The sequence below is a fragment of the Cetorhinus maximus genome, chromosome 2 (genome assembly GCF_964194155.1).
Source record: "Cetorhinus maximus chromosome 2, sCetMax3.hap1.1, whole genome shotgun sequence".
Classification (NCBI taxonomy): Eukaryota; Metazoa; Chordata; class Chondrichthyes; order Lamniformes; family Cetorhinidae; genus Cetorhinus; species Cetorhinus maximus.
In genome coordinates this window covers 161532670-162686102 of record NC_135880.1, presented here as the reverse complement: position 1 = coordinate 162686102, position 1153433 = coordinate 161532670, and the positions used below count along the sequence as shown (strand labels likewise).

Here is a 1153433-nt window from a genome sequence, read left to right as displayed (position 1 = left end):
TATCAACGAAAATACTCAAAATTAAACATAGCATAATTCCGCACTTACTCATAAACATCTCAATCAATTTCATATCTGAGTGACTACACTGGTACACTGTAAGTATCTTATATCAATAAGCAGGGTATATATATATTTATACGTGCATGTCTATATACTAGCCATGGAAACAAAATTAAGCAGCATAAGCATGTGCTTTAGCTGCCTCATATAGGCACAGGAAATATTATATACATACATATATATATATGTATGCATGTATATGTATGTGTACACATATATATATGATATATATATGTATGTATATATATACACACACATACACATATATTGCTGAAAAAAGAGACATGTCTTAGCTTTCCATCTTGCACTCATCAGGACACTCACAAGAATACCAATATAAGGGGGAAAACAACAATTTATACTGTATGTGAAGAGAGTGCTGATTGGTTTGCAAGTGGCATTGCCATGGAGACTGACAGTTAGCTGCCAAGCATTGTTTGAAATTTAAACCAGGCAGCGTGACTCTGATTGGTCAAGGCATTGCACTGAGGAATGATTTAGCAAATGGCTGTCACTTATTTTGTTTAGCTGAACAGGCACAATGTATGTACATGTTCTTTCTGTCTGGAAAGAACAGGGCCCTGTATATTAATATGCTCAAATGTGCCACATTGCAAGTCTGACTGACAATCTTAAATTGATTGTCAGCATAATTTTTAGCACATTCAGGATTATTTAGCAAATTTTGTTCAATCATGGAATCACATCTAATGTTGGACACTGTGTTTTGAGTTTTGCAAGAACGGGCTTGTTATCGATACATTTGGAAATGAAAACTGGCACAACCTTGGGCTTAATACACGCTTGGAGAAATTCGATTGATGTTTCACACGGTTACTGTGCAGTAGCAACACGAGTGGTATACGGCAACAACAGGATGCTGCTGTCAAGCCAAAAAAACGTTCTGCCTATCACACAAATAAGTAATATGGTATATGATTTTCAGTGCCAATGTGATGCCAGGTATGTAGGCCATACATCCCAAAGGCTGGCTGATCGTATCAGCGTGTCCCAGCCGTTGTTTGCAATGGACAGGGTACAGACTGTACACAACCAGCCCATGCTTGCAAAACTCAAAATATTACATGTGATTCCACGATTGGACAACATTTACTAAATAATCCTCAATGTGCTAAGAATTACGTTGACAATCAATTTAAGATTGTCAGTCAGGCTTGCAATATGGCACATTTGTGTGTACTGAAAGCTTCATATATTAATACACAGGGTACTGTTCTTTGCAGACAGAAAGAACGTGTACATACATTGTGCCTGTTTCAGCTAAGCAAAATAAGTGACAGCCATTTGCTGAATCATTCTTCAGGGCAATGCCTTGACCATTCGGGATCAAGCTGCCTGGTTTAAGTTTCAAACAATGCTTGACAGTTAACTGTCAGTCACCATCAGTGGTGCATTCTCCATGGCAATGCCACTTCCAAACCAATCAGCACTCTCTTCACGTACAGTATAAATTGTTGTTTTCCCACTTGTATTGGTATTCTTGTGAGTGTCCTGATGAGTGCAAGATGAAAAGGTTAGATATGTCCCTTTTTTCAGCAGTATATATATATATGCTGGAAATCTGAAATACTATCTACAGAGACCTGGCACCTGTGTGAACATAGCAAGCAACTCTGTGTCTCCTTAAGCAATCAGATTGAATAGTTGTCAATGAACATTGTTGTGTTTGAACCAGAAAATTTAGAACATTGAATACATTGTCAAACCAGGTACAGAGAGTGAAATATAGAGTTGGAGTTGAAGACCGCATTAAAGGAGAGAGATAAGAGACAGTTCTTAAAAATCACATTTTTAATTTTTTTTTCAAAATCTCCATCAATGATGAAAATCTGAAGAAATGATACTCCAGTTCATTTTAAATACCAGAGAGATTAGGCAATATTTAATATTTATCACAGCATTAAATATTTACTGACACTGGCTAGTTTAGTGTTTAAGTATCAGGTAAGTGCACCAATTTCATGATGCTCAGTGTATTTCAATGTTTGGTTTTCAATTTTAAGAGGGTAACTACTTATTTTTAAGTCATCTTCCCTGCTTTATCTTATACTTCAACACCTCTCCCCAATTGATCTGGGTTAAAGTTCTTATTCTTTCCCCTTTTACTACAGCTTTGGTTGTGATGAAACACAAGGGGGCATAGAGAACGAATTCCACGAGAAACAGATTTTGTCTCTTTTTTTAACTGACTCCTTCGATATTCCTCCCAGAGCTCCCTTACAATAGTAGTGCATGTCATTATGCTGTCTGTCATTGTGTTTACATCATTTTTAATGTTGCGTAAACACCTGACTTAAAAACAATTATGTTATGGGCCTCTCATAGTTTCTAATGCAGCATCAATGTTAACTTCATTGATCTAGCCTCTGCAGAAAATCCTTCTAGCAGGTGTCACTTTGGTTATCTAGTTAGGCCAAAAGATTAAAAGACAAACACAAACAAACAAATTGGTTTTTATCTTTCACAGCAACATATTTTCAAGGCAACCTAAACTAGTGCTGATTATGAAAAGTCATTTCTTAGTGATCCAAGGCTGATCTTATTGACTTCTACTTCCACCTAAGACAAACATGTGTCCTCTATTTTATCTCCAGAACAAACATTTATAAAAAACCCATTGTGTGGAAACTGATCGTGTGCATATTATAAAAGCCACAAGGCAAAATATATTCAGGTACTTATCAAAATCTACTTCTGATTTTTCATTTTTTGCATTATTGTTAGTGTTGGCAAACTAACCAACCTTCAGTTCCAACAGTTCAAAATGAGATTGCAAAATGTGCATGTGATCTAATGTTTTTAATGGGAATGTAATAAGAAACAGGTGTATTAAAGCATAAAGTATGAACATTATGTTAGGGAAAAACACCTTTTGAAAGGAGAAATTCAATGTCAGAAGTTTTAAAAAGCATGAAATCTACTACTCTAAAATGGAACATACACATAATAATGACTGTGAAAACTTACCACACTGGACCCATCTCCTTCCCAGGGATTGCAATTTTAACCTGTTCTAATGAGCAGGCAAGAGGGACACTGAGGCCCATGTGGGAGGTCATCACAGTTCCTATATGAGGCCTACCTGACAGCAAAGGCAATTGGGAACAAAAGTGGCCTAGAAAGGTGAGGAATGCTCTTCCATGTCCTACAAAGAAACTTGGGACTTCTCTTGTCTCAAGCTTCTCTAGTTTTCTCCCAACCACTTGCCAGGCCCCACTCCCTCAGGTCCTTGCAGAGGCCTCCCGCTCATACCCGATGGCTAAGGCTTCCCACAGGGTTTGGGCAGGAGACTGATGAGACCTACGAGTTAAAATTCTCCCTAAAAAAATTGGATTTGGAGCATATTTCCATCAGCCTTGATTTTTATCAGTTTAATGGTCCAGGTGAATTCAGGTGCAAAGCCAAGGGCCAACACACTGAACACTATTAAGGTTAAACGTAGATCATAAGGCAGTGACTAGGGGCATAATGGCTTGGATTTACATCCTTGAGATAGGTAGTGGGATTTGGGAAAATTCCTGGCTCGGCCTTCGGATGTCATTTTTGCAACGTTTATTTATACAAGATAAAGAGGTTTAAGACCCTGCAGTTTCAGCTATTGAAACTTAAAAGGGTCTGGATGATTGACACTTTAATTGGACTGACGTTTTTAAGAAAGTGAAATGTTATCAATGAATGACTTTTTTTTTAAAGATTTTTTTATACATCCTACTATCACTATAAGTCTCATTGGTTCTATAGAGTGTATAGTGGGTGAATGGGCATGGAAGTCCCATAGCTTGGCATGAGAGGTATGCAGGGCCATAAGGGGTTGGTGGGGGCATACATTGGCATGGGGAGCATGAGGGGCCATAGGATTTTTTTGTGGGGGGGCACACCTTGGAATGGGAGGCATGAAGAGGACCTTTTGAACTTACCTTTTAAAACTCCCCTCATGTTTGCTATGGTTCATGATTCCTCTGAGGTGCCATGAAGCAAGACTCATTGAAAAGATGGCCCGCGCCATGAAAATTGCAGAGGACTAGGACATGCCTATCCCTGCAATGGAGCCAGCCAGGTTGGGAGCGCAGGGTACGGGCTTTTGACCTGAACCAGCCTGCACCCTTAAAAGGCACTCCCAAAAATTGGAAACCCTGGAATGGGGTCGGGAATCCATCGCCACCATTTTTAAAAGGGCTCCTGAGTCATCCCAACTCGGTGAAAATCCAGCCCAGTATTCCTGTGTTTGATAATGTCAGTGAAAAATTAAATGAGTAAAGAATTATGGAATACTGTGGGAAAGAACCACTAGGTGATTTGTCCATGTTAAGTGTTGCTCTGACATTCCAATACCCCAAAAGAAAAAGTAAAAAGCCTTGGGAGAAGAGAGAACAATAACCAATTTGTTCAAGCTTGTTAAAGGTTATTAATGAGTAACTCACAAAGTATTTGGAGTAAGCAGAGTTATAGGATATTTGTAAAATGTTTGACTTAGATGTGGAGATAGCAGGAAAATGTTGAGGGCCTTCTCTATGACAGGGCCTCTCACATAGTCTATGCAAGTTGTAAAATTACACCGAGCATGCTCATGATTTTCCAGTGTGCATTGGCAATGTGTAAATCACCACCGGTGATCCGGGCCTTTCAAAATTTACTCCAGTGACTTTAAAAATAAGATAGCTTCAAGGCATTACTACTTCAGAGAAAGAACTGAATTAAATAGAGGAGTCCAGCAGATATGGATGTAATCTCCTTTGGTAAGTATGTCACAGGATGGAAAGTCCCTTGCAGAGTTCAGGCACAAACACATCAGGCCAAATAGCTTCCTTCTATGCTGTAACCATGCTATGATTCTATGAAGTCTTCACAAAGTGTCCCAGAAAACCATCCTGTGTGTTTAAGAGATCCTCTTCCTAGCTCCAGTGAACATGAAATGGGGAGTATCCCTATAAGCAGCTCATGAAATCCACGTCAACAACTTGTTTCCTCCCAAACAGTTGGCTGCTGGCAGTAGAGGGCATTAGAACAAGTGCTATATCCACCAAATTACCATGCAGCCTCCTTAATGAGCCCTTGCAGGAATTTAAAGTGGTAATCGGCCTCTTAATGAGCTTCCAGGTGGCTGTTTCTATTGTGTACTTCAACTCCTTTACCTGATGGCTTCTTGTGGTAAGTGGGGATGAAACCAGGGCTTTATCTTAAGATCCCGCCTCAGTTACCTATGAGGATCTTTAGTGCTTGAACTGGAGGTCAAAATCCATCCCTGAGACTCTAGAATACTCCATTAAGTTCTTAAAATATATTGGCTAAAATGATCAAATAGGGAATTATATGAATAGCACCTCATTTCAAATTAAATATTGGGTCAAGTTCCCTCTTACTTTTGGGAATTCCAATTCCCTGCAGTAAGCAATATCTGCATACAATGAAAAGAAGGAAAGATGTTCACTGATATGGAAATGATAAAAGGTAATATGCTTGGCTGTTCCGTTGATATGCTATTCACAAGTTGCAATGAATTGAAAGTGTAGCCATTTGAAGGTATGTGTGAAACAGAACTGATAGTTTATGTAACAATGGAAATAATACTTTCTACCACCTCAACCCCCTGTGCCCACCCCTGGCTGAAAGAACTGAGTAATGGAAGTGTAATGTCACCATTGTGTTCAGATTGATTAACCTGCTTGATGGAACAAAACCATCAGTGACCCTTAGTGTTTTACATTTTTTCCATTGGCATAAATAATAACAAATACAAGCCACACATGTTTAACTTTAAACAGAAATGAGGGGAAAACAAAGGCAAATGTGCTAAGAGTTAGGTTAATGCAACATATGGTCAAAGAAAATGCAACATTTTCTCAGAGCAATGGGGGGAAAAATCAATTTTCCCTTGTTATTGAGCTGAATGATTGAAGAGGTCACTTGAGGTTTTTTCATTGTCATTGATGTGGTTGCTAAGAAACAACAACTTGAATTTATATAGCATCTTTAATGTAAAGAAACATTCAAAGGTACCTCACAAATAGACATCAGTAAACAAATGCAAGCATTGAGAGAGAGAGAGAGATAAGGAAAGATCACCAAAGCTTGCTTGGAAAAGATACATTTTTAAAAGTTTTTAAAGCTGGAGATATTTAGGGAGGGAGCTCCAGGAAGCAAGATTGAAACAGTGGAAGGCTCTATCACCCATGTTGTAACAAAATGCACAAACGTTAGAGGAACAGCAATAACTTGCATTTATATAGGGCGTTTAATATAATAAAACATAACAAGTCACTTCACAGGAGCATTATCAAACAAAGTCGAACAGCCAGCCACATAAAGAGACATAAGAATAGGTCAACCAAAGCTTGGTTAAAGAGGTAGGTTTTAAGGAACATCTTAAAGGAGGAAAGAGAGTGTTAGAAGCTAGAGGGATTGTGTGAAACCATGATAGAGAAACCATGGCAGTATTTGGGGGTAAGGATTTTAAGATCAATGTTAAGAACATAAGAAAAAGAAGCAGGAGTAGACCATATAGCCTGTCATGAAGCTATTATTGTATATAATATTTTGGAATTTTTTTTTAAATAGAGTTTTAGTCTGCGGGTATATCTCAATTGGATTAAAGCTAGCTAGTTGGGTGCTTTGATGGGTACTAGTTTTGATATGTAAGAGAGATAGCGTGCATTTGCATTTTTTGAATAGAGCATTCAAGAAGTGGGGTGAAAACTGACACCTTTCGAGCAGATACCAAGCAATATGTTTATATTACTAATAAAGTTGGTACAATGAAAGGGGTTTTATTGTTAGAGAGGTTTAGTACAGTGATTGTTGATACAATGAGAACATTCAATGGGGCTGGTAGGTACAACTTTGGTAGTTTTCAGGTGTGCAGAGCAGAGGCAATGTGAGATCAAAAGGCAGCTGCAAGCCTCCAACTGGCTCCAAGTGAAAGAACCTCATTTTGAATTTGTAAGGTGAAAATGTTTTGCCTGGTGTTTGGTTAAGTCTATGGGTTGCTCTTGCCTTAATGGAGATTAATTTGGGAATTTTTAAAAAAGTTATGATAGTAGCAATTTGTAGCCATGTGCATATCTATTCTAACCTGTGTAAATTAATAAAATGTTTCCTTTAGTTTAATGTAAAGCCTCGAGAAATGGTGGTCTGATTCCTGAATTCAGAGCCACATCTCAAACATAACACTTAAAATTATAGGTTATGACAATTGTTTAAAGTTTCCTTCTGGGATTTTTAAATAACTCCGTTTTACCAACCACATCGGTCATAACAGGCCCCATGAGCCTACTCCAACATTCAGTTTGATCATGGCTGATTTTCTACCACAACCCCACTTTTCTGCTTGGTCCCAATATCTCTTGATTCCCTGAAAGATCAAAAATCGAACTATCCCAACCTTGAACTTAATCAATGATGAAGCATCCACAACCCTCTGGGATGGAGGATTTAAAAGATTTGCAAGCCTCTGTGTGAAGTAATTTGTCCTCAGCTCATTCCTGAATGATTGACCACTTATCCTGAGGCTGCTCCCCCATGTTCATGATTCCCCAGCCAAGGAATGCAACCCCTGTGTCTACTCTGTCAAGCCTCTTCAAAATCATGTATGTTTCAATGAAAGCACATCTCATTCTTCTAAACTCCAGAGAGTATAGGCCCAATTTACTCAGTTTTTCACCATAGGACAAGCCTTTCACCCAAGGAAATCTTGTGAACCTTTACAGTGCCACAAGAAAGGACCTCCAACTATTTTACAATCCATATTAATGACCTAGATGGAGAGACCAAAAAAAATTGTCTAAGTTCACTGATATAGAACCAGGTGGAAATGTAAGCTGTGAGGAGGTCACAAAGAGGCTGCAAAGAGACATAGACTGGTTAAGTGAGTGAGTAACAAATATAATGTGGGGAAGTGTGAGGGTATTCACTTTGGTAGTGAGAATAGAAAAGCAGAATATTTTTTATAAGTGTGAATCCTTCACATGTTGATGTTCAGAGAGGCTTGGGTGCACTTGGACAAGGTACGCAAAGTTAGCAATAAAAACAGAAAGTACTGGGAAATACTCAGCAGGCCTGACAGCATCTGTGGAGAGAGAAACAAAGTTAATGTTTCGAGTCGAATATGACTTCTTCAGAACAGAAAGTTAGTAGGTACAGCAAGCAATTAGGAAGACAAATGGCATGTTGACCTTTATTGCAAGGGGTTCGCGTACAAGAACAACGAGGTCGAGCTACAGTGTATAGGACTTTGGTGAGACTACATGTGGAGTACTGTGCATGGTTTTGTTCCCCATATCTAACTAAGGATATACTTGACATGCCAACTTAAAAATGTCCTATTTATCCCGACTCACTATTTCATGTCTGTTAACCTTTTGTCTGATACCTTTTTGAATGAGTTTTGGAAATCCAAGTATACTGCATCTACTGGTTCCCCATTTATCTACTGTATTAGTTACGTTTTTGAAAATCTTTTTAAAAATTTGTCAAACACAATTTCCTTTGCCTAAAATCATGAATCATGTGTCTGATCATGCTATGATTTTCTAAGTACATTGTAAAGGTTTCCATAATAATAGATTCCAGCATTTCCCTGATGATTGATATCAGGCTAACTGGTCTGGAGTTCCTGTCTGCTCTCTCCCTCCATTCTTGAATAGCAATGTGGCATTTGTTAACTTCTGAACCGCTGGAACTGTTCTAGAATCTAGGAATTTTTGAAACTCATAACCAGTGTATCCACTATCCCTGCAGCCACCTCTTTTAGAAACCTAGTCATCAGGTCCTGGGGAAATGTCAGTTTTTAGTCCCTTGGGTTTCTCTCATGGACAAGCATATGAGAAAGAAGGGAGTAGTTGGTTACAAAGTAGATTTAGATGAGAAAAGATAGAAGGAGGCTTGAGTGGGGCATAAATGCCAGCTTGGATTGGTTGAGCCAAATGGCCTATTTCTGTGTCAAATAACCTATGTAATCCTATGTAATACCCTTTTCTTTGTTGGTATTAATTACTTTAAGTTTCTCACTCTTATTACCCCCTTGGTTACCCTTTATTTCCGGTATCTATTTTTATCTTCTACTGTGAAGGCAGCACAAAACATTTGTTGAATGTCCCTGCCATTTTCCCATTCCTCATGATAATTTTTCCTGTCTCTGCCTTTAAGGGACCAATGTTTACATTAGCTACTCTTCTCCTTTGTATATGCCTGGAACAGCTCTTACAACCTATTTTTAAAAATCTTAGTTAGCTTACTCTTATTTTTTCCCCTTTTTATCAACTTTTTGGTTTCCCTTTGCTAGTTTCTAAAACTCAGCCCTTGGGCTTACTACTATTCTTCAGGACATTATAAGCCTCTCTTTAAAAATCTAATACTATCTTCAACTTCCTTAGTAAACCACAGATTTCTTTGCTGAGTTTTTGTTTTTAATGGAATATATTTCTGAAGCATGCCTTTGAATGTTTCCCATAGTTTATTTTTTACCATCATACCATTTAATCTATTTACTCAATCAACCTTAGTCAGCTCTCCCCTCACATCCATGTAATTGGCTTTGTTTAACTTAAAAGATTCATAATGTAGGGATGCAGCGCTGAGCCATACGTTCTGCTTAGCGTTCCCTTGCCTAAACACTTGCTAACATCAGCGATTGATAAATCCAAATGGTAATGTGTTGTGGTCAGCGGAACCTTTGAGCAAGCTCTCAATGCGCATATGTTACCTTGATGGGAAGACAATGTTGAAGGCAGCATTAGTTAGGAACGAGGATATAATGGAGTTGATGAGTGCTTTTTATTGTCAACGAAGTGTCACCTTGAGGGCTCTATGGTATGTTTGCATTTTCAAGTTTACAGGGGCTAGGGCTGGCCATTAGGGGAGACTTTTTGTGTTAAAGAGGATGAATTTTGATGTCTGGCAGGCAAACGTGTGAACATGGTCATCCTGAGGTGCTTCATCTCCATTGAAAGGCGCAGCTAAATGCAGGCCCATATTCTTAACTGTGAGTACTGATATCAATGTGATGGAGATGAAGGTGACAAAGGACTCAGTAACCTCAAAATGGATTAACACCTGTGGAATATCCTCGGCTGCCTTGTCACAAGTGTCACCTATTAGTACACCATCGAGGTTACACAGAATGTGTTGGTCTGTTGCTGGAAATGGCTACCGTCATGACTTTCCATCTTGTAAAGACTCTTGAAGAGGCAGCACCTTCTGACATGTGATGCCGGGATGCCCTCCTCCAGTTAGCAAGGACATCTGTTCCCAAGGCTTCATCATCCTTCAAATGATCAGGACAATGATAAGCCTAATGTGTACCTACTCACTCTCAGATTGATGTGGATGCCTGAAATAAGAGAGATTGCAACGCTGGTGTTCACGTTGACACATGATGGACAAGCACTTGTCCAAAAGGAAACTCAGTACTACTCGTGATCCTCCTCGTGGAATCTAGTAACTAAGAGCCTCACATGCATGCCTCATCTGGCCTGTACTATGGCCTCTTCCTCTGCAGCCTCACCTTCCTCAACTTCATTGCCCTCGATGTCCACCTCATTAGAGGAGATGTGCAGCTCCTCAATGTCGACCTGTGGCTAGTCCCCCCCCCACCTCCCCACCCCCCTTTGCAGTGCCAAGTCGTGCAGCCTGCAGCAGGCCACGATAATCCGTGATATCCTCTGGGGGGTGAATCGCAATATCAGGATGCCAATGTTCTGCTCTACCAATATTCGGGTAGAGGTATGAGCATCGTTGTACCTTCTCTGAGCTGGATTTTGTGGCCACCACATGGGCAGCACCAACCACCTCCTTTGCAGGTACCCTTTGTCACTAGTGAGCCAACCCTGGATCCTGTGTGGTCTCCCAAAGATGCCCGGGATCTGTGATCTACTCAAGATGTGGGAGTTAAAGCAGCTTCCTGGGTATCTCCTGCAAATGTGCATGATTTGTTTCTTGTGGTTGCAGGCCAGCTGCACATTGAGCGAGTGGGAATCTTTCCTGTTGATATATGGTTATGAAAGCACTTCCAATATGAATGCAGTTGATGGCGCCTTGCACCTGTGGGAATCCAGAAATAGCAGCAAAGCCCAGTGCACTGACACCCTGGCTAGCTTGAACTCTAAAGAAGTGAATGTAATTGTGGGACTTGGCAAAAAGGGCGTCTGTTACCTCCTGTATGCACGTGTGCCTAGAAGCTTGTGAAATGCTGCAGAGGCCCCCAGGGAAGCTCTGGAAAGAGCCGCTTACAAAGAAGTTAAGAGCAGCGGTGAATTTCAGAGCCACTGGCAATGGATGTCCTCCCAGTTCCCATGGCGTAAACTCCTGGAGAACACAGCAGATGTGAGCTGCCAAATCCCTGGGCATGCGGAGGCATTGGTGACACTGCCTCTCACTCATCTTCAGAAAAGACATGCATACACCTTGGCCTTGGACGCTGTCTATACACAACATTTCTGTGAGCCTCATCATCTGCATCTGGAGGGGGCCCTGCTGCCCTTGCTCATCAGGGTGAAGCTCCTGGCACCACAGTTGCAATCTTCTCTGCTTTCTCTCCTGCCTGTATGCAATTATACAGGCAGCAATAAATGTAGCCTCCACCTTCCTGAAGGTCTCCACTCTACAGGATCAATGCGAAGAAGATATGAGGGAGCATCAGCCTTCAAAAGCCCTATTTCTATCGATCACTAGTGAGTGACTGTGGGTTCAAGGACCCGGTACCAGTGTTGGCATCTATTTGCCACTGAAATCCTGGCCAGTGCAAGGTGCGTTTCAAGAACCCAGAAGGAAAAAACAGTAAAAGCTGGGAAATAAGAGTACTGGTCCAAACTGTTTTTTCCCTTCTAGGAATCTCATGATGTTTTCCCCCCAACTTCATTGGAATACAGATGGGGGCAAATGTTTAGTGAGGGAGTGAGATTATTTCAGGGGGCTGCTGAGGATTTAAATATGTGAACCTGCCAGCACCAAGATTTTGAGCTTCTTTTAACAGGCCTCTGCAGCTTTTCCATTCTTCCACTTGTTCTTTGTTATCTCTCTGGAGAATTTTCACGCTTGAAACAAAGGGTTATTACAAGGAGCTGGATTGATGGCAGGATGCGGGAGTAGTCTTGCATGCATGAGCTTGATTGTTTAACTCTCCTGATTCTCTGCATCGTCATTGAAAGGCTCCTAACATTTCTCAGCTGTGCATCTCTCCTCATTTCATAATACACAGTTCCTGGGGTGTCCCCAGTGCAATGCAGCACTCCCCCTTGAGGCCCTCTGAGCCCTCCCCGCCAGTTATTTCGCAGTTTTATTCTCTACTTCACCATCACTGTTTTCAAAATGGTGGTGCTGAGGTTTTACTACCAGACCAATTTTGACCCTCGCCATGTGACTTGGAAATACCTCCCATTATCCTGGAGGATCAAAATGTTCAGGTTTCCCTCCCTCCATTAACTGTCAGCCCTCCCCTTATAATCCTTAATCCCATTGTGATTGTGGTGGATATCCCTGTATGACCCTGAATCATTTGAGGTGGATGTGCATATGCCATATGGACCTTACCCCTCTGCAGTTTGAGGCCTATTGCATGGTGACATATAGAGACACTCCCCCTCCACCATGGGATCCTTTGTGTGCCCCTACACTACCTTTCCCCCATCCAAAAGGCTGTAGATCCCTCCCCTGACTGTGAGTGTACCATCTGTGACTCAGTATTATGCCAGAGGCCTCCCTGAACAGACACGTGTGATGTCACAACCACAACCTGTACACAACATATTGGGCACGATTGACATTCCCTCCCATTTCCCTGACTGGGACAAGAATAGTCTTTGGAAGTGCAACAATGTAAACTGAAGTACTTCTTCACGCTGCAGTCCTCCCATTCTGGCCCCAACTCGCTTATGTCCCTCTGTAAGAGACTGCCTGTCCATTGTGTCCCAGAGGACCCTTCCCATCTGCACACCTTCCAGTCATGCGTCTGAGTGCAGCCTTTTCCAGTCTCCCTCCCTGCTCCCCCACCTCCCCCCACCCCGCCCCTCCCCCCAAGTCAAGTCCTTGACCTGAAACCCCTTCCCTTGCCTCCATCTGGTCCAGCCCTTCTCCTGAAGTCCATTCCAACCCATCCCCACCTTTCCGCTGGTCTAGTATGCAGAATCTTGCCTCTGAAAGCCCCCTGAAAATGACGTGGTGCTGCCTGTGAAGCCTGGTGCAAAGTTCAAAGTGCTGTGAGTGCTGCACGATGCAAGATGGGCGAACAACCTCGAAGTCACAAGCGAAGTTCAGCTCGCCAGATGCACATCACTTATCTCTGGTTGTGAAACACACCGGTGTAATTGGACGCTAGTGTGGCCTATTGATCCAGCATGGGGGTGGGGGTGAGGTTGATGATTCCGATGAGCATCCTTTATAGTGAGTATTCACAACATACAAAAGAGACATGTCTAAGCTTTTCATCTTGCACTCATCAGGACACTCTAAAGAATACCAATGTAAGGGGGGGAAACAACAATTTATACTGGATTTGAAGAGGGTACTGATTGGTTGGCAAGTGCCCGTTGCCATGGAGAATGCATCACTGATAGTGACTGCCAGTTAACTGCCAAGCATTGTTTGAAATTTAAATCAGGCAGCTTGACCCTGATTGGTCAAGATATTGCACTGAGGAATAAGTCAGTGAATGGCTGTCACTTATTTTGTTTAGCTGAAACAGGCACAATATATGTACATGTCCTTTCTGTCTGCAAAGAACAGGGCCCTGTGTATTAATATGAGGCTTTCAGTACATGCAAATGCATCACATTGTGAGCCCGACTGACAATCTTAAATTGGCTGTCAGTGTAATTCTTAGCATACTGAGGATTATTTAACAAATAACATTTAGTGTTGGACACTGTTTTGACTTTTGCAAGTATGGACCGGTTGGGTACAGTTTGTACCATGCCTGTTGTGTGGTGTGAACAGAGGATGGGACATGCTATTTGATACGTTCCCAACATGGCACAGCAGGAAATGCGTGCCACCATTATGGTCTGGAGCGGACAACGGGAACCTAGTTTTTTCCCTCCTATGATATTTTCCGCTCCTGCCTGCCATGAGGCCTGCTGTGCGAGGGGGGCAGAAAATCCTGCCCAAATTGTCTCTTGTTGGTTCCACAACATATTGTCATAGGAAATTGTCATGACAACATTCTACAAACTTATCTTCCAGACTATATTTGCCCTTTTGATCTTTCCAGTCCACATGAAGATTAAAGTCCCTCACAATTATTATATTGCCTTGTTGCGAGTTCCAATTATTTGCATTGTCCAATGCTGTAAAAACTGTTAGGGGACCTGCAAACCACTCCCAGCAGCATTTTCTCACTCTTGTTATTCCTAATCTCTACCAATTATGATTCTTCATTGTGATCTTCTGAGCCAAGATCCTGTCTTTATGTCCTTATTATCAGGGTTACTCCTCTTCCTTTTCCCATTCTGCCTGTCTTTTGGAAATGTTATGTACCCTGTAATATTTATTTCCCAACCTTGGTCACCTTGTAACCGCGCCTCTAGGTTTGATCTAATCTTCATTATGCATATCCCTATTTATCCCATCATCTATCTTGTTAGAAATGCTTTGTGCATTCAGATTTTTAAAAAACTATTCTTTACGCAGACCTTATTTGTTAAGCACTATATTACCATTAAACTCTCTATCCCTTCCTTTCCCATCTGCTTGTCTTTACCCAAAATACTTCACCACTCCATTGCCTTGACTTTTCTCTTAATAATTCTACACCTGTCTTCACCTTACCATCCCTTCCCCACTTTTAGTGTAAAGTTTGTATGCTATAGTAGAACAGTATGGTCAAGGGTAATAGTCAAACATGCCTTAGTGTAGAACCGGATATGTGTGGCAGAGCCTTGGACAAGTTATAATGTATGGTGGGTGAAAAATGGGAGCTTGATAAAGCGAGTACTGGTGTAGTTAAGGCTCAAGGTGGCAAAGGCATGCATCAGGATTTCAACAGCAGAGTGATGGAGACAAGTAGGGAGTGGAAGTAACTGTCTTAGTGATGAATGAAATATGGAATTTTAACTTCAGCTCAGGATCAAATAGCTGCCAAGGTTGCAAATGGTCTCATTAAGCCTGAGCAAGGTAAGGGAAGAGAATGGATTCAGTTGCAAAATAATAGACTTTGTGATGGAGACCATGGACAAAGGCTTTGGTCTTCTCAATGTTCATCTAGAGTAAGGTTTAACTCATCCAAGATTTATTACTAACAGTATCGAGGCAATTGCCAGGTCAAGACTGATCGTGGATAAATGGATATGGGTGTTATCAGTGTACACGTTAAAAGCTGGTTCCTGCCCGTAGATGACGTTGCCATGACAGCAAGCAGATAAGGAAGTGAATAGGACTAGGAAGAGATCTTTGATGGACACCAGAAGCAGCACTGCAAAGGAAAGAGAGAGGCATTTCTGGTGATACATTGGCTTCAGATGGGCAGGAATAGAACTGAGCAAGAAGAGCCCCATGGAGATGGATGGCCAAGGAAAAGGATTGGAGTTTGATGGACCAGTCAACTGTATTGAAAGATGCAGAAAGACTGAAGAATGATACTGTACCACTTTCACATTTACATGGGATAGATAGAACGTGACAAGGTCATGAATTCTATTTCAGTACTGTGAAAATGTGCAGGAGGTAGACTGGAGGTATTTAAACTAGATAATTTGGGAGAGATGAACAAACAGTAGCATGACAGCACACAGACAAAAGCACCAAAGTTCTTGGATTGTAAACATGCAATATGTTCTGGTATTCACTGGTAAGAAAAAAATTAAATTCATTCATGACAAATATTGCTTGTCTACAGAAAGGTACATATATTGTTATAATTCTAATATTTAGCATATCAGTGTGGGTAAGGATTAATGTGACTCCTTAAGGTTCAGTAGTAAAGGACATATATTTGCATGCTACTGTTATTTGATGGTTCATACAGCAGCCTCAATTATTGAGAATGTACTTCATTTTTGGTTTTATAAAAACTTGAGTATGTTCCAGTGCCTCAGGTGGTGAGCACTGAGGTGCTGAGCTGTGTAGGCCAGAATCATCACAGTTTCAATCTTTGGTCTGTCCAGAGTTAAATTATTTTAGCCAATAGGATGAACAGTACAACAGGCCTCAGTAATCCCTAAACTTGGGAGAAAACAAAAACAATCAGCCAGAACCCAGCTCCTGATGGTTATCCAGTGACTCTTGCTGAAAATGAATTAGATTTAATTACTAGGTTTGAATAGGAAGATGACTTTGCTCATACAGATCCTTTGCATTCACACATGAAGAACAGTCCACCTACATGAACTATCAGAAGGAACATATCCCAGTGTGTCTCACTATCTTTAGAGTAGCAGAGATAAAATTAGAGGAAATATCTTTTAATAAAAAACAGCAAAAACATTAGGCTTCCTGAAAGTGAAATCTAAAAAATAAGCTGAAGGCTTATTCCCAACATATATATTCTATTGTTGCGAAGAATTCGGAAGGCATGAACAGAAACTGCACAGCCACTAGTCTAAGAAACCTTTAAAAGTAAGAGACTAGAAATCATCTTTAAGTGATAGCTCAAAATGGAGGAATCACAACAATCTCCTGTTATAGTCACCATCTGAAATTCAGCTCCATTGGGGACAAAATCTACAACTTTTCAAAAATAAATATCTAGATTTAGGGTGTTGTTCCAAGGCAGTTTTTTTTTTAGATTCTTACTGATTGCAAAACTGCCAAGTATTTTGTGTTGGGTCAATTGCAATATTTCACTGGGCAAACAAGCTTGATGGGACTACTTTGGTGACAGCTGGTGCTCCATATTAGAAGGTCTGGAGGATAGTTTTATTAACAATCTCTTTTGGAATCTTGCCTGAAGCATGGTCTGGCTACAATATACTGTACAGTCAAGCAGACCACCCGTGTGCATCCTGTTGAGAGATAGGGAGGTTGGACTGCCCAAGCCATTACTGTGGACCCAGAACAAAACAAATAAACATTTGAGACCCTTCTTGGGTCCCTAGAAGCTGTTCATATGATTGCCTCTTGTGTATGACCAAACTATAAAATGGCAAATATGGGGCATGACCTTGTCCTGGGCAACAAAATCAAGCTAACTAATTCTAAGAAATCAGGAACTCTTTTCTGTTGTTTTTAAAACAGATATGAGTCTCTACATATTCCAGAAGGAGAGTAAGTGAAACTTAATGAAAAATTCTTAACTATTATGCTGGGCTTTTGCGGGATGAAATGTTCAAACCTGGAATTAATAATCCTATGGTATTTTGCTGTATTAATGCTATTTGAATAATTAAAAACTTATTGCTCAATAATCTGTGAATTCTATGGTTACTTTAAACAGTATAGCTCCCAGAAATTTTCAACTTACCCTAAATTTATCTGACATTTTAATAAACAAACAAACATAAGACATGGAAACAAACGTTCTATGTCATTTGAATGATGTGCATGATTTATAAATATATTTTATACATTGAGCTTTTGCAGTGAGACAGCCATTCAGTAAATCCCTCTTCACTAAAAAATTGGGAACAGATGGACTATGTGACTGATGATTCAATAATTGTGCTCATTAAAAATCTGCCAGCTTTTAATTTTTCTTGCATTCAGCTAAAAAATTAGGAATGAGATGGTTTTGTCACTGTCAGCATGCAGTTAATTAAGTTTGTGTTGATTTCCTGTGACTTTCTGCTGCAAAGTGACACCTTCTTAAATTTAACCGAGCAGTTAAATCATTTTCTCCCCAATCAATGAGGAAGACAACTGTCACAGCTGGGCCAGACTCAGACTCCAGCAATAATGCATTATATTTACTGTTGAAACAGGGGTATCAGCACATTTTTGCTTTCCTCTCTTTCAATTTGTATGCTGGATAGCAAACTTCTTGAGGTAACACCTGTGGATAATTGCATAGTTGCAAAAAGGGGTTATTGCCATTTCCAGCTGATTACAAATGATGTTATTTAGGTCACAATAGATTACAAGCTGTTTAGGTAAAGAATGAAAATCAAACCTGTTTACTTTCTACAACTGATATCTGCTACATATCAACTTAATTCAAATGATCAAGTTTATTTTGAAAGACATTTTGACATTTCCATTTGTTACACCCAGTCTGTATCCATTTGTAGGGTGCAACAAATTGGAAAGAAAGGGGAAAAGGGGTTGGGTAAAATTTGGGTGGGTGTGGTAATCTGAGGTGCAATACACCTTTAAGAGAATGTGAGCAGATTGACCACGTGACGGTATTACCCAATTGCTGTGTAGCGCGGGCGACAATGTTAATCAGTAGTTTAGAATAGGGCCTGGTTGGAGAAGCACACAATCTGTTAGTGCTCTGTTACATGTGTTAATAAACAGTATGTGCTTCATCTTACATTGGTCTCTGAGTCTGGATTCATCACCAATACATGCCAAACAAATAAGAGAGGGGAAAGTCCGCGATCCAGTTTTGCCTCACACAAAGGAACAGGTCTTACAGGGATGGTCTAACAAGCCAAAGTCTTACGAAATGAAACCCTATTTTAATAGGAGATACGAGCTCACCTGCCACGATGGCATCTTGCTGTGGGGAGCAAAAGTCATTGTGCCTCCGAGAGGAAGAAAGCCATTATTGACTGAATTCAAAGGGCTCACCCCAGCATCTCTAGAATGAAAATGTTGGTGCGCAGCTACTTTATAGTTACCAGGGACGGATACAAAAATCAAAAATTTAGTCAAGAGCAGCATACAGTGCCAACAGGTACAGAAATTGCCCCCTTCGGCTCCAGTGCATCCCTGGGAATGGCCAGGAAGGCCATGGGTCCGCCCCCAAGTTGACTACATGGGAACTTTTTTGGGCACAATATTCCTCTTGACGCTCAATCGAAGTTTGGCCTGATAGGAGTTAGGCGAGTGCAGAGGCGTCTCTTCATTAGTAATTCAGCGGGGGCAATACAGGTGGTCGTGTGAGGCGTCATCCGGTATGCAGATAGGAACGATGCCAATCTGGTGCTGATGGAATTCCCATCCAGCTTTTACATCCCGGACTTAAAAGCTTGGACTGCCCGTTCAGCCACACCATTAGAGGCAGGGTGATAAGGCGAGGTTTTGATATGAGTTATTCTGTTGAGGGTCATAAACCTGTGGAACTCTCCGCTGGTAAATGCAGTCCCGTTGTCTGACATGAACACCTCTGGTAACGCGTGCACTACAAAACCCTGTCGCAAACAGTCTTTGGTGGCAGCTGACATGGGTGACCGGACTTCATAAACATCCATCCATTTGGAGTGGGCGTCTATTGGTAAAAGGAACATCATGCCCAAGAAGGGCCCCACGTAGTCAACATGGAGGCGCACCCATGGCCGTCCTGGCCATTCCCCGGGGATGCAATGGAGCTAAGGGGGGGAAGCTTTCATACCTGCTGGCATTGAAGACAGCTTTTGACTGGAGTTTTGATGTCCACGTCCATCCCTGGCCACCACAAGCAGCTGCCCGTGAGCATCCTCATCCTACTAATGCCAGGGTGATCACTGTGTAATTCAGCCAATAATGGCCTTCGCCCTCTCAGGGGCACGATAACCTTTGCTCCCCAGAGCAATATGCCGTTCTGGCAAGTGAGCTCATATCTGCGATTAAAATACGATTTCATGTCATCAGACTTTGGCTCACCTGAGTATCCAGTCAAGGCCTGCTTCCAGACATAAGACAAAAGTGGATCTCGGCTTGTCCACTCACAGATTTATTTGGCCTGGACAGGGGAGGAATCCAAAAAATTGAACACTAAGACAAGGAAATGTCTTGGGGAATTGGAACCTTCGCATTATTATCTGGCAGAGGAAGATGGTTCAATGCATCAGCATGTGCGATCTGGCTTCCCGATCGGTGAATAAAATTGTACTCGTAAGCAGCCATTATCAGTGCCCACATCTGGATGCGAGCAGATGCGATGGGGGGTATTGCCTTATCCTCTCCAAGTAATCCCAGCAGAAGCTTGTGGTCGGATATAATGTGAAAATGGTGATTGTGGAGGTATTGATGAAATTTCCGAACAGCAAACACAACAGACAAACCCTCATTCTCAATTTGAGAATATCATCGCTCTGCAGCACTGAGAGTGTGAGATGTATAACGATTGGGTCGTTTGGGGCCATCCGCCATCCGATGTGAAAGTACAGCCCATACTCCATAAGCAGACGTGTGGACCAGTAGGGCCAGTGATCTTAACAATTGCTTTACTTCAGAAACAAATCCAGGTGCAAAGCTTACCAAATCCATTTATGATTTCTCTTAAGCAATGTGTATAAAGGAGCTAGTAGGGTTGTTAGAGTGGGGAGGAATCGGCCATAGTAGTTTATCATGCCTAAGAAGGCCTTTAGCTCTGTAGTGTTTCTTGGCGCAGGTGCCTCACGAACAGCCTTGACCTTTTCTTCCACAGGATGCAGGCCCTGCGCATCTACCTTATGACTCAAGTAAACTACCTCTTTGCCTTGGAATAGACATTTTTCTTGTTTCAAGCATACCCCCACTTGTGAGAAGTATTTCAGCACCTCCTCCAAATTAGCTAAGTGTTCTTCGTGAGTTAGTTCAGTGACCAAGATATCATCCAGATAAACGACAACATGGGGCAGTCCCTGAAGCAGATTTTCCATGGTACGCTGGAAAATAGCACATGCCAATGAGGCCTCAAAGGGTAGTCGAGTATTAATACAATCCTCAATGCGTTTCGATGGTCACAAATTCTCTAGAGCCTTCTTCAACACTACCTGCTGGTAGGCGTGGCTCATGTCGAGTTTTGAATATGTGATGCCCGCTGCCAATTTCGAATATAATTCGTCAATCTTCGGTATCGGGTGTCTATCAAGTCTGGTCACTCTGTTTACAGTTAACTTATAGTCGCCGCATAAGCGAACACTTTGGTCTGGCTTCAGTACAGGTATTATGGGTGCTGCCCACTCCGAAAATTGCACCATTTGTAAGATACCCAACTTTTCCAACCTGTTTAGCTTGGTCTCAACCTTTTCCTGTAGAGCATAAGGGGCTGGTCTGGCTCTGAGAAATCTGGGGGCTGTGCTAGGGTCTACATGGATTTTGGCTTGTAGCCCATGAATCCTCCTTAGCTCGTCACTGAAAATGGAAGCGTACTTTTGTAACAATTCCTGTAAGTTCCTCCTTCTGATTTGAAAAATCGTGGCCCATTGCAATTTAATCTTTCTGAGCCAGTTGTGACCAACTAAACTGGGGCCCTCCCCAGCTACCACTATAAGGGGTAGACTTGCAGACTGGTCCCCATACTGCACCAGGACTTGACATATCCCTTTCACTCTTATTTCTTCACCCATATATGTTTTTAATTTAGTGTCCGATTGTTCCAAAATTAAAGGATCGACTCCTTTATTCGAATATCTGAATGCATGTTCTCCTATGACAGACAATGATGCCCCAGTATCAACTTCCATCTTGATGGGCTGTTCATTGACTCCAATGACTACCTGGATTGGCTCAGTTCCATCCACTTTTTCAGGTTGTCTAATGAATAGATGTTAGATTCTGTTTCCTCTGGTTCTTCAACGAGACAGATTTCGTGGTTTTTACCTTTGTTTTTAAAATGCTGTCTCAGCCTATCTTTATGCTGCCGCATTATGTGATCATTGCGCTGGCAGAAAAAGCATTCGATTTTTCTGAACTGTCGATCACCTGCAGGCTGCCTGGATGCATTTCTCTCATTAATGTCATGGGTTTTCCCTGTAGTACTGTTGTTCTTCGATGGTCTGTACATAGGGGCCATTTCCTACCTTTCTGCAAAGTCGGACATTTTCACGCCTTTTGTCATGGGTCCTCCCCAACCCACAAGATGGGTGGCGCCATTTTGTGTATCTTTTATTGTCTCCGAGTCTTTAACAGTGCTCTCCATGGCTGTTGCCAATTCTAATGCCTTACTGAAGTCTAGATTACTTTCAGAAAGCAATTGCTTTTGAATAACATCATCCCCGATTCCACATATCAATCAGTCTCTCAACATGTCATTAATTGCAGTTCCAAACTCACAATATTCCATTAATTCCTTTAAAGTAGCTACATAGCCAGCGATTGTCTCTCCTGGAGGCCTATTCCTCAAATTGAATTTAGAACGCTGCATAGCGACTGAGGGCTTTGGCTTCAGGTGGTTTTTTGACAATATTTACTAACTCATCAAAAGTCTTAATTTTGGGGTGTGAGGTGATGTGACGCTGTGGATCAGCCCATACATTTTGCTCGCACATGCGGGACAAAAGAATCGCCCTCTTCTTGTCCTCCCCCACGATGTCATTAGCGGTAAAGAAGAACGCTAGGCATTCAAAGTAATGAGACCAATCATCGAAAACGGGGTTGAATGGTTCAAGAATCCCAAGCTACAGCTTTCAAGGTAGCAGCGAGGAAACGTATCTGGCTTACCGCGGGTAATTGATTGCTAATTGTTAAGTTCTTCTTGATTTCCTCCTCTAGATGCCTCTTAAATTTTCCAATAGCACCTACCAGAATTTGAGGAGCGACATTTTCTCCTCATACCTCTTCAAAAGAGCTAACAAGCTATTTAAATTAGTTGAGAATTACTGAAAAAAGAGATGTTGTTGAAACTTTTCATCTTGCACTCATCAGGACAGATGCAAGAATGCCAAGGATGAACTGAAAAATTGCCCAATCTACCTCAGTTTAGCATGGAAGGGGTAAAGTATCTCAAAAATGTGAGCAACAGGTGAAGCTAGCCGTTTCATGCTGCTACTATGCAGTGGCAACACAAGTGGTGTTTTCCACTAACAGGCTGCCCGTCAAGCCAAAAAATGTTCTGCCTACCACACTGTGATTATATTAATTTCCAGCACTGGTACAATGCCAGATACACAGGCCATGTATGGCCTGTGTATCTGGCATTGTACCAGTGCTGAAATTAATATATCACAGTGTGGTAGGCAGAACATTTTTTGGCTTGACGGGCAGCCTGTTAGTGGAAAACACCACTTGTGTTGCCACTGCATAGTAGCAGCATGAAACGGCTAGCTTCACCTGTTGCTCACATTTTTGAGATACTTTACCCTTCCAGGCTAAACTGAGGTAGATTGGGCAATTTTTCAGTTCATCCTTGGCATTCTTGCATCTGTCCTGATGAGTGCAAGATGAAAAGTTTCAACAACATCTCTTTTTTCAGTAATTCTCAACTAATTAAATAGCTTGTTAGCTCTTTGAGAGGTATGAGGAGAAAATGTCGCTCCTCAAATTCTGGTAGGTGCTATTGGAAAATTTAAGAGGCATCTAGAGGAGGAAATCAAGAAGAACTTAACAATTTCATTGAAATGCGATACTCCCAAATAAAAATGGGCGAACTTTAATAAGTACTTCTAAGGGAAGAAAACATAGATTGTAGAGTCACTGTGCCTCATAGCATCAATTTGTTTTATTAGTACATATTGTTGCATGCTCATTTATTCCCCTGTAACACTGATTATTTGCTTTAAACTGGTAAATCAATTTTCAGTAAAACTGTAAAGTGTAATCACTCAATTTGAATGATCTGAGCCATTTTGTTACTGTCTCCACCACATTCCATAGGTTTCCAAAGAGCCTTTGCTGAAAAGTTGCAAGACTAACTGTAATATTTCAGGTCTGCAAAGATTACTCAAAGGGTCTTTGGTGAGAAGAATGTATTATTCGGTTGTTAGGGTGGTTTTTTGTGTACTCAGGCAAGGTGATTTAGCAGCTACAGTAAGTTGAAGGCTTCCAATGGAACACAAGCCATAATAATGCAAATTAAACAGCTAAATAACTGTAAATGACCCACTTGGCATTTGTTAATGACTATGAATTATTTTCATCTGGCAGTATAATAAACGCTGGAAAATGTTGTGCAAAACACATAAGGTAACCATCCGGGAATGTGATGTTCATGTTTTGCTAATAGAATTTATATTAAAATGGTGGTAATATGGGCTTCCCCGGGGTTAAACTGCATCTTGTTGTATTCATTAAAAGGGTCCAAAAAGGTTACTTCTATTAAAAAAATGGCTTAACATGGAGCCAGGAGGGGCTCCACGTTAAAACTGCAGATCACTGCCTGCCACTACTCAACTCCCCTCCCAATTGCTCTGTTATCATCAGTTTGTCTCAGAATTTGTTAGCTTCTTATCCTAGAAGAGATCTCATTTGAGGCAATGGTCTTTGTTCAAAATACATTTATTTACATGATAACTATTTACAAAGTTTAAATAAGACTAACATATAGCTAGAGCTGTCCTCTGAGACGCTACTCGGCCATCCTCTCTCAGTGAGTGACAACACTGTGACAGAGCATCTTTTGCATTTGCTCAGTATGCACTTATTGGAGTTAACCCTTTACTCTACAATTGCCTCTGCCTCAGACTCTGCATCCCCACACAACTGGTGAGCTGTGGCTGGAGCCAGGACTGGAACCTACAGCTCACTTGTTCTGTCCTCATGATGCCAGCAGACCAGTTTGCCATAATCCTGTGACCACTGGTCTTTTTAAATATGATCTAATTCCCAGGCCTCCATTTGCTCCACTGCTTTCACAATCAACAGGCCATGCTCTTACCATAGCAAATACCCATTTTTATGTGGATAACTCGTTACCCTGACCGGCGGTGGGGGCAGGGGCAGGGGGTGCACAAGAGGAGGTGGCGTGGATTGTGGATGAAAATGGGTGCAATGGGACTTGAGTAAATTCTGGGGACTGGACTTTTGGTCCCCACCTGGGCCGGCATTGATGGGCAGGAGCTGAAATTAGCCCCACCAGCCAACCAACATGCTGGTTCCCTGTTTCCCCATCCCACCTCCGGGCCTTCTTTGTGGAAGCGTGATCAGTTTGTGGGGTGGTGGGGGTGAGGTGGCAGGTCATCAGCAAGTCTCATTTAGAGCTACTTGAGGCCAATTGCAGGGATTTTTCAGTTACCATCCAGGTTCCCGCAGGCTGCAGATTGGGAGAGGGAGCGTGGGCCAACACTAAGGCAGGTCTATAGCTCCTGACTGTTTGGGTGTTGGAGCAGCCGCAGTCTGCAGTGTAGAGGGGCTCCCCTTCTCCACACCACTCCACAATCCCCACCATTGTGGTGACCTGGCTACAAACACCATTTTTCAATATAAGGTTTAAAAATGTTGGCGAGAGAGTTTTCCTCCATTTTGAAGTGCCGTCTCTCTTACTTACCTTCCATTGCATCCTGTTTCTCCATTCAAACTCAAAGGCCTCTGATTAGCCCTCCAGATTCGAGAGCCCGCCCACTGTTTTTAATTAGATGCAAACCTGTCTCCAGGTCAACTAAGGGCTGTCCCCACAAAAATCACAATCTGTTACAGTTTCCCTCTCAGGGGGGGGCATGTCCCACTGTTGAAAACAACCCTGACCTCTGTTTCCTGCCCCCAGAGGGAAAATCCAGCCCTGGGTTTTGTCGCAGTAGTCTGATGCTGGTCTTCTGCTCATCAGGGTTTTGATGGGGACTTCTTCCCCCTATGGTTGATTTGCTAGCCATAATGTATAATCCTTTGTGCGTGATCATTATTAGCGTTGTACGGCAGCACTTCCACCCAACAGAGAATGAGATGTTTTAAGTTACAGATGAAAGAATGAGGTTGACATCAAAGTTCTTCGACCAGACACCAGTGGATAATAAAGCATGAGGAATGGGGGCAGGGCTGCTTCTTGTCATGCTTGGCATGCGAATGATGAAAGTATGGAGGAATCCTTTTTAATTTTACCAACAGAATGACCTTGAATGGTTACAGCTTTTCTCAAAGACACTTTCACAAAGCAGAGTGGTCTGAAGTTGGTAAAAAGGATCATCACTTAGGTGGGAAAAGGGAAGACTTTGGTATCTTCCACCACTTGCATAGGAAAAGAAACTTTGTTAAATTCAGTAATTAAGTTTTGGATGAGGAAATGGCCAAGCTATCTTCCTAAACGACAAAGGGACAATTCTATCCCTATCCATCAAGTGGAGACTTACCCACCATCATCCTGCATTCCTTTCTTATTTTAAGCTGCTCTTCTAAGCAGATGTAATGACATCCTCTTCAAACCAGTGAGATCTCTCTTTAAATATGCAGACTGGGGTCTGGTCTTGCCATCAGTTGAAAGACTCCAGCGACTCCACTGATGGGAATGCTAAGTAATGTTCTTTAATTTAAAGCCCAATGTGTTTTTGTTACAGATTTCAGGAAATGGTATCCTTCAGTGAACTGATTCAATTTATTACAATTGTACATTTGAAACGTCATGCTTTTTGAAAAGCTTTTTACTATACTTTACACCTCTGAGGCATTTGACATACGACAGACATTTAGCCTTGTTCCGACTCTTTCGAATTGGGTTTTATGGTTAAATCTGAAAACTTACTGTAACAAATGGTCTAATGCAGCTGTAGTGAAATCTTGATTAAAAACCTGCAGGGCCTGTGAATACAAAATATTATGCAGCTACCAGCAGTCGAAGTATGATGGGTCTGTAAAGGAGTCCTGACTTCCTATAAGGCTTTTGACCTGAATAGATTGGGTTCTGGAGAAGCAATGTATAACAAGCTCTGCACACAACTCTCTCTGATTTAATATTGTGGTTTGGTTGTAGGTCAATAGGAGACTGATTCAAACACTAGAGTCTCATTTTTCTGCACATGCCTGAGCATATTATGATGTTTTAAAAAGCATCTGAGGTTAAATTGGGTGTAGATCACTTTCACTGGTCACAAACTGAAAGACAGACAGTTGTAAGGCATTTTCTGCGGGTCTGACAGAAGGGAGAGGGCATAGCATGGTGGGTAGGGAAACAGGGTGGTCGTGCTCGCAAAACTAAGGCACAGCACGCGCTGCCTGGTTCTTGCTCCAGCTGCTGCCCTTTTTGTACCAACCCAGAAATAGGGTGGTTAGGATGCCTGTCTGCTTCAGATGGGAGGCTATGTTGCTTAGGCTAATCGCTGTTGTCTACTACACAGAGGACTCCAGTATGATTTTTAGACACCAGTCCAATTTCTTCAAAAGTTACAGCAGCTAATCAGGAATATCCCCAAGGAATTTCCTGCCATCTATCAGCTGTTCCTTTGAAGAGTCAATGGCTGCTCCTATCAGATGCTCAGCATTCTGAAAATGGACCTGTTTCTGAACTGAAGCTGAGCCATTGGAGGGGGTTATCAATGGGATCAGATGTTAACTTTGGTATGCTAAGAGCAATCTCGCTCAATCCAAAAATGCAAATAGTTTGGACTGCCTCATAATGAAGGCATAACGACTGCTCCATGACTAATGGCCATGGATGCCTGCAATGATGCTTTTGTGTTCGGATGTGCCATCCAAACATTAATTGAGTACAAACTCTTGCTATTCATGCATCACAAGGTCAAACTGAATAACATTGATGCCAACTGAGCCTTTACTAAATTGCCACTTTGGTCCCTGAAAGCATTAAAAAATCTAGCGTCAGTTTTCCTGCTCCAAATTTGGGTTTAAGGTAGGTCTTTGTGGAACAAGAGGGTACTGTTCATACTCCTGTTTCTTCAGTGAGGCAGAGATATTGTTATCCTCTCCACATATTTAAAGACCCTCGTTGCCAGGATTTGGTTTGGAGACAATGGCACCACATTGTGGTGGAGGAAGCCTTACCCCACTAACTTACTGACCTCTCAAAGTTTTTGTAGAATTGCAGAAGGCTTTTACGAGCAACTGGATGTTATTTTCTTTTTTTTCATTCATTCATGGGATAAGGGCATCACTGGCTAGGCCAGAAATTGACTATCCCTAATTGCCCTTGAGAAGGTGGTAGTGAGCTGCCTTCTTGAACCGCTGCAGTTCATGTGGTGTAGGTACACGCACGGTGCTGTTAGGGAGGGAGTTCCAGGTTTTTGACCCAGCGACAGTGAAGGAACAGTGATATATTTCCAAGTCAGGATGGTGAGTGACTTGGAGGGAAACTTCCAGGTTGTGGTGTTCCCATGTGTCTGCTTGCCTTGTCCTTCTAGATGGCAGTGGTCATGGGTTTGGAAGGTGCTGTCAAAGGAGCCTTGATGAATTCCTACAGTGCATCTTGTAGGTAGTACACACTGCTTCCACTGTGTGTCGGTAGTGGAGGGAGTGAATGTTTGTGGATGTGGTGTCAATCAAGCAGGCTGCTTTGTTGAGGATGCTGTTGAGCTTCTTGAGTGTTGTGGGAGCTGCACTCATCCAGCCAAGTGGGGAGTATTCCATCACACTCCTGACTTGTGTCTTGTTGATGGTGGACAGGCTTTGGGGAGTCAGAAGGTGAGTTACTCTCCACAGGCTTCCTAGCCTCTGACCGGATCATGTAGCCACATTATTTATATGGCTAGCCCAGTTCAGTTTCTGGTCAATGGTAACCCCCAGGACGTTGATAGTAAGGGGTTCAGTGATGGCAATGTCATTGAATGTCAAGGGCGATGGTTAGATTCTCCGTCTTGTTGGAGATGGTCATTGCCTGGCACTTGTGTGGCACGAAAGTTACTTGCCACTTGTCAGCCCAAGCCTGGATATTGTCCAGGTCTTGCTATATTTGGATATGGACTGCTTCAGTATATGAGGTGTCACAAATGATGTTGAACATTGTGCAATCATCAGCGAACATCCCTACTTCTGACCTTATGATGGAAGGGAGGTCATTGATGAAGTAGCTGAAGATGGTTGGACCTAGGACACTACCCTGAGGAACTCCTGCAGTGATGCCCTGGAGCTGAGATGACTGACCTCCAACAATCACAACCATTTCCCTTTTCGCTAGGTATGGCTTCAACCAGCAGAGAGTTTTCCCTCTGACTCCCGTTGACTCCAATTTTGCTAAGGCTCCTTGATGTCACACTCGGCCAAATGCTGCCTTGATGTCAAGGGCAGTCACTCTCACATCACGTCTGGAGTTCAGCTCTTGTCCATATTGGAACCAAGGTTGTAATGAGGTCAGGTGACACTGGCAGAACCCAAACTGAGCATCAGTCAGCAGGTTATTGCTGAGAAGTGCCGCTTGATAGCACTGTTGGTAACCCATTCCATCAATTCACTGATGATCGAAAGAGGACTGATGGGGTAGCAATTGGCCAGGTTAGATTTGTCCTGCTTTTTGTGTACAGGACATGCCTGGGCAATTTTCCACATTACTGGAACAGGTTGGCTAGGTGCACGGCAAGTTCTAGAGCACAAGTCCTCAGCACAATTGCCGGAATATTGTCAGAGTTCATAGCCCTTGCAATATCCAGTGCTTTCAGCCATTTTTTGATATCACGTGGAGTGAATCAAACTGGCTGAGGACTGTCATCTGTGATGTTGTGGACCTAAATAAGTCCCAGGTCCCAGGGCTCTATCCTCCTATTTCTGTGCTCACTGGCAAATGGCACTGGGAGTAATCCAGATATTACTACCTTTTTGAGGTCCCATTTGCTAGTCTCCTTTCTAGCTCCCTATAGTCTGCTTGCAGGACCTCTTCCCTTTTTGTTGTTGGTACCTATTGGGAGGGTGTTGGTTACAGAAGTGTCTCGTCTGCTGTAGGTTAGCTCTAAGTCTTTATTAACTGCTAGAAGTATTCACACATACAGCAAAGGGTACAAGCTACCTGTTCCTGTGCTTAGGTCTATACACATCTCTGCTCAACACCACACTGACCCTGGGTCTGGGTCACGTGCCTTCTTATATCACAGGGTGGACAGTAATGTACTCAGTCCCACATTAACTCTATATGTGGCAGACCCTTATACTATAGCACCTATATGGATGACAATCTCTGGCTGTTCACCACCCCAACCCACCCCCCTCCCCCTGCCAAAAGTACTCTGCAGCCACTGTGACATCCTTGACCCTAGAACCAGAGAGGAATCATGCCATACTAGATTCACATCTGTGGCTGAAAAAGTGCCTATCTGCTCCCCTAACTATATATTTTGCACTTTGGTGAGCTGGCAAACGAATTATCCTTTCCTCCTGCCTACTCATGTCCAGTGACTCACCAGATCTGTTCCCAAATCTATACTTGCCTCTAAAGTATGTGCATTGTTAGTCTCTGAGCTGGTTCCTGCGACTGTCAGGTTAAGTGACAGAGCCTTAGTGTGTTGTTCCTCACTCTCCTCCTCCTGTGATGTGCTCTGGCAGGGCAGGCAGCAGTTCTTGGGTGTCACAAGGAAGGAAATCAGCAAGGCGAAGGTTGTAGTGAGGAAAGTGGACAAGGAAAGCAAGAGGTCAATGGTCACACCACCTGCCAGAGAACAGGATACAGTCCAATACAGTTCTAAGGGAATGCTGCATTGTTAGAGGTACTGTTTCTCAGGTCAGACATTAAACTGAGGGACGTTTGTCCCCTCAGATGGACATAAAAGATCCCATGAAACTATTGCGAAGAAGAGTAAAGGAGTTATCCCTAGCCAATATCTATCCCTCAATCAACATCACAAAAAACAGATTATCACATTGCTGCTTATGGGAGTTGCTGTGCAGGAATTGGCTGTTGCAATTTCTACATTACGCCAGTGCCTACACTTCAAATGTACTTAATTTTCCATAAAGCACTTTGGGGGAATGTCTAGTGGTCTTGAAAGACACTTTGTAAATGCAAATCATTTTTTTTGAGGGGGAGCTGGAAATTGAGAAGGGGTCACAAGGCATGGAGATACCACCATGCTCAATATTCTCAGCAACACCAGACACCATGTGCTCTGTTGCAGTCAGCCTTTTTTCAAGTTGGTTGACTTGCGACTGACTTTTGTAGGGGGGGTGGGTAGAGGGCGAGAAAAATGCCCCCTAGAAAATTCAACCCATATACTTCAAGAGGATTCTGACAGGCTGTTGGAATGGGTGAGCATGTGGCAGACGAAATAATGCAGAGAAATGTGAAGTGATTCATTTTGATAGGAAGAATGATGGAGAGACAACATAAACTAAAGGGTACAATTTTAAAGTGGGTTGCAAAGGTGGCATATAGAATCCTGGGCTTTCTAAATCTAGGCAGAGAGTACAATAGCAAAGAATCACTGATAAAACTAAATAAAACACTGGTTCAACCTTAACTGGAGTACTGTCCCCAATTCTGGGCACCACACTTCAGGAAGAATGTGAAGCGAGGGTGCAAAAAGATTCACAAGAATGGTTCCAGGAATGAGGGATTTCAGTTACAAGGATAGATTAGAGAAGCTGGGGTTGCGCTCCTTAGCCTTGAGGAAGTTGAGACGAGATTTGATAGAGGTGTTCAAAATCATAAGTGGCCTAGACCAGTAGACAGGGAGGAACAGTTCCCATTGGCGGGGGGTTTGGACCAGAGGGCAGAGATTTAAGCTGATTGGCAAAAGAATCAAAGACAACATGTGAGAACATTTTTTTATTATGCAGCAAATGATTATGATCTGGACTACTGTACCTGAAAGGATGGTGGAGGCAGATTCAATTGTAACTTTCAAAAGGGAATTGGATAAGTACCTGAAGAGAAAAATTTGCAGGGTTACAGGGAAAGGATGGGGGAGTGGGATTGGCTGAATTGCTCTTGTAGAGAGCCAATGCCGACTCAACAGTACTTCCAGACTCTTTGCAATAGCAAAGTTACCTTACCAGCAAGATGTGGTGCCTGGTCCTTTAAATAACATGGGTGCTGGGCCCCTCTTGCAGCATGTTCTTAGGTGAGCAGCAAGCGCATACTTTGAATGGATTTGTGTGGTTCAAGTTCTCAAATAGTCCGTCTAATCAGCCAGTAGGGCTGCTTGACATCATGCCGACACCAATTCAGAGACGTCTGGCTCTGGTAGGGGACACCCACGTGAGTACCCTTTCCAGCTTGGGGTGCTGAGTGGGCCATGTCGAAAGTGGCTGAAGGCACAGCATGCCCAACTCGGAGGGCCTCTGGTCCCATGGCGCCATGCCCAGCAGTACTCTGGATCCAAATTTTATGCTGCTTTTCTATTTAACTGAGTCCCATGCAATGCCGGTAACATGGTCTCACTACATTATAAAGGTGCTATATAAATGCAAGTTGTCCTTTTATTGTCGTTGCTCTAAATCACATGCCACAAAGTGCTTCACCTCTCCTGCCTACCATTAGCAAAATCAAGCCTTCTGATTCATAATGATCTGAAGCCAATCTGGTTATCAAATAATATGAGTAGCATTTAATGCCCTCTCTCATGGCAAGCTTGGTGGGGGGCATTTAATGAGGAAGGAGGGTGGCAGGTTGCTGAGGGGTGTCCCTTGCTCAAAGAAACTCAGTGCCTTATTGAGGTACCCAGCTTGGGGAAGGGGGGAGGCTGCTGACAGCCACACCTCTACCCTTGCTGCTGACTCCCGTCCCCCCTCCCCCCTCCCGTGCGATCCCCCCCACAACGTGACCACGCCCCTACCATCATTCACCTGTAGCCTGGCATCCTTGGCCTCGGATGGGTGTTGTACCAACAGCAGCCACCGCCTCCCGGTGACACTGCTGTTCAATACAGCTGCCAGCCTCTGATTGATCAGCAGCTTTTGGGTGGGTGGGACTTCTGTCCCCAGGGTCCTGGATCCCAGAAAAGGCCCACCACTGTCCAGTTAAGTTCTGAGTGACAATAATTGTGCACCCCCCACCCCCACCCCCAAAAGAGGCAACGTGGGTCTCTTGCCAGCTCTCCAGTTGACGGACGAGAGCCCTGTTGCCTCTATTGAATACTGCCCTCTGCTCCATTTTCTTTGAGGATTGTGCACAAAACCATTCCAAGCTATAATTAAATTTGGAAAAACAGTGTTACTGGCTAAGGCATCACACCATTTGGTAAACATGCACTAACTTTAATGCATGAAGGAGAATTGGCCTACACAAACTCCAGACTGAAAAGTAACAAAAGCTTCTCTCTTCAATATCAATTGCTAAGCATCCTCAGCTGATTAGTTCCACTTATACAGAGTTTAATATCCTAGTTATGATTAGAAAGATTAACTATTTCTATCACAAGTTACATAGCAATTATGCATTTCAAAAAATTATATAAGTAAGGGTACATGTCAGAAAATGTATAACTTGATTTTGCAGGAACAGAGGCTATTAAACAATTAACTTCATATTAACCATCATGATTTTAGCTTAATCTAATGGTTTTCAGAATTCATCACAACTCTCAGGTCCAAGTACATAGGTGATATGATTTCATAATTTCATAAATACAGGATTGTGACTAATTCCAACCTGTGGCATGTTGCGAGCTGTGTTGTAATTAGTACAGAAGAGCAGAAATGCCAAATTACATGGGGGATGACTTCCCCCAGTCAATACATATCAGTAATATTGAAAGCAAAACTGGTAGATTTCTATATTCCCAATTCTGGAATCTGGTAAAAACATTCCAGAAAAAACACATTCCTGGCTTTGTTAGCAATGACCATCAGAGAAAATCTTTGTCAATGTTTTCAATGTCACTGACATGTATTACAACCACATAACAACTTATCCAGTGATGCAAATGATAGGTGCCACTAATTTAGTTGAAAATTTTAAGGGTGAATTTAATTTTAATTTTTGAAGCGCTACTATTGCAATATCCAAAGCTTTGTGGTGGTGAGAGGGGGATTGGGGGTAGGGGGAACAGGGAAGATATTCTATCTGGATTGTGAGTTTGTGAACCTGAATGAATGGATGAGCTTGTGCAACTTGCTTAAGGTAGCAACATTAAAGGCAGCATTGTACTTGGTGGAAGGGCATTTTCTGATTTAGAATATGCTCACAATGTAAACAAAGCTGGGAGGTAGGATTATGTCTGCATGATAGTATTACACTATTTTGATGTGACATAACTTGAAACAGGAAAATAAAAGACATTGCATTTGGATTCTATCCAAGGTAATGCTATGGTGCTTGTTAAAAATGTAATTTCCGAGTGACATAGCACACTTTAAATATCTTGAATCTCTGTAGACCTGTCTTACAGGTGATACAATTTGTCCTATAAGTTTTTTGCTATGTTTTCTACCAACAGGAAGAGCTTGAAAAACAGGGAAGGTTCCTTCAGAATGAACCGTTGTCCGTTACTTGGATGTGAGCTTGCCTTTTTCATGAGAAAAATTAAATGACTTCAAGAACAAACGTTTGCAGTCTAATTTCTATCTTGTCTGTGTAACAAGAGAGAATATAGCCAGAGGTAGGAGTCTCAGTGTCACCTTAAACTTGCTTGGATTTTCATTATTAAAATGCAAATGTACAAAACTCAGGGAATGTTATCATCTAGCTATAAGAGGAGGATATTGATGAATGACACTAATTAGATATAATTTACATATGTGGGTTAGGTTAATTATGAATGAGACTTTTCCATACAGCTGGTGACCGAACTTCTTAAACAAATATTCAGTTCTACATTAACCCCAGCTTATTAAAAGAAAGAAAACTTCTACACATCGCTCTGTCAAACTAGAAGAATCCTTTTTAAATGCCTGCTGTACAGAGTACCATATATTTCTGCCCTATAATCATTGCTGAATCTTAATCAAACCATCTGATCTGATTGTTGTTTGTTGTTCACTGATCTTGTCTGCCAGCATTCTCCTCTCTCCTCCTCTTCTAAAAGTCTTTGTTGGGTTACATTTGCCCAGCTGCCTAAGTGATGATTATTTCTGCTGCTGATCTATTTTACAGGCGGTTGCAGGAATGGGGCTGGGGCGTCTTAGCCTCATCAATGTTCATGTGTGCTGATTTTACGATGGGTAGCCATCAGGAGTTGGAGCTGATCTTTCTCTCCATAATCAGGGGTGGGCCAGATGCAGCACTCTGATTGTGATGCTGGATGATAGTCAGCTAGCACAACAACTTGCATCTAAATCGCACCTTTAACTTCACAAAGTGCTTCACAAATGGAAGTAAATAGGGAATAGAGCCATGGAGGGCAAAAATAGGATGAGTGATAAAGATCTTTGTGGAAGGATGACCAATGAGTTGGATTGTAGATAAAGAGAAAAGTGAAGAAGCGATGGGATTTAGAGGCATAATTCTATAGAATAAGGAAAAGCTGAAGGCTTTTATCATCAGTGGAGGGATAAGGATACGAGTACTAAAGATTGGAGTTAAATGATTGATGGTTGTGGGAGGAATTTAAAGCTGTAGAACCTTTGGATAAGTTTGAGGTTCTGGGAGATGGAAGTCCATGCAATAATATTCAAATATTAAAATTTTGACTGGTGGTGACAAAAGCACAGTGAAGGGTTCAAGTGACAGGTTAAGGTGGAGAAGATCCAGGTAATATTTTGGAGGTGGAAATAAACAATCTTGTGAATGAATAGGATATGGGGTTTGAAGCTCGCACCTTGTTAAAATAAAACACTCATATTTTCATGGTCCAGTTCAGGCAGAGTAAATCGATGGAGAAGGCACTGGAGTGACAAGGGAACAGAATCAGTGGCATGAGTCTTCCTGATGCTCAGGTATAGGAAGTTGTTGGGGGGTGCAGTTGGGGAGGAGCACCCAGAATGATCAGCCAGTTTGAAGTTAATTATATAAAAATTAGAAACCAATGAGAGGACCTCCATATATTTTCCCTACTGTTCTGGTTCTTATTCCTCTAATTGCCCATATTAAATGAACGTTCAGGGTTGGTGGACTAGCATTGAATGAGCCCAAAGTAAGATTTCTACCTGCACTTTGAGGCTATTGGGAATCTCTTTTCTTGCGTTAGTTTGGTTTCTTTTCTGATCTCACATGGTTGGTCAGGAGCCTTTATGATTCAGGCTGATATAGATTTTGTAACCCTTTTGAGTCAAAACAATTAAACTAAATTAATAAAATCAGGGACAAAGTAAGGTATAGATTTTGTACACCCGCAATATGAGACTTACCTTTAAGTGGTCACATTAATTTAAACTTTATAGCAAGGACTGGTTAGGCCCCGATTAAATTTCCAACACCCATAACTACATAAGTACAGGAGACGTGGCAAAATTCAAGTTGATGAGCCAATTAATGGATGGACAGGTGAGCACAATACACCACCTGAGTAACACCCGCCAGATTGGAAGCTTATTGGAAAATCTTTTCTATCATGCCCAATTTACCATGGACTCCGTTTTACCTAGTGAATCTCTGAAAGGAAAGTTTTGGACACATATCGAAATTCACAAAAGCAATCAATCTCTGGAAATACAGCCAATCCGATATTTCTAGTATTAGACTATAACCTGCTGTTTTAAACAATATTCTCCTGTGAAGTATTTGATTATTCCATACTGCGCCTATTCCCTTAATCTCAAAATTTGTTCCCAATCAGAAGTGCATCCAACTATGTTTAAAGGAATGAATTGGTCTGTAATTAATAATATTTGGCAACTGTTCTACAAATCCACCAATCCATCAGATTAAATAAAAACAGAAAATGCTGGAAACACTCAGCAGATCTGACAGCATCTGTGGAGAGAGAAAGAGAGTTGATACATGTCAACTCTGTTTCTCTCTCCACAGATGCTGTCAGACCTGCTGAGTGTTTCCAGCATTTTCTGTTTTTGTTTCAGATTTCCAGCATCTGCAGTATTTTGCTTTCATCAGATTAAATAGTTCGTTTATTTCCACTTGTTTCTTTCCATAACTTGGAGTTTTCAATACAACAATCATCTTTCTGATGCTCTTTTCTGAAACATCTCCAATCCATGAGCAGAATTTAATAGTTGTCATGGGGATCTCACCAACTTGCTGGAGAACTGATGGGAACTCTGCATTGCTCCCATTGGTGAAAGCCCACTGGTATTAGATGCCCATTGGGCACTTATGCAGCCCGTGTCAAGCCTTCCCCTGGATTAAGGATACGGCTAACTGGGGGGGGATAGGAGTGGTGGGAGTGAATCCTACCCCCTCCCCTCCCCTCCCCTCCCACGACAGCTGCTGGCCAATCAGAGGCTGCCACCTCTCCACTGTCTGTCAGCTTTACTGGGATTGGTGGCAGCTGCTGGTAGTGCACCCAACAGAGTCCCAAGATTAATGATGGAATAAGGGCACAGGTGGGGAAGTTGCAGTCAAGGGCAGGGAGCTGGTTTAAAGCAGGCCATCCCCTTTCCGATGCCAAGTCACTCGATCAAGCACTGATCCCTTTGGAAACTTGCAAGCAAATTGATAGGTTTTGCTTTTCAGGCTTCCCATGTAGAGAGCCCCCAGCCCAGTAGCAGTGGGATGGGACCCTTAATTGGAATTAATTGCCCACTTGAGGGCCTCAATTAGTCTCTGGACAGGAAGGCTGTCCACGAGCCTTCCCACCCTGGACTTAATTGGGTGGAGGCAAGGGAAGGCAATGGGTCTCCACCTGTGACCTACCCCAATTAAATGCACCTCCCACAAACCCATTGCCAGAAGTGTATTAAATTCCACACCATGTGTCTTGGCTCAGTGGTAGTATTCTAATCTCTGAGTCAGTGCCATGGATTCAAGCCTCAGCCCAGAGACCTCAGACCTGATTTTAACCCTTTGCAAGTGAATGGGTTCAAATCAGGCCTGAATGTAGCACAGAATCCATGTTGACATTTCACTGAAGTGCTGAGGAGGTGCCATCCCTAAAATGAAATGGCCTGGGCTTTGTTATCCTCTCAGGTAGTTGTAAAATATCCCATGATCCATATTTATCCCTCAACCAGCATCACTAAAAACAGATTATCTGGTCATTATTGCATTGCTGTTTGAGGGACATTGCTGTGCGCAGATTGGCTGCTGGGTTTCTCTACATTATATTTCCCTAAACTGCACTTCAAAAGTATCTCCTTAACAGTGAAGTGCTTTGGAACATCCTGAGGTTGTGAAAGGTACTATATGATTGCAAATTCTTTCTTTGAGTTCTTTAAAAGTTAATATGCCCAAAACTATATACAATTTCCAAAATATGGGCTTACCAGTAATCAGTGAAAATGATTAGTGATTGATAATGCTTCACTGAAGCTCTCTGAATCGCACCCTATACTTTTGCAGTTGAAACTATATGGAACATTTCTAATCTATAGTTAATCACTCAACACAAGGGGCATGAAATGTTAAAATTTGATGTTAGTGTGTATATATTCAGTGCATGGAAAATATGGAGAACATCATAGCTTGGTTTATTTTAATAAGCTCTATGGTTAATGGTTTAGTTCACAAACTAATTATTAAGCCATTCTGGATCAGTTTAACTCAATATGGACAGCATGCGTGACATGCAAGAAGCATTACTGCCAAAAAGAGCATACTATTCTACGTGGAATATTACAGGATTGATAAGGTCGAAGAATGTTATTTGATTCAGCTTGTCCATCTAGAAACACCCTACAGTTCTCCCATCAGAGTGCTAAATGCTTCACTGCTGTTCATCCCAAGTATTAATCACATTAGGTTATTGCTGAGAGTATAATTTTGCAATTCAGCTTTAAAATTTGATGGCTTCAACAACAACAATTTGTATTTACAAATGGACATATGAAATAGGCACAGAAGTAGGCTATTCAGCCCTTTGAGCCTGCTCCACCATTCAATAAGATCATGGCTGATCTGTTTGTGTTTTAAATTCCACATTCCTATCCACTCACAATAACCTTTGATTCCCTTGCCTAACAAGAATCTATCTACCTCTATCTTAAAAATATTGAATGACCCCACCTCCACCGCCTTCTGAGGCAGAGAGTTCCAAAGTCACACAACCCTCTGAGAGAAAAAGATTCTCCTCCTAATTTTAAAACAGTGCCCCCTAGTTCTGGACTCACCCACAAGAGGAAGCTTCCTTTCCACACTCACCTTGTCAAGACCTTTCAAGATCTTATATACTTCAATCAAGTCACCCCTCACTCTTCTAAACTCCAGTGAAAACGAGCCCAGACTGTCCAATCTTTCCTCATAAGATAACTCACTCATTCCAAGTATCAATCTCGTAAACTTCCTCTGAACCACCTCCAACGCATTTACATCCTTCCTTAAATAAGGAAACCAAAACTGCACACAGTATTCAAGATGTGATCTCACCAATGCCCAGTATAACTGAAGCATAACATCCTTACTTTTATGTTCAATTCATCTCGTAATAAAGGCTAGCATTCCATTAACCTTCTTAATTACATGCTGTACCTGAATGTTAACTTTTTATGATTCTTGCATTAGAACAGCTAGATCCCTCTGCACCTCAGAATTCTGTAGTTGTTCTCTATTTAAGTAATACTCTGCTTTTTTATTTTCCCTGCCAAAATAATACACTTCACACTTTCCCACATTATACTCCATCTGCCAGATTTTTGCCCACTCACTCAACCTATCTATATCCATCTGTAACCTTCTAATGTCCTCTTCACAACATACTTTCCTACCTATCTTTGTATCATCTGCAAATTTAGCTATCATGCCTTTTCTCCCCTCATCTAAGTCATTGATATAAATTGTCAAAAGTTGAGGCCCCAGCATAGACTCATGTGGAATTTCACTCGTCACATCCTGTCAATCAGAAAAAGATCAATTTGTGCATACTCTCTGTTTTGTGCCAGCTAACCAATCTTCTATCTACGCTAAAACATTATCGCCTACACCGTCAGCTTTTATTTTCTGCAATAACCTTTGATATTGCATCTTATCACATATCATCTGGAAAACCAAGTACAGTACATTTACAGGCTCCCCTTTTATCCACCGCACATTTTGCTTCTTCAAAGAACTTCAATAAATTGGTTAAACATGATTTCCCTTTCATAAACTCATGTTGACTCTTCCAGATTACCTTGAGTATTTCTAAGTGCCCAGCTATAACCTCCTAAATGGTTATTTATAATCGATTATAAAACCATCCCCCCAAGACAGATGTCAAGCTAACTGGCCTAAAGTTCCCTGTTTTCTTCCTCCCTCCCTTCTTGGATAGAGGGGTTATATTTGCTACTTTCCAGTCTGATGGAACCTTTCCAGAATCTAGCAAATTTTGGAAAATTAACAACAATGCATCTACTACCTCATTAGCCACCTCTTTTATGACCCTAGGATGAAGTCCATCAGGACTCAGAGACTTGTCAGCCCGCAGCTCCATCAGTTTGCTCAGTACCACTTCCCTAGTGATTGAAATTTCATAAAATTCCCCTCTTCCTGCCATCTCCTGATTTACAGCTATTAATGGAATATTTTCTGCATCCTCTATAATGAAAGCAGAAGCAAAATGTTTGTTCATTTTATCTGCCATTTCCTTATATCTACTATTAACTCCCCATTCTCTCTCTCTAGTATTTAAATGTCTCAAGATGCCTCACTGGAGGGTTATCAAAATAAATTCACAGCAAGCCACATAAGGAGATATTAGGGCAGATAGCCAAAAGCTTGGCCAAAGAGATAGTTTTAAAGAGGAAAGCAAGGTGGGGAGATGACAATGTTTATGCAGGGAATTCCAGTACTAAAGGTCTAGGCAGCTGAAAGCAAGGCCACCAATGGCAGAGCAATAAAAATTGGGAAGGCTCAACAGGCCTGAATTAGAGGTGTGCAGATATCTCAAGTTGTGGGAATGGCTGAGATTACAGAAATAGTGAGGGATGCAAAAATAAGGATAATTTTAAAATCATACTGCTGCTTAACCAGGAGCCAATGTGTATCAGCAAACATAGGGGTGATGGGTGAATGGGACTTGGCGTGAGTTAGGGGAACCTGAAGTCTATGGAGAGTAGAACCTTGAAACCAGAAATACATTGCCATTGACAAGTCTAGAGATAAGAAAGGAATGGATGCGTGTTTCAGCAGCAGATGAGCCGTGGCAGGGGCAGAGGCAGGAGATGTTACGGAGGTGATGTGATGGCCCATGTGCTTTCGGGGGAAAAAAAAACTATATTTTATGTTAGGACCATCTAAGACCTTTTTGGACCATTTAAGAAATAGGACTTGGATTTTTGTGAGTCATGGGAATTCCCTGGCATCTCCAAAATGGCACTCTGAACCCAGGCCTGGAAGTCCCGTCCCATTTCCGACAAATCCAATTTGTGCCAGTAGGGGAATAGGGGCGGGATGTGACTCACACATGAGGGAACCCAAGCTCAGCAAGCTTATTTGAGTTCATTGCTGTATTCAAACTGATCCCATTTTCACTGGAGCAAGGGCCTTATCCAGCAGTGTGTGACTTACGACTTTTCAGAATGGGTGTAAGCACTCATAAAGGGTGGAAAAGATCTGTGGAACTGTCAAGTTATTTAAGTCCTCTGCCCTTTACATTTTGAAAAAGAACCCTGCCTCTGCCTGTGAGTTGACAAAAGGCTGTTATTGCAGTTTCCATGGCTATTTGTTGACATAACCCTTAGTGTTATCATAGCATTATTACTGCTTGACTGTTTCCCCAACCTGTCATTATCACAGTATTGGGGGAGTGGTGCTGTGTTCAGTTTAATTGACACCTACAAGGATTAGCTGTCTTTGATGTGGGAGTATGAATACAAATGTTTATTTTACAAGGGATTAAGTACTTGAGATGATTTAAATGTATTGATTGGGCTTTTATGAGTGAGATTTTTTTTTGGATGGTGAAGTCTGTAACAGATACCTAGAACTTTATGTTATTTCATCTCAGCATGGCTCCTGAGCTCTGCCCATAGTGGATATTGGGTTGGTTGGCATGGATGGGGGATGGGTTGGCATTAAGTAGGCATAGGATTTATAAGGAGCTTGGGGATGAGAGGAGGGTTGGTATGGTGGGTATGAGGGGTTATTTGGGTTGGGTACAAGGGCATGAGTTGCCATGGATGGAGCATGGCATGTGGGTGGGGAGTGAGGGAATATGAGGGATGAGGGCTCAAGGGCCTAATATTTAACAACACAACTTGGACAAAGTCCCAAGGAACTGAGGCAGGCCTTTTAATCAGCCCACTTCAGCACTCGGCAGCCCTTAGGGCACCTCCAATCTTTGTCCGGATGTAACAGGCCTAATTCTAGCATGCACCTGCCCACCCAGAATGAAGATCCTGCCCTTGGGGCTCTTTTTCCAAGGTGGGTGTGGTGAACTGAGAATTTTTCTGGCTCTGTGCACCCACCTCAGGAGTGAATATCTAGGCCTAGCTTTCTCTGGAAGATGATTTCTTGTAAAAAGCAACTTGCTGCTATTAACTGATCACGTGATCAAGCAGCATTGTAGATAAACAATAATAAATCAAAGCGTAAACAAGAAGTTAATTACAGGGGTTGGGGAATAGATTGCTGTGTGGGGTTCTGTTTTCAAGCAGTTTTATTTTAGATCAAACTGGCTGCAGGCAAAATTTCTTTCTAGCACAGTTGAAATTTTGTGTGGTGGTTAAAAGGGTTTTTAACCCGATGACTGAAGGACTCTACTAACTGAGTTTGATGTCAGGGACAGCCAAGCTGAGAGAGAGAGAGAGAGAGAGAGACATGAGACCCAAAGTGGCTATACTTACGATGCTGAACTGAGACTTTATAATCTTGGGACATTTGAAGGGAAAATCTTGTTGGAAGTAAGCGGAAGGTCCAAGAAATCGGATACAGATCTTTAAAACAGGACTCATGCCAAATGGTTAATCTTCCAATTTCTGATAAGTATCTGACTTTTTTTGGGGGGTGCAAGTCAAATGAAGCAAGCAAATGGAAAAATATTAAACAGAGTATATAACATGCTTCAAAGGAAATATTAGCAAATTTTGAAAAAAGAGATAAAGGTTACAGATGCGATACTAGCAATGTTGATAGAAAGGGGAAAGAAAAGAAACACATCTGAGTTTGGTGAAATTAAAAAGAAAATCAAGAATATATATAGGAAGACTAAGGAGAAATTGTATAATGAGGTGTGTGATGAAGTACTGCAGCTGGAAATGAGAGCGATGTACCAGGTGATGAAATCCTTGACAGACAGAAAAGCATAACAACAGATAGGGAGTGCATAATGATCTGAAAGGGATGCAGTAGCAAAGAGAGAGACAGAACCTATAAGTGATTGTATGATGATCCAAAATGAAAGAGTCGTTAAGATATAGAGACAAAAGATGGATCAAACATGATGATATCAGAGGTAAAGAATGCTTTGAAATTGATGAGTACAAGAAAAGCTCCAGGTATAGATGAAGTAACAACAGAACATCAAAAAGCCCTTGAAGTATCAGAAAAGAAGTGACAACAGAAATTTGTGATCAAATATATACTAAAGGATACATTTCAAGTGACTTGAAATTGAGATATTTTTTAAGTTACCGAAGGAACCTAAAGCAAATGGAATGCAATCATTTTAGAAATATAAGCTTAATTAACTATCTCATTAAAGTAGTCTTGAAATCATAATAGAAATAATAACACATTTGAAGCAAAAATTGATGAAACCCAGGCCAGGATTTTCCGTGCCAGCTGGCGTTGAGTGCAGTCTGTGGCATGAGCGGACAATATGCCGCGATCAGTTCCACAACAGTTTGCAATTGTCCACTCAGCATGCCAATGGCAGGCTGCATTGCCTGCCATTGGACATTCAGAACCTCATTGTAATACATCAGCATTTCATTATAAGGCCAGCCCATCGAACTCATCCACCCACCCCACGCCCCCCCACCCCAATGGATCGTCCGCCCACATCGGCGAGAAAACACACCAAAGTGTTCTTCACAACAGCATATAAGCGACATGCATCTGGCAGGCTACACTTCGCTCGGGATTTCACGGTTTGTTTGCCTACCTTGCTTCGGTCAGCACTCGCAGTCATCCAGCGCCAGGCTTCACAGACAGCACCACATCACTTTTAGGTGGGCTCATAGTAGGTCTCTACCTACCAGATCAGCCATATGTGGGTGCCTTTTCAATGGCTGCAGGGCAAGGTCTTGCTTGGGGAAGAGGGAGAAATGGTCTCAGGCAAGGGAAGAGGCTGTAGGATGAGAGCTGTACTGGGGAAGGAGGGTATCCCAGGGTGTGTCTGAGGGCAAATGTTGATCTGTGCAAGTGGATTGTTAGGACCAATGCAGCTGGTAAAGCAGAGTTATTTAAAAATCCCAGAAGGAAACTTTAAACAACTGTCATAACCAATAATTTTAAGTGTTATGTTTGAGATGCGCCTCTAAACTCAGGAATCAGACCACCAGTTCTCCAGGTTTTACATTGAACTAAATGAAATATTTTATTCATTTACACAGGTTAAAATATATGTTCACATGGCTACAAATTACTACTATCATAACTTTTAACAAATTCCCAGACTAATTTCCATTAAGGCAACAGCAACCCATAGACTTAACCAAACACCAGGCAAAGCATTTTCACCTTACGAATTCAAAAGGAAGTTCTTTTCACTGTGGAGCCAGTTGGAGGCTTGCAGCTGCCTTTTGATCTTACATCGCTTCTGCCTGCATACCCAAAAACTACTTAAGTTATACCTACTACCACTGATTGAATTCAAATTCTCATTGTATTAACAACCTCTTTGAACTTCACCTTTTAACAATGAAACCCCTTTGATAGTACCAATTTTATTAGTAATGTAAACATATTGCTTGGTAGCTGTTAGGAAGGCATCAAGTTTTCACCCACTTCTTGAATGCTCTATTCAAAAAAATGCAAATGCACGCTATCTCGCTTCCATATCAAAATTAGTACCCATCAAAGCACCCAGACTAGCTGGTTTTAATCCAATTAAGACATACCCACAAATTAAACCTCTATTTTAAAAGAAAGATATTTTCCAAAATATTATATACATTAATAGCTTTCATGACAGGCCTCAAGATGGTGAGGGCTGACGAGGTAGTCTCCAGAGGAGATGAGGCCAGATGGACATGTGAGGGTATATGTGAGAGAATGGGTGGTGATGTCCCTTGAGCTGGCAGTGAGTGAGATGCCAGTGAATGTGTGATGGGCTTGAGTGTGTGAGTTTAGAGTGATGAGATAGTTGCCATGCCCTGATTGCATGGGTGAGATCATTCATCATCTATCTGCATTGGATGGCCAACCGCTTCTGTGCAGCATTGGCACTGACAACGCTGCTGTTGCCTACCAAGCTGGAGTGGTAATGTAGCTGCCCCTCCTGCAACCAGAGTGGGGATAGAGGTAATCACAACAGGCCTCCATGGCATCCAAAAGGTGCGCAAGGGGCTGCAGTCTTCTTACCTTTCAGGGCCATGTCTTCTTTGCTGCAGTCCTGGGCTGGAAGCACTGATCGCAGCTGTACTTTAAATGTGGTGCCTGGCATGATGAAGTGGCAAAGTGATGACATGGTGGGTGAATGAGAGCATGCCTGCCATGGAAACAGCATGTTTCTTGGGAATGCATAAGTAATGCGGAAGATTTGGGATGATACAGCGCCCACTTCCCCACTTCGTGCAAATCTGGAACGATTCCGCCCACAGACTGGGTGTAGACCTGGAGTAGGAACAAGGGAGGGAATATTTAACTTAAGGACAATCTTCAATAAATACTAGAATTAAACAAGAACAATTACAGGTGCTTGAAACGGCATTCAATCATGTTATTACTAAAAGCTAATAGACATGCTGCTGAAATGTGACATTGACAGTAAAGATGTGAGACTTATCCAGAGCCTAAATTGGGACCAAATAGCATCAGGCTAAAAGACGGATAATCAGATATGTTTCAAGCGAAGACAGGAGTACAACAAGACTGTGTACAGTTGACAAAATTATTCAATGTGTACACAGGACACATATTCAGAAAATAACTTGCAGTTCCAGGGGTAAAGATTGGAGGCAGAAGCATAACAAACTTGCAGTACGCTGACGAAACAGAACAACTTGCAGAATCAGAAGAGGCCCTGCAAAGTATCGGCGATCAAGTAAAATCTAGAAGTTTAGAATATGAATTGAATATGAACACCAACAAGACAAAGAGTGCTCGCCAGAAGGAATACATTAGAAGAAACTAGAGTGAAGACTGAAATGGATGGTATCACACTGGAACAAGTAGGTAAGTTTGTCTATTTAGGACAAATGATGAGAGAAGATGGTAGATGCGATGCCGAAGTCAAAAAGATGGAAATAGCCAGAAGTAGTTTTGTGAAGATGAAGAATGTGTTAACAACAAGAAAACTCAAGCTTGTAACAAAGAAAAAACTCATAGGACGCCACATTCTATCCACTTTGATGTGTGACCCAGAAATTGGATAATGAATGAATATCTGTGGAAGAAAATAGAGGCCTTTGAAATGTTGATGCTAAGACATATGCTTAAAGTTCCATATACAGACCATAAGACAAATGAAGAGGTGCTTGAAATAGCAGGATTAAAAATTTCAGTATTTCGGCCATTTGATCAGAGCTGAAAAGCTACAGAGATCTCTCCCAGAGGGAAAAGTGAAGGGCAGCAGAAACAGGAGACAGCCTCAGCGTAGTTGAAAGATGGACGTCACAGAGGTTTTGCAAACAAGATTCTGTGGATGTGTGAGGATGACGCAAGACAAGACGAGTGCGACACATCATGACAGCAGATCTCCTTGAAGGAGTGGCTACAAGCAGAAGCAAGTCAAATGGGTGTAGAAGGAAATTTGAGTTAAGTTTAGCTTAGAGTATAAGTAACTGGGTTCATTGGCACTTCTAATATTTCATTGCAACTGACTCTTTAAGATAGAGTGTAGTTATTAGTATTCGTGCTCTTTGAGTTTTGTGCAGTAAAATTCTTTTGATTCAAATGAACCTTGTGGCTTCATTATTTTAGGAAAGTCAAGAATACAAGAAATAGGAGCAGGAATAGACCGTGTAGCCGATCGAGCCTGCTCCACCAGTTAATACAATTACAGCTGATCTTCAACTCCGTTTTCTTGCCCAGTCCCCATTTTCCTTGATTCCCTGAGAGACAAAAAATCTGTCTATCCCAGCCTGAAATGTATTCAACAATGCAACCCTCTGGGGTAGAGAATTCCAGAGATTCACAACCATTTGAATGAAGTAATTTCTCCATCTCGATCCTAAATAATCAGCTTCACATCATAGGGCAAACCTGTCAGCTCATGGTACAATTTAGTGAATCTTCGCTGTATTGCCTCCAATGCAAGTATATCCTTTCTTAAAGATGGAAACCAAAACTGCACATAATATTCCAGATGCGGTCTCACAAAAGCTCTGTTCAATTGTAGCAAGACATCTTTATTCCTGTATTCCAATCCCCTTGCAATAGCAAGCCATTTGCCTTCCTAATTTCTTGCTGTACCCACATGCTAACTATTTGCGTTCCTTGCATGAGAACACAGAAGTCTCTTCGAATACCAACATTTGCAAGCTTGATACCTTTTTAAAAATACTCTGCTTTTCTATTCTTATCACCAAAGTGAACGACTTCACACTTTCCCAAACTATACTCCATCTGCCATCTTGTTGTCCACACTTAAACTGGCCAGGATTTTTAGGATGGCAGGGTTTTCCTTCCCGCCATCCAGGGAGTTGGCAGCGAACCCGTCCCCACTGAACCTGCCTGCTCTGCAGCCATTTAATGCTCCAATAAGTGTTAATTGACTGGAAGTGGAACTTAATGTCCCTCACTCAGGAGGAAGCCCTACCTCAGGGAGCTGCCAGCCAATCTAATTGGCCAGTAGTTCCCTAGTCCCAGCAGCAACAGAAGCTGCAGTGGACAGGACTGGGACTGCAAGCAGTCCCCAGAGCCTAAGTCCCAGGAGTCCAGGACCAGGTAAGTGTTGGTGGTCTCGGGACAGAGAGGGTAAGTGAAGCCTAAGGGGGTGGGCAGCAATATTAATGACCTTCATTTTAGGTCCAAGGTCGCCCTCTATGTAGCTTGTGTCTTGCATTGTGAAGACAGAAACAAAATATTTGTTCAATGCCCCTGCCATTTTCTCATCCCCCATGATAATTTCTCACGTCTCTGTTTCTAAGGGACCAACACTTACTTTAGCTACTCTCTTCCTTTTATATAAACTTAAAAACAGGTTGTAAAAGATTTTTTTTTACATTTCTGGCTAGTTAGCTCTCGGATTCTACTTTTTTTCCCCTTTTTATTAATTTTTTGGTAGCGTTTTGCTAGTTTATAAAACAATTCCAATCTTCCGACTTGTTTCTGTTCTTTGCAACATTATAAGCCTCTTCTTTTAATCTAATACTATCTTTACTTCCTGAATGAGCCACAGATGGGTCACTCTTGCTGAGCTTTTGCTTCTCAATAGGATGTATTTTTGTTGAACATTTTGAACTGCTTCTTAAATGTTTCCCACTGTTCATTTACCACCATATCTTTTAGTCTATTTACCCAATTAACCTTAGCCAGTTCTCCCTAATACCTATGTAATTGGCTTTGTTTTGATTAAAGATTCTTGTTTGTGATTGAAGTTAGTCATTTTCAAATAACATGGAATTCAATGGTATTATGATCACTATTTCCCAATGGATCTTATACTACGAAATTACTAATTAACCCTGCCTTATTACACAATACTAGATCTAAAATAGTCGGTTCCACAATGTATTGCTCCAAGAAACTGTCACAAAAACATTCTACAAACTCACCTTCTAGACCACTCTTGCCAATTTGATTGTCCCAGTCTACATGAAGATTAAAGTCCCCCACAATAATTACATTGCCTTTGTTACAAGTCCCAATAATTTCTTGTTTAATGCTCTGACCAACAGTATAACTGTTGTTAGGCCACTTATTAATTGCTGCCAGTGTTTTCTATTCCTAATTTCCACCCATATTGATTCTACTTCATGAGCTTCTGAGACCAGATCCTTTTGCATGAATGTCAAGGAAAGGAAGGGAAGTGTCGGAGGTGGACCATGTGAATGTGAGAGAGGTGTGGAAACTGCTTCCTCTGTTGGAGATGAGGCGATAGTTTGTAAGGACAGAGAGATTAATATTTGGGTTTATTTGAGGAGGGTGTGATGACCACAGACTCGAAGGAAAGGGGGTACAGTACCTGAGGAGAGAGAACTGTTAACAACATTAGCTCAAAATGAGCCCTAAATGGAAGCTGAGTGGTCAGCAGATTAGTGGGAATAGAACCAACAGAAAGGATCACCTCATTGACTAAGTGAGCTCAGAGAGAACATGAGGAGAGATAGGAGAGAAGCTGGAGAAAGAAGCAAGTTCATGGCTAGAGTAAAGGGTAACCTGAGAGGAAGTTGGTCCAGTGGGCTAGTGGAAGGGAGGGAAGCAGCAGAGGCAGCTGATCAGCTGGTCTCAATCCTAGTGTCAAGGAAGTCCATGAGCTCCCCGCACTCAATGTTGGAGTGTGTGAGTGGAAGGGACATGGGAGATGGATTTATCAAGACAGTTTGCATTTGAGAAAAGAAGCCAGGGGTTATCTGTTCATTCCAGGGTGATCCTGGAATATTGTACAATGTTGGGAGACAAGTTCAGGACCCAAGAGTGTTTTAGGTGGTCCAGCCAGATCTGGTGGTGAATTGCTACAGCAATTGTCAGCCATACCCATTTCAAATCTGCATCCCTTGGAGTTAAAGGAGCAGAGATGAGGCTCATACTGGGGGAAAGGCCAAGGTGAAAGAGAGTAATGCTTTCAGTAGAGACTATGACATATTAGAAATTAGAACTACATTTAGAATAAACATATATTTAGTGGTCAGCTTTATATAGGTAAAGGAGCATGTTAATGCTGGATGTTGTGTTTTACTGGAAACTGCTTAAGTTTTTGGTTCTCTTAAAACAAAGCTAGTGGAATGATTATTCTTACGTGACAGCAGCTGTACCTGGCCCAGAAAGGTGCCATGGCCAAATGAAGCCCCTGTAATACAAGGAGAGCAACTAGAATGAAACGCAAGACAAACAATTATTCTTCAAGCCTGTGTTAGGATTTTCAGTTAACCTCGCATAATTAAGATACTTGCTGAAATGTGCACGTTAGTTAGTGCGTGCAAATAGAATAGAGATTACTTTAGTGAACCACCCTATGGTTCAATAGTCTGATAAGGAATTAGAATGGTTCGACTGGATAACCATTATGAACGGCTTATTAATAAGCTTTACAAACTGCTCTGAGCAGAAATAACTGATAACGGGTGAATACAAACAATGAGGTCCCTGAAAGTTAGTTTGAAGGCCAGTGACGTGATATTTCAACAGAGATGTGCAATTGATCATGGGGAACAGTATAATATGAGATAAAGGAGGATGATGTAGAGGCCTGATTGATCAAGGACAGAAGGTACATGCAAAAAGGCTCTGTCAGCTCATGAAAGGTGAATGCTAATTTAGTGGTGTGTTTTACTCTATGATTTAAACAAATAACCTGATGCATCATTGTACACTTCATATTAAGAAGAACCTTTACAGGGTAATTAATTCATGCCAATAAGGCACCCTGATCTAGACCCGTATCCGTTACTTGTCGTATTGTATGCTTTTTCTGTATAAATAGTGTGCTGTGTCCCATATTAAGCACTGATTAAAGTCAACATGCCCACCATATTGGTTGCAATTGATCCTGATTAATTGATTAACAAAAACAAATTGTGCTTAAATTAAAATCTCTACAAATTGGTAAGCATGAAAACTAGTAGGCTTCATGGCTGGAGGTAAGCGTATGGATGGGCAGATCAATAGCTGCAGAAAAGCTGTGGTGAGCAGAGGGCCAAAGGGTAGACAGATGGGATTTTGAAAATGCAGTTGTGAGTGAATCGAAGGGGGATTTTCCAGGGACAGATACAAAAGAAAGCAAGGTTGGAGGAGGGAGAAAGAGATGTAGGTGGAGAGTAACACAAGGAAGTGATCAGTGATGGCTTTATCTGTTGTTAACGTGACAGGGAGTGGTGAGGCCGCGTGAGATGGCAAGGGACTTGGGACTGACAGCAGCAGGAGAGTAGGAATCTTATGAAATGCTGAAGGATCAAGGTAGGATTTTGAAAAAAACAGCATACTTCAGAGGGGAGAAATGAAAGGCATGATGACAGAAGGGGGTTCTAGAAAGGGTAAAAAGTAAGGTGAAACAAAAGGGAGAGAAAAAGTTGGAAATAGAAGTGATGAGCTCAGGTCTGGAGTGGTAGTCAAAATACACACGTGAATGAACGTGGGTTACATAGACCATTGGCCTTTGTGCAGCAATTATTAGGATACATATATCCTAGCACTAAACTCTAGGCTGCAAACTATCACTGTTCATGCCTTCAGACTCTAAAAATTCCCTGACCACTTATTCATTTTATCATAAAGGTAACTGTCCTCATTATGGTCATAAAAATCAACAATTTCTGTCACAAGTTACATCAGTAATGATGCATTTCAGAAAATTTATAACTCTACTGAACATCAACAAAGGTTGTTAAGCAATTAACTTTCCATTAACTAAGTATCCAGATGACAAACGGTGACTTGCATAATTAACATAATGAGATGAAGGTGCTAGACAGGCTAAAACAATCCCTATGATTGGAAGACATTTATTATGAGATATGGAGGGATTCAAGTGATAAAAGTTCCAAGACGTTGATGTCATTGTGACCCAGGAAACTAAAGTTTGGATTTTTTTTCTTTTACAACAACAATAAATTAGAATAGTAGAAGCAATAATGCTAGAATTATTTGAGAACCAGTAAGGAACTGAAGGTTAATTCACGATGCATGTGATATAATGGGCCAATTGTTTTTTCTTCTGCCTCCATCATGTGAGCACTTATCAGTGATCAGCAAGAAAGATGGTCTGATCAGAATCTGGCTGGTCCCCCACATTCTACCCTCTGTAAACTTGAGGTCATCCAGAAATCTGCTGCCCATGTCCTTTCCTGTACCAAATCCCATTCACCTATCACCACTGTGATTGACCTACACTGGCTCCCGGTCAAGTAACGTCTTAATTTTAAAATTCTCATTCTTCCATGGTCTTTCCCTTTCCTATCTCTGTAAACTCTTCCAATCCCACACGCCTGCACAATATCTTCACTCATCTAATTCTAGTGTTTCACCAATAGGAACAGCTTTTCCCTATCTATTCTGTCCACATCTTTCATGATTTTGAATACCTCCATCAAATCTCCTCTCAGCCTTCTCTTCTCCAAGGAAAACAGTCCCAACCTCTCCAAACTATCTATGTAACTGAAATTCCTTATCCCTGGAACCATTTTTGTGAATCTTTTCTGGACTCTCTCCTTCACATCCTTCCTAAATTGTGGTGTCCAGAACTTGACGCAACACTCCAACTGAGGCTAAAACACATCAACTTCATTATCCTCATTAACCCTCCCTGTTACCGCATCAAATAACTCCAGCACATTAGTTGAACATGATTTTACCTTAACAAATCCATGCTGGTTTTCCTTAATTAACCCACATTCATCCAAGTAGTATTAATTTTTCCCCAAATAATTGTTCCATACAGGTTTTGTAGTCTATACTCCTATTAATAAAACCTAGGATGCTGTATACTTTATTAACCACTCCCTCAGCCTGTCCTGCAATGACTTATGCACATATACACCCAGGTCCCATTGCTCCTGCACCCCCTTTAGAATTGTATCCTTTATTCTATATTGTCTTTCTGCTTTCTTCCTACCACAATGAGTCACTTCACAATTATCTTCATTAAATTTCATCTGTCTGCTCATTCCAACCAACCTGTCTATGTCCTTTTGAAGTTCTACACTATCCTCCTCATCGTTCACAATGCTTGCAAGTTTCATATCATCTGCAAACTTTGATATTGTGCCCTGTACAGCATGTTCTAGGTTATTAATATATATCAGGAAAAGCGAAGATCCCAACACTGCCCCCTGGGGAACTCCATTGCAAACCTTGCTCCGGTCCTAAAAACATCCATTAAGCACTATCCTCTGTTTCCTGTCACTCAGCCAATTTCATATCCATGTTGCTACTTTCCCTTTTATTCCACGAGTTCTAATTAGCTCAAGAGTCTGTTGTGCAGCACTTTATCAAATGCCTTTTTGGAAGTCCCATGTACACCAAATCAACAGCATTGCCCTCACTAACCATCTCTGTGACCTAATCAAAAAACTCCAGCAAGTTAGTTAAACACGACACTTAACAAATCCATGCTGGCTTTCCTTAATTGATCCGTATTTGCCCAAGTGACTATTCATTTTGTCTGAATTAATGTTTCCCCTGCAATGAGGTTAAAGTATTTGGACTGTGGTTGCTGGGAAACCTTTTTTGAACAGGGGTGTAATACTTGCAATTCTCCAGTCCTCCGACACCCCTCCTGAGTCGAATGAAGACTGGAAAATTATGGCCAGTGCCTTGACAATTTCCAATTTAATTTCCCTCAGTATCCTTGGATGCATCTTATCCTGTCCTGGTGCCTTATCAATTTTAAGTTCAGTTATTGTTTTACCTGCCAACTTTTGGGCAGATTCTCCCAAGCCCCGGTCGGCAGGATCAATGGCGAGTGGGAGGGGGAGAATTATTTTTCATTCATGGAATGTGTGCTTTGCTGGCTGGGCCAGCATTTATTGCCCATCCCTAATTGCCCTTGAGAAAGGTAGTGGTGAGCTGCCTTCTTGAACCGCCATAGTCCATGTGGTGTAGGTACACCCACAGTGCCACAGGATTTTGACTCAGCAACAGTGAAAGAACAATGATATACCTCCAAGTCAGGATGGTGAGTGGCTTGGAGGGGAAATTTCAGGTGGTGGTGTTCCCATGCGTCTACTGTCATTGTCCTTTTAGATAGTCGTGGTCTTGGGTTTGGAAGGTGCTGTCTGAGGGCTCTTCGTGAATTTGGCAGATGGTCCAAAAATCAGTTCCATGCCGGTGAAATGACGGCGGGATCTTCCGATACTGTCAGCTGTGGGGGGTTGTGAATCCTGCTGGAGGCCAATGTGAAACCAATTTGCATCCCGCTAATGGGATGCAGATGAAGGCCTGACTGGGATCATACCCCCATGCCCAATTCTCCACAATGCCAGTGAGAAAACACGCTGGTCCAGAACACACCTGGACCAATGCAGCATGCAAAAGAAGGCCTTGGTCAGCTCGTGGACATCCGAGCTACTGGACCCTCGAGCACCACATGCAGCACATATTGGCTCCTCCACGAAGCAGCTTCCAGAAGGTGGGAGTTCTCCAAGCAGCAACCTCGCTCAACTTTCGGACCATCTTCTAACGACTTTGCCATGGGATTATACCTTCTTCCAGGGACTTCACCGTGGGATCGGATCCTTGAGCTGAGGTGGAAGGCAACAGGAGGTACTGTTAGGCATCGAGGGACTGTTGGTGGGGGGGGTTAAAGAAGGTTAGGAGAAGACGGAAGAGGTGGTGGGAAGGTGGAGGCCTAGAGGTGGGTATTGGCAGTGGGGGATGACCTGGGACATGGGGATGGAATCCAGGTGTGAAGGGGCATGGGCGGGATGTCCAAGTGTGAAGGGACTCACAGGGACGGGTCGGTTGAGTCAACTACTGGCTCCTGCAGAGCGAACACAGGGTAGGTGTGGTAGGTGAGAATGGTGAGGGTTACAAGCGGTAGAGGGAGCTGGTAGGGTGGGAGAGTGAGGATGCGACAGTTGCTTAAAGGGGCAGCAAGGATCTTTGGTGGGGATGCGATGATACACACGGACCTGGGGGGTGGGATTCTCGGGGAGGAAGGGTACATGTATGTTGACTTGGACATTGTCAAAGGGAAAGGGAGCGGGTTTGAGGGTAATGTGGGGAGGTCAAAGGTAAAGCTGAGGGTGGGGGTGGGGATAGGGGGGCAGGGTGGGGGGGGGTGGGGGTGTCAATGGTAATCGGTGAAAAGGTGTGGGTGACCGGGGGAGGGGAAACAGTGCTGGGGCTCATAAAAACTGTCACAACCACCATGCTGGTCTGGTTGAAACTAAGCCGACCCTCATGTTGGAAGTCCTGAGATGCTGCATGGGAGTTGGGTCAGTGGGTAGGCGGAGATGCAGGTGACCTGCATCTCTGCTGGACAACTGAAAGGGAACCCCAGCATGCAGTATTGACAATGCTAGGGACCTGGGGTATGGAACTTTGATGAATGAAGGCTTAATGTGTGCGGGAGAGTGCTTGCACATGGCTCTCAAAGGCACTGTCACGCAACCTTCTCCCTGCAGATTTACTCGGGGAGGGTCGGGTGTCAGCAGCAGAGAAGTAGGGTGGCATTTGGTAAACCATTGGACCATGCCGAAACAAAACAGTGGACATTATTGACGTGAAAGTGATTATATTTACATACGTTCTAATTTTGACAATCATTCGTTCACCCATGCAGCTGTGATCAATATTTCTTGATTTTTCTTGGACTACTACTTCTTTTAGGTGCTCCTCCGACATCTGCAGGGATGGAGGCAGCCTGTTGAGTAGGTGGCCCTGTTGCCTTGGATGACTGTGGCAGCCAAACTCTGGCAAGTCAAGGCCTGGAGGACCCCGGCTTCCTTTGGCTCTCCTCCTGTGGGCCAGCTGCTCCCTCTCCGGTGGCAGAGGATGAAGTTGAGGGGGTCACGGGCAGAGGGGATCTGGAAGGTCTGGACACCCTCTGAGATATAATTAAAGAAATTAGCACAGAAAGGGAGGAGGTTCTAAGTGGTCTGGCAGGCTTAAAAGTAGATAAATTTCCAGGCCCGGATGAAATGTATCCCAGGCTGCTGAGTGAGGCAAGGGAGGAGATGGCAGGGGCTCTGGCAATAATTTTCAATACCTCTCTGGCCACAGAAGAGGTGCCAGAGGACTGGAGGACAGCCAATGTGGTACTGTTATTCAAGAAGGGAGGAAGGGATAAACCAGGGAACTACAGGCCAGTCAGTCTAACCTCAGTGGTGGGGAAACTATTGGAAGCAATTCTGAGGGACAGAATTAATCTACACTTGGAGAGGCAGGGATTAATCAAGGACAGTCAGCATGGTTTTGTTAAGGGGAGGTCATGTCTGACCAATTTGATTGAATTTTTCGAAGACGTGACTGGGCATGTAGATGAGGGCAATGCATTTGACGAAGTCTACTTGGACTTCAGCAAGGCTTTTGATAAGGTCCCTCATGGGAGACTGATAACGAAGGTAAAAGCCTATGGGATCCAAGGCAATTTGGCAAATTGGATCCAGAATTGGCTGAGTGGCAGGAAGCAGAGGGTGATGGTGGAGGGGTGTTTTTGTGGCTGGATGCCTGTGTCCAGTGGGGTCCCACAGGGATCGGTACTGGGTCCCTTGCTGTTTGTGGTATATATAAACGATTTAGACTTGAAATTAGGAGGGTTGATCAGTAAGTTCATGGATGACACGAAAATTGGTGGGGTGGTAAATAGTCAGGAAGATGGCCTTAGATTACAGGAAGATATAGACAGACTGGTCAGATGGGCTGATCACTGGCAAATGGAATTTAATCTGGACAAGTGTGAGGTGATGGAATTGGGCAGGACAAACAAGGCATGGGGATACATGATGAATGGTAGGATCCTGGGAAGTACCGAGGATCAGAGGGACCTTGGTGTGCATGTCCACTGGTCCCTTAAGGTAGCGGGTTAAGAAAGCATATGGGATACTTGCCTTTATTAGCTGAGGAATAGAATATAAGAGCAGGGAGGTTATGCTGGAACTGTATAAAACGCTGGTTAGGCCACAGCTGGAGTATTGCATGCAGTTCTGGAATCCATATTATAGGAAGGATGTGACTGCGCTAGAGAGAGTGCAGAGGAGATTTACCAGGATGTTGCCTGGGCTGGAGAGTTTTAGTTATGAGGAGAGATTGGATAGAATGGGGTTATTTTCCCTGGAGCAGAGGCGATTGAGGGGGGAAGTAATTGAGGTGCAAAAATTATGAGGGGCATAGATAGGGTGGACAGGAAGGAACTTTTCCCCTTGGTGGAGGGATCAATACCCAGGGGGCATAAATTTAAGGAAAGGGACAGGAGGTTTAGAGGGGACGTGAGGAAGAATTTTTTCACCCAGAGGGTGGTGGGAAACTGGAACTCACTGCCTGAAAGGGTGGTAGAGGCAGAAATTGGATGTGCACTTGCGATGCCATGGCATACAAGGCTATGGGCCTAGTGCTGGAAAATGGGATTAGAATAGTTAGGTACTTGTTTGACCGGTGCAGACTCAATGGGCCGAAGGGCCTTTTTCTGTGCTGTAGACCCCTAAGACTCTGAGATTCCTGAGTGGATGACCTAGGGGCGTCCAACTGCTGCTGCTCCTCCCCTAGGGTGCCTGAAGACCCCGGTTTGACTCCTTGAGAGGAAGGGGCACCTGGAGGGAGGTCGAGGTGCCCCATCCCCCTCTCACTTGCAGAAGCTCCCCCATGGCTACCGCAGTGGGGTGCAGGTCTGCGCACATCTCCAGCAGGATCTGCCCAACTATACTCTCCATGGAGTCTGCCAACCTCCCCATGGAGACCTCAATGCGCGCACAGGTCAGCACCACTTCATCAATGAGCAGGCAGGCGGACTCCTCCTACTTGCGTGCCACCCTGTTGAGGGCCTCCAACCCCTCTGTCTGATGTTCCCCCACCTCTAGCTGAATCTCCACCATCAGTTGGAAGTCCAACTCCAGAGGCCCGTCACCGGAATCAGACCTCAGAGAATCCTTTTCCCCAGCAGTCCTCCAAGTCCCGGTGAGCTCGGCTGACCCTGCCTCTTCCTGCTGTGAACATGTGTCTGTGCGGTGACCACCAGGGTGTGAGACCCTTCCTACACTAGTGCTCATATCCACCGAGATGTGTGTCTCTGCCCTTCCAGGCATTTCAATAGGAATTGACAGAAAGGATGCCTGGGTACCTTTTAAATATGGGCCTGAATATGGCGAGGTGTGTGCCATCCAGCCCGTCCTGCCGTGCTAGGTGTCGGGAAAACCTCGGCTGCATAATTAATGATGCCGGGGATGCAAGATTTCATGGGATTTCCTGTTGGCATCCGTGGCGTGAAACATTCTTTGTCCCCGTCCCTGCCACAGGACTTAGTCCCAGTTTGGAGACTTCCACCCTTTCATTTCACTTTATTGGGCCCAGGTCCACTCTTATCCCTTTCAAGTTGACTTAACCGCAGTTAATTATTCTTACAAAAATAAAAATACCTGGAAAAACTCAGCAGGTCTGGCAGCATCTGTGGAGAGGAACACAGTTAATGTTTCGAGTCCGTATGACTCTTTAACAGAACTAAGTAAAAATAGAAGAGAGGTGAAGTATAAGCTGGTTTAAGGGGGTGTGGGACAAGTAGAGCTAGATAGAGGGCCAGTGATAGGTGGAGATAGCCAAAACATGCCATAGACAAAAGGACAAAGAGTGTTGAAGGTGGTGATATTATCTAAGGAATTATTCTTACTCTGGATTGTTCCTTGTCCTTTTCCATAGCCAACCTAAAGCTTATGTTACAATAACCACTGTCCCCTAAATGTTCCCCTATTGACACTTGATCCATTTGGCCCTCTCATTCCCAACAATCATGTTTGGCAGTGCTTCCTTTCTCATTGGACTGGAAACATACTGCTGTAGAAGATTTTCCTGAACATATTCTAGGAATTATTGCCCCTCTCTGCCCTTTAAACTACTACCACCCCAAAGTCACAGAATCACAGAGGGTAGAATTTTCTCAGAATTTCACTAAGTGTGGTAGTGGGTGGGTAAAATGGAGTCCTACCCGCCGACAAAAGTGGCGGGTTTTTCATGCCATATCTTCCCGAGACCGCCTCATTATTTATGCATTCCTGGGAAACACGCCGTTTCCATGGCGGGCAGGCTCTCATTTGCCCACTCGCCATCACCCCACTGTTGCATCATGCTGGCCACCATCTTTAAAAGGCAGCCACCAGCAAAGTGCTCATTGCCAACAGCTCACCACCGCTGACCGGGACATGACCAGCAAAGGCAAAATGACTGCAGCCTCCCGCTTCAACGACGGGTCCCTCGCGACTGCTGGATGCCGTGGAGGCCTGACAGGATGCTCTCTACCCCCGCTCTGGCCGCAGGTTGGGTAGCAATGTCACCAACCCGGCTTGGGAGGCAGTGGCAGCGATGGTGAGTGCGAATGTCCTGCAGAGGAGGACAGCTACCCAGTGCCGCAAAAGAATGAATGATCTCCTCCTTTCCACCACGGTAAGTCACTCTTCTCATCACTCCCAACTCAGACACTCACAAACCCATCACGCATCCACAGGGCCCTCACTCACTCCCAGTGAAAGGAACATCACCATTCACTCCCTCACACTCACCGTCATTGTCCTCATCCCGTCCATGGGACCACTCACCACCCACACAGGCCAGGCATACTTATCAACTGGACCAGCAAGAGTCCTCATTCCCATCTCTATCCATGCAGGACAAACTGGCTCACAACAGGAGGGAAAGATCGCAGACAGGTGGAGGGACGCCAGAAATCAAATTCCTGACAGAATTCAAAAACAGAGCCATCCAGCTGGCTGGCGATAACCGGGACCGACCCTGTGCTGACGGTGAGGTCGGCGGTGCCCTACCAAGTGAGGATCCAGCAGTGCAACATCCATCAGTCTACCATGCCGTGAGTGATGTGTCCTGTTTCACAGGCCACTGCCATGCACTAATTATCTCCCCTTGCTTTCGCAGGCACATCTGCCAAACAGCCGACAGAGTCCATGACCCACGGTCTCCAATCAAGCGCCGAAGAAACCCCTGAAGAGGAATCTGAAGGACCCTTCCTGAAGTCCCGTCACAGCGCTCACCCACACCCTCCACCAGCGCAGACACACACCGTGGTGCAACCTAGTTTTAGAGTAGCCTCAGGATCACTATCTGGTGAGCACATCACACTGTCTGATCCACAGCAGGCGGAGGCAGGGACTTTCCAGTCCTCGGTACTCGGAAGATTGCTGGAGGCCAAAACATTGCTGAGTCTGAGTCAGATGATGAGCCTCTGCACTCGGTCATGTCGCAGTTGCTGGAGCTGCAAAGGCAAGCTCAGGAACATCAGGAAGGGATGTCCGCTGCACACTTCAGATTGCAAGGCACGATGGAGGAGTCTATCAGTCTTCAGGCTGAGGTGATAGCACCAGTATTGCAACACACGGGCTTAACTCCATCGCTGATGCCATAGTTGGCCTCCAACAGTGTGTGCCCAAGAGGGATGCTGGGCAGCTCGACTTCACTCCAGCTACTCTTTACCCTCATGGAGTCAGCCTGGGGCCTCTGGGCACCCACAGGGAGGGGGATCAGCAGGTGCACGCTCCGGGACCATCCACCCGGGTGACTCTGACTCCGGCCCATCCGAATCCTATCTTCTTGTGACATCCGCAGTTCCAGATCCACAGACCGAGGAGGGTGCCACTGCCACACAGCAGGACCCCGAAAGCAGGCCAGGACCCTCCAAGTCTTGGCCCTCCAGAGGTTGCCCGCCAAAGTCATCACAGACAGGGCGTCACAGTCAGCAGGCTGCCTCCACCTCTGCTGTGGATGTCTAGGGAGCACCAAGATGTAGTGGCAGGGTTAGGAAAGTTAGGTAAAAGTAGTTGCACAGCCTGGCCACAGGTGTTGATCACTTGTACATACTGTTCACTATTGTCAATAAAATCCTAAGAATGTCTTCCTGCCTGTAGCTCCTTGTTCTGATGAGCAGTGTTATTGTCACTCAGATGTGAAACCTTTCTACACAAGATAAAGGCAGGTGTCTCTGTCCAGGGCCTCTTCCCTGTGCTTTGTGCAGCCTTCAGACCACAGTGATGGTCCAGCCTCACACTCCCTTGAAACATTACTGATGCCTGCACCTTGGCGGTGCTGGTCATTGCTGCCAGAATATTGTAGGCAGGCGCCACAGAGTTCTCTCATACTCTCTGTGTGCTCTCAGCACCTTTTGAGGTGGGGCTGGCCCCCATCACACCAGCATCTGTGACCAGTGATGCTGTGCACCAGCTCCTGAAGGGCTGAGGTGCTGAAGGTGGACACAGCATCAGATGCGCTTAAAGTTTTAGTTTCATGGCTGTATCTCTGAGATGGCCCTATCATGGAGCGCAAGCGAGCTGCCCTCGGCCAGACAGGAGTCAGACATTGTCAGAGGCTATGTGAAGATCTATGGAGTGTCCTCACTGCATGTTGTCATCATCCTCCTGCGATCGAGCGACTATTAGGGCCTCCACTGCATGGACAGGAACATTCACAACTGCGATGTGAGGATCTACGGGGACAGCTCACTGCATATCGTCATGATCCTCCATAAATCTGGCATCTATGAAGGCCTCCTGAGTGTGCCTGCCTCGTCTAGCCAGTGTGAGAGCCTCATCCCCGTCATCTTCACCACCAAGAAGCCCCTCACCTCATTCCCGTCGGCGTCATCCTCATCAGAGGAGAAGTGCAGCTACTCCATCTCCTCCTCAGTCAGCTCTTCTCCTCGTTGCAGCGCCAGGTTGTAAAAGGCACAGCAGATGACGATGATGCGTGACACCCTCTGTGGACTATATTGCAGGGCTTCACCAGGCACCAGAACCAAATCTTCAGCATCCCGATGATCTGCTCCACCAAGTTGCGATCTGCTGCATGAGCCTCATTATAGCGTCGCTCTGCTGCAGTCTGAGGCTGCCGCACAGGTGTCATCAGCCACGGCCTCTGCGGGTAGCCCTTGTCCCAAGGAGCCAACACTGCAGACTCTGAGAACCCTGGAAGACTGCAGGGATCTGCGAGCAACTCAGGATGTAGGCGTTGTGCACACTCCTTGGAAACAGTACACCTACCTGCAGGATGCGTTTCTGGTGGCCGCATACCAGCTGCATGTTCAGTGAGTGGAAGCCCTTGAGGTTGATGAAGTCCACTGAGTGTAGCGATGGAGACCTGAGTGCCACATGGGTACAGTCAATCGCACCCTGCACATGTGGGAATCCCGAGATCAGGGCGAATCCAATGGCCCTTGCATCTTGGCTGACCCAGGCCCAGGCGAAATGCACAAAGTTGTGTGCCATGGAGAAGATGGCATCCGTGACCTCTTGGATGCATTTGTGGGTGGCAGATTGTGAAATCCCACAGAGGTCACCTGTGGTGCCCTGAAAAGAGCCACTGGCATAGAAATTGAGCGCCACAGTCACTTTTACAGCCACTGGCAGTGGATGCCCTCCATGTCCCCTTGGCGCCAAGTCCTGCAATAAGTGGCAGATGTGAGCCACCAGGTCCCTAGACATGCGCAGTCGTCGGCGACACTGATTCTCAGTCACCTGCAGGAATGGCAGGCGGTGTCTATAGACCCTGGGTGTCGCTAGGCGCCGATCAATCATGGCTCGCTGTCGCTCCTGGGCAGCATGTGTGGGAGCCCCTACTGCCCCTTCTTCATGAGGTTCCTGCTCCTGCCTGCCTTTGCTTGGCTAGGTGCCTCAGTTGCTCTCACCTCCATCTTCTCCGGTCTCTGTAGGCCATCAGGCATACAGCTAGATCACCAGGATCCATGATCCTGATGTGGTCCTCCTATAGCATGAAAGAGAGAGAGAGATGTAGTTATCATGACTGTACTTAGCACCTTTCCTGGCCCCGTGTGACCTCCCCTTAATGCTTCCCAGAGAGTGCTGGTCACCCCTCAGATGGCCAGATATGAGTGCGCTGCATGGCTGTCCTGTCAACCTGCGACATGAGGGACACTGGTCCAAACAGGATGCTGGGATTGCAAATGGCTGTGAGCACCTCCAGCAGTGACTGCAACATGGCCAGCTTTGGCGAGGAGATTGTACAATGTGTGCAGTCCAATTGCTTCACGGTCCAATAAAGCGGTGATGGACTCAAAGTCTATGTCGGGGGGGAATGGGGTAGTTGGGGGGTTAAGGTATGGAGCGCTTGGTGGCCCTTTGGTGCCTACGTGTTGCAGGCTAGGAGCCCAACCCCAATCATATCACTGTGGCTGCGCCTGATCTGTCTCAGTTGCAGAGGCCTGGTCAGTTTATGCAGGTGTCCCGAATGTGTGGCCACTTCCTTCGCTTACCCTGCCCCCCACCTCGATTACCTTGCGCGATACGCAGCGCCAGGGCAGCACTTGACCCCTCCCCACCCACCAACTCAGCAGGTGCCCCTGAGGCTGGCCAGCACTTGCCCCCAGGCACCATCCCTCCCCCCACCTCAGTAGTCGCCTCCGGGGCCAGGCATCAGTTGCCCCCGCTCTCCACTCCGGTGCCCCTGAGACCTATAAACAGGTGAGCTGTGGAGAACGCTGCTGCTCACTCACCTCAGTTCCCCCAAAGTGAAGGCCGCCAAGTGTATGTCGCCTGCGTGCTGTTGTGAAACATATCGGAGTGCTTTCCCACCGATGTGTACGGACGATACGGTGGGGTTCCAAGGGCCTGGCATGATGGTCTTTTAATGATATGCTAATGTATTACAATTAGCTCCCCGCCGACCGATGGCGGGAAACGCAGCCCGCCGTTGGCGGGCTGAGCGGACGATCGCGACCTGCCTCCGCACTGTCGTGAAGCAGGTCGTGCCATATTTTTCACGCACGCCGCCTATCACGCCCGCTGCCAGCAGGCTCAGAAAATTCCACCCAGAGTCTTTACAATGCAAAAGGAGGCCATTTGGTCCATCAAGTCTGCACTGGATCTCTGAAAGAGCATTCGACCTAATCCCACTCCCCTGTCTTACCACCGTAACCTTGCACATTCATTCTTTTCAGGTAGCAATACAATTCCCTGCCTCAAACCTGCTTCCACCACCCTCTCAGGAAGTTTGTTACAGACTCCAACCACCCTCTGGGTGAAAAGCTTTTCCTCACATCACTATTGCTCCTTCTGCCTATTATTTTGAATGTGCCCACTAGTCCTTGATGCTCTCTTGAGTGGGAATGGTTACTCATTATTTACTTGTCTACATCCCTCAGGATCTTGAATACCTCTATCAAGTCTCCTCTCAGCCATCTTTTTGTTTCTTTTTTTCCTTCTATGCTCCCAGTCTATATTTGGATAATTAAAGCCCCCATTATAACTTCTCTATAGCCAGAATTTTTAGCTAGTCGGATGGGCATGTGTCCGACCCGACCGAGTGTAAAATGACACGCGATGACTTTGGGAGATTGTCCCGACGTCATCGCACACTCACGCGATATTTCGGTCGGCGGGCGCGCGCCGGAGTCAGCAGTGCACCCGCCGACAATTAAACGGCCTATTAAGGCCATTAAAGTTATAATTGAAAGAAATTTTTCATTGCCCGTCCAGCCTTGCAGTTGGCAGGCAGGCGAACCAGCCAAGCAGCCTTTGCATTTTTTTAGGAAACCTGAGCCACGGGCAGGATGAGCTTTCCAACAGCAAATAAAAATAAAATAAAAAATTTAACATTTCGTTTAAAACATGTCCCTGGTCATGTAACAGAGTCACATGAGGGGACATGTTGTTAATATTTTAAGAACCTTTATTTTTAATCTTTTAAACTCTTCATCTCCTTAAAGCAGCTCTGTGCCTCAGGGAGCTTTTCCAGCATGCACCCACGTGTGTGCGCGAACTTGCACTCTCGCCCTCCTCCCCAAACAGGCAGCGTTGAGCACTGCCGCACGCCACTCACGCTGGGCGGGCCTTAATTGGCACGCCAATGTGAAACCGCGGCCTAGCCCCAATTGCGGGTGGCGGTCGGCTTCCCAACTGCTCCAGCCCACTCCCGCTGAGCCCTCCTGACAAGGGAAAAACCCTCCCCTATAATTCTTGCCCTCTCTGTAATTTCCTTGCAAATTTCCAAATAGTTGGTTTATAGAATACACTGAGCAATGTAATTGCACTTTTTTTGATCCTCAGCTCTAGCCAAATAGATGGTCACAACAAAAAGATCTTTGCTGACAGTCTGGCTTTGGTTGGAGAATGCCAAGGCAGCTGTATTTCAGGCACTTGGCCTGAATTGCAACTCCCAAAAATGGGTGGGTTTGGGTTGGTTTAGAGGTTAAAATCCAAAAGATCTAAAACAAGAATGCAATGTGCCCCAAACTTGTCTACTTTGATTTTAAAGGAGGTGGGACCAGAGATGGGCAACCACTCCACTTATAGAAGGTGGGCAGTTGATTTAAATATTATAATGAGGCTGCATGCCTTCATTTTAACAGTTATTCTATCTTTACCTTATCTCGGCCAGGTTTCCCAGGGCTCGGGAAGCCTGGCGGGTAAGAGGAAGTGAGAAGGACTAAATTTATGAAGCAAGTGCTTTTACAGCTCTGCTTCTGGGCCAAGAGGAAGATGAGCGTTTCTCCCAATCGCAACAAGTTTCCCAGTAAAACCTGTCCCACTGCAAACTGCTACCTCCCCCACACTATCAGAACCTACCTTCCACACCACCATCAGGTACCACAGGGCTACCCTCCCCCTCCTGACTGCCATTGCACCAACCCTGACCACCATCTTCTCCCCCCTTGGCGATTGGAACCCCTCGGCGAACGGACCATCTCCTGCTATCGATTCCCTACACTCCCGCACTATCAGACATTCCCACCCACTGGACCTACCTGTTCTCAGGCCAACACAGTTGCAGCCTTGTGCTGTAGGATTTCCCACCAAACAGGTCTCCAGTCCCCAGTTAAAAACTGCAGGACAGTCGGGAAACCCAATTTTTCCTGACCTCAAAACAGCACCCCAAATTTGACCTCCAACCCCCGCATGGAACATGCCTCCTGCCTAAAGTTAAGGCCCTCTTTTCTGCAATAACGACTGAACAAATCTTATTTTGGTAGCATGTGATTGGGGTGAAAAAGATATTTGGAGCACATGGTTAAGTGTGATTGATAATTTTCCTTCTTCCTTTACTCACCAATCAAAAAAGAGGTAATACAAAGGTCATGAACACACAAGGAATTTGTCAGCTTCAAAGTCACGATGTAGTTAATGCACTTGACACATACATTAGGAATATCACTATAAAGCTTTTTGCTTTTATCAGTATAAACTGGTCAGGACATTCCTCGAAGTCTGCTCCCATTCTGCTGTGACGTCACCAGAAGTGTGCCAGAAACACCATAAATGGGCCTTTGGCTGCACTGCCAGTGTCTTTATGGCAGTGGAACAGGAGCAGCTCAGAGGAATTCCCCAGTCATTGCTTAAAGATCCTAAAGCCCTCTGGCACTATCATATAATTTCAGTGGTAGAAGAATATGTTTGTCAGAATTATGGCTAAATTACAACTTAAAACATAAAAGGTATCAACTCCATTTCAAAAGCGACTTATAACCTGTGCACTTATTGTTCAAATGTGTCAGGTCAGTCCCCTAATAATTGTCTTAATTGGCTTAATTGTTGTTTTAGTCAATAGTTACGAACCCATCATAGTTAGGGTGAATTCAACGTGGACTGGTGGTAATTACACTGAAATCAGTATTATTGCCAAAAGAAGCACGCAGTCATAAATGGTAAATGTGTGGTGATCCTACAACACACAGGGAATTTAGGAGCCAAATGTCCTAATGGGGTTCTGTTGTTTCCAGAGAGCTTTATAAAGATAATTGACATCAAGAAGCTATTGCATGACTGTAATCAGGAGTTTCAGCTCTGCTGGTCTTTGCCTAGTGACAGTGCAGCTCCGATAATGGTGGGTACTATATCAAATACTATTTATCATATTTACTGTGGCATGAAATTCATTTAAGCGTTATGAGATTAGGGGGATTCCACAGTATTACTTGACATTGTCCTGGATAACTATAATGAATTCTGCATTATGTGTGCTCAAAGCTCCAGGGATGTGCTGAACTGCTCAGACCACGTGGACAATTAAAAACATTAATTATGCAATCTGAATATGATGACAGGGGATTATTCCCAGACATTTTCAAAAGTAACCTGTGTTCTCAGCAGCCATTTAAAACTTGTCAGCAACTTATAATGGAAATGTGCACAGACTATTTAATTTTCTTCCGTTTCAGATATTTATTTTTGAAGGAGGGCCAAATATTTAAGCCATTATGTAAATGCATAATGAAGCAAAGGTCTGAGCAGCAGGGAGAAAGAGCATTAAACTATTAACAATTTTGAGCAATTCCTTGAATTTGGCCAGAAGATTTTACTGGTGGCTTCTCCTGCTCTGGCACAGTTACATTGAAAAAAACCTTGTTTACACATTTAAACATGACTTCTGTCAGAAATGATTTCTGTCAGAAGCTTATGTGTTTTAGCGGAATATTTGCCAGAGGTTTACGCATGTCTGTGGAATTTTTACACAAGCCAGTGGGATTACTGTCAGAAGGTAACACATGGAAATGGGATTTCTCTGGAATGTTCACGTGTTGCTATGAATGCGAGGATTGAAAAGATTATTATATTTTGGACTGTCCCTTTAATTCAAGGTGAAGTGAAGGAATGAAGAGAATCACGTGAGCTGCTCTGATTTCTGCCCAACTACAAGCCTGTGTGGCTTGGTTACAATGGGGACAGCGGCACCCAGTAGAGGCTATTGAAAATGTGCTTGCCCTATTTCAAAGCTGAAAACAAAGGCAAGAGTAGCTGGGCTGACTGTGGACAGACTTTCCATCTCCAAGTTTTTGACAGAAAGAGAGAGAGGTCTCTCGGAAAGACAAAAGGCTGTAGCCACTGTGAGCAGCAGGGAGGAATTCCCTGCCTTTCTGTGAACCTCCAGGCGGAATGCGAGAGGGAGGGTGGTCTCTGGTCAAAGAGGTGCATCCTGTGGCACTCTATAGATGCTGGAAGATTTGCCCTGGTAAGGCAGGGAGGAGAAATCGCCAGAGTGGATCTTACTGCTAAACTTGGTTCAGAAATTCTCCAAAAGCTGAAGAAAGCCCCTTTCAGCTGTCACGTGATGCTATGACTTAGTGAAATGGGGAGATGGGCTGACATCCCTAATTCCCTTGAGAAGGTGGTGGTGAGCAGCCTTCTTGAACTGCTGCAGTCCATCTGGTGATGTTACAGGGATAGTGCTCTAAGGTAGAGAATTGCAGGGTTTGACCCAGTGACAGTGAATGAACAGCGATATAGTTCTTAGTCAAGATGGTGTGTGACTTCGAAGGGAACCTGCAGTTGGTGGTGTTCTCACGAGCCTATTGTCCTTGTCCTTGTAGGTGGTAGAGGATGTGGATTTAGGAGGTGTTGTGAAGTAGCCTTGATTAGTTATTTCAGTGCATCTTATAGGTGGTACACATTGCAGCCATGGTGCACTGGTGATGGAGGTAGTAAACGTTTAAGTTGGTGGATGGATTGCTAATCCTGTGGCTGCTTTGTCCTGGATGGTGTCGAGCTTCTTGAGTGTCACTGAACTGCACTCATCCAGGCAAGTGGGGAATACTCCATCACACTCCTCACTTGTGCCTTTTCGACAATGGAAAGACTTTGGAGAGTCTGGAGAATTCCCAGCCTCTGACTGCTCTTGTAGTCACAGTATTTATGTGACTGGTCCAGTTAAGTTTTTCTGGTCAGTGACTCTCAGGATTTGATGGTAGGGAATTTGCTGATGGTAATGGCATTGAATATCAAAGGGGGGTAGTTAGACTCTCTCTTGTTGGGGATGGTCATTGCCTGACACTTGCATAGCACAAATGTTACTTGTCAGCCCAAACCTGATTATTGTCCAGATCTTGCTGCGTGCAGGCACAGACTGCTTCATTATTGAGGTGTTGTGAATGGAATTGATAACAATCTTGCCTCTGAATCAGAAGGTTAAGAGTTCAAGTCGCACTCCAAGGGTCAAGTACAAAACTCAAAGCTGACATCCCAGTGTTCTACTGTGGGAATGCTGTACTGTCAGAGGCGCTGACTTCAGATGAGATGTTAAGTGGAGGCCACACCTGCCCTCACAGATGGATGTTGAAGATACCATGGCACTGTTTTGAAGAAGAACAGAGGAAATAATCCCGACACCCTGGCCAACATTTATCCCTCAATCAACATCAGAAACCAGATTATCTAGTTATTATCACATTGCTATTTGAGGGAGCATGCTGTTTTCTACATTACAACAGTGACTACACTTCTGAAGTAGTTCATTGGCTGTAAAGCATTTTGGGACATCCTGTGGTCATGTAAGGCACTATATAAATACAAGTCTTTCCTTCTTTCTTTTAAATTATCAATAAACATCCCCACTTCTGACTTTATGATAGGGGGAAGATCATTGATGAAACAACTGAGGATGGTTGGGCCTAGACACTGCCATGTGGAACTCCTACAGCGATGTCCTGTGATTGAGATAATTGACCTCTAACAAGCGCAGCCATCTTCCTTTCTACTAGATATGACCCCAGCAAGTGAAGATTTATTCCCCTGATTCCCATTAACTTCAATTTTACATGTGCTTTTTGATGCCACACTTGGTCAAATGCTGCATAGATGTCAAGGGCCGTCACTCTCACCTCACCTCTGGAATTTAGCTTTATCTTTCCACATTTAAGCCAAGGCTGTGATAAGGTCTGATGCCAAGCGGCCCTGGCAGAATCCAAACTGAGCATCGGTGGACAGGTTCCTGCTGTGTAAGTGTCCCTTGTTGACACTGTCCTTGACACTGTCAATGACAACTTCTAACATTTTGGTGATGATCGAAAGTTGGCTGATGGGATGATAATTTTTCAGATTGGATTTGTCTTGCTTTTTGTGGAAATGACATATTTGGACAATTTGTCACATTGTCTGGTAGATGCCAGTGTTGTAGCTGGACAGGAACAGCTTAGCCGCAGGTGCGGCTAGTTCAGGAGCACAAGTTTCCAGCACAAGAGCTGGGATGGTGTTGGAGCTCAAAGCCTTTGCAGTACGAAGTGATGTTGGGGATCATAGGAGGAGGCAGGGATGGATCATCCACTTGACAGGAGAGGATGTTTCCTGTGGTGGAAAAATCTAGAACTGGGGTCAATGTTTAAAAATAAGGGCTCGCCCATTTAAAACTGAGATGAGGTGAAATTTTTTTCACTCAGAGGGCCATGAGTCTTTGGAATTCTCTTCCTGGAAGGGTGATGGAAGCAGTCTTTGAATATTTTTAAGGCAGAGATGGATAGATTCTCGGTAAGCAAAGGGGTGATAGGTTATCAGGGGTAGGTGGGATGCAGATTTCAGGTTACTATCAGATCAGTCATGATCTTATTAAATGGTGCAGCAGGCTCGAGGGGCTGAATGGCCTACTGCTCCTTGTTTGTGTGTTTGGCACTTCTAGCTGAAGGTGGTTGCAATTGCTTCAGCCTTGTCTTTTGCACTGATGTGCTGAGTCACAGCACCATTTTCGACGGGGATGTTCATGGAGTTGTAGTTGTTTAATTGCTCACCAACATTCACAACTGGATGTGGCAGGACTTTGATATGGTCCATGGTTAAGGTTTTTCTTAGCCCTGTCTATACTCTATAGCATGATATTTCCACAGTTTAGCATGTATGTAGCCCTGTGTTGTAGTTTAACGAGGTTGGCACCTCACTTTCAACTAAGACTGGGTACTGCTCCAAACAAACTCTCCTACACTCTTCATTGTATCAGGGTTGGTCTCCTAGCTTGATGGTGTTACGATCAGGTGGGGAGGGGTCGAATGTCTCCCTTCAAACGTTGTTTGACCGCAAAAGATTTTTTTTAAAAAAAGGATATATTTACCAATTCAGTGAGTGTTTAGCTGTTTACACCAAGTGAACATAAAAGAACCAATCGGACAGGTTTTCTTGAGTTTAAGAGGAAAGGAGGTTAACTTTATTATACTTAAACTGATCTAAGCAAAATTTTAAAAATACGCTCCAAACTTTTGCACATACAAACAAACTCAAAGTTCACACACGCACAGCAATAGATTACAGAGTGGGGAAGGATAGATTTGTCAACTTAGAGTCCAGAGAAATAAAAGGGGTATATAGTTTGTAGCTGGGTGACTTCAGTGGTCCCATACCTTCCCATTTAAAGATGTAGATGGCTGATTTGGCTGTTCTCCTGCAGGTGGCAGTGCTGGGTTGAATTCTTTTAAGCAGTCTCTGCAGCAGGGGCAGCCCTGGATGGTCACAGTTAGCAAACAGTGTTCGAAGCTTGCAAGGTGGGCTGGAGAAAGAGGGAGGGATGAGACCCCACTCAGGTCTTCCCTTATCAATGTCTCAACCGCTTGTCCTCTTAGTACAGAGAAAGCAGAAGTTTAAACATGCAAAGGGAGGCTCTGACACATGGCCACCACCCAGTGATTCAAATATGGTCGTGACTATTGTATTCCCCCTTGTAGCTTGATCGGTTCATGTCTGGGAATCCCCCCTCTAAGCCAGTGTCCCATTGTTCAAGTGATTGGCTTTAGTGTTTCCCCTTTTGCTTGGATGAGTTCTTGTCTGGGATCCCGCTGTTTAATATCCCGGCTGGTTGCCTTGCTAATGGGGACAGGGTGTATGGCTCTCTCATATTCTCCTAAGGCCATTGTCCTTGATGGGTCTTTGCAGGTGTGGTGACTCCGTCACAGTGGGTTGTAATGTGGAGAGTGTGGTGATGCAAATTGGGTAGCCTTCTTTGTTATAAGCTCAAGTCATACTTTTAGACAGCATTTTTAAAACGTCTCTATTTTTAAAAGTTCAGTTCGATTTCCCAGCAGTTGTGTAAAAAAAAAAATCATTATTTGGCCTCAATGGTAATGACAGAGTGAGGGGTATATTGGGGCAGGAGGTTACAGATTTGGTGAAATACAATTCCTTAAAGAAGAAATAAACTGAATAGAGTAAAAGAGCAAAGGGATCTGGGGGCAGAGGTGAACAAATCTTCAAAAGCACATTAGTAGCTAGCAAAGCAATTACAATTGCTAACAACATGCTGGGATTTATTTCGAGGGGCATAGAATTCAAAAGTAGTGAAGTTATATGTTATATTCCTTCTGTCGGAACGCTTTGCTCAACGAGCACTGTTGCACTCCTATCTACTGGTGAGTGAGTTGATAAACAAGATGATGCAGATGCAGAGATCAATATAAGATGTAGCACATGCTGTTTATTAACACAAGTAACAGAGCACTAACACATGTTTGCTTCTCCAACCAGACCCTATTTAAATTACTGATTAACCTTGTAGCCTGCGCTGCACAGCAATTGGATAATACAGTCACGTGGTCAATCTGCTCACATTCTCTTAAAGGTGGATTGCACCTCAGATGACCACATCCCTCCCCTTTACTCAAAAGTACAATTTACAATCTTTACAATATATCAACTATTTACATAAATAAACTATTTACAAATTCAGTCTCTGGAGGTTTCTTCAAATGTGTCGAACGCCGTAGTTCTACGGCTTCAGGTGGTTTATCTGAGGCCTCCCTCTCAGGAGTCATCTGTCCACTAGGATCTCCAGTGGGAACCTGTAAGTTTGCTCCTTCAACTCTCTCAGGCTCAACGGATCCCACACGCATTTCTAAAACAAGTGGAGTTCCTTCCATATGTGGTGTAGACTACAATGGGAATTCTTGGCGCATCCTTTCCTGAAGATCTATTTCCCTTTTCCTGAGGTGATCTATGTGTCTCCTAATTATCCGAACGTTGATTGATATGTGATAGGAAAGGGGTCCTGTCATTGCACTAACTTCACCTGATAGCCAATAGGGCCCATCTCCAAAGTTCTTTGCAAAAACTGTGTCTCCAAGAGTGAAGTTTCTTTCACGACCGTGGTAATCATGTCCATTTTCTGGGCCTCCTGACTTCTCTCTACCTGCCCCCCTAAATTTGGCTTTATGAGACTCAAACGTGTCCTGAGACATCTCTTCATCAATGACTCTCTGGGGACAATGCTGGTGGTCATGTGTGGCATAGTCCTATAGCTGAGTAGGAAACGTGATGATCTAGTTTCAATAGGGTTTCCATCCGTTTTTTTCATACCGGACTTGAAGGTCTGGACTGTCCGCTTGGCCAAACTATTGAATGCAGGGCGGTATGGTGAGGTCTTAAAATATGTTATGCTATTGAGACTTGTAAATCTTTGGAATTCCCCACAGGTGAATGCCATTCCATTATCAGACACTATTATCTCTGGCAACCTGTGTAGTGCACAACTCTGACACAATCTGTCTATGGTGGCAGCAGATGTGGGTGATCTCACCTCATACACAGCCATCCACTTCGAGTGAGCATCTACAATCAAGAGGGACATTGTGCCCAAAAAAGGTCTCACATAGTCAACATGGAGGCAGACCCATGGCCTTCCTGGCCATTCCCAGGGAAGCAATGGAGCAGAAGGAGGCAATTTCTGTACCAGTTGGCACTGTATGCTGCTCTTGACTAAGTTTTTAATTTCTGAGTCCATCCCTGGCCACCATAAGTAGCTACGCACCAATATTTTCATTCTAGAGATGCCGGGGTGAGCACTATGCAATTCAGTCAATAATGGCTTTCTTCCTCTCGGAGGCACAATGACTCTCGCTCCCCACAAAAAGGTGCCATCCTGGCAGGTGAGCTTGTATCTCCTATTAAAATAGGGCTTCATTTCGTCCGACTTTGGCTCATTAGACCATCCCTGTAAGACTTGTTCCCTCACTTGAGACAAAACTGGATCACGGTCTGTCCACTCTGTTATTTGTTTGGCATGTACTGGTGACGAATCCAGAAAGTTTAATAACAGGAATTGTCCCTGAGGAATTGGGACGTTCACATTGCTGTGTTTTAGAGGTAATTGGCTCAGTGCGTCAGCATTTGCAGTCTGGCTTCCTGGCCGGTGGATAAAAGTATATTCATCAGCAGCTAGAATCAGTGCCCACCTTTGGATGTGTGCAGAGGGAATTGGGGGTATTGCCTTATCTTCCCCGAACAAGCCTAGTGGTGGCTTGTGATCAGATACAATGGTAAAGTGGCAACCATGGATGTAATGGTGGAACTTCTTAATGCCAAATACAATGGATAAGCCTTCTTTTTCTATGTGTATCTTCGTTCCGCAATACTGAGTGTTCTTGAGACATAACCAATGGGCCGTTAGGAGCCATCCGCCATCCGGTGGGAGAGTACTGCCCCTAATCTGTAAGGGGATGCATTGCAGGTCAAAATGAATTCTTTCTTTGGGTCGAAATGTACCAACAGGGCCGATGAATGTAGCAACTGCTTTACTGTCATAAAAGCCTGTTGTTGTGGAGCTTGCCAAGTCCACCTGTGGCTTTTCTTAAGTAAACCGTAAAATGGAGCCAGTACTGTTGACAAACTTGGGGAGAAAATGGCTATAATAGTTAATCATTCCCAAGAAGGACTTGAGTTCTATTGCGTTTTTCAGTGCTGGTGCCTCATGAATAGCTCTCACCTTGTCTTCTACTGGGTGAAGGCCCTGAGAGTCGACTCTATGACCCAGGTAAGCCACTTCTTTTGCTTGGAGGATACATTTTTCTCTTTTCAAACAAACTCCGGCTTGTGAGAAATGCTTCAATACCTCTTCCAGGTTAGCCAGGTGTTTATCATCAGTCAATCCTGTTGCTAGGACATCATCAAGATAAACCACAACATAGGGCAAGGCTTGAAGTAAATTTTCCATGGCCTGTTGGAAGATGGCACAAGCCGATGAGACTCTGAAGGGTAACCTGGTATATTGTTATAACCCCTTATGCGTGTTGATAGTCACAAAATCCCAAGAGGCCTTTTCTGGCTCCACTTGCTGGTAAGCATGGCTCATGTCAAGCTTCTTATATGTGGATCCTCCTGCCCCCTTGGAGTACAATTCCAGAATTTACAATATTGGATGCCTGTCAAGTCTGGCCACTTTGTTAACTGTCATCTTGTAGTCCCCGCATATTCGCACACTCTGGTCAGGCTTTCCTACTGGAACTATGGGCGCTGCCCATCCAGAAAATTGTATAAGTTGTAAGACTCCCAACCTTTCCAGCCTGTCTAATTCAACATCAACTTTTTTTCATCGTGTATAAGGGTCTGGCTCGCCTTCAAATATCTGGGGGTTGCCCCAGGATCCTTGCTGCCCCTGAATCTTCCCAAGCTCTTCCCTGAAAATGGAGGCATATTTCTGTAATAATTCTTGTAGGTCTTTCATTCTGAGTTGAAAAATCTTGGTCCAACTTTATTTCCTTAAGCCAGTTCCAACTAAGTAGACTTGGACCCTCTCCTGCTACACTATTAGGAGTAAATTAACAGGCCGATTTCCATACTGCACTAGAACCTTGCATATACCTCTTACTCATATATCTTCACCAGTATACACTTTAATTTAGCATCTGAATTTTCTCGATTTAATGAGTGGCGTCCTCCATTCAGATATTTGAACGCATGTTCCCCTATAATTGTCGTGGATGCTCCTGTATCCATCTCCATTCAGATGGGTTTCCCGTTGACTTCAACTGTCATGTAGATTGGCTCTGTTTCACCCATTTTTAAGTTGTGTAGTGAGTAAATATCTGACTCTGTTTCTTCTGGTTCCTCTATCATGTGAATTTCACGATTTCTACCTTTCTGCTTAAAGTTTTGTTTTAATCTGACTTTACAATATCACCTAATGTGCCCATTATGATGGCAGTAGAAATGGTCAATTCTTTTAAATTGTCATTCGCTTGCAGACTGTTTGGTTCCATTTCTACCGTCGTTATTGTGGATTTTCTCTATTACACCATTGCTTTTTGTTGGTCTGTTAATGGCGGCTGTTTCTACCTTTCCATGGAGCCCTGCGCTTCCACACCATTTCTAACCAGTGCCTCCCTCCCAATGTGAAGGACGGTGCCATTTTATGCTCCCTTGATTGCTTCTAAATCCCTGACTGTGCTCTCCATTGCGAGCGCCAACTCCAGCGTCTTGCTGAAGTCTAAATTTGTTTCTGATAACAACCTTTTTTGAATGGCTTCTTCATTAATCCCACATACTAATCGATCTCTTAACACACTGTTAATCGATGTCCTGAACTCTCAGTGCTCTGTCAGTTGTTTTAAGGCTGCTACATAGCATCGACTGTCTCTCCAAGGGCGCGACACCTCGAATTAAATTTAAAATGCTACGTTGTTACCGAGGGTTTCAGCTGAAAATGGCTTTTCACAAGATATACCAATTCATCAAAGCTCTTGGAATCTGGGGCGTTGGGTGCCGTTAGACCATGAATTAGGCCGTCTGTTTTACTGTCACATGTCGATAAGAAGACCACTTGCCTCTTCTCTTCCCCCAATGTCGTTGGCCAAAAAGAAGAACACGAAGTGTTCAATATAATGTGACCAGTCACTGGTGGCCTGGTCAAACGGTTCGATCCGGCCAAACTGTGGCATACTGGAGGGACATAACTTGGATGGCTATGATGAGGACTGTACTTACAATCACCCTACAAGGTACGGCTGATTCACTTCTGTTCAATTTTCGTGACTTTCTTTGGCATCGTTGACTGGTCGTGTTTTGCCCCGTCGTCAGTTGTTATGTTCCTTCTCTGTCGGGTCGCTTTGCTCAGTGAACATGGTTGCACGCCTACCTACTGGTGAGTGAGTTGGTAAACAAGATACTGCAAATGCTGAGAGCAATATAAGATGAAGCACATGCTGTTTATTAACACAAGTAACAGAGCACTAACACGCGTGCTTCTCCAACCAGACCCTATTCTAAACTATTGATTAACATTGTAGCCAGTGCTACACAGCAATTGGGTAATACAGTCATGTGGTCAATCTGTTTGCTTTATCTTAAAGGTGTTTTGCACCTCACGTTACCACATTATAGTTAACTATTTCTAGGACCCTGGTCTGGCTGCATATCAAATACTGTGAACAGTTCGGGCCTCATGGCTATAAAAAGGACACTGAAGCAGTAGCAAAAGATTTATGAGGATGAACTGAGAGATAACAGGTATTGGGAAAAGATTCAACAGGTGTTTGACTATTCAGCCATTGTAAAGTTTCTCCCTATTTTCTCTGTCTAAACCCTTCATGATTTTAAACACTTCCATCAAAACTCATGTAAGTGTTCTTTGCTCTTGGGAGAACAACTCCTCCATTGATCCCTGGAATAATTCTGGTGAATCTCTTCTGCACCCTCTCCAAAGCCTTCACATACTTCCTAAAGTGTGATGCACAAAATTGGACACAATACTCCAGCTGGGGCTCTATTAGCATTTTATATAGTTTTAGTCTAGCTTCCTGGCTTTTGTACTGAATGGCCTGAATTTCACACTCCCCCGCCAGAGGGTTTTTGGTGGGTGGAGCGTGAAATTGAAGGAACGGGATTCCCGCCAACTGGATCTCGCAGCAGTTTTACACTGGGGTGGGCAAGGCCTCAGATGGGCCGCTAGCCCTTGCCCCAGTTGAGGCCCTTAAGTGGTCAATTATTGGCCACTTAAAGGCCGTTTCCTTCCCAGCCTCAATTCTTAGGCTGGTGGGAGAATTTGGGGGAAGATGAAAACGAATGGGCTTAGGGCAGGATGGGAAGGGGCACCTCCATCCTTAACGCCCGGTGGCCGCTGGACATCCCTCCCCTTGGCCTCTCCCCCAACACCCCGATCGCCCACTTTGCATTCCCCCAGGCCTTCCCTACCCTGCCTGCACTGGGACCCCTTAAACCTACCATGCCATCCAGTCAGGCAACTTCCTGAAGTTTCCCTTCTGCCCGCTGCAGCTCTTGTTGCTTCAGGGACTATAGAGTTGCTGGCCAATCAGATCGGCTGGCAGCTCTCTAAGGCGGGACTTCCTCCTGAATGAGGGGCAGGAGTCCCGCCTGCAGCCAATTAATGCTCATTCGAGCGTGAAATGACTATGCGGCAGGCAGAGTTGGTGGGGATGTGTTCCCCAGCGACTATTCAGATGGTTGTAAAGGAAACCCCGACATCTGAAATATTCAGGCCAACGTCTCTGTTTATAAAATTCAGGATCTCATTTGTTTACTAACTGCTTTGTCAATCTGTCTTGTCATCTCCAAAGATTTGTATACAAAACCCCCAGGTCTCTCTCTTCTTATACCCTCTTTAAAATTATACCATTCTTCCTAACAAAACATCACACTTTTCTACATCGAATTTCACCTGCCATGTGTCCATCATTTCCGCCACTCTGTCTATATCCCCTTGAGGTGTCTATTATTATCTTATTCACTGTTTATTATGTGTCCAACTTTCGTGTGATCTGCAAATTTTGACATTGTACCCTGAATCCCGAAGTCCAAGTCATTAAGTAAAGCAAAAACAGCAGTGGTCCTTGTCTTGAACCCTGGGGAGCACTCCTGTATTACGTCCCGCCAGTCCAAAAACAACCATTCACTGCAGCTCCCTATCCATTTCTATTCCTCAACCAATTTTATTTCTATGCTGCTAATGCCTCTTCTGTCCCATGGGAGTGTTTGGAATGTGGGACTTGCTTTCACAGGAAGCAGTTGAGCCAAACTGCTTAGATGCTTTTAAATACATGCAAGAAAAAGGAATAGAAAGACATGGGGAGAGGAGGAGATAAGGTTGAGAGAATGGGAAGAGAATTGTGGAGTGGCAACACCAGCACAGACTAATTGGGCCAAATGGCCTGTTTGTGTTGTGAATTTCATGTAATTTACGTATTTTCTCTCCTGCCTGCAGCTCTTTACTTTGTCCTTCTCCTTCATTCTGCCACCCATGGGTTGTGGATGGAAGCAACATGAGTCTGGCCATGAGGGCCGGAAATCTGAGTGCCATAGCGACATCCTGTAATGCACCCAATTCGAATGCATCCATGAAATTCCTGTTTGTTTCAGATGCGAACAAACGGGATTTCTGATTATACCGATTTAATCAAAAATTAAACGAAATGTTCAGATCAATCAGAAGCTACAGCATTAGCTGAAGAATTCAGAGGTTAGTTTGGTCTTTCTCAGAAACATGTGAGATTGAATTCATTTATCAATCCTGTGCAACTAGATCCATAAGAAAGAAGAACTTGGAAGGATTTGCATTTATACCATGCCTTTCATGTTCTCTGGATACCTCAAAGTTTTTCCACAGCCATTTAATTACGTTTGATGTCTAGTCTACTGTTTTGTAGGCTAACGTAGGAGCAAATTTGTGCACAGTAAGGTCCCTCAAACACTACCGACATACATAATCAATTCATTTGTTTGATGATGTTGCTTGAGTGAAGGGTGTTAGTTAAGATTTCACGAAGGGTCTCCTGTTCTTTGAAAAAAGTATCATCTGATTTTTTGCTATGGCTATACAGATGCCCTAGTTAGTCCACACTACAGTTCGGGTCACTGCACTGTCGCAAAGATATATTTGCTTTGAAAGGATTGCAGCGCAGATTCAACAGAATTTTACCATTGTTCCAAGACCTAAACTGTAAGGAGGGGTTATACAAGCAAGGTTTGTATTCTGTGAAATATAGAAGGTTTAGCGGTGATTTGATTTGAGGTTTTTTTTTTGGATTTTGAAAGGAATTCATAGCGAGAAGCGTTCTCCACTGGGAAAGGAGTACAAACAAGGGGACAAAAGCTTAAAACCAGGGCCCTGCCATTCAGGGAGTTAGAAAACACCTCTTCAGACAAAGTGTGGTGGATATGTGGAACCCTCTCCCATGTAAACCAGTAGATGCTAGCTTAATTCGTCATTTTAAATCTGAGACTGATAGATTTTTTGCTACTCAAAGATATTGAGTGAAATGCAACCAAGGCAGGTAAATGGAGGTAAGATATAGATCAACCGTGATCTCATTGAATGGTGGAACAGGTTTGAGAAACTGAATGGCTTACTCCAATTCTACCAATGGAAGAGACGTATTTGCTCTAATGTTAGTAAAATGGATTTTCTCAAGACATGCAAAGTGAAAATTGCACTTAAATACCACAAGATGGCTTTTTACCTCAGTTTGGTGATGCACCAATGGTAAAAGTAGATGCTTTGTGATGTTATATTTATAGGTTAGATCCTTGAACAATATTGTGAGGTTGCTATTGAAGTCCATCTAGAAACAATTATCTACCTTTTCTCTGAAGAGCTCAGATAATGAGATAACATGAGGTACTGGAAATAAGAAATACTGGGCAGGTGATCCCCACATCCCAACCCGAGCAGGTTCCAGGCAGCTAGTCAGCGAAGGAAATCAACCATGTTTCCCAATAACTGACAGGAGTGTGATGCATTTTGAGGCCTGGGCCTCATTAACATCATGGGCAGAATTTTCCATGCCAGTTAGCCTCGGGTGTATTCGATAGTGTGAGCGGACAATATGGCGAGAAGGCCAAAAATCGGTTTCACATCACGAAACCAATCGTCTGCTCAGCCAGTCAATGGCAGGCCGCATTTCCCACTGTTGTATGTCAGGGACCTCATTGTAAAATATCTGCATATCATTATAAGCCCATCCTGCTGGAATTATGCCCCCACGCTGGATCATCCACCCACATCGCCAGGAAAACACTCCAGTGCAGAACACATTTTGACAAGTGTGATGTACAGAAATCTGGAATTACCATCAGGACCTTGCTCACATTGCAGACATCCAAGGAGCAGTAGATGCTGGAGCCCAAAAGCAACAAAGCCCTGGAGGAACGTCCATCACATGCTGGGTGGATTCTCATGGACATGGCTCCACAACGAAGCAGCTCACGGAATGTGGAAAGTCACCACTGAGAGTCTGCTCATAACGGATGATCATCGAGGGGGTGGAGCGGAAGGTCCAGCTGTGTTTGGGAGAGGAAAGTATATCGGGGGTGGGAGAGGAATGTCTAGGATCAACTGGAAGAGGAAGGTGTGTCAGGGGCATTTGAGGTTGTTGGGGGGAAAGCATAGGTGTCGGTGGGGTGTGAGGTTGAGGGGGGCAACGAAGGTGCCAGGGGGGTTAGGTTGGGGGGGAGACCGAAGATGTCATGGGTGTGAGGGCGGAAATGGAGGGAGTATGGGGGCAGAGGAAGGAGTCCAGAGAGGGGAAGGAGTCCAGGGGGAGGAAGGAGTCGGGAGAGGGGGACTAAGGTTCGGGGGGGCGGGATCTGGGGTGTGGGGGGTCGTAGTCCGGGGATCGGAGAAAGGAGTTCCAAGAGGGGAAGGAGTCCGGATGGGGGGATGTCCAGGTGAATGTGCAAGAAAGGGCTCTGTTGAGTCCATGACTGCCTCCTGGGGAGCGAACTGAGGATGGGTGTGGTGAGAGGGAATGGTGAGAATGACTGAGGGCAGAGTGAGGCGGTAGGGTAGGAGGGTTAGGGTGCCATGGTATTGGTAGAAGGGCCAGCGAGGGCGATTGGTGGGGACTTGGAGGCAGACATGGACCCTGGGGGGTGGGAAGGAGGAAGTCAGGGAGGTTAATGTGGTTGGGAGTTGAATTTTCGGGAAGGAAAGGAACTTGTATGTTCATCTGGACATCCCCGAAAGAAAAAGGTTGTGGCTGGTAGGTCACAGTGGGGAAATGGAAGGTGATGCTGGGGAGGGGGTCAACAGTGATGAGGGAAAGGCAATGGGTGACTGGGGGAGGGGAAAGGACGGGGGGTGCACAGGATAAACTGTGGCACTACCATGTTGGCTAAATCAAAAGTGAAACCAGAGTCGTGGTGGGTGAGATCAGGTGCTGAATGGGAGTTTGATCAGTGGGTGGGCGAAGATGCAGGTCAGCTCAGATGGACAACTGAAAGAAAACCCCAGCAGGCAGGGGATGCAGTGGGAGGACTCGCGAAGCCTGGCAATGAAGCTGAAAGACATCATTACACATTATTCAGTAAAAGTGAATATATTTTCAGATTGTAAAGTGACAAAATATGTTCACCCGTGCAACCAACTGTGATCAGAATTTCTTAACTTTTGAATGCCTTAGACTTCTAGTTGTTGGCCTGACATCTGCAGCAGGGGTGGAGGCAGCCTATGCAATGGTTGGCCCTGTTGCCTCTGCTGACTTTGACGTGGGTTCTCCAGAGAGCAGAGACCTTGGGGGCCCTGGCATGCTTTGGCTGTCTCCTGTGGGCCAGCTGCTCCCTCTGCGGTGACAGAGGATGAGATTGAGGGGGGTCACAGGCAAAGGGGACTCGGAGCGAGAGGACAGCCTCTGAGATTCCTGAGTGTATAGCCCAGGAGCTGCCATTCCTCCTCCCCTCGGCAGCCTGAGGTCCCGGCCTGACTCCTTGAGGGGAAGGAGCACCTGGTGGAACGCCGCAATGCCCCTTTTCCATCTCGCATTGGCACTGCAGGAACTCAACAGTTGCTACCACAATGGAGTGCAGGTCTGCATGCATCTCTGTATTGTGCTGGACCAGGGTCTCCTTGGCAACTTCAATCCTCCACACAGAGACCTCCATATGTGCACATGTGGGCACCATCAGAGAGCAGGCGGACATACTTCTCCGACTTGTGTGCCACTCTGTTGAGGGCTTCCAAAGCTCAGCGTGATGTTCCCCCGCCTTCTGCTGACTCTCCAGGATGAGTTGGAAGGCCAAATCCAAACACCGTCATCTGACTCGGACCTCATGGATGCTTCTTCCCCAGCAGTACTATGAGTGACAGGAAGCTCAGTTGAACCTGCCTCCTCCTGCTGCAGACATGTGTCCATGTGGTGACCACTAAAGTGTGATCCTGAGCCTGCTCCAGATCTAGGTCCCACTGAGGTGTGTGACTCTGCACTGGCGGAGGGTGTGGGTAAGCTCTGTGATGGGCATTCCAGATTGCTTATTCCGAGCTCTTCAATGGAGGAGGTGTCCTCTTGGCTGGAGGTGAGGGACTGGTTGGCTGAGGGTGTCAGTGGCTTGGCAGAGCTCCCTGTGAACCGAAGTAGAGATAATTAGTGCATGGCAGCAGAGTCAAAAGCAGGAGACAGAGCACTCAGTTGTGTTGTGGGAGTGATGATGTGGTGCAGGATCCTCACGAGGGTGTCATCGTCAACCTTACCGTTGCTGCAGGCACGGTCCATGTCCTCACCAGTCAGCGCAGTGGCACGCTCCTCAAAGTGAGTGAGGTTCCTAATGTGGACCACTCCACCCCAGTCTGGGACCTCTCCCAACTGTTGTGTGCCAGCTTCTCCTGCATGAAAACAGATGGAGAGAGTGCGAGCAGGACACATGGCACTGCGTAAAATTATTGTGTGGTGAGTGGAGACATGGACAGGATGAGGGCATGAGCTCCAGAGGATATGAGCCTGATGGAGATGTGAGAGTGTGTGTGAGAGTTAGTGGTGTTGTCCCTTGTGGTGTGAGATCCCTGTGGATGTGTGATGGGTTTGTGTGAGTGTGTGAGTTCACAATGATGGGAAGAGTGACTTACCCTGGCAGAACAGATGAGACCATTCATCCTGTAGTGGCAATGGGTGGCTGTTCTCTTTTGCAGGGTGTTGGCACTGACCACCGCTGCCACTTCCTCCCATGCTGGATTGGTACCTTGCTTACTGGTGTTGGCCCAGAATGGGGGTAGAGGACATCATGACAGGCCTCCACTGCATCCAAAAGGAACTCGAGGGACACGTCATTAAACCAGGGGGCTGTGGTCTTCTTGTCTTTTGGAGCCATATCTTCTTTGCAGCAGTCCTGGGCTGGAAGCACTGAGAGGTGTGCGCGCAGCTACATTATAAATGTGGTGCCCAACGTGATGAAGCGGCGAGGTAATGGCACGGTGGGCAAATGAGAGGCCGCCTGCCATCAAAATGGGGTGTTTCCCAGGAATGCATAATTAATAGGGTGGGATTCGAACGAGACAGCATGAAAAACCACCTGCCTGCTACCGCATTTAGTGCAAACCTGGGACGATTCCGCTCAATGTGCGTGGGCTGTGGGTAGAAAATGAGGGTCCATGAGAAGCCCACCAGTTCTGGGCTGCCGAAATATTCGTTCAACCACCCTTCCGACCCAGAAAATGGGATGGGGTGCGGGGGCTATGTTACCTGAGGAAGGGCAGATGGCCTCTTGGTCACAGAAAAATAAAAACTTCTAATGGCTTTCGTTGGCAGGAGCGTCAGCTGAAACAACACAGGCTTTACCTAACACAGGCTCCACCCAGGTCCAACCTGAAAGGGCACTCACAGACACATTCAAAAAGGATCTGGCGCTTTCAAATCCTTGGCCCTCTATTTACATATCGAAAGAGTCTCTGCAACACAGGGTGCCCAGCAATAGAGCCTTTTGAATGTAAATGACACTGCCTGTGGGAACAGGGTGGTGAGTCATATCTCACTCAATTCCTACCAGGAGGGAGGGCTCAAAACCTCCTCAACTCTTTAGCAGACAGATCACGGTTTCCAGAGATATATGAACTGCGTTAACTGTTTCACTTTATAACTAGGTAGAAATTATATTTCAATCAGCAGATAGTGCACAGGCTGGTCATTCATCACTTTAAGAGGGAACAAAAACTCAATTTAATCATTGTGCACATTTAATCTGTCATCTCATTAAAGAGATTAGTTCGAAGGCTAATATCATTTAAATGGCAGTATTCATTGTGTTGTGCAATGTTTTTTTTGGCTATGAAATATTAATTCTACTCCAACCTTAAATTTATCACAGCTACAGGGATCCCACGCTGGGGCCAGGAGCCAGGGGGTGACTCAATTTCAGTGGGTGGCGAGACCCTGGGCTGCATTTTACCGGTGGCAGCCAGTTAAGTGGCTGCCACTGGGGCTTCCGTCCTTTGAAGGATGACGGCCAGCCCCCAAAAGCTGCCAGCCCAATCAGAGGGACGGCAGCGCAGCAGCATTACTGGGAGGGATGGCCATTGCTCAGGCTGCACCTGGAGGAAGAAAGTGCATTAATGGACGTATGACCCCAAAGTAAGGAAAGCAAAGCGAGGATCTGGGGGTGCCGGGGCTAGTCAGACAGGCTCTGGTGAGCAAGAGGGTGGCGCGCATCACTGAGGATAGGTGGCACCGACGCCGCGGGGGAGGCCATTGTCATTCCGGGGCCTCCCTTAGCGGGCCAAAGGGTGACCAAAAAGGGGAACTCTCTGCAGCCCCCCAAGAGGCCGATAGGGTTTACCTGGTGATCTGCCCACATGGTGGAGGGGCTCCGCACTGCTGGTAAAATACCTGCAGAGGAGGAAAGAGACCCTTAATTGGCCACTTACGTGGTTCAATCAGGCTCCAAGCAGGCGGGCCATCTGCCACCTTTCCCACGGCTGGCAGAATGGCACGGCAGCGGAAATGCACCAGACACACACCTTTCCTCACCATTTCACCAGCCTTCCCGCTTGCCACCCCCTCCTCAAAGACTCTGTGAAATTCCGGCTTATGGATTACATTTTCCTCTACTGTCCTGCCGGAAATCAGGCAGGCGGCAACGAGAGCCAAATGGAAAATAAACATCGTGGCCCACTGCTGGAATTCTCTCCCTAATGTCTACTTTTCTTCCTCACTGGGATGGTTGTTTATTATCCTGTTTCTGCTCATTGCATTTAAATGCCAGTGCTAACACTGAGCTATTAGGAAACCATCAAATTCCCAGCTTTCTCTGCTGATCAGGGATTGCTAGAAGAATTATGGTGCTTCCTTGAGTGTCACGTTGGTAATCTCTCAAAGTTTTGGATGTAGCGAGAGGGCATAGGAATAACCTCTTTTACCTCCTTATAGGCTAAATCCTAAATAAAACCTTCACTCCTCATCTTAGGAATTTTCCTCGCTCTTTAAATCCTCTCTGACTTTTAGATACTGGAGCAGCTGTAATTCCACCAGAACTTTCTGGCCTTGCAGTTGGCTTCTGCTGGGAGCCTGGCTTGCAGATTCAATGTCAGAGGTCACACCCCACCCCTAACCAGTATAATGGTCCTGAAAGCTGTGTTTGCTGGTATATGCCTGTGATACTTAAATTCATAATCATTTGCTTTTTATATGGCTAAATAACATTTTTCAGTGGAATGCTTTGTATCAATAATGATTCCAAGCTGGGCTACATGGTCATTGATAACTCCTGAAGAGCAGCAGTGTAATTTTAAGAACTATTATCTGATCTTTTAGGCACTTTTTTTTTTAATGTAGGGCTAGTTTAACAGTTAGATTTACAATGCTATCAAAAAAGTAATTTAACTTCAGACATATTTTCCACATCAATATTTCCTACAATATGAATGTTCATAGCTTGCACTCTGTTCTGAACACTTTTCTATGATAAAAATGCTATTATTAATTTCCATACTAATGCCAGTCAAGCTAAGTATGTCTCGCCAAGAATTATATAATTAAATTTAAAATCTTGTCTTTTGAGGTATGATATATTACAATCTGTTATATAATTAAGAATCCTGCATATAACACACATTAAAAATGCCAGTGAAAGAGAAAAAGAAATCAAGTGTCAAGCTCTTCTCATTTAACAAATCAAATCACTATTTCATTAGCGCTCTGGAACTCAAACCCAGCGCACTGCATGCAATGTGTTTTCCAAACAAGATACCCAACCCAGCCTGAAACTCAACCTCAGGCCTCAGTAACTTGTTTTAAGTCATGCTTCCACAGGAACATTCCCCTTTTGAGGAGTATGAATGTTAAGTTGCTTGCCTCATCGGTAGTGGCTCGAAGGTGAAGTCACAGGAGGGATATTGGAGTGTGCAATGGCAGGGTGGCGCAATCACAATGACTGCAATTGGGGCCACACTCCTGCTCCCATTGACTCAACTGGAAAGCATTTTTTTTGGGGGAAAAAAAAATTCTAATCTCACTTTTATCCACCTTTGGCTCAGATGTTAAACCATCGTCTCCGACATCTGCCAATGCAGATGTTAAGGAAATATTCTATTCTGACTTTGCTTAAGTCCTCACTGCCATCCCAAAAGAAAAAATGATTGTCCTTCTGGGGGACATTGCAGCAAGGGTTGATGGTGACTCTGATGACTGAAGAGGAACCATTGGGAAAAATGGAGTGGATAAAGCCAATGCAAATGGTGTTCTCCTGCTGACAAAGTGTATTCAGCATGGCCTCATTATAACAAACACCCTCTACCACCAGAAGGATGCTAATACAAAACCACATGGAGGCATCCTAGATAAGGCACTGGCACCTCCTTGATTACATCATTGTCCAAGTCAAAGATCGAAGTGATGTCTGTGTCACTTGATTCAGGCGGGAGGTTAATGCCCGCTGGACAGATAATCTGTTCAATCAGTAATGAACATCCATCGAGCATCAGATTAGCACAAGTTTCAAAACCCAAGAGGAAGAAGATCAATGTCTCAGACCTAAAGCATCCCGGGTGAAGTGAGGAATGCAGCTCACAATCAATCTAGAAAATCTTCACACTTCTTAACTCAATTTCAGAACAGTAGGATTTAAATAAAGTCAGCTGTATAGACTCCTATATCCAGACCATTGGGTTCGAGCATTGTTGTCACCAGGGCAGTTTCAACAAATACAATGCTGAAATATGTGACCTCATGGAACAAAAATGAGCAGCCTTCATTGCCTGGCAGAACAACCAAAGGTCACAAAGTCAAGAAGGCAGCATTCCAACAGCTCAAGGCTGACTCCCAAAGACATATCCGCTAGATAAAGAACGTGTGGTACAGAGTGAAAGCCTGATAAATCCAACAATATATTAACTATCGTGACATGTGAAACTTTTTAGAAGCCACCAAGCCACCCATAGACCAAAGTCCCTTCGCTCACAGGATGGTGTCTCTCTTAAGGATGACAATGCCCTCCAACAACGCCAGAAAGAACGTTTTCAACAACTCCTCAACCGTGAATCCACAGTGGCAGCTGAGAGCCAGGCTATCCCCCAGTGCCCTGTGGTAAAATCCATGGATGAACCATCAACAAGCAATCAAACGGATGAAAAACAACAGAGCCCATGGCCCCATTGGTATTCCAGCTGAGATTGTCAAAGCTGGTGGGCCTTTGCTCACACCGAGACTCCATGCAGTCATCCTATGGATTTGGGAGAAGAAAGAAAACACCCCGACTTCAGGAACGCAGCAGTCGTAACTATCTTCAAGAAGAGAGATAAATCATGCTGTGGAAGCTATTGTAGTATTTCCCTCCTGTCCAAAACAGGGAAAATCCTGACATGCATTCTCCTAAATCACCTTTTTCCTGTGGCTGAGGAAATTGTTCCAGACACAGTGTGGCTTTGGCCCTTCCAGAGAAACCTCCAAGATGATCTTTGCTGCCAGACAAATCCAAGAAAAATGTCGAGAGCAATACCAGGGATTCTTCGTTGCATTCATCGACCTGACCAAAGCAATTGGTTCAGTAAATTGTGAGGGTCTGTGGATTGTGCACCAAAGATTTGACTGTCTGGGAAACTTCATCATAATCCTGCAACTGCTTCACGATGATATAAGATAGTCACTAATAATTCCAATGAGTAGTTCAAGAGAAACAAATTGGCTAGAAGGTAGCAGTTGGTGACGATATAAGTAGTTAGATAATTGCTGCATTTATATAGGGCATAATATATATATAATTCCACACCAGGGACAGGATTTTTAGATCGGCGGGCGCACGCGATCGGCGGGCCTGGGAACGGCCGGGGAACAGACTGCGATCGGACCCCGCTGATTGGCCAGCCAGAGTGAAAGGTGCGCTGAAATGCTCAGCGCTGCCGGGGTGGGGGCGGGAGGAGGGCAGGCGCTGACGTAAGCGTGGGCGCAGGGGAGTGGGAATGAAAACTCCCTGAAGGCAGGGAGCTGCCTCAGGGAGCTGAAGAATTTAAAAGCAATGAATAAAGATTCTAAAATCCAAAAAGAAATGTCCACACATCAGAATCAGTCACCTGAACATATAGATGATGAAAATTCTGTCCAAACATTTTTATTTTTAAAAATTTAATAACAGAAACCTCATCCCGCCATTGAATCAGGTTTCATCAAAAATGCAAAATCTGCCTGATAGATTTTCCCATCCGCCAGCCATAAGGTTGGACAGACCACAAAAATCGGAGTCAATTGGAACTTTAATGGACTTAATTGACAACTTAATTGTCGATGGGTGCGCTTCTGACTTTCATGCGTGCCCGCTGACCGAAATATCGCACGAGTGCGGAATGACGTCAGGACGCTCGCCCACATCACGCGCTATTTTACATTCGAGCGCGTCCGACATGTACCCACATGCTGAGCTAAAATTTCTGCCCCTAGTGTACTCTCTACAGTTTTGATTTCCTTACCTGAGAAGGGACACACTTGACTTAGAAGGGGTGCAATAAAGGTTCACTAGATTGTTTCTTGGGCCAGAATTTTTCTCTTGTTGGGCAGGTGCATGCCGGACCCGAATGAGTGTAAAATGACACGCGATGACGTCGGGCGAGCGTCCCGACATCATCGCGCACCTGCGCGATTTTTGGGAGTCAGTGGTGCTCCTGCCGACAATCAAGTGGCATATTAATGCCCTTAATCAATAAAATTGAGTAGAATTTTTCACTGGTCTCCCAACCATACAGTTAGTAGGTGGGCGAAAAGGCCAAGCAGCCTTTGCATTTTTGGCGAAACCTCATCCACGGGCGGGATGAGGTTTCAACCAGTGATTTGAAAAAATAAAAACTGTTTACACTCCTATTTAACATGTCCCTGCTCATGTGACAGAGTCGCACGAGGGGACGTGATTTCAATATTTTATAAACCTTTATTTTTATTGTTAAAAATCTTCAGCACAGAGTTGTCTCTGGGAGCTTTTACTGCGTTCACTCACGCGATCTTCAGTGCTCGCACTCTTCCCGCCCCCACCCCGGCAGCGCTGAGCTCTGCAGAGTGCGTTTCACACTGGCTGGCCATTAATTGAGCAGTGGTCAGCTTCGCAACCACTTCCGGGTCTGCCCAACGAGGCCAAAAGCCTGCCCCTGAAATGAGAGGGTGTCCTGGAGTAGAGATTGAGTAGAATGGATCAATACTGTGTGGAGGTTAGAAGAATGAGAGGTGATCTCAATGAAACATTTAAAATTCTTAGAGGGCTCAACCACTTAGATGCTGAGAGGCAGCTTCCCCTGGCTGGAGTATCTAAAACTAAGAGTCATAATCTCAGCCTAAGGGGTCATCCATTTAGGCCTGAGATGAAGAGAAATATCATCACTCAGAGGGTTGTGAGCATTTGGAATTCTCTATCCCAGGGGGCTGTGGATGTTCAGTCGATGAGTACATTCAAGATTGCGATCAATAGATTTTAGAGCACTAAAGGAATCAAAGCGTACGGAGATGGAGCAGGAAAGTGGAGTTGATATAAAAATTCGGCTATGATTTTATTGAATAGCAGAGCAGACTTAATGGGTTATATGGTCTACTCCTGCTCTTATTTCATATATTCTTGTGGTGAATAGCTTATATGTATTTAAGTAGAAGCCAGATAAGTTTATGAGGCATAAAGGATGGGAGGATATTTGCATGGAGCATAAAGTTGGGCCAAATAGCCAGTTTCTTTGATTTAAATTCTAGGTAATAATACTAAATAAATAATAAATAATTAAAGCTGCCCATAAAATGAATTATTCAAAGTTATAAGGATCTGTAAAAAGAAAATCCTTGCCGAACTCTGCCTCAGCGTCAGAGTTGAAATGTTCACCTAAGCCTTGGCTAACGGGGATTGGTAATTCCTTTGGACAAACCCTGTATGTGTGAGAGAGTTTGGGATGGAAGGAAATGCAGCACATTTGGCTTTCACTTCATTGCAGTGGAAAACCAACATCTGGAGTTTACTGTGACAACCCATGTCGCATGACAACTAGGCAATAAAGGATCCTTCAAATGATTTGGGGGGTTATAACTCCTTTCACATGTTGTGCGCGGGAGGTAAGGTGCAACGTGGGAACATTAGTTTTCACTCAGCTCCTGTGGAACTGCAACACCGAGTCCAGGATCTTTTGGCCCCGGCGTGGTGGTGCAAGCTAGCCGAAAGTCCATTGACTTCGGCTGGACCGGAAGATTCCATCGGCGGGAAGGGCCAGAAAATCCTGCCCTGGGAGTCAGAATGAAACGTTTGGGTATTTGGCTTACTCTCAAACGAAGCAAAATACTGTGATTGGAGGAAATCTTAAATCAAAACAGTAAATGCTGGAAAAACTCGGCAGGTCTGGCAGCATCTGTGGAGAGAGAAGCAGAGTTAACGTTTTGCGTCTGTATGACTCTTTAGAGCTGGCTCTAGGATGGTTAGAATCAGTCAGTCAAATATGCCTAAACCATGGCAAATAATCTGTTCAGATTCCCAGCAGTTGGAAACTCAACAGAGGGATAAACCTTTTTGGAGCTGTCGGTGGGAGAAAGAAAATATTTTCTAATTACATAAATAATTCAGAAAAAAAGGTTTTGAGCAAGTAGAAGGCACAAAATAAATGAAGCACTTTCATTTAAGGAAGATTGCGATCCACACAAGGGAAAAAGGGCATATAATTCACTGGAAAACACAAAAGTTAAAGATCCAGGGTTTAGAAGAACAAACCACAGTTGCTCACATCTGAGGTTTCTGAAGTGGTAGAAGATTACAGATATTAGATCGGCAAGACTCTTACCTTGCAGCATCAGTGACTGCAATATTTGAATCTTCTGTCAGTCGGATGATATATCACTTGATGCAAATCTGTGCTGGAAAGTCATTGTTGCATTGAGGCTGTCATAGAGCTACAGTAAACATTAAGGCCTGGAACAATCTTGACATCCGTGATCAATGCTGTGTCTAGATTGTGCAAGTCGGTATTTACACCTATGATGTCGCACTGACCACAGTAATTTCAACACACATAGAGGTCGATTTTCCTCTCGCCACTCTCCCATTTTTGGGCAAATTCTGTGGGAATTGGGACAAAAGTTTTAAAAAAAAATACCCTGCCAACTTGCCACTGGAGCCCCAGCAGTTTTGACTTAAGGACAGCCCTGCATTCACCTAGAAATAAGGCAGAGGCCTTGTCAATATGTTTAAATTGGAGTCAATTGAGTTAGGACCTTGATGTCATTTTAGAATCCATCATTGCTACCACCATCGATTCCTCAGCCCACCCATAAACCATAGGTGGTAAATGTCATGAATGGGTCATTTGCAGTGCTACTTAAAGGGAGCTTGCAGCAGGTCTGGTAATGATTATTCCTTCATTCATTTTTGGAATTTTTAGCCTTACAAGCCTCTTCAAGTCTAATTTCTTGACGTTTCTTGTGTTCTTTACACTCCCTCCCACTTAAACCTTTTGCTGCATTAACCCACCACTGCCTGCTCCCCCAGTCTTTTCAGCTCTTCCCTTTAAGGTGCTATACAGACCCACGTCATGCCGCTCCACGTACCCTGCTCATATCAAACCATGAGCCATCTAATCTTAAATCCAGGGAAGCAGACTTAAATGTTTATGGTGGACAACTGGTCTAAATGTTCTTCACCAGATCTGGCTAGACCACACACAGCATTATCGGGTACTCTGTTTAAACTGCAGGGCAGAATTTTCTGCCTCTTGGGCGGGCGGAGCTGCAGCGGGCGGGCGTGGACCCGATTGGGTCCACGCCGCCATTTTATGCGGGCGGGCCAATTAAGGCCCACCCAGCATATTTGCTGACTCCCGTGGATAGCGGGAGTGTGCGGGCAGCGGTGGGTGTGCACAGACCATCGGGTCCAATGGCGACCCGGCAGTCTGTTTGAAGGAAGGCCTGGCAGCCTCCTGTAGGCTGCTCACAATGGCCACTTCCGGGTCACATCACAGGGGGTTGGCTGAGCAAAGCACACTGGAAGGAAGGGCAGAGGAGCAGGGCAGGCTGCAGGGTAGGCCAGCGGGGGGCCAATGCTCCTCTCGCTTTTCAGATGATTGCCCTGCTGCCCTCCTCAAGGAGGTGGCAGCACGACAGGAGGTGTTGGTCCCCCAGGATGGGAGGAGGAGGCCCCCCCACATGACCAAACGTGCCTGGGAGGAGGTGGCGGAGGTGGTGAGCTCCCACGATGTGGTGCAGCGCACCTGGACCCAGTGTCAACGATTTGTTGTGCTCTGGAAGGGTGAGTACCATGTTGGCATTGGGCATTTGACCCAGCAGGTAGCCTTAGCCTTTGAGGCCCCCCCACAAGTCTTACTGTCGTGACTGCATTGAATCATGTTAGGCATTTTTCCTACACTGGGTGGGCAAGCAGATAGTGCCCATGCTTAGATCAGTCTGAGTGGTTCATGAGGAGATGAGTTCTCCCCCGCACCATGTGTTGCTCTTAGTTGCACATGACTAGTCTGGGGGCAACCTGCAGGAGATGCAGCTAGGCACATACTCAGAACTCCAGCACATGTCCTATTCACAGTGATGAGATTCTGGAAGGGGAGCCTCAAAGTGTCATGGCCAAGAGCCATCTGCTGCCTTCGATGCTGCGTGTAGTTGTGCCTCCTTGCTATGGGAGCAAAGACCACGCGTTTCCTAAAGTGAAGTATGCAGAATGTGTCCAAGGTGGCTGTTGGGGGCGGTTGGGAGCAGGTGTACTATCTTTGTGTGAATGATCAGCAGTAGCAGGGAGAGGAGGCACTGGAGGCCTGAAATAGGCACTGTGGTTGGGGTGCGGCGTGTGCGTGCAGAGCCCATGTGCAAGTTGCCTCAATGAATGGTCTTCTCTGTTTTTCAGGAGAAGAATGCTCACAATGTGTGTGAGCGTTTGAAGACTAGAGGCGGCCAGGCTCACCTGATGATGTTAAGCCGCTTCGAACAGGAGGCCCTGGAGCTTGAGAAGCGCCATGCGCCCAGGTCAACTGGTGTCGGTGAGGTTGGGGTGGCACGGCCAGGTTTTTGAGACCAATAGTGAGATCCGCAATGCCCTCCCAACATCCATAGCGCTGATGATTGTTTGATTTGTTATTGTTGCAACATTGCTCAGTTACAGACTGATAGAGTCACAGGTGTGGATCATACAAAAAGGTCCTTCGGCCCTTCGAAGATATGCATCAAACACCTTCCAAAGTCGCCTTAACCCATTTCCCAGCACTATGCCTATGGCCTTGTGTGCCATGTATCGCAACTGCACATCTAAATACTTATTACATGTTAGGAGGGTTTCTGCGTCCACCACCCTTTCAGGCAGTGCGTCCCACATTCCCAACACCCTCTGTGTACTAATGTTGCTCATCACATCCCCTGTCAACCTCATGCCCCTTATGTCACCTGGTTACTGATCCCTCCGCCAAGGGGAAAAGTTCCTTTCTGTCGAACCTATCTATGCTCGTCATAAGTTTATACACCTCAATAATGTCACCCCTCAATCTCCTCTGCTCCAGGGGAATTAACCCCAGTCTATGCTATGTCTCCTCATAAGTCAAACTCTCCAGCCCAGCCAGCACATCCTGGTCAGCGACCTCTGCACTCTCTCCACTCCAATCGCATCCCTCCAGTGTAGCGCATTTCAGAACTGCACACAGAACTATAGCTGTGACCTAGGCAGCGTTTTCTGCACTTGGAACATTACCTCCCTGCTCTTATATTCTATGCCTCGGCTAATAAAAGCAAGCATGGCACTTACCTTCTTAAACACCTTATGTACCTGCCCCGCTACCTTAAGGGACCTGTCGACATACACAGCAAGGTCCCTCTGATCCTCCTTACTTTCCACAGTCCTACCATTCATCGTGTATTCCCGTGCCGTGTTTGTCCTGCCCAAGTGCATCACCTCACACTTATCCACATTACATTCCATTTGGCATTCATCAGCACATCTGACCATCCCATCTATATCCACCTGTAATGTAAGGCTATCCTCCTCACTATGTGCCACCTCACCAATGCTCGTGTCCATTGGTTCTGGAAGGTTGAGCGTATAATGACCCAGGGGGAAAGGGATGAAGTTTGTCTGTTTGTGCACACTAACTGATCCACTGTCCTTGTTGTTCATTTCAGCATCATCAGAGCATGGCTGCCATGAGGAACCGCAGATGCCTCCTCTCACACCTGAGGGCCCTCAAGTCTCACCAGCGTCACACCATTTCTGCGAGGCAGGCACCAGCACAGGTACTAGCACCTCGATGGGCATTGGAACATCGGCTAATGTCCTGGGGCTCAGTGGAGAGGGCACTTCACAATCGCTGGAGAAGCTGGCAGAGACAGAGAGTGCCGATGGTGCCAGCAGTTGGAGGACTGCAGGGGACTAGGCACATGCTCAGTCGGTGCCTGATGGAGTCATCCGCGATGCAGCAGCTGCAGGAAATGTGGCCGGGTGTGCGGGAGCATCTGGTGGTGATACATGAGGCTGTGCTTCGCTTGGTGTCCGTGGTAGAGGAGTCCACGCGGAGCAGCAATGAGCCTCATGGCAGAGCATCATGCTTCATCCATGGAGAGAGTGGCGACTGTCATGGAGAGGCACCTCCAGAAGAACAATCAGGTTCTCCTGGGATTACACTCGAACCTGCAAGCCCTCACAGTGCCACTGGCCACAGCTGTTTAGTGCCAGTGTGGGAGTTGGTGTGGGCTTCAAGCTTCCCAGCTCGTTGCCCATCCATCCACGGTGAGCAGGGAGGTCAGAGGCAACCTCACGTCAGTGCAGCAGCTGCCTGTCATATCTGCGGGTTCCTCTCATGGTGCTCTGGATGAGGCCACCAGTTGTTCTGCCCCTCTCCCAATGACCACTTCATTGGGTGAGGCTGCAACAACTGGGGAGATGCCAACTGTGGAACTGGCAGATCCCTCCCAGGTGGGCCCAGTACAGGCTCCATGGGCCAGAGGATGACTGCCAAGGTCATCGAGGCCAACAGGACAGCAGTCAGCAGGCTGTCTCAGATGCCACTCCCAGCGGTGGGGCAGCACCAAGACATAGCACCCGGAAACGAAAACATAAGGCACCTTTGGCACACCACAGGTTTCTCACTGGTGCTTTTGTGTTGGCCCGAGATTAGGTCCTTATAATTTTTTTCTGCTTGCTTAACATTTTGTTTTGGATTTGTGAGAACATCTGATGTTTAAAATAAAAATCAGATGTGTTACCATGGCTGAGGGTGGCTCGTTTGTTCTGCATGTGTATGTTTAAGATAAATGTCATGAATGTTTGTTTGGACATTCAAGTTTATGTCCAAAGCCATCAGTTCCTGCTGATGACCTGGTAGATTTAGCACTTAGGTGCCGAGTATGGAAGCGCCAGGCAAGGCTGGTCCTCCTGATCCATTTGTGTTGAGCTAGCTGAAGGTTCGTTGGATTAAAGCCTCCCAGGTATCCCTGCCGCCTTGGTGTAGTCCCAGGTCAGCGTCTAGCCCCCTCAGCATTCCCCTGTGCTTGCTCATCCTCAGAATCAGTGCTGGACTCATCGTGTGCAGCCACATCCACTGCATCAACATCTTCATGGTCCACTGCGTCCCCCCTTTCCAGTGCAAGATTAGGTAGAGCGCAGCATGCAACCATTATCACCGACACACAATCTGGGGAGTACTGGAGTGCGCCCCCTGAGCGGTCCAGGCATCGGAAGCACATCTTGAGAAGACCGATGACTCTCTCCACCACAGCCCTTGTGGAGGCGTGGCTCCTATTGTACCGCTGCTCAGCTTCTGATATTGGATGGTGGAGAGGCATCATGAGCCACCTTCTGAGTGGATATCCCTTGTCACCCAGCAGCCATCCATCAAGCCGGGCTGCAGCACTAAAGAGACCGGCACCTGGGAGTGTCTGAGGATGTAGGCATCATGGGAGCTGCCTGGGTACCTTGCACAGACTTGCAGAATCAGCATCCTATGATCACACACTATCTGCGCGTTCATGGAGTGGAAACCCTTCCTGTTAACGAAGGCACCGGGCTCACCTGCTGGCGCCTTGATGGCCACATGTGTGCAGTCTATTGCAACCTGGACAAGGGGGAAGCCAGCAATCACTGCGAAACCTCTGGCTCGCTGTGCCTGACTTGCCTTGTCCCAGCAGAAGTGGATGAAGGTCAATACACGTCTGAACAGAGCGTCTGTGACCTGCTTGACACAAGTGTGCACAGCTGATTGGGAGACACCGCAAAGATCACCCACCGAGCCCTGGAAGGAGCCAGGGGCATAGAAGTTGAGAGCAACTGTCACCTTCGGAGCCACTGGCAGGGGGTGTCTGCCCACACAGTTAGGAGAGATCTCAGGGCCAATCATCTGACAGATGTAGTTGTATGTCTCCCTTGACAATCGGACCCTCCTTCGGCACTGCACCTCAGTCATATTGAGGTAGCTGCTTTGCCGTCTGTATACCCTGGCAGCGGGATAGTGGCATCTTCTGTGGCCCCTTCCACCTTGGACTACCTCTTAGCCCTGCTGCCCTTGTGCCTGCACCTGGCCTCCCAAAGGTGGCTCCCCTGGAGGCTGATTGTCCACTCCTGGCCTCCTCCTCATTCTAGCCCTCCCATCTTCCTCAGGGGAGCTGCCTCCAGTGGACATGTCAGAACCCATACCCAGGCTAAGGGGAATACTCCAGAAAGCTGCAGGCCCGATAAAGATTACTGACTGCAGAGTGTTGACCTGAAGGTTCAAAGTACACAGAAAGCTGCTGGAATTCATTCTGAACTGCTACAGATCACACAGGCAAGTTTAAAATACTTTCTCCAATAAATACTCCACAAAGCAGATTGACGACCCGACTGAACCCTCTTATCCCATCCGTGGGTGAGGTTCACAGCAAAGTTTCTTACCCGCCTGCCCGTTGCACCCATGCGCCGACCCGGAGATCGCACGGGCGCCTGAAAATCACCATTGATTGACAAATTAAGGGCCTTAACTAGCCCATTAGTTAATAGCAGGCACGCGTTGAACTTAATTGCGCACGCGCCCATTGAAATATCGCGATGGCGCGCAGTGACATTGGGATGCTCACCCAACCTCACCGCACGTCATTTTACGCGCTGACATGCGGGGCCCGCCCCTCGCACGTCAAACAGAAAATTCTGTAATCTGCAACTTCTCTTCTCCATTACAAACCATCTTTTCAAACCTCTTTCCCCTGACGCATCCTTACCTTCATCAAGTGAAAGATGGATTTCTTAGTAATTAAAATTACTATTGTCCATTCAGCTGCATCTGCGGCGTCCCTGCCTTCCACTAGTGCACCAAGCCAACTGCATTCCTCCCTGCCCTACTCCAGCTCCACAAGTGCTTCTCCAATGCTGGCTTCTTGAACATCACCACATTCCAATTTTCATAACTTCATCTATCGTTACTGTGTCTCCAGCTGCCCAGGGTTTAAGTTTGAGAATTTCCTCCTTAAACCTCTCTGCCTCCCTAGCTCCCTCCGCTCCTTTAAGACATGCCTTAAAATCCATATCTTTGACCAAGCTGTTTGTCAGCTGTCTCCTGTCTAGTATCACCTCATGTGGCTCGATATCAAATTTTGTTTGGTATCGGTCCGGTGAAGTGCCTTGGGACATTTTATTACATTTAAGGCACTGTACAAACACAAGTTTTTTTTTTGCTGTCTATAAGCAACCCAACCATCACTAGCCGCCCGTATGTTCCACTCAGTTGAGGCCTGACTACGTGTCTGCAGAATAATGGAGTGGGTAATGCACTCACCCCAATCATCAACCATTTAATGTAGGTTGGACATGAAAATTTACTTCATGATAACAAATTTTCTATTTTGGGAAAAAAGGTACAATTAGCACAAGGAATGGTTTAAATCCAAATCAAAGCTCAATTTCAGAGAGAGGGCAAAAGATTTAATGTTGCTAACTCCCTCATTTGGGGCTATGATGCAAAATATGTGGTATAGGACAGGGTGAGGGAAAATTTAAATAATCACTCAATGAACAATTCTTTTCTGAGGGTTTTAATTTCATATTGTTGTTACATAGCATAGGTACCAAATAAATTGCACGAAGCCAGTAAAACTTAGAATGTTAATCTCCTGTAGTCTTTAGTTGGCTTCATAGATGTGGTAAAAACAGTGTTGCAAATCCACATTTTAGTAAAGTATCTACTACCCAGTAGTACAAATCTAATCTTTCACTATCTAATCTTTTACTACCCATTGGAAGACCTCTTGAGTTCTTTACTTTTTAGTCTGCTTACACCAGGGATTGGTTTAATTTGAAATATGGTGATTTGGACTGAATTCAATATGCCAATTGTTGCATTCCGCTTCATCATGAACCAGCATGCGCGTTGGACTATATGAAATTACAGCTTCACACTCCTGCTGCTGGGTGCAGTATGAAGATAGATGATCAGCATGGAGTCAAGCATAAGTTCAGTCAATTTGAATCAGAAGCAATGTAAAACCAAAATCAGGATACAGGTATTAACTGAAAACTAGCTTTAAGTGTATAGGAATCTGTACTATCAATTTAACAGCAATATAAACTTATTGTGACAACTCTGTACCACACTGGAGCACCAACATACTGGAACTTTGTTTGATCATCCAACTTGCTTTGTGATTAACCATTCTGATCAGCTTCTGATTTCAATTGGCCTGTCCATTACACAAACAGCAGAATATAGCGGAGAGCTGAACTTCTGCCAACACCAGACAATTGGCAGAAGTGGAGCACATGCGCTCTACTACCATTAAGGCAGGTACCTTCGTCCACAGTGAAATAGCTGCGCATATTATTATTACGGAATGAACTATAATATAATATGCACTTTAATGTAACTATAATATAATAGCACTTTAAGCATACAGCTGCTTAATAATCAAGTGCCGGTGAGATGCAATTAGGATTCATAACATCTAATGAAGCTTGTAGCAATAAAACAAATTAATAGGTGTAGCTCCATGCATGAATTTTAAAATAAAAGTTAACTTAAAGCAGCCATTCCATTGTTACAATATCTTATTTACAAGAAGCAGGAGACTAAAATTGATAAAGGTAGAGTACGCAATAACAGCTCACTGCCTTGAGAAAGATGGATGCTATGAAATTTGTATGCTGTATCTTTATCACTGCAAAGGAACAAATATTTAAGGACAGAATGAACTATAAGGGCCAGAATGTAAGATTTATTTATTTAGCGACTACAATCAAATAAATGGTATACATCTCTAACAATGATACCAATATTACATACATCCAAGGTGTCAACTTTTACGACGGGTATATTCTACAAATCTTTGTGATCAAAAAGTATCATCTGGCAAAATTAGCATGTAGCCCTGCATTATTAACATAATAATAAAGAGAAGTGAGTTCAAAGGAATAAATTCAGTGTCTGAATAAGCCTAAAGACTAAGGTATACTACATTCTTGAAAGGTTACAGAAAAACCAACAATGGTTAAATTCCTGATTCCCCAAAACCACTCAACTACCTACAAGGCACAAATCAGGAGTACGATGGAAAACTCTCTACTTGCCTGGATGGGTGTCACTCCCACTAAGTTCAAAAGTCTTGACAGGGCAAAGAAATCAGCTTGACCCACACCTTATTCACTGGCTTTAGTATCCAATCCCTCCGCTATCACTATATTGTACCTGCAGTATGCATTAGCTACAGGACACACTGCAGCAACTTGTCAAGACATCATCAGTGACACCTCCTAATTCCTCAACCTCTATTAGCAGGAAGAATAATCAGCAGGTCCATGGAAATACCATCGCCTTCATGTTCCTCACCATGTCACGCACTAACCTGACTTGGAAATATATCACCGTTCCTTTACTGTTGCTGGAGTGTAGAGGAGATGGCGGTGTGGTGCGGTGCGGTGTTAATGTCACTAGACCGGAGGCCCAGATTAATACTCTGAGGATATGGGTTCAAATCCCACCATGACATCTGGTGAAACTTGAATTTAATTAATCTGGAATTATAAAAGTTACTCTCAGTAATAGCGATCATGAAACTATAATTGATTGTTGTAAAAACTCATCTGGTTCACTAATATCCTTTAGGGAAGGAAATCTGCCATTCTTGTCTGGCCTACACATGATTCCAGGCCCACAGCAATGTTGTTGACTCAACTGCCCTCTGAGATGACCTACCAATAAGCCAGTCAGCTCAAGGGGCAATTAGAGATGGGCAACAAATGCTGTTATTACCAGCAACACCCACATCCCATGAAAGAGTAAAAAAAATCCTGGAACTCAATGACATTTTGGGAGTACCTTTATCAAATGGTTCAAGAAGTAGGATCATTACCAACTTCTCAAGGGCAACTAGGGATAGGTATTAAATGTCCACATGCCAACATGAATTTAAAAATAATTCTAGCTACCTTCATTAGCTCTGCAGGATCTGGACAGTATTTCCCAGTGATATTTTGCCTAAAATGCCAAACAAAAGCTGATATACAAAACAGTTCCATGCTGACATTCAAAATAGTTGGTTTCTACCTTTTCTGGGTTTATTCTTGTGCCTTACTGATTAACAACATTCCCTAACAATTAGAGCCAGGTTTGTGATAATTACATTTGTCATTCAAAGTAACTTCAGCATGCTCTAGCTTTGTCAGTACTGCTACTACATGGCTGAGTGGTAGCACTTACCTGAGTCAGGCAGTTGTAGGTTCAAGACCCACTTGAGAGACTTGTGCACAAAATCCAGGCTGACACATCAGTGCAGTACTGAGAGAGTGCTATGCTGTCAGAGGTACTATCTCTCAGATGAGGCATTAGGTCAAGGACTGTCAGCTCTCTGATGTGGATATAAAAGATTCTATGGCACTATTTTGAAAAGGAGCAGTTCTCCTCAGTGTATGAGCCATCATTTATCCACTAACCATCACTAAAACAGGTTGCCTGGTTATTATCTCATTGCTGTTTGTGGAACTATGCTGTACCTAAATTGGTTGATGTGTTTCCTACATTACAAAGGTGACTACACTGCACAATCACTTCACTGGCTGTAATATGCTTCAGTATGTCCAGAGGTTGTGGAAAGCACTATATAAATGCAAGTCTTTCTTACTAGGTTTTTTTCATGTTTGGGCTGAGTGTTGCAGTAAATCGATGTGACAGAAAACTGTTTGCAGACATTGAGAAATGTTCTGGAGCAAATTAAATTGCGAAAGGGAATTGCTTGAATTACGAGCAACTCAATCATGTGGCAAAGGAAGTTAATAAGGCTGAATCTTGTGCCAACACCTGGGATTAGCATTCAGTTTTGAGAAAGTTTGCCCCTGAAAGCGGTATGAAGTTTGATCAACTGTATCACTCTTTCAATTCCTGTTCATTTTCATTCAGTGCCACCGTTCCCGCTCACCATTTTGTCAAGTCCACCTTCCTTTCTATTAATCTCAACAGTTCCTCATAGGTCAGAAACAATTTCATAGTGAGACCCTACAGTAAGGCAACAAAAAAAAATCAACTGCTTCATCTTTGTTTGGTCTACTCTAGTTGATAACAGGAAGAGTCATTTTTATTAAAATTTAATCAAAAACTCGATATCTTAAGAGCCGCAATGCTGTTACTCAAATGGCAATAATAATAAATGGACAGAATCTTGTGGAGGCAGCAGGGGTCTCGCCTGCCAGCTGGAAAGCTGCCAAGAGACCCTCCTTTTGGGGAGGTCTGCCTCATCACAAGCTAGTCAGGCAAATGAGTGGCCATCTGTGAGCCTTTCCCAGGATCAGGACCCCTGGAAGGGTGGGGAAGTCACAACTGCTGAGAACTGCCAGCTAATCAGAGCCCAGCAGCTCTTTGCCCCAGCAGCGCCACCGGGGAGGTGGTGGCTGCTGACAAAACGACAGCCACTGGAGGCCCAGGATCAAGGAGCAACTCAGGCCACAGGTGAGTAAAGGCAGGATGGGTTTCATTGGGTGGGGGTCATGAGGAAGTGGGATGTCGGCAGCAAGGACCGGAGGTGGCTCTCAGAGAGCCGACCCCCCATCTTCACAATGCTGGTTTTTCCGATCAGGCACTGAGTGCCTTTGAAGGTGTGGCCCCATAACAATGAGATGGCACGTAGCCTGCACAGCTTTAGGTGTCATGCATGCCTCATGGTGACAGGTCTGACCACAACTGATGTAATACCAGTGGTGCTGGGTCGAGGCCCTTAAGTGGTCACTAATTGCCATTAATTGTCCATTAAGTGTCTCAATTGGCAGTGGGGCGCCATGGATGGCCTTTCCCCCTTGGACTTAATTGGGGTGGAGGCAGGAAGGTGTCAGGGTTCCCGCCCACCACCTTCCCACCTAATTAAATGTCTTCCCCACCTCCAAATACACCACTAAAGTGGGCGGAAGATTTCACCCAGCATTACAATGGTGAAGTCTATCTGATTATTATGTTTTCAGATGGTATCTTTTGATTTGTTAGAGGGTTATAGTTTGGGACTGTACTTTTAAATTTGTGGTGAATGAGAGGGATAATGTGATCTGTGCTGGAATCTACCTGGCTGTAAAAGCTGGATGGTAATTGGTAATTAGTAAATGGAAAGCTCAAATTGTGATACTGAAAGGGAGGTGACTAATATTTATATTTGAGGATAATCACAGCTGTTGCTCTGTCCACATCACAATTAAGGAATTTAAGTCTCCTTAAACCCATAACGATGTTATCGGTATCAAGATTGTAAATAGTCATGCTGAAACCTGCTTTTTTTTCCCAAGACGAAGGGTTGTTGAGGTCAGACATAGATAATTAACATTTCTACTTGAGACAGGGCTAAGGTGTTTCCCCGTTGCCACAGAGAAGGGGACAAGGGAAGCCATTTTGGGACTAAGTTACAGGCTTTCTTATAAACCCAGCAACATCACTGGCAGAGACATTTGCAGCTTTGGCCTTGTGTAGTTTGCAGCTCACTGAGAGCCGTGGGGGAGAAAAGATAAATGTTAGCCAGGCATGCACATTAAGCAGAGAAAATACTAACTTTATCCTTTACCATGCGAAATGCGGGTTGGAGCTTGCGTTCAGTTTGAAGACAGTGTTCATGAGGGGAAAAGAGGCTGGAATATTTGCCTAGCTTGGAGCTACAGGAAGAAATTTACAGTAACCCTCATAGTGTAAACAAACAGTTCAGCTTGATAATAGGCAGAGAGAGCTGCAAAGCTACTATAGGACCAAGAGCTGTACAGGAGCTGTGGGAACAGATTCGGAGAAAGCAGTCTGTGTCTGTCCAAAGCCAGAACAAGAAGCTTAGAGGTCATTTGTACCCAGGGGTGTCCTTGATTTTTAAGTCACTGAGCATGAATGTAGCGAGACCTATGCTTGAGCTGAGAAGTCCACAGTCATGAGTTTTTGAACCACAGTCATGAGGTTTTGAAAAAAAGTTGGATGTTCATTTAGCCAAAAGGTAATGAAAGCATCCCCAAGAAGTCTACCTTGGAGAGTAGCTGGGACATCAAGAAGGAATTAAAGTGAATTCCAGAGAGCTGTGGCATATTTGATTTGGTTCGGTTCCAAAAGGTTGGGTAAATGAAGGCTAATATATAAGCAAACACTTGGGTGGAATTAAGAAGAAAAAGGGGAACTGTATTTATACTCTTAGTCTTGACAAGCTATAATATTAAGTTAATAGTGTTTGCTTTGTTTATTTTTTAATATACAGTAAAGTTTCCTTTTGTTAAAATTGTGAAATCTTGTGGCATAAATTCTTTCAGGTATTAACTGGATATTCTAATTTCTCTTTAAATATTCCCATCTCTATGGAGATCATAACAACAGAGACTAATTTCACATTTTAAAAGTTTTTACAAAAATGTTGTTAATTGAATTATACTTCCTCAGAAGTTTAAAGTTAATAACAGTTTTTTAAAAATGGAACAAGCCATTTAATTTCATCAAAATGGGTTCAATTAATCAAGGAGATGCCGGACATTAGTCCTTAATGAGCTACAGGCATCTCTGGAGTCGCAGGTTGCAGGCCCCAGCTCTAGTTCATTGGTTAATGTTTAATGTCAAATTCCTGTACGTACTATTTTGACAAAGTTCAATTTTAAAGCAAACTTTTTGATTGGTGCAGCAATTAAATAACTGATTAAATAAGTATTTACCTGTTATTCAACAATATTTACTGCTTTGGTTTGGTGAAAGGTTACATGAGAACATAATATGAGCAGGAGAAGACCATACAGCCCACCCAGTCTGCTCTGCCATTCAATAAGATTATGACTAATTTTGGGCTCAACTCCACTTCCATACCTACTCCATATATCCTTTGATTCCCTGAGAGAGCAAAAATCTGTCTACCTCAGCCTTAAATATATTCAATGATGGTGCATCCACAACCCTATGGGTTGGAGAATTCCAAAGATTTACAATGCTTTGAGTGAAGAAGTTTCTCCTTATCTCAGTCCTAAATGATCAGCCTCTTATCCTGAAGTTGCCCCCTTATTCTAGATTCCCCATCCAGGGAAAACAATGGGAAAAATTTTCCCCCCATTGAGGGGGAGAAGTGCGGGAGCAGGTGTGGGCGGGCGCGCCACCAATCGGCACCCCCAATTGGGGGCACGCCGCCATTTTACGTGGGCGGGCCAGTTAAGGCCCGCTCAGCGTGAGAAATGTCAGGAAGCACTATGTGCTCCCTCTGCAGGCAGGGGGGATTCCCTCAGCCAGGAGTGCACTCTTTCACGCATTCACACAAAAGAGCACATAGATCTCCCTGAGGCCAAGTGCTGCATCAGGGAGATCAGCTCCGATTTTAAACTTTTATTAAACATGTTTAAAAATTTTCCCTGCCATGTCCCCTCATGTGACACTGTCACATGAGTTGGGACATGTTCATAACTTTAACTGAAACCTTTCTTAAAGATTTAAATGCCCTCATGAAACCTCATCCTGCCCTTGGATGAGGTTTCATGCTTTTTCCGAAGCCCGCCAGTGATCCTGCCTGCCCACCAACCTTAAGGTTGGACGGGCAGGTTCATTAACGACATTAGTTACTTTTTCAATGGCCTCAATAGGCCGTTGACAGGTCGGCGGACGTGCAGCTGACTCTGCTGCACCCCCGCTGACCTGAAAATGGAAATGACGCGGGGTGACGTCGGGAGTTCTGCCCAACATCACCCCGCGTCATTTTACACGTCAGCAAGCAGGCCCTGACCCCCTCACCGACTGGAAGATCCTACCCAATGTCTCAGTGTCAAACCTGTCAAACCCTTCATAATCCTGAGCATTTCAATGAGATCACCTCTCATTTGTCTAAACTCCAGAGAATACTGAACCCAATTTACTCAGCCTCTTGTCATAGGACAATCTTCTCATCCCAGGGACCAATCTAATGAACCTAAGCTGTACTGTCTCAAATGCAAGTAATTCTTCTTTAAATATGGAGACCAAAATTGCACACTGTACCCCAGGAGTGATCTCACCAAAGCCCCGTACAATTGTAAAAAGATGTCTTATTCTTGTACTCCAATCCTCTTGCAGTAAAGTCCATCATGCCATTATATTTCCTAATTTCTTGCTGTACCTGCAGGCTAACGTTTTGTGTTTCTTGTATGAGTACACGCAAGCCTCTCTGAACAACAATGTTTAAAAGTTTCATGCCTTTTAAAATGTATTCTGCTTTTCTATTGTTACAACCAAAGTGACTAACCTCAGACCTCTCCATATTATACTCCATACTTTGCTGCCCACTCATTTAACTTGTCTATATCTCTTTGCAGCCTCTATGTGTCCTCCTCACAGTTTGCATTCTCACCTAGCTTTGCATCATTAACATCATTGACCGCGCGTCATTCCAACCTTTCGTTCAGCGGGCCCGCACCAGAGGCGGCTGTGCACCCACCGAACTGTCAAAGGCCTGTTAAGGCCATTAATAAACAAATTTAGGCAATTGACAGGGCTGCCCGTCCAACCTTAAGGTTGGGGCAGGCGAAGAGCCCAAGCGCCCTTCGCGTTTTTCATGAAGCCTTATCCATGGGCGGGATGAGGCTTCATGAAGGTTTAATTAAATTAATAAATAAATTGTACTCACTTCATAAACATGTCCCAGCTCATGTGACACTGTTACATGAGGGACATGTCTGAATAATTTTTTGATCTCTTAATTTCAAAGTTTAAATGTGAACTTAACCTCCCTGAGGCAGCTCCATGCCTCAGGGAGGTTTCTGCGCTCTTACACGTGCATGTGCGAAAGAGCACAGGCCCCGACTCTCCCTCCTCCCCCCACCCGCACAGGTACCGCTGACCACTACCGGGCATGTGTCATGCTGGGTGGGCCTTAATTGGCCCACCCACGTAAAATGGTGGCGCGCAGTCAATCGCAGGCTGCAATCGGCTCCACGCCTGCCTGCGCCGGCCTCCGACCAGCCCACTCGACGGGGAGAAGATTCTGCCCTAGGAAATTTTGGAAAATCATAGCCAGCACATCCACTATCTCTGCAGCTACCTCTTTTAGAGCCCTTGGGTGTAGGCCAGCAGGTCCTAAGGATTTGTCAGATTTTGGTCCTTTGACTTTCTCCAGTACTTTTTCTCTGCTGATACCGAATTTTCTCACACGTTTTAGCTCCTAGGTTACCCTATATTTCTGATATGTAATTTGTGATTTCTACCGTGAAGAAAGGCACACAATATTTGTTCAACTTCTCTGGCATTTCTTCATTCCCATGATAATTTCTCCTCTCTGCTTCTAAGTGATCCAACGTTTACTTTAGCTATTGTCTTCCTTTTTATATGCTTGTAAAAGCACTTGCAATCTGTTTTTATATTCCTGGCTAGTTTAATCTGATATCCCTTTTTCTGAACATTTTGGTAACCCTTTGCTAGTGTCTGAAACACTCCCAATCTTCAGACTTACTACTACTCTTCACAACATCATAAGACTCTTCTTTTAATCCAATACTAACCTGGATGGGTCTTTCTCGCTGAGTTTTTGTTTTTCAATGGAATGTATATTTGTTGAATATTTTGAATTGTAAATTAAATTTTGAAAGGAAATTGCTTGAATTACTGTCATCTCAATCATGTTATAAAGGGAGTTAATAAAGCTGAACCTTGATAAATATTAATAACCTGGATATCTGCGGATGACACAAATGTCATAAACTATTAACAGTACCTGTACTAGAAACGTCTCCCATTCTTCATCCAATCTCCATTATACAAACACTTACATTTCCTAAGAGATGTTATGACAGATGCAGTTGGTAAGGCGGAGTTATTTAAAAATCCCAGAGGGAAACTTTAAACAATTGTCATAACCTATCATTTTAAGTGGTATGTTTGAGGTGTGACTCTAAACTCAAGAATAGTTCTAGAACTAGTTCTCGAGGTTTTAAATTAAACTAAATGGAACATTTTATTAATTTACACAGGTTAAAATATATATACACATGGCTACAAATTACTACTATTATAACTTTTAACAAATTCCCAAACTAATCTCCATTAAGGCAACAGCAACCCATAGACTTAACCAGACACTAGGCAAAGCATTTTCACCTTACAAATTCAAAATGAGGTTCTTTTCTCTTTGTTTCCTGTGGAGACAATTGGAGGCTTGCAGCTGCCTTTTGATCTCACGTTGCCTCTGCTCTGCACACAACACTGCTGAAGTTATACCTACCACCCCCATTGAATGTAAATTCTCATTGTATCACCAACCTCTGAACTAAACCTTTAACAATAAAACCCCCTTCATAGTACCAATTTTATTAGTAATATAAACGTATTGCTTGGTATCTGCTGGATAGGTGTCAGTTTTCACCCCACTTCTTGAATGCTCTATTCAACACATGCAAATGCACCCTACCTCTCTGTTTACATCTCAAAACTAGTACATATCAAAGCACCCAGACCAGCTGGCTTTAAGACACAATTAAGACACACCCACAGACTAAACCTCTATTTTAAAAGAAAAATATTTTCCAATAATATTAGATACATTAATAGCTTCATGACTGAGAACATAAAGGACATACTCATTATAAAAATGATAGCTAACTACTGGGAGATATTCTCCTAAAATAGCATTACCTAAAATACGAGCTTGGCAAGTAGCAGATTAATTATAGATTTATTGCAGGGAATTTATTGAATTGTGTAGGTTAAGCAGCTCTCAGTGATGTACTTGTAATGGAGGAAAAACCTGTACAATGAATTAATCAGTTAAGGACTGAGGTTCTTGCATGGTAGAGCATTTGAACCCTTGGCATCTTCCTTGCTAATTCACCTGGAGGAAGCCTTTAGGAGTTGATCTCTAAGTGCTTGAGGAAACGGCAGCTCCCCTCTGGCTGTTGAGCTGAATTATTGATGTTGTAACTGCTGACTCCTCGTGTAACAGGCAAACTCTTGACACTGGCTTTTCACACTAGAACTCTGAATCTCAGAGCACCACTGTGAATACACAATATAACCTGACCAAAACACATCAGACTATCACTACCTCATAGTCCATTGATTTTAACCCAGAGAGTCCGAGGCAAGACTAAGTAATGGGCACAAGCAGCATCATTGTTTGATGCCTTGACACATGAAGTGCACTGTCAAAACCCCTCAGAATCTTAAAGGTTTCAATTAAGTCATGCCTGGGCACTGTATCAGATCCTTATTTTACATTGGATCCAATACAACGCTACTGTATCACAATGCTAGCAGCTTAAGTAAATCTCAATGGAAATGGCAGTCAGATGTTTGAGCAAACAGCAACTGTAAGTGCAATTCTGAAGGAGCATTTAATCTTTGAGACATACAGGTGACACCAAATTGCCAGGAGTATTAGAATTGCTTTCACAAAAGTGAATTAACTGAATTTTTTTTAAAAAAAAGCAAGTTAGCAGAACACAGGAAGATTCCCAGTAAAAGCAACTTGAGCTAAAGAAAACAAAATGAGTAAAACAGGGCTCATAGACTCTACGCCACTGTTGGCAATAGTATTATTGTAAGAAGCATATAGAGAAGTTTGAAATAAAGAAATTAAGAGGATTTCTTCTATAGTCAAATCAAAAGCAATTAATTTATCCTGAATTGGGCATATCATCCCATGATTGTGAATTAACATTTAACAAAAAAGGGCATGAATAAGCAGGATCAGTAGAACGTGATGGACAAAGACATGGGATAGCATGATATCAAATCACACTCCTAGCCTAACCAAATCACTGCGGAGAAAGATCTGCTGGTTGGGGACTGTAAAGGCCTTGTTGAAAGGTTGTTGAGCCCCCTCAATAATTAAGCAGAATTCTGATCATGGGAGGAAGTAAATGACAGTGAATCTCAAGTTCATATTTGGAACAAGAGAGTGACATGCATAATGTTTTCAGCGGCAGATGAATTGAGGTGGGGCAATGTTACAGAAGTGGAATAAACACATTTGGGGGAGGTGGAGGGAGGTTGGGGGAGGTGGGGGGAAAGTTAGGGGAGGTTGGGGGAGGTTAGCGGGGGTGGGGGTTGGTTGGGGAGGCAAGGAGGGGAGGTGGGGGGGAGGTTGAGGGGGCGTCAGGTTGAGCCTTGGCAGGAGGGTTGTGTTGGGTTTTATTGTGGGGGTGGGTGGGGTTTGGGTCGGGCCTTGGTGGGGGGGGTGGGTGGGAGGGTTGTGATAGGCCTTGGTGAAGGGGGTGGGTGGGTGGGGGGGGTTGATTCGGGCCCTGGGCGGGTGCAGGGGCTGGGTCTTGGCGGGGGTGGGGGGTTGGTTGGGTCGGAATGAGTTGGGTCAACAGGTTTCGGGACAGGAGTGTGTTGGTTTGGGCCTTGGAGGGAGGCGGGCTGTCAGGGTCAGACCTTGGAGGAGGGGGTGGGGGTGAGAGTTGGGAGTTGGGTCTGATGGTGGGGGAGAGAGTTGGGATTCATGTCTGGCGGTGGGGGGGGCAGTCAGGTCTGGCAGTGGGGGGAGAGTCCACATTTGGGGGGGGGTGTCCCCATGGTGGGGGAAAAGAGTCAGACGATGTTGCAAAAGATTATTGTTTCTTTACTGGGGGAAAAAAGAAGCTCTGTAGAACCTGCCTCTCTAAGCAAAGTATAAAAATGTATATGAAATGGATACCATTTTGCAGTGACATTGAAGTTACAATGCAAATGCAGACTACCTCATTCTACCCAACATCAAAACAGTGGAATGCTTTAATTCGTTCACTCTTCAGTTTACATCAATGGAAAAGGACATTACTAATTCATTGAGGACAGTGGGATAGAGATTACAACAGTTGTGAGAGGAGGAAATGTTGTAGTGATGTGTCATGATGAAACATCTGAATAATTTTCATAAGATGCTTCTGTATGAAATATCAGTGCTTAAAGAAAGAGAGACTGACTTGCATTTAGATAGCATTTTTCCCATGGTAGCTGGATGTCTCAAACACTTTACAAGCAATGAGGTACTTTTAAAGTAAAGTCACTCTTATAATTGTCAGAAACACTACAGCAAATTTCTACATAGCACAGCCCCACAAACAGTAATCGCTTGATAATCTGTTTTATTGTTGTTTGACAGGTAAATATTGATTGACCAGCAGATGGTCTTCAAATTACACTTAATGTAACACTGCAGCATTTTTGTTGTTGGTAACTGCTGTTGTGGAACCATGCTTTATATCAATAAATGATCTTTGAATTTACTGGCTGGAAACCCCTAATTGAATTTTTAAAAAGACTAAAGCCACATTCCAATGACTTGGGATCACAGTCACAGATGGCTGCACATTTGCATTGCCATACCTTCCACATTCCAACACCACTAATATGGAGACAACCTGACTGCAAAGCCACACCAGGAAAGAGATGAATGGGAGCCATCTTCTATCCCATTAGCAAAGTGTCCAGACTATCGCCTTGGTACTCAACTTGGTGGAGACAAACTATCAGACATAGTCACTTGTACAATGGGACCCTAGTTGAGAGAGGAATTCCAAGCCATGATCTAATCAAGTTACAATTTGAATACGCTAGCCATGACCATATTTGGGTCACTGGGTATTTGGAGAGAGAAGGCCATGTGACAAGCCAATCATTTGTGTATTTAAGCATCTGTTTTCTCTGCATATCTACACAAGCAACTGAGATGCTGAAGGAACAAGACTCTGAGTGGGTTCCTTCCCTCTCTATCTCTATCCAACTTGCTGATTTGACTACCCAGGTGCCGCAGACAGAGGTTTTAAAAATAACTCAACCTCAACTCTATTGTCTCCAGAAGAACAAATAAATCAACTATCCACCTCTTTAAACTGCCTCAACTCTGAAATCAGCAGGACCACTGAGTGAAAGCAGCACGACCACCGAATTCAGCCTGAAGCCAACCAAGTCACCAACCTTCAAGAGACGTAAACCCCTTTCATTTTCACTGCACTTTAACTTGCTTACTCTATCCTCCCCACTCTGTAATCTATTTGTGTGTGTGCGCAAGTAAGGGTGTATTTTATTATTTTACTTAGACCAAGTTAGGTACAATAAAAACTATCCTCTTTTCTTTTTAAAAAATTCAAGAAAACCTATCAGATTATGTATTTTATGGTCACAGTCTGTAAACAGCTAAACAATCACGGAATTGACAAATATATACGCTTTAATAAAACTAAGCCATGGTCATATGAGGACAGGGAAAAGAGGGGAGCCATTCAATCTCACCTCACCTGATCATAACATGGTTAAGCTGGAAAATTGCTTGTGAAGGATTTCCACTCTGCTGACCATGATTTGTGATGTACATTTTTGTTCAAAGAAGAATCGGTTAAACACTCAAACTGTCCAGTTAGTCACAGCTTAGAAAGGATAGCTTTGGCTTCTGGATTCTCACCTGATGCCCCTCACATGTATTGAAGAGATATTTGGAAGGTGGGAAGGTTCACAGTATATAGCAGATGAGAATATTGCAAAGGAACTTTGAATTCTGTCGGGATTTAACAAATTATTATGAATATGAATCACAAAATGTTAGTATGCAGCAAGTGATTAGGCAGGCAAATGGAATGTTAGTGTTTATTGCAAGGGAAATGGAATATAAAAGTAAAGATGTTTCACTACAGTTGCACAGGGCATTGGTGAGACCACATTTGGAGTAATGTATACAGTTTTGGTCTCCTTATTTAAGAAAGGATATGAATGCATTAGAAGCAGTTCAGAGAAGGTTCACTTGACTGATTCCTCAGATGGGGCGGTTATCTTATGCAGAAAGGTTGGACAGGCTGGGCTTGTATCCATTGGAGTTTAGAAGGAGGGGAAGTGATCTTATTAAAACATATAAGATCCTGGGGGGACTTGATAAGATGAATACTGAAAGGATGTTTCCCCTTGTGGAGGAGATTAGAATTAGGGGACACGGTTTAAAAATAAGGGCTTTCCTATCTGAGATTAGGTGAAATTTTTTTTCTCAGAGGGTCTGAGTCTTTGGAATTCTCTTCCCCAGGGAAGGGCCATTGAATATTTTTAGGGCAGAGGTAGATGGATTCTTGACTAACAAGGGTGTGAAAGGATTTTGGAGGTAGGCAGGAATGTGGAGTTAAGGCTACAATCAGATCAGCCACAATGTTATTGAATAGCGGAAAAGGCTCAAGGGGCTGAATGGCCTACTCCTGCTCCTAATTCGTATGTTCGTATATAATGTGATTAATCATTTTACTTTCTATATTAAAGTTGTTAAGAATGGTATCTCAATTATTTACACTACTATTAAAATGATGGTAACTAGGTTTAATCATTTAATTTGCCAATCCAAATGTGTGTTCTTACTTACAACAGAACATTATGGACAGAATTTTAATCTTGTCGGGCGGGTGCGCATCCAACCCTAACAGCGTAAAATGACTTGCAACGACGTTGGGCGAGCATCCCAATGTCATTGTGCGCTCAGGCGATATTTCAGTCAGCAGGAGTGCGCAGGAGTCGGCAATTAAGCGGCTTATTAAGGCCCTTAAAGAACTAATTGACTCGAATTTTTCGCTGCCTGACAACCGTTCAGTTGGCGGGCAGGCGAAAAGGCCAAGCAGCCTTTGCATTTTTGGCGAAAGCTCATCCAAGGGCGGGATGAGGGTTTGGCCAGTGATTAAAAAAAATTAAAAACTGTTAACACTCATATTTAACATGACAGAGTCACATGAGAGGACATGTTTTCATTATTTTTAATACCTTTATTTTTATTGTTAAAAATCTTCAGCTCCCTGAGGCAGCTCTGTGCTGCAGCGCCTGAAATCCATGTCAAGGCCCGATCACGTGTGGCGGTCGGCTTTGCAACCGCTCCCTGATGAGGGCAAAATTCTGCCCTATCTGTCTGGACCATCAGCTAGCTTTTTTTTGCCCAACGACTATCATTTGTATTTTTTCATGTAGCGTTTTCAGTACTATCAGTTTAAAGCGTCCCCGCATGTGTTCTTCATTTGCTGCACATCAATCTCAACAATACATCACAATGAAATAAATTTAGAACAATGACCTTTGGGAGAGACTTCAGATTGCCTTCATAGACAGATGGTCTTTTAAAGCTGCTTGCTTTTGAATCATGAATCTGCTGATGGATTGGATGGTAAGTAGCTGTTCATGGAGTTGCCAATTCTAGTTGGATGTATTCCATGAAGTTCCATCACAAGACTTCTTGCCACAAACCAGTGAAACAGCCTTCTTTTGCCTATTTCCAATTATTTTGGAACGCATGAACAAAAGTGTTCAAAGAAAATATAAAAAGCACATCATTTTTTTTTGATTCCACTACAGGTTTTCTTCTGGGTCTCTTGCAGCAGCGTCTCGAAGATTAATCTTTAACTCCTGCAAAATTCAGGACAGTTTTGGAAGGCTGACTATTATAGTACTCTATTTATAGGAGGAACTTTAGTAACAATAACAACTTAAAATCTGGTGCACATTTCAGAGCCCACTATAGTTAGGTTTTCTGCTTTATATTTTTGAATCATATTTATAGAATTTACAGCAGAGAAACAGGTCATTCAGCCCCCCAGATTTCTGCTGCTATTTATACTCCACACATACCTCTTCCCATCCAACTTCATCTAACCCCGCCAGTAAACCTTGTATACCTTTCCCTCTCATGTTTTTATCTATCTCCCTCATAAATGCATCTATGCTACCCCACTCAACTATTCCATATGGCAGCAAGTTCCATTCTCTGGGTAAAGATGTTTCCCCTGAGTTCCTTATTGGATTTACTGGAACTATGTTCCCTAGTTTTGGTTTCACTGGAGAAAACCAATTAGTCCATCAATAGAGCAGGAAAGCACAGAACCATTTAATATTCCTTTAGATATACAAAATCTGCTTTGAAATGTTTAGATGTTTTGGAGGAGAGACGCTAAAAAAAGACCAAAACTTATGGACCTGAAAAGGTGAAGCCAATTGCATGATAAATACTTGTGAATGAGGGACTTTAGAAGTTAGCAGGAGGAATGAAAAATACTATCTGGGTTATTGCTGCCTTTTGGGTTGTTGGGCTGTTGAATCCTGGTTAGTACGGTTTTGCTTTTGGACTGAGAGAAGAAGTAGAAACTTTCCCTGGAGTCTCTCCTCCTCTCAGTGCTGGTGCTGATATTCTTTGTCGTGTGCCTTTCTGCCAATGGTGCCTTGCCCATGTTTTGAAGACAAACGCCTTCCCCCTTGAAGTTACTGAAGGCGAGACAGGTTGACTTGCTAGATGTGTGGACAGCAACATCTAAAGAACGAAGAATGTCTTGAATCATTCGTGGATTGTATGATTGGCCTGAAGTCATTCATTGAAACGCGAGCTTGACATTTTAATCAGTTTATTTGGGTTAAAGTTTAGGGCCATAATTTTACGGCCTCGTTGGCACAGGGCGTCACTGGCGGTCGTAAGCGGACAATATAGCGTGAAGGCAAAAATTGGTTTCACGCCGTTGTGAAACCAGTTTGCGGTCGTCTGCTCCACCAGTCAATGGCAGGCCGCGTTTACTGCCACCACACACCGAGAGCCTAATTTCAATACTTTAGCATCTGATTATAAGCCCTGCTGAATGGAATCATCCCCCCACACTGGATCATCCGGGAAATCACGCCAACGTGTTTCACAACTGTACAGAAGCAATATGCACCTGGCAAGCTGCACTTCACCGTTTGTTTGCTTACCTTGCTTCGGGCAGCACTCACGGGGCCATGTCTTCACTGGAGCAGTCCTGGGCTGCAAGCATTGAGAAGTGTGCGTGCAGCTGCTGTTTAGATATGGCGTCCTGCATGAGGAAGCGGCGAGATAATGGCGCGGCAGGCAAATCGGAGGCTTCCCACCAGCAAGACGGCATGTTTCCTGTGGTTGTATAATTAACGAGGTGGGAATGGGACTATACAGTGCAACAACCCGCCTTTGCAGCCAGCAGGTAAAATGACCTTTTTTCCTGCCCCTTACCACACTTTGTGCAAATCTGTGATGGTCCCACCCTCAAACTCGATGTCTCAATTAGGTCTAGTTTCAGGCAGGTTAATGGCTATGCTGGGTCACTGCCAATACAAGTGGCATGGCAGGAATGGCCTTGTGTTGTTTTTCCGAGCCATCCCATAACACAGTAGTAGAAGAGGAGCAGTCTGCAGCAGATCCAGCTCAGGACTTAGAGGGAGTGAGATAACAGCCACCTAAGTTCCAAGTGGTCATTATTGCAACACAAGATGTACACTCTTACAGCTGAGGTATCAATGAAGACAAACGGAAGACAAAGATTAAAAGCACATTTTTCATATATTTTAGATTTATTATTGACTGTAGTGTATGTATGACGCCTGGGGCTGGATTTTATGGAGGTGTCAGGGGTTTCACCTGTCGCAAGAGACCCATATTTCTCCTCCAGGAAGGCCCGCCAATATTAAGTGTCACCCAGGCAGCTAAGTAGCCAGCGACGAGCCTTTCCCAGAATCAAGAAACTCTGGGGGTGGAAGTTTTGCCTTCTGCGAGCTGCTGGCCAATCAGAGTCCAGCAGTTCTTGTGAATGACAGCGCCACTGAAGAGGCAGTGGCCGATGCTGGAACAATATCTACTGGAGACCCAGAATCGAGGACCGACCCATGCAACAGGAAAGTAATGGTAGGAGAGATTTTGCAAGGTCGGGGTGAGGAGTGTAGGGGATTCAGCAGCAACCACAGAGGGGGTTGCTCTCACTGGGCTCTACCCCCACCTTCCTGATGTCCAGTCCCTCGATCAGATACTGAGTGCCTTTGATTCAGGAGCCACCCCTCCCCCCATCCTGAGTTGAGAAGCTGTTTGCACAGCTGGTTGCCACATGTCGACAGGTCCGCCTGGGTTAATATCAGTGGCAGCGGGTTGAGGCCCTTAAGTGGCCATTAATTGCCTACTTAAGGGCTCCAATTGGCAGCAGGACGAGAAGTCTTAATTCTGGCAGAGGTGGGATGACGGCAGGGTTCAGACATTAAACCACTCACCTAATTAAATGTTCTTCCCGATTCCAAATATGCCACAAGAGAGGCCATAAAATTCCTAGTTTGAGATTTCCCAACAAGTGGAAATATCATCTTTATGTCTATGCAATGAAACTGCTTCATAATTATAAATACCTTGATTACATCAGCCCTCAGCAAAAGGGCCCCAGCCTATTCAGTTGTCTCTGATCACTATAATCTTGCATTTCTGGTATTCTCCTTACAAATTCTTCTTTGCAGCTTCTTCAGTGCCTTTATGTACTCTTTTCTTTCTTTCTATCTACTTTTTGTCATATGGAGACCAGGGGCAGGATTTTTGCCCTACCGGAAAACTTTGACGGAATTCCATGTGTAACATTGTTAAATTGCACTCGGTTGCAAAACTCTGCATTCAAAAGTGATCTTTAAGTCATCGTTTGATATCTGAAAGTAATGAAGTGAAGGAACTGACCTGAAACCACATCAATTGCGAACATTTATTTGCTTGCAACTGGAGAAACCACATCAACTGTAAACAGACTTCATTGGTATTAAACGCTCATGGATCAGTGATAGGCTATCTCCTAAGTGTGCTCACAGCAAGTGCTTGGCCTGTTTAAGCGCTCACAAATAGTTAATTTCCAACTACAATTTATATCTGTGCTGAAGCTAGCTATAGGGACTTGGTTAATTTACAACAACATTCTAAGTCCGTATAGCTAGTTGCAGCACAGGTAGAAATTGTTGTTGGAAATTATCTAAGTCCAACACAGCCCGTACTTGGAAATTTTTCCCTGCAGTGTGGTAAAGAGCATGTACCAGCAATTAGTATGGATCAGCCTCGTAGTAAACATGTCCACCTCCCAGGTTCCAGTATCATAGGGTATAGAGATATACTTAGGCAGAAGAGAGATATTAGGTAGAATTCATTTTAATTAGGACCTTATACTTTAGAATCAAATTAATCCTTACAGTTTATTAACAGACAGAACAGGGTGAAAAACGTTTTATCCATTTTGCACACAAACAGGGACAGCTCTGAATTTAATTAAAAACAGCTGACTTCATGTGTTTAGAATTAAACCAGAATTTTAAAAAGCCTTTTTCAGACACAGGCACCAGGTATGGATGAGTCTCAAGACTAGAGCAGCACCCCACCACCTCCAATGCCCTACCCCCTACCCCCCAACCCCCTATCCTCTCCTACACCCCACCCCATCCTAGCCCCCATCCCACACCACCCAACCCACCCTCTCTACCCCCTACCTCTACATAATCCTACGCCCAGCCCCCAACCCCCATCTGTCTACTCCCTCCTATAATCCCAACCGTGTCCTGGCCCCCACACTCCTAACCCCACCCCCTCTAAACCCATCCTCACACACCCACCCTCCTGCCTGCCACCCACCAAAACCTCCCTACCCCCTCATACACACCCATCCCCTACCCCCACCCCCCACCTCCTCCCCCTTGGAGCAATATTCCCTCATGGCCCTTGCAGCATTGTCACCCCCCCACCTCCCCTCATTTGGAGCAATATCCCCCTCCACCACAACTTGGAGCATTGTCCCCCCCACAATTGGAGCAAAATCCCCCCTTTGAAGCAATGTCTCCCCTCTGCTTGGATCAATATCCGCCCCCACTTGGAGCAATGTTCCTCCCCCTTTGGAGCAATATCCCCTCCCTGCCTTGGAGCAATATTCCCCTCACCCCTTCCTTAGGAGCCTGTGTCTGAAAAAGGCTTTTTAAAATTCTGCCCAACCCACCTCCCCCACCACCCCTCCTTGGGAGCACTATCCTTCCCTCCCCACTTTGGGAGCAATATCCTGTCTAGGTGGAGGAATTCTCAATTCCCCTCTCCCTTTCTCCTTCTCCTGCTGGTGAAAGCATCTTGGGGGGAATGGGGGGGGCGGCAGAACTAGAAGTTACATCATAGGGCGCAGAGCTCCAATGCTTCAGTGTGGCACTGACTTTAAACTGAGAGAAGATCACCTCAGAATACCATGGAAAGCTGAAATCTGGCTCAAAAAGCACAAATCTGTGCTGGGGTGGGGAGGGGGTGAGGGAGTGCGGGAGGGAAGGGGGAAGAAGGGTGGAGGGGGATGGGGGAGGGGAGGAAGGGGGGAGGGGGCCACGGACGGGTGGACATGGGGCTGGTGGACAGACGGACGGGGACAGGGAGAGGGACAGAGAGAAGGGAGAGGGACGGGGGAGAGGGTGAGACAGAGTGGGGGAGGGAGAGAGGGACAGGCAGAGCGGGGGACGGGAAGCGGGATGGACATACAGGTTAGGGGAAGAGGAGTAGGACAGACAGACAGGGTGGTGGGGGGAATGGTTCAGACAGGCAGAGGGGGTAGGGGGAGGAGGACAGACAGACAGAGTGGGGGAGGGGGAGTAGGACAGACAGACAGACAGGGTGGTGGGGGGAATGGTTCAGACAGGCAGAGGGGGTAGGGGGAGGACGACAGACAGACAGAGTGGGGGAGGAGGAGTGGTTCAGCCGGCCAGCGTGCGGGAAGGGGAGTGGTTCAGATGGACAGAGTGGGGGAGGAGGAGCGGGATAGACAGACGGAGTGGGGGAGAGGGAGGGGTAATGGGACAGGCAGCCAGTGTCGGGGAGGGTGAGTGGGACAGACAGAGTGGGGAGGGGGTGGGGAGAGGCTGGTAGGAGAAGGGGCTTGAGGACGGGGGGAAGAGGACCGACGCTTAAGGATGGGGTATGTAGGCCCAAGGCTTGAAGGGTGCCGTGGGTAGGCTCCGAGACTGGGCTTGGTGCTGATACACAGTAGGTACATTTCCAGCAGGCCTGAGGGGGAGGGGAAGGGTCCGGGCCATCATTGCTGGGTGCTGGGTCCTGCTGGCTTATGGCAGAGGAAGTGGGATCCGGAAAGAACCGGAGGGTGGGGGGTGGGGTCTACTGCAAGGTTGTGGTTTTTAGCCATGCATTGGGTGATACATTGTTTTCTTTAAAAAAAAGATTCACATTATCTATTTACCTTTTTCTGACCTTTCACCTTCAGGCATAAACCTTGCTAGGATGTCTGGGTTTCTTGGGTCTGAATGTTGGGGAGGACCCCACCCTGGTCTACGGTGACTCCTCCCGGCAACTTGTTGAGCTCCTCATCATTGCCGATGGTGAGCTGCAGGTAGTGGGGGCTGATTCGGGTCTTCTTGTTGACCTGGGCCACATTGTCCGCCAGCTCCTGGGTCTCGGTGATCACGTGCTCAAGAACAGTGGCTAAGTCGACAGTGGCTGTTAGAAAGGGAGTTCCAGGATTTTAACTCAGCGACAGTCAAGGAATGGCGAGTCAGGATGGTGTGTGTCTTGGTGAAGAACTTGCAGGTGGTGGTGTTTTTATGCATCTGCTGCCCTTGTCCTTCTAGGTGGTAGAGGTCGCGGGCTTGGAAGGTGCTGTAAAGGAGCCTTGGTGAGTTGCTAGCTTTCTTAATTTGCTATATACTAATAAACTTAATTTCACTGTACTGCTACTTCTCAATGGTGCCACATTTACTTTTTTATTGCTGACTACTTCTTTACTGCGTCACCTCCCCCCCCGCCCCACCAGTACACTGTCCCTTGCTTCTTCCCAGAGTTAGTGAAGGAATTATTCCCTTGAATTCTCAAGTGCTTCCAATTACTAACGATCGCCTCTGAACACAGAAGATCGCTTCCACAACCTTGAGAAGCTTTCAAGCGTTTTTGAGTGCTCTTAATGAATCCTGTACGGCAGGATCAAGTTTTCGAATGCTTCAATGATCTGCGATCCATACTCATTAAAGGGAACCTGTTTTTCGAGTACTTTGGTGTTCTGCAATCAATACCCATTTCAAATTGCGCCATTTGAAGTCAGATCAGCAGTGATAGCTTACGAACTTTTATAAACACTGAATCGATGTCAGATCTTTCAGGTAGGGTGGGTGCCAGTCCTGCCTCCTTCTTCTTCTTTCAGCTTTTTCCAATTTTACTTGGGGTCTCCACGATTCTGGTTAACCATCCTTCTCTGCCTCTTCCTGTGAGCCATCTGTTCCTGTTCTAATCCCACTGTGTTTCAGCCCCTTTCCATCTATATCTTTCCATCTGGTCTTAGGCTTTCCTCTTCTCCTTCTTCCTGGCAGTCCCATGAACATCACTCGCCTCAACACACATCCTCTCTCTCCCCACAATGGAAGACCACATCATTTCAATCTAGGTCCTGATCCTGCCATCAGGATGGAATGTAGGACAGCAATCCAGAAATGCCGGCTGTGGGACCCAGAGGACGTCTTTGGAAGGAGCAGCCAATTAAGGGGTAGCCAGCAGGAGCCCCATTGAGCTAAGGATGGCAGGCAGGCTCTGGAGGGTCAAAAGGAGGGTCCCCAGCAGTCATCAATTGGCAGGCCTACCATCAGAGATGGACACTGTTAAAGTATATGGGGAGGTCTGGAGGCATGTCATTTCCTGGTTGCCAGCCACACAAGAGGTTCAAAAGGGTTAGGGCTGTCAGACATGAGGGGGAAAGTGCCACAAAGTCATGGACACTTCTGTGGTTGCAGATGATTTTTGGAGCAGGGCCTTCCACATTGAATGGAGCCTCTAGCTCTGGTGAACTGCCACTGGGATCTTGCCACAGTTTGACAGACAGCCTCCTGGCTTGTTGCACACCTCATGGAAAGTTCAGTCAGTATCAGCAGAGTGCTCTTAATTAAGCCCTCAAGGGGCTTAATTGGCCACCCACCATGCCCAGATGGGTAACCATTCCTGTCGTCAACCCAACTCCCACATAATCCTGCATAGCCTGTGCAATGAGATTTTCCTTTCCCATCCCCTTCAGCTTCCAGACCTGCCTCCATGGGCCCTTGAAAATTGAGCCCCAGAACTATGCACAATGTGCAAGTGTCATCCAGCCAAAGCTGTCTACAAGTTTAACAGAATTTGTCTGCTTTTCAATTGTATCCTAGACATGAATGTACTTCATTTACATTTTTTGTGACTTTGTTGACCTGTCTTGCTTTTAGTGATTTCTGAATGTGTACCCCTAATCTATTTGCCCCTGTACCCCATTTACACTCTTATTTTCCAAGCAGTGGCCTTATTCCTCTTACAAAAATGCATCACCTCACACTTAGCTATATTGAAATGAATCTGCCATTTGCACCTCCATTCTGCAGGTTTATTAACATTTTCTTTTATTTTCTCACGGTCTTCCTCGGTTTTAACTATGCACCCAATTTTGGTTAGCTCTGATGAAGAGTCATACGGACTCGAAACGTTAACTGTATTCCTCTCCACAGATGCTGTCAGACCTGCTGAGTTTTTCCAGCTATTTTTGTTTTTGTTTCAGATTTCCAGCATCCGCAGTATTTTGCTTTCACCCAATTTTGGTGTTGTCTGTAAATTGTGTAGTTGTATTTCCAATTCCTGAGTCCAAATTGTTTATGTAAATCTGAACAGCAGCACCAATCGCAATGGAAAAGGGACATTAAGCTAAATGATCTATAACTTCTATCTATCTCCTTTTTCAAATATAGCAGTGGCCTTCCTTACCTGAAAGATCTGCCATCAATTCAGCGTTTGTAAAACCTCATAAGCGATCAGTACAGATTTGACATCAAATGGTGTAATTTGGAATGAGTATTGATCGCAGATCATTGAAGCACTTGTAGCTTTGATCGCAGATCACTGAAGCACTCATAGCTTGCTTGGGGAAGTGATCATTAGGCATTTTGAGCATTAAGTGTAATAATTAGGCATCAAAGTGACCCAGCCATCTGCCAGTTCTCAAACCCTATTCACTTTTTCAATTAATTTTTATATATAAAAATATAACACAACCTCTGCTACCTCTTCCCTAACTTTTTTAGCATGCACGGATACAATCCTCGGGTTTTATCCCGGCTAAGTTGGACCAATTTATCAAACATTTCCTATCCTTGTATCATAAAAGTTTTGATATCTCTTCTGATCTCTTCTTCTAATGTTATGCCTGCCCTGTTAGGTTCCCTAGTAAATACTAAGGTAAAGTAATTGTACAATATGTCTACCACTTTGCTGTCATTACCTGTGAGTTTACCTTGTGAATTGCGATCTCTATCCTCATTTTCTTTTTGTTTTTTTATGTCTGTCAAATAGTTTACAACTGCTTTATGAGGCTCATTGATATTTTTATTTTGTAGTTTGTGTTCTGCTGTTTTGTTTATTTCCTGCAACTAAAATTTCTACTGCCTAAAGCGGGCACTTGAATGCAAAAGTGATTCGTCCACATTATGCATTGCACTGTATAATGGGATAACATTATAATATTGGTAACTCTGTACACAGGAAGAACTCAAACTCCTTCTCTCCATTACAGTAGCAGAGAGTAGATCATCTACAACGTGCCATTCAAGGGCTGTAAACACTGAAGCATCAAGGGTAAAACTGAGCAATGTAGAACCCATTTTTTTTAGGTGCTATTCGGCCTCCTAAAGGCCAAGTAGAAGGTATTGGATACATTTGCATAATTCTGATGGGAAGTGCACAGGAAGCCATCTTGGTACAATAGTTTGCACATGGATGCCTAATGAGCGCCAGCAGTTTGCAGAGCTGGTAAATTATGATGGCAATTAGTGTGCAGCACTGAGTTGACACCGGTGCTGCCATTTTGGAACTTCTCTCTGCAGCATAAATTAAGTGTTAAACTCCTACAGCTACATTCAATGGTAGGGATCATGAGCTACTTGCAAGTTAGCTCCTGGGTTATTTATTCTGGCTGCTAGGTGCAATAAAGGGGAGGCTAGTAATCCAGAGACCCAGGGTTCAAATTCTGCCATGGCAGATGGTGGAATTTGAATTCAATAAAAATTTGGAATTAAAAGTCTAATGACGACCATGAAACCATTGTCCATTGTTGTAAAAAGCCATCTGGTTCACTAATGCTCTTTAGGGAAGGAAATTGGTTGTCCTTACCTGGTCTGGCCACATAAAGTTGGGAAGGTGTTGCCCTGGGAGTCCTCAACATTGGCTCTGGACCCCATGAAGTCTTATGGCATCAGGTCAAACATGGGCAAGGAAAACTCCTGCTGATTACCACGTACCGCCCTCCCTCAGCTGATGAATCAGTGCTCCTCCATGTTTAACACTGAGGAAGCACTGAGGGTGGCAAGGGCGCAGAATGTATTCTGGGTGGGGGATGTCAATGTCCATCACCAAGAGTGGCTCAGTAGCACCACTACTGACCAAACTGGCCGAGTCCTAAAGGACATAGTTGCTAGACTGGGTCTGCGGCAGATGGTGAGGGAACCAACAAGAAGGAAAAACGTACTTGACCTCATCCTCACCAACCTGCCTGCCGCAGATGCATCTGTCCATGACAGCATCGGTAGGAGACGAAGTCCTGCCTTCACATTGAGGATACCCTCCATCGTGGTGTGTGGCACTATCACCGTGCCAAATGGGATACATTTCGAACAGATCTAGCAACTCAAGACTGGGCATCCATGAGGCCTCATGGCCTGGCATATCTCCCACTCTACCATTACCATCAGGCCAAGAGATCAACCCTGGTTCAATGAAGAGTGCAGTACGGCATGCCAGGAGCAGCACCAGGCATATCTACAAATGAGGTGTCAACTTGGTGACGCTTTAAAACAAGACTACTTGCATGCCAAACAGCATAAGCAGCAAGTGATAGACAGAGCTAAGCGATCCCTCAACCAGCGGATCAGATCTAAGCTCTAAAGTCTTGCTACATCCAGTCATAAATGGTGGTGGACAATTAAACAACTCCCTAGAGGAGAAAGCTCCACAAATATCCCCATCCTCAATGATGGGGGAGCCTAGCACATCAGTGCAAAAGATAAGGCTGAAGCATTTGCTACAATCTTCAGCCAGAGGTGACAAGTGGATGATCCATCTTGGCCTCCTCTGGAGGTCCCCAGCATCACAGATGCCAGTCTTTAGCCAATTCAGTTCACTTCACATGATATCAAGAAACAGCTGAAGGCACTGGATAGTGCAAAGGCTATGGATCCTGACAATATTCTGGCAATGGTACTGAAGACGTATGCGCCAGAACTTGCTGCGCCCCTAGCCAAGCTGGCATCTACCCAGCTATGTGGAAAATTGCCCAGGTATGTCCTGTACACAAAAATCAGGACAAATCCAACCCAACCAATGTTCAGCACCATTCGTGATTCCTCAGATACTGAAGCAGTCTATGTCCAAATGCAGCAAGACCTGGGCAATATCCAGGCTTGGGCTGACAAGTTGCAAGTAACATCCACGCCATACAAGTGCCAGGCAATGACCATCTCCAACAAGAGAGAGAATCTAACTATTGCCCCTTGACGTTCAATCCCATTACCATTACTGAATCCCCCACTATCAACATCCTTGGGGTTACCGTTGACCAGAAACTGAATTGGACTAGCCATATAAATATTGTGGCTACAAGAGCAGATCAGAGGCTAGAAATCGTGCAATGAGTAACTCAACTCCAGACTCCCCAGAGCCTGTCCACCATCTACAAGGCATAAGTCAAGAGAGCGATGGAATAGTCCCCACTTGCCTGGATGAGTGCAGCTCCAACAACACTCAAGAAGCTTGACACCATCCAGGACAAAGCAGCCTGCCTGATTGGCACCACATCCACAAACATTCACTCCCTCCACCACTGACGCACAGTAGCAGCAATGTGTACCATCTACAAGGTGCACTGCAGGAATTCACCAAGGCTCCTTCGACAGCACTTTCCAACCCCACGGCCACTACCATCTAGAAGGACAAGGGCAGCAGATAGATGGGAACATTACAACCTGGAATTTCTCTTTCAAGTCACTCACCATCCTGACTTGGAAATATATCGCCGTTCCTTCACTGTCGCTGGGTCTAAATCCTGGAACTCCCTTCCTAACAGCACTGTGGGTATACCTTCACCACATGGACTGCAGCGGTTCAAGAAGGCAGCTCACCACCATCTTCCCAAAGGCAACTAGGGATGGGGAAATAAATTCTGGCCCAGCCAGCGAAGCCCATGTCCCATGAATAAATTTTTTTTTAAATTGTATCCATCTTTGGAACTTTCCTATGCTTGTGTAAAGTTTCAATAGTCTATAGGGAGTCATCTGGCTTGTGCTGAAACAAGTTGTTTCCAGACATAGGTGGTCTGGTAGGCATTTCCTCTTGGAATTGAGTATGACTGGGAGAGTGAAGAGAGGTCACATAGGGCAGCTTGTTTGAAGAGGGAGGACAGAAGGGGGAGATGGGCTCTCAGCAGTAGGCCATATCTACCCAGGATGTTCAGAGAGCAATTGTCTCACCTGAACTTCAGTGAGGACCAATACATGAGACATAGTTGCTTCACTACAGAGGCCGTGACTGAAATCTGCCAACTGGTGCAGCCTCAACTGCAACCTTCAATTAGGACATGGACAACAATGCCTGTAGCTGTCAAGGCGACCAAGGCTCTTAAATTTTTTGCTGACTTGACCCCTTCCAGGCTGCTGCTGGAGATCTAAGTAAGAGCTCTCAGCTTGCAGTTTACTGCTGCATAGGGCAAGTCAATAAGTCTCTCTATGCACAGAGATCCAGCTTTCATCTCATTCCCAATTTCCAGAGATGAGTAGGCAGATGATTTGCTCAGGTTGCAAGCTAACATCATGGGGAGGAATTTTCCCTCAATGGGCGGGCTCGACGGGAGTGGGCAGGGGTGGTTGGGAAGCTGACCGCCGCCCGCAATCAGGGCTGGACCACGATTTCACGCTGGCGGGCTAATTAAGGTCCGCCTAGCATGAAACGCATGCTTCAGCGCTCAGCTCGGCGGGAGGTGGGCGAGCGTGAACTTTGCGCATGTGCACGGGTCCGTGCTGGAAAAGCTCCTTGAGGCTCAGGGAGATGAAGAATTTAAAACGTTAAAAATAAAGATTTCTAAAATGTTATTAAACTTGTTAAGAGGTCACACAGATCAATTAAAGAGGCAGAGTGACAGCAGCCCATGGGGAGCAGAAATGAGGGGAGTCAGCTCCATGCAACTGAAGTCCTGCCATTAGCTGTGCTGCTGAGAGGGTTGGGGCTTGGAGGAGCCCTAGGAGCCATTTAATGTGCAGTTTGTGGAGTGTATGACCATAGTTTGCCTGTTAATTCATGTTTCCCTCATGTTAATTCTGGATGTTAGAATATAACATGGAGAGTGTTGACTGTCTGCTTTGCTGATTTCTGTACAGTCAACGTTCTTCTCTTTGTTTAAAACCATGGAATCTTATGGCTTCATCCTCTTAGTGAATAGATGAGATTTCAAGTTTCATCTACTTTAACATAAAAAAGGTTACTGGTCCCTAGCCAGGTGGCAACAAATTTTGGGGTCTTGTCCAGGTCCATTACCGAATTTGTGGATCTGGTCTGGGATTGTAACAATAGCAATAGATTCCCTTAGCATATCGCAAAGATTGTCAATTGATGGTTTCTATGGACAGATGATCTTTTCTTATACATTGAGCACTTTCTTCCATTAGCATCCTGCCATAAATAGATTGAACTGGATGATTACATGGCAAATTCTATTCAAATGTACACTGCCTTAAAATGAGTGCACAATTCACAAATATTCCTACTTACTGAAGTTGCTTCCAGTCATCCTCGAAGGATATCTCATTATTGTTCAGTTTAAGGTAAACTTCTATTCAATTTTAAATACTGATAACTTCCAGTTTTATACATTTTGGTACAATGAGGTGAGCAAAGTAGTCAAATTTCAAAAGCAAACTGCAATTTCACAAGCAGACAATTCTTGACTGTGTGCACTGAGATACAGCTATCGTTTTTGAGTGGCGAATTCATGACTTCTATTTAATGTAGTCATGAAAGATTGATAGCAAATGCCTTTGACTGAGAAAAACGCAACCACTTTAGAAAGACTGCAGAACACATTGTGCTTCACCATCACTGTGAATTGTCCCAACCTATCAATCTGGAGAACTCCGGATACGTAGGCACCATAGCCTCTGGTTTAAAATAGAAACATGAACCACATCTGCGTGCAGCAATGGCAATGCAAATTATTGAGACTGTGACATTAGCTTTATATTAGAAACTGGCACAGAAAGGAGAAATGAACTGTGACTAATGATACTAGGTTGCACAGTAGGAAGTTGAAAGCACTGAAAAGATGTAACCTTAAAGCAGGGAGAGTTTTAATTAGCTCAGTTGCATTGATAACCTTCTGCACTTGGTGTGTGCTCATTAATTTAATGGTCTAGATGAGTGAATTCATTGTTCACAGAGTGCGGCAGTCAAAAAAAAATGACAGACGTATTTTCAAATTGTCACATCTTTTCAACTTGCAAGTCAAAGAGCTCATAGCTATTATTTCCCACTGCTTCAATGTACACATGCAAAGAAGATTAGGGTTCAGAATGAGGAAAATTCAAATATCTCTGACAAAGATTTGGCACAAAAACATTATCCGAGATGTATAAAAATGTTGTAGGCACTCTCTTTTGGTATGTAATCATGTCAAAAATCATCAGCTCCTGGCATTGTAAGGACTCTTGACATTTTTCTTACATCGAACTCCAGTTTCATGAAAGGGTAACACACTCAGAAGGAAAGAAAAGGCAACGGCCAACAAGACCACATGGCATTAGATCAGACAAGAGCTGTCAGCTGGAAGAAGCAGTGAGGTTTGAGATATGAGGCTTTGGCCAATGGGAAAATGAAAGAATTCTGAGGAGGAAGACACAAGGGTCCAATTCAACTACAACTGTTCTTTTTCTGATACGATAGCTTTGTGCCATTGTGCACTCCTACCCAGCAACTTTAGGTTGTTTACATTGTAACCTGTCTCTCTATTTTGCAGCATCAAGTTACTTTTACCACAACTCGTTCTGTAACTTTCTCCCAGATAACCGCATATTTTAGATGCCTTTTATCTATTTTTCAAAATCATTTTTAACAATTCAATCTTTAGACGGGGTGAGTCCACCCATATTTCTTGTGTGTATTGTCTCTGTCTTGTGAAATTCTTAATGTAATTAAATAATGTTGGAAGCATTAACTTGGAAGTTATTTACCAGTATCACTCAAAATCCATGTTGTTAAACCATTAATTGAACATGGCGATCAGATTTTGATATGCCTCAAAAAATAAATCATGCAAATGAATTGATAGAAAGGATGTTGCACCTTACTATGATGTTGATGGGTTCTAGCTACCCATGACAGGTGTTGCAGCAATAAAAATTGTTTCTTTCAGCTTTTTATTGGATAATTCATTATCAGCACTAAGTCTTCTTGTGTCTTTGACAAAGTGAAATGCATAATGGTGAAGATTTCAGTCTTCTCTGCTTCAAGCATTCATTATCAACATGAAACATTCTTAGGTCAGGTAAAGTAATGGTTGAATACAGAATGACACACTTTCTACTCCACTTCAGCAATGTTTTCCACACTCAGGAAAGCACCTATATCATACCAGCATAAATGCTTCCATGTTGAATGCCAATCATTGTTATAAACTGCTGAATGAGATTGACAATTTTAGTACCAAGTTTGTAGGTGGTTTTGAGCATCAGGTGGAAATGGTGGAACCACCAGTGGAAAACCACTCTGAGTTTGTTCAAATCCTAAATTCCTTGCTATCAGTAGAGGTAAAACTTTCTCAATCTGAGGAATTATTTTCTAAATCTTCCAATTGTAGTAATTTTTCCTCCTCTCTTTTGGCCACCTCACACAATGCATCAATCCCTGACCAAGAGGTGAAATTCATGACTTTGAATTTTCCAGTTCGAAACAGCTCAAGAAAGCATAAGGGAATTGCACAGTAATTGAGTTATTAAAGTTGTGTTTCTTCCCAGCTCATGGGAAATGACAGACTCACAGCAAAGTTGCAAATGTAACCTCCCTCTAAGGGGAATCATAAGGGAGAAAAACTGAAGTGAGCCCACTGTATCTTTTTATTCTCCCCATTTTTCTTGGCTTATCTTTTCACATCACACCCTGATTGATTAATAAGAGAGAATACAAGAACCCTGCTCTAAGGCCTTTATAAATTCCCCTCTCGAGTCACCTACCAATGCACAAAAGCATCTTGATACTTTCCTCCCTTTCACTGGGTAATTTCTAGTTTGTTCTTAGCAAACTTTGCTGTTTGGCTGTTGTGATATTTGCTTTGTAGCGCATGTAGTTTAACATGCTAATTAACATACTGCTGAATTTGTAAATGGTTTGGTACACATCATCACATGAAGTGATGCAAGTTAACATGTGATATATTAGTTGGAGCAGCGTTGATCAGCAGGTAACACATGTATGAAGAGCTCTCTTGGAATCATGTTATCTTCAATAAAAAAAACCCTTCATTAGATTACCAATCCTTGTCACAGTGTTCGTTTTGTTTATGTTAAAAGCGAACACAGCAGCAATTTCATATTTAGTGGCAGTGATCATAAAGGATTATAAAACACAAAACATTGTTGGGCAACAGGAGAAGCCATAAAGCCTGGGACAACACTGGTAAATGGCTGGAGCAGCAGCAACAAAATTTGGGACCTGGTCTGAAAATCATCCTCAAGAATCGGTACTCTGAGAGAGTGAGTAATTGGAGGGGCGGGTATATTGAAATGGTATCCGAGCAGAAAGACAGTGTTCTGGTGGATAAAAGCAAAATACTGTGGATGCTGGAAATCTGAAACAAAAACAAAAATTGCTGGAAAAACTCAGCAGGTCTGACAGCATCTTCAGAGAGAAAGACAGAGCTAACGTTTCGAGTCCGTTTGACTCTTCTTCAGACGGACTCGGAATGTTAACTCTGTTTCTCTCTCCGCACATGCTGTCAGACCTGCTGAGCTTTTCCAGCAATTTTTGTTTTTGTTTCAGTGTTCTGGTGGAAACGGGCTGGAAAAGTCAATCTGAATTGGGGCTGCAAGATGGCAGAGCCATTGATCATTGTGAGTTTGTACCGCTGAAAAGAGCTTTGTGGGCGGAGTTTCCCCATGTAGATGCTGAAAGCCCGTCCTACATCCAAACAGTTCAGGACGTGGCAGAGGTCCAGTGCTGCAGGCATAGTAGATCTGCAATGTCTCTTTTTCCCATCGAGGAAAAGTCATTTAAGGGGAAAGTCTTGAGTAAGAGAAATCTTGAAAGGCAATAAATTTTGAAACCATGATAACTAAATTTCTGATTATGAATTAGAAGGTTTCGGACATCCTCAACAAATTTGAATTGTTCACACAGTGTATGGAGTTGTGTTTCTTAGATCTTGGCATCGCAGAGCCCAGCAAGCAGGCAGTAAAGATAAAGATAGCAGCAGTTGAAGGGTCATTCGGACTCAAAACGTTAACTGTGTTCCTCTCCACAGATGCTGCTAGACCTGCTGAGTTTTTCCAGGTATTTTTGTTTTTGTTTAAGATAAAGATAGCAATTGGCAATGGAGGTCTTCATTGCACCAACACTTCTGCGCTGTCAGAGGTAGAGCAGAAAGACCCGTCCAAACTCTGGACAAAACTGGAGGAACGGAAAAGAGTTAAGATCAACTTCAGAATCCACCAACTGGAATTGTTGGCCTATAGACAATAGCCCAAAGAAACTATTGACTAGTTTGTTAGTAGACGTCAGGACAAAGGCAGAGATTGCAATTTTTCAGATACAGAACTCTCTGAGAGAACAATGTGGCTGGTAATTGTATGGACCCCAATAGAGGTGTTCCAAAAGGATCTGTATGACTGCTTGATATGAGAAAGGGACACAACAATGACAATCTACTTCAAGATGGCAGAAAATACAAGGATATAGCTGCGGACAGGCAATGTCTGCAAACGTTTGAAGCAGTAACAACCAAGGCACCCAGACAGGGCAAAGCATGCAGCAGGTGCAGTCTAATGCATCAGCCATATAACTGTCTTGCATTTAGAGATGCCTGCAAAGCGGTGCTTAAAGGGACAATGGGCAATATGTAGAAAGTCTTGCAACAAAGAAGCAGTCAGAAGTCACAGCAAACCACAGCTAACCAAATAGCAGACGTCACATAATGGCAAGAATAAGAAAGAGTTCACCAAATACCAGTTCAAGCACAGGCATATCCGTGTGGTAGAAGAGATCTGAATGGTAAAGAAGGCACTGAGAGAAAGGAATATGAGTTTGAAAGTGAACAAACTTTCCAGAATGACAGTCACACAGCACATGGATGAAATCACTCAATTGGAAGCTTTCACAACAGTTTAGATCATATGTCTTAATAAGAGTGGTAAGCATAAGCTACGACTGAAGGCAGATACTGGGGCAAGTGCCAACATTTTACCACTACGCAGATACTCAAAGAAATGTACCTGGCAAAGTGGGAGCCTATGGTACAGCCAACAAGAGCTAGATTCACTACACATAAAGGTTTGCCAATCTACTGCATGGGAATATTGACGTCAAAGTGCAGAAATGAAAGTCCTGCATGGTCACCATAAGTTTTTCACATTGTTGACAATAATGAACCAGTGATAGCAGGTCTGCCAGCATGCAGCGAAATCTGAATCATGACGATTCACAAAGTCAGTAAAGCACCAATGTCAGATAGTCAAGAGAAGCATGACCCTATACAGCCTGTTCAAGATCTGCAACAAAAATACGCAGATAGGTTTGACACCATGAGAGGCACAATTCCTCACCTGATCGCCTTCCATAGATCCACCATGGAAGTGCAGTGGCCATGTAAAGAACAAGTTAAAGGCCAAGCTTGACATGATGAAAGGACAAGGGATTATTCAACACGTTCAGCAACACACAGACTTGTGTAGCTCTATAACCACCGTGATTAACAAGGATGGCACCACTAGAGTATGCTTGGATCCAAGAAGATTAAATCGAGCACTCAAGAGGTGCCCTCACAAAATGCCTACTCTGGAGGAGCTCAACCCAATCTTTGCTGGAGCCAAGTTCTTCTCAAAGTTGGATGCAAAGCATGGATATTGGTCAATGCAGCAGTCTCAGGATTCACAGAAACTAACGACATTCAGAACACTGTTTGGGATGTATTGCTTTTTACAGCTACCATGTAGTCTGCCATTGAGTCAGATGCAACAGATGCATTATACTACTGAGAGTCTCCCTGGCTGTGTTTGTTTGCAGATGACACAGTGGTCATGGGGATTACCAATGCATCACTAGAATGTTCACATTCTAACGGAATCAGCTAGAAGAGAAGGTCTTATCTTTCATAGTAAAAAATGTGATATTAATGTGAACCATATTAATTTCTTCGGTTCAATTTACTCTGATACTGGAATACAACCAGAGCCCAGCAAAGTTGAGGATGTGCAATCAATGCCTACTTCTCAAGATAAAGAATATTTACAGAGATGTTTGGGCGTGTTTAGCTTCTTAACTCAGTCTATCTCAAAATTTTCAAAGAAAACATCACTACTGTGTGAATTTCTCTGTGGTATGAAGATCATCAACATGAGTTTGATTTGTTAAATGGGTCACTTGCTGTTGAAGCAAGCTGATGATACGACAATGCAAGGAAAGAAACCACACTGGAAGTAGATGCTTCACAAAAGGGACACAGGGTGTGTCTGTTACAGAAGTGGAGACCAGTTGTGTTCAGTTCCGATGGTTTGTTCACCCACTCAGGTGAACTATTCAAACATCAAACAAGACTCATTGGCATTAATGTTCAGCATCACCAGGTTCCATACATATCTGAGATAGAAGCAAAATACTGCAGATGCTGGAAATCTGAAACAAAAACAGAAGATGCTGGAAAAACTCAGCATGTCTAGCAGCATCTGTGGAGAGAGAAACAGAGTTAACATTTCGCGTCCGTATGACTCTTCTTCAGAGCTAAAGAGAAATAGAAATGTGATGAAATTTATACTGTTTAACGGGGGTGGAGCAGGAGAAGCTGGATAGAAGGCTAGCAATAGGTAGGGGAAAAGGAGAGATTGACAAACATGTCATGAGCTGAAGGACAAAGGGAGTGTTAATGGTAGTTGTAAGGGTTAAAAAAGGTGCTGATAGTGGCGTAAAGGTAAGAAAGCAGAATGTGATAATAGCAGAACAAGGATAAGCTCTGTGAGAAAGAACCACATGGAACAAGTAACAGAAGGCCCTGTCACCCAGTCTGCATCTGGTGTCCCCAATGTAGAGGAGACTGCATTGGGAGCAGCGAATGCAGTAGACCAAATTGAAGGAGGTGCAAGTGAAGTGCTGCTTCACCTGAAAGGAGTGTTTGGGCCCTTGGACAGTGAGGAGAGAGGAGGTAAAGGGGCAGGTGTTGCATCTTCTATGATTGCATGGGAAGGCGCTGTGGGAAAGGGATGAGGTGTTGGGGGTGGTGGAGGAGTGGACCAGGGTGTCCCAGAGGGAATGGTCCCCATGGAATGCTGACAGGGGGTTGAGGGGAAGGTGCGTTTGGCAGTGGCATCATGCTGGAGTTGGAGGAAATGGCGGAATACACATCTATTTGGCAAACACTTTGTTGTCAAGGCTGATCACAAGCATTATGGTAGATTATCATCAGTGGATGGCTGGATATAGTACAAGAGGTTCCCATAGACCTCAAAACCTTTTAGTTGCACTGTGATGAAATTAGCATTTCAAGTGGAGTCATTTTCAAGGGCAGGCAGGTGCTGATGACAGAAACACTTCATCAAGATATCCTTAACCAGTAACATCCAGGTCACATGGGCATTGAAAGAACAAGACAACTTGCACGTGAGACAGTTTATTGGCCAGGGATCAATAATGACATGGAAAAAACAGTGAGGATGGGGGATGCACATCAGGAGCATCAGGCAAATCGACACAAAGAGCCAATTCATTCTCATGATGATGTCTCGTCACATCCATGGTCAAGAATAGCTCCTGACTTGTTTACTGTCAGAGGCTCCTTCTCCAAATTTCCAATTGCTTGCCAACTGAGGGATCCATTAAGTGCATTGGTGGCAAACGTGATTCATGCATTTTTCAGTCTTTTTGGTTCCCCAGAGGAGATAGTGTTGGACAATGGTACAAAGCACAGTGGTAAATCCTTCCAAGACATGTGTACAAAGTGGGCTATAAACCACATTACGTCATCGCCACACTATCTAAGGTCAAATGAGCTAGCAGAGAAGATGGTGAGGATGGTAAAGTCACTGATTTTAAAATGTAAGGAGACCAGTCAAGATATTCAGGCAGCAATATTTCACCAATGAGAAACACCATTCACTATGGGATTACCATCCTCAGCAGAGATTATGTTCGGAAGGCAAGTCAGAACAACTCTTCCCAGTCATCATCTGATCAGATCATCGTCAGTCCAAGAAAGATTATTAGAAAGATATCAGAAAATGAAAATCACACATGACAAACATGCAAGTATGGAGCTGCCTCTTCTGCAAGCAGGGCAGAAGGTCAGAGTGATCCACCTGCAAGAGAGTACATACATCTATAATAAGCCATGATCATATTAGTGATCACCCTAAATGGAGCAATGTTCAGGAGTAATTGATGTCAGTTAAGAGGGTTATCCAACAGCATCATACCTAACATACCAGTAACGTCAAGAATGAGTGCACATTCAAATCCGGAGAGTGGAGTTAAGGGAGATGGCACACAAAACATTCAAGTGCAAGATAGTTGTTAGTCTATAGCTACAAGTCAAGAGAAAATAATTGACAGTTCCAGATCTCAGCAAAGTTTCACTGTTACCAGATCAGGTTGAATCAACAGACAACCTGTTCATTTCATGTCAATACATTTGTAAATAATGTTCACAATTATTCTATTCCATTATAGCTCAATGTGTCAGACGAAACCATTAGATCTCCAAGTTCATAATGGGCCTTGCCATCATACCCCTGTAACTTTGATTATCTTTGGAATCAAGCTGGTGCACTGGTGATTGGCTTTCTCCAACTTGGCTTGTGACCAGCCTTGACAAGCAAGTATTTGCCAGATGGATAGGTATGGAAACGCCGAACATTAATGCCAATGATTCTTGTTCAATGTTTGAATAGTTCACCTGAGTGGGTGAACAAACCATCGGAACTGAACACAACTGGTCTCCATTCCTGCAACAGACACACCCTGTACATAGCTTATATCTTGTGTAATTTTTCTATTTCAGGATAAGGGGAATATTCTTATATTGCTTTGTAGTGCATGTAGTTTAATATACTGATTAACATATTGGATAATATATAAGTGGTTTTGTACACATCAGTGCAGGAAGTGATGCAAGTTAACATGTGATACAGTGGTTGGAGCAGTGTTGAGCAACAGGTAACACGTGTATGAAGAGCTCTCCTGGAATCCTGTCATTCTTCAATAAAGAGCCCTTCGTTAGATTACCAATCATTGTCATTGGGTGGAATCATCCCAGATTTGCACTAAGTGCGGTAGCAGGTGGGAAAAAGAATGTTTTACCCGCAGGACCATTCAATGGAGGCTTTTCACGCCATATCATCCCAATCCTGCATCATTAATCATGTAGGCCTGGGAAACACGGTGTTTTGATGGTGGGCAGGCTCTCATTCACCTGTCACGCTATCTCCTCACCACTTCCTCATGCCGGGTGCCATATTTAAAGTGCAGCTGCGCCCACACCTCTCAGTGCTTCCAGCCCAGGACTGCTGCACAGATGACATCGGCCCTGAAAGGCAAGAAGACTGCAGCCTTCCATTTTAGTAACACATCCCTGAAATGCCTTTTGGGTGCCTTGGAGGTGGGGCAGCTGTGGTCAGTGCCAACACCCTGCAAAAGAGGACAGCCACCCAGTGCCAAAAGAGGATGAATAATTTCCTCCGTTCTGCCAGGGTAAGTCACTCTTGTCACCACTCTCAACACACACTCACAAACACATCACACATCCACAGGGATCTCACTCACTGCCAGTTTAAGGGACATCACCATTCACTCACACACACCTTTATTGTCCTCATCCCATCCATAGCACCATTCATCACCCACACATGCCAGGTGTCCTTATTATCAGGCCTGGCAGGCATCCTGCTTACACTCTCTCTAGCTCTTTTCATGCAGAACAAGCTGGCACATAACAAGAGGGAGAGGTCACAGACTGGTGGAGGAATGCCCGACATCAAGGTTCTAACAGACTCTGTAAACAGAGTCATCCAGCTGGCTGGTGAGGATCTGGACCATCCCTTTGCTGATGGTGAGGTCGGTGGTGCTCTACCAAGTGAGGTTCCAGCAGTGCAGCTGCCATCAGACAACCATGCCGTGAGTGATGTGTCCTGTTTCACAGGCCACTGCCATGCACTAATTATCTCTCCTTGCTTTCGCAGGCATATCTGGGAAAAAGCCAAGGGAGTCCATGAACACAGTATCACAGTATCCTTACATTGCAGAAGAACGCCATTTGGCCCATCAAGTCTGCACTGGCTGTCTGAAAGAGCATTCTGCCTAGTCCCACTCCCCTGCCTTATCCCCATAACCTTGCACATTCTCTCTTTTCAGGTAGCAATCCAATTCCCTTTTGAATACCTCAATCAAATCTGCCTCCACCACCCTTTCAGGAAGTTTGTTCCAGATTCCAACCACCCTCTGGGTGAAAAAATTTTTCCTCGCATCACATTTACTCCTTTTGCCAATTACTTTGTATCTGTGTCCTGTAGTTCTTGATGTTCTCTTGTGTGGGAACATTTTCTTGCTATATACCCTGTCTGTACCCCTCAGGATCTTGAATATCTCTATCAAGTCTTTTCTCAGCCTTCTTTTCTCCAACCTCTGAAATCTATCCTGATAACTACCGTTCTTCATCCCAGGAATCATTCTTGTGAATTTCCTCTGTACTCTCTTCAATGCCTTCACATCCTCCCTCAAGCATGGTGCCCAGAACTGGATGCAGTGCTCCAGTTGAGGCCTAACTAGTGTCTTACACAAGTTCAACATGACCCCCTTACTCTTGTACTCAATGCTCCTATTAATAAAGCATAAGATATTAAATGCCTTATTAACTGTTCTCTCAACATACCCCGCCACCTTCAATGACCTATGTATACACTGAGGTCCCTCTGTTCCTGCACCTCCTTTAGAGGCTCTCCCTTTATTTTTTACTGTCTCACCATATCTTTCCTGCCAAAACAAATCACTTCACATTTCTCTGTATTGAACTTCATCTGCCACTTTTCTACCTAATCCACCAATATGTCTATGTCCTTTTGAAGTTCAGAACTATCCCCATCACAGTTGACAACATTTCCATTCTTCGTATCATATGCAAACTTTGCAATCTTGCCCTGCACACCACAGTCTAGGTCATTAATATATATCAGGAAGAGCAAGGGTCCCAACACTGACCACTGAGGAACTCCACAACAAATCTTCCTCCAGTCTGAAAAAAAACATTTATCACAACTCTGTTTCCTGTCACTCAACCAATTTCTGATCCAAGTGCCTACTTTCCCTTTTATTCCACAACCTAGAATTTTGCTTACAAGTCTGTTTGTTGTGTGGCACTGTATCAAATGCCTTTTGAAAATCCATATACACCACATCAACAGCATTTCCTTCATCAGCCTTCTCCATTACCCCCTCAAAAAACTCCAGCAAGTTAGTTAAACATGATTTTCCCTTGATGAATCCATGCTGGCTTTCTTTAATTATCCTGCACTTGTCTAAGTGATTATTGAGTTTATCCCATACTTTTGTTTCCAGAAGTTTCCACCACTAAGGTCAAACTGTAGCTTGTAGTTGCCAGCTTTATCCTTGCACCCCTTTTTGAACAAGGGTGTAACATTCGCAGTTCTCCATTCCTCTGGCACCTCCCCAATGTCTAAGGAAGATTGGAAGATTATCACTAGTCCCTCAGCAATTTCCACTCTCACTTCTCTCAGAACCCATGGATGCATCTCATCCAGTCCTGGTACCTTATTTTTTTTTAAGTAAAGATAGCTTTTGCAACTCTTCCTCTCAATTGTAAGTTCTTCTCATGTGCCAGTTACCTCCTCTCTCACCTCAGCCTGGGTTGCATCTTCTTCCTTTGTAAAGACAGACGCAAAGTACTCGTTTAGTATCTCCGCTATTTCTCCTGCCTCCACGTGCAAGTCCACTCTTTCTTTTACCACCCTTTTATTATTTACATACTTCTACAAGACCTTGGGATTCCCTTTTATGTTCGCTGCCAGTCTCTTTTCATGCACTCTCCTTGCTTTTCTTATTAGTTTCTTCACTTTTCCTCTTATCCTTCTATATTAGGCCTGATTTTCCATTGTACTTTCTACCTGACATCTGTCATACACGCACTTCTTCCTTTTCATCTTTACCTCTATCTCTCTTGTCATCCAGGGCAATTTATTTATTTGTCCTACCTTTCCCCTTCAAAGGAATATACCTTGATATTGCCAATTGACATTGAAAATACTTTTTCTTTGAAGGAGGTCCATTGTTCTGCCATTGTCTTTTCTGCCAACATTTGATTCCAACTCACTCAACTCAGATGTATTGTCATCCCATCGAAGTTGGCTTCCCCCAATTAGTAATCCCTGCTCTAGATTATTCTCTGTCCTTTTCCATGATTAATCTAAACCTTATGATACAATGGTCACTGTTCCCTAGAGGCTCTCCAACTGATATTTGATCCACTTGGGCCAACTCATTCCCCAGAACCAGGCCTAAATGTACATGTCCTCTCATTGGACTGGAAACATACTCCTGTAGAAAATTATCTTGAACACATTCAACGAATTTTCGCCCATCTTGTCCTTTTGTACTATTCCTATCCCAGTCTGTATTTGGATAATTGAAGTCCCCCATTCTGATTACTCCATAATTCTTGCACCTCTCCCCAACTTCATTGCAAATTTGTTTCTTCACATCCCTTCCACTAGTTGGTGGTCTATAAACTACCCCAATCAATGTTATTGCAACTTTCCCATTCCTTACTTCTAGCCAGAGAGATTTTGTCCTTGACTCCTCTAGAACATCCTCTCTCTCCAGTACTGTAAAGCCATCTTTATCTAATATTGCCACTACCAGCCCCCACGCCCCTTGCCTTTTCTTCCTTTCCTGTCTCTCCTAAACACTTTGTACCCAGGAATATTTAACACCCAATCCTGCCCTTCTTTGAGCCAGGTCTCTGTTATAGCAATAATATCATAATTCCATTTGTCAACCTGTGCCTGCAGTTCACCAATCTTTTTAATCATACTCTGCACATTCACATGCATGCACATTAGCCCTGATTTAGGCTTTTATGGCTTTCCCGCTTATTCTGACCCCATCTAATGACTTACTGTTGCCTACTCTAATTCTATCAAACTCTGCAAGTATTCTATCTACCTTGATGTAACTCTCTGATATATCCTGGTTATCAGTTGATACACCTTTTAGGTTGGGCTGCCCCCCCCACCCATCTCTTCTGCATCTGTGACCGGTGACGCTGTGCTCCTGAAGGGGTCAGATGCTGAAGGCTGACATAGAATCAGGTGCATTTAATATTTCACGGCTACGTCTCCATGACATAACCCTGATCACAGAGCATGAGCGAACTGCCAGACAGGAGTCAGACATTCTCAGAGACTATGTGAAGAACTATGGAGTGTCCTCGCTGCATGTTGTCATCATCCTCTTGGAATCTAGTGACTATTAGGGCCTCCACTGGGTCTCCATGGGCAAGATTTATAGCGAGCGTCACGATATTTCGGCCGGCAGGCCCGCACGAGAGTCGGCAGCGCGTCCGCCGACAGTTCAGGGGGCTATCAAGCCCATTAATCAATTAATTAAATTGAATTTTTCGCTGCCTGTCCAACCTTACCTTTGGCGGGCAGGTGAATAGGCCAGGTGGCCTTTGCATTTTTTGCGAAACCTCATCCACGAGCAGGATGTGGTTTCCAACAATGACTGAAAAAAAACAATAAAACATTTTAAAACTCATTTTTCACATGCCCTGTGCATGTGACAGAGTCACATGTGGGGACATGTTTCCTTTATTTTTCGTTTTGGAAACCCTTGGCTCCCTGAAGCAGCTCTGTGCTTTCATGGAGCTTTCACTGCTCTGCACATGCGCACATTTCAGCGCTCACGCTCGTCCCGTCCCCACCCAGGTAGTGCTGAGTCTCCCAGCATGCATTTCACACTGGCCGGCCGTTAATTGGCCAGCCAGCGTGAAATCATTGTTGAGGCCCGATTGCGGGCCTGCCCGCTGTGCCCGCCCGACTAGGGGAAAATCCTCCCCCATGAGAGAAACATTATCACAGAGGGCACGTGCATTGCCCTCAGCCATTCTGGAGCCAAACATTCACAAATGCAATGTGAGGATATTTGGGGTCACCTCACTGCATGTCATCATCATCCTCCACAATTCTAGCAGCTATGAGGGGCTCCAGAGCATGCCTGCCTTGTCTGACCAGTGCAATGGCCTCATTGCCGGCATCCCCACCTTCGAGGACTTCCTCACCCTCATCCCTGTTGACATCTTCCTCATCGGAGGAGACGTCCAGCTCCTTAATCTTCTCCTCAGCCAGTTCCTCTCCCATTGCAGCAGGTTGTAAAGACACAGCAGACAATGACAGTGTGTGACACCCTCTGTGGACTATATTGCAGGGCTCCAATAGACCGTTCCATGCACCAAAACCTAATTTTCAACATTCTGATGGTTTTCTCCACCAAGGGGCGAGCCTCATTGTACTGTCTCCCTGCTGCAGCCTGAGGCCGCCACACAGGCATCATCAGCCACGTCCACTGCGGGTAACCTTTGTCCCCGAGGAGCCAACTCTGCAGCCTCTGTGGACCCTGGAAGACGTCAGGGATCTGAGACCTCCTAAGGATGCAGAAGTCGTGGACACTCCCTGGGAACCATGCACAGACCTGAATGATGTATTTGTGGTGGTCGCACACCAGCTGAACATTCAGCAAGTGGAAGCCCTCGTGGTTGACATAGTTGACTGCTTGTGCCATGGAAATCTGAGCAGTTGAGTGCAGTTGATGGCACCCAGTACCTGTGGGAAGCCTGCAATTTGGGCATATCCCAGCGCTCTTGCATCCTGGCTTTCCTGGTCTTGGGCGAAATGCACAAAGTTGTGTGCCTTTGCGAAGATGGCATCCGTGACCTCATGGATGCATTTGTGGGTGGAGGCTTGTGGTATCACACAGAGGTCACCTGTAAATCCCTGAAAGGAGCCATTGGCATAAAAATTGAGCACCACTGTCACTTTCACAGCCACTGGAAGTGGATGCCCTCCATATCCCCATGGCACCAAATCCTGCAGTAGCTGGCAGATGTGACCAACCTGTCCTTAGACATGCACAGTCTTCGGTGACATTGGTTCTCAGTCACCTGCAGGAATGAAAGGCAGCATCTATAGATCTTGGGTCTAGCTAGGTGCTGACCAGCGACGGCTCACTGTGGCTCTTCAGCGATGTGTGCGGGAGCCCCAGCTGCCCCTTCCTCCTTAGGGTGATGCACCTCCTTCTACCCAGCCAGGCGCCTCCGTCGCTCTCTTCTCCGTCGTCTTCACTCTCTGTAAGCCAAGAGGCATACAGCTAGACCCAAAGCTCGATGCTCCTGATGTACTTCTCCTGTAGGGTTAGCATGGTTGCACTAAGATCCTCTCTTGGTTAAGTCTGAAGGTCCCTTAAAGCAGTTCAGGGAGTGCTGGCAACCACTTGGATGGCCAGAGCTTAGTGCACTGCATGACTGCCTGAAACCCCACCCAAGTCCACCCCACTCCGCCTAACTGATTGGCGGCAGCTTTGCTCACTGGACTGCATGCTGTGCTCTCAGCTCAGGCACAGGCATTCTCCTAACCCACACTGCAAGGCTGCCTGTTAGCTTGAACCATGGGGGAGACTGGTCCAAACCTGAATGCTGACATTGCAAGGGGCTGTGAGCACCTTGACCAATGACTGTTCCATGGCTAGCTTTCGCAAGGAGATTATACAACGTGTGCAGTCGTCCAATTGCTCTGCAGTCCATGAAAATGCTCATTAGTTTGCAATCTGTGCCCAAGGGGTGAAAAGCTCTGGAGCATTTGGTGGCACTTTCAGGCCTCTGCGTTGCTTGAGTGGGCAGATAAGCTAGAGTCCCGACTCCAAGCATGTTAATGTAGCTGCACCTGAACTGCCTCAGCTGTGGAGGAATGGTCACTTTATACAAGGTTTACCTAATGTGTGGCCCCTCCCCTCCAACCCTTGAATGTGCTTGTGCACTACCATCAACAGGATTGCTGCCCATGCTCCCCTACCCACAACTTGCCTCAACCAGAATGTTGCCCTTGCAGCCCCCCCACATTCGCCTCAACCAGAGTGCTGCCCTTACCCACCCACCCACCCCACCCCCCGCAACAACTCACCTCAATCGCAGGGCAGCCCTTGCCCCACACTGTCAGTCAACCAGGAAAAAGTGACCTGCCTGTGCCCTCACTTGAATGCACGGCGCCTCAACCTTGAGGTCCAACAGGTGACCTTCACGAATGCTGCGCAATGTTACTGTGTACTCACCTCTGAGTTCCCCTTGAAGTGCAGTGCCAGGTGCACGCCTTATGTTGTGAAACACGTTTGCATGGGGATGATTTCAGTGAGCTGGGCTTATAATGATATGTAGATGTATTACAATGAAGTTCCCAATGTCTGGAGGTGGGAAACGCGACCCACCATTTATGGGCGGAGCAGACAGTTGCAAACTTGTTCCATAATGGCGTGAAACCAATTTTTGGCCTTCCTGCCATATGGTCCACTCACGTCCGCTATAATGCCGGCCATCAATGGGAGCGGATGATTCCGCCCATTGTATTTGTTGCATTCTTCTGTTTATCACAAATATACCCATCATAAAACAGGAATTGGTTCAACAATAATGTGGGTTCTTTATTTGAATATAAAACTACAGACATACAATGGTAATTGGGAGGCTATGTAGACACGTCTGACAGGACTGTTGCTCTGTCCTGTCTATAGCGTACATGGGATTATACATCACATCCTGTCTCTTGGTAGATAGTGATGGACAGCAGTTTAGGATGCACCCTTTAAAGACATAACAATGTTTGCTATGTTTATGTTAAGAGCCAATGACACAATAACGATATGGCCAGGCTTGGCCAACCCCTTGTTGTGTTATAAGAATCTTAAGAAGAGAATGATTTCAAGATCACTAGATCTTGATGTGCTAAAAGTCCTACATTTGACTAATTTCTATTTGAATTTACTGAACAACAAGCTGCAAACACACTTGGTTTCCTAAATGCTCTGCTAGAAAAAATTGCCATCACATTAAAAATGTAACAGTTGAATGGGTTGCAGTTCAGTAGAACAGCTGTAATTTTCATAGCCTGGAGTTAATGAGTTAATGTGAATTTTGTGTATTGTTCATCAGCCAGCTTACCATGAACTGAAATGAATGGCAGTCAACCATCATAGGTAGTTATTTAAAAGTGTTAGGTTAAGCCATCAAAATATATTTTGAGAGTGGTACTGGGTCTTGTTGGTTTACTTGGTTCAGCTTTCATCTGGTGCTGTTTGATTGAATCAAAGTAAAAATCTGCAATGCTGAAATTAATTGTTGACAGCATTGCAGAAGAAAGTCAATATTAAAGGAAGGAAAGATAAAACCAGCCCTGGTGGGTAATAAACCTCAAACCACATGACTTCAGTACATATCCCAGTTGGTAATCATTGTCAATTCTTGGTCAAATCAGTTGATGTCCAGTTTTTATCTCCTTAATTTACTTTATCTCAGAGAAGGAGGGAACAAAATTAGTGAATTGCAATCCCAACATACACAAACATATTTCCATATCCAATCATAAAGCTTCAGTGGCGATAAGTATGTCTAAATTAGAGGTCCATAATATTCAAGGTTGTGTGGTGATAGATGGCAGCAATACACAGTGTAAGAAGAAAACATACCTCAATATAGAAATCAGTACTGAATGGCATTGTGACTTGTTTTTCAATAAACAAATGGGATAAAATAAAACAAATTTATGTTGTATTACCATCACAGTGTTGTGTCTTGATGTCACTATCCTGACTTCCTCTTGATACCTCACCCCAAAACAGGTCCACAATCTTGGAACAGTCAACAGTGAGATCATCCATTGATCAAAGTAAATATGTTCAATCCAGGTTTAAAATAAGTTTGAACCCAAATCAGATTATTTCATTGGCCAGTCTGAACACAGTGGAAAACTGTGTAACCTTATTATCTTTCAAAAGGAATAAAACACTCGCTTCAATGCACCGGCGCAGTGAAGTCATTATGAACTGCTAGCTTGAATTTCTTTTCCAGAATAACCATTGTTAAGTTCAGACAGACAAACCTTCAGCTACGCAGCTGAGGGATATCTGAAAGCAACTGAAATGTTTTTATGTCTTCTTGATACTGTTGCTTTTATTATCCTGAGTCACTGCCCATAGGTCGCCTGACAAATGCAGCTAACTAGGGTGAAAATAATACAGTTCACACTGAATAGTCTGACTAACATTACTGCAGCCTGCCTGAAGAGTGGCTGGGTGGCGGTGGGAGGAAGTGGCAGCTGGCGGTTTGTATTGCAATATGCCTTTCAGGGATAGTAGTATGACATCACTGGAAGGGAAGTATGTCATGCGATCCAGTTTTAGTTTCATTTTTGCCTGTGAGCAGAACACAGCACAACATTGATGTCTTTAAGCTTTCTACTTTTATATAAATGTTCCCATGTGCCTAGACTCAATAACTGAATCCACAATATGTTTACCCAATCCCATATGAGTGATGGTGCCTTTGTGTCATTATAACAACAAAACATCATGTTCAGCGGTGGTTAAGCAGCATTGCAGCAAGATTAAGTATGGGTACAACATGGTGAACAGCCTTAGGTTGTGCTACACGGCATGAAATGACCCTCGATGCTTTAGTCAGACTGCAACAAAGCTGCAGGATCAGAGAGTGTTGAAAACACAATGTTCTGACTGTGCAGCGAAGCTTTGAGGACACAGTGCAGAGGTAGTGCTCAAGTAAAAGCAGACAGTCGCGAATGGTGAGATTGCAGTGCATGGCCTGTCAATCCAGTGAGCGCGCCAGCGCATCGAGAGGACCGGCGCCGGGTTAGGTCAGTCAGGAAAGGCGAGTGACCATAGTGTGGGCCACATCGAAAGTCAGCAAAGGAGAGTCAAACGAAAAAAAAGTCAGAAAAATCTGGCCAGAGAGGTTGCGATTATAAAGGGTGGAGATTCGGAAAAGCGTGCACAAGTAGCTACAACGACACTCAACCCAGGTACTATTGGAGAAGGAAGGTCAAAGGGATATTGTCAGAATGTCCACAAGATTCCCCAGTTTGAATTGGGATTTGAATTTGAATTAGGGGAGGCGGTGACATAGTGGCGTTATCACTGGATTAGTATTCCAGAGACCCAGGGTAATGCTCTGGGGAGCCCGGTTTGAATCCCACCATGGCAGATGGTGAAATTTGAATCTGGAATTAAAAGCCTAATGATAACTGTGAAACAATTGTTGTAAAAACCCATCTGGTTCACTAATTCCCTTTAGGTGTGTCAGAACCAGACAAGCAAGCCATAAAAATTTGCCTAGCAATTGAAAATGAAGGTCTACCATGGGCTGAACATGTCAAGATTAACAAAAGAAGAGCTAAAGGATCCCCAAAAGATGTGGATTACATTGGAAGGCCAGTTCAGTACAAGGTTAAACTTCCATTTTCATCAACTAGAGTTCATGTCATTTCAACAACAGCCTACAAAATCCACAGACCACTGAGTCAGCAGATGGAGAGGAAAAGTACAAACTGTGATTTGTCGGATGCAGAACTAGCAGACAGAACTGTTGAGTTGGCAAAGTTTGACATTCTCATGAAAGCATTCCAGAAAGATCTGCTGGACAAACCCACATAGGTAGCATCAAAGAGCCTCTCAAGGATAGGCGTAAGTACAAAGTGATCCTCGCAGGTCAACAAAACTTACAGGTTCTAAGCACAATGCCAATGCACTCACAAGAACACCCAAGCCTAACAAGACATTTGGAAGGTGTAGTCTTCTGTATGCACCAAGGAACTGCCCAGCTTGACAACAATCCTGCAATGCACATGACAGAAAGGGTCATTGGCAGCGGCACTGCACTAGAGCAAAGACTGATGCATCTACAAAGAGCCATGCACTGTTCCAAACAGACCTTCAAGCAATCAGAATGACCATCTGCAATCCCCTCAGAAACACACACATAGGGCAGGATCTTCCGGTCGGCGAGTGGGGGTGGGCCCACTCGCCGACGGGTAAAATGACACAGGATGACGTCAGGTGGAACAGCCGAATCAGCTGCGTACCCGCTAACCTGTCAACGGCGTATTGAGGCCATTGAAAAACTAATTAAAATCATTAATGGGCCTGCCGTCCAACCTTAAGGTTGGCGGGCAGGCCGGGAGCTCTGGCAGTCTTCAGAAAAAGCATAAAACCTCATCCACAGGTAGGATGAGATTTCATGAGGGTATTTAAACGTTTAATAAAGGTTTCAGTTAAAGTTATGGACATGCCCCAATGCATGTGACAGTGTCACATGAGGGGGCATGTCAGGGAAATTTTTCTATCATTTTTGTTGCAAATTTTAATTTGGAGCCGATCTCCCTGGGGCAGCACTTAGCCTCAGGGAGATCAGTGCACTCTTTTGCATGCATGCACGAAAGAGCGCACTCCCGGCTGAGGGGATCCCCCCACCAAGCCTGCACAGGGAGCTCATAGTGCTTCCTGGCGGACATCACGCTGGGTGGACCTTAATTGACCTGCCCACGTAAAATGGCGGTGCGTCCCCAATCGGGGCAGTCAATCGGAGGCACACCCGCTCCCACACCCGCTCCCACACATCCCCCCAACGGGGGGAAAGTTTTTCCCATGAGGTGATTGACAAACCAGAAAAAGACGATGATGTGCATGGGTGCATGACTAGACGAGAGCAGTGAACACAGGTATTACACACTGTCAATCTTGTGGAAACACAGATACCATTTCACCTTCCGAAGTGTTTGCAAAGATTCGAATTATCTGCCTAAGAAAGTGAGAACTACTCATTATTGGCCAAGATTGATGCAGGGGCAAGTACTAACATACTACCTCTGCGGATCCTAAAAGACATCTATCAATAGACTTGGATGATCATTGTGAAACCCACCACTGCTCAACTTTCAGTGTACAATGGTTCACTAATTCCATGTGCGGGTTGCACGGTTCTGGAGTGCAAGTACAGTCAATCCTCCTGGGTGTCTCAGGTGTTCAACATTGTGGAGACCAAAGGCCCAGTGATTGCAGGTCTACTAGCATGCCATGACCACGCACTAGTGACAATCCATGAAACTAGTCAGACTTCAAATGGCAGATCAACCTCAGAAACTACTCCTATCACCTCAGTTCACGGCCTAATGTTAAAATATCCAGAATGTTTCGACAAAACTGGCAGGTTCAAGGGAGCTGCAACATTACTCTTGCAAGACAGTGCAAGTCAGTCAACTGATCCGGTACTTCTTGAGCAATGCATATGCCAGCAGCTGCTAGAAGAAACGGCAAAAGATCCCACACGACAGAAACTGTGGAAAACCACCATTGAAGGATGGCCTGATTCAACCCAGCACGTCCACAAACACATGGGGGAGGGTCTTCTCCTCTTCGGGTGGGCGCGGCGGGCGGGCTCGGGTGCGGCCACGCAAAGGTCCACCGCCCACAATCGGGCCCCGACCGCGATTTCACGTTAGCTGGCCAATTAACAGCCAGCCACGGGTGAAACATGCGCTGATAACCTCAGCGCTGCCGGGAGGAGCGCAAGTGCTGACATGTGCACATGCACGCGGGTGCGCACAGTGGAAGCTCCCTGAAGACAGAGAGCTGCTTCAGGGAGCTGAAGAATTTTAGCATTAAAAATAAAGATTTCAAAAATACGGAAAGCATGTCCTCTCATGTGACTCTGTCACCTGAGCAGGGACATGTTAAAAATGAGGTTTAAAATTTTTTATTGGCCACAATTTCCCGGTCGGTAAGCGGGGGGTGGGGCCCGCTCGCTGAAGCGTAAATGGCACGGGATGACGTCAGGCGGAACTCCCGACAATTTTCGGGTTGGCGGGGGCTCAGCCGAATCAGCTGGCTGAGGCTATTGACAAAGCAATTAATGCAACTAGTGGACCTGCCCGTCCAACCTTAAGGTTGGACGGGCAGGCCGGGAGCCCTGGCGGGCATTGGAAAAAGCATGAAACCTCATCCATGGGCAGGATGAGGTTTCATGTATGTTTATAAATTTTTAATAAAAGTGAAACTGAAAGTGATGGACATGTCCCAACTCATCTTACAGTGTCACATGAGGGGACATGTCGGAATTGTTTTCTTCTCTGTTTTCAATATTTTTTGATGTGTAGCTGATCTCCCTGAGGCAGCACTGAGCCTCAGGGAGATGAGTGCGCTCTTTCATGCGCATGCACGAAAGAGATGCCTGTCTCATCCCGATAAGACCAAAATGGTCTTGTGGGCAGGATTTTCAGTTCGGTGTGCAGCCCCATGCCTGACATGCATGAGAATGAAATAGTGTGCGATGATGTCGGGTGAGCGTCCCCATGTCTTGGCTGAGGGAATCCCCCCCCACCCACACAGGGAGCACATAGCGCTTCCTTGCGGACATCATGCTGGGCGGGCCTTAATTGGCCCGCCCACGTAAAATGGCGGCGCGCCCCCAATCGGGGGCGCTGATCGGGGGCGCTCCTCCACGGCCCACTCCTGAACTTCCCCACCTAATGGGGGGAAAATTCTGCCCATTGTTTTTTTAATCACTGTTCAAAACCTCATCCCGCCCGTGGATGGAGTTTCGCCAAAAATGCAAAGGCTGCTTGGCCTATTCACCCACCTGCCAACCATAAGGTTCAATGGGCAGCGAAAAATATCACTAATTAATTGATTAGCGGGCTTAATGGCCCTCTTAATTGTTGGAGGGCACGCTGCCAACTCCCATGCGTTCCTGCTGACCGAAATATCGCATGACGCTCGCCCAACATCATTGCACGCTATTTCATGCTCATGCATGTCGGGCACGGGCCTGCACGCCGAACTGAAAATCCTGCCCACAAGACCGTTTTGGTCTTATCGGGATGAAACAGGCATCTCCCGGGGAATCATTTATAAAGAAAGGCAGGTCATCATACCAGAATGTTTGCGACTTGATATGCTTCAATAACTTCATCACTCGCACATGGGCCTGAATATTGCCATTGGCGTGCGGGGGAGGGCCCAACACGCCGATGCGCAAAATGACGTGAGATGACGTTGGGCGTGCGTCTGGACGTCATTGTGCATCAGTTCGATATTTACTTCGGCTGGCGCATGCCAGAGGCGGCTGCACGCCTGCCAAACTGTCAAGGGCCTATTAAGGCCATTAAAAAAACAATTAAAGTTGTTTGCAACTCTGCCCGTCCAACCTTAAGGTTGGTGGGGAGGCGAAGGGTCCAAGTGGCCTTCACGTTTTTTTAGGAAACCTCATCCACGAGCGGGATGAGGTTTCCTAACGCTTTTATTAATTAAATGATAACATTTTCCTAAGTATAAAGACATGTCGCAGCTCATGTGACAATGTCACATGAAGGGACATGTTTAAATAATTTTGTACTTTATTTACAAATTTTTTAAGCAACTTAATCTCCCTGAGGCATCTCCGTGCCTCAGGGATATTCCTGCGCTCTTTTGCGCACATGTGTGAAAGAGAGCAGGCCCCGACTCTTGCTCCTCCCCCTGCCCGCACAGATAGCGCTGAACGCTACTGGCCATGCGTCATGCTGGGCAGGCCTTGATTAGCCTGCCCACGTTAAATGGCGGCGCGCAGCCGATCGTGGGCGGCAATCGGCTCCGCGCCCACCACCACCTGCTTCCGCACAGCCCGCCTGACACAGGTAAGTTTCTGGCCATGGGAAATGAGCAGAGGAGTAGACTCTCAAGAGAGAAAGTCTATTGACCAGGGATGAACAATGACATTGAACTAATTGTCAAGAAGTGCAAGGCATGTCAAGAGCATATGTCAAGTCAGCACAAAGAACCATTGATTCCCCATGAAGTTCCTACCGATCCTTCATCCAAAATCACATTCAACTTCCTTCATGTCCAAGGCATTGACTTCATCGACAACAATTTTACTAAGTGCCCCATTATTCGACAATTGCACAATATGTCAAGCACAACTATTGTGCACACTCTAAGTGCTATTTTCAGTTCATTAATGTGTCTAGAGAGATCAGTATGGATAACGGTTTGCAATTTATTGGTAAGCCATAACAGAATGACCCACCTCCTGACTCCCCAAGACCTGTCCACCATCTACAAGGCACAAGTTAGGAGTGTGATGGAATACTCCCCACTTGCCTGGATGAGTGCAGCTGCCACAACACTCAAGAAGCTTGACACCATCCAGGACAAAGCAGCCCACTTGATTGGCACCACATCCACAAACATCCACTCCCTCCACCACTGACGTACAGTAGCAGCAGTATGTACCAAGTGTGTTCACCAAGGCTCCTTCGAAAGCACCTTCCAAACTCAAGACCACTACCATTTAGAAGGACAAAGGCAACAGATAGATGGGACCACCAGCACCTGGAATTTTCCCTCCAAGTCACTCACCATCCTGACTTCAAAATATATCGCCATTCCTTCACTGTCGCTGGGTCGAAATCCTGGAACTTCCTTCCTGACAGCACTGTGGGTGTACCTACACTACATGAACTGCAGCATTTCAAGAAGGCAGCTCACCACCATCTTCTCAAGGGCAACTAGGGATGGGCAATAAATGCTGGCCCAGTCAGCGAAGCCCACATCCCATGAATGAATTTAAAAAAAGGATATGTGTGAGAAGTGGAATATCAATCAGCCTACTTCTTCTACTTATCACCCTAGATCTAACTGCTCAGCTGAACAAATGATTCATAGAAACATATAGAAACAGAAAATAGGAGCAGGAGTAGGCCATTCGGCCCTTCGAGTCTGCTCCACCATTCATTATGATCATGGCTGATCATCCAACTCAATAGCCTGCTCCCGCTTTCTCCCCATATCCTTTGATCCCTTTTGACCCAAGAGCTACATCTAACTCCTTCTTGAAAACATACAATGTTTTGGCCTCAACTACTTTCTGTGGTAGCGAATTCCACAGGCTCACCACTCTCTGGGTGAAGAAATTTCTCCTCATCTCAGTCCTAAATGGTCTATCCCATATCCTCAGACTGTGACCCCTGGTTCTGGACTCCCCCACCATCGGGAACATCCTTCCTGCATCTACCCTGTCTAGTCCTGTTAGAATTTTATAGGTTTCTATGAGATCTCCCTCATTCTTCTGAACTCCAGTGAATATAATCCTAACCAACTCAATCTCTCCTTATATGTCAGTCCTGCCATCCCAGAAATCAGTCTGGTAAACCTTCGCTGCACTCCGTTTATAGCAAGAACACCCTTCCTCAGATAAGGAGACCAAAACTGCACACAATATTCCAGGTGTGGTCTCACAAAGGCCCTGTATAATTGCAGCAAGACATCCCTGTTCCTGTACTCGAATCCTCTCGCTATGACGGCCAACATTCCATTTGCCTTCTTTACCGCCTGCTGCACCTGCATGCTTACCTTCAGCGACTGGTGTACAAGGACACCCAGGTCTCGTTGCACATTCCCCTGTCTCAATTTATAGCCATTCAGATAATAATCTGCCTTCCTGTTTTTGCTACCAAAGTGATAACCTCACATTTATCCACATTATACTGCATCTGCCATGCATTTGCCCACTCACTCAGCTTGTCCAAGTCACACTGAAGCATCTCTGATCCTCCTCACAGCTCACCCTCCCATCCAGCTTTGTGTCATTGCAAATTTGGAGATATTACATTTAGTTCCCTCATCTAAATCATTAATATATATCATGAATAGCTAGGGTCCCAGCACCAATCCCTGCGGTACCCCACTAGTCACTGTCTGCCATTCGGAAAAAGACCCGTTTATTCCTACTCTTTGTTTCCTGTCTGCCAACCAGTTTTCTAACCATCTCAATACACTACCCCCAATCCCATGTGCTTTAATTTTACACGCTAATCTCTTATGTGGGACTTTGTCGAAAGCCTTCTGAAAGTCCAAATAAACCACACCCACTGGCTCCCCCTCATGAACTCTACTGGTTACATCCTCGAAAAATTCCAGTAGATTTGTCAAGCATAGAAACATAGAAACATAGAAACTAGGAGCAGGAGTAGGCCATTCGGCCTTTCGAGCCTGCTCCGCCCTTCATTATGATCGTGGCTGATCATCCAACTCAATAGCCTGCTCCTGCTTTCTCCCCATAACCTTTGATCCCTTTCGCCCCAAAAGCTATATCTAACTCCTTCTTGAAAACATACAATGTTTTGGCCTCAACTACTTTCTGTGGTAGTGAATTCCACAGGCTCACCACTCTCTGGGTGAAGAAATTTCTCCTCATCTCAGTCCTAAATGGTCTACCCCGTATCCTCAGACTATGACCCCTGGTTCTGGACTCCCCCAACATCGGGAACATCCTTCCTGCATCTACCCTGTTTAGTCCTGTTAGAATTTTATAGGTTTCTATGAGATCCCCCCTCATTCTTCTGAATTCCAGAGAATATAATCCTAACCGACTCGATCTCTCCTTATACGTCAGTCCTGCCATCCCAGGAATCAGTCCCTTTCGTAAATCCATGCCGACTCTGTCCGATTCTGGCACTGTTTCCCAAGTCCTCAGCTATTAAATCTTTTATAATGGACTCTAGAATTTTCCCCAATACCGACATCAGGCTGACTGGTCTATAATTCCCTGTTTTCTCTCTACCTCCCTTATTAAATAGTGGGGTTACATTAGCTACCCTCCAATCTGTAGGAGCTGTTCCAGAGTCTATAGAATCTCGGAAGATGACCACCAATGCATCCACTATTTCTAGGGCGACTGCCTTAAGTACTCTGGGATGTAGGTTATTAGGCCCTGGAGATTTATAGGCCTTCAATTTCCCCAACACCATTTCCCTAATAACACTGATTTCTTTCAGTCCCCCCCTCTTCTCACTAAACCCTGTGATCCCCAACATTTCTGGTATGTTATTTGTGTCCTCCTTTGTGAAGACAGAACCAAAATATCTATTTAGTTGGTCAGCCATTTCTTTGTTCCCCATTATAAATTCCCCTGTTTCTGACTGTACGGGACCTACATTTGTCTTCACCAATCTTTTTCTCTTCACGTACCTATAGAAACTTTTACAGTCAGTTTTTACGTTCCCCACAAGCTTACTCTCGTACTCTATTTTCCCCTTCTTAATCAATCCCTTGGTCCTCCTTTGCAGAATTCTAAACTGTTCCCAATGCTCAGGTCTGTTGTTTTTTCTGGGCAATTTGTATGCCTCTTCCTTTGATCTAATACTATCTCTAATTTCCCTTGTAAGCCATAGTTTGGCCACCTTTCCTGTTTTACTTTTGCGCCAGACAGGAATAAACAATTTTTGTAGTTCACGCATGCGCTCTTTGAATGTTTGCCATTGCCTATCCACCGTCACCCCTTTAAGTAACGTTTCCCAATCAATCATAGCCGACTCGCGCCTCATACCATCATAGTTTCCTTTATTAAGATTCAGGACCCTAGTCTCAGAATCAACTATGTCAGTCTCCATCTTGATGAAGAATTCTATCTTTTATTGTCGCACATCCCCAAGGGGCCTCGCACAACTAGATTGCCAATTATTCCTTTCCCATTAGACAATACTCAGTATAGGATGGCCTGTTCTCTAGTCGGTTCCTCAACGTATTAGTCCAGAAAACCATCCCGTATACACTCCAGGAATTCCTCCTCTACGGTATTGTTACAAATTTGATTTGCCCAATCTATATGTAGATTAAAGTCACCCATAATTACAGATGTTCTTTTATTGCATGTGTCTCTAATTTCCTGTTTAATGCCATTCCCAACATCACCACTACAGTTTGGGGGTCTATCTACAACCCCCACTAACATTTTTTGCCCTTTATTGTTTCTCAACTCTACCCAACTCTACAGATTCCACATCATCAGAGCTAATATCTTTCTTCACTATTGCGTTACTTTCCTCTTTAACCAGCAATACAACTCCGCTACCTTTTCCTTTTCGTCTGTCCTTCCTAAATATTGAATACCCCTGGATGTTCAGTTCCCATCCCTGGTCAACCTGCAGCCATGTCTCCGTAATCCTGACTATATCATACCTGTTTACACCTATTTGCGTGGTTAATTCATCCACTTTATTGCGAATGCTCCTCGCGTTAAGACACAAAGCCTTAAGGCTTGTCTTTTTAACATTACTTGTCCCGTTCCCACTATTTTTCACTGAGACCTTGTTTGATTCTTACCCTTGATTTCTCTGCCTATCACTTTTCTTATTCCCCTTTCTGACTTTTGTTCTTGTCCTAAATTCCACCCCACCCCCCTGACTTCTTGCATAGGTTCCCGTCCCCCCACCATTTTAGTTTAAACCCTCCCTACCACTCTAGCAAATATTCCCCCTAGGACATCAGTCCCGGTCCTGCCCAGGTTTAACCCATCCAGTTTGTACTGGTCCCACCTCCCCCAGAACCGGTCCCAATGTCCCAGGAATCTGAAACACTCCCCCTCACACCATCACTTCAGCCATGTATTCATCCGCTATATCCTGCTATTTCTACTCTGACTAGCACATGGCACTGGTAGTAATCCTGGGATCACTACTTTTGAGGTCCTACTTTTCAAAGTACTTTCTAACTCCCTATATTCTGCTTTTGGGACCTCATCCCTTTTTTTTACCTACGTCGTTTGTACCAATGTGTACCATGACCACTGGCTGTTCACCCTCCCCCTTCAGAATGTCCTGTAGCCACTCTGAGACATTCTTGACCCTAGCACCAGGGAGGCAACATACCATCCTGGAGTCTCGTTTGTGGCCACTGAGAGGCCTATTGATTCCCCTTATAATTGAATCCCCTATAACTATTGCTTTCCCACACTTTTTACTCCTCCCCTGTGTAGCAGTGCCAACCATGGTGCAACGACTTTGGCTGTTGCAGCTTTCCCCTGAGAGGCCATTCCCCTCAACAACTTCCAAAGCAGTATATCTGTTTTGCAGGGGAATAGCCACAGGAGGTTCCTGCACTGCCTGCCTAGTCCTCTTGCTCTGTCTGGTGGTCATCCATTCCCTTCCTGCCTGTGGACTGTTAGCCTGTGGTGTGACCATCTCTCTATACCTGCTATCCACGATACTCTCCGCCTCGTGGATGCTCCACAGTGTCCCCAGCCGCCACTCCAGCTCCGAAACCCGGGCTTCCAGGAGCTGCAGCTGGAGATGCTTCCCACACATATGCTGGCCCCGGGCACTGGAAATGTTCCTGGCTTCCCACATAGAGCAGGAGGAGCACATCATGGCTTTGAGCTCTCCTGCCATGACTTACCCCTTTACATTAAATTAAACCTTTTGGAAAATACTTAATATCAAATAATATCAATTACTCTAGGGCCCTTCTTCCCTGCTCCTCGTTGTTACAGAATATAGCCCTTACAAACAATGAACCACAAAAATACTTACCCGACCGTACTTACAGTACTCAAAGGATCACCTCGTTCCCTCCTCACCGAACTCCCTCAGTCACCTCTGCTTTCCCAGCTCCTTTTCAACTCCCGGCTCCTCTCGTGCTCCTTTTCAACTCTGGCTCCTCTCGCGCTCCTTTTCAACTCCCGGCTCCTCTCGCTCTCCTTTTCACACAGTGAGATCCCTAATTCTCAAATGTCGACAGACCAAGCAAGATCTACACATTGCAACATTACATCTGAAAGCAACACCTTTAAGTGCAACTACTCCATCACCGGCAGAACTCATGTTAGGCAGACTAGTATGTACCAATCTACCTACTCCTACCCATTCTACTGAAACTAGAGAGCAACTTCTAAAATCGCAAGAGAAGATGGCCAACATGCACGATAAAAATGCAGGCACAGAATTGCCAAGGTTACAGTTGGAGCACCAAGTTCATATTCAGGATCCCATAGTAGGTGTGTGGTAACCACCTGAGGTGACGAAAATTTGTTTCAAACCAAGGTCCTGTGAGGTCATTAAACACAAAGGTGCAATGGTGAGGCATAACCGATGACAAATCAGACCCATTCCAGCTCCTCAACCAACATATAGTCCAATTGCATCTAGGACAAGATCCCAAATGCAATCCCAGGAACAACATCCAAGAATTACAATCCCACAGATCACTGTGAGCAATTAAAGAAAACTCTAGACAAGGTTACCATTATAAGATCTTGGCAAACTAACAGGTTACCTCTATGCTTTAAAGACTCATAGATTCATTAGTTCTATACACTTATGTATTGGTAACTAAACATTAACATGGATTGTAAATAGTTCTACTTCTTTGAAAGAGAGGAAAGTATCTTTAAAAAGAAAGGGGAATGTTGCAATAATATGCCTTTAAGGGATAGAAGCATGATATCGCAAGAAGGGAAGTGCATCATGTGATCTGGTTTTAGTTTCACTTTTGCCTGTAAGCAGAACACAGCCAGCTCTGATGTCTTCAAGCTTTCTACCTTTATATAAATGTTCTCATGTGCCTAGTTTCAATAAATGAACCCACAATTTGTTTCCCAATCCCTTATGAGTGATTTGTGCCTTTACATCGCTACAACAATATGACAGTTTGGAGTTTGCAAGGGCACAATTGTGAAGGTTTAAAAAAGGTAGGAGGCAGTTGGGCTAGTGGTGGTCATGTTTTCTGTTGCAAAAGCTTTTCTCCCTGTTAAGTACTTCACAGCATTAATTAGAAAACCCTAAAGGCTATGTGGAAGGTGGAAAAAAATTTGAATAAATTTAACGTGGAGCCAGCACAGGCAGAACGAGCCAAAATCCTTGAGTCTATGAGCTGATTTCACCATTTGCAAAGTGAGACTGTGAATCCTCTGGTGGGTTTTTAAGAGATTCTGCATTGTAAATCAAATGCCAATCACCAATCAGTTATAAGTGAGCTGTGCTGAGGATATCATGCAAATTGCTAACATTATGCACTAAATTTCTAAAAATGAGAATAAACCACTCTCCATCATCGTGAGCACACTGAGTGACAGTTCAGTAAAAGATTTTGAAGAGCACAAAAATTGAGAAATGGGGAAAGAACTTGAATAAAGGAGTTTCATTTTATCTTAAGACACAAGACTAGAATTCAAATGAAGAAGACGAAGTGAACTGAGAAAAGAGAGGAAGATACAATTCTGAAATAGCTTTTAAATCTGTATTTACAGTTTACAGGATTAAAGGAGCACTGGCTTCATGGGGAAAATTGTTCAACCTTTTTTTGTCTTGGGTGAAGGAACAGAGTCAGAAAAGTAGGGAGACATTGGGGTCAATTTTGACATTTGGGTGAATGACTCGCAGAGCTCACGACCTGTCATTACACCGGAGAGCTATGGGATGCCAAATGCGCACTGAATGCAGTTCATCGGATTGAGGTTTACCAATATTAGGCTTCCCACAAGCCAGAATATTACATTTGAGGGGTCACAATCACAGGGAGGAGTGATTGGGGGCAGTGGCACAGATATTTTTTCCAAGGCCTGAAGGATTTTTTTTTGGAGTACTATCCCTGGAGAACTATTCCTGGAGGACTATTCTTGGAGGACTATTCCTGGAGGACTATTACTGGAGGACTACTCCTGGAGGTCTATTATTGAAGGACCATTCTTGGAGGACTATTCTTTGAGGGCTATTCTTGGAGGGCTATTCTTTGAGGGCCATTCTTGGAGGACTATTCTTTGAGCGCTATTCCTGGAGGACAATTCCTGGAGGACTATTACTGGAGGGCTACTCCTGGAGGACTATTCTTAAAGGGCTATTCTTGGAGGGCTATTCTTGGAGGGCTATTCTTGGAGGGCTATTCTTGGAGGACTATTCCTGGAGGGCTACTCCTGGGGATCTATTCTTCAAGGACTATTCTTGGAGGACGATTCTTCGAGGACTATTCTTCGAGGACTATTCCTGGAGGAGTATTCCTGGAGGAATATTTTTGGAGGACTATTCCTGAAGGAGTATTCTTGGTGGGCTGTTCCTGGAGGAGTATTCCTGAGGGGAGCATATGTGCATAAAAATAATATCAAAACTCCAGTTCCTGAATGTCTTTAGCCCTATTACTCATCAAAGTGATTGAAGACTACATGGTGCACCCTCTAACCAGTTCCATCCTAAAATAGTGGTCCTACTCACATCATCGGATCCAAATTTGCATGTTAAAAGGGGCCCACGTCCAAAACAAACAGGTGGTTTGTACATAAAGCAGTCGATCTCTTTCAAAATGGAGCAGGTTATATCATCAGGATAATGGGATGGTACATTTATCAATCCCATTTCGAGGCTGTTATACCCTATTAACACCTGGTAAAACAATTGACAATCAACCTCGTTATGGCATAATAATTTCACCTACAAATGACACACTGAATTTTGCTGAAAGACAATGGGCTGGGTTTAATGCGGCCCATCGCAGTAAGGAACATAGCAGCTAAGCCCATCTAATAATGGAAGAGGCCACACATCAATTTCCTGGCAGCAGGAAAACCTCCCGTGATTAAGTTGGAGGCAGAAACAGGCCCATGGGGAAAACCTGCCCACTCGCAGCAGGCTGTCAATTAGGCTCATTATTGAGCCAATTGACATCTATTGATAGGCGCCTTCTAGGTGGGGTCCCTCTTTCAAAGGCACGTAGCATACAATCAAGAGACTTGGTGTCAGGCAGAGGGGCGGCCGCTGAAAGCCTGAAATGGAGAGATGCCAGCCTCTGATTGGTTGGCAGATCTCAGTGGGCAGGATTCCCAACCCCCAGGGTTCTGGATTCTGGGAAAGGCCCGACGCTGGCCAGTTAAGTGCCTGAGAGATGCTTAATTCTGTCAGGTCCCGCCCACCCCCCCACCCCGCAGAAGCCGGTTCCCACCAGTTCTGCAACCGGTTGCCTGAACCTACATCAGTTTCCTGACATTTTGCCCATTGGCCTCAATGCTAAGTAGGATTTAGAGATCATGTAGAGTGGTGCCTGGCAGCAGGTTCAATGGGAAAATCTGGGGCTATAGAGACCCTGCAGCTCTTAACTGCTTGGCTTCATTTAAGTAACTCACTGCAGATTCCGTCTGATAATCAATAGGGAATGCGGAGGCCAAAGGCTTCCTTGTAAAGTCAAGGTCGGGGGAGCACTGTTGTTGCTTGCTACCCATAAGGAATTTTAAAACAGGCAAAGTTGTAAGACTTAACTGGGCCTCTCTGACTAGTTGGCTTCTCTTGCCGTGCTGCTGTTGCCAGGCAGCAATCTGCGTGGGTCACCCCCATTAAAAGATTAAAAATAAGTCACAGCACCAATAAAATCATGCCATTGCCTTTAGGCCCCTGGCACCATTTAGTGGAAACACAACCAAGCCCTGTTTCATCACCATCACCACCACCAACTTATGTTTACATAGCATCTTTAATGTAATAAAATGTTCAAGGCATGCCACAGGAGCTTTATAAAACAAAGTGTGGCACCAAGACACCTCAGGAGATCTTAGATCAGGTGACCCAAACCTTGGTCAAAGAGGTGGGTTTTAAGGAATATCTGAAAGGAGGAAAGTGAGGTTGAGAGGCCGAGAGGTTTGGAGAAGGCAATCTAGAGGTTAGGGCCCAGGCAACTAAGGCATGGCCACCAATGTTGGAGCAATTAAAATTGGAGGTGAGTATTAGATGAGTGTAGATATCTTGGAAGGTTGTGGGGTTGGAAAAGATTATAGAGATAGGGAGGGGCAAGTCTCTGGAGGAATTTGAAAACAAAATCAAGATGTTTCTTGACCAGGAGCCAATGTAGGTCAGTAAGGACAGGGGCAGGAGGGGAAGGGGATCACAATCACATTTCACATTATGGCAGCCAGGTCATTTTGGGGTCGGTTGGTTTGTTCAATCCAAATTCATTAGACCCCACCCCAACAATTTTCTGCATTTTGGGAAGCTGGAGTTAACACTAAAGCCCTTCTTGAACTTGGGTGGCTGTTTCTGCTTCAAGTTATCATGTAAGAAGAAGAGACAAGCTTGGAAGTGACTTTGGGGAGGAATTGGTTGGCGCCTGACTACAGTTGTAAAATGGTGGCCTAATTCAAACACGTGCCCAGAGAGTTAGCCTGATGTTGATCCATGGATCTCAGTACCATGAAGCCAGTAAGCTACAAGCATCTGAATCTGGAACAACTTCATCTATCTCAGGATGCCAGCAGTAGCTCTCAGGTAAGTCCTTGGGAGGGGAGGCGAATGGGAAGGAGTGTGGCTATGTGTTGGGATTTCTGCTGTGGAACTCTTCTGCTCCTCCTGATTCCGTATTAAGATAAGAAAAGACAAGTACTTACCTTGTCTTCAACTGCCTCTTTAAGAGTAACTGGTTAGCCTGCCCTATACCAGGAAAAACTAGTCAGAGTTTCTGCAATGCAAGCTCCACCTACTTTTATGGCCTACTTTAGATTGGGATCTTAAAGCAGACATTAGCACTTGCATATGCTAATCAGGAGTCTATACTTGTTTGAGTTAGGCATCGGGTATCAAAGCAGTATCTTCTCCATTTCGCATTCGGCGTCTTTTGGGAGTGAATATGGTGGGAGACATATATGCCTAAAATTGGTCCAGATCCCTGTTATACCTGAGGAATGGGGGCCACTTATACAAATTCCTTCCCCCTTGAAACCTGAGCTAATTTCTCACAAAAATAACTAACATAACTTGGCTCTCAAGAGTTTGCTCACTGCAATCTTTATCCCCTTCGAAACAAAGGGTCAATTTTCTTTCCGTAAACAAGAGGATCTTCGAATGATTCTAGCAGCAGTTTATATTTCTGATTGCTTATGGACATCACCCAGTCAACATGTTGTGATCTGCATTTCATTTGAATTTCAGCAGAAAATGGATGGACTGAATTTTAAATGTAGGCACTTGTGCCTGTTAAAGGATTTTACTTGGGTTTTGCTGACTTCTTGCTTCGCAGTCTACAGCAGAGCAAATAACAGATCTATGAGCACGGCTGAATTCTGCTCTGTAAGCCACACAACTATGGAAGTCTGTGGGGAATGGAACTTTTATCAGTTGATGCTTCATTCCAGGCAATGACAGTCCAGTCCTGTCTAGCTGCCTTGTTGCTGTTTGTTTCTATTTGTTAATCGTTTACAGGATGTAGGTATTGCTGGCAAAGCCGAAATTTAATGTCCCTGCCTGGCTGGAAACTGATTTGTCTATTGGGCCACTGTCGGTGTGGGGCTGGAGTCTTATATAGGCCAGACTGAGTTAGGGAACCATGGGAGAAGAGAGAAGTGATCTGAGTTCGCCAGCCTACGAAACACACATGAGGATTGCGATGTGCAATTAATCTGCACCCGTTCAATATAATGAAGGCGACATGCCAACTTTGTGCTGCTTGCTTATTTGAATACATGCTGCCTACAGCTAACACTAGTTGTGCTGTTCATTGGCTGTATGCATGAGCAGGTGACCTGAAATTGTAATGTCCTAGCACCAGTTTAAGTGAGCATTGCTTAAAGCTATTCTCCACCTTTATGTTGTAACTGAGCAGATGCTGGCAGTAGTCAAAGAACTAAATCTACCCTGTAACAGTTAGAATGGCACAATATGGGACAGAGCGGGCTCCTGGGCTCTCAGACAATACACTTGAGGCCTTGATGGAGAACGTGGGAAGTAGGAGAGATGTTCTGTACTTGTGGGGGCATGCTCAAAGGACAGATAACCCTATAGAGGTTAATGCCAAGAATCAAGTCCCAAGTGCCTGGATGGCATGTCGCAAGAAGTTCAATGCCCTCATGCTGATGGTCAAGGCCAGTAAATGTATCTTCGAATGCCATATCTTACAAATTGCACCAGTGACCTCAGCCACTGTTCAATTTATTATATCGCCATCCCTCATCTACCAACAATCTGTATCAATCTGGGTTTATTCCTAACATTCACATGCTTAACCACACCATCACACACTTAATGATGCTACCAGCTATTCAACCATGACCACCACAGCAGCCGAACAGATTGCATAGTGCTCTGGGCCCAACCATTTTCAGCTGCTTCATTAATGATCTTCCTTCTATCATACGGTCAGGAGTGGGGATGTTCACTAATGATTGCACAATGTTCAGCACCATTCGCAACTCAGATACTGAAGCAGTCCATGTCCAAATGCTGCAAGACCTCGACAACATCCAGGCTTGGGCTGACAAGTGGCACACAAGTTTTTTTCATTCATTCATGGGATGTGGGCTTCGCTGGCTGGGCCAGCATCTATTGCTCATCCCTAGTTACCCTTGAGAAGGTGGTGGTGAGCTGCCTTTTTGAACCGCTGCAGTCCATGTGGTGTAGGTACACCCACATTGCTGTTAGGAAGGGAGTTCCAGGATTTTGATCCAGCGACAGTGAAGGAACGGCGATATATTTCCAAGTCAGGATGGTGAATGACTTGGAGGGGAACTTTCGGGTGATGGTACACACTGCCGCTACTGTGCATCGGTGGTGAATTGAGTGAATGTGTGTGGACGGGGTGCCAATCAAGCGGGCTGCTCTGTCCTGGATGGTGTCAAGCTTCTTGAGTGTTGCAGGAGCTGCACTCATCCAGGCAAGTGGGGAGTATTCCATCACACTCCTGACTTGCGTCTTGTAGATGGTGGACAGGCTTTGGGGAGTCAGGAGGTGAGTTAGTCATCCCAGGATTCCTAGCCTCTGACCTGCTCTTGTAAAAACAGTATTTTTATGGCTAGTCAGTTCAGTTTCTGGTCAATGGTAACTCTCACGGTGTTGATAGTGGGCGATTCAGTGATGGTAATGCCAGTAAACATCAAATGACGCTGGTTAGATTCTCTCCTGTTGGAGATGGTCATTGCCGGACACTTGTGTGGCGTGAATGTTACTTGCCACTTGTCAGCCCAAGCCTGGATATTGTTCAGGTCTTGCTGCATTTGGACATGGGTATGGACACGGACTGCCAGGCAATGACCATCTCCAATAAGAGGGAATCGAACCATCATGGTTCAACGGCATTCCCATCACTGAAACCCCCACTATCAACACCTTGGGGGTTACCATTGACCAGAAACTGAACTGGACTAGCCATGTGGGGGAGGTGGTGGCATAGTGGTATTGTCACTGACTAGTATTCTAGAAGACCCAGAGTAATTCTCTGGGGAACCGGGTTGAATCTCACCATGGCAGATGGTGAAATTTGAATTCAATGAAAATCTGGAATTAAAAGTCTGATGATGACCACAAAACAATTGCCGGTTATCATAAAAACCCATTTGGTTTATTAATGTCCTATAGGAAAGGAGATCTGCTGCCCTTACCTGATCTAGCCTATATGTGACTCCAGACCCCACAGCAATGTGGTTGACTCTTAAATGCAGGGTAGTTAGGGATGGGCAATAAATGCTGGCCTAGCCAGCGATGCCCATACCCACATCCAATGAATTTTAAAAATATACAAATACTGTGGCTACAAGAGCAGGTCAGAGGCTAGGAATCCTGGGGCGAATAACTCACCTCCTGACTCCCCAAAGCCTTTCCACAATCTACAAGGCGCAAGTCAGGAGTGTGATGGAAAACTCTCCACTTTCCTGGACGAGTGCAGCTGCAACAACACTCAAGAAGCTTGACACCATCCAGGACAAAGTAGCCCGCTTGATTGGCACCCCTTCCACAAACATTCACTCCATCCGTACCAATGACCAGTAGCAGCAGTGTGTAGCATCTACAAAATGCACTCCAGAAACTCACCAAGGCTCCTAAGGCAGCACCTTCCAAACCCATGGCCACCACCATCTAGAAGGACAAAGGTAGCAGACACATGGGAACACCACCACCTGAAAGTTCCCCTCCAAGCTACCCACCATCTTGACTTGGAAATATATCGCCGCTGTCGCTGGGCCAAATCACGGAACTCCCTTCCTAACAGCACTGTAAGTGTAACTACACCACAAGGACTGCAGAAGTTCAAGAAGACAGCTCACCACCAGCTTCTCAAGGGTAATTATTGATGGGCAATAAATCCTGGCCTAACCAGTGACTCTCGCATCCTGTAAAAAAATATAAAAAATACTCACTGACACACTTCCCTCACTTTAATAGTACAAGGTAGCTTGGAACTGGAAACAGCAGGAGCTAAACAGAGTGGGACAGGCACACCTGTAAATCCTCCATGGAGGAGACAGTATTGACTGTTATTGGAAATCCTATTGCTGAGGCCATGGCCAGTGGAGGAGCTAAACCATTGAAGGTGACAGTATCCTCATACCTAGTCAGCCCCTCAGTCCATCTCCCCCTCATCCCACACTGTTCTGATATACAAGCTGTAGGCGGTGTAAACATGCCCGTTTACTTCCCCCACCCCCCAGCCCCCCATTCTCCCCACACCACAAATTTACCCTTCTGCATTTTTTCCTTTCAGATACCCAAGAGGTGCAATTAGGCCAGGCAGTGGAGCAACATCAAGAGGACGTGACAATAAAGTCACACCATCATTTGATTTCACACTCACAGCCACCAGCTCCAATACTAACATTGCATTTATCTTAAAGGCTAGGAGACACTAAATGGAGGTGACAAAAAAGAACTGGAGAAAATAAAAGTTCAAGCTTCCATTGAAACAATGATGTGTGACCAAGGAAGACCCTGGAGCCCTAATAACTTTAGTGCCTGATTGATATAATTATGAGAGTTTACATTACCGTACAGACTGATTTTTGTGTCCATGGTAAATCTTCTCTGCTTCTTGCTGACCTGATAACGAGCTGACTTCTCACATCAAAGGAAAAAGTCCAAAACTTGCTTCAAAGTCAAGTGTGCCTTGTGACTGACAGAAAATTACCTCAACACTGAACTTCATGCTGACCTGTCATCCCTACTGTAGAGAAGTACATGATAGTAATTGGCCATGCTGGGTGGAGAAGAAAAGAATGGCTTCTTAGGTAAAAAGAAAGCAGGCATGAATAGCTGAATATGCTAATAAGCACGATGGATTACAAACAGACTACTGTGAGGGCTCTATAGTGTTAGCATCATTACTCACTCTCATTGTAGTCAATGCAACAGAGAGTGGATTTCTCTATAGATCGTGGGCTACAAATTGGTTAACTCCCAAAACAGACATGAGGAATACAAGGCAGCACACCAATTTAACCTTCTGTCACAAATGTGTAGTTATGATATTATAGATTTTTAAGGACACCTGTTTAAAAAGAGCATGTTTGTTAAAAAGACTTCTTTAAAAGCCTTTGTTCAGAAACAAGATGTATCGATAGACAACTTGGCACCTTTCAGTGTTGGTTCCAAAACCTTATCAAGCTGCTTATCTCAAGGATCACAAAAGACATTATTCAATGAGTGTTTCACAAGTGTAAATGAGATCTTTCCACTTGCTGGTCTCCTTTCAGAACAAAGACAATTAACTGATAAGGACCTTAATGAAAAGCTAAAAAAGGACCCCAGGGAGAGATAGGCTGTTTGAATGACAAATGCTTAATTTGGAAGCATGATTCGTTAGTTTGGGAGCAGCCATCTTTGGGTTTCATACTATAAGAAAAGGCTGGAAGCTGCCTAAAGAGAGAACCATCTTGAAGACCATGAGAGAGACACCTTGAAACAGAAACTGTTTCTCATCAGGGAGAGACTGAGGAAGGTTTGCAGAAACAGCAGTTGGTCTGCTGTACTAAATCAGGCTATCAAGGGCCACGACCTGCAGTACCATAAAAGTGAAAACAGGAGCCTTTACTCACCCTCAGGACCTATGCTGCTTATTGAGTCCACCTGCAAAGGCAAACCCCAACTCTTCAATGACAGAAGTCATTGCAACTTTTAAACCGAACCTCAAGCTTCAACCCCTTGACTTCGGAAAGAAGGAATTTAAGCAACGGGCTCGCTATGACATCCCACAGAGGTTGATTTGAAACCTCATCTGTAAGTATCTTTTATCCTTTCTGCATTTTAATCTTCGTATCTGTGTTTTAGTTACTAACTTTATCACATTTACTTAAGTAACTTGCAGTAGTAGTTTTGTAATTAATTAACCTTTATCTTGCTGACTGGAGCTTGTCTGCTGGGTTATTTTTAAATTGAATCATTCACAAATTAAAAGGGGGCTACATACACAAGTTCTTAGCTCACGGACCACTTTAAGAAAATGCCTTTTATGTAGTTGTGACACTTCTAATTAGAAAGATTTTCTGTGTGCAGCCACTGTTCATTGTCATGCATCAGCCGGGGGCTCAATATAATCAATAAACTACATTAATTAAAGCAAGCATGTAATGCTTAAAGCTGGCCTGAACCTCTTTAAGGTACATTGTGGCTGCAGTTGGTGCTGGGAGTCATTCCGCAGCTGAATCTGACCTAGGAAAGAGATAAGAATTGCTGACCAATGGAGACTGTGGTCTCCCAGGTTTTCAGATGCTGGACTGGAGGTCTTGATGGAGGAGGTGGAAAGGAGGAGAGACACCTTGATGGGAAGACAATGGGAACACAGCCACGATGTTTAATACCAGGAATGTATCCCCAAAGATCTTAATGCAATTCCAGGAAAAGATCAATGACTTTGCACAACTAGTCAAGGCTAGTGACTGCATCTCCACAGAATCGCAGAGGGCAGAATTTTTCGCTCGGCGTGCGGGTGCATGCCGAGGGTGCATGCCCGACATGCTCGAGCGTAAAATAGCGTGTGATGACATCGGGTGAGCGTCCCGACGTCATCGCACACTTGCACAATATTGCGGGCAGCGGGAGCATGCTAAACTCAGAAGCGTGCCCACCGACAATTAAGCCCATTAACGGCGCAACTAACTGGGATTTTTCGCTGCCCATCCAAAGTTATGGAAGTCAGGTGGGTGAATCAGCCAGGCAGCCTTTGCATTTTTCATGAAACCTCATCCAAGCGCTCTCTGCCTTCAAGGAGCTTTCTGTGAGCGCTCCCCCACGTCCGCGTTGACTTCAATGCTTACCCTCCTCTCGCCCTCACCCTGGCAACATTGAGCGTTTCAGCGCACCTTTCAAGCTGGCTGGTGGTCAATGGGCCAGCCAGTGTGAAATCGTGGCCAGGGGCCGATCGTGGGCGGCAGGCCGTTTCATGACCACTCCCGGGTCCGCTGACTGCACCCATCTGCTGACCTCAAGTTTCTGGCCAGAATCTTTACAGTGCAGAAAGGGGCCATTCAGCCCATTGGGTTTGCACTGGCTCAATGAAAGAGCAATCTACCTAATCCCACCCCTCTACCTTATCCCCGTAACCTTGCACCTTTTTTTGTCAGATAGCAATCCAATTCCCTTCTGAATATCTTGATCAAACCTGCCTCCACCACCCTTTCAGGAAGTTTGTTCTACACTCCAACTTTGCCCTGGATGAAGAAATCTTTCCTCACATCACTCCTACTCCTTTTGCCCATTATTTTGAATCTGTGCCCTGTAGTTCTTGAAGAACTCTTGAGAGGGAACAGTTTCTCACGATTTACCCTGTCCATACCCCTCAGGATCTTGAATACCTCTATTAAGTCTCCACTCAGCCATCCTTTCTTTGAGGAAAACAGACCCAACCTCTCCCATCTATCCTCATAGCTATGTTTGTTTATCCCTGGAATCACAATTAAAAGGTTCTTCAAATTCTGGTATTAGGATTAAAGGCACCAGTTTAATCACTGTTTGCGGTTTCCCTGTTACCTGACATGTGTGACATGTTCTACAGAAATTGATGACATCCCTATGAAATTCTGGTGGAAAAAAATCCTCTATCTTTTCCTGTGTTTTCCGAATTCCTAAATGTCCCCCCATTGGAAATTCATGAGAAATCCTCAATCTCATTTCTAAACCCTAATGAGATAACAATCTGATGCACTCCACTCCAGCTTTCATTTGCTGAAACATGATCCGCCCTCCATTTTCTCATTAAAATACCTCCCTTCAGGTAATAACACACTGGAATACATTTTGCATCTGTTTCTGAATAAGCTTTCTGATATAACTGTTTTAATTGCAAATCATTTTTCTGAAACCCCACTAACCTCCCTGAGTTAAACACTTAAGCTGTTCTGTAGACTTTCCTCCTGAACAATGTTATCAAATACAGTGCCAGCTAATTGGATTTTGACACCTTCTTCTTGCCTTTGAACTGCCTGCTTATTTTTTTCTCATGTTTCAACCTGTGTGACTGTGATCTCATTATCACACAATCTGGAAACAAACCAGGGTGCTCTTTCTATAACACCTCTGTTGAAAACATTTCTAAAGGCTGCTCAACTACCATAGGCATCACCCACATCTGTGACCCAGCTATATTATCACCCAAAATAAATTGAACGCCTGCAATTGGCAGATTTTCCACCACTCCAACAATAACTTTACCAGTCTTCCATTTGCTCTTTAAATTTACCTTCCACAATAGAATAGGTTTAGCATCTCTATGAACCCCACTTATTATCACCTGCTCCTGCAATACCCTCTCTGAGCAAAAAATATCACTATCCCACAACATTAAGGATAAACTAGCCCCTGTGTCTCTTAAAATTTTAACATCTTTACCTACTCCACCCTGTATACATGGAAAGACTTTCCATTCACACACAAAGTCTTTAAACATTTCTGCAACCTGTTCCTCAGAATTCTCTTGGGCAAAATGTGAACTCACTCCTACTTCTTTACTGATTACTGATTCTTCCTGTTTTACTTTTACACAAACCACTGGCTTCTCCTGTGTCTGAACCTCAGAACCCACAGTACTTTTATTTACAGAACTTTTTTGCACCCCAATAATTCCAACAGATTTTTAACGCAAGTTCCAACACACTGACTTCGTGTGCCCTACTTTATTACAATGAAAACACTTCAATTTTCAAATGTCACTCCTACCCTCAGCACCTTCCTTTTTATTCTGAGAAAAAACTTGCTGGGGATTTCCAGCTATTCCTTCTCTTCCCTGACTACCTATCTTCCTTTCACATTCCCACTTTCTATCCTTTTCTGATTTGAAAGGGTGACGAAAAAAAGTTTAGCTCTATGAACTAACTCATAATCAGCTATCTCTGCTGCTTGTCTTACAAGTTGGACCCTCTGTTCTTCCACATAAGCTCTCACTACCAAAGGGATTGAGTCTTTAAACTCTCCCAAAACAATTACTTCCCTAAGAGCTACATATGTTGTCTCTATTTTCAATGCCCGTATCCACTGGTCAAAACTACTTTGTTTTACTCTCTCAAACTCAACATAAGTTTGCCCAGGCTGTTTTCTCATATCCCTAAATTTCTGCCTGAATGCTTCAGGAACCAACTCATGTGCACTCAAAATAGCCTTTTTCACCACATCATAATTCACCGATACTTCTTCAGACAGCGAAGCATATACCTCATGCGCTCTACCCACCAACCTGGCCTGTAACAATAATGTCCTGTTTTCTTGTAGCCATTTCATCTGTTTAGCTATCTTCTCAAATGAAATAAAGAATGCTTCAATATCTTTTTTCCTCAAACTTTGGAAGAGCTTGTACAAATTTAAACATCTCCTCGCTGGGTTCTACTCTGGAGATAAGTCCTTTCTCACTTCCTGATGTCTTTTTTTAACTGCCATCATTTTCAGTTGAAATTCTCTCTCCCTTTTTCTCTTTCCTCCTGCTCTATCTTCACAATTTCTAACTCCCTTTGAAATGCCCTTTCTCTTTCCTTTGCTTCTAATTCAAGCTTTTTCAGTTCATTTGCTTTTCAAGTACAAGTGTCTTCATTTGTAACTGAAGCCTCACTACCTCCAGCTGTGACTCACTAGTGTCAGGAAGCACATCCAACTGTAGATGCTGTGCTATACCTTTAATTATATCTGCTTTTCTAGTCCTCACAGGTAACCCCAATTGTAATTTATCCACCAACTCTATTAATTTACACTTGGTTGTTTTTTGTAACCCAATCAGAGTTATACCTTCTACTCCCATACAAGTCTTAGCAATTCCCAAAGCCATCATGCAGTCTCACCACTTATAAAAATACCTCACCAACTCCTGAATTTAGAGCACTTCTTGCACTTGCAAACTTAAGATTCACCAATTCCAAACCAATAAAGGAATTACAAATATTATCCTGGATGAGCCCCCAGTTGTTATGACACAACAATTGGTAAAGGCTGAGTTGTTTAAATCCCAGAGAGAAACTTGAACAACTGTCATGGCCCATATTTTCAATTGGTATGTTTGAGACATAGCTCTGAATTCAGGAATAAAACCACCAAGCCTCAAGAATTTTTTTATATATAGAAAACTAAATTAAACATTTATTAATTTAATAACTAATTAAACACATACGCATGTCTACAAATTGCTTCATAATAACTTTTAAAACAAGTTCCCAAATTAATCACTCCCAGAAAAATCTTCACAAAGGCAACGATAACCCATCGACTTTAAACAGACACCAGGCAAAGCACATTTGACCTTATGAATTCAAAATAAGGTTCCTTTCCAGACACAGCTGTAGGCTATCAGGCTGGTTACATCTTAAATGCCTCTGACCTACACACACAAAATTCCCTTCTGTATATACCTAGCTTTCCCTCTGAATGTAAATTTTGCATTGTATTACTAGGTTTTTAAATTTTATCTCTTAACAATAATCCTTTCATTCCACCAATTTTATTAGCAATATAAACACATTGCTTAGCATCTCCCAGCTAGGTGCAAGATTTTACCCATTATTTTGAATGGTTTATTCAACAAATGCAAATTTACTCTGTACCTTATATCCTTACGTTCATCTAATTAACATCTCAAACTACTATACATCAAAGCACCCAGACTAGCTGGCTTTAATCCAATTAAGCCACACACAGACATGCACATAGACACAGACCCTACTACAATTGCAATTTAAATATAATTTCCAATAATATTATACACATTAATATCTCTTCATAACACTCAGTTCCTTGTGACACCTGGCTTCCTCCTGATGCAATGGAAGGCTTTGACATAAACCACAGATCTAGGACATCCAGCAGCCTCAATGATGGCTGCCATGGGTTGTCTAAATGAGTTCCACACTTCATCTTACCCACCCCCATTGGCTCTAAATGGACAGGAAATCCATCTTCCATGACAATTAAAGGCTTCTCCAAGCAAAAATCTGAACTTTAATCAGTTTCCCACTAAAGGTTTCTGACCCAGAAACAGACCCAGCTCTTGTTTCCTATCTCTGTGGCAAAAAATCAGCCCTTTGTATCCTCCTTGCAACTTTCTTTCCCACCTATCTTTGTATCATCAACAAATTTAATACAATACACTCAGTTCTTTCATCCAAGTCACTAATATGGATGTAAATCATTGAGGCCCAATCACTCATCCCTGTGACACCTCATTGTTTGCCATCCTGAAAATGACTCATTTATCCTGAATCTCTATTTTTTGTTGGTTAACCAATCCTCTTTCAATGGTAACGTATTTCCCCCAACACCATGGACTTCTATCTTGCACAGAAAGCTTTTATGTGGAACCTTACTGAATGCCTTTTGGAAATCCAAATACACTAGATCTACTGGTTCTCCTTTATCCATTCTGCTTGTTACATCCTCAGAGAACTCTAATTAACTTGTCAAAATTGATTTCTCTTTCATAAAACCATGTTGATGAACTCTAAGGCCTGTGCAAAGCCCTGGTCCTTGACATTGTGCACATGTTTACTGTTAGGCTTCCCAATGCACTAAGCATTCTGGTATGTAGGTCCACCAGCCTTCTTTTGTACCCTGGCCATTGCAATTGCCCCTCCAAGAAATCTTTAGCGGAGCTCATGTGCTACCTCTCTCTTCCTTAAGCTGGCACCTGTGCTGACCTTTCCCCCCCGACCTGGCTGCAGTGCCCAGTTTCTCACCAGGTACAGATCCCATTACTATGCTATCTTCTATATTCAGCATAGTGTCAGTACCTGAGCTGGGGCTTTAAGTGTAAAATTGAGTGACGGTGTTTTTTCATCATCACTGCTTTCCTTGTCTTCCACCACTGCCTGGGCAGGTTCTGATTCTTGGATATCTGAAAAGAGAAAGGCAAAAGGTTAGGGATGTCGTGAAGGTAGAGGAGAAAGTAAGAAGGGCAAGCTTACACCATTTGTGTCAGAAGACACTAAGGAATGAGGGGAGAATGGGATGTGAGAAGGAGGACTAAGTATGAGGATTCCATCACATTAAATTGCTTTTGCCCGCCGCTTGTCACAACGTTAGCCATAGTCATTCCCATAATGATTAACATCACCTCTTCTGTGGAGTTTAGAACATGCAGGGGTGCCTCTCCCTCTCCGATTAGGCCCTGCTATTTCTGGGGATGCGCCACCTCCTTGTGCAAGAGAGGCAAGTGTGTCAATAAGTGTTATGCAATCTCTTTGGTTGATGTGTCTGTCTTTTTTGAATAACTATAAGTGTTTGCAAGCAGTGAGATGTGGGTGCAAGGCTTTCAACAGTATTAAGTATATGAGGTGAAGCATATAATTTAAGTATGAGTCCTGATTGATAGATATTGTTAGTAGGTGTGGTGAATTGATTGATTGTGTAGGACCCCTCGCTAAGACTAAAAATGGAAAGCACTTACTGATGATAATGGATGTGTCTACCAGGTTTCTGAAGCAATACCTTTAAGAAATATTACAACTAAGAAAATTGTGGAGGATTTAACTAATTTTTTTTACAAGATATGGTTTACCTAAACAAATACAATCAGATCAGGGTTCAAGTTTTATGTCACAGTAGTTTAAGGAGATAATGAACAGTTTGGGGATAAAACCGTTTAAGTCAACAGCTTATTATCAGGAGTCACAAGGAACTTTGGAAAGATGGCATCAAACTTTAAAAAACATGATGAGAGCATACTGTCAGGATTATCCACGGGATTTGGGTAGAGGAATTCCATTCTTGTTATTTTCTATTAGAGATGCTCCTACTACATCGGCTGGTTTTAGCCCTTTTGAACTAGTTTAAGGGTCATGAGGTAAGGGGACCACTGAAATTGAGTCATGAGAAATTGGTGGGTCAAAATTCAGAAATTATTCTCTTGGATTATGTTCAAATTTCAGGGAAAAATTGAACAGAGCATGTGAGTTGGCTAGGGAACATTTAAAGATGTCACAGCAAGTGATGAAAGTGAAGGCAGATAAGAAAGCTAAAGCTCGCAGCTTTATTGCTGGGGAAAAAGTGCTAGTTCTGTTACCAGTACTAGGTGATTCATTAAATGCAAGGTTTAGTGGACCTTACAGGGGTGAAAAGAAATTAAGTGAAGTAAATTATTTAATAAATACTCCAGATAGAAGAAAGAAGCAGAGGGTATGTCATGTAAATATGCTTAAAAAGTACTTTGACAAGGAAGAAGAACAAAAAGAGGTGTTAGTGATGGTGGATAATGAGAAAGAGGTAGAAGTGCAGGGCTGTGAAACTGATTTTCCTCTAATCAAATTGGATAATGTGGGGGTACTTGAAAATTTGAATGAAATATTGAGTTACCTTCCAAACAAGTGTCAAAATGATTAGGAAAAGCTATTGCAGTCACACAAACCTATTTGTGGGAATAAATTAGGGACGACATATTTAGCTATATATGATATGTCTATACAGTTTTCATCTTCAATAAGGAAACATCCTTTATAGGTTAAATCCAGCAAAGTTATCACAAGTACAAAAAGAAATTGATTTCATGCTTCAAAATGATATCATTGAGTCTAGTTGCAGTAACTAGAGCTCGCCTGTTGTACTGGTACCCAATCCAGATGGAACACAAAAACTGTGTGGACTATCAAAAGGTGAATGCAGTGACAAGAGGATTCATACCCCATACCACAGTCAGAGGATTGTATTGAGAAAGTGGGGCAATTGAAATTTATCACAAAGATTGACTTGCTAAAAGGATATTGGCAGGTATAGTTGTCAGAATGAGCAAAAGAGAAACTGTGACACCAAATGGACTATATCAGTTTAAAGTTATGCTATTTGGTATGAAGAATACACCTGTGACATTTCAAAGACTGACAAACATAATTGCAGTTCTAAGCCATTGTGCTGTTTATATTGATGATTTGATAGTTTTCAGTCAGACGTGGGAGGAGCATTTATAGCATCTGGAAGAATTATTTTCTCGATAAAATGCTAATTTGGTGATGAACTTGTCTAAAAGTGAGTTTGTAAAAGCACAAGTTACATATCTAGGCCATACAATTGGGCATGGTAAGGTGGCTCCATGAGATGTGAAAGTCAAGGCTATTGTGGATTTCAATGGACACTGGAGTGTCAGAAGTCATTTGATAGTTTGAAAACTGTATTAACTACGACACCAGTTTTGGCAGTACCCAATTATGCCAAGCAATTTAACTTGGCCGTTGACACAAGCGATATAGGTATTGGGGCTGTGCTGTTACAAGAAGATGACACTAGGTTTGAAAAACCAATAGGGTATTTTTCACGGAAGCTGATTGTACAACAGAGAAGATATTCAACGATGGAAAAAGAGACCTTAGGTTTGGTGTTAGCGTTGCAGCATTTTGAAATTTATGTTGCAGACAATTCATCAGAAACAATTGTTTATACAGACCACAATCCTTTAAAGTTTTTGGACAAATTTTGAAACAAAAGTGCAAGACTTTTCAGGTGGAGTCTATTATTACAACCATTTAATCTACAGATTATACATGTTGCTAGGAGAGAAAATCTGTTCACTGATGCATTATCAAGAGCTTGAAGCTTAAAGGAAAGTTTGGACACTTAAAAAAAAAACCTGGGGGAGAATTTTCTCCCTGTCGGGGGGGTTTGGGCAGGAACGGGTGCAGCCGTTTGCCGCCCGCGATTGGTTGGGTGCTGCCATTTTATGTGGGCGGGCCAATTAAGGCCTGCCTAGCTGAGTGTGCTGAGCACTCCCTGGGTGGGTGTGCGAGGGGTGGGGGGGGGGTGCCTGAGTATAGGCCTGCGCTCTTTTGCACATGCACGTGAAATAACACAGAAGTCTCCCTGAGGCACAGAGCTGCCTCAGGGAAATTAGTATGAGTTCAGAAAAATTTAATAAAGGAAAAAAAAAATTAAGCCACGTCCCCTCATATGATACTCACATGAGCTCGGGACATGTCTTTTAATTTTATTTAAAATTTTTACACGACTTTAAAAACCTTCATGAAACCGCATCTTGCCCGTGGATGAGGTTCTATGAAAAACGGGAAGGTCGCCTGGGCTTCCTTAAGGTTGGACGGGCAGCTCAGTTTATTGCTTTAATTGATAGCTAACTGGCCTTAACAGGCCTTTGACAGTTTGGCGGGCGCGCAGTCGACTCGGGTGCATGCCCATCGAACTGATAATCTGAATGACGCGCCATGATGTCGGGACACGCGCCCAACGTCACCACACGTCGTTTTACGCCTCGGTGAGCGGGCATCACCTCCACTCTCCGAACTGAAGATTCCACCCTGGTCACTGAACTAGAATGATTCCTGTTGATACCAAGAACTTGTGTATATATATTGTTTTTTAATGCATGCATTCTGGTAATGTAATAGTGTAATAAGTGTAGGTACGTGTGAGATGGGTTATTAAAAAATGAAGCCATCTTTTAAAATGATGATGGTTCATTTTTCAATAGGGAGGGGCACGTCATGAAGAGATATTAATGTGCATAATGTTATTGGAAGTTATTTTTAAATTGGGATTGTGGTAGGATCTGTGCCTGTGTGTGTGTCTATGGGCAGAATTTTGCCCATGGCATGCTTGATCAGCAGGGGCGGCCAGGAGTGATCAGGAAGCTTACTGCCGCCTGTGATCGGCCGCGCATCGCGATTCTACATGGGCAGGCCAATTAAGGCCTGCCCAGCCTAAGACACGGCTAAGGAATGAGCGCGAAGGGGCGGACAGGGGAGGGTGCTCAATGTCCGCTTGGGTCCAACGGCCGATTCAAACGTGGACTCGGCAGCCCTTGGAAGGCTGCCACCCCGAAGTCATGATGGAGAGCATTGTGCATGGACACGGCAGGTGGGAGCGCAGGTTGGTGGGGCATCGGTCCCGCATTTCTTCGATGAGTGCCTCGCTGACCTCCTGGAGGAGGTGGCAGCAAGGAGAGAAACCCTTGTACCCAGGGACGGGAGGAGGAGGCCCCTGCACCTCACCGAAAAGGCCTGGGAGGATGTGGCATCCAAAGTCATCAGCCGTGATGTGGTGAGGTGCACTTGGGTGCAGTGCTGGAAGTGGTTCAGCGATCTCCTGCGATCAGAAAGGGTGAGTATTGTGTTGGCATGGGTCACTTTGCAGAGCAGTTAAGAGCTGCCCATCCCGCCGTGGACCTCAGAGGCATTAGGGTGTGAGTGGCAAATGTCAATGAGGCAGCATCAGGGCAAGGGGGTGAGCCCTGGCTGCTTAGACCAAGCGCCTTGCGGCTCCAGAGTCACAAATCAGCTGAACCCTGTGAGCTGTTCCTCAGATGGGGTTGGCCAGACTACAATGGGGCTGCAGGTGAAGAGTGGACTAATCAATGCTCCTCTGTCCTTTCAGGAGAAGACATCCCATAATAATGCAGAGAGGTCACGCACTGGCAAGGGATTGCCCCACCTACTCATCCTCACTTGGTATGAGCAGGAGGCCTTGGAGCTGGAGAGACACCATGTACCTAGGTCAAGCGGCCGCAGTGAGTTTGGGGTGCCACAGGGAGGTAAGAGCGCAGTGCACTTAGGTGAGAATGTGGCTTTTTGCAACCATTGCAGTGTAATCTGTATACTGATGTGAGCCTCGAACCAGGAATGCCCATTGATAATGGAAAGACGAGGGCACTCTGATGCATGTCTCATGAGGTTGCCAGGCATGCACAGTAACTGTGTGACGACTTCAACTAATGACATGTCCTTGTTCTTCCTTTCAGGCTCACCACCAGCCCTTCGGGATGAGGAGCCTGAAGGCCCACCCCTGACCCCTGAGGACCACACTGATCAGAATTCACCTGCGTCACACCTACTCCCTGTCAAGCAGACACCAGTGCAGATACCAGCACCTCGGGGAGCTTTAGATTGCCGGTTACTATCTCGGTGCACATTGGTGAGGGCACTTCACACTCGCTTGAGGTGCAGGCGGAGGCAGAGAGTGCCCAGGGTGCCAGCAGTCGGAGGACAGCCAGGGACGAGGACAATGCTCAATCGTTGGCTGATGATGTGCCTCTGGAGCCATCCATGAGGCAGCAGATGCTGGACATCCAGCAGGGTGTGCGGGAGGATCTGGCGAAGATACATGAGGGAATGTGTGCCATGGTCTCCATTGTGGAGGAGTGCTCGAGGAGCATGAGCACTGCGTTGACCCTCATGGCTGAGCGCAATGCCCCCTCCATGGAGAGAGTGGCGACTCACATGGAGACTCTCCTCCAGGAACTGAATCAGGGGTTCCTGGGGATGCGCTTGGACCTGCAAGCCCTCACATCGGCAATGACCCCAGCTGGTCAGTGTTAGTGTGGGAGATAGATTGGACACCCAGTATCCCAGCTCGGTGCCCATCCATCAATGGTGAACAGTGAGGTCCAAAGCGACCTCACATTGGTGCACGAGCTGCCTGTTGTCTTTGCGGGCTCCTCTCAGGGCACTCTGGATGAGGGCAGCAGCTCCTCCACCCCTCTGCCAGTGACTGTCACATCCAATGAGGCTGTGGCAACTGGGGAGATGCCAGCCATGGCACTGGCCGCTCCCTCCCAGGCGGGGCCAGCACAGGCTCCAAGGGCCAGAGGACGCCCCCCAAAGTCACCGAGGCCAACAAGGCAGCAGAGTGAGCAGGCTGTCTCCAATGCCGGTGCCAGTGCCAAGACGTAGTACCAAATCGGAGCACGAGGATGTAGTACCCACAAGCGAAGACTTAAATCACCTTAATCACAACATGGCCTGATCATGAGTGATATTTATTTCCCCCATTTTTCTGTTCAATGTTTACTGGTGTGATGGAAAACACCTGTCAATGTTAATTTGCAGAATGTTTGCCAGGCACCAGATAATTAAATGTGTTTTTGTGCAACTGGCTCTCGAAGCTTCACTTGTTCTACAGCGGCAGGATAAGCCATGATGTTTTGGTGGACGTGTTTCTCCTTAAACTATGTGCCACTGCAATAAAGTTTATGTTGTTGACCAAGGAACTGGTCCTGTCAGGAATCAAGTATCGGTCCTGCAGCCCTGGCATGTGGCAGTGGTTCTTATTTGGTAGGCTAGCTGAAGGAGCGTTGGATCAAAGCATCCCAGGTGTCCTTGCCTCCCTGGAAGTTGCCCAGGTCAGCGTCTATGCCCTCAGCGTTCTCACCGTGCTCGTCCTTGGACTCACTACTGGACTCATCGTCTGATGCCTGTGCAGCTGTGTCAAGATCTTCTTCCTCCACTGCGTCCTCCCTTTCCAGTGCCAGATTGTGTAGCATGGAACCACTATCAGTGACACACAATCTACGGGGTGTTACAGTGAACGGTCCAGGCATCGGAAGTGCATCTTGAGAAGACCTATGGTTCTCTCTACCATGGCCCTTGTGGAGGTGTGGCTCCTATTGTACCGCTACTCAGCTTCTGTTCTTGGATGGCGGAGAGGCGTCATGAGCCACCTTCTGAGGGGATAGCCCTTGTCACCCAGCAGCCATCCACCCAGTCCAGCTGGAGCACTGAATAGCCCCGGCACCTGGGACTGTCTGAGGATGTAAGCATCATGGGAGCTGCCTGGGTACCTTGCACAGACTTGTAGAATCAGCATCCTGTGGTCACACACTATCTGCACGTTCATGGAGTGGAAGCCCTTCCTGTTGACGAAGGCACCGGGCTCACCTGCTGGCACCTTGATGGCCACATGTGTGCAGTCTATTGCACCCTGGATGTGGGGGAAGCCAGCAATGGCCGCGAAGCCTCTGGCTCGCTCTGCCTGGCTGGCCTGGTCCTTACGGTAGTGAATGAAAGTCAATGCACGGCTGAACAGAGGGTCTGTCACCTGCTTGACACAACTGTGGACAGCTGATTGGGAAACTCCGGACAGATCCCCCACTGAGCCCTGGAAGGAGCCGGAGGCATAGAAGTTGAGGGCCACCGTGACCTTCAGTGCCATTGGCATGGGGTGTCCACCCACACAGTCGGAGCTGATCTCAGGACCAATCCTCTGACAAATGGAGGTCAGTGTCTACCTTGAGAGGCAGAGCCTCCTTCGGCATTGCACCTCAGACATATTGACGTATTTGCATCGCCGCCTGTAAACCCTCGCAGCAGGATAGTGGCGTCTTCTGCGGTCCCTTCTGCCTTGGACTTCCTGTTGGTCTTGTGCCTGGGCCTCTCCTCCCACAGGTCACTCCCCTGGAGGCTGAATAGAGACACCTGGCTTCCTCCCCCTTCTGGCTCTCTCTTCCTCCTCAGAGGAGGTGTCTCCAGGGAGACCACAATCCCCATTACCAGGGTAAGGGAAGGCTGCCTGATACCTGGAAGAACCCAAGCGGTATGAATCCTCCGGGGGCTTGGGAAACAACACTGAGTCCGGAACTGAAGCCTCTTATTTCTTTCAATGCTGCTCTGAAGCGAAATGAAGTTGTCCTGCTCGCACAAGCAATCAGCAGCATTTTATATCCCAAACTACAAACTACTCGCATTTACAAGCCCACTGACCCTGCTTATCCCACCCGTGGATGAGGTTTTTGAAATTGTGGCCTGCCCGCCTGCCTGTTTAGCCCGTACGACGGCCTGAAAATCGCACGGGCTATATAAAGTCTGAGACAATTGGCGCCTCAAGGGCCTTAACTGGCCATTTAATTAATGGCGGGTGCGCCTCCGTCTTCATCGCGCGCCCACCTACCAAAATATCACGAGAGTACACATTGACTTCGGCACGCTTGGCAACGCACTTTATTTCACGCTTGGGTGTGTCAGGCACGCGCCCGCATGCCGAGTTAAAAATTCTGACCTATGTGATTGTCCATATGTGGCTTAATTGGATTAAAGCCAGCTAGTCTGGGTGCTTTGATTTATCGTGTTGTGAGATGTTAATTTGATAAATGTAAGGATAGAAGGTAAAGAGTAAATTTGCATTTGTTGAATAAACCATTCAAAAGAATGGGTAAAATCTTGCACCTAGCTGGGAGACGCCAAGCAATATGTTTATATTACTAATAAAATTGGTGGAATGAAAGGATTATTGTTAGAGGTAAAATTTAAAAACCTAATAATACAATGGAAAATTTACATGCAAAGGGAAAGCTAGGTATAAACAGGAGTTTTGTGTGTGCAGGTCCGAGGCATTTAAGATGTAACCAGTCTGTAAGCCTACAGCTATGTCTGGAAAGGAACCTCATTTTGAATTTGTAAGGTCAAATGTGCTTTGCCTGGTGTGTGTGTTTAAAGTCTATGGGTTATTGTTGCCTTGGTGAAGACTTACCTGGGAGTGATTAATTTGGGAATTTAGTTAAAAGTTATTATTGTAGTAATTTGTAGACATGTGTATGTGTTTAATTAATTGTTAAATTAATAAATGTTTAATTTTAGCTTTATATTAAAAAAAAGTCTTGAAGCTTGGTGGTTTTACTCCTGAATTCAAAGGCACATCTCAAACATACAATTGAAAATATAGGTTATGACAGTTATTTCAAATTTCCCTCTGGGATTTAAACAACTCAGCCTTTACCAATTGCTGTGTCATAACACTGGGCACTTGGCACCTGGGTCAGGGCAGCTCCTCGCTTCATCGGTGCTGACCTGGATCTAAGCCTGGAGCCATGAGGGAGAGGAGGGAGGTCCTCAACCCTGGAAGGTGGCAGGAGGAGGTCAACTGCCGTGTAGCTGGGGCATCTCTCTGTTCAGCACCATCTCCCTTTGCCTCCAAATCTTCCTCCCTTCTCACCTCCTGCTTCTGCTCCTCCCCCAATGAGCTGTCTCCTTCCATGGCCTAACCATCATCAAAGCCCACACCTCTCTGGAAGACCATGTTATGGAGAGCACAGCAGACTACCACAATGGCTGAGAGCCTTTCAGGAGGGTATTGAAGGGCACCACCTGACTGGGTCCATTAGAAGCCCAATGATCTGCTCAATGGTTGTCTTGCTGAGCAGATGTGCTCTCACCAATGCACTGTATAGTAGTAGCAAGACTTCCCTACTTTTATACTCCATCTACCTTACAATAACGACCAATATTCCATCTGACTGACTAATTACTTGTGGTACCTGCATGCTGACTTTTTATGTTTCATGGAAGAGGACACCCAGATTCCTCTGTACATGTAGCATTCTGCAGTGTCTCTCCATTTCAATAATATTCTGCTTCTCTATTCTTGCAGCCAAAGTGGATATCCTCACATTGTCCCACATTATACTCCATCTGCCAATTTTTTTGCCCAGAAAGTCTTGCTACAACTGTACAGTACGTTGTTGAGACCACACCTAGAACACTGGGCACAGTTTTAATCTCCTTATTTAAGGAGGGATATACTTGCATTGGAGGCAGTTCAGAGAAGATTCACCGATTGCTGGGATGAATGGGTTTGTCTTATTAGCTAAGGTTGAGCAAGTCAGGCGCACACTCATTGTAATTTAGAAGAATGAAAGGGGATCTTATTGAAACATATAAGATTCTGAGGGGGCTTGACTGGGTAGGAGTTGAGAGGATGTTTCACCTTGTGGGGGAATCTAGAATGAGCGAGCATAGTTTAAGAATAAGGGGTCTCCATTTAAGATGAAGATGAGAAGGAATTTCTTCTCTCAGAGGATCATTAATCTTTGGAATTCTCTTCCACAGACAGCAGTGGAGGCTAGATCATTGAATATATTCAAGGCTGAATTAGACAGATTTCTGATCTACAAGTGAGTCAAGGGTTTTGGGGGACAGGCAGGAAAGTGGAGTTGAGGCCACAATCGAATCAGCCATGGTCTTATTGAATGGTGGAGCAGGCTCAGGGTGCCGAAAGGCCTATTCCTGCTTGTATTTCTTATGATTCAGCACTGAACATGTCCCCAACTCCATCAACTTGCTTGCGGAACGAAGCATGGTGCAGCGTCTGATGGGCAATGTCTCAGTTTCCGTTGCAGCACAAGCAGCAGCCGCCCATTGTCTGAGTGTTGGATGAGAAGCTCAATTGCCCTGATGCAAGGTCAGCTTGCAGGCATGGTACCTGTGGATTATAATCCTTAAAGTAGTTTCCAGGGCATCTCAGCGTTTTCCAACAGATTCCTAGGATAAGCGCCACCCTGGAGATTGCCAGTGGCTCCATGGAGTATAGACCTGCTCTCCTCTCTGCAGGTGTCAGCACTTATGTTCCCCTTCCCTGTCACTCTGCCAATGCCCCTGCTGTTGCCTGTTGGCCAGCCAGCCCATGCTGCGTGATGTGGTCAGGAGCCAGGCCTCCTCAACCTAGAGCTGCTTGAGGTTGTCCTCAAAGGCCATCTCCAGTCCCTTCCACTGAAAGCCAGCAACCTTTGGCCAGCCATGCTGCAGCCTCAGGGATAATTGTATAGGAGCACTAGGACAGACAAGGCATATGGAAGGCGGGCACTGAGGAAATGCACAAGGGTAATCAGTTTATTTTTGTGTGCAACATGGCATGATTTCATTTATAAATGGATTGAAATGTGCATTGTGTGTTGGCTTTACCTTTGTCTTGTGGCCATTGATAGTTAGTGACAGAGATGGTGTTAGTGTAGGACTGCTGATGAATGGGGAATTAGAATTGATCTTCATGGGATCACTGTTGAATGACTTGTTCATGTAGAGCCCAGGCAGAAAGGGGCTATCTCCCTTCCTCTTTCTCCTCTTCACCTCCACCCCTCCCACCTCCCCCTTCTCCTCCAATGTTTGCTCCTCCTCATGTTCCTGCTCCTCAGTGTCTTGCCTCTGATAAATGGTGACAAAGGTTGTTCCCTTGTGTTGGCAAGGCTCTGCAGTATGATATGAATATCGAGACAAATCTTGAAACCTGCTGAGCCAAGTACTGCAGGGCTCTTCCAGGGTAGTTGAGGCAGCAGGACCATTGCTTCAGAATGCTCATGATCTGTTCTATCAGTTTCTTGAGGCAGCATAGCTCTCGTTGTTTGCTTGTTGCCTACATATGTGTGGGTTTCAAACCAGATCCATGAACCATGGCATCAGCAGAAAGCTCTTGTTACCTAGTAGCCACCCCTTTGGTTTGTCAAAGCGGTTGAAGTGTAGCCTGCACAGGGGGACTGCCACAGAATGAATACATTGTGACTGCTGCCTGGACCACGTTAAATTACATTATGCACCGCCGGTGGTAATACGCCAGCTGTATGTTGAGGAAGTTGAATCTCTTTTGGTTCCAGTCCATGGCAGAGTTGACATGAGGGCCACAAAGCACTGCGCAGGGAGTCAGTGGCACCCTGCAGTATGGGGAAGCCTGCAATCCATGTGACCCTTGTGATCGCCCTGCCTGCTTCTCTTTGGCAAGAGGGAATGAAATGTAGCTAGCTCTCATTGAGTGAAGAGCCTCAGTGACCTCCCTTATGCAGCAATGCACTTCAAACTGTGAGATGTTAATATTTCCAACCTGGAAGGAGCCAGAGGCAAAAAAGCCCACCGCCACAGTCACCTTCCCAGCCACTGGCATTGTGGTCCTTGCCATGCTCTGAGATTGCAGTTGCAGCTTCAGCAATTGGCAGATTGCAGTGACGATATTCTTACTGAAGTGTAGATGTCTCAAATATTGGGAGGAGAATGTGCCCTGAACACTCTCTGCAGCTCTGGCTTCCTGCTGAGAGTCCTCCTTTCCTTCTTCCTCCTCCCTCTTCTAGAAACCTGTCCTACTCTGCGTGACCTATGCTGACTCTCCCAGTCATGGTGCATTCCCAGAGGAAGGTCTACTAGGCCACCCATGTCTGGAAGCAACCAGTTTGTCAAACCTTTAAGTTACCTAAAAAGTACATCAGCACCAGCTAGACCACTTCCTTAGACTATCGAAACTTTTAACTAGTATGAAAAAGCACCCAAAATAAATAGAAGTCTTTGTGGAAAAAAATAAGCAATCATTTTAGAGTTCATATAATAAACTGCCTTAACAACATCACTAACAGCTTCCTTTTCGATCTGTATTAATTTAAAATGTAACTGCTTCATCTCATGGACTATCTTCCCTTGTCCTTGACTGATGTGGAAGGAAATCGTATCAGAACACACCGGATCACAGTAGCATCAAAGTGACATACAGGGCTGGATTTAATGGAGACAATGGGGATCTTGCCCACCGGCTGGAACGTCGGTAAAAACCTTGTGGTGCTGCCTTTCGGAATGGCTCGCCGAGTTACGTGTCACTCAGGCACTTAACTGGATCGCGGCGGGACTTCCCCAGGATCAAGAACCCTGGGCCATGACTTTTCCCTTGTCGGGTAGGCTCGGCGGGGGCGATCGGAAAGCCGACCACCGCCTGCGATTGAGGCCGGTCCGCGATTTCACACAATTAAGGCCCCGCCCAGCGCTGCCTGTGTGCAGGAGTGGGGGGGGGGGTGAGAGCGCAAGTTCGCGGGTACACGCTTGTAAAAGCTGAAAAGATGAAGAGTTTTGAAAATTAAAAATAAAGATTTTTGAAATGTTAAACAGCATGTCCCCTCATTTGACAGATTTAGGGGCATGTTAGAAATTAGCATGAACATTTTATTTTAAATGACGGATCGAAACCTCTTTCCGCCCGTGGATGAGGTTTTGCAAAAAATGCCAAGGCCGCTTGGCCTTATTGCCTGCCCACCAACCGTAAGGTTCAACTGGCAGCTAAAACTTTAAATTGATTAGATTGTTAATGGCCTTAATAGGCACACTGCCGATTCCTGCGCGCACCCGCCGACCAAAATATCGCGCAAGTGCGCGATGATGTCGGGACGCTTGCCTCATTTCATCGCACGTCATATTACGATCGAACAGGTTGGGCGCGCACCCGCCCACTCAGTGAAAAATCCTGCCCCTGGGGTAGAAGTCATAGTCGCTAGGAGCTTCCCGCCAATCAGGAGCTGGCAGCCCTATTGAACGGCAGCACTACCAGGTGGCTGCTGCCAGTACGGCGGACACCCGAGGCCTAACATCATCGCTGGATCCCAGGTCACAGGTGAGTGATGGTGAGAGGAGGTTGTAAGGTGGCAGTGGGGGGTGGGGGAAGGACAGGGGATCAGCAGTAAGGGCAGGGGAGAGGCTCCCAGCAGGCCCCATCCTACCCGGATCCGGGTCCCTCGATCAGGCACTCAGTGCCTTTGAACCCCCAGGATCCTGCACTGGTTTGCTTGTCTTGCTCGCCACATGGCGAGTTCCCTGCCTGCTGTTGGGTTAATACCAGTGGCAGCAGGGTGAGGCCCTTAATTGGCAGTAAAGATGCAGCAGTGCCATTTGGAAAGATTTCAGTTCAGCTTCAGGATTTGGCCAGCCAGATATTAAATATGAAATTTAATGCCCTCAATTGGTGGCGGGGTGGGAAGGCCATCCACAGGCCTTCCCGACATGGACTTAATCAGGGTGGAGGTGAGAAGGTGGCAGCCTTTTTGTCTGATTAAATGCCGCACAACCATCAAACTCACCACGGGGGAGGGCATTAAAATATCTGGCTGGCCAAGTCCCAGAGCTGAATAGAAATCTTCCCAAATGGCATGGCTTCATCTTTACTGCTATTGGGTCATATTCGTGAGAGGTGATGATTCAAGAAGAAAAAAACACAGTGTAACAACATCACACAACCATTTCTAAAACTCGAGGGGATGAACTGTAAACAAAACAAAATCAGGTTAATTCTGTCTGATTTAACTTGCATAAAAGCTGAAAGAAGTACTGAATTGTAAAGGAAAAATGTATGGGCAATAAAATAATGAAAGCCAGTGATGGCTCCTCATGTTGGTATATATGTAGCTCTCTCTCACCACTTACAGTGTCTAGCAGCAGATATCAATGACCATTGGACCAATTCAACATTCAAGGGATTTGGGCAATCAAGACTGAGATATTCAATGAAAGAGCAATTATGGCTTTGTCGGAGGGATTATTATTGGTTTTGCTATGGTATGTTAAGAGGAAGTTTTTTCCAGATATCTGCCCTCTTTGCTTGCTGATGATTTACAAGCCATTTCTTGCTGGAATAGGTTCATGTTCGAAGTACATACGAGCAGAGGTCAGCATCCTTAATCATCAATATGAATGAGCAGAACATCAAGAATAAACTGTGAAAGGCAAAATTTCCTTCCTTGTTTTATCGATTCAAATATTTATCCTGTCCTTTTGGGTACCATGAAGTTGCCTCAGATAATAGTGTTGTTCCCAATGGACCAGAAGATTCAAGGTCCAGCTGGAGACCTAACTCACACCCAATATTGACACCCCGGGCATTATGTTTTGAACATTAAAGTAGTGTTGTTTTCGAGGTTGCTGCTGTAAATATCCATGAACTAACACCTATTCACCGCCGGGAAGCAGCAGGTTTGGTGAAAACAGAAACCTTTAAAGATGAAATCTGAAATAAACATCAAAAGTACACAATGGATCCACACATTTGAGGACAGAAATCACAGCTTAATGCTTCAGATTGAGACTCTTGTTAGAACCTCATCAAAGCATGCATTGGAGATAAAATACCTCAATCTTTCCCCATCTTTATAATGATAGTTATTCTGCTGCTGTAATCGCAGTTTGGTATAACCCAACTAAAGAAAGACTGGCATTTATCCTGACTGACATGCCCCATAAAAAAACTCATCTGGTGTGCTGTTGAGGGGCCAAACGCATTTCACTGCGTTAAGTCTTTAGAGAATCCTTGCCTTAAATCTTTTAATCAGAGGTTAGTATGCAGTCTAATGCTTAAGAACGTGATGAGTATAGTACATTAACAATGTTTGACTGGGATTTAAAGCCAATCAACTAAATGTTTACATTGCAAGTAAAGCATCAAATTGTAAACCATTCATGATAAATCAATACAGTTCACTTCATTTAAGTTGTAACAAGCTCTGAATGTCTTTCAATCTGTTTGGTGCCACCAATTTGAAAACTGCCAAAAAGACAGCAAAGCATTGATTTCCATGATTCTTCTGAGATGAAATGAAACAGATCAATCTTTTATTATAAATTTAGTAGAGAAAGTAGTAATTTTACAAAATCTTTGAAGTATGAAATAATGAAATGAGAATAACCTTTTTGTGTTTTGCTTGTGGTGATAAATCTTCCATTCATTAAAATGAATTACTGTATGTGAATTTTGCTTCAAAGGTTGAATAGATTCTGCTTGAAAAAAATTAATTCCTAAAACTCCTGAAAAGCCAAAAAAGGAATCTGCCAACCTGTGACAATTGGTGTCTGACATAAATAGTGAAGGGCAGATTGATTATCATCTGTCATTAATACAAAGACATGCAGGGCAATAATTACAGAAAATCTCTCATGTGTGAAAAAGTTTAATCACTTGTATTCTGACATTATTCTTGTAAGCACAATACCTATAATTTCAGTACCTATTTTGAAAACAAACAACATTACAGCATTTCTCTTAAAGTGGCACAGCCTGTTTGGAAAGTTTAGTTTGACTGAGGCAGAAAGGTCATTTCTACCGCCATGACACCACTTGCAATTGCTGTGATGATGCATTCCAATAAATTTTGAACTAAATGTTCATCAAGATAGTGGACAAAGTAATATCTTTTGCATGTATTCAGCATAGTAAACGCCAACATTATCAACTGTCAATTCTAGGCCTAATAGTTTGGTAATTTTTTTCTCTTGAAGTTTCATACTTTGAAAAGCCTAAATTAATAATGCAATTTAAGTTTATTCATTTTTGTAATTACTATCACATGATGAAATGTTTACTTCTCTTATTGGTTCAAAATGTTTTTTCCCTTCATGTTTCTGCAGATATTTGTTCTAGGTTCCAATCGAGTAAACATTATTCATGCGTGTGCTTGGTCTATATAGGCAGACTATTTATCCAAAGGATCAATCAGGGCTGGGCTTAATCCTATCTCACATAATACCAACACAAACAAACTTCCAATCTAATCAGGAGCAGAAACTCTTGACCAATTCTCCCTCCACAACCCAAAGATGCTGAGAACAATTGCACCACCTCAACCATCTTAAAATCAGCTAACCCAGCGCAAATAGGAAACTTAAACCTGAACTTTCCTGGCTGGTTTAGCTCAGCTAGTAAATGGATAAGCAGGCCAGATCATTGACGAAACTTAGTATTCATTTTCGCTGCTTGAAGTTCCCATGACCAGTTCAATATGGCTTTAAAAACATCACACATTTAGCACATCAAACCCACAGCTTTTGCCAACCCATTTATTTTCTTGAGAAAGGCAACCTCAAGAAGAGTCTCGTGAAATGTATTCATCAAGAGAAGCTGCTGGTGGTAGAACTTCAATGGGAGTTCAGGAGGATCCCTGCTGAAATCTTACTCTCAGAATATTAATGGAACTTTACAACTGACACTTAAAGCAGTTGTGCTGTGCAGGTGACTCATCTATGGTGACAGTAATGTGTGAGTTGTAATAGAATAAATCACCTGGATCTATCCTAATCCATATAACCTTTTACACTCTTTTCAATGTGTCATCTATCCAGCCCTTTCCTAATAGAATTAATTGATACATTATCCAGGTTGCTAAAGCTCTGTTTTCTCTGTAGTCCCTATCGGGCCTGTGACATGGGGTGGTAGCCAAATATGGAGTCCTGATAAAATTCACATATCTTAGAAAAACTGCATACAACATCCAGATCTGTTTCATTTCAGCATACTATATTGTGATGTGAATTCCTTTATTATTAATGGTCTGTGTAAAAATTCTATGGGCCGGCTTCTTCCTGAGTTTTATTATATGATTTTGTAATGGGTGAGGGGGTGTGGATTTGTGCAAGTGTGGGTTGTGGAGGGCCCCCAAATGTTCTAGGTGCCAAGGGTTCCAAAATGTCTTCACCTAGCTCTATTTAGGTTGTCTGCTGAGATTCAAGATCTTGATACAATGTCAAAAAATGCTTTACGATTCTAATGCACAGGCAATAATAACCTTACTAAGTAGAGGGCATATCCAATTTAACAGGGCAACTACCTCATTAAACATAGTGAGAACAGGTTTCGGTGACTATTGTTGCTACCATCATCCCGTCAGGAGAGAATTGGGTAAGAACAGATGTTAAGAAGGCACACAGGTGTAGTACTTTCAGCAGAGGATCATATCTGAGAACTAGAATTTTTTTTCTATATTCTTTCATAGATTGTGGCATCGGTGGCAAGGCCAGCAATTGTTGCTCATCCCTAATTACCCTGCACTGAGTAGCTTTCTAGACCATTAAGAGTCAACTACATTTTTTTAAATTCATTCACGGGATGTGGGCTACACTGGCTGGGCCAGCATTTATTGCCCATCCCTAGTTGCCCTTGAGAAGGTGGTGATGAGCTGCCTTCTTGAACCACTGCAGTCCCTGTGGTGTAGGTACACTCACAGCGTTGTTAGGGGGGGAGTTCCAGGATTTTGACCCAGCGACAGTGAAGAAAGAGCGATATATTTTGAAGGCAGGATGGTGAGTGACTTGGAGGTGGTGTTGTTCTCATCTATCTACTGCCTTTGTCCTTCTAGATGGTAGTGGTCATGGGTTTCGAAGGTGCTGTCATAGGAACCTTGGTGAATTCCTGCAGTGCATCTTGAATGCTGAATTGCTGTGGGTCTGGAGTCGCATCAATCTCCCTGAGGTAGCTCCATGCCTCAGGGAGATTGATGCGCTCTTTCTGCCCCTAGAATACGGTGAACAGTTTTGGTCCCCTTATCTAAGGAAAGAAGTACTGGCATTGGAGGCAGACCAGAGAAGGTTCACTAGGTTGATCCGGGGTATGGAGGGATTTTCCTATGAATAGGGGTTGAGTAGGCTGGGCTTGTACTCATTGGAGTTTAGAAGAATGAGAGGCGACCTTATTGAAACATGTAAGATTCTTAGTGGGCTTGACAGGGTACTTGCCTTGAGGTTGTTTTCCCTTGTGGGAGAGTCTAGGACCAGAGGGCATAATCTCAGAGTAAGGGGTTGCCCATTTAAGACAGAGATGAGGAGGAATTTCTTCCCTCAGAGGGTAGTTAATTTGTGGAATTCTTTACCACAGAGGGCTGTAGAGGCTGGGTTGTTAAGTATATTCATGGCTGAGGTAGACATATTTTTAATCAGTAAGAGAATCGAAGGTTATGGGGAAAAGGCAGGAAAATGGAGTTGAGGATTACCAGCTCAGCAATGATCTCATTGCATGGCGGAGCAGACTCGATAGGCTGAATGGCCTACTTCTGCTCCTTAATCTTACGGTCTTATGGAATGTATCTCTTCTGGCCCTTATCCACTTTAAGTATAGGCAGCCTGTTCAATATCTCCTCCTTATCAATTTTAAACCCTTCAGGTGTCTGAATCACCTTCTCTTTCACCACAATCTTCTTCCTTGGTAAAGGCAGGTGTAAAGTATTCATTTAATACCTCAGCTATGCCCTCTGTTTCATGCGTAAATCTCCTTTTTGGTCCCTAATCGACCCCACTCCTCCTTTTACTATCTTTTTACTATTTATATGCCCATAGGAGCCTATGGTATTCCCTTTATGTTAGCTGCCAGTCTCTTTTCATGTTCTCTCTTTGCTTCTCTTATTTGCTTTCTCACTTCGCCGTGGAACTTTTTATATTCAGCCTGATTCTCAGTTGTACTATTCACTGGACCTCTGTCATAAGCACACTATTTCTCTTCATCTTAATGTCTATCTCTTTTATCATCCAAGGAGCTCTAGATTTGCTTACTGTACCTTCCCTCTTCATGGAAATATAACTTGATTGTCCCTGAGCTATCTCTTCTTTAAATGTAGCCCTGTGTTCTGTTACTATTTGTCCTGCCAATCTTTGATTCCAATTTAACGGATCCATCCTTACCCCATTGAAGGTGACTTTCCCCCAGTTAATTATTCTTATCCTGCCCTATTCATTGAACCAAGCAAGTCGTCCTCGATCCCGAGCGACTGCCTAAGAAGAAGAATTATGGAACCATGCAGATGATTTTGTACCTCCTGGTCTGTGGCTAGCACTGTTCTATCTCTGACTGTGGAAGTCACAGCTGCTCTGACGTTTTTCACAACTGGCTCATTCCAATCATCTATCTACCTTTGACCAAACCATTGGTGTGCTGAAGCAACAATCCTGGTGTCTTTATAGCATGAATTAGTCAAAACGATTGAGTAAGGATTTGGATATTTGGAACTGAATGAGGAGCACTGCCATGGCCTTGACCGGAGGCTAAAGGATTCCAGCTATGAGCAGAAGGCATGGCAACATTGGCACAGAGGGCTCAGGACAATTTTATTGCGACTTATTTCAGTTAGGGGAAGATGAGAAACTTCACAGACTGGTCCTAGTGCTCCTTACACTGAACGTTACAGAGACTTAGCATCACAGAATCATTCAATAATATATAGGAACAGGAGGATGCTATTTATCCCATCAAGCCTGTTCTGTCATTCAATAAAATCATGGCTGATCCGTGACCTAACCCCCCATATTCCTTAATGCCTTTGGTTAACTAAAGATTATCAACTTCAGGTTTAACATTAACAGCCGATCTAGCATTAACTGCTATTTGTTCGAGTTCCAAATTTCTACCACTCATTGTGTATAGAAGTGCTTCCTAATTTCGCTCCAGTAATGTCTGGCTCCAATTTTTGGTCTATGTTCCCGAGACCTAGAATCCCCAACCACCAGAAACAGTTTTTCTCTATCTCTTCTATCTGTTCTCCTTAATGTCTTGAAAACTTTGATCAAATCACCCCTTAAATTTCTAAATTCCAGGGAGTACAACCCTTGTTTGTTTAACCTCTCCTCACAATGTAACTGTTGGAGTCCAGGTATCATTCTGGTAAACATACACTGCATTCCCTCCAAGGCCAATATATCCTTCCTAAGGTGTGGTGCCCAGAACTGCTCCCAGTCCTCCAGGTGTGGCCTAACCAGGGCTTTGTGTAACTGAAGCAGGATTTCTAGCACCTTGTAATCTAGATCTCTAGATATAAAGGCCTACATTCTATGAGCCTTTTTGATATTCTCTATATACTTGTTCATGACATTTTAATGATCTATATACAAGCAGCCCCAGCTATCTTTGAGTTCCATTGTTTCTGGCCTTGCACTATGTATAAAGTACCCCTTTCCATCTTTTTTAAGTCTAAACTGGATGACCTTACATTTGCCAATATTGAAGCCCATTTGTCACAAATTTATCTATTCATTTAGGTTATTGATATCTTTTTGTTATGCTTCCATCCACACTGCTTACATGCTGCCTATCTTTGTATCAGTGGCAAACTTGGATATGTGCTTTTTTTATTCAATTACCTAAGTCCTCAGTGAATATGGTGAAGAGTTGAAGCTCCAACACAGATCCCTGTGGGATACCACTAGTCACATCCTGTCAATTAGATTACCTGCCCATTATCCCTATTCTTCCTCTCCTGCCACTCAGCCAATTTCCTAACGAGGTCAATCATTTGCTTTCAATTTGAGCTCACAGTCTGCTAGGGGGACTTCATCAGAGCAAAAGTCCTTATAAATAACATCCACAGACATATATACCCACTGCTTTCATTGCCTCTTCAACAAATTCAACCAGGTTCATCAGGCATGATCCACCCCACACAAAACCATGCTGGCTCTCTCTGTTCAGCTGAAAATTTGCAAGGTGTTCAAGCAATCTATCCTTAATTATAGACTCTATAATGTTAGATGTTAGGCCAACTGGTCTATAATTCCCTGGGCCACGATTTTCTGGTGGTCAGGCGGGATTGGCCGGCAGGTCCAGGAGCGGTCGGGTAGTCGGCCACCGCCCACGATCAGGCACAATTAACGGCCAGCCAGCATGAACCACGCGCTGCAGCACTGCCAGGGTGGGGGCGGGAGGAGCGCGACTGCTGAAGTTCGCATATGCATGCGGGTGCGCGCAGTAAAAACTCACTGAGGTACAGAGCTGCCTCAGGGAGCTGAAGGTTTTTGAAAATAAAAAATAAAGAATTTTAAAACGTTAATAACATGTCCCCTCATGTGACTCTGACACATGAACAGGGACATGTTGGAAATTAGTTTGAAATTATTTTTTCTTTTAATCACTGAACGAAGCCTCATCCTGACGGTGGATGAGGTTTCACAAAATATCCAAAGGACGCTGGATGGGCAGTGAAAAATTTCATTTAATTATTACTTTAATGGCCTTAATAAGCCTGTTAATTGTCAGCTGGCGCGCTGCCAACTCCCACGTGCACCAACCGAAATATCACGCAAGTGCGTGATGACGTCGGGACACTCGCCCAATGTCATCACACATCATTTTACAGCTTGCTTGCCTGCCTGACAAGTGTTATATTCTGCCCCTGGTTTCCTTATCTCATCTTTCTTAAATAGTGGAATGAAATGTGTACGGTTCCAATCTAAAGGAAGGGTTCCTGAAGCAAGAGAACTTTGAAAGATCATAGTTAGGGCATCTGCAATGTTTTCACCTACTTCCTTTAAAATCCTGGGATGAAATCCATCTGGTGTTGGAGATTTTTTGCTCTTTAGTGCCATTATTTTCTTCGTTGCTATTATTCTACTTGCATTCATTTTCCTCTGTCCCTGTCTCTGAAGCAAAATTGTTTGCTTGAGATACCTGGCATGCTGACCTCACGCTCTACTGTGAATACTGACACAGGGGGTGGAATTTAATACAAAGAATGTGAGTCCCTACCTCAGAACCGGAAATGGGTGCCACTTCCCCTTGGGTGTCGTGAACTGGCGCACATGCAGTTACAATTAAAATTGAAAGGGCTGGTGGTGTGCACGGGTGACACATGTGATTATGCAGTGGGGCCAGGTATTCATTGGCAGATGCTGCTGTCAGGCGATGATGCAGCAGGTACAGACAGACTATAAAACAGCCTCCAAGACCAACATGGAGGCTCTGCATCATGGACACAACTTCCCTGTCACCTTGTTAGAATCATATCTCTCAAGACTGAAGTTCTCTTTTAAAAATGGAAGGGCTTGGCATAATCTGGACGTGTGGGTGCTAACCTGGGTTTTTTTTAAAAGGTCTTAAGTTAACATTGGAACTGTCAACAAGCAGGCCTCTTCCAAGAAATCACCTCACCTTTATGGTACTTGAGAAGGAGTTGTTTGTGTTGAACTGCAAAGCACTCTAATTAATGAAAAGCTGGGAGACAAAAAGGCAATCACATGGGAGAGAGGAAAAAAAAAACTTAAGTTGTGAACCTGCTTGTTTTGAAGGTAGTCTTGTTGGAGAACAAGCTGAGGAAAGAAGGCTACCTTGACTGGCTCCCTCTCTCTACCTTGTCTAAAATTGTGTGTGGCTATCAACCTTTGGCCAGAGAATCCTCATCTGAGGGTAACCAGTCTGCATTTGGGCCTGCAAAGCTGAGGCCATCCACCAGGACGAGCGGCCCATCTGCACAAGAGAGAACTCCAGGTTGACAGCGTTGAGACCCTGCAGACTTTATCCTTTATTTTATAACACCCATCCTCCAAAGCCCATCTGTGCAGAGAGACTCTATCTTTGTCCTTTGTTTGTCTGTGCATGTGTTGGGAAAATTCATTAGGAAGAGGTAGACTTCCTAGGTATACTTACTGATTACAATTGTGTGTTAATCAGCTTGTTAAAATAAATTAATCATTCTAAGTTTTTGAAAGACTGCTCAGAGTCTCTTTTCTTCTGGGTACCAGATGGTGATGCATGCAGGCAAGGTGGCACTTGACATGTCACCAAATCTCTACGCTGTCGTACACGAGAAGCAGACCCACAACGCAAGGGGGAGGCCAAGGACAAGAGGTGGCGTGTCTGAACTGAAGCTGCTCAGCCCTGCAGAGAAGAGGCACTACAGATTTCAGGAGAGGAGGTCGGCCGAGAGATCACAGAATGTGAGGCTGAAATGGCCAGATGTAAGAGTGAGATTGCATCTAACCTGGTGCTGACATGAGGGCTCACAGGAGGCACGCGAGGAAATATGAAGCATTCAGAGACTGTGACCCTTAAGGTAGTTTTTTTGTTCTCCTCTACAGACCCTCGCAATCCCAAACCCAGGCCACAGCCACAGCCGGAGACTGAAAATTCCACCTCAGGGAAGGTGACACCACTAATGACACCACTGACCCAGAGGATGCACCATCCACAACCTCCAACAGCGCAATTCTACCCACACAGGTTGCAGAAGGTTTGTATTTAGATTTGGGAACACAGTCTGGTGAGCACTTTGCACACCCGTCCCAAGCGCTGAGGGAAACTCTGACAGCTGAGGCCCCTGACACTCGAGGACTGCTGGGGATCAGGCCTTCACTGAGCCCCATGCTGATGACAGGCCCCTAATCACGGCCACAAGAAGCCTGTCAGAGATGCAGCAAAAGGTGGGGATCATATGGTGGAGATGCCAGAGGTCATGCGCAGCTTTGTGTAGGTGATGGAGGAGTCCATTCAAGCCATGGGTTCAGCCATATCTCAGGCATGTGAGCGCCTGACTTCCTCCATGGAGAAGTTGGCAACTGCCATGGAGAGCCAGGTCCAACATTTGACCTTTAAGCGCTCTAACCTGCATCCCGTCACTTTAGCCATGGGTTCAGTGCAACGGTGGTTAGGTGAGAGAGGATGAGGCACTTTGACCTCCTTCCAAGTGCCCCTTCTCCTCAGGGGGGTAGGGAGGTGCCATTGTGTACAGAGAGGGAGAAGGAGTGCATGCCTGCCACCCTAGGGGCTTCCTCTCAGGATGGCCCCAGGGTGAGTGGCCTTTCCTCATCTCTTTTGCCAGTAACCCCATTGTCTTCAGTAGGTGTGGCTGTGGAGGATGCCCCTGCACCAGTGCAGGAGATCCCCTGTAGGCCAGGGCCTTCAAGGCCTTGGACCTCCAGATGAGACCAGCCATAGTCATCCAAAACAACAGGGCAGCGCACTGAGGAGACTGCCTTCACCTCTGTTGCTGATGTCATGGTTGCACCGAGGCATAGTGACCATAGGAGAAAAACTTAAGACTCTACATGAGCACAGTGGTCACAGGGGTGTTTTTAAAAAATTCAATTTGTCACAAAGAAATATTACACATTTTATTGTTTGCAATTTATTCATGTGTGCAACATTGTCCTTTGTTGCATCTAGCTTAGTCAGAGAGTTAAACGTACTGGGGTGCCTCATGGTTGGCCTACTCTTCCATAGGTTGTTGATCCCAACATGATCACAATAACTGGATCCTCCCCTCCGTCTCCAATATCCTTTCTGGCTCGTCTGAGATGTCCCTGACCCTGGCACCATGGAGGCCTCACATCCTCTGACACACAAACCTGCTTACGAAGGATGCTATCTGTCTCCTAATTATTGAATCTCCTACATCTACATCCATTATGCTTTCCCTTTTCCACTTCCTCCCCCCTTTGAACAGCTTCATGCTCCAAGGTGCCATGTTCAGAATTCTGGTTGTCCCTCCAACAGTCGTCATAATTATCCTTGCAGGTAGCAAGTACCTTTTTGATAGATTGTTTTTTTGCAGATCTTTGTACTCTGTCTCACCTGGATTTCCCTTTATACACTATCGGTTACACTAACCCCTTTCCCATCCTTGACCTTTTAACAAGGTATGATCTCCTTCCCATTGGACCAGGTGGACATGCATTGCCAGTGCCTGTCAAGGTGCCTGCCATTGGAGAGCCTGCTGTGTGTATCTTGTTGACCTTGCCCATGGCCTTGTGTGCCTAGTGATTTCAGATTAACATTGCATCCTTTCTTTTTACACCTCAGGACTCCTATATTGGTTCTACAAATAGAAGTCATAACATTGTGCCAGTTATTTTTTATTCTTTCATGGGATGTGGGTGTCACTGACAAGGCCAGCATCTGTTGCCCATCTCTAATTGCCCTTGAATTGAGTGGCTTGCTAGGCCACTTCATAGGGCAGTTAAGAGTTAGCCACATTACTGTGGGTCTGGAGTTACATGTAGGCCAGACCAAGTAAGGATGGCAGATTTCCTTCCCTAGTGAACCAGATTGGTTTTCAGAACAACTAATGATAGTTGTTATGATCATCATTTATATTCCAGATTTATTAATTATATTAAAATTCCACCAGCTGCTGTCATGGGATTTGAACCCTTGTCCCCAAAGCATTGGCCTGGGCCACTGTATTAATAGTGCAATGATGTTGCCAGCATACCACCATCGCCCCTTTGGTTGTGCCCTTCCAGGTTGTATTTTTCATAAATGGATTGGAGGGAATTAGCATGAGACTGAGTTAAATTTTGCTGCTCTCCTGAGCAGTAGCCTTTCAACAATAACGAACACTTCAGTGGCAGTGAAAGTAACTTTTTGGACAGTTTTTAAGCCATTGCTCAGGATTGGTACCTAATTTGTTTTAGATAGACATTATAGGATTTATTCCCTTCTTGTTAAGGTGGTAAACTATTATTTTAGTTCTACATGACTTGATCACTAAATTTTAAAAGAGGAAATTGTGGTGTTGTCATGTGCTTGTAAGTTGAATGCCTTCTAAAAGCACTTTTTCAGTTAAAATCCCTAATGGTAAATGTCAAAGAGGCATTTTTACTTCAACTGAGGAATCGGTAGTCACAGAAAAAGCATGTCTTCCAGATCCCTACTATTACAGGTGCAAACAATCTAGCTCCTTCTGACCTCATCAAATAGTCAAAAAAAATTCTGTGTTGTTTATGAGCCACCTTCATCAATTTACTTGAGAATATCTAATTAGGCTGCTGTAGTAATCTGATGTGTAATATACCTCTAAGACAAATGTTGTAATGTAAGATCACATGATCTTGGCACCCAATTGCAGAGTAGCACAGGCTATCTCTGTGGTCAGTAGTCTTGAGTTAGAGTCTGAAGAGCAAAGACAGAGTTTTGAGTTGTAAGCACACAAGTATAGCTGCAGAGTTCCTTTTGTAAATAAACAGAATGTGTTTTTTCTAAGAACGGTTTACTGATCTTCTCTGTCTTGTTGCCAACTCGATCACCCCAAAATAAGCATGCAGCCTCAATCCTTTAGCTCCAACAAACCAGGGCACTGGATCCAACAAACTGGCAATGAGAGTAAAAAGCGAGAAAAAACATGAAAGGACGAGGTAAAAAGCATGAAAGAACGAAGGAAATCAGAACAACTGAAATCAGGCCTTACCTCACACGATAGTTGTAGCTAAAGAAAAATTTCCTTCCTGGTCATCGAAGCAATCACCTCAGAGCATGCTGCAATTTGGCAGAGTTGAGCCTTTTGATCCAACCTCGGACAACCGTTCTCATTATGTTGAATGCCTCGTGTTCTTCTTCCAGGCGAAGACATCACGCGGGATGAGAAGAAGCACATGATCCTCTTATCCACGTGTGGGAGTAAGCTTCGTTCAAAATTTGTTGGCACTCAGTGACCCAGATTCAAAAAGTTTTGATGACTTAGTGAACCTCGGAAAGAATCATTATCAGCCCAAGCCGTCGGTGACGATGCAACGGTTCAAATTTAACTCAAGGAATAGAGCAGCAGGGGAGACAGTTGCTTGTTATGTGGCAAGTCTGAAACAATTAACTGAATATTGCGAGCTTGGTACATCTATCAATGATATGCTTAGAGATCGTTTGGTGTGCGGTATAAATGAAGATGTGATTCAGAAGAGATTACTGTCTGAAACAAATTTAGATTTTCAGAAGACATTAGAAATAGCTCTGGCAATGGAAGGTGCAGTGCGAGACTCGAAAGCCATACAGGGAGCGCAAAATGGCGCCGTCCTCCACGTTGGGCGGGGAGCCTCAGCCAAAAAGGGTGCGAAAGTGCAAAGCTTTACTCAGAAGTGGGAAGCAGCCATCACAAGCAGACAAATTGAAAGAGATAATTTAGCAACAAAAACATGGCACAATAGTAACAGAGGTGAAAGCAGACAACCTTGTAATGAATCACAGTTTAAAAAGATTGAATGTTTTTTCTGTCATCAAAATGGACACCTCATGAGACATTGTAAAGATAGAATCAGGCAGACTTTCAGACAAAAGCAAAAACCCAATAAGATTAACAGCGTTGAAAAGTCTGAAGTAATAGATTCAGATATTTATTTGTTATATAATTTAAAGGTAGGAAGAACAGAGCCTATCTATGTAACCATGAGAGTGAATGAGAGGCCTATCAGAATGGAGTGGATACTGGAGCAGCCACTATGGTAGGTGAGAATACTTTTAAATACCTGAATCATGGGGAATGTAAACTAAATTTGGAAGAAACTGATGCCAAAGTGAGAACTTACACGGGAAAAGACATACAAGTCTAGGGCATATGTAAAACCAAAATACACTACGGAGGTCAAACAGTGAAATTACCCTTCATGGTGTTAGCAGGCGAGGGACCTAGTCTCCTCGGTTGAAACTGGCTGAAAGAAATTAAATTGAAATGGACTGAAATCTTCCAACTGAGAACTAATGGGCTATCAGAGCTACCACAAAAATATGCCTCAGTTTTCAAAGACGAACTTGGAAATATTGAGGGGCTACAAACAAAAATTAATGTAGATCCAGAGGCAACACCAAGATTCATGAAATCTAGACCAGTAGCTTATGCAACGTGGGATAAGGTAGATGCCTAACTGGGCAGATTAGAAAAACTGGGAGTGATGCCGCCAGTGTAGTTTTCAGAATGGGCAGCTCCAATTGTACCTGTTCTCAAACCTGACCGAAGCATTAGAATATGTGGGGACTACAAATTACCAGTCAATAAAGTAGCTAAGTTGGACAGACACCCCATACCAAAAGTTGAGGACTTGTATGCTAAACTGGCAGGTGGGACTGCCTACACAAAGCTTGATATGAGTTATGCTTATTAGAGAAGACTCCCGGAAATTTGTCACCATTAATACACACAAAGGGATTGGACCAATGCACTCATTTACATTTTGGCATATCTTCAGCTTGCGCCATATTCCAAAGAACCATGGAAAGTTTACTACAGGGACTGCCCCAGGTTGTAGTTTATTTGGATGACGTTCTCGTGGCTCACTGAAAAGGGACATTTGATGAACTTGGGAGAGGTTTTGAAATGCTTTTCGCATTGGAGTGCAGTTGAAAAAGGAAAAGCGCACATCCCAAGTGAAAGAGGTAACTTACCTGGGTCACAAGGTAGATTCCCAAGGCCTACATCTAGTTGAAGAAAAAGTGAAAGCCATTAAAGAAGCCCCAGTGCCAAAGAATACATCCAAACTGAAATCATTCTTGGGGATGATTAATTACTATTAATGCTTCTTGCCTAATAGTCGACAGAACTGGCACCACTGTATTACTTGCTCAAGAAAAACCAGGGATGGTCTTGGCGAACACCACATGAAGAAGCTTTCACAAAAGTGAAACAGTTGTTACAATCATCTACGCTTCTAGTACATTTTGACCCAAAAAAAAGAGCTGGTATTAACGTGTGACGCACCTCCCCATGAAGTGGGAGCAGTGTTTTCCCATCGAATGGATGATGGATCAGAACAACCTATAGGATATGTGTCGAGAACACACAATAGAGCAGAAGAAGGGTGCTCTCAAATAGAAAAAGAAGGCCTGTCAATAATATTTGGTGTTAAGAACATAAGTGCATAAGAAATAGGGGCAGGAGGAGGTTATTCAGCCCCTCAAGCCTGCCCTGCCATTCAATAAGATCATGACTGAGCTGCCCCAGGCCTCAACTCCTCTTTCGTGCCAGCTCCTCATAGCCCTCAACTCCACGATATTTCAAAATTCTATCTAGCTCCTCTTTAAATACTTTCAGTGATCTAGCCTCCACAACTCTCTGAGGTAGAGAATTCCAGACATTCACTACCCTCTGAGTAGAGAATTCCTTTGCATCTCATTTTTAAATGAGTGTCCCCTTATTCTGTAATTATGTCACCTAGTTCGAGATTCCCCCACTAGTGGAAACATCTTCTCAATATCTACCCTATCAAGCCCCCTCAGAATCTTGTACATTCAACAAGATCACCCCCCACCATTGTTCTAAACTCTAATGAATAAAGGCCTAACCAATTTAGCTGTTCTTGATTAGTCAACCTGTTCCTCCCAGGAATCAACCTAGTTAATCTCTTTTGAACTGCCTCCAATGCCAGTATATCCTTTCTTAAATATGGGGACCAAAACTGTACACAGTATTCCAGATGCGGCCTCACCAACACCCTACACAGTTGTAACATTACTACCTATTTTTAAACTCCAATCCCCTAGCAATACAGGCCAAAATTCCATTTGCCTTCTCAATTATTTGCGGCACCTGCATGCTAACTTCTTGTGTTTCATGCACAAGAACACCCAAGTCCCTCTGTGCTGCACATTTTTGGAGTCTCTCTCCATTTAAATAATAGTCTGCCTTTTGATTTTTTCTACCAAAGAGCATGACCTCACACTTTCCTACATTAAACTCCATCTGCCAAGTTTTTGCCCACTCACTCAACCTGTCTATATCCCCCTGCAGATTCCTTATATCCTCATCACAACATGCCCTCCCACCTATTTTTGTATCATCAGCAAATTTGGATACATTACACTCTGCCCCCTCCTCCAAGTCATTAACGTAGATAGTAAATAATTGAGGCCCTAAGGCTGATCCTTGCGGCACTCCACTAGTTACATCTTTCCAACCTGAAAAAGACCCATTAATCCCGACTCTCTGTCTTCTGTGTTAACCAATCCTCAATCCATGCTAATACATTACCCCCAATACCATGAGTTCCTATCTTGTGCAATAACCTTTTATGTGGCACATTATCGAATGCCTTCTGGAAATCCAAATGCACTACATCTACCGGTTCCCCTTTATCAACTCTGCTTGTTATATCCTCAAAGAACTCTAGTAAATTTGTCAAACATGATTTCCCTTTCACAAAACCATGTTGACTCCGTTTGATTGCATTAAGCTTTTCTAAATGTCCTGCTATTTCTTCCTTAATAATGGAATCTAGCATTTTCCCAATGATAGATGTTAGGCTGACTGGCCTATAGTTTCCTGCTTTTTGTCTCCCTTCCTTCCAGAACAGGAGCATCACATTAGCAGTTTTCCAATCTGCTGGGACCGTCCCGGAATCCATTGAATTCTGGAATATTTCCACCAATGCCTCCACTATCCCTGCAGCCACTTCCTTTGAAAACCTTGGATGCAGGCCATCAGGTCCTGGCAACTTGTCTGCCTTTTGTCCCATTAGTTTGTCAAATACTTTGTCCCTCATGATAGAGACTGTTACAAGATCGTTCCTCCCATTAGCTCCTTGCTTATCTGATATCTTTGGAATGTTTACAGTGTTCTCCACCATGAAGACCAATGTAAAATACTGGTTTAAATTATTTGCCATTTCCCTGTTCTCTGTTAGCAGTTCTCCAGTCACATCTTCCAAGGGCCCTATGCTCACTTTAGCTACTCTCTTTCTTTGTAAATACCCGTAGAAGCTCTTGTTGTTTGTTTTTATATTTCTTGCCAATTTAGTTTCATAATCAATTTTCTCTCTCTTTATTAGCTTTTTAGTCATCCATTACTGGTTCCTAAACAATTCCAAATCCTCTGGCCTATCACTGGTTTTCGTCACTTTGTATGTCTTAGTTTTTGACTGGATACTCTCCTTGTTAAAGATGTTTCACCAATATGTACACAGTCGTTATTTTACTATCATATCGGACCACAAGCCATTATTGGGATTGTTCAGCAAAGACAAGGCTATACCCCTTATAGCCTCAGCAAGAGTATAAAGATGGGCATTGATCTTGGCAGTATATGAGTATACTTTCATTTATAGACCTGGAAGTCAAATTGCAAATGCAGATACACTCGGTCATTTGCCCTTGCAAATGAAAGATAAGAATGTTCCAATTCCCCAAGAATTAATTTTATTATTGAACTTCCTGGATTCATCACAGATATGTGCTAGACAGATTAAAGAGTGGACAAATTGGGACCCAGTCTTATCCAAAGTGCGAGATCAAGTTCTTCATGGTTGGTCACAAGAACAAGAATCTGATTAAATGAAACCGTATATCCGGAGAATATATGAAATAATCAGCCAGGAAGGTATCTCATTGTTGGGAGCATGAGTGATTGTTCCTCCAAAATGATGAAAGCCATTGTTATCTGAACTTCACAGTACATATCGCGGTATTTCCAGAATGAAGGCAATAGCATGTAGCTATATGTGGTGGCTGGGAATGGATGGAGAAATAGAAAAGGCCATGGGTACGAGTACACATTGACTCTGTGGGACCTTTTACGGAAACAATGTTACTACTTATCGTCAATGCAACTCAAAATGGACGGACATATATGAAATGAAGTTACTGACATCATCTACTACAATTGATAAGCTACGACAAAGTTTCGAAATCAAATGACTGGCTGACGTGGTCGTATCAGATAATGGAACAGTATTTACAAGTGCTGAATTTCACCGATTTATCAGCCTCAATGGTATTACTCATGTGAAAACTTCACCATACCACCCTTCTTCAAATGGACTGGCTGAGAGAGCAGTTCAGGCATTCAAATCTATTATGAAGAAATTATTTGGAGATTCTATAGTGACTAAATTAACACATATTATTTTCCATTATAGAACCACCCCTCATACGACAATGGGTGTCATACCTGCAGAATTGTTATGAAGCGCCATCTCTGATCGAGACTGAGCCTAATTATGCAAAAACTTGGGGGGGGTAGGTGGAAAGGAGTCAGGAAAGTCAGAAAATTGGATATGACTGTCACAGTCATGACAGGACGTTTAACGTAGGAGATAAAGTATTTGTGAAGAATTTTAGAGAAGGACCAACATGGTTGTTTGGTGAAATAAGTGCAGTAATGGGACCTCTTTCCTACCACGTGAAAGTGGAAGATTAAGTCATATGGAGACATGTGGATCATATAAAAAGAAGCAAAATACCAGAAATGATTCCACCAGTGTTCGTGAGTGAATCAACATCTCCTGTTGAAAGAACTCAACCGAGTACAGATGTATCTGAAGGGCCGACTGTACCTGAAAGAGTCAAAGAAACAGATTTGCAGGTACCTCCCGAAGAACCTGATGCTCAGATGACTACAGTGAAAGAGGTTCCGGATCAAACACCGGAAGCTATAAAGTTGAGACATTCTACATGTATAAGGAAACCCCCAGAAAGACTGACTTTGTAAATTATTTATCTGTGTGAATAAGTTGATATTTTGAGAAAAATTGTAAAATTTATGTCTGAGTAAAGGGGGAGGGGTGTAGTAATCTGATGTGTAATATAACTTTAAGACTAATGTTGTCATGATCTTGCTACCCAATAACAGATTAGCAGGGCTTCCTGTGTAGTCAGTAGTCTTGAGTTAGAGTCTGAAGAGTAAAGACAGAGTTTTGAGTTGTAAGCACACAAGTGTAGCTGCTGAGTTCCTTTTGTAAATAAACAGAATGTGTTTCTTCTAAGAACGGTCTTCTGATCTTCTCTATCTTGGTACCAACTCGGTCACCCCAATATAAGCGTGCAACCCGGATCCTTTAGCTCCTGCAAACCAGGATTCAAAAGCTGCTCACTGCCACATACAAGTGGGCAGAGCATCATGGGACATACTTTGCCCATTTGTACCTCAAAATTCCAATTGAAGTCATATCCTTGTCATAAGACCACTATTTGCATGTTACAAGTTGCATCCATTCTTAACCAACCAGCTGTGCCAGCTCAGTACCTTACCCAAAATGGCAGCAGCAAAAGTCTCAGCATAAACAGGGCAGTAGCTCACTTAGCACCATTTCTGGGCAGCTGTCACCCTACTTATGTGGAAATTTTTCTTCACACAGCAAGTGGTTACGATCTGGAATGTACTGCCTGAGAGTGTGGTAAAGGCAGGTTCAGTAGAGGCCTTCAGGAGAGAATTGGATAATTACCTGAACAGAAAATATTTGCAGTGCTATGGGAAAAGGCGGGGGCAGTGAGCTAAGGAGAGTTGCTTTTGCAGATACCAGGCATAGACATGATGGGCCGAATGGCCTCCTTCTGTGCTGCAGCCATTCTATGATTTTATGATTTACCATGCACACAGTAATTTAATTTTGTTCGTTATGAGTCATTAACTGATCTCTCTTTGGATTGCTAAATTATGGGAAAAACACCATACAACAAACAGCTAGCATGCTTTCTGAAATGTCTGCCATAAGGCACCTCTTTAACAGTCCAGCATGTTAAATGTTCCTTCAACAAATGCCTTTGTGAGTTTGAGTGTTTCATTACAATGGATATTCCCAGGAGTTTGAGGATTGTGCTATGGCAGTAGGCTATGGATGGCCTTGAAGATAACAGTAATCAAAGAAAAGTCATAAACAAGACTTCCCAGGCTTTAGAGTGAAATCTCAGTAGGAATTGGGATAGACATAAATTGAGATACTCATATACCTCATATAGTTCTGCTGGTGTTATAACATGCTTGTGGGATGGAGAGGGGTTGTGGACAGGATTAAATAATGAAAATACAGGAATGGATGGAATTGTTTACCTTTGGGAAGCCAAGGTCCTTTGGGCAAAGCTTTCAAAAAATTTTTTTTAAATTAAATTTAAAAAAAATTTAGGAGATTCAAGTATTGAATAACATCTGTGGTTACTTGGATGTTACATGATCTATGGAAGGAGATGAATTTTGCTACTAAAATTTCCAATACACTTCCGTTTCCATATCATGGTCCAAACATGGCTCAGAAGGCATTGTTATAACCTGTTGCCATCACTCACACGTAAGTTTGGCAAAGATTACTTAATTTGAGCAAGTCACACGTTGAGCCAGGAAGCTGGTATAAATGAGAATGATTAGATTTACACATTGTGTACTAGAAAATTGTCATGGAATGTCACCTATATAAATGAGAGGTGACGTTGAATTTTGATCCAGTATATAAATTCCCCACTATCGACATCCTGGGGGTTACTACTGACCAGAAACTGATCTGGACTGCCATATAAATACTGTGGCTACTAGAGCAGGTCAGAGGCTGGGAATTCTGCAGGGTGTAACTGACCTCCTCACTCCCCAAAGCCTGTCCACCATTTACAAGCCACAAGTCAGGAGTGTGATGGAATACTCTCCGTTTGCCTGGATGAGTGCAGCTCCATAGAAACATAGAAAATAAGAGCAGGAGTAGGTCATTTGGCCCTTCAAGCCTGCTCCACCATTCAATGTGATCATGGCTGATCCTCTATCTCAACACCATTCTCCTGTGCTCTCCCCATACCCCTTGACACCTTTAGAGTCAAAAAATCTATCTATTTCCTTTGTGAATATATTCAGTGACTTGGCCTCCACAGCCCTCTGTGGTAGAGAATTCCACAGGTTCACCACCCTCTGAGTAAAGAAGTTGCTCCTCATCTCAGTCCTAAATGGTATACCCTGTATCCTAAGACTGTGACCCTTTGTACTAGACCCCCCCAGCCAGAGGAAATATCATCCCTGCACCCAGTCCGCGCATCCCTGTCAAAATTTTATATGTGGCAATGAAATTTCCTCTCATTCTTCTAAACTGCAGTGAATAGAGGCCTAGTCAGCCCAATCTCTCCTCGTAAGACAATCCTTCCATCCCAGGAATCAGTCTGATGAACCTTCGCTGCACTGTCTCTATGGCAAGTACATCCTTTCTTAGGTAAGGAGACCAAAACTGCACACAATACTCCAGGTTTGGTCTCCCCTGTACACCTGCATTAAGACATCCTTGCTCCTGTACTCAAGTCCTCTCGCAATGTAAGCTAACATCCCATTTGCCTTATTAACTGCTTGCCGCACCTGCATGCTTGTTTTCAGTGATTGGTGTACAAGGACATTTTGTACATCAACATTTCCCAATCTATCACCATTTAAATAATATTCTGCCATTCTGTTTTTCCTATCAATAACTTTACACTTATCCATGTTATACTGCATCTGCCATGCATTTGCCCACTCACTCAACTTGTCTAAATTACGTTGAAGCCTCTTAACACTCTCCTCATCACTCACAATCCCGCCAAGTTTCGTGTCATCAGCAAACTTGGAAATATTACATTTGGTTCCCTCATCCAAATCTTTGATATATATTGTGAATAGCTGGGGCCGAAGCACTGATCCCTGCAGTACTCCACTAGTCACCACCTGCCATTCTGTAAAAGACCCATTCATTTCTACTCTCTGTTTCCTGTCTGCTAACCAATTCTCAATCCATGCCAATATATAACCCCCAACCCCATGTGCTTTAATTTTACACACTAGCCTCTTACGTGGGACTTTATCAGAAGCTTTCTGAAAATCCAAATACACCACATCCACTGGTTCTCCCCTAGCTATTCTGCTAGTTACATTCTCAAAAAACTCCAGTAGGTTTGTCAAACATGACTTCCCTTTCATAAATCCGTGTTGACTTTGTCTAATCCCATTGATATTTTCTAAGTATCCTGTTATCACATCCTTTATAATAAACGCTAGCATTTTCCTTATTACTGAGGGTAAGTTAACCGGTCTGTAATTCACTGCTTTCTGCCTCCCTCATTTTTTAAGTAGTGGGATTACATTTGCCACCCTCCAATCTGCTGGGACTGTTCCAGAATCAATAACATTCAAGAAGCTCAACACCATCCAAGACAAAATAGCCCACTTGGTGGCACCCAATCCACCACCTTAAGCATTCACTCCTTCCACCGCCGACGCACAGCGACAGCAGTGTGTACCATTTACAAGATGCACTGCAGCAACCCAAGGCTCCTCCGACAGCACTTTCCAAACCTGTGACCTCTACCACCAAGAAGGACAAAGGCAGCAGACACATGGGAACATCACCACCTGCAAGTTCCCCTCCAAGTCACACACCATTCTGACTTGGAAATATATCGCCGTTCCTTCACTGTCGCTGGGTCCAAATCGTGGAACTCCCTTCCTGACAGCACTGTAAGAATGCAGCTCATCACCACTTGCTCAAGGGCAATTAGGGATGGGCAATAAATGGAAGCCCACTTTTAGCCACATCCCATGAACAAATAAAAAGAATCTCCAACTATGTTCATTTCAAACATACCCAATACACATAGAAACATTGCTCTGTTGAGAACACGTTGCTTTTACTCCTCTGATTTATAGTTATTTTGGAAACAGATGAATCTGGAACTTCTCATTAGCAATGCATCTGTGACCTGGATACAGTTTGACATTGTGAACTACAGGCTGCAAGTGTAATCACTCCCTGGTGCCTGGAAGCAGTCAATGGACATAGAAATTCATGGCTACTGTTATCTCCATAAGTATAGATAATGCAGTGGCTGTCAAATAAGGTGATTCCAAGTCAGGATTTAACAGGGCATATATATCAATGTGAATGGCTCTCTTGAGGTAGAAGCAATGCAGACAATGCTACTCTATCAATGGCAAATAGTTGTTCCTTAGACCGTAAGTTAGCTAAAAAGGATAATTCCCCCCTGAGAGTCTCCTTCCTTTGTTCTCTTTGTTGCTGTAAATTTCAATGACCAAAATAAAATCCCCACTCGCAGGAGATATTTCCGCTTCTCAAAAATCTAAAACCTGAAGTAGTCAAAATGAGCTGAAGTATTGAGGCTTACTACAAATAAGACTTTGCGTACAGTGAGTCTGATACTATTCAACCCACATTCTCTCATTATAGTCAAGCTCCCTTCTTATTAATCCATTTAATTGGTGCTTTAGTCATCACGCTATGTTAATTCATTGTGGAAAGTATAAACTGGTGGTAACCAAACAAATAGAATGCTCAATGCCAAAATAACACAACTAAAGGGGAATGTTGTCACAAATTTCAAATTGTGTTTTATTTTGCTACACACATTGGGCAGAATTTTCTAGCCCCGTCAGCGTTGGGTATCATAGCGGGCGGGGGGGGGTGGACAATGTGGCAAGAAGGCCAAAAATTGGCTTCTCGCCGGCGTGAAAGCACAGCAGGATCATCCAATGGTGCCAGCAATCCTGCTGGAGGCCGGCGTGAACCCGCTTTGCATCCCGCTAATGAATCATCCCCCCCATGCTTGATTTACCGTTATGCCGGCAGGAAAACACGTCGGCCCAGAACATTTCTGGACAAGTGTGACGTGCAGAAGCAGGGACTTACCATTAAGGCCTTGCTCAGATCGCAGACATCCAAGGAGCGGAAGATACTGGAGCCCTACAGCTCCTGGGCCCTGGAGGATCACATGCATTGCATGCTGGGTAGCATCATGGGCATGGCAGTATTGATTAAATCCTCCTAAATGATCCTCCAAGCCAGGTGGTGCAGTGGCACTAATCTATTAACTATATTTCTTTTTCATTGGTTGGAATTGATGATGTAATCAACTCCACACTTGATTCTCCAGTCATCTTCCCAACACATCAGGTGTTGTGATCTCTGCTGCTACCTATTCAAACATTGGACGATATTTTATGCTCTCCCTCGTGACAAGTTTGGTGGTGCGGGCATTTAATCGGGAGGGCTGGTGGCGGGTGGGGACCCTGCCACCTTCCTGCCTCTACCACGATTAAGTCTGTGGTGGGAGGCGCATGGACAGATTTCTCACCCTGCTACCTATTGAGGCCCTAAGGGGTGTTTAATGCCAAATTAAAGGCCTCTTCCTTTATTAACCCAGTAGTGGACATTCCTGTCACCATGCGGGGACCATGTCATGCAAACCTGTGCAGGTTGCTTGTGGGGTGGTTGGGGTCCCTCATTCAAAGGTGCTCAGTGTCTGATCGAGGGACCCAGCATCAGGAAGGGGGCCCCACTGAGAGCCACATCCCTGCCCTTGCTGCCCATCCCCCCTCTGCCCCCTTCCCCGCAACCCCCACCCCACCATCACTTACTTCTGGCCTTGGTTGCTCCGCAAATTTGGGCCTCTGGTGGCTGGTCCTTCCAGAAGCAGTCACCACTTGCTTGGTGAAACTGCTGAGCAAAAGAGCTACTGGTCCCTGAATGGCCAGCAACTCTCAGTTCCCACCCTGGAGTCCTGATTCTGTGGAAGGCATGCCAGTGGTCTCTTAATTGCCTGATTGGCTTATAATTCAGCAGCCCTTTTCCAAAGGAGGCAACATGGGATCTCCAGCCAGCAGTCAAGAGCCCTGTTGTCTCCATAAAATTTCCCTCATTGTCTCTCCTTCCTCCTGCCCAGTGCTACCTCTGTTGTAGGGTGTTGGATACCATTCAGTAAGTCTTAATGAAGTCTTCATAGTCTTAAGTAGGTTCACTGTATATATTTATTAACTACAAGAACTATGTACATATATACAGTAAAGAGTTCAAGCTAGGAGCTGTCTCCGTGCTTGCTTGTGCACAAGGCTCTGTCCAGCACTAGGCTGACCCCTCAGTGTGGGTCATGTGTTCTCTTACATCACTGTGTGGGTGGTGCTTTACTCAGTCCCACATTAACCCTATATATGCCAGACCGTTATGCTACACCTCCTCCCAAGTCTTTATCCAATGTATTTCAAGTTATCCCAGCCTACCCCATGCATTTACATCATTATTACTACCCCATCTACCCGCTTCAAGTCTCTGAGTTCATAGGTTCATGCTGCCTGGAGGCCCTACACCCCTCCCATTTCTCGTTCGCACTACTGTCGAAGGAGTGATAGGCTCTGTCGTTGCAGGTAAACTCTGTTGATTTGGGGGTTGTTCTGGCACCAGGGAATCTTCCTCGATGTCTCTCTACTATACTGTGGGAACAAGCCATCAAAGGATGAGGAGGAGACTCCTACTGTTTCTCCTGACTGTACCATCTGGGGTGTCAACCAGGTAGAACTGAGGTTGAACATCCAAGAAGCATGGTTATGTGTCCTCTTGACATGCAGTCTTGACCTCATGAATTAGCTTTGGGTCTTCTGTACATTTAGATGTTTTGGTCTTGCAGTTTCCGGAAGTGCCCAATTCTGTTATATTGAAAGCGTTAGGTTAAAATTGTAAGACAATGATGCGGGAGCGCTTTGCTCCACAGCACTAGTATGGTCATTGTACTGATATTGCTTCCCTTGGCTTGGAGTGTCTCTGCTTCTGTGCTATTTAACTAGCTGGCCTGAGAAGTTTCCTTTGTACCAAGGTTTACTTTCTCCTCTTAAAATGGACTTATGCTGCACATGGTGTTCAGAGTAACAATCTGGATAGCTTTCTTGAGGGTTAGATCTTCCTCTGCTTGTAGCATGTCTGAAAGTGTGTTGTCCGCTATTCCTACAACTGTTCTGTCCCTGATCAGTTCAGATTTTAGGTCTCCATATTTGCAGCCTTCAGCCATCCTGTACAGATCATTAATGAATGAGTCAACAGGTTCTCCTGGTTGCTGGACATGTTTATGAAATTTAGTTTCAAATAAACATCGAATGATTTTAGCACTTATTTAGCAGATGATTCATTGATTCCTTGTCTAGCAATAATGTTGGCCGCTATCAGGCCTACCGATTAAAGCAATGTGTTAACTTATTGAGCTTCTGTCTTTTTATTCAGACCTGAAGCAATCATGAATCTAAGGAATCTTTTTCTCGAAAGCCCTCAAATATGTGATTAACCTGGGCCTTGGATAAGTCCAAACTGATGTAGAAGAGTGGATTTCTGATCCATGGTAAAAAAAAAATTAAAGTATAAGTTCAACATTAAGAAGTTGCTGAAATTCAAGACGGTGCCGTCGTTCATTTGAAGACAAAGGGTTTACCCACGCTTTGGCGGACACCCGCAGATATGACGCTTATACTCAGCCTTGAGAAAGTTTTAAATAATGACTGCTTGAATCAACCAGTTGCAGACTGCTCCATTTCAGCCTATGTTTTAGGATCATGAAAGTGTAGCCTTTGAAGCTGATTCTTTAGTCACAATTCTTCCAAATACATTTTTTTTTCTTCTCGGAGAGAGCTCGGATGCCGCTGCTCAGGCACTGAATCTGGAATCTGGTTTGCCTGACAGAGTTTTTGAATGGCAATTTCCAACCATTGAACTATTTTAAAATCTACCAGTACTTGCAGTATACAGGAATGTAAAAACTTTGTCTCACCTCTGCTGGGTCTGCTGACTCTGCATTCTGGGAATTGAAGCTGGACTTCCAAGAAATCCTATGGAGTCTTCTGCTGCAGTGAGGAATTTTAAATTTCTGCCTTAAGCTTCCAAGCCTTTCTTTGGACATTTTCCCTAACAGTTTTCCTGTGTGTCTGCTTCTTGAGCTTTTCTTCAAGTTTGAATGTTTCTTCGAATTTTTCCTTCGTCATGCAGGATTTTAGTTTTTCTCTGCATTTTTTGCGAGGTTATGGGTTTTTCCATTCACTACTACCATGTTCTAGGGTGTTTCTAAACCATTCAGTAGGTCTTAATGGAGTCTTCGTAGTCTTAAGTAGGTTAACTGTATGTATTTATTAACTACAAGAACTGTATACATATATATAGTAAAGGTTCAACCTAGAGCTGTCTCCATGATTGCTTGTGCACACAGCTCTATCCAACACTTGACTAACCTCTAGGTGTGGATCATGGGTTCTCTTACTATGGTCAGTGCTGTCCTCAATCTCACATTAACCCTATATGTGCCACACCCTTATACGACAGCCTCCTCTTCTATATCGCTGCCTCTGCCATTGCTTGCCCCAATTCCAGGGTTTTAATATTGAGATTAAAATTAAAATTAAGTTAAAATATTCTAGTCGATAAAAGGAAATAATCCATAGCAATGATTTGGATCATATAACAGGTAACTCAGCAATCTAAAAGAGAGGAGTATAACAAATGGGAGTCATAAGCATCTTCCAACTGTGTTCGTACTAGAAAGAAGGTCAAATGACACATGGAGCTGTTGAAACATAAATTGGCTAAAATTAATACAGATAGGAGGAGAGAAGCTAAAGCTCTTTTAGAGCTGAGATGTTACAAGGAGAATGAATAAAGGTGTCAAAATCATTAAGGGGGTTTAACAAGGCATGTAGAGAAATTATATCCTGATCCTGATATTTATAATATACATATTAATGCTATTAAATAGGGTGTCTTTAGAAGTATTGTTAGATTTTCCATAGACGTAAACCCTTACATAGAATGAAAACTAACTTCACAGAGATTTGTGGTGTAAATAGGCTGAATTACATCAGATGGATTTTAATGTGCATAAATATAGGATGTGGCCTATTGGAATGGGAACAGAGAATAATAAGGGTAAAAATTCTACTTTTGCATTCATCATGGAGTTATTTTCTACCCATTCGCTTAAATGAAATGACAAGATGGCAATTGCGATAACTGAACGTCAACCCCATTGCACTTTACCCAGTGGAGAAGGAGGCCATTCTACCCATCTTGCCTAAGACAGATGTCTGAAAGCTGCTTCTCAATTGTTTTACACATTTTACTTTTTCAAATATTTAACCACTTTCCTCTTTAAAGATGTTGTGGATTCTGCATTCACTGTTGTTCCGATATGGTTATTCCATATCCTCACTGACTATGGACAAAGAAAATCGCTCAAACCTCAGTTTTCCTTTTTTGAATGATGATTTTAAATTTCAGGCTTACCAAAACGCCTTAATGATTTTGACACCTCTATCAGTTTACCTTTTAATGTTTCAACTCTAAAGAAAAGAGCTTCAGCTTTTTTAGCCTCTGCTCATAACTAACGTGTTTTATTCCTGGCATCAACTCGGTAAATCTCTCCTGCACTCTCTCCAAGACCTTTACTTCCTTTCTAAAATAAAGCAGCTGCAACTAAAAGCCATATTCTAACTCACTAACAATAATGATAAAAAAATGTGTGCGCGATATGAAAGGGCCTCCATTTACAAATAAAAGGAAATGGATTTATGAGTAGAAAAGCTGTAGTATCAAAGAAGTTTAAAACACAGGAGGCCTTTTAGCCAGTTATGTCTTTACCAAGTCTTTGCTAGAGCAACTCAAAATTATTTCCGCTGTTTGGCTCTCTCCATACCTGCTTTAAATATTTATCCAGCGCAATGATTTATGCCTCCATCCCTCCCTCTTGCAAAATATACTATACTCCAAAAAATCCTGTTTCAAGAAATTGTTCCTAATCTCCCTGGTCATTCCCTATGAAAATTTTAAATTTATAATCCCTTACGACCAGCTGTCCGACCAAAGGAAGTAGTATTCCTATATTCTTTCAATCAATGTCTTTTTGCAAATTCATCATTACTACTATATTCTACATCTGGATTATGAAATCCAACATGGGAACTATGTCTTTTCATTGAGGTCATACATCATGTCCCATGATGTATGACCTCACACTTCTCAACATTAAATTGTTTCTGCTATCTGTCAACCCACTCTATTTACCTATGTCTCCTAAAAGCCTCTCTTGCTTAAAAATGTTCAACTAATGTATATACAGTGAGCAAAAGTGGACTTAGCACGGACCCCTAGGGTACACCAATTCCATCTGTAAACTCAACAACCTCCATTTACCCGAAACTGTCATTTCTTGTCAGTTAATCGAAGAACAAAGAACAAAGAAAAGTACAGCACAGGAACAGGCCCTTCAGCCCTCCAAGCCTGCGCCGATCATATTGCCTGTCAAACTAAAACATTTTGCACTTCCGGGGTCTGTATCCCTCTATTCCCTTCCTATTCATGTATTTGTCAAGCTGCCTCTTAAGCACCACTATCGTACCTGCTTCCACTACCTCCTCTGGCAGCGAATTCCAGACACTCACTACCCTCTGCGTAAAAAACTTGCCCCGCACATTTCCTCTAAAGTTTTCTCCTCTCACCTTAAATCTATGTCCCCTAGTAATTGACTCTTCCACCCTAGGAAAAAGCTTCTGACTATCTACTCTGTCCACGCCACTCATAATTTTGTAAACTTCTATTAAGTTGCCCCTCAATCTCCGTCACTCTAGTGAGAACAATCCAAGTTTCTCCAACCTGTCCTCATAGCTAATAACCTCCAGACCAGGCAGCATCCAGGTAAACCTCCTCTGCACCCTCTCCAACGTCTCCATATCCTTCTGGTAATGTGGCAACCAGAGTTGCACGCAACATTCCAAGTGTGACCTAACCAAGGTTCTATACAGCTGCAGCATGACTTCCCAGCTTTTATACTCAATACCCCTGCCAATGAAGGCAAGCATGCCATATGCCTTCCTGACTACCTTATCCACCTGCGTTGCCACTTTCAGTGACCTGTGTACCTGTACACCCAGATCCCTCTGCCCATCAATGCACTTAAGGGTTCTGCCATTTACTGTATAATTCCTGCCTGTATTAGACCTTCCAAAATGCATTACCTCGCATTTGTCCGGATTAAACTCCATCTGCCATTTCTCCGCCCAAGTCTCCAACCGATCTATATCTCGTTGTATCCTTTGACAATCCTCTTCACTATCTGCAACTCCTCCAACCTTAGTGTCATCTGCAACCTTACTAATTAGCCCAGTTACATTTTCCTCCAACTCAATTATGTATACTACAAACAACAAAGGTGCCAGCACTGATCCCTGCGGAACTCCACTAGTCACAGCTCTCCATTCAGAAAAGCACCCTTCCACTGCTACCCTCTGTCTTCTATGACCAAGCCAATTGTGTATCCATCTTGCCAGCTCACCTCTGATCCTGTGTGACTTTACCTTCTGTACCAGTCTGCCATGAGGGACCTTGTCAAAGGCCTTACTGAAATCCATGTAGATAACATCCACTGCCCTTCCATCGTCGATCATCTTTGTCACTTCCTCGAAAAACTCTATCAACTTAGTGAGACACGACCTCCCCTTCACAAAACCATGCTGCCTCTCACTAATACACCCGTTTGCTTCCAAATGGTAGTAAATCCTGTCACAAAGAATCTTCTCCAATAATTTTCCTACCACTGACGTAAGGCTCACCAGCCTGTAATTTCCTGGATTATCCCTGATACCCTTCTTAAGCAATGGAACAACATCGGCCATTGTCCAGTCCTCTGGGACCTCACCCGTAGCCAGTGAATCGGCCTTTACATTTCCTCATTTATCATGGGCTTGATTTTTAACTGCCCATGAGGCTGGGTGCAGGCGTGCTTTGAAAACAACACCCCCATATGGCATGTAGTTGTTCTGATGTTTCCAGGACCGTGCTGCTATTTTCAAAATAAGGTCGAGGGGATGGGGTTGTGTGGAACCAGGAACACGCTTGCCTCCATGTAACTGTTAAGCTCTATGACGAACTGATGAATGGACTGTGGAGGCCCAGAAGATGATTTTCAAATTACAGAGCAGCAAAACTGAACAGTCTGGTGAACAGTTAGTGCACAGCTGTCGGGTGCAATTCCTCGGGCAGAATTTTGCCCTTGGTGGGCGGGCGGGCCCCACCGGCTCAGCAGCGGGCGGGCAGCCGATCGCCACCGCCGAAACAGGTCCCGCCGCCATTTTGAGTGGGCGTGCGAAAGAGCGCACAGCTCCCTGAGACTAAGTTCCTCCTCAGGGAGATTGCTGACAGTTTTATAAACCTAAAAAATAGAAAAATAAAAAAATTATTAACATGTCCCCTTCATGTGACAATGTCACATGAGATGGGACATGTTAATAAATATCACATAAAGTTTACTAAAGTTTTTGAAAACAGACATAAAACCTCATCCCGCCAGTGGATGAAGTTTCATGTTTTTTCAGAAGCCCGCTGGGGCACCTGGCCTGCCTGCCAGCCTTAAGGTTAGACGGGCAGGGCCTTTAATTGGCTTAATTATCCTGTCAATGGCCACAATTGGCTTCCTGAATATTTAAATGGGGCAGGATGACATCATCCCACATCATTTTGGCACCGGCGAGCGGGTCCCGCCCCCAACTCACCAATGGAAAAATTCTGGCCCTCAGATGGGCTGAATGCCTGAATTTTCTTGCATTTTTAAGACATATCACAAATGGATATATGTGCTGAAAAGTGAATGTGCAATCTGAAACAGCCCAGCCACATTTTATTGAAGGCCTGATACTTTCAGTAAAAACATACAACAAGGAAACAGATAATTATTTCTAGTAACGCTTCCTTCTTGTAGCAAAGTGCTTCTTTGAGTCTTCCTTCTCTATTCCCTTAAGTCCAAGGCACACTGACTTCACTAAATCACAGAATCACAGAATTATTACAGCACAGGAGAAGGCCTTCGGACCATCCTGTCTATGCAGTCTCTCCAAAGAATCACTTTACTGAATGCCATTCCCCCGCCTTCTCTCCCTAGCCCTGTACATTCTTCCTTTTCAGCTAATAATCTAATTCTGTCTTGAATGCCTTGGTTGAACCTACCTCCACCACACTCTCAGCAGTACCTTCCAGATCCCAACAACTCGCTACGCGATAAAGTTTCGCTTCATGTTTCCATTTTTTTCTGCCAATTAGATCTGCGCCCTTTTGTTCTCCATCCTTACACCAATAGAAACAGATATTTTAATATACAGTCCAGATCCCTCATGATGTTGAATGCCTCTATCAAATCTCCTCTCAACCTTCTTTTCTCCGAGGACAACAGTCGCAACTTATTCAGTCTATCTACGTAACTGAAGTTCCTCGTTCTCGTGAAGCTTTTCTACACGCTCTCTAATGCGTTCACATCCTTCCTAAAGTTTGGCAACCAGAACTGGACACAATACTTGAGTTGAGGCCAAAGCAATGTTCTTTACAAGTTTACCATAACCTCCTTGCTCTTGTACTCTGTACCCCTATTAATAAAGCTTAGGATGCTGTATGCTTTATTATCTGTGCTCTCAACCTGTCCTGCCACCTTCAATGACCAATACACATATACTCCCAGGTCCCTCTGCTCCAGACTTTATAAATGGGGGCATGCAACAAAAGTGAAGAAGTTTTGCTAAAGTTATATGAAACAGTTGGACTCCACTTTGACTATGGTTTCCAATTCTGGGCACCCAAAGGCGGTGAAGGTTTTGTCTAGATTTACGAGAATTACTCCAGGGATGAGGGATTCCAGAGAAGCTGGGTTTGTCCTCCTTACAGTCAAGAAGCCGGAGGTGATTTGATGGAGGTTATAAAAGTACATAGGGGTTAGATAGAATAAACAGAAACTGGCTGATGAACCGATAATCAGATGGCCCAGGTTTAAGTTGACTGGCAAAAGAACCAGAGGCGACATGGGGAAAAACTTTGACACGAAGAGTGGTTAGGATTTGGAATGCAATCCCTCTCTGACAATGTGGCAGATACAGATTCAAATTAGTGTTCAAAAGAAAATGGGATAAACACTTGGGCCAGAATTTTCCAGTTGGTGTGTGGGGGTGGGCCCCGCACGCCCACATGTAAAATGGTGCACGGTGACGTTGGGCGAGTGTCTCGACATCACCGCGCGCCATTGTGATATTTGGGAAGGCGGGCACGCTATAATTTCGGATGTGCGCCCGCCATCAATTAATGGGCCAGTTAAGGCTCTTGAGGCAGCAATTGATCTCAATTTTTCGCAGCCCGTAAGATCTTCAGGACGTCGCATGGGCGCAACGGGCAGGCGGGTGGGAGACATTTGTATAAACCTCATCCACGGACGGGATAAGAGGGGTGAGTGGGGTCGCAAATGTGAAGTTTGAGGGGTTTAAGTGTGAAAGTAACTTTTACTTGCCTGAGTGAGCAGGAAGACTTCAAAACTCTTCACAGCTGCTGGGACAGGAGTAAAAGCCTTGGTCAGGACTCTACAGTAGAAATTATTTCTGGGGCCTGCAGCTTTCAGGAAGCCTTCCCTTAGCCTGGGAATGGGAGTTGTACTCTCCACTGGAGGTGCCTCCTCTGAGGTGGGAGGGCCAGAAGGGGGAGGAGGCCAGGAGTGCACATTCAGCCTCCAGGGGAGCCACCTTTGGGAGGAGAGGCGCAGGCACAAGGGGCTCAGGGCCAACAGGAAGTGCAAGGTGGAAGGGGCCGCAGAAGATGCCAATTTCCTGCTGCCAGGGTTTCCAGGTGACAAAGCAGCTACCTCAATATGTCTGAGGTGCAGTGCGGAAGGAGGCTCCGTCTCTCAAGGGAGACAGTCAACTATATCTGTGAGATGATAGGCCCTGAGATCTCTGCAAACTGTGTGGGTGGGCATCCAATGCCAGTGGCTCTAAAGGCTACAGCTGCCCTCAACTTCTATGCCTCCAGCTCTTTCCACGATCTGCCAGATCGTCCCACATACCCTGCTGTACTTCCAGCATTTACTGCCTCACAGACAACTCCAGAGGCAAACCATCAGCCACCAACTGAGTAAGTACCTGGTCCCCAGCAGTCCTCCGACTGCCGATGCCCTGGGCACTTTCTGTCTCTGCCCACACCTGAAGGGAGTGTGAAGTGCCCTCACCGCCGTGCCTCGGGACACTAGCCAAAGATCTAATTCCCACCGAGGTGCTAGTATCTGCGCTGGTGCCTGCTTGGCTGAGATGGTGTGACGCTGGAGAGTGCATTTGCTCAGGGGCTTCAGGGGTGAGAGGCGGGCCCTCTGTCTCCTCCTCCTGGCCCTGCTCCAGTAATGCTGAAAGGAAGGAAAAATATATTTCATTAGTTACAGTGCAGACAATGTCAACTTGCATGCTGCTCCTCCAGATCATTATGCGCTCATCCTTCAATAATCAAGGGTAAACCCATGTTGCTAAGTTCAATCACAGAGCATTCAGCAGTGCCATGGCTTCTGGGACACATATGGTGACCTGACTGCTCGCCAAACATACCTCCCTGTGGCACACCAGCCTCACCGCCACCATTGGACCTGGCGCCTCTCAAGGTCCATTTCCTGCTGCTCAAAAGGCGTAAGAATGGCCGACTGGGCCTGCCCTCAGCCAGTCCGCATTCGTTCAGCAGCATTGTGCGCAGTCTTTTCCTGAAAAGGGGAGAGGAGCATTGATTAGTCCAGCCTGCATCTGAATTCCCATCGCATCCCTGCCAACCCAGCCAGAGTGGGACATTGCAAGACTCCAGTTCTTCATCACCCCACAGCTGCCACACACTCACCCAAACAAGCCAGGGCTGACCCCTACCCCCCACCCTGCCAATTGGCCAAATGCTGCCTCCTTCGCATGTGGCACCACAAGATGCCACTTTGCTGAGCAAGGAGGCACAAGCACGTGGAGCGCAAACACCAAAAGATGGATTGGTGCCCCGCCAACTGGAAGCTCCCCTCCCAGCATGTTAGCACGCTGCCTTCGACATGCCTCGCAGTTCCAGCACTCTGCCTAGGTGCAGGCCCTTGACTTTCAAACCCATTCTATACTCTGGATGTCAGTGTCACACATGCTGCGGATGCAGAACAAATCCTAGCTCAACCCTCTCAGGGTGAACTGTGCATGGGCAGTCTCTGCTGTCACAATCAGTGAGGGATCCGTGCCATGAGGGATTCAATGATGTTACTGTACTCAGAGTTAGTGGGTGTGTGGGGGGAGGGGTGGTTTGGGGAAAAGGGTGATGTCTGCATTAAGTGACTTGAGGCAACATGGTACTCACCCTTCCCGAGCACAGGAGATCATTGAACCTTTTGCAGCACTAGAGCCACGTGCGCTGCACCTCATCATGGGGGCTAACACTCTCGGTCACCTCCTCCCACGCATGTTTGGTCGGGTTGGGGGGGGCCTCCGCCTCCCCTCCCTGGGAAGAAGGACCTCCCGCTAGGCACTCGTCGGAGAAATGAGAGGCACATTGCCCCGCTGGCCTACCCTCCAGCCTGGCCTGCCCCGATGGCCTACCCTCCGGACTTGCTAATTCTCCATTGCCCCTCTGCAGAGCCCTTTGCCCAGCCATTGCAAACAGCCTTACCAAGGCTGCCTGGCCTTCCTTTATGCAGGCCACTGGGTTGCCATTGGACCCGGCGGACTGAGCGCGCCCGCTGTCGCCCGCCCACCCCCGCTATGCACGGGAGTCGTGAAGTACGCTGGGCGGGCCTTAATTGGCCTGCCCATGTAAAATGGCGGCACGGACCCAATTGCGGGTGGCGATCGGGTTTGCGCCCGCTTCCGCTCGGCCCGCCCGACATGGGGAAAATTCTCCCCTTGGAGAAAAAATATAGGGAAAGAACCGGTTGCGGGGGTGGGGTGCACACTGGTAGGACTGACTGGATTTCTCTTTGAAAGATCTGGCACAGATTTGATGGGCTGATGTGGCTTCCTTCTGTCCTACGCTATTCTATTCTATCTCACACAAAGCACATGGTGCTCAACAGAAGCTGTCAAGGTTTAAAGGGGGTGGGTGGGGGGGAGAATGGGGTGGTGGTGGATAAGGGGAAACAGGAGAAGCACCAGGGCTCATGAGTCACCTATATTGGTCTGGTCTACATATAACATGAATTCATTCGACATGGTTAACACTTAATGGCTACTTCTCAGGGCAAGTAGGGTAGGGCTATATAGTAAAAATGCTCACTACCTATCCTTCCCAACCTTTGTTGTCTAACTTCTGCTTAGGCTTTATAATTGAATAAGTGAGTTTCTCTGAAATGTGCTTTTTGTGTATGATTCTACGATTTATAAAGGGGAGACAGCAAGATTACAAAAGAGGCAGCTGCTGCAGTGGCTTAGTGAGCTTTTGAAATTGACATGTCTTTATGGACAGTGGTTCATGGTATTTTCTAAATGTGGCAGTTGATGAGTGAATAGGCTGCATCATGTTTGTTTCAAATCAATGGGATTGCTAAAATAATCATTGTCATGTAATGTTTGTAGTCTTAAGGAACCATAGCTCCTGCTTGTTTCAAGTAGTTGGGATCGCTAAACTATCATCATCTTACAATTAAAATATCATCGCCTTATTTCAAAATTTTCCTATTTTTACTTAGTTCTGTTGAAGGGTCATGAGGACTCGAAACATCAACTGTGCTCTTCTCCGCCAATGCTGCCAGACCTGCTGAGTTTTTCCAGGTATTTCTGTTTCTGTTATCATCTTACAATGTTTGTGGTCATGTTACAATTGAATTGATGAGTAACCCAGCATGTGGGGCGGCTACTACAAGGTCAAGATAAACAGAAGATGGAACTCAATTAAACTGTGATACGGTTCACACTACCAACGCTAACAAGAAGTGTCTGTGGTTATGGACATGATTGATTTAAATTTTACAAAGTCTGTGGAACTTGTGAAAACAACTTTTTGACTGATCTTACATACCTTATCAGCATATGCCCCGTGACTGTGAAAACAAAGCCAGAAATCAGCTTAAAAGGAGGAAAACGCACAGCCTCAGGAGTGATTTGGTCAATCACTCAAAGACATGGAGAGATGGGACATAGAGTGACCAACCAGCAAAGTCCACTCCCATGCAAAGGGTAACTCAGAGACTCAGGGTATTGTAAATGTAACCTTTCCACGAACTGTTATTTCCAATAAATGTTCCCATGCTTTGTGGAAACAAATTGAATCTGATTTGAATGTGTTTCACCCATAGTAGTCCAGAGTAAGGCTCCGAATTTAAGGGCAGGATTTTTCCCTTGTCGGGGGTGCAAGGCGGGGCGGCCGGGAAGCCAATTGAGGCCTGCCCTGCGTGGATCGCAAGCAGCAGTGCTGAGCGCTGCCTGTGCGGGCGATGGGGGGAAGAGGGAGAGCAGGGCCTCGCATGCAGTTCATGTATGCGCGAGAAAGAGCGCTTCAATCTCCCTGAGGCACGGAGCTGCCTCAGGGAGTTTGAAGCGCTGTTTAAAAAATTAATAAAGACAGTAAAAATTTAATAAAGCATGTCCCCTCATGTGGCTCTGTCACATGAAGTGGGACATGTTTTTAATTCCAAAATAAAGTTTTTATTTAATGTTTATTTGCTTTAGGAAACTTCACCCTGCTCGTGGATGAGGTTTTCTAAAAAAATGTAAAGGTGACTTGACCTTTTCACCTTCCCGCCAGTCGTAAGGTTGGATGGGCAGCGTAGATTTGAATTTAATTAGATTGTTAATGGCCTTAATAAGCCTTATAATTATCAGCGGGTGTGCAGCCAACTCCGGCGCGCGCCCACCAAATGAAATATTGCACGAGTGCGCGATGACATCAGGACACACGGCCGACATCATCACATGTCATTTTACGCTCGGACGTGTCGGGTGCGCGCCCGCACACCGAGCGTAATATTCTGCCCTAGAAGTAAGATTTTCACATCCTACAGCTATTCACGAAACTTTGACAGCATCATCCAAAGAACAAATAATAATTAATAAAATCAGGTTTTGCTGTTCTCCTGCCCTTCTAAGGTCATCGCAAACTGAAAACTAGACCTGATTGCTTAAAGCACTAAAACTGTTCTATCAAAAAGATTGCATTCCATTTCTGTGAGACTGTTAAATGTAGCTTGTCTGATGGCACCTGAGATTTTATTCATGGTCAAAATAAACAAAACCATAATCCTGTGGCTCCATGGTGACTGCATTCTCTGAGGTTCCTGCATAACTCTTTGGAATCGCAGCAGGGAGGTCACTACCCTGCTGCACTTGTTCTCTGATTGTCACTGAAATACTTTCTGGACAGAGTTGAACAGTCCTTTTTGCCTTAGTATTGATATTCAGATCTGAAGGTGACTAAAGCTATTCCTGCTGCCCAACTGATGCATGTAGAGGCATGTCATTTTTTATAGATTCCTGCTTATTAATAGCCAACAGCAATATTCTCTAACCCTGAAAAAGTTGGCCGACACCACGACAGCAGGCACTTGAGCAACTGGCTTGTAAACTTGATGGGAAATAACTCAACTTCAAAAACAGTTGGGGTCTGCTCATCATCACTGCTTTCTGCACTCAGGCTATATTTTGCTTAAAATGACACTGACTCCATTCTGATTGTATTATTGTGAAAACCCTATTTTCATCTTCTATTGGGGGGAAGACAGAATTTATGTAGTAATTATAGTGTTGTTAAATGTTGGACTGCAGATTTAAGAATAGTCCTGTGCTGTAAGATCACATGATCTGTGTAAACCAATGTGTTAGCAGCGCGGGCAACTTCTACAGACAGTACGTGTTTAGTTATGGAGCTGAATGCACACGTGTTGCTACTGCTGCCTTGTAAATAAAACCAAACGTTTCCACTAAGAAAGTTGCCTAAAGGTAAACTCTAAAACAAACTGGCAACGAAGATTCAGTGCTGTACCTCGCCCAGCGATTGTGAGTATCTAAGTTCGTTTAAAATAACAGAGGTTACACTCATCCGAAATGCCACAGTTTGGCAGAATCAATCCTTTTCAGCCAGGCACAGAAAATTAGTCTCAGTACATAGAACGTCTTACATTCTTCCTTCAAGCAAACAACATCCAGTGGGAAGAGAAGAAGAGAGCGATCCTCTTGAGTACTTGTGGGAGCAAAACCTACAGTTTGATTCGAAGCTTGACGCCCCCCAGTGCCCCAGATTCAAAGACTTTCAGTGAATTAGCAGAACTCATTAAGGGACATTTTCAACTCAAGCCCTCAGTCACAATGCAGAGGTTCAGGTTCAATTCACGAAATAGAGCCCTGGGTGAGACAATTGCTACCTACGTGGCAAAATTAAAACAACTAATGGAATATTGTGATTTTGGTGAAACTCTGGATGACATGCTCAGAGATCATTTAGTATGTGGCATACAAGAAGACACAATTCAGCGAAGATTGCTGGCTGAAGTGAATCTTGATTTTCAGGAAGCGTTAAAAACAGCGCTGGCGATGGAAAACACTGTAAAGGGTTCACAAGCAATTCAAGGGATACAAAATGGTGCCGTTCTCCTAGTCAGGTGGGAACAGTCAGCCGAATGTGACACAAAAAGCCGGAACCCCGCCGCGAAGCAGGAAACAGCCCCCGCTAACCAAAAAGTGAGAGGAAGCAGCTTAGCAACTAAATCAAAAAATAACTTTCATCAACATGGAAACAATCAGTCTTCTAGCGGTTGGCAATTTAAAAAAGTAGAATGTTATTTTTGTCATAGAAGTGGACATTTTCAACCCAAGCCCTCATTGTGAATAGAAGTGCAAAGCGAGATTTAAACAGGATTCCTGAAACAACAAATTCTGACATTTATTCATTATTCAACATGAAAGTTAGGAAGACAGAGCCAATATTTGTTACAGTGCAAGTGAATGGTAAACCATTAAAAATGGAAGTAGACACGGGAGCTTCCACCACTGTAATAGGAGAACACACTTTCAGATATTTAAATAAAGGTGATCAACAATTAAACTTGAAGCAAACATCTACCAAGTTGAAAACGTACACAGGCGAAGAAATCCAAGTAAAAGGTATCACCAGAGCAACTGTTCATTATAGAAAACAATCGGCACAGCTACCAGTGATGGTGGTAGTAGGTGAAGGGCCAAGCCTTCTACAGCGAGGTTGATTAAAGGAGATTAAATTAATCTGTCCGAAACCTTCCAGTTGAAAGCAAGTGGGCTACCAGAGCTACTTAAAAAGTATGACACAGTCTTCAAGGATAAACTGGTAAAAATCCAAGGCCTACAGACCAAGGTTTACATGGATCCAGAAGCAACCCCTTGCTTCTTGAAAGCAAGACCGGTGCCGTACGCCCTGAGAGAGAAGGTTGGCGCTGAGCTGAACCAGCTATAGAGTTTGGTTCAGTTCTCAGAATAGGCAGCGCCCATAGTCCCTGTCCTTAAGCCAGACAGGCCGTCCGGATCTGTGGGGACTATAAACTAAGGTCAACCGAACAGCCAAACTGGACAGGTACCCTATTCCCAAAATTGAAGACCTATATGCCAAGCTAGCAGGAGGGACAAAGCTTGACATGAATCACGCAAATCAGCAATTGGAGCTGGATGATACCTCTCAGGAATTTATCACCATTAATACCCGCAAAGGGTTGTACCAATATACACGCTTGCCCTTCGGTGTTTCCTCAGCCTGTGCCATCTTTCAGAGGACAATGGAGAGCTTACTGCAGGGACTACCCCAGGTTGTGATCTACCTGGACAACAGGCTGATAACTGGATTCATAGAAAAGGAACATTTGGCTAACCTAGAGGAAGTCCCAAAGTGATCTTTACAAGCAGGAGTGCACCTGAAGAAGGAAAAATGCACTTTTCAAGCAAATGAAGTCATCTATTTGGGCCACCAGGTAGATGCTCAAGGGTTACACCCGGTTGAAGAAAAGGTTAAAGCAATAAGAGAGGCACCTGCATCCAAGAACACCCCTGAACCTAAACCATTTTTAGGAATGATAAATTATTAAGGGCGATTTTTACCAAATTTATCCACAGTTTTGGCCCCTCTGCATTCACTGCTAAGAAAAAACCGGCATTGGTCTTGGGAGACACCCCAAAAAGAAGTTACATGAAAGTAAAACAGCTCTCACACTCATCCAATCTGTTGGTGCATTATGACCAGATGAAGCAATTGGTGCTAATCTGTGGTGCGTCCCCCTATGGAGTGGGAGCGGTACTGTCTCATAAAATGGATGATGGCACAGAAAGGCCAATAGGTTATGTATTCAGGATGCTTACCATAACTGAAAAAGGATATTCTCAGATCGAAAAGGAAGGTCTGTCGATTATTTTGGTATTAAAAAATTCCACCAGTATGTTCACAGGCGACATTTCACAATAGTATCAGACCACAAACCACTGTTGCGTCTGTTTAATGAGGCAAAGGCTATACCTCCCATAGCCTCAGCAAGCATACAACGATGGGCTCTAATTTTGGCAGCTTATGAATACACCTTTGTACATAGACCTGGTATTCACATTGCAAATGCCAATGCCCTGAGTCACCTGCCCTTGCAAGACAATGACCAACATGTCCCAGTTCCTCAGGAACTTGTATTAGTGATAAATTTTCTAGATTCCTCGCCAGTATGTGCCAGACGAGTCGCGACCCAGTCCTATCTCGAGTGCAAGACCAAGTGTTACATGGTTGGTCCCAGGGGCCAGTCTCCGATGAAATGAAACCATTCTTCAACCGAAGACACAAGATGAGCAGTCAAGATGGTATTCTATTGTGGGGTGCTCGCGTAGTAGTTCCTCCACAGGGAAGGGAACCGCTTTTAGTCGAGCTACACAACAGTGTGCAGTTATATATGGTGGTCGGGGATGGATGGCGATATTAAAAATGTGGTAAAACGCTGTGTGTAATGTCAGCAGCTGGTGGCCTGGTAGACCTTGGGTGCAGTTACACATCGACTACATCAGTCCTTTCCTTGGAACCATGTCTTTACTGATTATAGATGCTCATTCCAAGTAGCTAGACTTTATGAGGTAAAGTCACCAATGTTAGCTGCTACAATAGAGAAACTACGCTAGAGTTTCGCCATCCATGGCTGACCAGAGGTAGTCATCTCAGATTATGGCCCTGCATTTATGAGTGCTGAGTTCCAACGATTTATCAGCCTCAACGATATCAACCATGTGAAGGCTGCACCGTACCATCCGTCATCAAATAGACTGGTGGAAAGGGCAGTTCCAACTTTTAAGGCAGGGAAGAAAAAGTTAACAGGTGATTTGTTGGAGGCCAAACTTGCTCGTTTTCTACTTCACTACAGAACGACCCCCCCATACTACGACAGGAGCAACACCAGAATTATTGATGTGCTACCGTCTTCAGACAAGACTGAGCCTAATACTTCCAATTTGATGGGGAAGGTGGAGAAAAGTCAAGGGGACCAAAAAGTGATGCATGATTTGCATAGTTGTGAGAGACAATTTACTGTTGGAGAGGCAGTATCTGTAAAAAATTTCAGGGGAGGGCTGAAGTGGCTACCTGGTAAAGTAAGTTCAGTGACCGGACTATTGTCATACCATGTGGAAGTGAAGGGCTGAATCAATGTAAGCATGTGGATCATGTAAGAAAGATAGAGATACCACAACAAGATATTGTTCCACCTGTAACCATTAATGAACCAGTGGCTCCTGTTGAAGATGCTCAAACAAGGCCTGATGTCTCTATCGGAGTGGAAGGCACAGAACTGCAAGTACCTAATGAGGTACCTGATGTTAATGTGATTCCAGAGAATGTGGTTCATACAAAAGATCTGAAGTCATGGAGCTGCAAAGTTCCACACGGATCAGGAAACCACCTGAAAGACTGAACTTGTAAAGTTCAGAGTCATAGAGTTATACAGCAAAATAACAGGCCCTTCGGCCCATCGTGTCCATGCCAGCTATCAAGCACCTATCTATTCTAATCCCATTTTCCAGCACTTGGCCCATAGCCCTGTATGCTATGGCATTTCAAGTGCTCATCTAAATACTTCTTAAATGTTGTGAGGAGTGCTCATCTAAATACTTCTTAAATCTCATGACCTGTGTAAATATTGTAATGTCATGAGATAAATATCCTTGTAAATGCAAAATGTACAGTAAATTTAAAGGGATAGGAATGTAGCAATTATAATTTTGATAAAAGTTGGATTGTAGCTTTAAGAATAATCCTGTGCTGTAAGATCACATGATCTGTGTAAACCAATGTGTTAGCAGCATTGGCAACCTCTACAGAGAGAAAGCACTTCTTTAGTTATGGAGTTGAACGCACACCCGTAGTTGTTACTGCTGTCTTGTAAATAAAGCCAAATGTTTCCACTAAGAAAAGTTGTCTGAAGATCAACTCTGTAACAATTACATAACAAATAAGTAAGCGTTTTTTTATTCTCCCCATCGGAGGCAATGTGAAGTTCCAGATGGAGCAGAGAAAAGTGCAGGGAAGCAGCAAAACTTCTTTCTTCTCAAAACAAAGATGGATTAATACTGTTTGACATTTTCAACAGGGGACCAATGCAGCATGCTGTAAAAAAAATGGGAAGTCAGGAGAATAGGGAATGACAGCTTCAGGATGATCGCAAGGACTTGAAAGACTTCCAAAAATTGATGCTACCTCCAACTGAAGAGACCAACAGCTTTCTTAAAAATAGCCTCAGCAGTACATGGATGTGATAGAGATCAGAGGGGTTGTAAGTAACATGTCTCCTATATTTGATAAACAACAGAACATTAAAGCTACTTTCCTGTACATTATAAACCCAAAATGAAATTATTTCTGGCATGAGTCAAGTGCAGTTATTTAGCTGAGACGCTATTGTGACTGTTGTTAGGGTTGGCTGCAGATTTGTAATGAAACAAAAAGCCAATGAAAATCAACAGTAAAAGTATATAACAGTAAATAGACTTGACTGTTAACTGGCACAAGTGGGTATCTGCTTGTCATCCATGGTCTTGCTTAATACTTCAATCCTTTAGTCACCTAGGGAACGCAATGGTGGAATATCCTAGTCAGACAAGAGTAGAAGGGTGAGTTGTAGGGGAATGATCCAGAGATACAAAGGATGTAGACAAGCATCTAGAAAGTAGAAACATCTTCCGTATCTGTTTGACATTCCAAGGATCATCAAGAAGGAGACAAATTCTACCTCTTCAGCTACATACTGTAGAAACATTTTCCTGTATTTTCATAAATTTTCCTTTGGATCCTGACCTTATTTTCAGGATATCCTAGAGCAATCAATGGGGAAAAGGAGGCAGGGAGACTTACTTCCAAATTCCCACCCCCAGAAAACTGCAGCAAGGAAATTTCCCACAGTGCCACTCACCATTTGCCTGCTCCACCACATGTAAATGTTTGCGAACAGAGATGACTTTGTGTCATATGCCATTTACCTTCCTTCCCATCCATTGACCAAGAATGCCTCAGGAAAAGTGGCACTGGGGCCTGCTTATATCAGACCATATGAGAAGAGTATTGGAAGGTCCCAATTCTGCAGGAAAAGCAATGTCTAGAAGAGTCTTCTTAAAAATGTACTGCTGGGCCCCTAAAATAGCAGTTCTGGAGTTAGAAATTCATAAAAATTTAAACTGCCATTTACTGCAGACTTCTGGACCTCAAACAATGAAGTTTCCCTTAAGTCCCTTCCTGATCCTCTGCCTAGAAGAGAACCAGGGTGATCACAATGACCACTGAAGTGAGATTGAACTGATCAGGCAGATTGAATGGGCATCAAGAGGAAGCACAGTTATCACAAATAATAAGAAGGTTGCCAGCTCTTTTCATGTAAACATTTCATGGGATACTTACATAAAGATTTAGGCCAAGGTGGCTGAATGGGCATGGAGAACAGTAGCAGGATTGTTTTTTAGGTTCCTTGCTACTTGTGGAGGAGAGCTATATGCTATCAGATAATAAGCTGAGGTTTGTACCAAAGACTAACATGGGAGTGGGCTCAGATTATAGTAAGGTGAGGCTCTCTTTTATCAGCAGTTGCCCAAATTAATTGTTGCTTCACATCTTTTGCAAGCATTGCTGAGGTGGTCACAGTGAAGTAGTCATGCCTGGGCCTACAGACAGAGAGAAATAATTACCAGGTTTCAGGGAGCTGCCTAAAGTGTCTAAATCAGTCTGGACTCAGTGAAGGCTAACATTGAAAGGACGCACAATATTCTGAGTTAGATGATTAATGTTGAATCTTGAGGGAATAAATTGACACTTTGGTTGTGTTCTGCTTTCTCTTTAAGGAGGAAGTACAGAATTGAAGGCACTCTGCATGCCATGAATCAAACTGTAACCTGGGAATTAGAAAGCATTCCTGAATGGGAACGAGAACAGGTGTTGGCAATGTTACGGTGTGCAGTTATATTACAAATTTTTAGAAAAACTGTTCTGAAGGTCACATTTTAAAAGAAAATACTGGACTGTTCTCACTACAGGCTACCAGGCAGCAGTGTGGATTTCAATTATCTTTCTCTTACCTCCTGAGGAGACCAGGATGCAGTCCTTAGACATATACATTCAAAATTCAATGAGTGTTCCAAAAGAGTAAGCAGAATCTCATTGGCTTCATGGCTTTCCTCCAAACACAAAGACACTAACTGATAAGCCACTGTAAGGTGTGAACAACCTTGTCCTTTTTGTTTACTACAGGGGGTGAGGAAACTTCGGATAACTGTATTGGGATTACCACTTGCCTCATCTGGAAAATGACTCAGCGTTCTCATACGGGTCACATGATAATGGTGGCCACCTTGCCTTACCTGCAAAAAACAATCAAAAAGGTAGGAAAAGGTATATCCATTGTCATGAAGCTATTAATGTATATAATATTATGGGAACATTTTTTCTTTCAAAATCGAGGTTTAGGCTGTGGGTGTGTTTTAATTGGGTTAAAGCCAGCTAGTCTGGGTGCTTTGATGTGTACTAGTTTTGATATGTAAGAGAGATAGAGTGCATTTGCATTTTTTTGAATAGAGCATTCAAGAAGTGGAGTGAATTCTGGCACCTAGCGAGCAGAGACCAAGCAATATGTTTATATTGCTAATAAAAGTTGGCACTATGAAAGGGGTTTTATTGTGAAAAGTGGCTGGTGATACAATGAGAATTTCCATTCAATGGGCTGTGCTAGGTATAAATTCAGCAGTTTTGTGTGTGTAAAGCAGAAGCAATGTGAGATCAAAAGCAGCTGTATGCCTCCAACCATCTCCACAGGAACCAAAGTGGAAAGAACCTCATTTTGAATTTGTGAGGTGAAAATGCTTTGTCTGGTGTCTGGTTAAGTCTATGCTGTTGCCTTAATGGAGATTAGTTTGGGAATTTATTAAAAGTTATAATCATAGTAATTTATAGCCATGTGTAAATATTTAACTTGTGTTAATTAATAAAATGTTTCATTTAGCTTAATGTAAAAACCTCTCGAGAACTGGTGAGCTTAATGTAAAACCTCTCGAGAACTGGTGGTATGATTCCTGAGTTTAGAGTTGCATCTCAAACATAACACTTAAAATTATAGGCTATGGCAGTTGTTTAAAGTTTCCCTCTGGGATTTTTAAAAATAACTCAGCTTTAACAACTGCTCGATCATAACAATTGGGGGCTCGTCCAGGAATAAATTGTATTTCTAATTCCTTGATTGGTTTGGAATTGGTGAATTTTAAGCTTAGACACGTGAGACACTTTGAATTCAGGAGTTGGTGAGGTATTTTAGAAGTTGTGAGACTGCAAGGTGGCTTTGGTAAAGCCATTACTGAGACTTGCCTGGAAGTAGAAGAGATAACTCTGATTGGGTTGGAGGAAATAACCAAAAGTAAGCTAATAGAGTTGGCGGATAAGTATAAATTTGGGTTACCTGGGGGTGCTAGGAAATCAGATATAGTTAAAAGTATAGCACAGCATCTACAGTTGGAAGTGAAACCTGACAATACTGAGTCACAGCTGGAGGTAGAGAGACTTCAGTTGCAAATGAAGCAGCTTGAATTAGAAGCAAGGGAATTAGAAATTGTAAAGATGGAGCAGGAGGAAAGAGAGAGAGAGAGAGAGTTCCAACTTAAAATGTTGGCAGTTAGAAAAGAGATGCCAGTAGGTGAGGGAGAATTTATCCCTAGAGTCGAACCCAGTGGGGATATGTTTAGATTGTACAAGCTCTTCCAACGTTTGAGGAAAAAGATATTGAAACATTCCTTATTTCATTTAAGGAGCTAGCTAAACAGATGAAATGGCCAGAGGAAAACTGTACATTATTATTACAGTCTAAGTTGCTAGGTATATGAATGAGATATATGCTTCACTTTCAGAAGTAATGTCGTAAATTATGATGTGGTGAAAAAGGCTATTTTGAGTGCATACAAGCTGGTTCCTGAAGCATACAGGCAGAAATTTAGGAATATGAGAAAACAGTCTGGGCAAGCTCCTATTGAGTTTGAAAGAGTAAAATAAAGTAATTTTGACTGGCGGAAACGGGCATTAAAAATAGAAACAACATATGCAGTTCTTAGGGAAGTAATGCTTTTGGAAGAATTTAAAGATTCAAACCCTTCGGTAATGAGAACTCAAGTGGAGGAACAGAGGGTTGATTCTTTAAGGCAGCAGAGATAGCTGATGTTTATGAGTTAGTTCATAGATCTAAACCTCTCTTCCATCACCCTTTCAAATTGGAAAAGGATTAAAAAAATGGGAAGGTGAAAGGAAGGTGGGTAGTCAGGGAAGAGGAATAGCTGGAAGTTCCCAGGAAGTTTTTTCTCAGAGTAAAAAGGAAGGTGCTGAAGGTAGAAATGACATTTGAAAATTGAAGTGTTTTCATTGTAATAAACTGGGGCACACAAAGTCAGTGTGTTGGAGATTGCAGGACAAATCTGTTAGACTTGTAGGGGTACAGAAAAGCTCTGGAAGTAAAAGTACTATGGGTTATGTGGTTCAGGCACAGGAGAGTGAGAATCAGTGAAATGTAAAGAAGTGAGAATGTATTCACAGTTTACTCAAGAGAATTCTGAGGAGCAGCTTGCAGAAATGTTTAAAGATTTTGTATGTGAAGGGAAAGCCTTTCCATGTGTACAAGGTGGAGTAGGTAAAGATGTTAAAATTTTAAGAAACACAGGGGCTAGTCAATCCTTAATGTTGTGGGATAGTGATATTTATTGTTCAAAGGGAGTATTGCAGGAGAAGGTAATAATAAGTGAGGGTCATGGAGATGCTAAATCTAATCCATTGTGGAATGTAAATTTAAGAGCAATCGGAAGTAGGTGAAGTTATATTTGTAGTGGTGGAAAAATTGCCCATTGCAGGTGTTCAATTTATTCTGGGTAATGATATAGCTGGATCGCAAATGTGGGTGATGCCTATGATAGCTGAGCAGCCTGTAGAAATGTTTTAAACAGAGGTGTTACAGAAGGAAATTCTGGATTGTTTCCTGATTGTGTTATAACAAAATCAAAGGCTCATTGGGAAGAACAAGATAAACAAGATATGCAGGCAGTTCAAAAGCAAGAAGAAGGTGTCGAAATCCAATTAGCTGGCACTGTATTTGATAACATTGTTCAGGAGGAAGGAATGCAGGACAGTTCAATGGAAGTGTTTAACACAAAGAGGTTAGTGGAATTACAGAAAAATGATTAGCAATTAAAACCATTATATCAGAAAGCTTCTTCAGAAATAGAAGCAAAATGTATTCCATTATGTTATTATCTTCGGGAAGGTATTTTGATGAGGAAATGGAGGTCGCATCACGTCTCAGCAAATGAAAACTGGAGGGAGGTGCATCAGATTGTTATCCCATTAGGGTACAAAAATTAGATTCTGAGGATTTCTCATGAAATTCCAATGGGGGGACAGTTAGAAATTACAAAAACACAGGAAAAGATACAGGGGTATTTTTTTTGGCCAGGATTGCATAGGAATGTAGTCAAATTCTGTAGAACCTGTAATACATGTCAAATAACAGGAAAATCACAGGCAGTGATTAAGCCGGTGCCTTTAATCCCAATACCAGCATTTGAAGAACCTTTTACCAGGGTCATGATTGATTGTGTAAGACCCCTCCCTAAGACTAAAAGTGGAAATCAGTATTTATTGTCAATAATGGATGTGTCTACTCGGTTTCCTGAAGCTATACCTTCAAGAAATATTACAACTAAGAAGATTGTGGAGGAGTTAATTAAATTTTTCACATGATATGGTTTATCTAAAGAAATACAATCAGATCAGGAGTCAAATTTCATGTCACAGCTGTTTAAGGGAGTAATGGGCAGAATATTATGCTCGGCATGGGGGCGCGCACCCGACACACCCGAACGTAAAATGACGCGCGATGACGTCGGGCGTGCATCCGGACATCATTGCGAACTCGTGCGATATTTCATTCAGCACGCCGGAGTTGGCTGTGCACCCCCCGATAATTAAAAGGCCTATTAAGGCCATTAACAATCTAATTAAATTCAAATCTACGCTACAAGTCCAACCTTACAGTTGGTGGGTAGCCGGAAGGCCTTTACATTTTTTAGGAAACCTCATCCACAAGCGGAATGAGGTTTCCTAAAGCGAATAAACATTAAATAAAACTTTATTTTGGAATTAAAAACATGTCCCATCTCATGTGACAGAGTCACATGAGGGGACATGTTTGATTAAATTTTTATTGTCTTTATTAATTTTTTTTAAAAAGCGCCTCAGGGAGATTGAAGCGCTCTTTCTCGCACATGCGCGAACTATGCACCAGGCCCGGCTCTTCCTCCTCCCCCAGCCCACACAGGCAGCGCTTAGCGTTGCTGTTTGCAATCTACGCAGGGTGGACCTTAATTGGCCCGCCCGCATGAAATCGTGCTGCGAAGGCAATCGCTGGTGGCAGTCAGCTTCCTGAACACCCCCACCGAGCACCCCTGTCAAGGGCAAAAGCTTCTCCAATGAACAGCTTGGGGATAAAACAGTATAAGTCAACAGATTATCATCCGGAGTTACAACGAGCTTTGGAAAGATGGCATCAAACTTTAAAAACTATGATCAGAGCATACTGTCATGATAATGCACAGGATTGGGATACAGGAATTCCATTGTTGTTATTTACTATTAGGGACGCTCCTAATGCATCGACTGGTTTTAGCCCTTTTGAACTAGTTTATGGTCATGAGGTAAGGGGACCACTGAAATTGATTCAGGAGAAATTGGTAGGGCAAAATTCAGAAACTATTCTCCTGGATTATATATCAAATTTCAGGGAATGGTTGAATAGGGCATGTGATTTGGCTAGGCAACATTTAAAGACATCACAGCAAGTGGTAAAAGTAAAAGCAGATGAGGTGGCTAAAATTCAGTTTTGTTTCTGGAGAGCAAGTATTAGTTTTATAACCAGTACTAGGTGATTCATTAAATTCAAAATTTAGTGGGCCTTTCAGGATTGAAAAGAAATTGAGTTAAGTAATTTATTTAATAAATACTCCAGATAGAAGAAAGAAGCAGAGGGTGTGTAATGTAAATATGCTTAAAAAGTACGTTGACAGGAAAGAGGAAGAAAAAGAGGTATTAGTGATGGTGGATGGTGAGAAAGAGGTAGAAGTGCAGGACTCTGAAATTGATTTTCCTCTAATCAAATTGGATAATGAGGGGGTGCTTGAAAATTTAAATGAAATATTGAGTACATTCCAAGCAAGTGTCAAAGTGATTTGGAAAAGCTATTGCAGTCGCACAAACCTATTTGTGGAACCAAGTTGGGAAAGTCACATTTAGCTTTACATGATGTATGTATAAAAATATCATCTTCAGTGAGGCAACAGCCTTATAGACTAAATCCGGCAAAGTTATCACAAGTAAAAAAGAAATTGATTTAATGCTTCAAAATGATATCATTGAGTCTAGTTGCAGTTACTGGAGTTCGCCTATTGTACTGGTACCAAAGCTGGATGGAACACAAAGACTGTGTGTGGACTATCGATAGGTGAATGTGGTGACAAATGTGGATTCATATCCCGTACCACTGTTGGAGGATTTCATTGAGAAAGTGGGACAATTGAAATTTATCACAAAAGTTGACTTGCTGAAAGGATATTGGCAGATACCATTGTCGGAGAGAGCAAAGGAGATATCAGCTTTTGTAACGCCAAGTGGACTATATCAGTTTAAAGTCATGCTATTTGGTATGATGAATGCACCTGCGACATTTCAAAGACTAACAAACAAAGTAATTCCAGGTCTCAGCAATTGTGCTGTTTATATTGATGATCTAATCACTTTCAGTCAGACGTGGGAGGAGCATTTACAGCATCTGGAAGAATTATTTACTCGACTGCAAGAAGCTAATTTGGTGATGAACTTGGCTAAAAGTGAATTCACAAAAGCGCAAGTTACGTATCTAGGCCATACCATTGGACGTGGTAAGGTGGCTCCGAGAGATGTGAAAGTCAAGGCTATCGCAGATTTCCCAGTGCCTACAACAAAACAAGAAGTTTTGAGATTTCTGGGCATGAGTGGGTTTTACCGGAAATTTGTGCCAACTTTTAGCCAAGTGGTTGCTCCACTGACTGAACTATTAAAAAAGAACAAGAAGTTTCAATGGACACAGGAGTGTCAGAAGTCATTCAATAGTTTGAAAACTGTATTAACTATGACACCAGATTTGGCAGTACCCAATTATGCCAAGCAATTCAAGTTGGCCGTTGACACAAGCGAGATAGGCTTTGGGGCTGTACTGTTACAAGAAGATGACACTGGAATTGAAAATCCAATAGAGTATTTTTCACAGAAGCTGAATGTACAACAGGGAAGATATTCAACAATCGGAAAAGAGACCTGTTGCAGCATTTTGAAATTTATGTTGCAAATAATTCATCAGAAACAATTGTTTACACAGACCATAATCCTTTGAAGTTTTTGGACAAATTTTGTGACAAAAGTGCAAGGCTTTTCAGATGGAGTCTATTATTGCAACTATTTACATATACATATTATACATATTGCTGGAAGAGAAAATCTGTTTACAGATGCGTTATCAAGAGTTTGAAGCTGAAAGGTAAATGACCTGGGCCTGAAGCTGAAAGGAAAAAAACCTGGGCCTGAATTATTCAGGCAGCAGGCGGGCTCGGCGGGAGCGGACAGGGGCGGTCATGGAGACAATCGCCACCCGTGATCAGCTCCACGCCGCCATTTTACGCAGGTATGTCAATTAAGGCCCATCCAGCGTAAAGCGTGAGCGGTAGCGCTCAGCTCTACCTGTGTGGGCGGGGAGAGGAGGGTGAGTTGGGGCCAGTGCTATTTCGGGCATGCACGTGAAAGAACGCAGAAATCTCCCTGAGGCGTGGAGCTGCCTCAGGGAGATCGAAGGGCTTTTCAAACTATCAAATAAAGGTTTAAAAATTTAGTTAAACATGTCCCCTCATGTGACTGTGTCACATGAGATGGGACATGTTATTACATTTATTTTTTAAAAATTATTTATTTAATAAAAACTTTAGGAAACCTCATCCCGCTCGTGGATGAGGTTTCCTAAAAAACGCGAAGGCCACTTGGCTTTTTCGCCTCCCCACCAACCTTGAGGTTGGACGGGCAGTGTTAATGGTTACTTCAATTACTTTGTTAATGGCCTTAATAGGCCTTTTACATTTTGGCGGGCACGCAGCTGACTCCAGTGCGCGCCCGCCGAAATGTAAAGGACCTATTAAGGCCATTAAGACAATGATGTTGGGATGCACACCCGACGTCATCACATGTCATTTTACACATTGGCGTGTCAGGCCCACCCCCGCACACCAAATGAAAAATCCTGCCCCTGGACACTGAACTGGAGTGATTTCTGTTGATACCAAGGGCTTGTTTATATATATACATTGTTATGTTAATGCATGCATCTGATAATGTAACAGTGTAATAAGTATAGGAGATAGTGTGAGATGGGTTATTGAATTGAAGCCATCTTCTAGAATTATGATGGTTCCTTTTTCAATAGGGAGAGGGATGTCATGAAGCTATTAATGTATATAATATTATGAAGAAAAGAAAATATTTTTCTTTTAAAATAGAGGTTTAGGATGTGGATTTATCTTTGTTGAATTAAAGCCAGCTAGTCTGTATACTTTGTTGTGTACTAGTTTTGAAATGCATTTGCATTTTTTTGAATAGATCATTCAAGAAGTGAGGTGAATTCTTGCACCTAGTGAGCAGAGACCAAGCAGCTGCAAGCCTCCAACTGTCTCCACAGAAACCAAAGTGAAAAGAACCTTATTTTGAATTTGTAAGGTGAAAAGCCTTTGCCTGGTATCTGGTTAAGTCAATGGGTTACTGTTGCCTTAATGGAGATTAGTTTGGGAATTTATTAAAAGTTACGATCATAGTAATTTATAGCCATGTGTATATATTTAACTTGTGTAATTAATAAAATGTTTCATTTATCTTAATATAAAACCTCTCAAGAACTGGTGGTATGATTCCTGAATCTAGAGTTGCATCTCAAACATAACACTTAAAATTATAGGTTAAGACAGTTGTTTAAAGTTTCTCTCTGGGATTTTAAAAAATAACTCAGCTTTACTAACTACTCGGTCATAACACCATCGAGAACCATTTTGAAACACTCTCAGAGAAGCAAACTAGAGTGAAAGGTTGGGGACTGAGAAGAGAGGGGGAGGAGAGAGTGTGTGTGTGTGTGTCTGTTTCTGTGTTAGTGACTATTTTTTATTAAATAACTTCCAGAGCAATAGAGTGAAATAAACTAGCCTTTAATTTTTTTAAACGAAAAGGGTTATTTCAACTTGAAATTCTCACTCCATGGGCAGAATTTTGCCATCAGCGAGCAGAGGGCAGGGCCCGCTCACCGACGCGGGATGACATCAGGCAGAACCCCCGACGTTATCCCAGCCCATTTAAACTTTCAGGAAGGCGGACTCGCAGCAAAATCAGCTGTGGGCCCGCTGACCTGTCAATGACCAATTGAGGCCATTGACAGGATCAATTATACAATTAAAGGACCCGCCTGTCCAACCTTAAGGAGCCCCGGCAGCAATTAGAGAAAACATGAAACCTCATCCACCGGCGGGATGAGGTTTCATGTAGGGTTTTTAAAAGTTTAATAAAGTTATTATGTAAATTAGAACATGTCCCATCTCATGTGAGGGACATGTTAGGGATTTTTTGTTTCTATTGTTCATATTTTTTAAAGTGGAAGTGATCTCCCTTAGGCAGCACTTATCCTCTGGGGGATGAGTGTGGTCTTTCGTGCGCATGCGTGAAAGAGCACACCCTCACTTTTGGGGAATTCCCCCCCACCCGCACAGGGAGCGCATAGCACTTCCCGCCAGACGTCATGCTGGGTGGGCCTTAATTAGCCCGCCCATGTAAAATGGCGGCAGGGATCGACTCCCCGCCCGCCGGAAATTGGCTTGGGCCTGCCCGCCCGACAGGCAGAAAATTCTGCCCCATGTGTAAGAAAATACATACACACATACAAATACGTTGTTCACGGGGAACTTTAGGAAAATGCCTTTAAAGTGTCCACGACGGCAATGAAATATCTTCTCTGTGTCTTTTCCATTGCATCTTTGCTGTTCATCTTAAAAAAAGAAAGAACACTTTCAGGATTGGAAAAGGGATGTCAAGGGTATTGCAGATCCTCCTGTTGGCTATTCTGGAGAGATCATTGAATTTCTTTGAACTCTAGTTAGCCTTTCAAGGCTTCTAGAGGTGACACTCCACCAAGATCATCTCAATCCATTAGAAATAGTTTCTAACCATCATGGGCTTTGTTGAAAATAAAGAGTCCTCCTTTTCATCCACAGATGAAGAGTTTTTAACATAATGGTCTCACTGACTTGAAGCACTTACCAGTGTCAAACATTGCAGTGAGCTAAATTGGTAAGTATGGTTGCCTTGGCCTTTGTGCTGCTTCACAGCACTAGATTGCCTTTCTGGATATTTATTTTTATTTTTACATCTGTCAGAATTTGATTTTTGAGATTGCACTCTATCTAGGTTCTGGTGGTTATGTCAAATTGTTGTGCAAGGGAACAAATAAACATAAATATTAAGTTTGAGGCCCAGATTTTCACGATGGTGGATACGCTCTCCGTCGTAGTGAAAATGGCTGAAAATCTTAAGTCCCGCCCCCAAAGACAGCATTTTCTATTTTCATGTGGATCCTGCAGTCAGGTTGGGGTTCTTGCATGCGTGTTTTACAGAGACTTTAAGTCGTCAGCTGCCTCCAGTGAAGTGGGATTTTAGTAGACCAGGATATGTGCAGATTAGAACAAAAGAGCTGGTCTGAACTTGATGGATTCTTTTGGATAGCCAGGACCTTTGGAGAGGAAAAGTACACCTTTGGATATGGTCCCAGGCCACCTTTTGGACAGGTAAGGCACCCTTTGGGGTAGTAAACCATGTAAACAAAAGTAAACATGATTGTGTGTAAAAAGTACATAAACTCATTGGAACTGTCAAAGCTGCCAGAGAACTGTCAAACTATCAAAGAACTGTCAAAGCTGTCAAAGAACTATCAAGCTGTCAAAGCTGTTAAGGATCTGTCAACCTATCAAAGAACTGAAAGAACCCATTTGAACTGTCAAATCAGTCAAGGGATTTAACTCTGCTGGGCTCTAAGTTAACAAAAATTTGTGGAGTTCAAAAAAAATCAGTGCTTGATATTTCAATCTGTCTGTTGAAATAAGTCTGAGGGATATCATTATAGGATTTGTGCTACAATTACTGATTTTGCAAGCTAACATTATCACAATGGGGTGCTTGTTAAGTGAGCAGTTTGGCTAAGGGCTCCAAGTGACTAGAGAATGGAAATATTTGATTTCATAAGAAATTAGTTGATGGAACTCCAGGTATTGAATGTTTTTTTTATCAATGAGAGCTTTTTTTGTTTAAAATTGTTAAGTCATCAATAGACACGTAACTTTATTTTGTGTCAGCATAGGTCCTGAGGCCTGCCAATGATGCATACTAGGTAAGTTGGTATGGAGCAAAGTGCAAATTGCGGTGGGTGGAGGACATGAGTTGGCACTAAGTTGGCATTGGAGCTATAAGGGGCCATGGGGTGAGTAGAGTAGCAAAGGGTGACATGGGGGTATGAGAGGCTATGGGGTTGAATTGATGAGCATGGGTTGGCGTAGGGGATATGAGGGTCATGTGGTGGCATAGGGTGGCATGGATGGGGGATAGGGAGTGTGTGGTGGAGTAAGGGGCTGTGGGGGATGAGGGCTGGGGGGCTCTTTTTTGTTTTGATCATTTTAAAATGAAATTCAACAAAGTGCCGGAGCAAAGAGGCAGGCTTCCCACTCAGCCCACCTCCACAGCAGGCAGCCTCTGCACTTGTTCCGGGGACACTGGGCCCAGCTTCTAATCCAGCCCACTCCCTTGAAATGAAAATAGGAACTACAGGCCGCTATTTTTAAATATCGGGTTTGCAGAGCCAGGAATTCTCCAGTATCTGCACTCCCGACCCGGGAGTGAAAATTTGGGCTTAGATTTAGCCCTCTGCACAGCCGGCTCTGATTTCCAAAACAATTGCAATCAAATTGGTGCTGCAATGTGGACAATGCACTGTAAGAAATCCATCCATTGTGAGACCATGACTGGATTTTGTTGTAGGCACCTGGGTCCTGATGTCACGATATAATGGGAGTTCTGAGCTCACACTTGCTGGGAGTGAAACTGGCGGAGAAATCTTCTTGGAGGAGGTCTCCTAAATGGCCATCACTGAGCTCACTATCCTATGAAGGATGGTGGGCGGGACCCCGATGCTGCTGGCCCAATTAGACGGCCGTAAGCTCTGGAGCCTTGACTGCCTCACTGAGAAGTGGGCGCTGCTGAGGCAGGTCAGGGAATGTAAGGGCACCTCAACATGGAGGCACCCATGAAACAAAAACAGAAAATGCTGGAAAAACTCAGCAGGTCTAACAACATCTGTGGGGAGAAAGACAGAGTTAACGGCCAGAATTTTACGTTCGTCGGTCGGGTGGGCGGGCCTGACCGACTCGGCGGCGGGCAGTTGGCCGTTTGCTGCTGGCGAAACGGGCCGCGCCGCCATTTTCCACGGGCGGGCCAATTAAGGCCTGCACCACGGCTTTGCGACTCCCGTGGAGAACGGGAAAATAGTTGCGGGGGGGGCGGGCAGCCTCATACTGCCGGTTCCAATGGGGAACCGACAGCCTGTATAAAGAGTGGCCAGGCAGCCTGCTTGAAGCAGTGCACCATGGCCACTCAGAGATCAAGAAATGTTGCATGGAGGGCAGAGGAGGAGGTGGAGGAGGAGGGGGCAGGCTGCAGGATAGGCCAGTGGGGGGCCACTGTGCCCCCAGATTCTCAGATGCATGCCTTGCTGTCCTCCTGCAAGAGGTGGGAAACCAGCGTCAGATTCTGTATCCTGAGGATGGGAGGAGGAGGGCCCCCCATGTCACCAGCCAGGCGTGGGAGGAAGTGGATGAGGCTGAAAGTGCCCATGATGACATCCGGTGCACTGGCACACAGTGCAGGAAACGATTCAATGATTTGCTGCGCTCCAGATAGGTGAATACCATATCTGTCTTGGCCATTTTACCCAGAAGGCAGCCTTTATCTTTGACCACCCCCCCCCCACACCCCTGGCTATGTCTTGCTGTTGTTACTGCATAGGGCATCTGGCGCGCGCTGGGTGGGCAAATGGGTACTGACAATGCTTACATCAGCCTTAGTGGTTGAGGAGAAGAAGGGCTTTCCCCGCAGCATATGTTGGTGTTTGTAGCATTTGAGTAGTCTGGAGGCTGAGTTTTTTAAAATCCCAGACTTTAAACAACTGTCAGAACCTGTATTATCAATTGGTATGTTTTGAGTTGCAGCTCTAAATTCAGGAATAAGACCACCAGTTCTCCAGAAGTTTTTATATCAACCTAAATGAAATATTTATTAATTTACAACAAATTAAACACATACACATGGCCACAAATTACTTCTATCATAACTTTTTAACAAATTCTCAAATTAATTTTCACTAAGGCAACAATAACCAACAGACTTAACCTGAAAGCAGGCAAAGCATTTTCACCTTATGAGTTCAAAATGAGATTCCTTTCAATTTGTTTCCTTTGTAGACAGTTGTAGGCTTACAGGCTTAGATCTCACATGCCTCTGACCTGTACACACAAAACTCCTTTCTGTTATACCCAGAAATCCCCTTTGAATGTAAATTCTCATTGTATCACCAGGCCCTTTGAACTCCTTTCATAGTACCAACTGTATTGGTAATATAAACATTGCTTGGTGTCTCCTAGCTAGGTGCAAGATTTCACTCCCACTCTTAAATGCTCTATTCAACAAAATGCAAATGTACTCTCTACCTCTGTTTACATCTCAAAATTACTATATATCAAATCACCCAGACTAGCTGGCTTTAATCCAATTAACACACACGCAGACTAAACCTCTATTTAAAAAAAATAATTTCCGATAACATTATATACATTAATATCTCTTCCTGACCCCACTCCCCTGTCTTTTCCCTGTAGCCCTGCAAATGTTTCCTTTTTAGACAATGATCCAATTCCGTTTTGAAAGCTTCAGTTGACTCTTCCTCCACCACAGGTTCAAGCAATGCATCCCAGATCCTAACCATTCGCTGCATGAAAAAGTTTTTCCTCATGTTGCCATTGCTTCTTTTGTCAATTAACTTAAATCCATGCCCTCTGGTTCTTAATCTGTCACCAATGGGAACTGTTTCTCCCTATATACTCTTTTCATGGCATGTGTGGCATGGCACCACTTATAGGCCTGCTCTGAGGCAAGTGTTAGGAGAAAACCCAATTTAAAAAGTTCCTCCTATTCATGTTAAAACAGGCCTTTATCTCTCACATCTTTATCAAGTCCTGGAAGTTCTTTGTGAGCTTTCTTGCTAACTAATCTGACTGGTGATTTAATGATTTCATGTGATCTGTGTTTGTGGGTTGTTCAGACATAATAGTTAATTAGTATAATATTATATACTAGTCCAGACCTGATTGTTCACTGTGCATTTCAACAGGATCTCTCTCTCCCAATTTTCAAATTCTTCTTCATTAGCTATGGAACGCTTTCTGACATTCTAATATTGTGAAAGACGTATAATTAATTAGGAACATAGGAACAGGAGTAGGCCATTTAGCCGCTGCAAGTCTGTACCACTATTTATTGGGCTCATGACTGATCTGCAACCTAACTCCATATACCTGCCTTTGCCCTATATCCCTTAATACCTTTAAAATTAACTGACCGAGCAGCAGTTGTCACCTGTGGAAGAGAGTTCCAAACATCTACCATGCTTTGTGTGTAGAAGTATTTCCTAATTTCACTCCTGATAGGTCTGGTTCCAACTGGTTCCCCTAAGGCCAAGATCCCTTACCATCAGAAATAGCTCCTCTATATCTACCCTATCTATTCCCCTCGCTATCTTGAAAATTAAGTAATCCCTTAACCACCTAAATTCCAGGGAACACAACCCTGGTTTTTGTAATCTCTCCTTGCAGTTGAACCTTTGGACTCCAGGCATTATTCTGGTAAATCTATGCTGTACTCCGTTCACAGTCAATATATCCTTCATGAGGTGTGAAGCTCAGAACTGCTTATAGTACTCTGGTGCAGTCTAACTGGGGCTTTGTATAGTTGAGTCATGAACCTCCCCGCCCTTAAAATTCGAAACTTCTAAAGGTCAGCGTTCCATTAGCCACTTGGATTACAAGTTCTTTTTCTCATAACAGAAAGGTTTCCCAAAGTGCTTTACATCCCTCCGAAGTCACTGTTGAAATGTAGAAAAATGCAGCAGCCAAATTCACATGGTAAGGCCACACAAACAGCAAAGGGATAAATGACCAGGCAATTCATTTTAGTGAAATAAAAACAGAAAATGCTGGAAAAAATCAGCAGGCCTGACAGCATCTGTGGAGAGAGAAACAGAGAACGGAATCATCCTAGATTTGTACTGTGTGCAGTAAAGGGCGGGTTAAAACGATGTTTTACCCGTCAGCTGCAATAGCAGCTTCTCACGCCGTATCAAACCAAACCCACCGCATTCATTACGCCTTCCGGGAAACACGCCATTTCCATGGCGGGCAGGTTACGATTCGCCCGCCACTCCATCACCTCGCTGCTTCATCACGCTGGGTGCCACATTTAAAGTACAGCTGCGCGTACACCTCTCAGTGCTTCCAGCCCAGGACTGCTGCAAATAAGACACAGCCCCAAAAGGCAAGATGACTGCAGCCCAGAGTTTAGTGACGCGTCACTCGAGTACCTTTTGGACGTTGTGGAAGCCTGCCGCGATGTCCTCAATCCACACTCAAGCTGCAGGAGGGGCAGAACATCACCACTTCAGCTTGGTAGGCGATGGCATTGGTGATCAGTGTCAATGCTGCACAAAAGAGGTTGGCCATCCAATGCAGATAGAGGATGAATTATCTCATCCTTGCCCCCAGGATAAGGCAACCATCTCAACTCACACACTCAAGCCCATCACACATTCACTGGCATCTCACTCACTGCCAGCTCAAGGGACATCACTACTCATTCTCACATGCACCCTCACATCTCCATCTGGTCTCATCTGCTCTGGAGACTACCTCCTCAGCCCTCACCATCTTGAGGCCACTTGCACAGATCAAACTGTCCCCACACAATCCCTGGGATACCCCCTTTCCCCAGTACAGCCCTCACCCTGCAGCCTCTTCCCTTGCCTGAGGCCACTTCTCCCCCTTCCCCAAGCAACCTCTAGCCCGGCAGCTGTACAAAGCCACCCCCGCCTTATGGCTGGTCTGGTAGGTAGAGATCTGCCCGTGAGCCCCCTAAAATTCCTATGGTGCTGTCTGCAAAGCCTGGCACTGGCAACTGCGAGTGCCACCCTAAGCAAGGTAGGCAAACAAACTTCAAAGTCCCGAGCGAAGTGCAGCTTGCCAAGTGCACGCCACTTATGTGCAGTCTGAAACACATCAGCGTGACTGTGGGCAGACAACCCAGCGTAGGGGAATGAGTCCTGCGGGCTAGCCTTATAATGGTATGCAGATGTATTACAATGAGGTTCCCAATGCCCGATGGCGGGAAACACAGCCCACCATTGATGGGTTGAGTGGACAATCGTTGACTGATTTCAAGAGGTCATGAAACCGATTTTTGGCCTTCTCGCCATATTCTCCACTCACGTCGCCAAGCACACCCAATGCTGGTGGGCATGGAAAATTCTGACCAGAGTTAATGTTTCGAATCCATATGACTCTTCTTCAGAGCTAAACATAAGGAGAAATGTTTTGGAATATATACTATTTAAGGGGATGGGTGGAGCAGAATAGAAGTTCAGTGATAGGTGGGGACTAAGGAGATATTGACAAAGATGTCATGGGCACAAGACAAAGGGAGTGTTAATGGTAGTAGTGGAGGATAAAGAAGGTGCTGTTAGTGGCATAAAGATAGGAAAGTAGAATGTGTTAATAGCAGAACAAGGGTCAGCGCTGAAAGAACAACATAGAAACCAGTGACAGATGGCCCTGTGGGGATGTGGGTAGTGTTGGTTGAGGAAAAAGGATTTTAAAAAGGGATTTTAAAAATGAATAAGTGAATAAAAATAAGTAAATAAAAAACAAAAATTTTTTTTTTAAAAAGGAATTAAAAAAGGAGTGAAGATAGAAGAGAGAGTTCGTGGTCTGAAGTTGTTGAACTCAGTTAAGTCCAGAAGGCTGTAAAGTGCCTAATTGGAAGATGAGGTGCTGTTCCTCCAGTTTGTATTGGGCTCCACTGGAACATTGCAGCAGGCCAAGGATGGACATATGGGCATAAGAGCAGGATGGTGTGTTGTAATGGCAAGTGACAGGAAGGTCTGGGTCATGCTTGCAGACTGAGAGAAGGTGTTCTGCAAGCAGTCACCCAGTCTGTGTTTGGTCTCCCCAATGGAGAGGAGACTTCCCTTAGCCCCCACCTATTGCTGACCTTCTATCCTGCTTTACCTGCTCCACTCCCCCTTAAACAGTATAAATTCCATCACATTTCTACTTATTTAGCTCTGAAGAAAAGTCATATGGACTCAAAACATTAATTCTGTTTCTCTCTCCACAGATACTGTCAGACCTGCTGAGTTTTTCCAGCATTTTCTATATTTATTTCAGATTTCCAGAATCCGTAGTATTTTGCTTTTATCAATTTGTTTCAGTGATGTTGGTTGATAAATATTGGCCATGGCACCAAGCGAATTCCCTTACTCTTGTTCAAATAGGCCCATGGGACCTTTTCAATTCGCCACTGAGGGTAGATGGGACCTTGGTTTAATATCTCATATTTGGTGTCATTTTCCTTTATGCTTTATCAGTATTAGGACAGTTTAGGATGAGTTAAAGTGAATTACATTAAAACATGTAGGAGAATAAATTCAGGAGACCAGTTCAAGTCTTAGTGCCATGTGCACAAATGGTGAGGTCCAAGGAACCCCAGGTACAGGATCTCAGTACACACCATAATGAAGATAGTGCAGAGGTAGGAGGCCCCACAAGTTAAGTGCTCCAAATATGGGCCATTACAGCAGTAGCCAACAAGTATGTGGACAGGTTGGATCAACAGAGATTGATGGGGAGAGAAGGGTAATCATTGATGACCATGGAGGAGTAATTGGGATCTGTGCAAACAATGGGAGCTGTGAACGGAATAATTGGGGGGTGTGGAGGGAGTGAATGGGGGCTGTGAACTGTGATCAGGGGTCGAGGTAACTGCAATTGGTGGTCAGGGGGAGGGAGTTTGAGGATTGGGGCCAGGCCTGGAGGCCAGGGATCGTGGGACCATTAGTGGCAACAGTCAACATTGTGATGCCATAAGTACATATATTTTTGCTATTTATGAGAAGTTGAGGGTTGGTTTAAGCACAGGCCTGAAGCAGGCATTCAGCCTATGCAAAGAGATGAATGCCCTGAATCAGACAAGAATAAATGATACCTCTTGTTTGTCTTTATTCTGCCATTTGGAGACTTTAACAGGCCATGCAGAATGTGCACTGTGTGACCCAATTTAACCCCCATAGTCAGCTTGGAATTCTACTAGATAGTAAGTAATAAGCTGTTAAGCAGATTTGTTCAGGGACACAATTCACAGAATTATGTTTGTCAGAGGGTAACAGAGAGTTTCTGAAATGCATATTTTCTGTGCAAAGAATAATCTTTACAGCTAGGGGACTACAAGGCAGACCTGTACAAAATAAATGTTGACTTTTACATTTAGACCACAGTAAGAGCAAATAACAAATTGACATCCGAACCTGAGCCACATGTTACTGTCAATTTGCCAAAATCTTGAACTGGGGCCAGTTTCTTCACACATTTACATGTGTATTCTCAAAAGAAGTAGTGGTTTCCTACATGGGGACTGAGGGAATGCACGCAACTACTAATTTGCACTGCTGCATGTTTTTCTGGTGTTACCAAGTTTGTTGAGGCCAGGACCTACCGTCTACATCTCGGTCACTATAAAGAAAGGAAGTACAATCTTTTTTCACTTTTAAAGGAGCACTAATTTACTGAATATGTGTTTGTCCAACCTTCGTTTACGAGCATATCGTGCAATAACTTAAATCAAGTGGAAGTGCATTGTCGTGCCACTTGTAAATTGTGACGTTATGCATTATGACAAAAATGATGCACAGCTCTTCTGAATTTTCTTCACCCTCGGATACAAAAGCCATTTCCAAGCAAAGCTTAAACCTGATTCCTGGTGGTAAATGCTTTCCTGTCCATGCTCCTTTTCCATTGGTGAAACTACTCTCCAACTATATAAGGAACAGGCAGAACCATTACCATTTTGAAACTACCAAATTCACATTCAGATTTTGGATTCAGTTCATTTGAATCTGAGACCAACAAAGATTAAATGTGAACCCAAAATCTGTATTGTCCTAAACATTTAATCCTTATAAAAATGCAAAGAATGATAAAGAGACAATTCAATCCATACTACTCGATTGATAATGAAGACAGACGCATCTAGCCTATTTTTTCAATCATGACTGATACATTTTCTCTGTTACTTTATGCAGTTAGTGGAGCATTGGATGCTTTGTTACAAGGTGTGGTTGAGATAGAGATCATTGTGACTTTTAAGGAAAAAGTAGAAAAATGTTTCAAGCAAAACAAATGCAAGGCTGCAGGGAGAAAATAGGGCAAAAGAATTTGTTACAGATTACTCTACCAGAAAAAATGCCACAGGCACAATCTGATTTGGCCTTCTTCTGTGCTATAAGCTTGTATGTTTCTAAAATGTAAGCTCTTTTTAATCCCAAACCTGAATTTGATTTTCCCCAGCTTACCTTCAATCTTGGTTGTCTCTCCAAATCTCCTGCAGCTGGTGTAAAACCCAAGCACTTTTGTATGGTAAGCTTCAGTCACACAGATGGTCAAAATTAAAGTCTGGTGCGATTTTTAAAAAGCACTAGCTCTTACCCTTCCTGAGTCAAAACAATGCACATCCTTGTAGTAACATCATTCAGAGCTCACACTCCTTTCACTAGATATTATTCTGAAGTGGACGCTCTTCTTTTATTTGTTATCTACTTCATGCTTCATTGGCTGGCAGGCACTTTGAGATGCCCTGAGGTTACGAAAGGTGCTGCATGATTACAAACTTCCATACTGCACAAAAATCTCAATGAAATGAATATGCCATGAGTTTACTTAATGGGCATATGAGATCCTTTTTTCCCCTCTTTACTTCCCTATGTAGATTTCACCCAACCACAACCTCTTGCATTTACAGGAACAGATAGCCAATGCCGGTTACACCTTTTGCAAACAAATCAAAGTCTTTGAATGTTCACATATATCCTGGGCCCTAGCTCTACACCTAAACACCCCCACCCCCCACTTTTATTTTGATTTTGGACTTATGAAAGCAAAATATGAGTTCCACCGTGTTCCCTCTTTGAACTAGTTCATTTATTTTCTTCCTCAAGGCATCCCAAAGGAATGTGCTCCTCCAACACCTGGTGTCCGTATGTTGATTTACTTGTTGCTGGATTCTTGCAACTCCAGCCTTTCTTTGAATCAATTTAGTTTCCATCTGTTCGAGGTTCAGTGTTATACATCAAACAGGTATAGAACTGAGTGGAATAGACCAGTGGACACAATAATGGATGAGTTATGAACCCAAAGGTATACATGCTCAACCTGTTTGTTTTCAAGGGATCTTTTTCCTTTCGCCCCATCAATTACCCAACATTTACCACTGTCAGATTGATTCTTTTAACCGTTTGAAGACTGCAATAACATATTCAACAAGGTTACAGTTTAACTGCAAAAAAATCACTGGGCAGGAATTTGCTGGAAACTTGCATCATAGTAATTGGGCACCAAGAGCAAACACCTTTACTAATATGTTAAAGATCCAGAAAGTAACAAGGCAAGCGAGTTATGCCACTAACTGTGCCACACAATAATTTGCTGCGACATTTAAGCCGAAGCCAAGAGAAGTCCACCTTTATAGCTCCGTCCACCATTGCAGTCAATGGTAAGAGCACACTTGCTGGATTTATCCTCAGTGTCACACCCCAACCACTTAAAGTCAACAATAATGGTGCACATGACTAACTATTGATATAATTTATTGCCCTCACATGATTCTCAGCCAACAAAGGGAACATTAAAACTGAGAGGTCCCAGCCTGCAGTCTGGAAATTGTTGGACTTGTTCCTAATTCTCTCAGTTTTTCCAACCAGTGGGGGGCATGATGTTTACAGTTAGAGTGCCTAGACAGCAGCGGAGGTCACAGGTGTTTGAACAATGATAACCCCCAACAAGCCCTTGTTCCCCTCCTTCCACAAAGTTCCACCAGTTAACTATTCTACAATGAACGTATTTAACAATGCAGCAGCATGTTTATATAACATTTTGTATTAGAAATTATACTGAAGTTTTTCTATAACATCATTTCAAATGGAAATTTTTTCAACACTATTAAACAACGTTTGAAAGAATAAAACATGTTAACATGGTTTAATGTAAAGAACAATTTTAAATTTCAAGCTGTTCTATAGTCCTCAGGGTGACTGAGGGACTGCTGAAGATGAGAATGAGCAGGAATTGGTGGCTTGAGTAGGCACGTTGAGGGGTGGGGTTCCTGCTCACTTGTGCCCTTGTGTTACTCCACAGGGCATGAAAGAATTCTTCTGTCCCTAATACAAATACAAAGTTTAAGAGATGGTTATATTTTGGGACTCTCTCTTTAATTTAGGGTAAAATGGTAGAATGAAGGGGAATCATGTGACCCACTCTGAATCTTGCCTGACAAGCCTGGGTGGTGTGGTTGTTAAAGGTTAAATGGGGAGCCCAAGTTGTCTTACTGGGAAGAGGATGCAAGATATTCACACCCTGTAGACAATGGCCAGAGGATCTGTGTTGACTTTGGGTAGACTTGTTAGGCCGGGGTTTTCCGGCCCCAAGAGCAGCGGGCATTGTCACAGGCAGAATGGGAACATTTGGAAAGCGGCTAAAAGTCAATTGACTTTTGGCTGCTCTCCAAATTTTCTCATCCCCCCACGGTGATGCCTGACACAGACGGGGCCAGAAAATCCCGTTCTTAGTCTCAAAGGGAGGTGTTAGGAATGTCACACTTTATAAACAGTTATACCTTAAACTGCCTATTTAATTTCAAGATAGAATGGAGCTGGGGGTCTGAAAGATAGCCAATTAGCATTTCTACCTGGATACAAAGCCCATGTGATTCACATTGCCATGGGAATGGGATTTAGGGGGGGATTTTTTTTGTTATTCGTTCATGGGATGTGGGTGTCGCTAGCTGGGCCAGCATTTATTGCCCATCTCTAATTGCCCTTGAGAACTGAGTGACTTGCTAGGCCCTATGAGAGGGATTTAAGAGCCAACAACATTGCTGTGGTAAGAACGACAGATTTCCTTCCATAAAGGACATTAGTGAGCCAGATGGGCGCTTACGACAATCGACAATGGTTTCATAGTTATCGTTAGACTTTTAATTCGAGATTTTTTTATTGAATTCAAATTTCACCATCGAACCTGGGCCCCCAGAGCATTACCCTGGGTATCTGGAGTACTAGTCGAGTGACAATACCACCACGCCACCACACCACACCACCCTCCACCCCCGCCAAAATTAATTCCTAGGAAGCCATTATAGGATCAGGTTGAAAATTTCCCTAAGATATCCCTGAACCTCGCACAATGGCATGAATTTTCACAGACAGAGAGGCTTCCCGTTTGTGCAAAAATGCCAGCAGAGGCCTGAAAATGGAAGTCCCACCACAAACATGGCCTCCGTCATTTTCACAGCGGGGGGGAGGGGAAATGGGGGCGGGTTATAAATCGCATGCCGTGGTTCCTGGAGGCAGTTGCCCACATAAATCAGCAGCTGCCTCCACACGTGTGGTTTTGGTGAGGTAGGCATCTGAAACCGGAATTGTGCAGATTACATCTAGTAGGAGCAGGTCTGAACCTTGTGGATTCATTTGGGAGAGGTAAGGCACCTTTTGGATCTGGTCCTAGGACACCTTTGGGTTGGTAAGACACCGTTTGGGATAGGGATTTGGGGTAGGTCAGTTGTCCTTTGGAATTGTTAAAAGTAGACGTGATTGTGCATAAAAAGGACATTAACTCATTGGAACTATTAAGCTGTCAAAGAACTGTCAAGCTGTCAAAAGACCGCCAAAACTGCATAAGCACTGTCAAAGCTGTCAGAGAACTGTCGACACTCACTGGAACTGTCAAAGCAGTCAATGGATTTAACTCTGCTGGGCTTTAATTTTTTTTTTAAATGCGTTGATTTAAAAATAAAAAAAATCAGTGCCTGTTGTTTCACTCTTTCAGTTGGCATAAGCCTGGGGATTATCATTATAAGATTTGTGGTGCATGACTGATTTTACAACCTAAGAATATCACAGTGGAATTTCTGTTAAGTGAACAGTTTGGTTGACAGCTCCAAGTGTTTATAGAATAGAAATGTTTGTTTTTATAAGGGATTATGTATTTAAGTGAAACATTTGTTTTCATAAGAGATTAGCTGAAGAAATTTCAATGTATTGATTTTCTTTTATCAATGAGAGCGCTTTTTTGTAAATAGTGATGTCAGCAATAGATACATTGGGCTGTAACTTCCGATGGAGTGGCAATCGAGTCGGATTGCCACTCCGCACGAAAGTTCTTACCTTGTAATCCAGGCAATCCTATCTCGCCCAACCTTCTGACTCAGGCCAGGTGAGATCTTGGCATTGCAGCGCGTCCCCGGGCCTAGCATTGGGGACTGTAGAGTCAATGGTAAGTAAGCCATGCCCTCTTTTTCACAGCACTAGTTGTCGTAAACCAGGAAGTTTAAAGGTCCAGCCAGTTTGAAAGAGCTTTGACAAGGTAAGTGTACAAGTCAAGTGGGTAGGTTCTGGAGGGAAGAGGAGTCATGTTGGGCCTTGGGGGGTGGGGGTCATCAGATTAGGCTTTGGGGGGGTGGGGTGTGGACGGGGGGTGTGGTTGGGTTGGGCCTTGTGGGTGGGGGTCCGGTTGGGTCGGGTCGGGCCTTGGTGAGGGGGTTGAGCTGGGCCTTGGGGGGGTTGTGGCATTTTCCAGTCAGGTGGAGTCGGGCTATGTGGGGCAGGGTCCAGGTGGGTCAGGCCTTGCTGGGGAGGGGGTTTCCATTTGGGTCATGTTGAGACGGGCTTTGGGGTGGGTTCGTGGTTGGGCTGGACCTTGGGGGAGGAGATCAGGTCAGGCCATGGGGTGGGGGTCTGGTCGGGTCAGGAAGTTGCCTTGGGGAGGGTTGGGTGGGGCCTTGAGGGGGAGTTGGGTTCGGCCTTGGAGGGGGAGGTCGGGTCAGGCCTAAGGATCAGGTCAGGTCGGGCCTTGTGGTGGGAGTCTGGTTGAGTCATGCCATATGGGAGGAGGGGGTTGGGTTGGGACAGGCCTTCAGACTTTGAGGTCTGGGCTGTGTCAGGTCAGGCCTTATGGAGGGGGGGTTGAGTCAGTTCAGGTCAGGCTGTTGGGGGGTGCCTTCGGGTATGGTGGGACCTTGGGGCAGTAATTGGGGGTATGAGGAAGTCCCGTGGGGGTGGTGGTGGGGGAGTCCCATGCGGGGAGAGGCAGTTGAGTCCTGTGGATGGGGTCGGTGGGGCAATCCTGTTTGGACAGGGTATGGGGGGTGTCCTTTGGGGATTTGGGGGTGTAAGGGGAGTCCTGTGGGAGGCGGTCAGTATGGGTCTGTACACTAGTTACTCAAACCTTTAAGCAGTTTTAATTCCTCTAACTGTTTCTGGGAACTATTGATGTAACACAATCGGAACCATCCAAAGTTTGCAATTTTATTTGCAATTTTCGGATAGTTGCCAGTGCAGGGCAATTGCCCATAGGAAATTTGCACTTCCCAGGCAATTGCTATGCAAACCTTATCTGAGAACTACTGGGGGCTGGTGGAAGGTTCCACAGTGCATGTTTGGGTACCCCCAGATACAACACCTTGGAGCTTGGAGGTTATGGCTCACAATTTTATGTCAGCATGGTTCCTGAGGTTTGCCCATGGTGGATCTAGGTAGGTTTACATGGAGGGGGTAAGGGCAAAGGGTGGTGGGTGGGGAGCATGTGTTGGCATAGGGAGTATGAGGGGCCATGGGGGTTGATAGAGGGGCATAGGGTGGCATGGGGCATGAAAGGCCATGGTGGATAGATAGGGGGCATAGGGTGGCATGGGGGTATGAGAGGCCATGGGTGGTAGGGAGAGGGGCATGGGGTGGCATAAGAAGTATGAGAGAACATGGAGGGTGGGTAGAAGGGTGTGGGTTGGCATAGGGGGTATGAGGGGCCAATGGGTGGAGAGAGGGGAACAGAGTGGTATGGAGGGTATGGTGGCGTTGGGGGTGGATAGTGGCATGAGGTGTCATAGAATACCATGTATGGGGCATGGGGAATGTGGAGGGGGGTGGTGAGAGGGTGTGAGGGGTGAGACCTGGAGGGAATATTTTTGTTTTAATCATTTTTTTTAATAACCTCAACACAGTGTCAGAGTACAGAGTGAGGCTTTCTGCCCAGCTCGCTTCAACACCTGGCAGCCTCCACACTCGTTCCAGGGGGCAGTGGGCCTAATTCTAATCCAGTCTGCAACCCCCTCTCCCCACCCAACACAGGAAGGAAAATCTGATCTTCCGGGCTGCTGGGCCTCTTTTTGCCTGGTTGGGCTGCCAGAGTCAGGAAATGCCCCATCTCTGCGTTCCCGATCCGGGAGCAAAAATCTGGACCAGTCAACCTGCAAGAATCTGAGAGAGGGAAAGAAAGCAGAGTAGTAGAGGCAGCTAGGTTTTATTGTTCACCATGCAGAGTGCAGGTGGGAGCTTGTGCTCAAATTGAAGTGATCAAGTTTGTGAGGATTTAATTGAGGCTGGATGATTTGCCTAGCTTTGGCTAGAGGGAGGAATCTCCATGGTAACCGTCACTGTGAAAGTCAGTTCAGGGATCAGAAGTTATCCAGCTGGAAAAGGGAAAAGGAAGCAAGTCATAATAAGCTGAGAATAGCTTTGGACTGGTTCCTGGAGAATGAAGCGTCCACTTAAGGGACAAAGTATAACTATGAAAAGGGGTTTTCAGTCATTTTAGAAGTTAAATGGTGAATCGTTTCTGTAGTTTAGAGTACAAGTTGCCTACACTGAATAGTGTTTAGACAATGTTGCTTTAAATTTGCTTATTATGGTAAAAGTCTTAAAAGTTTAAATCTTGTCATGTGATCCTTTCAGTCAGCTACTAGAATTTCAAATTTATTTTTAAAATTAACAGTCTCCACAGAGATTGTAATAAATTGGGGGCTCTTCTTGGATTTTGAATCCACAGGCTGAAATGAGTACATTGGGACTTGCCAAAGTTTAAACAAACAAGATTTCACAGTGACTTTTGCTGTACTCATTGAAAAGTTAAAATGGCTATGTCTATTGTTCAAGCATTGGTCCAAAGAGAGGACCTTTTCTTTTTTAAAAGTTATCGGTCTCTATAGGAATCATAGCACTACCAGGCTACATATTCTGATTATGACAAATCTTACGAAATGGCAGGTGGTATGTGCCAGGCTGACCAAATCCCAGAGGGAAACTTGGCCACACTATCACAACAATTTTGCAATTTGTATTTATTACAAGAAGGTTTGTGTACTGAAATCAGAAGTAACGAGTCCACTACCACCTTTAGAGATTTTAAAGATTAAATTAAAACATTTATTAATAAAAGAAAAGGAGAAATTTAAACACACACAAGATTACAGTTACAGTTATTTTTAGTTTTATAGCTGTTCTCACAAGATTTATACTTAATCCAAAGGCTTTTAACACAACCTTGATTACTGGAACAGCAATCTTCTCCAGGGTGGCTAGAGGCTTTTTCCACAAGTCTATTTCACACAAAACACCTTTCAAGATCTCACACAGCCACACCATACAGCTTTCCATCTTTCTTTAAGTATATTTCCTCCTTTTTAATCTGTCAATTCCATTGTTTCAATCTGTCTTTGGAAGTTACGTTTCCCAAAATATAAAAAATCTTTTATCGTCGTCATTATGGCAGGTACTTCTGGGAAAAATAAGTGTAATAACTTTGCCTTATTTATCTTGCCAGTTGAAAAGCCAGCAACCTCTCAACTTACCGAAAAATGCAAATTCCATTCACACTGTATCTGCTGAGACCTTATCTTAGTTTACCCATCTCCATTTCAAATGCTTGTTTTACACCTAACCCCTTTTGATGATTCAGACCTTGTAGTTTAACAGTCTGCAGTTTACTTAAATTATTCACACACACACACACAGGAACATACACATACAAACATAAGCCTGCTTTAAAGCATCCCATAATAATATCAGAAAAATTATGATAGTTCCTTTACACAAGTATACTTTTATTAAAGTTCCAAATTAGCAAGATTATGTTTCAAACATAAATCTCATATAGCACATCCAATAATATATGGTTAACTTAATTACCGGATGAGGCAAACTGCTGACTAAACTGTACTCAGACCCTATCAGAGATAAGTGAGGTGATGCAAATCATAGCATTTTGGTTCCTTTCATAAGCAGTAATATTTCAATTTGGAATGGTTCAAACAATAATAATTTGCACTTTGTTCATTTTTTAAATTGAGTACAGGTGAGAAGGCCTGCAGAGATAAATTTAGTCAGATAGCTGATGGGTTGTGCCATTTTAACTGTAATGCATCCCTGGTATCCTTAAAGAGATGCAATTAAGCAAATAATTCAATCAGATAAGAATCCTTCCTTCTGTATTCTTGATAGCATGCAGAACTATTGAGTATTGAGGCATCTTTAAAAATGCTTGCATTTATCCACTTCTCATTGTACAGGCAAGCTTATACAGTTTTAATTGGAAACCCAACCTTGTTGAAATGTGATTGACTCGACAGGCTATTTGATGTCATGACTTAATCTTGATGTCCTGAGGTACATGAAATGGATGTTTATGCTTTAGGTTTTAGCAATATTTTAGGATGTTTCTGAGTACTAGGAGAAATATGAGGAATGTTATATGTGTGCTGTTACGATCCCTATGTGGGAACCATAAGCCAAACCAAATTTACTGAATAACCCTGACATTAAGAAATTACTAGCAAGATTCCATTTTCCGTAGCTTTTACTTCTAACACATGTCAACATATATTAAACATAAATTAACAGGTGAATGATACTTCAAATAAAAAGGTAAATTTCACTTTGAATAGTAGATTCAATAAAGGTACATCTTACACAACCACAAGCATTCCTCTTTAACATGCATGGCATTACATAGGTAGCACAATAAGTTCCACAATATGCTGTTCTTTATTCACACAGGGTGGGCCAAGACTCCTATCCGGCAACAGCTTACACCTCTGAGTTTCACGGGTATGATTATCAGCAGTAAGGTACGTTTCTGAATCCTCTCTCCCTCAGGTCACAGCATTCCTGATGGTGTAGCTTTCCAGAGTTCTTTTCAACTGACCAACAAATAACACCCCAGTTCATGGTTTGGCCACTTCTGGGAAAACACCTAGCTCTTTGGTGTCTCCGAACTATTCACATAGCTTTCCAGGTTTTCGATCTTTTCAGTCAGCTCCAGGAATTCATGTCTCCTTTTCTGTCAAACAGATAAACTGACCTCTTCGTGAGAGTGATTTGCTTTTTCTCATCTCATCACAAAAATTCTGTCTTTCTCTTTGTGTCTGCATCTGGGCTTTCACCCTCCAGCTCTCCTGCTTGTAGATTTCCTTTATGTCTGCAGCTCTCCTTTGTGTCTCTCAGCCACACGGTGTCTGTACCTTAACTTCCTACCTGTTAGTAGTTTCCAGGTCAAGGGTCGCCAGGTCACATGGACCCAGTATTTCTTATTATGCAAGAAAGATACAATTTATCCCTTAACAGTTGATGCAAACCCTTAAAAGTCTTTTTCAAACATTCTTATAAGCAATTACAGATTCCGCAGACATTTTAAAGAAACTACAAGTGTTCCTTACTGTATTACTTCTGGGTCAAAGGTGCAGATGTACAGGTAGATCAAAAAAATGGACCTTTACAACTCTTATGTTTTAAGAACTGCATGTGCTGCAGTCTTAAAACTAGATGATTGCTGTTAACTTGATATCAAGTTAAACAGCTAAGGCAGTGAAATTGTAATATTGGAACTAAGTTATATTAACTTGAAGCAGCAAAGGCTCTGATTCTCTAATTCTAAACTGTTGTATTATATTAACTAATTAACAACTAATGCTGTTTCATTATGAAATTATTGTACTCTTTATAATGATTGTATTATTCAAGTCTGCTGGCAAAATAGTTTTTAATAATACTTCAAATTGTTTTCTGTTCAGTGCTTCATATCTTTGAGATAACAGCAACTAACCTAGCTAGAGAATCACTTACAACGGCTTCTCTTCCTGCTCCCATACCATTACCTCTGGTGTACCCTTAAGGATCCTTGGCCATCTCCTATTTCTCACCTACATATTGCCCCTCAACAACATCACCCGAAAGCACAGCTTTAGTTTTCACATGCATGCTGACGACACCCAGCTCCCAACATCACCTCTCTCATCTCTTCCCCTGTTGCTAAATTATCAGACTCTTTATCCAATATCCAGTACTGGAGGAGCAGAAATTTCCTCCAATTAAATACTGCAAAGACTGAAGCCATTGTTTTTGGTCCTTGCTCCAAACGCCTTTTCCTAATTACCGACTCCATCCCTCTCACTGGCAACACTCTGAGATTAAACTAATCTGTTTGTAACCTTTGTGTCACATTTGATCACAAAATAAGCTTCAGACCTTATATTCGTGCCATCATAAGGACACCTATTTTCACCTCCATAACATCCCCTGACTTCGCCCCTGTCACAGCTCACCTGCTGTTGAAACTCTCATCCATGCTTTCATCGCCTCTAGACTCAACTATTCCAAGGTACACCCGACTGGTCTCTCACATTCTACCCTTCGTATACTTGAGGTCATCTAAAGCTTTGCTGCCCATGTCATAACTCACAACAAGTCCTGTTCCCTTTTCATCCCTGTGCTCGCCGATCTACATTGATTCCCAGGCAAGCAATGTCTCGATTATAAAATTCTCATGTCTGTTTTCAAATCCCTCTGTGCCCTTGCTCCTCGCTTTCTCTGTAACCTCCTCCAGCCCCACAGCCCTTCCGAGATATCTGTGCTCATCTCATTCTGCATAATGTTCAATTTGTCTGTTTGCAGGTGACCTGATTGCAGAAAAGGAACCCGTAGACATAATTTAAAGTTGATATCAATTTGGGGTTTATGGAATGTGATTAATGAATCTTTTATAATGTTATGAGTATGCATTCTTCAAAGGTCTGCAGGAAAAATTTAAAGGGATATAGCCAATTAGAGGTAAATGGTTGCATATGAGGAGCTAAAACTTGAAGCCTTTTTTAAAGGCTCAATTCTGATGGTAGAAACGTTTTGGCTTGCAAAGGCTGTGACAGAAAGAATTGGCAAATGAGAATAAGAAGCATGAAACAAAATCTGTGGAACATTGGCAAAGTGACACTGCACCTGATCCCCTGCTGGTAGGTGGCAAAGTGAAAATACTTTAAGGTAGGTACAAGGAGGGCGGCCTTATTTTGAACTCCAATGCACCTTCCTCAAAGGATGGCAATGCACCATGTCAGGCAGGGTGTGATGGTATAGTCAGTACCTACAGGATCTGGGAATACACACTCAGTACTTGCAGGATCTGGGAATACACACTCAGTACTTGCAGAATCTGGGAATACACACTCAGTACCTGCAGGATCTGGGAATACACACTCAGTACCTGCAGGATCTGGGAATACACACTCAGTACCTGCAGGATCTGGGAATACACACTCATTACCTGCAAGATCTGGGAATACACACTCATTACCTGCAAGATCTGGGAATACACACTCAGTACCTGCAGGATCTGGGAATACACACTCAGTACCTGCAGGACCTGAGAACAGTTGTGGGCGAAGATAGTTCACTTCAACTAATCTGCAAGACACCCAATAGAACCGTGTACCTAACAGATGGCCCAAGGTTGCATTTCACAAAGCGTTGTCTGTCAATCTGGTTCATTTTTACAAGTTACTCATGCCAAGTCCCAATACAATCTCACAGCTCTTCTGTTGAACTTACATACCCTCATATTTCAGGGGGGCACCGTCAAGGAGGAGTGCACCTTACTATACTCATATTTTTCAAGTTTCACAGACCAAACTATTATGAATTGTTTCTTAATGGCACTCAGGAGAGACCTGTTTCATCCATGTGTCAGCAGTAAACAGCCTGCTATTAAAGCACTAGACAGGAACAAAGTGGAGAGTTAATAAAAAGTTTGTTTCTCATCTCACAGTACTTACTGGTTGAAAGGTGGCAAGTTGATAGGAGGCTATAAGGAGACCAGCAAGCAGCAGTCTATGGCCACTAGCCCTGATGTTATACTGCTGAGCCAAGACTCCCAGCTGCTGCTTCTCCTCAGCGTTGACCTCCTTGTAAATAACGTAGTCAGCTCATCTGTATAACCACTGCATTGGTTGATGAGTGAGAGGTTAGAAATTTAAATTGTAGCCTTTAAAAAGCCTGAAATAGCTGAAGATTACAGCAGTGGCCTTAGAGAGAAGTGGGCAAACAGTTAATATTTTGTGAAGCAGAGCTAATTATACTAGGTGGAACCTGTGTAGCTTTGTGACACTTTTAAAAAATGTATTCCAAAGAAGAGGTGCCCAAAAAAGGGGTATCAGGGTATTGGAATGTGCCAGAAAAGGAAAGCCCACAAGTTCTCAGACACAGCTGGCTGAAATTATGCAGCAAATAGAAGAGGACCAACTGATCGTCAATGTTCACAATGGCAAGTACATGTGGGTAATCCTGCTTCCTGAGATGTTATCAAGCATTAAGAACTGTAGCAGTTGAAAGGGAAGGTGCACCATCACCTTCTCAAGGATCTCAGGGTGGGCAATAATTGTAATCTTGCCAGCATTGTCCATATCCCAGGAACAATTATGTTAAAAAATGGCAATGGCTCCATGCCATAACATGTGAATATGTGTGAAAAAAATCCACCGCTCCATTATTTTCCTCCAGCTTCACTCAAGCAAAGTCAGCTAATGCTGTAAGCTAGTCATTTCAAGCACCCGATTTACTGACCCCCACAAGGTCCCACATCACAGGTGTGTCTCACAAAATTGGGATTTAATGTGTGCAAAGATGTCAGGTGAGCACACAATCGGGTGTGGCCCCATTGTTTGAGTCCGCCGACACTCAACTCTGCAGGTTCACATACACATTCACATACAGAACAATCATTTTGGAGCAGCAACAGAGAATGATTCCTTCCTCCTGTAGAATTAATACCAGTTCAAAGTTTGCAACTATAGGATCAGGGAATAAGAGACAAGAAGATTACAGCCAGACAAGTGCCAAGCAATGACCATCTCCAACAAGAGAGAATCTAACCATTGTCCTTTGACATTCAGAGGTGTTACCATCGCTGAATTCCCCACTATCAACATCCTGGGGTTACCACTGAACAGAAACTGAACTGGACCAGCCATTTAAATACCATGGCTACAAGAGCAGGTCAGAGGCTAGGTGAGTAGCTAACCCTCTGACTCCTCAAAGCCTGTCCACAATCTACAAGGCACAAGTCAGGAGTGTTATGGAATACTCTCCACTTGTCTGGTTGAGTGCAGCTCCAACAACACACAAGAAGCTTGACACCATTCAGGACAAAGCAGCCCGCTTGATTGGCACCCCATCCACAAACATTCACACCCTCCACCATGGATGCACACCGGCAGCAGTGTGTACCATCTACAAGATACACTGCAGAAACTCACCAAGGCTCTTCAGACAGCACCTTCCAAACCAACGACCACTACCATCTAGAAGGCAGCAGATACATGGGAACACCACCGCCTGGAAGTTCCTCATCAAGCCACTCACCATCCTGACTTGGAAATAAATTGCTGTTCTTTCACGGTCGCTGAGTCAAAATCTTGTGACTCCCTCCCTAACAGCATTGTGGCTATACCTACACCACATGGGCTGCAGCAGTTCGAGAAGGCAGCTCACCAGTACCTTCTCAGGGGCAATTAAGGATGGGCAATAGATGCTGGCTTAGCCAGCGATGCCCACATCCCATCAATGAAAAAAAAAGCTAAGATTACTTTTGATCCCTTGGTATTGTTACAAGGATGTGCTTTTTTTTTAAAAAAAAAGGTACAATTCCTAATGCCTCTTTTCCTTGCTGGATTTTAATAAAGTGTAATCCCAACAAGACAATGGAAAGACTGCCAGCCAACTACAAAAACAACCTTTCATTCTAACCATGCAGGATGAAAAGGAACAGACTCTCAAACCCCCTGGGGAGCATATTAGCTTTGTTGGCTTTTACACTATTCAAAATTATTCAGAAGTTTCTGAGATGAGGTATCAAAATGTAATTATGTGTTCTACAAAGCAATGACTACATCAGACATGGTATTCAAATTCCTCTGGAATATACAACCAGCAGGACTTATAAGAACTGTTTACCAAGCCAGAGCAGAGGTCGGAAGGCTGTACTAAAAGGCTGCAAAGAGCCATGTCTCTCTCTCTCTCTCTCTCTCTGAAGTATTGCTCATGGATTTGCAAAGTAACCATCCTAAGAAGAGATATCTACTGCAAACTGAGAACTTTTGGGGATAAAACGTAGAAATCTGCTTTGTGCAACTACACCCAGGAAAACAACTGAACAAAGTGGGCACAATGTGGAATCACTGCATCAAAACCAGCCAAAGGACAGTTAACTGTATATTTCTTGGATTGTTTATTTTCTTCAAGAAGTATAAAAAATCTTTAAATCTATTCTCATATTCTACATCTGTACTAGTGCATGGGGGGCCCAGGGAATTTGTGTGACATATTTACCTAGTTTTTTTTGTTAAATTTGGGAAGTAGGGTCTATAAATTTATCTTTTTCTTTGTTTTAAACTCAAAAAACCTGTCTGATTAATTCCTTACAATCTGAAAGCTTACATAATGGGACTCTTGCAGCATTGGCAAAGCATATCTCGCTAAAATCACATCAAAACCATGTGGTTACCACTCAGACCTGGAGTGGTAAACTAGGGGAGTCATTATTTTACCCCTCCTCACACGGTTATAACAGCATGCACTTGAAAATGGTGCATATGCAATATTTTTCACATGGAAACCTGACTAACCTTTTATTTCCCTTACTAAAAATGAAGCTGGCCATCAGCGAAAGTGGCCTCACTGATGATGCCACCCACACCTGTGTAATCAAATGTGAGCTTAGATTACAGCAACAGACCTCATCATTAACCTACTCTTTGCATCCAAGTTCGGTCTAATTACTGTCACTTTTAACATGATGAATGGTCCTTCCAATTTTCATGTAAAGTAATGCATGTGGCTTGAATAGCAAAATAAAATGTATTAACTAACTAAACAACTTTATATATGCTAATGACACAGATTAGGACTCTCTAGTAATATATTTTCTCTTCTAATGTCATGGATATGGCCTCCACATTCATTCATTTAGTTGGCTTTGATTTTTCTGTTCATAATTAGCCTAATGTATCTATGCAAATTCATCTGATTAACATCAGTTATTAATACATCTTACTCATTAGCAGGATAAATATAAGTGCCAAGTTTCACAAAGAAGGAACTGACTTTTTTTGGAGAGTTTGTATGCCAATAATGAAAATATTTACATTCATGCCACTTTCCACTTCCGAGGTCTCTGGTAAGCTCTGAAAGACAATCACAGTTTAAAAAAAAAGTCCTGTGGGCTTCCTCCAATAAATCAGCATCTCTCTGGATTGGAACAGACCAGAAAGCACCAGACTTGCACAATGAGCTAACCAATCTAAACAGAGTAGCAGTAGGAAGGCTACAACGGGTCTTTAGAGCCCTGGATTTGCATAATTGAACAATGCAGCAGACAAGGAGGCCATTCAACCCATTGATCCTCTGTGGTAAAGCTATCCAATTACTCCCACTCTTCTATTCTTTCCCCTGAGGGGCAGTGGCTTGGATGACTTTTCTTGTATACCTGCAGTTCTGGAGCATAGTTTTCCTGGCAAAGGGAAACACGTGTTGCAGGTTCAGTACCTTACAGAAAGAATGGATGCAGCATCAAATATTAGGTAGTCCCTGGCTATTCCCACACCAGCTCTGGACAATCAGTGGTGGAGGCCAGTCAGTAGTTTGTCTACCTACAGTCCCAACCATTACTAGATTCTTGAAAAAGCATCCACTCATTCTTTGAACTGAGAAGTGTAAATTAAATACGTCATATTGAAATTAATGAGATGTGCTTTTCTGTGCTCTTGACTGAATTATACCTGCGGCCCACGTGCTTCCATTCATCAGAGTAACGTAGGGAAGAGGAGTACGACTAGGCCATTCTGCCCTTTGGCCCTGCTCTGCCATTAAACTAGATCATGGCGGATCTTGTACCTCAATGCCATTTTCCCTCACTATCCCCATATCCCTTGATATCTTTAATAACTAGAAATCTATCCATCTCTGTCTTGAACATACTCAATGACTGAGCCTTCGTAGCCCTTTGAGGTAGAGAATTCCCAAGATTCACCATCTGAGTGAAAAAATTCCTCCTCGTCTTGGTCCTAAATAGCTTAACTCTTACTTTGAGAATGTGTTCCTGGTTCTAGACCACCCCATCACCCCACACCCCAGCCAAGGGAAACATCCTTTCTGCATCTATCCTGTTGAGTCCTGTAAGAATTTTGTATGTTTGAGGTCACCTCTCATTCTTCAAGAATACATACCCAGTCTCCTCAATCTGACCTCATAGGACATATTCCCCACAGAGAATAGACAAAATGCTGCAATTTTGTGTGTAGTTCTTTTCTCTTTTCCGATTCAACATTTTAATGTTTATGCAGAGAAATTCATTTTTGCAGATTCGATACCTTAAAACACAGCACATGCAGCTCCCCTGATCTAAGGCTAAGAGATATGATGCATTCCTCAGCCAGACCAAGCAGCAAAATCTCAGGAATTAAGTCTGTGAAAATCTCAGTCAGAAAGGAGTTGGTGCTTCACATCTGAAAGTGGTAAAATCATCCAAGATCACTTCTCTTGATCAGTATACAATGTCTCTTGCTATTCTCAACAATCTTGACTCAAATCGAGAGGAATCACAGAATGGAGGAAAATATGGGAGGCAAGGTGTATCGCCACTGTACCTGTTATTTAAAATTTATTTATGCACAGGCTTTGTTGTCATTGGACGGGCAGCAGCTATTGCCTATCCCTCATTGCCTTTGAGAAGATGGTGCAGTCCATGTAGTGTAGATACATACACAGTGCTGTGAGGGAGAGAATTCCAAGATTTTGACCTAGAAACGATGAAGGAACAGTAATATATTTCCCAGTCAGGATGGTGGGTGACTTGGAAGGGAACCTGCTAGTGGTGGCGTGCCCATGTCTGTTCCTCTTGTTCTTCTAGGTGGCAGAGGTCATGGGTTTGGGAGCTTCAATCAAAGATCCTTTGGTGAGTGGCTGCAATGCATTTTGCAGATTGTACATACCACAGCCATGTTGTACCACAGGTAGAGAGAGTGAATGTTTAAAGTGGTGGATGGGGGCACTGATCAAGCAGGCTGCTTTGTCTTGGATGCTGTCAAGCTTTTTGAGTGTTTTTTGAGCATTCCATCACATGCCTGACTTGTGCCTTGTAGGCTTTGGGGAGTCAGAAGGTGAGTCACTCGAGGCAGAAATCCCAACCTCTGACATCACTAGCCCTGGCAGGCTGGCCTTACCCACCTACAGCATGCAAGTGGTAGCAGAAGGTAATGACTGGATTATCCCTCTACTGCCCTGCATCTACCTATGTTACCACCACTTCCTAGGGTCACAATGCAGAAGGTGGCAACTTAAGTGCCAGGCTGGAGTAAAGGCCCCTTGATCCCCATTTAGTGTAGGCTTTATAGCAGCCTCTTCTCCCTAAATCAGCAACCCCCCAACATTGTTTTTAGATCTCTTGAGCTCTGTTGAGGCCTACAAAACAGCTAATCTTTGGCATCTCTGCTCCTCTAACAGCCTGGCTGCCATTTCCAGTGCTACAGCGATGGGCCTGATATTGTACTGTGGCAGGGCAATAGTGGGCTCCCTCCTAATGGGAGGAATTCCATGGGGAACCTGCCATGCATGTGTTCATTGTTTCCGCAAAAAGTACAACCATGACAGAACACCAGCAGATAATCTTTGCCCCATTGTCAATGTCCACATATGACAAGTGACTGTTTAGCAAGTATTGTCAACAGGATTCGACCCCAGAATGAGTCAGCGCCTTCAAGGGAGCAAAAGGGGTTTGAAATAAAGTCACAAACATTTTTTTCAACTATAGACTTCATCCAGCACTGAAAAGGATTCTCTTAAAATCTGACATTTTAGCCAATTCTAAGTGCACCTGAGAAAGGGGTCTCATAAAGTGGGCTGATGTATTTTAAACTAATATTACAGAGGAGCAAATTACTTCATAGCTTTCAGAAACTGCACCTGCTCCATATCATTTTCCCCATCAAATGGCTATCGATACATTTTTGATGCTGGAAGTTATGAATCAGAACTGCAGAGACTTGTGGAATATGGCTTCATGTACTGCATGCTCAGAGTGAATTAAAACAAAGCATATTTTACTTAGACAGCGTTTGTTATTTTGGTGTAATGTTGCTGTTAAATCAAAGGCCCTTTTTTTTGCAAGAGCCATTTAAGTAAACACTAGAACATTTGGGGATATTTAGAGAATTAAAACAAACCAATAATGCCATAATGTGTCAGGGTGTATAGAGATGAAAGGCAATCAATGGCAGACGTTGAGAGAATTTACCGCAAATCATTTTCAAGAAGTGAACATTTCAAATTTGGACAACTTGCCAAAATTGAGTTAAAAAGACACCAAATTTGTACACGTATTCCCAATTTTAAAGTCTGAACCTATTTGTAGCCAAGATTGTTCATATTTATGGCTTCTATGAACTGCCTCTCTACATCTTATTTTCCATCACTTGAGTCTTCATCATAAGATTATAATTTGATTAGTTACATCATGTGAGCATAAAATGTCAAACCGAAGTGGTGCAGAAGGGCTCACATTTCAAACACTGTGCTAACGGCATTTGTGAAAAAGCAAGCTCTGTTCTGTAACATGGAAACCCAAGGTGAGTCAACATTCAAGGCTATCAGATGAGTGCCCACAATTCAAAAAACACCTGCACCTTTCCTTTATCCTTTTAATCAACTCATGATGCCAAAGGCTGAATTCTCATATGTTGACCCACTCGCAGTGGGGGAGGCTGACAGCAGGTTAGAAATATAAACGATCATGGGGCAGGCTCTGACATGGCTTTTTAATTCAGCTACGGCATTGGCACCTTGCACCCATGTTTTCTGACTAACCACAGCAGGCACGAATAATGATGACTCACACCTGGCTTTTAAGGAGATGGGTTTACAAATCATTCGATCTCCAAACGTCAGCCCTCAAGCAGGAACTTTTGTGAGAGTGTCAACGTGGGTAGGTCACCCCCATGTTTATGGGTATGCCCCTGAAGGCATTGTTGCAGGCAATAAGGGCCCAGGGAGATGTGTTCTTCCCAGCGGATGGGAGAAAGAAGCCAGCGTTTGTAAGCAGACAGGCATGGGTGGATTTGTGCAGCAGGGGAGCAGCGGGAATGTGGTCTCTAGATTCTGGATATACTGCAGAAAAAAGCCTCAGCGACCTCGCCAGGGCAAGAAAGATAAGTTGCATGCCACCTTCAAGTACCAACATCCTCACTTTGACATCCATAGCCTTCTCCTGCACAGCACTCCTCAAATCAACATCTTGCAGCTCCACACAACCCTATCTGAGCAGCCACTAATCACTCATTTTATTGACATCCCATGTATGTCCCTCATAATCAGCCTTCACAAACATTGTCCTTCCATCCTCTCCATACAATCCATTTGTGATGGAAGGGGGTCATCATTAGTGCTGTCAAGCAGCACTTGCTTAGCAATAACCTGCTCACTGACGCTCAGTTTGAGTTCTACCAGAGCCACTCAACTCCTGACCTGATTACAGCCTTGCTTCAAACATGGACAAAAGAGCTGAACTCCTGAGGTGAGGTTAGAGTGACTGCCCTTGATATCAAGGCAGCGTTTGACTGGGTGTGGCATCAAGGAGCCAGAGCAAAACTGGAGTCAATGGGAATCAAGGGAAAGCTCTCCACTGGTTCAAGTCATAACTAGCACAAAGGAAGATGTTTATGGTTGTAGGAGGTCAATTATCTCAGTTCCAGGACATCACCACAGGAGTTCCTCAGGGCAGTGTCCTAGACCCAATCATCTTCAGCTGCTTGACCAATGACCTTCCTTCCATCATAAGGTCAGAATTGGGGATGTTCGCTGATGATTGCACAATGTTCAGCACTACTTGCAATTCCTCAGATACTGAAGCATTACATGTCCAAATGCAGCAAAACCTGGACAATATCTAGGCTTGTGCTGACAAGTGGCAAGTAACATTCGTGCCACACCAAGTGCCAGGTAATGACCATGTCCAACAAGAGAGAATCTAATCATCGCCCATGACATTCAATGGCATTACCATTGCTGAATCCCACACTATCAACATCCTGGGGGTTACCATTAACCAGAAACTGAACTGGACTAGCCATATAAATACCATGGCTACAAGAGCAGGTCAGAGGCTTGGAATCCTGCGGTGAGTAACTCACCTCCTGACTCCCCAAAGCATGTCCACCATCTGCAAGGCACAAGTCAGGAGTGTGATGGAATACTCTCCACTCACCTGGATGAGTGCAGCTCCCACAACACTTAAGAAGCTGGACACCATCCAAGACAAAGCAGCCCACCTGATTGGTACCCCATCCGCAAACATTCGCTCCCTCCACCACCGAGGCACAGTAGCAGCAGTATGTACCATCTACAAAGTGCACTGCAGAAACTCACCAACGCTCCTTAGATAGCACTTTCCAAACCCATGACAACTGCCATCTAGAACGACTAGGGCAGCAGATACATGGGAACACCACCATCTGGAAGTTCCCCTCCTACTTACTCGCCATCCTGACTTGGAAATATATTGCCATTCCTTCCCTGTTGCTGAGTCAAAACCCTGGAACTCTCTCCCTAACAGCACTGTGGGTGTACCCACACCACATGGACTGCAACGATTCAGGAAGGTAGCTCTCAAGGGCAATTAGGGATGGGTAATAAATACTGGCCCAGCCAGCAAAGCCCACATCCCTTGAATTAATAAAAAAGGTCCTCAGTGAAGGTCGCACATTCCATGGTCGCACTCTCACACGACTCATGTGTTTCCTCCACCATCTCAGATAGACACACGTCCGTGGAGCCTCCAAGTTAGGTAGCAATTTTGTCACATGAAAAATTACACATCACCCATGAACAGTAGAAGGTAATTAAGATAGGGACAGCAGTGGAGAGTGCCCATCTGAGGGCAAAGGACACTCCCAAACTCTGCTCAACTAGACACAGATGCTGAGCCTTGACACCTACCACGAGCATCTGAGCAGTGAGAGCAGAGGACCAAGCAGCCTGCCTTCAGCTCTGCTGAAGCTACAGGAGTAGCACCATGTAAAAATAGTAGAGAAAGGAAGATAAAGGATTTGTAGTTGCACAATGAAAATCACTTGAGTGCTTAAATGTCTGTTAACGTGTCCACTTAATTGTAATTCTTAAGCACCATTAACTCTATTTCACATCTCCATTATCCAGTTACTTCCATTATTGCCTCTCTCCTGCCAATTGAACATCAGCATTGAAGTAAATGGTATGACAAGAATAGAAAATGAGCAGTGGGCATCACTGAATTGGTAGGATTACAGACTGTGGGGGCAGGGGTCATGGGGTCTGTATTAGCCTCAAGTTAGCTGAATGACCCTTGTATCAAATCATCCCAGGCATCTCTGACATCTAGATGTGTGGTTATAGGGAATCTAGCTGGATGAGACTCCTATTCATCCTGTTCCTCCTATTGCTCCTCTTCTTCTCCCTCCTCGTCTGATGCAGCAAAGTCATAACCTTCCTCCTGCTGCAGCTCCAATCCCTTCTGCTGCGCTATATTGTGCAAGGCACCACACACAACTTTCATTTGAGACATCCTTGATGGTGCACACTGAAGTGAGTCCCCTGATCTGTCAAGGCTTCTGAAATAACTTCTTCAGCGGTCCAGTGACTTGCTCAACTGTAGTATAAAGGATTAGCATATGGGATATACTAATGTATGATGTATGATGACACCAGTCAGTCATGTGTTAGACTTTTGAGAGAGAGGTCGGAATCATGCCTACTCAGTAACATGTTTAGAGGGAATACAAATAAACAAGTGTTAAACAGACACCAGAGTATGTCTACAGCTAAGAACCAAGTCCCACAACTAGAGTCTGAGATAGAAGGATCCATCTCAGAACACAATGACCACTCTTTTGCTCATGTGCTTTGTGTAGGTCTCCTCACAGGTGTCATTAGCCATGTTCCATGTCTCCTAGTAGACAATCACTGAGTCTTCTTGGAACGTGGAAGGTCTGTGACTGGCACAGAACAAATGCATCATGGCAGATTCCTGGATATCTTGCACAGACATGCATAAATATCTTATGCTCGTTACATACCAGATAAACAGTAATGGAGTGCAACCCCTTTCAATTGATTAAAGTTCCTGGTTTATCTCAGGCTATCTTGATTGCCACATGGGTGCAATCTACCACTTCCTGAGCTTGTGGGAATCCAGCCTATTGCTGCATATCCAAGGGCACTCTTGTTCTAACTGGCATCATCAGTGGTAAAGTGGGCATAAGTGGCAGCCCTGGCAAACATGACATTGGTAACCGGGGAAACGTCCTTGTGTGCAGCAGATCCTGCAGATGACACCAGTTCATCCCTGGAAGGAACCAGAAATGAAGAAATTCTGGGGTTTGATGCCCTTACCAATAATGGAGGCTGCTGATGTCAGCCACAACCAACTGAGAAAGACTGAGCTTCCTGAGACACAGCTGCTTTGTCATATCCAAATCATCTGCTGGTAGGTAAGTCCTCTGGTGAGGGTATCACTTCCTGCAAGCTGGAGCTCTGTGCCCATCCTCTCCAGCCTGTGGGATGGCATGTTGATGCAGAGAAGGCAGCTGTCGCTGCTGGTGTTGCTCCTGGTGCTATTAGCTTCGCTGATGCTGCTCCCCTTGTCCTTCATCAGAGGTCCAAGGTAGAGCTGCATAAGCTGCTCCCACACTGCCTTGAATACATCACAGTGAGGAAGCGAAGATCAAATTCAAAAAGTCTAAGGTGGCAGAAATCACCTCTGATGCAATAAAAACACACACTCAGAACAAGTCCGGTAAATAAAAAAACCTTTCACTTAGGCAAAGAAACAGCTGATCCAGATCATTGTTTAAAGGTTTTCCAGCCTGACAATTGCACAGTCCCATCAATCCCTGCTGTATTCACACCTTATTGATCACGGCAAGTTTCACACAGCTCGGGAACTCCACATTCTGGCAGTTAAAGCTAGAATGCAGGGTTAAGTCTTCAGTCAATGGTCCTTTTAGATACTTAGATCTTTGCTCCTACTTTCCCATTGGAGTTTCCTGCACACTTCCAAAAGAGTGCCAATTAAATGAAGAAGTCATCGGGTTCTTACTGGGTTCACATCGGCACCTTTTGCTTCTTTAACGTACCTGAATCCATTTATACCCTCAACTCTCCCTTACAGGTTAAAACTCACCCCCAACACCTGATGCTTCCCCAAAGACAGCGCATTTCCAAGGATGCCCCCCGCCCCCACTTGCTTCTTGTAACTTCAATGGAAGAGTTGTGGACACCCTGGTAAAATGACACAAATCGAAATTTGCCCTCTTCTGTAGAATGTAATTTGGAATTAAAATGCATCTTCCATAATTAATTAAAAGACAACAATTCAATATTGTAGATAGATTTTTTATAAAAGCTTCAGCCTTAAAAAGAAACACTAGAACATATGTTTTTAAGAGAAAAAGAAACAAGCAAATGTGAATTTGAAATGAAAATGGATAGTGCAGATAATACGGGTGACTGATTATGTTCCTTCAAATGTTGATTGATTTGCTGTGAATTGTGCATTTGTGTTTGCTATTTACTTCCACTGGAAAAAAAATCTATCTGAGCCAAATAATGTTCATTTGTACATTATTTTCACAGCCCAGCCTTGTAAAACACCTGTAACATTTCAAGCGTTAGACTGACAATATTTGTTTGCTGCACCAGAAAACCACAGGTACTATTAATTAAAGGCTTTCCGGCATGCTAGCCAGCATGACATTGAGGTACAGAATGTAGCTATCTTTTGCTTGGTGAGATTTTCTTATTGCCCCAGCAGCTTTTAGGTGTTCTTATGTACTCAACTGAATTATGCACCATGCAGCTTCTGAATGACAGAGCCATTCCTGACTCCATTAATATGGACAATTGCAACCAAGTGCTTTTAAATGATAGCTGCACTTTAGATGTAATTTCAGAGTCTATTGATTTCCTTCTGTCCCCTTCATTATGACTTAAATTGATTACCGTGGCAACTGCAATAACAGTGATTGCACTTGATGTTGTCTGAGGCTTTTACAACAGCAGTAGAATAGGAATGATATAATTTCTTAAAGAAATGTCTAGTAGAACCTGCCATTAGCACTATCATTAGCAATAATTTACATTTATTGAGAATCCTTCAAGAAAACTCCTCACAGAGATTCTCGTAAAGCAGTTATAGAGGGTTATAGATGCTGTGGGCAATTGGCAATAAACGAAAAGATTCATAAAGAGCATGGTTGATGAGACTGACAAAACTACCAAAATCAAAGAGATTTCTCTGTTCATCAAATTCTTGACCTGCTGAGTTATGTCCAAAACTAGGGTCCTAACTCCAAACAAAACAAACTACGTGGGAATGAAGGGCGAGTTGGCTCAGGTAGACTGGGAAACAAAGTTAAAGGGTATGACAGTAGATAATCAATGACAAACATTTAAAAAAGTAATTCATAATTCCCAGAAAATATGCATTCACTTAAGGAATACAAAACCTCGTGTGAAAATTGATCCAACCGTGGCTAACAAGTGAAGTTAAAGATAGCAGTAGATTAAAGGAAGAGGCTTATAGTGTTTGCAACAATTAAGCCTGAGAATTGGGAGAATTTTAGAATTCAGCCAAGGGGCTACCAATAGGTGGATAAAGAGAGAAAGAAATAGAATATGAGAGCAATGTATCAAAAGACATAAAAACGGATTGTAAAAGATTCTATAGGCATGTAAAAAGGAAGAGATTAGCAAAGTAAACTTTGGTCTTTAACAGGCAGAAATAGGAGGAATTATAATGGGGAATAAGGAAATGGCATAGAAATGTAGAAGTCTGGATCATTTACAGAAGACCATTTGGCCCATCATGTCTGTGTTATCTCTAAAACTGCTATCCAATCTCACTATCCAATGTTTGGTCCATGGTCCTGTTTCACTGAATCACAGAATTGTTAGAGTGCATTCGATACAGTGCCACACAACAAACTTGTAAGAAAAGTTATAGCTCATGGAATAAGAGGGACAGTAGCAGCATGTATACAAAATTGGCTGAGTAATAAGAAACAGAGAGTAAGGGTCAATGGATATTTTTCAGGCTGGTGGAAGGATTGTAATGGAGTTCCCCAGGGGTCAGTATTGAGACCCTTGCTTTTCCTGATATATATTAATGATCTAGATCTTGGTGTGCAGGGGACAAATTCAAAGTTTATGGATGGTACGAAACTTAGAAGCATTGTAAACTGTGAGGAGTACAGTATAGAACTTCAAAAGGACATAGATAAGTTAGTGGAGTGGGCAGATAGGTGGCAGATAAAGTTCAATGTGGAGAAATGTGAGGTGATGCATTTTGGTAAGAAGAACATGGAGAGGCAACATAAGATAAGGGGTAGAATTCTTAAGGGTGTGCAGGAGCAGAGGGACCTGGGTGTATATGTGCATAGATCATTGAAGGTGGCAGGATAGATGGAGAGAGCAGTTAATAAAGCATACAGTATCCTGGGCTTTATTAATAGGGGCATAGATTACAAGAGCAGGGAGTTTGTGATGAGCTTATACAAGGCACTAGTTAGACCTCGGTGGAGTATTGTGTACAGTTCTGGGTGCCACACTATTGGGAGGATGTGAGCGCATTGTAGAGAGTACAGAAGAGGTTTACAAGAATGGTTCCAGGGATGAGAAACTTGAATTATAAAGATAGATTGAAGAGGTTGGGACTGTTCTCCTTGAAGAGAAGGCTAAGAGGAGATTTGATAGAAATGTTCAAAATCATGAGGGGGTTGGATAAAGTAGATAGGGAGAAACTGTACCCGCTCATAAAAGGATCAAGACCGAGAGGGAACAGTTTTAAAGTGATTTGCAAAAGAAGCAAATGTGAGGTGAGAAAAAACTTTTTCACACAGCGAGTGATTCGGGTCTGGAATGCACTGCCCGGAAATGTGGTGGAGGCAGGTTTAATCGAGGCATTCAAGTGGGCATTAGATGATTATTTAAATAGAAACAATGTGCAGAGGTACGGGGAAAAGGCAAGGCAATGACACTAAGTCATAATGCTCATTTGGAGAGCCAGTGCGGACACAATGGGCCGAATGGACTCCTTCTGTGTCGTAACAATTCCGTGATTCTGTGAAGTGAGGTGCACCTGATGAGCTCCACTTCACTCGTGACCTCAGGGTATGTTTGCCTACCTTTCATTGTGCTGCGATCACAGCTGTTATGGCTCCGTGTCAGGCTGCGCAGTGAAGATCAGCTGGAAGGCACGGGGGTCTCCGAGTTTAGGATTACCATTTCAGACCAGCAGGAAGGTGGGGGGGAGGCAAGGGAAGGGGCTGGAGGGCAAAGGCTTGACTGAGGTGGGGGGAAGACTTGGAAATGGTGCCCACTAACACATGACTGGGGAGCAGGGAAGAGAAAGCTTAGGCAGTCCTGGTCACTTACACAAGAGACAGTTGGAGCCAGAAAGCTTAGGTAGTAATGAGGAGCAACACCATAATTTAGAGGGCTGTGCTGGGCACGTCTGTCCTGGTCCCAGTCCAGGGAGGGCGAGGACCTGTCAGTCCTCTGTCAATTGTGTCCAGCATGGTATGCAGGGCGTGGTCAGTCCCTCACACACATCGGGCCTTGGGTTGGTGACTTCAGACTGGGCCATAGATTGCACAGTCAGGGGAGGCATCTGCAGCCTGTAGATAGGAAAGAGGTAATGTAGGAGTGGTCACTTGATGGTCTCATGGTGGGGGGGAGGGGGTCTCTGTAAGTCACAGGGCAAAAGACATCAAGATGGGGAGGGGTCATGTCAACATGGAGCATTGGGACATCAACATCAAAGGCTCGGGGGGGGGGGGGGGGGGGGCAGGGATACCAGCCATAATCACAGTGGGATCAAGGATGAGGGTGATTAGAGGGAGGGAATCCTAAAGATGGTGCCTCTTAAGCATGATGGGAGGGATCTTGACAGTCACAGGGGGCAGGAAGTAGCGTTGAAGCTGGTCTGGTAGTTAAACCTCAACACCACCATTTTTCAAGCTGATCCAATGACGCAGTTGAAAAAGAAAATGCCAGGAGAGGACTCTCAGGGCTTGTGGGAGGAGTCAACCACTATGGGCCGATTGAAGGGTACCCAATTAATTTCCGCTTTTCTAAATTGAAAGAAAGGCACAGCACATGTTAGGAGAGGTCAACTTAGGGAATGTGGTGCCTTAACTCTTGTTCCGCAGTCATGCAAGAGTATAATCCCAATTGGGACCACAGTAGGATTGGCTTCCAAAGACCTTTTGTCCCTCTCATGGAAAATCCCGAGGGTCAGAAGGATCCAACTGAAAAGGGGCCACGGGCCAAAATGCATCTGCCTAATGGCCCTAAGACTTCTAAACCTTGCAGCTGACTGTCCCATTTGTGAACACCCCACCACCCCAGCACTATCATACCATGATTGCAAGTTGGGGCTGTGATGTAATCCAAGGGATGCAGTCTGACAGTACCCTGAGTGAGGTTTCTGGCACCTGGCAGAACGCATTGACATCCAAGCCTCTGTGTCAAAGCACTGTCAAGCGCATGCTGTTTTAGTAGTGGGGGGTCGCAGGAGTGCTGGGCGCGCTAGCGGTGACCCAGAAGCCTGTAATAGTGCTGCAAAGAGACCAAGTGGAGATGTAATGGCTGGAATGATAGGAACCCATGAGCCCCACTGAGATCCCCACCAAAATTGTAAGGTGACTATTGCAGGCTTATGTCAATCATGTTTCTGTTCATTGCTTTCACAGAGGCAAGCACGAGGGCAGGAAACGTTGTGTTCATCCTGGCAATCAGGCAACAAAGAGGGGGGAGAAGAAGGGCCCGTTGTCGCCAGATGGGCAAAGGCAAGGTCCTCACCCTGATGGGCCCGCTGAACACCCAGAAGTGGAGGCTGCCAGAGGCATTGTGCGTAGTCATCTGGCAAGATGAAGGGTGTACAAAGGATGCCTCTCATTCCTCCAAATGAGTGAGAGACAGTGCTGTAGACACCTTTGCATGTCTAGGGATGTGGTGCCTCACATCTGCCACATTCTCCGGGAGGAGTTGACACCGCAGGTAACATCCCTTGCCAGTGGCTCTCAAAGTAACCGTTGCTCTGAACTTCTTTATGAGTGGCTCAATTCCAGGACTCCACTGGGGACCTCTCCAGGATTTCTCAAGCATCTGCTCACAAATGCATCCGAGAGGTGACGGATACCTAATTTATCAAGGCACATTATTACTTCCAGTTCTTCCTAGATGAAGCCAGCCAGGCTGCCAGAGCAGTGGGCTTTGCAGCTATCTCTGGATTCTCGCAGTTGCAGGGTACCATCAACTGCACTCATGTGGCTTTTAGAGCTCCCTGGCAGCAGCCACTAAAACAGGAAGGGGTTCCACTCACTAAATGTGCAGCTGGTCTACAACCACCAGAAACAGATTATGCAGGTATATGTGAGATACCCTGGAAGCTCCCATGACTCGTACATCTTGCACCATTCCCAGCTGCCACAGATAGTCGAGGGCCCTCACCACATCCAAGTTTGGCTCCTCAGCGACAAAGGCTACCCACTAATGACATGGCTGATGATGCCCGTTTGGTGCACAAAAAGTGTCTCCGAAGAAAAGTACAACACTGCTTATGCTGCAACACATCATTGATTGAGCAGACTATGGCATCCTGAAGATGCGTTTTCGATGCCTAGACAGGTCAAGTGGCACTCAACATATTCTCCCCAGAGGGCGTCATACACCATAGTGGCTTGCTGTGCTCCACACAACCTGGGGCTCCAAAGGGAGCATGTCTTGCCAGAAAGAGAGATGGAGGAGCAGCAAGTCTCCTCCAATGAAAAGGATACCAAGAGGGCTGATCTGGATGAGGGCAAGGAAGCAGAGGCTTCAGAGGAGGAGGCTACACCACAGACCAGACAAGGCAGGGGTGCATGTGACATGCTTATAGCTAGCAGGTTCCAGAAGGAGAATGACAAATAGCCAATAGTAGACACTTTGATCTGTGCCCTCCATGCAGGGTCCATGTAACCACTTTCATTGTGATCCTTATAATGTGAATGCTACATATCAATCTCTGAATGAGCATCACGATGGTCTCATCCCTGGAAGATAATGCAGCCTCCGGAGCATGTGGCCATTCCGTAATGGGATAATAACTGCAACAGAGCGTTCCGTGAGTAGACTTCAGATAGGGCAGCCTCTACAAAGAGCCCAGTGACATTCCTCCTCCTACAGCAGCCTTCAAGAGGCAGGGGCAGCACTGCAATCCTCATTGCTCTCGTGGCAGTATTCCTGCGTTCGTGCAAGGCATCTCAAGGATGATAATCATCAGTCATTGTTTCTCTACTTCAAGTCTCAGGTGCATTGTGAATCCACCCTGTGGTTTCTACAGACAGGCAATCGTTCCTACAAGACAAAAGTTCAGGCATCTTCATCCTACTGACTCCCCAGTGTTACATACATCCTCATGATGCATTCATCTGTAACTGTCAGTGATGGATGCAATGCTGCAGTTCAACTCACCTCACAGGGGACCGTGAAAGGTTCAGGAGATGCGTAGTCTAATATCTATGAAACACTCATGACCATGCCTCTATCTTCAGTCTCCCAATATCCCATACTGCCTAGCCGTCAGTTTATTGGGCCCAAAAATGCTAACAGTCCATCTAGGCATTAAGGACCCAAATCGTTGATAATAAAGAGCACACATAATATTGATTGCAGCCTCGCTCTGATCCCATTTGAGGGGTCCACATTTCCATTTCAACAGTCTTACATTTGCACACCAATATCAGGCACACCAATGCCATTGTAAAAAGCATATTGCCATGTCGATGGACCTTGTGAGAGATGGCAGAGGGCTAAAGTCACAAGGTGGTAGGCACATGTTCTGACCCAGCGCTACATCCTCCCATGTCAAAGTGAGCCTTCTGGGGCCTCCACATTTGTAACCTTTTGGCAGGAATTGCAAAGCATGTTTCTACAAGGTCCTTAGCTCAGCGTCATGGAGGTGTGAAGATGGGGACTAATATTGGGGTGATGTTCAGATGTCTACACGTACTTCAAGACGCCATCTATAATACTGTACTCTCAACATATGGGAAGCAAGAGCGAAAAAAATGCTAATTTGTTCAAGGCTCATGTCACTGTGATGGAATCTGTCATTGAAGCCAAGTGGTCCACTCTCATTAATTACAAGAGAGATCCATGTGAGAAGACTTTGGATGCACTAAGAGCTGCTCAACACAAAGTATAACAGACTGGTAGGTAGTGTGCCAATGATGACTAGTTACAGCTTTGCCAGAGTATCCTGATGTCCTCTGACACAGGGAATGTCAGAAGCATGTATAAAGAGATCAATAAGGCCATAGGCCCATCAGCAAAGAAAACAGCTCCACTGAAAACAAAGGCAAGGGAGGCCATCACTGACTGCAATAAACAGTTGGAGAGATAGGTAGAGCACTTGAGCTGTTCTCTAGAGACAACAGGTCACCGAGGAAACTCTAGACACCATTGAAAGCCTGCCTGTCATGGAACAGCTTGTATTGAAACCACAGAGGAGGAGCTTAGCAAATATAATGACTGGCTTGTCATGGGTGGATACTTTACCAAATGTTGATGCTAGACCACCAGAACTCATCAAGCACAGGAAACCAGCACTCCTGCAGCATCTGCACAAACTTCTCTGTCTCTGCTGGAGGGGTGGGGGCAGTGTGATCCTATCCAAGAACAAGGGCAACAGCAGCAATTGCAACAACTTTCGAGGCATCTCCCTGCTGAGTATCATAGGAAAAGTATTTGCCCGTGCTGCTCTTGTTAGATTGTAGATCCTGGCTGACCGCATCTACTCCAAGTCCCAGTGTGGTTTCAGAGCTAGAGGATCTACATTATCATGATCTCCTCAGTCCAACAGCTGCAAGAAAAATGTCACAAACAAAGGAGACCACTTTACATTGCCTTCATCAACCTCACCAAGGCATTAGAGCATGTGAGCAGAGGAGGTCTAGTTAAGCTGCTGGAGAAAATTGGCTGCCCGCTGAAGCTGCTCAATGTGATCTCCTCTTTCCACGACAAATGGTGAGTAATGTCAGCCATGCCGGCCAATATCGGAACCCTTTGAGATCTGCAGTAGAATCAACCGGGCTGTGCTCTGGCACAAACACTCTTTGGAATATTCTTCTCTTTGCTGCTGTCATATGCCTTTAGGTCATCTACAGAGGGTGTCTAGTTACATACCCAAACTGATAGAAAGCTGTTCAGCCTTGCTCACCTGAGTTCTAAGACAAAGGTGCACCAAGTCCTCGTCAGAGAGTTGCTCTACGCTGACGATACCACGCTAAGGTTCCATACTGAGGAACTGAGGCAAATGGACAGACTGTCTCACATCTGTACAGAGTTTGGTTTGACCCATCAGCATCAGGAAGGCAAATATCATGGTCCAGGGTGTTGCCACACTGCCATCTATCAGCATTGACAATGTGACACTGGAATTTGTTGATAGCTTCACATATCCAGGCTCCACAATTACCAGCAATCTGTCACTTAATGATGAAATCAACACACACATTGCAAAAGCTGCAGCTGTTATGTCCAAGCTGAGTAAGAGCGTGTGGAACAACAGCAACCGGACTGGGAACACCAAACTGCGAGTCTACCAAGCCTGCGTCCTCAGTGCGTTCCTCTACAGTGATGAGATCTGGACAACATCTCCTAGGCAGGAGAAATGGCTGAGCAGTTTCCACCTTCACTGTCTCAGGCATATCCTTGGCATCTCTTGGCAGGGCAAGATCACCAACTCAGAGGTCCTGGAGTGTGCTAATTCCATCTGAATGCACTCAACACTAAGTCAATAACGTCTGTGCTGTCTCGACCATGATCATCAGATGGATGATGGCCGTTTACCCAAAGACCTTCTGAACGGTGAATTGGCCACTGTTTCACAACCTCCTGTGCATTCATACCTTGGTTATGAGGACATTTGCAAGCGAGGTATGAATTTGGCAGACAGTGACACTGACAACTGGGACACAGTCACTGATAGCGTGACCGATAGAGACTGACTGTTTGGATGGACACTGGAAGAGACAAAGAGAAACAAAAAGCTCAGCTGGCCGACAAGAGGGCCCAGAGAAAACAAAGGCTAGCAAATCATACTGCTTCTCAGCCCACTGTCTTCCTCTGCAGCAAATGCAGTGGAGACTGCCAAGGCAGAGTGGGGCTCCTGAGCCACACCAGAAGATGCTTATCAGAGTTGACCACAATTGCGCAAACCACCATCCTACTGGTAGGCTGCCACGCCAGGGCAGATGCAAAGAGTTAGATTTTAAGGAGTATCTTAAAGGAGAAAAAGAAAAGTCAAGAGTCAGAAAGGTATAGGGGTAGAATCCAGGCAGCTAAAGGCATGGTCATCAATGGTGCAGCAATTAAATTTGGGGATGCTCAAGATTCCAGAGTTAAATGACTGCACATGTCTCAGAGGCTTGTGGGACTGGAGGAGATTATAGGGCTATGGAGGGGTGAGGCCATGCAGGGATTTGAAAACAAGAATAAGAATTTTAAAATTGAGTCATTGCTTGACCGGATGCCAACAAAGGTCAGCGAGCATAGTGGTGATGGGTGAATGGACTTGGTGCAATTAAGGACATGGGCAGCAGAACTTTGGGTGACCTCTAGTTTACAGAAGATAAGCTTCATGAGGGAGGCCAGACAGGCGTGGATTGGAATAGTCAAGTCTATAGGTTCACAAGGGATGAATGAGGATATTAGCAGCAGATGAGCTGAGGTGGGGCAATGCCGGGCGATGTTACATAGGTGGAAATAGGCAGTCTTAGTAATATCTAGTTGAAAGCTCATTGTGGGATCAAATATTACACAAAGGTTGTGAACAGACTGCCTTAATCTCAGACTGTTACCAGGAAGAGGGATGAAGTTGGTAGCTAGAGGACAGAGACCGGAGACAATGGCTTTAGTCTTCCCAATATTTAATTGGAAGCAATTACTCGATGACATATAAGCAGTCCATTAATTTAGCAAAAGTGAAGGAGTAAAATGAGGTAATGGTGAAGGAAAGGTGGGTGCGGTCAGCATACATAGAGAAACTAATGATATTACCAGGGGACAGCATGTAAATGAGGATTAGACCTAATAGGATAGATTCTTGGAGGGCACCAGAGGTAATGATTTGGGAATGGAAAGGGAAGCCATTGCAAGAGATTCTCTGGCTATGATTAGATAAATAGGAATGGAATTAGGTGAGAGCAGTCCCCTCCAACTGGACAACAGTGAAGAGGTTTTGAAGGAGGATGGTGTGGTCAACTGTGTCCAAAGACTGCAGACAGGGTGAGAAGGAAGAGGAAGAATAGTTTGCCTTTGTTACAGTCTCATTAGATGTCATTTTGACTTTGATATGCGTCGTTTCAGTACTTTGGCAGGGCTGAAATCTGATTAGGGGTATTCAAAGATGGAGTCCCAGGAAAGATAGGGACCGACTTAGGAGGTGACAACATATTCAAGTTTGGAGAGAAAAGGGAGGTTGGAGGTGATACAATAGTTTGCAATGATGGTGGGGTCAAGTGTTGGTTTCTTTGAGGAGAAAGGTGATGACAGCAGATTTAAAAGAAAAGGCACAACACTAGAAGACCCATTAACAATATCGGGTAACATGAAGACCAGGAGGGAAAAGCAGGTGAAAAGCAATTTAGTGGGAATAATGTCGAGAGAGTGGGTCTCAAAGGCAATGAGCTCAGAGAGGATGTAAGGGAAGTTGAAGAGAAACTAGTGATAGATGTGAGTTCAGGCTAAGGCAGGGGGAGTTTCAGATGAAGTATGGCCCAGTGAGATAGTGGAAGGGAGCGAAGCAGCAAAGACAACTGATCACTTGGTCTTGATCTTAGTGACAAAGAAGTCCATGAGCTCCTTGTCCATATTGTCCTTCCTATCACACCATATTGACCCCTCATAATTTTATATAACTCAATCAGTTTCTTTGTTCCAAAGAAAATAACCCCAGTTTCTCAAGTAAACACTAGTCTCATAGCTAAAAATCTCCATTCCTGGCAACATCTTCATAAATCCCCTCTGCACTCTCTCCAATGTAATCACACCCTTTCTCTAATGCAGAGACCAGAACCATGCACAGTACTCTAAATGTGGCATAACTATTTCATTCAATTCTAGCATAAATTCCCAGTTCCTATATTCTATGGCCCGGATTTTCCCACCCCATCATGTGGACCCGCGGCGGGAGATTCGGTGGCCCAGTCAAGTGTCCATTGACTTTGGCCGGGACCAGACAATTCCGGCGGCGGGCAGGGCAGGAAGATCCTGCCCTATGTCTCAGCTAATAAAGGGAAATATCCCATGTACCTTCTTAACCACCTGCCTGTCATCTACCTGTCCTGCTACCTTCAGGGATCTGTGGACATGCATTCTTAAGCCCCTCTGTTCCTCTACACATCTCAGTATCCCACCCCTTATTATATAATCTTTTGCTTTGTTTCTCCTCTCCAAATCATGAGCATTATCCGAGCATAATCCGAGCATTATCTCATACTTCTCCAGATTGAATTCCATTTGCTCACCTGATCAGTTCATTGATATCTTCCTGCAGTCTACAGCCTTCTTCCGCACTGTTAACAATGCAACCAATTTTTTCTATAACCTGCGAAGTTCTTAATCATTCTCCCCTACATTTAAGTCTCAACGATTTATAGAAACATGAAAAGCTAGGGATCCAGTACCGAGTCCCTCAGGAAACCAGCCTCCAAGTCACAAAAGCATCCGTTAACCAAAACCCTGTGCTTCCTACCACTGAGCTAATTTTGGATCCAACTTGCCACTTTCCCTTGGATCCATCGGCTCTTGCTTTTCTAACTGAAAATATCTCTGTCAGGCAGGGCCAATCAACAAATATTTTGGCCTGAATTTTTGCTCCCGGGACAGGAGTGCAGAATCGGGACAAGTCGCAGCTCCGCAAACCTGACTTGGGAAATACAGCCCTGGAGTTTCCAATTTTCAGTTGGAATGGGAGGGTGGGCTAGGGGTAGTGTTATGAAGTTGTAATGGGAGTCATGGCGGGCAACACCAGCAATAGTGTGGAAGCAGTGCAGTGGCTACCCCTCATACTCTCCATGCCAGCCTATATCCACACACCCCCATGGTCCTTTATAGCTCCGATACCAACGTATGCCCCTCCAACCAGTCCCCTATAGCCCCTCAAACCCTCTATGCCAACCTATGACCCTCCATTCATCCCAGTGGCCCTTTATAGCCCCTATGACCCTCCACCCACACCGATGGCCCTTTAGTCCCTATGCCAGCTTAATGCCAACATATGCCAAGCTTTGCTCTCCCCACCTACCACCCTTTTCCCTCACACCCTCCATGCCAACTCACCCAGTTTCCAACAGACCTCAGGCCCCATGCTGAGATTAAATAAAGTTCTTAAGTGTCTATTGATGAATTCACCATATTTTAAAAAGCGGCCTCATTGATAAAAACCCGTTCACTACATTTAACTTCTTTCAAATACTTAATCCTTAAGAAGAAAATGGATTTTTATTCATAGTCCCACTTCAAGGACTTGATAAACACTTGGAGCTGTCAACCAAATTGTGAACTGACAGGCTCCCCACTGTGATAATGATAGGTCATGAAATCAGTCATACAGCATGAATCTTACAATGATAGCCCTCAGGTTTTTGACAGCTGACAGAGTGAAATAGCAAGTACTTTTTTTAAAACAGGGAAGACAGTTTTTTTCCAACTATTTAAAGGGCAGAAGATTTAAATAACTTGACAGCTTGATAGTTCTCTTTGCCAATTCCCTTTGACAGTTCCAATGAGCTTAATGCTTCCGATGAGTTTGTCTACTTTTTATGCACATTCATGTCTAATTTTAATAACTCGAAAGGACACCCTACCTCTCTCAAAGGTGTCCCAGGCAATATCCCTTATCTCTCCAAAAGGGTACCCTATCTGTTCAAATAACTTTGCTAACTTTACAAAACAAAAACAGAATTACCTGGAAAAAGTCAGCAGGTCTGGCAGCATCGGTGGAGAAGAATAAAGTTGATGTTTTGAGTCCTCATGACCCTTCAACGGAACTGAGTAAAATTAGGAGAGGGGTGAAATATAAGCTGGTTTAAGGTGGGAGGTGGGGTGGGGGGAGAGAAGTGAGGGGGGGGGGGGTTGTAGGGACAAGCAAGCAGTGATAGGAGCAGATAATCAAAAGATGTCACAGACAAAAGAACAAAGAGGTGTTGAAGGTGGTGATATTATCTAAGAGAATGTGCTAATTAAGAATGGATGGCAGAACACACAAGGTACAGCTCTAGGGGGGAGGGGGAGGTGAAATAAGACTAACAGGGCATAAAGACATTCTCCTGCCAGGTTTAAATTGCACAAGTCATGCTTTGGATATCCCACCAGCAAAAATCAGATCAGCCTGAAGGCAGCTGCACTTTAACATGTGCAGTTGCCTCCATGAACCACAGATGTATAAAGTGTGACCCTCACCCCCCACCTCCACACCAACCCACCCACCCACCATGAAAATGGTGGGGGCTGGGTTCAGGGACAGGACTTCCGGATCCGAGCCTCCAAAGCTATTTTTGCAAAGATGGAGAGCTTCCCCGTCTGTGTGAACATTCAGGCCTTTATATCTGTCTGCATGATGGAAGAAACAAAAACATTACAGAAATAGTGGTCAACAAAATACCTTGTGGCAATCAAGAACTTAAGTTAGTATTAGTAAAAGAAATAATATGGGAGAAATTAATGGGACCAAAATCCCTCGATAGCCTACATTCTAGGATGTTAAAGGAGCTGGCTAAAGAAATAGTAGATGCATTAGCTTTCAGCTTCTAGAATTCCCTAGGATTTAGAATTGTCCCTGCTATGGGAAGCAAGCAAACATAACCTTACTATTAAAGACCATACATCATCATTCAAATCTCTGAATGCAAGCATTTCTCACACCTTCAACAGTAAAAAAAAAGTTATTCTTCCTACTATAGTGGATAACTTCACACTTAGCCACATTGTATTCCATCTACCATGTTCTTTCCTATTCAGCTAATCTGCTTATATCCCTCTGCAGCTCCTTTGCGTCCTCCTCACTGCTTACCATGTCCTTCTTGAAGCGAGCTCCACAAGCATTCAAATAAAATTCCTGCAAAATAAACTCCAATAGACTGGACACTTGCATTTGAATGGCCAAAAATGGTTTCCCCTGCCAGGTCGTTTTCTAAACTCTTCAGTGGGGGATCTTCCAGAGGCGGACAAAGAAAACGCTTCAAAGACATGTTGGAAGCCTTCTTGAAGTGTGGCAGCATTAACGTTAATGTCTTTAAGGAGCTTGTTCCCACTTGTTCAGAATGGTGACAACTTGTCCATCAAGCTGCATCTTGCTTTGAGTCACAATGTTTTAATAATGAGGTAGAGCGGCAGCAAAGAAGGAAAGAAAAGGATGCAAATCCTGCACCCTGAATCCCACTACTTCATGGGACATCTAACCCCATGTGTGCCAAGATTTATGGATCACGCATAGGCCTGTTCAGTCACATGAAGACCCATGGCAGAAACTCAGAACACCAAGAAGATGTCATACTTGAATTAAGGAACAGCAGCCGCCAACGACAACCCTCCTTTCCCAACTAACTTTGTATCGTCAGCAAACATAGATACATTACATTCATTCCCCTCATCCAAGTCACTTGTATAGATTGTAAATAGCTGATGCTCAAGTCCTGATCCTTGCAGTACACTGCTAGTTACAGCTTGCCGAGCCTCAAATGTCCCATTTATTCCGACATGGTCTGTTTTCTGACTATGTGAGGCTATCCATTTTGGTAGACAAAATAGAAAAGCAGATTTCTTTTAAATGATAAGGAAATGGAAAATGTGTTCTTGTACACAAGTCACAAGTTGGTCCCTTTAAGTTGCAGTGCATGCATTGCTAGGTCAAAAAATTTAAGGGTTGTGTACTTAAACAAATTGCTTGCACATTCCAAAATAAAATTGGAGGGCACATTGATTCAGCTTATTGCTGATGAGCTCCCATGATTTTTTTTTTAATGGCTCTTGGATATTATACATCCTCATCCTTTTGAATTGGCATGATTGAGTTGTGGTATTCATGTTGGTCTCTTTGAATATTAGCTTGGTGAATCTCAATCCAAAGTCATGGTATCCATTCCCTCTTGCCTGGCTCTCTTGTATTAATCCATTTTACACATCAATCACCATGTTCAGACTACAGCCCATTCTAATCTCGCTTCCCATCTCATAGAATGTAAAGGTGATGCAGTTAAGCAATTGTCTATATCCTACTAGCCAAGCTTCTCTGATCTGTAGCCTCTATTTCTCAGGGATTTCCAAATAATCTGAAATTCCCTGGGCTGGCCTGTCCTCATAAACTTCTTTTGGTTGTTACAAACTCTATCTTTGATACATTCACGAAATGAAACCTTCATTTTCCAACAGTTGGCAGAAAACTCACCTCCACTTCTCACTCAGGCCCCACCCCCGCCCCGAGTTCATTTTTTTTTAAAGTGTCAATTATCTTAAACTAATGCTTATCAAGAATGTAAAATAAACCAATTGTAACTACAAAATGAAAGCCATACACATTGAGAAGGATGTCAGTTTGAATAAGATCAAGAAGATGGTGAACAAGTCATGTGCTGCATCTACCTGGCGGAGCCAACATAGGGTCCGTATTATTGTTGTGCTTGGCCTTATTTATTTTAATCCAGCTAGCCCGCAGTATGAAACACCCTCCCGCTAGGCAGGTCTCTAACCTGGAGGTATTGAATCCAGCAGGGTGGCTTTTTTTTGCAAGGGCTTCAGCAGTGTCTTTAAAATGTGAGGGATGGAAGCACTGAGCATGAAGGAAGAACCAGTTTTGAATAACAGGCAACATTTTTGCAGCACCTACAGCAACAGGGACATTAATTCTGGAAGTTTTCAAGCCTCAAAAATCCCTAACCTTCTCTGACTGCAGCTAACGATCCTTTTCGTCAACACTCAAAATGTTCCGGCACTCCCAACTTCTGCCACATATGGCTGGTGAGTGGGAACAGGAACTGGTGGCAGTCCAGCAGGCATGCACAAAAGCCATTCCATGGTTCATAAATATGTCATCTGATTCCAATTAACATATAATCATGACGCTCCTGTCTGTTTCTGGTGACACCTCTGAGGGCGATGGGAAAGAAGCAGTAGATTGGCACTTCAATAGCCGTATTATTTTGATGCGGCTACCGCTCCATGTTAAAACACAAATAGAAAATGAAAGAAAGACTTGCATTTATATAGCACTTTATGCAGCCACCATACATCGCGAGGCACTTGACAGCCAATGAAGTATAGTATTTTTTGAAGTGTAGTCACTGTTGTAATGCAGGAAACATGGCAGCCAATTTGCACACAGTAAACTCTCACAAATTGCAATATGACTGTGACCAGATAATGTTTTTTTTTGTTATTTTGATTGAACATTGATATTGGGCAGGATAACTCTTCTTCAATATAGTGCCATGATTCTTTTACATCCACCTAAGCAGTAAAATGGTGCCTCAGTTTAACCTTTCATTCAAGAGATAACATCTCCTGCGGTGCAGCACTCCCTCGATATTGCATTGAAGTATCAACCTTGGTTGTTGTGCTAAGCCCTAGGGTGGGACTTGAGCCTACAACCTTGTGACTCAGTCAGTCAGTCTGGGTAGAAATAAGAAATAGCAAGGGAAAGTCGTCCCTGGTGGGAATAATCTATAGGTCCCCAAACAGTAGTTCAGCAGTAGGGCACAGAGTAAACCAGGAAATACTGGGAGCATGTAAGACAGGCACGGCAATAATCATGGGTGATTTCAATATGCATATAGACTGGCAATAAATTGGCAAGGGTAGCCTCAAGGGAGAGTTCATAGAGTGTATTAGAGGTTGTTTCTTGGAGCAATATGTTGTGGAACTAACCAGGGAGCAGGCTATTCTGGATTTGGTTTTGTGTAATGAGATGGGATTAATTAATGATCTCAGAGTAAAGGATCCTCTAGGGAATAGCATGCTAGAATTTCAAGTTCAGTTTGACAGCAAGAAACTTGAGTCCCACACTAGTGTTCTGGAGTTAAACAAAGATAACTACATAGGTATGAGGGCAGATTTGGCCCTAGTGGACTGGGCAGGAAGACTACAAGGTAGGACAGTTGGTGAACAGTGGCAAATATTTAAGGAGATATTCAATTCCTCCCAAATAAAATATATTCCAAAGAGGAAGAAAGATGGTAAGAGGGGGAAAAAGCATCCATGGCTAAGCAAGGAAGTTAAAAATAACATAAAGGCAAAAACTAAGGCATACCAAATTGCAAAGGTCAGTGGCAAGCTGGAAGATTGGGAAACTTTTAAAGATCAACAAAGGGTTACTAAAAAAAATAATAAAAAGAGCAAAGGTAAATTATGAAAGAAAATTAGCGCAAAATGTAAAAACTGATAGCAAAAGCTTCTACAAGTATATATAAGGAAAGAGAGTAGCTAAAGTGAATGTTGGTCCCTTGGAGGATGAGACTGGGGAGTTAATAGTGGGGACCGCAGCAATGGCAGAGATGCTTAATCAATATTTTGCCTCAGTTTTCACAGTGGAGGACACTAGTACCACCCCAATAGTAACAGGTAGAGCAGAGGGTATAGAGAGGGAGGAACTTAGAACACTCACCATTACTAGAGAAAAAGTACTGAGCAAACTATTGGGATTAAAGGGTGAAAAGTCCCCAGGACCTGATGGCCTACATCCCAGGCTCTTAAAGGAAGTGGCAGCAGAGATAGTGGGTGCATTGGTAATAATATTCCAAAATTCCCTGGATTCTGGAAAGGTTCCAGTGGATTGGGAAAATGCTAATATAACACCCTTATGCAAAAAGGGGGGTAGGCAGAAAGTAGGAAACTATAGACCAGTTAGTTCAACGTCTGTCTTTGGGAAATTGTTGGAATCCATTATTAAGGAAGTAGTAATGGGGCATTTGGAAAGTCAAAATGCAATCCATCAGAGCCTACGTGGTTTTCTGAAGAGTAAATCGTGTTTGACTAATTTGCTAGAGCTCTTTGAAGATGTGACAAGCAAAGTGGATAATGGGGATCCTGTAGATGCAGTATATCTGGACTTCCTTTGATAAGGTGCCACACAAAAGATTAGTACACAAGATAAGATCACACGGAGTTAGGGATAGAGGATTGGCTAACCAACAGAAAGCAGAGAGTCAGGATAAATGGGTCTTTTTCTGGATGGCAAGCTGTAACTAGTGGGGTTCGGTCCTTGGGCCCCAACCATTTACAATCTATATTAATGACTTGGATTCAGGGATAGAAAGTACTATAGCTAAATTTACAGATGACACCAAAATAGGTGGGAAAGTAAATTGCAACAAAGAAATAAGAAATTTACAAATGGATATGGACAGGTTAGGTAAATGGGCCAAAATCTGGCAGATGGAGTTTAACGTGGATAAGTGTGAGGTTATCCATTTTGGTCGGAAGAATAAAAAGGCGGCTTATTATTTAAATGGAGAGAAACTTCAGAATGCTTCAGTGCAGAGGGATCTGGGTGTCCTCGTGCATGAATTGCTGAAAGCTAGTATACAGGTACAGCAGTATGGAATTTTGGCATTTATTGCTAAAGGAATAGAGTATAAAAATAGGGAAGTGTTGTTGCAACTGTACAAGGACCGCACCTGGAGTACTGTGCACAGTTTTGGTCCCCTTACTTGAGGAAGGATGTAGTTGTATTGGAGGTGGTTCAGAGGAGGTTCACTAGATTGATCCCAGAGATGCGGGGCTTGTCTTATGAGGAGAGATTGAGCAGTTTAGGCCTTTATGCGCTAGAGTTTAGAAGGATGAGAGGGGATCTAATTGAGGTATATAAAATGCTAAAGGGGATAGACAAAGTAGACGTGGAGTGGATGTTTCCCCTTGTGGGGCATTCTAGAATGAGAGGCTATAGTTTTAGGTGAAGGGGTGGTAGATTTAAATCAGAGATGAGGAGGAATTACTTTTCTCAAAGAGTCGTGAATCTGTGGAATTCACTACCTCAGAGTGCAGTGGATGCCAGGACGCTGAATAAATTTAAGGGGGAGATAGACAGATTTTTAATTAGTAACGGGTTGAAAGGTTATGGGGAGAGGGCGGGAAATTGGGGTTGAGGCCGAAATGAGATCAGCCATGATCTCATCATTGAATGACGGGGCAGGCTCGATGGGCTGCATTGCCTACTCCTGCTCCTAGTTCTTATGTTCTTATTATGTTATGTTCAAAGACAAGAGTGCTACCAACTGAGCCATCAGTGACACTCTAGTGACATCAAAATCGCCTCTGTTACCTCTACATCTGTGACCATAGCCATCATGTTCAACCAATTGTCTGTGCGTAGGTCCTTTTTTCTCACAGTGCTGTCTAATTGAAGCACCCATAGTTCTTAAATTAACACTTTTTGTTTCCGCAGTGTTCAACAGGATTGCTGAAAACTCAATTTTTGGGGCAATTTTGCCATATATGACATTTTGAGCCCAGTACTCTGGGGCATATCTTTCATCCAAAGCCAGCATTTTAAATCTCAATAACACGTTAATTTGTTACTGTTCATTTTAGTGCTGAAGTATGAGAGTGCTTGTTTTGATGGGTTACTGAGAATAGTTGCATTAACTTGCTTTAATTTAGTCACAATGAGATAAATTTTTAGCTTTAAATTTGACGAATTAAAAATCACGGGCTTTCAGATCGGAACTGGGCACGTGCACAAATACCTCATGTGCTCTGTAGTAATTATGGTTTTTTTTACTGTGTAATGTACCTTTAAGAATAACACTTGTTAGGAAAGATCACATGACCTGTAGTAACCAAAAGTGGAGTAGTGCGGGCTACCGCAGCAGTCAGTGCAGAGATAGAGTTGAAGTTGAAAGCACACATGTAGTTGCTGCTGAGTATATTGTAAATAAACTTAATTTTTCCACCCAAGAAGTGTCTGCAGATCAACTCTATCATTAATAGTGCAACTCGGCCACCCTACAACAAACTGGCAATGAGGATAAAACAGGATTGAAAAGAAGAGATCAAGTTAGAAAGAAATAGGCACTGTACCTCACCAAGTGATTGTAAGTGGCAAGGTCCATTAGAATTGAAGAAGTTATTCCCTCTCAAAATGCCACATTTTGGGAGAATTGATCCTTTTGAACCAACCAGAGCAATTGGTCTCAATACATATAACGCCTCACGTTCTTTCTGGCAAGTGAACGAGATGACGGGGGAAGAGAAGAGGCGAGTGATCCTCTTGAGTACTTGTAAGAGCAAAACCTACAGTTTGATTCAAAGTTTGATGGCATCCAGTGCCCCAGATTTGAAGAATTTCTTTGAATTGGTAGATCTCATGAAGGGACACTTTCATGCCAAGCCCTCAGTCATGATGTAGAGATTCAGGTTTAGTTTGCGAAATAGAGCCCCGAGTGAGACAATTGCATGATACGTGGTAAATTTGAAGCAGCTAATGGGACATTGTGAGTTAGGTACGACTCTGAATGACATGCTCAGAGATCATTTAGCGTGTGGTGTGAAAGACAACTCTATTCAGAAAAGATTATTGTCCAGAGCGAATCTGGATCTCAAGAAGGCACTAGAGATAGCGCTGGCCATGGAAAGCGCAGTAATAGATTCAAAAACAATACAGGGTGCTGTCCTCCATATCTGGTGGGAAACCTCAGCCGAAAGTGGCATGAAAAAGTGAGACCCTGCCAAGAAGTGGGAAATAACCCCTGCTAGCCGAAGAATAAGGTAAAATAACTTAGCAGCAAAATTGAAGAATAATTTTAATAGAGGTGTAAACAACCAGTCTTTTAGCGATTGGCAGTTTAAAAAAATTGAATGTTACTGTTGTCACAGAAATGGACATATGACGAGACAATGAAAGGAAAGATTCAAGCAGGTTAGTAAACAAAAGAAGAAGCCCAATGAAATCTACAATGTAGAAGAGTCTGAAACAGCAAATTCAGACATTTACTCATTGTTTAATCTGAAAGTTGAAAAGACTGAACTAATATTTGTCACAGTGAAAGTAAATGGCAAATCTGTTAGAATGGAAGTGGTCACAGGAGCTTCCACTACAGTAATTGGAGAACATACCTTCAGATATTTGAATCATGGTGAACATCAATTAAGTTTTGAAGAAACAGCTGCCAAGCTAAAAACATATACACGTGAAGACATTCAAGTGAAAGGCAGAGTAACTGTCCATTATGGAAGCCAATCAGCAAAGCTACCAGTGTTGGTATTGAAAGGCAGAGGATCAAGCCATCTAGGGCGAAATGGGCTAAGGGAAATCAACCTTGATTGGCCACTGAGACTCCAAAAGGAAGCTGTAAGTGTTCCTGTTTTGAAAAAGGAGTGTGTAAGGACTCAACAACCTGAAGAAATGCAGGCTGTCTTAAGCCAAAACCTCAAAGAACAGAGGAAGGAACTCAAAGAGACCCTGCTTGATGACAGAGTTTGAGACGAGGTGAGCAACCTTCGAAGGGAGAAAGAAAACCTGCTGAAAGACCTTCACATACTACAAGATTCCCTCAGGTCAAGTTTGTACCTCTGGAACAGTATGAAGAGAAATAGAAAGAATTTAGCACTTCTCCGAACAAACTGAAGAATGTGTTGGCAGAGAAGACACGACAATGCTCAAATTTCCAGGAGACAACAAACAAATACAAAATAGAGACAGAAGAGCTGAAGAATCAGCTAAATGAAGCCAAAGAGGCTTCGGAAGAAAAAGTCCCAGATTTTCCAAGAAGCAGACATATAATGAAGTTTTTGGAGACTCAGCCACTGAACTCAGACAAGTTGAGCTTGCATCTGAGAGAAGTCTGGCCAACAGTGAAGTCAAAAAGAAGGCCGAGATTAAAGTCTGTGCTAGAAAGAAGAAGGCACATAGAAAGAAGATACAGAAATACTAATAGTGCTTTAATTCTGGCAGCATATAAACACACTTTTGTACATAGGCCTGGCAACCAAATCACAAACGTCGACGCCCTTGGTCATTTGCCTTTACAAGAAAATTACGAGCACGTCCCAGTTCCTCAGGGATTTGTTTTACTGTTAAATTTCTTAGATTCCTCAATGGTATGTGCTTGACAGATCAGAGACTGGACAAGTTGGGACCCAGTCTTATTGCAGGTACGAGGACAAGTACTACATGGTTGGTCACAGGAGCCCGTATCTGAAGAAATGAAACCGTACTTCAACAGAAGCCATGAAATAACCAGCCAGGATGGCATCTTATTGTGGGGAGCACAAGTGATAGTTCTTCCAAAGGGAAGGGAGTCACTTTTAATTGAACCATACAGTGCCCATCCAGGAATTTCCCGAATGAAAACCATAGCACGCAGCAATCTATTGTGACCTGGGATGGATGGCGAAATAGAGAGTTTAGTAAAGCACTGTGTGCAATGTCAGCAACTGCAAAGGTTGCCAGTCACAGCTCCATTACTCCCATGGGAGAACTGCACCATACCACCCTTCCTCAAACAGACTGGCCGAAAGGGCGGTTCAAACGTTCAAGGCAGGCATGAAAAAGTTGGTTCCTTGGCAGCCAAGCTAGTGCGCTTTCTTTTTCATTACAGGACTACCCCTCACACAACAACAGGTTTCACACCTGCGGTATTGTTGAAGCCCTGTCTCAGGGCGAGATTGACATTAATAATGCCAAATTTAGAGAGGAAGGTGGAAAGGAGTCTGGGAAGACAGAAAAATAGACACAACTGGCATAGTCACAAGAGGAGATTTACCGTGGGAGAGCTGGTACATGTGAAAAATTTTGGGGAAGGACCAAAGTGATTACCAGGTGAAATAAAGGCGATGATTAGACCTCTTACGATGTGGAAGTGGAAGGGCAGATCATCTGTAAACATGTGGACCATTTAAGGAAGTGAGAGAAAAATCACCAAGATTTGGTTCCGCCAGTGATCATGATTATGTTTGCGTTTCCTGTTGAGGATACTTAACCCAGCACTGACATGTCTGATGTTCCTGTAAGAGTTGTGGATACAGAACTGCAAGTGCCCACATAAGCACCTGATGTTCAGGCAACTCCCGGAAAGAAGGTTTCTGACAAAGAATCTAAGTTGTGGAGCTGCGTCATTGCACATGCACCAGGAAACCACCTGTAAGACTGAACCCGTGTAAATATTATGTTGTCTTGAAAAATATGAATTTGTAAATACATGTATAGCTGAGTTAAAGGGGGAGGAATGTAGTAATTGTGATTTTATTTAGTGTGTAACGTACCTTTAAGAATAATATTTGTTAAGGAAGTTCACATGATCTGTAGTAGCCAATAGGAGAGTAGCGCGGGCTGCCTCAGCAGTCAGTGTAGAGATAGAGTTGGAGTTGAAAGCACACGTGTAGTTGCTGCAAAGTATATCGTAAATAAACTTAGGGCAGAATTTTTCCCTCATCAGGCGGACGTGTGCCCGACCCAAACGGGAGTAAAATAGTGCGCGATGACGTCAGGTGAACGTCCTGACATCATCGCGCACTCTCGCGATATTTTGCTCAGCGGGCATGTACGAGACATGGCAGCACACCCGCCAACAATTAAGAGGCCTATTAAGGCCCTTAATCAATTAATTAAATCAAATTTTTCGCTGCCAGTCCAACCATTCGCTTGGCGAGCAGGCAAATTGGCCAAGCGGCCTATGCATTTTTTGCGAAACCAGTGATTAAAAAAATGTGAAAACTTTTAAAATTCATTTTTAACATGTCCTTGCTCATGTGACAGGGTCACATGAGGGACATATGTTCCCTATTTTTCAACTCTTTATTTGTGATGTTAAAAATCTGCAGCTCCTTAAGGCAGCTCTGAGCCTTCAGGGAGCTTTCACTGAGCGCACCCGTGCAAACTTCAGCACTTGCGCTTGTGCTCCTCCCGCCCCTACCCCAGCAGCGCTGAGGGTCCTAGTGCGCCCTTCACACTGGATGGCCGTTAATTGGCCAGCCAGCATCAAACCGTAGTCGGGGCCTGATCACAGACGGCGGTGGGTTTCGCGGCCACTCCTGGGCCCGCCCACGGCACCCGTCCAATGAGGTAAAAATCCTGCCCCTAATGTTTCCACCCAAGAAGTGTATGCAGATCAACTCTATCATTAATAGTACAACTCAGCCACTCTACAACCTGCTCGTAACACTGACCATTGACCGCTGAATATATTAGTCAGTGACATGTTAAATAAAGAGGGAAAGTGTCACATGTTCACTAAATTTATAGTAATGAGTGAAAATTGCAATCAGAGCATAAGTACTCACAGCGCTCACTGGGCCAGCGATGTTAGTAACGCATAGCAACCGAAGGAAATCTTCCCTGGTGTACTCTTCATTAAGTGGAATCCATGAATAAGAGGTTACTCATCAATGACTTTGCTCAGTGTGTATACTATAGACAGTTAGATAACATAACCAGATAGTGTGGGGGCTGTTATGATCGGGGAAATGAAATTAACTTTAGAAATACAGCCATAGCAATTATTTCTTTCATAAAATATTCATACAAATTGATCAGCATTTGGAAAATGTTAATGTAATATCTTAAACAGCAATTCCGCTTAATTCCAAACACATTACCTCAGGCTTCAAAGGAGGTATTCCATCCATCTGCAGTTAGTGTTTTTTCACAATATTTACAGGACCCTGATTTTAACCTCCAGATAATTTTCAGCAGGTGTGCAGCAATATGCTCCCCAAATGAGGCCTGGACTATTGAACTCCCGAACCTCATTTAAATCCTACCAAGTGAGAAGCTGGTAAGAAGTGGTAGAAAATCAGACAATGCCCTCTGATGCTAGGCAATTGGAGAGATTTGCTGCTGGGCCATCATATTGGGGGATCTCGCTACAGGTGTGTGGGGAGGGCAGTGGACCAAAGGGGGAATTTGCAGAATGGAAGCCAAGGTTTTCCCTGTGGTACCCGGTGGAGCTTCGGGTTGCCAACCCTGGCAGGATATATTCCTGGAGCTTTTATCATGTGCTCTCCTAACTCTGACCACCCTGCCCAATCGAGCAACCCATTTCCAATCTTCTTACAATTAATAAACAAAGGTGCTCAAAGAAAGGAGGGGGGGTGGGGGGGGGGGGAGGGGGTGGAAAAAAACAATTTCTTTTAATGGCTGTATGATTTTGTTCACCCAGAGGTGATTAAAGCTGTGTCTGTGAGATTGATCATTAATTCCAGGAGACTCCAGGGCAATCCTGGAGGGTTGGCAACTATAGTGGAGCTCGCTTGTTTCTCCTGGTTCCACAAGGAAAGTCAAATAAAAAAAATAAATACTTGGACCCTGCAGCCTGCTCCACCATTTAATAAGATCATAGCTGATCCAACTGTGGCCTGGTGAACCTTCTACATGCCCCGATCCTCTTCATCACTGGGTTGGCATGGTAGCAAACGCACCATGCATTGCTCCTGCGTTAAAATTGCAATTAGGTCCTGATGAAATGATCAGAAGTCGACATAAATGAATACTAAAGAACGACCCTACCAACTGGGGGTGGGTGTCCTTGTTGCCTGCTCAGAATAGTTGAAAATCCAAACCTGTCACCTGTCTCCATCTATTTGTTGTACTGTTCGCCTGGCTGGGTGGGGATTCTGCCGGGTGGGTAGAGTTAAAATCATCCTCGTTCTTTAGAGTTTTCATTAATTATTCCAATGTTTAACACAACATGGCACCAAGCACAGGCTTCTTTTGGTTTTAATTTTTCAATGAATGTTTCAGTTCATCGAGCTAAGAGATTCAGTGCTGAACATTTGACCATTTAATGTTAGTATCAAACACTCCAAGGTCATTTGGAGCAGCTTCAGATACAGAGTAAAGCACATACTCTCCGCTCTGTCCCAACAAGGTGCCTTTGCCCTTACTTCAGAAGAGCACTACAGAAGTGATTGGTAGCTCTTAGGCCATGTATTACCACGACAGAACATGACCCAATGAGACTGGGTCCACTGAACTACTCAGTGGTGCCTTGATGCAGCAACTATTCATCGCAGGAGATGTTAAACTGAAGACTGGACTGCCTGCTCTGGTGGTTTATGTGGACAATGAACATCCTGAGGCATGATAATAAAGAAGAGGAGGAAGTTCACCAGTCTCCTGGACAACATTCCTGCTGCAGCCAGCTCCACAGAAACAGATGAAGTCACCATCAATCTAAATTGCTAATGGGATCTTGCTGTGTACCTAACTCCTGACACATTCATCTACATCATAGCGGTCTCTGCACTTCAAGCTAACTTACTGTATGTGAATCGTTTTCAAATATTTCTGAGAAATGAGATAGGTGCTACATAAATGCATGTCGCTCTTTTTCTCTTTCTCTTTCACATTTAACAAAAATGTTAACATTTTTCATTCTATACGTGAGCCTTTATGCTTTTACGAAGAACGTGCCATTGTTTGGACAGTTTGGTGTTCATCAGCCGATGGGTAGTAGAAACTGGACTGATACCACCTGAGCTCACGTTTAGCAGCTAACCCGAGAGGATACTTTCATCATTTGTGTCCGGGCTAGATTCAGATTGAGATCCCACAAGGGAGAAAGCGGAATTCCAGCTGACTGCACCACCCATGCTCCTCACAGAAGATTTTTTTTTCCATTATTTAACAGTCAGGCTGTGCAGTTTGTTTGTAGTTGCTGATAAATTCTGATCATTAACTAGCCACATAGTACCAGGCCGCCAAGGTGTTGGGTTTTGCAGCAATCGCAGGGTTCCCACAAGTGCAAGGGGCTACTGACTGCACACACATGGCATTGAGAGCTCCCTGGTATCAGCCAGTCACGTTCATCAATAGGAAAGGTTTCCACTCTTTGAACATGCAGCTGATATTTGATCACAGAAGACAAGTCCTGCATGTTTGTGCAGGGTTCCCAGGGTGCTCTCACAATACCAACATTCTGAACCCCTCCCAGATGCCAGAAGTTTTTGAATGGCCTCAGCGATTGCAGGGCTGGCTCCTTGGGGCCAAGAGATGCTCCCAAAAGAACTGGCTGATAATGCCATTTGCAAAGTGCTGCGAGGAGAGCTACAATGTTACACATATCTCCACAAGGGCCACCATTGAACAGACTGTAGGCCTCCTGACGATGAGGTACATGCAGAGGCCCTTGCAAGGGCAGAGAGGTCTGTGACATTCTAATAGCTAACAGATTCCAGGCAGACTAAGCTGCCGATGCATCTCCTTTATTATTTAGTTTGCTATCCTCTGCTGGCTGGCAGGCCACAGCTCCATTTTTGTAACACACATTATACTTTGCCCTCTTGTACCATGATTTATGATAGCTGAATTAAATTGCACTACTTAACATCTGCACTACTGGTGTTGTGATCATTTGCATGTGCCAAACTGTACTGAAATACAGACCCCTTGCACAAAATACGCATATCAGAACTTGCACAGCGCTCCATTCTCCTGTGACCTCGGGCACCTGTAAGTAGAAATTACAATTTTTTCCCATGCCCTCACAAAATCCTTATGCATGGTACATTAAAAGCATTATGAAATCTTACCTGGGTAGGCATGCAATCATGTCTATTTCTATTTTACATGTTTATACAACTGTCAGCGATCTCCCTGAGGCAGCACCTAGCCTCAGGGAGATGTGCACTCTTTCGTGTGCATGCGCGAAAAAGCGCACTCTCGCATTTGGGGAATCCCCCCGCCCGCACAGGAAGCCCACCAGGCATCACGCTGGGTGGGCCTTAATTGGCCTGCCCACTTAAAATGGCGGCAGGGCCCGCTTCTCCAGTAGGGATCGGCTCCCCGCCCGCCAGAGATTGGGTCGGGCCCACCCGCCCGGTAGGCAGAAAATTCTGCCCACTGTCTTTTAAAAATGGCTGCAGAACCTGACCTAAAAATTGGCCAAGTTTCTGACAGCTCTGAAAGTGGATTACTAAGGGGCATATCTAGGCAGCTTGCCTGATGGACTTCACACCTGCCATTGCCTGAGCTCTCTGAAAAACATAGGAACAATAAGCCACTAGACGTCATGGCTCCAGAAACTGCCAAGGGCAAAGAAGGACTAACAAAACTCATTAAGCAAGGAGGGTGCTAAGGACCCCCTGTCAGGTTCGATGGCATCTTGATAGCTTTGACAATGGAAGATTGAACCTCTTCCATTAATATGGATTGCTTTCCATTGTGTGCCAACAGCCAACTGTCACTTGACTGGAATCCCACCTGTGAAAAGCTATGATTATAAGCCTGTCTGTTTGTTACACTGAGAAGAGTCTGCAGAAAGTACCATCCAGAAGACTGCAGAATGTTACATCATCTCTCTCTCCCTGCTATTCTAAGGTTCTGGTCCCTACCTCTGTTGCGTTTTGGAATACATCACAGAAATTGAGAATTTTAATTGAAAGGAGCTTCAAGTGCCATAGTATCCACTTTGGAAAGAGATGGATTGCAGTTTAAAAGACATTGTCTCCAGAAAAACAATCAGTTTACATTGGCTGCAACACTCCTGGAATTTCAACACCACTGAAGGAACGTCGGACATATATTTCTTTCTTTTCTAACAGACTTTAACTCTTATCAATACCATCACCTCCACCTGGTGACTTGTCCTGTTTTGCCTGCTAATGTGCGTGTGTGATCCAACAGAGGGCGGTAGTAAGAAGTGACTGAGAAGCATTCTGGGAGAAGTCAGCGCAGTCACCCCAACTCAGAAGGGGATCCAGGAGAAGGACCCCGACCTCAACAGGAGGAAGAGCATCTAACAGAGGGCGGTAGTGAGATGTGACTGCGAAGCATTCTGGGAGAAGTCAGCGCAGTCACCGCAACTCAGAAGGGGATCGAGGAGGACCCACTGTCAAAGAACGGAATGGCCCCAAACATTACATTGCTGTAATGTTTCCATCCCTCCCTCCTCCTCAAACCAAAAAAAAAGAGAGGGAGAGGCAGTACCTTCAGGAGTGCACCAGACCTGCGAGGGACACTCTCCCGAAAGTGGATTTTTAAAAAAGCAGCTGATTGGTGAGTAAATCCTGGTGAGTTTTTTTTCAATCTATTAGAGTAATTCATTGCTTAATACTGAGGTAGGAGCTAAAAAAAAGTATAGAGTAGTACTGTACAAGTAAAATTAGTCAAGAAACAAGGTTCCTAGCTAACATAAATAAGGCCCCGAGCTAGTGTATGTTCTTTAAGAGAGTAACTAGCTTAATCGAGAGGGATGTCATGGCAGGAGAACTCAGACCCATGATATGCTCCTCCTGCAGGATGTGGGAAATGAGGGACGCTTCCAGCGTCCTTGGTGACCATGTGTGTGGAAGGTGTGTCCAAATGCAGCTTTTAGCTAACTGGATTTCGGAGCTGGAGCTGTGAGCAGACTCATTGTGGAGCACCCACGATGCTGAGCAAGTCGTGGATAGCACGTTTAGCGAGGTAGTCACACCGCAGGTGAAGATTACACAGGCAGAAAGGGAATAGGTGACCATCAGGAACAGTAAAAGACTCAAGAAGGTAGTGCAGGAGTCCCCTGTGGTCATCCCCTTCTCTAACAGATATACCGCTTTGGATACTGTTGGGGGTGATGGCCTCTCAGGAGAAAGCAGCAACAGCCAAGTTCACAGCACCGTGGGTGGCTCTGCTGCTCAGAGGGGCAGGAGGAAAACAAGTGGCAGGGCTATAGTGATAGGGGGTTCAATAGTTAGGGGCACAGACAGACGCTTCTGTGGTCACAAACGTGAATCAAGGATGGTATGTTGCCTCCCTGGTGCCAGGGTCCAGGATGTCACGGAGCAACTGCAGGACATTCTGGGGAGGGAAGGTAAACAGCCAGTGGTCGTGGTACACATTGGTATCAATGACATAGGTAAACTAAGGGATGAGGACCTGCAAGCTTAGTACAGGAAGTTAGAAGATAAATTAAAATGCAGGACCTCAAATGTAGTAATCTCAGGATTACTCCCAGTTCCACATGCTAGCGAGAGCAGGAATAAGAGGTTAGACCAAATGAATATGTGGCTGGAGAGATGGTGTAGCCGGGAGGGATTCAGATTCTTGAGGCACTGGGAACTGTTCTGGGGAAGGTGGGACCTGTACAAACCGGACGGGCTGCACCCAGGCAGAGCTGGGACCAGTGTCCTTGCGGGGGCTTTTGCTAGTTCTGTTGGGGGGTATTTAAACTAGTGTGGCAGGGGGATGGGATCCCAGGAGTAGCATCAGATAGGTCAGATTCAGATCAGAAAAATGGAGGTAGAACATTAGTTAGGGACATTGTGATAGACATGGAGTTACAGGAGAAGCAAAGTTTAAAAAATGTCCAGCAAAGGAAATTGACGGAGTTAAATTGTTTATACTTCAATGCAAGGAGTACTACAAACAAGGTAGATGAGTTAAGGGCACAGGTAGACACATGGCAGTAGGATGTCATTGCTATGACGGAGACCTGGCTAAAGGAGGGACAAAACTGGCAGATTAATATCCCTGGTTATAGAGTCTTCAGGCATGATAGAGTAGGAGATAAAAAAGGAGGGGGGTAGCACTAATGGTTAAAGAACCAATTCCAGTTGTGAGAAGGGATGATATACTAAATGGGTCAGCAAACAAGGCTTTATGTATTGAGCTTAGAAATAAAAAAGGGGCAGACACACTACTGGGAGTATACTACAGACCCACAAATAGTGAAAGGGAGATAGAAGAACAAATATGTAGGCAAATTTCTGCTTGTAAGAACAAGAGGGCAATAATAGTAGGAGACTTCAACTATCCTAATATCAATTGGGATTCAAACAATATAAGGGGCACTGAGGGAGAAAAATTCATGCAGTGTGTCCAGGAAAACTTTTTCAACCAATTTGTGACAAACCCAACGAGAGGAGATGCAATTCTAGACCTAGTCTTAGGGAACAAAGAAGGGCAAGTGGGTGAAGTGACAGTTGGCGACCATATCGGGGACAGTGATCACAATTCAGTTAGATTTAGCATTACCATGGAAAAGGACAGGGATAAGACAGGAGTAAAAGTCTTGAACTGGGGGAAGGCAAATTTTGCAGAAATGAGAAGGGACTTGGCTGAGGTGGACTGGACAGCTCTGCTGGAGGATGAAACAGTGGAAAACCAGTGGGAAGCACTAAAAAGCGAGATCCTAATTGTACAAAGTAGACATGTCCCCCACAAAAATAAGTGGTACTGCCAAATCTAGACCTCCCTGGTTGTCTACAGGAATACAGGGGAATATCAAACAGAAAAAGAAAGCGTATGATAGGCACAAAGAACTAAGCACGGCAGATAGCCTAGACGAATATAGGAAGTGCAGGGACGAAGTAAAAAAGGAAATAAGGAAGTCAAAGAGTGGGCATGAAAAAAGATTAGTAAGTAAAGTTAAAGATAACCGAAAGATGTTTTCCAATACGTTAATGCGTATAGGTTAGGTTATAACGTTAGGTTAGTTAAAGGAAAAGTGGGACCTATCAGAGATGACGATGGGAACTTGTGTGTAGATGCAGAGGCTGTGGGAAGGGTTTGAATGAATATTTTGTCTCCGTGTTTACAAAGGAAAGGGAGGATGTAGATATAGTAGTCCAAGAGGAACACTGCGAGATATTGGATGGGATAGTCATAAAGAGAGAGGAAGTACTCGAAGGGTTGGAATCCTTGAAAGTTGATAAGTCACCAGGGTCAGATGGATTGTTTCCGAGGCTGCTGAAGGAAGTCAGGAAGGAGATAGCAGATGCTCTGAGGATGATTTTCCAATCTTCACTGGATACAGGGGAGGTACCGGAGGATTGTAGAAATGCAAATGTAGTTCCATTGTTTAAAAAGGGATCAAAGTAAATGCCAAACAATTATAGGCCAGTTAGTCTTACATCAGTGGTGAGCAAATTAGTAGAATCAACCCTGAGAGATTGGATTAACTGTCATGTGGAAAGGCATGGATTAGTCAGGAATGGGCAGCATGGATTTGTTAAAGGAAGGTCTTGCCTCACAAATTTGATTGAATTCTTTGAGGGAGTGACAAGAAGGGTTGATGAAGGTAGTGCAGTGGATGTTGTGTACATGGATTTTAGCAAGGCATTTGACAAGGTCCCACATGGCAGATTGGTCAGGAAAGTAAAAGCCCATGGGATTCAGGGCAATGTGGCAAGCTGGATAAAAGGTTGGCTTTGTAACAGGAAACAAAGGGTAATGGTCGATGGATGCCCTTGCGAATGAAAAGTTGTCTCAAGTGGTGTTCCACAGGGCTCGGTGTTGGGACCCTTGCTGTTTGTGTTATATATTAATGATTTGGACGTGAACGTGGGGGGCACAATTGGGAAATTTGCAGATGACATAAAGATTAGCCGAGTAGTGGATAGTGTAGAGGATAGCCATAATCTCCAAAACGACATAGATAGGTTGGTGGAGAGGGCGGTAAAGTAGCAGATGGATTTTAACATAGAGAAGTGTGAGGTCATACATTTAGGGAGGTCAAACAGCTACAGGGATTACACAATAAATGGGAATATATTAAGAGGAGTAGATGAAGTGAGAGATCTTGGCGTACAAGTACACAGGTCCCTGAAGGTAGCAGTTCAAGTAGACAAGGTTGTAAAGAAGGCATATGGAATGCTCTCCTTCATTGGCAGAGGTATAGAATATAAAAGTAAGGATATAATGTTGGAATTGTATAAAAGACTGGTGAGGCCACAACTGGAGTATTGTGTGCAGTTCTGGTCACCACATTACAGGAAGGACGTAATAGCTCTGGAGAGAGTGCAGAGGAGGTTTACAAGAATGTTGCCAGGGTTAGAAAAGTGTAGCTACGAGGAGAGATTGGATAGGTTGGGGTTATTTTCCTTAGAACAAAGAAGGCTGAGAGGTGATTTGATGGAGGTGTACAAAATTATGGGGGGAATAGATAGAGTGGACAGGATAAAATTATTTCCCTTGGTGGAGAATTCTAGAACCAGGGGACATAGATTCAACATAGAAGGTGTAGGAGGGACATGAGGAAGAACGTTTTTACGCAGAGGGTAGTGGGTGTCTGGAATTCGCTGCCCAAGTTGGTGGTAGAGGCAGAAACTCTAAACATTTTTAAAAAGTACCTGGATCTGCACCTTAAGTGCTGTAAGCTGCAGAGCTATGGGCCAGGTGCAGGAAGGTGGGACTAGAAAGGGCACCTGGGTGTCCTCAGGCTGGCATGGACAAGAATGACCTCCTTCTGTGCTGTAACTTTTCTATAGTTCTATGCTGTGTATGTTGTGGGATTTGGGACATGTTTTTACCTTTTTAATAAGGTACACTTATACCTGAGTGAGTTTTTAACAATGAAACTAACTCCTTACTTGTTAACTTAAGAGATCTGACTGGCTTATTTCTTCATATAGCTATAATACAGTCATACTGAATTGAAAAATCACAACTTTTTAAAAGTTCAAGTTCTGTTATAACCAACCTCAGGAGTGGAAAAGAATTGAATTTATTCACCCCTCTGGACTTGGTCATAACACCGGCCAACACTCCTCTCTCAAATGCCACCAAAAACTGTTTATCTGGTCATTCATTCCGTTGCTGTTTATGTGACTTTGCTGTGTGAAAACTGTCCGCCACACTTACCTGTGTAATCATGGCTATGATGCACATTGTGACATGTTGACAGTGAAGAAGACACATATAAATACAATTTCTTCTTAAAAGAGTTCATGGGGAGTTCTTTGGATTATCAGACAGAAAGGCACTTCCCCCATTTTCCAGTTAAATTTTCACAAAATTATTAACCCCCAATTCTCTTGATCCTTTCAATTTTATCACACTATCAATAGAAAGCTAATCATGCAATGAAATTGTAGCTACTATTTCTGACATTTTTCATATTTATTCATGCATACAAGCCACTTGGCTGATACAAGGGATAGGACTTATTACGCAAGTAGAAGCAAATGAATGAAACAGCAGCTCAGAAACAGCATAGGCAATCATCCTTTAGTGAAGTTAAACATTTTGCACCAGTAATGGAACTCTGAGAACTAAAAGAAACATTATTTTAGAACATAAGAAACTTTAAACCACAGGAATGAATTATAGCTTGGACTCATACCATTTAAAGCGAACACATTCCAAAGTATGCAAAAATGCATCGATGCATGAAAAAGATCAGCAAAATGCAAATTAGAACACAACAGAAATACCAGCTGAATACCAAATATCACCTAGAAAACTTCTGACAAAGCATGTGTTATAGCTTCCTCCTGTAAGACTGAAGTGTCATGTTGACACTATCTCCTCATCCTAGGCTACTGAGGGATCTGACAAGTTATACAACAATTTACAATTTGCAATCATAAATGCATAACAGTGTAAAGCTCATAAGGACCATTGTTTCTGCCAACTATGAAGATGATTTGTATTGGTTGCTGTGTGCATTGACCTGTAAGTCTGAACAAGAAGGCTTCCTCTGGTCAATATTTCAGGTAAATGCATAAAATGCAATCGACAATGTGAGCACGAATTACACACAAAATTGCGTTAATTTCCTGAATTGAATTTTTTCCTCAGGTTTCCACCCAAGCTCGTTTGCATGTCAACAAATATGTACAATATCAACAATATGCACTGTTCTCATCCACCCCACTCTGTTATCTGTCACCTGTGAGTAACCTGACATTAAATAACTGAAAATAGTTTAAAAACTTATAGAGCACCATTTACTAGTTCCATCGTCAGTTCCTTAGTAAATGTAATATTTTTTAGTATTTAATAGCTTTTAAAAGGTGTCTATTAGTGCCGAAAAATAAGTTATTTTTAACAGCTTCCTGAAACAGGCACAATTAGTTCACCACCACCATCTCAAGGGCAATTAGGGATGGACAATAAATGTGGGCCTAGCCAGCGACACCCACATCCCATGAATGAATTTTTAAAATTAGCGCAGCTCTCATGGTGGTTACCAATCAGGGGGTATGGCCAGTTTTATGGGCAGGTCCAGCTTCAGGCACACGATTTTTAAACTAGGACAAAAGATTGTGCAAACTTCATTCGTGCTGCTCACAATTTGCTCTTTGAATGCCCCTCCTGCTTGAGCTGTTTTGGGCGATTTTGAATGAAATGCGCTGAAAAAAGACAATGCAACCTAGCAGAAAATTCAGTCCAATGTGTTTTTGATCCACCACATAAAGGAAGCCTGCATGATCCAATTCATGAAGTTACTACACATTGTGAACTCATAAATGCTTCGCCTTCAGAGCAGTAAAGCCTTGTTCTGCCACCTAGTAAATATTAATATTAATACTTGCGTCTGCACTTTGCAAAAAATGACTGTAGTTACCTGTCATGGGTTCAATTCATTTTTGATATCGAAAAGGCCATCACCAATACAGTTAAGGCTCAGAAAGATGGAAATACATTGCACATGTAAGTTACCCGGGTTGAATCTAGGTTCCTCTTGGGGGCTGATTTTACAGCCATTTTTTCTTGATGTCTCCCCAAACTGATACCATTTTCTGCCTCTCCCAACATCCTAATCCTCTTCAAGTAATTACCTTCTACTATTTTTCAAACTGCAATTGGTTTAATATCGATCACCATTTGTGATAAAGCATTCCAATAAGTCTGCGTGAAAATTGTTTTTTCTAATCTTTCCCCTTATGAATTTAATGCTTTAGTCTTCAATGTACCTATCATTGAAAATCACATTATTATTTTAAACACATTTATCAAATTCCTTCTCACTCTTTTCAGTTTGAGATAAGAGAGCTGCAGTACCTTTCCTCATATTTCAGATCTCTTCATTACTAGTATCAACCTTGTAAAATCAGTACTTTTTGCAAGGTTGTTAAATCACTCAGGGGCTTGACCTTTGGGTCAGGACCCCAACCTCGGGGTCAAACAGGGGCAGAAGCCTGCACTGCATGGGAAAAAGTCACTTTGCAGTGAATTTTCCCAAATTGGCCAGTTCGTGGCCAGAGGATGGGCTCCCTGTCCAATGAAGGGCAATGGGCGGGCTCATGATAAATTAAAATTGTTTGCTACGGTAATGTGTTTGCATCCTCGATCTACCTTTTGAAGAGGAGGAGCGGAGAGGATGTGCGTTTTTAAATTTCTTCAACCTCTCTCAAAGTCCTTGGGTGACTTCAGCCTCCTTGTTGGCTCTTGACCTCTTTCAACTGTCCCTGCAGGCCGACAAGAAAATTCCAGTTATCCTCTGACAATAGGCCTTAAGTGGTCATTTAATCCCCTCAATTGGTATTTCCCCACCTCTGGGAAAATGGCCTGGGGTAGGGATAGTGGCAGCAAACTGGCCAAGATTTTCGTGCCTGACACCTCTGTGCTCACCCCAATATGGGGCTGAAAATTCTGCCCAGTATATTTGAGACCTTGTAAAAGGTGTTTAAGAAGTTAGGCACGAGATTGAAAATAAGACCTCAAAGATAGTCGTCTCCAGATTGCTTCCTATGCCTTGGGCTGGACAGAAGAGGAAAATTGGTCAGGTCAGCATGAGATTGCAGGTCTGGTTTGGGAGATTCACATCCTCAGGGTATTGCATTGAGCTCTGCAACAAGGGATGGGTATCTTGAAGGGATGGCCTTCATCTGAAGTGACACAGCATCAATATCCTTCAAAGAGGTTAAATCAAGCAGTAAAAGAGGATTTAAACTAGTATGGTGGGTAGGAAAGTCTAGATTTGAGAACAGAGCAGAACAGCAGGATCATTAAAGCTATTAGACTAGAAGCAAAAGACTTGACTGAAATAAATAATGAGAAAATATCAACAGAGGAGAAAAGGAAAGAAATAGCCTATGAGCTGACAAGAGATAAAAACAATGTAGAAAGGAACAAGGGGTTTCAAAAAATAAATGAGAAAACCAGGAAAATTAATAAGGGCCAATGAGGTTAATTTTGTTTTCACGTGATATTGTAAATTGGAAAATGTTGATTCAGGTGCCCATTATACGTCTCTGCTGAATTTCATTTCAATTAAAGTGAATATAACCAGGGGACATGTAAAATGGCTGGCTGAATCGCTGATTTCCGTTCAATATTATCGTACGGATTCAAAATTACATGCAACGTTTCAAAAAGTCGGATTCACAATTGAGTGGAATGGGTGCGTCTATAAAGGACAAAACTGACAAGTTAGAAACATCAGCAACTGCGCAGGGGTAATGCGGATGGAGATGTAGTTCAGATGTGATTAGGACTGAGAACTTAATGTTTCAAGATCTAAAACTCTCAGAAAGATGAGCTGAGAGTGTTCAGTATTCTATCATGGTGCAAGAATGCGAGGATGTTCTGAAGAGTGTTTTCAGAGAGGATCAATATGGATGAATGTAAAAAATAGGAATGGAAATTTTACAGTTCCCGGTGTGCATCACAAACCAAATAATGGAATTGTGATCGAGGAGGAGATCAGCAAGCAGTTCAGAAATATAGGAACATGTGAAATTGTTTACATTGATAGTTGAAAAAGGAATACAAAACATATTAACATAGTAATATAGGAAAAGGGTTAGGATATTCAGCCCCTTGAGTCAGCTCCACCCTTCAGTTAGAACAGTGCCAATTTGTCCCAATCTCTCGATAGCATTAACCAACAAAAATCTATCGATCACAGTTTTGAAAATTTCAATTGACCCAGCATCCAGTGAGATCCAGATTGCATGAAAAACTGTTCAGTCACTCTGGTTAGAATTTTCCCAGTTCCGTCAGTGGAAGCTTTGGAGGCCGGGGGACTTGCAAAATTTTTTGAAGAGAAGCCTTGGGCCGACTCCCTGATGTTTTCCCGCCTCCCTGCACTATTACCGGAGGTGGGCTCCCAGCAGCAATGGCGGGGAGCCAATTCAGTTAATTAAATGGACCATTAGTCCCTATTTGCTCAGTGTAATGAAGATTTCCAAATGTCACAAAGTTCCCACACAGTGGCAGGAGTTCACTAGCTTAGAAAAGGCAAAATCACAGCGGGGAGTCATTATCTGCAATTGACAGGTCAACAAAGGAACAAAACAGCATGGCTCAGAGCCAGGCTAACTAAATTAACAGATTAATCGGAACCAAATAAGAAGGGAGAATGACATATGTAAATCCTGAAGGGTGAAAGGTGAAGGAGTTCACTGAAATGAATATGGAAGATACACAAAGGGCTGGATTGAAGTAGATAGCTCAAGTCGGGAAATTTCCTGACTTGGCAGACTCGCCTCGATATAAAGTACTCTGTCAGACTTAATTTTCGCTCCCAGGAATAAGGGGCAGGAAAAGCTGGCCCACCGCTCCCAGAGACAAAGCGTAGGCAACAACAGGCCAAGGCGGGCTGGTTAAAAGGCCTGCCTCTGTTCTCTGGGACTTTGTCTCAGTTATATTACAACATCTTAGGCCCTCCAGCCCTCACTGAAATGTTCTAAAAACATCTTTTCCAGTGGCAAAGAAAATCTTCGAAAAAGAAATTAATAAAAATTATTATTTTGAATAATTGCCCACCATGGGCAGCAGTCAATTTAATCTTTGTTACATCTTATTTCTTCAATTGCAAGTGAGTTTATGAGACAACATTCTTCACAGAGAGTCACCCACTCACTCCCTCCCCCCTCACCTACCCCTTTGACCCCTTATACCCTCCATGCCAACTCACCCAATATCCACCATGGACAGATCTCAGGAGCCATGTTGAGATGAAATAATATAAATTTCTAAATATCTAATTCAGCTGTCACTATATTAAAAAAGAACTCCCATTCTTGAAAGTCCATTTAAACCTTTGAAATCTCAAGTGGTTAATTTCTTATAAAAACAAACTCTATTTATACCCCTGCTCGCTTAATAACTTTTTTGAGATGCCAATCCAACTGTGAACTTAGAACCCCCTTCTCCCCCACCGATAATTGTTGGTTTTCGAAATCAGCCAGAAATTCATGAACAGCCTTTAGGGAAATGTCAACACACAGCTGCTGAAACTGATAGAATAGTTTTTTTTTCACCTCCCATCCTCTAGGATGTTTTCAACTGGCAAGGTAAGCAATGCCAAGCAGTGTGTTTATTTTTCCCAAAAAGGAAAGAGGTCATATTGGCAACATGAAAGATTTGTATATTATGGGAAAAGTAAATTTTCCAAAGACATATGGAACAATGGAACTTACAGATTAAAGAGAGAAAAACATATATAAAGAAGAATGAAAGGCTATGTTGGGGGACCATGTAAGATCTAACAGGGGTGTGTAAAACTGCCTTGAAGAAGCTTCCAGCTATTTTTGCAAAAGTCTGCTGTGTCCAGTAACTAAAGTTGGAGAAAATCCTTTGGAATTCCACTGTTGAATGGGTGATGTGGTAACCTCCTGGCTTGCTTTTTAAATTTAAAATCAATTTTGGATTATTGCATTAAAGGAGGTGTGCAGTTAGGGGTTAGACAGGATTGTTATAATATTAAGTAACTGTAATCTTAAGTATGTGCTTGAAATCTTTTCTTTTGTTAATAAATAATTTAATTTAATTCTTAAACTCTCTAAAGGTCTTAGTGGACTCATTACTCCTGAATTCAATGCACACATCTTCTCATAATAAATACAAATTGCAAAACCGTTGTGACAGCGTGACCATGTTTCCCTTGTAGATTTGGTCCGCCTGGCACATATTGCCTGCCATGTCATAACTGGTATATAGAGAAAATCGACTTCCCTTGGTGGGACAGTCGAGAGCAAGGGGGCATGACCCGAAAATTAGAGGTAAAGAATTCAAGAGCAAATAATTTCTTCACACAAAGGATGGTGGAAATCTGGAACTCTAACCACCTCCGCAGCCACCCCACCGCAACCCTCCAAAAAGCTGCTGATGCTAGGTCAATAATAAGAATGATAACATATGATAAGAAACCCTGAGCAATGAGTCCTCCAGTGTTGTCAGTCACCACAGTCATGACTCTGATGCCCATAATGGTAGCACATTTTCTTCCAATGGGGAGAGAATGCAAGCAAACTCAAGTGTTCCGAAGCTTGACCTTCTCCTACAAGATGGAAGGCAGTGTGTTTGATAGAAGGCAGGGTGTTAGTGATAGTCTTGTGAGGTGATTAGAGAATGCACCTGTCACAGTAAAAAGTTAGTATAAAAAAGAAGTGAGATGTTCGGTAGCTATAGGAAGAGGAGAAGCAAGTGGAGTTTTGTCTGATTGGAGGAGTGTGCCTCTAACATAGCATTGGAGAACCTGGGTGCCCCCTGTCCAGATCTTTTGAAGCTATTTTAACTCTTTTAACAGTGTTTCCTGCTGTCTGCAGCTGTATTGCATCTCCCCTTTCAGGCTGCCTTTCAGGGGCCTCAGAGAGAGCAAGGCGTTTTCCAAAGTCAACACCCACCCCACCCCCCACCAGGCATGTAGCCAATTAATATCACAGATAACACTAGCCGCACACCTCTTTCATTAAAATGATATTCCAGCACATATTTAAAATGATGCCCGGGAACTTGTTAACAGGCACGTGCAACTGGCACCCTACTCCATCCCTGTGTGCCTGTTCCGGGCTCCTGGTGTTTGTTGCTAGCAATTCCACCATGTAAGGTAATCACAATGGGAAATCTGTAATGATTCACATAGATTTCACTAATTAAGTGTAATGGACAGAAAATAGTGCAGGATATGCACACTCCCAGCTCTGCGCAGGAGAACTTATTCTTAAAATCTACCTCATCGCACCAAAATTCTGGAAAACAAATGTATTATAAATGATTGTGATGCATTACTATTCTTCCAAAGACTCAAAGGCCTAAAAATGCGGGTGCACCCATTTTTTTGGCCTGAATGTTAAGGCACAAGGCACACCCAATATTGGGCTTCGGATCTCATTACCATCAAACTGGCAAACTGCAAACACTGACAGGCTAGTTTCCAGTGAAGCGGAATTGAAGATCAGACTGGTGTGACTGCAGCAGTGATTCAGACACTGCACAGGAACTGTGTAAGCAAGGTGACCAGGAAGCAGGGTGGGTGGGGAGCAGGGCACAATCAGGTCAGGAGTTAGTAGTGACCTCGGGAGGTGGTGGCAGCGATCAGGGAGGGTGTGACCATAGCGGTTGTGGATAAGCAGTATCTGGCAGCTGCTAACTTTCATTGAAAGCAGGTGTCTTCCGCTCCTCCTGGCTCCACAGTCGAGTAAATATATTTTTAAAACTAATCTTGTTATTTGTGACCTGCAGCAGTCTCGTTAAGGACACTCTGTTCGGCCACATGCTGATCTGGTTTTGCTGAATGCAGCCAATGTCAGCAGCCTCTTATTTTTAAAATATAGACTAATGTTACCCAGTAATCTCACACTAACGGCCTCAAGTGGGCGTTAGGACTCTTATTTGCATATACAGAGGCCCAATGCCTGTTTCAGACATGAGCACTCGACGCTAATTTTTTTGGCTTTTATCAGTATGAGGGTCAGTGCATCTTCAGCTCATTATGAGCATTCACTTCCTGCCACCATATTGGAGTCTAAGGAAGCCATTTAATGTCCAAATAACAGGCACAGTGTGGCCAAATATTTAGGTCTCCATGTACTGAAATTCAGCATTGACATCAAATTTAAATCAAACTATGAATACTAATGTATGACAACTCCCAGATACAGTAATCCTTTACTGCTGGGTCCAGTCCTAAATGGAGCACGTGTTTGGTAATTGCACTAAAAGTAACATTATTGCTAAATGTGATGCACGGCTACCAATGGAAAGTATTATTATTATATAACATTAGTCTATATTTTAAAAAAGCAAGCTATTTCCTTGAACTTTTGCCTGAGGAATAATCCTTTCCATTCTTCCTGATCCTTGAGAAAATGCAAAGTACAAGATATGAAATTGCTGAAGATGGGGTCATTTTATTATCTCGATATTGAAGGTTTAATATCTTTTTCAACAGGACTGCTACAATTTTTCTGATCTTTATAACAAGTTGTTATATTCTGAATATTCTTAACAACAGATATCTTAGGCGTTTACACAAAAGGATTTATTCCAACATGTTAATGTACTGCCAAAAGCGTATGAGTAATATCTAGTGCAGATTATGAAAGTTGCTAGGGACTTTCACTAATTAAGTCCTGTACATAAATCATGCTTTCAGATATTATAGTAATGAAATGTTGGCTGCACATTTGAGCCCAGTGAAATTGTACCCAAAGGTAGGGTGAAAGATTTGAATCCCTACCCATTATATAGGCATTGAATTTTTAAAGCAATCTTCAGGGTGAAAGTAATGAAAATTTCATTTTTTAAAACATTCTTAGTTGTTAAAACTGCTAATCTTATTAAAAATTCATCATATTTACTTATCTCTTCCACATTTATTGCACCTGAATTGTGTTAGTGTCTTGTGGGAGGACAATTATAATCAGAAGGAAGCACTTAATGGAATTAAAACCGTTCTGCCTCTAGAATTTCAATCCCTTTCTTTCTCCCCTGTGTAACTGAACCCCACTGAGATACCTTCATGTCTGAGGGTAAATTAAATACAGGCAATCATTCAGAGAATCAAACTGCCTCCATACACACAGAAACACATGCAGTAAGTTGAAAGAAGTGGTATACCTCAGTGAGGTAGCCACATTTGGAATATTGTCTTATATAAGGGCACTATGCCATGTAAAAGAGCTTGATGCACTAAAACATTTCAGAGCAGGATAACAAGGATGATCCCTGGACCTAAGGCTCAGTCAGAATGTTGAAGTTCATTTCCAGGACTTGAGCAAAAGCTCTTGGCAGATATTTCAGTACTGAGGCAATGCTGTATTGTCAGAGGTGTCCTTTTTCAAAGGAGATATGAAACAAATGTCTTGTCTCCCTGCTCAGGTGGATGTTCACCCAGTGTTTTAGAGAATATTTAACCCCCCACTCCGCCCCCAGCCATCACCTTCAAAAGAGATTAACTGGCCAATTATTCCATTACTGTTTGTGAGACCTTGGGCCAAGTTTTCTTCAGGATGGCAGAAATGGGAGTGGGAAAATTTCCTGACGTCACAATCATGCCTGGAGTCAGCCTGCCACCAGAGAGTGGAAGCAGTCCAATGACGAAGTGGCCAGATTGAAAGGCCTTCCTCCATTCACAAAAACATCAGTCCAGTTCTTCAGTTCAGTCTAAATCCACCCTCACTCACATTTTTTTAACACACCTGCCCCCCCTATAATTCCCTCACTCTCACTTCGCCCCCTTCATCCCCCAACCCCATTCACCCCCAAACCTACTCACTCATTATCTACTTTTAAATAAAGCTCACCTATAATAAAATTTGGAAGTCATTGAAAGCTCATGAACCTGTGAAAATAAACAAATATCACTCAAATAAGATTTTAAAAACCATTATCCTCTACAGAAGCTCATACATCTATCAAAACCATCCAACTCTCACTCTCCAGGATGGCTGTGTAACAGGACAGCAGTACAGAATCAATAAATGCGTTTGAATGCAGCCAAACCATCAAATTCACACTTCCCAGGACAGCTGCTTAAACAAACCCAACAGTACTGAATCCACTAGTGCCTTTGAAGGCAAAAGAAGCTCAGACCTCTGTCAAAGCTTTCAAATAGCCAACCAGATGGCTGAGCTCTTCTGCAAAGAATGAATGAAAGCCATGGAGTGAGTTTAAACATTTGGCTCTGGATTTCACACTGGCCTAGCCTTTCAATATTGTACAATGCAGAATAGCACTTCATATGGTGGATAATCTATTACAATGCATCTGAAGACATTTCCACTTTTATAATGTTGTTCTTTCACTTGACAGCTTGCCAGTTGTCAGAAATAACAACCTGGCAACTTCGTTAATAAATGGTGACTTACCTTTTCCAATCGCAGCACTCACTTCAGTATACATAGGGGAGAATTTTCTTCCCGTTGGGGGGTCCGAGCGGGAACGGGTGCGAGCGGGTGCGCAGCCGATTGCCGCCTGCGATCAGCTGCGTGCCGCCATTTTACGTAGGGAGGCCAATTAAGGCCCGCCCAGCATGATGCACTCCCTGTGCGGGTGGAGGGAGGAGGGAGAGTCGGGGCCTGCGCACGCACGCGAAAGAGTGCAGAAATCTCCCTGAGGCACAGAGCTGCCTCAGGGAGATTAGTTTGATTATTATGAATTGAAATAAAGAAAAAAAAAATTCAGACATGTCCCCTCATGTGACAGTGTCACGTGAGCTGGGACATCTCAATGGATTTTAATTTAAAAATTTATTTAATTTAAAAAGCCTTCTTGAAACCTCATCCCGCCCGTGGATGAGGTTTCATGATAAATGCGAAGGCCGCCTGGGCTCTTCGCTGCCCGCCAAATTTAAGGTTGGACGGTCAGCCCAGACAACCAGCTTAATTAGATTATTAACGGCCTTAATAGGCTTTTGACAATTCAGCGGGCACGCAGCCAACTCCAGTGCGCGCCCACCGAACTGAACGTCAGAACGACACGCGGTGATGTCGGGACTCACACCTGACGTCACCGGGCGTCATTTTACGCGTCGGTGAGCAGGGCCTGCCCCCACATGCCAACCAGAAGATTCAGGCCATAGATATAACTTAGCCTATAGCATTCCATGATGAACTGTAAGGGAGGCAACACCATTTTTACTCACCTTTTACACTCTTCCTAGCTCCAATTGTGGTTCATGCCTCCACTCACCAGGTGTGAATCAGAAAGACTTCCAAATGCGGCCACCTCACTGAAAATTGTAGAAGTTCTGAAATGCCCCTTTCCAGAATGGTGCCAGCAACTTCTACATTGCAGTGTGTGGGGTTCCTAACCTGCCCCCTTTCCCACTCAGCTGCAAATAGCTGGAAACTAACTTGTTGGTGGGGCTTCTGCTTTCGCCGCTCACCAGCTATTTTTTTCTCTAATTCCTGACTCTGTGCATTCCCAAAATCAGAGCACAAAATCTGTCCCCTTGTGTAAACAATGATGGCCTCTTTTTCCTCATAACAACATTGGCTACATTTCAAATACAGGGAATTCCCAAAGAGTTACTTTGAGATGTTCCAATGCTGTGAAAGGCGTTAGGTAAAGACACGTTCTTTATTGCTTTATTTCCACCATTCCTAGACTGCAAAATTGAATAAGGTGCAAAAACAGGTGCAGGGTTCACAATGCGAGATTAGATTTTGCTTCTGATGCAGGTAGCAGACAAACCTCACGGCCTGAATTTTTCTCACATCGGGCAGGCTTGGTGGGAGCAGTCAGGGAGCCGACCGCCGGCCACAATGAGCTCCGCACCGCAATTTCACGTGGGCAGGCCAATTAAAGCTCGCCCTGCGTGGATCGTGAGCGTCAGTGCTGAGCGCTGCCTGCGTGGGTAGGGGGAGGATGGAGAGCAGGCCTGGCGCGCAGTTTGCGCATGCGCACAAAAGAGCGCTTCAATCTCCCTGAGGCACAGAGCTGCCTCAGGGAGACTGAAGCGCTTTTTGAAAAAATTAATAAATACAATAAAAATTCAATGAAACATGTCCCCTTGTGTGACTGTGTCACATGAGATGGGACATGTTTTTAATTTCAAAAGAAAGTTTTTATTTAATTTGTATTAGCTATAGGAAACCTCATCCCACTCGTGGATGAGGTTTCCTAAAAAATGTAAAGGCTGCTTGGCCTTTTCGCCTGCCCGCCAACCGTTAGGTTGGATGGGCAGTGTAAACTTCAACTTAATTATCTTCTTAATGGCTTTAATAGGCCTTTCAATTATCGATGGACACGCGCTGGAGTCGGCTGCATGCCCGCCAAACGAAATATCGCGATGGTGCGCGGTGACATCAGGATGCACACCCGACATGGTCGCGCGTCATTTTACTTTCCAGCCTGCCAGGCACGCACCTGCATGCCAAAGGTAAAATTCTGGCCCATATTGCTTGCTCATTTACATAATTTCAGCATGCAGCCAGGTATTGAGTAGCTGCATGCCTGAGCAGGGGGTGCAAAGTTGTGAAAAGCTGACACCAAGCAATGCTAAACTGAACTACTTAAAACTTGCACTACTTAAATGCACCTTTTAAAAGGACAAAGAGGCCCTCCAGATAGATAGTACAAAGACAATGGGAGCAGGAAGCCGTCACAATCAGTGCCAGCAGTGTAGCCTTGAGGACTTGGATGCAGTGCCACAACAAGTTTAATTACCTCATGCAAGTGGTCAAGGCCAATGAATGTAAACTTAAATGCCATATCCTACCAACTGTGCCACTATCCCCAGCCACTGCACAATTCAGTGCACCCCCATCACTCGCCTACCAATAATCTTCATCAATCAGCGCTCAGATCTCCCCTTCACAGCTTGACCTCACCCTCACACACTTGGCTGAAGCTGCTGAAGTCTCATCCATATCTCACAGCTTGCACATCTTGCCTGCTATTCATCCATGACAGCCATAATACTTAAAATACTCAAAAATATTGCACTGAACTCTCTCTTGCAGAACACCTATAGGCAAAGGGAACTAACCAGCAGGAAATAGGTATCCTTTTGCAGTCTCGTCACCGTTGTAATGTAGGGAAAGGTGTGGGCACAGCAAGATCCCACACGCTTTATTAAACACGGTGCCATTGGACGGAAATCTTTTCATTGAATAAACAAAACTGACAGGGGGATTGAAAGGCTTACATAATGCACATGAGGTCTAGTTAGTTAGATTACAGGAGAGTTTAAAAAAAAATTAGCACAAAATTAACAAACCTCAAACTACCAGAAGATTAGTTTTAACATGGAACAGACTCCCAACAAAAGCATCATGCTGATTAATTTCTTCAGGATAATAGCAGGATAAAAACCTGGCTATACATAAATACATATAAAGATAATCAAATACTGTCTGGATATTGATAGTTCAAGACACCTATGGAAAGCATCTAACCAGAATAATAGAGCTGTAAGATAATAGTTATTCATGAGCAGTTTTGTAATATTACCCTGCAACCACATGAAACTTGGTTGAGACTGTCAAAATTCATTTTGTGCAGAATGTCTTCCTTAGAAAAATAGGGAAAACCTAAATGGATTTTAAATGACTTATTTGAAAAATACAAACAAAACAGACATAGACAGTACAGCCTTCTAGCATGTAAGTCTTATGACATAAATTGATGAGTTAGATTTTGCCTTTCTGCTCTATTTCTTAAAGGAAAAATGTGGAGAAACTTCTGATTTAATAAAGCGCCTACTTTATGGTGCAGTGTTTCCAATGCGATTCCTTTTAGCACAATTTATTTCCTATTGAGGTTGACAAACATGTCACTGCCGCCGGAGCTGTCTACAGCTGCTTCCATCACATTTTTAATCAGGATTAGCATCAGAAGAAATCAGACTGCATTAATTTGTGGGGAGCCACTGTCAATCACAGCAAAACGTGAGGCAAATGTTTGCAGCTCAAGGCTGCATAATTTCTCCGTAACAAGGAGCACGGTTCACCCTTTCATCAGCTGACAAGCAAAAGCTGGTGAACTGCAGATGGTGAGTTTGTACTGGGTCTTCCTATTGCTGACTGTACAAATCTGGCATCTTTCCTCCAGATTTGACACCAGTCATCCCCCACCCCGGGCCGGGGTTGTTCCGGCCCCGCCAGAAGTCCACTGGCTTTCGGCGGGACCGAATGATCCTTGCGGGCGGCGAGCCCTCAGAGCCCGCAAAACTCAATACTTGTTAAAGCCATTCAACTGATTGCCAGCACATTCTGGTTTGGTGGTTTATCTTTTCCTGAGTCCGCTGCCAAGAATTTATGTTCTAACATTTTATTTAATTTAATTTTTTTAAAAAAGATAAACATCGCGGTTAAATTGGCCCTAATAGCTGCAATAATGAAGATGAGTGCAGTATTAAGTTAGAATTGCTAACAAAATAAATTGTTTCAAAACTACCTCTGATGCAAGGTGCCTCTTTGAAGCCTGGTGAGGATCCTCTGTGGTGAGGATGCAAATGAGACAAGGGGGACTCCGTGGGTCAAGCCTCATCCAAGGTCTGGCTCATTGCCTTGTTCAAAGGGAGACAGACATCTTTCTCATATCTTGGCATTCAAATTTTTTGTCTGTAACAAAGCCAATCGTGGGGATAGTAGGGAAATCATCAGCTCTCTCAGTGAAGGGGCTTTCCAGGGGTAAGCTTCACCTGCTCCCCAGTCCAAGCAAATGCTGCAGAGCTTTCTGGGAGTCTGGCAAAACTAGGAAGGTCTGAGAGTATTCGAAGAAGAGACACTGACATGAAATTATTCTGATCAGTTCATGGAGACTGTGTACTTTCTTCAGATCGGGAGATATTTTAAAACTTTGTGAACCCAGGCAAATTTTGTTTGTAATCTTACACTGAGCCATATTGAGAGTAAATAACACCATGGTGAATGTAATGGAATATCAATAGGTCCATGCCCTCCTGCAGGTCAGAAGTATATCCACTGATAAATCTTGAAGGCAGTAAATTGGGATTAGATCACTTCGGTTCCCATTTACTTAACAGTGGTTAACCCAGTGAAGTTAAAATTGGGGGCAGTTCCAGAAAGCAAGTGAAAGTCTCACAGCTGGATCACATCTTCTTCATTACATATTAAAGATGAGAACTTCTAGCAATTCATCCTGCACACAATAAAGGCAAAGGGGGAGAAATTCATTCCCATAGGCCACAGGTAAACGGCCAGCTTGGGCCTGGCAATTAAGATTTTTTAAATATTCCTTATTGGCAGGTGAGCGTCACTGGAAAGGCCAAGATTTGTTGCCCACCCTTAATTGAACTTCAGACATGCTGTTGAGCTGCCTTCGTGAACCGCTGCAGTACACCTGGTGGAGCTGCACTGACACTGCTATTAGGAAGGGAGTTCCCGGATTTTGACCCACGACAGTGAAGAAACAGTAATATATTGTCACGTCAGTGGAGGGTTTTCACGTCATATCATCCCCTTCCCACCTCATAAATTAAGCAATCACGGGAAACATACCAGATCACCGGCGGTTGGCCTCCGATTGGCCCACCACACCATTGCCTTGCAGCTTCCTCTTGCCAGGTGCCATATTTAAAATGGATACACACTTCTCAATGCTTGCAGCCCAGGACTGCCCAAGTGAAGACATGGCCCCAAAAGCCAGGAAGATTGCAATCCCCCAATTCAATAACACATCCCTGGGACACTTTTTGGAAGCGAGAGAGGCCCGCCACAAAGCCCTGTACCTACTTTGGCCAGAGGAGGCCCATCTGTGCTCATTCCGGCTCCCCACTCTGGCTTGGGAGGTGGTGGCAGAGGTGGTCAGTGACAACGCTGCACACAACAGGTCGGTCATCCAGTGCAGAAAACGGATGAATGATCTTATCCGTGCCCCCAGGGTAAGTCAACCATCTCATCAATCTCATCTCACCCACTCACAAGCCCATCACACATTCACTCACTGCCAGCTCAAGGGACATCACCATTCACTCTCTCACACACACCCTCACATCTCCATCTGGCCTCATCTCCTCTCAAATAGCCTCCTAACCCTGTCCATGGCCCCACTCAGCGCACACACACGCCTGGCATCCTTCTCATTTGGCCTGGAATGCGCCTTGCCCATTCTCTCTCCATCTGTCTCTATACAGGACAAGATCGTACAAAATCACCAGGAGAGGTCCCAGACCAGGGGTGGAGTGCCGGACATCAAGGTACTCACTTCTTTCGAGAATCACACATTGGAGCTGGCCGAAGAGGACGTCGACCATTCCTGCAGCGATAGTGAGGTTGGCGGCAAACACCTACTTGAGGATCCTGCTCCACATGATCCCTCTCTCAACGCTACTCTGAGTCCACTGTTCAGTATACAACGCAGCTGCCCAGCATTAATAATCTCCACTTTCCTAGGCACATCTGACATGTCTCCTTCAGGCAAACATGACCCTGACCCCAGCGCCAAGAGTACCTCAGATGAGGACCCTGAGGGCAGCACCACTGAAGACCCATCACAATGCTCACCCACACCCTCCACCAGCACAGCGACACACACCTCGGTGGGACCTAGATGTAGACTAGCCTCAGGATCACAATCTGGTGAGCACAGCACACAATCTGATCCACAGCAGGTGAAGACAGGGACATCCTTGGTTGGGGGCATTTGGAGGACTGCTGGATGCAAGGAATCCGCTGAGTCCAAATCAGATGATGAGCCTCTGGACTCGGTCCTCAATCAGTGCAGAAAACGGATGAATGATCTTATCCGTGCCCCCAGGGTAAGTCAACCAAAGACAATCACAGGAACATCAGGAAGGGATTTCTGGTGCATTCGTCAGACTACAAAGGATGATGGAGGAGTCTCTCCGTCTTCAGTCCGAGGTGATAGCACGTCTTGCCGACACACTGAGGTCAACACTGGCTGGATGTTGGCTGCCATGGAGACCTTGGTCCAGGACATCAGTCCTGCACTGCTGCATCGGCTGAACTGCATCACTGATGCCATAGTTGGCCTCCAATAGGGTCAACATGTGGGGGATGCGGGACAGCTTGATCTCACTCCAGCTTCCCCTTCTCCTCAAGGAGTCAGCCAGGGACCCTCAGGCACCCATAGGAAGGAGGACTAGCAGTTCAATGCCCTGGGGCCATCCATCCAAGTGACTCTGGGAATGTTTGGCCAATCCAAGTCCCCTCTTCCTGTGAACCCCACAGCTCTAGCTCCACAGGCCAAGGGGATGCAGCTGGCCCACAGCAGGACACCCAAAGCAGGCTGGAGCCCTCCAGGTCTCAGCCCTCCAGAGGACGCAGGCCAAAGTCATCACAGGGCGTCGCAGTCAGCAGGCTGCCTCCACCTCCACTCTGGTTGTCGGGGGAGCACCAAGATGTAGTGGCAGGGTTAGGAAGGTTAAGAAGATGTAATTCTTTCGAGTCAGAACAAATAAAGGTGAAGAAGATGTAGTTGCACATCCTGGGCACAGGTGTTAATCACTTGTACATAATGTTCACTACTGTAAATAAACTCCCAAGAATGTCACCTTATCTATGGCTCCCTTTTCTGATGGGCAGTGCTTGTGTCACTTAGATGTGAAACATTGGTTCCTGCACAAGTTAAAGGCATTTAGGTGTCTCAGTCCAGGGCCTCTTCCCTGTGCAGTGTGTAAACTTCAAACCAAAGTGATTGTCCAGCTTCACACTCACTGGACACATTACTGACACCGGCACCTCGATGGTGCTTGTCATTGCTGCCAGAGTGTCATGGGCAGGCGTCACAGAGTTCCTTCATTCTCTCTGTGTGCTCTCAGCACCTTTAAGGTGGGGCTGGCTCCCATCTCTTCAGCATCTGTGACCAGTGACACTGTGCTCCTGAAGAGGTCAGGTGCTGAAGGCAGACAAAGAATCAGGTGCATTTAAAGTTCACTGCTGCGTCTCCATGATATTACCCTAATCACAGAGCGCAAACGAGCTGCCCTCAGCCAGACAGTGGACATGGTTAATGATGCCTGTGCGACAGCCTCAGACTGCAGTAGAGCGACGGTATAACAAGTCTCATGCCGCGACCCAGACTTTGGCGGAGTAAATGCTTGTACATAATGTTCACTACTGTAAATAAACTCCCAAGAATGTCACCTTGTCAATGGCTCCTTTTTCTAATGAGCAGTGCTTGTGTCGCTTAGATATGAAATATTGGTTCCTGCACAAGTTAAAGGCATTTAGGTGTCTCAGTCCAGGGCCTCTTCCCTGTGCAGTGTGTAAACTTCAAACCAAAGTGATTGTCCAGCTTCACACTTCCTGGACACATTACTGATGCCTGCACCTCGATGGTGTTTGTCATTGCTGCCAGACTCTGGAGGAACGTCCATTGCATGCTGGATGGATTCTCATGGATGGCTCCACCGTGAAGGAGCTCACAGTAGGTGGAAGGTCCAGAGGGTCAAAGGGTCTACATCGGGACATCTTGGCCATAGTCTGCTATGGATGATCATCAAGGGGATGGAGAGGAAGGTGTATCAAGGTGTGGTGAGGTTGGGAGGGAGGAAATGATGGTGTCAGGGGGAAGTGAGGTCAGGAGGTGGGGAACGATGGTGTCGAGGGGTTGAGGTTGATGGGGGAGGGAGTACGGGGGGAGGAAGGTGTAATGGGGGAGAATATGGCAACTGGGGAGGTAGGCGTAAGGGAAGGAGTCCGGAGGGGGAGGAGGAGTCCGGAGGGGGAGGGGGGAGGAGTCCGGAGGGGGAAGGAGTCCAGGGGAGTAAGAAGTCCAGATGGAGGTAGGAGTTCAGGGGGAGGAAGTAGTTGGGAGGGGGGAAGGAGACCAGGGGGAAGAAGGGGTCCGGCTTTATCAGCATGGTACTGATAAAGTTTGTCTTCAGCTTCCACAACCTTTCCCCTCCCCCAGCCACCAGTGTTCTTTCCCCCACTACTGTCAACCCCCTGGCATCACCTTCCACCTCCCCACTGTTACCTACCAACCTTCTCTTTCCTGGATGTCCAAGTGAACATGCATGTTCCCTAAGGAGTCCAGGGGGAGGAAGGAGTCCAGGTGGAGGAAGGAGTTTGCAGGGGGAAGGAGTCCAGGGGGGATGGGGCAAGGACTCGTGAAGCTTGTGAATGAAGCTGAAAGACACCATTACACATTATTCAGTGAAAGTGAATATATTTTCAAATTATAAAGTGACAAAATGTGTTACCCATGCAACCACTTTTGATCAGAAATTCTTAACTTTTCTGGGCCTAACACTTCTCGGTGCTACCCTGACATCTGCGGCAGGAGTGGAGACAGCCTGTGCAATGGTTTTCCCTGTCTCCTCTGATGAGTTTGGCATGTGGCCTGTGGAGAGCCGAGGCCTTGAGGGCCTCGGCTTGCTTTGGCTGTCCTTTTGTGCACCAGCTGCTCCCTCTGCGGTGACAGAGGATGAGGTTGAGGGGGACACAGGCAAAGGGGACTCGGAGGGGATGGACAGCCTCAGAGATTCCTGAGTGGATGAGCCACGGGTGTCCAGCTGCGGCTCCTGCTCCCTCCGGGTGCCCGAGGGCCCTGCCTGACTCCTTGAGGGGAGGGAGCACCTAGAGGGACATCGAGGTGCCCTGTTTCCCTTTCGCTTTGCCACTGCAGGAACTCACCCATGGCTACCATGATGGAGTGCAGGTCTGCGAATATTTCCTCTTTCTGCGGGACCAGGGTCTCCATGGCATCTGCTATCCTTCCCATGGAAATCTCCATGCGTGCACATGTGGGCACCACGTCATTAGAGAGCAGGCAGATTGCCCTCCTCTGACTCGCGTGCCACTCTGTTGAGGGATTCCAACAGCTCTGCGTGATGTTCCCCCTGACTCTCCAGGATGAGTTGGAAGGTCAAATTCAGAGGCTCATCTTCTGACTCAGACCTCACAGTTGCTTCTTCCCCAGCAGTCCTCCGAGTGCCGGGGAGCTCGGCTGAACCTGCCTCCTCCTGCTGCGGAACCTGAGCCTGCTCTAGATCTAGGTCCCAACGAGGTGTGTGTCTCTGTGCTGGTGGAGGGTGTGGGTAACCGCTGTGATGGGTCTTCCAGGCTGCTTATTTCCAGCTCTTCAATGGAGGAGGTGTCCTCTTGTGTAGAGGTGAGGGCCTGGAGCTGAAGGATTGGCTGCCTGCGGGTGTCAGTCGCTTGGCTGAGCTTCCTGTGAACCAAAGTAGAGAAGATTAGTGCCTGTCAGTAGAGTCAAAAGCAGGAGAGAGAGCACTCACAGTTGTGTTGAGAGAAGGATGATGTCGTGCAGGAACCTTACGTTCACTGCCGCCTCACCATCACTGCAGGCATGGTCCATACCCTCACCACTCAGCACAATGCATGCTCCTCAAAGTGAGTGAGGGGCCTAATGCGGGCCGCTCCACCCCTAGTCTGATGTGAGCAGGCTTCTCCTGCATGAAAACACATGGAGAGAGTGCGAGTAGGACATTGCGCGGAACGTTTGTGTGGTGAGCGGAGACATGGATGGGATGAGGATGCAAGCTCCAGAGGATATGAGCCTGATGGAGATGTGAGGGTGTGTGTGAGAGTTAGTGTTGTTGTTCCTCGAGGTGTGAGATCCCTGTGGATGTGTGATAGGTTTGTGAGTGTGTGAGTTAAGAGAGATGAGAAGAGTGACTTACCCTGGCAGAACTAATGAGACCATTCATCCTCTTGGCACTGGGCGACTGTCCTCTTTTGCAAGACGTTGGTGATGACCAGTGCTGGATTGGTGTCCTTGCTAGCTGACCTCTGCCCAGAGTGGGGGTAGAGGGCATCGTGGCAGGCCTCACTGCGTCCAGTGGGCAATCAAGTGAGGTGTAACTAAATCTGGGGGCAGCACACTTCCTCCCTTTGACAGCCATCAGTTCACAGCAGCTTCCTACCCCTTGAAGAGTGCTAGCTCTTTGCAGGGGAGGCCTTTAAATATGGCGCCCTGTTTACTGAGTGCCTGATGGGATGGCGGGCCAAGGAAATGAGAGGACCCGCCGTGTTTCTCAGGAATGCATGATTAATGAGGGGGGATTGGGATGGGACAATACGGTGTGAAAAGCCACCATTGCAGCCAGCGGGTACAATGTCCTTTTCCACCCCCCAGCCCACCCCTGCTACCACACTTCTGCAAATCTGGGATGATTCCGCCCTAAGATTAAGATGATAATTTTTTGGGCACTGAGGGTATCAAACGATATTGGGCATGGCAAGAAAGTGGAGTTAATGCAGAAGGTCAGCCATTAACTTATTGAACGGCAGAGCAGGCCTAAGGGGCTGTACTTCTGCTGCTGTTTCTGGTGCTGTTATGTTTTTTATGTCCTTCAAAATCTATTTATATAAAATCTAGCCTCTTCCTCAGTATGAGAGTGAAGCTGCTGAAGAGAGTGATAAAAATCATTGTTTTTAATACGAATCTAGTTTTGTGGAAGGCTTCAGCCATCTGAAACTCTGCTGTAAAAACTGTGAAAGGTCATATTATGTTCTCATTGCAACAACATAGAAAAGTTTCACCTTCTTAGGAGGGAAGTTGAATTGTTCTGCAGTGCCAAGTTAGCTGACAAATCCAGGCAAATATAAATGAAATGGCAAACATCCCCCCAGAAAAGTCCAGATCAGTGATTTTGATGACGTTGACTGGCCCAACTGGACTGAACCATACAGTTGTCATATGCAGTGCATTACAATGCAGGTGCTATCTATCCACTCAGGTCTATGTAATCCTCTGGGAAAGGTGAATGAATAAATCCCAGGTCGTTGGTCAATATGGTGGAGAATGGCACATGCTAGAGAATTTCATGCCACGGCCGGCAAGCAAAGATTACAAGAAGCAGAGTCTGCTGGAAGAAAACAACGAGCAAAGCACTTTAAAGCGGGGATGAATTTCTTTCATGATAACAGAAAATGCTGGAACTACTCAGCAGGTTAGGCAGCATCTGTGGAGAGAAGAAGAGAGTTAAAGGGCTGGCCGTAACTTCCGAGCTCCCCAGTGTCAGATTGGGGAGTGGGGGGTAGCCCAAAGATGCGCTGGGGAATTCCTCTCCGAACTTCACAGGTAAGGGTTTGCACGACAATTACCCAAAAATGCAACCTTCCTCTGGGCACTGGGAACCATCCAAAAATGCGATTTAAATCACAAACTTTGGATGTTTCCGACAGGGTTACACCAATAGTTACTCAGAAAAAGTTAGAAGAATTAAAATCTCTTCTAACTTCTGGGTAACTATTATAAAGACCCAAACCAACCTCCCCCCTGCCCCCCACAGGTCTCCCTGCACACCCCTGACCCCCCCCCAGGGGACTCCCCTACCCCTTAACCAACCACCCCCCCCACAGCATTCCCCACCACCCCGACCGCCCATGGGATTCCCCCCACCCATACAGGACTCCTGTTCCCCGCCCCCCGACCACCGCCATCCCCCGCTGGCCAGTCTCTCACTCGCACCTGCCCGAGGCCCAACCCAACCATGAACTGACCCCTCCCCCCCCCTTGCAGGCCCAACCAGGCCCAACCTGACCCTCTCCCCCGAGATCTGAGCCCCCTCCCGAGGTCTGACTCCCTCCTCTACACTGAGGTCCAACCTGCCCCCACCCCCGAGGTCCGACTCCCCCTCCTGAGGTCTGATACCCCACCACCCCCGAGACCCGAACTCTGCCCGACCCCTGGACCCCTGATTCCCCCCACCCCCAAATCCTATCCACTTACCCTTTGATACTTACCTTCTCCCTGGCCTGTCAGTTTCAATGGACCTTTAAACTTACCTGGTTTACAGCAGCTAGTGCCTTAGGAAAGGGGGCATTTCCTCCATCACCACAACGAAGCTGGACTTCGATGCTGGGCCTCGGTGCAAGCTGCGCCTCCTGGATCTCGACCAGCCTGAGCTGGAGACAGGTATGGAAGAAATTTGACAGAAGAATTTGGGCACGGAGTGACAATCCGACACTGATTGCCACTCCAAGGAAGTTACGGCCCAATGTCTCAGAAGCCTGAAACACTAACTCTGTTTCTCTCCACGGATGCCAGCTGACCTGCAGAATATTTCCAGCAGTCTCTGTTTTTATTTCTAATTTCCAACATCTACACTATTTTGCTGTTAAATTTCTATTGGAGTTTTCCCACTTCTCCTCTGTAACTTGGGCAAATGTCTGGGAAACCCAGAAAGCAATTTCTGCAGCTTTTTCACATACAGTTACATCGCATTAACAGGAGAATCCCCATAGTAATTTCCACATGCTTTTAATTGGTATGACCTCTCCATCCGTAACCTGGACAATATCACACCCCTTCATCACCAACCACCCCCCAACCCGCTCCCACAAAGTAGAGGATATTGTTATGAGGATATGTTTTTTTAAAGAAGATGCAATTTCTAGTGCCTTTTTTCCCTGGCTAAATTTTAATAAACTTATGTTAAGATAATGGGGGTCTGCTAGCCAGCCATAATACGCGACTTGCATTCCACCCAAGCGGGATGTAAAGGAAACGGACACTCAACCAAACTCCCCAACCTACTGCCCGAGGAGTGTGAAAACCCCATCTCCTGTTGGCTTTCACACTGTCTTGAAACTCATCAAAGGTTTCTGAGATGAGACATCAAAAAGGTTCTACAACAAAATGACTAGAGCTGACTTGGTAATTGAATTCCTCTGGAATATAGTCAGCGAGGCTTTTTAAGAACTGTTTACCAAGCCTGAGAGCAGAGATTGGAAGGATATACTGAAAGATAAGGCAAAGAGCCTTCTCTCTCTCTCGGTAGTATTGTGCACAGATATTGCAGAGCAACCATCCCAAGAAGAGAAAAGCTACTGCATTCCAAGATCTTTTGGGGATAAAACGTGGAAATCCGCTCTGTACAGCTACACCCAGGAAGGCAACTGAACAAAATGGCCTCAAAGTGGAATTACTGCAGCGAGACCAACCAAAGGGCAATTAGTGTATATTTCTTTGATTTTTTATATTTTTCATGAACAGTAGAAAAACTTTAAATCTATCCTTGTATTCTACCATCTGTACTAGCGTGTGTGGGGCCCAAGGAATATGTGTGACATATGAATGAGGTAGTAAATTAGAGGAGTCAAGTTTTACCCCTCCTCACGTGGTTGTAACACTATACGTGGATTTCTGAGCCATTTAATTCAATATTTTAAGATTTAAAGTTGGGCACTTTCTAAGCAATGCAGAGTCCAGGGAGACCAATATTTACAAACAAATTGTTCCAAAATCTCTTCTGTCACATTTGGTTAGCCACCCTTTGGATGTTAAACTGACGTGCCACATGCCTGTCCTGGTGATTTGGGTTGAGTTTAAAGATAGTACTTTTAAAAGCAGAGCAAGACTCATGGTATCCTGGATAATATTTTTTCTCAACCAACAGAAGCAATAAATCATACCACCATTCTTCTGATTGTTGTTCATCAGAACTTGCTGTGTGCAAAATTGCTGCTTCAGCCACCTGCACAACAACAGTGACTGCAGTTCAAAAGTAATTTATTGTATTTTGACATGTCTCTGTGAGATGTGAGAAGGAGTTATGTAATTTCAAGTTATTTCTTTCTTTTCAACCACTTTTCCTACATTTCTTAGGCCACAAAATGGCACAGTGCAGTACTATGGCCAGACACTTAGCCTGTCCAGCTGAAGATTCTCTTTACGCTATTTTAAAAGAAATTGAGTGTCACTGAAAAAAGACACATGTCGAAGCTCCTTGTCTTGCACTCATCAGGACATTCGCAAGAATACCAAATGTAAAGGGAACAACAATTTATACTTAATGAGAAGATAGTGCCAAATTGGTTGACAATTGGTGGAACCTGATTGGTAGAGGCGTTGCCATGAAGAATTCACCAATTAACTGATGACTGACAATTAACTGCGAAGCTTTGTTTAAATTCAAGTCAGGCAGGTTGACTCTGATTGGTCAAGGCATTGCCATGGGGAACGCAACAGAGAATGGCTGTTGCCCACTTTGTTCAGGAATGATACTTGTCATTGTTAATTTTATTTGTCATTGAAGTTCTGTACTATCAAATGACTATATAACAGAAATGTTCATTCATTTATTTCACATGAGCTATCACGGCCACTAAGACAGCACAGAGAACTATTTCAAGTGTTTACTTGTCCCTACCTCATGCCATAATTTCTAGGATGTTGCTTTTTCTATTCTGTTCTGAAGAGACTAGTTCACACTACAATAGAGTCCAGAGCTGTCCAAGCTGAAGTTAGCAATCAGCACTGTCCGGGCACTGATCTTCAGTATCCCATTGGGCAGTGTACTGTATTTCACTGCTGAGCCATTGGAGGAGTTGTAATTTGCTTTTGCATAAAAATATAGGGGATGAGGGGGAATTTCCATGGGGTGTCTCCCACCCCATCGCCATAAATTCTGCCGAAGATCAGCAGAAACAGTTTCCATATTAAGCAACTGTGGTAAACAGATATGAACCACCATGGAAACACAAACCCTTGGTAACATGCTTTCAGTGGTCACCTGCAAATATCATTTCCTGATGGCATTATTCCTTTAAATGTTCTGTGGGATTGTTCTTGACAATGAGTACACTCTTTCTATCCTACTTTTCCTTTTCTCCCTACCTATAGTCCTTGCCAAAAACCTCTCTCCAATCAAGGTCGTGTGAAAATGAATTAGGAATAGGGTGTCTTGGGCTCTGGATCTCTCTAGTGGCCACAAAATCTGCTCTATCAGGCAGCTGGAGATGTGCTTTATTGGAGCAAGAAAACCTCTTTCAGCTTTATTCCTATGAAATCCTTCAACAAGTGACCAAGGCAAATGCTCAGGAATTTCAAACCCAATCTGAGTATGATCTTGCTATTTAGCCATCACAGAAATGACAATTAAAATTAACAATTGCAAATATTATGTGCGACCTACTCAAGGTGAAAGCATTGTAGCAGTAATATACAACCAAAAGCCAAGAAATTAAAACATGGTTAGAGCTGTAAAAAGAAACAAATCAGTAGAAGACAATCCAGGCACTTCTGGTGACGCTGTGGGATGACTAATGAAGGATACTCTAACTGAAGCTGTTTAAAGTTTGAACCTGGAGGCAGATTCCATCCTTTGTTCAGGTTTGTTTGGTTTGATTTTTAATCTGGTAGTGGCAGTCATGAAATGAAAGGTATATGGTTATCATGCTGAGCATTTTTCCGATTTTGTTTTACTTTCCAGCTGTGGAAATTCAAATTTATTTTTTTGCCGGTTTGTATATTGTTACTTCCATCAATCAATGGTGTTTGCAGATGACATTGACCACTTTGGTAAGGATGATGAGAACACGACCCAATATCTGGAGAAAAGCACTGCAAGATAGGAGTGAAGATCAGCAGACCAAAGACCCTACTTATTTGCTGTCAGTTTGAGCCTAGGGAAGCGGATCAGAGTGAAGGTGTAAAGACTGTGGGTGAAGACTTGGAGAAAGTGAGTAGATTCAAGTACCCAGGGGTCAGTGGTGGCAGAAGATGGTTGTATACAAATGGAAAGTTAAGCAATGGATTAGCTATGGTTGGAGTAATTGGAAGAGGTGCAATGGAGTGTTATGTGATAGAAAAGTATCGCTGAAATTGAAAGGAAGAATCTACAAGGCAGTTGTGAGATCAGCATTGTTATATAGTGCAAGCACTTGGGCAACATCAAGAAGACAGGAACAATGACAGGATGTTAATGAGATCTAGATGCTGGGATGGATATGTGGAGAAACGAGAAGGGACAAAAGCAACAACCAGTACATCTGAGGGTTAATGAAGATTGTGGGAGCATCGAAGAAAGTAGCCAAGAAGAGATTGAAATGGTATGGTCATCTGTTCTGAAGAGAGAGAGAGGAAAAATGGCGAGGCGAATGATGGAGATGGGACTGCCAGGAAGAGGAGAAGAGGAAGGCCTAAGACCAGATGAAAGATGCGGTGGTGAGAGACTTAAGTGCAGCGGGAAAGAGGAATGGGTATCTGACCAGGAGGTGATGGAGAAGGGTGATCAACCAGCATTGTGGCAACCCCAAGTAAAACGGGAGAAGCCAAAAGAAGAAGCATATTATTAATTGTATAAACTCTTGGGCTGCCTTTAAAACTTTCATTTTTCTTCCTATAATTACACACACTTTGAACAAATCCACAATAACATCAACAATGGCACAATTTATGTTCATTAAAGTGTCATACATACCAAACCCATTTTCCACGGCCCCACCACCTCCAACCCCCAACATTTAATTTTAAAACTCAGCATAGTAATTGGGATACTTTAACTTTACTTAGCTAACTTAGATAGTGATTACTTGAACACTCAGGTAAGATTTGTCTCATTCAAAGTGCTTACTCACTATATCAATGGGTTTTATTCCAGGCAACATTCTGAAACAACCAGCAATTACTCAAATCAAAGGCATCTTGCTGACTGTGATATTATATCATTTGCAATTAATTTTGTTGAAAGATGAAGAGCTACTTCTAAAATTAAAACAATTTCTGAGGGTAGAGGTGGCTTGTGACCATATGGTGGCATTGCATCACAATCACATACATATTTCTGATCACAGAATGTTTATTGTATATCCGACCAGAAGACAATGTACTGTTAAGATGAATGATCCCTAATATTTTAACTGTTTTCTTTTTCGTCATCTTCAGTAAAACAGAGAATTGCGTTATTTTAATAAACATGCAACTATTATTCACATTTATGTATTCTTAGGCCATGTGAGAAAACGTTTCGTTAAAAAAAGTCCAAGAACATATTGGACAGAATTTACATCAGCAGTGAATGAGCAGTGCCAGTCATTCATTCCATTTACACTTGCCCATTGAATTTCTACAGAATTTTGCACTGGAACTTATTGTAATAAGAGAGCAACTCTGGTACACAGACCTCTACAGGGAGGCCTGTGTGAACAGAGCAGCCAACTATTGGCTGAATTTAATGCAGGATAAGGGGGTCCCACCAATGGGCCTGAAAGCTGGGGCTGACTCCACTTCTGCGGTCAATGACATCTGTGCCCCATCTTGTCAGCGGCAGCCCTATTGAGGATTGCCATCTGCCCCCAACAGCTGCTGGCCAATCAGGGGGCTACATGTTTGCAGCCTCAACAGCGCCACTGGGAGCGGCAGCCAATGCTGGTACTGCACCTGAAGGAGGAGGACACATCGAAGAATGTGTGCCTTCACAGCCAGGTAAATGGGCTCTGGGGGTACTGGGGCCAGTCAGGCAGGCTCCATCAAGGGTGGATGACTGGTGAAGCAGGTGGCACCATTGCTGCCAGGAATGGCCCCCTTGGTCCAATGAGTGCCCATGCCATGTATCAAGCCCACCTGCTACCATCCTGGTCATCACATGATAATGGAATTGGAGACTATTCATAACAATTAATCTCTTGCAATTAGTCTGGAACAAACCCAGACATGAAGCAAGGAAAACTGCAGTCTTATTGAGCTTTGGGAGCCATAGATCCAGGGTCATTTGTTTTTCCCCAAGTATCCCACACTTATCACACCATGTCTCATATACCATGTCCAAAATGTTATTTTCTGAAAGAAATCCATCCAATTTGCATTCCCATTAAGCCATGATAACTGCATCCATCGTCTCCCTTGGGAATTTATTCCACAGAGTGGGCACTTGCTTACTGAATATTATTTCCGCAAATTAATTTTGTATTTTCCTGTTTCAAGCGCAGGTTGTGACTATTGATTCTTGCTCTTGTCATGGTCCACATTATTTAGCCCCATTAGAATCCAGACAGCAGCCATGGCTTGAATTTTTCCCTCGCCAGGCGCGCTCAATTGGCAGGCCCGGGAGCGGTCAGAAATGGGCCCCCGACCGCTTTTTCATGCTGTCTGGCCAATTAACAGCCAGCCAGTGTGAAAAGCGCACTGAAAAGCCCAGTGCTGCCGGGGTGGAGGCAGGAAGAGGGCGGGCGACAATGTCACTGCGGGTGCGAGTGAGCACTGCGAGGGAGCACCCTGAAGGCAGACCGCCGCCTCAGGGAGCTGCAGACCTGCAAATAATAAAGCATAAAAAAGTGGTAAAAAATGTCCATGCAGCACAATCAAACACCTGAAAGCACACCTCATAAAAATGCTGACCCCAGATATTTATTTTTATTTTATTTGCTAACAGAGATTTCAGCCCGCCCTCGGGTGAGTTTTCATGAAAAATGTAAAGGCCGCCTGGCCAATTGGCTCATCTGCCAACCGTGTTCAATTGCACTGTTCATATCACTCCCAACATACACAACTTACACAATTGCACCTGCTCTTCAAATTCCTCCATCCCTCAGTCATTCTGGTTGCACAGTTCTGTAGCCTGAGATGGCCAAAACTCTACATAGTGTTCTAAGTACAGTCACACCAATGCTTTATGAAGTGGTATGATTACCTCATGATGCTGACCTTTTAATACATACCAATATCTGATTAAATAGTAAAGCTGTAAGATAAATATTAATTAACTGTTTGTTCCATAATATATAATAAGTTCTTGGAAAGTACTTGCTCTCTTAAACGGGAATCTGCCTGTTAACCTTTTACACTAATGTATTTAGTTACTTTTATATTCACTTTCTTTTAGTTTTGTCTTTTTTGTGGCATTTAGATCTGCCTTTTCAAGCTGGACACTATTTTTTCCATTTTTGGTGGATAACACCAAATTGTACCATGACCACAATTCTCACCATGGCATGCTCCTGGATATAATGACATGGCTGGTAATTCTGCTGCAGCATGGCAGTGCCAAGATCTCTGTAAATCTAGCATGACATGAGTCCTGCAGGCATGGGGCTGGCCTCCCCCAGTAAAAGGAGATCTGTTCATTTACGTATTTTGATGACACAATTGGAGGATGCTTTGGGGCAATTGATGGCCCTGTTTGGGGAAGAGGGCTGAAAAAGTAGGAAGGGAAATGGTGCAGAACTTGCGGCCCCAACCTGGAAACAGTAAAGGAAGAAACTTTACAGCCTAATAAAGGTTGCCAGGTAACTGTACAAAAATGTGAAAGTGATTGTGCTCGTTACGTGTGGCTTTCTCCAGTAATCAGATACATTAGGAATGCACATTGAAAGCAGGCAGAGGAAGACTATGTCACCCAAGCTCCTAAGTCTATGGAGCAAGTAGATAGCTTGTCAGCAGACAGCATTGTTTTTGTGCAGTATTAGCAGCAAATGTCTGTAACCACAGCAAAATATTCCCTGCAACAACATGTGTTTATCAACCAGCTGATCAATTGCCTGAGACCTATGCATGTTGTCTCTGTGATTCTGCAACAAAGTTAGACTGACCTGCTGTACACACTGATCAGATGCCCATGTACTAAAAGTAGGCAAAGTGCCAATAGATTTATATTTACAATCTTCCTTAGTTCATACATTTTCTTTCTAACTTGCTGTGATGACCTATGTGAGGGGGAGCTAGCATTCACACACTCTGGAACCTTCATCCAGTCAATAAACATATCCGATTATATCAAAGGCTGGCCCAGAATAGAAATTGAATAGAAAATGGATGCAATGAGAGCTAATTTCAGGGACCAATTTCCTGCACTTGAGGATGCCTGAATGACTTCTGAACCAATATTGGGTCAGTCCATTTTTCATGGCCAATTAAAACAATTCCTCATGGATGTAAACGAGAGGTCAAGGGCTGAATTTTACGGCTCCGTCCAAAAGTCCATTGACTTCGGCAGGACCGTAAAATCCCACTGGTGTAAAATTCTGCCTCAAATGTTTTATTTAGCACCCCTTGCTAATCTGGAGTCTGGTGAGCTGAGCAGGAGAGCTTGTCACCCCTCAGGACTCTTCACTGGTCACTGTGGCTTTAGGAGTTCTCCCCCCGTCTCCCCCCCTCCCACCGCCCCAACCCCCATCCCCCACACCATTGTAACTCAAATACCTTCTTTCCTCAAAACCTACCTTAGAGCCGCTGACAGCAAGGTGAATAAGCCAAAATTTATCTACTTAACATGCCAGGCTGCCTGGAGAGGCATGGGACATGCGCTGTCAACTTGTGTCAGTAATATAAATAGTGTCTGAGGCCTAATTTCGGGCATGTGTTGATGGCTTGCCACAATAATGTACTTAAAAGTGGGCCATTACCAGTTTCTACGCTGCTGAGTTCAGAACATACAGGAACATTGGAACAGGAGTAGGTCACTTAGCCTCCATGAGGCATTCTGCTAACCTATTAAATCATGGCTGACCTGTGACATAACTCCATACACCTGCATTGAGTTTGAAGACAAGTTCATTTCTTCAATTGAGCTCATAGGTCACGATCTCTAAGGACACATTCTCAAAAGGATCAGTCCTATTCTCACCCATTTTGTAGGCCTGCTTTAAGAAAGTGAGCAGCAGCCATTTAACAACTGCTTCTGCTGGACATCCTACCCATTAATTTCAGCTGACACCAGCCGGGATTTTCCCAGCTCCTTCAAGGCAGGTTTGGAGGTTAGGGCTGGGGGGCATTGGAAAAACAGGGGAAAATGCTGTCGGTACAGCTCCCCAACATGGTGCCACCTCTGGGCAAATACTCCAGGGCGGGTGGTCAGTAGAATTGGGAATCCACTTACTGGAGATGGGCAGACAATTTAGATACTTAAGGCCTCAATCACCTGTCATTTCAAAGGAGTTACGTTTGCTGCCATTTCACAGGCTCCCCTCTGTGTCGAGAGTCTGACAACATTTCAGAGGCAGCTTCAGGGGGGAGCTCTTATTGGCTGCTCCATGTGCCAGCGTAAAGAATCAGGAAGGCTTTATGTGGCACATCCATGGCAGGACACATTCAAGGGAGGCATTTCCCCTCCACGTTGAAGCCTTTGACAGTTCTGAGCCATCATTTTCCCTATTCTGTTTGGACCTTTTTGAGGCACGTCCCACACTCCCTCCACCAGAGCACCTCTCCTAGGGGGGCTGTTAGCCCACCAGCCCTGTGAGCCCTCCGATTGGCCCTCCTGTGTCTATGTGTTGCCCGCCGTCCCTAATTGAACAATGAATGTTGTCATGACCGTGTAGCTATTATATCATACAATTTTAAGGACAACTGCTTGAAAAGCACACATTTGCTAAAAAAAATAAACTTTTAAAAAGCCTTTGTTCAGAAAAGATGATGTATGGACAGACAACTCGGCACCTCTCAGTGTTGGTTTGAAATCTTATCAGACTGCTTATCTCAAGAAGGATCACAAAAGATATTTTGAAGTTCAATGTGTGTCCCACAAGTGTAAATGAGATCCTTCCACTTGCTGGTCTTCTTTCAGAACAAAGGCATTAACTGATAAGCACTTTAATGTGAAAAGCTAAAAAGAACCCCAGGAAAGGCTGTTTGAATGGCAAATACCTAATATAGAAGCATGATTCCACAGTTTGGGATAGCAGTTATTTTAAGTTTTGGAACTGTATAAAATCTGGCTGTGAACAGCCATTTTTGTGTGCAGAACCATCTTGAACATCATGGGAAAGACACCTTGAAACAGAAACTGCTTCTCAACATGAGGAAGGTTTCCAGAAACAGAAAAGTCGTACTGCTGTACTAAATCAGGTTACCAAGAGCCACCACCTGCAATACTGTAAAAGTGAAAACAGGAGCCTTCACTCACTCCCAGCACCAGTTCTGCTTGTTGAGTCCACCTGCAAAGGCAAACTCCAAGTTTTCAACTCTTCAACTACAGAAGCCATTGCAACTGCTAAACCAAACTTCAAGTTTCAACCCGTTCACTTTGAAAAGATGGAATTCAAGCAACGGGCCCACAATGATTTCTCACAGAGACTGAATTGAAATTCACCTTTAAGTATCTTTCAATTTTTATCTGCTTCTGATCTTTGTGTCTGTATTTTAGTTAACAACTTGATCACTTTTATCTAAGTAACTTCCAGCAGTAGTTTTTGTAATAAGTTACCCGTAACTTTCAGCAGTAGTTTTTGTAATAAGTTACCCGTAACATTCAGCAGTAGTTTTTGTAATAAGTTACCCTTTATCTTGTTTAAAACTAAAGTTTGACCGCTGGATTATTTTTTTAAACTGAATCATTCATAAATTAAAAGGGTGCTACATGCACACACAAATTCTTAGCTCACAAACCACTTTAAGGAAATGCCTTTAACGTGGTCATGATAATACAAAGGTGGCCTGTTAATTGGCTGCCTCGCATAAGATCATGAAGGTGGGAAACCCGCTAACAAGGGGAGTGGGGAGGGGGTTTGGACCCTGAATTGTTCTTAGTTTGTTTCAGAATTTTTCCTGAATTGCCCATGAATTTTAGTAGTTCAGGAGATTCCAGCCTCCCACGTGCAACAAGTAAATTGCTCAGCGGGTCCTACGGGGATAAGGGGGTGTCCGGGGGTGTGATTTAATAATATTAAATTGAATTAACTTTAAAATTGTGCCACTGTTGTAGCCAGGATTGCCACCACCATTGTGACCACATTGAGTAAACATTACAGTGGTAATTCTGGCAAAGCAATATTCATTAGTGACCCAGTAAAATTGGAAAAAGTTTCAAGGGGAGAATATGAATTGATAGATAACATGGGCCAGGATTTTCCATTCGTCAGGCGGGCTCGGCGGGAGTGGTGGGGGCGATCGCGGAGCTGACCGCCGCCCGTGATCAGCTCCACACCACGATTTCACACGGGTGGGCCAATTAAGGGGGGAGGAGGGAGAGTCAGGTCCAACGCGAAAGAACACTTCAATCTCCCTAAGGCATGGAGCTGCCTCAGGGAGATTGAAGTGCTTTTTAATAAAAAAATAAATGCAATAAAAATTTAATGAAACATGTCCCCTCATGTGACTGTGTCACATGAGATAGGACATGTTTTTATTTTCAAAAAAAGTTTTTATTCAGTTTGTAAAAGCTTTAGGAAACCTCATCCCACTCATGGATGAGGTTTTCTAAAAAACGTAAAGGCCGCTTGGCCTTTTCACCTGCCTGCCAACCTTAATGTTGGATGGGCAGCATAAAATTCAGGTTAATTACCTGGTTAATGGCCATAATAGGCTTATCGAATATCGGTGAGTGCTCAGCCGACTCCGGCGCAGACCCACTGAACAAAATATCACGATGACGTTGGGACGCATGCCCGACGTCATCGCACATCATTTAACATTCCGGTGTGTCGGATGTGTTCCCGCATGTCAAATGGAAAATTCTGCCCATAATAATAACTGTCATGAAGCTTGATGTTACTATACACAGTGTCAGCTGTGGCTCAGTTGGTAGCTCTCTAAATTCTGATTCAATTGGTTGTGGATTCAAGTCCCACTTTAGACTGACATCCCAGTGCAGTACTGACAGAGAGCTGCACTGTTGAAGGTGTTATCTTTCAGATGAGACATTAAACTGAGGCCCTATCTGTCCACTCAGATGGATGTAAAAGATCCCACAACACCATTTCATTTACCTTTAATAATATACATTTCAAGTTTTGCCTTTGTCCCCACTGGGTGCCTCAGCTAGTGAATATAAGTTGTAAGACCTGCTGCAATGTTCCTGCTGTAGCAGGCGGAGTCCTTAATAGTTTGACAACTGTCATTTTGCAATTCCACTAGGAAGTGCAGTCAAAGTGGAATTATCCCTGGTATCCTAGCCAATGTTTGCCTTTCAATTAAGATCACAAAAGCGTGTTATCTGGCCATCATCCCATTGCCATTTTGGGAGCTTGCTATGCACAAAATAGTTTCTGCATTTCCTACATTACAACAGTGATTACATTTCAAAAGTACTTCTTTGGCTGTACAGCACTTGGGATGGCTTGTGGTTGTCAAAGACACCAGGTAAATGCAAGTCTTTCATTTCTTTATAACTGGTATTTGCCCCTGGTTCCAATAATTAAGACAGCAGAGGCCTTAATTTCAGTGGGCTTTCCACATATTGTCAGTCTCTGTCATTCAGAGCTGGGTATTCTCGAGTGCAGTGCATTGCTTTCAAGCACTATTTAAATATCTCTGGTGTCAGCTGAGTTCCATTTAATGATGTTGTAAAAACATACTTAGAGATGACACTGTGTCCTTTGATCAAAGGATCAAATGGATATGTTTCCTTGATATAGCTCACAGCTTGGTTCCTTTGATTTTCTTTTGTACAGACTTTGTATGTAATGCAATATTTGCAATGAAGACCTGGATATGCGATACACTGAGACACCAGTTCATCCATTGTCCAGTGCATATGTTTGTAAAGTATCACTGCACATGCCTATAAAACTAAGCTTCAAAACAATTTGCAGAAGTATCAATTGTGACACTAGGGATTTTACAGTGCCCACAGGCAGGGGGTCCGTAAGCTTCCCCGGGCGGCCTACCCACCACCCACATGCCTGCCTCTCATCTGTCAGCAATTTTATCAGGGAGAGCGAGGCCTAGGGTGGTGCGCTCACTCTCGCCCCACGTGAAGCTCTTAAGTGGGCCCTTATTGATCACATCAGGGCCTTTTTTCAGCATGACTCAATTTTGAGATTGGCAGGAGGAGTTCCAGGCAGGGGGATACAGGCAAGTTCGAGCCTTGGGCGTGGAGGTGGGGGTGCCTCTCGCGAGAGCTTCCTTTCCACATCGAGGCCTCCTCCAAGTTCCGTGCCCACCAGCCTCTCCCTTCCTCCGGCCTCTCCATCAAAACCCCTCCTGATCCCTCCCCCCGCCCTGGGCTTCACCTCCCCTCCACACTGTGAGAACCCCTATACTTATCCACTCCTGGACTCCGGGACTTAGAATCTGGGGACCACATCTAGTCCTGGTCCTGGCTACTGCTGCCGCTGACACTGCTGCGGCTACAGAGCAGCTGGCCAATCATATTGGCTGGCAGCTCTCTGAGGCGGGACCCCTGCTCCTCACTCAAGCGGACGTCCCACCTCCAGCCGCTTAACGCTCCTTGGAGCATTAAATGGCTGCAGGGCTGCTGTGATCAGAGGGGATGCATTCACCGCCAACTCTTCAGGTTGCAAGGTTTGTAAACCAACTATATAAAAAATCCTGCCCTATACTTTGCTCTGTATGTGAAGTTAACAAAAAGGTCTTGTGCTAAACTCTCATAATGCCACTACTACCGCAACATTTTGGCATAGAGCCAATAAGAATGGGTACTGGACTGCAAACACATCAGAGGATTTAGCCTCTGTGCCACACAGTAATGTCCATTATTTAAACAAGAGTTTGGTAACATAGGACAAGACTAGATTGAATCTATTGGATTATTGCAGATGAGGTCACTGGTAATCCTTCAGATGTGCACCTTGTTGAGGATAGAATATTAAAAAAGCTCACTTTCTCGATTGTAGACTCTCGACTGTAGGAACTACAGCTAAACTTGAATAGTAGCTTATTTCTGTATGAAAAGAAAGAGTTGCATTTACATAGCACTTTTCATGACCTAAGTGCTTTACAGCCAATTTTACTTTTGAAATGTAATCACTGTTGTAATGTAGGAAATACAACAGCCAATTTGTGCGCAGCAAGTTCCCACAAAGGAATGTTATAATTATTAGATAACCTATTTTTGCGAGGTTGATTGAGGGATAAATATTGGCCAGGACATTAGGGATAACTTTCCTGCTTTTCTTTGAAAGAGTTCTATGGAATCTTTGCCTCCACCTGAGGGCAGAGGGGGCCTGGGTGTAAGTGCCATCCTAAAGCCAACAGTGTAGCACTCCCTCAGTAAAGCATTGGAGTATCAGCCTTGATGTTTGTACTCAACTCCTGGACAGAATTTTACGCTGATCAGGCGGGTGCGCACTCGACCCAATCAGATGTGAAATCGCATGAGATGGCGTCGGGTGAGCGTCCTGATGTCATCCCGCGCTCACGCGATATTATGGTCGGTGGGCACGCGCAAAAGTCGGAAGCGCGCCCGCCGATAAGAGGGCAATCAAGCCTAGTAACGAAGCAATTGACTCCAATTTTTCGTGGCCTGCCCAACCTTACGGTTGGTGGAGGGACAAATCGGCCAGGCAGCCTTTACATTTTTCATGAAACCTCATCCAAGGGCAGTTGAGGTTTCCGTTACGAAATAAAATAAAAATAAAAATCGGTGGGCAGCATTTTTAGCATCTATATTTTCAGGCACCTGATTCTGATGCTTGGACATTTGTTTCTTGCTTTTTGAAACTTTATTTGATGGTTTTCGGGTCTGCAGCTCCCTGAGTCAACTCTCTGCCTTCAGGGAGCTTTCGCTCAAAGCGCTCACCCACTCCCGTGTTGACGTCATCACCCACCCTCTTCCCGCCCCCAGCCCGGCAACGCTGAGCTTTTCAGCACGCGTTTCGTGCTGGCTGGCCAGCATGTTGGGACCTGATTGCGGTCGGCAGTCTGTTTCCAGGCCGATCCAGGGCCCGCCGTTCACGCCTGCCCACCGAGCTAAAAAGCCGGACTCGGATCCACAATCTGCAAGAGTGTTACCAACTGAACCACAAAGGAAATTGAGCTCTCTGGGTTTATAACTGCAATATATAGGCCTGAAGTGGAATGAAGACCAGCTTTTTGATTGGACAAACATGTGCCAAGTTCAATGGTGAGAGGAATAAATGAAAATGTAAATGGAAGATTCCCCCACTGCTAACTTACTTCTTCCACAGATTGCCTCCCTGCTTCTCTATGCTTTTGTAATAGTTTTCCTAGCACTAATCTAATTGTAAATCTTTTGTTCCTGCCACGAATATGCCTTCCCTTTCACTATATGACATGTGGCCTGGTGAGATAAGGGCAGAAAATAATTGATTTGCAACATGGAATCATATATTCCATAGATCATAATCATACACAAAAGGAGTCCATTCGGCCCATCATTTCATCTCTTTGAAAAACGATCCACTTAGTTCCAATCCCCTTTTCTTTCCCCACACTTCTTCTTTAATTTTTTTTAAATTTATGAATATTTGTCAATTTCATTTATTCATTCTGCTTCCACAGTGACTGAATTTTTGCCATTTTCTGCCATGACTTTGCTGGAAGGTCAACAAGGCCAGAATTTAATTCGACCTTCCGGGGTCACGGGGCAGAAACAGTAGTGGGTGGTGACAAGCTTCCCGCTCTGACCTCCGTTCCCACCGCGATCACGCGCTGGCAGGCCAATTAGCAGCTGGCCAAGGGAGTTAACAACAAATAAACACATGGGAAGGGGTGCTCTCACCTCTCCTCTGATATTCAACTTGTGTCCACAACTGAATCCAGACTGTGACACGGTCTGTAGCTGAATGGTTCTGTCAGAATCATATTGAATGTCAATAAGCAGGTTATTAGTGAGTAGCTGTCACTTGATGGCACTATTACTGATGCCTTCCGTCATCCCATTGATGATTGGGAGGTGGCTGATAGGGTCATAAGACATCAACTGTCGCCTGGGACATGGATAAATCTTCTGAATAAACATGAAAGTGGGATTAGTGGATATATATTTTTGGATTTTTCCAAGGAAGCCTTTCTAAAGACTGCAGCATAACTCTTTATGAACATTGTACATACATAATATGTTACATTTCTGACCCACTGACTTGCTTTCCTGAAGTAATAAGCACATTAAACAGTAACGCATCCTGTTGGGTTTGAAAATTAATTGTCAAAAATGAAGCCAATGCCTTCAGCCAATTATTCATATCGGCTATTAAAACCTCCTTTCCCTCCAAGCAAACCAATCCAGGCTCAAATTACCCAGGAGGCCATTCACACTGTGCATCTGCTGTAGAAAGCCAGCTAACCCCTGCTTAGTGCACAATTGAGGCAAACATTCCAGTATGGTTTCTACTTCAATTATAGAGTTCACGTTCTTTTGTCATTCAATTTTCAATGTGTCCTGCTGATTTCAGCCCACGAGTGTTGGCAACACTCTAGTATTTTGCCCAACTGACCATGATTCATAGATGATCCTGGACAGTAGTAGCGGGCAAGCTATTTTACAATGCAGGCATCATGCCAACCATGACCTGTCCACATCTGACATCCATATGCACGAGGAAATTCAGAGTAACATTTTTAAAATGAATATTCCCCCCACCCCTGGTATTGGTATTCTTCCAAGGTGCATATTTCAATCCGCAGATGTCCAACTTTAAAGGAAGATAACTAGGGATCCGGCTTCAATCCCTACGGCTCCTCAATTCCCCAGTTGGAACATCACTCCCTAACTCTTTATTGTACTACTGATCTAAACAAGTAGAGTTAATGTTGAATTAAATGCAGACTCCAGGTGAGCTCTGTGGCTCTTGCAGCTAAACGAGAAAATCTGCAATTTTTCAGGATTATTGGATTATTTCTCCATAGAAAGGGCTTGGGAAGAGAGTTTTATATGGTGTGTTACTGAAAGGAAAAATACAAGTGGGCAGTTAAGACGCTAATAACATTGGATGGTGTTTTCTCATAGCCTGTAAATATTAAGCAGTATAATAACTTGATTTATAAACATCTCATCATTGTGTTAGAATGGTTTTGATTTTTTTTTCCCTCTGTCTGTGAGCAGTGAGGAGCAAAACAGAATGTCGGACATGCAAAGAGAAACAGTCTAGGCTACAGCTGAGGCTGAAAAGCTGCAGAAAAGGCAAGAATGCAGAGGAATTAACCTGATGAACTCAACTGGGGTGTGGACCCCTTAACCTTATTTTCACATTATTATATAGAGTTAAGTGTCATTAATTGAACTATGTGGACCCAATTGTAAGTGTTGGTCCATGTGTTCACCTCACTGTGGAAAAGCAGGTCAACAGTTTGAACAAAACCTTGCCTCATCTCATGATAACTTGGTCAGCTTTCAGAGGGAGTGAAGAAAGACACGTGCAAAGGCACAAATATCTGGCTCAGGTTACATGGTGACATCTCGGGTCCTGCCAATGCACAAGAAGGTATGGAACAACATGACTCAAATCCCATTAAAGCACTTACAATCTTCACAAGAGTGACTGACACAAGCAATCCCAAGAAGATTTCTGTGTCAGACCTGAAATTTATAACATATTCTACTCTCTTGGAGGCACATTTTCTAAAATGTGATTCTGATCCCTTTGACTATCAGACAGCAATTCGGCGACAAAGGGCTTTGTTATCTGTTCTGAAGAATAGAACTGGCTTGTCACATGAGTTATTACAACAGAAATTGCACTTTAGCTGAACTTTTATACGTATCTTCAGATATGACAGTTTCTTTTAGCTCTGTGTGATTTTGCTAAAGTTTCCCAGGAGGCCTTCTGAACTACATTTACATCCTGAATTAAATTGTGCACCTTTTTATGTGCTATTTCATTTCTATGTTGCAGGTACATGTCAGTCAGTCATTAGGAAGCAGATCACTGATTTTTTTTTTCTTTACTCTTTCATGGGTTGTGGGCATCACTGACAAGGCCAGCATTTGTTACCCATCTCTAATTGCTGCTTGAACTAAGTGGTTTGCTGGGCCATTTCAGAGTCAACCAGACCAGGTAAGGATGGTAGATTTCTTTCTCTAGAGGATATTAGTGAACCAGATGGATTTTTACAACAATTGATGATAGTTTCATGGTCAGCATTCCAAAACTAGCTTTATATTCCAGATTTATTAAGTGAATTTAAATTTCACCAGCTGCCAAAGTCAGGTTTGAACCCATGTCCCCAGCCCATTAGCCTGAGCCTCTGGGTTACTAGTCCAGTGAAATTACCAATACAGCACTTTCTCCCCATGCCTAATCACAGGCTCAGATCAAGAAAGCAAATGATCCATTACAAGAATAAAATCAGAGTTTCAGGCAACTAAATCTCCTGCATCATACAACCAACACATTAGCGCATCCCTAACTCGACATGATTTGGCTTGTTGAAGGCTTCAATATATACTAACTTTGTCCAGGGGCTCAACTGATCTGGATTCTGATACCGAGAGAGATTAAGGCCTCATTTTCATGGTGAGGCACAAAGACTCCATGCAAATCCATGTTAGTGGGTGCCGCACCTTGTGAGTCAGGGGCCTGGAAGTCTTGCTGATCTCAAACAAAGCTTTCCAATATTCCACCTGTCACCCAACTAGTCTAACTAGCTGGCTGGGAGTTTTGGCTGCAGGAGGCCACTGAAAGCGACTCAGGGAAATGGATCTCACACCAGCAGGAGAAGAGGTTCCAGGGCCACTGATTTGTATGCGATTCAAGGTCAGCAGGAGTCTGTGGCTGGGGAACCTCAAGGACTCCAAGAGGGCCCTTGGGAGTAGCGCCCCTGCTCCTCCCCCAGGCAGTAGACAATCCAGGACTTCCCCTACATTGATCTTAGTATTTTATCTTTGATACTGATGACATCATCAGGTTGCGACTTGTGAATCTCAAGTAAGCCCCACCTACCTTTATTGGAGGGTTACAGACAGGCAGGGGGTTAATTTAAACAGCACTAATTTCTCCTCTTGCCCATCTGTAAAAAGAACGATGTTTTTGATTTGCTTTCCCCTTTAAAAGCGGTGGTAAATTTCCCAACCCTTTAGTTTTAGTGTGATCCAATTTCGATTAATAACCCCACATCAAACACAAAATAGGATTAACGCAAAGGGCTAGTTTATTTGCATATGCTCAAAAGGCAGGAGGAGGGATGCAGCGATGCCTCTTTTACATTCATACTGTAAAAGAGGGATAGAGAAAAGAAAGATTTACAGTGCAGAGGCCACAGAGAAAAGAAATATAGTTTCACATGGATTCCAGAGTCTAGAATCAAAGTCCAATGAGGTATTCCTTCATGGAGGTCAGTGGGTTGAAAAGCGATGCTGGTTAATTCACTTTTCTGGTGGTGTTGACTTCACATGATGAGATAGGCATGCAGATATGAATCAAGTCTTATAGGGGATTGTACAAAATTTCCAGTGGAAGTTGTGTAGACAGGGCCAGATGTTCAACCTGAGCCAAAGCTCCTTGCCTGTGATGCTGCTAGTTAGATGGTAAAATGGCAGACTAAGACTGTGCAGTTCCACAAGGCAGTATTACTGGTTCCACAACTAGAGGTCCATATCATCTGACTCTCACCTCACCACACTGTCTTTGACAAGGAATATGTATCCCTCATCTGAGCCCCCGAGATTGTTGAATGCCTTAAGCATTAAGAACTGAAAGGAAGATTGCAGGGCTCTTTGTCTTGGCAGATGAGTAGGCTCTGATTGGCCAACCTGGGTTATGAAATGCAAATGGCCTTTGTATAGCTCTCTTTGAATTTGGTCCATACAGCCTACAGGGGGACCATTAGTGTCTCTTCAAGGATAATGAGGTACAAGTTTTTCCTATGCTGCTGGGTAGCTCCTTTCTGTTCAAGGAAACAGACAGATATAGATTCAGTTTTTTGAGATAGCAAAAACATATCTCTCTATATATTTTATTTGAAAGATTATACAGGGTGAGGTCTCAGCCCCCTCACAGGCAGCCTTATGATGGTCTAAATTATTGTCGCTAATAATACAATGGCCAGGAACACAGCAGGTTGAAGTCAAGATTTCGCTTTGAAGATTATAACCCCTTACCTGACCTTTTCCTGCTCATCGGAGCAGGAGGAGGGGTGCAAGGGAAGAGGGGTTAAATTAAGACCTAAACTTTCTGGTGTGATGATGCCTGCTAAGTATCCATTTGAATCAATGCATAAATAGCTCATCACTCACCTTCCACACCTAACAAAGCAATACATCCTGGTTCCATGGTCAAAGGTACTCCTGCCTGGATACAGATAATCTGTAAATTACTGGAGTCAGAGAGACAAAGGTCTCTGCAGATCCAACTCTGCAGTTGGATCAGGTTAACTTGGTTCCAGACTTTGGCACCTTTCTGGAAGCATTGCTCACACAATTATATGCACTTAGTCAACCTGCATTGTAGCTCTAAAGAAAAGAAGAATTTATTCACTCCCATCCAAGTTAAAGTGATGATCACCTCATTCCTTCTTAACACTGGGCTCACTATTTCACCTTCTTTGACTGCTACAAAAATCCAATAGAAAACAGGATGTATGATGGAAAGCATTACAGAATCTCCAGTGTAGGGATCTCCCTTGTAGGAATTTTCTGTTAGACACACTGACCTACATTAGCCCAGGATCCACTTCAAACTTAAAGTGCTCATTTTTATGTTCAATTCCCCTCATGGCATCTTCCCTCCCTATCTCTTTAACCCATATTCCTAACAATCGTCTAGAGTGGTTTTGCCTCCAATCAGCAGGGTCTACTTGAAGAGGCAGCAGCCAGCTGAATATTTGAATTCAACTTACCTGTCTGAGGGTGCCTCTATTTTGAGACACCCTCTTGATCTCCAGCCTTACTCAGCAATGCCCAGCTCTCATGCTCATGCAGCTGACGCTTCACCAGAGCTGTTGGCCCTCTGATTGGGCCAGCAGCATGGAGACCCCCTCCCTGCACCCCCCCGCCGCCCCCAGTCCTTAATTGGACAGCAGGTCTGGAGGTGGCCACTTAGGAGGGTCCCTGCAATAAAATCACTGAGCTGTGGTAAATGGGAGTTTGGGACATCCATTTCGTCCCAACATTGAGGTCCTGAGGCCAATGAGAAAATTCAGCCCTTTGAGCACAGCACTTTGAGAATCAGACTGACATTTCTATTGCATTCTGGAAATAAAAAGCCTCTTATCAGTAAAATTTACCATGAAGCTGTCAGAACCTAGCTCACTAATATTCTTCAGGGGAAGAAACCACTGTCCTTATCTATATTGAACTCTGTGTGCAAAAGCAAAATAATGTAGATTCTGGAGATCTGAAATAAAAACAGAAAATGCTGGAAATGCAGGTCAGGCAGCATCTTTGGAGACAAAAACAGGTTTAAGAGGCAGAATCTTCCCAGTTTTGGAATTTTTCTGCCATCGGGACTATAAACAGGTCTCGAGCCTGCTGGGGTCAGCTGGCCACATGGCATCGCGATCTTACAGAAGGCCGCCAGTCAAGAGGGTAATTTTGTGAAGCAGGTGGCCCCGGAGGGCCAGAAGCTTTGGACGGCTGGCAACTCCAACAGGAGGGGTGGGCACCACTGAAGCTGGCAGGGGCCTGCAAGGGCACCTCAACATGGAGGCACTCTCTGGAACCTCCTGACAATTTAAAAATAAAGAATGCTTACAGCTGTCAGGCTATCATTGCAGTGGGTGAATCTCTCCACAGGATTGCTTGTGGCTGCGGCTGTGGTCTGCTTCTCCCAGTGGCTTCATAATGAGGGATTGAGGGGGTCAGTGGCCTCCCCCGACTATCCCAGCCTGCCACCTGGAGGTCGCCTCCAGGTACCTGCCGGGATAGGTCTGGCTTCAGCGAGCTAAATGGTTCATGGCACAAGGCCAAAGGGTGTGATAATGGCACAAATAAAGAAACAGAAGAGGCGTCTAGAGCACGTGAGAATGGCAGATGGTGAGCAGCCATCTGAGGGCTAAAGAAGGAAAAAAGGAAATAAACAAGAGAAAAAAATGCAAAGAGAAAGCAAACAAAATGGATGCAGTGCTTACAATGCAGAATTTTTGAACTCAATGTTGAATCCAGAAGGCTGTAAAATGCCCAAGTGGAAGATGAGATGTTGTTTCTCCAGATTGGGTAGAGCATCACTGGAGCACAGCAGCAGCAGGCCAAGGACAGAAAGGCAAAGGCTCGGATTTTCACTATGATAGAGAAGCTCTCCATCATGGCAAAAATCCAGGAAATGGCTGGAAAATGCTAAGACCCGCCCCGAACATGACATTTCCTATTTACACGAGCCCGAGACTGGAGTAGGGCCAGGGGTCACATATGCATGGTTTACGGAGGCAGCTGGCCATCTAAATCACCAGCTGCCTCCACTGAAGTGGGATTTTGGTAGGCCAGTGGTGTGAAACCTGGCGTGTGCAGATTAGGCCAGGTAAGAGCTAGTCTGACCTCGGCGGATTCATTTGGATTGCCGGGGTACCCCTTCGGAGAGGTAGATACCCCTTTGGAAATGGTCCTGGGACACCCTTGGGAGATGCAAGGCACCCTTTGGGATTGTCAAAAGTAAACAAGATTGTGCGTAAAAAAGTACATAGGTCATTGGAACAGTCGAAACTATCAAAGAACTTTCAAAGAACTGTCAAGCTATCAAAGCTATCAACAAACTGTCAAAACTGTCAAAGCTGTCAAGGAACTGTCAGAACTTTTAAGGAACTGTCAAAGCTGTCAATGAACTATCCAGCTGTCAAAGAATACTAGATGATTTGGCATGGAGGGGTTAATGGCAAAGGGTGGTGAGTGGGTGGCATAGAATGGCATGAGTTGGCAAGGGACTGTAAGGGTCTATGGGATGTGGGGGGCATAGAGGATATGAGGGAGGGAAACTCCAAGCAAGTGCCTCAGCTCCAGCCCCCAAAGTATCTCAGATGAGGAGGCAGAGGAAGAATCTGATGAAGAAGTATCATTGTGTTCCACTGCACCCTCCACCAATTGCCCTTCAGTGAATCCTAATTCTAGAGTAGGCTCGAGGTCACCTCACGGGCACGTGTCCACTGCTGGTGGAGGCAGCGACAGCTGAGGTCTCTGACACTCGGAGGACTCCTGGAGACCAGGCCCCTGCTGAGTCTGAGCCTGATGATGAGCCTCTGGAATCGACCCTAAGAGAAATGTTGGAGATGCAGAGACAGGCAAGGAACATCGGGCAAAGTTGCCAGAGGCCCTTACCAGACTGGTAAGATGGAGGAGTCCATCCACGTTCAGTCTGATGTCACAGCTGCGGCATGTGAGTGCATCAAAGCCTCTATGAGAAGGGTGGCAGCGGCTTGGAGACCCAGGCCCAGTAGTTACTGCTGGATTTGTGCTCAGACCTGCACACCATTGCTCTAGTGATGGGTGTATTCCAGCAGTGGCTAGGAGAGGTGGAGACAGGGCTTCTCAAATTCCCTCCAGGTGCTCCTTCTCCTCAAGGAGTCAGGGAGGGGCCCTCAGGCATCAAAGGGCAGAGAAGCACCAGCCAGACACTCCAGGGGCATCCACCTAGGACACTCCAAGGTGTCCTGCCACTCCAAATTCCCTCTGCCTGCGACCTCATCAACTCCAGAGGTCAGGCTGAGGAGAGAGCACCTGCCCCGAAGCAGGAGATGCTTAGCATGCTGGAGCCATCCAGGCCTCAGGCCTCTAGAGAACATTGGCCAGAGTCATCTCAGACACCAGGGCATAGCAGTCAACAGGCTACTTCCACCTCTGCTGCAGATGTTGGGGCTGCACCTAGACATAGCGGTTGAGTTAGAAAAATTAAGAATTTTTGAATGCACAATGGTGGCACCAGTGTTCACTCACAGCATATAATCTGCTCATTTGTAAATATATTTCACATTTATCCCTCTCCAAGTCTCAAATATTGAATGGCTAACTAATGTGGTGCAAGATCCCACGTTCATTCAAGGGTACAAAATGAACCCCCAATTCCGCACAATAGTTATCTCCCATCTTGCCCTTCAGTCCCATTAAGTCTCACCCAATCTCATCACAGTGAATCAGCTTTAAGACCACATCTGCAACATGAACAAAGGCACTTCCTCTATCAAAATGATGGCTGGACAATACACATGTAACCCTTGCATCTCAGGCAGAGATTGTTTGATCTGATGAGAATTCTTCATCAAGATTAGTCATCATCCTAATAGCGGCGCATTGAGGTCCATCCACAAACTTGTGGATGTTATAAGTATTTGTCGTGACCAATGTTGGAGTCTTTTCATCCAAGTGCATTTCGCAATGGCATTTATTTTAAGACTGTGATGTCCTGGTTAAAGTAGTATTCATTGTTGAGCAGCATAGCCTTTCATTCCTCCTGCAGTGCTTTTTCATCTCTGTGTTTAAGGCTGAACATTATCCCTTTATTAGTTCCCACTTTCCCCATGAGCAATGGAAGTTAGTTCCACTCAGTGACATTTGAAATGTTTATTTGACAGAAATGTGTGTGATGTCAGGGGTGTGTGCTCATCCTGATGAACCTGTCTACTTACCTGTGAGGATCTTACTTTGCTTCTGAACAGCTGAGTAGTGGTGCTTCACAGAATCCCTCTGTGAAATCACAGAACACAAATCGATATGGAATTCATTGCATGACTGTACACTCATTGATTTAGGGTTGAGAGAAAGGATTGGCCTTTGTAAGATGGACAATGTTGAGGATTGTTATGGTATGAAAGCGATGCTCCAGCACATCTCCTGAGTGCTCAGCAGTATCTATGAAGGGAATAAGTTATCATTGACTGCTGTGATAAAACTGACTGGGCCACGAATCTCCCAAATGCCAAGGCAATGCAGGATGTAAACTTGGCAGCCTTTCAATGAATGCAGGATAATGAGTGTTTGTAAATAATCACACGATGGTCCTGCTGAACCACTCTGAGTGAGAACAATGCTAACATTACTCGAAGCTTTGTGTGCATGCTGTCATCTTACAGATTACTGCGCCCTGATGTCCGATGGCATCTTAGGGCTCACCATCAAGATGCAGAGCGGAATCGTCCCAGATTTGCACTAAATGTGGTAGCGGGCAGGTAAAATGACATTTAACCTGCCGGCCACAATGGCAGCTTTTCACATTGTACCGTCTCAAACCCGCCGCATTAATTATGCATTCCTGGGAAACACACCATTCCGATGGTGGGCGGGCTCTCATTCAGCTGCCACGCCATCATCTCGCTGCTTCATCACACTGGGCGCTATATTAAAAGCCCAGCCACGTGCATGGCTTCCAGCCCATGGCTGCTGTACAGAAGACAAGATAGCCCCGAAAGGCAAAAAGACTGCAGTCCCCTGAGCGTCCCTTGAGCGCCTTTTGGACGCCATGGTGGTCCGCCGTGATGTCCTCTACCCCCACTCTGGCCGCAGGAGGTGCGGCGGAATCACCAATCCGGCATGGGAGGTGGCAGCAGTGGTGGTCAGCGCCAATGCCCTGCAAAAGAGGACAGCCACCCAGTGCCGCTAAAGGATGAATGGTCTCATCCATTCCTTCAAGCCCTACCAGAAAACTTTGACAGAATTCTGCGCGCAACAGTGTTAACTTGTACTCAACTGTGCAATTCAGTGTTCAAAAGTGATTTTTCAATGATCATTTGATATCTGAAAGTAGTTAAGTGAAGGAACTGACCTGAAACCACATCAACTGTGAACATTTATTTGGTTGCAACAATGGAAACTACATCAGGTGTGTACAGTAACTGTTCACCTGACATCATTGGTGTTAAATCCTCATGGATCGGTGATCAGTTAGCTCCAAAGTGGCACACAGCAAGTGCTGGTTTGTTTAAGTGCTCACAGATAGAATGTTGTTGGAAATTAACTAAGTCCCCCATGCAGCCCATACTTGGAAACTTGTCCCTGTGAAGTGCACGTACCAGCAATTGGTACTGACCAGCCTGGTAGTCCTTCTCCAATTTCCAGTATCGTGGAGTTTAGAGGTATAGTTAGGCAGAGTATAGATATTAGGTAGAATTCATATATAATTAGGCTCTTATAATTTAGAATTGGATAAATGTTAACAGGCAAAACAGGGCTAAAAATTTTTTTTAACCCATTTACTTACACACACACACATACACAGACACACACACACACACACACACGGACAGCTCTGAATTTAAAAACTGCTGAAATATTCCTGTGTTTAGAATTAAAAAACTAGTGGGACACCTCACCACCCCCACCTACACCCAACCCTCAATTCTCTGATGCCCAACCCTGCCAAGCCCCCTATCCAATCCTACAACCTCACCCACGACCCCTACACTCAACTACCTCTACCCCCCACGCCCCACTGCCTCTAACCCCCCCACCCTGTCCTAGCCCTCACACCCATACTGCACAAACCCAAAACCCGCCACCCACTACCCCCCAACCACCTCTCCTCAAACTCCTCCGGCCCCCCCCACCCCAACTCCGACCCACACCCTAACGCCCACCCCCTCTAACTCCCCACCACGTCCTAGCCCCCACCCGCCACCTCCACCCCATCCTAGTCACGCCCCAACTCCACCATCACCTTAACTCCCACCCTCATATCGCACAAACACCCAAAACCCCCGACCACCTCTCCTCAACCCCCTCTGACCCCACAGCTCCCCCAGCACCCACAATTCTACACCCCAACCCTTCCAGCCCCACACCCCACTACACATCACATCCCTCCTACCCCCTCTATACCCCCAGTCCCATGCCTCACCCCACCTCCTCTACTGTACTCCAACACCCCACCCCCCTCTACACCACCCCAACCCACCATTCACCCACTCTACACCTCGTCAACCCCCAACCCCACTACAAACACCCACCCCCTCTACAAACACTCCCCACCCAACACTTCTACAACTGCCCAAGGGGGGAGGGGAGAAGGGGGGAGTGGAAGGGGGAGGGGGAGAGGTGGGGGGAGGAAGGGACAGGGTGTGGAGGGGGAGGAGGGGTTCAGGGGGGAATTTGGGGAGAGGGGAAGGGGAGGAGGGGAAGAGGAGAGGAGTAACCTGGAGGTGGGGGGAGGGGGGAAGGGGAGGCAGAGGGTGGGGGAGGGGGAAGGAGGGGGATGGGGGAGAAGGGGAAGGCAGTGAGGGAGGAAGAGGGAGGACCAGGATGGGGGAGGGGGATGAGGGAGGCAGAGGGAGGAGGAGAGGGATGGGAGGCAGAGGGGGAAGGAGGGGAGAGGGAGAGAGAGGGAAAAAAGAGGGAATGAGGGGTGGAGAAGGAGAGGGAGGGGGAGGGGAGGTGAAGGTCTGTGGACTGACACACAGTCCCATGTTGGTACATTTCCAGCAGGCCCAAGGGGAAATGGACGGGTCAGGGCCATCAGGGTTGGGTGCTGGATGTTACTGACTTACAGCAGAGCTGGGGTGGGTTGGATGTACCACAAGGTGGTTGTTTTTAGCCATGCATTGTGTGATATATTGTTTACTTTAAAGAAAATTTTATTCGCATTATCTTTTTACCTTTTTCTGATGTTTCGCTTTCAGGCATAATCCTTCCTGGGATGTGTGGTTTTCTTGGGCAGTAGCACACCCTAGATGTTGGAGAGGACCCTGCCTGGAATATGTTGACTCCTCCCAGCTGCTTGCTGAGTTCCTTGTCATTGCTGATGGTGATCTGCAGGTAGTGGGGGCCGATTCGGGTCTTCTTGTTGACCTGGGCCACATTGTCTGCCAGCTCCTGGATCTCGGCGATCAGGTGCTCAAGAACAGTGGCTGAGTAGACAGGGTCTGTTAGGAAGGGAGTTCCAGGATTTTGGCTCAGCGGCAGTGAAGGATGGTCTGTGGCTTGGAGAATCTGCTGACCTTGTCCTTCTAGGTGGTAGAGGTCGCGGGTTTGGAAGGTGCTGCCATGGAGCCTTGTTGAGTTGCTAGCTTTTTTATTTCATTATATGCTTTAAAATTTAATTCCACTGCACTGTTACATCTCATAAGTGCCACATTTACTTTGTTACTTACATTGTTAACTCTTTCATTACTGCGCCACCTCCCCCATCCTTGGCGAAGCATTCCCTGTTTTTCCCCAGAGTTGGTGAAGACCAACATGGCCTTGAATTCCTAAGTGCTTCCAATTACTAATGATCGCCCCCAACGCAGATGATCGCTTCCATGACCTTGACAACCTGCAGTGGCTTTCGAGTGTTTTGGAGTGTTTTAATGAATGCTGTAGTGCAGGATCATATTTTCAAGCACTTTAATACTCATCCCAAATTACACCATTTGAAGTCAAATCAGCAGAGGTTGCTTACGAAATTTTATAAACTGCTGAATCGATGTCAGATATTTCAGATAGGGAGGTAACTCACTCTTCTCATCACTCTCAACTCACACATTCACAAACCCATCACACATCCACAGGGATTTCACACCTCAAGGGACAACACCACTAACTCTCTCACACACACCCTCACATCTCCATCAGGCTATATCCTCTGGAGCTCATGTCCTCATCCCGTCCATGGCTCTGCTCACCACACAAACATTCCACGCAGTGCCGTGCATCTGGCTCACACTCTTTTCATCTGTTTTCATGCAGGAGAAGCTTGCTCACAACAGCTCACAACATCACAACAGCAATCACAGATTGGGGGTGGAGTGGCCCACATTAGACCCCTCCCTCATTTTGAGGAGCATGCCATCACGGTGGCTGGCGACCCTGCCTGCGGCGACAGTGAGGTCAGTGGCGGTTGCCCACCTGAGGATCCTACACTACATCATCCCTCTCTCAACGCAAATGTGAGTGCTCTCTCTCCTGCTTTTGAATCTGCTGCCATGCACTAATTATCTCTACTTTGGTTCACAGGGAGCTCTGCCAAGCGACTGACACCCTCAACCAGCCAGTCCCTCAGCTCCATCTAGGTCCTCATCCCCAGCCAAGAGAACACCTCCTCCATTGAAGGGCTGGAAATAAGCAGCCTGGAAGACCCGTCACAGCGCTTACCCACACCCTCCACCAATGCAGAGACTCACACATCGGTGGGACCTCGATCTAGAGCAGGCTCAGGTTCACAATCTGGTGGTCACTGGACAGACACACGTCTGCAGCAGGAGGGGGCAGGTTCAGCTGAGCTCCCCAGCACTCGGAGGATTGCTGGGGTTCAGGCATCTGTGAGGTCTGAGTCAGATGACGAGCCTCTGGATTTGGCCTTCCATTGTGGAGAGTCAGCAGAAGGTGGCGGAACATGACGCCGAGCTGTTGGAAGTCCTCAACAGAGTGGCATCTGCCCGCTCTCTGATGAAGTGATGCCCTATGGCATATGGAGGTCTGCATGGGGAGGATGGAGGATGCCATGGAGACCCTGGTCCAGCAGAACGCGGAGATGTGTACAGACCTGCACTCCATCACGGGAGCCATGGGTGAGTTCCTGCAGTGGCAACGCGAGGGGGAAACGGGGCACCTTGATGTCCCTCCAGGTGCTCCATCTCCTCAAGGAGTCAGACTGAGGCCGCCGGGCACCTGAAGGGAGGAGGAGCGGCAGCTGGAAACCACTGGGTCATCACTCAGGAATCTCTGCGGCTGTCCTCCCCCTCCAAGTCCCCTTTGCCTGTGACCCCCACAACCTCGACCTCTGTCACTGCAGAGCGAGCAGCTGGCCAATGAGTGATTCTGGAGGGAGAAGTGTGTGCGTGTGTGTGTGTGCGTGTGCGTGTGCGTGAGGGCCTTTCGAAGCCTCGTGCAAGCACTCTCCCACGTAACGCGGATCCTTCACGTATCACACTCACCTCAACATCCTGAGCATTTTGAATGCTCCCTGCTGGGGTTCGCTTTCAGTTGTCCACCTGAGCTGACCTGCATCTCCACCCACCAAATGATCACACTCTCCTGCAGCACCTGATCTCGCCCACCACGATTGTCGTTTCACTTTTGATTTAAACAACGTGGTCTGGATTCACTTTCTCGTAAGCACTCCTGTCTTTTCCCCTCCCCCAGTCACCTATTTCCTTTCCCCCATGATGGTTGACCCCCTTGGCATTACCTTCTGCCTCCCCTCCGTGACCTACCACCGCAACCCTTTTCCTTCGGGGATGTCTAAGTGAATGTACACGCTCCCCTCCTTCCCGAAAACCCCACCGCCATCCACATTAACCTCCACAATCTCCTCCTTCCCACCCAAGGGTCCATGTCTGCCTCCAAGTCCCCACAAACCACCCTCGCCATCTCTTCTACAGCTTCCATTGTACGCTCACCCTCCCACACTACCGCCTCACTCCACCCTTGGTCATTCTTACCATTCCCTCGTACTAAGCCCACCCTCAGTTCGCTCTCCAGGAAGCAGTCATCAAAGCCCTCCCTTACACATTCACCTGGACAATCCCCCCCCGGACACCTCCCCCCCCTCCCTCCAGACCCCTTCCCCCCCATGCAGACCCCTTCTCCACCCCACTCTGGACTCCTTCGCCCGCACCCCACCCCCAGACCCCAGACGCCAATCCCCCCTGACTCCCCTTGCACTCCGGACCCCTATCCCACTCACCCAGACCCCACCCCACTCCCACAGCCCCCAGACCCCTCCCCCAACACACCCCGAACCCCTCCCCCACACCGTCCCCGTACTCTTCCCCCACAGCCCCTGGCCCCTCCCCACACTCCCATCTAACCCGTCCCACACAATCCCCCAAACCCCTCCTCCACACACAGCCCAGGACCCCTCCCCCACACCCACCTGGAACATGTTACCCCCATGGACTCCCCAACCATTAGACCTCCACCATCCAGACACCACCACCCGAACCGTTTAGTCCTTCCCCTCCCGACACCTTCAATTCTTTCATCACCCTTAGTCCTTCCCTCCATCCCGACTTTTTCCTCCAGCCTTACACCCTCCCCCTTCCTCACTACTTCAGACACCCTTACTTTTTCCGCCAGCCTTACTTTTTCCTCCAGCCTTAATCTTTCCCCCTCCCCGACTCCTTCCTTCACCCTTACTTCTTCCTCCGTCCTTACTCCCTCCCCTCTCCGCACTCCTTGCTCCCCCCGGATTCCCTCCCCTTTCCACACTCCTTCCCACTTCTGAACTCCTTCCTTTACTCCTTTCACCCCCCTTACACCTACCTCCCTAGTTGCTATCTCCTCCCCATTACCCCCTTCTCCCCTCATACTCCCTCCCCCACAACCTCACCCCCAATACCTCTTCCTCTCCCAGTCAATCATAGACCTTCCTCTCCCATCCCCTCCATTTTGAGCATCAACGGTGACTTTCCAACTTCCATGAGCTGCTTCACAGCAGAGCCATGCCCATGAGATTCCACCCATCATGCCATGGACGTTCCTCAAATGTGCCGTTTCTGTCGGGCTCCAGCATCTTCTGCTCCTCCACTGTCCACAATGTGAGCAAGGCCCTGGCAGTAAGTCCCGACTTCTGCACACCACAGTTGTCAAGACATATCCTGCAGCAGCGTGGTTTCCCGCCGAAGTGGGCGGACGATCCAGTGGGTGGGGGGAAATGAGTCTGGTGGGCTGGCCTTATACTGGTATGCCGATGTGTTACAATGAGTACCCAATGTCCAATAGCGGAGAGCAAGGGCCGCCATTGGCGGGCTGAGAGGACAATCGCAAACTAGCTTCATGATGTCCTGAAGCTAATTTTTGGCCTTCTCAACATATTGTCCGCTCATGCCACCAAACACGCCCAACACCAGTGGCACGAGCAATTCCACCCGCAGTCTTTGTACTGATCATGCAGGAGAGCTGGAGTTTGGGGAGATGGTGCTGTCTGAATGTAGCTCCCTCTTGAGGTGGTTGCACTAACCATTGACAAATGTTTTTTTGCCTTAGAGCTGCCTTGCTAACCTACTGTCATTCTGGCATGAGTGCATCCAAGTGGGCAAAGGCATTTCAGCTGCTTGAAGGATGCCATCGCAACAGATTTGTTGCTGCCATGGTTGAAGCGACTGCACCATGTGTAGATGCTTAAGGATGTGCCCTAGTGGTGTGTTAATTACATTCTACAGTGACCACATGGTCCCTAGGCTATTGCACCCTCCAAGAATGACCCCATCATTACGAGTCATGACTTATGCTTCCTCCGTGATCATTGTGGGATTGATGATCTTTTGTGATTTGTTAAAGATGACAATGAAGGTGTTGTTGTGCCCCCTGCATCGATGCATGAAGAGAGCGGCGCTCAGAACAGCTTGTCCTCAGCTTATTCCTCCTGGAATCTTGTCACTATGAGGTTGTCACAGGCATTGTGCCCATGCAATGGCATCCTCATGTGGCTTGTCTGAATCCTCATCTTCTTCAGATTCATCCCCTTCAATGTCCTCCTTACCTGAGGAGGCATCTCATTCCTCCATATCTCTCTGTGGCAGCACACCACCTTTTGCAGCATGAGGTCGTGCAGGGTGCATCAAACAATGATGATGCGGCCCAGTCCCTGCAGTGAGTATTGGGAGTCCCACCTGACCGGTCCAAACATCTGAAACACATCTTTATAAGGCTAATAGTTTGCTCTATTAATGACCTTGTGGTGGAATGTGCATGTATCTCTCCTCAGATGCATTCCGTGGACAACAAACAGGTGTTATTAGCTATATCTTCAGGGGGTACCCCCTTATCACTGAGGAGCCAATCCTCTAAGTGCCAAGCTCCTGCAAATATTTCTGGCATCTGGGAGTGACTCAAAACATATGAGAGCTCCCTGGGTACCTAGCACAAACATGATGGATCTGCTTTCTGTGACCCCAAATTAGCTGGGCATTCAGAGATTGAAATCCTTTTCTATTAATGAATCTCACAGGCTGTTGCTAGGGAGCTCTCAAGGCCACATGTGTGCAGTCAGTGGCACCCTGGCAGTTTGACTTGCTTCATCCATGCAGAACTACACATAATGGTGAGCTTTATTGAATAGGGCATCTGTCACCTCCCTTATGTTGTTGCCAATCTATGAACAGATAACATTGAGCAATCATGGAGTGGTCTCCCTCAATGTACAAGGCAGGAATGCAGTCTCCAGCCCTTAATTTTTCCTCAGTCTGCATTTTGCATACCAAAGCCAACCTTTGCAGGCTGATATCATATTGGAGGACAAAGCATTGCTGAGCTTTCCCCTTAGGCACATTCACAATGAGGATCTTAATTAGAGTCAAAACACCCATGCCCTATGACTGACTGTCAGGCTTCTGGTGGTTGTCCTTGGCAATAGCTATGGATACGCACTTATGGCCTGACTACAAGCATGGTGTCTTGAATCCATGGCCGTTGTACTGGGAACATGGAGGCTTGTAGGGCCCATGCTGCCTCTGCGCAGCAGATATGGCCAATGATCTTTTGACCCTACTTACATTCTGACATGCTTCTGTAAGGATCAGGTGCTAACTAAGACCATACACACCACAGCACTTAAACTAAATAGATTCTAGCCTTATTGTGCACCATTTGTAAAAGAGCCAAACTCATTCATTGTGCATTGGACCCTTGGATCCAGCACTCAGATGAGTCATGATCTCCATGGTTTGAGCAGGACAGTTATAGGGTGCCCCTTCAATTGGTGAAGGATTGTTGTGTTGAACTCACTCCACACGCACTGGGGCTCCTCCCCGATTGATTTTTTTTCTAGCTTGTCTGTTGAACTGCGTCATTGTAAGGTGAACTCGAAAACAGTGCTGCTGACCTTCATCTGGGACACCAGCTTCCAACCTCCTACCATCCTCACCACTTCCTAATTCCCATTCTTCCTATCACTATCCAGCCTTCCTCTGTTATCCTTGAACCTAAGGCTATCCATGTAGATATTCCTGTTCTCCCACCTGAACCCTTCAATGTTGGTGTCACCATGTTTTCTATTGACCTGACCCTCCCCTTCTTGAGGCCACATGGGTAGTATAACATTTGGCATAGCAAGGGTTAATGCGGGACTGGAGAACAGTACCGCCCACACTATGATGTAGAGAATCATATAACAGTAGACAGGATGCCATATTTAAAGCACACCAGAGCACAGCATACTTCATGTTTACAGACCAGGACTGCTCCAGATAACAGATGACCCTGAAAGTAAAGGTGATGGCAGCCGTCTCTCTGGGGTGCCTGCTGGACGCAGAGGAAAGCCGCTGCGAACTCCTGCACTCTGGCCGCAGGAGATCTACCAGAGTCACCAGTCCGGCCTGGAAGGTGGAGGCAGTGGTTGTCAGCACCAGCGGAGCACAGAGGTCAGCCATCAGTGCAGGAAGAGGATGAATGCTCTCATCTGTTCTGCCAGGATAAGTCAAGCACATCATTATTCTCAATTCTCACACTCCTAAACCTATCACACATCCACAGGGATCTCATACCTCGAGGGACAACACCACTAACTCTCACACACACCCTCACATCTCCATCAGGCTCATATCCTCTGGAGCTCGCATCCTCATCCTGTCCATGGCTCTGCCCACCACACAAACATTCCAGGCAGTGCCATGTGTCCTGCTCGCACTCTCTCCATCTGTTTTCATGAAAGAGAAGCTGGCTCACAATAGGAGGGAGAGGTCCAAACTGGAATGGAATGGCTGACTTTATGCCCCTCACTCACTTTGAGCAGTGTGCCATCACATTGACTGGTGAGGATGTGGACCATGCCTGCAGCGACAGTGAGGTCAGCGGCGAACCCCTACCTGAGGACCCTGCACCACATCATCCCTCTCTCAACACAACTGTGAGTGCTCTCTCTCCTGCCTTTGACTCTGTTTCCATGCACTAATTATGTCTACTTTGGTTCACAGGGAGCTCTGCCAAGCAACATACACCCTCAGCCAGCCAGTCCCTCAGCTCCATCCACATCCTCACCTCCAGCCAAGAGGATACCTCCTCCATTGAAGAGCTGGAAATAAGCAGCCTGGAAGACCCATCTCAGCACTTACCCACACCCTCTACCAGCACAGAGACACACCTCAGTGGGATCTAGATCTAGAGCAGACTCAGGATCACAATCTGGTGGTCACCGCACAGAAACATGTCCGCAGCAGAAGGAGGAAGGTTCAACTGAGCTCCCCAGCACTCGGAGGAGTGCTGGGGAAGAGGCATCTGTGAGGTCCAAGTCAGATGAAAAGCCTCTGGAATCGGCCTTCCAACTCATCATGGAGAGTCAGCAGAAGGTGGGGAAACATCACGCAGAGCTGTTGGAAGCCCTCAACAGAGTGGCATGCGAGTTGGAGGAGTGCATCTGCCCACTCTCTGATGAAGTGGTGCCCACATGTGCACGCATGGAGGTCCACATGGGAAGGATGCCAGATGCCATGGAGACTCTGGTCTGGAAAAACACAGAGATGCACACAGACCTGCACTCCATCATGGTAGCCATAGGTGAATTTCTACAGTGGCAACATGAGAGAGAAAAACGAGGCACATCAATGTCCCTCCAGGAGCTCTTTCCCCTCAAGGAGTCAGGCCGAGACCATCAGGCACCTAAAAGGAGAGGGAGCGGCAGCTGGACACCCCTGGGTCATCCACTCAGGAATCCAGAACCTGTCCGCTCCCCCTGAGTCCCCTTTGCCTGTGACCCCCTCGTTCTCTGTCACTGCAAAGGGAGGAGCTAGCCCATAGGAGGACAAACAAAGCAGGCTGGGCCCCCAAGGCCTCAGCTCTCCAGAGGACGCATGCCAAAGTCATCAGAGGCAACAGGTCAACCATTTCATAGGCTGTCTCCACCCCTGCTGCAGATGTCAGGGCAGCACCTAGAAGAAGTGGTAGGCCTAGAAAAGCTAAGAAATTCTGGTCACAAGTGGTTGCACAGGTGAATACATTTTGTCACTTTACAATCTGAAAATATATTCACTTTCACGGAAAAACGAGTAATGTTGTCTTTCATGTCCTCCCCTTGCATCCCGCCCCCGGCTAACAGTTCAGCTACATGCAGCCAGACCACGAGTGTTTCTGGAGGGAGAACTGTGTGTATGATAAGCCTTTCAGAACCTCATGCAAACATTCTCCCACACACGCGGAGCCTTTATCTATCACACTCATCTCACTCTCCCGAGCATTTTCAATGCTGCCTGCTGGGGCTCTCTTTCAGTTGTCCACCTGAGCTGACCTGCATCTCCGCCCACCCACTGATCACACTCCCATGCAGCACCTGTGCCTGTCCAATACAAGGCTCCGCTCACTTTCGATTTGTGCACAATTGCTGTAGTGAAGTTTTTGATTATCTCCCTCATCCTTTCCCCTCCCCGGGTCACTCATGTCTTTTCTCCTATCACAGTCTATCCCCCGGCATCACCAGCAACCTCCCCACTATGACCCTACAGCCTGAACCCTTGTCATTCTAGAATGTTCAGCAGAACGTGCATATTCCCTATCTTCCTGAAAATCCCACCCCCATCCACATTGGAGGCAATCATTAATTCCACAAACCCTTCCCTTGCATGTTCACCGGGACATTCCACAGTCCCCTTACTCTTCCTCCCCCCATCCTCCCGCCCCTCTCCAAACTACCTGCTCCCCCCAAACTCCCTCCTTCCATGGATACCTTCCCCTCTCCGAACCCCTTCCTCCCCTGGACACCTTCCCCACTTCGAACTCCCTCCTTCCCCTGGACACCTTCCCCAATTTGAACTCCCTCCTTCCCCTGGACAACTTCCACACTCAACTCCCTCCTCCCCTGGACCTTCACCCACCCCGCCACCTCCCCCCCCCCCCACCATTTGTTCCTCCAGGGTCCAGCAGCTGTAGGGCTCCGGCATTTTCTTCTCCTCAATGTCCGTGATCTAAGCAAGGCCCTAGAGGTAAGTCCTGACTTATGCATATCATGCTTGTCTAGACGTGTTCTGGGCCAGTGTGTTTTCCCGTCGGTGTAACAGTGAATCGAGCAAGGGCGGATGATTCTGGTCAGGCCTTACTTTGCATTCCAAACTGGCTGTATATTGGGTTCACGCTGGCCTCCAGCGGGACTCGCGGTCCGGACGCCATCGGATGATCCCATTGTGATTTCATGCCAGCGTGAAACTGAGTTCTGCCCCCCTGCCAAATTCTCCCCCCACTGCCCACCCCCAACAGGAGTGGACGATTCCGGCCATTGTTAAAGATTTCTTCCCCATTGGAACAAAAGCAATTTTCACTTACATGTAGATATTGAACTTTGATCAAAGAATTAGAAAGACTCAAATTATCTTGAGTGGTCTACCATTTGTAAATGTTAGTTCACTACATTAAAATTTGTTAAGTAATAAACAGAAATGTTAGAGGGCATTTAGCCAAGAGTTTTAATCATACCTGTAGCAATTATGGTTTTATTCAGTGTGTAATGCACCTTTAAGAATAATACTTGTTAGAGAAGATCACATGATCTGTAGTAACCAATAGGAGAGTAGCGCAGGCTACCTCAGCAGTCAGTGTAGAGATAGAGTTGGAGTTGAAAGCACACGTCTCGTTGCTGCTGAGTATGTTGTAAATAATCTTAGTGTTTCCACCCAAGAAGTATCTGCAGATCAACTCTATCACTAATAGCATAACTCGGCCACCCTACAACAATACCCTAACTACAAAAGAAATGGGCTTCATTTTCTATAGTGCATGAGTCAGACCACATGCAGAAATTAATATTTTGTGGAAGAACTGTCTCAGTAATTTTTAAAGGATATCAATGCAATAGGGAATCTGCAAAGGAAAGAAGCATCGATGATATCAGTTTTAGATCATTATGAGGCATGACTTAACGTTTGCAGTACTGAGTTGACAGGAAGCTTTGAAAGCCCTGTGCCTGGAGGAAATTAGGATTAATCAATAATATACTACAATGTGTGGTTAGGTTTTTTTTTGTGTGATAAATTATGCTCCATAGCCTTTTAACTGATTCCAAGAAGAGGTGATATATTTCAGTACAGTGGTCTGTAACCATTTTAATAAATGCTTATTGAATCTCTTAGGAAAAATTGCGTTTTACACATCAGTCTGGTTCCTTGTAGTAGACATGGTTGCTACTGTAAATATTTTTTTTGAATGTAACATTTTAAGGGAATCATACAAACTAATTTTCAATTTACTTCCTTGATTATTATATTAAAAATTGATGTGAGGTACCAGTCCTGGGGAATGGAACATGTTTCCAGTTTTGTCACCCATCATTGTCACTCAGGACACCTGGATCAGGCGCATTATGGGTTAGCTATACTGGGGCCAATTTTCATCTGTATCATAGACCAGGTGGGGCCTTGCAAGCACCGTGACTACCGTGGGGGAGGAGCCCTCCTGAAGATATATCATCACTCTCTTAATCCTTTTCAAGCACCAATGCAGAGTCTGTCACCCAGTGTGATATAGATAATGGAAGTCTGTTCAAGCTGTCTGATGCAATTGGCAGGAAGCCTGTGCCTTGTCCATGGCTTCAGCTAATGTTAAATGTGATCAGTGGGCTGATCATAGAATCACAGAAATTTACAGCACAGAAGAAAGCCATTTGGCCCATCGCATTTGTGTTGGCCAAAAAGAGCTATCCAGCCTAATCCCACTTTCCTGCTCTCGGTCTATAGTCTTGTAGGTTATGGCATTTCAAATGAACAAACAAGTACTTTTTAAATGCCATGAGGGTTTCTTCCTTTACCTCCATCTCAGGCAGTAAATTCCAAATCCTCACCAACCTCTGAGTGTAAACATTTTTCCTTAACTTCCCTTTACTTCATCTACCGATTACCTTAAATCTATGCCGCCTGGTTATTGATTGCACTAAGAGAAATAAGTCCTTCTTTATTTGGGCATCATCTCAGTTAAATCTCCCCTTGGCCTCCTCTGATCCAAAGAAAACAATTCCAGCCTATTTAATATTTCCTCATAGCCAGAAATTTCTATTTCTGGCACCATCCTCATAAATCTCCTCTAGACCCGCTCTAATGTGATCACATTCTACCTCCAAATGCCATATTCTACCAACTGTACCACTAGCCTTGGCCACTGCTGAAATCATCACAGCCCCATCACTCACCTATCAACAATCTCTATCAGTCACACCCAGCACTCACACATCCAAGTTACAAGTCTCACATCCACATCTCACAGCTTGCACACATTGTCGGCTATTCAAACATGATAGCTACATTAGCTAAACAGATCGCACGAAACACATTGGCACACATATCTTTCTCTTGAAGGACAAATAAAAGGCAGAGTAGTTCAAAAGAAAAATACTGCAGATGCTGGAAATCTGAAGTAAAAACAGAAAATGCTGACATGCTCAGCAGCTAAGACAGCATCTGTGGAGAGGAACAGAGTTCATGTCTCAGGTCAGTGACGACACTTCATCAGAGGCAGTGTAGTTAAATGGAGAGAACAATCATGTCTGCACGTCCTAACTGCCATGGAGGAGTTGTTGCTAGCCATTATTGGGATGGCTATTGCTGAGGCCACAGCCAGTGACAGGGCTGAAATCATTGATGAAGACATCATCTTCATAGCTAATCCTCGTTCTTGCATCTCTAAGCACTCAAGGTCTATTGCATTTCTGGAATTTTCCATTTCTGGTTTGCACCATTTTCCATCTCTTATTTTATTTTTCCGACACTCTCTTTTGATTTGCAAGCTGTAGCTTTTAATTTCCACTCCAGTCCACACTACAATCCAAAATTTGTGCCTTTTTCTTTTCAGATACCCAAGCAATGCAACCTGCTCAGGCAGTGGAGGAACTCCAAAAAGAAATTGATGATGGAAGTATAGCGCCATCACTTGATTTCACATCAGCAGCCGTCAGCTCCGAAAGTGACACTGCTGGTATCTTAGAGGACAGAGTTTGCATGTGATGAGATGCTGAGCACAAGTGGCCTGCATCTCGGGAAAGAGACAAGGATGGAGCAAATGCCAGCTTGTTGGATGGTAGGCTTTCACTGCAGGGAGCTCAGGTGAGCACTTAGGTAGCTTACAGAAGAACCCTGATGGGTATGGACAACAAAATGTTTGGTGCATTGGGAAGCCTGCCAAAAAGCATGTGGTCATTGGCAAGGAGCATGGAGGAGTCCAGCATCAATTTGAGAAAAGGCTTTGAGCAGAGCTCATTCTTTTCAGCCTGATAATGATAGATAATTCCATTGCACATTTGTGGACCCAACTGCGGTGCAGCTTCTGATGGCCAATGTCTCAGCTTCCATTGCAACACAAGCAGCAGCCACCCAATGTCTGAATGCTGCAGTGGAAGCTCAGACTGAAGTAATGAAATCTCAGCTTGCTGCCACTCAGGTTCAGACTGTTACTGTCATGACTGTGGAATTAGGGTTGCATTATTTGTATTGTGGTCGAATGAGTTCTTCATAAGGAAAAAGTAGCTGTCTCCAGTTGCTTCCTCCCTGCCTCTGCGTTCTCTTCCTCTTCTCCCTTCTTCTGCTTCCCAGCTCCTCAATATATAGCTAGTGGCAGTTGCCCGATGATGGTGAGGCTGTGCAGCTCAGCCAAGTACCGCAAGGCTCCTCCAGAAAGGCCCAGGCAGTGAAAACATTGCGCAGAATTGTCCCAGATATGCACAAAGTGCAGTGGCAGGCGTGAAAAAAAGATGTTTTACCTGCTGGCTGCAATGGTGAGTGTTCATGTCGTATCATCCACTGCCCGCCTCATAAATTATGTAGTTACGGTAAACATGCCGCTTTGCTGGTGGCAGGCCTCTGATTGGCCCGCTATGCTGTTACCTCGCCACTGCCTCACGATGGGCACCATAATTAAAATGCAACCACATGCACACTTCTCAATGCTTCCGGCCCAGGACTGCTCCATGGAAGACATGGCCCCAGAGCCAAGAAGAGTGCAGCCCCCCAATTCAGTGATGCATCCCAGGGACACCTTCTGGATGCCACAAAGTCCTCTACCCCTGCTCTGGCAGCAGGAGGTCCATCAGTTTACCACCCTGGTTTGGGAGGCGGTGACAGATGTGGTCAGTGCCAATGCTGCACACAAGAGGTCGGCCATCCAGTGCAGAAGACAGATGAATGATCTCATCCATGCCACCAGGATAAGGCAACCATCTCATCAATCTTAACTCACCCACTCACAACCCATCACACATTCACTAGCACCTCACTCACTGCCAGCTGAAGGAACATCACCACTCACTCTCTCACACACAGCCTCACATCTCCATCTGGCCTTGTCTCCTCTGGAGACTGCCTCCGCATCCCATCCATGGCTACACTCAGCACACTCACATGCCTGGCATCCTTCTTATTTGATCTGGCATGAGCCTTGGTGACGCACTCTCCACCTGTCTTTAGGCAGGACAAGATTGCCCACAATTGCCGGGAGAGGTCCCAGGCCGGGAATGAAGTTCCGGACATCAAGGTCCTCACTCTGTTCAGGAGTCAAGCATTGGAGCTGACTGTAGAGGATGTTGACCGCTCCTGCAGAGACGGTGAGGTCGGCGGCAATTACCCACGTGATGATCCTGCACCACATGATCCCCTCTCTCAATCGTACTCTTTGTACATTGTTCTGTGTTTAACATGGCTGTCAAGCACCAATAATCTCCACTTTCTCTCCTAGGCACATCTAACACGTCACACTCAGGCAACCAGGACCTCGACCCCAACACTGAGAGCACCTCAGATGAGGACCCTGAGGGCAGCACCATTGAAGAACTGTCATGGAGCTCATCCATACCCTCCACCAGCACAGCAACACACACCTCGGTGGGACCTAGATGTAGAGTAGCATTGGGGCCCCAATCTGATGAGCACACTACACAATCTGTTCCACAGCAGGCGGAGGCAGGGACATTGCTGGTCACCGACACTTGGAGGACTGTTGGAGGCAAGGAATCTACTGAGTCCCAGTTAAACAACAAGCCTCTGGACTCAGTTCTCAATCAGTTGGTGGAGCTGCAAAGACAATCCTGGGAACATGAGGAAGGGATATCTGGTGCATTCCTCAGATTGCAAGGGACGATGGGGGAGTCTGTCCGTCTCCAGTCTGAGGCCATAGTGCCGGCATGCCATGCATTGAGGTCAACACTGGCAGGATGGCAGCCGCCATGGAGACCTTGGACCAGCACATGAGTCCTGCACTACTGCACAGGCTGAACTCCATCACTGATACCATAGTTGACCTCCAACATTGTCAATGCAAGAGGGGTGCGGGGCAGCTCAATCTCACTCCAGCTCCCCATTATCCTCAAGGAGTCAGCCAGGGGACATCGGGCATCCATAGGGAGGCGAGCCAGCAGCTCAACACCCTGGGGCCATCCACCTAGGTGACTCCGCGAATGTCCGGCAGAACCAAATCCCCTCTTGCTGTGACACCCACAGCTCCAGCTCCACAGGCCAAGGTGGGTGTACCTGATCCACAGCAGGACATCCAAAGCAGGCCGGGGCCCTCCAGGTCTTGGCCCTCCAGAGGATGCCTGCCAAGATCATCACAGACAGGGTGTCGCAGTCAGCAGGTTACCTCCACCTCAGCTGTGGATGTCGGGGGAGCACCAAGGCATAGTGGCAGGGTTAGAAAGGTTAAGAAGATATAGTTGCACAGCTGGGCATGGGTGTTAATCAGTTGTACATAATGTTCATTATTGTAAAGAAGCTCCCAAGAATGTCTTCTTGCCTATCATTCCTTGTTATGATGAGCAGTGTTCATGTCACTCAGATGTGAAACCTTGGTTCCTGCACAAGATAAAGGCGGGTGTCTCCGCTATGACACAGCAATTGGTAAAGGCTGAGTTGCTTAAATCCCAGAGGGAAACTTGAACAACTGTCATAACCGATATTTTCCATTGGTATGCTTGAGATGCAGCTCTGAATTCAGGAATAAGACCACCGAGCCTCAAGAGGTTTTTTATATAAAACTAAATTAAACATTTATTAATTTACAACAAATTAAACACATGCACATGTCTACAAATTACTACCATAATAACTTTTAAACAAATCCCCAAATTAATCACTTCCAGGTAAATCTTCACCAAGGCAACAATAACCCATAGACTTTAAACAGACATCAGGCAAAGCACATTTGACCTTACAAATTCAAAATGAGGTTCCTTTGCAGACACAGTTGGAGGCTTACAGGCTGGTTAGGTCTTAAGTGCCTCTGCCTTACACAATCTCCTTTCCCTCTTTATACCTGGCTTCCCCTTTGAATGTAAATTTTCCATGGTATCACTAGGCTTTTCTTCACATCTTCTAACAATAACATTTTTATCCCACTAATTTTATTAGTAATATAAGCACATTGTTTGACATCTCCCAGCTGGATGCAAGGTTTTACTCCCACTCTTGAATCCTTTATTCAACAAATGCAAATTTACACTCACCTTTTCCTCCTTACATTTATCTTATTGGCACCTCAAATATATAGTATACATCAAAGCGCCCAGACTAGCTGGCTTTAATCCAATTACGACACACACAGTCAAACACATAGACACAGACCTCACTACAATTCCATTTTAAAAATAATTTCCAATAACATTATAGACATTAGTATCTCTTCACGACATTCCCCTCCCTATCGAAAAATGAACCATCTTAATTTTAAAAAACAGCTTCATTTTTAATAACCCATCTTACACTATCTCCTATACTTATTGCACTATTACATTACCAGGTGCATTAACATAACTATATACACACACAAGTCCTTGGTATCAATAGAAATCCAATCCAGTGTCCAGGTATTTTAAAAAATGTTCAATTTCCCCTTTAAGCTTCAAACTCTTGATAACGCATCTAGGAACAGATTTTCTCTACCACCAATGTGTATAATCCGTAGACTAAATGGTTGTAATAATAGACTCCACCTGAAAAGCCTTGCACTTTTGTCTTGAAATTTATCCAAAAACTTCAAAGGATTGTTGTCTCTATAAACAATTGTTTCTGACGAATTGTTTGCAACATAAATTTCAATATGCTGCAATGCTAACACCAAACCCAAGGTCTCTTTTTTGATCATTGAATATCTTCTCTGTTGTACATTCAGCTTATGTGAAAAATACCCGATCGGTTTTTCAATTCCTATGTCATCCTCTTGTAACAGTACGGCCCCAATGCTCATATTGCTCGCATCAACAGCCAACCTAAATTGCTTGCTTTAATTGGGTACTGCCAAAACTGGTATCGTAGTTAATACAGTTTTCAAACTGTCAAATGACTTCTGACAAGACAGTGTCCATTGAAACTTCTTGTCCTTTTTAATAGTTCAGTCAGTGAAGCAAACACACTGCTAAAATGTGGTGCATATTTCGAGTAAAACTCACTCATGCCCAGAAATCTCAAAACTTTTTGTTTTGTTGTAGGCTCTGGGAAATCCACGATCGCCTTGACTTGTACCCCTTGGAGCCACCTTACCATGTCCAATGTTATGGCCTAGATACATAACTTGTGCATTTGAAAAATCATTTTAAACAAGTTCAGATTCTTGTAATTGAAAAAATAATTCTTCCAGATGCTGTAAATACTCCTCCCATGACTGACTGAAAACTATCAGATCATCAATATAAACAGCACAATTGCTTAGACCTGCAATTACTTTGTTTGTCAGTCTTTGAAATGTCACAGGTGCATTCTTCATACAAATGGCATGACTTTAAACTGATATAGACCATTCGGTGTCACAGAAGCCAATTTCTCCCTTTTTTTTCAACAATGGTACCTGCCAATATGCTTTTAGCAAGTCAATCTTTGTGATAAATTTCAATTGTCCCACTTTCTCAATGCAATCTTCTAACCATGGTATAGGATATGAATCTGCTTTTGTCACCTTCACATTCACAGAATCACAGAGTGCAAAGAGGCCCTTCAGCCCATCAAGTCTGCACCGACACGTGAGAAACACCTGGCCTACCTACCTAATCCCATTTACTAGCACTTGGCCCATAGCCTTGAATGTTATGATGTGCCAAGTGCTCATCCAGGTAATTTTTTAAAGGATGTGAGGCAACCCGCCTCCACCACCCTCCCAGGCAGCGCATTCCAGACTGTCACCACCCCCTGGGTAAAAAAGTTTTTCTTCACATCCCCCCTAAACCTCCTGCCCCTCACCTTGAACTTATGTCCCCTTGTGACTGACCCTTCAACTAAGGGGAACAGCTGCTCCCTATCCACCCTGTCCATGCCCCTCATAATCTTGTACACCTTGATCAGGTCGCCCCTCAGTCTTCTCTGCTCCAACGAAAACAACCCAAGTCTATCCAAAGATAAAAACAAAAAACTGTGGATGCTGGAAATCCAATGCAAAAACAAAAATAAAAATACCTGGAAAAACTCAGCAGGTCTGACAGCATCTGCAGAGAGGAATACAGTTAACGTTTTGAGTCCATATGAATCTTCAACAGAACTAAGGAAAAATCAAAGAGAGGTGAGATATAAGCTAGTTTAAGGGGGGGTGGGACAGGTAGAGCTGGTTAGAGGGCCAGTGATATGTGGAGATGTCATAGACAAAAGGACAAAGAGGTGTTGACGGTGGTGATATTAGCTAAGAAATGTGCTAATAAGTGACATTAAGGGTAGAAAGCAGGACAAGCAAGGTACAGATAGCCCTAGTGGGGGTGGTGTGGGGGGAAGGGATCAAAATAGGCTAAAAGGTGGAGATAAAACAATGCATGGAAATACGTTTAAAAATAACGGAAATAGGTGGGAAAAGAAAAACATATATAAATTATTGGAAAAAAGGGAGTGGGGATGGAGGAGAGAGCTCATGATCTAAAGTTGTTGAACTCAATATTGAGTCCGGAAGGCTGTAAAGTGCCTAGTTGGAAGATGAGGCGCTGCTTCTCCAGTTTGCGTTGAGCTTCACTGGAACATTGCAGCAGGCCAAGGATGGACATGTGGACATGAGAGCAGGGTGGTGTGTTGAAATGGCAAGCGAAAAATGCCAAGTCTATCCAACCTCTCTTCATAACTTAAATGTTTCATCCCAGGCAACATCCTGGTGAATCTCCTCTGTACCCCCTCCAGTGCAATCACATCCTTCCTATTATGTGGCAACCAGAACTGCACAGAGTACTCCAGCTGTGGCCTCACCAAGATTCTATACAACTCCAACATGACCTCCCTACATTTGTAATCTATGCCTCGATTGATAAAGGCAAGTGTCCCATATGCCTTTTTCACCACCCCACTAACATGCTTCTCCGCCTTCAGAGATCAATGGACACACGTGCCAAGGTCCCTTTGTTCCTCAGAACTTCCTAGTGTCATGCTGTTCATTGAATGCTTCCTTGTCAAATTACTCCTTCCAAAGTGTATCACCTCACACTTTTCAAAGTTAAATTCCATCTGCCACTTATCTGCCCATTTGACCATCCCGTCTATATCTTCCTGTAGCCCAAGACACTCAACCTCACTGTTAACCACCCAGCCAATCTTTACCTTTCAATAGTCCACACACAGTCTTTGTGTTCCACCTGGTTTCAGTACCAACACAATAGACGAGCTCCAGTTGCTGCAACTAGACTCAATTATGTCATTTTGAAGCATGAAGTTAATTTCTTTGTGTACTTGTTGCCTTATTGAAGATGCAACTTTACAGACACATCATGTATAGCTAAATCTGTCTTTCCCAACTTATTCCCACAAATAGGTTTCTGTGACTGCAATAGCTTTTCCAAATCACTTTGACACTTGTTTGAAAGGTAACTCAATATTTCATTTAAAATTTCAAGCACCTCCTTATTATCCAATTTGATTGGAGGAGAATCAATTTCAGAGTCCTGCACTTCTACCTCTCCTGATCATCCACCATCACTAATACCTCTTTTTGTTCCTATTCCCTGTCAAAGTACTTTTTAAGCATATTTTCATGACACACGTTCTGCTTATTTCTTCTATCTGGAGTATTTATTAAATAATTTACTTCATTCAATTCCTTTTCAAAACTGTAAGGTCCACTAAACCTTGCATTTAATGAATCACCTAGTACTGGTAACAGAACTAGTACTTTCTCTCCAGAAACGAAACTACGAGCTGTAGTTTTCTTATCTGCCTTCATTTCCATTATCTGCTGTCACGTCTTTAAATGTTCCCCAGCTACATGCTCTGTTCAATCTTTCCCTGAAATTTGATATGTAATCCAGGAGAATAGTTTCTGAATTTTGACCCACCAATTTCTCATGAATCAATTTCAGTGGTCCCCTTACCTCATGACCATAAATTAGGTCAAAAGGGCTAAAACTAGTTGATGCACTAGGAGCATGTCTAATAGCAAATAACAAGAATGGAATTCCCTTTTCCCAGTCATGTACATAATCCTGACACTATGATCTTATTATAGTTTTTAAAGTTTGATGCCATCCTTCCAAAGCTCCTTGTGACCCCTGATGATAAGCTGTTGATTTAAACTGTTTTATCCCCAAACTGTTCATTACTTCCTTAAACAGCCGTGACATGAAATTTGACTCCTGATCTGATTGTATTTCCTTAGGTAAACCATATCTTGTAAAAGATTTAATTAACTCCTCCAAAATCTTCTTGGTTGTAATACTTCTTAAAGGTATCGCTTCAGGAAACCTGGCAGACACATCCATTATTGTCAGTAAGTACTGATTTTCACTTTTAGTCTTTGGGAGGTGTCCTACACAATCAATCATGACTCTGGTAAAAGGTTCTTCAAATGCTAGCATTGGGATTAAAGGTGCAGGCTTAATCACTGCTTATCGTTTCCCTATTGTCTGACATGTATGACATGTTCTACAGAATTTGGCTGCATCCCTATGCATTCCTTGCCAAAAAATACCTCTGTATCTTTTCTGTGTTTTCCTAATTCCTAAATGTCCCCCCATTGGAATTTCATGAGCAATCTTCAGTATCTTATTTCTATACCCAACTGGGATAACAATCTGATGCACCTGACTCCAGCTTTCATTTGCTGAGATGTGATCTGGCCTCCATTTTCCCATTAAAATATCACCCTTAAGGTAATAACATACTGGAATACATTTTGCTTCTGTTTCCGAGTAAACTGCCTGATATAACTGTTTTAATTGCAAATCATTTTTCTGTAACTCCACTAAACTCCTTGACTTAAACACTTCAGCTGAATTGTCCTATAGTCTTTCCTCCTGAACAATGTTATCAAACTCAGTGCCAGCTAATTGGATTTAAACACCTTCTTCTTGCCTTTGAACTGCCTGCCCTTCTTGTTTATCTTGTTTCAACCTATGACCCTGTGAACTTGTTACCACACAATCTGAAAACAATCCAGGATACTCTCTCTGAAATACCTCTGTTAAAACCACTTCTACAGGTTGTTCAATTACCATAGGCATCAATCAAAATCGGTGACACAGCTATATCATTACCCAAAATGAATTGAACTCCTGCAATGGGCAAATTTTCTACTACTCCAACAATAACTTCACCTGCCTTCCCTTTGCTCTTTAAAATAGGTTCAGCATCTCCATGAACCCCACTTATTATCACCTACTCCCGCAATACTCTCTCTGAACAACAAATGTCATTATCCCACAACATTAAGGATTGACTAGCCTCTGTGTCTCTTAAAATTTTAACATCTTTACCTACTCCACCCTGTACACATGGAAAGACCTTCCCTTCACACACAAAGTCTTCAAACATTTCTGCAACTATTATACATCAAAGCATCCAGCCTACCTGGCTTTAATCTAATTAAGGCACACACAGTCAAACACAAAAACACAGACCCCACTTTAATTCAATTTTAAAAATAATTTCCAATAACATGATAGATATTATCTCTTCATGACAGTCTCAGTCCTGGGGCAATGTGTAGCCTTCAGAGCAAAGTGATGGTCCAGCTTCACACTCCCCGGACACATGAGTGGTGCCTGAACCTCAATGGTGTTTGTCATTGCTGCCAGAATGTTGTGGGCAGGTGTCACAGATTTCATCATTCTCTCTGTGTGCTCTCAGCACCTTTGAGGTGGGGCTGCCCCCCGCCCCCAATCTCTTCAGCATCTGTGACTAGTGACACTGTGTTCCTGAAGGGGATAGGTGCTGAAGGCTGTCAAAGGATCAGGTGCATTTAAAGATTGACGGCTGCATCTCCATGGTATGACCCTCATCACAGAGTGCAAGCGAGTTGCCCTCAAACAGGCAGGAGCCAGACATTCACAGAGGCAATGTGAAGATCTATGGAGTGTCCTCACTGCATGTCATCATCATCGTCCTGGAATCTAATGACTATTAGACCCTTCAGTGCGTCTCCATGACATAAGCCTGAGCACTGAGGGTATGTGCGCTGCCATCAGCCACACAGGAGTCAAACATTCACAGATGCAAGGTCAGGAAGTCAGGACTGTCCTCACTGCATCTCCCTCCATGAATATTGTGGCTATGAGGGCCTCCCAAGCACCTGCCTCATCTGGCCAGTGTGATGGCCTCATCGCCAGCATCCTCGCCTTTGAGGATCTCATCACTGCCATTCCCTTCGACATCCTCCTCATTGGGGGAGATGTGCAGCTCTTCCAACTCCTCCTCAGCCAGGTCTTCCACCCATTCCAGTGCCAGGTTGTGTAGCGTGCAGCAAGCTACGATGACGCATGACACCCTCTGGGGACTGTATTGCAGTGCTGCACCGGACCTGTCGAGGCAACAGAACCTCATTTTCAAGATGCCTATCGTTTGCTCCACCAAAGTCTGGGTTCCAGTATGAGCCTCGTCATACCATCACTCTGCTGCAGCCTGAGACCTTTGCATGGGTGTGATCAGCCACGTCCTCTGTGGTTGATCACACCCTGCATCCTATCTGGACCCTGGAAGATGTCAGGGATCTGAGACCTGCTGAGGATGTAGGAGTCATGGACGCTCCCTGGGAATCATGCACAGACCTATAGGATGCATTTGTGGTGGTTGCAGACAAGCTGAACATTTAGTGAGTGGAAGCTCTTGCGGTTGACATAATTGCTGCTTGTTGCCATAGAGATCTAAGCGCCACATGAGTGCAGTTGATGGCACCCTGCAGCTGTGGAAAACCAGAGATCTATGCAAATCCCCGCTCTCTTGCTTCCTTGCTTTCCTGATCCCGATTGAAATGCACAAAGTTCTGTGCCTTCGCAAAGATGGCGTACATGACCTCCTTGATACACTTGTGCATGGAGGCTTGTGAGATCCCACACAGGTCAGATGTGGAGCCCTGGAAGGAGCTACTGGCGTAAAAATTGAGCACCGTCCCTCCATGTCCCTGTGGCGCCAAATCCTGCAGCAGGTGGCAAATATGACTGACCATTTCCCTAGACATGCACAGTCTTCAGTGACACTGGTCCTCAGTCATCTGCAAGAATGACATGCGCTGTCTAGACCCTGGGTCTCGTGAAGCACCTACGAGCAATGGCTCACTGTGGATCTTCAGATGCATGCACAGAAGGCCCTGCCACCCCTTCATCTTGAGGGAAGTGCTCCTCCTTTTGCCGAGCCAGGCACCTCCACCGCTCACTTCTTCTTCTCTTCCGTGTAAGCCATGAGGCATACCGCTAAATCACCAGGATCCATGGTCCTGATTTTCTCCTCCCACAGAATCAGAGAGAGAGACTAATGCATTAGTATATTTTATGATCCAGCAAATAGTAAATGATGAGCTGTTCAAAACCCAGAGGGAAACTTGAAACTGTCACAACTAATTTTCAATTTGTATGTTTCGAGGTGCGGGCTTTGAATTCACTAATAAGACTATTGAGTCTTAAGAAGTTTTGGTAAAACTAAATTAAACATTTATTAATAAAAGAAAAGATTGTAAGCATGTACATATGTCTACAAATTACTATTATAATAGCTTCTAAACCCCCTAATTAATTTAACTCCCAGTTACACTTTCTTTAAGGCAACAGTAAGACACACAGATTTTAAAAGACCCAGGCAAAGTAAACGATACCCTGAACAGTCAGATTCAAAGTGAGCTCTCTTAACTTCAGTCCCTGGAGGCAGCAGTTTGGTACATGCAGGCTGCAGGGTTTTCACACTTGTTGGCTCTTAAAACTGCCTCCCTTACAAACAGCCTTCTCTCCTTTATACATATTTTCCACTTTGAATACAAATTTCCATTGTTTCACAACATCTTTTGAACTTTACCTCTCTCCCAGTAAAACATCTACCATAGTACCAATTCCACTAGCAATCTTTGAGAAAAATAAATAAACACACTTACTACTTCTGCTGGCTAGGTATACATTACACTGCCTCCTTTGAATTCAAGCCACTTTAATTTGTTCAAAAATGCAAATGTTTCTTTTGCACTTCACATTCTAAAACTTCCCCATGTTTATCCAGTAAGCATTTCAAACCTAACTTCTCTTCTTACATCAAAGCACCCAGACTCGCTGCCTCTAATTCAGTTAAGTCACACATACACACACACACACACACACACTTAGACACATCCCATTATTACTCTATTTTACAATAAATTCCAACAACATTATGGAAATTATTATATCTTCCTGACAGCATATATGCGCTAAGAACCTCTCTTGGTTAAGTCTGAAGGCCCTTTTACGCATGCAGGAGTCTGTTGGTCACCACTTGGATGGCTAGTGTGTAGTGCACTTCATGGCTGTCCAAAACCCCACCCACCTCTACACTCACTCCTCTTGACTGACTGGTGGCAGCTTCAGCCACTGGGCTGCATGCTGTGCTCTCAGCTGAGGCACAGGCATTCTCCTAACCTGTCCTGCAAGGCTGTGTTGTATAATGAGATGCTAAGGCATTGAAATTAGTTTCCCAATGTGCGGTGGCGGAAACGTGGCCCGCCATTGTCAGTGGAGTGGACAATCACAAACTGGTTCCATGATGACGTGAAACCGATTTTTGGCCTTCTCACCATATTGTCTGCTCACACCTGCCATGATGCCTGCCACCAACAGGACCGGGCGTTTCCGCCCATTATTTCAGCATGCCAATAGCCTGCTCTATCACATTTTCCATGGCAAACTGGTTTACTTTGTATGCTTGAAGTACATGTGTGCAGGGGTTCTGTACCATCGTCATCAGCCAATAGCTGAGAGCCCTTGTCGTCCAGTTTCCACCCTCGGTTTGCTGTGGGGGCTCATATGCTGCTGGCACATCAGACTGCCACAGAATGAAGGCATCATGACTGCTGCCAGGATACAAGCCTTTCACCTGCATGATTCTCTGCCTATGGTCACCCATCAGCTGGACGTTGAGTGAGTGGAATCCCTTTCAGTTCTGATAAAAGACAGCATCGGCATGCGACATCCACAAAGCAATGTGCATGCAGTCAATGGCAGCCTGCACCATGGGGAAGTCCGAACTCCTCCTGAATCCATGTGCTCACTTTGTCTGCTTCGCTCTGCCAAAAGAGAATGAAGTGTAGTTATCTGTCCTTGAAAGAGAGCTTCAGTGACCTCCCTTTTCCAACAGTGGACAGGAAAACATGAGATCCTGCAAATATCTCCAGTTCCAGCCTAGAAGGAGCCAGATGCATCCAAAGTCCATCGCCATGGTCACATTCACACCCACTGGCAATGCGCTTCTTGCCCTGTTCTGAGGTTGCAGTTGTGGCTGCAACAATTGTTGGATTTCAGTAAGGACCTCCATACTGATTTTGCATACACTGCTCCTTGCTAAAGATCAGGTAGGAGAATTGCTCATCGAACGGCATGGGCAGATATGCCCTGCTGCTGGGAGACCTTCTTACCTCTTCCTCCTCCTCTCTCTTCCAGTAGCTTGATCTGCTCTGCGTGGCCTTTGTTTATTCTGCCTGTCCTGCTGTGCTCCAAGAGAAATGACTACTAGTGCACCATATCTGGGAGCAACTGGTTTGTACTAAAACATTAAAGTCAGCAAAAGCTTGCTCAGCACATGCCCCACTGCGCCCTGTAGATTTTGGCAACTTGCAACAACAATAAAAGGCACCAAATATTTGTAGAATTGAAGGAATAAGAAGAAATAACCAGCAACTAAACTGGTAGCAGTCGATGATCCTTTTAAATTGTGCTGGTGAGGACTCCTTTCTGCTGCTGAACATGTATGAGGTTAAGAGAAGTCATTGGCTGAAGCACTGAGCTCCAAAATGATACCACAAATTGACTGCTGTCATCTTCTGTCTGTACTGCATACTGCCACTGCTCACTGCACCTGCGCTAACACCTATGCTAATATGAGATATGGCACAATTAAACCCTCAACGCCACCCCCCTACTCCCCGCACAACTGTGTACACACCCCACAGACTTTAAAGACACTTGTAGCATCCAAGAAAATGGGTGCTAACAAACCTAATATCTTGCTCATGCAACCCAGCACAAACAAAAGCTTGTTAGCAGAAGTTGTGCCTGTCCTAGAAGGCAGAAAATAGGGCAGAATTACCAGGTGTTTACCAGCAGCCTAAAAGCAAAAACCACCAATTAACCTGTATGGATTGGATGAGTCCTTTAAAAAGCATCACGGAGGGTTTCTTGCTGCCTGTAACCACCATTAGTTGCTGGGTGTATTTAGCATATGGCAGGTTGGGTGCAGGGATGGACCAATTTCTCAAATCATCCTACAAGAAGCACAGGGCCATTACTTAAATAGTATAAGCACTTTTAAAACTTCTGCTGCATATCATGGATGTCAACTGAGGAACCCAATCCAATATGGTGGGCATTTCTGGTGCAGAATGAGCAACCACTCTGTACCTGTCAAAATGAACTGTGCCACAGGCACAGCACAATTGAATTTTTAGGCTATAGTTCCCAACTCCGTTTATACTTGATCTACAAAATATATGAAGTGGCAAGATTTTTTTTTAAATGCTGTTAATAAGAAACTGAAATAGAGAACATTTATTGAATAATTTCTTATTCTTGTTACATTGTTGCTGGTTAAAAAGATTTACATTCACTTCTGTGTGTGGGTCAAAACTAATAAATAAATAAAGTGTAGGACATGCAAACATTGAGATCCAAAACCAATGAAATATACATGACAGGAAAGATAGTCCAGCTCCTCCATGTGCCTTCGCCAAATTAAAATGGCAAAACAAAGTCACAAAGGTCCATTCAAAATCATTTTTTGTTAAACCCAAATGTAGTAACTGGGTTACAGCTTCATCTGGTCTGTTTGGCTGGGGAAATTTAATAAAGATATTTCAAACAGGCAGAATACCCCTCTGTCTGTCTCTATTGTTCTGATGCATAACAACAGTCACATGTAACAGGAGGGAGTTTGGAACAGCAAGGGGGAATGCCTTAACTAATAGCAAGTTTTTTAACAGGGTGCAGTTAATCTGTTTAAAATTGCAGTATATTAAGTAAATAAAATGTGTCATCGCCTAAATTAAAATAGATATTTATTATGATTGCACCAACATTAAAAGAAATCAAATGTAAAACTAGTTTCAATGTTTATTAGTCTCCAACTATGCTCACATTAAAGGCATCTGAGCATTAAGGAGGTTCACATTTAATGATAATACATTATGATTTTTATAGCACGTATATAGCACTTTTAATGAAATATAAAATGATATTGGGTTAGGCTCATCCAACTGTGTTAGTACTACTGCAGATCAGATTTTAAAGTGGCCTTATCACTGCAAAAGTGGTTCCTTGGGAAAGTGTGGTTTAAACACCACCAGAAAAGCAGATAATTTTCAGTTGTTATCTACATGTTAAAAATAAAACATTTTTTCAGAGCTTGAGTCGTAATGTGATGAAGCTATAGTGTCCCCTTGGCAAACACATCATAAATGAGAACATTTTACAGGGCAACAACACTCTTAAAATAATTGCTTTTGAACAGGATTAAAGGTTTTAAAGATACATATAGACATAAGATGCTCAAGTACTTCGCTGAGCATAATGGGGTACATTTTCTGCCCATTCAATCGCATCTGTCCTATTGGGACAATGGGAATCTCAAATACAAAATGCAGCTCATCAGGGTGGAATAGTTTTGAATTCATACCCTGGAATCTTTGAATGTTTTCAGAGATCAGGGACAAATTTCAAAGATTTCCTTGTGGTCATTCACCTCCTTCAGGAGATGAAATAAACCAAAGTGAGTTCATGACAATACAAACTGTAGCAGTAGCAATTGGAAGTGTAAGTCCCAGAGGACTACTATTCCTATGTTTTGGATAGTTACATAGCTCATAGGCACGTTTCCTATTGAGTGAAAAACGTATCCAAAAGGAGGCGGTTTTAAAAAGAAACTTAATATTGGCACTGCTGGAGACTGAACATGAGAATACGATTGAAGTTCTGTGATGTGGCTCAAAGATCAATGTTCATCACACTGTCAATGCACTGTCAGTGTTTGTAATGAACTTGATGCACCGGACAAGTTTCTTACTTGAAACAGATAACTTCATTACAGAGCTCTTTTAGAGGCTACATGCTTGAATCAGGTCCAAGCCGTCCCTAAGATTACCCCTGCTTAGGGCTCATTCGTCAGTACAATCACGTGACCCCTAAAGGCAGTAGGGAAGGCTATACCTAGGCCAGGATATTGAGGTTGGCGAGCGGGGGATGGGGCCCACTCACTGATGTGTAAAATTACGCGGGATGGTGTCGGGCGGAACTCCCGGCGTCACCCCGCGTCATTTCAATTTTCAGGTCAGCGAGGGTGCAGCCAAATTAGCTGTGCGCCTGCCGACCTGTCAACGGCCCATTGAGGCCATTTAAAAACTAATTCAAGTAATTAATAGACCTGCCAGTCCAACCTTAAGGTTGGTGGACAGTGTCACATGAGGGGACATGTCAGGGAAATTTTATTTTTGTACATTGACTATTTTTAAATTTGGCACCGATCTCCCTGAGGCAGCACTTAGCCTCAGGGAGATGAATGCACTCTTTTGTGCGCATGCGCAAAAGAGCACTCTCAGCTGAGGGAATCCTCCCGCCCGCACAGGGAGCGCATAGCACTTCCTGGCCGACGTCACACTGGGTGGGCCTTAATTGGCCCGCCCACATAAAATGGCAGTCGGAGGCACGCCTGCACACGCCCACTCCTGCACTTCCCCCCTGACAGGAGGGAAAATTCTTCCCCTACAATCACTACAGTTTGTCCCCCTTTAGTTTTTTTACATTTCCTATTTGCAAAGAATATTTTAGTCCACAACAAATACATGTATACACAGGTCATGTAAGTAAAGATGAAGTCTCTGAGGTGGTTTTGTAATTCAGTCAGAGTGGCAAAGCTGTATCACCTGAGATTCCCCCACTGGGTCGACATGATCAGGAACTGCATCATCAGGGACATCCTTAGACAGTGGCAGTTCAGGATTAGGTAATTCAACAGAAACATCAGGTATGTCTATTCTAGGTTGATTTGGCACCTCAGGGATTGAAGGTTTGACATCAATTACAGGCAGGATAGCTGGTTGTTGGAATGTCTGTCAACTCCTTAGATGATCCACATGTTTTCAATCAATCCAGTCTTCCACCTCTACTTGGAATGACAAGGGCCTAATTTCAGAGACAATCATACCAGGAACCCAACTAGGTCCCTTTCCAAAATTCCGCATGATAACTATCTCCCACGGCAAATCTTCGAGGTTTGCTATGAATATCGTGATTCAATTACTGACTACTCTGGTCCTTCTCGACTTTCCCCTCAAAGTGTGGAAACACCAGACTTAACCTTGTATGAAGGCGGCGTTTCATCAGTAATTCAGACGCTGTTGAACCCGTAGTTGCATGAGGAGTCATACGATAATTGAGAAGAAAACATGAAAGTTGAGTTTCTAAAGTACCTTCAGGTAACTTCTTCATTCCTGATTAGAAAGTTTGCACTGCTCTTTCTGCCAACCCATTTGATGAGGGATGATATGGTGCTGTTTTAATGTGTTTAATTCCATTAAAACTCGTGAGTCTCTGAAATTCTGTCCTAGTGAAGGCAGTACCTTTATCCGAAACAATAACTTCCTGCAGGCCAGGTACACTAAAACATTGGAGCAGCTTTACAACATGACGTTGGTGATCTAACTTCAAACACATCCATCCACTTAGAGTGCACATCGGTGATCAATAAAAACATGGTACCTAAAAATGGACCTACATAGCCTATGTGTAGTGTAACCCAGGGTCAACTAGGCTACCCCCACGGATACAGTGGAGCTGATACGGGCAACTTCTGTTGTTGCTGACCATGCTTTCAATGTCACTGCCTATACCTGGCCACCAGACATTGCTTTGTGTAAGCATCTTCGAAATGCCTGGATGCACACTGTGAAGCTCTGTTTAGAGCGGTTCTCTTTCTTACAAAGGGACGACGACTCTTGATCCCCACAAGAAGATTCCATTTTGACAACTTAACTTAGCTTTACGGGCATAGAATGGTCTTATCTCTTCAGAGGCTGGTGCATTCAACCATTCTTGCAACACCTGCTCTCAGGCTTCTGATAAAATTGGTTCTGTTTGTCCAATTCCTTATTTGCTTCACACAGACCTGCAAAGAGTCCAAGAAATTCAACACAAGCACAGCTTCTTGTGGCACTGGAGCATGTACAAAGTTATCTGGTAACGGAAGACAAGTGAGTGTGTCTCATTTGCAATATGCACACCAGGATGGTGCATAAATGTGTACTCGTGTGCCAATAAAATCAAAGCCCAATTCAGCCTTTGGCTGAGGCTATTGGCAGAATGGCTGTATCCTCACTGCATAAACAGACACTGAATGCAGACACTGATGGAATTTCTTCATTCCAATATTGCTGATAAACCTTCGTTTTTTTAGTTGTGAATAACCCTTCTCGGCTGCAGAGAGGGTACTGGAGGCATAGCCTATTGGCCTTTCAGATTTGATTTCTGTCTTTTCTTCTTCTGTTTGCTGCAGAGTTTTGTCTTGTCCTTCATTTTTATTTCACTGTCAGCCAAATTTCTCTCTGTTGTAATCTTAACTTGGTTCAGTTCGGTGGTTGAGCTAACCATGTCTTCATTACCCATTCGCTTCTTGGAAAGTTCCATGACTTTTCCTTCTAATGCCTCTTTTGTTTCAATCAGCTGATTCTTCAGCTCTTCTGTCTCCTTCTTGTATCTCTTGGCTTCCTCCTGGAACATTGAACATTGTTGAGTCTTTTCTGCCAACTGTTTCTTCAGTTTGTTCAGTGTGGCACTATATTCATTTTGTTTCTTCTCATGATTTTCCAGTGGGACCAACTCTGACCTGAGGGATCCTCGCACCCTGTGAAGGTCCTTCAATTCTGCTAACTCATTCCAAAATACACTGTCATATTCCCTTATCAACTTAGGAACTTTCCCTGTTCTCACTTGAAATATTCTGACCAGTTGAGTTTAATTTTTTGTAACCAACCGTGGCCCAGAAGATTAGGTCCTTCATCTGTTGCAACGGTCACTGGAATCTGGGCTAGTTTGTTGCCTATAGGACACAGGTACTGTGGCAATCCCTTGAACCTATATTGACTCTCCAGTGTGCGTCTTCAGTTGAGCCGGGGTTTGCTCCAGATTCAGTGGCTGGGTACCTTCAATTAGGTATTTAAATGTGAGTTTTCCCACCACTGTGGTCGAGGCTCCAGTGTCTACCTCCATGACTAGTGGCTTCTCATTCACTTAAAGGGTGATGGTGATTGGTTCAGTTTTTACTGCTTTGACATTGTAAAGGGAATATATATCAGTATCAGTAGCTTCTGGTTCTATTATATTGTGCACTTCAATCATCTTGGTCTGCTGTCTGATTGGCTGTCTCGATTTCACCCTGCATTGCTTTATCACATGCCATTTTTTTGGGGCAGTAATGGCATTCTGCCTCCTTAAATCTGCAGGTTTCCAGTACATGGTTGCCCCCCAACATTGGAAACAGATTAAGTTGTGAATCGCTGCTGAGATGCTTCCACTATGTCTTTTCGTTTTTCGAGCTGCAGAGACTGTCTCTCGCTTCGCTGCTGTCTCTTTGGTTTTCACACCACATCCAGCGGTAGGTTTCTGCCCCAAATGAAGAACAACGCCATGTTGCACACCCTGTAAGGCTTGCGAGTCCCTCTCAGCACTCTCCATTCTTAGCGCTGTTTCCATGGCGTGCTTCAAATCAATGTTAACTTCTGCAAGTAAACGGCGCTGAACACCACAAACCAACTAGTCCCACAACTTGTCATTGAGTGTATCTCAGAAGTCACAGTGCTCAGTCATCTGTTTCAACTTCACTATATAATTTGCGATGGACTGTCCCAGGGTCCTTACTCTGGAGTTAAACTTAAATCTCTGCATAATTACGGATGGCTTTGGCTGAAACTGCATCTTCACGAGGTCTACCAATTAGTTAAAAGATTTAGAATTGGGTGCATTTGGGGCCATCAGACTACAGATGAGGTTATATGTCTTGCTACATCAGACACTTAAAAGAATTGCTTTCTGCTTCTCATCCACTGTTATTTCATTTGCGACAAAATAAAAACCTAGGGGCTCCATGTACTGGCTCTAGTCTTCCATGGATGAGTCATAACAGTCGATTCTGCTAAAGAGTGGCATGACTGGTGAGTATATTTTTCTTTCTTTCCTTAAGAATCGATGAACTCACATTCACGAGGTGAGGTGCAACATCGGAGCTATTTTACCCTCGTCGCCAAATGTAATGAACTTGAGGTACCGGACAGGTTTCTTACTTCAAATAGATAACTTTATTACAGAGCTCGTTTAGAAGCTACATGCTTGAACCAGGTCCACGTCTAGAAAGCTCCATCCTTAAGATTACCCGCGCTTAGGGTTCATTCATCAGTACAATCACGAGACCCCCTAAAGGCAGTAGGGAAGGTTATACCTACAATCACTACAGTGCTTCAGTTCTAATATGACTTCTCTCAGTGCATTGGATTCTGGTTATTTCTACTGGAACACTGAAGCTGCCACAGTGCCAAATAGAACCATAGAATACTGCACTTTCAAAATGAATGGAGCTAAACTAGTGTTTATTTAATTATTTTTTAAAAGGGGCAGTATTGGTGTTATTATGAACATTCCTCTCATTCCGAATGATTTATTATTAAAACTTATTTATCATCAACATAACAGTAGCCTGCAAGTGATGAACCATTTTTGTAAGTCCATATCATAGTTCAGACTCATTGCGCTTATTAGGAACACAGTGCTACTTCATAAAGTGGGTCTTAAACTTTAATTTTGGAGAAAATGGGACAATATTTACAGTGCAGTTTGCATTTCTTAATGCAAGCGAGGTTTGGCATGATTCATATCACTATTGTCATTCTTCCTCTTCCAGTTACTGCCTAACAACTCTTTAGTAATGTCTCCGAAAGGAAGGGCAGATCCTGATTTAGTGTGACACCCAGCTGTCACTGAAGTAATCTTATTTATTTTGTAAGGTAGCACAGTTACTCTGATCTCCATGCCACATAATATTTCACTCCTTTACAGAATATTGACAGCTTATGTCTTATAAAAAAATATACATTTTTAAATCATCTTATTTGATGCAGTTTTCTCACTGTCTAACCTCAAGGGTGTTTTTTCTTATATTATACAGAGAGGCGAGAGGTTTTAGTACACAATGCAAAAACTCTGATGCACCAACAGAGTCCTGCCCCCTGACATAAAAGCCATAGCAGCAAGTTTTTTTTTAAAGTAAGTTGTTAAATATTTATCTAGCAGGGTTAAGCACAATCTCATAGCGGGTAGTCTTTGTGATTCAGAGCCCATCAGTAGCTTATATCAGCATAAACCAGCTAAAAGAATAGAACAGGGCTCTTTTTTTTTGCATCAGCAGAAGCGAGAAGCAATTTTCGTTACGTAACACAATGAAATGAATGGCACCTGTTTTCTTCTCCTCCTTTCTCTTTTTCTTTCTCCTTCCTCTTCTTGAGGGGATTCAACTTTCAAGCTAATGCTTACGACCTCCTCCTCCCTTGCAAACATATAAAAATAATCCGTATGGGCTGACATATTTGAATCTCGCAGTTGCCATAAATGCTAAGGTCATGATCACTTGTACTGTGTGTGAATTGTATGGAAATAAATAAACAGATAAATAAAATAAATATTATTTTGGCGTATGAGGTCTTATGTAGAGAACAATTGGGGTGTGGCAGCAATACAGGTGGGAAAGATGAGGAACACTTCTTAGAAAGAATCCAGGCCTGCTTCCTAAATCAGTATGGGGTAGCAGACCAGCGCACACACGATGCAAGGGATCAAACCCTGTACCTGAACAAGTAGGCCCGAGGTTCACTTGATATTGGGCATCGGGTCTGATTTAAATTATGCTGGCGAACTGTGGGCACCTCCTGGTAACCAAGTCATCTTGTCAGCGGGAAGGTCAAATATTGGATCGCTGTATCACTGGCAGTGGCTCATGGGTATGCCTTGAAGGGAAGGCAAGCAACAGGGGGACGTTCAGGTGTGAGGGGCAGACAGGAGGGCTATAGTGAGAGGAGGAATAGGAATAGTGTTCGAATTGGGGAGGTCAGAGTTGTGAGAAGGGGGTCATGATCACAATCAAAGAGGCAAGGGCACGATTGGGGATGAAATTGGAATGATCTTGAGGGGGCGTGATGGGGTTGGGGGGGGAAACCAGCAGTCACCTATAGATTGAGTGTGGAGCTGAAACGAGCACTCCTGCTCCTCCCAGCTCTCAATTCAGGGAAGTATATTTTTTAAAATGGCAATCTTGGAGACAGCCTGATTCAGGTGTGGGCCATGGACACCTATGTTTTTGTCTATAGCGACAATATGGCAGTTGCTGCACATTCAGCTTGCAATGATTTCTGTGTGCCATATTGGAGGTATAAAAGCCTGCTTAGCACCCACAAACGGATCCAGCGCCACCTAAATTCTCAGCCTAAGGGCAGGACTTTTAGGTCAGTGGGCGAGCACGATGGGCTGGTTGAGGATCGGCCAGAGAATGGACTGCTGACCACGATTGGCCCCCGACTGTGATTTCTCACTGGCTGGCCACTTAACGGCCAACCAGCGTGAAACGTGTGCTGAAATGCTCAGCACTGTCGGGGTGGGGGCAGGAGAGGGCGGGCTCTGACATAAGCACAGGTAAGTGCTGAATAAAAACTCCCTGAAGGCAGAGAGCTGCCGCAGGGAGCTGAAGACTTCAAAGCGGTTAAATAAAGTTTGTACAATAAGGAAGAAAATGTGAAAGCATCACAATCAGTCACCTGAACATACACGTGATAAAAATACTGTCCATTGATTTTTATATTTTTCATTTAATAACAGAAACCTCATCTCGCTCTTGGATGAGGTTTCATGAAAAATGCAAAGTCCACCTGGCCGATTTGCCCGTCCGCCAGCAGTAAGGTTGGACGGACCATAAACAATTGGAGACAATTACAACTTTAATGACCTTAATAGGCCTCTTTATTGTCGGCATGCGTGCTTCTGACTTTCGTGCACACCCACCGACCGAAATATCGCGTGAGCGCAGGATGACGTTGCCGCGCTTGCCCGACATCATCTCACATTATTTTGCGTCCAATCGGGTTGGGTGCGCGCCCACACGCCAACCTAAAAATTCTGCCCTATGTTTCTAGCCCAATGAGGAAATTGCATTCATGGATAATTGATGTGAGATTTGGAGAGCAAGTGGGAAATAGTTCTCAAAACACAGCTAAGCTAAAAGCAAATATAGAAAAAAAATAAAGAAATGTCAAAGATAAAGGCACGGGTCTTAAAAATGGTGAAGCCCAGCGTAAGAAGTACAGGCCAGGTACAAATTAACTGCACAGAAAAGTTAGCAAACAGGTTGGCTGATCAGCAGTTTCAATTGCTCAAAGAGTACAAACTAAACACATTCTCATAAGGCAAAAAGGGGCTGGAGCAAAGGATAGAGTTTCATGGATAGAAAGAGAGATTCTGGTGGGGAGATGAAAAGGAATTAGAAGGGGTAAAAGAGAATATTAAAAGGAATGGCAAATAACATAAAAGGAAACAGTAAGGGTTTTTATAAGCACACTTAGAGACAACCAGACAGGATTGAAGAAATGTCTAATTGTGGAGAACGATATTAAATAAATATTTAGTATTTTTTTTACAAATGCTGGTGGAAGTGAGAATATGCTAGAGGGGTTCATATAACAAGTTGCAGGGAAAATTTCAGAAAAGGAATTAAGTTGGAAAAATCAACAGATAGCATGTACCTGAGACTGTTGAAATAAGTCATGGTGAAGATTACAGGTCACAGGACTAACAAGATAACCAGTCAACCTAATATCAGTTGTGACCAAATGCTTAGAATCCATAATTCAACTAAGATTTGTAAGCATTCAGTGCATGAGCATGTTGTATTCCATATGTTTGATAGAGAGCCTTTGAACAAGTGACCAATGGGAATAAATAAATTGAATGCAGCAGAAGTGCATGTGGAATTTCATAAGGAACTCAAAACTGTGTCTTAAAAGAGGCTATTTAAAAAATAGTGCAACGGACAGATAAATGGCAGATACAATTTAACATGGAGACGCGTGAGGTGATGCTTCTTGGAAGTCAAAACAAGGAACACCGTGGATGGGAAATGATAGTTATGAGGTGATTTTTAAGATGCCATGACTATTTTCATTGGGGCAGAGAATGTCAAGAGGAGATTTAATAGAGGTTTTCTAAATTTTACACCTAGCTAGAAATCAATATCAAGGAGTCAATTTAAAATCTTCACTGAGGAAATGAGAATACAGGTTAGGAGAAATTTCTTTATTCAGCAACAACTTGCATTTATAGAACTCCTTTAAAGTGATAAAACATTTCAAGGTATGTCGCAGAAATATTATCAAACAAAACTTAACATTGAGCCGCATAAGGGCAGCTGACCTGATGCTTGGTCAAAGACGTAGGTTGCAATGAGTGTCTTAAAAGAAGAGAGGTAGAAAAATGGGGAGCTTTAAGGGGGAAATTCCAGAGTTTAGGACCTTGGCAGCACAGCCATCAATGGTGGGGTAGCAAAAATCAGGAGTGCTCAAGGGTTCAGAATTGGAAGAATCCAGAGTTTTCAGAGGATTGTGGGGCTGGAGGAGCTTACAGGGATAGGGTAGAACATAACCATGGAGGAATCTGAAAACAAAGCTGAGGATTTTAAAATTGAGGCATTGCTGGGCCAGGAGCCAATGTAGGTAAGTGAGCACAGGGGTGATGGATGAATGGGTATAGGCGGCAGAGTTTGGATGAACTCAAATTTACAAAAGGTGCAAGATGGGAGATTGGCAAGGAGAACATTGAAATAGTTGAATCTGAAAGTAACAAAGGCATGGAGGAGGGTTTCAGCACTAATGGGTTGTTGGGGCAAGGACTATTTAACAAAAAAAGAGCCGTAGCAGCAGTGCTAATTACAGCTTTCAAGGGAAAGTTGCAAAAGTATTTGCGGCAGAGGAAGATAAAGGCAAAAGGGGAGAGAATGGGGCATTTGTGGGATTTTCTAGCAAAGAACCAGCACAGCTGTGTTGGGCCAGGTCACCTCTTTCTTTAATATTACGTATTACCTGGATTCCATTTCTTTTAAACTGCATACTCTGAGAGGGTGTTCTGAATCTTTTGATGTTTGGATGAACTGTCATGGGAATATTTGTGCTTCCCAAGACAATAAAGTTGGTAGCACTGCTTACAAAAATGGACCTGGGATGATTAAAACATGGCGAGATATTAATGTCTGCTCTGTCGCTTAGCTAGACAATTTTTCCCTGTTTGAAAGGTGCTCTAACAAAGGCAGTGATATTGTTATGAACCCAATTCTCAGCTAGCACAGCAGGCATTCAAAAGATTTTCAACTTGATTTATGTTGCCAATAATGAAAGATGGGCTCAATAAGTAAGCTAGAATTACTCCTTTGTGCTTTGGAAGAGAAAATGCTATTTTATTGATCTTAATAGATATATAAAACCTCTAAATCTGTGCAATAAAACCAGAAAATGCTGGAAACACCCAGCAACTCAGGCAGCATCCATGGAGAGAGAAACAGGTTTCAGCCTTCCATCGGAACTGGGGGATGAACAGCTTTTGAGCAAATACAGAATCAGGGAACATGGAAAGGGCTGGAAAGAACAACATGAAAGGTTAATGTCAGGATGAAGGGCAGAGTGATTAAATGATTTAAAAAAGGTTAATGCTACGAGGCAAAAAGGAGTGATAATGGGACAAATACAAAAAAAAAGATGGGTCCAGCGGGGATGTAAATAGCAGAGGTGAGGGAAAGCATGGAAAACCTGGCAATTAGGAGAAGGTTCCCATGGCTCAGGAATGTGGTGGCGAATGGTAGATAGATCCCAGGGGACCAGACAGCCCTGCCGGTCATGCAACTAACAAGGGATCCCCACCCCAAGCACCAGCCCCCAACTCCTCCAGCCCAGTGGCTCTCATCTTCCATTACCAGCACCCACTGTCTGAGTGGGGAACCTCTATCTGTACACAGTTGGCAGGGTCTACCTGTCTCTCTCAGCCTCATTTTAAAAGAATTTCCATGCTCTGCTCCCTCCTCTGCTCTTAATTTTGGAAGAACATCCAAGCTTTAACAATCCATTTGCAGCAGGCCAGGGCAAACAAGTCATAACATTTCACACACCATTTTATATCAGGGCAGAGTGTACACTGACACATGATATCTAGCAAGGGACTAATTTAACATAATGTTCAAGCCTCTGATCAGTCTTCGCTGGTCCCACGATGCGCCCTCCCATATAGAACCAAAAGCATTTGTTAGAAAATGCCTGATTTTTCCACAGTTCTACCTCACAGCCCAGAGCCTCATGGATATATCCTCAATAATTTATCATTTCTGTGAATGATAGATTTAGGAAAAACAGCCACCTTTCAACAGGAGTTTCATAAAAGGACTTAGCTGACACATCAAAGCGGTTGTTTCCTCACAGAATCTAATGTTTTGGCTCAACTCTGTCTCAAGGATGAATGGTTCAATAAAATATTAGCCACTAAATCCCACTGCTAGAGTCAAAAATCTCAACTATTTCTTGTTTAGTGCCATGCACCATGCTTCAAAATGGTTGATTATTTAATATAGGCCCAGTTTTCCTTATTCCTTGAAGAAAGTTCAACCTTCATTTACAGATGGCTTGGAATTTTTTTGTGCATTACATTTGTCCCAAAGAAAAATAAACCATAATTAATGGATAGATGACTTTGCCTGTGAGATTTTTTTTTCTTTATTCTGTCATGGGACGTGGACGTCGTTGGCAAAACCAGCATTTGTTGCCCATCCCTAATTACCCTTGAACTGAGTGGCTTGCTAGGCCATTTCAGAGGGCAGTTAAGAGTCAACCACATTGTTGTGGGTCTGGGGTCACGTGTAGGCCAAACCAGGTAAGGATGGCAGATTTCCTTCCCTAAAGGGCATTAGTGAACCAGATGGATTTTTACACTAATCAATGGTAGTTTCATGATCACTGTTACTGAGATTAGCTTTCTATTCCAGATTTTTAAAAATTTAACTGAATTTAAATTCCACCAGTTGCTATGATGGGATTTGAACCCATGCCCCCAAAGCATTAGTCCAGGACTCTGAATTACTAGTCCAGGGACATTATCACTATACCATCATCTCCACTACATGAATATGACTGCTTATGTTAATATTAACGAAATCTTATATTTATAGACAAGTACAGGAAGTACCTTGACTGTTGATCTGACCAAAATAGAAAGAGAGGAATAGAGGAAGAGAAAGCAGAGACAAATGGGGGTGTGGGGGGGTGGTGGTGGTAGTGGGATGGGGAGAGAAGAAGAGAGGCAAGGAGTAAAGGAGGTGGGAATTGCATTAATAAAACACCCTTCACAAACTCTGGAGAAGAGTCATATGGACTCAAAACTTTAACTCTATTTCTCTCTCCACAGATGCTGCCAGACCTGCTGAGTTTCCCCAGCATTTTCTGTTTTTATTTCACAACCTCAGATTGCCTCAAAGTGCTTCACAATTAGTGAAGTATTTTTGAAGTGCAGTTACTATTGTTATGCAGGAAACATGGCAGCCAATGGTGCATTGCAAATTCACCAGAATACTGGGACTAAAGCAGTTAAATTAGAAGGACAGGTTGTATTCCCTCTGTTGCAGATTTCAGAACAAGTGGACATAATCTAAAAATGAGAGTTCGGCCATTCAGGGCTGTTGTCAGAATACACTTCTTCACACAAATGTTAATACAAATCTGGAATTCTCCACCAGAAAATCGCTGAAGGTAGGTCAATTGAAAATCTCAGAACTGAGATTGCAAGATTTTTTATTAGGTAAGGCTATTCCGAATGCTGGAACCAAGGCAGTTAATAATTGTGCTACAGATCAGCAATTGAATGGTGGAACAGGCTCAAGGATCTGAAGGACATTTTGGAAGACAGGAAGAAAGTAAAAGGAGGTGGGGCAGCTCTGTTAATAAGGGCTGAGATCAGTGCAGTAGTGAGAAATGATCTTGGTTCGAGGATCAAAATGTAGGATCAGTTTTGATGGAGATAGCAACAAAGGAAAGAAGTCACAGGTGAGAGTCATTTATAGGTCCCCAACAGTAGCTACATTGCAGGACAGAGTATAAATCAAGAAATAATGAGGAATTGTAAGAAAGGTACTGTAATAATTATGGATGATATTAATCTTCCTATACATTGGATGAATCAAATTGGCAAAGGTAGCCTGGAGGATAAGTTCATAGTGTGCATTCATGTTAATTTCTTAGAACAATACGTTCCGAAACTAAAATGGGTTATTTTAGACCTGGTAATGTATAAGGAGACCGGATTAATGAATGACCTCATAGTAAAGAATTCTCCAGGGAAGAGTAATCATAATATGACAGAATTTCACATTCAGTTTGATGGTGATAAATTTGGGTCTGAAACTAGCGTTTTACTATTAAATAAAGGTAATTACAAGGATATGAAGACAGATTTGGCTAAAGTATACTGGGAAAATAGGTTTAAAAGTAAGATGATAGGCAAGCAGTGACAGAGATTTAAGGAGATAGTTCTTAACTCTCAACAAAAATATGTTCCATTGAGAAAGAAAAACTCAACGAGAAGGAGGCACCATCCGTGAATAACAAAGAAAGTTAAGGATGGTATCAAATTGAAAGAAAAGATGTATAATGCTGTGAAGATTAGTGGTAGGCCAGAGGATTTTAGGAAGCTGCAAAGGATGACTAAAAAATTAAAGTGGGAGAAATTGGAGTATGAGAGAACACTAGCAAAAAATATTAAAACAGACAGTAAAAGCTTTTGCAAGTATATGAAAAGGAAAAGAGCAGTGCAAGTGAGCATTGGTCCCTTAGAGCGTGAGATTGGGGAATTAATAATGGGAAGCAAGGAAATGGCAGAGACTTTGAATGAGTATTTTGTATCTGTCTTCATAGCTCAAGACACAAAGAAACTCCAAGAATACTAGAAAAGCAGGCGGCAAAAGGAAGAGAGGAACACAAAACAATCATGATCACGAGCTAAAAGGTACTAGGAAATCTAATGGGAACAAAGACTAACAAGCCTCCTAGACTTGATGGCTTACATCAGAGGGTCTTAACCAACTGCAGATAGTGCATGTATTTGTTGTCAACTTTTAAAACTACCTAGATTCTGGAAAGGTCCCAGTGGATTGGAAAACCACAAATGTAAGACAACTATTCAAGAAAAGAGGGAGTAACTGTATTACAATACTCCTTCACCCACAATTATACCTTTACAGATATACACAGATTTGTAAGGATAACACAGGTTACCAAAACTATCTTGTACTCTAATGATCACAGTAAGTACACAGTCCATGTAAACCAATTGGCAACCTGTGGTCAGACCCACCACATTCTGAAACCAAGTGAGAGATGCCACCGCAGACAAGTGCTATGGATCGCTCCTCTACTCCCCCCAGATGCTTATCACACCATGAGCCAACCAACCTCACTGAACTCCATCTTTCACACGAGGGTTTCAATGTCCACTCTCCAAGAACTCACTTTGGAACCTTCTCCCAAACTTATGCTTTCTCTCACATGCTTTCTGCAAGGGTTCACCTCCAAGATTTCGAACTCTCCTTCTGATGTTCCTCTCCCCTGGGTCATCACATGCATTCAAGCTTTCTTGCACACACTCTCTCTCACCAACTCAGCTGTCAACTGTACACCACTGCTTCACATGCCCATAGCAAAGAGTTACAGGCCTTCAGTTGCCTCTTTGGACCTTTTGACTTCTCACGAGCCTTTATTGCTATGACTCTGCTTCCTACAGCATGGAGCTTTAAGCTTGAAGCTTGAAGCCTTTCTGCCCATCACTCTTAACTTCACTTAACAGGTCCTTTTCCAGGTTCCTGTCCTTCCTTTGATTGGAAGGTCTGCTTGGGATTTTCTCCTGTTCCACCCCCCTGGATTCTTGAGGACTGTTTTCTTAAGCTTGGACTGGCTATCTGTCCCCTATGTTCCAGTCTTTCACTGGCAGCTACTTTCAACCAACTTTAGCTTGGGACTGGCTATCTGAGCCTCCTAGGCTGCTTCTGCCTGGCAGCTGTCTTCAAAGCTGAACTCAACACTGCTGTTTCTAGTTTCTTCTGTGTGTTTGTGGGAGGGACTTGCCTCTCTGGACTCCTAATGCTAGGCAACAGCCCAGTTTTTCTACTCTTGTGTTTGCTTAACTTCTCTTACAGTCGTAAACTCTCATTTGAAATGCAGGCATCTTTTAAAATGAAACTAAAACTCGACTTGATTTTTTCTTAACACACAGACACAGAAATATGAATCAAACTTAAACATTAAAGCTAAAAATTATTCCTAATATCCGCGAATACCAAGATAACTTATTTAAACTACCTCTATTTTCCTAACACAATCTATATCAATGACTTGGTTGAAGGTAAAGGCTGTATTGTAGCCAAATTTTTGATGATGTAAAGATAGGTAGGAAAGCAAGTTGTGAGGAGGATACAAAGAGTCTGCAAAGGGATATAGATAGGTTAAGTGAGTGGGAAAAAATTGACAGATGGAGTATAAATGTGGGAAAATGTGATGTTGTCCATTTTTGCAGATAGGATAGGAAAGTAGAATATTATTTAAATGGAGAAAAACTACAGAATGCTGCAGTGCAGAGGGATCTGGGTGTCCTTGTACATGAATCACAAAAGGTTAGCATGGAGGTACAGCAAGTAATTAGAAAGGCAAATGAAATGTAGGCCTTAATTGCAACTGGTTGGAGTATAAAACTGAACAAGACATTGGTGGGATCACAACTAGAGTACTGCTTCCACCTCCGGCCTCCTTACTTAAGGAGGGATAAACTGGCATTGGAAGAAGTTCAGAGAAGCTTCCTGGGATGAAGAGGTTGTCTTATAAGGAAAGGTTGAGCAGGTTGGGTCTATACTCTTTGGAGTTTTGAAGAATGAGAGGTGATCTTATTGAAATATATAAGATTCTGATGGCGCTTGACAGGGTAGATGTTGAGAGGATGTTTCTTCTCGTAGGGGTATCCAAAACTGGGGGGACCATTTAAAAATAAAAGTTCTCCCATTTAAGATAGAGGTGAGGAGGAATTTCTTCTCCCAGCAGGTCTTAATTTTTGGAATTCTCTTCCAAAGAGAGCAATGGAGGCTGGGTCATTGAATATTTCAAGGGTGAGTTAGACATTTTTTTGATTGGGAACGAAGTCAAGGGTAATGGGGGGAGAGGCAGGAAAGTGGAGTAAAGGCCACAATAAGATCAGCCATGATCTTATTGGATGGTGGAGTAGGCTCAATGGGCTGAATGGCCTACTCCTGCTCCTATTTCTTTTGATCTTTTGTTCCTAGAAATCTCTAGCCACACTTTTTCCTCCAGTGAGTCATCTCCTGGTCTATCCTTTGCACTGCAATGTGCTCCTGTCCATTTCTATTATGTGATTCTCCAGGTGCAGACTCCTCAAAACTCACTGGAGGAGGAGGCTCCACAAATATCACCATCCTCAATGATGGAGGAGCCCAGCAAATCAATGCAAAAGATAAGGATGAATCATTTGTAACCTGCTTCAGCCAGAAGTGCCAAGTGGAAGATCCATCTTGGCCTCTTTCTGAGGTGTCCCAGAATCACAGATGCCAGAATTCAGCCAATTCTGTTCACTCCACATGATATCAAGAAATGGCTGAAGGCACTGGATACCGGAAAGGCTATGGGTCCTGATAACATTCGGGTAATAGTACTAAAGTCTGGTGCTCCAGAACTTGCCGCACCCCTAGCCAAGCTGTTCCAGTACAGCTACAGCACTGGCATCTACCCAGCAATGTGGAAAATTGCCCAGGTATGTCCTGTCCACAAAAAGCAGGACAATCCATCCTGGCCAATTACTGGTCCATAAAGTCCACTCTTGATTATCAGAAAAGTGGTGGAAGATGTCATTGACAGTGCTATCAATCAGCACTTACTCAGCAATAACCTGCTTACAAATAAAAACAAAAAGCTAAAAGCTACTGCGGATGCTGGAAATCCAAAACAAAACAAAAACAGAATTACCTGGAAAAACTCAGCAAGTCTGGCAGCATCGGCGGAGAAGAAATCAGTCAACGTTTCGAGCCTCCATGGCCCTTCGGCAGAACTGCAGCATAGTTTCAACAAGGGAGAAATATAACTTGGTTTAAGGTGGGTGGGGGGGCGGGGGGGAAGAGACACATTGAGGGTGTGGTGTGAGCAGATAATCAAAAGATGTCAGAGACAAAAGGGTCAAAGAGGTGTTGAAGGTGGTGGTCTTTGTCTGAGAAAAGTGCTAATTAAGAATGGAATACAGGATATTCAAAGTACAGCTCTAGTGGGGGTGGGGTGGAAAGACTAAAGGTTTTAGTTTTAGATTTAAAAATAATGGAAATAGGTGGGGAAAGAAGAATCTATATAAATTATTGAAAAAAAAGCGGGTGGGGGGGAAAAGAAACGGGGTGGGGATGGGGGGAGGGGGAGTTTAAGATCTAAAGTTGTTGAATTCAATATTCAGCCCAGAGGGCTGTAAAGTGCCTAGTCGGAAGATGAGGTGCTGTTCCTCCAGTTTGCGTTGGGCTTCACTGGAACAATGCAGCAAGCCAAGGACAGACATGTTGGCAAGAGAACAGGGTGGAGTGTTAAAATGGCAAGCGACAGGGAGGTTTGGGTCTTTCTTGCGGACAGACCGCAGGTGTTCCGCAAAACGGTCGCCCAGTTTGCGTTTGGTCTCTCCAATGTAGAGGAGACCGCATTGGGAGCAACGAATGCAGTAGACTAAGTTAGGGGAAATGCAAGTGAAATGCTGCTTCACTTGAAAGGAGTGTTTGGGCCCTTGGACGGTGAGGAGAGAGGAAGTGAAGGGGCAGGTGTTGCATCTTCTGCGTGGGCATGGGGAGGTGCCATAAGTGGGGGTTGAGGAGTAGGGGGTGATGGAGGAGTGGACCAGGGTGTCCCGGAGGGAACGATCCCTACGGAATGCCGTCAAGGGGGGTGAAGGGAAGATGTGTTTGGTGGTGGCATCATGCTGGAGTTGGCGGAAATGGCGGAGGATGATCCTTTGAATGCGGAGGCTGGTGGGGTGATAAGTGAGGACAAGGGGGACCCTATCATGTTTCTGGGAAGGAGGAGAAGGCGTGAGGGAGGATGCGCGGGATATGGGCCGGACACGGTTGAGGGCCCTGTCAACGACCGTGGATGGAAAACCTCGGTTAAGGAAGAAGGAGGACATGTCAGAGGAGCTGTTTTTGAAGGTAGCGTCATCAGAACAGATGCGACGGAGGCGAAGGAACTGAGAGAATGGGATGGAGTCTTTACAGGAAGCGGGGTGTGAGGAGCTGTAGTCGAGGTAGCTGTGGGAGTCGGTAGGCTTGTAATGGATATTGGTGGACAGTCTATCATCAGAAATTGAGACAGAGAGGTCAAGGAAGGGAAGAGAAGTGTCAGAGATGGACCATGTGAAGATGATGGAGGGGTGGAGATTGGAAGCAAAATTAATAAATTTTTCCAGGTCCCGACGAGAGCATGAAGCAGCACCGAAGTAATCATCGATGTACCGGAGAAAGAGTTGTGGGAGGGGGCCGGAGTAGGACTGGAACAAGGAATGTTCCACATACCCCATAAAGAGACAGGCATAGCTGGGGCCCATGCGGGTACCCATAGCCACACCTTTTATTTGGAGGAAGTGAGAGGAGTTAAAGGAGAAATTGTTCAGTGTGAGAACAAGTTCAGCCAGACGGAGGAGAGTAGTGGTGGATGGGGATTGTTGGGGCCTCTGTTCAAGGAAGAAGCTAAGGGCCCTCAGACCATCCTGGTGGGGGATGGAGGTGTAGAGGGATTGGACATCCATGGTGAAGAGGAAGCGGTTGGGGCCAGGGAACTGGAAATTGTTGATGTGACGTAAGGTGTCAGAGGAATCACGGATGTAGGTGGGAAGGGACTGGACAAGGGGAGAGAGAAGGGAGTCAAGATAACGAGAAATGAGTTCCGTGGGGCAGGAACAGGCTGACACGATCGGTCTGCCAGGACAGTTCTGTTTGTGGATTTTGGGTAGGAGGTAGAAGCGGGCCGCCCGAGGTTGGGCAACTATCAAGTTGGAAGCTGTGGGAGGAAGATCTCCAGAGGAGATTAGGTCAGTGACAGTCCTGGAAACAATGGCTTGATGTTCTGTGGTGGGGTCATGGTCCAGGGAGAGGTAGGAGGAAACGTCTGCGAGTTGACGCTCAGCCTCCGCGAGGTAGAGGTCAATGCGCCAGACAACAACAGTACCACCCTTGTCAGCGGGTTTGATGACAATGTTGGGGTTGGACCTGAGAGAACGGAGTGCAGTGAGTTCAGAGAGAGACAGATTAGAATGGGTGAGAGGAGCAGAGAAATTGAGACGGCTAATGTCACGCCGACAGTTCTCAATGAAAAGATCAAGAGAAGGTAAGAATCCAGAGGGAGGGGTCCAAGTGGAGGGAGAATATTGGAGGTGGGTAAAAGGATCCGTTGAACGGGGAGAGGACTCCTGCCCAAAGAAGTGAGCATGGAGACGAAGACGGCGGAAGAAGAGTTCAGCATCATGCCGAGCCCGAAATTCATTGAGATGAGGGCGTAAGGGTATGAAACTAAGTCCTTTGCTGAGCACTGAACGTTCAGCATCGGAGAGGGGAAGGTCAGGGGGTATAGTGAATACGCGGCTGGGGCTGGGATTGGAAGATGGGGTGAGGACGGAGGGACAAGCAGGGGTGGAGGGTCCCAGATGGGTGTTGGAGTCGATGAGTTGTTGGAGCTTGCGTTCCTTAGCACTTGAGAGAAAGAGAAAAAGTTTCTTGTTGAGGCGACGGATGAGGCGAAGAATAAAATGAAACTGGGGGCACGCGCAGCTTTGAAAAAGGGTGCGGCGGTGTTGCTGGAGGGAGAGGTCGAGTGTGTTCATATGGCGGCGCATGGCACTGAGTGTGGATCTCAGAATGCGACGGGAACAGCAGTCCGAGAAACATTTTATGTCCCGGAGATACCTGTAATCCTGGGTGGGTTCGAAACACTAAAACCCGCTTTCACAGCCATATCTCCTTTCTCAGTGACTGTCTCCGTCTCCGACTCACCCCACGTGGATTTCAACTGAAATTCCATCCCTCTTGTTTCGAACCCTAGCCTTCGTCTCAGATTTGTTCTCCAAAATGTGTACAAGTTCTCTAACTGCAACTAATTTCTCAAATCCTTAATAAATGAACTTTCAAATTTTTATGTTAACCAATCTCTTATGCATGGTTTGTGCCATGCTGTTTATTTACTAAGTAAGCTTGAGATGAAGAAATAGACAACAGCAAGCACTTTCCAAATTTTTGACCTTTACCACCTTTAAGGACGTGGGCAGCAGATGCATGGGAACACCACCACTGCAAGCTCCCCTCCAAACCACACCCTATTGCTTGAAACTATATCACCCTTCCTTCATTATCATTGGGTCAAAAATCTGGGACTCCCTCCCTAACAGCACTATGGGTGTAACTACGTCACATGGACTGTAGCAGTTCAAGGGGATGGCTCACCACCTTCTCAAGGGCAATTAAGGGTGTGCAACAAATTCTGGCCCTGTGACACTCATATTCCATGAACAAGTGAAAGAAAGAATAGCCAGAAGAGAAACGCCTTCATAAGTTAAGGTTCATCAGGGAAGAAGAGATGGACTTGTGCCATCTGTTGAGTCTTTCCCTGCGGACAATCTTGACTGCCAGTGGCAGTAAAGATCACAACCATCATTGATAAGGTCATCCTAGGCTACCAAAGGGGAAAAAAAAATCTGCCAAATCGTTTAGTGAGCAGTGCACAAATGCATCAAGCAGGAAAACAGTTTCATTACTTTCCTCAGGGAAAAGCAGCAGCAGAATGACAAAGCACTGAAATTCTTACGTTTTCAGGATTTCCCAAAGTCCAGAAGATTATCGCTGTCAGCCATGATGAAATAATATGGCATTCATGAACTGCAAAGACTTTCATTCCATCAATGTCCAGATGCTCAGCACAGAATAGTACAGGTCAATGCCTAAAGCCTGTTAGCATTCACAATGCTTTTCTTTTAAGGTTACCTTCTTGAGCTTCATTTATTTGAAAGGAGAAGTCAACTTGAACAATTGTTCCCAAGAGACTAAGGGCCTGAAACTCGGATCAGCTAGCTCCAGAGCAGAGCCAATGGAGGAAAACGCAGACCCCATCCCAAATTGTAGGGACGGGGTATTCTGTATACTCAGGGTGGGTGCACGGATTTGTAAGGCCACTAGCACCCCTCATCATCCATTCAGGCAAAATCAGTTGCACCATGCTGATCTCAGGGCAAGAGAGTGGTCTGGGAGGGGAACAATTCTAATTTTGTCACTGTACTCCCTCACTAACTTCATTGTCTAGGTCTAGGTGCATGAGATTGCCCTTGCCAGTTGGAGTCAGGGAATCTCCTGCAATGGCATCGCTTCACACCTCACATCTTCACCTCAGGAGTCTCCCAGAGGACAAATCGCCTGACACTGCCAACCACACCTCCCCTCCCTGCACCCCCCTGCCCCCTGCGGCCCCCTACCCTGCACCACCTGCCCCCGCCCCCCTCCCCCTCCCACCCATTTCAGTTCCTGGGCCACAGCAGAATTCACACTAGCTAGCAGTCAATAATGCAGTCTGGCTGTCACCATGGAAAGACTAAAACAAAAACAAAAGTACCTGGAAAAACTCAGCAGGTCTGGCAGCATCTGTGGAGAGGAGCACAGTTAACGTTTCGAGTCTGCATGACTCTTCAACAGAACTAAGGAAAAATAGAAAAGGGGTGAAATATAAGCTGGTTTAAGGGGGAGGTTGGGAGAAGAAGAGCTGGATAGAGGGCCAGTGATAGGTGGAGATAACCAAAAGATTTCACAGACAAAAGGACAAAGAGGTGTTGATATTATCTAAAGGAATGTGCTAATTAATGGTAGAAAGCAGGACGAGCAAGGTACAGATAGCCCTAGTGGGGGTGGGGTGGGGTGAAGGAATCGAAAAAGGCTACAAAGTAGAGATAAAACAATGGATGGAAATACATTTAAAAATAAGACTGCTGCTCTTTAAGTTCCACGTACAATGCATTGAATTCGGGAGTCCACAATCCTCACCTATTAACATCCACTGTTGATAATTACCACTGATCAGAAACTGAACTGGATCAGCCATATGAATACTGTGGCTACAAGAGCAGGTCTGAGGCTAGGAATCTTGTGACGAGTATCCCACCTCTTGACTCTCTAAAGCCTGTCCACCACCTACAAGGCACAAGTCAGGAGTGCAATGGAATATTCCTCACTTGCCTGGATGAGTGCAGCTCCCACAACACTCAAGAAGCTCAACACCTTCCAGGACACAGCAGCCCTGCTTGATTGGCATCACATCCACAAACATTCACTCCCTCCACCAACGACACAAAGAGCAGCAGTCTACAAGGTGCACTGCAGAAACTCACCAAGGATCCTTAGACAGCACCTTCCAAATCCACAACCACTACCATCTAGAAGGTTAAGGGCTGCAGATAGATGGGAACACCATCACCTGCAAGTTCCCCTCTGAGTCACTCACAATCCTGACTTGGAAATAAACCGCCATTCCTTCACTGTGCCTGGATCAAAATCCTGGAACTCCCTAACAGCACTGTGGGTGTACCTACAGCACATGGACTGCAGCGGTTCAAGAAGGCAGCTCACCACCATCTTCTCAAGGGCAACTTGGGATGTGGAATAAATGCTGGCCCAGCCAACGAAGCCCACATCCCATTAATGAATAAGAACAAAAAACACCATGCTCATCTAATCACAGTTGAGAATGTGGCCACTCCATGGACTCTGTTGCAAATGCCACTTGGAAGGAGCAGATGGTTAGGAAGGTAGAAGGCATGATGGCACTATCACAGACAGGGATTGGCAGGGTGAAATATATTGAACACAACTGGAAGGCTCACAGTTTGAGTGAATACTCACATTCGGCAGTGAGCTGAGATTTCTGATATATTTAGATGGATTGAAGTAATTGGTGAGATGTGCCGCTGTATTCACCAGCCTTGATGTTCAACTGAGGAAAATGAGGCTTTATTTCATTAAGGGACTGAACATGTATGGAAATGATGGTTGCTCTTGACTGTTTATACAGTTAAATGAAAATACCTTCTATGATACACTGTGTCGTTACTCTGGCTAATTTGCTGCTTGTTCAGGAAACAAGGGCACTGGCAAACACGATGAAAGTTTTGATGGAAGGTCACAGGCCCGAAGCATTAACCCTGTTTCTGTCTCTATATACATGCTCCTAAACTGCTGAGTTTTATCCAGAATTTTCTGTTTCTGTCCCCTGACTAACATTCATGGTTCATTTTAGTGAATAGCTACAATAATTTTGGAAACCTTTATTGATTGCACTGCAGCGTTCCTCCAAATCAATCCAAGCCGTTCAATCTTTGCTTCAGGATGCAGATGGGGTCCTGATTATATTGCTGTTTCTGTTTTGTGTCCAAGTTCCTCAGTTAGATAAGCAGCCAGGGCTGTAATGGATAGTGTTGGACTCTCTGCATCCATCCACTCCTCTTGACTACTCAAATTATAGTGAAATATAAAAAGAATCATGGCAACAGAATTCAGTAGCAGCGGCCAAAATCAGCTGCCGAGCGAGTGCTGCCCCTTTTTGTTCATGAGACAATTGTCTTTGGATGTAAAGGTTCCTGTGGCTGTGCATGTGTTAATAAAGCCCCGCACTTTGGAGAATCCAGCCAGATGCTAAACGCACAGAGCTCTCTGATGTTATTTTATATCTTAGATGGGGAAGTTGAGAGGATTATAGGAAGAAGTCTCTGACTTGCAGGATCTAACGGTAGCCTGAAGTTTGGATAATGTGGCAGATATTTCCTGCTGTTTCTTGGAATAACACTGTTGCATAAAATTTCACGGCTGTGGTCACCTTAACCATGACTGATAGATATAACTTTGTTTATGCAGTAGTTTGCTGGTCTGCCTGTAGGAATTGTCTTCTATTTGGGCCATGCTGTTTTCATGCAATCTAACTGAGCACAAATGTGCTTGCTGAGTAAGGATGGATTTTCATTGATCTCCTGAGGTGCAAATGGATCCAGCAGGCATGCATTTTGCAATTCCCCTCCTCCAGGGGTTCAAATAGCGATGCATGCACATAGGTCCTTTCACGGCAGCATGCTGTAAGAGTTCCCAAAGGAAACAGGTTCAGCTAATAGATACTGGTACAATTTAATCAAGCTGTCAGCAGGGCTCCTACAAATTCATCAATTTCTTGTGCGAGGTCATGAGATGGTTTTGCAATTCCACTTCTTGGCAAAACTTAGCAGAGGGTGCGAGATGGCCTCGCTATGTCATGGGCCTGAGAGACAACAACTTTATCCATGCCTCTGCAAAGCAGTTAGTTGGGGCTGGATGTTCCTTCAGTATTTCCAATGGAAGCGCACACTTGGACAGCAGTAACAGCAATGAAGTCCTGTCAAATGCCTTTCTTCATCTGATCCATCCACGAACAGGAAATCCTGTTGTAGGTTGGAAATTCAAGACCTGAATGCGAGAAGTCTGCGCATTCATGAAATATACTCTCACTCTTAACGGCCCAGAGGGGAGCTCCACTGCGTACACCAATGAAGTTGCCACATGCTCTATGTAACCGTCTACAACAGCACAGGTCTGGTTATTACAATCTTTCTCACTCATAGCCAATGTTTCTGCGAAGCTGCAGGAGTTCTGCGATAATGTGAGCATAGCCACACAAAAATATTAAAGGGCCTGTGCACTGAAAAATATGGCCGCGCACAGCAACTAAATTTTAAAAGAAACTTTGCTCGTAGGCTATTTTGCAAGGTTCTTTAGACAGTCCACAATGATCTCTTTAGGTGACTGTGCTTGGATAGCATCCCGCTTTTGTAACTTTTTCACATCAGGCCCAAATTCCACATCTCTGCAGCTGAAGAAAGGCACACGTTTTCCAAACTGCCAAACAGATTCTAGCATCACTTTACTCTCCACATTTATGCTCAGTGCTTCACTTGAGTGCCTTTTCCTCATTAACTTTCTACATTCCCTGGGATGAACCTACCTCCACTAAAGCTGACATTGAATAAATCGGGACCAACCCCAGAACACTTGTCCCTGGCCTTACACTGTTCATAAGTTTGCAAAACCAACACCATCATGCTCCAACTGCTTCAATGCACATTTACGTTCCTTCTTGTGTTCTCTGTGTGAAGGCAGGTCCAACCCACAGCGCCATAACCACCAGAACAGGTAGGGCAAGGAGGCAGGTCCCTAATCCACCCCAATCAGAACGGGAATCAAATTCCATGCTCTTGGCACCAGCCTGACCCACACCAGCCAACCAGCACCCCCACCCAAATTGCAAAGCATCCAAGTTGCTGTGACAACTTTTACACGAGTGTTGTAGCCTGGAGCTGATGGTAGAGGCTCCAACTTTCTTTCCATCACATGGCTGACCAGGAATCTCTCCCACTCTTACCGCCTGCCATTGGCGTATGTTGGAAGGATTTGCAAGTTGATCCTCAACCTGTTTGGCTGCATTATGAATGCATCTTCCTTGGCCATCAAGTTCTAAGGTGGGACCTGAACCCAAGGCTTCTGGCTCAGAGGCAGGGGGTGCTATCCACTGCACCACAGGACCTTCTCACACCTACCCTGCAGTGATCTCAATTGTGAAAATCATTCCCTGCAATGGAAACTTTCTCCCTTAACAGCATGTACAATGTAATTTTCAGTTATAAACCTTTTTGGGTAATTTTAACCCCCAAAAATGGGTGCCTTTGGGTTAGGTGAAAAGTGAAAATTTTACATTTTTTAATCCCCAACTCCATCCAACCTCGAACCCACCCACTTTGGGTTAACGAAGTGAGGGCAAATGATGAGAGGATGGGTAGAGAGGGCGAATGACAAATCCGCTGTCAGGAAATGGTTCAGTCAAACCTTTTAAGGAGGCTTGTGCCTACATTTTAACAACCTTTTTGTTTTAGCTCATGCTGGTTGAATTTCCTGGACATTAGGATACCCAACAGATAAATGGAGAGGACAAGGACTAGCTCTATTAGGCAAATGTCTTTACAGCACTGCTTGTGGGCCAAGAGGAGCAGGAGTATTGCCTCCAGGCCCAACAAGCTAAAGCTGTGAACTCTACAATGACCTACATGCTAACTCTCCCCTGCGATTGAATTCCCCATACCAGCATCTCCAAACCCTTCATCCTGACAGCAATCTCTCCCCCAACCAACCACCACCTCCAAACCCTGCCACAATTCATTCCTTCCTGCCCTCTTTCCTCCCTTCCCTCCCGCCTTCCTTCCAATTTGGTTCCAGTTCTCTCCCCTTCACCATCATTCCACCATCTCTTTCTCAATCCTTAAATCTCATTGCTTAGGGAGATAGACGATTGGGCCTGTTATTCATCAAAATATAATATCACAGATACCCTGTCTCTGCCTCTATGCTGTTATCTGGTCTTACTCCCAGTAAGTTACAGGGCAACATTTTTTCAAGCTGAATGATGAGGGAAAATAACTGACTAATGGGCAAGCAATGAGATGTCCTGCTTGAGCAAAATCTGAACAGTTGTTTGTCTCCATTCACATGTAGTTGTTGCAGGTACAATACAGCAGCAGTTCCCAAACTGTGGGTCACAACCTCAACAGGGGTCACAGAAGCAGCGAATGGGGTTGTGAGGCTTCTTTCTCTAAGATGGTGTCCCAGACCAACACCAAGGCCCAGGTGGTGCCCAGCCCTGCCCTTGACCTGCTCACCTTTCAGTCTCACTCTCTCTGGACCATGGCCTCTTGTCCATAGATGCTTCACTGAGTCACAAACCATGAACCCAGCGGCAATTCCTCAGCTGCTGAGATGCAGCCTGTCTGAGCCCAACCCTATCACCTTGGCCTTGTAGAACAACCTGGACTCCAACATCAGCTGCCTCAAACCCTGAACCTAGACTTCAGCTGCTTGTCAGCTAAAGTCCATGAGCTGGAGAAGCTCCTATGAAGAAATGGAGTGGTGAGTATATAAAATAATAACATTTTTACAAAGTATTAAAATGGAATCCTTTTGGAAAATAGTTTGGAAAGTGCTGTATCTGTTATCTGTAGAGATAAGCAGGCCACTCTAATTGAAGTGCCATTGCAGCATTACAGTTAGGCTCAGCATGCCAGGTCAGGGAAGGGGCCAATTGGCCAGCACTTCCACTCCCACTCCCTCTTCATGAATCTCTCCTATCCTTGTGGGAGTCAGATGAGGGTAGACATTTGTACACACTCACTTAGAGGGGAGGTGGTGGAATAGTGGTGCTGTCGCTGGACTGGTAATCCCGAGACCCAGGGTAATGTTCTGGGGATCTGGGTTTGAATCCCACCAAGGCAGATGGTGAAATTTAAATTCAATAAAAATCTGGAATTAAAAGCCTGATGATCATGAAACCATTGTTGTAAAAACCCATCTGGTTCACTAATGTCCTTTAGGGAAGGAAATCTGCCATCCTTACCTGGTCTGGCCTACATGTGACTCCAGACCACAGCAATGTGGTTGACACTTAAATGCCCTCTAAAACAAGGGCAATAAGGGATGGGCAATAAATGCTGCGCAGCCAGCAACAGCGAAGCCCACATCCCATGAACGAGAAAAAAAAACTGTTGGGGTTCACATCTAATTAATGGCTTCTTGCTGGAGGTGCCAGAGAGTGGCCAACATCTACACAACCACATGGGATGGTGGGGGAGGGACAAGAATGTATTATTTTAAAAGTTCATGATGATTTATGTGCAAGAGCTGGAAGCTGTACAATTAGAATCATGATTCTCAAGAAAAGGCCACTCTAGGCAGACATTGCATCTGATGAAGAAACATTAGTCCATAGGATGACAAGGTAGATGAAAATAACTAAAACTTTCCAAGAATGTTTGTCTCTCGAGACCACCATATCTTTGGATGAAATAAGACCAAGCTATTTTCGACTTGCATTCGGCTGTTAGGGATTTTCACCGTACGTTCCAAAGTTCCATTTAATTAAAATCAATTATTTTCGGTTCAGGTTTCAGAATAAAGCTTTTTAGAGCTGAACTGCAGGACACGGCACAAGTAACAGAATTTGACAAGCTTTTTTAACAAATGACATAAATAAGAACATATGTTTATGTTAGTAATAAGTTATTGAAATGAACAAGTACTAGTTGCCATTTTAAGGTTTCACGATTTGTTTCATTCAAGCTATTACCTCTGACAAAATTGTTGCCAAATTTATTAAGAAGGCAAGGCTAAGGGTGATTACAATAATATAGAGAGAATATTTTAAACTAAACACTTTAAGTAAATAACCATAACAACGGATATAGAACAATCAATATTCTGCAGTTTTATTATGGATTGATACAGCAAGTCCAACTACACCCAGACTCTCAGAAATAGCTGCTGAAAAGACACAGATTTGAAAACATTCATTAGACATACAAAAAGCCTTTTCAGATAAAAGCTGATAACTGCTTTACCAGTAGGCCATGTGGAATAGATAACCCATTGAATCTGCGATTAAACCTATCGCAATTGCTGTCGTTCTATCAAGGGAAATTATCTTAGAGATACAAGATGGTCAGTGTCTGCCATACTGTGCGAATGCCTGATGCCAGCATCCAACCATAGGCCAATTCACCCATTAATTCTAGACATGGTCACTGTTCAGAAATCACAATCTTTATCAGCAACATTAAATGCAATTTAATGCTTTGGGTACACTGAAACCAGCTGCCCAATTTAAAGTATTCTATTGAACGGCTTTAACAACGTAGCTATCAGTGCAGAGGAGTTTGGTTTCACACTGATGCTGCAGTTATTAGGTACATGTGATGAGAATGCAAAGTCAAAGCCTGACCTCGGCCTGGAAGAAAGCAGATTGAGACTCCCTTCAGGACCTACTTCACTACTTGGTTCAGGCCTCGACAAGCCAAATTTAGCATTGGTGTCAAAACAGTTTTGACTTCAGACTGACAACGTGTGGAGTGTGAATTCCCTGTAAATGTTCACAACTCCAGAACAGCAAGGGCATCTCATTACAGTGTGCATCTGCAATGTTATTTATATTACAATATAATATTACAAGCTAGGCTTGCATCCGCTGGGGGTTTAGAAAAGTAAGAGGTGACTTGATTGAAACAAATAAAATCCTGAGGGGGACTTGACAAAGTGAATGTGGAAAGGATGTTTCCTCTTGTGGGAGAATCTAGAAATTGGGGGTCACTGTTTAAAAATAAGGGGTTGTCCATTTAAGACAGAGATAAAGAGAATTTTTTTCTCTCAGAGCGTCATGAGTCTTAAGAACTCTCTTCCTCAAAAGGCGGTGGAGGCAGAATCTTTGAATATTTTTAAGGCAGAGGTAGATTTCTGATAAGCAAGGGGGTGAAAGGTTATTGGGGATAGGCAGGAATGTGGAGTTGAGGTAAAAATCAGATCAGCCATGATCTTATTAAATAACGGAGCAGGCTCGAAGGGCCAAGTGACCTACTCCTGCTCATAATTCGTATGTTCGTATTTTAATGACAGAGACACAAAGAACAGACTTGTGGTTAAAAATAATGTTGAGTCCGGAAAGCTATAATGTGCCCAGTCGAAAGATGAGGTGCTGTTCCTCAAGCTTGCATTGAGCTCGTTGGAACAGTGCAGCAGGCCAAGGGCAGAAAGGTCAGAGTATAATTTGGAGAATTAAAACAACAGGCAATTGGAAGCTTGGGGTCATACTTGCAGTCTGAATGGAGGTGATCCACAAGGCAGAACTCATTATATGGTTTCCCTCACTTTATTCACTTACACCTGGTTATTGTGGTCTCCTCCTTGCCTTCTCCTCCTCCTGAGTCGTCCTCCAGATTCCAGAAGGTAATGGCTGGGCTATCAGTTTTGCAAGTTTGTAGAGGATGCAGAACACCACCACAAACATAAGACACTTATGGCCGTGTATTGGAGAGAACCCTATCAAGCAATTTAAGCAGCAAAATCACTGTGTGAGGAGTCTGATGACTTGCTCCAGAGTATTTTGGTTGGCTCCATGGATTTAATTGCAGGCCCTCTGTCTTCATGTGGTGGGATGGTGGAAGGGGATCATAAGCCATTTGTGGAGTTGGTCTATGCATGGAGAACAGTAATATGTTGCTAATGTCACCAGCTCCCACCTGGAGGGATCCAGTGACGTGGAATGTCAAGGCAACAATGACCTTCACAGCCATTGACAGGGCTGCCCTTGCCCTGCTTTGAGGCTCTAGATCAGTATGAAGGAAGTGGGACAACTCTGTGACAACCTGCTTTATGAATTACAGCCTCCTCAGACACTGTTCCTGGCTCAAGTAGGAGTGGTGCTCTGGAAGACCTTATATGAATCAGAGTCTCTTCCCTTCTCACAGACCTCTCTGTCTCTTCCTCTAAGTGTCCTGGTCATGTTCCAGAGCAACTGGCATTGGAATTCCTGCCCCTATACCTGTGCAAGGCACTGGTCCTTCCTGCCTTCCTGTGCTCAGCAAAAACCTCCAAATTGCTCCAGCAACTCACCACAGTGTTTCTGCAAACTTTGCCTCAGCATAATTAAGGTAAAAGTATCTTGCCTGCAGGGATTGCTCTTTATATAACTCCAAACCAGTGCCCATCTTGCCTTGTAATGCTAGTTGCTTCAGGAGTGAGTAGCCAAGGAGTTGCTTGCGCGTATTGGCCAAATTTAGTAAGTGAGAATTGCATCAGCTGGTTCAGTCACTGATGTCATGGTAACTTCCATTCAAAATCTTCAGACACATACACACAGGGGACCCACCATTTTGCACCGGTCCACTTCATTACTACCACGTGGACCATGTAAAGAGCAGCTAATAGCCACTCCACATATGAGAAACCCCAGTAGGCCTCTATAGTGCTAGAAGTGGCACAACACAACTGAATTTTGTACTCTTAGACTTTGAAAGTTATCACGGAACCCAATGCCTTATTTATTCTACAAACGACCCACCTTGTAATATTAGTCACGAGGAGCAGAGGCACAACTGAATGTCTGTTTGTTCTTCATTATTACACATGATCCATACATGATGACGTATGATTACATATCAAAGCTTGAAATTATTCATTGTAAGATACCAAAACACTTCACAATCCCTCTACAATAACAACATAAGAAAATTTAAAAGCCATATGGTTTCTCGAAATTTGTCCCTCCTGTGCCTCTCATGTGTGTCATGTGTGTTTCTCCACTCTCCCATTAGTCCCTCACCTCAAAACTCACCCCTCCAGTACCTTTGCTCTCCCACTAATGCCTCCTCTCATGTTGTGTTCCTCCAGCATAATGACTCTCCTACTATTATTTCCTGCTGCCTTTGGAATGTTGTCACTGCTATCCCACCTGACAGCTTGTTCCAAATTTCACCATTCTGAGTGAAAGAATTGATTTTTAATGTCTGTTTGAAATGCTTCTCACTCTTTTAAATTTATACCTGTGCTCTACTGTCACGGCTTAATGTCAAATCATTTTGGATTTACCATTTAAAGGCACGAATTCCATGGTACCATGACACTGTAAGAATTGCAGTGAGGTGAAACTTCAACCTGTCACTTTCAGTTGGCCAACCTTAGGGGCAGAATGATTTAAATAATGCCATTGCGTTCCTGTACCTGCAGTGGTGTGACTGTGGTGCTCATCCTATAGGAGAATGGCTTAGAAATCCCTGGATTGCAGGTACGCTGAACATTGTACTGGTTTCTACGCTGATCTTGCCAAAAGACCTGAAATTTCCAATTGAGCTCACTTAACTACACCAAAATGCAACAAACTAGCACAAAACAAACACAGCTGCAGCACCACCAATCAAGGAATTAATGAGTGGGCTGCTGCATTCTGGTGTCTCGCTGTTAGAGCCTCTGGACTCTGCTGCTTCTCTTCCTCTCCCACTGTTAGGCAGAACAGATATGCACCCATTGAAAAAGCAATTTGAACTGGTTCATCCTTCTGAACATGCTGGTGGCTGGGGGTGGGGTGAGGGCGGTGGTGTGGGGATAGCAGCCTGAAAAATTTCCAGTGCTCTGTGACTAACACTTCACAATTTGGTTTAATGTGCTACAGGTCCCAGTAAGAGAAAGTGAAGAAAATCACGATCAAATTCCAGAAACCTCAATTGCAATGTCAGGTGCTCTGTGTAAATTTTGGGGCTTAAATCTACACTAGTGCAATACCAGCATAAATGCAGGAAATTTGCATGAAACAATTTTCTGCACAGTGGTGGGAGAATGTAAACGGTTTGACTGGACATATGTAGGAAGCCACAATCGAGGGAATTTACAGATACTGATGTTGTGGCTCAAAATAGGCGCATATCAGTTATAGGCAGACCTTATAGAAAAGAGAACAGTTCAACACCACTCTTACACCATAGTTACGTTGAAAAGTGCCTGAAAATTCTGGGTCACTGTGTCTTGGACATATATGTTACTGTTCCTTCATCATGACTGGATCAATATGCTGGAATTCCCTACCTGTGGGAGTACCATCAGTACAAGAGCTACAGTGGTCCAAGGAGGCGACTCCATCATCACCACCTCTCCTCTTCCTGTAAATCATTTGTTCTCTTCCTATTTCATTACCATCTGCACATCCTACATCCCAAGAACAAATGAAGAAATCTCTGTAGATCTTGATAGCTCATCCTCTTCACCACTGAGATTAATCTTGCTGCTCTTCCAGCATTCTCTAATACATGAATATTTTATTTTGTAGAGGCACCACTAGTATATAATACTTAAGTGTGGCATAACCAGTAGATTATAAAGTTTTAATATAATGTATAATTCAGGCCTTTGTTTTCCATATTAAGCCCTTACACAAATTGCCCAGTGCCATTTACAGGACCATCTCCTGCTCTCCTGTGGTCAGGCTTATCTGAATTTTAGTGGTGGCCTTTTGGCACTCTTTTAAGTTGTTCACTTTGGATGGTGGGGTGGGGGTGAAGGGAGGAAAATCAGAGCAGGCTGAAGTAAAAAGCTATACTTTTTTTATTTTAAATCTTATTTATCATTAGACATTTTGTTTTTGAACCTCTCCTTCGCTGGGTTAGCAACACAGGTAAGCCTTGCAAGAGGAGAGAGTGATCGGTGGGAGGGGTGGGGCATGGTGACTGGGAGTGGGTGACCAGGAGGAGTGGGGTAAGGCAGCAATTGGGAGAGAGTGAAGGTTAAAGGGGTGGTTGGGAGAGGGTGACTAGGGTATGGGTAAGTGACGCAGTGATCAGGAGGGAAAGAAATCAGTAGGTCAGTGAGCACATGGGTGATAAGGGAATAGGACTTGCTGTGAGTTAAGACACAGGCAGCAGAGTTTTGGATGACTGTAAGTTTACGGAGGGTGGAATATGGGAGACCAAGTCAGGGGTGCATTGGAATAGTCAAGTCCAGAGGTAACTAAGACATGAATGAGGGTTTCAGCAATAGATGAGCTGAGAAAGGAGTGAAGTTGAGCAATGTTACAGAGGTGGTCTTAGAGATGGCACAAGTATGAAACTGGAAGCTCCTCTCGGGATCAAATGTGACACCAAAGTTGTGAAGAGACTGGTTTAATCTCAGACTGTTGCCAGGGAGAGGAATGGAGTCAGTGGCTTATTGTCCTTTGTGTGGTTTCTCAGGTTGGCTCAGGTTAGTCTGTGGCAGCTGTTTTTGTTTTGTGAACTCCAAGTCTGGATCAGCTCTCACTGAGTCTGCCAGTTCAAAGTTGTCACCTTCACACAACTGGAGACCAAACCACTGCTATTTTATCTTGAGGCCAGGGTGAGCTACCTGTCATGGCTTCAATGCCATAGACACATAGAGGGAAGAGAGTTTGGGTTCAGAAAAGGCCCTAAAATGCTAGTTTTCTCCATGTCAGGCCAGGCAGATTAGGAGAACTCCCTCTCACCTCCACAAGGAAAGCTTAGACATCTCCTTCCTTGGAATTCCCTCACTCAGAACCCTGACAGAGAGCAACACCGCAGCACCCCCACCTCCTCACCCCCCCCCCCCCCCCCCCCGACCTCCTGTCCCTGCCCATCCCCTCCACCCACCACACTGGCCTGTTGCCATTTCCTCTGTTTCAGGCAGGAGACTAACTCCATGCAGTTGAGTTGTGCAGGGGGGCATGCCAGGAGCAGCAACAGGCATACCGAAAAATGAGGTGTCAACATTGTGAAGCTACAACACAGGACTACTCCATGCTGAGCAGAGGAAGCAGCATACGATAGACAGAGCTAAGCGATTCCACAACCAAATGATCAGATGAAAGCTTTGCAATCTTGCCGCATAGATTCATGAATGGTGGTGGACAATTAAACAACCAACTGGATGAGGAGGCTCCAAAAATACCTCGATCCTCAATGATAGGAGCCTTTGTTCTTCAATGCAAAAGGTTAGGCTAAAGTATACACAACCAACTTCAGCCAGAAGTGCTGAGCAGATGATCCATCTCAGCTCCTCCTGAGGTCACCAATATCACAGATGCCAGTCTTCAGTGAATTCGATTCACTCCACATGATATTAAGAAATAGTTGAAGACACTGGATGCAGCAAAGGCTATGAGCCTTTTCCAGGGCAATATCCCAGCTACAGTACTGAAGACTTGTGTTCCAGAGCTAGCTGTGCCCCTAGCCAAGCTGTTAGAGTACCGCTAGAACACAGGCATCTACCCAACAATGTGAAGAATTGCCTTGGTATGTCCTGTCCACAAAAAACAAGACAATTCCAAACTGGCCAATCACTGCCCTATCAGTCTACTCCCAATTATCAACAAAGTGATGGAAGATGTCGGTGACAGTGTGAGGTAGCACTTCACAGAACCACACAGAATTGTTACAGTGTGGAAGGAAACCATTCAGCCCATCATTGTCTTCACCAGCTCTCTGAATGAACAATTTACCTAGTGCCATTCCCTTACCTTCTCCTCGTAACCCTGCATTCTTTTTCAGATAACAACTGAATTTCCTTTTGAATGCCTTGATTGAACCTGGCTCCACATACTCTCAGATAGTGCAATCCAGACTTTAGCCTTTTGCAGGCAGACTTGCAGTCTCAGAGCAGGGCAAGGACAGTGCTGCCAATGACTGAGAAGGTGGCCGTAGCAATGAACTTCTTCACACTGCAGCAGGTGACATCTCTAGCATCTGCCAGTTTTCTGGTTACTACTGCTTAAGGGAGATGACTCGAGCTTTGTATGTCACAAAAGTGCAGTACATTGTATTCTCTCTGACCAGAGCATGCGCATTGCTTCACCAGGACAGTGTGATTCCCCCATAGTGCAGAGTGACTGCACCGAACTCAGCAGTAACAGCCTCAATGATGCTTGGTTTGGGTTCCGCCAAGGCCACTTAGCTCCTGATCACATTACAGCCTTAGTCCAAACATGGAAAAAAGAGTTGAACTCAATAAGTGTAATGAGAGTGACTGTTCGTGAAATCAAGTTAGCATTTAACCATGTGGCATCAAGGAGCCCTAGCAAAATTGAAATAAATGGGAATCAGGGGAAAATTTCCACTGGTTGGAATCATACCTAGCACAGAGGAAGATGGTTATGGTTGCTGAAGACCTATATATATATATATATATATATATGTGTGTGTATATAAATTTCAAAACAGCACAATGACTTCGAAAATGATTGAAGCTATGTCTGGCTATGACCCTCGAACAATAGAGTTATTTGGCAGTATCGCAGCACCTTGCACCTCCTTATCTCTGAAGAGACACTAATGATTCCTGTGGGCTGCAGAGACCAAATTAAAAGGCAATTATACAAAGGCCATCTGCATTTCATAAGCCAGACCTGGCCACTGTAGCCTACTAGTCTGCTAGGACATAGAGAACTGCAACCTTCCTTTGAAATTCCTAATGGTTGGAACATTAATAATTTCAGGAACCCAGACGAAAGGATATATACCCTTTGTCAAAGACAAAGTGGAAAGGTGGGAGTCATGTGACATGACCCCTCTAGCTGGGAGAACCAATTATACTGCCCTGCTGTACTGAAAATCAGTCTGCCATCTTTCTTCTGCCATGCATCAGCTCAGAAGAGGGGCTCTGTCAAGGCCTGAATGCATAGCCCCCCCATCTACACTGTTCTACTGGGACTCCTGAACCTCTATAGCATCGCCTGCAATACAAATTCATCTCCACGTGCCTATGTCATTGTGGAAGCCAACTCCATTGTAAAAGTGAATTATCCAGCATCAATTCAGGCTTCTGACCTCTGTGAAGGAATTCATCATTGAGCATTTGATTCTGGACTCTGGACTCAATGAAACAATAATTATTTTCCTGTGATCAATGCCCTGTAAATCTTTCTCTCTCTATCGCTCACTTATTATATGAGTGCACAGGGAGCTACATAGCGTCAACCCACTCCCACATTTTGATTGTGCGTGAATAAATTAACCCTCTGAGTTCACCCTATCTCGAGTTTGCAGTGGGGTTATTAATAGAAATTGGATCATGCCAAAACTGATGGGTTGGGGAATATGCCACCGCTTATTAAGGGGGAAATCAAAATCAAAACATTTGTATACAGATGGGTGGTGAGAGGAGAAATCTGGGCTGTTTAAATTAAATCCCTTCCTGCCCATAACAGCAGCAAGGCCTGGATAACATTCAGGGCTTGGGCTAATAAGTGGCAAGTAACATTCATGCCACACAAATGTCAGGCAATGATCATCTTCAATGAAAGAGAATCTAACCATCTCCCATTAACATTCAATAGAATCACCATCACTGTATCCCCTAACATCAAAATCCTGAGGGTTACCATTGACCAGAAACTTAACTGAACCAGCCACATAAATACTGTGGCTAAAAGAGCAGATCAGAAGCTGGGAATTCTGCAGCAGGTAACTCACCACATGACTCCCCAATTTCTGACCACCATCAACAAAGCAGAAGTCTGAAGTGTATGGGAATATTCACCACTTGACTGAATGAGTGCAGCTCTGACATCACTGAAGAAGTTCAAAATCTTCTAAGCAGAGCAGTCCACTTGATCGGCACCCCATTCACTACCTCCACTACTGGTGCGCAGTGGCAGCAGTGTTTCAAAGACAAGATGGACTGTAGCTTACAAATCCGTGTCCTCTACCACCTAGAAGGGCAAGGATATTCAATGCATGGGAACACTATGACCTGCAAGTTCCCCTCCAAGTCAACTTGGAACTACCTGTATATCACCATTCCTTCACTGTCACTGGATCAAAATTGTCACAAACATGTAACTGGGATGTTTTAAATTTTGCAAAAAAGTTAACCTTCCTTTTAACTGAACATAAGAAGCTTTAAATATGACTGCCAAAACTCACCTGACCTTTTACAACTCAATGTGGTCAAGCTTCTAGAAGGTTCCAAATGGATTGCATATCCAGACATGTGAAGACATTTGAAATTCAATGTGCATTTCCACAAGGGTAAACAGAAACTCATTGACAATGGCTTCCCTGGAGGTGTGAATAGTTCTTTTCCATCTCCCCAAACTTGGGAGAATGAGAACCATTCAAATTAACAGCTGAGACATTTAAAAGGTTAAGTACCTCAGCTAAAAAGACAATGGATGGGACTATTCCCCCCAGACCAGAGCTCACTAATACCTAATATGGATGCATGATTCAACAGTTTTGGATATCAGACATTTTGTGTTTTGGATTGTATAAAGGAGGCTGTAGGAAACCATTTAGTGTTGCAGTGTGGGAGACGATAGCAGCATACAGTTCTTAGCTGAAACAGCCATGAACTATAGGTGAGAGCTGGGGTTCCCTACCACTTACAGAGTAAGGAAAACCATCCCTGGGATACTGAGAAGAAACCAGGCAATCTTCCAAGGTCAGTATCTGCAGTTTCCAGGAAGGAAAAGAGTTTTTACTGTCTCCCAGCATCTGCTTTACCTATCATGTCCACCTACAAAGGAAAACTCAGATTCTTCAACTGAATCTTACAATTACTCTTACTGCTCTCAGAATCAGTACAGGCCCAATACTTGCACCTGGAGCCTCAAAATGTGAAGTTGCTTTTCCAACCTGACAAGCTCAGGGTAGATAAGATTGATTCATTATTGTTAGTTTGCTGCATTTAGGCTGGAGGGGGACAAGGCCAATCAGCCATTAGCAGCTTATCGCAACAGACTAAGCTCTAAGATACGGGTCATTGGCCAGAGTTAAATTGATGAAGATAAGGCTTTTCAACCAAGATTAGCTGATCTTAACAAACATTTTTTAAAGACTTTGGGCTTGAGTTTCTGCGAGTTTGGCTGAAGAGAGAGCAAAAGATTGTGAAATTGCAAGAACAAGTTACGTCATGTTTAAGCCAAGTTTCCACAATCTTGAACATTGGTTTATGAGCCATCGCACTGGGAGCTGGCCCTGCCCACAAGGTGGCCACCCTTCCAGGCTGACATTGCCTGTTTCTCTCAATTGACCCATTCAAGAATGTTGGTTCAATTGAGCTAATTTTTTTTTTCAGTGCACAGGTTCAAGTCGGCACATTTTACAAGGTGTTGCATATTAAAAAAACCATTAAGTTACTAAGAAACTGACGTGTGCACCAATGAGACTAACAGGTGGATCTGTATAATTTTTAGTCATTTTTGGTCATTTAGAACTGGGTTACCTACATGTGGTGAACTTGGCACTCATTAAAAATGCTTACTTTCCATGGTCTAATTTTCATTGACCTGACCAGTCTTACATAATGGAATGTAATTAGATCTCATTATTGGTCCCACTCACTGTCCATTACTGGTCAAAAGTTATGCTCAGTGCCCTCACAATGAAAAACAGACCTCCTTAATTACTTCTGCTTATAATAAACTTGAACCCTTTAGACTTCTAGGTGCTGCCTTGACATCTACAGCAGGGGTGGAGACAGCTTGTGCAATGGTTGGCCCTGTTGCCTCTGATGACTTCAGCGTGGGTCCTCTGGAGAGCTGGGGCCTTGGGGCCCCCAGCTTGCTTTGGCTGTCCTCCTGTGGGCCAGTTGCTCCCTCTGTGATGACAGAGAATAAAGTTGAGAGGGTCACAAGCAAAGTGGACTTGGAGGGAGAGGACAGCCTCTGAGGTTCCTGTGTGGATGATCCCAGGGGTGTCCAGCTGCCACTCCTGCTCCCTTCAGGTGCCCGAAGGCCCCGGCCTGACTCCTTGAGGGAAAGGACACCTGGGGGGACGTTGAGGTGCCCTGTTTCCCTCTCGCGTTGCCACTGCAGGAACTCACCCATGGCTGCCACAATGGAGTGCAGGCCTGCACACATCTCCGCATTCTGCTGAACCAGGGTCTCTATGGCATTCGCCATCCTGCCCATGGGGACCTCCATATGTGCACATGTGGGGACCACTTCATCAGAGAGCAGGTGGAAGCATTGTTCTGACTCGCGTGTCACTCTGTTGAGGGCTTCCAACATCTCTGTGTGATGTTCCCCCGCCTTCTGCTGACTCTCCAGGATGAGTTGGAAGGCCAAATTCAGAGGCTCATCTTCTGACTCAGACCTCATAGATGCCTCTTCCCCAGCAGTTCTCCGAGTGCCGGGGAGCTCGGCTGAACCTGCCTCCTCCTGCTGCAGACAAGTGTCCGTGCGGTGATCACCAGATTGTGAACCTGAGCCTGCTCTAGATCTAAATCCTACAGAGGTGTGCATCTCAGCGCAGGTGCAGGATGTGGGTAAGCGCTGTGACAGGTCTTCCAGGCTGCTTACTTCCAGCTTTTCATTGGAGGAGGAGTCCTCCTGGCTGGAGGTGAGGACGTGGATGGAGCTGAGGGACTGGCTGGCTGAGGGTGTCAGTCACTTGGCAGAGGTCCCTGTGAACCAAAGTAGACATAATTAGTGCATGGCAGCAGAATCAAAGCAGGAGAGAGTTGTGTTGAAAGAGGGATGATGTGGTGCAGGATCCTCACAAGGTTGGTCACTGATGACCTCACAGTCACTGCAGGCACGGTCCACATCTTCACCAGTCAGTGCAATGGCACACTGCTCAAAGTGAGTGAGAGGTCTAATGTGGGCCATTCAGCCCCCAGTCTGGGACCTCTCCCTGCTGATGTGAGCCAGCTTCTCCTGCATGAAAACAGATGGCGAGAGTGTGAGCAGGACACATGGCACTGCCTGGAATCTTTGTGTGGTGAGCAGAGCCATGGGTGGAATGAGGACGTGATCTCCAGAGGATATGAGCCTGATGGAGATTGAGGGTGTGCGTGAGAGTTAGTGGTCTTGTCCCTTAAGCTGTGAGATCCCTGTGGCTGTGTGATGGGTTTGTGAGTGTGTGAGCTGGGAGTGATGAGAAGAGTGACTTATACTCATGGAATGGGTGTGAGGAGGCGGTGGCATAGTGGTATTATCACTGGACTGGTATTCCAGAGACCTAAGGTAATGCTCTAGGGACCTGGGTTCAAATTCCACAATGACAGATGGTGAAATTTAAATCCAATAAAAATCTGGAATTAAAAGCCTGATGATGACCATGTCAATTAACATTGCTGATTGTTGTTTAAAAACCCATCTGGTTCACTAATGTATTTTAAGGAAGGAAATCTGCTGTCCTTACCTGGTCTGGCCTACAAGTAACTCACAGACCCATAGCAATATGGTTGACTCTTAAAATGCCCTCTGAACAAGGGCAATTAGAGATGGGCAATAAATGTTGCCTAGCCAGCAATGCCCACATCCCATGAATGAATTTTTAAAAATGGATGAGACCATTCTTCCTGCAATGTGCAATCTTTTGCAGAGCATTAGAGCATTAGCGCTACCACCACCTCCCATGCTGGATTGCTGGTCTTCGGCCAGAGCAGGGGTAGCGGACATCAGGTGGGCCTCCACTGTGTCCAAAAGGTGCTTGAGGAACGTGTCATTAAACCGGGAGGCTGCGATCTTCTTGCCTTTCGGGGCCATGTCCTCTTTGGAGTACTCGTGGGCTGGAAACACTGAGAGGTGTGCATGCGGCTGCACTTTAAATATGGCACCCGCCATGATGAGGCAGTGAGCTGATGGCATGGTAGGTGAATGAGAGCCTGCCTGCCATCAAAACCGTGTGTTTCCCAGGAATGTATAATTAATAAGGTGGGATTGGGGTGATACAGCGTGAAAAGCCGCCATTGTGGCTGGTGGGGAAAATGTCTATTTTCCCACCCGCTACTGCACTTAGTGCAAATCTGGGATGGTTCCGCCTAAAGTATCATGTTGAAAGCATCATAAGCCCATCTAAATGAGCTGAGCTTTGTTGTCCTAATTGTAATAAATCATACCCTGACACCTAATGGGTGAAGATGAGGCTTTTTTGAGGTGATCAAATAAAGTACGAATTAAGATAATTGCGATGCCTGAACAACAGTTATAAGAACTGAAAAATATTAGCCTGACCAGGGTCCTCTTTTGTGTAGCTCCAGCGTTTTCTGTTTTTGTTTCAAGTTTCCAGCATCCACAGTATTTTGCTTTTTTCTTTAAGCCATTGATCATTCATATAGCTCTCTTCTGAACCTTTGCAAAGGTCAGCATGTGAAGGAACCAAAACTAGGCACAATACTCCAGATGTGGTGAACTAAGGACGTACATGATGATTTGCATTGAATGGCTCCATTAATATATAACTCAATATCCTGATACCCGAAACATTGGCTCACTTGTTCAGTTTGATGATTTATCAAATTATTTCTTTTAACCAAACCATGGGAAAATTGCACACTCCCTGTTAGTGTGTGGGTATAACGCTTCTTAAAATCAATAGATTTATTGGCATATAGTTAAATAAATCTGAGATCACCTCCCTTGGATTTGGCCTTTGTCTTCTCTGAGAAAATTCTCACCTCCATATAGGATACTTCTGTCATCTAATAGGGAAAGATCAACTTTGACATTATTCCATTAAGATATACATAATAGGAGTGGCCAGGTGGTTGCGTCTCAAATTGATGTTAAAAGGACTGGTCCTGGGACACAGCCCTGATTTTTTATCCACAGGAGCTGGGACAGAGGTTCCAAGCAATAGCATGAACATAGAAACATAATAAACAAAATACATTCCTACAGCCAGAGAAAAAATGATGTGATGCCTGGAGGAAGCTCTCTGAGTGAAGGTTGGGAATCAGGCATTCATCCTTTGTTGTTCAATCTCCAGATACAATTCTTATCCACCAACATGATATAAATGTAATTTTCAGTTCTGAAGACTAGTTTGGGCAAAGTTGTCAATAAAAATATTTAGTAGAAAGATGTTCACCACTCCAGGTCACTCCCTGTAGATAGCCTCTAAAGGAACTCTCCACACGTCAGCCAAGTACACAGGTGACAAGTACACAGAAAAAGCTCTAAATTATGGTGGTGAAATCTGCCTTACCCAGGATGTCAGGAAGGTACATGAGGGACACATACTTCATCGCGCACTTTGCTAAGTTCTGTTCAATCATGAGTTGAGTAAAAGCTGCATTTTTAAACAGTTTAGAGTTGAAGGAAATGTAAAATGTAAAAACATCTTGACTGGTGAAAATCTTTTATCTCATCTAAATGAAAGGCCATTGCCCTGTGCATTTCAACTAGGTAAAGTTTTCCTTCAGTGTAAAAGAAAACCTGGAACGATAGATGACATTTCAGCACCATAATTTAATCAGATTGGTCTGTTCCTAAACTAAGATTTTTTCAATCTGAATGTCAAACAAGATAGGCCTATCACCAGTGTGCACAATTACTCGTCTTTCATTTCATTACCAAGAGTATTAATTTAACTGTCATGAGTGAAAGAAATGTGCATTCACAGGAACCCAAATGTTCCAAAGACTCTGACATTAACTTGCCAAGAATCAAGTAGGCACAATCTGCGGAACAATTAGTCACATTTTCCATGCAGGTTTAATAAACAAGATCATCAAACAGCACCCCGCCTGCTGCTGACCCTGCCTGAGATAGGCTATTAGGATGGATGATGGCAATAAGGGTTTGCTGCAGACATGGAGGCCGCAATTTTCCGTGCCTGCTGGCATCAGGTGTGTTTGGTAGTGAGTGTGGACAATATGGCATGATTGGTTTCACGATGACGTGAAACCAGTTTGTGATCATCAGCTCAGCCCGTCAATGGCGGGCCGCGTTTCCCACCATCAGACGTTGTGAATCTCATTGTAATACATCTGTATATCATTATTAGGCCTGCCCGCTGGAATTGTTCCACCCGCCCCCACCTCCCCACTGGATCTAAAGCGGCAGGAAAACATGCCGACTTGTTTCACAACAGTACATAAGCGACGTGCACCTGGCGGGCTGCGCTTCACTCAGGACTTCAAGGTTTATTTGCCTACCTTGCTTTGGTCAGCACTTGCAGTCATCAGTGCCAGGCTTCACAGACAGCGCCATATCACTTTTAGGGGGGCTCACGAGTAGGTCTCTACCTACCAGATCAGCCATATGTGGGAGGCTTTTCAATGGCTGCAGGGCTAGGGTTGCTTGGCGAAGGGGGGGAAGTGGCTTCAGACAAGGGTAGAGGCTGCAGGACGAGGGCTGTACTGGGGAAAGAAGGTATCCCAGGGTGTATGTGGGGGCACATGTCAATCTGTGCAAGTGGCCTCAAGATGGTGAGGGCTGAGGAGGCAGTCTCCAGAGGAGATGAGGCCAGATGGACATGTGAGGGTATGTGTGTGAGAATGGGTGGTGATGTCCCTTGAGTTGGCAGTGAGTGAGATGCCAGTGAATGTGTGATGGGCTTGAGTGTGTGAGTTGAGATGGTTGCCTTACCCTGGTGGCAAGGATGAGATAATTCATCCTCTATCTGCATTGGATGGCCAACCTCTTCTGTGCGGCATTGGCGCTGATCACCACTGCCATCCCCTCCCAAGCCTGGTTGGTCATGCTGCTGCCCATCTTGCGGCCAGAGCAGGCCTCTTGGCGGGTCTCCACAGCATCCAAAAGGCGTTCCAGTGACATGTCACTAAACCGGGGGCTGCAGTCTTTTTGCCTTTCGTGGACATCTTCCCTACAGCAGTCATGGGCTGGAAGTACTGAGATACGTGCATGCATCTGGACTTTAAATATGGCGCCTGGCGTGATAGTGTGGTGGGCGAGTGAGACCCCGCTCACCATCAAAATGGTGCATTTCCCAGCAGTGCATAACTAATGTGGCGGGTTTGGGATGATACCACATGAAAACCGCCATTGTGGCTGGCGGGTAAAACATCATTTTACCCGCCCACACACTTAGTGCAAATCTGGGACGATTCTGCCTGGGGAGTCCTGATTAAGCTGCATAGAATTATTGGCACATCACATTGCAGTGGAATAAAATTATGCACATGGACAGAATGCAGTGATTATTCTAGGTCTTGTGCCTGGGGACATGGTTTCATTTGGGCACAGCGAATACCAGAAAACTAAACAGGAACCCTGCCGATGGGGTGCTCCTTACTGCACAGTTTTTTTGGCATTCAGCATGCTTAGGTGATCCAACCTGCTTTTGGTGCAGAAAATTGAAACTCTGCAGTGCTGTCAGGCCTCCAAGATCTATGTTTTCCTGGGAGCTCAGTGCATTATCAAACTGGCATTAGAATCATCACCACCCTAAACTGGTTTCCCCAAGAGCAAAGCCCTAAGTTAGAAGCTCTAGATTTGGCTGTGAGGTGTCAGTTAGCTAGTGGGGTAGAATGACGCTGACAATGTGGGTTCAATCTCTGAAACAGTTGAGGTGCTTCTTGGAGCCTGGCTCTTCTATTTGTCCCATTGTGGTATGATCGCAATTTGACAACCCTCGGACAATGAGGACATTACATGATGAGAGGGAGGGAGAGATTGCCAAGACAGATGTGGTCATCCTGATCTTAGCAAATGAAACAAAGAGGAGGCCTGGGACATTCAAATACCATGGCCCATAACTTCCTATCTCTTGGGCGTTGTACCCAAGGGGGGTACCCCAAAGATGTGCTGGGAGATGCCACCTCACCCCATCCCCCAACCGAAGGCACCACGTAAAGATTACACAGCAATTTCCCAGGAAGTTCAAACTTCCATTGGGCAAATTACCTTGCAACAGGAACCATCTGATACTCCAATTTAAACTGCAGACTTTTGATGGGTCCAACTCTCTTTACCAGAAAAATTAGTAGAATTAAAACCACTTCTAACTCCTGGATGATTATAGTCCTGACCACCCATGTAAACCCCTACCCCCATATCTTTCCTGGCTCTGAGTTATAATGGAAAAGAGCATCATTTTCTCCAACTGCAATCTCTAATGGTTGACAATGGAATAAAAACCTTCTTAACTTGTGAGAGAATATCCAATTCAGACACTGAATATGACACACCATGTTCAGGACACTCTTGTAATGCTGTGTCCACATCCAACTGAATTCGACCTTGATATTTACAGGGAGGTGGGAGAGATCCCAGAAATGCTGGGGGCCCAGCGGTCCAACCAAATGTAACAGAAGGATCCAACCATATTTTTTTTTTTCCATGTTTCCTGCCTGTAGTAACCTGATTTGTAATTTTAAGACAAGTATTGTAATGTAAGGTCACATGATCTTAGTACCCAATAGCATAGTAGCACGGGCTACCTCTATGTGCAGAGCCTTGAGTTAGTCACCGATGAGTGAAGACAGAGTTTTGAGTTGTGAGCACACAAGTGTAGCTACAGTGTTTAGTTTGTAAATAAACAGCATGTGTTTATTCTAACAACAATCTCCTGATGTTCTCTGTCTCTGTACCAACTCGGTCATCCCAGTAAAAGTGTGCAACCCAGATCCTTTAGCCCAACAAACCTAAAGGCACTGGAGCCAACAAACTGGCAATGAGAGTAAAAGCATGAAGGATCACAAAAAATGAGGTAAAAAGCAAGGAAGAACGAAGGAATCCAGAAGAGCCAAAATCGAGCCTTACCTCACACGGTTGTCGTAAGTAAAAGAAAAATTTCCTTCTGAGCGTTGAAGTGATCCCCTCAGAGCATGCCGCAATTTGGAAGAGTGGAGCCATTTGATCTGACCTTTAACAACTGATCTCACTATGTTGAACGCCTCGCGTTCTTCTTCCAGGCGAATGACATTGCGGGGGAGAAGAGGCATGCGATCTTTCTGCCCATGGGTGGGAGTAAGACATACGGACTAATTCAGAATCTGTTGGTGCCCAGTGCCGCAGACTCAAAGTTTTGGTAATTCAGTGAGCCTCATAAAAAATCATTATCAGCCCAAGCCGTCGGTGATGATGCAACAGTTTAAATTTAACTTAAGAAATAGAGCTGTGGGGGAGACGGTGGCTTCTAATGCTGCAAATCTGAAGCAATTAACGGAAAATTGTGAGTTTGGTACATCAATCAATGATATGCTTAAAGATCGTTTGGTGTGCGGAATAAATGAAAATGCAACTCAGAAGAGAATACTTGCTGAAACAAATCTAGATTTTCAGAAGACATTGGAAATTGCCCTGGCAATGGAAGGTGCAGTGCGAGACTCAGAAGCCATTCAAGGAGCGCAAAATGGCGCCGGCCTTCATGTTGGGCATGGAGCCTCAACCAAAAACTGCGCAAAGGTGTAGAGCTTTGTTCCGAGGCGGGAAGCAGCCACTGCTAGCAGACAAATTAAAATGGATAACTCAGCGGCAAAACATGGCATGACATTGACTGAGATGGAAGCAAACAACCCTGGACAGAATCCCAGTTTAAGAAGATTGAATGTTTCTTCTGCCATCATAATGGGCACCTCATGAGACATTGTAAAGACAGAATTAGGCAGACTTTCAGACAAATGCAAAAACTATACAAGATAAAGAGTGTTGAAAAGCCTGAAGTAACAGATCCTGCTATCTGTTCATTATATAATTTAAAGGCAGGAAGAATGGAGCCCTTATATTCATTACAAGCCGACCGACTCCCACAGCTACCTCGACTACAGCTCCTCACGCCCTGCTTCCTGTAAGGACTCCATCCCATTCTCTCAGTTCCTTCACCTCATTGCATCTGTTCTGATGATGCCACTTTCAAAAACAGTTCCTCTGACATGTCTTCCTGCTTCCTTAACCGAGGTTTTCCACCCACTTGGTTGACAGGGCCCTCAACCGTGTCCGGCCCATCTCCTGCACATCCGCCCTCACACCTTCCTCTCCCTCCCAGAACCATGATAGGGTCCCCCTTGTCCTCACTTATCACCCCACCAGCCTCCGCATTCAAAGGATCATCCTCCACCTTTTCTGCGAACTGCAGCATGATGCTACCACCAAACACATCTTCCCTTCACCCCCCTCCGGCGGCATTCTGTGGGGATTGTTCTCTCCGGGACACCCTGGTCCACTCCTCCATCACCCCCTACACCTCAACCCCCTCCCACGGCACTTTCCCATACAATCGCAGAAGATGCAACACCTGCCCCTTTACTTCCCCACTCCTCGCCGTCCAAGGGCCCAAACACTCCTTTCAAGTGAAGCAGCATTTCACTTGCACTTCCCTCAATTTAGTCTACTGCATTCGCTGCTCCAAATGCGATCTCCTCTACATTGGAGAGACCAAACGCAGACTGGGTGACCGCTTTGTGGAACACCTTCGGTCTGTCCACAAGCATTACCCAGACCCCCCTGTTGCTTGCCATTTCAACACACCACCCTGCTCTCAAGTCCACATGTCTGTCCTTGGCCTGCTGTAGTGTTCCAGTGAAGCTCAACACAAACTGGAGGAAGAGCACCTCATCTTCCAATTAGGCACTTTACAGCCTTCCGGACTTAACATTGAGTTCAACAACTTCAGATCATGAACTCCCTCCTCCATCCCCACCCCCTTTCCGATCCCCCTTTTCCCAATAATTTATAATTTTTAAAATATATTTTTCTTTCCCTACCTATTTCCATTATTTTAAAATTTATTTCAATCCATTGTTTTATCTCCACCTTTTAGCCTATTTTGATCCCTTCCCCCCACCCCACCCCCACTAGGGCTATCTGTACCTTGCTCGTCCTGCTTTCTACCCTTAATGTCACCATTAGCACATTCCTTAGCTAATATCACCACCATCAACACGCCTTTGTCCTTTTGTCTGTGACATCTTTGGCAAACTCTTCTTTGCCTCCACCTATCACTGGCCCTCTATCCAGCTCTACCTGTCCCATCCCCCTCAACCAGCTTATATTTCACCTCATTTCTATTTTCCTTTAGTTCTGATGAAGAGTCATACGGACTCGAAACGTTAACTGTATTCCTCTCCGCAGATGCTGTCAGACCTGCTGAGTTTTTCCAGCTATTTTTGTTTTTGTTTCAGATTTCCAGCATCCGCAGTATTTTGCTTTTATATAAGAATGGAGCCTAGCTATGTGACCATGAGAGTGAATGAGAAGCCTATTAGGGTGGAGGTGGATACTGGTGCAGCCATTACGGTAATTGGTGAGCATAAGTTTAAATACCTGAATCATGGGAGAGAATTTTCTCCCCGTTGGGTGGGCAGGTCGAGAGAGGGTGCGGGCGAGCGGGCGTGGAGCTGCCCGTGATCAGCTGCGCGCTGCCATTTTACATGGGTGGGCCAATTAGCTTAGCGCTACCTGCGGACGGGGGGAAGAGGGAGAGTCAGAGCCTGTGCTCTTTTGTGCATGTGCACAAAAGAGCGCAGAAATCTCCCTGAGGCACGGAGCTGCCTCAGGGAGATTAAGTTGCATTTGAAACTTCACAATAAAGAAGTTTAAAATCAATTAAACATGAGTGGGCAAATGCAGTATAATGTGGATAAATGTGAGGTTATCCACTTTGGTAGCAAAAACAGGAAGGCAGATTATCTGAATGGCTATAAATTGAGAGAGGGGAATGTGCAACGAGACCTGGATGTCCTCGTACACCAGTTGCTGAAGGTAAGCATGCAGGTGCAGCAGGTGGTAAAAAAGGCAAATGGTATGTTGGCCTTCATAGCAAGAGGATTCGAGTACAGGAGCAGGGATGTCTTGCTGCAAATATACAGGGCCTTGGTGAGACCACACCTGGAATACTGTGTGCAGTTTTGGTCTCCTTATCTGAGGAAGGATATTCTTGCTATAGAGGGAGTGCTGCGATGGTTTACCAGACTGATTCCTGGGATGGCGGGACTGACACATGAGGAGACATTGAGTCAGTTAGGACTATATTCACTGTAGTTCAGAAGAATGAGGGGGGATCTCATAGAAACCTATAAAATTCTAACAGGACTAGACAGGGTAGATGCAAGAAGGATGTTCCCGATGGTAGGGAAGTCCAGAACCAGGGGTCACAGTCTGAGGATACGGGGCAGACCATTTAGGACTGAGATGAGGAGAAATTTCTTCACCCAGAGAGTGGTGAACCTGTGGAATTCGCTACCACAGAAAGTAGTTGAGGCCAAAACATTGTACGTTTTCAAGAAGGAGTTAGATATAGCTCTTGGGACGAAAGGGATCAAAGGATATGGGGAGAAAGCGGGAGCAGGCTATTGAGTTGGATGATCAGCCATGATCATAATGAATGGCGAAAGAGGCTCAAACAGCCGAATGGCCTACTCCTGCTCCTAGTTTCTATGTCCCCTCATGTGACAGCGTCACATGAGCTGAGACATGTTTATCAAATGTTTAATAAATATTTATTAAGTTAAACAACCCCTTCATGAAACTTCATCCCGCCCGTGGATGAGGTTTCATAAAAAATGCAAAGACTGCCTGGGCTCTTCATCTGCCCACCAACCTTAAGGTTGGACGGGCCGCCCTCTCAAATTGCTTAATTAGTTTATTAATGGCCTTAACAGGCCTTTGACAGTTTGGCGGGCACACAACCGACTCCGGTGCGCGCCCACTGAGCTAAAGATCGGAATGACGCGCAGTGATGTCGGGACGCACGCCCGATGTCACTGCGCGTCATTTTATGCGTGGAGTGCGGGGCCCACCCCTGCATGCCGAGCAGAAGATTCTGCCCATGAAGAACATAAGCTGAATTTAGAAGAAATTGATGAAAAATTAAAAACCTACACAGGAGACGACATACAAGTCAAGGACCTATGTAAAGTCACAGTACATTATGGAGATCAAACAGAGAGATTACCCTTGATGGTAGTAGCAGATGAGGGACCTAGTCTCCTCAGGTGAAACTGGCTGAAAGAAACTAAATTGGAATGGACTGAAAGCTTCCATCTGAGAACTAATGGATTATCACAGCTATTACAAAAATATGCCTCAGTTTTCAAGGAAGACCTTGGAAAAATTGAGGGGTCACAAGCAAAATTCCATGTAAATCCAGAGGCAACCCCAAAATTCATGAAGACAAGACCTGTACTCTATGAAATGTGGGATAAGGTAGATGCCAAACTGGACAGATTAAAAATTTGGGAGTGATACAACCAGTACAATTTTCAGAGTGGGCAGCTCCAATTTCTTTTCCCCCCCCCACCCGCTTTTTTTTCAATAATTTATATAGATTCTTCTTTCCCCACCTATTTCCATTATTTTTAAATCTAAAACTAAAACCTTTAGTCTTTCCACCCCACCCCAACTAGAGCTGTACTTTGAATATCCTGTTTTCCATTCTTAATTAGCACTTTTCTCAGACAAAGACCACCACCTTCAACACCTCTTTGACCCTTTTGTCTGTGACATCTTTTGATTATTATCTGCTCACACCACACCCTCAATGTGTCTCTTCACCGCCCCCCCCCCCCCACCCACCTTAAACCAATTTATATTTCTCCCTTGTTGAAACTATGCCGCAGTTCTGCCGAAGGGCCATGGAGGCTCGAAACGTTGACTGATTTCTTCTCCGCCGATGCTGCCAGACTTGCTGAGTTTTTCCAGGTAATTCTGTTTTTGTTTTGTTTTGGATTTCCAGCATCCGCAGTAGCTTTTAGCTTTTTGTTTTTAGCTCCAATTATACCTGTTCTCAAACCTGACCAAAGCATTAGAACATGTGTGGACTACAAATTAACAGTTAACAAAGTAGCAAAATTGGATAGGCACCCCATACCTAAAATTGAAGATTTATACACAAAACTGGCAGATGGAAAGGCCAACATGAAGTTAGATTTGAGTTGTGCCTACCAACAATTGGAATTAGAGAAGGCATCTCGGAAGTTTGTCACCATAAATACACACAAGGGATTGTATCAATACATCCGTTTACCTTTTGGCAAATCTTCTGCTTGCGCCATATTCCAAAGAACCATGGAAAGATTACTATAGGGATTGCCCCACATTGTAGTTTATTTGGATGATAATCTCGTGACTGGACTCACTGAAAAGGAACATTTGAAGAACTTGGAAGAAGTTTTGAAACATTTTTTGCAGGTTGGAGTGAGATTGAAAAAGGAAAGGTGCACATTCCAGGCGAAAGAGGTAACTTACTTAGGTCGCAAGGTAGATTTCCAAGGCCTACATCCAGTTGAAGAAAAAGTGAAAGCAATTAAAGAAGCCCCAGCGCCAAAGAATACATCCGAATTGAAATAATTCTTAGGGATGGTCAATTACTACAGGCGTTTTCTTCCTAATTTGTCGACCAAACTGGCACCATTGTATTACTTGCTCAAGAAGAACCAGAGATGGTCATGGCAAACACCACAAGAAGAAACTTACACAAAAGTGAAACAGTTGCTACAATATTCTACACTGCTAGTATATTTTGATCCAAAGAAAGAGTTGACATTAACTTGTGACGCATCACCTTATGGGGCAGAATTTTATGCCTGTCGGCCGGCCGGTGTGGGCACAATCGACGCTCCTGATCAGGTCTGTGCCGCCATTTTACATGGGTGCACTTTTATTGTGCACTCCCAGTGCGGGCGAGGTGGGGGTTGCCTGAGTCGGGAGTGCGCCAAGAGTGCAGAAATCTCCCCGAGGCACAGAAGAACGTGCAATTGCCTTCATTTTGGAAACTGTGGGATGTGCACTGTGAAGTTCAGATAACAGTAGCTTTCATCCTTGTAGAGGAACAATCACACGAGCTCCCCACAATAACATACTGTCATGGCTGGTTATCTCGTATCTTCTCTGGAAATACGGTTTCATTTCAACAGACTCTTGTGTTTTTGACAAATCACAAAGAACTTGATTCCTCACTTTGGATAAGGCTAGGTTCATCCAATCTTTAATTTGTTTAGCACATATTGGTGATGAGTCCAGGTAGTTCAACAACAAAACAAATTCCTGAGGTATTGGAACATCCTCATCTTGTACTTGCAAGGGTAAATGACTGAGTGCATCTGCATTTGCAATTTGACTTCCAGGTCTGTGAATAAAAGTATATTCGTACGCTGGTAAGATCAATGACCATCTTCATACTCTAGCAGAGGCTATAGCAGGTATGGCCTTATATTCACCGAATAGTCCTAATAATGGCTTGTGGTCTGTATTGATAGTGAAATGATGACCATGTACAAATTGATGAACTTTTTTAACACCTAAAATGACTGCTAGGCCTTCTTTTTCAATTTGTGAGCACTTTCTCTCTGCAGTACTGAGTGTTCTCGATGCACATCGTATAGGTTGTTCTGATCCATCATCGGGGAGGGATGTAGTAATCTGATATGTAATATACCTTTAATACAAGTATTCTAATGTAAGGTCACATGATCTTATTACCCAATAACAGGGTAGCGTGGGCTACCTCTCCATGCAGAGTCTTGAGTTAGTTGCTGATGAATGAAGACAGAGTTTTATGTTGTGAGCATACAAGTGTAACTGCTGAGTTTAATTTGTAAATTAACAGCATGTGTTTAGTCTAACAATGATCTCCTGATGCTCTCTGTCTCTGTACCAACTCGGTCACCCCGAAACAAGCGTGCAGCCCAGATCCTTTAGCCCAACAAACCTAAGGGCAGTGGATCCAACACTGCCCAACAACCAGACAAATTGGCAACAGAAGGTTGCAGCCAGTGACCATTTTTAGGGTCAGTGCTCAACAATTAGAAAAGCTCATGGCCAAAATTTTACGTCCCTTTGGTGGGCGTGCACCAGCACCGGCATTGATGTCTGCACCTGCCCTCTCCCCGCTCCCATTGGCAGTGCTGAGCCTTTCTCAGCATGTGTTTCACTGTGGCTGGCCGTGAATTGGCCAGCCAGCATGAGATCAGGGTCGGCGGCCCATTTCCCGTCTGCTCCCAGGTCCGTCAATTGCGTGCACCCGACGAGCACAATATTCGGGCCCATGATTGTAGAGGTAGTGTGTTAGATCTTGGCAATGGTGAGGAAGGAATGGAAAGATCAGTTGTTGGGGCGGGACCAATGGGGAGGGGGGGGAGGGGTTGCGTTGTCTGATTGCAGGTAGTGGAGGTCAACCGATTGCAGCAGAGAGGCCAGGATTAACAGAAGGGAGGCCAAAGATTTGCCTGAAGAGCTGGGGGAGCAAGCCCGCTCCTCTTGACCCACAAGGAGTGCTGTTAAAAGAACTAACCTCCTGGATATGTCTCCATTTAGCTGGAAGGTTTCCTGAGCCCTGAAAAACCCAGCCTGCAGCTGTTGAATTTAAATCAGGCTACTCATGGGGCTTCTTATAAATATAATAATGAACTGTCCCATTATGCAGTGCAACCAATTTCCTTGGAGTACACATCAAAAAGGTAGTGAATTCCTTGAGTGTATCCAGGATAGTTTTCTGCAGTGATTCATCCCAGTGAGATGATTTTTGACCCAGAAGCAGTACAGTAAGGAAATTTTGTAATTTCTTTGATAGGTCGGTGAAATCCTAATTATTTTTAAGAATGTTTGAAAAAGACTTTTAAGAGTCAATCAACCATAAAGGGATCAATTGTAATTTTCTTGGATAATAAGTACTGGTCCATGAGACCTAGTGACCCTTGACCTTCAGTACCAACAGAAAGGAAGTTAAGAGACAGAAGCTGTGTGGCTGGCAGACTCAAAGGAGAACTACAAGCAGAGGAGCTGGAGGGCAGTGCACAGATACAGACACAAAGCAAAAGCAGACACAAAGACAAAGCAAATGCAGAGAAACCAGACACAAAGAGAAAGCAGACACAAAGAGAAACCAGACACAAAGAGAAACAGACACAACGACAATGCAAATGCAGAGAAACCGGACACAAAGAGAAACAGACACAAAGAGAAAGCCGACACAAAGAGAAAGCCGACACAAAGAGAAACAGACACAAAGAGAAAGCAGACACACAAAAAAAGGAGACACAAAGAGAAAGGAGACTGAGGCAGAAAGGAATACAGAGTGTTCTTGTGGGGAGAAGAAGCAAATCACTCTCAGGGAGAGGTCAGTTTTTCTGTTTGGTAGAAGGGGTGATAGGAGCTTGGAGGTACTGTGTGAGCTGGCTAAAAAAGTTTAAAACATGAAAAGCTGAGAGAATAGCTCAGAATTGCTGCTAGGTGTTTTCCCAGAAGTGGCAAAACCTTGAACCAGGGTGGTATTGGTTAGTTGAAAAGGAACTCTGGGAAGCTAGACCATCAGGACTGTTGTGGCCCGAGTGAGAAGAGTGTTCATCAAAGTGTGCCTCGCCGATGAGAATTATACCCGTGAAACTCAGAGGTTAAAGCTGCTGTCAGATAGGAGCCCTGACCTACCCTGAGTGAATAAAGAACAGCATATTGTAGAATTGTGTAGCTACGTAATGCCAAACATGCTGAAGAGAAATGCTTGTGGTTGTGTAAGATGTACCTTTGTTGTATAGAATCTTAACTGTGAAATTTACCTTTTTTTTATTTGAAGTGTCATTTGCCTGTTAATTCATGTTTAATTTATGTTGGTTCTGATTTGTGTTAAGGTTTGGCCGCTAACTAAATTTATCAAATGACCCCCCAATGGAGAAATTACCAACCAGATTTCATTCTTGTAATTTTTACTTTAACAGCTCCCCCATGGAGATCATTACACCGAGAACCAACAAGGGGACATGACATATTAAAATTAGCAATGAGCAATGAAGCTAGATTTAGTTAACAGCCTAACGATGCATGAATATCTAATGAGAAACAAAAATGATTGAGCTCAGGAGTGAAGTCAGGAAACGCTTGTACATGCAAAGGGTGGGAGAACTTAGGAACTTTCTTCCACAAACAGAAATTGAAAATAGATCAATTGTTAAATTTTAAAACAGAGGTTGATAGGTTTTTGTTAACCAAAGGTGTTGAAGGATATGGGACAATGGTGAATGTACGGAGATAGGTCACAGATCAGCTATCATCCCACTGAATGGTGGAACAGGCTCAAGGGGTTAAATGGCCTACTGTTTGTCTGTTCCCACTGTCATCAAAATGGTGACAGGTGCTTATGTAGTGGGTTGGCGATACGTTCCCCAATTATTAATTTTTAACATCCACCTCCCCCCACCCCTCCACTCAATAGTTGTTGGGGAGGGGGGTGGTGGTTAATATCAACCCTGTTTTTTCTGGGATTGTGGTAAACCTCAGCAGTTTTTTTCCTCTCTGAAAACAGGTCTCCAACGAGAACAGGTCATGAGTTAGGAACAATTGGGATTTTCAGCATGGAGGTTTTGGGAGTGTTAGGATTGCTGAATCACCTTCATGGAAGATTTCCTCAAAAGCCAGATATCCAAATACAAATCTAGTCCTCGCTGCATCAGAAGGACTGTTACAGATTTTAGTATCTGAGGCCAGAACCAAAGAGCATCACTTTAAATTGCAGTGCACTCTTCCAAAACCGAACTGGAGGTAATTCGTGTGGGCTCACAATTGAAGTCAACATCTAACATGGTTATAGATTTGTACACTAGATATTTTCTTGCGTTCAGTGTTATTGACCATTTCTATCAGTGGACCTTGTGTTACCTCAGATCCAGAATCAAGCTGCTGAGTAACTCGGTTAATGATAGCTTGGTCCAATGATTAGAACTCTATACAATGATTACAGGAACGAATGACAAGCAAAGGAGTCAAAGTTATTGAGTGGTAGGCAGAACGTGGAGTTGAGGCCACAATCAGTTCAGTCATGATCTTCTTGTATAGTGGAACAGGCTTGAGAGGCCAAATGGCCTACTCCTGCTCCTAATTTGTACGTTCATATGAATGTGCTGTCATGTGATTATCTCCCTTCAAAATAGGGCCCTGATATTTACTTTTACCAAATTGAGATACAGGCCTGAATATTACTGGCCCCTAGGTGTCAGGAACGGAGGCAGGGAACTGGTAAAATAGCAGGGTGCTGTATCAGGTCATATCCCTGAAGCTGTCCAGCTACCGATGAAGATTCCCAGCTGCAGGTAGGGGGCAAGCCTGGATGCAGATCAGCTGTTGGCTCGATGGAGGTGGGCAGCCGATCTGAATATTAAATGCCGCAATTAGGAGCACTTAGGCAGGGTTGCCGACATTTTGTTGGGGGGGAGGGGGGTGCTGGGGGCTGCTGGACATGGAGGCTGTTAGCCTCATGCAGCAGTCTGGGGCAGGGGGTGGGCCATGACCCACAGAAGGGGCCACAGGCAGGAAAGGCAGCCTCCATTGGCCCTGTGATTCCACCACAGAGGAGTTTTTCCCCTGACCGGTGGGGCCTACTGCCCTCAGTCATCCTGAATTTGTTTTTACTTACCTGTCCAACTGCGCCTCAATTTTCACAGCCATTGCCTGTGAAAGTAGAACTGTCTGCTGACTGAAACCTGTTCCTAATATAACAGTATCGTATGAGGCAAATCCCAAATCTTTTCTCTCTGTGACCCTACCTTGATGCTTGAAAATTGCTGTGATCCCAGCATGAGAGCCGGGATGGGGGGTTATAACTGTGAGGGCACAGTAGTGGGGAACCGGGGGATAAGATTTCTGAGAGTGGGTAATGTGGGAGTATGGGGGAGAGATTTGTGAGAGTGAAGTTTTTAAACTTCAGCGTTTTTTAATTTAAAAAAACTGCCTTCTCACTGGCTTTTTTGGAACTGGAATCGGGCCTCAAAGATCGGTCAGTTAGGTCATGCCCACCATTAAAAAGAGCGCGAGGATTTAAAAGGCCTCGCAGCTGTTAGCACTCAGTCTGAGCTCCACGAGAGCCACTGCTTTATCTTATCACGTGACCCCACTGGAAGTTGCAACCCTCAGTTTGGGAAGCCCTGATATGAGGACTCTGACCCGGAGCTGTCTGAGGATTCCACTCAATCCCCAACTCCATTCTCTCCTTTGTTGATCAAAGTCACCATCACAGGCTGGGGCTAATCCCCTGCTCTGTGTCATACCGTCCCCAAAACCTCCCAGGAAAAAATAGCAGCATTTGTCTAAATTCCTCATAATCATATTCAAATGATCAATTATTCATCAATAATAAAAGCAGGTAATATTTGATAATGGTGCTTGCCATTGAACAAAAAACCTTGAACATCTATTGACTTTAGTTTCATTAGTTCGCACAGTGAAAAAAACCTGTCCTGAACCTTAGTTAACCTTTGTATGCAATTATATAATGTGCATTTTCTTTGCAAAGGCCAGTTCACAGATAAGTGTATAATTAACACTCGGTGTACTGTTTTCAGACTGTAAAACCTGTATAATCTCAGCAAACAATAAGTATAGTTGTCATAATGCACTTCTGGTTGACTGCAGTAATTGGTCTCAACGTTCTACATTTTGTGTGATCTGCAGCAGGTTACCATCTTAAATATCTCCTTCAGGATAAAGGCATTCATAGCCCTATGGTCTAAGATATGTTGCAACAGAGGTAAGACTGAGTTTTCTGTCAAAATGGAAATTTTCCTATGACCTCAATGGACAATGTACTCTTTTCTCAAAATATCCCTCGTTTGCTGTCAATCCAAAGAAAATTATTGAATCCTTGCACTATGGTGTTGGCAACATACTTGTCAGATGAAATGCTAAAATTCAAATGGGTTCTACCACTAAGGCCTCCCCATCCTGTAGTGGAGGGTAATGTGTCCTTGAGTTGTATTGCTGGAATCAGCAGACGTGGAGTTTTTCCTTCTGGATTTCGGATAATTGCTCTGACTGGAGCAGTTACCCCCAGGAAGCAGCTATACCCTCAGCCAAAAGTGTGGTTGCAAAGTGCTGGACTTGTTTGGCTGGTTCTTCTTTGGGACACTGCTGCTATCATACTCAGGTTGTGATGGACTTGAAACTTTCCAGTTTTGATTCAACACTGTCCTTTAAAAGACTTACCCCAGTTAGCTTTTTGTCCCCCCCAAGTCAAGTGGAAGACCTGAAATTCACATGAAAGGAGGCAATACCTCACAAAGCTAACTTGCACCCCCCTCCCCCCACCACCACAAGTTTTTTGTTGACTGCTGAACAATGTCATTACTAGGCCAATGTTCTCTATATTAGCCTGTGTTGGGTTTCTGGCCAAATCCTGTTCCTAACCATATCAATTTGGATATATTGTTTGTGCACAAGCTTCACCAAATGTACATAAGTAAGAAGTCACATGTATTTTAAGGGCTAAATTTCCTCTGTCAGTTACTTGGGACTTGATGTATTTCATCCACAGGCTTTGCCTTTGTTGGCCTTAGAAACCAGCAGTATATATTTTTAAAAACCCTTTCAAATCTAGTGTCAATGAAAAACATTTTTCTTTTGTGGGGGGGTGTGGGGTGCGGAGGCTGTGTGGTCAAATTCAATGAGTGGGCCAGCAGCCATAACTTCTGAAAGAACAGCTATGAAGCCTGGCTGAAAATACAAAGTAGGAACACAAGTAGGCCTTTCAGCCCCTCGAGCCTGCTCCAAAATTCAATGAGATCATGGCTGATCTGTGTGTTTTGATTACACATTTGCATCTACCCCCAACAACCTTAGATTCCCTTGCCTAACAAGAATCTATCTACCTCCAAAACTAAACGTTAACCTGTTTCACAAGTACACCTGCTGCAGCCACAACAAAACTACGGGGTAGAATTTTTGGGTCGGCGGGCAGCTGCGAACGGCGGGCCTGGGAGCGGCTAGGGAACGGACCACCGATCACGATTGGCACCCCCCCCCACCCCTCCCCGATTTCACACTGGCTGGCCAATTAATGGCCGGCCAGCGTGAAAGGCGCGCTGAAAGGCTCAGCACTGCCGGGGTGGGGGCAGGAGGAGGGCAAGCGCTGAAGTCAGCGCGGGCGCAAGGGAGCGCGGAAGGAAAGCTTCCTAAAGGCAGAGAGCTGCCTCAGGGAGCTGACGACATTAAAATCAATAAAATTGTATTGTAAAATCCGGAAACAATGTCCACACGTCAGAATGAGTCACCTCAACATACGGGTGTTGAAAATTATGTCCTCACATTTCTATTTTTTAATTAATCTCGGAAACCTCATCCTGCCCTTGGGTGAGGTTTCCTCAAAAATGCAAAGGCCGCCTGGCTGATTCGCCTGCCCGTCAACCGTAATGTTGGAAGGGCAGTGAAAAATCCCAGTTAATTGAAACTTTAATGGCCTTAACAGGTCTCTCAATTGTCGGCGGGCGCGCTGCCGAATCTCGCGTGTGCCTGCCGACTGAAATGTCGTGCGAGTATGCAATGACGTCGGGATGCTTGCCCTACGCCATCGCGCGCTATTTTACCTTCGAGCATGTCAGGTGCGCGCCTGCACACCGAGCGGAAAATTCTACCCATGAAAACTGCCTTAGAGCTTAATAAGAAAGACCACTGGTGCATAACACTGACATTTTTATTAGAATTCATTTGTAACAAATGGAACTTGTGTCAGCAAAGAACTGATTTTCTTACAGACTTTTTGCCACCAATGTAACCTAAGTAAGAAAATAAAAAGCACGCCTTTCAATCTGTAAAACATTTATGCTAACTACTAAGTAGAGGTAATTGTATGATTCTTTGAACAAGCCATTTTACATTTTGTTTTGTTCAATCTATGCATTCAAACAAGAGCAGTGAACACAATGTTACTTTCCAAAAAAAAATCAAGACACTCCAAGCTTGAATGGCAAAGTCACATAACAAGGTGGGGTATGATGGAATTTGAAGCCGTTGAGAGATTTGCTGGAGTATCGGGGCATCATTGGAGCAACCTTTCTCTTTTAAAATTGTGTTATTTACATACATACCTAGAGTGAACGCATAAGTTATACAAGGGTCCAAGTAGCATGTAATGTTGGGTGTAGAATCACTAGGGCAGTGCATAGTACAAAGTTTTGGAAAAGTGCACATCTGCCTGGAGGACTTTAGATTTTTGTAAAATGGATCATTAACAAGAAGCAACAGCTAATGTGAGGAAATAATCAGCAAAAATTTTGCTAAATTAAAATATATGTGTTTTGTACAAATGTCAGCTATTTATATGGCAACTAATTAAAAAAATTATACATATATATTGCCTACATGGGATAAAGGTTAAATAATTATAGCACCTTGTCAGCCTTAAAAGGAGAGGAAAATATATCCTCCTGCAAGTTATGAAGGAATTTGCAGAATAAGAGGTTTTAATAAGACAGTGATACTGGAATGGGAGAGAGTGAGTGCAAACAGGAACACACATCAATGAGAAGCTAAGTTAGAAAAGCAGCAAATACGGTGGGTATTCTTGACAGCTTACTCCTTTTATTGTAGATTTCCCCAGCACCTACATTTTGATTTTCAATTTCAATATTTCAAAATTTTCTTTATCAGCTCTGGGCAAAAAGAAATGCATTCCAAACAAGACCTCTATTGGAACATTTTCTCACTCAGCATGTTTTTACGGTTTAACAAATGGCTCTTGGTACAAAACAGATACTTTATTTTTAAAGAACAACCATCAACTGAACAGATATATGAACAGTTATACTTGGCAACCTTAGCAATCGGGCTCAACACTGATTGAGGTTAGGCTGGTAGTTCTTACTAGGTGATGGTCTGTATTTTACAAGAACAATTAGCAGATTGTTAATATAACAACATGTGAAGAGGTGCAACATGACATAAATTCTTACAGCTCCAGCTCCATCCTGAGGTAGCCTTCTGTCAGCTTTCTTGTTTTAGAAAAAAGTGCTTTTGTATGATTTCTACTACAGATTTTGACCTTTGAAGGTCGAAAGAACAAAGAAAATAAAATTTAGAAAAAAAAGACACAGGGTGACTGGCCTCTCAGACTGTCTATTCTCTACCACACTGATGCCTTACAGATCCTTTTACCTTATTTTCAATTTTTCTAGTGCTCTGATTGCATATAACCTGCAGCACAAGTTAATACTGCTGGTTGGCCAACATCACTGTTGTGTTTAGTCTTGCATGAAAAACAATGGGAACAACGTAAGCAGCTAAGATATTGAATCTAACTTTTATATTCATATATAAAAAAGCTCAAAACTCCAAAAGTGACTGTAGTATCAAGGACACATACATAAAAAAATGATTATGTCCGATGACCAGGTAAAATAGCAGGAGCACATATCTGACGTTAGGCCACTGTGACATTGATTATTTACTGATTTGCACATATCTAAATGCAATGTAAACTTACTACGTATGACACCTATTGTCAAATGATGCATATAATGTTAAGGTACATTAAAAACTAAATACACTCTAAGCACTTCAGTTCAGAAATAGAAATTAAAGGCAAAAATCATGTACACATTATAATGGTTCCCAATTTGCATATAAAGTCATCATTGTAATTTGATGCAATACTTAAAGGGAAAGGATAATCTTGGGAGAGTGATTTTTGTTCAAAATACTCCCCATTTAGTCTGAGCAAAATATATTTCTGATCTTCTGATAAAGACATGATGTTTGGGCTGGTTTGGAGGTGCTAAAGTCAGGCTTCCTTTTCTTACCAGGGCAGTCTTGTCATAGTGTGCTCTGGACTGGTACCCTCAGTGAGCATCAAAGACGTGCAGGTTCATAGTCATTCTGGAGCCCTTTAATCATGTGGGAATCGTGCTACTGGCTGAGAATTCTTCATCCCCAACTATGAAAGTTTCCCAGCTAGGGGGCAACTCTTTCCCCTTGCAATAGAGTCACTCTGGGACACATCTGATTAGTAATGTTACTAAAGTGACTTTGCATACCATTCAGAAAATTAAACTCCATGCAAACAGCATAGGAAAAACCTTTGCTTAGACTATGAGTTTCATCAAAGAATGTGGAATACTTTCAATTAGAATGATCTCCCCCCAAGATTTTCCTTCCTCTTAAAGAAATTAAACATTGAGTTTCAACTCCACTTTATTTCTGACGCTGTGATTATTTGATATAGTTATATTTAATGCCAGTTGTAGCATGGTGACTATAAAGTATAAGAAGCAAAAAAAAAATCCCACGCTAAGGGGTTTAAAACTTATTTTTTTATAATGCAATTTATTGCGTACATGTGCAAAGATACGTTTCAGGATACCATATGAACCTACTAAACATGGATTACTGAGTTCATTGATGTGCATTCCAGTAGACACTAACTTCTCACCATCTCATCACGGGAGCCTAGACAACTAATTATTATTCAGATGGAGGTTGCTAGTAACATATTTGGCAAGCTATTCAACTATATCTTAAAATCCTTGACATGGAAGATCTGAGAAATTCAGTAGCAGCAGCTTTATACTTCGCGCCTCCCTGTTGATTCCATAAAGGCCCTTGTTTCATTTAACATTTTTTTTTGTTGATTCATTTGTTACCTGACTGCTACGGGTAACTTCCACTGAAATGAAAAACTCAATCAGACCATTATGTGGTAAGATAAATAAAAAGGACTGCACAAAAAAATGTGCTTTGAAAAATTCAAATTATTCCGTTTCTACAGCCAGATACATACATCATTTCTACAGCTTAAAAAAAGCTACAGTCTGGAAAAAAATATGAACAAATAAGCAACTTTTTAAATTCACTTCATTGAATGATAAACTTTTGTTAAAAAAGGGAAAGAAGTTTACACAGTTAAAAATGAAGCACAGGTCAGCAGTATATTACAGTACTAAAAAACTAAATCAGTAATTTGAACATTCCCTCCCTCTTAATAATTAGTATGAGCGAATGGTGGAAAGGGGTGATGTTGAAGCAAACGTGTCCAACTAGTTTCTTGAGTCAGGAACTGGCCTTTTCATAACATTTTTCATTCTCTTGCAGGTACAGTACTCTCAAGATTCAGCTTTGCAATCCATTTTTCACAGTCCTCAAGTAATCCTTTACACAATCGTTGTCTTCCATAACAGGATTTTTCCCACTTCAATCATCAAAGTTGAATCCTCGAGTTATTTGAAAAATCCTTTCGATGCCACATCAGAAAGGATTCTCCTCTTCTTTTCAAGTTAGGTTATTAAACTGCCAATTCTTGGTCCACCTGGAATAGTTTTTTTAAAATTTCCCTCCCCCCCACTAATTTATCTTTAGCTAGGAGTAAGTAGTACTTCTCAAGCACATTGTATGGCTCAGAAGAGGCTTTCTGGATCTTAAATGGCCTACTGTAAATCCAAGGTGGATCAGGTTTTACGTTGCATAGTGATCGAAGCTTCCAAGATACTCCAGTGCAGCTCGATAGCAGAATTGATACTGATCCTGCAGAGAGATAAGAGGAAATGTATTTCCAATAAGCGAGCTCTGAATATAGTAAATGATGCAGCTGAATTTCAAGTTTAATATAAGTGAGTACACTACAGTTCAGCAAGTACTATTGTTTTATCCTATTGTTTATTATATTGTGAAATTGTTTTTATCCTATGGACCAATGGACTGCTCTGGACTAAAGGCATTATAACAATGTCATGCAATCCATGCTTTATCGAAGGCGGCTTCCCCCTATGAGGCTAAGCAATTCTGTAAACGTTAGCCTTTGACATTATACGAGAGCCACCTCTATATCTCTTTCTCATACAGTTTATCATCGCTGGTGAGTAATTACGAAGTGCATCTTAAAACACTGTTGAACTTTAGGTCTAGCATTGCTTCGTTAAGCTTGAATGCTGCAGCTGTCTGCAGAACTTGACAGAGCTGCAGCAAGTAATTCAATAAAATAGTAATGATAGATTGGAATTCTTTAATTGCATTCTGACCTAGCTCTGAAATAAAGCAAACTTCTGCATACTCTAAGCACTTGGATGAAGTTCCTCCCTCCTATTTTTGAGGTATTAAGAGGTAACAGAATAATGCCTCCCCTAAAAAAGCAAAGGTGAATTTCAGGTGAGCACATTAAGAATTTAAATGGAAAATATACAGTCGTGGGTGTTCATCCAAATTCTATTGCATTTAAATGTTTTTATCTTATCCTCATTAAGAACAAAATGGTCTTCAAGTATCTACTGAGCATTTGACTAGGAGCATTTATCAAGCCCATTTTATATTACAGAAGCAGCTTTTGAGGTGTTGTTCCACTTCTCTGCAGTGTGACAGCTTGTTACCTACATCATGACACTCCTGGAAACAGTATTGTGATATAAAGGGTGCAAATGGGAAACATGAAGTTACGAGATCTACCCTCAAATTGTGAGGGATAAGTGACTGAGATTTCCAGCATGAGGGTGTTTTGTCATAAGCTGCTCTAGAAATTTGAGATCTACAGGCTTCCAATGAATTTGAAAGCAATTGGAATAAAAGGGGTAATGTATGGGTCAATGTTTAGGCCAATGACCACTGAGCGAAGTCAGTTTTATTTTTATATTTCTGCCTTTTATGATACAAAATCATGCATGTTTTAGTATATTAGTTTAATTGCCTTTATAGAGCTATGAATGTGAATTATTTAAAATTAGATTAGTGTCTTTAGGGTTGGTCAGATGCACCACAGCTGCATTTTCTAGCCCTCTATATTTCTAGGTAGATACTATTCCCCAACCTTTATACCTAATCTGGAATGAGTGCTCCTTTCAGCAACACAGGAAGGTTTCCTAACCCAGGAGATTATGCATGTAATTTTTCCCTTCAAACACAAGGAGCCTGGGGGAAATCAGTTTGTTTGGGCATGAAGCAATGAAACTAAGCCCCAACATCTCTACCCTTACAACTGGAGCATGACATGCTGATTATTTGTACCCTGCAAAGGAAAATACAATTCCTGTACTCCGAAGCTCAACTTGTCAGACATACAGAGAACTGAAAAGGTGTTCTGTTCTTGCCTAAACTTATTTGCTTCCTTTAAGAGTCTCTTCAGTTGAGACCTCTTTCTTTTCAACTGTCATGCATATTCCTAAGGTGCTGACATGTGTAGTGACAATGTTTTGTCAGTGGAGAATGGAAAAGGACAAACTATGTTTCATGTAAACACAAAACCGCACTGTTCATTGCCAAGGCTGATTAAAAATAGCTTCAGCTTCTTTCACTGAAAGAAAAATGACAAATTCTGGCAGCTCAGACTGTGGAATTGTCATCATTGTGATCACAGATGGAAACCAGGGATTATTATTCAGGCCATTAAATTCAATGCATTCTCAAAACTCAATATACAAAAACATTTCAGTTCAACAACTCTCTTTCACACTAAACTCCAAAGAAAATAAAACTGTATTCCAAATGCATAAGCACTACTCAAATGACCTTCATACAGCTAACACCTACTAAATCGTGGCCAGTATTATCCAATATGTCAGTATTTTTGGACAAGGGAAATTAAAGGATCTTTTGTTGAGCCTCTCCAGCTGTTTTTTAAGCTGGTATGACATCTCTTATTTGTAACTGCTGTCATTTGCAGCAGCTGTGGACATACCTTCACATTTGCAAGTTGTGGAGGAAGAGGATCAGAGAAGGTATATCAGACAAGTACACATGTACATCAGATGCACCTTTCAAACATTGCAAGTCCTGTATAGGAACTTGCTCTTCTACTTGGAGTTGCCTGCACAGAATTAAATTTCTCAAGGAGATCATAACAGATCAACACAGATTCCTTGCAGACTAGCTTCTGCACAGGGATGGTTCTTCCAGGTACAGTCAGGGATGCAGCACTGTTGATCTTCTATATGGCAGAGTCCTTCCAGATAAGTTTGGGGGGTGATGATCACATTCCCAAGCTTTAGCACACAAGGGTGTCAAGCAGGTCACTGGTAGGTTATTTGCCACGCCCAGGAATTTCAGCAATTTTCAACTGGAAAGATTCCACGGCTACAACATAGCAGGACTCACAAAAACGCAAGGCTTCAATTACCTGTACACATGTAGCATATGTTCCCAACCGGAATACAACCCTAATTCTGACCACTCCTTAAATTCAGGTTGCTTGCATTCACAGGAACAGATTTATACATATCATGGCTTATTCTATCATCCTGCGGTAGTCAACTTTGCCAGTATTATTTAAAGGGTTAGGAAGATTTTAGGCATGGCTTTTAGAGGACCAAGGATATACCACTCATCATGATTCATGACATCGGTGCATCAGCAAAACACAGATACAATGTGGACCACCTATTCACAAGGGTCATAATGAAACACATCTTCAGCATCCTCAAGCAGTGATTCCAAAGCAAGGTTTGCATGCAGTTAAAGGGATGAGCTGGTTCCTAGAAGAGGGAGTGAAATAATAGGTGCAACAGAAAGGACACAGCAGGCATCTAACTTTTCTGAGGCTAAGTTTGAAATGTTTCTGGCCTAAATTTTCCTAGGACATCCTAAATCCCAAGGACTTCCTTGTAGCATTGGTGGAATACATAATATATTAGAATATAAGAAATAGGAGTAGGTTTAAGCCATATGGCCTGCTGTTTGATGGCCTCACTAGGTTAGTAAAAGCTTGAATGCTTGCAGGTGAATAACAGGGTAGATGCACTGATTCACAGAGAAGCACATGTGCATACTCTGAGCAATAAGTCAAACATTTCCCTTTATTAAGTGGCACCATTCTTGATCCAGAACCAAAGCGATGCTAACACTCAAATCAATCGCTCTACATCCTGCAATTCATGCTAGCACATTGAAGATGTCATCTCAGGTTCTTGTTGCTTTACACCTAACATGACTGCCAGTCATTCCACAGATCCTGGAGACTACAGCAGTCAATTAACAGAATGCATTAATCCTCCAGAAGACAGCATATGTGCTAAGGAACACGACATGCCAATATCTAGCATTTAACATTCCATGACAAGGAGGCAATGGCAATAATTGGCCTCAACTCTTGCCTGACTGTTGGGCTGAGATGGGGAATCTCCGTGCTATAGTGGATTTGTAAGAAGGTAAATTTTTTTAATGTTCCCATTCAGCCACTTCATCAGCTAACACACGAGAGCCACAGAATTACCTGATTAAAATAGAATGCTTCTGAAGCATCGTTAATAGAAAGAAAAAAAAGGCACATTTATGTAACATTTTTCATGACCACTGGACATCTCAAAGTGCTTTACTGCCACTGGACATACCTTTGAAGTGTAGTCACTGTTGTAACGTATGAAACGTAGTAGCCAAGTTGCACACAGCAAACAGAGACTGCAATGTGATAATCTTTCTTTTTGGTGATGTTGATCAAGGGGTAAATATTCACCAGGACACCAGGGATAACTTCCCTGTTCTTCTTCAAAATAGTGTTGCGGGATCTTTTATATCCACCAAGCAGGCAGACGGCGCCTCAGTTTAACACCTCATCCAAAAAATGTTGCCTCCAGCAATTCAGCACTCCCTCAGTGCTGCTTGGAGTGTCAGCCTTGTTTTTTTAGCTCAAACCCAGAACCTTAAGAGGCAAGAATGCTACCAAATCAGCCACAGCTGACAAGTACTTTTTTTTCTTAGAAGCTACAAGTGGGGATATAACAGAGAACATTTCTGAAGACCTTACAGTCCCCTCTACCTCTAGAAACACTGGTGAACACTCATTCGTTCACCCTCTCACTTGCAATCAGCAGCACAGAGACATTCATTAGAGGGGATACACTGTAGCCAAGGAATTGAAACATGGTCAGATGCAGGGTACAAGGAAGCTAGAGGATGGAGGCTGATGCAGTTGAAGGGAGACAACAGATATGCCAGTCCCTGGCTGTAAGGCTCGTGCTTGATGATCTGACAGCATCTCTTCTGAAGAGAAGGATGTAAGCAGACCAAAAGGCATATGAATGAACTGCGTGGCCTCGCCCAATGTATGTGCCAGGCGGCTGCACTGGCAGCGGTGTCTATTGCTCTGTAGTACAACAAGATCTCAGATGGTTTCAACTTATTGCAGGGCAGTCTGGAGAAAGTGAAGCTAGGGGAGCACCTACAAACCTTTCCCTGCCTCGTGAGAGATCAAAACAGGTTAGTCAATTTAACGGGGAAGCACCGAATGAAGGGGACCAGCCAAACTTCAAAGTGCACAGAGCTGCATCTCAAAGACACTTCTCTGAAGCTGTGAGGTCCACTCTCTCAGTGATAGCCGGTAACCAGGATCCTGTTCCCAGTGCCTCTGGATAAGCTAGGGTCCATGCTTCAGAGGCTGCTTCCTGCCATAGCAGCAGCACAGAAAAGCACTCCATCAGGTTCCCGCATAAGATTCCTTTCTTCACAGAAAGGGGCTGTCAAGCAGCCTATAGTGAAGTATCCAATCTCCATTTTAGGACTTGGGAACCCAGTGAAAGACACTTTCATCACAAAAGCCTCATAATATTTTTTATCTGTATATGGGAGTAGTGCCAAGTTGAATGCATTATAAACTGGCTGATATGCCAAAAGTTCCCTGTAGTTCCTAGAAGAAACTTCTCTGCCATGGTCAGATCTGTAAATGCTGTGAACCTTGGTTCACTGCAGCAAATACTGAGGCTGAAGGCCTGGAGTAGTAAATTTTATTTATTTATTTGCCATAACCATCTTGGTCAGTGCAATGGATTGGCGTGTGACTGACTGCACTAGGCAATCCCATTCTATTTCCTTGGTGATGCTGAATACTAGGGATACAACAGTACTTCAGATACCCAGGCATTGCCAATGATGGGAAATACAATGGGCACCATACTCCCGGCCAATTATTAACATCTCACTTCTCTGAAGAAAGTTCAACAAGTAGGAGAAGATGTCAAGGAACTGGTGAAATGGCTTCACTTCAGTTACTGCCTTAATAATGCCCCAAAATGGGTACATAAACATTGGGAAATCTGGGCCATTGTTTTGCTTGACAATCCATTGTAGCCTATGGATACTGCAGTGTCATTGAGGGAGTGAGTGAATGAGTGAATAAGGAAAAGTAAAAATAAATAAAGATGTCAGCTATGTGACTGGAGCAGGCCTCCAGCTCCAATCCACCTCTTGTCTCCACAACCATAATCTCTATAATCATCCCCGCCTCATAAGGAGTCAAAGGTCACAGCTTCAGTGAGCCTGCATCCTGTCCAAACGAGCTTCCTCCTACTACATGTAGTCGCCTCCCGCACACAGGTAAAGAAGGGAGAGAAATTTAAAAGATTGTAAAATGTAGATGTCTGTCACTGTTGCGACCCATCCCCAGTTGAGGTTACCCAAGGTTGTTGATCTAGGCGAGACCCCTCAATTAGTCACCGTCTGGCTAGGACACCCCCAAGTTGTTATGCCCCGAGTGAGGAGGGATGAACTGGCTCCCTGTCTTTATTCAGCAACTCCCCAACTTCGTTGGTTGCAACAAGATTTAATACGAAAGGGATCCCTTTCACGGATACCTTTTTCTCAGACCCAATCGTTCTGGTTTTGAAGGGGCTAATTTGATCAGACTTTCAGGAGTTAAAGGTAAGAGTAAGCGTATTAACTACTAAAGGCAAGAAAGGGCAAAACATGCATAGACAGTCATACTGGTTAAAAGTAAGAATTTAGCTTGAAGTAAGTGAATATGTATATATATGTATCTATATATATATAAATATTTTAATATGGTATACAGAACAGTCCTTAACTCATGGGAAGTAGGTGATTGAGTGTTGTGGCCGTTGCAATTCGAGGTTCCAGTAGAATTGACTCCGGCAGACAAATAGTCGGATTTAAGGTTCCGGTAGAGTTGAATTCGGTAGAGAGGGAGAGAGATCGGAATGCCTGCAAAATGGCGATTTGCTGGGGTAGTGTGTGTGGCTGTTACTTCTGAATCAAACTTCCAGCACTTGCTCTCTCTCAGAACACCCACCAACAGACAGACACTTGGCAGTTTTTCAGCTCACTTCTTTGTATATTCCAAGTGGGGAGCAAGTTCACAAATCAGTCCGTGCATTGCTCACATGATTTCTTGATGAGATGATACTCATCTCCCATTATGTCCCATTGTCTCTATCGGAGGGAGCAATTATTTTCTGAATGTCTTTACAATTGCCTTGTCTGGCAACAGGGTGGGGTTCCATTATTTCTTAGGGAGTTACCCTGTAGCATTCCAGCCCGTGGCTTGTGTGTATTTCTATTAAAAACTCATGTGTTTTTAAAGTTCAATATTTCCAGATGCATTTTGGTGTTTTTCTCTTCATCATGATGGCACTTCCCTTCTTCCCCAGAATGAAATGAGATTCATTCTCATTTCATTACAAAAAGGGAAAAACTTATAAACAACGAAACACCTCATACACATTCATTCTTTTAGCACTGGTCAATTTATCTTTTCTGGTTCTAATTGGGCTCCTTTAAGTTCTGGACAGGGTGTCCGCAATAACATTTAAATTCCCAGGAATGTGGGTGATTTTTAAGTGGTTTGGCTGGAGGGACAAACTCCAATGGAATAACCTGGCATTCTGGATCTTCAACTTTTCTACAAAAGTTAACAGATTGTGGTCAGTATAGACTGTGGTCTCTCTGTGCCCATTTCGGACATATATCTCAAAGTGTCTGAGGGCCTGTAATAAACCAAAGATCTCCTTCTCTACTGTGGAGTATGGTTTCTGATGCTTGTTGAGCTTTTTAGAAAATTACCTGATTGGTCTCTCTATTCCTGATTCATCCTCCTGTAGGAGAACAGCCCCTACCCCAATGTCACTCGCATCAATGGGTAATATTTTTAGCTCGACGGGCATGCACCCAACCCGCTCAAGCGTTATAAAAAACAATAAAGAAAATAAAAATGTAATGAAACATGACTCTGTCACATGAGGGGGCATGTTTCATTACATTTTTATTTTCTTTATAACACTTAATCTCCGCGAGGCAGCTCTGTGCCTCAGGGAGGTTATGAAACGTGCATCCGCAAAGGTAGCGCTCGCCAGGCTCGCATTCCCTCCCTCCCCAGTATAGGCAGTGCTGAGCGCTGCCACTCCCGTTTCATGCTGGGTGGGCCTTAATTGGCCCGCCAGCGTGAAATCGCCTTCCGGCCTGGATCACGGCCGGCGGTCGGCTTCCCGCCCGCCCAACACACATGGGTGAAATTCTGCCCAATGGCTACTTTAAATGTCCGATTAAAGTCCGGGGCTGCAAGTACAGGCTCGTCTATTAAAATGGCCTTCAGCTTTTTGAAAGCCGTATGGCATTTCTCGGTCCATACGACCTTTGCTTTTTTCTGTAGTAGGTCTGTCAGCGGGGGGCTACTGTGCTAAAGTTTGGGACAAACTTGCGGTAGAACCCACACATCCCCAAGAGCCTCATGATTTCCCGTTTTGTAGCGGGAACAGGGAACTGGGCTACAGCTTGCACCTTGGCAGCCCTGGGCAGTATCTGTCCTTGACCGACCACGTACCCTAGATAGGTCACTATAGCCTTGCTCTTTGCGTGATTGACCATTGGGTCAGCTGACTGCACTCTCTGGAAAAGGGCTTCCAGTGGTTGTACATGGCTTTCCCAGGTGTCGTCGTACACCAGGAGGTCGTCCAAATACACAACGCAATTGGACATGCCCGCCACTACCTGGTTCATCAACCTTTGGAAGGTAGCCAGGGTATTTCAGAGTCCGAAGGGCATAACCCGACACTGGTATAACGCGTTTGAGTTACAAAGGCGGAGATTTCCTTCACGCGGGCCGTCAAGGCAATCTACCAGTATCCTTTGAGTAAATCTATCTTTGTAATGTTGGCTGCTTTACCTCCCCTATCTATGCAGTCTTCCAGCCGGTGTATCGGGTAGGAGTTGGCTCTGGTCACAGCATTAACTTTTCGGTAGTCAATGCAGAGCCTTGTGGAGCCTTGCAGCTTGGGCACGAGCACAACTGGGGAGCTCCAGCTACTGTTGCTAGGCCCTATTAATTGGTGCTCCAGCATGTAGTTAATCTCCTCTCAGACCTGGACCAACTTCTCTGGGCCTAGCCGGTGGGGGTATTGTCTTATGGGAGGGGCCCCCCTCACATCCACATCATGTAGAGCTAGGGTGGTGCAGCCTGGCTTGTCTCTGCATAAAGCTTTAAATGCAGTAAGCAGCCTCATCAAGTCTGATCGCTGTTCTGAACCTTGGTGGGAGAACAAGGTGTCTAAGTTGGCTGGTATTTCTGTGTTGGTTAGCTGGGCAGGAGGAGGTTCAACATGGGCCTCACCCACGTCTCCCTCCAATTCATCCTCACTGCTCCCCTCCTCCTCCAGGTCGATGGCAATGGGCAGACCACTACTTGTTTGTTCTCTTCCCGGCTGTGATATCGCCTTATCATGTTGACATGGTACAGCCTTTGCTTTTTCCCCTGATCTGGTGTCTCAATTAGATAGTTCACTTCCCCGCATCGCTTTGTTACTCTGTACGGGCCACTGAACTGGGCCTGTAAAGGTTCACCTGGTGTTGGTAGGAGCACTAACATATAGGGCGGAATTTTCCCAGAAGTGTACTAAGTGCGGTAGCGGGCGGGTAAAATGGAGTCTTACCCGCCAACGCAAATGGCAGGTTTTCATGCTGTATCTTCTCGAGCCCGCCTCATTATTTATGCATTCCCGGGAAACACGCCGTTTCCATGGCAGGCGGGGTCTCATTCGCCCACTTGCCATCACCCCGCTGTTGCATCATGCTGGCTGCCATCTTTAAAATGCAGCCACCAACAAAGCGCTCATCGACACCAGCTCACCACCGCTATCTGGGAGACATGGACAGCAAAGACAAAAAAACTGCAGCCCCCGCTTCAACGGCGGGTCCCGCGAGAGACTGCTGGATGCTGCGGAGGCCTGACAGAATTTGCTCTATCCCTGTTCTGGCTGCAGGATGGGTAGCAATGTCACTAACTGGCTTGGGCGGCGGTGGCAATAGTGGTCAGTGCGAATACCCTGCAGAGGAGGACAGCCACCCAGTGCCACAAAACGATGAATGACCTCCTCCGTTTCACCAGGCTAAGTCACTCTTCATCACTCCCAACTCAGACACTCACAAACCCATCACATATTCACAGGGCCCTCACTCACTGCCAGTTCAAGAGACATCACCATTCACTCTTTCACACACACCGTCATTGTCCTCATCCCATCCATGGAACCACTCAATATCCCATACATGCCAGGAATACTTATCATCTGACCCGGCAGGCATCCTGATATACTCTCCCCATCTCTATCCATGCAGGACAAACTGGCTCACAACAGGAGGGAAAGGTCGCAGACAGGTGGAGGGATGCCGGAAATCAAAGTTCTGACAGAATTCGAAAGCAGAGCCAGCTGGTTGGCGTTGACCGGGGCTTGTCCTGTGCTGATGGTGAGGTTGGCGCTGCTCTACCAAGTGAGGATCCAGCAAAATCCATCAAACAACTATGCTGTGAGTGACGTGTCTTCTTTCACAGGCCACTGCCATGCACTATTTATCTCCCCTTGCTTTTGCAGGCACATCTGCCAAACAGCCAACAGAGTCCATGACCCAGGGCCTCCAATCAAGCTCCGAAGAAACCTCTGAAGAGGAATCTGAAGGCACCCTCCTTGAAGTCCCGTCACAGCGCTCACCCACACCCTCCACCAGTGCAGAGACACACACCTCACTGGGACCTAACTTTAGCGTAGCCTCGGGATCACATCTGGTGAGCACATCACACTTTCTGATCCACAGCAGGCGGAGGCAGGGACTTCCCAGGTCCCCGGCACTCAGAGGACTGCTGGAGACCAGAACGTTGCTGAGTTCAAGTCAGATGACGAGCCTCTGGACTCTGTCATGTCACAGTTGCTGGAGTTGCAAAGGCAAGCTCGGGAATCAACAGGAAGAGATGTCCGCTGCAGTCCTCAGATTGCAAGGCACGATGGAGGAGTGCGTCCATCTTCAGGTTGAGATCGTAGCGCCAGCATGCCAACGTACCGAGGTCAACACTGGCAGGACGGCAGCCGTCATGGAGACCTTGGTCCGGGACATCACTGCTGCGCGGGCTTAACTCCATCGCTGATGCCATAGTTGGTCTCCAACAGTGTGTACGCGAGAGGGGTGCTGGACAACTCGATCTCATTCCAGCTACCACTTCTGCTCATGGAGTCAGCCAGGGGCTCTCGGACACCCATAGGGAGGGGGATCAGCAGATGCATGCTCCAGGGCCATCCACCCAGGTGACTCTGGGAATGTCCGGCCCATCTGACTCCTATCTTCCTCTGTCCTGCGCAGATCCAGCTCCTTAGGCCGAGGAGGGTGCCACTGCCATACAGCAGGACCCCAAAAGCAGGCCGGGGCCCTCCAAGTCTTGGCCCTCCAAAGGATGCTGGCCAAAGTCATCACAGACAGGGCGTCACAGTCAGCAGGCTGCTTCCAACTCCGCTGTGGATGTCTAGGGAGCACCAAGACGTAGCAGCAGGGCTAGGAAAGTTAGGTAAAGGTAGTTGCACAGCCTAGCCACGGGTGTTGATCATGTGTACATACTGTTCACTATCGTCAGTAAACTCCCAAGAATGTCTCCCTGCCTGTGGCTCCTTGTTCTGGTGAGCAGTGTTCTTGTCACTCAGATGTGAAACCTCTCTGCACAAGATAAAGGCAGGTGTCTCAGTCCAGGGCCTATTCCCTGTGCTCTGTGCAGCCTTCAGATCATAGTGATGGTCCAGCCTCAGTAGCGGAGGCATGGTCAGTTTATACAGATGTCCCTAATGCGTGGCCACTCCCCTCGCTTACCCTTATCCCCACCTCGATTGCCTGTGCGTGGGATGCAGTGCCAGGGCAGCACTGACTCTCCCCACCCCTCCTCAGCAGTTGTCTCCAAGGCTGGCCAGCACATGTCCCCGAGCACCATCCGCCCTCTTAGCAGTCACCTCTGGGGCCAGGCATCGGTTTCCCCGCACCCTCCCAGCACCTCTGAAGCCTGTAAACAACAGGTGAGCTGTGGAGAACGCTGTTGCTCACTCACCTCAGTTCCCCCAAAGTGAAGGCGGCCAAGTGCACGTCGCCTGCGTGCGGTTGTGAAACACATCGACATGCTTTCCCACCGATGTAGACGGACAATATGGCGGGGTTCCAAGAGCCTGACGTGATGGTCTTTTAATTATATTATAATGTATTACAATTAGCTCCCCGCCGACCAATAGGGGTAAACACGGCCCTCCGTTGGTGGGCTGAGCGGAAGGTCACGACCTGCCTCCACACTGTCATGGAGCAGGTTGCGCCATATTTCCCATGCCTGCAACCTATCACACCCACAGCCAGTGGGTTTGGAAAGTTCCGCCCACAGTCTCCAGGTTAAAAGGTTCGGGTCCTAGCATGTCTGTAGGCTTGTCTTTTCATGGCTGTCTGGGGGATTTTCACGTGATCTCAGGCCATCTCGCAGGTTCTCATGAACCGCTCCCGGAACACAGCTCCATAATCCAAAATGGAGAGCTCCTCATGCTCTAAAAACCTCTCCTGGATTAGTTTCAAAGGCCCTCGCCCATGGTGCCCTTAAACTAATTCAACTGGAGTAAACCCAGTGAGTTCCTGGTAGCGAAGAGAAGGAAACCTAGCCTTTTATCCCTGTTATGAGGGTACTCCTGGCAGTGTGCCCTCATCATTGTTTTTAGGGTTTGGTGGTACTATTCTAGCGCCCCCTGGGACTGCGGGTGATACGCGGAAGGCTTGAGCTGGGTCACACCCAGGTTACCCATGACTTCCTGGAATATCTTGGACATAAAATTTGAGCCCTGACCCAACTGGATCTCGGTGGGTAGATCATACCTGGTAAAAAATTGGGTCAATTTCCTCACCACTGTTTTGGCAGATATGGTTCTCAGGGGCACAGCCTCTGGGAAGCGGGTAGCCACGTCATGATGGTAAGGATATACCTGTGGCCCCCTGTTTGCTTTGGGCAGGGGCCCCACACAGTCCGCTAACACTTTGCTGAATGGTTCCCCAAAAGCCGGCAGGGGAATCATAGGTGCAGATCTTATTGCAGGTTGGAGTTTTCCCACAATCTGGCACGTGTGGTAGATTCTGCTAAATCTTACTATGTCCCTGTGGAGGTGCCGCCAGGAGAAATGCTGGCCGATGTGGGCTTGGGTTTTGCGTACACCGACCTGCCCAGCCATCAAAATTTTGAGAGTTAGCCACAAGATTTCCCCATGGTACTTCGGCGGCACTGCCACATCTTGGATCACTGTCCACTCCTCATTTGCAGGTCTATGAGGGGTCTCCATTTCCTCATCAGCAACTCATTTTTAATGTAGTAGCATTCAGGGATTGCTTCTGCTTCGGCTGCATTGTGAGCAGTCTGAGCTAATGTTTTTCGCTGTGGGTCAGCTTGCTGGGTCATTACAAATGAAGATTTTTTTTATCACCTGCTTAGGATCCCTTAAGCTCCCGAAAGATAACTAGACCGGAGGGTTTTGCGTCTGGAGTGCCACTTCAGCTTCCTCTGTTGGAGCTTGTTGAGCCATTGAATGGGTTACCACACAGTCAGGGAAAATGCCAGGTACTTTCTCCTGTAGCTGTTCGGTCTCATTGGCCTCAAGGGGTTCTCTGAGGCTACTGGAGATGCTATTACCTTTGGCCAAGGAGCAGGTTGACCCCATCCACAGGCAAACTGGGGACGACTCCCATGGTCACTGGCCCTGATAGAAAGTTGCACTCCAGATGTGCCCGGTATAGAGGAATGGGCATGTATCCTCCTTCAATCCCCTTTACCTATGGCAATCTCTGGTGGGAACGTCATGCCTTTTCCCAGCAGTAGAGTCTGGCTGGCCCCTGTATCCCTCGGTATTACTACAAGCTTACTCACCTCAGCCTGGGGAAATGTGGCCACCCTTCCTTCAGGTACAAAATCCTTATAAATCTCAGGGATTCGTTTAACCTTATCCGCACTCTCAGGAGTGCCCCTTTAGGGATTCACAGCTGTAGTCAAAGCCTAGCCTGGTCTGCTATGCTCTCTGACTGACTCCCATTCTCTGCATGGGGTGTATGCACCCCAATAAATCCCACTGGTTTTTCCTATAGCCTCAAGCAGTTGGCCCAGACATGTCCTACCTTTCAGCAGTTAAAACACACAGGCTTCTTGGCTTGACTTTTCTTTTCAGCACCACCCTTTCTGTCCTGAGGTGGGCCCCCAGAATTTCCTTCTCTCTCATGGGTGCTCAGTTTCCTATCACTCTCCTGAAATTCTAATTTCCACTTCTCCAATTTTAATCTCTCTACTGCTATGCTATCCATTTCATCATCGTCAATTTCCATTGGCCACCCCCTTTTAAAATTTCAGGTTTTCTGGCTTTTGGCCAAAATTCTAATCGTAAACACCTCGCTAACTCTTTTAACTGTTTGAGGGACAGAACCTTTAGATCCTCAAAATTAACTGCTTCTAGTTCTGCTAGAAAGGTACTAGCATCAAAAGTGGACATTCTAACATGTCAGTAGTATAGACTCAAGAAATCAATTGATTTCAAAAGGACAATTTACTTTCCCCACTCTAATTCATTCGTTTGGCCTGTGGGAAAAAATATTCCAGACTCCGAGCCCCTAATTTGTTCAAATCCAGAAGGAACGCTCCAATTTGTTACAGTCCACCTCCAGGTGAGGTTCCCAAAAGTTGTTGATCCAGGCGAGACCCTTCAATTAGTCACTTTCTGACTGGGACACCCCTAAATTGTTATGACCCGGGTGAGGAGGGAGACCCGGGTGAGGAGGGATGAACTGGCTCCGTGTCTTTATTCAGCCTCCCCTCCTGTTGGTCGCAAGAAGTTTCAATCTAAAAGGGATCTCTTTTGCAGATACCTTTTTCCCAGACCCAATCGTCTGGTTTTGAAGGAGCAAATTTGATCAAACTTTCTTGAGTTAATGGTAAGAGTAAGTTTATTAATTACTAATGGCAAGAAAGGATAAAACACATGCATATACAGTCATGCAAGTTAAAAAGTAAGAATTTAGCTTGAAGTAAGTGAATATGTTTTAAGAAAAGGTATACAGAACAGTCCTTGATTCGTGGGGAATAGGCGATTGAGCATTGTGGTCGTTGTGATTTGAGATTCCAGTAGAATTGACTCCAGAAGGCAAATAGTTAGATTCAAGGTTCCAGTAGAGTTGACTCCAGTAGATAAATAGTCGGTTTCAAAGTTCCACAAGAGTTAACTCCACTAGATCAATAGTCGGTTTTGAGGTTCCAGTAGAGTTGAATTCGGTAGAGAGGGAGAGAGAACAGGATACCTGCAAAATTGTGATTTGCAGGGGTACTGTGTGTGGCTGTTACTTCTGAGCCAAACCTCCAGCACTTGCTCTCTCTCAGAACACCCACTAACAGACAGGCGCCGGGGCAGCTTTCCAGCTCACGTTCAACCCCTTCTTTGTATATTCCAAGTGGGAAGTAAATTCACAAATCTGTCTGTGCATTTCTCACATGATTTCTTGATGAGATGATACTCATCTCCCATTATGTCCCATTGTCTCTACCGGAAGGAGCAATTAGTTTCTGCATGTCTTTAGAAGTACCTCGTCTGGCAACAGGATGGTATTCCATTATCTCTTAGGGAGTCACCCTGCAGCACCCCAGCCAGTGGTTTGTGTGCATTTCTTTAAAAATAAGACCCAAGTTTTTAAAAGTCTAATATTTCCACATGCAATTTGGCATTTTTTTCCTTCATTATCATGACAGTCACCCAAGTTCCAAGTTAGTAACCAATTTATGTGGGCTATGGAATTTGCACTGGGATAGGACTTAGTCCTTAACTTGATGGTTATTTTCTGTTGTTAAAACCAGGTGAGAAGGGGTGAACTGGGTTCCAGCTCTATTCAGCCTCACCACCACCATCTCAAGGGCAATTAGAGATGGGCAATAAATGCTGGCCTAGCCAGCGACACCCACATCCCATTAATGAATAAAAAAAAACCTCCTCAGTTGGTCACAGAAAGGTTTAAGTTTCTTTTTTTTTAACAAGGATATGCATTTTCCAAATCAGAGTGTATTTAACTATTTAAGCTGAGAGCAATAAGGAACCAATCAAACATGTTTTTCTTGAGTCAAAGAAAGAGCAAATTTATTAACCCCTAAACCCGAGAAAATTAATAATAAAAATGTGACATCAAGCATCTAACCCTCATGCAGTTATTAGGACACACACACGCACGCATCAGAAATAAGGGGAGTTAGAGCCCAATGAAAAAAAAAGGTAAAAGGATATACAGTTAAGAGTCTTTGAATGTCCCTGAGGCATAGATTTTAAACACTGTGGCCGATTTGGTTGAGCTGGTTTCTTGGATGCAGTCAGATGTAGATAATATTGCAAGTATTATGAGATCTCGGTTCGTTGATAGGTTTCTGGTAGAGTTGGCTCCTCAAACCAGGTGACATTCTCATTCCAAAAGAGAAAGAGGGAGAGCATGAATAGCCCTCAGCTTTGTCCTCTGCTGAAGACTTTCCGGACACTACTTGTGTCGCTTGCAATCTCTCTCTAGTGGCTAGTAGCTTTGCCTTGAAATACTTCACCCATTTTGCATTTCCAAGAGGTTTTGGGTGGGTCTCTCTGTTGGCTGTCATTACTTCAATATTCAAAATTTTTCTTTTGCATCTTCTTTAAACACTTGCGAGTTTCGATGGGTGCTTGGATTATCAGAGATGTCTCTCTCTTCGCACTCCCTTAAGGGTGATTTGTTTGTTTCTCACCTTCATCTTGGAAGGTGACCTTGCAGTTTCAAGCAGTTTCCCCTCTCAGTTCAAATTGCAAGATTTCCAGCCAGTTGAAAGTTGAAAAATCATTTTTTCAAAAATAAAGAGTCACAGCTTCGTAATATTATATTTAATTGGTCACATGGCCAGTTCTATGATATGGCTATATTGCACAGTGACAAGAACACTTTTGTTTATTAGTGATTAAAATATTGTAAATGGGAAGAAAGGCTATGTGATAAGCTTCTTTACCTAAGGAGGCAACAAACGTTAACCCAATCCCCCATAACGTGCAGAAAAGGGCGTGGGGGTGGAACGTGGCCCCAAATCATCACGTACATGACTGGCTTCCTCAGTGTAAGTCAGAATCCACTTTAAATTTTACAGTTGCTATGTGGGTACTCCGGGGTCAGAAAACCCAGTGGTAAAATGGGAGGCAGGGGCCAGCGGCTCCACAACGTAAGTGCTTTTCCAGCACTCTCTGAGGGCCAGGAGGAGCAGGGGTGACTGCCCCTCCCCCTCAAAGAAGCCTTCAGCCTCCCGTCTGCTGGCCCTAACATCTCCATGCTCTCCTCGCCATGTTCATTCACCCCCTCTGCCCAGCCACTCCATGTCAATCTCTCTCTCTCCAAAAACAAATTCGCAGCTGACCTTCCCCATCCAACCCCTACTCCTTCACAAGCCTTGTTGGCTGTCTTGCCAAGCCCTGATCATGGCCCACCTGCCTGCCCCCAACACAACCCCCTAAACTCCTCCCCTAGTTGCTGGGGACTGTGGCCTCCTGCTGTTGAATTTTGCATTGGCAGCCTGTCCATTTGGTTGCCTGTTGAGTGGGAAGAAAGATATTGCTGGTTGCACTTCTGTGTCCCTGACCATTTTCAGCTGTCCCAATCCTTCCCCACAAATAATGGGGCCAAAGAATGTCTTCTCTTTTTAATTGGCATGTGGAAGGAAGTGTATCCCAAGGATGGACATGCTGGGTGACAAATGGTAGGAGTGTGGGGCAGGACATTTGAAGGCCATGTGATGAAATCCCTGGGAGTTCTTCAAAGTTGAGTTGACAACCCCATTCAATATTGTTTGTTCAGAAGGTAATGATCTATAGCTAATACATTGTGTTGAATATTTGCAATGCCACCTTGCTAGAGACAGTGCCAAGTACTGTCACCAGCAAGGATCAAAAGCACACCCCCCCCCACCCGCCACACCCAAACCATTACAGGTGGGTCTTATACATTTCTTCCAGCTCACCCCAGTGAGGAGCAGGTGATCGTGCTGGGAAAACCGTCATGAATACAGAAACCCACTCCCAGTTAACAATTATTTTGTTTTTCAAAATTATGACACTAAACTCCCCCACCCTGGAAAATACCTCAATGTGGCTTTGCAGTTTTCGCTAGAGACGTATGCACTTGACATCAGCACAATGTAGTAGGTGATGAAGGTGATAATGCAAATTTTCATCGTCACTCTGAGTATTTGGCTAAAGGTGCCAAGATATGGAATTTGTTGCTCTTGATTAATGGTGTTGCTAACCTGGGAGTTGTTCTGATTTAGTTACACGTGAGAATTTGTACAGAATAATTTGGGCCACCTTAGGTTTTTCATCCGTTCAGCACTCAGCTACCGTGATGGGCTATGCAATTGATCTTGAACACTTATGGGCATTATTCACTCTAATTTCTGCCCATATATTTTTGTTTTCTGCTTCTCTCTAGTTATTATATTAGACAAACCATTTTGCAGCTGGGCAGACAGGAGCCCTTTCTCTGTGACTCTGCCAATACTGCCCTTGAGCTCGGCACCAGTAGATGGGAGCAGGGCACATAGCATGAATCATTTGATATTCAAATCAATTCGCAGCACATGCAGACCCACTATGACAATACAGAGACTCACAAACCGGCATCCCGCCACACTGTGACACTACAGCTGCATCAATATTGCATGAGACCTGGGAAATGGCACTAGTTTCGAACACCTCAGGATGTGTGAAGCCATCTGGAACCCATAAGTACAATAGCCAGAATTCGATAAAGCTGATGGCTGGAAAGAGCCACTTTCACTAGGTTTATTGGCCACTTGCCTCATCAAAAGTTGGCAATTATTGTATAGTCTGCAGCTGGCAATATGACCTCCGCATCAGAAGCCAGCGCTACCAGCATGCATTTCACAACATACAAAAGGAGTTTTCTCCTTTCACATCTCATTTATAAATGACTGTCTATTTGTCTTCATAAATGACAATTTTTCTTGAAATGGTCTGTCATAAAGGATTGTGATCAGTGAGGTTATAGCTGTTATCTTAGAATGGTAGCTGTTTAAATGGAGAGCTAGTGGAAATACAGCAGCATTTAATTCTTTAAAACTATTTCCTTACCTCTGTCTGCACCATAGCTGGCCGTTGTGTTCTTAGCATCTTGACAGTCTGAAAGATATCCACAACACCCTCGTATCGCATTCTTTCCAATACAATACTTAGTGTTATGAAAACACCAGTCCTCCCAACGCCAGCACTATGGGGAGCAAAAGAACATTAATTAAATGACAATCAAGTGGCTGAGAGACTACGTTGGTAATGGCTTCCCACACACTAAGCAATTATTAAATATAATACTGCTGCCGGTATTTTTGAATGTGCTACTGTAAGCCCTATTAACACAATGGACAGTGAGGGTTTTGTAAACACCATAGTGCACTAAGAGCCAGTGAAGTATGTTGGGTATTTAGCTATTAAAAACATGACAAACTTATTTGGCAATGTTCACTTTTAATTGAATAGAACCATTTAGATTACAGCAATGTGCTTCAGCAATAATGGGAGCCCGTTCATTTACAAACACTGAAGGCTTCAATATTGCTGTGAAGGCGGTGGAATGAAACCATGTAGTAAAAGTACACATATCTGTGTGGTCTTTTTTGGCTGCATTTTACTTTGAGTTCTATAAACAGTAAACACTGTGGGCTGGATTTCACCAGCCCTCTGGAGATGGGCTGGGAAGCAGGAAGCCATGTAAAATGGTGGCGGAAGGCTTCGGGAGGGGGAGCCCAACATCTTCCCGTTGTCACAGGATATTCACAATGGCAGGAATGGCAGCAGTGCAGCTGACCTAAGATGGGCAGCCAATTAAACCAAATAATTGGCCAATTAATGGCTGCTTCCTGCCAGCGCCAGGATCTTACCAGTGGTGGGACGGATCCCCTTCTGTGTGGGGAGACTGCCAGGCGTTGTAGCCCCCCCAAGTGAGTTCCCAAAGGTGGTGTGGGGGGCTGGGGGCCTTCCTTAATATCTGCTCCATGGCCCTAGTGGCAATGACTGCCCCTGTAGCTATGGAGTCAACACTGGAGGGTTCACCCCTCCAATTGCTGGGGCTTACTTGCCTGGCTCCAGCACAGTAGATGAAAAAGCTTACTTGGCTTTCAAGAATGAGTCAACATGGAAGTGCCCTCTTCTATTTCCTGCAGCCTCATTAGTGGCCACATCTAATCGTGACACTATCCTATCCGGGGTCCCACCAGTTGTCCATGTGGGCTCACCACCCGCATTCAGTCCTGACAATTGGACAACATGAGATTTGGGGAAACTCAGCCCGAGGTGTTCCTCTTCTTTTTCCTCCTTCTTGATCTAAAGAAGCCAAACTTGGCAGGATATAAGCATTATCTCTTGACTTATCTATTCTTGCCTGTTCTTTTCAATTTTGGTTAAAGCCTGCACTATAGGCTTTCATCCTCCATTCACCTTTCTCAATAATGAAAGAAATATCATGTCTGCAAATAATATATGATGAAAGATGTTTTTAATTCTTAATCCTTGAAGCCTGTCAGATTTTTGTTTTACTGAGATGAAGCCAAGGCTCATAGTGCAGAACAACTTCAGTATTGCCAAGAGTATAAATAACACGGCAAATGAAGAAATAGATGTTAGGTGATAAGCTTACCTTTTAAAAAACCCAAACTTACTAATGGAAAAAAGGTTTTCCATAGTTTTAAGGTAATGGACAGGAATGAGTTAAAGTCAGAGGCTGTGCTAAGTTTTGATTTAAACAGAATGAGGGTCTGTGGAATAAGACAGTATATTTAGAGTGTTAAAAGAATGAGAGTGGAAAGTTCAGTGGAGTACAAACTGTAGTAGTATTGATAAGAAAGACAGGAAGGTAAAACAGTGACTGACAGCTAGAAGTGAACGTGGAACTTCTATCAGATAATTAGAAGTTACAAGTGTGAAAGAGGTGCTGGGGGGTAGGATTGAAGCCTTGGATGGTTTTGGACTTCATTGAGTAATATGGTGCTGAGAGGAAATGAAGTGCACAGCAGTGTGAAAGGGTTAAAATTGACTCGATGCCTTTAAAAATTGAAACAGGATTTTCATTGCTCTAATGTGATGTAATTCAACTAAATAATCCACATTTACAAAAATAATTTCAGAATGTTTCAATGTGTATTTTAAAAATTCCAAGAGGATTAAAAATACTGAGGATCATGTGATGACATAAACATTCAGTATTAAATGCCTCTCTCCGTTAGTTGGGCTCTGACTGCTTTATTCCTAGTTGGCCAAATGCACATTTCACCCAGAACGGAAGCAGCCAGACATTTTAAAGTGTCTATTGTGGTTTCCCCAAAGTGCACCAAAAGTCTCAGATCAGGCTGTGATGTGAAGGTTCTGCTGGTGGAAGTAGCATTTTTCATTTCACACAACCTCTGTGATCCTGCTTTATAACCTGATAGAGATTTTTTGAACCTGTGCCACCTTAAGGATTCCTTTATGCTTTTAATCAAAATCCACCAGTCCAGCTTGCCTGCTCTCTAATGTTCTCTGCGTTGTATCACCCCGAGCTGACTTTACATAGCATGGTCATATTTTATGTAATCAGAGAAAATTGTCTCACCTTTTGCTTTCACTGTCTCCCTTACTTCCATTGAGCAAGGTACAACATATTGAAGAGACTACTCACCTACAGTGAACACTGATGGGTCCATCTTGACCAAACTGCTCTTTTGTCTTGTGTACTTGGCCAATGAAATCAATAAATCCTTCTCCAGACTTTGGCACTCCTTGCTCTGGCCAGTCAGTAAACTGGAACTGCCTCACTGTGCGTGACTGACCATCCTGTTCACCCCCATTGGAAAAGAAAACACAATAAGGTCTCGATCAATGAACCACACCTCATTAAATTCTCTAAGGAATCAAAATAGACTGAAAGAACTGCTCCTCGGGTAATATAACGGTCAGAACATCTCGTGCGGTTCATTTATTTTATGTTTTTCAATACCAATTAACAGGAAAACCAGTCTTGAAGATGGAACTGCAGACTTGACAATTTGAAGTAATGCAATAAATCTAAGAGTGCTTCTAAATTCAAATCATAATTCACTCAGATCAAATGCAGTACAATGGCTGTTCTCCTTCTCTTCACTTGACAATTTGCTTTCGGTTATGTATGGTGCTTGTATTTAAAATAAAACATTGCCATTTAATAACAACATATATGCTCCTCTTGACTATAAAATGTATGATAACCTTGCTTTTGTTGTTAAAATTGATAACGAGAAACCACAACAGGCCTCATGCTTGATAAAAGTGCTGTTATCATGAATATTAAGAGTAGCGATATTTATGAGTCAATTAGTTAGCAACATTTGTCTAGCCAGGAATATCTGGAGGGAAATAAATTCAAGTGCTAAAACCTGAGGCTTACACTGTTTTCAAATGGTAACAGTGGCATAAAATCAGCTCAACAACTTCTAATCCATTCTTTGTGGAACACTACAGTTGAATAATTATAGCATTTGTCACTATATCATTGGTAATAATTTGTCCATCATATGGACTGCGCTGGGCTGGGCTGCGTTTTTATTCTGCAGATGTTATGCAGGTGATGTTGAATTTGAATAGGGGCCAGGAACCGGGAATTATTTGCTTTAATATTACAGTTATTATTGTTATTATTGCTATTTGTTGCATAAATCTTTAGAATTTGTGCATAAACTAAATCCACACTGGAGAATTGAATGATGAGTCCAAAGAAACTCAATCTTCCAGCTCACTCCCATCTTACTAAGGCAGTAAACTGTGAACCTATTAGTACTGTCAGTTACAAATTCAATATTATGTTCACATTTTATTATTTTTGCTTTACTGGTTTGCTTGTAACATCTAATGCACAGTTCCTTAATTGATAACTGTCGCCTGCTAGAGTTATGGGCGGGGGGGGGGGTGTCATTTGGCCATCGTGTCTGCTCTGATGTAGTATCTTGTGATTCCCAGTTTCCTTGCCCGTTCTTGATATTCTTTCAGAACCTAAGTCCTCAAGTAAGTTTCAATGTCATTGCTAAACACCTCAATTGATCCTACAGCCATAGCCTTCTGGGGCATTTCATTTCACATTCTCATAACCCTTTGAACAAAGACATTTAATTCAGCTGAATCAAAATTCCAGCACTTGGTTCTGTATTTTCCTACTATAGGGAAGAGCCACTTCCCATCCACCCTTCATGATTACAAATATCTGAATCAGGTAATCCCTTAATTTTATAACAGCCAAGCAATAAAACCAAGCTGACACATTCTCTGATCATAGCTCAGTCCCTTCACCCCTTTATCATCCTGTTGAATCATCACTAGAATTTCTCCAAACCTAGAACATCCTTCCCAAAGAACATCTCCCTAAACTGGACACAATACTCCAAATGGGGTATGACCTGCATTTGGATAACTGCTGTAGTGCTTCCTTATCTTTACATATTAACTCACTTATAAGGTTTAGCTTCCCATATGGACTGAAATAGTTCAAGTTGACAATCTAGTGCCACCTTCTCAGGGCAACTCAGAATGGGCAATACATGTCAGTGACACCTACATCACAAACATCAATTTTTAAAAAGGTTTGTTCTTCAATGTGGTGCCTCAATGGGTAAATATTGCTCTTTGATAGCTAGTAACAGTATCTTTTTATAACATAAGCTTTGCTTTGATTCCAAGTTCTCACTATGTTCAAATTCAACCCATTTATAGTGTCAGTTGGACATGCAACAATACTGGTCTGACTGCGCTGCCCCTATACAACTTTAGTATTCAGCCTGTGGTCTTTTACAAATGTTGAGGCAAGTTACTAAAAGCTGGCATTGTGACAAACTGAAGGCTGAACTGTAATAAAATTGGGCATTTAGTGAGCCCCCAAATTGTGTCTTGCCTATGGATCCTACACGTGTACTATATGGTAGATTCTCAAATTGATGTAAGGCTGATTTTTGTTTTACTCAAAGGTGAAAAAAAATTGCTTACTCTAGCATCTGTGACCTTGAACTCTCTGAGAATGTACTGAGGCATGTTGTACTCTGCCATGGGATCTACTACAAAATACTGATACCTAGCCGATCGCTCTGCAGGCCAATACTGGTGACATTTTTCCTGTAAAACACAAAAACAACTGTGAATTGTGAGGCATTGCTTTGTCTGGTCCATTAAGCATTTTGAGTATTCCCTGCTGTTCTAACATGAGTCTGATACTCTCTGTGAAACAGTTCTGGTGGTACTTTCAAGTTATTCTGCCTTGAGAGGTCCCATACGAATCACAGGTATATGGTTGACTAGAAGTCACACAGGGTGAAATTAGTCAATTAGCCACTTAAGGTCCTTTCATTTAGGTTTTGCTGTGACTGGGGGGATCTTGAATCATTCCAATTTCTACAGTCTGTAGTTATGGGGGCAGCGAGTAGTTGAAGCTATAAAATGTTGAAATTGCACAGTAGGTTGACCAGGACTTTAAAGGAAAAGACAGATTACGTTTTGGAAGTGACTTTTCATCAGAACTAATGTAGGATCCTGCTTAAAATATTTGCATAACTTCTTTAACTTGCTGTGTATTTCAAGCTATTATAAGCCATATACTTTGTTACCAATGTATAAAAATGTAAAGGGGATACAATATTACTTGGTCGATATTTGCACAAGGCATGCCCCAAGTATGAATTTATGTGATGCACTGGGTGCTTACTCTGCCCATTTCTCGGAGCTTGGTCAGCATAACCACAATTGTAGAATTGTGCTCCCAAAGCATTCTCCAGAAATCTTCTGTTGTCTCTGCTAAGGGTCCCTGTGTGGCTATATAGGCTTTCTGTTGCCTGTAAATAAAACAAATGAAAATTAACATGTAGTCATGTTGCTCCCTCTCACTGAACTACATTTATGACAAACTAGTCAACTGCAAGCAACCTTACTCACTCTTTACACAGCTGGGATCTACTGTTCACTTACTTAGAAATAAAGTAAAAACTATAATTAAAACTACTTTCTATTTATACTTCAGAGAATCCAGTGGGTAAGAGGGTTATTTTGTGTGGTGTGCAAAATGTTAGGAAGAAACAGCCATGTTTTTGTAACCATTAATATTCAATCAGGGACAGTAATTATATCTCACTGAATCTCTGATCGTTCACAAACCTATCTTTATTCTGCACAATATGTTTACAGACAAGTTAATGAAGTAAGTACTATTTTATTATGTTTGTTCGCAGGGAAGGTGGCAAAACCTTGCAACAGGCTGTTTACAGTGATAAGATGGGATGTGCATCTTTACTGGGGTGAGATTAACTCTGTATCACGGTTATAAAACATGGAAATTAAAAATATTCAAGATTTGCTTTCACTGGCTGAAAAAAATGCGGCATATGATTCATATAAAGGAGGTTGCACTGTAGGTGAGTGGTATCCAGCTGTTAGTTCACTCCTGGCTGACTTGTAGCTCATGAGTTGTCCGTGAAACACAGATTGATTATCACACCACTATCTGCACATGATCCATAGAGAATGTTATGACATCCGGGATTGATCACAAAGCAACAAGCTCATGGAGAGATTTGGATAGATGCAGGATAGTAAATATCTGGATGTGATTAAAAACACATATTTACTTAGCATCTTATCATGTTGTTGAAACATTTTCAAAAGCTTCATGCAATTAATTAATTTTTGGAGTGGAGTGTTGTTTTGGAACAATGCAGCAACCTTACAGAGGGAATTGGCTGGGTTAGATATAGAATAATGACTACCCAGGAGTGATTACAAGGCAATGATCTTATTTTTTTGATAAGACGTAATAAAACATGAGAGAAAAGGACAAACTGTCACCTTACACTCTGAGATGACAATGTCTTTTAAAAATATTTTCTAATTTAATTTTGGGCCAGCTGCCGCTATCAATGTGGACACAGACTATTCCAAATCATTGATGTGTGAAAATAATTACTGTAATATCATTACTGCATTTGAGAAATCATTTGCAGTTCGTAGTTGGTAAATTCTATGGCTGGTTTATCTCATGTAGGGAATAATTCGATACATTATATGGCATAATCTCATCTCAGGTTTTATAACCAACATCTGAATCTTAAAACAAGATTACAGCCTGGAATGTTTTAATTTTCTATTATATATTGTGGAATCCATTATTTTACAACTGGCCTGTTCTTGATCATGCAGACTGTGCCATAACAATTTATTGCTGACAAGTAAACATGATTCGCTTGAGGCGTGATTGCATCAATGCTAAACAATGAACAAAGGTGACCTTATTAATGCAAGTTCATTGATTAATAATCGCCAGTTGATTCCCAAAAACTAATAGTGACAGCATTGATTCCATTGACTGTACATATACAGAAGGCAACAGTGTAGCTGAGGACTCACAGTTACATCACCTAAAGCAGTTTACATTTTAAGACCACTGATGCTCCCACTTACCTATAACCATCAATAAAACTGGCATTAATATAGTCTGAGCCCTCGACTCCTCTGATCGGCTGTAGACATACTCTCGTGGATTCATATGGCATAATATTAACAAGGCGATTCTTGAATTTATTACATGGGAGGTTGGCACTAATGAATCTTGATGTGTGGGCTTTAGTGTTGGCTAGACGCTGTGGGAAAAAAAAATAAAGAGTTTTAGAATTGCCCATGACTTGGAAAGTGGTGCTTTATGGAAGTAAATTGCACTATATAGTAACATTCAGTCTAAAACTGGAGTTCAACATTGGTGCAATTAGCATCAGTGATGGACAAGCTCCAGAGACGGAATTACAAGGAGATAGGGCTGATGGAAGGAATGTCTCTTCTGCCTCTGAACTAAATATTGGAACTTCCAACCCAGTTCTAAGTGAGCACAGGCCCTCAGCACATAACAAGGAGAAAGCTAACAGTACTACTCAGTGAAGCTATAGAATAGCTGGTGTGTGAACTGGGAAATGACAAACTGGTGTAGTTGGGTTGTCCTTCAGAGATTGTTGTTGAGGTGCATTGTTGGGAGAGAATAGGGGGAGCACACTTTCTATCTAACCTGATTTGGAGATCACTTGACCTGACATTGTGTGCTTAAAGTGGAATATGTTCCATTTCCAAGCACTATCATCTCTCAATACAATCAGCAAAAATTTCATATGCCCCTGGAAACTACATATATCATTTCTCTATATGCACACAAATTTGCTGAGATGGTTGTCCTTAATTAGAGTACAGTAATATTAACCTCTTTTCTTAGTGTATTAATATAAAGGCCTTTTTTTGATCTCTGAAGTTGTGAAGAATGTAACACCCACAAAGAATAACTAAGTAGTAAATTGCTGAAGTTACTTTAATTGATTAGGTGTTTGAAGCTTTGAAGCTACAAGTTGGAATTTCCTTCACAAGTAGCAGCTCAATTACCTTGAATTCCAGTTCCATTCCTGTGACGTTTTCTCCTGGCTCCACTTGTGTCAGCTTTTGGATATATGCGTACAGGTTTCTGGCTGGCACTTCGGTATTTCCACAAGTCACTGCTTCAAGCAGTGCATCATGAATAAAGATATATTGGTCCTCAGTCTGAACCATGTAATTCCTCTGTGATCTCATTAGTGTTACATGACCATAAATATCTACAGTTTTCTCATGCTTTATTCTCTCCAACATGGCATCTATTACAATGAAACATCCAGTCCTTCCAACTCCAGCACTGTAAAAACAAAAAGAAAACCCACACAGTTGCAATAGGTCTTATGATTTCATATGTTCTTCATAAACAAGACCACTGGATTCTCTCAAAGCTTATAGTATTATGTTTTATTTTCCTTACAGTTCAGTGACACATTTTGCATTGTTGCAAGTGGTTTCAACTTTTTATCAATGTACAATTGTGTAACTTAGGGTTGAAAAGACCAAACTGGCAATGGCCTCCTATTTTAACATGTGCCTGGGCTTTTTTTTATATAAAGTTTATTTTAAGCCTTTTTAATATTTGCAGAGAGCCAACTGTCCCACCAACTAGCATTTAAATGTAAACAGCACTTGAACAGTGGTGAGTATAATTTCCCTAATTAGAACGTGATGCAGAGCTTGCAGTGTTACTTGGGTCTATCAGCTCTGCATTGCTGCGAGCAAGTACTTGTTTCACACCAATACAGTATTATAGCTCAGTCCATGGATCCATTCTATTAACCAGCAAAGGTCATAATACAGGAATCTGCTTTCAGAATACATCATTTCTAACTCTATTATTTTCCAATTTTAACCCATCCCCCAAAAAAGGCAACTTCACTTTTATGTGCTGTCAAATTACTCCATTTCTAATTTGCATATTCCTTCTTCATGGGTTTATAAGCAACAGTTTACTAAGATAATCAAACACAAGAGAAGTCGATGGGAATTTTGCAGTGGTATGGTCCACATCTTTGCAATTTAGTGACTCTTTCCTTCTGTGCAGATTCATTAGTATTCTGATAATACACTGCTTAGAAATACACTTGTGGTTGTATGGATGGAGGACACGCTAGAGGGGTTGGTGAAATACAATTTGTGTGTCCGTAAATGAGCCCTGGCAAACCTCATGAATGGAAATGAAAGTCATACTTCATTGGTTCCTCACAGAATATTGTGTTGAGAACATTGTGGCCATTTAGTTTTAAAGAAAACCGTGAATATTCAGTGTTTTTTGTTTTTCTATTTCAAGTTAAGGTTAAACTCTAAGGAAAAGTAATACTTTGGCTACTGATTTTGTTTTGTAAAGATTGAAGTGCAAGTCTTCTGAACTGAAATCTAAATATTAAGGCTTCACTGGCAAGCGGGTAAGCAGACTTTCCCAGCTCAATGAGAACTCAGGTACACATGAGTGAGCAAGTCCAAATGGTGATAATTCTTACCCAAAATAAAAGCAAGATACTGCAGATGCTGGAAATCTGAAATAAAATCAGAGCTGCTGGAAAAACACAGCAGGTCTGGCAACATCTTTGAAGAGAGAAACAGATTTAATGTTTCGAGTCCAATATGACTCTCCTTCAGAACACATTCTTTCAGTTCCGAAGGAGTGTCATACTATTCTCAGAATATTAATTCTGTTTCTCTCCCCACAGACGCTGCCAGACGGGCTGAGTTCTTCCAGCAATTTCTGCATTTCTTACCCATGTTCCTGCACCTAGATAGGTGAGACTGTTTATTACTGTGACTAAGTGTTCCATTTTGAGTATGGACCTGTGGTGAGACTGTACACTCTATTAAATTATTTAAAAAGATCATCTGTTACAACTCTGAACTTATCCAAATTGGTATTTTTGGCACCAAGAAAAAAATCAAAGAAATTGCATTATAATGTCGGTCATGACTTAAGAGCACTCAAAACATTCTGAAACCAATGAACTACTTTTGACGTGTTGTCACTGTTGTAATGTAGGAAATACAGCAACCAATTTGTGCACAGCAAGGTGCCATAAACAGAAAAATTATCATAACCAGGTAATCTGCTTTAGTGACTTTAGCTGAAATATGACAGCTCCAACAGTTAGCACTCCCTTGGTGCTGCACTGGAATGTCAGCCTAGGTCATGTGCTTCAGTATCTGGGGTGAGACTTCAACCTTCAAGGTGCAGTAATTGTAAGCTAAACCTTTTCTTACTGTTATGAGGATCATGTGACTGTACAGACGAATCAGCCCTAAGCGCGGGGAATCTTAGAGGCAGAGCTTTCTAGCCTTGCTCTCGGAACATGCATGTAGTTTCATCAGCTCTGTAAGTAAAGGTTACTGTTTCTTACAAAAAATCTGCCCGCCATTCCAAGTTTATTACAAAGGTGAGCATTAATCTGAAAATGTACTGTTCAGAAAAGTGTTCTGGTGCAAACTCTCTTTCTAGAGCTGATCACCTATTAAAAGACACTTGAAGGGAGTGTCGACAGGAAAAGCGCTCAAGTGGGGGAACAATTCTATTTATGTATGGTAGTGAGGTAATAATGAGAATATGTGACATGACTGGGATCTCGAGGAATTAAAGCGACTGGAGTAAGAATGCCAACAATGTAAAATCAGAGGGATGAATAATAGCTTAGGATGAGAAGCAGTTACAGGTAGAGGAATAGTGAGGGCAAGCAGAAGTGTAAAATGTGTGTCAACTCTTTTGCTTCAAATAGGGAAAGAGGCAAAGAGAAGGGAATGAACAATGCCTAATGGCTGAAAAATGTGTTTGAATATGCAAATTGTGAACACGTTTCAGCTGATTCAGTAAAACACAGCTGATTTATGTGCAATACGGTTAATATTTGGGTCAGTAGACGGCAGGAGACAGAGGGCAGGGATAATGGGCAGGTACTCTAATTAGTAGGATGTGACCAGTGATGTCCCTGCAGATCTGTGTTGGGAATTCAACCATTCAGCACATTAATTAACAATTTAGATGATGGAATAGAAAGCCATATATCCAAGTTTGCCGATAACACAATGATAAGCGACCTTGTAATCAGTGTCGACGGAAGCATAATGTTACAAAAAGATATTGATAGATTTAGTGAATGGACGAAACTGGGGCAAATGGATTTCAATGTAGGCAAATGTAAAGTCACGCACTTTGCACCTCAAAAGGATAGAACAGGGTACTTTCTAAATGCTCAACAGCTGGGGAAAGTGGAGGCCCAAAGAGACCTGGGAGTCCAGGTACATAGATTATTAAAATGTCATGAACAGGTACAGAAAATAATACATGTGAACAGGTGGTTGCCATCCTTATAGGCAAATGAAATCCTGGACTTTACGTCAAGAAGATCAGGGGCAGGATTTTCCGGCCCCGCCTGCCGCAGGACCGGAAATTCCCGCCCAAAGTCAACGGGTCTTTGGTTGGTCCACCAAATTTTCCGTCCCACCTGTGACGATTCCCATGGCGGGGGGGATCGGAAAATCTTCCCTTGGAATACAAAGGGGTAGAAGTTGTGCTTCAGCAAGACAAAGCCTGGTTAGATCACAGCTGCACTACTGTGAGCAGTTCTGGATACCGCACCTCAGGAGGGAGATATTTTCCTTGGAGAGAGATCAGCACAGGTTTATCAGAATGATACCTGGACTCCAGGAGTTAAATTACAGGGAGCGATTGCACAAACTAGGGTTGTAATTCCTGGAATTTGTGAAGGCTAATGGTGGGGGGAGGGGTGGGGGTTTGATTAATGTTCCCAGGATACTTGATAGTTCAGGTAGACACTATTTCCTCTGGCTGGGGAGTATCGACCGGGGCACAGTCTGAAAACTAGTGCCAAGACTTTTTGAAGTGAAATTAGGGAACACTTTTTAAATACAAAGAATGGCACAAGTTTGGAATGCTGTTCCACAAATGGCAATTGATGTGAGATCAACTGCAAATTTTCGGCCTGAGATAGATAGATTTTTATAATTCAAAACCGTTAAGGAATATTTAGCATAAGCGAGTATATGGAGTTAGGTTGTAGTTCAGCATCGATCTCACTGAATGGCAGCAGAACAGGCTCGATGGGCTAAATAGCTTATTTTTGTTCCTATATTCCAGTACACAAGGCAATGGTTCAGTCAGTGATTCATACTTCAGTCAGAAGGGTGAGGGTAGGGTAGCAGTAGACTTACTGGGCAGAATTTTATGAGCTGGCGAGCGGGGGTGGGGCCCGCTCACCGACGCATAAAATGACGCACAGTGATGTCGGGGGCCCTCCCGACGTCACCGCGGCCGATTTAAATTTTCATGAAGGCGGGAATGCAGCAAAATCAGCTGCGCGCCCGCCGACCTGTCAATGGCCAATTGAGGACATTGCCAGGATCAATTAAGTAATTAAAGGACCTGCCCGTCCAACCTTAAGGCTGGCAGGCAGGCCAGGAGCCCTGGTGGGAACTAGAAAAAACATGAAACCTCATCCACGGGCGGGATGAGGTTTCATGTAGGCTTTAAAAAATTTTAATAAAGATTTTGTAAAAATTATGGACATGTCCCAACTCATGTGACATTGTCACGTGAGGGGACATGTAAGGGAAATTTTATTTTTCTATTTTGGTCTTTTTTACATGTGCAGCCGGTCTCCCTGGGGCTGCATGTAGCCTCAGGGAGATGAGTGCGCTCTTTTGTGCGCATGCGTGAAAGAGCGCACTCTCGATTTTGGGATCCCCGCCCCCCCCGCCTGCACAGGGAGTGCATAGCACTTCCCTGCGGACATCACACTGGGCAGGCCTTAATTGGTCCACCCACATAAAATGGCGCCACGCCTCCGATAGGGGGGGCGCAGATTGGAAGCGCGCCTGCCCTTCAACTTCGCCCCCGACGGGAGGAAAATTCAGCCCACTGAGTGATATTTTGTCATTGGGGATGGTAGTGGCACATATATTGTTTATTATTTGCTTCAATGTTTGTTAGAAAATGACCAGAGTAATGAAAATAAAATATTGACTTGTACATGAAAAGAAATTTTCCTTCCAAACCTCTAAATTCTTCAGACAAATGATTGTTTTTTTTTTACATTCTATAATCTACAGACAACTGCAAGTGAACTGAGCTGCCAGTTAGTCTTGAATAATCTAAATTATCAAGTGTCACAATTATTACTGTTGCAGCTAAGTGAATAATTCGTTGCATCATTGATTCTGGCTTATTTAATTAGATGGAATTCAAAGATGCAATCCTTTTTCAGAAGCGATCACAATGTCTAAGGACATGGAAGCCAGCTTTGGCTCAGGATCACCTCTAGGTCAGAGTTCATGGCTTCAAGCATCACTTCAGAGACATAAGAACACTTCACCGTGAAGGGAGTCCAGCACCATTGGAGGTAACGCCTTTCAGACTAGATGTTCAACCGAGACACTATCAGGTAAATATAAAAGAAGGGGGCTTCTCCTCTATGTTATAGCCAACACTTACCCCTCAACCAATACCATTAGAAATCTTTCAAGCTTTTTTTTAATTCAACATTCATGTGCTGTTAAAGAATGGGACAGAGAGAAGAGGGGACTTGAATGAGGGCTCAATAATAGACTGGAATTAAAAATGAAAGTAGCTAAAAAAAAATCCTATTGTGAAACCGCTTGAAACTGTAATGCTGCGGAAGACTAACGTGAAAGAAGCCACTGCTATATATGTTACCAAACTATCCCAGAAAATGAAACTCGTTCAGGTCAAGGTTTATAAAAGGGGTAAAATAAGATTTTAAAACATTTTTGTTGCTCCTAGCAAAATCATAACGGGCAGAATACTGCGCTCATTGGGCGGGTGTGTGCTCAACCCGATCGAGCGTAAAATGACACGCGGTGAGGTCAGGCAAGCACCCTGACGTCATCGTGCACTCGTGCGATATTTCGGTCAGCGGACGCGGGCAGGAGTTTGCAACGCGCCCGCCGACAATTCATAGGCCTATTAAGGCCATTAAAGTGCCAATTGAATTAAATTATTCGCTGCCCATCCAATCTTATGGTTGGCGGGCAGGCAAAAAGGCCAAATGGCCTTTGGACTTTTTGCGAAACCTCATCCACGGGATAAGGTTTCGTTCAGTGATTTTAAAAAAAAATTAAAAATTTTCAACCAAATTTCTAACATGTCCCTGCTCATGTGCCAGCGTGAAATCGCGGTTGGGCCCCGATCGCAGGCTGCGGCTGGCTTCCCGACCGCTCCCACTCGCCCCCGCCGAGCCCGCCCAACGAGGGCAAAATTCTGCCCGATGCAATATTTTAGAATGTGTTTACATAGCGACCGAAGGAAATAGTCCCTGGGCTGTATTCATTAGGATCAGAGGCCCCAGTAGTGATATAGGCAGGTTTACTGGACAGCAGGAGGACCAGATTTTCAGACAGGAAAGCTGGAAGTTCAGATTCCTCTGCATGCAGTGGGGTTTTAAGCAGCTACTGTGAAGCTCCCAGCCTTATTATAATTTTTAAATACCCAACCTTCCCCATGTGAGCAGGTGGTTGCCATCCTTATATCCTCCCTCTGTTAAACCTGGAAATAAGCAGACTGGGATTTGAAATTTAAAAATTTTTTGCAACCCATCTGTTTTTTTAAGGGTTATAATTCATCCCAGTATATATATACCAAAAATGAAACTGGTATAAAGGGAAAAGATATGTATTTCTATAACACGTTTCACAGCTGCAGGCCATTCTAAAGAGTTTTGCAGCCAATGAAGTACTTTAGAACTGCGTCACTGTTGTAATGTAGGAAAAACAGCAGCCAATTTGTGCATAGCAAGCTCCCACAAATAACAATGTGGTATTAACAGATAATTTGCTTTATTATGTTGAGGGATAAATATTTGTCAGGACACTGGGGTTAGCTCCCCTGCTCTTCGAATAGTGCCATGTAATCTTGTCCCTAATCCACCTGAGTTGGCAGATGGAGCCTTTATAAAAACAAAAAACTACTGCGGATGCTGGAAATCCAAAACAAAATCAGAATTACCTGGAAAAACTCAGCAGGTCTGGCAGCATCGGTGGAGAAGAAAAGAGTTGACGTTGCGAGTCCACATGACCCTTCAACAGAACTGAGTGTAGTTAGGAGAGGGGTGAAATATAAGCTGGTTTAAGGTGGGGGGGCGGGGGGAGAGAAGTTGAGGGTGGGGTGGTTGTAGGGACAAGCAAGTAGTGAATCACTGCTTGCTTGTCCCTACAACCACCCCACCCTCAACTTCTCTCCCCCTGCCCCCCACCTTAAACCAGCTTATATTTCACCCCTCTCCTAACTACACTCAGTTCTGTTGAAGGGTCATGTGGACTCGAAACGTCAACTCAGATGGAGCCTTTGTTGAGCATCTCCTCCAAAAGATGGCACCTCAGGTAGTGTAGAACTCACTCAGTGCTGCACCGGATTCTCAGCCTTGATTTTGTGCTCAAGCCCTGGAGTGGGACTTGAACCCACAACTTTCTGACTCAGAGGTGAGAGTGCTACCAACTGAGCCACAACTAACTAAAAGTTATTCATGTTTCCATTTATGGGTAAATTTTCATCTTTTATAGTGATGGACTGAAAATCATGCCCCACAAACCAGGCATGCACTTGCCAGATGCTGGACACGCTGCACTAGGAGTGCTACAGATAGAATCTAGCTGTAAACTAGTAATGTTGTGAGGAATCAGATCAATTGGTGATCACTGTTTAGTTCAAGCTGCCAAATCAAACACAGTCTGGCAGTAAACAGAATTCAAGTGGTGCGTCAGCTAGACACAACATCAATTTTTCTGCCTCCTTGTCAGGTCTTTAAAGAAGGATAACAGAGTCTTTAGCATGGAAGCTACAGAAAAACCTGCCAGTCCAGATATTCTGATGTGCCATGTTGCTGCCAACAGCATGGCTTGGTGAAACTTTCAACCACCATATTGCAGCAGCACCAACTCCAACGGGCTCGGCTAATTAGAATATGAATACTTGTGGAGTCTGTGTAAATCCAGCCTGCCACATCACAGGGTGGAAAAGACATGAGCAGGGAGCAGAAACATTCAAAAGAATGCCCTGAGTAGTTGCAGCACTTGTTAGGATACTTAGAGGGGAACAGTGGAGTTCTAACTGTGGGTAGTGGAGGTGTGCAGGAGTATATCCCAGTTTCAAAGCCTCAGGGCTCAGATCTCAGGTGCTTGCTTTAAGAAAGGATACTGAATGAGCATTAAAAATTAGGTGGAGGCTCTGGGTGTCATCTCACAGGGCCTGAGACAAGCAACTAGCATCATGGCAGAGTGCAATGACATCCGCTCTGCCAGTATCCGAGAAGAATTTGAAATGGTGTAGCAGTATCTGTATCCAACAGCGGTCCCAGGACCCTCTGTATTTTACCACTCTTACTTTAATCAATCCGACACGGAAGTATGGACCACTAGCCTTTCGAAGGCCTTGGGGAACCATGTCAAGAGAACAATGGCAACCAGCTTCAGAGAGTTTTGGGGCAGTACCTTGAGTAGTTTGCATGATCTAACTGCAACTATCAAATCTGCCCTCCTAGTGGCCAATAAGCAAGCAGAACCAGGACTCAGCAGAAGATAGAGAAGATCTCCAAAAATCTCCCTGTGCTGCAATCATACGTACTGCAACTGCAGTTTACACTGGCCAGAACTTTTGCTGGGTTCACTGGTAATGTGAATAGGATGCCATTCAAATAACTAGCTATGAACCAGCATTGATGAGCTGCACCAGATATAACTGAAAAGTTCAGTAGATTAAGTGAGTAATCCAGTAACTGCTATCTTTATTTATTTATGTTATAGATTACTCCCTTGGGCCAGATTACTACCTGGAATGCAGGTAATACCCATTTGCAATCAGCAGGGGTAATTTAGCTGATGTCAGTATCAATGTAAAATCCTTTCAGTCAGTGAAACTGAGAGAAATTACTGATATATTTATTGGATATTCTTCACGCTTGCAAATAAATGCTAATGCTCAGCATTAGAATTCACAAGGAAATCATATCCATGCTAAAATCAGTTAAAAAATGCAAGTCATGCAAAAATAAATTTATGTTAAATCAATGTAGGAAAGTGGCTATTTGATCAAAATAGACCCACAATAATCTTCCTTTACTATCAGCAAAATTTGTTAAAAGTGTGCAGCAGATTCTTTGAAAGAATAACAAATTTATGTTTAGCATTTTTAACATAATTGTTTTACCCGTCAACTCCTTTGCTGCAAAGACACTATCTTACAAATCTTTCCTCTTTCCAGCTTTACTAGTTTCAAATGAAGGCTCACCACACAGTTCACTGCACTAATTTGTTCGCTCCCAGGACCAAAATTATGGGGTCCTTGGGGAACAGTTTCAGTTTCTGTGCACATTCTGCGGGATCTGTGCTGGGCATATGCTGCACCTGCCTGAAGGAGTCAGCATGAAGCTCTTGTTATAACCCTCAGTTGCTCGCTAAATGAGTTCTGTGCCCTAGGCTTAATCATTTCTTCTGTTCCCACTGCTGATCATCCTCTGTGTAAAGAAATACTTCTTGATATTTGTCCTAAATTTGCTCCCCAAAGCCTGAATCTGTGCTCTCTACTCCTGCTGTACCTGAAAGTATTGGTTTTTTCCCTTTATTCCATTAATTTAATGTATTATCTCTATGATGTCCCACCAAAGACATCCTTTTCCAAGTAAACGTTTTTATTTCTTTCCTCATTACCTCTTTTACTGAAGCCCACATGCTTTCGTCCAGCCTGAATCAAAGTGGACTTCAGTTGTACCTGTATACCTGTGATTGGAACCAAAACTGCGGACAGGGTGATAGAAAAGCATGCATAAGGACAAGAAAAGGAGAACTGAATTAACATGACAGCAGACAGCTAAACGAAATGCCACTAAATGACCAATATTAGATCTTTAACCTGACCTACAACAGATTGAGATGAGATTCATTGAATGGCCAAATGTCCTGTTGATAAGAAATGTATTCCATCACATCCAACACTCAGCGCAAGACAAGACTGCAATTTCCCCTTACTCAGTATTCACAGTGCAGTTATTATTTTACATGTAAATAGCGTCACATTTTCTGGCAGATTGACATTTTTTCCACCATGGACTGGTATTTCTCATTCAAACTTCATTAAAGCCAAATCTAGACAGGTGACTTTTTTTTTTGATCCTGAGACAGTCATAAATTCTGCACACAAATACAACTGTAAACGAGAGTTGGATTTGTAGCAAACTTGAAACAGGCATCATGATCAGAAACAATGGTTATGGCAAATCTCACCTTGTCGCTTTAAGTGCAACTGTTTATTTTTAATTATGTCATGGAATGTGGGCGTCATTGCCTAGGCTAGCATTTGTTGTCTATCCCTAATTGCCCTTGAGAAGGTGGTAGTGAGCCATCTTCTTGAATCGCTGCAGTTCATAGGGTGCAAGTACACCCACAATGCTAATAGGAAGGGAGTTCCAGGATTTTCTCCCAGCGACAGTGAAGGATCAATGATATAGTTCCAAGTCAGATGGCATTTACCTTGGAGGAGAACTTGGAGGTGGTGGCATTCCCATGTATCTGCTGCCCTTGTCCTTCTAGGTGGCAGAGGTCGCAGGTTTGGAAGATGCAGTTGAAGAACCTAGGTGAGTTGCTGCAATGCAGCTTGTAGGTGGGACATACTACTGCCACTGTGCATCGGTTCTGGAGGGAGAGAATATTTATGGTGGTGGATGGGGTGCCAGTCAAGCGGGCTGCTTTGTCCTGGATGCTGTTGGGCTTTGAGTATTGTTGGAGGCCTACTCTTCTAGGCAAGTGGGAGTATTCCATCACACTGCTGATTTGTGCCTTGTAGATGGATGGACAGGCTTTCAGGAGTCAGGAGGTGAGTTACCTGCCGCAGAATTCCCAGCTTCTGACCTGCACTTGTAGCCACAGCATTAATATGGCTGGTCCAGTTAAGTTTCTGGTCAATGATAACCCCAGGATGTTGATAGGGCGGCAGGGGATTTCAGTGATGGTAATGCCTTGAATGTCAAGGAGAGATGGTTATGGCATTTGTGTGGTGTGAATATTACTTGCAACTTATCAGCCCAAGATTGAATGTTGTCTGGGTCTTGCTGCTTTGGGCATGGACTGCTTCTGTATTTGAGGCATCACGAATGGTGTTGAACATTGTGCACTTATCAGAAAGCATCCCCATTTCTGACATTATGATGAAGGGAAGATCATTGATGAAGCAGCTGAAGAGCTCCAACCTTCCTTTGTGCTAGGTATGACTCCAACCAGTGGAGAGGTCTCCCCACCGATTTCCATTGACTTCAGTCTTGCCAGGGCTCCTTGATGCCACACTCGGTCAAATACAGCCTTGATGTCAAGGGAAGTCACTCTCACCTCGCCTCTTGAGTTCAACCCCTTTGCCCATGTTTGAACCAAGACTGTAATGAGATCAGGAGCTGAGTGGCCCTGGTGGAACCCAAACTGAGCATCAATGAGCAGGTTATTGCTGTGTAGGTGCCGCTTGATAGCACTTGATGACACCTTCCATCACATTGTCAATGATCGAGAGTAGTTTGATGGGGGAGTAATTGGCTGGGTTGGATTTGTCCTGTGTTTTCTAGACAGGACATACCTGGGCAATTTTCCACATTGTTGAGTAGTTGCCAGTATTGTAGTTGTACTGCTATTTCTGGAGCTCAAGTCTTCAGTACTACTGCTAGAATGCTGCCAGGGCAGTATCCAGTGCCTTCAGCCATTTCTTGATATGATGTGCAGTGAATCGAATTGGTTGAAGGCTGGCATTGGTGATGATGGGGACCTCAGGAAGAGGCCGAGATGGATCATTCACTCAGCACTTCTGGCTGAAGATGGATGCAAATGCTTCATCCTTGTCTTTTACACTGATGTGCTGGGCTCCCCCATCAATGAAGATGGGATATTTGTGGAGCCTCTCCTCCAGATAGTTGTTTAATTGTCCGCCACCATTCACAATTGAATGTGCAGGACTGCAGAGCTCAGATCTGATCCATTGATTGTTTAGTTGCTCAGCTCTATCTATTGCATGTTGCTTCCACTGTTTGGCATGCAGGTAGTCCTGTGTTGTAGCTTCAACAGGTTGACACCTCATTTTTTAGGTATGCCTGAAGATGCTCCTGGCATGCCCTCATGCACTCTTAATCCAGGTTTGATCCCCTGGCTTGATGGTGATGGAGGAGTGAGGGATGTGCCAGGCTATGAGGTTACAGATTGTGGTTGAATACAATGCTGTTGCTGTGCTTGTGCCTCATGGATGCCCAGTTTTGAATTGTTAGGTCTGTTCTAAATCTACCTCATCTAATATTGTGGTAATGCCACAGAACATGCTGGCAGGTATCCTCAATGTAAAGACAGGGCTTTGTTTCCACAACGACCGCACAGTGATCAGTCCTACCAGTACTGTCATGGGCAGGTGCATCTGCGACAGGTAGGCTGATGAGGATGAGGTCAAGTGTGTTTTTCCCTCATGTTGGTTCCCTCACCACCTGCCGTAAACTCAATCTAGCAGCTATGTCCTTCAAGAATTGGCCAGCTCGGTTTGTAGTGTTGCCACCGAGCCACTCTTGGTGATGGACATTGAAGTCCCCCTGCCCACAGTACATTCTGTGCCTGTGCCACCCTCAGTGATTCTTCCAATTGGTGTTCAACATGGAGGAGTACTGGTTTATCAGCTGAGAGGTGGGGGCAATGGTAATCAGCAGAAGGTTTCCTTGCCTATGTTTGACCTGATTCCATGTGACTTCATGGGGTCAAGGGTCAATGCTGAGGACTCCCAGGGAAATTTGCTTCACAATGTATACCACTGTGTCACGTCCTCTGGTGGGTATGTCCTGTCCCACTGACAGGGACCCGGTTATGGTGCTGTTTGGGACATTGTAAGGTATTATTTGGTGAGCTTGACTATGTCAGGTTGATGCTGAATCATCTCTAGGACAGCTCTCTTAATTTGACGTTAGTAAAGAGGGTTTTGCAGGGTCGATGGGACTGGGTTTTCCGTTGTTGTTTCCATTGCCTAGGTTGATGCAGGGAGGTCCATCTGGTTTCAATCCTCTTTTTGACTTTGTAGTGGTTTGGTACAACTGAGTGGCTTACTCGGCCATTTCAGAGGGCATTAAGTGTCAACTTGTAGCTCTGGTGTCACATGTAGACTAGACCAGGTAAGGATGGCAGATGTCCTTCCCTGAAGGACATTGGTGAATCAGGTGAGTTTTTATGACAATCAAAGGTGCTTTCATGGTCACCATTACTGGCTGTTAATTCCAGATTTATTAATTAAATTTAAATTCCGCCAACTGCTTTGGTGGAACACATTCCCTCAGAGTATTAGCCTGGACCTTTGGATTACTAGTACAGTGACATTACCGCTACGCCACTGCTCCCCTCTGATTATTTGATGCAAGGAATGGCTAAACCAAAGGTATAATACGCAGTTGAATTCTGCCTTTCCACAGCTGGTTCTCTCATTCCTTACAAAACAACATAAAGAAGCGATTTTTATAGCGCAATATGTGCAAAGAATTAGCAGGTAGCAGAGTTAAATGTGATTCATAAAATTTGTGTGGTTACTTCTCTCATGTTCCAGTATTTGCCTTCCTAAGGGCATTTAGGGATGGGCAATAAATTCTGGCCTAGCCAGCGATGCTCACAGCCCATGAATGAATAAAAAAATTTGTTGAAATTTGTTGAACTTTTAGTTAATACTTTGTAATTTTGAACACAAACAGACTATTAAAATGGACACTGCAAATCATGTGCCCTTTGGCATTTCAACCTTCAGACAATCCTGGGTCTCAAGCAAATACCTAATTAAATACGGACATTCATGGTCATCTGGAGATTTCACACATCCCTTTGTTTAAGGATGGGCCATCAACAAAAGAACTATAGCATTCCAGCCAGCTGATCTTTCCATTTCACCATGGACAAAAGAAACATCAAAGCTCAATGTGTTTTAGACAAATGTGAATGTTAAGGTGTCAAACAATAAAACAGGATACGTAATCAACCTATCACCTATTTTTGGAAAAAGGACTTTGAACTTGTACAGGTCACATGGTATGGAAGCTATTTTGTTGCCTTCTTTTAAAATAACAGCAAAAAACTCTTCTTCAGAGATAGAGTTCCACTAGAAAGCCATCTAAGCAACCAAGGAGATAAGTAGCAATACCTTGGAAGTGGGAGAGGACTCACCGCAACCTGTTTCAACTTTGACTTTATCAGAGAACCAACCTTCTGGACATTTAACTACAAGAGGTCTCACAGCTTACTGAGAATCTTCACTTCAACTAAAACATCAACTTGTCTAAGAAACTACAAGCCTGCCACGAAAGAGACTGAGACAATCATAAACTGTAATTTGTATTGTTTTACCTTCATCTATATCTAATCTTCGTTTGATAGCATGTGTGTGATATCTTGTTTCAAACCGCCAGGTCAAGTGTGTGACAATAACTAACCTTATTTACTGTAAAACTCAAAAAGCTTGCTTCTGGACATATTTAAATCAGGACAATCACCCTGAGGGTAAGAAAATACACACCCCTTACATACAAACATATTGATCATGGGCAATAAAAAAGAAACACAAATTTTGTCCATGACACTTCAGAAAGTCGAAACACAAAATAACGTCCACAGAGCAATTAGGGATGGGCAACAAATGCTGGCCTAGCCGGCAATGCCCACATCCTGTGAAAGAATAAAAGTAATGATCAGAAGATTTTTTATGACATGGACCAGGCAAATAGCCAATCTTAAGAATTCACCCTGATCATCCTTGGCATCTCCCTTGGTGCCATCAAAATGAACCACTGCTTCTTTCAAAAGGAACTTACATGGACTGATTCATTGACGCTCTACCAGAAATTTCAGAACACACATCAACCTTCCGGAGGCCCCTTTGATTGTAATTGTTGTTTTTCAGACGCTGCTACTTTGTAAACCTCTTTCATAATTGTCAGTTAAAGTCCTTTTTTACAGCATTAATAAAAACTGCTACATGTATGAGTGAACTAGTATCTCTTTGGCTAATGTGTACATCTCAGTTTCATTTATTGTCAAGCACTGCTGGCGATTTTTAAATGATTATGATTTGATAATGGCAGGAAACCATGTTGGGAGCTGTTGGAAAACCAAGGCGGGCCTCCTAATCAGCAGCCTAATCCATACTCCTCATGTACTCCATCACAGCTTGCAAAATGCACTGCGAACCTAGCCCTAGTGAAAAGACAAAAATCCTGGGTAAAGTCACGGGTGGGTTGGGTATGCATTTTGGAAGGCGCATAAGTGCGCAGGTCAGGTTTTCCTGAGCCCGCACAAAAATCCGGGCCCTGAGCACACAAAATCATGCTGACTCTCCAGTGCAGTACATAGAGTGCTGCATTGTCAGGGGAGCCATCTTTCAGAAGAGGAGTTACGCCAAGGCTTCGTCTGCCCTTTCTGGTACACATAAGTAAATTTTTAAAAGACATTTTGTTGAAGTTTTGTCAAAGTTGTTTTTCCCTGATGTTGGTATTCTTGTGATTGTCCTGATGAGTACAAGACGAAAAGCTTCAGCAAAATGTCTTTCTTCAGCAATACTCAAGTTCTGTACTACCAAATGACAATAAAATATTCTGTGCCACTATTTCAAAGGAAAGCAAGGAAGTTATCCCGGGTGCCCTGCCAATATTTATCCATCAATCTACATCACAAAAACAAATTATCTGATCCTTATCACATTGTTGTTTGTGGGGGAGCTTGCTATGTGCAAATTGGCTGCTATTCTTCCTACAGTACAACAGTGACAACACTTTTTTTTCTATTCGTTCATGGGATGTGAACATCATTGGCAAGGCTACCGCTCTTGAAGAGGTGCTTCAAAAGTACTTAATTGGTATAAAATGCTTTGAGATGTCCTGAGGTTGTGAAAGGTGCTATATAAACTTTCCTCTTCCCAGGTAATGCTATACTTACCAACGTGCCATATCACAAATTATTGATATGTATCCCAAATTTTCTGAAAGAAAACTTTGAATGATCAAGCCTTGCACTGTTAATAGCAGCAGAAAATATTACAGTTTTATGAGAGAATACGCGACATCCACCTCGTAAAAACCATGAAATAAACAGAAACTTCCTCAAAATGAAACCTGTAAACTCCACAGTGTTTAGTGTCAAAAGTATGGCAAAGTATGGAATGATTCTTCCAGTATAAAAGGGGGAATGGTCAGTGGGAGCATGTCATCCACCCAAGTCTTTTCCAATTACTGCAGTGCAGCTATCAACGGAAGCGTACGACAAACATTCCCTTCTTGTGGGGAAAATCAATGTGTCATTATGGTGTCTGGTAAAATCTGTGTCCTCATCATACCAGGACTTTAATGTTTGTAATTCTGATACCTTGTTACATTCTTATTGTCTTCATAAATACTAATCGGATTGTTATTCTTCTGATTTTATGTTAATCTTTAGGGAAACAACACTTGACTTTGAAAGTATACTGCGCAGTAACTTCCTTTCTCTTCCATTTCTAGTGCATATGTAAACCCATGGATTAATCCCTCCACTAAAACAGCAGAGAGGAAGTTCAGGCAAACCTGTTTGAAAATTATATCTTTCTGTAAAAAAATTAAGAGTCTCAAATTAAAAGTGAAGAAACAAAACTTTTACTCCAAAAGTCAGTTGGTGTTGTGTACCACCATTTTTTTGCTAAATGCAATGAAGCCACAGCTTCCTGACTGCAGTGTCTTTGTTGAAGGTATAACCTACCTGCAATGTACAACCATGGGCCCAGCATCAGGAGGGTTACAGGCTTTCACTCGCCGCAAGAAGGCCAAGAATGGTGTTGGGTGCTCTGGAACCCCATGATCAGGCCACGCTGTGAACTGGAACTGTCGTACTTCCCTCTTTTCACTGGAGCCAATCTATTAGAACAATGGGATTTTATCAACAAACTGATGAGAACATTTATAATAACCAAAAAAAAAATGGAGATTTATTCTGGGCACGTTAATAAATGATGTTTTCCACACTGACATACATAATAATTTTCTGATGCCTCTCATTTGTAGATCAAATTACACTGCTTGTTGTCTTAATGAATGAAATTTAGGTTTGCCCTCCAGGTCTTACTACCTCAAATCCAATCTGAACAGAGAAAGTGTGCATATCTGATCTGCAGATGTCCAGCTGTGGTAATGTGCTTTCTTCTATGAACTAATATGAATTTGTGAGCATGTGAATGTACAAAGGGAATAATTAGAAAAATAATTTCTTCAGCCACAAATTCTTGCACAAGCATGTGAGAGAGACAGAAAACTTCACACGGGCCATATATGGCTCAGATAGAGAAGTCCTTTTTTCACAAATTGCCTTCAACAAAGCAGTAACAACATTTCATGAGAACAGATGCACTCTGCAGTTGACAGGGATTATCAAGGATGTTCAGAGGAAGAATGAGGGTTGAAACCCCTTCTCACGCCAAACCCAGGCGCAAAATTTGACTGTAAAGACACAGGTCTAGAACTGCTGATGAGCAGAAAAGACAATAAATCTGAGATGGTGCATTTGTGTGAAATAAAATATGGCTGCTGATCAGCCATCAAACATAAATAGTGAGACTGATACTCAATTTTGCTGGTGAACGCACTCTATCCACACAGTGCTTTGTTCGTGAAGTGCAGCTTGCTACCATGAAATGACAGTTGTGGGTGAGGTGAGTGGTGGAGACACAGCTGGGTAGGAGGCCCTTCCCTTAAAATATAACAAACTACAAATCTAAATCTGGAGAAGTCCACCTTGGCAACAGATGCCAACTCTCACACCCATTAGGGAAAGACCATTATTTTTGTGCATTACAATGGTACAATGCTCCTGCGTTCTAAAACAGGGCATCTAAAACTAATTAAATTACTCCACGCACACTAGTTTATTATAGTTTTGATATCCTAACCCTGGCAATGAGTGCATCAAGAGTAGAATGTGACCCATGAAAAAATCACATGAATTTAGAAGACCTGGGGTTGGAATTCCTTCTGTCAATAGTTTAAGTTTAAAAAGTCAGTATGAATATGAAAAGCAAAAATACCACTTAAAATCTATAATGCAGGATGGCAACTTGCCCCACTGCTGGCTCTCTCTCCGGGAATCCAAGTACTCCAATTTGGGAATGCAATAAGCTGCGCATGGTCTAGAATGGCAGTGATTGCAGAAATGAGTCAAATAATTACATCACAATATACAAACAAGGGAGGCCATTCAACTCATCTAGCTCATTCTTGTGTTGAAAACTGCAATTTCTTTCATAGCATCTAACTAACCTCAGAAATGACGAGAGTCCTTCTCTTGACTACTCCCCACTTCCAGGTATTAAGCACTCTTTTTGTACAAATAAGTGTTTCATGATATCAGCCCTGAATTTGTGCTCTAACAGTTTGTATTTATGCCCCTTTGTCCCTGGCTGTGACTTAATTGGAAACTCAGAACTAATATTCTCTATTCCACTTAACATCTTCTATACCTCCATAAAACCTCTCATTTGCCTCCTTTCAAGGCTGAAGAGCTTATGGGCGGAATGGTCCCAGGAGTGCACGAAGTGCGGTAGTGGGCTTGAAAACGACGTTTTACCCGCTAGCCACAATGGCCGGTTTTCGCATCCAAGTGTCTGCTTCCCGCCTCATTGATTGTGCAGCCACAGGAAATATCCCATCTCACTGGTGGGCAGCCTCCGAATCGCCTGCCACAGTGCTATCTCACCGTTTCCTCACCCTGGGTGCCATACCTAAACTGCAGCCACGCACACAGTTCTCAATGCTTGTAGCCCAGGGCTGCTCCAGTGAAGACATGGCCCTGAAAGCTAAGAAGAATTCAATGACCCATCACTGGAATGCCTTTTGGAGGCCCGCTGTGATTCCTCCACTAGTGCTCTGGCTGCAGGAAGTCCAGCAATGTCGCTACTTCGGCTTGGGAGGCGCTGGCAGTGGTGGTCAGTGCCAACGCTGCACAGAAGAGGTTTGCCATCCAGTGCAGAAAGAGGATGAATGGTCTCATCCAAGCCACCGGGGAAGGCAACCATCTCATCACTCTAAACTCTCACACTCACAAGCCCATTACACATTCGCTGGCATCTCATTCTCTGTCAGCTCAAGGGACACCACCACTCTCCCTTTCACACACACCCTCACATCTCCATCTGGCCTCATCTCCTCTGGAAACTGCCTCCTCAGCCCTCACCATCTTGACGCGACTCGCACAGATCAACATGTGCCCCTATACACACCATGGGATACTCCCCTTCCTCAGTACAGCCTTCACCCTGCAGCTTCTTCCCTTGCCTGAGGCCACTTCTCCCCCTTCCTCAAGCAAGCCCTAACCCTGCAGCTGTTGAAAAGCTACCCCCGCCTTATGGCTGGTCTGGTAGGTAGAGACCCGCCCATAAGCCTCACTAAAAGTGATGTGGTGCTGCCTATGAATCTGGGCACTGATGACCACGAGTGCTGCCCGAAGCAAGGTATGCAAACAAACCTCGAAGTCCTGAGCGAAGTGCAGCTCTCCAGGTGCGCATCGCTTATGTACAGTGCACGCCAACATGCCTTTGATGGGTGGAGTGTACAATCGCAAACTAGTTTTACAACGACGTGAAACTGATTTTTGCGAACACCTGATATTTTCCATTCCCACCTGCCATGACGCCCACCACAAATGGGAGTGAACAATTCCGCCCTATGTTTCTTCCAGCTAATTATTAGTACAGAATACTGCACTGCAACATCTCAGTAGATGTTAGGCTGCGTTTAGCTTTCCACAGAAGAAAATAGGAGCATTTTGATTAGCAGCTCACTTCATTCATTAGATTAGACCAAGCTGGTTTATAAATGTTACAGCAGTAAAGAAGACTTCAATTATTTTTGGGAAAAAAAACATTAGCTTTAAGGAGAATAAAAGTTATACCTTGTCTAATGTTAATGTTCTAACACAATAGGTTGCCAGCTCAACTGTATCCTGCAGGGTGACTTGGATTAATCCAAAGGTTTCAGTACCTCTAGAAGGCCAATACTGGTCACATTTCACCTGTAAAGATAACCACATTACTGTGAAGAGAGATACTTCCAGATAATAAGAAATACTCATAAATGACATACTTAAAAGACATGTTTTTCATTTTATTTTTATGTTTTTTTAATAAACTCACAGTCAAGATGTTGAATTCATTGACTTTACTATCAAGTCAATAATGTGTTTTCACTGCACAAGATCATGGTTCAGTAGCAAATGCTTCTAGTTGTTGATAAATCAGTTAACAGGCACAGGTTTTCCAATCTGATTGACATTTGGAGGCATGTGTATTGACAGAAAAATGTTTATCTTAGTTCAGCAGTACAAATGTTTACCTCTGCCAATGGTAAAGGGCTTTTGGGTCCTGGTGCTACAGGATATGGAAGGTTTATTCACGTATGAGCCAAGTCAGTATTTTCACCTCGTCAGTGACAGTTGACACTGGTGCCTTTAGAGAGGAACGGGGGTCTGTTGTTATTGGAGCACAGCAGTCTTAATGACTTGCTTAAAGAAAAATAATGCATCCCACAGTTTATGCCCAATTTTCCACTAGTCCTGAAGCCAAAATAGTTCTGGAAAAGACCAAAGACACCCAGGCATAGACTGAAGATGCCTGGTAGTGGACTCGGGATGGGGAACTGAAAATACATTTCTCGCTTTGTAGTGCAATGTGATGCACTTTCCATATGTACAAAGCTAAACTGCAAGACCACTCCAGAAGAAAATCTACTTCTCTCCTGAACAAATTGACTTGCTGTAAACATTTATTCTAGGTTCACGCGACACACTGGTGGTAGTAGGCTACAGAATAGATCCAACATTATTATTCAGTTCTCCAGCAAACACATTGTAATTTTTCATCATCTACGTATAAGACAGTTCATCTCCTGCAACATGAAATGCAAAGTAAAGACGCAAAATAGTCCAAAGGTCCATTTTTAAATCAGTAGCATTAAAACAAGGTAAACAGAGTGACTTCAGGAACCCTGTCAGGGTAACCTCTATCTGCTTAAACAAATGCGTCCTCAGGTTATGGAGTACTAAACAGCTGAATCACATATGCACTCAGGATAATAAAATAACAAAATGCATAGGCGTAGCTCTTTCCTGTGAGATGTTAAATGGGTCAATATTATTATATCACCAGAATGACAGATTTAGCTAGAGGGCTATGGTTATGGAATTCCATTAAATTTATTACACCAGAGTTTTTTTTAATGTGTCTTTTTAATGCCACTACCAATGTTTAAAAATATAAAAAGTTTGTGTTAATCCTCAGCTTCCTGTAACAGGAACAATATTGGGCAATAGCAGAAACAAACACTGGGGGTCAAATATTATGAGCATGAAATGGGCAATAATTTGTGCCTCATTCTTTGTTTTTCTATCAGCAATTATGCACAACATTCCAATTTGACATCTATAATTCAATTCTAACAACAAGGCCATTTAACATTCATCCTGTCTCTGCAATATTAGATAAGTAACCCTTCGAGAACATCTGCCCTGTGATCAGAACTAATATCATACATTTTCTAATTTCTTCACAGTGCACTGAATCCATCTGTATCCTCTATACTATGCATTTCATGAAGCTATTTTAGGGTGGGATATTATTTTATTATTTCCTATTTTACAAATTGAACTAATAGGGAACTAAAAATTAAGTATTGTTTCATCCTTAAAGGATTTTCATTGATGGATTTATCATTGATGGATAGAGTTTTTTCTGCATTTGTCCTTTATTCTAGGCTATCGGATACACATACAGCTTCCTTTGGAAGCTGGTAAATTACCGCCCATATCTGTTGACAAATGAAGCATCTCCTCATATTAAAGAAAATATTTCAAGAAAAATAATTTAGGGGTCAGACAAAAACATGTAACACCAGATGGCTTCTATTTGTATTATTGATAACTTATAACACTTCTAAAAGCTGGAGTTATATTTTTCAATGTCACAATAAGACAGAGGCAGGCCAATATGTCAGCCATTATCACATATGAAACTCCCGCCCTTCATTGTAAAAAGAGGGGCCTCTTGTTATGGCTTCCTGCAAATAAGGCGGCATGAATGGTTCAAGATGCATGCTGAGCTAGCTACAGTCACTCTTGATGCACTGACCAATGGACAGTAAGTATGAGTATGTCACAGTGGATCAGTTATCTCAATGTTTTCCTTTCTATCTCCAAAGCGGAATTCTAAAATCAAAAATGTTCCACACTGTGACATTGATGAGGACCATTGCAACTCATCCATATAGTATGAGAGGCCTTATCCTACAGATTAGAAAAAAACGAAGCTCTATAAAGACAGTGAATCCTATCCGGTCCCTTTTGTGTCTATTTTATGAATGCAATTTGATTTCCACTAACAAATAATCACAGGGAAATCATGGAAGAGTCCAGGACCAACTTGACACAGGGCTTCGCACAGAAATTCCAACAGGGATTGGGTGGTCCTTTCCATCAGCATATCTGTGGCACCAACCATGATGCAGCATCTGATGGTGGATCTCACAGTTTCCACTGCAGTACAAGCGGCATCTCCCAAAGTCCGAGTGCCACAGTGGAAGCTCAAGCTGCACTCATGCAACCATAGATTGCTGCCATGGAAACTCCGAGTGCTGCCATCATGGCTATGGATAAGAGAATGCAAAGTAACTCTTAGGATGTCACAGCACTCCAGCAATTTTGTTCTCCTGTAAGACCGTCTGCAGATATGACCTCCTACTGACAGCCCTGCTCTCACTCCTCCTCCCTCTGCATGGCCTCTGCTCATTTTCAAAGCCAAGAAGGTGGTCAACTGGTCTATCAACATCTGGGAGCAACTGACCTGTGCACAAGCCTAATGTAACCAAAAAGGTGACCACTCCCTGTAAACTTTTCAAACTTTAACCAACATCAGAAAGCATCCAAATCTCACAGAATTGCAGCAACAGCCAGATGAAATAAACCGCCAAGTAATCTGTATGTAGTTAATGATTATTTTAAATTAACTTTGATGAGGGTCCACCATGCTGCTTAACATGTGTCCAACAGGGCAAGTTAAGAGAGGCTGTAGGCTGGAGCCTGGAACTCCAAAATGGCAATCAAAACTGCTGCTTGGCATCATGATCTGCCTGCATAATTCTGGCTGATGTTCGGAACAAGTGCTATTGTCTTTACTGTGATGGCATCCAGCACACTTGGTGTCAGAAGTACTTGCATGCATTGTAGATGCCATTTTGGAACCTTAAGGGGCCTTGTAATATCCCGCAAAAAAAATGTAGCACTGAGCCTAATTTTGACCCCTGAACATCTGGTTGAGTTCTATGATTGCAGAAACATTTTTGGAAACTGATTCAGAAGTCTGATATTTCATTCAGTGCCACAAATAGATGCTAAACCAAGTGTTTGGTTGTGTGGGGATGGGGGGAGGGGCCAAGGAAATCACCTGGTTCAGTTCCAGTATACATATGTTTAAGCCATTTATATATTTAGACCATCTTTTATGACTGTCGGACTAATTTTGTCGACCAGGTCCAAGCTCACTATCTTTAGCTGGGTTTATTTCTCCTGAATGTTTGGAATGCAGAAGTCTCAATTGACCAGAGGCTGGCCCTCCGTGAAAAAACTTGGCAAGTGCCATCTCATCTGCTTCCTGCCCTCCTATATAAAAATAGTAATTGCAGGTCTGTGAAAGCAAACCTCTCTTCTAACCAAAAAAATCCCAATAAGACTGGTGGAAGGGTGGGAAGTGGGCAATGGCTATGTTTGTTGCTGTTGCCATTTTTTCCCCTCTGGTTTAATCAAGTCATTCTGTAGGACAAATGGGATGGTTCCTCCAGTAAGGGGTAGTGACTCTGAAAGCTCAGGAGCATACTCAGGCTGAAAGTCCAACAGAGATGGGGTCTGACAATAGTAACATCAAAATCATGCTAGGTAAGATGATTTGCTCCAGTTGAATATGGGTTAAGAAGCTGAACAGCTTTTACAGAAGCAGGCACTAGCCGGATCTATTCACGATCTCCAAGTCCTTGCCAGTGGAATAAAAATCTGTGGCTCAAGAGGAATGCTGACATATCAACACTTGGAATACTGTCCGCACCTGCAGCTTCTCAAGTGACATTTTTGCAAAGTTGTAACATACTCTTAGAAATAGAAATGCATAAAACTACAAAATGTTAATTGTTATACTCTTAAAATATGCCAGAACACAGTACTTTATTAAAACTAGCAAAGAGATGCTGATGCAGTCCTCACAGAGTTATTAAAGTCAAATACAAGAGAAAAGCTTCAAGAAAACAGGGATGGAAATGTATCTTGCCTTGGAGAAGAAATATTAAGCAGAGATCTATAAATAATCATGAAAATTGAGGAGGGAAGGAAGGAAAATAATTATTTAAAGAAATGGAAGACAGATGTATTGAAACAAAGCATGGCAGATAGATGGATAGGGAGAGACAGCTCAGAGATGATGTAAGTGGGTGGATTAAAGATATCAAAACCCAGACGCAAGGGCCTAAATTTTTCGGAGGGCAGGATCTCGCCATCCTCACCAACTGCAAGTGCCCCGCAGCTATTTCACGCTTAAATGAGCATTAAGTGGCAGAAGGCGGGACTTCCACCCCTTGCTGATTGGCCGGCAGTTCTCCGGCAGTGACAATGCCGCAGAGGACAGAAGAGGAAGTTCAGGAGCCTAAGACCAGGGAGCGGGGGCCCAGGGAAGTTCAAGGGGTCCCAGGGCAGGGAGAGTAGGGAAGGCCTAGGGAGGTGCAATCGGGGTATCGGGGAAGAGGCCGGGGCGGGGTGGGGGTGGGAGGTCCGGAGGCCATCGGGCCTTAAGCGGTAAGGGGGGGAGCGCCCGACTTCAGAATGGGGCTTCTGATGGAGGTGGCACCCCACCCTCCACCACTTCCCGGCCAAGGTGTAACTCTGTTGCTTTTTGGCTTTCCCCCATGCCAGCTCAATCTTCCTGCCAGCCTAAAAATTAAGGCTAGGCGGGAAATGGCCCTTAAGTGGCCAATAATTGGCCACTTAAGGGCCTCAAGTGGGGCAAGGGGAGGCTTCCCACCCCTTCAATTTCATGCTCCCCACCCCACCGGCCTAAAAAGCTGCCGATGGGAAAACTCTGGTCAAGAGTTTCATAAATTAAGTATTGAGCCCAATGAAATATTGTTTCTATGTCCACAGCTGCAATGAACATTGATACCATAGAAAAAAATGATCATCTCATCTTTCCATAAAATGCTATCAAACTCAGATTTCAATGGCCAATCTTAACCACATGAAAGAATAATGCATTTCTTATTAATACTGCTTGTTTACATTGAGATTAAATTAAATTAAAGTCTTCTGGCTAATCAAAGCAGAGGATCCTAAATAAATTGGATACCATTAGATGTGTTAGTGCTTAGATAGACATGATTTATGAGGCTGTCTGCTACTTGGACAAATGATAGAGCAATAATCTCTCAATTGTACATGGTTAAAATTAATATAACATGCATGTTCAGCAATAATGTCATTTTCCATTTTTATATCAATAGTATGATTGTCATTCATTCTCTTAAGGTGTGATATCAGGTATTAAATATCTACCCTTGATCTTTCTTCTAGTTTCGTCATCATCACAACAATCGCACTTCGTTGCTCCCAAATCATCCTCCAAAAATCTCCAAATGTCTCAGGCAGAGGACCCTGTGTTGCGATGTACGCATTCTGCTTTCTGTAGCCATCAATATAATTGGAATTGGAGTAATCACTTCCTGGTATGCCTACAAAGAAAGCAATAAATGGGATTTCTTGATCATAAAATTTCAGCAGAAAGCAACTTTTCTTTAATCTAGCTTCTGGAGCCAATGTGGTGTCATAAGACAATAGAACATTCAAAGCTAATAGCTCTCGTTAGACTAATGTATTTATAATGTAAGTGAGCTCACGAAAGCTCAACAGCTCATCTTTCAAAGGAATAAATATTTAAAACCTTTGGATTTTTTTAATGCTGTATTAATCTAAAGAAAAGGTAGATGCAGTTGCATCACTGTCACTCAACAGGCTCACATTATTCTTGAACAATCTGCAGCACCTTAGAGAACACAGGCTTTCAATGGGAAACATTTGTTAAAACTGTACAAAAGGTTACCCTCTCTTCCTCCCCCCGCCAAATTGCTACAAGCGTTATCCTTAGATAAATGGGTGCTTTGTTACTGCAAGGGAAGCACTAAAGTAATGTCTCCCTCACCAACACTTCCCATTTATCTTTACAATTATGTCATTTTTGGTTGAACGTTATTTCCTTGATTATATTTCTGTTGCTGCTGACAGGCAGTTGTTGGGCCTTCTCCTACACTGCATCAATGTTCTGCTTAGCCAGTAGTTAGGAAGCTGCAGCTTTCACCCCCAACAAGAATCTTCCCTCCACTTTTTCCTCCCTCACACAGGGAGTTGTCACAGTCACTGATGAGCATGCGCCTGTTCAGACCAAGGTTATAGTTGATCAGGGACTGACCAATCCCTGTCTGCGGCATTGAGCATTTGCTGCTTCAACGCACAGGCTGATCAGTCTTTATTTTTTAAAATGTGTCAATCTGGCTGCAGCACCCAAACAGAATGCTTATTTCACTTCACTGTTTTAATGTACACACCAACAGGACGAGCTATAAACTGAGCCAGGCGTGAATGTGGTGTAAACTTTTAGGGGGAAAAATGAATTTGGGCCCTCAAATCCTCTCAAATGCGATTGTGGACTCAGCTCTGGACAGGAAATGAGCCAACAGATTTTTCTGTCGAAACTGCAGATTTTTTTAATCTTAAAAAAAAAACCCTTTGTGATCAGATTGTCTTTTTGCAGCTGTCTTCTGCATTGTATGATTTCCCTGAAAGGAAAAAAAAATTATATGGCAAGACATAAAAGAAGATGACCTGTCTCAGTCTCAGTGGGCACCACCGCTTTGCACCAGCTCCCTTGCTGCCAGGATTCTTGTGCAAAGGCAGCCAAAATCTCTTTGTTTTGGCAGAAACAGTGCTTTTCCTGTTGTACCAAGCCACAAATGCTGCCCATGTTTTCCACAGATAAGCCTCATCCACTTCTAGACCCATTACTTTCAGTATCATGAAGGGAACAGATAAACCAGAGAGCATACATTTTTCCATGTTTTTTCATCACAAAGTGCATTTTTAGAAAGCCCATCTTATATTCAATCCTTTATATATTGTTTTCAAAACACCCAGCAAATGGGAGGAATGTAAAACTTTAGACGGAAGAATGATGCTGGTCAAAATTCACATATGGATGGTTAATGTTCTCATACTTCACTCTTGCGTGCGTGTTTTTAACGTAGGCATTAACTGGTTGAAAATAAAGGGTTTGACACCTCTGTAAAAAATGATGCATGCAGAAATACGCAAATGCGAACTTCGTCAAATGCAAGCTCTGTCCTTAAAAGTTATATGCAGAGAAGGGAAACCGCGTAGGCGACAAGTGCTCTACAGAGCTTTGGCCTCAACCTGATAATGTATAATTTTTAAAGAGCTCAGTCAAAGTAAATGTCATACAGGGGTTTCCAATCTTCATGGTGGCAGCCACTGTCTTGATATCCACAAGAGAATTAGTCAAGATAAAGGCTCTCTTCAATGTAATCAGTGCATTTAAAATGCTAACAAGAATCTGAAAGGTGTCAGCAGGCTAGACATTTGAACTCTACTGTGAGTTGCACCAATGTATTGAAAAAGGTTCCCTCACCACCTTCAATTTTATCCCTGTAACACTGAATTTTAATTTTATGGACACATGATGAGAGTCTGCATTATTGTAAAGGAGCAAAACAGCTTTATGACTTACATTATTGCAATACACATATAAACAAATGAATAAAGGGGTCGTCCAAGATACACTTTCAGAAACACATTGCTCCTGTAAAGAAATAGACAAACTATTTGAAGTTATAGCCATCAAGGGTATTTTAAATGTAAAGTTCTGTTGAGTACAGAGCCATTAATGTCCACCTGCCCAGCTGAGATAGTTGCCCGGATAAACATGAATGTCCTACAATTGAAGGTCCCTCAAAGGGTGCTCAAGATGTTCTTGATCAACAAACATATAAAGTATTATAAATCCTGCAAATGCTAATGTAGTAATTGTAGCTTTAAGGAATGTAGCGACTGTAGCCTTAAGGCTTATTGTATTGTAGAGTATCACATGACAGTGGAATGAATCAGTTCTAAGCACGGGGAACCTTAGAGTGGAGGTTCTTCTTCTAGTTGTGGAGCTTGATGGAAGCATGTAACTGCTGCTACAGCCTGTAAATAAAGTTTGATGTTTCTAATGAGAAATCTGCCTGGAAAATCAAGTCCGTATCAGCTAAGCATCCTTTTTGTATTTGTTTATGGGACATATCCCACATTGGCAGGGCTGGGTTTGTTTTACTTAGGTGGAAAAGGACTTTAAATGTCCCCTAGTCAAACAGCAGGAATACTGAGGATGCTGGGTATCTGAAAACAGAAAATGTTGGAAAAAAAACTCAACAGGTCAGGCAGCATTATTTCAGGCCTGTGACCTTTCATCAGAACTGGGAAAAGTTATAGGTGTCATAGGTTTTGAGCAAGGGATGGGTGGGACAAGGACAAAAGGAAGATCTGTGATAGGGTGAAAGACAGGAGAGACTGAATGACAGAAGAGCTAGTCTTCCAGGGCCAAAGAGATTGGTGATGGGGAAGAAAATAAATAAAAGATGTGCCGAGAGGAGGTGTGCTGCTGACTGCATGCAAAAAAACGAAAGAAACAAAGAAAAGGAAACAAAAGGGGAAACAGAGCTTACGGTCTGAAATGGCTAAAATCAATGTTGCCATCTGAAGGCTGTAAAGTGCCTAATCGAAAGATGAGGTGCTGTTCCTCAAGCTTATGTTGAGCTTCACTAGAACAGTGCAATAAGCCAAGGACAGAGATGTCAGCATGAGAGCAAGGTGAAAAATTAAAATGACAGGCCATGGGAATCTCGGGATCATGCTTGCAGACTGAACAGAGATGTTCCGGCAAAGAAGTCACCCAATCTGCGTTTTGGGCCCTGTCAACCAGGGTTGGTGGCGGTGGGGGGAATCCTCGGTTAAGACAATTATGTTGGGGAATGGACGTCTAATCTCTTTACACTTTCATCCCCCACCAGGAAGTCTAAGGGCTTTCCCCTTCTTTCTCGAACGTAGGCCTAACAAGTTCCCATCCATCACCTGGCTGAGCTTGTTCTCACTCTGAACAACTTCTCCTTCAACTCCACTCACTTCTTACAAGTAAAAGATGTTGCTATGGGTACCTGCATGGGTGTTAGTTATGTCTGCCTTTTTGCAGGATATGTCAAACACTTTTTGTTCCAGTCCTACTTGGGCTCCCTCCCTCAACTCTTTTCCCAGTACATTAATGACTGTATCGACGTCATGATTTGCTCTTGCCCTGAATTGGAAAACTTCATCAACTTTGCTTCTACCCTTCTCTCACCTTCACATGGTCTGTCTCCGACTCTTCCCTTCTCTTGCAGAAAGCATTTGATAAAGTCCACATCAAAGGTTGAGGAAAATAAAAGCTCATGGTGTAGGGGGCAACTTTTTGGCATGGATAGAAGATAGGTTGGTTAACAAGAAGCAGAGAGCAGGCATAAATGGGTCTTATTCAGATTGACAAGATGTCATGAGTGGTGTGCCACAGGGATCAGTGCTGGCACCTCAACTGATTACAATTTATATAAATGACATGAATGAAGGGATAGAAGGGATGGTTGCCAAATTTGCTGATGACACAAAGATAGGAAAGTAATTTGTGAAGAAGACATAAGGAAGGTACAAAAGATCTAGATAGGTTAAGTGAGTGGGCAAAGATCTGGCAAATGGAGCATAATGTGGGAAAATGTGCAATTGTCCATTTTGGCAGGAAGAATAAATGAGAGGCAAAGTATCTAAATGGTGAGAGATTGCAGAGCTCTGAGATGAAGAGGGATCTGGGTGTCTTAGTGCATGAGTCGCAAAAGGCTAGTATGCAGGTACAAGTTATTAGGAAATCTAATAGAATGTTATCATTTATTGCGAGGGGAATTGAATACAAAGGTAGGGAGGTTATGCTTCAGTTATACAGAGCACTAGTGAAACCACATCTTGAGTACTGTGTACCTTATTTAAGGGAGGGTGTAAGTGCATTGGAAGTGGTTCAGAGAAGGTTTACCAGGCTAATACCAGGAATGGGTGGGTTGTCTTATCAGGAAAGATTGGACAGGTTAGGCTTGTATCTGCTCAAGTTTAGAAGAGTAAGAGGTGACTTGATTGAAACATGTGAGATTCTGAGGGTGCTTGACAGGGTGGATGTGGAGAGGATGTTTCCTCTTGTGGGAGAATCCAGAACTAGGGGTCACTCTGTAAAAATAAGGGATCGCCCATTTTAAATGGAGGTAGGTGAATTTTTTTCATTCAGAGAGTCGTGAGTCTTTGGAACTCTCTTCCTGAAAAGGCGGTGGAAGCAGAGTCTTCGAATATTTTTAAGGAAGAGGCGGATAGATTCTTGGTAAGCAAGGGGGTGTTGGGTTATCGGGGGTAGGCGCATTTGAGGTTACTATCAGATCAGCCATGATCTTATTAAATGGTGGAGCAGGCTCAAGGGGCCGAATGGTCTACTCCTGCTCCTTGTTCATATGTTCCTTGCCATCACTGCTTCCATTCCTGGCAATAGGCTATCAACTAACATTCATTATAAGCCCACTGACTCCCACAGCTATCTTAACTACACTTACACACCACACCCTGTAAAGATTCCATTCCATTCTCCCAGTTCCTCCATTGCTACTCCATCTGTTCTGATGATGCAACCTTTCACAACAGTGCTTCTGAAATGTCTTCTTTTTTCCTCAATCAAGAATTTGCCCATATGCCAGGCAAGAAGAGCTGCTGGCCTATGATTCACTGGCAGCTCTCAGCAGGTGGGACTTCTGCCCCTGGGGAAGGTCGGCCGCTGCCCAGTTAAGCACCTGACTGGCACTTAATTGGGCAAGCCTTCCTGAAAAGAAGTGACATGGGGCTCTCACTAACTCTCCAGCCAGTGGGTGAGGCATCCATCACCTCCGTTAAATACCACTCTCTGGGTCTCATTACACTTACTGAGATATTGATCAAAACTAGTCCAAAATGCCAAGCCCAAGGAAAATACTTAGGGAAAAAATTTTGCTCTTTGTTAATCCTGTGAATTCATGCAGAAAAACTATGGTGAGCAGTGGCAACTCTATGATTCCTGTAATATCGGTTCTGGTGTCATTTAAACCACTAGCCACTTGGCTGTCCTTTGGAATAAAACTTTAGCTCTTTAACTTGGCAATGATATCGAACTATGTTTGGCAAGCAGTGAGCTGAGCAAGCTTATAAAAAGTGCCAAAACCCAGATCTACTTTTCACCTTCAGCAGTTTGAGTGTTATATGAGTCTCCTACACCATGGATGCAATATTTTAATCCTGCCTGGCAGGATACAGTCAGAGTCAATCCATCTCTTACTGCCAAACTGAGTACAGAGCACAGCCATAAAAATCAGGAGTCTGGCTGAGGATGGTCTGCTTGATGCCAGACTCCATTTTCTAAAAAATTGAAATGAAAGAGACCGCTGTGTCTCAGGCTTTAACTGAGGTCACAGGTGCCAGTGTTGGCTCTGTAGTAGCCTTCTTGCCTCAAAGCTGGAAGATTTGGGTTCAAGCCCCACTCCAGAGTCTTGAAACACACATCAGCTCACATTTCAATGCAGCTACAGAGCGATCGCTGCACAATTGGAAATAACATCTTTCAGGTGAAATGTAAAACTAAGCACATGATCTGGGCTTCGCACTCAGGTGTAGGTGAAAGATCCCATGGCACTTTTTGAAGATCAGCGTTTTCACAATGTCTAGGCCAACATTTATCCTTTGACCACTATTGCTCAAACAAATTATTTGGTCATTTATCTCATTGCCGTTTATGGAGCCTTGGTGTGTACGAACTGATGGTTGATTTTACCCAATTTCATGATCAGTTCTCTTACACTTCAAAAAGTACTTAACTGTTTGTAAATTGTGTGGGGCATCCTAAGGACATGAAAGGCACCTTATAAATACAAGATTTTATTTCTTTAACACCTCAACAGTGGCAGAGAAATATGCGCTGTTGCCACGACACCAGTGTTCTGTAACAACACAAAAAGCCAACACAAGGGGACTAACTAAAGCAAAGAGAGTATGTGAGAATAGATTACTGAGTGACATAAAAGGGAGCACTGGATTTTTTTTAATGAACATATAAATAGTAAAATGATAGTCAAAGGAAGGGTGGGGCCAATTAGGAACCAAAATGGAAACCCTCTTGTGGAAGCAGAGGTACTGACTGAATACTTTGCATTTGTCTTCACAAAGAAGATGCTGCCAATGTAGCAGTAAACGAGGAAGTATAGAGAAATCAATAGGATAAAAATAAAGAACAGATACTTAAAAATCAACCGGTCCTAATGGGATGCATCCTAGGTTGCTGGATGAAATAAGGGTGGAAATAGCAGAGGCTCTGGCCACAATCTTCCAATCCTCCTTAGATATAGGAATGGTGCCATGGGACTGAAGGGTTGAATATTCACACTGTTCTAAAAGGGGAGAGAGATAAACCAGGTACTAGAGAGCAAGTCAGCCAAATGTCAGTGGTGGGGAAACTTTTAGAGATTTATAATTCTGGGAAAAAAATAATTCTCATTTGGCAAAATATGGATTAATCAATGAAAGCCAGTAAGGGTTTGTTAAAGACAAATTGTGTTTGACTAACTTAAATAAACTTTGATGGAGTAATGGATAGGGTTCATCAGGGCAGTGTGGTTCATGGGTATCTGTACTTCCAAGTGCATTTGAGAAATAAACCACATAATCAGGTTTGTTAGGAAAATTGAAGCCCATGAGATAAAAAGGCAGAGGCAGCGTGGATATGAAATTAGCTAACAGACAAAAACAGAGAATGGTGGTGAATAGTTGTTTTTTTCAGACTGGAGGGGAGTATACAGTGGTGTCTCCCAGGGATCAATATTAGGGCTAAAAACTAGAGAAACTCAGCAGGTCCAGTAGCATCTGTGGAGAGAAAAACAGAGTTAATGTTTCGAGTCCAATATGACTTTTTTGGAACTGGAGAGGTAGAAATGTGATGGGTTTTATGCAGTAGAAAGTTGGTATCTTCCAAAATTCACTGCCTGGAAGCGTTGGATGGGAGAATTTTCTCCCTGTCCGGGGGGAGAGGGGGGGGGGGTTGGGCATGGGCAGGCGTGCAGCCATTTTATGTGGATGGGCCAATTAAGGCCTGCTCAACGTGATGCGCACCTGGAAGCACTGAGTGCTCCCTGTGCAGGCAGGAGGAAGGATGCTGAGTCAGGCCCTGCGTACGAAAGAGCACAGAAATCTCCCTCAGGCACAGAGCTGCCTCAGGGAGATTACCTTGATTTTTAGAAATTTTAATAAAGGAAAAAAAAATTAAAGACATGTCCCCTCATGTGACAGTGTCACATGAGCTGGGACATGTCTATGAATTTTACTAAAAATTTTTATTAGTATTTTAAAACCTTCATGAAACCTCATCCCGCCCGTGGATAAATGCGAAGGCCGCCTGGGCTCTTCGCCTGCCCGCCAACCTTAAGGTTGGAGGGGCAGCTCAGCTAATTATTTCAGCTGGAATTTAAATGGCCTCAATAGGCCTTTGACAATTCGGCAGGTGCGCAGCCGAGTCCGGTATGCGCTCGCCGAGCTGAAGAACTGAATGATGCGCAGTAACGTCAGGACGCACGCCTGATGTCACCGCGTGTCATTTTACTCGTCGGCGGGGCACGCCGAAAGGAAGGTTCTGGCCCAGATCTTCCCAAAGTGGACAAAACACTAGGTTGCTTCTGATATGAATTTTATGTGCTCTATTTCTATATATCAACTATTTACAAAATATTAGATCAATAGTAGCTTTCAAAAGGGAATTAGATATATACTTGAACAGGAGAAACTGCAGGATTATGGTGAAAGAATAAGAGGAAAGGCACTAACTGGATAGCCCTTTTATAGTGCTGACACAGGCATGATGGGCAAAATGGCCTCCTTTTTTGATTCTATGATTCTGAAAGGTACTTGGGCAGCAGTTACACACACTATTACCATGGTCAACTTAATGAGACATCTGCCCTTGTTACAGTCACTCCTGCTGAACCCATTCAATGTAGCCTATTATATATGAATAAGAGCTCAATACTTAGCTCTTAAACACGTCTGGTTCCATGGCCCTAATCCTGCATCAACAATCTTTGAAGCATTTTACAGCCTTAATTCCCTCAGCAGGTCAGAGGATCAAACTTTCTTCAAATTTATCTTCATAACATACCTAGTGTAAATTCAAATAACATTATGTTCAGTGGTACAGTAACATGTTAATAATGAACTTTCTCATAACTTCTTTTCAACTGCATTGAATACCAACACACTGCTATTTTTCAGTGGAACGTTGGGGAGTCCGAAATAAACCTGAGGCTGCCAGCTATTATAACGTGTTTCATTTCAAGTATACACGTGGTACAATGCAATTCCATTTATACACTGAACATTTTAAGTCCCAATAAAATCTGCAATGGAAAAATAGAATGCTTACAGATCTGTTCCATAGCAACTTTGTTCAAACAAGTACAGCTGTCAGACATTTACAAATCCAATTATGTTATCATGAACACATTTTGTTTTAAAAAGGTATTCGGCAGTTTGTGATAATACATCAGCAATCCTATACTTAAGTATTTTTCCATTAGCACTCCACACCTGAGAATTGTTTGTCAAAGAGCGCTTTTTGATGAGAAAACTGACATTTGGTTCATATTTTGAGTGAGCAATAGAGCAACGCTATTCTTGGTCCCAAGGATGATGATATGTACTAATTTGAGAATGTTGCAAGTGGACTGTGAGGAGTGCTCACATTGCTCTCTAATTTGGGAAAGCAGAGATCTGTGCATGTAAGTCGAATTACATTCTCAGAACTCTGCTAACTGCCGATAAGACTTTTAAAATAGGAGGAGAGCCATGTAGCGTGTTAACTCTATTCTAACATTATAAATGAACCATGTATATTGAAGGAGATTCAGAAAACTGGCTGAAGTCTCAAAATTCACTTTTGAATCAGAGCTTTTTATACCCCAATCACTGCAAGGCAGGAGTTCAGCAAGACTACCTCTGTCATGTTGCCTCACATCAACAAATCGAAGTGACTTCACCCTAATGTTAAAACCTACCTGCACTTGCACGCAATGTGCTGTATTAAAGCCCATATATACAGACTAAATGCCCATAAAATGGTTAATCTAACAACCTTGAAAATAACTTACATCAGCAGTTCCCGGGCACTGTTTTTTTCCAATCCCAGCCTGTAACTGTTGCACATTAAGTGGAAGATTTTCCTGTAGATTTCCAGCCCAGACTACACATTTACTGTATAAAGATTAGAAATCAGTTGAATCTGACAGCTTGAAAGCAGGCCTAACTGCTAGTGGGCCTGGTTTCCCATCTCTGTTACCCTCACCAGGCTCGTGAAGTGCCTCAAACAATGCAACAAAACACTATTAAATGTAAAAAAATTGCTCGTTAGTCTCTGCAGGCCTACTGCAGTAGCTTAATTTCATGTAACTGAATAGATCTCCTCTAATCTTAAACACTGTAAGTGATATTACCATGGTGCATACGTCAATTCATTCTGATTCAGGAACAAAAGTAATTAGTGTCCTGAGAGAAATAAAACTCACTAAAACTGGAAGTTACATTTTCAAAACAAAACAAGCTGCCCTGCAAAAGCAGCTGTCAAATATAAAGCCATGTCTTGGTACTGTATACTTTTTAAAGTGTGTACGATAAATGTGGAACATTAGCTCTGCAGAAACAGTGTCAAGACAATTCTTAGTGAATCACATGGTCACATCACCATCACTGACTCAAGGGGCAGAAACGTTTGGTACAGAGTAGCTACCAAAACGGCAGTATCATTCGTGAATCGAAAACCCAGATGGCTAATTGACGGGCTTTGCTGAGGCTCTTTCACTGAGCCACAACTTTTTAAAAAATTATTTACTCGCGGGATGAGGGCGTCGCTGGCTAGGCCAATATTTATTGCCCATCCCTAATTGCCCTTGAGAAGGTGGCAGTGAGCTGCCTTCTTGAACTGCGGCAGTCCACATGGTGTAGATACACCCACAGTGCTGTTAGCTGGATTTTGGCCCAGTGACAGTGAAGGAACGGAGATATATTTCCAAATCAGGATTGCGAGTGACTTGGAGGGGAATTTCCGGGGGTAGTGGCGTTCCACAACATTATCATCCCACCTCCGGGTTCTCCGACAAATCTAGGAGGGTCGGAGCATCTTTACTTAAAGCGGTTCTGCAGGACTCACAGTATTAGTGGGAAGAAGGAAGCTGCTGCAGACTGGCTCCAGCTATACCCTTCATCAACTGTCTTTCTGGAATATAACATGATGCCCAGGACCAGGACATGATGAAGTACAGCAAGGTGAGAGTGTCATACAACTCTCACCTGACAATCACCACTGTCTCACCCTCCAAGCAGTCTCACACTGCTCCTCTTATTGACACACCTTGCATCACACATACTCTTTCCTCTCCAGCCTGCTCCTTAATTATCTACCTCAACAGAGAGCACTCACACTCATCCTATTGCCCTCTCGCTCCCATTCCTCACAGACATCCTGAGTGAGTGGGCAAAGATCTGGCAAATGGAGTATAATGTGGGCAAATGTGAAGTTGTTCACTTTGGCAGGAAGAACAATAAAGCAGAGTATTACTTAAATGGAGAACGGCTGCATAATTCTGAGATGCGGAGGGATCTAGGTGTTCTCATGTATGAGTCACAAAAAGTTAGTATTCAGGTAGAGGAACTAATTTAGGCTGCCAATGGAATGCTATCCTTTATTACGAGAGGGATTGAACATAAAAGTAAGGGGTATGCTTCAGTTACACAGGGTATTGGTGAGGCCGCACCTCGAATACCGTGTGCAGTTTTGGTCTCCTTATTTAAGGAAGGATGTAAATGAATTGGAGGTGGTTCAAAGGACATTTACTAGATTGATGTTTTGAGTCATTTGGACTCGAAACGTTAACTGTGTCCCTCTCCGCAGATGCTGTCAGACCTGCTGAGTTTTTCCAGCTATTTTTGTTTTTGTTTCAGATTTCCAGCATCTGCAGTATTTTGCTTTTACTAGATTGATAGCTGGAATGAGTGGATTGTCTTATGAGGAAAGGTTGGACAGACTGGGCTTGTTTACTTGGGCTCATCACTCAACCTATCTATATCCATCTGCAACCTCCTCATGTCCTCTTCACAACATACTTTCCTGCCTGCCTTTGTGTCATCTGCAAATTTAGCTACCATGTCTTCACTCCCCTCATCTAAGTCATTGATGTAAATCATAAAAAGTTGAGGCCCCAGTACAGGCTCCACTCGTCACACCCTGCCAATCAGAAAAAGGCCCATTTATGCACACACTCTGGAGTTTAGAAGACTGAGGGGTGATTTGATTGAAGTGTACAAGGTCCTGAACGGCCTTGACAAGGTGGGTGTTGAAAGGATGCTTCCTCTTCTGGGCGTGTCCAGAAGTAGGGGGGCACTGTTTCAAAATTAGGGGTCACCCTTTTAGGGCAGAGATGAGGAGAAATTTATTCTCTCAGGGGGTTGTGCAACTTTGGAATTCTCTGCTTCAGAAGGCGGTGGAAGTGGGTCATTAAATATTTTGAAGGCAGAGGTAGATAGATTCTTGTTAGGTAAGGGAATCAAAGGTTATGGAAAGCGAAACACAAGATCATCAGTCATGATCTTATTGAATGGTAGAGCAGGCTTGAGGGGCCGAATGGTCTACTCCTGTTCCCATTTCTTATGTTCTTATGAAATCTTGGCTTGGCAGGAAATTCACTGTAAATTCCCAGTTTCACTGCCTTGATTGCAGTTAGGCCCTAGTGGCATCATCAGGCCTGTATAAGAATGGATCCTGCAGGTTTTGGGTGGGTGTACTTGCTGCCAGCTCAATTCAGTAGAGTAAAACCAGGAACTGTCAGCACCTGACATCTCCAGCATAGGTAAGTAACCTAGGCGATTTTATTTGCTCACCTTCTCAATGTCTGCCATGTGGGTAAAAATTGCCACCATTTCTCGTTCCGTTTTTGATACTAGTTACAATTAAGTGTAACTAATTTTTAATACATACCTAATTTATACTTCATGATACTGGTAATAAAAGATATGCTTGACGGCATGTCTCTTCTCCCTTGCAGTTACAGCTCTTAATAGGGATCTACCGAATAAGCAGCTAATAAGAGAACAGAGAAGTCACACCACAAATGTTCAGTTCAGGAGGAGGTCAATCAGCCAATCACATCTGTGCCAGCTTTCACCCACATCAATTTAAAATTAATTCCACTATCCCACTCTCTTCCCATTGCCTTGCATTCCGTCCTCTTTCAATTATTTTTGCACTTTTCCCTGAAAGGATAGAGTGCTCTCTGTCATTCGCATTTCATTCCCTAATAATTCTGCATAACGGGAATTCTTTCAACCTCTCTCCTCCATGACCTCTCAACACTGATTCTCGGACAGGGGATATAGTCTTTCTCTACTCACACTACTACAACAACCACGACTTATATTTATATAGCATCTTTTAACATAATGAAATGCCCCAAAGCACCGCACAGAAACGTTATCAAACAAAATATGACACCCACCCATATTAGGTCAGATGTCTAAAAGCTTGGTCAAAGAGGTAAGTTTTAAGGAGCATCTTAAAGGAGGAAAGTGAGGTAGAGAGGCAGAGAGGTGTAGGGAGGGTATTCCAGAGGTTAGGGCCTAGAGAACTGAAGGCACAGCCACTAATGGTGAAGCAATTAAAATCAGGGTTACTCAAGGGGCCAGATTTAGAAGAGCACAGATATGTCAGAGAGTTGTGGGGCTCGAGGAAATTACAGAGGCCGGGAGGCGCGAGGCCCTGGAAGGGTTTGAAAACAAGCATGAGAATTTTAAAATAAATATGTTGCTTGAGTGAGAATAAATATTGGTCAGTGAGCAGTGAGGTGAAAGGTGAATGGGACTTGCTGTGAGGTAAGACATGAGCAGAGTTTTGAATGACCTCAAATTTATGGATGGTAGAATGTGGGAGAGCAGCCAGGAGTGCATTGAAATAGTCGAGTCTCAAGGAACAAGGGTATGAATGAAGGATTCAGCAGCAGATGAGACAAAGCTGAGACAAAGGTGAAGTCGGGTGGTGCTACGGAGGTGGAAACAAGCCGTCTTATTGACAGCTTCAATTTGTGGTCAGAAGCTCATCCCAGGGTAACATGTGACACCAAGGTTGTGAACAGACTCGCTTAATCTCAGAATGTTACCAGGGAGAGGGAGAGAAGTAGCTAGGGGAATGGGGTTTCTACTGGGGATTGAAAACCATGGCTTCAGTCTTCCTAATATTTAACTGCGGAAAATTTCTCTTCATCCAGTACTGGATATTGGATAAGCAGTCTGAAAATTTAACAACAGTGATAGAGTTGAGGCAGGTGGTGAGGTAGTGCTGGATTTCAGCAGCGTACATGTGAAAACTAATGCTGTGCTTCAGGATGATGTCACTGACGGGCAGCATGTAGATGAGAAACAGGAGGGATCAAGGATAGATCCTTAAGGGACACTGATATTAATGGTGTGAGAACGGGAAGAGAAGCCATTGCAGGTAATTCTCTGGCTACGATTAGATAGATATGAATGGAACCAGGTGAGACCAGTTCCATCCAGCTAGACAACAATGGAGAGCCATTGGAGGAGGGTGATGTGGTCAACCGTGTCAAAGGCTGCAGGCAGGCTGAGAAGGACAAGGAGGGAAAGTTTACCTTTGTTAAAGCCACATAAGCTGCCATTTGTGACTTTGTTAAGAGCTGTTTCAGAACAGTGGCAGGGGCAGAAACCTGATTGGAGGCATTCAAACCTGGAGTTCCGGGAAAGATGGAACGAATTTCTGAGGCAACAGTGTGTTGGAGGGCTTTGGAGAGGACAGGGAGGTTGGAGGTAGGATGGCCGTTTCTAGGGACAGTGGGATCAAGGGTTGTTTTATTAAGGAGATGGGTGATGATGGCATATCCAAAGGAGAGAAGGACAAGACCAAAAGAGAGAGAGAACCATTTACAATATCGGCTAATGTGGGGGCCGGGAGAGGAAGTTTAAATATTTTAAAAGATAATCTTAAAATTTAAAATTATTTTAATTAAGATCGCCTTTCAGCCTTCGCTGTTCAATGAATTGCAGGTACTCGGCATGTCATTCATTCAAATTTTGCATTTGAGCAGGGAGTAGGATGGAGTCTATTCTTTGCTAATACACCAGAGGTCATGGCAATTCAAATCCAACTCAGTTGCAATATATCTAGAACTTGCGAATATATTTTTAATTTGAATTTTAACAAGGATATTTAACTGACAAGGATTTCTATTCTGTTTGTCCAGGTACATTGTTTCAGGCTGTCAGAGTGATGAACATTCTGTTTAGCACACGGATGAGATGTTAGGGATTAATCAATTCAAATATAATTACTATTTCAGTTGATTTCAGTACCAATAATGAAATGCCTTGTTTATTGTAAATGTTTGCAGAATAACAATGACTTGAGAATGTGCAATTAAACATAGTTATTTGCAACACGTACCCTAAACGTTAAATTTATCTATAATTAATCCTGGTAGCTTTGAACAGAATACAATGTTATTGAATTCAATAATACAATTTTGTATACAATAACCAATCAAAAACGCTAATTATATATGCACGCTCTGTAAAAGGCAAACTGTGAACAAGGCTCTGATGAAGGGTCTGAACCAAATTTTAAACATCTTTTTTCTTTTCTGACATTGATGGACTTGGTATCTTTCCAGCATTTTCTATTCTTACATTACAATAGTCTATTAGTGCATACAAAGAAAGACTCACACTAAACATCTAAAGCTACTATCCATGTGCACTAAATTAATTTTATGCAGAATAAAAAATACATTCTAGTTGTACATGCACTCAGATTATTACAAAAAGTACTTACAGCTGTACATATGCATTATAAAATGCCCTACTTTTGCTTCTACATCCTTGTAAATGTAATGGCGGCAAAACACCGGTATGTTTAGTTATTGTTGTACACCTATATACACTCTGTACATAAACATTTTACTTACATTCTGATGGTACAGTATGTACCAAACCTGCAATGCAATTGTACATATACAGCCTTACTGCTTCCACATCCTAAAGAATTTACATTATATTTTATACATTGTAACTGTATAGTACTTGCTTTATTTTGTTTAAGATCGGGAGACTTCTGTTATCAGAGGAGTTTTATCCTCCATTGACTCTGGTTGACCAATCTTAATTGTAGCTGAGTGGGTATCATTGGCCACAAAATACTGCTGGAGTGCAGTGGTTGGTCGTCTTCCCTCTGGTGGTTCTTCTGTATTGGGAAAAAATTTGACTCTGCTTCTTGCTTCCCAGGGCAGAATTTAACAGTGACAGAGGTGGGCCCATCCACCAGCTGCAGAGGCAACACTGCTGCAGCCATTTCTGGGATCCCCGTCGGGATTAGATCCAATAAGGCAGTCTGCTGGCTGCCGTTGGGGTCCCTGGCTTCTGCAGGGGGAGTTTCCTGCAGCAATTTCTCCTGAAGTCCAGATGTCCTGCCTCAGAGAGCTTCCAGCCAATCAGAGGCCAGGGATTCTCCAGTACCAGCAGCACCCCTGGGAGCGGTGGCCACTGCTTAAATTGCATTAGGCTCAAGGATAAAGATTGTTGCTGGAGCCCCAGAGTGCAGGTCAGTGGGGGAATCACCATTGGGGTTGGGGTCTCTTTATATGGGTCCCTTCCTTGCCGCCGGCAGTCCCTATGTTCGGCTGTTGGGTACAGGGTGCCCATGAATGAGGGAAACCTCCCCTCTGCCCCCTCACCAGGCATGTCTGCCAGGGTTTACCTGGCAGTCTGTCCAGATGGACATGGCCCTCGCCTGCTGCTGCTGGCTGAATACCAAAGGTGGAGCGATGAGGCCTTTAAGTGACCACTTAAGGACTTCAATTGGCCTCCAGGTAGGAAGGCAATTCTTGAACCTTCATGCTCCGGACTTAATTAGGGGAAGTCAACGGGCTCTTCATCCCCAGCATTCCCGCCCCATTATACGGTTCCACTGCCTTCCAGCCCACTCTAGGGTGGGGGGGGGGGGGGGGGGGGGGGGGGGGGGGGGGGGGGGGCGGTGGGGGGGAGAGCAGTAAATTCTGCTCCCGGTATCTGAATATCTGAATATGTTAAGTTCACATCATGAGAATCCACACCACACCAGTTTCCAATGCACTGTACCATCATGTCAGCCAAGTGCAAACACAATTCTCTCTATTACCTACTGACATAAAAATGAACAGGTCTCAATCATGTTTATTTTACTTTTTGAACAAATTGTATTTGCGAGCTGACAGCGATTCATTCAGATATTTTTAGATACAACTCTGTGCATCCCTCAAATAAATTCATACATTGTTTCCTTCTCACCTTTTACAAATATGTTATTAGTAAGCTGACAGTCTTATTCTGTCATTGTGTGTCAAGACTTCAGATGATGAGGATGCAGGGTCACCTTCAATTACCAGGTACACCAGAGCTGAAATTTCACAAATTCTTTGAATTTTAAGATTTTAACATGCGCTGGGGGTATTACTTCACCATCTCTGCTTGGGTAGTAAACTGGTGGAGCAAACTGCCTGCCTGTTACCAACCACGCTGAATTCAGAAATCAGTGGAAATGAAATTTGAGTGGGTTCCTTAACGGGCAGATGATGCAGTCACCAGGTTACCGTCCAAAGTAAAAAAGACCAGATTGAGATCACCAGGGTCGTTCCTGAAGGATGAGGTGAAAATTTTGAAGCCCCAGTTAAACTTTTATAATTATCAAATTTCGTGTAATTGCCTGGAGCTGTTGAGTTCAAATTTTCACAAGTGTGCCATTTTAGAGACTTCACTTACCATCAATTGCAGATAGGAGAACCCGTGAATGGTCATATGCAATTACATTTGCATATCTATTCTTTGGTTTGTTGACTTCCATGTTTGAATGTTCCCATGTAAACTGCTGGCCAGGATCAATTGACTAGATTGAGGGAGAAAAAAAGAGAAATCCATTATAGCAGGGACAACGTTATTTCCGATGCTTACTATTCTTGATTAAGGGAATCATCCTCATGGCTACTCAGAACATTTTTACTTAACAGTACTTTTTGCCTCCAAGTTCCATTACACAGTCTTATATTTCTGCAATAAAAAAAAGGACAGAGGGCTAAAAAGCAGATTGAAGCCTTTCACAGTTCTGGACATTCAGAGACTCTCAGAAGAGCTCCAATTGCTGAATTGATGCGGAAGTGTTGCTTCTGCCTGTTTATACTGAATTGAACTTGTTTACCATGTGTGGATGTGCCATATTGACTCTAAACAGTCAACAGCTGGAATTTACCTCCAAGTAGTTTTTATTTAAGAGGCATGAATATTGTTATTTATAATATCACTATTTTTGGGACTTTTTTGGCTGTCAGGTCATCTTTCCAACAGTTCTGTGCATGGCTATATCAGCAAACGAGTCAAAACTCTGTTGACTACTGAATTACAGCTGCAATATATACACATACATACACATATATGACTGTTCAATACTTCCAGTGCTACAAGAAAGAACATATTTTCCCTGTATGTAAAAGTAAAGTTGAAAATATTTGGTCATTAAGAATATTGGGCTATTTAGTAAAGTAATCTTAAACAGGGGAAAATATACCCAAATGTCATCACACTTATTACACTTATTATTGGAAACGGAATTATATTGGTTAACAAAAACACAAGCCAAGCCTCAGATCCCACTCAGTGAAACAAGTAATTGGAAAGTAATGAAAACAACTTATACTTTTGGTGTTCTATCACTGTAAAGCTACAGTGGCTTGTCTCTTATATTACTCGTGTGACCTCGTAAAAATAATGTGAATTTATTTGGGACAGCAGCAACCTTAAATAACCTTCTTGTATCACTACAAATAATTACATGGAATTGAATCAGGCTGTAGTTAAAAGTCAACAGAAGGTCAACACCAGCTTTTTAAATCATTTACTTGTGACCAAACAGCCACAGAATGTGGTTCTTATTCGTGGCAGGTCCTTAAGTCTTCATTATGTACACAACTACATCTGAGTAAATCACAAATATGGCAACCCTCTTTATTAATTTTTCAGGGTCACTGGCATTATAGGGTGACCTCTCTGCTGAAAGCAGTAATCTATTGTATAGGCACAAATCCAACTTTCCTATAATGAAAACACACGCAATGCAATTACTTGCTGCTGTAAAACCCTGGCCAATAGTTACAAACAAAACAATACAATGCAGAGTAAAGCACAATGTACAGCACTTATTCAAATCCTTCATCTTTATAGGGATAAAAAAGATATTAAATCCTATTTTCACACTCATTGACCACAAGTCCCTACAGAAGCTCCATCATTTATTCAGGCCACTGATGATCTCAAATATATTAATGGCATTGTGCGACTGCACTAAATAAATTTGTTCTGTTCTGACGGCTGAAGATCAAAAGGAAAATAATTAAGCCAAACCATAAATTCAGAGTAGCATAATTTTCTCTCCAGTAAAGGAAATTACAAAGAAATATGGGGACAAGACGACACTTTGGTAAATGCTATACATCTCTAGTCCACATTATCTTCCCAATGGTGCCTATTAAAATAAATCTCCAACTGCAATACCATAGCAGTGGACTCAAAGTCACAACTATGTCTAATAAAACCCACAGTGAGTTGCCTGCAGCACTAATAATGAGCCACAGAATCCTTCTGTCACTTGATGAGATATTGTTTTCTATGACAGATGACACAAGGTCCCTCATTTCAGTGTTCTGTCACTTTACTTAGTGGAATTTTCACTCAACAACCTCAGTTTAATGAAAAACAAACACATCAACTCAATGCGCAAAACCTCATTTCTTAACCATCAAAATCACTGTGTAGATGTTGTCAGTAATGACAGAAATGGCATAATTTCAAATGAGACTGGGTTAAAAATATTCCCAATAGTTAGAGCACTGACATTGCACAGTTCAACTTCAAAGTATCATCACTTGGTACAAGGCATGGAGGCAAATGTTAACCTACCATTCCAGTACATAGTCTAGCCCTCTGAACCCGTCATAAAAGACCAATGGATGCAGAGAAACGTTTAATGGTATCCCTAACTTTAGCAACCTTGAGAAAATCTGAAACCCACTGAAGTTGCCAGTGGGCATCTGAAGTGCACCCCTAATCCTCTGGACAAATGCGCCCTTGAATAATTGCCTCAGTTATTGTGAATGCAACAAACACCTTACAGAATACCTTAATGACTATTGATCATCATTAAGACAGAGAATATCAATGTAAGACAAGTGCCACAGCAGCATTTCCTCCCCATACAAAACTTGTATTGTTTGGATGAACCAAAGCATTGCTTGAATTTCTAGCCATGATTTTTTAAAATTATCTTATGTAAAGCTTAGTGACTTACATGTGCTATTATTATTCCTATCTACATATGTAATGAGGTTTAACAAAATTAAAGATAGTCCTAAATGAATACTCAACATTGTGACATCTGCACATGATAATCATTCAAAAAGCCTATGACTGAATTACCAAAGGTTGAATTGAAAGTACTTATTATTTTTCTTATCGCTGTTTTCCCTTCCACACCATCTTCCTTCCTCAGGGTAAGCAGATAAATAGATTTTGTAGTCTACCTTAACATTTCATGACACTGTTGATCCACAGAGACTGGTAAGAGGCTTTTATCCGTGACTTCATGAAGTAATTATGTAAGTACATAAAAAAGGCTCCCTAATGATTCATTGAGTTTAGTCAGTGTGTAGCAGACATACAGACTGGAAAGATTGCAGGTACCATCCTCAGTCAGAGCGGTACAGGTGACTTCAATGACCTTAGCTTAAGAAGGAGAAATCAAGCAATGTTTTATCCAGGGACTCATGTAGGAAGTGCATGCGTGCACATATGATCCAGTTCAGCTTTGACTGACCAGATCCTGGAGTCAAATAACCTACGACAAGTCACTGGAACTGGATAGATGAAGGTAAATTTACCGCAGAAAGGAATTTGTGCCTTCAGAACTGGGTAAGGCAGGATATGGAGGAGGAAATAAACAAATTATTAACACTAGGTTACCTCTAATACTGAACAATCCAGCTCAGCATCAACAAAGTGTGACATTATTTTAGCGCTAAGAGATCCTTATTGTCAATTTGCGATGCTCTCTCTATGGTGGAACAGGGGTGAGTCAGACAAGAAATTCCACAGCACAGGGCAAAACTCAGTAGTGTACTCTAAGGTTGGAGCTAATACTTTTTAAAGTATATAGTAGTGTATCTAAAAAATTACAAATTGCTTAACATTTTGTGGCATTGTATTATACCTTGTTACTCATCATCCCTAGCAAAGGTACGTGAATGACCTGGTGCTGGTCTATACCAGTGCACATTGTAACAAACCAGGTGTATCAGAGCAACATAAATTGACTTAGCCTTTAGTTTTACCTCTGGCCATATTGCTGTGTATCTAGCTCCTCCTTAGTTCCTGCCAGGAAGGTAATGCCCGAGATACGCATCTACAGTATGGACAATCATGATCCTGGCACTCCACACACAGTCCATTGGCACTACACTGTTTTGAGGAAATGCATCACGTCTACAATGCACTTCATATAATTCATGTTGCCCTTTCACCCGAGTAATGCATTCTTCCATTCATTTGTGTGTAACCTATGAGAAACTGTTACAGGTCAGATGCCCAGTGAAATGTGATACTATATAATGTAGACAAAGAATGTCCCAAGTTAATGATTGACAAGTTACCTCATCACGACTGAACTACAGTGAGGACACTAGCATTGAAATAAGGCTTATGAGGATGGGTAGAGGTTTCTGCCCATGATTTCTATGTAGTGGCAAAGCTGAATAGTATATGTGGAAGGGGTGATTCTCCAACTTTCTGATCATTTGGGGAGCCTCAGCTTCCAACAACATATACTAGAAAAGTATGGTGGACACTGTGTATGATGTTCTCATTTTGCTCAGCCAGCTGGTGAAGTTTTAAATCAGATAGTGAACTAGGAATATTTTCTGTGTAGCTGTTGTGTTATTATCACAGTAGAGAGCAGTAAGGTGTTTATTTATTTATTTTTAGAATCCAAAACCCAGTATTCACTAAAAGAATGAAACCACAAGGTTCAAGGTTTAAATTAAAAGAATTTTACTACACAAAAATCAAAGAACATTTATCTCCCAGGCAGCTTGGACACATGATCAGTTCCTGGGAGCAGGGTGCTTTACAAGAAATCTTTCACAGAAATCTTGATGTTAAAGGGGCCATCATTGCAACATAAAACATAGTTTTCTCTCCCCAAAAGCACATGTGCCATCACAGTTGGCTGTAGTTAAGATTGGGCTCAGCTATGACAGCCCCTCCTGGTTGAATAACAACTGTTTGAGCTCATAAATAAAGTTGGCCATTTACAAATATACCCTAGCTCATAAGAAATCCTTGCAGATGAAAACACACAATTAGATTTTCTCTCTTATAAATATGTTGCATTTTTGCAATTTCAAAAAAAAGGCATGTTTGTTCCAGGAGGAAATAAATAAACAGTTCTCCACTGGGTTGCGCAGACAACTTGCAAGGTACCCAAATATTGGCAAAAACACTAAGTCACTTATCTATCTCTCCCATATTTATTTAACTTTACATTAAAAGTTTAACATGTTGGTGGATTGGGCAGACAAGCACCAGAATAAGGCTCAATGCAGAGAAGTGTGAGGTGACTCATTTTGGCAGGAAAAATATGGTGAGACAGTATAACATAAAGGGAGAAACTGTAGAGGTGGTGCAGGAACAGAGGGACCTTGGTGTGTGTGTAAATATATAAAAAATATATGTACATACATATAAGTCATTGAAGATGGCAGAGCAAGTTGAGAGAGCAGTTAATAAAGCATATACTATCTTAGGCTTTATTAATAGGGGCATGGAGTACAAGAGTAAGGAGGACACGTTGAACTTGTATAAGACACTAGTTAGGCCTCATCTGGAGGACTGCGTCCAGTTCTGGCTGCCATGCTTGAGGAAGGATGTGAAGGCATTGGAGAGAGTACAGAGGATATTCACAAGAATGATTCCAACTGTAGCTATGAGGATAGATTGGAGAGGTTGGACTGTCTTTCTTGAAGAAAAGAAGGCTGAGAGGAGACTTGATGGTGATGTTCAAGATCCTGAGGGGTACGGACAGGGTAAATAGTGAGAAATATTGCCAAAAGGAGTAAAGTGATGTGAGGAAAATTGTTTCACCCAGAGGGTGGTTGGAGTCTGGAACAGACTTCCTTAAAGGGTAGTGGAGGCAGGTTCGATTGAGGTATTTAAATGGGAATTGGGTTGCTATCTGAAAAAAGAGGATATGCGAGGCTACGGAGCTAAGGCAGGGAGTGGGACTAGGTAGAATGCTCTTTCAGCGAGCCAGTGCAGACTTGATGGGCTGAATGGCCTTCTGCACTGTAAAGATTCTGTGATCTTTAGCTTTTCTTATTATATTAAAATTACGTTTAAAATCCTTCACTCATCTGATTATTTTTATTTCTTCTGGATCTCTTCCTCCAATTTGAAATTGGGAACAAATTTAGGAAAAAGGGATTTTACTCTTGGAAGGGTTTTTCTTGGGTCCAGGCTTGAATGGTTGAATCATAAGTGTGATGAGATTATTTTGGCAAGCCAAAGCCAGATAATGCTTTGTCAAGAAGTAAACTCAACCATAGCAAAGGAGAATTAACAGCTTTGCCCTGAATCCCAGGGATAATTCTTCAAGATTCCACTTATTTTAACAGTCCAATTAGAGAAACTGAAATCAATCATTGACTATTATCTCCCATCATTTAGCCAATTGAGTATTGTAATGGAATCCATGGTTTGCAGAGTCTGGGGGGGTGACTGGGCGGCAGTGAAGGCCCTGTTCCCAGTTTCAGCAATGTTGATGGCTTTGTGAAGCATGCCTTTGAGAGCAGTGTTTTGGCCATGGAGGCCTCCAATGGATTTCAGCAACTGGGTGAAGAGTTTGATTTTTCCTCCAAGTTTCACTGGATTTCAGGCATTCTGTGACACATGGGCTGATCGACTCCTGAGCTGTGTGGGTCAGCTTGTGCAGTGCCACAGCTCCTGGGCTACACTAGGGCTGCAGCAGGGTGACAGAACTGGAGGACTCGCTGATGTCATAAGGCCTGCGAAACGTGACCCGGGGTGCAGTGTGAAAAGGGGCCTATGTGACCAGGTTTATGAGGAAGAAGGCTCAGAAGAGGAAGTAGCATAGTGCAAAAAAAGAAACACAAGGGCTGGATTCAGGAGCGGTTTCAGTTACTTTAAAGGAACTGATTGACCACAACAGGCGATGAAGTACATAGTGTTGTCACTGGCGGTTCGGATAAAAGTAATAGTGGTGGATCTATGCCGCCATGAGCAGAGCTGAAACGGATCTGGAGAAGTGTGCCATTTTGTTGAAGGTTGCCCCTGTGGAACTCAGGTTGCGGGGGAGTTGCTGTCAGATGGAAATCAGTGGCTAAATCCTTGAAGAAAAGGAACTGGAATTCCATGTATGGAAGATCAGAACTTTGAAGCTGAAATTGGTGCCATATAGGCTGAGTGGATTGCCTGATAATTCTGTGAGATTAAACTTTATTGTATCTGCTACTTAATGCATAAATTATTATTTATATTTACAATGATTTGTCTGTTAACTGATGTTGATTCTGGTATAATTGTTAAAGCAACAGTTATAAAAATAGAGGTGAAATCTTGTCCATTGTTTTTTCATTGGAGTCATTCGGTAAATTTGGTTCTTTTGGTGATCACCACAGGAATTGTAACAGTATCCAATTTACAACTTCCTTCTTTATCCCAGGAACTTTTCTTTTAGACACAGGTCTGTTGTGGAGCCCTAATCGTGTCTTCCAAAAATTCATGTATATAGCAAGGTAGCTTTCATCTTGGGTGGGAGCTAAAACCCATTGTATACCCTATCCAATTGTCCTTTCCAGTGAAGCTGACAGATAGAAAAACCCAATCTGTTCAATGTTTCCCACTGGGGAGTTTGGTTAAAATTGTCCCCACTGAATCTAACCAAGACTCACACTTATTCTTTTCTCCCATTTTTAAGTTGAAGAACAAATGATCAGTGACGAGGGCAAGATTGTAAACTGCCTGTTTTCCTCTGTTATTTATTGTACTCTTTTAATGCAAAACACACTTACTGCATTTTGACTGACAAAATTGAACTATTTAAGAAATTATATTCCTCAGAAGTTAGCCTTCAAACATTCATAGTTTATTTCAATTCAAAACTGAGGACAGTTCATAAATCATGGAGATAAGTGCCTTCTGTGATTAGTATAGTGCATTTGTAACAATTTGGCACTTATTCAGGTATGGCTTTAATTTCCTGACAGGATTGAACAATTTGACTATAATCAATTGTAAGTAAAGCCAAGTAAATAACACAATGTCACATTTTGCGAAAACAGAAATGAGGCAAAGTTCACCCACGTAGCAGAAGAGAGTGACGGCATACGAACAAACAATTAGGAGCAGGGGTAGGCCATTCGGCCTTTGAGTCTGTGCCGCCATTCAATAAGATCATGGCTGATCTGATTGTAACCTCAACTCCACATTCCCGCCTATCCCCAATAACCTTTCACCCCCTTGATTACCAAGAATCAATCTACCTCTGCCTTAAAAATAGTGAAAGACTGCTTCCACCGCCTTTGGAGGAAGAGAGGTCCAAAACTCTCAATGCTTTGAGAGAGGAAAAAAAATCTCCTCAACTCTGTCCTAAATGGGGAACCCCTTATTTTTAAACTTTGGCCCCTAGTACGAGATTCTCCCACAAGAGGAACCATCCTCTTCACATCGACCCTGTCGAGACCCCTCCGGATCTTAATATGTTTCAATCAAAGCACCTCTTACTCTTCTAAACTCCAGCGTATACAAGCGTAGCCTGTATAAGCAAGAGCACTGCAATTTATTGAGAGTTTTGGTGGGAAAGTGAATCTTTCTGTGTCCTGGCTATGTCCTTATACCGAAATCTAAAGCACATTCAAGTGTGCATTGATCAACACAATGAGGAAAGGAAGTTCATTAGAAAAGGAGTACTGTCATTGTGAACGTTAACGTTAATTCCTATAATTAAAAAAGTAGCAAGAACAAGTCCATGGAATTATAGACCAATTAGCTTAATGTCGGTGGTAGGTAAGGCAATTAAATATTTGCTTGAAGATGTGATAGAGAAACATCCAGAAACAAAATTTAATAAACATTAATTAGCACGGATGTCAAAACAAAAGGTCATGCATGATTAACTCTTTGAATTGATTGATGAAGCAACAAAAAGGGTAGATATGAGTAAATCAGTAGATGCAATATATATTTGATTTTCATAAAGCCTTGATAGGATATCACATAGGAGACTCACGACTAAAGTCCAAACATGCAGAATTGGGGAAAAGCAGCAGTATGGGTAGCAAACTAGCTACAAAACAGAAAACAGAGAGCAGAAGTTCAAAGTATTGGCCTCAAGTTTGTGGGCTGGTTTGTTCTGCAGAGTTTGCCTGAAATTGGTTAAGGCAGCACAAAAGATCAAGGAATTTCAAGCGCAAATTCAATCTGGGTCAAGGTTCCGCAATCTTTCATGCTAGTTTAAAAAGCATTGTGCTAGAAGCTGGTATTGCCAAATATCTGGCTCCATGTCCCTAGGTTGAATTAATCACCCGGACGAGTTTCCACCAATTGTGCCCATAATTGGGCCTTCGAGGAGGCTCTTAAAATTGAACATTTCTTTTAGACTTAATGACACTAGTAGGCAGATATTAAAAGCTTTTAAGGATTTTCTTTTAAATTTACCAACAAACTGACTACTGCACACCTACGTACGTATTGAAGTGATTTTCAATTATTTCAAACCAGGTTACTGGTGGAGGAAATTTTGATTAAAAATGGTTAATTTGTTGATAAATACATTTTGAGCAGCATTAATAAAAGGGCGCCAGGTTTATCACTCTTGAAAATACAAAGGAATGTCTTTTAAGGCATTTTTCTTTCAAAATGACATTTTAAAATGCTTTGCAATGCACTGGTTCATGATAGAGTTTATGTTCATCAATAAAAAATGAATGAGCAGAAACTTAAGCAAAGTAAACACTTCTGAAAACTAAAATGATTTTGAGTGCAATTTGCCCCTGGTCACTGATTGCATTAAAAGCTGGAACTCTTGGCCTATTCAGACAGAAGTACTGGGTGGTGTGTGGCAGTGGTGCTCCACCATGATCGGTACTGGGACCAGTTGTTCACCAGTTGCATAAATGATTTGGACTCAGGAATTGTAAACACAATTTCAAATTTAGCAGGAGACACCAAATTGGGAAGTGTAGTTAATACAGAAGAGGAGTGCAACAAAATAAAGGAATAAATCTGAACAAAGGGTATGTAACTGGCAAGTAAACTTCAGTATGGATAAGTGTGAGGTGGTACAAATTGGTAGGAAGAATAAGCAGAACATGGACGTCTTGGAAAATGAGGGTCTAATTAGGTTGATGAGCAGATGAATCTGGAGGTACAGATACAGAACTCACTAAAAGCAGCAATACATGTTAAGCAGACTATAAAAATGCAAACAAAACACTTAGGCTGAGATTTTCCAGTCCCGTTTGCAGCAGGAAACATCATGAGCATGATGGGAAATTTGGAGAAGCAGCCAAAAGTCCATTGACTTCCGGCAGGAATTTCCGGGTCCGGGCCAGAAAATCCCAGCCTAAGGCTCATTTCTAGAGAAATAGAACTCGAAAGCAGGGATGTTTGGTGGAATTTATTGACATAGATCCGCTTGCGGTTGGTGGGGTGGGGTGGGGGTAGCAGCATGTCTGCTTGTTACAGAGGTGAGCTTTCCTGTGGCTCTTTGATTCAGCCGTGCCATTAGCATTCCGCTTCCGGCATTCCCAACCAAACACAGAGTACAAGAATGATGATGCCCTGCACCTGTTCAATGGAAGAGTTTCTAGTTAAGGGCACCCTGGCAGGGGTCAGAGTGGCTGAATTCTACATTCCTGAGGATTCAGCAACCACAGAAATAGAAAGATGATGTGTAAAGGCTGCCCCGTTCCCCCACCTCACCACCTCTGACTCTTTGCTGAATGTCCTGCTACAGGATTTGAGGGACTGAAGTGAATTGCTGTTCCTACAGACAGGAGGAAGAGGCCAGTCCCTCAAACCAAGCAGCATGGAAGTGCCCCAAGGAAATGAGCAGCAGCATTGTCCCTCAAACCTAGATACAGGGCCCCAAAAGGTTGAATTACCTCAGAAAAAGCGAGTGGCATCCTGTTTTCAGGAGGCAAGTCCCACACTCTTGAGTTTCCCAGCATTCTCCTACATAGCACTCCTCAGCCCAACACATCTGGCAGCTCCATTGTCTCTCCAGGCACCTCCTCGCATCCCCATCCAAGTAGCCAACTGCGATACGTTCCCTCATCTTAGGGCCATTTCACCCTTTTGCCTCTCAGTCACCCTCTGCAAGTGCTGTCATTTCATTCTCTCCACACAATCCATTTCAATCACTCCTAATATTCTGCTCTCTCCATGCAGCAGAGAGCACATGGAATCACAGAATTCTTATAGGACAAAAGGGGGCTTTCAGCTCCGAGAGAGACAAGAAAGCAGGGAAGACCTTCTAATGATAGCTACATTGGCGGCCACTGGCCATGCATGTTCATCTGGTCGCTGTGAAGGAGGGCTTATTCCAGGAGGTTGCAGATGTCAGCAATGTCCCGTCATGAGCCTCACGAGGCATTGGTGCTCAGACATGTTAAGAGAGTTGTAACCCTCCTCCACCTGTAAGGACCTGTGTTGGGGGTATTATCTTCTTCTAGCTGGATCTCTGTGTCCATCCCCTCTGTCCTGTTGAGCAGCCTGTGGCTGCAAAGACGACAGCTCCTGCTGCTATTAGTGTTGGTGTTGCTGCTCCTGATGTGGGTGGTGTTCCTCCTACTCCTCACCAGAGATCCAAGGTAGAGCTGTAAAAGTTGTTCCTATACCACAGTGAAGGCTGACAACAGGTACTTGCAGCTGAAGGTGAGTGAAGTCCAAGGCAGACTTCCAAAAGGTTGGGAATCACTTGTGATGCAATGAAATCTGGCTACCAGAACAAATACTGTGAGCACAAGCATTTCACATAGGTTGGCCAGTAGCTACACAATTTCACTGTTTAAAGACTTTCCAGCCTGTCAGTTTCATTGATCAATGACTCCTTGCTGTGTTCTAGCTTTGTTGATCCTGGCAAGTTTGACACAGCTTGGGAACCTGTGCACCGGCTGGTAAACAGTTAACTGATTCATTAAATTTTTTAATTACTTGCACAAATCTCCACAGGGATGTCCGACTTGCCTCCAAATGCACCCCAGTAAAATCTAGATTTCTAACTCCCCAGATTCTGCAGGGATTTAACCCCCCCTCCTGCCACTGCACCCACCCCTCCTCGGCAGTTAAAATTCTTCCGTTATGTTAAACTTGTATGAAACCATTGGTTAGACGAACACTTGGAATACTGTGAATAGTTCTGGTCACCATATTATAGAAAAGGGCTTAGTAGGCAGTGGACAAGGTGAACAGGCAAATTTATTAGAATGATGCCAGAACTTCCCTTCCAGGAAAAACTGAAAAGGCCGGCACTCTTTCTTTAGGAAAGAGAAAACTGAGAGAGTGATCTGATAGTAGTCTTTAAGATTATGAAAGAGTTTGATAGTAACCTTAGAGATGACGTTTCCACTTTTGGGGAAGTCCAGAACCACAAGTCATTAATTTAAGTCAGTAATAAACCCAATACGGAATTCAAGGAAAAATATTTTCCTAGTGAGTGGTTTGAATGTGGAACTTTCTACCACAAGGAGTAGCTGGAGTGACTAGCATAGATTCATTTAAGAGGAAGCTAGATAAATATACGAGAAGAAAAGAAATAGAAGGATATATTGATTGACTTAGATGAAGAAGAGCGAGCGGAGATTCGTGTGGAGTACTGGCACGGATCTGTTCAGCCAAGACTTGTTTCCGAGCTGTAAATGCCAACCAGCTGTGCAAAACTCAGATTCAGCTCAATCTCAACTGTCACAGCTTTGCAGGTTCTGTACTCAGGTTCCAATATATTCATCTGTGCATGTTTTAGGAAAAGTCTTGTTTGTTTGACATTTTGAAAAATATTTCTTGTGTCTGAGAAAAAGTTGTGCTAACACAAATTTTCTTGAGAGTTTGAACAACTTTTACTCCTCAGCTTGAGCAGTTAGGGGGCTGTTAGCTGAACAAAGGTTAATTCCTTTCTGACAAGGAGAATGAAAAATTGTAGGCCAAATCAGCCCAGGTGCTCCTCCAGCATTCCATTGTAGGCAGCTATAAAGTGTTGGCAATGAAAGGCAAGGAGACAGGTTGTCCGCCCAGTTTTTGGACGGGGAAAGCAGCATGCTGCAGGTACAGATGAGTGGTTGAAGTCGCAAAAAGATACTGTTTGCCCAGATCAGACCCATCCTCCAGTAAATGGCCAACAGCAATGTCTGGCTGTGTAACTCCCTTTGGCTGATGCCTCCAATAATACCATCCCCATTAGTTGTTAAAGCAGAACATGATTAAAATTTGACTGAAATTGAGTGGCCTAAAGAAAATAATGTTGATATAAATCTGAGTTCTTTGTTATTATTTGAATTGTTGAAAGGAATGCAGATGGTCGGACTCCATTTTAATTGTACCACTGGCATAAGCCTGAAAGCACATTGTGCAACATCCCTCCCCCTGCCACTGCCACCACTCTCCTTTGGAAGTATGGCAAAAAGAATGACGGTTGTGGGGGGGTGGTGGGGAGGTGGTGGTCAGGATCTGAAATAACACCAAGCCCACTGTTAGGTAAGCAAATTAAAAATATTAAATACTACGCTATTACATTATAATGCCAAAATTAATTGAGATGTAACTGCAAAGTAGCGGCCTTGTGCAGTAATACCAAACTGAACCTTGAGACTAAACATGTTGGAAACTGGCCTGAATTTTTGCCATTACGGAGAGCCTCTCTGATGTGGCAAAAACGGCAGGAGTGGCCAAAAATCCCAAGTCCCACCCCGAAAGTGGCACTTCTTATTTTCGTAGGGGTGGGAACGATGGTGGGCCGGGGTTTGTGCACGTGCAGTTTATGAAGGCAGCTGGCCATTTAAATCATCAGCTGCCTTCACTCAATTCTGGCTTTTGCATTCCTGTAGTGTGAAACTCAGTGTGCAGATTAGACCAGGTAAGAGCTGGTCTGAACTTTGTGGATTTGTTTGGATAGCTAGGGTACTCCTTTGGAGAAGGAGATACCCTTTTGGATCTGGCCCCGGGGCACCTTTGTGGGAGGTCAGGTGCCCTTTGGAATTGTTAAAATTAGGCATAGATGTGCGTAAAAAGTGCATAAACTGATTATTGTAAAGCTCATTGAAACTGTCAGCATACCTGTCAAAATCAAATATCAAAACTGTCAGCAGAGCCCGTCAAAGAGACCTGTCAGAACTGTCAAGAAGCACCTGTCAAGATTGTCAAGGGCCCTGTCAGAATGGTCAAGACTGTTAAGGCAGTCAAGAGGACCTGTCAGAACAGTCAAGAGGATCTGGCAAGATCAACTGTCAAAGGGAACTATCAAGCCTTCAAGATATTTAAAAGTCCTGCCCTTTAAATTTTTGGAAAAAATGTCTGGAGTATTAAAAATACCATTGCTTGCCACAGGTACAGAGGCATAGGTTGGCATGGAGGATATGGGGCTGGGTGTAGGGCAAGAGGTGGCATGGAGGATTTGGGTGGTTATGGGGTGGGTATAGGGGCAAGAGGTGGCAATGGATTGGGCATGCGGAATGTGTGTGTTTGCTGGGGGTGGGAGGGGAAGGTGGAGAGGAGGAGTGAGGGCTGGAGAGATGTTTGTTGTTTTACTGTTTTTAAAAAAATTTTGACAAAGTGCCGGAGCACAGAGGCAGGCTTTCTGGCCAGCACGCCTCTGCACCCGGCAGCTTCAGCACTGGTTCAGGGTGGGGGGTGGGGGGGGCCAGGGTCCCATTTCATCCCATCCCATCCCCCCACGGAATGAACAACTTCCATGCCACTCTTTCCAGGTCAGGTTTCCCAGAGCTGGGAAATGTCCCGACTCGGTGCTCCTGACCTAAGAATGAAAATCCAGGCCACTCGGTTGGCTAGCAGCATCCATGGAGTGAGGACAGGAGAGCTAACGTTTCAAAGTGATGATCCTTCCGCATCTCTATCAGTACAATTGTCTCCGTTTTCTGTGGTGACCCTTTACACATGCTCCTTGACTTTTGGGTCTTGACTTTTTATTGTCTAACTTCTCTCACTATTGTCTCATTTTGTCACACCGTTACCATTCTCCATTTAATCACCTTCTGTCTTCCACTGAATCATGGATCTTTTTTTTTGTTCTCTCCACTCTCCTTTTGCTGGCTCATTTCTCCTTATGAGTTGTTCATTTGTACCATTCCCCAGTAACGATAACCCTACATTCATCTCCTTACAACTGCTGCCCGATTTGCTGAGTGGATCGAGCATTTCCTGTCCATATTTTATACTTCCATGTCCGCAGTATTTTGCTTTTTGAGCCTGGAGACTGGGGTTTGTGCTTCAAGATAAAACAAAGGCTGAAAACGCTGGGAATTTTAAATAAAAACAGAAAACGTCACCAATACACAGCAGCCTGGTATCTGTTAACCTGTTCTCTTTATAGATGCTGACTGTACACCTCTAGCATGTTGTGGATTTGAGCTTCAGGGGTGCAAGTGTTCTTTCATTCAGCATCACATCACACACATACATTACCACCTATTATTCAACATTCTTTCGATAGTATCTATTTCCAATTTACGATTTTCTAATCTCCATTTTTAAACATAGTTTCCTTCTTAGATGCTTTGCTTCAATAAACTTAGGCCTGCTTAAAAACCTTATTTGTAGAGAGATGGGACTGAAACTCCCAATTTAAATGGAAAATAATTCCATGCCTGTAAAAGGAATCATGGATTATATATAAAGAACAAAAAATAAAAGATTAATAATTAAGCAACTGTTTCTTCAAAATAAATCAAGGTGTTATCTTCTTTCTTTAGTCTAGCTGCATTTTGTCATGTTTTAAAGCAAACATGAAAAATATCGTTAACGTTTCTGGTCCGTATGACTCTTTTGAAGAAGAGTCACACGGACTCAAAACATTAACTCTTTTTCTCTCCACAGATGCTATTAAACCCGCTGAGTTTTTCCAGCATTTTCTGTTTTTGTTTCAGATTTCCAGCATCCGCAGTATTTTGCTTTTATGAAAAATATCGTACATGGTAACAGAAGAAAGTGTTTACCTCGTACTCTTGTGAGAACTTCAAGTTGTCATTGGCTTTCAGCCGCTCAATGTGATCAGCAAGCTCAGAGATAGGGATTGGTGGATGATTGGCCATGCCTGACAAATTGGACAAGAATAAAATGTGTGTTACATCAGCAGTGTTTAATGACAAAGCAGCACAACACAAGTCTGAAAAGCAATTGTTAGAAGAGCTTGACGTGTAAACTAGTAACCATGTTTGATGTGGAGAGAAAAAAAAAAGCAGGCAGACAGTTTGATTACTCAAAGCAGGGCATGCTCAGAAGTGAGGAGCTCTCAAGGCAATTAACAGTCACCGAGCATGCTCTGAAAAGCTCACATTCCTAAAGTGAAAAGGATAATAAAGTTTGGGCTGCATGTTGCTGAGGTTAGCTGGGCTGAGAAGATGGAAGGTTAGCCCTGACACTGACTGCTGCTTTGAGTAATGACAGCGTTGCCACTTCAACCTTTTCTCCCTGCAATGTACGAAATGCTATTGTATTGAGTTAGAATGAGAGCTGCGGAATGTGAACTACACGACAAGCAGCCAGAAGCCTGAAAGGAGAGAACAGTATTCAGAAGGAAGAAGAAGTGTACTAATGTCAGGGGGAACTAACTTGTCGAATGGAGGTTACCATGGTAACTGGAGACACCTGAACCTGTAAAGAAAATGGGGGGTGTATAAATAAAGTTTCTGCTCTTCCACCAAAGAAAAATGTGATGGAAAATTTCACATAAAATACTGGGAAAATAAAACAAATTGGTAGAGATGCTATCCAAAAATGTCTCTTTTAAAAAAAAATTGAATAAATCATTTCATTGCAAATATTCTCAAAAAGGGAAAAAATATAAATTTCATCTCCCTCTAGCTTTGATAATAAAATTTACTCACACAGCAGACATTTACATTCACTTTAGTTTTAATGAGGGACTGAATGCAAATAGCATGCACCAGTGTTATGGAGCAAGTACAGAACACATAAAGACTACAACATGATTAGAACTTCAAAAATATTTCCACTGGTCGCAGATTGCAGGAAAGGTGGGCTGCGTGAAGAGAGCAAATATTACCATTTGATTTATTTTGCTCAGTGTGACATGAATAAGTTACTCCTGTCTGTGTGATGATCCCAGGGTCAAAATCTCCTGCCCAAAGCAAATCCCTTGATTGTTCCTACAATCTATTGCAGGTGTAAGCATGTTTCTTCAAGAAAAACAAGATTTTGAAGCTCGCCTATACCTGGATAGCTTTTTCTTATGATTGTTAACATTCCTTAAAAACTCTCCACTGCCCTTCATTAATTTTTAGGAAAATTTAACTTGTTTCTGCATGTATCAAGAAAAGGCTAGAAAGCATTTCACTGGTTTTATGTCAACATCTAGCAGGTGGCGAGGAATAATAATTGAGTGACTGCTGGAGCTTCAAGGACTACACACAGACATGATGATGTGTATGTGCATGGAAGGCTAACAAAAGGACTGCAGAACTCATCAAAAAATCACAATGATGTTGTTCTTTGATTGAGTGCTCAAATATTGAAACAGAAACATAAGATATTTAGACCTTTTGGAGCTGTTCGTGCGACAGTGTTATTATCGTATAAATATCGCGTAGCAGTGTAGCTAGGGAGGGAGGACACAGAGCCAATCAAGGAGGCATAGGGGACTGAGTTATTGGCCAAGGGTGTAAAAGGGAAAGGCAGTTCTAAATGATAAATACAGGTTAGTAGTAGCTGCACAGGTCAGTCACAACTCCATAAATTACCCAGGACATAGAACAATATCAGTCATGGAAGGCGTTTAAATGAATGATGCCCTCATCTACTGGACTATGCTACTGTAGTTTCTATACGTGGATTAGATTCTGCTCCTTTTTCACACGTTTCCCCCAGCCCAAGTTGTTTTGACCACATGTCCATGTCTTAGGTTCAATGCAATGTGCCACTTTTGAGTTTTGATATCAAATCGCAGAAATATGCCCTCCTAACTATAAACCAATTGTTTTGGGAACAGGAAGCAGTCATTCAGAAAAATTAATTTTCTGAAGGAAATCAATATTTATATTTCAGTGCTTCTATCAAAAAAAAAATCCTCAATTCCTGTTAGGCTGGGAATTTGATGTTTCATGAGGGTAATTTCAAACAAGCTGATTAGTGGTTAGTTCATTGAGCCTGACACCAGCCATGCATCAGAAACAATCAAGGGTCACAGTGCAAAATGCCAGGCCTGCAAAAGAGAATAATTATTCCTTTACTTTTTATTGAAAGACATTTGCAGTTTCAATTTACAAGGTGTTGCCAGGTAGATTTTCTTTTTGGGAGAAGGGAGGGATAGGCTTTTTGCCTACATCAAAATGACAAATACAAATAAAGCAAACAGAGCACTTTCCACTTGAAGCAGCAGTGTTAAGCAGTGCCTGGTCAGATATAGTAGAGCCAGATAGAGAGTACAGCTCTTTCTGCAGAACCTAATGTTGGCCTTGAAATTATAATATAAGAAAATTAGAATAAGAATGCTTCTTCTATTTGCATTAAATTGCTTTCTCGCTATTTTAATGGAGGTGTTAACCCATATATAATAAATGGATTGATACCTCTATAAAAATGGCAGAGGAAGGAACTTTGCACACCATGTTAAGCATCTGTATGCTAATCTTTTGCATATCCTAATTTCAAGGTTGATAGCTTGAATTTTCCAATCAGCATTGTTTTGATGCTGAAATACCCATGGGATAATACTGGTGATAGAATAGGACTGATTGGAAAATGTAGGCAAATGTGTCTTAACACCAATCTCAGAAAAGCACCCTAGTATACCAAAGTAACTTTGTCATATTTTTCCTCACACTACCTTTTATTGGCAATTGATGCTGTTTTAAGTCTTGGCTTATTCTGTAAACTTGCACACATTCCAGTAACTTGGCTGACAGTCAAATGTTTTAACAGCAACAATAGACTTTCATGCCATCAGTTGTCACCCTGACCTGGAACTATATCACTGTTCCTTCACTGTCACTGGGTCAAAATCCTGGCACTCCCTTCCTAACAGCACTGTGGATGTACCTACACCACATGGTCTGCAGTACTTCTAGAAGGTGGCTCACTACCTTTCTCAAGGACAATCAGGGATGCGCAATAAAAACTGGCCTAGCCAGCAACACCCACACCCCGTGACAGAATAAGCAAAACAAATGTTGGACCTAGCTTAAAACCCAGGTCCAAGGGGTCAAAGATCAACATTCGCATTCACGGTGGCACTAAGCTCCTCTAAAAGATCAATTTCCACTGCACACAATTATCTGCTCTTTTCCTTCCAATTTTAATTCTTCTGAGGATCATTCTTTTAAGGGGTTATTGTAACTTAAATCTGTTTATTTACAAAATACTTGAGCTGTGTATTAATTTGAAGTAGGCCATTTAAGTAGTATCAGAACCTGTACGATTTTCAGAACAGGTAGTTGGCTTTGCCTCAGTTTATTTAGCATATGATTAAATTGTCACTGGTGTGGTGTATATTGAGTGCATCTGATCGATAGTATGTTTGGGAAATGATCAATGCTACATGGTGGACTGTTTTGCCTTCTGATTGCTGCTTTTGGTGAAAGCACTCAAGAATCACTGCATCCAACTGCAAACGCAGATCAACGATGAAATAGTCCCATTTTCCAAACCCGTTCACAGGACTGGTACTAATTTGTGGCTTTAAGCCATAAGTGAATTGCTATCATCAGTTATCTTTTAATTTAAATTAGTCAAACTTTGATTTAACCTGCATGTTGTGTGATTAACTCTTTCATATCAGAAACTCGTCAATACATCACAGGCTATCCAGTATGACACCCACTGCAACAGCATTCCAGCCTTAGTTGAAAGGTGACCTGATTTCTCTGAGGTGAGATGTCAAGTGGGTAAGCTCTTACTCTGTTGGGCATTCCAGCTCGTGGTTCAGCTACAAGTTTCTGAAACTCTCTGAACTCTTGCTTGGTCTGGCTGTCAGCCTCTTGCAGGACTCAAATTGAGACCAGGGTGGCAGCAAGGAGAGGCTGATATGTTAATTGTCACATGTGCACTATTATCTTATTTTCCCTCTTCATGCCTTTACAGAGCTTAATGAAGTGTGGATAGGTAGCAACTTTTCAATTAAAAAACAATCTGCACTTTAAGTGAGAACAAAGTCCCACCAATTGAAACTGCTACCTGAGTAATAATATTCACAAGCATAATTGCTGATCAACAGGTTAAACAGTTCCAGTCAGTTTACAGAATCTGCTGGTTAATTTTTGGAGCCCCAAATCTGGGTATAATTCCTCAATCAGGATATATCAGCAATGGGGGAATGGTGCCAGCATGGATTCAATGTGGCATACAGTCACTACACAGGAAAACATCATATCAAATAGCACAGTAGACAAAAAGCACTGAGAGGAACCTTTGTTTTTCTCTTTCTCTTTTTTGCTCTTGTCTTAATTCTTACCAGAATCTCTTCACTGATAAATCTCAAACACAACACAAGTATAGTTTTGAGCATGTAATGAGAAAAGTCAATAGAGTTGTGTGTAGCCACATTTCACAAAAAAAGAACCAAAATATGGTCAACACAAACCTGGATGGCTTGGACTTAAACTTTTCCACATCTCACCTGGAGTCTGGAAATTAAGACGTCTTAGTTCCACTGGGTCTGTGGGATGATGTGAAGGTAATTCCTTGCTGTTAGGAATACTGCTTTTTCTCGAATCAGATTCGGTCCTTTTCCTACGAGGAGAGCACAGTTATGGGCAATCATGGAAACAAATTGAACCCCATGCAACTAAATGAACTGAAGACGATGATTTATTAAGAACCAGGTAACTGCAAAAATGATGGAAAATCAACACCTGTTTAATTTTTGCTTGACTAATAGTCATTGCAGAAACATTAATAAACGTATTTTCTATTTCTTTGGTTTGTTCCATGAGGAATGTCCAATTTCACATATTATAAGTTTTTTTTTTCTATTTTCTCCCTCCATATCAAATGGAGCTTGTGGGCATTTACGTTACATACATAGGTACCATTTAAATTCAATTACATTCCTCAGCCTGAGTCTACTGTCAAGTTCTCCATCCCACTGGCATGATCACTGGAGCAGTACCTATAAATGTATTACAAAGTCAGAAAATGGGCTTTACCTACTCTTTTTTCTATTAAAAATGTGGTTAAAGGGGACCCATTCCCGCAAATGTGTAATCATAATTTCCCAGAGAAGTTTATAGCATCCTCTGTTAGATTATAAAGGCTGCTATGGAAAGGAGTAAAAAAAAATGCATTCTGTACAAAATGATAAAAGAGGCAAACTGAAAGTGTTCCGGATGGCAAGCCACAGTGTGACATTGAAGCTCTGAAACTGTAAGGTCACGTGGCCTTTGATTGCCATCGGCAGTTATTAATAACACGCATGTTTCTGTGAATGATGGAAGTCATTTTACAAAATTTCAGGATATAATTGAGGGAGTGGTGATGGTACAACGGGCGGCACGACCACCACGTGCTGTCGTCTGTATCTTATAACAAATTCTTGTTTTGTCCTCCAGTCTAAACATTTAAGCAGACTGATTCCTGATGTAGCCTTTTGTGGAGGGGGGGGGAAACAGTAAGAGGTGATAGTTGCTTTTGCGCTTGTTTTCAGACTATACACCATCAATAAGATAGTTAATATTGATAATTGCCAATTTTAGGGTTAAACCAAACAGTTCTGTTAAAGCTAGGTGTCACTTTCTCTATTTCTCAGGAGACTGATTCACCACACCCTCCCAGACTCTTCCTTGAGCAGTTACACATTTGCTTTTACCTGTCAGGTTTGCTGTCCCATTGTAATGCAACAGGAGATAAAAAAAAAAGAAAGGTCAGTATGTTAGCTTCCTATTCAAAGAGCAATAGCCATGGCAACGTACTTGCTTCACTGCAGATGTCTTACTGGCAGGGAACATGTTACTTAACATGCAAATTAGGAACTGACAGTTCATCAGTGCAGTTAATGCTTTCTAATAGCAGTATAATGAAGGACTAAAGGTCAGGCCAAGAAAACAGTAACACGCGTGCTTCAACAGAAATACATTTCAATTCTGATGTCACATTCACTTACGGCCAGAGTATACTGAAATGCCACACTTAATTATGGTTCTAGTGAAGGTGGTGATAGTACAATTTGGTATTGTAAAACGTTTACCAATCATCAGTCTCGGAAGAAACCTAATATGCCAAATGAGACCCTGTCTATATTTACTGAATGCTTGCAGCACATAGGGAAACAACAGAGCCAATGTTAAACTTAGCAGCAACCGAGAATCTGTAAAAGCAAAATTGTCTGACGTGCAACTGACACATGTAAAGAAAATAATGATTGCAGAAGCTGGAGGTAGAAACATCAAAGAGCTTTTACTGTGGGCTCCAAGCACAGCACGGCTCCATTAGGGATGAGGAGGGCATTTCATTTGACAGTGTGTGGCGGGATAATGTGGATTATTCCCTGAGTAATAGGTCAGCTCAGAGTCAGGCACAGAAGTTTGACAGCAAAACAGTGCACTTGCTGGTTTGACATCCAACTGACTGAAGCAACATGAATCTGCTCAAGCAACTCCTCATTTGATACTTCACACTAATTTATATGTAGTAGGGTTAAATACTTCAATCAGGTGGATTGAACCTGCACTGTCCCCCATGATTAGAGACAGCAGTATTGGCAAATGGGAGATTCTTTGCCTGTGTTGTGGTGAGAATCTTCACTGCTTGTTTTCATTGGATTCTTATTTTTACAAACTACTGTTTGAAACAGTAGAGCAACCATTTTGACACTTTTCTTATTTATTTATTTTGATGACCATAAAGCATCTATTGGTCATTAAGTGCGTCAGCGGGATGGCAGCCTATGCTGCAATGGTAATATGCGGCTCTTTGCAAAGCAGTCCTTCCTTGATATCATTGCATTAAACATCCCAATTTCTGTAATGAATCTACAGTGTTAATTTTCTTACCTCTTGTATAGGAGGATAGCAATGACAATGCAGATGATGAACACAACAGCTAAGACAGGACCAACTACCCATATCAATCCTTCTTCTTCATCTGTGATGGGCTGAGGATCAAGGTCGGCTGACAGTACAGGGTCAGAGTAAGGACTTGTTGCATACATCATCTGGAACATATGATTCAGAATACCGGAAAGATCAGCAGGAATGAGTGGAACTGTTTGATCCAATAAATGAGGAATAAATTGAATTGAATCTTTTTTTTATGCAAAAGGAATTAAGAATTTGCACCGCAAATTCAATCTGGGAAATCAGCTTAAAGCTGCTGTAATGTGGCCATGTAGGAGCGATCATGTTGGGTTCCCACCATGTTACAATGTGGGCACTCGTTCATGAATGGGCAGGCGCATCAACATGCTGTGCAAATGAGATAAATATTTTAGATAACATATATCCTGCTACTTTTACCCTAGCAATGCTAAAAGCAAAGAACAACTGACTGTGTATCTCTGACATCCAGTGTTGCTAACAGCATTGGGGGTGTGCAATAAAATGTAAAAGCTTAGTTTCTCTACTGCAATCAGTCAGAGTGATCGCGTGTGGAATGGAAGTTGGCCTGTTTGAAAGCAGAGCACTTGTTTATTTTTAATTCATTAGGTGGCAGAGCCAGGCTACTGTCACTCCAGCACAGCACTGCAGTATATACCCAAACCCTTAACTAAGGCAGGTACCCAGATGGAAATGACATGGACACCCACTCGAAATATGTTAATAGCCTGAGTCTGATGAATGCACCAGGGTCAGCGATACAAATAAAATGGGCAGGCAATGTCATTTATTGTAGAAAAAATCTCACTGCTTTGAGACATTTAACTCTTACTTGCAATAAGAATTGCAGCTGTCTAGGGCACTACCCCTTTAAGAAAATTTCCATCCACCTTGTTATGCCACAACCTCTGTCCGAGGCAAGATGTCAGGTTTGTTAACCGTTGTAGAAAGCGGACTGAGGAATTTGCAAAAATAATAGTAACTGGAAAATTACAAAATGTAATAAAGCAGCCTGGCTACAAGTCTTGTCAGGTCAGAAAGAAAATGAAGGGTGGCCAGCAGGGCCTAGGAGGAAACTTCTTTCAAAGTACGACAAAAGGTCTACTTACATTAAATCACTCCTCCTCATTCATTCAACCTCCACATGATAAAAGCAAGTGCACCAAAGTAGCACAGCTGTTGGTGGCGAACTTTTTCAGGCTAGTTTGGAGCACAGCAACAGCGGCAATGTGCTCATCGCCTTCAACTGTCAAGCCAAGAAATAATACGTGGTGAAAGCAAGTAGCCTGCTCCAGATCACGGTCTCAAAGATGTAATTGAGAGGAGCCCTCCACATGTTCAAGCAAATTCTATCTTCTCCTGCTGTGCCATGAAAACCACAAGGAGATACACTGAACTGCTGAGTTTGCTAATTGCCAGGGAGCAACAGATTTTCTTAAAGTGTAGTTTCCACATGAAACAAAGCCTTGGCGAAGACTGACCAAAAAAAAAAGCCTTTGCACTTGAAATGATCATTCCTCTGGGTCAGAAGATCTTTGATGTATTGGTTCCTCAAACGCCTGCTGCAGCGTGACGGTTAATTCCCCAGCTCCGTGCTCAAAGGAAATGTGGGTCAGAGAGCTTGTGCACAGTGTTGCACCCTTCAAGTGTGGATCCAATTCTGAGCATATGACTGGCAAGTTTACTCTTTAGAATCAGATATTTTCACTCATTAGTAGGTGGTGGAAAAATATCCAAAAATTGCGGACCAATCATTAATATGTGCAACTCGCAGACTCTTAATGCTGATGATGGAGCTAATAATAGAGCTGCCTGAAAGGAAAGAAACGAAAGCTCAAAAGAACCCACGGGTTCAAAATGTTCTGACATTAGCTTGCTCAGAATAAGATTCAAATCTCATGCAGGAATCTCCTGAGAAATGAATGGGCAAATGTGCCATGTGTTCTTTGTAAACGGTGATATCAGGTTTACCCACTGCTGTACTGTTAGAAGCGGATGGCAGGCAGAAATAGCAGCAACACAGGTGGGCATGGGCTGAGTCATTTCCCTAGCAGTATTTATAGGTATGAAAGAAATACTGGTGTATTATACCCCAGCCTTTGAAATTATAGTTATATTATAAGCCAACACAGCGCTTTCAATTAGCCCTTTACACATGCGTAGTATATGCTTTCCTGGAATTCAGCAGGTAGCTTTCAAGAGCTCTAAAACATGTGTAGGTGCTGTGTCAAATCTGATCTGGGTCAGAATCTTCCCATGTGTGATCCTTACAGATTGATGGTGATAGATCGGGAGTCCAAGCACTAAGTCTTCCTGGATTAGTGTAGGAGTCACTAGAATGAAAGTCATGCTGTTCTCTTGAAGCTTGTAGCAAATTTACCCTTTACAGAAAATGAAGAAAGTGTGTACAGGAACCTTCTTTGCTGGGATTGATTGATTATTCCAGGTTGATCTCCTGATCTGCTGAGATATACAACAGAATGTGGTATAGCTGGGGGTGTATCCAGCTTTTTTTTCATCATTCATGGGATGTGGTCACCAATGACAAGGTCAGCAATCATTGCCCATCCCTAATTTCCCTGAGTAGGTGATGGTGAGTCACCTTCTTGAACTGCCGCAGTCCTTATGATGTAGGTAAACCCAAAGTGGTATTAGGGAAGAGTTCTAGGATTTTGACCAAGTAACAATGAAGGAACAGCAATGTATTTCCAAGTCAGCACGTTGTGTGACTTGGAGGGGAACTTGCAGGCGGTGGTGTGCCTATGCACCCTTGACCTAGGCACGAAGAGGTCATGGTACCCAGATGCTAGTAGACTGAGCAGAGTGCAGTTGTGTCTGATGCTGGGTGATCTGTCTGGTTTTATTTTTTATTGTTTCTTGTAGCAGTTTGATACAACTGAGTGGCTTATTAGGCCATTTCAGAGGGCAGCTAAGAGTCAACCACATTGCTGTGAGTTTGCAATCCCATATAGGCCAGAAGGGGGTAAGGTTTGCAGATATCCTTCCCTGAAGAGCATTTGTGAATAAGATGAGTTTTTTTACAATTCAACAGTTTCTTGGTTACCATTACTGACACGAGCTTTTTGTTCCAGGTTTATTTAATGAACGGAAATGGAATTTGAACTCATGTTTCAGACCATTAGTTAAAGCCTCTGGATTACTCGTAACAGTAACATAACCACTAATGTTTCTGTTCTCAAGCTGCAGCATAGGTTAAAAGTAAACCTAGATCAACGAAGTCAATCCTTTCCAGTGGTGCCAAAGTTTACGCTTGTAAAAATGATGGAAATCCCTGGGTCCCCACTGCAAAATCACTAGTCTTTGAGACAGCACAATTAGTGATAGCTAAGTGGACAGATACCAATGTTCAGCTGATTTATGACAGAAGCTGGTGAATGTTGTGTGTGACCAGAAGGTGCAGATGTTTTCTTCCTGGAAATTAAGCAATGCAAATGTTCCCTGATCATCCTTGCTTCTCTGGTAGATCTGATGGTGGAAGGAGGCTTCACTTCAACTCAATGAATTAAGTTTGGACCTTATAGTGGTCAAATTTTCTTGTTAATGCTCAAATTGATTACACCTAGCTAGTGTGCTAAACATGGGGCAGATATCACACATGAAAATGCTACATAATGATGGACGATAAGAAAGACAAATATCCTGGCAATTTGTCAATGGGAATGATCTGCCACTTGATGGAAATGGTCGACAGCTGTGTTCTTAAGTCAACTGAGATTGGGTCAATTCTAAGATAGCAGGGGCTCGGCCTTGATTTAAGATTGCATCCATTAACAGAACATATACTTATTTTCAATCTAAAGCTGAAGTTGAAAAATTATATTCATTTAATGAATTTTCCCTCTACACTTCCAAGAGCTTTAATGGAAGACTGAAACAGAATGGTTAGACAAAGGTCAAGAAATGGTCACTAAGTCAACTCCTATCAGTCATTCACAATGATATAAGCAATGATTACATATTTCTGAGCACTCTGGGCAAAGAAACAACAAACATACATCAATCTATCACCTATGGCGGATGAAGAATAACTGAGGTGTGTTTGAGGGTGTTCCAAAGCAGAATGAATGAATGAATTCAGGTACATATTTTATTCACAGAACGGTGCGTCAAATATATTTCCTCTTTGTCATGATAATAGCGGATTGTAGATGTGGGCTCCAGTATTAGATATTATACAGTATTCTGTACTATATGTGAGGTCACCTGACCTGAGGGTTGAAGGTCAGATAGCGTATGTTGGAGCCTGTCTTGATAGAGTTCAGACACTGCAGATACATGTTCACATTAGGAAAATGTGTTATCAATAAAATTACCTCAGCTACAATGCCGACAGCCTGTGCGTATCATTAAAAAAAGAAACAAGGAACAGGTCAGTAGTAAACAAACGTAACAATGGAGGTTCTGAAACCACCAACAGAGCTCAGCTTGGAGGGCAATCTCGCCGAAAACTGGAGAAGGTTCCAACAGCGATTTGAGCTGTACCTCACAGCAACAGCCATAAAAAAAGACCCTCAGGTACAGTGTTCTATCTTTCTTGGCATAGCAGTGGAAGAAGCCCTAGAAGTCTCTAACACATTCACATTTGAAAGTGATCAGAAACGAAATGGCTTGAAAGAAATAAAGGAAAAATTCGAAGCCTCCTGCAGCCCAAGAAAAACATCATGGCCACGATTTTCTGGTCGTCAGGTGGGCTCAGCGGGGGTGAGTGGGAGCGGCCGCAAATCGGACCGCCGTCTGCGATTGGGCCGCAGCCGTTATTTCACGCCAGGCCAGCCAATTAATGGCCAGCCAGCATGAACCGCGCGCTGCCTGTGGTGGGGGGTGGGGAACAAGGCGAGTGCTGAAGTTTGCGCATGTAGGCGGGTGCAAGCTGTAAAAGCTTCCTGAGGCACAGATCTGCCTCAGAAAGCTGAAGCTTTTTGAATATAAAAAATAAAGAATTTAAAAATGTTAATAACCTGTGACTCTGTCACATGAGCAGGGACATGTTACAAATTAATTTGAAAGATATAATATTTTAAAAAATCACTGATCGAGAAACCTCATCCCGCCCATGGATGAGGTTTCGCAAAAAATCCAAGCCTTTCGCCTGCCCGCCAAACCATAAGGTTGAACAGGCAGTGAAAAATTAATTTAATTATTATTTTAATAGTCTTAATAGGCCTGCTAATTGTCAGCGGACGTGCTGCCGACTCCCATGCGTGCCCACCATCCCAAAATATTGCGCGAGTGCGCGATGATGTCGGGACACTCACCCGATGTCATCGCGCGTCAATTAACGCTTGTTCGGGATGGGCGCACACCCGCCTGACGAGCGCAATATTCTGCACCATGTTTGAAAGAAACCAATTTTTTTACGTGCATGTAAGGCAGTGTCAACATTAGTCAGTAAATAACTGAGCTGAGAAAACGAGCTAAATTGTGTGAATTTGGAGAGTTTGAAGAATCACTCATCTGAGATAGAATCATTTGCAGGATCGCAAATGATTCTCTGAGAGGACAGCATTTGAGAGAAGTTGATCTCACGTTGGAGAAAGCAATAAATATCTGCAGAGCGGCAGAGACAATGAAATGCCAGATTAAACAGATGACAGAAGGCGATAAGCCGCACACGGTCAAGTGGTTAGATGCACTTAAACAGAAACAGCCCTGGGAAAGAACAAATAAACAGCCTGAAGGTAAAAAGAACAAAACCGCTATTAAAATATTTAAATGCAACCAATTCGGAACAGTGAATTTACCACACAGCTGTCCAGCCTACGGAAAGCAATTGCAAGAACTGTGATGAACTAAATCACTTCGCTAAGATGTGTAAATCGAAGTAACTGCACGCGATTGCAGATAATGACACAGACACACAAACTGAACAGTAACAACAAATTCCAAAGAAGACGGATGGAAGGTTGATTTAAAAATTGCCAACATGATGGTGAATTTCAAGCTTGACACAAGTGCACAAGCAAATGTTATTCCCATAAACCTGTATCGTAAGATGGCCAAAGAAAAACAGCTGACTGAAACAAATTTGAAGCTGTCTCCTTACACAGGTGAAAAAATTGCAATAGAAGCCAAGTGCACATTTAAAGTGAACTACAAAAAACAGTCTCATGTACGTCCATTCATAGTGGTGAAAACTGATGCCAAACCCCTTCTTGGGGCTGAATTTTCTGGTTGGCGGGGGGTGGGGCGGAGCTGGAGCAGACAGAACCAATCGCCGCCAATTAAGGCCTGCCCAGCGTAATGCGCGACTCCTGAGGATAGCGGGAGTGGGTGGGCGGCGGTGGGAGTGCACTGACCACCGGGTTCTATGGTGACCCGGCGGCTTGTTTAAATGAAGCGCTGGCAGCCTTTGCAAGGCTGTTCACAATGGCAAGTAATGCTGAGAGACCGACTGAAAGCAGAATGGAGAAACTTCACATCTTCAAGATAATTGAAGAACTGTCAACGTGGATTAATCCAATTGTAATTGTAGAAATATCAGATGGGAATCTGTGAGTCTGTCTGGATCCCAGAAACCTAAACCAGGCAGGACAAAGAGAGCATTACCAGCTGCCCACAGTAGAAGAGATCACGTGTAAGCTAGATGATGCTAAATACTATTCAGTCTTGGATGTGGGTTCAGGCTTCTGGCAGGTCAAGCTGGATGAACGCAGCTCTTATCTCTGTACCTTCAACACACCATACGGGCGATACAGGTTTTTACGCTTACCTTTTCGTATTAATTCAGCTCCAGAGATGTTCCACAGAACAGTGAAGCATCTATTTGAAGGGTTAGAGTGTGTGGAAACCTAAATCGATAATGTGCTGGTCTGGGGAGCCTGACGAGAAGAGCACAACCACAGACTGAGGAACTTGCTGGCCGGAGCTAGAGAAAGGAATCTCAAGTTGAAGAAGGAAAGGTGAAAAATAGGTCTTCGTGAAATCAAGTACTTGGGACGTGCTAACAAGTGAGGGACTGAAGCTGGACGCGAGTAAAATCGAAGCAGTCGTGAACATGCCACCCCCAGAATGTAAGAAAGACTTGGAGGTTTTTGGGAATGGTGACCTATCTTGGGGAGCTCATGATGAACATGTCAGACCTGACAGCATCCCTTAGAGAACTTCTACAAAATTATGTGGAATCGCAATGGAAACAAAGTCACCAGGAAGCTTTGACCAGTCTGAAGAGAACACCGACCCAGGTGTTAAAGTATTACAACGTCAGTCGGCCAGTCAAGATCTCAGTGGACGCTTCAAAGACTGGCCTGGGAGCTGCCCTTTTGCAAAGTGAGGTACCAGTAGCATACGCTTCAAAGGCAATGACTGAAACACAGCAGCAGTATGCCCAAATAGAGAAAGAAATGCTAGCAATCGTGTTTGGCCGAGAATGCTTCCATCAGTTTGTCTATGGCAAAGACGTGAAGGTAGAGTCTGATCATAAGCCTTTGGAAGCTACACTTAAAAAGCCCCTGCACTGTGCACCACCAAGAATCCAAAGATCACAAATGTGTCTGCAGGAGTACCAGGTCATAGTTAAATACAAACCAGGCAAGGAAATGTACACGCAGAGACTCTGTCACGTGCATACCTACCCATCACGGAGGAAGAGGATGAAGAAACGGAAGCACAGGTTCACATGCTGACAAAGAACTTACCTGTGGCTGTAACTAAACTGGATGAGATCAGGGAAGTGACCAAGAATGACGCCACCCTGAGAAAACTGCAGGAGATTGTGCAAACTGGCTGGCCCACACATCAGAGCGGAGACCCTCCTGCTATACCAGTGTACTGGAACTTTCGTGAGGAACTTCATGTAGCAGAAGGAATGCTTTTCAAGGGAAAAAAGATCATAATTCCTGCAACACTGAGGGAAGAAATGCTGCAGCGCATACATGAAAGTCACCTCGGCACAGAGACATGCAGGAGAAGAGCTCAAGGTGTAATGTGTCTGGAATGGAAGCACAAATCAGGGAAATGGTGAATGCATGTGCAGTGTGCCAAAAGTACAGTAAGTTGCAACAAAAAGAACCACTTCAACCACACAGTGTTCCAGAGAGGCCCTGGCAGAAAACTGGAGTGGACTTGTTCACATTTGACAACAGTGAGTACCTACTAGCAGTAGATTATTACTGGAGTCTGTGCTGCTGAGAAATGATAGTATAAGCATCACTGTAATAAATCATTTACAATCAATTTTTGCTCTCTACGGCATACCTGAAGTGCTCATCTCCGATATTGGTCCACAATTCTCAGGCACTGAGTTTTACAAATTTGCACAGGACTCGGAGTTTTGCCACACTACGTCAAGTCCCAAATAGCCACAATCCTATGGAATGGTGGACTGTACTGTGCAGACCTTAAAACACCCGTTGAAGGCGGCAAAGGAGGACGGAAGAGACCCCTGCCTGGCTCTGCTGGGTTTCAGGAATACTCCATTTGAGGGCATTGGATCATCTCCAGCTCCTGATGGGGAGAAGACTAAGAACTAAGCTTCCAACTGTGCCCCCAACTGTTATTTCCACAGCCAGTGAGCTACAGCGTGCAGCACCTGCTCAAACTGAGGCAGCAGAAGCAGAAACAGTACTTTACCTCTACCTGACCTGAACATGGGTGAGGCGGTGGGGATTCAGCATGAAGGGATCTGGAATCCTGCTGTTGTCACAGGATCACAGGAGAACCAAGGTCCTACATAGTGCAGATTCCAAATGGACAACAGTACAGGAGAAGCCGGAAATTCTTCCCGAGAACAAATGAAATGCAACCCTGCTCTAACCAGAAAGTGTAGCTGAAGATCAAAAACCAGAATGTACCGTTGAAGCGATAGATAACCAGACAACTCCTGAGAATCTGGAAAACTATCCAAGGGTGATAATGACACAGAGCTGGAGAAGACCCCTTGTCCTTCAAAATCACCTCTGTCACCATTCAGAACATCCAGTGGAAGAATTGTGCAAAAGGCACAGAGATACAGGGATGAACAAAAGACAAAACAGACTGATCAAAACAGAGTGAGAAAGAATAGATAAGAGACTTTAGGACTTGAGTTGTATAAAAGTTTTTTTTAAAAAAAGGAAATGTCATGATAATAGCCATTTGTGGTTGTGGACTCCAGTATTAGATATGATACGGTACTCTGTACTATAAAAACAAAAAGCTGAAAGCTACTGCGGATGCTGGAAATCCAAAACAAAAACAGAATTACCTGGAAAAACTCAGCAGGTCTGGCAGCATCGGTGGAGAAGAAATCAGTTAACGTTTCGAGTCTTCATGACCCTTCGGCAGAACTGAGAGTTCTGCCGAAGGGTCATGAAGACTCGAAACGTTAACTGATTTCTTCTCCACCGATGCTGCCAGACCTGCTGAGTTTTTCCAGGTAATTCTGTTTTTACTCTGTACTATATATGGTGTCACCTGACCTGGAGGTTGAAGGTCAGATCGCACATGTTGGAGCTTGTCTTGATAGAGTTCAGACACTGCAAATATGTGTTCATGTTAAGAAAATGTGTTATCAATAAAGTTAGCTCAGCTACAATGTCAACGGGCTGTGTGCAGCATTGAAAAAAGGAACAAGAAACAAGACAATACTGGCAATTCATACATGCAAGTGGAATTGGAATGAATAACGAAGACAATTCGTGTAATGCTTCAATGTTTCTGAACGACAAATGTCGATTGGATAATCTGAATGTTTGATGATTTAAGGAGTTTGTCATTTTCTCAAATTTAATACCGCACATTTTCAGTTCACTAACAAATTTTCAATAAAAATAGGCATCAAAGTTAAGATTAGGTGGTAATACAAATCCTCAAACGGATGCATTATATAACTGCATCCTTTTAATGAATTTTGTGCCATGATTAGTATCATTATCAGTTAACCTCTATCCTGCAGGAAGGATTAGTTTGGTTCTTTTATACATGGCAGATCAGAACAAGTGACCAGCTCAGGAAAGTTACAAGCACAGAATGAGAGTATAATACTTCATTCAAAATGCCTGAAGTGGATGCCTTATCATTCCACCATTGTTCTATGACATTTTAACGAATACAATACAAAGCTAAGCAACTTAGCACAACTGGAATGCTTCCCTTACCTTGCCTTAACTGTAAGTATACTAATTAATCATGACAGTATAAATCCAGCTTAATTACCTTTGTCATAAATATATTATGCATGATAGTACCTGAAATTATTTACTTTGAATCCTATTGGATTCAGCAGAATTGATACCATTTTCGATGCATAGAGGAAACCTAAATGGAATGACTTAAACCAAACTTACGGACTCTGGGCTGTCAAGCACGGCTAAAATAAAGAAAACGTATTCTTGACCACTTTGGAGGCGCTTGTTTTCAAATCCATTGTAAAACAGCCGATCACCAAGGGTAAACTCATTGGGAAGAACTTCAAAGTGAGCTGCAATATATGGCTTAAGGGCATCTGTGCTCCTCCTTAGACGAATGCTTCTTCGTTTCCTGGTAATTTCTCTCAGTAACTGGAAAAGAGAAAATTAACTGAGTTAAATCATTATTTTAAAGTGCACAGCTGAAGATCAAAAAACATGCTTTGTTGCAGCACTGACAGTGAGTAGATATTTTGGATTCTATGCCGAGCAGAACTTGAACACCAGTTTATACAATTATTTGTCCATCATACCAAGAAGGTAAATGAAAATTCTGATTCTATGATGTATGCTAGACACTGGGGCATCAGGGTAGTTTGTAAATACAGTTCTAGGACTTGTGTGAAAACATATCATGATGCAGAGTGATCAACAAACAGTGTCACTTGTGCAGTTTCTCAAAGTCCTTCTACAATGTGATCTTTGAAATGTGAAAATGGATTTCACCATAACTAGTTGCTCACAGGTCAAGGGGGCAGATTTTCTGAAAGGTTGGGATGGGTTGACAGTGAACGATTAGCGTTCACTCTCAGACTGACCACGGCTTCACGATGTTGGGCATGCACCAATTAGCACAGAAATCTTGAAGTTGTGATCTGTCACCAAGGGCTCTGACACAGGGTGTTCTGTGGCTTCTCCCAGAGCCAACAATCACTGAAATCAGTGAGAATTTCAACTTCCCTACTCCCACATTGCTGTTCCAAATCCCTTAAAAAATCACATCATGTTCAATCAGGTGCAGTAACGGCGATGTAATTAAGAAAATTTGATGAACACCAGAACTGACAAAATAATTTTATGATCATGAAGCGCTGTTAAATGATTAATCAGCAGATATTTTAAGCTAAGTCTTTTTAAACAATTTAAAAAATGTATTTCAGAATATATTAGCTTTTACCCTCACCCCATGTCTATTTCCCAATATTTAATTTGCTCCATGTAAACATTATAAAAAGTGATCTATTTCAGTGCATTTTTAATTTCCTGTTTGTGCATCTGTGAAAATCATTTAATATGATTAGCTGCTTGCTCAGTCTGATGACCTCACTCCAGCTCCAAGCTGGGAATGCCCAGTAGAGAACACTGCAATCAGTTTCAGTATCACTGCATGGTGATAGAGATGAAATTCTCACCAGAGAGACTGCTAGATTTCTGAACAATACTTACTTCGAGGTCAATGGTGAGTGTCCTTGGTCCATCGCTGACCATTATTCCAGGCCATTACCTTTCTTAGGCTTCAGACTTCAATTTGGCTGAACATTGCATGGCAGCACTGCATTTGTTTCAATACTTACTGCTCCTTCTCTACTGCTCAAAATTCTAGGGTGCTGGAATTTCTGCCACAGAGAAGGGATTGGACGACTCAGCCTGCGTCACATGGGAGATATCTGATGCATCTTTCAAAGATTTGATGCCTACCCCAAAGAGTGCACTGTTGCTGTCTTCACAGGTGCAATCATTACAAAATCAGTGATTTGGCATGACCATCAACTTTCTAAACACTATTCTCACCGTAAATACCACTGGAAATGGTGAGCCTTGTTGAATGAGGTGTGTGAAGTTTTTAATGGCATAATAATTAATATTTACTTTTGAACAACCTCTTTGGCCCTGAAAAACTAGTTTCGTAAATGTGGAGTATCATTCCATCCATTCCATGACAAAAATGCTATGACTTTTAAAATAATAAAGATTTTTTTTTTAAAAGTGCATGATAGTGTGTTTTTTTTTTACAGTATCGCATGTGCATGTATGTCTCAATCTTCATTTTAATTACTTCACTGAAAGCAAAATAAATTATAATCTATCCTTTATATTCTCTGATTTGCTGTCTATGAGAATTCTTCAGCTTGATTGGCTACTCAGTCGTTTGCTAACTTCACCATGTGTGGGTTCCCTATAGATGGTGCCACATCGAAAATCACACCAGAATAGGGGAAACTGATGCTTGAGGGCCCACTAAATCCTTGTGCGAAGCTAGGTCAACAGCAGGACCATCACCAATGCTGACTGCAAAATTGTGGCTACTACTGTTACCTGGAAATCAGCGCTCATATTTGTGGATAAAAAATTAACCTTCTTATAGAACACAACTTTTGACTACTTTTTTTTTGTTGAGATGTTGATCGATTAAAATTAATAGTAATAAAATGGCTGAGAAGAAAGTCATCGGAGTTGCCACCATCATTGTGTGTATGTGAGAGAGACAGAGAGAGAGAGAGAGAGAGAGAGAAAGAAAGAAAGATAGATAGATAATGGACAGAATTTTAACCGTGTCACACTGTTCCTGACGGCGGAATCCAAAGGGTACACAGCTTCCACTCTCGCTTTTTGCCGGTTCCCACGTAATTCCAGTTAAAATTAAAAGTACCGGCGGTGTGCGCAGGAAACATGTGTGATCAAGCAGCAGCGAAGATTTTCACTGGTGAAACCCGCCAGCAGCTGACAATGCAGCAGGTACACGCGGGCTATAAAAGACAATCCTGGTCAAACAGGAAGGCTTACGTAACAGCCACAGCTTTCCAACCCAACTCCATTGTCATTAACATAAAATTTATTGAGAGCACAAAGGTGGCATGGGTGTTTTTCAAATTTAAATTTCACTTGCAAAATGTTCACATTATATTGGGTTCACTTTATTCATATGTGAATCATCATTATTTGTTGAGACTAGCTTAGTCAGAGGTCTACATGTAGTGGCTCATGGTTGGCATGCATTGATGGTTACAGCGGAGTTAGGGACGTTTCTTTATTGTGGAAGAAACAATGTTCTGTTTTTGAGTTTACTCTTTATTCAATGCTGATGTTACTGTCCAGTGTTGTACTTGACACTCTGTAGGACTTGGCTGAACTTGCAGGCTGAACTGGCCCTCCCTTTTATGCATTATGAAGGACATTGTCCAAGCTTACTCCCCATTAGGATGATTGAAATATTGTAGATTAACTCAAAGCCTGTCAGGATTCTGCCAGCCAACACCCTGAGATGGACCCACAGGTGGACAATACCAACCTCACCCTTTAGGTTCCTCATTTTCTTACCTTGACTGACTGCCCCCCAGCACCACCTCCCCACCACGCCCAGGACACCAGGCTCTTCCCACTTCACTCTTCCATGCCCCCAACCCTACCCTCTATCTTCCTCTGGATCCCCCTTCCACTGTGTAATGCTTCTGACCCCACTCCACCCACCACCACCACTCCTGGCCTGCCCTGCCCATCTGGAGCCTCAATGCAAATTGCCATTCTCTCTCTCCCTTCCCCTTGTGCTGCAGGTTTAAACAAGGAAAATCACTGATCTTCGACATAAAGCTGACCAATGCATGCCACCTTTAAATGAACGAGAACGAGGTGCCTCGAGATTCTCGTGTGCTGCTAACTTAATCTTATAACTATAGAGTATTTTAATATAATGGGTATTCATGGCATGCAAATGTACTACAAGTAAGAGCCTGCCATGGGATGACATAAGGCCCGACTTGCCTCAAACATGCCGCTGACTTAATCTCTAAATTTAAACTTGTTGTCGGGAAAACAAAATTTTGGTTCCTGCCTAATTAAGTCACCCCGCCAGCCACCTTCCTTACTCTTGCAGGTCCCACAGAACTCCCCCCAGCGTGTGTGTGTGTGTGTGTGTGTGTGATGGTGTGTTTGTGTGGGTGTGATGGTGTGCTGCTGTGTGTGTTACAGTTTCACCTCTGGCTCAGCGGTAGGACCCTCATCTCTGAGTCAGATGCGTGAAATATGCGTGTAGCATAAGAATAACAGCAGGTGAGTTCTCTTGGTCTCCTGTCCACGATGCATCCCTCAACCTAAGCCTAAAAGGACAGATTATCTGGATATTATCTCATTGTGGCTTGTGAGACGTTCCTGCACACAAACTGGCTGCTGTGTTTCTTACGCTACAGCAGTGAACACGTTTTTAAAAATAGTTATGCCCGTAAAAACATTTTCAGACAGGGGTCATGAAACATACTATATTATGCAAATCTTTTGTTATTTCTATTAATTATTTATGTATTTGTGTATATTAACTTCTCCGCTATTTTAGCAAAGGCACATCGATAAACACTTTTGTTAAAATAGGAAAATGAAGAATTCTGTACAAAAGTAAAAACAAGTTCATCATTTACATCACAGAGTGACTTCAGCTGGAACTTATCTTTAGTGCTAATAATCAGAGCAAATAACATGCATCAATACAATGGAATCAAAAGAGCAAAAGAACAAAATCATTGTCAGTATTAACTGACATGTTTACTGCATGTTTACCGAGGGAGTTCACTGCTTTGAGAGGGTGGGCATGAGGCCCCATCCCCCTGTGCATTGTGAATGAACTGCAGAACAGTTCTCCAGCCTAGAGTGAAGCACAGAACTCATAAACAAATGGTATGAATTTTTAATAAATTGATGTTTCCCCACCAACTCAACAATACTCATTGATTTAAAACCATGAAAATTATCACCGCCAGTCTGCACATACACTTAGATTTAATAATGCTTTTTTGAAAGATATATTTTGTTGCTAAGTAACAAAATATGCAGCCAAAGACTCTGAAGCACTGTACTACTTGTCTAGACTGAGACATGAGTCTCTGTGATTCAAGACCAGCATTTCAGATTGATTTGATTGGTGAACGATAATTTTGGTGATTATTCATGAATTCACATATATTTACATTTTGTTTTGGAAGGGAACAGAGCTTTAATTTAGAGTACTTTTCAACTAAACTGATACAAGTGAACTATGTTTACTTCAAATATGTCTGCAGATGTTTCAAGTTCCTCAAAAATGCTTTAGGGTGATGTGCTCTAATGGCCTTATTAACTATTTATTTTTATAAAAAACACAACCTAGTTCTGTTGTTATTCTATAATCGTTTAAGAAAACTATTCAAAGGAGCCTGGTACTAAACAAGGGCTGCCACTTCTGACGCTGCTATGCTGACACAAGCCCTCAAGCACCAAGCACCTCCTGCTACTCATTCAGATTAATGGATGCCTCTCCATAGCTCAAAAACAGATAGCTTTAAAGAAGTTTATGTACTTAAAGAGGAAATGTGTTTTAGATAATTGTCACAGAATATTAAATGTTACCATGAAAGGTACTTGCTGGTGCCTTTATAGGGAGGCTCGAGGGCTTTACACATACACCACTGAATTAACAAGAATGTCTACAGCTTCATAAAGAATACCACCCACTTGAGTTTGATATATTGATAAAGAACATGGGAACTTGAAATAATTGATGCTTGGGCGACAGAAAATGAGGAGGCATGAATCCTGGTGGTCCATAGAAAGGGACACAGCAGGCACCATCCATCATGTCTCTCCCAACCAAAAGGGATAATCATACACTGCCTTCCAACCCGGTGTGCTTTGACAGCAGGGAACCTACTCCAGTCCTCTTTCGTTGAGATGTGACTCATAGTCCTAAGTTCTCCCTCCCCTATTCTCCTGATAACTGGAGCAATGCAGTCAGACCCAACAATTATATAGATCGAATGCTGCTTTGGTGTTCTGCTCCCTGGAATAGTCTTAGAAAGGAAGATTTGATGTATTTTAGCCAAAATAAACTATATTTTGCACAGAAAGGTAAAGGTAATATTTCTTTTAAGCAGCACTGTGTAGAAAGTACAAGTCAAAAGAGTCACTCAAGTATAAAAAAACAAATTAGTGGCAGAGTATAACTGGAAAGGATTTTTATTATTGTACTGCATGTAGAATTGGTTCTCACTAAAGAAAAGAAAATTGAGAGGAGACATGATCCAAGCCCTTAAAATGATTAAATATATTGATAATGCAGCTATTAGCATGCTATGTAATTTACATTGTTTAAAGAACTGGAGGACAAGTTTAACAAGACTCACGCAAGAAAATATTAGAATGCCTGACCCCCATCACTCAACCCCCAAGCACTAGAAAGATATATTGTAACATATCATGAAATTGTAGATATATTAAAACAAACCAGTTATTCACAAATGAAGCCAGTGTTCAAATCCCAGGTTCAGTTATTTTGGCTCAAACAATCCATAATACAAGTATCATTTCTAAAGCATATGTTATGAGGAAGTTCAGAATGAAATGTTTACCAGGGACATGGGCAAGTGTCCTCAATAAAAATTAAGGACAAAATACATCAGGCCCTAGTAAATATGTTTAGTAGGGCCAGCAATGTCGATTAGCTCAGTTTGCTATGGCAAGACTGTGGTGCAGAATGATACCAACATCACGGGTTCAATCCCTGTATCGGCTATGATAGCTCATGGAGCGCTCCCTCCTTGCCTTACCCAGGCTTGGTGCAGCGTGATGCCCTTTAAACTATACAACCTCGGGGGCTATGGCTAATTACCATCACCAGAAACACTGGGGTTAGCTGAGTGTCACAAAGAACATTATCCTGCTATTTAAAACAGTAAAGCATGAAGCTAAAAGTTACAGATCAGTCAGCCATAGTTAACACTTACAGCACACAAAATGATTGAATTTTAGACAGGATGCTACTCAGGCTTATTTGAAGAGCACAAAGGTCTTAAGAAGTGGTCAGCACAGATTTGACTGGCCCTGCCTCATAAAACTACTAGAGTTGTCTGAATTTATGCTGATTTTCAGGGAGCCTTTGATAACGTTCCACATCTAAGACTTTAAGGGGGACTAAAGAGGGTTAAAAGTGGATGGAATTAATGGCAAATTAGCTGACTGGAATGAAAACTGGCATGGTATTGTGAAATCAAAAGTGATGATAAATAGAAAAAGCTTTGCCTGGAATAGCGGAATTCTTCAGAGATCTATTCTGGAGGACTCTGCTGTTCACACTATTTCTATAGAGTGCTGATTGTAATATTGTAATGTTTGCTGATGATATCCGGCTGCATGGCAGTGTGACAAGTATAAGGGAGATGATCGGCATTTAAAAGTATCTGCCTCAATTAAGCAGATGGCCTATAGAATGGCAGTTAGACTACAACTTACACAAATGTGAAGCTGTGCACATTGGAATGTGAAACAGCAAAACGGATGGACAAAACAAAAGAGTGACCATTAGTAATGGAAGAGGAGGGAATTGTTTAAGCCTGATTATTTGTCATTTATGGAATGTTTCTAGTCATTATGAAGTGTTTATGAACAAAGCTAATCAAATAGTAGATGACAGCAAAAAAGCAATAGATAAGAAGCCAAAATAAGTAATTCTAGCCTTGTATTAGTCATTGATAAGGACACAATGTGTATAATTTATTCCAGCCTACAATCAGAAGAGCATTGGAGAAAGCTCTAAATTATGATGTAGGACTTGCTGAATTTAACTTATTTTCATTTTAGTGAAAAGAAAATTGAGAGGGCCCATGATCCATATCTGTGAGATGCTGAGTGGTATTGATGATGTTTTAAATGGTCTATAGAGAGTAAACACAGAAATAGGAAGACAGATGCTTATGGTTAACAATCCACAACGTGACTAGAGATTGGAGGAAGCTATTTGTCCCTGTAGTAATGAATATGTAGAATAATCTTCTGGCAAAAGCAGTTGATACTATTCTGATTAACTCTTTCAAAAGCGACTGAATAAATACATGGTTGAGGGAAGTATAAACTGGGATGATTAAATACTCCAACAAACACAAAAGCCTCGATTTAAATGCTGATTATAACTCATTTATTTTGAAGTGTTATCACCAATGTTAAGATGCTGTTGATTGAAAAATGTGGACTAATGGTTGCCACACTGTTGGAAATGGTATCTGTGGAGTGCAACAGAACAGGGTTAGACAGGTGGAATGTGAAGATAATGCATTTTCTATAGATTTGAATAATTGTCTTTGAAAATTAAGTGGATGCAGTAAAGCCTATGATAGAGTCAATTACGTATTGTTGCTGAACGAACAAACGTGATGAATGGAAAGCAGGTTTGTTGATTTCTCAGCTTTTCTTTTGTATGAAATAAATACTCATCCATTAATCTTTTTAACACAATATGGATAAGTACAAGCAGGATGATCAAATATGGCCCAGATCATCTGTTTAGAGGGTTGGGGCGGAAAGGGGGGTGGGGGGATGGTGGGTGGAGGAGTTAGTCGGGTCAGGGGGAAGGCAATAGTTGGGTCGGGGGTGGGGTGGAGAATTTGGGTCTTGGGTGGGTGCTTGAATTGGGTTGAGTGGGTAGACGGGCCGGGGTGTTAGGTTGTCAAGTTAGGGAGGGTGGTCAGGTTGGGGAGGGTTGAGTCAGGGGTGTGCAGCCAGTTTGGGGTGGGGGGGTAGTCATGTCGAGTTGGGGGTGGAGGTGAGAGAGAGAACTGGGTCTGGCTGGGGTGATGATGACAGGGGTGGGGCCGGGTTTGATTGTGGTGGTCTGTTCAGTTACACCGGCTAATTTTTGAGCTTGACTAGGTATTAACCAGCGTAACATTTTCAGGGTAAGTCCCGCATATCTGGCCCAAGTCTCTAACATTGAACTCAACGTTGGAGACATTTGCATGGTGTCCTGTTAGGACATATCAACCCATTGGAAGTTTAAACTTCCCAGGCTATTACAACACATGGGTGTGTGTTTGGACTTCCTTAGGGTTCCGGTGTGCAACACAGGCTTAAGTACAGATTTTGCTGCTCTGGGCATTGGAAGATTTGGGCCTATAGGTTATTTCTATCGGTAAGGCTAGGAATGTAACATGTGGAATGCAACAAGTCAGGGTTGCATCATGTTAAAGACTGATATCCAGGAGTTTTGTTTCATGAGGTTAGGAGCGAATTTACAATTTTTTCTTATCTTGGAAATTTTACCAGTGGCTATTCACTCCTCTAGGAACATGGAATAAATTAAGACAGTGTTTTATGGTGAAAGTTATGCAAAGTCTGCTGCAGGAACAGGGGTCAAAAGGTTATCTGTCCCACTTTCTCGTGCTTTTCATGACAGCAAATCACAGATTCATTACAACGTAGAAGGAGGTCATACGGCCCATCATGTCTGCAATGACTCTGAATGAGTAATTCATCTGGTGCCATTTCCCCACCTCCTCCCCGTAATTCTGCATATTCTTCCTTTTCAGATAACAGTCCAATTCCCTTTAGAACGCCTTGATTGAACCTGCCTCCGGCACACTCTCCAGCAGTGCATTCCAGACCATAATCACTCGCTGCATGAAAAAGCTTTTCCTCATGTTGCTTTTGCTTCTTTCGCCAGTTACTTTAAATCTGTGTCCTCTTGTTCCCAAATGCTGTCATGTTTCTCCCTATCTACTCTGTCCAAGGACCCTTCTTGATTTTGAATAGCTGTATCAAATCTCCTCTCAGCCTTCTCTTCTCTAAAGAAAACAGTCCTAACTTCTCCAATCTTACTTCATAACTATAAGTTGTGTCATGTTCTCTTGATTTATTAGTATTGTTACATGCATTTCTCATTCTTAATGAAAGAAAGAAAAATCTGTCTGGTGAAACACAATACCCATTTTTGCACAACTGGACTGTGGTTTACAAGGTGCTGCCAGCCCAATTTCTGGAACTCATTTCAGTAAATAGCAAAATATACACAGAAATACAAGCAGAAGTTGCTGCACGCAAGCACACAATTAACTTGATTGCTACTATTTTTTTCTCCCCCCTTCCTGCTATGAGCCACTTAATTGCATACCAGCTGCGCACATACCTCCTCCAAATCCATTTCGTCAGGACTGTCCCAGGGCTTGATAAATTTTCCACGGGATTTCTTCAAAGGCACAACAATTATATAGTAGCCTCTGTTTAAAAAAAGAACAGGTAATTCATAATAATGTCAAAAATGTCTGTCGTCCAATGTGACAATTTTCTTAAACAAACCATTGTTCCAAAATGACAATATTCACGACATATGGATACTATCACTGTCCCAGGTTCAACCTGACAGTTTGGAACCTCAACATCCCAGTTGACCTGGATAGAGCTTTCCATTCTGGGGATGAAATTTTTTTTTGGACAGAACAGGCTGCCTATTTCACACCCACTCCCCAACCCCTCCCAACTCCGAGATTCCTTTTCCTGCTAAAATCAATGAGAAATAAAATCAGGCCAGTGTAAAATGGAGTATCAATTCGATACAACCCATTTTACAAGACCTCCAAGAATAATTTCAACAATGCCACCTAATCATCACCATCAATGACCATCTCTGTAATTGCCTGTTTCTGCCCTACTTCTGCCTTCTGGCTGCAGATACAATGTTTCACATCTTAGTCACGTCGAGGTCTGACCACTTTCCAGGCCACCTCCCACCCTTCGCTCTCCTTAAATTTGAGGTCATCCAAAGTGTGCTGCCTGTATTCTATCCTGCGCTATCACTCCTGTCTAACTGACCTACATGGGCTGCCAGTGCTTTAACACCTCAAAATTAAAATTCTCTCACATTTTAAAATTCAATCATTGCCTCAGCCCTCCCTACATCTCTAAGCTCCTCCAGTTTTACACCCACCAATCCCTTGAACTCTGGCCTCTTTTGCATTTCCCCATTTCCTTTGTCACACCAATGGCGGCTGTGCACTTTTTTTGCCAAGACCCCACACTCTGAAATTCCCTCCCAAAACCTCTCCTGTCTGAACACCCTCCTTCCATGCCACCTCTTTGACCAAGCTTCCTGTCACCTCTCCTAATAGCTCCTTTCTTTGCTTCATGTCCTTTTTTCTCCATTGTGTCTATGTGAAGCCACTTTGGGCATAAGGTTTGTGGGAAAGTGTCATTCTATTTACCTAGTCCTTTGTCTCTGTGTGCAATATGTATGTCTACACAAATTGCTTACTGTTTCAATAAAGTGTCTTTGCATTGGTATTTTATCGCAACAATGTAAGGATTGTTTTGGTTGAAAAGCAGGAATTATTTTCCCAGAACCTTTGCTGTTGGGAGAAGAAAGGTTAAGTGTACTTCCCTTGCAGCACTATTTGTCTTTTAATAAAAGACATTGCCAGTATGGGTGATGATGGAGATATTGGGTGGCATTGTTGAAATTATCCCTGGAGGTCTTGGAAAATGGGCTGTATCAAATTGATAATCCATTTTAACACGTTAACGGTGCCATATATAAAAAAAAAAATTAGGCTATACATTTTATGCCATGAGTTATGACATATTTCTTAACTGCCATTTGAAAACTGGCAGGTAACATCTCAAAATTTTGGTGGGCCCTCACACCAGCTTGACTGCTGATTACTCAAGATAGAGTAAAATTATAGAGCTGGTTCTTGAAGTTGCAATGCAACTGTCAACTGTTATTAAAAGACAAATAATGCTGCAAAGGAAGCACACTTAACCTTTCTTCTCCCAGCAGCAGAGGTTCTGGGAAAATAATTCTTACTTTTCAAACAAAACAGTCAGTGAAGTACAATCCTTATATTGGTGCGATAAAATACCATTGCAAAGGCACTTTATTGAAACAGTAAGCAATTTGTGTAGACATACATATATTACATGCAGAGACAAAGAGCTAGGTAAATAGAATGACTCTTTCCCACAAACTTAACATTTCTATTCTTATTTTTGTTTTTATAAGGAGTTCTTTTTCCTCCATAACGATGCTTGTTACCTTGTAAAATGGTGTTAGGCTGCAATGAACAACACCCTTGCTAGTTATTGGTTCGCAAACAAGTCATCATTCTTCAAATCCCTCCTTTAGCAACAGTCATGTCATGAAACATGAGAACTAGCTTTATTTCAATCCCAGCACCATCAATGGTCCAGACATTTCTGAAATATATTGACTTGTGGTGAAGACAAGATGCACCATAAGTTCTAATTCTCCATTAGGAAGCACTGCATGCTTTGCACTGCTGCACCAGTAGCCTTGACAGAACAGGAAAAACTGCAATCGCACTGTGAGCCTCCCATAGAAATTAGTTGTGTGTCATGAAATTGCTGGATTTACATCATTAATGCATTTTTAACTCACTGCATCTATTTAGGGTTGGTAATTCATGTCTCAAGCACCCCATTAATCATGTGCTTGATGGTCCTGACATGCCACTCAACCTTGGTAGTCCAGAAAGGGAACATTGAAACTACGAGGCCTCATTTCCACAGTTGCTCTCGTAGGTTTTTTTCCAAACTTTTAAAATCTATTGTGATAGTAATTTTGTGCCAGCCACACTTCTGTTAGCTGTATCATGCTGCTACCAGGATGGTAGTAGGTGATCCAGATGGATCTTGGTCTTTTTTTTGTCCTATGTTCCCATGAAACTGTTCCATTCCTCCTGATCATAATACTTCATTATTAAAGAATGTTTGTACTTTTTGCACACTGAGCCTGCTATTCATTCATAACTTCTCAAGGACCAAAAGACAATTAACTGAGTTAGAATGTTATCTACTTCTTTTTTCTTTTTAAATTCTTTTTCTTAATTTTTGTTTTTGGTTTCTTTTTTTCTCTGTTTCTTATTCAAATCCTTGTTGCCTCACTTCACTTCTGTTTCTATCTCTAATTTGACTCTTCCTTATTTTCTTCACTGTTGACCACTGTTTCTTCTCTACTCTTTTATTTCATTAGTTAAGGAGATAAACCATTGGGCATAGCATTCCTGAGGGCCTAGATGCAATGTTGATATCGTTGTGTCATTATTGTTTGAATGTTCCCACAATTTGTGGCTGGTGAGGTAAATGTCAAGTCAATTTTGCTCACTGCACAATGTGCCATTCCAGCTATTTCTGGGTGCACATATTTATGTTCAAGTATACAGAAGAATGCCGCCATGAAATTTGCAATTTAAAGATTTTAATCAATAGCCTCCTATTTTCCTCTTATAATTTTTTATCATTATAAACAGATGTTTCACCCAAGGAAGAGGAAAAGGTTATTGGGTTTTGCCCATATTGGGTACTGTTGAAGTCAGTAACTTCTCCTCCAAATTAGAATGTCTCAGCAATACCAACTGCGCAACTCAAGATTTTATTCCTAAAGTTTCAGCAATGTTAATTGTACCTTCCTGTCAGAGGGATGTCATTGTCACTGAGGAGGTAAGCTGGGGGAAGGATGGGGTAGTGGGGTAGCGCGGTGGGGGTGGTTGTGGGGAACTGTCTTTGCATCAGCCTTGTTTCCACCAAGCACCAACCAAAACAAAAGTTAGGTGGTGCTGTGGAGAGCGGGGGCAGGTCCTGTAATTACAACATTGCTCCTCAATTCAGAAGCCTTACTATTTTACAATAGAACTTGGATCAACCAAGTCTGTTGGGAAAGACTGATATATACTATCCTCAAGTCTCATTATATTACTAGTGAATTTCTGACAGTATTGCTGATAAGAATTTGGAGAAAGTGAACCCTCCCCATAAAATAATTATCCAGTAAATAAAAGCAATGGGTATTTACAACAATGGTTTGCTCCCATTCTAGAAAATTCTAAATTAATTGACAGTGGCAGATATTTAACAGAGTAGGGTTGATGCAAAATTCTTTCAGTAATTTAAAAAAAAAGTGTAAGGTGGTGATGTGACTCACTGTTTAATCAAGCAAGTTTGTGCCAGTTTATTAAAAAGAGCTTATCGAATAGAATGCAGTTGCCCCAAAATGCATTCCTTAGTGAAGGATAGAAACAGCAACTTTGACTGATAGTCATGAACAAAAAGTACAGGAAATTGAAAATGCAATGCATAAAATTAGGAGATTGAGCAGTTATTCCAAAATTTATTAAATAACTATGGAAAATAATAGAAATAACTCAAATACAAATATTTTAAATAATACCAGGAACTTGAAATAAGCTAAGTGAGCATTTAATAGAGAATCAATCTTGATTGTATTATAAATTATGAACATTAATCACAGGAGAAATAAATTAGCTCAAAAAAAGAGAGAAAAAAGGACAGGAGAGAGTCCACAAAGTGGGGCAGTGTAGATAGGACAGCAGTCCGACCAGAACTTGATGTTTAGTGGAATTTTGGGCCGGGGAGGGTAGGAGCTACACCAGTGAATGCCAGGCAGCATTATAAACTGAGGGTGGGCATGGGAAAAAGGCGAGGGCCCAACTACCAACAGCAATGGGCAAGAGAACACACGCAGTGGGCCCAAGCCCCGAATTTTGGTGGCAACAGGCCCCATGAAGGATAGGGAGCAAACAATAGCGTTGTCAAGAAAGTGACGACAGGGACCCAGAGGATGGTAGCTGGTTAATGTACAAAATTGTTGAGGGATTTTTGAATTTGTAAGCAAACTAAAAATTGATGGTCAGCTATTGCCGTTTTTAAAAAGTGGCAAGTACCTAGCATAATAATGTAGGAGGCCGACAACTACAGTGTGTTGACAGGCTGGGAGGGTTTTGATATTGTGAAAATGTTCCAATAAGAATTTCCAAATATATACAATTTATAACTGTTGAGATAAAACAAATTAAAATCAGATGAATTATAAAACAGAAAGTGGTCATTTGGCCCATTGTGCCTGTGTTGACTTCTTGCTTTTTTGCTACAACTCTCTAAGTTCCTGACCCGCAAGGAACTGGTCAGCTTGGACCACCTTTCGGGTAGGGCATTCCAGATCCCGACAACATTTAGTGAAACAAATTATCCTCATGTCACCTCTGGATCTCTTGCCAATGATTTTAAATCTTTGGCCTCTGGTTATTGATCCACCCACCAGAGGGAATAGTTTTGTTCTAGTTACTGTTTCAAAGCCTCTCATTATCCTGAAAACATCTATTAGGTCGCCTTTTAATTTTCTGGCCTGGGTTTTCAGGGATTCTATGATTTTCCAGGATTCCCAAACCAACTACCAGGCTGTGAGGTTTTCAGGCATGTCTTTAAAGAATGTGGGCTGCTTCCTGTCAGAATCCCAACCTGGTCAGCTCCATTGCGGATACAGGCATGCCCTACTACGCCACAATTTTCATGGAGTTGGATAAGGTTTTTAAAGAGTTGTGGTTCACAGGCCCTTAGATGAGTCGTGAACCCTAATATGCATGAGCGGGACCTTTCAAAAAATATGTTCAAAAGGTCCTCCTCAGGCCCCCTATGCCAAGTTACATCCCCACCCACCCCCTATGTCCCCTATGCCAAGCTCTGCCTTGCCACCCAACCTATGTCCCCTCAAGCTTTCTATGCCAAGCTCTGGCACTTTAATGCCCATTGACCCACTGTACACTCTCTAGAACCAATGAACACCACAGTGTAAAGTGGTATGTATACAAAAAAGCTTTGAAAAAAATGTCATCTTTTGATCACTTTCGCCTATGCTTGAAAAGAGGTCTGGGAAAGTTAATAAAAGTGCCAATCATCCAGGCCCTTTGAAGTTTCAAAAACTACAAACCACAAACACTTGAAAGTACTTACTTATGTCAACAAACATTGTGAAATTGACCGCAGTGATCAGAGAGCCTGAGCTGTCAATCAAACAATGCTTCCTCTGGGGAGCAGGTGCTCTGTTGTTCTAATAGATGTCTGGGCTCTCAGCCAAGCCTCAGTATAAATCCAACTTGGGTAGTTTTAGCCTCAGCCAACCAACCCCTTTGCACTTATTAGCTAGATGTGAGATGGCAACTAAAAATCTGGCAGTTGCTCAATTTCAGTAATGTGGAAAATGTTAGTTATAGCAGTAAAATGGCTTCAAATTATTATTGGTGGAAAAATCCAACCAAGTACACAGCATGCTATTTTTCCAAGGAGAATTGAAAAACCTGTTCACTTGGAAACCGTTAAACACAACTTAAGGAAAATATGGTGAAAAGGTATAATCTCAGTGAACAGACTTGAGCAGAACTCAGATGACTGTTTAAATAGTGACTGTTGCTTACTTCACTGGGGCTGGTGGCGTTGGCACTGCTGACAGCTCAACAGTTAACATTCCATCAGAATTGGTTTTCTCAATCAGGACTGGCTTGGTGCGGAGCAGGTCTGGTGCAGTGTGTGCTGAAACCACTTGCTGTAGTCCCCCAGCACTGTTTCCTCGATTGGTCAAAACAAATGAATAGGACGTGTCAGGGTCTAAATTGGTGATTAGCTTCTGTGTAGCTCTCCCGTCCACTTCAATATGGTCATTATTGTAGATGATCTAATCAGTTGAAAAAAAACTCCATTAGTTCTTTGATAACCCATTGGTTACCATTAATTCAAAATACCAAATCCTAATTCACAGACTAAGAGTTCTGATGAAAGGTCATCCAACTGCAACATTAACTCTGTTTCTCTCCCCACAGATGCTATCTGAGCCACTGATTATTTCTGATATTTTTGGTTCTTATTTCAGAATTCCAGCATCCACAGTATCTTTTGTAACAGCTATGTTAATTTATTAAAATATAGACTAATGCTAATTTTGGACCAGGGTTAATATTTATTTCAAAGTATCAGAACATGTTATTTCAGAAAATTTAAGCCCTTTGCAACAAGTATTCCATTTACCCAATGCTTTCTCTTTAGTTATTTATCGAAACGTGTTCCTGTGATAAAATTTGAACATGAACTCTGACATGTCCGGGAGAACATGTTATAAAACTGCTCCAGGAAAACAGAGGAGAAAGACTGGAAGAATAAAAACGTCTATATTAGTTTTCTCACAAGAGAAAATGCCTGATCGCATTTTCAATCCTGTAACTGGAAGGTTGGCGGCTGTACCCAAATTGATGGAGTAAATAGTTATCAGAAATGGATTGGGCATGAACAAAAGCAGAGGCTCGAATCTTCATTAAACACCAGGCAAGACCAGTTGAAATAGCTCAGAGTAATTAAATAAATGAGCCTATAAGTAGGGGGTGTGAGTGCTGCAAATATTTTTCACAGTTCATCGGAGATGGGTGATATCAGAGAACTGGAAAAGAGCTAATGCTTTCCAGCATTTAAAGCTGGATTCAGGGAATTACTGGTTGGTCACCATTCATATCTATACAGGAGAATTTGCATTGGGGCCTCACCTACAGAAAGGAGTCCAAAATCAATAAGTGGGAGACAGTAACAAGCTGATACGGGTTTAAGAAAGGCAGTTCAACTCCTACAACATTTGTATAAAAAGTAAAAGGGTGGTAAAAGGAGGAGTAGGGATGATGAATGAGCAGAAAGTTAATTTACACATGAGGCAGAAGGCACAGCTGAGATATTAAATGAATGCTTTACATCTGTTTTTACCAAGGAACAAGATGCTACCCAGGTCATGGTAAAAGAGGAGGTGATTCAGACACTAGAAGATTTAAAATTGAAACAGTGGAGGCATTGAATAGGTTAGCTGTACTTAAAGTTGATAAGGCACCAGGACTGGATGAGATGCACCCAAGGATATTGCGAGAAGTGAGAGTGGAAATTGTGGAGGCACTGGCCATAATTTTACAGTCTTCCTTAGGCTCATGGTGGTGCAGAGGACTAGAAATTTGCAAACATTATGCCCTTGTTCAAAAAAGGGTGTAAGGATAAGCCCAGCAACTATAGGTCAGTCAGTTTAACATTGGTGGTGGGGAAACTTCTAGAAACAATAATTTGGGACAAAGGTAATAGTCACACGGACAAATGCAGGTTAATTAAAGAAAGCCAGCATGGATTTCTTAAGTTGAAATCATGTTTAACTAACTTTCTGGAGTTTTTTTGAAGAAGTAACAGAGAGGGTTGATGAGGACAATGCCATTGATGTGTTGTATGTGGACTTCCAAAAGGCATCTGGATACAGTGCCACACAACAAGACTTGAACAAAGTTATAGCTTATGCAATAAAAGGGTCAGTAGCAGCATGAGGTCGGAATTGGATGAGTGGCAGGAAACAGAGTAGTGGTTAGTGGATGTTTTTTGAGCTGGCGGAAGGTTTTTAGTGGAGCTCCCCAGGGATCAGTGTTGGGACTCTTGCCCTTCCTGATATATATTAATGACCTAGACCTCAGTGTACAGGCCACAATTTCAAAGTTTGCGAATTGTGAAATGTGAGGAAGATAGTGTAGGACTTCAAAAGGACACAGACAAGTTGTGGAATGGGCCAACAGGTGGAATACGAAGTTCAATGCAGAGAAATGTGAAGTGATTCATTTTGGTAGAAAGAACATGGAGAGCTAGTATAAAAACAAGGGGTACAAATCTAAAGAGGGTGCAGGAGCAGAGGGACCTGGGTATATTTGAGCATAAGTCATTAAATGTGGCAGGACTGGTTGGGAACACAGTTAATAAAGCAGACAGTTTCCTGGGCTTTATTGATAGGGGCATAGAGTACAAGAGCAAAGAGGTTATGTTGAATTTGTATAAGTTACTAGTTCAGCCTCAGTTGGAGTATTGCATCCAGTTCTGAGCACAGCACTTTAGAAGCATGTGAAGGCATTGGAGAGAGTGCAGAAAGATTCCTGAGAATGGTTCCTGGGATGAGGAACTTCAGTTATAAAGACAGATTGAAGAATTTAGAACTGTTTTCCTTAAGAGAAAAGAAGGCTGAAAAGAGATTTGATAGAGGCATTCAAAATCATGAGGGGTCTGGTTAGAGTGGATAGGGAAAAGCTGTTCCCACTCGTGAAAGGATCGAGAATGAGAGGGCACAGAGTTAAAGTAATTTTCATGCAGCAAATGGTTAGGGTCTGGAATTCTCTGCCTGAGAATATGGTGGAGCAGGTTCAATTGAAGCATTCAAAAGATAATTCTGATATTGGAACAGAAAACATATTGTTTGGAGAGCCGGTGCAGATACAATGGGCCAAATGGCCTCCTTCTGTGCTGTAACAATTCTGTGATTCTGTATTAGTTCTGCAAAAATGCAACAAGAGAAAATGAAATGAGAGATTATGATAAATACTGTACATGCTGACTGTCAGCAAGCAGCTGATAAGGTTATATGACAAGAATATTCTGGATAGTTCAAGGGTTCATGGGGTCAGGAAGGAAATTTGAAATTGCATAATGAGGTTGCTAGTAACACTAAATGGGATAGCTAGCCACAGTAACAGCTCTAACTAAACAGCTAGGACCTATGTGGTCTATCTATCCTTGGGTCTCTGGGGCTCATATTTTAATAATGGACAACATGGAAGGTAAAAGATCTAAATCTGGATGGGTAAGCATATCATATGGCTAAACAGAATTATCCAGAAGAAATACAGTGCAAAAGGATCCACAGGAAATTATGACAGCAAAGATAAATAGCATTAACATATGTGACTAAATGGTGGCTCAGCACCACCTTGCCTAAGGGCATGAGGATTAGCAATAAATACTGGCCTTGCCAGTGATGCCAATCTCCCATGAATGAATAAGAAAAAAAATTATATAATGAAGGGCATAAACAAAGGTACAGTAGAAAAGAAACTGGAGTGCGATAGCAATCCAACATTGAAGGTGTAATTATTTTCTGCGTCAGTATTTGTCAAGGCAAATAGGCTAGCATGATGTGTAAGTGGATGTATGCATTCAGAGGTACCATAACTTTATTAGAGTGCTGCTGCCTGCAGGCACGTGGACCTTGACCCTATGGATGCCACCCACAGGCAAAATCAAGCCAATCTCCACCCAGCCAATTACAGCACAGGCCCACTTCTTCATGGATCTCGCACTGCTGATGGAGGTACAACCTCCTCTGCTGGCCTGCGAAACATGTTGAGCTGGCTCAGTATAGTAAAACGCCTGCGATGACACAAAATAGTGTCATGACAAAAGCTCATGGACACACAACTTCAATATCCACAATGTGAATGTGCAATATAACTCAGCTTGTGGATATGCATCGGTTCCAGTGATGTACAGCAAAGAGACAGCAGGGTGGCTATCTTATTATATAGTGGTACTCTGAAGGTTTCATGCATGTAAAGAGAAACTCCCCCAACATAGGTATATTGGAGACTATTGGTAGACATAAATAAAAGGAGAGAATGATGCAAGAAAATTGCTTTGATGCTGCTGTCTCAGAACCTGGACTACAAGGAGCTTTAACATAAAAATTCCTTGAATCCGAGGAAGTGACACTAACAGTGCATGAAAATGTCAGTACAGCAAGATTGTATTGTAACTGATTGTGATCACCGCACACTTAAAATGACAGTGGCAGTGAAAAGAATTCAAAAGAAATCGCGGATAATTCTAGGCCTTACTTCATAAAATTGCAGAGAGTAAAAGAGCTCAAACCGTTCTCATTAGAAAAAGGAAATGGAGGGAACATTTGAAATCGTGATAGCAATCAAGTGGTTACTGCTTTGTTTGAAGGAGGAAGGGAGAAGAATTTAAAGACATTACCATAAACTGTTAATGTACAAGGCCAAATGCAACTTGAGTCATATCTTGAAACTCAGTTAAGTGTACTGAACAGACTGTTACTTTGCAGTGAATGTTGAGTACTGAATCATTCAAGAAGGATATTTATAAGTAACCAGGGAATGCAGGTTTGGTGCAAAGCCAAAAGTAATGAAAATGGTGTTCACAGTGAATGAAAATGATAGGCTGAGTTACACTGGATGAATATCCTTATACTTTTGCATTTAGCAGGGAAAAGGAAAATGTCCAAGTGACATCAAATCTCCCCCGGATTAAAAACGATTGTACAAGAGAGCAAAGTTATTGCTTCAACACCAGCATGGCTGGAGTACAACACAGCCAAGCATACGAGTTCTGGCTACAGAGGGGACACTTAAGGGATTGAATTCCTGTGGTTGATAAGAATGTTGGCAGGAATACAAAACACGATTGCCCAATGTGCACTCACAATGACTTTTTTGGTAAAAAGTATCAAGAACAGGAATTCCAACTCCTCACTATCCTCAGCATTTTTTTTTAATGAAACTGCAAGTTTATCTAAACGATAAAGCAACTTTTAACATATAATGCTATATATCATAGTTTTGTTTGTACTAGAATATGAATGACTGTTACAAATCCAAACACAGCAGCTAACCCTTCCCTCCTCCACTGATCTGTAAGCAGGAAGGTAATATCTGATTTGAAGGAGCTGCATTCTTTATTCTCTAAAACCGTTATTGAAATTTCAGAAGTAGAACTGGACCAATCTTTTGTTGAACTTTATTACTTTGTGGAGCTAAAAAAGTCTCTTGTCAGGAGGCCAACTGAGAGGCTTAAGTGGCCACTTAAGGGCCTCATCCCGCTGCTGCTGGGCAGGGGCTGCATCATATGGGCAAACTGCCAGGTAAGCTCTGGTGGCTGTGCCCACAGCCAGGTGGTGGGGCGCCCCCTTTCTATTTGGGCAGCCTGTTCCCAACGGAGGGTCACCCATGCGTGAAGACCCCCACCTACCTTTAACCCCCATTCCCTCACCTCACCGAGGCCTCTGACTGCCCTGGCAATCCCGGCTCACCCACCTTTTCTCCAGAGCTCCAGCAACGCTCTTTAGCTTGGGTCTACTGCAGTACCGACAGTGGCCACTGCTTCTGCTGGCACTACTGGTGCTGGACAGCTGCTAGCCTCTGATTGGCCAGCAACTCTCAGAGGCGGGAAATTCCCAGAGGACATCAAGCTTCGATGAAGTTGGAACCAGCCTTCCAGCCAGTGAACGGGCCCACCACAGCAGCCATTACATTCGACCCAACATGTCACTCAACATCACCGAAGAGAACAGGCAAATTGATGTTTAAGGAATGGACAAGTTCTTCTGAAAGATCCACATCTGAAACATGACCTTGTCTGAGCTCTCCTCAGATGCTGATGCTCTGCCTTGTGTTTCCAGCATTTCCTGTTTCTGTTTCAGGCATTCATATATTGGGTTTGTCACTAATGTGGCAGTTTGATTTGAACCCAAAAGTCTCACATTTGTTTGGCTGAAGATGTAATGCTTGATGCTCAAATACTAAACTAGACACTTCACACAAAAACTCTCAGCACTCAGTCACTGAACAAGCCAAGCACTAAAAATGTATCCTGCATAGAAAAACACAGAGTATACAAAACAGGTTATTCACCCCAAGTAGTCTGTGTTGGTATTTACACTTCAGACTCCTCTCATTCTATTTACCTCATCTCAGCCTTTCAACATATCTTTGTTTTTCTCTTTTGTACTTATCCTGTTTTCTTTTCAAAGTATCTAAGCTATATGCCTCAATCACTTTCTGATATTAAGTTCCACATTCCAACCACTCCCTCAGTGAAGGTATCTCTTATTTTATTAATAACTGTTTTGTATTTATGGCCCCTAGTTTTAGATTTTTCCAGAAGCGAAAATACTCCTCCCAACATTTACCCAGTCCAATTCTTCATAACTTTAATGACCTCCATTAGGTCACCTCTAAGTCTTCTCTTCCCTAAAGGAAAGTGGCTAAATCTGTTCAATCTTTCATGATAGCTGTAATATTTCAGTTCTGCTACCATCCTTGTAAATTCTTTTTCACTTTCTCCAGTGTTTTTATACATTTTTTATAGTATGGAGACCAGAGCTATTCACAGTACTCTAAGGCCTGAAAGTTCACTACTTCTGAACCCAAACTTCTAGAAACAATTCCTAGTGCTTTGCTTGCATTTTTAATTGCTTTGCTAACATGTGATGCTGCTTTCAATAATTCGTTCACCTGTATCCCTAGATCCTTTTGGCCTCCTTCCGCATTCAATGATGTCATGTTTCTTCCCAATGCTTATCATCTCGTATTTATCTATCTTAAAGCTCAGTTGTCACTCAGCTTTCCAGTCTGCAACTTTTTTCTAATGTCTTTTCATATTATGTTGCAATCTTTCTCACTGTTAGCTGTACGCCTAGATTGGTATCATCTGTAAATTTTAATATTGAGTTAATTGTTCCCTAGACCAAATCCATGTTAATTATGAATAACAGTGCTTCCAGCATGGATCTTAGTGCAACATTGCTTTCCACTTTCCTTCAATCGGAATAATTGCGCTGTACCCACAGGGTGGGAATTTCGCTATCAAAGTAGATAGCTTGAGTCGGGAAATTTCCTGACTCAGGAGACCTGGCTCAGTTTAAAGGGCCCTATTAGACCAAATTTTCACTCTGGGTAGGTGGGGGTAGGATAGAGTCGGGCCCGCTCATCCCAAAATCATATCATAGGCAGCCACAGGGCAGGCGAGTGCCAAGGCCAACCTCAGTTCTCTGGGACTTCGTCCAAGTTGTTTCAGAAGCTGTTAGGCCTCCTAGCCCTCAACCCTCACACCTCCTTACACCCCACCCATGCCTCCTCTGTGCCAACTCATGCGTCCCACCGACCCCAATATCCCAATTCCACCTCCATAGCCACTCACCCACTATTCACCATGGGCAGATATCAGAAGCCACGTGGAGATGAAAGAATACACTTCTAACAACCTAATACAGCTCTCAATCATACATACTTGAAAATGAAAAAAAATCCTTTCAAAGCTTTTAAATCTCAAGTGGTTACTCTCTTATAAAAACAAACAAACTTCTATTCAGACCCCACAAAGACAGCTACTTCTTTAATAGCCTCTTAAACTGTCAATCAAAATGTGAACTCAGATCCCCGATGAGATAATTGTAGCTTTTGAAACTCAGCTAGGCATTTGTAATGATGTAATAGCCCTTGAGAAAAGTCAACAAAGATATCTATTGAAACTGCATGAACAGATGGTAATTTTTTTAATCACCTACAACAGATGGCCTGTCAATCAAAGCAGTCCAGCAGAGGGTTTCTTTTAACTCATCTGATAGCTTAAGCCTGTTTCTCCATGTTTAAAGAGCAGGGAGTTTAAGAAAACATCATATCATGACCCTTTAACAGACCTATCCACCCTTCAAGAGTGTTTACATCTATTCCATCAAGAACATAAGAAATAGTAGGCCATTTGGCCCCTCAAGCCTGTCCCACCATTCAATAAGATCATGGCTGATCCACCCCAGGCCTCAACTCCTCTTTCATGCCAGCTCCTCATAGCCCTCAACTCCCCAATATTTCAAAGATCTACCTACCTCCTCTTTAAATACTTTCAGTGATTTAGCCTCCACAACTCTCTGGAGTAGAGAATTGCATGCATTCACTATCCTGAGAAGAAATTCCTTCGCATCTCAGTGTTAAATGAGTGTCCCCTTATTCTGTAACTATGTCCCCGAGTTTGAGATTCCCCACTAGTGGAAACATCTTCTCAACATCTACCATCTGTCAAGAGCCCTCAGAATCTTGTACATTTCAATAAGATCACCCCTCGTTCTTCTAGGCTCTAATGAATAAATGCCTATCCTGTTTAGCCATTCTTGATAAGCCAACCCCTTCACCCCAGGAATCAGCCTAGTGAATCTCTTGTGAACTGCCTCCAATGCCAGTATATCCTTTCTTAAATACAGGGACCAAAACTGTACACAGTACTCCAGGTGCGGCCTCACCAACACCCTGTACAGTTGTAACAAGACCTCCCTATTTTTAAACTCCAACCCCCTTAGCAATACAGCCAAAATTTCATTTGCCTTCTTAATTACTTGCTGCACCTGCATGCTAACGTTTTGTATTTCATGCACAAGAACACCCAGATCCCTCTATGCTGCACTTTTTTGGAGTCTCTCTCCATTTAAATAATAGTCTGCCTTTTGATTCTACCTACCAAAGTGCATGACCTCACACTTTCCTATATTAAACCCCATCTGCCAAGTTTTTGCCCACTCACTCAACCTATCTATATCCCCTTGCAGATTCCTTATGTTCTCATCACAACATGGCCTCCCATCTATTTTTGTATTGTCAGCAATTTTGCATATATTACATGGTCCCCTCCTCCAAATCATTAACATAGGGAGTAAATAATTGGGGCTCTAGGACTGATCCTTGTGGCACTCCATTAGCTAGGTCTTTCCAACCTGAAAAATACCCATTAATCCCTCCTCTCTGTCTTCTGTATGTTAACCAATCCTCAATCCATGCTAATACATTACCTCCAATATCATGAGCTGCTATCTTGTGCAATAATCTTTTATGTGGCACCTTATCGAATGCCTTCTGGAAATCCAAATACACTACATCTACCGGTTTCCCCTTTATCAACTCTGCTTGTTATAACCTCAAAGAACTCTAGCAAATTTGTCAAACATCATTTCCTCTCACAAAACTATGTTGACTCTGTTTGATTGCATTAAGCTTTTCTGAATGTCCTGCTATTCCTGCCTTAATAATGGACTCTAGCATTTTCCCAACAACAGATGTAGGCTGACTGGCCTCTAGTTTGCTGCTTCTTGTCTCCCTCCCTTCTTGAACAGGGCGTCACCTTAGCAGTTTTCCAGTCCGCTGGGACCATCCCGAAATCCAGTGAGTTCTGGAATATTTCCACCAATGCCTCTGCTATCTCTGCAGCCACTTACTTCAAGGCCCTTGGAACAGCCAAAACGGGCTCTGTTTGAACTCTGCACTCAAATGGCCTTGCTGAGTTCAGGTTTCCCTCCTGCATGATTCCCACCTCACCCCTTCCCCTGATGATAAGAATGGGATTTGTTGGAAAAAGGGGTGAGACTTCCACATGTTGCTCCTACCTGCCATTTTTAGGGGTCTGTGGAGTAACCGCAAATTCACAAAAATTAGACCCCTATTCACAACTTTCTACACTTTTAGTGAATTTTCTCCCCATACAGCTATTTGCCCCCTGACTCTACCTGCCCTAAGCATTGTCATGAGCTCATTATGTGGTAGCTTATCATGGGTCTTTTGTACATCCAAGTATAAGACGCCATCTGCCCATCAATTCTTACCACTAACTCTTTAAAGAATGCTGTCAGGTTAGTTAAGCATAACTTAGCCTTTCAGAAACCATGCTAATTATTTGTGAACATATTTTCTGTCTCACGGTGCTCTTCTATGACTCCTTTTGGTACAGATCTGAATTAAGCTGACTGGTCTATAGTTCCTAGGTTTTGTTCTATTTCCCATTTTGTATATTGGGACATTAGCTGTCCCCAGTTTTCTGTCTCTATCGCCTCTTCTATGGAACATTTACACGTATAAACTGGCACTTCTGCTATCTCCTCCCTAATTTCCTCAGATATGTTTGGATGCATGTCATCCAGATCTGAGACTCTATCCTCTTTCAGGTTTGCTAATTTGTCAATTGTTTTCTCCCCTTCTGTCCCAATTGCATATTCAAGATCATCTTCCAGTATCTATGGCAGAAGTATTGAACAGATACTTCATCTTAGTTTTTAACTGAAGAAGCTGTGTCAGCTTCTTCAGTTAAAAGCTAAGATGAAGTATCTATTCAATACTTCTGCCATTTCTCTGTCATGACCTGTGAATTCACCTTGCTCAGCCTTTAGTGGCCCTAGACTTACTTTAATTTTCCGTTCGTTATTTATCAGCAGAATTTTTAGCTGGGCGCGCGCCCAACCAGCTCGAGTTTACAATCATGTGTGAAGACGTCGGGCAAGCATCCCGACGTTATCCTACACGTGCGCGAAAGTCAGAAGTGTGCATGCAGACAATTAAGAGGGTAATTGAGCCCATTAAAGTTCCAACTGTTCCTGATTTTTTTGTGGTCCAGCCAACCTTACAGTTGGCGGATGGGTGATTCTGCCAGGCGGACTTTGCATTTTTGATGAAACCTCATCCAAGTGCGGGATGAGGTCTGCATTATTAAACTTAAAAAGATAAAAATGTTTGGACAGAATTGTCATCATCTATATGTTCAGGCGGCTGATTCTGATGCGTGGACCTTTTTTTCTGGATTTTAAAATCTTTATTGATTGCTTATAAATTCTTCAGCTCCAAGGTAGCTCCCTGCCTTCAGGGAGCTTTCATTCCAGTCTCCTCCGTGCCCACGCTTACGTACGTGCCCGCCCTCTTCCCGCCCCCATCCCAGCAGCGCTGAGCATTTTAGCGCATGTTTCACGCTGGCTGGCCATTAATTGGCCAGCCAGTATGAAATCGTGGTCGGGGGCCAATTGTGGTCAGTGGTCCCATTCCCCGGATGCTCCCGGGTCCACCAAACTAAAAATCTTGCTCTATGTGTCTATAGATTTGGTAATTTCTCTTTGCCTTCCTGATGAGTTTTTTAAACTTCCCTTTTTAAATTCTTTGTATACCCTTTTCTCCATGATGCCCTCTTATTAGTTTTTTTGTTTTTGACATTTAGTAGAATACATTTCTCTTGAACTCTATTAATTAGCCTTGAAATGATTCCCTACTCTTTTTCTGGCTCTGTTTTTCTAGCTTTTCTCCCAGTTTACCCTTTTTTCCCTGTGATTTGCTCATTTTCAACTTTTTACATTAGCCTTTGTCCTACTTTTGTGACTCTAAATCATAATCATGAACTCGTTATTATGTTGTGATCACCATTGCTAAGGCTGCCTTCCACTCTTGCTTCTCCTTTTTGTTCTGGTTCATTACACATTACAAGATCCAGTAGTGATTCTCTTCTTGTTGAGTTCCTCATGTACTGAGTTAGAAGGCAATTCTGTATACAGTTTGAAAAACTCAATTCCATTTTCACCTTTCGCTAATTTTTCCTGCCAATTTATTTGGGGGCTGTTGAAATCTCCTGTGATTACTCTTCTATGCCTGCCATTCACTTCTTTTCTCATATTCCCTTCTACTATCTGGTCATCTCTCATATGCCCCTATTAGGATAATGGATTCCTTCTTTTAGCTCAATCACCATGTATTCTGTATCCACCTTCCTGCCAGTTACATCATTTTTTTGCTACTGCCATTATGTTATCTTTAACGAGTACAGCTACTCCACCTCTGCTTCTTCCTTCTCTTTCCTTCTTAAATATTTTCTATCCCCCAATATTTAGTTGCCAATCCTGTCTCCCACTGTACCCAAGGGTAGAATTTGGCAGAGGCAACGGAGATTCTTTGCCAGGGACAAAACTGGAAGGTGACCCCCCACTGTGGCAGGCACAAGACCTGAGGCCATATGTTAATTGCACCAGCCAATAAAGTGGCTGCCTTCAGGGTTGCTGTCCTATCATGGATGACGGCCCACCCCCAAAGACTGCCTCCCAATCAGACAGCTGGCCTTAGTAGCGCTACTGATGGCAGAAGCTATTGCAGGAGGGGGACTGGTCACTGAGGGCAGATGGCACTGCTGCTGCGGGACTCCTTTGTTGGCTATGGAGTGGCCAAAAATGAGCTCCCCACCATTGTAGCCCGCTGGGAGGCCTGGCAATCTCCCCCCTTGGTGGCAAACACTTCCCACATGGGCAAAATGTCCGTTCAGGTGAGAAGTGGCCCTTAATTGGCTGCTTAATGAGCTCAATTGGGCTCCCAGTGGGTGGCACATCGACCAGCTTTCCCCCCACAGCCAAAACGGCATGGCAGTGGGAAAACATTGGGCAACCCCATCAATATCCACCTCCCAACCTGCCGCCAACGAGCCTGGAAAATTCCAGCCCATATTTCAATCCTCCTACAATATTTGGATTCTCTAAATAAATCATTGTCTCTAGTTCAACCATTTTGCTTTGAACACTTCTATGCTTTGCTGCACAAACAGTTTTTTAAATTATTATTTTATTCTCTTTGATTTTAATATATTTTACCTTTATGCTCTATGCCTTGATCTCTGGTCATTTGTGTTGTCTTTACTTCCTTTAGTTTGTCCTCTACTCTATGGGTGGAATTTAATTGTGCAATGAAATATGGTGGCCAAGCCCACCTAATCATGGGAGAGATGTTGTTTCAGACTCCAAGTGGCGGAAAAGCTTCCTGTGATTAAGTCAGAGGCGGGAAGGGGCCGATACAAGAAACTTGCCCACTCATGGTGGGATGTCATTTAATGAGCCAATTGACACAATTTATCCCTGATTAAATGGAATTTAGTGGTGGTTCAGGGATTAAATGGGAATCGCACAGCTTTCCCATGCTTCCTGAAAGCCATTGAGCAAACCCTGTTGGGTTTCAGCAGCCTCATGGAGGGGGGGATGGGGGTGGGGAAGGACTCCTCATTGTCGGACACTTTGTACCCGATCAAAGGATCCAGCATTGGAAACAGTGGGGGTCGCTGAACACCACCCATTCACCCTTGTCTCTGACTCCTCCTGCCTCCAACGTGACCCCTGTCTCTCCCTCACTCACCTGAGTCCATTGAATGAGGATCTCTGGTGAAGTCCCTGCAGCACCTCTGGCAATAGCCACCGACATGGCTGGCGCTACTGGCAAAGGAGAGCTGCTGACTATCAACTGGCCAGCAGCTGTCAGCAGGTGGGGATTTCAGCCAGCGGGGTCCAAAATCCTGGGGAAGGCCCAAAGCTGTCAAGTTAAGTGCCTGACATGCACTTACTTTGGTTGGGTCCCTACACAGGAGTGATGCGTGTTTCCCACTGGTTCTCCAGCCGGTGGGCAGGGCCCATGTCGGGAACATTAAATCCAACTCTATTTTCCTCATTCTTTTTCCATTAGGTTTCCGTAATTTCTACCAGTTCCATCCACCCCTCCAACACCACCCCCTCACTCTCAATGTTCTCCCTAAGCTGTGCAGCCATGCAGCAACCCAGAAGTTCCCATGCAGGCCTTGTAAAAAGTCAGTCACTTTAGATTATCACATGTGCGCATGAGCGCAGAAAAATTGAAAGGGGGGCACTTTATGCTCTCTACAAAAACAAGGAGTGTAGTTCAACCAGCACACCATCATCCCTCCACCTCCTCCCAACCCAATGTTATTACTTTAGTCTTCCTTGCAGCTCTACATATCCTTTCATCAAGACCGTGGTCCCAGCCCGGTTCAGATAGAGCCCATCCCAATAATACAGCACCTTCCTGTCCTATGAAATAGAACCCCTTCTACCCACACCACTCCTGGTGGACTTTCTTCATCTGTTTGTTCCCATGCCAATTTGTACCTGGCTTAGGTAACAATCTTCAGTGGAAACGCAAAAAAAAATTGCATTATATTTACTGAACTGTCATGTAAACAACTTAAAACCCCTCTCAGAAGCTCACATTTACGTCAATATGCAAACAGAAGACTAAAGGATAGGAATTACTGTCAGTCATGAAATTCAATTTGAAGTAAGTGCATCAACGCCTATGTTAAAAGAGCAGTCAGTGGAATTTGGTGCGCTTAAGCATTTCTACAATAACATCCAGGATAGTCATTCCTATCTTAAAGAGATATGAGTGAAAAATAATCTTTAGTGAGCAAAAACTCTGCTGCACCTCCACATAATCAAACATAAGCTTGTCACAGGAAACATTTACAGTGGAGGCAAAATAACTCACTTTGAAAGGAATGGCAGTGTTGTAATTCTCAGGAATCTCCCATGTTAACAAAACCGATGTCTTCATAACAGCTTTAACATGAAAATTTTTTGCAAACACTGCTGAAAAAGTAAGGAGAGCAACAATTTAGATGGGACTGTTCCAACTTTCTGCTTGGACCCGTATCAGTAGTCTTAGCAGTTTAAAATATGCATTAATCGCCTCTCCTACCTGCATTTTGCACAACCTGTTATCAACCTAAATTTCTGTAAATCTTAGTGACTAAAACTTACCTTTGTAAGTCATGCAGGTTTATGCAGTCTCAACGGTATGCATGTACTTCAGCACAGAAGACCCCAAAATATATTAAGACTCAAGAACGTTACCTTTCAAGTTGGTAGAAAGCAGTGAGAACTATTGTACAATCTTGTGACCCAACTCCCTAATATCGTCACCCACCTGCATCTAGGAGCACACAAATAGACAAATCCTACCTGGATCCAGTGGCAGTGTTCGGAATTGAACACTAGGGCTATATGGACCAGGACCTTTACTTGTATGAGCTCTCACTTTGATATCATAAGTGGTGTCTGGTTTTAGGTTGGTGAGCTTCAAACTTGTCTCAGGAGAAAAAACAGAGAGCTCTATTCGATTGTTTGGGCTGTTGATATCTCTGTATAACACATTATATTTAGTGATAAAACCATTCCGTTCTGCCAAGACTGGTGGCTGCCAGCTCAGCTGAATAGACGAAGCTGTGGAGCTATCAGCACGTGGGTTTTGGGGAAATCCACTTGGTCGTTCTTCCGGGATTGTGATTTCTTTCACAATCTCTTCCCCGAAGCCAACTTTATTTTTTGAGGAGAGTTTGAAGACATAAGAGGTGCCTTTGTGGATGTCAGTAGCTGTGTAGTGGTCATCCCTCTCTGAAAATTCCAATGTCGTTAGCAGTTCAGAGTCTTTGCGTCCAAATTTTAAACGATAACCCAGAACTGGTCCGAAGGTTTCTACAGGAGGGTGCCACTGAATAAGAGCAGTGTTCATCTGTGTATGGCTAACGAGAAGCCTGGGTTTTCCAGGAACTGTAACAACAAAGAAAGACATGAGTTAGACTTCTTTTCTTAATATCCCCATTGGATTTGTATGCAAGAAAGATATACTTATCTCGAGTAGTTGTCAGTTCAAGACTGAGTTATGCATCACATACAAAAACCTACATACAGAGAGCTACCTCCCCAGACACACATTATCTTTTGAAAATGTCTGAGGATTCTGGTTCTGATGAAAATATGGACTGATGTGAATAGGATTAAGACAATTATCCAAAATATGTGATAAAATGGTTTTACGAAACATATGATATCATCTTCATAGACAAGAACTGACAAAAAAAAATCAACGCCAATGAATAAGTCAGGAAGCTCCAAATAAGTTGAAGGGTTTACAAATATCAAACCAAGAGAAATGTTCCAACAGTTCGAATGTAATTTGAACTTCTAAGACAAAATTACAATTTACTGGCATTGGTAGAAGTGCTGTTGCTTGTGACTAGCCCAGGACCTAGAATCCAGTTTTTGATATTTAACTACTGTCCGACTGCATCTTAAATTTGGTAGTTGTTCAGATTAGAAATAGGGGTATTAGTAGGTCATTCAATAAGACGGTGCTGCTTTTCTGCGTCAACTCCAGCTTTGAGACAATACCATAACCCTTCATTCCTTCAGTATTCAAAAATTTATCGATCACTATATTGAATATACTGAAAGACTAAGCATTTGTAGCTCTGCTGGGTAGAGAATCCCAACGACTCAACAATCCTCTGAGTGGAGAAATTTATCCTCATCTCAGTCTTAAATGTTCGGTTCCTTATTCTGAGACTGTGATCTCTCATTCTAGATTTTCGAGCCGGGGGAACGCTCTCCGTGCATCTACCCTGTCAAGTCCTATGTTTCTAAACACCAGGGAAGGAAATCTTGTGGCGCAGCAGGTAGCATCCCTACCTCTGAGCCAGAAGTTCTCGGTTTGAGTCCCACTTCAGGACTCAGTGGCCATGAAAGGTGCACCCTTAACATAGCTAAACAGGTTAATTGTTGACCTGTAAGTCCTTTCAATGTGGCAGGTGGTAAGTTGGCCATTCCTAATGTGGAGTGGTGCCCATGGCAACAGACTAGCTACAAAAACAGACATAAGCATGTATTTTGTCTGCCTCTTGTGTCATTAGGCATGGGAAAACCTCTAAGTCCAAATCTAAACTCTTAAGGAATATAGGCTTGGCCTACTCAATTGCTCCATATAGGATAATCCCCTCATCTCAGGAATCATTTTAGTCCAAGTGTTCTCAACCAAAGGTCCAGGGGCCCCTAAAGGTCTGCAAGAAGGTTTCCAGGGGTCCACCAAAGTCTAGGTAAATGTAATACTCTCAGGCACTTAACTGGCCACCTTTGGGCGTTCCTTGTGATTGAAATCCCTGGTGGTGGAAGTACCGCCTGTCAAGTGCCGTCGGCAGCTCCTCATGCTGCCAGCAGTGGCAGGGGGAGCAATTCACCTAGCAGAGGTTCAGGATCATTGTGGGATCCTAGACCAAAGGTGAGTAAGGACAGTATGGGGATCACAGGAGAGGAGTAGCGTGGGTGGGGTGGTTTTCAGCAGTCACCCCTCTGCCCGATTCCAGGTCCCTTGATCGGGTACAGGGTACCTGATCGCAAGGGAAACCTCTCCCCAGGAGGCCGCTAGCAATCCTGACAGGGTTTGCTGGCAGCCTTCCGAAGGCATGGGAATGTTGTGCAGCCTCCACTTAATCTAGGTAGGCTCAGGGATATGGATGTCAAATGGCTAATTAATGAGCCAACTGACATCCTGCTGGTGACAGCCGGAAATCCCACGTCAGCTCCTTCTGCCCTCCGACTTAATCGGACAAAGTTTTTCCACGGCTGGGAGACTAACACGGGGCTTCTCGCACAATTAAGTGGGATCAGCTACCACGTTTCCTTCTGCAACAGGCTGCATTCAATCCAGCCTACTGTATCTGAAGAAGTCAGTCATTTTAAAGTAGCATGCAGAGATGAAGAATGCACCTGGAGACAGCCAGGAGCGCATGGGAATAGTCATAGCAATTCACCTGGAGACAGTAAGGCCATGACTTCTGGCTAAGTCTCCTCTGGGGACGGCAGAGGTGTTCAGACAATTTGCACCACGGCCCTCCCATTTACAGAAAGGTATAAAGCAAATTACTGCAGTAATGCATGTATTGGTAAAAAAAGAGTCGACAACATCTATAGGAAGAGCTGGTAATATTTCTTAAAAAGAGGTTTGCCGATCTGATCCTTTGTTTACCCACTTGAGGTGTCTGATGATTTGCTCTTCTATGTGGGCTATCTGATAACATGATCATCCATTTGAAGTTGGGGATCATGCTTTATTTACTGCCAGGGTGGGATATTTTTAATATGCGCTGATTCTTGGGACATGGGCAACACTGTCATGTGCCCATCCCAAGTGGGTGCATGTTTATAGCATAAACGAACACGCTCTCAGGTTACCTAATATGTTCTCTCTTTTTGTAGGGTGTAATAGAGCTATTGCAGTGGGAGCAAAATATATTACAAATGACAGGAAAATCATTAAATTCACAGAATAAGTTGTTAATTTTTAATTTGACCATCAGCTTCAAAACAAAAAAATCCACAGAGCATTGCATTAAGGGAAGTATATTTTTCCTTAGGTAAGACCACCAAAACTGTACACATACTCTAAGTGCTGTCTCACGAATGCCATATATAATTGTAGACTTCTTTACTCTTGTATTGCAGGCCTTTTGTAATTGAGACTAGCATACCATTTGCTTTTCCTGAGGTGAGGAGATTGTCCCGAAAGGAGAGGCTGGGTAAAGTAGGCTATATTCCCTGAGATTTAGAAGAATGAGAAATGATATCATGGAAACATGTAAAATTATTGACAGGGTAGATGCTGGGAAGATGTTTCACCCGTCTGGGGAGTCGAGACCCCAGTTGCAGAATAAGGGGCTAACTGTTTAGAACTGAGATGAAAGAAAGTTGTTTCACTTCATAAGGTTCTGTATACTCAGGTGTTGGTAAATTCAAGACAGACATTAATAAGAGTTTTGGATACTAAGTAAATTAAGGGACATGAAGACAGTGTAGAAATGTGGAAATAAGGTTGAAGATCAGTTAAGGCCTTACTGGATGGCAGGGCAGACTCCAAGGGTCTATTCCTGTTCCTATCTGTTATGTGAACAGCTATCATATTTAGGTCTCGCCAATAACTGCAACACGATAAATTTACTGAAGCAATATTTCATAACCGGCATAAATCATATGATATAGACTGGTGAGTAAGCCATTTAAGTACCATCTTTAACATAATTAAAGAACTCCCTAGCACGAATTAACAGAAAAATAAGTATTCATCTACTAATAGCACCAATATTAATTTCTAGGCTTCAAAATTTGCATTGCTACTTACTTACCACTTTTAAAAACTTTCTTAAGGATTCTAGTAACCCTATTTGATCACTTGTCCCCAAGCCTCTTATTCCTGGTTGTTTACGTTGTAATATGTGCCATCACTGCATACTTTCAGTGTTCACTAAAAATACATGTATTTTAAATGCTTACTCTTCCCTCCTTCCTCCAGGCAGCCTCCCTGCCTCTCAGCTATCCACATGGGCAGAATTGTTCAGCCCGCGGATGGGGCGGGCGCCTGACCCAAATGGAAGTGAAATAGTGCGTGAGCATCCCGACGTCATCGCACACTCTGACGATCTTTCGATTGATGGGTGCGCACGAGAGGCAGCAGCCCGCCTGCCGACAATTGAGGCGCCTCTTCAGGTCCTGAAGTAATTACATTAAGTTGCATTTTTCGCTGCCTGCTCAACTGTTTGGTTGGCGGGTGGGCGAATAGGCCATGCAGCCTTTGCATTTTTAACGAAGCCTCATCCAGGGGCAGGATGATATTTCCAACAGTTACTAAAAAAAAAATAACATTTTTTTAACATCCTTTCTTACATGTCCCTCTTCATGTGACTGAGTCACATGTGACGAGATGTTTGTATCATATGAAGAAAGTTCATTTTTCAATTCAGAATCATTTCAGCTCCCTGAGGCAGCACTGCGCCTTCAGGGAGCTGTCAGTGCCCGCTCCCCTGCGCGTGCGCATACTTCAGCGCTCGTACTCCTCCCGTCCCCACCCTGGCAGCGCTGAGGGTCTTAGAGCATCTTTCACCCTGGCTGGCCGTTAATTGGCCAGCCAGCCTGAAATCGTGGTCGGAGCCCGATCGCGGGCAGCAGTCGGACTCGTGGCCGTACCTGGGCCTACCCGCCGCGCCCACCCGATGAGGGGAAAATCCTCCCCTGTAATAAAAAAGATTGCCTCCTTTCAGCAACACACAAACAATTCTCATTCCAAACAATTAGTTCAAAATATTTATTTAGTGACCTACACAGAAAGAAAAAAAACTGTTTGTATACATATTATTTTTGATGTTACACTTCATAGCTGTTGTTTGTAAATGCCCTACTGCCTATTATACATTGGGTATCTTAATTAAGTTAAAGAGCTGGAAATTCACAATTCCATGCTGCATCTCTGTTCTGTTCTAATACAGATACTTAATTTGTCAGCAAGAGTCCTCATTCCCCAATTGTCATAACATTGCTGTGTTGGTGCACCCTGGATATTGTAGGTCCAGAGAGCAGGATGAGAACTATAGCCCTGTTCCTTTAAAAGCATCATACACACAGTGAGTGGCTCCACTGCAGCCAGAAACCATCAGCACCCAAATTTGAAAGTGGTGGTATGCATACAACGTAAATAACCAGGAATAAGAGGTTTGGGGACAAGAGACCAAATAGGATTACTAGAATCTTAAGAAAGTTGAAAAAGTGATAAGTAATTAGCTTTGCAAATTTTAAAGCCAAGAAATTAATATTGTCATTATGAGTAGATGAATACTTATTTTTCTGTTAATTAGTGCTAGGCAGTTCTTTAATGATGTTATAGATGGTACATAAATGGTTGTATCACCAATTTGAAACTCAAAACTACACAGAAGCAACTTTCTGGAGCTATTTCCAATTTTGAAGAGACCAATTTTAAGGTTAACTGTTCTATTTTTTTTCAGACCCTTGTGATCTGTTACTCTATACACGTTATCAGTAGTTGTACAGAATATCCCGAATGAAAAAGCAAAATGATGCTTGGAAATTAAATGAAGCAATTGACTAATTTAATTTCTAATTTGAGGGGTGTGCATCCCAGTTACTTCGTAAATGCTATTGGTGGAAATTTTAACTACTCCAGGTCACTGCTGGCTGGGCTCCTTTTAGATTTTGTTGGTCTTACCTGAAGAGATTGGGTTTTGACTAAAAGAATGGCCTTTTCATGTCTCTCGTGTTGCCAAAAGCCTTTTACCTAGCCAAGTAACAACTAAGGATGTAAATCCAGCTCCTGTCAGTGAAAAGCTATGAGGAGTTGAGCAGAGCAGTAAATTTGTATATTCAGATTTTGAATGACTGATTTATGGATCATGACAACTGACCCCAGAGGGAGAATTTTCCCCATGTCGGGCGGGGCATGTGGAAGCTGGCACGGACTGTGCTGCCATTTTACACAGGCAGGCCAATTAAGGCCCGCCCAGCGTGTTCCGCGGCTCCCAGGGACAGTGGGAGTGGGCGGGCGGTGGTGGCGGATCAGCAATTGCCGCTGGGTCGAATGGCATGTACATTGGCCAAGCTGCAGCCGCTCCAAGGCAGCTGTACATGGCCAGAGGTCGGGGCCAAGGCACATCGAGGCTGGCTCCCTGGCAGGAGGGTAGGGCAGGTGGTCACTGTGCGCCCAGGTTTTCAGATGAGTGTCTTGCCGTCCTCCTCGAGGAGGTGGCAGCACGGCGGGAGGTGCTCGTCCCCGAGGATGGGAGAAGGAGGCCACCCCACTTGACCAAGTGTGCGTGGGAGGAGGTCGTGAGCTCCCACGACATGGTGCAGTGCTCATGGATGCAGTGCCGCAAGTGCTTCAATGACCTGCTGCGCACGGGAAGCCTGAGTAGCATGTTGGCATCGTTCACTTCACCTATCATGTATGCTTCTTCCCCCCGGTGCCCCATTCATGTCTGAGTGACCTGAATGTAATGAGTCATTGACGGCATGTGTCCTTAGCTGGGCGGCCCAGCAGATATTCCCTATGCGTCCATCAGCCTGAGAGGGTTGTGATGAGATGGGTTCTGCACCCGCAGCATGTGGCGGACTGACACCCATAGAACCATAGAAAGGTTACAGCACAGAAGGAAGCCATTCGGCCCATCTTGTCCATGCCAGCCTGAGGACACCCAGGTGCCCTTTCTAATCCCACCTTCCTGCATCCGGCCCATAGCCCTGCAGTTTACAGCACTTAAGGTGCAGATCCAGGTACTTTTTAAAAGAGTTTAGAGTTTCTGCCTCTACCACCAACTTTGGCAGCGAATTCCAGACACCCACTACCCTCTGCGTAAAAAAGTTCTTCCTCATGTTCCCCCTACACCTTCTGCCACTTACCTTGAATCTATGTCCCCTGGTTCTAGAATTCTCCACCAAGGAAAACAATTTTATCCTGTCCACTCTATCTATTCCCCACATAATTTTGTACACCTCAATCAGGTCACCTCTCAGCCTTCTTTGTTCTAAGGAAAATAACCCCAACCTATGCAATCTCTCCTCGTAGCTACTCTTTTCTAACCCTGGCAACATTCTTGTAAACCTTCTCTGCACTCTCTCCAGAGCTATTACGTCTTTCCTGAAATGTGGTGACCAGAACTGCACACAATACTCCAGTTGTGGCCTCACCAGTGTTTTATACAATTCCAACATTATATCCTTACTTTTATATTCTATACCTCTGTCAACGAAGGAGAGGTGGTGGGGGCAACCTGGAGGATCTGCACACCAGGCACACTGCTCAAACTCCAGGACATGTCGAAGTCAGGATGATGACATGGTGGGAGGGGATCTTCAAGGTGGCATGGCACAGATGGATCTGCTGCTCTCTGTGCTCCACGTCATTGTGCCTCCTTGCAACGGCAGCTACAACTGTGCGCTCCTAACTATGATGAAGGCAGCATATGGCTGGGGGGGGGTGGGGGTGACACCTGGCATATTTGTGAGAGTGCTGGCCAGCAGCGGGGGAAGGATGCACTGCACCCCTGCAATGGGCAACTGGGCTTGGGGTGGGCCGGCCGCCAGGAGATTGACGGTACAAGTATCACTTATCAGATTTTGCTGCTTAGCCGTTTTGAGCAGGAGGCCCTCGGCCTGGAGAGGCGCCACGCACCCAGGTCCACTGGAGCCGGAGAAGCTGGGGTTCCACGGGCAGGTATGTATGGCCAGCACTCACGTCACCAGTAGTATCCCAACGTCCATGGCAATGCTGATTGTTCAGTGAGTGACATAACCAACATGGCTGCCCATTGTGTGTGGAACGATGAGTGCATGATGATCCGGAGGACAGGCATGTACACTGGCATTGCCCGTAGGCTAACTGATCGAGTGTCCTTAGTCTTCCTTTCAGCATCAGCGGCACAGGGCCGGGACCCGGAGCAGCAGGGGCCCCTCTGACACCTGAGGGGCATGAAGTTCCAACATCAGAAGCGTCACACTTTCTCTGCCAGGCAGGCACCAGCACATATACTGGCACCTTGGTGGGCATCATATCTTCAGCTAGTGTCCCGGGTCACAGCGGTGAGAGCACGTCACAGTCGCTGGAGGAGCTGACGGAGACAGAGGGTGCCGATGGTGCCAGCAGTCGGAGGACTGCAGGGGCCCAGGCACATGCTCAGTCCGTCGCTGATGATGAGACTCTGGAGCCATTGGCGATGCAGCCAACTGATGAGATGCGGCCAGGTGTGCTGGACCATCTGGTGGAGATACATGAGGCTTGGTTTCAGTGGTGGAGGAGTCTACACGGACTGTAGCCAATGCATTGAGCCTCATGGCTGAGCGCCAAGCTTCCTCCATGGGGAGAGTTGCAACTTTCATGGAAAGGTAGCTCCAGGGACAGGATCAGGGGTTCCTGGGGTTGTGCTCGGACCTGCAATCCCTTACATGGGCATTGACCTAATGTGGTTTGGGCACCAGGTATCTCACCTCGGTGCCTCTCTATCTACGGTGAGCAGGGAGGGCCGAACAGACCTCATGTTGGTGGAGCAGCTGCCCGCTGTCTCTGCTGGCGCCTCTCAGGGTGCTCTGGATGAGGGCAGCAGCTCCTCTGTCCCTCTGCCAGTGACCGCAGCATCCAATGAGACTGCGACGACTGGGGAGATGCCAGCTGTGGAACTGGCCACTCCCTCCCAGGCGGGGCCAGCACAAGCTTCACGGGCCAGAGGACATCCGCCAAGGTCATCGAGGCCAACAGGACATCAGAGAAAGCAGGCTGTCTCAGATGCCTGTGCCAGCAAGGGGGCACCACAAAGACATAGAACACGCAAACGTAAAATGAAGGCACTTTAGGCACACCCTGGGTTCATCACTGGTGGTTTTTTTTGTTGGCCCCCCTATGAGTTCCCTCTGATTGTGTGTGAAGTGCAACACCATTTTATTTCTGTCATGTCAAGAGACTTTTGGTACAGCATTAAATTTATGTCGCCTAACATGGCTGGGGGATGCCTCTTTTCTTGGGCTACCTGAGATGTTATGAATGATTTGTGTGTCATTGACATTTATTGATTGGGCCCATCATCAGTGCTCCTATCCAGACAGATTTTGCACTAAGGGCTCCAGGATGGAGGCTACAGGCCAGATTTGTGTTGGAGATCCATATGTGCTGTGCCAGCTAAAGGTTCCTTGGATTAGCGCGTCCCAGGTGTCCCTGCCTCCCCCTGGAGTATGCCTGGATCTGCATGTGCTCCCTCATTATTTCCCTGTGCATTCTCATCCTCGGACTCACTGCTCACTCATCGTGTTCAGCCATAGCCACTCCATCTACATCTTCTTTGTCCACAGCGTCGCCCCTTTGCAGTGCAAGATTGTGGAGAGCGCAGCATGCAACCACTAACAGCGACACTCGATCTGGGGGGTACTGCAGTGCGTCCCCGGAACGGTCCAGGCATCTGAAGCGCATTTTGAGAACACCGATGGCTCCCTCTACCACAGCCCTTGTGGAGCCGTGGCTCCTATTGTGCTGCTGCTTAGCTTCTGTTCTTGGATGGCAGAAAGGCGTCATGAGCCACCTTCTGAGGGGATAGCCCTTGTCACCCAGCAGCCATCCATCCAGCTGGGCTAGAGTACTGAAGAGCCCCGGCACCTGGGAGTGTCTGAGGATGTAGGCGTCGTGGGAACAGCCTGGGTACCTTGCACAGTCTTGTAGAATCAGCATCCTGTGATCACACACTATCTGCACGTTCATGGAGTGGAAGCCCTTCCTGTTGACGAAGGCACCGGGCTCACCTTCTGGTACCTTGATGGCCACATGTGTGCAGTCTATAGCACCCTGGACGCGGGGGAAGCCAGCAATGGCCGCGAAGCCTCTGGCTCGCTGTGTCTGGCTGGCCTGGTCCCAATGGTAGTGGATGAAGATCAATGCACGCCTGAACAGAGCGTCTGTAACATGCTTGAAACAAGTGTGGACAGCTGATTGCGAGGCACCATAAAGATCACCCACTGACCCCTGGAAAGAACCGGAGGCACAGAAGTTGAGGGCAGCTGTGATCTCCAGAGCCACGGGCATGGAGTATCCACCCACACAATTAGCTGAGATCTCTGGACCAATCATCTGATAAATACTGTTGACTGTCTCCCTTGACAGACGGAGCCTCCTTCTGCATTGCACCTCAGACATATTGAGGTAGCTGCTTCACTTTCTGTATACCCTGGCAGCAGGATCATGCTGTCTTCAATGGCCCCCTGCGCCTTGGACTACTTCTTGGCCCTGCGCTCCTTGTGCTTGCGCCTGTCCTCCCAAAGGTGGCTCCCCTGCAGTCTCAATGTGCACCTCTGGCCTCCTCCCACTTCTAGCCCTCCCTTTCTCCTCAGATGAGGTGCCTCCAGTGGAGAGATCACCTCCCATTCCCAGGCTCAGGGAGGCTTCCTGAAACCTACAGGCCCCAAAACAAATCCTCAGTGAAAAGTGCTGACCTGAAGGTTATGAGTCCAGTCCAAGCAGATGCTATGCGTTTGCAACTTTTCCATCTCACACAGGCAAGTTTCACTAAGTTCTGAGCAGTAACATTTAAATGTCCAGATTCGTGAACCCACTGAACCCTCTTCTCCCGCCCGCGGATGAGCTTCATGCAAATTTCTAATACCCGCTTGCTCGTTGCACCCATGCGACGAGCCGAAGATCGCACAGGCGACGCAAAATCCCTGTCAATTGGAGCCTCAAGTGGTCCGTTAATTAAGTGCAGTCGTGCAACAGACATCGTCATGTGCCCCCTCACCGAAATATCATGATGGCGCGCGGTGATGTCGGGACGCACGCCTGACGTCACCGGGCGTCATTTTACACGTCAGCGTGCGGGTCCTGCCCCCACCGCCCCCAACAGAAAAATTCTGCCCCAGATGTTTCATGTCTGAAACCAACCTCTAAGTTTGAAATTCAAAAAGAACTACAAACAAATATTTCAATGTTGCACACATTGGCCAGGGTTTTCCAGTCGTCGGGCGGGAGTGTTCACGGAGCCGACTGCCGCCCGCGATAGACTCCGCATCACGATTTCACACAGGCAGGCCAATTAAGGCTGGCCCTGCATAGATCGCGAGCAGTGGCAACTGTGCAGGAAGGAGGAGGAGGAGGGAGCTGGGTCCAGCGCTCTTTTGCGCATGTGCGTGAAAGAGCGCTTCAATCTCCCTGAGGCACAAGAGCTGCCTCAGAGAGATTGAGGGGCAGTTTTAAAAAATAGATAAGGGCGTTAAAAGTTTAATGAAACATGTCCCCTCATGTGACTGTGTCACAATGAGATGGGTCATGCTTTTATTTTCAAAGTAAAGTGGATGAGGTTTCCTAAAAAATGTAAAGGCCGCTTGGCCTTTTCGCCTGCCCACCAACCGTATGGTTGGACGGGCAGCGTAAAATTCAACTTAATTACTAGTTAATGGCCTTAACAAGCCGTTCAATTATTGGCGGGCGTGCAGCCGACTCTGGCGCGCGCCTGCCGAACGAAATATCGCGCGAGTTCGTGATGATGTCGGGACGCACACCCGAATGTAAAATTCTGCTCATTGTTTGAATAACTTGGATTGAGGATTATACTTTAATTATTATCTGGTTAGGTCTGCTTTCTCTTGTAATAAAAGCAATTTGGTTATGCATCCAAAGCATGGGGTCTCCAGTTTCCCACGAATGAGAGCACCGAATAGAGGAACTGAAAATTATGAAGGAGCCTGACAGAAGATGTTTTTATTTGTTGAACAATCTAAAACAAAGGGTCAGACATACAAGAGGGTCACCAATAAATCCAGTAAGAAATTCAAAAGAAACATCTTTATCTAGAGAGCGGTTAGAATGTGGATAGCATATATGTGGATATAGAGTAATTGATGCTAACAGCATTGATGCATGTAAGGGGAAGCTAGATAAATATATGGCGGCCAAAGCAACAGCTGATAGGTTTAGATGAAGTAGAGTGGGAGGAGGCTTGTGTGGAGCATAAATACAGGCATAGACCAGTTGGGCTGAGTGGCCTATTTCTATGCTGTAAATTGTGTGTAATAGCTGGGCTATAAACTATAATTTCATGTTATATTTAGCTCATTATTAGAGTTTTTCAACAGTTTACTACTCAGTTGTTCGAAGTATCACAAACCTAGTTTCTCAGCTGATTAAATTGCACTGTGTGTACCAGCACCGTATTGTCCGAAGGGCGGATGGTTAGTTGGTGGGATGTGGGAGTTTACTCTGTGAAGTTGTGCTTCCAAAGCTCTCTTCCAGTAATAAAACACTGAACCAGTAATAAAGACAACAATTACAGGAAAATCCACGTTGAACAGATATTTTGTGGAAGAATTTATTTGCCCTTTGTTGAATAAACTCCAGCTAAGTGAACTCATTTCTGGTTGTTTTAATTTCCCCAGCATTAAACTGCTACACTTCCCCCTAAAACTCATTTGCAAGGCCTTCAACAGATCTTAAGCAACTGCAAGTTTTTCAAAGAAAATGTCGAAATACTAATTTTTTGTATTGGCTGCAGAAACAGAGATAGCACAAGAGAAAAAAAGATGGTTTTCTAATAGATTCAGGGAGGAATTTTCTGTGCCCGCTGGCATTGGGCGTGTTCGGCGGCGCGAGCAAACAATATGAGAGGGACAAAAATCAGTTCCGCACCATCGTGAAACCAGTTTGCAATCATCCGCTCTGCCCGTCAGTGGCGGGCGGCGTTTCACACTGTTGGGAACATCATTGTCACACATTTGCATATCATTTTAAGGCCCAGCTCACCAGAATTGCAACCCCCATCCCCATCCCCCCACCCCCACACTGGATCATCCAAGTTGTTTCACAACTGTACATAGGCGACGTGCACCTGGTGAGCTGCATTTCGCTCGGGACTTTGATTTTTGTTTACCTACCTTGCTTCGGGCAGCACTCGTGGTCATCTGCGTCAGGCTTCGCAGGCAGCACCACATCACTTATAGGGGGGCTCATGGGCAGGTCTCTGTCTACCAGACCAGCCATAAAGTGGGGGTGACTTTTCAACAGCTACAGGACTAGGGCTTGCTTGGGGTAGGGGGAGAAGTGGCCTCAGGCAAAGGAAGAGGCTGTAGGATGAGGGTTGTACTGGGGAATGGAGGTATCCCAGGGTGTGTGTGGACACACAAGTTAATCTGTGCAAGTGGCCTCAACATGGTGAGGAGGAAGTCTCCAGAGGACATGAGGCCAGATGGAGATATGAGGGTGTGTGTGAGGGACAGAGTGGTGATGTCCTTTGAGCTGGCATTGAGTGAGATGGGCTTGACTATGAGTTTAGACTGATGAGATGGTTGCCTTACCCAGGCACGGATGAGATCATTCATCCTCTTTCTGCATTGGATGGCCAACTTCTTCTGTGGGGGTGGAGGGCATCAGGGCGCCTCTACAGCGTCCAAAAGGCATTCTGGGGACATGTCACTTGCAGTCTTCTTGCCTTTTGGGATCAATTCTTCTATGCTGCAGTCCTGGGCTGGAAGCACTGAGAGGTGTGCACACGGCTGCACTTTAAAAATGGCACCTGGCGTGAGAATGTGGTGAGGTGGGAAAATGAAAGCCCGCCTGCCATAGAAACAGCGTGTTTCCCAGGAACGTATGATTAATGAGACGGGTTTGAGACGATACGGCGTGAAAAGCCACCATTGTGGGTGGGTGGGTGGGGGGGCTACCACACTTAGTGCAAATCTGGGACGATTCCTAATGTCTGCTTCTGTCATTACGGTCAAAAAACTAGTGGCCTGACTGGTTGATTTTATGGTCTTTGCTGAGGTTGAAAAGGCTTGAATAATTCAAATGGATGATTGATCTTACGGAGTTGACCTATTGTTGAAATACGAGGATTCTATTTGTCCAGTAAAGAGAACTATTATTTCATTCCTTTAGCCAAAACGGTAATTTAGACAATCACAATTTTTTGCCCAATTAAACATGGGATGCTTCATCGCACAGAGGTATTAATTCAGTGATTGAGGTGGCATGAGGCAGGATGTTAGAATTGTGCAACTAAACCTGGGATCCTTGTGTGTTTCAGGCAATGTACTTGTTGATGGAATGGGTAACTTTGGAATTGATGTTGGCCATGGCAATTCTTGTGGTTTTCACAACCTTCACAGCTACACATTTGATGATGGCTCAAGTATGACACTAGCAGCATTTAATTATTCTGTGCAACTGTTGCCTCACAGCTCTGTGGAATTTGATAACCATAAGACCAGAAGACTTAGGAGCAGAAGTAGGACATATGGCCCATCGAGTCTGCTCCACCATTCAATGAGATCTTGGCTGATCTGATAATCTTCAACTCCACTTCTCTGCCTTTTCCTCATAATCCTTGATTCCCTTACTGATTAAAAATCTGTCTATCTCAGCTTTCAATATACTTAACGGCCCAGTCTCTACAGCCCTCTGCGGTAAAGAATTCCATAGATTCACTACCCTCAGAAAAAATTGCTTCTCATCTCTCTTAACTGTCTGTCTTAAATGGGTGGCCCCTTACTTTGAGATTATGCCCTCTGGTCCTAGACTCTCCCACAAGGGGAAACAACCTCTCAGCATCTACCCTGTCAAGCCCCCTAAGAATCTTTTATGTTTCAATGAGGTCACCCCCTCATTCTTCTAAACTCCAATGAGCACAGGCCCAACCTACTCAACCTCTCCTCATAAGAAAATCCCTCCATACCCGGGATCAAGTTAGTGAACCTTCTTTGGACTGCCTCCAGTGCCAGGATATTTTTCCTTAGATAAGGGGACCAAAACTGTTCATAGTATTCTAGGTGTGGTCTAACTAGTGCCTTGTATAGTTTTAGCAAGACTTTGCTATTTTTATACTCCATTCCCTTTGAAATAAAGCCAACATTCCATTTGCCTTCCCTATTACCTGCTGAACTTGTATGTTAGCTTTTTGTGATTCATGCATGAGTGCCCCCAAATCCCTCTGTGCTGCAGCTTTCTACAGTCTTTCTCCATTTAAATAATATTCAGCTCCTCTATTTTTCCTGCCAAAGTGCATAACCTCACATTTCCCCACATTATATTCCATCTGCCACGTTTTTGCCCACTCACTTAACCTTTCTATATCCCTCTGTAGACTCTTTGTGTCATCCTCAACACTTGTCTTCCCACCTGTTTTTGTGTCATTTGCAAACTTGGCGGTAGTACATTCACTTCCCTCATCCAACTCATTAATATATATTGTAAATAATTGTGGTCCCAGCACTGATCCCTGTGGTACTCTACTAGTTACACTAGGTTGCTATCTTCAAAATGCCCTCCTTATCCCAACTCTGTCTTCTGTTAGTTAGCCAATCCTCTATCCAACTTGATTTACTACCCCAACACCATGGGCTCTTATCTTATTAAGTAGCCTTAGGTACTGTGCCTTATTGAATGCCTTTTGGAAATCCAAATATATTGCATCGGCTGGTTCCCTTTTATCTATCCTGCTTCTTACCTCCTCAAAGAATAGGCATGGTTTCCCCTTCATGAAGCTATGCTGACTCTGCTTGGTTAGATTATGTTTTTCTAAATGCTCTGCTACTACATCCTTTATCATAGACAATACCATTTTCCCAATGACAGATGCTAAGCTAACTTGCCTATAGTCACCTGTTTTTTTGTCTCCCTCCCTTTTTGAACGAGGGTGTTACATTGGCAGTTTTCCAATCCTCCAGGGCTTTTGCAGGATCTAAGGATTCTTGGAAGATTACTGCCAGTGCATCCAATATCTCTGTAGCTACTTCTTTTTACTGATAGGATGCAATCCATCAGGTCCAGGGGACTTACCGACCTTTAGCCCCATTAGTTTTCCTGGTACTTTTTCCCTCGTGATACTTTTGTATTTATTTCCTCCACCCCCTTGCCCCATGATTCTTTAGTATTTTTGGAATGCTATTAGTGTCTTCTGCCATGAAGACTGATGTAAAGTAGTTATTCAACTCCTCTGCCATTTCCAGGTTCCCCATTATTATTTCACCAGCCTCATTCTCTAAGGGGCCTATGTTCACTTTGGCCTCTCTCTTCCTTTTTATATATTTAAAGAAGCTCTTACCGTCCATTTTTATATTACTTTCTAGTTTACCCTTAAAGTTTATTTTCTCCCTCTATTATTTTTTGGTCATCTTTTGTTGGTTTTTAAAACTTTCCCAGTCCTCTGGCTTCCCACTAATCTTTGCCACATTGTATGTGTTTTTCTTTCAATTTGATACTATCCTTAACTTCCTTGGTTAACCATGGTTGGTTTATCGCCTTCCTAGAATCCGTCTTCCTCACTGGGATATATCTTTGCCATGAGTCATTAACTATTTTCTTAAATGTCTGCCATTGGTCATCTTTTCTGTTAAACTCCTTTTCCAGTCCACTCCAGCCAACTCTAGCCTCATTCCTTTGTAATTATCCTTATTTAAGTTTAGCACAGTTGTTTCCGACCCAAGTTTCTCACTTTCAACTTGAATGCTAAATTCTAACATGTTATGGTCACTGTTTCTAGGGGGTCTTTTACTCTGAGATCATTTATTAAACCTGTCTCATTACACATTACCGGATCCATAATAGCTTGATCCCTGGTTGGATCAACAGCATATTGTTCTAGGAAATTGTTCCAGATACACTCTACAAATTCTTGCTTGTGGCTACCTCTGGCAATTTGATTTTCCCAATCTACATGAAGATTAAATTCACCCATGATTAATGTACCGCCTTTTTACATGCCCTCATTACCCCTGATTTATTTTCTGTCCTACCGTATAGCTACTGTTAGGGGGCCTATAGACTACTCCCACCAGTGTCTTCTTCCCCTTGTTACCTCTTACCTCTACCCATATGGATTCTACATCTTTCGATCCAAGATCATTTCTTGCTATTGTACTTATGCCATCTCATGCTAACAAAGCTACCCCACCACCCTTTCCTTACTGCCTGTCCTTTCAAAAAGCCTGCTACCTCTGAAGAACTATGACAACTGTTATGATCCAAGACCAGACCCCTGAATTTTGTTACGATCCCAGGCAAAAGCAACAATTTTGTCAGGATGCAGTAGCTTATTTTTGTAAAGTAGATCACATTTGAAATCCCAGGTACTTACTAAGAGAACAAAGCCATAGGATTCCACAGTATTAAACAAACAGAAGGACTTTTACTATAGAAACATCAGCAAAGCAAACAGTCAACACTATCTTATACTTTAATATCTAGAATTAGCATGCGGTAAACATGAATTAACAGGCAAACTTTGGTCATACACACCATAAACTGCATGTTAAATCACAGACGCAACCAAGACAGATCCCTCAAATTTTCTCAGCAACCCACTCAGATATCAGTGAGTCAGAAAATTTCTTTAAAAGTCTGTCTTCACAGAGGTTTCAGCTCCTCTCTTTCGAAGATCTAGCCTGTGATTTCTCTCAAAAGCCACTGCAACTCAGACTGTCCCAATAACTGCTCACCTTCCAGTTGCTAAATCTCTTCTCCTGACTGCAAACCACTGGGTTCATAAGGCTGTGCCACAGCATCTTGTTACCAGCACCATTCTAACTCTCTAGCTACACTAAGCAGAACTCCACTGCTCACGAACATTTCTTTTCCCCAACTCCCAGTTTACAAAGCCAACTGCTGTTGTTCACTTCAGCCTCACTGGGCTGTTAAGTGTCCTGGGCTTCTCAACGCCAAACTACCCAGCAGCATGAAGCAAGCAACCTTCTGCTGCCCGTCCAGCTCCAGACACAGTGGAGCAATCACTGCTCACCAAGGGCTGCTGTTTCCTCAGCAGCATCACGGTAATGGCAACACTTCAGCCACTATCTAGCTGATTCTCCACTTCATCTGCTCCTTAAGGACTACAATTCATTCTGCCCCTTGAACTAATCGGTGTGACTTGTTAATATCTTTCAAAAGGGTTCCATCCCCTGTTCTGAGGCAGGATTAAATGCATCAAATCCTAGTGCATCCTGTGTCTCAAATATTACAATCTCCAGTCAGGGTCACCCCCACCACCACTACCACGAGTGCCTCATGACAAAAAAAAAAATCCCCAAAAAATATTGCTTACATCACACAACTTAAATGTAGATTAACCTTGTTTTCTGGCTAAGGTTATTCCAAATTGATCCAGTGAAATGCATTAAGTACATTGGAACATACAAATTAGGAGCAGGTGTAGGGCACTTGGCCCCTCAAGCCTGTTCCACCATTCAATAAGATCATGGTTGATCTGACTACAACGTCAACTCCACATTCCCGCCTACCCCCGATAGCCTTTCACCTTGCTTATCAAGAATCTATCGAGCTCCACCTTAGAAATATTCATAGACTCTGCTTCCACTGCTTTTTGTGGAAGAGAGTTCCAAAGGCTCACTACCCTCAGAGAAAGAAATTCTCCTGATCTGTCTTAAATGGTGACCACTTATTTCTAAACAATGACCTCTAGGGTGGGATCTTCTGCCCCCACCCGCCGCCGGGATCATCCGGTCCCACCAAATGTTATAGGACTTTTGGCCAGGCTGCCGCATCATCCACAGTGGGTCCCAGCATGAGAGGGCCAGAAAATCCTGGCCCTAGTTTTAGATTCTTGCACAAGAGGAAACATCCTTTCCACAACCACCCTGTCAAAAGACCCCTCAGGATCTTATATGTTTCAGTCAAGTTGCCTTTATTCTTCTAAATTCGAGTGGATACAAGCCTAACCTGTCCAACCTTTCCTCATAAGACAAGCCACCCATTCCAGGTATTAGTTTAGTAAACCTTCTCTGAACCTCTTCCAATTACATCTTTCCTTAAATAAGGAGACCAATACTTACAAAGTACTCCAGATGTAGTTTCACCAGTGCCCTGTATAAATGAAATATAACCTCTTTACTTCTGTATTAAATTTCCCTTGCAATAAACTATAACATTCTATTAGCTTTCCTAATTACTTGCTGTAGCTGTGTACTAATCTTTTGCGATTCATGCAATAGTACACCCAGATCTCTCTGCATCTCAGAGCTCTGCAATCGCTCACCATTTAGGTAATATTTTTTTTTAATTCTTCCTGCCAAAATGGATAATTTCACATTTGCCCACATTATACTCTATTTGCCAGATCTTTGCCAACTCGCTTAACCTATCTATATCCCTGGTAGCCTCCTTATGTCCTCTTCACAACTTACTTTCCTACCTACCTTTGGGTCATCAGTAAATTTAGCAACCATATGTTTGGTCCCTTCATCCAAGTTATTTGTATAAATTGTAAGAAGTTGAAGCCCCAGCATTGATCACTGTGGCACACTACTTGTTACTTCTTGCCAACCAGAAAATTATCCATTTATGCCTACTCTCCGTTTCCTGATAGCTAGCCAATATTTAATCCATGCCGATATGTTACCCCCTACACCATGAGCTTTTAGTTTCCGCAATAACCTTTGATATGGCACCTTACCTAATGCCTTCTGGAAATCCAAGTACAGTACGTCCAGCGGTATCCACCTTTATCCATCGCACATCAGCACTTGTTCAAAGAACTCCAATAGACTGGTTAAACGTGATTTCCCTTTCACCAAACCATGTTGACTCTGTCTGATTACCTTGAATTTATCTAAGTGCCCTGCTATAACATTCTCAATAATAGCTTCTAACATTTTCCCTAGGATAGATGTTAAGCTAACTGGTCCTTCACTAAGCTTACTGCAGGTGTGCCCTTTGTAGCCACAAAGAATTGATTTCATCAGGGAGAAAATCCTCAAATCTTTTGCTACCATGTGGCACAATTTAGTAACTCTAGTCCATGAGTTCCTCCTCTGACACTGCTTGTCTGTTGATCCCAAGTGCCTACAAGTCCTCACCCTTGGATAAGATCTGTTTTAGAGCTCAACAGCTGCACCTCCTATGTATTCTGCTACACATGCCTTTTTAAAAACATCCATAAAGGTTAATATTGGGTTGTCCCAGCGTCATCAACAGATTTTTTCACACATGTCATCCCTGTTTGAAGAGACATAACTAACAAAGGAATTTAAACAGAATAAGGACTTCAATAAAACAAAAAGAAGTTATAAAACAAAATCATCATATTATTACTAGTGCCCGCAAGACACTATTCCTTACAGTGCCTGCTGAAGAGACCAAGTGGAAGCAAATTCAGGGGCACCTAGGCATGGACAAAGACCATGCGAGAGAGGCAGGAGCAGGAGCAAATACATAAGAAAGTCCAGCACCCAATCTGACACCTTAGCAGTAGCTAAAGGTTAGCAGTGCTTGGTTAATGTGAAGCCTGAAGTTGAGGAGCAATCACTTCAAATAACTGAACAAAATTTGCAACCTCTCACGTGTAACAAATACGTGAAACACAGACTCATCCAGACTGCAAAAGCTACAAACAGCCTGGGAGTCTGAAATAGCTTAAAAGCCTAGTGCAAGGGACTGCTGCATGCAATACTCTCCAGGCCAGGTCCCCAGTGATGTAGACTCCTGCCTAGAGAGCACTCAACTGCTGCCCATCCCCCACCTCTGCTAGATGGAGGGATGAATGCCAGGTCCCAATTTACATGTGACACATGATGACCATAACAACAGTATAAATTTTCCTGTGCTGTGGCTGGATTTCTTGAGGAGTTACATCCTGTTCTTGCCAGTTCTGAGCTGCACTTATGGATAACAGGTGTGCAAGGCTCTCAAGATTGTAGGATCAGAGGGCTGATCCACTCTCACTAGATCAACTACATATATGTATGCGTGGATAAACACTCACAGCTAGTGAGATTCATTGGTATTTTGCTGACAGCTTTGCCGATTTGTATCCAATTATCAGAAAATGTGAGGCATTGCTGTATCTTGCTACTGTCATGCTGGCACCACATTTTCCAAGATCTATCAACACTTCTTCCCCGCATCACCGCCCCCCCACCCCACAACCCTCAGGAATCTTTTACATCTGCCTCGTCATCAAATACGTGATTCACCCACTATAGGAAGCATTTTTTAATACTAAGGGCTGCAGCCAAATGTCTGTTGAGGCATTGGGTGTAAATTTGATTTTGCAAAATACTGGAAAATGAGCGATATTGAATCAACTGCCTGTTACACATCACTCCCAATATTCACTTAATCAAAATCAGCAGAAAAGAAAATCAAGAGAGATTGAAAACTGACTGGCAATTCACAATCACTCGTTTTACACTGCTACACACAGACAAAATTATTCCATTTGCCTTCTCCATTTGAATGTTTAAGCTGATACCATGCTGATTAGGATTTGCCTTGAGTATCAATGACATAAATAGCCAGAAAGTTCATGGTGAATACAATGTGCTAAGTCAGAATGATGACAACAGACATTTGCAGCAAAGCTTTTGGACAAGCTTATCCAACGTGTGTGGTGAAAAATTATGGCCAGGACATTTCAAACGGTGGGGTTTCCCTTCCTGCCATCCGAAGAGTCGGCGGGGAACACATCCCTGCCAGTTCTGTCTGCCCCACAGCCATTTCACGCTCCGAGTGTTAATTGGCTGCAGGCAGGACTTCCGCCCCTCAATCGGGAGGAAGTCGTGCCTTAGTGAGCTGCTGGCCAATCTGATTGGCTGGCAGCTCTCCAGTCCCTGCAGCAACAGGAGCTGCAGTGGACAGAAGAGGAAGTGCATGAAGAGACAGAGCCTAAGTCCTGGAACTGGATGGAAAGAGCAGGGAAGGCCTGGGGGTGTTTGGTGGAAAGTGGGCTATTGGGGTGCCTGAATAAGAGGCTGGGGGATGGGGGGGGGGAAAGAGTTGGGGGTAGGATGGTGGGGGCAGGGAGGTCCAGCGGCCACCAGACCTCAAGGGGGGCACCTGAAGTTAGAAGGAGGGCGCTTCTGATGGAGGAGACACCGCCCCACTCACCACGAAGCCCCTAAGCCCAATCATTTCTGAGCTTCCTCAATGCCCAGGAAATCCTCCCGCCAACCTAAAATTTGAGCATAAGCATTGGGGAAGCACAGTGCGGAGAGAGCAGGAGCATGGAGAGAGCAGAGCAGGGAGAGAGTACTGGATAACCGGAGCACGGGGTTGATGGGGGGTTGGGGGAGGGCAGAGCATGCCTTCGACCGCCTTTAACTTGCTTATTTTCAACCATCATGCCCTGGGCAATTGCCCACCTGTTAGAACCACCAAAGATTCGTGAACCCGAGTTTGAGAACCACTGCTTTAGACATTTAGACAAACAGTGTTGCATTTTTAAGATATTGTTAAGTAGGGCAAATGTTTTATTGTGCTTCTGAACTCCTCGGACTCCTACCTTCTCCATGCTCATGTTAAGAATAGAGAAACTCTGCAGTGAAAAACAGACATCCATTTTACTGAAATCTGATAGTCAAATATCCATTTTCATAAAAGCGTTAATTAAACATTCTATGCATGCAGCATTTTCATAATATAAGCAATATATAGCATTATAATTTAAATTAGGAGGGTCCATGATAACTAACTCACATGAAAAGGGGCCCTAGGAATAAAAAGTTTGAGAATTACTAGCCTAAAGAATGCACGTATGCCTCATAGTTATGATTCTCAACCAAATTCCCTCAAGTTCCAATAAGTATTGAGGGATTTGGCACTGGGATGTCTACTGCCTTGGCAGTATGGTGTAGTTGTGATGGTTAAATGTTCATATGGCTAAATTTAAATGCGATCCCCTTGTTAAGATTACACCCAGTAAAAGAACTTCTGCTTCTACCCTGGGAGACCTCTGCATTAATGCCTCAGATTTTCAATCACCTCTTTCTGTTGTGATAGCCCATGAGCTTTTGGGGAAAGAATCTATATTTCACGTTGGGGTTATGGTTCCTTTAAGAACTAGTTTTCTCCAGGGGTTGATTTCTGGTAAAGCACATGGGCTTTCAGTAAATGGTCATGTGACTGGTAGAATAACAAAGGATCAACAGGAAGTTAATTATAGGGGTGAGTAGATTGTGGGTGTGGCTCTGGTCTTAAGCAGGGTTTTCAGTTTTAATTTTTAGAACAATCTGGCTGCAGAGCAGGGAACATCTCTTTCCAGCAGAGCTCATTTTAAATTCAGTGTGCTAGGTTGAAAGAGCTTAAACTTCTTATTCACTGAAGGACTCCTAACAGTGAGTTAAACATCTGGGATAGCCAAGCTGAGAAGACAGAGACTTCTAGAGTTGAAGAAAATTAGAACCAGGAGAGTGCTGACTTGAGGTGGCTACACTTAAGACACCAGCAATGCCTGTGTTGAATTGGGAGTCGACAACCATGGGACATTTGGAGGAGGTTTGAATGGAAAACCTTACTGGAAGTAAGTGGACGGCCCAAGAAATCTCAACCCTTATACAAATCTTTGAAGCAATACTCAAACCAAGTAGTTCATCTTGCAAATTTTGATACGTATCTGATGTGAGTCTTCCGGGTGTCAGTCAAATGGGTGTAGAAGGAACTTTGAGTTAAGAAGTTCGGTTTAGAAAATAAGTAACTGCATTCATTGTACTTTTAATATCTTTAATGTAACTGACTGTTTAAGTTAGAGTGTAGTAATGAATATTCATAGTTTGGTTTTTGTTCAGTAAAATTCTTTTGATTTTAACCATGAACCTTGTGGTTTCATTCTTTTAGCAAATACTTGTGTATTCAGATTCTAAATTAAATAACATTTAACAAATATTGTCCAGGTCTTGCAGTCCATGTCCAAATGCAGCAAGACCTGGACAACTTCCAGTCTTGGGCTGACAAGTGGCAAGTAACATTCATGCCACACAAGTGCCAGACAATGACCATCTCCAACAAGAGAGAATCTAACCATCATCCATGACATTCAATGGCATTACCATCGCTGAATCCTCCACTATCAACATCCTGGGGGTGACCACTGACCAGAAACTGAACTGGACTAGCCATATAAATACTGTAGTCACATGAGCAGGTCAAAGGCTAGGAATCCTGCGACGAGTAACTCACCTCTTGACTTCCCAAAGCCTGTCCACCATCTACAAGGCACAAGCCAGGAGTGTGATGGAATACTTCCTACTTGCAAGGATGAGTGCAACACTCTCACAACACTCAAGAAGCTTGACAGCATCCAGGGCAAAGCAGCTCACTTGATGGGCACCATATTCACACACATTCATTCTCTCCACCACCAACGCACAGTAGCAGCAGTGTGTACCATCTATAAGATGCACTGCAGGAATTCACCAAGGCCCCTTCAACAGCACCTTCCAAACTTCATGACCGCTATCATCTAGAAGGACAAGGGCAGCAGATAGATGGGAACACCACCTCTTGGGAGCTCCCCTCCAAGTCACTCACCATCCTGACTTGGAAATATATCGCTGTTCCTTCACTGTTGCAGGGTCAAAATCCTGGAACTCCCTTCCTAACAGCACGGTGGGTGTACCTACACCACATGGACTGCAACAGTTCAAAGGTAGCTCACCACCACCTTCTCAAGGGCAACTAGGGATGGGCAATAAATGCAGGCCCAACCAGCGAAGCCCATGTCCCGTGAATGAATAAAAAAAAAATCATAATTTTCTAAAAATAAATGAACACACACATTACTGGTCTCTATTGAGACCCTAATACTGTTAAGCAGCATTGCCTCACAGACACATCTAATTGTAATATTTGTGATTAACGACAAATGCCATTCAAACCATTAGTGATGATGGGGAAGTAGTTGAATTTTTTTTTCAAAGCAGGCACTATAATGTATCCTTTTCACAGCCACAAATAAATTATTGAAACAATAAGGCAAAGAGTTGCAGAATACTGTATATGATCCTGCATGGATTATACAATAAGATTTAATTGTGAAATTAAAATAAAATCAGAAATATACAGGTAACCAAAGATTTACATGCATTGATTGCAGTACTCACAAGCCTCCCTACAAGAACAGTTGTGTTAAAATTCTGCATAGTTCTGATTTTGATTTGACAAACTGAAACTCCAACGCAGAAGGAGTTTAAGCTCCAGCAAGCTTGTCTGTAAAGACTGATAGAATTTGTATAAATCCATTCTTGCCTCTGATGTTTTGGCACAAGCACCAAACAGAATGGATCCCCTGTTATTTCATTCTTTCACGTCGAGGGATGGGAGATAAAAGTCTGAACTCTAGAAATAACCGTCCTAGTGTTAAAACTTAGGATTTGAAATAGTTGGGACCAGTGTTTTAAATCTGGACGTTGCTTGGTATTATGGATCAACTGCCTGAAACCCAATAATTATCTCCAGAAATCACTCACCTGCACCAGTGGTTACCACAAGCTTGGCTCTGCTACGAGCTCCATCTCCTTTTGTTGTGTAAGCTGTCACAGTGACAGAGTAGGTCGTTTCAGGCAAAAGCCCAGAAATGATCATCTCCTGTACACAAAAAAGGCAAAAAAAAAGAAAGAAATAAACACAACAATGAGAAATGTAGTTTTAGGTCATCAGTCAGGTATTATTCAGGTCTCTGAGTAATAAGGGAATAGAGCAAATTGTATGGTGCTACATGTAATCTATCCTGTATGTTTAACATGTATTAATCTTTTGAGTAACAGATGTTGTCAGTATTTAAAATACACGTTTCTTTTTCTTCCAAGCATTTTCTGTACATTTCAAATGTTCAACAGCGAACTTCAGTTAGAAAGTGTAAAGAAACTTACTTTTTTTAATTCATCATACTGTGACAATAGACATCATTTTACAATTTGATATAAAAGCTGTTACTCAGGGTTAACATGCTGTGTTTGTGCAGTTGTGAAATCAATTATCTTTAATTGTTGTACACTTTAAAAGAACAAGTGACAAAGGCAGAATTTATTGTAATTTGTTCTTATCTGTTCTCTGCCTAAGTAGAAATACAGATTTAGATTTCTGATGTCACTGCCTGGGTGGTGATCAGTTGGAGAGGATCTGGGGCAGTGATCAAACAGGACGGATATGGGCAGTAATTTTTATAACATTGATTTAACTGGAATAAAAAGCTTTCCATGTTCTGTAAAGGGTAGACGATCTACTCCGCCAGATTACTGCCAGACATTGAAGTCAAAATGTACCCCAGGCCACCTTCCTAACTAAAAGAAGCTAAGGCATTAATGATACATAGCAACCTTTCAGGACTACAGATGGCAGTCAGTTGCTCGACTGACAAATACAACTGAAGATGTTGAGATGTGGACAAAAGTTAAATGATTTAAAGAACTGGTGCTGAAAGATGGTTAAAACTGTATTCCTCCACAACTCTGACTGCAACAGTTAATAACACTCACAAAATTATGGGCTCCTAATAATAAATGAGACATTCTAAAACATATTAAAACTATTATGAATAAATATCAACGCAACATAATTTTTTTTTAGGGATTACTGCACTTGCATCCTACACAGGCAGAGCAGTATTATACACATGGCACTGTACCACAACAGCTTCACAGGCCCAATGTGAAAGGATAATGAGCAGCTTTATTTACAAGTAGATTTGAATCTCATGTTTTCAGGCATTGCACTTTTTTGTGAGTAGTGGAGGTCTGGTGCAATTATAGAATTGGTACACTTCTGCGAAGTAGAATGTGGCGAAATGCAATTGTAACATTTGCTGGTGAGAAAAAAGTGATTTTTCTGGTGACAATATAACCAGTGATCATTCATAATAGAGGCCCTTGAAAACACTTAATGAAGCTGGACATTTTGCACACAGTGCACCATCTCCCTGGAGCCCATGAACTTCTTGGTTAGATAAGAGGCACCTGATGAATTCCAGAGAGATTTGGTGAAGTCTCTGTTGAGACTTCCTACTAAAAACATCAGCTTTTTCATGGGGTTTGAGGGTCTCTACAAAGAAACATGTACTCATTGCACAATGTACCATCCTGCGATACTACTGATCAGACAAGTGCATAGTTCTTTTCTAAGTTGAGTGGTAGTATGTGTAAGTGTGTAAATACATATATCAATCAAGTCATTTAATCCCAATAATTACAACACACAGGGTAACTCCCTAAGGCACCTTTCCCAAAATCAACACATAGTGTTTCATTCCATGCAATGTGTTCACTCCAAAAGAGTAAAATAAATGCACAAGTTAGTACAAAATAAAACTTACAAGAAAGTCTTGAAGACCAGTTAGTGCATGCAGTGCAGCACACCAACAAAAAATGTTCATACATGAAATAAAATTTGCAAGAAGACATTGTGTGAAGACACTAAGGAGTTAACAACAAACACAAGTTTGTAGTTGTCCGATTATGCTTTACTCACATGTTCAGCAGAGTCATCAGTTTCCCACTGATTGAGACAAAACAAGATCGATAGAAAGAAAAGATATAGAATAAAGTAACGATTTTAAATGTGTATTGAACTCCGAACTTATGCTTCAAAATCATTTCTTTTATTCATTCTTGGGATTGAGTGTCACTGGCAAGACCAGCATTTGTTGCAATCCTTATTACCCATGAGAAGGGTATAACAAAATATTGAAATGTGAAGAGGTGCATGTTGTCAAAGCCTCATACTGTTGATTTTATATGTTTTAGAGAAAGTAATTTTTAGAATTTGTTGAGGTTTAATAGAATTCTTATTGAGGAAGGTTTGTTTCTTACTGCACTTAAAGACTTAAACACATATTTAAAAGGCCTGCTCATATTTCAATTTGGCCGAAACTAGAAAAATATTTGGGGCAAAATTTCACACTGCTGGGATTTTACAGTCCCGCTGAAGTCAATGGACTTTTGAATGGCTCACTGCATTTTACGGCCCCATGCCTGCCGCGATAGGGCCATAAGATTCCGCCCTTAGTTTATCGCCTCATCATCTTTTCTCTATGAAAGGGTGATTTTATATAAATTTTCACCTCACATAAAATTATGAGCTTTTTAGTTAAATAAATTAACTGCGTTTTACTAGGTTAGTTGAGTGAATTGAACTGGTAGAGGCAATCAATATGGGCTTGTGCCCAACAGAGATAAAGATAATGGCCTGGAATTTGCTGCAATGTTGAAACTGGCAACTAACATGCTGCCTGATGCTCCAATGCCAAATTTATGTCAAATTTTGCTGGATAACTGATGAGAATACGCTGCTGTGGGCATAGGTATGAGTTCCAAGTGGTACAGCCATTGTCAAATACATATCCAAGGTGACTAAGCTGGACGCAAAACAGATTACTTAACATTTCCATACAAGTTGTGGTTCATTATCTTTAATAGTTTTTAACTCTGAATATTGATTTATGATTATTACCTTTTGAGTCGATTATTTAGTAATTGTCCCCTGAATCATGCGATCCCCAGCAATATTTCATTACTGACAACAATTCATATGAGCTCAATAAATATTAACGTAAAGACACAAGAATACAAGACAAGATCGATCGGGGAGATCCCCTGGCTGCCAAAGCACTTATTCCCATTAACTAAGATTTAAAGTTTAAAATTAAGTGCCTGCAAAAAGTCAGTAAAAATTACATCCTCAAGGATTCCTTTACGATTGAGGTAACATAAAACTTTAAGTTTATTGTAAAATTATACCCTTCCTCTGTGTGTACCAATGCCTGATTAGGATTATGATCAAGATACCCTACTATGCTGGATTGTTATTTATTGGATAGAAATAGTTTCAATCGCTCAGCAGGCTGTTTAAAGTAGCTGAGGTGATGACAATGGCATTAATTCAGCAAACTCATCTACAAGATTGGGTGGGATTTTCTGGCCCCGCCCACTGCCTGGATCGTCCGGCCTCACCGAAAGTCAATGGGCTTTTGGCTGGGCCGCTGAACCTCCCGCAGCAGGTCCCACCACGAGGGGGCCGGAAAATCCCAGGGTGGGAGGACAGGGGGAGGTGCAATGTGGAGGTGTGATAAACAGCCCTCTCCAAATATTTTTTGCGAGAGTCTTTGTGGAGCAGTGCAAAAAGCCAGCAACTATAATTTCCTACAACTTGTGCACTGTAATAATGAGGTGCACTGTAGCTGCACCATTACTATGGAGCAAGTTTTCAGCAAATTCCAGTCCCTTATGGAAGCAGCTAAAAAGAAAACTGACAAAGTTCATCTTAAAATTTCTGAGAGCTTCTGTTCATGCCCCACCTTTGTTCTGGTGAAACTGCGAACAATGGTCACATGCACAAAACCGTCTTTTAAGCATCTATACGTTGTGATTTTTAAAAAATCTTTTCTTAATGTAGCCTTTTGTTCATATTTTTCTGCCCTACTCAGTAATTTATCCATTGTACCCTTGGTACTGGTCTTGCTGAGCCAAGTACTCCCACTAATGAAAGGCAGGCAGGTGGCCTGCTTCAATATTGTGGTCCATAGCACTCTTTATCAACAGTTAGGGGACCACAATGGTGGTTAGTTGAAGATTTACCCACCAGGCTACATTCCTTTCTGTAAAGCTAAGCTTCAGACCTACTTTCTCATATTCCATTGTACCCATGCTGATGGAACATTGCCTTTCATACAGCACCATGAAATGGTGAACAGCGGGACATTGAGGTCAATGTGCTTTTCTACTTTTACAAGTGCCTGAGAAATATAAAGTGCCTCCACCAGCAGCTACCTGCACACACAGGGCTGATGAAAACTAACAAATTCTGGAGGATTCTAAGTATATTTGTCAAAGTAATTGGACTGAGACCACTCAAACTCATTTTATTTAAATCATTTTCTATTGACTCATTAGGGGAAGATGAGATGGCTTTGGTGATCTGCTTTTGGCAGAATAGAACAAAGAGAAATAATTTACTGTAAAGTTGTTGGGATCTATGGAGTAAGCCATAGGATACATGGATAAATTAAATATCTAACATTGAAAACAATGATTGCCATCAAGTCAGTATTATTCCTAAAAGGGGCTCTCAACAACAATAGATCTAAGGTGAATTTCCTGCAATTTACTTAAAATCAATTTTGTTTTTATTTATTTTTTCATGGGATGTGGGTGTCACTGGCTAGACCAGCATTTGTTGTCAATCCCTAATTGCCCTTGAGAAGGTGGTGGCGACTCACTTTCTTGAACTGCTGCAATCTGTCTGGTGTAGGTACAGCCATGGTGCTGTTAGAAAGGGAGTTCCAGGATTTCGACCCAGCTACAGTGAAGGAACAATGATATAGCACCAAATCAAGGCGGTGTGCGTCTTGCAGGGAAACATGCAGGTGGTGGTGTTCTCATGCATCAACTGCCCTTGTCCTTCTAAGTGGTAGAGGTCACAGGTTTGGAAGGTGCTGTCAAAGGAGGCTTGATGAGTTGCTGCAGTGCATCTTGTATATGGCACACACTGCTGCCACTGCGGATGGTGGAGGGAATGAATGTTGAAGGTGGTGACTGAGGTGCCAACCAAGTGAGCTGCTTTGTCCTGGATGGTGTCGAGCTTCTTGACTGTTGTGGGAGATGCAATTATCCAAGCAACTGGAGAGTATTCCATTACACTCCTGAATTTTGCCTTGTGATGGACAGGCTTTGGGGAGTCAGGAGGTAAGTTACTCGCCGCAGAATTCCCAGCCTTTGACCAACTCTTGCATCCATAATGTGTGTGTGCTGGTCCAGTTAAGTTCCTGGTAATGGTAACATCCCAGGGTGTTCATAGTGGGGCATTCATTGATGGTAATGCCATTGAATGTGAAGGGGAGAGGGTTAGATTCTCTCTTGTTGGAGATGGTCATTGCTGGGCGCTTGCGCGGTGCGAATGTTACTTACCATCTATCAGCCCAAACCTGACTGACACTGGAAAAAATATCACTATGATCTGGGCTAACAAAGTGGTATTTGCTTTCATAATATTACTGTGTTCTGTTAATGGGCCTGCAGTTGTGGTTGAGAGCCCCCATTTAAATTTAAAATTGAGGCAATGAAAAAAAATTAATGTCCTTAAAGCAGAGGAAAACAAAGTCGCAGTTAGGATATGAAGGTAAATAATATTATTGAATACACCAGGATAACTTGTGTAGCACCAAATTCTCCTTTTGTGACATAGTCTCCATGAGTTGACCACGTCCGATGTGCTCCTAAATTATGAATGCCATCAATTTCTTATCCACAACATGTATCACCTATATATTAGCAAATTTTTATAATCTGTTGTGGCTTTGTAATCTTTTTCCTGCATTCATTCAGTTGCTTTTCTACACTGCACATTTTGAAACTGACGCATTTCTGGAATGTATCTCAGTGTTTTATGCATATGTGTTTATTCATATTCTATTATTGAGTACAGAAGTAGAGAAAGACAGAGGTATATCTCTTTAAAATGCTATAATAAAATAATGAAATGTGTACAGCATTATTCAGTCAGTTGATGATAGTCATAACACCTGATTTTTTTGTCTGTTCAAGTGTGAAAAAAAAGATTGCCCCAACGCTTGAAAGAAATGGTTATTACTTTTATTATTCACTTAACATTATTGGCAGTTAAATCAAATGGTGGGTGGGTTGTAACTCATCCACCTTTTATGTTCTTACTTTTGACACCTTTAATGCATTCTCAGAAAATAATGAAAATAAAATCTCCCAACCTATCGCCACAGAACAGTAGAACTTGGGACTGGAAACAGGACCAAAATATTCTCATTTTTGTTTGTGCACTGCCAATTTGTCTAATTGTGTGGGTCCTTTAAATTATCCCGTTTGCAGAGAAACGCAAAAAAATTTAAAGGCCCCTATTTAAATGGTAACTTAAGTGTGTGCGGACTGTACGGGAACTTTCGATTTGCTGCCTGGATACAAGGCTTAGAAGGAACATCAACCAGGATCACTCCCCACATCCTGCCAAATTCCTGATTTCAACCGTGTTGAGTAGAAGGTAAGGGCATCTGTAAGTTCTTGCCCAACCCCTAATGCAAATAACAGGGTGCGACCTCCTCAAACCTGAGAGCAGGTCACCTACTCACCATTTGCGGTTGGTCTGAGCTGACATGGGGAGCGCAGAATACTGTGCCAATTTTATATAAAATAAATAGAGGAAAAGGGATAAGAAGTTTCACCTTGGGTGATTGGACACAGACCATGGTTTTCTCTTTTTCAAGTTAAATGGAGGAAAATTCATGGGCTGTGTGCTTGCAATTTCTTGAGATGCGCTCTTGGATAGAAATAGCAAATCACAGAATCACTTGCATGGTCTTCAAATTTAAAAACTTCAAAACCCCTGCATGACTGACTCACAGAAAAATCTAATCTGTTTGATAGGCCAGACTATAAAAGGAAATTTAATACAGAAATGGCTGTTGATGGCATCAGGGCCAAATGATTAACACATAGATATGATATTCCTTCCTCCACAAAACAGAGAAAGGAATGCCATTCAAGCACATTAAGAATTCATCTGCTAATATTAGGGTCAGTCATTTCTAGGACTGAAACTGCAGATTGTTTTTATTACATTTCTTTAAATTGACAAAGCCTTTTCTATTAACTGTGTAAAACTACCGGATGTAGTCAAATATTAGATGAAAGCTACATCATTGTTTGAGGCCGAAAGTGGAGGGGTTGTCTAATCAATGGGTCTTACAGCTCAGAAACAAGAGTCAAGTCTTGCACCTCAGCTGTACTTAATCTCATGTGATTACCTCAACAACCTCACTCACAGAGAGAACCTTGTATCATCCTGCTATCAACTACCTCTGCCTCCCTCCACCACTTTAGCTACTCTCTCAATTACCCACATGACATTAAGATCTGGATAAGCCAAAACATTCCCCAGTAAATAGGAGTAAAACTGAAGCTATCCTCTTTGGCTGCTGTAAACAACTGCAAGCATTCAACCTTGACTTCATCAATGTTCATGGATGTCACCTAATGCTAAGCGCAGAGATGCAGGACAAAAAAAACAAGTTGAATTTCCAGAGTCTCTTTTATGCAGAAAAGGCACCTCACACAGAAGATGACTGAAGCCAAGCAGCAATGATTGACAGGAAGTGTCACTGAATAGATACGTTTTAAACAGCTTTTACAGATAAATGAGAGGTAGTAAGTCAAGGGGGATAGGGAGGGAGTTACAGTGAGTAGGGTTGAGACAACTGAAGGCTCTATCACCAATAATGAAACAGAAGGGGGTGGGTCAGTAAAGGAGTTCTGGAGAAAAAAAAGCAGAGGGACCATAGAACAGACTGAGGCAGCAGTGGTAGGGCCCAGTTAGTCTATGTCTGCAGATAAGGATTTTGAATTCGATGTGCTGGAGGACAGGGAGCCAATAGAACTTAGCATTAGATAGGATGTGGGGCAGGAGGCTTTAGAGGAGCTTGTATCTGTGGAGCAGCAGCTCAAAGGGCTGGTAAGGTGAGTATTGAGGAAGTACGTTTAGAGATAATGCAAGCAAAGATTTGGGCTTTGGTGGCAATTTTATAGAAATAATGATGGCAGGCTATGGAATTTGAAACTTAGTTCTGAATACAATAGTGAGGTTAAACACCATCTCGGTCAGCCTGAACGAGTCATCAGGGAAAGAAATGAAGCTGGTGGTAAATGTGCAGATTTAGATGTCCTGCTCAACCCAAAGCACACATGATCAATCATCCATTAATAAGCTCAAAACCAGACTTCTCATTTGCACACACCTGCACCCCCCACCGCACCTCATCTTCTAGGCTTTCACTTCCCATAACGCTAGACTTTTGGTCTGTTATGTAGGTCACATCCTTCTGGATATTGGGAGTGGGGTGGTGGAGCTGGTGGGATGCCTTATATGTGACTAGGCACAGCAGCTTATATCAACTTAAAGATAACCAAGTGCCCTCCATTAAAACAGTACAGCTGGTAGAATGGAAGAGATAAAAAGCAACATTGAACTGACATAAATTTATACTTTTTCTTTGCACAATGGAACATTATAAAAGTGTATAGTCACTAAATCAGCATCAATATTTTAGCCAGCATACCTGTGCATCTGCCAGCATGATATCTTTGAGCATGGGCTGTCCTCTTGGTTCTCCATGTTCCATCCTCACATAATGGACCTGGTAGCCACGTATTTGTCCGTGCTGTTTATTTGGAACTGGTGAGCGCCATGACACTGTAATAGCTGTTGAGTTCAAAGCCTCTACCTCGACTTTGCGAGGAGGACCACTAGGAACTGGAAGAATACCATTTGATTAAAAGAAAAAAAAACTGATGATGCCCTGTCCCTCCCAATCAGCAGCACAAGGACAGACCCACTATAGTTCAAAAGGGATGTAGGAAACTGTGTCCAAAAATGCTTCATAAGCTGAAAAATGCCTGAGCTGCATCTTTCTAAAATACCAAAAATGTGGAAAAATGTGAAAAACATGGAGGAAAAGGCATAAATACTAAAAACAGAGGATAAAAGGCAGCCAAGGATAATGCTTTGAATGCCAAAGCATCACAAAATGCAAGATTTTTTAAATACCTGATTTTATAAAAATGATTCCAAAAAGATATTTATTGTGGAAAGAAAATGACAGCCACTACTGGGTCTCTGTCCCAGGACTGTTTGCTTTTCACTGACCAACATCTCATGAAATCCAGGCAAAAATAATGCACATATGTTTCTGTGATATGCTGGTGCACTGAGAAGAATATTGAATAATTTATGTCATATAAAAGTAATTGAAAGAGATACTATTGGGAGTGGGGAGCAATATTAACAACAGTAATCTAATACATAAAGTGGTGAGGGAAGAAAAAAACATCAGACGGGAAACTTGAAATACAAGCAATTTTGCACTACAATAGGTGTAGAGAGGTTCCAGAGTTGTAGTTCAAAAAGGAACAGAGAGGGAGAGATTCAGTGGAACGGAGGACTAGACACAACAGTTACAGAAAGGTGCAAAGTGTCGGCAAAGGAAGACTTGCTCGCCGAGAAAATTGCTGATTGGTTGTGCTAAGCCAACATACCATCCTCATCTGTGCGAATCAGTATGGGAGAGCTCTCTGGGCCTGGTCCAACGTCCGTGTGGGCGGTCATAATGATGCGGTACTCAGTCCACTTCTCCAAATGTTCCAGCAAGTACTGCGTGGTATCTGGCGGAATATCCGAGACCTCATTGGGCGAGCTGGCTTCTCGGTCATTTGCTGTGTATTTGATGGAGTATTTGGTGATGATGCCATTCTGGTTTTCTGCTGGTGGGGGCAGCCAACTTACCAAAATGCTGGTTGAGCTTGGGCTCGTGCACTTGATATCCTGAGGTGGGGCTGATGGCTCTAATTTTTTTGGAAGTTGGGTCAAGTACAGGTGAAAAGGTGAGGGAATTGTGAAAGAAAATTTAAAAAAAAGTACAAATGGGAGCAGATCCAACAACTTAAAGAAACCAAAAATCATAAAACAAAACATGTTTCCATAAATTAAATGCAACACCTTGGCTTAGAAAAGCAAATGAAAGAAAACTCAAAAATAATTTCTTACATAACGTAAGGCTAGAAAATGGGGTGATGGTAAGGAAAATAAAATTCTGAAAATGGAGCCTACAAGTAATATTACCTACCTGTAATTATAGCTCTTACATCATGTATATTTCTTTAATTCTTCTAAGCCTTTTTTTATTACCTACCCTTCTTGAACAGCTGCAAACAGTGGGGCGCTTTACCTTCTATATGTGTTGCAAATATTTCTACATTCCAAAAAAAAAGATCTAAGTGAAATACCAGGGTACCTACCTATCACACACAAAGAGAGGCCTGTTTACTGTCTTTAAGTGGCACCCACCTGCTACTGATGGGTGTCACGTACATCCTGTTTTTCTCCTTAAAGGTCAAGTAACAAGTGTTTCTGTTAAAAATGGATCTCTTTACATCTATTTCCATGCTTATATTATTTAACCAATCGTGCAGCATCTATTTTTTGAGTGACAGTTCATTTTCAGCTGGTGTAATACATCACAGGAATATGTAAAGCCATACACCACAGGAGAGAAGTTTCCACTGCTCCCCTGTGGTCCTTTTTCACACAGAAATAGGGAAAAAGTGAATTCCCAAAATGTCATTGCTTTTGAACACGATATAAGTAGTAACGGAATGAGAGCCAAGCACCCTTAGGTTAATTCCCACCTGCTTGCTGCAATGAGCATGTCTGTGGACAGGGCTGAACAGGCAAATTCATATTAATGTGTATTGCAAAGTGCCAGTGGTATATAATTAATCTGGGACTCCAATTAATGCCATTTTGGACATAATGTGTTGGAATTGAAAAGCTGAAAAAATAAAACAGAAAACTGTATAGACTTTTCTAACAGAAGTAGGAGCCCAGGAGCCTTTTGCTGCCTTTTCCCTTGTTATTTTGCAAGCCGTAACTTTATCTGTGTGCATGAGTGTGAATAGGTTTCCTCCACTGAGCTGTGGAAGTAGGCTTCTGGTAAAAGCAGTTCATGCTGTGTCACTTAACTGCTCCAGTAAAGCACTGGATGATCAGGTATGGAACTGAAGGTTATTGGTTAAGTACAATAAGGAATGATCAAATCTCCATGGGATGCAATGGTCACCATGCTGCTGTGACCAGGGGGAGCTCATCTTTGGAAGGTAAGCAGCCAGGATTGAATAATGGGCCGGATAGATATTATGGGATTTGCTTCCTTAGGGCTCATCACTTTCCCTCAGGAGATTCAGTAGGTGGGATATATTGCACACACATCTTCAGAAGAAGGTTCTGAGCAGGATGCCTTATGTTTATAAAGACCAAGGTCACTCTTTCCAAAAATACAATGGTATCAACAAGACAGCATGTTGCAAAAATTTCTGAATTTTCAAACGCTGTCCTGAATGCTGAGCAACTTGAGTTATTTATTGATAAAGCGCCTATTTTCTTCATTACTGAAGCTGAGGGTGGGCAGGTGAGCTGCTTGGTAAAACTGATAGAATTGGTATAGGATTTCAGCTAAGGGCTGGCTCTCCCTCCAACATTTCCCCCTCTTAACGAAGAAACAACCTAGATTTTTCTTCGGCAAGTGGCCCATTTTCAAGAAATCTGAGAGTATCATGGCAAATGGGAAAGAAGGAGCGCTGAGCAGCAGTCTCTCACCTGGCCATGGCTGGAGCTCTTCAGTTTCACTCACCAATTTCATTGACAAAGCCCTACCCACTGTGCACTCACCTGGTTGACCCTGGCGAGTTGCTGACAGCTCAGGAAATAGGTTATCTGGCTTTTAAAGCCAGAATACTTGGTTAATTACTAAATTGCCTATTAGAATATTTAAATGTCTTACCCAGCAGCTTCAAGGGGGTTTCCCACTCACCTTCAAACCTGCCCTGGGTGAAACCCAGAAGTAGGCAGAATGATGTCAGCATCCTGGTCTGACATCAATTTTTGGAGATTTAACTCCTAGCATAGACCCGAATTTGCCTCCTCTTGCCTGGGAAAATTCCCCCCAAAGTTACCCACTTCTTTGGGCTGTTTTTAAAGATTTAAATTACCACACCTCGTTCAATGGACCTCGTTGCTTCCCCCCAGCCCAACACACCCAGAGGAAAGGAGTCTGCATATCCAACAGCTTGACTAACATTGATGGTTACATTCAAATTGCCCTTAGTGTTGGTGTTAGTGCCAGTATAGATTGTTGAAATAAATTTTGACCCTAAATACCAATAATAATTAAAAGTTATCTCCCCTATTTGACTTTAAAAGTACAAACATTGACATACAGGTCCTACATGGCTACTTAAAAATCAACTCTATCAGAAAACATTCTGTGAAATAGGTATTACAACAGCAGTCAATGCCACTAGAAATAATTTTAAATGTGAAACATAATTACCATTTCATTAAGCAGTGCACAGGATTCAATCTTGTCATTTGACCTTTAGGACTTTATTGAAAGTAATGACACTTAGAATATAATAGACCATTTTGTAGTTGGTTGACCTTTACAAGTTTTCCCATCATTCCATGCCCAATGAAATACAGATCATTATCCTCACAATGTTTTAGAAAGAAAAGAGAAGAATGTCAAATTCTTATGAAACAAACCACAGGTTATGTTATTACTTCTGGTCATTAGAAATGTCGCTTCCTGGCTTTTAATTAGAACCAATTTAAGAAAAATAGTTGGTACAGTATAAGAAACTGTGATCCATATTGTTAAGTCATTTCTGAAGCAGTACATTTAACACAGAAACTGTGTTCAAAGAAACGTAACAAGAAAGGTCAACTAACTACGAAAGCTCCTATTCGTCATTCAAAGTGCTTGTTAGTCACTGTAAACACAAACACTGTGATGAAATCTAAACCTTTCCATTCTAAATTTCTCCTGTTTTCTCTCCTTTCAAAATCTAACTGCGTTTTATTAGAATACCACCTGCTGCATGCAGTCAGCCACTAGTTATTAGGGACAGACCTCATCAGACTAACAAGCACCCCAACAATCATGAATTAGTCAACAGAAGAAAACCTACTTGTTTCCATGGTTTGAGCTGAAATCTGCGCAGTTGAAGCTCCAAGGCCATGCTCAGAGCGGGCAGCAAGTCGGAAGAAGTACATAGTGTTTGGTTTGAGATCCTCTAAAAGGTACGTTGTCTTTGGCTCAAATGTGACAAGTTGCTGTGGAGGGGAAAGACAATTGGAGAATATGTTCGTTGAATGCAATTTGTAGTCAAAGTGGAGCAATACAAGATAAAAAGCAAGATTAAAACATTATGGCAGATGTAAAACTGAGCCAGCATATCTGCACATGTCCACAGCATCAGGCACTCAACAGATACAATCAACTATAAATAAAATATGGAATTAACAAATACAGTCATAACTAAATATGCAAACTTTTCATAATACTTCAATGAAAGCTCAAAAAGTAAAGGAAATGGTAAATTTCTGTGATCATCAAAGCTCTGATGATGGAGAGCACAACACTTTCCCATTTGAGGCACACAGTGTCAGCATCACACATTCCCAGGACAGCTGGAGAGTAAAACTCCCTTTGTTCCACTTCAACAACATGCCTTAATCCCAACATCAGAACAATAGCCCCTACTGCACCAACATTAATTTATTACTCTGAGGTGCTAAATTGGGTGCAATTTTTTGCTAGGGACATTACACCTCCTCAGAAGTAGGCCGAGAGCACCCAAACTAATTTCTCACATCTTTAGCCACCAGATTGAAGACTTGTATCACATGAGTCTAGATTGGTTTAGTACTCAAATACTACAGAGAGCTCTCACTCTGATCGGGCTATTACCCTGTTCCTCAGTAGTATGAAAAATCAAATGCAGCCTAAAACATGCTAAAATTTCATGATCCTGGTACTATTTTGATAAAATTATGCACAGGGATCATTCACCCATTGTAGTACTAACCTGATTCTCATCATAGTGATTGTAATGGGATGATAAATCAGATGTCTTCTACAATGGTCTGGTGATCTGTTCTCTAAGTTACTCTCATGGGCAAATTGGAAAATGATCCCTATATTGTCAAATAATGTTACTAGACAAGTTGATTTAGTTGGTATTATGATCCTGTCAGATCAAGCACAGCCTATTCTTCCAGAATCAGTGCCCAAAGAGGTCTAACAGTGGTTAGGGGTTTCAGTGAAGAAATAAATTTATGCAGAATTTTGTCATGTACACAGTAAATGGAATATTCATCAAGTGTAGCAACACACTGGAGCACCCTTGTTGAGTGAGATAGAGCAGAAAGAGCTAAGGTTTTTTTTCCATATATCACACTCACAGTGCTGAGAGCTGCTGCACATCTGTTTGCAGAGGAATGTGAACACTTGGATGTGTGACCCTGTCATATATCTCCTTGTGGACAGCTAACAGCAATGGCCTGTCATTAGGGTGTTCACTACGTCCTATTTTTGTTTCAGTGGAGTATGTCTAACAAAATAGCGTGTGATGGAAGAAATATGAAAAAAGATGGTTTCTACCATTCACCGGAGGAAAAAGCTGTATTACATTTGAAAGAATATTTAGCAACAGGTGTAGTAGTACTTATTCTTTGGGTTAACTTTTCCACACACTAGTCCTACCTCAATTTAACACATGCGGAGGGGGGAGGTTCTGATCTTATTATAATATTCATTCAATATAGTCCCATTTTTCCAGCTTTCACTTAATTTAATTTCATTTCCTCTGCATGAAAATGCTCATAATATCAATCTCTGCTGTGTCATACATGCGAACCAATACACTTTTAGAGGACCTGAAGTTAAGTTTTCTTTAACCTACTCAGGATGATGACCTACTGCCAGTTGACAGCATTAGGGGGTCAGTTAGCTCAGTTGGCTGTACAGCTGGTTTGAGATACACAGTAACACCAACAATGTGGGTTCAATTCCCGTACCGGCTGAGGTCATCCATAAAGGCCCCGTCTTCTCAACCTCACCCCTCACCTAAGGTGTGGTAACCCTCAGGTTAAACTCACCACCAGTCGTCTCTCTCTAATGAGAGCAGCCTATGGTCCTCTAGGACTATGATGACTTTCACTTAGTTTAAAGACTGAGCTAAACACCTAATTTGCATTTGTCACAATCATTGTGGTATTTTCTGAAGCTATTAGTTTCATTTGCACATTAGAAATAAACTCAGTGCACATCAAGGAATCTACACTACATCTTTCACTTGTGTTCCACAGGGTATCATCAAGCAGTGACAATCCAATCGTCTGAATGAAATTCAAGGTTCACCGTTAATAAGGGACTTGCAAAGAGACCTGACTGAATGCCATTATGGGATGAAAAGACTGTGACCTGAACACAGTGCTTTCAAAGACTTAATCATTGTGTCTGGAAGTGGATGTGATGATGCTGCCTAAGGAGTGGAAAATAGCACCCAAGAAGGGCCCCAAGAAAGCCATGAGTAAAGTTACAGCAAAAGGCAGAAAGAAGTGGAGAAGGCTGAGGAAGGAGAGTTATTTGATCTACATCTACAAAGTGATGAAGCAAGTTCACCCTGACACCAAAGCCATGAGCATTGTGAACTCCTTTGTAAATGGTATTTCTGAACAGATGAAGCCTCTTGCCTATTGGAATACAACAAGTATTCGACAATCAACTCTGACAGTTTCAGATTGCCAGGCGACTGCTACTACCTGGGGAACTGGCCAATTATGCCATGTTGGATGGAACAAAGTCTGTGGCCAGCTCAAAGTAAAACTCGACAATCTACTGAAGAAAACACACAACACAGGGGACCTCAGCACTCCTTATTCTTAATGCTTTACTTCCTAAGCCTAGGCATCTACTTCAATACTTTTCTATATTATTTCCAGTTCTGCCAGTCGTACTATCCTCCAATTTAGTGTCAAAGGCAGAACGCAGGAATGATGTGAGTTTTACAGGATTAAGTTCAGCTCCTTGGAAAAAAATCATTTGCTTTTGGATGTAATCTTTTGCCCTGTATGAATTCAGATATCAATGGGATGTTCCTCCACTGACTGATTCGCCTAAATGCACTGCCCTGATGCCAAGTCTCAGACTGTCTTCCACCAAGCTTCAAAATTCGGCAAGATTTTGAGAATGCCATTCACAATAGCACCCTCTTACTGGTGTAACTTCACCACTGTGACCAAGAAATGAATCAGTATAGAACAGCAAAATCATATAACTGGTACAAAGTTTCAGGTGAGCTCACTTCCTGTTACACTGATTCCTGCCCAATAGTCCTCTGTTAGCTTTATGAGCACATTGGAGTCCGTCACTTGGTGTGCCAGGAAGGAGCTTTGGCAAGTTGCTGCAGTGCATCTTGTACATGGTACACACTGCTGCCACTGTGCATTGGTGGTGATGGGAGTGAATGTTCAGGTGGTGGACTGGTATCAATCAAGCAGACTGCCTTGACCTTGATAGTGCCAGATAGTTAACAGCCGACTTTGTTTTATTCTTCGTCCCTGCTAAGACCTATTTACCTTGCAATATAAGTGGGTTAACTATCTTGTTAGGGTCTGGCTCAGGAAAGCGGCAGGTGTAATGTTGTGCATTCTGGTGGAAGGACACCCACAGCTACCAAAAAGCATAAGGTTGGCACGTGGTAATAGTCAGCTGCAGCTGGAAACTTGGCTTCACCTCCATGCAGACATGCTGTAATACTGACCTATGGGCATGGTTCCCATGGAATCGTATAATGGACCACTGACTTAGTAAAAATCTCCTGCCTTACCATCTCCCTACCATTAGATAATGGCTGGATGCTGAGCTGCTCTATCACCTGCCTGCAGGCTCTTGCTTATACCTTGGATCTTCTTTTCCTTCATTTCCATTTGTCTCTTCTTATTCCCTTAAAGCCTGCAAATGGGCTAAGATGCCTTCTGAGACTATCCAAAGTCTTTCAGAATTTTTTGTTGTCACCCCTTTAAATATGATTCACAGGCAGTTTTCCACTCGCATCATGAGTGTGCTCGCTTGATCTGTTCAAATCTGCACTTGACGTTCTGATAATGAGCTGAAGATAAATCATGCTGAAGAGGAAGGCACTGACATGGGCAGGAGAAAATACCTTCTCACAACTTAGAACAGGAAATAAGCAGATAATATTAATATATTTACATCAGAAACTAACAGAATTAAGCTTAAACTAACAGATCCATACATTCAGTGACTTGAAGAAAGGTGCAATATTGAAGTCTCTCTCAAACCTCCTGTTTGTGGGTGCAGTATGAAAATGAATGGTGCCAAGAGTAAAATTAACAGATGAAAGATACCATTTCTATTAAATATAGGGACAGGATACCCATTTTCAAAAGTTTAATTCAGAGACTATATTGCACTATACCTCTTTGCCATATTCGCTTTCCCTGTAATACAACTCATATCTGATGATGGTGTCCTGTCGTGGTGGTGTCCATGACAGCATAATGCTTGTGTCTGATTTCGGTTCAGCTTTGAAGTTATTTGGCTGGCTTGGAACTTGAGAAGAAAGAAAGGGGAAAAAAGGGGTTTAATGAAATAATACAGTTCACCTCTGCCGGAAGCTAGAATGCCAGTTGATCTGAAATATTTATCATCTCTATCTGTACACACAAACCAGAATCCTTAAAGCACAGTAACCACCAATCTCTTACAGAAGCATTCTTTATTTTTAATTTGTTTGCAGTTAATTAAAAAGCTAGTTTCCCTTTCTGAAAACAAGACCAAGTATAGTTAGATTAGCTGGCAGGAGATAACTGGGCCAAGGTATGCAAGATTTATAATAAACTTTAAATATAAAATACATGCATATTTAGTCCATATTTTGAAGACATAGATTTGTCCTTAATTTTACACAGTACTCTTAAGAGTTAAACTTTGGGTAATTTGGGAGGTAAAGTAGTTAGAACATGGGAAATTCTCGGCAGTACGAGTTGACACAAAAATGAATCAAAAACAACAGTGTTCGTAAATAGGAAGTGTGCACGATATAAACTCTTGCTGTTAATACTGATGTCTGGTGATCTTGTATGGGACACAAACAGGTTTTGTTTTGCCTGTAGATTATATCATGGTACAATTTTCAGTGAATATAAAAAGTAATCCTTTGATGTTGAAGATTTATCAAGAGCAAAAGGGGATTTACTGTTCAGCAGAATATGTATTGTGATTATTACTATAGTTTTACAGCTGTTTTGTTTTGAGAGGAAGCAATAGATTTTCATGCTAACGGTGATTAGTGTCAGAGCTGAGATTAGAATGAATTTGTACGTTTTACAATCCTTGTCAACATAAAGAACTGCCAGGTCAGGGTAAAGCTACCTCTACCTTTTTTTAACAAGCTGCTTAACAGCAACCCTCTGGTGACATTCCTATTTCATATAATAATCGTCCTTTTGGCCTCTGTCAGATAGTACCAATTTAGTGTCAAAATATGGGCCATTTTTGTCATATAAATTCATGTCATTTAGGATTAGTTCGGCTCCCATTTCACTTATATTACTTACAGCTGGCAGATAGAGGAAACTTTTGTTTCCTCAGCCCCTGTTTAAAATGCAGGACCCAGAGGTGAAAAGCACATGTTATCACTCACTGTGCCACATACTATCTAATTCTTTTACAATTTACGAATTACAAGACACTAGTACTACTGGTTTTGTAAAAGATGACACTCACCAGTCACTAATGAATTTTTCTTTTGCCAAGAATTTAAAATGTTTTGATTAATTTTATTGTGAATTTATCTTACTGCATGGGCCACGGGAAAGAATTTTTAAAAAATCTGGTGTATACTGGATAGAAAACATGAGATTATATATTACACCACTTGTGTAATCCTGTAGTGTTGCACACGAGGATTCGAGACTAAGTTTATTCTTGAGATGAAGTACAGTTAGAGAATGGGGGATAATTTGCTGAAGGTATGGAGATGAAATTCAGTCAGCATTTCAGAGATACATATGATGCCCTGTATTTATACAATGAGTTGATATTTTTATGTTGGGTTGAAGAGCAAAACCTGCCAATTTGGCAAGCAGAGGTATTTGGATCATAGGTGTGTCTAGGAAGTACCAGTTGAAGAGCTGGGAGATACAAAACTGAGGCACTTCAGTATTCCCAATTGTAGGAAGGTGTAAGAACAGTGTGACAAGTTTACATAGGCAATTTTGACTAAGAATTAAAATGGAAAAAGTTGACAAAGTATGTGCATACATAAGATTTTAAAATATATTTAGATAAATATTAGTGCACATTGGGAAATAGGAATTAAAAATGCACTAAAACAGATCCAAGTTTCTAACACTGCCTACATTCCAAGGTGTATCAAAGTGACAGCCACAAACTCCCGTCCTACATAACAACAAAAATTGTGCTTTTAATTCAGAACAAGTATTTACAGACCAAAGGAATATGTACAAATAAATTCTCAGACTGCAACTAAACAACCATATAGCTACAGATTATTCAAAAATATATCACATGACCATTTTAGTTCAACAGTTTCATTGATAAACAGCAAAAAGTAGAAGTCGCTGATGGCAACCTGCAAAACATTCAGAACACAAGAGGCAAAAGAAAGGTGGCAATGGAATCACACGCAAGATGTCTGTCGTTTCTGCTTCTTCCCGCCAAGTCCTGAGTAAGAAGCATCATTTGGGATATATTTCCCTAAGTATTGGATAATTGCTTTGCTGGATTTCAATCCTGTAATTAGATTCAGATGTGTACTGTATTTTTTTTTCTTACAGTTACAACTGAGTGTTGAAGTTGCTAAGATAATAACATAGGAATGTACAGGGCTCAGAGAAAGACTCTGCGATCTATCTGGTTGGTCCTAAAAATGAATACTTCAGAATCATCCCCTGCAGTAAATATCTTTCCAGTTGCCTCTTAACCATTTTTCTACCCTTGGGCAGATGCAGACAGCTATTATTAACACCAGCCTGCTGTTTTATTTTCAGTAATTTATCTTCTTTCATCATTCAATTTGCTTGGTAGATGTCTTCATATCTTGTCTCATATTTTACTGTTTTTCAAGATTTTTCCACCAAGAGCAAAATGCAAATACACAGTTATCAGACGTAAGACAATGTTAAAACATGGAATAATAAATGTGATGGTGCAGGCTTAGCGATTTGAAATAGAGTATTGGTTTGCTCCTGATGTGTTCCAAATGGTAAGATAATTGTATATATTTTTTGTCCTTGTTCTAATGCAGAGGAGTGGATCATTTTTCAGCATTAAAAGATGATTTTACCCTCAACTTATTCCACACAATGGTGCCTTTATGTGATGCTGAATTGTGGGCACTTTGTACTAGAACCTGTACTCATTATAAATTTTGGTGGATTAAGATTCCAGAAATGAAGATGTGCTAACAAACTGCGCATTACAGTCAAAATAAAGGGCAACACTCACTTGAGACCACTGGGTAATTTTCCAAGTATGTACCAGTAGCCAGGAACCATAGCTGACTCCAGTGCATATTGTACAATCATGGGCAAGTTGCCCGCAATTTCCTGATCCACACTGGTGGCAGATAAGATTCTTGATACGCCTGGAAAATTACCCCTGTTGTGCTGTGCATATTCAATGCACAAGAAAATAACTTTCAAACTGTCAGTGTGAAGATGATTGGGATGGGAAGGAGAGGAGTGAAGTTAAGCTACAGGGGAATCTGCAGAAACTCATGGGTCTGACACATTTTTGTCAATATTCCTTTCTTAACAGGAGGCAAGAATCATAGTCCACAACTATCTTCTTTTGTTATTGAAGCAAACTATCAGAGTTGCAATCTAGTCACACTACTTAATGTTTATGTGCAAATGGTGTCTCATCCTTTGTGGTTCATTTTTGTTTTGCTCCCAGTTTTTAATAAGGTAGGTTTGTATGGGCATTTTAAATGTACTCCAGATGCCCTAGCTAACCTAATAATAAAGTTAAGAACTTCCATTCCAACAGTTGTGTTCCTTTCCAGAGTTGGGGGCATGGGAGTTTGAGATTTAATTAGAACTTGTGCTCACATAGCATCTTTCACAGCTGTGGGATGTTCTAAAGTGCTTCACAGCCAATTAAGTTATTTGGCAGTATAGTCACTGTCATAATATAGGGAAACATGCAGACACTTTGACTACAACCAATGTTTCACCAACAGGAATGAGATACTGACCAAATAATTTGTCCTCAACACCAGGAGAACTCTCCTGTTGATTGCTGAATAGAAACATGGAGTCTTATATGTCCACCTGAGAGGGCAGATGGGAGCTCTTTATGATGAAAATAATGAGGGCTGTAGAGAGGGCTTTAAGCTAAATAGTGGTGGTGGGGGCAGGGGAGGGTTCTAGAGAGGGGATATGTAGGCTTACAAAGCAAAAGGACATGACAACATTGCAGGGAATCTATTTAGGTAGTGATTCCCAGAGTGTGACAGGAAGGGACAGAGTGTACAAACATAAGAAAACAGCAGAAAATAGGGTCAAAGGGAGAAAAATAGGTAAACAGGCAAAATTAATAACCCTTTACTTAAATGCATGTAGTATTCGAAACAAGATAAATGAATTAACGGCCCAATAGAGGTTAATGAGTATGATCTTATAGACATTACGGAGACGTGATTACAAGGAAATCAAAGCTGGGAACTAAATATTCGGGTATGTGACTTTTCCAAAGGCAGGAAGGAAAGGATGATGGGGTAGCTTTGTTAATATGAGATGGAATAAGTACAATAGCAAGAAATGAGTTTGGATCGGAAGATGTAGAATCCACGTGGGTGGAGGTAACAAATAACAATGGGAAGAAGGCACTGATGGGAGTAGTCTATAGGCCCCTAACAGTAACTATACTGCAGGACAGAGAATAAATCAGGAGATAATGAGGGCATGCAAAAAAGACAGCACATTAATCACGGGTGATTTTAATCTTCATGTAGTTTGGGAAAATCAAATTGGCAGAGGGAGCCATGAGCAAGAATTCATAAAGTGTATTCGGGACAGTTTCTTAGAACAATATGTTCTGGATCCAACCAGGGATCAGGCTATTTTGGACCTGGTAATGTGTAATGAGGCAGGTTTAATAAATAATCTCAGAGTAAAAGATCCCCTAGGAAACAGTGACCCTAACATGTTAGCATTTAACATTCAGCTTGAGAGTGAGAAACTTGGGTTCGAAACAACTGTGCTAAACTTAAATAAGGGTAATTACAAAGGAATGAGGGCAGAGTTGGCTGGAGTAGACTGGGAAAGGAGTTTAGCAGAAAAGACGGTTGATCAACAATGGCAGACGTTTAAGAAAATAGCTCATGACTCGCAACAAAGATATAGTCCAGTGAGGAAGGAGGATTCTAGGAATGGGATAAACCAACCATGGTTAACCAAGGAAGTTGTATGTTGATTGTATGTTTTTTTCTTTCAATTTGATACAATGTGGAAAAGCTTAGTGGTAAGTCAGAGGATTGAGAAAGCTCTAAAAACCAACAAAAGATTACCAAAACATATAAAGAGGGAGAAAATAAACTTTGAGGGTAAACTAGTAAGTAATATAAAAATGGACAGTAAGAGCTTCTTTAAATATATAAAAAGGAAGAGAGAGGCCAAAGTGAACATTAGCCCCTGAGAGAATGACACTGGGGAAATAATAATGAGGAACCAGGAAATGGCAGAGGAGTTGAATAAATGCTTTTCATCAGTCTTCACAGTAGAAGATACTAATAGAATTCCAAAAATTCTAAATAATCAAGGGCAAAAGTGGGGGAGGAAATAAACACAGTAACTTATCATGAGAGAAAAAGTACTAGGGAAACTAATGGGGCTGAAGGCTGATAAGTCCCTGGACCTGATGAGTTGCACCCTAGGATATTAAAGGAAGTAGCTACAGAGATAGTGGGTACACTGGTAGTAATTTTCCATGAATCCTTAGATTCCGGAAATGCCCCAGAGGATTGGAAACTACCAATGTAACACCCTTGTTCAAAAATGGGTGGGAGACAAAAAAACAGGTAACTATAGGCCAGTTAGCTTAACATCTGTCATTGGGAAAATATTAGAGTCTATTATAAAGGATGTAACAGCAGAGCATTTAGAAATGCATAATATAGTCAAACAGAGTCAGCATGGCTTCATGAAGGGGAAATCATGCCTGACAATTTTTTCAGAATTCATTGAGGAGGTTAACAAGCAGGCTAGATAAAGGAGAACCAGCTGATGTAATATATTTGGATTTCCAAAAGGCATTTGATAGGGTACCACACATAAGGCTACTTAATAACAGCCCATGGTGTTGGGGGTAGTATATTAGCATGGATAGAGGATTGGCTAACAAATAGAAGACAGAGTTGGGATAAGGGGGACATTTTCAGGACGGCAACCTGTAACTAGTGGAGTGCCACAGGGATCAGTGCTGGGGCCACAATTATTTACAATATATATTATGACTTGGATGAGGGAAGTGAATGTACTACCGCCAAGTTTGCGGAAGACACAAAAATAGGTGGGAAGGCAAGTGTTGAGGATGACACAAAGGGTCTACAGAGGGATATAGACAGGTTAAGTGAGTGGCAAAAACGTGGTAGATGGAATATAATGTGGGAAAATGTGAGGTTATGCACTGTGGCAGGAAAAATAGAGGAGCTGAATATTACTTAAATAGAGAAAGACTGCAGAAAACTGTAACACAGAGGGATTTGGGGGTCCTACTGCATGAATCACAAAAAGCTAGCATACAAGTTCAGCAGGTAATAGGGAAGGCATATGGAATATTGGCCTTTATTTTAAAGGGAATAGAATATAAAAGTAGGGAAGTCTTGCTAAAACTATACAAGGCACTAGTTAGACTGCACCTAGAATACTGTGAACAGTTTTGGTCCCCTTATCTAAGAAAATATATACGGGTATAGGAGGCAGTCCAGAGAAGGTTCATTAAGTTGATCCCTGGTATGGAGGGATTTTCTTATGAGGAGAGGTTGAGTAGGATGGGCCTGTACTCATTGGAGTTTAGAAGAATGTGGGGCGGCCTTACTGAAACGTATAAGATTCTTAGGGGGGCTTGACAGGGTAGATGCTGAGAGGTTGTTTCCCCTTGTGGGAGAGTCTAGGACCAGAGGGCGTAATCTCAGACTAAGGGGTCACCCATTTAAGACAGAGATGAGGAGGAATTTCTTCTCTCGGAAGGTAGTGAATCTGTGGAATTCTTTACAGCAGAGGGCTGTAGAGGCTGGGTCGTTAAGCATATTCAAGGCTGGGATAGACAGATTTTCAATCAGTAAGGGAATCAATGGTTATGGGGAAAAGGCAGGAAAGTGGAATTGAGGATTATCAAATCAGTCATGATCTCATTAAATGGTGGAACAGACTCGGTGGGCCAAGCAGCCTACTTCTGCTCCTACGTCTTATGGCTTCATCCAAAAGACAGCATTTCAAATAGTATGGCACTCCCTTGGTGCTGCACTGAAGTATCAGCCTAGATTATGTGTTCCAAGCCTCTGGAGTAGGATTTAAATCTGTGGCCTTATGGTTAAGGGGTGAATATACAAAAATGCATACGAACCTAGAAGTTAAGAGCAGGAGTAGGCCACTTGGCCCTTCGAGCCTGCTCCGCCATTCAAATCAGGCTCATGGCTGATCAGATTTTAACCACAACTCCACATTCCCACCTATCCTCAATAACCTTTCACCTCCCCTGGCTTATCAAGAATCTATCCAGCTCTGCCTTAAAATCATTCAAATACTCTACTTTCACTGCCTTTTCAGGAAGAGAGTTCCAAAGACCCTCTAAGAGAAAAAAATTCACCTCATCCCTATCTTAAATGGATGACACCTTATTTTTAAACATTGACTCCTAGTTCTAGATTCTCCAACAAGAGGAAACATCCACCCTATCAAGACCCCTCAGGATCTTATATGTTTCAGTCAAGTTGCCCTTACTCTTCTAAACTCCAGTGGATTCCAGCCTAGCCTGTCCAGCCTTTCCTCATAAGACAACACACCCAATCTAGATATTAGCTTAGTAAACCTTCTCTGAACTGTTTCCAACGCATTTGCATCCTTCCTTAACTAAGGAGACCAATACCATGCACAGTACTCCTGATGTGGTCTCAACAATGCTTTGTACAATTGAAGCATAACCTCCCTACTTCTGTATTCATTTCCCTCACCATAAGCAATAACATTCTATTAGCTTTCCTAATTACTTGCTGTACTTGCATACTAGGCTTTTGCGATTCATGCCAGAAAATACTCTATTTCCCATAATACTTCATTTGTCAGATCTTGGCCTCCTTATGTCCTCCTACCTACCTTTGTCTCATCAGCAAATTTAGCAACTGTACTTTTAGTCCCTTCATCCAAGTCATTTCTATAAGCTGTTACAAGTTGAGGCCCCAGCACTGATCCCTGTGGCACATCACTCATTACATTTTGCCAACCAGAAAATGATCCATTTATGTCGACCCAGTTTTCTGTTAGCTGGCCAATCCTTGATCCATGCCAATATGTTATCCTGTGCACCTTGAGTTTTTATTTTCTGCAATATCCTTTGATATGGCACCTTATCAAATGCCTTCTGGAAATCCAAGTACAGTATATCCACTGGTTCCCCTTGATTCACAGCACATGTTACTTCTTCAAAGAGCTCCAATAAATTGGTTAAACATGATTTCCCTTTCACAAAACTATGTTGATTCTGCCTGATTACCTTGAATTTTTCTAAGTGCCCTGCTGTAACATCTTTTATAAGAGCTTATAATGGTTTCCATATGACAGATGTTAAAATAACTGGCCTGTAATTCCCTGCTTTCTGTCTCCCTCCCTTTTTGAATAAAGTGTTCCCACTCAGCTAGCTTCAACCTTAGATTCCCATTTTCCACGGATAAAGGGAGCCCAAGAAGCCAATTTATTCACATCTCATGGATTGGTATTTTTAACCACGTCTGAGAAGTAATTAACTTCTTTTGATCAAACTATGGACAAAAAAAAATCACAGATCTCATTGATTCTTCTTGGACGAGTGTAAAGATCGTGAATTGAGAACAATCATGCCTCTAGAAGGAAACGAATGGCGATGATTTCCCAGAAAATCTGGGAGAATGTCATCAAATATTTGTAGTTTGTGAGTTTACAAGTGCCCCACACTGTCACACAGCCATGGTTTGGACATGAATAAAGCTGGAAATGAGTGTGGACCCTCCAAACTTCATCATCTAAGAGAAATAAATATCTATGCTTTTCGCTCTGAGTTGGGGGGCAGCAATTGGAAGGATGGGACTGCTGTCAAATCAAGAGTTCGCAAAAATAAGGGGAGAAAAATCGAAGCGGAACAAAGTGATGAACACTTTGCTTTTTTATTAGTTTTTTCTCTCTAAACTAGGGCATTGGTTTAAACTAAGAGCTGGGAAGTTAAAAACTTCAATCAGGTTAAGTAAAACAGGAAGTGAATTAATAATTAGAGTATTAATACAGAACAGCTTCACCTGAGTGCAGATTTCACCAGAGTGCAAGGGAATTTGGCGATTCAGGGAATTCGGTGAGATGGGGAGCAAGAGGTGTTGCTTGATGTATAAAAAATAAATATAAAGAAACTGAGGACTGGAGACTAATTTACAGTCAAAACATAAAGAATATAACTATATTTAATAAATTAAACAAGCTTATTACCTAGGTTAAAAATTATATTTAGATAATTGAGTGTTATTTCAAAACTTGAAAACCTAAATAGTTAAATAAGATACAGTAGAGATGGTGGGGCACTTGAGGTGTTGTAGCCTTGGCATGTAGTGCCTGATGGACACCATTGTGATTCACACACACACACATCTGTACTAAGGGACAGGCTTTCATTACCAAGGCAGGTAGCTTGGGTCAGGAAATTTACTGACTTGGCAGACCCGTCTTGGTTTAAAGGGCTCCGTTAGACCCAATTTTCATTGCGGGAAGGCGGGGGTGGGTTCGAGTTTGCTTCAGTGGTTGGCGGGCCAGATTGTAGGTGGCCACAGAGGAGGGCGAGTGCTGACGCAGGTTGGTTAGAAAGCCTACCTTGGTTTTCTGGGGCTCTGTCCTGGTTACTGTAGAAGCTGTATGGTCCTCTAGACCTCACCCTTTCTGCTGCCCCCCCCCACACACCTCCACGCTCCATCATGTCACCTCCACGCCAACCCATGACCAGCCCACCCACCGCCCATGCCTCCTCAAACCCTCCATGCTACCTCCAGAGCCACTCATGCCACCTCCATAGCCACTCACTGTCGGGCCCTCTAGCCCTCACCCCTTACACCCCCATGCCACTGTCATGCCACCTCCATGCCAAATAATGGCCCCACACACCCCATGCCCCCTCATACCCCATTCCACGTCCATGCCAACTCATGTGCCCTGCCCAACCTTCATCCCATCTCCACAGCCACTCACTTATTGTCCACCATAGGCACAACCACAGGAGCCATATGGAGGTTAAAAAAAACTTCTAACATTACAATAATAGTTCTCACTCCTATACACTTGATAGTGAAAAATACTTCCCATTCATAGAACCCATTAAAAGCTTTTAAACCTTAAGTAGTTAATCTCTTATAAAAACAAACTTCCATTCAGACTCCACATCAAAGACAGCTAATCTTTTAATAGATTCTTCAAACTGTCAATCAAACTGTGAACATAGAACCCCCTGCTGAGATAATTGTAGCTTTTGAAATTGCATAACCAGATGCTACTTTCCAGCAGAGGGTTTTTCGAGGCGAGGCACTTAAAAACTATGGATCATGACAGTTGTTCAGTCCTTATCCACCCTTCAAGAGTGTTTATGTCTATTCCACCAATTCATGACTCCCACATTGCAGGATAAGACCCTTCCAACAGCTAAATAGGGGTCTGTTTGAACTCACCACAAAGTGCAAATGGCCATGCTGAGTTTGGACTTCCCTCTATGTGAATCATGCCTTGCCCCCTTACCCCTGCTGGCAAAAAATTGTAAATGTCGGAGATGGGGGTGGGACTTCCACATCTATGTACCGCTGGCCATTTTCAGCAGTCTGCAGAGTCTTCCTGACTCCATGAAAATCTAGTCTGTTAGCTCTTTCTCTCTCCACAGATGCTGCCTGACCTGTTGCCTGTTTCCAGCATTTTCTGTTTTTATTTGAAAGTTTTGTTCGGCACTGCAGTAACTGAAGAACAACACAATATATATTTAGCAAATATTCTACTTTTGTGAATTGATAACTTACTGTGAATTGATCACCTTGCTGCAGGAAATGCAACAGGCTACAAGCTCTATAAAGACAGGGGCGGGCTTCAGCTCAGATAGTTTCCCCATGAATTTAACAAAAAGATTTGCTGAATTTGCATTTCTAATTTTAAAAGTAGTGTAGCATAAGGCATTCATTGACACTACCTCTAATATTCGTCACAGTGCCACTATCCCCCCTTTTTTAAAAGCAGGAGAAAGATCCCATACAAAGGTTCTCCTGCAGACCTTTATCTCTACCTAACTGTGATCATAAAATCTTAGCCAACATTCTGGCTTCATGCCTGAACAATTTGATCACTAAATTAAATCACCCAGATCAGACTGGGCTTATCTACGGAAAGCACTCTGTCAACAATATTCATGGTAATTGTACTCTCAGTGCATTTGTGGCTGAGAGTTCTAGTAGTATGTGCTCTTAATGAGGAAAAGGCTTTGAACCAAGTTGAATTATTTGAGAGGCAATTTTAATAAAGGCGAAGTTTGTCAATACCATTATCACAGCATTCTTTTGTTTATAGTCAATCTACAAGTTCTTTGTAATCTCTAACAGTACATTTTCATTCCCTGGAAGGGCACAGCAAGGCTGCTCTTTATTACTATTATATTTTCCCCTGAAGATTAAGCCTTCAGCCATCAGTAAACATCAAGTAAAACATCCATCTGACACTGGTGGCATGTCAAGAACATGCTGCTGCTTTTCGTACAGGCAATGTGCTCTTGTGTATATCTGAAACCTTGCCCAAACATATGATCTGCATTGAGAATTCAGGAAATAAGATTTCATCTGTTTGATAACCTGCAGGGAAATCAAGGCCTTTAGAAAGAATATATCCACAGTATAATTTGGCTTTGTATAGTAGTACTAAGAGGAACTCTTATCCCAGGGTACAACTGATATAAATGAATTACTTTGGGGCAGGTGTCATGACCCTTAGCACCCACACCCTTTGTCACTTCATTCTGGCAGGAAAATGGGTTCCTTTTTATAGTTTTATGACTGATTGAGTGGAGAACACTTAAAATCTGCAGCTCCTATAAAAATGAACTACTCTCCAAATCTGTACACTATAGAGAAATTTTCATGTACTAGCATAATTTAGACCTGAATAGTTATGCGCTGGTGCAGATTCTGCCAGAAATACACTAATAGTACAAAATTTACAGAATTATAAGCAGCTTAGATCTGTGATACAGCCTAATAAATTAGTGGCTATGGGGTGTGGCAAAACTTTCATCCTTGCTTTCAAATCTCTCCATGGCCTTACCCCAGCCTTCCTCTGTGACTTACTTTAGCCCTCTCCCTATCTGAGATCTCAGCACTGCTCCAATTCTGGCCTCTTGCATATCACCAATTTTAACTGCCCCAAAACTGGCAGCTGTGCCTTCAGCTTCCTAGGCCCTAAGCTCTGAAATTCCTTCCTGGACCTCTCCGCCTCCTTTTGGATGCTACGTAAAGCCAATTTCTTTGCCCAAGCTTTTTGGTCAACTGTCCTTACATCCTATCTGTGTTTCAGTGTCAAATTTTGTTTCATAGGAATCCGATGAAGCTTCTTGAGATGTTTTATTACAGTGAAGGCACTATAAAAATGGAAATTGTTGTTGGTAGGGTAGGGGGGGAGGTGTGTGGTAGGGACATCAGAAAATTGTGATGTGGGTACAATTCAAAATGATATGGATACATAAAAGGGAGTGCTACACAGGTGGACGTAAATAACTTCTATCATTCAGAAAAATTTGGCAAAGGTTGGAAAATGACACAGGCAATAATGCAGTTAAAGAAAGGCAAAGTCAGACACTGACAGACAGAAAGAAAGATAGACAGAAAGAAAAATAAAGGCTTGCATTTATATGGTACCTTTTGTGACCACCAGACGTCTCAAAGCATTTTACAGCCAATGGGGTACTTTTTGAAGTATTGTCACTATTGTAAAGTAGGAAAAGCAACTGACAATTTATGCAAAGCAAGTTATGTGAAAAAAAAAACCTCATGAAGGCATGACACTGCAGTCTAGTCATGGAGTAGCTCAGCACTTGACTAACTGTTTGATGGCTTGTATACTAGCAATGGTGCTGCACAAAATGATTGGAAAGAGAGTGGCCTTGTTTGCCACTTCCAGTAGGCAACACAACAGAATCTGTGGAAGGAACTGGAGGCAGGCTCAAGACTACAGTTCACCAATACAGTCAGTTTGTGCCTGTTACAGCTCTATCGTGTGTATTAGTTACAGATTTCCATGCAGCAGATGGCACAGTTCTGCATCTGACTCTCTACTGACTTTGTCTGTTTGAAGGCAGTTCTGCATGGTTGTTGCCAAGTAGTTATGCCAATGCCTTCGAGCATGTTGACAACATCTCTATGGCTGTGGCCAAGTTATACTGCTAATCAATCTGTAACGGTAATAATATATATATATATATATATATAATTGCTATTTCTAAATTTTAAAACTGGAACTCGGTTGAACACGATTGTTAAAATGGTTGAACCTATATCTGTCTGTGACCTTAGAACAAAAGAAGCCTCTTTGCAGTTTTGGGAAAACTCACACCTTGTTATCTCTGAGGTCCCACCAGCGATCTAATGGGGACTGCACAGCACAACTTCAAAGAGAGCTGTACATAGGTCATTTGCATATGATAACCTAGGCTTGCCAGCAGGAGACAAAGGGTCTGCTAAGACAAAAGGCCCCTTAAACACTCCTTTCAACTCATGATGGCGGTGTCATTTATCAGTCTTTGAGACCCAGCCAAATTGCGGGCGATGGATACGCATCCTTTGTTCAAGACCTGGCAGAGGTGGAGGTCATGTGACCTAGGCCTCTGGCTTATGGAACAAGTAATATTGCCTTGCTGAACTGTATAACTCAATCTGCTCTTTAACATCTGACGAGCACGCCCAGATTGAACACCTGGCCCTAACTGCTTTGGTTTTTTTTATTTATTCATGGGGTGTGGGCTTCGCTGGTTGGGCCAGCATTTATTGCCCATCCCAATTTGCCCTTGAAGGGGTGGTGGTGAGCTGCTTTCTTGAACCGCTGCAGTCCATGTGGTGTAGGTACACCCACAGTGCTGTTAGGAAGGGAGTTCCAGGATTTTGACCCAGTGACAGTGAAGGAACGGCGATATATTTCCAAATCAGGATGGTGAGTGACTTGGAGGGGAACTTCCAGGTGGTGGTGTTCCCATCTATCTGCTGCCTTCATCCTACTAGATGGTAGTGGTCGTGGCTTTGGAAGGTGCTGTTGAAGGAGCCTTGGTGAATTCCTGCAGCGCATCTTGTAAATGGCACACACTGCTGCTACTGTGCGTCGGTGGTGGAGGGAGTGAATGTTTGTGGATGCAATGTCAATCAAGTGAGCTGCTTTTGTCCTGGACGGAGTCCAGCTTCTTCAGTGTTGTGGGAGCTGCACTCATCCAGGCAAGTGGGGAGTATTCCATCACACTCCTGACTTGTGCCTTGTAGATGTGGACAGGTTTTGGGGAGTCAGGAGGTGGGTTACTTATTGCACGATTCCTAGCCTCTGACCTGCACTTGTAGCCACAGTATTTATATAGCTAGTCCAGTTCAGTTTCTGCTCAATGGTAACCCCCAGGATGTTGATAGTGGGGGATTTAGTGATGGTAATGCCATTGAACATCAAGGGGCGATGGTTAGATTCTCTCTTGTTGAAGATAGTCATTGCCTGACACTTGTGTGGCACGAATGTTACTTGCCACTTGTCAACCCAAGCCTGGGTATTGTCCAGGTCTTGTTGCATTTGGACATGGACTGCTTCAGTATCTGTGGTGTTGTGAATGGTGCTGAACATTGTGCGATCATCAGCGAACATCCCCACTTCTGACCTTATGATGGAAGGAAGGTCATTGATGAAGCAGCTGAAGATGGTTGGGCCAAGGACAATACCCTGAGGAACTCCTGTGGTGATGTCCTGGAGCTGAGATGACTGACCTCCAACAACCACAACCATCTTCCTTTGTGCTAGGTATGACTCTGACCAGTGGAGAGTTTTCCACCTGATTCCCATTGACTCCAGTTTTGCTAGAGCCGTCTGATGCCACGCTCAGTCAAATGCGGCCTTGATTTCAAGGGCAGTCATTCTCGCCTCACCTCTGGAGTTCAGCTCTTTTGTCCATGTTTGCACCAAGGCTGTAATGAGGTCAGGAGCTGAGTGACCCTGGCTGAACCCAAACTGAGTGTCAGCGAGCAGGTTATTGCTAAGCAAGTGCTGCTTGATAGCACTGTCGATGGCCACTTCCATTATTTTACTGATGAAGGAGAATAGACTGGCGGGGTGGCAATTGGCCGGGTTGGATTTGTCCTGCTTTTTGTGTACAGGACCTGGGCAATTTTCCACATAGCTGGGTAAATGCCAGTGTTGTAGCTGTACTGGAATAGCTTGGCTTGGAGAGCAGCAAGTCCTGGAGCACAAGTCTTCAGTGCTATTGCCAGAATATTGTCAGGGCCCATAGCCTTTGCAGTATCCAATGCCTTCAACTGTTTCTTGATATCACATGGAGTGAATCAAATTGGTTGAAGACTGGCATCTATGATGCTGGGGACCTCCAGAGGAGGCCGGGAAGGATCATCCACTCAGCAATTCTGGCTGAAGATTGTAGCGAATGCTTCAGCCTTATCTTTTGTACTGATGTGCTGGGCTCCTCCATTATTGGGGATGGGGATATTTGTGGAGCCTCCTCCTCCAGTGAGTTGTTTAATTGTCCACCACCATTCTGTTGCAAGTTCTGTGCCATTGCCTACAAGACTGATTCATCTCTGCAGGCCTATCTCATCTTGCAAAGTCAACACCACCTGAAAAGTGAATTTTACAACATTGGTTTTCAGCCCGTTGCCCTCCGTGAAGGAATACTTCACTGGACTTTGATTCTGGACTCCTGGGAACTCACGTGAACCAATATTTCTTTTCTCTGCGGTCTCTGTACTGTAAAACCTTCTTTTCCCAGTCCCTCTCTTTACTGTTTGAGTGCGATGGTGACTTTGCAAACCCTCCTCCCTGCATTTTGAGTGTGTGCAAATAAACTAACCCTTTGAGTTAATCATAGCTTGTGTATGCTGTGAGGTTATTAATAGAAACTTGGATCACATCAAAACCGAGGGGTTCGAGCAATACACCAACACTTATAAAGAGGGAAACAAATCAAAATACCTTTCTGTTTATGGATGGGTGGGGAGGGGAGAAATTAGTGCTGTTTAAATTAACCCCCCTCCCGTCCGTAAAAGGGTGGATAGAGAGAAACTACTTGCTCTGGTGAGGGAGTTCAGAATAAGGGGCATAACATTAAAATTGCAGACAGGCTGTACAGGGATGATTTCAGGAAGCACTTCTTCACACAGAGTGCAGTGAAAATCTCAAAATCTCTCTCCCAAAATGCTCCCAAATTGCAAAATTGAGACAGATCAATTCTGTAACCTTTACTATTCTTGCCAAGCAAAAATAAAAATGAGCAGATGTAGTCGAAAGCAGATTCGCCATGATCAAACTAAATGGTGAAATAATGGCGATGGGCTGAATGGCTTACCCCTGCTCCTCCATTCCTTATTGTTGGCAACTGTTTCTGGCTGCAGTTTAGGTAATGTTAGAGGAGAGTATATGGCCTCTGAGTGGAAGGTAGTCTGCCCCCTTTACACACAAAAGTTAACTAACAAAGGCATCAAACAAAGAAGGGTTGCCATCTCGGGTACATCTGTAGAGGTGGTAGAGACAGTTGAACTCGATCTCTATGATCAAGACGTCTTCATAAAAAGTGTGGAAGAAGTTTAAAATAATGAAGAAGACTGCTACGATAAATGTCTGCTGAATGCATTTGATTCTATTGTGATGTTAATGCACAGCAGCAATACTCACTTTCAGCTAACCTGCATCCTTACATCGGATATATGCCAATTATTTGGATACTATTTAGTTATTTCTCAATGAAAATAATCATGCATGGCATGCCTGCCAAATTACAAGCAAACCACTCAATGCTGATGGTCTATAAAAGCTTCCGCCAATATTCACTTGCATGCTCCTCTTATCCAAGAAGGCATCCTGGCCAATTAGACAGCAATTCTATCACTCATTGTATAAGAAAAGTATTCAAGTAATCTATTTATAGATTCAGGAAAAAGACGTTCACAGCAAAGAGGCAAGCTACTAGTTTGCTACTAGCAAACCTAACCTTACTTAAGTGGAAGACTGGAGGAAAAGACATTGAAAATTGTATGCTGCCAATCCATAGAGACAATTGAAGGGTGTCTTTTGGTCATAGTCAATGTTTTGCAGACTCAACAGGAATAACACCAACTTTCAGTTGCTATGAGTTCCAAAGAGGTAAAAGACCTGGAAACTCTCCCAGGCATGTTCCCTTATGGCAGGAATTTGTTACTAAAGGAGCAGATTGAGAACAACCTCATTCTCATTTGAGTCCTTCCCTAGCCTCCTCTTCATGGTCAAAGAAGCAGAACACCGTCCATCAGGCCCCAATCTCCTGAAGTTCCTTATCAGCATTGATGAGCCCACCTCAAGTATGCAAACGCTCCATGACTATCGTTTAAGATCAATGTCTGTAATTGGAGGTGACAGAGTTCAGCTCCACTGTATTTTTGATGGCAAAACAGGGACCCCAGGTTTTCCAGTCCAGCACTCATTAAACAATTTTTCTTCCATTATTCTAATTTTTTTAAGATGTATTAACTGTTTGGAATAGGATTTAACGCCAAATCATCTGTTTTTCAGAAGACACTGTTAGGGTGGAATTTTACGGCCCCTCCCATCGGCGGGATCTTCCCTTCCTGCCGAAGTCAATGGACTTTTGAATGGCTCACTGCATTTTACAGCCCTGACACGGCAGGCCCGTCAAATTTCACCCTTACTTTATTTTCCCCTTTCTCTTTCAGATATTTTTGTATATTAACTGGCATAGCATCAATTGGAAACAACTGCAAAAAATAGCTGTGAAGTTTTGCTCCAGGTAATTCTTGAGAGTACAGAATAGGCAACAGATCCCCGACTGCATGCTCCAGCAAGCCATGTTCACCAACATGACCTTCTGGAGAGTATTCCAGCTGATTATGCTGCTTGGGAGAGTATTTCACAGGCATGAGACGCTCAGTGTGTGAAGCTTCACCACTCATATTCTGTGCCGACTTCTTAAATTGATAAAGACTACAGAGCTGCAACTGTAGTCGGTTAAGGCAATATAAAATCTTCTAGCATTGCTCATGCCATAACCCTCTGGGAGATCGACAGCATATCTGAATATTTCTTATGTTATACAGAGTGGAGACTGATATGAAAATTTAGGCTATCCTCAACATGGTTTTCAAGGCTTTGGGCCAAATTGATGGTTTTTATTATCTGAAAGAGTGACTGAGCACTATGGATAAGTATCAATTGATCAAAGAGAGCATGGGTTTCATAGAATGGTACGTCACAAGAGGTGGCCATTTGACCATCAATTATGCACTGACTCTTTTGAACAGTAATTTGCCTAATCTCATTCCCAGGCTCTTTGCCTGTTTTTCTGCAACATTTTCCCCATACATTTTGTCCTCTTTTATATTTACATTAAAATTTTCCATAATTACATTTATAATAGAGATCACCCAAGTTAACTGATCATACTGTAATTACACTGATGAAGGACAGGTTGTGTTTGGCTAACATAATTCAATTCTTTGAGGATGCAAATGGTGCGGTAGATGGAAAGTGTACTTATTGTCTGTATGGAACTCAAGGAGGCATTTGTTAAGGGTCTGAACAAGAAGTTATTCGCAAAAATGAGAATGCATGCAATTGCAGGTTACATAAGTCAATAAGTAGTCTGGAGATAGGAGACAGAGACATGGTATAAAGCGTTCATTTTATGATTGGAGGAACTTTTACAAGCGGATCTGAACTGGCGCCTCAGCTATTCACCATATATTTTAATGACTTGAATGAAGGAATAGAGAATTGCACATCCAAGTTTCCATATGGTGCAAAGTTGGGAGGGCACAATAAGTTGTGTGAATGAGCGCAGGAAGTTACAAAGGAACTTCAATAGCCTAAGTGATTGGGTGAAACCATGGCAGATGAAGTTCAAGAAGGGGAAGTGTGGTTCTTGGATCTGAGATTGAGAAACTGGAATATTTCTTAATAGTGAGCGATCAGGAGGAGCAAAAGGATTTCAGACACAAATCACAAAGAACTATTGCACAACTCAAAAATGAACTAAAAAGGCTCTTGGAATGTTGGTCTTTATTTCAAAGGAGTTTGATTCAAAAGTGATGTTCTCGTTGTACAGACACTTGACCATGCAGTGGTATACCAGAAGTTAAATGATTAAATTATAGGTCAGCTCGTAAATGAGGTTGAGGGCGTGAACTAATCGAGTTTTTAAAGCGATTCAGGGATTTAATGGCACAGATACAGAGTAACTGTTTCTTATGGGCATATGATGATGTTTGTAACTATTCACAGCTTCTAGGGCTGTTGAAAGGCACATTGTCAGCAGCAATCCTTCCTGTTTGATCCAACATGGTTTATCACAGAAGGGGTATGATACAGCATTGCCGCTCTCCCAACATTTTAGTTTGTATTTTAATATGAACGGCAATGTAAATCAATGTAAGTCAAGCTATCGAGCAAGGTACGTACTACTCCACATTTCACAAGAACAAATTGTACGCTGACTTCCCAAGTTCCACTCAAATATTTTATTTATTCATCAGCCATTACTTTTACCCAACCTCCTGCAAAATAAGTCTTCTTAATTGACCACCAGATGTCCTGTTACATGCACATCTGGTTTGCGACCCGGAAGTCAGCCCAACCAGCTCATGGCTCAATTGGTAAAGTTCAGCCCCTCGTGTCAGCCTTGGCTCAGAGGCAGCACTCTTGTCTGAGTCAGAAAGTTGTGGGTTCAAGCACCATTCCAGGGGCGTGAACATATAATTTACAGTATTGATAACGTGGCCCTTGGGCTGCTTGTCTTTCCTGTGGCCTGCTCATTGTCTCTCTCCTGATTACCAACCCTCCTGCTCGCTGACCATCCTGCTTGCCACATCATAGTGAATGTTCGAGAGAGGGGAAAGTCAGTGAGCAGGAGAGATGGTGAGCAGGAGAGGCTATGAGCAGGAGGGTCAGGGAGAGGCAGGGGTTGTGAGCGGGAGGGGAGGCGAGGGAAGGGGAGGCGAGGGGAGGGGAGGCGAGGGGAGGGGAGGCGAGGGGAGCGGGAGGAGGAGCAAGTGGGGAGACAGGAGAGCCGGAGGATAAGGGACTGAAGCGGTGAGCAGGAGGGTTGGGGTGGAGGGGGACAGCGAGCAGGAGGGTCAGCGAATGGGAGAGGCTGTGAGCAAAAGGGTCAGGGAGTGGAAGGGGTGGTGAGCGGGAGGTAAGTATAAAGAATTAGTAAGTTACTGAGGGTTAGTAAGTTATTAGACACTTCAGTAATCATACATTTGGCATACTAATTACTAGTTACTAATATGTTTATCTTTTATAATTATTTTTGTGTTTTACGAACTAAGATGCCCTTTTCAAAATCACAATGAATCTATAAGTATTTTTAAAATTCTACTTGCTGCCCAAGTAAAATTTTCCAACATCCCAATTGACCCGGACTATTTTGAGTGAATACCACTGACCTACACTGACACTTCACTGAGGCCCGGGGGGGGGAGTGCTGCAATATTGGAGGTGTGATGAGATGGGACGTTAAACCGATGCTCCGTCTGGCATGTTAGGTGGATATAAAAGATTGCATGGCAATACTTGAAGAGCAGTTGAGTTCTCTTTGTGTCCTGGCCAATGTTTGTGTCAATTTACATTACTGAAACAGTTTTGTTGGTCATCTGTTCACTGCTGTTTGTGGGGACCTTTCAGTACACATATTTCCATATGTTACACAGTGACTACACTTTAAAAACTACTTTGTTGGCTGTTAAGTGCTTTGGGACTTGCAAAGTTCTAAAAAATTGTTATTTAAATGCAAGCTTTTTGTTCTTTCCTGTACCACCAGAACATATTTTTTAAAGATTTTTTTTTACTTTAAAGAAGCTGAGTGTGCCTCTAGGGGAGCAGCTTTGGGCTGCTTTATCTCACAAGAGCAGGCACAGGATCAGATGTGCTACCCTTGTAGGTGCTGAACATGCAACAATTTGGGATGTTGTCCAGATCCTCAACTGTGGGCAAACAGGAGTTCCCTCTGGAATTTCAGGCTTATTGTTTCAAAAGTATGATGACTGCAGTAGGGACTAGATTAAATGAACTTCAAGGGACAACAACTAAACCTATTATGAAACTGCTGAGCATGCCTGAATTCATTCCGGATGCCCTGGATCAAGAGGGACATAATCACCACGGTAATTGGTTTTTACTATGCACCACAAGGACAGGTTATTTCTTAAAAAAAGAAATTAATTTTTATTTTACACTACAAAAAGTTAAGTATCCCTTACTGTTTTTCTCATTAAACAACATGCAATGGCAAAGGGAATAGGCAGATTCCAAAACCATGATGAATTATTTCAGAGGCAAAGAGTTTAAGTGTTAAAATGACTGCAATGACATCAAGGGGCCTGTGGCATATACAAAACCTTCATCAGCTTTGACACAGCGTAATCTAGTTCAGACCCTCTAATCCAAATCAACATCAATGCAGAGATCCACAGTAAGCCACTTCCCAGCAAGCTGAGCCAGCATTCTTGGCCTCCCCCGAACTGTTTGTTTGAAAATTTCTCCCATTGATTACTCTGCATTTACTTCCTCTCTAAAACATAAGTCTATTCTGGTACATGTTTTGTTTCCAATGACACATGGGTTAAAATGGCTGACTTTTAAATCTGATACCCAATGTAAAACCTCAAGTTAATGGCTCAGAACATTGCTGGACTGATCTTGGCAATTCAGACCACAATGCACAATGAGACCAGTAACCAGATATGCAAAGCCCGTTGAGGAAGTAAGCTTTGTGAAAGAATATTGCACTGATCTACACTCCTCTCATATCCCCCTGAGCACTCAGGATGCATCTCAGTTCAGTGAGCAAGCTGTGCAAGACAGACGGACATCTGTTTTTTATGTAATTCATATGATATGCCACAGATCCTCAATACAATTGAAAGTTGCTTTACCTGGCTGGGACCGAAAATGACAGAAAGGTCACTTGCTCTGGCGTTTATTGTTTTTGCAGGTAAAGTACTGACACCATCTTTTATTTTAAAGAACACCACTTTTGGTGTATTGTTTTGGAAATAACCAAGAATAAGGATGAGGACATTTGCGATTAGATGCTGTCAGCTGTCGATTTTACTTTTGTTCAGCTCACCTCAGATTAAAAGAATCATTCAAAATGCCTCAGTAAAAGTGGCCAAATGTAAACCTGTGATATTTTTGTAGGACATAAAGGAGACTGCACAAAGCACATGGACTTCAAAAGTACCCAACTGAAAGCTAGTTTATTCCAGTTTGACTAAGTATACATACATACACAAATGGCTACAAGAGGATGCCATTATACTCCTCCCTCCTTAATGAAAAAGTTACATAAAGTTCAAACTCCATACAACTTACATACATTTCTTGTTTTTCATTTATTTACAAATCTAACTTAACCAAATTGAACTTAACCACTGGTTTCCTATTCCTAAGAGGATACCAGTTTTCTTGATCTAAACTTCCAGAATTTGGGGAAGAACCTTGACCCATCTGAGCCTGATGGTTTTCGCCAACAAAGACTAATTTTGGCTTTGACCTCCAATTGAATTTCCACTTCATCAGAGATATTTGTCTGACTCTGACTTGGATCTGAACTGGTTTCAGGCACAACTTGTGTTGGAGTTACTAATGATACACTACCCTGTACCCCAACTATCCAATTCATCAGACTCATTTGATTCTTTTCAGCTTCCTTCTTTGTGAGCCTCTGAAGGTAAAATATGGTCTAAATGTACAAACCTAACCTTTCAATTACCAAACATCTTGACCAAATATGTGTATGGACCACATATTTTCATGACTCTTCCTGGAAGCCACTTCAACCACTTATGATGTTGATCTTTCACCTTAACCTACTAGTTCAACTTCAGACTTCTTTCTTTCACTCTACCCCTTTCATGACTCTCTTTCTGCTGGATTGTTTGTCTTCTACTGACTGTGCTAAATGTGGCTTCAGCAATGGAAACCTTGTTCTGGGCTGTCTTCTAAGAAACAATTCAGCCAGTAGTAGTGTACGGTGTGTTACGATAAATAAAAATCACCATTGTGATTCAATGACAACTGACTTTTCTTCTAATTTGTATCTAGCATTTGTTTAACAAGAGCATGCTTAACAATTTGTCCTGTGTGTTCTGCTGCTCCATTTGAAGCAGGATGATTCGGTGGAATTCTACTGTGTTTTATCCCATTCATTCTCATGAAATTTGGAAACTCTTCTGAATAAAACTGAGGTCCACTGTCGGACACAACATCCTCGGGGAACCCATAAGCAGCAAACAGGCTATGTAAAGTATCTAGAATTTTGTTGGTTGTTGTTCGATTCATTGGAAATCTCTCAGCACACTTCGAATGACTATCTATCATAATGAATAGCTGCTGACCTTCAAATTCTGCAAAATCTATGTGCAGCCTCTGCCACACTCTAGCTGGCCATTTCCATGGTTACAAAGAGACTGGTGGCAGCTTCTTTTCTACTGTTTGACATACTCTACACTGTCTCACTATGTCTTCTATGTCCTTATCCTATTATTACCCTGGCAACCAAAGATAGCTTCTCACTGCACTCTTTGTCAGCTCATCCCTAAGTATTGAAGATCACATAGCAACTGCAATCTGCACCTCTCTGGCTCCCCACAAACAACCTTTATCAACGACAACTCATTCTTACATACAAAAAATGGTCCGATTTCCAAATCCAGTTTCTGGCCACTCATTGCAATATACACCTCGTACACCTTGTCAATACAGGGTCCCTATGAGTAGTTCGACCAATGTCATCTGCTGAGAGTGGCAACTCATCTATATGTGAAAAGAAAAATACATCTTCCCTGTTGGGCTCTACCTCGGATGGGGATGGTAATCTAGATATCGCATTGGCGTTACAATGATCTTCCGATCGTCTGTACTTAATGTCGCACTGATAAGCAGACAAAATTAAAGTCCATATCTGCATTCACGCTGGAGATTTTGGATTCTGAATAACTGTCAGTAGCAGGTGATCAATTTCGATCGTGAAACTGCGACTATGCAAGTGGTTATGAAATCTTCTTACTGCAAAAATCAACCACAATGTTTCACGTTCTATCTGAGCATTATTTCACTCTGGCACTGAGGGTGTGTGAAGAAAATGCAATTGGTCGTTCCTCACCATTATCCAACACATGGGAGATCACAGCAACTATTCCATATGGGGGAGGTAGTGGTCTAGTGGTGTTGTCACTGGACTAGTAGTCTAGAGGCCCAGGGTAATGCTCTGGGGACCTGGGTTCAAATCCCACAGCAGATGGTGAAATTTAGATTCAGAAGTCTGAAATTAAAAGTCTGATGATGACCCTGAAACCATTGCTGATTGTCAGAAAAACCTATCTGGTTCACTGATGCCCTTTAGGGAAGGAAATCTGCCAACCTTACCTGGTCTGGCCTACATGTGACTCCAGACCCACAGCAATGTGGTTGACTCTGAACAAGGGCAGTTAGGGATGGGTAATAAATGCTGGCCTAGTCAGCGGCACCCACATGCCTTGAACGAATATTTTTTAAAATATTTTTGGATACATCGTAATATACAAGAATCGTACCATCTACAAATTTACTTTTACACAAAACTGGAATGCCTTGTCACACTCCTTTGTCCAATTTCACAGAACACCCTTCCTTAAGAGTTCATTTAATGGATGCACTAGGGTTGCCAAGCTTGGTATGAATTTAAATAGTAATTCATTAAACCTAAAAAAGATCTGAGCTCAGAGATATTCTGAGGGCGTAGTGAATTTCTTGTTGCTTGAACCTTACTCTTGGTACGAGAAAATCCATCTTTGCCTACACTGTGACCCAAATACACTAGCATTTTGAAACATTTTACATTTGTATGCCTTCGTCTGAACTCCATGCCCTTTCCAAACGTTATTCAGCCTGTCATCATGGGTCTGCCTGCTCGGAGCTGAAATCAGTTTTTCACTCAAATCGCACACTACTCCCCAAATGCCTTGCAAAATTTGGCTCATTACACCTTGAAAAATTCCGGGGGCTGAAGAAACACCAAATGGCAGCGGATGAAACTGAAATAGACCCATGTGTGCATTAATAATCAAATCTGACTTAGACTCATCATCTAACAACACTAGTTACAGATCGGCATTTTGTCAGAAAAAATCTGGCCTACTGACAACATTGTGAACAGATCCTCCACAACGGACAAAGTATCAGGTTTAGTTACCTTATAATCCCCACATTTTCTTAGACTACCATCTGACTTTGGTACTACTACTATGGGATTAGTCCAATTACTCTGTTCACAATGTTTTCAGACTCAAGTCATTTCTGTTCTTGCTCTACTTGCTCTTTTTGAGCATGTAGTACTGGGGGAGCCTGCAATTAACTGGTCTTGCATTCCTCTGGGCCCACAGGTTGGCCTAATATCCTCGAATTGGTTTGTTGGTTTCATTAAACATATGAGAGTACTTGGCGATCACGTTGTCCTGCGTTGTGAAGTTTGTTTCTACACAAAAAATCTTGTTCCAGTTTAATTTAAGTGCTGCTAACCAGTTGCTTCCTTGCAAGACTGGTTTTTCACCCTTCGGTACAATAATGAGCAATTTTGCACATTACTACTTGAAGATGACTGGAACCGACACACTTCCCATTATGGGAATTTTCTCTCCTCTACAACTTCGAAATTCTACGCATGATTTCTCCAGCTGATCCTGACTCAACTTTTCACAGTAGAGTGATTCAGGAATCACGCTAACAGATGTCTTCGTGTCGAACTCCATATTTCCCAGAGCTCCATCCAATGCTACTTGGACTACAATGCCCTTCGAAATGTCTACCAGACATCCTTGTGCTTTGGCTATTATTGGTCTCACCAGACCGCTCATCCATCTGGTGTTGTTTGACAACCGAATGCAGTGACTGCCATTTCCTCTAGCCAGCATTTTCTCCGTTTAGATTCTTTTGGCAAGGTGACCCTTCTTCTTGTAGTTATAGCACTCTGTCTTCAAAAAAGGACAATTCTGTGCCCAATGTTAGCTTAATCTATTTACTTCAGCAGACGACTGACAATTGTTAACACGGGCTTCTCTTGAGTCACGTTCTGGAATGCATTCACTTTTTAAACCGCACACAAATCAGCCCCCAAAGCTCTCTCTTGAAATTCTCCAATGTTACAATGAATGGACAGCTTTTCCAAAGTCACGACAAAGTCTCCAATGTCCCCACTGGGCAACTGATTCCTGGTTCCAAACCCATAGCTTTCTGCAATTGCCAATGGATTGGACTGTAGGGCTGCTCAAGCTTATACAAAATGTCTGATGGTAGCATGCCTTTTGGATTTAATGGGGCGATCAGATTCTTGAGTGTCTCATACAATTCTGCGTCTGCTTCAGTCAGAAATATTGCCCTTTTCCCTTCCCCCACTGCCTGATTAACAGCCAGATTATCATGAACATTGAGGATATTATTAGTAGTGAAAAACATCTCTAACCACTCCACATATGCACCAAAAGACTCTTCGTCATGGCTATACTCTCCCAGTTTCTCAATAATATCTGTTGATACAGTCATCTTCAAAGGTCAGTCCACCCATGTGTACAAACAGCCTTTTCACAAAGGCTAGATTTTTAAAACAATTTCTCAGCAAATAAAACACCTCACAATTCCTCTACTGGATTGCTGGAAGCTTCTCCAATAAAATTTGCTTGACTAAGGACATCTGCAGTCCCACTTTGTTGCCAAAGTGTGGGATCATTGCAGGACAGAAAAGGGACTGTGTGCAGCACATGGAGTTCAAAAGTACCCAACTGAAAAAAAACTAGTATATTCTGGTTTGATTATCTATACATACATACGCAAATGGCCACAAGAGGGTGTTTGCCTCAGATTATGAGAATCATTCAAAATGCATCAGTAAAACTGACCAAGTGTAAACTCAGCAAAATACATTGACAAACTCTCAACGTCCAGCAACAAGCATACTTGTCGTATACTAGGAGATTGTAACCTCACCAAGTATCACAGCAACTTCACCAAATTATAGCAGTGAACTGTGGAATACTGTCCAAAATATGCCATTAATTTGCAAACCCAGCAAAATATGCCAGTGCTCTCACCAAAGTAATGAAATGTTTACATTTTATTCATTTTAAACCATGTCCTACTAACAGTTATACTTTTATAAATAAAATCTAACCACAATGACATCAACAAAACTTCAAATTTTCCAATGCTGAAATAACAGCACAGAAGAAGATTGCTGAGGTCATCACACCAGTGTTGGTCCTGGTTCAATAACTGGAACTATTAACTCTTATTTCAGTTCTCTGCCTTTCTCTCATTTATAATTACTTATCCAATTCCCTTATAAATGATATTACAGCCTCTGCCTCAGTAGCCACATATAATAAAGCATTATATAAATTGCATCTGCCACTTATATGCCCACCTCACAATTTACAGCCTGCTGCACTCTCTTGCATTCATCCTCTAAGTGAGTCTTGCCCCATTATGTGGTTGTGTTTTAGTCAAAATCACTTACATAAACAAAATTTGAAAAACACCCAGCACAAATCCCCAGCGCACAGTCTGCCAGTCATCAACCTATTTGCCACCACCCTTATCTTTCTGTCAACTGGACATCTCTCAACCCATGTAGCTGCAATGCCTTCAATTAACAGATGTATTAATAGTTAAAATATGTCTCTTTATTTACATCTCACTTAAAATTTCACTTTATCTTCCATAGAAATGTTTTCTTGCCCATGAAATTTTGATTCATGATGGTAATAATCACAGCCACGGAGCTGAAATTGTGTTGATTAGTATTTCCACTCTGTCACTTTTGCTTTCTGGCTCACTGTGCTGATAAAATGATTGTGCACTTTTATTTTTCTGTGTGGTAATATATCACTTTATTCATTCACAACAAAGGTTTGGATGCTTCTAGTGTTTTAAACCATTCAATTTTACCTAGATTCTCAGTTTGGCTGTTTATGTTGTACATTTCAGTTTAGACGGCCGTAGAATTTCTGCTTTGGAGGAGTGAGAGATTGGGGGAAAAAAATCATTTTTAAGCTTTACTCTTGCTAAGTCCAGCCATAATCCTTCATTCCTTTATCAACAAAATACTGAGAAGAATGAGCATCTTTCCAACACTGCTGCTGCTGTCCAGCATCATCCATAAACCAAGCCAGGTGCCACTGCAAGGCTCTAATGCTTGCTGTAACAGAGTAGCATGCAAACTCCATACCATGAATATAACTTTTGGCAAGATACTGTCAATAAAGAAAGCTTGCAATAGATAGAAAATAATTATCTGACAGTTAACAGCAGGAAATCCTGAAGTCTGGAATTAGAGTACAGATGCTTCCAAGTCAGCACAAGCACAGACAACTCACCTCCTTGTTGGGTTTTAACCTGTATTTCAGGTGAATGTGGTCCATCCCCAACAGAAGTGAAAGCCAGCACACGGACGGTGTAAGTTGTCTCTGGGGTCAAGTTTGCAATTGTTGTCAGCATACTGTCATCCACATTATGCTTCTGCCAGTTGTTAATGTGCTGTTGGGGATCCATAGTGTAATAAACTCTGTATCCACGGATCTGACCATTTGCCTCCTCTGGCTCCTCCCACTGAATTAGCATGGTGGTGGTGCTTAGCATGCGTGCTTGTACAGAACGAGGTGGGCTGGAAGGGGCCTGCTCACCTGTTCGTGTTTCTACCGGTTCGCTTGGCGGCCCTTGCCCAATATTGTTCACTGCAATGACTCTGAATTCATAATCTGAATAAGGGCTTAGTCCTCCAACACTGTATCGTGTTGTAGCGACCCCATCAATCTCTTGAAAAGGTCCATCTGAATACTTGGGCTTGTGTTGTACAATATAGTGAGCCACGGGCTCCGGGTTTCCCGAGTCCCAAGTCAACGTGACACTTGTTGCTGTAGTTTCAGTTACGACAGGAGTGCCTGGGGGCTTTGGCAAAGCTGTAGATAAAAGCATGGTACAAGAGCAGCTTTAGGTAGATCTGTAGATATGTTAACATTTTTATTCATACAGTTAAATACCCTACAACACAAAATGGATTCTCTGACATTAGAGGTTTAATGCTGTAATTAAACTTCCAAATATTATGTGCTTACATTATTAAAAGATTTAGCAACATTTGATTGGAATGTATTGGAAAGTGTAAAGTACTATTTTGATGATAGTTTGAATTAGCGATGACCATTGATTACGCCCAAAGACACTAAGATTCTGCCTATGCAATTTATCTCATTTTATGACTTTTGCTCCAGTTTCACAAGAACAAACATATACTGCAGTACAACAGCTAAGACGGGTTTTACATTAAAAACACAGCACAGGCCCATAACTTCCATCCCCTGGGGTGTCATATCCGGGGGTTGCTCCAAAGGTGCGCTGGGGAACCCACCCAGAGATCCCTACATAAGGATTGCACAGCAATTGCTCAGCAAGTTCAAGCTGCTGATGGGCAGTCAACTTGCATTGGCACCATCCGATGCTGCAATTTAAATTGCAAACTTTGGATGGTTCCGGCTGTCTTACAGTAGTAGTTACCTAGAAAAAAACCAGAAGAACTAAAACCACTTGAAACTTCTTGGTAACAATAGTACTGATCCTTCCCCCACTATGGGGCTACTCCCAAACCCCCCAATCCCCCTCAGGACCTCCCGCTTACTCCCCAAACTATCCCTCCACCTCCCCCCCGCCACCCCACCCACACCCGACTACACCCCACAACTACCTCCCGAATTTTACGCCAGTGGGATTTTATGGTCCTGCTGAAGTCAATGGAGTTTAGAATGGCTCGCCGCATTTTACAGCCCCATCCCTGCTGCGATGGGGCCATAAAATTCTGGCCCCTGACTGCCCTCCCCACCTAACTGCACCCCGACCACACCTCCAACCCCCGACACCCCTCACTCTGACTAACCTCGACCACCCCACCCCCCACACCCCACACCAAACTGACAACCCCCCACCCACTAACCATCTGGGTCCCTTCCCCACTCACCACAATCCCATTGACCCGGATCCCCCCTCCCCCTACCATCCTATGCATTTACCTTACAAACTTAGCTTCTCCCTGGCTTCTCAAAGTGACTGGACCTTTAAACCTACCTGCTTTAAGGCAGCTAGTGCTGTAAAAAAAGTGGGGGGCATGGCTTCCTTACTTCCGACTTAGCTGCCCTCGACACAAGGCCGTGGGAACCCGCTGCATTGCATCTTTCTCACCCGGCCCGTGTTGGAAGGTCAAGTGAGAAAGGAGCAGCTTCATTTTAAGATAAGTAACTAGGAGCGGAGTGGCAATCTGACTCTGATTGCCACTCCAAGGAAGTTACGGCCGTATGAAGTTTATTTCAGGTCAATGGTTATAAAAGTAATTATTATTCACCTTTAACAGTGACCTCAGAAAATGCTTCAATGACTCCAAGTGTCGACATGGCAACACATGTATAATTTGCAGACTCTCTGACATTGTTCAGCTCCAGAACATTTCGTCCAATTGGCATGTCATCTTCAGGAGTCAAGTCCTCTGCTCCAAGCATCCATTTCACATAAGGCATTGGGGAACCCACAGCGACACAGGTAATATTGACACTTCCACCAGGCATGATCTCATGGCTTGTCGGAGGGATAGAAAATCTCGGTGGGACACGCCGAACTGTAACAAAACACAAAAAGGTAATAACATGTACAAAAAGAGGTCTTTGTCCACATACTTTATGCACTACATGCATTCTGCAGATATTTGTTTCAACATAGATCTACATTACACGGTTGACGTCAAACACAAGCCAGTAGTATGTAAAAAAAATAACTAATTTTTATAGAATGTTTCAATTATGTTTGCATCAATTCTAATCTTACATTAGTTTAGATCAAACCTATCAGGTTCCCACATTGGACTAAACTACAGACTAACAATACACAAACACCATGCAGAAGATATATTAATAAATATGCACAGAAGGAAGAACTGGAGGATCGACAGCATGCTTGAGTTGAGTACAAAACCAACTTCAATGCTGCGTACTTCCAGTTGATGTGAGTAAATGTGCTTGACCACATTGTCACATCAGAGCCCTGGTACACGTCATCTACAGTACATTGAAAGTGCAACTCGTTTGCTTTCAGACTCAGTCAAAGTGGATGCAGCTTCAATACCTCACACTAACATGTAAACATATGTGCACATTAGAAAACAAGGCAAAGCCTGGTACTTTAACTGGGTCTGGTCATGCAAGCAAGCATACGGCTGACTGTAATATACCACCATGCTGAAGACAGTTAGGAAGGGGGCAGGGAAAACATTAAAGAAATAAAACAGAACTGAAAAGAAAAACAAAATCAAAGTTGAAAATATATTTCAAGGTTTAAGGGAGAGGGGTGGGGGGGGGGAGGGGCGGGGAGAGAGAAACAGGAAGGAACTTAGCAGGAGCATATTAGAATATGCTAGTACTGTAGTATTACACTTTAAATCTAAAGTAGGAAAAGCCAGGACAAGAAGCAAGGTTTCGCTAACAGCATTCATATGGACTATGCATTCACATTAAGCAGAAGCTAGTGTAAGCCACATGAACAAGCTAGTGTTATTTGCACTCGGCATTACTGCAAATAAGCCATGTAATCAATCAAAACATAGAGCACGTAAGCACATTGACAAGACTGAACCACATACAGGGAACACCAAGATCAAAAGTTTAAGAAAGCATTATAATCAGTGTTCCTGCTTAGTAAATACAATAAGCTTTGCTCAAATGCCTGTATCATTACTTTTAACTTGGTTACATAGACAACATTGTAGATTGAGCCTGCTTTGTAATTCACTAGCATTGGCCAAGGAGTGAGTTCAAACCGGGCAAAATATTTGCAAAGAAACATTTGCACATAAATGTGCTACTAAATATCTACTGCAGTCCTTTCCCCAGATTGATTATTTTAGCAATATACAAGAGCTGTTTCGAAAAATAGTGCTGCAAAGGTTTTTTTTTTGCAGTGACCCATTATGACCTTGTGAGCAATGATGGTTGGCAACATGGGTAACGGAGCAAGCAATTTCTAGACAATGAGCAGACGGTACAAAAAAAAGCAATAAGCAGCCAATATTAATATAGAATTTGCAGGGCAAGATGATGTAATCTTTTTCTATAGAAAACAGAAACTGAACAATAAGTCTATTTATTCATGCTTTTGAAAGCTTTGTACCAAATAGCACAGCTCTCCGAATTTAGTAGGTTTCTTTGAGCAACAGGCATTGGTGAGAATAACAGAGCAGGAACACTGACCAGTTTAGCAGACCACAGCTTGCCATGCGTCCCAATGCACATTCACTTCCAACATGCACCACTGTCTGATCCCATAAGCTCATAAGCACCAGCAGCCATGACTAGAGCATTATATAAGACATAACATTAATCAAAGGCCACAATGCAGCTACATTCATTTCAGATTTTTTTCTGGTTATTTCAATCAATATTTCTTAAGGTGGGTAAAAAGTAAAAAACACACCAACCTTCTCGCAGCTCTGAGGGATGTAGGGGGTTTGATGCAGAACACAATGAAATGAGGAAAGGAGAAAAACAAGGGAAACACAGAGAGAGTAAAAAGGCCGTATCAAGGCTTTCAACTGCTACTAGTACATTTTATCTAGCTCTGATTAAGCCTTCCTACCTCAACTTCCAAAATCACCATTTGTTTGACGTTAAGATGGTGTCAAGAGCTACAACTAGCATCATTTTGAAATTTTCAATCCATTTGATGAAACAAATAGGTCATCCTCCCTAATGCTATAGAGAGTTTATGCCATTACCTAGAAGTCAAGATCACTTGACTTTCTGGATAGTTTGCAATCATCAAGCCCTCCGCTGTTAAAGACAGAACAGGAAATAAAGGCAGGGGGAAAAGATTCCAAGAAGAAGCTAGTTTTAGCCTAGGAGCACCTACACTGCAGTAATGAGCTCAAAGCTGTTAAATTCACTCATTTATTTTGCTTTGTAATTTAAATAAGTATTAAAATCATATTTTTGCATCATCTCCTAAACAATCCTCAATTACACTTCATATATGGAAAAAAACATATTGAAAAAATTAATTGTGGATTTGATAAATGTTGCAAGTGGAGAGACACTCAGGTTGACGTGGTCAAAAGAGTCAGCAGTTTTGAAAGCCACATTCTGAATTTATGTTCTAATTTCAGTGTATTGAAACAATTCAGGCTGAAAACAAGACAGCTTTCAAACCCAGTTCATTACTGGAGTGGCAGGGATTTGCAGGTTTCTCTATAATATATAAAGAAGGAAAAGAAAAAAGAATCGATTGTGCTCTGCTGGTTTTTATTTGTGAGGGCAGTGTTTACACACTTATTATCTCCACCCCTTGCATCTCAGGATTTAAGTGCATACATACACATACCCCAGTGCTTGGAGTTACTTGTTGCTGATTAGTAGCACACCAAGCAATCAAGTCATGACAAAGTTAAATGAAACAAAAATAATTAAAAGAAAATGTAAAGCACAAATTTAAATTAATGCAAAAAAAAAGTTAAAATGTAAAAAAATATATACTTACAAACCCATCACACAGGATAGATTGGGCTCAAGCGTGCTGTTTTTTTAATCACTGTACCTTTAATTGTATTAGTTTTTTTTTGCACTAATAAGCCAGCTAGAGTAGATCCTTCTGTTCCCTAGTGCAGTAACTTTTACATTTAGATATGTTCCCAATGCCCTGAGTCTTTCTGAATAGTGGATGCCACGGTTTGGTTTTTCCTACCTCTCACATATAGATTGGCAGGAGCAGAATAACGTGTACCAGCACTGTTGGTTGCCACACACTCATATTTCCCTTGGTCTGATTCTTCACTGTTATCTATTTGGAGGGCACCTGCATGGGAGAGAGAAAAAAAAATGTGCGCAGAAAACAGTTAGAGAATGCCTTATCATTTTAGTTCTTTTATTCATTTTTTTTTTCCAAACCCTTTCAACATCATGAAAGGACTTGTCTGCGAAGCTCCATTCAGCGTCGAGTCATTGCTTTGCTAGGGTGAACAGACAGAGTGGATGTGATGGGTAAGTTAGTGAAAGACGGATTTCACACCATCAAAACCAGCAGGAATTTTTTTTTTCACAACGAAATCCTGCTCTGGGCAATTCACTGGTCAATGGATGGGTGAGGTTGCTTCAAAGGAGCAAGGCTTTTGGGTAAAATAAAAGAGTTAACATTAAAAAAGTCATCACAAAGATTCGGAAATGTCGAAAAAGGCAGACACGTTCTCAAGAAACATTCTCTTCAGAGTTCAGTCAAAAATGTGCAGCAAAAACACAAAAAGCTGCTCAAAGTAAAAAAAAAGAATTTTGGTTAGTTAGGCATAATCTCTCAAAATACTGTTTCAAAAGACCTTTTAAAAAGTAACTCTTGCTACACATGCAACCTTGTAGGACATAAACGTAATTATTGTGCAACTTACAATCTTTCAGACCCTTTTGCTGAAAAATAAAAATACATAAGAGTAAATTGGATCAGTAAAGAAAAATTCACACTTCGTCTTATTGAAAATGGTGGCCCAAGCCAATTGGAAAGAACAACCAACCTCTGCCGCAGGACCCTCTAAGGCCCAAAGACACGAAAAAATCCACAAGTGGGATTAGTAGTTTGGTGTCTGCCCACAAAATGCAAGAAAAAAAATTCCAAAATTATTGTCTTTGTTTTGCACGATGTGTTAAAAAGGAAAAAAAATGTAGCGGTACCATCTTCACCACGCCTCAAAACGTTCACTGGGAGCTCCCGGCTTGCAAGTCTTGAAGAAGGAGGTCGCTTGAAAAACTCGAAACGCGCAAATCCGTGAAAAAGTTTTTAAAAGAAAAAAAAGTGTAACTGGATAAGGAAAGTTTGAAAAGTGCTAGTTTGAAGAAGGGAAAAAGAAAAAGTGAAGAAAAATGACAAAACTCGTTTCCTTGAGGGGAGGGTAAAAAGCTGACAAAAAAAAAATAATTATTCAAGTCTTTTGCAGGTGCTCCACAGGCCTTATGATCTTATGGCCAAGATCAAGAACAGCTACGCAGGTCATGTTTGAGAAAGGGAAGGGGGTAAGTTTATCCTGAGTTTCTAATAATATAAAAAAGAGGGAAAAATGATACGCTGTGACTGGATATGGACAAAGGACAATGATATGCGGTCTCTAAGCATATCAGAAACAAAATCCTTTACATCCAAAACAAAAAAAAAAAGCAGACACAACAGGAACATCATTGAACTGAAAACAAACTGGACAAAGCAAAACAGGAAAGAATGGACATCTTTACATGACAAACATGAGAGATATGAAAGGACAGAAGAAATGAGGAGGATCAATTCTGTGAACGTTAGTTCAGCATTCTTACCTCGTATTGGTGTACCACCTGGGTGGATAATATGAATGCAAATAAGATTAGAAAGAAGAAGCATTAGTACGAGAAGAAGGAGGCTAGGGCTTTGGAAGATAAAATCAAATTAGATTTACAGAATAAAGGTCTAGAAAGAAGCTGAATTACTGTATTGGTAAACAGGATTATATTAGATAGTATTAGGTTAGTAAAGCAAGTTGTACCATAAGGACAATGTCCACTGTTGGCAACATTGCCTCTGCCAGAACAGAAATTGACTGTGAAGTCTTAGGAGATCGGTCACAAGGGTTAGATACATAGTGTTTGACAGCCTAGAACCCTTAACATATTTAAAACTGTTTAAGCAAATATCGGAAACACTGTAGGCTTGGTGGATATAACTACTACAGTTTAGGTTGGATTACGGTATCTATTCAACTACATCTAAAGTGAAGTTTGTGTATCAAGTTTTTTAGACAGGTATATCTTACTGCTGATAGCACTTGTTTTTGTGGAAGTGTGTGCCACTACGGAGAGATCCAGTGACTACACTAACTGTTAGTAAAATGCATGCCATGCATTTTAATCTGAATATGGAATTAGTGGGGGTGAAGTGCGCTTCAGAACTAAGCACTTACCAAAGGATTCTGGAGATTTAACACGGAAAGAAGAAAGACAGCATAAAAATATTATTATATTCCTTATAATTTGGCACAAATTTTCAGAATTAAAGCTTTAAAACTATATCATCTACTTGACAGGTGAAAATTAATCTTAATTCACATTAACAGGTTAATTTACACAATTCTGCTGACAACAAGCAAAGAGGCAGTTAACAAGACGACTTAAACATCACAGGACAGGTCAAAGCTGAGAATCCTGGTAACACAGGTGATCAAACATCTCAGTATAGAAATATATAGTTACTATTGTGAATGCAAACAGGTTCTTACAAGACTATCAGTGGGCACTAGCAAATGTTTAGCACGTCACTTAATAAATTTAGGATCAGATAAAGCTCAACTATCAGCTATAGCAAAAGAAGAAACTAGGGGAGGCGGATAAAGAATATTAAAGGTATTTCAAGGGAGGCCATGGTCAAAGATAGCAGAAAAAGCTAGAGTCTACATGAAAAGCAGGCTTCTGTAGATCCTGATATTTAGTCTGGAAGGCTTTAGTGCGTACACACTACTGTGGCTAAATGGAAAAATGCTTCAGGAGCAAAAAAATAAACATCAACTTTAGTCAGTCTCCAAAGATCTCATTGTATACTAAGGTGTGGAAAAAAAGTACAGTACACTTTGTCAATGAGAGGGAACAAAACAGCTGTCTATTCTTTGTTAGGTTAAAAAATGTAGAGAAGACAGAACAAAATACGGTTTCTTTTCTTGGTTTTAGTTTTTTTTAGTTTGAAGATTGGTTTTAAAAGGTTTAAAACCATTTGGTTCTCCTTGCACTTCTGAATGAAGCCCAATGTTTTGAACTTAATCAGTAAAAAAAAGAAAAAAAGAAACAAAAAGAGGAAATGGATCTGTTAAGTACTGCTAAAAGCAGTTTAAAAAAAATCATCAAAAATACAGTCACAGCAGTGAGTAATATGGAATTAACAGAAGCTGCACACACAGACACTGGAACAGGCTATGACAACATCACAGACATGAACAACACACCAAAGTACACATAAAGAGGATAGGAATAGAAAAAATATTACCTATAAAACAAATCTACCACGTGATAACAGTAACAAGACCCTACCTGACCGTAGCTGTTTGATGCGTCCAGTGCTGCTTGTATCAACAGGTAAGAAGTCTTTAAACCAAGTAATTTCTGGATCTGGGTTACCACTTGCTGCGCACAACATGGTGGCTGTGCGTGTTCGTTCTACCACCTTCAACTGAGGGCCCATGTCTATCGTGGGATAACCCACAGGAAGCTGATCCTCTGAAAGAAAGGACAATAAAAGAAACACACCCATGTGCCAATTAATCATCGGCTTCACAAAAAATTGCCAAAGAGCTCTAGTCAACGTAGGACCACAACTCCATGTTGAATGTCAGTTCAATACTATTTTAATATATTATGTAGAATGTTCAACATATGAACTAAGGCATGACGAGTATAAATATAAACATCAGTCAAATAGGCAAGTCATCTCTAGCTCTGTGTAAGAGTTAGAACCACTGAAATGTCCCATTACCCACTGCATGAATAGAAACCCACGTGGAAACAAAGCTGCCACATGTGCACCTGGACAACTAAATGTTTTCTACATAGGGTTTCAGTATTATACCAAGAAGTTTGGCTGCAATAAAATCATCCAAGTTGATGCTGCACATAAAAAATGTAAACAAGTAGAACATTTCGCATTTCAATACTGCTGAATACATTGTTCAATGTTATAATGAAAGAAAACATTAAACTGCCCAGAATGGTGCAAACTGATGTTTTAGCTCTTAACCAATCTAAGTTGAATGAGTTAAACATGCTGGTGCTTTGCGACATCATCCAAAGACCTAGGGTCATATTTCACATGTAGACTGATGACCTCCACTTACACTCTCTCAATCCCTATACTGTTTTTACCCTACTATGTGCAGTCAGAGTGCTTGTCCATTATCTGGTCTCGGATATGCTGTGATTTTCTCCTGTTAAACCAAAGTCACCGTCTTTGACTCAAGCATCACAAGATCTTAGCATTCCCTGATAACATTTTGAAATCCTAAGAATATCACAAGATTTCAAACAAAAAACAAACAAGAACTCGTTACAGTTAAATTGTGGATTAAATTTAAGAGCTGAACCATTCTAGCCAGTTTAACCCTAAAATTAATTAGCACAAATAAGAACACAAATTGAGGCAAAACAAAATCACTTCACAGCTATAGGTTATATTCAAGAGTGTGATGATATTTTTCTCTCAACCCAAAAGCTTCTCCAATGAATAGTATTTCAAAGTGGGGTATTATGGTCATTGTACCTCAACTTTCAGCAACAAATGCGCCCTTAATAATCACATTTTGAAATTCTGAAGGATTGACCTTGTGAATAACTGACAAGATTTAACTTGTGCTACTTTGGAAAAACGTAAATGCATTCACGTGACTTGTACTTTCCTCCACGAGCGTAGTTTTATGCAATGCTGAAATGCTCAAGAGCCAATTTTCTTTTCCTAAAATATTTGCATATGAATAGAACAATAACACGCGTTGCATGCTAAATGGTTTGAAGGTTTACATGGGCCGTTTTAAAATAAGGATAACTCAATTATATAAGGCCTTCCTCCTTTTTCACAGATCCTCTTTGTATTTAGTAGCTTTCTTAATTTTCCTGAGAAAAATCACTTATAGCATCTAGTCTGAGAGCTAGTCACTGTGAAATGACAGCCATTTTGTAGGGATACAACTACAATTTATAAATACAAGTTTAATTACAAGATTACAATTTGCAACAAGAAACATTGGACTGAATTTTACTGGTCGGGTGGATGACTAAATGTCGGGTGAAAATATGAGTCATTGGCGCACATAGGTAAACAGTGGGATTTTCTACAAGATTTTGCCAGCAAGAGCAATTAAGGGCTGGAAAGCATGTGCTGTTTCCAGCAAACAGGGGAAGGAGATGACCAGCAAGCCTGACCAAGAAGGCATGGCTGATGATGGCAGACACATTGTGAACAGCCGAAAAGTCATTACAAGAAACTGGATCCAGTGCGGGAAGAGGATTAATGACCTGCTGCTATCGGGAAAGGCAAGTGGCTTTTACAGTTGTCAACTGGGAGCCATCATGAAGTAAAAGGCATCCAAGAAATGTGAGGCCAGGTAGTAGACCCATGTCTGGGGCAACACCAGGCACTAATGTCCACACTGAGGCACCCAGTTCACATAAAACTGAACCCTCTGTGGTCAGCGATGGGTGAACAATGATTTGAGGTGACTGAATGGCTGCATCACCATTCATCTCAGTAGTCTGGTGCTGCTCATTTATAGTGCCTCATAGTGACCAGCAGAGACGGGCCATGAGACAGGAGCAACACTGCAGGAGAAGGGTGGTCATAATACCAGGGAGCGTCAATGTCTTTCATCATCGTGGTGACATCAATGGAGGAGGAAGCCATGGACATCAACAGGGTCACAATAGGGCAGCCTGTCACTGAGGTGTGGAAACAATGCAGCATGAGTAAATCTGCTGGCTGGGTCCATCATTCCCTTGACCATGTGTGGTCTGTGGCACCTCTGTGGGTCTGACCACGGGGAGGCACCTGGGCTTGGATGAAGCGGCAGTTGTTTCACAAGACTCTCCAGTGGGTACAGCAGCAGCAAATGAACAGACCAGCATCCTGGTCCACTGGAAAACTCAGAGGATCCACCATGATCTCAGGAGACATCAGCACTTCATTCCAGAACATCCTCCAGCAGCGTAGATATACTCACATCAGTAGATTTTGTTGCCTGTGTAGAACTGGTGAGCAGCACATAGACATCCAGGAGGAGGTAATGGAGGCAGTGACAGCTGCAGCCATTTCCCCTCAGAGGAGTGAGGAGGCCCAGCGATGCTCCACTTCATGCAGATGGCAAACCTCAGCTGTCATCAGCAAAGCAGTAAATGCTCCAGTAGTAGTGGCAAATGCGGGAATGCCTACCTGAGTTTCCAGAGGCAGTGATGTTTCATGCACAAATGATGGAGAAGCCCATTCGTGCCATGAGTGGATCCAAATCTCAGACATGTGAGAGTACAGTTCCCTCCATGGAAAAAGTGGTGAGTCTCATGGAGAGACACACGGAGCATAGCACTGAGTGGTTGCAGAAGGTGTGCAATGTGCACGGATCTCCAAAGCATGGCCTCAACAGTGAGGTCTATGGAGCGACGGGTGGGTAAGATGGGCCAGTGAGATGGGCCATCTACAAATCTCCCTGTTGCCAACAGCTAAACCACTCCAGGCAACCACAGAAGGCATCTGTGGGGCTTGAAAGGGCAGTGGAGGGAAAGGCTAAAGGCAATGAGGATTCCTCTCAAGGTGCCTGGAGTGCTGAAGGCAGGTCCTCAGCCTCTTTAACAATGACACCAATGCTGAATGTTGGCCTGATAACTGGGCTGCCCCTGCACAGATACAGGTGATCTCGAATATATCGGGCCCCTGCAGAGCTCAGGCACCCCTTGGCCACAATCGTGGAAATCTAATGCACCAGTATAGAAAAGGCAGCAGCCTGCTCCCACATCAACTCCAGGAGCAGAGGAACCCTTAGAAGTGACCTGGTTCACTAATGTCCTTTAGGGAGTGGATGATCCATCTTGGCCTCCTCCGGAGATCCCTAGCATCACAGATGCCAGTCGTCAGCCAATTTGACTCACTCCACGCGATATCAAGAAATGGCTGAAGGCACTGGATACTGCAAAGGCTATGGGCCCTGACAATACTCCGGCAATTGTACTGAAGACTTGTACTTCAGAACCTGCTGCGCCCTTAGCCAAGCTGTTCCAGTACAGCTACAACACTGGCATTCACCTAGCAATGTGGAAAAATGCCCAAGTATGTCCTGTACATAAAAAGCATGGCAAATCCAACTTGGCAATTACCGCCCCATCAGTCTACTCCTAATCATCAGTAAAGTAATGGAAGTGTCATCAACAGTGCGATCAAACAGCACTTGCTTAGCAATAACCTGCTCACTGACATTCAGTTTGGGTTCGCCAGAGTCACTCAATTTCTGACCTCGTTACAGCCTTGGTTCAAACATGGACAAAAGAGCTGAACTCCCGAGGTGAGGTGACAGTGACTGCCCTTGACACCAAGGCAGCATTTGATCAAGTGTGGCAGCATTTGATCAAGTGTGGCATCAATGAGCCCACTAGAGTCAATGAGAATCAGGGGAAAACTCTCTGCTGGCTGGAGTTATGCCTAGCACAAAGAAGAATGTTTGTGGTTGTTCGAGGTCAATCATCTCAGTTCCAGAACATCACTGCAGGAGTTCCTCAGTATAGTGTCCTCGGCCCAACCACCTTCAGCTGCTTCATCAATGACTTTCCTTCCACCATAAGCTTTGAAGTGCGGATTTTCACTGATGATTGCACAATGTTCAGCACCATTCACGACTTCTCAGATACTGAAATACTCCATATCCAAATGCAGAAAGACCTGGACAATATCCAGGCTTGGGCTGACAAGTAGCAAGTAATATTCGTGCTGCACAGGTGCCAGGCAATGACCATCTCCAGCAAGAGAGAATCTAACCATCGCCCCTCGTCATTCAATGGTATTACCATCGTTGAATCACCCACTATCAACATCCTGGGGCTACCACTGACCAGAAACTGATTTGGACAAGCCATATAAATACTGTGGCAACAAGAGCAAGTCAGAGCTAGGAATCTTGTGGCGAGTAACTCATCTCATGACTCCCCAAAGCCTGTCCACCACCTACAAGGTACAAGTCAGGAGTATGATGGAATACCCACCACTTGCCCGGATGAGTGCAGCTCCCACAACACTCAAGGAGCTTGACATCATCCAGGACAAAGCAGCCTGCTTGACTGGCACCACATCCACAAACATTCACTCCCTCCAACACTGACGAACATTGGCATCAGTGTGTACCATCTACAAGATGCACTACAGAAATTCACCAAAGCTCCCTAGGCAGCACCTTCCAAACCCATGGCCACTACTATCTAGAAGGACAAGGGTAGCAGATACATGGGAACACCACCACCTGGAAGTCCCCTCCAAGTCACTCACTATCCTGACTTGGAAACGTATCATTGTTCCTTCACTGTTGGGGTCAAAATCCTAGAACTCCCTTCCTGACAGCACTGTGTGTGTGCCTACACCACATGGGCTATGGCGGTTCAAGAAGGCAGCTCACCACCACCTTCTCAAGGTCAAATAGGGATGGGCAATAAATGGTGGCCCAGCCAGCGAAGGCCACATCCCGAGAATTAATTTTTAAAAGAGTCGTCACATAAATGCATGGGCTAGCACTTGAGGTTTCACTAGCTGATACAAATTTGCTAACTTCAGGAGCCTTTACTGTTTAATGAGAGTTAAAGGTTTTGACATTCAACGTGTTATACAACTATTGAGGTGCCTCAAGCTCATCCTCCTCTGAGGATGCAACTCAGTGTCTCCCTCTGGCTCCAGCACCACTCCCCTTTGGAGCATCAGGTTGTGGAATGCACAGCAAACAACAATGGTGTGGGATACTCATGGGAGTGCTTAGTGCAAAGCTTCCCCAGATCTACAACTAGCATCTAAACCTCATCTTCAAGGGGACATTGGCCTGTGGCCTTTATAGTTAAATGTAGCAGTTGTATGTGTCCTCTGTGTCCTCTTCCAGTTGTATGTGTCCTTTGGGCTTCCAAAGTCATGTCTTCAGTGGATACCCCTTGTCCTCCAAAATCCAGCTATGACAACGTTCAGGTGGCTGAACAGCTGAAGCGTATATGACTGCCTAAGGAGTAGGAGTGATGGTAGCTTCCTGGAAATCTCTTGCATGCTTGCATGATCTGTTTATGCTGGTCACAGCCAACTTGAACTAAAGTGGAGGAACCCTTTCCTGTTCACAAAGACACCTCATTACTCTGAGGGAGCACTGATGGTCACACGAGTACAGTCAATGACTCCCTTCAACTGGGGAAATCCAGCCAAGGCCCCAAAGTCGACTCCCCACTCAGCCTGACTGACCTGATCAATTATGAACTTGACATATTGGCCAGCCCGATGAGAAAGGGCATCCATGAACTCCTTTTTATGCAGTGATGGGCCACTGGCTAACTATTGCCACATAGATCTCCAGATGATCCCTAGAATAAACCACTGGCAAAAAAGTTGAACGCCAATGTCACCTTTCCCACTACAGGCATTGGGTGTCCACCACTTTAAATTTGCATCAACTCCTGCTCCAGCGTACCACAAAGCTCTGACAGCACCTCCCTGGAGAAATGCAACCTTTGTGGACATTGGTATACAAACAACTCATGAAGTTGAGTCTCTTGGCTCAGCGACAACCCATGAACTGGGTTGCACCTTGTGTGACCATGAGGTAGTCCCTCTTGCCCCCATGTGCCCTCCTTGCCATGTATATCTAATGGTTTCCTAAAACCGCTCGAGTTCCCATGGCCACTGCGCAGCTGCTCCACATGTCTGCATCCCCATCTCTGTGCCTCTCCACCTCACTGGAGGAGTCAAAGTCGGAAAGCATTGACTCCATAGCCAGATGAAACATACAGTTATGAGCCTCTCAAGAACCTTGTTCCGCCTCCAGTGGCTGCTGTGGGCTTGGGAGACACCTTTCCACAAGCAGCACTTCACTTTGGCTCCAACCTCTGCAGTGCCTACAAACTTGATAGCGTCTCTTGTTGAAGACACAGTCTGCCGACAGCTTCACAGTATGGCTGCTAGTTCCCTTCACAACTCAGCTGATGCTAAGATCTTGCTTCATTTGAGCAGGCAAGAATCTGAGCCTCTGTGCATCCTGCATTCCGTTGGTAAAATCAAAAATGGTAGGAAGATACCTGACAGTTGGCTGTTTAATGACCTTAAGTAACTGCTCGCTGCCAATCCATCAGTCGCTGATCTGTTCCGCCGCTCGCATCTAGTAAAATTGGTCAGCAGCAGGAATACATCAGAGAAGCAGCCTGACATGGGAACCACCCTCCCCTCCCCCCGCCGCCACCATTTTACTGCCCCCTCCTTCCCCTCCCCTTGCCTCCATGGTGCCAGTAAAATTCCACCCATTATCTGGGTTATGTTGAACTATATACATTCATTTATTGAAACATACTTTATTTGTAAGCAGATTCCACAAGAGAGAGCTCTTAAAGATATGCAAACAGCTCTGCTCCCAACTATTATGTTTTAAATATTTGGAGCGCGAGTGGAAGCACTTATGCTATAGCATTTAAATCAGCTCCAGACAAGTTTAGAAAGCGTTCATGACTCCCGATGAATCCACCAAGTTTAAAACTGCGCTTTAGCCTACTTCCTTACACAGGATGGAAGGAGTAAAGAAGTTGCGACAGTTTCCCCGAGATCAGAGAAGGTTAAGGGGAGATTTTATTGCACTGTTCAAAATTGTGAAGTCTTTTGAAAGATTAAGTGAAAAGAAACAGTTTCCACTACAGAAGGGATGGCAGGGAGAGGCTATTCATTTAAGCTAATTGGCAATAATTCAGGAGGGAAATTAGGAGAAATTGTGTTATGGAGCAAGTTTGCTAAGATATGGAATGTACTACCTGAAAAGTAATACATTGAAAAGGATTAGCGGGAACATGAGGAAAAACTTCTTCACCCAGAAGGTGTGCAACTGGAATTCACTGCCTAAGCTGGTGGTTGAGGCTGAAATGCTCAACTCATTTAAAAGGAACCTGGATCTGCCTCTGAAGTGTTGTAACCTGCAAGGCTATGGACCAGGTGCTGGAAAGTGAGATTAAAATGAGCGGCTAGTTTCTTTTTCTCTTTTTGGCCGACGCAGACACAATGGGCTGAATGGTCTTTTTCTGCACCGTAACTGTTCTATGGTTCTATGTAGTGAAAGCAGATTCGCTAATAACTTTCAAAACTGAATTGGATTTTTACGTGAGAAAAAGAAAGCAAATCGGGCTATAGTGAAATAGGAGGGACTATGGGATTAAATGGATAGCTCTACCAAAGAGCTGACACAGGCACAAATGGCTGAATGGCCTCTTTCTGTGCTATTTGTGGTGTCAAACAACAGTATGAGATTGCCTCCTCCAAAGGGTTTCATCACTTTTCTCTGGGTCAGCTTGGAATTCAGCTCCAGTTATAGTGAAACTTTACTGATGCTAAATGCATCCAAACAAATAAATGGATCAATTTATAATTGATACGTTGCACTAATTGGTTGACACAGTACCAATAGGTAGAAAAATTAACCGCAAAATGCTTCTTTGTAGACAGACAGCTGAGATTAACTGTAAGTGCTGCATTATGAAGTTCTTCAAATGCTAGCTTTTGAACAATCTCTGTCACAGTGTGAAACTAATACAATTATGTTGCTTAAGAAAACTACCTTAGATATAACAATAAAAAAAAACAGAATTACCTGGAAAAACTCAGCAGGTCTGGCAGCATCGGTGGAGAAGAAAAGCAAAAAAGAACCAGCTTATATTTCACCCCTCTCCTAACTATACTTCCGTTCTGTTGAAGGGTCATGTGGACCCGAAACGTCGACTCTTTTCTTCTCCACCGATGCTGCCAGACCTGCTGAGTTTTTCCAGGTAATTCTGTTTTTCTTTTGGATTTCCAGCATCCGCAGTAGTTTTTTGTTTTTAGATATAACAATGTCTGGAAATAAAATCAAGTTTATGAGGTTAAAAAATAAAAGCATTCTGTTTGGACCCTCATTATTGCTCATTACATCACACATGAATGTGTCCAAGGATCTTATTAGAATTTAATCTTTCATGCTGAATTAGTGATTCATTTATGAACAATTTAAATACGTATTGACCTTCACAATGGCATCCAGCTCACTCATTGACGGTACCTGTGACATTTAAAAAGGATTAATACTTTGTTTGGAGACATCATCAACATCACTTTTGTATTTACAACATCAAAGTTTGCTCCTGCCCTTTTATAAGCAAATTACTAACAATTTACAGTTCCTTTTTTGATCCAAATAATAATAAAATATATGTGTGGGGAGGGGTGAGGGTTGGGGGATTGGGTGTGTGGGAGGAGAGGTGAAAGATCATGCCCCTTCTGATGTACCTCTATTGTTGCTGCTGTGGGAGTAAGGCAGAATGTTTGGGAAGTGAATATTTCATGTCCCAAACTTCCCTGCTGGATTCCATGTGGTTAAGTCTTTGTCCATTCCAAACAAGATTAACTATATCAGAAAGGGTAGGGCTAAGGGTGGGGTGAGTGTCTCAGCCAGGACCTTCCTCCCTCCTGGCCTGAGCCTGCTGGAACATGCACAAGCAGTTCAGCCAGTCGGAGTGGAGCTATCTAGTGGCACAGACCTGGACTTCTTAAGATCATAAAATATGCCAATTAAGATTTTTTCATCTCCTTATAAAAGAGTCAATGAGGCACTTACAACATGTTTATGGGCAAGGCCTTCACACCCGCCCCTCCCAAAGACATACAGGCTCCAAGTAGAATTGCTCACCGAAACCGATTTAGTGTGTCTGAGATGAGCCTGCCCATAGTGGCGGTCGTAGAATCACAGGATGATACATCACAGAAGAAGGTCATACGTCGTGCTTGTGCCAGCTCTATGACAAAACTATCCAATTAATCCATTTCTCCTGCTCTTTCTCTATAGCCCTGCAAACATTTCTATGTCAAGTATTTTTCCAGTTCCCTTTTGAAAGTTATTATTAAATCTACTTCCACCACTTTTTCAGGCAGTGCATTAAAGATCATGACAACTTGCTGTGTAAAATAAAAGCTCCTTTGTTGCCTTTACTTCTTTTGCCAATTATCTTAAATCTGTTCTTCTGGTTGCCACCCCTTCTAACACTGAAAATAATTTCTCCTTATTTATTCTATGAAAACACATCATAATTTTGAACACCTCTATCAAATCTCCCTTTAATCTTCTCTGCTCCAAGGAGAACAACTCCAGTATCTCCATGCAACTGAAGTATTTCATCCATGGTACCACTCTAATAAGTCATCTATGCACCCGTTGTATGACCGTGATATGCTTCTATAGTGTGGTGGCCAATGTTGAACACAATGCACCAGCTGGGGTCTAACCAGTGATTTACAAAGGTTTTAGCATAGCTTCCTTGCTTATGTACTCTATACTTCTACTGAGAAAAATCAGAGCCCCTTATGCATTTTTAACAACTTCAGAACTTGTTTGCCATCTTCAAAACTTTGTAAATGTACACCTATAGGTCTCTCTATTCCTGCACTCACTTTAAAATTGTACCATTTATAGTTTATATTACCTCACCTCATTCTTCCTAACAAAAAGAATCACTACATACTTCTCTGTATTAACTTTCATCTGCAATTTGTCTTTCCGCTTCCCCAGTCTCTTCTTCTGAAGCCTGTTACTATCCTCCTCACCATTTACTACCTTTTTGACTTTTGTCTCATCTGTAAACTTTGAAACAATACCCTGTATATCCAAAACCAGCTCTTTAATATATATCTCAAAAAGAGCAATGGGTGATGGTTCTAAGACAATCACCTGGGGTCACCACTGTATACTTCTCTCCAGTATGAAAGGCAATTGTCCTCCATCCTTCTCTGTTGTTTGCCCCTGAACCAATTCAGTACTCACACAGCCACTGCCCATTTGACCTCATGGCCTCTAATCTTAGTAACATGGCTATTTTATGGTACAAAAGCAAAATGATGCAGATGCTGGAAATCTGAAATAGAAATGGAAAGTGCTAGAAATATTCAACAAATCAGGAAGCACCTGTGGGGAGGGAACAGAGTTAATGTTTCAGGTTGATGAAAGGTGATGGACCTGAAACATTAACTCCTTTTCTCTCTTCACAGATACTCTCTGGCCTGCTGAGTATTTCCAGCATTTTCATTTTTTATTTCTATTAATAGGTATTCTATCAAACACCTTTTGAAAATCCATATACACAACATTGACCTTACAACCCTCATCTACTCTCATAAAAGGTTACTTCTTAAAAGGTTCTGTCAAGATTATCTTAATGAGAGAAACACCACTCCTGACCCTTGAATTCCAAATGGTCAGGAACAGAGGTTGCTGATTCTGGTAAGATGGGATCAAAGAATTACTGATATCTGCAACCATGTACTGATAAAGAAAGACAGACTTACATTTCTACAGCACCTTTCACAGCCTCAGGACATCGAAAACACTTTACAGCCAAAGAAATACTTTTGGAGCACAAAGGTGAAGTATGCAGAAGCCTATTTGCACACAGCAAGCTCCTGCAAACAACAATGTAATAATGTCTAGACAGTCTGCTTTTTTTAAATGATGCTGATTGAAGGGTAAATATTCTCCAGGGCATCTAGACCATTCTTCTTCCTGAATTAGTGCTATAGGATTTTTCACACCCTCCTGAGAGAGGCCTTGATTTATCATCTTATTCAAACGATGGCAGCTCCAACAGTGCAACACTGGACTGCCAGCCTAGATTTCTGTGCTCATGTACCTGGGGTAGGACTTGAACCTATGATCTTCTGACTCAGAGGTAAGAGTGCTACCAACAGTGCCACAGCTGTCCATGGTGGAACATTTCTTTTGTTTGGTAATTGTAATGAGATGCTATACACTTGTAAAAAAAATGTGTTTGTGAGTTCACCACAATTTTTGATCCCAGTTAACATTGTTGAGATGGATCCACCTTCACAGATTTTGTGCCACAGGTTCAAATATGCTTTTATTTTCTACAATCCTGTTCGCAGTGAAGTATTCTTCCACTATCAGAGCTAAATCCCCAAATTATGACAAAAAATATCATGTACATGTTATATGTGTAGCATGTTGTATAATTGACAATGGTTTCAAATTGAACGGCCATATACATCACTTTCCTGTTTTCCCAAATTTTATCTTTACCTGGAGGACTTGGCATACGCTGGATTGGAGCTCCTTGAGTGGAAGTATCCTTCTAGCAATTTGCTCAGTCATTTTCACAGATAAGCCTAAACAGTGGTTGCTGTCAGGTTACTTTACAAGGGAAGGATTATAACTAGTCCCACCCCGCAACATTCAGTCCTACGGGAGTCACGGAATAGTGATGAAGAACAGTAACCCAAGCTAATTTTCCATTTTCTAGCCTTGGGAAATTTAAGCCAACTGCACTGCCCTTGCCCTCACCGTTGACATCACCTAACTCAGCATGTACCACATTCAAACCTGGGATCCTCAATGCTGTATGGCTTCAGACTACAATTTCTGGCATGCTGGTCCATTGAACTATTAGGAGAGGTAATTTCCCTGTTCTTACACATTACTACTGATATAAAATTATAAAGGTGAACAAAGTAATATTCAGCCCATAAATGTATCAGGAAGAACTGACAAAAGCTACTTTTAAAGAAGTATGAGGAAAAATATCTCTGAAGATGAAAGCTTGAAAGTGCTTTCACATTGTTTTGGCTTCACTGCAGAAGATACACAGGTTTCAAAGTGGTATTTGCTTGGCTACATCTGAAAGGCACTTTGTGTCTGAGAAACATGCCAGGCCACATGCATACTGTCCATGCAATGTGATTTAAGAGACTATGAAGTAAATGTGCTTGCACAGACTGTACTCTATGTTCAGCAAATCCCTGTTTAGACAGGTACTAAGTCAAATGCAGTGAACTCCAGAACATGGCACAAGGCCCAATAATAAATATAAACAAGCTATTTGTGAGCTTAAAAAGAATTCTCAAATAACAGCACTATTTGTATTTACTTCACCAAGCACAGATCCAAACATGTGTCCGACACATTTCTAATACGAAAAACACATGTTTTAGGCAGTGGGAGTTTCTGCTTTTTGTCAATGACTCCAATGAATGCTGTTGAGAGAAAAATAATAGTAAACAGGTTCCAACAGAACTTTGTTACATCAGCACTGATGTGCTTGACACACTGCTATGTGTTGCAGATTTGCATGTTAAGGCCAGAGTGTACAGTTTGAGTCCTTCCGATTCCCTATGGAATAAAACAGTATAGATTTTTAACTTGTTATTCAGGCATAAATTGACATGGGGGAATTGCCCACCCATCATAGAGACATCCAATTTTTATTTTCTTCTTTTGGTTTCTCCCATTTTACTTGGGGTTGCCACAATGCTGGTTGATCACCCTTCTCCATCGCCTCCTGTCAGTTACCCATTCTTCTTCCAATCCCACTGTGTTTAAGTCTTTTGCCACTGCATCTTTCCATGTGGTCTTAGGCCTTCCTCTTCTTTCTGACAGTCGCATCTTCAACACTAGCCTCATGACATTTCCTCTCTGTCTTCGCAACAGATGACCATACCATTTCAATCTCTTCTTGGCTACTTTCTTCGATGCTCCCACAATCTTCACGAATTCCCTGATGTACTGGTTGCTGCTTTTGTCCCTTCTCGTTACTCCACATATCCATCCCAGCATCTAGGTCTCATTAATATCCAGTCATTGTTCCTGTCTTCTTGACGTTGCCCAAGTGCTTGCACTATATAACAAGGCTGTCTTGTAGATTCCTCCCTTCAATTTCAGCGATACTTTTCTATCACATAACACTCCATTGCACCTCTTCCAATTACTCCAACCATAGCTAACCCATTGCTTAAATTTCCATTCCAATACAACCATCTTCTGCCACCACTGACCCCTGGGTACTTGAATCTACTCACTTTCTCCAACTCTTCACCCATAGTCTTTTACACCTTCACTCTGACCCTCTTCCCTTGGCTCAAACTGGCAGCCCATAAATAGGGTCTTTGATCTGCTGATCTTCATACTCCTGTCTTGCAGTGCTTTTCTCCAGTTCTCCAAACATTGGGTCATGTTCTCATCATCCTTACCACATGGTCAATGTCATCTGCAAACATCATTGACCATGGCACTCTCCATCTCACTTCCACAGTTAGAAAATCCATGACAATCAGGAACAGGAGCGAGCTAATTAGCAAATTTTGGTGTAGTCCAACTTTGACTTTGATTCTCTCATTCTCCCCCCACACTTCTTCTTACTCTTGCCTGGCATTCCTAGTACATTGTCCTGTAATAGTTGTACATACTTCTTAAGGACTCCACAAATCCTACCACATCTCCAGTCTTCCTCACTGGGCGCCTGGTCATAAAATTTATATTCAATACAAATGAAGATCGGACTATTTCTATAATTATGTAGTCAAGTTGAAAATCTACCCCAGCTTTTTGTGGTCCGTGGCAACTGGACCAACTAAACATTCCTGATTCAATTTATATCTACACAATCAGATTCTTAAAACGTGAACATGCGCACACAAAAATAAAATAAGCTTGCAATATTTTCCCAAACTTTTAGCTTGTTTACATAAAGATGGCAGAAGCTGTAAGTCAATAGGATTTCAAAATCATAATAAAAACAGATGTGCTTAATACTTAATGAGAATGGCATGTTCAGTGGAATGCTACATCTTCCTGTGCTTTTGTCTTCTAACCATTATTTTCTGACCAGCATGCTGAGGCTTACTATAAATGGGTACTTAAAGCTAATTCCCAGCAGATTTTATAAACTCCCTCCACTACTTGTGTAATCAATGCTGTTTAAAAAAAAAATCAGAAGTCTTCATTTTCAACACATATTTGTATTTTCTGAGTGACTTTTGACTACTTTTTCACGGAACAGATTTAATGCAAAATTGCTTGAAATGTCGCAAAATACAGTATATTCCTATTGGTATGGGGAGTCTGAGTCATGATAATTGTGATGCTAGAGAGCTGCCTTTAATGTTGTTCACTTATAGACTGCAAATCAAAATGCAACTCATCATTATTAATGGAAAAACACCTCATACTCATTGTGTTGGATAATTTTTGATCTCTTACTGGCTGTGAACAGCTAGAGATAGAATAATCAAACAGGCAGTGTGGCTTTTGGAATCAGGGTGTTGCACAGGCAGCAAAAGGCTGTGAAGATGGAACATAGGACAGAGGTGTTACAAAAGAGCTTTTAAGTCAAGCAAGAGCACCAACTGAAATGAGGTGGCATAACGAGTTTGTCTAGCATCCAGGCTCTGATAAGGTACCATTTCCTCCAACTAAATACAGGGAGAACTAAGTCATCATCGTTGGTTCCTGCTACAAACTCCCTACCATTGTCATCTATTTTAACTGCTCCTCTAGCCACAATGTTAGTTCAAAGCAGATCTCCATGCCCTATTCAAACTCAACTGACCAATTCAGTCTATATACTCTCCATCACAAGGATCACTTGCTTCTACCTCTGCAAAACAGCCGACAACCGCCTTTAGCTCTGCCTGTCTGTCGCTGAAACTTTCATTATGCCTTCATCACCTGCAGCCTCGAATATTTCAATGCTTTCCCAGACAGCCTCCAAAACTTCACTCTCCAAAAAAATTCAACTAGCCCCCTCTATTTCTGTAATCTTTTTCAGCTTTACAATTCTCCTATCTCCCCTCCCTTTTTCCCATCACTGATTACTTGTAACTCTGGTCTCATGCGTATTTCTCTCTCTTCAATCCACTCTTGACACTGAATCTTCAACACCTAGGCTCCATATGCCCTGTAATTTTCCTCTCTAAACCCATTCACCTCCAACCACCCTTAAGATCTTTTAAAATCAGCTTTTTGGTGAACATTAAGGCCTATAAGTAAAAAGTTTAATAAAGGACACACTTGGTAAATTTAATCATATTATTATGAAATAAGTATTTTAAACTGAAATTTCAACTCCCACTAAAAAAAAAATCAGAAAGCATTTGAAGCAATTTATGAAAGCTGGTGGCCAGATTGCACAATTACAGAGTGTTACACCCACGATAAAATTGTAGTATGATACTTATAACAAAGAAGATACCTGTAATAGCATGGCATGTACAAATCAACAATTACAGCAGGTGCTTCTAATGAATTTTCCATGAAATATGTACCCCAAATAGTGGGTTTAGTATACTACATATAAATTTATTATTGGCACTGAAAGAGTTGATGCTTTGATAACAGGATGTAATTATCAAAAATACCACAGCGTAAAGAGGAAAACAGAAACGAGGCTCTTAAAATGCCTTGCTTGGCAAAGGAGCATCTTTCAAAAAATATCTTCAACATAAATTTGCATTAATGAAAGGATAATGAAAAAGTCAAGAGGCTCTCAATTATTTTAATAATAAAGTACTGACATCTTAATGGACGTCTTTTCAAAATCATCAAGTAGATCAGAAGGTTCAGCAAGTGGAAATTTCACCACTTCCACAAATTTACACTACCTAAACACAACAAAAATGCATCTTGCCGAGGTTGCAGCAGTTTTGACGGAGTGGGTCCATATGATTAGAACTGTATACTAGTCTTCAGTGCCGGCTGCTCTAATGTATGAGTGAGTTGAGTACATTGGAGCAGGAGTGGGCCATTCAGGTCTTAAGTCCATTCTGCCTCTTAATTAGATTATGGCTGATCTGACCTGGCATTGAATCATACAGACCAGGAAACACAAGGTTTAATCCCTGTTTTGCACTGAGTTAACTGGTCTCAGTTTTAATAGTGAAGTGATAAGGGGCTGGGTGTCTATAATTTGTCTCTGAACTAGGAAGAGGAAACATCCAACATATTGCACAATGGTTGGGAGCAGGAAACAACACCTATTAGAGAGCTAATGGGTGAGGATACCAGGGAAAGCACTATCAGGCTTGATTGCAATGCATGGCATGGCATTCTGGAATAGTCCATAAATACTCAATGTCAATATCACGGATTGGAGAAGGAAAACATAGGTTTACTATTTCCTGATCAAAAAATCGCCATTCCATTTTATGTTGTTTTACTGTGTTAAATCAACTCGCCCAAAACTCAATCGTCTGTGATATCCTGTCCTATTTGCAGCAGAACCTTCAGGGTGCAGATCAGCCTTAGCAGTCACCTACATGCCCACCAGAACCCTACCAAACACCATAAATGATGAAGATGGTCATTTTTGCCTAGAAAGATGACTAAGAACTATGTTAAAAGCACTATATAAATTAAAGTTCTTATTCTGCTCATTTTTTATGAGCATAAATTGGGAGTAATTAAAACAACTGCCTCAAACTTACTATTGCTGATGTTAATGGACCAATGCCCATTGTTGTAATTCATGGGTTAATACCTCTATTAAAGAAAGGGATAGAGAAGTGTTGTATGAGTACATTAAAAGCCTGTCTGTCACCACCACAAACAATGACTTTTAAGAAGAAAGGTCCTCTCCTTAGAAATTTCTTCCTTCAATAATTGGCACTTGGGTAAAGTACTGGAGGACTCCTACCTGCTGTGGAGCTGTTTCCACAGCACGAGTCTGTGCTTTCAGTACAAATAGTGAAGAGGAAACAAGGAGAGAAAACTTGAAATCAAAACTGAAACCTTTTTGTTTAAATGCAGTTTAAAAGACACTAGAGGTCGGATTTTCCTGGAGTCAGCCAACTCCAGAGGCCTTTAAAAATAGCAAACTGGATTTGATTCTGGGATTCTTGCCCCAAATCCCGGTGCTGGCAATTTTCACTGGCGCGGGTTAAGGATGCAGGTGTTATCCAGACACAGCCATAGTGGCATCAATAACAGAAGCTTTACACCTCACTTCATACCTCTTAATCTTGTCCAAATAACCATACAGACACTGAAAAAACAGCGCAAAGAGATAACTTATCATCTCATAAGATATCAAAGTCAGCATTTCACCGTAAAAACAGACCCTTCCTGAATTAATCCACTACTGGGTGTTAGAGCTCAGCCGATCATTCATAATGAAGCCATGTGTGAGTGGTATCAACAGAAACATTTGGCCAGACACCGGTTTATCCATATGGCCTCATTATGAATGCTTAGCTGAGCTCTAGGACTCAATAATGGACTACCTCTGCAGGGGTTTTGTTTACACAGGCTGAAGTTGAGTGTTTGCTTTGATTGATTGGCATCTTTGAGATTATAATAGGTTATTCTTTCTTTTTTAAACTGTTTCTTTCAATGTCTACATGTTTATTTGGAAAAAATTAAGAGCTGTGAAGTAAAGTAAAACTTCTACTATTGATACCTAGAGGTGTAAAGTAAAGTAATGCTTCTGTTATTGATACTATAATGACTCTGTCTGATTGAAACTTTTATAGGGTTGTAAGAGCAACAGTTCCTTTCAAAAGGAGATTTTTGAATATGAGTACCATGCTCGTGTAGGCATGAGGATTACAATTTAAAAAAAACTACATTTTAAGGTTACATTTAAAAACCTTGAGCTGTTTTTTAAAATACTGAATATCAAAATGGTTTCAAGCTAACAGACAGATTTGTGGATCAGACTATGTTTATCTTTAGAGAGAACAAAGACCATCTTTAATTTAATTATGGCTTACTCATCCAGGAGATGATAAAAGTTTTCGACACCTCATTCTAGGAATATAAATTTTATCTTGGTCACAACAAAAGCTAAAGCCACAGGTGGGAAAAGACTTCAGAATACTAATTCAAATCATCTCAATGCCTTATTTGGAAGATGGCTTGGCATTTGTTACAGGATCACATGATACAGCAGCCATCTTTAACTCACTGTTAAAACATAGCAAACTGCTACAAACTAAGTCAGAACTTCCAAATAGAACTTCACTAAACAGGGAGAGAAGGAACTAGAAGTACAGCCATGAAACTGCCATAATTAATCAGGCTAAGAAAGGACTACACTGCAGTTCCTTGAAAGAGAAGTAACTACCCATCCTCAAGCTTACCTGTGAAACCAACCTCCAGCAGATCAACGAAAGAAGCCATTGCAACTGCTGAGACATCTCTGCAATTTCAAAGCCTTCATTTCCGACAATGTAACATCACAACTATGAAATAACAGGTCTGCATTGAAACGGAGACTTAGATCTATTCCATTTTTCTAAATATTGTTTGTATTTTCAGCTGTACCCAGTTTTGGTGTGTGTGAGAGTGTGGGTGATTTGAAGTTTCTTTAGTAACCGCGAGGCAAGGCTGCGAAAGAAAACTAACCTTTTCCTTGTTAAAGACAAAAAAAACCTGCTACTGAGTTATTTAAAATTGACTCACTCACTCCAAGGGTAATAAATACACACATCTCACATACAAATATAAATGGGCAATAAAAGATAGCACCTTAAAATTCTCCAATACAGGGTGCTTCTTTTTTTTTTTACAGTGCATTTCAAGACTTGCCAATGTTATTATATGGCTCATTGGTTCCATAGTGCATACTGGGTTAGTGGTCAGGGAGGAGACAGGAGGACTATGGAAGGGGCCAGGGGGCATTAATGTGGCATGCAGAGTGGGTAGGGGTGGGGATGAGGGCGAAAGGGGCTTGCAGCCTTAAATACAACAGGCCAAAGTCCCAGAGAACCGAGGCAGGCCTTCTAACCAGCCCGTCTTGACACTTGTCTGCCTCTGTGGCCGCATTGGAGCTGCTTCTGTAACTCGATCCCAACACTGCCTCTCTGAAGCAAAAATAGAGCGTGTAGGGGCCATTTATATGGAGAGGGTCTGAAATTTCCTGACTCGAGCTTCCCGCCTCGATGGCTAAAATCCAGCCCCGGTAATTTGTAATGCAATTTCATGCAAATGTTTGCTTAAATTAACTTTCCAAGTGATTTTACTACAGAAAAGTGATTTCATTACAGAAACTAGTGCCAAATAAACATAAAGATTTAATATATGAATATTTAAATCAAGAATAGCTTAAATGTTTAATTGGTTAAAAGACAATTAATAGCCTTGAGAAATCCTGAGAGACTATCCTCCCAAAAAGCTTAATTGAATCTCCTCTCCCCCACAGGCACAGGTACTTCAAGCACTGAGGGGTATGAAGCACACATTGAAACTTTCACATTGCTGGTTGACTGAAATTTGCTTATTAATGATTAGCCTTTTAGTGCAGCAAATAAGTGGTCTTGCAAGAGGCCAATGTATCTAAATTATCTGGGAAAATCTATGGACACTTTTACATTTAATAAGTATCCTAGGAACAAGAGTAGGCCCTTCAGCCCCTCATGTTTGTTCCACCATTGAATGAGATATGAACTCCATCCATCTATCAGCTCCAAGTCCTTTAATTCCCTTGGCTCTCAAAAATCAGATTTACAATTTAAAGCAGCAGATTTAAAGCATCCAATGCTTTTTGTCAGAGGGAGTACCATACTTCCTCAGGCATTGCCTCTCCCATTTGGCATTAATAGCTCTGTCACTGTTCAAAAAAATTTAGCATCGCTAGGAAAGTGGATACTGACAGCTACTCATGGGACCAATATACATTTGGGTCTTTAATATTGTTGCTTTCCCAGAACTCAGCAGCTTTATGTTGCAGAATACTACTGACAACGTGAGGACTTCCCATCTGCAATTGACAGCACTCTCTTAATGTGATGTCACCTGAAAGAACGGATGACTACTTGGTGGCTGACATTTCTAAAGCTACACTTAAATTTATAGGTATTCCTTGGTGCATTGGTGGCTCTTGAGGTAACATGTCTGCTGGGATATGAAACACTTTTCCATTTGACACACTGAGTGTCAGATTATGTCAGGTCCATTAAAGCCTTAAAAACTTTAAAAGGATAGAGAAGCAGAGAGATATTGAGATATTGATAAATGTGTAATTAGAAAAATTGAGGAACCTAGGTTTTATAAATGAGGGCACCAGTTACATAACTTTATACCGTTATTAAACATCGGTTTGGCTGCAGATAAAATATTTTGTCCAGATTTGAAATCATCATTTTAGGAAGAATGTCAAGTCCGTGAAAAGGTACAGAAGAGACCCATGACTAGGGATGAGAGGCTTCAGTACAGCAATGAGGAGAGAGTTGATAAACTGGGACATTTTCCACTAAAACGGAGAAAGCATGTAGTTCAAAATTGTGAAGTTTTCAGAAGATAATTAGTGAAAAAAAAAACTATTCTAACTTCATGAGTTTGTAACTAGAATTTATAATTTCAGATCATCACCAAAAAAAGAGTGAGATGGTTTGGAGTAAAGGGTTTTAGGAACACAAAATATCCTACCAGCAACAGATGTGGAAGCAGCATTCATAGCAGCTTTTAAAATGGAAGCAGCTAAACATTTGAAAACATTTAAAGGAGTAGAGCAAGGGAATGGGACTGAATGCCTGGTTCTTTCACAGGGCCTGCAAGACTGTGATGGGTTGAATGGCATCCTTCTGTGCTGCAGAATCCTATGAGAACTTGTCAAGTACTTTTCCATTTCCCACACAAGTCCTCTTTTTGGCATTTCAGAGGGCAAGTAACAATTTAGTGTCAAATTGTGTTGAATTACGGGCATTTTTCATCCTGTGGATACATGTGCCTGAATTTACGCTCCACGCAGGGTCAGAGGAAAAAGTGTCCCGGAAAGTTGGGTATTCGTTCCCAGGTGGCAGGATTCTCTGGGAGTTGGGTCTGCCGCCCCCTGCAATGAGTGCAGAAGCGAGCTGGGTGGAAGGCCTGCCTTTGTGCTCCAGCACTGTGTCAAAGGTATACAAAAAAAAGCAATAAAACAAAATGCAGCTCTCGCCCCTCACACCCTCTCATCCCCTCAGACACTCACCATGCCCCGTCCATGCCACCTCATGCCCTCCACTCATCCCATGGCTTCTCATACCCTCCATGCCAACTTATGCCACTCTACCCACCATGTCCCTTTATAGCCCATATGCCAACTGAGTGCCAACCTCAAGTATCAAACATGGGCAGATCTCAAGACCCATGCAGAGATTAAATAAAATTAAGTTCTAAGTGTCTATTGCAGACTTTATTTTTAAAAATGCTCATAAAAAACCCATCGACTACATCTACATTCCTTCAACTACATTCTTATAAAAAAATTCACTCAAGTGCATGAGTTCTTATAAAAACAAACATTGGAAATTATAGTCCCACTTCAAAGAGTCTATAACTGCTTAGAGGCATCAATTAAACTGTGAAATGGAAGGCACCCTGTGATAATGGAAGGTTGTGAAATCAGTCATGCTGCACTCATCTGGTAATGGTAACCCTCAGGCTTATGTCAACAGACAGTAAAATAGTAAGCCACGATTTTTTTTTAACACTCCAGACATTTTTTTTCCAAAGATTTAAATGGTAGGAGTTTTAAGTGCCTTGATAGTTGCTTCTGACAGTTCATTTTGAAACTTCTGACAGTTCCAATGAGCTTGACAGTTATTGAGTTCATACATTTTTTGTGCATATTTATGCTTACTTTTAACAATCCTTACCTCTCCCAAGGGGCATCTGACCTCTCCCCAAAGATTTCTGGGACCAGATCGAAAGGGGTACCCTACCTCTCCAAAAGGGTACCCCACATCGCCAAAGTATGCCACAAAATTCAGACCTGCTCCTAAGGGGTCTAACCTGTGCACATCGTCTTTCACACACCTGTGTCACCAAAGTTAGACATGATTGGAAGCAGTTCTGATTTATATGGGCAGCTGCCCCTGTAAAACGTGCATGCACAAATGCCAACCTAGGCCCATCCCTGCGCTCCCATGATGATAGGTGCCGTGTTCAGGAGTGGGACTTCCAACAATCAGCCTCTTCTGCCATTTTCGCAATGACAGATAGGCTCTCCATCGTCGTAAAAATCCCAGGCCATGGTCATTAGGAAAAGGGTCAATCATTTGTGAGCAATCCTCATAGCTGACAGAGAAAGCAGATTTCCATTACATTAGTTTAAGTTTAATCCAAACACAGGCCCAAAATTGAAGAACATCCTAGCCCCTCTCTGAAGCCTGAAAAATAAATTTCAATTACTTAAATATTCTGTAAAATTCATGTTGGCAAACATTTGAGGTCTTACATAGATAAAATAAATCTTCTGCCTCTCAATTGAATTTGCTTCTTAGAATATGATTTGGCTGCAGCAGTTGCTGGAGCCACTGAAGATATGGCTTATTTTATTCTCTTCCACGGTTCCATTGTACTGTCATGGAACAAACATCTTTTGAAATGACAGATGTAGTTCGAAGTATTTTCCCTTCAACCTAGATGCAACTCTTGGGCAATTTCATGCCATTATCTCTCCTTCTATCTGCTTTCACTCTCATTCAGTAAAAATATCAAGGGTGCATGGAGGCCAAAGATTAGCTTCAGCCGGAGAGAAGACTTGCTTATAGTGAGGCAGCAAATGTAAACGTCACTCACAGTGAAGGAAACATTATCAGAATCTATTATTATGTTCTCATTCTGACTGACATTCACTTCTTCTGTAAACTTCCGTCTCAAACATAAACCTAATTACATGTCTCTCATTAGTGGTTAATACCACAAATGGGCCAAGCATTTTAATTCCCATGTTTCGGAGAGAATCGAGGTTCATGTGGAAAAAGTTACAGTCTACACCAACTCTATTAGTGTCTCGAATTTCAATCAATCGTGTCATCAAAGAATGGAAATGAGAAATTGATATTGTGGAGATTCATTTACTGGAGTCAGGGGAGAAAAAAAATCAGCCCCAGGATAAATTATACCAGAGACCAGCCATATAACACACCATTTTCGAAAGATTGAAGGTTGAAAATATTACATTATTCAATATGAAAAATAAAGCTCCACTTAAAAAAAACATCAATTACAAAGTAATTCAGTTTGTTGGCAGGATTAAGCGTAGTTGTATGAAGGCAACCAAAATGTGCAAATACAATAGCAAAGGGTGGAAGTGAGTTATGGGACAATTTAGATATTTAGATTTAGAGGTACTTAGATGGCATAAAATTGAAACGTTCACACAGCCATGTGAAATAAATGACCAAATTAGTTTCTTTAAACAAACTCATTGACATTTATTTTCCATTACAAAATTGCAAGTTTTTTTGTGTACTTCCCTGGCTCTCAACGTTAGAAATCTCAGTCTAGGGGAGCAGAACAGGTATTCCACTTTTAGCTTCTAGTCACAACACAAAGTACATGCAGGTGCAGAATAGAGCTTCCTCTATTTTATCACGATAGCATCTCATTGCATATGTGCAAATGTTTCCAATTCCTACACCAGCTACCATCATCTTATCTCTGTAGGTGGTTCCTAATTTCATGTTTATAAATGACTACTTCAGCTATGGAGGTTGTCTACCAAGAGCTGGATTGAAACTACGTAAATCTATTTTGTGTAGGACTCTTACAGCTGCTTGGGAAAGTAGGCTTTCAACCCAACAGTCTCCAGGTTCTAAAGGTGAAAGAAGAGCCTGGTTACCCCACTTTTGTCAAAGTAATAAAATGGCTTCTAATAAAGTGTTCAGAAGCCATGAGCTTGCGTTATAAAAATAATTATTTCTACAATGTGTAATGATCATTATGATACAAGCGGAGGCAAGTTAGTTATTTAAGCACAAGACAGCAATTAACCTGGCTGGTAGTAGACTATTCAATGCAAGCATATCTTTGGTGGGATATCATGTTACTCATTGCCGATATTATGAAATAACATAGCCGAGGGTGTTTTATTAAGGCCTGGAATTTATAAAACAATCAGAGAGAGTGGAGCATTTGTAGGTTGTAATCATTTCAATCCATGTGTATGCGTCACAGTTTTGCACACAACGCCAGACTTTATAAATGTTCATAATTATAAAGGTGTTAGAAAAGCATGCTGCTGACAGGAAGACTAGCTTCACACCTCAGTAAGTAGTGGGAAGTATGTACTGTATTCTAAACTTTAATTGCATGGGTATAGAGTAAGGTGAGTGGGGAGGCAATGTGGCTAACAAAAGTAATTGCAAAGGATTTTTGACAGGTTTGTTTGGAGACAGGAGTAGAAGTGTTAGGAATCCCTTGATTTCCCCTTGGGAAATCTGAGACAAGACAAACATTTTCCCATACCCTACGTACATCTTTTTCCCTAGGAATGCTACATGCTAGATGCAAATCTTCAATACAGATAGATCTAAGCATCGGATTACGACGTTACATTTCGATTTTTTTTACACTGAAAAGTAGGATTTCTCATATGGCAGAAAAAAGGAGTCTTTTCCAGAACAAAAGCTTTTTTTATTGAGTTCAATGATCCTATTTATTTTAGATGGAGAATATATACTCACAGGGAGTATATTATAAAACTGAACTACCTTGAAGGGACTTCACAAACCTGTAAAACACAAAAAATCGCACCAAAGATTCATTGATCTTATAGCCTTCTGACGCACCTTTTTAAAAAAAACATATAAAGTGTTTTATGAGTTGCTGTAATCTTTCCATACTTTTTCCACTGGAGCTACTGTCAGGGTTGATATTTTCTGGTAGTATCGCCAATGCTTGGGGTCATAACACAGGAGTAGGCCATTACACCCCTCTAGTCTGTTCCTCCGTTCAATTGGATCACGGCTAATTTATCCTTCAGCTCCACTTTGCTCCATATCCCTTCATACCTTTATGTAACAAGAATCTAACAAATTCAATCTTGAACATTTTCAATGACCACAGCCTTTTGGAGGGGAAAGCTACAAATTTCCACTACCCCTTAGCATGACAAGTGCTTCCTGATTTCATTCCTGACTGACTTAGCTCCCATGTTAGCTTCTCTTCTTCTGGGGAAAAAAATGGCAGATGGACTACAATGATGGAAGATGTGAGGTTGTCCACTTTGGTAGGAATAATAGAATAACAGATTATCAAAATGGAGAGAGACAACAGATTGTTGCAGCGCAGAGGGATCTGGGTGTCCTCGTACACGAATCGCGAAAAGTTAGCATGCAGATACAGCAAGTAATTATAAGGCGAATGGAATATTGGCCTTTATTGCAAGGGTGATGGAGTATAAAAGTAGAGAAGTCTTGTCACAATTGTACAGGGCATTGATGAGTCCACAGCCAGAGTTTTGCATTATAGTTTTGGTTTCCTCATTTAAGGAGGGATATAATGGCATTGGAAGCAGTTCAGAGAAGGCCTACAATAAGGGATTTGTCTTATGAGGAGAGGTTGAGCAGGTTGGGCCTATACTCATTGGAGTTCAGAAGAAGGAGAGATGAATTTATTGAAACATATAAGATTCTGAGGGGGCTTAATAGGGTAGATCCTGATAGGATGTTTCCTGTCAGAGGGGAATCTAGAACTAGGGGGCACAGCTTCAGAATAAGGAGTATCCCATTTAAAATGGAGATGAGGAAGAACTTCTTCACTAAGAGAGTCATTGAATTAGAATTCTCTACCCCAGAGAGCAGTGGAGATTGGGTTATTGAATATATTCGAGGCTGAGTTAGACAGATTTTTAACCTACAAGGGAGTCGAGGGTTATGGGAATAGACAAGAAAAGTGGAGTTGAGGCCATGATCAGATCAGCCATAATCTTATTTAATAGCAGAGCAGGCTTGAGGGGCTGAATGGCCTATTCCTGCTCATTTTTCTTGTTATATTCTTATGTTTATTCCCCTGCTAGAGAAATTTTCTCTCTGCATCTATCTTATCAAATTCCTTTATCATTTGTTATAAAAGCCAGACTTATCTTGGCGTGGAGAGCGGGGATCGGGAGCTCTGGGTCCTGACAGACCTCAGAGTTTCTGCATATATGCAGAATGGGAGCAAGCTGCACATGCGCAATTCAGCAATGTAAGTTCTTTGGGTCGAGGACAAGCCCACCACGCCTGTACAGAAAGGGAAAAAGGTGTGAAAACCTGGGTCATGTGACGGGAGCAGAGCGCCATCGAGAAGAAGACAAGTGTTCCAGGCAGGGGACAGGTAGAAGGGACAGGAGGAGGACCCAAAGGGAGAAGGGGCAGGGAGAGGTCCCAAAAGAAGACAGAGGCAGGAAGAAGTTAAGTTAAAAAGAGGGAAACAGAGAAAGAGGCTCCATGCAGGAAAAGGGCTGCAGTTAGCTGACTTTAAGTGATGAGGGCTCAGAAGAAGCACTAGCAATCAAAGAGAACTTGGGAGAAGTCCCGGAGAAGGCAGCAGAAGGTGGGTGACTCCGTGCTGTGGGTCGTTGGGGCAATAATAATCTGCTTGGCGTGGCCAAAGAACTGAAGTTGCGCTTTGTGAGTTGATGCTTAAGTGTACACTTGTTAATTTAGGGGAACGGAGTCTCAGGAGATGAGATTGAAACTCTGTGAGATGGGCTATCATTGACGCCATCCAAGTTGGAGCGACCATTGGAGAAAATTCAAAGGTGAGATCTTCAAAGGCGAACACTGGAATCCCTCATGATAAAAACAGAGTTCCAACAAAATTGGTTGACTCAGTGTTTACTGACATCTGGGTGGGTTGGTGAGAAATCCATGGAAACTGTCTTGGCCGCAACTGACATTTATTGTGCAGTGTGGTGTGTACAGCCGCAGGTTGCCTGTTAATTCACATGCACTTCATATTAACTCTGAATTTTAGAATATTAGATATTGTAAATGGTTTCATCTTTCTGACCTTTATAGCAAAGTTTATTCTTGTTTGTTCGAAACCCATGGGATCGTGCGGCTTTATTCTATTAGCAAGTGTCTTGAATCTGAAACTTAGTCTACTTTTTAAAAAAAACATTCATGGGCCCTAACTGAATCGTACCAAAAACTTGGGGGCCTGGTCGAAGATCATAACACATTTTAAGCAACTCAATCAGATCCCCCTCAACCTTATAAACTCAAGGTAATACAAGCTAAGTTTATACCACCTGTCCTCGTAATTGAGCCCTTTAAATCCTGGGATAATTTTGGTGAAGTCACACTGCGCTCCCTGAATGGGTCATATTATTGGAAAAGGGCATGGTTTAATGAAATTACCATTTAAAACTAGGATTATAATGGGACCACCAAAAAAGGGACATAGCAGACTACTTTGTAGCAGTTTCTGTAAATTGCAATTTGGAACAGCCAGCCTTGGTGCTTGCTGTATGTAAATTAGCTTGGTTTGAATGTCCCTTCATAGAGTCATAATAACGCAGAAAGAGGCCATTTGGCCCATTGAGTCCATGCTGACCTCTCTGTAGAACAGTACAGTCAGCCTCATTCTCCTGCTCTACCCTGGTAGCCCAGTTCATTTAAGTTTATTTCCCTCAAGGGTACACCCAATCACCTTTTGAAATCATTCGTCGTCTCCTATCAGGACTGCCCTATGAGGAGAGATCGAGGAGGCTGGGCTTGTATTCTCTACAGTTTAGAAGAATGAGAAATGATTTCATTGATACTTACAAAATTCTTTAGGAGTTCGACAGGATAGATGCAGAAAGGATGTTTCCTCTGGTTGGGGGTTCTAGAACCAGGGGACACAGTCTCAGGATAAGGGGCAGGCCATTTAGGACTGAGGTGAGGAGGAATTTCTTCACTCAGAGGAAATTGGGATTCTCTACCCTGGCAGGCTGTGGAAGCTCAATCATTGAGTACGTTCAAGACAGGGATCACTAGATTTCTAGATACGAATGGCATCAAGGGATATGGGGATAGCACAGAAAAATGGCATTGAGGTAGTTGATCAGCCATGATCTAGTTGAATGGCAGAGCAGGCTCATGAGGGTGAATGGCCTACTCCAGCTTCCAAGTTCCTATGTTCTGCTTCCACCACCCTCGTAGGCAGCAAGTTCTCAAGACTGCAAGATAGATTCAGTTGAAAAAGGCTCTTCACTCCATTTGATCTTATCCTCTCAGAATACTAAGACTACTCTTATTCCATTACAACTTTTGAGCATCCACCTGAGCAAGTAGGCAGGATTCAGGTTTCATGTCTCACCTGAAAGAGGACATGTTCAACAATTTATCATTTCAGTGCTACACTCAAGTGTCTATACTGAAGGTATAAACTTCTGACTTTGCACTTATGTTGAAACTTATCCCCTGTCTGCTTACTGGCGTGAGACCCAAAGCCACTACTTTTGATGTAGATGTGACAATACTACTGACTGAGCCAAGTTGACATTCTCCAGTTGACAAAATCTCCTCATCTACTCTGATTCCATGCCTTTCGCTTTTAGCACTCCAAAACATACGCCCCTGATGCTTAGCATTCTCCAGAATTATTCAGAATATTTTCCAAAATGTAAGGATTAAAGAATGCTAAATTTCCAAGTTCAAATTTTCATCTGGGCACACACCTAACTTTGCTGTATTTGCTCAATAAACAATTCTCTTGAATATTATAACCCAGTATGCAATTTTCAATTTACAAATGGACTGTCTTTAAGTTTCTAATGCTCCATCATCTTCCTTTTGCCATTCGAAATTCAATTTGAATTGGGAGTGAGGGCTGATGAAGGGAACAGGCCTCCACTGCCTCAGGCTATTCTAGAGCAGGATAACTGAACGTTGTCTCACACACTGTTGTAAAACATTGACACAGTACCTGCAGTAGACATGAACTTCAATCTTTGTCTTTGAGAAAAGTCAAGATTACTTCTTGAGTGTTTTCATATAAACAAAAACAAATGTCTCAGAAAACTGACATTTCGTTTTTTGACTTCAAAGGGTGATTACATAGGTCATTAAGTCTGATTATAAATTCTTTGGAAAGAAATTCCTCCTGTAGTTCCAATTATCCCACACAAAGAATGATCCTTAACTGTTGGGAACTTGTAAGGTTAACATGTACAAAGCGGTTATCTGATTCTTTGAAAAATCTTGCTTTAAGTTGGTTCAATGAATAGTTGTGATCAGTCATATTGAAAGTGGAGCTTCACCTGTTAAAACACGTAAGCAGTAATTAAAGGAACATGACACAAAATCCTGCAGCCTTGGAATTCCCACGGCAAATGCATATGTCTCAACTGCTTGGAGCTGGCATTAATCAAACAAAGGTGAACTGAAAAGGACAAAAGAGAATACTGTGGGAAAGCTGGTAAAAGTGTTACGTGTGTGCCCAGAGCATATGTTGTCATTAATTTCAAGCCCATCAGTTATATTTCTGTGATAGAGCATATCTCCAAATGAAAAGACAGAATGAAGCATAGGAGCAGATGACTCCACAAAGATGTTGACATCAGTCTCTGAAAAATTATACACAGAGGGTCAACATGCTACTAATGGGACTGTTAACCTTTTCTAAATCTGCAGATGTTCGACCTGCTATTGTCCTGGCATAACTGCATTGTAGGATTTCCAAATACCACTAATTTGGGACATAAAAGGAGACCAGGGCATGGGATGCGTTTATAACTCGTGTCAGAATGACTCTTTCTGCAGCAGATCAGTAGGCAGCAAATTTAATAATTTATATAGTTCTTCTAGATGATGTCCCCAAACCCCCACATCCAATAATGCCATATTTATAGCAGGTCCAAGGTATGCTCCTCCTGAAAATGCTAAATTTATAAAATATAAATATGCTCATCAATTCATAGAATCTTTGGCGGAATCTTCCCAACATAGAAAGTATTTAAGGGTCAGGACCATTTCCAGGACTTGACCCAGCTGGTGCCTGCCATATGCACAACGTCATAATCTTACAGAAGGCAACCAATTAATAGGTCGCCTCCACGTTCACGGTCCCATGAAGGACTGCAAGCAGGGCTGCAGTAAAGGAGGCCCAAGGGGAGGGCCAACAATCCTGAATGGCTGGTGGATTTTGCTGAGGTAGATAGGGCACCACAAGGGCATCTCAAAATGATGATACCCTCGGATGGCTGCTGAACATTTCAAAATAAAGGCGGCCCAGGGGTGTTAGGGCCATCAATGTGGAGGTGGAATGACTGTGGCCGTGGCACCAGCCATTTCAGCCTTGCAGCTCCCTCACTGTGGGTTTGAGTGCAGGATTGGATGGCCCTCTGACCTGCCACCAGGAGGCTGCCTCCAAGTAGTTGTTGGGCCCCAGACTTAAGCAGGGGTCTATCTAATGCCAGGAAAGTTCCGTTAGCATGGGATAATGGTCCTTGATTGGGGCCTTAATTGAATTAATTGTCTGCCTGCCTCCTGTGGCTTCAGCTGTGGCTCAGTTCATAGCACCCTCGCCTTTGAATCAGAGGGCTGTGGGTTCATGTCCCACTCCCGGAAACCAAGAACTGTGATTGTAGTCGAAAGAGTTGCAATCTGTGACTGTTGATAACTCGAAAGAGTTTCCTACAAGGGGAGTCATTTAGCTCATCATGAATTTGCTAGTTCTTTGATCGATTAGCTGTTTAGTCCCAAGCCCTTTCCTGATATTTTCTTTTCAATGTTCAGGTCCCATTTGAAAGTTTCTATTAAATTTGTTTCGACTACCCTTTCAGGCAGCATTTTCCATATCGTAAACAACTTTGCAGCCGACAGATTTTTAATCAAAAGATAGAAAATTTTTGGATGAATCTGTAGTTAAGGCCAACCAATCACATCACCATAAGTTACTTCAACAATCACTCTCTCCTCTTCCTTTACCCCAGTTCACAAAGCCAACATTCCCGCAAACCACCCCCATCTATAGATGAGAATGATATTCGCCCTTTAACTCTCTCCACCGTCTCCTTGATGTGCTTCTTATTGCTAGTCCTGGCTACAGTTCTTTCCAGCTGTTGCTGCTTTATTTCAAGGTCAAGCCCCATGCACCTGATAGGAATTTCTGACCAACTCTGAGATCAGGGTTCCCACATGCACTATGTGGTCAAACTCCATAATAACGCGGCACCATCAGTTATAAACCATATTCTGCACTAGTATCAAGAAAAACATTTGTGAATGAAGTACTTGGTGAGATCCCTGCCTGGGTAAGTCAGCTTTGCATGTTCAAATTTGTGCTTCAAAGTGCAGAACCACCACAAGAGGTTTACAGAAAGGACGCATTTGTTTACACATGTGGTGACACTGCTATGAACACAAAAGTTGGCTGCTGCTACTGTAAAACACTTACACCTGTAATAGTAATGAGTGTAGCACTGCAGTGTTTGACATGTACTGCACTTAATTTTTTTCACCTGAACTATGGAATCCTGTATTTATTTTCAGGAAATGTGTGCATGAAAATATTAAGCATTTAGTTTTGAAAAAGGGATATTTTGGACTTCATGCTATCCTCCATCTACTAACTACACAAACAGTGACAGAGTAAGGGGCAGATCAGTAGAGTCATAAACTATAATTGAGAATGTTGGTAAATTAAAACATATTTTATGGTTATGGCTTTGTATGTACTATTACACAGCCAAACAAGTACCAAGGGAACAAATCTGTGATTATTCTTCTTGCAAAAGATGTTTGACGAGGCACGGTAACACTTATAAATAATAATATGGCAAAATATACAAGAAAATTCAACTGCATCAGTGCCTCTAAGACATAGTCAATCTCAGGGCACGATTATAGTTGCATTCTGTCAGACTTAGAAAGTAAAATCTTACTCTTGCACTACAGGACTCTCTTCAGACATCTGATCTGATTTCCTCTACAGTTTAGGAAAATTACTGATCTATTCCAGTGGGTCCATGGATTATTCACCCTGCAGCTGGTGACAAGTCATATCAAATGAACAGCAAGGGTCCCTCCTAACAGCTCGAACAGATTGCAAGTTATTACTTGCAGGAAGGAAAAGGGTCATCGTTCCTGGGCTATGTGAATAAAGGACCCTGAGGGCGTATCCAATCCAATACGAACAAGTGCAACATTTTGATGATTTGAGTTCATGATGTAAGCCATTAGCAATTTAACAAGTTGCTCAGCAACATTACAGCAACAGCATTACACATTGGACCATCAGTTGTATGCATTCTAACAAATCCAATCTTACAGAAATGAAATTTCAGAACTGAGCTTGTTGCCAAGACAAAACAAATTAATACATTTTTAATATACTTTTCACAAGGCAAGTGGGATTTCTCCCCCATTAGCGATCAAAATATTCCTGTCCTGTGCTAAACTCATATGAGATGCTGTGGATGTTTACAAAAAGATAAATGGTTTCCATTAAATTTCTATTGAGTTACTAGTGCCGAATTTTAAATAGTAAAGACAAATAATATATTAAAAATGGGGTGAATTTCCATGGAGCCCCTGTCAATCGTCTAGAAGAGCGGCAGAAAACCAGGACAAGTTAGGAAAATGATCTTTATGCTATTTTTCTGGTGTTTCCCCTGCTCTTCTGCTGAAATTATGGCAGAAGAATCCCCTAAAAATTCATCACAAATGTCCTTAGTATACACCCCAGGCTTAATTTTTCTTCTACCAGTGAGATTACAGTCATAAGCAGTGCATTAAATTGTGTTGATTTAGATGATTCAAAGCCATGCAAAGTCAATTTCAAATGTTACTAAGGCTGAATTGCATTCACCTATCATTGAATTAATATTCAAAATTTAATTTAAAATAGGATTCGGATCTGTCAAAGATATTTCGGAATAAATGAATTTTTTGTTATTATTTGGGGACAAGACCCACTGGCTGGGTTATTTTGCTGCACAGATTTAAGGTAATTGGCAAAAGAAGCAACGATGACAAGGATTTTCAAGCAGCAAATGGTTAGGATCTGGAATGTACTGGAGGCAGCCAAGAGGGAATTGGATTGTTATCTGAAAAGGGAGAATGTGCAGGGCTACGCAGAAAAGGCAGCCAAGTGGCATTAAATTGCACCGACGGAGAGCCGGCACAGACACAATGGGCCAAAAGGCCTCCTTCTGTGCTATAACAATTCTGTGGTTCTGTGAAGAGCAGCAATATGGTACACACCACTAATCTACATGCAAGAACACAAGTATGAAAGTGGATCATGAGCTGGGTTAATGGTACATAAAGAAGGAATAGATTCAAGGACATCAAGAAGAAAACAAGCAAACCTAGCTCTTAATCAACAGACACACTGGACACAAGTTGTGTGCCACAGGGGATTAAAGTGCTAACTCTGCCCAAAGAAGAGTCATGATATTGTTTGGGCTTGGTATTCTGGAAGGGCTGACAAGCTAAAAGCATCTACCAGTAACAAGAAGAATCAACTTTCTTATCTCTAGATAATAAGAGCAATGAGAGTTGTCACTGTTTATGGGCACCACCTGCAGTGTAATAGGTATACATGTACAATATTTTGAACACTCAAGACATCTGCATAGAAAACAAATATTGTCCAATCTTAGGTATTGAAGAACATCTGACATGGAATTTAGCATTTGGCAATTTTTTTAACTTAGCTTTTTTCTTTCAGCTGTGTATACATTATAGACTGCAAAAACTGATATTTCTGTGCTATCTTATCTGCAAGATAAAATAGGGAATAATGGGCACAGGGAAGTAATCCATGTGCGAATGCCCATTCTGCTTCACCCCCGACCCAAGTCATTGGCAGTGCTGCAGAATTTTAAAGATGTTTGATTGAAAACCTTGCTACATAGTGGAGACCATGCCCGGAGCCTTTCAATGTTGGGATTACAACCAGGAAGATCAGTGACAGCTACAGAGTATCTGACAACAATGCAATTTTCCAAGTTACTTTTGAAAATCCATGCTGTGGATCATTAACAAGACAAGATAACTAAGCCTATTGTAAAGGCAGTAACAAAACATGATATACAAGAGTGTGCTCATTAGAAATCCTAAGAAGACAATTAGGAATTTTTGTTCAATTAGTACGCACCAACACTCGAATAGTCAAATCCATAGATATGAAAATAATGTGCATCTGCCAGGGTTATATCAATACCAGTATCTTTCATGACAACTGTCCCTCTGTAATGAGCCTGCTTTCTCTAAAAACAAGAATGTTTGCAACATAAAGAAACACTTACAGTGTCATTATATTTAGAAAGATTAAAGAAACTATAAGGAGGTTCGATACAATATACTGCACCGATTTTATTGGTGTTAGTCTATGATTATATCTTGGTGGTAAGACAGTTCTTCCAAAGACACAAACTAACTGAGTTTATTTTAGCTTTCAGCAACTTGGTGATTCAGCAGGTTTACACCCTAATGAGAATGATATTGTAATAACAGAAGAAATAGCTATCCATTCATTTGTGACCCCAATTAACAATATTTAATGCCTACAGTAATCATTCAAAATCAAAATTCTTCATTTGTATGCCTCTGAATTTTAGGGCTCATCCCTAGTAAAATTAGGATGACCCTTTTAAAAGATTATATTAAAATTCAGATTAAATTTGATTGAACATATTGCAGTTGTGACCCAAGAAACCTGTCCCTTTTTGCTATAAGAAATACATATTATCTCAGTGCTGCCAGGAACCATCAACATAATCCATACCTTCAGACAGTGGAACAAACTTCCATAGTCGATAAGTTACTGCGGACACATCTAATGATGCGGGTCAAGTCCTGTTAGCATCACATTATGTAAAGGTCTATGTAAAGGTTTTACTGGAAAAACATCTACATTGGAAAAACACTTCCCTTTTTTGCTGGGGTTAAGGGTATCTTGGCTCTTTCTAACTTGTTTGGCTGATTAAATCCAAAATTTTTCTGTTTCAAAATATTTTTATTTAATTTGTGACCTGAGAAATTGTTGATCTGCCTGCAGCCTTCATTCGCTTTCCTTGACTGAAAATCAGGAGAAAAACAAAATCTCCAATATCAGATGGTGATTAACACATCCCGTGTGATTTTTAATGGCTAGAGTGGGTGTTTATTTTGTATGTTAATGAGAACTTATTGGTTGCTTTGGGGCATTGGGACATCCTGAGGATGTGAAAAAATGCATGTTCATTTGTTTGTTCCTTTTTTTTCCTTATTACTATCCAATAGATCCTCTTGTGGACATCAGTGGAGGACAGTATTGGTCCTGTATGGCTCAATAGCACTCGCTTTCTAGGCTCAGTAATAATGGCCACAAGTGTAAGTGCCTTCAGGGGAGGGAAGGAAAAAACTGGTGGGGAAAAGCACACTTAGCCTTTTCACAATAAGTGAAACATGATGCAATGATTTTTACATGTTATTATCACAGTAGAAGTAGCAAAATTATATCACGAAAAGGTTTCCACTCATTCCCTCGAGCTGTAGAGTTATATGTGCCATGGGTCATAAATATAAATGTCACAGGCAACAGTACGATATAGATGAAATATCCCCACTCACAAGACAGATCATAAATGACTTGTCAGCTGGTGTTGACCTCATTTATGACTATTTCTCATATTTTACCAGTAATATACCATAATTTACAGCAGAGTGCAATTATTCTGCATTATAACATTTTCAAAACGCCTATCACAATAAAACCTACTGAATGTTCACAATGCGCTTCACTCTCTGTGGCTCAATTTAGCCACATGATGCTTTGTCACTCGGAAGTCAAGAGAAACACCATGAAATAAAACTTCTGCCATGTGAAGTAGTCCCCTGGAGGTTGCTCAATGTGAAGCTGCTCCGTGTCTGATCCATTACACTCTTTTCAATCACCGCTGATGGAAATGAAAGAATCCTCTTTTTAAAGGATCAGACTTCAACAAAAATAGTGCCCAACTCACTCTCCCTTTATCTCTCAGGCTTCTAATGGCATTTTAGTGCATCTTTGCAGATGGGTATATTTTCAGCTGCAGGGAAGAGGATATATGAGGCAAGTGACTCAAAGACGACAAATAACAATATGTGTCCATTATCTTTGAACTTGACTTACACAAAAATAGAACTTGACTCAAGTGATGCCTGTAATTAGGTTATAAAATAAAACTCTGATCAAATTCTTAATGAGATATTTCTCCTTTGGATAATGAAAAACAGATGGCAAATATATGTTCTGTTTTTGCTGCTTTTCAACACCACTGTCTGCAAATGATCATGGTTAGAAACGCTAGGGAATTGACTCAGCTACATGGAAAATGTATTTCTTTTTAACTAATGCTTTTACAATGCATGTTTCACAGTGCAATGCAACATTTTTGTTACTCGGTCTGCATTCGGTATGTTCTAGATAACCCGGGGATATTCAGAGCACCCCAGGTCTCATTGCAAGGGGCAGTTCAAGAACCCTTGTAAGCCATGTTTGTCCCTCAATGGTTTTTACTTGTTTAGGCAGGATACCAAACATAATACAGTATTGGACCACAAGGTACACTTCACAATACATTACTTTTATTCTAACATTTTCTTTAGTTCTTGGTTAAAATAAATCAAAATCAGAATAGCATGCGGTGTTTTTATTCTTCAACGCAGGCCAGCCTGAATGACAATCAAAACTCAAACTTATACATTGATCTACTTTGATTTTGGGTGAAAATTTGCACATATTAATTTAAGGAATATCAGTGCAGCAATATTGGACATATTTTCTCTTTTGGTACCCAAAATCAGCAGCAAGCTCCTGAGTCAGTTGAATAAAACTTGTTTTACTCTTCTCTAACAACCTACTTTGCCTGTAAATATAGAAAAGCACCCCGAACAACACCAGTGTGAGCACCTACATTCCCTACATTAATTACCCCTTATGGACTCCCTGAATAAGATAGCCCATTGGTATTACATTAGCAGTCATTTTCAACTATGGCTCAAGTCCAGCAAGAACCAAGTTGTGACAACCCTAACTTACTTCACATCAAGCTTAACAGCCAGCAGAAAGCAGGGAACCATTCATCTAAGTTGGTCTAAAACCCTGTTCATGTAGATGGAATTACAGCAAGTGAACCCTCTGTGCCAGCCAATCATATGCCTTTCCTATGAGCTGGTTAAGCTGTTTACTCCACCTGGACGTAATTTCTTCTTAAAAGTTCTTAAGAGTTTTCAAAAGGATTGCAACACAGAAACAGAACTGAACCCATTCAAAGTTACCCAACACAGTAACATTCTGCGGCAACTGGTCGCGATAATGCTATTTGCCACATTATACCATAGCAGATCATGTAAAGTGCTCTGAAATGTTGTCATTGTGAAAACAATGATGACTGCTAGCAACCAAGGAGAAACCCTGGATTGACCCTATGCAGCCCCTGCTGTTGAGCACCTCAGAAATGAGTCACTTCTATTTTCATTGGTGCAAGAATTAATTTTGTCAATGTAATAATATGAAAAGCATTTAAATTGATGCTTCCACTGCAACCAATTGGCAATAGCGCTGTGATATTATCCTTAATTTTCTCTGGATGCATGGCCAGTTCCTCTCAGTAGTAACAATAAAAATGGCAGCTGTTTAAGTGCGTTAGCAGAAACAGTCTAAAATAACAGATTTGCCACATAGTTCAAGGAAGGTGGTGTGCATTAAAATTGAATAAGTAAGCAGGCTCTATGAATGACCAGAACTTTAGAAAATATTTAGAAGCTGTCACGTTACCATATTAACAATATTAAATGTTGCAACAATACAAATGGCAGTGGCCTGTCACTGAGCTGAAGGGTTATTGAAAGCAGAATCAAATTTTCAGGTACTCCCTTCTATATTTCAACCTGCAGTGCATCCCCCTCTGCGACCCATCTCCCCCCACTACTCCCAATACAACACAAATATTTCTACTAAATAAGGTGAGTGGTATTTATTTGCACTATTGATTCACATATTGACTGTATAGAGTGCAGCCATGCTGTTAATTCAATTGCTTTGGCTACAGTGTCAATTGTTGCCATTATCATTTTGGACAGAGACCTGCTGAAATCTCTGTTCCCGGCAGAAACTAAGGAAGAATAAAATCTAATACATTCTTCATGGGTCTACATAAGCTCAATCTCAGTTCTTGCACTCCATTTATACCAATAGAACTCTGATTCAAATTGAATTAAAGGCATATTCAGTGCACTTTCTTTGGTTATGGACATATGCACAGTGATTTTGAGAGGCTGAAAAATATGGGAGTCGTGTGAGAAGGACAGGAGATCATTTCCCAAATTTGAATTAGATGCTGTCATGTCCAAAGCTCATTAACTGTGCTCCTCACTTTTGCACACAATTCTAATGAGGGTTATTAAACAAGAAACTAATATACCTCAAGGAGATTTAACTGCTCTTTCTCACATTCCTTCATTGTGCTTAAACTAGATGCTGCACCTCTCTTGCCTTTGGACGTGGTGGATGTGGAACAGAAAACAGGTACTGAGGCATCTAGGCCAAAGTGCTACTCTGAGCATGACTGAACAGCTTGAAAGAGGGGTGAACATGCCTACTACAGACCACAGGAGGTAATTAGGAAAAAAAGCAAAGCTTCAAGTGAATGAGCCTTACTACGAATAACACTGGGTATTTTTTGATTGTAACGTACTTGTCATGTATAACAGATCTGTTCTGTAGATTTTATCCTTTTCCATGTTGCTTTTTAAGATGGTTGATCAGATAAAAGCACTGCAATATTTTGAGGGAATGATTTTTAAAAAAAGTTATAAACTGACATGTGACTCATTTTGATTTTAATTCCTAGGCATTGTACGCAGTAGAAGCAGGCAGCGATGACGTGCTGCCATCAAGAAATGCAATTTTAATGATAACCACAGATAGCTTAAGTGGTTTTAAAAGCAACTGAATTCCACATCCTGACCACTAACCCTGTTTGAAAATACTGCAAAAAAAAAGCCTATTATCTGAGGCTGATTTGATCTGACAACATGGCTCATTTTCCAGTTATTCTGAATTCTTTAACACAATGATAGGTCTTTGCTCTGGAAGGTCATACACAACTGAGCGCAGCTGTGGTACATCTAACCATTGTTTTGGGCACACCTCAAAAAATATTTCATTGGAAATTAAATTGCACTTTTATGTGTAAAAACTACATTTCAGTAAACCCTTATATATCCAAACTGTTATAGGACAGTGGTGGCAAAAAAGCTGGCCAAACTTTATTTCGATCGGGGGAGATGATGGTGTCACTAGACTAGTGCGCCAGAGGCCCAGGCTAACATTCTGGGGACATGGGTTCAAATCCCAACATAGCTGCTGGTGGAATTTAAATTCAATTAATTCTTTTTAAAATCTGTAATTAAAAGCTAGTCTCAGTAGCAGTAACTATGAAGCTCACATCAACTGTTGTTAAAAAACCTATCTGGTTCACTAATATCCTTTAGGGAAGGAAATCTGCCATCCTTACCTGGTCTGGCTGACATAAGATTCCAAGTCCACAGTAGTGCAGTTGACTCTTAAATGCCCTCTGAAACGGTCGAGCAAACTTCTCAGTTCAAGGCCAATTAGGGATGGACAACAAATGCTGACCTTACCAGTAGCGCCCACATCCCGTGAAAGAATAAAAAGAGATGCTGTTATATTTTACTGCTCTCCATGCAATGGCCCACTGAAGCTACCATTTTGTACAGTGCATCTAGATTTTGCAACTAAAAATTAAAAGGGCTAGCAAGCCAAAATATTTGTGCTTTGTTTTCACAAAGCAATGCTGACCATTTGGCTTCTTGTTTTTGAGGGGAGCAGCAATCTTTCAGTGTATTTTCCAATGACATATTAAAGGCCCCATTCTGCTCTGGTCAGATGGATGTAAAAGATTTCATAGCACTACCCTTGTTCCAGATCTCCCCAGCCAGAGGAAACATTATCCCTGCATCCAGTCTGTCCAGCACTTTGAAGATGAGCATGGGAGTTCGCCCCAGTCTCTTGGCCAGTATTTATTGAGGATGTAGCGTAGTAGATTGTCATATGGGGAAAGATTGGGTTGACTAGGCCTGTAATCACTGGAGGTTAGAAGAATGAGAGGGGATCTCATTGAAACACATAAAATTCTGACAGTGCTGAACAGACTGGATGCAGGGATGATGTTTCCTCTGGCTGGGGAGATCTAGAAGAAAGGGAACAGTCTCAGGACAAGAGGTAGGCCATTTAGGACTGAGCTGAGGAAAAACTTCTTCACTCAGGGGTGGTGAACCTGTGGAATTCTCTATCACAGAGGTTGTGGAGGCCAAGTCACTGAATATATTTGAGGAGGAAATAGATAGATTTTGAGATTCGAAAGGCGTCAAGGGAGACAGTGGGAGTATGGTGTTGAGATAGAGGATCAGCCATGATCATATTGAATGGCAGAGCAGGTTTGAAGGGCCGACGAACCTTCTCCCGCTCCTATTTTCTGTGGGCAGAATTTTGCCCTTGGCATGTGGGATCGGCGGGGGTGGGCGGTCGGGAAGCAGCCTGCCGCCCGCTATTGACAGTTCACCACGATTTCAAGCTGTCGGGCCAATTAAGGCCTGTTCAGCGTGACATGTGAGTGGCGGTGCTGAACGCTGCCTGTGCAGGCGGGGGGGGAGGAATACGGGTAGGCCTAGCGCGAGAGAGCACTGAACAATCTCTCTGAGGCATGGAGCTGCCTCAGGGAGATGAAGAATATATTGGAAAAAATGATTAAACAACCGAAAAATTTAATAAAACATGTGACCTCATGTGACTCTGTCACATGAGCAGGGATATGTTTTTAATTAAAAAATTAAGTTTTTATTTAATTTGTATTTGCTTTTGGAAACCTCATCCCACCCGTGGACGAAGTTCTAAAAAAATGCAAAGGCCGCATGACCTTTTCGTCTGCCCGCCAACCGTTAGGTTGAATGGGCAGTGAAAAATTAACCACAATTCATAACTTAATAGGCCTTTTAATTGTCAGCGGACGCGCTACCGGCTCTGGTGAACGCCCGCCGAACGAACTATCGCGCAACTGTGCGTTGACATCAGCACGCTCGGCCGACGTCGTCGCAAGTCATTTCACGCTCGGTCACGTCGGGCACCCGCCCACAGACTGAGCTAAAAATTCTGGTCTATGTTTCTTTGGTATTGTCACTGGACTAGTAATCCAGAAACCCAGGGTAATGCTTCGGGGACCTGGGTTTGAATCCCACCATGGCAAATCGTTGAATTTGAATTCAATCAATAAAAATCTGGAATTAAAAACCTAATGTCGATTGTTGTAAAATCCCATCTGGTTCACTAATGCTCTTTAAGGAACAAAATCTGTTGTCCTTACCTGGTCTGGCCTACATGTGACTCCAGACCCACAGCAATGTGGTTGACTATTAAATGCCCTCTGAAATGACCTAGCAAGTCACTCAGTTGAACAAACTGCTAGAAAGTCAATATGGAATTAAACCAGGTGGACCGGCATCAACCTAGGCACCGGAAACAACGGCAAACTCAGTCCTGCTGACCCTGTAAAGTCCACCTTACCAACAACATCTGGAAGCCTGTGCCAAAATTGGGAGAGCTGTCTCACAAGCTAGCCAAAGAACAGCCTGACGTAATCATATTCACAGAATCATACCTTACGGATAATGTCCCAGACACCACTATCACCATCCCTGGCTTTGTGCTGTCCCACTGGCAGGACAGACCCAGCAGAGGCAGTGCAACACAGAGGTTTACAGTTGGGAGGAAGTTGCTCTGGGAGTCCTCAACATCGACTCTGGACCCCATCAGGTCAAACATGGGCAAGAAAATCCCCTGATTACCACCTCCCACTCCCCCACCCCAACATTAGCTGATGAATTGGTGATGTTGGACACCACTTGGAGGAAGCACTGAGGGTGGCAAGGGCGCAGAATGTCCTCTGGGTAGCAACATTACAGACTGAGCTGGCTGAATCCTAAAGTCAGAGCTGCTAGACTGGGTCTGTGGCAGGTGGTGAGGGAACCAACAAGAGGGAAAAACTTACTTGACCTCATCCTCATCAACCTGCATGCCGCAGACGCATCTGTCCATGACAGTAAGGGTAGGATTGACCACCACACATTCCTTGTGGAGACAAAGTCCCATCTTCATATTGAGGATATCCTCCATCATGTTGTGTTGTGCTATCACCGTGCTGAATGGGCTAGATTTCAAACAGACCCAGCAACTCAAGACTGGTCAATCCTGGGGAACTGTGGGCCATCAGCAGCAGCAGAACTGCATTCAACCACAGGGATAAAAACAAAAAACTGCAGATGCTGTTTTCACCCCTTTCCTATTTTTACTTAGTTCTGTTGAAGGGTCATAAGGACTCGAAACGTCAACTGTGCTCTTCTCCGCTGATCTACAAGTCACAAGTCAGGAGTGTGATGGAATACTCTTCACTTGCCTGGAAGAGTGCAGCTCCAATACCACTCAAGAAGCTTGACACCATCCCTGACAAAGCAGCCCACTTGATTGGCACCGCATCTACAAACAATCACTCTCTCCAACACTGAAGCGCAGCGGCAGCAGTGTGTACCATCTACAAGATGCACTGCAGGAATTCACTAAAGCTCCTTAGACAGCTCCCAAACCCATTACTACTACCATCTAGAAGGACAAGGGCAGCAGACACATGGGAACACCACTACCTGAAAGTTCCCCTCCAAGACACTCACCATCCTGATTTGGATATATATTGCCATTCCTTCACTGTCGTTGGGTCAAAATCCTGGAACTCCCTCCTTATCAACACTGTCGGTTTACCTACACCACGTACACTGCAGCGGTTCAAGAAGGCAGCTCACCAGCACCTTCTCAAAGGCAATTAGAAATGGGCAGTAATGCTGGCCTAGCCGGTGACGCCCACATCCCATGAATGAATTAAAAAACATATCCCTCAACATCATTACTAAAGCAGATTATCTGTTCATTATCTCATTGCTGTTTGAGAGATATTGTTTGTAAATTGTTTGTCACAAAAACTAGATTACAAAAAGTAGCTTTACTTGAAAAGTGGAATTAGATGATTAATTGGAAAAGAGAAATATTAAAGAATATATGGGGAGCAAGCAAAGAGTGGGATTACATTAGATGACTCATGTAGAGAAAAACATCAGACATGATGTTTCATTCAAATGATCATTCAAATAGACTATTTTTGTTTTGGGACAATCTGTAAGTCAATCCCATGCAAACCAGTGGAGGGTTTAAACTAGCTTGTCAGAGGGGTGGGAACCTGAGGGGTAGCTCAAATTGCGAGGAAGTAAAGCTGGTGATGGGAAATAGAAAAGTGGCAAGTGAAATCAGGCAGGCAAAACCAAGGCAAGTATCAACTAAACTTAGAATGCGGAATAATATCAAAAGGACTAAGTTAAGGGCACTCTACCTGAATGCACGCAGCATTCGCAACAAGATAGATGATCTAAAGGCATAAATAGAGGTAAATGGGTATGATATAATTGCCATCATGGAAACATGGCTACAGGGTGGCCAAGACTGGGAACTGAATATTCCAAGGTGTTTGGCATTTAGGGCGGACAGGCAAAAGGAAAAGGAGATGCTGTTGCACTGATAATAAGGGATGGGATCAGTACATTAGTAAAGGAGGTTCTCATATCAGAAGAACAAAATGTGAAATCTGTTTCTGTGGAGCTAAGAAACAGCAAGGGGCAGGAAACATTGGTAGGAGTTGTTTGTATGCACCAAACAGTAATGTTAGTGTGGAGCATGGTATTAATCAGGAGATTAGAGAGGCATGTAGCATGGGTAATACAGTAATCATGGGTGACTTCAATCTGCATATAGACTGGGTAAATCTAATGAGTACTGATGCTGTGGAAGACGAGTTTCTGGGGTGCGTTAGGGATGGTTTTCTAGAGCAGTATGTTGAGAACTGACTTAGGTTAGTTTAGATGTAGTATTATTTAACAAAAATGGGATAATTAATAATCATGTAAAAGAACCTTTTGGGGATGAGTGACCATAATATGATAGAATTTTACATTATGTTTGAAAGTAAGGTAGTTCAATCTGAGGCCATGGTATTAAATTTGAACAAAGGAAATTATGAAGGTATGAGGGGCAAACCGGCTGAGATGAATTGGGAAACTACATTAAAAGGTAAGACCATACATATGCAATGGACAGTCTTTAAAGAATTACATAATTTACAGCAATTATACATCCTTCTAAGGCACAAAAACCCAAAAAGAAAAGTCAGTCAACTGTAGCTAATAAAGGAAGTTAAGGGTTGTAAAAGACTAAAAGAAAAGAACAAAAGCTTCCAGAAATAGTAGTTAACCTGAGGATTGCGAGGATTTCAGAATACAGCAAAGGAGGATCAAGAACCTGCTAAAGAAAGGGAGAATAGAATATGAATGTAAACTAGCAAAAAACATAAAAACTGACTGTAAAAGCTTCTACAGGTATGTAAAAAGGAAATGTTTGGCTAAGGCAAATGTGGTTCCATTCCAGGCAAAGTCAGGAGAATTTATAATGGGGAATCGAGAAAGGGCAGAGAAGCTGAATGATTACTTTGTGTTTGTCCTTACTGAGGAAGATGCAAGAAATTTGTATTAGTAGGAAGGTTGGATTGGAGAAATTCATGGGACTGAAGGCTGATAGATCCCTGGGGCCTGATGACCTACATCCCAGAGTGTTGAAGGGGATGGCTATGGAAATAGTGGATACATTGGTGATCATCTTCCAAAATTCTATGGATTCTGGAATGGCTCCTGCAGATTGAAAGGTAGCAAATATCAATCCACGATTTAAGAAGGGAGGGAGAGTGAAAACAGGGGGCTACAGACCTGTTAACCTTACATCAGTAGTAGGGAAAATGCTAGAATCTATTATAAAGGATGATAAATGGACACTTGGATAATAATGATCTGATTGGGTATAGTCAACATGGATTTATGAATGGGAAATCATGCTGATGAACCTGTTGGAGTCTTTTTGAGGTTGATAAGGGAGAGCTGGTGGACATAGCATACTTAGATTGTCAGATGGCTTTTAATAAAGTTCCCCACAGGAGGTTGGTTAGAAATAGTAAAGCACAAGGGATATCGGCATGGACTAAGGACTGGTTAACAGGCAGAAAACAGAGAGTAGGAATAAACGGGTCATTCTCACGTAGGCAGGCTGTGACTAGTGGGGTACCACAAGCATTAGTACTTGGGCCCCAGTTGTTCACAATATATATCAATGATTTGGATATGGGGACCAAATGTAATATTTCCGAGTTCGTGGAATTCTCTACCCCAGAGGGCTATGGAAGCTCAGGGTCATTGAGTATGTTTAAAATAGAAATTGACAGATTTCTAAATGCCAATGATGTAAAGGGATATGGGGTTAGTGTGGGAAAGAGGCATTGAAGTGCATGATCAGCCATGAGCATATTGAATGGCGAAGCAGGCTGAATGGCCTACTCCTGCTCTATGTTTCCTATGTTACTACACGTACATAACTCATAGATCTAAACTGAACTTCAGTGCGCCAGTGTAATGCAGCTGTTTGCATTTCTAAAAATATGTCACACTATTAGCCTCCACTTAGTTCCTGCAAATTGCTTTGTGGCCAAAAAAATCGTTCAATATTAATTGCCCACAATGGGTGGGAGAGGGTACTGGGCTAAAGAGTTAAATATAAGGAATGTGGCCTAATATGCAGTGCAGTCTGCTTTTGCATAAGGCAGTGGTCATCTGGCTATCCAACTGTGAATCAGCAAGATCCTTATTAACATACTTAAATCTGGCTTCCACAGTGCAATCAGGAACCCGATTTAAAATTCATTATCGCTGTCAAGTTTCCTAGGAGTCAGGAAACCTGGTAGTGAAACAGAGGCAGTTCTGCAAGTACCTTTTACAACACTCCTTGTGGTTCAGGAGGAACAAGAATCCCTCTTCAGGCCCTCAAAGAAGCTTCAGCCTCCCATACCTGATCACGAGCCTCCTCCCGCATCCCTGATTACCGATCTCTCTTCCCCTTCTCGATCATGCTCTCTCTCCTGGGGCTCTTTGACCTCCCACTTACCGGGGCACTCTCCAGGGGTTCCAGACTGCAGCACTCCTGCCACTGGTGTTGTCATCCGCTCCCTAGCTAGGCTGTCAATGCGACCAGTTGCTGGACAGGAAACAGAGCTACAAAATGTTAATGAGGTTCTGACATTAAGTTTGGCAGGATCGCTGCGTGCCCGGCCCTAATACAGCGTTTTCGACCTCAGTTGCACCCCACTACACCTCCCCATGATTACTGCAGTCAATGACTCACTAAACATTTAACAGGTACAGCAGAGTACTTAGTCATGTGTCAGTCATGAACGTGTGAATAAAAAAAATCAATCCAATATCATGAACTAATTAGAAACAAATCTTTAGATTTATTTAGAACTAAAATAGGACAGGTAGTTGAACTGGGACTCAGGCGTCAGCTACGAACATCTAATATGTTTCCAAATGTCTAGGAAGAATAACTAGTGACTGGCACAGGTCTCAGGCAATGTAACAAATGCCTGCTTTCAGAAAATCTCAAAAATTGGTCATGTTAGGAAATGGACTGCAGAGGAACCAGTGATGCCAATGGTACTGTACAAGGAGCTGGGCCTTGCAGCATTATGTCAGTGCACCTACAGTCTCTTCCCTAGTCAGCTTTATTCTTTGTCCTGACCATTTTTTTTCCCTTTCCTGCCCCTTTGTATTAACTCAAGATGAGATACAAATGCACTGTCAAATGCTTCCAGTACCTTTCAAAGTGGTCATTCTTCACATTTGAAGCTAGACAGCTTTTGTTGATAGGTTATGATCTGTAAAGAGGAATCAAGCTAAACTGTCTCATGTCTTCGCCTGCCATCTACACATGGACACCTTCCAGCAGCTGTTTAGGAGCAGCAGCTTGTCCTTGTCCTGAGGCACTGAGGCCAGCGAACCCAATACACACCAGGAACTTAAGTAGGCTGTGGGTGAACACATCTACCAGCTGAACCATCGCTGTTGGAACTTTAAAATAATGAATGGCCCATCAACAGAGAGGGCAGAATAGAACGATGTTGGGATCACAGCAGAAGTGGAGATCAATGCTATATTTTATTAGCATTTAATAGAGCTGCCTCATATTTTAGACAGCTCTTTGACATTCATTTGCCAGAAGAAATCCTTGTCTGTAGCTTTCTGACTGAGAAGGTCATCAAAACTGTCTATCGAATGATAGCCTTGGATTTTTATAGGCAAATAAATTGTGTAATTTGCACATTGTTAAAGTAATGGATTTACAGCTTTGTTGCTGCTCTCTGCTGACACACACATTCCCACACTGATAATGCACCAGCTGAACATCTAGAGGAACTTTGTTATGTCATAAAGTAAATTGAAATATAATACAATCAATTTTTCTCCCCAATTTTCTTTTATAGTCTCCTGAGAGTGAGGACATCTGACGAAACACAGTCCTTCTCTTTAAGCATGCCTAGGCAGTTGGCATGCTGTTTGACCATGGAGTATCACAGCTGATCCTGCTCCATTCTGACATTTACGATCACCCACTTCCAGTAGGAAACAATGTCTACCAGTCAGTAACAGGAAACCTGTCTTGAGCTCAGGGACATTTGAGTCGAGATACATAGACTCCACTCTAGCCTCACCTGAGATAAGCTAATTCAGAACAGGGATCAAAGAAGCAATTTTCCAGGGCTGTTGGACTCAGCATCACACCAGGTGATATGTTTGCCCATTGAGCCTCTGTCAAAGCTTCCTATCTTAATTTTCATAGGTATGTCACCAATGCCCAAGACTTCCAAGGAATCCATGCCGATGAGAAATAGAAAAGGAAAGACTCTTTAACAACAGCAAACCACAAACATGCATTTAAAGTAGATGAAGGCAACTACTTGGATGACTGATTACTTGGTGGGTAAACATGTGAAGCCCAGAAACAGCACATTTGACTTAACATTCAGATCAATTATAAAAGTTAGAGTTAATAGGCTGTGCTGTAGCTTGACAAAGTTACGCCATCCAGGAGCACTAAGGGAGGAAAGCCACAAATCCAGAGTTAAACAGGCAGCATAGTCTTACCCCTCACCTCCCACCACCACCCTTTCCTGCCATTTCCTCCCCCTTCCCTTCTTAAATCATGGGCTCTTGCAGGGGTATGTTTCAACAGACAGCATCGTCTCTCAGGATTTTTATGAAACTGCATTTTCATAAAGGCTTTTAAAAAATATTTTTCATTACATTTTAATAGTTATTGCACACATGATCAGGCAATGGAAAATGGTTAGTTCAAAAGTAAGCCATTTGAAAATTTATGGTCTGCTTTATAGCCCCAATGATGATGTGAGACGCATGCTAAGTGCCTTGCAATTGTTATTCTTTTTCACAGCTGCAGGTGTTCACTTTGCAGACACCGATGGTTTCATGCAATCCCCGCCATCATCTTGGCACTTTTCCAATGTACATCTGTGGGATTTATTTCTTATTCTGCTCCAATTATTTTTATTGCGCTGGAGGTTACAATGCAGCATTAGAACTCGATCAAGCTAGCTTGTAGAATGTGCTGTGCCTTCAATGCAGACTAAAACACTTGGTCAACACTCTGCTGCAAATTAACAGCTGAACAGACAAACACACTCTCGACGCTGAAAACTCAAAAAGGAGATTGGATTCCTTTGCTATTCATCAGGCTTTGATGCCTCCTGCGACGTCACAAGGGGGAGCGGCCAGGACCAAGATCCACAGGGAGTGTACCTCAAGAATTGGAGGGGGCAAAGCTATGATTTTCAATTCATTTGATTGGAAGGCTACAGGCCTGCAATTTCTTGAGATATGCTCCCTGCTAGCATAGCATTACAGCATTGTCCTTACACTTACCCTTTAAACCAAAGGTTGGCAAACTCTTCTAATCTAATGTCGTTGAAATTAATAAACAAATTGCATCTTATACATCTGATCATTCATTGTTGCTGTGGCTGTTTCTCTTTGGACAACAAAGGCGCAGGCAACTTTGAAAAAGGAAGCACTTTTGACCATTGGCACTGCAATCAAAGTGCCACATTTTCTGCTGTAGCTTAGTATACTGTTCACCACTATCATCCCCTCTTTTTGTGCTGTTTCCACTTGGGCTAGTTAAAGTGGTCACCAGGCAGTGGAGGAACACTGCACCAAATCCAATATAACTGAATTCAGAGCTGTCCCTTGACAGCATTACTCACAAATTAGCACAATCAGTTCCCTCTGGTTGGTAGATTATATCATGGTAGATAGATATAACTAACTAGTTTTATATAAAATGGGTTTGCTATCAAACGATCAAAATATCAGACAAAGGAATATCATCCAAATGCATTGTGTTCACCGGTGAATATGACCTGCTAGATTACACTGGGTGTACACGCTGAACATTCTGGCTTTGTCTGAAAATCAGAGCTTTAACATGCTGTTGACACATATGTAATTCAATGAGTGATACAATGATACAATGAGGGATAAATTGGTCCATGTCAATTTTCAGTCTGGAAACGGGTTGCACTCAGCCTGCAAGCACCAGATGAGACAGCTTGTGGACCATATTGAGTGATTACAATAATTCAGCTGAGCTGCTAGTGCCTGGTGCTCCTCCAGAGGTGGCCACCCAAGACAAAACCTGGGGGTGGGGGCTGAGGAAAAGGGCGGGCCAAGCAAAGGCTGATAGCAGCCCACAGTTTTGCTAAAGATCATGATGATAATTTTTCAAAAAATAACTTTTTTCCGGTAGTCCCTAAGCAGGACCATTGGTTAGGCCGCATGTAGGCCAGATAATTCTGAGTATAGCAGGCCCAGCATCTGCTCCATTCAATATAAAACAAATGCTGCTTCAGATTCTTAGAAGAGCAGTGCCTGTTTTTGGTAACTTCCATAACCATCTCTACAGATCAAAAAACCAAAAGGCACTGTAAGTGTTTCAGGCACAGAAGGCTGGTCCCCTAAATTGGAACTCTGGGCCCCCGTGATGCCTGGAAACCACTGCAACGAGATTCAATTTAGCCCCAATGCATCCATGCCCCCAGGATTTGCGGTGCTGCTCTGAAACTTCTTTAACAAAAGCTGTTTTTAAACACTAAATGCAAATCTCAAAAGCAATGGGACCGTAACCAGAATCTACTGTTATGCCAAAAGGCCTTTGAGAGCTTAAAGATCATCTGGGTACATGCAGGCTGCAGCATAAATTTAGTGATGCTGTTTTACCTCTTCACACATTGATCTTTTTGAATGGTACCACCTAACAGTACACCATGTTTATTGTAAATTTATTGCGATAAGTCCAAGTCAGCTTCAGAAGAAACAACTTTTTTTTAAAACAACTTTCCAGCCACTGCTGTAGCTTTAAGCTATTTGGTGGTGATGAGTTGGTAAAGCACTTACTCTAACTATGTACACTGCACATGCAAGGTGACCTATTTTATAATCAAGGTAACATTAATGGCCAAGGAAAAAAATGAGTTGAATTGAGTGGAGTTTAAAACTAAGTGCAATCCATTCAGTAGTACTGATGCAAGTATTACAATTTTGGCCATTAGGCCCTTGTGGCATTTCAGTGGTGACTGTTTTCTACATGGGCTGTGACACAAAAGCACCAAGTTTCTATATTTCAACATTAAGCATACCCTTGAGAAGTTAGAACAATTTCTCCACATAATTTTATTCCCTTTTAAGTAAGTTCAGCTTGCTGGCCCGCCAGACTTTTCTGGTTGAAATAATGATGCCGTTGGCCTTTTAAAATCACTGTTGGGCATGCTTCACAATCTTGGAAATGGTGTAGATGTGCATTTTCTCCTGAAATTTTTATCGGTGGAAATGCCTGTGCAGCAAGGCATTATAAAGCTTCAGTTCCGTGTACAAAGTTTGCACCCATCTCTCCCCTCCCCTTCAACAGGTAGTAGAGAATTTTTGCATCAAGTTAATCACAGCAAATGGCTGTAAAAGTGATGCAGCATTAAATGACAGTATTTGGAAACACACGTACGCAAACACACATAAAACAGCATTACTAAAGGACCATTACTCAATTTGTACTTTACACGCATCCAAACGACCATGAACCTTTTAATGACTTATCAAACCTTTTGGCATGCCAGTGTTATGACTGCAGTAAAGTTGTTTTGGAAAGATACATATGGTATTTTATCAAGAGTTTTTTTGATAAGGGATTTTCAGCCACACGGTGGGAAAGAATCTGCTCCGTAAATGTTTTATCTAGCTTGTATTTCTTCATAACTTACAGCAATTGAAAAATTTGCTGAAACTCAAAAAACAATAACCTTGCTTAAAACAACTGCACTTCTATGAACAGCAATTGCTCACTTTATTTTCTCTGAATTCGAACCATCTACCCTATCATTGGTGTAGCTTGGTATGCAAAAATAATAGTTAAGTAACTTCACAATCTACACAGGGTGGAGAGCACTGCATCAGCTTAGGAACACAGTTGAAAAGGAACAGGGAAACCAGAAATGGGGATTCCCCCATACACTGTAGAAACATGCAATGCCACTGAGGAAGAAGTCACACGGACTCAAAACATTAACTGTATTTCTCTCCGCAGATGCTGTCAGACCTGCTGAGTTTTTCCAGGTATTTTTGTTTTTGTCATGCAATGCCACTGTTCAGTTCCCCACCTGGAAGCCAGCTTGATTGGGTAGTGCCTGATCAAGGGACTCAACATTGGGAAGGGTAGGGGGTTGCTGGAAGCCTCCCCCCACCTCCCCCCTCACCCTTGCTGCCAACTTCCCTGCGCCTCTCTCCCCACAACTCCCAGCCTGTGAATCTCCCCACTATACATTACTTATCAGTGGCCTGGGTCACTCCGTGATCCTGTGACTCCAGTGCCTATCTGTCCAGCAGCAACCACAGCCTCCTGTGCAGCATTGCTGAGCACAAGAATGCTGGCCTCTGATTGGCTGGCAGCTCCCAGATGGATAAAAACAGTTTTGACCAGTACTCCTATTTCCCAGTTTTTACTGGTGTTCCATTTTAAGGTATACAAGACCCGTTCGGACCAGTATTATTTCCCAGCTTCTAGTGTGTTTTTTTTTCCGTTCTGGGCTCTTGGTAGGCAACACTTCTGCCCCTCAGGTCTTGATTCTGGGGAAGGCCCGCCGGTGTCCTTCCCACAGCCGGATTGGCTTGTGTTCTGCAGGCCTTCCTGAAAACAGGCAGCACAGGTCTCTTGCCAGTTTTCCAGCTAGCAGGCGAGACTCCTGACACGCCAGCAAGATTCCGCTGTACGTGTGGATCTGCTGTGGCACAGCTCAGTGGGGATCTGGCTAGATGATGCTTTGTTTCTGTTGAGGAACTTTGCATAATAGGAATACATGGCAGAAATTTGGTGTGTCAATCTCTGGGACTCGTATGGTTAACCAATCATAACGGACCAGCCTTTGTAAAATTCAACCTATAATGACAGAGATAATAAAGAATGTACAGAGTGCTCACAATAGGGTTATATCTGTTAATTTAGTAACAGTGTTAACCTGCTTTCACGGAAGAAAAATAAAATTGTGCCTCCGTCTTCCAGTCTTCATCTGATATTCTCTAATCCTTTCTGTTCCTCTGTCTTGCATGCTTTCTCTCTCTCTCTTCCTTTATGTGCTTTTCACATAATCCTGATTGTTATCTCTACATCTCTCCATTTGTGTCCAACATGATCTCACTCTCTTTCTTTCTTCCTTCCTGTCTCTCTGTCTCTCTCTGTAAATTTCCCTCTCCATCCCCTTCTGGGATTCTCTCTCTTTTTATGGCTCTGGCACCTTGGACTGAATTTTCCTTACTGAGTTCTGATCCTGCCGTCAGATGAAATGTGTGTTGGGAAACCGGAACCCGAGGGAGATTTTCGAGGAGGTGGCCAAATAATATACCACCTCTGGGAGCCCTATTCAATTAAGGACGGTGGGGAGAGTCAATCAGAGCAGTGAAGGCTCTGTGCAGCCAGCAGCCCCAAGTGGGAGAACAAGAATACGCATCAAGATGGATACACCCTCCGAAGGCTTTATAAAGCTTAAAAATGAAATGTGGTCACAGCTGCCAGGCCAAAATTGTGGAGGGGGGACCTCTCTACAGAGCAGCCTGTGGCAATTGTTGCTGCAGGTGGGGTGGTGAAGGGGTGTAGTGGGCATCACTGGCCCTCTGGCCTGCTGATAGGAGGTCAGCTCCATCCATCTAATGGCGTCAGCCTCAGTGGGTGGCCCGTATTCCCGCAGGAAAATTCCAGACAGGGTGCAAACAGTGTCCTACAAATATACTTTAATTGGCCTAATTGGCTATCCTCCACTGGCAGACAGTTAGCCATCATTGAACTCCACCCACTACCCCTCCGAAGCAGCCTCTCTCAAAATAGGCTGGAGAAGGGAACATAATGGCATGCCAGGTGGCAGTGCAAACTTGCCAGCTCATCCATCTCTGAACCTGCCACCTTCAATGAATGAAAACTCAGGCCAGTGGGTCCGATTTTAACTCTGTGTAAGCGAATGGGTTTTGAGTGAGTTAAACTCTTGGCCATCACTTCACAAATTTATTCAAACATCTATTTTATTTTATGCTGAACCTGAATTGCTCTGTGGAAGATAGGGTTTACAAAAGGGAACTCCTAACACACACACACACATAGTGAATGGTCAGTTTCCTGTTAACAGTTTAAAAAAATGTATTCTGGTGTTTTAGCCTACTTTTCATAAGAGTTGGAATTGTTTGCACTAGGGCTTTTCTTTTTGTGATTGGCAGGGCGTGGCGCTATTCCTCCTTGGAAATTTGATTTCACCAGGCCAGTTTGAGCAAGAGGTGGCATCTCTGAACTGCATTCTGGGTGTCGCAGTCAACCATAGTGGTAAGCAGAGAGTGGCACTCCAGTTCTAATTCATCATCTGAGCCCCTAGATTAAGAAGGAAAACATTTATGCTGTGGGAACATGGCAGAACTGGACTCTACACTCCAGAGAGCAGCAAAGTTGTGGAGGAAAATGTTCTTCCAGAAATTTCAAACACAGGATAGGTAACTTCATGGATAAGTTCAAAGGTTTTGTCATGATTTTTTAAAATGTTTGTTCACTATGCTAGAAAAAAATCACTCCAAGCTACAGCCAGAGATCGGGAGAATCCCGCAGAAATTCAGGGTCGCTGTTTTAATAACTTGACCCTTAAATTACTGAGCACCCAAGATGCAATTGAAAGCAGTTTCCAAAGATATTTTGAGTTATTTTAGTACCCTTCCCCCACTTACTGTACACCTGCTAGGCACTAGACCCTTATTTACATAGATCAGTACAATGTTATAAGAAATTGTTTAAAGTAGTTATGCCTTTGTTTAAAGAACAAAAGTCTCCTCCATATTCACTGTTACAGCGAACATAAACACATATACGCTTCTAAATTAAGTAAAGTCAGCATTTCCTATTTATTTTTTCTGTTAACGAGGATATTTTTTGACTCCCTGGTTTGATTCGGCTGTCCAAGATGAACGTGTCTATGAAACTTTGATGCTTTATGCCCAGAAGCATGATTGCTATCAGTTGGTGCCAATGATCACAGCAATAATAAACTACTGAGGCATGCTTTTCACATAATCTGTTGCTGAACTATCTAACTTCACTCTGCAATCACGAGCTCTCACACGCACACTGACATATCATGATGATATCAGTTCTGCAAGAACACCATAAGATCAACAACAACAACAGCCTGTGAGAACATGCAGGTGAAGCCTTAAACAGAAGTGTTAAAATACCTTTGCAACAGATGTCATTTCTTTATTCCCCTAATGTCTTGCTGTTCTCACAAAGATATTGATTCATACTTGGGTATAATTCTACAAGCTTCCACACCCCTCCAGTCATCCAGGTAATGCTGAAAGACTAGAGCCCCTGATCATGCAAACACTTGACCTCCACATGAAAAAAAATGGTTAGGCTGGCTACCATCAGGAGCTGGAACTGTGGCTCTTTCTTCTTTTGCTCACAATAGCCCATGTCGAGGACGGTAACTAAGTAGACAGGAGATGGCAGCTGCGACCTTCTGGTCAGGTTGGTTTAAAAATTTACTGGTACTAATTCTTCTACCCAGCAGGCCATTGGAAGGCAGAAATTCAAGTTTATGAATTCTAGGTTTTAAAAGAACACAAATCAATATATTGGTCTATACAACCTAAAAGGCTGAACTATGGAAAAAGATAGTTCTAACTGCTAATATCATTTAAAATATGATCCCGTACAGAATGGTTTAATAATAATGCTCCCTGTTATAAATAGATTGCTGCTATATATCTGTTTAGGTGGCATGCAATAGGAATCAGATATCAGGTTTCTAGAAATGGAGTTAGGTTTGAATATTGCTGTAAAGAAAGGCATGTTGCCGAAGATTTTCATCTTGTGCTCATCAGGACAAACACAAGAATGCCAACTTTCAAATGATCACAACAATTTATACTGCAGAAGAAAAGGGTGCTGATTGGCTGGCAAGTTGACTCGGATTGGCTGAGGCATTGCCATGGAGAAAGTAATAGGGAATTAAAGGCTCCCCAGGCTATATAGTTCCATGAATAATTGATCAAATTTTCAACACAAAAGGACTGGTACAGGAAAGATGAACTGCACCTAAACAAAGTTGGGACAAAAAGACTTAGAAAGAACATTGAGACAGCTATCAAAAATCATTCATACGAGTTAAGTGAGGGAAATCTCAGGAGAAACGCCATATCCTGGTGATCGAGACAGTTGTGGAAAAGATAGCCAACAGTGGGTAGTGCTACATATACCTAGAGAGGCAAACATGAACTAGTGACCAGGAAAATATGGGGGACTTGAAAGAGGATAAATCAATAATAAGATGATCCTACATGAACATTCAGAGCAAGATGCTAGCTGAAGTCAAACATCTCTCAGATGATGCTGAAACTTAAGCTAGCAAGTCTGTTTCACATTTGTCTCATTCCCTACTTGGGCTTAACATTGACCCCTTAGTACATACGAACATACAAATATACGAACAAGGAGCAGGAGTTGGCCATTCAGCCCCTTATGCCTGCGACACCATTTAATAAGGTCATGGCTGATCGGATAGTAACCTGAAATCTGCATCCTACCTACCCCCAATAATCTATCACCCTCTTGCTTACCGAGAATCTATGCACCTCTGCCTTAGAAATATTCAAAGACTCTGCTTCCACCGCCTTTTCAAGAAGTGAGTTCCAAAGACGCATGGCCGTCAGAGAAAAAATTTCACCTCATCTCCGTTTTAAACGGGCGACAGCTTATTTTTAAAGAATGACCCATAATTCTAGGTTCTTCCACAATAGGAAACATCCACTCCACATCCACCCTATCAAGTCCCCTCAGGATCTTATATGTTTCAATCAAATCGCCTCTTACTCTTCTAAACTCCAGCGGATACAAGCCTAGTCTGCCCAACCTTTCCTCACAAGACAACCCACCTACTACAGGTATTAGTCTAGTAAATCCTCTCTGAACTGCTTCCAATGCATTTACATCATTCCTTAAATAAGGTGACCAATACTTTACACTATACTCCAGATGTGGTCTCACTTGCACTCTGTGCAACCGAAGAATAACCTCCCTACTTATGTATTCAATTCCCTTCGCAATAAATTATAACATTCTATTAGCTTTCCTAATTACTTGATGTACCTGCATATTAGCCTTTTGCGATTAATGCACTAAGACACCCAGATCCCTCTGCATCTCAGAGCTCTGCAATCTCTCAGCATTTAGATAATATGCCTCTCTTCTATTCTTCCTGCCAAAATGGACAATTTCACATTTTCCCATATTATGCTCCATTTGCCAGATCTTTGCCCACTCACTTAACCTATCTAGATCTTTTTGTAGCTTCCTTATGTCCTCTTTACAAATTACTTTCCTACCTACCTTTGTGTCATCAGCAAATTTGACAACTATCCCATCCATCCCTTCATCCAATATAAATTGTAAACAGTTGAGGTCCCAGCACTGATCCCTGTGGCACACCACTCGTTACATCTTGCCAACCTGAAAAAGACCCATTTATGCCTATTCTCTGCTTCCTGTTAGCCAGCCAATTTTCTATCCATGCCAAGAGATTATCCCCTAAGCCATGAGCTTTTATTTTCCGCAATAACCTTTGATGTGGCATTTTATCAAATGCCTTCTGGAAATCTAAGTACAGTACATCCACTGGTTCCCCTTTATCCACAGCATATGTTACTTCCTCAAAGAACTCCAATGAGTTGGTTAAACATGATTTCCCTTTCACAAAACCATGTTGACTCTGCCTGATTACCTTGAACTTATCCTAGTGCCCTGCTATAGCTTCTTTAATAACAGCTTCTAACATTTTTCCTATGACAGATGTTAAGATCACTGGCCTGTAGTTTCCCACTTTCTGCCTCCCTCCCTTTTTGACTAATGGAGTTACATTTGCTATCTTCCAATCGAATGGGACCTTGCCCAAATCTAGGGAGTTTCGGAAAATAAAAACCAATGCATCATCTATCTCACTAGCCACTTCTTTTAATACCCTAGGATGAAGTCCATCAAGTCTCGGGCACTTGTCAGCCCGCATCTCTAACAATTTACTCAGTACCACTTCTCTGGTGATTGTAATTTTCTTAAGTTCCTCCCTCCCCTCCATTTCCTGATTTGTACCTGCTTCTGGGATCCCCTAGAGTGAAGATTGATGCAAGATAGCTGTTCAATTCATCTGCCATTTCCTCGTTTTCCATTATCAATTCTCCAGACTCGCTTCCTATTGGACCAACGCTCACTTTGTTAACTCGTTTCTTTTAAAAATATTTATAGAAACTCTTACTATCCATTTTTATATTTCAGGCTAGCTTTCTCTTGTACTCTAATTTTTCCCTCCTTATTAATCTTTAAGTCATCCTTTGCTATTCCTTATATTCTGTCCAATCTTCTGGCCTTCCATCTATCTTTCCACAATTATATAGCTTTTCTTTAAGTTTCATACTATCTTTAACCTTTCTAGTTAACCATGGGTGATGTGTCCATCCCTTGGCCTTTTTCTTATTCATTGGAATACTATGTATTCTGAAATATTCCCTTAAATGTTTGCCACTGCATCTCTATTACCTATCCCTTAACCTAATTTGCCAAATCACTTTAGCCAGCTCTGCTTTCATATGCCCTCATAATTGCCCTTATTTAAGTTTAAAAACATAGGCCTGAATTTTAACTTTGGCGGGAGCACGTGATTGGTGGGCCTGGAAGCAGTCGGGAAATGGGCCCCCGAACGTGATTGCACGCTGGCTGACCAATTAACAGCCAGCCAGCGTGAAACGCGTGCTGAAAAACTCAGCACTACCGGGGTGGGGGAGGGAAGAGGGTGAGGCGATGACATTTCAGCGGGCGTGGGTGAGCGCTGTGAGGAGGCGCCCTGAAGGCAAACAGCTGCCTCAGGGAGCTGCAGACCTGAAAATGCTAAAATAAAGGCTTAAAAAGCTGCAAAAAAAGGTCCACGCATCACAATCAATCACCTGACAGCATACCTCATAAAAAATGCTGTCCACAGATATTTATTTTTATTTTATTTCATAACAGAAATTTCATCCCACCCTTCGATGAGGTTTGATGAAAAATGCGAAGGCCGCCTGGCCGATTGGCCCATCTTGGACCGGCCACGAAAAGTCGGAGACAATTGAGCCGTTAATGGGTTTAATTGCCCTCTTAATTGTCGGCGGGCGTACTTCCAACTTTTGCGCGTGCCCATCAATCAAAATATCGTGCGAGTGCACGATGACATCAGGACACTCGCCCGATGCCTTTGCGTGCAATTTTACATTTGACTGGGTCGGCCGCACGCTCGCCCACAGGATGTAAAATTCAACCCATAGTCTCAGACCCACTCCTCTCTCCTTCAAACTGAATTACAATTCAATCATATTATGGTCACTACAACCTAGGGGCGTCTTCACTGTGAGATCGTTAATTAATCCCATCTTACTGCACAATACCAGGTCTAGTATAGCCTGGTCTCTGGTTGCATCCAGAACACGCTGTTCTAAGGAACTATCCCGGAAACATTCTATCAACTCCTCATCTAGGCTACCTTTGCCCATCTGACTTTTCCAGTCTCAATGTAGGTTAAAATCTCCTATGATTATTGCCATGCCTTTCTGACAAACTCCCTTTATTTCTTCCTTTATGCTCCATTCTACCATGTGGTTACTATTAGGGGACCTGTACATGACTCCTGCAAGTGACTTCATGCCTTTACCATCTCTCATCTCTACCCAAACTGTTTCCATATCCTGGTTTCCTGAGCTTAAGTCATCCCTCTCTATTGTGCTAACACCATCATTAACTAATAGAGCCACCCCTCCACCTTTTCCTCGCTTCCTGTCCTTCCTAAATGTCCTATACTCTTTAATATTCAGGTCCCAAACCATGTTCTCCTGCAGCCATGTCTCTGTATTGGCTATCAAATCGTACTTATTTATTTCTCTGTGAGCTCGTTTCATCTGTTTTGTTTTGAATGCATTCAGATACACAGCCTTTAGTTTTATCCTTTTATTCTTTTTATAACCTTTAGTCTCATCTGTCAATTTACTATTAGATTTGTACTCTCTATCCCTTCCTGTCACGGTCAGTTTTTCATTTCTCGTAATAATACCTTTCTCTTTTGCCTTGTCTCTACACTTCAATTTATCACATCTTCACAAATTTGTACCCTTACCCCCATTACTTAGTTCAAAACCCTCTTTATTCCCCTAGTTAATGTGGCTCGCAAGAACACTGGTCCCAGCACAGGTCAGGTGTAGACTGTTCCAACAGTACAGATCCCACTTTCCCCAATATTGGTACCAGTGCTGCTCGAACTGGAACCCATTTCTCCCACACCAGGCTTTGAGCCACACATTCATCTTCCTAATCTGATTTGCCTTATGCCAATTTGCACGTAGCACAGGTAATAATCCAGAGAACCTTTAAGGTTCTGCTTTGTGCCAAGCTCCTCATACTGACTATGCAGAATCTCCTTCTTTGTCCTGCCTATGTTGTTGATACCAGCATGGACCACAACGACTGGGATCCTACCCCCCCGCCACTGCAAGTTCCTCTCCAGCCCCGAGCAGATGTCCCAAACTCAGGCACCGGGTGGGCAGCATAGCTGCCTAGACGCACGCTCTTTGCCACAGAGATGGTGTCAATCCCTCTCACCATATTGTCCACTATTACCACTACATTCCTTGTAACTCCCCCACACCCCTGCCCCCCGCTTGAATGACTCCCTGTACCACGGTGCCATGGTTAGTTAGGTCACCCACCCTGCAGCCCCCACTCTCATACAAACAAGCTGAAAAAACTTCAAACCTGTCGGACAGTTGCAAGGGCTGAGGCTCCTGCACTCCTGCCCTCTGGGTCCCCTTACCTACCTCACTTGCAGTCACACCCTCCTGTCCCTGACCATTGGCCAAATCAGAAGACTCCATCCTAAGGGGTGTGGCCGCCTCCTGGAATATTGTGTCCAGGTAACTTCCCCCCTTCCTGATATTCTGCAGTGTCTGCAGCTCGGCCTCCAGCTCAATAACTCAGAGCCGAAGTTCCTACAGCCGCAAACACTTGCTGCACACGTGTTTGCCCTGGATTTGTATCCAGAAGCTCCCAAATTCTGCAATCACAGCACATCATCTGCCCTGCCATCTCCAATGTTTGTTAATTACTTAATTGCTAATTAATTAATTATAATTAGTTATAATTAATAAAGCTCACACTTCCCAATAGGTTTTGGAACTGCCAGGAAAGTTTACAATGCTGATAAAGCAATACAGTACTTACAATATTGATAAAATATTACCAGTTACTGGTTTACCTGCTCCTTCTGCTGTACCGAAGTGGAATCAAATACTAGAGGCTGAAAAAGAGTAGGGAAAAAAAGCACCTTCTCCCTGCCCTTTACTGAACTCTCCACTCAGCACACACCTGGAGTAAACCTTACCTAAAGCACCTCTTTCTCCCTGTACACCGAATTCCCACTTTGAACCAAATCCCCAAATATACTCTCTCACTGTCTGTCTCACTCAGGCTGAAGTCTCCCCTCGTTGACCGTGTGCCTCTTATGCCTCTTACTGACCATGCACTTTAGAAGTCCCTTTCTTATATATTGCTGTGATAAATCACTCTCTAGCTTAGCTTTCTGCTACAGTAATCAACACCTATTCAGGCAATGGCTTTCAGCTGATTGACAGTTAACTGCCACTAAGTTGTCTGTTTAGCGAGGCTATTTAACCTTGGTAAGTTTCACGATATTAAAGGTGCTATTTAATACAAGTTGCTGTTCTTGCTACTGTTGGAGTCCCAGAAAAGGTTGGAGAGGGGATTTTTGAGGCAAAAATCCTGAATAGTTTTAGAAAAATCAAATTGCTGAAATGGGGGGGCGGGGGGAGAGTTTATATAGTGCTTCTGGATTGATAAATTAATATGGGCTGGATGATCCTTTACAAGCATAATAAATTTACTACTTATCAAAAACAGTTAAGTAATTAACAGAAATACACTGTTAAAGGTTTTCCCAGTTCTTTAAGAGAGAAGTAGCAAAGTACACAAACCTTTCAAATCACTGCTGTCTCTCCTCTACAGTGCAGACATCTTGGAATTTGTTTAATATTATGGATATGCATATTTTTGAGGAACTCTGCAATGCTTAGCAACCTGAACCCATCAAGTACAGTGAGAGGATTGGGAATCAATGAAGATAAAAGCTTCTTTGCATTTTAGATGTTCACACTATCAAACATTTGTGTAATTTCAACACTTTTCTACAGAGCCACTCCACACTCATTAGAAAGCTCTTTGTTATAAACACTCAATTCCATGCAAGAAAAGGTCATCCAATCAATTAAACCTACTCCATACAGACTCCACTCATGATTATTTTATCAGACTTCCTCCTCCTTCACTACCTGTTGATTCTATGCTTTGAGGAACGCTAAAAAGCAATTTCCCTTTGCAATAGATAGTAAACTAACTCTTTCAAAGGAATTAGTTGACTCTGAGCAAATCATCGTTTCCATGTGTTTGTACCACACCACAAGTCTTTTGCTGGGTGGGAAATATTTTCTTGCAATCTCTTGCTCGGGCCATCTGAATAACTATTTGTATCTTCTAGCCCTACTCTCATTGTCCAAGTTAAGGAGCTAATTTACTTCAATACTGTCCATGCATTCTGTTCATTTAAAGACTTGTATCGTGTATCCATTCAGTACCCTACGGCCTGGATTTATCCTGGTCACTCTTCTTTAAACTTTTTTTAATGCATACATGTTTATGAGGTAAGGTGACCAAAACTGCACTCCAATGTACAGGAGTGGTTTTCATAATTGATCTGTGCGCCATTAGTACAATTTGTTCCGATTTGGAACCCAATGCATCCCAGTATCCAAGTTATTGATTAACTTTTCCACAACAACCAGATGCTTTTAGGGTATGATCACTGATCACTTCCAAATCCTTTTCCTGTTCAATATCTGCCAGTGAGGATCCCATTTCATATTATACACATTTTTACTGATGTCTGTCCCTATAAACATCACTTTACATTTATCCACATAAAAATTTTCCCCATCATATCCCACCACATCTGTCCACATAATTCATCTGGATCTCTCGGAAGGTCACCACTTTCATTACTTGCCACAAAGTTTTTAATCATCAACGAATTTAATACAACTACATTCGACAACCTGTTCTAGATAACTCACAATCATAGTGAATAACAATGAATCCCTGTGGAACGCGGGTGTTTATTTTGTCATGCACAGAACACTTCCCATTTGTCGCCATCCAATACTTCTTGTTGAGCCATCCTATCATTAATTTAGACAATCTGTCAACTATCCCATAAGCTGCTCTAATTGTCTAATATTTTGAACTTTGTCAAAATGAACTATCTACTCAATGACTTACCCTCATCCAATAATTGATGTGCCACCACAAATAATTCCACCACAATTATAAGCCATGACCTATTACTCCTAAACAATTCTGATGTCTGCCTATGTTTCCTATACTCTTTAGACACTCAATTAAAGGTTCCCATAAATGCCTTCAAGCATTTTTTTCCCCCCACATTAAATAACAGGCTTACTGGCTTGTAATTACCATATTATACTTTATTCCTTGCTGGGATATTGGAACTACATTTGCCACCCTGATGATGCAGAACCTCCTTCTTTGTCCTGGTCATTGATACCAACATGGACCACGACCACTGGGTCCTCCCCCTCCCACTGAAAGTTCGCCTCCAGCCCTGAGCAGATGTCCTGAACCCTGGCACCAGGCGGGCATCACAGCCTTCTAGACTCTCACTCTTTTCCACAGAGACGGTGTCAATCTCTCTGACTATACAATATCCTCAGATACAACTTCAGTACTGTTTAACCTCTGAAACTGGAGAACCAAAGAGTAAGTACTAATTTCATTTTGAGGATTCTACATGCATCATACCTATTCCAGGAGTTTTGTGGAAATTTAATCCTTCCAATTTTTGCAAAGCACATTCTTTACAAATTCCCAGTTGTTGTAGGTTACTTAACCCTATTAACTATGACTGGAATGCAACCTTTAAAACTCCTTTGTGAAAATAAATGTGAAGAATCCACTCAGTACATCTGCCATATCCTGATAATCTATTATTTTGACCAAGTTATCCTTTAATGGACCAAACACTTTATTACACTTTCTACAATTATTAATGTTATTGTGAAACACGTTTGTATCCCTCTTATTGTGTCTGGAATTTATCTCCCTAATTGACTACTTTAGCAAACCTGTCCCAATCTAAAAGATGCACCAATATTTAGAGATAAGAAACTATGTCACAAATTAATATGAACGAAGGTTGGATGAATTAATGGTTTATTTAAAAAAAGTAAATCCCAAATTAAGGCACAGCAGTTATTTTTTCATATCCTCTGAGCATACTGACAGAATACCTTTCACTTATTTTCCACTTCTGAATAAACTAAGCTGACAATTTATCGTGCAGCAAAGAAAACTTGCTGCATTACAAAAATAAAACTCAATTCAAATTTTTCATGAACCTCTCAACCATTAGCATCATGCGTCGGATAGAGAAATTCACTACGCTGCACAATAAATGTTGCCAAAGGCCTTCTTGTTCATTTTCAATGTTGTTATAGTGGTATCACTTATACTTCACTGTTGTTGGGAAAATGTAAGCACTATCAGAGCTTTGCATTTTTAAAAAATGTCATCTTCTTTCCTTTTGCCCAGTACGTTTCTTTAGCTATTGACAAAATATTCAATAAGCTCTTTCTGGGGCAGAATTTTGCGCTCGGCGTGCAGGCACATGCCCAACCTGCTCGAGCATGAAATAGCGCGCAATGACATTGGGCAGGCAACCCGGCGTCACTGCGTAGTCGTGTGATATTTCGGTCAGAAGTGCGCTTGCCGACAATTAAGAAGCCTATCAAGGCCATTAAAGTAGTAATTAACTGAGATTTTTCGTTGCCCATCCAACGTGGGTGGGCAAATTGGCCAGGCGGCCTTTGCATTTTTCAGGAAACCTCATCCACGGGCAGGATGAGGTTTCTGATATTAATTTTTTAAAAAAATGTTTGGGCAGAATTTATCATCATCCATATGTTCCGGTGACTGATTCTGATGCGTGGGAATTTTTTCCCGGTTTTTGAAATCTTTATTTTTTGCATTTAAATTCTTCAGTTCTCCAAGTTAACGCTCTGCCTTCAGAGAGCTTTTATTCCACACTCACTCAGTGCTCGCCCTCCTCCCGCATCCCCCCACCCCGGCAGCACCGGGCCTTTCAGCGTGCATTTCACGTTGGCTGGCCATTATCAGGTTGGGAGCTGATCACTGTCGGGGGCCCGTTCCCCGGCCCGCCGATCGCGGGCGCCCGTCAAACTAAAAATCCTGCCCCTGATGTTTCAGTAATAGGTGCCAGATACTTACGTAAAAATCAGTGATGTGTTATACACCATCATGCTACTAAAATGTTTTTTGACCATCTCACTGTTAGCACTGGTAATAATGTTGACACTAAAAAGGGACCTGAATAGTTCAATAAAAAGGTGACAGTATCAGCATATTCTTTAACAATAATCATTGTTTAATATTCATCCTTTAACCCTCTGTTCTTCATGGGTCAGGCACAGGGTGCAATACATCAATGAGCCCGACATCTTTCCAAAGTGCAATGCTAGGACACATAAGTTAGGCTGCTAGCAGATTGGAAATGACAGCTTCAGCTCCCTCAGTAACAAAATAAATCAGCATTAAAATGTCAGATGTTCTTGTTGCAGGGGGAATAAAAACACTTCCTTTTTTAAACTTAGATTCTGGATATTAATTTTTGAACACCCCACTTGCCAATTGTATAGCTAATAATATAATCGATGCAGAAACCTCCTTTAAGGGTAAATAGTTCTGCCATCAGCCCTTCACAAGAAAGGCATACTGGACTACACAAAAGTGAACAGAACTCAATTAGTTTTGAAGACCCACTCAGTTAACATTTCAAGGAACCCTTCACCATGCCCTTTATATTAACTAATTCATAAAATTTTTATTTGTGTGCAATTACTGTATCCATAGAAAGAGCTAACATTTGAATCCAGTCTGTGCCCATCAGCACAGGCCAATATCAATAACTTGGCTATATCGTTCACCTTGGAACAGGGCAGTCAGAAATCAGAGCCTCATGCAAAATATGTTATAATACCCTTAGCAAGGATCTTAGGTTGCTATTTGTTTGATGCACTCTACTCTCTTTGTTACACTAATTTTCCACTGTCCATTTTTCCCTCCAGGCCTCAAAAAGGAGACCTTTATGTCTTGCAATTCTCTGTATTCTGGGGTTTCACAGTGTTCAGGTAATTCACTGTGATGAGCTTCATTAAGTCAATTGGGCATGAGCTGGGCCCTGCCAGTTAATCCACTAACAATGTAACTTAGAATTCAGAAAATTCTAACAATAAAATCAAGAGCTTTCAAGACTGATCGAGGGGTTAAATCTAAGCAGCCAGAGACCGAGAGCTGCATTATTTTTATTCCTGCTGTAATACATTCCTATAAACCATTATGCCAACTGCAATTATTGAAGCAGTACCTGGGGTCAGCTAATTTAGAGCCGATAAAGCTCCTGGCTTCGCACTATTGCTGCCTGACAAAGCTAAACGACTAATAAAGATAATTGAAAAGTCGATCACATACAGTGTGAAAATGCTTGTTCTCATTTGTAAGATATTAGAAGTCATATTCATGTAAGGTAAAGATCAGTTGCAGTTTTTGACCATTGCACTACCACAATGTGGATGGTGAATAGCAGACCTTACTTTAGAGGCAGATTCAACCTACAGAGCTTTACTTCCCATAAAGCTCATCTGAACCGGCACCTTACTGGTCGCTAAGTCTGTTTGCACTTAAACAAAAGCAGATGTTGCAACATGAATTTTTGTGATATAGTTTTTCTAGTTTTATAATTGATTTTAATTGGAACCCCTTACAGCTTTTACAGCATGTGAACACTGCTGAGGGGATGTCTAAAAATGACAGACCACATAAACGCATGTTCCTCTGTCTATAAATCTGCATAGACAGAGTATCATACAAGTCCCTATATCAGGCAGCAAAAGCTTTTTAAAAAGGTCACTGTGCAGCTGTTATTCCTTTCATGCAATTCCCCATTTACAGCATCAGCATTTGCTGTTCGAACAACATTCTGGGAAAAAATATATTAAAATTAATGGTTTTTTGTAATATTTATTTTTTAAATGTGTTAATTTAAAAATATATAATTTTATTTGTAGTAGATTGTGGCTTTGACATAGTCTCATTTTCTGTCTAGAAGAAAGTTTCTTTTCGGTGGGAGCCCATGTTTTGGACTTTCTGGTGTCATTCTATAGATCCTCATAAAAGATGATTTTAGGAGAGATGTCCTTGATATTTTTTTTAATGGAAAAAGTCCTTTTCTGTGCTAAGCTCTTCTGTGCAGTGGTTCAAGCAGAGGATTGGGATATCTGGAGGTAGAGTTTCTGGTTTGGACACATTTGGGAAACTGCATCCAAAGTAAACTCTGGGCAGGATTTTGTCCTTGGCGGGGGCGGTCAGGAAGCCTACCGCCGCCCGCGATCAGCACCACACCACGATTTTATGCGGGCGGCTCAATTAAGGCCCGCCAGCGCGGAACGTGAGCGGCAGCGCTGCCTGTGCGGGCGGGGGTAGGAGGGCGAGTGGGCCGAGTGCGAACCTCATGCATGCGCGCGAAAGAGCGCTTCAATCTCTCTGAGGCATGGAACTGCCTCAGGGAGATGAAGCGCTGTTTAAAAAAACTAATGAAGAAAATAAAAATGTCATAAAACATGTCCCCTCATGTGACTCTGTCACATGAGCAGGGACGTGTTTTTAATTCAAATGTAAAATTTTTATTTTATTTTAATTTGCTTTAGGAAACGTCATCCCGCCCGTGGATGAGGTTTCCTAAAAAGTGCAAAAGCTGCTTGGCGTTTTCGCCTGCCCGCCAACCATAAGGTTGGACAAGCAGCGTAAATTTGAATGGAATCACCTTTTTAATGACCTTAATGGGCCTTTTCATTGTCAACAGGTGCTCAGCCGACTCCGGCATGCACCTGCCGAACGAAATATCGCGGGACTACACGATGACGTCGTGACGCTCCCCGACATCATTGCATATCCTTTTACACTCAGCCGGGTCAGGTGCACACCCGCCCGCTGAGTTTAATATACTGCCCCAAGTTTCTGAGAAAATTTATTTGCGTAACCACAAATTTAAAATCTTCCATAAAACAGAATGGAATGTTTTTCTTTCTTTTTCAATGCCTGAGAGCCCAAGGAAATGAATGGAATTCATAGAGCCTTCAAGAACTAAAGCAATTTCAGTCTGGGGTGGTGTGTGTTTTGTGTATAGCTGATCTGGGTGAACTGAATTTTAAGCCAGCGTAAAAGACCACAGAAAACATGCGTGTAAGCATTTTTGGGCATAACTTCCTTATTTTTAAAATTCCCTGACCATTTGCACCAGTCGGGTCTACTTGGTCTAGATGGCGCTGATATGATTAGTGGAAATGAACAGAAATTTGACTTTTCATCTTTTGGTTATGCTGGAGTTCACAGGTGATTTTTCTTTGGTATGGATTAAAACCGACTATCCTGCTCGCCCACGTCCAAAAACCTGCCACTAAAACTAGCAACCCACTGCATGTATCAATTCAATGACTGTGGAGCTGTCTCATCACTAAATGCTTCACCCAGTGAAAAGGACAATAGCTTGCAGATTCAGAGTGAGCCTAACTAGGAAACAAAATTTCAAGAACTATAAGTGTGAACGTGCACACATGAAATATCTAATTTAGCTGCCAGGCATTATTGACTAACAAGTCAAAGCTAAGACTCTACCAGAAACACAGGATGACAGAGGCAAAGGTATTACAAGGGAATGATCCAATCGAAAAATTCAAATGACATCATTAATATTAATGATCATCATGAGATTGGATTAATCCTTTAAATTCAGTGATATCTGTTATTGTGTAGTCTATAAATGCATTCAGAGGTAATCGTTATTATTTTTAACTTAAAAATCCAGTTATTTTGTTAATGTTCAGGAGAATATATAGTTACGCAGAAATGTTCACTGTCCATAACAGATTGTACATTTTTTAAAAAAATTCTGTCGTTTCTAAGCAATGTAGGGCTGTATTTCAGTTTGAAGGTGACAGCAGTGATGGCGAACAAAGGTCATTACTGATGTTTTATCATGGATGCTGCATTTGCAATGTAGAGGAAACTGTTTTATCAAGGTTTTTATTGTGATCTACAAGAGAATTACTAACATACACCATATGAATACATTGGTGGAAGCTGACTTTATTTTTACCTTAAGATTGAAAAATTTGCTGTGGTTCCTCATTGCTGTTTTAAAGTTAAAAGCTTCATGGTTGTCTTTAAAAACTGAAAATTTAAATGTTCCTGCAGCTTTCTGGAGCACTGCTATCTATTTAAGACATGCAGGCAATCTAAAGGAGAAGATTTAGATTTTCTCCAATTATATTTACAAAAATTATATGTTTCAAAGGATCATTTATCCATTTTGCAAAGGGCTCTCAGTTATGTATTGTGTTATAGATTGTTAAATAATTTATAGAAATTACTCTGCGGCGCAACTCTGAGTCATGAATAATAAATGGGGTGACCTGAATTCCCACTTTGACACAAACCAGAAGTAATGCCATTTAATACAAGATAGGGTCTGTAGTGGAGAAGTGACATTGTCAGACATGGGTCTGGTTTAGCAGAACAAGAAATTGGAGCAGTAGCCATCACGAAGATTTACAAGCTCTTGTCTTTATACTGGAAAAATAGTGGTCCTCTTATTACTTTTCCCTCTTGGAACACTTGGAGGTACAAATTGCATAAAGCCAGCCTGTTGCCATGAACAATCTCTGCACTGGAACAGGTAGGCCCAAGACCTAATTGAAATTGGGCCTGGGGGCCCCATTTCAATTAGACCAATGAACATAGCTGCGCATTCCCAGGCAGCTCACGGGTAAAGTGGGCATTGATTTGCAATATTGGCAACGGCTGTCAGGCAAGATCCAGGAGGGGACGCAGTGGGCTCTGAGAGAGTTGGGCAATTGCAACAGCAACAGTGGAGTGAGGGAGCACTCCTGTTCCACAGGAAGGTAACAATTACTAGGTTACTCTGTGTCAGCCACAGGGGCCAGGGAAGAAACCTGGCCCAATATTGCCCAGTTCACATTACTGACAAATTTTCAAAAAGGGATTCTTCAACAGGTGTTTAGCCCCTCATTTGCATAATGAAGAAAGCTAATGCTTAGCAGTGCTAAATTGGAATGCTTTTCACCTGTTTCACACCCATTTCACTTCTAAATATTAATAATGATGTTTGCATCTTAATTGCTCAATAAACACTGCCATTGTCAAAGAGCTAAAGGTGTGTTTTGTTCTTTCAGACTTTCACTGAAGTATAATCATCATTGTGAAGCTGCTGAATCTTTGCAAACTCGTGTACACACAGGTTCTTTAATGATGGGGCATTCTAAAACCGAAGGATGAAATAAGTGGTTTATGAAGAGTTAAAAGACCATGAGAGTTTCAACATTTCCAGCGTTTTTGTATATTTCATTCCCCAAAAGGTAATACAATCCAGCTGATCTTCCACACTCATAAAATTAGCAACTTTGAATTAAATAAGCCCACAGATTCCTTCATTTTCCAATAAGCAACCTAATTATTTAGCCTTGAACTAGCCGTGCATTTTTTGCGAAATATTGCTGCACTGTCAATACAAAACATTACATTCAATGACCATACCCTTTGTTTACAAGCAGAGTTGTGTTAATATTCTACATTTTTTAAGTGCTCGGCTGAGAAACCCCTCAGAGGTGCTCCCCTGCTTAAACGTATCATCAGACTTCAGCTGCACGTTGGCTGAAGTTCCAAGATGAGTGTGAGCAGATCCAAAAAATTCCCCAGCCTTCGTCTATGGGAATCTTTCCATGTTAAAAACATTTATTATAGCTTTGCCTGGCTAAAGGATGTAATAATAAAAGAAAACAAATACAAAAACAATAAAAGAAAACAAATCAAACAAAAACTCACTGAAAGAACCATTTTGCTACTTGTATCAATGGCATTAGAAATAATGACTGCATACAATATTACTTTTCTCCTTGCGATTTGTCTTGAGGTTTCATAATTTAATTGGAAAACTGCTTCAATAATGCAATTTGATGGTGAAAACAAGAGGCTTAGCGTACTGGAAGTGCAATGTACTTTGCAGGTGTCTTGTGGATTGGCAGGAGTTTTCCAACATAGATTATTGATCTAAACAGCACTTGGAATCATAAATTAATCAACAAATTTAATGGGGATTCATGTTTGACTGCAATGGTATTCCCACAGTCCTCAGAAAACTGCCTAAACATTTACACCAATATGATACATATGGCGGCCAAACCATTGCAATAAATTGCAATGTGTAAACATATTGCTGATGTTGGTTGAACATAGTGGACTACAATAAACATACTCTATCAGAGTGGCTGCAATAAACCATCTTCAAGGTTTTTAATATACTGGCAGTGCTGGTGACAGTGTGAGGTTGTACTCACTAATGGAGGCCTATTTTAACGGTACAGTGATAAAAGGGATGTAGCAGTGATAAATAAAGCAAGCGGATGACCTCATGACTCTTCCAGTCAGCCCCAACAAAACCAGCTTTTACAAATGGGTAATAATTTGTCTTAAAACTGAGTCTGTAGATTTTGGAACCTTTTCTAAAAGGTTTTATTACATTCAGGAAGAACAAATGCTGCCCAAGGTATCCTGGCACTTTGTCCTACATCTTAAAGCAAGGTCTTCAAACCAATCCATTAGTGAATCTCCTGATTAAGGTTTGCTCTAGACAATTCTGCCTCTTATTACTAGTGAGAAGAAGACTCTTCTTAGTCTTCCACTTGCCACCATCTTGCGAGGCCTCTGTATCTCGCAATAGAGCCTTTACCAATACTTGCCAATTCCCAATCTCTTTATTGTAATACAATGACTATCTGCTCTTTAATATGGAAAGATCAACAATGAAAATAAATGTAGCAAAGAAATCTTGGTTACTTTTCTATGTTGCTCACACCCCACTTCTGTCCTGTATGAATAGCACTTACAAAACAGGAAATAAAGGAACAAGGAAGGGCTAAGGAAGCTATAAAAAAACATGCATGTAACATTGAGCACCATGAGAATATAGCTTCCTCCAGTTGCTAATGTGAAAAGGTGAACAGGCTAGGAATCTTGAGGCGAGACATTCACCTCCTGACTCCTCAAAGCCTGTCCATCATCTACAAGGCACAAGTCAGGAGCGTGAAGGAATACTCTCCACCTGCCTGGATGAGTGCAGCTCCAACAACACTCAAGAAGCTTGGCACCATCCAGGACAGAGCAGGCTGCTTGATTGGCACCACATCTGCAAACATTCACTCCCTCCACCACCTGCACAGTAGCAGCAGTGTGTACCATCTACAAGATGCACTGCAGGAACTCACAAAGACTCCTTAGCACCTTCCAAACTCACAGCCAAGACCATCTAGAAGGACAAGAGCAGGGGATACATGGGAACACCAGCACCTGGTAGTTCTCCTCCAAGTCACTCACCATCCTAACTTGAAAATATATTGCCATTCCTTCACTGTCGCTGGGTAAAAATCCTGGAACTCCCTCCCTAACGGTACTGTGGGTGTACCTACACAACATTAACTGCAGCAGTTCAAGAAGGCAGCTCACCACCACCTTCTCAAGAGCAATTACGAATGGGCAATATAGGCTTGCCTAGCCAGAAACACCCAAGTTCCTTGAATGAATAAAAGAAAATAATGCTAAATGGGTCTCGTTATTTTTATAACCACATCAATTAATCCTTCCTCACATTAGTGACAGAAGAAAAATATAACTGTATGTCACAATGGAATTTACTTCCTCTTTAACTTTTAATGAATGATGTAATAGATTCAGAATCAGCGAATCCTGACAGTGTCTTAGTAAATCCTTATTTGTTAAGAGGTTGCTTTGGATAGTCACAAAATTATTTCAGCTATCCATGAACTTCCTTAACATTTTAATGTTATAAATTTAAAATATTATTTCACCCTGAGGTCAAGTCTGGCTTTCAGCAAATGTCATTTTTACCCGAATTTCTGAAGTACTCTTATTTATATTCCTATTCCTGGGAATGTCTTGACCCTTTCATTTCCTTAGCTGCGAGATAAGGAGGCAACACCCTCCTAGTGCTTTCTTAATTAATACTGTTTCTGGCCTAGACATGAGAAAGTGTGGATGAGGCACCTCTGGTGAGCTAATCATGACTGTCTCTTTCTCTCTGTCTCTCCTTAGAAGGAGAATCTCTGGCCTCACTCTCACATGCTTAAGAAAAATTGGCTGTGATCAAGGACATGGAAAGTTGCAGGCACAACACCTCATCATACCCTGGTATGGCACTGTTACTGCACCACCCACATGCTGTGGTGCTTTGACTAAACTTTCCTAACACGGAAAGCAAATATAAAATCTCTGTGCAATTAACAGATTAAATCAATGTTGCATCTTATGTACTATCACACTTAGACAAGATTTAGAATAATTAATTCCAGTGTAACACATGGGCACATCTATTCTAGAAAATTAACTTTAACACTCATGCTTTTAATTACAAAGCATAATTTGATCTACCAGAAGATGTAGCTCAATTATCACTTATGCTTTTGAGGTAGATTTTTTAACTGGAGCTATTGATACACAAATCTGTGCCTTCTCGTTCTCAATCCTTTTACGAGCTAGAACAGTTTCTCCCTATCTAATCTATCCAGCCGCCTCATGATTTTGAACACCTCTACCAAATCTCCTCTTAGCCTTCTCCACTTCAAGGGGAACAGTCCCAGCCTCTCCAATTTATCTTTATAACTCAAGTTTCTCATCCCTGGAACCATTCTTGTAAATCTCTTCTGCACTCTCTTCAAAGTGATCATATCCTTTCTATAGTGTGGCGCCCAGAACAGTACACACACTCCAGCTGAGGTCTAATTAGTATCTTATACAAGCTCAGCATAACCTCCCTTCTCTTGTACTCTATGCCTCTATTAATAAAGCCCAGGGTACTGTATGCTTTTTAATTGCTCTCTTCACCTATCCTACCACCTTTAATGACTTATGCACATATACACCCAGGTCCTACTGCTCTTGCACAACCTTAAGAATTGTACCCCTTATTTTGTACTCTCTCTCCATGTTTTTCCTGCCAACATGAATTACCTCACACTTCTCTGCATCAAACTTTATCTGCCACCTATCTGCCCACTCCACCAATGTGTCAATGTCCTTTTGAAGTTCTGCACTGTCTTCCTCACAGTTCACAATGCTTCCAAGTTTCATATCATCTGCAAACTTTGAAATTCTCCCCTGCACACCAAGATCTAGATCATTAATATATGTCAGGAAAAGCAAGGGTCCCAATACCCTCCCCTGGGGAAGTCGACAACAAACCTTCCTCCAGCCTAAAATATATCCATTAAGCATTATTCTCTGTTTCCTTTTACTCAGCCAATTTTGTATCCACATTCCTACTGTACCTTTTATTCCATGAGGTATAACTTATCTCACAAGACTGTTGTTGTGCCTTTTGAAAGTCCATGTACACCACATCAACAGCATTACCCTCATCAACACTTTCTGTTACCTCCTCAAAAAACCTCCAACAAGTTAGTTAGACACAATTTCCCCTTTAGAAATCCATGCTGGCTCTTCCTAATCAACCCATATCTTTCCATGTGACTACCAATTCTATCCCGAATAATTGTCTCTAGAAGCTTCCTCACCACTGAAGCTAAATTGACTGGTCTGTAATTGCTGGGCTTATCCTTACAGCCTTTTCTGAACAAGGGCATAATGTTTACAATTCTCTAGTCCTCTGGCACCTCCCCTGAGCCTAAGGAAGACTGAAATATTATGGCCAATGCCCCTGTAATTTCCACTCTTTCTTCCTTCAATATCCTTGGATGCATCTCATCTGCTCCCAGTGCATTGTCAAACTTAAGTACTGACAGTTTATCCAACACTTCCTCCTTACCAATTCTAAACCCTTCTAGTGACAGAGTTTCTTCCTCTGTCACCGTGGCCTCGGTAGCATCTGCTTCCTTGGTAAAGGCAGATGCAAAGTATTCATTTAACACCTCAATCATGCCCCCTGCCTCCACGTATAAATCTCCTTTTTGGTCCCTAATCAGCCCTACTCCTCCTTTTACCACCCTCTTATTGTTTATGTACCGATAGGAGACTTTGTGATCCCTTTTTATGTTGGCTGCCAGTCTTTTCTCATTTTGCTTCCCTTATTTACTTTTTCACCTCCTCTCTGAACCTTCTGTATTCCACTTGGTTCTCAGTTGCATTTTCTACCTGACACCTGTCAGAAGCACACTTTTTCTTCCTTATCTTAATTTCTATCTTCTTTTTCATCCAGGGAGCTCTGGGGATTTGTTTGTCCTACCTTACCCTTTTGAGGGAATATACCTTGGCTATGCCTGAACTATTTCTTCTTTGAAGATAGCCCATTGTTCAGCTGCCGTTTTCCTGCCAACCGTTGGTTCCACTCTATCTGGCCCAGCTCTGTTCTTGCCCCATTCAAGTCTGCTCTTCCCCAGTTAATTATTCTTACTCTGGATTGCCTATTGTCCTTTTCTATCATCATCCTAAAATTTACAATACAATTATCACTGTCTCCTAAATGTTCACCCACTGACACTTGATCTACATGGCCCATTTCCAAGAACTAGGTCCAAGAGTGCTTCCTTTCTTGTTAGACTGGACACAGGCTGATGTAGAAAATTCTCCTGAAAACAATCTGGGTACTCTTGCCCCTCTCCGCCCTTTACGTTACCACGATCCCAGTCTACATTTGGGTAATTAAAGTCCCCCATTATAACTACTCTATAATGTTTGCATCTCTCTGTAATTTCCTTGCAGATTTGTTCCTCCACATCATTCCCACTAGTTGGCGGTCTATAGACTACACCGAGCAATGTAATTGCACCCTTTTTGTTCTTTCGCTGTAGCCAAATTGATTCCGTCCTTGAACCTTCTGGAACACCCTCCTTTTCCAGCACTGCAATGCTCTCCTTAACCAATACCTCCACCCCTCCTCCTTTTCTTCCTTTCCTATCTTTTCTGAACACCTTATACCCAGGAATATTTAACACCCAGATCTGCACTTCCTTGAGCCAGGTCTTTGCTATCGCCACAACATCATATTTCCAAATGGCAGTCTGCGCCTGTAACTCCCCAATCTTAATTACTATACTCCGTGTATTCACATGCATGCACAGTAACCCTGATTTAGACTTCATGGCTTTCTCTCTTACTCTGACTCCACCTATTAACTTACTATTCTCTATACTAGTGCAAATATCTCTCCCAGTATTTTGTGCACCCTGGTATTCCTCTCTAATACTCTCTGCTGGTTCCCACAACCCTGCCGAGTTAGTTTGAAGTCCCCCCAACAGCACCTAAGTTCAACTAATCAAAACAGGCGACAGCCTTTCTCTGGTTCATTCCCCAGGGCAATGCCTTGACCAATCAGAGCCAACCTGCCTGGTTTCAATTTAAATGAAGCTTGGGCATTCACTGTCAGTCATCAGTTAACTGGTGCACTCTCTATGGCAACACAATTACCAATCAAAGTCCACTTGCCACCCAATAAGCATTCTCTTCTTATGAAGTATAAATTGCTGTTCCCTTTACACTTGGTATTCCTGCAAAATGTCCTGGTGAGTGCAAGAAGCAAGGCTTCAATATGTGTCTTTTTTCAGCAATATTCAGATTCTTTTATGATCCTAGTATGTGAAACACTCAGTGAATTGGCAAGTATATCCTTTTCACAAAAAAAACTGTTACAGGCAAATGAGGAGTGGGAAAAGAGGAGAAACATTCGACCCCCCCCCTCCCCCCAGCCAAGTGATAACTCTGTCTAATATTCCCCTCCCTAAACTGGGCCAATTGTGGCACCCCTGTCTGAGGTGAGCTAACTCAGGGGTAGAATTTGGTGTTTCTGGTTCACTTTCTCACTTCATAAGCTCACTGAGACATTTTAACCAGAATCACTTGTGTTGCCATTTACGACAAGAACATAATAACAAAATTATTGCTTATTTGACGCCATGGAACACTTTTTGAACGACATTCCTGTCACTGTTTATGTTCTGCAAGAATTTGCATAACTGCATTACAACAAAATGATTAAAAATGGTCTTTCACAAAGAAAATTAAGGCCATCTGCTCTTGCAGGTTTTATGGAGCTGTGCATCCTGCAAATTGAAAAATTAGGTGCATTTTTCTAACTGAAGAGAAGTAGATTCCCTCAACAACTATTCCAGTTAGACAGCTCTCCTTTTTCCCCTTGTACCCTTGGTCTTTCTTATCATTCTTAATTTTGACTTCATTGGTTTTTATTCTTGCCAGTTTGAAAAGAACAATTCCATTCCTTTTATGAAAGCAAAAAACTGCAGATGCTGCAAATCTAAAATTAAAACAAAAATTACTGGAAATACTCAGCAGGTCAGGCAGCATCTGTGAAGAGAGTTAATGCAAACTCAAATCGCAGCACTTTATCTTTTGACTCAGCACTCGGGACTCAACATTGAGTTCAACAAGTTTGGATCATAACCTCTGCATGCGTCATGTTCTGTGGGTTTTTTCTTTTTTTTGTTTTGTTAGATTGGTCTTGTCTTGTTTCTTTCTTTATCCCGTCATGTTGCAATCAGATGGTTGCGCTAAGTAGTCATTCACACCTCAATTGGAAACAACCTTTCTTTCTTTACTACACCCATTACCACTCCCTTTGGCTTTTGCATCATGAAATCTTTCGTTACTTATTCTCCCCTGGCCTCCATCCTATCACAAGCCTCGTATTTGGTTCTTCCTGCCTCCTCCTTATTTCTGCTGGCCTAAAAACTCTTACATTTCATTCTTTCAGTATGAAGGGTCAGCTCAACCTGGAACATAAGGCTGGATTTTCGCAGAGCCGGGCCTTTAAAAATGGTGGATGGGACCTGATTCTGGGATTCCCGACCCCATTCCCAGGGTTTCCCATTTTCAACAGGGCCTTTTAAGGGTGTGGGCTGGTTCAGGTCATGAGCCCGCACCCTGCATGCACGACCCTGCCGGTCCTAGTCCTCGACAATTTTCATGAAGTCGAGCCAGCTTCTCAAAGAGTCGTGGTTTACGGTGCCTCAAGAAGCATTGTGAACCATAGTTGCTTGAGAGAATCTTTTGAAACATAAGTTCAAAAGGCGCTCCTCATGCGCCTCTGCCAAGGTATGCTCCCCACAAACCCCTATTGCCCCTCATGCCCCGTGCCAAGGTATAGCCCCTAACTACACCCTATGGTCTCTCATACCCTGCATGCCAAGCTATGACCCTCCACTCACTCCCTGTGACCCCTCATGTCCCCATGCCAAGCAATGGCACTTCCATGCCCATTCACCCACCATACACTGTATAAAACCAATGAACACTCTTGTGACAATAGGATGTGTAAAGAAAGCTTTAAAAAAGTAATTCATTGGTAACTTTCCACGAAAAAAACTCCTTTTTACTACACAATAAAGGTGTCAATCATCCAGACCCGTTAAAGTATCAATAGCAGAAACTGCAATCACTTGAAACCTCTTTATCTTGTGTAAATAAACATTGCGCAATTGACAGCGGGGATTAGAGAGCCAGAGCTGTTAATCAAGAAATGTTTTCCGAGGCACAGGTGTTTTAGTACTCTGAAGAAGAATCATCCGGACTCGAAACGTTAATTCTTTCTTTCTCTCCACAGATGCTGTCAGACCTGCTGAGTTTTTCCAGCAATTTTTGTTTTTGTTTTAGTACTCTAATGGGTGTCTGGGCTCTCAGCCAAAAATACATAATGAGGCTTGGCTCAGAGCATTTTTTGTTTTTATTTCTGCTCCTTTTACATCTGATTATTCAACCTTTTAGTTAGGTTTTCTGAATTCTCATTTTTTCCCATCAAACTTTTATGTAGTTTTCTTTCTTTCCTAAATTCTGTCCAATTGTTTCCTTTGATAAGCAGTTCATTAAAAATATCCATTCACAATAGCTAAACTGTCAGTCTAGAAACAACAAATATTGGAAACTTGAATCTTAACTCCACAATTGCATTATATATCTATATATATATATATATATATATACACACCTCAGGAAGGTGTGACTGGGATATTAAAATATTAATTATGTATCTATATATATATATGCAGTAATTAGTATTTTTATAGTTCAGTCAAAGCTTACTAAGGTGGTTAAATCACAAAGCATTAGAATACTTTCTAATTGCATTAGCGATAGGTGAAACACATCAAAAACCCGGCACTGCATTACACTACAACTATGACCAACAACAGCAGCTGCAAGGATCAGCACTGCTTCCTGATTTTACTCCCTCGTGTAATCAATGTCAAAAATTACTAATGAGATGTGTTTGATCTTTCCAAGCCTTGCATTTTTTTTTCTGGTCAGCTCTTTAAATTCAAGTTACCTCCCTCCAGCATCTGTGTAATATGCAGAATGGCTTTTGTGTGCACAAAAGGATAAATTTTTGATGTTGCACAGCCAAAAGGGTGTCTGACCCATGACAGTGTACCTCAACCCTTTAAAAGGAATGGTCGGAAAATCCCATAGAGTGTGCAGACAAATGCCGGTTTATATTCACAGTGGGTAAGGGCTCATTTCTGCAGCATCAAATAGCACCAACCCTGTATTAGGTTACCTCAAATGCTCAGTATGCTACATTATAAGAAGCTTGCAATGGGGAGTAAGTTTAACGTACTCCCTCTCCAATTTTGTGACATCAAAACAATAGGTAAACATCTCCAAGCTTGAAAGAGGGATTTTGACCCAGACACATCTGAGACCATCCATTTGAGAGGTCCAGTCGTTCAATGACATGTGTTACCAGTGATCAGAGAGAGGCTTCATAAATAAATCCAGAAATCAGATCTGCGGTGGACCGGGTATCAATGGCAATCTGGAAGAGACCACACTGAGAAAAGTCAACACCAGCTGGAAATATAATAATTCTTAGCCTATACAGGTCTTTCTTGGCTAAGCTGCCTCCAAATTGGAAACCAGGCTGATTTCAATTTTTTTTGAAGATGGAGTCCCTCCTGATATGCTCATACCTGACACCCATGCCTGACGAGAGAAAGAGCAATGTCATAAATGAAGATACAGAATACTCAATGGGCCTGAACTTCCTCGGAGTGGCGTACAGAGTTAAATTGTCACTCCGTTCCTACACAAAATATTTTTCGATCCTGTCTCATCCAACCTTCCGACTCAGGCCAGGCAAGATCCAAGTGGTGCAGCATGTTCCCGGGGCCCAGCGTCAAGAGCAGCTCTGTCGGATGCGAGGAGGCCATGCCCCCTTTTTTACGGCACTAGTTGCCGTAAACCAGGTAAGTTAAATTTTCAGCCAAGTTAAAAGGTCCTTCACAGGCCAAGGAGAAGGCAAGTGGGTAGGATTTTGGGGGGGTAGGGGATATGGGTGGGGTGGTTTGGGTCAGGTCAAGCTTTGGGGGGATGTGGGTCAGGTTGTGTCAGGCTTTGGGTGGGGGGGGGGTAGGGTCTCCTGGGGGTTCGAGGGGAGGGGTGGTGGGAGCCCCCCCGGGGGTTTGGGGTGGGGCGGGGAGTTTCGTGAGGGGTACGCTGAGGGTTACCCAGAAGTTAGAAGAGGTTTTAATTCCAACTTTTTCTGGGTAACTATTGGTGTAACACACTTGGAACCATTTGAATTTGCTATTTAAACTGCATTTTCAAATGGTTCCCAGTGCAGGGCAATTGCCCAGAACAAGTTTGAACTTCTGGGCAATTACCATGCAAACCTTACCTATGAACTTTCAGTGGGGGAGGGGATTCCCCAGCATATCTTTGGGGAACCCCTCCAATACAACGTGCTGGAGCTCAGACGTTACAGCCCAATATTATGTGAAGAAGGGTATACTTTATGCTAAGGTAACGCTCTCTATACTATCATCCTTTGAACACATTAGATCCAATCCTAAGTCGATTCGATTGGCAATAGATGAAACACATCAAAAACCCGGCACTGCGTAAGACTACAACTATGACCAACAACAGCAGCAGCAGCAGGGATCAGCACTGCTACCTGATTTTACTCCCTCATGTAAATTATGTGAAAAATTACCAATGAGGTGTGTTTGATCTTTCCAAGTTTTTTTTTGGTCAGCTCTTTAAATTCAAGTTACCTCCCTCCAGCGTCTGTATAATATGCAGAATGGCCCTGCTGGGCACTTGATAGGTGCCCTGTGCCTGGCTGAGAGGCCTGCAAGTGTGCCCCTGGTTGCAGACAACAGTCAGAGTCTTCTGGATGCTGTTAGAGTAGAAACCAGAACTCCCCAATGTCAGGCAATCATAAAGAAAGGACATGTATCTGTCCACCACTGGTTCTGGGTTCCTTTTCTAACTTCAGGCTGCACCTGAGACCGACCCCCACAGACCCTTTGGTACATGGGGTCCTTTTGTCCATTTGTTCTTGAGAAACGAGTGTCGCTAGCAGGGCCAGTATTTGTTGTCCATCCCTAATTGCCCTTGAAAAGGCGGTGGTGAGGCGCCTTTTGAACCACTGCAGTCCATGGAGTGCAGGTCCACCCACAGTGCAATCAGGGAGGGAGTTCCATAATGTTCACCCAGAGATGGTGAAGGAATGACAATATAGTTCCAAGTCAGAATGTTGTATGGCTTGCAGGGAAAGATGAAGGTGGTCACATTCCCAAACATCTGCTGTCCTTGTTCTTCTAGGTGGTAGAGGTGAAAAAGCCTGGTTAGAAATAGTCCTTGCCTTGTATGGTGCAGATGTTACTTGCCACTTACCAGCCCAAATCTGAATGCTATCAAGGCCTTGCTGCATGAGGGCATGGGCTGCTTCAGTATCTGATGAGTTACAAGTAGAACTGAATGCTGTGCGATCATCAGTGAATATCCCCACTTCTGACCTCATGATGGAGGGGATGTCATTGATGATGCAGCTGAAGGTAGTTGAGCATAGGACACAATGCTATGGAACTCCTGTTGCCATGTCCTGGGGTTGAGATGTTTAGCCTCAAATAACCACAAACATTATCTTTTGTGCTAGGTATGATTCCAGTCTGTAGAGAGTTTACCCTGTGACTTCCATGGTCTTCAATTTCACTGGAGTTCCTTGATGCCACACTTGGTCAAATGCTGTCTTGATCAAGGACAGTCATTCTTGTGTCATCTCTTGAATTCATGCTCTTTAGTCCACATTTGGACCAAGGCTGTAATGAAATCCGGAGCCAAGCGGCCCTTTTCGAACCTAACTGAGCATCGGTGAGCAGGTTATTGCTGCGTAATTCCCACTTAATAACACTGTCAACACCTTCCATCACTTTGCTGATGGTTGAGAGTAGACTAATAGGGCAGTAATTGGCTAGATTGGATTTGCCCTGCTTTTCATGAACAGGCAGGCCATACCTGGGCAGACTTCCACATTGTTGAGTGTTGTAGCTGTACTGGACCAGCTTGGCCAGGAGCGTGGCTAATTCTAGAGCACAAGTCTTCAGTACCACAGGATGATGTCAGACCCCCTTAGCCTTTTCTGTGTCCAGCGCGCTCAGCCATTTCTTGATGCCACATTGACTGAATTGATTTGGAGGTAGACTGGCATCTGTGATGCTGGAGACATCAGACGGAGGTCGAGATGGATCATCCACCTGGCACTTCTGGTTGAAGATGGTAACAATTTTCTCAGCCTTTTCTTTTGCATTGACATGCTGGGCTCCCCCATCATTGAGGATGGAGATGCTTGTGGAGCTCCCTGCATGGATTGTTGTTTATTTGTCCACTACCATTCACAATTGGATGGGACAGGGCTGCAGAGCTTTGATCTGATCTGCTGGTTGTGAGATCATTTTGCTCTGTCTATTGCATGTTCTGCTTCCACTGTGTAGCTTGCATGTACTTTGTGTTGTAGCTTCACCAGCTTGACACCTCGTATTTAGGTATGCCTGTTAATTAATTGAATTTAAATTCCCCCAGCTGCCGTGGTGAGATATGAACTCATGTCTCCAAAGCATTAGTTCAGGCCTCTTGATTACTAGTCCAGTGAAATTACCATTATACTACTGTTTCTTGCAGTCAGGTTTCTTCAGGAAGCCGAATGGTCACATGAAGCACAGACTGATGCAGGAGGCTGTGAATGCCTACTTCTGGCCCCTCTTTTACTGCAACTCTAGATCCCCGTGTAGTCTAGGTGAAAATTCACATGTAACCAGGAGAAAGCTCAGGAATGCAATTGAGACAGAAACCTAACATAACTGTTTTCACTTTGTTTTGCTACGTTCAGGAACTGAGTGTTTCCGATAAGTTTTAATGACAAAATATACCCGAACCTTGCTTCTGAAACAGACCACTCCATCCATGTCTTGTAAATTGAATCACAACAAAGCTACATTCTTATGGTAAAAAGGGATGGATACAAATAATAAAAATTCTGAACTTGCTTTCTTCACATGAAATGGCTCTTAATTAGACTTCACTCAGATTTCAAATTTGAATCTAGTTGTGGGAATGCGATGTTCACAATTCTGATAAAATGGTCCAAATAAAAGAATATCTTTAGGAAAAAATTGCTGGTTAAAATTATTCTCAGGCCTACATACTCATTTTGATCTGTACGAGTGATAAACCTAACCACAAGAATGAAAGTTATTCGTGGTTTCTTTCCAGTATGCTGAACCCTCTGTACTAGGCTGTCTTGGGAGTCAGTTAAAATTTGTTGTAATGAAAACATGTTCCGTGATTTGCCTATTAGTGAGGGAGCCACCTCAAATTACATTAAATCAAAAACAGTGATAAACCAGAGTATGTTACTAACAGGGATGAGTGTATTTTGATTTTTAGAGGTGCAAACAACGGGAAAGCTAGAACTACATTGCTTTTCTGACATTGGCTGGTTCTAATTTTAAAATTTTAATTCTTCTCAGGAACACACAGTGAAGACATGAGAACCGCCACATAAATGAACATTATTGCCATAGAAGAACACTTGATGAATTTTGGTAAGGATGAATGGAAGACTGAAAACATTGCCAGTCATTTCTTGAGGCAGGATTTTCCACTCGTTGGACGGGGGATGGGGTGGGGGGGTGGGTGGGGGGGTGGGTGGGCCCGGAAATGGCTGTGGGTGGGCCCGGAAATGGCTGCGAGACTGACCGCCGCTGGCGATCAGGCTCTGACCGCAATTTCACGCGGGCTGGACAATTAACAGCCAGTGTGCACTAACAGCCTCAGCGCTGCCAGGGTGGCGGGTGGAAGGAGGCCGAGCGCTGAAGTGTGAGCATGCGCAGGGGAACATGCACTGAAAGCTCCCTGAAGGCACAAGAGCTGCCTCAGGGAGCTGAAGAATTTAAAATTTAAAAAAATAAACTTTTTACAAATGATATAAACGTGTCCCCACATGTGACTCAGTCACACGAAGAGGGTCATGTAAAAAATGTGAAAAATTTTTTTACTGTTTTTTTCAGTAACTGTTGGAAACATCATCCCACCTGTGGATGAGGCTTCGTGAAAAATGCAAAGGCCACCTGGCCTAGTCATCCACCTGCCAACTGAACGATTGAGCAGGCAGCGAAAAATGCAACCTAATTAATTGCTTAAGGGTCTTAATAGACCTCCTAATTGTCAGCCGGCGTGCTGCCACCTCTTGCACGCACCCGCCAGCCAAAAGGTCGCGATGACGTTGGGATGCTCAGCCGACGTCATCACGCACTATTTCACTTCCATTCGGGTTGAACGTGTACCTGCCCGCAAGACGGAAAATTCTGTCCTTGAGCACAGTTATGTAATCTGTACTTAATCTGGTAGCAGAAAAAAATTCTGGAACTCCAGTCTTCTGGAAAGGAATGCCCTTCTGACATCAGCAATGTTAACAAATGCATTAAAGTGAGAAGGCCAGTAAACATCAAACTACACCTGGAATTGTTGTTCAAACTTGTTTTCTCACGCAACTACTCGAAGATCTACCACATCAATCCGGATGTGTGTAAATAACATTCTTTAATTGATTGCACAACACCGATGGGAATTAGGGCTTTATAAGTAGCTGCCAATGTAGGGCAGCTTCCTTCGTCAATTAGCCTTGGAATAATCTTGGGACATGCCTGTTTAGATTACTTTTCCACAGAAAGTAACTGAGCAATGGCTTTAAAGAGATAGGCCAAGATCCACCTCTATCTTAGCACCTAAACATCACAATATGCTTCACCCCTCAGGTTATCCATGAATGGTACCACAGGAGAGCTTCTTGTTTATAGATGATTGATTTTAAGAAGGATCTTAAGGGAGCATATGTGGAGAGATTTAGGACAAGAATTCCAGAGAACAGGACCCAGGTGGCTGTATGTTAGGGTGAATGGAAGAGGATGGATGCACAAGGGAGCTGAGTCAGAGAGTATTAAATTTGAGGCACTAGGAGCCAGTGTAGCTTAGGGGCAGAATAAGAGAAATGGGTGGGAAAGATGTTACACAAATAGTATGCGGACAGCAGAGATTACGATTAGTTGAAGTCTATGCAGAATGGAGGATGGGAGGCCAGCTAAGAGAACAGGAGGTAGGAGGAATATTTGAGTCTGCAAGTGACAAATGCATGACAAAAGAATTCGGCAACAGATGGGCTGAGGTACGAGAGGAGGCAGGTTGTAATATGGAGGTGAAAATAGACCATCTTTGTATTTTGAAGATATAATGCTGAAAGTTCAGCTGATGGTTGAACAGGATGGTGAGACTGTGAGCAGCCTGGTCAAGCCCAAGAGACATATGTGGCAGGGGCTAAAGATGATAACTTTAGTCTGTTGGAAATGTCTCATCCACGATTGGATGTCAAACAAGCTGTAATGGATGAGTCAAGAGAGATGAGGGAGTACTAGAAACAACTTATATATCGAAGTTGACCTCACATGTGTAGATAATGTTGGCATAAGGCGTCATGGAGAAGAAAAAGAGAAGGGGGACTGAACAGGTAAGCGTGGACCCAAAGCAAGGGTAGTCCCATACAAAAAAAAAGGCATCAATTTCAAAAGCTCAAGCTATAGGCTCAGTTTTTGAGTACGTGCTACCACAGTATGACTATAATTTGCTGAGGTTGTGGCTCCCTGCTGGTCATGTGTATCCAGAAAACTGATCCTAATTAATGAAAGTAAAAAATCCAGAGGTTGTCAAATCTGCTGTTTTGCCTATGTTTAATGTAGGACGGTAATAAGCTGAGTTACTGCATGCACTGCATTCTCACAGCCTACCATCTATCTGAAAATGCATCAATGGAATATTCCATAAACATTTACCAGAGGACAACAATACGTTGGATTGATCCATGTCTGTCAAATATATTTTGGAGGCATAATCACTGCACAAGAAGCAAAGGCTTTCATGAAACTCATTACATTTAACTTGTCTCATTTCAACACCAAGCTTCTATGGTGCAACAGCTTATTGACACAAGGCAATTATTAGACAGTATTGGGGGAATTTTAAACTCCTCTCCACCTGAGAGAAAATGGCTGGGGAACAGTTAAAATGGACTAGGTGACTTAAATACTGCCTTCCCGCCCAATCTGACTCAATGAAATTAACTTGCAGTTAGCGAGAAAAGTCACCTGATGCCAGTGGGATCCGACTTTAAATATGCAGATTGGGCATCAATTAAGTCATAAGGGCCTGGCAATAGTGACTTCTCTGCCAGGCCAAACCTGCTGGGTACCGGATCAAGGATCAGAAGAGTTGTCCAGCGGTGATGACAGGAGGCTTGACACACTTAATGGCCCGGGCATTACTACCAAATAACAGGGAACTGTAAGCACCAGGTGGACACCTCACTCCAGATTATTTTGCTTCCAGAAACTGACTCAAGCAAATTCAAGGTATGTTTAGAGGTAAAGAAACAGGGAGTAACAATGCAGTGCAGACCCTGCTTTCTGCTAAAAAGAATGGTGATGTTTGTGCTAGTTGGCGACAAGTTAGAATCTAGAACAATACCTGACAGTAAAGTATAAAGGTTTCCCAACCTTTGTTGTTAGTGAATTGAAATCACAATGCAATATTGGCAATTAAACTGCTTAACAAGATTGCATAAAATTCCTTGCCTGCTATTTTAAAGTACGCCATTAACCTGCATATTTTTTAATGGGACAATGTCTTTGTTACAATAGAGTACTGGGAAATTCCATACTGATGCTATTATTACCCAGTATTTCAACGAATATAAATCTAACCCGGTGTCAGAAAGAAATAAAATCAGGGCACACAAATGCTCTATGTTTAATTGCTTTCCACTGCTTGCTGTAACAGTGTCTAAAATTATGAAACATCATTCAACTTTCAATATCTTAGATTGGTTTAATTGTTTTGACACATGCCTGCTGACTGCTGAATTTCACATAAATAACAGGACTTAGATTGAATGCAGAAATCTCATTATGCTCCTGTCATTTTCTTTCCGATCTTTCGGCACATTTTTCTCTATTGTTCAAATTGTTACCCAGGCTCAAGTTATATTTTTAATGCAAGTCTTATGTTACACGGATCAGTGCCGTCTGAAAATTCCTCACCTGCTTTTGCAAAATGCTGTCTTTCAGTTTTGAGAAGCAATCTTTCTATTTAGAAAATAAGGAAGCATGGAATGAGATGATATTCAGCCCATCATTGTTTTTCCACAGGCACTACACAATCCACTCAATCATGGATTCTATCCAGTTCATTTAATCTCCTGAGGGTGTTTTGTCACCAAATCTATTCCCTATTCTCTATTCCTCATAGGTGATTAGGCAAAAAATTCTGTAATGTTGATCTATCCTCACATTACCATTTTTCATTCGTGGCCTGCTGCCTAACAGAAAATAATTTCCCTTCTTGAGACTTGTTAATCTTAAACTTATTCCTCCTCATTCTTAAGTAACAGCTCCAAGGCCAAAAAAAATTCCTGAAATCTGCACCACCTCTGTCAGCATTTTGAAGATCTAGATTATGTACCTCCTTTACCTTCCATCTTAAATCTATTCAGTCCTCAGAGGATACAAAGAGTTTCTTAATCTTAAAAAAAACACTTACAGGTATCCCACCAGTGGCATGGAGTCAGAGGATACATAAGTTTCTAATAATTGTCTAATTCACATTACATTTTTATTCGTAAATATTATGAGCAGGTTGGATGATTCGAATTGTGATTATATTGACATTTTCATGGAAATTTAATCAGTAACCTTTATTATTATTTTGTTTTTGCTAAGAGTTATAATAGATTTTATGGATCGTGGGAAGATAGTAGGGGAGATGTGACAGGCTACAGGTGGTAGGAGGAGTATATGATTCAGGAGAGGGCAGTCAATGATTTTTTTTCCATTTTGTTGAGATGGTGTTGCAAGAGTGTAGCAAGAATAAGAGCATGGAGGAGCATTTGGATTTGAAGGTGTTGAGGAAGGAGCTCCTTGGGCATGTAATAGAGCAAGGGGCAAACAGTCTGATAGCACTGGTACTGTTGTGTGGAGGGCGTGGATGCAGTTCCAGAGAAATGCTGGACTCATGCAATTGAGGAGCATATTCTTAGGGTGTAGCAGTGCTAGTATGATGATGGTGAGGCTGGCAGGATTATACTATGGTATAAGCATTGTTTCCACTTCAAATATTAAGTTTTTTTCAAAGTATTGGGAAACCCCTTTACAGAATCCTGTCTCTGCTGGAAGGAGCCAACAACCAAGAAAGAGCTTTAAGGTGGTAAAAGCTTTCTGTACTTTTGCTGTACTTTCTGCCTGTGATTGAGGTCTGGCATTTAGAGCATGAAGGAAGAGGTCAGGGGGGTCTTTAGAGGAGGGGTGGAGGTGCTCACGTGACCACTAGCCTGGTTTAGTAAGTCTGAGGATGGTGGCAATGTCAAGAACAACACCACTTCACGAATTCCCAAACCTGCAACTTCCATTAGCTAGAAGGATCATGGCTTTGGGGGCATAGGAACACCATCACTTCCAAACTGCCCTCCAATTCCCACACCATCCTGACTTGGGGAAATAATGCCATCACTTCATCAGCACTTGGTTAAGATGCTGGAACTCTCTACCCAATAGGTAGAAGTACCTTCACCATATGGACTGCAGCGATTCAAGAAGAAGGCCCACCACCACCTTCTCAAGGGCAACTAGGGATGCGCATTAAACATTGGCCCCACCAATGACATCCACGTCCCAAATAATAATTCTAAAAAACTCATTTCTGGTAAGCATAATACAAAAGGCTATTTTTGATATCATGAAAGTAGCACAACAAGCAAGTATTACAGGAATTGTGTGCATACATAATTTGTACATGTAAGTAAAATAATATCTGGACAATTCATATTCTACGCACTTACTGAGAATGGCATCTCTCATTCTGCTGTTACCTAAGAGCATTCAACTTAACTTTTTGCTATAACTGAGCAACTCCTAACCTTGCTATATTTCTGATTTTATGCCAAATGGTCCTGATGTCTAAAAAAACTGTAAATTTAATGCACAATATTACGATAAGCAGATCATCTTTATTGAGACACACGGACATGCATGTGGCATCTGTTTACTGTGTGTCAGAGATGAGAAAAATTGTTTTCTCCCCCGTAAAGTGAAATATATGTGGAAAAAAACACTTCCAGCAAAAGCAGTTTCAGCTGAATTGATTACCTCCTTGAAAAAGGAGCTAACTTAAATGCTGAGTTGAAATTGAGGATAATCCAGATAATTGAATACACTATGGACACAATGGTACTCACGTTATAGGGCTGGAGAAAGAGGAAGATAGGAGGGAAAAAAGTGTTATCTATACAGAGCAGCAGGGCAGGGAAGTGGAGATGCATAAATATTCTGGAGTTTTGGTCAATTAACTTTGGGGACTCAGGGCTATCTCCCTTAAGAGATTCAAAGATGGGGAAAGGCCTATACTAAGATGCATTGTCCTTGGCCTGAGAAAATAACTGGCTTTTTCTCATTCCCTGTTTCTTTACAGAAAGGGAACAAGGTCAGAGTGCTGTTGGACAGTGATGTGCAGCTGCAATCCACTCACTCAGACTAAAAATAAGGAACATGGCAGTGGCAATTGCTTTGAAATTAGGCTTTGTGAATATTAGTGCACAAAAGCTTAACATATTAATTTGAAACCCTTTTGTGTGTGATTTTAATGGAGGCATTAACCATTTAATGTTAAGTATTTGCATGCTACTATTTAAAGAGCCTAATTTCAAGACCGTACGTGTTTTTAATTTGACAGTTGTTGGCGGTAGAATAACAACAGAACTGCTAAAAGCACAAATTAGCACAAATACTACTCCTTTAATACATCTATTTGACAAATCGAGTTGCAGATGATTTTGCAATGCACAAAACAAAGCTTGTAATCCAAGTAACACTGTTATTATAAATGGGAACGAGGCACTACTAAATTCTACGTTACATATCATCTCCGTAAAACCTTTGCTGATGAATGCCGACAGGTGCACATTCCTATGTCCTCGCATAACACTTTCAGGGAACATAATCAACCCTATTAGAGATGTTTTTGTTGAGAAACCCCAAAGGATTGCACCTGATCAAAATGCAAATGGCTAGCTGCATAATCAGTTCAGTACTTGAAGAAAATGCAACCCTCACCCAAATCAGATCTTGCAACCATACAGTTTGTTGCATATTTCCTTGCCAAGGAGGAAAAGTAGAATATTTCTAGCTTATAGCATGCAGACAATGATGCTTGCTTTTCCTTTCTAACCTAACCAGAACATTCTTGTTTTATACACACGAACAATATATTAATAATTTTGAAGTTATCTATTTTACTCTCATTGATTAAACTTACACCCACTTAAGTGATCAGGGTGCTCTAACTAGTGGCAATGGGACAGAACGTGACCAATAAAGCAAAACGTAACTTGTTTTCCAACCATGAAGTTCCATCACTCAGGGGTTATTTTTATAAAGCCAAAAGATTCAGGGACAAAGCTGTGTAAATAATTGACGCCTTGGGTGAAGAAGCAGAATTAAATAATTGTGAATGGGAGTTTTTGGCTTCATGGTTGATCAGGAAACTAATGAATAAGATTCCTACAGCCTTGTAAATGTTATGCAGCATGGCATGGAACTTGGGAGAAAAAAAATGTCCAATAGATTTCCTCTGGAATTGTTCATGTCGTAGAGTACACAGAAACAGGACTCATCAAGCTCCTCTAATGATCTCCTGACCCTTTAATGGCTTTAACCCAGTTCCACACTTTTCTTGAAAATAATAATTTGTGTTTTGCACTCTTCCATTCAAATTACTACCATTTTGATAACTAAACAGGGAAAAAACACTTTATGCATTTGAAACAAATTGCAGACAGCAGTGGGCAGATAAATAATACTGAAGGCTTTGTTCATTTTTACTGTAAAATGGAATTGATATAACCAGTGAGAATAACTGACACGCACAAATACCCTTTCCATCTCTCCTCCCACCCACACTCGTGCATATCCACATCCACACATGGTGATTTAAGGAAATATTCAAAAATCAGTTCAAAGAAAATGTGAAGAACTGAATACACAGACACTAGAATTAGATTAATTAAGTAGAAAATATTTAGCTTCAGATAACAAAGTTCATTTGATCCAAAGTTTTCGAATTTACAGCCTGTAGCATAGAGATAAGAATGTGTAAATTCCTAATCATTAAGTATTTCAGCATCTAAAACTAGTCCAAAAGTATTATGTGAAAAAGTAATGTGCTATGATGGAATGAAATCTTGTGTAAAGTGGTTCGGAATACCAAGGTTACAAGTTAACATTTACTGATGGATGCTCTGACAACGGTATACCTATTTCCTTTTACAGGCTCTTTTCGACCCTGAACTCATATTGTGGATGATTGTACCAACATTATGGCCTCGATGGAAACCTAGCTGGGAGGTGATGACACCTTCCCCCTAAATGAAGCCTTCGTGCTTGGCTATGCCCTCCACCACTTGCCACGCCCTGACTATTGTGTTGGTCTTATCTGTCCCCCTACCCCTCTGACACTTTCTCCTCCTTTGAGCATCTCACCTCTCGTTTCAAGTCCTCATTCTATACCCACCCAAGTACCATGAAAATGTTCTCACTGAGATATCTTGACTGATTTCCTCCCTGATATGTTTCATGGTTTCTCCCTCAGTGACTGCACAGAGTGGCTTCTCACATTCACAACCACCCCCTTGATCAATTGCCATCTCATGTGGCTTCTCTACTCCCATCATGTCAATCACAGATAATGCCAATTCTGATCACTTCTTTGCACCCACATCCCTCACTAACCCTACTTCCTTCCATTTGCACCGCTGGGAAAAACTTCCTCCCAATTTATTTATGATTGCAATTTCAAAATCCCAACCGTCTAGCCTTTTGCAACATTTCTACAGCTACCAATATGGATAACCATATCCTCACTTCCACTTCTTATGCCCTCACCCCCATTAGAACAATTCCTCTCTCTACTTGTGTGTCAGTGGGTATCACTCTTACCTCTGAATCACAGGATTCTGGGTTCAAGTCCCATTCCAGTACTTAAGCACAAAAATCTGTCAAAACTGTTCACAATTCTAGGATCACCCTGGTTTACAAAGATAGCTACCATCGCCACACCCACCTTCCCCCACAATTGCCCTGGTTTTTTTCTTTACTCCCAAGCTGCCTTCTTAAACTACTCTCTCCCATCTCGTGTCAGCCATGGTTCATTTAGTGGAACTGTCGCACTGAGTCAGAAGGTTGTGAGCTCAAGTTCCACTCCAGGGCTTGGGCACAAATATCAAAAGGTGTCATCTTTCAGGTGAGACATTCTACCGAGGCCCCGTCTGCTCTCTCAGGTGAAATATTCCCTGTCACTATTTCAAAGAGGAGCAGGAGAGTTATCCCCAGTGTCCTGGCTAGTATTTCTCCCTCAATCAACATCACAAACACAACATTATACGATCATAACCATCTTGCTGTTTTTGGGATCTTGCTATGCACAGATAGGCTGCCATGTTCCCTATGTTACAACAGTGACCACACTTCAAAAATTACTTAATTGGCTCTAAAGCACTTTGGGACTTCTCGTAGTCATGAAATATGCCACACGAATTAAAGTTTTTCTTATCCCCTCCAATGAATGTGAAGAGCTCATGAATACCTTTATAACTAAGACTCAGGCCAGATGATGAGCTGCCTCTGCTACTTCACTCCCTTCTCCCACCCATTTGGCCTAATTTCCTCTCAGCTCTCCCCTGGCCTAGCCCTGAAATCATACCTTTCAACAGTTTCCCTTTAATTTCCCCTCTTGCTCTCTCTCAGCTCATTTTGTCCATGTGACCCACCTCCTGCTCCCTCAATACTATTCCCACTAAGCTGTTAACCACCCAACTTCACTTTATAGCTCCCATCTTAGCTAATTTTATTAATGTTTCTCTCTTCTCAAGTACTGTACTTCTTTCTTTCAAATCTGCTGTCATCAACCCTTCCTCAAGAAACTAACCCTTGACCATTCTTGTCTGCTGATCACCAACTCCCTTTCCTCTCCAAAGTCCTTGAACCGTGTGTCACCTCCCAAAACTTTGCCCATCTTTTCCAGGACTCCATGTCTCAATCCCTCTGAATGTTACTTGCTACTGGTCAGCCCAAGCCTGGATAGTGTCCAGATCTTGTTGCATTTGGACATGGACTGCTTCAGTATCTGAGTCATCACAAATAGAGCTGAACATTGTGCAATCATCAGTGAACATCTCCACTTCTGACTTTATGATAGAAGGAAGGTCATTGATGAAGCAGCTGACGATGGTTGGGCCTAGGGCACTACCCTGAGGAACTCCTGCAGTCATGTCCTGGAACTGAGATAACTGACCTTCAACAACCACAACCATCTTCCTTTGTGCTAGGTATGACTCCAACAAGTGGAGAGTTTTCCCCGATTCTCATCGACTCCAGTTATGCTAGGGCTTCCTGATGCCACAATCAATCAAATGCTGCCTTGATGTCAAGGATAGTCACTCTCACCTCACCTCTGGAGTTCAGCTCTTTTGTCCAATTTTGAAACAAGGCTGTAATGAGGTCAGGAGTTGAGTGAGTGACCTTGCCAGAACTCAAACTGAGCATCAGGTTATTGTGAAGCAAGTGCCGCTTGATAGCGCTGTTGATTACCCCTTCCATCACTTACTGATGGTCGAGAGTAGACTGATGGGGCGGTAATTGGCCGGGTTGGATTTGTCCTGCTTTTTGTGTACAGGACACACCTGGGCAATTTTCCACATAACCAAGAAGATACCAGTGTTGTAGCTGTACTGGAACAGCTTGGCTGGGGGCATGGCAAGTTCCGGAGGACAAGTCGTCAGTACTATTGTCGGAATGTTGTCAGGGCCCAAAGCCTTTGCAGTATCCAGTCCCTTCAGCCATTTCTTGATATCACGTGGAGTGAATCGACTTGGCTGAAGACTGGCATCCGTGATGCTGGGGACCTCCAGAGGAGGCCAAGATGGATCATCCAGTCGGCACTTGTGGCTGAAGGCGGTTGCAAATGTTTCAGTCTTACCTTTTGCACTGATGTGCTGGGCTTCCCTATCATTGAGGATGGGGATATTTGTGGAGTCTCCTCCTTCTAAGAGTTATTTAATTGTCCACCACCACTCACGCCTGGATGTGGCTGGACTACAGAGCTTAGGTCTGATCCATTAGTTGTGGAATCACTTAGCTCTCTTCTTTCGCTTGCTGGTCATGGTTGACACCTCATCTTTAGGTATTTCTGGTGCTGCTCCCGGAATGCCATCCTGCACTCTTCATTGAAACAGGGTTGATCTTGAACCCTGACTTGAGAGCAATGGCGGCAGGGGAGCGGTGGTGGGGAATATGCTGGACCATGAGGTTACAGATTGTGTTCGGGTACAATTCTGCTGCTGCTGATGGTCCACAGCGCCTCATGGATGCCCAGTCTTGAGATGCTAGATCTGTTTGAAGTCTATCCCATTTAGCACAGTGGTAGTCCCGCACAACACGACGGAGGGTATCCTTAATATGAAGATAGGACTTTGTCTCCACAAGGACTGTGTAGTGGTCACTCGTTCCAATACTGTCATGGACAGATGGATCTGCGGCAGGCAAGTTGGTGAGGATGAGGTCAAGTATGTTTTTCCCTCTTGTTGTTCCCTCACCACCTGCCGCAGATCCAGTTTAGCAGCTATTAACTTTAGGACTCGGCCAGCTCGGTCTGTACTGGTGCTACTGAGCCACTCTTGGTGATGAACATTGAAGTCCCCCACTCCAGGGTACATTCTGTGCCCTTGCCACCCTCAGTGCTTCCTCTAAGTGGTGTTCAACATGGAGGAGCACTGATTCATCAGCTGAGGTGGGGCAGGGGGATGGTGGCGGAAGTGGCAATTGGCAGGTTTCCTTGCCCTTGTTTCATCTGGTGTCCTGAGACCTCACGGGGTCCAGAGTTGATGTTGGGGACTCCCAGGGAAACTACCTCCTGACTGTATATAACTGTGCCGCCACCTCTGCTGGGTCTGTCCTGCCAGTGGGACAGGACATACCCAGGATCGGTGATGGTGGTGTCTGGGAAATTATCTGTAACGTATGATTTTGTGAGTATGACTATGTCAGGCTGTTGCTTGACTAGTCTGTGAGACAGCTCTCCCAATTTTGGCACTAGCATCCAGATATTAGTAAGGAGGACTTTGCAGTGTCAACAGGGCTGAGCTTGCCGTTGTCATTTCCGGTGCCTAGGTCCATGCTGGGTGGTCCATCCGGTTTCATTCCTTTCTAGCGGTTTGATACAACTTAATGGGTTGCTAGGCCACTTCAGAGGGCATTTAAGAGTCAACCACATTGCTGCAGATCTGGAATCACATGTAGGCCAGACCAGGTAAGGGCGACAGATTTCCTTCCCTAAAGGATGTTAGTGAACCAGATGGGTTTTTACAACAATCCATAATGATTTCATGGTCATCCTTAGACTTTGATTTCAAACAATAAAATCTGGAATTAAAATTTGACCATCTGCCATGGTGGGATTCGAACCTGGGTCCCTAGAGCACTACCCTGGGTCTCTCGATTACTAGCCCAGTGACAATACCAATACACCACTTCCCGCTAAGTGTTGTTGCGATCCAGTGGGTTAACTGTAAAACCAAAATAACCAAGTAACCCCCAAAATTACCAATAAAATTTCACTTCTTGTAATTTTTACTTTAACACGAATCAGAACCAATGCAAATTAAACATGAATTGAACAGCAAACAATTATTAAACAGGCAAACTTCACTTTAAATAGTTGGTACAACAAAGGTATGTCTTACACAACCACAAGCATTCACATCACTCCCCTATAGTTACACAGCTCCACAATATGCTGTTCTTTCTTCAGGCAGGGTAGGTCAGAAGTTCCAACCGACAACAGGTTTCACCTCTGAAGCACACTTTTATGAACCCTCTCTCCCTCGGGTCATGACAGTCCTGATGGTGTAGCTTTCCAGAGTTCCTTTTCCAACCGACCAACCAGTGACATCCCAGTTCACAGTTTGGCCACTTCTGGTAAAAAAAAGTATACACCCAGCTCTTTCACATGCCTGAGCTATTCAGACAGCTTTTCAGGGTTCAGTCCCATTTAGCATGCTTCCCAAGAGTTTCTGAAATGCTATTTTTCTTCTTACTGCCAAACAGAAAAACAGTTCTTCCTGAGAGTGATTTTCTGCTTCTCCTCACAAGAATTCTGTGTTCCTCTCTCTGAACCTGACTGCTTTCTCTTTGTGTTGGCACTGCTGGTATTACTTCCAGGTTAAGGCTTGCAAGGTCACATGGACCAGTATTTCTTATTATCCAAGAAAATTACAATTGATCCCTTTGCAATTGGTGCAAACTCTTAAAAGTCCTTTTCAAACATTCTCACAAACAATTACAGATTCCCTGACATTTTAATGAAATTACAATCTTTTCTTACTGTACTGCTTCCAGGTCAAAGGTTGTTACAATCTTCACTGCTCCCTCTCTCCATCCCTATTGTGCCTGTGCTGATTTAATCTAAAATGAACTGAAATTTTCTCCGGGTTCTCCAGTAAAATTGAGGAGATTGAAGCCATTCAAGCTCAGTCACAAACTCTGCACCCTCAATACTGATTCCAGCCCTAATCGACAGTTATGGTGGTTGGATCATCCAGACTGTTCGCAACTTGGGATCCAATTTTTCCATCAGCTGAGCTTTTGTTTCCATATCTACCCTATTACATAGGCTCCATCTCCATAACATTGCCTGTCTGCCACTATCTCGGTTCCTCTACTGCTGAAATTCTCATCCATGTGTTTTTCACCTCCAGACTCACCGTCCTTTGGATTTGTCTCCTATCCTCCAGTCACTGCAGACTTCAGCAAACCCTGTTGTCCATATCCTATCCTTTGCCAAGTCATGCTCCCTATCATTGCTGACCTACTTAAGTTCCTGGTCCCCAAATATTTTGGTCCCAAATTAAACTGGGAGTCAGTTTTTAAGCAGATGAGGATGGAGATAATTTCTTCCATTCTCTAACTGCCTCAGCCCCACATTCTTGAGATATTCACCTATTTGAAAGGTGCTCTATAATTGCAAGTTGTGTTTTTTTGTACTTGCAAGGATAGTATCACACTTGCTACGTTTCCTAAGTACCTAATAGTCTGATGAGAGCAAGATATTTGTAAAGTTTGGCAAAATCCCCAAAAGTAGTTTATAATTTATTGCTTGGTAAGTTAAGGCATAAAGACATATCCCCAAGCACAATTTGAAGAAATTGCAAGGTCTTGAATTTGCAGTGTGTGTGTACTAGGATAGGAATACTTAAAGCCTTCAAACCAAATTATTTCCTTCAATATTTTAGCAGAGTTATTAATTAAATTAGCTATTGGGCAACGCATTTTTTAGAAAGACATCACTTGACCTTACACTAATATTTGTACAGGGTAACTTCAAGCCCAAGAGTTCCTTGCATAAGTCAATTTTCATGATTTCTTGAAGTTTAACTTATATATAATATATTTTAAGTGACTTTACTATGTAGATGTGACAGATAAGGATTTGTGTTGAGATGCGGACATACTATGGAATATTGGAACAAGGCAAGACCATTTAAGTCTTGAGCCTGTTCCATCATTCAATTAGATAATGATTGATCTGTACCTCAACGACTGTAGCTGCCTTTGTTCCATTGTCCTTTGATATTCTCAGCCAACAAAAATCTGTTAGTCTTCTGAGACCAACTTGCTGATTTCATGTGTGTTAAAAACTACTTGGTGAATTCACCCCAAATTTGCCTAGGGAATACATACATATGGGAATGAACTTCCTCAGTGCTGCTGCCATTCTGCTTCTGGATTTCTGGCAAATTTACAGCAGAGAACTGGGAGCAGCTCTATGTAAGTTCTGAGTATATGCCTCAATGCAAATATAACTTTGTCTTGTGAAAACCTGCAACATAGTGTTGAGCTTTTTGCCACAGAGGCAGGAAACAGGAGCGAGTTTGCTTCCATGTCAGAAACTCATCTCCAGTGGGAAACTGATTAAAGTTAAGATTTATGCATGGGGAAGCGCTTACTTGATATGGAGAAGGGCTTCCTAACCACTTTGAGCCAGTAGGGCTGCGTATAGAGGATGATAAAATGAAGTTTAGTAGTCATTTAGACTCCCCATTGCAGCCATCACTGAGGCTTTTGCTTGACCTGGGATGAGATCCCCAGTTTGTACCAAGCTTTCCACTGCAGCAGAGGTGAGGCACTCAGGACAGGGATGCCACTTACTTCATCAACACTGTCCTGGATCTAATGCTGGAGGCCATAAGGGAGAGGAGAGGGGTCCTCTTCTCGGATGGTGGTAGGAGGTGGCCACCTTGTCAAGCAGCAGCGGCACCTTTCTGTTCAGCATCATCTCCCTCCACTTCCTCTCTTATCTCCTGCCCCTCCCCCAACGAGTTGTCTTCCTTCAGGATCTCACTGTCCTCAAGTTCTGCACCTCTCCGGCGGGTCAGGTTGTGGAGAGCGCAGCAGACTGACAGAATGACTGAGGCCCTGCAGGAGGGTAATGGAAGGCACCGCCCGACTGGTCCATGCACTGTAATCACATCTTCAGAAGGCCACTGGCCTGCTCAATGACTGTCCTAGTTTGTATCACCTTTGTGCCTTTGTCTGGGGCTCCAGCAGAGGGGTCAGTAGCCATACGTTCATGGAATACCACTTCTCCCCTGGGCTCCATCCATGTGCTTTGGGGGTTGGAGTGAAGATTAGACGTAACCTAGACTGGCAGAGAATAAAGAAGTCATGGCAGTGGCCAGGAAAGCAAACAAAAAGGTGGAGGAACCTCTTGTGGTCGCAGACCAGTTGCACATTGAGTCAGTCTTCCTGTCATTAAATGAATGAACTGTCCAGTTCTGGCAAAGAGGGTGTCAGTGACCATATGCACTGGTATGCAACCTTTTTTTGTTTTGCCGCTGATCCTTGGAAGGAGTTAGAGCAAAGAAGTTCAAGGTTACAGTGATTTTGACGGCCACCGGCAGGGCATGGTAACCAGTGCTGTAAAGTGCTAGGTCCTGGGTGATAAGGGCCCAGATGTCTTTGATCATCTTCCTGGAGAATCGCATTGATCATCTCCAGGTAGCTCTGTCTTCAGCAGCAGATCCTGTGCTGAGGGTTTGGCCTCCATTCTCCTTTGAGGATATAACAAGCAGAATTGATAAACTGTAGATGCAGTGTATTTGGATTTCCAGAAGGCATTCGATAAGGTGCCACATAAAAGGTTATTGCACAAGATAGGAGCTCACAGTATTGGGGGTAATGTATTAGCATGAATTGAGGATTGGTTAAAACACAGAAGACAGAGAGTCGGGATTAATGGGTCTTTTCCATGTTGGAAAGATGTAACTAGTGGAGTGCCACAAGGATCAGTCCTAGGACCTCAATTATCTATACTTATGACTTGGAGGAAGGGGCAGAGTGTAATGTATCCAAAGTTGCTGACGATACAAAAATAGGTGGGAGGGCTGTTGTGATGAGGACATAAGGAATCTGCAAAGGGATATAGACAGGTTGAGGGAATGTGCAAAAACTCGGCAGATGGAGTTTAATGTAGGAAAATGCGAGGTCATGCACTTTGGTAGGAAGAATCCAAAAGCAGACTATTATTTAACAGAGAGAGACTCCAAAAATGTGCAGCACAGAGGGATCTGGGTGTTCTTGTGCATGAACCACAAAAAGTTAGCATGCAGGTGCAGCAAGTAGTTAAAAAGGCAAATGGAATTTTGGCCTGCATTGCTAGGGGGTTGAAGTTTAAAAATAGGGAAGTCTTGTTACAATTGTATAGGGTTTGGTGAGGCCGCACCTGCAGTACCGTGTACAGTTTTGGTCCCTATTTTTAAGAAAGGATGTATTGGCATTGGAGGCAGTTCAAAAGAGATTCACTAGGCTGATTCCTGAGGTGAAGGGGTTGACTTATTAAGAACGGCTAAACAGATTAGGCCTTTATTCATTAGAGTTTAGAAGAATGAGTGGTGCTCTTATTGAAACGTACATGATTTTGAGGGGGCTTGACAGGGTAGATGTTGAGAAGATGTTTTCACTAGTGGGGGAATCTCGAACTAGGGGACATAGTTACAGAATAAGGGGACACTTATTTAAACTGAGATGCAAAGGAATTTCTTCTCTGAGGGTAGTGAATGTCTGGAATACTCTACCCCAGGCGGCTTGATCACTGAAAGTATTTAAAGAGGAGGTAGGTAAGATTTTTGAGCTTTCGTGGAGTTGAGGGCTATGAGGAGCTAGCACGAAAGAGGACTTGAGGCCTGGGGCAGATCAGCCATGATCTTATTGAATGGCAGGACAGGCTTGAGGGGCCAAACGGCCTACTCCCATTTCTTATGCTCTTATGTTCTTATTGCCTTCCTGTCCCTGTTTCCTCTCCCTTGCCCTCCTTGTGCCTGGAGTTCTGCAGAGGTGTTACCCCTCATCGCCACTGGGCCCAAAATCTGACATTCGTAACCCCATTGCCAGCTACAGCATGTCTTCTGGACAGGTAGCCACCCATTTGGACTTGCAGCTTTGTCCCCTGCTCTTCTATCCCAATGATACAAGGGGGTGCCAACCCAATTCAAAGCCCTGGTGCTGAGTGCTCACTCTTCCTGCCACCAGTGTATTGCCCTTACCAAGTGACCAGCTCCTTTTTTCCACACTGACCCTCTTATGGGACTGCGGTAGTAGTCTGAAGCAGTCATGACTGGTTTCCCACTCTTTACCCACCTGCCTTTAGCTGGTCAGCTTCTGAAGGTGCGGATAACCTGCCCACCCCTTAAAAAATTTAAAACCAAGACCCAGACCAGCTTTAAATTCTTCAATTGGCCTCAATTAGGAAGAGAGTGGGATTCCTGTCCCTCCCTCTCCCTGCCCTGGTGATTAATGCTGTCATCGAAATTGACATCCTGAAAGTGACATGCTGCCCAGCATCGCTACTTTCATGACCCTCCCCCTCTCCATTCCCAACATCGGGGTGCCTGGCCTCATGCACTCTAATGAAAGGGCACCATTTGTGAAGCTTGGTGAAACCTGACAAAACTCTGACAGTGCAGTGATATTACTCATGCCACAGACATGAATATTTCCTGCCACATTTACCTTTCAAATGAATAGAGAGAAAGAAAGATTAAAAAATGTTGCTCATCTGTGTTCCAAGTCATAATGATTATAGAAGCACCTCCCTAGACCACTCCCAATTTTCCTATTTTCAAAAGAAACTCTGAGTTTAATAACATAAAATACTCATATTTGTTGATGCTATGACATAGTCCTCAAGTGACTTAGTCATTGTTTTGGGACAATACACCTACTGAATGACCTACAAATTAACTTGACAGTGGCAAAGTTGCAGCTTGGTTGTGGTACATTTTAAAATGGGTTGGTTTTGGTTTAGGTTTAACTGAGTTCCCTCACAACTTATGCCGCTTAAAAGCATATCAGAGTGATCATTATTACTGTATAAATAAAACAAACTATTTAATTGCAGATATGTTCTGTAACCAAATTTATAAGAAATTTAAAATACTTTAATCGTGACTAATATTGACAAAATTCTCCTCTGCATTTTGGACATTTATTTAAGTTCCCTCCTAAACTTTAATATGGTAGCTCAAAGGTCAAAGCACTTAACTCCCAACCATGAAGGTCAAGAGTGCAAGTCCCATGGTTGCCTCTCTCTTGATCTATCCAGTCTCAGTTGAATGATTTTTTCTGGGAGCTCTCAGCCAGATGGACTGCTTACTGTGCATAGCTTCCCTACTTGAATTGCAGCTCCTGCCAGCCTATCAATGCACAGCATTGATGGTTGTCACAGCGAAACCTACTGTTCAAAATATACAGTCCTCTTGACTGGAGGAGGATGGATTGTAGTGAATGTAATGAGTGGAGCATGAGGGAAAGAGTGAAAGGGTACACAAAAAAACAAACGCAACTCAATAGCTACCGTAATCTAAATCTGTGAACTGTACAAGGTGATGAAAATTAGGCTCCCAGGGAAATAAAGCTGAGACAAAGTACATTTTAACATCATATGGTCAGATAAATCCTTAAATATAAAGAAAATGACAAGTTCACCTCTCAGTCTACCATCAAGAGTATATGAAGCATTTGTCTAAGTCCTGGGCAAGACCACTGATCCCTCAGTTGACTTTTTTGTGTTTTGTTCAAATCCTTCACACAATGAAAAAATAAACCAGAGTCTTTTCAGCGAAAGTGAAGAAATGGATATAGCTCACAGCCAGCTGAGCCCAATGCTATCTATATTCATTACTTAAAGTGAAAGCTAAGCTGCCCTTTCCAGTGTTAAACCTCAAGTCCCTGTCCCTTTCCTTTCTCATAATCTGTAAGTGAAATTGCTGTTTGACTCTGAACTAGCGTTTGATGCGCAACATAATGCAGGTGATTATTTTTGCCTTGTAGTTAGTAACAATCTTAAAGAATTCAATCTAGGAACATTTCACGTCAATTTTATGTAGTCTCAAACTCATTCTTTTCAAATGATAAGAGATAACCTATTATAAATTCTGAAATTTCAGTCATATTAAACTGTCTTCTGCTACGTGATCATTCACATGTGTTTTCATTTGACAGCTCATCACACTAGAAAGTCAGGAAACAACATCTAAGGGGCACATTTTGTCTTGGATGAATTTAATCGGAAGCATATTGCTTCCTCGATTAGAGGATTCCACATCTGCGACCCATGTGATTGCTAAACTTACATGTATTCTCGGTTTGCCTTTGCTACGGGATGACCCCAGTATTTACTTAAACAAAAGGCAACAACATCAAAATCCATTACACATAGCGTTTGTTTGACCTTTCGGCTTTTTGCATCACTGCACTACAGCACGTGACAAGCTAACGTGCCACATATGAGCAACAAAAGAAATTATTCAGATAATTGCATGGTAAAATGTAAACAAAACGACAGACAAAACATCTCTGGCAGAATTGCTTGGGACGAAGTTACGCTATTATTCCGTTTACACGGCCAGTGGAGAATCAATTCATATCCCACTCATGGGAACTGAATCTTTCTGCTGCATGCTACAATATGTTTCCATGCAGCAAAATGCAAACTGCAATTCAAAATGCAAAACATGTATGCATGAGCTTACACAGAAGGATAATAAATACTCATGCCCTTCAACAGATAATGGGGAGGTGGCGGGGGGCGGCATCTTCACATCCTTCCAGTCTGGAGTTTAGCTTCGATAAATGTAGTGTCTATGAAATTATTGTTTGGTTGTTTGAGAGTTCTGTGATGAACTTTGTCAATTTTTACGTAGTTTATTCTCTCCCTTCTTTCCACTTTTCTGGCCATTTCATAGCCAGTATTCTGGACTGGTAATCTATTCTCAGATCTCTGTTGATAATATCTGTTGTTAGGGGGTAAAGGTATGCTGTACCTCATTGGCACGATAATGACCCCTTATATTTCTATTTGATAACCCTTCAAAAATCTGATTAATTCTTCCCCTCACTCTGATATGGGCTGAGATATGAAACACAGCATGTGGGAGAATTGAAATATTGTCAGATGCCTTTCAAACTCACACTGTCCTGTACTTGGAAGGCAAAAACAAAACATGCCTCAAAGCACTGAAGTACAAAATCATCATAACTGACAAAGCCTTTAATAATTATGATTTTAGTATAGACCCTGATGAAAAACCTGCATAATTTTGTTCCATTTCACCACAAATCTATCATCATATCTGTTGTAGCTCTCAATCATTACCTACTGTACTTGGCAGATTTTGTTGTATTTTAATGAAACAATACTGTACTTTGATTCAACAAGATCTACTGTTTTCATAAGGAGGTTATCTTGTTAATCTCCCTAACAGCCTTTAACATTTTTATTTGACCTATCTATCTGCCAGTGTCAAGAGACTCTGAGCCAGCTACAAGAGTACCTGTGAGGTTGGCGCTGCCCTTCACTTGGTGTTTTCCCAAAGTGATACAGGTGAGCCAGCAGGGTGCAGCAAATTAATCCATGTCTGAGCATTCAACAACATTGTACGTTGGTGCTGGAGTGCTCCATGTCACTGAATTGGGTGCTGGTGGTGCTTGGGAGTATGTGGCAGGATGTAGGCAGGGAGCTTGAAAATGGAGTAATGGCTAATCTTGAATTCATTTTCAGTTTTACAATTCTTTTCTATCAGCAGCAACAACATTAAATTCACATCCTGGAAAAGGAATTTGTTTGTACAACAGTTTCAGAGCAGACTAACAAAGTTTTATTTATTACAGCCACAGCTAGTTTTGTACGGTTACTCACTATAAAGCTAAACCAGTAATTGTCACGTCAAAAAAAAATGCACATCGTTCAATCAGAGTACAGGTTTACGTTTTCCACAAAAGTTTTTTTTCTTTTGGTATTTATCAGTTACATCAGTTTATAATAAACTATCCCTTAAGACAATGGACGGAATTCTCCCATCTGGGACAAAGTCCCGTGGCGGGGACGGAATAACGAGTGTTTCCTGCTGTGGAGGCTGCTGAGATTTCGCGCCACATCACATGACCCTGGCCTCATTAATTATGCAGCCAAGGGTTTCGCGATGTTTTGCGCGGCAGGATGGCTTGTGCCCCGCCATCATATCTGGGTGCCATTTTTAAAAGGTGTCAGCACATCACTGACCCAGCAGTAAAGAAAGAAGATGGACCTCCTGAAGAAAGAAGCTGGACCTCCAGGAACACTCTGAAGCTGGAAGACCCACCTGATAGATGCTCCCCCCCACCACCCACTGCCACATGTTCCATGGTCTACAGTCGCTGGAGGCCTCCATCCTGAACTCTGGAGGTAACCCCAGGCCTTCTCCAGGTAAGTTCCAATATGTTGGTCCAGACATGTTCTGGACCGGTGTGATTTCCCACTGGCGGTGTGGACAATTGGACATGTGGGGAGGCGATACCAGTCGGGCCTTCATTTGCCTCCCATTAGCAACATCCAAATCGGTTTCACGTCGGCCTCTGGAAGGAATTGCAACCCAAGGGGCAGGCGGGAATGGAAGATCGCGCTGTCATTTTACATTGGCATGAAGCTGATTTTTGGACCCTCTGTCGCATTCTCCCCTCCTTTGCCTGCCATTAAACTCGCCGCGAGGGGCATGGGAGAATTCCACCCAATGGTTCAGCTACCAGGGAATGTAATATTTATCTCTCTGTTGCATTTATCACAAATACCATGAACCCTTTAGTAGCTAAATGTTTAAGTCACCATGGAGTTGATTTTAGAGCCTGTTTTTATTTCCACTTTGCTGTACTGAGTGATAGTGCACAAGTGTCCAACACCACTGTGTCAACTCTGGTATACTTCATTGTAATACACATATTGCAATGTTTAATTCAACAGCAAATACACACTCCGGTCAATTTTACGCCCCCCCACCACCATCAGCATGTTTGAAGGTGGAGTGGTACGAAAAAATAAAGCAGTGGCCAGCCCCCACTTTTCCGCCCAATCCTGGCCCCCATAATACAAGGGTGCAGGTTAAGGCATCAGGCAGCCCACCCACCCTTAGGCCTATTGAAGCTCTGAAGTAGACACTTAATTACCACTTAAGGGCCTCAATTTTTCAATCTGTGAGGGAGGCAGGTTGCGGGTCCCCTGTGCCCATCAAGGGCAACTTCCCCCAAGATTGTAGCACCCACTGTACCACTCCCTGACCCCTAACGACCACACCCCGGGTACTGCCAGGCAGGCTGCATGTCTGACCAAAATCCCCGTTTTGCCCGAGCTCCGGGATCCATGGCACTTCCATCTTCGTGGACTGCCTGCAGCCCCAGCAGTGGCCACTACTTGATCCTGGTGCTGCTGGGACTACAGAGCTGCCAATCAATCTGATTGGCTGCAGCTCTCTAGGGCAGGACTTCCTGTCACTGAGGGGGGCACCCCAACCCAATGAAAGCTACGCCCAGCATATTATTGCAGTGCAGTAGCCGGATCGCTGGTCAGCACAGCGCCAACAGCATTTTCTGCTGGGGGAGGCAGGTAATCTGTTGCCCCCACCCCTGTGAAATTCACCCCTTTAAATCTTTTCAACCGTAATAATATTGGCTTTTTTCCATCCTGGTGTCAAAGCTGTGGGATACTGGAAAAGAAGTGAGCCATTTAGTCCCTCAATCCTGTTCAGTCATACAATTAGATCATTGCTAATCTGTATCTCAACTCCATTTACTCACCTTTATTCTATCTCCTTTAATGCCTTTACCTAACAGAAAGCCATCAACCTCATTTTGAGACTTTCTATTGGCCTAGCCTCTGCAATTTTTTGGGGAGAGTGTTCCTGAATTCCACTCCCACTACACTTAGTGTTATGATAAATGGACAGCATCCCTGAATGGCCTAGTTCTAATTTTATGTCCCCTTGTTTTGAACTTCCTGACAATCGACCTTATCAAATCTTTTAATCACTTAAAGCACCTCAAATAGATAATTTCTTAATCTTCTACATTAAAGGAAATACAAACTACATATAGTTTATACAAACTACCATCATAATTTACAATAAAAACAGAAAATACTCAGGAAACAGGAAATACTGAGCAAGTCTGGCTACATGAGGAAAGAGAGAAACCAGGTTGATGGGCTAGATTTTCATGGAGTCAGGGAGACTCCATGGAAGTGTAAAAATGGCAGCCGGAACCCAATTACGGGATTCCTGACCCCAGAGCCAGGGTTTCCCATTTTCAGTCAGGCCTTTTAAGGGTCCTGGCTGGTTTGGGTTGGAAGCCAGCACCCTGTACTCCCGAACTGGCTAGCTCCAATGTGGGATAGGCACATCCTCATCCTCTGCAATTTTCATGGAGTCAGGCCAACTCTGCAAAGAGGCATAGTTCACGGCATCTCATAGGTGTTGTGAACCAGTCTGCAAGAGGGAACCTTTTGGAAAGCAAGTTCAAAAGATCCTCCTCATGTACTCCATGCCAAGATGTGACTTCCCATCCACCCCCTATGTCCCCTCATGTCCGCTATGTCAAGATATGCCCCCACACCCCCTCTGGCCCCTCGTGTCTCCCATGCCAAGTTATGTCCCCCAACCACTGCCTATGGCTCAAGCCCCCAAGATAAGCAATGGCACTTCCAGTCTCATTAAACCACTATACACTGTACAGACCCAATGAACCAAGAATAAGGTGTGTAAAAAAAGAGCTTTAAAATCAAGTAATTCATTGATAACATCCCACTTTCTTAAAAAACTCATTTTTACTACAGCCCAATAAAAGTGTCAATCATCAAGACCTTTTAAAGTATCAATAGCAGAAACTGTAAATACCTGAACCCTCTTTATCTTGTGTAAATAAACATTGTGAAGTTGACAGCAGAGATCAGAGAGCCAGATCTGTGAATCAGGCAATGTTTTCCCTAGGACTTGGGCGTTTCAGTAATCTAATGGATTTCTGGGTTCTCAGCCAAGAATGCAACAGGAGTCTGGGAGGGGCAGGGGGCCCTAAAGGGCCATAGAGGACCATGAGGTGGCATGGCTAGGGCATGGGCAGGTTTTGGAGATATGAGGGTGAGGGCTTGAGGCTCTTACATGGTTCATTACAACTGGATGAAGTCCAACAGCACAGAGGTGAGCCTTTTAAACAGTCCACCTCAGAATCAGGTCGCCCTGTTGACTGCATCTGAAATTTTTCCCAGGCCGCTGGACACATGCAGCCCCCACTCGCCCCAAGAATGAAAATCCCATCTTTCCTGCCACTCTCTCCCAAAGTGGGTGGGCCAAGTCTGGACTTTTCCCAACTCCTGCTACCAACCTCAAGGATGTAAATCCAGCTTGATAATTCAGCCTTTCGTCAGAACAGGGAAAAATTAGAAATGTAATAGATTTTGAGTGAGTGAAAGGGGGGGGGGGGGGGGGGGGGGAAGGTGGGAAAAAGCCCAAAAGGGAAGGTCTATGAGTGGGAGAGGGCAGGAGAGATTAAATGACAAAAGGATTCATGGTGTAAGGCAAAAGTGAGTGGTAATCAGATAGTAAAAAACAGAAGATGTGTCAAGAGGTGCAGTGGAAGGCGGAACAATGGGAACCCTTTCATGGTTCTGGGAGGGAAGGGAAGAGAGGGGTGAGAGCAGAAGTGTGTGAAATAGAATGAACATGGTCATGGTTTCAGTTAATCATGGTGAGGAATCCTCAATTGAGGAAAAAGCGGGGCATATCGGAAGCATTAATACAGAAGGTTGCATCATCATAAAAGATCCGACGGAGATGGAAAAACTGGGAGAATGCAACAGGGCCATTACAAGAAGTGGGGCATGAGGAAGTGTAGTCAAGGTAGTTATGGGAGTCAGTGGGCTCATAATGATTATTATTGACAGGCTATTCCCAGAAATAGAGACACAGAAGTCAAGGTAGGTGAAGGGAAGAGACAGGCATAGACCACGTGAAGGCAAGAGAAGGGTGGAAATTGGGAGGAAAGTTGATGAAATTTTTCAGTTCAGGCTGATTGGAAATGGCACCAATACAGTCTACATAATTTAATCCTTTCAGCCCAGTATTAATCAAGCAAATCCGCGCTGCACTCCCTCCAACAACAATATACCCTTCTCTTGGGTGCAGTGCCCAAAACTGAATGCAAAACTTTAGGTCTGGCCTAACCAGTGCTTTAGACAATTATAGCACAACTTCTGTCCCTTTGTATTTCAGCATGCTTGAAAAAAAAACTGGACATTCCATTAGTTTATTCTTAAAATTATTTTTGCACCTGTCCACTAGGTGATTTTTGTACATGAACCGCTAAATCGGACTACTCCACTACAGTTCCTAGCTTCTCATCTTCTAGAAAATTTCTATCTCGCCTGGGTCCAAAGTGGATGAACACACATTTTCCCATATGGAATTCTATCAGCCATTCAGTTAATGTATGAATGTCACTTTGCAGCTTTCCATTTCCAACTACGCTGTTTACTGTTTACTAACTTAGCACCGTCAGAAAACTTGAACATCAGGCTCTCTATTCCTTCATTTGAGTCATTAACAAACAGAGTGAAAAGGTCAGGCCCCACTAGAGATTCCTTGGGGACATCACTAGTTGCATAATAGCCATGTCAGCTGTGGCAGAGTTGGTAGCACTCCTGCTTCTGAGTCAGAAAGTTGTGGGTTTAAATTCCACTCCAGGACTTGAGCACAAAAATCAAAGCTGATACTCCAATGCAATACTGAAGGGAGTATTGCTCTCTCAGGGGTTCCATCTTTCAGGAGAGACTGAAACTGAGGCTCTGTCTGCTCTCTCAGGTGGACACAAAAGGTTCCAAACCACTATTTTGAAGAGTGGGGTACTTGTTCCCAGTATCCTGGTCAATATCCATTCCTCAAACAGCAACAAAAACAAATTATCTGGTCAGTGTCACATTGCTGTTTATGGGGGCTTGCTGTGCACAAATTGGCTGCCAGAGTTGTTACATTACAACAGTGTCTACACTTCAAAGTACTTCATTTGCTGTAAATCACTTAGGAAAGTCCTGTGGTAGTAAAAGACGTTATATAAATTAAAATTATTCTATTCTCATACTGTCAATGGGACTATATACCCGGCATCCCTACCCTCTGTCTCCTACCTCCTAAACAATTTCCTAATGATGTCAATAGATCGATTCCAATTTCATGTGCCTTCAGTTTTGATAACAGTCGAGAGACTTATGTTGACCCAAAGTTGTTACAAATTGACTAATAAACTGCTGCAACTTATACAGCACTTTTCATGTAGTAAAACTGCCTTTGCACTTCACATGAGCGATTAACAAAAAGGAATTTAACATCACACCACATATTAGGACAGATGAGCAAAAGCTTGACCAAAAATGTAGTTTAATGAGCGTTCTTAATGGAGAAGAGGGAGGTAAAGTGACAGTGAGATTTTGGGAGGGAATTCCAGAGCTTGGGGTCTTGTCAACTGAAAGCACAGCTGTCAATGGTGGTGCAATTTAAATCAGGGTTGTGCAAGACGCCAGAATTGGAACAGGGCTAAGGTCTCTTAGAGTTGTGCAGTTGAAGGGGATTACAGAGAAAGGGGATGGTCAGGCCATCCATGGGCTTGAAAACATGAATGAGGATCTTAAAATCAAGAAATTGCTGGACTTAGAGTCAATGTAGGACAGCGAACACAAGGGAAATGGGTGAACGGCACTTGGTGCTAGTTAGAATGCAGGTAGCAAATTTTTTGGATGAGCTCAAGTTTATAGGGTGAGCATTGGAATAGTCAAGCCTAGACATGACATAAAGGCATGGAAGAGAGCTTCTGCAGTAGAGGGTTCCTATTTCAGAAGGGTTGAGAATCAAAGGACTCCAAATTAAAGTGAATGGCAAAAGAACCAAAAGCAAGATGAAGAAAAACTATCCATAAAGTGGGTGGTTAGGATCTAGAATACACTGCCTGAGTGTGTGGCAGAGGCAGGTTCAATCGCAGCTGTCAAAAGGGAATTGAATAACTAACTAAGGAGAAAAAAACTGCAGGACTATGGGGGAAGAGTAGGGTAGTCAGTCTAGCTGAGTTGCTCTTACAGAGAGCCGGCATGGACATGAAGGACCGAACATGTACTGTAACCATTCTCTGATTTTATGAGTTGAGGCATGGGCGGAATTGGGCAATGTTACAAAATTAAAATTATTTCTTACAGTATTAACCGTAACAACACTGATAAGGTTTTTGATATGCAATGCTGTTGGCTCTCCACTTAATCCTTAGACTGTTAAGAGGCCCATGGAAAATTTTCCCTTGGTGTGTTTGCGAATTTTGCAAATGTTAAGGTTATAATGCGAAAAGCAACATAATTCAGTGATAAAGCAACTAAAATGTATTTAATCCTCCCATTGCTGTAATATTACATATTATGAAATACTACTTCACTTTTTTTATATCAAGCACCACTTGTATCTACCATATTGGCTCCTTTACTACCATTCATTCTGCCCTGTATTCAAAAATTGTCATGGTCACACCCCTATATTATGAGACAGGAAGTGACTGTTGAGATATAAGGGATAGAACAAACATATAAATGAAGTACTTCTGCATCTTAATGAGTCATCTTGTGACTCTCACTCTTCTGAGTAGGTTAAAATAAGTGATCTTGGAACAGAGGTTTTAAAAATAGCATCAGCTGTGATAAGTAAAGTGCAAAATAAATCACAAAAAGCCTTTAGCGAGAGACAACGTTTTTGAAATGTAAGCTTATGTGGTGCTTAGTTCAATGTGCAAGATACACAAAACTTTTTTACTCTTGTTAAAAGCCATCCAAAATGAATGTGATTAGGTGGATAATGATATAAATGATTCTATTTGGAATTAGTAAAGCAAATATTTTTCATTATTCATTAACCTAACATATTCTAAACTTTTGTCTTTTCATCCTGTATTTTTTGGGGTTATATAAGCGTAAGTTATGTAACTGCCTTTGATGAAGATCAAGGCAATTTCACAGTCAGTCCATATGTCTCATCATATGGAAGATTTTAAGGTGATGCCATTAGAATGGAGCAATGTCAACAATATGAGTAGGCACCAAGATTAATGGAGCATGGGCATGATTGGATGATTGTTCCGTGTCTGTCTGACGGGCCAGCAGAATACCTAAAACATTAACTGTGTACTTAGTGGTCTGCTGTTGACCTAAAGTAATCAAAATTGCCAATGGCAAAATAGTTGAAACTCAATAGCCTGATTTTGCCTACCTGAGTGGAGAAGTAAATCACTTCACTCTGCACTGCCAGTTACTTCCTGTTACAATTAAATTTGCAATCAGAGCAGCTTTAAAAATTCATTTTAATGAAATCAGCCTGGACCCTCCAGCTATTTGATAACAGACACTATTAATCTTCACCACAAGAACTGGACATAAAAAGCAAACTTAATTTGAAGTCACTTATAGTCTTCAATATATATTCTTTACTGACAAATATCATTAGACAGTAAATCTAAAAAATGCGACAAGGGTTCACAGAACATCTATTATAACTAGCACAGTCAGGCAAAATGTGAATGCTATCTAAAACATCTGTATGTCTTTTTTTGCTGTTCTCATACTGTTATTATCTTCAGCGTGGCCTTTGTTGAACTGGCACAGTGAATAACATTTGTCACAAGATAAAGATGGAGACGAGAGAAGCTGTAATTTACAAAGTGAAAGAAAAGGCACTTTCTCTCCCTTTTGTTGGTGGAAAATTACATGTACTGATTGAATCAGACATCCAGTGATCCTTGTATTGTACATACTGGGAAAGGGAAAATTGTCAAGAAAGTGTTTTGATTCGCTTGCTGATTGTCATGTTCTCAAAACCAAATGTCTCAGAAGGCTCATTATCACCAGTGGTCCCAATGGTTACAAAAAGTTACATTATATGTTTTTCAAGCTCACTTACAGCTTCCACTTCATCATTTAAAATTCCCCTAAATGAATAGCTAAGGGAAGCTATTGAAGGGCCAACATATACACAAGAAATATTCTTCCACTTCTGATGTTCAGCATCAATTTTTAATTTAAAGCAGAGCTAGCGGCATCAAGGCTTTGATTTTATTAACTGTTCAATAGAAAGCTGTTACTAGCATATAATAAGCTATTCACATAACTCAATGAAGTACCTGAGTAATGGGAGAGCATCCAGCTTGAGAAATTCTAAGTTAGGTCAACCCTTCCTTATGCCACAATAGGCTGTTAAAATCTGGAACACGTTGCCTGAAAGTGGTGGAATCAGATTCCGTAGGAACTTTCAAACAGCAACTGGACATGTACAAGGAGAGGATTAATTTCCAGGGTTATTTGGAAAAAGCATAGTGTGATTAAATTGGATAGCTGTTTCAAAGAGCCAGCAAAGGCACAAGAGTTGAATGGCCTCCTTCTGTGCTGTAAGATTCTAACAAGCTGCATAATGATCGCAGTGTCACAGGTTTAAGTTCCAGCCTTGTCTGGCACTTTTTCCAGGCTGGCCCTCAAATAGTAAGCTGCCTTTCCTGATTGACCTATCTCAGCAATTAAAGAAGAGGGGAAAATTGACCAGCAGCAACTGCCAATTCTAGTTTGTGGTACATTAGTAAGAATTCAGAAATTCCTATTAATGTACCACAAAGCAGAACTAGCAGTACCAGCACAGGGCGCCTCCCACATAGAAAGATGTCCCTAAGCTGTTCACAAAGCATAAGTTGACTCCAGGTCAAAGAAGGGAATATTATTAGATGGAATAATCAAAGTCTTGGTTAAAGAGGTAGGATTTAAGGGGCATCTTAAAGGATGCTTTAAGGTTGGCATGCCCTGGTGAGGGGTCTGGGTGGCAGGGCAGGGGTGGAGGGGAAACAAGGAGGTTGGGAGACCTTAGGGTGGGGCCACCGATGGGCATGGAGAGGCCCATAAAGGAGGTACCCCCCTCCCCTTGCCCAACCACCAGCTCAAGCAGTGAAAGTTGCCTTGCTGCACATGTGATGTGGGCCTCTCCCACGGCATGTTAAATCCCAGCAGCGGTACAAGGAGGCCCTTAACTGGCCATTAATTAGTCAGCTAAGGGCCTCAACAAGCTCATGGGCAGGCTGTGGGCCCAATGCCTTCCCAACACCTGCTCCACAGCTGGTAAAATTGTAGTCTGTGCAGGAAGGTGGGCACCAGATGGCATGGCACCCAAATTTATGGTGCCTCCCTGCCCCCTGCCTGCCATTTGCTAATCCAGCCCTGGCGGTGCCATAAAATCCAGACCATTACCAACATGACCAGTTGGAATTAGCTTTATCTGGGAGCCCATAGACGGGAGAAAAGAAAGGAAAAAAAGAATACTTTTCTCAAAAAAAAGGAAATGCACCTGAATTAATATGGAGGACCAATTATTTCTGTTATCATCTTGCACTCAATGTAAATGTGATGCTGACTGAAATTTACTCAAACTTTCCCCCACTCCAGGATTGTATAGCCATTGTTATGTTATCAACTCCACAATCTATTACGATCTTCCCATTATTAATGCATCACAGATCAGAGTTAAACATGTGAATTTTTTTTGAATGACACATGTCAAAATTAAGTGCACTTACCTTAAGTGTTGGTGCATTAGCTTCAGGCTACAACGCTCTGACAAGCTGTACCACAATTTCTATACAATGTTCAGACTCCCATTTTATTGTTAATTGCGCAGATTGCACTTGCATGGCCCAGAAACTCTGAGCTGAGCAAGAAACTGCATGACCAGTATATGTTAATACAGTCTGCCAGAAGAGCATCTCCACATTCCCAGAGCAACAGTTTTCGTTATTTCTGACAGGAACTAAATGTCTGAAGTCACTGCCTTTCTCCACTCCCTCTAGACATATTGATTTCCTAAATGCATTGATATTTATCATTATATCAAGGGCAATGAATCACTGGCCTCTTGTTCCTGCAGGCGCTGACGTCCTTTTGAAGTGTAATTTAATTTACACTTTTCTTTTAAAGGAAGATAAATCATTTTGGCTTCTTCCACTCTTTTCCAACAATTCCCTGATTTAAATAGTAACAGTAACATATCTTTAAAATAAAGTCAAATATTGCTCTCATCATTTTGTGTACACACTTGCATCCTGAAATATGGCAGCATACACTTCCTTCCAAAAATACAATATAATGACCACCATCATTGGTGCAACAGGGCAAGAAACAGACATGCAGTTGTACATAAAAACTGAGGAACGGACTGGGCAGGGAATTTCTAAGAATTGGGGTAGGCGCGAAGGAGATAGGCATACAATCCATGCTGAAATAAAATTTGCCTGTGTTGAAACTTCATCACTTCTACATCCTTCATAGTGGATGTGCTGACGGTCTGAAAATATGAAATGTACTTGCTCCCAGCAGAAAAAAAAAGAAAAAAAAGCTGGAGCTGCAATACACAAATAAAAGCCATATTTGATATAACATGAGCCAGCCTTTAACATTTTTGAATGCACATATTTATATGGCCCCTAAATACAATGTTATATAAACGTTTGAAAATGCTGGATAGAAGACTGGTCCACCCAGCCTGTCACCTACACTCATGATGCTTTATGCATCATGATTAAGATACTACCTCTCCACCAGGTTTGTAATCTCCTGGGACAGGCGAGAAACAGATTTTTTAAAAAGTCAATTAGGGAAATAATATATGGAAAATTCCTCTCCGATTCCCTTTGGTGACTGAAATTAGACATTGATCAATGTTTGTATTACCTTGTACCAACCCTTGTGTGGTGTGATCTCTGCAGCCAGGAACCAAGCAGCTCTCTTTTGAAGATACTCAGTGAATGAGCCACCAACTTGTCCCAGAGATCTATTATCCTCTGGGAGGAGGATTACTTAACATCTTACTTATTTCTGTCCTTGTGCAATTTATATTCCAATCCTTCCCAACCTATCTAATTGAAGTAATTTGCCAATGTGAGCACACTCTAATCCTTTCATTATTTTAGAGCCTTGATTAAATCACTCCTTAGTCAATGCTTTTCTAAAGTACGTAAACTTGGTGGTCGAAGCCAATCTGGATAGCTAAGGTGTTTTAAACTGGCAACTCATCTTGTGGTCTCTCTGAAATTTCCACAGATCCTCAACATTATCCACATACAGAATGGCCACAGATAATCTCATAACATAACTAATAATCTACAGGGGAACTACTAAACAGCAGTATTTTAACTCACACTCAAAATTAGCCAACGATCAATAACAGATTATGTTACAGGCAAACCCAATTCGCGATTTGGTTCTGATACACATCCAACCTTTTTATTTCCCAGAAACAGCGCAATTCATTCTCGCCAGCTATCCTTGGGTTTTGTTCTTTCAAAGCATCCTGTCTGCAGTTTGTAACCAGCTGTTCTTTGTTCCCTAACATTCCTACTGAGACATCTGAATGGATTTGACTTCATCACATAAACGGCGCAGCAATGCTTTAACAGCAGGACAGCAATGTTTATACTCAAGGGGTATTAATAAAATGGTATTGTAATAAACATGCTAATCACGGTCACACAGTATTAGACAATGACAAGGAACGGTGCTGTGTTCTCGATCAGTATTATGGGCTATTTAATTTTAAGATAATGAAATGATGTGCAGTTCATTTCCCAGAATGCCACTCACCACTTGCGCCAACAGTACCTCTTTGTTTGACTTGTCGAACATACATTTAAAATTTGCTGTGGATCAAATATCCTTAAAGGACTACAGCACAGTAGAGTACAATAAGTGCTTATAGCAATTCCATCTTTAGTTCACAGCCCCATGTGAAGAAATAAAGGCTGACGAAAATGCCCCAAGTTAGTACAAAGAATAATTCACCACAAAATGCCAAATTATTTAAGATTCCATCAAAATCTATGCTTCTTCTTACTGAGAAGTCCATTTTTGATATTCTAAATCAGAGTTAATTATCTGATGAGGTGCATTGTCATAACTCATAACAATGGAACATTACTTCTTTAATAACGTGGTGGAAAATGTTCATATTAATTAGTTTGTGCACATTTATCTACTGATATTGCAAAATACAAAATCTTATGTGAAATATGGTATATCAAATGAACTGTATTTTTCACAGCTTACCTTTACAGCTGAAAATGAAAGACAACTTAAGTTTGCCCTGCATCACTGGGTTAAGTTTATTACTCTGATGAAAACATACCACGTAATACTGTAAGTCTGGTGGTGGCACTTATTTCTCCAACACTGTTGGAGGCTACACATTCATAAATAGCCTCATCTCGTGGTGTCCGCAATGGCTGTATTCTGAGAACAGACCCAGATCCATCATCGAACTCGATCACCTGTGGAGATAAACAGCAACATTGTTGGTAGATTTTAAGAATTGTTTAGACCTCCCTAATATGGGCAATTCACAATGAGTCCTGTTGACAACATTCCTTTCCTTCCAGCTGCCTGTCTTTCAGTACAGTTTCGGAGAATGGGAAGAAAGAATTGAGCTGCTAGATTACGTTTGCTGTGCATTATTTTAAACACATCTGGTTACAGACAATATAAGTTAATGTTTCTTTCCAAAATTTAATAATTTAATCTTGACAGTCCTTTCCTGGTGGCTGATTAAAAAATGCTATTGTTCAAGTTAATTGTTTAATTTCATGTGAACCTGCTCCCATTTGTTGAAAAGCATCACCATTATTTCAAATGTACGGAACATTTGTGTTACTATTGTATGGACAATCACTTGAATTTCTCTACATCAAAATTATTCACTAAAGGGGAAACTGTTAGCTAGCTGGTCAGCGCAACATGGATTGGAGGGTGGGAGGGGAGGGGGCTGCAATGAATTTCTTCACATAAAAAGTTAAGAACAGAAGCCATGAAGAATCTCACCCCCTTCATGCCCCTGTTCACCCATCCAACTCCCCAGATGTTGTTCAGGTTTGGACTGAGTTGACCACCCTGCTGGTCAATAGAATAGCATGGGTATGGGGATTTTCATGGGGAGAAGGAAAAATAGAGTAAATATCCAACAGTTACAGAAGACAGTAGCCTAGATGTTAAAGCTGGACATACTTGTGGATAAACATTACAGAAACATGCACAATCTTTCTATTCTGCTATATTAGTGTAGGTATTACCCCATGGAAAATAAACAGATTTATGACTCCAATAAAATATCTGATTGAGGAATGTTCTATATGCAGTCGCTGTTACCTCCACAGTGTTTTCCAGGTTATCACAGGCTGTAAATCGGAGCAGAAACAATCGGTTCTATTTTGAAAGGACTTGGCTTAAATACTGTGTTTGAAGAGTTCATTGCCTCCCTCTCATAGCACTGATAATATTTCCTCTTACATCTGAGTCCACTGCAAATTACAAAGTTATCGCGAGGTGTTATCCTCCTTTGCTCCTAATTTGCCTCTCTCTCCTGAAGCCACTGACTCACACCTCTGTACAGTTCTGTCGTGGCCGGTTCCATAGTAGCTGGTAACCCTACAGCAACCCAAATGTTGACAACCTATCTACCAACAAGAGGTATCACAGCTTGGCCTAATTGTATATTCATCCTACCTTAAATTACACATCGTTGACTTTATATGTTGTTGTCACATTTGTTAACTTAATTCTGCGTGAAATGGACAGTGTGAACACTGCAGATTGTTTCAAAAGAATATGACCATTTCTATATAGACAGAGGGCTAAAAAAAAACAATATCCCAACTACTTGCTGGGAAATGGGGTTGGGGTTGAGGAGTTAGGTTGAAGCCAATTTCAAACTGCCTAGTTAAGATAATGAAAGAAGAACATTGGGCGGCATTTACGTATCATTATCTACTTATCTAGTTAAAAAAGGTAAACTTACTGGCTGTGGAATGCTTTAATATGGTTATAAATAAATACAAGTTCTTTCCTTTATTTTGTGGGGCTCAGCAGTTACTCCATGCAGCTGACAAATGTGAGCTGGTGAAAATTGGAAGCCTAGCAATACAGTATTATTCTCTCTCAGGACACACATAAACTAAACACTGAACCTCTGTGAATCAGATTACTACCATGTTACCACTGCCAGTGACTGACCAATATAAAGATATCGGTTTGGTAATGGGTGGATTTGAAATCGATGATGAGATTAGTTTGAGAAAAGATAAGTTGCTGTACTGGTGCAGTGGCCCTCATCTTTCAGTTGAGGTTATCTTTATATATAATAGGTCTGACAATCCCACAGGGGGAATTTTCCATTAAGAGATTTCATATTCTCAAATCATGTGACTTATTCTACACGTCATCCATTCTTGGTTCCTTTCAATCCAAAGAAGCTAATAGCATTAGAGCTAGAGGCAGAGACTAGAAATAAAGGGTTACCCTCCACAAACTAGATAAAAACAGCAACACAAAAATTTATCAGCAGCAACGATATTCACTCCTTTTTTTGCTTCTTTAAATAAAACTGAAAATGGGAAGGAAAGGAACTTTCCTTTTTGCATCTATGCAGTACAGCCTCAGAAAATACACAACAACTAAAAGATAAACTCGTATTTTCAAACTACATCAAACTTCAGATGGCACAAAAACAGCAATACCACATGTGGAAGGTAATGGGCAGAATCATTCCAGATTTGCACTAAGTAGGGTAAAATGATGTTTAACCTGCCAGCCACAATGGCGGCTTTTCACGCCGTATCATCCCAAACTTGCCACATTAATTATGCATTCCCGGGAAACATGCCACTTCCATGGCAGACGGGCACTCATTCGCCCACCACGCCCTCATCTCACTGCTTCATCACGCCAGGCGCCATATTTAACATCCAGCCAGAGGCATACATCTCAGTGCTTTCAGCCTAGGACTATTGCAGGGAAGATGTCGACGAAAGGCAAAAAGACTTCAGCCCCCAGGTTTAATGACGTGTCACTTGAATGCCTTTTGAATGCCATGGAGGCCAAGTTGCGATGTCCCCTACCCCCACTCTAGCCACTGGATGGGCAGCGGCGTAACCAACCAGGCTTGGGAGGCGGTGGCAGCAGTGGTCAGCGCCAACACCCTTCAAAAGAGGACAGCCACCCAGTGCCGCAAGAGGATAAATAATCTCCTCCATTCCGCCAGGGTAAGTCACTCTTCTCAACACTTTCAACTCACAAACCCACAAACCCAGTACTCATGCACAGGGTCCTCACTCACTGTGGTTCAAGGGACATGACCATTCACTCTCTCACACACACCTTCATTGTCCTCATCCCATCCATGGGACCACTCACCACCCCCACATGCCAGGCAAATTTATAATCTGGCCTGACAGGCGTCCTGCTTACACTCATCTCCATCTCTATTCATACAGGACAAGCTGGCACACAAGAGGGAGAGGTCACAGGCCGATGGAGGAATACCTGAAATCAAGGTCCTTACAGATTTTGAAAACAGAGCCATCCAGCTGGCCGGCGAGGATCTGGACCAGTCCTGTGCTGACGGTGAGGTCGGTGGTGCTCAACCAAGTGAGGATCCAGCAGTGCAACATCCATCAGACAACCAAGCTGTGAGTGATGTGTCCTGTTTCACTGGCCACTGCTATGCACTAATTGTCTCTCCTTGCTTGTGCAGGCACATTTGGGAAACAGCTGATGGAGTCCACGACTCCAGGCCTTCAATCAAGCCCCAACAAAACCTCTGAAGTGGAATCTGAAGGCACTCTCCTGAAGTCTCGTCACAGGGCTCACCCACACCCTCCACCAGCACAGAGACACACACCTCGGTGGGACCTCGCTTTAGGGTAGCCTCGGGATCACAATCTGGTGAGCACATAACACTTTCTGATCCACAGCAGGTGGACTTCCCAGGTCCCCAGCACTCGGAGGGCTGCTGGAGGCCAGAACGTTGCTGAGTCTGAGTCAGATGACAAGCCTCTGGACTGTGTCATGTCACAGTTGCTGAAGCTGCAAAGGCAAGCTCAGGAACATCAGGAAGGGATGTCCGCTGCACTCTTCAGATTGCAAGGCGAATAGAGAAGTCCGTCCGTCTTCAGGCTGAGGTGATAGCATGCCAACACACCGTGGTCAGGACTGGAACGATGGCGGCCACCATAGAGACCTTGGTCCAGGATGCCACTCTTGCACTGCTGCGCGGACTTGACTCTATCGCTGATGCCATATTTGGCCTCCAGCAGTGCGTATGCGAGAGGGGTGCCGGGCAGCTCAATCTCACTCCAGCTACCCCTTCTCCCCAAGGGTTCAGCCAGGAGCCCTTAGTCACCCATAGGGCAGAGGATCAGCAGGTGTACCCCCCACCCCCTTACCCGCCGCCCTCCAAGGGCCATCCATCCAAGTGACACTGGGAGTGTCCGGACCATCCGAATCCCCTCTTCTGGTGACTTCAGCAGCTCCACAGGCTGAGGAGGGTGCCACTTCCACACTGCAGCATCCCAAAAGCAGGCCGGGGCCCTCCAGTCTCGACCTTCCAGGTTACACCTGCCAAGGTCATCACAGACAGGGCATAGTAGTGAGCATGCTGCTTCCACCTCCAATGTGGATGGCGGGGAGCACCAAGACATAGCAGCAGGGTTAGGAAAGTTAAGAAGATGTAATTGTACAGCCTGGGCACAGTGGTAATCACTTGTACATACTTTCACGATTGTCAATAAACTCCCAAGAATGTCTCCCTACCTTTGGCTCCTGATAAGCAGTGTTTGTGTCATTCAGATGTGAAACCTTTCTGCACAAGATAAAGGCAGGTATCTCAGTCCAGGGCCTCTTCCCTGTGCTCTGTGGAGCCTTCAGACCAAAGTAATGGTCCGGCCTCACACTCCTTGGACATATCGACGATGCCTGCACCTCGACAGTGCTTGTCATTGCTGCCAGAATGTTGTGGGCAGGCATCACAGAGTTCCGTCGTTCTCTCTGTGTGCTCTCAGCACCTTTAAGGTGGGGCCGGCTCCCATCTCTTCAGCATCTACAACTAGTGATGCTGTGCCCTGAAGTGGTCAGGTGCTGAAGGTAGACAAAGGATCAGTTGCTTTTAAAGTTTCATGGCTGCGTCTCTATGATATGACCGTGATCACAGAGCGCTAGCAAGCTGCCCTCAGCCAGACAGGAGTCAGTCATTCTCAGAGGCTATGTGAAGATCTATGGAGTGTCCTCGCTGCATGTTGCCATCATCCTCCTGCAATTGAACGACTATTAGGGCCTCCACTGCGTCTCCATGACAGGAGCATTCTCACAGAGGGGGTGTGCGTTGCCATAAGCCAGACTGGAGTCAAACGTTCATAGATGCAATGTGAGGATCGATGGTGTCTCCTCACTGCATGTTGTCATCATCCTCCACAAATCTAGCAGCTATGACGGCCTCCCGAGTGCACCTGCCTCGTCTGGCCGGTGCAAGGGCCTCACCCCCATCACCGTCACATTCGAGGACCTCCTCATCCCCACTGGCATCCTCCTCATCAGAAGAGACCTCCAGTTCCTCCTCAGCCAGCCCCTTTCCCCGTTGCAGCACCAGGTTGTAAAGGGCGGAGTAAACGATGACGATGCGTGACACCCTCTGTGAACTATATTGCGGGGCTCCACCAGACTGGTCCAGGCACCGGAACCTCATTTTCTGCAGCCCAATGCTCTGCTGCAGTCTGTGGCGCCGCACAGATGTCATTAGCCATGTCCTCTGCGGGTAGCCCTTGTCCCCGAGGAGCCATCCCTGAAACCTCTGTGGACCCTGGCAGACGTCAGGGACCTGTGACTAACTGAGAATGTAGGAATCATGGACACTCCCTGAAAACCGTGTGCAGACCTGCAGGATGTGTTTGTGGTGGTCGCACACCAGCTGCGTATTCAGCGAATGGAATCCCTTGCGGTTGATGTAGTTGACCGTGTGTTGCAACGGAGATCTGAGCGCTACATGAGTGCAGTAGATGGCACCCTGCACCTGTGTGAAACTCGAGATCTGGGCAAATCTAATCACTCTTGCATCTTGGCTGTCCTGATCCCAGACGAAATACACAAAGTTGTGTGCCCTCACGAAGATGGCATCCGTGACCTCATGGATGCGTCTGTGGGTGGAGGCTTGTGATATCCCACAGAGGTCACCTGTGGAACCCTGAAAGGAGCCACAGGCATAAAAATTGAGCGCTGTGGTTACTTTCATGGCCACTGGCAGTGGATGCCCTCCATGTCCCTGTGGTGCCAAATCCTGCAGTAGCTTGCAGATGTGATCGACCAGTTCCCTAGACATGCGCAATCTTTGGCAACACTGGTTCTCGGTCACCTGCAGGAATGAAAGGCCATGTCTATAGACCGTGGGTCTAGCTAGACGCCGACCAGCAATAGCTCGCTGTGGGTCTTTGTTGGCATGTGCGGGAGCCCCAGCCGCCCCTCCTACCAGAGGGTGCTGCTCCTCCCTGTTGCCCAGCCAGGTGCCTCAGTCGCTCTCTTCTCCGTCATATTCACTCTCTAAGCCACAAGGCATCCAGCTAATTCACCAGGCTCCATGATCCTGATGTACTCCTCCTGCAGGATGAAAGAGGGAGCCAGGGTTAGCATAGTAAGAACCTATCTTGGTTAAGTCTGAAGGCTCCTTAACACATCCCTGAGAGTGCTGGCCACCACTTGGATAGCCAGAATTTAGTGCACTGCATGGCTCCCCAAAACCCCACCCACCTCCGCCCCATTCTACCCGAATGATTGGCGGCAGCTTTGCCCATTGGACTGCATGCTGTGCACTTAGCTCAAGCACAGGAATTCTCTGAACCCGCACTGTAAGGTTGCACTGTTAGCTTGAACCATGGGAGCGACTGGTCCAAACCGGGATGATGACATTGTAAGGGGCTGTGAGCGCCTCCACCAGTCGCGGCTCCATGGCCAGCTTTAGCAAGGAGATTGTACAATGTGCCCAGTACACAATGTGTTCTGCAGTCCACTAAAACGCTCATTAGTTTGCAATCTGTGCCCAAGGGGTGAAAAGCTCTCACGTTGCCTCTGCATTGCTTGAGAGGGCAGATAAGCTAGAAGCCCGACTCCAATCATATCAATGTGGCTGTGCCTGAACTGTCTCAGTTGCAGAGGAATGGTCACTTTATACAAGGTTTCTGTAATGCGTGGCCACTTCCCCCCCACATGTTTGTGCGCTACCTTCAACTGCAGGGCAGCCTGTGCCCCCAATGCGCCTCAACCTTGAAGTCCAACAGGTGACACGGGCGAGTGCTCCGCAACATTACTGTACACTCACTTCTGAGTTCGTCACAAAGTGCAGCCTGTCAAATGCACCCCTCTTATATGCTGTCGTGAAACACGTCAACATGCAATCACGCCAACGTGGGCAGACGGTCCAGCCCATGGGGACAATTCCGGCAGGCTGGCCTTATAACGATATGCTGATATATTAGAATTAAGTTCCTGACGTCCGATGGTGGGAAACGTGGCCCATCAGCAGACAGAGTGGACGATCGCAAACTTGTTTCACTAAGTCGTGAAACTGATATTTGGCCTTTTCGCCATATTGTCCACTCATGCCACTGAACATGCCCGACGCCAACGGGCATGGAAAATCCCGGCCAATATGATTTGAAAACATGAAGATTATACTAAACTAAAAGTGGTTAATATTATTCTCCTTCATTCACCATCCTTCACATTTCATTTATAACTCTCCCAAAATGGTGCCATGTTAAAACAGAGGTGGACAGGTCTGAGTAGGAGCCTCAGGGATGCGAGCAGTGCTCTGTCGAATTTCAGACCATAGAACCATAGAAAAGCTACAGAAAGAAGCCACTGAATCCATGGTGTCTGCGCCAGCTGACAAAAAACTAGCCGTCCATTCTAATCCCACCTTCTAGCACCCGATCCATAGCCTTGCAGGTTACAGCAGTCCAGGTACCTTTTAAATGAGTTGAGGGTTTCTGCTTCCACCACAATTCCAGGCAGCGAACTGCAGGCACCCTCCATCCTCTGGGTGAAAAGGTTTTTCCTAATATCCCCTCTAATCCTCCTACCAATCACCTTAAATCTGTGTCCTCTGGTAAATTACCTCTCCGCTAGGGGAAACAGGTCTTCCCTGCCTACTCTGTCTAGGCCCCTCATAATTTTGTCAATCAAGTCACCCCTTAGCCTCCTCTGTTCTAAGGAAAACAACCCAGCCTACCTAATTCTTCCTCATCGCTGCAATTTTCCAGCCCTGGCAACATCCTTGTAAATCTCCTCTGCACTCTCTCCAGAGCAATTATGTTCTCCTTGTAATGTGGCGACCAGAACAGTACACAAAATTCCAGCTGTGGCCTAACCAGCATTTTATAAGTTCCACCATTACATCCCTGCTTTTGTATTCTATACCTCGTATAATAAAGGAAGGCATTCCATAGGCCTTCTTTACCACCTGTCCTGCTACCTTCAGGGACCCGTGAACATGCACTCCAAGGTTTCTCTCTTCCTCTCCCCCTCTCAATATCCTCCCATTTATTGAGTATTCCCTTGCTTTGTTTGCCCTCTCCAATTGCAAACAAAGCATTACCTCACACTTCTCCGGACTGAATTCCACTTGCCACGCAACCAAACCATTGATATCATTCCGGAGTCCACAGCTATTCTCTTCACTGTCAACTACACAGCCAAGTTTTGTGTCATCTGCAAATGTCCCAATCATGCTTCCAACAATTAATTCCAAATCATTAACATATACCACAAACAGCAAGGGACCCAACACTGAACCCTGTGGAATGCCACTGGAAGCCGCTTTCCATTTACTAAAATATCCGTCAATCATTACCCTTTGTTTCCTGTCACTGAGCAACTTTTGGATCCAACCCACCACATTCCCCTGTATCCCATGAGCTTTTACTTTTCGGACCAGTCTGCTATGTGGAACCTTGTTAAATGCCTTACTAAAATCAGTTACAGTTCAGTTGGCAACACTCTCGCCTCTGAGTCACAAGGTTCCAGGTTCAAGTGCACCTCCATGGCTTGAGTACAAAAATCAAGGCTGACGCTCCTATGCAGTATTGAGGGTGCACTATACTATCGGAAGTGCCATCTTTCATAAGAACATAAATAGGAGCAGGACTAAGCCATTTGACCAAAAGCCTGCCCCACCTTCCAATAAGATCACGGCTGATCTGATTTTGGTCTTAGCTCCACTTTCCTACTGTGCAACACCCGCAACACCCACAACCCCCAATCTACCGCACCAACCACACCCCCCCCCCCCCCCCCCACCCCCCTAACCCTTGACTCCCTTGTGGGTCAAAAATCTCCCTAACTTATCCTTGAATATATTAATATATATTTCAGATGAGACATTAAACAAAAGCCCCACTTGACTGCTTGGGTGGATGTAAAAAATCCCAGGTATCGTTTCAAAGAAGAAAGAATTCCCAGTGTACTGGCCAATGGGCTCTCACTCAACAAAAAAGGAAACAGATTATCTGGTCATTAACACATTGCTGTTTGTGGGAGTTTGCTGTGTGCATTTAAAGCTACTGCGTTTCCTACATTAAAACAGTGAGTGCAGTGGTAAAAAGTATTAATTGGCTGCGAAGCATTTTGAGATGTCTGATGGTCGTAAAAAGTGCAAGTCTTTCTTTCCAGAAAATTAATGAATGCGTGACAGGTGCTTCACATCACTTGTGAGAAATGCCACCTCAAGTAATGTGCTTGAAACTAACCAGGTAGTGGTCAATGCCTCTCGTCCAACAATTTCCTGCTTGGTAACTGATGCATCCAGGGTCTTGTTTCCATAGGGAATAAAGATACTGATGACATGTTTTAATGTTCTTCTTTTTTGAGTGTCATAGAGAGTCTTTCACAGATCTATAATCACATATTTTGTTATGAGGTAAATGGAGAAAGCTAGAATTCCAGAAAAGAAACATTTGTATTTTTGTAACACCTTTCACAGCTCAAAACGTTGCAAAGTGCTTCACAACCAATGAAGTACTCTTAAAGTGGAACCACCATTGTAATTTTATTGTGAATAGCAAGGCCTCACAAACTGCAATGAAATGAATGACCAGTTAAATCTTTGTTTTCATCATGTTGGGTAGGTCAGTTGGAATTCTCCTGCTCTTTGGACAATGCCACTGGACCTTTTGTGTCCACCAGGGAAGGAAGACAAAGCCTCGGCTTTCTGTCTCATGCAAGAGGTGGCACATTTTATGCTGCGGGAGAATCAGCCTAGGTTGTGCGCTCAAATTTTTGGAAGGAGGCTTGAAATGCTAACCATCTGAATCAGAGGCAAAGTATTATCACTGAGCCAAGGCTGACAATGGAATAATAATGCTGTGGCTCAAATGAAACTTCATCAGGAGTTTGGATGGTACAGCTCTAACTTCATGTAAAATCAGGTAAGGATGTTACGTACATATGACTCTTCTTCAGAGCCTCAGAATGCAAACTCAAAATGTTAACTGTTTCTCTCTCCAAAGATGCTGTCAGACCTGCTGAGCTTTCCCAGCATTTCCAGTTTTTATTTCATTTCCAGCATCCACAGTATTTTGCTTTTATATAAGAATGTTATGTTTATTTCATGAGAGGAGATCTTTAAGTCAAGTTAAGATGATCCACTGATGTAAGTAAGTGTAGCCAAGTTTTACTGATTGAACTAATTAAGTGAGATTACAACTGTTGCCCTACATATTCACTCATTGTGAAATGAAAATATGTAACTGGCCTCCACTTACCAAGTTTTTTCACTTTTGACCCCCAAAGATTTTGATAAGCATATGTGCGAGAGATGTGAATGAGTACCTCGCAGCCATTCAATGGCCTGATGAAAAATTAAATCAGGCGGGAAAAGGGCATCCAAGGTCCCACCAGATTTCCCTCTGTCATTAGCCCATGTAACCTGAAAGAAACAGGTAGCTGGGAATTGAAAATCCTTCCTGGTAACTTTATGCACATTCTTGCTTGAACTGAGTGCCAGTTAACAAAGTGGAACAGCTGACTGCAGCAGCTGGAGGCTTCTTCCATCATGAGATGGGTGCAGAGAGGCACAAGCTTGCTCGTGATTATAATTGAAGTGGCAGTGAGCAGATATCCTGCTTTGTTACGTTCATGATAAATATTATTCATAATTTATGATTTCATGAGATTCCATTGGACTGAGACCAGGTCTGGTCAGCAATGTCACTTCTGACAGGTAGGCAATGAATGAGCCACAGCTTAGTATTTCTGTTGAAAGCTGAAAGGATAACTTCATGACAAGTCTCTGGACCTAGGGCTGCAGTGCAGAACCTAGAGTGATTCATTTGTCTTGTTATAAATTGTATCTCTCTTGCTCCCTTACTCTTTCAGCCCTCTGACTCCTACCATAATGAAATTCTGCAAGAATGGCAGCAGCCACACTCTCCAGACGCATGGTTAACTTGTCTGGAGAAAATATGACTCCAAGTCTACTTCAGAGAAAAAGTGCAAAGAGTGCAGTGCATATAGTGCACCTAGCAGAAAAAGTACAAGTGACTGCTGGCAGCACCTACCTAGGCCTTAATTGGCCTTTATGGGCAGTGAGTGTTAAACAAATGACAGAATGTCAATGTTAATAACTTCTGCTTTCACAAGGATATACTGTCATCATTAGTTTCCTGGTATTCTGCCCCTTTTTAACCCCAAACTCCACTAGTAGTGGCAGCAAGAAACATAATACCTTGAGAGGTGGAGACTAATGAGTGTAGCACTTGGAGGATTGAAACTGGACATGGTTTCACAGCTGGCTGGGAGATTCTTTTCCTCATTACAAAGATAATCCTGTTGAAATACTTCACAAGAACTCATTATATCTATCATCAAATCAAAATCTTGTACAAAGCCTGACGATGAAATTGGTGTGGGGAACACTCCTAAGATACTGTGGCACTTCCTGTGATCTTCTTAACGTCCCCACACCTGGGCTGCATTACTTGATCCCTTGTTCTGCTAAGGAGTTTTTTTGTTAAAAGTCCTGAGCATTCATGCATTCATGAAAGCAAGTGATGCTCCAGATGCTTCAATTACTTCATCATCCACAGAGATGTTTTGATTGTCACTTGTAGAATACTTCAGAAGGCTTATGGTCTAAGCAGTAGGTATAATGCTGATTATCACCAACAGTTATTATTAATAATAGTTAAAGATGCTAATCTTCTTCTGGTTGCTATAATTGGTCTCAGAGCACAAAAGAGTAAAAGCCACATTGATAAAGGAATTCAGAGAGTCATTTATGGCACAGAGAAGGCCAGTTAGCCCAATGAGTCGATGCCCTCTCTCCATATTGCAATCTAATCAGTCCAATTACCTTGTAGCCCTGCAATTTTATTTTCATCAAGTACCCATCCAATTTCCTTTTGAAATCATTGAATGTTTCTGCCTTTCACCACCCTTCCAGGGATAGCGAGTTCCAGGTCATTACCACTCGCTGTGTAAAAAATATTCACTCTCACATCCCAGCTGCATCTCTTGCTCAAAGCCTTAAATCTGTATCCCCTAATCTTTGTACCATCAGCTAATGGGAAAAATTTTTTCCTGGTCTTCCATTTTCAGACCTGTCATAATCTTGCACACCTCTTTTAAATCTCCACTCAATCTCATTTGCTCCATTTGAGGAGAACGACCCCAGTTTCTTCAACCTAACCTTGTAGCTAAAATCCCTCTTCCCTTGAACACTCTGGTAAATCCTCTCTGCACCCTCTCAAGGACCCTCGCATCCTTGCTAAAGTGTGGTGACCAGAACTGGATGCAATACTCTAGTTTTGGCCAAACCAGAATGGTCCAGCATAACTTTCCTTCTTTTGTACCCAGCACCTCCATTTATGAAGTCCAAGATCCCGCCTGCTTTGTTGACTGCTCACTCAATATATCCTCCCAACTTCAAAGATGGATGAACATGCACTCCAGGTCTCTCTGTTCCTGAACATGCTTTAGAACTGTGTCATTGGGCGGAATCGTCCGTGCCCGCTGGCATTGGGCATGCTCGACGATGTGAGCTGACAGTATGGCGAGAAGATCAAAAATCAGTTTCACAACATCATGAAACCAGTTTGCGATCATCCACTCGGCCTGTGAATGGCAGGCCATGTTTCCCGCCATCGGACATGGGGAACCTCATTGTAATACATCTGCATATCATTATAAGGCTAGCCTGCTGGACTCATCCCCCCACCCCGCCCACTGGATTGTCCACCCGCGTTGGCGTACAATTACACATAAGTGACATGCACCTGGCGAGCTGTACTTTGCTCGGGACTTTGATGTTTGTTTGCCTAACTTGCTTCAGTCAGCACTCTCAGTCAACAGCACCAGGCTTCGCAGACAGCAACACATCACTTTTAGGGGGGCTCATGGGGGGTCTCTACCTACCAGACCAGCCATAAGGCTGGTGTGGCTTTTCAATGGCTGCAGGGCTAGCACTTGCTTGGGGAAGGGGGAGAAGTGGCCTCAGATAATGGAAAAGACTGCAAGGTGAGAGCTGTACTGAGGATACAGTGTTTGTGTGGGGGCACAAGTTGATCTGTGCAAGTGGCCTCAAGGTGGTGAGGACTGAGGAGGCAGTTTCCAGAGCAGATTAGGCCAGATGAAGATGTGAGGGTGCGTGCATGTGAGAGAATGAGTGGTGATGTTCCTTGTGCTGGCAATGCGTGAGATGCCAATGAATGTGTGATGGGCTTGAGTGTGTGAGTTTAGAGTGAGGAGGTAGTTGCCTTACCCTGGCAGCACGGATAAGATCATTCATCCTCTTTCTGCATTGGATGGCCAACCTCTTCTGTGCAGCACTGGCACTGATCACCACTGCCATCGCCTACCAAGTCAGAATGGTAATGTTGCTGCCCCTCCTGCAGCCAAAGCGGGGGTAGAGAACATCACGGTAGGCTTCCACAGCATCCAAAAGGCACTAAACCTGGGGGCTGCAGACTTCTTGCCTTTCACAGCCATGCTTATTTGCAGCAGTCCTAGGCTGGAAGCACTGAGAGGTATGTACTTGGCTATACTTTAAATGCGGCACCCAGCATGATAAAGCGGCGAGGTAACAGCATGGCTGGTGAATCACGAGCCTGCCTGCCATGGAAACGGCATGTTTTCCAAGAATGCATAATTAATGCAGCGGGTTTGGGATGATACAGAGTGAGAAGCCGCCATTGCGGCCGGTGGGTAAAACATTGTTTTACCCGCCCACTACTGCACTTAGTGCAAATCTGGGACGATTCCGCCCATTTAGTCCATCTTGGCTACCCCTTCTGCCAAAATGCATCATCTCACATTTCTCTGTATTAAATTTCATTTGCCATTTGTCTGCCCATTCTGCTAGCCTATGTTCTGTTGCAATTGATTTGTATTATCCTCACTCTCCGCCACTCCTCCAAATTTTGAAATTTTACTCTCTATATAAATATATATATACACGTTATATACAGATACACTGTCTACCATCCTCCTTTCTGAAAAATAACCATTTACTATGGCTCACTGTTTACTGTCCTTAAGCCAATTTTCTATCCAAACTGACGCTGGCCCTCGAATTCCATTATTTCATAGGGTAGAAAAAGTTACGCAATTTTTCTGATGTAGAAATCAAGATTAAGAGACCATAATATTGAAAGTAAAGCTAGGCCACTGAGGAATGAAATCAAGATGCACTTCTCCACACAAAGCTTAGTGAAAATCTAGAACTCTTTCCCCCAAATGTCTCAAGATGTTGAGTCATCTTTAACACTGAGATGAAAGATTTCGGTTAGGTAAGAGTATCAAGAGATTTTGGAATAAAGGTAAGTAAACGGAGTTGAGGGACAAATCAGACATGACCAGAGTGAATGGTGGAACATCACCTGATACCTGAACAACACCAGAGTTGATGATGCAAATTCTAATGAATCATACAAATGAACAATTGGCTTTTTGACTACTTTAAATTCTGTCCTTTTCCCTCTTCAAAGTCATGGCTTTCTTTGAAATACAGTCTCACAAGTACTTGTAACGCTGGTATATTGCCTAAGTACCCATTCTTCACACAAAATCTAAATAGTGACTGTCAACAATAATTGGACCATGAAAGGTATCACAGCTAAGCCTAATTCTTTTCACGCCCGACATCCATTTTACATTTACTTTCCAGTTGGAGGGTCACTGGATGGCAGTCAGGAGCGGGAACTCTTGCTGGTATTTCCCCATGGTGGACAGAGGACAATTGTAGCTACCTGGCTGAGTTCTGCTAACTCAGCACAGGCTGAGATCAAGGTTGAATCATTCTAGTTAATGCAAACTCTTAAATGGATAGGGCATCCAGAAAAAGAATTGTCTTGCAACCTGGCCCAGAATGTAAGAGATAACACAAAAAACTGAGACTCTGCTTTAAGGAAAGCAAATACATCTATTTTATCAATTACGCATGAAGCTTTGGATGGGAACATATCATTAGCAAGTAAAATGTTGAGTTATCTAAATGATTTCTACTGATCAAACAGTGTAAAATGTATGACACATTATACAGGGCTACAGCAAATGTTCTTGTTGAACAAATGATTCCATTAATAGATATGCATTACATCAAGAAACTATCAGAAGCTAATTTAAATTTTTTTTCAGCAAACATGAAACACTTCCTTTCAGAATCATATACCTTTAAACTACGTGAGGTAAATTTATATAATCCAGTGCTACTGGCACAAAGCTCTCTGAGATGGGGGGGCGGTGGGGGGAGGTTTTGGGAATTTGGACAGTACACCCTATAGGTTAATGCTACATGTTTTTCTATATTTACGAAACACAGATGTATCAACTTCAGTTGCGCACAAGGGGAAAAGCATATGGTTTCACATATCAAGTTCAAAGCACTTGTGAACTTCTGAAATTACCTCCTTAAAAGTAATCATTTGCCTCAAATGAATTCTTCACTGTTATTCTTATATACATATATTTAAGGGATATTTCATCTGTTCACTATTTGTAGTAAATCATAAACAGGTTCTTTACACCAATGTCAGAATAATGAAGCATTTTGTTTAAGTTTTGCTATGGCATTGGGTTCTTCAATTCTGTCATCTGTATATACATGTTAAGGCTCTAGTTTATTCATAACACAATGTTTGCAACAATTAGACACTTTGTCTTACCCGACTATCCAAGGAAGGGGAGAAGCCAAGTAGACATTTAATTCCATTACAAACATCTTTTGGATTGGTTTGAATGATGTTTGATAGGCAACTTTTTTTTTTGCGTTTAACAAATTGATTTACATCTGCTTGGCTCCAGTGGTTCTCTGGAAAGAATTTCTCAGCTAGACTAGTTCAAATCGGAAATACATATGTGAAACCCACAAAGTGTGATAGGTCAGATAACTTCATGAGCAGTGTGAAAAGGAAAAAGTCCAATGTAAGAAGGCATGATTTAGTGTAGCAGTTGCAAGTATTAGTTACTCTCTACCAACTCAGGAACTACTTAATTTAATAACCACTTATTACAACTGTTAACTTTTTCCTTTCCTTGTTAGTAAACTTATTTGGTAATTAAAGCCTTGATCACAGGCTGGTGATGTTTTACCCCCTCCTGATGTCAAGAAAGGTCACACAGAGGACACATGATGAAATCAGTAAAGCTGAACAAACTGGTTAGATATTTCTGTCCAATCCCTTGGCAAATTAATAAACTTATCTGTCATTCTTTAAGATATAGGTCAGATTTTCACAGAATTGAGAAAGCTCCATGCATCTTTAAAAATGGCGGGTGGAACCTAGATGCAGACACTCCACCCCATTTCCAAAAGCTCCAATGTTTGCTGGCAAGGGAAGGGGGCGAGCTGGGGTGGGGCATGGCTCACACAGGCAAAAAACCTGAACTCAGCAGAACTATTTGAACTTAACGCCGAGTTCAAACAAACCTTATATTTAAAGTTGCAGGGCCCTTAACCCACTGTGTGGGAGTCACAAATTGATAGAGTAGATGTAAACACCTTTGAAGGGCAAATACAGTCTGTTGAAGTGCCATAACATGAAGTTATTTTTTAAATCACCTGCAGTTTAAACACGAGAAACAAACAGCCTGAAAACTGTCAGCGAGAGTTTTTTTTTAAATCCTCTGTTGGACAGATTTGATTGACAGGTCATCTGGTGTAGGTTAGAAAAAGGAGTATTACCATCTGGCCATGCCAGATTCAATAGAGTTCTTTGGTGACATTTATGCAAGGGCTATTATTATGTTGTTATGAATGCTTGACTGAGTTTCAAAATCTACAATTATCTCAGCAGGGCGTTCTGAACTCAAATTGATTGCCAGTTTAAAGATGCTATGAAAGGATTAACTGTCTTTGGTGTAGCATCTAAATAGAAGTGTTTTAGTTTTTTAATAAGATATTAACCACTGAGGAGATTTAAAAGCTTTGAATGGGTTTCTTGAATGGAAATTGTTTTCACTATCAAGTGTGTAGGAGTGAGCTCCACAGGTTCCTGAGGTCTGGCCATGGTGGATACTATTTGAGTGGCTATGGAGCTGGCATGGGGTATGAGGGGGAACGGGGGGGAGGGGGGGGGAACGAAGGGCATGCGTTGACGTGGAGGTGTCATGGGATGTGAGGGGGCATTAGTTGGCATGGAGATGGCTTGGCAGTGGCATGGAGGTGTGAGTGGTGAGGGTTAGAGGGCCTAACAGCTTTAAAAACAACGGGGGCAAAGTCCCAGCAGACCTAGGCAGGACTTCTAACCAGCCTACCTCAGCATTCACTGGCCACATGGCTGCCTAAGATCTGCTTCTGGGGTTGGTGGGCTTCACTTGATCCCGTCCCCACCTCCCCTGAGTGAAAGGGGGCCCTTTAAACTGAGTGAGTATGCCGAGTCAGGAAATTTCTCAACTCGAGCTATCCGCCTTGGTTGTGAACTCAAAAACTAGAAAAACAATGGCAACAGAAGGCAGAGGCAAGAGAGAGATAACACCTTCAAGCTCTTGAAACCCATGAAAAAGGTTGTTTTGACAGGGTGTTCAGCAAGTAAGGCATTATTTTTATAAAAACAAAAAACTACTGCGGATGCTGGAAATCCAAAACAAAAACAGAATTACCTGGAAAAACTTAGCAGGTCTGGCAGCATCGGCAGAGAAGAAAAGATTTGATGTTTCGAGTCCTCATGACCCTTCAGCAGAACTGGGTAAAGTTAGGAGAGGGGTGAAATATAAGCTGGTTTAAGGTGGGGAGAGAGAAGTCGGGGGGGTGGGGGGTAGTAGGGACAAGCAAGCAGTGATAGGAGCAGATAATCAAAAGATGTCACAGACAAAGGAACAAAGACGTGTTAAAGACGTATTATCTAAGAGAATGTGCTAATTAAGAATGGATGGCAGGACACTCAAGGTACAGCTCTAGTGGGGGTGGGGTGGAAAGACTGACAGGGCATTACAGATTTAAAAATAATAGAAATAGGTGGGAAAAGAAAAATCTATATAAGTTATTGGAAAAAACAAAAGGGAGGGGAAAGAAACGGAAAGGGGGTGGGGATGGGGGAGGGAGTTCAAGATCTAAAGTTGTTGAATTCAATATTCAGCCCGGAAGGCTGTAAAGTGCCTAGTCGGAAGATGAGGTGCTGTTCCTCCAGTTTGCGTTGGGCTTCACTGGAACAATGCAACAAGCCAAGGACAGACATGTGGGCAAGAGAGCAGGGTGGAGTGTTAAAATGGCAAGCGACAGGGAGGTTTGGGTCTTTCTTGCGGACAGACCACAGGTGTTCTGCAAAGCGGTCGCCCAGTTTACGTTCGGTCTCTCCAATGTAGAGGAGACCGCATTGGGAGCAACGAATGCAGTAGATTAAGTTAGGGGAAATGCAAGTGAAATGCTGCTTCACTTGAAAGGAGTGTTTGGGCCCTTGGACGGTGAGGAGAGAGGAAGTGAAGGGGCAGGTGTTGCATCTTCTGCGTGGGCACGGGGAGGTGCATTATTTTATTTAGTTTAACAAGCAAAAGCTGCAAGTTTACCTAGCTTTCAAGATCATAAAAAGTGATCCACGGTGGTGAGCCCCCAAAAAACCCAGAGTAAAAGTGTAGGGTCGGAGGGGCGAGGCGGTGGGGAGGGAGGGGGGCGGTTTTATGTTTGTGGTGAAATTGCAGAAATGTAACAATGAGTTTACACTCCCAGTGAATAGGCAAAATCTCCGCTTCAGAATTTGGAAGGTTTCAAAAACTAGACATCAACTCAAGAGTCATCACATCAGCCAACTGATCATCTAACAATTAAAGTAATATATTAATATTAACATAAATAAATGAGACAAGTTCAAATTCCAATTCTGGACACTCCAATTTACAGATTGGTGATCCTTAACACCTTTAAGCACCTCCAACACACTTTAACAGGGCACTAATGAAAACAAAAAAAGAAATTAAATAGGAGATTTACAATGGTAACCTTAGAGTATTTTCCTGGTGAGAAAATATGGATGTAATACCTCAAATCGCTGAGAGCTGACTTTCTTTCCCTTTTTAGACCATACAATTTTAGGCCTCGGTTCTCCTGAGGTTTGGCAGATAAATGACGCAACCCCTCCCGAGACTCCCGTCTGGTCAATGGGAGTTCTTGTAAACTTTGGTGGTGCTATAAAAAGAAAGAAAAGTAATAAATCACATTCCTGAATAATTTAAGTCTCAGTTGCTAGGCAATGCGACATTTCATTAAACAGATTTAAGTGTAGTATCACCAGTCTAGTAGATTTGTGGGAACCTTTCCAGCAGTAATATAACTTCACATCCATGAAAGCAAATGCATTTATTAGGTTTAGTGGGGATGCTTTCTCTGGGTATGCAATCTGAAGCAGGGAACGCAGGGAGAGATGGTTCAAAGTGCTAAATTATGGGGTAATCTAGATGAAACGTTGCTGTCCACCAATATTAGAACCTCTTCAATTTAAAGCAGTTTCAAAGTTAAGTTGAGTTAATGTTGTGGATTTTCCACCCAACTGCACTCTCAGAAATAGGAAACTCCAAAAAAAGGGATGTTGAATCCCACAATTTATATTTTATTCCTTACGGGCTGGCACACTGCATGTGCACATTAACTCAAGTTAAATTTAGATGCAAAAGGCTGCAGAGCAAAAACGTTGGATTAATTCAAGATCCAGATGGATCGTTATGAAGAAGAACTGAATCATGGGGGGTAATTTTAACCTAACCACTCAACAGGAAACTCCCAGATTCAGATCAACCACCCACTTTACACCCACCACATTAGAATTAAAATTGGGTGGGATACAAACTGAGTGGCTGACCTGATCCAGTCTGTTTTCAACCAAGTGGTTTAGGTTATAATAACTCCAATTCAGTCCCTTCATCACATCAACTAACTGGATCTTATCTGGCTCCCTTATCTGAGTGGCGGAGTCACAGACTCAGTGTTTAGTAGATTTGCAATCCTGTTGGGAACAGTAAAGGAGCTGTATTTATTTGCATACATTCCAAGTACAGGCTCAAGGAGCCTTGTTACCTGGTATCCTAACTAAATAAGCAACAGTATGAAAAACAGCAAAACGTTTTTATAGTCAACACTTCAGCACAATGTCAGCACATGTTCCAACCGAATCAGATAGTAAACTCTCTATTTACTGTATTTCAGGCAAAGACATATGCAGCAATGTGTGGTATCAATCTTGTGCTCTTCCTTGATGAAAGATGAAGTAATGAGGCTAGACTGCAATACCTATTTGACTGTGCTAAGGAATAGGTATTAAAAACAAGACAGGGGTGACAATAGCTGATGAAGTTAGTCAGCTGTGCATTTGGTGTGAAGAATGTGTTCACCAATACCTCAGTTGGTGCTAAAACCACAACTTGAGTGACAATGCTGACACCAACAAGGTGCTCACAATTTGTTTACACAGTGGCTAAAAATGTTATAATATTAACCATATGTGTCAAAGCTATTGGAAAAATAAACTCAACAGGACAAGGACATCGTAAACCAGCTTTAAGACTGCACTACAAAAAAATTTTATATTTTGCCCAAAAGTTTAAAAACAAATTTATTTTAGAATGGTAACCATGTTTATTAAACACATCTTTCTACATCTGAATATTTAATTTTTCTGTCCACATCTTTTGTATGATAATGTCAGTTTATTTTCTCAGCTCAGTTTCTTCCCTTGTCGCCTGGTCATCCACCAACTCCAGCTGAGAAGTCCACAAACTTCTTCCAGTACAATATTTATGTTGGTCTGATCTGATTAGCGAGAACTTCCTAACAGCACAGTGGGTGTGCCTACACTAGATGCGCTGCAGCGGTTCAAGAAGGTGACTCACCTCCTTCTCGAGGGCAATTAGAAATGAGCAACAAATGCCAGCCTTGCCCACGATGCCATGACGGGGCCAGAAAATCTTGGCCTATGTTTCTTTTATGCCTTTCTCCCCTAACCCACCAACTATGTACCAGATTTGGCCTCCGATTAGCACTTCTCCATAACAGTGTAGTTCGACTTAAGTAATTTGCAGTGTGGCACATTTCTGTCTCATCTTGCTGTATTATGGGGCCATCTGATGCTTCAATATATTGCACGTCATATAACTGTTTTCATATGTACTCTTTATTTTCTTCTTTAACTGCATTAACTTTGATAAAATAATTACTCAAGTGCCCCTGGAATTGTGACCCATCCCTGAACTTCAGTTGTTGGACTGTAGCAATAAATAGCTAGTGTCTAGATATTAGCATGGGAGTGTTGAAAGACTGCTGGCAGCTATTTATAACCTTCCCTGACAACTGCAGCACTTGATCCAACAAAGTGTAAGGGAGAAATCTCGCACAGTACATTACCCACTGCTACCCATCAACATGTGAAACCCCCTGGTGCCTGTGAATTAGTCAGATGTGATAGGTTACAAGGCATCACATGATAAGGCATCTGAGTGTTTAACCTTTTGATTGGTCAACTTCTTTCTGTTCAGGGAGAAATGCAACAAAAGACATATCGTGTGACTGGGAATAGAAACAAACAATGTGTGCTTTGTCTCCAAACTCAAAACACAGACTATTTCTCATGGGGACTTTAAGCTAGATTTTCATCCACTTATAGTCAATGGTCAGCAAATGGAGCCTAATTCACTTCAGTAAAAGTGGGCCTGATAACAATCCTCTCAGGATTAACCTAAAACATATCCTTTTGATGCAGCATATTTAGTTTATAACCCCATTTTTACATCCTATAGAAAGCTTCTGTTCATTGGCGAATCAGGAACAACCCAGCTGAAGTCTTGCTTTAGATAGGAAGAACCTTAATCAATTACCACCTCTTAATGTTAATTAAAACTTCAATTAAAGGATAAAGCTGAGTCAGCTTTCTGCAAATCTTCATATTGTGGAATCTTTAGTGCTGGAAGCAATTACACCAACTTAGTAGAGTGGCTTTTGTTAAGTGCCTCCAGAGGCAGTGGCCATTCTTTTTTTTTGGCCACTGATGGGCTAATCAATGTGGTTTTCCAACTTTAGCCTGAACAGATCCTTTCCAGGCACAAAGAAAGGCTGGGCAGTCAGAGCTTACAATTTACAGCACACATGAATGGTGCAAGATTTAAATACAGACAATTTCAAATCACCTGGTAAACGTTGTTGATTCTGGTAGTTCCAATGGTAGCCAACTGGTGGCATCATAGTATCTGACAGCTATTCAGCCCGTCAGGCCTGTGCTGACTCTTTGAAAGAGTTATCTAATTTTTCACACTCGCCCACTTTTTGCCCATTGCCAATTGTTAATGAGTATGTTGTAAATATCAGCTGAACTGCTCTTTTATACCTAACATCGTGGTTTTCAAGTAGGGGAAAAATTATTTCCTGTAATATGTAACATAGTTAGTGCTTCATGCTACACACTAATGTTCACAATGACATTACCTTACAGCAGATAGCGAAGTTAATTGGCTGTGTGATTATCCTTGTAAACTTTACTAGAAACTAGCTGAAAATCTGGGGAAATGTAACTCCAATAGGGTAACTGCTAACATTGAGGGAAACCGAACTACAATAAAAATGGGGCATTTTTGGGGTGGTGGGTGGTGTGGCAGGGTAAGTCTCTCTCCTATCGTCTCATCTTACTCCTGTTCTTCATGGTGCACAAGATGGCCACAGATAGTTTTGAACTACAAAAACCTCATATTAATAATGATATTCCATACTTTCCCCAATTTCCCCCCAGTAAGGAGGAAGAGAGATTTCAACAGAGTCAAAGTAGGGTTGGCTTTGGAAGAATCTTACACTACAAAGAATCCCCATCACTAATCACACAATGTCAAGACTCCACTGGAACTTCTTTAGATGATATAATCCAAGATTACTTTATATCTTTGTTTTAAAATTTCGACTGGCACAGACCAGTGCGGCTGAATGGACTGTCTCTTTGTTGTAAATTCTGTCAGTTAATGGCTGCAAGGCAACAAGAAAGTAAGAAAACTAAAAAAATACACATACGCACGATCCCAAATTATAGTTCCTCAAATTGATAGTTGAGGATTTACTGTGTTTAACTTTCAAAAGAGCTAAAATTCAGAGAACCTCATCACTGACAGCAATCAAAGGGTGAGATACATCACATAGTGAAGGAGTAACAGTCAGCAAACAGCTGGTTGCAGAGTAGCAGAGACCAGTGATTCATCATAGGGATCTGTATTGCAAAGGTTAAGTTGATCCTTACATTGACCAGCATTGTGTAATTGTTCACATGCATTACAGTAGTTTTTCAATGGAGAAAGTACTAAAATGCAGTGAAAAATGTTACAAAATGTGCTGTCAGCCGGTGCTGTCATCTTTAGTACTATGATTTAAATGGAGTGGCAGCTCTAACTGATTTTCATACTTGGAAAAATCTAACCACTGGGTCCCGTCCATTGATTGACATGCACTTTACTATGAAATTGAAATAAGCACCTTCTTTCCATCTTAGAGAGTTCTCTGTTGTTTGGATAGCAATGGCCATTATGAATGCTTGGCTAAGTTTTGAGTGCTAATGGTTTTCAGCACAGTAGGTATTCCATTCATCTGGGAATGAATGACAGTTTTAAGGGATGGTAATAACTGTTTGTGCCTTGGATACAGTTTCTAGTTTGTTGACACAAGCTCATAGGAATACAACTGTTACAAGGCTTTTTTTGGCATGGCAGAATGCAAATTTTTCTTGGTATGAATGATAGTATGTTTGATGGAGACTTTTATTAGATGTTGAGAGTCTCCCCTCTACCCACGCCCCCCCACCCCACAAAGGGATGTAAAATATTTTCCTCTGATATTATATAGAATCTGAGGTCTGTGCATAGAAAGTATTGGATGAGTGGCTATGGAGGATACATGGAGATGCATGGAGTGGCTGAAAGATTGGTGGGGGAATCAAGGGATGAGGCTTAAGAGGCCTTTAACTAATTTTAGGAGCCATGCTGCTGTCACCAAATACTGAGGCAGGCTTTCTCAACAGCCCTGCTCCACACCCCTCCTGAACCCCAACCTGAACCCTGCAGGAAAAGACAAAAATCCCAGGCAAAGTCACACATCAGTTAGGAGTGCAGTTTGCGAGCCATAAAATGGCCCAACTCGTAAAACACACTCCCAAGAGGAAAATTCAGCCCATCATCCTAAATTGAATTTGCAGATCAGTTTCAGACTTTTCCATTTCATGCAGCAAATTCCTGATGCTGTTGCTTTCAAAATTACACTCTTTATATATTTCTGTTCAATTATAAATGACCAAGTTTATTTTCCACAAATATACAAGATACAGGAAGATGTGGCTGGGCAGTGACAGTGGATTTACCTATTGTCGCTGTACTGGAGACAAAGTGATGGGTTTGACACTAACAGCACCAGGTGTTACATTATACTGAGACAATTGAATTGATGGCTTACAGACAGAGCACCACATACATTTTGAAGCTCTGATTCATGTAGCGCAGTAAAGAAAAACCCTTGACATCGCACTCATAGATAGCAATATAAACAGAAAGTGCTGGAAAAACTCAGCAAGTCTGGCAGCATCTGTGGACACAGAAACAGAGCTAACATTTCGACTTCAATAGTCATATTGGATTCAAAACGTTAACTCTGTTTCTCTCTCCACAGATGCTGCCATATCTGCTGAGTCTTTCCAGCGCTTTCTTTTTATCTTAGGTCTCCAGCATCCACAGTATTTTGCTTTTGCATACAGATAGCAAACTTGAAGAGAAAATCAATCCCTTCCTATCCAGGAAAGGCAATGATAACTGGCATTCATATGGTTTCACTCCAGCGTGACACAGTTTATTCTCAGAGAATGTTTCAAGATGAACCACTTTGCAATAAAACCACTATTAAAAAGTTACCCATTTTAATCAAATTTCCCCCACTTAGAGGAAGCTGTCAGTGCCGAAATCTGACTTGTATGTAGAACAAAGTAAGACAAAGTGCATCAAAGCTTCCAAATAAAATGTGATCATTGGAAAAGTTGGTGCGTCAGGTAAAATATGAAAGCGAATAGAAAATGTTGAAAATACTCAGGATGCTTCTGGACCTGCAGAGTGTTTTCAGTATTTTCTTTTTCTCTCTCAGGTTTTCAGCAACTGCAGTATTTCACTCTTGTATTACATAAATCAGGAATGTGGATTGACTGCAGAGACCTCTGACTTTGAAAAAAAATGACCAGTAGACACAAAGTGACAAGAAGACATGAAGCTGAAGATTTGTTTGGGAAGAATTTGCACTCAAGCTGCAAGATGTCATGAATGCTGAATGAAACATTGTCCAGTTTCAGCACAAGGCATGTATGGCACTATTAAAACACAGCTGTGCACAATTTGGCTGCCGTGTTTCCTGTAGTACAACAGTGAATACACTTCAAAAATATTTAATTGGCTATAAAGCACGTTGGGACATCCAATGGTTATAAATGCGCTATACAAATGCAAAATTTTTGTTTTCTGTAATGACCCTCAGGGCTGTCAGAGTGCAAAGGCTATAAATACATTAATCTAGATTCAGTCCAGGTCTTGGTGGTGAGATGACATTGTTCAATGTGTCACCTGGTTCCTACCATGAAGACACAATTCGAGTTCATTCTTTCAGTTTGTAAGGAAGACATATTGGTTCAGGTCCATCGTTCAGCTCACAGTTTGTCAGATGCTGTTAGACACCAGATTCAAAACCAGCTGTTCCTGAAACCTATACACAGCTCTCGAAATAAACAATCTGTCTGGCCTTTAACTAATATTGTAGTAGATGAGGTTGCCAGGACATGGAGGTGCGTTTTGTTTAGCCTGATAAGATTATCTCCTGAGCAAAAACATTTCTTTACAAGAAAAGAAAAATAATAATTACATAGAGACAACTCGTGCCAGTATTTTCACTCCCTATATTACATTGCTGGAACACGCAAAATAATTCTATAATTAAAATGTTGAACATGAAGATTATGCAGATCAATAATGAAATAGAATGAATTAAAACAGTGCCCGGTGCATAGACATCTGGATGTGTAACTGTGTATGATATGCACAATTTGTAAACGAGAGCAGATGCTGGATGTAAGTGACCAATTGGGAGTGAGCCAGAAGAAAACGTGGAAAGTTTTTTTGTTGGGCATCACAACAGCACATATTATCAAAAATCTTGTACCTGTGAATATACAAACAGACTCTGTACCCTTCAGTCAATCAGGTCAAAACAATGCCTTGTTAAAACAGCACCATTCATAATGGTCAAATGTTGGAGCAAATACTGTTCTTTAGATCACTCTGAAATACTCCCGAAAGTGCCTGAATATTGCTGTAAATGCTGCCCTTTACAACTTTTGAATGTTGGTATAAATGCCACCCTTGGCAAGGTCCATGGCTCTAAATGGCACTGTACCTAAACATTGTTGTAAGGAATCGTTTATTATTGTGTCAGCATTTTGTTGTGAAGCAGTCTCAAGTGAAAACATGTTCACTGCAAATTCTAGCACTTCACAGCCCTTACATTCTGAAGGCAACTAAATTTGTGTCCCTAGTCATGTAATATGTCAGCTGCCTGTCCCAAATATTTATCTACCTCTCAACACTCTACCAGGCTTTTTAAAAATGGTAAAAATTTCACATTCATCATGCTGCTGAACTTTTAGCATGCACATCACTTCAAAAATCCCCAATGGTGAAGGGAATGACAGTTGTATCACACATATAATTTTTGTAACACTATATTGCTTTACTGGTGCAACAATAAGACATTGATCCCTAACTGTCATATGGTCTCCGTGACCAAGTAAGTACCTCTGGCCCAATTTAATAGCACGTGCAATAAGTTAATTGCCTTGGAAGTAGTTTCTGTGATGCAGCTGTGATTCAGAATCATACTTAGTCTTTTTCTAATGCAATTTGCATTTGTTTGCTATATTAGGAATACCTAATATTCCTAATATAGGAAAATATAAAATGCACTCAAGCTCTGAGACCTGACAACACAATTGGTAACCAGTGAACAAAGATGCAAGATAATTGGCAAAAACATAGATGAGGTGAGAAGAACTGCACAGCGAGTCATGAGGATATGGAACACACTGTCGGGAAGGTTGACAGAAGGAAGCAGATTCGATAATAACTTTCAAAAGTAAATTGGATCAATAATCGAAGGGGAGAAAATCTCAGGGCAATGGGGAAATACAGCTGGATGAAAGAGCTGGCACAGGCATGAGGGTCTCTTTCTGTGCTTTATCATCATACAATTCTATCTGTGCCTATATCGCTTATTTGCCGATTTGTTCTCTTTGAATCTAGTAGGCCTGATCAATTCGTAATGTCCAAAACATGCCAGCCAATTTGTGCACAATAAACTCCCACAAACAGCATTGTGGTAATAATCATATTATTTGTTTTATGTGATGTTGATTGAGGGATAAATATTGGCCAAGACCTCCAGGGTAACTCTGCTCTTCTTTGAAATGGTGCCATGGGACCTCTTACATCCACCCAAGCTGGCAGATGTGACCTCAGTTTAATATCTCATTCAAAAGATAAACCTCCAATGGTGCAGTGCTCCCTCAGTACGACAGTATTCATTTTGCACTCAAGCCCCGGAATGGGACTTCAATCCAAAGCACTGTGACTAAGAGATGAGACTGCTATCAATTGAGCCACAACGAACAGATATTACTATTCCTACCAGTAAAAAGTTCACTTGCATTCCGTTCAAGATCTATTCAGGTAGCTAAGCCATAAAATTGGCTCACGTGTTCACACAATTTACAGGGACGTACTTAGCAAATAATCACAACTTCAGATGGAAGTACTCTGCACAAGACTTAATTTAAGCAAATGTAAAACATAGAAGCAGTCAGTTTTGCCCATCTGGCTTAATTTGGCATTTTTTTTACACACAAAAACATTGATTGTTTTATTTAATTTCTGCCTGGAGTGGAAATGCAGATTTCAAAGCATGTTGGCAGAAGTTGGTTCCATTTTATTAGTTTTATAGCCCTTTGTTGGGAATAAGATGCTATTACACTCTTAAAGGAATCAGTGAAATCAAACATGCATTGTCAGCACTACTGGCACTGTCTTATAAAAAAAGTCAAGTCAAATCAGGCAAAAAGTTTGATCTAAGTGCAGTAGTTCTTATGCAACCTCAGTTATATAGTTTAAACTTAGCTGAAAATGAGCAATGTTGCAGCTATTTACTACTTTCGGAGTGGCGGCAGGGTGTTGTTTGGGAAAAATGCATATGCGTTATTAAAATACTCTGTTAGGGCTGTGATCACTTGGTTGCCTTCTGTTTGTATATAATCTGTCCAATGTTCGATGTGATATATCCCAGTGATTTTTTTTGTATCTCTAAGCAATGCAGTACTTTAGAAATGACAAGTTACGAGGGTGCAAAGTTTAATAAATATGTGCAACTCTACCACTAACAGATTAACAGGCTAACTCCTTTGTGACCACTGTACATTTGAAAACTCATAATTTGCTTTCATTTAGTAATTAAATTCTAATCAGTTTAGCATTTGATGCACTGAACCAGGGTTGGGCTATACTCTATTTATAAGTGTAGCAGGAAAACAATTACCCACTTTTATGTGAAATCCCTACCTGGCCTACTGAGAATTCTCATTTTTATTATTTACAACATTAAACTTGTTCTACCTCAGAGATTTTAAAATGAGATTATTTTAACACTTCACACAGTTAATTATGGAAGAAGCAACCTTTACAAATACTATATTAGACATTAACCTTTTTGTGCAGTTCAGGGAAAATGCATACAATTATATCACAATTAATTGGAGCAATAAAAGGGTCAGATCAACAATTTTGCACCAATCCTCATTTAGATTTTAGAACAAGAGAAGGCCTCCAGTTATCAAGGATTGGGCCATTTAAAAACCCATAGACAAGGATTACCTCTTCAAACATTCGCAGAATACTTCTGATCAATTGTGGCACCTGCGCAGAGCACAGAGAGGCTCTCCCTCTTACAGGAATGCAAATAAATGTTCAAAACCACACCCTCAATTAAAAATAAAAAATACAGCAAAATGGATAAATGCTGGCCTTGCTAGTACTGACCCAAGGATGAATAAAAAAAGATAAATGCACTGAGCCCTGGCAATATGACCCTTGTAGCCCAAACCACTATTTGCCCTTCTATTTCTTACTTACTGGCCTGATGTATGAATTAAAGCAGTTTTCAGTACCTTTGGCTCACTGATGAGTGAAATGTAAATCAGAAGATCAAGAATTGTTGGCATCAGCAACTTGTGATTCATGCAAATTAATGAGAGCATCAGCTTTAAACCTTTCATGTGGTCGCTGAGAATATACCCCCATGAATTCAAAAGCCTGGAAAGCTCTGGATGAGAGACAAAAGGTGAACTGCGTTTACATGCAGATAGCTCATCACTTCCAGACAGCCAATACTGAAACTCAAACTGGGACCAACACTAAAAAGAAGTCCACTTCACTGACTGTTCACTCTTACAGCAAGGTGCTTGTTACATTAAAGCACAATAGTATGAGAAACGCATTCTGAAAGACTGCATTTCAATCCTTTAAATTAAAATATCACAAGTATTAGAAAGGGTAGAATGCCTAATGCTGCCAGGTCGTAGTAAACTGTGTGGGAAAGCAGGACGTTCAGAAAACATGAGTCAAATCCAGACATCCACAGTGAGTCAGGAACTGGGCTAATTAATTTAATGAATTTCATACAGAAAAAATGAAACTGCAAGCATGATTACAATTAACTTACAAAGTCACAAGCCAAACTTACTATAATAAAAATCTTCTTTGCACTTGGAATCATCCATACAGAGAAAAAACTGCCAACAAATATGAGTAAACACTGAGTCAGCATAAACTTTTTAAAAATAAATTGATCAATTTCTGATTCAGCAGGGTAAAGAGTGTGTGATGAAATGGGATTGTTTGTGTTATTATTTCATACACTGTTCCAAGATACAGAATAGAAACTGCTTAGCAATTTTCCAAATGGGGGCGATGAGTTGTGAGATTCACAACCAGGTCAGGCTGATTGTTCTGCACTCTAGCTTGGATAAAAGGCTTTCTTCTAGATGCTATTTAAAATATGCATGGAAAAATCATTAGCAAATAATTTGAGCTCAGGATAGTGTGTAAACGTCTGCTCAAGAGTATGATATATAATATTCCCCCATCATTGCCTCAGTAATTAGGTGTAATTGGCAGAAAGGATGTAAGCCTGGGGAAAATCCCCATAGGTTTCAGTTCTGTCTGCATTGCCAAGCTGCTTGGAAGAAGTGGAAATTCACCTTATTCGTGAAATCATTGAATAGTAGTACAAGAAATACATTCTTAAGTGGGCATTTTAATTCCTGTGGACTGATCACCTCCGCCATGGAAGGTGGGCAGAGGTAATACTTCTGTTGTGTGTGTTTGTTTTTAATTATGTTATCCTCTGTATGTTATTTGTTTCTTTATATTAGTCAACTCAAGCAATGGTATACCAGTTGGTGGGAGTGGCACTGAGAGTCCACAACATTGGCTCCAGACCCCATGAAGTCTCATGGCATTAAACACAGGCTTGGAAATTTCAGCTAATTACAACCTACCAACCTCCCTCAATTAATGAATCAGTACTCCTCCATGTTGAACACCACCTGAAAGAAGCACTGATGTTGGCAAGAGCACAAAATGTACTCTGGGTGGGGAACTTCAATGTCCATCACCAGTAGCAGCACTATCGACTGTGCTGACCAAGACCTGAAGGACTTAATTGTCTGACTGGGCCTGTGGTTGGTTCTCTCCCAAGAGGGAAAAACCTACTTGACCTTGTCCTCATCAATCTACCTGCTGCAGATGCAACTGTCCATGATGGTACTGGTAGAAGTGACCACCGCACAGTCCTAGTGGAGATGAAGTCCCACCTTCACACTGAGGATACCCTCCATTGTGTTGAATGGCACTACCACTGTGCTAAGTGGGACAGATTCAGAACAGGTACAGCAGCCTAAATTTGGGCATCCAGGATGTGTGCCATCAGCAGCAGCAGAATTGTATTCAACCACAATCTGTAACCTCATGACCTGGCCTCACTCTACTATTAGTATCAAGCCAGGGGACAACCCTGCTTCCGTGAGGAGAACAGGAACAGCACCAGGCACACCGAAAAATGAGATGCCAACCTAAAGAACCTACAATAGAGGACTACATAAAAGTTAACCAGCGGAAGCAGCATGCCACAGGCAGACCTAATCAATACCTCAACCAATGGATCATATCAAAGCTCTGCAGTCCTGTCCTATACAGTCGTGAATGGTAGTGGTCAAGTAAATAACTAACCAGAGGAGGCGGCTCCACAAACATCCTCATTCTCAGTGGCGAGGGTCACCAGCTCACCAGTGCAAAAGACAAGGCTGATGCATTTGCAACCATGTTCAGCCAGAAGTACCAAGTGGATGATCCATCTCAGTCTTCTCCTGAAGTCCCCAGCCTCATAGATGCTGGTATTCAGGCAATTCAGTCCACTTCATGTAATACCAAGAAGTGGCTGAAGGCACTGGATATGCAAACACTATGGACCTTGGAAACATCCTCTCTGTAGTACTGAAGACTTGTGCCCCTGAACTAGCTGTACCCATAGCCAAGCTGTTTCAGTACAGCTACAATACTAGTATCTATCCAACAATGTGGAAATTGCTCAGATATGTCCTATCCACAAAAAGCAGGAAAAATCCAATCCAGCCAATTACCCCTCCATCACTCTACTCTCAATCATCAACAAAGTGATGCAAGCTGTCATTGTTATTCTCTCAAGCAGCACTTACTCTGCACACCTATTCACCAATGCTTAGTTTGGGTCCCACTAGAGCCAGTCAGCTCCAGACTTCATTACAGCCTTCTTCCAAACATGGCAAAAGAATTCCAGAGGTGAAGGGAGAGTGACTACCTTTGACACCATGGCAGCATTTGATTGAGTACAGAATCAAGGAGCCCAAGGGGTGGAATTTTCCATTCCAGTCAGTAGTGGGAATCATGGCGGGTGGAGGCACTTAATTCGGCGGGAGGCAAAAAAAATCTGTTTCCCGACAGCAGGATAAAGAGTGCAATTTTTTTTCTCCTGACTTTCAAGGCGGGTTAAAGGCAGGTAGACTTTCCTGACAAACCATGTTGGGAACCCCACATGCATGCATTAGCATCTCTAAAAGGCCACCATGCAGGAATTAATTTGGAGGACAACCTAAGTTCCCTGCCAGTGAGAATTTAGAACGCTCAGTTTCGTGACAGCAAATAAGTAGCGTGCACCTGGCGAGCTTCAGCTCTTCTGCGACTTCAAGATCCATAGATGTTGCTTTCACTCTCTTGCGGCCTCACACACTGGAACATCGGTAGCAAATGCTGCGCCAAAGCTTGAAATGGGAGGCAGGCAAAAGCTGGAGGGGGGGTGGTGGAGGAGTAGGTTGGAGCAAAGGCTGGACAGGGGAACCATGCTTACCGGGAGTGGGGGGTTGTGAAGAATATCCGGGGAAGGGTGGGGTCGGTAGTATTGACTGAGGGGTCCTGGGGGGTGAGCTCAGAACACTGGTGATAGGAGGGAACAGTCACAGGTCAGAGGGGGATTTGGTCGGGTGGCAGGTCCAGGGTGAGAGCCTGGTAGGTGTAGGTCTCATCAGGAGGGGTGTTGATGGAGGGGGAGTAGACAGGTGGCTCTGATAATAGGAGGGGGTAGGATCAGGGTGGGCATGGGGACAGTAATGGGTGTCAGCTTTGACAGGAGGGAAGGCTTGTGGAGGTGAATTGTGAAATGGCCCAGGGTAACGGGGTGGGGGGGTCAGGTTCAAGGGTGACAGAGTGGAGAGGGATGGTGTTATTGGGTGGGCCATGGGGGGAAGTTGGTGGGTGACAGGCGGAGCACAGAAGGTGGTGGACCGAATTTAAAAGGTCACACATTTTTCAAATCTGACCTTGACTCACAGTTAGCCAGTCAGTGAGATCATTCAGAGGAGGATCTTCTCAGGAAGGTGGAGTTCAAGGTTAGCACAAGTGGCTGACTAAAGGGACACCCTAATAATTATGAGGCAACTGGATGTCAAAGATGCTCACTTGTGTCCTCCTCTCTACAGTGAAGGCTGCATTCCAGCAGATTTTTTCCCCGACTCATGGGTCACATAACATCAAGATTCCGGCAAGGTCTGGGGCTATCATTCATTCTGTACCTTTTGCCATTGGCTGCTGTCAGTGGCAGGGATAAAGAGAGGGAGGGTGGTCAATGCCTTCAAGGGATACGGCTGGTGGACTGCAGCCAACTTGTGACTCCAAGCCTCCAACCTCCCAGGTGAATGGTCATGGCTGACAAGGGCTCATGCAGTTAGTCTTTCTATGCTCCAAGGCACTGGTATCTCTATAGAGTCTCGAGGTTAGTGGGGGCAAGCACAATATTGTCAGAGGGAGGCTCCTTGCACATGACTCTCATCACCCTGGCCAAAGAGCAATGTCTCCATACGCAGTCATGTATAAATGGGAGGAACACCCATCTCTGGTCTTCCAGGATGTCCTTTATCTGGGAGGGGTGGGATGGGGATGCCAAATCTAGACAGAAGTCAGGCGAAGGGCTTAGCACTCGCCTACTGGCTTTGAGGTGGAGGGAAACCTGTGGAGGACATGCTCACTAAATGTATCGCCTTAATTTGTTCACACATCCACTGAGGCATTGATGCAGGCTGCAGGTAACCCTACCTTGGTAATGGCTCTCATCCAGATGAGGAGGGGGGGCCTGTCACCAGTTGGCACAGGGCCAGGAGGTGCAAGGGCCTGAGCAGCAAGAGGCAGTGGGCCTCTAGATGGTAAAGATGTTGGCAAACATGGACTACTGCAATGACGAACATTGGCCTGACGACGGGTGTATCACCAGCGGTGCTCTTAGCAAGAGATGAGCGAGAGACAATGCCAAAGGCGTCCTTGTTTGTCCTGCGATGTAGTTGCTCACATCTGCCAGTTTCTCAAGTATGAGCTGCAGCTGCAAGGACTCTGTAGCAGTAGTGCGGAACTCCTGTCCTGGATTGAGTGAATGTGTGTCTGGGTGCTGTTTAACTATGGTGCTATCACCTTTGACCCCATGTGGTAATGGCAGATGACTTCCTGCCCACCCCTCAACGAGATTCACCGAGCACCTCATGAATTCACAATTAATCAGCTGACTAGCGCAAGATCATGCAGGTTCAGCTGACCAGCAACCATGTGGGAATCACACCAACTTCCATGGCCGAGAATGGACTTAGTCTCTAGAATGGAAAATACCACCCCAAGTAAAATCGAAGTCAATGCGAATCAAGGGGAAAACTCTCCACTGATAGGGTTCATACCTATCAAAAAGGAAGACGTTTGTGGTTGTTGGAGGCCAATCACATCACCCCAGGACATCACTGCATTACCTCAGGGCAGTGTACCAGGCTGAAACACCTTAAGCTGCTTCATCAATGACCTTCCCTCCAACATACGGTCAAAGGAATGGATGCTCGCTGATGATTGCACCGTGTTCAGCACCATTTGCAACTCTGCAAATAATGAAGCAGTGCATAACCACACACAGCAAGACCTGGACAACGTTAAAGTTTGGGCTAATATGTGGCAAGTAACATTGGTGCCACACAAATGCCAGGCAATGACCGTCTTCAACAAGAGAGAATCTAATCATCTCCCCTTGACATTCAACAACATTAACATTGTTGAATCCCTCACCAATGTCCTGAGATGGCCACTGATCAAAAACTTAACTGGGCCAACCATATAAACACTGTGGTTACAAGAAGCAGGTCAGAGGCTAGGAATTCTGTGGTGAGTAACTCACCTCCTGACTTCCCAAGGCCTGTCCACCATCTACAAGTCAGAAGTGTCATAGAATACTTTCCACTAGCCTGGATGAGTGCAGCTGTAACAACACCAGAAGTTTTACACCGTCCAGGACAAAACATTCTGCTTGATCGGCAGCCCACCCACCACCTTCAACATTCACTCCCTCTACCTCTGGCGCACTTTGTGTACCATCTACAAGATGCATGACAACAACTTGCCAAGATTCCTTCGTCAGTACCTTCTAAACTCACAAAGCCTCTCACCTAGAAGAAAAGGGCAGCAAACAAATGGAAACACCACCACCTGCAAGTTCCTCTCCAGGTCATGGCTGTTCCTTCACTGTGACTGGGTCAAAAACCTGCAACTCCCTTCCCATTAGCACTGTGGGTGTACCTAAACCCCATGCACTGCAGCAGTACAAATAGGCTGCTCGCCTCACCTTCTCAAGGGTAATTAGAGATGGACCATACATGATGGTACTTCCAGCAATGCTGGCATCATTGCAAGAACGGATTTAAAAATCGAGTTGGGCAGGCTGAATGGCTTTTCTTATTCCATCAATCTGAATTCCTCAAAATTTTCCAGTCCTGTATGCTTAATGAAAAAAAACATTTCGTAGCAGATGTTACAGGGTAATCTGCAGTTCAGTTTTATTTTGGGAATACCACTGTTAATTATAGCAACCTTGAATGTGAACCTCCAGCCAGTTATATTTTTAATTGCACACATGAATTCAAATTTGAAAACATAGCAAACAAATTCAACGAGACAAGTTTATAGTCCAGCCCAACAATACCAAGAGAATGTGGAAAATATCACGTCTATATTTCTCTATTACTCATCTCTGTGATATTTATAACTTATGTACCTTTTTGCTTTTAGTAAAAGAGCAAAGGAATATACCAATACATACACAACACCTAATGCTTACTAGAATTATTTTGCTCATCCTTCATATTTAAACAATTGGTGTGAAAGCAGTTTCCTTCCCCAACCTTTGAAACCCTGGAGATCGGTCAATGGACTATCAGATTCAGTTTACACTGGGTGCATTTTAGGTGCTTTGCCTAATCACCAAGATTTCATGTATGGTTGCATGCTGTAGTGCATGGCCAACACTGACAATTTTGCACTAAAATTCTCACTTTTCCATTTAATCACTGCAAGCTACCTCTTCTCGCCTCACTGATCAATCATTGAAAGGATTTTACAAGGGGATGTGCTTCAATATCACATCAGATCTATTTGGATTTTTCTGAAATGTTACTGAATTCAGATCAATTCAGACTACGGGTGCCATTTTTCAGGCAATATAACGCATGTAAGCAAAGGTTTAAGGGGACAGTCCCCAAGTGACTTTGTCCCTATTTATATGGTGGACTATTTATTTGTATGTTGAGATCAAACAAAGAGGAGTGGCTTAAGAGCCACTGATGGAGGTTTCTATGTATTGAACAGTGCAAATTCCTAAATTTTTCCATTTAACCTAGGGATGCTTTCAGTGCATACATAATCCAATCCCGGGGGATGACAGCAGATCTTCCAAGACCTGTTCAAACAGCGCAACTACTTTTATACAGAGATGTAAAAACCTTAAAAAATAATTTTCTCCTTTTTCTGAACTAAGTGACAATATCATTTCCTTGCCAAGGTAATGATGCAATTTTTAAATGTTATGTTGTGCATAGATGTTGCTTTTGTTCTCATTCCTGCAGGCATTTGCATGGTAATTTTAAATAAATTGTCTAGTGGAATGAGGATATATTTTAGCGTAACAAGGATTAAGAAAAATACTCAAATACATTTAAGTCCTCAGGCAGAGCTAATGGAAATGAGTAAATGAAGACTGTAGCTAATGCTTCTGAACACAGCAGAAATATTGTTGTAAATTCTATTAACAAAACCCATTCTGAATTGCCAGACATGCCTCGGGTTAATCAAGCTAACTATGATTGCTAGGCTTTGACCTGGAGAGAATCCAGGTATTAGATTTTGCTTGGTTGACTACAGGGTGCTCCCCAGTGATTAGAGAAATATTACCCAGGATCTTTTATATTTTTGGATTTAGGAGTGACAAATATAGCATAAGGAATGATAAAACCTGCATGGTAATGAGCTGCATGCTGACAATTTTCAAAGAAATGCCTGCTTAAGTGGCTAAAACAGTTATGAGAGGACATGGCAAATCTGTCTTCTGAAATTAAACTGTGGAAAACAGAAGAATATAAAATGAGCAGTCAGCATAACAGTTTTGTTACTTAAATACATAAGACAGAATGTTAGAAATGGTATTGGCTTCAACGTTGCCAGAATTCAGCAAGGACACAATTCAAATGTGCACCTATCTCTTAGTTCACAAAGATTAGATGTTAATACCACTACAGTTGCCACACTTGAACACTACCACAGCGTCTCTAACAAGTATGAATGCTTGCTCCCCTTACTCATCTATGTGTTAATCCCATGACGACATTGTCCATAACAATGGAGTCAGTTTCTGCATGTACACCCCAAGGTGTCAAATTTAAACTTCTCAACTTTGTGTTGGATATTCTCCATGGGCCTAACCCGATCCAATCTGTAACCTCCTCCAACTGTGCAAAACTCTTCCCATAGTGCCCACTCTGTGTGCGCTCTGTCCCTCCCTTTATCCCACTACGGGAGGTTATGCCTTTAACTCCGAATTCCCAATCTCTGGAATTGTCTCCCTCAACCCCTCTGTCTGTCCCCACGTGTACGGACACATATAATGCCAATCCAGCAAACAGCCTCAAAAAACGTTCATACTTAAATTGCAGGTATACCTAATATTCATTCACTTGTGTAATTCCTTTCATTCATAATTGCTTCATTCAAATTATTGGGTAACTCAAATGTTTTTGCAAGAAAAGAAAGATTTGAATTATCAGGGGTAGGCTGCATTAAAAAGCGACAGGGAAGGTTGAAGGGGCAATATCAGTGTTGAAGAAATAAATTGGTGGTGAATTTCTGGTGGGCTGGAGGAGGTGCAGGAAGAATACCCCTTGGGAGATTTTAAAAAGTATTTCATGAAAAACGTCAGTCTAGTCCTGTAAAGTTTGTTTTTTGCTTGAAAAATATTTGAATAATCTAGAAACTTGAATTAAGTAATTTCTTTCATCAGGAGTCATTATTTGCACAGTTTTAATTTAAACAGCAATCTACAGTAAACAACTTCAAATTAGGAGGAATAGAATGCATTGGTTAATTTTCACACTTTGGTACCTCACAACTGATATCTTTAGATCGTTTTTCCTGCTTCTAAAAAAATTAAGTGGCATTTCAATTTTTGACAGACCAACCAGACAAACACTTCACAAAACTTGCAACAATCATTCTCCAACATCCATACCCCATTATCCCGGATATTGAACCCCATTAAGTTAGCCTTGCTTTCTTCTCTTCTGCCCTCAATTCAAAATGGTGGTCTTCTTCCTTTCCAATCAAATGCAAACTGGCCTTCTTTTTCCATCCCCCAGTTCTCTTTCCACCTTCTCTCTCTCAATGTCCTCCCAACTCAGGCTGATATCCTTTCCTCCCCAGGTTCATCTGGCAGTAGTGTCTCTCCATGAATGCATAGGCAAGCCACAGTGTCATATCCAGCATCTTCCTGCTCACTTCCCAAAGGATTTCTAAGTACATTCAATGGGCGGGATTTTCTGGTCCTGCCGAATTCCCACCCAAAGTCAAAGAACTTTTGGCTGCTCTCCAAATTTTCTTGTCCCGCTTGCACCAATTCCCAACATGGGCGAGAGTGGGAAATCTTGGCCTATGGTTCCATCTTCCTCTTGTCTCCCTTTCCACTCTGTTCTTCTTCCTCTTCCATCATTGCTACGTCTTCTGATCTCCTTTCTTTTCTTCTCCCCTCTATTTCCCATCATCTTTCTCGCCATATTCTGCTCACTCTTGCTACTGTTTCACCTCACTGTGGCTTGCTGTTTCCTTCTTCCTCTCTCCCCCCAACCCCCCCTCCCACCAACCCCCTCCTTATAGTTTCCCTCCTACTCATTCTTTCCTCTTTCTTCCCCATCACCTCAACCTCGATATAGTTCCTCAGGCTCACAACAATTATGACACTCAGCACTGTACGTACTTGTAGGAAAATGTCAGAAAAACTCGAAAGGCTCCTGTTCTCATCCTGTCACTACACATCCTGTTCCTGTTCCAGACTGCTGCTTTCTCTTCTCTAATACTTGTTGAATTCTAAGAGCTTCAGGATGTTCCTGCACTGCGATTAGTGCATTTAGTTTTTTTTCCTGACAAGGGGCAATACTTTTTGCTTCAACTAATAACTCTGCAAAAATAAATTTCCCCTATCTATCATCTCATTCTCTCCTCACAAATGTAGTTTAGTGACCCTTTGTCATTGACTTCCAAATCCAAGGAAATTGTGTTTCAATACTTAGTCTACCACACACCTGCATAATCTGAAAAACCTCTTTCCAACATTCTTTTAGGCTTCTTTATTCCAGTTAAAAAAATAACAAGGGCAGGATTTTACATTCGTCAGGCAGGCACACGCCCGACCCAATCGGGCATAAAATAGTGCGCGATGACGTGATATTTCAGTTGACAAGCACGTGTGCGAGAGACGGCAGCATGCTGGCTGACAATTAAGAGGGCTATTAAGCCCATTAATCAATTAATTCAGCAGTATTTTTCACTGCCTGTCCAATCTTACTGTCAGCAAGCAGGTGAATCGGCTAAGCGGCCTTTGAATTCTTTAGGAAACCTCATCCACGGACAGGGTGAGGTTTCCAACAGTAATTTTTTTAAAATAAAATCTTTTAAACATCATTTTCACTATGTCCCTGTTCACATCAGGAGACTTGTTTCCTTCATTTTAAAAATTTTTATTTTTGATTGTAAAACTTCAGCTCCGTGCCTTCAGGGAGCTTTCAGAGCACGCTCCCCTGTGATGCACAGACTTTACTGTGACTTTACTGCTTGTGCTCCTCCCACCCCCACCCTGGCAGTGCTGAGCTCCTCAGCGCGCCTTTCACGCTGGCCGGCCATTAATTGGCCAGCAAGCGTGAAATCGCGGTCGGGGCCCGATCTCGGGTGGCAGACCATTTCTCGGCCGCTCCTGGGCCCAACTGCCCAACAAAAGGAAAATCCTGCCCCAAGAATCTCAAGCTTCTGTTCCTAACTATAGCTTCTATCCTTGGTGCCATAATGGTAAATCTATTCTATATGCTCACTGTGACTTGAATGTCATGCCTGTAATAAGATTTACAAAACAGCACACAGTATGTTAACTTTGTTCTAAACATTGCCTTCCACACATTGTAATCTCTTCACCTTTGTACTTCATGTCTGAGTTATAAAAGCCAAAACAACTACTGACCTTGGTCTGTGTTTTTATTTATTTGCTGTAATATGTAAAAGTAATTATGTTCTTACAATCCTAGAACCCAAAGTTTATCAACACCTTTTATTATCTCTCCAGTGAGTTTATATTCCTGGTTCTTATCGGCCGGGACTCAGTTGGTTACACTCTTGTCTCTAAACCATAAAGTTCCAGGTTCAAGTCCTACTTCAGAGGGCAAAAATCAAGGCTGGCACTCCAATGTAGTACTGAGGGAGTGCTGCATCATTGAAGGTGCAGTCTCCCAAATGGGACATTAAACAAAGGCCCCATCTAACTGCTTGGGTGAATGTATAAGATCTCATGGCACTATTTTTTAAAAAATCAGGGGAGTTATCCCTAGGGTCCTGGCCAATATTTATTCCTCAACAAGCATCACAAAAAATAGATTATCTGGTCATTAACATTTGCTGTTTGTGGGAGTTTGCTGCATGCAAATTGGTTGCTGTATTTCCTACATTACAACAGGGGCTATACTTCAAAAAGTACTTCACTAGTTGTAAAGTACTTTGAGATATTGTGTGATTGTGAAAAGCGCTATATAAATGCAAATCTTCCTTTTTCCCCAAACTGCTCACCCTTGTCTTGCATTAAATTTCACCTGCCACGCTTGCCACTATCCCTTCTGTGTTATCATGTTAACATTACCATTTCAAAATTCATGTTCTGTCTGCAGTATTTGGTTCGTCCACTTGATTCATAAAAGTTCCCAACAGGCATATTTTCCAGGATTGTTGCAATATATTATTGGCTTTAATGTAGATACAAATTATCAAGAATTAGATGGTGATAGATAATAATAACAATGTCCTTAAAGACAATAAATCTCGAAAACCACAATCCACAATGACAAAGTGATTGTTGCTCCAGTTCTCTCGATATAGGCCATGTGCCATAGATGCACTGGTTTTACTGTCGTACAGAAAGGATGCTTGGTTCCAATTAAGATTTTTATAAGACCAGTTGCAATAATTAGAAAGATGACATGTATCAGATGGGGTTCAAAGAAAGCTTAGAGAGCAAGCCAATATAATTTGGCAGGAACTACCATCAATGCTGATTAAATCACCTTGCTGTAAAGTACATTTTGTGATAATATGGGATTTTCTTGTTAGTTTTTCTGTCAAATAGAGCCACTGAGGGCATAAAATGGGACTTCTCTCTAAATTTGCTAGTGATCTCATTAGTTTATGACTGTGCATAATTTGAAGACACTATGTAGCCAGAACAGTTGAGAAATGCTGCATCAAGGAGAGCTGCAGCAAATTAAAGCAGGTTAATAAAGCTGCAGAATGTACAAATAACTGCCAAATGAAGTTCAACACAGAGAAATGTGAGGCAATACATTTTGGTAGGAAGAATGGGGCCAGGGAGGGTCACTTACTACTTGGAAGTCTAGGTGAGATAGAGGAACAAAGGGATCTTAGGATACAAATAAACCAATCACAACAGCATGCGCCACAGGTTAGCTATGTCATTAAAAAAGCAACCAAGCACATTCTAGAGGAATAAAAATGAAAGGGAAACAAACTTAAGAGTAATGCATGTAGTTCCAGTTGCCATGTTATATTATAGAGGCACTGGGGAGGTTGAAGAGGAGATTTACAAGGATTGTACAGAAATTGGTAGGTGTAAATATCAGGAAATAATTGAAAGCTGGGTCTCTTTTCCCTTGAAAAAAGGTGGCTGAGGGCCTGACCTAATTGACGTCTTTAAAATTATGAAAGGTTTTGATACAGTGGTACATTTTGATACATTAAGAAGAAAGTTACCTCTTGTGGGGAAGAGCATAACTAGGGGCTATTAATATAAGATAGTCACCATGAGATCCAAAGGGGAATTCAGAATAAACTTGTTTACCCAAAGAGTGATGAGAATGTGGAACTCACTACCAAAGAGAGTGTTTGAAATGAATAGTATAGATACATTTAAGGGGAAGCTAGACAAGCATATGAGAGAGAAGGGAAAATATGGTTATGATGGTACATTTTAGATAAGGAAAGATGGGAGTAGGTTCAAGTGCAGCACAAACACTGGCATGAACTGGATTGGCCAAATGGTCTTTTCTGTCCATATATCCAATGTAATTCTATATAAAATATTATAGAGATTGCAATCTAACAAAGGACTGCAATGAGAACAATTCTATTGAGGTTATTGGATACCCAGGAGTGATTAATAGAAAAATGAATAGGAGGAAGTTCATGTAGAAACAAGGGATTTCGGAGAGTGGATACAGCGAAAACAAGGGGTGCCATCAGTGACTTCCCAGGGAAAAGTGGATACTTGTTGCACTTTCTCAGAGAACAATGGTTACCTAATGGGATTATCTTGAGAACAATGAATATTTGGAATTAATTACATAAAAAAACAATGTATATTCTAGGAGTACTGACAGAGGCAATGGATATCTGGAAAGTGGCTGTATAGATAACAGCAGGTACCTAAGAGTGATTACATGGGAACACGGCTACGTCAGAAACAACAAAGGATTCAGTGCTTCTATAGGGACCACAGTTAATTGGGTGTGATGGGAGCGATTACATAGAGGACAATGGATATTTGGGAAGTACTACATTGAAAACAATGTATACCACTTAAGGTATTATCAGACAGCAGCCTCACTAATACACTTTACATCATAAAAATCTAAAACAGTACCTGAAATCATCAATTACATTCCAGTTTTGAAATCTGCAGGGACAATTTTGAAGTTAATGGAAGTAAAAATTGGGAGAATTGTGAAATGGGCTGCCAATTTGCTATCACCTGTCTTGCACTTTTGTAAAAAGCCAAAATGACCCAGTGTGCCATTTTTGAAGTTTGGGGCTGTATTTGCATAATCAGAAGCTATCAGTTTTCTACTAGTGCATCCTTCTTTATAGAAGCCATTCATGCTGAAGGATTAGCAAGTGTGCTGTCAGTACTACAAAATTATCAAGGAACATCCTGCAGTTACTTTCCAGGAAATAATATGGAAAGTATCTCATGTCATAAGTTTGTGATTTAGATTTACTGCAATATGAAAAGGGATTGAATAATTAGGAAATAAGTTAGTTAGATATGACCTGCGGTGCTAGGTTTAAGGAGCATCCACATACTATCCTCAATATGAAAATATTTACATATTTCAAATACTTAATCTCGAAACATGATAATGAACATTTCCACATTGAGTTTCCAGTTTGGAAGCATTGGCGATTCTGATGGAAATTGCACCTGTTTCTAAAAGTGTTCTTTTCCCTACAAGTTGCCAAACACAAAATCTGCCATGAACTAAAGCAATCAGGCACGGTTTTCAAACAATTATTTTCAATAACGCAATTTTTGCTTTACAAATATTCCTTGGCATATTTAAGAGTGGTAATTTGGTAAAGTTTGATTAATACAGCTGAAAAGCACTTATCAAATAAAACAAGCATTTTAAATCACGGCGTTATCCACCATCTGTCAATAACACGTTTCTAAATTACTAAAAATTGCTTTAAAAAGATCATACAGAACTATTCTCTAGTTTGATTGGGATATAGTTCAGTCCCTCATTTATTTTTTCAATTCCTTCATTAACTTTCAAAATATATCTATCAGCATAGGATGTACCTTCTCCCCCCCAAAAAAGCTTATTTTTTGCAGCCTCCCTGAAGACATGCAAACAAGCACAATTAATGGAAACTCCAGATAGTGATTAATTCACACTGGATGTCTGGTCAGTTTTGTGCTTGAAATAGGACTGCCCACAATGACCCAAATCTTGCAATCAGCATTGGAACTGCTTTGTCTGACACTGATCAGACAGGAGAATAATTTATATAGATTTTTCTTTTCCCACCTATTTCCATTATTTTTAAATCTACAACTAATACCTTGTCAGTCTTTCCACCCCACCCCCACTAGAGCTGTACCTTGAGTGTCCTGCCATCCATTCTTAATTAGCACTTTTCTTAGATAATATCACCACCTTCAACACCTCTTTGATCCTTTTGTCTGTGACATCTTTTGATTATCTGCTCCTATCACTGCTTGCTTGTCCCTACAACCACCCCACCCTCAACTTCTCTCCCCCCGCCCCCCCACCTTAAACCAGCTTATATTTCACCCCTCTCCTAACTATACTTCAGTTCTGTTGAAGGGTCATGTGGACTCGAAACGTCAACTCTTTTCTTCTCCACCGATGCTGCCAGACCTGCTGAGTTTTTCCAGGTAATTCTGTTTTTGTTTTGGACTACCCATTTATCTGGATACGATTTTTCCTGCCAAACTTCAGATCCACGATCCTCAGCACAGGAATCCATGGAGAGAACAGAAAAGAGAACCAGCACTTAAACTATGCTCCCTTTTTACGGCATTAGCTGTTGTGTTCTGCTAAGTGTTTAAAGGTCTCAAAAGGTTTTCAGTTTGAGAGTGAATGAGTGTGAGAGTGAATGAGTGTGAAACTAAATGAGTGTGTGAATGAGTGTGTGAGTGAATGGCTGAGGTGAATGGGTGAGGTGAATGGGTGAGCAGGGTGGCAGGTGGGTGAAGTGGTTGGGTGGCAGGTGGGTAGGATGGGTAGTTAGGTGAGTGGGCAGGTGGGTTGGGGTTTATCAGGTCAGACCGGGGATGGTCAGGGCTAGGCAGATCTGGTCGGGGCAGTAGTTGGGTTGTGGGGCTTGGTCGAGTCAGGCCAGGGAGGGTTGGTAAAATGGTGGGGGTCATCAGGTCAGATTGGGGAGGGATGGTAGCCGAGTGGTGGGGGCTAGACAAGTCAGGCCGTCGGGTCAGATTGGGGGGAGTCGGGTGGTAATCCGGGTGTCAGGGGGGTGTAATCAGGGAGTCAAGGGATTTAGTCAGGGGCCGGGGGTCAGTGTGAGTGATTGATGGGGGGTCAGTTGTATAGTTACCCAGGAGTTAGACCGCGATTTCTCTGCCTAACATTTCCTGGGTAACTATCCAGGTAAGTAAGTTGGAACTGTCTGAAATCTCCAACTCTAAGTTAAGAGTTGGAAACATTTTCAAAAGGTCCTGGGGAGCAGGGGAATTGCCTATTGGAAGTTCAAACTTCCCAGGCAAACCCCACGGAGTCAGTGCATTGGGATTTCTTCAGGGACCCAACATGCATGGTATATCATACGTCCGGTTTCCAATGATTCGGAGACTGGAAGATCTGGACCAATGTTTTTAAAACAACCTAAAAAGATTGAGGAAACTCGAGGTGCTCTGAAGCCAATTTGCGTTTAAAATACTACAATCTCTTATATTGGTTACACCTACATCAGAGGAATTGCTCAGGAAAGAAAACAGCACCTCTAATAAAACAGTAACCCACCCAGGACAAAAGTAAACTTGTGAAGTAATTTAGCATCTGTGATGTCCAACTATGGTTTAATTAGTGGCTTGAGAGGTACAAGCCCTTTTGTAACTGAACAGTCGGGTTTTATAGCTTAGTTAAATCCATGGGCTGAGTGAGGCAGGGCCTTTACAAGCTCTACTCCTGCTCCTACCCTGCTTTTATTGGTATCTATACAAGAGCTTAAACTGATAATGTCAGAACACATTCTGTACTTAATAACAAACATCCATTAAACACTAACTGAAGCAGCTGTGTGCAATTATCATCATACTGAAACAGTCCGAATCAATAGATGCTTACGTAATGCATTGATCCCAATAAGGATTATTTATAGCTGGTACTACACTTACGGGTCAACAGAACCTCAAAGCCCAGTCTAAGAGTAAAAATAAAAGAAAGATATCCCTTCTTGCTTTGTCTGCTGGCACATTTGGTCCAAGCAACAAGCAAGAGAAAGGTTGTTAATATCGCAGCACCCCACTAATCCAAGGTAATTGTCAACAACTTTGTTTTCATGTATTGAAACCGATTCTTAAACAATGCCATAATCACAGAATCTGGATCTTTGTAGAAAGAATCATGTTTCAGGCCATCAATGTAGCCAACCCAAAAACTCTGCAGTTGTACGTATGAAATGCAATTTGAAATAGTCAGCCAAGCCAGTTTTGCCCCTGTATTGTCGATATATTCATTAGTTCTTCATCTTGTTTCAGGTAACTTTAGTTAAAAACGTACTTACAAATATCTGCATTTGGTGAATTTTGAAGAAAGAGTCATGTGCTTGCCTTAAGGGAAAAAGAAATTGTTGATCAGTGACCCTCACAAATAAGCAGCCTCAGACGCTGGATAATGAGTCAGAGGCGAGGACAGGAGGGTGGCTTTCAGCGTTACCCTCCCACCATATGCTGGCTCCCTTGATCAATCATTGAGTGCCCGATGACGATGAACACACCCCCACCCCGGGAAGTCACTGGAAAATCCAATCGGTTGCCCAGCAAGCCCTTTGGGAGGTGAGGGAGGTCTACGTGGCTTCCATTTAATACCGATGCCACAACTAAATTGCAGTGGGCTCAGGAATCTTTTTTTGCCTCCATGGGATGTGGACGTCACTGGCAAGGCCAGCAGTTGTTGTCCATCCCTAATTGCCCTTAAGAAGATGGTGCAGAGCCATGTTATTGAACAGCTGCAGTCCCTGTGGTATTGGGACACCCACAATGCTGTTAGGGAGGGAGCTCCAGGATTTTGATCCAATGACAGTGAAGGAACGGCAACATAGTTCCAAGTCAGAATGGTGAGTGGCTTGGAAGGGAATTTGCAGGTCTGAAGGGGAACATATCTGCTGCCCTTGTACTTTCAGGTGGTAGAGGTCATGAGTTTGGAAAGTGCTGTCGAAGGAGCCTTGGGCAAGTTGCTGCACTTTGTATCTAGTGCGCACTGTTGCCACTATGCACGGTGGTGGATGGAGTGAATGTTTAAATTGGTGGATGAGGTGTCAATGAAGTGGGTTCATCCAGGCAAGCAGAGAGTATTTCATCAAGCTCTTGACTTGTGCCTTGTAAATGGTTAAACAGGCTTTGGGGAATTAGGTGGTGAGTTACCCACCTCATAATTCCCAGCCTCTGACCTGCTCTTGTAGTCAATATTTATATTGCTGGTCCAGTTCAGCTTCTGGTCAATGGTAATCCCCAGGGTGTTGATAGTGGGAGATTCAGCAATGGTAATGCCATTGAATGTCAAGGGGAGATGACTAGATTCTCGCTTGTTGGAATGATCATTGCCTGCCACTTGTGTGGCATGGTAATCGCTTGGGACTTATCAGCCCAAGTCTAAATGTTATCCAGGTCTTGCTGCACATGAACACGGACAGCTTCAGTATCTGAGGAGTCGCGAATGGTACTAAACACTGTGCAATCATCATTGAACTTACCCACTTCGGAACTTATGATGGAAGGAAGGTCATTGACAAAGCAGCTGAAGATACTTGGGCCTAGGACACTACCCCAGGGAACTCCTGCAGCGATGTCATGGGACTGAGATGATTAGCCTCCAACATCTACAGTCATCTTCCTTTGTGCTAGGTATGACCCCAGCCAACAGAATTCTTTCCTGATTCCCATCAACTTCAATTTTACTAGGGCCCCTTTATGTCACATTTGGCCATTTGCTGCAGTGAAGTTAAAGGCAGTCACTCTCACCTCAATAGGAAAAGTGGACGGAGATTTAGGCGATGATACTTAGGGACTTTGGAAAGGAAAGCAATGTTGGAGATAGGATGATAGTTTGCAAGGGCAGAGGATTCAAGATTGAGTTTTTTTTCATGAAGCTAGTGATGTCTGCAGTTTTGAAGGAGAGCAGGACAGTACCTGAGAAGAGGGAAGGATTTAAAACGTCAGCCAGAAAGAAATTCGGGTGCTTTGACATTGAGTGAGCATGAGGTTAAAAGAGTAGGAAGTGCTCTGCTGAAATTGTTCACGAGACTGGGGTAGAACAGAGGCATCTGGAGCACTTTATTTTGCACCTGCACCAGCATGAAGTTAAAAAATTGTTCCACAGCACTGACTACCTTCACTTTTTTGGTGGAAATTACTGCAGTCCATATGGTGCCAATAATGCTATTGGATTTGGAGTTCCATAGTTTTGACCTAATGGCAATATGTTTCCAAGCCAGGATGTTATGTGACTTGTGCTTGCAAGTAATGGTTGCCGTGCACTTGTTATCCTTGTCCTTCTAGGTGATAAGAGGTCATTAGTTTGGAAGCTGCTTCTACTACTTAAAAAAAATGGTGCACAAGTTACTAGTTACAAATGCACACATCACAAGTTACTGATTCACAAACAATGGATTAAGAGACCCTCCTGAACCTGCTGGAAACCTGGATGCCATGGGTATAGATCAGTAATTTCTTGAGAGGTGTATGGGTCAGTACCACCAGCTCTGTGACATTTATAGTGTAGTTCCTCCAATATAAAGATGGCAAGGAAACAGTTTAAGTGCTTCATTAAATCAGAGGCTTAAAATAGCAAAGATTTGGGCCAGCAAATTGAAATTTAATGGTTTCTCTATTTTATTACATGATCAGAAAGCACATGTAGATGTATTCTCTGAGCCAGGTATCATAATCACCAATCTGTCAGCTTCCAGATGTGGGTGTATTATTGTGTTTCCAGGTACTTGACAAAAGGTATTTGATGTATTTGTTCCCGATATAACTTATTTTAGAAAACTATTAGTTTTCAAGCAAATTGCTACAGTTGACACCTTGATTTATAGTATGCCATTACTGACAAATTCTCAACAATTGCCATTACATCTACCAAATGGGGGTTCCAATAAATACGCCACTGCGTATTTATTTAGTAGGCTAAACAATGCTTGTTTAAAAGATCATAGGACTTCGGAGCAGGAGTTGGCCAATTGACCCTTCGAGCCTACTCCGCCATTTGATAAGATCATGGCTGACCTGATTGTGTTATCAACCCCATTTTCCTGTCTGCCCCCTACCCATCCCCTTGGCTCCCTTGCCTATCAAAAATCTATCTAATTCACCCTTAAATAAATTCAATGAGCCAGCCTCCATTGCTTTCTGGATAAGAGAATTCCACAGACTAACAACTCTCAGAGAATAAAAGTCTCCTCATCACCATCTTAGAGGGGGGATCTCTTATTTTTAATCTGCGTTCCCTAGTTCTGGTCTCCCCCACAAGAGGTAGCATCTTCCCGGTATCCACCCGAGCAAGTCCCCTCAGGATCTTGCATTTCAATAAGTTCACCTCTCATTCTACTAAATTCCAAAAGGTAAAGGCCCAACTGTTCAACCTTTCTTCATAAGATAAGACCTTCATACCAGGAATGAGTCTCGTGAACCTTCTCTGAACTACTTCTAATGCAATTATATAATTTCTCAAATAAGGAGGCCAAAAGTGTGCCCAATACTCCAGATGTGGTCTCACCAATGCCCTGTACAACTGCAGTAAAACTTCCTTACTTTTACATTCCACTCCCCTTGCAATAAAGGCATCATGCCGTCTGCCTTCCTGATCACTTGCTTACCTGCATAGCAACCTTTTGTGATTCATGTACCAAAACATCCAGATTCCTCTGTAACACTGAACTCTGCAATTTCTTTCCATTTAAATAGTATACTGCTTTTCTATTCCTTCTGCCAGAGTAACGAGTTCACATTTTCCCACATTATACTTCATCTGCCAATTTTTTGCCCATATAATCAACCTGTCTATAACCCTTTGTAAACTCTATCCCCTCTTGACAACTTGCTTTCCTACCTATCTTGGTATCATCAGCAAATTTAGCTACCATAATTCAGTCCCCTCATCCAAGTCATTGATGTTGATTGTAAATAGTTGATACCCCAAATAACGACCTCAGAATTCTTGAGGGGGCAGAGATGCATTGGACAATGGGCCTGATCCCAGTTCTGGTGGATTCACAGATTATCAGGCACAGTTCAGTTGATACTACTCTTGTCTCTGAATCACAAGGTTCCAGGTTCAAGGCCCACTCCAGGGCTTGAGCACAAAAGGCAAGGATTATGCTCCAGTTCAGTACTGGAGGAGTGCTACATGGTTTGAGGTGCTATCTTTCGGATGAGACATTAAACTGAGGCCCCCATCTGCCTATTTGGGTGGATGTAAAAGATCTCATGGCACAATTTCAAAGAAGAGTTATCTCCAGTATTCTGGCCAATATTTATTCTGTAATCAACAACGATTATCTGGATATTATCAAACTGTTATTTGTGGGTGTCTGCTGAGTGCATATTGGTTGCCGCATTTATTCACTACAGCAGAGGTCATGCTTCAAAAAGTACTTCATTAGCTCTAAAGTGTCTTGAGATCTCCAGTGATTGTGAAAAGCACTATATACATGCAAGTTTTTCTTTCTGCCATATTTTGACTGAACTATTAAATTCCAGTTGGGAGAGTCATGGACAGGTCTTTCTTTTGTCTGCCCATTGAAAAAGTGGAGGGTGTTGGCAAAACTCCCAGGCTTCCCTGAGAAATTCCTTCCCTTAATCCCTTGAAAAGCCTCAGTGGAACTCACACTAATAAGGTGCATAAGTCACTTTTTGACCTTTTTGAAGGCTAGAGTTACTAGAGTAAGATAATTAAGCTTAGAGAAGATCTATGAAGTTCACTAGTCAAAGCAGTTCCAAATGGGGACCAATTATAATAAACACTATCTTTGGCCTATTTGGGCCTCCAATCTGCCTTGTGAAGGCAGATCGTCTTAGGTCATGGTGGCCATCATTGATCTGCACTTACAGAGGGCATTGGGCCCGCCTCAGCTATGCAAATGATCCTCCATCTGGAAGTTGGTTTTCAGACTTGGGCATGGATGGACATTGTTTCTTTCTCTCATACTAATGCTGGGAGAATGGGGCCCATGGCATTTCAAGGTCAAAGTTTCCCTAGTCTAGGCATAACATGAACTTCCCAGTACGCTTCGCTACCAATGGTAACATCAGAGCATCGTAGCAAACACAAGAAGTCCACACCCAGATATATTCAAAAGTATCTTTTAAAACTGCAAATGATGCTTGTTTACCAAAAAGACACTTGAGACAAAATGTAAAGTTCTACCATTTATACTACAACTGTTCAGTGTACTGAGTGTTGAACCATAAACAGACATCTACAAAGGTCCAAATGGATTTACAAATCTGTGATGGGTTAACCACTGGCATGTGGCCTGCAAAACACTCGAGTAAGAAAACAACATTGTTTTTATTGTTAATAAATTGAGCATGTTTCAATACAAATGAGTGACTAACACTTGTGTTCTTCAGTTCCAGTGCTGCAAAGTGAATGAGATACTGGTGCTATCTCCATTTCATGATGTAGCAAAGCTCCCCATGTCAAAATAAATTGCTGCTAGAGAGAGGTTGCTATTCTTCCTGTTCACCATTAAATATAACAGCATGAATCATCAGTGTGTAACAGGGATGTACTTTGTTGTATCACTGCCCCGCTAGAACTTATGCAGCATCAGTGGACATCCGCTGGTCGGAAGTGTAGGCTGGTATTTGGGACTGTGCCGAAGTACTTGTTTCTCAATTGCTGCTGGAGCTGTGGAATCTGTTTCATGATTTGAAGAAAGTGCTTACATTTATACAGTGCCTTTCACAACCTAAGTCATCTAAATGCACTTTACAACCAATTAAGTACTTTTGATGTGTAGTTAATGTTGTTTGCACACAGCAAGTTTCCACAAAGAGCGATGACTGACCAATTAATCTGTCCTCTGTAGTGTTGGTTGAGGATTATTGGCAAGAACACAAGGTGAGCTCCTCTGTTCTTCTATGTCCATCTGAACAGGCAGCCATAAAGCCTTGATTTAATGTCTCATTTGAAAGACAGCACCTCAGTCAGTGCAGTACTCACTCAGTCAAGTGTGTAGAGATTACATGGCACCAGGAGTCCCAACAAATTACAGAACCACTTCTACAGTAACTGAAACATTTACTTTTGGGCTTCATAATTTGCAATAAATTTGTTTTAACTTGAAATCAGAATCGAGCCTCTGGCCCCAGTAATCTTCACAGTGCTCCACTTTAGACACACTGGAGTGAAGGGAGCTTTATTTGTATTATGTATCTTTTTCCACCTATTTCCATTATTTTTAAATGTATTTTCATCCATTGTTTTATCTCTACCTTTTAGCCTATTTCGATTCCTTCACCCCACCCCCACTAGGGCTATCTGTACCTTGCTTGTCCTGCTTTCTACCCTTAATTAGCACATTCTTTAGATAATATCACCACCTTCAACACCTCTTTGTCCTTTTGCCTGTGACATCTTTTGGATATCTCCACCTATCACTGGCCCTCTATCCAGCTCTACTTGTCCCACCCCCCCTTAAACCAGCTTATATTTCATCTCTCTTCTATTTTTACTTAGTTCTGTTGAAGAGTCATACAGACTCGAAACGTTAACTGTGCTCCTCTCCGCAGATGCTGCCAGACCTGCTGAGTTTTTCCAGGTATTTTTATTTTATTTTTGTTTTTTATTTGCTAACCTGTCATGTATGTTAAATATGTCATGGTTATAAAAGGAAAACAACAAACTCTCAATGATTGAGGAGAGGAATGAAGCGCTTAGTCTGTTTTTAACAATAATGAAGCTGTAATAAAAATTTGCACGGTCAACTGATAGATCCGTCCAAACATTTGGAAGAAGAAGAACTGGTAAAATGAGGGGTGTGAAGCATGTTTATTTGTACCAGGGGTGAAATGTCCATATCAAAGAGTTGGATCTGAGAAAGTTCTTGTGTCGCCCTATCTGGGAGTTCTATCAACTTTCAAAGGTGCAGCTCAAGATGATGGAATGAAAGAAACCTCAACAAATGTTGGAATGTAAATTCATACAATTTATGTTTGGATAGCTGTTGTCTGGACAATCTTGTGGAGAAATGTTCTAGTTCCAGTGCTTGAACTACAGGATCATGACTGAGATTTTATGCTCACAAGGATTAGGAACAACTAACCCAGCAAGACCTTCCTGGGTCAGTCTAATTTCAAGGATAGTGAGAGCTCCCAACCTGGACAGGAAGTCAATTCAACGTGCACGATGTAAAATCTGGTGCAGCTCTTGAATAATTTAAAGATGAACGGAGAATATTTTGGAAATGCCATGTTAATGTCTCCTTAAGGTTTGTTAATTGTCTTTGAGCACACACAAATAGGGGATTCTACTGGTATGCTTGTGACCTTCCACGACTAGTGTGCATCGCAGGGGCTGGAGTGCATCATCAGCCCCGGGAATGATATTTTGATTTAATTGCGTAAGTTTTCCTTAAAGTTTTGTTTCTGTTATAGTGTCCCACCATATCACCCCTTTTATTAGTTTATATTATTGATTTATGGTTTTCTTCAAAAGAACATATGGGCATAGATGGCTGGGACACTAGGTATGTGGGAGGAGAGCTGTGAGACTGAACAAGTCAATAAGCTCCCTCAAAGAAAAGTCCTGTGTCTTGTTTTTGGCTTCGCCAATCAACTTGAATCCTATTGACATCACATACCAGTAAAACTGATCCTTTTGTCAATGTAAGAAAGAATTCTTCTCATTGCCACTGAAAAGCGCCCTCGCCAGACAGTATGCAGAGTAGTTGCACAAAGAATGAATGCCGTTCCCAAATGAAAAGGACCTGGGAGCAGCTGAGGAAGAAGTTAGCCAACCTATGGAAAACTGCAACAGCAAAGGCACCCAGAATGTTTCTATACCAAATTAGATGGCCAATTCTGCACACCACGGAATTTCCTCCCAACCCTTTTCACCCTAACTGAGGTAACAGGCCAAGCATTCAGACAACCTTACAGTTCTTTCCTATTGCACATACATGCCCACACTGCAGTCGATCGAACCTTCTCACTGCAACACGCAAGTGCTGCCATACTGTCATTGGTAAAGGTGGGCTCACAAAGTAAACTTCCAGCAAAACTTTGCTGCACGATGCAAGCTTAATTGTTCAGACATAGAGTGACACCTGAGTGCCCAGGCTATGTGCTCCCTGAACTTCCATCATCTCAACCCTACTTAGCTTAAAGGAGCAGGTAGTATGTAATATAGACAGGGCCAAACCCACAGGGTAAGAGGTTCCTGTAACTTTAAAGCTTTTGGTGCTTCTGATGATGAAAATTCTGGGGCCGACGAGGGGAGAGGATGTGAGGGAGAGTGAAACTTGATTCTGTTCTTTTTCTCACCATTCACTCATTTAAACACACACACACATACACAAACGCAAAACTAATTTAGCACAAAAAGGCTAATGTTACAAAGAGGGTACCACAACAGCAAAGGTGTGGCGGAGCAGGCTGTATGACTGCCGATCCCCAAAGTTGCAGACCATGTCCCAAATTGCAGGGACAAGGTCATGAGCATAATCAGCACATGCCACTGATTCCTGCAAGGACACGTCAGCAGTACCTGATATGCCCATGAAAGATGGAGCAACCCACAGGCACTCCTCCATTAGTTACCCCCTGGACCGTCCCTATGACTAATGAAGCAAAATTTTCTGTGCCAAAGGGAGCACACAAGTGCAGGAGAGGTAACCAATGCCTTTTGGAATTGATTATCCTTGTCTGTAGAGCTATTGGTTGCTTTCCAAAGGCCTCAGAGGAACTCTTGTCCACTTTCAGCAAGTGAGACTTTTGTCGAGGCAACATAAGAGGCGTAATGAGCAGAACTCCCAGCTAGGGTAACACAAGAGCTTTCTCAGATACCCTTTGATATGGACATTTCACTGCTGGCATAAATAAACATGCCTCACAGCCCTCATTTTACTGGTTCTCCTTTTTCCAAAATTTCGAGCAGAGATGCAACAATAGAAATTGCCACATCCTGATTAAAATAAAGTCCAAGTACCCTTTGAAAATTGGCCTTCACAGCCCATTTTAAATTGCTGACATGAGAACACAGCACTTTTCTCAAGCAAGTCTGTGAACTACATTGTGCCTCATTGTAGCATGTTTACCATAAGTTTAAAGAGAATATAAATTTACAAGAGTACTATAGGCCTGCGAAGCAGATGAAATGCTGCATGATTTAGACAGGGATTTGGAATTACAGATCTTTACGAGTGCCCTGTCCTTGCACAAATGATCTTCACCAGAAGAAGGAATCTTTCTGCACAGAAATCCTACCCCACTTTTCTTTTTGAATTTTTAAAACAGGCTATATTAGGTTTTCAAATCAAAATCAGTGTAGATTCTTACAGATGTCTACAATTACCCTCTTTGATTCATATCAGTTCCCCTTCATTATAAAAGATGCAAGAGGATTCTGTATAGGATTCAATATTGACCATCTCAAACCTATGTAAATCTAGTGGATAGGCGATGGCATAGGGGTATTATAACTGATGAATATTCCAGAGACCCAGGGTAATGCTCTGGAGAATCAGGTTTGAATCCCACCCCAGCAGATGGTGAAATTTGAATACAATAAAAAAAAATTATTTAAAAAAAAATAAAGTCTGATGACGACCATTAAATGATTGTCGTTAAAACCCATCTGGTTCACTAATGTCCTTTAGGGAAGGAAATCTGCCGTCCTTACCTGGTCTGGCCTACATGTGACTCCAGACCCACAGCAATGTGATTGACTCTTAAGTGCCCTCTGAACAAGGGCAATTAGGGATGGACAATAAATGCTAGCCTCCCATCCCATGAAAGAATTAAACAAACAGGAAATTTGACATCAAAGTCTGTTTATTTAAATTGTGCAAGTTGGCAATTCCTTTCCTTAAACACCAATCCATAAATATGAACACACCCTCTGGCCTTTTCCAAGACATTTCCATTTTCCTATAAATGAATTGTTAAGTTGTAGCTTCAACAAATGTTTAGGAATAGAAGCTCTAGAATTATGAGTGAAATCAGCATCAAAGTGGCAACTTTAACCCTATTTGCCCGGCAGGCTTTCATACTGGCTTTCTCTCTCTCTCTCCCCCCTCACCCCCGAATTGCTCTAAATCTCTGGTGGTGCCAGTTCTAATTCCGGGTCAGAGCAGCCAATGGGGAGGCTCACCAGGCACCAGCAGCTCACCCCAAATCTGTAGACGGGGACCGAGGACCAATTCCTGGCAACACTCGGGCCTCTTCACTTGGTCGGCACTGCCGGGTCCAGGCTTGAAAATGGGCCTGTACCAAATCCTTACATTTCAATCAAAGATCAGTCCATTCCTGATCATTTAAATACAAAAGCAAAGACTGTGGGTGCTGGAAATTTGAGATAAGAACAAAAAATGTTGGAAATACTCAGCAGGTCCGGCAGCATCTGAGTAGAGACAAACAGAGAAAGGTCATTGACCTGAAAGATGAACTCTTGTTTCTCTCTCCAAAGATGCTGCCAGATCTGATAATTCTTAATTATTTTTGTGTAGTAAAATAGTGATTTGCTAATAATTTGAATTAAGCAAAGAAAGATATAGCAAATTGTTTAAAACAATTAATTATCCAATAATTTGAATTAAGAGGAGGGAGCTGCACATTACCCCCCCTCCATCCCCACCCCTGCTCGTTCCACTAAACTGAAGAGGTACCATGATATTGTCAGATCTTTACAACATGGCTCAACTGCAAGGTAAACATTTCTCTATCCAGTTACAGTATTGCATGATTGTTTCTATTTGTGGGAAGCCATGGGATATTATGGGTGGTAAATGCCTATTCATTTACTTCATTTCACTCAGTTTTTGACAATTGCAATGTGGGAATATTTAACTTAAGCCCAATGGGACTTTGGGAGGCTTATTCCCACCACTGGCAGCCTTAAAGCAAAGCAACTGTACAATTATGTGGCTGGATAATAAATAATCATTTGGGGGCTGAGTTTCTCAAGCTTTGTGCAAAGGAAGTGCTTACTCCCTGCGTGCAAAGCACAGAAAAAAACATTAGAGATCCATGACCTTAGATTTCTACCCCTTAGACTACTCCAGGATCTTCCCCAAAGGTGAACCCAAAAGCTCCAGTTGGATGGAGTACGACTCCAGGAGTGAGTAATCCCTGGCCTCCAGCATTAACTTTCTCTTGGATCACTGATGGAGCATTCAGAAGACGAGGGCCTTTGGCCCTGCACTCAGTCCAAAGTAGCTGAATTTCTCTCCATGACAGAGACTGGTGCTGGCGGTTTTCTGAAGACTGCTTTAGAACAGAAGGCATGGCACCTGATATGATCAGGCATTCTTTTCCTTGCTATATGATCAAACATTCTCACTGTCATGGAGTGTCAGGCCTACCTCAGGGGGATGCATGGTTCATTCTAATAGGTGACCTGGAAACACAAACAGTTTCAGGTCATCATAGGCACCCACACTTGCTGTGCACTGTGCCCAAGTGCAAGAGGGGCACAGGAAAAAAGTGTTTCATAACTATTTAATATGCTAATATACACTAAAACCACTAGATTAATACACACAATTACCTTCACAAAAGGGGATGCCAAGGTAGCAACTATTTTACTTTTTTTATTTCTTTACACACTTTTCTTCTTTACTTGACTAGTGCCTTCAGGAGTGTCTGCTTTGGATCAGCTGGTAGCATTCTCACCTCTGAGTCAGAAGGTTGTGGTTCAAGTCCCACACCAGAGATTTAAAAGCAGGGAAACCTAGGCTAGGAGAGTGTTGCACTGCTGGAGGTGCCACCTGTTTAAGGTGTTGGCGGTAGTCCAATAGGTCTTGTTAAGGTATTCGTAGTCTTAGGTCATTCAACAGTAAGTATTTACTAACTACTAGAAACTCTATACATAGATACAATAAAGGCCCAAGAGAGGAACTGTCCCCTTGCTTGCTTCTACACATGGCTCTGTCCAGCACTATACTGACCCTGAGTTGCAGGTCATGTGTTCTCTTACATCACCGTGTGGGCAGTACTGTGCTCAGGCCCATGTTAACCCTTGATGTGCCAGACCCTTATACTACACCACCTTTCGGAAGAGGCATCAAATTGAGGCCCTGCTTGCTCTCTCAGGTGAATGTAAAAGATCTCGTGGCACTGTTTCATAGAAGAGCAGGGAGTGATCCCCAGTGACCTGCCCTATATATATATATATCCCTCAACCAACATCACAAAAGCAGATTATCGGATCATTATCACATTGCAGTTTGGAAGAGTTTGCTGTGTGCAAATTGACTGCTGTTTCCTACATTAGGACAGATGCACTGCAGTGGTTCAAGAAGGCAGCTCACCATCACCTTCTCAAGGGCAACTAGGAATGGGTAATAAATGCTGGCCCAGTCAGCGATGTCCACGCCCCATGAATGAATAAAAGAAAACTACAATGACTGCACTTCAAAAGTCCTCCATTGACTGTAAACTATTTGGGGTGTCCTGAGGTTGTGAAAGGCACTATACAAATGCAAGTCTTTCTTTCTTTGCTAGTAACTTGTAAGTTAAATCAGAAGCACAAATAATTCCTTGACGAATACTGAAAAGACAAGTGTGTTAGATATTACAGATTAGGATGGAAAACAGTGCTGCAATTCCCACTATCCTGTTGCATATCACTCTGCACTCGAAACACAAATTTGTAGAATATACCCAGTGTTTCATAATGCTCCTGTGACATTTCATTCCATTAAAGGCACTATATCAATATAAGTTGTTGTTTCTTACTTATAGCTGAATAGGACTACAACTGAAGTATACATACTTTCTTTGTCTGCATTTAACTTTTGTTCAAATTGAAAATGATTGCACAGAAGCATTTTGGCAAAAGGCTAGTCACAAAGAAACCCAGAAAAGGCTTGGTTTGACCACAAGGCCACATGTGCGAAGGAACAATATTTTCCCTTGTTTTTTTTTCACATAGCCACCGTGTCACAAAGCTTTAGTATGATTGTTTATGTTGCATCGTTAATGCTCAGTTCCTTCACAAGCCACAGAGAAAATGAACATTTCACAATGTTGAAAAATGTTTATTTTTGTAGGGAATAATTCCTGAAAAATAAACAAAAATACTGCAGCGAGATTTTCCTGACCTTTGCTCCACAGTTACCCAGGTTTAAAGATCAAGAAAAGGGGAGATGTTTTGTTGGGTCTCCACCTTTTCATGTTGTCCTTGGATTTTCAGAGCTTTTTGGGTGTTGGGGTCGAGGGGGGGGGCGCGCGGCGCGTGGAGTCTGGCCTGCACTGAAGGAGGCATATTCCCATTTGATGTGTGCTTAATGGAATGTATGCCAGGAGTACCCCAGGATGGTCCAGGCGCAGGGTTGGGAGAGGCAGAAAACTTAATTATGCTTCTTTTTCAACGTAACTTAGTATGAATTTCGTGTCATGCTCGTTAATCCTGATCTCTCCGTTTTTTCTCTGATTATGCTTCTATACAGTGCTCGATGATACTTTTCTATGTTGAAAATACAATATAAGTGCCAATTATTGTTGCTATTTATCTTCATGTATAAGTTTTATGGTCACAGTGAGGTGCTCCCAGTGGGGCATGGTGCTCGCCACCACAGATTGACCACGGAGCTTATTTGATATCTGGGTTGTAGTGATGACTGGAGAGAGAAGGGGCAAGAGTCAAAAAGGACAACTCAAACTGAGAGGGCACTCACACTTACTTGTCCAGCAAGTGCTGTATCTCCTGCTACCACATATTGCTTCTTCCAACTCCTCCAAGAGCATAGATTGAGCAACAATAAAGTACTTAGAAACAAAGCCTGCAACTCAACCTGTCAATATTTCACAGCTTTGGACTTCTAAGTAGGACATGGCAAAGACCCTCTTCACTACTTTAGTATCCACAATGCTGCTGGAAATAATGAAAATTGGCTCTCAGATCAATAGAGAGTACCGAACCAATGTATCATTTTCTGAATCAAATTGGTAGGACAAAGCATGACCAATTGCTGCTTTTAGCCCTCCACAGTCACTTCAAATGCTCAATTACTGGTATCTCAATATTTACTTGGTGAATGACTGGAACAAAAATGATTCTTTAAAAGAAGAGGTTTGTTTGTTTGTTTTAAATCCCTGCTCTGAGTAAGCACTGAGTTTATACAGCATCTGATGTAAGCAGGAACAAGTCGCTGCAAGCTTAATGGCCAGTAATATGGTTCAAGGTCTCAGGCTGAGATATCTGAGATTGCTCTCAGCAAATTAGAAATCCATCTACTTCAGTTCATTTGGATTCTTAAATATCCCATCAGGAAACTTGATTTCAGGAAAATGAGCAAGCAACTCAACTTCCTTTCAGAATATTAAACAGGGTGTGTGGAATACAGATGGTTGAGTGGATTTGACGCTGGGTTAGAAAACTGCAACACCACTGTCAGTGTCTTGATCTCACTCCATTTTTAGGCTACCTCTGCTCACTAGCTTTATCCAATTATTTCTGAAAATGTTAATTATCTGATAAGATACACTGTGGTTAGTGCTGATAGTGGAATGTGGGGATACATGTAATATTTCACAGCAAAGGAAGCTTTCTGCTGCAAAACAATATTAATTCTGGTTTGGATTGGAGGCTGAAAAGTGACACATCAGGTTTTTTTTATTCATTCTTTCATGGGCTGCGGCTGTTGCTGGCTAAACCAACATTTATTGCCCAATCCTAATTTCCCTTGAAAAGATGGTGGTGAGCTGCCTTCTTGAACCACTGCAATCCATGTGGTGTACATATGCCCACAGTGCTTTTAGGGAGGGAGTTCCAGGGGGAGGATTTCCTCCCCGTCGGACAGGCTGAGCGGGAGCAGGCGCAAAGCCGATTGCTGCCCGCGATCGGCTGCATGCAGCCATTTTATGTGGGCGGGACAATTAAGGCCCGCCAAGCATGACGTGCACCGGGAAGCACTCAGCGCTACCTGTGCAAGCGGGGAGAGGAGGGAGAGTCGGGGCCTGCGCGCTTTCGCGCATGCACGCGAAAGAGCGCAGAAATCTCCCTGGGGCACGGAGCTGCATCAGGGAGATTAATTCGATTGTGAAAAATGGAAAAATAGAATTTTAAAAATTATTCAGACATGTCCCCTCAGGTGAGCTGGGCCATGTCTATGAATTTTAATAAACTATTTTATTAAACTTATAAACCCTTCATGAAGCCTCATCCCACCTGTGGATGAGGTTTCATGAGAAATGCAAAGGCTGCCTGGGCTCTTCGCATGCCCGTCAACCTTAAGGTTGGACAGGCAGCCCAGACAATCAGTTTAATTAGCTAATTAATGGCCTTAATAGGCCTTTGACAGTTTGGCGGGTGCGCAGCTGAGTCCAGTGCAGGCCCACCGAACTGAAGATTGGAATGACGCGTGGTGACGTGAGGACGCACGCCTGACATCACTGTGCGTCATTTTACGCATCATCATGTGGGGCCCACCCCCGCACGCAGAACGGAAGATTCTGGCCCAGGACTCTGATCCAGTGACAATGAATGAATGGCGATAGAGTTCCAAGCCAGGATGGTGTGTGACGTGGAGGAGAACTTGCAGATGGTGGTGTTCCCATGTGTCTGCTGCCCTTGTCTTTCTATGTGGTAATGGTCGTGGATTGGGAATATGCTTTCTAAGGAACCCTGGCAAGTTGCTGCAGTGCATCTTGTAGATGGTACGCACTGCTGCCACTGTGCACCAAAGCTGAAGGGAGAGAACCTTTACGGTGTTTAATGGGGTGCTGGTCAAGTGGGCTGCTTTGAATTGGATGGCAGCAAGCTTCTTGAGTGTTGCTGGACTTGCGCTCATCCAGGCAAGTGAGGAGCATTCCATTGCACTCCTCACTTGTACCATGTCAGTGATCAGGCTTTGAGGATTTAGGAGGTGAGTTGTTCACTGCAGAGCCCCCAGCTGTTGTAGCCACAGTATTTACGTGGCTGGTTCTGTTAAGTTTTTGGTGCCACACAGAATGTTGATACTATTTCACCAACGGCAATGCCATTGAATGTTAAGGGGAAATGGTTAGATTCTACCTTGTTAGCGACAGCCATTGCCTGGCACTTGTGTGGCACTAACGTTATCTCACACTGATCAGCACGAGCATAAACATTGCCCAGGTCTTGCTGAACGCAGGCACCGACTGCTTCGTTATCTGAGCATTTGTGAAAGGTGCTGAACACTGTGCAATCATCAGTTAACATCCCACTTCTGACCTTCTATTGAAAGAAAGGTCATTAATGAAGCAGCCTAGGACACTGCCCTGAGCAACTCCTGCAGCGATGCCCTGGGGCTGAGATGATTGGTCTTCAACTACTGCACCCTTCTTCCTTTGTGCTTCAACCAGTGGACTTGCCCCACCAATCCCATTGACTTCAACCTCGCAACGGCTCCTTGAAGCCACATGCTGCCTTGATGTCAAGTTCAGTCACTCTCACCTCATCTCGTTTGTTTTTGCTTAAATTATTAATCTGTTCCCAACACTTCAGTTGAATTAATTAAGCAGTTGTGCATTTAAATTGGTGAATTAATGATTCATTAATTTAATAGATGAGGAATCCTGAAAGACCCACTAACCTGCCAGCTTCAATTGCTGGACTGTGTACCAGCAACTGAAGCTTCAAAACAGGAGTGTACTCTTGGAGATTAGAATGGTCTGGTGTGTGCCATTAAATGCAGGGTGGAAGATGTTCTTGGTCTTCTTTTTGTCAGTGCAGGGAGGGCTAATTTTAATTAGGACAGCGGGAAGGACCTTAACATCTCTGGGCGAAGGGAAAGAAGCCAGAACTCTTGCTCCTGACCTTTAGCCTGTCACCTTTGCACAGGTTCAGGGATGGAGGGAGGGTGTTGGCGACAACTCCCGCCACAAGCTGCAGAAAGCCGATTAAGTTAATTTAAGGGCCAACAGAGGCTAATTTTGTGAGGTCGACTGGAATTTACCCAAAGCCCAGCTAAGAAATGGAGTCAGCTTCCTGGGCGGTGAATTTGAGTGGGGGGGGGTTACCCCTCCATCTAAGATTTCTGCTTGCAACCAACCCACCCCACCACCCCCAATGTCATGATTGCAAGATAGTCACAGCTGCAACCACAGGATTCCCCTCCAGAGTAGTGGCCTGACTGGATGGTTGTGGCCAGTTTTATTCTCACCTTCTTCAAAAATCTTCAGAGGACACTTTTATCTTGAGGTGCCCTCTCTCTCAGGTACATTGGCAGCTCCCACCTCTTACAGCGGGGCTGCCAATCTCTTGATTTTTCTTTATTCTTTCATGGGATGTGGGTACCGCTGGCAAGGCCAGTATTTGTTGCCCATCCTTAATTGTCCTTGAACTGAGTGGCTTGCTAGGCCATTTCAGAGGGCAGTTAAGAGTCAACCACATTTCTGTGGGTCTGGAGTCAGATATAGGCCAGATCAGGTAAGAATAGCATATTTGCTTCCCTGAAGGACATGGTGAGCCAGATGGGTTTTTACGACAATCAGTTACAGTTTCATGGTCACCATTATTGAGACTAGCTTTATATTCCTAATTTATCAACTGAATTCAAATTCCACCAGCTGCCGTGGTGGAATTTAAACCCATGTCCCCAGAGCATTAGCCTGGGCCTCTGGATTACTAGTCCAGCAACATTACCACTATGCCACCATCTCCCACTCAATGCTGGAGAGTTGCCTGTTGGCCCTCCAGCCTCAAGAGCCAGCCCATCATCAAGCACACTCACTAGTCAGGCATTTGGACCCAAAAACAAACAAAAGTTCTGTCCACTGCGTTGGAACAAGAGCAGGTGTGGCTGTGATGGATCCCAAAGCCAAACAGTCACCCAACACTTGCTATTTAGCTCCTCATTGAAGAATGGGCACTTGCTTGAGCCCCTGGAGGGCTGCACCCCAGCATCAGTTTCTGTCTGCAGGGAAAGGGGGGGATGGAAATTGAAAAAGGAAGGGGTAATAATAAAGACATGGCATCTTAGACCACAGATGATAGGACATTGGTTTGTCCTAGATTCACCAGATGGTTACATTCCTAGTCTCAGTCAAGTTCCAAAATGCTAACGGAAGGTCAAGTGAGGTGAAACTGGCTAACAGGTCACATTGAGGTAGTTCAATCAAAGCCTGTCAAGTTTAAGCACAGATTACCTCCTCTGCCCATCGGAAAGAACTGAAGGAAAAGGAAGAAATGGAAAATAGAAAAGTACTTTCCATATCAGGAAAAAAGATCCCTTATAATTTAATTTCTTCAAATGCAAATTGAAATACTGTAATTTCAGGCCTTAACAGAATTAAAGGATAATGTAGATATTTACATTCAATGCAGCAGATTTTAAAAATTAACAAAATCTTACCAGGGATAGCATGACAACATTCTTTCTTTCCCCAATTAGATGTATGATGACAAATAAATTCAAAATGATTTACTTATTTCCTTAAGTGTCTGATAATGATGACATTCATTGGAAAGCATGTGTTACTGAACACTGATAATCCACTGCCTGTTCCAACTTCTCATCAGTAACTTCCTCAAAGACTTCTGCTCATAAACTCACCTCCAAAGGGTGACTAGGTTTTACATGACCTGTTTGTAAAGAGAATCAAAACGCACTCATTTCAGGGCCAGTTATTTTGTTGCTTTGATGTGAACTAACATTCCAAACAACAAAAACAGGCTGATTTATGCTGAGCTACATCCATATCACTCGGCACAATGCCATCAGATGCCAAAGATCATGTCGGAGGATGTGTGGGACAACTTTATATCCTCCTTAGAAGACTCACTTCCACATCAAAACACCATAGAGCCAGTTTTGAACCCACATTGCATGGCTTATAAGTTGTTTGGGTGTCAAAAGGTTACTCTTTATGGAATTTAGGTTGTGTTGTGGCCAAGAGGTTGTATTCTGTGGGAAACTGGATTTCTAGTCAAATGTAAGAAGCTTCCGAATTTTACCTTATTGGGTGGGGATGGTGGGGTTAGGGAGCGGTTTGGTTGGGGGTTAGGGAGTGGGGGGGGGGGTGAAGGTGGGGGCATGATGGGTAACATTATGGCAGAGCCCACCTGGGGGGCATGTCTGGGGAAATGTCCCTGAGTATTATACATATCCCTGTGATGTTCAGACCCTTCCTATTGGGGCCTTGCTAGAGGAGCAGAGTGCCGCACTGAGCTTTCAGCAGCAAGGTGGGCCAGGCCCTTTTGGGCCTATAAAGATGGAATGCTGACCTGGAATATTTAACAGACTACATACCCTACATTTGAGGTGGAGTCAGGGTCATGGCAAAGCCAAAGCAGCATGTGGATGCCCCAACCAGGCACACTGAGCGGGTTCACAGAATCTCTAGTCTAAATGTGTTTTTTTTAAATGATGAAAAGGTGAATAAAGTTAAATATCCTCCAAGCATTGCAGAAGCTGAAGGCTTTTAAACACTTTGAATGTCTGAAAGGTTCCACACTCAAGGTTAGATCAGAAAAATCAAACCATCTGCACAGTGGGAGAATGCCCTTCAATCTCTCATGAGAAATTTGAATATTTCATTTAATCTGCTGCAACCGTGGACAAGCACAAGAGGCTGAATTTTACCAGCCCTTGGGGAATGGGCTGGGAGGTGGGAAAGGCTGACAAAATGATGTGAGAAGACATCGGGTGGCGTACCCAATGTTTTCCCGCCACCATGCCATTTAGCCAGCAGCAGGAAAGGTGGCAGACAGCCCACCCACCTGGAGCCCAGTGTGCCACTTACACAGCCAATTAAGGGCCATTTCCTGTTTGGAGGGCCTGCTGCCACATGCACAGACCACCAGGTAAACCCTTGTCTTAGAGGGCACACAGCCATTGATGCACCCTGCGGCCCCGCTAGCAGTGGTGCTGCTGAATCTGTCAGACTGCCAGCCCTCGGATTAGAACAGCAGCTCTTGGGGGCAGGCCACCATCCTTAATAGGGACAACAACCACTTACTTGGCTGATGCTAGCAAATTCCCACAGCCTGCCAAAGTAGGGTTGCTCCTGTCCCCTCCACCTCCACTCTCCAGCTCCCACGGAGGGGCTTTGCTGAATTCCAACTAAGGTTGCCACAGATAAGTCCAGCTTTGAGTTGTCCTCGAGAAAGTTAAAGAAGTTCTTTCAGACTAAATTATCTTGCCGAAGTTAACACTTCTCTCTCCTCCACGCAAATCAACATCTTCCTGCTTCTCCCAATTTAGGAATCCATTAAACAACTGCAAAGTGACTGGATGCAATTTGCTGCTTTGGTGGGAGAGTGGGGTAATAGGTGTTGGGGGCAGGGGGTGGAGCGAGAATTCTACCCATCCTTAAGATCTGACAAGTAGCCTGATGGATTCCCAAGGGACAGTGTAACTTTATCACATTAGAAGTATTCCCAGTGGGATTCCTGCTTCCAGTGGGTCCATAAAAGGGAAAAAGAACAAAAAAAGCTGGAAAAGTCAGTAGGCCAGGCTGAATCTGATGAAAGGTCACTGGCCCGAAACATTAACTCGGTTTCTCTCCACAGACGCTGCCTGACTTGTTGAGGTTTTACAGCATTTTTTGTTCTTATTTCAGATTTCCAGCTTCCCCAGTACTTTGTTTTTGTATCAGTGTGGAAATATAAAATAGTTTCAGTGGACCTCCCACCAGCCGCTCCTGTGCAGCATGTGCTGTGGCTGAATTCCACATTAGTCTATGCAGCCCGTTGCCCTGCGGTCAATTGCATAGGCTGAGGCAGCCCTTGAAATTGACAACAGCCCCACCCCCACCCCCACCACTACCATAGCACTGTATGCCCGGAATATGTCATGATTGCTCAGACACAAATGACATCCCGAATTACTAACACCAAGATACTGTACACGCCTCTGCTAGAATTACACCAAAAAATCAAAACTGCAGAAGGATTTGTGGAATATTTGTCCACCAACCTGGAACTGGCATTGCAATTGCATATGGTTGCAGGTGCATGCCATGTTTAAGCAGTATAACCAAATTGGATAATTTGTTCGTTCAGTTTTAAGTTTCCAGGGAAGTTAATTTGTTTACTTGTAAGTTCTTTGATTAGGACGGATTCACGGTGGAAGTTTAAGAACAGAACGGGGCTCCTAAATTCACCTGGGCAGAGAAGCTTGAGCTTTTGATCTCACTTTCACCTAAATTATAAATTACTCTGTGACATCAAATTCTTGAAAAGAGCCAAGTTGGAAATTGCATGGCTTGTCAATATCAATAATCACTAATACTGATCATTACCTCTGCTAGCTTGATAAAAATGTAAATGCGACCGAGAAGTGAGCCTTTGGAATATTCTCAAAGACTGCAGTTATAGTTAGCATAAATTAATGAAGAAGCCTGACACTGTCTGAAAAAACTTTCAACCTGGGAACACATTACAGATTGGAGCATCTGTGCAATGATGAGTCTTCAAAACGTGAGAACGGAGGTCCATGCAGAAAAGTTAGGAAGGACAGAGCTGGCAAAGTAAACCCAGTACTGAGATCTGGTCCAATGTTACACAGCGTACAGAGGAGAGCAACTTAAACAGCTTGAAATAGCACCAAGAAGCAAATGATTTAACCCTGATTTATTATCCAAATTGTTCACCCAGACAAAACAGCACATTATCTAGTTTAATCTGCAGAACAAGTTGATAAATGAACCAATTTTAATCGGAGGATTTTTGCTGCAATATGGGAGCTAAAGCCATGAATATGTAGTGAGTGATGCATTTCAGACATGCCATTCTGACACAGTTAGGAATAAGAAGAATGCTAGAAATGGGGAGTAGTTGGTTACAATTTTAGGGGAATGCAGTAAGCATATAGAGATACAGGAAAGATATATAGAACCTGCAAGAGTTAAAATCTCTATGGAGCAGGAAAAGAAATACGACTGCCAGAGTTTAATAATACTGAGGTGGAAGTAAAGATCAAATTTTTCAATTCCCAATAAGAATCGTGACAGATTCAATCTGATTATGTGTTAAATAAACTATAAAGTCACCGACATTATTCTCAGGTCTCGTAGGAAGTGTTGTAAATTTCTTAAATATAATTGCATGTACATCAGTTTAGAGAAAAAGTGAGACCGTTATGAGCTACAGTATGATTATACTCATGGGCTGCATGAGGAGCAGGAGGCCGAACAAATATAATCTCAGGATTTGTTTCTCTGTCATCACTTTCTTCTGCTACTACATCGCATTTGTCTTCAGTCGCCGCCACAAACTCTGTTCCTTAGCCACCAACTCCATAACACTCTTTGGCAACTACCCGAGGTGAAGTCAGACAATTCTTAACCTTGGTGTCATATTTGACCCTGAGATTAGCATCAACCACATATCCATGTCATCACTGACACCCCCTGTTTCCACTTCTGTAACATTGCCTAATGCCAATGCTGCCTCAGCTCATGGTTTAGTTACTTATAGACTCAACTATCCAACACACTCCTGGTCATCTTCCCACTTTCTACCCTCCATAAAATTGCGGTCAACCAAAACACTGCTGCCCATATCCTAAATCGCACCTCATGTCTGCTGACCTATGCTGGCTCCTGGTTACATAACTCCTCAATTTAAAAATTTTCATTCTTGCTTTCCAATCCCTCTGTATCTTCATCCCTCCTTATTTCTCCAATCTCCTCCAGCCCTGCAACCCTCAGACATCTGCGCTCCTCTAATTCTGGCCTCTTGTGCACCTCCAATGTCAATCACTCCACCACTGGCAACCAGGTCTTCAGCTGCTAAGGTTCTGAGATCTAGAATTCCCTTCCTAAACCTCTGCCTGATTTCCTCTCCTTCCACCTTTAGGATGCTCCTTAAAACCTTAATCTTTGACCGAGCTTTTGGTTATCTGTTCTAAGATCCCCTTATGTGGTTCAATGTCAAATCTTGTTTGACAATGCTCCTTTGAAACAGCTTGGGACATTCTACTGTTTATAGGCAATTTATAAATATAATTTGTTGTTGAACATTGTCTGGTAGACATCTGGTAAGTTGTGAGATGCAAATTTGCACTTATTTCCTTCAGTGCCAGGTAGCAAATAGAGGCTAAGCAGCTACACACAGCCCCATGGGAAAGCTGGAAGGTGCATCCAACTTGCACATTTCCATTTGTTGTACTTAGCATCATCATAGGTCTGAAACTAGCTCACCTACCCTATCATTCAGTGCTGAACTGGTGCCTGGCACAAGTGAATCTAAAGGTGATAGGAGAGAAATTTTTTTAAAAATCAAAGTAAATATGAATCTAATTAATCTTTGGCCAGTTGCAAGCACATCCATTTATAAATAGATCCATCCAAGTGTTTGATGAGTAGACACAAGCAGGTCTGGTTACAATCTGATGAAGCAGTCTTGAGTTATTGAGGTAATAATTTATTCTTCACAGACCGATGGACAGTGACATAAAATAAATTCCCCTTCCAGCGGAGCAGGCAAATTAAATATCAGAATCACTATCTAATGACATAAACTCACATGCAGTGTTTGATGAAAATCTGGTAACACAAAGCCCTCCCATTTCTGGCCACGGAGAGGAAATGAAATAAATGACATGCGATTTAACCCTGATTTATTATCCCAATCACTCATCCAAATAAGTCGAGATAAAACAGCGCATCATCTAGTTTAATCTACAGAACAAGTTGACTGATGCCTAGTAATTTTAATCAAACTGTTCTTGCTGTAGGCTGAGAACTTGCATTGGACCATGAATTGGCGGTGGGTGAAGCACTTCAGAAATTCAGACTCCTTTAGATGCAGAGGGAAATATTTACTATTCTGCCCGTGCAGGTAAAGGATATTAAGTGAAGTGCTTTCGAAAACTATTCAATCCACAACTAGGATTACCAAAAATCCTGTGAACAATTCATGAAGAGTCTTCCCTTGACTGGGATAAGAATTAGATTCCAGTTGTCCCTGTTTATTGCATTTAAAAAAAATATATTATAAAAATAATTGACATTTAATTTTGATAAGTGCTATTATAAAGTTTGAAAGCATTTTTATGCCACCTGATTACACTCCACGAGATATTTTTCAGCAGCAATGGAATACCTTTCCACTAGTGCCCACTAGTCAGCAATGTAATTGTGAGCACTTTAATTCCATCTTCTGGAAACTGGGGTGTGAAAGCCTGGGGCCTGCACAGGGTCAGATGCGTTCAGCATGCCTTAAGTGGGGGCAGCCAGCAAAAAGGGCACTGGAACCCAGACTCAAGACGGAGCTATGCTCCCCAACAACAGCTAAGTTAGGGATCGCCTCAATGTTACTTGAGTACTCAAGCAATGCTCCAGCTGCACAGCACTCATTTGAGTAGAACAGGAGCTCTAATTTTTAAAAAAATGAAAGCCACATCTCAACCTAGATGAGTAATTCTATCACACTGATATGAAATTCCCCTTTTCTGACTATAAAAATCCATATGGTTTCTCAGAGGGAGATTGTAAATTTTAACTTAGTTGAAGGAAGCTTTCATTGCAGATCTACGGTTACTTGGGATGGGGGTTAATATTACGTAAACTCCTGCGGTATCCTTGCACCAGCAGTCTGAGGTGGCATTCATCGATCAATCTGGATTGCAATCTAACTGAAAGGGCTGCATGCAAATCTACATCATCAATACAGTTCCAAAATGGATCAAAGTTGTAATGGGGTAGTAATCAGTGTTTTTGTTCCCCTAATATAAACAAAGGCCCACCATTTATCTGTGAAAAGTGAACTGATTAAGGAAAAATGGATGTGTACATTGCATCATATTTTCTCTCTTTTTTGGCAAACAACTGATAAAGAGTACGTTCTGGCTCTCGTTTCTAAGGTTAGAAATTCAGTTACAGAATATAGTCCGAAATACAAAAACATTTTCAAATAATTCAGTTGACAATCTAGCTTTCACCCACAGACAAATTGCCAGTGGTGCAACACAAATCTCATCATTTTATAGCCACAGAAGGGATTTTAAATAAATGGCAAATGCTTTATAGCTGACTTATTATACGTTCAGCAAGGGAAAAGCACAAACGAGAGAGGCATCTGCAGTGCAGTTTGACCAGTGGCAAACAATTCTCATCAAACCATTCTTGTTCCAATATGAGGGCTCACATGAGAACACAAAGGTCTTTCAAAAAATCTTTCAAATGCAAAAACCATGCTCAAATAACAGTGACAAACAGATGTTTCTATGGTTACAGAACTCAGCCTTGGTGTGAACCCAAGTTTCTTAAGTTTTTAAGAGCTTTGGTTTTGTAGTTTGACTAATCAGCTTTGTAAACGTTTGCCACAGCCCATTTCCATTTTTCGCTCAAATGTTCCACAATGGGTAGAGGTGGACCCTCCTCTCAGAGAACTGTGGCACATTTGGTTCAGCCCAGCATCTGTGAATTGCATACCGTGGGTTACATTAATAAAGGAAGGGAAATTTCAGGAGGGTGAGCTGACATGCGATAAAAAAAAGGACAGTTCTTGCATTGTCGCACATCCTGGCGAAGCCTTGTGTACAAAAACAGCAGTCATGAGATTATTCTCTTATCTTGGTAAACAGCGGGATTGAAACGATTCTACTTCAAATGGGGATTGCAGTGGTTAATGTGTTTGCATTATATTTCTGTCTGTGTTCTTTTAATGCAGTTGTTAAATAAGCAGGTTAATGACTGGGTTAAAATAGCATAGGCAGGAATGCACCAACCAGTGTACTAAAATTAGCACAGAGGAAATTAAATCCCTTGGAGACATGTTTGGTATTTCTAAGAATGACAAATAGGTTTCCATTTTTAAATCCAAATGCCACCTCTACTGAGTGACACTTGGCAGAACTCATTTGCTTGCATGTTGTCATGTCCCTTTTTCATTTGTCAGGCCACTCATTCAAATAAAACTGTTTATACCAAAATATAAGGATAATCAAGCAAATTAATTGGCTGCAAAGGCATGAGTGGTTCATTTTTGTGAATTAATGCACTCAGATACCATGATGTGTTGTGTAGTATTTCTGAATTCCTACCTATTCTTCACCTGAAAATGCATGATGAGAATTCCGCTCCCAGCAGAATTCTAATCTCTTTTGCATCTGCATGTGCCAGATTTCTTTGTGCTGTGCACTGGAAAATTATGAGCTGAAAAGCTTGAGGAAGAATATTACTGCATCAATAAAAAGTGCCATGGCGCAAAAATGAACAGATAATATTCAGAAGCATTAAAGTCCAGGGTGACGCCAATGGATTAATATGTGGAAACCGCTAATACTAACTTCCAAAACAGTTCTGTGCCAATTACTTGATTGTGTTTTACTCGAGATTTACATTTGAAGAACTGTTTTCTCCTTTGTTATGGATCTGAAAAGCTATGTTAATTTAAAGGGAAAAACCAGCACAATTAAAATAAATGAAATTAATCTTTATCACAAGCTGAGGGACACTGGTAAGAGGGTGACCAATACATGTTGTGAATGTTATCCTGCATGGTAGCACAGCATTAAAATCCTGTACAAATGTTAAAGCAAAATCAAAATTCTCCATGCATTTTGCAGACTGCCAAATTCCATTACTGTCCCTGACTGTGATGCAAATGCAATTTGAGAGAAACACAATACTAATAAAAGGTTATCCTCACTTTGTCCCCTCAGACTTACCTATTTTTCACATTACCAGAATTTAACAACACTTGCTGATTTTCACACAACTGTTTCATTCTCAGTACAGCACTGAAAATGGGAGCTAGAAGTTGCAAACATTAAAACTGCATTTTGTATCTATAGTGCCCCTCCTCATCAAAGCTAGATGGAAACTTAATGTGCAATGAACTATATCAGCAGTTCCCTAGTCATGGATGCCTGCTCATAGAATGTCCACGAGTTTTCATGTTTTCCTTTGCATTTTCACATTTCTCATTTTACTTTCATTGATGCTTTTATGAATACTGTACCCTGCATTTCAACATAATACAGCACTAAGCACAGGGCTGCTACTGTCTCAGCAGAAATGGTTGAAATATTAGTTTCCAAACAAAGGATCACAAGTTTGACTCTCCTGTCTCAATTAGGGACACAACAACAGTAGGGGTTGGATGGAGACCGATAAAAAAGTAAAAACATTCTATTTCAGAACAAGGAACAAATGCTTCCACTGCAGAGTTCTGCATCCTCTGATATTGCCTCCTGCTGGCTGATTTAACAGTAGCATCGATGCAGAGCTGTAGTTTTGGGCAAATTACTGCACTGAGTTACTGTAGCACAAACGCAAGTTGGCATTTCAGGAAGTAGAATTGTTTTCCCAATGTTCTACTCTCCTGCTGCTGATTTATATTGTAATACACGCAGTGCCTGTAGTTCTCCACAAACTCATCTAAGTGACTGTACATCCCAAATAAAAACAGAAAATGTTGGGAAAACTCAGCAGGTCTGACAGCTTAAGCTCTGAAGAAGAGTCATGAGGACTCAAGGCATTGACTCTGTTTCTCTCTCCACAGATGCTGCCAGACCTGCTGAGTTTTTCCAACATTTTCTGTTTCTATTTCAGATTTCCAACATCCGCAGTATTTTGCTTTTATCTTACTGTTCATCCCTTGAGAGTCTGGTCAACAATGAGCAGCAGGCCACCTGACTCTGGGAATCATCAAGACGAGCAGACACATGCCCTCTTTCCAATGTTCATACAGGCGCACTTAGCTGGTGGTACGAAGATGAGGAGCAGGACCCTTGGCTGATCTCACCCCTCCCTAGCCCAAGAACTCTGAGATCCACTGCCATACCAATATGCCGCCCAGCAGAGAACAGCCAAGGTCAGGAAGTGAACCCAGGACCTTTCTGGTTTGTATAATCAACATGGTGCCGTTACCCATTGAGCAATCACAGCTCATCAGAGGTATAAAAGCAGAAAGTGAAGGAAAAATTCAGCAGGTCTGGCAGCATCTGCGGAGAGAAAAACAAGAGTTAAGGTTTCAAGCCGAATAAGACTCTCCTTCGGAACATTCAACTTGAAACATTAACTCTGTTGTTCTCTCTCCACAGATGCTGCCAGACCTGCTGAGTTTTTCCAGAACTTTGTTTTTACTTCAGATATCCAGCATCGGCCATATTTTGCTTTTAATACAGCTCGTCACTGGAATGTTTTTCAACCTACTCAAAATGAGGCCTATTGATGGCATGCAATTTGTAAACACTTGCTGGGTGATGCTAGACTGTGAGCAACAGAAACAAAGTATTGATGAGACTGTTGAGAGAATTAATTTATCACAATAAATGTCATTTTATACACTGTTTATAACCATGAAATATCTGATAATAGACTGTCGGCATAGTTAATAAATTGCTACCTAAAATCACAGTGTAATTGGTCTTCTAGGAAAGAGAAACAGGAAATCATTCCTGCAAGAGCAATTGTTCTTTGCCCCTAATGATTTACCTATTGCTTTCCAGCTTTAATGCCTGGCATTTACACCATATAACAATACTACTGTTACAGTTTTAATGCATTTTCTTTTCCAGTCCCTCTGTGGAAAGTTTCAGTGCAAACACGTGATTTACTATTTAACACTGAATACCATGTTCTATACAGGAGGAAATAAAAATGTTGGGACAATTATATTGCTCTTCTCCTGGGAGGTGTCATGATACTGTAATTGTAACGGAAACAGCTTCAAGTTCTTTTCCTCTATGCTCTTTACAGAAAGAATGGTCTTTTAAAGTAAAGTACACAGATTTCAGTAACTCCATAGCTTTGTAAAAATCAATACATTGAGGCCTAGAAATTGTTATTCATGCTATTTAAGGGATAAGTATAGTTACCAAAGGCTATGAGAGAATTAGAATTTGCCCTTATTAAGTCCTCAGCATTGTTGGTTTTCGTACCAGGAAGAGAGTGGTGAGGCCGTAAACAGATACCAACTTGGAATGGTTGATGCAGATAGCATTGATGGCTTTTAAAAGAGGGAGGATGGGATAGGGGGATACGGCAACATTGTAGAAAGAGGTTGGAAGAGTGGGAGGAGGCTCCTTTGGAGTGTCAATACTGGCATGAAACAGATGAGCCAACTGGCCTGCTTCTGTACTGTAGATTCCACAAAGCTGAGTGGTTGTTGCTTGAATTGAGGAAACATTGAATTCCTTCCATGAGGAAGAAGATTTTGTTTACCTAGATTTAAGGTTCACAAGATTCACTTTGATAACCAGGAGCTGCAAGACTGATAATGGAATGAAGGGATAGAGGTGCAGCACTGTGCAAAACTGAAGTCAGTCACTCCTTACAGTAACCTGGTACAACAAGCTTGAGAAGAAATATCGGACAAGGCGAATATAGAGTCCCGGGTCCAGATTTTTGCCAAATCAGGACGAGTCAACAGCCCTTTAAAAATTGTGGGCGGGATTGGATTCCAGCATTCCCACCCCTATTCCCGTTTCTGGCGATTTTCATCAGCACAGTATAGAGGTGCAGATAGCGAGCCCACATGCAGCACTCCCGCCCTTGCCAATTCCTTTGCCAGGGTGGGCAGTTTAAACCCCTCTCAATTTTTATGGAGTCAGGCCCCTTCAATAAATAGACGTGGTTCAAGGCCTCTCAGAAGAGGCATGAATCATGGGGGAATCCCAGTCCCATGCGGGGAACAAAAAGAGTCACCTGCGCCTGGAATTCTTTCATTGACAGGCTTTGAAATACAAAAAATACAGTTTAAATGCATTGAGAGTTAGATGCATATCGAAAGCAGACAAGAGGTAGAGGAAGTCCAACTCACTTAGAGCCCTTTATTTCATTTGGGAAGGTCACTCCGAACAACATAGGATGCGAGTATATCAAGGAAGGATGAGAGAGTGAAGTCAGAAGCTTTGCCCAAGCTCAAATCTGGTACCATCGTGTTCTTGTTAGGTCCTGTTTCCTTACATGCCCAATTTCACTAACATCACAGTATAGCGCAATGGAAGAATTGCTTGAATGTTATTATTCGATCTCTATACAGAGCTCTTGTTATTGTTATTACTGGCTTGGAAGAACAAAGCAACTACAGCTAATGTCCCTGACAATGCCAGCTTTCAGAAGTACAAGTACAGCTAAGAAAACACCCAATAAAGAGGAAATTTGAAGAGGCAGAGCTGGGTAAGCTACAGTGTATATGTGAGGAGCACTAAATGACAGTGTAGATAAAGCAGAGGTACTTGCTGCCTGCAGAGCCAGCAGTGCTCCTGTCCCTGTTGTAGCATTTAGGAATTCTAACTTCACAGCATCTGCAAGGAGATCTTCTGCACCATTGCTGAAGATGCAGTATGGCCATGCATGATAAATATTCAGTATTCTGTCAGCCTTGTGGCATGACTGCATAGGTTATGTTTCTCTAAATAGTTAGCATTTATCATTTATTATTCATCATTTATGTCTGTGTGAAGTAAATGCAAGATCTGGCAGGGTGTATCGAGGGGTACACTAGGCGCACCTGTGGAGTCTTGGACTGCTGTGCAACTGCAACTTAAAATGGTAACTCATATAGCAGCTTAGTGGCACAGGCACGAAGTAAAATGGGATCTTCTTTCAAATGTTCAGAATACAGTATGGAGTTTCTGGTAAAAAAAAACAAATGAGATGGATTTAGGCTTTCTAATATACAGCTGGAGAAAGTTCTGGATCATTCATGGCAATGTCAGAGGGGCTGAAGTATCAGCAAATATCAGAATCTAAAGAGGTGGCAGAGAGAAAAGGTTGAGTGTCCTTAGCATATATATCGAAGTTACCCCTATATACACGTAATAGTAGAGCAAGCTATGGTGAAGATTAGTTGAAGGCTAAAAATAAAACCTTTGGCCAGCTCAAATTTTGGTATAGGAGAAGAATGTACAGAACAAATCATTAAGAGTGCAGTGAATGAAAGCATGTAAGCATAAATTTCCCTGTTGCCTGTGTTCAAAATGAAATTTACTTTGGTTCAATTGTGCTGCTAAAATTCCCAAGATATGAAATGCAAAGATTCCTCTTTTTTTGTACGTGTGCACCAGAGTATCCTTACTGCCTATTGCAGGGCCTGCACCAGAAAATTTTGACATCATTTGACAAAATTTGAGTTCAACAGCATCCATTTGCGCTCATTTGACATCAATTACACTCACAAGCAATCTATTATTTGACATCCCAAGTAGCGATCAACTGACATTATTGTCATCAATTGCCATCAAACCGCAGCACTCAAACATTTCCAATTGGCAAAATAACTTCCCTTATGCATTCTGACACCAAAAACAATCAGGGAGTTTGTTCCCCATATTTTTGAATTTCTATAGTTTCAAATATTCTAAAATTATGCTAACTTTAGAAAAAAAGCAGACTCAGTTTTAACATATGTTTTGACAAGCTAGTTTTATGTTTTTCTTCATAACCTATAAGCTACTACAGCACACCCACCTCCGTCCTGGACCGCAGCAGCTTTCTCACCCACCACGCCCCCGGAGCAATTTTCGCCCAGTCCTTCCCTCCCTGAGCTCCCCTCCGAATTGCAGCAGTTTTCTTCCTCCTCTCCTCCCCCTCTCTCCCCTCCTCCCTCTTACCATTTCTCCACCAACCCCTTCTCTCATTCCCTTCCCCCCACGCCCCGGAGCACTCAGGCTGCAGTGCCAGCTTGAGCCGGCAGTGATGGTGCAAGCCTGCTCTGCTGTAGCTTTCCAAACAGCGTGGACCAGCAATGGCAGCAGAAAGAGGCGAGAGTTTGGGTTGGGAAAATGGGGGGGGTTGGGGTGGAGAGAGTCATCATTATGGGCAAGGGCCTGAAGTTTGGCAGCAGGTGGAGAAGCCCCAAGACTGGGCATGGGGGTGGAGGTGAGGGGCGGTCCAGCCCCAAGACTTGTGGGGCAGAGAGGAGAGAGTTGTCGTGAAGGGGGCAGACAGGGAAGTCATCCGATGGAAAGGGTCCTGGGCCACCGGGAGGAGAGTGGAAGTGAACCACCAGGGGATGTGGAGAGGCGATGGGATGGAGTGGGGGGGTAAAGAGTGAGGCACCAGGGATGAGGAGTCTCACGCCAATTGTCCCACATGCTTTCTTCCCTTGATGGCAATTAATGAGCTAATAAAATGAATGAAGAACTGATGGGGATCTGGTGGTGCTCTCAAGTGTATACAGTTTTTGGACTAAATGAAAAAACTTAATAAATTCATATATTATTTAAGTAATTAATTTCCCTGTTTTTGAATGCAGGTTGCTAATCACATTTGATGCCTCTGAGCACATTTGATGCCTTTAACCACGCTTGTTGCCTCTGAATGAACTTGATGCCTTCGAGCACTTTAGATCACATTTGTTGTCAAAGGAAGCAAAACGCTGCTGACTGCATAAAAAATTTGTTCCAAGTTAGAACATTTGATGTCAAATGATCACTGATCATTTCTGACCACATTTGAATGCAAAAATGATGTCAAAACCTTTTGGTAAGAGGCGCTATGCTTCTTTCAAAGTGTTTCATTTTATAGTACATGACAAACAGAAGCTGAGATGACAGGGAAAAAAATTCTTAAATTGGCAACAAAATGACTGGGAAAAAAAATCAACCCTCTTCACGCTTGCTTAACTTGGCCTTAATATTCACGTCTCTGCCACCACACTAACTCCCACCTCAGGTACGGTTCCTCATGCCAGAAGTGCAGCCGTTCTGCTGAAGCACCATCAGCAAAAACCCAACCACACATCACAACATAAACATCTTCTTGGTGCCAATATCCACACAACTGGCTCTAAAATGGGTTAGGCAGGTAAACCTGTAGCAAAGCAATAAGGGTTTCCCAGACCCACTCTCTGAATGTGTCCACCCTACAGACTGTTCAATTCAGTTTCCACTCTGTAATGCTCAGTGTAGTGTGCAGTTGAAATATGGTTTGCAGCATTCCAATTGCTTCCTCTTTCCTCCATAGAGGTACAAATGCTTTATGACTCAAACTGTTTGTATAAATATAGGCTTCTGTTATTCTCATTAAAATTGCTAACTGGTGTTGCTATGGCTTCACTAAGCTCATGCAAATGAAGTACAACAACTGAAATCTAGCCGTTGACCAGAGAAGTGTTAAAGGAAATGATGATCTGGCAAACTTTGAAACATCAAAGCTAGAAGTGCCAAATGTTATTTTCTTCACAGTATCATGTACAAGTAAAACCAGAAGGCATTTCAACAAGATGCTCATACCTGTATAAAATGAAGCAAATGGAAAAAAAAATAAAAACACAGTAGTGGAAATCTGAATTAAGAACAGAGAATGCTGGAAATGCACAAGTCAGTCAACATCGGAAAGAGGAAGGCAGGCCGACATTTCAGGTAGGACCAGTTCTAACGCTAACTGGTCAGTTGTGCATTTTAAGAATTTCCTGCTTTTATTCCAAATGAAAAAGAAAGGTTTGCCAACTACTCCTGTGTGAAGATGATGCCCTTTGAAGTTTCATTATCCATGTTTATGCAGCAGGAGTCCAACAATTCAATGCATTAACCTTTAAACTGTGGACATTTTTCATGTCACTAATCCTGTCTACTGAAATCATATTTAAGCAAACAGTAGCAGAACAGATTGGAACAATAAGTCACCAAAATAAAGATCCTGAACTGAACTATGAATACATATTTTTCCTATTTCTCTATTTTGTGCAGTACCACAGTTTAGGCAACTGGGGCACAGTATTCCTCAATGCAATTTTTGAGCTCTTCGCAGTGCAAATTTGCACTTGCAAATTATTGGATAATCCAAATATTTTTGGGCAAAAACGATTTAGCTTTTTAACTCATCCCGAGATGTGGACATTTCTAACAAGGCTGGAATTTATTGCTTTGAGAAAGCGATGTTAGTTCTGGGTGAACTGCTGCAGTTTGTGTGGTCACAGTGCTTCAAGGTAGAGAGTTCCAGGATTTTGACAAAGGTCAATGATGGAATAGCAATACGTATCTACGTTAGGATGCATGTGATTTCGGGGGAAAGTCCTAGTTGGTGAAGGTCATGGTTTAGACAGTGCTGCAGGAGCAGGCTTGGTGATTTGCTATAGATAAGCTGGTGTGTTGATCAATTGGACTGTTCTGTCCGAGGTCGTGTTGAGTTTCGAATATTGTGGCAGCTGCGCTCATCCAGATAAGTGGTGAATATTACATCACACTTCTGACTTATTGTATCTTATAGGTGGAACAGGGGCTTTGGGGAGTCAGAAAGAGAGCCACTCACCACTGAATCCCAGCCTTTAACCTACTCCAGTAGCCACACATTTACATTGGGCCACTTGGGATTCTATTTAATATTGAACCTTACATTTTGATGGTGGGTAATTCAGTAATGATAATGCCATTGAGTGCCATGGGGAGGTGATTAGGCTCTCTCTTGTTGGTTTACAGTCATGGACTTGCTTTTGCTTGGTGCAAATATTATTTGCACTTTGATATTGTCCAGATTTTTCCGCCTGCAGGAATGGACTGCTTTATTATCGAGGGAATTGTGAACGGAGCTGAACACATGCAATCATCAGCAAACTAATCTTATGATGGGAAGAAGGTGATTGATTAAGCAGCTGAAGGTAACTGGGCCTAAGCTGCTGCTCAGATGAACTTCTGGAGTACTCTCAGAAGTACAGTATATTTGTCCATTATGATGTAGTCATTTTGACACGAGTTGGATAAAAAAAACTCTATGTAAATCAGCAATAAAGCGGATAAATAAGTCAGTATTAACTGCAGTCACTTAGGGCGGAACCAAGGCACAAGTCAAGAGTGTGATGAATTACTCTCCACTTGCCTGGATGAGTGCAGCTCCAACACTCAAGAAGCTTTACACCACCGAGTTCAAAGCAGCCCACTTGATTGGCACCCATTGCACAAACATTCACTCCCTCCACCACCAACGCACAGTAGCAGCAGTGTGTACCATCTACAAGATGCACTGCAGGCTCTCACCAAGCCTCCTTAGACAGCACCTTACAAAACCATGACTACTATCTAGAAGGACAAGGCCAGCAGATACATGGGAACACCACCACCTGGAAGTTCCCTTCCAAGTCACTCACCATCCTGACTCAGAAATATATCACCGTTCCTTCATTGTCGCTAGGTCAAAATCCTGGAACTCCCTCACTAACAGCATTGTGGGTGTCCCTACATCACATGGACTGCAGTGGTTTAAGGCAGCAGCTCACGACCACCTTCTCAAGGGCATTTAGCGGTGGGCAATAAACACAGAAGCTAGGAGCAGGAATACGCCATTCAGCCCTTCGAGCCTGCTCCACCATTCAATATGATCATGGCTGATCCTCTATCTCAACACCATATTCCCATTTTCTCTCCATATCCCTTGATGCCTCTAATATCCAAAAAATTATCAATTTCTTTCTTGAATATACTCAGTGACCTGGCCTCCACAGCCTTCTGCGGTAGAGAATTCCACAGGTTGACCACCCTTTTGAGTGGTCCTCATCTCAGTCCTAGATGGCCTGCCCCGTATCCTGAGACTGTGGCCCCTGGTTGTAGACTCCCCAACCAGGGGAAACATCCTCCCTGCATCTAGTCTGTCTGGCTCTGTTAGAATTATATATATTTCAATCAGATCCCCTCTCATTCTTCTAAACTCTAGTGAATACAGGCCCAGTCATACCAAGCTCTCCTCATATGACAGTCCTGCCATTCCCGATATCAGCCTAGTGAACCTTCGCTGCACTCCCTCTGTGGCAAGTATATCCTTTCTTAGGTAGGGAGACCAAACCTACACGTAATACTCCAGGTGTGGTCTCACTGAGGTCTTGTATAACTGCCGTAAGACATCCCTACTTCTGAACTCAAATCCTCTTGCAATGAAGGCCAATATACCATGTGCCTTCCTAATTGCTTGCTGCACCTGTCTGTTTACTTTCAGTGACTGGTGTACAAGGACACCCAGATCCCTTTGTACATCCACATTTCCCAATATGTCACCATTTAAATAATACTCTGCCTTTCTGTTTTTCACACTGAAACATATAACTTCACATTTAACCACATTATACTGCATCTGCCATGTGTTTGCCCACACAAATTGTTAGACACACACAACTTGTCTAAATCGCCCTGAAGCCTCCTTGCATCCTCCTCACAACTTGCAACCCCGCTCAGTTTTGTGTCATCAGCAAACTTGGAAATACTGCATTTGGTTTCCTCATCCAAGTCATTTATATATATCGTGAATAGCTGGCGCCCAAGCACTGATCCCTGCAGTATACCACTAGTCACCGCCTGCCATCCGGAAAAAGATCCATTTATTCCCACTCTGTTTCTAGTCTGTCAATCAATTCTCAATCCATGCCAGTATATTGCCCCCGATCCCATGTGCTTTAATTTTGCTCACTAACCTTTTATGTGGGACCTTATGAAATGCCTTCTTGAAATCCAAATGCACCAAACCCACTGGTTCTCCCTTATCTATTTTACTTACATCCTCAAAAAACTCCAGTTGATTAGTTAAACATGATTTCCCTTTCATAAACCCATGCTGACTTTGTCTAATTCCGTTAATGCTTTCCAAGTGTTTGGTTACCACGTCTTATATAATAAGCTCTAGCATTTTCCCCACTACTGATATTAGGCTAACTGATCTGTAATTCTGTTTTTTTCTCTCCCTCCTTTTTTAAATAGTGGGGTTACATTTGGGCCTAGTCAGCGATGCCCACATCCCATGAACGAATATAAAAAAGATGCTCCTGTATAGAAGTGTAGTGCACTGGATTACCACAGCTCAACACTGTCAAGTACAGTTACGTGGTAAACTGGTGAAGATTAGGACACACAAACGATACTGAAGGGAGAAATTTGTTTGCAGACTTAGGTCCATTCCCTGGGGTCAGGCAGCACCATGAACGGTTACCTGCATGACTCATGCAGGATCCCTTATTGATATATTTGTTGAACACTGCTTGGGCCATGCAAGTTGTGGTGTCCAGTGTTGCCTTTGTCCAGAGAATCAACACAAGTCTGTGCAAACAAATTTCTCATCACTGTTCCTGCACGTTCTTCACAAAGAGCATCATTACCAGAGGCCAGAACACAAGCTTCAAGCTGACTGCAGTTACAGGCCTGAACAGGGTGGGGTAAGATAAGCTGAAGGGTGTATTTCCTCAATTTTTCAAACACTTGCCCACCCAAAAAGCATTGCCTTCTTGCTGCACACCTCTGATTTTCCTCATCTTCTGAATCTCGCGCCTCTGAAATTCCTACAAATCTGATCTTTATCCTGCCTTCCCTTCCACTGCAACTGATAATCTCACTTCCTTGTTCCTGTCGACTTGCCCTCCCCCTTAAAAGCCTCGGAAATTCTTGCTACACCTCTCATGAGTGAAATTTGAGCAATTGAATTGGCATGACTCAGCACTTTCAGTGTTGGGGCAGTGACCTATCTCCAAAACAAGATAGCATCTCAACAAGAGGTCCCAAATTAAAGCATTGTAAAAAGGACAAATCTCTAAAAATCCACCCACCCCAAAACATAAGCAGCTATCTTTGAAGACTTATTCCTATGCTAAAATCTCATGAAAGGTATTTTCAGGTACAGATAAAACTGAACTGTGCTGGAATGAAATAAACATGACAGTGATTTATTTTCAGTTTCCCCCAGAGATGCTGCTACATTATGTGAAATACGATCACGCTGAAACCATAAAGTTTATTCAACTTATGAAATTCTGCACATTTTTTTGCTCATAGATGTTCAGTTTGGGTTCCACCTGGACAACTCGGTTCCAGACCTCATTTCAGCCTTGGCCCAAACATGGACAAAAGAGCTGAATTCCAGAGGTAAGGTGAGAGTGACTGTCCTTGACATCAAGGCAGCATTTCACTGAGTATGGTATTAAGGAGTCTGAGCAAAATTCAAGTCAATGGGAAGCAGGGTTAAAGCTCTCAGGGGTAAAGTGGTTGGAGTCATACGTCGCACAAAAGATGGTTGCGGTTGTTAAAGGTCAGTCATCTCAGCCCCAGGACATCACTGCCAGAGTTCCTCAGGGTAGTGTCCAAGGTCCAACTATCTTTAGCTGCTTCATCAATGACCTTCCTTCCATCATAAGGTCAGAAGTAGGGATATTCGCTGATGATTTGCACAATGTTCAGCACTATTCATGACTCCTCAGGTACTGAAGCAGTCCATGTCCAAATGCAGTAAAGCCTCCACAATATTCAAGACTGGGCTGATAAGCAGCACGAAACGTTAACAGTACAGAAGTGCCACACATTGACCACCTCCTATAAAAGGAAATCTAACTATCTCCTCTAGACATTCAATAGCATTAGCATTGCTGAATTCTCACCATCAACATCCTTGGGGGGGTGGGAGGGGTGTGTGTGTTGGGGGGCCATTGTCCAAATACATAACTAGACATGCAATATTAAATACTGTGGTTACAAGAACAGGACTGAGAGTGGGTGGTATTTTGTGGCAAGTTATCCCTCCAAGTCCCCCTCCCAACTCACACACCACCCTGACCCGGAAACATATTACCATTCCTTCATCGTCACCAGGTCAAAATCCTGGAGCTCTCTACCTGGCAGCACTGTGAGGGATGGACAATAAATACTGGGCTTGCTAGCGATTCCCACAAAGCATGAATGAATAGCACAGAAGAACAGATCGATGATGAGACAGAGAAGAACATTCCAATGAAAATTTGTGGATCCGTTATTTTAAGAAAACAACAACACCTTATTTAGCTGCTTAACCAAGCCATTATATGTGACACGGTCCATAATGACAACACTGAAACAACGTGAACATGGAAGCAAGTCCCATTGAAGTAAGTGAACAGTGCAGGAAGCCCATTATTTTCAATTGATATTTGATCTCATGAACTGTGCTGCATTCTATCAATTTTTTTTTAACCAATAATTCAATTTTTGCCTACGTCTAAAAAGGCCAGAAAATCAAAAAGTCTAGAGTTACGCATCTTTAAAAAGTACAAATAAATCTTAGTTTTTTTTTTGCTTCTTAAACTGTCATCTAAACGGCATTAAAATATTGGAATAATGGTCTTCTTAAAAGCTAGGGACCATGCAGGAGTAATAATAGAACTGACTTCATGAAAGGAGAAAACTTTTTTAAGCAAAAAATTGGACAAGTTGAAAATAATCAGCAAGGGCATATTTTATTTGAGCTGGGTGGTGTAACATTCTCTTCAATTTATTTAAAATCCTCATAGAAATTAAGTATGCCAAAGAAAGACAGGAAATTGAGATGGGAAGCTCTGCAACTTGTTTGCAATCCACACTAACAAAACATCTTCTCAGTTCTGTTACTAAATCAAGGCCACAATACTTTATCGAACATAGAAATCTTTGCACAATGTCCCAACAAGTGGCCACGCATAAATAGAATGAGCTTTCATTCTAGCACTACAGGCTCTACATTGTGAGGCACAATATATTACCAAAGTGGCTAAATGCAGTTCAGTAATTGGATTGCCTAAGAATTATAAGACCATAAATATCTTATACTCTATCCACTTACAAGGCTTAGACTCTTTGAGTTTCAGCAAAATGTTACTTCCTTTCTAATTAGAAAACAATTGTGGAAAAAAAAATCAGTAAAAATGATTTCTTGGTACAACTGTCACATTGGAGCAATTTTAGGCATAATGTTGGACATGCTCTTTTCAAATGCCAGCCAACCAATAAGACATGAAGCTCATGTGCTGAGCTAAGAACAAACAATTTCCCATTCAGTGTTGCACAATGCCAGGGGTAAACCAAAAATTGGGTCGTGTTGGTTTTAAAATAATGCCAAGCAGAAAATCTAGGATTACAGTCTTAAAAAGGGGTGTAAGGTGAAAACACACCACAATTTCAAATGGTGCTGACATACTGTCTGAAATCCCAAGCAGATTTTAGCAGTCCTGCCAATTGATTCATTTTCCAGATGTCATTTCATGAACCATTTCACTGGATGAAGCATACTGTCAAACTTGGCCCTTTGACTAAGGTAACATTTCCAGCATGTACAGAATGGCAAGGTTTGGTATGTACCCTGTATCAATAGATCTGGGAACAAAAATTTCCTTTGGCAGTATGTCTCTTCGTGAGTGATCCTGGGTATTGAAAAGGAAGCTGGCATGCGCCATCTGATCAACAGGTGCTGCGTGGCTCTGAACTTTAAGATGGCACCTTTCTCAGGGAATTTACTTAAAAACTAGCATGTTTACACTATTTACAGTCTGCACATCATCTACTAGGCACAAATCAGGAGTGTGATGGAATACTCTTCATTTGCCTGGATGAGTGCAGCTCCAACATCACTCAAGAAGATTGAAAATATCCTAGACAAAGCAGCCCGCTTGACTGGCACCCCATACACAAATATTCAATCCCTCCACCACTGACACACAATAGCAGCAGTGTGTACCATCTACAAGGTGCGCTGCAGGAATTCACCAAGCCTCCTTAGACAGCATCTTCCAAATCCACAACCATTACCAGCTAGAAGGACAAGGGCAAAAGACAGATGGGAACACCACCACTTGGAAGTTCCCTTCCAAGACAACTCACCATTCTGACTTGGAAATAAATCATTGTTCCTTCACCGTTGCTGGGTCAAATTCCTGGAACTCCATTCCTAACAGCATTGTGGATGTACCTACACCACATGGACTGCAGCGGTTCAAGAAGGCAGCTCACCACAACCTTCTCAAGGGCAATTAGGATGGGCAATAAATGCTGGCCTGGACAGCGAGGTTCACATCCCATGAATGAACAATTTAAAAAATCATAGTGGGTTACAGGGAAGGGACATCTCCCTTCAACACTAACTGCTGCCTAGAGAACTCAGCACATGACAGCCAGATCTCAGTGTTCCATCATCATGTACCTCATAGATTAGTATATGCATTCTGTTGACCCTTTGCACTACACCTCCCCCGAGCATACTGTCTTGTTTGTAACAACAATTTGAAACTCTCTCTTTAACTATTTACATTAGTGCCTCATCTTCTCCCCATCCTCACCACCCCCCCTCCCCCCACCCCCCATTCCTGCCTCCCATAAGTTCCCCTGCTATAGACTGAGTCTCTGGGGAACCTTTATCACTTCGCCCGAGCGTATCCTGTTGACTGTTCCACTAGGTCGGAGGTCTGGGAATGGGTTCGGGGATGGGGCAACGCGTTTCCAAGCAACACCTCTGGAGTATTTTGGGGATCCTCTACTTTGCATCTCATGGTAGTCAAAACCCTGCTGCCTGGTGGGTGTAAGTGCGATGAGAGCTCAGCTGTTCCTTCGGATAATACCAGACAGCGTCTGGACCAAGTACGAGCATGGGAGCACCATGCGAGCGAGAACGAGGCCTTCAGCTTTTCGGTCCCGGTTCAATACTCATTGGCCCGGCGTTAAAGGTGGCAGAGCTTTTGCTCTGCGCCTGGTATTGGTACCATTGACGTTGTTTTTCCCAGGGGTTCAGCAGACGTGATATGATGCGAAAGGTTTGCAGGCAATAGGGGAACCTGTATTTTTAAACAGCGTCCCATAAGGAGCTCAGCCAGGGCGAATCCGTTTGTGAGGGTTGTGGCCTAATACTGCATGAGAGTTGAAGGCCAATCCGAATTCTTGAACATCAGATCCTTACTGGTCCAGGTTGCTTGCTCAGCCTCCCCTTTGGCTTGCAGATGAAGAGGGGAGCTGGTAATATGGAACATCCCACTATTAACAGTGAGCTGCCGAAAATGTTAATTTGCAAATTGGGGCCCATTATCTGAAATAATTTTGCCTGGGAACCAGTGGGTGTAAAAGAAGTTCTGTGGCGCCCTGATGATGGATTCTGATGTGGTTGTATGAGGCCTTATTATCTCTTACCATTGAGAATAATAAATAACCACAAGGTACATCTTGCTGTGAGTCAAAAAGGTCAAGCCTGAACTTCTGCCACAGGTGGTGAGGAAAGACAGATGGTATCAGGGGCTCCGTTGTTGTCAGAGTGTTAATGTGGCAGATATGGCAGGATGGGACAAAATCCTGGACCACTTGTGTGATATCCGGCCACCGATTGCAGGGCTCTTCCTCCACATATAGCAACACCTAGGTGACCTCCATGGAGGCTGTGAAGAACATCTTGGCGTAATGGCTAAGTGGGCTTGTTGCTCATAGTATTTGCGGATAATATGGTCAGTAGGGCTGTATTTAGGCCACCCTTGGAGGCAGAACTCCCACACTTGAATGTATTAAATGCCCTCTTCTTGGACGCCTCAAACATCCTGGAGCTTTGTGGCGGATATGGGCAGTAGGCAATGCTTCTACTTCTAACACCAACGTCGAGTCAAGAGCGACAGCATGGTCAGCCATAGCTCTGGAAAGAGCATCAACCATGGTTTGTGACTTCCCTGGGACATAGGTGGCTGTATATTGGTACCGCATCAACTGGAGATGAAATTGTTGAATACCAATGGGCATTTTTACAATCTCCGTAGAATTGAGGTGTGTTATGTGGGGCTTTTCGTCTGTTTCCACTTGGAAGGGTAGCCCCATCAGGTAATCAGAAAAACACTCGACAGCCTATATAACCACCCAGTTCCTCTTTCTCAATAGTGGCATACCTCAGTTCAGTTTCCGTGAGGGTTCTGGAAGCAAACTAGGCAGGTTTCCTATTCTTTTGTAACTGGATGGGAACAGTACCGAGGTCAGTGGAGGAAGCATCAGTCCCATCAACAGCAGGCAAAGCGGGCTCATACTGCCTGGAACATCTGAGGAGACTGGTTGAACTTTAATGGATTCAAAAGGTCTTGAGTTGTTCTGCACCTAGAACCATTGTTGGTTCTTCTCCAGAAGGTCTCTTAAGGGTTCCATGAGTGTCGCCAAGTTAGGGATAACCACCTGGTTTACCGTACCAAGGAATGTTAGATGTCAGTGATGCACATTGGTTGGGAAAACTCCGTAATGACCTTTTTTTGCCTGAGGAACAACTGTAATATCATGCCATTGGATATGTAATTCCATGCCCTCAGAATTTCATCTTGCTCCTGGCGATCTCACACTTGTCGTTCAATGTGAGGTCTGCTTCCTGGACAGCCTCTCTTACACTATGGTTGAATTCCGCTTTTGTAGAACCATGTATAAAGATGTTGTCAATATAGCGCATAATACCTCATTTGCCCTTGAGGCTTGTGGACATGATATGTTGGAAAATCTCAGGGGCAGATGAAATGTCAAAAGGGAAGTGGTTAAAGCAAAATCGACAAAAGGGCTTGAGGAAGGTTGTTGGCAGCCTAGGTTCCTTGTCGAGGGATATTTGCCAAAACCTGCTGCTCGCATTGAGCTTAGTAAAAAGGACGTTTTTGGCAGGCTTGAACAAACTGTTGTCTACTGACGTCATCAGGTGGACTTATTAAGCTGCATAAGATCCACATAAAGCCAGGGGTGGCCACTAGGCTTAAGAACAGTGGCCAGACCGGAACACCAGTGGGTTGGTTGTGAGACTGGGGAAATAATATCCCTCTGTAACATGTGGTCAAGTTTCTCCTTAACCTTTGGCAGGTGGGGGGGTGGGGGGGTGGGGGGGGTGTGGTACCCTCCAAGAGGAGAACAGGCACACTGGCATGGTGTCTGGGAGCAGAGAAATATGATATTCGGTTTTCAGCTTGTCGAACCCTTGAAAAAGTTGTGGAAATTCCTGACGTAATGTGACCCTGGCACCCGAAGGAAGAATCTCATTGATTTTCTGTATGATGCCTAACTGTACACACGTGGTCCTGCTAACTAGGGAAATGCTTTGATTGTGAATGACTTAAAGGGCCTCTGTGATCTGTCACCCCTTGTGTAGCATAGTGTGGTGGTAATCTGACCATTAACATGTAGGCGTGTTCCTCCAGCCCTCTGGGGTTTTATATCAGAATGCTGAAGAGGAATTGTGTGGAGCCATGCAAGGTGACCAGCCAGTACAGATACCTCTGTGCCTGTGTCAAGTTTTAAGTGTGTTGGGAACCCTCTGATGTCTAAGTTGACGGACCAGAAGTCCTGGGAATGCTGGCAAACTTTGCCGAGGAACTGAGAGATCGGTGTTATGTTCTTGTACAGCTGTCATTTGCTCCATTTGTTAGAGACTCGAATTCAGCAGAAACACTAGAAATGTCCTGTCCTGCTGCATCTGAAACACTCTTCTGTGCAAGCCTGTCTTCTATTCCATCATCTTGCGACACAGCACCAAAGTTTCAAAATGGCAGCAGACCTGTTCCCCTCCTTTGGTATTGCTTTGGGGGGCTTTGGCGGAGGCAGAGTGACTGAATTTGGGCCTGCAAGACAAATGTGCTTTCTTGGTGCCTCGGGATATAGCGTGGTGGCGGACTGGATTCACTTGGTTGAGGCAGGTTGACCGAGACAATGCTGTGTCGAGGACTGTTGTCGGTAAGGGCTGATTTTTGGGCCAGGTGTGGTCAGGAGCACTATACACACGTGGTCCTGCTGTGCCCCATATGAGGCCCCAGAGACATGGCTATCAATGATCTGATTCACGTCTGGCCCCACAAAATGAGGGAAAGAACCAACTTCGATTGGTCGTGTGGGGGTGTAGAGACCGGAGGCTGCTCGAAACTGCAGCAAATTTTGGCGAGACACATCTTCCAGCAGCAATATCGGTGTGTGTCTTTAGGCTTAGAAACAGGCAGGATAGGGGCATTGACTGGTCTTGCAGTGCTGCCATTGCTACCCATCTTCAGTGAGGGTGTCGTCGAAATGCCTGATGAGATAACATACCAAGCTGGTTCACGGTCATCTTGAATCGTGGATGTTCATCGTATGGCACCAACAATGGACTACACTTGTGCCGCCACCACTGCTACCATGTTATAGAGTGTGCCAAACCAGGATTCAAAGAAACAAGGAAGAACTATAGGCGTATCAGGGTATTTAATTTAAAACTAGCGATTTACACTACTTACATATATAGTGTATATAGTAAATTACAAGGAGGCACATCTCCCCTCAGGGTGACCTGTCTGCTGCCTAGAGTACTTAGCACATAACTGCCTAATGTCAGTGCGACATCATCATGTACCTTATAGATGAACAAAACCATTCTGTTAACCCTTTATACTATGCCCTAACTCAGTTAACTGCCCCTTAAAATGTACGTGGAAGATAGGACTTCTGAGAGTTAATCTATGGGCAGAATTTTCTGCCTGCCGGGTGGGCGGGCTGGAGAAGTGGGCCCCGCCGCCATTTTACATGGGCGGGCCAATTAAGGCCTGCCCAGCGTGATGTCCGGCAGGAAACGCTAAGCACTTCCTGTGTGACCGGGGGGTTTCCCCAAAAGCGAGAGTGCGCTCTTTCGCGTATGCACATGAAAGAGCGCTCATTTCCCTGAGGCTAAGTGCTGCCTCAGGGAGATCGCTGACACTTTTAAAAACATTACAAATAGAAAAAAAAAATCCTTAACATGTCCCCCTCATGTGACAATGTCACATGAGATGGGACATGTTCATAAATTACACTAAAACTTTATTAAACTTTTTAAATCCCTACATGAAACCTCATCCCGCCGGTGGATGAGGTTTCATGTTTTTTCTATTGCCCGCTGGGGCTCCTGGCCTGCCCACCAACCTTAAGGTTGGACGGGCAAGTCCTTTATTTGTTTCAATAATCCTGTCAATGGCCTCAATTGGCCATTGACAAGTTGGCGGGCCCGCAGCTGATTTTGCTGTGCCCCCGCCTTCCTGAAAATTTAAATGGGGCGGGATGACGTTGGGGGTTCCCCCGACGTCATCCCGTGTCATTTTACGCATCGGCGAGTGGGTCCCAGCCCCTGCTCGCCGATGGCAAAATTTAGCCCTATATGTTTTAATTTTGGAAATGCTATGCAATTAATTTACGTTCAATGAATATCCTGCTCACTAGAAAGTGCCAATCACTTACCAATCATTTATAGTAATATACCCATGACAACATTCTGTTGCACAATTCCTTGAACACTCTTAATTGTAATGAAAATGGTTGAAGAATATTAATAGTTACATAGTGTTACCTTGCTGTAGTTTGGCAAATTTAATAAATGACATAGTTTCTTTAAATTTTATTTATAAACTATAAAAGAATGAAAATGCATTCAACAATATTAAAACTATCAAATTAGCAGGACTAGTTATAATTCATGCATATTTTTTAAGGAAAGCAAACAGAATTTTAATAGCTTTATTTTTTAGCAGTGCACAGTAAACCAGCCACATAATATCAATACCTCTATTGGATACTAGTCATTGACCAATTGAACAAAAGAAGCACATGGGGTTAGGAAAGGTGTCCAACAGCCCTAAGCCCAGAATCCATGCTCTTGTGACTGGGGCTCAAGAGCTTCAGGCCAAAATCCAGCAGTTTGGTAACAGAAATTGTGTTACAGCTGAGAAACTGATAATGAAATAAGTGCAGTGACTAAGAAATAGATGACATATGATATGTCAGAACCACATCAACCAAATCCGGATTTAACTATTTTTCATTCCTTGAGAGAACACAATGATTAAACACTTTATTTGTACTTAGGGTTTTATTTTCACACAGCAAGAAAGACGTAACTTTCATTTGTATCTGTCAGGGAGATATACTAATTCTCATAATGTCATTGGAATTTATTGTAAAATAGTGGTATCTGTGTCTATATATATATATATGTATATGTGTGTGTGTGTGTGTGTGTGTGTGTCTGTGTCTGTGACTTAACTAGATTAAAGGCAGCTGGTCTGAAGGCTTTGATGTAAACATGGCAAACATGGGGGAAGTTTGGAATGTTGGTTGCAAAAGGACATTTGCATTTTTAAATTAACCAGATTATACTGTTTTCAAAGGAGGGGTGAAATGTGTCACCTAGCCAGGGGAAGTTTAGAAACAGTGTGTTTATTTTTTCCCAAAGACTACTGGTAAAACTTAGTACGATGAGGGATTTTTATTATCAGAAGTTAAAGTCCAAAGGCATAGTGAAACAATGGGAATTTGCATTCAAAGGGAAAAATATGTATAAAGGACTGGAGGCTGTGTTTAAGGGTAGGATCTAACTAGTGTGAAAAGCCTTCAGCATCTGTGCCTTAAACTGCTGTCTTCAAAGAACTGAAGTTAAAAAAACTCTTTGAATTCGACTGGTTCAGGGTATTGTGTGTCACCCTTGCCTGGGTCTTTTAAAATCTATGTGTCTTACTGTTACCTTAACAAAAGTGTTACTGGGAGTCAGATTAAGTAGGGGATTTAGAAGTTATTATAGTAGTAATTTGTAGACATATGTATCTGCTTAAAAATCATTTTCTTATTAATAAATGTTTTATCTAGTTTTGTAAAATACCTATAAGAATTGGTGGTCTTATTACTACTGAATTCAATGTACGCATCACGAAATGTATACAAATTGCAAAACAAGTTGTTTTAAGTTTCCCTTTGTGATTTGAACAACTCAGCATTTACCATCAGCTGTGCCATAACATAGTTGGGGACTCTTTGCAGGATATATTTGAAATTCCTTGATTGGTTTGGAGTTGGTGAATCTTAACGTTATGAGTACAAAAAACACTTTGAATTTAGGAGTTGGTGTGAGGTTTTTTTTTGAAGTGGTGAGGCTGCAATCGGGCTTTGGCAGTTGCACAGACTTGCCTGGGAGTTGAAGTTATAACTTTGGCTGGTTTACAAAAGGTAACTAAAGTTAAGTTAATGGAATTGGCAGATAAATTACAATTGGGATTACCTGTAGAGGCTAAGAAAGCAGATATAATTGAAGGTTTAGCACATCATTTAAAGTTGGAAGTGATACCTGACACTAGTGAGTCACAACTGGAGGTAGTGAGACTTCAGTTAGAAATGAAGAGGCTTGAATTTGAACAAGCAAAGCAACTGAGAAAACTTGAGTTGGGAGCAAACGAAAAAGAAAAAGAATTAGGAATGAAAAAAACTGGAGCTAGAGGCAGCAGAAAAAGACAGAGCATTTCAGAGGGAGCAAGCAGAAAGGCAGGGGAAAGTAAGGAAGCTGGAACTGGAATTCCAAGCAAGAGAGAAGGATAAAGAAAGAGAGACAAGAGAAAGAAAGAGAAAGAACATACTAGCTTAAAAGGCTGGAAGTTAAAAAAGAGGCCTCAGCTTCTGAGGAAAATTCTGATGTGGAAAAAATCTTTAACCTTTTAACTTGTACAAGCTCTTCCAAACTGAGGAAAGAGATGTGGAAGCATTCTTTATTTCATTTGAGAAGATAGCAAAGCAAATGAAATAACCTCAGAAAAACTGGACGTCGCTGTTACAATCCAGGTTGGCAGGTACAGCACATGAAATTTATGCTTCACTGTCAGAAGAAATGTTGGTGAACTATGATGTGGTTAAAAAAAGGGCTAATTTGAGTGCATATGAGTTAATTCCTGAAGCATACAAGCATAAATTTAGGAATATGAGAAAACAGCCTGGGCAAACTTATATTGAGTTTGAAAGAATAAAACAAGGTAATTTTGATTGGTGGTTACGGGCATTAAAGATAGAAACAACATATGCAGCTCTTAGAGAAGTAATTATTTTGGAAGAATTTAAAGATTCAATTCCTTTGGTAGCGAGAGCTCATTAGGAGGAACAGAGTGAAATGCTCAGACAAGCAACAGAGATAGCTGATTATGAGTTAGTTCATAGAGCTAAACCTTTTCTTTTTCACCCTTTTAAATCAAAAGAGGTTAGAAAGTGGGAAGGTGAAAGGAAGATGGGTAGTAAGGGAAGAGGAGTAGGTGGAAACTTGCAGGAAGTTTTTCTCAGAATAAAAAAGGAAGATGCTGAGGGTATAAGTGACATTCAAAAATTGAGGTGTTTTCATTGTAATAAATATGGACAGACGAAATCTGAGTGCTGGAAATTGCAGGCAAAATCTGTTGAAAGTATAGGAATGCAGAAAAATTCTGGAAGTAAAAATACTGTGGGTTCTGAGGTTCAGGCACAGGAAAAACCAGTGCGTTGTGTACAGGTAAAACAGGGAGAATCAGTGATAGGTAAAGAAGTGGGAATGTGTTCATAATTTACCCAAGAGAATTCAGAGGAGCAGGTTGCACAAATGTTTAGAGGTTTTGTGTGTGAAGGGAAAGTCTTTCCATATGTACAGGGTGGAGTAGGTAAAGATGTTAAAATTTTAAGAGACACAGGGGCTAGTCAATCCTTAATGTTGTGGGGTAGTGATATTTGTTGTTCAGAGGGAGTATTGCAGGAACAGGTGATAATAAGTGGGGTTCGTGGAGATGCTCAACCTATTCCATTGTGGAAGATAAATTTAAAGAGTAAGTGGAAAACAGGTGTGGTGATTGTTGGAGTAGTGGAAAAATTGCCCATTGCAGGGGTTCAATTTATTCTGGGTAATGATGTAGCTGGATCACAAATGTGGGTGATGCCTACGGTAGCTAAGCAGCCTGTAGAAGTGTTTTCAACAGAAGTGTTGCAGAGGGAGCATCTTGGATTGTTTCCAGGTTGTGTGATAATGAGATCACAGGTTCATAGGTTGAAACAAAAAGAACAGAAAGTTCAAAGGCAGGGAGAAGGTGTGGAAATCCAAATAGCTGACACTGTGTTTGATAAGGTTGTTCAGGGAGAAAGACTAGAAGACAATTCAGCTGAAGTGTTTAACTCAAGGTTAGTGGAATTACAGAAAAAGGATTTGCCAATAAAATATTTATATCAGGCAGCTTACTCAGATACAGGGGCAAAATGTATTCCAGAATGTATTACCTTAAGGATAATGTTTTAATGAGAAAATTGAGGCCTTATCATGTTTCAGCAAATGAGAGCTGGAGGGAGGTTCATCAGATTGTACTACCATTTGGATATAGAAATGAGATTCTGAGCATAGCTCATGAAATTCCAATGGGAGGACATTTAGGAATTAGAAAGACACAGGCGAAGATTCAAAAACATTTTTATTGGCCTGGATTGCATAGGGACGTAATCATATTCTGTAGAACATGTCACACATGTTAAGTTATAGGGAAACCACAAGCAGTGATTGAGCCAGCACCTTTAATTCCAATTCCAGCATTTAAAGAACCTTTCACTAGGGTCGTGATTGATTGTGCAGGACCCCTCCCTAAGACTAGAAGTGGAAATCAGCACTTACTATAATGGATGTGTTTACCAGGTTTCCTGAAGCAATACCTTTGAGATACATTACGACAAAGAAAACAGTGGAAGAGTTAACTAAATTTTTCACAAAATATGGTTTACCTCAAGAAATACAATCAGATCAGGGTTCAAATGTCATGTCACTGCTGTTTAAGGAAGTAATGAACAATTTGAGGATAAAACAGTTGAAGTTAACAGGTTATCATCCTGAGTCACAAGGGGCTTTAGAAAACTGGCAATAAACTCTAAAAACAATGATGACAGCGTATAGTCAGAATTATCCACAGGATTGGGATAGGGGAATTACATCCTTGTAATTTGCTAATAGAGATGCTCCTAATGCATCGACTGGTTTTAGTCCTCTTGAACTAGTCTATGGTGATGAGGTAAGAGGACTACTGAAATTGATTCATGAGAAATTGGTCAAAATTCGGAAACTACTCTCATGGATCAAATTTCAGAGAGAGATTAGACAGAGCAAGTGAGTTAGCTAGGGAACATTTAAAGGTATCACAGCAGGTGATGAAAACGAAAGCAGGCAGGAAAGCTGTAGCTCGTAGTTTTGTTGCTGGAGAAAAAAGTGCTAGTTCTGTTACCAGTACTAGGTGACTCATTAAAGGAAGGGTTTAGTGGGCCTTACAGGATTGAAAAAAAATTGAGTGAAGTGAATTATTTAATAAATACTCCAGATAGAAGAAAGAAGTAGAGGGTGTGTCATGTAAATGTGCTTAAAAAGTACTTTGACAGGGAAGTGGACCAAAAGGAGGTGTTAGTGATGGTAGATCAAGAGAAAGAAGTAGAAATGCAGGATTCTGAAATTGATTTTCCTCTAATCAAAATGGATAATGAAGGTGTACTTGAAAATTTAAATATTGAGTTACCTTCCAGACAAGTGTCAAAGTGATTTGCAAAAATTATTGCGGTTATACAAAGATATTTGTGGAAATAAGCTGTGAAGGACAAATATAGCTCTACATGATGTATGGTAGAAGTTTCATCTTTGCTAAGGCAACATCCTTATAGATTAAATCGGGCAAAGTTATCACAAGTGCAGAAAGAAATCAAATTCATGCTTCAAAATGATATCATTGAATCTAGTTGTAATAACTGGAGTTCACCTATTGTGCTGGTACCAAGACCAGATAGAACACAAAGACTGTGTGTGGACGGTTGAAAGGTGAGTACGGAGACAAAAGCGGATTCATATCCTATACCATGGTTGGAAGATTGTATTGACAAAATGGGACAATCAAAATTTATCACAACGATTGACTTGCCAAAAGGATATTGGCAAGTGGCATTACTGGAGAGAGCGAAGGAGGTATCGGTTTTTGTGACACCAGATGGACTATATCAGTTTAAAGTCATGCTGTGTGGAATGAAAAATGCACCTGCAACACTTCAAAGACTGAAAAACAAAGTACTTGTAGGTCTGAGCGATTGTGCTGTTTATATTGGCGACTAGGTACTTTTCAGTCAGACGTGGGAGGAGCATTTACAATATCTGGAAGAATTATTTTCTTGATAATAAGCTAATTTGGTAATGAACTTGGCTAAAAATGAATTTGCAAAAGCGCAATTTACATATCTAGGCCATACCATTGGACATGGTAAGGTGGGTCCGAGAGATGCGCAAGTCAAGGCTATCATGGATTTCCCTGTGCCTACAACAAAGCGAGAAGTTTTGAGATTTCTGGGCATGAGTGGGTTTTATTGCTAGTTTGTACCAAATTTTAGCAGTATGGTTGCTGCACTGACTGAGCTATTAAAAGAACAAGAAGTTTCAATGGACGCAGGAGCGTCACAAGGCATTTGACAGTTTGAAAACTGTATGAACTACACCACCAGTCTTGGCAGTACCCAATTACGCCAAACAATTTAAGTTGGCTGTTGATGACAGTGATATAGGCATTGGAGCCATACTGTTACAAGAAGATGACACTGGAATTGAAAAACCAATAGGGTATTTTTCACAGAAGTTGAATGTACAACAGAGGAGATATTCAACAATTGAAAAGGAGACTTTGGGTCTGGTGTTAGCATGCAGCATTTTGAGATTTATGTTGCAAACAATTCTTCAGAAACAATTGTTTATACAGAACACAATCCTTTGAAGTTTCTGGACAAATTTTGAGATAGAAGTGCAAGGCTATTCAGATGGAATTTATTGCTGAAACCATTTAATCTACAAATTATAACTGTAGCAGGACAAGAAAATTTGATTGTGGATGCATTATCAAGATTTTGAAGCTTAAAGGGAAAATTGGACATTTAAAACCTAGACACTGAACCGAAATGATTTCTGTTGATACAAAGGATTTGTATACATATTGTTATATTAATGCATAAATCTGGTAATGTAATAGTGTAAGTATATAGACAAGTATAGGAAATAGTATAAGATAGTTTAATAAAAATAAAGCTGTCTTTAAATTATGATTGTTCATTTTTTAATAATATCAGGAAGATATAATAATTCTCATAATGCTATTGGAACTTATTGTAAAATAGTGGTATCTGTGTCTATATGTGTCTGTGTGTGTATGTGTGTGAGAGACTTAATTGGGTTAAATGCAGCTCGTCTGAAGGCTTTCATGTAAACATAGTAAACATGGGGGGAATTTAGAATATAAGGTGTAAAAGGGCATTTGAGTTTTAAATAAACCAGATTAAGTTGTTTTCAAAGGAGGGGTGAAATGTGTCACCTAGCCAGGTGAAGTTTAGAAACAGTGTGTTTATTTTTCCCAGAGATTACTGGTAAAACTTAGTAAGAAGAGATTTTTAATATCAGAAGTTAAGGTCCAAAGACATAATGAAACAATGGGAATTTGCATTCAAAGGGGGAAATATGTATAAAGGAGAGAAGGCTGTGTGTAAGGGTAGGCATTTTAGGATCTAACAAGTATGAAAAGCCTTCAGCTTTTATGCCTCAAGTTGCTGTCTTCAAAGAACTGAAGTTAAGAAAACTCACTTTGAATTCGACTGGTTCAGGGTATTGTGCGTCACCCTTGCCTGGGTCTTTTAAAATCTGTGTGTCTTACTGTTACCTTAACAAAAGTGTAACTGGGAGTCAGATTAATTAGGGGATTTAGAAGTTATTATAAGTAGTAGTAATTTGTAGACATTTGTGTGTGCTTAAAAATCATTTTTCTTGTTAATAAATCTAGTTTTGTAAAAACCTATAAGAATTGGTGGTCTTATTACTACTGAATTCAAGGTACGCATCTCGAAATTTATACAAATTGCAAAACGAGTAGCAGTCATTTCAAGTTTCACTTTGGGATTTGAACAACTCAGCATTTACCATCGGCTATGCCATAACAGTATTACATCTTATTACATCTCATCAGTAAATTGGGTCCATATTCTCCGAAGTTTAGAAGAATGAGAGATGATCTCATTGAAACATGCAAGATTCTGAAGGGGTTTGATGAGGGTAGACTGGGTAGTTGTTTCTGCTAACTTGGGAATCTAAAATATTGGGACACAGGATGGTAATGAGGAGAAATTTCTTCACTCCAAGAATGGTGAATCTTTAGAATTCTTTAACCCAGAGGGTTGTGGATGCTCCATCATCAGATATATTTAAAGCTGGGAGAGACTGATTTTTGGTCTGTCAGGGAATCATGGGATATGGGAAGCACGCAAGAAAGTGGAGTTGAAGTCCAAGATCAGCCATGATCATAATGAATTGCATAGCAAGCTTGATGGACCACATGATCTTCTCCTGCTCCTCTCTCTTGTGTTCTTGTCACATTGTCCAGACTAAACTCCTACAAATACCAATAAATTTGTTTTACATGTTGATAAATTTTAGCAAGCATGCCAAGAGAACTCTCCTGCTCTTCTTCTAAATACCGCCCTAGGACATTTTAAGAAGATGACAGCAGTTCAGCTGCAGCCCCTGGCCAACAAGAACTTATAATGGGGAATAAGGAAATGGCAAAGAAATTGAACAAGTAATTTATGTCTGTCTTCACGGGGCAATTACTAAAAACCTCCCAGGAATAATGAAGAATCAAAGGACTCGAAACATTAACTCTGATTCTCTCTCCACTGTTGCTCAGACCTGCTGAGTTTTTCCAACATTTTCTGTTTTTATATTAGTCATAATAAGGTGAACCTTCTTTGCACTCCCTCTGTGGCAAGTGTGTCTTTCCTTAGGTTAGGAGACTAAAACTGTACACAATACTCCAGATGTGGTCTTACCAAGGCTCTATACAATTGTAGTAAGACATCTTTACTCCTACACTCAAATCCTCTTGTAATAAAGGCCAATATACCATTTGCCTTTTTAATTGCTTGCTGTACCTGCATGTTAGCTTTCAGTAACTCATGAACAAGGACACTCAAGTCCCGTTGAAGTTCAACACTTCCCAGCCTCTCACCATTTTAGAAGTACTCTGTATTTCTGTTTTTCCTACCAAAGTGGATGGCCTCACATTTCTCTACATCATATTCCATCTGCCAATTTTTTTCCCACTAGCTTAGCCTCTCCAAATCCACTTGAAGCATCTTTGCATCCTCCTCACAACTCACAGTTCCACCTAGGGCAGCATGTTCCAGTCGGCGAGCAGGGGCGGGGTCCGCTCGCAGATGCATAAAATGACGCAGGGATACAACGGGCCCGCCGAACTGTCAACTATTAAGGCCATTAAAAAACTAATTAAGATGATTAATGGACCTGCCCATCCAACCTTAAGGTTGGCGGGTAGGCTGGGAGCCCAGGAGGGCTTCGGAAAAAACATGAAACCTCATCCACGGGTGGGATGAGGTTTCTTGAGGGTATTTGAATTTTTATGAAATGTTTCAATAAGTTTTCAATCGGAGCCAATCTCCCTGAGGCAGCACTTTGCCTCAGGGAGATTTGTGCGCTCTTTCACACGCATGTGCGAAAGAGCGCACTCCTAGCTAAGGGAGTCCCCCCCGCCTGCACAGGGGGCACACAGCGCTTCCTGGTGGACTTCACGCTGGGCGGGCCTTAACTGGCCTGCCCACGTAAAATGGCGGCGCCCTCCCCCCCAACCAGGGGCGCCAATCGGAATGCTGCCCGCCCGCTCCCGCATTTGGGGGGGGGGGCAGTGTGGGGGAATGTTGCCCCTAGTTTTGCGCCATTTACAAGCTTGGAAATATTCCATTTAATCTCCACATCCAAACCATTAATCTAGATTGTGAATAATTGGGGCCCAAGTACTGATCCTTGCAGTACCCCAGTAGTCACAGCCTGCCAACCTGAAAAGGACCCATTTATTCCTATTGTGTTTTCTGTCTGTTAACTAGTTCTCAATCCATGCCAGTATATTCCCCCTAGTCCCATGAGCTCGAATTTTGTTTATTAGCCTCTTATGCGGGACCTTATCAAAAGCTTCCTGAAAACCTAAATATACCACATCTACCAGTTTCCCCTTATCTATTCTGCTGGTTACATCCTCAATAAACTCCAACAGGTTTGTTAAACATGATTTTCCTTTCATAAATCCATATTGACTCTGCCCAATCCTACCATTATTTACTAAGTGTCCTGTTATCACATCCTTTACTATAGATTCTTGCATTTTCCTTACAACTGATTTTAGGCTAACAGGTCTGTTGTTCCCTGTTTTCTCTCTCCCTCCTTTCTTAAAGAGTGGGGTTACATTTCTTGTCTTTCAAACTGCAGGAACCATTCCAGAGTCTACAGAATTTTGAAAGTTGATCACTAATGCATCTACTATCTCTAATATTAATATCTTGCAGTTCCTCATTTACACTAGTCCTTTGATTCTTCATTATTCCTGTGAGGTTTTTAGTACTTGCCCCGTGAAGACAGACATAAATTACTTGTTCAATTTCTTTGCCATTTACTTATTCCCCATTATAAGTTCTTGTTGGCCAGGGGCTGCAGCTGAACTGCTGACACATAGGCAAAAGTCTTTTGAACTGAAGTAACCTGAGTTCACTCGCTGGCCTGAGCTGGCTAGGACCGGTTTGAATTAGCAGAGTTTCGTGAAATACAAGGGAAATGTGATAAGACACAAGTCCTTATTTAGAAAAGGAGTAAGGAGGTAATGCTACCTGAGTCCTTGGGACAGAGTCAATAAGGAGAAGACATGGGCTAGGTGAGCAAGCCTAAACCAACGGGAGAGAGGCAGCACAGCTTAAAGAGATAAGATTCGGAATAAGAATGGAGAATCTCGGGCGTGGAGCCAGCGAAGATTCCGGAGACCAACCATCGTGGAAGTGGAAGAACCTACATCAGCAACGTAGTGACCACGTCGAAAGAGAGAGAGAATGGAATGCCTGGCCAGCGTCAGCTCTCCTTTTCGGGTATTAGCTTTTATATTCTGTGACCACTCGGGGATTGTCAGAGAAACCTAGTGGGCGTGTGTTTAGATCCTAGTTTGGGTATAAAACTGTATAACCTGCTGTAAACTGCATGTCTATATTTAACCAGACATATAAGCTATATGTATATGATCTAACGACGTGAATAAAGCAAATTGAGAGTTAAGAAAGAATTGACTCTTCTTCTCTTTGTACTAAGCCAGTAACTGTTACCGGTGACCCCCCGTCAACATTCTCATGACTCCACTTATAACGGACCCACATTTGTTTTTTTTGCTAATCTTTTCCTTTTTACATACCTATAGAAGTTTTTACTGTCCATTTTTATGTTTCTTGCTAATTTACTCATATTCTATTTTTCCTTTCTTTATCTTTTTCTTGGTCCCCGTTTGCAGAATTCTAAAATGCTCCCAATCCCAATCCTCAAGTTTACCTTTTTTTTGGGAACTTTATACGCCTCTTCCTTTGATCTAATACAATCCACGATATCTGTCATTATCCATGATTGGAACACTTTCCTTGCTGGGTTTTTTTGCATTAAAGGAATGTACTTTTGTTGTAAACTATGTATTAGCTCTTTAAATGTTAGCCATTGCCTAACCACTGTCATACCTTTCAACGTCGTTTCCCATTCCAACATAACTGATTTTTCCCTCCTACCTTCATAGTTTCCTTTGTCTTTGATCTCTCCTGAGCCTGACTGACCTCCTGTTTATTTCCAGGCTTGTCTGATTTGTTTTCCAAATTCTTAAATGCTAAATAAGTATTATCGACAATTAGCTTGGTGGTAATGAAGAGCAGTACATTGAGACTGTATGCCTACAGAAGCTGTTCCGCTAAAAAGAGAACAGTGCAGACTATTATATTTGGAGATAATCAGTTCCGATGTAAGAATGCAAAGTTATATTGATATAACGTGCCTATTAATGCTAAACAATTTATTATAAATCTTTCCCTCCCCAAGAGAAATAAATTGCGTCTACAATCATTAGCTTAGCAACATATGTGCTAATGCATTATTAACTTTACAAATTGAGCTATACAGACATAAATATTACTCCAGTGATAATAGCATACTGCTATAAAAGATTAAGCCATTACAGAGTTATAAAAGCATAACTTTTCTGATTTATTGCACACAGAGGTGCAAATTCTTCATGGTTAAAGAAAACTATAATTTTCGACTACATTTTGCTTTGAATTGAGGGTTCATACATGGATTTGCTTGCAGCTCCATTGAGTGTTAACTCTCAAGAACAGAATATCAAAAAACAGTTGGCACTCCTCAAAGGTATTGATGTGCTACCTATAAATATTAACAATGGCAATTTGCAGCGACGTTTGTTGCTATTCTGAATATACGCTAAACTTGAGATAAATATTTACACTAAATATCTATGCTCTCCATTGTTATGAACAATGTGACAATGTGGAAGCAAGAGACAGCCCAGCAACTGCTTAGCATTCTCTGTGGACATTCTGACTTATTCGGCTCACAACCGATGTTGGCTTGCATGTCAACAACTCAATAATCGAACAGCTATAATATTCTACCATTGCAATTGCTGCTTCAGCCTCCAGTGCCCTGATGCAGGTACCATTTTAACAAGATAATTCGCCTTTTGAATCAATGAATATGTGAGGCAACAATAGAATAGGGTATATTCTGTGTGAGATCACATGTTCTGAGGTGCTCTCAGCCCTGAATTATAAGCATGAGGGGGAGCTAAGGCCATACAATGCAAAATATCGCCCGAGAAAAAAAATATTGTTCCCCAAACTGGTGGAGTAATTCATTAAGTGGAAGTATTTCTCTTTGATAGCAAAATATGGAATATCAGTCACCAGAATGAGATTCATTTTACTGAACTGACAAGACATACTGTTTAAGTTGTGTGTGGCAGTACAGTTTTCCAGGAGTATTTATAGAGAAGACCAAAGCTATGGCCCAGGTTTCGCGTTCATCAGCAAAGCGAAGGATGCTTGCCACCGAGCTTGGAGAAACAGCTGAACAAGATCTAGCGATCTCTGTGGCGTGAATTTCCTCTATCCTGATGTTAGGTTAAATCTTGCACCAAGTAAGGGTGATCTCCAGGTGTCTAGCTGCAGTAATGTCATCAAGCAGGGTATGCAGCCAGTGGCATGAAAATATTCTCTCAGATAGCAAACCGGAGAGTAAAATGCATTGATTATCCTTCACGTTTAAAATTACATTTTACAGGGAGTGAAACAAATGATTGAGACATGCACATAGGATTATGGGAGCTAAAGTATCATAAGCAAATGTTTTATAAAAAAAATTCGACAAATATAAAATCAGTTTTTCAGGGCCACTGTGTTTGTTCAGCAGAAGTAATGAGTGAAGCACACCATAAAAACTCACTTATGCCTCATTTTTCAAGGGTTTTTACAGTGATATAAATAGCATAAAAGGGCAATTTCTCATTGGTTCAGTGATTTCTAGTTGATTGCAACCTGGAGAGTTGGGAGGGTGGCATTTCAACAGGGTATCCTATGGAGAAATTTAGAATCACTGGCGGCAACTTCTGGATTTCAACATCTAACAGCACATCTGTGCATTCCAGAAGTTGCTGTCTGTTTCAGAGGAACAATAATAAAGGCAAAAACTGACAATTTCATAAGAACATAAGAAAATTGAGCAGGAATAGGCCATTTTTCCACTCAAGGCTGCTCTGCCATTCAAGAAGATCATGGCTGATCTGATTGTGGCTTTAACTACACTTTCCTGCCTGGCCATTGTGACTATCACAAAATCAGCACCAATGCATATATATTGAAAACTCTAGCAGGCTGAGGTAGTCACCCATAAAATTCGGCACACTTACAAATAATGGCATTTAATTTTTAATCCATATTTCCTTTGTGCCCAAATTATAATTTTCCACTCTGCATCCTCCCCTCCCCTTTTGAAGATGTTGACTTGTACTTGCATATAGATCCTCAGGTCCCATCCAGATACCCAGTACCTTATTCCAGAGAACTGTCTTAATGCTTGAGACTTGACAGTAAGTTTCTCCAGTCTACTTGTCTATGAAGGACATGGAGCTAAACTCAATCTTGCCCACATTGACATTTTCACTTACACATTTCTAGAAATGGTCAATCAATCAGGAATGGGAACCCTGGATTTTTTTTCCCTTACCAGGCCAGGGGTTACTAGAGGCAACTGTGCTGACCCTGCCACAACCCAGTGGAGGCCAGTTAGCTTCACATAGGTTTGGACTTGGCGCCTTCCTGCTGTGAATGGCTCTCTTTATAACACCACTTGGTCCCATTTACTTTTTGAGTGCTTGTTGTCATTTCTAAATGATTTGTTAAAGGACAGGTACTGTTCTCTTTCAATAACAGTAGCTAATGTTGGCTCTACTAAGAAAAAGGTGCAGGCCAGTATGTTTATCATTTGTTGCAATTTCTGAAACATAAGTTGTATTCCAATCCTCATTATATTTGACATTGGAATCCTAAGGCTAACAAGGCTGTCTAGGATTTCCCAACAGAAAAATCCTAGAGATTATGTCACACTTAAATTCTCCTTTGATCAGGAGATGGTTTTGGGGACATCATTTTTGCTGGTCTGAATTACACCAGTTACTTTGAAAAATATCAAGAACTGCCAATAAGAATTTCCACTATATGAGAGACTGAACATTTAAATTGAGGCTCTGTCTAGATTTTTTAAGAAAAACTTTCCTTGTGACCATATTGGAGTATCCTTTGAGGTTGCTCTTTGGAAAATATTTATGCGGCATCTGTCTTATCACCACACTAGCAAAATGCACAATTCAAATGTTATGGGTTAGAACCTCAATTTATTGAAGAAACACTCATCCTAATATATGGTTGATTGTTGTCAATGCTCAGGAGCAGCCAGGGTCCGCCTCAATGATACATGCAGCATGCTGCAGGGTGGGTGTCCTCTTTGTAACAGCCACTCATACAATAACAGTAATATACAGACTGTGAGGAGCTCACTGGTTCATTTAGTCCTTTTTCCAGAGCCTCACAAAACACATCAATGCCAAATTACACATATCTGATCCAAGTTCTAAATTTAGTTTAACTCAAAATTGAATGGAGTAAATTGCTTACCATTTTGAATTAAAAGCACACTTTTCACATGCATCAGTCACCTGCAAGCTCCGAAGTGGATACAAAAGCTTTGATTCAAATCTGCATCTTACTTTTGACCTGTGGAGCAGCCATATGATCAGATGTCAGGCTGCAATGTAATCATATTTGGCAATCAATATGTCTCAATTAAAGGACAATTGCCAGGAAGATCCATCATCAGTTTTTGGTGTATAAAACCTTGACACAACACAGACCCATGTGTTCAAGGGAAAATCAGAGTCAAAATCTTGGAGATCCCTTCTTAACAGCACGGTGGGTGTACCTACACCAGATGGATTACAGCACTTCAAGAATATGGCTCAGAGCCACCTTTTCAAGGGCAATTAGGGATGGTCATATCCCATGAAAAAATGTACTTCATATTTTGGAAACATGTGATGCAGATTAGGCTGTTTTATTACAAGGTTTGCAATCACTGAATAGCATGGGCATACAATTCAAGTGCTGAAATTATTCTGGTATCCTGATGATCTCTATCCTCATCTAAGGTATATCAAGGTAAATTCAAATCATGCATCACAGCCACAACTGAGATGGCACTGAATCATTTCAACACTTTCCCTCTTCAGATGGACATTTAAAGGGCAGTGGGAACAGATAACTCTGGAGGTCAATGTCTAGCTATAGTTAAGTGCGCACAATCGTTTCCTGCCAAACTCTATCCTCCTACAAAATCAAAAATACCTGGAAAAACTCAGCAGGTCTGACAGCATCTGCGGAGAGGAACACCGTTAACGTTTCGAGTCCGAATGACTCTTCATCATTTTATCTATCCTCCTACATTCACCTGTTCTTTGGAAAATTTAACCTCTCGTTATTCATTTAATTTGTGGCTTGTGCGCAATGCTAAAATCTTTCTTTCCATTGTTAGTTTACACTAAAATGCCTGACGGTTATGATATTTAAAATTACAATAACTGATGGGTCAATACAGGGAGTGACGGAATCTGTTTTCTTAAGTCAGAAGAGGGTGGGAGGAGGCTCATATGAACATTGGCATATGGATTAGCTGGCCCGAATGGCTTGTTTCCACACTATGCATTGCACTGGTCTTTTTAAATTTTATTTCATTTGGTAGAATTCAAAGTCTCATTCTGTTGTCAGGCATATTTACATTGTAGCTGCTGCTCCCTTATGCTGTCTTCAGATCAGGTAGGGCAACATTGTGCCTGTTGGGTGCCTTCTCTATTGATTTGTCCAACACACGGCTTTATGTTGTGAATGGCAGAACACACAAATGCAACTATCCAACTCCACCCAAATTTAAAATGAAACAAAATGCACAGCAGATCAATCAACATCTGAAAGAGGAAGATGGTTTAACATCTTGGATGTAGCCTTCATCAGAACTCACAGATGAAAAATTACTTTTTCTCATTCAGATGCTGATTGACCTGCTGAACATTTGCAGTACGTTCAGTTTTTATTTTAAAGTAAGTGGAGTCACTGTTTTTTTGATATGTATAAACGACTTGGGTACTGGAATGGAGGGTAAAATTTCAAAATTTGCCGATGACACCAAACTTGTAGGTATGGCAGACAGTGAGAGTGATACAAGTCAACTGCAAGACGACATAGATGGGCTAGAAAAATGGGAAGATAAGCAGATGGAATTAAATACAGAGAAATGGGGGGTGATCCATATTGACAGAAGGGTTAGGAAGAGGCAATTTAGAATTAGAGGCACGCTTCTAATGAGTGCACAGGAACAGAGAGACCTGGGGGACCCTGTGCACAGATCTTTGAAGGTGGCAAGTCATATTGAGAGAATAGTTAGCAAAGCATATGGGATCTTGGGCTTCATAAATAGGGGTATTGGGTACAAAACCAAGAAAGTTATGGTTGTGGCTCTGGTCCATTCAGTTCTGGTCACCACACTTTAGGAAGGATGTGAGGGTCCTTGAGAGGGCACAGAGGAGGTTTACCAGAATGGTTCCAGGGATGAGGTTAGGTTGGAGAAGCTGGGGTTACTCCCTTTGGAACCAAAGAGATTGATGGGAGATTTGATAGAGGTGTACAAGATTATGACAGGTTTAGATGGGGTAGACAAAGGAAAGTTATTCCCATTAGCTGATGGTACAAGCATTAGGGGACAGGGATTTAAGGGTTTGGACAAGTGATGCAGGGGGTATATAAGGAAGAACTTTTTATGCAGCCAGTAGTAATTACCTGGAACTCGCTGCCTACAAGAGTGGTGGTAACAGAGACGATCAATGATTTCAAAGGGAAATTGGTTGGGCACTTGAGGAAAATAAATTTACAAAGCCACAAGAATAGAGGAGGGGAATCGACAGTTTGGGCTGCTCTACAGAGATCCTGGACTCCAGGACAGAATGGCCTCCTTCTGTCCCATAATGACTCCTTTATATATGATATATGTACCAGCCAAGTACATATAGAAGCAAAATAAAATGAAGTGCTCCAAAAATCTATTTGGCACATTTAATTTCAATGTACGCCATCACCCAAAAGCAAAGCTGTACATATCAAATTTCATACATTTCCCCTTGTACCTAGAATGATCCTAGTCACTCCTCACTATCAGTCAAGCACAGCAAAGTCACAGACAGCAACTTACTGCATTATAACCCACTGTTGTTGGCAAACTTGTAAGGAAGTCAAAGGTTTGTTCTACATCATCTCAATTATCGCCTTAATTATCTGCATGCCCAATTATTGTGAAAACTCTTGCCAACTTTAAGGCCAGATCAGAAAAGCCACAGGAAAATTACATAATGTCAGTAACCTAGTCGCATTTTGTTACAACTCTGCCTGCAGCACCATTTAAACCTAAACAAAATGTTTTGGCCGTACAGTACCTATATACTCAAAAGGTTCTGGGGAAACAGGTTGGTTGGTTTCCATCAGTGTTAAAATAAACCAGAGATTCGAAGTTCCTGCCCTGCACAGTGGTTTAAGTGACAACTCCTTCTGGATGTAGAAAATCTCAATCACTGTCATTCTTAGCTGCCATTGAAAACACATTGAACGGACCCACTACCACTGGACTTCACAATGCGCTGGTACTGTGCTCTCAAAATGTTTTATTTATACTTGAATGCCCTACAAAGACCAAAAGGGCACTGGACTGTCAACAGTAAGGAACTGTTTAGATTACATGATTCATGGTGGGTAGCAAGTGTCTTTATTGTGATGCATAAGGCATCACAATTTTTTTGGGACAGGCTTCATACAAAATGAAGCAACTGCATCAAAGTTATTAAAATTTTAGAACCGAATACTTCAGCATCTGTGGTACTTAGCATGTACTCCTGGACGGTCAGCTATGGCTGTATTCCTTCACCATGGTAGTGAGACTGCATTTGTGAAGTATTTGCACATTAGTCAGGCTGCAACTGAGTTCCTGTGTTTTCATGAGAAATGTGCATTAGCTGTTCCATGAAACAAGGCACCGTGAGTAAGTTGCATGAATGAACAACAAGAATGCGCCAGCTTGTCATCAGGGTGGCACGAAGTACCTCACAGATGTCTTGGGTGTGACTTTGAGCAAGACACGAGACATCCTGGCACCGACCACCGAGCCAAGAGAATTTAATGGTAATAAAATCCGCAACCTTGTGAATTTTCTGTTCCATTTTCTCAGGACCAAGTCATCGCCATGATTCCCAGTTATCAGTTGCCACAGCAACAAATGTGATGACAAGCCTATCACTAGTCCTTTGAAAGCCCAGCAGGAACGAATGAGAGGAGTGCCCTGGAACACAGAGAATGGAAGCAAAAAATGGGATGGGAAGTGGGACTGTTAGTGAGGCTCCAACACAATAGAATTGCGAATGGCAGATGTGCAGAGAACTGCTTAGTATGCCTGCCTACGTGACCTGTTTTGTATCAAAATTCATCTTGCTATGGTATCTCCTGACAACCTTACAAAAGGCAATGGGGAAAGGGTTCTTTTCCATTCAACACATGTTGCTGAAGAATAAAGAGTTCTTTCAGGGCAAATCTGCTCCATTCCTTTGGCCTACAGGTATTAAACAATTGAAACTATGTAGAATTTGCACAATTTATTTTTCAGATAGTGAATTTAAAAACAAACACAAAGTAAAGTAAGAGTAAAGTAAATAAGAGTCGGTTTTCTGGATGGAAAAGAAGGATTACGATGTCATGATTAATTTAAAAAATTGACTTCCAGATAATTGAATGGGATAAATTTTATGAATGACACAAAATGGACATGCCAAACCCTGTGCCAAATATTCCAATTAGCACTCTCTCCCAGTGCCAAGGTACTGAGCTGAGGCACAAACTCATAAAATCTCTCTCATATCAGAAAGACAAGGGCTCCGTGAGTTTCTTAATTACATCATTTCCACATGAGGACTAAACAGAAAAGTGAGTTAGTTAATTTCCTAAATCTGACAGAAATCTAATTTTGGGTTTGACAAAGGAGAGCTGTATGCATTCTGAAGTGTTATGTTTGATTAAATGACTATGCAGGTCTGTAAATAGCTTTCATGTTATGCCACTGGTCTATTATACTTTAAGGTCAGTCAATATGAAAGGCAAAATACCATTTTGAGGCTTGCGGTGCAAATCAGAAATCCTAGTGATGTGCAGAATATCACATTTTGAGTCCACATATTGGAATATTGAGCCCGGAGGATAGGACGCCCATTAATTAATCACCTGAAGCTCTTTACTTTTAAGGGACATGAGCCATGAGATCTTCTATGTCCAATATTTTGATATACACTTCTAGAATGCAATGCTCTCTTGCTGGGCAAGCAAAATTTACCCTCTAGACATTCAGTTTATCCAAATTCAACTTGCAACAATCAGGGGGGAAAAAATGCCCCACAAATTCATTCGAGGAAAGCAAAATTAGTGGATTCCTCTGCTCAACAGCAAAGCAAAAGCGTTCCATTGCATCACAAATACTTCTTCTGGCTAACAAATAAAGTGGCTTCTGGACAGCCTCAATGATTGTTTCCTATTTTCATATCTGGTGAGGCAAATGACAACTTGCTAGGATATAATTCATATTCTCAGTGCAAAAAGGTGATTGGAAATTTATTTCAGTTAACAATGATTACATTACTAATTTTGTGAACCTTTCTTGTAAAGGAAAGATTATTTTTCAATGTTGACAAATCAACCAATACAGGGATGAGGCTTGTCCCCGGGGGAGGGGAGGGTGCGCGCCGGGGGTTAAGGGGGTGGAGGGGGGAGGAAACTGGGTAAAACAGTTATTTTTGTTGTGTTGGACAGCAGGACATGCACCATTCTAACCTCAGGTCACAGTAGGTTCACGTGGAATTGTTTCAGACAGCAGCAACATTTATATTAAAATGAAAACTTAGATGGCACATGCCGGGATCTGACATAGCCTCATATTTACCAGATGAGTGGCACTGAATAAATATCCACAGCAGACATGGAGGAAGGGGCAGTTTCTCCTGGTCATCACTTTAGCTATTAAGTTAGCTTGAGTACAAAGGGGATTTCCAATGGCTTTGTTTACACCATGCTTCACTTTAATGAAATGTTTCAGTTTGTGTTGTGAGCATAACTTTTAGCGGACGTATCCTGCTCTGCTTTGGTATTGCCGATGCCAACTGGATTAGTACCATTAATGCTGAAAAGAGCTTTGGCACTGTGGAGTCACACAGACTAAGAATTGAGGTAAGGTTGTTCAAGTTTCTTGATGCTGGATTCATAAGACTGAAAATGACTGTTAACTTGTATTAAAAAAGGAAAATTGCCGGGAAAGGAATTTGAAACAACGTCCCATGACCATGCACTAACACTATCGATAGTTATTTCTATCCAGGAAAGCAGAGATTAATATACCACCAGTCTAGGCTGGCCTCAAAGATGTGCCCAAAAATGAAAGCTCTGTGTTAACCCACTGCACCATGTCATCCCACTCACTGATCTCGGTTATTAAGATCTCTGACTTGATATACAACAATGAAACGAATCAAATGCAGATGCCTCATCTTTTTAAAAAGTCTGCTCCTGATAATTCTAAGTTAGTATTTTCACGAGAAACAAATATAATTTATGCTGCAATTTTAAACAAATAAATAAAATAAAACCGCACAGGAGACTTTTTAGTGCAAACTGAATTCAAGTAATTCAGTGATCTGAATTAAGTAACTTTGACTTGTCATGAATATAATGTAATTTCATAATCCTTGTGCATGTTGTAATCTGAAAATACAGGGAAGCATTTTGTGCCACGAGCTGCAGATGCTGCAACAAAGGAACAATATCCAGGGACCAAACAAATACATTATTTTGCTGCTGACATATTTATTAAACTGTCCCTTATTACAAATTCAGATTTTGCATTATGATTTGTTGTCAATCAAATCTAGTGAAACAATGAATAAAAAATTTATGGCATCATCTTATGAATTTCTAATTGCAATAATGAAATTCAAATGAATTCTGAACGGTTCAATATATTACTTTATGGAAAATAACTGCAATCTGGTGCCTCTAGGCCTGATCTTAAACAGTCAAGCTGGCAAGCCATTAAAGGAAAAGAAGACAGCAGCAAACGTACTTTCAAAGTAAAATCTATCACTCTTTGGTATCTAACATGCAGAGCAACCCTCCCCTAAATGGTTTGCTGATTGGCGTTTCGTGTAAGAGGGCATGCTCCACTTGTGTCATACAGAGTGTCCTCATGGAACACTTCAGTTAGGAGCCATTCAGTTCCAGTCTCTGCTAACCCAACATTTTAAAAACAAGATAATACGCGATTAGCCTGTAACCACACACATTATGGAGAGCTGTACAGTTCCTAGTGAATTGACTGTTATGTTTTGTGATTCCCAGAAGTCTGAAAGAATCATATTTTTAGACACAAATCTTGGAGTTTTCATAGAGTATGTTTATCCAGATCTCACGGTGCACTGCAGAACAATACATATTGATCTGTGCAAGTGGCCTCAAGATGATGACAGTTGAGGAGGCAGTCTCCAGAGGAGATGAAGCCAGTTGGACATGTGAGGGTACGTGTGTGAGAATGGGTGGTGATATCCCTTGAGCTGGTAGTGAGTGAGATGCCAATGAATGTGTGATGGGCTTGACTGTGAGAGTTTAGGGCGATGGGATGGTTGCCATAACCTGGCTGCACCGATGAGATCATTCATCCTCTATCTGCATTGGATGGCCAAACTCTTCTGTGCAGCATTGGCACTGATCACCACTGCCATCGCCTGCCATGCTGGATTAGTGATGCCGCTGCCCGTCCTGCAGCCAGAGTGGGGACAGAGGACATCACGGCGGACCCCCACAACATTCAAATGGCATTTGAGTTATGCGTCATTAAATCTGGGGGCCGCAGTCTTTTTGCCTTTCATGGACATCTTTCTGCAGTTGTCGTGAGCTGGAAGTACTGACGTGTGTGGATGCGGCTGGACTTTAAATATGGCTAAAAACAAAAAGCTAAAAGCTACTGCGGATGCTGGAAATCCAAAACAAAACAAAAACAGAATTACCTGGAAAAACTCAGCAAGTCTGGCAGCATCGGCGGAGAAGAAATCAGTTAACGTTTCGAGCCCTCATGGCCCTTCGGCAGAACTGCAGCATAGTTTCAGCAAGGGATGCTGCAGTTCTGCCGAAGGGCCATGAGGGCTCGAAACGTTAACTGATTTCTTCTCCGCCGATGCTGCCAGACTTGCTGAGTTTTTCCAGGTAATTCTGTTTTTGTTTTGCTTTAAATATGGCGCCTGGCTTGATGAAGCAGCGAGGTGATGGAGTGGTGAGTGAATGAGAGGCCAGCCACCAAGGAAATGGTGTGTTTCCCGGGAATGCATAAGTAATGCAGGGGGTTTGGGACGATACAGCGTGAAAACCCAGCATCATGACCAGAACGTTTTACCCACCCGCTACCACACTTAGTGCAAATCTGGGACAATTCCGCCCATAATCTTTCAATCATTAACTTTTTTATGTCTAAACTAATCAACCCTTATAACTAAACTCATATTTCCAAACTGAAAAGTCTTTTCTCAAAAAACATTATTCATGGTATCACATGGAAGGTAAAATATTATGCCTCCATTTTGTGGATTTGATTTCATTGCTTTCAGTCTATTTGTAGAAGTATCTACTTGCAGAATAACAGGTTTTCCGTTGTAGAATGACAGACTTGTCTCCTTGCACACTACTCCTTGGAGTTTGCTGAAACTCCTCTCATACAACTCTGACCACTGGTATTCAGCATCTTCTGTCATCAGCTCTCATAGGTTTACTATGTGTCCTGATGACATGAGAAATGAAAGATCTCATGTGTTGGATCAAGGAAGGAAACTTCTCCATTCTTTCTTGTCTCTCGGAGCTTCCGCCTTAAAAATAGCTGTGACTTTTACAGGACTTGGCTTGATTCTGTCAAGTGTGTACACTAAGAACTGGCATTCTGTCACCTTCACAATGCATCTGTCTGCGCTTAGCTTGATCCCAGCTTTCCTGGTTCTCTCTGTGCCTTCATGTAGATGGTGGTCGTGGTCATTTTCATCTACATCATAGGCCTGGATATCATCAACTATCCCAATTGCACCTTTGCATCCCTTGTATACTTCTTTTGGGACATTTCCTGGCTCACTTTAAGGCCAAAAGGTAGACGGAGTAGAGCAGGAATTTGAACAGTCCAAACAGTGTGTTGAATGTTGTCAACAGCAAAGATTCCTCATCAAGCTTTACATTCCAGTAGCTGTTTCTGGTATCAAGCTTACCGAAAACTTTTGCCCCTGCTAGTGCTGGTGTGATCCCTTCTAGTGTTGGAGTAGGCCAGGACTCTTTATTGCTTGATTAAGATTTTGGCATCGAGGCAGATTTGTAGTCGTCTATTTGGCTAATTTTCCGATGTTTAATTCAAGGAAATTGAGGCTCTCACAACAATGGAATTTACCCAATCTGTAGGCTCTGTGACTCTGACAATTACTTTATTTTCTTCCATCTCTTACAACTCTCTTTTTAAGATTTCCTTTTAGTTCTACTGGCACTTTACTTGGGGGGATGAATCACTGGTTCCTTCTCTGAATCAATGGTGATGTGATACTCAAAACCTTCAAAGCATCCAACCATCTTATCAAAACACTTTGGATACATTTGGACCAGATATGTATTGCTTCTGATCGGAGGATGCTTTTAAAAGGGTGGCCTACCTTTAACCTTCAGTAACAGCTCCTTCATCTCATGGTTTACTGAGATCAGCTGCAGGTCTTTGCAACTACTCAATCCGGGGATAGCAGGACCATTTATTTCAGTGACATGGAGCATGAAGTTAACATCTTTGTCAGTCCCTCTGACTTGGGTCATTTCTAGCTGTCAAATCTGGGTACCACTGTATGTCATTAGCATGATATTGCTCAGCATTTCAGAGCATCTTTCTTTGGGTCACCATTTTCTTTCAAATTTTGAGGAAATGTTCCGGTATATTCTGAGCCTGTTGATGCTATTCTGTGCTCCAGTATCAAGCTTCAGCTTTAAATTTATGGCTGTGGGCTTGTTTCTTACCTCCTTCCTGATCTGAATGGTTGAGACATTTTTTTACCTGGGGAATTGTTGCATCCTGACATTTCCTGTAAGTGCATGGTTCCTATGTCTTTGTGTCTTCAAACGCCCCATCATCTTCAAGGGTATGAATGTATAGTTTTAGTTTCTTTCTCATTCACCCTGTTGCTCTGCCTCTGGCAACTCGTTTGCCACCTTCTTCCTTTGTTTTGCACATCTCGTCCCAGTGATTGTGTTTTACACAAGCTCTGCAGTTTGATCTGTTTGCAGGACATTTCCTTCCGGCTGTGAACTCATGTGGTCATCCATACTTCTTGCACATCCTTCTGTCTGGTATGAATTATTTTGTTTCTGTTTCACTGCCTTCAACTCTGCTACCTTCCTCTTGACTTAACTGAAGGCTAGATGTTTGGGTAAGCAGCATCTTCATCTGTCCATTCACGGCTTCATGTGCTCTGGCAGTAACAACAGTCTGCAATATTATGAGCTTGTCTATTCCCATCAGAACGTTATGTACATCAAGATATGCAGAACCCCAAATGAGCTGATCTACCAGCCCTTCATCAGATTTTTTGAATTTATATTTGCTGACTACATTTCTCAATCTCATTAAGAAATTGTCAACAAGTCCCAGCCTCAGGCTTGGAAATTTATATTGGTAGATCTGATGATTTGACTTTGCCTGGAGATATCATTGAATTTCTTAAACATTTTGCCTGTGCTTTTACTGCCATCCTCACTCATTCCCAAAATATTGAAAAGATCTGAACCTTTCAGTCTGCACTTTTGCTTAAACTTCTTAAATGCCCCTACAACATCATTGGCCTCCCAATTCATCATAGGCTGGAGCTGTGCATTCATTTTTTAAAAATTCATTCATGGGATGTGGACTTCGCTGGCTGGGTCAGCATTTATTGCCCAGCCTTAGTTGCCCTTGAGAAGGTGGTGATGAGCTGCTTCCTTGAACCGATGCAGTCCATGTGGTGTAGGTACACCCAGTGCTGTTGGGAAGGGAGTTCCAGGATTTTGACTCAGCGACAGTGAAGGAATGGCGACCTACATTTCCAAGTCAGGATGGTGAGTGACTTGGAGCGGAACTTCTAGGCGGTGATGTTCCCATCTATCTGCTGTCCTTGTCCTTCTAAATGGTAGTGATCATGGGTTTGGAAATTCATTGCTGCGGCAGCAGCCATTTCATTTTTGTACAGTTCACTCAGTTTTTCCTCTGTCACTGGCAGCAATTTGGTTTGTTTTTTTTCCCCAATCTAATTCAGCATTTATTTCATTTAAATTGTTTGGGTTTTACTCACAACACCTGCTGCCACCATGTTATGTCTTGTGGTTTCCAGAAGTTCAAATTATTCACACTTTTAGACACAAACACTGGAGCTGACATTGAGTGTATTTTTCCAGCTCTCACCATGTGATGCTGAATGATACACTGTTAGTTCAGACATAGACTGTAGTACAGTAGTGAGTGATGTGACAGCTTGGATATCTGTGTATACATGCTCATAGCCACACAGTTGCTAACTCTTTTCAAATAATATAACAACAAAACATATACTCCATGGAACTCTCCTCCCAGATGTCTGCGTGACTTACTACATGATCTAGCTCCAGGATAATTGATACACATGCTAGGATCTCATGGGTACCTATGAATCTGGCTTTGTTATTGAGCACTGTACCTGCTTACTTCCAATTTGCAAATTGATTGCAAAAAACTGTGTGAATGTAAAAACAAAGGAAAGAAAACTTGCATTTATATGAAGGCTTTCAAGTCCACTGATCATCTCAAAGCGCTTTACAGCCAATGAAGTGTTTTTGAAGTACAGTCATATAGTCATTGTTATAATGTAGGAAACATGTCAGCCAATTTTGCACACAGCAAACTCCCACAAACAGCATTGTAATAATGCCCAGATAATGTGTTTTAGTGATATTGATTGAGGGATAAATATTGGCAGGGCTCTTGGGATAACTCCCCTGCCTTTCTTCAAAATGGTGCCATTGGACCTTTTACATCCACCAGAGCAGGCAGATGGGGCCTCAGTTTGACATCTCATCTGAAAGATAGCACCTCAGGCAGCGCAGCACAATCCCCAGTATTGCACTGATTCTTATGCTCGAATGCTGAACCCGGAAACGTAACACATCTGTTATGAGTTCCAGAGTGTGTGGTTACGAAACGATTAGGAGTCATGTTACTTGTATAGTGATCCTCACTCATTTGGGAAGAATTCAAGAACTGAATGCCATGCAGGAAAATAACCAACCCAACATTAGCAGACCATCACTGTTGATTAGATACACAATTCCCTGAGCTGTTGCAAGCAAGTCGTTCACTATTCCCATAAACAGGTCAATTTAATGGCCGCTGTTCATTGTAACTATGATTCAACTCATAAGCTGCGGTAGCCTGTCTTTATTGGTAACATCCTTGCATTTAATTTTACAATTAAACAGCGACTTTTCAATTATAAGATTTTAATTCTTTTGGAACCTCCAAATGTTCAGGCCCTCTTCCTCAAATCCTACCCTTAATTACCAGCATTTATCCTCTTTTCAACTTAACTCCTGGGATTTACAAAGGGCAAGAATTCTTGCCTCCAGTAAACACTGATTCTTACTTTTACTTGAAAATCTTTAGTAAGATGCACCAAAAGAGATAAAAAATGAAGAAGTACATTCGACAATTAATTTTCAAACAATAACGTGAAGAGCTGTCTACAAGTCAAGTGAGTGAAGACTAGGCTCCCCAAAATAAACTCCAGCCAATTGCCTGGCCCTGCATTGACAGCAGACAGAATCAATTTTCACCAAAACCGCTTATTTATAATTCAGAAAATACTGTTGTGTAACTGGAAATAAGTAAGTTTCCAGCAAGTTTATCTAAAAAATCTACTTCACTGGTGAAAGAAACCTTAACAAAGCTAAAAAAACATTCTGAGATGAGCAGAGCGTGTAAGTAAAAAATCTATATGCAATTAGAAGCAGAAGCAACATGAAGTAGTTATCAAAGATTAAGCGCGGACTGACAACATCTCAGAGAAGGGTGTATTCAATTCGCTGGCTAGATCAGAAAAATAAACACTGTCAACGATGCTACAATATTCAAGAGGCATGCAGCACTCTGGTTCCACAAGCAATGGGATCTACTTCCATTGCTACACTACAAAAGCACTTGTCTTTGTGCACATAATTGTGTCGTTACATGCGTGTTCACTCAAGATGTGGGCAGAGTGCTCCGGGATACCTTGTAATGGAGTTTTATTTCTAACTGCATTATTCATTTCTGTGTGTAATTAGAGAATGAGCTTATTTTAACAACTCTCTCACTGAACAAACACTAAAAACCTAGCTTTCAAAGGCCTGTAATTACATAAGAGACTCACATTCAGTTGTGCTACCACCATCAAAATGAGATTTAAAACACTTGAAAAAAATCCCTTTGCAACATATTTTTCAGTATACCAATTACAGCTTAAAGTTAGACATGTGTAAACAATGGTTTCACACTGGTAAAGGGTAACATTGGTCTATTTGTTCATGATTGATGCTGCTGAATATTTCTTCTGTCCCAATTGTAGATTCTAAACATTAACAAAACATTTGAGGGGACAAAAAAAAAACCCTCGGTCCTAAACCCTTGTTGAAGTATAATTATAGAAAAGCTGGTACAAAATTCTTTGCAGAGTATTTAACTCCAAGTCAAAGTTGAGCTTTTATTCATATACGGCACATTAGTTCTTGTGAGCCACAGCAGTCTCTTCAAAGATCACTGGCTGGATCATTGGCTGAAAAAAAACTGAATGCTGCTCTTAATCGAGTTTGATATGTCACCACAGCTATTTAGGAAGTTCAAGAGCACTTATCTGCCCCAAGTAAGGTCATGGTGAACATTGTTGGATATCATGTAGTACAGCAGCAAGAAGGGCAATCAAGGTGCAGTGTGGGTGAGGGCACAGAAGTATTTGCAGGCACGACCCTAGGCAAAGGATCAATTGCAACAGGGCCAGCTTTCCGGGCAGGAGAAAGGGGTTGTGCAGGAGCACGTTCAGGATCTGATTGTGCAAGACTCATGCGGGACAATACGCCAGTAGCAGCGAAGATCACTGCCGTCCTTTCAGATGCCAGCTGTTGACCTCTCAGGAGCTTTGCCATGCACTGTTTCATTAAGATAGTGACTGAAGTATTTTATTTTCATGTACTAGGCTACAAGTATTTCAGCATCAACAAAAAGCAACTGGTTTGCCAAGTTAGTAGCTTGCTAAAGGTACAGAGCATCACTGACCGAAGCAATACAATTCATCATCATTTCATGACATCCTAAAACAGGAAAAGTCCAAATAATAGTAGAAAATTAAGAGGCAAAAGAGAGGGAGGAACTTAAACCATCACGATCATTACAGAAAAAGTACGAAGCAAACAAATAGGACTAAAGGCTGACAAGATCCCTGGACCTGATGGCCTGCATCCTCGGATCTTAAAAGCTGCAGAGATAGTGAATGCATTGCTTGCAATTTTTCCAAAATTCCCTAGAGTCTGGAAAGGTCCGGGCAGACTGGAAAGCTGCAAATTGAATGCCACTATTCAAGAAAGGAGAGGGACAGAAAGCAGAAAACTATAGGCCAGTCGGCCTAACATCTGTCATTGAGAAATGCTGGCATACATTATTAAGGTAATAGTAGCGGGACATTTAGAAAATTATAATACAATCAAGAAGGTTGAGTATCGTCAGGGAGATCTTGTTCGACAAATGAGTTTTTTGAGGATATAAGAAGCAAGGTTTGATAAAGAGGAATCAGGAAATGTAGCATATTTGGATTTCCAAAAGGCATTCAATAAGGTGCCACAAAAAGGTTACTAAACAAGAGAGCTCATGGCATTGGGAGTAATATATTAGCATGGATAGAGGATTGGCTAACCACCAGAAAATAGTGGTAGGATAAATGAGTCATTTCCACATTGGCAAATTGTAACTAGTGGGATGCAAACTGTAACTACTGAGATGCAACAGGGATCAGTGCTGGGGCCTCAACTACTTACAATCTATATGAAAGATTTGGATGACTGAGTGCATTGTAGCCAAATCTGCTAGCGATACAAAGATAGGTGGGAAAACAAGGTGTGAGGAGGACAGCAAGGGCGGAATTATCCGTGCCCACTGGCAACGGGTGTGCTTGGTGGCGTAAGTGGACAATATAGCAAGAAGGCCAAAAACCGGTTTCACGATCCATGAAACCAGTTTGCGATCGTCCGCTCAGCCCATTGATGGCAGGTTCCACGTCCACCTGGAGGGTCTACACTTTGCTCAGGACTTCCAGATTTGTTTGCCTATCTTGCTTCAGGCAGCACCCACGGTCATCAGCACCACAGCACTTTTAGGGGGGCTCACGGACAGGTCTCTACCTACCAGTCCAGCCAAAAAGCAGGGGTGGCTTTGTGCTAAAGCTAGGGCTTGTTTGGGGAAGGAAGAGAAGTGGCCTTAGGCAAGGCAAGGGAAGGGGCTGCAGGGCAAGGGCTGCACTGAGGAAGGAGGGTATCCAGCGTGTGCGTGGGGGCACATGTTGTTGATCTGTGCAAATGGCCTCAAGATGGTGATGGCTGAGGAGGCCAGGTGGGCATGTGAGAGAGAATGGGTGATGTTGTCCATTGAGCTGGCAGTGAGTGAGGTGCCAGAGAATGTGTGATCGGCTTGAGTGTGTGAGTTTAGAGTGAAGAGGTGCTTGTCTTACCGTGGAGGCATGGATGAGATGATTCATCCTCTATCTGCATTGGATGGCCAACCTCTTCTGTGCAGCACTGGCACCAATCACCACTGCCATCGCCCACCAAGCTGAAGTGGTAATGTTGCTGCCCTTCCTGCAGCCAGACCGGGGGTAGAGGACATCACGGCGGGCCTCCACACTGTCCAAAAGGCGCTCAAGGGACGCATCACTAAACCTGGGGGCTGCAGTTTTCTTGCCTTTTGGGGCCATGTTTTATTTGCAGTAGTCCTGGGCTGGAAGCACTGAGAGGTGTGCTTCTTGCTGGAAATACAATTTTCTTGTGCCTTCCCGACCCACTTTTTCATGTGGTCTTTTGGCAGGCCAGAAAGGCCTTGGGTGCAAAACGCACACACCTCTCCTAAGGTCAGGGTCCCCAGCGTGAGGATCACAGGAAAATTGTATTTCCTCCCGCACACTATTTTCGTGTGCTAGTGCGGGTTTTGGAAGCCATAAAAAAATGCACCTCCCTCGAGAGTTTCAGAACATTTGGCCCTCATGCAGTCATTAGGGCCCACACACACAAACAAACACACACACACACAAACATATCAGAAATAAGGGAAGTTAAGAGTCCAATTTTTTAAACAAAAGGTAAAGGAATATACAGTGAAGTGTCCTTTGATTGTCCCTGAGGCACAGATTTTAAACATTGCGGCCAATTTAGGTCAGCTGGTTTCTTAGATGCAGCCAGATGTAGATATTATTGAGTTTGTTACGAGATCTTGGTTCGCTGGTACGTTTCTGGTACAGTTGGCTTCTCAAGCCAAGTAACACTTATTCCAACAGAGAGAGAGAGAGAGAGAGAGAGCCCTCAGCTTGTTTCCTCTGCTGAAGACTTTCTGGACACTGCCTGTGTCATTTGAAATCTCTCTCTAGTGGCTGGCAGCCTTGCCTTGAAATATTTCACCCATTGTGTATTTCCAAGAGGTTTTGGGTATGTCTGTCTGTGGCAGGCATTGTTTCAATATCCAGCACTTTGCATTTTAATGTCTCTTCCTTTGACAGTTACGAGTTTCAGTGGGTGTCTGGGTCTTCACACTCGCCTGAGGCTGATTTGTTAGTTTCCCACATTCACCTTGGAATGTGACCTTGCATTTTTTAAGCAGTTTGCTCTGTCTCAGTTTAAATTGCAAAACTTCCAGACAGTTGAAAGTTGAAAAATCATATTTTCAAAACTAAAGGGGCATGGACTCGTAACAGTATTCATTACAGCATTTTTCCAATTGTCAGGAGTGATAAAATGCATTTGAAAATATTTTTTAAAAGACCTGTCAGCCACTATTGTCATGTTTTGTGCTGTGATTTAAATCAACTGACAACTCTGGCTGTTAAAAAACCCGCTTTTAAAAGTTGAAAAAAATTTCACCACCTGCTCCTCTCCATTGATTGACAGGCACTCTGATCTGAAATGGAAATGGGACACCATTCTGTTCTGTCAGTGTCAGGTAATGTAGCTGGAAGCCTTTGCAATGATAGTTGTAGTCATTATGAATACTTGGCTCGGTTTCAAAAACTTACGTTTGCTTCAGCTGAGCAGGTGGCCTATTGATCCAAGAGTGATTCAAATTTTAAGAGGCTATAATAACAGAATACACCTTTGATGTACTTTCTTGTTTGTTTACAAGCCTAATAAGCACTTAAAGGATTATATACTTTTTATGCACGCAAGTAGTTTTTTATTTCTTTCCGGTATCAATGATAGCATGTATCAATTCAGAGTTTTATTAGATTGTTAGAGGTTTATTTTTTTCCAAAAGATTTTAAAATAATTTATTTTGTTCGTGTATGGCTCCTGAGGACTGTACATAGTGTGCACTGGGTGAGTGGCTATGAAGGATACATGGGGGCATACAAGTGGCATGGGAAACCTGATGTGGCATGGGAGTGGGTGGGGGACAGAGGGGAGGGGAGAAGAAGTTTAGGGGGCCTTGAAATGATGTTTGGAGTTGGGCTGCTGTGCTGGAGAATCGAGATGAGCCATCTCACCAGCCTGCCTCTGCACCCACATTCCTCATGCACCCCATCGCAGCTCACAAATGCACTGCAGCCCCTGTCTGAAAAGGCAAAAATCCCAGGTAAAGCCACACATGGGTCAGGTGTGCATTTTGGATGATGCAAATGTGCGGTCGGTTTTTCCTGAACCCATAGGAAAATCAGGCCCTTGGTCTTAATGGCAACAGGGATAGAGTATAAAAGTAGGGAATTCTTGTTACAACTGTACAGGGTGTTGGTGAAACAACACCTATAGTACTGTGCAAAGCTTTGGTCTCCATATTTAAGTAGGGATATACTTGCATTGGAGGCAATTCAGAGAATGTTCACCAGTTCAATTCTTCAGATGCAGGGGTCCTCTCAAGAGGAAAGGTTGAGAAGGTTGTGTCTACACTCATTGGTGTTTTAGAAGAATGAGAGATGATCTTGTTAAATCATTTAAGATTCTGAGGCAGCTTTACAGGGTAGATGCTTGGAGGATGTCTCTTTTTGTGGGAGAGCCTAGAACTAAGAGGCGTAGTTTCAGAAAAAGGGATTGCCCATTTATGACACAGTAGGAGAAATGTCTTCACTCAGAGTGTTGTCAATCTTTAGAATTTTCTACCCTAGACAGCTGTTGAGGCTGAGTCATTGAATATACTCAAAGTTGAGATAGACTTTTGAACTATTGAAAAGTCAAGGGTTATAGTGAGCAGGCAGGAAAGTTGAGTTTAGGCCAAGACCAGATAAATCATGACCTTACTGAATGATGGAGTAGGCTTGAGGGGCCAAATGACCTACTATTGCTCCTATTTATGTTCTTATATTCTTAGAAGGGCTGTCAAATGGGTAACAATACCATTCCAGTCCCACACAAGAATATATTCACCATAATGCAAAACTTCTGGAAGTGGCGGTGGGTGGGTGGTGGGGGATGAGGGCGTTGCTGGATTTTGCGGTAGTAATGGCAGTGAAACTATCAGTTGCCATCACTGACCCTATGAAACTGACAGTAACTTCTTAAGTCTGCAAATATGCAGTTAGAATCAGAACTCCAGAGGTTTCTGTTAGTGGTTCTATGGTTTTCCATAGGGTGCACTATTGAAGGCCCCGTGGATTGCAATCAATTTGAAATCACTGACCTGACAAGAACTTCCCCATTTATGCTGTAATATCACAGTTTAAAAATCCCAAAATTATCCCTTCTTAATGAGGCATAATTCAGTATAAGCACTAATGGCACACTAAATCATAACTACTGCTGAAGAACCTCCCTGGCCCTGCAAATTTTATATTTGTGGAATGACAAATTTCTCCATTCTAATAACAATTCTAAGTTTTTCAATGCATTTTTTAAAAGTTCATGATATTTCAGCTTTAAGTGTATGGCCCAAACATTTATTTCACTCTCTGTAAAATTTATAAAAGATGAAGAATAATCAGTGCATTTTATTTCTTGGATTTCTGACTGTAAGAATTCTTCATTGTGACTGGCTGCTTACCTGGCTTGATGACATCACTCTTTCTGGACACCTGGGGCTGGATTTTTACGTGCCGAATTATGTTGGCAACCAAGACATTATAATAGCATCGACATGTGTAACAACATCCTACCTCCATAACATTACACAGGATATACAGCACATAAGCAGGTCATTCAGTCCGACCAGCCCATGCCAGTGTTTATGCTTCATTTGAGCATCCTTCCATATTTCCACTTTTAAATCTATCATCATAACTCTTTATCCCCTTCTCTCTCATATGCTTGTCTCATTTCCCCTTAAATGCATCTATACTATTCACTTCAACCATTCCCTGTGGCAGGGTCCCATATTCTCACCACCTCTCAAGTAAAGAATTTTCTTCTGAATTCCCCGAATGGATTTGCCTCCATTCTCAACCCTGATGATTTTCGCAAGGGTGGAGGATAGCAAGGGTACAGGGTGGGAAAGTGAAGTTGCCAGTAACTCTAATTGGGCAGATGGCCGTAGGGAGCTATGTAAAGCTGAACACACCAGCCTGTCAGGATCAGGGTTGGTAGCACAGAAAAAATTTTGTTGGCTTGAAGGAAGTACAGGCTGTGAAGAAAACCTATTCCACTGAAATGAAATTTTGATAATACTAATATTTCCTTATCTTACACAGGATTCCAAAGTCCCATTCCCCTGGCCCATTTGAAGATTCAGCTGCTTTCCTTTCTTTTTAAAATGAAGCACAGCTGGGCACCAGAGCCCGCCAAGTCAGGTCAGAGCATGGGCCAGTGCCACTCCTGCTTCCCCTCCCCCACCACTAATTGGCCACCCGCCCCAGGCCCTCTGCCTCCACCAAAATCAAAAGCTTTGTCTGCTTCTCACTGGGGGCAGGTTCGCGACCCAGAAATGAGCCCACCTCCCACGTCATGCCTCCTCAGCCTATATCCATCCCCTGGAGATTCCCATGAGTTGGCACCAGGTTCAAATTAATCATGGGAATGGTGAAATCCATGCTACAAAGATCGTTAAAATGAGATCGCTATTTCTCTGTGGGCAACTTTCTTTGAGGTTATCGGCAAGTGCCGCCCCTTCTGTGCAGACCGCACAATTCAAAATAAATTACTTAAATAATTGGACTAATCATTGAGAGGAGTTGGAAAGGGAACCTTAGAATATGCTCCAGTGAAATTATTCAACACAACTGTGGTCAGAGGCTTCATTGTATTTGGTGTTTGTAGAAGCATAAGAGGACACATATTCAATGGCAAGCTGCAATTCTCAGCAATTGTTTGTTTATCCAATGGAAGCAAGTGAAGGCTCAAAGCAAAGCATCTGCTCTAACATCCTATAGTATAAAAAATCTGACTAAGACTTATTTCCCAGACAGTTCATGATAGGCAAATCAACAGAATTACATGCCTGTGCACAAGTGTCTGTAGATACACTCCAGCAATATTGGGCACAAATCAAATAAGATATACTGGAGGCCGTGTTTTGCTGTTTTCACCAAGAAAAAGACAGAACTGTGGAATGCAATTCTCAAAAGCTGTAAAATTTGCTGATTCCTATATTCTAAAAGCAGGAGTTGCCTTATTCAGTCACTTGGGTATGATTAATATACTGCATTCCAAATGTAGCCACCCCAACATTTGCATTCACAAGGCTTTCCAGGAATTCCTTCAGCAGCAAATCCATTATTTTCTACTCAAATTCAGTGAGAGGTTTTTGCTGATAGAGTCCACTATCTATTCCACTCTGTGCCCTATTATTTATCTTGGAAATTTAACTGTTAAAAATAATAGCAGCATGGCCTAAAATAAGATGACTGGCCCCAAGAAAATTTCTTCCTGTGTTATATGTTCATGGGGTAAAAAATATAATTAATTGCACCTGGTATTTTTCATTTGCTGTATCCTGATTTGTCCCTCCAAACATACATATTTTATATATTTGACCTCAATAACTATTACATTTATACATTTCCACACATATCCCATAGTGCTCTGTTATAAACTTTGCAGCTTTGTACCCATGGATCACTAGATCCTCCAAGTCATGAACATGGAGTTCCAGTACTTTGCGGCAGATTGTCAAGTTTGGGGTCCTTTCCCTTACACCAAGAAATCCTGCCACTTCTCCATAAACAGTTTGCAAGCGCAATTTGAGTTTGATAATCAAACTTTTCATGATTTAAATAATTCAATGGCATCACATCAGAGTGAATCGGGGAGGCAGTGGCATAGTGGTATTGTCACTGGGCTAGTGTTCCAGAGACCCAGGGTAATGCTCTGGGGGCTTGGGGTCAAGTCGCGCCACGGCAGATGGTGGAATTTGAATTCAATAAAAATCTGGAATTGTCACGATGACCATGAAACCACTTTTGATTGGTGTAAAAACCCATCTGCTTCACTAATGTCCTTTAGGGAAGGAAATCTTTTGTCCTTACCTGGCCTACCCTACATGTGACTCCGGTTGACTCCTAACTGCCCTCCAAAATGGCCTAGCAAGCCACTTAGTTGTATTCATCCGCTACAAAGTCTACAGGAATGGAACTAGACAAACCACCCAGCATCGACCTAGGCACCGGAAACGACAACGGCTAACCCAGCCCTGTCGACCCTGCAAAGTACTCCTGACTAACATCTGGGAGCTTGTGCCAAAATTGGGAGAGCTGTCTCACAGGCTAGTCAAGCAACAGCCTGACATAGTCATCCTCACGGAATCACACCTTACAGATAATGTCCCAGACACCACCATCACCAGCCCTGGGTATATACTGTCCCGCCAGCAGGACAGACCCAGCAGAGGTGGCGCGGCACAGCGGTATACAGTAGAGAGGGAGTTTCCCTGGGAGTCCTCAGCATTGACTCGGCACCCCATGAAGGCTCATGGCTTCAGGTCAAACAAGAACAAGGAAACCTGCTGATTACCATGTTCTGCGCCCACCCCACCCCCCTCAGCTGATGAATCAGTGCTCCTCCATATTGAACACCACTTGGAGGAAGCACTGAGGGTGGTAAGGGCGCAAAATGTACTCTGGGTGGGGGACTTCCATGTCCATCACCAACAGTGGCTCGGTATCACCACTACTGACCAAGCTGGCTGAGTCCTAAATGACATAGCTGCTAGATGGGTCTGCGGCAGGTAATGAGGGAACCAACAAGAGGGAAAAACATAATTGGCTTCATCCTCACCAACCTGCCGGCTGCAGGTGCATCTATCCATGACAGTATCAGCAGGAGTGACCACTGCACAGTCATTGTGGAGATTAAGTCCCATCTTCACACTGAGGACACCCTCCATCACGTTGAGCATTCATGAGGTGCTCTGAGCCATCAAAAGCAGAATTGTACCCAACCAACATCTGCAACTCATGGCCTGGCATATCCCCCACTCCACCATTACCACCAACCCAGGGGATCAACCCTGGTTCAATGAAGAGTGCAGGAGGGCATGCCAGGAGCAGCACCAGGCATACCTAAAAATGAGTTGTCAACCTGGTGAAGCTACAACACAGGAATACTTATATGCCAAACAGCAAAAGCAGCATGTGATAGACAGAGCTAAGTGATCTCACAACCAGCAGATCAGATCTAAGCTCTTCAGTCCTGCCACATCCAGTCGTGAATGGTGGTGGACAATTAAACAACTCACTGAAGGAGGAGGCTCCACAAATATCACCATCCTCAATGATGGGGGAGCCCAGCACATCATTGCAAAAGATAAGGCTGAAGCATTCGCAACAATCTTCAGCCAGAAGTGCCGAGTGGATGATCTATCTCGGCCTCCTCTGGAGGTCCCCAGCATCACAGATGCCAGCCTTCAGCCAATTTGATTCATTCCACGTGATATCAAGAAATGGTTCAAGGCACTGGATACTGTAAAGGCCCTGACAATTTTCCGGCAATAGTACTGAAGGCTTGTGCTCCAGCACTTGCCGCACCCCTAGCCAAGATGTTCCAGCACGCCTTCAGCACTGGCATCTACCCTGCTTTGTGGAAAATGCCCAGGTATGTCCTGTACACAAAAAGCAGGACAAAACCAACCTGGCCAATTAACACTCCATCAGTCTACTCTCGATCATCAGTAAAGTGATGGAAGGTGTCATAAACAGTGCTATCAAGCAGCACTTGTTTAGCAATAACCTGCTCACCGACGCCCAGTTGGGGTTCTACCAGGGCCACTCAGCTCCTGACCTCATTGCAGCCTTGGTTCTGTAGGATCAGAATCCCCTCCAACTGGACCATTATTAAATATAAAACACCGAAAAAATTTGCTTCATGGACATAAACACTGCAAAACAAACAGACCAAACCTCAACACACAGAGGCTTGGCGTTCAATGGCATTACCATCGCTGAATCCCCCATTATCAATATCTTGAGGGTTACCATTGACCAGAAACTCTCGCTCTGTCCTCGTGCTGCTTTCAGCCCAGAGTCTCCCCAGAGCTCTTGATCTGTCCTTGCACCACTTCCAGTCCCGAGCCCAGCTCCCGCTCTTTTTAAACCTCCGCTCTGACTCTCAGCTCCTGCTCTTTTTAAATCTCCGCTCTCTCAGCTCCCGCTCTTTTTAAACCTCCACTCTCTCAGCTCCCGCTCTTTTTAAATCTTACCAAGGTCACTCCTCTCGCACTGCATCCCGGTCCCGCTCTGGATCGCCATTCCTTCACTGTCGCTGGGTCAAAATCTTGGAACTCCCTCCCTAACAGCATTGTGGGTGCACCAACTCCATATGGACTGCAGCGGGTCAAGAAGGCAGCTCACCGCCACCTTACCATGGGCAGTTAGGGGTGGGCAATAAATGTTGGCCTAGCCAGCCACGCCCACATCCCATGAATGAATATTAAAAAAATGTTCTCCCTACACTCCCGCAAACAAAACCACTAAAAAAAAATTACATTCTCACCAATTTTTTTTTAGCAATTCTTCGCTGTAAAGAACGGGAAAGGGTAATTAACCTTTTTCTGAACAAATGGAATCATGCAGTCATCTAATTCAATCTTCAGGGATTACACTCATAATTATAACAATCTGCAACCTTAATTTACACACAAGTTGAATTTTCCACCTTCCTGGAGGCCTTGGCTCTGCAACAACTAATGAGGGTTTCGGAAAACGTTATTGAAAATTTTATCAGATCTTATCAGTGTTTTGAAATTGCACGGCACGCTTCCAGTCAAATCAAACCAATTCCTTTTATTCAGTTACAGGCTATACACCAACATTGATGAATATTTTTTTTTAAATCAATACTTGGTAATCTTCAGAAGAAAAGCTGCAGTTCATTTGAAATTTGTCATTTGAAACATTATTCTTGTTACTGATGTAGCTGTCAACCGAAAAGTAGCCCTAATTATTGCTCTGTTCGCTTTCCTCAGTCAAAGCCAAGACTTAGCAGTTTTGTCCAGAATGAGCGATCAGGAAGATTCGAGGTTCATTTCCCATCTGTGCTGATCTCACTCGAACTGACAACAGGAAATTATGGAGGAAAAAAAATCACCCAACAATAACTTATGAAATAAGTTACGGGGGACGGTCAATAAAATAGTATAAATGGCTCACAGAGTCACTTAAATATATTTCTGTCAAAATAAAGGTTTGAACTATATGCTGCAAGAAGGCCAAATGATTGGGTTAACTCGGCTTGTTGGAGCAAACAGCATTTCCGTTTCTGAAGATTCTTACGCTGTCACAAAGTGACTTTTCATTTTAAATGCTATCTCAAAGTTCCATCGAACAACTTTTCTAAATAGTTAAATGCACAGGTGCGTGAAATATCGGTGTTATAGTGTATTTCTGGTATGGCAAATGCCTCTTGTGCTGAGTTCTACAACAATAAACAACAGCAGCTGAAAAAAAGTAAAAGCTCTGTCACATGTGCTGTGGAATAGGACATGGCCTGAATTCGCATTACATTTAACTCGCTGCATTTTTAATTGGCCTTTGGCTTTTATGTTCAAAGTGCTGTGCTATATTTGCATTTTAAAGCAAGCAGCAGAAAAAACCTTCTCCGACAGCGGGAGATAAAGCAGAAAAGCCATTTGTCTTCTACAGTGCTTTCCCACACTTCTGATCCATTAATATATCAGCAACGTTTCCTGTACTGATAGCTCACGTTTCCCCCACATTTCCGCTCCTGTGGTACTTAGAAACCTATCAGTTTCTGATTACTGACTTGCACATTAGAAGGCAATCATAGCAATCCAGTGATGCCTACTGCAGCTGGACTGGATTCAGCAGTCAATATGGAGAGTAAACTTAACAACTGTGAAAATAATTTGATTTATTAATACACAGAAGGCAAATACCAATAATTACATCCTCCAAGATTCTTTTTGTGAGCTTATGTTGCATGATCTCTGTATTAGTTTGTTTAAAAGTCCATCCTCTTGTAACGAAGGATCTTCCCATTGACAATTTTAATGTTCACTCTTATTATGAAAAGATTTCTTTATTATTTAGACTGTATTAGAAAAACTGATCAAAATGAAAATTAAACAAAAAGGAGATTTCAATTCATCCTCTGTTCTTCCTCCCGAGGGCAACACACGATCTTGCAGCAAAAGCATCTCTGGCAACACTGAGTCTTAACCCAATCTGTTATCAAATGCTCACAATATGACTAAATTGTTGTATTATTAATTCATGAAGGAAGGCGGTCATTACTTGTTGAAAGGGCAGTTGCAAAAATGCAGAATACGCTTACAGGACATTCAGTAGTATGTGAAAGAAATTTATTTTTATGGCTTTATTGACATGGAAAGTGCCCCTCCAACTGTGAGTGGCATACTAGCAGCATCTTAGTGGTTATTTACCTAGAGATCCACCAAACACTCATTCGCTTTAAAAATGCAACCTAGCTGCCACTCTGAAAATCAAGCACAACTCCACAGGTAACTCCACAGGTTTAAATGGGTTTTAAATCTGCTTCACTCATACTGATCGCACACCTCGGTCTGAATTTTACACTAGGGGAAGGGTCCCCACTCCCTTGCTGTAAAAGTCGGGGGCAAGCCCACGTTGCTTGGCCAGCTCACCCTGCGGCAATTTAATGGCCAGCAAGTCATTAATTGGCTTGAGATGTACCTTCCACCTCCATAAGGGAGTAAATCCCATACCTTTCTGGTCTCAGCAGCTTCACCCGCAGCAGGGGCCACTGCCAGGCCTGCAGCCAGTGCAGAAGAAGGTGTGCTACAATGCAGTCAAGGGAATTCCGGGGTCTCACCAGGACCAGGCTGGCAGGCCCCAGCAAGGTGGAGGGGGGGGCGGAGGAGAGGAGGAGGAGAGGGAGAGGGTGCTGAGGTGGACAGGGCAGCGCAGGAGGAGAAACACAAAAGGAGGAATTACCTCGAAGGGCAAGACCTCTGATGGGTATGGGAGAAAGCGGGAGCAGGCTATTGAGTTGGATGATCAGCCATGATCATAATGAATGGTGGAGCAGGATCGAAGGGCCGAATGGCCTACTCCTGCTCCTAGTTTCTATGTACAGGGGCCTGACTAGGAGGCAATCCCACTCCCCCGCCACCCCTATCAGCGAAATGTGGCAGGCTGGACAGTTGGAGCCCATATCCCTCCACCAAAGCTAAAATCCCAGTGGGAGTGGGAGGAGGCACATAAGTGGCCATTAATTGCCAATTTAAGGGCCTCAATTAGCCTGGGGGTGGGCAGGCCTCCTGATGTCTCTCCTGCCACCGGTAAAATTGCAATGGGAGTGGGGGCAGGAGGGTAGGCAATAGGAATAACGCCCCTGAAATGAAGTCCAACTTTAGGTCCCCCCACCCCTACCTGTCATCCCACCCCCGGAGCCGGTAAAACCAGTCAAATTCAGCCCCTCATCTTTACAATTTTGATACTGTCAACACTTATGACTGTAACAGAAAAATCTTTTGCTCTGCATCAGTTGCCTTCAGGGATGCTAGTCTGGGAAATTGATTAGAAGCTATCAACAAACGTAATTGGGGCCTTGGGCGGATGGATTCTCACATCCAAGATGCAGGCTAGAAATGCTGGATATGAGATCTCTCTCAAAATGCTATCTCGACTGACAATCCACCAGGTATGATTCTGATTGCTACGGCTGACTTTCTTTCATTGACTGGGCTATACTGCTTATGCTGGCACAAGCTGGGTGGTCCAGTTTACTCTTAAAACCTGAAGCGCCACATGCTGAAGCACATTCATTCTGGACTCTGATCAGCTTTCAGAGGCAGTCAATGCAGAAGGTATAATCTTGGGCTGATCTTGGTTAAAGTGCCGTCATCAGGATTAAGATTAGAGGCTCTTTTCCAGGGTTTCTGTACCATATTTGCAACCTCAGTGGGGATAAAAATCACAGAACAGAAAAAAAACCCATAAATATTAATAGGCCTCAAGACAAAATGCTAAGGGCTACTTGGGGCCTGCATTCCATTCAGTTTGCATCATGGCAAAAGAATTCCAATGCAAATTAGAGATCTGTTCTGCCTAACCATCTGCAGCACAACAGTTTTCTTTTATAGTGAGCTGCAGAGGCTGTACCGCCTGCCTCAAGTGTGGCATACTGCACTCCATGAAACAATGGAGTTTTTGCTGTGCATAATATCACTTTAGAGATGACAAAAAATATCAACATAAATTAACTGGAATTCAATTCCCAAAAATCCCTTGCTGATTTTGTTGCTGAAATTCCTCCTGTCCAAAAAAAAACACAACACAAGTACATGATGCAGATACATTTTTTTTAAAACAGGATCCATTTTTTGGCACAGCTACAAAGAGGGGCGATTTGCCCCATTCTGTGATTTATTTCTGCGCAACTTCAACATTTTGGAACCAAAATCTATTCAAAATATATTTAAGGAAACAAATGGAATATTCACCGTATTGTGTAAATATTTCTATAAATTAGACGAAACGCTGTCTCAAAGTGGGCACTGGCATTGTTAAACAGAAAAATTCTCGATCAGTTGACTATTGGCAGGGCAAGTTTCATTTTATTATTGTAATTATCTCCAGCAATTAAATTAATTATTTGATTGGTGCTGGCGCTGATGCCCATGCTTAGATGTGTAACAAGTGCTTCTTCTCTAACATTCCTCATCTGTCATATTCCAAACATCACGAGGTATGAAATCACATTGAACCCCCTTCGCATGAGGAGATGGGTATTTAGATTAAATACTGCTGCCTCTTCAATGAAAGTCATACACGGAAATTCTTAAAAGTGTTTTGATTTAATTTAATTATACTATATAGTGAAGCAGCTCAGCACACTTCTGCACATTAGGTAGCACCTGGAGTCAGAATAATTGTGTGGTTGCAGCTCAGGAGAGTAAGAAAACAATAAGGAAGCAAGAACAATTCTGTACTGCTTGAAATTCATTACGCAAAGACACAACTACACAAACTTTGCCATATGATCTTTATCGCAGGTTATTTAGGAGTCAGCCAAACAGAACATGACAGTGGTGAAGTACGGTAAGAGGAAAGTCTTATGCAGGAGCAGAATGAATTGGGTCTTGCTGCAGTAAACTGTATTATGGTGGCTGCTGCTCCTGGCCTTCAAACACATTTCTTGGAGAACAACCGGTTGTCTTTCCATTGTGCCATTACAGCAAAACAAAAGTGCAAATGGACTGATTTTGTATTCCAAAACTGGTTACAAGAAACATGCATTGAAAATAGTCATGTATTCCAGTTATGAAGAGCACTTTTAGTACTTCCTTGTGACTGTGACACCTATGAGAAGAGAATTATTTTGAAGATATAGAAAAGTCATACAAAAGTGCTACTGGAAAGAACATTAGGAAAACAGTAGACACTGGTACATGTTAGCAAGCAGGAGCAAACTAATATATCTGGATTTATAAGGAGTTGGAATTTTAGAGAATCATTTAAGGGAGAGGATGCCTAGCAATATTTCAGGGATTATGAAATGACAGCCTTAACTCCCAGCGGTATTTCAAAAAGTATCACTGTTGTAGGGTGTTGGGTATCATTTGATAGGCCTTAATGATGTCTTCACAGTCTTAAGTTGGTTAACTGTATGTATTTATTAACTACAAGAACTATGTACATATCTACGGTAAAGGGTTCAAGCTAGGCAGTGTCTCCATGCTTGCTTGTGCACACGCTCTGTCCCGCACTAGACTGATCCCTAGGTGTAGGTCATGTGTTGTCTTACAGCATTGTGTGGGTGGTACTCTACTCAGTTCCACGTTAACCCTTTTTGCCAGACCTTTATACTACACCTCCCCTGCCCCCCCAGTTTTTATCCAATGTTTTTCAAGCTATTCTAATTTACCCCTTGTATTTACATTGTTATCACTACACCATCTCCCCCCTTCAAGTCTCTGAGTTCATAGGTTCAGGTGGTCTGGAGGTCTTATTCCATATCTCATTCACGTTACTGTCAGAGGAGTGGTAGGCTCCGTTGTTGCAGGTAAACTCTGTTGATTTGGGGGTTGTTCCGGCCTCTGGGTATCTTTTCATCCTCTTTCTCCATTCCTTGGCATTGAACCACTCTGTGGATTTGGCAGTTGTGGTGATAGGTAGTTGTTGATTTATCCCGTTTTTCCTGGGTGGATGAATGTTGTGTTCGCCTCAATAGCGTTTTTTCCTCTTCCTATGTCATGTGGGTCATCTGCTACTTGGCTCCAGCATTGTTTGTGACACAGTCATGCTGGCTGGGAAATGCAGTGTTTGCTCGATGGTCACAGTGTTGACCTCATCAGCAGTCACTGGAGCCAGAGATTGAGGCTTTTCTTGTTGGATGTTGGTTGCTCTCTTGTCTATCCTCTGCTGGAGGTGTTGTGGTAATCACCTGAGCGGTTGGCTGATCCGACCAACGAGAGATTTCTGGCACCTGTAATGAAAATAGGCAAACCTGCTCTGCAAAGAGAGAAGACAGTTCAGAGCTGAAGTCCCAATCAGAATACTCTTTCTTATTTGAGCTCTCGGGAACTTGCAGCTCTGTATAATTTATGGCAGTAGTTGTCTTTACATCTTCTGCCATTTTGAGGAGTTTCAGGGCTACACAGGCTTCTCTGCTCAAGAGAGAAAAAGATTGGTTATGGATGACGTACGTCAGCTTGAAGATATGTTTGGAACCTTAGTGGTTCCAGAATCATGCCTATAACCGGAAGCCAGATTCTTCCAGGCCCATACAGTGTCTGTTGTTCGTAGCCAGGGGTCTCTCAGCAAAGGTCCTTTGTCCAATAGGACCATAACACTGGCTTCCGTGTCCAATTTAAAGTTTGTGAGATGGCCGTTAACTGAAATGTCCTCATTCCAGTATAAAAATCCAGGATTTTTGATCTCAACCAAGAAGCATGGCTATATGTCCTCTCAGTGTGCACTCTCGACTTCATGAATCATCTTTGGGTCTTTTGTGTGTTTAAATGTTTTGGTTTGCACAGTTGGCCAAAGTGTCCAATTCTGTTACATTGAAAGCATTGGGCTGAAATTGGAGGACAATGATTTCACCTACTGAGGTGCTTTGCTACACAGTGCTGGTATGGTCGCTCTACTGCTCAGTTAGGATGTTGCTTTATTGCTTCTCTTGGCCTGGAGTGTCCCTGTTTCTGTGCTGTTTACCTAACTGGACTGTAGGATTTCCTTTGCACTAAGGTTTACTTTCTCTTCTTAAAATGAACCTGTGCTGTACATGGAGGTCAGGCTCCTAACAATCTGTATAGCTTTCTTGAGGGTTAGATCTTCCTTCGCTTGCAGCATGTCTGCCGTCCGCTAGTCCTACAACTATTCTATCCCTGATCAGTTCAGATTTTAGGTCTCTGTATTCGCGGCCTTCAGCCATCCTGTACCGACCATTAATAAATGAGTCAGCATGTTCTCCTGGCTGCTGGACATGCTTATTAAATTTAGCCCTTTCGACGATTTTGTTTCTACTAAGGTGAAAATAAACATTGAATTATTTTAGTATATCTTCCAATTTAACAGATTATTCACTGATTCTTTGTCTAGCAATAATGTTGTGCGCTATCGGGCCTACTGAGTAAAACAATGTGTTAACTTGTTGAGCTTCTGTCTTTTTAGCCAGACCTGAAGCAATCATGCATCTAAGGAATCTCTTTATCCAAAGTTCCCAATTATGTGATTGATCTGGGCCTAAGATAGGTCCAAATTGACCTGGAAGAGTGGATTTCTGATCCATGGTTAAAAATTTTATAGTGCAGGTTCAACTTTAAGAAGTTGCTGAAATTCAAGGTGGCGCTGCTGTTCATTTGAAGATAAAGGGTTTACCCACGCTTGCCTGTTTTGGTGGGCACCCCAGCTATGGCACTCACGGTCAGCCTTGAAAAAATTTAAATACTGGCTGCTTGGATCAGCGAGCTGCAGACTTCTTTGTTTCAGCACTATGTTTTAGGGTCACAAAAGCATTGAATCCTGGCCTATGCTGGTCTTTAAATCTGATTCTTTAGTCGCGATTCTTCCAAATTAATTAAGTATCCTTTGCCCCCTTCTCAGAGCGAGTTCAGGCACTGGCTTGAGAAACTAGTTTTTCCGGCTGAGATTTTACATTACACCTTCTGACAATTGAACTATTTAAAAGTTTCTCAGGGCTTGCTTTATCCTGGAATTTAAAAGTATTAGCTCACCCCTGCTAGGTCTGCTGAATCTGCACTATAGGAACTGAAGCTGGACCTCCAAGAGATCTCACGGAGTCTTCTGCTGCAGTAAGGAATTTTAAATTTCTGTCTTCAGCTTCCAAGCCTTTCTTTGGAGCCTTTCCCTGGCGATTTTCCTCTGCATGTCTGCTTTTCAACCTTCTCTTCAGGTCAGAGTGCTTCTTCAAATTTGTCTTTTTCCTTTGTTTTAGTCTTTAGGGTGTTGGATACTGTTCGGTAGGTCTTAAAGTCTTTGCAGTCTTACGTAGGTTAACAGTATGCATTTATTAACTACAAGAGCTATGTACATATATAGTATATATATATTGGGTTCAAGCAAGGAGCTGTCTCCATGCTTGCTTGTGCACAAGGCTTTGTCCAATGCTAGACTGTCCCCTAGGTGTGGGTAATGTGTTCTTTTACATCACTGTGTGGGCGGTACCACGCTCAGTCCCATGTTAACCCTATTTGTGCCAGACTCTTATACTACACTCGCAATCAAAAACACAACCATGAGAAACAAGATGACTAAAGTTTACCATAGTTAAGTTGTGCGTTATCTGTAGGTCTGGTGCTGACAATGGGTATGTATAATATGTAAAGACTCTTCAGCACTGATTTCCTCATCCTGTTGACAATGATTCTTTAAAAAATAATGGCAGGGATTTTCCATGCCTGCTGGCGTCGGGCGTGTCTGGTGGCGTGAGCAGACAATATGGCGCAATCGTTTTCACAGCAGCGTGAAAGCAGTTTGCAATCGTCCGCTCAGCTCGCTGATGGCAGGCTACATTCAGCGCTATCGGACATCAGGAACCTCACTGTAATACACCAGCACATCATCATTAGGCCTGCCCGCCAGAATCGTCTCCCCCCGCCTGCTGGATCGTCCAACCCATATCGACGGGAACACACACTGATATGTTTCACAACAGACAATAAGCAACAAGCACCTGGCAGCTGCTCTTCGCTCGGGACTTCAAAGTTTGTTTGTCTACTTGCTTTGGTCAGCACTCTCAGTCTCAGTTCACAAACAGCACCATATCACTTTTAGGGGGAGCTCACAGGTAGGTCTCTACCTACCAGGTCAGCCATATGCAGGTGGCTTTTTCATTGTCTGCAGGGCAAGGTCTTGCTTGGCAAAGGTGTGGGGGGGTAGGGGGGGTGCGGTGAGGTCAGGCAAGGGAAGAGGCTGCAGGACGAGGGCTGTACTGGGGAAGGAGGGTAACCCAGGGTGTGTGTGAGGGCACATGTTGATCTATTAAAGTTCCCTCAAGATGATGAGGGCTGAGGAGGTAGTCTCCAGAGGAGATGAGGCCAGATGGACACGTGGAGGTATATATGAGAGAATGGGTGGTGACGTCTCTTGAGCTGGCAGTAAGTTAGATGCCAGTGAATGGTGTGATGTGCTTGAGTGTGTGAGTTTAGAGTGATGAGATAGTTGCCATACCCTGGCTGCATGGATGAGGTCATTCAACCTCTATCTGCATTGGATGGCAATCTCTTCTGTGCAGCACTGGCATTGATCACCACTGCCACCGCCTCCCAAGCCTGGTTGGTCATGCTGCTGCCCATCCTATGGCCAGAGCGGGGGTAGGGGACATCATGACAGGCCTCCAAGGTGTCCAAAAGGCATTCCAGTGACATGTCATTAAACCTGGGAGCTGCAGTCTTTTTGCCTTTTGTGGACGTTTTCCCTGGGTAGTCATGGGCTGGAAGCACTGAGATGTGTTTGCATGGCTGGACTTTAAATATGGCACCCGGCCTGATGAAGCAGTGAAGTGACGGCGTGGCGTGTGCACGAGAGCCCGCCCACCATCGAAACAGCATGTTTCCCGGGAATGCATAACTAATGCAGCCGGTTTGGGATGATGCGATGTGAAAACCCGCCATTGTGGCCGGCGGATAAAACATCGTTTTACCCGCCCACTACCGCACTCACTGCGAATCTGGGACAATTCCGCCCAATGTAGTCGAGTTACATATTGCACTAAAAAGAAGTTTTTTGACTGTAGAATGAAAGATTTGTTTCGTTTTAATAAAATCAAATAAAGCTAATCTTGTTACTTTTTTTTAAATGCTGCCCTTACTGGGGATAAATGGGAAAAAGAATTTCCAATGCGACTGGAATGCTGATTACTTACTGCTAATGAGCACTGAGCTCCTTGTTGAATGAGTAATACATGGCAGGGATTCTCCAAATCATCATTAGCTTTCTCAGCAGCATACTGCCACCCAGTCGTGCACTCTCAGGCAAATGAGCAACCCCAGGAAGCTGAATATGGTGACCGGCCCCATGTAATTCAAACTGACTTTGAACTAAGGCACTTGAAAGTCATGATGCAACATGAAATTGATAAGTCTACAGTTGCAGAATTGCTTGGAGTCTTTCTACCTTAGTGGTTAAACAGCTCTGATACAAATATAACACTAAATTTGTATCACTTCAAGCTATCAATTACCATCCTGTCTTGTGTTTCAACTGACTTAATAGGCTCTCATCTACTTATGTCCACACTCTCACAAAACAGAAGGATATAACAGACTATCCCCAATCAAAGAATAGGGCAAAGACATTCGCACACTGCTTAAATGAAAAGTAGTTCACAAATCTACTATGTATTGAAACAAAGATGTGTACAACATGCTTGATGAGTATATTTGCTGTGAACACTTGTGACCTCAAGGGAAATTCTCAACATAAATTCTAAAATATCAAAGTTTCATGTGCCATTATTTTTGACAGCTATCACATTTGATCTAAACAAATACCCAAACAGAAAGGATTGTACACTCAGAATTGGAGAACAATGCAACCAACAGGAAGATTATAATGAAGACAGTCACCTTTCCAATAAAGGCAAGGGAAAATAATTTTAAAAACATCCTCCAAATCCCTTTTAGTTGTAATAAAAATGTAGCTGGGGGGGGGAGGGGGTAATAAATGTAGATGGGGAAGACAATTCAAGCCATCACTATTCATCAATCCACAAAAATCCCTATAGTAGTATCCAATTTTTCGCAAAAGATTCCAAGGATTTTCCTTCTGTAACTCTATTTAGAAATCTATTCCATGTATATAGGATCTGATTGTCTTCCTGTCTGTGTGCAACAGAATTTGCATGAAAGTGTAATGGAAGGACTCTCCAAAACAACAGGCTGGTAAATTATCAATCCAATTTATAATTCTGCTAATGCAGGATTAATTGCACTGGAGTACTTTAGGAAATAGCTGATGAAATTGGTCACATTTGTACAAGCAGAGTTTCCTTATCCTCGAAGCTGGCATCACAAGTTTAACAAAGTAACTAATAATACATGTGAAATCCTTAATTTTGCAAAGAGAGATATGGCTGAAATTTTCCAGTGGGATCTTCCGGTCCCACCAAAGTTAACGGACATTTGAATGGCTCGCCGCATTTTCCAGCCCCACACCGCTGGGCCGGAAAATTCCCCCCATAGGGTGGAATCTTGTGCTCTCGCTGGTGGCGAGCTTGGAGGTGGGAAGGGCATGTAACTAGGCGGGGTGATGGCATACCGGAACCCCGCTGCATTCCCACCTCTGACAGAAATAAATTATGGGCGGGAAGGTCCATGGTCAACCTTCCCACCCTGCTGCCTATTGAGGCCCTTAAGTGGCCAATTAATTACCACTTAAGAGCCTCATCCTACCTCCACTGGTATTAACCCAGCTGTAGGCAGGCCTGTCCCCATGTGCTGTGCATGACAGCTAAAACTGTATGGCCAGCTTGTCATTTCTGGAGAGGGAAGACCCTTGATCTGTGTTTGATTGAGGGTCTCAATGTCAAGGAAGGGAAGGGGGGGTGGAGTCTGCTGAGAGCCACTCCCTGCCCTTACTGCCAATCCTTTCCCTGTGACCCCACCCCAGCCCTCGAAAACCACTCCCATTACTTACCTATGGCCTGGGTCGCATCCCAATCCTGGGAATCCGGTGCCTGTCATTCTGGCAGCAGCTAAGGCCTCCTCCTGTTGCGTTGCTGAGCAGAAGAGTTGCCAGCCTCTGATTGGCCGGCAGCTCTTGGTAGGCGAGGTTTCTGCACCCGACGTTTTGATTCCAGAGTAAAACCCACCACTGACCCCGCCACTGCCTGATTGGCTTGTGGTTCGGTGGGCCTTCCTGAAAAAAGGCAGCAGGGGTCTCTTGCCAGCTCTCCAGCCTGGGGGTAAGACTCCCAACACCTCAACAAATTTCTGCCCACATAGTACAAAAGTCAAGAAGTTAAGCTAAATCGATATAAAGTGCTGGTTTAGCCCCAGCAGGAGTACTGTATCCAATTTGGGGCACCACACTTCAAGGAGGACATGAAAGGTTTGGAGAGGGGGCCAAAGAGATTCATTAAAATAGTTTCAGCGACCAGGAAGTACAGTTACATGGACAAACTGGAGAAGCTGGAATTGTTCTCCTTAGAACAAAGAAGGCCAAGAGATTTGGTTGAGGTGTTTTAAAATCATGAATGGTTCAGATAGAGTAAATAAAGAGAAATTGTTTCTAACAGCTGAATTGTCGATAACAAGATGGCACAAATTTAAGGTGATTGTCAAATTGACCAGACATGACATGAGGAAAGATGCTTTTATGCAATGTGTGGTTAGAATGTGGAATGCACTGTCTGACAGATTGGAGGGTGCAAATTCAACAGCAGCCTTCAAAAAGGGAATTAGATGAATTCCAAAGGAGAAAAAATTGCAAGGACAAGGAGAAACAGTGGGTTCTGGAACTAATTTGATTACTCTTTGAAAGAACCAGCCCAGGATTGATGGGCTAAATGGCCTCCTTCTGTGCAGCACAATTTTATGATTTCATGAATGCATCAGTAATCTTTTCTTCAAAAGAAAATAAAATAAAAGGAACTTAAAGACATCCTTGTAAAATAATTGGGGGAAGAAGTAAAGGAAATAATAAAGAAGGAAAGAGAGATAGGAATAGAATTTTATAGAACTACAGGGGAAGGAGGGAAGGGGCATAGGTTATGGTAAATGTCCCCAAGTGGCATGTGGTGGGCGGTAGGGAGGTGTTAGGGGTGATGAAAGCAATACCAAGTAAGTGGGCCCGTTTAAGGGCTTCAATTGGCTGTGGACAGCCTTAATAGGGGCAGGGACAGGAGGGGCAGTAGGGTCCGCGCACCTGCCACCCGCTTGCCTGATTAAATGCACCCCCCTATCCACCAAACTCTACACAGGGGAGGGCATTAAATTCCGGCCAGTTTGTTAGGGTGAAAAACCAAAATTATTGAATGTAAAAGCAAGGAAGTGATGACGAGTTTATGCAAAGTATTGTTTTGGAACTCATCTGGATTATTGTGCACAATTCTGGTTATGGTACCACGGTGAAGACAATGGAGAGAGGACAGAAGAAAGGAAGTCTATGGAAACTGAGAACGTTTACGCTAAGAAAAGAGGGGAGACGTAACTTAGGTATTTAAGTTTCTAAAGGGCACAGATAAATTGAATGCTAATAATATGTTGACATGTCATTAACTTTACCACCAACTCAAGGTCAAAAGGGAAAAGGTGAACACTAAGTTTGTATTTACAAAAAAGGTACAAACAGCCTGTCCAGAAAAACAGCAAAGCAGACAGCATTGGTAAATTGAGGTGGAAACTGAATAAGCAGGAAAAACATCTGAAGGGTATACATGGTTGACCAATATAATCTATTTTTTAAACTTTCAGACTGGCTATTTAGACCACAATAATATGTCAGTCCTGTACATTTGTAACTTGCACTGCATGGATAGTTTAAAGTTACTTTTGGAATCCCTCATCTTAGAACTTGGTCCAAAGCAAACTCTAAACCATCCATCCACCAAAAATCAGTCGGGATTTGAGAAGTCAGCAGCAACAATGACATAGTGCATTAAATTTTCAAAGCACATGCTGGTGTCAAGCAACTTTGCCGACTGTTAGTGCAACTCAAGGAATGGTGGGCACATTGCCCACATTTTTCCATCCAAATACGCTGGTGATGAGCAAGGTCCCTCATCGCTGGACCATGCTCAGAACATTTTGGCTATTACCTTGCTTTCCAAAACCCTATTCCAGTAACAGGCTACCAAGAACATTGTTCCTGTTATCATTACTCTTACAAATTATCATTACTCCTACAAATTAAGAGTTGGTGAAGCAACACTTATTGCATCTGGATGAAGAATGTTCCAACTGGGTCACAATGAACTGTGATTGAATTTTGGTTTGCAGTTGATCAGTGGGTTTTCTGCTGTCAATGTCATCAACTGAGGACAAAACTAGATTAGAACGGCACATAGGAAATTCATCAATAGCTGGAATCCCTATGAATGTATCAGTTTCTATCCTAATTAGATTTTACTAATGAACTATTGTTTTATTTAAGGTGGTTATCATTGGTACCTTAAATACGTCCTGATATTGAGAATATTATTTGAAACTGAGTAATTTTCTTCAGGGCCCGGTTCAAGCCATCAATGCATTGTGCTGATAAGCCAATTGCAGGCAGCAGCTTCTGCTTAAGCATGTTAAGGAGGTGAAGCTCTGTGCACTGGTTTAATTTGGGCCCGCACCTAACTGAGTCCCGTTGATGCCAAACCCACCCAATGAATTCACTTCTGTTATTCCAGAGTCATCGTTGCTATGCTATTTAGTAGGAGTATTGCCTTTGGCAATATTCAGTTCAATTATTAAATTCACAGCATCAGCGTTAGTTGAAAAATGGTAAAAATCTCCCTTCTTCCTGAACAGACACTCTGATGCTTAACAGGCATATTGTCACGAGAAACGAAAACAACCTTTTCTACTGTTATTCGCACATGACACACTCTGGTCTACAGCTCATAGGGTCACTCAATAATTTTCAGCCCATTTGAAAGAAATGGAATCAGCAAAAGTAAGCAAAACGTCTGACAAAATTAAGTAAGACACAGCAGAACTTTAATCCACAATACTGTGCATAAATGTGAACGTATATGTATTGACTTAAGCATTAACAGATCCAAATGTACACTGTACACATTTTTTGGCCAAAATGATAACAAAGGTTTGATGGCATGGCAGCACAATTTAGAGAAATGGCCAAATTAAAACATCACGCCGACAAAGGATGCAACAACACAGCAGCCGAGACAAGGGTGAAAATTGAGCAACACAATTAAGAGAGAAGGAAGAGAAGTGGCAGTGCAATTAAAGGAGGCTGAAGACTGACTGTACTTTTATGGGAAGGAGGCTGAAGACTGGCCATAATATTGAGGGAAGAAATAGAGATGGACTGTACAATTCAAGCAAAGAGCAATAGATTAACTGTACAATTGAGGGAAAAAGCAGAGGTTGTACAATACAGAGACTGATTAGAATTGAGGGGGTGAGCAGGAGATTGAGGACACAGCTGATGGAGTGAGGAGAAGACTGTTAGAATAACTTTTGCTTAAATGTTCTGTTTCAATAGTTTTGAAGACAGTCCACCATGGAATAACAGACTTTTATGTGGCCACAAACATCCTGTTCATTCCAATCACAGCAACAGATACATTCAACTGGAGTTGTCAATGTACCACGTATTAGGCTGATAAGAACTCTATGACTCTTGGAATAATGCTGGAGCAAAAATCCCATCTACGAACGATAATGGACATGTGGCAAACAAATCCATTTCAGATGTGCTGTTTTCAGGTGATGCACCTTTGCTGATGGCTGAAGAGGCCAATCATTGAGATGCATGTTTCACCACAAGTGCCATATGTGAAGCGACCAAGTGTTGTTGTGGGTGGTTGTTTTCAGCACTGGCGTCTATTGCCAAGCTGCCACTGGTAGTGCATGCCAAACCACAGGAAGTGGTGCCATTTTCCTGTCATCAGCTAGTGACTCCCAGGTGCAATAATCGATGTCTAGGGCATTCATGTCACATTGCAAGCATCTTTGAAGCAGAGCTTTGGGTGTCCTACTCATCACCTGGCTACCTCACCATGTAGAAAGTCCTTGGATACACAGCCGTCTTTCATCTTGCCCAAGCTACTGAAGCCGCCTCTGTTTAATGAGTGCTAACAAATTTGGGAGCTCTGCCTTTGATAGGACTGCCACATTTGTGATTCGATCCAGTCAGAAAATACCCATAATGCACTGCAGACAGCAAAGATGGAAATTGTTCAGCTTCTTTTCTTGATAGCTGTGAGTCGTCCATATTTCACAGCCACATAGAAAAATGGTGAGTATCCTATTCATGTTTTGTGAGTCCCCCAAAGATGGTAGCTGCTTTCCCTATGCGTGTATCAAGCTATGCATCAAGAGACAGATTGTCTGTCACTCTGGATCCAAGCTAGCAGAATTTGCTAACTGTTTCCAGCGGAGTGTTATATAGTGTGATCGGGGCGGAGATGCAACAGCTTGTTCCATGATCACAGTTTTCTTGACACTTACAGTCAGGGAGAACAAGTTATAGGCGTGGGAGAGGTTCCTTAAGTCCTTGCAGTTGAGTTCCCATGTGGGCGGCTAATGCAGCATCATCAGTGTAGAGGAGTTCCCTGCTCAGGACTCTATGTGCTTTTGTCTTCGTTTTCAGTCTTGATATATTGTAGAGCTCGTATCTGACTTAGAATGCAAGTAGATTCCTTCTTCATCTGCAGGGAGGGCAAGGTTAGGAGCTTGGAGAAGAAGATAGCAAACAGATGGAGGCAAGGACACAGCCCTGTTTCACTCCAAAACAGTCAGAAGAGGAGCCATCAAACTGTACAGTGCAGTGCCTGTTGCCATGGAAAGAGTGGATAAGACTGAGGAGTTTAATAGACAGCCAATTTTCCAGGATCTTTTAGAGTCCTGCTCTGATTACCGTGTTGAATGCCTTAGTGAGATTTACAAAAGTAAGGTAAAGGGGGATACCTTGTTCCCTACACTTCTCATGTAACTGGCATAAGGAGTATCATATCCACAGTAGATATTTCAGCACAGAAACCACACAGAAATGTACTTCCGGGTACACTCGGTCTTCAAGTAGATGGGGTCTTTTAAGTATGACCCTAGCAAAGGCTTTCCCCGTGGCGCTAAGGAGTGAGGTGCCTCTCTAGTTGTTGCAATCTTCTCTGTCACCTCTGTTTTTGTACAGTGGGATGGTTTTTGCATCACTCATCTCCTGTGGAATGAAACCCATCTTCCAGCAGAGAAGGAGGTTACAAAGGTGTGGCAATAGATGGGGCTTTCCGTGCTTGAGCAGTTCAGCTGGGATTCCATCCTTGCCAGGTGTCTTTCTGTTTGCTAAGCAGTCTAGGGCCTTTTCGAGCTCAAGTAATGAGGGTTTTTCATCTAATTCATCCAGGACAGGAAGCTGCGGGACAGCATCAAGTGTGGACTGGGAGATGGCCATCTCAAAGGACCACAGCTCACAATAGTATTCAGTCCAGCAGGACATCTGTTTACCTCTGCTGGTGAGTATTTCACCATCTGCCAACTTCAGGGTGATGGTAGGATCAAGCACCCCCTTGATCTCATCATACATAGCTCAAAGATTTCCATTGTCACAGGCAGTTTGGGCTTCTTGACTTACGTTGATCCAGTGTTTACTTGTGCAGTATCTTCCTATCTTTTACAGTTGTCTCAGCTACTTTCAAGTTGTGCAGCATTTTAATTGTTGGGTTTAATTGTTGTGCATCTTGTAGGCTCTGTTTTTTTTTGCAACAATGGCAAATATAATCTCAGCTGAACAGGTCGCAAATGAGTCCTTGTTGCAGGTTCTGCCTTTATCAAATGATGCTTCTGCTGCTTCATAGATGAGTGTGCTCAGTGACTTCACCAATACTAGCATCAAGGCTTCCTGGTAAACCTTTGTGGATATCAATTGGTTTAGCGACAATGCAAAGATGCTGGCATTTGTCGTTAAAACTTCTGAAAAAGACGCTGATGCGTGGCAAGCTGTCATGTTTGGAGCTGTGAAACTTTCGGGGGTGCACCTTCACTCTGCTGCTGATAACGAGTGGTCGGTGTCGAAATCTGCACTGTGATAAGTGAGGGTGTGAACACTGGGAAGAACGCACCTTCTCATGGTGACCAAGTCAGGCTGGTGCCAGTGTCCAGACCGTGGGTGGCGCCATGATACCTTTTGGCGATGCCTGGCCTGAAAGGTGACGCAGAGTTCATTCAGGGACAAAGCTCAAGAAGGCACTGTCCATTATCTTTGATCTTGCCCACCCCATGACGACTCACGGGACTCTACTCCAGATTTTGTCTGGTTTACTCGCTTACCTATTAACAATTGATGATGTTGTTGTTAATATTGAAAGGCACCAACCGGCAGGGCCCACAACACCACAGATGTGATCTTGTCCTCCAAGTGTGCCATTCCCTGGCCCTTCTCACGGCAACCAGCGCTCGCACCTCCGGTGCCCGCTGGAAAAATCCAGCCTAACCACTTATCCCCCTCGGCAGAGTTCCCATCTTGACAAATTAAATAAGGTTAAATTAAGCCCCCTCTCCAGTCCACCACCTCAGCAATTTAACCCCTTAAGTATAACCCAGACCTCAATACTTAGCCAGGTAAATTCCTGTCACAGCACTAAACCCACCCCCACTACCAAAAGTCTCTCACCGCAGCACTAATTCACCCTAGGTCGGAAAACATGCAGTCTATGATAAATCAATGAGGCCTCCCCCATCCACAGGAGGCATCAAGCTCACCCAAGCTACACCGGCAGCACAAGGAAAGCAGTTCCCTGGGTTGCTGGGGCTCTGGAGGGAAGGCCCCCCCAAGCCTCCACTCAAAACAGCGGCTCCTAGGGCCAGTCCAAACTCCCCACAACCTGTACCTTCCCGGTTAGCCCTGCACTTGGACCTTACACTGCGCCAGGCCTTGTCTCCCCGCCCCGCCCCACAAATCACTCCAGTAAAAAATGGCTGCTGCCAACCCCACCTGATTTGATGGCCTGGAAGGGTAGGGGTACAACGATCTCCCAAGCTCCCATGGGTGATCACAGTTCATTTATTCAGGATACCAAAGGACTCAATATGCTGCTGTTCTTCCAGTTCTGACAGCAGGTTACCGACCTGAAATGGTTAACACTGTTTTTCTCTCTCTCTGCAGATGCTTTCTGACCTGCTGAATATTTGCATCATTTTCTGATTATGGTTCGGATTTCCAGCATCCATAGCTCATTTGCCTTTGTATAGTAAATGTTGCTCTTTTTAAAAACCTTAAAACTGGACGATTCTGGTGCCAAATATTACTACTTTCAGAAATGCACCGTGAGGCTAATGAGAATACCACAATCAGAAGAAATGTGAATGGATTGACAAATCTGTCTCTGGCGCGAGCTGCTTTCGAGCCGCCAACTATATCAGTATATCAGATGTAGGGATAATTTTACGAGTACAGAGACTGGTGGGTGGGAAAATTATAATTTTTAGATTACATGATGGCAGCACAAATCATGTCCAAGGCGCGATCTCCATGAAATGTAAGTTGCAGGCTACATGCCAGTGGGTTGGATAGTAGAGTTATGGAGGATAGATAGATGAAAAATTCTGGAGTTTTGCTGAACTGTCTGTGGCGATTGAAAAGTACTTAGAGCTTCCCTGAAGGAGATTAATCGACTGAGGTGGATTCCACATTACAGGATGTCACACATGAAAGGAGCCATCTTAGTGGGTCAAGCAGCCTTTTCTCAATCTATACTTAAGTGTCATGCTTATGTTAAAATTGTATAGAGCCTTGGTAATGCCACACTTAAGAGGAATGTTCACAGTTCTGGTATCTATATTATAACAAAGACATAGGGTTGTACTTTCCATCAGGAATCGGGACCGCAACAAAGAGAATGGTGCCAGAGGCCTGCGTACCAGTCTGTTGCCTCCATCCTCAACTCTGCCGACTTGCCCAAAGGTGAGGGGGGAGATGGGGAGAGCGGGGCTTGGGCTGTAAAGTTCAGTCACCCACCTTGTTAATTGAGCGTGTTGAGGTCATTAGGGAGCTCGCCTAAGAGCTCAGCTTCTGACTTCGAAATCTCCATGGGGCGGGCAGCCATTGAGAGCTCTGTGAAGCTGACCAAGTCCAGCCTGCTGGGATCAGGGACAGCAGCACTGAAACAGTTCTATTTGATGCAAAAAAAAAAGTGTACATTTGGACAAAAAAAATTACTGAGCAGCAATGAAATTTTAATAACCAACCTTCCCCAACTTTAATCCGGGTCCCAGCTCTCCATCCACCCTGGCCGCTTTGAAGATGAGAATTCTCTCAATTTTTTAATGCCACACAGAGACAGCAGCCGCAGCAGTGGCAGCTAATTTGGGCCTGAATGTGGCCCACTTCCCTGGCCAATAATTGGGCAGGTGACCTATTTCTAGGGTCATTAAGAAAATCACACTTCACGGCAGGCTGGTGACAGAGGCGAGTTTGACCCCCAACCCCCATGGGAAAATCCAGCCAATAGGATCAATGTGGAGATACAAACAAAAATTATACCAAAAACGGTAGGTTATAACTATCAGGAAAGATGAACAGGCTGAAGCCTCTTTAGGAAAGAGGGGCTGAGGAATGACCTATCAGAGGCCTTTTAAAATATGAAGGGTTTGATAGGTAGATGTAGAGTAGATGTTTCCACTTGTGAAGGTCCAAAACTAGGGTCCATAAATGCAGGTTAGTCACTAATAATTCCAATAAGGAATGCAGGAATAACTGCTTTAACCAAAGAGTGGCAAGAACATGAAACTACATGGAGTAGTTGAGGTGGGTATCACAGATGTATTTAAAGGGAAGCTAGATAAGTGTACGAGGAAAAAAGAAATAGGATATTCAGATAGGGCTGAATTTTCACCTTAGCGTGCGGGTGCGTGCCTGACACGCACGAGCGTGAAAAAGCGCGCGGTGACATCGGGCAAGCGTCCCGCATGCACCCACCTACAAGTAAGAGGGCTGTTAAGCCCATTAATAAATTAATTAAATTGAATTTTTCCCTGCCAGTCCAACCTTATGGTTGGCGGGCGGGTGAATAGGCCAAGCGGCCTTTCGGTTTTTGAGGAAACTTCACCCACGGGCAGGAAGAGCTTTCCAATGTTAATTAAAAAGAAAATAAACATTTTCAGGACTCACTTTCAACATGTCCCTGCTCACGTGAGGGGACATGTTTTCCTTTTTTTTTAATTAAAACTTTATTTTTAATGTGGAAAACCTTCAGCTCCCTGAGGCAGCTCTGTGCCTTCGGGGAGCTCACTGTGAGTGCACCAACGCGCAGGCGCGGTCCTCCGCGATCGCCCTCCTCCCCGCCACCCTGGCAGCGCTGAGCTTTTCAGCGCGTGATTTACACTGGCTGGCTGTTAATTGGCCGGCCAGCATGAAATCGCGGTCGGAGCCCAATTGCAGGTGATGGGCCATTGCGTGGCCACACCCAAGCCTGCCCGACGAGGGGGAAATCCTCTCCATAGGGTTTGATGAAGTAAGGTGAGGGGAGGTGTTATTTGTACATTAATTGTGTTTAATTACATGACAGTGGAGGGCATTAGTTGCAGTTTCACTTGTACATAATTAAAGAGACGCTTAGGTCTGGGTTTTTGCAGAAAATTTCCCAGCTCCACAAACCCAGGAGAAAGTGGCCCGAGAGGTCGGATTTTCATTCCAGGGTGGTGGGGTTCCCTGGGAGTTGGGCTGTATGACCCGGAATGAGTGCGGAGGATGCTGGGTGCGGAGCCAGGTTGGGAGGTGGGGGGAGGCCAGTGTATCGAAGTTTAAAAAAACAGCTCTCCAGCCATCCCCCCTCACACCACCTCAATCCCACACTCCCCATGCCCTATCCATGTCAACCCATGCCACCTCATGTATTCACTCACTCCCCATGGCCCCTCATAGCCTCTATGCCAACCCATGCCCCTCTGCTCACCCTCCATAGCTCTTCATACCCATGCCAACATATGCCTCCTACCCACTCCCATGGCCCTTTGTCGCCCAATGCCAACATAGTGCCAATCCATTCCCCCTTTGCCCTTATACCTACCATGCCAACTGACCCAGTATCCATCATGGTTAGACCTCAGGAACTATGCTGAGATTAACTAAAATACACTTCCAAGTGGCTATTGTAGACTTCATTTTAAAATAACACTTATTCATAAAAACCCATTTACTACATTTATCTTCCTTTAACTACATTATCCCTTATAACAACAAACATTTCATTCATTTGCATAATCCTTCATAAAAATTGGAATTCATAGTCCCATTTCAAAGAGTCCATAACAGTTCAAAGTCATCAAAATGTGAAATGGCAGGCACCCTGCTGTGATAATGGATATTGTGAAATCAGTCATGCAGCACTAATCCAGTAAAGATAACCCAAGGTTTATGTCAGTAGACAGAGTAAAGTAGCAAGTAATCATTTTTGTACACTCCAGACAACTTTCTCAAAGTGTTAAAGGGCAGGAGTTTTAAATGCCTTGACAGCTCCCTTTGACACTTCAGCTTGACACTTTGACAGTTGTTTTTGCCAGTTCCAATGAATTTAAGCACATTCATGCCTACTTTTTGATATCCCAAAGGGCACCTTGGCTCTCCCAAAGGGATCCCAGGAGCATATCCTCAGGGATACCTTAACTCTCCAAAAGGCTACCCTGGCTATACAAAAGAATCCACTAAGTTCAGACCTGCTCCAACCAGGTCTAATCTGCGTAAAGCAGCTGCCTCCGCGAAACTTGCATACACGAATCCCAACCCGGGCCCATTGCTGTCCCCACAAAAATGGTAGGTGCTGTGTATGGGGCAAGACTTCTGGATTTGGGCCACTTCTGCAATTTTCGCAATGACAGAGAGCCTCTCCATCACTGCAAGAATCCAGGTCTTACTGAAAATGTGGTGTGATTGAGCTAGGAGATGTATGCTTGTAATGTTTAACTTAGCAAATAAATGTAAGACTGAGTAAAGATTGGCTCCAGTGTTAATCTTCCCCAATTGGCTGTGTCAATTTACTAATCCAAACTAATCCTCTGCCCTATTCTCTCCCCATAGCCCCATGTTTGCCTCTGCTTCAAATGTTTACCTAATATGCTATAGAATAGGCCCAACTCAACAACTTATTTCAACATCAGTGGTAAACAAAATGCAAATCAAGAAGTATCATTAGAGAATACAACACCATAGTCAAACAATCTACAAATACATTGATCACTGTGTCAATGTGTTGATTTGTTTCTAGTGTATTCACATGTCATTAATTTGAAAATCAATCAGTTTGCAGATCTCTATGTTAAATTCTAGACATATATGAATTTATACCTGTTATTTAGGGACAAATTATTACTTCAACTGACATCATAATTTGTGGTTTGGCTTCTTTTCAAATTATGCCTATTCTTTTTCCACAATGCACAGCGTGACATTGTTTAAAAAATAATTCTCAAGCTTTAGGGAAAAAAAGCTATTTTGCACATATAATTGCAATATAAGTATGGTGGTCAGACATGTGAGATTACTGAAATAGTGCTGCCCTTCAAGCTACCACTTAAAGACCCTGAGGTTTGTTACTTACTTCAGAATGGAAGAATGTTATTCTGTGATGATCTGCCAGCTAACAAAATCACATTCTTATAAAACACTCCTTTCAAAGCTTTGAATCCCTCAATTTCATTAGGTCATTAGTTTTGTTGAAAAACAGGCAATCTCTTTTCTTTGGCCAAAAAAGGAGTTGCAGGTGTGTCCCAACTTCAGAATTAGAACCAGCTTAAAAAATTTGATGCAATGTTTATTGGCCAATTCAACTTATTTTCTTTTTCTATGATTTTTTCACTTGCACGAATGATCATTCCTAAACAATTATTACTCCTTAACAAGAACAAATGCTTTGGTGCACTCTTATATGAAAATAACACATTGAACCAGAAACACTTTTGTTTCATAGTGTAAACTCTACACTCTACTAACAGTGACATTCAAATGACCAATACCACTGAATGACATCATTCAGTAACACTGCTGCAGCATCTCAGTACTGCCGAGCATGCATGCATGCAATCAAAGCAAAGCATGAAGAATAAATTGTTTTTCAATAACCAATTTTAAGCAGATTGAATTACTGTTCAATTGGTTTGTTTCAACCAATGCAACTACACATGAATGTAAAAATTCAGCTGTAGAAGCCAATGCACTGAGCTGTAACATCAATCCATTCAGTATATTATGAGAAAATATCACATCGACTGTATTAATTTCAGATGACAGGAGACCAAATGCTCAAAACTCTTCTCTCCCTTACTGCCACCCTCTCTCCTTTCTATCCTGTAACAAACAGTTTGCCAAGTATATGTTGGACATATTGGGATGTATTTTCACCAACAAATGGAGACAACAAAAATACATTCATGTTCACTGACCCTTTAGAAAACAGCATTCCCTTCTCACAGTGGTCATGTAGTGAAGTCATCAAGTGACCTCTATTTGAGCCCAACATATTACATATTAGATTATTTTCTGATACACAACACAAGCAACAGCAAATTTTAAATAGTAATATTACTAAATGGATATCCTTAATATTAATGTCAAAGGTCAAGGTGTATTCTCAAGTAATCACTTTTACCTATATGAATGAACACTTTTACCCCTATTATTTTTTTCTATTGTTCAAAGCAGTTTTTGGCAAAGGTTAAATATTTTTATTGAAACAAGGCTGGAAGACTTAAAGCAAAGAAACAATTTTTAAGTTTGAAATTAGCATTGGCCTATTATACTGAGTACATTTGGCAGAAATCTCTGACAGTGAGATTGCAGATGGCTCAACAGAGCAGTGAATGCATCGTAATGCAAGTAGCATACGGTTACTGTACTCTGCCCTCACGCAGAGAAAGCCTCTTGCTTTTTGCTAACCATTTCTAACAAACAGTAAGTCTGTGTTCATTTTATGTTATATTGATGGACCAGTGATGTCTACTGCTGATGCTGCTGTCTTGTGGTTCTGCATCCTTCAAATTTATCTTCGTTTCACTGTAATCAGAGGGGAAACAGCAAAGCTGTTGAACTACAGGAACCCACTGTTTACTCAAGAGCCAATGCCACTGTGTGGAGTCAGGACCATCATGCAACACTAACGTTAATTACCCGTTTCTCACATTACAAACAGAACAAAAGGACAAGGGAGGACAAACCACAAGACAAAAACCTAGGGTTCATAAATATACCTGTATTGTATTTAACAACACAAAGTTAGAAATCACTTCCAAATTACAGCAAAACAAGTCTTTCTTATTATTGGATGTTATTTTTGCCAACCTGGGTGTCATTCTTGAAAACATTAAGGTCCACAGAATTAACTAAAGCACACTGCATCGCAGTGAAGTAGCGATGTGTTTATTCCACTTGTAAAAAATTGCCAGTGACGTGTAAAATTTGCCCCAATATTCATGCTTCTGTCAGCTCCATGCCACATCATATTGGATATTATACCATCCTGTTCAGGACAGGGATAATAACCAGTAGTTTCACGCACAGAGTAGATCTGAAAGCATGCGAGCTTGTGATGAGAAACAATGAAAACATACACAGCAGTCAGATATCTGATGCAGGCTCCATTTCCAACTGTGCAAAGAAAAAAAAATGGCAGCAAGATCTAAAGATAGGCTCATATGTCCCTGCAGACCTTCTGTTATAACCTTTGGATAAGTTTAATGAGTGTGTGCAGGAGCCTGAACATGGGAGGGAGAGGGAGATAATAAGTGACCCTGCAAAATGAGGCAAATCTGATGCTAGGACTGGACTTACCCTCAGCATTAGCACGTAGTAGGAAGCACAGGAACACCACCAGAGGCCTGATTTTATGCATCATCCGACAGCTTGGCACCAGCAGCCTTTGGCAGCCTCGTTCTCACTGTCTTACAAGCTGCTGCAAGTAAGTGCAGTCTGAAACTATAGATGCTGTGTGTTCAGAACCTGCGGAAACACAGACAGAAAAAAACAGAATTAGAAACTCTGCAAAATCCTGTCACATTTCGAGAACATTTACTATTTAGGCCTGGTTGTTAAATCAGTGCAGGTACAACAACCAACATTGCTCAAACACAAACAGAACAGATCAAAAAGGGCATTATACCAAGTAAATCACCATTCCACTGGGGCAGCCTTTGTAATTTACAGGCAGACATCATGTAAAAAGTGAAGCCAAAACAAAATAAAAATAAAATTCTGATCAGTTCTTTGAATTCCTCTTCCTTAGCCAGTCTCCATGTTCACCTATCCGTGGAATCCTCCAAACCAAACAGATCGAGTATGCAGGTACCCAATGCACAAGGAATGGGCATGGGAAGTCTTCCCCCACCTCCACTAACATCATACTAGAACAGTAAATGACAAGTGAAGTCCAATCCTGTCACTCTCAATCTGCATCCTAAACAGTAATCCTTAACAGCCAGATGCTTCTTAACATTCCCAGTTCTGTTCCAGCGTAGGTAACAGAGAAAAACGCATATAAAAGGGAGGAGACTTTTGAGTGAAGTGTGCAATAGGCACTGATGGGGGTCCTGAATTGGTGCCAGCATCCCCCACGTAGTAAGCAGAGAGTTGCTTCTGTTATTGATGTACCAAAATCATGTCTCAAAATTAATGTTGAATGCATTTTACGATGACATGTCATCTCCAATACACAAATACATTTTTCACATTCAATTTCCAAGATGTTGTTCCAAAGATTCAGCAGCATGACGGCGTTTTGCTTAAATAACGGAACAAAACGCGAGGCAGAAATCACAGTTGACATTGCACTAACAACAGAGACACTATATCACAGCAAATGTGCCAGCCTGCTGTCACTGACCCATCACCTCTCTGAAGTAGATCAGTAATAAAATGTTTTCAAGTGAATCATTATATAATTATCTCTGATCAGATCACTTTCACACTGACAACAACTTTTCTTTTAACTGTGTAAATGCAGAGGAACATTTTAGATAAGTTTCAGAGTTGGAAAGACACTCTTCCCCCACTTGCAAGCAGCTATTTTTCTTTAAAGCAAACTGCAATTATTATATTGCAGTAAGGGTGAGGGGCAGCACAGAAACTAACTGCTAAATTATTATGACCACAAATTATGACCTCCATCAACTTAGGATAGATATTATTTTGTTTTAATGCAATGGAATGGTTAGATACACAGATAATATAGATCAAGGGAAAAAGAGGTCGATTGAGACAGAGGGGGATCAGAAACTACAGAGCCAGGAAAGATGAGAGAGAGAGGGAGACTTGGTGGGAAAGATTAAACTATTTCAAACTGGTGGCTTCTCTTTATGCTTCTCTGCACATTTACCAAGACTGCTGCAGTTCAGTCTCAAATAACACACATCTTCATCATGTTCTTTTTCAAACAATATCCTAGTTCTATTGAAGTACTTACCAATGCAGTTTAAGTTTTCTGAATTCATATCAAGCTAACTTGTTACCCCGGGCAGTTATGATAAGGTCATCCTCACTGTGAATTATTAATTTACAGGCTTCCATATTTTCATAAGTTTTGGAGGATTTCCTTAAAAAACATCATGGCCCCAACTTCAACTGGTTTTGGTGGGTGAGATTTGATGTCAGTTTAAAACTCACCCACTTTGGGGAAAAGGAGGTCCAGGACATTGTAACTCCCATTAGGTAACCCATTAGAGTTTCTAAGCTTCCCAGAGTGGCCAGGAGTTCCATGGATTCAGCCGTTCCTATCTAGAGCGCTGTCTTTTGCAGCTTGGAAGATCAGCAAACAATACAGAACAAGATTCTATCACTGATTTAATCTGATGAACATGCAAGATCATGAAATTTCCCTGTAATCTTTTGTTTTGTAGTTGGAGGAACAGAAAGAGGAGAGGGCACAGTGAGCGGAAAGAGGAGAGGGCACAGCCAGCGTAAAAAGGCACAGCCAGCGTAAAGAGGAGAGGGCACAGTGAGTGGAAAAAGGAGCGGGCACAATGAGCAGAAAGAGGACACAACAAGCAGAAAGAGGAGAGGGCGCACTGAGTGGAAAGGGGGAGGGCACGGCGAGTGGAAAGAGGAGAGGGCACAGCCAGCATAAAGAGGGCACAGCGAGCAGAAAGAGAGGGCATAGTGAGCAGAAAGAGAGGGATTAGTGAGCAGAAAGATAAGGCACAACGAGTGGACAGAAAAGAGGGCACAATGAGCAGAAAGAGGAGAGGGCTCAGCGAGCGGAAAGAGGAGTGGGCACAGTCAGCGTAAAAAGGGCACAGCCAGTGTAAAGAGAGAACACAGTGAGTGGAAAGAGGAGCGGGCACAATGAGCAGAAAAAGGGCCCAACAAGCGGAAAGAGGAGAGGGCACAGCGAGCGGAAAGAGGAGAGAGCACAGCGAGCGGAGAGGGCACTGTCAGTGTAAAGAGAGCACAATGAGCAGAAAGAGGAGAGGGCACAGTGAGCGGAAAGAGGAGAGGGCACAGCGAGCGGAAAGAGAGGGCACAGCGAGCGGAGAGGGCACAGCGAGCGGAGAGGGCACTGCCAGTGTAAAGAGGGCACAACGAGCAGAAAGAGGAGAGGGCACAGCAAGCAGAAAGAGGAGGGGGCACAATGAGCAGAAAAGGCACAGCAAGTAGACAGAGAAGAGGGCACAGCGAGCAGAGGAGAGGGCATGGCCAGCGTTAAGAGAGGGCACAGCCACTGTAAAAAGGAGAGGGCACAGCCACTGTAAAGAGGGCACAAGCGGAAAGAGGAGAGGGCACAACAAGCGGAAAGAGGAGAGGGTGCAGCAAACTGTAAGAGGAGAGGGCACAGGGAGCGGAAAGCGAAGAGGTCATAAATAAGCGGAAAGAGGAAAAGTACGGGGGAAGGAATGGGAGCATAAACGAGAAGTAGAAAAACAAGAATATAGGAGTAGGGAAACAGGAAGTGGGAACTTGATCAGCAAAGAAAAAGGAAGAAAAAGATTTGTGAGACTGGCTTCAATTAAGGCATAACTTTGCTTTTGCTTGTTCATTGTTTTTTTCCATCTTGTTATTGCTGTTGTTCAACCCATGACATTAAGATTATTTACTCATGTTGTTATGGTTAAATTCATAAAGCTTATAATAGTTTACCAAGACATTTATATTAAAAATTGCTCGTATTGGTTGCCAATATGGGCTTAGCTCTTCCTGGAGAATTACTGGAATTGAAGATATTTAATACTTGGCATGTAAGCTCCTATTGTAGTGTCACCACTGACTGTGGATTAGGGGCATTGGCTCTTGAAGAGAATTTTTAACTTGGTTGTGGAGCTTTGTTCAGGAAACATTTAACAATTTGGATTAGGCTCTACAGATGATTACTTGCAAGGTTGGTGGCCTGTTTCCCATAGTTGACCCCAGTTTATTCCAACACTTCAGCTGTGTAGCGCACAGGTTAAAACAACACGAGGCAGCAAGTGTTCAAAAGTGCTACTGGGAATACCATGTGGTGATGTAGTGTTGCTTTCACTGCCGACTGTGAAGTATCATATTTTATTTCATTGACAAAGTGTCAGACCCTCATGGTTTACAATAAGTTAATGCATGATTAGAAGAAGATTCAAATACTTACAGAAACAGCCAGGATATACTTGAAAACATTGCACCAGTCAAAACAGAGAGCAATGCGTAATTTATTTGGTTTTCAATACATTGCAAGGCCTCAGGAAACTTTATATTTATAGGTTATGTTGCAATGGAGGAGAGGATGGTTTCCGCTGCTCTCTGTATGTTGACAACATCATAAACATATCTGGAAGATTTCTTGCATTCACTTTTTCTTATTAAATCATTAAAAATGTCCTAAAAGAACATGTTCATCTGTTCATAATCAGTGAACAGCAGGATCACTGCTAATGTATATTGTCAATCTATAATATAATCAGAGGAAATCTGTCCCCCAAATCTATGAATCTAATATGACCTAAAGGTTGATCCAAAATTAGCCGCGCAACACAGACTACCTGTATTTAATTCTCCATGGAGCTGAAACTTGAAATATAGCAATTTATATCTCCATCTTGTCAGTTGTATACTTTGTATTATCACTCACACAGTATCTAAGTTCAATTTCATGGTTTCAACTTATCCCATTTAATGCATCACTTAGAAGTGCACTTACAATGGGGACCTTTGGCCCCTGATGAAATATTTCCCTTCTTGTGAGGGAAAACATTTCCTTATTTTGCTTCACAAGAAATAATTTAGTTCCTGCACCCCTCCCCATCCCCACGCCCTTATCCCCCCCTGCTGCTTTTTTGGTTCCTCCAACTTTCAAGCGTCCAAGTGAGCATCTGTTTGCAGATTTTTATCAGCTTTACTTTCAAGTCAACAATATGGGCTGCACAAAGAGCTTTGCAGATTGACTCACCCTCTAATTTTCCTTCACTGCTTTTGGAAGCGGACAGCCTATCACACCCACTTAATTCCTCCTTATGACAACTCTGAAGAAAACTACAGAGAAGAAGCCACAATGTAGCACTCTTTAATACCACTCCTAACTACCAACAACACTGAAATACAGCTCTCAATATGTTAATCATAGCTGTGTGGCAGGGATTGTCTAAGGCGAAATCATATTCACCGCTGTACAGAAGGTACTGATAGAGACACAACAGATAGCCCTCGAGTGGGCTGAATCAAGCTACAAAGTGAGTTCTGACGAATGACGCATAAAACAACTGCCAAACCACTTGGTAATGTATTTTTCTCATGCCACTTTAGAGAAGCAAATTGAAAATTAAGAAAATTATTTTGAATGGAACAATATTGATATCAAATAATTGGAGATGTCACTGGGAAATATTTTTCAGCAGAGTGCTACAATTGGAAAAAAAAAATCAAGTTTAGGGCAGTTGGTGCTGAGGAGTGGAACCAAGGTCATGCATAGTACAACTCCATGCAGAGTAATGCTCCTTCTACTTCTTCCTGACCCTCTCCTACATCTTTGGCAATCTCTTCTTTGCCTCCACCTATCACTGGCCCTCTATCCAGCTCTACCTGTCCCAACCCCCTCAACCAGCTTATATTTCATCACATTTCTATATTTCCTTAGTTCTGATGAAGAGTCACACAGATTCGAAACATTAACTGTATTCCTCTCCGCAGATGCTGTCAGACCTGCTGAGTTTTTCCAGCTATTTTTTTTTTGCCCCTCTTACATCAGTTTGACACCTTGTTCCATTTTCCAGGTTCTCTGAGTGAGATCACTGCTACCTACCAAATTAGAGAATGTCTAATGGAATAGGCCCAAGTTCATTAGGAACTGGATTGAGACTGGCCATACCGACTTCACACTGAAACTTTATAGGCCACAAACAGTAGGGGACTTTCATCAGCGAGCTCAGGGCCAGGAGCAGACATGGAAATGAATGGCCCACTCCACAACCCTGTTTCCCTTCACCGTTTTAATTTATTAATTATGATACCTTTCTAAAGAAATAAGAGAACTATTTCATGGAGGTGGCATTATTATATGTGGCATAAAAGCTAGTGCTTGAAAGACTTGTGGGAGAATCACGAAATACAAATACAAAAATAAACTACAAGTGTCAAACATCAAATTCAGTAAACCTTTCTTGCAAGGCAAATTCGTCTCAGAAGAACTATAAGGCTGACTTAGCTGGTGATGATTTGCAGTGACTTTCAGCCCATTTCCCCATCCTTCACATAACTGAACTTAAAAAGCTCCAGAAAATCTAACACGGACATAGTATTTATTGAGAAACAATTGAAGAGTAGGGGACAGTCACAGCCAAATATAATTTCTTAAAAGCTCTCCTTAAGCAAAACAGCAAGTTACCACTGTACGAAACAGAGTTTGCATTATTCCTACGAAGGTTATATTTGTTTTAGTCAGGACGATTCACAGCTGCTTAAAAACCGTTTTATCTTATTAAGCAGTACAATGTGTCTGTAAGGTTTTGATGCTGTCTGTTTGTCAGATATTATGTTGTTGAAAACCCCTCAATTTGACTGAGACATAAAAAGAACAAACACAATCTAACAGCTAAAAGACACGTTAGTGCAGTACAGATTTCTCTAAGTCTTGTTCTCTTACTTCCCTCTGTTCAATCTCATAAATACAAACCAAGCCAAAGAAATAGAACCTTCACATCAATATTGGATAGGCCACTTCATATAATAAAGTGTGGTGATCCCAGAGTGTGACATTTACCAGGTCTGTCCAAAACTAGGCTGAAAAGATGGAAGTCAAGCTGAAGAATAATAAACATTTATTTACTTCGACTGAGTGAATGATGGTACAATACATGGAAAATCAATACATTCCTTTTTTACATTGTGAAATAAATCACTGAGAATTCCAGAAATGTTCAGCTTTTTGATAACTTACAATGTTGCTCTCACACCACCTAAAATGACATATTTTCTTCCCAGTTTTCTCTCCCAGTTTTCCTCTCGCCCCCACCTTCTCTTCAAAAGGCAGTGATGCATCAATTCAAGGAACAGTTTGATCCTCCATAATTTACCTCAGTGACAATCATGTCCGAACCTTGACGGAAATTGCTGGCAGGCTAGTCACAAGATTGAACAGGCTGGCTCCAGATGAGGAAGGCCAACTTACCCATCCATCCAGGAAAAATCAATGGCCCTCTCTTCACAGCATCCAATTATTTATTGGATGGTTCCAATTTCTTTTGCCTTTAATGTGGCACCTAGAAGTGTATTCTACTTGTTCAGCATGTAAATAATTTGCTGAAACCAGCCTAAAAGTGCCACCAGTTTATCCTACCTCAACTTGAAGCACTAATCCAAATTTAACTTTTCGATACAATTTGCTGCTTTAAATGTCTCTGTGAGGTCACCTCTTAGCCAATTCATTCCAATGCAGAAAAGCACAAATGCTTTTGAGTTTTTTTTCTCATAACACAGTCCTCTCAACTTAGGGATCAGTCTCAACATTCTTCACTCCAGCTTCTTCCAAAGCTTGATTGTCTCCCATGTGTCTTGGTGACGAAAACTGGCTACAGGAGTCATGGTCCAATTCCACCGTAGCACTGCAAAATTTTTCACTTGATTTGCAACAATTTATTCCCTACTGTTTTGACTATGTAACTCAGCATTCTTTTTGCTTTGTTGAATGTTGCTTTGCACTGACTGTACATGGAGGCAAAGTTCTCTCATTTTTTTTGCTGTGTGTGGCATGTTTTCATTTATTTGCGTGGGCCATTCGTTTACTTTTTTGGGTGGCCACGCAGCTTACAGGGAATATTGCATGGAAGTAGCAAGTCTAACATCCTAAATCTCACTGAACTTCATCCTTAGCTTTTCCAATGCCTTTCATGGAGTATATATGTTGTCCACTATTTATTCCGATGTAATACTTAGACCAGTCCTTAGAGTAGAATAATAGGCTGGGGTTTTCAATTGTCAGCGGGATTGGGAAGGGATGCGGGCATAAGTCAAAAATCACATGCCCAGAGGGTGGCACTGGATCGTATTAGCTCTGAAATGTGCTGTGATTTTCAAAGGGAGGGTGGGGGCTGGGGGAACAGGGAACCCACTCACCTCCAACTAGCTGTCCATAAAGCTCCTTAAAGAGCTTGTTGATGGGCCAGCGAGGGTGAGAAAGCAACTTTCAAAGCTGCAGTCACCAAAACCACAAAGTCTAATATACATTCATGCACAGCTGTTGGGTTCAAAGCGGGCAGAAGTTAAAGTTTTTATTACATTGAAAAAATTCAGGAACTGGGGAATCCTGTATTTGGCTGTTTGGCCATTTTTGTGCTTGGTGGAACTGCTAGCAAGTTTTGCTGGTTCTCTTCTGCAAGGCAGCAGAAGCAGGCCCCGTCATGGCTCCTGCCTCCTGGTAATGTTTGGCGTCACTAATTGCACGCTGAGCTCACCCCCTCAGTCCAGTTAGAGTATTTGCATTTTCAAGCTGCGTGAGCAATGCAGTTGCAGTGTGGTTTCGGGATCTGGAGTTTATCCGGGCAGCATCAGATTCCCAACATCAATTTGAAAATTCAGCCCACAGAATCTCTCGGCACAGCAGGAAACCATTTGGCCGGTCGTGACCATGCCAGCTCTTTGATAGAGCTGTCCAATTTAATCCCACACCTCAGCTTACTGAAGATGAACTGGCACTGACTGCTCACTTCTATATTTTATCTAATTCACTTTACACTGCCTGCACATTTGATGAGCTTGCACTGAGCTTCCAAATCCAACGCTAATGTAAATTAGAAACAGTAGGAGCACCACCACCAATCCCTGGGGTACGCCACTCAACAATTTACAGCAAATCAACATCATTCCAGTAACAAGTACCTGCTGCTTTATATCCCTCAATCATTAAAAACACCTGAGCTGAACCTAAATCTGTCCACTTTCAAAATCCACATCACACACTTCTAGCTGGGCTTGCTGGATAGAAATCAAAAGTACAAACCCTGGATGGCTTTCCCTGCCTAACCAAAGGTTACTGAAGCTAATTATACAAGTTCAACCATCTCCCTGCATTAGACCAGTTAACAAAGCACAGGCAAATCTGGAATTTCCTGGTTTGTGTGTTGTAACTATTCACGGGACAAACTTACTGAGCTATTAGGAAGCCTTTCCTGACTAATATTTATACTAAGAGAAACTTTAATGTATTATCTCATAAGTAATTCATTAGACTTCCAGTTTTCATAAGGTTCTCCAAATCCTGTTGGAATAAAATTATTTTCCTTGTCATGGAAATTAAGGTAAGACTTAATTAACACATTACAAACAGCTCTGTCACTGAATATCAAGAACAGATGAGCAGACTGTTACTTAACAGAAGGGCCTTGTGAATTGCATTGCAGCAAAATTTATGGAAGAATGTATAATGCCAAGTAGACATCCAATTAGTCATCAATTTGGTTGTCCAGGATGTTTTGTAAAACTTTACATTCAGTTACCTCATTACTTGGATTTCTTACAAAGCTCCAAAATACATTTGGTGCGAACACACAATTTAACTTGGTTGCTAAATTGTTATCTGTTGAAGCCAAGTCCCCCAGATTTAATAAAAAATTAAGAGCGGACAAAATAAGGCATTCATTATGTTTCTACCAGACCTGCATTGCACAGTACAAACCTCAATGTAAACTATTACCTATTATCGACCAGCCAAAAAATATAGTCTGACTCCTGTAGTTGATCATGAACAAAAATGGATTCTTCTTTACTTTGTGGACAGGATTGTAGAGTTCCAATTGGACGTTTAAAAGATTGCAAAGTAGTTAAGGTCGAGGAAGGCTCTTAGTTCAGTCGCCCAGAAGGTTTTAAAAGCTCCAAACCCACTTCAGCATCCAGTCGCTTCTTAAAAGGTTCTAGGCCATTCGTCTCCATTGCTCTTCCAAGAATTCTGTTCTATCGATGATTCTTGCTGTAAAGAATTTTCTGACATCAGTCCTAAATTTAATTTTTGCCAATTCGAATCCATATCCCTTGCCAAACTCTTAATATTTAACATAATATTCCAGCATTTCCCATCCCTTAAGGTTATCTTTCAGACATCTCCTTTGTGGGATTAAAAAAAAGTCAAAGTTTCCCCTACCATCCCTCAAAACCTCGAAAATTTGATTAAACCCCTCCAATTTTACTTAAGTTTTTCCAGACACACCATCTCCGCTGAAGATTCTGAGTGCAATTGGAATGTAGTTCCACTGTCAAAACAGACCTCCACTTTCTTGCCGAGGGGGCCATTCTTTTTTCACATGTGGATATGGAAGAGTTTGTAGCACATTCAACTCATACCTGAAAGTGGTCCTATCCTCAACTAACATCCCCACACATGAACCTTCCAGCAGGAGTAATCGGATAGTGATCCATAACAGGAATCACTATCAAGATATTGGGCAGGTGATCTACTTCCAGGCCTCTAGCAATGTTACTTTCTAATCAGCCAGTAGGAGGTACAGTAGAGCAACTCCCAGGGATTCTTATCCCTTCATGAACACCTGTGCTCTGCAGCCATTCATTGGAAGCTGTCCCAAGGGAGTCCAAGTGTATAGATCATGAAAATGTCAGGAACATGCACAGAAAAGAATCAAAACTGCAAATGGAATGTCGGCATTTCTATCGAGAGGACTAGAATGAAAGGGGTAGGAATCATGGTTCAGTTATACAAGCCCTGGTTAGAACACACCTGGAGTACTGTGAACAATTCTAGGCAAAACACCATATGAAAGATATAGCATTGGAAAACTTTTAGCATAGATTTACCAGAATGATAGTTGGACTCTGAGGGTTAAATTACAACGAGAGATTAGAGGGCTAAGGCTGCACTGGAATTTCAAAGGTTAAAGGGTGATTTGGTCAAACTTTTCAAGATAGTAAGGGGAACAGGTAGGGTAATGAGGGAAAAACTGTTTCACTTTGGTTTGGAGTCTAGGATCAGGGGACACAGTCTAAAAATTAGAGCCAGACATTTCTGGAGTGTAATAGGAAACATTTCCTCACACAAAAGGATGATAGAAGTTGAGAATGTTCTTCTTGATGCTAGATCATTTGTTCATTTTAAACCTGAGGATGATAAACGTTGTTACCAAAAGGTATTAAAAGATACAGGGTAAAAGCAGGTATATAGAGTTAGACCGCAGATCAACCATGATCTGACTGAATGGCATAACAGGCCTGAGAGGCTAAGTGATCTACTCCTGTTCCTATGGTTGGTGAAATGTAGATGTAACATTACAAAGCGTCGGTGTTCCCTATAAACTCCATGAATTTGAGAATGAAATTCAGCCACTGTGGACCACTTGGTTATTACTATCTCTTCAATACAATGTCAGTATAAATGATTCACTAGCTAATGCATCAATTCATAATTGTTTCCCCATTGCTTATAAAAGATACAATTTGGTTTGTATCAAACTGGCTATTAAAGTTGCTCAATTCATAAAATAATTACAATAATCACTAAAAATACACAGTAAAGCACAGTATAGCGCATTTCACAATCTCAGGCTACCCCAAAGCACTTCATCATCAATGAAATGTATTTATGAAATGTAATCACTGTTCTAATGTAGAGAAACAAGACAGCCAATTTGCACTCCCACAAAGACACAAAGACGGCAGAGCAGCAGGCACCTCTTCCACAGTGCCCAAGTTGCCACATCTGAGACACACTCCCTCAGACTTTAGCTGTTTACATTTACATGTACCTGGATTCCGTTGTGCCATTTGATTAAGCTCAACTTTTGTCTTGCCAATGACAGAGGAGGGACCAGGTTTCGTGCTGTGAAACTGTCCATCCACTGCTTCCATTGGAGCCGCTATTTGCGAAGTGTCATCCAATGTTAAGTTACCTCCTTGTTCCCGCAGCTTATGCCTCAACTTATCCGACTTGCAACTTTGGACCACCTGATCCATTATCTGGTTATTCAGATCTGTCACAACGTAACTGCAAACATCTGACGCCTGCATCAAACGGGTCACAAGTTGGGCGTCTGTTCGCCCCTCTTTGTTTCATCTGACGGAAAAGCTGCCCTTGGAATGTGGCATTTGGGGGTCACCACATAATGTTCCTTCAAAGCTTGCACTGCACATTCATAATCTGCCTTTTCTCCCGTGTCAGGCAACGTCTTGAAAGTCTCCCTCACCCAAACACCCACATCGAACAACAATAAGGCCCAATGCTATGCTTCTTGCACTACCATTGCCCCATCCAGGAACAGGACATGAGGGTTAGCATACACTTGAAATCCTCCAGCTCTCCCTTCGACAGCTGGTATCACCCGTCGGATCAAACAGCTCAATTCCCCAGGCTTCAGGCATATCAACTCCAGCAAATGACATGATACAATCCGAAATATTTCCATATTCATCCTCATCACCAATGTCACATCTCAGGCTGAAAGAACAACACTTGAAGTCACAGATTTAACTGCAAGAACAACATCATTTAATCTGCCAAACTGGCTAACTCCCTAACATGTGCGATCTGACCTTCAACACCCACTTCCCCCAGATAAAAACAAAAAACTGCGGATGCTGGAAATCCAAAACAAAAATAAAAATACCTGGAAAAACTCAGCAGGTCTGGCAGCATCCGCGGAGAGGAACACAGTTAACGTTTCGAGTCCGTATGACTCTTCAACAGAACTGTTGAAGAGTCATACAGACTCAAAACGTTAACTGTGTTCCTCTCCGTGGATGCTGCCAGACCTGCTGAGTTTTTCCAGGCATTTTTATTTTTGTTTCCCACTTCCCCCAAGTCAGGTGACCCCACATATAGTACAGAGTGCACTCACAGTATCTTATCTGAGTACCATGTAGCATATAATATTCAACTTTACACAAACAATCAGCTATCATGACATGTGTATTTTCTGGGCCTCTGATGCACCTGCCTGAAGATTTGGAGCGAAGTAAGACAAATATGTTTCTGGCTCTGGCAAAACCATTTTCATTTACTATTCAACAGTTTGCTGTTATAATCAACTTACTAGTTTTGAATTTGCAGAATGTCTGAATTTGACAGGCACCACTCTAACATGTCAGTATCTGTTGCGGTTTGTTTCAAGGATTAGTCATCTGTAGTTATGTCACCTGCATATTTTCATCTATTCCACCATATTGCTTTTCTTATACATTCTCCATAATGGAACTGCTAGCAGCTAAGCAGGAGATGGGAAAAGGCTTGACAATTAACAGCTATTTCTAACAGGGCTTGACTTTAATTTCAAAGTTTTGGGTGGAACAAACAGCTCAAGTGCAAAGCAATTGCTGTGTATTCTGTTTCACTCTGCTTATTACATTCTCCCATTTTTGTGTTCCAATCAAATTTGGAGCGTTTTTACAATTCTTTCGAGGCTCTCGTTTTCTCTCACTGCTGATGGAAAAGTATGGCCAAAAATTGTTAGTAAATCAGAAAATTACTACACTTACAAGCTACAGGGAGAAAAGCACTGTTTTTAAGTTGAAAAACATCAGGAATTGATGCGCAGCGATTCTGGCATTAAAGTTCAAATCTTAATTTGAGTATGGTGGTTGATAGTGGAAGGGGGATTGACGAATGGCATATGGGAATCATGGGATACTTGACTTAAAACCAAAACTGCTAAGCCTAGTCTGTGAGGCAGAGAGTTATATGAGAAGATCTAATTAAGAGGAAACGAGATCATGGGAAGAAACAGAGTCATATGAAAAGATATGATTAAGACAAGATGAGGTCGGGGTAACAGACTGAGAGTCAGGTGGAAAGATCTAATTAAAGACGAAGCAGCGGGTCAAGTGAACTTCTGTACCAGTATAAATTGGTTGCTTAAACATTGTATTGTAGAATCCCTACGATCACTCATGACAGTGGGGCTTCTCTTTGCAGGCTCATAATAAAAATCGCTCGTTTGAACAAGACATCCAACTCTCGAGGCGTTTTTGGATACCGGGGCAAGCCCTCATCCTTTCATGTGACAACGAGTGTGGGATACGCCACATTGGACCGCGACAGTGAGAACGCTAATGAGGGGGTGAGTACCTTTTATTTTATCACCCGTGGTTAGGAAAGGTCTACCTTGCAGTCGCGGTACTGGTAATTTCTGTGGATATCAAATAACCAACACCTGGAGATTCGAGTGCCGAGTGATCAAAACGTGCGCCAGGGCAGAAGGCCGGAAGTTGAGGGGACCAGGCATACAGCCATGCTGAGAAAGCCACAACACAGAGCCACATAGAAGGTGAAGCCGTGCAGGTGATTTAAAAGATAACCCAAAGGCCGTTACCGAGCAGGGTCTACACCAAGAGAGACTGCAAAGCAGACCTCCACGAGAGGTCAAGCTGCACAGTGGATTTAAGTGGCATCCGGCAGGTCAATACTGCTCAAGGGATTTTAAAAGGTATCCTGTCGGTCCATACTGCTCAGACAGACCATACCCTGACAGAACGACCAATAGCGAAGGTGGCTTGGATTGGGGACTCTTACCAGGTTTATAGCAGCTAAGTATGAGAATTTGATCAGAAAATTGAAAAAAAGATGGGTGGAAATTTAATGGCCCACCACAAACACAAAGAGCACAGTGGGAGGGCTAGAAGGATAAGGCAATAATAATTATAATTCATTCATATTTCAGACTCTGCCAATGAGTCCACAAACATACCCAAAATCAGGAACAGGGCCAGACCAGTAAAATAATTGGTAACAAAAACAAACTCAGACAGGAGTCAGGGAATGTGTAGTAAAAATTACCTTAGAAGCACCACCGTAGTCTAGAAAGCTGCTGAAAAAGGCAAAAGGGAAACAAACTAGTCTGTGTGTGTAAGCCTGTGTTGGTCTTTTCCTTATGTGTTCGGAAGTTGTTGAATATTAAATGTTAATGTGTATGAAGTGTCTCTGAATGTTGTGGTATTTAATGGGTGTAAGTTAAAGAAGAAGACACGAAAAGAATTCATGATAAAAATTAGAATTTGAGTGATTAGAGTGACTGTGAAAGGCTACTGCATAACCTCTTGGAGTTTGTCTGTTTGTGAGAATTTACCATTTCTGTAGCTTCTAATTACAGTTGTTGAAGGACATTCGAAGAAAGAAGAATTGGGATCATTGATGCAATTGATTTATTTCTGATTTCCTTCCTTTAAAAGCACGTGCTACTCTTTTCTGTCTGTGTGTGCGTGTGTGTGTGTGTGTGTGTATGGATTTATTTTCTGTGTCCGTGATGTTTGTATATTTGAATTTGTGATTTTACGATTTGGATTAAAGGAGAAGCATACTTTATTTTGAAATGTTTGGAGTAATTGTAATTAATTCTGAGTTTGATTGGATTGGTCTTGAGTTAAAAACTTCCTACAAAGTTTAAGGATTTGAGGATTTTGGTTCCTGCCACAGTTCTCAAAAGAACAGACGGAATTTATTTTTAATTTCGGATGCTGCTAATTGGAACTTGGAAACAAATATTTTAGGACTGAAACAGCGGGTGATCTAAACTCAAAAGAAAAGAGAAACTGAGAAGTTTGGAGACGCTTGATAATTAATCTAAAATCCTGCACGCTACAGGGCTGAGGGAAATTAAGTAGATTTAACGATTCAAGTTACTGGGTAAGAGTGACTTTCAGTGAGACTCTAAAGCTAAAACAAATTGACATATCTGTGGATGAAGCTCTAGTCATTTTTAAGTTCTAAACTTCTGTACCAAAGCTACAACATATACACTGAAAGTAGGTATGCGCTTTTGGAGTAGTGCACGACTACATGATTGCCTGGAGCAGGGAGGAGGCCATACCCAGTACTGAAAGATAATTAGGAACCGTGCAAAGGCAGCAGGGCTACCAAAGGAAGTTGCAGTAGTTAAAGTTCACCAGAAGATCATTGTCCCAGTTCGTAAGCAGATTATAGTTTAGCTTGAGTAGAAGTTTTATAGGTTATAAGCGGGTTACAGTTTATTTCAGCACATGCTTAGCATAATACAGAGTATCAATCCCAGACTAAGCCAGGTCACTAGGACGCTGAAGAGGACGTAAGAGGATGCTCGGTAAGGATCTGAAACTCATCGAAACCAATAGGATCCCTGGTTTATTTGACAGGCAGAGGATTCTATGGTAATGACTTCCTTGGGCCAGGCCAAGACCAAAAGGGGGAACTGTAAGGGGGAAATGATGTATGACATATGGGAATTATGGAATACTTGACTTAAAAACAAAGCTGCTAAACCTTGTCTGTGAGGAAGAGAGTCATATGAGAAGATCTAATTATGAGGAAACAAGATCAGGGGAAGGTTCAGAGTCACACAAAAAGATATGATTAAGAGAAGGCGAGATCAGGGGGACAGAGTCAGGTGGAAAGATCTAATTAAGGGTGAAGCAGCGGGTCAAGTGAACTTCTGTAACAGTATAAATTGACTGCTTAAACATTGTACTGTAGAACCCCTACGATCACTCATGAGAGTGGGGCTTCTCCTTGCATGCTCGTAATAAAGATCACTCATTTGAACAAGACACCCGACTCTCGAGGCGTATTTGGGTACCGGGGCAAGCCCTCAGCCTTTCAGTAGTTTCTGATGCTCAAAGACACACATTATCCCATCTGAGAACTATTCTAGCCCCAATTTTGAGCGACCCTCAGCTTCTATAACACGAGAGTTCTAAATCTGGGGGCAAATACAAAAACAAATGTTAAAATGACTACCCTTTAAGATGCTAAGCACTAATTGCAAATGTGCTCTGCATGCACTGCAGACAGCTTAAATACACTTGCAAACTATGTCACATCAGGCATAGAATTTTAAATCCAAGCATCACAGAATAGGAAACCACATGCTAAAATAAATATCTGAAATAAAAGGAAAGTGCCCTTAAGGTACATATTCAAAAAGGAATAGAAAGGCTGTAATGGTAGCTGAGGTAGAAACATTATTTGTTGACCACAGGCATTAACTGCAACTTATTTTTACTGCAGACAGACAGTATCCCCTTTAGGCAGTACTTCACTACAGCTGCCAAAACTTTGTCCCCAAAATCTTGAAATAAAATTACAGAAGGAAAATGTTAGCAGAGTTTTCTTTTTAAAAGCTATTCAGTTATTAAAAAAATGAAGTCATGAGGAGATGTAACTCAGCTGAAATGGAATCTCAATTTTCTGAGGAGCATTACTGCAGCAAATGGAAAACTTCAGCTCATGAGTTTATTCCAAGTGAACTGAGAGATGTTCTTTGACTCTGTATTCTTCACTGCCACTGTTTTATGATGTACACTGCTGAAAAGCTTAAAGAAAATTAATTTTACACTGTTGGAGAAAGGGAAAAAAATGTTGGTTTTGAGAGTTGAGAAACAACAACTTGCATGTATGTGGTGCTTTTGACATGGTAAACATCCCAAGCACTTCACAGGAGCATTGCTAAAATTTGACACCAAGCCACAGAAGGAGATATTAGGAGGTAGGCTTAAGGAACACCTTAAAGGTTGGAGATAGAAACATAGAAAATAGGAGTAGGCCATTCGGCCCTTCGAGCCTGCTCCGCCATTCATTATGATCATGACTGAGCGTCCAACTCAATAGCCTGCTCCCGCTTTCTCCTCATATCCTTTGATCCCTTTCGTCCCAAGAGCTACATCTAACTCCTTCATGAGAACATGCAATGTTTTGGCCTCAACTACTTTCTGTGGTAGCAAATTCCACAGGCTCACCGCTCTCTGGGTGAAGAAATTTCTCCTCATCTCAGTCCTAAATGGTCTACCCCGTATCCTCAGACTGTGGCCCCTGGTTCTAGACTCCCCCACTATCGGGAACATCCTTCCTACATCTACCCTGTCTAGTCCTGTTAGAATTTTATAGGTTTCTATGAGATCCCCTCCCCTTATTCTTCTGAACTCCAACGAATATAATCCTAACCGACTCAATCTCTCCTCACGTCAGTCCCGCCATCCCAGGAATCAGCCTGGTAAACCTTCGCTGCACTCCCTCTATAGCAAGAACATTCTTCCTCAGATAAGGAGACCAAAACTGCACACAATATTCCAGGTGTGATCTCATAAAGGCCCTGTATAATTGCAACAAGGCATCCCTGCTCCTGTACTCGAATCCTCTCGCTATGAAGGCCAACATACCATTTGCCTTCTTTACCGCCTGCTGCACCTGCATGCTTACCTTCAGCGACTGGTGTACAAGGACATTCCCCTCTTTCAATTTATAGCCATTCAGATAATAATCTGCCTTCCTGTTTTTGCTACCAAAGTGGATAACCTCACATTTATCCACATTATACTGCATCTGCCATGCATTTGCCCACTCACTCAGCTTGTCCAAATCACGGTGAAGCATCTCTGCAACCTCCTCACAGTTCACCCTCCCACCCAGCATTGTGTCATCTGCAAGTTTGGAGATATTACATTTAGTTCCCTCATCTAAATCATTAATATATATTGTGAATAGCTGGGGTCCCAGCACAGATCCCTGAGTCACTGCCTGCCATTCGGAAAAAGACCCGTTTATTCCTACTCTTTGTTTCCTGTCTGCCAACCAGTTTTCTATCCATCTCAATACACTACTCCCAATCCCATGCGCTTTAATTTTACACGCCAATCTCTTATGTGGGACTTTGTCAAAAGCCTTCTGAAAGTCCAAATAAACCACATCCACTGGCTCCCCCTCATCAACTCTACTAGTTACATCCTCGAAAAACTCCAGTAGATTTGTCAAGCATGATTTCCCTCTCGTAAATCCATGCCGACTCTGTCCGATTCTGCCACTGGTTTCCAAGTGCTCAGCTATTATTTCTTTTATAATGGGCTCTAGAATTTTCCCCACTACCGATGTCAGGCTGACTGGTTCACAATTCCCTGTTTTCTCTCTACCTCCCTTTTTAAATAGTGGGGTTACATTAGCTACCCTCCAATCTGTAGGAACTGTTCCAGAGTCTATAGAATCTCGGAAGATGACCACCAATGCATCCACTATTTCTAGGGCCACTTCCTTAAATACGCTGGGATGTAGATTATCAGGCCCTGGAGATTTATCAGCCTTCAATCCCATCAATTTCCCCAACACCATTCCCCTACTAATACTGATTTCTTTCAGTTCCTCCCTCTCACTAAACCCTGTGTTCCCCAACATTTCTGGTATGTTATTTGTGTCCTCCTTTGTGAAGACAGAACCAAAGTATGTATTTAGTTGGTCAGCCATTTCTTTGTTCCCCATTATAAATTCCCCTGTTTCTGACTGTAAGGGACCTACATTTGTCTTCACCAATCTTTTTCTCTTCACATACCTATAGAAACTTTTAGTCAGTTTCTACGTTCCCCACAAGCTTATTCTCGTACTCTATTTTCCCCTTCTTAATCAATCCCTTGGTCCTCCTTTGCAGAATTCTAAACTGTTCCCAATGCTCAGATCTGTTGTTTTTTCTGGCCAATTTGTATGCCTTTTCCTTGGATCTAATACTATCTCTAATTTCCATTGTAAGCCATGGTTTGGCCATCTTTCCTGTTTTACTTTTGCACCAGACAGGAATAAACATTTTTTGCAGTTTACCCATGCGCTCTTTGAACATTTGCCATTGCCTATCCACCGTCATCCCTTTAAGTAATGTTCCCCAATCCATCATAGCCAACTCGTGCCTCATACCATCATAGTTTCCTTTATTAAGATTCAGGACCCTAGTCTCAGAATCAACTATGTCACTCTCCATCTTGATGAAGAATTCTATCATATTGTGGTCGCTCATCCCCAAGGGGCCTCGCACAACTAAATTGCCAATTATTCTTTTCTCATTACACAATACCCAGTCTAGGATGACCTGTTCTTTCGTTGGTTCCTCAATGTATTGGTCCAGAAAACCATCCCATATGCACGCCAGGAATTCCTCCTCTACGGTATTGTTACTAATTTGATTTGCCCAATCTATATACAGATTAAAGTCACCCATAATTACAGATGTTCCTTTATTGCATGTGTCTCTAATTTCCTGTTTAATGCCATTTCCAACATCACCACTACAGTTTGGGGGTCTATATACAACCCCCACTAACGTTTTTTCCCCTTAATGTTTCTCAGCTCTACCCATACAGATTCCACATCGTCAGAGCTAATATCTTTCCTCACTATTGTGTTAATTTCCTCTTTCACCAGCAGTGCAACCCCACAGCCTTTTCCTTTTTTCTGTCCTTTCTAAATACTGAATACCCCTCGATGTTCAGTTCCCATCCCTGGTCACCCTGCAGCCATGTCTCTGTAATCCCGACTATATCATACCTGTTTACATCTATTTGCGTGGTTAATTCATCCACTTTATTGCGAATGCTCTTCGTTTTAAGGACAAAGCCTTAAGGCTTGTCTTTTTAACATTACTTGTCCCGTTCTCATTATTTTTCACTGAGGCCCTGTTTGATTCTTGCCCTTTATTTCTCTGCCTATCACTTTTCTTATTCCCCTTTCTGTCTTTTGTTCTTGTCCTTGATTTCCCCCTCCTGACTCCTTGCGTAGGTTCCCATCCCCCTGCCATTTTAGTTTAAACCCTCCCCAACCACTCTAGCAAATATTACCCCTAGGACATCAGTCCTGGTCCTGCCCAGGTGTAATCTGTCCAGTTTGTACTGGTAGACGTAGAGGGGTTTAGAGAAAGATTGGTCATTCAACTGATATTACAACAACGATGTATTTTGTTAGACTACTGCATTTCCATTGATGCACATGCAATTGCATGATACTGACTCTGAACTCCTAATGAACTTTAAAAGACTGCAGACATTTCCGTATTACCCATTGCCAAAACACACAAAGAATATGCTGTTCTAATGAGGTTTATCTCTTGTCTCAATAATTGGGTTTATTGATGAAAAATACTGTTTGTTCAAATAAATAAAAATGCATAAGTTTTATTTTAATCTGCAATGAAATAGATTCATTATTGTGTCCTCCAGCTAATTTTCAACCTGTGCAGTTGCTATTAAATTTCTGCTCATTAATCTACTCATTTATTGGATCCAAGATTTCCAAGGAGCAACATGAAAACCATAAAATTATTCCTATAAGTTATTCCCTGCAAATCTTTATCTCAGTGCTCTACAAAAACTATGGTTCCAAGGTGAACTACAAATAATGTATGCACCACCGTTAAAGTCCATTACTTTGTAATATAGAGATTTAGAAGATTTATCCATGCACCATTACATAGAAAACTGAGTATTAGACTACCTGCTGTAATGAGCATCCATGTGCAAAACAGTCATGATGCTTTTCTGATTGAAGAACAAAACAATCGAATGTGTTTCTAAATATTCATCACCTCTTACTTAACACTAACTCTCCTAATAGGCTTTGAAACTGCTTTCTGAAAATGAGAAGATGATATAATACTGGAGTGATTAGTGAAACTGGGCACCAGTGCAGTAAATGGGGCAGGTCACCTCAGTGGTCAGTAAGAGCGGAACAACACTGCGGTCAACGCGGACAGGACACTGCTGCGGTCAACGCGGACAGGACACCACTGTGGTCAACGCAGACAGGACACCGCTGCGGTCAACGCAGACAGGACACCGCTGCGGTCAACGCAGACAGGACACCGCTGCGGTCAATAAGAATGGGGCAATGCTGCAGTTAATGAGAATGGGATACAGGTATGTTCAATGAGAACTGGGCACTGCTGTGGTCACTGAGAATGGGATACCAGTATGGTCAATGAGAATGGGCTATCAGTGTGGTCAATGAGAATGAGATACCAGTATGGTCAATGAGAATGAAAAATCGGGGTGGTCAATGAGAATGAGATATCGGTGTGGTGAATTGAAATATAATGCTCATGTGGTGCTTTTCTGAAGAAGGTGCCCTTGCATTTCTAAAAGTGGGCCTCAAGGAGAACATTGGTGGGTTTGAGGCTCTTGGCAAATATTATGAATACTCCACAGTGCAATATCTTGCAGCAATCTTCAAGCACACAAATATTCAAGCATTCATGCACACAAATACCAATTAAAATACCAAATATAGTGCGCAAGTTTGTAAACAGCAAACGTGCACCACTTCAGGTGAACGGATCTATTGACATTGGTTACTAATCCAGGTTAACTCCACTTCAAACAACTATGTTGTGCTGAGAAACAGCTTTTTGCTTTCAGAATCTCAAACAACATTGCTAGAAAACCACTGCTTCTTCACACAAAGAGCTATGCTATTAAAATGATAAGTGATTTCGTAGTTTAAAATGCCCACTGGGGAGCATGCTATGCAGTATTCATCTTATCTATTGGATCTGCTTAATGCTGGAGCTCCTACCAGTTTCGAAATATAACAAAAAAAATCATACATTTTCTGAAAGTAATACATCTTTTTTCCATTTTCGCATTCAATACTGAAACAAACCCAAATGTTTGTCCCCAACAGAGGAAAAGCTAATTTACTTCATTACGGCATGTTTTTGCACCAAAATAAATATGTCATACACTTAGCATCTTAGAAGGATATCTACTTTTGAAAATCAATCGCCGGGTGCCCCGTTCAATGCACCACATGTAGTTTTATGAGCTATAAGGAAATTGTGATTCTCTCTGTAACATTTAAAGCCTAAGGTAACTCTCTTGCATCACATTAAACAGGGGCCAGGGCAAATTCCCTCAAGTTCCCAAAAACTGGAATTCTCTCAGTACTACACTTGGACTGCTTATGATATACATTTAAAAACCTAGTTCAGATTCAAAAAAAAAATCACCCATCTCAACATGACAAACATATTTCAAATTCACACTAGTCACCAAACTTCCAGCATCAAATTGACAGCAATGCTCTTTCCAAAAGGTAAATTCCCTTTTCTGCTGGGCATTTTGAACCTGGGGTTCAGAAAACAACATAAATAGGCATGTAGCTGATTAATACCTTGTTTACAGTAAAGAAATGCAGCTGAATTGATTTAATGGGTATATTGGTTTTGTTCAAAATCTAAGAGCTGAACTGAAAAAACAATAGGAGGTTAGATTTTCAAAAGTAGAGTCAAAGGTGGTTGCTAAAATATTTATGATTATTTTCTCTCATTCATCTGGTCTTTGATCCTTGAGGAATTCAGTAACTAAGGAACTATAAACTTCTATTCCCCATGTCTGGTAGTTCACTGCACTGCACGATTGGCCAACCCAATCCTACTGGTCACTGTTAGCAGCTGCAACAAACATTCACAAATAGCATCAAGTGTACAGCTAGTACATTAAAGAAATGAGCCCAGTTAATTCAAAATGTTTATATTTGTCAGAGACATTTTAAATTTATTATTGAAAGACTCTTTCAATCTACCTTCTTCAAGATTGCTCAAGCCTACGACAGCACTTAGCCCTGTATACCAAGGTGATTCACAATGGCAAAATTCTAAGATTTTTTTAAAATAAATGCTTTGTTTGTTTTCTGTGTATTGCAGTGACAGGTGCACACTTTTAGGTTGAAAGCTGCAAGTTTGAATGGTTCTGCTAAAACAATGCAACTGCTTTTGTCACCATTCAAGTATCCATGGGGACAAGGAAAAAAACACTGGTCGGCATTTTCCATTTATGAGACCAAGCGCGGTGATGGGCAGTTTCAGTGGCACCCACGCCGCTGCTTGGAATGGCGGGGACTCACGCCTGATTCCGCGCTTGGAAGCTCATTAATTATGCACAGATGAGTGTTGGGAGCTGGTTCGTCCACGGCCGTCAGCTGGGGGGCTCGAAGGTCCGGGCACCATATTTAAATGTCAGTCGAAAACATAGAGATCATTCTCTCCAGCCCATCTGTCTCCAGGAGACCATTACAGATGTCTCCCATGCACAGGAAGAAGGCCCTATGCCTCAAGAAAAAGGCAGCACACAGCTTCACCCACCAGGTGCTCGAGTGGAGTGCGAGAACACAAGCATGTCCTGTATCCCAGGCATGGATCCAGGAAGCACACTAGCCTCACCTCTCCAGCCTGGGAGGCTGTCACACAGGAAGTCAGCGCACAGCTGGCAAACACCGCCAAAATGCAATCCAGTGCAGAAAGAAGATGAATGATCTCATCTGCTCCACCAGGGTAAGTCATCCTTCAACTTCCTCCAATATCAAACTCTGATCATGGCATCATGTGCACAAATGGCTACTCACTTCTGGGATCTCACACAACCATTAGTGGGGGATACATATCACTACCCATTCTCTCTCAGAAACTTTCACATCACCACCATCCCATCTAGCTTGTTGCTCACACTCCATCCTCTGGCCCTTCTGGGGAGGGCTCACCACACACAGGGACATGAATCTCACCCAACTTCTGTTCCACCCTTTCTCATCAGGTGCCTTTCTTTCGTCTTCATACAGGGCAAGCTGGTGCACAACAGAAGGGAAAGAGCACAGGCCGGGGAGGGACGGCCAACATCACTGCCCTCACTGAGTTTGAGGTTGCAGCTGAACTGGCTTGGGGTGGGCGGGTTACAGGGATAGGTCCTGTGGTGAAGGGGAGATTGGTTTGTCCCATCAACATAGTGCGGATCATAGACTGTCTGATGTTATGGCTCCATCACACCCTGACGATCACGGTGAGTTACATGCAGTCTTATATTGCCCAAGCTCATCAACTGAAACACTATTTTCTAGGCAGCAACAGATTGAGGACAAGGCAGCCCAGCATTAGTCCAATCCCCAGACCACATCCAAAGAGGAAGCTCTGGAAGAACCGTCACTGCGCTCACCCACACCCTTCACCAGCTCAGTGACACACACCTCGATGGGCACTACTGCAGATTTGGCTCAAGCTCACTTTCTGGGGAACACCTCACTGACATGTCCCCGCAGCAGTCGGAGGCAGGGACAGCCCAGGTTTCCGGCACTCAGAGGGCTGCTGGAGAACAGCCACCGGCTCAGTTCGACTCAGATAATGAGCCTCTAGAAGTGACCACCAACTTAATGCTGGAGATGCAATGACAGATGGCAGAATATCAGGCAGCGATTCGGCAGTCACTCAGCAGACTAGAGCAAACGATGGAAAAGCCCATCCACGTTCTGTCTGATGTCTTGGCTCCAACATGCAAGCGCCTCAAGGTCACCATGGGAAGGGCAACCACCATGGAGACCTTGGTCCAGCAGGTCTTGCCAGATTTGCACTTAGCCCTGCACTCAATGGCCACACACCCTGGTGGGCACCATCAAGATGTAGGTAACATGGGGACGAGGCACCTTGCCCTCCCTCCAGGTGCACCATCTCCTCTAGGAGTCAGGACAGGGTCCCCAGCCACCCACAGGGAGAATGAGTGCCAGCCAGACACCTCAGGGTCTTCCTCTCAGGACACTCCAAGGGTGTGCAGCCGCTCAAAGTCTGCTCCGCTTGCCACTCCAACTGCTCAGACCGTCAAGGGTGCATTTGCCCCTAAGCAAGAGACCCTTATCAGGCTGGGGCCCTCCAGGCCATGGAGCACCAGAGGACGTCCACCAAAGTCATCACAGGCATCAGAACGTAGTCGTCAGCAGGCTGCCTCCACCTCTGCTGCAGATGTTGGGGCTGCGCCCAGGTGTAGCGGTAGGGTTTGGAAAGTTAAGAAAAATTGATGTTACTTTTGGGTCACAGGTGTGCTACCATCGTAAAGAACTTGCACTTTTGCGAATACATTTGATGGTTATATTAATGTTTTAGTCAACTGAAGGCATTGTGATTTTGTACATTGGAATCCTCTTCTGTCGAGGTTCAGCCATCCTCTCACTCAGTGATAGTGTCCCACTGTGAGATTCATATTTCTGTGATGCCAACCTCATTTGAACTTGTCTCTCCACCCATGTGTAATGTCAAGGAGATGTGTTTAAATCTTTATTGGAAGTGTGTGATGGAAACATTTCCAACCCTTCTTCCTCAATGAACACCATTGAGTTAGGGCAGCTCATCAGCATTGATATTCCATTGGCATTTGGGTCTCCTCAGTGGTAGCAGCAGAAGACAAGACATGCACGGGAGGAGATCATCCCTAGGCATGTCCACATCTCAATGGCAGCAGTGTTTGCATCATTATATGGTGGAGAAAGCTTCAAGTCTTCTCTCGCATCGCTCTCATTCCTCAGTGGACTTTCAGTTCCCAGAGTGAGTGCATTCACAGGGCACCATGGACCAATGCAGAGATCATGGCCTGGCCATTCATGAGGCCAGAACATGCAAGTATGAATGCTGGACTCATTCTTGCTGCGATTGTTTGGTCATTCCCTGAGATGAAAGGGAATGCATTGATGGCCAGGAGAGATGTGGCCATATGCCCTCCCTTAACTTTACTCTTTCTGGAGCCGGTCAGCAATTAAAATATCACAGGTACATCTCCCATGTCTTGCTTCCTCCCTGGCATCATCGCATTCATACTGACCCTCATCAGCCTCCCAAGGTTCCTGGGCCTCCATTCATCCTCTGATGAGCTCTCATCCTCCTCCACTTCACCCTCTAGCAAGGGATCACCTCTTTGCATTGCCAGATTGTGAAGGGCACAACATACTGCAATGATACGTGACACCCTATTGGGAGTGTATTAGACTGAGCCACCTGAGCGGTCCAAGCATCTGAAGTGCAGCTATAGTCTGCTCCATAAGGGAGCATGTGGAGCTGTGAGCGGCGTTGTACCTTTCCTCAGAATAACTCTGAGGGTGACGGCACAGTGTCATCAACCAGCAATTCAGTTTCAGCATTTCCTTATCCCCAAGCCCATCCCTACAGATGTACAGACGCATCGAAAATCTCAGACACCTGGCAGTGACTCAGGATGTAGGCTGTAGGAGTCATGGCAACTCCTGGGTACCATGCACAAGTGTGCATTATGTGCTTCTGATGATCACACACCAATTGTTCATTGATGGAATGGTAGCCTTTACGGTTTATAACCATTAGGGCTAGCTACTATAGAGCCCGTAAAGCCACATGGGTGAAGCCTATTGCACCCTGCACTCTAGGAAAGATGGTGCCGAAGTGGTTAATCTCACAGCGTGGCTACCTTCCTCCAGGGCAAACCTGACATAACAATAAGCCTTCCTGTAAAGGGCATCTGTGACCTCCTTTATGTATCCATGCTTTGCAGACTGAGACATGCCACATAGAATCCTCGTTGATCCCTGGAAAGACTCAGAGGCAAAGTAATTGAGTGCTAGGGTCACCTACAAAGCCACTAGCAGAGGATAACCTCCAACTCCATGTGGCATCAGGTCTTCACGAAGAACGTGGCATATGTGATGTACCAGAGCTCGGGACAAGCGTAGGCGTGCCCTGCATTGTCTCTCACTCATTTGTAAATAGGACACTCTCCTACAATAAACCCTAGGTCTGATGATTCACTTCCATTGTCTGGGTCTCTCCTCCTGACCTTCCTGTTCATGCTTTAGCTCCCCTTGACTATCTTCTTCAGGCAGAGCCTCCTTCTGGAGCTGTGCTCGGCATCGCTTCTCCCTCCTTTGCCTCCTCCATTGCATTAGGACCCTGACAAAGACAGCATTGAGCCCTGGATCTACTTGTGCTTTTGCCTACTCTCCTAAATGAAATATTGAAGACATTAATGCAATTCAACGCTCCCTCTCTTACTGTCTGTGTGCCTGATATGCACCTGGAACCTCACGATGTGAAGATAGAGCTCAAGAAAGTGAAGCTAAGAATATGAAATGCATGGCAACTATTAGGGTCTATAGTTTTTCCTGCCCTACTTGCATCGTGGCTGATGCAGCCTTGACCCTGGGACGCTAGCGCTCACATTGAGGTGACCAAGATGGCATCCCAGATATGTAACATCTGGGGTAATAAGGTGTAAATGAGATGAATGACCCAACCTAGCTCTGTGCTCCAATCTCTGATGTGGCATAGTAAAGACCAATCAGTTGTTCATGGTCAATGAGTGGATGCCCTTTGGCCCATTATGAATGCCAATTCTGGTGAACATGTGACTGGCCTTCATTGATGGAATGCCATATATGATGCAGCTGTGCCTCCTTCACTATTGCCTGCATTCCAAATTCTAAATTCCTGTGTGTTACTCTTGAGATGCAGTGACTGTGCTGTGAAGCCACTGAGCTCTGAGTAGCCCTTCAACAGCACTAATGAAGGCATTGGCATCCAGTGGCTTTCTTCCCAAGGAGGTCCTCCTCCTTTCTCACTAAGCAGATTCATGTTCACTCTTATGGCACCAACAAGTTAGAGGGCGCCCCCAGAAAGGGCTCCTCAGCCCAACATTGCGCTCCTCTCACACTGTCTCAGACCCCTCCCAATTAGATTCGCTGGTACTTTTGATTTGAGACAGTGCCTTAACTGTGGTACAACAAGATGGTAGTTCTCCACTATTACTTTGAAATGCAATTCAATGCTCCCTCTCTTACTGTCTGTGTGCCTGATGTACTCCTGGAACCTCACTATGTGAAGGTAGAGCTCCCTCCTGTTGTTCTCCAGTCTCCCCAGTAATAGAGGATCCCATAGTTGTTGTGGTAGACATTCCTATTTTCCTCCCCACCAAGCCCATCACTTGTGACATGCCCAGGCCCCATGTGGACCTCTACCCACCCCATCTAGAGACTGTGTGCACAGTCACCTACTGAGGTGAAACCCCCTCCCCATCCCAGCCCAGGAGAGCTCCACACACCTCCCACTTTATCTATCCTATCTACAGGCTCCATAAATGCCTCCAGTTACCTGCAGCCCAGTACTCAGACAGCCAAGCCCAAGGACAGCTACTGTGAGACAGCCCCACACACCAAGCTGTGCTTTTTTCCTCTGGAGCACACAGCCCTTGCCCCTCCTTACAGTGGGAGTACACCATGTTCCCCACGCTATCTCCTGCTGCATGCACGCTGAATTCTTGGTCTGTCTCTATCTCCGACTTCTGATTATGAGGTCCACATAGCCCCAGGGCTGTCTGTACTCTGTGACTCCTTTCCACATTCCCACAGGAGTGTTTATACTCTGTGACTTTGACTGCAAGCCCCAGACCAAGGACTTGGACTTTCACAGAGATCCCATTGCCCTGATGACTGAGGACTACAGTGGTTCTTCCAAACCACCGCCCCCCCTCCTCCTCCTCCTCCTCCCCCCCTTCTTCTGAGTCTCCGTACAACCCATTCCCTCTTGTGCCATACTATTTATTGCCCATCCATAATTGCCCTTGTTCAGAGGGATTTTAAGAGTCAACCACATTGCTGTGGGTCTGGAGTCACATGTAGGCCTGACCAGGTAAGGATGGCAGATTTCCTTCCCTAAAGGACATTAGTGAACCAGATGGGTTTTTACAACAATCAGCAATGGTTTCATGGTAATCACCAGACTTTTAATTCCAGATTTTTACTTAATTCAACTTTCACCATGCTATGGTGGGATTAGAACCTGGGTCCCCAGAGCATTATGCTAGGTCTCTGGAATACTAGCCTAATGACAATACTACTATGCCACTGGCACCCCCATGAAAGTGAAAGGCCAGTATGAAAGTGGAAGTGAAAGTGGAGGCCAGTATGCGTGCTGCTGCACAGTAGTGCCCTTCTGCTCAACGTAGGCAAAGACCAATCATACAGCCCCAGCAGTGTGACGTTCATCACAACAAGACCAGTGCAACACTATTAAACTTATTGGTCAGAACATCCTGTGGTCCCAGTGACTGTTTCCCCAACACTCCTATCTTACTTCTGATATGTGCTCCAAGCAGTCGAGCTCCATGTTAGGAAAGCAAAATCATTCTAGAAAGCCAGCATTTGTGCAGAATCTTGGACTGCTTTTTGTTCTTTTCAGTTTATCAAGGGGAGTACTTTCAACGAAGTAGAGGTAATTCAGATTTACCTTTCAAAACATTTCTCAAAATTATCTTGGGCCCTTTTTTCTTTTCTTTCTCTTCATTAGATCTGCGTGGATTGCACAGTATTTCCAGCTGAAGAATAAATATGTAACTTATTTGGAGGCCTCTGCCAACGTTGCTCAGTTAACAGATTTTAGGAGGCACACTTTTATTGCACTCACAAGGAACAAAGATTGGAGTCAGGAGTACAACACTGTAGTTCTGTTTGTCTTAATCTGCAATGCTTGCTCCCTGCTGGAAGCACAGAATCACTCCCATTATACCTTTCACAAGGTTTGCTACTTTTAAAATTTTTCTTGCTCTCAAGTCTTCTGCTTTATCAGTCATCTTGTCTAAATAAGACCATAAGAATTCTTAGGGAAAGGCCTTTTCTATATGTTGTATATATTTACAAATCCTACCTCTTGCTCATGCACATCCTTAAATCTTCTGCCTCAGGAACGCATCTAGTTGCTTCTTGAAACCATTCCTCCTGTTCTTTTTTAGCTTGCCTCTCTAAATTGACTGGGCCAATAAACATCATCTTTTAAATCAACTAACTGCTTTAAATAACATACAAAGATCTCCAAAGAGCTCCCAAACAGGTCAGTTGGTATGTTCATATGCCAAATGTGGTATGGGATCAAACAAACGAGGAGGAAGATATCCTTTGTTTCTATTTTTAGGGAAATCACAAACACAAATGTAAGAGACACATTTCTGATTTTACTTCCAACTGCGGAAGAAATAATCCTCCAAAGGAATCTAATTCTCTTATCTGTGTTAAGTTAATTGACACAGGTATTGAGTGAGTGGAGATATTACAATTCAGTTCAGGACCTCTGAGCTGAGAACCTGGGCAAAACATAGAGTCAAGACTTAACCATCCACACAAGAGTTGCGCTGAGTCAGGTGAACAGCAGAGAGGAGGAACACAGTTTCCTGGCCGAGATGAGCTCACATCTAGCTATCATTCTCAGTATGCCAGTGTAGTCTGGACATTGCCAAACCTGCAGCTATACTCATATAGCACTTAGCTCTCAGAATTCTCTAATCATAATCCTTCCATTTGGTTCAGCTCAGCATGCAACAAAAAAGCGTATTTGTCATTCTGAAGCATCGCATTACTAAGGTGTAATATAGCTATCTAACACCTTGAAGTTCACAAAACAACAGAAATAACAAAGGGCTGTCCTGTTAAGATCAGAAAACTGCTTTGGTTCTCATAAGTAGCACAGTTTGTGCTAACGGAAAGGAAATACTGTGATAATAAAGGAGATTTCAATCTTTGCTCCAGTTTAAATAGCTAGAGTCAAAAATGGAGGCTGCTCAGAGATCAGTATAAAGAGGATTGAAGGCAGGCAGCCAAAAAAATTCCGGGCAAGGCAGGTGATCACTAAAAACGAATAAAGGTTTCCTTTGATGGGGAGGAGCAAACAAATTAAAATGTTATTATACACAACTTCCACAGATTAATATTTAATTTCAGATTGTGGACATAAATGGGTTGAGATTCAGGAAAGGAAACATAACTGTTCCAGTCTATTATCCAATCAAGCTGAGAGGAATGTTAACATTTTGATTATTGGGACCTCTGAAATTGCTTTACTTCAAAAGGAGAAAAGGGTGATAAATCCCCCAGCTTTGGCGGGTGGTTCCAGCTCTAGTGTACTTGTACCAAACTCTGTGGGCATTACAATTGCCAAGTGTAAATCTCATCCTGAAAGATGCACTTCAAGACCTCATGCAGTGTACCAAGGAACAATAAGAAAGCTGATTGGATGCAGCTAAAGAAAATTTTCAACTGTAAAAAATCCTAAAAGCAGCATTCTGAAAAAGGCAAACTTCTCATGGATTTTTTTCCAGTTTTTTAAAAAACAATTATTGTGTCGTTTAGTATTTTGCCCATGTTTTCACTTTTTGTGAATCATTTTCAATTGTATAACCAAATAAATTTGACCAGCAGTTTGGGCCTATGCTAAGTAGTATGGTATTCTTACATTTTCCCTCTTCCAAATTGACAGGAAATGCAATGGACAAACTACGTTCCATCCAGTAAGCCATTTACTGTGTTTGGGTGGCATGGTTAGAGCTGGACGAGGCAGCATAGAATAACAGACAACGGCTTTGGGTTATAATAGATAGCTTGAAGTGTACTAATAAGTCCTAACCGATTTAGGGGAAAATTCTAACTTGAATCTTCAAGGAGTGTAACGTGTGTGGTAATAGGTATATCAGAAAGAAAAATGGTTCCATTCTTTTCAAATACTTCCTAAGAAAGTCAGGATTACATTGTTAAGAATTGAACTGACGTTTTGCAAAGCCAGCCAACACAGAGCAACAAAAAGGGATATTGTCTCATTACATAACACAATAGCAACTCTAAATATGTAGGGCTGGCATGGATATATTATTGTGTTATGTGTACTGTGTGGTAGACAGAGGCAATCTCTAATCACCACCATAAAACAAAGGTTACTTTATTGGAAACATCAATGTGCTACTGTGATGTGGTGAGCTTTCATTTCCCTGCAGTCCAGTTTTCACTGGCTTATTTTTATTTCTCTGTTCATTGTTTCTCAATTAGCTCAAGTTCTATGGACATCAATTAAATCCACTTATCAAAGTGAAATCAAGAGATATCACCACTCGGCAAAGGTGTTTGCTTAAGTATGTAACACAGGGTGACATTGCACTTGTATTTGGACCAAAGAACTGGAAACCAAATCATTTTTTCTCCAAACCTGTTAAACTTTAATTTCTATGCATTGTGCATAATATAGTGTAACAAGCAGGTAACTGAGAGAGAGAGAGAGAGAGCCAGCCAGCTAGAGAAAGAGAGGAGGGTAAGGGGGTGGTGGGTGGGCTGTTGTTTGCTCTCTCATTACATCCAGTGAGTATATGAACCATTCAATCTAGAAGATACTTGAAAACCCACTTAATGCTGAACTGGTTGCTGTCAACCAGGGAGGTGGTGGCTTCATCAGCCCTGGTTTGGGGAAAGGAAATCTCCAAGGCTTCCTCCTGCTAATCACTACCCAGTGATCACTGGATGACAACAGGATCAGACTCAGCTGTAACTCAACCACAGTCAAATAACTTGACAAAGCTCCCAGGTGCACAACGGCTACCTAAGTGAGGGCCACTGGTGCTCATGGATCGAACAATGGGAAGGAGTCAACCCCCTTTAGATGAAGGGAGGAAGGAGGGGAAACTGTAGAGATAGCTAGTAAAATAGGAAATATCACAGAGTCACAGAGTCATAGGATTTAAAACTAGAAAAATCAAGTTCTGTTACACATGAAGGTGGATACATAACTCTACTGCACAAGAATTTTTCTTGTGCCCCTTCTCCATGGCCTGACATGCCATGTAAAAACATACTATTCAAGATGCTGGGAACTAGTATTATTTATGTTTAGTGGTTTTAATAGGACATTTTACTCAGCAATAAATTTCTTCAATAGTACTGCTGCGGTGCTCATACATCTAGAGGTACATTATGATGCACAGCAAAATGAGTTATTTCCTTCTCTTCACACCATGGAAGTTTATTTTGAAGGTGGTCATGTTTCCTAATGAGATTTGTCTTTGATAGGTTAACACTGAAACAATCACTATCCTATAGCAGGCTTGTCCAACCCACCTTGGCCCCCAGAGTGTTTGTTGAAAATGCCAGTAGGACATGTCAGCGAGTTTGAAGATTTCTGCAGGGGACTGCTCCTCCAATCACAGCCTGGTTCTCTTCAACGTTTGTAACTGATAGGTTCACTATTGCACTTATCAGTTGCGAACATGGAAAAGAGCTAGGCTGTGATTGGAGGGACAATGAATATTGGCCACTCTGGCATGCTCGGGGACTCCGCTCACTACGCTTTCCCCCTCAGCTCGCAGTGCTTTGGCCCGGCTCCAGCTGCATCCCCCTGGTACCTCCCTGCGTTCAGCCGGCTCTCAGCACTCCCCTCAGCAGGCACCTGCATTCGGGCGCCTTTAGGCCTCAAACCTCACTCCAGTCCTCTCTTCCGCTCTCATCTCACCTTCCCCGCCCCTGCAGCCGACTTGGTGAGTGAGGGCAAGTGAGTGTGAGGATGGGTGAGTAAGTGATGGTGGGTGGGTCGGTGGGCGGGTCAGTGGGTGAGTGTGAGGAAGGGTGGGTGAGTGAGTGTCTGAGAGGGAAAGAGAGAAAGGGTGAGCATATGTGTTTCTGAGAAAGGGTGAACGTGTGTGTCTGAGAGAGAGAGAGGTGAGCACATATGTATCTGAGAGAGAGGATGAGCGCGTGTGTGTCAGAAAGAGAGAGAGAGAGAGAGAGCAGATGTATGTCTGAGGGAGAGTGAGTGCACGGGTGTGTGTTTGAGAGAGAGAGGGTGAACGTGTGTCTAAAAGAGAGAGAGTGAGAAAGTGTGCGTGCGTATGTCTGAGAGAGTGAGAGAGGGTAAGCGTGAGTGTCTCTGAGAGAGAGAGAGTGAGCACGTGTATGTCTGAGAGAGAGGGGGTCAGCATGTGCGTGTCTGAGAGGGTGAGTGTATGTGTGGCTGAGAGAGAGGGTGAGAATGTGTGTCTGAGAGACAGAGAGAAAGAGAGAGAGAGTGGTAAGAGGGAGGGGAGAATGTTGTCTGGCTCACTCCCAGTCTTGGGGATCTCATTTACTCTCACCCCCACACACCAACAGGCACTCTCACCCACTCTCACAGGGAGTGAGGGTGAGAGAGTGAGAACCCTGAGACTGGGAGTGAGCTGGACACTCACATTTTCACCCTTTCATACTCAAATAGTTGTCTTAATTTTTTTTACAAAGAATAATAAATGATCAATGTGTGATTTTTTTTTTGCTCAGCAAGTTGTCTCTTTTCATAAGTCAGCTTTTTTTAAAAATTCATGTTTAATGTTGTGCCAAACCTTTTCTTCCTGAAATTTGCTCATCACCACCCGAGTGTGAGAAAAATTGAAATGTGTCTCCCCTCCCCCCGCATGCAAAAAGGTTAGACAAACATGTAGTCCATGCAAGATGATGCTGGAACATTGTGCCATTTTCTTCCTGAATATTTGGCTGCTGTAAAAATTTCTTGTGGGTTAAGGAGAAAGTATGAGAGTCAGAGAAGCAGCAATAAAAACAGAACTGGCAATGACATTTCCAGGGCCTTGCTGATGCCAATAGTTTCTGTTCCTTTGAGACACTATGTGGCAGATACGCATTGGCATATGGCCGCTTTTGGAGATATTTTCACTTAGTGCCCACTCTTAAAGATACTGGGCAATAAGTTGAGCTGAACTTCATCTCTCTTGTGGCATATATTCAAACAAGGGCAGTGCTTCCTTTGACTAAATTTTTGGTCAACTGTGATAAAACTGAAGAGATTAAAAAATCACCTCAATCGGGAGTTCAGAGTTTGGGAACTACAGATCCCAGCAGGCCTTGGGCTCATGGGCATGCTTCATCTGGGAAAGGGTCACACGTGCACGGTTGGTGTTTTTCAGGTCTTCAGGCCAGGAACCAGCCCATGTGGAGTTCATTTCTTTTATGTCTTTAGGCTGGGGACTGGTCCTGCGCGCCTGCACAGAAGAAAAAGAAGGAAAGTGAAACAGTGTGAAACTTGCAGGTTATGTGACCTGCAGAGGCGCACCATGGCAGAGGTGGTATCCCGGGGGCAGGACACGGGGAGGGGGACAGGGAGAGGCCCCAAACCAAGAAGATGGTCCCAAACAAAGAAGCAAGACAGAAAGAATCCCCCAGAAGGAAGTCCTAGGAAGGAAATCAGAAATAGATCCTGTCAGACAAAGTTGAGTGAAAAGGAGCAGAGCGATTGACTCTGAATTAAAGGAGGTGCAGGGAGTAGACTTGAAGCAAAGTGGGCTCGAGTGAAGTCCTGAAGATCCGAGAGGGCAGCCGAAGGTTGGTGGTCCCGTGCTGCGGGCCTTAAGGGCAAAGGTACCCTTTGGAGCACTAGTGTTCTGCGTGGGATGGCTGAAGATCTGAAATTGTACTTGGAAGGTGAAACTTGAGTGCACGTGGCGATGAAGGGGAAAGGAATCTCGGAAGACGAAATTGAAACCCTGGAAGTGGATGCTTGTTGAAGCTGTCTGAGTGGGAGCGACTTCTGGAGAGAATTCCAAGGAGAGTTCTTTGAACGTGGAGATCGGAAACCCTCAAGAAAAAGAGAGAGTTTGAATAAGACCAGTTGGCGCTCAGTGCAACAAGCGTCTAGGCAAGTTGTTGAAAATCCATAGAGTCTACTTTGATCGCATCTATCATTTACTTTGGAGTGTGGTGTGTTTGACCACAGTTTGCCAGTTAGTTCACATGTACTGCATACTTACCCTGAATATTAGAATGCAAAATAAAGCACAGTATCTTTACAGTGCAGAAGGAGGCCATTCAGCCCATCAAGTCTGCACTGGCTCTCTGAAAGAGCATTCTACCTAGTCCCACTCCCCTGCCTTATTCCCGTAACCTTGCACATTCTTTCTTTTCATGTAGCAATCCAATTCCTTTCTGAATACCTCAATCGAACCTGCCTCTATCACCCTTTCAGGAAGTCTGTTCCAACGACCCTCTGGATGAAAAAAATTTCCCTCACATCACATTTACTCCTTTTGCCAATTATTTTGAATCAGTGCCTTCTTGTTCTTGATGTTCTCTTAAGTGGGAACAGTTTCTCAATATTTACCCTGTCTATACCCCTCAGGATCTTGAATACCTCGATCAAGTCTCCTCTTAGCCTTCTTTGCTCCAAGGAAAGAGTCCCAACCTCTCCAATCTATTCTCTTAGCTACAATTCTTTATCCCAGGAATTATTTTTGTGAACTTCCTCTGTACTCTCTCCACATCCTTCCTCAAGTATGGTGCCCAGAACTGGATGCAGTACTCCAGGTGAAGCCTAAATAGTGTCTTATACAAGTTCAACATGTCCTCCTTACTCTTATACGCAATGCTTCTATTAATAAAGCCTAAGATGCTATATGCTTTATCAACTGCTCTCTCAACATGTCCTGTCATCTTTAATTACCTATGTACGTATACACCAAGGTCCCTCTGTTCCTGCACCTCCTTTAGAGACTCTCCCTTTATTTTATACTGTCCCACCATATTTTTCCTGCCAAAATGAATCACCTCACACTCCTGTGCATTGAACTTCATCTGCCACTTGTTGGTGGATTGGGCAGACATGTCTATGTCCTTTTGAAGTTCAAGGCTACCCCCACCACAGATGACAACATTTCCAATCTCTGTGTCATCTACAAATTTTGAAATCATGCCCTGCACACCACAGTCTAGGTCATTAATATCTATCAGGAAGTGCAAGGGTCCCGACACTGACCCCTGGAGAATTCCACTACAAACCTTCCTCCAAGCTGAAAAACAATCATTTATCACTATTTTCTATTTCCTGTCATTCAGCCAACTTCTTATCCAAGTGCCTACTTTCCCTTTTATTCCATGACCTAGAATTTTGCTCAAGTCTGTTGTGTGGCACTGTATCAAATGCCTTTTGAAAGTCCATGTACACCACATCAACAGCATTTCCTTTATCAATCTTCTCTGTTACTTCCTCAAAAACTCCAGCAAGGTAGTTAAACCTGATTTTCCCTGTGTGAATCCATGCTGGCTTTCCTTAATTATCCTGCACTTGTCTAAGTGACTTGATTTTATCCCATACTATAGTTTCCAGAAGTTTCCTTGCCACTAAGGTCAAACTGACTGGCCTGTAGTTGCCAGCTTTAACCTTGCATCCTTTTTGAACAAGGGTGTAACATTCACGGTTCTCCAGTCCTCTGGCACCTCCCCCGTGTCTAAGGAAGACTGGAAGATTATCACTCGTGCCTCCACAATTTCCACTCTCACTTCCCTCAGTAACCTTAGATGCATCTCATCTGGTCTTGGTACCTTATCTATTTTAAATCAAGATAGCCTTTCCAACATCTTTCTGAATTTGTATGTGTCTGCAAAGAAATAGCTGGGGTGAAGGGATAGTGAATTATATTAATCATTTCCTTGTGCTTCTATTGAGATCTTTCCAACCTTTTTGTCTGGCATAATGTAGTTCATTTTTCTTGTTTAATAAATGTTTTAGTCTTTGTGTTAAAAGTTCACCAGCAGACTCCAGCTGAATTCATTCAGTAACCTACCTCCATGGTTTCGAAAAAAAATAAAAGTTAGGATCTATCAAGCCAGGTTTCACTCTGGGATCTGACTTGTCCAGTATTATCAGCTGGGATTGTAACATTAACTGTAATCAGAAAGGTATATAATTGGAAAAATTACATTGATTTTTAAATAGATGGTGTAGTAAATGACATGGAATCAACGTTCTGACTTTATTCTACAGCCCAATAGTTTACATTAACTTTATACAATGAACCTTGGCCAAGACAGCATTTGTTTACGGTTAACTCCCCTAGTCCTTCTTCAAAATGGAGCCTTGGGAAATTTTACATCCATCTGAAAATACAGGTGGGGCCTTTGCTTAACATCTCATCTATGACAATGCAGGACTCCACCTACACTACCCTGGAATATCAATCTCGATTTTTGTTCTCAGGCCCTGGAGTACAACTTGAACACAGAACCTTGTGACTCAGAGGTCAGAGGGCTACCTACTGAGCCACGGCTGATACTCACAAGTATCAGATGCCTGATGGGATGACGGAGGATTGACTATAATTTACACCTTGGGCTACAGACAAGTGATTTATCTACTCCTGACCATTATCGAGCAATTCCTACTCAAAAGTACGTGAGTGGATATTAAGTGAGAACAGATCAGGCACTGCTGTGAAGTCTGCCATGACAGGACAGTTAAGATTCACTGTCCCCAGTTTGCATACGCTCCATTAAAGTTATTGGCTTCAGAATCAGATGAAACAGTAAAAAAAAGGATCAAAAAGCCGCTTAATTTTAATGAAGAAACAGGTACATCACTCTTTCACAGTAAGTGAATGGGCACTTCCTTTCTACATCAATAGTTCAGTGCACAAGGTCATATTTGTCATGAATGGTTATTAATTTCCTGTGGGGCAATTCTCTGGAATTGAAAATTCCAATGTGTTATTAATTTTAATGGCTAGCCAAAGGATACCTTAGAAATTGCTCCATAAATTTTCAGATCACTGAGAAATCAGGTCAGTGAGCTTAAACGAGAGTTCGTGTAGGATGCAACTTTTGAAGCAATACATTATTCGTGCAATGACTTAGCAGTATTCCCAAATCAGTCTCAGCCTCTCTTTCCAATTCCTTCTTTGATGTAACTAGTCATTTTCAATCTGTTTAAGTAGATGAATAGTCCTTACATTTTGATTCCTTTGTGCGCACATGTTCTGCCAGTAATATTGCAGGTTCAGGGTGACAATGTCCTATCTGTCTCCCCTGGTATTTTACTTCTTCTGAAAAAAATTATTTTCCATTACTTTCCAAAATCTTTTGTGATGGTAAGTCTTCAAAAAAAAAAACAGCTGTTCCTGAAGTACTTCCCAAGATCAAGAGCCATTTAATTTGCTCTGTAAAATCAATTAGAGCTGCAGTTCTAGTACAAAGATAAAAAAAAGATATCAACTGTAGACAATGGGGTATGGTTAGCATTTATTCCTGTTGAGCACTAACATTGAGCATTCTTTAAAGTTTTATGCTGGGGAAACTTAGCATATACAGCATATGTGTTACATAGAATCACGTCAAATGTTATAGTAGAGAAACAGTCCAGTCAGCCAACAGGTCAACGCTGGTATTTATGCTACTTGAGGGTCCTTCCGCCTTACTTCATCTCAGCCCATCAATATAGCCATCTATTACTTTCTTCCTCATCTCCATATCTAGATTCATCTTAAATGCATCTATTCTATTCACCTCAATCACTCCACTGGGCAGTGAATTCCACATTCTCACCACTCTGAGGAAAAAGGTTTCTCATGAATTCTCAACTGGGTTTGTTAGTGGCTATCCTTAATTCATGGTCTTTAATTTTAGAGACCCTACAAGTGAAAACATCTTCTCAAGGTGTAACGCAGATCCAACAACAATTTCAAAACTGCACAGAACACTATTCCTTTTGACAGCATGATGCCATTCTGAGTGAGCTGACAGCATTTCTCAAATCTAAAATACTGGTAAGCTGCAACAAATAAAGAACTGATATGAGCTGCACCACATGTTTGTGTTGCATTACGATGTATAGCACAGGACAATTTGGAGAAGAAACAAGAATCTGTGAACAAGTTTTCTTTCTTTATTTTTAACGGAATGTGGGAGTCACTGGGAAGGCCAGCATTTGTTGCCCATCCCCAATTGCCCTTGAACTGAGTGGCTTGCTAGGCCATTATAGAGGGCAGTTAAGAGTCAACCACATTGCTGTGGGTCTGGAGTCACATGTGGGCCAGACCAGGTAAGGTAAAGATGGCAGATTTCCTTTGCTAAAGAACAGCAGTGAACCAGATGGGTTTTTACAACAATCGATGATAGTTACCATGGTCACCATTACTGAAACTAGCTTTATATTCTTAGCTATATATAGCTTTATATGGAGTATTAGTCCAGTAATATTATCACTACAGCACCATCTCCGCTCAAGGTGAGACAGGAGAACATGAAATCAGGTTCCTGGATGCAGATCTCAGGTAATTTTTCCATTATTTCAACTCACTACCAGTTGTGGAAACCAAAATACTACGGTTCAAACTAGTGCTCCGATGAGCAATGGATCTTGAAGGAAAAGGAGTGAAGAGTGATAAGAGATGATGGTTGGATATTTCCTCAGAGTTTCCCACACTCCACCACCATAAATCTGCCATTTAATGGGACCAAAATTAACTTTATATGCTCATCAACGTTGCATTTCCAGCGACGGTACAGTGATCAACTGAGAGTGGCTATGAGGAAATTCCCAATCCAATCATTGAACTCCCAATCTAGGATAACTCCTTCTTGCAATACATAGAGATTATTGCAACCTCGGAAGGGTTGTTTTTTTGGATGTGTTGAACATAGATTCCCATTTGTCCATTCCAGGTATTCAGATGGATGATAAAAAATCCATTGCACTTTCCAAGTGTGAAGGCTAACCTCGCCAAAATCTTTCCTCAACCAACACCACCAAAATTAACATTAACAATGCTAATTATGTTAATAACATGTTAATGATGTTCTAAAAAAATACCAATAACTGGCACTAATATAGAGCTTCTCAAGTTGTTAAGGCATCCCATTTCTATCAAGACACTGTTTAGTAAAATTACTTCCAAGTGATTCTGCTGGATAAACCACATCATTAATTAATGTTAATCACCAGCTTAGTAACCAGTGTTGCAGCAGAATTTTAATTAAATATTAAAATGATTAGAACAGATTGTTGATACGTTTGACCTCCTACATTAAAAACTACAATCAATAGCAAACAGACAGCTTCACACTATTGGTTACACATTTGAAATAGAAATGGCTGACTCACCTTTATTTAACAGTGAATACCTGCATTTTCACAAACTGCAGCCGGAGTTGCTAGCTCCGCTTATACGTGCTTCCTCACAGAGAATATTACAGGATGCAAATGTAGAGGTGGGATTCAGGAGGCTGATATCGCTCTGCTCTTTGGAAACTGACATGGCATTGTTAAAAGAACTTTTGATTGTGGAATTGTTGCCATTAGTTCTGCAATGTGGAATTGTGGAATTGCTGCTGGATGAGATTCAAAGCACTACTAGCACCAATTGAAGTAGTGATGCCACGTAGAGTCCATACTATCAGTGTATCCATCTCTACACCAGGCTGAACGGTATTGACGCATTCTGAGAAACTGTGTACAGTGCATAAATTCAAACTGTACAATGTAAATTCAGCTCATTAAGACAGCTCTGGGCAAAATGATCAGGTCAAAGATGAAATTTTGGGTCAAAAGTGAAACCTTCAGTAAAAACTTTAATAAATGAATTAAAAGATGTAAAAGGCAATTCAACTGGTACATTTAATAATGGCATTGTGAAATATACTTCTTTTTTACTTAATTTTGTTTAAACCTGTACTTTGGGTACAGCATTACAATTTTTATGATTAAAGAATAAATATTGGCTTAAATTTATTTTCAGAGAACATTTTAAATGAAGTGCTAGTATGTGGACTGCACCATCATTCAGCAATATACCCTCATGATAAAATAGCAGCTTTGTATGTCACTTTAACAATTAAATGGCCTGTCATAGCACCACCTACAGGGTTAACAGGTACTTGCAATGTGTTCAATGAAATATGAGCATCATGTATCAAATTTAAATAGCATGGGGAGAGGGGTGAAGGGGAACAGTAAAAACGGACAACACGAAACAGCAGAGGGAAAAGGGAGGGGAGAGAGAAGAGGGTAGGTGGAGGAGAGGGAGAGAGGAGAGGAGGCAGAAGGGGGGACAAGAGGGGAAGCAATGGTAGGAGGAGGTAATGGGGAAAAGGAAGAGAGACAGAGGAAGGGAAGGAAGAGGTGAAAATATGGGGATCGGGGGGAAGGGATGGTTGATGAGGTGGGGAAGAGAGAGAGAGGAGAATGAGAGACCAAAGGAAAGGGAGGAATCGGGGAGTTAGATGGGGAGAAGAATAGGAGACGACAGTGGGGGAGAGGGAGCAAAAGGAATGTGGATGGATTCGAGGGTTGATCGTTGAAGAAAGCAGCAGGATGGGAGTGAAATAGAGACAGAAAGACGGGAGGGTGAGCAGAATGGAAAGAGGGGAGGGTGAGCGAGGTGGGAGAGGGGAGGGTGAGCGAGGTGGGAGAGGGGAGGGTGAGCGAGGTGGGAGAGGGGAGGGTGAGCGAGGTGGGAGAGGGGAGGGTGAGCGAGGTGGGAGAGGGGAGGGTGAGCGAGGTGGGAGAGGGGAGGGTGAGCGAGGTGGGAGAGGGGAGGGTGAGCGAGGTGGGAGAGGGGAGGGTGAGCGAGGTGGGAGAGGGGAGGGTGAGCGAGGTGGGAGAGGGGAGGGTGAGCGAGGTGGGAGAGGGGAGGGTGAGCGAGGTGGGAGAGGGGAGGGTGAGCGAGGTGGGAGAGGGGAGGGTGAGCGAGGTGGGAGAGGGGAGGGTGAACGAGGTGGAAGAGGGGAGGGTGAGCAAGGTGGAAGAGGGGAGGGTGAGCGAGGTGGAAGAGGGGAGGGTGAGTGGAATGGAAAGAAGAGGCCACACAGAGAGATAAAAGGAAGAGGAGGAAGATGCTTAGTGGTGGTGGGTGAGTGGTTAGGCCGGTGGAGGGTGGTGCACATCAGGGAGAAAGAGTACCCCAGAGTGATTCACTATCAGTGTTGATTCGGCCAAGATTTATTTCTCTTCCAAGTGAGAAGGGGTTTACTAGCAGTGGACCAGCAACAATTTCCCCTCTTATGGGGGGCGGGAGCCTGGATCAATTCACTGCCTACTGAGTATGATGGGGCCAAGGGCTGAAATGCTGCTCAGTGGACGGAGGTGGGAATATGTGCAGGTTAGGTTGACTCAAAGAATACGGGTGGGGGGGTGGAAGGGGTGTGGACAGATTGTGAGGACAGCTGCTAATCCAATGGACCAAAAGGCTGCTCAGAGGAGTAATCTGTGGACGTGATGCTAACTGAATGAATGAATGCTGGACGGTGCCGGAATAACCTTATGAAGCTGAGCTAACCAGGGTAGGGCAAAAAGTGGAGGAGGGAGGAGGCCATGATGAAAATCCTAAAGATAGAATAAAAGAAACATTGAAAAACATTTCTACATTCTTTGCCATTTTAAATCTTATTAGGTTCATTTACCTATACCAACATGGTTGCCGACTGAGAGAAACTTTGAATGCTCCACAGTGACACTGAATGATCAGAAACTGCAACAACACACAGATTCAACTTGTTTTGCTTTTGGCTTTCAATAAAGGTGTTGTTTTAGCTGCAGCTACCGTTAGGTGACATTTAACATTGGATACCCCAATCACAGTGCCAACGACTACAGGCATAACAGGTGCTGTGGTCAAATATTAACACTTCTCTATGGGTTTTTCCATTGAGATAGTATGACACAGAACTTGCAAAGCATGCTGAAATGGAATGTTGAACTCACTCAGTAATTTTAATATTATAGAGATAAATAGATGCATTACTTGCAAAGCGTGCTAAAGTCATTCAGGAAAAATGAATACTAATTTTTTCTTTACTTTGATTCGTAAAATTCAATATTAGAAAATTGGCAGAGTAACCTGATTATCACAGGGGCCTATTAACTCTGTCAGCTCGATGGCTAGTGGTTCAGTATAACGCCAACAATACGGGTTTGATTCCTGTCCTGGTTGAGGTAGACAGGCCTCCTCGCCCTGCCCCTCAGAGTGGAAGGCAACTGCAAACCACCACTGACAAAAAAGAACCTGCCAGGAAAACAACTCAGAATGAAGCATCAACAGAGAATGAGCCAAGGACTTGCCTTCAGGTAGAGCACACATGAATGAACTTCTCATTTTCAAAGCCTAGCTGCACTAGTTTTGGGATATTTCTTCTTGTTTTCTCCCCTTCTGGACCTAAAATCACCAATTCAACACGTTATTCCCAGTTGTGAAGACAGGCTACACTCTCCAGACTTGTTTAGGCCATTCATTAAACAACTGCATGGAAACTTGCCTTCCCTCTGATTTACACTCAAGGGAACACTCGGTCTCAGTCTGCACGCTCAAAGGCACAGATGAAAGCAGAAGCTCCTCATGCAGAGTGTTTGAGGCATAAACCCAAACTCGACAACTCGTGGCAAACCCAATTTCAATCATTTTTCAAAGTTGGCAACCTAAATTTGTCTGCACTTGATGCCTGTGGGAGGATTGTTGTTTTACACTGCCAATAAGGACTTCAAGCCTTTTCAATGGTGTCAACTGACAGAGGCAACTTGTTTTCTCTGGCTGTTGAAAATAAACGCCACATGAAAATAAAGAGTACATGAAAATGTCAGTTATAAGAATAATCTGTGATCACAGATTAAACAAGTGTCATTCTATGACACTCAACTCAACATCAAGATGTAGCAACATCGCAAACAGACATGCCTGTGCAATGGAAAAATCAAGGTAACGGACATATGTTCAAAGCGCGTTGTGCCTTTGGTTTTAAACAGCACAATGCATGATGTTATAAAATCACTGTGGTAATCTGCAGAAAATTGATTCAAAACACAACAATAATAATTTAAATCTATGGCTATTTTAACAATCCACCCATATAAAAGTTGAATTCCTAACAATCATAAGATTTTCAGTCAGCTTTGTTGACTCTAATGAGTGTTACAGCCATTCTTTTTCATGTACATACTGTCTCAGCCAACATTTATTGGCCATCCTTAACTGCCTCTGAGCAGGTGTTATTGAACCGCCTTCTTCATCTCCTGCAGTCAATGTTGTAATTACACCCAGAGTGCTGTTAGAGAGGAAGTCCCAGGACTTTAACGCTGTGACAGCAAAGGAGCAGCGGTATATTTCTAAGTCAGGATGGTGCGTGGCTTGAAGGGCAACTTGCAGGTGGTGGTATTCTCATGCATCCACTGCCCTTGTCCTTCTAAACAGTAGAGGTTGCGGGTTTGGAAGGTGCTGTCGAAGAGCCTTGGCAAGTTGCTGCAGTGCATCTTGTAGGTGGCATGCGCTATGTGCTGGTGGTGGAGGGGTGAATGTTTAAGGCGGTGGGATGCTATCAGTCAAGTAGGCTGCATTTCCCTGGATGGTGGCAAGCTTCCTGAGTGTTGCTGGAACTGCAATTATCCAGACAAATGGAGAATATTCCATCACACTCCTGACTTATGCCTTATACATGGTGGACAGGCTCTGGGGAGTCAGGTGGTGAGTTACTCAATGCAGAATTCCCAGTCTCTGTGCTCTTGTAGCCACAGTACTTATTTGCATAAATCACATGGACGACAGTGGTTCAAGAAGGCAGCTTACCACCACCTTCTGAAGGGCAATTAGGGATCAACAAAAAATGCTGGCCTAGTCAGCAACACTCACATCCCGTGAATGGATAAAAAATGTGACTAGTCCAATTAAAATTCTGGTCAATGGTAACCCCCAGGGCAGGGATTCAGCAATGGCAATACTGCTGAATGTCATGGGGAGATGGTTAGATTCACTCTTGTTGAAGATGGTCATTCATGCCACAGAAAGTGCCAGACAATGTTACATGCCACTTATCAATCCAAGTTTGAATGTTGTTCAGGTCTTTCGTCATGTTAGCATGGACTGCTTCATTAGCTGAGGAGTGAAGGAAGCTCATTGAGGAAGCAGCTAAAGATGGTTCGAATGACACTTTGGAACTCCTGCAGCGATGCCCTGGATGATTGGCCTCCAACAACCACAATTCTCTTCACTTATGCTAGGTGTGACTCCAGCCAGCTTTCCCTCTGATTCCCATTGACTTCAATTTCATTAGGGTTCCTTGATGTCACTCAGTCAATTGCTGCCTTGATGTTAAGGGCAGTCATTCTCTCACCTCAACCCTGGAATTCAAATCTTTTCTCCACGTATGGACAAAGGCTGTAATGATGTCAGGAGCTGAGCAGTCCTGGCGGAGCTCAAACTGAGCACTGGTGAGCAGGTTATTGCTGAGTAAGTGCCACCTGATAGGTGTCAGCAACACCTTCCATCATTCGGCTGATGATTGGAAGTAGCATTTCATTCTGCTTTGATCAGTTCAGTGCAACATTCACCTTTGAATGTGTTCTATCCTATGTCAGTACATGGTCGAAGTCCAAATGCTTTCCACATTGCACGTTATTTCCCATGTCATTGTGCCATGATGTCTTACATTACGTTTTTGCCGATTTGTCTATCATGTATGGATATGCATTCAATCACATCATTGTCCCTCCACCAATGTCACCGTTTTACTCACAAATTCTGTATTTAGGCCAATGCATAATGCTCTGTTCACTGAAAAACAGTAAGATTCCAGTAAACTAAACATTTGATGCTTATTTTCAGCCTGTGTTTATTTACAATGCCCCAAAGCTATCCACAAATATGTTCCTTACTGTTTCAAACTAGTAATGAACAAAATAACAAAATAGGCAAAGAAAGCCAATATGGCTAAAATGCTGTTCCAAATCATGTTGAAGTAAAAGCCCTTTCCTGGGAGCGGCTGTGAAATGGATTGTCGCCCGCGATCAGGCCCAGACTGCGATTTCACGCTGGCTGGTCAATTAACGGTCAGCCAGTGTGAAAGGCGTACTGAAAGGCTCAGCGTTGCCAGGTTCGGGACGGGAGGAGTGCAAACGCCAGAAACCTGCGCATGCACAAGGGAGTGCACACTGACAGCTCCTTGAGGGCACAGAGCTGACTCACGGAGCTGAAGATTTGGACAAAGAAAAAGAAAAGTTTAATAAATGATATAAACAGGACCCTGTCCGACGTCATCATGCGAGATTTTACGCTCGATTGGGATGGGCACGTGCCCACCTAACAGATGTAAAATCCTGCCCATGGATACTGGTTATACCTTTGGAAGCTTCACAGCACAAATCTACAGAAGAGAACAATTGGAGAACATTACCTCAAAACTCGGTAACTTTATTTATACATACAAACCAGGAAGGTCACAGCTTTGATCCATATTTGCCAATTACAAATTGCGCCAAATTACAAATCCCATACAAAATGACGGTAGGGGCACTGTCATTTACATTAGTATCACTGAGCTAGAGGAGAAAATTGGGAGAAGCTCCCAAGAGGTCTCTGGCTCTCGTTGGATGTGTGCATGCTGACACCAAATGAGGCAGGATCATGGTTGAATGATGCCCACCGCAGGTAAATATACTGCTCATGTTATTGTCAAAATTCGCACATGGATAATGGTCACTCAGGTAAGGTATCAGTCATATCCACTGTCTAAGAGACCATGGACAGGATTTTCAAACTACATTCAGGAACCCAACACTCACATAATTTCCAGGTATGAACGCCACACCTGAACTGCTCTTGCAATGCTATCTTGGAATAGTAATACCCTAACTGGGCAGAAAGCGAGCTCGGCACCCAGTGAGTGATGCCAAGCTCCTCCAGGAGAGGGGGTCTGCCTGCCTGGCCCCAGCAGCAAAGGCAGGCAGCAGCCATGTTGAGGCCTGCTGCTGTGCTGGAGAGCAGGCAGCTCATCATTGGACCAGGCAGGTAAATTATAGATAATACGGGTGGCCAGGCCAAACTAAGATAATACGCATGTTCCAGTGCAGATTATTCAAAGACCCAATAACTTTTAATGTCAGAAGAATAGTTGTTTTTTTTGGCCCTGTGATGACCCTGACAGCAGTGCACTGACGTGCAGCAGGCTGTTCAGGTTCATCAAAATCAAATTTCAAAGTTGTCTTCCCAAAAGCCAAGGCCCTTTAAGAAGCTCCTAACCCACCTTCGTGGGCCTTTAATTGGTGGCGAGCGGCTTCCCCATTCCTTCCACACCTGTCAACACTTTGAAAGTTTGAAACCATCCTGGAGGCACTGAGATCCTGAGAATCCTGAAAATCTGGCCCCACATTCCTGCAGGAATTATATAGCTTCATTGGAGAGGGGACATGAAAAGTCATTTTTTTTTTAATCAAATAAAGAGTTGTTGAAAAAGTCCCATCAGAAGCATAGTCTGCTACTGTACCAGATACATCCTAGACTTCAGGAGCACAATGGCTCTTCAGACAAAATTACTCTTGGCAGTAATTCATCTTTTCCTATTTAAAAAAAATCTTAGATTATTTGGCAGGTTTCACACTCTCAGGATGTCCCAAAGCAATTAGCCAATTAATTACTTTTAAGTGGTCACTATGTTTAAGTAGGCAAGTGCGACAGCCAACTTGAACACAGAGAGCAAGTTAAATGAATTCATGTTTTCTGGAGATGCCGGTTGAAGGAAGAAATATTGGTCATTAAATGGAAGAGTAGAGATCCTAAGGCCATAGTGAGGCATCTTCCAATGTAAATCGCTACACATTTATAGGCAATTTCAGCAATGAGATAAAAGCAAAAAACTGCGGATGCTGGAAATCCAAAACAAAAACAGAAACAGAAATACCTGGAAAAACTCAGCAGGTCTGGCAGCATCGGCGGAGGAACAAACCCCACCCCCCTAAACCAGCTTATATTTCACCCCTTTCCTATTTTTACTTAATTCTGTTGAAGGGTCATGAGGACTCAAAACGTCAACTGTGCTCTCCTCCACAAATGCTGCCAGACCTGCTGAGTTTTTCCAGGTATTTCTGTTTCAATTTCAGCAATGATCTCACTCTATTAGTCCCTTGACTGATACAATCCCTATTATAGACCCACACTCAGGAATTATGCAATGCCAAAATGATTCAACACAATCCAAGGAGGTGACAAGATCAACCTTCAACACTGGTCCAAACACCGCAAAGAACTTGGAGGGGAAAATTTTGTATTGCTAATTCCAAATTTATCTGATCTACAACTGGAGTATCATACATTTCAATCACCTCCGGCTCGTACAAGTAGGACATATTCAAATATCTTCTAGGGTTTAGGGTCTAGGCTGTGGAGAGTACCTGTGGTGTCAATTAAATGGTGATAACTACAAACTCAAGATTTTTATATTTTAAAAAATCACTGAATAAGCTTTCAAGATAATGCTTTTTAAAACTGTTGTGAATGCTTTATGCTTTGCATTCAAGTCCACTTAAGTACCTAATAATCCAGTGATTATTGAAACTCTTAAAAATAAAGTTATCATCCATCTACACAACTTACGTTACAATGAGATACTCCACTTCAGAGCTGCCATATTGTTAACCAGGTCAAGGCATGCATGTTTTAAGAAACTTAGGATGAAGGATTTTTTTTAGTACAGAGTTGGCAGCCATCTCCCCGGAAACAATTCCACTTCTGCCAACCTATGCTGATGCTCAACTTTTATAAATTAATACATGTCAGTGCTTCTCTGCATCTGGAGTTACAGGCATGGGCAATGTTTCGATGTCTTTGATGTTGTTGAGCGTTGGTGTGACTGCTTCACCTTTCTTATCTTGTACTAAAAAAAATCCTTCATTCTAACATTCTTAAAACATGCATTTTGAAACAGTGTGGCAGCATTTGCAGTCCATCTCCAACATTGATGCCCTTTAGGGAAGAAGGTAATTCCTTCTGTTTAGGAAAGGAAATCTGCCGTCCATGCCTGGTCTGGCCTGCACGTGACTTCAGACCCACAGCAATGTAGTTGACTCGCAAATGCCCTCTGAATAAGAGCAATTAGTGATGGGCAATAAATGCTAGCCTAGCCAGTGACCACATCCCATGAAAAGAAAATGGCTTGGCAGAACATATATAATTTTTTTTTTTTAAAGAGTTTAAATGTGGAGAACGAGTAAAATTTCCACTCACAATAAGCTTAACTTTAATTCCACAGAATAACTGATTAACTTCAGCTAAAGTTTCTTTATCTTCGGAGTTTGATACTTTTTTCCTCCAAGTGTCAGACAGCTAATATGCTCAGAATGTTCCACATTATGTTTTGACAGGGGTCATGTTACGTTCTGTGAAGTATTTAATAACTTACCAGACAGATTGTTACTGTTTCATGTCCACATTCTTATGGGCCAGCTGGTTATACATAAAGCATTACCTTGACCTTTCACCCCAGACAAAAGAAGGCTTTGGCAACTTGACAAAAGCACACAGCAGCAAAGCAAGGTTCTGACACTGCTGTGGTACTGCACAGTTAAATTCTCTTTTACAAGTGTAGGGTTGGCATAAAGCAAACTCAAAAGCATCAACCAAGTTGCACCTTTTGCAAACACAGGTTTTTACCTTGTGACTCAGCTGAAGATTAAGATCTCCTAGCAAGCTATGGTGGTGAGATCGACTTGTGTTGATGATTTATTTGCAGCATCTGCATGTAGCAATGCTCAGCTGTTCTGGAGGGGACCCCCTAAGGCCACAGCCATTGACTCCGCCACAATTCACCCAGACACACAAATCAGTTTCACTGCTCAAACTGCCCAACAGCGAGCTCCTTGGAGGCCTTCTGAAGCAAGAGAGGCCCCCTCTTCAGCCTGAGTGTCCACCTAATCTGTAAAAGCCAAAGTGATCAATAGAGGTTTAACTGAATGAATTACTGCAGTTTCTTCATCACTGACACTTTCCCCTCCTCCATTATGAAGTATCCAGCAATCTCTCCAGGATTTATCTGCTTCAGAGAACATTCACTGTATTAAACCTTCACCTCTATTTTTCCTTAAAAGGGATGTGTCACAGTTCAGCTTGCTTAATGCATATTTTACAGACTTTCCCAAGTGCATTTTATATTTCTTGAAAGCTATGAAGCCCAAACCAATTAATAAATCAGTTTGTTTGAAGAATACTTATTTTACCATACAAGTGTATTGCTTTGGATGATATGGTGCACTAAATCACCTTCTGTAGCCAAGCTTCAAATACAGGGGTGACCCGGTGAGCCCATTAAGGGCCATTTTTCTTCTCATACTGCCTGGGACACTGACTTTATAGATTATTCAGAGAGCCCTATTAATGCCTCATCTCTTCTGTTCAATTGGCTGCTTACCAAGCTATCAAACAATGTGCATGAAAAATCCCCATTCAGTGCCCCTTCAGCCCTTGAATGTCAACCCCTCTCACGTTACAGCATTTACTGAATTTCCCAGCCAAACTGTGTTCTGCTCCATAAAACCTGTACAATTGAATGCTGCTGAGCTAATTTTCCATCGTAATGTTGCTGAGATAAACTTCTTTTTAATGCCACCCAGCACCTAACTGCATGGCCCAAAAAGGTTATTTTGAAATGAATAATGTAGTTAGATTATAAATTAAAATCATTGCTAATTTTAGTCACTCAGCTTAATTTGTAAGACTGCAAGCAACCTCATATGTTATTTAATTTGCCAACCCCCACCCATCCTCCTCCACCTCCCCAACTCACTACCTCAAACAAGTGTTCTCCACAGCTCACGTTGTTACAACTCCCACATGACAGAACTAAAAAAGAACACAGATGGATGGGATTGATTCCTTTGTTGTAACAGTTTATACCCTGCTTGGGCTGCCTACTGAGCATGATTACAGGATCAAGGCCTCCACTGGGACCAGCAAGCTATTTTTTTTAATGAAACAAGCCAGTACTTTTATGGAAATGGTCTTTGAGAGGAATCACTCATGGTCAAAAAAGAATGAAAACATAAATGCGTTGATGCAAACAGTTTCTTCGTCCCCCATAAAATACAGACAAAGTGGAATGAGCCTCAACACCTCTGGACAAATGCATACGGGGGGGCAGTGGTTGTTGGGGGGTCCTAAGATGGAAGCCCCCATTTTCTTCCTAGCCACCTGCTACCTTAAACCCACCACCCCCAGCTCCCCTCCCTAACCTGCCCATGACCCCGGACTTACCTGTTTCCAGGGATCCATGGGCCTTTTTCTGCTTCGTTGTTGCAGTCCTGGCATCACCCGCTAATGCACTTCAGCGGTGCCGGGACTGATGGAGCTGTTGGCCAATCAGATTGACTGGCAACTCCTAAGGGGGCACCACGTGCTAAGTTTGCAGGTGCATAATCAATAAAAGGCTTCCTTCCTCTGGATTTAAAAGTTTACAGACTTGAGCTTTCAAACAATGCTGCATTTCTCCCTTTACAAAGCGTCGCATTAAAATACGAGGCACCTTGAAACAACCGTCAAGAAAATAAAAGTCATCACAAAAAGTTTCATGTGTAAATGCAGCACTTAGAAATAAAGCTGTCTGCATTGTACTAAGTTTGAGTTTTATCATTCTGCTGTTATTTTAGGGGGCGGGCTCAGCTAGAGAGCTGGGAAAAAACATGAGCTTCAAATCTGTCATGATTAACACCCAAAAGAAAAAAATGCTGCAATCTCCTGCTGCAGCACAAACACTTCCTCTGTACTTTGTCACACAAATAGCTGGATTTCTATTTATATAGAGAAATAAGAAGCAGGAGATCCTTCCGCCAAATGGCTGTCCAAAACCTGCTAGTAGGAAGTCTCCACCATCACTGGCAAGAGGCGGCTCTGGATTCAGTTTTCTCTCAAATCCTCTGCGCAAATGGCTGGTGTCAGCTTGGTCTCCCCACAGTCAGAGGTTGAGATTGGGACCTCTCAGAGTGTAAAAAGTTGCCAGTGTAAACCTATGCTGCAGTGCAGTAGAGGTTCGACCTGTTTCCTGCCATTTAGTATCAATAAGCTGCAGGGACTAGCCATCTTGTATTTGAAGGTGCTGTCAAATACACTGTTGTTACACTAACGAAATGCAAGATATTTTGCTCAAACAGTACTCCCTTTACTGTAATTGCAAATTTAAGTAGCAACTTTCAATAAATTCTGGGACTAATGGGGCGGAATATTATGGGGGTGGGGGCAGACAGCTCCCTCCACCCCCTCCACCCCAGAAGCAAAGTCTGTGTCGAGCTGACCCATTCCATGCTGACCCACTGCACAGCCATTAAGTGCTGCAGGTTTGCTAAATGGGCGGCCTGTGTAACTTCAGTCACCTCACTGGAAGGAAGGCCCACCCTTAGGAGTTGCCAGCCAATTTGAACGGCCAACAACTCCATCAGTCCCGGCACCACCTAAGTGCATTAGTTGGTGATGCCAGGACTGCAACAGAGGAGCAGGAAAGCCCCATGGATCCCTGGAAATAGCTAAGTCCAGGGTTTTGGGCAGGTTAGGAAGGGGAGATGGGGCTGTGGGTGGCGGGTTTAAGGCAGCAGGTGGCTAGGAAGAAAATGGGGGCTTCCTAGGATTCCCCCAACACCACCAAATTTTGGGGGTGAGCTTGGGTGTGGGCGGTAAGCGGTGAGGTGGACATCCGCCGCATTTTACATACCCACCCACACCTCCTTCCCCCCCCGCCCCCCCACCGAAAACACAGCTGGCGGGGGCACTTAAAATGCAGCCCAACGATACAATGAAGCATACATTCCGCAAAATCTTTTAGTGAGTAGTGTTCTCTCAGAGGATTTTGGTGATAATCTTTGTGAATTTAACAGCAGGGTTCAGGCATGTATCCTAAAGTTCAAAAGGATTCAGATCAATTGATTTTGTATCTTTTCTGAGTGCAGGCTAATAGGATTGCCCAGCTGTTGCTATTAAAGCTCTGTGGAGCACATAGACAAGCCAGCCAAAGAAGTGGCGGGGAGAGTCACTGGAAAATTAAATAGATAAATCAAGCACCCTTCAGCCATGACAACAGGCTAGCTTTCACTGCACGAATTACAAGCCGATGATAAAATAGTTAAATCTTTTTGGGGCAACAAAGATGCTCTATAGTGTGAGAATCAAAAGGAACCTTATACACGACAGCTTTTCATTTGTACATTTACTAAAGGTAAAGCAAACACTGAAGCCAAGGGAAGGATTAAACATTGTGAAAAAATAAATTTGCTATTGTTACAAAGTAACTCCTATCTTCATGCCCCAGAATGACAGCAGCCTTGTATTCGTTTGGGTCAAACAGCCACAGGCAAAATTTCTATGACAATGAGAACAGATACACAAGTACGGGTAAAAAGAAAGTCAGGATTGCTGAAGATCTGGCATAAAAAGAAAACTTCAGAAAATGCACAGCAAACTGACCAGCATTCAAAAGGGAAAAGACAAGTTAACATTTGGACGCAATGCTCCAATCAAGGATCACACACCAAACACTGATTTTTTTTTCTCTTTCAGGCACTGTGCATTTTCGACTTTATTTTTATTTGACATCGCAATGCAAACAAATTTGGTGTTCCGGTTGTGCACAGTTTTATGCAAACAAATTATATTTGCTCCAAATTCAACAGTTTAGCTGAACCTCCAGCTTGAAACATAATTGGTAGCTGAATCAAAAGTTAGCAAATTGAGTCTGAACAAACAAGATTCAGACTAAATCTGGTACTGTGGTGTAAATTGAGCGCAAGTGTACACTCCCCAAAGTCATCCGAATTCCTACTGTTCAAATCTTTCAAATTGGGTTTGTATTAGACCCATAGTAAGAAATGTTTTCACAGCTGTTCAATGTTTATTCCAAAGCATTCAGTCAACAACGAATGCCAACATTAGTCTATAAAAGGTTAGCTTCATAAAAGCAGAGTAGATTGCAAGTTACACAGTTATATAAAATTACACTGCCTGATGTTACTGGCTCTATTGTCAAAAGATAATAGAAACAGATATTCCTATAATTAGCACTTACTCTTTTATTATGTCCATAATCGAGGTAGGAATAACAGTTTGCCAATTCTGCTTGTCCTTCAGCTTCCACACAATTACTAATGTACCATTTTGTATGGAGGGGAAAGGGAAGGTGGTGGCGGGGGGGGGAAAGCACTTACAACTCAATAAAACTTCAAATAGCAATTGCTACTGGTGACTCAAAAGAACTTGGAAAGTAGTAGTAGGTGGGATTTGGCAAGAAAGGGTTGTGCACAGTAAGGAGGAAGCAAAAAATAAAACTAATTCAGAGTCATGAAAACATAAACATTTTGAAGCCACACAGAAAGCTGCTGTTATGTAAGAATTGCTTATCCTGTACTTATTATTGAAAAGCCACTAATTATCCTTGGCAACATATTTCATATAGGTTATTATTTTCAGAAAAATGTAAAACCACAGCACACAGTATTTACTCTTGATGAAGCCCTGGAATAACTGTAATCAAAATGGTAGAATGCCAGTCAACTAAATGCATCCTGTAATGCACAACATCCAAATGAATGGATATGCTTCGCATGGGAAAGTCTGTTTAAATAGAATATTTATGTATTTTCCATACATTCCCCAGGAAACATTACTGGCTTACAGGGGCATTTCAGGTATGGGTTATGGGTAACGATATTGCAGAAATGATTCTTAAGCAGCATTGTTATTGACAGGACAGATTTGCAGATGTAAACATTTTAACTCAAATCAAAGGGTGAGGAGTTTTGTTTATTGTTCCCATAAATACTGCGACTCATAGTTATCCCGAGCTTTCTCAGCCAGAGGTAACCCCAGTAATAAACTTCACAATTTTTGGTAAATGAAGCTGCCGGAAAGACCTTGCAAAAAGTTGTTCTTCTCGGTGGTTGGATTTAGCAAATCTGACAGGTTTATATTGAGGATGCCTCTGCCTTTACAAGTCTTGAACTTGTTCAATAGTTCAAACACCTCACCCCATCAATATAAAAAGGTGTATTGTTGAGCATCCATTACATTTTAGGGGAGAAAATTCCTGATTTCCACTCCTCAGTTTTGATCCTGATTTCTTCCTGAAAAGGCTAAGCTCTATTTTAACATTATGCCCTCTTGTTCTGGATTCTCCCACCAGAGGAAATCATTTCTCTGTATTTACATTATCAAATCCATCTATAGTTTCTAACTACTTGATTAGATCATCTGTCAATCTTCTAAACTGAAGGAAAGACAATCTAAGTTTAGGCAACCTATCTTCAGAATTTAAGCCTAGGGATGTTGAATCTGTGCTGTATAGCCCTTTCCAAGGCCAGTGCATTTTCTGAAGTTCGGTGTCCAGAACCCAATGCAGTATTCCAGATGGAGTCTGACCAAAGCTCTATACAATTCAAGCATCACTTCCTCACTTTTGAACTTCCAACTCCCCTAAAGCAAAGTCCAATATTCCATTAGCTATTTTGATTAGGTTTTGTACCTATGCACTAGCTTTTAGTAATTTACGTACATTGGCATCCAAATCCCTTTGCTAATTTGTAGCTCCTATCCTCTCCTCATTAAGAACATATTCCATTTGTGTTTCCCAGATTCAAAGTAAATATACAACACTGAACTCCTTTCTGCCATAGTTCTGCCCACTTAGTCAGTTAATGCCCCTTCGTAACTTTCTGCTCCTGTCCACACAACTTACTGTGCCCTCCTATCTACATGTTAACTGTAAACTTGGGATTACAACTTTATTCTTTCATTCAAATCGTTAGCAGATATTATGTACATGGTGAAAAGCTCAAGATCCCAGTAAAGATTCCAGAAGAACACCATTTGTCTAGTCCCACCAATCAGAGAACAAACCTTTTATCCTGACTCTGTCTCCAACCTTGCAACCAATTACAAATTCAGTCACAAGGTTACCTCCAAGATTGTTTGCTCTCATATTTGCTAATAACCTTTTGTGCAGAACCTTATCAAATGTCTTTTGAAAATTCAGAGAGGCAAGATACATGGGCATTCCCATATCTACCATGCCAGAATCATCAAAGTATTCATCTGGATTAGTCAGACATGAAGTACACTTCAAAAATCCATGCTGACTGTCTTTGATCAGCTTATGCTTGTACAAGTGTTCAGTCATTCTGTCTCTGCTGATCGATTCTCGTCACCTCCCAACAAATAATATTAAACTGGCAAGTCTGCAACTACCTGTGTTATTTGTCCCTCCATCCCTTCTAAAATAATGGAGTAACATCTGCAATTTTCCAATTCAAGAGCACAATTCAGGAATGTGGCTTCCACGAGAAACTCTTGACAAATGGATCTATAATTTCATCATCTATTTCTTTTGATACTCGGGAAGCCACTGAATCCTGGAGATTTATCAATCTTATTTTCCATTATTTGCTGTATCATCTAACTTGTATCAATTTACTAAGTTTCTTTCTTTGACTTATTTTTAGGTTCTCTTGTACCGCTGGTATTTTGTCCCCTTCCTCCAATGTGCAAACAGATACAAGTACTTAAGAGTCTACCATTTCCGTATTATCCATTCACCTATCTTTAAGGGTTCCCCCATTCCACTTTACTTCTCTTTCTCTTAATGTGCTTTTAAAAACTCTTGCTGTGAGCTGCAACTTATTTAAAATATTCTCTTCTTGTTCTTCTCGTTATACTTTCTTTTGTATCCCTTTGATCATTTTTATAGCTTTTCCAGTCCATTAGATTTCCACTTTCCTTTGCATTTCTGCGAGCTTTTTCTTGTACTTTCATACTATCTCGTACATTAATTGTTGACCACAGTTGCTCAACTATACAAATGAAGCCTTTGTCCATTTGTGTACATTAGTTTTTTTTTTAATCATTCCAAAAATTTCTTTGAACGCTACTCACTTTGTAGGGTAATACTTTGAAAATGTAACCCCATCGACTGCAGGTAATTCCTTCCTTAACCCTTTGTAGTTTGGAGTCCTTAAATTTAAAATCTTAGCTTGTGACATTTTTCATCCTTTCAAACTGAATATCAAATTCAATCATATTATGGTCAGTATTTGAAATATGCTCCCTTAATGTCAGACTGTTTGTTTCTCCACCTTGCTTCTGTTGCACCAACCAACTAATGACAGCAATGGAATCATGTCTGGAATGAAATTGTCAGCCTGGTATTTCCATATCTGTTACAATTCAAATATAGAGGTTTTAAAGAAATATTAACTTTCAAATTATACCAACACCAAGAAATATCTACCTGCATCACTAAAAATGTAGTTTTCCAAAAAGCAACAGGTTCTACAGTCAAGCTGTAGCATATATAAAATAAATCCTAAAGCGCAAAGATTCGCCAAGATAAAAGCACTGACATTTTAATTATTTACATAAAATTGCTCATTTTGCCAGTCTCCCTGCAAACATGATAATCCCCTTTGCAAAGCGAGGGAGCAAAGTTTCATAATCAAGTGATACGATTATTGGTTTTGATATAATTGCACTATTTGTTCACGTGCTGTACACCTTTGCATGAAGACAGTGGCTCTTTAAAGAAAATCGTGGAAAATATATTGCATGCAATGTACAACTTCACTGCTGTGTACTGTACTTTTGCCACCTAATGTTTTAGTATTATCATCCGCTTTGATTTGGCATTGGTGTTAAATTATTTGAGTGCATTAATCAGTAGTCTTCTGTCGGAGCAGCATTGAAATAAACATTAGATTCTGAACACTTTGCTTCAGAAACACAGTGTTAAGCAATGCAAACCCAGTGAGACCACTGACGCCATCAACTTTAAGCAGCTACTAGAAGCCAACCACAGATAGATTCTTGAATAGGGTCTGTGTGCAAGAACAAAGATTAGACAGATTTCCATCCTTCTTTCTATTCTCTCATAAACAATATTCTGTTCAATGCTTATAAGGCCAATGGTACGCAAATAATACCAAGGACACTTAAAGGCATTTTCTCTCCATTCCCCCACCATACTCTGTGCAAAAAAAGTTATAACCACCTTGAAATATTTTCAATCATATTCCTTCATTCAATTGAACTGGGAATGGAAAATAATGCATAAAACTACTACAGCAAAAAGCACCCAAACCAATTTAAAGTTGCATTTTGGCATTTTAACAGGCAATGATTTCTTCAAAGCCCCACAGTGTGTAATTTCCAGATGAGAAATTCTCTCTCCTTCAACCCTCCCCCTAGAGTGTGGTATGGTACCAAAATGAAGTTGAGCTGACATTAAGACCAGATTGCAAAAATATCCAATCTATTAATGGTTTTATCATTTTATTAATTTGTTAAAATCACTTTTACTCTTTGACCAAAAGCAGTTCAAGACTCTGTTACAGCAAAAAATAAAGAGCAATTTGGGATTTTCTTTGAAAATAAGTGGTATTTCTTTAGCGGAAATGAGCTTATAATTACAGGATATCAGTATTAGCTCTGGCAATTTCAATCACTGAATGTTGTGACACAACAGGGCCAATTAAAATGCTTTTGTTTTATCATTAACTGAAGCTTTGCACCATTTACTGAAGCAAACAATAATTTGCACAGACTTGTTATTTAACATTTTGGTTTTCTGCTGACACCACCATTATAATAAAACTGTTTGCATATGGTGTTTGCACTGCATCAGTAATAAATACTAAATTGCATTCTATAATACAAGCATAATCTCAGCCCCAAACTAAACCAGGACACACAAATTTCATTCAGTAAGGCCCAATGTTTTGTGGTGACATTGTTACACTATTATAATCCCTCAGGGCTTGAATTGGTGCACTCTCATTTACCAAAATTGTGCCATTTTAAAAATTACAGCTGTGGCTTTGTGGGGGAAGACACTTGAACAAGAATTGAGGATAGCATCAATTTTTATAAATCACCTTTCAATGTATTATTGAAGTGATTACATTTTTCTCTTACCCTGTGGTTTATTACCAGAGATCAAATGGTATTGTGCTCCTTTCAGACCAAAAACAGCAGACTTTTTTCGTGCTTGTCACGACAGCTGGATCTCCAGGTTTAAAAAAAACATATACATCAAGGTCATCAGCCAGATCAGAGTGAAAAGATATTATCAACACTTGTCAAAGAAGATAAAGCAGAATGTCAGCAGACATTCCTGGAACTATTGGTTGCAATCAGGTGTGCAGTGACTGCTGTGCAAGTAGCGCAGTGCAAACCAACTTACGTGAGTAGCACACTCCAGGTGCAAGCCAATTCGAGGCTGCTAACCTGCCATTTTGCCCTTCAGTGCGGGTGTTTTGCGGCCAGGTAATTAGGGGAAACAATTCAAATCATCGGTCTCCATCATGCAGGCTATTCACGAATGATACTAACTTATAGCAATATATTTTCTCAGGAGAGCTAGGATAAAACTTAAGCTATATAATGTTTTTTTCCGAATGTCAAGCAGAAACCGAATTTTGTGAATAATGTTTCACAAACTATCATAGATTTGTAACCCATCATACAATGTAAGAAGAATGACAGTCAATAAGATGTCATTAGAAAATCCTGGTGGATAGTTACTTCATTCGGTTGCTAGAAGTATGTGGGAAGTTATTTAGCATTATGCCTTGTTGTCTTTAATGATATAGTAACATTTCAAACTCTCACTATACTTTTATTCACATGGATATACCAAATCGAGTTTAATGCTAACCCTGATGAATATCCTTTATTTTCTCCCAGTACCAACGTGTCTTTTCACATTTCTTGACTTGCCTGACTTTTTTGTTTTGTTCTCATGTGCCTGAGCCATTATTTCTTCAAATCTTCACTTTGTTCTTGTCTGCTTGCATTTTGATTTTGAGATTTCATTGGTGGAGCGGGGGTTTATGTGGTGGGATGAATTTATAGGTGTCTGCAGCCCTCCAGCACCTTGCCCATATCTGGCACTACACAGCACATACCAGCCAGGCATTTGCCTGTGAGAGATGTGACAGGCGAGTCCAATCCTGCCTCCCCTGAACACCCACACGCACATTTCCACACAGGATGGGGGAAGTATGTCTGTTTTTTCTTCCCCTTGCAAGTACTGGGACCAAACTTGTGCTTTTTCCAATGTTTCAATTACCTGCTTTTTCTTCCTGTTTACCTAGCAATTATGGAGAAGTAGCAGAGATAGATGGAGGGAAAAGGCACATGAAAAATGAGAAGACACTACCAAGAGAGCTAATGACAAAGTAAGGATATTGAGAAAATGCAGAGAGAAAGGGAAACTGAGGTAATAGAAGATAAAAAGAAAATATATGGGGCTGAATTTTACGAGAGGAGAGGGTTGGGTTGGGGGGTGAGGCAGCAGACTGCATGCTGCCCTGGAAACCACATCGGCGTAGCCCGCAGTGAAGCTCTGCGGGGCTCGTTAATGAAGGTCAAGTGGTGCTTCTGCCCCTCGGTGGGGCAGAACACCTGCCCTCTGGAGCTATCGGCCAATCAGATTGGCCAGCAGCTCCATCAGTCCCAGCAATGCCACAAAGGCATCAGTAGCAGCTGCCAGGACTGCAGGTCTGGAGTGGAGCCCAAGGATGAGGATCTCCAGAGCAGCCAAGTCCAAGGTCTCAGGCTGGGAGGGTAAGGGATCGTAAGGGACATGGGCAGTGGTGAGGATAGGGTGAGTTTAACAGAGGAAGCGGGCAGAAAAGAAGTGAGGGGTTCACTGTAAGGGTGGCTGCCCCACAAACGGCAAAGAGCAGCTCCCAAAGAGCAACCTCCCCCCTTCCTCCCCGCCCTTTAACCATTTCAGGTTAAAAATCCCGCTCCTACTCTGCTGCCCGTGCCAAATGTATTATGGCATGGGCAGCGTATTATTAGGGTCAATAGGTTTGATAACAAGCTTAACTAACCCTTAATTGCCCATTTTAATATGGTGGGTGGGCTGCCGATTGCAGCACCCACCTGCCCATGCCCCCCATATTATGGGGATGAGCTCTGGGGTGGGCAGGAAGGTGTTGGGATGGAGGCCCACCCCATTTTACCTGACTCCCACCCCCCCAACCCTGCCCCCAACTCAAGTAGGAAACACACCTGCCGGGGGCACATAAAATACACTCTATAAGCTGAATTTTAAGTTCCCAGGATGTTCCAAAGCATAGCCATAGAAGTATTTTTGAAATAAAAGGAAAGATATCCTAATGTGCTTTCCAGCCAATTAAGTACTTTTGAAATGTAGTTACTGTTGTCATGGTGAAAACACAGCAGCCAATTAACACACAGCAAGCCATAAACAGCGCTGCAATCGTGACCAGCCAATCTGTTTAGCGAATTCAATTGAGGAGTAAATATTAGATGGGATATTGGCAATAACTCCCCTGCTCCTCTTCAAGGTAGTGCCTTAGGAAGTCCATCTGAGAGAGCAGTTTGGAGCTTTAATTTTAACATATCATTCAAAAGACAGCACTCCAACAGTGCAGCACTTCTTCAGTATTACATGGAATGTCAGCCTAGATTTTTGTGCTCAGGTCTCCGGAGTGGGAGTTCAACACATAATTTTCTCATTCAGAGGAGAGTGCACTACCAACTGAGCCACAGCTACACTTCTAAAAGGCACCAGTCAAGAAGGAAAATATATAAGGAAGTAAAAAGTAAATAATTGTAATATAAGCATTCAATGTGCATGCAGCATAGTAAATCACAATTAGATAAAAGACCAGGCACTGCTTTAGTAAAGAGGAAATGTTGGAAATACTCAGCAGGCCAGGCAGCATCTCTGAAGACAGAAACTGAGTTAATGTTTCAGGTCAGCAACCTTTCATCGCCAATCTGAAACATTGTGCTGAATTTAATCCAGGCAATGGGGCCAATCAGGCACTTAAGTGGCCAGCGGTGGGTCTTCCCTGGAATCAAGAAAGCCCAGGGCAGAAATCCCATTTCCCAAGTGCTGCCATCCATGAGCCTCCCAACTAAACTGGGACAGAGGCGGAATGGTGGCAGGGCATGCACCCGGCACCCACCCAATTAATTGCCTCCACCCAGTCTCAGTGGAGGGAATGAAAATGCACTCATTAATTCTGTTTCTCGATCCACAGATGTTGCTTGACCGGCTGAGTATTTCTGGCCTTTTCCATTTCTTCTTCGGATTTCTTGTATTTCACCTTGTATTGATTTGATGATGTTGGTTGAATGATAAATCTTGATCAGACATGATGAGAACTATCCTGGGTGATCGTGTGTAACAGATCACTCAAGGAGCCAGAGTTGCTGCGGCAATATGCACTTATACATGCATGCTGTAGCCTGGAGCTATGGATAGCGATGGTACATGCTCTAACTTTCTTTCCATCACATGGCTGACCAGGAATCACCCCCACTCTTATAGCCTGCCATTCTCATGTGTTGGAAGAATATACCGGTTATACTCAACCTGTTTGGCCACATTATGAACGCACCTTCTCTGACCATCAAGTCCTGGGGTGGGACTGAAACCCGGAGCTTCTGGCTCAGAGGCAGGGACACTACCCACTGCACCACAAGAGCTCCTTGAGAACTACCGTACTCATCTTCAAATAGTGCCATAGAATCCTTTATTTCACCTGAGGGCATACTGGGTTTTTGTTTAATGTCTTATCCAAAAGATGGCACCTCTGACAATGCAGGCCTCTCTCAGCATCACACTGAAGTGGAGCTTGAGGCCACCACCTTCTAATTCATAAAGAAGGTGACCACTGAACCAAAGCAAACAATTAAAATCCAAGAAAGTGCAAAGACAGACCAGTAAGAACAAAGTTGAATGAATGCCTCTAAATAGCAAGAGAGAGAGAGGGAGAGAGAGAGCAAAAGAGAAAGAGAGAGGGGGAAGCAGGAGAATGTGTTCTTGACAGAATAATGTGACCATGCCATTCCCAATGTTGCGTCGCTGTGGTATAATTTCTTCAAGTTCTGAAAATAGTAAAGAGGCTCTTTCACAGGCTTTGCTGTTAAACTCACATAGAGCCAAAAAAACAAAGAACACCAGCATGGACGCATTGGACTGACTGACCTGTTTCTGTGCTCTAATTACTACGTAAAGGATACCTCAAGTTTAATTTGCTATTTGTGTTGTATTGAGTTAGCCATCTCAGCCAGGTGACAGTATAGATACTGCAAATGGCCTCAGCAGCATTGGGCTAGGGAAGGGAAAAAAAATTAGCCAGAATTCTTGCACGTGAAGGCTATCAAGTGACCACCCCACCCACCACTGAAACTTGGGAATTGTACATATTAGGAAAGTGCAGCAACAGGATCTGATATATAATGCCTTTCAAAGCTCCACAGCTGACCGATTCGCGCCAGCCAGGCTTACATCTTAACAATAGCCAGTACATCAGGGACCTCAGGGCTTTGGGACCTGTGGAACCGGAGCCTATGATGCACAAACCTTGCTGGGAGATGAAAAGGTGAGGAGGATAAAATTCTTCAAGAGAAACAAAAAGTTTATTGCAGGACATCCCCAAGGTAGCTTTAACACTGGGACTCTGAACAATTTCCCATAGCAAATAATGCTATTGTGAACTTACTTTTAAAACTGCAAATCTAACTGCATAATATGGAAGACATTGGACATAAACAATTCCCAGTTATGTTCTACGATCTCTCATTCCTTCCCCGCACTTGTTTTTTTTGTTCATGTTTTCTGTATTTCACATGCCCATAGAGTGCTTACATTCACAGTGTCTTTCACAATAAACAGGGATAGGAGATGAACAGTGAGATACAGGGAACAGTCTGTGAATCAGTACTTTGTGTACAGCAGCTCAGTCAACGCATTGCAATTGTACAGTTCCTGCCTCCAGTAACTTCAGAATGATACTGCAACCTCAGTAATGTGATACTGGATAAGACAGCATTCTCTGCAAGAAATATATGGATACAATTAAACAAAAATTTGAAAAATCCTGTACTATTGCCTTATCATTAAGGTCGTTACAAGTCAGCAAAAGATAATGAATTTCTTTACTTCTCAGAATTATGCTTTTGTCGAATGGCTCAACTTCTGCAGAATTATAAACAAAAACTCAATTGAAGATTATACTGCCATTTCCCCCAATTCAGCATCCCATCCACTCAACCTTCAGAATGGATGCTAACTGCTTATATGATGCTTGTCTGGGCAGGGGGAAAAACACAGAACAATATACATTACAATTAATATATACAGCATCCTTCAGATGTGGGATGTTAGCAGGTCATAGACTGCACTGAATCCTATTAGTCTTTCTAATTACAATAATGATATTGGTCACTAATGCACCCAGGAGTACTTCAACACAGACTGCAAGTGCATTTCATAATTATTAATTCAGCTCCATTATGCACATCAATTGATTCCAAGGGTCTGCAAGAAAAAGCGCAAGAATGAAAGCAACTTACACAGTTAAAGCCTAACATATGTAAACTCTGCAGTTCAGCAATGCCAATGGCAAAAGCATGCAGGGGAATTTACTGAACTACCAAGTACATAATACACTAAAATTAATAATATAAACAGGAAATCAGATCCCAACCTTATGTCTCATTTTTCCAATAACCATTTTGTCGATGTGTGCCTATTAATGCAATCTGCACAGCATGCAATATATGTCCAGCTACTGTATCTCAATAGTAATGATTTAATCTCAAGAGGATCACATCATTGAAATCACAGATCTCTTAGTGTAAAAGCTGTAGACATCACTAGGCAATCATTTAGATTACAGGATGCTAGAGAGAAAAAAAAGTATGATGTCTACAAATTCTCTTATCAGTGCCTCAACTCTAATTGCAGCACCAACACAAAACAGATTCTGTTTTTTTTTCACAGACTTCATCTGAATGCTACAACACAGCATGGTTACTGTGTTGATTGTGTGGCGAGGCACAATGGCTACTTGATAAAAGTACAATGGAATCTATGTTTTCCGCAGGTTGAGAGAATGGTAAAATGAATAGCAGAAATGAACTTGCTCAGTTCTAATCAACAGAAGTCTACGTTCAACTACAAAAGCTCTCATTATAGAACATCCAATAAGTCACATACCGTATACAGCTACTACTGATGTAATCATAACATAAATAATAACTTTTTTTTGTTCCATTAATAGTTTTAAGTCAGCAGAAAAGGCTGTGCCATTTTAAAGGATAGAAAGGTGATAAATGTCTTCATGACACTGCTTCAGGAGTCCTTTGTCTATTTGTGCATTATATTTTGATAACAGAGTCTTCTCACTTAACCCTTTAGCTCATTTAGTTCTCTTAGTCGCTTTCAGGCATTTCAAGAATTTCTAACCCATGAAGGTACCTTGAGAAGCCATTTCAGTTTAGTTCAACAGAGAAACTCTTTTCACTATTATTAAACATTTCCAATGTAACCACAGAGGGGTAGGATTGGGACTAGAATTATTCAGAGCAGTATAGAATTGAACAATACATGGCACAATGGAATTTATGGACAATAAAATGCTGGAATAGAGTACATCTTCATGGTTTAAAGGATCCAGGTCATACACATCCATTAATAGATACTTGATGGTTTGTTCAATGGAATAATATGGTGGTCATTTTGGTAGCATTGTAGTTCATGGAGTTGGATGCTCACTTAAATTATTAACCAAATTCCAATGCCAGTTCCTGGTTTACATTGGAAAGATGGATAGGAACATTAGAAATTAGTGACAACATGTTTCCAACTTGAGTCGTGTGCCGTACGAGATATAGAGCACATATACAAGGCCCTATACTTATCCAGAATGGGTCATAGCATCTTTTTGAAACATTATTGAGTCTTTTCTGCTCATCACTACTGAGGTTTTTTCTTGTGACTACTCACATAATTAGGAACAAGCACATAAGATGACTGTCTTCAATGACAAAGGACAACATCTGAATATAAGGAACAATTGTACCCACAGAGTGACAGTCTCAGCCCACAAAGAACAGACGCTGGGATGCAGTTTGACTGACAAAAACACCACTTCATTTGAAATCTTCAAGGGAAGATATCATTTGTTCTTCAAAGAGGTTACCATGGCAACTAAATGGCAGATCTTCAACAAGATAATATTTATGTCATGTCTAGTCTATGGATTAATGAATATCTCAACTCTGATTTCCAACTGAGACACAAAGGAGGAAACTCGTCTACAATCAGAGGTTACTTTTGTACGAACACAGCTGTGCCATTTGAAAGGAAACTAAACAGGTAGGACATGAACCACAATTCATTAAAATGCATGTCGATATAATGAGGATAGCTTTAAAATAATATGAGAAATGATTTTCTTTAGCCATCACTCCACATTGCAACAGGAGTTAATTCCCAAATATATTTTTTCTACGGCTAGGAGAGGTAAGCTAATTATGAATGCCAATGGATTACATAATTTATCCAAGAATTACTCTTGTATCCCAAATCCAAGACACGTTACATCTATGTAGCTCTTTTAACACAGTTAATGTACAAAGGCACTTAACAGGACATTATCAAAGAAAACCTGACACCAAGCCACATGGAGATATTAGGAAAGGTGACTGAAAGCTTGGTCAAAGAGGTAAATTTTAAGAGAGAGAGAGAGAAGTACAGAGGCAGAGAGGTTTAAGGAGGGAAATCCAGAGCTTAAGACCCAAAGCAGCTGAATTCATGGTCACCAATAATGGGCAAAGGGAAATGGGGTGCATATAAGGCCAGAAATGAAGGAGTGCAGAAATCTCAAATGGTTGTGGATCTGGAAAAGATTTAAGAATCTTGCAGAAGTAAACTGTACCATCATTTCCATCACTGGGAGGGTATTCTGCTTATTAAAAACACATGTTCCAAGTCCGAACACAAGAACACGGGCATGTTAGGAGTTCTACATTTTTTCCACACGAAATGCTTTACAGAGCACTTGCATGCAAAATCATCCTTACAGCTAAAAGAGGCAAGTATAAACACCCAGCTCCCATAAAAATGCTGTTATGCATATGAATGAAAAACTGCGAACGTCTGAAAAGCTCAGTTTATAAGTCTGCAAATGTGCAAAACCTGCAATGTGATAAGGTCAACTAGAAATCAATATCACAACATACGACACCCTCTCTCCTGCATTATTATTATGCACTACTTCCACCTGCCCATTGTGACCAAGAAAATACATCAAAATAAAATCTAATCTTTAAGTCAACTTTATACTCGTGTAATAATATCAAAAATAATTTTGAAACCAATAAATCGGGGAGATCAAACTTTTAATCTCAGGGGCTGCTAACAATATGAGCCACTGAAATTTCATTCTTGTGGTTTTTTGATATCATCAGAAACCCTTAATGGAATCTGGGGCTCATAACTGCCTCCAGGTATCCATTCTTCCACACAGCTTACAAGTTTAAGTTGCATAAACCTTTGTCTATCTTATTGTAGCAGTCAACATGCTATGTCATGTAACAGATAAAGCATCAAAAACATACAAAGAGGCCTTTTTTTCTGTTGTTCAATTAGGCCACAAGGGATCAGACATAAAGATATTTTAGGCTTTAAGGCAGGAAGCTGTTGGAATGAGGGTGCAAAGCTGTCATTCATTTGAAAGTCAATAGCAAACCTCTATTTTTTTAAGAAACATGTATAAGTCTAGAGAAAGAATCTGCATGCATGTTGCTTATGAATTTGGTGAATTTTGTGTTCATTACTGAGCGATGTTTCAGTGCTGGGGGGAATGGAACATTTGCTGCTTTTGAAAAGAACCCAGGGATGCAAGATTAAGTCCATCGCCCCTCATCCTGTTTCAATAAAGTGCCTTAAATTCAACTCCAGAATGAGTCTCCCAACTAAATTTTGTGTGATGTTTCCCATTCCAAACAGCTACCCTTACTATTTCTTGAAGCAAGATTGTCCAATTAACATAATGTAGTGCCAAATCAAAGGTTGTAGTGTGTCGAAGAAAAGTAAGGATCAACATGTTTCATGTTCATTTAATTTAGTTCTGGGAATCCAACCTGCAGCCCTAGGCCCACATACATCCCTCAAGCCCTGGAAACCTCGCACAGTTAATTCAATCCTATGCTAGCCAATATTATTTTACTGATTTTGTGATCTATAAGGTTTGGAAAGGATAGCTGCCTCTTGGTGAATCAATCCTAAATCAGGACACCTATATTAGTTCACATGAGCAACCGGAGATAGTTGTAAATAAATGGAAAAATTAAACGTTATATTAAAAAGTTAAATTAAATGTCATACATGACCCAAGTTATCCATGATATGCATGTATGCAGCTCACAAAGACAAAAGCTTGGACATCCTTGATTGAGGCATTTGGAGCTTCCAGGAAAAATGGAACCCTCACCCTATTTGTTTGGATTTCTGAGATGAAAGGGGAACGTTCAAATCTGTCTTAAAACGTCCCACAAACAGGCTAGTTCAGATAAATAGGCAATGAAAGATTTTTGATTACAACATGGAAGGAAAAACTGGGCCCATAATGGGCATCACAGAAGGCTAAAAATCGGTTTCATGCCGTCATGAAACCAGTTTGCGATCGTCCACTCCATCCGTCAATGACATGCTGCGTTTACCGCCACCATACATTGGGAACATAATTTTAATAACTTGCATCTAATTATAAGCCCTGCTAGCCAGAATCATCCCCCCATGTCAAACTTACCGCCCACATAGACGTGATTTCAGAATGGTGTGCTTCACAACTGCCTTTAAAAGGCGTGCAGCTGGCAAGCTGAACTCAGAGTTGAGTGCACACAACCTTGCGCTGTGCTCACGCACATCACCCATAGGACATCAAGGAAGAGGCACCGGACATTCACAAGTGGCACAGGCAAGTGATTTTTCCCAGCTGACTTTCAGTGCAGTGCCAAGGCAAGGGCTCCAGTGCGGGTCAGGCCAGGGGTGGGGGACAAAGCAGTACAGGCTGAAGGAAATGCTCAGACACATGGGGCAGAATCTTCTGGCTGGCGTGCGGGTGGCGGAACCCGCACACCAGCGCTTAAAATGTCGCGACAGCGTCCCGACATCAGCGCGCAGCATCGTGATATTTCGGTCAGCGGGCGCACTATGCAGCGGGAAGCACACCCACCATTAATTAAAGGCCTCGTTAAGGCCCTTAACTTGCCAATCGTCGACGATTTTGAGGGGCCCATGCGAATTTCGGCTGGGCGCACGGGCCCAACTGGGAGGTGATTTTTTTTTTACAAACCCCATCCAGTGACGGGATGAGGTTTGAAAGCGGTTTTAAAAACGTTTAATAAAGTTTTTGTTTATTTCACTAACATGTCCCATCTCGTGTGACATTTTCACATGAGGGGGAACATGTTAATGAATTTTTTATTGTTCTATTTTTTATATTTGCCAGCCTTTCAGCGATCTCCCTGAAGCAGCACTTTGCCTCAGGGAGATGTGTGCTCTTTCGCAAAAGAGCGCACTCTGACGATTGGGGAATTCCCCCACCGCACAGGAAGCACATAGTGCTTAAAATGGTGGCAGGGCCCGTTTCGGCGGCAGCGATCAGCTGCCCGCCCGCCACCAAGCCGGTGGGGCCCGCCCGCCCATCAAGGGCAAAATTCTGCCCATGCAGTGGGGGTGGGGGCAAAGCAGCACAGGTTGAAGAAAATATTCAAGCACATGCCAGGAGGGCTGGGGTGAGGGGGGGTAGGTGAGGGAAGCAGCCACACGCTTGGAAAAGCTTGTCAAAAGTGAGCATTCTTCTGCAGCTGAGATCATTCAGCAGCAGCTTCAGTGACATGCTTGGAGTGGGGCTTTTGAAGTTTTTCCGCCCAATCAAGCAACACAAAAGCATGAAAGTGCCACCAAATGCTCCAGAACTTTTCAGCCCTCGGGTGCAGACTGCAAATTAATGTGCGTTTTAGGGGGCAGCAGAGCAATTAGCCGACTGGGCAAGTTGTAGAATCCCCTTGCGAAAGGTGGCCATGGCACAGTCACTGATGGGAGGTGCTCACAGCCCCTTGCAATGTCTTTATTAAAGTTTGGACCTGTATCCATTACAGTTCAAGCTAACAGTGCAGCCTTACAGTGCGGGTTAGGAGAATGCCTGCTCCTGAGCTGAGAGCACAGCATGCAGTCCAATGGCCGAAACTGCTGTCAATCGGCCGGGTGAATTGGGGCGGAGGTGGGTGGGGTTTCAGACAGGCACGAAGCGCACTACACACTGGCCATCCAAGTGGTGGCCAGCACTCTCCTGCATGTGCGAAGGTGCCTTCAAATTAACCAAGAGAGGTTCTTAGGATACCTATGCTAACCCACGCATCTCTCTCTTTGATCCTGCAGGAGAAGAACATTGGGATCATGGACCCTGGTGATTTGACAGTACGCGTCATGGCTTACAGAGACCAGAGAAGACGATGATGACGGCAGCGGAGGCGCCTGGCTCATCAAAGGTAGGAGCACCTCTTTCAAGGCGAAGGAGCGGCAGGGCCTGCTCTGCATGCAGCTGAAGCTCATAGGTGCCTCGCTGGGCCCAGGGTCTATAGATTGTGCCTGACATTCCTGCAGATGACCCTGAACCAGTGTCATTGAAGACTGCGCATGTTTAGGGAACTGGTCAGTCACATGTGCCACCTGCTGCAGGATTTAGCACCATGGGGACATGGAGGGCATCCACTGCCAATGGCCGTGAAAGTGATCTCGGTGCTCAATTTTTATGCCCCGGTGCTCAATGTTTATGTCAGTGGCTCCTTCCAGGGATCCACAGGTGACCTGTGCAGGATCTCGCAAGCCTCCAGGCAAAACTGTATCCAGAAGGTCACGGACGCCATCTTTGCAAAGACACAGAACTTTGTGCGTTTCGCCTGGGATCAGGAAAGCCAGGAAGCAAGAGTGCTGGGATTTGTGCAGATCTCTGGTTTTCCATAGGTGCAGGGTGCCATTGACTGCACTCATGGAGCACTTAGAACTCTGTGGCAACAAGCAGTCAACCATGTCGACCGCAAGGGCTTCCACTCACCCAAAGTTCAGCTGGTGTGCGACCACCACAAACACATCCTACAGGTCTGCGCACGATCCCCAGGGAGCGTTCCCGACTCCTACATCCTTAGCAGGTCTCAGATCCCTGACATCCTCCAGGGTCCAGAGAGGCGGCAGGGTTGGCTCCTTGGGTACAAAGGCTGCCCCACAGAGGACGTGGCTGATGACGCCCGTCCAGCGGCCTCAGTCTGCAGAAGAGTGGTGGTACAACGAAGCTCATGTTGCGACCTGGACTTTGGTGGAGAAAACGTGGATGTTTTGAAAGTGAGGTCCCGGCCTGGGCAGGTCCGGTGGAGCACTGCAATGCAGTCCCCAGAGCGTGTCGCTCATTGTCATCACTTGCTGCATGCTCCACAACCAGGTGCCACAAAGGAGGGAGGACCTGGCTGAGGAGGAGATGGAGGGGCTGCACGTAACCTCCGATGAGGAGGACAAAGGGGATGACGATGATTAGGTCCTCAAAGGTGAGGATGCCGACAATGAGGCCATCGCACTGGCCAGACGAAGCCCTCATAGCCGCAAGACTCATGGAGGATGATGACGCCTGCCCATGACATTATGGCAGCAATGACAAGCACCATCCAGGTGCAGGCATCAGTAACGTGTCCAGTGAATGTGAAGCCGGATCATCACTTTGGTCTGAAGGTTACACACTGCACAGGGAAGAGGGCCTGGACTGAGGCACCGGCCTTTATCTTGTGCAGGAACCAAGCTTTCACATCTGAGTGATACAAACACTGCTCATCATAACAAGGAGACATCGGCAAGGAGATACTCTTGGGAGTTTATTTACAATCGTGAACATTGTGTACAAATGATTAACATTCATGCCCAGGCTGCACAACGACATCCTCTGAACTTTCCTAGTCTTGTCGCTATGTCTTGGTGCTCCTCTGACATCCACAGTGGAGGTGGCGGCAGCCTGTTGACTGCTAAGGCCTTTCTGTGATGACCTTGGTGGGCGTCCTCTTGAGGGCCAAGACTTGGAGGGCCCGGCCTGCTTTTGAGATCCTGCTGTGTAGCAATGACGCCCTCCTCAGCCTGTGGAGCTGGAGCTGCTGGGGTCACAGGAAGGGGGAAAGGATGGCCTAGACACTCCCGGAGTCACCTGGGTGGATGGCCCCGGGGTGTGCACCTGCTGATCATCCTCCTTATGGGTGCCCGAGGGCCCCGAAGTGACTCCTTGAGGAGAAGGGGAAGCTGGAGTGAGATCGAACTGCCCCGCACCCCTCTCACGTTGACACTGTTGGAGGCCAACTATGGCATCAGTGATGGAGTTCAACCCGCACAGCAGTGTAGGACTGATGTCCTGGATCAAGGTCTCCATGGTGGCCAACACCCTATCAGTGTTGACCTCAGTGCGTTGGCACGCTGGTGCTATCACCTCAGACTGAAGGTGGACGGGCTCCTCCATCGTGCCTTGCAATCTGAAGAGCGCAGCGGACATCCTTTCCTGATGTTCCCAAGTTTGCCTTTGCAACTCCAGCAACTGAGGTACGTCAGAGTACAGAGGCTCCTCACCTGAACTGGACTCAGCAGATTTCTGGCCTCCAGCAGTCCTCCGAGTGCTGGAATCTAGGAAGTACCTGCCGCCACCTGCTGTGGATCAGACGTGCGATGCCATCACCAGATTGCAACCACGAGGTTACTTTCGAACCAGGTCCCACAAACGTGTGTGTCTCTGCACTGGTGGAGGGTGTTGGTGAGCGCTGTGATGGGTCTTCAATTAGACTGTTCTTCTGAGGTGTCTTTACGGCTTGAGTCTAGGACATGGCTCGTGGACTCCCTCAGCTGCTTCCCAGATGTGCCTGCGAAAGCAAGGAGAAATAATTAGTGCATGGTAGGGGACTGCGGAACAGGGGAACTGACTCACACCATGGTTATCTGATGGATGTTGCACTGCTGGATCCTCACTTAGTTGAGCACCGCAGACCTCACCATCAGCACAGGACCGGTCAAGGCCATCACCGGCCAGCTGGGTGACTCTATTTTCAATGTCTTTGAAGACCTTCATGTCAGGCATTCCTCCGCCAGTCTGTGACCTCTCCCTTTTGTTGTGTGCCAGCTTGCCCTGCATGAATACAGATGGAGAGAGTGTAAGCAGGATGTCTGCCAGGCTAGTTGATAAGTTTGCCTGGCATGTGTGGGTGGTGAGTGGTGCCACGGTTGGGATAAGGGCACAATCCACAGGGCATATGAAGCTGTGTGTGAGAGAGTGAATGGTAATGTCCTTTGAACTGGCAGTCAGATCACTGTGGATGTGCGATGGGTTTGTGGGTGTGAGAGTTGAGAGCGGTGAGAAGAGTGACTTACTCTGACGGAACAGAGATCATTCATCCTTTTTCAGCACTGGGTGGCTGTCCTCTTTTGCAGGGCATTGGCGCTGACCACCGCTGCTACCACCTCCCATGCTGGATTGGTGACCTTGCTTGCTGATCTTCACCCAGAATCGGGATGGGGGGTTTCACAGCAGGGCCCCGCTGTGTCCAGTAGGTACCTACGGGAGGCAGCGCTAAATTTGGGGGCAGCATGTTTCCTCCCTTTGGTAGCCATGACTTTGCAGCAGCTTCCCTTAGAGAGCGCTGTGCAGGGGAACCCTTTAAATATGGCACCCAGATTACTGAAGGCCTGAGGTGACGACAAGGCAGGCAAATCAGAGGCGCCCCACCAGCGATCTGGCGTGTTTCCCAGGAAAGCATTATTAATGAGGCAGGACACGCTGGAAATGGAACGATACAGTATATAAGCCCGCCATTGCGGCTGGCAGGTGACACATCCTTTTCCTCACCCGCTGCCGCATTTTGTGCAAATCTGGGACGATTCCGCCTGAAGCACGGTAGTGTCGACATTAAAACAACAGTGCTTCCAAACAAACCGCAAATGCAGGGTAACAAGGAAACCGGAGTGCACAGGCAATGGCTGCTCGCAGCATTCATTAACCCAATTTTCTGACCAGGGTTTCAATGTCCCTCTTGATGGCAGGCTTGAAAAAAGTCATATGAGCTTACTAGGATGAAAGGCTCACCCATTAACCAAACTCAGGACCATGTTTCCTGGAAATGAATTACAGCGAAAAGTAACATTTGCTCAAAAGTGTAAGTGCCATGGCAGAGCGTGAAGAAGCTTGAGAGTAACGAGCAAGGGGCTGCAGAAATGGAACTGCAAATGCTGCAGTTTTAATACATGCACCATATTTATGTTTTTCACCTTAAGGTGTGAAAATATCATTATTGAAAGCAACAAAGCTTTGTACTGACATAGATACGATTATGTAAAGGTGTCACAATGAATCTGGTGTGAGGGGTCTTATAACATTTATATTGTCGTGATATTGTAATGCAGGAAAACTAATGGAGCATTCTTTAAGCCTTTCTGAACAGGATCTGATGATAATGTTTGCTCATGCTATTTTAAACAGAAAAAGACAACATGTACAACATCATGCATATTGTACTATCGGAGTAAGTGATATAATTCAGCCTCTGACCAGCTCTGAATGAAGGATGTTGGCGTGTATTACTATTCAGTGCAATGGAACTCCTGTTCAGGAGTTAGATGGGATACATGCATCAGCTGGTACGTGTTAAACTCGTGCTACCTTCTCCTGATCTGAGGAGCAGCTAACATGACAAGTTTAATATCCTCACACAGAGAACATCAGTTTTCCAGATCATTACATTCAAAAGCCAATAGTCGATTGACAAAGTGAAATAGCAGACTTGTAAATTTTTGCTTCTCCTTCCTTCACAGATGGTGATGTAGGAAGCAGTGAAGCAGAGCTAGAACTAGAGCTGTGTGCTCAGGGGTCATGTGTACCTGCAGTAAGCACCAACTAATTTCTACAGTAATGAAGGGCAGAAAGAAGCACAATGGGGAAGGAAAGATAGAAGGGGAGTGTGGAAGGGGTACAAGAGATGGGAAGGGTGTCACAATGACAACCCTACTGCATTGATTGGGTAGGGGTACTTAATCTGCCTGTCTTCTGCAAGGGATTGATTAACTGCGTGATACTATGTGATAATCCGAGGGACCTACCTACCAAGTACTGAAGCAAATGCAGGGACAGCTGTCTGGCACTAAGCCTTCTATTAGTAAGGCATCTGCACTATTCATAAGTAGTATGGAGTCCACTAAGGATGAGTTATTGATATCAGGAAGCCTCTCAGATACACACTTTTCTGTCCTACACCAGGTGACTGTGTCTTGAGGTGAGGCCTTTCCGTGGCAGCCTGCAAACACAGGTTCAGGAGCAGAGAAGCAGCCAACCTGCCACCATCCACTCCATGTTATACCCTCAAATAAGACACAGTTGTCTCCTGGCACTGATGAATGGGTATTAGAGGTTGTCATCACTCCAGTCAGAGTGAGCTCAGGATCTGAGGAGCATCAGTAGTCCCTGTCATCTTGCCTATCACCTTGGGGAGTACGTAGATCAGGCAAGGGACACCATACCCACCACAGCATGTAAGTAAATAATAGCACACCACAAGAACATGTTTCAGGGTAATAAATATGCAATTGAGGCCAAAAGATTAATAAAAATATGGAGGGCAAAATGTAATGGCCCTCCAGATGCAGGCTTGGAGGCTTGGGAGGGCGAGGGCAGTTAATCGGCTGCGAGGGTTCATGGTGGGTACCCCACCACATTGCTGCCTCCGCCTGAGGACAGCCTTCTAGCCCAGATGCCAATTGAGGCCCTTAAATGTGTAATTAATGCCCACTTAAGGATCTCATCCTGTTGTCACTGGTATCAATGTGGTCCCTCATTGATCCTAGGCTTCTGGTGGGTGCATTGCTGGCAGCTGCCACTGCTCTGATGGTGCTGACAGGCAATGTAGAACTACCAGCCTCTGATTGGCCGGCAGCACTCGGAGGGAGGTGGGGGGTGGAATTTCTCCCCCTGGATCCTTAATCCAGGAAATGCCTGACACCAGCCAGTTAAGTGCCTGTTGGGCACTTAATACTGGCATGTAAGTAGATAACAGAACACCACAAGAACATGTTTCAGACAAATATGCAGTTGAGGTCCTCTCTAATGGAGGCTGGCAGACTCCCATTGCAAATATTAAATTCCACCCATTGATCATTAAAAGATACAAGCTATGGTATTATTGTAAAGAAAATCAAGTCAAAGTCAACTTTCAAAGAGGGAAAATTGAAGTCTTTGTAAACATTAGCAAGGCTCTCTGAATAGAAGCAGGCGACAATGATCTACCACACATCTCTGCCAGCCTGCAGAACCTAATCTCCTGCCGTTGTTTGTTGGCATGTTCCTTCTGTTCCTGCCAACCTTCCAATCCAGGTCTCCACTGTACAACACAGTGACAATTTTTCCAGCTCCTTAGGAGGTACAATGTTAAAACTCTAATGAATAAACCAAGCCTGAGAGCATTCACTCAGCACCCAGAAAGCTTGCTCAATGAACATCATACTTCTAATGCGAGCATCATGTAATCTTTACTGCTGGTAGAAGCAAAATAGCAATGTAGGTCATCAATTTAAATGCATTGCGCTTAGTTAATGAATGTGCTCCTTTCCAGTGCTGTATTTGGACAACAAAGTCATACTTGAGACAGAAACCAATGACAGACTCAAAAGGAATGCACAAATATAAGGCAAATGCACAATTGAAGTACTATAGCAATTACATTACAGGAGATTACTTGTTACAGTGCACATCCTTTGAGTCAGTGCCTTTGCACAATACATATTGTTTGGCTAACAGGGTTAGTAACCTGTGGTGGACTTTCGGGTGATTGCCACATGGATGGTTATTCTACTGAGTATACATTTGTCCAACACAGTAACATGCACTTGATATGAAATTCAAGCTCCATGCAACTAAGTGGAGTGTGAATGCGGAGGCTATGATTGACTGCAGGAGGCCTCGGCTGTGTGTGGGTTTTGGTGGGAAATCATAGTGAGAAAGCACTCACCTCCCTTGGAACGCAAGCTGCTTCACAGAGTGTGGCCTGCTGTGGCATGGGGATTTTTTTTTTCCTTTCTGTGTTTAATGAGCTTAGTTTTTTTTTATTATTTACTTTAAAAGCACTTTTAAATGACAAGACAGATTTAAGAGAATTTAAAAAGCCAAAAAGATTTCCTCGATAATTTATACACTATGCCACTTTAACTGTTTACAGCATGAATGAAATATACTCCATCATATCTAACTTATATTTTCAATCATTAAAAATAAGATTCTACCATGACAAACTTTGGTTCTGACCTCTAACAATTATTAATGAGGTAAGTCAATGTGGTCAAACGCTGCACTGTCCAATAATGATTGACTTGAGTGAAAACAGTCATTGCCAAACAACAATTTGATCTGATTTGAGCAACTGTTCATTTTGTGCGTACATCTTTAGATTAACTTGAGAAAATTACTTTGCAGGGGTACTGTCCATAATTGCACAGATGTTCATCTTCCATACTTGTTGAATGTTGCTATTATTTTACAACTGATACCAAGAAGTATAGTTAAAAACAACAGAAGGTAGCTGTAACTCAAAGTACAAATTCTGCTTGAAAGGTAGTTTGTTCAAATCAAAATTTGAATTTGTACTGGAGAAAGGATTAATATCTAGTAGAATTCACCAGGAAACATTTTATATCTTGAAGTTAGGTGCTTCAAGGCATTTTTATGCAAACTATAAATGCTTATTAATTTGTGATTAATGTGTCAAAGATAATGTGTCACAGATGTTATGCTTTAAACATCAGTAAAAGTGCATCATTTTGCTAACTGTTGCTCAACCCACAGGCATTCCCTTCTGCAGTTCTAATTCTTGATTTATAAATCTCTTCTTTGAAACATGTTCTGTACTTAATGTCTCTCTTCAAATTATGGACTTCATTCTGTGACACCCTATCCATAATCCAGGTACCCACAATAGAATGTCAACGTGCTCATGTTTGTGCTGTTGAGTCAAACTCAGGCTTCCTGTAACTCAAATGTACAGTGCTTCAAGACTCTTGAAACTGTTTATTTAGTAAAACTTATTGCAGAAAAATGTGCCTAGGTGCTTAACAGGAGCACTTTCAAGCTAAATTTGAAATGAAGGATGGAATTTTAAAATCAAGACATTGCTTAACCAGGAGGCCAATGTAGGTCAGCAAATACAGGGCTGATGGGTGGAGATGACTTGGTACGAGTTAGGAATTAGGCAGCAGAGGATTGGATGAGTTGATTGGATGAAGGTGCAAGATGAGAGGCCAGCCAGGAGTGCGCTGGAATAGCCAAGGCTTGAGGTAACAAGGACAGGAATGGGGGCTCCAGCAACAGATGAGCTGAGGCTGGGTAGAGTCGGGTGATGCTAAGGAAATGGAAACATGTGATCTTCGTGATGACGCAAATATATGGTTGGAAAATCGGTCAGGGTCAGAGGCGCATCACTGGGGCTGGTGGAATTCCCACTTTGCTGAAGATGCACCTGCATTCTGCCAAAATGGTAAACCCCACCCAGTGCTGAACAGCAGAAACTGAGTACTGCAATATGACATTCAATATTTACAGCCTCTCCCTGTTCTGTTGGACTTCAGGCAGATATATCCTGTAGTGGAATTCATACTAAGGACTGGAATTTTTGAATCCTCATCCCAGACAGTGGTAAAATGTTTCAAGTTCCTCTGTTGTTTAGTTGTGTTGTTGGATTAACAGTCAGTAGTACACTGGCCACACTATTCATTGAAGATAGAGGTGGAACTCTTTGTGGTTCTTGTCACAATACCTGAAAATAAAACCTTCCATTTATTAATTATTTACACAGTCCCCATCAACTGACGCTAACATAAATTCGAACACTGAGCTAAAGAGCGGCAGAAACTCAAAACGTCTCATCGTGTTTATCAAATCATCTTACGCTGTGGTCCCAAGAGATTGTACTCACAGGAACACAAGGAACACCACATCTGAGTAAGAATAAATGCACCTAAAGTTCACCACATGCAGTATGTCTTAGGTTTGTATTTACAAAGTGCAAAACATACCAATTTTGAATGCCTTTTACTTTGTATGTTTGAACATTTTGCTTTAAAAAGAAATAAATAGTTTTATGAAAAGCTAATCTTTTTTCACTCGACCTGCCTCACTCTCCTGAGTGCTGGACAGGGAGAGTGTCCTCAAAGGATGCTTCACCTGCCCAAACACACAGTGCCAAAATTTGGTGGGCCAGATTAATAAAATTACTGGTTCCTGGTGCAAGGCAGTGCCAAAAGTTCTGTGATCTAAGGGTCTGAGGCTGACCACTGCTCCTGCAAACACCCGAGACAAAAAGACAACAGAAAGGTGAGGTGGTGGATCCTGGAATATCATCACGCTGGTGCACACTGAGGTGGGGGTGGGAGCAGGAAGCTCTTCAGGGTCAGGATGGGGTTTAAAGGGTAAATTACTGGGCCTGGAGGAAGCAATCCTGCTCTTTCTGTCCCACAAACAGGGCTATAAAATACGCTTTTCCTCATGGATTCAGCCCTTCTCACCTCCTTTAAGCTGCCAAGTTTCCCCAAGGACCAGGAATCTCAGCTGCCTGTGGTTAAAGTTAGAATGATTTCAAATGAAGGCAGGTAGCATCATTATAATATTTAAATGACCAAGCCTCTTCCCATGAGTGATTTGGTCGCCTAACCTTCCTCCTGTCTTCTTTAAAACTGGAATGGGTGTGTTTACTTCCTGTTCCAGATTTTTTGTATCATTTTAATCTCTGACATCACTCCAACCCACCTGTTTTTGAGAGTTAAAATCCAGACCTTGGTGTCACAGCTCCACAACTCTTGCTTATCACTAGGGATTAAATATTCCCTGGGCATTTCAGATAGAAAAATTAGCCTCTGTAGAGAGTCTGTAGTTCTGTAACGTTTGATGTCATGTTACAACAATGATCAAGTGAATTGGAGATGTTATATGCTAAATAACAGTTACAAAGTTTATACAGTAAATCGATAGGATTAATGATCAAACAGACAGACTTGCTAAGCCTGCTGGTATCATGGTGACTATTCTAGCCATCAAGCAGGAGAGCTATGGCCACCCTGGTGTGATTTTTAAGCTAATCACGTGGCATGTAAAGTTTCTTCCATGCTGTCTTGGCTGTTAACTTTCAACACTGTGGAGCAAAGAGGCTGCAGACACCATTGGAACTATTCAATAACTAGACTAAAAATGCAAAAAACAGACAAAAGCAGAGTCTTCCGACAAATATATTGACTAAGTCTGTAGAAAAACCAGAATAATGCAGTTTCAATTTCAAACCCCTTCCCTCCCAAAAAAAATCAATTTTGACTTTGGATTAAAAGTTTTGTATCAGATTACAATTTCTGTATCTGCTTCCGTGAACAGTGGCAGGGTTATTGCTGTACTTGCTCCTTCTCTTTTTTTTAAGCACAATACGAATACTAAGAAGTCATAACACATCTGAGGAAGGCACATATTTAACTGGGACTTTCACGTAGCTTAACAGATAAATTACCTGAACGGAAAAGCAATCATGAACTGAACATTGGTAATTAACTATTTTATATATTACGTGCTACTGGTCAACAATATTTACTTAAAGCTTAGCTTATGAAAGGTTTTAAAAGCAACACCATTACACCTGGCATAAAGAGGGAATGCTCATCCTGTGATCTCTAAACTTCCTCAATTGGTCACCAGTCGAGTTTATGATCTGAATAGATAATGGATTCTAACTATGTGAACTTTATCTAATTTGAAGTTAATTGGGAGAAAAAAAAATGAATTAACATCTAGCAGTAGATATCCGAAGCATTCCCCCAGGTAACAAATGAAAATAATTGGAATTTAGATATCTATCTCTAGCAAAAGAAAACCTCACCAGAGAGAAATCTCTCGAATTTAAAGTGTCCAATACAGTGACATCATGAAGTCCTAGGGTTTTTTCAATGTACAGGAAAGGCATGAGATAATTTTTTTTTAAGTTCTGTCACCATTAATGTGTTAGTATGTGTGTTTAAGACTGGAGGGATCGTTGAGTCCACAGTAATTTTCACAATGATGGTATTTTGTATGGGTTCAAAAATCTAGCAGGCAAACTAATGATCCAGTAATATTTGATATTTGAGGAGATATTTGAGGAATGCCAGGGTTACTCTTCCTTTGAGTTGTCTTCCTTCCTTTAAGAGAAACATCTGGCCTCCAATCAATATTTACACTTGCTTCCTGCAATCCAATGCTGGTCATTCATTAGGTGGGATGCATTTTGATATGTTCTGAAGACATGAAAGGATATTAGATAAATGCAAGATTTTTTCTTTCTTACCATTAAGCAAAGAAAATCCCTTTGTGGGGAATCACCGATACAACATCCAATACAGCTACCTTAGATAAGGATAAAACCGTTCATAATTTAATGCCTTCTTGGCAGCTTGATTTGTGTGTTTCAAACAAATGGTGGCATGCCAGGACTAATTTTCAACCAGCTTGTCGACAGTCCAACAATTGAAACTGTGCTTGCTGTTTTCTCTAAATTTTATTTGCCTTCTCAGCAAAAATGCTCTAAAAGACAGATTGAAAAGTGCATAGTTGGGGCACTTGAAATTAGCTACTGGTATATACTGACAGCAAAATAAACAATAAATATTTTTGAACAGAAACTTCTGGAAATACACAGCATTTGTCAAGAGATAGGGCACATTAACATTTTGTAGACCCATCATCTGACTATTTACTTGCCGTTTCCTACATTAGAACCGTGACTATAATTCAATAAGTAACTCATTATAGTGTTTCTGAAAAAAAGAGACATGCTGTCAAAGCTTTTCATCTTGCACTCATCGGGACAGTTGCAGGAATGGCAAATTTCAAAGGGAACAGCAATTTATACTGCATGAGAAAAAGGATGCTGATTAGTTGGCAAGTCAACTCAGATTGGTCAAGATGTGGCCATGACAAGCGCACCAGGTGTGCCTGGTGCATTCACCATGGCAAGGTCTCGACCTATCAAAGCCGACTTTCCAACCAATCGACACACCTTTTCTCTTGGAGTATAAATTGGTGTTCCCTATGAAATCTGGCATTCTTGCATCTGTCCTGATGACAGCATGTCACTTTTTTCAGCAATTCTCAAGTTCTGTGCACCCAAGCGACTATTAATTCATTAGCTGTAAAACACTTTGAGACATGTAGTGGTCATGAAAAGCGCTATATAAATGTAAGTCTTTCTTTTTTCTAAAGATTCTGATGGACCTGCTGTATATTTCAAGTACTCCTATTTTTATTGTAGGTTTATATTCTTTGTTTCATATTTTTAACAATTCTATTTAATGAATGGGAAGCACTCAAATTGAGTCTAGGCTAAAGTGAGTATAATGTCTGTTACTGGGTTTGTAAAGTCAAGTTTCAGGTGTTTTTGAGATTATCAACAACACTGCTTTGCCAGGATTCCTCCATTTATTACAACAGTTTTATTAGAACAAACATAGCACTAAACATAATTAAAGCATGCATAAATGCACATAAATGAGATCAATTTAAAATAATAGGCTTGAAATTGCATGGAAGTGCATCTGTCATGGAATTCACATATTACCATACTGATCAGTCTTATTTTTGTGCACAGGTTTTTGTGTACTGTTGTCAGTTTTTTCTTCTTTATAATGATTAGTGGCTGCCTGGCAAAAGTTTTCTCTGGCTAGTTAGAAAACATATTACAATACTTTGGAATTAAGGAACTCCACAAACTTGGAAACCAGTTGAGTCAATATTCTTCAATTTGGTTTGTAAGAGTTGTTTTATTCTGTAATTTCAATGCTAAATAATGCTCAACAACTGAAGGATACATGCCATCAAACCAGATCAATCTGCCTCGTGCCAAATTTATAGCAACCAAAGGGCGACAATATTAACTGCATATATAGAATAAATGCGCAATTTTCGCTGCTTGATTGTATTGCTGTGGGGAAAGGGGGAATGGGGAAAGTCAAGATTACATGCATGCATACAGTACTGTTTACCACTGATGGCCGATAATGAGATTTTTGTTTTGCAAACAGTGGACAGGCTAACCAGCTCTTTGAGCCATCAAAATATGGACAGCAAAATAGGCTGACAGAATTTGCTTTTAACTTTGTTCCGGCCTTGCTTTGGTTGCTTTTATCCTGTAGCCGCTTTACATCATTCCAAATTCAAAAGCACTTCTTCCAAGTGCTCCTCATACCAGTGCACATACGTGCATCTTCCCACTTTTTACTGCATTCCTGGCCCAGAATCAATGCCCAAGAGGATGCCAGAAGTGCAGTATAAAAGCTGGACTACAAAAGCAGCTTGGGTCATTCACAAGCCACCAATAAAGCTGCAACAGTTTGCCATTATGTAGTTCTGCCATCTGTTACGTGCATCAACAGGACTTGTAATGTATACACAATGTATTCTATATTATAACTAACTGTAGAACCTGTGTCAAATGAAAACAACAAGGAAAAAAATAAGTATGCTCCCTGCAGTGTCAAACAACATGGGCTGGGTTTACCAGCAGAGCATGAAGCTCAGCATCTGTAAGGCTAAGTTAATTTGAGCGGAAAAAAAAAGTCTTAAAATGAAGAAACTCAGTATCATAAGAAACCAGGGTTCAAATGAAACTGGCATAACATGGGCAAAACAAAAATTTGGCCCCAGGTAAAATTTCTACTTGCCAAGTGTCTTTCACAAACCAGGGTATCGCTGGATGTTCACCAACTGCATATCTTGCCAAAGGAAGGTGACAGGCTGCATTGTGAACCATTAAAAAGCCAGCTGATAGATTCCAACTTGATATACAGCGATAGTTGGAATGTCACAGCCCATCATTGTTTTGTTATTTTGATGCCAAAAGATGAACCATTTTCATTTTGTACTAGATAATGTAAGGTATCAAAAACTGATGGCAGAAGTCCCTGATGACTTAGGCTGGCCCTCCCAAGAGTACTATGCCACATCTGGCCCTCCATCTGTGGTCTGCTCTGTACAGGATCTGTGCGAGTCAGTTTGTGTGTAATTTGAATAGACCAAGTTTACCTCAGCTAGTTTGGAGTAACCTGGATTGCAGCTGTTTCATCTGCATACTATTTGGCAACAGTGAAACAGGTGGTTCTCATCCAGGACTGATGGACCATTTTACACTTGAGCTCAGCTGGCAGAATCTTAGGAGTTCTAAAATGTTACTAGAAAAGTCATTTCTAAATACATCCAGCTCTTTTGTTTCACCTTACTTTGTGTTCATTGCTCCCTGTCTCTGCTTCAATTTGTAAAGTGCTATCAGACGTTTCTCTGTAAGAGGCTCACAAGAGAAATGAAAGTTGTTGCTGGATATGGCACCATGCTAGAGATTACCTGGTGTGCCCCTGTTTGAACAGCTTGTTTGTGTGGTTAGATGCTGATTATATGTGGCAAGGAGAAATAACAGAAAGAGGGACCCAATTTTAACTCAGCAAGTGAATGGGTTGTGACCAAGTGAAAATTTTGCCCTCGTCTCAGAGACCATCTTGGGTGAAGGCTTATTTGCAAAAATCCCTTGCATCCAGCGCCATGAATACAGCTGTTGTGATTTGTCCCAGAATGTGAATACTCAAAATATTCATTGGCTATTTGGAAATCAAAATAACACGTGTATGGATGTGCTGTACTCTAGATGGAAAGCTGTTCAAAACACTGACATTGAGCACCAGGATCAAGACGGAGTTAATGAGTGCTTCACTAACTGAAGGGGTACGATCCTGACTTATCAATCTAAACACAAAGATGATGAAATATGTTTCAGGGGACTGTTAAATTCTGCCCAGGATTACTACATGAACTGATCAGGACAATTCAGCACAGATTTCTAACAGGCAAATAGGGTAAAGGAAATTAAGTACATGTGCTTTATATGGATTCTCAAAGTGCATTTGATAAGGTACCATGTAAAAGAATAATGGCAAAGATAATGGTACATGGAACTTAAGGGAATGAGGGCACATGGACACAGCTGGAGGACAGAAAACAAGAAAAGAAAAGGAATTTGCTCAGGCAGGACAAGTGTGATATGTGGCGGTTCACAGGGACTGTGGTTACCCTACTCTAATTTATTACTTACATATAAAAAAGATGACGACTTGGGAAGTGCAGAAACAATATCTGCTCATGATACCAAATTAAAGGTAACAGCAAATTGTGCTCGACTCCAGGAGGCTATCAGGGTGAAATTCATTAGTGGCAGATGCAATTTAATTTAATGCAGGAAAGTGTGAAGTAATGCACTTTGGAAATACCCCTTAGAAAATATGGCAGCACAGGTTGATAGAAAAGCAATGAGTCACTGGTGTTCCATAAAGAGACATAGAATATGAAAGCAAGGAGGTAATACTGAACTTGTAAACGAGCTTAGTTATTTCTGAGTTGGAAGAATACAGGTGATACCACAACCTATGTTCACACAGAGTCACAGGACCTGAAGTGAATGAAAGTTAGAGACAGCACCAATACCGCTGCCCTAATTCTTTGAACCGCACAGAAAGGATCACAGAATCACCAAGGTGTACTGTTTGTGGCATCCAGTTGTGGGAAAGAATATGAAAGCAATGGAAAAGCTGCAGCATAGATTCATCAGGATGCTATCAGGGATAAAGGGTTACAGTTATGAGGAGGAAGTGGAGCTAATTTGTTTTCAGTGGAAGTTGGGATAGAAGCTCTGTCTGTGCTAAGCTTTCATTAAGAGAAATATCTGGAGTAGAAAAATTACCTGTGGCAGATTCCAGCATTAGAAGTTATAAATTGGTGCGGGTTGACAGAATGTTAATCTGCAATCAATCACAGAGAGGTTCCATACAGGGTATGCATTATCGTAACCTGTGGGAGCATTTTTCTGCCAACTTTGTGTCAATACAAGAATAGCTCAGGAGATCATTAAGTCACTAAAGCCATGAGGAAGCCATTTTAAACGGAATTGAACTTGCTCAGACTACAGTCAAACTCCAGCCTTGAGGTATTACCCATATCAAGATGTTTTTTTAGTCTTGACTAAACTACGCCAGTTTTTAATAATTTCTCCAGGATTAGGGAGTGGCTGAGCGTCTTCACTTCTTTAACAGAGGCACTATAAACTTTTTGACGATTAATATCAACTGCTAGTGACGTAAGGATTTTCAACTACTGCTGTATATTTGGTTTCCTCTGGCCCTTTACTGCAAACAACTTCCAGAGCTCAGGAGAATTAAGTTGCCCATACCTCCTTCTCCAAATTAACAAATGCCAGAAATGTCCTCATTCTGTAGAATGAATTAGCAGACCAACCAGAGGGCAAACTTCACCAAGTGTCAGTCAATCTGAAATACCCTCATTTTAATACCTCCATGATGGGTACTTCAACTAAAAATCAAAAAGAAGTGTTGCCTTTACTTTTCTTGCCTATTTTTTTTTCAGCCTGCATGGCGAAGAAAAATCATGAAACAGCATGTACCTGAGTGGGCTTGCACTGTACTATGGATAGCTGAAAGGAAAGAATGCACCAATTGCCTTTGGCAATCGCTGCTCAGTCCATTCTTTCAGTGGCAGTGTTACTTTTTCTGTGAATATCAGATATTCTTCCAGCAAACCCATGCTCTTCACTTTCTCCTTTTTCTTCAGAGGTGTCCTGAAACGTCAAACATTGTTTCCTGACTGAAGAGGGCAGGCAGTGACTCACCCTTTTGTGTCACTTCCCCTTATGGTAACTGCAATGTGCTGCCACTGCCTTACTTGGTGTGTGTCTTAATTGCTTTAAAATACTATATAATCTGGTACATTTTTCACAATGCACATGGTAGCAAAAACTCAGAATCCAAGCTTTTAGCTCAGAAAGAGATGTGTAGTTAGGGCTGTAGCATTTTCCAACACGAGAAAGGAGAAAAGATCTTGAGAGCGGTGACTGGATGGGGCTCGCACCTCCTGCATGTATTGCATAGTAGGCAGAAAAATACAATCACAAAGGGAAGTTAAACTAAAATACACCTGCAAAAAAATGTTAAAATTGGTTTTCCAGACGTTACAGTATCTTTTACCTGCAGCCACTTTTCCATCAACCTTAATTTACCAAATACAACAAAATTAAGGCATTTACAGTTTATTCCATTTCAAGTAATATCCAGCCTCTCATTTCAACGGAGAGTGATTTCTTTAATTTATTAAAAACGTACATTGTGCTCCAGGCACAACGAGTGATAATAAGGCTGACAGATTTAACATTGGCCATACAATGTTAGGATATTGCAAGGTCACTAGGATCTGCTGTGAAGAGCCCCAGTCTCCAGAAACAGTATTGGGCCATCATATAGAGAGGGGCGCATTCTCTTCTGGTTTACTCCTCCACAAAATTAAGTCAACAGTATTTATACAATCTTGTTTCAGCTTCCCTTGATTTCCAACTTCACAGATGTTCACACACAGTGTGCGGGAACTCCTTACACCAAAGGAGCTTGAAGAAGTGAAAATTGAAACTAAACCAGCATTAAGAGAGTTGAGGAAAAACTCCTTAACAGCATAAAAAAGTGAAAACTGAATTGCTAGTAATCCCTGTGACACACTGTGATTCAACCAATTATTAAGTTCAAAGTATAAAAAATGTACAAACGGAGCAAATTCACTTTGCCTCTCATGAGAAGCCCCTGTCAAATCCACCTGCTGACATGTGTAGCCAATTAACTGAGAGTCACTTAGTCGTTTATGCAGACTTAAGGGATAATTTTCACCTGTCAAAAGGCCATATCAGAAATTCTTAAACTCTTAAAAATACTGCGCAGTGAAAGCCGGAATTTGCCATAAGCAACTCCACACTTCTGGAAAGGTCAGAAAATTACCCCTCAAGTGTTGCACAGGACTGAGGCCAATGTGACAGCACCAGATCACTTCACAGGCCAAGTACCTGATCACTTCACAGGCCAAGTACCTGGACAGACGTAAACGTCAAAGGTATATGCAAGCTTTGGAAATCTACGTCACACAGTCAATTTTCTCCTACTACAATCTGCAAACATTTCAAAGGCAAGCTTGTCATCACCGAACTATTACTTTTTATATCACACCCTTTTTCTCTTTCTTTTTAAATACTGCAATTGTTCACCATTTGCTGTACCACATCTTTTGTTTATGGGTTATGAGTGCAGCATAAAATATTTGTAGTTGAGTGCAAGTAATACGAGATACAAAATGACAGTGAGCTTTATGCAGCAGCTTACAACAATCGAACTGCTGATTCTGGTGAGTGGTATTGGTGTATAGGAGCTATCCTGTAGCTGACTGTTGCAATGACATTACCATCCATTGGATCTTCATGGCTGCATCATTATGACTATGAATCTCTACAAGCATAAGTTTAACATGCTCCATTTGCTTTGTCAAGGTGTTGTCAGTGTCTCAGCAGTTTGGTTTCTGGCCAAACGTACGGACCAGAGTTTAGAGAATTTCCTCAGTCACTATCAACATAAGTATATTTTTTTCAGACTGGACAATGTCTTGTCCAACATTATAATAGTCCCAAGAGCACTTCATTGGCAGTAAAGCACTAGGAAACATACTTGAGGTTGTAAAAGGGGCTACATAAAGATGCTATCAAGCAGCATTTGTTTAACAATAACCTGCTCACTGACGCCCAGTTTGGGTTCCGCCAGGGCCACTGAGCTCCTGACTTCATTACAGCCTTGGTCCAGGCATAGACAAAAGAGCTGAACTCACGAGGTGAGGTGAGAGTGACTGCCCTTGACATCAAGGCTGCATTTGGCCAAGTGTGGCATCAAGGAGCCCTAGCAAAACTGGAGTCAATGGGAATGAAAGGGAAAACTCCCCACTGGTTGGAGTCATACCTAGCACAAAGGAAGATGGTTGTGGTTGTTGGAGAGCAGTCATCTCAGCCACAGGACATCACTGCAGGAGTTCCTCAGGGTAGTATCCTCAGCCCAACCATCTTCAGCTGCTTCATTAATGACCTTCCTTCCATCATAAGGTCAGAGGTGAGGATGTTTGCTGATGATTGCACAATGTTCAGCGCCATTCGCAACTCCTCAGATGCTGAAGCAGTCCATGTCCAAATGCAGCAACATCCAGGCTTGGGCTGACAAGTGGCAAGTAACATTCGCGCCACACAAATGTCCGGCAATGACCATCTCCAACAAGAGAGAATCCAATCATTACCCCTTGATGTCAATGGCATTACCATCACTGAATTCCCTCACTATCAACATCCTGGGGGTACCATTGACCAGAACCTGAACTGGACTAGCCATATAAACACTGTAGCTACAAGAGCAGGTCAGAGGCTAGGAATTCTACCACAAGTAACTCACCTCCTGACTCCTCAAAGCCTGACCACCATCTACAAGGCACATGTCAGGAGTGTGATGAAACGCTCCCCACTTACCTGAATGAGCGCAGCTCCCACAACACTCAAGGAGCTTGACACCGAGCAGGACAAAGCAGCCCACTTGATTGGCACCACACGCACATACATTGACTCCCTCCACCACCGACGCACAGTAGCAACAGTGTGTACGATCTACAAGATGCACTGCAGGTATTCACCAAAGCTCCTTCAACAGCACCTTCCAAATCCATGACCACTACCATCAGGAAGGACAAGGGCAGCAGATGGATAGGAATACCACCACCTGGAAGTTCCCCTCCAAATCACTCACCATCCTGACTTGGAAATATATTGTCATTCCTTCACTGTTGCTGAGTCAAAATCCTGAACTCCCTTCCTAACAGCACTGCGGGTGTACCACATGGACTGCAGCGGTTCAAGAAGGCAGCTCACCACCACCTTCTCAAGGGGAACTAGGGATGGGCAATAAATGTTGGCCCAGCCAGCAAAGCCCACATCCCGTGGATGAATAAAAAAAATGAAAGTTCTTTCTTTTCTTTTTTGGGCCACATTGAAAAGATGAAGGGTTTGTTGGCCACCATCACAATGAAAACACTGTGAGGGGAACCCCAAGTGTCTGATCATGTCTGGATCCAGTGGAAGCCTTTTTGGAGGTCAACATGGCAAAGCTGCATCCAACTCAATTCTGGTCTTCCTTAGGGATTTCATAAAGCACTTGTGCCAACACAACTGGATCATTGAGCTTAACATTGAAAAATTGTTCCCATTCCAATCCAGCCTGTCCTGCATCCACACAAGATCTAAGGCTTGAATCTGTACAGACAATATGGGGGGCAGGGATAATTCAAATTGTCCTTATTTTAATTTGCACAGCCTCACATATGGATCCCTCCTCATCACAGAATAGGATTTGATGGAAGGTCTCTCCCCCAGCCTTCTCTTACTGTGTTGTCTGATCTTCAAAGGCTCTTTGACTATGGTTCAGTTGGTTTAGTGAGACAGGAAATGATTTACAGTTAATAAAAGGCAATGGGGGATTTCTAATATGGTGAGCATGTGAGATTGGGTGTGGGTGAGGGGTTAAATCGGGAGAAATTCCAAGACCATCTGGGAGCTGGCTCCAACTCACTGAATTCCAGGTTGTACGGAGGTAAGGTCAGGGAAGGGCAACCAAGCCGCTTCCAGGTGGTCAGCTGACATTTTCAAGTATGTTTATGAGGCTGGCAGCCTCTGATTAAGCCTGCTTTGCAGGTTTTAGAGTAGACAGCTGTGTTATGCAGGCCTCGGAGAAATCCAGCAGCTGAAGGCAAAGCAAGGACATCACTGTTGAGAAAATAAGTGCCTTTACAACACTGCGTGTGACCAGGATGAGCAGAAATCCTTCCCTCTCTCTCAGGTCAAGCAGAATCCCCTCATCAGATCACACCATCATCGCTTCTGCTCTCCCACCCCCATAAAGATCCTCCTCCAGGTTTGGATCTGACCCTTCCCAGCACTCCCTTTGGGATTGACATTCAGACCTGCCTACTCTTGCAGTCTGCTCCACTGTCCTCCCCATCTGACTGGAAGCCATGCCTGTCAATCAGGCTGCCTTCTGGGTGGGGAATCTAACAGGGGTAAAAGGCATAACCTTGTCTTCCACGTTTTCTGTCCAAACTCCACCCCTCCTTTGCTAATCTACCTAACCCACCCGTGTTAATATCCAGTCCTTGTTTCAGTTGGGCTAGAATTTGGCTCATCACGGAGTTCAGTTGGGATTCTTCTTTTCTATTTTTTCCTTAGTTCTGATGAAGAGTCATTCGGACTCGAAGCGTTAACTGTATTCCTCTCCGCAGATGCTGTCAGACCTGCTGAGTTTTTCCAGGTATTTTTGTTTTTGTTTGGGATTCTTCTTGCCTGGAGCTAAAGCCCATTCTGAGATTCCGGTGAGATATGAGGGTTGCATTGTTTGAGCTATGGCTCAATGTGGCTGGCAATCCCTTCCCTGGTAATGTTTTGGCCTTCAGCTAGTTTTCTCACTAATAAAATAATTTCTGGTGTGAAGATACCAGGGTAATAAGAGGAGTGAGGATGATGCTTGAAAGACATGAGCTGCACACCAAAGAAAAAGCACAGTGAAAGAAAGTGTTCAGGAGGATGATTCCACCAAGAGCAGTTCACAATTCCACAACTGTATCTGTAAAACGTTGAGTGAAGAAAGAAAAGCATTCTTTAAATGCAGACGTCGGTAAATATAAGTAAATTCCTCTTTGATCCTCGCATTTCCTGTGACACATTAAATCACTGCCAACTGTCAACAAAGGCATACTTAAATTGCAGTAGGTACATACATGAAATTCTCTAAACTAACAAGCTGAAAATCAACGACAGAATTAAGGGTATTATTGTCTGGTAAGAATAAAATGAACTTCAATCTGCTGTTTCAGTTGCACCAGCCTAGAAGATATTAATTGTAAGTTACAGAATGGGTGTGTAATTTGCAAATTAATTTGAATATGGATAACTATAAAGTCGTGTCTTTTAGTAGGAAGAATAAGAAGGCTACACACTGCTTGGAGAATAAATTTAAATAGGGTAGATGGAGATGTTGGGTTACAGATTCACAAATCAAAATAGCGGCACAGATTAATAGGGCCATAATAAAGGCAAACCAAGCACTGTGGTTCATTTCTAGTGGGATCGAAATAAAGCAGAAAAGTTATGTTAAAGTTGTATAGAACCTTGCTTGGACCACCTCTTGGTACCATGAACACTGCTGGTCCCCATATTACAAACAGGAGAAAGTGCAAAAAATATTCATAAGGATGATACGAGAACAGTGAGGATACACTTAAGTCATTAAAAACTGAAGAGGCTGAGCCTCTTTTCTCTAAGAAAGAGAAGGCTGAGATAGAGATGTTCATTGACATCTTTAAAATTATAAAACAGTTTGATAAGGTAGACGTAGAGAAATTCTTGCACTTATGGGAATTCAAAATTGGAGGTCATAAATATATCATCATTAATAAATCCAAGGAGGAATCCAACAGGAATGTCTTTATCCAAAGAATACTACGAATGTGGATCTCGCTACCACATTGAGTAGTTAAGATAATTAGCATTGATGCATTAAGTGGAAGCTAGATAAACACATGAGAAATAAAGGAATAGAAGGATATGCTGACGAAGAAACAAAGGCTTGGCATCTATATCACACATTTCCTGACCTGTGTGTCCCCAAGGGGCTTTACAGTCAATGAGATATTGACCAAGTGTAGCCACTGTTGTAGTGTAGGAAATACCGCAGCCAATTTGCACACAGCAATCTCCCACAAACAGCCATATGATAATAGCCAGATGACCTGATAATCTGTTAAATCAGTGACATAGAAGAGGAATAAGTATTGGTCAAGGCACCAGGAATAGCAGCCTGCTCTTCTTTGAAATATACCCTGGGAACTTTAATGACCATTTGAGAGAGCAGACCTGGATCTTATTTTAATGCTTTACCCAAAAGACAGCATTTCCAACAGTACTGCACTGGAGTATCAGCCTAGATTTTTGCACTTGCATCTCTGGTGTGGTACTTGGAATCACAACTTTCTGACTCTAGGACAAGAGTCCTACCAACTGAGCCACAGGTCACAAGAGAATTAGGTGAAGAGGGATGGGAGGAGGCTTGTTGTGGAGCATAAACACCAACAATGACCAGCTGAAATGGCCTGTTTCTGTGCTGCAGGTTTAAGTTTACCTATGCTCCTGTTGTTGTTTCAAGATAAATAATCAATGTTTTTCACTTTTTTGCTAAAGACTCTAGCTCATACTGGGGTACGAATCCACGGGTGCTAACTATCTCCTGGTACCTTTCCCAAATAGCTGCTGTTCATCTGGACTACTTCTGCTCTTATTTGGTATGTTTGTTTGGTGTATCTTTGAACCTTTCTAAAGGGGCCACTTTTCCACCATCACACTCCCAGCATGGGAACTTTCCCACTGAGAGCATATGAAGCATACAGAATTCAAGGCTTTATTAAAAGGGGTATAGAATACAAAAGCAAGGAGGTTATGTTAAACTTGTATAAAACATCAGTTTGGCCTCAACTGAAGTACTGTGCCCAGTTCTCAGTGCCACACATTAGGAAAGGTGTGAAGGCATTCGGGAGAGTGCAGCAAAGATTCACGAGAATGGTTCCAGGAATGGAGAACTTCAGTTACATAGAAATATTGGAGAAGTTGGAACTGTTTTCCTTGGGGAAGAGAAAGTTGAGAGGAGATGTTATAGAGGTATTCAAAACCATGAGAGGTCTGGACAGAGTAGATAGGGAAAAGCTGTTCCCACTGGTAGAAGAATCGAGAGCAAGAGGGCACAGATTTAAGGCAATTGGGGAAAGAAACAATGAATATATAAAGAGAAACTTTTTCACAGGGTGAGTGAAGATCTGGAATGCACTGCCTGAGAGTATGGTGAAGGCAGGTTCAATCAAGGCATTCAAGAGGGAATTGGATTATTATCTGAAAAAGATGGATGTGCAGGGCTACAAGGAGAAGGTGGGGGAGTGGCACTAGATGCACTGTTCATTCGGAGAGCTGGCACAGACACAATGGGCTGAATGGCCTCCTTCTGTGCTAACAATTCTGTGATTCTGTGAATTCAGGCACTCATTGTCTGTGACAAAAAACTATAGACAATATGCATCCAAATTTCTAATGTGAGCTACCTGAAGGTGAGGCCCCCAATTGGGAGCACATAGTCAGGAAACTTACCCCTTATGTGCCATCTATTGGACCAAAGCGATTAAGGATTCCATCAGTAATGACAGGGAAAAAGCTCCAACAAAGCATTCATGAAGGGGTAAAGCCAGATAGCCCAGTGCCAAATACTTGATAAAATAGGCAATAACCAGTAAGAAAGCAATTTGATCATCAGAGGAATAGCTCAGGTACACCTTCACTGAACATTAAATTCAAATCTATGAAGTGTAAAAAATGAGCATTTTTATGACATATATGTTCAATTATTTAACTGACTGCTGTATCTTTTAATCAAGTCTCTGTTCCCTAATTAACCGTAAAACACGTGAGTCTTTATTATAAAAGCGCCAATTTATGCCCTCTTTTAAAACATGGTGAGTGATTTCTAAATCCATGCTCGCCATGAGGAATCTAAACCAATATAGTTATATATTATACACAACAAACATACAAATCAAATAATAAAGAAAGTAGCACAATTAACCTTAATGCACATATTAACATTCCTGCGTTCTAGTTAGTTGATGACAATAAATACAGACAAATCCTAGCTGCTTCTTTCAATCACAGCCGAAAAAAGAAATGCAAAAGACTTAAAAAGCAGGATCCTCACTAATGACTAAAACTAAGTCAGCACTACCATGGTTAGTGAAACTCTCTCCCTTCCACACCCAACCCCCGCCCCCCACCAACCCTGCTGTGCTGAGTGACCCGAACCAGACACAATGTAAAGTGCTGCTTTGCATCTTTGATCAGCCAGCAAACACAACGTCTTGTGCTTGAACCTGACTTCCCCGCACCACACCCAACCCACGGTTGAACTCAGAATATTCAGTTCTTGATGTAATGGAGTTTTATGTTAATAGTCAACATTCAGCATTAAGATCTGCACTCTTAGCTCTATGTATCACCCTCAAATGAAGGTGGATCAAACAACTAAAAGATCTTAATTTCTCCACGTGACGGACCATACTAGATTATGTAATGCAGGTTGTACATATGATACGATACCTCTGTATACTCATGCACTACCATAGTAGGTGCATCATTTCATGGATGCAGAATTCAGAAGTTACAGTTGCAAAAATCATGCAAATTATTTTTGAGAGCTCATTCTTTCAAATATGAAACAAAAACAGCTTACAGGCAGATTCAATGTTCATGATATTTAGAAAAATCAGCATTACAAATAGATTTAAAAGACAAATGCCATGCAGTTCTGAAGGGAGATAAGTGACTGCACAATTCATATATGAAAATGTCAGGATTGGGAGTGAGTAGATTTACTGTTCAAACAAAATTTTGATTCATACACTACCAGCATGACTAAAAATATTGCAGCAAAAGAGCAGTAAAGGTGTAGAAATTCATATTTTTCTACACATCAATGTAATGCATTATCTATAATCAGTTAGGAAGCATTAGGAAAATTCACTCAATATCAAAGCTGAGACTGCAATAAATGAGAAATCAAAATGGGGAATAGATATCCAAAGGGAGCATCAAGCCCAACAGAAATAAAATCTGAACCACAATGCTGGGAAGATAATCTTCTGTTCCTTAAATCACATTTCTTTCACCAGTCTGAGAAGGTGATAACCAGGTCTGTAATTGTGACTGGAGACACAAAGGCTAGACCACTGCAGAGAGCTGCAGCTGCCTATGGCTTTGTGATCAGCCGATAAGCTGGGAAAACCACTAAGACAGATTTATTTGCCTGCTGGAACTATCCCTATTTTGTCGTCTTGATAAAAAAAAGGTCAAACACATATCTGGCATAAATGATGAGGCCAAGTTCCAGCAGGATGTTATTTTGCTAGTGACAGCTGCGCAACACATACAGAAGAGACAGAACCACATAATCAAAAGTAATCTGAAAACGATTAGGTCTGAATTAATTAATGTCATATCAGCTGCCTGTACTTGTACACTATATACAGATGATAACTGGCAAAGGCTACAATCCAGGATCAGATTTCACGGTGACATGTTTGCACTGCACGTGGTTGGCATGCTTCAGAAGGATTGTTACTCATGTCTGCATCAGTTCTGACCTTTCTATTTACTTTGGTTTAATCTGAACAACTATCTTGTCCGGAATCCAGCTGCCAATGTTCCAAACCTGATAAAGGCATACCCTGTTTGCCAAGAAACGCTCTGCATGTAAATGAATTTATATAAACAGGAGTTTAATACAACTTTGCAAACCTCAAACCTGAACCTATTCACTCACTTACTGTGTTATATGAAAAAGACAGAAAACATTTAATAAAAGAATACGTTTTGCACAAAAGGTGATTAGACTCTTTAAAACATGCTGTCATCACAGACTGAAACATGGCACTGAGCTGAGTGTATTTAATGTTCTAGCATTAAAGCTAGATGATTGTGGCACATTTTAGGCCTGGATCAGGATTTTACATGCAAATTGTTATAGAATAGGAGTGAATTGGCTTGGAGCTTTCAAACATTTCTATATTTGTGAAAATTTCAACTGGATTGGGAAACTTCTTAAAAACATTCAGGAACAACTCTGTGGTTAATCCAATTGCAAGTGCAGTAAGAAAAGTTGGAAACTTAAATCATATGCTACAGCGATCGGTAGCTACTGTTGAATGGTTCAAATATGCATTATCTTAAGGCACTGAACTCAGCACCTAGGATGGATCACACAGCCCTACCTGATTTGTGCCAAGATTAGAGAAGAGAGCAAATGTTCTGCAATGTAATTTCCAGATAAAGGCATTTGGGTAGAAAACCAAGAATGTGCATCACACATGGTGGCCAAGGTGAGAGGAAGAAGTCTTAATAAACTCCACAGCAGTTGGCTTTACAAACTGCTCGTATTTTTTTTAAATGGCAGGCTGCAGGAGCTTTCGCAAGGAAGGATATCACAGTCTCAGTGCAACTGTAGCCATTCCCAGGAAGGGTACACATTTTCAACTTGGGGCAATTAACAAAGATCATCAGTTTAGCCCAATTTAAATTTAAGGACAGAATGAGAAAACTTGCATTTAGATAACACTTTTCATGACCTAAGGACCCAAAGCCCTTTACAGCCAATAAAATACTTTAGAAAAGCACATGATTGTAGTGGTAATTTGCACACAGCAAGGTCCCACAATCAGCTGCAAAATAAATGACCAGATAATCTGTTTTTTTATGTGCTGTTTGAGGGATAAATAATGGAAGAATGCCTACCCTTCTTTGAATAATGCCAAGGGATCTTTTATATCCCACTGAGAGGACAGCCAGGTTGAGACCTCAGTTTAACATCTCATCTGATAGGTGGCACTTCTGACAGTGCTGCACTCCCCCAGTGCTGGATAACAACTACTTGTATTGATATAGTGCCTTTAAAGTATTAAAGCATCTCAAGGGGCTTCATTGGAGCATTAACAAACAAAGTTTTACACCACATTACAGAGATTAGGGCAAATGACCAAAATCTTGGTCAAAGAGGTACATTTTCAGGAGTCTCTTAAAAGAGGAAAGTATAAGGAAGAGAGATAGAGAGGGTCATGGAGAGATGGACAACTTAGAGCTTAGGCAGCTGAAGGCATAGCCACCATTCATGGAGCAATTAAAATCAGGGATAGCTAAAGAAATCAGAATTGGAGGGGTGCAGATATCTCGGAGGGTAGAACTGGAGGAGCAAATAGAAAAAGGAAGGGCAAGGTCACGAAGGAACTTGAAAACAAGGATGAGACTCAAAATTTTAAGGAATTAGATGAGTGCAGATGAGGGTTGTGGGACTGGATGAGATTATAGAGATAGAGAGGGATGAGGCCATGGAAGAATTTGAAAACGAGGATGAAAATTTTAAAATCAAGATGTTGCTTGATGGGGTGCCAACATAGGTCAGCAAGTACAGGGGTGGTGGGTGAAGGGGATGGCACGAGTTAAGACACAGGCAGCAGAGTTTTGGATGACCTTAAGTTTATTGAGGGTAAAATGCAAGAGGACTGGAATAACCTCCCTACATCTTTCTGCCACTTACCTCACTTTCCTCCTTTAAGACACTCCTTGAAACTTGTACAAGCTTTTGGTCATTTGACCTAATATCTTCATAAGCATTTGATATCTTATTTTACTTTATGATGCTGCTATGAAGCACCTTGGGGCATTTTATTACAGAAAAGGTGCTATATTAATAGAAGTTCTTGATACCACACATTAACGGCCATCTAACCACTGCAAGCAAATATGAGACCTGGACACAGTCTTCATTCTATGCATCAACAAGATGTATATAAATGACGAGAGGTGGATTTTGGAGGCTACACATCTACCACTTTTTCATAAGGCTCTAAAATTTTCTCACTTCACACATTCAGCTGCATAGTGCATTTAAGCACAGTTGAGCTAAACTGGGACTAAAGTGATGCCAATCCAAAGAACAACTTATTAGGAGGAGGTCTAAAAACTCGGGATGGGATTTTCCAGCCTCTCCCAAGCCAGCAAGATGTTCCGGTCCCAGCGAATTCAAACGGAGCCTTGAATGGCTCGCCACATCCACTGCGGGGGGAACCCGATGTGGCAGGGCTGGAAAATAAGGGAACTGAACAAAGGAGAGGTGGATAGGCAATTCCAGAGCACAGGGCCTCAGCAGAATTTCCAATATCAGAGTGAATTAAAAAGTACGACCTGAGAGGTAGTAATTTCAGGATTACTACCAGTGCCACATGCTAGCGAGAGTAGAAATAACAGGATATATCGGATGAATACGTGGCTGAAAAAATGGTGTAGAGGGGAGGGATTCAGATTCCTGGGACATTGGGACCGGCTCTGGGGAAGGTTAGAGCAGTACAGTCAGGGCGGGTTGTATCTGGGCAGGACCAGGACCAATATCCTTGGCAGGGTGGGGGGGGATTTGCTACTGCCGTCAGGGAGGGTTTAAACTAGAATGGCAGGAGGATGGGAACCTGAGTAGGGAGACAGAGGAGGGGAAACAAGGATAGAAACAAAAGACAGAAAAGTAAGAAGCAAAGCTGGAAGGCAGAAAAAAAAGGGCAATAAATAGGGTCATAGTGCAAAATAAAGCTAAGATGATTAACAAGGCTAAAAAGGCAAGTCTAAATGCATTGCATCTTAACGCGCAGAGTATTCGCAATAAGGTAGACGAATTAACAGCGCAAATAGATATAAACAGTCATGATATAGTTGCAATTACAAAGACATGGCTGCAGGGTGACCAAAGATGGGAACTGAACATCCAGGGGTATTCAATGTTTAGGAAGGACAGACAAATAGGGAAAGGAGGTGGGGTAGCACGCGTAAGAGAGGAAATCAATGCAATAGGGAGGAAGGATATTGGCTTGGAAAATCATGGTGTGGAATCTGTTTGGGTGGAGATAATAAACGCCAGGGGGCAGAAAACATTGGTGGGAATTGTCTACAGGCCCCCAAACAGGCCCCTAATGGAGATGTAAGGGAAGGCATTAAAGAGGAAATTAGAGAGGCATGCAATAAGGGTACAACTGTAATCATGGATGACTTTAATCTACATATAAATTGGACAAACTAAACTAGCAATAATACTGTGGAGGAGGATTTCCTGGAGTGTGTACGTGATTTTTTTTTAGACCAATACGCTGAGGAACCACCTAGACAGCAGGCTATCCTAGACTGGGTATTGTGTAATGAGAAAGGATTAATTAACAATCTTGTTGTGCCCCCTTGGGGAAGAGCGACCATAAAATGATGGAATTGTTCATTAAGATGGAGAGTGAAGAAGTTGAATCCAAAACTATTGTCCAGAATCTAAATAAAGGGAACTACGAGGTTACGAGGCATGACTTGGCAACGACGGATTGGGGAACCTTACTAAAAGGGTTGACAATGGATAGGCAATGGCTAATACTTAAGGAATGTATGCATGAATTACAAAAAATATTCATTCCTTTCTGACGCAAAAATAAAACAATAGCTTACAAAAGGAATTAAGGATATTATTAGATCCAAAGAGGAGACATATAAAATTGCCAGAAAAAGCAGCAAGCCTGAGGATTGGGAGCAATTTAGAATTGAGCAAAAGTGGACAAAAAGATTGATCAAGATGGGGAAAATGGAGTATGAGTGTAAACTTACAAGGAACATAAAAACTGACTGTAAAAGCTTCTATAAATATGTGAAGAGAAAGAAATCAGTAAAGACAAACATAGATCCTTTACAGTATGAAACAGGGGAAATTATAATGGGGAGCAAAGAAATGGCAGAAGAATTGAACACATATTTTGGCTCTGTCTTAACAAAAAAGGACACAAATAATTTCCCAGAAATGTTAGGGAACCAAGGATCTAGTGAGAGGGAGGAATTGAAGAATATCAGTATTAGTAATAAAAAAAAGATGCTAGAGAAATTAATGGGGGTAAAGGCTGAAAAATCCCCAGGGCCTGATAATCTACATCCCAGAGTACTGAAGGAAGTGGCCCTGAAAATATTGGATGCATTGGTGGTCATCTTCCAAAATTCTATAGACTCTGGAGCAGTTCCTGCAGATTGGAGAGTGGCAAATGTAACCCCAATATTTAAAAAGAGGGACTGAAAAAACAGAATTACAGACCAGTTAGCCTAACATCAGTAGTGGGGAAAATGATAGAGACTATTATAAAAGATGTAGTAACAGAACACTTGGGAAGCATTAACAGGATTAGATAAAGCCAGCATGGGTTTATGAAAGGGAAATCATGTTCAACTAATCTACTGGAGTTTTATGAGGATGTAACTAGTAGAATAGATAAGGGAGAACCAGTGGATGTGGTGTATTTGGATTTCAAGAAGGCTTTTGATAAGATCCTACCTAAGAGGCTAGTGGGCAAAATTAAAGCGCATGGGATTGGGGGTAATATACTGGCATGGATTGAGAATTGGTTAACAGGCCGGAAACAGAGTGTGAGAATAAATGGGTCTTTTTCCAGATGGCAGGCGGTGACTAGTGGTGTACCGCAGGGATCAGTGCTTGGGCCCCAGCTATTCATGATATATATATAAGTGACTTGGATTAGGAAACCAAATACAATATTTCCAAGTTTGCTGACAAAACTGGGTGTGGTTGAGAGTTGTGGGGAGGATGCAAGGAGGCTTCAGGGCGATTTAGACAAGTTGTGTATGTGGGCAAACACATGGCAGATGCAGTATAGTGTGGATAAATGTGAAGTTATATGCTTTGGTGTGAAAAACAGAAAGGCAGAGTATTATTTAAATGGTGATATATTGGGAAATGTGGATGTACAAAGGGGTCTGGGTGTCCTTATACACCAGTCAATGAAAGTAAACAGGCAGGTGCAGCAAGCAATTAGGAAGGCAAATGGTATGTTTGCCTTCATTGCAAGAGGATGAGAGTGAAGTAGGGGTGTCTTACTGCAGTTATACAGGGCCTTGGTGAGACCATACCTGGAGTATTGCGTGCAGTTTTGGCCTCCCTACCTAAGAAAGGATATACTTGCCACAGAGGGAGCGCAACGAAGGTTCACTAGGCTGATACCGGGGATAGCAGGACTGTCGTATGAGGAGAGAATGGTTCAACTGGGCCTGTATTCACTAAGGTTTAGAAGAATGAGAGGGGATCTGATTGAAACATATAAAATTCTAACAAGCCTAGACAGACTAGATGCAGGGAGGATGTTTCCCCTGGTTGGGGAGTCTAGAATCAGAGGCCACAGTCTCAGGATATAGGGCAGACCATTTTGGACTGAGATGAAGAAAAAGTTCTTCAATCAAGAGGTGGTCAACCTGTGGAATTCTCTACCGCAGAAGGCTGTGGAGGCCGGGTCACTGAGTATATTCAAGAAAGAAATTGATAAATCTTTGAATATTAGGGGCTTCAAGGGGTATGGGGAGAAAGCAGGAATATGGCATTGAGACAGAGGATCAGCCATGATCATATTGAATGGTGGAGCAGGCTCGAAGGGACGAATGGCCTACTCCTGCTCCTTGTTTCTATGATTCTAGAGTGATGGGAAGGGGGATGCACAAGATGCCAGAGTTAGAGCAGAGAGTTCTCACCAGGGGAGGAAGCAATAGAACAGGAGAAGCTTTAAGAGGTTGGGAGTAATTTAACAATATAAATTTTACATTTATATTAAATTAATTATACATAATTGTAAGATTTCATATATTTTAATTACCCACTGCAATGACCTGTAATCACTGTAATGTTGTTCTGAAGTAGACCATCATTGCTTTTCCTAAAATATTTCCTTCCATTTTTTGTGTCTGTTTTTCTACATTACAACAGTGACTACACTTCAAAAAGTACTTAATTGGTTAGAAAACACTTTGGACATTCCTGAGGTTGTGAAATGTGCTATAAAAATGCATGATCTTTTTATTAATTCCTCTGTAGGGTTAGTTTATATTTGTTAATCTTCACTGTACCAAAAGTCAGTATTTAAATATCAATTTTGATATGGAAATGCTCCCCAGTATCACAGCGGATAATTACACCACTTGGTGTGATGCAAGCCACATAGACTAGGAGGTTCCCAGGTTCAATCTCTAGTCTGTGCTGATTTTATCCAGGACTGTCAGTAAGGGCAAAACAATTGGCCTTATGAATCCGGGGCTAAGAAATGGAAAATTCGGGTTGCATTCCTACTCCTGACTGCAATCTAGTAACCCCTTCAGAATGTGTACATGCGGACTCAGTGGAGGCCAGGACCAGCTTTGGTGCCTTCCATGAATGAAAGACCCAGCAGAGTCCAGAATTATAACTGAAGGAAGCCTAATTTGGCGAGTTATTAGAGTAGTTTAAATGACATGGGGACAGTGACAAAGGGCAGCCCAGTACACTACCTGAACTGAGCGAGTTGCCTAGAATGAGAAAATAGAAGGTTGTCAATGGTACAGCACATTCAGTAGAGGGGAGAAAACTGGAAGCAGAAACCGTTTTAAAACAATTTTTTTAATGTTTAGTTATTATTTATTAATTATTAATTATTTTACTAAACATTTCTCACTGGAAAAACAAAACAAAAATAAAGTAGTGGGTTGTGATGTGCCTTGATCAAGGGTTGATTGCACTCCTGAAGAATGTTTTACAGTCCAGACATTTATAGCTGCTCCTGTTACACAGTGGACAATCATCCATGTTTTAATGCACTTAGGAAGTATACATAACCCTGAATTAATTAATTTATCTCTAGGGTCCATACAGCCGCCTATCAACATTTTTAACCAGCTTTGCAAAATACCAAGGGAGTCAAAGGTGGAAACTGAAATACATATGGAAACAGGTATAGCTGCCAAAATCCTATAATCTGTTGAGCAAGTCTCAGCCTATCTGGTATGCTCTAGTGTTGTCAATCCTGGATTTCAGTTGATTTTACAAAAACCCTTTTCATAGTGATCTGAAAGTCACAAACAGGTCCAGTTAATTCTAATGTGAACATATACATTATGATCAAGAGTAGGCCATTCAGCCCCATGAACCTGCTCTGCCATTTGATAGAATCATGACTGACCTAATTGTGGCCTCAACTCTACTTTCCTGTCTATTACCAATGACCTGTAATTCCCTTGTTAATGAAGAATTTATTTAACTCAGCCTTAAAAATATTCAATGAAACTGCCTCCACTGCTTTCTAGGGAAGAGAATTCCACAGACTAACAACCCTCTGCAGGTAAAAATGTCTCCTCATCTCCATCTTATATGGGAGACTCCTTATTTTTAAACCCCTAATTCTTGTCTCTCCCACAAGGAGAAACATCCTTTGAGCATCCACCCTGTCAAGCCCCCTCAGGATCTTATATGTTTCAATCAGATCACCTCGCATTCTTCTAAACTCTAATGGATACAGGCCCAAACTGTCCAATCTTTCCTCATAAGATGACCCCTCCATCCCATGAATCTGTCAAGTGAACCTTCTCCAAACTGCTTCTACTGCAATTATATCCTTCCTTAAATAAGGAGACCAAAACTGTACACATACTCCAGATGTCGTCTTACCAAGGCCCTGTACAACTGTAGCAAAATGTTCCTACTTTTAAACATGATTCCCCTTACAATTAACAACAGCATTCCATTTGCCTTCCTAATCACTTGTTGTACCTGCTTACTGACTTTTTGTGATTCATGTACCAGGACACGCAGGTCCCTCTGTACCATCCAGTTCTACAATCTTTCTCCATTTAAATACATGCCGAGTGACCTTTATCCAAAACCCTCAGGGCCAATTGCATTTTGGATTTCAGATAATTTCAGTTTTCGGATATCGCGTATAAACTTCTACTACAATAGCCTAAGCCTAGGCTAGCTATAGACTAAAGTAAATAAAATGGCTAAAAAAGTAAGTTGTATCACTGAATAATAAATACAGGGTGCCTGACATGTTCTTTTTGATATGTTCACCACAAAAATTGCAAGGTTAGCAGTGCAAACAACTAGACTTCCCATGCTAAAAGGTCCATGAGGTTCAAAAAAAGTGCGGTTTTTGGACACATTTGGGTTTTGCATTTACGGATACAGGATACTTGACCGGTAGTATACTGCTTTTCTATCCTTCAAATCAAAATGTACAAATCAAAAGAACCATCCTCACCGCCAAAACAACTATTTTTATTTTATACGAAAAAATATTTTAGAAAATACCAGCAGTTCAATGTTAAGAAATACATACAAAGCCCAATGAGGAGGGTAAAGAGCAGGTCAGGCTAATCATTAACCTTCCTTGTAAAGTTAACAACATTGACAGAGATTCATGCAAGATCTTTTGGAGTAAGCACATTGTAAACGTTTGTTTGGTATTTTTTCCTATTTTTGCCTGGAGCCACTGGGATAGATTTTGACCCTGCACGATTGTGTAAAATGGGTAGCAGCAATTTGCCAGCCCGTTTTACATCTCACCCCTTTCTTATTTCATTGTAGCCCAATTTTATCATCACTTGACATTCACAGTCAAATACTTGTCAGAGTCTCCAGATGGAAATCTAGAGTGAGAATCCTGATTGCACTGACCCTTTTCTACATCTGGAATGCAGAAATCAATTGTAACATTCCAGCCATTAACCCAGCTGAGATGCTGTAACCAGTCACTGAGGAACTGAAACCGCATTCTGGGAGGATCTTTGAAGATAGTTGTCATCTCCTAAAATGGCGTCATTATGTGCAGCCCTATATCATTGCATTTTAAGCTCTGATTACATGCACTATTACAAAAGAACATCTCCACGCAGCTCACTTCAGCTGATGCACAGATAGCACAAGGGTCTTGTTTGCTTTTCACACCATATGGGATACAATCATGGTAGAAGATTAAAAAGGCAAAATTATAAAAAATGAAACTTTTTTTTTCTAAAAAGCAGTGCTGACTGATCTGGGAAATAAATCTTCAATGAGCCAGTTCAAATTAACTTTCTTTAAGACAACTAAAAAAAACAGCAAGCAGAAAAATAAACATTCTCAGAAGCCTAAGCAAACTGTAGCTTCAGGGCACAACTGCTTTTTGGCTGATTATCTGAGTAAAGTATGGAGATGTCAACCCAGAAGGCCAAAGACTATTAGATATGTCACACTGAAGCAACATTCAAATAATACACACATTTTGACAGTGTTGATATAAGTTGTATGTGATCACCAATCACAGTATAGCTTCTGCAAATAATCCAGTCTGAAGAGAAAAAATGCTGCTGGTTAACGGTGTGACAATCTCTCTAAGTGGCAACTGCCATGTTATTATCAGTGGCTGGTCTAACTTTTACTTTGCTTATTCATTCACAGAATATGCACATCACTGGCAACGCCAGCATTTTTTGTCCATTCCTCATTATCCTTGTGGTGGTGATTGTGATTCTTTAACTGCTGCAGCCCATGTTGTGTCACTATCCCCACAATGCTGTTAGGTAGGGAGTTCCGGAATTTTGACCCACCGACAATGAAGGAACAGTGATGTATTTCCAAGTCAGGATGATATGTGACTTGGAAGGGAACTTGCAAGTGGTGGTGTTCCCATACGCCTAATGCTCTTGTCCTTCCAGGCGATAGAGGTCATTGGTTTAGGGGGTGGTGCCAAAGAAGCCTTGGCAAGTTGCTGCAGTACATCTTCTAGACTGCTAAAACTGCTGCCACGTTGCACGTTGGTGGTGATGGGAGTGAATGTTGGTGCACAACCTCCAGCAGCAGGTTTAATTTCCTCCGGGCACAAATTTTATTGCTCCAATTAACCCGTGTAGATTGATTCATTACTCTTAAAATGCAGGAATCTATTTGAATATATAGGTTAAAGTTGCACAGAGAAATTTCTCCAGCAAATTTCACCAGTACGCTAAACATAACACGCAGAGGAAATTAAACTCATAGATCCCAGAGTCTGCCACAGAACACAGACTTTATCCATCAAATAATGCAGGTAGAGAGCAGAAAAACTAATGAATACAAGGATTTGTATGCAACACACAGAGTTATTAAGTTGCTCACGGAGCTCACAGCTGGTGGTGTGAGGTGTTATATTGTTCCAGGCAGGTGAATGAGCAGTGATCCTACCCAATTCACTCTGGTCTAATTTCCTTCACGTGGCAGAGAATAATTAGAAAATTTCCAAACCCAAACTACTTTGAAAAGTCTTTATGCAGTATCTTCACCCTCAAGGGAATATTAAAGGTGCTTTTTATCCAGGAAAATTCCCTAAAAATTGACATTGTTTCAAATCAGGTGTAAACCAACACATTAAACTGGGGGTGGTGGAATAACTTTGATTCCTGATGAAAAAATCCTGCCAAAAATCAGCAAAGCAAAGCAAGGTCATGAGAACCAGACATCAGCACCAGAAGAAGGTACGTTTTTGCACACCACTCATTTGTACCTTTTGCAAGTGTGTTCACACATACCAGACCAATAACAAAGAAAATGAATTTTCACCAGAGCCTTGTACGTCAAGTGTTTAGTAGCATTCACCTGTTTTACTCCATTTTGGTGTCAGTACCATTACTTGACCTTCATCTCATGAAGGCGTTAGCCTATCTCAGTGGCAGCATTCCCACCCTTGGTGAGATGGTATGAGTTCAAGCACCATTCCAGTCACCTGACGCTAGGTTGGCACTTCAGTGCAGTATTGAAGGAGTGCTGCCATCAGCAGTGCTAACTTTCAGATGAAGTGTTTAACTGGAGTCCTATCTGCTTTCTCAAGCTGGTGTAAAACCTTAAACGGTACTATTCAAAGAGCAGAATCTTGGTGACCAGACCAATATTTGTTTTTCAACCAACATAACCAACAGAAATAATTATCTGATCATTTGTGTAACAGCATCTTAATGCACACAATTGACTATTGCATTTTTCTACAAAACAACATTAACCATTGTAGAAGTGATTAATTTGTTATGAAGCACTTTGGGGTGTACTGAGGTCATGAAAGATGCAATATAAATACAGGTCCTTTTCTTATAGTGTTGGTCCCAAAACATGCACAACATTGCAACTAGTGCTGACCCAATCTTGAAATTGGCAAACCTTAACAATCAACTGAAATTGCTCCTATTATCCAACAATTGCCCTACACAGAGTTTCTAGAATTAATTGGCACATAATATGCATTACATGATGTGGTACCATGCGATGCAGATCCACCAGACCTTTACAATAAGTGGAAAATCTACCATCAATATTGTAAACTTTCCCCAAGGCGATGACTTTTATCTAGAGTTACAGTTCCACAGGCACTGGGCAACCATTACCTCACTCAAGTAGCCATTTTTCATATGTGAGGCAGGGCATGTTGCAGCAAGTAACTGGCCTCCTGACTCCCTAAAGCCTGTCCACCATCTATAATGCACAAGTCAGGATTGTGATGGAATACTCGTCACCTGCTTGCACGAGTACAGCTCCACCAACACTCAAGAAACTCAACGCCATCCAGCAAAAGCAGCCTCCTAGATCAGTACCCCATCCACTACCTTAATCATCCACTCTGTCTAACACCAATGCACAGTGGCAGTACCATGCACCATCTACAAGATGCACTGCAGCAACTCAGCAGCTCTTTGACAACACCTTCCAAATCTGCAACCTCTACTACCTAGAAGAACAAGGGCAGCAGGCACATGGGTACACCATCACCTGCAAATACCCGTCCAGGTCACACACCAAGTATACTACCATTCCTCCATTGTTGCTGGGTCAAAATCCTGGAACTTCCTCCCTAATAGCCTGTGGTGATTGACCACCAAGGGTAATTAGGGATGGGTAATAAAATCTGGCCTTACCAGTGATACCCACATCTCCCCCTCTCTCTCTTTCAGCTTTTCCTATGTTACACGGGATTGTCACAATGCTGGTTGATCACCCTTCATATCAACCATCATTTTTGGATTTGGCGTGCTGTTTTATGGCACTGGAATCCTTCCTGCCACTAACATTTATCCTGGCTGGAGACTGGCACCAATACATGTAGGGTTGCCTGCAGCCTGTAAAATGGAAGTTGATAAGCTACTTAAATGAGGTGGTCATCACATTTGAACTCTAACCTCTCACCTATCATTCACAAAAGTGCATTTTAGGCATGAGTCATTGCATAGCAATCTTGATGGGCCGGCAAAGACAAATGGCCAATTTTTGCCCCTTCCGATCTTGGGAGATAGTAAGGCCAACTCTCAGTCCTGTTGACCTGTTCCAACTGAGATCAACTCACTCAACAAAGGTCAGTGATAAAACCTTAAAATTTCCTGGTTTTCAATGCTCAGTGCCAGATCACATAATGCACTTAACTACTGAACCATCAAGGGAACTGTGTACATAAACAGGGCAGCAGAGTCCGTTTTAGCTGAACAATAAGTTTCACTTATTTTGCCTCTTTTAACTGACACTTCCGGTACCACTTTTCAGAAAATGACTGCAAAAACTAAATCCCAATCAAACTTCTATTCTTAAGGATCTTTTTTCCATTCATCCTTTAATGAAATTAGTTTTATTACTTTGCCAATGTATTTACCTTAGTTTACACATGTAAAACTTCCAAGTACCCATTTAATTGATAAGTACTTAGTAAATAACAAATGAAGCATTGGCAAGCAGCCACAAACTATTGCAATTTACTATCATCTGGCAGGATTCCATTGTAGCCATCCTTCTCCAGCAAAGTAACTGATAGTAAATAGAAACATTTGTGCCATGTAAAATTCTGCTAACAAAGAAGTGTTGTAGGGTCCTCTGATGGCTCATTGAGACCATCTAGCAAATAACTCAGGCCAGGAAGGCCTCCAGTTCAATGCTAAGCTTACAGAGAGTTTGATAATCCTAAATAGCCTCCCATCTCTCTGGGCAATCAAAGACAAATCATGCAGGAGTATTATCCCTACTTGCTCCCCACTGACCGTGCTAGAAGTAGACAATTGTGGATATCACAAGGGGAACAGCTCATCTATGAAGCCTCTCAGAATCAAATAGCTGGCAAATCTTCATAGCCAGGGCTCAGACATGAATAATGACCATTTGGGTGAGGTATTGAAGGATGTCTGTGGTTCCCAACAAATAGTAAACACTTAAAAGGAGGGGAAGAAATGGAAGAGAATTTGTGATGGAACAAAATTATTTTCAGTACAAAAGTCTTCCTTACATTAAAATTTGTCCAGCACAATCTAGTGGGTTTTTTTTTGCTGATTCAAAAGATGCAATGATAAACATAAGGGGAACAAAGAAGGTAGATTGGGAGAAACTATTTCCACTAGTTGAGGAGTCTAGGGCTAAGAGGCATAATGAAAAAATAGAGTCAGAACCAGACCTTTCCAGGGTGAAGTTATGAAATACTTACTCATGTAACTTTCTTTTGCAAACGACAATAGATACTACATCAATTGTGAATTTTAAAACTAAGATCGATAGATTTGTATTAACCAAAGGTATTAAGGGATATGGGGAAATCAGCCATGATCTCATTGAATGCAGGTGGAAGAGGCTTGAGTGGTTGAATTACCTATTCCTATGTTACTATTTTCCTGTACTCACAATCTCTTGTAAAGCAGTGCAATAACTCCATCAACTTCATTACCACCAATAAGTCTTGATTTTTTAAAATTTCAGATGTTACATTTTGCCAGCAGCAAATCATAAGCAGCCTCATGAATTTACTTCACCATTTTTTCTATTGAGGAGTAAAAAACATTCAACTTGGTTGTCATTTTTAAAATAAAACATATTGGAACTGCGATTTGATGCACTTCAGTAAAAGAGAATGTATTCTGAAGGATGTTCAAAGGAATGTTTGGACACAGATAACTGTTAAAAGAAAAAAAAGATGCATGATCTTCTATTTAGCCCTGAGACTTTTGACTGCGCCAGTAATTTGTAAGCTCCCTGGGCCAACCGTTTTTGTTAAAGCTTTCTGTTTTCACATCACGAAGCTGAAAAAGCTGAACATTACAGTAATAAAACTATTCGAGCATAAAGAAAAGTTTTATTAAACTTAAAAAGTTTAAGCCATAAAAATCATTAACCACTGCAGCCACTTTCTGTTTCCCCAGCTTTTCTTTCTTAGTCTTTTTTTTAAAAAGAACATCACACCTTTTCTTCATTTCTAACAAATGTACTCAATGTTATATTTTATTTCATCCTCAATTTGTTGCTTCCTTTCTTGAACCATGCTGGAACATAGGTGCTGGCTAAACAACAGAGTATCTGTTTTTCCTTTCCAGTGAGAAAGTCACTCATAGGTGAACAGTTTGCTGACAATCAGGGCCAGGACTCATCCTGTTCTCACCCGATATCTTCACGCACACTTTCCAGCAGGATTACTGGGTCGTGTTCAGGAGCAAAATCAATGAATAATTTTTCCACCTTCCAACCTGCGGGCACTGAGACCAGCTGGAGTGCCTTCGCAGCTGCTCTGTCTGCAATCAAGCTTCCAAGCAAAGAACCAGTGTCAAATCTGGAATCCTCCTGGGCACCAATGGCCATTTTAAGTGGAGCTCAGTCCTTTCAATAAACTGATTTTTTTTTAAGAGGAAATTAAAATGCCAGTGCAGTAGTCCATTGGGAAGCTGGTTTATTTTCCATGTGTTGTCAACCTATTCTGAAGTTTAGCAACATCATTTAATTGGTGTGCTGGGTCTCCAGGGTCTGGCCAGCCATCATAGCTCAAAACTTAATTCCCAAAAGCCAACTGAGTGTCAAGGCTAACAAGGTCACAAGACAAGTTTTGAATGCATTTTTCAAAAGTTAAACTGCAATTTTCACCATTCCAAGGGTGACCTCATTCAGAACCCTGTACCTTTTCACCAGCATTCCAAGAGTTAAAATTATTGCGAGTGTCATCCCTTATTCGAATATGAAATTTCATTTTGGAGTTGGGCAGGGGTGGGGGTGGGGGTGGGGAGGAGGTTCCTTTTCTTCTGTTTCATTCACTTGAGGTGGATTTCTGTCACTGAATGATTTTTTGGAGGCAGTAGTGGTCTCACTGGCTGGATCGGAAGCAGGGTGGGTGGGGGTGTGTTGTGTGTGGCGGTGGTTCAGATGGGCGACTCCACTTCAGCCAGCAGCAGGACCTAGGTCAAATTTTATGGGCGGCAGCCAACAGCACTGCCACCAAAGAGGTGGTTGCTGCTGAGGCAGGCAGGCCTCAGCCTAAAGCTGGTAGGCGAAGACAGAATTTAAAATAATCAAAGGGCCTCGAGCTCTAGTGCTGGAGGGAAAGCCCTCCTGGAAAATTGTTGGGGCAGCGGGATTGCCCTACCTGCCCGTAGCCCCCTCCGTTTCAAAAAACCTTTCCCCCAGTCTGCCGCTGGAAAACCTACTCTATTTAGCTGACAGTCTCCTTACATGCTGGAGTGGGGGGGGGGTCGATCTGCTATTGTCAAAATGGCACCGTTACATTCCCCCTAATTGGGGGTGTTTAATTACGGAAGCTGGTAAATGCACCATGGTGTTGGATCAGCTTGCCGCGATTTTGCTAGTTCCTCTCCACCTCATCTCCTGAGGAAGAGTTAAATTCCGGCCAGTGAGTCGGGAAGTCTACTATGCTTGATCAGACCCAAATTTTCCTTACAGCGGGAAGGAGGGTGCTCAAACAGATGGTCAACTAAGTTAGGGAGGTGAGTAGAGTTAAGTCTCAGGAGAGAATCCATTTTTCCATCTCAGTTATAGGAAATCATTTTTCTGCTCTGAGTTTCTCTGGTGACTGAGGCAGGGAAGAGTTGAGTTTCTCAATTGGTTTGGGGGAACTATGGTGGGGGGGTTGCTGGGCCAGTGGCATCAGAAGGGCTCAAACTTTGTGTCAACTTTCACAAAAGGTCGGAGGAAAAAGTTCCTGTTTTAAAAACTCCCCAAAAAATCATGCATTGGTTTCAGTCATTGGAAACATTACTTTCACTACTGTCAGCTCCACAGGGTGTGGTGGTGCTCCTCATGAGGTATGGAATGGAGGGGTTTCTGTTTGTTATCCTGAGAGCAGAGTACAAAGTATTTACCATTCCACTATCTTGGAGAAAGATTTAACTTGAACCGCTGGTCACTTTGAGGGCATTTAAACACAACTTTGTTTGTGAAGGGAATTTACACTTCAAGATTTGGCGAGGGGGCTCTATGGAGTTATTTTCAGAATTTTTGTTAGAATTTAGGTGAAGGATTGAAGGCTCAGCAAATGAAGGAGTGACTGAAAACTTTATGACTTCAAGATACTTCAAACTGGCTGAAGGAGAAAGAGAGAATAAAATGAGGCTGTCACGAAATTTTTGTTGCATCTTTACCATACTTAATGAGCCACCAAACAGGTCCCTAAAGCATCTTCAGTATGTTCCAACCACTCATCATTTTTAATATATAGTAGATTAGTTGATCGCTTCTCCTCCGTTTCATTCCTTGCTACAACCCTTTTGGCTGAGTTTGACGCTCCAACTCACTTCCCTGCCGGGAACTGGTAGAGAAACAGCATTCATTGTTTCTTTGTGGCACCATCCTCCGTACCAGTTTCATCAGTTAAGAGAGAATGATGTAATGGGGACAGGAATTATACAGAAACTGCAAACCCATCATTTATCCATAGGTATGGCAAGAAAAAGATGTCACCAGATCCTTGGTGACCTAAGCAACCACAGAATGCAACAGCCAGAGGAGAAGAAAAAAGCCAAGAAACCTTTGCAGTAATTAAACAGCCCGAAGAGCATGTAACACAATAAAAAGGAATGACTTCCCCACTGGGGTTTACTTTCCCTTAAAAACTCAATTTACTAGATAGGCTGAGCTCCACTTTAAATTATTTATCAAAAACTCTTTCTTAGGCCTGACCAATAAACTAAGGATCCAAGTTTAAAAAATAAATATTAACCCTATTAGTGTCAAGTCACATTAGAAGCCACAGCACCTGACATTAGCATCAATTAAAGAAAACAGAACATGATAATTAATGAAATATTTAAAAATACTGTGCCCACGGGTTAAAAAGAACAAAATAAAACCCACTGTGCTTCCTTCTGCTCTTTAATCCAACACTGAAATCACTGCTAAATTTGGTTAGTTTCTGAACCTTATACATAGACCTTCAGGTATAGTTCTTGTATAAATAAGCAGTTAGAAATGGTTGAACAAGCTTCACTTCTGGCATGCCCTCGAGAACGGGTCTGAAACTACTTGACCATGCTACAATATCTTCAAAAATTATTTTCTGTACATCTTAAACACTGATTGTTTTAGGAGGTGGAATCAGAGACACACACATATTAGTAATTGCATAATGTGTTTTCTTATTATTAAAAATCTGTCCAGAATTTAGCCCAGCCACTATACAGGAAATAGTTATGCCCATTCAGATATCAATATGCTTATAAGCATAAGGGAAAAAAACAGCCTGTTTCAGACCAATGTTTCAATTACCTGTAAGGTATAAGAGAACAACCATCAGTGTAGCGTCTCAGATAAGGGGCGGGGGGGAGAGAGAGGGGGAGAGAGACACAAGCTCTCTGTAACGTGACTCTCCTAGCAATGCGGTGTATTCCCACCATCACTGCTTGTATCTACAGAAACCTGTCGTTAGCTGGGAGGACTCGCTTTTGCCCATTCCAAAAAGCAATGCTTGGTTTTATCGAATAGGTGCATTTTTCTCGGAACATTAAGATCATCCAGGGCTGCAATGTTCGACACTTCCATATCGAAACCAACTGATTTAGTGCTGTACAGGCTCCTCCAACTGTGAAGGATAATTAGAAACTAGCTCTTATGAGCTGGATCAAACACAGAGCCAGGTTACCAAACACACATAGAAAACAATTCTAAAGATTCATAGTATTCTTTAAATTATTTTGAAAAGGTCTCATCTCGTCACATTAGAGGAATCACTTTAATGTAACCCTGATATAAACAAATATTTCTCATCTCATTTTGTCTATTTTCTATTGTGGTGTCTCATTACACACAAGTCTGTTCATGTGCAATGTTCCTGTACATTTATACTAGCCATGCAGAATCCTATTCTACTAACGCCGAGGCAGAGGAGTGCTACTGCTGTCTCCTAAAGGAAAATATACGGTTTACCTGCTATCATAAGTTTTCACAAGTTTTCACAAATCACAGAGAAAGTATTATTGAATAATTGTCAAGCAAAATTTTCAACCAACAAAAACTTTCAGTGCTTGAGTAGGATAAAAAAAATCCTCCTTCCTTGTAGACCCTGACTCAGTCTATAATTCATAACTTCCTTGATTGGTTTCCAAACCAACTAACTCTGATTTTCACAACGACCAACAATCAAAAGTTTTGGGCACATTTTCAAGACACCTCATTCACAACTGCCCGAAAGACCGTCAGTAATTCCTAATCTCCATCGTTACTACTGACCTCCATGCAAACCTCAACTGGGTACAGGCATCTAGCATTCATCACCACTTATGAAACCTAATCTTTCAGAGACGGACAGCTGCATGTGGCAAAAGCTGAACAGCTATTTTTTGTAACTGGGTGTTGTTGAACAGCAGGATATGTCAATTAACAGGAACAACTAATATTTAAATTTTACAATTCAAGAATTATAAAACCACACAAATGTGCAAGAATGAATTCTTAATGTACACATCTATTTTGTGGGTTAAAAAAAAAGCTCAAGCATTTTTTCTCAAATCAACCTCCTTTAACCATCTGGTTGTAATGTAATATATTCAAGATGAAGTCGGGTAACATTTCTATATATATGCAAGTCTTTTTTCTCCCAAAAATCTCTTAACATTAACTATTACAATTTGCCAAAGTATTGTAATGCATCACTTATACACTAAATATGAAGCTGAGCTAAAGCGTTTCTACGAGTCACTGAATACTAACAATCAAAATTTATAAAGAACTCTGGACTAACAAGACTGATGGATGATTTAAAGCTAAATTCGGAGTTACTGAAATGGCAAACTGGTGAACAGTAGTTTACTTGAGGAATTTGTAGTATTTCCTAATAGTGAGGCTAAGTCGCATTTGTCACATTCATTTTTAACAGGCACAAATCTTGACCTGCAGAGGCATTATTAACCAACTGTTAGTTCCATCTTCAAAAGTCAACCATCTCTTTTGGGTTTGCAGTTCCCGGTTTAAACCAAAATTAATTGGAAAACCTCTGCATAGCAAGGCTAGTGCTACAATTAACACTTTTATTGCACAAGATCACACTATGTACAGAACAATGTGTTAATTAAAGAGGTATTCAACTTAGCACTTTACCGACTGACATTTCAGCAGTACATTTTGACATTTGTTGCTCTTTTTGAATTCAATGCTTGTGACCCTTTTTAAAAGGAAAGCAAACAGATTTTGCTGTTCTTATCTATTTGATGATCCATTTTGATAAAACATAATTGTTACCAAATTTATTATACTTTCGTATTATTTAACCCTAGCTTCATTTATCTGATTTAACTGCAAGATACATGGGTGTGGGGGGAGGGGGTAGTGGTTAAAAAAACATAATATTTAGAAAGTGAAAATTTCCCACAACATTGCACAGGAGCAATTTCCTTTTCAAGAAGAGAAAATTATGTGTTGCAGCAATGTTCTATCAGAAAAACAGCAAGAAAAAAGTTGGGGAAAACTGTGCGTGAAGGAAAATAGAAACAGTGCGTAAACACCATTACAAAAGGGATAAAAATGAAGCAAGGAAAAGCAGAATAGGAATTATTGTATACTATTAGCCTTGACTGTATCTGTAAGCTCCGCCCACCAAAACACTTATCAAGGAGAGTAAAATAATGCTCTGTACGAACACGGTGTTACGGACTCTTCATTCATTGAATACCACTTAGATTCAAAATAGCATTTGCCTTGATCAAGTCAAAACATAACAGACGGTACACAAATAGAATGTTAGCTGCTCTCCAGGAAATGCATTGTTCAAAATTTTACCTTTCTGGTTCAATGCTGCCTTCTACCAAACCCATTCTTTGGAATATTAGGCTATACTTTGTTGCAGATATGGGGATGTAACTTCTAGATTCCATGCTGAGCCCTGGTCAAATGGGTTCAGAAGGCAAAGCTCAGCAGCTCCAAAAATTCATCATCAAATTTCTGTTACTGTACATCAGTCACAGAGAAGCTTTCAGTCTAGCCAGTCAGGGGAAATAGTTTTTGCTCTGGGTTGTAAATCATTGATAATTTATGAGTGAATATTTTAAAACACTGACTTGATTCCTATCCAATGTTTGTAGTTACCCACTTAGGAAGGTATGCAGTTCATTCACTAACACATCACTAGCTCAATTCTGAAAGCTACCGCTAACCATCTGTAACCAGATTAAAAAAATAGATACCATGAATAAAGATGCGGAGAAGAAAAAAAACAGCTCTTTCAACATCAAAATCATGCTTAAGATTCAATCTATGTTTAATTTGAAGCTTCTCACAGATAAACCTTACACCTGTTAAAATCATTATTGTGTGCTCAGACTAGATAATTAAGAATAAACGTAAAAAAGGTGCAGTAGACAAAAATAAATAAAAAACCTTAGCTTTCTTTAAAAATGAAGCACAAAATTCCAGAATAATCAATAGTGTAACAGCACAGTCATTCACCTAATTACATGTTCCTGATCACCTACAACTGAATCCAAATTGCCACAAAGCTGACAACAGTAGCCTGCAGTATTCACGTAAAGCACAACTGTGCCTCTATACAAGATTAGAAATGCAAAAATCAGGGGATTCAGTATTTTTTAATGTTCAGTAGAACCTTCAATCGTTTATTTATGTGCATTTTTCACAGGAACAAGACTTCACCCTCTCTCCTTCCCCAAGATAAAGTCAACAAGGTAGAAGGCCTTTCATTTGTCTAAATACAAAACTCTTTAAATGAATTTCAAGATGTCAAAATCGTAGAGTAGCTGTTTATTTAGTAAATATTTCGTTTGTTCATTAGTATTTGAATGTGAATACTTGAAAGCTACACAAAATTGCAAATATATATGCAAATAAAGCAGCGTGGATATATAAGTGGCATCTAACTTCTTTAAATGTCTAAAATGGCCCCAGGTCATGTTTAGGAAAAGTTAAGCTGAGTAAGTTTGCGTCTGCTGGAGCTGCGGGAAAGATTGGTGGAGCGAATAATGGGGAGTGTTTGCAGTGACTATAGACAGGCCCCTAGCGGCTCAACAGCCGGCTTCAGCGCTTCACTCGCTGACAGACAGCGGCCAAAACGGCCAACTGACCGGGTACGGTGGGGGAGAGAGAGCGCTTCAGTCTCAGGGCAAGGCAGTTAACACCACAAAACAGCCTGCAAACTGGACCTTCGGACACATTTTAACCCGCTTTTACACTTGGAGGCGAACTAGCTCGGCGGCCAGTACGGGAGAAGTGTCTCTCTCTCTCTCTGTCTCTATATATATATATATATGAAACGGGCTGTGTATGTGTTCTCTCTCTCTAGACTCAAAGTGTTCTGTTAGTTTGTTTCCAGATAGAGGAAACAAAAAGGTTTTCCATCGCATGCAACAATTAATAATCCCCTTCTGTTACCAGTCACTGGAAGAGTACATGCTTGTGGAAACATACTGTTACTTGTGGTTGTCACAGAAACAAAGAATCCAGCCGTGTTAATGCACCTTGACAAATGGGAAATCTGAGCTGAGTTCCTCATCTGAAGAGAGTGGGTCCCCACCCCCCAAGGAGCCGCCTCTCTCCCCATTACTCCAGCCACATCTCCCACCTCCGCTTTCACTGAAGACCGGCCCGGGGGAGGGGGCGGGGAAGGGGTAAGAAACCAGCTCCATTTTAACCCCTCATTTTCCGTTGGGGAAACCTGCGAACAAGAGTTCTGGATGCAAGGGAAGGGAAAGAATAAGAAACAAACTAAATTAATGTGGCCGAGGAAAGTAAAGAGATTGTGTGAAGCTGGCGAAATTTAAATCCTACTCCAATAAAAAAAAACATATATATAGACACACAAGACAACAAGTCCGGCTACAGTTTCATGAGTAGGTCTCTCCAGTGCAAAAATAAAGAGGAAAGAAATATCTGGGCGCCGCTCGGATTTGTCCTGAGGAAATCTCAGTCATCCCGGACTTCAAATCCACCTCCAAATCCTCTCGTTTTCCCTCTTTGCAATTTTTAAACCTCTTGTTCATGCACTCGACGGCCAGAGACAGAAAAAGAAAAAAAATCGCACAAGGGAGCCAAGAATATTTTACAGTTTTGTGTTCCTGCACTTATTTCTCTGCCCCCCCCCCCCCTTTAAAGAGCGAAATAAATCTAGCTCTCCCCTCAAACACACACCTTCATTCACCAGGCAGGAATTTCCAACTCCAGACAAGACACGGACAAGCTTCAACCATAGCAATGCAAAGAGCAAAAAAAAAGATTAAAAGATCCTCTTCGGATTATAAGATGGAGAGTTGGGGGTGGGGGGGGTGTGAAGAGGAAGAGGAGGGGGGGGTGAAGAGGAGGGGGAGGAGGGGGGGGTGAAGAGAAGAGGCAAGGTTTACCTCAGCATTGCCAGCTCCGTCAGTAGCAGCCGCCGCTCTCGGGCATTACTCTGCCAGCATTAATCCAGTGCTGCGGGCTCCGGCCCCCCGAGTAATCCAACATCGAAGCGGCTCGCAGCTTCCTCGGCAACACCGGGCGGGAAGGAAAGCGCCGAAATAATTTTTGGGAAAAGAATTGAACGTCTCGAGAGGAGATTTGGGGGTGGGGGTGGGGGTGGTGGTGTATGGGTGTCAGCGTTCAAAAGTGTGCGAGTGTGTCCAGGAATCCCCAGCGTGTCCGCTCCTCTCAGTGCAGCGCCGTGCGGATCCTAGACATGTTTATATATATATTTTTTTAAAAAGAGCAAACGGGCGGCGCTTCTCTCCAGGATCTACTCACTCACTCACTCATTCTCTCCTCTCTCTTTCTCCCAGTCTCTGAAATCTCCGAGACACTCTGGAGGGAGGAGGAGAGGTCAATCCGCTGACGTCAGGCACATCAGGATACACCAATGCTCCACTCTCAGTCTCACTCTCCACACACACTCAAATGAGCTACAACATCAAGGTAGGCTGTCAACAAACCCAAATGCCTACAGAGCTTTAAAGGAATGTGAATATCAAGCCAGAGAAATATATATATATATATGTGTGTATATGTATGTAAGCAGCCTTCCATCAGTCTCACGGTTCATGCAAAACACAAACTCAAAGTCAGCTACGGGCATTTTTTTTTGTTCAGAACAAGAGAATCAGATATCAGCAGCAGCCTCCCAATCTCGGGCTTCTGGCTGAATAGAAACACACTGACCTGAAGGATTTATACCAAACCAGAGGTCTTATATAACCGGTACTACACCAGTGAGTCTCTACTCAGTGCAGACACTCCCGGAGCTACAGAATTACAATCAAACGAAGAAATTATAAATGCTCAACCTGAAAATGTGGTATAAGAACTTGTATTTATACAGCATCTTTAAACTAAGTTTTTAAAAAATCCTTCCCAGGCTCTCCACAGCAGCATTATGGGACAAAACTTTACTGAAGAGAGGCATGCTGCTGAAGATTTTCATCTTGCACTCATCAGGGCAAACACAAGAATGTCAAATTTCAGACCATCACAACAACGTCTCCAAATTGTTGTGAATGTTTGAAATTTGGCATTCTTGCATTTATCCCAGTGCATGCAAGACAAAAAAGCTTCAGCAACATATCTCTCTTTTCAGCAATAGACAGAATTTTATTTAAAAGGCAGTTGTTCAAACAGCTTGGTCAAAGTGATAAGTTTAAGGACTGATTTAAAGGAGGATAACAACAACAACTTTCAATTATTTAACACCTAAAACAGCCCAAGTCACTTCAGAGGAGCATTATCAAGACCTATTTGACAGCAAGCTTAATAAAGAGCTATTAGGAGAGAACTTGAACAAATAGGTAGGTTTAAAGGGGCAGAGTTTTAATGGGGGAGAGAGAGCTAGAGAGGCAGGGGGTTTAAGGAGGGAATTCCAAAATTCCAAAACGGCGGCTTGGTAGTACAGAACTTGATTATTGCTAAAAAGAGGGAAATGTTGCTGAAAATGTGTTCATTTACACTTGCTAGGAGTGAAATACACAGGGACACATTCTCGGCAAACAAAAGAAATATGTTCAAGCCACGCACATTTTTTTTAAAAATTACCTCAGAGCCTGGGGAGCTTATAGTTCACAGCTGCATTCTCCGTGGCAATGTTTTGGTCAATCAGAGTCAACTTTGACAGAGATTCAGCATCTTTTTCTCCTGTAGTATAAATTGTTATGACTTTTTGAAATTTGGCATTCTTGCATTTGTCCTGATGAGTGCAAGATGAAAAGCTCTGGCAACATGTCTCTCTTTTCAACACTATCTAGAGGTTATGTTCCAGGCCCCTGAAGGCACACCCACCAATGGTGGTGCAATTATAATTTAAAATATGCAAGAGGGTAGAATTAGAGGAGGGAAGATATCTCAGAGAGTTATAGGGCTGAAGGAGATTACACAGCTAAGGAGGGATGAAGCAGTGAAAGATGTGGAAAGAAGGATAAAAATTTTAAAATTGCTAGACCAGAGCCAATGCAGGTCAGCAAGCAATGGGGGTAATGGTAAACAGGACATGGTGCAGATTAGGATATAAGTAACAGATTTTTGAATGAGCTCAAGAATCTGGAGGGTTAAAAGTGGGACCCTGGCCAGGAAAGCCAAGTCTAGAAGCTACAAAGGCATGGATGAGAGTTTCTGCAGTAGAGTAGCTAAGGCAGGGTCAGAGATAGGTGATGTTACAGAGGTTGTAGTAGGTGGTTTTGGTGATGGAGCAGACATGTGGTCAGAATCTCAGCCCGGGGTCATGTAGGATGCCAAGGTTGCAAGCAGTCTAGTTCAGATCAGATAGTGGCCAGAAAAAAGAATGCAGTTGGTACGGAACAGTGTCTGTGGTGGGGACCAAAGACAATGATGTCAGTCTTCTGAAAATTTAATTGGTGGTTACTTACACAGGATATAAGGTACGGGAACAGGCCATTCTGCCCAACCAGCTCATGCCAATAATAAAAACAAAAAGCTACTGCGGATGCTGGAAATCCAAAACAAAAACAGAATTACCTGGAAAAACTCAGCAGGTCTGGCAGCATCGGTGGAGAAGAAAAGAGTTGACGTTTCAAGTCCAACATGATCCTTCAACAGAACTGAAGTATAGTTAGGAGAGGGGTGAAATATAAGCTGGTTTAAGGTGGGGGGCTGGGGGAGAGAAGTTGAGGGTGGGGTGGTTGTGGGGACAAGCAAGCAGTGATAGGAGCAGATAATCAAAAGATGTCACAGACAAAAGGATCAAAGAGGTGTTGAAGGTGGTGATATTATCTAAGAAAAGTGCTAATTAAGAATGGATGGCAGGACACTCAAGGTACAGCTCTAGTGGGGGTGGGGTGGAAAGACTGACAAAGTATTAGTTGTAGATTTAAAAATAATGGAAATAGGTGGGAAAAGAAGAATCTATATACATTATTGAAAAAAAAGAGGGGGAAGAAACGGGGTGGGGATGGGGGGAGGGGGAGTTTAAGATCTAAAGTTGTTGAATTCAATATTCAGCCCGGAAGGCTGTAAAGTGCCTAGTCGGAAGATGAGGTGCTGTTCCTCCAGTTTGCGTTGAGCTTCACTGGAACAATGCAGCAAGCCAACGACAGACATGTGGGCAAGAGAGCAGGGTGGAGTGTTAAAATGGCAAGCGACAGGGAGGTTTGGGTCTTTCTTGCGGACAGACCGCAGGTGTTCTGTAAAGCGGTTGCCCGGTTTGCATTTGGTCTCTCCAATGTAGAGGAGACCGCATTGGGAGCAACGAATGCAGTAGAGTAAGTTAGGGGAAATGCAAGTGAAATGCTGCTTCACTTGAAAGGAGTGTTTGGGCCCTTGGACGGTGAGGAGAGAGGAAGTGAAGGGGCAGGTGTTGCATCTTATGCGTGGGCATGGGGAGGTGCCATAGGTGGGGGTTGAGGAGTAGGGGGTGATGGAGGAGTGGACCAGGGTGTCCCGGAGGGAACGATCCCTACGGAATGCCGCTAGGGGGGATGAAGGGAAGATGTGTTTGGTGGTGGCATCATGCTGGAGTTGGCGGAAATGGCGGAGGATGATCCTTTGAATGTGGAGGCTGGTGGGGTGATAAGTGAGGACAAGGGGGACCCTATCATGTTTCTGGGAGGGAGGAGAAGGCGTGAGGGCGGATGCGCGGGAGATGGGCCGGACACGGTTGAGGGCCCTGTCAACGACCGTGGGTGGAAAACCTTGGTTAAGGAAGAAGGAGGACATGTCAGAGGAGCTGTTTTTGAAGGTAGCGTCATCAGAACAGATGTGACGGAGGCGAAGGAACTGAGAGAATGGGATGGAGTCCTTACAGGAAGCGGGGTGTGAGGAGCTGTAGTCGAGGTAGCTGTGGGAGTCGGTAGGCTTGTAATGGATATTGGTGGACAGTCTATCATCAGAAATTGAGACAGAGAGGTCAAGGAAGGGAAGAAAAGTGTCAGAGATGGACCATGTGAAGATGATGGAGGGGTGGAGATTGGAAGCAAAATTAATAAATTTTTCCAGGTCCCGACAAGAGCATGTTCCAGTCCTACTCCAGCCCCCTCCCACAACTCTTTCTCCGGTACATCGATGATTACTTCGGTGCTGCTTCATGCCTCATATATTTCACCCCTCTCCTAACTATACTTCAGTTCTGTTGAAGGGTCATGTTGGACTCGAAACGTCAACTCTTTTCTTCTCCACCGATGCTGCCAGACCTGCTGAGTTTTTCCAGGTAATTCTGTTTTGGTTTCAGCTCATGCCAATGCTGTATGTCGGACAAGCTAAAATATAATTTCACTAAAATTGCTCTATGTGCCACAATATCTTTAGCAATGTGGGGTGATGGGGGGGTGGCATGCAAAAAAGATGGCAGGAATACATGTGCACAGCAGCCCTGAGTATTTGAAGCTATTCCATTCCTCAAGCAGCTCTCAGCTATACTGAGCTTCTTTAGCAAGTTGAGAAATTATCAAATATCAGTTTCAAAACAACAGCACATGCCCCAGCTACTTTTGATTTTTAAAAAATATTGCAGAACTATGCTTTTGCTCCAGTAATTTCCCAAGGAAAGGATAATTCCATACATGTTTAAGTGATGCCAAAAAACATTTTACTATTAGTAGGAGCAATGAGTTTATGCTACTCAAGATGGTGCTGACTGTGCCAGTTTGACCATTGTTGCATTTTCTTTTACTGCTATTTCTGTTTATAGTAACTTGAGGAATGAGGGCAGAATTCTGATCTGCAATTCCAAAGCTTGGAAGTTTATCCCTTAGATGGATCAGCAAGAACGTAAGATGGGCCCATGAAGTCCAATGCAATTCAGTTCTCTGTATTGGCACACACACAAAAGTCGATCAGGTACATTCTGGGTATCAACTTCAAACTGGGAGGGTCAAACAGGTTGAACCCCTTTCAAGGGTAACTGTAGTATTACTGCACAAACATATTTATTCCGAGAACAATCCAAATTACAATGTTCTCTGTTTCTGGGAGTTTCTTCAATTGCATATTAGACTGCTTTTTTTCAACATTTTCCAAAATTAATATCTTCAGAGGTTATATAAAAGAAGGCGGATGTGTACTATTACAATTTGGATTTCTTCCCTTGTATTTATCTCATGCTCACAGTAAAAAACTAACTCTCCATATATGTGGATTGCATTTCTTAGAAGTAAATCTTTCACACTTTGGCATGACATGAACAGGATGGCACACCACAAAATGAACAATTATTCTTTTACACAGCGTTATTCAATAGATAACATGGGTTGCCTCCGTGTTCTTCTATCGAGTCCAAGTATGATAAACACATCACTGGACTATTATGTTCCAGCCTAAACTAATAATTACATTGCTTTACAAGAAGGGCACTAGTAAAAACACAATATCAGTGTAATAAACTTTTTCAAAAGAGCGAAAAGTCCTGATTTTGCAGCAATTCCTTTCATGAACTTTTGAACCAATCTTTGATAACAGTTAAACAGTGTTTGTACCCTGGTTAACACATGTGTCAATAAATCTACCTGCACTCAAGTAGCCATTTTTCCTTACAGAAACTACAGAAATGTATATTGTGAAATAATATTGTCTTTGGTTACCCCAGATTTCAAGATAAAGGATATTTTAAAAAAGGAACCTGAAAATCAAATTATTCTGTCCATTTTGATGGTTAAATTAATATTGTTTTCATGCTATAAATTGGCTATGTGAGATAACCAGCGTCCCTTTTAATTAACATGAGTAAACAAAAAGATTACCTGGCATTAACAACATTGCTGTTTGTGGAAGCTTGCTGTGTACAAATTGGCTTCGGCATTTCCTACAATACAATAGTGACTACACTGTAAAGTGCTTTGAGATCTCTTGAGTTTGTGAAAGGTGCTATATAAATGCAAGTTTTACTTTCTTTTAGTCTCTGAATCCATACTGTTCAGAAAGCCACTAAACTGAAGGATTGAAATCAAACCAAAGAATAATATAGCCTCAGGAAGTTAAATTGGTTTGATATGTTCCAAGATAGAGTGAATTTACATGGTATGTGGAAGAAATGGGCAGTGAATTAAATGGCTTTTCTTATTTCAGGTTTTCTTGTATTTAGGTAACCAACAATCACATTCTCTTAGCTACTAAGCAACAGAATTTACACACATCCAGGAAACAGAATACGACCAACAATTCCCCCTGGCATCTAAACAGTATGCAGCAGACAGTCACTTGGTACATCTAACCACAGAATAGCATAACTAGCACTCTGCTCAGCACAAACACTCACTGAGTTAGGATAAAGTAGGGTAAAGTCTTTGTCAGGCTTTAAATAATGTACAATCAACACCTTTTCAATCTCTATTTATTACACAATGTCGTTATGAGATTGAGTTACAGGATTTAACTATCTAGGGAATGATCTACAAGCAATGTCAGTCAGAGAATCTGGGAGAAGATTTTTCCGAGCCACCATAGGGGATATCTGCCACATCAGGAAGTCTACTTTGAAAATATGTATCAAACAAGTAACAGAAGGTACAGGTGCAAGGAGAAAATCATTACTTTTCATGTGGAAAAGAACCAACAGCGGAACAGAGAACAGAGCTTATGCTGGTCTATGGGGTGGTAGAGATTTACATAAACATGTATAATGTCTATAGTGTCTCAATAGGCCATTCAGCCCAAGAGCTCTATGTTGTTCATGAGCCTCCTCTCACTATCTGTGTCTCCCCCATGACCTTATCTAACTTTACCTTAAATATATCTGTGCTATTTATAAAATGGAGATAAAATGTGCACAGTAGTCCAAATGCAGTCTGACCAAGGTTTGATACAAGTTTAACACAACTTCTCTGCTTTTTAATTCTATCCCTCTAGCAATGAACACCAGTGCTTCGTGACAGGATCTCTGCCTCTCTCTTTTGCCCTGTTCAACTTCATTGCTTTCCATTTCTCTCCTGGTGTTTGACAAGGTGTTTACTAAAACTCGCTTTCCACCTATCACTGGCCCTCTATCCAGCTCTACCTATCCCCCTATCCCCCTCATTCCCCCCACCCCCCCCCCACTTTAAACCAGCTTATATTTCACCTCTTTTCTATTTTTCCTTAGTTCTGTTGAAGAGTCATACAGATTCGAAACATTAACTGTGTTCCTCTCCACAGATGCTGTCAGACCTGCTGAGTTTTTCCAGGTATTTTTGTTTTTGTTTTGGATTTCCAGCATCTGCAGTTTTTTGCTTTTGTATCAGTGATTCATTGGCCTTTTCAATGGCCCTATCAACCTACATCACCACTTTTAGTGATCTGTGTACTTGTACCCCCAGATCCTTCTGCTCCTCTACCACATTTAGACACGTATTTTCCAAATAGCATGTGACCTCTTTATACTTCCTACCAAAACATACCACTTTACACTTATGGTGAAATTCATTTGCCATTACACTCTGATTCTGTGAGTTTATTAATGTATTTTATTTTGTTGCCACACTAACAGTTTGAGACTCACCTCTAGTGGTTCTACTGGCCATAAAAAATGAGGCGAAGTACTTAGTGTACTTATGTGGGAATCTGTGCTCCTTATTGCATCCCAAAGAGTTTGTACTCTTATGTTCAGCCAGTATCTGATCACAGAAGTGTTGTTGTGCACCCTTCAGTCCTCTGAGTCTGGTGTTTTGTTCCCTTTGTCCCATCATTGCGGTAGAACCATGATTCAACCTGACCTATTTGCCAGAACTTGTTCCTGAAAGCCCTTACATCTCTTTAAAACTCATCTCTACCTCTGAAAACTTTCTCAAAACCTACTTTTCATCCATGATTTTGATCATTCCTCCTAATTTCTCCATGGCTCGCCTTATTGCCTTGTCAATTTTGATTTATTTATTTTCTTTCCTCCCGACTCTCAATAAAGCATCTTGTGATATTTTCTACATTAAAGGATCTGCATGAATGTCAGTTGTTGGTGCTGACAATGACCTTTATCCACGAAACAGCCATGCTGCCGTCATTATGTGACAGCCTACGCTGCCCATTCTTTTTTCTGAAGAAACATAAAAATTTACTTGATAGCCCAGGGTTAATCTCCATATCCTTGGTTGTTGAGTTTATTGCAAATGAACAGAGGGGCATTTGAGGCTGGAAGTTTGAGAATCTGTTTGATGTGGCTGCCCCACCTCCAATTGCAAGAAAGGCATGAAAAGACAAAAAAGAACCTCCAATCTTAAGCTTGCAGCCAACCAAAAGCACACTTTACTTCAGCTCCATTGCTAATGGCCTGCTTTATGTTTCAAGAAAGAAGAAAGAATTTGCATTTATATAGTGCCTTTCACAACCTGAGGCCATCCTAAGTTGCTTTTAAGTACTTCTAAGTACTACATCCAATTCTGTGGTATAGTCACTGTTGCAGTGTAAGAAAGTTTCCTTTGCAAATGTTCAAAACTTTCCCTGAGAGATAGAGAAACCTTAGTGTAGATGTTTCAATTTTATCCAAATTCATATTCAACATTAGATCAAATACTTTTCTCCTCCCTTGTATGACACAATCCGATGACTTTTACCCTAACAGATGTTTGAGAACTTAATGATGTTGTCCTGAGGTCAACTTGAAATTTCAACTGCTGCCAAAGAATTTCTATTACAATAACGTCAACATCATTATCACATTAACATAGTATTCCATGATAAACAAGATAAAATGAAATGTTTTCCCCAAATTTTCTCCCTTGCTCTTCCTCTCCTGTGGGCAATGACTCTTGTAGCATATTGTTCTATAGACCATAAGACATAGGAGCAGAAATTAGGCCATTCAGCCCATCGAGTCTGCTCCGCCATTCAATCATGGCTGATAAGTTTCTCAACCCCATTCACCTGCCTTCTCCCCATAACCTTTGATCCCCTTACCAATCAAGAACCTATCTATCTCGGTCTTATATACACTCAATGACCTGGCCTCCACAGCCTTCTGTGGCAATAAATTCCATAGATTCACCACTCTCTGGCTAAAGAAGTTTCTCCTCATCTCTGTTCTAAAAGGTCTTCCCTTTACTCTGAGGCTGTGCCCTCGGATCCTAGTCTCTCCTACTAATGGAAACATCTTCCCCACATCCACTCTATCCAGGCCTTTCAGTATTCTGTAAGTTTCAGTCAGATCCCCCCTCATCCTTCTAAACTCCATCGAGTATAGATCCAGAGTCCTCAAACGTTCCTCATACGTTAAGCCTTTCATTCCTGGGATCGTTCTCGTGAACCTCCTCTGGAACCTCTCCAGGGCCAGCACATCCTTCCTGAGATACGGGGCCCAAAATTGCTCACAATATTCTAAATGTGGTCTGACCAGAGCCTTATAAAGCCTCAGCAGCACATCCCTGCTTTTATATTCTAGTCCTCTTGAAATTAATGCCAACATTGCATTTGCCTTCCTAACTACCTGGACCAGATGGATTACACCCCAGAGTTCTGAAGGAGATAGCTGAAGAGATAGTGGAGGCATTAGTGGTGATCTTTCAGGAATCACTCGAGTCAGGGAGGGTCCCAGAGGACTGGAAAATCGCTAATGTAACCCCCCCTGTTTAAGAAGGGAGTGAGGCAAAAGACGGGAAATTACAGGCCGATTAGTCTGACTGCGGTCATTGGTAAGATTTTAGAGTCCATTATTAAGGATGAGATTTCAGAATACGTGGAAGTGCATGGTAAAATAGGGCAAAGTCAGCATGGTTTCATCAAGGGGAAGACAAATCTGTTAGAATTCTTTGAGGAGGTAATGAGTAGGTTAGATAAAGGAGAGCCAATGGATGTTATCTACTGGACTTCCAGAAGGCCTTTGACAAGCTGCCGCACAGGAGGCTGCTCAGTAAGATAAGAGCCCATGGTGTTAGAGGCAAGGTACTAGCATGGATAGAAGATTGGCTGTCTGGCAGGAGGCAGAGAGTGGGGATAAGGGGGTCCTTCTCAGGATGGCGGCCGGTGACTAGTGGAGTTCTGCAGGAGTCAGTGTTGGGACCACAACTTTTCACTTTATACATTAATGATTTAGATGAAGGAACTGAGGGCATCCTGGCTAAGTTTGCAGATGATACAAAGATAGGTGGAGGGACAGGTAGTATTGAGGAGGCAGGGAGGCTGCAGAAGGATTTGGACAGGTTAGGAGAATGGGCAAAGAAGTGGCAGATGGAATACAACGTGGGGAAGTGTGAGGTCATGCACTTTGGTAGGAAGATTAGAGGCATAGACTATTTTCTAAATGGGGAGAGAATTCAGAAATCTGGAGTGCAAAGGGACTTGGGAGTCCTAGTCCAGGATTCTCTTAAGGTTAACTTGCAGGCACAAGTTTATATTGGATATTGAGTGTTGGCAGACTTGTTAATCATGGGGGAAGTGGAAATCATTGCTGGAGTCTATTCCAGTCCTCATTCAATATTCACACATAAACTAGACTATGGTCAAGAATATGAATCTTGACTGATTTTATCCATCTGTAGACCAGTTATAGAGCCAGAACCATGGTCCACATGAGATTGGCTAAATCGGCACAAATGGTGGAGAGAAATTTGATTTTTTTCAAACTTGTTAACTTGAATACAACATCATTGCATTTATCCATTGAGATTCTGGGAACTAAGATTTTTTAATAAAATAGCAAATTCTCATAATTTTGTCCTAAAGAATTACAATGAACATTTTAAAACATATGATTTTGAACCTCCTTTAACTGTGGTTAAATTCTGATTTGATTTACGCTTAAAAATTGATCCAATCTTATCCACACCATTAGATTAATATTAGAGCTTGCATACCTTGGAAGAGATAATTTAACACACATTTAGGTTAGCACTAAGAACCATAAGATTTAGAACATTGTTGAAAAAGGTATAGGTGAAATTTTACTAAAGACCTAATTTTAGTTCAAAATTAAATATATTTTAATTGATTTTTTAAATCAAATTGAATCTTTAAAGTGGGACTGACTTTATGAGCCTTTGCTTGGAGTATAAAAGAATTAAAGCTACAGATCCAATTAGAATACTTTGCTCCCAGAATCAGTATCATACGCATAATTTTAAAAATAGTTGCTCCAGAAGAACTTATTAACTAAGAGTTGTAACTAACTATCAAATGTACTTCTGAATTACAGTTCTACTTTGCCCTAATGTTTGGAAGCATATTGCCTGCAGTAAGCTTCTATTTTACAATATTTAATTTCCCTTGTATACATAATGTGGCAATGCGCTTGGTTAAAAAAGCATAACTTCCTCTCCTTTGTATTGAGGCTCCCTTGAGGTGAAAGCTAACATTCTTTCGGCCTTTTGATTGCATTTTGTATCTGTCCAGAAGCTTTTAATGATTTATGCACTTGGACTCTCACGGAGAAACTTAACAGAAGGATCAGAGTTCTGCAACAAGATTATTACACACTCAGCTAGTCACGAAGCTTGACGGTGCTCAGTGAAGTCAATGCTATGTTAAAAATACTACATTTAAACATTAAATTTGGCTAATGAATGAGGGAATTATAAAATAAATCATGGCTGTAAATGTATAACAGCAAAGATTTCAGTGGTTCGTTATTAAGTGAGACACTTATCCTTATGGATTATCCAAGAGAATCCAGCCAGCTCTATAATAAGAAAGGTGTTCTGCATTATCCAAGAAAGCAGAAAGGATATACCCTAAAAGAGTACAATTAACTGTAGTGCATAGACATAATATTTATGGTATCATACTATGAATCACAGAACACCAGACTAATATCTGACACTGGCAATTAAATAAATCTAATCTTGTCCTGAACAATAGAGTTATATATTTGGAAAGATTTACAGTAGCCAGGAAATATTGTAGAAATATTGTCCTTAGCAACTGAGGTGGGATTATGTTGATCTAAGAAGACACGTTACATTCCTTAGCAATTTAATGTACAGGGATGGATCTAGCCAGATTCACTTCCATGGAAATTGGATATGCTCCAGTCTAATCTATGCACGATCCTGATTTAAGCAAACCTTTACGAGGCCCTAGTTTTCCCCAAGTCAAACAAGGTCATCAGCAGTAATAAAAACAGAAAGTGCTGGAGGTACTCAGCAGGAGGAGAAGAAGAGTCATATTCAACTTGAAATGTTAACTCTCTCTCTCTCTCTCTCACTCCACATGATGCTGCCAGACCTGATGAGTATTTCCAGTACTTTCTGTTTTTATTTCAGATTTCCAGCATCCACAGTATTTTGCTTTTATTTTAATGGTCATTAACAGGATCTTTTTGCTCAATTATATTCATTATGTAGAGCAGGACTCAATAAACTATATAAAAATGAGTGAGAATGTTCACATTATATTAGTTAGTCATCCTATACAGTATGATTTGTATTCAAAGTTTGTAAATAAATATGTTATACTCACTAACATAGGTAATATTAATAAGTCAGCACAAAGGACACAGAACACATTAGTGAGAATTCTTCAGGTAATACTTAAATAAATAATTTTAGAGAAAAGTAGCAGTATACAATTGCTCTATCTCATGTACAACTACAATATACATACAACGTGTGTTTTTCTGGATTATCTGATAAATTAACTGTTATTTTTGATTTGCTTAAGTAAGCATTTTTCATGTTAAAATTGTGTTGTCAGTTTACAATAAATAGGAAATAATTGTTTATAATTCACTTCATAGCTCCCCTGTTGGCTTAATGGATAAATGCATCAACAATATGGTAATGATCCTTATAAACCATAAAGGGGATTCTTGTCAACAGCCTGTACTGAGTCAGCAACTCTCAGCCCATGCAGAGTGCCTCAGCTTGAGAGGGTAAAATCAGTCTGGGCTATTTTATGATCCTTGTTGGAAAGGTTAACTTCAGGCTTAGCTCCAGTACACTGTACAGCCAAATAGCCTGCCGACATTCACTACCATAGCTTACAAACGAAGAACAGCCATTTACAAGGGTGCTAGTACCTACACCTTATCCTTAAGCAAGCCAGTATCTTCAGGAAGGAAACGAAAGGAGAGGGCAAAAGGACAGATCTGGACAAAATATGGAGAGAAAAGGAAAAATCTGCTCTATTTAAGACAAGCAGAAACAATAAAATATTTTGGAGTAATAATTGATACAGCACAATTCTCAGGATTCAGGTTTATTGTTTGAAGACAAAAATAGCTCAGAAACTCTTTGTACTTTGTAAGAGAATGGAACAGTTGTCTGCTAAACATGCATTACATTTTTATAACATAATTTATTTAATTGAAATGGATATACTGTACCTCAGGGTGAAGCGAAATTCAGCCATAACGACCTGCAAACAATTGAAAAATTAGACAATAAAGTTCTGATTTTAAAAAAATTGAAATTTAGTCCACTATATTAATTATTGTTTACTCATAAATAGGTACAACACAGCATCCTTTCAGGACAAAATAAACTGCACTGGCAAGAGCTCATATCCCTTAAAGATATTTTAAAGTTCCAATGACAAGGTGAATGAACGCCAGAGACACACTAAGTAAAATCTATCATCTGCCTTACATGCCAGAGTAGAAATTATCTATAATCTACAATGCATGATTGGAATAAATTAAATTCTGAGATACAAAATAAAAAGGCAGAAATCTTTTTTAAAAATGTTTTCTAAGCATCCCCAAGGTCATGACATATGCTCACATGAACTGATTTTAAACTATAATATCACATTCAGTTGCTAAAAACTAAAATTAATATTGTAAAATATAAATCAGAGAAATTTTGGGGGACAAACTGGATAGCCCCTAAAAATGGACTAAGTGATCGCAATGCATCATTAATTTGCATCCATTCCTACCTATGCAGGCAGCACGCAAACTTTGTGCTGCCTGCTCATTTACATGATTGCAGCATGCAGCCAGCACTAAGAGCTGTTGAGTGGCTGCACAACTGAACAGGGATGTAAAACTATGAGTGACTAGCATGACTTCAAGCTAGCCTGCACTGCTTAAAGTCAGTCAGCAACTCTGGAGCAGGTTGTGGAGGTCATTCTAAAAGTTTGAACTGCTTATAGCACAAGAATGGCATAACATAGCAGAGAGTATGCTCTAACACAGTTCTGCAGGTCTTGGTGCAGGGGAGGTCCTCCAAACAGACAGTGAGAAACAATGGGAATAGAAAGTCATCACATCACATGGCAGTGTCGCCCCAAAGGCTGGATGTAGTACTGCAAGAAGTTCAATGACCTTACACGAGTGGACAAGGTCAGTGAATGAATCTTTAAATTCCATATCCAACCATCTGCACCATTAGAGTCGCACTGTGCTCAATATACCACCCCTGCTTCTCTCATCCACCAAACAATCTCCATCAATCACGACTCATACCTCACATTCATAGCTTCACATCACCTTCAGACACTTAGCACTGCTGCAAGTCTCACACCCACATCTCACAGCTTGTACATATTGAAAGCTATTCCATCACAAGCACATCACCAAAACACATTGCACCACATTCACCGATACACTTCCCCTCTCTTGCAGTTCAAGATGGTACACAACCACAGGCAGCAGCACCTAGCTGGCAAGGGACAGGGTGCATGTTCTCATCCCAATGCAGGAAAAGGTGCTCTCCATGATTGGAACAGTCATAACTGAGGCTGTGGCCAAGGGCAAAGTTGAAACCATCAAAGATGTCGGTTTCTCATATTTAATTCTCACATCCCTCATCCCACAATCTCTTCTGATTTACAAGTTGCAAATGGTGTGACCCATGGTGTCCCACCAGCCTTGCTACTGACTCTACATGTAGGTTAGAAGGTAGGTGATAGGTGGGATCTGCACAATGGCTAGACTCTGAGCACCAGTGATCTGCAGCCAGGGTAGGGGAAAAGGATAGAATAAGTGCTAGCTTGCCAGAGGGCCAGGTTGCACACATTTTCTGTTCCAGAGGACTCAGATGAGGACTTTGATGGAGCAGTATACAGAAAAGGGCTGGTGGGTAGAAACAAGGAGATGCTTTGTGCATTAGCAGGCCTGTGAGAAAGCCTGAGATCACTGTCAAGGAGCATAAAGAATTCAGCACCAATGGTGCACTTGACTTTGTCAAGTGGAGTTCACCCTTTCCAGGATGTGCTGGCCAACCGCATCACGCTTGATCCACGTACCAACCATGATGCAAAGTCTGAAGGCTGATGTCTCAGCTTCCATTGTAGCACAAACAGAAATCACGCAACACCTGACTACTGAATGGAAGCTCAGACTGAAGTCATGCAAGTAAAGCTTATTGGCATGCAGGCACAGAATGCTGCCATCATGGCTGCGCATGCCAGTGCTCAAAGGGGCTTGGAGGGATCCACAGCAGTCCAGCAACCTGCCCTTCAACTTATTGCTAGGATTGCTGACATGCTGCCCTTGGGAAGGGATAATGACTCCACAAAGAATGGACCTGCTGTCCTCTCTCAGATGGTCTACATTCTTCCTTTCACCCTGCCACCCTGCCAGTGCCCTCGGCGTTGCCTGTCAGTCAGCCAGCCTGGAATGTTGCTGAGATGGTGCCATCTGAAGCCAGGCCTTCTTAGTTCAGAGCTGCTCGAAATCATCTTGCAAGGTCATCTGCAATTTCGCCAAATGAAATTCAGCAGACTCCACCAGTCATGCTGCAGCCATTGGGGCAACACAGCATAGTTAGGACAGGCATAGATACACAGAAGACAAGCATAAAAGGGATGGACAAGGGTGCTTAGTTGACTTTTGTATGAAATATGACTTAAACAATTAGTTTTGTGATGGTTTTTATTTCAAAATTGTGGCTAAGAAGGCACTGTGATGGTCAGTGACAGAGGGATGGTAAAGTGTAGGATTGCTGTTGAATGGGGAATTGGGGTGGTATTCATTTGAACCACAGTTGGATAAAGCTGATCATGGACAGCTTGGCCAGAAAGCAGCTGTGTTGGTTGCCTCCTCCTCCTCTGTTGCTCACCATATACCTGGTAGCAAGGGCTGCCCCCATGATGTTGAGGTTATGCAGGATAGTGCCACAACAAATTGTGGAACAGGCTCTAAAAAGTGCTGGAGGGTTCCTCCAGAGTGCCCCAGGCAGTCAAAGCATTGCTTAATCACCACAATGCTCTGCTCAATGACATATCATGTGACAGCCTGGCTCTTGTTACAAGCATGCTGGCATTTGGACATGGATTGCGCACTGGAGTCATGAGACAGGTCATCAGAGAATAGCCCTGTTGCCCTGTAGCCACCCTCTGGTTTGTCGTTGGTGGCTGAAATGCATTTGGCACAACAGACTACGTAGAATGAAGGTATTACGATTGCTGCCAGAATACCTGGCACTGAGAACCAAAGCCTCCCCATGTGCCACACCATTCCCTGTAGACTTCAGCAACTTTAGATAGCTGCACAAACCTCCGAGAACTGCTACTAACTCAGCAACAACTAGTAGAAAATAATCATCAACTAATCTAAAGTTGTTAATGATTCCTTTAGGTAGCAATGATGGGGGGTGAGGTGGAGTGTGTTCCTTCCTGTTGCTGAATGCGAATGCAAGATTAAAAGAAGGCATTAGCTAGTGTGTCAAGGTCTGTAATGGCACCACCAGAGTCAAATCGGCCTTACACCCTGACTGATGTCATGATCTGCCTATTTCCTGTGAGGGCTGCAATAATGACCTTCCCAAAATGATTTCTGCCATAGCCTGCATCAGAAGCATGCATGGTGCAAATGCCATTTTGGATCTGAAAATGTATCCATAGTGGTGAAAATATGGGTGCATTGCAACCAAATTTTACAGCCTTTATTTATTTCCTTGTGTTCTACTCTGACATAATCATTAGCTGAATGAAGTATCTTACTTTCATATTCTATCTCACAATTTCTATTATTAGTGGATTATGTCTAACTCATTATACAAAGGAAACAAATCTGTCATGTCTAAGCCGTTGTGAGAAAATATCACCTAGCTTAGGATTTGCAATTAATTACATCTTATATCAAGAATAACTTGTGCCAGGAATTAAAGAAAAGCATATGCCCACTCCCCAGGTTAGGAGTTCCTAAGTTTTCCACCCACATCACGGCTGTAAGGTACCATTGAAAATCTGAGAGATAGAGAATACTGAGCAAGAACAGAAGCTGACAAAAGTACAGAAACATTTAGGGCACAAAGCTCAAACATTCCACAAACATAATTGAGGTACACTGGCCAAAATCATGCATCCCTTTTTTCATAAAAAGCTTTGTTTTTAGTACCATGTTTAATTATTTTGGAGAGCAAGACTTTGTAAACACTTTGAAAATGGAAAAGTTTCAAATCAGAATAAGGAATCGCTTGTTGCTGCAGGTGAAAATGTGTACCGGGGTTGTGGAAAAGTGTTTAATGGAACCACATAGTAGATGCAACCATCAACCTAAAAAACACTGCATGCATTGCATAAAGCAGCTGAACTTATTTTGAGTTATGCTTTCTCATTAATGAGATGCCACATTAGAATCTATGGGTTAAATAGAGGTTTGATCTTCGTTTATTAGAAGAGACAAGATCCCGTTCCTTGGTCTGTATGACGCGTATTCAAAAATCACATTTTCCTGACATTTTTCTTGACATATTTCTGCACAGCCACGAAGTTCAAGGCATTTGAGTTAAATTTAATAGAAGACGACAATAATGGTATTCCAGGATAAGTTGAGAATGATTGTAGCTACTTGCATGCCAAAGATACATATTATAACAGTATTTAAACCTTTTTTAAAATAATGCTCCATTTACAATTTGAAAGTAATTTTCAAAGGGGAATGCCATAAAGAGATTTGAGTTCTGTAGACTCAAAATAGCCACAAAATAAGTAAGATCAAAGTGTCAAAAGCACCTTGTGGCATAAGGGGAAAGGAATTCCACCAGAAAATCAATTAGTCATAGGCACCAAAGATGCTGAATTTCTAAATTTTACCATTAGATGGATTCAAAGAAACGAGCATCCTTATTGAACAATTGTCCAGTCACTGAGGTATGTTGAAACCTACCATTCCTATCACAAAAATCTTGACCTGTTTTTCCCCTTCTTTCCTGATGATATTGGGCTGGATTTAACATTCCCCCACCAGTGAGCTTGAAGGTGTTAGGAGGCACTAAAATCCAGTAGGCAATGTGCATGCCGCTTGCCCACTGCCCTGCGGCAATTTTACCAGTGGCGGAAGAAGCATCAGGTGTCCTGCTCACACATGGGCCAATTGAGGCTCTTAAGTGGGTAATTAATGCTCACTTAAGAGCCTCATCCTGCTGCCGCTGGGATTGCCTTACCCTACCTCATCCTGCTGCTGCCCACGCCAAGCGTCCAACCTGGCAGCTTTCCTTGTGTGGGCTGGTGGCAGGCAGGTGGGTACTTCCTTAACTGGGCTCTTCGGTGGGATCACCCTTCCCAAGCTGTAACCAACTACCAGGCTCATTTCCCACCTTGGCCTTTCTGCTCCCACCTGCCCACCCGCTTTGCCGGGGCATGTCAGCCTGGCCTTGATGAGACCTCTAGACCTACCTCTGGTCCCAGCTTCAGTGCAGCTTGCCCTCCTCTCAGTGAGGCCAACCCTCCCCATGGCATTGCTGGTACTAGAGAGCTGCTGGCCTCTGTTTGGCTGGCAACATTCTCTTCCTGTTGCTGAGAAGTCAATTATGTCTGCAGGCCAGCGGTTGGAAATATAGGCATGCTCCCCACCCCTCACCCCGACTTTTTACTTTAAGGGGGGGGAGAGTCAGGGACTATGGTGCCCTGTCATATCCAGCCCATTGACTGATTCTGGGTTACAATTCCATTGATCAACAGCCCTTAGGTAATTTACCCAGATGGCCATTCTTCCTGTGAGACCTTTGATGGTAATTGTGAGCAGCTAATTCAAATATACAAGATATCACAGCCCACTTGCCCCCTGACCCCTGTTCAACCGTTTTAACAGAGAAGATTACAACATACAGGAATAAGCCATATGTCCAAATTTGTCCAGGTTGGTGTTAATCCTCCATACATATTAATAGTTTTAATTCCATGTGCCCATCCTGTTTCTATATATTTTTATCTCCCTTTCCTTCAACCACCTATCGAGCCTACTCTTTAATGTCGACATGACCCCTGCTTCAATCACCAATTCCGTTAATATATTACACAACCTCTGAACTCTCTGTGTAAAACATGGTTTCTACTGTTGGTTGTCCTAAATCTTTTACATTTAATATTGTATCAATGACTCTTAATTCTAGACCCCTCAAACACTGAAAACTGCTCATTTCAATATATTATGTACTACATAATTTCCATATAATTTTAAATATTTTCATCAAATCACCCTGGTAATCTGGTCTGCTCTAACAAAAGGAGCTCCCATTTTTCAAGCTTTTCTGCATATTGATATGTATGCATTCTAGGCAGCATGTTAAAGAATATGTGTTTGATCCTCTCTATTGTTTCAACACCTTCCCTACCATGTGCAGTCCAAATCTACACACGGTACTCCAACATGGTGTTGCTAAGGTTTTACATAGACTCCTCAGACATTATTTTGAACAAGAGCAGGGGGTTATCCCTGGTGTCCTGGCCAATGTTGATGCCCCAATCAATATCACAAAGACAGCTTTATCTGGTTGTTATCACATTGCTATTTTGTGGGTGCTTGCTATGCATACATCGGCTGATGCATTTCCTACGCAACAACAGTGACTACGCTTCAGAGGTACTTCATTGGCTGTACAGCACCTTGGGATGCCCTGAGACTGCAAAAAGGTGTGATATAAATCTAACTCTTTTTTATTTCCCTCACTGCATCTCAATCTTTATATTCCTCAATTCTTGCCATAAGTCCAGTGTTCCACGAACAATTTTTTTATGGCTTTGTTAACTTGAATTTTTTGCTTTTAATGTCCAGTAAACCTGAGTCCCCAAATCCATTTTCTACATCACCCTGCCTTCCCTCAATTGAAGAATTTTTTTATCAACATAATGCGCGACCTCACATTTACCATCATTAAATTCCATTCACCACTTTTTTGGCCATTCCACCATCTTATAAATAGTAGCTTTCTTTGGTCCTCATAATAATTTACTATGCCTCCTGCTTTATTATCATCTGCAAACATTCCCTTTAAACCTGCGTCTAAATTATTAATGAACACAGTAAACAGAAGCAGCCCCAAGGCAGAATCCTATGGGACACAATGACTCACTTCCATCCACTCTGAAAAATTGTCCTGACTCCGAGGGCAGGATTTTTAGCCCCCACTGGGGTCAAGCACGGAGGCAGGCAGGTGCTAAAAATTAGCACCGCCAGTAGCATGCCAGTTCCCTGGCTCCATCCTGTCCCTGGGCTATTTTCCCAGAGGTCAGAGTAGCTGGAGGGGGGTGGTGGGGAGGAGCAACAGGGCTATCCACTTACAAGCAGCGGGTGGCCAATTGAACTAATTAAAGCACCATTGAGGCAGACTGTGATTTTCCAGTCGGCTCCAGGTCCCGCAGGTAGCAGGGGGACAGTAAGCTGCCAGGAGGTAGTCTCAGAGCAGCAGGCTGGGGCACCAGCATTCTTGGCAAGCTGAGAGGTCACCCTGCTTCCTGGGCTTCGCAGCAGCTGTCGCCTGGCCACCCTCTGGAGAGGACGCTTTCCTGGGGGTGCTCTCCAGTCCTGTACCACACACCCATATCCAATGGAACCCTGAAAGAAAGAAGGCGACTTTCATGTTGGGTGTCTATAACGGTTGTAATATTGGAGGTATGCCCATGCACCTGCCCAACTCAGCAGTCAGGAGGCCTGAATCACTTTCAGTTTGGGGACTCACTAACATTTGCTCAACAAGCTGCAGATACCAAACGCGTTGCTTGCTGTTATTCACTGGTCTGGTGAGGAGGTAAATGAGTGAGGAGCTGCTGCACCCAGCTAGATTGCAAGTAATTAATGATGGAAGATTTTTTGGGGGCCCAGGAGCTACAACAGATGCAGGACACTCAAGTGGATATTTAAAGTCTCCTGTCCGTTATAGAGGGAAATACTGAGCTTCCATTTAAAGGTCTGCCTGAAAGTTGATTTAAGAGGGCAAATGGTCCCTACCGGATTTTCAACTACCGGTATCTATTACCCAGGTGAAAAACTGACATCTGACAGTTGGAAGTCTCTCCTGTAGACGGCTTCTATTTCTGCCCCTATTTCATCTCATATCCTTTGGTGTATCTTGCCAGGGCCTGGCACTTGTTACTCCTTTAGTTTCAATAAATTTTCTAATACTTTACATTCATTAATTGGAATATCATTCCACTATTAACCCCCTTTCAAATATTGTTCTCTTTTGTAAAAACTGATGTGAATCCCAGCTGATTTTCCCTCTCCTAACCCACAACCACAAAGATATTTTCTCGCTGCTACTGGAAGCTCGGGTGAGATCAGCGAATTCAGCTTAATGCAGGGATGGAACTTGTGTCCTTCTGTTCTGTATGACTGTGTGAGTTGTTAATCAGTTCCTACACCTTACAAGAATTGATTTGAAAGAGTTACAATGAACATTTCAATGCATTTTATGCTGAAATATGGGGCATTAAGCAATTAAAACACAAAGTATATGGCAGCCCAATCTTCACAAGAAAGTCTTTAGAAACAAAAAGAGCTGGGTCTTTTATTTATGGTATCAAAATGATATGTGCAAGCGATGTGATGATGCATTCTGATGGAATTTATGGCAATGCAAGTGTTCAGAAAGAATTTTTTAAAAGTGGTAAACACTTCTCCATGAAGACATTGCCCTTGAGTGACAACACCATGTGCCTATTAGCAGATTTGAATTAAATCTTTGTGCTAAACCTCGCCACTCATTTTAAAATATTTATGATGTCTCTATCTCTAGAGCTGTGATTCTTCAGATATCCACCCACAGCCAGACAATCTGACCTTTTGCTGAAAATGATCAGTAAGGCTTAGAGTTCATTTCCTATCAGTATTAAACTTCAGAATTTCTTCAAGCAGCATCTCCAAACTTGTATGTACATGTTGATATTAAGGTGAGGGTTCACATAAAACTTGCCTTTACTTAACCCATTGGCATAAACCCACAATTATGTTACTATTCTTTGAAATATCCCCAATATTCATGACAGAAAGCCAGGGTTTAACAACTGGCTCCTCCGAAGTAACTGAACTGCACAAAACAGAATGATTTTAGGTTTGGTCCCTGGTCTGGGCTGAATTACCTAATCGGGTCATGATGCAGCATTTGGCCTCACCCCCATTGGGTATGGGAGGGAAAAAACTTGCAAGGTTTCATCTTCTGATTATTATCCAGTGAATCTGTGTTTTTCTTATCTACTCAACTTTCACCTTCCATTTGTCTACAGTGAGAGGGAGCTACAACCCTACATTCCTACATTTCAGTTCCTGAGGATTATCACATTATGAATAATAAATTGTGTAGACCATGAAGTGCACTCACTTCCGCCAGGACAGCTGGTGGAATTTAAATCCAGTAAAAAGATCTGAAATATAAAACTAGTTTTAGTGATGGCGACCATGAAACTATCGGTTGTTGTTAGGGTAGGAAATAGTTAATAGTCAACAAGTGATTAAGTTAGTGATTAGAAGTTAATCGGTTAAGCACACCATTGGGTGCATATAAAGGGAAAACCAGGGCTATCCTCTTAATTTATTTATTGGTTAATTTGATTTGATCTCCTCAAAAGAGTATAAAGGGAAACAGGTGATGATCTGGGGATGGAGTTTTATGTGAGTTGGAATAAAGCTCTGTCTGGAAACAGTAAAGACTTGGCTTCTTTCTTACCAACTAGCCACTGGGATTTTACAGTTGTAAAAACCCATCTGTTTTATTCATGTCCTTTAGGGAAGGAAATCTGCTGTCCTTTCCCAGTTTAGCATACATGTGACTCCAGACCCACCACAATGCAGTTGAGTCTTAACTGCGCTCTGAAAAGGCAATTGGGGATGGGCAACCAATGTTGGCCCTTCAGTGACGCCCACATTCCATGAAAGAATAAAGAGCTTATATTACATATTTGATAATTTAAATCAATAGTCAGCAATAATGATTGTAAATTTTGCGCTTATTGGGAATTGTGGTGTTTAAGAACATACTTATTATTTACTTCATACTGAATTACTGCATGTCCTTTGTTAAATAAATCCACTGAGAAAACATAAAACAAATGATGTACAGAATCCTCTCAGATTAGACAGTCACATTTGCTGTAATACATCAGTGTTCAATGGCCAAATTAGGTGGTCTATATATAGGTGAAATCTTCCTGTGTCCACTCCCATCTACACTAGATCAATTGAACACAGCAAATACTGGAAAAGGAGGTGTCAAGTGTATGCCCGTGAAATAATTTTCCTGATTTTCCCATGTTAGACCCAAGAAAATCTTTTCCAGAATCTTTAAATGGTGATAATGGAGCATGATAGCTCTGCATAATCAGTTGTCCTCTTCAGAGCAAACATTGCTGCAATGCAGCTTCTCAAGCAAATCAAGAATGCATTACGAAGAACCTGTGCATGTTTGGGGACACTGCTGAAAATATCCTGATGAATGAATGAGGTTCAGCATTACTTTTCATTTCCTTTTTTTGTATTTTCAAATGAAAGGTTCAAGACTTCTGTTTCAGTGTTGTTGAATATACTGTATCATGTGCTGCCCCCTATAGTTTATTTGTGGTTCTCTGTCAGAAATAACACAATGTACATCTTCACGCCTTACAAGAGAAATCTTGAAATTTGAAAACTGTGTTTTCACCCCTGCCCACTCACCCACAAACCTGTACTCCAATATTTATATGCTCATCACGTATCCATGTTCTCAGGGCACGATTCATCAGGAGGCTACTCTATTTGGTTGCATTTATTTACACTAATCCTGACAGCTCAATGTGCTTTAAAGCCACATGAAGAAAGGGATGGCAGGCTTTCTATTTTTAATCTTGTGAGTACTGAATCTCCCATCAGCTGTAAGCTATCTAATGATGCTAAGTCTTTGAGGAAAAAAAATGGGACACAAACCTACACAAAATCTATTTTTGACATATTCAAATCTCTCATAGTACATGTACCTGTTACTTTTCAGATCTGTTTCCTTTACTTCACTTCAGCAAGATTGCAATCAATAAAACTGTGATACCGTATATTGTGGGGGGCCGGTTAGTTCGGTTGGCTAGATGGCTAGCGTGTGGTTTAGAATAATGCCAACAGTGCGAGTTTGATTCTCATTCTGGCTGAAATAGGCTTGTCGCCTGTCTCCTCGCCCTGCCCCTGAGACTTAAAGGCAATGGCAAACCACCACTGATAAAAAAAACTGCCAAGAAAAAATGGCTCAGGATGAAACATCAGCAGAGAATGAGCCAAGAACTTGTCTTTGGGCAGAGCACACATTACCATTACTAAATAATTTAACCAGGTGATGCCTCAATGCAAAGGTGTTTTATTTATGAATGGTACTGCTTGAGTGATTGGGGATTAACATACAAAATTAAAAATTATTAGAAAATACAACACACAAATGCTTAACTCAAATAAATGGGTCAGTTTCTGCATTAAAACAGCAGACAGAGGTATATTGTACAAGTTGCTAATATTGCTAATAGTAATTTCTAGGCTATTGTTTTACTTTCTTGTAGGATCTGGGTTCAAACACTGCCCAGTTTGGTCAACATAACTATTCAACAAAAGCTTGCATTTATATAGTATCTTTAATGTAATAAACCATCCCAAGGTGCTTCTCAGGAGCGTTATCAAAGAAAACATGACACCAAGTATCATGAATAGTACAACAGGTGACCAAAGATTGATGAGATAAATTTTAAGGAGCAACTTATGAGAGGAAAGAGAGCTAGAGAATTCCAAAGGTTGAGGGAGGGAATTCCAGAGCTCATGGCCTTGGAGGCTAAATATTTGATTATCAATGGTTCATTGATGGAAATCAGGAATGCACACTAGGCCAGAACTGGAGAAATACAGAGATTGTAAAGTCACTGAGATACATTGGAGCCAATGTCTTTCGAAAGCAAATTTGAACATCCTGGACCAATTCAAAGTGGATGTTAGTGCTCCAATAATGGCTTGCATGGAAAATGTCACAATAGTGCAGTAGGAGCTACTTTTCTGAGATTGAGCATAAAATGAAAAGGAGATTTACACTGCCTCGATTCTTATTTTATTTCACCCTAAACATTTCCATCTCTCTACCTCCCTTTCCTCTTATAAGTCGACACTTAAAATCTACCTCTATTATCAAATTTTTTTCATCTGTCTTAATATCAATGTTGTTTTGTTAATTAATATCGATGCTGCAAGTGTAAAGAGCTAAAAGTTGTGTTTCCTGGAATGTATGTACTCATAAACACAAAGAAAATCACATCAGAAAAAAATCATTTCAATGTACTTTAAAAAAAATAGATCCTTTTATTGATTTTTAGTGGTGAAAAAAGTGATAATATAATACTTATGGCCAGTTTCAGTATGAATGACAGCAGATTGCTATATGTTCTTACATTTCAGTGATGAGCAGATAGCTCAGCATGAGGTCTCTTTTAAGTACATCAGCTTTTGAAGCATGTAGGGCCGTATCAGGGAATATTAATTTTTCAGATGGTCAGATGCAATTATTTCAATAAACTAATGGTGAGATTAAAAAATCCTTTTGCGCAATGCCAATAAACCAATGCCATCCTTTTGGTCCTGTTAGCAGCCAAACGCCTTTCACTCTAACACAAATACACTCACCGACTGGCTCTCAGTCCGAATGTGTATCCTCCTTCTGTTTAATCCTGAGCTAGGTATTTTAGTCTGACACGTGGTCCATCACCAAGACCATTTGCTTCCATTGGTGGTACAATATCAACTTAAATTCCTACCACATCCCCAGTCAATGCCTCCACCACCTTGAAGATCAAAATTTTTCAATATCTCCGCATTGATGTTCATCCTTCATAAAATTCAGGCAGCAGAATACTCTACAGTGCCACTTCCATCATCCTCATTCTTAAAATGCTTTAATGCCGTTTTATGCCCTCAAAAATGATGTTGAAAATCCTTATCCTGGTTTGTCAATTCCCTCAGCAGCTTCACATCACCCTGACTTTCTCTGGCCAAAAAAAACTAGCCTGACTCCAGATTATTAATTGTTCCATGCTCGCATCACTCTATTGGAGGCTGATTTTCCACATTCTAAAGTCTTGCTACATTGAGTTTTCTCCCAAAACCACTTGGTCTCAATACCTCCTTCCCTGCATTTAGAAGTCTCTGAAGAATGCACATTTGTGATTATGCTTTTGCTCTTTTCTCCTTCCGTCAAATTGTTCCTTTTCTTGCCTTTTGTTCAATTCTTCCCTTTGCAAAGTGCTCTCAGATGTTGTTTTATAGGATCAGAATTTTACAGCCCATCACCTCTTACCATCTCTCTGAAAGAGCAATCAGCTTAAGTCCCGTTTCTCTGCCTTTTTCTCATACTCTTTCTTTTCTCCCTAATCAAACGTGCATCCACTTTCCTTTTGGAAGCTATCATGAATTCTGCTTCTACCACTGGTTCTAGTAGGGCACTTTCTAGCCTAACAAACCCCTGCAGAATTAAAACAAAATCTATGAACCTCTTCCTTCACACTTTTGGTGCTGACCAACAGGAACATAAAATAGGAGGGTTGATCAGTAAGTTCGTGGATGACATGAAAATTGGTGGAGTGGTAAATAGTGAGGAGGATAGCCTTAGATTAAAGGAGGATATAGATGGGCTGGAGAGATGGGCTGATCTGTGGCAAATGGAATTTAATCTGGATAAGTGTGAAGTGATGCATTTGGGCAGGACAAACAAGGCACGGGAATACATGATGAATGGTAGGACCCTGGGAAGTTCCAAGGATCAGAGGGACCTTGGTGTGCATGTCCACGGTCCCTTAAGGTAGCGGGACAGGTAGATAAGGTGGTTAAGAAGGCATATAGGATACTTGCCTTTATTAGCCAAGGCATAGAATATAAGGGCAGGGAGATTACGCTGGAACTGTATAAAACGCTGGTTAGGCCACAGCTAGAGTATTGCATGCAGTTCTGGAATCCGTATTATAGGAAGGATGTGATTACACTAGAAAGAGTGCAGAGGAGATTTACCAGGATGTTGCCTGGGCTGGAGGGTTTTAGTTATGAGGAGAGATTGGATAGACTGGGGTTATTTTCCCTGGAGCAGAGGAGATTGAGGGGGGACATGATTGAGGTGTATAAAATTATGAGGGGCATAGATAGGGTGGACAGGAAGGAACTTTTCCCCTTGGTGGAGGGATCACTAACCAGGGGGCATAGATTTAGGGTAAGGGGCAGGAGGTTTAGAGGGGATGTGAGGAAAAATTTTTTCACCCAGAGGGTGGTGGGAATCTGGAGCTCACTGTCTGAAAGGGTGTTAGAGGCAGAAACCCTCATAACATTTAAGAAGTATTTGGTTGTACACTTGCGATGCCATGGCATACAAGGCCTAGTGCTGGAAAATGGGATTAGAATAGTTAGGTACTTATTTGACAAGTGCAGACTCGATGGGCCGAAGGACCTTTTTCTGTGCTGTAGATCTCTATGACTCTATGACTATGACTATTACTGTACAGAGGCAGGCCACTGGCCTATTTTCTGTACTAGCTCTTTACAACTAATCTCATTTCGCCACTTTCTCCCCATAACCCCATATGTTTCTCTTCTTCAATTTTTTTACCCAATTCTTGCAACGGTATCAGCCTCAAACACGCCCTGGGCAAAGCTTCCTATGTTCTAACCCTCTGTATAAAGCAATATAATTTAACCCTCTCTTTTTACACTTTCAGTAATCATTTAAATTTGATGATCTCTCATCACCAACTCTCCAGTCAGAAGAAACAGCCCTTTTCATATTTACTCCCTGAAATCTCTTTATAATTTTAAAAACTTCTGTTAAATCTCCTCTTGGTTTTCTCTACTCCAGTGAAAATAGTGCCATTATCTTAATATATCTTCATGATTATATTATCTCATCCTTAGCATCATTTGAGTGAATCTAAGTAGTTTTCTCTCCTTTACTTTATTGTGTTTTCTATAATGGGGCACCCAGTACTGTACACAGTACTCAAACTGTGGGCTAACCAATGTTTGTATAAGTTCCTTGTTACTTCTTTACATTTTCACACTATTCCCATTTTATAAAAGCCAGAATCTTATTGGCCTTTTTATGTCTATTTATCTAAGCTTTAAGTGAAGTTATGTATTTGATCTCCTAGCCCTCTCCATTCATCCATAGTCCTCAGCATCTTTGTATTGGTACATTTTTGCTTTTCCTTGAAAAATGTATTGCCTCATACTTAGCCACATCAAATTGCATCTGCCACCTGTCTGCCCATCATTATCCCATCTTTCTCTTCCTGATGTCTCTGACAGTCTTCCTTACTGTTTGCCAAAGTCCTCTTCTTTGTCATCAGCAAATTTTGATATTGTGTTCCCTATATCTATGCAGAGAACAAAACTGAACCCAGCAGAATGCCCTGGGTATGTAAGTTCCAAACCCCTTTGCAGTTTGAGCAATGCCCATTTCTCTGTTGAAGAGTCATGTGGACTCGAAACGTTAACTGTGCTCCCTTCCACAGATGCTGCCAGACTTGCTGAGTTTTTCCAGGTATTTTTGTTTTTGTTTTCGATTTCCAGCATCCGCAGTTTTTTGCTTTTAGCCCATTTACCTTAACTCCTTATCCTCTGTGTATCAAAAAAAAACTTTTCATCCATGCTGCTACATTTGCTCTAATGTCAAACACAACCATTTTTCTAACAAGCATCTTATGAGGCATCTTGTTGAATGCCTTCTGAAAATCAATATAAATGTTACAGTCCTTTCATTTAACCAATCAGCCAGTGCTCTAACAAAACTCCATTAAATTTGTGAAACATGATTTCCTTTAGTAAATCCATGCTGGCTGGCCTTGACTAATGCCTGAATTTCTAAATGCTTACTCATTTACTTCAAATTCTGATTTCTAAGAGCTTGCTCATCAACAGCACAAGACTAACTGGTCTACAGTTAACTTGTTTATTCTCTCCCTCTTTTGTAACAATGGTATTACATTGTGCGCTTCCCAAGCCAACAGCCCAATTTGCATATTTAAAGATGGTTTAAACACTTCTTGCTAATTTATCTTTGACTTCTTTCAACCTAAAGTGTATACCATTGATAGCCAATGATATATTCACTTTAAGTTTGGCTATTTCTTTTCAGAAGCAAGTTCTTATCTATGGTTAGCTCCATCAATTGTTCTATATGCTCCTCTGGATATCTGGATTCTCACCTCCACCATCATCAGTAAAAATTGAGGTAAAATGTTTATGCAATTATCTTTGCTATAACGGCAGCCTTTATAATAGACACTCTCTTTTATCTGAATGGTTCTAAACTCTCTTTAACCATTGCTTTTAAACCCTTAACTGCTTCCCTATATATTTGCTAGACTCCACTATATTTCTTTTTTGCCCTTCTAATTTCTCTTCCCAGCTCCCTATTACAGTTTCTATAACCCTCTTGATTATCTTCTCTATTGTTGACTTTGATTTTATCATGTCTCCCTAAGCTCAGTTTTAATCTATTTATCATCAAAATGCTATCCTTTGCTGAAACTGCTTTTTGTCTTTTAGAAAAATATTTATTTTGTACTCAAATTATCCTTTATTTGAAGATGTCTCACTGCTGATTGATCAGCCAATTTCTTAGCTTTTCTTCCCAATTAATTTGGACTAGAACGATTTTCATCTCATGGAATGTTGCCTTATTCCAGTCCAGCATCTTTTCCTTTGACTCATGACTATCCTTTCCTATTCCTATCTGAAACCTAACTATGTTGTGGTCACTTTTCCTGTAGTTCTCCTACTCTCTCACTTCAATTATTTGTCCCATTTTATTTCTCAGAAATAAATCAAGGAAGTGCTTCTTTCCTTGTTGGATTAGAAATCTACTGATCTATGAAGGGATCTTGGGTGCATTCTGAAAAATGTTTCCCTGCTTTGAGCTCATGAATTACCTTCATTACAGGACTACTTTGCTTTGTTAAATACTTCTCTGATCAAAACCAAAACCTCTCGTCCACAATATTTTAGTAAATCTCATCTGCACCTTTTCATTAAGACCTTAATGCACTTTATAAAGTACAGTACACAAAACTTTACACAGCCACAGCCTAAGCAATGATTCATATAGGTTCCATATTTCCTCCCTGGAACTCCCTTCTGAACAGGACTGTGGGTGTACCTACACCACATGGACTGCAGCAGTTCAAGAAGGCAGCTCACCTCCACCTTCCCAAGGGCAACTAGGGATGGGTAATAAATGCTGGCTTAGCCAATGAAGCCCACATCCCGTGAATGAATTTTTAAAAATCTGCCAAATCTAAACACTAATCCATCTATATCCACTGAAGTCGGTGTGCCTTCTTCATGGTTTGTCTCACACACTGTTTTTGTGTCATCACAAATTTTCATATTGTGTTCCATGTGTCTAAGTCCAGGTTGCTTCTATATAGTGAGAATAGCATGGTTCCAACGCTGACCATTGGGGCTTCACCACTGTTTACTTCCTTCCAGTCTGAAAATAATCCATCAACGATTTTACATACAAGATCTATATAAATTCAAGTTGTAGTTACCAACCAACTGGCTAAAGTGGTGCCTAACCTTTGTACTTTTCCAGTTTGGATCACTTTCTTTGAATCTTTAACATACAAGGCAACAGACATGTGAATGTATATTGGATCTACCATGTGGGACAGAAATAACTTGCAGCCTTCACTGTGCAGCATTTGAAGAGAAGCAACCACCAAAGTTCGATTTCTAACAGCTTTGATTACGAATTCCAGCAATGATTCTATGAATCAATTTAATGTTTGTTGAGCTTAAATCTCATACCTGGCATCAAATTCCAGATATTTAACAGTAAGCAAGGTTTAATTTCCTTATGCGGAGGAGAAACCCAAAACAGTTGGATGCTGCAAGCTGTTGCTTTCAGATTAGTAGGGCAACAATTAATCTTCACGAGAAAAATCTCCTCCCTCTTTGAAATATTCTTGTGCCTTATATAAACAATAGGGCAGCTGATGAACTGATCCCTACTGTCTGCCAATGCATCTTCATAGTTAGCCTACGAGACGTATGCAAACGCATCTTCGGTATCATATCTTTCAATGTTCTAATCTTTTTGGCGGGGAATCACTGGATTTTTCAGGGAGGGCAGTGGGTGACAAACTGTTCACCCCCCCCTCCCGAAAGGAAAGTCGGCTGGTAGCCAACACACCATAAAGAAGTCCACCCTGAAGCTATAAGACCTCACAGGCAGGCTAACTTCTGCCCTTCAGTGGGAGGAGGTCCTGCCCTCAAGAGCTGCCTGCCTATCTGATTGGCCAGCACTCTTAACAGTCCTGGCAGTGCCAAAGCTCAGTAATGGGCGCTGCCAGAACTGCAGGAAGGAGCACAAAGAAGAATGATGGCTACCGGTGAAAGGTAGATCCCGGGCTTTTAGAGTGGGGAAAGATCCGAGATACCATGGAGGAGGGATGGAGTGGTGGGGGACTAGGTTTTGGAGGGCAGGCAGCAAGGAAGGAAGGAAGGGGTGATATCTTGGTGCGGTGGGTGCCCCCAATGAGATGCCCCCCTTCCTTCCTGCTATTTTCACCAAGGCCCAAATTAGCCTGCACACCCGCCCACGCCAACCTCATTTTGGCATGGGGGCAGCTTGTTATCCCAGTCAACAGGCCTAAGTCAACTTAGCAACAGGCCTAATGTCCTTTAATTATTAATTTAAATATAGCAGGTGGGCTGGCGGTTTCATTTTATGCGGGTCAACTCAGGGGTGGGCAGGAAAGTGGTGGGCTGGCAACCTAATGTATTTTATGTGTTCCCCCACCAAAAACGTGCCCTGTGGTGGTGATGGTGGGGCAGGTGGGGAGGCTGGTGGGTTGGGGGGGGTGAAATTGCTGTGGAATGCATAAAGTCCAGCCCCCAGTTCTGGCCTTTAATGTTTTTAGAGCCCATGGACAATTACTCTACATTAAAACAAACTGAAAACACAAAATGTAACTTGTTCCCAATCATGACTCTTTTAGAAGATTCAACATGTGCCCCACTTTACAGCTTCCCAATGGCACAGCACAGATTAGATTGGAATAAACGTGTGAGTTTGACAGCCACAAATCCACATCCTTCCAGGTGCGAAAGAGGAACACCTAAATTCTTGTCTATTGCTGAGGGTTATTGTCAATAAGGGTGGGGGATGCCCCGGGATTGATAAATAGTGACAATATTTAAAGTACAAGGAGATTGAGAGATTAGAATTCAGTTTACACCACGATTTCTTGTGTGTGAGCTTTTGATCATTGATGTGCCATCACTAAGCAAGGTTACATTGCTTCTTGAAAGAAATGCAGCAACAAATATGAAAGGGACTCCAACCTACTCCTGCGCGCTTCCAAATATCCAGTTTCAGAATGGCATTATCAGAGCCTGGGATTCAGTTGTCTTCCCTCCTTGGGGTAGGGTATGCAACCATTAGTTGAGGAGGGGAGTAAAATTAATTACAAGTTTTCCTAACTGAAAGGGAAAATGTTATGGTAATTTTAAAAAACTACTTGGCATTGGTAATAGAGACAAATATTGAAATAATCACCTGCATTCATTTATTCAATCTTTACCCAAGAAAATATTTCTTTAGCATCAATATTTAATTTTAACTTTTATATCTAGTTTAGATACTCAGTCAGGATGTAACGGGTTAACAGTTACCAGGAATCATAAATCAAATGCTGAATAAATGATGCAAATGACAGAATGTATGATAATATCTGTTATCACACATATGTGTGAGATCGACAATGTATCACAGAGTCCTACACCCACACATGTCTTAGAGATAAATCAAAGATTGAAATCAAAAGTTTTTTTATTATGCAACAGAATATTCTGTTCATTAAAGTCAAGGATTTTATCATTTGTATTAATGACCCAAAAGTCCCTGTGACTGCTCAACAAACAGCATCTGTCGATAGTTAGGCCATTGCCTGTTTAATTCCCACATTTTTTGCTGCATGTTATTGGAGGTGTCTGTCCCCCATCGAGCATCTGAGATCTGGGTGGACAGGACAAGCAATTATGCATCTTCTTCACAATCGGAGTGAAGGATTGTGAAACATACAGCAGAAGGTCTGAACCAGGAAGTATAGGTTAGAATGGTGGGTTCAGTGTCAAATCAGGCACAGAAAGAGAAAGAAAGATTGGACTAAGAGAGAGGGAAAGACAGAGAGAGTCAGAAAGAAAAAGTGAAACCATTTTCGTTTAGTAGGACAGAGCTTGAGTATTGCTGAAGAAAGAAATGTTGTTGAAGCTTTTCATCTTGCACTCATCAGGCTATCAGAGTCCACTTACCAGCCAATAAGCACCCTCTTCTCATATAGCATAAAGTTGTTGCTTCCCCTGACTCTGGTATTCTTGCAATTGTCCTGGTGAGTGCAAGATGAAAAGCTTCAACAAAATGTCTTTTTTCATCAATACTAAAACCATTTTGTTAAAAATTTAATTGAACAAACTCACCACAATTAAAACCTGAAGGAATGAGACTCCATACTTATAACAAAAACAGAAACTGCTGGAAATATTCAGCAGGTCAGGCCGCCTCCCATAAAATTTCAGGTCAGAGGCGAGCAGGTAGCTGGCAGGCATTGGATTTTACGAGCCCCTCACCTTCAAACCTGCAGGCAGGGAAGTGTAAAATCCAGCCTGTTAAAGCTCCACAGAGTTTAGGGATACATAGCCTCTCTTCACAGATGCTGCCTGACTTGTGAGTATTTTCAGCATTTTTTGCTGTTATTTCAGATTTCCGGTATCCACAGTATTTTGCTTTTTCCATCCTTGTAATAGTTATTTTTCAGAGTCAGGGAGTTGACTAGCATTAATTGATAAATAATTATCACATTGTTAAAAGGGCACTTAGACTTGGGGCAGGATTTTTACTTTGTCGGGAGGTGGGCCCAGGAGCAGCAGCGAAAACAACTGCCGCCCGCGATTGGGCCCTGACCACGATGTCATGCTGGATGGCCAATTAACAGCCAGCCAGCATGAAAGACGCGCTCAGAGCTCAGTGCTGCCAGGGTGGGGGCGGGAGGAGCGTGAGCACTGAAGTGTGCGCATGCGGGAGGTGCGCTCAGTGAAAGCTCCCTGAAGGCACAGAGCTGCCTCAGGGAGCTGAAGATTTTTAACATTACAAATAAGGAATTGAAAAATTAGGAAACCATGTCCCTTCATGTGACTCTGTCACATGAGCAAGGACATGTTAAAAATGAGTTCTAAAGGTTGAATGGGCAGGGGAAACATCAATTTATTTAATTAATTAATTAATGGGTTTAACAGCCCTCTTAATTGTTGGTGGGCGTGCTGCCGACTCCCGAGCGCCTGCCGACTGAAATATTGCGCGAGTGCACGATGATATCGGGATACTCGCCCGATGTCATCGCGTGCTATTTCATGCTTGTGCGTGTTGGGCGTGCGCCTGCATGCCGAGCTGGAAATCCTGGCCTTGGAGTGACTTTACTTAACATTTAGTGCCAAATTTACTTCAGATCTACAATGCAAGCGCAGGAACTTGATGCTGCTCAATGCAGTACTCAGAACAGCAAAATGTTGTTTTCGCAAATCTAACAGCGGAGCTGACTACAACTCCTTAATTTTGATGGTGTATCTTGCATCTGCCCTTGCCTGAAGTTGATTGAAATACAAAAATAATGGTGACCACTATTAGCCTCATCATTATTTGGACAACAAACTTTGAACCATTATCTGTGGTAATCCATATTTGGACCATGAGTGATGTGTTATCCAACTGCCCTCCCTATTTGCTAATGACTCAGCCTTCTCTCTATGTACATATATATATATATATATATATCCACAATATATAATAAACTCATTCACATTTTATAAATAAACACTACCATGCATGGGTATGAGCTCAAATAAAGAACAAAATGAAGCAATCTCAAACAATTCCTATTGTCGAAGAAGGCTCAGATTACTAAAATGTCATTTCTGCTTCCCTTACATTCATCTTCAATGAATCCTAGGTTTGTGGCTGGTTACTTAAAGTTTATTCCAAAGTTCAAGGAGGGACTACTATATCATGATAAAAAAATTTAGTGAATGCAAGATTTTTGGAGGTTTAAATTTTTACTTTCCATTGGGGCTATTGTAAGTATAAAAATTGCTCATTATTGTTTCATTGCATATGGAAACATTCAGCTCTATAGAAAATGTGCCTGGTGGGGACTGAAATTAAAAACGGATGGTAACTTCAGTACTACTTTTCGCCAGCACTTGTTACAGGGGAAATTAAAGTATGTAGCTCAGTGAGTCATCAACACTTTAAATGTTACATAATTATAAATAAATGTCAACACGAACAGCATACCAAGTGTTGGAAACACTGGTGAGCTCTTTACTTCAGTTCTGCATTCGGCAGTTTTCCCGTCCCTGGAGAATGTCACTGTTACTGACAAGGGCATGATATAAAAATCTGTAACATTTATAGTTACAGTGCGTCATGGACCTAGAGCTGAAACTAGTTCTGTGACAACTGATCAAAAACCTCAGAAATTTGAATTGGTGGGCATTATCCTGAAAGAAAATGTACCCATGCTGCCATCCAAATGAAGAATGTAAATGACTAAGTGTGGAGTTAAATAAAATGTATCCCATTTGTGTGATGGAGGGTTGCCTGATTAGTGTCTTTAATGCACAAAAGATATCCCAAGTCACTTTGCAGAGGGGTATGGAAATGAACAGGCACCAAGCCAAAATATGAGATATTAAGATGAGTATCCAAAAACGTGGTTAAAGAGGTGGGATTTAAGAGAAACCTTAGAGGAGGAAAGGGAGGTGGAAAGGCAGATGCCTTTAGGGAGGAACTTACAGAGCTTAAGGCCTAGTTAGTTGAATGCCTGGCTGCCAATGTGACGGTGAGGTGAAGGGAAGGGAAATACAAATAATGGCCAGACTCCAAGGAATGGGGAGTTCTGGGGGCTGGGAGAGTTAGGTGAGGATGGCAGGTTGTCCTAGAATTGGAAAAGGTTAGGGAGGAGTGTGGCCACGAGGGGATGTATAAACAAGGATGAGAATTTTAAATGACAGATTTTGAGGCTCTGAAAGCCTCATTGAGTGTGTAAGCAGGAAGGGATAGAGGTTTGAATGAGTTGAATTTTATGGAAGAAGGGAGGCTGGCTCATGTTCACTGTGACCAATAATAATAAAAATCCAATAAATAATCCATCATGGACAAGTACTTCATTTTTGCCATGGGGCCATTTTAGGGTTTTAAAAAAATTGTCTTCTGTCCTTTTGTCATCGATTCCTCTGCAAGCTGTGTACCGCTCCCTGACCAAGGCAGGAGTTTTCGGCGGGTGTGTTTGGCAGTGTGAGTGGACAATATGGTGGGAAGGTCAAAAATCGGTTTTACGCCGTTGTGAAACCAGTTTGCGATCATCTGCTCAGCCCGTCAATGGTGTGCCACATTGCCTGCCACCGCACGTTGGGGAGTTAATTACAATACTTTAGCATCTCATTATAAGCCCTGCTCGCTGGAATCATCCCCTTGCGCTGGATCATCCCGGTACGCTGGCGTGATTGCAAGCCAATGTGTTTCACAACTGTACATAAGCGACATGCACCTTGCACGCTGCACTTTGCTCAGGACCTTGAGGTTTTGCCTATTTTGTGTCGGGCAGCATGTGCAGTCATCAGCACCAGGCTTCGCAGGCAGCACCAGATCACTTTTAAGGGGGCTCACGGGCACGACTCTAACTACCAGACCAGCCGTAAGGCAGGGGTTGCTTTTCAGCATCTGCAGGGCTAGGGCTTGCTTTGGGAAGGGGGAGAAGTGGCCTCAGATAAGGGAAGAGGCTGCAGGATGAGGGCTGTACTGGGGAAGGAAGGTATCCCAGTGTATGTATGTATGAGGGCACATGTTGATCCATGCACGTGACCTCAAGACGGTGACGGCTGAGGAGGCAGTCTCCAGAGGAGATGAGGCCAGATGGAGATGTGAGGGTATGTGTGAGAAAGTTAGTGGTGACGTCCCTTGAGCTGGCAGTGAGTGAGATGTCAGTGAATGTGTGATGGCCTTGTGAATGTGTGATGTTTGCCCCTTATCTACTGTCACCGAATTCAATGGGGGCAGTTTTCAACTTATCGCTGGAGCATGCAAATGGCATAGCAGGTCAAAATGCTCGTTACAGAAAACGCCTAATTCTCCATCCCATTGAAGATGAAAAATCATGTTGTTTCTAAGTGGGATACCTGACCCACAAGGCAAATTATACGCTCCAGTGATAAGTTGAAAATTACCTCCAATGTTCTTGCTGGCTTTGAAATAGTAAAGCAACAAAATATGATAGATATCTATTGTGAAGAGGAGAATGCACAAAGGTGCATTAAACATACAATTTCATAAATAGATGTAGGACAATACATTATTTAGCTGTCTGCTACCTATTTATTACCTTATGAATGATGCATACATACCTCTCAATGTTCACAATAGAAAGCCAAACAATCCAGCAATAATTAGAGAAAATATTAGTTGAATATTGGATATTCACCACTGGCATTTCAAAGATACAGCATTTATTTCTTGACATGTCAGACCTATAATGATTAAACTTTTATCACTGCCCTCAATAGGCTTCGACCATTTCTCACTACTTTTCCATTTTTATGGAGTGTTTTCTTTATAAAGCATAAAGCAGTTAGTTTTTGATGAACCAGCACCTCTACAACAACCAGTTTTAACAAAAAACAGAGTGATGGAAATACACAGTAAAAGGAAAAGGGAATGTTTTAGGTACAGTCTCTTCAGCAGAACTAGAAACTGGAAAAAAAATCATAAGCCCTATAAAAAACTGAACATAATGAAAATGAGAAAAGAAAAACAAGTTGATATCAAAGATTCAGGAATGCTGACTATTGCCACAAAGACAGTTAATGGGTTTAACAGCTTGTACATATATAATTTTACAGACTTAGTGAGGCAGTGAAATAGCACTGAAAGAACAAAATTCTTTGAAAATGGCAAGGTAAGATGGTGAAAAACTCAAAGGATTGTGAAGATTCACCTGCACAAGAAAACCCTTCAAAATGAATTGGTAGATATTGGGAGAAACAAGGACGTAAATAGAAGAGATAGACAAGTGTTTAGACAAGATGGCTATAATGTGCTCAGGAGAATGACAGGACGCTGTTCCTGAAGTTTACACTGAGCTTGGTTGGAAGAGTGTAGGAGATCAAAGATGAAAATGTCAGTACAGCTGGAGAGGAGGAAATGAAAATGTCAAGGCATAGGGAGGTCAGAATCACACTGACAAATTGAACAGAGATGTTTGGCAAAGCAGTCACTCAACGTGTGTTTGGTCTGCCTCAGTGGAAAGGAAATCACATGATAAGCAATGAATGAAATTTACTGGGTTGGAGGGAAGACGTGTCAATCACTATCTTACATGATATGAGAGTTTGAGGTCTTCAAAAATGATCTGGGAAGTGGTAAATGGATGGGTGTTGCACTTTTACAACTCCATAGGGAAGCCTGAAGAAGTTGGGATGCTACCATGAGGCAACAGGGACATCTGTTTGAGGGAGCCCCGGCTGGATTTTCTGCCAATCTTGCAGCTAATAAGCCGCTGCTGGGGCTCCTGTCTCTTTAAGGTTGCAAGGCCACCTCCAATTGCAGCCAGCCAATCGAAGGGCTGGCAGCTCTTCAGTCCCAGCAGCATCGCTGGCAGTGGTGTCCACTGCTTGGACTGCACCCAGTTGAGAGACACAGTGATGAACGCTGCCCTCACATCAAGATAAGTGGGGTCAGGGATGCATGTTGTGGACAGGGTGGTGGTCGGGGGGTGGGGTGGGGGGGGGGGGGTGGCTGTGGTGCGTGGTTGGACACAGAGAGGCAAAAGTGTGAGGTACGGCCGGGGTGGGGCCTCCAGTTGTCACAGGGGACCTGTGAACAACACCCCTCTTTCACTGACCAGCAATGTGCAGGGTTAAATGTGCTGTGCTACATGGTGGGCAGAGGGCCCATGCAGTGGAGGGAAGAGACCCTTAATTGGCCAATTAAGTAGCACCACTGGCCTCTGAGTGAGAGGGCCATCCTCCACCTTCCCTATCACTGGCAAAATGCCATGGTGGTGATGCGGACTACAGCCCCCACCATCCTTTCCGATTTTCAACACAGCCCAGGCTGCTCCTGCAGGCCCCATAAAATCCCAGCCAGAGAAACTGAAAGACAGGGGTGGAAGCTCTACTGAAGCACGGTGGGAAGAAGCATAATCCAGGCAGTGGGAGATTGCAAGATTGTAATTGATGTCTGTGAAATAATGATCACCAGTTGACAGCTAAATTCTCCTGGTCAGAAAGAAAGCAAACATTAGTGAATTTTGGTTGGCTTCAGAATCTTTACGCAATAGCTACCACTCCCATTTCAAGATCACAAGAAACAGGAGTCACTCAACCCCTGAAGCCTGCTCTGCCATTCAGCCATTCAGTGAGGTCATGGCTGATCTGATTGTGGCCTTAACTCCACTTTGCTGCTTATCCCACCCACCCCCCCACCACCCCACCATAACCCATGACTCCTTTTTGGATCAAAAATCTGTCTAACTAAGCCTTGAAATATATTCAATGGCCTAGCCTCCACTGCTTTCTGGAGAAAAGAATTCCAATGATTTACATCCCTCAGAGAGAAGAAAGCCCCCCCTCATCTCCATCTTAAATGGGAAACCCTAATTATTAAACTGCTCCCCCTAGTTCTAAATTCCCCCACTTTGAAGGGAAACATCTCAGCATCTACACTGTCATGCCTCCTCAGAATCTTAAATGCTGATCACCTTTATCTCTTCCATTTTGGAAGATGTTTTGTATAAATACTGTCTGATCTTTTACCACCATGCTTAGCTATTTCCATGCCTTTCGATCTATGGATGCATTTTCATTGTATCGCAGAATTAACTTCTGTATTTTGTCCTCCAATAACCTCTTTCTAGCTTTTAAAAAACCTATTTGGAGGCCATTATCTCTATTAGCTGTCTCTCTGTGATGGGTCAGCATTCCTAATTCCTGATATCTACCTGTCGTGCTTCTCTGCCCTCCTTAAGTTTTGTTGAGAGATTTATTCCAACAATGTTAACCTATCTTTCTCTTTTCAGACGCTGATTGGTTGCTGCAGATTTCCAGCATTTTTTGTTTTCTTCACAGATTTCCAGCATTTTTTGTTTTCTTCACAGTTTTCCAGCATTTGCCACCTCTTTTTAAAATATTGCAAACTGATAACCCATTTAAAAACAGCCATCTTTTTCTGTTGTGTAATCATTTTTACACAGCAGCATATAGTGATACTTTGCACGTTTACTACCAACATCTGACTGAATTTCACCAAAGGCGTCAGCAGTTTGGAGACAATGTTGATCAAGAATCAATCGATGTCTTTACAAGCTCAGTTTCCATCTGTGCAACTGTATTATTTAAAGATTATTTTGCAGCTGACTAGAACTATACTTTCGTATTGCATTGTTTTTCAGAAACGTTGCATCTCTGGGACCACGGAAAATGACTTTGCCTTTGGCTGAATTAACAAAGACTGATACGTACTGGCAGCCAGTTCATCTTTCCTTAACTGCCCACCTGATGGCTCTAATGAGTGATCTGATCTACTGTGCAGCTATTAATCACTGTCAGCTATGCCTTAGCTAAAGTTTTGATTAGTTAGTTAAAATTATTCATGTCTTTTGGATACATGCAAAAATTCGTCTTTAAAAGGGATGGCACACTGATGTCAATCTTAGAAAATTGGGAAGGGGGACGAGCAAAGAAATTGACTGTCAAGGAAATGAAATTCACACAGAAAATTATTTCTCTCTCTGTCATCTTGGTATGAGTGCATCAAAAGAATCACAATGTAGAGTGATGGTAAACTTGACATTTCAGTCAGAGCTCAAAGTAGTGCATATTTGACTTGCTGTTACTAAAATATTTAGTTTTATTTCTTGCATATTTCAAAGGATGCTAGAAACAAATATAGAATAGATGCCCAGGACAACATTGGTTTATGTGAACAATAAAACCATCAAATGATTTGGAGACTGAGGGCCAGATTTTCATGGAGGAGGAGGAAAGGTCGAGTCAGAAAACTTCCAGACTCGGCAGGCCCGTCGCCTTTAATGAGGTCCTCACCCACTATATTTTCAGTCCAGGGAGGCAGAGGCTAGATGGAGTCATGCCCACTGCCTCTAGAAGGCCTGAGATGGGAACGGAAGCAGGTGGATGGCAAGGTTGGCAGGCTAAATTGCCTACCTCCATTTACTGGGACATCAGCCTAGTTGTAATGATGAATGTCAGGTCCTCAAATCCTCAGCCCCCACCCACCCCACATGCCCCCCATGCCCTCTCGTACCACCATGCCTCCTCTACCCCCAAGTCTCCTCCATGCCCCATCATACCTCCATACTCCTCATACCTCCATGCTCTCCATGTATCCTTCAAGGTCACTCACCCAGTATCCACCAAGCTCAGACCTGAGAAGTCAGGTCTTAGAAATGGACATGAAAAATAAATGCCTAACAATCTAATAGAGCTCTCACTCAAACACACTTCATGCTGAAAAAAAAATACAAATTCAAAGATGCCATTCAAAGTTAATTTCGCTCAAGTGGTTAGTCTCTTGCAAAAACAAACAAACATCTATTCAGTAACATCAAAGACAGATAATCCTTTAAAATACTCTTAAATTGTCAATCAAACAGCCTATACAGCCCCCTGCTGAGATAGGTGGTTCTATAGCTGTTAAAACTCAGCCAAGTATTTATAGTCACCCCAGTTGTCAAATCAAACGATTACTCTTTCGAATTATCAACAGTCACAGATTGCAACTCTTTTAGAGTACAATCACAGTTCTTGGTTTCCGGGAGTGGGACATGAACCCACAACCCTCTGATTCAAAGGCGAGGGTGCTATGAACTGGAGTCTATTGAAACTTCAAACCAGATGGTGTTAGTTTTCACTAAGCTACACCAGATCGCCTGTCAATCAATGCAATCCAAGAGCAGATGTCTGTTTCTTTTCTCTAAACTAAAATTGCTTTTTTTTAAATTTAAAGGGCTTTGGACATTTAAATCACTTCAGATCATGACAGTAAAGTTCTCATGCAGTGTTTTCTTCAGTTTAGATTGCATAATAGCACTTTTACTGATACAAAAAGTACTCTAATGTACTCTCAACACTTACGCAATGTTGATCAATGTAATGGTCAACTTACGTTTACAGGATAGGGCCCTATAATGAATCACAGCAGTAGAAACATGCCTAAATTGGAATACAGTATCTAACTATTGAAACTGAAAGAACAGATTTTTTTTGTATTTTAAAGCCTGCCAATGGAGGAATTCCAGGAGCAGGTGACTGTTTTTTTTTGGGGTCCCCATTTGAGACAGGAGTCCCCCCATGCTTCATGATTCCCCTGAGGCGCCATGAACCACGTATTCTTATGGCAGGGACATGACTGCACAAACATTTCAGTGGGTGGTGACTAAAATGCCCAACCCCGCAATGGAGTTAGCAAGGATAAGAGTACTGCATGCAGTCTGGCTATCTATATCCCCATCCTGCGTTGGCAAATATTGCCGGAAACATGAATGGGGGCCGAAATCCCAGAATCAGATCCCACCTGCTATTTTTAAAGGTGAGTCAGCCCGACTCAGTAAAATTCCGGGCTCGACTTGCTTATTCTTGACTTCAGGTCTCAGTCAGTTCTAAATAAATAAAGCAAGAAAAACTTGCATTTATATTGTATTTTTCAGAATTTCAGGACAGATCAAAACGCATTATGGCTAATGAAGTAATTTTGAAGTGTAGGCACTGTGGTAATGTAGGAAATAGTTTAGAAATGGTGCTAATACTGCCTTAACAATCAAATGAATTAGCACTCAGTTTTCTTGTTTAAGTTAATTTGAATGATTGCTCACATCCCTTGGTGTAAACTCAGACTCAAGGGAGCTAGTGAAAATTAAAGGGATGGGGACGCTTAAAGAAGAATGTCATAGTGGGTCATAAACATTCAGAAAGCCTTTAGCAAGGCTCCAAAAGCATCCCAACCAATTAACAACCTTTGCCAAGGCTGAAACAGCAGTGGGGATTAAGAAGTGAAAAACAAAGAGAAAGGAAACACCATATGCAGATTTGAGACCGCAGATAGTCAACTGTGTTGGACTATCTCTATGCTGCATGCTTTTAGTAAGTGTCTTTACAGCAGATGCCACACCTTTGCATCTGGTACTGCTGACCAAGATCCTGCAAGGACTGTTCACCACAGATGCTCCCTGATAAGTGTACAATGTCTGCAAATATGGTTGGCAGCAGCTTCGCCAGCGCAGACAATCAGATTTTGCTGGCTGTTGATTATGTTGGCATTAGGATTAGCCCTCTTTCATGCAGCGTCACACAATGCATAATATCTTATGATTTGGATGTTTCTGAAGTGCCATCCTGTGCCATGGCAAGTTTTCAATTCGGGTTGGGAACCCAGTGCCCGGTTCATTCCCAAGTCCCGATGCTGCACTGTGACTGCATCGCCGATGGGCTGCTATTTTACAAGGCAGATCCCTGAACTGGGCTGGAGGTGAGCTTAGCGCCCAATTGGTGATGCAGCTAGTAGGTGGTAACTGATCCAGAGTGCAATGCTCGAAGGAAGACAGCAGTCATTGCTGGGCTTGATGCTGCCTTGCAGATTAGAGTAGGCAGGAGATCACTGGGCCAGAAGACTCACAGAGCAGCAAAGTGGCCTAATTATCAATAAAATGATACTATACCTGCTCTCTGTGAATAACCCTTCTTTTGCTAACAATTTGACTTCAACAGGAACATTACTTAATGGCTTCCTGCATTGCTCCTAACAACTGTGCACTAACGTAAACCAGCTTGTACGTTTCTCCTGATCTGTGATTTGAAAATTGTCTTCTGGCCCGCTCCAGCGTGTTAACTTGCTCCTCAAGGAGCCTTAACAGGCAGTTAATTAAAGGTGAGCAGATTGCTGGTTCCACAACCCCAGCCCTTGCTTTGAAGATAGCAATGTGTCCCAAAGGCAATGAAAGACCTGACATGCCATCCGGAAGTGCTATTTTCAAAGTGCGCTTGCACCTGACCTCGCCACCACGGGTCACTGAAACTTCAGCCTGTTATGAATGTCGCAAATTGTGTACTGAGTTGGTGTCTTTGTGTATATAATCGTCTGTCAAACTGGTTTGATCATCTCTGACTGTAGATGTAGGTATTAACATGTGGGCACAGGGCACTATTCAGCCAGCCGACTAGTCTGGCATCCTATTGGTCATCTTCTTCTTTCCAGCAACTGGGAGATTTCCATTGGGAAGCCCGTCATTTACAAAAGTGCTGGAGAGAAAAAGTTAAAGCAATTATCACCAAGGTTCACAAAAACCCAAGGGCCAGAACAAAGGAAATATGATTTAAAAAAGCCAAAAAACTGCTAAAAGAACTGGCTTCATATGTACCTGCCAGCACTGTTGCATGTCGAGCAATTCCTGTTGGCCAGTTACAATGGGCATAATTTCACTCAGGGTCAAATTGCCCCCAGCGTTTTTAGAAAAGTTGGGAGTTATAATTCCAAAATTATAAAAGTACACCTACTTGTTTCAAGGGGGAGTTTCTTCTCAAATGAAAACAGAAAATGCTGTAAATACTCAGCAGGACTGGCAGCATCTGAACGTTTCAGGCCTTGGGTTCTGATGAAAGGTCATGACCTGAAATGTTAACTCCGTTTCTCTCTCCACAGATGCTGCCAGATCTGCTGAGGATTCTCTGTTTTTATTTCAGATTTCCAGCATCCGAAGCATTTTGCTTTGGTCCGCGGGAGTTTCTTCTCCCTGCATGTCACACATCAATGGGGACGGAGACCTGGAGGTTCAGGCATCCCTTTGTTTTCCACCTGTCTCCCTGCACTTGGGCTAATAATGTGAAGAAAATCAGTCAGATTTTCTCAAAATTGAGCACTCTTTTAAAATGCCATGGAAATTAGTCTCGTGAACATAATTTCTTTCCAGTGTTTTTCAAATAATAAAGAAGCCATAATTAACCAGACCAGTCAGCATGGATTCCTAAGAAATGTGGAATTTTTACAGAATATTTGAAGAAAAGCAGGGAAGATAAAATAAATGGAATGAATGCAATTTATGTGGGTTTTCAAAAAAATCATTTGATTTTTCACACGAGCAGCTCGGCAAACATTCAGGCATGTGAACCTGAGGGGAATGTGGTCCCTATGGATAGGGAGAAGGTTGGAAGATAGGAAGCAATGGCTGGCGTGAAGGAAAGTTGTAGTGAGTTGGTTCCTACAGGAGACAGGGATTGTGCCGTCCTTATTTCCTATAGGAGCAATAATGACATTTGCTGACAAGAATTGGGGAATATAGAGTGTTGTGAAAAGACCAGCCGGAGGATGTAGATAGACAAACGGAAAGGACAGATATGCAGGTCAATGCAGAAAAAAGTTGAAATTACCTATTTTGGAGGAATAAGGAAAGTACAGTACTGCAGGTACATTCAAATAGTAAAATTCTAAATGGAGTCGAGTAACAACTACATTGGTGTATAGAGAAACAAATTATTAAAGGTGGAAGTAAAAATAGATATAGCTCCAAACAAGAAAAAAATCTTTATTTTGTACCTAAAGAAACTCACGGGGTTTAAATTGTGAAGATAAATTGCATTCCCTTGATTATACAAGATTGAGGGGTAATCTGATTGAGGCGTTTACAATGTTAAAGTGATTTGATAGGGTAGATATGCAAAAGCTATTTCTTCTTGTGATGTAATCAAAAGCAAGGTGACATAATGTCAAAATCAAGACACCTTTTACACAAAAAGTACTGGAAATTTGAAACCCAAAAGGCCATGGATGGTAAGACAGTAGAAGCTTTCAAGACTGAGATAGACAGATTTTTACGAGCAACAATATCAAGGAATATGGAGCAAAGGCAGGAAAATGGAGTTGAAATGCAGATCGGCCATGGTCTAATTGAATAGCAGAGCAGGCCCGAGGGGCTTGCTGGCCTAATTCTGTTCCTAATGTTCCTATGATCCTAATACAAAGTGAGGTAGTAATGTTGAACATCTACAAAACCTTAGGCCGCAGTTGGAGCATTGTGTACAGTTTTGGGTAAATTATTATAGGACAAGGTGCAGCTTTGATTTGCTAGAATGTAATCAAGGATGAATTTTGGGTTGAATTTATTTTTTCCTAAAAAATGTATTCATGAAACAATCAGTTGGTGGTACAGATCTTGAATATCGCTGAACAGAGAGACTTGTTTCCGTAGCTTTTCATCTTGCTCCATCAGGACAAACTGAAGAATGCCGAATTTCAAACAATCACAACATTTTATACTACAAGAGAAAAGAGGTGCTGATTGGTTGGCAAGTCAACTCTGACTGGCTGATGCATTACTATGGACAAAGCGACAGGGAGCTATAGGTTCCCCATGTAAACAGGCCGAAGGCTGTCACTTTTGGACCTGAAAAGTACCCGGTCTATCTCAAATTACCATGGAAAGGCGAAGTCATCCAAAAGTTTGAATAACAGTTTAAACAAACTGTTTCACACTGCTGCTATACAGTGGTGATGATGCAAGTGATATTTTCCACAAGTAGGACGTTGCCTATTGCCAGTTCAAAAGGACATTCTGCCTACCACACAATTGAACAATGTCATGTATGAACATCAGTGCTGGTGTGATGCCAGGTACATAAGCCATATATCCCAATGATTGGCTGATTGAATCAAACAACATGTTCCGCCGGCTATTAAAATAGGCAGAGTACAGACTGTACACAACCAGCCCGTGCTTGCAAGACCCAAAACAAAATGTCTACTGTCAGACATGATTCTGCAATTGGGCTGAACAATCCTGAATGCACTGACAGCCACACTAACAACCAATTTAAGATAATCAGTAGAGCTCATAATGTGGCTCATTTACGCTTGCTATACATTCATATGCAGGGAATCGAAAAGTAGAATCCTGTAGATGCTGGAAATCTGAAAAAAAACAAAAAATGCGGGAAACACTCAGCAGATTAATGCAGAATCTGTGGCGAGAAACAGAGTTAACATTTCAGGCCTGTGACCCTTCATCAGAACTAGGAAAAGTAAGAAATGTAATAGGTTTTGAGCAAGGGATGGGCAGGTGAAAGACAAAAGCAATGTCTGTGACAGGGTGAAAGACAGGAGAGATTGAATGACAGAAGATTTTGTCTTCCTGGGCCAAAGAGAATAGTGATGGGGCAAGAAAAGAAACAAAAGATGTGCCAGGAGCAGTTGTATTACTGACTGCAAGCAAAAAATAAGAAAAAAACCAAAACATGCAAAGCAAAGGAAACAAAATATAGGCAAAGTCTATGGTCTGAAATTGTTGCTTGTCACTTTAATTCACCACCTTGCTCTCATGCTCACATTTCTGTTCTTGGCTTGCTGTAGTTTTCCAGTGAAGCTCAACACAAGCTTTAGAAACACTTCATTTTTCAATGAGGCACTTTATAGCCTTTAGGACTCAACCCTTGCTCTAAACCGATTAAATTTCCAGTATTTTATGTTTTTATTTCATATGCATGGACCTGTTCTCTGTAAACAAAAGGAATATGCTCATGCCTTGTGTCATTTTTGAATTATGGAGAAGCATGGGGAGCCTACAGATCCTTGTTGCTTTCTCCATGGCAATGGCTCAGCCAATCAGAGTTGACTTGTCAACCAATCAGCACCGCTTTTCTCCTGTAATATAAATTGTTGTGATCGTTTGAAATTTGTCATTCTTGCATTTGTCCTGATGAATGCAAAACAAAAAGCTTTGGCAACATGCCTCACTTTTCAGCAATATTCCTGAAATAAATAGAATTCCAAACTCTTACACATCTTGGTGCCGATTTTGGTCTCAATAATGCCAGTATCTCAGTGGGAAAGGGATGTCAGTGAACCCATTGCTGCAATCACCCAGATTTGGATGCCTTCAGGAAATGGTTATCCAAGCAAGTGGGAGTCTCATTAAATTATAAAAGGTAAGGTTCTATGATATACAAAGGACTCCAATTCAATTTTCATGATGTGAAGAGTGGCATGAATGTTCTGCAAACCCTGACCAATGGGACTGCATGCTTTTCTTGTCCCATACAAATGTTCCTGCCCATTGATCGGATTTTTGTTGCTTACCCCTTTCTACCACCTGGCACTCTTATTAATGCCAATCTGCCAGCTTGATTCTGTAAAATAACTGCCGGAAGTCCCGTCTCCTCTGACCAGCGAGGTGACGGTCAGCACTCCAAATGTGCAGGTGACTCACCATTATTATTCAAATAAGGCCTGACCATGACTTCAGTGGCATTCATCAAGCGGATAGTGGGCTCACTCTACTGTCCACCAGATGAATGAGGTCAGTGAAAAGTCAAATCTCTTAAGTGTAAAGTACACATTTAAAAAAATTCATTCACGATATGTAGGCTTCGCTGGCTGGGCCAGCATTTATTGTCCAACCCTAGTTGCCCTCGAGAAGGTGGCAGTGAGCTGCCTTCTTGAACTGCTGTAGTCCATGTGGTGTAGGTACATACACAGTGCTTTTAGGAGGGGAGTTCCAGGATTTTGACCCAGCGACAGAGAAAGAATGGCAATATATTTTCAAGTCAGGATGGTGAGTGACTTGGAGGGGAACCTCCAGGTGGTGGTGTTCCCATCTATCTGCTGCCCTTATCCCTCTAGGTGGTAGTGGTCGTAGGTTTGGAAGGTGCTGTCTAAGGAGCCTTGGTGAATTCCTGCTGTGCATCTTGTAGATGGTACACTCTGCTGCTACTGCATGTTGGTGGTGGAGAGAGTGAATGTTTGTTGATGTGGTGCCAATCAAGCGGGTTGCTTTGTCCTGGACAGTGTCCAGCTTCTTCAGTGTTGTAGGAGCTGCACTCATCCAGGCAAGTGGGGAGTATTCCATCACACTCCTGACTTGTGCCTTGTAGATGGTGGAAATGCTTTGGGGAGTCAGGAAGTGAGTTACTCGTCACACGATTCCTAGCCTGCTCTTGTAGCCACAATATTTATATCACTAGTCCAGTTCAGTTCAGTTTCTGGTCAATGGTAACTCCAGGATGTTGATAGTGGGGGATTCAGTGATGGTAATGCCATTGAACATCAAGGGGCGGTGGTTGGATTCTCTCTCGTTGGAGATGGTCATTGTCTGACACTTGTGTGGCGCAAATGTTACTAGCCACTTGTCAGCCCAAGCATGGATATTGTCCAGGTCTTGCTGCAATTGGACATGGACTGCTTCAGTATCTGAGGAGTCATGAATGGTGCTGAAAATTGTGCAATCATCAGCGAACATCCCCACTTCTGACCTTATGATGGAAGGAAGGTCATTGATGAAGCAGCTGAAGATGGTTGGGCCTAGGACACTACCCTGAGGAACTCCTGCAGCAATGTCCTGGAGCTGAGATGACTGACCTGCAATCACCACAACCATCTTCCTTTGTGTGACTCCAACCAGCAGAGAGTTTTCCCCCTGATTCCCATTGACTCCAGCTTTGTTAGGGTTCCTTGATGTGTGAGGTCATACATTTAGGGAGGCCAAACAGTTACAGGGATTACAAAATAAATGGGAATATACTAAGAGGGGTAGATGAAGTGAGAGATCTTGGCGTACAAGTACACAGGTCCCTGAAGGCAGCAGTTCAAGTAGACAAGGTTGTAAAGAAGGCATATGGAATGCACTCCTTCATTGGCAGAGGTATAGAATATAAAAGTAAGGATATAATGTTGGAATTGTATAAAGCACTGGTGAGGCCACAACTGGAGCATTGTGTGCAGTTCTGGTCACCACATTACAGGAAGGACGTAATGGCTCTGGAGAGAATGCAGAGGAGGTTTACAAGAATGTTGCCAGGGTTAGAAAAGTGTAGCTACGAGGAGAGATTGGATAGGTTGGGGTTATTTTCCTTAGAACAAAGAAGGCTGAGAGGTGACTTGATTGAGGTGTACAAAAATATGAGGGGAATAGATAGAGTGGACAGGATAAAATTGTTTCCCTTGGTGGAGAATTCTAGAACCAGGGGACATAGATTCAAGATAAGTGGCAGAAGGTGTAGGGCGGACATGAGGAAGAACTGTTTTACGCAGAGGGTAGTGGGTGTCTGGAATTCGCTGCCCAAGTTGGTGGTAGAGGCAGAAACTTTAAACTCTTTTAAAAAGTACCTGGATCTGCACCTAAAGTGCTGTAAGCTGCAGGGCTATGGGCCGGATGCAGGAAGGTGGGATTAGAAAGGGCACCTGGGTGTCCTCGGGCTGGCATGGTCAAGATGGGCCAAATGGCCTCCTTCTGTGCTGTGACTTTTCTATGGTTCTATGATGCCATACTTGGTCAAATGCTGCCTTGATGTCAGGGCAGTCACTCTCATCTCACCTCATGAGTTCAGCTCTTTTGTCCATGTTTGAACCAAGGCTCTAATGAGGTCAGGAGCTGAATAGCCCTGGCAGAACCCAAACTGGGCATCAGTAAGCAGGTTATTGCTAAGCAAGTGCCGCATGATAGCACTGTTGATGACCCCTTCCATTACTTTACTGATGATCGAGAGTAGACTGATGGGGCGGTAATTGGCCGGGTTGGATTTGTCTTGCTTTTTGTATACAGGACATACCTGGGCACTTTTCCACATAGCTGGGTAGATGCCAGTGTTGCAGCTGTACTGTGACAACTGTACTGGCTAGGGGCATGGCAAGCTCTGGAACACAAGTCTTCAGTACTATTGCTGGAATATTGTCAGGGCCCATAGCCTTTGCAGTATCCAGTGCCTTCAGCCGTTTCTTGATATCACGTGGAGTGAATTGAATTGGCTGAAGATTGGCACCTGTGATACTGGGGACCTCCGGAAGAGGCCAAGATGGATCATCCACTCAGCACTTCTGGCTGAAGATTGTTGCGAATGCTTCAGCCTTAACTTTTGCATTGTTGTGCTGGGCTCCCCCATCATTGAGGATGGGGATACTTTTGGAGCCACCTCCTCCAGTGAGTTGTTTAATTGTCCACCTCCATTCACAACAGGATGTGGCAGGACTGCAGAGCTTAGATCTGATCCATTGGTTGTGGGATCGCTTAGTCCTGTCTATCACTTGCTGCTTATGCTGTTTGGCACGCAAGTAGTCCTCTGTTATAGCTTCACCAGGTTGACACCTCATTTTTAGGTATGCCTGGTGCTGCTCCTGGCATGCCCTCCTGCACACTTCATCGCACCAGGGTTGAATCCCTGGCTTGATGGTAATGCAAGAGTGGGGGATCTGCTGGGCCATCAGGTTACAGATTGTGTTTGAGTACAATTATGCTGCTGCTGATAGCCCACACCGCCTCATGGATGCCCAGCCTTGAGTTGATAGATCTTTTCAAAATCTATCTCATTTAGCACAGTGGTAGTGCCACACATTGAGGGTATCCTCAATGTGAACACGGGACTTCATCTCCACAATGACTGTGCGGTGGTTGTTCCTACCGATACTGTCATGGACAGATGCATCTGCGACAGGCTGGTGAGGTTGAGGTCACGTATGTTTTTACCTCTTGTTGGTTTCCTCACAACCTGCTGCAGAACCAGTCTAACAGCTATGTCCTTTAGGACTCGGCCAGCTCGGTCAGTAGTGATGCTACCGAGCCACTATTGGCGATGGACATTGAAGTCCCCCACCCAGAGTACATTCTACTTCCTTGCCACCCTAAGTGCTTCCTCCAAGTGATGTTCAACATGGAGGAGCACTGATTCATCAGCTGAGGGAGGGCAGTATGTGGTAATCAGCAGGAGGTTTCCTTGCCCATGTTTGAACTGATGCCATGAGATTTCATGGGGTCCAGAGTCGATGTTGAAGACTCCCAGGGCAACTCCCTCCCGACTGTATACCACTGTGTCACCACCTCTGCTGGGTCCGTCCTGCCGGTGAGACAGGACATACCCAGGGCTGATGGTGGAATCTGGGAAATTATCTTTAAGGTATGATTCCGTGAGGATGTCTATGTCAGGCTGTTGCTTGACTAGTTTGTGAGACAGCTCTCCCAATTTTGGCACTAGCCCCCAAGTGTTAGTAAGAAGGACTTTGCAGGGTTAACAGGACTGAGATTGCCATTGTCGTTTCTGGTGCCTAGGTCGATGCCGGGTGGTCCATCCAGTTTCATCCCTTTTTTTGAGTCTTTGTAGCGGTTTGATACAACTGAGTGGCTTGTTAGGCCATTACAGAGGACATTTAAGAGTCAACCACATTGGTTTTTATATCAGCACCATCTCCTTTCCCACCCAACAGTCTCCCATTGTCACCTGACTCAATATAAACATATTCTGTCCGACTGGCAGTTCTAAGTAAGCAGAATTTTTGAGATTATAGTTGGATTACTGCTATGTTCCAAGTGACACGTGAACATTCAGAATAAAAGTAAAAGTAATGCAGACATAAAAATACTTAAGTCCCATGCCGAACCCACACATGTCATTCTCAAAAGCACTGACACAACCAAGCATTCAGGCAGTATATAAATATAATTTTAACCCCAAGTCTGTAGCACTCTGTGTTCAAAAAAGACCTGCAGATCTTGCAAATGACAAGGGCCAATTCAATAAAAACAAGGTGCAGCAGAGTGCAAGTTCACCATGATCTTAACAGCAATGCTGTTTCTGACCTGTTAAATGCTGTGAGCTTCCTACTGAAATGCAGAAATATATTACAGAGTATTGTGTCTCAAAACCGGCAATCTCGAGCCTGAGACCATGCCGGATTTCGGATCTTGCCAGTTTTTGGATTGGGTGGTTCTGGCAGGGCCGGGCATGCAGAGTGTTGAAGGTATGCTTTTCAAATAAAGACTGCAATGGGCAGTTTTGAAAGAAATAGAAGCAATACTGCAAGTTTAGCCAAGGAAAATTCTTTGGGGCTGCTTCAGGTTTGTCAGTGTTCCATTGCCAGAGGCCTGGCAGCATCTCTGTTTATGCATGTAAACAGGGTTCCCGCTACACTTCAATTATGGAATGGGACCAGCTCCAAGGAATTTCCCAGTCAATCAGCTGGACCAAAGATGTCGACAAGGGGCGGGGGGAAGGTCAGGTGATGGCAGCTTAGTCCGGTTTCTGGGCATCACCGGTTTTCCCATTGCCAGATTTGAGACACTGTACCTGTCAAAAAAATATACAGCAGCCTCTAATTTTGCTACCACTTTGGAAACTGTTCAATACAGCAATATTCAAAGCTGCTTGGGGGAATGTCAGCTGCTCACCCATGGAACAGTGATTAGCACGCTGTGTAGTGCCCAGAGGGAGTGCACAAAACATAATGGGAGGAAAACACCCATTTGAAGTTTGAAAACACCCATTTTGAAATGAAAGGGCCTCCTCGGCCCTTTTCCCTTTGCTTCTGAAAATTCACCTCCTAAGCTGCAGGCAATTCTGGTACACCGTAAGCCTTGTTTTATATGGCTGTGCAATCTGTCTGTCTGATAATTGTGTTCATAAAACAGTACGTGTTGTTGGCCAAGGCTACCTTACCACATGATTGCAACGAATAAACAAATAAACCCATTCACTGATTCACTGTTTCTAATTATCCCACCATATAATGCCAGCTGTTGGTCAAATAACTGCACATCTGGGCGCCCAAGAAAACAACCCCCTAATGAAACCTTTAACTGAACAATTAGGTTATGGACATTCATAAAGGAGGATGCTGATTAAAAGGAATGCACCAGTTAATCTCTTGCCAAAATAATATATTTTTCTCTGCAAACAAAATTAATAAATTCCAACAATGGAAAAAGAATTATTTCATAGACTTTGTGTCAAAAATGCAACAATTGCATAAAATACTCACCTAATACACACACTTTGTGTGATGAAATTTTACTCCATCTCTTTTGCTTTTAAAATATGCAGTTTTAAACACCTGGGTAATGATTTGCCATACATTTGTCATGATATCTATCAGTCAATAGAATTTCAGGAATGCATGAAGAAAAATTTATTTTGTCATAGAAGTTTTTTAAATAAATGAAAATAATCACAAAATTCTTTGGTTACCCAATGAGTTTGTCCAATGAATAGATGATCGAGCCATGCAGACAAGAAGGCCACCACCTTCAACACCTCTTTGCCCTTTTGTCTATGACATCTTTTGGCTATCTCCACCTATCACTGGCCCTCTATCCAGCTCTACCTGTCCCACCCCCCACCTTAAACCAGCTTATATTTCACCTCTTTTCTATTTTTCCCTAGTTCTGTTGAAGAGTCATACGGACTCAAAACGTTAACTGTGTTCCTCTCCGCAGATGCTGTCAGACCTGCTGAGTTTTTCCAGGTATTTTTATTTTTATTTTTGTTTTGCTTTTATCAGACGAGAAGGCTCCCTGATTTTAACACTAACCCATGCTGAATTAGCTAATCTCAGCTTTGGTTGTTGTAGAACTGGTCTGAATGCCCTGGATCAGTAAGGGGGAAAAAAACGTTCCAGTGGGTCCCTCTCTCACCACTATCCTACAAATCTGATGGAAATGTGCAACAAGGTGCAAGGGCAGGATCAGAGTCAGCTGTGGTACCTCTGCAATCAAGTATCTCATAATCAAATTTCACAGATGTATAATGGCCACTTGTGTGAGGTACTGGTGGGTGATAGGTATCTATGGAGCCATAACCAAGCCAGGAGTCAATTCCTTCAGGAGAGGAGTTGGGGGACAAAAGCATGCAAAGGAAGGATGTTTGATCTGACTGCTGAAACCTTTTCGGCATCCACAGAGGCCTAATGGCCATCATTCAGCCTCAGGAATCACTGGACCTTATGAATTGGGCAAGGCCTACGATTTCTTAGAATGCAATTGTAAGCGATTTTTCGTGGCCTGTCCAACCTTACGGTTGCCGGACAGGCCAATCGGTCAGGCGGGCTTTACACTTTTGATGAAACCTCAGCATAGGGAGGGATGAAATCTCAGTTAGGAAATAAAATTTTTTTTAAATCTGGGGACAGCATTTTTATGAGGTGTGCTTTTAGTGCTGGTTGGGCTGCATGGACATTTTTTGCAGCATTTTTTAGCTTTCTTTTATTATTTGGAGGTCTGCAGCTCCCTGAGGCAGCTGTCTGCCTTCAGGGAACTCACTGGAAGTGCTCACCAGCACCTCCAGTGACGTCAGCACCCACCCTCTTCCCGCTCTCACCGGCAGCGTTGAACCTTTCTCAGGGCGCGTTTCATGCTGGCTGGCCGTTAATTGGCCAGCCACTATGAAATCGCGGTCAGAGGCCCATTCCCCATCTGCTCCTGGGCCCGCTGATCACACTCGCCCGACAAGTGCAAAACTCAGGCCCTGGATTTTTAACAAGATCTTAACACATTAATGTGTTTGTATGAAATTCCTCAAGTCACTGTTTTAACTCGAATGTGGGCCCGTCTAAAATCAGTACAATTTCAACCTTAAGGCTGGAATATTTCAGCCCCATTAGTGTCGGGCGTCATGGCGGGCAGGGGTGGTAGGACAATCTGGCGAGAAGGCCAAATACCATTTTTATGCCATTGTGAAACCAGTTTGCAATCATCCCCTCCACCCGTCAATGGCGGGCCACGCTTCCTGCCAGCAGGAACATCCTTTTAATACATTTGCATCTAATTATAAGCCCTGCTCGTCAGAATCAGCCCCCACGTCAAATTTACCACCCATGTTGGCACGGCTTCAGAATGGTGTGCTTCACAGCTGCCTTTAAAAAGCATGCACCTGTCGAGCTGAACTTCAAGGGGAACTCAGAGGTCGCCCTTAGGACATCAAGGAACAGGCGCTACACATTCACAGGGGGCACAAGCAAGTTGCTTTTTCAGGTTGGCTTTCAGTGCAGTGCTGGGGCAAGGACTCCAGTGTGGGTCAGGTTGGTGTTGGGGTGGGGGGGTGGTTGGGGGGCAGTTGGGGGGAGCTGGTGCTGGTGCTGCGCTACAGGCTAAGGCAGCACAGACTTAAGGAAGTACTTCAGCGCATGCTGGAGGGTTGGGGGTGAGAGGGTTGAGGGAAGCAGCCACGCACTTGGAAAAGCTTGTCAAAAGTGAGCATTCTTCCGCAGCTGAAACCCATTCAGCAGTCACTCCACTGGCATGCTTGGAGTCGGGCCTCTGAAGATTTTCTGCCCACTCATGCAACGCAAAAGCAGGAAAGTGCCACCAAATGCTCCAGAACGTTTTTCACCCCTCGGGTGCAGACTGTAAAATTAATGTGCGTTGTAGGGGGCAGGAAAGCAATTAGCTGACTGGGCAAATTGCAGAATCCCCTTGTGAAAGGTGGCAATGGCGCAGTCACTAGTGGAGGCACTCACAGTCCCTTGCAATGTCTTTATTAAGGTTTGGACCACTATCCATTATGGCTCAAGCTAACAGTGCAGCCTTGCAGTGAAAGTTAGAATGCCTGCGCCTGAGCTGAGAGCACAGCATGCAATCCAATAGCCGAAACTGCCGCCAATCAGTCAAGTGGAGTAGTGGAGGGAGGTGGGTGGGCTTTTGGACGGCCATGAAGCGCACTATACAATGGCCATCCAAGTGGTGACCAGTGCTCTCCCACATGTGTGAAGGGGACTTCAGACTTAACCAAAAGAGGTTGTTAGTATAGCTATGCTAACCCACGCATCTCTCTCTTTGATCCTGTGGGAGGAGAACATTAGGATCATGGAGCCTGGTGATTTGACGGGATGCCTCATGGCTTACAGAGAGCAGAGAAGAAGAAGAAGAGTGGCAGAGGCGTTTGGCTTGGCAAAAGGAGGAGCACCTCCCTCAAGGTGAAGGGCCCACTGTGCATGCAGCTGAAGATCCTCAGCGAGCCATTGCTCAAAGGTGCCTCGCTGGGCCCAGGGTCTATAGACGGCACCTGTCATTCCTGCAGATGACTGAGAACGAGTGTTGGTGAAGACTGCGCATGTCTAGGGAACTGATCGGTCACTCGTGCCATCTGCTGCAGGATTTGTCACCACGGGGACATGGAGGGCATCCACTGCCAGTGGTTGTGAAAGTGACCATGGTGCTCAATTTTTACATCAGTGTCTCCTTTCAGGGCTCAGCAGGATTTGTGTGGGATCTCGAAAGCCTCCACGCACAAGTGTATCCAGCAGATCATGGATGCCATCTTCGCAAGGCACAGAACTGGAAAGCCAGGAAGCAAGAGTGCTGGGATTTGCGCAGATCTCTGGTTTTCTACAGATGCAAAGTGCCATCAATTGTACTCATGTGGTGCTTAGATTTCCATGGCAACAAGCAGTCAACTAACTCAACCGTAAGGACTTCCACTTACTGAATGTTCAGCTGGTGTGTGACCACCAAAAACACATCTTACAGGTCTGCGCATGAATCCCGGGGAACGTCTATGACTCCCACATCCTTAGCTGGTCTCAGATCCCTGACATCTTCTAGGGTCCAGAGAGGCTGCAGGGTTGGCTCCTTGGGACAAGGGCTATCCACAGAGGACATGATTGATGATGCCATGCAGCAGCCTCAGACTGCAGCAGAGCGACAGTATAATGAATCTCATACTGCGACCTGGACTTTGGTGTAGCAAACGATAGGCATCTTGAAAATGAAGTTCCGGTGCCTCAACAGTTCTGGTGGAGCACTGCAATAGAGTCCCCGTAGGGTGTTGCTCATCATCATCGTTGTTTGCTGCGCACTCTACAACCTGGTGCTGCAAAGAGGGGAGGTTCTGGCTGAGGAGCAGATGGAGGAGCTGCACTTTTCCTCCGATGAGGAGGACGGTGAAGGGGATGATGATGATGAGTACCTCGAAAGTGACGATGCCAGCGATGAGTTCTTCACGCTGGGCAGATGAGACAGGTATTTGGGAGGCCTTCATAGCTGCAAGGTTTGTGGACAATGATGACGAGATGCAATGAGGACAGTCCTGACATCCTCACCTTGCATCTGTGAACGTTTGACTTCTGTCTGGCTGATGGCAGTGCACATAGCCTCAGTGCTCAGGCTCATGTCATGGAGATGCAGTGGAGGCCCTAATAGTCGCTAGATTCCAGGAGAATGATGATGACATGTAGCAAGGACACTCCATAGATCTTCACATTGTCTCTGTTAATGTCTGGCTTCTGTCTGGCTATGGGCAGCTCGCTTGCACTCTGTGGTCAAGATCATATCAAGGAGATGCAGCTGTGAAACTTTAAATGCACCTGATCCTTTGTCAGCCTTCAGCACCTGACCCCTTCAGGAACACAGCGTCACTGGTCACAGATGCTGAAGAGAAGGGGGTCCAGCCCCAACTCAAAGGAGCTGAGAGCACACAGAGAGAATGACAGAACTCGGTGACACCTGCCCACGACGTTCTGGCAGCAATGACAAACACCGTTGAGGAGAAGGATTTTGAACTTTAACTGCTGCCATCCCCTCCTCATCTGCCACGCTTGGATCCCTGAAACTGCAAGTCATTACCCTGCACCCTCTCTCAGTTACCTTTGACCTTTCCTCCATCACTCTGGTCCTGCCTTCTGTGAACCTCAAGCCACCCTCCATCACCTTGAACAACCTGAGAGCTGCCCCCTGTCACCATCGAGCTGCCCGCCAGCACCCTGAACCTGCCCCCCACCACCCTTGATCTGCCAACCGTCATCCTCAACTCTTCCTCTATCACCCTTGACCTGCCCTCAGTTATCCTCGACTCTCACAACCTCACCATTCTCCTGCCCTCAATCACTCTTGCTCTCCTCTCTGTCATATGCTGCCTTCAGTCGAAATTGATCTTCCCTCTGTCATCCTGCTTCCCCCCTCTGTCGCCCAGCACAACCCTCCTGAGGGCCACCACGACCCAACCTCCCTCCCTCGGACAGCATGCCCCAGCCTCCCTGAACATATGCCACCCAAACTCAATGCAACAACTCAGTCCTCTCTCCCCTGGTCCAACAAAGTTGCCCATCCAAGAAAAGCAGCTCATACTCACTCCAAATCCACCAGGAGGACTACCTTGTCTGCCACCTTTAACCAGTCATGAATCTGAAGGCACATGTTTCTCATTTGCTGCTAAGTAACCGCAAAGGTACAATTTAATCTGGCAACCTTGTGTTTTAATGAGCATACAAGACATGCTAATACATTAAAATAGGTTCACACCACTTGCCGTTGGGAACCATGATCCGGCTTTAATCGTTGCCAACTTACTTCCCAATTTTCATCCCGCTGTCGGAAGCTGACATTTTGAGTCCTGCACAATTAAGTGACCTGTTCACTTCGCTTCCCGCTCCCGGGAGCTTTACCAGGTTCCGCCCTGAGTGTCAGCAACATTGGTGGTAATGGCTGTTAGTGAAGATTCATATGAAGTGTTTCCCTGCTGTCTCCACCCCCACTCCCCCCCAACCCACCCACCCACCAACTCCAAACTGCAAATGCAGGTTGATTAACTATGAGACCAAACAGCAATGCAACTGTCCAAAGCGAAGTATCACTTAAAAACCAATTTAACTAGATCTGTAACTGAGATGGCAGGAAAATAAATATATTTAAATGAAAATAGGTGACTGTTTGTATTCCAAGAATGACACAGCTGCACCTCCACAAAATCGGACAGCTGCTGGCTCTACATGACAGAGCGAATTCAAGAAAAGATTAATCGAAACAGTTCAGCTATCAGTGCCACTTGTTAAGCAATCATCCCAAACTTCATTTAAGATTTATAAGCAATAATCAGGTATGAATGGAGAGACTCCAGTTCAATCAAGGCACAGCATAGTCCAGACTTGGGGACATGGCTATGGCTAGAATTAATCTCCTTCAGAACACTGATATACTGCCCCAATTTCAGAAGGAAAGGAAACGATATATATACACTGATAAAATTCATCTGCTAGTTCAGAGACTGCAATAAATTCCGTTGCTCTTAACATGAAGATAATCCTGCACCTGAGACTTTGGTCAGCTCACAAATATTCATTTATTTTCCTTCACTGCTGACCATTGTGTTGCTAGGATGCATATAATATGCTGAAGCCACTCATCCATCCAATTCTAGGTGAATTTAAATGGCTTTTAAACTGCTGAGGGAATTAACAATTTCTCAGCTTCTTACCAAAAAAAGGTGTCCTCTTATCTGCTTCTAAGCAGCAGCAGCCCTTATAAGCAGCAGAAAGCTGACCTTGCAAAGATGGCATCACCGAGCTTGATGTTGCCACCTATCATAATAACATTTGTCTTGTTAAATAGCTGACTTACGCTACTTGATCTTTTTAAATCGTCACATGCTATCTGTTTTCATGACCAAGCATTATCTGACCGTCTCATTTAAAGGAGATGAACAATTTGTTTAGAGGGAAACTGTAGATTTACATAAATTGAAACTTCATTCATTCTTACTAATAGGAACATAATAAGAAACAGGGGCAGGAGTAGGACATTTTGCTCCTCGAGCATGCCCTGCCATTCAATAGATCATGGCTGATCTGATCGTGGCCTCAATTCCACCTTCCTGCCTGTGTGCACCCCCCCCAGTAATTCTTGATTCCCTTGTACATCAAAAATCTGTCTAAACCAGCCTTGAATACATTTAATGATTCAACTTCTGCTGCTCTCTGGGGAAGAGAATTCCCAAGATTAACCACCCTCTGAGAAAGAAATTCCTCTTCATCTCTGTCTTAAATGGGAAACCACTTATTCTGAAGCTGTGCCTCCTACTTCCAGATTCCACCCATCGGAGGAAGCAATCTCTCAGCACCTATGCTGTCAAGCCCCCTCGTAATCTTAATCCTTGGGTGTTTCCTTTTCTGGATTTCCAACAAGGAAGTTAAAAAAAAAAATTCAGTTCCCTCTCTCCTCCACCCAATCATCAGTTTTCTCTCTTCTTCTCCAGGAGAAGGCAACTTCGGTTGGCTCAGTTAGCATGAGCAGAGAGTGTCACCAGCCTATCCAAACACAGGACAACGTAACCAAGACAAGTTCTATCCTCACCCAATATTCCTCTGCAAGCATCTTCAACAGGTTATAACTGAGAGAAAAAACTCTACCCAATTTAAATTTCACAGCTGGTGGGGAGGCGGGGGTGGAGGGGAAAGAGTACAGTTATTGCATTTCCCCTATCAATTTGGCTTAGACCAGAGAACACACTGAACCACAGACCTTCCAGCTCTGAATATATTTCAGCCTCATATCAGGCAGTTCATTTTTCCATCTGAGTCATGGGCAAGTGGCCTTGTTTCTTTCCAAGATCACTACAACAAATCATTTTATCTCAGTTACTTTTACACCTACTCAACTCATTTAATAAGCATGAAAATATATGCCTCAAATTTACACAGGGATTTCCTTGGTGGCAACAGGCAGAAACTCTGGAAAAATGGTGTAAACGGCTAAGAACAGCCATTTACAAAATTTCTCCAGGATCTTGCCAAAGTTCTGGTGGATATGTGAGGAAATTCTCTTCCATATTCCTCATAGAGAGGGCAGAAATTTGTTATTTTGGTCGAGACCCCAGCATCAGGGTCGAATGGGAGTCACGATCCTGCACTGTGTGAGAAATAGTCATCGGGCAGTGGTTTTCTCCAAATTGGGCAAATGGTGGCCAGAGGATGAGCTCACCATAGAACCATTAAAAAGTAACAGCGCAGAAAGTGGCCATTCAGCCCATCATGCCTGCGCTAGTCAAAAAAGAGAAAAATAAAAGAAACTAGCCATTCCTTTTACTCCCACTTTCCAGTACCTTGTCTATAGTCTTGCAAGCACTTAAGGTGCAGATCTAGGTACCTTTTAAATGAGTCGAACATTTCAGCCTCAACCACCAATTCAGGCAGTGAATTCCAGAAGCCCACCACCCTCTGGTTGGAGAGAGAAACATAGTTAACGTTCCAAGTCCGTACGACTCTTCTTTAGAGTCATACGGACTTGAAACATCAACTCTGTTTCTCTCTCCACAGATGCTGCCAGGCCTGCTGAGTTTTTCCAGCGTTTTTTTGTTTTTATTTCAGATTTCCAGCATCCGCAGTATTTTGCTTTCACCCTCTGGGTGAAAATGTTTTTCTTTTTTCAATCACCTTAAATCTATGCCCCCTGGTAACTTACCCCTCAGCTAGGGGGAAACAGGTCTTTCCTGTCTACCTTATCTAGGCCCCTCATAATTTTATACACCTCAATTAGATCATCCCTCTACCTCCTCTGTTCTGAACAAAACAACCCTAGCCTGTCCAATTGTTCCTTGTAGCTGCAATTTTCAAGCCCTGGCAACATTCTTGTAAATCTCTTCTGTACTCTCTCTCACAATCCCATTAATGATGGTGGGTGGGTTCATGAAGCTCAAGGCCTTCCAGTTTGACAGGAGCAGCAGACTTAGCTGCAAGGTAAGTTGGGGGAGGGCACTTCAAAGTGGAGGCACCCTTTTCTTTCTTTCTTTCTTTCCCTTTCAGCTTTTCCCATATTACATAGGATCACCACAATGCTGGTTGATCATGCTTCATATCAACCATCATTTTTGGCATTTAGTGGGTGGTTACAGCTGGATGTCCTTCCTGCCGTTAACCCTCTCCATTTAACTGTGCTGGGCACCTGCACCAACACATGCTGGCTTGCCTGCATCAGTGACTGGGTTCTTCTGTGCCAACAAGTTCCGGAGTGGGACTCAAATCCGGAGGATTCTAGCTCAGAGGCAAGGGTGCTACTGCCCGATTCACACTCTAGCTCTCTCCCTCCAACTTTCTACAAATTAAGTTAAGAACTGGCTTTTGCAATCAGGTCACCTCTGTGGTGCCTGGGGTGTGTGTTGAGGGGGAGGGGATGTGGGGGAGCTCTTTTACAGGGCAGTCTGCGGCTGCTGCTGCATCCAGATGGACAGGGAAGGCTACTAGGTTAACCCAGAGTGCTGACCCCCCCCGCCCCAGTCTGCTTCAGGAAGGCAAAATCCAGGCATCTAAACTGCCACATACAGCCTGCGGGAACTTGGAGACCAAGTGGAAGATCTCAGTTGGCCTTCTTTAATTGGCCTGTGGGTGGGATGTTGCCCGGAATCGGGTATGCCAGTCAGGAGGACTATTTTTAGCGCCTGCCTGCTTTCATCCCTGCCCTGGTGGGGGCTCAAAATCCAACTCGAGGACAAATAATGCTGTCCGCACAGTAAGACGCTGAGGTTTGGATTTTGACTCTGGGATATATACTAAACTGTGAGGTAGTGAGTCGGCAGCTCGTTTCTCTTCTTTCCTGATTTGTATTTCCATTAAAGTCAGTGGAGATAAAAATCAGGAGAGATGTAAAATGGGCCGCTGATTCACCATCACCAGTTTTAAATTATCACACAAAGTCAAATCCACCCCCAAGATTTCTCTGAATAGTAAAATGAGATTGTTATTGGTACTTGGCAAAATGATACATTCTTAATGGCTCATATTTTTAAACCTGTATCAGAATATGGTTGTAGGATTCTTCTGAGTGATCATCTTATGCATGTGCAGCTAGGAGAGAGGCATAGCTAACTAACAATATGTAAATATGGATGGAAATTGGTTATTTAATATTGCTGACTCTCAAATGCAAAGAACTTAATTTAAAGATTGCCATAGAGAATCTTGTTAAATTTCAAAACTGATATCCTAGCCAAGATTATGTAATATGGTTAGACTATTCAGAACAATTGAATGAATTTACTATTGAACAGAACAGATATGCTACATGGAAGGGTTATCTAAGGGAGAAATACAAAGGCAGCACAGTTCAATCTCAACATAGAATGGTACTAACTCACCTGCAAGTAGCTACAGAAGTCCCTTCACCATAAGGGCAAAATCTGTGCAAATATGACAACTGGAAATGGGCTTCTCGCCATCTCTAAATTAATGAAATGTGCTCAGAGCCTGTAATCTGCGATTGAGCATCAGCACTAAAACCATGAAGTCTTCAGGAAGGAGCAATTTATGGCTGGTTATTGTTCTTTAACTCTGTCCTTTAATTCTGCACATTGTTTTTATTGCCTCATTAATTGCATTCTTTAGAAGCTCTGTGTCAATCCCTTAGGAGAGGTTGCGATTAAACACAATTATGGAAACCTTCCTGAGGGTTCACCATAATGACATAATTCTGAGTGCCAGATTCAGTAAGAGTCAACAACTGCTGCAGAAAATGAGAGTGCAACATATTGTTTTTAAGCAGTTTTGTTTGTTGAAAAATATCTGGTGAATTTAATATATAAGGGAAATGTCTCACCGACTTATTGTCATTTACAAAAGCTTACTTTGTGAAACAAGATGATTCCAGATGTGATGGGCTTTTAAAGCAGATCAGAACAATGTAACATTTAAAGAAGAAGGGAACAAACAGACCAATTTAATCAGTAAAATGTTTCAAGCATTTCTAATGTGACACTATTTGTATGAAAGCTAGTGGAATATTCAATAAAACTGGAATGGAATTTAGAGAATTCAAACAACAAAATACTGCTAGAGACAAAAGCAAAAAACTGCAGATGCTGGAAATCCAAAACAAAAATAAAAATAAAAATACCTGGAAAAACTCAGCAGGTCTGGCAGCATTTACGGAGAGGAGCACAATTAACATTTCGAGTCCGTATGACTCTTCAACAGGACTAAGTAAAAATAGAAAAGAGGTGAAATATAAGCTGGTTTAAGGCGGAGGGTGGGGGGGGGGGGGGGGTAGAGCTGGATAGAGGGCCAGTGATAGGTGGAGATAACCAAAAGATGTCACAGACAAAAGGACAAAGAGGTGTTGAAGGTGGTGATATTATCGAAGGAATGTGCTAATTAAGGGTAGAAAGCAGGACAAGCAAGATACACATAGCCCTAGTAGGGGTGGGGTGGGGTGAAGGGAAGGGATAGAAATAGGCTAAAAGGTAGAGATAAAACAATGGATGGAAGTACATTTAAAAATCATGGGAATAGGTGGGAAAAGAAAAATCTATATAAATTATTGGAAAAAAAAGGGGGGGATCGGAAAGGGGGTGGGAATGGAGGAGAGAGTTCATGATCTAAAATTGTTGAACTCAATATTCAGTCCGGAAGGCTGTAAAGTGCCTAGTCGGAAGATGAGGTGCTGTTTCTCCAGTTTGCGTTGAGCTTCACTGGAACAATGCAGCAGGCCAAGGATGGACATGTGGGCATAAGAGCAGGGTGGAGTGTTGAAATGGAAAGTGACAGGGAGGTCTGGGTCATGCTTGCGGACAGACCGAAGGTGTTCTGCAAAACGGTCACCCAGTCTGCGTTTGGTCTCTCCAATGTAGAGGAAACCGCATTGGGAGCAACGAATGCAGTAGACTAAATTGAGGGAAGTGCAAGTGAAATGCTGCTTCACTTGAAAGGAGTGTTTGGGCCCTTGGATGGTGAGGAGAGGGGAAGTAAAGGGGCAGGTTGCATGGGAAGGTGCCGTGGGAGGGGGTTGAGGTGTAGGGGGTGATGGAGGAGTGGACCAGGGTATCCTGGAGGGAATGATCCCTGCGGAATGCTGCCAGGGGGGTGAAGGGAAGATGTGTTTGGTGGTGGCATCATGCTGGAGTTGGCGGAAATGGCGGAGGATGATCCTTTGAATGCGGAGGCTGGTGGGGTGATAAGTGAGGACAAGGGGGACCCTATCATGGTTCTGGGAGGGAGAGAAGGTGTGAGGGCGGATGCGTGGGAGATGGGCCAGACACGGTTGAGGGCCCTGTCAACCACCGTGGGTGGAAAACCTCTGTTAAGGAAGAGACAGCTTTAATAAGTGACAGTGCCTAAACATTTCTAATGTGGTAAAAGCAAACAAAAAATTGCTGAAATATACATACAAAGGCTGGAATTTTCCTGAGTGCCAGTATTGCACAGGGAAATGGACAAACGCAACTTGGATTGAGTTAGTATGTAGGTGGCTGAGTTTTGGATGAGCTTAAGTTTATGGAGGGAGGAAAATCGGAGGCTGACCAGGAGTGTATTGGAATTGGCAAGTCTAGAGTAACAAAGGCATGGATGAGGGTTTCAGAAGGAGTGACGTTCACCAATGTTATGGATGTAGACAATCTTAGCATGGCATAGATACATGATTCGGGGTGTCCAACTCCTGGTGAAAAATTTAAGGGACAATTTGGCATTGGCCCAGAGCAGGGTGGGGGCAGGGTTGTTGCCAGAGCTGTGAGAGCGGGGGCGGGGAACTGCCAGAGCAGGGATGAGGGGAGGAGGCGGTGTGCCATGCCAGAGTGCCAGAACTGTAAGGGAAGGCGGAGGGGTCATGTACCAGTTGCCGGTGCCTCTATGGGAACAGGAAGGCAAGCTGCTAAGAGGAAATCACTGTATGCGGGTGCATACTGTGCATGCACAAAATTCACTGATGCAAAATATGGGACAGTGTCCTGGATGGAGGTGACACAGGACACAGGGTGAATGGTACAAATACAGGATGATCCCATGTTTTATGGGACGGTTGGTCATCCTGATGTGGTTGGAAGCTTGTCTGAGTCAAATGCAACACCAATTTTTTGGTTTAACCTCAGATGATGGTATGAGAGTGGGCTGAAATTGGTAGTGAGGGAATGGAGTTTCTGGTGAGGATTGAAGACAGTGGTTTCAATCATCCCAATATTTGGTATAGCATACATATTTTCAATAGTGATAATTCTGTGATGCTGTGGTCCCAGCAGAGAACCACACTTGCTGGTAGCACAGGAAATAGGGCTACAACACTGTAGCCTTAATTGCCCAATACGCACTTTCTGCTGAGTGTGTGGAATTATGCTTATTATGGTTATGTGCAGATTCTTTTGATGTCTATTATTTTAACTGGAAAATATGTATTGATTAACCTGTTGGGTGGAATCTTCTTGAGACATCAGGGGTCTCGCCTGTGAGCCGGTGAGAGACCACACTGCCTCTTTTCAGGGAGGCCACTGAACCACACACCAGCCAGGCAGTAGCAAGGCCAGCAGTGGGCCTTCCCCTAGAACCAAGACCCTGGGGGTGGAAGTCTTGCCATCAAAAACTGCCAGCCAATCAGAAGCTGGCAGCACTTGCGCTCAGCAGCATCACTGGAGAGGCCATGACTGCTGCCGGAAGGACAAGCACCAGAATCCGAGGATCACGGAGGGACCCAGGCCACCAGTAATAATATGGGGGAGGGGTTTTGCGGGGTGGGGGTTGCAGGGAGAGAGAGGCAGGGGCTGGGCAACAAGGGCAGGGGATGGGTCTCAGTCTGCACAAACCCCACCCCACCTTTCTGATGCCCAGTCTCTCGCTCAGGCACATGAATGCTTTTGACTGAGGGATTGCACGCCACCCTACCCCCACCCCACCTCCCCCCACCCCGGAGGTGACTAGCTGGCCACAATGTTTTACTTGTTGTGCATGCCACATGGTCACAGATCTGCCTGCAGCTGGGTTAATACCAGCGGTGGCAGGATGACACCCCGTGGTCATTAATTGGCTACTTAACGGCCTCAAATGATCGCAGGACAGGCAGGTCAGCCATGGCCTTCCTGCCCAGAACTTAATTCTGGCGGATGGCGAGGAGGTGGCGGGGTTCCAGTTCGCCACCATCCTGCCCAAGTAAATGCCCTCCTCGCCTCCAACCTTGCCACCACTGAGAGCACAAAATTCTGGCCATAGTGTTTAACATATCACAATTGTTAGTCAGTCATCATGTACAGCATCAAACAATAACAAAACCAAAGAACAGAAGATCGTAAACACTTCAAGAGCTTCAGCCAACAATAGACTACAAGCTAAATAAAACCATACTGCGTATTTCTCAGTACACATTATAAAAATGATGGGCATCCTGGAGCAATGTCACAGTTCTACTCTTATCTCAGGCTTTGATGGCTGTGATAAACCACTTGAGATTTGCTCCTGCAATTTATGACATCATCTGAACCCCTGGACCATAATACTGGTTTGCAATCATTCCCAGGTGTCCATTATTCTCTATATTCAGCATGGCAGGGAGATTAATTTTGCTAAATTGCTGCCTGTCTTGCTGAGGATATTTAATAGCAAATGAATGTCTGTAGGGCCCGTGCTGGAGTTCCTACCAAGGGAAGACTGCTTAGTTTAATAATGTCGCACTCTCTTAACTACAGCAAGCATTCATTCTTTCATTGTGCCAGATCCTAAGTGCACACAACATTACAAAATTACTCATTGATATTCTTACTGGGAGAAAAACATTCTGCCTTGAAAATATATACAATGCAGCCACTGCAAGTCAGTTTAGCGTAAACTGCATACTGTTTACATTGATCCTTACCTGCAAGCCACAGTTCTATAATAACATGCACAAGAATTGGAAGTGATCAATTACCAGGAGTCACAGGTCTTGAACAGTCATCAGAAAAAAAAACATTATAGCTTTTAGCTTCTAAAATTACAACCAGCACTGTTATTGATCATTAGTTGAAGGCATGAAAACTGCAAACACACTGTGTTAACAGTTATTGGTTGCAACCCATTTGTGCTATGGTGTCCCTGTACTGTCAACTTAGTTTGAGTGACACATTATTTCCTCTGCACACCCCAATCTATTTTCTGCCTCGCTAAACTTATAAAATGCTGCATAAAATCTTCCCTCAAAGCTTAGTTTGCCATCCTGCAAACACATTGCTGTTCTTACATTCCCTTAGTCAAGGTGGCAACAAGCATTGGATTGAAAGTTCAGTTTTACCTTTATGAAGCAAAAAAAACCCGATAATACAGTCAAGAAGCTGCAGAATTTCACTGAAAAATGAGTTGGCAATGCTGGATGGAGGAGGTGTTTAGAAAGCTGCATTTTCCGAGCATTGTTTGTGTTAGACTGAACATACCGGCAGCATTTGTCAGTTTTTATACAAGTGATTTATTACTTCTTGTTCTATTAGCAAAAACTAAATGAGTTTCTGGCAGCAACTAATCTGTTGTTAACAGGTACAAATACAAGCAAATAAGGTCTGGCTCCCTCAGCTACTCCCAAACTATGATTTAGAGTTTTAAGATTTATATAGAACTGTCATGGAAAGCATATGACATTTTTTTTTACACCGTTTTGATTTTGCTTTGGTTGGTGAGCCTTGTGGTTGTGGAGGATATCATCTCAATAGGTGTGTGTTATTTTTACAGATAAAGGGAGAGAAAACACAGACTCAATGAATGTAAATATAAAAGATGTTCTACGTCAAAGGGCAGGATTTTGTATCCCTGCCCACCACTGGGATCATCTGGTCCCGCTGAAAGTCAATGGGTTTTTGGCTGAGTCGCTGAATCTTCCCGCCACGATGGGGGCCAGAAAATCTGGCCAAAGTCTGGTTAAAATACTGGTTGGAGCTTTTTCAAGCCTCCTCTTTTCAGCATGGAAGCATGCCACTCAGCTCAGTGTGCCCAGGCAGTTGCTATGCCTGCATTGAAGCTAACTATATGCAGCAACTGAAAAGATTCCACTAAAGCCACAACTTTCAATGGTTCAATGGGTATATGCACTACTTAATATAGCACTGAGTCATATAGAACAGGAAGGTTTCAGCTTCAAACCTTAGTCTATGATTTGCAAGTGGAAAAGTAGCCAAACCTAACCAGTGTCTTTAGAGGGGGACAATCAAAGGGAGAAGAATGGTTCAGAAATAATTCAGTCTTGAGCATCAGCACAGAAAGGTAAGTTAAAATTCCATTCTTTTCAAAAATGTTAGAGTTAATATTTATATAATGAAAAAAAAGGAAGCAATGCCTGATCTAAAATCACTCCATGTAACACTGGCACTGGGATGGCATGAGGGGTGGGGAAGTTTATTTCTGTGTGCTCCATGTAGTGAAATTGTAAACCTTTTATAAAGAATGCAACAATGAATTTGCGACACATAGCATAAAGAAGAAAACTGCCCCCATGTAATCTATGGTGGGAGGATGGAATGAAAACCCCATGACTCCCACCTTTCCTTTCACTATCTGATAAATTTATTCCACCTCCAGAGCCATCCTTTAGGGGTGGAACAATGGCTATGTTTCTGCCATCATTTTAATCCTAATTATTTTCCTTCTTTCAAAATGATAGGTTTGGATGAACCTTTCACTGACACATTGTGTGGATAAACTTATCAATAAAAATATACTTGCAGCACAAGACATAAGTGGTAGATAATACAATAACATTGATGATGAGAAAAGACCTTATTACTTCTAACTTGCATGTAGCAAGAATAAAGAGTTTGCATTTATATTGCATCTTCTTGAATGTCTCAAAGTGATTCCCAGCCAATTAAATAATTTGAAGTTTCAGCATGGATCATGTACTTAGGTCTCAGATTGGGATTTGAACTCTCAGCCTTCTGATTCAGGAGTGAGAGTGCTATCACTGAGCCAAGGCTGATATCTTAAAGCTGTTCACTTGTCAATTAGGATTCATGAATACCTCTTTCGCTTTATTATTTTCTTTTCCTTTCCTGAAAGCACTGCCCTATACTGGGGGTCATTCAAAGAACACCAGCTAACTCTGTGATTTTCCCCAATTTCCATTATGTATTGATCAACTTGGACAGCACATGTCAGTGGACATGAATGGCAACCCAGTCTCATACTCACCTCTATACCTTTATACATTCACACTTTTCTGGTTCATGATCAGAGGTGCCAGGATGCTGCCTGGGCTGGAGGGTCTGAGCTATGAGGAAAGATCGGATAGACTGGGGTTGTTTTCCTTGGAGCAGCGAAGGTTGAGAGGGGACATGATAAAGGCGTATAAGATTATGAGCGACATAGATAGAGTGGATAGAAAGGCACTTTTTCCATTGGTAGAGGGGTCAATAACCAAGGGGCACAGATTTATGGTAAGAAGTAGAAGGAAAAGATGGGAATTGAGGAGAAATCTTTTCATCCAGAGGGTAGTGGGAGTCTGGAACTCACTGCCTGAAAGGGTGGTGACATTTAAAAAGTATTTAGATATTCACTTGCATTACCATAGCCTCCAGGGTTATGGGCCAAGCGCTGGAAAATGGGATTAGTGTAGTCAGATCTTTGTTGACCGGTGTGGACACGATGGGTCAAATGGCCTACTTCTGTGCTGTAAATGCCTATGAGTCTATGAGGTGGGAATCATGTCTGATTTTTCTACTTGCCACCCCAGGGCCAATTCTGGTACCCTTATTACCACACCCACCCCCCCAGAGGAGGTCATCAAACTCCGTTTAGGCCATTGATCCAAACTGGGGCTTTCTTGGCCTGTAAGCCTCAGCTTCACATTAGGGAGAGCACTTACTAACTGAACCAAAGTCTCATTTTTCATATATTGCCTTCTGTTAAATAAAGCTTTCTCAATAAATGTCAGCTCAAGCTCAGCGTGCAGATACTCAATTCTGCTCATATGAATTCACAATTGAAAACTGTTGGTTTCTCTAATTTGCATTCCTGTTAAAAACAAGGAGGGGGGATTGAAATTCATCTCAGGTGGTGACAGGCGCCAAGGGATTGGCTGTTTATTATACACAGTATATGGTGTTCAGTTCCATTGCAGTCAATAGAATCAATTTGATACCACCCGTTTATGCACCACCACCCAAGACAAACTTTTACCTCAAACACTTTCATGTCAATCTGAAGCAGCCATCTAGAAAGGTAATATAATCTGGCAATCATTAAAATTATATGTCATTTTTATCCATCTGAAATATTATATGCAAACGGTCACACCAGTATTCAAATTACTAACACCTGACTATAGTTTTGACTGACTAAATATGTTTCCTTTCCTCCCTCCCTATACAAGGGGGAAAAAAATGATTACACGTGCCTAGCAGAGGCAAGAACAGTATCTGCAATTAAGGAAGTCAGATGTCCTTTACTAATACTAAGTTAAGAAATGGAGGCTTAACATGTAATGAGGTTCAGTTATAGTAATACAAAACAATCACTAATTATATATGTAGGTTTTTCTTTTTGTTCTACATAATTCCCTATACAATTTCCCATACATTATGTATTTTTAAACAGACTATGCCTGAGTTCTCATATTCTTGTGTTATGGGAACCAGGCAGCAAAGACACTGAGGGTGAAACCACTGTCCATATGCATTGAAGTTAGGTACTACATATATTGTTCAAGAAGAGCTATATTTAATTTTCCCAAATAACACTGTGATGGAGCATTTTTTCTCTTTGCACTCCTACATGCAGCCAGAATATCACAAATCTCTACTTCATGCTCAACAACAACAACTTGCACTTATATAGCACCTCTGACATAGTAGATCATCAGAAGGCTTTTCACAGGAGTGTTTGTTTGTCAAATTTGACACTGAGCCACATAAGGAGATATGAAAATGGGTGATTGAAGCTTGGTCAGATGTAGGTTTTAAGGAGCGTCTTAAGAATAGAGAGTGAGGTGCACAGGCAAAAAGATTTACGGACGACATTCCAGAGAATCGGATGTTGGATAAAGGATATCAGGGATGCAGAAGAGGGCAGAATTGGAGGAATGCAGAGTTCATACAGGGTTCTAGGGCTGAAGGATGTTACAAGGATAGGGTGGGGTGAGACCATGAAGGGATTTGAACATAACTTTGAAAATTTAAAACTCAGGGCATTGCTAGACCGAGAATCAATGTAGCTCAGCTAGCACAAAGTGATGGGTGACTGGGGCTTGGTGTGAGCTAGGGTATGAATAGTAAAATTTTGGATGAGTTCAGGTTTAAGGTTGGAACACATGGGAGACCGGTCAGAAGTGCATTGGAATAGTCGAGTCTGGAGGTACCAAATACATAGATGACGGATCCAGCAACAGATAGGCTGAGGCAGGGGCGGCAGATTTTACAAAGTTTGAATAAGGTGGTGTTGGTGATAGAGATTGTTTGAAGCTGAGCATAGGGTCAAAAAGAAAGGTGATGCAGATGAGAAGTGGAAGGGGTCCAAGGGTAGATACGTGGAGGAATCCAGAGATAACAGTGCAAGAGCACAAAGTGAAACAATTGTAGGGGATTATTTGACCAGACTGGAGAACTAAGAATGTAACCAAGAAAGAGCAGTCGCATTGGGCTGGACAATGGAGGAGAATCTATTAGGATGGTGTGATCAACTGTGTCAAAGGCTGCAGACAGGTCGCAAAGGAGGAGGAGAAGGGGTAGGATAGTACATCATGGTTGCAGTCTTGTCGGATGTCAGTTGTGAATTTGATAAAGAATGTTTTGGTGCTGTTGCAGGGGCAAACACCTAACCATTCTTTTACTTAAGTATGATCATCGCTAAAGAATAATCACTGAACTATCAATAAATCTGATTTTCTTTTAGGTATATCTGTGTTAAAATTGTTGTACCCAGTGTTTGTGAGACACAGAAAGGAGAGATAAGTTTAGTAACAATGCTTCAGATCACCAGCAAGGATGGTATATTGTGGCTATGTAGAGTTGGCAGGCCAGAGTGTTGGAGCTATGGCATACAGAATATCCAGCACTGCGATTTCTCCCACACTGATGAAAATAGTGGCGAGAAGACCAGGAAAACTGCCATGCAACAGAATAAGAGTCACACCACAGAGATAATACCATAGCTACAAGTACAACTCCTTACTTAGGGAAAATAAAGAGACAATTAGGAGAACAGGAACAATAGCAGGAAAAATCCATCCATCATTGCTATAACCTAATGGATAAGGCAATGTCTCCAGACCTCAAAAACAACATGGACCCTGTTATAACAGTGAGTTTTATGTGTGCAAATCTGGGAAATATTGTATCAATAATCATTTTTAAATCCACCAAGCTACCTATTGGAAAGCAATGTGCCTGGAAGCACTAGTTTATTTTCTTATTGCTCTGGTCCATTCATTAGTAAACATTTTTTTGAAATTCTGAGGTAATTCATTTCCCAGAGAAGTTATACACAGTGCAGTACTGGATTTTGCAAAACCCAATTAATTAGCATCGAGGGACATAGGCTCTTGGGATTTCAGACTCTGCTTTATAGCAGGGTCCACGTTGTTCTTGGAGTCTGGACACATTGCAACAACCTAATGGGTAAAGCAATGATGTATGAACTTTACCTGCTATTATTCAGAATAAGGTAACATCTCTGTGGAGTGATCCTTATTCTGCTGCATGGCAGCAGTCCAGCATAAACCTTCGTGTTTGTGCCTGAACAAATTCTGGAAGGGATTTCGAGTCACAAGTTCCCTAAGTTCCCTCTAACCTTCTTTCTCATTTATATGCTGTTCCTCATTGAGAACATCCATAGGCATGACATCAGCTTCTATATGCCTGTTGATAATATCCATCTCTACATCTCTTAAGCTGTACCTCTCCATCACTTCTGGCAACCACACGGTCATGTCTGTACTGCCCAACTGTGGGTGAGCAAAATTCTAAGTAATTTGATTTCCCCCACAAAAATTAGGCAGTCTCAGACCCTATCCAACATCAGCATAATGCTGGCACCACATGGGCGCTGGTTGGGAACGCATGACTTCGGCTGACAGGTTGGATCTGGGAGGTGGAGGTGATCCCAGCTGAGGCTTTGGACGTGACGGCAGTAGGCCAGGCTTCTTTTGTGGACCTAGAAGGAGCACTCTCACAAGAACAATCTCACAAAAAATAAATGTTGAGAATTTCATCAGTCGCGTTTTGAGCAGCCTTCAAAGGTCCCTCTAAGGACAGCTAGTTAGGCTGTTTGATGTAGGGTACAACTTTACGCGGTTAGGATTAAAACTGCAATTACTCTGAAATGCATAAAGTTTATTTTAAATAATATCTATTGTCCTCTTTTCCACCATCATTAAAGTTACTTTGCTGTGCCTCTCTGGGTTCCCATGACCTGCACAGCCACATTTGAGCTCAGTTATTGTTGGCGTACAAAATCTGGGTTGACTTTCCCTCCTGTTTTCTGGCCCCCCACCTCCCCCCATCACTCTGAGCTCCTTCACAAAGTGAACTGGCTACTAATGACATCGTACAAGGAATCCTCTATATGAGTACACATCACCTTATGGGACATTGATGAAGCAATGCACTTTCCCAATGACTGTTTCTCTGGTCTCCTTTCCTCCTACAATGGCTGTATTGTTAATAAAAGGTGAATTACGGTTAAAGACAAGTCTGATTTTTACTGCCATTTCCACACATTAATTTTAAGCAAGAGATCTGACAGTGGCAAATCCATCCATAAAACAGCTCTTCTCCAATACAGCTGTGAATTAACTGTGACAAATAGTTCTGCAATACTTTAATCCGAACATGTTTGTTTGTTTTCTCAAGGATCAGTCAAGGTGAATTCAGGTCAGAGAAGAAACATTTCAGATGGAATGGATTTTACCCAGACCCATATTCCTTCAGGTCTGTTGAAATCTGTTAAAATCAATCATGGCAGCAGTCAACTGAATGTCTGTAGTAATGGTTCCATATCCACAAAACTGAGCATATGTATGGACATGATTTGCACTATGATCTGCAATAGAATAGTGTTGTACAGGATGTACTGGAGATCTGAGCAGTGATATATTTGAGATGTACCTGACGAATGACTTGTCACTTTGTACATTCAGCAAAGTTTCACTCACACAACTAGTAAATTGCTCTTTTCGCCCAGGTTAGTGTCCATTCTCAGGATGTACAGGACCTGGCAGTAAAGCTGCCAGGTCATAGATTTATTGATCTGACAGTGTTAATGCAATGTGCTGTTCACCAAGAGATGCACAGATAGGTCATGTTACATCACTAGTGTTACAGCTCAGAGTCAGGCAATGAAAGATAGAACACTGGAGCCTAATCCTTCCATACTTCTAAGCTTTTATTTACAGGCATATATGTCATGTACCTCCAGCCAACAATTACAGCCTGATACTATGCCTATCAGCACAGGTTAGTCACCAATTTATGCCCACCTCCTGAGTAAATTTAACCCCTAATTGATAGAAAATTAATAAGTGGGAGATCAAATCAAAATCAGGGAATGGCAGCACTTATCTTGCATTGGTACATTGATTCAGAGGAGCCAAACAACCTTGGGTGAAAGCAGACTCCATGGTCAGGATTTTCCCTCCTGGGGAGGAAAACAGAGATGTTTCTGGGTCCTGGGTCCATCCTCGGAGCAAACAGGCAGCGGCCCCAATTTTCACAGGGGTTCCCCTTAATTGGCATGGAGACGGGCTCACCAATTATGGATAGCAGGCAGGCTCTCAAAGCTGGAGGGTTAATGAGAGACCTTCCAGCTTGAATGGAGCAGCAGGCTGTAATAGAGGCTAAGAGAGAAAATGGTTCGAAATCAAGGTGCCCTATCTGTAACATTTATAAACTTAAAATTGTCACGAGGCTATGCCCCTTTTTTTTGAAAATATGACTTTTCATCTTTCATCCGACCAGAAATTTTGCAATGTGAACTGAGATGAAGCAAACCCCTTCAAAATTCCAAGGTGAAGGTGACAAACAAACAAACCACCCTCAGGGAGATGTGAAGAGAGAGAGCCATTTCCTATAATCCAGACACCCATTGAAACTCGTAACTGTCTAAGGATGATACATTAAATACATTAAAAATGCGAAGTACTGGATATTGAAACAATGGCTGCCACAGACAGACACACCCCAAACCTCTTGGAAATACACAATAGGTGAAGTATTTCAAGACAAGGCTGCACAGCCACTTGAGGGAGATTGCAAGTGACATAGGCGGTGTTAAGGAAGTCTTCAGTCGAGGAAACAGGCTGAGAGTTGCTCTCTCTCCCTCGTTCTCTTTTGGAATTAGAGTCACCCGGTTCAAGAAGCCAACTCTACCAGAAACCTACCAGTGAAATGAGATCTCGCAACAATTGTAACGTCTTCTGCATTTGACCACATCCAAGAAACCAGCTAATTAGCCACAGCATTTAAAATCTACACCTCAAGGACAATCAAAGGACATTTAACTGTATATTATTTTATCTTTTGCTTACTGGACTTTAACTCCCCTTAGTTCTGATACGTGTTTGTGTGTGTGTGTGGGCCCTAATGACTGCTTGAGGGAAGAATGCTTGACATGGCGTTTTTATTATTTTTCTCAGGTTTAATGGTTAATAAATTTGCTCTTTCTTTCACTCGAGAAAAACTTGTTTGATTGCCTCCTTAATGCTCACAACCTAAATAGTTAAGTACATTCTGATTTGGAAAAGGCATATTTGTGAAAAAGAAACTTAAACCTTTGTTGTGACCAACTGAGGAGGCTGAGTAGAGGGGAGTCAGTTTATCCCTTCTCACCTGGTTGTAACAAAATTAAAAATTGCAGCTTTTCACCAGGCTACCACTGTGCAGCCAGGAGTGGGGGTAGGGGTTGGGGTCAAGCTCCTCAAAAGCGCCCAGCATCCAGCTGCTCCTTCATCCAGGCAGGTAGGGGGGGCCTTTGAGCCTGCTGGAGTATTGGCCCCATGGTCTACCACCAGGAGGCTGCCTCCAGGCACCTAAATTGTCTTCAGCGTTCTAGAGGCTGAATGGAAAATTCTGGCCAGCCTACTTCAATTGAACTTAATAGGATCTTAACAAGATGTGTCAGCTTCCCGCTGTGTGCGTGCCCGAAGCCCTGCTGACTCCTCCATTCCGCCTCCGCAAAATAGCCCTGGGGCAGGATGGAGCTGGAGAACCGGCACGCTGGCTAGCTGGACTAACTTTAGCCCATGCTTGCTTCCATTCCCAGTCCTCGTGGGACTCAAAATCCCGTCCCATACAAAATTGATGTTCTAAAGCCGAACAATAGAATTCTAATGTTTTTTTAAAAAAGCACAAAAATTACATTAAAAAAAATTATCAACAGATTTTCTTCAGTTCCCTTCAGGCTAAATCTCTGCGGCCACAAATATGGTGGTATCTACCTATAGTCAAACAGAAGGTTTCATTTTATTGGATCAAGTATCAGAGTTCATTACTGTCTCAGTGGGGTTGGGAATAAAAATGTAGCTTTGCCAGTGATGCCCACATCCCAAATATAATAAAACTCATATAGTCAGCCTTCTGTTTTGAAACTGACAAAATATTGTTACATCCATGTTGCTTCGCACTTCTCAGCTGAACTGTGGTGGACTGGGGTCGACAATTAGCTGTTGCCAGAAGAAAACTAGTCTGTCCTTGAGGAAGATGAGAAGGAATATGGAGGCAAGAAGCATCCTGGTCTTTTCTTGACAATTTGCTATTCATCAGTTTCAGACAGTGGTTGCAGTACATTACAAAAGGTAAAGTAGAAAAGGAACTAATGCTTTACCTAATTACTGCAAAAATAACATTACATCAAGATAGCATGCTTTCGAGGCCTGAAAACTTTATGCCTCAGTGGATTACACATCTCCAATGTCCCTCTAGAATTGTACTGTACGTGCTGATGGAAACGTGTGGCAGAAGCAGTTTTTAATGGATGAGTGGAAAACATTTTAAAAATTCTATTTTGAGGCACATTGCCTCCGTATGGTTATCATTTTTTCCCAGACCTACTACCATCCCCAGTCAACATGAATCACATATGCAAGAATGGGATCTCCTACCCTCTCACCTGAAGATCATAATATTTTGTTTCAATGATTCCAACAATGTACATCAGCACTAAGGGAAACATCATTCTGCAAATGGCTTAAATGCACAAATTATCCAAGTCATTTTCATGGGGAGATGAAGAGTCTCAATTATCATCCAGTCCAGCCTCTCCTTGATGCATCACTGTACTGGACCTGGACTTCTCCAGTTCAATGGTGGCTGCTCCAGTCCAGGCCACTTCAGCTACTCTGCCCCACCTCCTGCTCACTTCAGTCACTTGCCACCTTAACCTTTACTTCCTTCATCTCTTGCTTCAGTTTCTCCCATACCACTTTTGCTCTTCCAGCCTCACTTGCTTCAGCCTCTGCTACTTCACTTTGACAAGTTGGTATTAGATTCCATGTTCAAGTAACGGTTTATGTTCGTAGAGAGGTTACAGTGCATTAGTTTGCAGAACCAGTGAACTGCGACAACACAAGGGCTACTATGTGTTGAACATGCAGGATAAATACATACCTAGGATTAGCTTGGAATAATTAACTGTAAGCTAATAATCAAGTGACAAAAAAATCAAAAGAAATCCTGCCGGAAGCAAAATAATGAGGTTCCCTTGAATGAATGTAGAAACATACAAAAACATGTTAAAAGGTGGTCAGAAGGGCAAAGAGGGTCCTGGAATAAGGGATAGCTCCAGATGCAAAACAGAGCAGTAATACATTATTTCAGTACTTTAATAGCAAAAGGACAGTGAGAGAAGAGGTAAGAATCACAAAAGATGCAAACAGGGATGCACAATGATTACTTCCTTCAAGTACGCACATGGGAAGTGATGAGCAGCATGTTCTCCCTGAGAAGTGATAACTTAAATAGAATTACTGACCTTAATAGAGATAATATTGAAGTCCTATAGGGCGACGAGAGCGCAAGACAAATAAATCCATGAAGATAGATGGCATTTAGCCCAGAGTATTGAGTCAATGGATGGGATTAAGGAGACGCCAACAGTCATTATGGCAAAGTAAATGGACACTGGGGAGCTACCATTTGAATGAAAACAGGCTAACATGTTGCCTATTTTCAAAAAAAGTGCAAGCAACTATATATCCATTTGCAAAAACAGAATTACCTGGAAAAACTCAGCAGGTCTGGCAGCATCGGTGGAGAAGAAATCAGTTAACGTTTCGGGTCTTCATGACCCTTCGGCATGAAGACCCAAAACGTTAACTGATTTCTTCTCCACCGATGCTGCCAGACCTGCTGAGTTTTTCCAGGTAATTCTGTTTTTGTTTTGGATTTCCAGCATCCGCAGTAGCTTTTAGCTTTTTGTTTTTATATATCCATTTGTCCCACTTCAATATGGTAACATAATGCAATCAATTATAAGGAGTAAACTTGAGGATTATTCATCAAATAGGTTTCTAACAAACAGCAGCTACCATGAATTGACAGTTCGAAGATCCTATCTTAAAATGTTCCTATTTTGAGAAATCAACATCTCAGCTGGACTGTGGGAATCCCTATGACATTGTATACTTAAACTTTGATAAGCCTTTGATAAAGCTATTTACGGAAGACTATTGGATAAATTCAAAGCTATTCAGGGCAAATTTTGGGAATGGACAATTGAACAGTTTAATGGTAAATATCAGCAGGTAAGTGTTGGACGAGTTAAGCAGGTGTGAGAAGTGTTGCGAAAGCTGTTCAAGTGAGCAGTATTGGGTCCTCTACTACGTAGTCAACACCGATGATTTGGATTCTGAAACTCATTGCTGATAGTACCAATTTAGGAGGGATCATGGATTGGAAGGAGGCAGCCCAGAAGGTTCAGGATGTGCTGGACAGAATATCTAAGCAGATTGAAAAGTAGTAAATGAAATTCAATACAAGCACGTGTGAAGCACTACACATCCAAAAACGGTATAGAATATGTACTCCTTGATCTGTGACAACATCTGAAATAGATCTGGGGATTTAGTTGACCTCACACTCAGTATGTCCAACCAATGCAAGGCACCAATCAACAAAGTAATTAAATCATTTTACTATGTGGCCAGCCATGCCTTCAATTGTCTAGACCTCAACTCTGGGATTCCTTCTCTACACCTCTCTGCCTCTTTACCTCATTTTACTCCTTTAAGACACTTCTTAAAGCCTACCTCTTTGACCAAGCTCTTAGTTAGCTAACCTAACACCTCCTTATGTGGCTCGGTGTCATACTTCGTTTTCCTGTGAAGCACTGTTGGATGTTGAAAATATGTCAAAAGTGCTAAATGTGCATTGTTATTGTTGTTGATATACTCAAGATAATGGCATATAGGTAAATCATAAGCAGCACAGTTCTCTGTTAAAATACTTTGAGTCCTGAATTCAGCTCTACTTGTACAAAGGAGATATTTCAAGCGTAAGGAGGTGCGTTCAGGTCAAAGAAAAGCCTAATCCCTAATGTCTGATCCCTAATGTTAGGGGTCTGAGGAAAACCTGGAGAAACTTGGGCCCTGATTACAAGCAGGTGGAGTGGTGGGGGATGGTGTGCTGGGTGTGGTATGCAGGAGCACCAGAGCAGGGAGCAAACCCAGGGAGTCCAGGGCTGTGGAGGCCAGGATGTAGGGTTGTCAATCCTTCAGGATTGGCCTGGAGTATCCACGAATTGAAAATCAATCTCCAGGACACTATGTGTGTAATCCTGGAGAAAAATCATAGGGACATTAAAAAAATATAGTTTTAAAAAATTTTCTTTGAACATTTCTCTTTACAATATATAAAAATATTTAAAATGGTGGGGCGGGTGTGGAAGGCTGTTTGGTTGACAGTCCTTGGGTTACCCTTGGGTAACAAGTCGTTTTGCTTTCCAAATGGGGTAGGAAGGCAGTGCATGACAAGGATGGATGTGTTGGCTGACGAATGGCTGGAGTGTGAGGGCAAGTAATGTGATGAAACCTTTAGGAATAACTTAGTCACAGTAGACAACCCTACCAGGTAATCTTGAATATTGTTTCTTTGCTCACCCACACCCAGACAGATCCACTAACTGACCAGCTGCTAAAAGCAGAGAATTTGAGCAGCAAGAGGCCACAGCTGGGGACCTGCGCAATCTGTCCTTGGCAGTCAATGGTGTGGTGGCAGTGAAGTGAGGGGTGGGCAGGGCCTCTGGATGTGACTGGTGTTGTGGGGAGGAGAAGCCTGTAATAAAGGAGTGTTCCAAGGCTAACTTGTGTTCCTATTCTTCTTGGCCTATAAGGACACCTAAAGAAAAATGAAAAGACTTAGCTGCTTGGGCCACTTCTAGCCCATGATGCTCCATTGGACAGGTTTGGCTTGATGAGCTAACAAGCACTGCTGCCCTGCTTGGGCCTCAGGCTAAAATTGCTGTTCAGATCCTAATGAAGTAATTGGGCAGTAACCTGCACATTTAAACAGGGAACCTGTCAGCTTGGGGCTTCCCTGTTGGATAAAACAGGTTAACATCTGGCCATGGTGGGAAGACAATGGGATTGGAGGGGGTAAAGATGCTGCCCTCATGTTAACTGCCCACCGTAGTTTCTGGAATTTGTGAAGTCTCTTCAGTCTTGTTAGCAGCACATTAGGAGTCGATCTCCTGAAAGCTTCAAAAACAATAAATGATATGGAAAAGGTAAATCCAAAGAAAACTTCAAACTGACTTGTAAAAATTGTACAAGAGACCAGAGGTTTGGACTTGTAAGAGGTCAATTGGCCTAATGGCAGGAAATTCCTCTTAACATAATAACACACCAAATGTACTTCCAGGTGGACAAGTGGAAGTGAAAGCCCTGGAATCATTAAAATAACAATTTAGTGTTGCAAATTGGGGAGGGCGGGTGGTGTGGTGGGGGGGGAGGGGGGAGAGGGAGGAGAGATGGGCCGAGGACTAGAGGCTCTTTGAACGATGAACAAAGATGAGGTACATGTCCTTCCTCATTCACATTTATCTTGCAAAGACAGACAATTTGTGATAAATTGCCTTTCAAAAAAAAACAAATGGATGCCAAAAGAAGAATTAGTCAGGAAATGGAAATAAACATGCCTTCATCCGGATAATCACATTTTAAATTAATTTATAATTTTGTCCCATCATCAGTGAGGAGGGAACATAATTTGGAAGTGACTATTGAATCTACTTCCACCACCTTTACAGGCAGCATAAACCAGACCACATCAATCTGCTGCATAAAAATTATTTTCTGATGTTGCCTCTGTTTTTTTGCCAATTACCTGAAATCTGTGTTCTTTGGTTAGTGCCCCTTCTGCCACTGGAAACATTTTCTTTTTGTTCACTCAATCAAAACCATTCATGATTTTGAAAGCTTCTATCAAATCTCATCTTAACTTTCTCTGCGCTAAGGAGAAACATCCCCACCTTCTCCAGTCTCTCCACATCACTGAAATCCCTCAGCACTGGTACAATTCTAGTAAATCTCTTCTGCACTGTCTCTAAAGTATTGCCATCTTTCCTAAAGTGTGGTGCCCAGAATTTAACACAACACTCCAGTTGAGACCTAACTAGTGTTTAGCATAACTTCCTTGCTATGAGCTGGATTTTCGCTACCAAGGCTGGTAGCTTGGGCCAGGAAATTTTGCGGCTCAGCAGACCCACCTCAGCTCAAAGCGCCTGGTTCACACGCAATTTTCACTCGAGTGGGTGAGTGAGTGCAGGATATAATTTGGCCCACTGATGCCAGAACAGACTCTAGGCAGCCATGAGGACAGGCGAGTACAAGGTGGGCTGGTAAGTAGGCCCGCCTAGGTTCTCTGGGACTACTTTCCAGTTGTAATAAAAGCAATTAGGCCCTCTAACATTCACCTGTCACACTCGCTCATCCCTACCCACTCCCCATGCCCCATCAATGGCCTCCATGCCAACTCATGACCCATCCACCCCCATGCCTCTTCATGCCCTCCATGCCAACCGAATGCCAGCATATGTAGTATTCACCATGGGCAGACCTCAGGAGCCATGTAGAAATGAAATAAAATAAACTTCTAAAAATCTAAGGGAGGTCTCACTCTACAGATTTGATAGTGAAAGAAATTCACATTCATGAAGCCCATTCAAACCTTTTAAGTCTCTTACAAAAACAAACTGACTTTTACTCACACTCCACATCAAAAACAGCTAATCCATTAATACACTTCAAGCTGTCAATCAAACTCAGAACCACTTGCTGAGATAATTGTAGCTTTGGAAACTCAGCCAAGCTTGCATAATAACATAATAATAGCCTACAGGGAAATGTCAACAAGTAATACAGGAACAAATGCTATACCAGCTGGCCTGTCAATCAAAGCAATGCAGCAGAGGCTTTTTTTAAACAATCACTGACAGTGTCAGCCATTTTTTTAATACAGTTTAAAAAGTGGGAGATTTAATATATTTCTGATAATGACAATACAACCATATCTGCCTTTCAAGAGTGTTTACATCTACTCCATGAATCTGTGACTCCCACACTGAGAGTTAAGGCTTTTTTCTTTATTCTTTTATGGGAAATGGGTGTCGCTGATAAAGCCAACACTTGTTGCCCACCCCTATTTGCTCTTGAACTGAACTTTTCAGAGGGCAGTTAAGAATCAACCACATTGCTGGCGGGTCTGGAATCATTTGTAGGCCAGACTGGGTAAGATGACAGATTTCTTTCCCTAAAGGACATTAGTGAACCAGATGGATCTTTACAACAATTGATGATTGTCACCATTACTGAGACTGGCTTTATATTCCAGATTTATTAATTGAATTTAAATTCCACCAGCTGCCATGGTGGGATCTGAACCCATGTCCCAAAGCATTAACCTGGGCCTCTGGATTACTAGTCCAACAGCCAAAATGGGGTCCATTTGAACCCAACACTGTGTTCAAATGGCCATGTTGAGTTTGGGTTTCTCTCATACGCGAATCACCCTCCTTTTCTCTCCTGGCAAAAATGGGATTTCTCGGAAATGGAGGTGGGACTTTTGTTAAAATCTGGCCCTATACCTCTGTTACTAAATGCAAAATCCCATATCCTTTTTCAACAGCTTTCTCAACTTGTTATGCCACCTCCAGAGGTTTGTACATATACACCCATAACTCTGTCTCTCCCCAGATGCTTTTCAGCTCTCCCCTTTAAGGGACTGTTTCAATTCCAAAGTTCAGCGTCTCCCCTCACAGATTTCCCAGCCTTACAAACAGTGAGATGTCTATAAACAGTTTGATTGGTATTCAAATAAAAATTAATTATGAATATTGATTGGTCCCTCAGCCAATGTCAATGAGCGGGTGGAGCAAATGCCTCACTCACTGCCCTCTTGATGTGTGCACAGAGAAATCGCCCTTTCAATGGCTCTATGCCAATTGTATTACTTTTTTTCTGTCTTTTGTTACTTGATTTTTTTTCAGCCACCATGAATACTGAATATTTCTCAGTGTTAACCTATATTTGCTTTTTGCATTGATGACCTAAACCCTTCAGTCAATGGTTAACTGCATCCTCGAAACCCACTGCTCTTCCTAGTTTTACATCATTTGCAAATCCAACAAGCTTACAAATGATCTCTGCATCCAGGTCATTTATGTAGATAAAAACTTTAGGGTTACAAACACCCCTGCAGTATTCCACTAAATACCTCTCCCTCAGTCTGACACTTGACCTTTCAGCAGTAATTGCTGTTCCTATATTTATTCAACTGCAATCAGTGCAATCGCATGGTGTGTCCAAAATTATTGTAGTTTTCAGTTTTATTAGAAGTCTTTCATATGGGACCTTGTCAAAGGCTCTCCAAAAGTTCAAAGAAATTAGCATGTGAATGGGAGAAAATCAAATCACATATCATCCAGAGTTCCACCTCTGCTTTGTGTATAGCATGCTCGAGTATTTGTCAGGATCTTATCAGGATCAGGCAGGATCTTTCCCTTCTAAATCTGTGGCAACTGTTTCTTATTAACCAAATTCTTAAAAGGCATTCATCCAGCTGGCTCCATAAAATGGTTTTCACCATTTCACATGATGCTGAGTTCATCCTAATGGGCCTTAGTTACCTGGGTCAAATTTATCAAATGCTAAATTTGATAGCACCCCGAAAAAGTGCTTGGGGATTGTGATGGACAATTAACCTCAGCCCATTGATTGCAATACAGGCAACATGCCAACTTTTTGCTGTCTGCTGTTTTAAATCATTTCCATGTCCAACCAGCACTAATTGCGCTGTTGAGCTGGATGTACCAGCACTGGGCCGATAATGCTCGCACCAATTAAAGCTATCTTGCACTGATTAAAGCTAGCTCGTACCTTTCATAAGGAGGGGCATTGTGTCTGGAACAGGTGTTTTCAAATGTGCAGGAAGTTGGCTGACAAGGGAAACAATGAAGAATGGGGCATTTATGGTATAGGAAAATGTAGGGTCCAAGAATTTCAGATACTGCACTGGAGGCCTTGGTAGGGGGGGGTGGAAAGGAGCAGAATCATCTTGAAACAGCAGAGGCTAGCCGGTCCGTAATTTCCTGTTTTCTCCCTCCCTCCTTTTTTTAAATAGTGGGGTAGCATTTTCCATCCTCCAATCTGTTGGGACTGTTCCAGGATCTACAGAATTTTGGAGATGACAACCAATGCATCTGCATCCACTATTTCCATTGTAGTAATTATGGTTTTATTTAGTGTGCAATGTACCTTTAAGAATAATGTTTTTTTTAAGGAAGATCACATGATCTATAGTAACCAATAGGAGAGAAGCATAGGCTACCTCAGTCATGAGCAGTATAGAGATAGAGTTGGAGTTGAAAGCACACGTGTAGTAGCTGCTGAGTACCTTGTAAATAAACTTAAATTTTCCACCAAACACGTGTCAGCAGATCAACTCGGCCACCACTCACAACAAAAGTCCACCAGCTACATGCTCAGAAGGCAGTGAGAGTTAAACCTTGAGAACTTGGATATAAACATAAAACACAGAAATAAATAAAATAGGTGCAGGAGTAGGTCATTCACCCCTTCAAGCCTGCTCTGCCATTCAATATGATCATGGCTGATCCTTTATATCAAAGCCATACTCCAGCTCTCTCCCCATACTCCTTGACACCTTTAGAGTCTAGAAATTTATCTATTTCCTTCTTAAATATGTTCAGTGGCTTGGTCTCCGCAGCCTTCTGTGGTAGAGAATCCATGGGTTCATCATCCTGAGTGAAGAAGTTTCTCCTCATCTCAGTCCTAAATGGCCTACTCCTTATCCTGAGACTGTGACCCCTTGTTCTCGACCCCTCCTGCCAAATGAAACATCATCCCTGCATCCAATCTTTTCAGCCCTGTCAGAATTTTTATGTTTCAATGAGATCCCTTCTTATTCTTCTAAACTTCAGTGAATACAAGCCTAATTGACCCAATCTCTCCTCATATGACAATCCTGCCATCCCAGGAATCAGTCTTGTGAACCTTCGCTGCACTGTCTCTATGGCAAGGACATTCTTTCTGAGGTAAGGAGACCAAAACTGCACACAATACTCCAGGTGCAGTCTCAACAAGGCCCTGTATAGCTGCACTAAGACATCCTTGCTCCTGTACTCAAGTCCTCTCGCAATAAAGACCAACATGCTGTTGCCTTCTTAACTGCTTACTGCACCTGCATGCTTGCTTTCAATGATTGGTGTACAAGGACATCCAGATCCCTTTGTACATCAACATTTCCCAATCTATCAACATTCAAATAATACTCTGCACTTTATACTTTATACTTATCCACATTAAGCTGCATCTGCCATGTATTTGCCCACTCACTCACCTTGTCGAAATTGCCTTGAAGCCTGTTAACATCTTCCTCAACACTCACATTCCCACCAAGTTTTGTGTTGTCAGAAAGCTTGGAAATATTACATTTGGTTCCCTCATTCAATCATTGATATACACTGTGAATAGCTGGGGCCCAAACACTGATCCCTGTGGTACCCCCACTAGTCGCTGCCTACCACTCCGAAAAGGACCCATTTATTCCTACTCCCTGTTTCCTGTCTACTAACCAATTCTCAATCCAGGCCAATATATTACCCCAATCCCATGTGCTTTAATTTTACACACTAACCTCTTATGTGGGACTTTATCAAAAGCTTTCTGAAAATCCAAACACACCACATCCACTAGTTCTCCCTTATCTATACTGCTAGTTACATCCTCAAAGAACTTCCATAGGTTTGTCAAACATGATTTTCCTTTCATTATTCCATGTTGACTTTGTCTAATCCCGTTGATATTTTCTAAGTGTCCTGTTATTACATCATTTAAAATAGACTCTAGCATGTTCCCTGATGTCAGGCTAGCCGGTCCGTAATTGTCTGATTTCTCCCTCCTTCCTTTTTTTAAATAGTGGGGTTACATTTTCCACCCTCCAATCTGTTGGGACTGTTTCCGGATCTACAGAATTTTGGAAGATGACAACCAATGCATCTGCATCCACTATTTCCATGGCCACCTCCTTTAGTACCCTGGAATGTAGATTATCGGGCCCTGGAGATTTTTGGCTTTCAGTCCCATTAAGTTCTCCAGCAGTATTCTTTAATAATACCAATTACCTTCAATTCCTCCTTCTCACTAGACCTTTGGGCCTGGATTCTTTAATTGTCGGGAATATGTGATCCGCCGGCCGGGAAGCAGGCGGGAAATGGGACGCTGGCTGCGATTAGCCCCTGACTGCGATTACACGCTGGCTGGTCAATTAATGGCCAGCCAGTGTGAAATGTGCACTGAAATGCTCAGTGCTGGCGGGGTGGGGGCCGACATAACCGAGGGTGCGGTTGAGTGCTTTGAGAGAGCTCCCAGGAGGTAGACAGCTGCCCAAGGGAGTCTGCAGATCTCCACAGACTAAAGGACATGACAAAAATACTGCAAATTATGTCCATGTAGCACAATCAAGCACCTGAAAGCCTACATCATCAAAAAACCAGTACCCAGGTATCTCTTTCTATTTTATTTCTCCACGGAGATTTCATCCCACCCCGGATCGAGGTTTGAGCTAAAATGTGAATGCCGCCTGGGAGAATGGCCTTTCCGCCAACTGCAAATGTGGACGGGCCACGTAAAATTGCTGTTGATCGCATTGTTAATGGACCGTTTAATTGTTGGCGGGCATGCTTCCGACTGCCACGCGCGCTCACTGATTGATATATCACACGAGTGTGCAATGACGTCGGGACACTCACCCATTCGGGTCGGGCACGCACCCGCCCGCTGGATGTAAAATTCTAGCCTTGGTTCCCTAGCATTTCTGGGAAGTTATTGTGTCTTCCTCCATGCAGACAGAACTAAAGTAGTTGTTTAATTGCTCTGCCATTTCCTTGTTCCCTATTATAAATTCTCCCATTTTAGACTGTAAGGGACCTACATTTGTCTTCACTAATCCTTTTCTTTTTATACACTTATAGAAGCTTTAACAGTCCACTTTTATGCTCCTTGCAAGTTAACTCTCATACTCTATTTTCCCCCTCTTAATCAATCTCATGGTCACCCTTTGCTGAATTCTAAACTGCTCCCAATCCTTTCTACTTTTTCAAACAACTTTATATGACTCCTCTTTGGATCTAATGCTATCCTTAATTCCTTTTGCTATCCATGGTTGGACTGCTTTTCCTGTTGTGTCGCAAGTAGTTCAACGACCTCACAAAAGTGGTCAAGGTCATTGAATGCTTTTTCAAATGCCATATCCTGCAAACTACATCACTAACCTTAGACACTGCTCAATTCACCCCAGCTCCATCACTCAGCTACCAACTGAGGACTCCATGAATCAGGATTCATACCTGACATTCACATGCTCCATTTTAGCCTCATATATTTAGTGCTGTTACAAGCATCACACCCATATCTCACAACTTGCACACCTGCAAATTTAAATCTTTGGCTTTACAAGCTACAGATGGTATAAGATTTATTTGGTCCTCATCAGCCCCACAACCCCCACTACTTTCCCCACATCACAACCTTACCTTGTGCCTTTCTCCTTTCAGATACTCAGGAAGTGTAACCTGGCTAGGCAGTGGAGGGACAGCAAGAAGACAATGATGATGAAGACACACCATCACTCCACTTCACACTCGCAGCCACTGCATACATAGAGCTGCGGAGAGGCGTGATTAGCATGTGGTGAGACACTGATCATGAATGGCTGCAGCCCAAGCAAGGGGCAAAAAATAGCACAGATGCCAGCTCACTGGAGGGGCAGGGTGGCTCTTGAGTTCTGCTGTAGACAACTCAGATGAGCATTTTAATGGGGAAGCTGATGGGCATGCATGACTAAATGTTTGATGCATCAGAGAAGCCTGCGGCCAATGTCAAGGAGCATGGAGGACTTCAGCACCATCTTGGCTCAGGGTTTTTCCCAGAGCTGGGAGCCTGTATTTTCCAGCATGGAAGTGATGGCTAACTCTGTTCACATACTTGTTGACTCAACCATGATGCAGTGCCTGATGGCCAGTGTTGCAGCTTCAATTGTAGTACAGTTGCTGCAGTGGAAACTCAAACTGCTCTCATGCAAGATCAACTTGCTGCCACACAAGCTCAGACTGCTGCCACCATGGCTGTTGATTACAGAGCTGAATTTAATGGCCATGGCAGTGGCCCCATCCACTGGCTGGAAAGCCAATGGTAAACCCTGCCATGCCCATTTTTTGGAGTCCCAGCAAAATTAAGTGCCCCATCAGGCAGTCTGCTGCTTGCCATTGGGATTCCCGGGCTTTTGAGGCTAAAGATCCAAGAGCTGCCAGCCAATCAAATCGCTGTATGTTCTTCAGTTCTAGAGGGCCACTGGGAGTGGTGGCCACTGCCGGGCCTGCAGGTAGCCCAGAGCAACAGCCAGTGAAGGAGGCCTCAGAAGAAGGAGTGATGCAAGCTCATCCGGGAAAAGCAGGTGGGCCCTGGTGAGAGGGTGAAGGTCGGATTGGTGTGGGGAGGTGGCTCTTACAGTGGAGCTGGCCTTGATTCTGGGGTGGCTTTCCACATGGAATTGGGTGCCCAATCAGGAGGGGCCCCCCTGAGCTCACAGGCAGGTTTCCAGGGCATACCTGGCAGCCTACCTGCGCGATGTGTGACCCCACCTGACCCCTGCCATTGCAGCAGCGGGATGGGCCCTTAAGCAGCCACTTCCCTCAACCTTCCCTGCCCCTGACTTAATCGGGGGTTGGGGGATGGGGGGCGGGAAGTTGGGAAAGAAAGGCAATCGGCTCTCCACCTCACACCTTCCCACCCAATTACACAGCCCTCCTTCGCCTCCCAGCCTGATCTTGGGGTGTCAGGGAGCCAATGACGTGCAATTAATGGGCTTGCAGCGTATCACAGCAATCTAGCAACCAGTCATCCAACAGGTTACTGTGAATGCTGAGGCACTGTCCGAGGGGAGTGGCAGTGGCTCCATGGAGGACAAACTTGTCTCACGATGACAGCATTCATGCTCCCACCTCTGCCACTCCACCAGTGCCCTCACTGTAAGCCATCAGCTAAAACCCAGACAGCTGCCACCCACGTCAAGATAGTGCAGTCCACAACCAGGCATTTTAGGCACAAATCTGCTTGAGGTCATCCTCCAAGGCCATCTGAGGTCTCCCTTTCTGAAAGATAACAGTTTCCCACCAGCCATGCTGCAGCCACTGGAATAGTATTGTGTAGGAGCACCAGTACAGGCAAAGGCATGTTCAAAGCATGCTCTAAGAGAATTCAGGAGGGTGATTAGTTGACTTTTACATGCGATATGCCAAGATTTAATTTATAATTTTGTTTGGAAAGTTTATTTAAAGGCGGATTTTATTTTCATATTGTTAGGAACTAGAAATAGTTTGAGTAAGTTATATTTGTATTTGAGGGTGTTAGTAATGAGTTTAGCTTTAAGTTGAAGTTTAATTTGTGTTTCTGTATTGGTGTGTTAGGAAAGGAAACTTGAGTTTTGGTTCCACTTTAAAATATGTGTACATTCTAATGAGTTTTTATGACTCGAGAAGGAAAGTTAAAACAAACACAAGGTAGAAAGAAACTGTGCTGTTGCCTAGCAACAGGGGTCCAGAGAGAGGGACTCACAGACAGAGAAAAACAGAGAAGTAGTTTCAGTTCAGTTGAAACCAGGAGCTAGCAGGAGCTGGACAGGAGAGGGAACTGCAAAAAGCAGATTTCCCATAAGAACAGGAGAAGGTCCCAGAAACGAGGGACTGGGAAAATAAAATAAGCTTCCAAGAAGACCTTCTTGTCAAAGGAAAAGAACAGGAATCTGGAAAACACCCTGTTCAGTGGAAGGAAAAATGTTTTATTCTTTTGTTAAAATTTCATCATCTTACTCCTGTGACTCTGTTCAGTAGCCACCGTCTATGTTTCTAAACAAAAAATAAAAGTTAGGATCTATCGAGCCAGGTTTCACCCTGGGATCTGGCTTGTCTGGTAGTAACATCAGCTGGGGTCATAATAGTATTGTTGCCAAGTGGGCGCTGTGATGGTTGACCGAAGAAAGGTGAGGCATGGCACTACTGCTGAATGGGGAATTGGGTTGTACTTACTGATATTTCATTCAGATAACAGACAGACAGCCGAACAGAAAGGGGCTTTCTAGACTGCCTCCTCATTTCCTATTCCTCCTTATCATCATCTTCCTCCTCAGCTGCTTGCCATATAACTTTCCCCTTGTGATTGCGAGGTTGCAGCAGACCACCACAAATCTTCATACCAGCTCTGTTGAGTATGGCAGGGATCCTCCAGAGCAGTCCAGGAAGCAGAAGCATTGTTTCAGCACACTAATGGTTTGCTCTGTCATATTTTGTATGGCAGTGTGACGTTTATTGTATGTACATTGTGCACAGGTGCATTTGTTGCCTACTGAAATCATGAGCATGTCATCAGCAAATCGGCTTCATTGCCCAGAATTCACCCTTTGATTTGCTACGGAGGCTTAGATGCAGATGGCAAAGCAGGCTGCTGTAGAATGCATCATGACTGCTGCCAGGATACAGGACATTGATCTGCATGATTATCTGCTTACGATCACATACCAGCTGAACATTGAGGGACTGGAATCCCTTTCAGTTCCAGTATAGGGCAGAGGGCTATGCTGTGCTCACAAATGGATGTACATGCAGTCAATGGCACCCTGCATCATGGGGCAGCCTGCAATCATAGCAAGGACGTACACTTGTTCTGCCTGCTTCTCATTGTCAAGAAAGAATGAAGTGTATTTAGCTCCCTGTGAATGGGAGAGCCTCAGTAATCTCCCTTACCTAAAAGTGGACAGAAAACTGGCAGATCTTGCAACCATCTCAATCTCCATCCTGGAAGGAGCCAGTTGCATAAAAGTTAATTGGCATGGTCACCTACACAGCGACTGGCTATGCAGTTTACAGCAGGTGGCAGATTTCATTGAGGACACCCTTAGTGAATCGCAACAATCTAACACATTGTTTCTCACTGAGGTTCAGGTAGGCAAAATGCCCCCTTAACACCCTGCCAGGTGTGCCCTCCTGCTGAGAGCCCTTCTCCACCTCCATCTCCTCCCTCTTCAAATAGTTGGTCCTGCTATGTATGTCCTCTCTACAGTCTCCAAGTCATGCTATATTCCAAGGGGAATGCTTACCAGTGTAGCCATGCCTGGGAGTAACTGGATTGTGCTGAAGCCTTGAAGTCAGCTAAAGTCCTTCAGCACCTGCCACATGACTCCTTGTAAACTTTTGCAACTTGAATACAAAGCACCAAACACTTGTAGAATTGAAGCATCAGCCAGTACAAATCAACCAGCAACGAGCCTGAAAGTATTTGATGATCTCGTTAAATAGTGCTGGTGGCATGGTGAGGGAGTGTTTGTTCCTGCTGCTGAACATGTGTTCAGCTGTGCAAGGTTAAGAGAGGGTACTACCTGAATGGCTGAACTACAAATATACATTGCTGATATCAAATCTGAGTTGCATGCTAATTGGCATCATGATCAGCTTATTCTGCATATTTCCAGTGGTCGTTCATTGTGCACCTTCTCAAGAGCAAGTAGGGATGGGCAATAAATGCTGGCCTAGCCAGCGAAGCCCAAATCTCTTGATTGAATGAAAAATAAACACGCTAACACCCTCACCAATGTGGCAACTGGTGTGATTTGCACCAAGAGTGTGCATGTATATCACAGATGCCATTTCAGAGCTTGAAGCTTGTAGCAGCCAAGCAATGGTTAAGGGTCACTGCCTAAGACCTTTCTGCCACAGTGCACCGAGAGACTGGGAACTGTTTAAATCCCCTTGGGCTGTACAGCTCAAAATGAATGTCTGCAAATGATTGTAATATTCATTTATTGTATTGATGCATTTTGTGATACATGTTGTAAAAGTTGAACCTGATTGTATTTTTGTGATGGTGATTTTGAAATGGTTTGAAATGTTGTTGAAGATATTTTGTGAATAAAGTATATTTTTGCAAAAAAAAAGCAATGGTTGCAAAAGATTCCAATTCCTTGCCCGTCACCTTTTAAATTATACATATTACATTTGCTTGTTCCCAATTCTGTTAAATCAATCATAATCAATCTCAGTGCCCTTCATATCCCCTTTCTTGTTCCTCTCCACACCTAAGGATAAATGCCTTCTGGTCAGATTTGTTAGCTTTCAGTTCATTTCTTAGATATTAAAACAAAATTCTTAAAGCAGGTGGAGAGTGAATCAATATCACCCCACCAATCACAATAAACATTTTGAGAAAATAATCATTAAATAATTCTACAGTTTTACCTTGTCTTTCAGTATTTCATCACATATATTCTTTAAAGTCTTAACTTCCTTCCAAGCCACTTTTGACACTGAGACCTGTATTATTATTCATTTCTATGTTCATTCTAATGTCCTCTTTACACCACAATATCTTGAAGCTCTCTTAAAATATTCCTACACTGCTCTGTAAATTCTTCCCTTCCTTTTCCCTTATTATAGGTTGTTTTTATTTCTTCTTTCTGTTTAATCGCTTTGTTCATCCGGTTTGTGAGTTGCTTGTTTAACTTACACTTATTTTTCTTCATTATATACTGACACTTGTCTTACATACCTAACACCTGAAAAGCTACCCATTTTACCTTAATGAAGTTACCTCTCTGCAATATTTAATTTCTTTCAATGCATCTCTCATTTCCTTAAAACTTACTATCCTGAAATTATATGAGACTCTATTTTACAGTTGCCAACATTGATGGTATATGAAAGGGGGAGTCCAGGGCAGATAGAGCATAGTATCCAGGCAGTTTTTTAGACCAACCTAAAATGTGTTTACTGAAAAACAGCCACAGCTTCACTTAAATATTGTAATTAATTTAAATGAAGTCCAACACAATTTTCTATCCCTTCAGATGAGGGTTGTGATGCAGATTCCTTTCATCTATCTGGTGTAGAGTTAAGGGAAGCTCCAAGGGGTATATTTTCCAGCCCTGGCAGTTAACAGTCGGACCGAGAAAGCTCAATACTTACCGGGCTCTCACCAGGCTGAACACCTGCAATTTTCTGAGGTCAAGGCATACTCCTTACATATGCTCCTTCAACTTACAATGAATCATGGCAATTTTTCTGGTATTGGTATCTGGTAATTTATTGAGCTGGATTCAAAACTGGCTGGAAGACTAAAGGCAGAACATAGTTATAGATGGGCATGGATCTATTTGGACACAGGTCACCTGGGATTAGTGTTGGGACCAATGCTCTTCAATGTTATTAATGCTATTGATGTAGCTCTTGGCAGTATGATCTGCAAATTTTCAGATGATGTTAAGATTAGTATGAGTGTTAGGATTGTAGATGGTGCTTGATGGCTTCAAGTGGATCTTGATGTGCTCGGGGATTAGGTTCATGACTGGCAAATTATGTTTAAAATGCAGTGTTATGATTAAGGGCAGGGTGAATGCCGAACATACATACAGCCTTCAGGGAAAAGCATGGAAATAGATGGAGAAAGAAATATATCTGGGCATTCTAGTACATAGATCTTGATAGATTCGTGAACAATAGTGTGAAATGATAGCTGGAGCAAATAGGGTGTTGGAATGCATTTATTGGACAATTGACTATAAGACAAAGCATATTTTGACCTTACAAAAGACCTTGGTTAGGCCTCAGTTAGAATACTTTGTCCAGTTTTGGTCTCTTCACATGGGGGGGTGATATTGAGGCTTTAGAAAGGGTGCAGAGGAGTATCACTAGTCTAATTCCCAGTTTCAAAGGATTTTGGTTATCAAGATAAGCTAAAACAGCTGGGATTCTGCACTTTAGAGAAGCGTGGTTGGGTGATCTGATCAATTTTATTAGATGAAGAAGAGAATATATTTTGTTTGACTTGACAGTTTGTTTGATTAAGTAGGTTAGGGAGGAGTAGAAGTCAGAATTTTAAGTTGATTAAGTCCAAATCTAGGTTAGTTGTCAGGAGGTAGTTGTTTTTGTGGAGAATAAGGGAATAGGCTGTAAGGTCATGCAACGGGTGCCAGATCACTGAATTCCTTCGCGCAAAAGCATGTTTCTGGCTGGGACAGAAATCAAGCATTATAAAAGGTGGGTAGGTATTGCAGAGAACCATCAGATTCCAAGTGATCTGCTGGTCTCCTGGACTAGTTTTGCTCATGGAGGGATCTCCATGTCATGGTCTTTGGTCATTCTTCACAGGTGACTTGGTTGTTCAACTTCGGCTTATACTTGTAAAGCTGCATGATGCCTTATGCAAGAAGAAGAGGACCCTTGCCATGTCCAAAGTCTAAAACTAGACATGGGACAGTATTAGGGCAGAGCAGAGTGTGGCATCACTGCTTAAATTCTGAGGTCTCCTTTGCTTCTGATGAAAATTAGTTCAATCATGGAGGAATTTTGCAGATTTTCCCCCCCAACATCCCCCGCCTAACAAATTGGGCTGGATTTTTGTCTAATTTTTCACTTTCCCCAGGAGATCACGGAGTTTTGGGTGGGCTCAAGATGGAAGACAGTGGTGTAGTGGTAATGTGACTGGACCAGTAATCTAGAGGCCCAAGCTAATGTAAAAGCAAAATACTGCGGATGCTGGAAATTTGAAATAAAAGCAGAAAATGCTGGTAAAACTCAGCAGGTCTGGCAGCACCTGTGGCGAGAGAAACAGAGTTAATGTTCTGAGTCCATATGGCTCTTCTTCAGAACTAACTGGCCCAAGATAATGCTCTGGGAACATGGTTTAAATCCCACCACAGCAGCTGGTAGAACTAATTCAATTAATAAAATCTGGAATTGAAAGCGAGTCTCAGTAATGGTGACCATGAAACTATCATTGATTGTTGTAAAAACCCATCTGGTTCACTAATGTCCTTTAGAGAAGGAAATCTGCCATCCTTACCTGGTCTGGCCTACATGTGACTTGAGGTCCACAGCAATGTGGTTGACTCTTAACGACCCTCAGAAATGGCTTAGTAATCCACTCATCTCAAGGACAATTAGGGATGGGCAACAAATGCTGGCCTTATCAGCAACACCCACATCCCTTGAAAGAGTAAATTTTTTAAATATTGCGATACACAAGGTATCATAATTACGTGGGGCAGGTTGGACCAGCCAAAGGGTCTTTCCTGTTGTTCATATGTCCTCTGCCTGTGTGGCACAATGACATCTAATTTTAATGGTTGAACATTTGTGGGGAGTGGATGTCTGAACTTTTTGAATGCTGCACCTGCAGCCAAGACCCCATGCCAAGAGCATGATTTTTTAAATGTTAACCCTGTAGCTCAAGCAGACTGTAAACCTTATATTCCCTTGAAGGAGGCCATCTCTGATATCCTTGCAAATAAGAGCATGGAAGGGGTAGATAAGGGTGAAGCCAAAGTCAGGACTCATTACATCCAATTCTTACATCTACCTCCCTTTCTCACTCACTCCCACACAGGCATATACACACCCACACTAACACACACACAGTTACTATCTTGTGATGATGGCTCTGTTTGAAGGTGCACATCAAAGCCAGCATTCTGATGCTTTTTTTCCTTTTCTGCCATTGTAGGCTTGGAAGAGAGGTTCTGAAATAGACAGCACTTCATAACACTCTACTTCTTACTTACCAGCATTTGCAAGCACCAGTACAGCTACACAGCCTGGAGCTAGCATTCAATGAATCAGAGTATCAAGGCTGAGGAGCAGCAAATGCTGGAGGCAGGGGAAGAACAGGAATTTGCTGCCATAATACACTTAAAAAGTAAAAAAAAAAGTAAGGAATTAAATTGCCAAAAAAAAGAAACTGATATTAAAAGCATACTGCTGGACTACATGAAAAACATTTTTCAAAGCACTATGCAATGAAGAGCTCCATCATGCATAGAAAAAACTGAAAAATTGTGCCTATAAATATTTTTACATAATTTTGTCACTTTACAAAGGCCCAGGATATATTTGCAGACATCCTCTAAGCCAACAACTTTCCCCACCAGAAGGCCAGCTCCCTCAACCTGTCAGTCTTCACTCACCCAATTCTTGCTAGTACAACTGGCGAAGCAGATTGTGATATCTACCCTAAAGTTCCAAATCTAGGATTTATCCAGCATTGACACCCTTACCATTGTCTTTGGCCGTTCTTCACAGGTGACTTGGTTGTTCCATTTAGGCTTACACTTGTAAAGCTGCAAGATGCCATATGCAAGAAGAAGACGACCCTTGCCAGGTCCAAAGTCTAAAATTAGGCATGGGACAGTATTAGGGCAAAGCAGAGTGTGGCATCACTGCTTAAATCCTGAGGTCTCCTCCACTTCTGATGAAAATTAATTGAGGACGTTAATTATATTAATGACTAATGTCTCCACATTGTAAGCCATTGAAGCAAACTGTAGAATTTGGATTTCTATTGAAGTAGACATCAGTTATCCAGCTTGAATTTTAGAAAATTGCAGACAACTTTTTCAAGAAAGGGGCCTACATGGTGTAAAACTAGACAGGTGTGACAGCAGCCACTTCGATAACTTTTCAGAGTAAATGTAATCCCATACGCACCATGTATAGATGAGCAGTTCAAAGGGGCTCGAATTCTTTAGCCTGAACATGTTAACCTGTTAAAACAATCAAAAGCCATTGACCTGAATTTTTAATTCTCTTTCTTTCTCCGCAGATGCTGCCTAACCTGCTGAGTATTCCCCATTGATTGTTTGCTGAGACCTGCAAACAAAGAAACTGCTTACCTTCCTCAATCTTCCATTTCTGCTACAATCTACAACCTTTTAAATCCCAAGTTACCTAATCATTCCTTCTTGATTTACCTCATCCTTTTTGCGACTCTTTTCAACAATGGTGACGTCATGCACTCTGGATCTTAGCCCTCCCTCTGGGTTTCTCAAAATAAAATGAACAGGTTCAAAGATCTGATGTGAATCCATTTACTTTCGAGTGAGAGCTCAGTCAGGATCACCAGTTAAGAGCTTATCTTCTGCAATTGCATGAAAAGAGATGCGTGCCTTTCACATGAGATCGATGAACTTGAATCAATCATGGAAATAAGGGTGTTATGGAGTACTGTGGGAGGGTAACTCTTTCTGTGTACTCTCATTCATAAAAACCCTAATATTCACATAAGTGCAGTCATTCATTTGCACTCTTTGTATCAGCATTCAGCATTGATGTATCATCCTTGCATTCATATGCACTCAACACAAGTGCCACCAAACTTCCTCATCCCAGTATCTGATATGACCACTGTTTTGATTCTGTTACACTGACAGTTGATGCTCACTCAAACTGGGTGCAAAAACAGCACAAGAGACATTAAATGCCAACAAAGGAAAACCTCACAGTAAATTACATTCAGAAAAATTAAGAAAATACACAGCCTTATGACTTCAAGATTCACTTCTAAATCATTTTGCAGACATTACTTTTCTCTGCATTGTAACTTCTTGTTGAACAAATGCAGGGAAGATTGCAATGTTTATTTTGTCAGCAACTGGAATAAGCAGTGAGGATAAAAATCTTGCAGTAACCAGGGCACCAGTGCTAGAAAAAGACCTATCAAATACTGAAAAGGTCTAATTTTCAATTCCTGTCACAGAATAACCACAACAATTTTTTCCTGTATTTTTCCCAAGCAGCAGATTGCTTTTATTCCAAGTCCAGGCAGCATTTCCAAATCTTTTGTGCTGCAAAAAACAGAGGGCAAAAAAATTATAGACTTGAAATGGACGACTACTCATGGCAATCAGACAGTGCTTTCAAGCCCCATCGGCAGTGGCACCTAGCCTGAAGTTCACCAGCTTATTTGTACATTTTGTAAACAGGAGTCTGTGTTTGCTTTGATTTCTCATCCTTATGTCTCAGTACCACTAAAATGAAACACTTTGCATTGAAAAATGGATGAGGAGAAATGATCAACTTGTTAAATAATCACTTCTGTATTTTTTTTTTGTATGAGGTCAGCCGTCACATATTGTCAAGTAAGTGCTCCAAACACCTGTTCTCTAAAGGACAAGAAAGCTGGCACTGACATTACTTTCCAAATGGAAAATGGATATTTTGAAATGAGTGTTTGGGATTATGGGAGTCAGTTTTTAAATCATCCTCTTAAAAAGGGAACTACTAGATCCCCATGGCAGTTTAATGATAAAATCCAACAATTTAATCTACAAACCTGATTTTGTTAAAGAACAGGAATTTGTTTTGTTTTCCCATTTTTAAAATTCATTCACAGGATATGGGTGTCACTGGCAATGCCTGTATTTATTATTGAGAAGATGGTGGTGAGCTGCCTTCTTCAGACATTGCAGTCCATAAATTTTTCACAGTGGTATGGCACAAGAGTGGCTTGTTAGGCCATTTCAGAGGGCAGTTAAGAGTCAACCACACTGCTGTGGGTCTGGAGTCACATTTCTTTCCTTAAAGAACATTAGTGAACCAGATTTTTTTAAAAAATTGTTCATGGGATGTGGTCGTCACTGGCTAGGCCAGCATTTATTGCCCATCCTTAATTGCCCTTGAGAAGGTGGTGGTGAGCTGCCTTCTTGAACCGCTGCAGTCCATGCGATGTAGGTACACCCACAGTGCTGTTAGGGAGGGAGTTCCAGGATTTTGACCCAGCGACAATCCAGTAGTTTCATGCTCAGCATGACTGATACTAGCTTTTTATTTCATATTTCTATTTAATTAACTGAATTTAAATTCCCTCGTTGCTGAGATGGGATTTGAACTCATGTCACTGGACAACTAGTCCAGCCCCTCTCTGAAGGTGCTGACTCTTCCTTGGTATGTGATTCCACATGCACTGGCTGCCCTCTCATTCCTAGGTGGCCTTCATACGCAAACCTTGGTAAAGAACATCTGGAGGCTATTTGGCTGTAGAGGGCATCAGGTTCAAGCCTAATCCTGACTTCATCCATTGTCCACAGATGCACACACATGTCAACTTTCTAGCAACAGTCACTGAATAGTGACCAGGAATGGGATACTGAGGCACTGTCCCTATTACTACTCTTACTGATGTCAATTTGACTAACATTTATTTTTTCTATTGATACAGGCCAATTTCAACAGTTGAAATATGAACTGTAACAAAGGAATTTGCTTCAGACTCTGCTTGTAATTCAGGGAAGTCCATATCTGGTCATTCACCAAGCAGCACTGATATAGATGAAGGAGGACACTAGTTAACTTCTCTCTCAGTATAAGGGAGATAAGTAACAAGTATAAAGTGAAGGTTTCAAAAAATGGTCACGGATCAGTAGTAAATTCATCAACATTTATTCTTCATTCATAGCAGTTCTATCATAATTACTGAAGCTGAAGGAAAATTGGCCCATTACATTTTCTTCTGGGAACCATCAGTGTCTCAACCTGGGTTATTAGAATACAAAAATAACCTATTGCTTTCTCCTTTCCATATTATACTTGGCTTTACTTGAAGCCAAAGAATTTCCTCATCCTCTGCCTTTTATCAGGTCCTTGTTCTGATTTCTGTAATATTTTTGGAATTTAGTCTTTAAAGGGGACGTATGTTCATTTGAATTGCACTAATCCTAATTGCAGTAATGGGTTCTACCTGTGAAGCTTTTAATTGTCTTTCAGGTATGTCTTGTTGCTCTGTTCTTAAATTTAATGCAGCAAAAAGTCCTTAACCCCTCTAGTGCATTTCCACCATAAGTTCAAGGTATGCAACAGAAGGGCCAAAGATTGTTCTAACATTTGGATACTGAAAGTTCCAGTTTTACCTACCAGTTTCCTCAAGGCCCTTTTTGGCACTGAGCCTCCAAACAACCCAAACATGGACACTGGCGACATTGCTGCAATGGGATTCATAGGAGGAAGTTTTTTTATCCAAAGTCTAGCGGAGCTAAGCTGAGTGAAAGGCGTAAAAAAAAGACTTCCTTTTGTATGGTGTCATCCATGATCTCAGGATGTCCCAAACTCTTTACAGCCAATAAAGTACAACTCAAGATAGTGTTCCACCCATCTCTCCAAATGTTTATTGCAGGCAGTGATGACCTCCCTTGCCTTTGTTTTCAATGGAGCTATTTTCTTTGCTGGTGGACCTGTTGCCTTTTTGATCCCTTCATTCATGCTCCTAGCGTTCCCTGGGTCGAAGAACATCTGGATATTCTGGCAAAGTTGTAACCAGTAGTAATTGCTGCACCACTTGGCAGCCTGTTGGACTTTACTTTGGTTGGCTCTTACTGCATTCACAGTCTTCTCACTTGGATTACTCTTGTGATTAATGAGAGTGAACCACTTGGCTTCAATGATGGGTTCCATCACAGTGATGTTAGCCTGAAACCGTCAGCATTTTTCTGTTCTTGCTTCCCGTATGCTGAGAGTGCAGCATTGGAGCTGGTTTCTTGAAGTATGTTCCATTTTGACTCTGCGCACTTTGGGAATGCCAGAGAGCACCTGTTCAAT

The 1153433-nt window shown here is 42.8% G+C and overlaps 1 protein-coding gene across 11 annotated transcripts; it reads right to left on the bottom strand.

Annotated features, from left to right (window-relative positions):
• Positions 1-441896: 441896 nt before the first annotated feature.
• On the bottom strand, positions 441897-1064436 carry ptprda (protein tyrosine phosphatase receptor type Da). Of its 11 annotated transcripts, none has more exons than XM_078570553.1 (34): positions 1064420-1064436; positions 931797-931964; positions 795360-795505; positions 776207-776348; positions 659153-659338; positions 655809-655919; positions 652429-652698; positions 650414-650995; positions 621959-622092; positions 617642-617786; positions 614156-614461; positions 613180-613373; positions 606573-606599; positions 604577-604694; positions 579209-579796; positions 578736-578836; positions 564474-564730; positions 558380-558470; positions 548623-548835; positions 538298-538458; positions 535927-536039; positions 531906-531947; positions 531290-531387; positions 515769-515892; positions 498297-498472; positions 492609-492728; positions 489429-489583; positions 472683-472968; positions 471723-471901; positions 469978-470104; positions 469266-469391; positions 466936-467090; positions 464361-464496; positions 441897-445731 (listed from the first exon to the last, which is right to left on the bottom strand). In XM_078570553.1, the coding sequence occupies exons 2-34, from the start codon at positions 931858-931860 to the stop codon at positions 445663-445665; spliced, it is 5742 nt and encodes a 1913-aa protein (XP_078426679.1). In that variant the 5' UTR covers positions 931861-931964; positions 1064420-1064436; the 3' UTR covers positions 441897-445662. The 11 variants fall into 11 exon arrangements, with proteins under 11 accessions (XP_078426679.1, XP_078426678.1, XP_078426680.1 ...); XM_078570552.1 differs by lacking the exon at positions 1064420-1064436 and adding an exon at positions 1051131-1051546; XM_078570554.1 differs by lacking the exon at positions 1064420-1064436 and adding an exon at positions 1051131-1051546 and having other exon boundaries at positions 578736-578833.
• Positions 1064437-1153433: the final 88997 nt, after the last annotated feature.

Excerpts from the sequence above, each read along its gene's own strand:
- ptprda (XM_078570553.1), bottom strand. The coding sequence starts at position 931,860 with ATGATGCATAAAATCAGGCCTCTGGTGGTGTTCCTGTGCTTCCTACTA. Across the intron at positions 650,996-652,428 it reads TTCTGAGGTCACTGTTAAAG|CTTTGCCAAAGCCCCCAGGC; the intron begins GTGAATAATAAT and ends TTTTATCTACAG. Across the intron at positions 614,462-617,641 it reads AGCTCAAACCATGGAAACAA|AGCCATCAGCCCCACCTCAG; the intron begins GTAGGTTTTCTT and ends CAAAAAAATTAG.